At 38.9% G+C, this 1,153,433-nt stretch overlaps 7 protein-coding genes, 1 long non-coding RNA gene and 1 pseudogene across 33 annotated transcripts; 5 read left to right on the top strand and 4 right to left on the bottom strand.

Annotated features, from left to right (window-relative positions):
• Nucleotides 1–53,592: 53,592 nt before the first annotated feature.
• Nucleotides 53,593–164,080, bottom strand: CNOT6L (CCR4-NOT transcription complex subunit 6 like). Of its 8 annotated transcripts, none has more exons than XM_036852508.1 (13): nt 163,537–163,582; nt 117,942–118,067; nt 113,054–113,175; nt 110,447–110,633; nt 109,023–109,108; nt 92,960–93,049; nt 82,844–82,912; nt 80,020–80,177; nt 77,394–77,548; nt 66,516–66,667; nt 63,713–63,940; nt 61,311–61,513; nt 53,593–56,245 (listed from the first exon to the last, which is right to left on the bottom strand). In XM_036852508.1, the coding sequence occupies exons 3-13, from the start codon at nt 113,163–113,165 to the stop codon at nt 56,033–56,035; spliced, it is 1,653 nt and encodes a 550-aa protein (XP_036708403.1). In that variant the 5' UTR covers nt 113,166–113,175; nt 117,942–118,067; nt 163,537–163,582; the 3' UTR covers nt 53,593–56,032. The 8 variants fall into 8 exon arrangements, with proteins under 8 accessions (XP_036708403.1, XP_036708401.1, XP_036708402.1 ...); XM_036852506.1 differs by lacking the exon at nt 163,537–163,582 and adding an exon at nt 163,162–163,299; XM_036852507.1 differs by lacking the exon at nt 163,537–163,582 and adding an exon at nt 163,233–163,292.
• Nucleotides 164,081–172,613: 8,533 nt separating this feature from the next.
• On the bottom strand, nt 172,614–185,638 carry LOC118895730. Its single transcript, XR_005020010.1, has 4 exons — nt 185,506–185,638; nt 177,969–178,072; nt 174,061–174,229; nt 172,614–172,792 (listed from the first exon to the last, which is right to left on the bottom strand). It is a non-coding gene; the product is annotated as an uncharacterized LOC118895730 (long non-coding RNA).
• Nucleotides 185,639–200,187: 14,549 nt separating this feature from the next.
• On the top strand, nt 200,188–338,858 carry MRPL1 (mitochondrial ribosomal protein L1). Of its 5 annotated transcripts, none has more exons than XM_036852343.1 (12): nt 200,308–200,382; nt 208,812–208,923; nt 221,630–221,888; nt 224,278–224,361; nt 225,493–225,564; nt 228,916–229,027; nt 235,217–235,323; nt 259,102–259,183; nt 260,603–260,647; nt 262,851–262,904; nt 266,084–266,126; nt 272,018–272,504. In XM_036852343.1, the coding sequence occupies exons 1-10, from the start codon at nt 200,343–200,345 to the stop codon at nt 262,901–262,903; spliced, it is 966 nt and encodes a 321-aa protein (XP_036708238.1). In that variant the 5' UTR covers nt 200,308–200,342; the 3' UTR covers nt 262,904; nt 266,084–266,126; nt 272,018–272,504. The 5 variants fall into 5 exon arrangements, with proteins under 5 accessions (XP_036708236.1, XP_036708238.1, XP_036708239.1 ...); XM_036852344.1 differs by having other exon boundaries at nt 272,015–272,504; XM_036852341.1 differs by lacking the exons at nt 262,851–262,904; nt 266,084–266,126; nt 272,018–272,504 and adding exons at nt 297,834–297,956; nt 299,728–300,048 and having other exon boundaries at nt 200,188–200,382.
• A 9,986-nt stretch (nt 338,859–348,844) lies between these two features.
• Nucleotides 348,845–794,666, top strand: FRAS1 (Fraser extracellular matrix complex subunit 1). Of its 5 annotated transcripts, none has more exons than XM_036852337.1 (74): nt 348,845–349,852; nt 356,455–356,486; nt 514,213–514,320; nt 520,876–520,968; nt 531,314–531,473; nt 533,190–533,323; nt 541,112–541,195; nt 542,879–542,980; nt 543,280–543,471; nt 548,265–548,354; nt 550,167–550,202; nt 551,626–551,773; nt 553,213–553,356; nt 554,870–555,004; nt 576,784–576,927; nt 584,795–584,935; nt 586,495–586,635; nt 587,926–588,102; nt 601,363–601,503; nt 603,819–603,962; nt 624,148–624,300; nt 624,533–624,679; nt 630,228–630,374; nt 633,163–633,303; nt 634,227–634,367; nt 635,876–636,016; nt 638,778–639,048; nt 642,600–642,684; nt 645,553–645,879; nt 657,083–657,236; nt 662,502–662,680; nt 667,046–667,162; nt 674,679–674,793; nt 677,031–677,168; nt 679,123–679,155; nt 687,669–687,800; nt 688,903–689,028; nt 692,310–692,557; nt 698,010–698,158; nt 698,345–698,507; nt 700,722–700,857; nt 704,231–704,421; nt 705,642–705,795; nt 707,012–707,227; nt 709,130–709,318; nt 710,740–710,859; nt 711,136–711,318; nt 727,973–728,097; nt 728,382–728,522; nt 730,173–730,400; nt 732,484–732,597; nt 734,323–734,473; nt 735,587–735,746; nt 737,825–737,993; nt 740,683–740,929; nt 742,175–742,519; nt 744,056–744,216; nt 744,770–744,917; nt 751,582–751,787; nt 754,911–755,067; nt 757,077–757,277; nt 758,838–759,025; nt 760,480–760,755; nt 764,603–764,835; nt 766,810–766,970; nt 769,005–769,219; nt 772,085–772,235; nt 773,919–774,026; nt 775,050–775,209; nt 778,715–778,831; nt 783,541–783,707; nt 786,575–786,780; nt 788,342–788,488; nt 790,676–794,666. In XM_036852337.1, exons 1-74 carry the CDS (start codon nt 349,777–349,779, stop codon nt 791,267–791,269), a joined length of 11,994 nt encoding a protein of 3,997 aa, XP_036708232.1. In that variant the 5' UTR covers nt 348,845–349,776; the 3' UTR covers nt 791,270–794,666. The 5 variants fall into 5 exon arrangements, with proteins under 5 accessions (XP_036708232.1, XP_036708231.1, XP_036708234.1 ...); XM_036852336.1 differs by having other exon boundaries at nt 707,012–707,275; XM_036852339.1 differs by lacking the exon at nt 710,740–710,859 and having other exon boundaries at nt 707,012–707,275; nt 711,139–711,318.
• LOC118895843 (LIM/homeobox protein Lhx2-like) lies at nt 569,870–575,239 on the bottom strand. The gene is given in 3 exon segments (XM_036853407.1): nt 569,870–570,153; nt 570,156–571,014; nt 575,210–575,239. Coding segments are annotated over 3 exon segments (1,173 nt in total).
• Nucleotides 794,667–802,480: 7,814 nt separating the features above from the next.
• Nucleotides 802,481–858,625, top strand: ANXA3 (annexin A3). Of its 3 annotated transcripts, XM_036853454.1 has the most exons (14): nt 802,494–802,608; nt 803,127–803,269; nt 805,849–805,901; nt 824,140–824,227; nt 828,973–829,067; nt 831,691–831,804; nt 835,328–835,418; nt 840,944–841,023; nt 845,000–845,056; nt 845,409–845,502; nt 847,179–847,274; nt 851,974–852,032; nt 854,434–854,556; nt 858,223–858,625. In XM_036853454.1, exons 3-14 carry the CDS (start codon nt 805,887–805,889, stop codon nt 858,280–858,282), a joined length of 972 nt encoding a protein of 323 aa, XP_036709349.1. In that variant the 5' UTR covers nt 802,494–802,608; nt 803,127–803,269; nt 805,849–805,886; the 3' UTR covers nt 858,283–858,625. The 3 variants fall into 3 exon arrangements, with proteins under 3 accessions (XP_036709348.1, XP_036709349.1, XP_036709350.1); XM_036853453.1 differs by lacking the exon at nt 803,127–803,269 and having other exon boundaries at nt 802,481–802,608; XM_036853455.1 differs by lacking the exons at nt 802,494–802,608; nt 803,127–803,269 and adding an exon at nt 802,747–803,067.
• Nucleotides 858,626–860,645: 2,020 nt separating this feature from the next.
• LOC118895288 lies at nt 860,646–863,776 on the top strand (annotated as a pseudogene).
• A 133,920-nt stretch (nt 863,777–997,696) lies between these two features.
• On the top strand, nt 997,697–1,122,968 carry BMP2K (BMP2 inducible kinase). Of its 4 annotated transcripts, XM_036852015.1 has the most exons (17): nt 997,925–998,043; nt 1,015,785–1,015,873; nt 1,054,516–1,054,634; nt 1,057,841–1,057,946; nt 1,061,224–1,061,366; nt 1,063,829–1,063,950; nt 1,066,100–1,066,181; nt 1,069,848–1,069,980; nt 1,079,218–1,079,321; nt 1,080,759–1,080,838; nt 1,084,893–1,085,053; nt 1,091,386–1,091,567; nt 1,093,052–1,093,150; nt 1,093,920–1,094,104; nt 1,096,703–1,096,860; nt 1,103,647–1,103,757; nt 1,117,141–1,122,968. In XM_036852015.1, exons 3-17 carry the CDS (start codon nt 1,054,578–1,054,580, stop codon nt 1,118,556–1,118,558), a joined length of 3,141 nt encoding a protein of 1,046 aa, XP_036707910.1. In that variant the 5' UTR covers nt 997,925–998,043; nt 1,015,785–1,015,873; nt 1,054,516–1,054,577; the 3' UTR covers nt 1,118,559–1,122,968. The 4 variants fall into 4 exon arrangements, with proteins under 4 accessions (XP_036707908.1, XP_036707909.1, XP_036707910.1 ...); XM_036852013.1 differs by lacking the exon at nt 1,015,785–1,015,873 and having other exon boundaries at nt 997,697–998,043; XM_036852014.1 differs by lacking the exons at nt 1,015,785–1,015,873; nt 1,103,647–1,103,757 and having other exon boundaries at nt 997,698–998,043.
• PAQR3 (progestin and adipoQ receptor family member 3) lies at nt 1,116,449–1,144,456 on the bottom strand. Of its 6 annotated transcripts, XR_005019892.1 has the most exons (8): nt 1,144,076–1,144,456; nt 1,140,675–1,140,837; nt 1,136,165–1,136,320; nt 1,133,002–1,133,199; nt 1,130,791–1,130,881; nt 1,127,330–1,127,478; nt 1,124,566–1,124,686; nt 1,116,449–1,118,589 (listed from the first exon to the last, which is right to left on the bottom strand). XR_005019892.1 is itself a non-coding variant. In XM_036852018.1 (7 exons), the coding sequence occupies exons 1-6, from the start codon at nt 1,144,258–1,144,260 to the stop codon at nt 1,127,336–1,127,338; spliced, it is 936 nt and encodes a 311-aa protein (XP_036707913.1). In that variant the 5' UTR covers nt 1,144,261–1,144,446; the 3' UTR covers nt 1,118,509–1,118,589; nt 1,127,330–1,127,335. The 6 variants fall into 6 exon arrangements, 5 of the variants coding, with proteins under 5 accessions (XP_036707913.1, XP_036707912.1, XP_036707916.1 ...); XM_036852018.1 differs by lacking the exon at nt 1,124,566–1,124,686 and having other exon boundaries at nt 1,118,509–1,118,589; nt 1,144,076–1,144,446; XM_036852017.1 differs by lacking the exons at nt 1,116,449–1,118,589; nt 1,124,566–1,124,686 and having other exon boundaries at nt 1,125,102–1,127,478; nt 1,144,076–1,144,446.
• Nucleotides 1,144,457–1,153,433: the final 8,977 nt, after the last annotated feature.

Genomic DNA, 1,153,433 nt, shown 5'->3' with positions numbered 1-1,153,433 from the left:
TCATTATGAGCAGCAAGAAGAAACTAGGCAGCACCTTCCACACTCTTGGAAATCTCCTTAGCTAAATTATCAAGTTCATTCAGCACTTTTCCTGCTTTCCATCTAAGTGCAGATGACAGTTAACAGTGTTGCTAAGATTTCTGACAATACATAACAAGGATTCCCCTTCCTCCGGTTTCCAGTAACAAGTTTCTCACTTCCTTTTGAACCCTCACAGGCAGCATCCTCAAGGTCTGGATTTCCGCTGCCAGGTTGTTCAAGGTGACTTCTTAAGCTTCCTATATCATGCTGCTCAAGGTCTTTCCAGCTTCCTCCCACTGTCTGGTTCCAAAGCAACTCTGAACTTTTTAAGTATTTGTTACAAAGGCACCCCACTTCTAGTAGCAAGATATGTATTGGTTATGTAACACCACATAACAAATTATCCCAAACTTAGTGGATTAAAATAGCAAGTTACTGGATTCCTGGGTCATGAATCCAGGTGCAGCTTAGCTGGGTCCTCTGGCTCAGTGTCTCTCACAAGGCTCCAACGAAGGTGTCAGAGGGGCTTCAATCATCTCAAGACTTGAATAGGGAAGAGCCCTCTTCTCAGCTCACTTACATGTTTGTTAGCAGGATTCAGTTCCTGGCAGGCCGTTGGCCAGAGGACACCCAGTTTCTTGCCACATGGGACTCTCCATAGGGCAGCTCACAATGGCAGTTTGCTTTATCAGAATGAGCAAGAGAAAAGAGTCAGAGAGAGAGGGAGTGTGAGCAAACAGAAGCCACTCCCTTTTATGTCTTTATCTCGGAAGTGACAGCCCATCACTTTTTCCATATTCTATTAATCATAAGCGAAACCGTGGGTAATCATTAGTCAAACCCATTTCACCTGCCTTCACTAATCAAGGTAGTTTTAAGACTTGCATGTTCTCCAAGCGGCATGTAACCTAAACAATAAGATGTTTGCCTGTTGTTTTCCAGGAACTTGGAGTCAGCTGTGTCTAGTTCGAGCTGAGCTGGTTAAGATTGGATAGGACCACCTACCCTCCAGCTGGGCATGTGCGAGTGTTCGCTTAGTGACCTTTCGACGTCAGAGGGCTGAAAACTCCACCCTCAGATCGTGCTAAGTGCCTCCATTTTTTAACGTGCAGAGGCCTGTAGCTTAGTTACACCTGCCAGAACAATGATGATCGCTTCTTTTTCCAATCACCTTTCCCCACTGCTCCCCACACTCACCACACCTCAGACTGCCCTGCTTCTTTATTCTTTATCCCATAAAATCCCCGAGCTCCTTGCTTTCAGAGAGGCAGATCTGAGATGTGTTCTGCCATCTCCTCGCTTGCCTGCCTTGTGAATAAACCCTCTCTTTGCTGTGAACCTTGGTGTCTCAGAATTTAGGCTTGTTGCGCATTGGGCAAAACGAACCTGGGTAACTCAAGCAAGCCTCTCAGTCCAACCCACACTGAGGGAAGGGGATTACACATGAGCATGAATAAAAAGAGGCAGGGATCATGCGGACCCATTTTAGAGGCTGCTGAACTACAGCTTCATAAAGATGCATGAATGGGCAGTTATTATTATTTTAAATTTAATGTTTATTCAGAGTTTATTATGTGCCACACATTATTCTAAATGTTTTGCATACACTCATTTGATTCTTAAAACAACCCTCGGAGGAAAGTACTATTATCACCCCTATTTGACGCCTGAGTTATCTCAGGATTTAAGCTTAAATAATTTAAAGTTAAGAGCATAAGTAATTTGCAAAGGATTTCCAGCAAGTAAATAGTTAAGCCAGTATTTATTTGTTTGTTTATTTATTTTTAAAATTTATTTTTGGCCACCTTGTGGCCAAACTCTTTGTTGCTGTGCACAGGCTTTCTCTAGTTGCAGCGAGCAGGGGCTACTCTTCATTGCGGTGTGCAGGCTTCTCATTGTGGTGGCTTCTCTTGTTGCGGAGCACGGGCTCTAGGTGAGTGGGCTTCAGTAGTTGCAGCAGGTGGGCCCTAGAGTGTGCAGACTCAGTAGTTGTGGCTCGCGGGCTCTAGAGCGCAGGCTCAGTAGTTGTGGAACATGGGCTTAGTTGCTCTGCGGCATGTGTGATCTTCCCGGACCAAGGATCAAACCCATGTCCCCTGCATTGGCAGGTAGATTCTTAACCACTGTGCCACCAGGGAAGTCCCTAAACCAGTATTTAAACCCAGGCAGTATGGTTCTAGAGCCTCTTAACCACCACAATCTACACCTTCTTATTCAAAAATGTAGGACACTAGGGAGGAATAGATTTACAGTTGGATCCAGACATTGTGGAGTGCCCATTAAATAAACAATTCTAGAGCAATTTTCTTTCTTCTGAACTTTTCATGGTGCTGTTGTAGAAGAGACAGGATGATAAATATCTCTATATTAACTTTAAATTTTCATAAACACTCTTTTCATGGGAAAAATTATGATTGGAGAGATTTGAGTGACTTGCCCTAAGACAGTACACTGTGTGCTGCTTTTCTCATATTATGTTCATAAATATTTTCCCATATTATTAATCATTCTTGAAAATGACAGTTAATATCTGTGCTTCTTGAGCTTTAATTCAATATTCATATGACACTCTTCATTCTGAGAGTGCTTGAAACATCTGGATTAAATTCTTTAAAGTCACAGTGTGCTGCTATGCAGAATTAGAAATTCTGGAGGAAAAATAATGTTTAAAGCACGTTGGTAAAACACAATAGAGTGCCAGGCAATATGGAAGCTAGACTCTCCTCTCCCATGCCCTTTGAAATTCCCATTGAGATGGAGGACCCATTATAAAATTAGGGGAGCACAGCAACAACTCTGGAACCACTGTCCAAATATAGGATCCTTTGAGGAATTTCTGTTAGATGCCATGGGATGAAAATGGATTTTTATAGCACTGATTTCCTTTGTGAAATTATTACACAATAACGTTAAAGGTTTAAGAAAAATACATGTACTCAGGAGACTTGTGGTATTGCTGGAGACTCGCAGCATGCCTGCAGTCAAAGACCCTCTGCAAACTTCGCCTATTGGGACAACCATAGTGAGGGGAAGCTGGGGCCACTGGAGGAATCCGCGAGTATCTCCATCCACGTGGGTCAAGCTGGGGTGCAGATGGGCAATGAATGCTGGGAGCTCTACTGCCTGAAGCCCCGCATCCAGCCCAAGGGCACCGTGCCCAGCGACACAGCTCTAGGGAGCAGCAATAACTCCAGCACCTTCACTGAGACAGGGGCTGTCTTTGTGACCCTGTCATAGGTAGGGTAAGAACTGGCACGTATAGGCAGGTCTTCCACCCTGAGCAGCTGAGGTCTGGCAAGGAAGATGCTGCCGACAACTGTGCCGGAGGCCACTACCCTGAGGGGTCCCAAGGAGATGCATCATCAGTCGGGTGCTGGAGCAAACCCAAAAACTGATGAGTGGACCAAGTGCCATTAGCACCTGCAGGAGATCAATGCATTCTTAAACCTCCCTCCCTGGCCTAGCAGGCTAGACACGTGTGGAAAAAAGGGAAACCCCAGGCCTGTGGCTGTGACTAGTGTCTACAGTTTTCCCCATGGTTCCTCCAGCCTGTCCCTCCACTTGGCTTGCCCTAGGGGTAGCTGTGTGTCCTGGTTTGGATCTAGGGTTAGAACCTGGCTCTGCCCTGAGTCTGTGGACTCAGGCTTCTGCCCTGCCGATTCCTCGCTTTGCCAGGCATGATTGTCTGATCCAAGACTTCTTTGAACTTTGATTCATCTCTAGCCTCAGCAGGTGGGAGGAAGCTTCCTGGCTGCTCAGCTTATTGTTCTTAGACTCCTAAGCAGAACTGCCCAGCTGGGAGAGGCTCCTGCTTAGCTTTTAGCCACTTCCCCAGTTCACCCCATCCCTTGCCCGAGAAACTAAGAACCAGAAGCGAGGCCAACTAGGAGCCAGCACTTTGGCACTGGTCCTCTAGAGGGATTGTCCAGACATACTCCCTGCTGCTCAATAGACTGAGGATGAGTGGGAGACCTGAGGAATGGGATTCTGTGTGAAAATAAAACAAAGCATCCCCTAGGCTTAGACCTTTCTTAAATGGAGAATTTTTTTAAGTTATCAATTTGCATTAAGCCTGCTTTTCTTTTTATTTAATTTATTTTTACTGAGATATCATTAATATATAACATATTAGTTTCAGGTGTACAAGATTTGATATATCTATAAATTATGAATAAATGGAAAATTTTGTATTGACAAAAAAACCCAAGTACTTGGAAATTTATTTTCTTTTTCTAGTTGCTACTTTCTTTGTACCATCTAAGAAATCTTTTCCTACTCTAAAGTCACAGAGAATTTTCCTGTGCTTTCTCCTAAAACTTGATAGTTAGCTTTTATGTTTAGGCCTTCGAGTAATCTCAAATTGAATTTTGTGCTGGATGTCAGGTAGAAGTCTAGATTCATTTTTTTTAAAATATGAGCTTACTTTTTAGAAGCTGAAGATATCTTTCTGCCACACACTCTTTAATTAAAAAAAAAAAAAACGAAGGCAATTCTCACCTTTTTATTTTTTTATTTTCTATGTTAAACACAGAAACTAATCTCAATATTTGTATCAGTTATGATTAGGTTTGACTGTGAATAATAGAGATCATAAAAACAATAATTCAAGAGAGTTAAATGTTTCTTTCTCTCTCACATAAAAGCAATCCAGAAGCCAACAGTCTCAAGCTTATATAGCACCTTAATGGTCATCAGAAACTCAGGCTCCTTCAAGCTTCATCTATGCCATCCTAAGCTGTTGCCTTCATTCTCATAATCCAATGTAGGGATGAATATCCAGCCAATATGTCCACGTTCCCAACAACAGATTAGAGGATGGAAACAAAGCATTTGAGCAACCTTTCAGGTGACTTACCAGACATTCCATTTATATACCATAGGCCAGATTTTAGTCATTTCATCAAATCTAGCTACAAATCAGTATTTTAGCTAAGTAGCTAGCTAGGTTATCAACTAAAAGTTGGGGTTCTATTGCAGCATTATTCACAATAGCCAAGATATGGAAGCAACCTAAGTGCCCATCGATAGATGAATGGATAAAGAAGATGTGGTATATATATATATACAATGGACTATTTTTCAGCCATAAAAAAGAATAAAATCCTACCTTTTGTGATAACATGGATGGGCATAGAGGATATTATGCTAAGTGAAATAAGTCAGACAGAGAAAGACAAGTACCATATGATCTTACCATATGTGGAATCTAAAAAAACAAAACAAATGAACAAACATAATGAAACAGAATCAAAATCATAGATACAGAGAACAGACAGGTTGTTGCCAGAGGGGAAGAGTGGGATGGGGTGATGAGTGAAATGGGTGAGGGAAATTAAGAGGTACAAACTTCCAGTTACAAAATAAATGAATCGTGGGGATGAACTGTACACCATGGGGAATATAGTCAATAATATTGTAGTATCTTTGTATGGTGAAGAAGGTGGTCAAAAGGTACAAACTTGCAGTTATAAGGTAATTAAATACTAGGGATGTCATGTACAACATGATAAATGTAATGAACACTGCTGTGTGTTAATAAATCTTTTTTTTTTTTAATTTTATTTATTTATTTATTTATTTATGGCTGTGTTGGGTCTTCGTTTCTGTGTGAGGGCTTTCTCTAGTTGCGGCAAGTGGGGGCCACTCTTCATCGCGGTGCGTGGGCCCCTCACTATCGCGGCCTCTCTTGTTGTGGAGCACAGGCTCCAGACGCGCAGGCTCAGTAATTGTGGCTCACGGGCCTAGTTGCTCCGCGGCATGTGGGATCTTCCCAGACCAGGGCTCGAACCCGTGTCCTCTGCATTGGCAGGCAGATTCTCAACCACTGCGCCACCAGGGAAGCCCTGCTGTGTGTTATATATGAAAACTGTTAAGAGAGTAAATCCTGAGTTCTCATCACAAGGAAAACATATTTTTCTTTATCTTTTATTTTGTATTCATATAAGAGGATGGGTGTTCACTAAACTTACTGTGGTCATCATTTCATGATGCATGTAAGTCAAATCATTATGTTGTTACACCTTACACTTATACGGTGTTGTATGTCAATTTATCTCAATAAAACTAGAAGAAAATAAAGGTAGAGGTTCTATTGAGAAAAAGGAGAGAATGAATATGAGAAGGACTTAGTACTCTCCTCAATGGTATACAGCACTGGGACACTTTAGAAAAAGTGTCTAGCCATTCAACTTTAAACAAAACAAAACAGCCCATAAGCTTTTCTTCTTGGAAAAAAAAATTAACATTTGTTTTTTAAATTTGCAATTAATTTTTCCACCATGTAAAGCCAATTCGAACAAAAGGTCATTTTCCTTACTTTGGCATCATTTCTATCCTTCCACAGCCTGTTAGAAGAAGCTTTAGAAAAAGTGTGACAACTAAGCAGCCCTGTGTGGAGAGAGGCTATTTATTTAATACCCACAAGGAAATGACCCCAGTAAAAACCGAATCTAAGGAAATAAAGCAGCTGAGATCATTCTTAACCTCAATTTTCCCTAAAATAGCATTTCATAAAATCTTAGAGGGGTTAATACCCTGGAGTTAAGAACTCTATAGAGCTTCATGACAAATATATACTGTTATTCCACTTTGCTTTGTTTTATTATTGTTGTTTTCCTTTCTCCCTGGACCCTAAAGAACTGTTTTGAAATCTCAACTGCTGTCAAATGTTGTCCAAAATGGTTGTATACACCAAAAGCACAAGCAACAAAAGCAAAGATAAACAAGTGGAACTACATCAAACTAAAAAGCTTCTGCACAGCAGAAGAAACAGTCAACAAAATGAAAAGGCAGCCTACAGAATGGGAGAAAATATTTGCAAGTCATATATCTGATAAAGGGTAAATATTCAAAATATGTAAAAACCCCATACAACTCAATAGCCCCCCAAAAATCTGATTAAAAAATAGGCAGAGGAATTGAACAGACATTTTTCCAAAGAAGATACGCCAATGGCCAATAGTACCTAAAAAGATGCTCAACATCACTAATTAGGGAAATTCAAATCAAAACCACAGTATCGCCTCACACCTGTCAGAATGGCTATCATCAAAAAGACAAGAGATAACAAGTGTAAGCAAGGGCATAGAGGAAAGTGAACCCCTGTACACTGCTGGTAGGAATGTAAATTGGTACGGCCACTGTGGAAAGCAGTATGGGGGTTCCTCAAGAAATTAAAAATAGAACTACCATATGATCCAGCAATCTTACTTCTGGGTATATAACTGAAGGAAGTGAAAACAGGATCTTGAAGAGATATCTGCACTCCCATATTTATTGCAGCATAATTCACAATAGCCAAGATATGGAAACTACCCAAATGTCCATCAACAGATAAATGGATAAAGATATGAGATACAGACATAGAGAAGAGATGTGTGGTTGCTAAGGGGGTGGGGGAGGGAAGGATTGGGAGTTTGGGGTTAGCAGATGCAAACAATTACATATAGAATGGATAAACAACAAGGTCCTACTATATAGGGAACTATATTCAATATCCTGTGACAAACCACAATGGATAAGAATATATACTTTACTGTATAGCAGAAATTAACACAACATTGTAAATCAACCATACTTCAATAAAAATTTTAAAAAAGAAGACGTGAGATAGATACATATAAAATTATTATTATTATTATTATATGAAATATTATTCAGCCATGAAAAAAGGGAAATCCTGCCATTTGTGACAATATGGATGAACATAGAGGACATTGTGCTAAGTGAAATAAGTCAGACAGAGAAAGACAAATACTATATGATATCACTTATATGTGGAATCTGAAAAAAGCCAAACTCATAGAAACAGAGAATCGAGTGCTGGGTACCCAGGTCCTGGGGGATGGGGAAATGGGAAGATATTAGTTAAAAGGCACATATTTCCAGCTATACGATTAACAAGTTCTGGGAACAGCATGGTGACTGTAGCTAATAATACTGTACTATATACCAGAAAGTTGCTGAGCGAGTACATCTTAAATGTTCTTACCACAAAAAAGAAATGGTAATTACATGATGGGATGGAGGTGTTAGCTAATGTTATGGTGGTAATCATTTTGCAACATAAGTCAATCAAATCAATACATTGTACACCTTAAACTTATACAATGTTATATGTCGATTATATCTCAATAAAGTTGGAAAAAAATAAATGCAAATATTAAAGTCTAAAAAAAAGGGTCTTATAAACAACTTGTGGCAAAGACAGTAATGCTTACCAGATAGTACATTAGCTTCCTCCATACTCAGCCCCCTGGTCCTTCAGTTCACTCCATGTTCAACACCCTGGTCTGTTGGTTCCACGTGTGCTCAGACCCCTTGCAGTCAGGGAGGGGCAGGTGACTAGTTCTGACCAATGGGCTGTGAAGGAAGTGAATGTGCATTACTTCTGGGCTATGGCAGTGAAAGCCCACTTGAACTCTCCAGCGTTCTTCCCCATTCCTCTATGGATGCAGAGGAAGCTCCTTATTCAGAGAGAAAAACTAGAGGGTCAAAGCAGTTTAGATAGCTGAACCATTGCTGAAAGACAGGTGCCCTGAGGAGCCATCTAGATTTACAGATGACTTTGCATTAGCAAGAAATAAACCCTTGCCTCCTAAAAAACTTCTGTTTTGCAGTTGTTCATAGCTATAAACCTAGCTTATCCTAACATGCAACCCAACAGAGCAATACAAATGTTCAATAATATTTGATGAAGTATTATGTAGCCATTGAAAAGAACTGTCACAAAACTATTAACAACATTAAGAATTATTATATTATTAATTGGAAAAAAACACAAAAAACAAAAATATGATTAGAAAGGTAGATGGGAATAAAAAGCAGGGCTTTCCCAGTAAAACTGACAGAATGGATGAAATTGTGATTCAGAATTTTCCATAAAATGTTTTCCAGAAAACTACTGACATATCAGAATATGTGTATTTACTGCGGAGGAGGAGTGAGGATGAAGAATGGGGTGGTCCCAGCTGAGACTAAACCCATATTCAGGCTTGTTCAGATATATGTTGACTTTCTGCTAAAGAAGGAGCTTCTAGGAAAAAACCCATTTTAAGGACGGACAGAATAAAGACACACATTTTGTCCAATAACAATTTATCAGTCTTTGGCGTGAAGGGGAACTCATGTCTGAGCCCTTGAATTTGTTCTCTGACCCAGATTCCTTGGACTCATGTCAACACTTGAGAGCTGTTTGTCACATGTCTTGGTGTGCAATATTAGAAGCCCAAGGCTGTGTTACTTTGGGAACAGGGTAGGGGTGGGAGTCAGAAATTCACTCGGATTCAGTGAAGGACAGCACTGATCCAGCATAAGCTGGAGTCGGGGTGTAACAGAAGGTGGCCAATGTCAAGGGCACTGCAATGACACCAGCAAGCCAACTTCCGGGGGCAGCAGGAGGGCTATACATGATAGGCTTAGCAAGGGCTATACATGATAGGCTTAGCAAGTGTACCTTAGCAAGGCTCCCAAGTGTACCTGCGGCTGAGAGGTGCCAGCTAACTCAGCAGCAGTGGGAGGCGGCTTTTGAGCAAGGGGCAGCACTCCTAGAGCAGACATCAGTGCTGTGGATGGCCGCCCTTAGCTCTGGGACGGTAGTGACCTCAGAGGTCAGTGGAAGCTGCAAGAATTTATTCATGAGCTTTTGTGAGTGGTATCCTGGGAACTCTCAGAAGAGAGGGCTGGAAATTTGCAATAAGTCAGAGAGATGCAGAAGAGGGCAGGAGATCCCACAGTTAAGTGGGGAGAGCTAAGCCAAGCAACCTTGTTTATTATTGCAGTGACCCCCATTCTCTGCCCAGACTGAACAGCTTAGGACATGTATGTTTCCAAATGGCAGATACTTTAACAGAAGAAAAGAGATTAACCTGGAAATGGACAAATGAGAGTCACGGAGGCAGCATTTCCTAGAGCTTATCCCTCCAGCACCGTCCACAGGAGAGAAACTCTGATCTGGGGAAAAGGCTTTAGATCACCAGAGAAGGGTTTGTCAGGCCTATATGGAAGCCCCCTCTACTAACACCCATTTTGACATTCCAGGTACCCTGATACTTGAAAGATGCTGCTCAGGAGAGTAACATGAATATTTCAATCACTGCAAAGTAACCCACTGGTATGGACAGTGAATGATCAATGATAGTACAAAGTACATGGTCCCTTTCATAATCTTTAAAAAATAAAGAGGCATTCTGGTTATCAGATCAGTCTCTTGGTTAAAAAGAACCTGTTCTCAAAAGACTGAATGCCCTTGGGTTACACTGATCAGATCACTTTTGAACCTACAAAGCTGAGATTTGTGACTCCAAAGTAATGTCACTAGGAGAGATCTGATCACAGCTGCTGTCTAAATTGCTGATATCATTGGCATACTCTATAGCTGCCACAAAAATTGTAAAAAAAAAAAAAAAAAAAGGCAAAATCATCAAAATATCACCATTATTCAAATTTCTATAATAATAAATTAAATTGTCATTATAGGTACACATATATAAGAGAACAAAGGAAAATGCAGAAAAGAGGTGTGCTGGTTACTGTTCCTCCACATTTAATCTCCACCCTTCCTCACCCTGATCGATGCCCTTGGTGGATGGCTTGCACTCACTATATGAACCCAATCTTTTCTCTGTGAACTTCGTCTGTGATGTTCTTCCAGGAAGAGTTGATAAGGTCAGTTCCATCAACATTTTACCCTATAGTTTATGCTTTTAGGCCCTTGTTTTAAAAGGCCTTTCCTATTCCAAAAATATTCTCCTGTGCCTTCAACTATTAGTTCTATGGTTTTATTTCACATTTATGTTGCTTTCATTTGTTTGTTTGTTTGTTTTGGCAACACTGCGTGGCTTGTGGGATCTTAGTTCCCCAACCAGGGATTGAACCTTGGCCACAGCAGTGAAAGTGCCAAGCCCTAACCACTGGACCACCAGGGAAATCCCATATTTATGTCTTTAATCCTTCTGGGGTTCATCTTTATGTGGTGTAAGGCAGATATCCAACTTTTTCTCTACATAGTGAGCTACTTTCCCCAAATTCATTTGGAAACATTCTGTAATTTCCCTCACTGATTGTGAAGTTACATTTATCACATAAATACTCATATACAATATTTCTGGACATTATTCTTTCATTATATTCTTTCCTCTCTATTTTGTTTCATTAGACTCTTTCACTGTTTTTATGAATACAGATTTAAGAATTCCTACTATCTGTCATATTTTCCAGAGCTGGCTTAGCAACTTTCATGGATCTTGATATTTCCAAATTTTAGGATAAATTTGTTAAGTTTCTCAAATAAACTTGCTAGACTTTTAATTGGAATTGCACTGGGTTTATCAATCACTTTAGAGATAATTAAATCTTTATAATACATATTAAATGAAGTCAGACAGAGAAAGACAAATATCATATGATATCACTGATACGTAGAAGCTAAAAATATGATACAAATGAACTTATTTACAAAACAGAAACAGACTCACAGACATAGAAAGCAAACTTATGGTTACCAAAGGGGAAATAGGGTTGGGGGGGAGGAGGGATAAATTAGGAGTTTGGGATTAACAGATACACATTACTATATATAAAATAGATAAACAACAAGGACCTACTGTATAGCATAGGGAACTATATTCAATATCTTGTAGTAACCTATAATGGAATAGAATCTGAAAAAGAATATAATTCTGAATCACTTTGCTATACACCTGAAACTACCACAACATTGTATATCAACTATACTTCAATTTTTAAAAATCTTTATAATATTATCTTGCCCTATCCAAGCATATGGAATGCTTCTGCATTTATGCCAGTATTCTTGTATGTCACCTACATGATTTTTAATTGCTCTTTTAAAGGTATTGTGCATTTTTGTCAGGTTAACTCAATAATCTGCATTTTTCTTGCTATAGGTAACAGTAAACCCTCTAAAACTGTTATAAAGAGGGTAAACTTTGGAAGTACATGTACACTTGAGAATTCTTTATTTCACTCTCAACTTAAATGATAGATTAGCTGGTTATAAAATTGTGGCTTCAGCATTCTTTTCATTTACTACTTTGAAATATTTTTTTGTCTCCAATATGTGTTTGGTGTAATTCTTATTTGTGGTTCTTAGTAGGAGGCCTTTATCTCTTGAGGTTTTGAGAATTTTTTTTTATCTTTGATTTTTAAAATTTCACGGGAATTCCCTGGCAGTCCAATGGTTAGGACTCCATGCTTTCACTGCCGTGGCCTGGGTTCAGTCCCTGGTTGGGAAACTAAGGTCCCATAAGCCATGTGGTGTGGCCGAAAAATAAAAAATTTCACAATATAATGTACCTAAGGACTTCTAGGAACAAACACTTTCAATCTGAGGTCTTTCACTTTCTTTAAATCTGGGGAAATTTTGGTCATTATCTCCTCAGATATTTTCTCTTCTTTGTATATATATATTTTTTACTCTCTTTCTAGTTCTACAATAAAACAGATGTTTACATAACTACTATGATATTCTTAATTTTTTCTTTCATATTTTCTAACTCTTTATCTCTGGCTGATGCTTTATGGAAGAATTTCTTGATTTGATCACCCAGCTCATTCATTTATTTTTCAAATTGCATGCATTTTGGGATTCATCTCTATTACTGTTTTCTATTTCAAGCATTTAATTTGTATATACATTATATGAAGTCAGGTTTAATAGGTTGTCTCTAATAAGCATCTTTCACCCCACATGGTCTCAGGATATAGAAGGTGAGGTCAGGGTGAGGAAATATCCAGAGGCTGAGGGTCTGTGGTATCTTTGCTATCCCGTTTTCATTCCAATCAAACTAGAATACTGTTCTGATATCACCCTATCATTGGGTTTGCTCTTCCTTTCAAGACCAAGTTGGTAGAAAAAAAAAGGGTGTGGATTATAAAGCTTTTCCCTGGCCTTTCTGCATCAAAGGCACTAGATCCTCTTCCATTCTGGGCTACCATTACCTTCTACACCAGGACTCAACTACCTTTATAGTTTTACCTTAATTTTTCAGCTTTGTTGACTTTCTTCTACTTCTGTGGCTTCCACAGGGCTAAATTTGAGTGAGGGGGTAACTCTTCTGGTTAGTTTGCCATCTTTGTTGAAGTGGAATGGGGAAATCCTTTCTAAGTTTAAATGCAGAATAGAAGCTGTTTTATAGATATGAATCTGGCAGCATTTTGTAGACATTCTTTGGGAATTCGCTGGTTAGCAGACCTAAGCCCATTCACAAAGAGACCTGTTAGCACTACTTAAAAAAAAATAAAGATATCTTCAGGGACATTCAATGCAATTAGGAGTGTTGACTTTGGTAGGGGAACTCATCACTAAAAATGTTCTATTATAAAACTTCCGAAGAAAAGCTTTGAGAGTAAACAGGAGAAGAGGAATGTCAAGGGGTTCTCCTTATGTCTCGTGGAGAACAACAGAAACAAAGGACTGGACCTTCTGTGTTCTACCTGTGCCCCACAGAGGAATAATATAGCGAGCAGGTGGGGACTGAAGGCTTGGCAGTCACTACTAACTGGAAGGTGGGTCGAAAAAGAGTGGGAGTGAAGATGGAAGAAGACAGGCTTGAGCAGCAATATGGTGGAAAAAACATGTATATGAATAGAACAGGAGAGATATTTAATGGCTGGATGAATGTAGACATTTAGGGAATGGAAAGAATGATTAGAGGAAATCATTGGGAAGATGTCTATGTGGTATGCTGTATAAACCCCCATAGGAAAGTCTATATTATTCCTCAAGACACCTGGAGTCTTATTTGTGTTTTCATTTCCTGTGACTCTATGCAGAGGCTAGGCCACTAGATCCTTGGCTTTTATTAAAAATATTGATAAATAAAACCCTTGTCCAGGTGCAAATTTGTTTTACTTTGTTTTTCCAAGTCATCAGATCCTGAGTATCTCGTGTGTATCCTTTAACACAGCACTTGCCAAAGTGGGTTCAGCAATTATAAATAAAGAGGGTTCTAGAGTCAAATAAGTTTGGGATGTGTAGGGTTATACAGTATTAACATGAGTTCTTTGCTTGCAGGATTTCTCAGAGCCACTAATATGCAAATATTACTATCATTTTCCAAGAAGGAGACATGGTATGCCCTATTTCTCAAATTTGACCATAGAATCATTTTTCTCAAGGCATCTTAAGATACTACTGTTCCATGGACCAAACTGCTCTGATGGATTGCCTACCTTTGTTTGAGTTATAATGTGGACTTAGCAGATGTAGTCAAGGGCAATTTTTTTGCAGCTGTTATGAAATAGCACCTTGCAAGATGCATTCTTCATGTTATTACAATCTAGCAATTGCTTTAACCATGAAAGTGTTATCTGTCATTTCCATCAATATGCATGATTATATTCAATTAAGTAATTTATTTCAAAGCCACTTGTATTGTTCTCTCTTTGTGCACCTCATGTGGTTAGTCTTATTTCCTAAGAGTGTGTGAAGCTCTGTAAAGGTAGAATCATGCCTATTCCTTTACTGAATCATGCATAGCACTTGGTGCAGTGCTAGATGCAAGATCAAGATTCAGTAAGTACACTCTGATTAGAAAAAATAAAACTTAAAATGCAGCAGAAGCAAACTATTATAAACTTCCTATGTATTTGATAACATATCATCTAAGTACTTTTGTGCTTTAATTATCACTCCCCACTCCTTTTTTCTCTCTGTGCCTTTTCAGCACTAAATACACCCTGGAAGGAAAATGGGGGCAATAAATCTAAGCAAAGCAGCCCTGAAAAGTTTTTTTCTATTTGTTCCAATATTAAGAATAAATCTTTGGCTAACAACTTCAAACTATTCTGACTCATCTTTTTGTTTGATTCCCTCCCAGTTTATTCATTAATTGTTCAACATTTTTGCTCCTACTTTTCCATGGCTGTGTTCTCCTTTAAATATAAAATTCAGTATCTTTCAGAACATTTTCTTTGCTTTGCAAGTCAGGAAAAATTTCCCTACCACCTCATTCTGAAAGCACTTGGCAGGTAAACTTCTATTATCATATCACTGTATATGAAGGTCCTTAGCTTAGTCTAATTATGCTTTGCCAAGTAAACAATTTATAGTGTATTATTTCCATTGGAAAGTCCCCTTTTCAAATTGAAGGATTTCACAATAAAAAAAAAAAACACTGGTTAAAGAAACCCCAAGTTCTTCTTAGCATTGGGGTTTCAACTTAATGGGGTCATCATTCATAAGACCAGGTTGATAACACCAATACATCAAATTTACAATGGAAATTTAGGACCAAATTGTTCTGTCAACAGCTCCATTGTTCCCAGTTCCCTTGTCTGCCTGCTCCCTCCCACATCTCCTTCATCGATAGACTCATTGGCCCCTCCACGGGAACCTCTCCAGATCCTGCCCTTGCTATCCCCTCAGCCTTACCCCGCCTGGAACTTGTCTCTTACCCTTGCTTCTTCCCATTAATGACCCATGCTGGCTCCTTTCATTGTTCCTTCCCAAACTCCATGAACTGTCCACATACTTCCTCTTTCTTCTCAAGTCTCTCAATTAGTGAGAGACTTTCTCCAACCCCAATCTAAACCCGAGCCAAGAGATGTGGCTGACATACTCCTCACTGGCATTTCCAGACCATAGCACCAAACATTTTATCAATAACCCCACTTACTCTGCTCATACAGGATTCTTCCAACATTCCTACCACTGTCATTTCAGCCTCCAGGGCCAACCCTCAGCTTCGTTGATGCCAAGCTCACAGTTTTCATTCCTACTGCATTTCCTACCAGAGATGGAGTAGAGTATCAAAGTTGACTGTCCAACCAACGTCCTGGCCTCCCAGCTTCAGCTTTTTCCTTTTCTCTGACTTCCTAATCCACTCCAACATGGTACCTCTCTACCACACATGCAAACACAGTCATGCCTTAGAGGTTTATATTGGGTGCTGACTAGGTCAAAGATCTTGTAATTGGCCTATCAAACAAGCTGGACTCAGTAAGGGTGACATATAAACTAGCTTAATGTTTATTTTCACACAGCTGCCTTTGACTCCATTGAGCTTTTTCAGTCTTTTGCCCTCCTGAATGAAATTTCAGGCAGATTCCATGTTTTCTCTGATTACTCTATTCCCAGCTATTAATAAATAGCTCCGTCTTTGACTTAGTAAAAAAGTTCAATTAAATCTAAATCAAAACTTCAGTCTCTCAATCTGTTCAAGTGTTTCCCTTCCCCTCTGTCAAGTTACTCTCCTATTCCTCTCATCACAGGTTAATTAGCCACTCATTCTGATCCCTTGGGAAAATGAAGGTGATAGAAGGGAAAGACTTAAGGAAAAGGAGAAATCAGACACTGATGCCACTGAAATCTCTGTGTTGCATGCCCCAATTCTGGCTCTTTTTCTTTTTAGTGTTTTATGAGTTTTTAGGAAACTCATTTACATTCTTTGAGCAAGGCTGATGTCTCCTCCTGGATTGTCACACATGGCATAGCTCTGCTCCTAACTTCTGGTGATCTTTGCTAGTCTGACCTTCCCACTCTTCCTAGGAGACCTGTATGGCAGAGATTCTTTAAGACAACTCAAAAACAGCTACCCATAGCTCAACAATAACAAGACAAATGATCTATTTTTTAAAATGGACAAAGGGATTTGAATAAATTTCTTTAAAGAAAATATATAAATGGCCAGTAAACACATGAAAAGATGCTTAACATCAATAATATTAATGTAATGAAAATCAAAACCACAACCATATGTCACTTTATACTAAGGATAAAGCCACTAGGGTGGCTACAATTTTAAAAAGGTAGAAAATAACGAGTGTTGGCAAAGATGTAGAGAAGTTGGAGCCCTCATACACTACATTCTCATTGTTGGTAGAATGTATAATGGTACAGCAGAACAGTCTGGAAACTCCCCAAAAAGATGAACATAGAATTACATATAACTCAGCAATTTCACCCCCGGGTATATACTCAAGAGAACTGAAAACAGGCATTTAAACAAAAACTTGTAACACAAATGTTCCTAGCAACATTACTGATAATGTCAAAAAAGTAGAAATAACCCAAATGTCCCTCAACTGATGAATGGATTAAAAATGGTATACCCATACAATGGAATATTATTTGGCCATAAAAGGTCATGAAGCACTGATTCATGCTATGACATAGATGAAACTTAAAAATATTATGCTAAGTAAAAGAAGCCATACCCCCCAAGAAAGGCAATATATTGCATAATCCAGGGGTCCCCCAGGCTGCAGACCACTACTGGTCCTCAACCTGTTAGGAACTGGGCCGCACAGCAGGAGGTGAGCAGCGGGTGAGCAAGTGAAGCTTCATCTGCCGCTCCCCATCGCTCGCATTACCACCTGAACCATCCCCCCCATCACTCGCATTACTACCTGAACTACCCCCTCCCCTCACCTCCCCGTCCGTGGAAAAATTGTCTTCCATGAAACCAGTCCCTGGTGCCAAAAAGGTTGGGGACCGCTGGTGTAATCCCATTTATATGAAATGCCCCAAATAGGCATATCTATAGAGGCAGAAAGTAGATTAGAGATTGACTAGGGCAGTGGGGTAGGAGGAATGGGGAGTGACTGTTAATGGGTACAGGGTCTCTTTTAGTGGAAATGAAAGTATTCCACAATTAGAAAATGATGATGGTTCCACGACCCTGTAAATATATTAAAATACACTAAGTTACACACTTTAAAAGGGTGACTTTTATGCTAAAATAAAGCTGTGAAGAAGGATAAGGAAGAGGAGGGGAGAGCAGTTGCTATATCAGGTCCATATCATCGCTGCTGTGGTCCTCTCTCCTTACTCTAATGCCATTCACCCTCTAACAAGGCTTTCTCTTCTAGACCTGTTTTTCAGGAATGACTCAGGAACCAGTCCCTGTGTCATCCCAATTTCAGGAAGCATATGTTAAGCTCTCAAGTGATTCTTCTGAAGTCTCCGTCTCTTGACTTCAGTTTGAGAATGAGGATGGGGAAAGCATCTCTCTGCTTTGCCCCATGGAGATGTAGCACACTAATTCTCCAAAGGAATCCTTACTGTGTCTGAGCGATTGTGAATTCTTAGCCTCCTCTTAAGAAGCTGTTAATGGGTTACTGGTGGGAGAGTCTGATTAGAACCACCCTCTTTGCAAATCCTTCATAGATGGGGTAGCGCGTGGCTAAATCAGGGGTCAGCAAACTTTGTGTCAAGAAGCAGACAGTAAAGGTTTCAGGCTTTGCTGTCTCTATAGTCTCTGCTGCGACTCCTCAACTCAGCCACTGTAGTACGAAAGCAGTCATAGACAAAACGTAAATGAATGAGCATGGCTGTATTCCAACAAAACTTTCATTACAAAAACAAGTGGTGGCCAGACTTGGTCCATGGGCCTTAGTTTGCTGACCCCTGTTCTAGGGTCACTTGGAGGAGTTTAGATAGTGAAAGGGGATGCTTGACACCTTTTGTTTTCACTGAAACAGAAGAGCCCATTTTAAACATCCTGTTGTAGTAACAGATGATGAAATCCTCTCTCCACCATATTCTCTGGTCCAGCACTCTAAATGTTTTCCCAACCCTGAGCCTACCACTGTGCTCTCCTTACCCTCTTGTCCCTTCACACTCTCCCATTTACCTGATTGATGAGGTAACTGCCTCATTTCAGTCAATCCCTCACATCCTGGTCCATGATCTCAACTTTGCTATACCTTCCTCCTAGATTCACTTAGCCCCTTGACCTCCTACCAAACCTTAAGAATTCCCAACTTTAGAAAATCCAGCTATGTGCTATTTTTCCTGCTCCTGGACTGCCTAGAGCTGCCAGGGTAATCTCACAACCACAGTAGTAAATTCTAGCACATGGTTAGCCCTCTAGCTACATCAAGGCCTTGCCATAAACCAGCAGACTTTTCTCTAACTCTCAATCAGGATGTTTTTAAATTGAAGTAGAGTTGATCTACAATATCATATTAGTTTCAGGTGTACAGCATAGTGATTGAGTATTTTTGCGGATTATATTCCATTAAAAGTTATGACAAGATAATGGCTATAATTCTCTGTGCTATACAATATATCCTTATTGCTTATCTATTTTTTATGAGGTAGTTTGCATCTGTTAATCCCATACCACTAACGTGTCCCTCCCTCCTTCCCTTTCCCCTTTGGTAACCACTAGTCTGTTTTCTCTATCTGTGAGTCTGTTTTACTTATACATTCATTTGTATTATTTTTTAGATTCCGTATATAAGTAATATCCATACAGCATTTCTCTTTCTCTGACTTATTTCACTAAGCATAATATTCTGTAGGTTCATCCATGTTGCTGCAAATGGTGAAATTTTATTCTTTTTTATGGCTAATATTCCATTGTATGTATGTGTGTGTGTGTGTGTGTGTGTGTGTGTGTGTGTGTATGTGTGTGTGTATTTATATGTTGGATATTAACCCCTTGTTGGTCACACCATTTGAAAATATTTTCTCCCATTCCATAGGTTGTCTTTTTGTTTTGTCGATGGTTTTCTTTGGTGTGCAAAAGTTTTTAAGTTTACATAGGCCCTCAACCAGGACTTTTGATCTCTGTTTTGCATTGATGGTAGAGACCACCTTTATGAACTCCCATCCTCCAATTTAAAAGTGCTCTGTATCTTAATCTATACCTGCATGTATACCAATATGGTGGCCACAAGCTACTTGTGGCTACTGAGTACTTGAAAAATGTCTAGCTTAACTGAGGAGCTAAATTTTTAATTTTTATTTACTTTTAATTCATTTAAATGTAAAAACTAAAGCAGTGTAAGATATTTTCTGCTAAACACATGTATTTGTTTTAGTTGGACAGTTTCACTTTAACCATTGAAAATGTAGCATCTGAATTAAGATGTGCTGTTAAGTGTAAAATACAGTTAATCCTTGAAGAACACGGGGCTTGGGGCGCCAATTCTCCACACAGTCAAAAATCTGGATATAACTTATAGTGGGCCCTCTGCATATGCAAGGTTCCTCCCTATGCACAGTTTGGCATCTGCAGATTCACCCAACCATTATCATGCAGCACTGTGGTATTTACTACTAAAAAAAAATCCACGTATAAGTGGACCCACACAGTTCAAACCCATGTTGTTCAAGGGTCAACTTACACTGAATTTCAAAGACTTAGAAAGAAAAAAAGAATGTAAAATAATTCATTAATAGTTTTATATTGATTACCTTTTGAAATGATAATATTTTGGATATTATTTCTATTGGACACTGCTATGATATACTCTTCTCAGTTCTTCCTGTATCAGAAGAATAAGTCACTTCATTTTTTTCCTTCAGGGCTGTCCCCCACAAAATTTATGAATCCTGAATCCATTTGTCCTATAGAATGTCACATAGAGTTCCTTTTCTCAATTATCATCAACGATTTGCTCTCTACTAGTTCATTTTTATCAACGAAATATCAAAAAAGAAGGAAGGATGTTTAGGAGCAAGTTCTGCTGAGACTTCCAGGAGGCATGAAGAAAATGACTTGGAATCAACTCAAATAGCCCAAAGCTAAGGGATGAAAGTCCAAAGCAAATTTCTTTCCTTACCCAAGTGATTAGAGACCAAAAACTGAAGGGCCCATTCCCAAAGACAAAATTGAAGAGACCCTCAGTACATGTGCATTACTACTGCATCTAGTTATACTGAGCTACGTAATAAGGAGCTTGATCCAGAACTTAATCCAGAGTAGATACTTAAAAATGGACTAAGATAGTCTGCTAATTGGAATTTTGGAAATGTGGCTACAAAAGGACATAACTACCTCCATTTCAGTGAAGGCCAACAACTATTAGTGTTTGGGGGTGATTTTTCACTGCTATTTCTTTTTTTTTTCTTTTTTTCTTTTTATTTCATTTTATTTTTTAACATCTTTATTAGAGTATAATTGCTTTACAATGGTGTGTCAGTTTCTGCTTTACAACAAAGTGAATCACTTATACATATACATATGTCCCCATATCTCTTCTCTCTTGCATCTCCCTCCCTCCCACCCTCCCTATCCCCCTCTAGGTGGTCACAAAGCACCGAGCTGATCTCCCTGTGCTATGCGGCTGCTTCCCACTAGCTAGCTATTTATGTTTGGTAGTGTATATATGTCCATGCCACTCTCCCACTTTGTCCCAGCTTACCCTTTCCCCTCCCCGTATCCTCAAGTCCATTCTCTAGTAGGTCTGAATCTTTATTCCCATCTTGCCCCTAGGTTCTTCTGACCTTTATTTTTTTTCTTTAGATTCCATATATATGTGTCAGAAAACGGTATTTGTTTTTCTCTTTCTGACTTACTTCACTCTGTATGACAGTCTCTAGATCCATCCACCTCACTACAAATAACTCGGTTTTGTTCCCTTGTATGGCTGAGTAATATTCCATTGTATATATGTGCCACATATTCTTTATCCATTCATCTGTTGATGGACACTTAGGTTGCTTCCATGTCCTGGCTATTGTAAATAGAGCTGCAATGAACATTTTGGTACATGAATCTTTTTGAATTATGGTTTTCTCAGGGAATATGCCTAGTAGTGGGATTGCTGGGTCGCATGGTACTTCTATTTGTAGTTTTTTAAGGAACCTCCATACTGTTCTCCATAGTGGCTGTATCAATTTACATTCCCACCAACAGTGCAAGAGGGTTCCCTTTTCTCCACACACTCTTCAGCATTTATTGTTTGTAGATATTTTGATGACGGCCATTCTGACTGGTGTGAGATGACATCTCATTGTAGTTTTGATTTGCATTTCTCTAATGATTAGTGATGTTGAGCATTCTTTCATGTGTTTGTTGGCAATCTGTGTATCTTCTTTGGAGAAATGTCTATTTAGGTCTTCTGCCCATTTTTGGATTCGGTTGTTTGTTTGTTTTTTTTGATATTGACCTGCATGAGTTGCTTGTATGTTTTGGAGATTAATCCTTTGTCAGTTGCTTCATTTGCAAATATTTTCTCCCGTTCTGAGGGTTGTCTTTTGGTCTTGTTTATGGTTTCCTTTGCTGTGCAAAAGCTTTTAAGTTTCATTAGGTCCCATTTGTTTATTTTTATTTCCATTTCTCTAGAAGGTGGGTCAAAAAGGAACTTGCTGTGATTTAGGTCATAGAGTGTTCTGCCTATGTTTTCCTCTAAGAGTTTGAGGGTGTCTGGCCTTACATTTAGGTCTGTAATCCATTTTGAGTTTCATTTTGTGTATGGTGTTAGGGAGTGTTCTAATTTCATTCTTTTACATGTAGCTGTCCACTTTTCCCAGCATCACTTATTGAAGAGGTTGTCTTTTCTCCACTGTATATTCTTGCTTCCTTTATCAAAGATAAGGTGACCATATGTGCATGGGTTTATCTCTGGGCTTTCTATCCTGTTCCATTGATCTATATTTCTGCTTTTGTGCCAGTACTGTACTGTCTTGATTAATGTAGCTTTGTAGTATAGTCTGAAGTCAGGGAGCCTGATTCCTTCAGCTCCATTTTTCGTTCTCAAGATTGCTTTGGCTATTCAGGGTCTTTTGTGTTACCATACAAATTGTGAAATTTTTTGTTCTAGTTCTGTGAAAAATGCCTGTGGTAGTTTGATAGGGATTGCATTGAATCTGTAGATTGCTTTGGGTAGTAGAGTCATTTTCACAATGTTGATTCTTCCAATCCAAGAACATGGTATATCTCTCCATCTATTTGTATCATCTTTAATTTCTTTTATCAGTGTCTTATAATTTTCTGCATACAGGTCTTTTGTCTCCTTAGGTCGGTTTATTCCTAGATATTTTATTCTTTTTGTTGCAATGGTAAATGGGAGTGTTTTCTTAATTTCACTTTCAGATTTTTCATCATTAGTGTAGGGAGAGGTGGCTGTTCTTTCAAATACCCAAATCCCAGCAAAATATAACAAGGCATATGAAGCAACAGGGAAACATGACACAATCAATGGAACCAAATAAATCTCCAGAAACTGACCCTAAGAAATGGAAATCAATTAATTACGTGGTAAAGAATTTAAGATAACCATCTTAAAGAAGCTCAGTGGGCTACAAGATAACACAGACAACTAAAAAAAAAATCAGGAAATGATACACGACCAAAAATCAGAATATCAACAAATAGACAGAAACTATTAAAAAGAACCAAAGAGAAAGTCTGGAGCTGAATAATACAGTAATTGAATTGAACGATTCACTAGAGGGTTTCAAAAGCAGACCTGATCAAGCAGAAGAAAGTATCAGTGAACTCAAAGACAAGTCATTTGAAATTGTTGAATCAGAGGAACAAAAAGGGAAAAAGAATGAATACAAGTGAAGCTGTCCTAAGGGATTAACCAGAGACCACAGAGCAGACCACTTATGGGAGTATTTGTGAGTATAATAGGAGTCCCAGAAGAAGAAGAGAGAGAAAAGGGAGCAGAGAGCTTAAACGAAGAAATAATTGTCAAAAACTTCCCAAATTTAAGGAAGAAAATGGACATCCAACTTTAAGAAGCTCAACAATACCAACTAAGATAAATCCAAAGAATTCCACACCAATACACATTATAATCAAATTGTCAAGTCAAAGATGAAGAAAAAATCTTGAAAACAACAAGAAAAAAGTGATTTGTCATGTACAAGGAAGCTCCCATAATTATCAGTAGATTTCTCAATAGAAACCTTGCAGGCCAGAAAAGAGCGGGATAGTATATTCAAAGTGCTAAAAGGAAAAAAAAAAAAAAAAAACCCTGCCAAATAAGAAGCCTATATCCAGCAAAACTATCCTTCAGAAATGAAGAAGAAATAACAACTTTCCCAGATTAAAAAACAAACAAACAAAAAACCACTAGACCTGCCTTACAAGAAATGCTAATGGGAGTCCTTCAAGTTGAAATGAGAGGATGCTAGACAGCAACACAAAAGCATACAGAAAAGTATAGCTCTCTAGTAAAGCTAAATATTTAGACAAATACACAATCCTGTAATATTGTAATGGTGGTGCATAATCACTTTTATAGAATTTAAAATATAAAAGCATAAAAAATAATAGCCATAATGATAAAAGTATGTTAAGTGACACACATATAAAAAGATGTAATTTGTGACATGAATGATATAATATAAAGTAAGAGAGATGTAAAAGAGTAGAGTGTTTTTATGCAATTGAAGTTGTTATCAGTTTAAAATACATTGTTAGAGGGGAGCTCAAGGTGGCAGAGTAGGAGGATGAAGAGCTCACCTTCTGCCATGAACACATCAAAAATACATCTACATGTGGAGCAATTCTCACTGAAAACAAACTGAAAACTGGCAAAAAGACTTGTACAACAAAGGCTGTAAGAAAGATCCACATGGAATCATGGAAGATTCACTAGAGGGTTTCAAAAGCAGACTTGATCAAGCAGAAGAAAGTATCAGTGAACTCAAAGAATCTATAGGAAAGGAAAAATTCCACTAGTAAAGGGAAATACATAATAAAAACTGTGGATCAACCACTTAAATAAGCTAGTACAAAGGTTACAAGACAAAAAAATTGTAAATTCAACTATAACTACAATAAATAGTGAAGGGATAAACATGAAGATGTAAAATATGACCTCAGAAACACAACAGTGGGGACTTCCCTGGTGGTCCAGTGGTTAAAACTTCGCCTTCCACTGCAGGGGGTGTGGGTTCAATCCCAGGTTGGGGAGCTAAGATCCCACATGCCTTGTGGCCAATAAACCAAAATATAAAACAGAAGCAATATTGTAACAAATTCAATAAAAGACTTTAAAAATGGTCCACATCAAAAAAAAAAACTTTAAAAAACCCCACAAAAGTGGGGGAGGGGAGTAAAAAAAAGTAAATCTTTTAGAATGTACTTGAACTTAAAGGACTACCAGTTTAAAACAAATAGATATAGTTATAGGTCAACACACATAAACCCTGTGGTAACCACAAACCAAAAACCTACAATAGATACACAAAAACAAGATACAAAGGAACACAAGCATATCACTAAGGGATCCATCAAACCACAAGGGAAGAAACTAAAAGAAGAAGAAATGAACAGAAAAGAACTACAAAAACACCCAGAAAATAAGTAACAAAATGGCAATAAGTACATACCTATCAATAATCACTTTAAATGTCAGTGGACTAAATGCTCCAATCAAAAGACATAGGGTGACTGACTGGATTAACAAACAAGACCCATCTATATGCTGCTTACAAGAGACTCCCTTCAGAGCTAAAGACACAGACTGAAAGTGAGGGAATGGAAAAAGATATTTCATGCATATGGAAATGACAAGAAAGTGGGGGAAGCAGTTCTCTCATATCAGACAAAATTGACTTTAAAACAAAGACTATAACAAAAGACAAAGAAGGGCATTATATAATGACAAAAGGATTAATACAAGAAGAGGATATAACACTTGTTAACATATATGCACCTAATACAGGAGTACCTAAATATATAAAGCAAATATTCACAGACATAAAAGGAGGAATTGACAGTAATAAAATAATAGTAGGGGACTTTACCACTCCACTTACATCAATGGACAGATCATCCAGACAGAATCCAGACAGAAAATCAATAAGGAAACAGTGAACATAAATGACACATTAGACCAGTTGGACTTAACAGATATCTACAGGATAGTCCATCCCAAAACAGCAGAATACACATTCTTTCAAATGCACAGGGAATGATCTCTAGAATAGATCACAAAACAAGTCTCAACAAATTTAAGAGGATAGAAACTATATCAAGCATTTCTTCTGACCACAACAGCATAAAACTAGAAATCAATTACAGGAAGAAAAATGAGAAAAACACAAACACGTGGAAACTAAAAAACATACTACTAAAAAAGAACAAAAAAACCACAATGGGTCAATGAAGAAATCAAAGAGGAAATCAGAAAATACCCTGGGATAAATAAAAATGAAAACAAAACTTTTCAGATCTATGGGATGCAACAAAAATAGTTCTAAGAAGGAAGCATATAGCAATACAGGCCTACCTGAAGAAACAAGAAAAATCTCAAATGAACAACCTAACCTACCAACTAAAGGAATTAGAAAAAAAAAGAACAAAGCCCAAAGTCATCAGAAGGCAGGAAATAAAAAAGATCACAGAGGAAATAAATAAAATAGAGACCAATAAAACAATAGAAAAGTTCAATGAAACCAAGAGCTAGTTTCTTGAAAAGATAAAAAAATTGGTAAGTCTCTAGCCAGGCTCATCAAGAAAAAAAGAGAGAGGATCCAAATAAAGAAAATAAAAAATGAAAGAGGAGACATAACAACCGATACCACAGAGATTCAAAAAATCATTAAAGAATACTATAAACAGTTATCTGACAACAAATTGGACAACCTAGAAGAAATGGACAAATTTCTACAAACATACAACCTTCCAAAACTGAATCATGAAGAAATAGACAAACTGAACAGACCGCTCACTAGCAGTAAAATCGAATTTTTAATTAAAAAAAAAAAACTCCCAGCACACAGAAGTCCAGGACCAACAGCTTCACAGAGGAATTCTACCAAAAATATAAAGAAGAGGTAATACCTATCCTTCTCAAACTATTCCAAAAAAAATTAAAGAGGACAGAACATTCCCAAATTCATTATACAAGACCTCCATTATCCTGATACCAAAAGCAGACAAAGATACTTTTAAAAAAAGAAAGAAAATAAAATTACAGGCCAATATCTCTGATGAGTAAAGATGCAAAATCCTCAACAAAATATTAGCAAACCAAATTCAACAATATATAAAAAGGGTCATACACCATAATCAAGTGGGATTTATTCCAGAGATGTGACATGGGTTCAATATTCTCAAATCAATCAATGTGATACACCACAATAACAAAGGAAGGGTAAAAATCACATGATCATCTCAATAGATGCAGAAAAAGCATTTGACAAAATTCAACATCCATTCATTATAAAAACTCTCATCAATGTTTGTATAGAGGGAACATATTTCAACAAAACAAAGGCCATTTATGACAAACCCACAGCTAACATCATACTCAAAAGTAAAAAAAGCTGAAAGCTTTTCCTCTAAAATCAGGAACAAGATAGGGATGCTCACTCTCACCACTTCTATTTAACATAGTATTGGCATTCCTAGCCACAGCAATCAGATAAGAAAAAGAAATAAAAGGCATCTAAATTGAAAGGGAAATTAACTGTCACTATTTGCAGGTGACATGATAACATATATATAGAAAACCTTAAAGTCTCACACACAAAAAAACTATTGTAACTAATAAATAAATTCAGTAAAGTTGCAGGATACAAGATTAATATACAGAATCTGTTGCTTTTCTATACACTAATAATGAACCATCAGAAAGAGAATTCAAGAAAATAATCCCATGTATAATTGCATCAAAGAAAATAATATACCTAGGAATAAACTTAACCAAGGAGGTGAAAGACTTATACTCTGAAAACTATAAGACATTGATGAAGGGAACTGAAATTGGCAGAAATAAATGAAAAGATATGTCATGTTCACAGATTGGAAGGATTAATATTGTCAAAATGTCCATACTACCCAAAGCAATCTACAGATTTAATGCAATCCCTATAAAAATACCCATGATATTTTTCACAGAACTAGAACAAATAACCCTAAAATTTATATGGAACCACAAAAGACCCCAAATTGCCAAAGCAATCTTGAGAAAAAAGGACAAAGCTGATGGTATCACACTCCCTGACTTCAGACTATGCTCCAAAGCTCCAGTTATCAAAGCAGTATGGTACTGGCACAAAAAAATAGACATAGAGATCAATGGAACAGGATAGAAAGCCCAGCAATAAACCTACACACCTACGATCAACTAACCTACAACAAAGGAGGCAAGGATATACAATGGAGAAGACAGTCTCTTCAATAAGTAGTGCTGGGAAAACTGGACAGCTACATGTAAAAGAATGAAATTAGAACCTTTGCTCACACCATATACAAAAATAAAATCAAAATGGGTTAAAGACCAAGTGTAAGACCAGAAACTACAAAACTCCTAGAAGAAAATATAGGCAGAACACTCTTTGATGTAAATCATAGCAATATTTTTTGCACCCGTTTCCTAAGGCAAAGGAAACAAAAGCAAAAACAAACAAATGGGACCTAACTAAATGTAAATGCTTTTGCACAGCAAAGGAAACCATCAACAAAACAAAAAGACAACCTACTCAATGGGAGGAAAATGTTTGCAAATGATATGATTAATAAGGGTTTAATCCAAAATATATAAACAGCTCATATAACTCAACATCAAAAAAACAAACAACCTGATTTTTTAAATGGGCAGAAGACCTGAATAGACATTTTTTCCAAAGAAGACACACAGTTGGCCAACAGGCACATGAAAAGATGCTCAACATCACTAATCATCAGAGAAATGCAAATCCAAGTGAGATTATCACTTATTTTATTATCACAGTGAGATTAACACCTCACACTTGTCAGAATGGCTATCATCAAAAAGTCTACAAATAACAAATGTTGGTGAGGGTGTGGAGAAAAGGGAACCCTTGTACACTGCTGGTGGGAATGTGAATTGGTACAGTCACCAGGGAAAACAGCATGGGGTTTCCTCAAAATACTGAAAATAGAACTACCATATGACCCAGCAACTCCACTCCTGGGTATATATTCAAAGAAAACAAAAACACTAATTCGAAAAGATACATGCACTCCAATGTTCATAGCAGTGTTATTTACAATAGCCAAGGTATGGTAGCAACATAAGTGCCCATCAACAGATGAATGAATAAAGAAGACGTGGTATATATATACAATGAAATATTACTCAGTCTTAAAAGATAATGAAATTCTGCCATTTGCAACAACGTGGATGGACCTAGAGGGTACTATGCTTTGTGAAATAAGTCAGACAGAGAAGGACAAATACTGGGTGTTATCTTATATGTGGAATCTAAAAAATAACATGAATGAATATAACAAAACAGAAACAGACTCACAGATACAGAGAACAAACTTGTGGTTACCAGTGGGGAGAGGAAAAGGGGAAGGGGCTAGATAGTGGTAAGGGATTTAGAGGTACAAACTACTATGTACAGAATAAATAGGTTACAAGAACATATTGTACATTACAGGGAATATAGTATTTTATTATAATTTAAAATATAATGTATAAAAATTTTGAATCACTATGTTGTACACCTAAAACTAATATAATATTATAAATCAACTATATTTCAATTTAAAAAATAGATTGTTATACCATAAAATGTTTCAGATAATCTCCATGGTAAGAAAATACGTAGAGAATGAGAACAGAATCACAGCCTGCACTGTAAAAAAACAACCAAACACAAAGGAAGACACTGAGAGAGAAATAAGACATAAAGAAAAAATTAACAAAATGGCAATAGTAAGTCCTTCCCTATCAGTACTTTACATATAAATGGATTAAACGTCCCAAATCAAAAGACATCAAATGACTAAAATGGATTTTAAAAAAACATCCAACTATATGCTGTCTACAAGAGACTCACTTTAGATGTAAGGACACACATAGGCTGAAAGTGAAAGGATAGAAAAAGATAGTCCATGCAAATGGTAACCAGAAGAGAGCTGGGGTGGTAATAATTATGTCAGCAGAGACTTTAAGTCAAAAACTGTCACAAGAGATAAAGAAGGACATTATGTAATTATAAAAGGTCAATTCATGAGGAAGATTTAATAATTATAAATATATATACTAACATCAGAGCACTCCAATATGTGAAGCAAACATTGACAGAAATGAAGGAAGAAATAGGCAGTAACACAATAATAATAGTAGATTCCATACCCCACTTTCAGTAATGGATAGACCAACCAGACAGAAGATCAATAAGGGGAAACAGAGGACTTACACAATACTAGAGACCAACTGGACCTAACAGATATACACAAAATTCTGTTCAACAATAGCAGAACACAAATTCTTCTCAAGGATACATGGAACATTCTATAGGATAGAGCACATGTTAGGCCACAAAAAAGTCTTAACAAATTTAAGAAGATTGAAATCATACTAAATATCTTTTCCTTTCACAATGGAATAATATTAGAATTCAATAGCAAAATAAAAACTGGAAAATTCACAAATATTTGGTAATTAAACAACACACTCTTGAACAACAAATGGGTTAAAGAAGAAATCTCGAGGGAAATTAGAAAATATCATGTGATGAATGGAAATGATAATACAACATATCAAAACTTCCAGGATGCAGCAACAGCAGCACTAAGTTTATCGTTAGTAAATGCCTACATTAAAGAAGAAAGATCTCCACTCAATAACCTTACTTTACACTTCAAGGAAATAGAAAAAGTAGAACAAACTAAGCCCAAAGTTAGCAAAAGGAAGGAAATAATAAAGATTAGAGCTAAAATAAATGAAATAGAGAATAGAAAAAAATTCAATAAAACTAAGAGCTGGTTTTTGAAAAGATAAACAAAATTGACAGACTCTTAGCTAGATTAAGAAAAAAGAGAGAAGACAACACAAATCAGAAATGAGAGAGGAGATGTTTCAACTGATGCCACAAAAATAAAAAGGATTATAAAAGACTACTACAAACAATATGTCAGCAAACTGAATAATCTAGAAAAAATGAATAAATTCCTAGAAACATACAACCTACTGAGACTGAATCAGGAAGAAATAAAAAATCTGAACAGACTTATAACTAGCAGGGAGACTGAATCATTAATCAAAAACCTCCCAACAAAGAAAAGCCCTGGACTTGATAGCTTTACTGGAGAAGTCTACCAAACATTTAAACTAATCCTTCTCAAATTCTTCTAAATATTAAAAAGAAGGGAGCACTTCTAAACACATTTTATGAGGCCAACATACCAAGGCCAGACAAAGATACTATAAGAAAAGAAAAATTCAGACCAATGCCCCTGATGAATACTGATGTGAAAATCCTCAACAAAATACTAGCAAACTGAACTCAACAGCACATTAAAAGGATTATACGCTACAACAGAGTGAGATTTATTACGATCCTGGAATGAGATGAGATTACTACGATCCTGGAATGCAAGGATGCTTCAATATACAAAAATCAATCAATGTAATACACCACATTAATAGAATGAAGAGAGAAAGGCCACATGATCATCTCAATTGATGCAGAAAAAGCACTTACGAAATGTAACACACTTTCATGATAAAAACACTCAACAAACTAGAAGGAAACTACCTCAACAGAATAAAAGCCATATATGAAAAACCCACAGCAAACATATTATTTTGCTTATTTTGTGAAATAAGCCAGTCACATGAAGACAGATATTACATAATTCCCTGTGATGTATGTAAAATAGTTGAACTTTTAGAAACAAAAAATAGAATGGTGGTTGCCAGGGACTAGGGGTAGGAAGAAAAGGGGAGTTTCTGTTCAGTGAGTACAGAGTTTTTGGTTTTGCATAGAGTTTATACTACTGTACCATACACTTAAAAATGGTTAAGAGAGTAAATTTTATGTTATATGTTTTTTACCACAATTTTTAAAAAAAGTGTCCCAGTTAAGTTATATGTTATACAGAGGTTAAGTTATGTTATATGGTCTCCCTACCAATGACACATAGCTGAGTCATTCAAGTAATCTGAAGCAAGCCATCTCCAACACCCCTCCCCAACCTACTCCAGAGAATGAATCACTCAAATCGGTGTTTTATGAAAAATCTGCTTGAGGTGGGGGAAATATTCAAACTTCCATGACTTTGCACGTGCTCTTCCCCAGTTTGAAAAGGTCATGGCTTATCTGGGGAACTATTCCATCTGCTGTGGCAGGGAAATAAGGGCTGAAGGGGTAGGAAGAAGGTGAGGTTGGAAAGGTCCAATGCTGTGCAAGGCCTTTCAAAATCTGACCCCATCCAAAAAGTGGGAAGTTTATCCTCTAGTCAATGGAAAAATCTCTAAAAAGTTTCCACAGCAGTGAGTGACAAGATCCCATTTGTGTTTTTAGAAAAATAATTCTGACAACTGCAAAGGATGGATTGGCAAGGGCAGAGTTGGTATGACTCAGCTGGTGTCATCTATACTTTTGCAAAAACTTCTTAAAGAAATTGTGGAAGGGATGAATTTAGGAGATGTTTTTGAGGTAGAATTAAGAGGATTTGGTGACTGACAGTAATGGAATTAACTGAAAAGCATTTGAAGGAATAAATGTAATTCACCTGGCATAGGGCCTGACACATAGTAGGCAGCTAATACATATTCATTTCCCCATTACTTAGAAGTACATATGCTTTACAAGTAGCATAATTGTTCTGTTACTTGGTTGCTGGAATAACTAGGATTCTTCTTTTTAAAATAAATACATGCATACCACATTTTATTGCACTTTGCTTTATTGCACTTTGCAGATATTGCATTTTTAAGAAATTGAAGGTTTGTGGCAACCTTGCGTTGTCAGATGGTGGTTAGCATTTTTTATCAATAAAGTATTTTTAAATTCAGGTATGTACATTGTTTTTTTGGTTTGGTTTTTTTTGTTTGTTTATAAATTTATTTATTTATTTATTTATTTTTGGCTGTGTTGGGTCTTCGTTTCTGTGTGAGGACTTTCTCCAGTTGTGGCAAGCGGGGGTCACTCTTCATCGCGGTGCGCGGGCCTCTCACTGTCGCGGCCTCTCCCTTTGCGGAGCACAGGCTCCAGACGCGCAGGCTCAGTAGTTGTGGCTCACGGGCCTAGCCGCTCTGCGGCATGTGGGATCTTCCTGGACCGGGGCACGTACCCGTGTCCCCTGCATTGGCAGGTGGATTCTTAACCACTGCGCCACCAGGGAAGCCCCTACATTGTTTTTTTAGACACAATGCTATTGCACACTTAATAGACTATAGTATAGTGTAAATACCGCTTTTTATATGCACTGGAAAACCAAAAAACTTGTGTGTCCTGCATTATTGTGATATTTGTGGTCTGGAATCAAACCTGAATTACTGCCGAGGTATGCCTGTAATATATTTTCATCTGCGAAAAAAATTTTAATACAATGGAAATAGAAGCAACCAGTCAGGAAAACTTTTGGTAAGCTTTGGCAAAATTTGGCAAGATTGAGTCAAATTGAATATACTCATATCCTAAGACCATGCAACTCCACTTCTGTCTATAATCCCTACAGAAAGTCTCATGTATGTGAAAACTGAGAACAAAGAACCAACCAAAATGTCCATAAAGAGGAAATGGATAATGAATTGTAGACTATTCATATAATGGTATGCTATATAGTACTTATGAGCATGGATAAATCCCAAAAATATATTAGGCAAAACAAAAAAGTTGCAACGAGATATGTATGATATCACTTAAAGTTTAAAACCTGTTAAATAATACTATGTAATAAATAAGAGAAGAGGCTTGTATAAAGGAGGAGTGCATAGAAGGTCTTAATTACATTTATGACATTTAACGTCTTTGAAAGAAGGGCTTGCACAGGTAGAGCATAATGTTAAGATTTGACAGAGGTACATACACTGGTGTTCATTACCAGATTCTCTATACTTTTTTTTTTTAACATCTTTATTGGAGTATAATTGCTTCACAATGGTGTGTTAGTTTCTGCTGTATAACAAAGTGAATCAGCTTCACTGATGTATGCATGTATCCCCAAATGCCCTCCCCCTCTTTTGCATCTCCCTCCCATCCTCCCTACTTCACCCCTCTAGGTGATCACAAAGCACTGAGCTGATCTCCCATGTGATGCATCTTCTTCCCACTAGCTATCTATTTTACATTTGATAATGTATATATGTCAATGCTACTCTCTCCAGTTGTCCCAGCTATACCCTTCCTCCTCCCCGTGGCCTCAAGTCCATTCTCTACGTCTGCGTCTTTATTCCAGTCCTGCCCCTAGGTTCATCAGGAACAATATTTTTTTTTTTTTTTTTTAGATTCTATATATATATTTTAGCATATGGTATTTGTTTTTTCTCTTTTTTGACTTACTTCACTCTGTATTACAGACTCCAGGTCCATTCCCCTCACTACAAATAACTCCATTTCATTTCTTTTTATGGCTGAGTAATATTCCATTGTAGATATGTGTCCACATCTCCTTTATCCATTCATCTGTGATGGACACTTAGGTTGCTTCCATGTCCTGGCTATTATAAACAGAGCTGCAATTGACATTGTGGTACATGACTCTTTTTGAATTATGGTTTTCTCAGGGTATACGCCCAGTAGTGGGATTGCTGCTTTGTATGGTAGTTCTATTTTAGTTTTGTAAGGAACCTCCATACTGTTCTCATAGTGGCTGTATCAATTTACATTCCCACCAACAGTGCAAAGAGGTTTCCCTTTTCTCCACCACCGTCTCCAAGCATTTACACTGGTGGTAGATTTTTTGATGATGGCCATTCTGACTGGTGTGAGATGATATCGCATTGTAGTTCTGATTTGCATTTCTCTAATGATTAATGATATTGAGCATTCTTTCATGAGTTTTTTTGCAATCTGTATATCTTCTTTGGAGAAATATCTATTTAGGTCTTCTGCCCATTTTTGGATTGGGTTGTTTGGTTTTTTGATGTTGAGCTGCATGAGTTGCTTGTAAATTTTGGAGATTAATCCTTTGTCAGTTGCTTCATTTGCAAATATTTTCTCCCATTCTGAGGGTTGTCTTTTCGTCTTATGTTTTCCTTTGCTGTGCAAAAGCTTTTAAGTTTCATTAGGTCCCATTTGTTTATTTTTGTTTTTATTCCATTCTCTAAGAGGGTGGGTCAAAAAGGATCTTGCTGTGATTTATGTCAAAGAGTGTTCTTCCTATGTTTTCCTCTAAGCATTTTATAGTGTCTGGCCTTATATTTAGGTCTTTAATCCATTTTGAGTTTATTTTTGTGTATGGTGTTGGGAGGTGTTCTAATTTCATTCTTTTACATGTAGCTATCCAGTTTTCCCAGCACCACTTATTGAAGAGGCTGCCTTTTCTCCATTGTATATTCTTGCTTCCTTTATCAAATATAAGGTGACCACATGTGCGTGGATTTATTTCTGGGCTTTCTATCCTGTTCCATTGATCTATATTTCTGTTTTTGTGCCAGTACCATACTGTCTTGATTACTGTAGCTTTGTAGTATAGTCTGAAGTCAGGGAGCCTCATTCCTCCAGCTCCGTTTTTCTTTCTCAATATTGCTTTGGCTATTTGGGGTCTTTGGTGTTTCCATACAAATTGTGAAATTTTTTGTTCTAGTTCTGTGAAAAATACCATTGGTAGTTTGACAGGGATTGCACTGAATCTGTAGTTTGCTTTGGGTAGTATAGTCATTTTCACAATGTTGATTCTTCCAAGAACATGGTATATCTGTTTGTATCATCTTTAATTTCGTTCATCAGTGTCTTATACTTTTCTGTATACAGGTCTTTTGTCTCTCTAGGTAGGTTTTTTCCTACGTAGTTTATTCTTTTTGTTGCAATGGTAACTGGAAGTGTTTGCCTAATTTCTCTTTCAGATTTTTCATCATTAGTGTATAGGAATGCAAGAGATTTCTGTGCATTAATTGTGTATCCTGCTACTTTACCAAATTCATTGATTAGCTCTAGTAGTTTTCTGGTAGCATCTTTAGGATTCTCTATGTACAGTATCATGTCATCTGCAAACGTGACAAGTTAATGTCTTTTCTGATTTCTATTCCTTTTATTTCTTTTTCTTCTCTGATTGCTGTGGCTGAAACTTCCAAAACTATGTTGAATAATAGTGGTGAGAGTGGGCATCCTTGTCTTGTTGCTGATTTTAGAGGAAATGGTTTCAGTTTTTCACCATTGAGAATGATGTTGGCTGTGGGTTTGTCATATATGGCCTTTATTATGTTGAGGTAAGTTCCCTCAATGCCTACTTTCTGGAGAGTTTTTATAGATTCTCTATTCTTATTCATATGTTTGAGACATTTGCAGTAAAAATTTTAAAATGAAGTAGTCAAATGTCTACTGTCCTCTAAGCTCCAGAAAAATATTGTGTCCAGTATTTGCTAAAGCTGCAGGACAGAAACTAGGTCACATTTTTAACCTTGAATGGTCTCTGTAGAAACAGCAACCACTTTGGTGCAGTGGACATGGGGTTCTGAGAAACTAGTGCTCATCTGGCTCTGATCTTGGGCAACTCAATAATTCTCTTGTGACCTTGAGCAATTCATTTTACTCTGGTCATCAATTTCCTCACCTCTTCTTCAACCAATACAGCTTAAATCCCCTTGAATTCAGAGGAGAGCCTGAATGTTACAGTGAATCTTAAAAATAATAACAAGGATAGCTTACCATTATTGCTACATGCCAGAGATTCTGGTAAGCACTTTAATGAGGAGGATTAAAAGGTACAATGCATTTGTGTCCTGTTATTATCTCTAATCTATACATCAGAAAACTGAGGCTTAGAAAGGTTAAATAACTTGCCAGTGACACACAGACAAAGCAGGGATTTTAACCCAGATATATCTGTCACTTTCTGACTCCAATGCCCATGCATGGTCTTAACCAGACCCGAGGACCCTTGCTTGGTCAGATCCACGCTATTAGTAAGTACCCCTCCTAATATTCGGAGTAGGGTGGCCACGTAACTTATTCGCCAAACTGTGACACTGAGAGTAAAAGGGGGACTATTAATAATTATGCCAGGCATAAACCAGGACTGTCCCAAGCAAACTAGAACACAAGGTCACCACATTTCTGACTCTCCAGCAAACAAGTTCCAGCAGGATTTTTAGAGATACCATACAAGCACAGTGGTTTTCTAGTAGCAATCAAGTGGGTCATTTAGATACCCAGTCTAAGGGTCTGCTGCTCTAGTAGCACCAGAAGTACTCCCAACCCAACTGGCAGAAATAGCTGCTGGAACAGTGCCTTCTGATGATGTCTTCATACACAGGTGTTGCCCACAGAGGGACACAGCAGCTGCTCCGAAGTCCTTCCACAGTTTCTCTCTTACTGCCCTATTCATATTCTGGAACACAGAGTTTCTGCTTCCTCACTTGCTGAGGCCATTTAGGAAAATCCTGTCTGCTGAGAAGGCTCTCACTCCTGGAAGCCTTGGATGGGATAATGTCGCCCTCTAGTGTGATCAAGGAGGCAGGGAGCACAGACCTGGTCAGGAGGAGGGTGCCTTACAGAAGTGAAGGCGAGGAAAGCAGTTCTTACCAAACAAGCATATTAACAAGTTTTCCTATTTAATTCTTACAACAATTTTACAAAGTCCATTCTTATGTTATCCATTTTTAGAGATAATAGAAGTGCTCAGAGAGATTGAGTAACTTATTCAAGCTCATACTACTAGAAAATGGATAGAAGTTTAAACCCCAGTCTCTCTAGTATTAAAACCCATGGTCTTTCCTTGTATCATTCTGTAGGCCATATAAAAACTGGGTCTTCAAATATTCAAAATATATTTTGGAACACTATTTAATGCCAGAAATCAAAGTTAAGAATAGATTTATTTATTCCATAAAGAGACCTCAGAGTACTTTAAGATGAAGTATGTGTACCCATCCGTGTGTGTGTGGGAGGACAGGGGTGGGGGAGGAAGTGGAAACAGTCCCTAGGTGCCTTTCCTTATGTGATTCTTTCACTTATAATGGCCTTCTACATCTTTGTTAATATTTTCCTATATCATTCATAAAAATTCAGCGTTCCTTACCAATCCTTGTCTCTCACTTCTGAAGCACCTACCACTTTTCTTAGTGAACTCAGTATTACAGTCATCATCACATCGAATTCCTCCATCCACCATCCATGTATTACTTAGTAAACTACCTGAGAGCTGAGACTGTCTTACTTTTTTTCCACTTCAAACCCTTGAACTTCTATCACAGTGCTCCACAAAGAACAGACCCTCAAGGCATTTGCAGAATTTGGACTGCAATAGATGTTGGTCACTGTCCTTGATGAGATTTTAATTCCAAGACATTAATAGCTTCTTCCAACTTGATAACACCCCACTGTGTCCTCTTACAGAGGAAATTAGCCAAGTTAAATGTCTAACAGCCTGGCAAGATCAAAGCTCTGCTAACTCACATCCAGATGCTGGTGAAAATATAGGTCAATGAAACTTGGAGTTGGGAAATGGGCTGGAGGTGTGGTCTCTCTCCTCATCTCAAGCGTGGAGGATGTGGGCCAGTGTTCCGCCATGCCTGTCTCGGTCTTCCTTCATTTCCTCATCCTCCTCCCTCGGTATTTGGTGATTCTCTTCTACCCTAGCACCATCTACCCTCTCATTCAATTGCTCCCTTAAATAGAACCCCTCTGCTTTTTCCTTTCCCTAAATGGCTTTCACTGATCCTGACTGGTGTGTCCTCTATGTTTAGGGAAATGTGACTAACCTCCTGACCTCTAATTCTGCCACAGACCAGCTGTCTTCCATGTATTAACCCTGTTTAAGCAAGTATTTAAATTCCTGGGATGCTCAGTCAGCAGCATCAACATCAGCAGCACCATCTGCTGGGAGTTTTAACCCCTGGCTCCCTGGGTTGTAATGGTGGAGGTGGATTAGAAACCCAAGTTTCACATGGGGCTAGGTCTGAGCCACATAATATCTTAATGTTCCTCTGCAATTCCAATCATTCTAAATGTTGGCAAAGTAAGTTTTGATATTGAAAATGTAGAATTTTAGTACATTTATGTTAGTCTCAGCGATATATAATAGCAAAATATTAGAAGCAATTTATATATTCATTAAATACAAAATTCAACCCTATGAAAGCACAACCAAAACATTTTGAATGGCTTTATAATATTCTGTGGTTTTGAAGTTATATTTATTAACCTGGAGAAATGCTTAAGTTATAATGTTAAGTGGAAAAGAAGTAGGATATAAAAATGAATTAAAACCTAGTAACCATTTTGATGTATTTTCATCCATTTTTTCCTGCACCAATATTCTTAAAAATATAAAAAGAGAACTTCCGTTAGTTTAAAAAGCAATTTTACATATTCAGAGTAATACCAAATCAATGCAATACGATAGCTCTGCTATAGGTATAGCGTGTTAACCAGCATAAACCCACAGCTAACAGGTGAGCTAAACCATTTTTATTGTTTCCTCCAGTTCCTAGAACTCTTTTTTCTACTACCAATTTTTCAACACTACCACCATAAAAAAAACAAAAACAAAAAAACAACAACCGTTTCAATTCTCTTCTTTCTTCTTTTTCTTCCCAAAGTCATCCCAGGCCCTCTTCTTTGCACCTGAGTCTCAGATAAGGGGAATAGAAAAGCAGATCAGAGCAAACATTTCTCCCATTTCATCTTTTCACTAAGACACTCCTCCTTACATCCCTGAAAATACACAAGGCACTGTCACTACAGAAAAACTGGTGGCCCATGAGTTCACAATTCCACTAGAGATGACAGTCCCACCACTGCAGTTTCAGACAAGATCAGAATTTTGTATAGTAATTGCATAATTGCCTAATTCTGGCAAAAAGACAAATATTATACATGCTTTTAACAACTGTACTATAATAAGGCACTCTCAGACCTTTGGCATGTATGCTGAAAGGATTTCTTATTCCTTTCTCCTGCGTTTGTTTTCAGGATAGGAAGAGACACTGAGAGCTCATATGACATAACACTTGTCCCTCCAGACAGCTGAGTATTTTCCACAGATAGACAACGACATTTACTTGGAGAAGCTTCTTTAATACGCATTTAGACAGCAGATGTTTAAAACACAGTTCAGCCCTGTCAAACAAAGAGCCATTTCCAGTCGTTTCACTTGTATTCAGAACGTAATCAGGTCAGAGGAATACCCCTAGATAACATTAGAGTAAAAAAGACGTTCCGTATAGGCCAGTAACAAAGCCCATCCAATGTGGCTTGGATTTAAGGAGGAAGTATGCAGAGGAGAGGGACAAGGAGGTATAGATTTAATCAATTCTTCGATAAGTTTTCCATTTTTATGAAACCCCACAATTGATTATTTTTTCATTGCTCATAATCTATTATAGCACGCACACATATACACCACCTCCCAACTGTGGAGATTAAGTTCCCAAATATCTACAAAATGGGAGCAGTTGAATGTGAGAAACTTAAGAGCCTAAAGCACTAGGAGTTGGCAGACCAAGTTTAGTATTGAACTTTTAGAAGTCCTTTATAAATAAAACTATAAAACAGCACAGTAGAAAAAGACTATCAATGACTTTTTGTACAATTTAAATTAGTAATAATAGATTTGTACTTAATAGAGAAGAGATAGTACTTATCAAGTCCTACTGGTCTTACATCTGTAATGTTTCTGACTGACCTCTTGCTTTCCATGGCTCCCCAAACCTTGGCCTACTCCTGACTGGTATCTTTTACTCACCCTACCTAAGAAACCAAGAGGAGGAACAGGACAAGTGATGGAAAGATTCATTTAATTTGGAATATAGTGAAATTAGTGTGCCCAAGAATTTCACAGAGGCAGTCAGAAATAGAGGACTAAAAATAAAGAGATTGGGGTAGAGTTAGACGTTAGGGAGTCATCTATGGATGGAATAATGAAAAGGAAAGGAAGCACCTAGGGCTGATGCTTGGAATAATTCAAGGGTAGTGGAGAAAGAAAGAAAAGGAACAAACAGGGAAGAAATAATTTTTCCTGAGTCTTTTTCAACTCTTCTGAAGGTTCACAAAGGCCAAGAGAATGGAATTTTTAAGAAGAAATGGATGCTTATCATGAGTGAATGTGACAGAAAGGTTGAGGGAAATAAGGACCAAGGTCATTGATTTGATATCTGGGAGTTGGCCGACCACCTCTGGGTTTCTGGACCCACTACTCCACTAACCTGCTTCCCTCCAGGTCCAGAGGGTCTAAAGAGTGAGTGAGAGAGGAGGGAAACAACAAGAATTTTCCTTTCCTTCACTGTCAAATTTGTTATTTCCCTTTCTTTTGTCTTCTCTTTCGAGATGAGAAGGTAATGGAATCAAATGAACATTCTACAGAATGAAAGAGGCTTAATCATGTCCAGTTAAGAGTTGAACTACTTATTCAATTACTCATATACATAAATTGGCCATTACATTTCCTTCAGTCCCAGTTATATTTTAATTCTTTGCATACTTCAAAGACATTTTTATTAATGACTATGAACATAACTATCTGAATGATAATGAAAATTGAAGATTCTATGAGTCTAAATGCCAGAGTTGGGAGGCCAATTAGTGGTCATCTAGACTTACTGTCTACAGAAACCATATTTTCTTCTATGGTGTTTCCAGAAGTAGTAGCAAGGAAATCTCTATGTGGTCTGTTTTTAAATACTTCTAATAATTTAAAAACTCTCCCATTTATTGTTCTGTGTGTCTTTAAAGGAAGGAAAACTAAGAACAGAGGGTAGCTATTAAAGAGAGGCTCAATAATTCCTCTCCCATATGATAAAAGTTTTCAAACATTTGAAGGGCTGACATATTTCTAAGTCTTCTTTAATGAATTCATTCAATAAACATTTTATTGAGGGCACTGTGCAAAGATGATAAAAGCTGCTCCACCCTCTAAAAATGGGAAGTTGCAAAAGGAACCTAATTTTTTGTATCCTCTCACATCCCTCACTTAGCCTACACATTTCCTAATGGCTCCATGCCTTTTTTTTTTTTTTAATTTTTTCCCCAGAAGTATGCCTATGAGCTGGCCTGCATCAGGACAGTAGAAGAAACATTTGTCTTTTGCCATCTTCACATTGAATCCAGTAGTCACTGTCACGTAGTCTGTACGTGGCGAGTTTGTTAAGTCAGATGTTTGTGGTGATTGCCAAAGATATCCCCTTGGTTCTAATGGAAGGCATTACTATATACAACTGAAACCCTGGTCATGTGGAGAGCATCCAAGACTGTTCAGAAACAACTGCTTGGCCAGTTGTGCTGAGGAGAAACCCAATCTGGAGGGTTAAAAGAAGTAGCACATTCTCATGCTGTCAGCCTCTCTAGCAAATCTTTCCTCCCTCCTATGGGGGAAAAAAATGGAAGCTGTTACATGGATCATTGGGTCAATGCCTGAATCTAACTTCCTGATCACAGGGTAGAGAATTCAAATAGTCAAAACATAAAGTCTTTCTTTTTTAAACCTGGTATAGAATGTAAACTTTCCAAACTTATCTGATTTTTGGTAGATAAGAGTTGACAAACCATCAAGGGTATAAGCAAAAAGTTTGGCAAGAGTATTTTTGGCTTAGAATAAGACTCTTAAAACAAAAGAGTTCCCTTTTTTTTCCCCTCATAGAATATTTTATAGATGTGGAAATACTAAAAATAAGGATTAAAATTTCCACAGAAATAAATATCTCACAGCAGGATTCTCCATACTATTTCCTCTCCATATGTTTAGTACCTCATTTTGACACATCATTTGTGGTCTACTAAATTTAGACTAATCATCTTGGCTATGTAGTTGCAAATTACTAAAGAAAGCCAAGCTTATGGAAGGGAAGGTGTGTGTTGTTCTTTGGGTTTTCTTAATTTTCTCTATTAACAGGTAAAATATTGGGCTTCCCTGGCGGCGCAGTGGTTGAGAATCTGCCTGCTAATGCAGGGGACACGGGTTCGAGCCCTGGTCTGGGAAGATCCCACATGCCGCGGAGCAACTGGGCCCGTGAGCCACAATTGCTGAGCATGCGCGTCTGGAGCCTGTGCTCCGCAACAAGAGAGGCCGCGATAGTGAGAGGCCCGCGCACCGCGATGAAGAGTGGCCCCCGCTTGCCGCAACTGGAGAAAGCCCACGCACAGAAACGAAGACCCAACACAGCCATAAATAAATAAATAAATAAATAAATAAATATTGAGCTGCATGAGCTCTTAAAAAAAAAAACAGGTAAAATATTGAATAAAGTAGTCAAAATAAGGAAAGTACTTAGAATCGTATTTAAAGACAGCAAAGTAGCAAGTACTTGCTACTTCAAGTAATTTCATGCCTCTCATAAGATGATATTTATGGTGATTTCTTCTATATATAAAAAATACGTAGGTAGCCCTACCAGAAAATAATGCTAGGATGACATAAGATTCATCTGGCATTCATGCTGTTACTACTAATGACATACAAATATAGCCATATGTTTGCAAGCTTTTCTGAAGCAAAGTCTGTACTGTATCATCTCTATGAATCCGCCTACAGCACCAAGTGTGTACATAATTACAAAAAAGGGATATACTTCTTGTGCTGGTCATTTGCCTGCTTGCTCTCAGATTCATTCCCATTCTTCCCTAGTTCTGCCTGTATCTCAGGATCTACATTTCCCAGGGTCCCTTCACAAGTGGTTTCTCAGTAGGTTTGGCAAATGGGAAGCCTTGCTGGATTACTTGGGAGTGGGAGACAGAAGTAGTCAGGGCATTTTACCCTCTCCTTCTCTGCTTTGGTGGCATCTCTGGCATTGGCTATGTTCCCTCCATAACACCAGTTCCCATGGGATAATCATTCCTATATATTTCAGATCTCACAAGATAGCCACTGAGAGGTTCCAGCTCCCAGTAGATGGCTCAGCTTCTGAGCCCTGGTAGCACTCTGTCCTCCCTACATTCCATCCACCCGAGTGGTGGTAGCAGTTTCCTGCTTTTCCACATTTTTTAGGATTGCCTCAACACCTTCTTATTTGGCTTCCCAGTTCTTCCATTTCCTGTAACCAATCCCCTGCATGAAATTTCTTCTGTTTGCAACGCCCGAAGTGGTTTCTATTTTTCTGAATGGCTCCTTACTGATACAGCTCTTGGTATCAGGAATGGTTGCAGGAAACTGATATTCAACATGGAACCCTGAGATTGGGTTGTTATCTGTTTGACCAGGAATGCAGTGAAGACCTCTTTATAGGCAATAAATGAACACCAGTAAGTTGTGGCATGCAGCAGCATCATGATTACTTAATAAGCTGTGGTTTCTTGAGACTAGTACAGGGTTAAGACAACGCTTTGGCCAAGTAACTGATGCACTTGACCATTATGATAATAATCATGATTAACAAGAATTATTAGATGGTATGGATGCTTCTGATTGATCTGAAGAGTATACACAAAGAAAAAGATAAACCTAACACCTTAAACTTTTAACATAAAACCTTAGGCTTCATAGCCACATTCCATTGCCCTGTAGTCACAGGGCAGACATGGCTGATAATACAGACTGAAAAGTTGCAACATTACTTAAATGTATAGTCCTATTAGTTATTTTATGCTAAGATAAGGGCTCTGGATGCAAAGGAGCATTTCACTGAGACTTTGGATGGTAACATTTGCGCAGACAGAGATGAGGCTGCAAACTCTGAAATTTCCAACTTCCTGAATCTTCCTAGCTAGCAGTTCTCCCCTTGTCAATTTGTCAATTTAACATCTCACCCAAGGCAACCAACCCTCACTTGCATAAAACCTTTGCATGACTTCACTTGTGGCATTTGCCAGAGAAGAGGATGATTATTCCCCATAGAACCCATTCTAACCATCCATCATTGTCTCTAGTCTCATAACAAAAGTTCTATCCCAACATAGCCCAGATGGAAAAGCTGGTACAGGACCTGCTCCAGTGAAAGACAGCAAATACACCAAAGGAGTTGCAGAATTTTGTCAGTTCGTATTGAAAGAAGTCTTGAAAACATGTATAGGAATATGTCTTAGTCCATTCCGGCTGCTATAACAAAATACCACAGACTGGTAGCTTATAAACTACAGAAATTTCTGACAGTTCTGGAGACTGGAAATCCAAGATCAAGGCACCAGGGACTTCCCTGGTGGTCCAGTGGTTGGGACTCCGTGCTTCCACTGCAGGGAACACGAGTTCGACCCCTGGTCAGGGAACTAACATCCTGCAAGCCACGTGGCGTGGCCTAAAAAGACAAACAAACAAACAAAAACAAGATCGAGGTACCAGTGTGGTCACCTTCTGGTGAGGGCCCTCTTCCTAGTTCATAGATGGCACCTTCTTGCTGTGTTGTCACATGGTGAAGAGACAAAGGATCTCTCTGGAGCCTCTTCTATAACGCACTAATCCCATTCATGAGGCATCCAACTTCATGGCTTAAGCCCCTTCCAAAGGTGCCACCTCCTAATATCACAAACTTTGCGGGTTAAGATTTAAACGTATGAGTTCTAGGTGACGTGATCATTCAGACCACAGCAGAATATATTCTAAGACTATTCAGAAGAATGGAGTTCAGAAGACTGAATCAGTGTGAACGTACTGACATGGGTACACCTGCCTGGGATTCAGGATTAAGTGTGTTGACTGAAGCACCAGGGGGCGGGACTAACCCCGTTAGGTTAGTAAAATAATGCCAAAAACATGTGAGGCAGAGATGGCAGAATGTGCTTGGCACACTGAAGAACAGTGCTATCAGACAGAAATATGAGCCACATATGTAATTCCTAGCTTTCTAGGATCCATATTTTAATCAATTTTTTTTAAACTATCATTTCAAGTGCTCGACAACCACATGAGGCTAGTGGCTACCACAGTGGGTAGCACAGGCATAGGCAAAGGCATCTGGAGAATCCTAGAGATGAGACTCTGGAACGGGTTCATAATGTACAAACTGCTTAGCCGCTCCCAACCACACCCTCACCTTGAAGGGCCCAGAAGACATTCTTTTGCCACAGTATTAAGAAATACATCTGCGACAGGAGCGTATTTGTGTAAAGGACACTGGCGTCCTGTTACATAGCAGCATTAGGTTGTGGTTGTATTGACGCTAAAAATGGTTAGACATGAAGAAGGGTTCTAGGAAGATGGCAGAGTAGAATGCACCAGGAATCTGCCTCTCCACCTAGACAACAATTACACTGGCACAATCTATCTGAGAACTCTGGAGTCTACTGAAGACTTGAAACTTCCAGGGGAAGGCTTGGAAGGTAAATCGGGATTAATTTTGGTCAGTGTCAGCTCTTAGCATAGTAGCAGCTACCCCACCCCCAGCCGCGTGGCGGGCAGCTGTGCACCTGTTCCTGGAGCAGCCAGTGCACAGCTTGCAAGAGGCAGGGTGAGCAAACAGAACCCAGTTCTCCAAATATTGGGGATCTGTGCTCTGACTGCCAACTGCTGCCTTTGATCACAAAGGTGCAAACACAGGGAGATCAGCTGGGTGCTTTGTGACCACCTAGAGGGATGGGATAGGGAGGGTGGGAGGGAGACGCAAGAGGGAGGAGACATGGGGATATATGTATATGTATAGCTGATTCACTTTGTTATACAGCAGAAACTAACACAACACTGTAAAGCAATTACACTCCAATAAAGATGTTAAAAAAAAAACACAAAACACAAAGGTGCAAAGTAAGAGGCAGCCAGTGCTGTTGCACCTCCCCTCACTGTTGCAAGCCCCTCCCCCTCGGGCTGAAGTGACTTCCAGAAAATATAAAGGGTTGGTGCCCTTCCCCCTGGAAACATCACAGCACAGCCTGTGCAGAGGAATACAACAGAAGAAAACAACTTTCCCAAAGAATTATAAGACCTGGGCTAACATTATGACCAGGTACTGGAGAACCATGTGGAAGTGGATTTTGAAAGCGCTGGGCCAGAGAGACCTCAGTTAGAGTACATAAGAAACCATTTATTGACACAGTGGCACTCTCTAGTGATTCAAAATTTAAAGTCTTAGCAGGGAGTCCTGGAGGCAGTCCTAATATGCTTCTGGCATGACTCCTTAAAACTAGGTGTGGCAGGTCCTGTTCCTTGGGAAGCATACTCTGAGACGGAGATTAGTGTGCAGGAAACTTATTACTTTAGGAAGTGCTCTCAGAATCACACCCTGTGAAAGGAATTAGAACTGGACCGAGGGAGAAGTTGGGTTACAGTGAAGTCTCAACAGAGGCACCATGGGGAACTCTGAACATCTGGTGGGTTGGCCCTTCAGAGTTGCTGAGGTGTGGACTGAGACCAGGCCTTCACGCCCACGCTGCCCAGGCACTGGATGTAGGCTGCCCCCAGGAACGGGCCATGTGGGGCTCACCACGCTAGTGTAAAGGTTCACCATACTGCCATGAGAAAGTACGGGTGCTACTACTACAAAATGGGAGGCACGAAGAAGCATGTCTGGAACCCACGGGATTCACTGGGCGGCTCTTGGTAATTTCATGCCCAGGGATGGGTTAGCAGACTGTTTACCAATGGCCCAACAAGCATAATACATCTTGTTGGGATGAAGGTCTGGGTCACCCAACGTTAGGGAAGCAACCTAGACCACTGATGTGGTGGTGCAAAGCTAGATGTGGAATGCATGATGGAAGAGGGAGGATGACATTAATCACAGATTAATTGTAGCCTCAGCTCCACCAAATGTTTCTCGCTTTCTGCACCATCTCCCACCCCATTTCTCCACTATTATTGTATGGGATACCTGCAGAAACCTGCTTAGTGGATTTGATAGGTGTACAAACATGGATAGGAAAAGGAATTAACACCCATGGAGCAACCCTTGCCTCATGGGAGATGGGACTCCACAAACAAATCCTCTCCTCTCCTACCCCTCACGGAGACAATTTTGAGGTGCATTCCATTCAGCTCTTCAGAGGGTCAGTGGCAGGTTTACGCCCCAGTTGCCCACAGAGGATTAGCTCAACAGTGCATCCTTGACTTGGCTTTCCCTCCTTCCCTGTTTCATTCTTCCTAGTGCCCTACTCTGCTTTCTTGGGATCACTTCTTCAAATAAACCACCTGCCTGCAAGCCCTTGTCTTGGTGTCTGCTTTTTGAGAGAAACATTTCATGAGATTTAGTTTCTTAAATTCATTTTACCAATGAGGATGTGTTTTGCCCAAGATCACATGGTGGAATGCAAGGTCACCTGGTGAATGTCTTGATTGCCCTGTGTGTCTTCTTAGTAAGGCAGTATCCTGAAACCTGGTCCCTTCAAGATCCACTTCAGAGGTGAGTGATTCTACTTTTGGAGGACTTCCAAAATGCTGGCCAACATCAAGGCCTCTGTAAAGAGATGGTCCTCAGGGTCAGTGACAGGCTCACAATGGGTCCTTAGTAGAAAAGACAAATCAGTAGGCACTGAGCTTTCAGCCTACAGATTTGATGTTCTTAGCAATCTGTTCCAAAATAATCTGTCAGTATCTTCCCTAAACACTTGTTAAACTGGGCGGTTCAGTTTTTTATTGTGTTTCACTCAAGAATAATATTGAATTATTCATTCAAAAATAATCTGGTCCCAATCACACCATGCGTTAATATCATTTTTCTACTGAATATCCCTAAACATAGCTTTCAGAATTCCTAATTATTTCACTGTGTGCCTTTCCCTCTCCTCTTCCAAGATTCTAAGATTTAAGATACCTTTAACTAAAACACTTCACTATTTTCTCCTTAATCATAAATAGAAGAGGATTTGGAAAGTGAATTCTTGGAGGATGGGGAACCTGTCCAACTTGTTCATAGCAGATACTTAAATGTCTGTTGAATGAATTTACTCTAAGTCTTGGCGGGTTCACCTGTTGAGATTGGTCAATACTGGTAACTCGGCACATCTGTCTGATGGTTGTCTATCAGTCAGAACGGGCTAGATTATGCTGTAATAACAAACGTTTACTGAATTAAGACACTGAGATTTGGCAATTGTTTTTCACTCACACTACATGTCCTATGTAGTTCAGCAGGGGAGCTCTGTTCATCATTACTCAAGGATCTAGGATGAGAGGTTTGATCTCAACATACGTTGCTATGATCATCAAGGCAAGAAAAGGGAATATGACAAATTGCACACTGGCTCTTAGAGCCCCGCTCAGAAGTGACACATGGCCCTCTGCTCAGATTTCTTCAGCCAAAGCAAGTCTCATAACTATGACTATTTTCCAAATCTATTCTAAACAAAGTGTTACTTAAGTAGTAAAGTAGTTTTCACCAGGAAAAAAAAATGTAGTATGAATTTGTAATTTTTGCCTGACCTTGGTTCCCAACTTCACTTTAGAAGAGATACGCTGACCTTAAAGCAGACCTTTAAACTGCACACATAAAGAGTAAAAAACCAAGACAAAGGTATGCAGTTGCAAAATGGCCATTTATTGCCTACAGGGGAAGGAACGGGAGGGAGAGAAGGGGAAGTACACAGGTGCGAGGAAACAAGCATATATTTAGCCCTATACATCATGTGTGAGCAGTACCCAATCTCCAAAATGGAAAAAAGTATTTTGTCATCTGACATAGTAGTTAAGGTTCTTAAGCACCTCCCTCCTGAGCTGCCACAAGATTTAAAAGGCAGGACTGCTTTGATTAGTCAATGTTCACATTAATGAAAAAATACTACCACCCAACTGTGTCCTTTTGCACGCATATTTTGTACAGTGTCTATTGTGAAAAACATCTCAGCTGAGCAGTTTGGTCAAGATACAGACCTCATCAACTGTTTGATCGTAATAAATAGAAAAATAAAGCAGCTGGTGATTTTGTCAGAGAGAATGTGTTCCATAAGAGTAGAACCACTTTCTCCGGGGATGACAGAGTGTTAAATGATTAGAACACCACAGAACCAGTCTATCAAACATTAAACACTAGTAACCTACAATTACATGGCACTTCATTAAATCTTCTGATTAAAAAAAAAGAAAGAAAATCTCAGATTTTAAACTGATTATTAGAACACAATAACAAATTGATTTAGGGCTTGGCTTTTTCTTAGGACAAAAGCAAAGTAAATACACAACCTAAAACAGTAGAACCTGTTTTGGAATAGCATCAATAGAAACTACCAAGTTTGCAAGGAAAAAAATTACCAAAACTTCTTGTTCAGTTTTAAACTCATGTGCTTTGCTTTCCAACCATTAAATTAGTTACAAAAACACTTTAGAGGCCACAGAATGACTCAAATGTAGGCAAAACAATGGATTATTAATTTAATGCCAAGAAATTAAAATAAATGAGCCCTTCCCTATTCAAATGGTAAACTGAGTGGAAGAGTCAGTCATCTCATGGACAATTAGTTGGCACTTGTTTTATGGTTGAAAGAAATCACAATAGAAAAAATATATAAATTAATCCACGGTGAATTTGACCAACACCCTGGCCCTTTCAGAGAGAAAAGGTACATACACACTCTCAAAAAAATCCCCAAACAAAAAACCACCTCCCTCCACGCCACCCCACTCCACTCAGACAACAAAACCAAAAGTTGAAACATTCATCCCTCTCAAAATATACTAAGTACTCCAACGAATCCTACTCCTCAGCTTCTCCTAGATGAAAGAATTGCTTGCATGTGGACAACTGTACGAATGCCCATAGTGCACTTCTCAGTGCTGCTGGTGTTTAAGAAATTTGCCACTCACAACACTGAACAATTCCACACCCAGTGTGCAGTAACACAGCCATCCAAACCACACCCCCAAAACCTGGCAGAGCACCGCCCAAGAATTTCAAAGGTAAGGAAATATATTTTAAGCAAATTAAGCACAGAGAAAGAACAGTACAGTTTCCGAATAAATACACACCCAGACTAGTGCATCACTTACTGCATCAAGATTTAAACAAGTAGCGGGAAACTAAGCCTGTTCAGTAAGAAGCAAAGTCATTGTTTGACACATCAACGCTGAGCCAATTGTGTGAGTTAACTAATTAAACAAATGTGGTACATATAACCATTGATAACTTGAAAGAAAACAGTCATATAGCAGTAATTAGAAATTAACACAAAACTGAAATGAGCAAGAAAGGACCACTTCTGAGAGGGCTACCATGATTCTTATGCTTTCGAGTTAAAAGTGACAGACATACAAATAGGGAAATTATCTAAATTTGGGGAGACTGTTGTAACAAAAACAACAACTAGTAGGCGCCAAACTATATGCCTTCTGAAAGTTTCTGGAAGCTGAATATATCCAATGCTACTGTGCCAAAAGACTCATATCACTTGGCATTTGCAAACACTCTTCATAATGTGATTTACTTCTGATGACACAATTTCTCGTGTCAGTACAATGCTACTAAATTTTACACCACTGCCATAGAAAATTAATATTTAATATGCAGAAATGTCCTTATTTCCCATGCTTTGAAAGTGAAAATTATTTTACTTAAAATTCCATTACTTTGATGTCATAATGTTTGTTGAATAAAACCTCAACATGCTTGTTGTCCTTTGGTTCCAAGAATAACCAAACAAACTTATGCCAAAAGAAATTACTAACTAGGCTAATAAAGTTGCTTTTCCTGGTATTTCCCTATTTCTTACAGAACTTGTGATTTAACAGAGAAACTTACACAAGGCATTTGGTTATAAACAAGAAACATGCATGTTCTCCCTTACCATCTTCCTGAAAAGAACTACTTTTTTCTTTCTGTGGATCTTGTTCAGAACACCCTGCAGTACAGGTATAAGAACCTTCTTTTTTCTTTTAAGCTTTAAGGTGACACACAATGAAGATGTATCATGCTGTAAAACACAAGACGCTCTTGGCATCCTGTTCTTAAACAGATTACAACTTTGGTAAATAAACCAGGTTAAGATGTACTAATCTACTTAGGTTTGAATTCAAATTTAGTAATCATGAGGCTGTTAAAAAATTACAATCACTCAAAGCAACCATAAGTATAAAAGTTCTCATCTGTCTACAAATTCAAAACTTTAAAGCTCCTGGCTTAGAAAAATATTCTAATTTCCCTAGTTAATTTGTGTACCAATAATTCACAGAGTTCTACAAACATGATACAGTTCAGAAGGAAAAGGTTAAACAAATCTTCTACACATTAGAAAGGTGTCTTTTTTTTTAAGGGGGAGGACAGGTAGAAGAGAAAGACTACCTTACAAATGTGAGAATTCACATTTCTGTCAAAATGTAAGTATATATGAGTGCTATTTTGAAAATGTGCAGTGAAGTCTTTGCTTGCTATGAAACCATTATTCTCAGGGCCTGCCAAATGTATCAGAAACTGATGACGTTTTCTGTGACTGAAGCTACTGATCAGTCAGTGCCTTTTACAAAGCTATTAAAATCCCTCAGAAACTTAGAATATAAGACCTTAGAAACAAAGAAGTTAAGTACTGGGGATACAGTCAATTTTTATTGCTAGAAAAATCTAGCCTTGGATTGGGAATGACGAACCATATGCCTCTGGTTCCACTGAAGAACACATTTAACTTTTTTTTTCTTGTGCTTTCTCTATTCTTTGCTATTTGATTTGAAAGTATACATGGCACTAGTGATTTTTAGAAACTCTTGGAAATACAAATACAAACTTAATCTTTCACCCATTTAATGGTATATACTTAGGAGATACAATTTTAAAATGGAACACCATATGATTGCCCATGTTCCAGTTTTAAGGTGTCACATCCTCAATTCTAATACAACCCACCGTAGAATCAAGTGATATGAGCCTTCGGGATCTTTCAACTTTCTCCCTTGCTTCTCTGTGATTTAATAGGTAACTTTAAAACACCACATAGGGACAAATAAGAAATGAAGCTTTATATTTCTGCAAACTACAACACTAAAACACAGTGGCTTCTTTAATACATTCACACAGGATGCTTATTAGTAAAATTAAATATTTGCCTATGAATATCAGAAAAGTAATTTGAAAAGAAAGAGCTCGGAACAAGGCAAATGGGAGGGAGGAAAAGCTGGTCTCAGAACCCATTGTGCCATACCTGACTTTAACATGTGATATTCAAACGAACGTTCACACGCCTTACATCAAAGAAATGAAACAAAAATATTCAGCTACGTTGTACAAAATTTTTTTTACATAAAACATCATAAATCTTGAACAGATTTACTATATTTGAATTCTAAAAAGTTGCCTATAGAATGGTGCTGGGATTCTGTTCTCTGCTTGCTTTTAGGCAGTGCTGTTGCTTAAAAGTTGACACCAGGCACAATATTTTAAAACAAAGTCAACAAGCAAGGAGCAGTAAGTGGATTTGAGCCTTTCCCAGATGTCAGTCCTGAGGATGCTGCAAGACTCCCCATCAACATGTGTAAAGCTATGAGGCGGATACTGATGCCTGAGAGAGTGGGTGACGACACGCACTGTGTGACTGTTGTAATGCCAAATAGTGCAGTTTTCCCCTCCTCAAACAGCACTGTTTCAATAAATTTAAAGAACACTCCAGTTCTTAGAAAAATATCAGAAATCATATTTAACAGTTAAAAGAAAACATTATCACAATCTAAAAATGCCCAAATTTTCTCTCATCTTCAGATAAAATATGCAGCAGCCCCATGGCATAAAGCTTATTAACTTATTCTGAGAACCAGAAAGTGTATGAGCATAAATATTTTACTTTCACTGAATATATACCATATGTCATTCACCTCTTCCTTTTGGCTTTTCATGCCAAAGGTCCAAATGGCATGCGTTTTTAACAAGACAATACTGAGGAGAGCAGCATTTCTGATCATCTGAATTGGCAGCTCAAAACAGATACCACTCCTTTTACAAAGGGAACAAAGGGTGAAGGGTGTGTGAAGTTTGGGCAGTGGGCTAAAGGGAAACCGTGCACATGAAATTTGGGTCACCATGCCCCAAGTGTGTTTGCCACCCAAAACATAACACAATTACCTACTTCAACAGAGCTACTACCAACATTTACTAAAACCACATTAAAAATACACAGGATAATGAATGGTTTGAAAGAGTGCATTTGGAAGCAGAGAGAACCCAATTACACACCTTCCTGCAACAGAGTGCCTCAATCATACACAAAATAAACTTAAGCTGTTTACAATGTTTCCCAATTTTTTTTATTTTTCCCTCTACATTTAACTATTAAAAAAGTTTTTTATTAATAAATGGGCTCCTCTGTGGTTCATATACAATCATAAGTGAACTTTAAATTCCATTTTATACAAACATCTCAAAAAATATTGGGAGTGAAGTATGGTAAGAAATATTGCTCACATTGCTAATTAACATGCGTAGATGAAAGGAGGAAAATGTTTTGTTAGTGCATATACCTCCAGAGCAGAAAACCCACCCAAAACAGAAGATTTAAAATAAAACATACAGTAGCTGATTACAAAAAAAGGTAATGTCCACAAAATTAAGTTTTTCATGCTATTCTACTTTCCAGTACTATGTAATCAATTTGCATGGCTAGATGTTGAATGCTTGAGGTATATAAGAAGGGATACCTGCACATTGAGGAAAATCTGTCATCTTAAGGGTTGTTTCTTTGTTTATTTTGTTTATTCTGATATCTTGACATTTTTAAAAGAATATTTTATTTACATCAAACTTCACTCAACTACAATGACATTCCAATTATAATAGATGACAAACAACGCCTCTATCACTAGGCACTTTTAAAAGGGAGTTTAGGCTTTACAGAACCCTTCTGATGCAATCCCATATATGACATTACATCAACCCACCTCCCTCGTTGCACTAAAATTACCCTTCAGGGGAAATATCATATTATGTAGCCTGATTAATTTACTATGGAAGAAATTAGTATAAAATGACCAAAGGAAATGCATCATTTAAGACTAATAAAACAGCCTAAGATGTCAGGTTTGATAGAGGAGACAAATTGTATATATTTAAAACTAATTAAATAATTTAAATTTGACCTGTACTTTATATATTAGTGAAACACAAATATAGGTTATTTTCTTTTAAAATTTCATTCACATAATGGAAAGTTTCTTGTTTATTAAAAATATCACATTTTGAGACTAGAAACAGTAAAGTGCATGAAAAGTTTAAAATATAAATTTCAGAAAACTCTTATAGCAGCAAAAAAGCAGAATAAAGAAAAACTTAAAAACACAGACACAACCTTTTCCTGTTACTGTGCCATAATTAACATCAAGTAGCCAACCAATTTTTCCCCCATTAAACGGTATTTCAATACCTCTTGAGTCACAGACTTTCAACTGGCCCCTCCTGGGCGAAAAAAGGATTCCAACATATCTAAAGAGCATCAACAGTTGGGAATAAACCAGTAGCTTCTTAATTCAACCCTGACAGACAACGGAAACAAAGATTAAAAGCATATAATGGCCATTTGGCAACTAGAGTCAGGAAAAATGATCCAAGGTTTTCAACTACTCCCTGTTCTCTCTCTCTCCCAAATCCTTCCCACTGTCACCTCAAAAAGCCAAAACCAACAGCCACTTGACCTACTCTGGGAAACACATGAAATATTTGTAGCTTTCTTCTTCTAAAACTTTGATCAGGGCCTTTTCATTCAGTAGTTATTTTTTAAACATTTGACCATAACAGCAAAAATGATACAGATCATATAATATCTGTTTTTTCCAGCACAACCAGGCAGAAAAGGGTGGATGGAAACAATAAAAAATACTGGACACTAATTTTGTGGGCATCCTAAATAGACCAAATTCTATTTTCAAGATGTGTGGCAGCAGAAATTACCCGTTGTTTTCCTATAAAGAAACTGAAGAGACAGGCTTAGAATTAATACTTCTAGTAAGGTTATAACTAATAGGGGAACAAAATACAGAATGATTCCTCAAAAAACAAAACAAACAAATAAAAAAAACCAACCAGCACTTGCCCAACAAATTGTTGTGTGCTGTTAAATGCTTGATTTTGAAAGCATATTGTGCAATCACCTTTCATTCCTCAGTTTTTCTCATTATGGCTAGTTTATGTACAGATCTAGCAAATTTAAGTGCTTTGTTAATGTGCAAATGACTGGGGAGCCAAAAATCAGTTTGTTATCATGGAAAACAGAAATTCAAGGAAGTTTCCTGCAAGGCATGCCATCATTCAGTTTAAAATCTTGTATTTATAGTTTTTAAAAACTGCCTTTCACAAAAATGAAAAATGGTTGGCTCACTTGAAACCATTCAAAAGAAAGTATTTGTTTTGGAAAAACAAATACCCTGTTGTTGGGCCTTGAATCGGTGATTTATCAATTATGAATGCTGACTCCTAATATAATATGACACGGTCCAACTTAAAAACATGTTAAATTAAAAATTTGGAAAGAGAGTGATAATACTTTGGTTCCAGCCCTAGTGCCAAATGATACCAATATGCACAAAATTGTACAAAATCTTATAGCAAACACATAATGAAAGGAACCTGAAGAAGCAGCTTAAGGATGGCCATACTTCACTCCTACATACTTTGATTTACAACTGTACAGGTCCATAGTAACAGATCCCCGTCTTTGCGGGGCAGTACTCCACTACCTCCGATTAGGCAAGTGAACACCATTGACAAGAGGCAGGAGTGGAGGGTGGAGTTCAAGTTGTGTTAACAGTGAGAAGTGGTCTGAAGGGATGTGAGGGTGTGGACACCCAGTGATGTTGTTCTCAACCAGCCATTGAGGATCTAAAGGCCCCAGGACACCAAGCACGTTCATATGAGTCTTGGAATAGAAAATGTAGTCAATCACGCCCTGAAAAGAGATTGGGAGTTGGGAAAAAAAGAAAAATATATGCTTAGATAAAAGAAAAACTTACGATATATAAAAGAACAATGCATAATTTGTAAAAGCCAAATACCTGAGTAACCTGTATTTCTGGTACACCTGCTGTCTTCACAATGGGTCAAATAGAGCTCAAATCTTGAATGGGTACTACATGAAATAAAGGTGGCTGGACAGGGAAACACAGTACCCTAGTGGAATCATAAAGCCTTGCACATGTGCATAAGTGGTAAGCAAACTGAGAAGCTAAGCACACCAAATCATGTCTAGGTATCTTTAGAACTGGCTTGCTTGGGTCAGTGAAATCTAATTTATCAGTATAAACAATATGGAAACTGCACTGACTCTGTTACAATAAACAGAAAATCAGAATATTTATACAAACATATACAAAGTTAATGAAAAGTTATGACAAGAATAATTCTTTTAATGATAACTGGTATGATTTTCAGTTATTTGTACATCAATCAAACACATCTGAATGAAGCCACTGTAAAGCATGTTTTCAGATTTGCTAATCCTAGTTCAGCTTTCCCAGATTTTATACATATATACAAAATACTGCACACATTTAATCATCCTAATCTGTTCTTAAGTTTAGAATATTCATTTTCACAAATCCTGGTGTACTATAAATTCTGGATTCCTTGATGCGTAACAGTACCTCAGCAAAAAACATTCAGTAAAGACCTATCTATGTATTCAGTTGTATCTCTCAGAGCTAAATGATTCGGTTTATCTGATCAGTAAGTTTCAAAACTAGTGTGCTTTTTTTGCCCCAGGCTATGTATGCAAGAGTGTGAAGTCAGATTTCTTCCTTCCCACATCAAGAGAGCCTGAGCCCAAGTACGAAGAAAGAGTTCCACACCTGGAAATACCTATTCATAAATACTATACACAGTGAGTTCTAGCTAATATTTTTAAATGGTATCACAGTGAAATGGGCTACTTTACTAAAAGAAAAAAAAGAAAAGGATTCAATGAAAAAAATTATACTGTGAAATTTCGGAAACAATTACCTTAGTTTGCTGATTTTGACATGACCAAGACCAAAGCAACAGAACAGTTCTTTTGAGGGAGAGGGCCTTATTCAACATTAGATACTTTAACTTTACTTTACCACAAATTAAGGAACCTACGTGAATCCAGGGGAGTACTTTCTGCCATTAATGCTCCAAGTCCAAATAGTCAAGAAATATTAGCGCAATGTATTTTTATCCCTTCATTTTGGCTACTGCCTAGTTTTGCAGTGACATTTTAGGAAAAGGGTTGACAAGAGTTACAGTGGTTTTACTTTCTTTTATGAGACCACCCTTTGCTTCAGCAAACACATTTAAAACATTTGTGTTTTAAACAAAACACAAACAAAACATTTTCAATTATTTATGTTGAATAAAACCTCTTATATCTTATCACTTTATTATAAAGTATCATTATGCACATTAGCTACTAGAGTTAGAGAATCCTTTGCAAACATAGGTCCCAATAAAGATGTTAAACATTCCAGAAAGTAAGAACTGGAGATATCACTTGTAACTGTTTTCTTGGTTTGAAACATCCAGAGTAAAAGCTCTTATCAAAATTCTTAGCAAGTTCATGTCTGAACTCACCCAAATATTTATACATATGTAGGTACACTTGTACACTGTATCATATTCACAAAGAAGGTTACAGACTAATGATTCTTAACCTTTTCTGATTCAAACTGTTTCTTTTTTAAAAGACCATAAAAAGGTGGGAAAAGTCTTTATATTAGTAAAGTCTATAGGTAAGTCTATAGAAGTGTATATGAGAAAAAAGTAAAAACAATGAAAATAGTTTATGAGGTGACATTATGCTAAGCTTTGTTTTGTAAAAGAATGTGAGAAAATTATACACTATACATTTCACAATGTGTTAACAGAAAGATTTACTACTTGACATAATAGGAAAACTGTCCTTCCTCTTTTCATTAAGTGGTTCAGACACACCCTTAGATTGGCACGGGGCAGGAGGGGGAGCAGGTGATGGTGAAAGCAGCGGCAAGTTTGAATTAGGCTGTTTATTCAACTTATCTGATGTTATGAACTGAATGTTTGTGTTCCCCCCAAATTCCTATGTTGAAATCCTAACCCCTAACCTGATGGTATAAGGGGGTGGGGCTTTTGGCAGGTGATTAGGCCATAAAGATGGAACCCTCATGAATGGGATTAGTGCTCTATAAAAAGAGACCCCAGAGAGCTCTCGCTCCGCCATGTGAGGATGCAATGAGAAAACAGCTGTCTGCAACCCAGAAGAGGACCCTCATTAGAACCTGACCATGCTGGCACCTGATCTTACACTTCAAGCCTCCAGAACTGTGAGAAATAAATTTCTGTTGTTTTATAAGCCACACAGTTTATGGTATTCTGTTATGGCAACCTAAACTCACTAAGATACCTTGTCTACAAGTAATTCTCCTAACTGCTTACCCTTCAAGTCATTCCAAATCAGTTCTAGATTAAATGACTCTGAGTTCTAAATACCACTTTTCTACATTTCTAATTTATTCGAGAACCAAGAAAGTAAAAAAATGCTAAGCCAAGTAAACAAAATTTAACAGTACTCCATTGATGCAATGGCAGAACACCATACTTGGATCTGTATTTAATGCTAATCACATGACATTTTTACATTTGATGTTACCTATCCTTTTTTACCAACTGCCTTCAATATTGGCACAGCACTAATTACATAAAATGCTTTGTATGAAATTGAAAAGTTTATTGTCTGCTACTTGGACCAAAAGCTTAATTCTCTCTAGTCAGGTATGCCCTTAGTTTGTTCTCTGATCATCCTTCTTTTCCATCCTATTCCACCCTCCCATCCATCTACCCCGCCAGCCAGCGTATTTATCTTCCCATTCATGCCTCTCTCGCACGGATTTATAGTTCTGCCCTTTCTCACCCTATCCTACATATGCAAACATCAAACACTCTCTGAGCCATGCACTTTTGGTTCTTTAACTGTACTTCTTTAGGCAATATAAATGGTTCAATAAGATTCTTTTATTCACTTATTAATACATGTAAGTTCTTTTGAAGAAACATCAACAAAAGGTTTGAAAACAACTCAGATGATAGAGGAAGATGGCTTAGATTAATATTCTAAACCTTATTTCCCTAATTTTTACTTTGTGGATAAGGTAAAAGCAACCTTTATAAAAGCCTAGTTAAGGTAAAAATGATTTGGTTTTTTTACGTACACACAAACCAAAAGAACAATAAGAGTTGTAGAATTACTGAACAATTATTTTAAGGAACTTTATTTCAGGTTTTCTGGGTTGTGCTGTGCTGGCAGAGCTGTATTATATACCACTGTATAGGATTTAACCTACAGTAATCTGTGTATCATTAAGTCCCGAGGTTTTCCTTTAAGCTTACACAAGAAGCCGTGGTGTGATAGAGTCAGCTAGTACTTGCTTTCTTAGCACTTCATCCCAACTCTGTGTTCAACAGTATGATGTTGGGAGCTTGAAATCTACTACAATGGGAGTACATGTACCACAGAAATCAGCAAACACTACAAATTTGGGCTTCTTTTTTTCTCAGAAAGCTGATTATTAAATATTTACCAGTACATTACTGCATATGAGTGATCTGAACAAAATCAATTATCTCTGAATAGTATTTTCTACTCTAACAGCAAAAATACTAAAATTAGATTCAACTTCTAAACAATTCTTTTCCACTTCTTGATTACAAAAACTGACCAATAACATAAGCACACAAATTTCCTTTCTTCTTCCTACTATCTGTTTCTTGGAAAGGGGCTAACAAGCAATGAAAATGGAAAAAGGTTATCGGAGATGTGTAAGAGCCCAATTCATAAATTTCCTTTGGTATTTTATTAAATTCCCCATCTAGGATTCTTACTCCTAACCACTTTCTAACAACTGCATTTTTTCAGGATTGTATAAGACTTTAGGATAGATGCCTGAAATGCCAGAAAGTCAAAGGTACAATAGAAGAGCTACAGGCAGACAGAGTGATTAGAAAACTGGCAAAGGGAAAGGGACTGACTACAGAAAATCACTACCAATCAATGTTTCAAAAGAACAACTGGGGGCTTCCCTGGGGGCGCAGTGGTTGAGAATCTGCCTGCCAATGCAGGGGACGTGGGTTCGAGCCCTGGTCTGGGAGGATCCCATATGCCGCGGAGCAACTGGGCCCGTGAGCCACAATTACTGAGCCTGCGCGTCTGGAGCCTGTGCTCCGCAACAAGAGAGGCCGCGATAGTGAGAGGCCCGCGCGCCGCGATGAAGAGTGGCCCCCGCTTGCCACAACTAGAGAAAGCCCTCGCAGAGAAACGAAGACCCAACACAGCCATAAATAAAATAAATAAATAAATTTTAAAAAAAGAACAACTGGTTTTGTACAACTGGCCCTCTAATTTTTTTTTTTTTCTTATTGTGCAAAAAAAGAAATCTTTCTTGTCCTTTTACTAAGCTGGAATGGTCTACTGCCTGGGCATTGATTAGCATGACAACACGGATATAAAATAGACCCTAAGCACAACTTTCTCTAACCCATCTCACAAAGAAACCTGGAATATATAAAGATAAATAAGATATCAATGGAAAGTACTAAGGAAATTTTGAGGGAATATTCTACAGATTCATTCAAGATGAATGTAGCTATATCAGGTTGCTTATTATTTGGATCCTTACTGAAAGTTAGGGATGGTACGGACAAGTGAAGATTAACTATATTAATAAATATAAAGTGCTTTTGAACAGTGCCTGGCACACACATAGTAAAGTATTTTGGAATTTTTTGCTATTATCATGGTTATTTGAAATTTGAACAAATAAGGGTTCAAAGAGAATTCTCAAGTCAACAATAACCACCACAAAACCTAAGAAACCTCCTTACATTATGTGCACACTTAGCCAAGACATTTTGAGAATATAAAAAATCCTGAAGATTATACTATTAAGCATAAATAACACATATCTTTCTTGTCACATGTTTGTATTTGACATAATTTCTATGCCAACCCAGAGGCTGTCACTCACTTTGAAATCAAAGGTGTAATTGGTGTAAGGCATCAAGTTATTTTCATAGGCGCTCTTCAGTTGGAAGCCATGTGTGATTCTCCCTTCTGAGCTTCCATTCTTTCCATTGCAGCTGAAGTTCATAAGACACTCATTGTACCTTAGTTCCTTGAAGTCTTTATGGTTGTCAGCTACTCCTCCATTGCTTAAATATTCCACGACACCTAGTAGAATAAAGAAGGAAGAAACACTACCATTTAGCATTTAGACCTTACAGAAGACTTCATGGCCAAAATCTGTTGCCAGGTGCATGCACCAAGTTCAGAGTGGTTTTACTACACTGAATATTTACTTTTACATATGAAACTGCCTTTTTGTTGTTGATGCTAAAGAAATCAAGTATCAGCAATTTCATATGGTTCCATCAAACTGAGGTGTATTTGCCTACTCCAGAGCAAAACATCCTGATCACCCAGAAATATCTTCAGTTTTCTTAATGGTTCTTCAAGCTGAAGATGATTCCCAGGGTCTAGGATGGCATTCACCAGGAGGGTCTTGACCCTAAATATTTTTAGAATATTATTCCAAAGCACTATCTCTTTAGCATTTCACCATTCTATGCAGTCAATCAACGACTTCTGGAATATGTAAAATATAGCATACATAATAAAAAAAATTTTAAATCATTGACAATAAAAATAGATTTTGCATCTTCAACACTGCAATGTCTAGCTTCAGCTAGGCAACATCATTCTTTGTTTTGAGCTACAGTGACACTAAACAGTACATTATATGCTGGAGGTATACCACTTGGTCAAAAATATTAGATGTGTCTAAAAAGCTGAAGAGAGTAGAGGCATTCAAAAAAAGCTCACCACTTCCACTGAATAAGTAAACATGAAAAAAATACCACAACCCTTCTTATGACGATGATGATTACTAAAGTTTGTCAGTCATCTCTTTCTATTTGTGATCAGGAATGACAGCAACATATATAATGAATACATGATGAGTGCAATATCAGTAGTGTGAATAGCTGAAAAGGAGCTATCATTTATCCAGCAGTTACTACATGCCAGGCACTGCTGTAAGTGCCTTACACACTTAAACCTTACAAACAACTCTATGAAGTGGATAAAATGATTATCCCTTTATTTAAAAATGAGGAACCTAGCCATAGATTGCAGAGCTCCTAAGTGGCAGAACCAGGATCCAGGCCTGACAGTCTGGCTTGAGTCAACTCAGCCTGCTGTGATGCCAAATGATAGCTCATTGGCTTAACCAAATCAAATGAGATGGGGGAAACCTGTGCTTGAGAGCAATTTACTCAAAAAAAAAGAAAAGGATTAAAAAAGGAGGACATGGTTAAGGTGTCAATGGGCCTAAGGGCTGAATACAAACATTTGTGAAAGGATGATTTCGGCATTTATTTGCTAAGGAGAAAAAGCAAAGGTGTTTTCCAGATTTGAGACTTTTATTAATATTACAATTGTAGGCATTTGGGTTATGTTATATTTATTCCTGAGTGGTTATTTTAAACAATTTAAAGTAGCTTACTGAAAATAAACAAAATTTAGAACATGCCTCAGTAACAGCAAAACTGTGATACTTTAATGTTTTACATTTGAATTTTAATATCTAAGTGCAGAACTGATTTTTTACAAAGATCTAGAATAATTTAAGTTAGGACATAAAGTAGTTAAGTGGAGCTCAAGAAGTAATGTGAAATCCGAAGATAATTTTGATTACTCTTCTGCACCTAATATCAGAATTCAAGCATCATTTAATGAATTCACTTAAAGGTTGCCAACATTATTAAACTAGATGGCTACCTGTGCTGCATATTTTCTGGTTGCTTCTTCAGGTCACCCTTCTCCACTGCATTCTGTGCGGCAGGAGGCTGACCTTTACTTGCATCAACCGCAAACCCCTCCCCGCTCTAGCTTCTAGCTGGATTTGGTCAATGGACAGCAGTGGCGAGAGATCAGAGGACAGTAGCAGAGTGAGGCAGGGATATATATTCCCCTGGCTCGTCAGTTTGCAAGGGATTGATTGCATCCCAATTCAAATCCATCGCTCCTATTACATGGCCCTCTCCTCGTAACTATTTTTTCCAAGTTCTGATAACAGCTCCCACCACTTTTCCCCCTCAGGTGTACAGGTGGTGAAGGGTCCCTATCTCCCCTAGTGGCAGGGTACTGCATCCTTCATTGTTTTAGGTCCCTAACCCTGCACACATCTTTGGAAATAGCTTAACTAAATAAACTCTCCTCAATTACTCCATGCTCCATCCCTGGGATTCTTACTGATACACTCTATAATTTAGAAAAGAAAGTCTCTACTCAAAAGTTAAGAGCTAACTGACCTTTCAACTAGAAGTAAAAACAAAACCGAAAGTGAAGAGGAAATGATGTTATAAATACCTGAATCTGGCAATGAGTTAAGATCTGCACATAGCACCAGCGGGATGGAATTAGGATCTGCAGTTGGGCTGCCAGGCCTACTTGAGGCTTTCTCCAGAATGTTTTTAACCTCTGAGACAAACATCATGGTCTGAATGAGTTTCACATCAGAATACTCTGGGTCCCAATGCATGTGGGCATTTGCCACTATAAGCAGCTGTTTGTCTGCAGCATGAATAGGCTTCATACCTAAATTTAAGCATTAGGGAAACAAAGGTTAAGATTATACTTTATGTATCAAAAAAGCAGTATCTTAAAGTTTTCTCCCCCAAACCCATAACCACTTCTTTATTCTTTTCCATTCATTTATATTTTCCCCTTTATCTCATAAAGTAGTTCTTAGAAGCTAAAGTGCTGAGATTCTGGTAATCCCAACATGGGGGTCGACAAACTGCAGCCCATGGGCTAAGTCTGGCCGACCACCTGTTTTTGTACAACCTGCATGAGCTGAGGCTGGTTTTACATTTTTAAAGATTCTACCAAACATTTTTTAGAAGATTGTGATAGAGGCCATATGTGGCCCACAGAGCCTAAACTATTAACAACCTGGCCCTTTACAGAAAAAGTTTGCCAACTCCTGCTCTCTACCCAAGTTAGGAGCTATACTGTGATGTAACCAACATTTAGTTATAGTACCTTGATTTGCTGAGCTTAGTGTAAACAAGCAGTTTAAATATCTCTGTCATTTAAATATCACAGTAACCTAGTGAGGTAGGTTTTCAGTTATTTGAATCACCTAAACCTTAATTTAAGTTCTTCCTACTGCCCAGTACTTGTTCACCTTGCATTTCCTGAGCACATCAGTGACAGGGTCAGCGGTAAAAGGCAGTAACATTATATTAACCTATACAAAATAAAGTAAGGCAGAGAATTTGCTATGAATCTGCTACCAAAACAAATTCATACCACACACCCAAAAGAAGTAATGTAAAACTTGAGAATTAGGGAGTAGTGTGCTCTCAAAGTCTGGACATGGGTTTCACACTTGGCTTTATTACTAATTACTAACCTTTATTTCTAATCACTTAGCCATTCATTTGGACAATGAGGTATTCAACTATAAAATCTCTAAGGTTATTTTTCCCCCTAAAATACTGTTTTATAATTCTGTCAAAATAAATATTAACATGGTGGATGAGGATAACACATTAAAAAACTTGCCCTTTCAAAGAGGCCATACGTACCTCTGAAGGGGCAAACTGTGACAATTCAACTCAGTTAACATGTACTGACAGAGAAAAAAAGTGTCCCTAAAGTTCTTAAGGCTCAAAACTCAATATGCACAGTACAATGCCATTTAAATAAAACTATACACATATATGTTAGTAATGTGTAAAGAATGAATAAAAGTTACTCCGAGAGGGTATGAATAAGATGAAGGGACTCTCACGTTTTACTCTATGTACTTTTGTACTGTTGGAATATTAGATACATACAAAATTAACTTCTCTATAGAATTTCTATAAGTATCTCTTAACATTTTCTATTAAAAATATCAACTCTGCAGAAAGACCTGATTTTCTTAGTCTACTATTTTGGTAAAGTTTCCGTCTTACCAAGCTATAATTATCTTTAATGTTGAGTAAAAAAATAACTGAAGTTATCTTTCATATGTGACAGAAATGGTCATTTTTAAAGCAATCTGATCATTCTCTAAGCTCTCTTCTTTTCCTAGGAGTTTCACAGTATCACTTTTGGCTGTAGATTATATGTTCACTATACTAAATATTAAAAACTTGCCCCTTCAAAAAGGCCATAAGCACCTTCTATAATATTAAATTACTCTTCCAGGAGTATAAGAGAGAGGTATTTCAGAATGTGAAAGTTTTAACTATATAATTAGTAATTACTCTTCTGCAAATTAAAAGGAGAGTAAAACTCTAAAAGAAATTCAATGTTCACATTACCAGAAAAAATGGTACCAAACTTTTGAGAAGAATGAGACTGGAAAGGACATAAAAGTCAGTAAAAACGGAGAGGCTAAAAAAGAAGAAGGAATTTAAAATCTCACATCAAAGACTGATTGTCTTTGATGATAGATAAACTGAAGAACAGTGAGAAAAGGAGGTTTGACAGATATGCATGGTCTGAATAATTCAATCAGTACTTAAGGCAAAAATCTTTTCTTCTACAGGTAGTAAGTAAAGAAAAAAAATTTTAAATAAAAGCCCTGATGTTGTCTTGACACCTTCTCCTTGCTCTTACCTAAAATATAGTTAAGTAAACAATGAAATGCTGAAAGGCAGGCAGTAGAGAGGGGAAAAAAAGGTCTGGATATGCAAAGTACATAATGAGTTTCTTACTTTGAAGGAAGCTATAAATATCTAAAGTGGAAAACAAAAGTACCAGGTAGATAAAAGATGCCTCTCTTACCCTGACAACGACTGAGATATAACAAAGAAATTAGAGAAAATGTGCGAAGTACTTAACCTTCAAGACAAAAGATTTCACAGTCAAGAAGCTAAAAATATGGCTAAAAGGAGAACCAAATCATCATAATTTCCAAATTCAGCTTAAAACTATTCTTATTTCAAATAACCTTCTGGAATTAATGGCATAATGAAGATTTTCCTTTTTACAGATTACCTGGCAAGTAATATTCCAAGATATAGATGACGCTTTACACAATTAGTGCTGTTTTCCAGCCTGTCTCCCTCAAATTTTCTCAAAAGACAAGAAAATAACTATGCAATAAATATCAGCAAGACTCGCTGCACTTGAGATGGTGTTTATTTTTTCTAAGAATATTTTAAACTGCACTCACCTGCTCCAAATAGTTCTTTGTGGACCTCTAATACCACAGCGACACCAATATTATCTTTTGTCATCACTCTGTTCAGCATAGCTTCGGATCCATCTGAATTAGCCATTGCCACTTGGTTAAATTCCACTGTATGCTTCTGCACCAATGTAAATCTAAAAGGTACAATGCATTAGTATTATGATATTAGATACTTGGACTATCATGCTAAAAGCCATTAAATGAAGGGAGCACAAGGTATAGATGCTACTCATTGTCTCCCTAGTCACTTTCTAGGTGCAAGGGGCCTTGTGATATAGTTCTGGCCAATGAGAGGAAAAAGGTCTGATTACTGTAGAAACTTTCTTGGAAGTGCCACCTAGCAAAGATGGTGTGTGTGCATGTATGTGTATGTGTGTATTCCTTTACCCTTTTATATCTCTGCCCCTGTGGTGAGAAACAGGAGGGTAAAAGCCCACTCTGAATGGAGAAGCAGCTGAACCAGTTCTGGACTGCCATTTTTGGACTTCTTGTGTGAGAAAATTACTCTCCTCCTACTTCTTTAAGCTACTGCTGGGATTTTCTGGTATTCAAAGGTGAACACAACCTTAACTAAGTCAGCAGATTAATAAGAAAGAACAGCAAGAAGGAGGGGATATGGGGATATATGTATACGTATAGCTGATTCACTTTGTTATACAGCAGAAACTAACACAACAATGTAAAGCAATTATACTCCAATAAAGATGTTAAAAAAAATAAGAAAGAACAGAATAAAATCTACCTACCCTGTTTGCAGTTTTATTCTCACCACATCAAGAAATCTGTCAAGAAAATGCAGGGATACACCCTTATCTCGGCTAAGTCGAAGCCGATTTTTCATCTGGCTTTACTAGAAAGCTGGAATTAGGTGAATGTAAGTGAACAAAGAGAAGATTCTATAAGATGAGGAATGGCTCTCCCTGTGATTATAGCTTCTGCATCTGCACTAATATTTCCTTTCCTTGGTGCCAAAGCAGGTATTCTAGCATTGTAGGATTTATAGAATTGAGTCTAGCACTGTCATTTAATAGCAGTATGACTTTGGTCAAGCCATTTAACCTCTGTCAGCCTAGTTTTATTAGTTTGTGAAGTATTTATAACAACCAAAAAGCTACTAAATATAATGTTCACCTTTCACTAGGTTTTAAGTGGAGAAAAGACATCTTTCTCTTATAAAAGGTCCCCACCCCCATGTTCTCCTAGCTTTGAAAGAGGAAGCCTGCACACATTCCTTCAAAAATACTGACTAACATCTTACTGTGTTGCAGGGCACTGCTAGATGAAATAACACTCCTCTCCTTGCTCCAATTCTGAATGTCTAAGATGCGCTGAGAAGAATAAAGGTCGGGTCATGTGCCTACTTCCTAAGCCAGAGTGATTAAAGGGAGTGCAAGTTTCCACCCTCTACCTTATAAACAGGGGATATTTAAACTGAAACATGAAGGATGAGGAACTACCAAGGTGAAGAATGGAATCAAGAGCATTCCAGGGCTTCCCTGGTGGCGCAGTGGTTGAGAATCTGCCTGCCAATGCAGGGGACATGGGTTCGAGCCCTGGTCTGGGAGGATCCCACATGCCGCGGAGCGACTGGGCCCGTGAGCCACAATTACTGAGCCTGCGCGTCTGGAGCCTGTGCTCCGCAACAAGAGAGGCCACGATAGTGAGAAGCCGGTGCACCGCGATGAAGAGTGGCCTCCGCTTGCCACAACTAGAGAAAGCCCTCGCACAGAAACGAAGACCCAACACAGCCATAAATTAATTAATTAATTAATTAAAAAAAAAAAAAAAGAGCATTCCAGATAGAGGAAGAAGAGAGAGGTCCTGGGTCAGCAAACAACTTTGTACGTTTATAGGTTAGAAAGGAATGGAAGGGTGGAAATGGTGTTGGAGATTAAGAGGAAGAAGACTGAATAGGTTCTAAGCAAGGATATGTTATTATTTGATTTATATTTTTTAAGATCATTGCAGCTGCATTGTAGAGAATAAATTACAGGAGCCAAAGTTCAGGAATTATGAGAACAATTAGAAAGTTTCTGAGGTTGTCTGGATGACAGATGATGGTGGCTTAGACTAAGGCAAGAGAAATAAAGAGAAGTAGGCAGATTCAAAATAAGTTCTACAGATACAATTGATCATCCTCCCTATCAGACTTTTAAAAATGTCTTTAAGCAGTGGAATACCTTTTTCAAACAATTTCTGGTGAGATTCTTATATATAAAACAGATAAAAGCAGTATTACATTTAAATAAATCAATCACTGAAAATGATGAATCTGTTTTGACTATAAAAATTTGAAATCAGAGGGTATAGATGATAATTATAGTCCTATCAGTCTCAGTACCCAGTTTATTTCTCTATTCTGTTTTGGTTACACAGTATTAATAATAAAAATCCTGATTCACACAGACACACAGATACAAGTGGTAAATAACTGACTTTGAACTCAGAAAAAGCACGCAGGCAAAAACTCAATTCAGAGGTCTGCAACAAGTCAACTAAGCAGCGCATCAGGAACATGTTATCAATTTCCAAAGTGTTGAAATTTGATATTTGAAACATCTGAGTGAACATGTTATTTTTAAATTACAGTTTAATTATTTGTATTTAATTTTTGAAATATCTTGTAAATATTAACTCTTAAGGCTTATTTGTAGGAACCTAAGGTTCTGTAGGAAAGTTTGAAAATCCTACTTAATAGTTATATTTTTAATATTGGAATATTTTTCTTCTACCAAAGTCAGGTTATTATTTGGTAGGGGTTCTAATAATTAGATATTCTCTCCCCCCCCATATCTAATATCTAACTATTAGAACTAATATATCTAATTACTAGAATTGTCTAATTATTAGAGAATATCTAATTATTAGAACTGTCTTCCCTAACTAAAATTTGTTTCCCTGTATCTTTCTTCCATCAAAACTAGATCTATATCATTTCTTTCCAGGAATATAGAATTTCTTTTCCATTTGACACTACTTTAAACATCATCCCCAAGTCTTCCCCAGAAAAGAAATCATCAATTCTTTATATGATATATGGTGTAAAACAGTTGTTCATTTGAAAAACTCAAGTTCACCCAAAGGTGCAGTACCTAGAACTGGGCAAAAATGAACTACTGCCTTCCTCATTTTGGACTGTATTTTTGTTAATAAAGACTGAAATTGCACTTGGGAACAGCCATATTATTTATAAGCCAAATAAGTACTAATATATATCTAAAACTTTTTGGTCCTTTTAGCTCTTAAACCAGGTCTCTTCAGTTCTGCATTTATAGATGCTTAAAAACAAACAAGTGAAAAAATGATTTTATTAAGTTACATATGTTTATTATAGAGATTTGGAAATGAGTTAAAAACATAAAGAAAACTTCAAGTCACTTGCAATCTAACACCCCCATCAACAAGTCAATATATTTCCCCAGACTTTTCTCCATGCACGTGCACACAAACATTTTTTATACAATTAGAATAATACTCTAGGTCTATATTAATGAACATTCTACCACGGACATTTCCCTATAAAATACTATATGTTTCAAAAATCAATTTTTATGATTGCATTATAGTCCACTATACAGATTCACCATAATTGAACTATTCTGTGTTGGACATTTACTTCTGATATGAGCTATTATAACTAATGCCGTTACTTATAGTAATTAACATTTAGTTTAGTAATGAACTTTTTTCAGTGTAAATATTCTTCTGTGCTCTCAAATAATTTTACCTCTTCCTCTTTCTTTCCGTTTAACAATCTAAGAGTAGCAGACTTTATTTCTGTTGAGTATCATTTCATGAGCTTCTGCGCATTAGTTCACCCATTCAGATATTAAGGGTACTTGGAAACTACATTCTGTTTTTCCAAAAGATTAAATATCCCTGCCAGCTTTTCAGTTTTTATAAATCTTATATGTATATATATATCTTCTCTTAAACAATCAAAATTCTCAATAGGACAGTACAAATAATAATAAAAATAAAAATAAGGGGTCCGTTATTGAGGATCTACTTTGTATCAAGACCTGTGATAGGTACTTCATACATATTAGTCCTAAAATTTGTTAAAACTTTGCAAAGGGGTGGACATGAAGAGATGCTGCCCAGATTCCTCATCAATCCTTCAGGAATTGCTCCAGTTGCAGAGAGCTGCCTCACCAAGGTCAAGTACTTCTGGGAGTGGCACATATCCAATTACAGATCAAAAGCAAAAGATAAAGGTCTGGGGATTTTGGTCCCTCCTGGGTTAACTCTCACAGGCCATTTCAGCTCTAAAGCTACAGGGTGGGGTCAGCTGAGGCTGTCCAGGTCTGCAGCACAGCTCTACTCTCTATGCTCATTTCTGCTTTTTCCCCTTCCTTTCCACAGTTGTTGATCCCTAATAAACTCCTAAACACCAAAGTAACTTGGAGTCTTCTTTGGAGGAACTCAAATTGCAACAGACAGTATTACTATTACCATTACATGAGGAAAACTGAGGCTCGCAAATTTTTTGGAAAATGAGGTGGTTTATTTGTCCCCAATATATTAGGACTTTTCCTATACACCAATATTCATGCCATCTATTGGGCTGGCCACACAGTCCGTTCGAGTTTTTCTGTAACATCTTATGGAAAAAACCCGAACGAACTTTGTGGCCAACCCAATACTCCTCTAATCATACTCTGGCAAGATATTTTAATACTATGGGGACATGGGATATAATTATATTGATATGGAAACCTAACTAGTTAAGGCACTTTAGTGACTCTCTTGGCTTACCAATCTCCTCCTTACCTGGTCTTAGTCTTTCCACTTTGAAAATAATTCTCCTCAACAGAGACCATGAAAGCAAAATAGAAGTTGCATACCTCTGTTTTTTTCTTGATCGTCAATTAGTGATGGCACAATCCACAAACATATACCCCTTTACAGTGCATACGTTATTTAAAATATCCTCCTCGTTGCCTTAACACTTTCACCCAATTTTCCCTTTTTCTTAATTTTCATGGCAAAGAACATAGGTTCATAAACTCTTTTTTTTTTAACACATACTTGGTTATTGACTTTTTTAATCAAAAAGAAAAAAAAAAAACCCCAAAACAAAAAACACTCCTTTTAAAACTAATCCTGAACAATTACCCGGTTCATTAGATGCCTCCAACTACCCCTCCAACTTTCTTCCTCATTGTTAGTATAATTTATAATTGTATTGCCTTAGTTTTGACTTTTGAAACTTCCCAATCTTCTTGAGGTATCTGCTTTTTAATGTCTTTGGTTTCAAAAAGTTCAGAAAAATAACACCAGTTTTCCTAAATAGAGTACATGTCATTATAACTTACACCTCCCTCCTTGGGGCTTAGAGATACTAAAAGGGTCAGGGTTATATGCTCAATTTTATTATTTCAGCTTCACCAGTAGTTGAAGAACCAAAGAGATAGTTGAGAACTAAGGAAAAGAAAATTCCTTCTTTCCAGTGAGAATTAAATAAGAGCATAGATACACTTCTTGAACCATAAGAACTTTTCAGGGACTCTGCTTTTACAAAATGAGATTTCCAGCACCAGTATAGGGAGTTATAATCTCCTATAACTTATCTTGTGTTTGTGTTTATTTTATACTATATTTATAATACATTTATAAAATAGTAAGAAATAGTTATCCATATTCTATCCATACTACTTTAGAACAATACTATTTCTTACTTTCTCCTCTCCTACCTACAACCAAATAACCTTCACTCTGCTTCTACTTTCTGTTAACTATGACCCTTTCTGATCACATTAAACTCACTCTTAAACCTAAACCAAATAGAAGTTTTTTATTGTATATTCAGTATAAGATGCTATAAAATGTGTTCTTAGGTCCTTTCAAGTAATCATGGGAGTGCCAGAAAACAATCTGCTAGAAAAGGTAAGCTTAGAGAGTGAGATAAATAGGGAAGAAAAGTGGATATTCACCATCCTACCTATATTTGTACAACACTTTTAACCACTAAAAGCACTTTCACATTCTTGATCATTTTAGCCCCATACGAAACCTCTGAAGTTAGGCAGAACAGTTATTATTATCCATACTGGAAAGGTAAAGGAAACTGGCATAAAGCAATAATTTTATGTTTCAGATTAAATTAATGGGAAAGCTAACACTGGAAACCAGAAACCACAATCTCAGATTTTAAAATTCTAAACACAACCACCACCTATGACAGACAAAATTAGTAACTGAGAAACTATTAAGACAGGATTATCACAATAGGTCATTTTGGGACAACACTATAACCTCTGAATGACCTCTTCTCAACCACAAAACCACCTGTCGTAATACAGAAGGAAAAACAAGGACTTGGCCTTACCTGGTACCTCTGAGACAGACAGCAGAGGCAATACAGTAAGGACTAAGCACCATGACAACCTAGTTCCCAGTCCTATTGGAAGAGACTGCCTCTTCACAGTGTAATGGTCACACTGTTCTAAAACTGCTGTTTTCATCTTTCCCTTTCTCACTGATTTGAAACAAAGCATGATCAGATCAGAATTGCTAACCTCAGGAAAAGCAAGTAAGTCTAGTATCTAGATCTGGTTTCAGCTCCATTTTTCAACATTTTGGATTTCTTCAATTTGTGTATCGGGCTCCAAGACTCCATTTCTACTAACTGTTTAGTCTATAGGACAAAACATGGGAAAGAGAAACTTTCTGACTCTAAAAAACTTATCTATAATAACAGTCTCTTCTTACACACACACATAAAATACAGGCCTATATGTATATGTCTGTTTTATAAAATATTTTGGACTGAAGAAAACACCTATTAAGATAAAGGACAGATAAAGGTGATTTCTGGCATCTTATCAACCAAAATTTCTATTTTCTGGTATCTAATTACCCAAAAAAAGATGTTCATAATAACCAAAAGGTGCTACCAAATCTTGAAGTGCCTTCTGAATCCCCAAAGATTAAACTAGAATGAATACAATATAAAGTATAATGTACACAATATAAAATATAATGTATTCTAATTCTCTGAATAATGGTCTGTGTCCAGCCATTACTAAGCAATATACTATCCTTCCATCATGATGGATAAGAGATTTTTATTCTAATATTTTGCTAAAAATAGTGATTATTATAGTTTCCATTTATTGTTACCCATTCTGTACCACTGTTTTCCATGAAGGGAAAAAAATGTCATCAATGAAGATGAGAAATTATCTGATACTCTGGTTTTAGAAGATTAAGACCCTGAGAATGAGTACAGAGAATTGAAGCACTCTTCTACAGCCATCTTTTAACTGTTAGTTTTGTAAATCATATAAATTCTCTTACAAGGTAATACACAAATATGTACAAATGAGAAAATAAGGCCAGAAAGGGTAAGTGACTCATTCAAGATTATACAGCTACATAAAGCAGGAGAATCACCCGGCTTCAAAACAGTCTTTTCTTTGCACTGCATCATTTCTCCAATCTGAAGAAGGAGTAGAAGAAATGCAGCATAGTATACTTTGTGTTAAATTCCAAATAGTTTGGCATTGGATAGATAACATGACCATCAGCAAGTTATTTGGCACTGTTCAAAACAGGTGGAATTTAACAACATATCACACTCAAGGTCTTCATCTGTTCTGGATCCATGTACTATTAGGCAAAAAGTCGAAGAAGGAAAGAAATGCAAATGATGCATCTAAGTATTTCCTATGTATTTATCTCTTAACTAATTTACAGCATTTTTAATAATTCAAGTATCAATTTTCAAATATTTGGTTGTTTAAAGTTTCCTAGACAATTAATAGTTCAAAATCTTAATTACCTCTAGTAAATTATCAAGGCAGTTTAGACTTTCCTCTCAAAACTGTGAAGGGAATGAAAAAAATTTTATGTATTATCATCTTTCAGAAAGAAACAATGGCAAATGGAAAAACAGATTGATATTACACGTCTCAATGTTATCAGTAATTCTTTTTTTAATTATGGTGTTTCAAGGAAATTTGTGCGTGAATACTGGTAACAAATATCAAATTCAAGGCAGTATTTCCCAAATGAGGTAACCTTTTAAGAGGTACAAGTGATATTGGAAGCTGAAACAATAAGTCTAAAGATAAACAACAAGGACATACTATATAGCACAGGGAGCTATACTCAATATTTTGTAATAACCTATATAAGAATCTGGAAAAAAAAATATATATGTAAAACGGGATCACTTTGCTGCACACCTGAAACTAACACAACATTGTAAATCAACTATACTTCAATTAAAAAAAGTAATAAATATTAAAAAAAAAAAAGAAATCTAAAGACACAGTTTAGTACAGTGGTTAAAAGCATTGACTGTGAAGTCAGATAATCTCTATGTCTTGGTTTCCTCATCTATAAAAATGAGGAAACAGCTCTATTCCTACCTCTGAGGATTGCTTTAAAAATTAAATAAGATAATCAGTATAAATAAAAGAAAACGGCCGACATGTAAACACTATGAAAGTAATAGCTATTGTTATTCTAAAATTTGTAAAAAAAAAAAAAATCACTAACCCACTAGAAGAATTTAGCATATCCTGATCTCAAATACTTCAGGGCTGTGTACTAATTATTAAACAATGAAAATCTCTATTAAAAAGTCACAGAAAAGATATGAAAGTAGGTACAAATAAGTGAAAAGAAGGGGCTCAAATAGCTTTCAAATTCACTTAATTCATTTACTTAAAATAACATGCCAGGTTGGTAATAAATAGGCCTGTATCAATAAAAACATTGAAATGATTTGTTATAATAGGCACCAAACAGGAAAATATAGGAAAATAGTCACAGGCATTTAATAGATGATTCCCTATCTAATGTATCAAACCTAAGTTATTAACTACGGGATACAATCTCTATGAGAATCCATACATTTCAGTCTTCTATTGGAGGTTCCTTCAAATTTTCCACTGTAAAACTGGCAGCCTTTATGAGGCAAAAATACACTTCTCTCTTTTCCTCAGGATGATAACCAAAGGAATCTGCCTCTAACCATCTAGTCACTCAGCCAGCGTTCAAGAGATAGCCTTCTATGAAATAATGCCATTTGCAGCAACATGGATGGACTTAAAGATTATCATACTAAGTGAAGTAAGTCAAAAAGAGAAAGACAAATACCTTATGATATCACTTATATGTGGAATCTAAAATATGACACAAATGAACCTATCTAAGAACAGAAACAGACTTACAGACATAGAGAACAGACTTGTGGTTGCCCAGGGGAATGGAAGGGGGAGGGCAGTGGCGGAGAGATTGATTTGGAGTTTAGAGTTAGTAGATGCAAACGGTTATATATATAGAATGGATAAACAAGGTCCTACGGTACAGCACAGAGAACATATCAATATCCGATGATAAACATAATGAAAAAGAATATAAAAAAGAATGTATGTATAGCTGACTCACTTTATTGTAAATCAACTATACTTCAATGAAAATAAATATAAATAAATAGATACATAAAAGAATGAAAGAGTCACATAATAAACTCTTCACAATTCCAAACCAAAAAAAAAAAAAAAAAAGGGAGAGAATAGTCTTCTAAGTGTGGTTACAGCTCTGCACCTCAAGTAGGAAATGCAGTTCCTAAATCCAAGCACACAACATCATAAACCCAGTAGAGAGAAATACTAATATTGCAAAGGATTACAGAAACAGAGAAATATGACAATAATAAAAATATTTCCAGGACACTAATGATTTACGAAGTACCTATCCATTCGTTATCTCCCTTTAATTCTTGTCGCTAACTCTGAACAGATACTCTTTTCCATTTAAACTCAAGAATACTAAAGCACAGAGGTCTCTACAGATTGTTCATGTATTTTTAATAAGCAGTCATCATCTTTTTATCTTTGACTGTATTTTCATCAACTATATTACAGCCCTGAAAAAACAAAGGTCATTTTTCTGTTTTCCATTTCAGGTCATGACCGCTTTCCACTGTCCTGTCCTCAGTCAATCCTTTAACTCCCTAGCTCCATGAGCTCTGTGCGTGTCCTCCCTTATCTATCCTTGCATATCTCCATCTCATATATACCATATTAGATTGTGATTTTCCTACTAGAGCTCTGAGTGGGATAGAAACTATATGTCCTTTGAGTCTATTGTGACTAGCACAGCACTTGTCACAAAGCAAATGCTCAGTAAACATTTAGTGAATGAATGACTAAATAAACATATAGAATGTTAATTTAAAAGATGACAAAGTTCATAAATGAATGATTCTGAAAAGGTCAACTAGCAAAAAAAAATCTACTTTCTTTTTTACACAAAAACTAATATTTTACTTCATGAAAATATATATAGAAATACAGTATCATTCAAGTATATACCCTTTAATATTTTTTAATGTAATTTGGCAAAAAAGCATAAAGAATAATACAGTAAACATTCTTATTTCCAATACGAATCAGTATAAATAAAAACGGCTGACATGTAAAACACTATGAAAGTAATAGCTATTGTTATCCTAAAATTTGTAAAAAAAAAAAAAACAATCACCACCCACTAGAAGATTTAGCATTCCTGACCTCAAATACTTCAGGCTGTGTACTAATTATTAAACAAATGAAAAATCTCTATTAAAAAGTCACAGAAAAGATATGAAAGTAGGTACAAATAAGTGAGAAGAAGGGGCTCAAATAGCTTTCAAATTCACTTAATTCACTTACTTAAAATAACATGCCATGCTGGTAATAAATAGGCCTGTATCAATAAAAACATTGCCTAAGAAATAAAACATTACCAGCAGTTTTAAACTTTTATATTACCTGTCTATTTCAGGGTCAAACCAAAGACAATTTCAAATGTGTGGTAATTAAAGAAATAAGTACACTATTATGCTTCATTTCCTTAACTCACTTTTCTGTTTTGAAGAATATTGCACAACCATCCACATGCTTTCTCTCCTGCTCAGACATGATTTTGGCACGTGACTTTGGAGAAAAAAATCCATCATATCCACGCTCCTTCAATGCTGGCAGAAAGAGAGTGAAGTATTGCTCTGTTTCCACTTCCTGAGACGAAAGAAACATTATCATTGACATGACAGAGGAAAACTAAGATATAAAAACGTGCAGCATTGTGAGTAAGGTGTGACCAAGTTAAAATACTTCACTTAAAAAATATTATCTAAGTACCTTACCTTATTGCTGGCAGCCACCATTTGACAATGGCAGCTTTTTAAAACCTAAGAGAACCAGTAAGTAACGTGATTTTCTCATGCTCACACAGGTAATTGGTCCCAAGTCTCTTGACTCCCAATTTAGAATTCATTCCACTACACTTCACTTCCTCAACTGGTAAATGAACAATGAAAGTTGGTCATATTATAGATTAGGTGGTATGAAATAGCAAATTTTATATTATAAAGAGGTAATTTTAAAAATTATTTCAAATTTCTCAACTGTGGTGGAAAGAAATGATACTCAAGAGTGAGAAGCTTAAGATCTACCAACAAAAAATTCTACTTAAGGAATTTTTAGGTACCTGAATACCAATAATCCAATGGTCTGTGTTGAAGTAGTAATTATTAAGTTAGACCCATAACATATTTTTAACAAATCTTTCCAAATGAAATAATCAAGTGTGAAGATAATGATTTATGTATGCTAATGCTCATAACAACATGATTTTGTAACAGTGAAAATATAAACAGCCTGAATGTCCAACAGTAGGGAAAATGCTAAATCAATTAATATATATTCATATAATTGGCTTTGAGGAATTTTAGTAACATGGAAAGTGTATTAAGTGCAATAAACAAGAAACAAAATACATCAATGGTGTGATCTCTATTTTGAAAACATATCTGTACATATCTGTAAATAAATAGGCAAGTGAATTTTTTTAAGAGTGTACAAGAAATACTTCAGAAGTTTTAACCCAGCAACTATATTTGGGATATGGGATTAGGTGTTTTCCTCCATTATTCTTTATATTTTTTCAAAATTTCCAACTTCTCTAGAATGAACACTTTATAATATAATATTACTTTAAATATGTTCTTACTATAATAAGAACATATTTTTAAAATTATGATGCTTTTTTTTAATATTTTGGGCTTTGTGGTCCATTTTCTATCTTTATTTATTTATTTATTTATTTATTTATTTATTTATTTATGGCTGAGTTGGGTCTTTGTTTCTGTGCGAGGGCTTTCTCTAGTTGTGGCAAGTGGGGGCCACTCTTCATCGCGGTGCGCAGGCCTCTCATTATCGCGGCCTCTCTTGTTGCGGAGCACAGGCTCCACGGCATGTGGGATCTTCCCAGACCAGGGCTCGAACCCATGTCCCCTGCATTGGCAGGCAGATTCTCAACCACTGCGCCACTAGGGAAGCCCCATATGATGCTTTTATACTTCATACTACACTTTACTTCTGAATCAAAAGGAGGACAATTAAGTAACTACAACAAGCCTATGCTTATTTGCCTCCTCCTCCCCCCAATTTTGTGTCAGTTGTCAGTGTTTAAAACAAAATTTAATTTCTGAAGACTTCTTGTTATTTCCTAGGAAGTCAAATGAACCATGGATAATAACACAAATATAAATAAGCTGTTCTAGTACAAAAAAATTATTATAAAAAGTAATAGCTTTCTTAAGCTATGCTGAAAAGGAGGTATGACATTATAACACTTAAAATTTTTAAATACCTTTAAGCATTTAATATGCTTTGAAAGTTGCTAAGGAAAAAGTACTAAAAACTACACATAAACCTTTTTGGCCATTCATTAGCTGAGTGCTGAAAAGAAGCAATAAGACAAATATTTCAATGGAAAGGTACTTTGTCCGTTAAATTCATTATAAAGTATCTAGATTTCTGAGGTTGCTTTTAAAATAAGGCAAAAATGCATGATTTATAGCACAATATTTTTAAATGTTTAAAATGCTTATCACTGGGACTTCCCTGGTGGTCCAGTGGTTAAAACTTCACCTTCCAATGCAGGGGGTGCGGGTGCAATCCCTGGGTGGGATCCCTATTCAGGGAACTAAGATCCCGCATGCCTCGTGGCCAAAAAAACCAAAACAGAAGCAACATTGTAACAAATTCAATAAAGACTTTAAAAATGGCCCACATCAAAAAACAAATGTTTATCATTAAAGAACAACGGTGGGCAAGTAATTCTGTTTTACAGAACCCATGATAAGTTAAATTTATAAACCTTAGAGATGCAATATTCTGCAGTTTTCTCTTTCGGCAATACCAACGATTTGTTCATAAAATGAATTAACATGAATAGTGTGGTGAGATTACTTTCATGTAAGAAAATAGTAAATGAGTATAAGTTGGTGGCTACACTTAGCAAAACAGTTTCACTGTAGAAATATCTGAAGTGCTTATTAAAATTGTCCTTTTTTTTTTTAAGAGGAAAGAAAATAATTGCTTTGGGTTTTCCTTCGAACACAGGAACTCTCCCAAAAGTAAGGTCTTCTATAATTTTTAGGTTCACCTTTAAGTTAAAGACAATTTAATTTCTATAGTGTTACCTGAAGACTAATGATATCTGCGTCACAGTTAACAATTTCTTCCATAATTCCCTTTTTCCTGTATTCCCAGTTTAATGCCCAGGATGGGCAATAGCCATATAGCTGCCGGGTGGCGTATTTATCACATAACACATTGTAACACATAACCGTGAATGATGCTAAGAAGTGGGAGAAAAAAACAACAGACAAAAGGGAGAAAATTAGGCAATGTTTTCTAAAGCAATATCACATATACACCTACACAAGCACACGTGCCACACAAACATACCCCAAATATCTTCATCGTGAAATGCCTTGGGCAAGATTCCGTTAAACTGTACCTACAAAACTTCACTGGAATCCATCACACCAAAGTTCTTTTACCAGAATTAGACTAATACTTCATACTTGTGATTTTTTAGAATATTTTAATAAATAAAAATTCAACTTTTAAATCAGAATACTATTTTTTGCACATAATTTACTGAGCAAAACTTTTCTCTATAAATGGAATAAAAGTAAATTTTAATTTCTTTCTCGTTAAAAGGCTCTAATTTCATTAACTTGTATTAACAAAATATCCATACTTAATACTTTTTTGGGCCTCTTACTGCTCTCACTGCTCTGAGCCAGAAGAATATGGACTAACAAAGTTCAGTCATAAGAGAATCCTTTTTTACCAAATCAAATGTTCATTTCTAAAACTAAATTCTCATTTTAAAATGCCTATAAAAGGACTACAAGCAAACTAATAGGAAAACGCAGCTTGTATCCCTGCTACTCAAAAATGTGCTCTAAGTACCAGCAGCATCAGTTATCACCTAGGAACTCAGTACTGAAGAATTTCTGGCTCACAAGACTTAATGAATTGGAACCTGCAATTTTAACAAAATCCCCAGGTGATTCATATGCACATGCACACCAGTTTGAAAAGCCCTGATTTTTATCATTAATTCTCTATCCTGGCTGTCCATTAGAATCAGTTTGTAGAACTTTTTAAAAAAAAATGCTGATACTCAGCGCCCTACTCCAGACTAATTAAGTTAGTATATTAGGATTTGGGTATTAATATTTTTAAAAAGCATCCCAGGTGATTATAATGGGCAGACACAGTTGAGAATCAAGTACTTAATAAAAGGTGAGGAATCCAAGAATGAAGTAACACTTGACTGAAGTTGATTCAAAGTCAGATGATGGGAAAGGTATTAAGAGAAACTTAGTTCAGCAGTCCCCTGGAAATCTGACTGGTGGCCATTTTGTATACTGGTACCTCTTTTCACTATCTGGGATTAATTCTTACATAGTTTAATTACCATTATAGTTTTGTGGCTATAAATCACCCATAACCATTGTTAGTTATTATACACATCTCCCTATGCATCAGAAGTAAAAGGCATTTTTAATATCTTTTTTTTTTTGTAGCACTGATTCTACTCATGGAAGTCAGACATCCCAAGAAAAATCCATAGTGGTTTTTCAATAAGGAAAACCCAAGAACACATTACTTGAGACTTTAACAACTAATAAAAACTTGTTTCTGTTGTTCCTCTTCTTAATGGAAATGAAGGTATGTGATATTAGGAAAGATCTTCTTCAAGATTATGTTAACTCGTGCTCAGAAAGGGATCACTTTGAAGAACTAGAAAATGGTGTTTTTAATATCATTTTAATACCAGAAAGGGAACAATTAATTACACATTAAGGAAGGCTAAACATAAAATAAATCTGCCTAACTTAAGGCTTTGTAGAAAAACTGAGGTGTTCGTTTTACTCAGACCATCAAGGTGAATCCTGATAACAGAAGTGTTATTCTTGATAACACTGATACAGTACCTCTTAGAACAGGCTGATACTATGGCTCCAGAGTGTGGTGGTTTTAAAATTATTACCTCTAGAAGATACAGAAATGTACTGATATGATAATATTTCTCAGTGTTATTAAAATATAAATAGAACCATGAACACGTTACACTTCCCACATCGCCTGATACCTAAGCAAATGATTTTTTCTGAATCCTTCCACTTCTTACCTTAAACTAAAAAAAAAAAATAAGACGGGCTTTATATTGTTGTAAAAGTACATAATAAATTCTGTGGTTTACCCTTTAAAAATTAAGTATCGGTATTCAGTGATTGGTTTACCTTCATATTAAAACAGTAAAATTTTCATTTTTAAAACAAAATTAGGTATCATGAAAACTATCACTTGTGATTAAGAGGAATATTAATTCATAACAACTTATTTTAAGCAGAATTCCCAATCATAAAATGTCTAATAAGCAGTAAGAAGCCCTATAAATGTCAAATCATCATTGGTCTGCACCAAAAGATAAAGGTTTATATTTCCTACATTACTGCAGTTCTAGAAATGCTAAATCATATAATTAAACTGCTCAAATCTTCACTCTATATCATTTCTATACCCTTGGCCTGGTATCATATTTTGTTTCCAATATAGTAAATTTGACTCAGTCTAAATTATCCTTCTACAAGCGTTATCAGCCTACCCACTCAAGAAAGATAAAGTATCTAAGTAGTTCAAAATTCTTCAGAAGAAAATTCATTACTACTCATTTTTCTTAAATCACCAAACCCTATGTGAAGATGCCATTTGGAAAGCTCTATTACAAGAAATAATTTTAAAACCAAGAGCTGCATCATTGTGAAAGGTATGAGATTCCTGTACATAAGCCTTAGAGTAGACTTTTAAGTCTATTGATCAGTATTTTTAAACGCATCTACTTAGGGGAGGTAAAATGAAGGCCTGCCAATTTTATCACAAAGTCCAAATGGCATTTCAAGTATATCTGAGAAAAGTCAAGGAAGAATAAGAAAAACTATTTACCTGATGGCAGAATTTGGTCTCGTTCTTTTAATGTAATCCATGGCCTCGGAGGAAGCTGCTCTGGATGAACTGGAAAAAATGTATATTCTTTTAAACATATTTTCATATCTTTCTAAAATCAGTATCATTTGCTTTATAATGTCAAATCAGCTTCTGTTTTCTCTTCAGCTATAATGCCCCACAAACTGACTTAAAAATATAGTACTGAAATATAATGAAGATTTAGAAGCTGAAGGAAGTTGACGAAGGGTTCTGCATAAAACACGTAACTAATATCCAAAAAGAACATGAGGAAATTCATTAGTGGCATTTATACTTACACAGTATTTATAAAAAAGTACCTATTTAAAACCTTAAGTAAAGGTTGCTTCCATGTCCTGGCTATTGCAAATAGTGCTGCAATGAACACTGTGGTACCTGACTTTTTTTGAATTATGGTTTTCTCAGGGTATATGCCCAGTAGTGGGATTGCTGGGTTACATGGTAGTTCTGTTTTTAGTTTTTTAAGGAACCTCCATACTGTTCTCCATAGTGCTGTATCAATTTACATCCACCAACAGTGCAAGAGGGTTCCCTTTTCTCCACACCCTCTCCAGCACTTTTTTTTTTTTTTTCAGCATTTATTTTTTGTATATTTTTTGATGATGGCCATTCTGACCGGTGTGAGGTGATACCTCACTGTAGTTTTGATTTGCATTTCTCTAATGATTAGTGATGTTGAGCATCCTTTCATGTGTTCGTTGGCAATCTGTATATCTTCTTTGGAGAAATGTCTATTTAGGTCTTCTGCTCATTTTTGGATTGGGTTGTTTGTTTTTTTGATATTGAGCTGCATGAGCTGCTTCTATATTTTGGAGATTAATCCTTTGTCAGTTGCTTGTTTGCAAATATTTTCTCCCATTCTGAGGGTTATCTTTTCGTCTTGTTTATGGTTTCCTTTGCTATGCAAAAGCTTTTAAGTTTCATTAGGTCCCATTTGTTTATTTTTATTTTTATTTCCATTTCTCTAAGAGGTGGGTCAAAAAGGATCTTGCTGTGATTTATGTCACAGAATGTTCTGCCTATGTTTTCCTCTAAGAGTTTTATAGTGTCTAAAGGCAGGACAGGAATAAAGACGCAGACACAGAGAATGCACTTGAGGACACGGGGAGGGGGAAGGGTAAAACTGGGACGAAATGAGAGAGTAGCACTGACATATATACACTACCAAATGTAAAACAGATAGCTAGTGGGAAGCAGCTGCATCGCACAGGGAGATCAGCTGGGTGCTTTGTGACCACCTAGAGGGGTGGGATAGGGAGAGTGGGAGGGAGACGCAAAAGGGAGGGGACATGGGGATATATGTACACATATAGCTGATTCACTTTGCTATACAGCAGAAACTAACACAACATTGTACAGCAATTATACGCCAATAAAGATGTTAAAAGAAAAAAAAAAAAACTTAAGATGTTATGTCTTAATTACACATGTAAATTGTGTTGACCCAGCCTTGTTTCCAGCTGGAAAATCAAAGCTATGTGAAGTTTCGACACACTGATGAACAAAATATTCAAATATTTTTAAAATAGAAAAAAACAAATATGCATGCATAATAAAAATTACTGAATTTTCTAACAGGGCTTTCATTTCCTAATTTTAACTCTTTCTCTCTTTCATAATGTCAATGCAAAGCAAGAGATTAGAGCTACATTATACAGAAAAAAAGAAGGCACTGGCTAAACATTAATTGCTCAGATATGATTGTCAATACTATGGAACTAAATGTTACCAAACTATAAGATGAAAGAAAATTACTAAGTTAAGATTTAACTTCCTCTTTTTCTTCTCCCTTTTAAACACATTTGCAGTTACAGAACAATTTGATTAGAGGTTGCAGATTTACCCAGGGAATTAGTGGATAAGAAATGTATTCCTTTAAAACAAAAACACTCCATCATCATCCAGCCACAGATATTTTGACCACAGTATCCAAGACCTTTAAAAAAGTTTCACTTTACTAATCATTTTGATGTTCTGAAGTCTACCTAAAGGATGCCTGTTTTAGCAGCCATGCTTTTCACAAAGTGAAATGAATGTTATTTTGCACAGTCCATATGAAGGTCATCATAAGATGACAAACAAACCATCCAGCTGGTTCAACACATTGAATCCTGGAAAATAATCATGCCTGCTAGGAGTGCCACGCCAGAATCTTGGCAACTATCTCAAAAAATGGAAAGCTCATTATATAAATATAATGAAGAGTAAACAAGGAACTTTTTAGCTGCTGGGATCCTTATTAGCAAATAGTTAAAAATTCAGAAAGCACAAAAAATATCAAAATAAGACAAGTAAGGTGATGTCAACATTCTGACACTTCCCATATCTTAACTGATACAGCACAATATATCAGTGTAAGTAAAACGTATAATATTCCCCAACAACAACCAAAGAACAAAAACATAGGAAAAGATACTCTATCTCACCAGTAACCGGGAAACATTAAAAAATGAGATAGCATGTCTTTATCCAGATTGACAAAAAAAATTTTTAACTTTACTAATATCCAGGGTTGGTGAAGGTGATAAGAAACAGATACTTGCATGTACAACTGGTGGGAATACAAACTGGTACAGCTATCTGGGAGGACAAACTGGCATCATCTTTTAAAATTTAAAACATTCATGTCCCTGTGACCCAGCAATTCTATTTCTTGGGATCAGCCCTATCTGCTTAAAGCAGCATTCAAATATATATTCATTATGCCACTGTTTATAATAGCAAAAGCAATGGTAAATGGTTATTATCCATTTCACAGAAGTCTATGCTACAGTTTAAAAGAAAAAAGATATATGTGTGCTAAAGTGGAAAGGTATATAAGAAATACTGTTGAGTGAGAAAAAAAGTAGAAAAATATATGATACATTTTAATTAAATAATAAGATACATTATAACAATAGGATAGATTTTATTAGAAAAAAGTTTAAAACACACATGCAAAGTAATACCATAAAATTTCTACTGGTATAATTTTTATATGTAATGTCTATAGACATGTCTACAAGGATACACACCCAACTTACAAGTGTGTTTACTTACACGGAGGGGAGTGGAATTAAAGGTAGTGGTCAAAGGAAAATCTAGTCTTAACCGGAATTTAAGTATTTCTTCCAAGGAGAATAATATATTCATGTGTGGCACATACTTAAAATTGACTTTTTTCAAAGATAAAATTGCATAGCCAATGATACGACAAAGGAGAGGAATACAGAGTTATATGGGCCAACTATCAAATCAGATAAAGACTGTTTAATAGATAAATCTATATGGTCCTAGACACAGCACCAGGATTTGGATCAAAATTGAAGATAAGTCTATTCTCATTATGAAGAGAAGAAACAGCAGTTGACATCTTAATACGTCTTTCAGCATCATACCTATAATGTGATAAAACAATTCTCCCATTTTTATCTCCCACACATGCCACACTAAGTGCGAGACAGCCCTGAAGCCACCAGGAATAGACCCAGGGTGGCGAGGCATGCAAGGAAAGTTCTGATTTCCCACACCTCCCAGTGGCTGGCAGCACTGGGCCTGGTCTCCCCACAGAGAGGGTGCCAGCTGAGCCTGGGAGGAACAACAGAACCTACAGGCTAAACCTAAATTGGCTGCCTGCTACTGAGGTTTTTAAAAGGTCATGAATCTCCTAACAGAATATTCAAAATATCCAGGGCACAACTGAAAATCACTGGTCATACCAAAGACCAGGAAAATCACAACTTAAGTGAGAAAAGACTACCAACAGACAACAACACAGAGATGATTCAGATGTTGAAATTATCTGACAGAAATTTTAGAGCAGCCATCATAGAGCTGCTACAAAAAGTAATTACAAATTCTCTTGAAAACTGAAAAAATAGAAAACCCAAGCAAATAAGTGGAAGGGCACAATAATAACGATAACCAAAGATAAAATGATTGGATTTGAGAACAAATCAAGAGAATTTACTCAATAGGAACAATAAAAAGAAAACTGAAAAAAAAAATGAACAGAGCTTGAGGAACCTGTGGGACTATAACAGAAGATCTAAGATTCATATCATCAGAGTTCAGAAAGAGAATGTAGACTTAAAAGTATTCTAAGAGATAATGAGTAAAAATTCTCAAATTTAATAAACAACATAAATCTACAAGTTTAAGAAGATGTGCAAACTTCAAACAGAATAAACCCAAAGTAACCCACACCAAACCACGTCATAATGAAACTGCTAAAAATTAAAGACAAAAATCCCAAAAACCTCAGAGAAATGACACATTACCTAAAGGGGAACAATAGTCTCTTTTCTAAAACCATGGTGCCAGAGGAAGTGATAAAGTGCTAAAAGAATAGAACTGTCAACCTCAAATTCTGTGTCCAGCAGAACTTTCCTTCCTAAATCAAGGAAAAATAAAGATGTTATCAAAGGAAAACTACAAGACTTTGTTGCTAGCAGACCAGCCCTTAAAGAATGACTAGAGGAAGCTCTCTAAACAGAAAGAACATAACAGAAGAAATGGAACATCAAAATGGAAGGAACAGAGAATGACTAATATTAAGGATAAATATAACAGATTAACCTTCTCCGCATAAGCTTCTTAAATCGTATTTGACGGCTGAAGCAAAATTTGTAATGCCTGTGTGGTACTTAGTACAGGTAGAGGAAATACTAGGGACAATAATATTTTAAAAGTGGGGAGGGTGAAGGGACACAAATGGAAGTAGGGCAACAATAATTCACTTAAAGTGATAAGACACCATTATCAATAGACTGTGGTATGTATGTAATTGTGATATCTAAAGTAACGACTAAGAAAACTATACAAGACAATATACTCTAAAACAGCATAAATAAAACAAGATGGAATCTTAAAAAAATGTTTAAGTAACCCACAAGAAACCAAGAAAAGATAAATGAAGGAGAAACAAAGGAAACAAACAGAATACAAGTATCAAAATGGCTGATTCAAGTTCTACATATCAATAATTATTTTATATGTACATGGTCTAATAAATACACAAATTAAATGAGTGGAATCTTGGCAGAGTAGATAAAAATCATGACATAAAAGTCAACTGTACACTAATACAAGAAATTCACTTCACATACACATAGTGAAGCTGAATCTAAGAGTATGTAAACATTAAACAAACCAAAAAGAAGCAGAGTGGTTATGTTCACATCAGATAAAGTAGACTTAAGAGCAAAAAAGATACTAGGAACAAGGGAGGTTATTACACAATGATAAAAAGATCAATTCATCAAGAAGATGTAGCAATCCTAAATATGTATACATCAAACAACACCACTTCAAAATACATGAAGCAAAGACTGACAAAGCTGAAAGGAGAAACAGACAAATCCACAACTATGGTTGGCAATTTCAGCACTATAACATCTGGTAAGACTACTAGATAGAAAGTTACAAAAAATATAGAGGAATTAAATACCACCAGCAACCGGCATGATCTAATTTGCATGTGTAGAATACTCCACCCAACAAGCCACAAAATATATACTTTTTTCAAGCACTCATGGAACATTCACCAAGACAGACAATAAAACAAACCTCAAGAAATTTAAAAGAATTGAAATAATACAGAATGTTTCCCAACTGGTCCCAAACTGGAATCAAACAAAAAGTAACAGACAACAGGAAATTAAGTAACATATTTCTAAATAATCCATGAGTCAAAGATGAAGACTCAGAGGAAATTTTTTTTAAAATACACTGGACAGAATGAAAATGAAAATACAACATATCAAAATGTATGGAATGCAGCTAAAGTAGTTCTGAGAGGGAAGATTATAGTGTATAGTGCTACATCCTTACATTGAAAATGAGGAAAGATTTCAAATCGACAATCTAAATTGTTACTTCAAACAAGAAAAAGAACAAAATAAACCCGAAGTAAGAAGACCAAAGAAACTACTACGATATAGGGATACAGAAAGGTTTAACATAGAAAAAACAGAGAAAGATATACAGTGCAAATTCTAACCAAAATAGAACTCATGCAGCTGTATTTTTTTCATGTAGCTATATTAATATGAAAGTAATAAGAACAGCATAATGATAAAAGTTTCAAATAACCAGAAAGATGGAACACATGAAAATATATCCTCAATATATGTAATGAAAAGTTGTAAGAACTACAAGAAGAAATAAACAAATCTATAATCAAAGTGGGAGATTTTAACACAGCTCTATTAGTAATGAATAAAAACAAAGTAATCATTAAGTATATATAACACATTCAAATTAGCAAACTTTAATATACATAGGATGCTGTACCAAACAACTATAGAATGCACATTCTTTTTAAGTACATATTTAACATTTATAAAAAGTAATTAAGCATGAGCTGGCTAATATATAACATATTTTTAGAATTTAAATCAGAGTATGTTCTTTGACCACAGTGGAATTAAGCTAGGAATCAGTGACAAAGAAAACTAGAAAAACTCCCCTAAAAATAAAAAAATAAACTTCTAAATGACTCATCAGTCAAAGAAGAAATGAGAGCTTGGAGAAAATATGCTGAACTGAATGATAATGAAAATCATACAAATTAGAACTTGCAGGATACAGCTAAAAGTCATGTTTAGAGGGAGATTTATTAATGAATACATCAGAGAAAAAAAAGTCTAAAAGTGAAAGATTTAGGTGTTATAAGAAGTTAGAAAGAAAACAGCAAATGAAACCCAAAGAAAGCAGAAGGAAAAAATAAAGATAAGAAATTACTGATAGTGAAAAAAAAGTATGATAGAGATGACCAAAAAAGCTAAAAATTGGTTCTTTTCTTCAAAGAAAATATTGATAAATCCCTGGACAAGACTATTCATGAAATAAATAGAGGCAACACAAACAACTAGTATCTGGAATGGAAAAGAGACATCACAATACATTAAAATGGACATTAAAACCTCATAAAAAGATATTCTGAACAACTGTATGCCAATAAATTTGAAAAATGAGATAAAATATTCAAATTAACAAAAAAAACTTTCAGAAACTGATAAAAAGAGAAATGGAAAATCAGACGAGTATTATAGTTATTAAAGAAATTAAATCAGTAATTGAAACTGCCTACAAAGGAACCCCAGGCTCAGATGTATTCTACCAAATATTTAAGAAAGAAAGAATACCAATCTTAAATAAACTCTTCTAAATAACAGAAAATGAGGAAATAATCCCCCAAAACTTTAATGAGGCCAACATAACCTTTATATCAAAACTTGACAAGAAAAATTACTGGCCAGTCTCACTCAAATACACATGCAAAAAATCCTAAGTAAAATATCAGCAAACAGAAACAGGGATATATAAAAAGAATAATAATATATTACAAGTTACTTGGGCTTATTCCAGGAATACAAAGGTGGTAATATGAAAAACCATCAATGCAATTACCAAATGAACAGAATAAAGGACAAAAATTTTATACTCATCTTAATAGAAAAAAAGCATTTGATAAAACTCAACATTTATTCATATTAAAAAATAAGACTCTCTTAGCAAACTAGGAATAGAAGAAAATCCTTAATCTGTTTAAACTATCAATATAAAAACTACAGTGAACATCATACTTAATCATAAATTATTAAAAGCTAATAAATTATGAAATTAGACAATGATTCCCATTATCACCACTTTTAGTTAGCAGTTTACTGGTGGTCTTAGCAAGTGCAATAAAGAAAAAGAATAAAAGATATAAGAATTAGAAAAATAATATTAAAAGTAGAATTTACAGATGATATGATTGCATAAATTGACATTAAAATGCATTAGGATTAAAAAGAATTGAGCAAAGTGGTTGAACACATATTTAGCAAGTGTTCAGCAAGGTGGGAATACCAAGAAGTATACAAAACTCAACTGCACTAAACAAATCAGCAATATCCATTAAGATACTATTTATTTTCAAAAAGACTATAAAAGCATCAAAAAAGTCAATACCTAGAATAAATGTAATAAAAAATGCACAAGACCAATACACAGAAACCTAAAACTAAATAATGAGATAAATTAGAGAAGGCACAATAAATAAAAGAATATTCTACACTGTTAGATTAGAAAACCCAGTGTTGTAAACATGTCAATTCTTTCCAAAGTAGTCTACAGTTGACCCTTGAACAATATGGGGGTTAGGGGCCCTGACTCCTGTACAGTCAAAAATTTGCATATAACCTTACAGTCAGCCCTTCATATCCACGGTTCCACACCACAGATTCAACCAAACGTGGATCCTATAGTACTGTTCATTGAAAAAAAAATGTGCATATAAGTGGACCCGTGCAGTTCAAACCTGTGTTGTTCAAGAGTCAACTGTATCCCCAATCAAAATCCCTACACTTGGGGGAGGGAAGAAATTTGAAAAGCTGTTTCTAGCAATTTTAATGAAAATACAAGGCAAAAGAAGCATGGGGCCAAAACTAGCCAAGACTTTATAATCAAATCAAGAGGGAAGACTTACTCTACTGTATCTCAAAACATTTTATAAAACTGCCATAATTAACAACAACGTTATACTGCCATAAAGACTAGTGGAAGAGAACAAAAAATAGAGAATCTAGAAATACCATACAAACATTGATGATTCATGACAAAGATGGCACAAAAAAACAGTAATGAAAGGACAGTCTTTTCAATAAATGGCTAAGGGTTAATTTAATACACACATGGAAAAACTGACTCCTGTGTTACACAAACATCAATTCTGGGAAGACTATAGCTCTAAGTGTTGCAAGTAAAAAATGGAGTTTTTCGATACTAACATAGGAGAATACATTCATGAGCTTGAGGTAGAGAAAAATTCTTAAAGAGAACACAAAAGCAGTACCACACTAGAAAGATCAATAAAGCAGAGTATGTTAAATTTTTTCTATTCATCAAGAGACAAATTAAGAGAGTGAAAAAGCAACAAGAGCACCAGAAAAGGTATTTGCAACATATGTATCAACAAACAGCTTATATCTAAAACACATGAAAAACTCCTTAAAAATTACACACACACACCACACATGCCATATGGCTGGGTCAACAGGCTATATCCATAGAGACAAGAGATACTTAATTTTTAAACAACAAGGAAATAACATACACATGCTTTGTATACAACTAACAGCCACATATTCTTAATTTCTTACTGAAAGGATTTCTCTAATAAGTTTGTTATCTCTCTCATCAATCAACCAAAAAACTTTTAAATAACATTAATTTGACTTCACCTTATTGTAAATCTTACGATTTTTTTTTTTAATTTTGTATGTAGGTGGGTGTCTTCTATGATACAATTAAAAAGAGAACAGCCAAAATATTGTGATGATGGCCTCTATGCTGGGATCTAGATTTCTCTAGCTCTGTTTCAAGATTCTGTGTTTTAGAAAGACATTATTCCAAGAAAAATATCTGAATTTAGTAGCATCTCCATTCTTTTAAATGTATTTTGAGTGTTTAAACAAACAAAAAAGTTTTAAGTCAAATACTTAATAGCTTTCTTACATTAAAAATTTTTCATCTAGAATATCACTATTTTGATCAGATAAATCTGGTGTTCTTAATTAAAATCTTGCTTTCAAAATTTCCACAGATGTGTAGTGAATCAAACAAGTCATTTCATTCATGAAAAATGTGCACAATGTGTGGGTTCCAAACATTCTGCATCAAATTCAAACAATTGATAACTATGTATCTTTGTGATTAAGAGCAAGACAATCTTGAGTTCACAGCTCTGGCATTAATCAGCTGTGTACTTAGGTAATACTTTATTCTCTGAATCTCAGAATTTGCATCTGTATAATGCCAGTAAAAATTCCTACCTCCTATGTTCCTAAAAAGATTCAACAAGATAATGTAACTAATGATCCTAACATAAAGCACTCAGTATGTGAAAAGAAGAGTGTCCCACTACCATGGAATATACTAACGCCAGAAACTTCAATCCTATAAGCAGTTATAAAAAAATGGTCAGATGCCTACAATAAAAATTTTTAAAAATAATAATAACAACAACTAAAAAATAAATGGTCAGAAGCTCTTAAGCAACATGTGATCTATTAGCTAACGGTAATATCTGTAGAGTTTAATATTTACCTGCAAGATTGTCAAGCATGAAGTTCAGTAGCTTTCGGGTTCCATCTGGGTCCTGGTATAAATTGAGAATATCCTGTGATAAAGGATTGCCTAAAGACGAAGAGAAAAATAAAATCTGTAAGAGCTACAATTGGAAGACAAAACAAATGTACACTATAAAACAAAATACTAATTTTCTAAAGTGAAGTTTACTGTACTTAATCTGTTACATAAATTTAAAGAAATCATAGAATTAAATACTCTTTGTTGATAAAGTCATAAAGAAAAACTTCAAAAGAATTATTTCTTTCCAGATTTCAGTTTATACTGTATACCTATAATTGGGGGGGGCAAAATCACATATATACATACATACATACATACATACATACACACACACACATACACATATTAATCTTGGTCAGTTCTGAAGTAATATCAAAACTTGGCACCCTTAAGTAACCCATAGGTTCTACATTTATCTTTGAAGATAATACTCTAACTGAAAGAAAAACAGCCTTGTATGAGAAAGAACGAGTGATATCATAAAAAAGGAGGGTCTTCCTAGTTAGAATATTTATACTACACATGGAGAAAAGGAAGGTATTTCAAGTGAAAAGAAAACCTATCATTACCAAGATGAGTTAATGAAATGTAGAGGGAAATAAGAATTTTTTTTATGACAGTGATCAGGGGTTATCTGAATACTGAGAGTACAGATATATCAAATTTCAAAAAACTAACTACTGTTAACAGTCTATATATTCTTTTAAGAAATAAAGGCGGTATTTATTAAGACAAGCATGCAAAAATAGTCTAGCAAACAGATTTGAAAAAATAAAAATTGTAGAAGTTTCAGAAATGAAGTTTCTAACTATTAAAACAAAATCTTCAATATAACACACACCAATCAGAATAGCTAAAATTAAAACGCAATGACCAACGAAGTGGTTAGAAAGAATGTGAAGTACCTGGAACTCTCAGAAGTTGCTGGTGAAAGTGTAAAATAGTACAACTATGGTGAAAATCTGGTTAGCAGCTTCCAACTGACTTGAAAGTGGGAAAAAGAAACTTCCTGGGTTGATGGAAATGTTCTACATCTTGAGTTAGGCAGTTACGTTTGTCAAAATTAGTCAAGCAGCATACTTAAGTATTTGGGTATTTTACTGTATGTAATTATAACTCAGTAAAGTACTAGGGGAAAAAACCATGAGTGAGTTAGGCAGTAGATGACATACAGCTGAAAATAAAATAAGTGAACAGGAAAACCATATTCAAAGAAATTACCCAGAATGCATCACTGAGCATCAAGAAAATGTAAAATATGAGACAATAAAAATATGGGAGTTAGAACAAGAAATCTTAATATACGTTGAACTGGAACTCTAGAAAGAGAGAACAGTAATTTGGTTTCTGGTCCGACATGTAAAGAGACTGGAAGTTGTCACTCTCACCTCCACAACTGAGGTCACAGGGCAAACTGCTGTCCTGAACACAAGCAGGGCCCTATACTTTGCTGCATTTTACTCCCCGGGGTCCTACTGGGTTCTCACTATAAAGACTGGAAAAAAACCCCTTGTGCTTCTGTTAGGGGAGAGGGAAAGTAATGTTCTCCTTAACCAATTCTGCCCACAAGGGAAACCATTTTACCAAAGTATAACCAAGTGGGGTTTTACCAAAGCCTAACCAACCCAATATTTCTCTTATCCCACTCCAGCCCCCTCTAGCGTGTGGGGAGGGAGGATACCCAACTCAGACTCACCAAAAGACTGAGACCTAATCATAGGACTAGAGGACTCTTCTTCTCCTTCACACTTTATCACATCAACAGAGCTCCTATGTAACAAAGGGTTAGAGCTCAAGAACTGCAAGCCTCAGACCCTAGTTAAAGAGTCTCTGGGAAAACCCAAGGATAACAGAAGCGACAAAAACAAGGACATGAGAGGAAATTTTAGATTCTGACACACAGATGGAATAAACAGTAAACACATTCTAACTCCTAGCCAGAAGGAGATTAGAGAAAGAGGAGAAATGAGAGAGGCAATATTCAAAAAGAAAAAGGCTGCAAACTTTCAAAAGCTAACTTTTTAAAAATTGAATAAACTTATACAAGAAGCACAATATATACAAAGAAGTTTACGAAAACTTTCATTTTACGTTGTACTGCAAACTAGAGAATGCCACTGGCAAATACAAGACTTTAAAACCAGATAGGGAAAAAGGATCAATTACTTCTAAAGAAAAAAATATGAGAATGCCAACAAAATTCATTAACAACAACAGAATACAGTACAGTAACAGTAACAATACAGTAGAATAATATCTCTAAAGAGTTGCAAGATGGTATTTGAGACTTTAATACTCCTCTACCAGTCACCAATATAAAAAGTAGACAGAAAATCAATAAAAATGAAGAAGACCCTAACAACACTGTCAAACAACTAACTGATATCTATATAATACTCTACTCAAACACAAGAAGATATACATTCTTTTCGAGTACACATGAATATTCACCAAGAGAGACCATACTTTGGGCCAGGAAACAAACTATAACATATTTAAATGAAATGAAATCACACAAAGCATACTATCCGACCATAACAAAACTAGAAATCGACAACAGACAGACATCTGGAAAATCCCCAAGTACTTTGATACAACTAAATCAGTGTTTAGAGGAAAATTTATAGCATCAAATGCTTATATGAGAAAAGAAAAATCTAAAATCAGTGACCTAACCTCCATATTAAGAATCTAAAAAAAGAAGAGCAAATACACCCCCAAAGAAACCAAAAGGAAGGAACTAATAAAGAGCCAAAATCTATAAAATCTAAGATAGGAAAACAACAGATTCCTACTGAACCCAAAAGATGGTTCTTTGAAAGAGGCAATAAAATTGACAAACCTCTCTTTGACCAGGACAAAAAGACACAAACTATAAACATCAAGAATGAAAGACAGAACAGCCCTTGAGACATTAAAAGGATAGAGAATATTAAAAACTATTTATGTGCATAAATTCAACAACTTAGAAGAAATGAATAAGTTCCTTCTAAGACAGAAACTACCACACCTCATAAAGAAATGGATAGAGAACAGCAAAAACGGCAGAGAAGAACTCCAAAATTTTGCCCCTCCACAAAAGCAGTATCAAAAACCAAAAAAGCTAGCAAAAATTGCAGACTCAACTATTTCAGAACTCTGGAAATTAACTAAATGATTACGGCAACCCAGGGGGTCAAGCAAAAAGGACAGTGATTTGTGGAGTTTTAAACCTTCTCCTGGTCCCTCATTGCCAGGGCAGCTTGGCAGCCACTTTGGAGCAACCAAAACTGAGCTGGAGCACTCTCAAAGCCTCATTCCCAAACACTAGTCATTATCTGACCTGTGTGGTGGTTCTTCTACTCTTGCATAGTGTTATAAGACTTCTTCCTGGAGGAGAAGGAGGAAACTATTACTGGCAAATGTTTTAAATTTGTAGGTGTCCAAGGTCATGGAAACAGTTGGGGCAAACAACAGACTAACCAAAAAGCTTAAAAGGAAAAACTTGGGAATGAGATGTCAGTACGTGCTCCAAAAAGCTCTGACATACTCCTGGGACTCTAGAAGGTCATATGGACATGGAGGCCTACGCACATGCTCAGGAAAGACCTAAAAATAGCCTAAGTTCTCACCTCTGTCTGACCTTGAGGCTTTGCAATGAAGGAAGTGAAGGACAAGGCAGAGTTATAAACTTCTTGGCTGAGTAATGAAGGTGAGCCCCAAAACACACACCGAGCCACTTGGCCAGGAGTGGGAGACTTACTGGTTACAGGCAGTTAAGGAAATCTCTGTCCAACCATTAGCTGACCATAAACTGAATAAAAAGACTTCAATGGCCACACATGACAAAGCATACAAAATTTACAGAATTAGTTCTGAAAAGTCACTAAAGCAACAAACAACAAATAAAACAAGCAGCAGCAACAGACAACCCTGGGAAAGGGAGAGAGTCTAATTCCAAAGTTGCTGCATTATTTTAAATGTCCAGTTCTTAACAAAAAAAACCTATGAAACATACAAAAGAAACAAGAGAGTATGTCCCATACTAAGGGAGAAGAGCCATCAATAAAAACTGTCCCTAAGAAAAATAAAAATTGTACCCAAGGACTTAACAGAAAACACTTTGAAAATCCACTATTTTAATATGCTTAAAGAGCTGAAGAAAACCATGTCTAAAGAATTAAAATGAAGTATGAGAATGATATCTCACCAAACAGAGAATATCAAAATAGAAACAGAAATTATAAAAAGGAACCAAATAGAAATTATAAAACAAAACAAAACAAAATCACTAGAAGGGCTCAAGAGCAGTATTGAACAGGTAGAAGAAAAGATCTGTGACCCTGAAGAGAGGTTAGTTGAAGTTACACAGTCTGAAGAAAAGAAAAAAGAATGAAGAAAAATTAACAGAGCTCAGAGATCTATCAGACAACAAGTGTACCAACATATGCAAAATGGGAGTCCCAGAAGAGGAGGAGAAAAAAGAACAGGAAAAAAATGTAAAGAAAAAATGGTCAAAAGATCCCAAATTTAAAGAAAAGCATTAATAGAAGAAGCTCAATAAACTCCAAGTAAAATAAAATGTAAGTGAGATCTACTCCTGGACAAATTATAATAAAACTGTGCAAAGTCAAAGAAAGAAAGAGAATCTTGAAAGCTCTAAGACAGAAGTGACACATGGTATACAGATCCTCAAAATAAGATTAACAGCTGGTTTCTCATCAGAAACCATGGAGGCCAAAAGGCAATAGAATAACATATTCAAAGTACTGAAAGGGGAAAAAAACCCAAAAAAAAAAAAACTATCAACCAGGAATTCTATATCCAGCAAAAATATCCTTCAAAAATAAAGGGGATAGTAAGACATTCCCAAATAAACAAACAGAGTTTCTCACTAGCAGACCAACCCTACAGGAAATACTAAAGAGATTCCTCTAACTGAAATGAAAGGACACAGGACAGTAACTTGAATCCATATGAAAAATCAAGAGTACCAGTAAAGGTACTCTACATAGCACATATAAAAGACAGTATAAATGTAATTTTTGTTTTTAATTTTTTTTCCTGAGATAACTGCATACAGCAATAATTTTATATCTATGTCGATGGGCACACAATGTAAAAAGATGATATTTGTAATGATAACAGCATAAAAGAGAAGTGAATGGAGTTACAGGTGCAAAGTTCTTTTATATTATTGAAACTAAATTGCCATTGATCCAAATTAGATTGCTGTAAACTAAGATGTTAATTGTAATGCTCAGGGTAACCACTAAGAAAATAACTCAAAGTAACACAGTAAAAGAAACAAGGGAATTAAACTGTACACTGGAAAATATCCATTTAGCACAAGAGAAGGCATTAATTGAGGAACAGTGGAACAAAAAGGACATAACACATACAGAAAACAAACAGCAAAATGACTGACATGAATCCTACTTTATCAGCAAATACATTAAATGTAAGTGGATTAAACTCTGATTAAAAAGCAGAGATTAGCAGAATGAATAATTAAACATGATTCATTATATGTTATCCAGAAGAGAGACACTATAGATCAAAGACATAAATAGAAAGTAAAAGCACAGAAAAAGGTATGACATGCAAACAGTAACCAAAAGAGAGCTGAAGTAGCTACACTAAGACAGGGATAACCTCAAAGTCTTGTATCAATGAAAGAAACTGAATTAGTAGTTAAAAACTTTTCAACAAAGAAAATTTCAGGCCCATATAGTTTTACTGGAAAATACTACCAATAGTATAAGAAAGAAATAATACAAATGGAAATGCTTCAAGAAAATAGAAGTGTTAGTAACAGTTTCCAACTCATTTTACGAAGTCAGTAGTATCCTTATCAAGCTAGACAAAAACATTGTAAAAAAAAAAAAAAAACTACAGAATGCCTTACAATCATAAATGTATAAATCCTCAACAAAATACTAGCAAGTCAAATCCAGTAATATATTAAAAACAAAATACATTATGGCTAAGTGGTATTTAAAATGGGAATAGAAGGTGAGTTCTACCTCTTGATAGAAGTCTGATTATTATTGAAAAACCACCAACGTAATTCAGCATATAAACAAAGTAAAGAAGAAAAGTTATGATCATTTCAACAGTTGCAGAGAAAGTATCTGACCAAATTCAACTTGCATCAATGACAAAAATCCTCAGCAAAAGTGAAGAAATAGAAGGAAAATTTATTTAACCTGAAAAAGCATCTACCAAAAAACTTGCAGTTGATATAATTCATGGTGAGAGACTGAACGCCTTCTCCCTAAAGTTAAGAACAGGGCAAGGACATGCACTGTCATCACTTCTATTTAATATTGTCCTTGCCAGTGTGATAAGGCAAAAAATAAGGAAAGGAAGAAATGAAAAGGTCTCTATTCACAGATTAAAAGGTTGTAAAAGTTCCTAGAAGTAATAAGTTTACTAATGTTGTAAGGGATAAGGTCAATATACTTTTAAATGAATTGTGTTTTAATTCTATAAAATATCAATGGGTAACTGGAACTTTTAAAAGTAGTATCATTTACAATAGAATTGAATATCAAGTAAGTAGCAAATCCAACAACAATATATAAATCTAGCAAAATATTTACAAAACATCAAAAAAATAAAGAAGACCTGCGTAAATAGAGAGGTACACTGTATTCATAGATTGGAAGACTCAGTATTAAGTCTCAAGATTAACATACTGATTCTAACTCCAAACTGATCTACATATTCAGTACAATTCAAATAAAAATTCTAGCAGGGTATTTTGCAAAAATCATAATCTGATTCTAAAACTTATACGGAAATGCAAAGCATTTAGAGGTGTCAACGTAATTTTGAAAATAACTACAGAGTTGGAGAACACATACTATATAATCTCAGGGCTTACCACAAAGCTGCAGCAATCAAACATTTTGGTATTGGCATAGATCAGTGGACAGATTATGTATCTAGCAGTAGACCCACCCACATAAATTTGGGTCTAATGAATTTTGACAAAGTTACAAGAAAATCCACATGGAAAGCATAATCTTTTCAACAAATAGTGCTGTAATGACTGGATGTACATATGCAAAAGAACAAACTTTGCACCATACTTACAAAAATTAACTTAAAACAGACCCCAGACCTATATGAAAAACCTAATTATAAAATTTCTAGAAGAAAATCTTCATGGACTTGGGTGAGGTAAATACATCTTAGATGTACTTGGGTGAGGTAAATACATCTTTGGTGTATTTGGTAAATACACCAAAGACATAATCCATAGATGAAAACAAGTGATAAATGGGACCGCATCGAAATGGAAAATTGCTCTTTAAAAGGCCCTGTAAAGAAAATAAACATACAAGCCACAGATTGGGAGAAAATATCTGCAAAACATACTTTAAAAAGGACTTGAATCCAAAACATATAGTAAACTCTCAAAATCTCAGTAATTAGAAAAAAAGCAACTCAATAATAAAACTAGGCAAAATATGTGAATAAACACTTCCTTCACCAATGAGGACATACAGATGGCAAATAAACACATGAAAAGTATAATTACTCATTAGAGAAATGACAAGCTAAACCACAATGAGATGTTACATCCTACTAGAATGAAAAATTTACCAAAAAATTGATAATACCAAGAAGTACTGACAAGGATGCACAGCCAACTAAAACTCACTCATATTTTTGGCAGGAATACAAAATGATAAATCCACTATGTTGGATTATCACACAAACAGTCTGGCAGTTTCTTATGAAGTTCAACATACACTTACCATACCACCTGGCAGTTCCAGTCCTAGGTATTTACCCAAGTAAAATAAAACTTACTTCACACAGAAATCTATACAAATGTTTACAGTGCCTTTATTTCTAATCACTCATAACTGGAAACAACCCAAATGTCCTTCAACTTGTGAACAGATAAAAATCGGTGGTATATCCACACAATTGGATACTACTCAGCAACAGAAATGAGCTACTGAAATACACAACAAGATGGATGAACCTCAAATACATTATGTTAAATGAAAGAATACAGACTCAAAAGGCTACATACTATGTTTCCATATATGACATTCTGGAAAAGTAGTTGCCAAGGGCTAAGAGTGGCATAAGGTATTGACTTCAATGAACACAAATGAATTTTGGAGGGTGATAGAACAGTTCTATTTCTCAATTGTAGTGGTGGTTATGCAACTGCATACATCTGTCAACATTCACCAAATGTGAATGTCTGTCAACAAAGAGGTCAATTTTACTACATACATATATTTCAGTAAAAAAGCTGCTAAAAATTTAATTTTTCTAAAATATATTCAAGGTATAATTTCAAGAGTGACCACTGAGAGTCCAGAAATAGAATGTACAAATCCCACACCAACAGAAGTATATAGATCAAGAAACAAACAAGGGGGAAAAAAATCTGTTTTTAGAAAGGCAAAAAGAAAACAAAAAATCACACAAAGAATGGAATCAAAAAGTAGGATGGCAACCAGACAAAAATATCAGTAATTGCAATAGAGGTAAGGCAATTGGTCTGAACCCACACATTAAAATAGTCAGACTGGATTAAAAACAAAGACCAGTTATATACTTTTTGTAAGAGACACACCTAAGCATAAGTACACAGAAAGGTTGAAAGTAAACAAAGGAGAAAAGATGTATTATACAAACATTAACCAAAAGAAAACTTGCATAGCTATAATATGAGACAAAAAAGACTGTAAGATGAAAACCCTAACAGGAGGCTCATGACCTAATATCAGGTTCAATTTACCAGAAGGTATAGCAATATATAGGCATAGTTGGTATACTTAATAAAATAAACTCAAAGGCTATAAGCAAAAGCTGACTGAAGTACATGGGGAAATGAACAAATTCAGCATTTAAATGGAAATTTTAGTATATATACCTTAATTATTAAAAGAGCAAACAGTCAAAAATTTATAAAGATACAGCAAATATGAGGAACACAGCAGCTAACAAATTTGATCTAATGGAGAAACATATAGATCTGTACCTAACAATTAGAGAAACAATACTCTTTTCAGATGCAGTAAAACATTTATAAAAATTGATCACATACTAGCCCATAAAGCAGGAATCAACAAATGTAAAAGAACTGGTTCATACAGGTTACCCTAACTGCCTATAATGCAATTAAGTTTAAAGTTAACAATAAAGAAAGGTAAATTTAAAATCACATGGGCATGGAAATTTTAAATAACTGATGAGTCAAAGAAGATATGATAACCTATATTAATAATACTTAGGCAAAAATGATGAGAATATTTCATATCAAAATCATGGGATGCCAAATAAATTTATAGTCTTGCCAAAAAAATTTATCGTCTTAACTGCTTATATTTATTTGAAAATAAGGAAATCTAAATATGAATAAGCCATATATCCAACTTAAAAAGAGAAAAAAGGAAAAAAAACTATAATAAATCCAAACAAAACAGAATAAAGAAAAACAGAAACAAACCAGTTTTTAAAAAATAAAAGCCAATATTGACTCACTGAAAAGAATGTAACCAACAAATCCCTGGGGAGACTAAATCAGAAAAAAAGATAGAAAGCACAAATAATCTTACTAATGAAGAAGGGGGTAATATAAACAAAAGAGTCTAAAAATATATCAAGAGAATAGTATGAACATTTTTATGCAAATTTGAAAACTTTAAAAAGTTGAAAAATTCCAATACTACAGATACAGTCCAAAAAAACTGACTCTTCAGCAATTAGAAGACTCAATGATTCTTTTTTTTTTTTTTTTTTTTTTAAATATATTTATTTCATTTATTTATTTTTGGCTGCGTTGGGTCTTCGTTACTGTGCGCGGGCTTTCTCTAGTTGCGGTGAGTGGGGGCTACTCTTCACTGCGGTGGCTACTCTTGCTGCGGAACACCGGCTCCAGAGCGCAGGCTCAGCAGTTGTGGCGCACGGGCTTAGCTGCTCCGCGGCATGTGGGATACTTCCAGGACCAGGGATCGAACCCGTGTCCCCTGCACTGGCAGGCGGATTCCCAACCACTGCGCCACCAGGGAAGCCCCAACTCAATGATTCTTATCACTACAAATACACTGAGGTGATAGTTCCACCAGGCAATGGTAGTTTTATAGTCTTGTTCCACCAAAATTTCAAGGAACAGATTAATTCAATATTATACAAACTCTTTGAGAAAATTGAGTAAGAACAGTAAGAACACATGTCTATCTTATTTATGAACATACATGAAAAATTCCTTTAAAAAGTTAATGTGAAAGGCAGTCCGTCAGGGTCCCTGTGCTTCCCCCCTTCATTCTTTGTGAGTGCAACAGATTCTGAAACTTATCTGTCTCTTGATACTGAGCAGTTTCTATAGCTAGTTAAATAGGGAACTAAACAGGTAAAGGCAACCAGAGCAATACTTCCATATAACTCTTTGTACCCTTGGAGAAGCAGGACTAGTTGTTTTGTTTTGGGTTTTTTGCAGCTAGCTACAATATTTGCTGCTTGCTTGAAAAGTGCTGCACCTTTGGACTTAGATTACTCAATTGCAATGCAAACTCTTTGTGTATACAGCATGTGTCTGGGTCCACCTTGTTGCTTGAGTGATAATGTTCTCTGTCTCTGACCCAAGAGTCTCATGTCTTCTACCATTATCCATGAAACAATAATTGGCTAACTTATTAGCTTGTAATAGGGTAAAATCTCAGAGCCTTAACAGTTCTTGACAAACACTATCAAAATAAATCCAGCAGTGTATAAAAGCACCAAGTTGGGTTTACCTCAGGAATGCAAGTGTGGTTTAAAGGGGCAGGTTGGGGGGATGCTTACATATAATTTACCACTTCAATATATGAAATGAGAAAATAATGTAATCATCTCAATAGATGAAGAAAAGCATTTAATAAAATTCAGCACCTGAATAAGGATTAGCAAAGTAGAAACAGAAGGAAACTTCTAGAACCTAAAAACTTTTTACCAAAAATATAGAGCAAATATTCTTAATGGAAAAATATTAGAAACATTTCCTTTAAAACTGGGATTAGAAGCATGCCCAGTATTAATGCAATATTGTATTAAACACGCCAGTACATTACAATAAGGAAAAGAAATTATAAGAATTTGAAAGGAACAAAGTCTTTATCAGCAGATGAAATCATTATCTGCATACAATACCTAAAGAATTTGTAGACAAACTTTTAGGAAGAATGAGAATTTAGCCAAGAAGGCTTACTGTAAGATCTTTTTTCTCTTTAATGGTAATTCGTATACCCCAACAGCAAACAGGCAGAAAAAGCAACTTAAAAAAGACATGGTTTCTAAGAGGAACAAAAAAACTTATAAAGTATCTAGAAACAAATCTACAGAAGATATGCCTGAACAGTGTGCAGAAAGTTATAAAATTTTATTCAAAGACATTAAATAAGATCTAAATAAATGGAGAGAATGCACAAATTCATGGATAGGAAGACTCAATATAATTAACATGTCAATTTTTCTTAAATTGATCCAGACATTCAATGCAGTTCCAAAGTCCGAACAGCATTTTTTGTGAAACTTAACAAGCTGTTTCTTATGTATGAGGAAGATTCAAGGCACCCAAACTGCCAAGACATTGCAAAAGTAAAATGTAAAGGGACTTCCCAAAAGAGATATCAAATCTTAGTATAAAGCCATAGTAACAATTATGACAAGGTAGTAATCAGTGCAAGGTTAGACAAACTGACTACTGGGTACAGAGAATGGAGATCCCAAAACAGGCCTACTACACATTGCTGATATATGAGAGAGGTGACTTTGCTGATCAGTGGGAAAAGGGAAAAACTAGTCACTAAATGATGTTGAGACAACTGGTTATTCACAAGGAAAAGACAAAATGAGATCCCTCCCAAAATTAGACCTCTCACACCATGTTAAAATATCAACTCCAAATGAATGAAAGAATTAACTATGAAAAGCAAAACTTTACAACAACTTTTAAGAGATAATATAGAAAAAGTATTTTTGACTGGGGTAGGGCAGGATTTCTTTAATAAAACATAAGATGCACTAGTCACAAAAGAAAAGACTTTTAAATTCATCTACAATAAAAAAAATCAAATCTATTCATTGAACAATACCAACAAAGAAAACAGAAAGAAAAGCCAGAGTGGAAGAAGACATTTACAATACAGAATAGACAAAAGTTAAAAATTCCAAGTGAAAATAAGCAAAAGATATCAAGAGCAATTTCAGAGAAGAAACGTGGCCAATACATATATGAAAAGATTCTCAGTTTTATTATCAATTAGGAAAATGTAAATTAAGAGTAGAACTAGAAACTGTTTCACACTTAATAATTGGCAAAACTTTAAAAATCTGACAATACTAAGTAAGTGTTGGGAAGAAGACAGAAAAATGGCAACTGTATTACTTTGGGGAGTATATTTTAGTACAGCTACTTTGTAAAATATTATGGCATTACCTAATAAAGCTAAGAATGTATAAAGTTTCTTTCTATAACCCAACAATTCCATTCCTAGGAACTCTATCAGGAGACATGTACAAGAATGTTCATGGCTACATTGCTTATAGTAGTCAAAAAAAGGTGGAAACAATCTAAATATCTATAGTAGAATGAATGAATTACAGCATATTCATATAACAGAATACAACACAGCAATGAAACAGACGAACTACAATTACACGCATGCATGAATGGTAAATACATAAAGTCAAATAAAACCAAGTCACAGAAAATTACATTCAGTAGGATTCCATTTATATAAAGGTTAAAACACCCTTAACAGATACATATATAAGCTCAGTATCTGGCACATAGTATGTGCTCATCAATACCTGTTGGATGACAGAAAGAAAACTAACAGAATTTAGGACAGTAATAACCTCTGGGAGAAGTGATGAAGATGTAATCAAGAAAAGGCACAAAGGAAACTTAAAAGATACAGGGGATCTACACCAACAAGGTTTGATTGTGCCTATTTCCCAATAATCTCACCAACAGTTATTTTATCAAATTTTTGGAATTCATCCAATCTGATAGGTAAAAATTGAGTATAGCTTCAATTTGCATTGTTATTACTATATAAGGTTGATCAACTTTCTAATTTTAGAGCCATCTGTAAATCCTCTTATATGAATTATTAATATGCTCTCTAATAGACTATCTTTTATTTACTGATTTCCAGAAGCTCATTATATAATACAGAAGAAAGTACTTTGCCTCCTATATGAGTGGCAATCGGATTTTTAAATGCATTTTTTAAAAAGGTACTGAGAACGTTAGATAATGGGTGTGTAGTTATTTATTTTATTATTTTCTTTAAAATGTTACTCTTTGTATATTATGATATATTTCATGAATTAAAAAGTTTACATAGTAAAAGAATCTTCAACTGCCATGGTCCATTTTATTTTAAGGGAGATAGGTAATTCTTAGAAGGAAGCTAGAAATCTTCACAATTATTGACGTTCTAAAGTTTTTATTATTTGGGGACATCAATGTTTAATGCCTGAGGGCAATTGTTTGGCCCATATGTCAGAGAAAGTATTGCTTTATACCTTAGGACATGAATTCTAAATTATTTAAAAATAACTATATGAGAATTGCTTTCACTTACACCTTTTCTTCCATAAAACTAATAGAGTTTGGATTTTTCTTTTAAGTGACTTAAAAGAACATTTCCAACTTCCTGGACTGGCCATGTTTGTAGTTTTTAAATTGGCCTTCCTATCCTAACTCTTCAAATACCCTACCCACCACACATACTCCTCAAGTCTCAAAATAGCATTTCTAAAAATTAACTTGTTGAGCCAGGAAGATCAAATTCATTATCAAAATTTCAGTATCTGTGTTTCAGAGGAAGACAGGAAATGTAAGAAAGGCACTCCTTTTTCTAGTTTCAAGACAAAATGGAATCTTAGAGGCAATCCATTTTCATTGTTTCTTTTAAATATATCAAAGTGCTATTTTAAGTGCTCCATTCTACTCCCTCCCCCTTTCTTTGGACACAAAGTACCACTATGTGGTTATTAAAACTGATTAAGAAATTATTTCAAGTTTTACCTTCCTAAGAATATAAAGCTACCATTCATTAGGAACATTTTATTCCTTCAATTCCTTCATAAAATCAATCCTGTTTTTACCACCTTAAAGTTTTGAAAGAAGGCAGGGACGGCTCTGGCTTTCTTTCACTTCTAAAAGGTCTTTGCTCTTCTGTACTGATCACCTGAACGTAAAATAGCACTGCCAGAAAAACAGATTCTCACAGAAGAGGAAAGGCTGCAGATAGGTATTTATATTGAATTTAAATTGAAGTTTAATGAAAAGGAATTTATCCATAGGCACGGACAAAGCTAAGTTACAGCTGGTAAAGCAGAGCTGGCGCCTGATTTGAAAGTCTAAAGTGAGATTTTAACAAATGTGAATCATCAGTAGACAAGGGACACTAGAATCAAAGTCCAACCAAAGACAGTAGTTTGGAAGACTAACATTTTAACTAGTAAAACAGAATGAAGAACCCAGGAGATAAAGGATATTAGAAAGATTCATTCAGTTGATACTAAGCATAAATTTTCTGAGAACATGTCTCTATATGAGATAACATGGAGTAGGGTTATGAAACAGTAAGATATATAATATTTGCTTTTCCAGGAAAGTTTTGTGGTATGAAGGGTAAGTCCAACTGGGTTCAATACCAAGGTAATCATTTGTCATTGACATGCTCTCCATCAAGATCAGGAGGAGGAAAACAGCTGTTCTGATTGATGTTGAAAGTAAGAAACAATAGTTATCCTTGGAGACAAAAAATATACAATTTATTATAATCAGTATGAAAGTGTGAATTCTGAAATCTAAGATTATAAAAAATGACAACCATTCCATACTTTTTAATAGAAACGAACAGACCTGCCCCCATTCCAACTCTAGCTGGATGGCTGTTTCAGCTACATTTACAAGAATAAGATTTAGCACATAGAGAATAAGGTGAAATGTCCCAACAGTTAAATTTCAAATGCCTTGGGTTAATTCTCAAGAAAATACTTTAGATAAAAAGTATTCCCCGTTATGTCTACTTCATACACGATAAAAAGCATCAGCAAATTCCTACAAAGAACCTAAAATCACAAGAGTTAGACCATTCATATAATTATCCAACTTATGAAGGGTTAACTGTATAAGGAAGCCTAACACCACTTTTGTCATTTCAACAAATAATGTCAGCAATCTTACCACTCTTATTCAAGCTTCTTTCTTAATGCTCCATTATATGACTTAAGCAAACGCAAACAGAACACGTTCATGAGACTCAGTAGTCTTTGAAGGAAAATAAAACATATGAAAGTGTATACTTTATAAGGCTTTGATTAATGTTCACTCCTCATTAGCACAGAAAATGTTTAACCAATACAGTAAATCTGTATTTAGTCCTCTGCATTCAAAATAAACCCTTCTTCCTATGCTATGATATAAGAGAAAAATATACAAATCTCAGTATTTATGTGATTTGAGTATGACTTTCATTCCAAACTGAGATGGTATCATCAGAGGAACATGCATTTTGGATTAATACACTATTTACAATAATTACACTTATTAGATATAGCTCATTTTTACTGTAATGTTTTCCCTCTTATAAACCTAATATGCCAATGCTATCTACTCTATCAAAACCAGACATTCTGGCTGAGGTTAAAATTTATTATGTTACATCACTGTTTTTTAATTTTTTTTTTTAATGGGAAAGAAACTACAGTGCTAAGTGTTAATGTAAACTATCTCCTCCAAGAAATTTCAGTAAAATATAAAAACAAAACAAAGCGAAAAACCCCGAAATTTCCCCCATTCAAGTTTGTTAAAATGATGGCAGCTTGTTGAAATCGTGAAGCTCAATTTGATACAGAAGAACCACTTTTCTTTCAAGAGGAATGTATAGTTACATTCTCAAAATTATACTAAAACCTGACCTAATTGTAACCAAAATGGTCTTTAAAAGGCTAAGAAAACCTGAATCCTGAGCGCTAATGCTATCATTTTTAAAAAATCACTCACCTTTCAAACCTAGAGTTTGTAGCTGGAAGAGCCGACCAAGTTCATAAGGCAAAACCCGTAACAGATTGTTATTTAAAAGCAATTCCCTGTTTTTTTTAAAAAAAAACAAAACAAAAAACTGTTTTAGTTTAATATATCAAACTTTATTAATACCTACAAGTCGTTGTTCTTAACCTGCCTTCTAACATAACATGAGTGATGTCTACATTCAGGGTATATTTCTCTACATTCATCCAAAAATGTTGTTAACTGCCACAATTATTAACAGTGTTTCTATGATTTACTCATTCTCTAGCACAGATTAAAATTAAAGGTATAGGAACTGTATGTCATTCTCAGGCTAAATATGCTCCCCTTTCTCTCTCACCCAAAATGCCTCTCAGATGCAAATCAGAGTGACACATATTTTATGGATCCAAAGACAGCAGATATCCTTGAACCTAGTCTCATTCATAGAAAAAAGTAACCTTTTTAAAATAAACTTCAGGATTTAACTATAGTAGCCAATTCCCTGTATCAATTTTTATAACAATACAACTATTATCACTTCAAGATACAACAGTCATTGACACAGGATATAAACATTAAAAATAAAGCATAGGATAGTATAAATAGGATAGCACAGGTAAGATCTGATTTATGATTGTGAAATTTTGGGCAGACTACAGAAAAAATAAACAGCCCCTGTAATTAATTAATGACCAAAAGGTATAAAATAAATGACTAAAAAGTATAAAAAACAACAAAAACACACAGTAAGGGGATGGCAAAAAACAAGATTTTTTAAATGATATTAAATATTTAATTTTAAACATGTGATAGCAATTTTTTAACATTACTATTCAGCAGATAAGAAAAGCAATCCTTGTTTTCATTGGGAACATTTATACAAGGTCTCAAGATTCCTATAAAATTTTCTCCTATGAAGAAATTCTTAAAGAATCCTGAAAGACTAGAAATAAATCCATTTATTATCAGGTTTTAAGATTTCCTTAAGGAGTTGTAATATACAAGTATACCTTGCCTTATAAAATAGATATGTTCCTAAAAGCTTTACTTATAAGCAAATCATTTTCCCAATTATTTCTCATTAGTCTAGACTAGTCTAGCCCCAATTAATTCTGATGAGATTTGTCACTTGACTGTAAAGCGAGACTTAGGTATTTTAGCCCTATCCCACCTCAAGTCTGTCAAAAGAAATTGGTAATACAAGCACATTTCTAGCCAGAAACCTCCAAATTTAAAGGAAGAAAGGAAAAGAAGCGTTCAATGGAGCCCAACTCAAGCACTCTGCTTAGACAATTTATATCATTTAACCTTCATATACATATGGAAATCCTACTGTAAGATGAGTAACCTCCCATAATATTCTTATTTGGTAAATTTAGAATTTTATACAGTGAGTCACATTTATATTTCCTCACCTGAGAGACACCATGTTTCCTAGTTCTGCTGGTAAACTTCTGAGTTTATTGGATGACAGATCCAGGTAAACCAGATTATGAAGCTTGGCAATATCAGGTGGAATGCGACTAAGGTAATTGTCATTTAGGTGCAGTGCTGTCAAGTGTGTCAATGACCAAAGTGATGTACTTAAGCTCCGCACTCTACCTAAAAGGCAAAATATTGATGCATTAAACTTCTAGGCCCAAGACAAAGACTGAACTACAAGGACTAAAAAGTGGGAGAACAGCCCACAAATACATACAGATATTGTGACTCTGGCATTTTAATTTTGTATTTAATGCTACTTGATTGCTTCCAAACACACCTGGTCCTTCTTTAATTTCATGCCACTCTTCCCTGACAACCATTCTTTCTCATGAATCTTCCATGTATTAAATAAGATGTGGCATAATGAGGAGATCCTTGGAGTCAGGGTGATCACATGGTCTCAAGGAGAAAGCGTGGGGCTGAATTGAGCTTTTGCAGTAGAACAGTCCTGAATTTTTTTTCTTTAAGTTATGATCCTCACAAAAGCACTTCTCACATACTTCGTGAAAATTAATAGTGCAAGGTTTATCTATATCTAGGGCCTGAATTAGTCTACAAACTTTAAATAGACAGGAGTAACTGCTATGATTTAGAACCAACCTTAGATTAGCCACCGGGAAAACCATTTTACTCCCAAAGGAGACATCTTCCCCAGCCTTCTCATATTTCAATTATACATTAATAACTCTGGTTTAAGATTCTGCATTTAAGTGCAACATACTCAAGGAAATAGTCACTCATTAAGCTTTACCTATCAGTCAGCATCTGACAGCTATGGTAGAACATGTACTGGAAAAAGAAGACTTGGTTCACAGTCCTGATTTTTACCATTTATTAGCCATATAAGCCTAAGCAAATCACATAGTTTCAGCTTCTGTAAAATGGGATGTTATCTTAACAATAAACTTATATGAAGAGACTCTGAAAACTTTACCAAAGTAAAATGCTAACAGATATTGATTAAAAGAGCAGTGGAAGGTAGAGAGGGCAAAAAGTCTCAATAGGGAAATGTTATTTTTCATATGGCTATCAAGCAGTAGACTCGAACTTAGATCTTCTGTTCAGGGTTCACAGGTTCCTTCATGCTGTCTATAATCAGGCTTAAAGTGCCAATTAGGATTTTGCATTTTAATGGGAAACAAAGTTTTCAAGTGAAAAGAGGCTCTAGTAAAAAAGAAACTTAGTTTTACCCAGGGTTTAACCGAGTGGTTCTCCACCAGGGGCAATACTGCTCCCCAAGGGGCTTTAGCAATCTGGAGACATTTTTGGTTGTCAAAACTAGAGGGGTGCTACTGGCAGCTAGTGGGTAGAGGCCAGGAATGCTGCTAAACATCTGACATGCACACAACCACTCCCAACCACAAAGAACTGTCCAGCCCTAAGTGTCAATAGTGCCAAGTTGAGAAACCCTGGGTTAACCTAATAGGATTTGCTCATATTCATTTTTTTTTTTAATTATCAACCACCTAACCACCACCTTTTAGCTAAAGATACAGGTAATTCTTGCTATTGACACAATATGGGTTTAACTCTTCCAAATGAAAGCCTACTGGGGAAAAAATTACACTCTAAATATAATCTGTATTGTATCAATTCATAAAAGAAAAACTGTACTTATATTTTATTTTAATAAACTTTTAAGTTTGTGATAATTTTAGATTTACAGAAAAGCTACCAAGATAATACAGTTCCTATATCCTCCTCATCCAGTTGCCCCTAGTACCAGCATCTTATATTACCATGGTACATTTGTCAAAACTAGGAAACCAAGATTGGTACGTAGTGTCAATATTAACTAATTTATAGAGTTTATTTGACTTCACCAGTTTTTACACCTTTTTGTTCGAAGATAACTAATTTATAGACTTTATTTGAATTTCACCAATTTTTACACCTTTTTGTTCAAAGATCTGGAGGATCATATTTTTTGCATATAGTCATCATGTCTCCTTAGTCTTCTCTCATCTGTGACAGTTTCACAGTCTTTCCTTGTTTTTCATGACCTTGACAATTTTGAGGATTACTAGCTAGGAATTTTGTGGAATGTCCTTTGGTTTGTCTGATGTTTTTCTCACTATTAGACTGGTTATGAGTGTTTAGGAATCAGATTCTATTTTAACAACTCCTAAACATGTAATTTATAGAATAAACAGATAGCTTCTAGATTTCCCATTCTACCAACAATGGGATGATAGGAGGATGGCAAAGATATCAATTTGCAAAAATGATTACTCTGCAATAGCCAAAACAAAATCTATTATATCAAAGAACCTGGTTTTACATAGAAACTGAACTCCCAATGCCTTCAATTTTAGATGCCAACTGTGGCCCCCAGTATTAATCTCAAAAGAAAGAATGGGAACAAAGATATTTAGTCACAGATAAATCAGTAAGTTAAACACTAGTGCTTCAGCATCTTGTATTTTCTCAATTAATTCATCTAATTAAAAATGTACAGCACAGAAATAAGTATAACACTCAACTCTTGTTCATCATTGCTATTATAGCCCAGATTAAATGTTTCAGATTCCACTCACCCGAGATTTCTAATTCTGCCCAGTGAGATTTTTTCCCATTGGCTACCTCCTCTGCTGACATGATGGTATAAATTCTGCGAGGATCTGGAGGATCATATTTTTCCTTTGGCATCCCTATTAGTCTGTAAGGGAAAAAAAAAAAAAAATCAACAATTATAATCTAATAGAAAAAAAGAGAGAAAGAAAAATGAGATGGTAAGTTTTCTTCTTCTCCCCCCTTGCCAGGCTACTACTAAATCCTCACTAGAAGGAAAACACATCTAAAGTATGCTAGGCTATTGCAGGTACTCAGTAACAGACGCCTCAGGAAAAATGCAAAGAAGCAGGGACACTGGACTTCACAGAAAACATGGTGGTTGCTTCCCAAACATCCATTGCACCCTTTCCCTTTCATTTAGCTGCCTTGCTTCCCAAGACAGACTGACCCTATGCAAGTTCCCTGAATGGACTCTGACTGGCCTAAGAGAATCAGAGTAATCTTATCCTCCTTGTCTCAGTGATATTCAGATATTCCATATCTAAGATAATTAGCACATGACATTCCCCTTGTCACAGAGATTAGTTCAGAAATATCTAATAATCACTAGGCTTAAGACTCATTTTATGTTTATGGGAGGAGCAGGCTTCTCTCTCCTGCTGGTCATAAATGAAAAAGAATATAGCACAGCTATTGTTGGCAATCATCCAACTGTAAGGGAAGCCAGCCGTAGCAGTCAGAGATGAGAAAATAGAGAAACAAAGCCAGAGTCCTCACCAAACCACACCTGTAGCACTCTCAAATACTGGGCTTTTTGGATACACAAGTCCATCTATTTTACTTATTGTTTAAACTACTAGTTTATGTTTAAACTACTGCTACTTGCAATCAAAAGCATCTAATTAAGATTATCATGTATCTTGGTTTGCATGGACCAGTCTTGGTTTATACCTGTTATTCTTAGGTAATTATTGATATCACTTCTTCACTCCCAAAAGTGTCCAATTTGGATAATGAGTTACATGGCCACCCTAACTGAAACTAATATTATACAGTTCTATTCAGTTAACTGCCAAAATAATCACTGAACAATCATCAGTGATGACCAGCTAGACATAAACTCCTCAAGAATGCAATGTATGAATCAGATGACAAACGGCCATAAAAGTAATCATTCAAGAGGTCTAATACAAGAGTTACTGCTCAGTAATTGGCAGAAAATGAAATTCCGTTCAGATCTAACAAGAATAGCAAATTACAAAATCCTGAACCTAATTAAACTCCTGCATGCTATCAGTAAATATCCTCATAGTATTCATAGTTGGTTCTTTGTTCATATTTTAACACACAGAGACATACATACACACACCAAAACCAACTGCCTAAAACTGGGAGTGTTTCTAAGCAGTTTAGAAGTTCTATCTCAATGGAAGAGTTACTTTCAGATGGTCTGAAATTTGTTACATAAAGAGAACAAAGAAAGATAGGAAGTATTCTATCATGTATCAAGGAATCAAAGCTAGAAAAGAATACAATCAAAATTTCCCATACCATAATTTGTCCTCATATTGTGGAAGGAAAAACAGTCATTCCTTCCTATTTACTAAAAGGGGCAAAGAGAAAGTTTTCCAGATTTTTTCATCTGTTAACAGTAATTAGCTTCCAAATTTCCAGGTTAAGCTCTTCTGCTCTAACCTTATCACACAACTGGGTGATACTGAAACATATTTTATTTTCCATAAATGTCCCGGATCTTCACACAGCACAAAGAGTATGATCATTTTCCTCAGGGGAAAAACTTGAGTTTTACCACTTTTGGCCTATGTAAAGTATTTCTGAATATAAAATTTTTAGGGAACAAGGTTTTCAGAATTTCTACTATGCACCATAAGGTACATGTGTCTCTGTGGTTACTCCTGCATACTAACATAAGATTCTACAAAAACACAAGTTAAGCAAAACCAAATCAAACAGATTCAGATCCAAAGACATGCTACAAATCCATCATCTACAATGAGGATGGATAAAAAAACTAAGACTGTGACATTTGCAAAAACATATGTTTCATTAATTTTAAATCATTTTTATAAAATATAGTGCATAGGTCAACTTAATTTGGCAATTTTAATCATGGCTCCCACTAGACAGTGTGTTATTTAAGGGGACAATGAGTTGCTTCTGTGTGGAGGCATATCCTTTTTATAACTCTATACAGTTCCTACCACATAGTAGGCACTGAATATGTATTTGTGGAATGATCATATATGCTTTATAATCCTAAAAACTACCATCTTCCTCTCACCTTTCCCAATTAACAGTCAATGCTCTTCTAAAAATTAATCTCATGAAATGGTCATTAATCCACATGCTCAATTGCCTTAAATATTTATAAAATCTAGATAGGAGATTAATAATCATCATCTCTTCTGGCCCACTAATGCTAATCTCTAAAACAGCTACTATATAAGAACTATATTTCTTTTTTTTTAATTTTTCATAAGTCTCCATCTTTGTAAGTCCAATAAAATTTATAAAATCTATTCCTGCAAAACATATCCATAAAATGTTTACCAGTGTCTATAATATGTAAAAACCAAAGTAATATTAATACTGTTATATTAGGGGTCAAAGGTCTCCTTTGGATTTGATTAGGAAGTCAATAAAAATACAAGTCACTTAATCCTTCAAAATGAAACTAAATTTGAAGTTAAAACATTTTTCATCTGCACTAACTAAGTAATTTAGTAGAGTCTATAGATCTGGTGATCACTACTGTCCCAAACATCAGGTTTTCAAAAACATGCTACTAAAAACTTAGCTCAAATTTAGGAAACTGGTATTATTGAATACTCCTATTCAGCTTTATCTTCCCTCTCAGTTCCTCAGCATCAACCTTCCATCCTGGAGACATACCACAAAAACCTATTTCAAAGTAACTTAATATATAAAATAATAATTCAAATGTAATTTAAATCTCTAAATGTGACACTGTTAATGTGCTTTCTCAACAGTCTTAAGATATAGGTCAGTCCAAGGCTTAAATACTGGATTGACACTTTTCATCCAAAAAGGAGAAATGTTTTATTTTGTAAAGCCTAGCAGCTAATTTCCTTTTCCTATCTTCTTTATCAAATTGATGAAGAGGCAGGTTTTTAAATTGTTTTTTCCAAGAGTTTCTAATTTCTGCAATATCTTACATCAGTTCCCAAAGGATCCTCCCATTATATCAACCTAATTTATATTGGGGATCCTGATCACGTAACAAAGTAAACTAAAAGCCCCTTCACAACACAGCCTTTTTAACTTCCAGTCTTCAAACCCCATTTTGACACTATGAAAAATACTCCACATAGCTCCCCAAATACTAACTACATAAGCTTCTTTGAGCCTACCATCCTCTCTACTCCATTCCTTGAATCTCATTTTATCACCAACGCAGCCCCCTCAGATTCTAGGGCAAAATTTCTGAGAGCAACCGTCAGTCCTGGAAAAACAACCTGATTATCTCCTACTTCTTCATTTCTATGAACTATCCTGAAAGTAAACAAGTCTTAATCTCTGTCACTGAAGGATGATTAATTACTACATATAGTGAAGATTTTCATTAGTTTAGTTCTCAGTCTTATGTATAATTAAGCAAAAACTTCAAGTAAACCTGTAAAATACTGACTTCATGGAAAATGTATTCCAATCTTTTTTTAGCTGCAAAGCAACACTGTATGTAACACTAGGGCTACTTTGCCTTAAAAAATTTACCTTGGAGTTTCCAACTGTAAATAAAATACAAGATACCTACATAGCATCGTGTTCAGTGAATAGCATGTTACAAAATATATATATGAGTTACGCCCAAATACACTATTGCCAAGGAATCCCAAATCTCAGGTTTTATATCTGCGGCTAGGAAAATAATGCAAAATAACTCCTCCCTGCCCCATCCCCGAATAATAATAATCTGAGCCAAATCAGAGCAAACTGTTAAAGGCCAGAACTAAACTTCTGCTAATTTTGGTCATCTGAAGCATCTTATTAAAAAAACAGCGGGCTCTATAGTACATATAGAGATGTTAAGTCCTTAATGGTGTTAAACCACAGCTTTCCTCCCACTACCTTCTCTAAATTTAAGATCATTTTATCTCAGTCTATAGTTCAGCACAATTAATACTATTTCATTTAGAACTTAGAATAAGAAAGAGAGAATGCTACAACCACCGAAGAGTGCTTCATAACGAACCATAGACTTCTAACTCAATGAATCCAAACCTAAAGTACAAGCCAGTAGACATGCACTTATATCCATAGAAATATTAAGTGATCGTCCCAACAGTAGTTTGCAAAGCAATCTTAGGCAGAGATGCAGACTTCCCAAAGTTGAAAGAAGACAAAATTAAGCCTACATTAGATATTTCTGCTTACATTTTGGAGTAAGATGTAGTGACTTATTACACTTTACATATTCTCAGATAAATCTGTCTTCTATCAGCATTTATTTCCAAAGGTTATGGAACACATTGTTTGTTATTTATTGAATACCCACCTTGACTAACATCCATCCTTCCCAACTGTTCTTAATCATTAAGACCATTTTCCTTTCTGAGAAAATATGTCTAAGTTTACCTTTTTTAATAAAGCAAAATAACCCTTGCACTACAGCATTTCTGAAGTTTCTATTTCCTCATCAATATCTATTTTTAGCTATACACAAGTATTAATCATTACAACTGTCATACAAAATCTATACCTTCCCTAAGTGAGCTCAAGAGCTGATACTAAAAAACAGCACCTAGCAAATCACACTGCATATAGTAGAATCATACTGATAAAAATAAAGATTGATGGCAATCACAAGAGCTGAGAAGACACCCTGAGATAAATAACAATTTCATCCACATTTCCACTCCTCTTCTATACCAAGGGCCTCTGGATGGCATTTGTCTTCAATGAGATAGTCAACTCAAGTCCGTAGATGATGATAATGCAAACGTTCAGAAAGAATCCATTCAAAGTTTTCATGATATCTCCCAATCTGTCACCATTCTAAACAAAAACAAAGCAAAACAAAATCCGTGTTTTACAATGGTAAAGCCACCCATCATTATGGAAAAAATAACCTTCAGACTTCTGGAATTTCATGTTTCTGATCAGTTTAACATTTATTCAAACATTTACTGCAGGAGTACTAATTATAATGTATTATACCAAGCACTAGGACTTCTACAGTGAACAAGATGAACAGCATCATTGCCCTCAGGTAGCTTACATCATTTTCATAGCACTACTTGAAAAATAAAGTTATAAAATATTCTACTTTCAAATACTTCTATGAAGAATTTGGCATTTCTTCTTGTTACTACTTCTTTTCCCTTTATCAGGTAATTGCCACTGCATAGGCATATATAACAATAAATCCCCTGAATGAAAATGAGATAATTGTAATGACTGTTATACTCCTTTATAAAGGTAATCCAAAGAAAACTTTAGGGTAATCCAGAAAGATAACTTCCGACTCTGTAAAAGGGGAAGTGTTAGGGTTAGTCTACTTGTCAGTTAAAGCACTATCACGAGGGAGAAAAAAGGCAGAAAGAATAAGAATGTAACTCCTTTTCTGCATATCTAGAAATTTTTTCCCATATATGGGATACCAGAAAACAAGAGCAGCAGCAACATAAAACATAAATAAATACTAAAAGGAAAAATGAAGACCTGGAATTACAAATCTACCAAGCACTTCAAAGTTCCAAAATAATGCTATTATTGGACAAGTTTCATTTTATTTCACTAGCAATCAATTTAGACAACCAAAGCTTATGATTCTTGTCCTATCATTCCAAATTAGGTCTTAGTCTCTATCTAACAACCACTATGCTTTAATGTTTCTTGTATTTAATGCCTCCCACTTACCTAAAAACAGTGAATACAATCTATCTATCTTACAGAAAACAGGAGGTAATTAGACTAGATTAAACATTTCAACATCAATTTTCTCAGGACTATGACTCCTTCCCCAAATCTCTATCTTTCCATTTTTTTGGTGTAGCCTGTGTTTTCTACTTCCTCTGGTATATACATTCTCATCTCTTTCAATGATGTCAAATTCCTATCCATCCTTCATGGTTTAAGTCATCTTCCATCTCTTCTTTAGAATATTTCCCCACCTAAAAATCAACAAGCTGATTCTCAAATTTATGTGGAAGGACCTAGAAGAGCCAAAACACTTTTGAGAAAGAAATATAAACTTGGATGTGCCCACTATCTGATGTCAAGCCTTACTAGAAAGCAATGATAATCCAGACAGTTTGGTACTAATGAAAAGACAGACACATATAGTTGAAAGAAATATAACTGAGAAACTAGAAATAGACCCACGTATATACAGTCAATAGATTTTCCGTGAAGGCACAAAGGTAATTCAATAGAGAAAGGATAGATTTTTCAACAAATGGTGCTGGAACAACTGGACATCCATATGCAAAAATAAAGAAATAAGCATCAATCCACACCTTGCACCATACACAAAATTAACTTGCAAGGATCATAAGCTTACGTGCAAAAGCAAAACCTATAAAACTTATAAAAGAAAACATAAGAGAAAAATCTTTGTGACCCTGGATTAGGCAAATATTTCTTTGATAAAACACAAAAGCATGATCCATAAAAGAAAAATACTGATAAACTAGATTCCTTGAAAATTTAAAACATCTACTCTTGAAAGATGAATGAAAAGACATGCCCAGAGACTGAGAATAAATATATGCAAAACACTTACATGAAAAAGCACTCTGGAATATATAAAGAATTCTCAAAACAAAATTATAACAAAGTCTAATTTTTAAAAAGTGGCAAGAGATTTTAACAGATACTTCACCAAAGAAGATACATAGATAGAAAATAAGCACATGAAAAGATGCTCAACATTAGGCATTAGGGAAATGCAACTTAAAACCACAATGAGATATCACTACACAGCTATTAGAATGATTACATTGAAAACTTACAATAGGACTGACAAGGAAAACACACACACGTGCACGCACACACACACACCCCATATCCTTGCGTGTATGTTTACAAATATATACATATTTGTACATAAATACACACACACTCACAACCTCATATTTTACTGATGGGAAAGTACAATGGTACCTGTCACTTCAGAAAACAGTTTCGTAATTTCTCATAAAGTTAAACATACACTTATAGAACCCAGCAATCCCATTCCTAGATATTTACCCAAGCAAAATTAAAACTTATGTTCATACAAAAACCCATACATAAATGTTTTCAGCAAGTTCATTTATAGTCACCCCGAACTGGAAACAATACAAATATCCTTCAACTGATGAATAAACTGTGGAATAGCCCTACACTGAAATACTACTCAGCAATAAAAATGATTGAATTACTGACACACACAACATGGATGAATGTCAAATGCACTATGCTAAATTAAAGATGCCATACTTAAAATGTTATATACAGTAAACTTCAACATAATAAAGGCCACGTATGACAAGCTCACAACAGACACCCATACTCAATGGTGAAAACCTGAAAGCTTTTCCTCTGAGATCAGGAACAAGGCAAGGATGCCCACTCTTGCCACTTTCATTCAACATGGTACTGAAGTCCTAGCCAGAGCAATTAGGTAAGAAAATGAAATAAAAAGGGATCCAAATCAGAAAGGAAGTAAAACTGTTTGTAGATGACATGATATTATATGTAGAAAACCCAAAAAACATTAGAATAAATGAATTCAGTAAAGTTACAGGATACAAAATCAATACATAAAAATGTGTTGTGTTTCTATACACTAATAACAAGCTATCACAGAAATCAGGGAAACAATCCCATTAACATTTGCATCAAAAACAATAAAATACTTAGAAATAAATTTAACCATGATAAAAGACCTGTACCCTGCAAACTGTAAGACACTGATGAAAGAAAATAAAGACACAAAAAGACAGAAAGACATCCCATCCTCATGGACTAGAAGAATTCAATGCAATCCTTATCAAAATTCCAATGCCATTTTTCACAGAAATAGAACAAATAATCCTAAAATGTACATGGAACCACAAAAGATCAGAAGAGCCAAAGAAATCTGGAGAAAGAACAAAGCTGGAGGCATCACTGTGAAATCACTTCCTGATTTCACAGTATATTACAAAGCTACAGTAGTCAATATAGCATGTTTTTGGCATAAAAACAGACACACAGATCAATGGAACCAAATAGAAAGCCCCAAAATAAACCCACAAATGTATGATCGGTTAATTTATAACAAAGGAGCCAAGAATATACAATGAGAAAGGACAGTCTCTTCAATAAACAGTGTTGAGAAAACTGAACAGCCACATGCAAAAAAGCAACTGGACCCCTATCTTACACCACTAACAGAAACCAACTCAAAATTAGTTAGACTTGAATGTAGACCTGAAACCATAAAATTAGAAGAAAACATAGGGGGTCAGCTCCTTGACATTGATCTCAGTAATGATTTTTTGGATTTGACACAAAAGTAAAGACTACGAAAGCAAAAATAAACATATTGGACTACATCAAACTAAAACACTTCTGCTCGGTAAAGGAAACCATCAACAAAATGAAAAGGCAACCTATAGAATGGGAGAAAATATTTGCAAATCATGTATCTAATAAGGGGTTAATATCCAAAATATATAAAGAACTCACACAACTCAATAGCAAAAGAAAAAAAAATTCCAATTAAATAATGGGCAAAGCATCTGAACAGACATTTTTCCAAAGAGATATATAGATGGCCAACAGATACATTAAAAGGGGCTCAACATCACTAACCATCAGGGAAATGAAAATCAAACCCACAGCGGGATATCAACTCACACCTGTTAAAACAGCCATTATCAAAAAGACAAGAGATAAATGGTGAGGATGTGGAGAAAAGGGAACCCTTGTGTACTGTCAGTAGGAGTGTAAATTGGTGCAGCCACTATGGAAAACAGTAAGGAGGTTCCTCAAAAAATTAAAAACGTAACTACCATATGATCTAGCAACTCCACTTCTGGGTATTTATCCCAAAAAAACAAAATCACCATCTAGAAAAGATATCTGCACCCATGTTCACTACAGCATTATTTACAATAGCCAAGACACAGCAACAACTTATGTGCCCATCAACAGATAAGTGAATAAAGAATATGTGATACACACACACACAAAACACACAATGAAATATTATTGAGCCATAAAAAAATAAGGAAATCCTATCATTTGCAAATGGACCTTGAAGACATTATGCTAAGTATGTCAGACAGAGAAAGACAAATACTGTATGCTCTCACCTGTATGTGGAATCCAAAATTAAAAAAAAAAATAGTCATAGATACGGAGAACAGATTGGTGGCTGCCAGAAGTGGGGGTGGAGGCGTAGGCAAAATGGGTGGAGTCAAAAGGTAGAAACTTCCAGTTACAAAACAAGTAAGTCCTGGGGATGTAATGTATAACATAGTAACTACAGTTAACAATACTCTACTGTATATTTGAAAGTTGCTAAGAGAAATCTTAAAAGTTCTCATCACACACACAAAAAAATGTAACTGCGTGGTGATGGATGTTAACTACACCTTTCTCAGTGCAATCATGTCACAATATACACATATAACAAATTGTTACGTTGTACACCTAAAACTAATACAATGCTATGTGTCAATTATATCTCAATTTTTTATAAAAAGCTATGTAGTATACAAATCCATTTATATGACATTCCACAATAATCAAAACTATGGGAACAGAAAACTGGTAAGTGGTTGCCAGGGGTTAGGGGTGGAGGAAGGGATAGACTATAATAAGGATAAGGGAATTTTTTTTTGTGATGATGTGAACTACATATACTGGTTAATCTATAATTACTCATAATATCATCATCAGAAAGACACTTAGGAAACAAAATAATTTAATCCTTCATGTCTCTTGGTAAAGCAAAACAACTTGGGGAAAATTGCTTTCCCATCCAAAACACTACTTAAGTGAATAAAAAAGGAAAATAAACAGAATATGATTCCATATCTCTAGCTTTACCACAAGGCATTTATAAATGTTAGCCTAAAAAGAGCATAAATTGACTTTAGCAAATCAAATCATGAAAGTTAAATCCATAGCATTTTTCAAACTCTTAGTAACAATGCCAAAGAGTTGTAATAAGTCAACTTTATTATTGAGTAATAAATGCTAACAGAGTTTATGTGACCCAGGCCATTTGAAAAGAAGATCCCTCCCCCGCTACTCCCCCACCCAATCCTCACCACACACACACACACACACACACACACACACACACACACACGTGTGCGTGCTTGCACGACAAGGGGATTACAAGCAGTTCAGGGTTGCTAAAAATATCACTGGAGGCATGGAGAGATGGTGTTGTATAGGTGGACAGAGGAAAGATCATGGAAAGTTCAAAAATCTGTTTATGCTTTCCTACAGAACATTTTCCTAACATGAAAAACTGCCAGCCAAAGAGACTCTAATAATAAACATGATACTATCAATCCTGGTTGCCTCCTTCATTCATTTCCTTTTACTTGCTTGCTCAACAGCATTTCTTCTAGTCACACTTCCAAGAGGTCCTATATCCTCTACTGATTCAGCTGTCACATTCTTAAATTACAAATCTATTAAAAAATAAAAATGAATAATAAAAATGCACAAATCATCTGAAAAAATTATAAATGCATTTAAAACCCTGTACTTATATGAAATATAAAATATTCTTATCACTTCCCATCATAAAAGCAAGACTATATAGCACGGTATTTGACTGTTATCACATTTAACCCAAGTTTTTCAGCATGCACAATTATAATGACTAGTGTAGTAAACAGATCCAGTTAGCCTAAGACCCAATTCTAAAATATATACTCATACTCTTCTTTGGAATTGAGGGAATAATACACTTAAAGCAGACTAGCTCTAAATTCAGGATTCTTTAGAGTCAGCAACTAGCCTCTATTCTAGTTCTAAAATACTGTAAATCCTTTCTTTCAGGTTTTGAAAACAAATGTGAGGTAGAAATCCAGATTTAGATTATTCCATCTAAAAGAATGATTTTATGCCACAGAAGAAATGCAACAAAATCCCAAGCTTATGTCCCCAAGGTTTAATTTAAAATTCCTACTTAGTGGTAGTTGGCTATAATTTTAGAAAGTTTCATTTATTAGGCTATCCCAGCAAATTTCTCTTCAAAAATTTCCAAATTAACACATATTTAATGAAAAACACTATTATTTAATGGCTACATTAAAAATATCATAAAATTTCTAAACTAATATTTAATGAAAGACACCGTAATTTAATTTTTATACATAGATACATCAAATACAGGACGAAAAAGAGCTACAGCAATCCAAGTCCATAAAACTGAAGTAGACAAATAAATTGTTTCGGGGGAATGTTTTTTCTACAGTTCAGTTTCCTCATGATTCTCTTTGAACAGGGAAAGTTATAATATACCAAATAATAAACCCCCATGTTCTCAGGAGTGAATTCCAAAGTGAATAAATGAAAAGGGACTCTCCATGATGGTTAGGAAGTGATGCTAGTCATTCCAAAATGGTGACCAAAAATATGTATAATAGTAACTAAAAGATCATATATTCTATACAGTCTTAGTAAAATTAACTTTAACCAACATACATTGTTATTTGTTATCCTTGCTTTTAAGAACTAGCCTCCAATAAAACTAGTAGCTCTTTTACACTGATAACAGCCTAATATAAGTTTCCTTTAATAACTACCTCAAAATCCCATGATTTACTTTAAAAAAAACACAGTATTCAAATAATGACAGTTTTTCAAAGATGAACAAAATATAATTACTACGGAAATTGGTTTAGCCAGAATTCTATTATTTGGTCCTCTCTAACACCTAACACTTGTGCCAATCTACAATTCTACAATAAATAATCCCAAAGAATAACATTTATAATCAGTATAGAGTGGATGTTTATATTTTTGTAGCCCAACCTGCAAGTTGGTAATCTATATTTAGCAAAAAGCACCTTTAAAAATCAGAACAGTCCATTCTCCAATTGTGAAAGGGCACTAAATTCATATTTTTTTACTTTTTTGAAGATTTAAATCTGTGGGAAAGTATTCAAGATGTACTGCTAACTAAAAACAAAAACTGATTTAATATATAATAATCCCATCTTTGTAACAAAACCTGTATATGAAATCTGTACCAATGTGCATGAAAGAGTCTAAAAGAATAATAGGATTATGAGTAATTTTTATTTTTCTTATTTAGTTATATTCTCTAACTTTTCAATATTGCCAATATATTGTTCTTGTAATATGACAATAAAACTTTTTTATTATTAATAAACTTTAATTTTAGGGCAATTTTAGGTTCACAGTAAAATTGAGCAGAAAGCACTGAGCTCCCGTTTTCTTCCTTTTTCCACACAGCACAACCACCCCCAACAGTTATTATAATCAATGAACCTACACTGACACGTTATCAACCAAAGTTCATAGCTTACAACAGGGTTCACTCTTGCTGTTTTACATCGTTACATTCTGGCTATTTGACATGTGTATGATGACAATTAACTACCCATGTAGCACGGTACAGAATACTTTCACTGCCCTAAAAATCCTCTGTGCCCTGCTTATTCATCCCTCCCTCTCCTCTAACCCCTGGCAACCACTGATCTTTTTACTGTCTCCATGGTTTTGCCTTTTCCAGAATGTCTATAGTTGGAACCATATAGTATGCAGCCTTTTCAGACTTGCTTCTTTCACTCATTAATGTGCATCTAAGGTTCCTTCATGTCTTTTCATGGCTTGATAGCTCATCACTTTTTAGCACTGAATAATATTTCCATTGTCTGAATGTGCTACAGTTTATTTATCCACTCACCTACAGAAGGACATCTTGGTTGCTTTTGAGTTCTGGCAATCATGAATAAAGGCTGCTATAAACATCCATGTACGAGTTTTTACGTAGACATAAGTTTTCAATTCATTTGGGTAAATACCAAAGAGCATGACTACTGACTGGATCATACGATAAGAATATATTTAGTTTTATAAGAAACTGCCAAATAGCCTTCCTTCCAAAATGGCTGTACCAATTTGCATTCCCAACAGCAATGAAAAGAGTTCCTGTTGCTCCAAATCCTCGCCAACATTTGGTGTTGTCAATGTTTTGGATTTTTGGCCACACTTACAGGTGTGTAGCATTCACTGTTATTTTACAAAGAGTTTTTTTAATTAAAAATTTCAAAGGCACCTGACATATATTTGAAGATACATGCAAAACTTTCACATTTTAAAAAATAATTTCTTTCATAATTCTGATACTAACCTAGCACATTATCAATGCTGATAAAGTTATATCCTACAGACATCTGCAAAAATATCAAGATAAATAACAAGCTCATACTGTAAAATACAAAGACTAATAAAACAAGAAATAAAATTCTGCCAAATAAGATAATTTAAGAATACTTAGATTCACAAAATTAATGAGTCTTGTAAAGAGATCACTGTCCATTTAAACATCCATATTTTCTTTGATGAACAGCAGTATATTCAAGCATTTTTGTGCTTAATTGTTTAGTTATTATAAGCCTAAGACTACAGAAGTATACTATGGCATATAATTTATCTAAGGTTTATTCATCTGTTGCACCAATATTTTTCTAAATTTTTTTCCATATTCTGGTTAAGGAAATTAACCTGTTTTGCTTGGTATTATTTAAACTATAAATATAGGATATTTTAAAAATCATTTGGTATTATGAAAAATATTCTGATAAGGCAAACCACATCTAAAAGAAACACTAGCTGGGGACTTCCCTGGTGGCGCAGTGGTTAAGACTCCACCTGCCAATGCAGGGGACATAGGCTCGAGCCCTGGTCCAGGAAGATCCCACATGCCGCGGAGCAACTAAGCCCATTGCCACAACTACTGAGCCTGCGCTCTAGAGCCTGTGAGCCACAACTACTGAGCCTGCATGCCACAATTACTGAAGCCTGCATGCCTAGAGCCCATGCTCTGCAACAAGAGAAGCCACCACAATGAGAAGCCCACGCCCCACAACTAAGAGTAGACCCCGCTCACCGCAACTAGAGGAAGCCCGCGCACAGCAACAAAGATCCAATGCAGCCAAAAATAAAATTAAAATAAATTAAAAAAAAACATTAGCCGTTTTTAATTTATAGATTCAAAACCATATTCTTCCCAGAAAATGTGCATAAACACACATATCTGAAGCATAAAGATCATATTCAAAAGCATGTTTAAAAACTTACTGCCAATAACACTTTACACTGTATTTACTCTTAAGTTGTTCAGTAATTTTAATTCAAATAGAATACCTTGCATTGTTATTTCTTTTTCTTTTTCTTTTTAAGATCCTGTTTAAAGGTCACTTATGAATGCCTAAAGACAATAGACTACCTCCAAGCAAAAATTTCCTTTTTGGGGGTAGGATATACTTGTTTTCCCAGCCACCTCTGAACATAGCATAAGAAGTGGAATCATAAGACAGGTGACTTCCTATCTCTTCTTTTTGAAAACAAAGTGCAATAACATACAAAAAAAGTTTAGACCTGGGTGCTGTTATCCACTGAAAAATTCCCTAGATGCCTAAATCCATTGCATCTACGTGGGCAAGAAAAGATTTTTTTAAGCCATCACTTTGAGCAGTCACTAAAAAAACAGAGATACCCTACCGACCAATCCCAGTAGCAGCAACTAATCAAGCAGCTATGCTAAAGTGAAAATATGAGAAAGATCTATTGAATAAAATTAGTGGCAATCTTGAAAAATAAGTACTGATTAATAAAACCGTCATGGCTCTCTCAAAGAAATACTAAAACAACAAATCACAGTTTCATATCACAGCACACACCTGAAGCCCCCTCTAAAAAAGTAGTTCTCAACCAGGTGTGATTTTGCCCCTCGGGAGACATTTGGCGATGTATAGACACATCTTTGGTTGTCACGACCTGGGGGGTATGCTGCTAATGAGTAGAGGTCATGGATACTGCTAAACATCCTGCTCAGGACAGGCCCTCACACAAGAAATATCTGACTGAGAAGGTCAATAGTGCCAAGGTTGAGAATCCTGCACAAAAAATGAGTCCAGAGTATAGTGTATGTTAAAGAAGTGTTCAGAGAAATCAAGTACTACTGCAAAAAAATCGCTTATGATAGAAAGGAAAAAGTCAAAGGTTATGAGTTAAATTAAGAGTTACATTTATTCCTAAGTTCTTGGCTAAGGACATCCTAGCCAATTAAAGTTGTCTCCAGGTGCTAAGACAAGCAGATAGTTATTCCACCAAAGGCTGAGCATCTCAGCAATTTCCACGTAGAGACAAATATCAGGCTATAGCTACTACTCAAAGAGCACCAACCATCTGAAAACATTATCCACAGTGTTTTACATATATTAATTCACTTAGTAAGCACAACTACTCTAAGTTGTAGGTGCTTTAATTATTTCTATTTTGGAGAGGCAAGGCAAACTTGCCTCTGGTTACATGGCTAGTGGGCGGCAGATCTGGGATTTAACCCAAGCAGTCTGGTCCTACAGTCTCAGTCTTATCCAACACACCATTACTGCTTCATATGCTGGACCTGGGAAAGTCTGAGAACAGAGCAACAGGGCAGAGAGAAACTTCACAGTAACTAGAGCCTTCTCTTGAGTATTAAAGAGTAGCCATCAATTGCTGAGTGTTGGGCAGGGAAGCTGTGAAAGACACAGCCAATATAACTAACTACAGGAATTGCTCAATTTCAGATGACAGATAAGCTCTCTGGTGGGGAAGAGTGTGTGGTGTGAGGATGTGTATGTGGGGTGTGTGTGTGCAATTTGTTATGAATTTCACTAAATTAAAATGTGCCACAAAATTAAATAATCATAAAATATACAGTACTCATTATTGTAAATTTCATGTAACCAATTGACTCTCACACAATGTTTTAGTTCATTTGTTACTGAATTCTTGTTTCTGTAGCTAACGTATGGTAGCAAATGACAAATGAATGCAGTTTCAACATGAATTATGGTTAACAATTTCATTTACGTTAAAAAGATAAACAATAAATATCAGAACTTTACTTGTTTGTCAATAACATGAGAAATTTCTTTGCTGATAATGGTTGTCTAATACTGGAAAAATATTTCCTTAATTTTTTTGTGCTACTCACAACAGACTCAGAACATTAAAGTTTAATCTGGATTAATGATATTTGCTCCATCATTTTCCTAACAGTACACAATTAACAAATTAAGTTCTATTTGTAGCATTTGCTTATCTGTAAATCTCCCATATGAATAGCAAATTTCAAGTTATCAATAGGATGCCCAGTAATAACAGCATTAGGTTGTATTTCAGAAGTAAATAATCTCAAGAGTATAGACACAATAGCAAAATAATTACTAAGTGATGAGTTTTGAGTATTATCTTTCTAATATGATTTAATTTTGTTATATAATTTAATTTTCAATAGGTTGTATTTAATAACTGGCTTGCAAAATACCTTAAAAATGAACAACTGGCCATCTCAAACCAACACAAGCCAACTCCAGCACACCACTGCCTTCCCCTCTCTTACAGATCCTCTGTTCCTTGGAGTCAATTCTGCTTCACTGAAAAATCCAAATCAAACATCAACTTACTCTGTGCTGTACCTAGCAAAACTAATTTACTTCTCCCACTCCACTTCCAAGGAACTTCATTCATTAAATAATAAGACACAGGAACTGCTCTTTATTTATAAGAACATATGCATCCTATTATATGAAAAGAACAAAAATAAATTTTAGAAATAGAAGGAAACCGAGATCATATGTAGTCCAGTACTTCTCAACCACAGTTAGCCTTTAAGGAAGAAACAATACAAATTCTACCCAAACTCTTCCATAAAGTTGAGATGAACATTACCCTAATACCAAAACCAGACAGTACATGAAATGGTTTTTAAATCTTTAACAAATTGAATCCAGTAATATATCAAAAGGATGATATCATACCAAGTGGTGATTATCCCAGAAATGCAAGGTTGTTTAACACTAAAAAAAAAAATCCGTATAATCCACCTATATCCAGACTAGTATATACAACACACACACACACACACACACACACACACACAAAATCCTCAACAAAGGCACAAAATGCATTTTAAAAAATCTAACAACCATTCCTATTTGAAAAGAAAAAACCTCTCATTTCAAAAATAAAAAGAAACATACTCAGCCTGATAAATGGCATCTATGCAAAACATACTTAATAGTTAAACTCTGAATGCTTTCCTGCTAAGATCAGGAACAAGGCAATGATATCTGCTTTCACTTCTTTTCAACTTTGTACAGATGGTCCTAGCCCATGCAATCAGGCAAGAAAAAGACATAAAAGGCATTGTGATTGGAAGGAGGAGTAAAAACCCATCTTTATTCTCAGATAACACAACTGTTTATATGTAGAAAATCCCACAGAATCTACCAAAAAAGCTACTAGAACTAATAAGTTTAGCAAGGTGGCAGGATATGATACAAATATATTCCCCTCCAAAACTGCATTGTTAAAACTGAAATTTTTAAAATACCATTTATAGTAGCATCAAAAATTATACAATATTTAGAGATTAATATGAAAAAAGATGTGCAAAACCTGCACACTGAAAACAACAACACTGCTGAGAAAACTCAGAGCTAAAGCAAATGAAGACATACAGCATGTTCATAGAACAGAAGACTCAACATTGTTACGATGTTAATTCTCCCCATATTCACCTACAGATTCACTATAATCCCAATCAAATCCCAGCAGGTAGTTTTTATAAAAATTGACAAGCTTGTGCTAAAATTTATATAGAAATCCTAAGGACCTAGAACAGCCAAAATAACTTTGCAAAGGAAAAATAAAATAGAAGACTTATACTATCTGATTTCAAGAGTTATTATAAAGGTACAGTAATCATGGCGATGTGGTATTAGCATAAAGATAAACAAATAGATTTAAAGAACTGAATAGAGAGTCTAGAAGTAAATTCACATATATATGGTCAATTAAAACACAGATGCCAAAGCAATTCAATAGGGAAAGGATAATCTTTAACAAGTAGTGCTGGAGCAATTAGATTGCCATATTCAAACTAATGAATCTCAAACTTTACTTCACACCATATACAAGAATTAACTCAAATTCGTTAATAAGTATTAATTTACATGTATTATTAATTCACTTAGTAATCACAACTACTCTAAGTTGTAGGTGTTTTCATTATCTCTATTTTAGAGAGGAACAGAGAACTATAAACATAAAAGCTAAAATTACAAAATATCTAGAAGAAAACACAGGAGAAAATTCATAATCATGAGTTTAGCAAAGATTTCTTAAGCAAAAGAATAAGAACATGATCCATCAAGCAAAAAACTGGTAAGTTGAACTTCATAAAAATCAAGAACTTTCATTCTTTGAAAAACATTAGTAGGAAACTGAGAAATCAATCCACAGACTGGGGAAAATATTTGCAAATCATATGTGTAATAAAAAAATGTATTATCCAGCATAAACAAAGCATTCTCAAAAATCAATAAGAAAATTTTCTTAATGGACAAAACATCTTAACATATACTTCACCAAAGAAGATATGTGGATAGCAAATAAGCACATGATAAATACTCAATGTCATTAGAGAAATTAAAATTAAACCACAATGAGATACCATCTACTAGAATGGCTAAAATTTAAAGACTGACCAGGTGACAATGTGGAGCAACGAGAACTGTCAAACAATGCAGGTAAAATGAAAAATAGTACCACATTGGAAAACAGTTTCACAGTTTCTTAAAAAGTTACATGTTAAATACATACCTATCAAGTGACACAGACATTTCGCTGCTAGATATTTATGCAAGAAAAATTAAAACATATGTACACTCAAAGACTCAACTGAAACCAAATGTTCTTGACAGTTTTATCTGTAATAGCCAAAAACTGGAAACAACCTAAATGTCTATCAGCAGCCTAATAGATAAATAGAATGTGGTAAATACAAAAAATGAAGTACTACTCAGGAATAAAAAAGGAATGGCCTATACTATTAATACATAATGATCAAAGGATCAATCCAAGAAGAACACATAACAATTGTAAATATATATGCACCCAACAGAGGAGCACCTCAATATATAATGCAAATGTAAACAGACATAAAAGGAGAAATTGACAATAACACAATAATAGTGGATGACTTTAACACCCCACCCACATCAATGGACAGATTATCCAGACAGAAAATCAATAAGGAAACACAGGCCTTAAATGACACATTAGACCAGATTGACTTAATTGATACTTACAGAGCATTCCATCCAAAACCAACAGAATACATTTAGTGCACATGGAACATTCTCAGGATAGATCACATGCTCGGCAACAAAGCAAGCCTTGGTAAATTTAAGAAAACTGAAATCATATCAAGCATCTTTTCCAACCACAATGCTATGAGGCTAGAAATCAACTACACACACACACAAACACAACCTGCAAAAAACACAAACACATGGAGGCTAAACAATATGCTACTAAACAACCATGGATCACTGAAAAAATCAAAGACAAAATAAGAAAATACCTAAAGACAAATGAAAACAAAAACATGACGATCCAAAACCTATGGGACACAGTAAAAGCAGTTTTAACAGGGAAGTTTACAGTTATACAAGCTTACCGCAGGAAACAAGAAAAACCTCAAAAAAACAACCTAACCTTACACCTAAAGCAACTAGAGAAAGAAGAAAGGAAACCCAAAGTTAGTAGAAGCAAAGATATCATAAAAATTAGTGCAGAAATAAATGAAATTGAGACTAAAACAACAATAGGAAAACACCAATGAAACTAAAAGTTGGTTCTTTGAAAAGATAAACAAAACTTAAAGACCTTTAGCCAGACTCATCTAGAAAAATGGGAGAGGGCCCAAATCAGTAAAATCAGAAATGAAAAAGGAGAAGTTACAACCAACACCACAGAAATACAAAGAATCATAAGAGACTACTACGAGCAATTACTATGCTAATAAAATGGACAACCTAGAAGAAATGGACAAATTCTTAGAAAGGTACAAGTTCCCAAGAATGAACCAAGAAGAAACAGAAAATACAAACAGAGCAATTGTCAGTACTGAGATTGAATCAGTAATTTTAAAACTCTCAACAAACAGAAGTTCAGGACCAGATGGCCTCAGGAGAATTCTATCAAACATTTACAGAAGATTTAACACCTATCCTTCTGAAACTATCTCAAAAAAAATTCCAGAAGAAGGTTCTATGAGGCCACTATCACCCTGATACCAAAACCAGAAGGCTATCACACACACACACACACACACACACACACAAATCACAGGCCAATATCACTGATGAACATAAATGCAAAAATCCTCACCTAGCAAGCTAAATCCAACAATACACTAAAAGGATCATACACCATGATAAAGTGGGATTTATTCCAGGGATGCAAGGATTTTCAATATATGCAAATCAATCAGCGTGATACACCACATTAACAAACTGAAGAACAAAAAACATATGATCAACAATAGATGCAGAAAAAGGTTTTGATAAAATTCAACATCAAATTATGATAAACACTTCCAGAAAGTGGGCATAGAGGGACCATATCTCAACATAATAAAGGCCATATATGACAAACCCACAGCTAACATCATACTCAAGAGTGAAAAGCTTAAAGCACTTCCTCTAAGATTAGGAAGAAAACAACGATGCCCACTCTCACCACTTTTATTCAACATAGGTTTGGAAGTCCTAGCCACAGCAATCAGACAAGAAAAAGAAAGAAAAGGAACCCAAGCTGGAAAAGAAAAAGTAAAACTGTCACTGTTTGCAGATGACATGATGCTATACATAGAAAATCCTAAAGATGCTACCAGAAAACTACTAGAACTCATCAATGAGTTTGGTAACATTGCTGGATACAAAAATAATATACAGAAATCTGCTGCACTTCTATACACAAATAACAAAACACCAGAGAGAAACTAAAGAAACAATCCCATTTACCACTGCATCAAAAAGAATAAAATACCCAGGAATAAACCTACCTAAGGAGGCAAAAGACCTGTACTCCAAAACCTATAAGACACTGATGAAAGAAATTAGAGGACACAATAGATGGAAAGACACACCACGTTCCTGGATTGGAAGAATCAATATTGTTAAAATGACCATACTATCCAAGGCAATATACAGGTTCAATGCAACCCCTATCAAATTACCAAGTGCATTTTTTATGGAACTAGAAAAAAATTAAATTTGTAGGGAAACACAAAAGACCCCAAATAGCCAAAACAATCGTGAGAAAGAAAAACAGAGCTGGAGGAATCATGCTTTCTGACTTCAAACTATATTACAAAGCTACAGTAATGGCATAGTCCTGGCACAAAAACAGAAATATAGATCAATGGAACAGGACAGAAAGCACAGAAATAAAGCAAAGCATCTATGGTCAACTAATCTATGACAAAGAAGGCAAGAACATACAATGGAGAAAAGACAATCTCTTCAATAAGTGGTGCTGGGAAAACCGGACAGCTACATGTGAAAGAATGAAATTAGAACACTCTCTAACACCATACACAAAAATAAACTCAAAATGGATTAAAGACCTAAATGTAAGACCAGATACTACAAAACTCCTGAGGAAAACAGAGGTAGAACACTCTGACATAAATCACAGCAATATTTTTTTGGATCCACCTCCTGGAATAATGAAAATAAAAACAAAAATAAAGAAATGAAACCTAATTAAACTTAAAGAGATTTTGCAAAGCAATGGAAACCATAAACAAAATAAAAAGACAACCTATGGACTGCCAGAAAATATGTGCAAACACTGCGACCGACAAGGGCTTAATTTCCAAAATATACAAACAGTTCATACAGCATAATATTAAAAAAACAAACAACCCAAGCAAAAAATGGGCAGAAGAACTAGACATTTCGGCAAGGAAGACATATAGATGGCAATCAGGCACATGAAAAGATGCTCAACATTGCTAATTGTTAGAGAAATGCAAATCAAAACTAGAATTAGGTTATCACCTCACAGCAGTCAGAATGGCCATCACCAAAAAGTCTATGAATAATAAATGTTGGAGAGGGTGTGGAGAAAAAGGAACCCACCTATGCTGTTGGTGGGAATGTAAATTGGTACAACCACCATGTAGAACAGTATGCAGGTTCCTTAAAAAACTAAACATAGACTACCATATGACCCAGCAACCCCACTCCTGGACATATGTCCAGAGACAACTCTAATCTGAAACTCTAGTGTGCACATTGGGACCCAGGGGAAGGAGCAGTGACCCCATAGGAAACTGAACCAGACCTACCTGATAGTGTTAGAGGGTCTCCTGCAGAGGCGGGCGGTGGCTATAGTGAGGCTCACTGTGAGGACAAGGACACTGGAAGCAGAAGTTCTGGGAAGTACTCCTTGGCGTGAGCCCTCCCAGAGTCCGCCATTTGCCCCACCAAAGAGCAGGGTAGGCTCCAGTGTTGGGTCGCCTCAGGCCAAACAACCACCAGGGAGGGAACCCAGCCCCACCCATCAGCAGACAAGCAGATTAAAGTATTATTGAGCTCTGCCCACCAGAGCAACACCAAGCTCTACCCACCACCACCAGTCCCTCCCATCAGGAAGCTTGCACAATCCTCTTAGATAGCCTCATCCACCAGAGGGAAGACAGCAGAAGCAAGAAGAACTACGATCCTGCAGCCTGTGGAACAAACATCACTTTTACAGAAAGACAGACAAAATGAAAAGGCAGAAGGTTATGTACCAAATGAAGGAACAAGATAAAACCCCAGAAAAACAACTAAATGAAGTGGAAATAGGCAACCTTCCAGAAAAAGAATTCAGAATAATGAGAGTGAAGATGATACAGGACGTTGGAAAAAAAATGGAGGCAGGGCTTCCCTGGTGGCGCAGTGGTTGAGAATCTGCCTGCCAATGCAGGGGACACGGGTTCGAGCCCTGGTCTGGGAAGATCCCACATGCCGTGGAGCAACTAGGCCCGTGAGCCACAACTGTTGAGCCTGCGCGTCTGGAGCCTGTGCTCCACAACAACAGAGGCCACAATAGTGAGAGGCCCGCGCACCGCGATGAAGAGTGGCCCCCACTTGCCGCAACTAGAGAAAGCCCTAGCACAGAAATGAAGACCCAACATAGCAATCAATCAATCAATCAATAAATACATCTTTTTTAAAAAAAATGGAGGCAAACATCAAGAAGATGCAAGAAACGTTTAACGAAGACCTAGAAAAATTTACAAAACAGAGATGAACAATACAACAACTGAAATGAAAACTACACTAGAAGGAATCAATAGCAGAATAACTAAGGCAGAAGAACGGATAAGTGACCTGGAAGACAGAATGGTGGAATTCACTGCCATGGAACAGAATAAAAAAAAGAGAATGAAAAGAAATGAAGACAGCCTACAAGACCTCTGGGACAACATTAAACACAACGTGCGCATTATAGGGGTCCCAGAAAGAGAAGACAGAGAGAAAGGACCTGAGAAAATATCTGAAGAAATTATAGTTGAAAACTTCCCTAACATGGGAAAGGAAAGAGCCACCCAAGTCCAGGAAGCACAGAGAGTCCCAGGCAGGACAAACCCAAGGAGAAACAGGTCGAGACACATACTAATCAAACTGACAAAATTAAAGAGAAAGAAAAATTATTGAAAGCAACAAGGGAAAAACGACAAATAACATACAAGGGAACTCCCACAAGATTAACAGCTGACTTCTCAGCAGAAACTCTACAAGCCAGAAAGGAGTGGTATGATATATTTAAAGTGATGAAAGGGAAGAACCTACAACCAAGATTATTCTACCCAGCAAGGATCTCATTCAGATTCAATGGAGAAATCAAAAGCTTTATAGACAAGCAAGACGAAGAGAATTCAGCACCACCAGACCAGCTCTACAGCAAATGCTAAAGGAACTTCTCTAAGTGGGAAACACAAGAGAAGAAAAGGACCTGCAAAAACAAACCCAATAACAATTAAGAAAATGGTAACAGTAACATACATATCAATAATTACCTTAAACATGAATGGATTAAATGCTCCAACTAAAAGACACAGGCTCGCTGAATGGATACAAAAGCAAGACCCGTATATATGCTGTCTACAAGAGACCCACTTCAGACCTAGGGACACATACACACTGAAAGTGAGGGGATGGAAAAAGATATTCCATGCAAATGGAAATCAAAAGAAAGCTGGAGTAGCAATACTCATATCAGATAAAACAGTCTTTAAAATAAAGAACATTACAACAGACAAGGAAGGACACTACATAATGATCAAGGGATCAATCCAAGAAGAAGATATAACAAATATAGATATATATGCACCCAACATAGGAGCATCTCAATACATAAGGCAACTGCTAACAGCTATAAGAGAGGAAATCGACAGTAACACAATAATACTGGGGAACTTTAACACCTCATTTACACCAATGGACAGATCATCCAAACAGAAAATTAATAAGGAAACACAAGCTTTAAATGACACAATAGACCAGAGAGATTTAATTGATATTTATAGGACATTCCATCCAAAAACAGCAGATTACACTTTCTTCTCAAGTGCGCACAGAACATTCTCCAGGATAGATCACATCTTGGGTCACAGATCAAGCCTCAGTAAATTTAGGACAATTGAAATTATATCAAGCATCTTTTCTGACCACAACGCTATGAGATTAGAAGACAATTACAGGGAAAAAAACATAAAAAACACAAACACATGGAGGCTAAACAATACATTACTAAATAACCAACAGATCACTGAAGAAATCAAAGAGGAAATCAAAAAATACCTAGAGACAAATGACAATGAAAACACGACAATCCAAAACCTATGGGATGCAGCAAATGCAGTTCTAAGAGGGAAGTTTATAGCAATACAAGCCTACCTCAAGAAACAAGAAAAATCTCAAATAACAATCTAACCTGACACCAAAAGGAACTAGAGAAAGAAGAACAAACAAAACCCAAAGTTAGTGGAAGGAAAGAAATCATCAAGATCAGAGCAGAAATAAATGAAATAAAAACAAAGAAAACAATAGCAAAGATCAATAAAACTAAAAGCTCGTTCTTTGAGAAGATAAACAAAATTGATAAACCAGTAGCCAGACTCATCCAGAAAAAGAGGGAGAGGACTCAAATCAATAAAATAAGAAATGAAAAAGGAGAAGTTACAACAGACACCGCAGAAATACAAAGCATCCTAAGAGACTACTAAAAGCAACTCTATGCCAGTAAAATGGACAACCTAGAAGAAATGGACAAATTCTTAAAAAGGTATAACCTTCCAAGACTGAACCAGGAAGAAATAGAAAATATGAACAAAGCAATCGCAAGTAATGAAATTGAAACTGTGATTAAAAATCTTCCAACAAACAAAAGTCCAGGACCAGATGGCTTGACAGGTCAATTCTACCAAACATTTAGAGAAGAGCTAACACCTATCCTTCTCAAACCCTTCCAAAAAATTGCAGAGGAAGGAACACTCCCAAACTCATTCTATGAGGCCACCATCACCCTGATACCAAAACCAAAGATACTACACAAAAAGAAAATTACAGACCAATATCACTGATGAATATTGATGCAAAAATCTTCAACAAAATATTAGCAAACAGACTCCAACAACACATTAAAAGGATCATACACCATGATCAAGTGGGATTTATCCCAGGGATGTAAGGATTCTTCAATATAGGGAAATCAATGCGATACACCACTTTAACAAACTGAATAAAAACCATATGAGCATCCCAATAGATGCAGAAAAAGTTTTTGACAAAATTCAACACCCATTTATGATAAAAACTCCAGAAAGTGGGCATAGAGGGAAACTACCTCAACATAATAAAAGCCATATACGACAAACCCGCAGCAAACATTGTCCTGAACGGTGAAAAACTGAAAGCATTTCCTCTAAGATCAGGAACAAGATAAGGATGTCCAGTCTCGCCACTATTATTCAACATAGTTTTCGAAGTCCTAGCCACAGCAATCAGAGAAGAAAAGAAATAAAAGGAATACAAACCGGAAAAGAAGAAGTAAAACTGTCACTGCTTGCAGATGACATGATACTATAAAAAGAGAATCCTAAACATGCCACCAGAGAACTACTAAAGCTAATCAATGAATTTGTAAAGTAGCAGGATACAAAATTCATGCACAGAAATCCCTTGCATTCCTATACACTAATGATGAAAAATCTGAAAGAGAAATTAAGGAAACACTCCCATTTACCATTGCAACAAAAAGAATAAAATACCTCAGAATAAACCTACCTAGAGAGACAAGACCTGTATGCAGAAAACTGTAAGACACTGATGAAAGAAATTCAAGATGATACAATCAGATGGAGAGATATACCATATTCTTGGATTGGAAGAATCAATATTGTGAAAATGACTATACTACCCAAAACAATCTACAGATTCAATGCAATCCCTATCAAATTACCAATGGCATTTTTTACAGAACTAGAACAAAAAAAATCTTAAAATTTGTATGGAGACACAAAGACCCCGAAGAGCCAAAGCAGTCTTGAGGAAAAAAAACGGAGCTGGAGGAATCAGGCTTCCAGATTTCAGACTATATTACAAAGTTACAGTAATCAACACAGTATGGTACTGGCACAAAAACAGAAATATAGATCAATGGAACAGGATAGAAAGCCCAGAGATAAACCCACACACATATGGTCACCTTATCTTTTATAAAGAAGGCAAGAATACACAATGGAGAAAAGACAATCTCTTCAATAAGTGGTGCTGGGAAAACTGGACAGCTACATGTAAAAGAATGAAATTAGAACACTCCCTAACACCATACACAAAAATAAGCTCAAAATGGATTACAGACCTAAATGTCAGGCCAGACACTATAAAACTCTTAGAGGAAAACATAGGCAGAACACTCTATGACATAAATCACAGCAAGATCCTTTTTGACCCACCTCCTAGAGAAATGGAAATAAAAACAAAAATAAACAAATGGGACCTAATGAAACTTAAAAGCTTTTACAAAGCAAAGGAAACCATAAACAAGACGAGAAGACAACCCTCAGAATGGGAGAAAATATTTGCAACTGAAGCAACTGACAAAGGATTAATCTCTAAAATTTACAAGCAGCTCATGCAGCTCAGTATCAAAAAAACAAACAACCCAATCCAAAAATGGACAGAAGACCTAAATAGACATTTCTCCAAAGAAGATATACAGATTGCCAACAAACACATGAAAGGATGCTCAACATCACTAATTATTAGAGAAATGTAAATCAAAACTACAATGACGTATCACCTCACACCAGTCAGAATGGGCACCATCAGAAAATCTACAAACAACAAATGCTGGAGAGGGTGTGGAGAAAAGGGAACCCTCTTGCACTGTTGGTGAGTAAATTGATATGGCCACTATGGAGAACAGCATGGAGGTTCCTTAAAAAAGTAAAAATAGAATTACCATATGACCCAGCAAACCCACTACTGGGCATATACCCAGAGAAAACCATAATTCAAAAAGACACATGCACCCCAATGTTCACTGCAGCACTATATACAATAGTCAGGTCATGGAAGCAACATAAATGCTCATCGACAGACGAATGGATGAAGAAAATGTGGCACAGATATACAATGGAATATTACTCAGCCATAAAAAGGAACGAAATTGGGTCATTTGTAGAGACGTGGATGGATCTAGAGACTGTCATCCAGAGTGAAGTAAGTCCGAAAGAGAAAAACAAATATTGTATATTAACGCATATATGTGGAACCTAGAAAAATGGTACAGATGAACCGGTTTGCAGGGCAGAAATAGAGACACAGACGTAGAGAACAAACGTATGGACACCAAAGGGGGGGTGGTGGTTTGATGAATTGGGAGATTGGGATTGACATGTATACACTAATATGTATAAAATGGATAACTAATAAGAACCTGCTGTATAAAAAAATAAAATAAAATTCAAAAATTAAAAAAAAGAAGATATGGTACATATATACATATGCAATATTACTCAGCCATAAGAAAAAATGAAATAAATGGGAAGGAAATCTGAAAAAGAGTGGATATATGTTTACGTATAACTGATTCACTTTGCTGTAGAGCAGAAACTAACACAACACTGTAAAGCAACTATAGTCCAATAAAAAAAATAAAGAATGAAATAATGCCATTTGCAGCAACCTGGATGGACCTAGAAATTATCATATTAAGTGAAGTTAAGTCAGACAGAGAAAGACAAGTATCATATGATATCACTTATATGTGGAATCTAAAAAAATGATACAAATGAACTTATTTACAAAACAAATAGACTCACAAACAGAAAACAAAGGGGATAGAAAGGGGAGCAGGGAGATAAATTAGGAGTTTGGGATCAACATATACACACCACTATATATAAAACAAATAACAACAAAGACCCCCTATATATGTAGCACAGGGAACTATATTCAGTATCATGTAATAACCTATAATGGAAAAGAATTTATATATATAAATGACTTTGCTGTATATAAATCACTTTGCTGTACACCTGAAGCATATACAACACTGGAAATTAACTATACTTCAATTTTTTTTGAAAAAAAGGTTAAAAGAATAAAAATTAAAATAAAAGAACATTACAAAATATGAAAAAAAAGACCAACCTATTGATACACATGGCAACATAGATAAATTTCAAAATAATTTTGCTGAGTGAAAGAAATTAATTTTTCTAATCTCAGAAAACTGATTCTTAGGCAAATTGATTTTCAAAAAGTTGATCTAGAAACAGAAGAGATGAGGAGTAGGAGGTCCATACAGGTCTTAATTTTAAACCAGCCCAGCACAAGGCCTATATATTAGTGAATTGCTAATTCAATTCTCATTTTTCTTCATATATACAGTCCCCTCAGAAACCCCAAGGACAGAGGAATGGATAAAGAAGATGTCCCCAAGGACAGAGCAATGGATAACGATTTAACGATTTATGGTTGGACTATTACTCAGCCATAAAAAAGAATGATATAATGCCATTTGCAGCAACATGGATGGACCTAGAGATTAACATACTAACTGAAGTAAGTCATATCTGAAATCTAATTTAAAAATAAAGATACAGGGTTTCCCTGGTGGCACACTGGTTGAGAATCTGCCTGCCGATGCAGGGGACATGGGTTCGAGCCCTGGTCTGGGAAGATCCCACATGCCGCGGAGCAACTAGGCCCGTGAGCCACAACTACTGAGCCTGCGCATCTGGAGCTTGTGCTCCGCAACAAGAGAGGCTGTGACAGTGAGAGGCCCGTGCACCACGATGAAGAGTGGCCCCCGCTCGCCGCAACTAGAGAAAGCCCTCGCACAGAAACGAAGACCCAACACAGCCAAAAATAAATAAATTAATTAATTTTTTAAAAAAATAAATAAAGATACAAATGAACTTATTTACAAAACAGAAACAGACTTACAAATATAGAGAACAAACTTATGGTTACCAAAGGGGAAACGTGGGGGGGTGGGTAGAAATCAGGAGCTTGGGTTGAATACACACACATAACTATGTATAAGATAACCAAGAAGGACCCACTGTATAGCACAGGGAGCTCTACTCAATATTCTGTGATAACCTATGTGAGAAAAGAATCTAAAAAAGAATGACTATATGTATACGTATACCTAAATCACTTTGCAGTACACCTGAAACTAACACAACGTTGTAAATCAACTATACTCCAATAAAAAGGAAGGGAGGGAGGGATCCCAAGGAGACAAGTAGAACTCCAACTAGCTGGATAGACGGGTAAATGAGAGTATAGCTAGAGACCCAGGAATACCCAAATCCTATTACAATCATAACCCTAACATGCTGAATCCAAGTAACCTGAATGGAGTACATACTGACTCAGAAACAGTTCAATTTTCTGACACAGGCACAACAAATGTAACATCCATTACAGTGCAGCTTACTATTCAATAAACTTTGAGATAACACAGGGAAACAATGTTCCTATTTGTCTAATGAATTCTCACACTAGCAGTTCCTCTCTTTCATTTCCTACTTCAATCACAGACACTGACAAAATAAACAAGAAAAATGGTTTGTGATTTTTAAAATTTGTACGCTTGTCCTCTAAATTCTCTATCAGCCTAACTCCAATATACCTCACATCCCTCTTTGAAGGGCAGTTGTAAGATATCCAGGGTAAGCAAGAAAAATGTCACAGGATGACAAGGAGGTTTCCACCCTGTTGTGTACTCAAGATGCTATTATGAAGTCAAGAGGGAACTAACCAATACATCTGGCACGTGTTCAAGGATAAACACGCAAAGTCTATTCTCCAGTATTCTCCTTAACATACTAATCATCAAAGGTCACTATATCTGACTGCTGGAAATTCTCCTTCGAATTCCTCTTCTCCACCATAGTTAACCTACTAAAGTTAAGTGGGAAGGGAAAAAACAGAAGCAAGAGTACTCTATTCACAAAGATGTCTACAATTTAGGATCAGAAAGTTTACTGCAAGCATTCTCCTAAATCTCCTAATCAATAATAAGTAGTACCCAAAGAAAAGTATTCTCCTAAATCAGTTGTCTGTGCAATCTAAAAGAAGAGTAAACAAGAACCCACAGCAAAGTCTGTTGCTTCAAACCTACCGGAAATGAAAAGATCTTTGCTGCTGTAAAGGAAGTCAAGAGTAAATATGTTCAGACCCAAACTAAGACAGGCTACAAGGGCAGTTTTAAGAGGATCACAGATCATCTAGATAAGCCACACTTTTAAAAGTAAGCATATCAAGGGAATTCCCGTGGTCCAGTGGTTAGGACTCCCCGCTTCCACTGCAGGGGGCATGGGTTCAATCCCTGGTCAGGGAACTAAGATCCTGCAAGCCGTGTGGTACAGCCAAAAAAAAAAAGTAAGCATGTCAAGAGTATGAGAGTTCCTATGACTCAAAATAACAAATCCACTAGAAAAACTGGACTCAGTCCAACGTGTTAAATGTGAAAAAAACTTAAGTAACATGCTAACACTTCATAACAAAATAAAATACTTCATCTTTTCTTTCTCCTACCTTCTAATTTCAGGCTCTGCCTCTCTAGCAGTCTGTAAAATCAAATAATTCACTAATATTTCACAAATATAATGCCTTAAGTCTGTTTACATAAGCAAAAAAATCACCTGTGTATAAATTATGAATGTTGTATTGCACCAAGAAAATTTAAACACTAATTCAAAAACTCATTTGGGGGGCTTCCCTGGTGGCACAGTGGTTAAAAATCCGCCTGCCAATGCAGTGGACACGGATTCGATCCCTGGTCCGGGAAGATCTCACATGCCACGGAGCAAACTAAGCCCGTGCACCACAACTACTGAGCCCGCGTGCCACAACTAGTGAAGCCCATGCACGTAGAGCCCATGCTCCCCATCAAGAGAAGCCACCACAATGAGAAGCCCGCACACCGCAACAAAGAGTAGCCCCCGGTCGCCGCAACTAGAGAAAGCCCCTGCGCAGCAATGAAGACCCAACGCAGCCACAAATAAATAATTTATTTTTTTTAAAAAATCATTTGGTTTCCATTACTAGAAAACTGAACATGATAGCAGTATCAAAAACTAAGGATTTAACTAAAGAACACTTTTCATAATGAACAGCTCTTCTAATTATTTTAGCTTTTCTATTTCTTTGGGAAAACAATTTAATTAAATCTTGAATACAACGTTTTATTGACTAACATTAAAGTCTGACAGTAATCATAATAGTTGTCCCATACTTTTTGACCTGAACCAAACTGCACAATGCTCCAATGTTAGATATACATAGCAAAATATACATAAAGAGGTGTTAAACCTAGTTTTACTTATCTGAGAAACCAGGGTTTAGAATTTGGAAAAACCATATCTAAATCTACAAGTCTCCATTAAAAAGAGAGAAATAAAACAGAAAAGCCTTAGTAACTAAACTCTGTCTGGGATAAAACTCAATAAGGCACAAAGAAAAGCTCCATCCAGGAAAGGGTTCCTAGGTGCCAGCATCTTAATCATGAAATAATTTAAAAGGAAAGGCCAATGCAGACTCACGCTGATCCAAAACAGATAGCATTAAACAACAGAGCTAATCCTTAACTTTTTGACATGAATAAATGCCTAAGGAGAGTACCCACTCTACTCATATAAATGACTGCCAATAAGGTGGTGCTTTGTGCTGAGTGGAAAAGGTTTGAAGGGAAGGGGTGTCAGCTTTAAAACAGTTCCTAAAATAGTTGCTTAAAAAGATAAAGAAAAAGAGAACTTACAAAGGCTTTGAGTCACGCTTGGTTCCAGGAAAAGGATACTTTGGCTCTATGTGAAAGCAAAAACCAGTCATTGTAAAATACAGATACCCAGATTTTGTCAGCAAAAGGAAGAGTATTGTCCATTATTTCCCACAAAGGCAGCAGAGCCTTTAACTTGGATTCCTATTTTTTCTTGGCAGGTAGATATTCTGCAAAAGCAACAAAGCAAACTAAATATAAAACTCTTCTGAAATTCAACCCCGCAGTCAAAATGCCAAATTCACAAACTCATCAAAGGTCACAGAAGAACAAATTTCCTGTTTTTTTACTTAAACTCATTACCTTCCTCCTGAGCTAACCAATACAGAATTTCCTTCTTCTTGTTTTGAGGCTGATAAAATGAGGACAGCATACTTACAACACACTAGGAACAATAGGCAGTTACCCAGAATCACAGAATCAAGGAATAAAATTTGATATCATTTTCTAAAACCCAGTTGCACATAATCCATGTCTATTATTTCTCCATTTGAGAAGAGTGAATTGTTTTATTAACAATTTTTAAAAACTTTATTTTGAGGTTGTTTTACAAAAAGACTAAAAGAAAATGTAATGCTTTATAAACATTTATCAAAAATCCATTACTTTTAATTATTAGAACTATGTTCCTTGCCCTAAACACCTTATAGTCTAGGAAAGATGAGGAAAAGGTAAACAATGATCACTATATTGTAAACATTTATGTATTTCCCATCTCTTTCTAAAATGTATTTAAAGTTGCTTTCCACAAAGAATATTTAAGTGTTTACAAATAACTGTAGTTTAATGAAGAAATGTGTGTAAATTCAATAAAAGAGCTACTAAGAATAAAATTTGAATGGAGCAATAGTTCTTGACCAAGCTGATGATTAATCGTGAAATGTGCTACAAGTACTGTAATTTGTAAACTAATAATAGTAAAAATGACCAAGTTTGTGTACAATTTACACACACAACATATACTATATGTGTATTGGTACTGCTAATCCTATCCTTTTACCAACATTCTATCAATGAGAGAAAAAGGAAGAGTTTCAACTATTTCTCAAAGATATTATTAATATTGATGGATACACATTGCATATGTGAATATCATCCTTCAGGTATGTTGCATGGTTTTACATAGTCCTCATCCTATTAAAATATGGCTGTCTCTCTTACCACTCTAATAAAAAATGTTCCTATTAAACATACATGGCTTCAAATTACTAAATTGATTTTCAATCCCCTTTTAAGTCAGTACTCATTCTGTATGGCTTCTCTGGTTTTAAAAAATGAGGGCCACCCTCTTTTCTTGAAACTTTCCCTCTTTATCTTCTGAATCAGATTTTAAGTAGGCTGAAGGAAGATAGAGTTTATAAATGGGGGAGAAGAAAACATGTATTGAATGCCCAGTCTGTGTCCAGATACTGTGCTAGACTACTTGCATGCATTATATATGTAATTTCGCTAAAAATATAAACTATTATTAATTGCTATTTTACCAATGAGGAAGCTGAAGTACAGAGAAGTTCTGAAACATCCAACACCTCACAGCTAATAAGTGACTGGACCAGAATTTAAACATAGGTAAATCCAACTACAAAATCCAAGCTGCTTCTACTAAACCATAACAAGTTTAATTTCAGACATTTCTAGAAGAAAATGAAGAATAATCATCTTGTAATTCTGGAGTGGAAAAAGCTTAAAGCAAGGTAAAGACCATACAAAAAAAAAGAATGACAGAATAAACAATATAAAAAAAATTTTAATGTCTGTAAGGCAAAGAGCAAAGTCATAAAGTCAAAAGATAAAGAGGAAAGTGGAACAAAAAGTCTCTGTAATATTTATAATAGACAATGAGGTAATGTTTCTAAAATACAAACAGCTTTTACAAATTGATAAGAATAAATGTAAACATCTCAAGGGGAAAATTGGGATTAAAGGTCATGATAAGGCAAATCACAAAAGAATAAATACAATGACCAAGAAAAAGTGGAAAAAAAAATGCCTAATCATCAAATAATTGAAAAAATTTAAAAATATATGACTTTATTATCAAAAGGCAAAGATTAATAATGTGAAAGTGTGTGGGGAAATAGACACCCACTGCACAACTGATAGGAGTATAATTTTGTACAACATTTCTAAAGGGCAACCTGACAAGATATCAAAATTTTGAATGTGTAATCATTTTAATCCAGCAAGTCCACTTCTAGAAACTTACCCTTTAAAACAGTGTGCAAAGGTGTATATATGAGTCTTTTCATTGCATTAGTGTTGATAATTGCAGAAAATAAGGAAATCAATTATTTGCCAATCAATAGCAGACTGAATTATATAGCACGTCAATAAAATGGACTACAATGCAGTCATTAAAAAGCATGATAAACAGAAATGTAAAATGATGCAGCTGCTGTGGAAAAGTCTGTCAGTTGCTCAAAAAGTTAAACAGAGAACTATCAGATGATCCAGTAATTCTACTCCTAGGTATATACTCAGGAGAAGTGAAAACTTATGTCCACACAAAAACCTTTTCATGAATATTCATAGAATTATTTATAACAGCCATAAAGTGGAAACAACCCAAATGTTCATCAGCTATGAACAGATAAAATATGGTATATCCATACAGTGGCATATTATTCAGCCATAAAAAGAAATGAAGTAGTGTTTCTTGCTTCAACATGGCATAATCTCGAAAACATGCTAAGTGAAAGAAGCCAGGGCTTCCCTGGTGGCGCAGTGGTTGAGAATCCGCCTGTCAATGCAGGGGACATGGGTTCGAGCCCTGGTCTAGGAAGATCCCACATGCCGCTGAGCAATTGGGCCTGTGAGCCACAATTACTGAGCTTGCGCGTCTGAAGCCTGTGCTCCGCAACAGGAGAGGCCGCGACACTGAGAGGCCCGCGCAACGCGATGAAGAGTGGCCCCCGCTTGCCACAACTAGAGAAAGCCCTCGCACAGAAACGAAGACCCAACACAGCCATAAATAAATTAATTAATTAATTAATTAAAAAAAAAAAAGAAAAAAAAGAAAGAAGCCAGACACAAAAGGTCACACACTGTATGTTTCCATTTATATTAAATGCCTAGAATAGGCAAATTCATAGAAACAGAAAGTAGATTGATAGTTCCCAGCAGATGAAGGAATGGGCAAACTGGAACTGCTAATAGGTATGAGATTTCTTTGAGGTTGATGGAAATGTTCTGGAATTAGATAGTAGTGGTGGTTCACAACACAGTGAAAACACTAAAACCACTGAAGGGTACACTTTCAAATGGCGAATTTTGTGTTATGTGATATACATCTCAATTTTTTTTAAGCCATAAATTTTTTAAAGCATGAAGCATACCCAGTGATAGAAAAAACGCCAATAATATGTTGTTAAATCAAAAAGCAAGTTTAAAAAACAGTGCATATAGTATGATTCTATTTATGTATATTTATGTGGTTATATAAGTTCATCTTGCCCAGAAACAGATAATGGTACTATATATATAGTACACACTACTAACAGTCTTGATCTCCATGAGATAGGATAACCAGAAAATTATGCTCTTTAGCATCATTTTTTTGTACACAAAGAGCACATAATTATTTCCAAAAGCAGACATGAAAAAATATTACCATCTGCAAAGAAAAGGAGAATAATATGAGAAAAATACACATAGTAGACTGAAACCAGGAGACAATACAGCAAAGATTATTAACCTGAGGTCCATAAACCTCAAAGAATCTGTAAATTTGTAAAGGAAAAAAATTATATCCCTAGTTTCACTAACCTCTGTTTAAAATTTAGTACCTCTTTCAATTAGACCTAGACAACCTACCATAATAATATTAGCAGCACCTGTGGTTTTTGTCACTAACAAGTTGTATTTCACATCACATTATGGTTGTTACAGATACCTCAAAATATTATCTACATATATATTACTTTAAAATTATGGTAGTTATTATAGACTCACTGCTAGATCTTGTTCTTTAAGTGCATTAATAAAAGGGTATATATATTAATCTTCACAAATTGTTTTTATATATTTCAACATAACACGTTCCTTTTTAATCTTATTTATTTCATTCACTAAAAATCATTATTCCAAAAAGGCTCCACAGTCTTCTCCAGACTGCCAAAGAGTCCATACAACCAAACATCCACCCATATCCAAACATAACACCCATGCATTAGAGGGAGGAAGGGAAAACCAATTCTGAGGGTATGCAGGCATAAAGTAAGTAGGGCCTAAATACAGGCAAAAATAGAAATAATTCCAATTTTAATCAATTTGTCTAATACAAAATTCATAATTTTCTTCCCCAAATTGTATCCTCCTTCTGATTTTTCAGTTATCTTTGACTTCCTCCTTCATATTCAACCACTGATGTCACTTAAAAGCTTTCTTTTCTATCCCAATTGACACATCTCTCTCCTGACTTACCACTTCATATTTTAATTTTAATTCTTTAAAAAAGAGCCTCCCTCCTCCCACACTGATCTCCGCAACTGGTTCTGCATACCTCAACCAGATTAATCTTCTTAAATAATTATTTCCAAACTGCCACCAGGCTCTCAAAATCACTCAATGCTCCCAAAGTCTTTTAACAGTAGTATTGATAATTACTTGATTCTAGAGCCATATCTGCAGTAACTATTAATCAAAACAATTATACAGCCATGTCCTATAAAATATCATCTAAACGATATTATGACATAAAATTCAGGTATTACTAAGAGAACCCCAATTTATAGATGTAAAAAAACACGTGGTGCTCTAGAATTAAACCTAGGATAAGACTTAAATTCCTCATTCAAACCCCTCCATTATAATCATGCTCCAATTTGCCCTATCACCTACTTGGTCCCACTGAAGCTCTGGAAGTTAACCAGATATTAACTCAATGTCCCTCTTCTCCTTGAACCTGGACTCAAACCTTTTATTTTTCTTTTTAAAACATCTTTATTGGGGTATAATTGCTTTACAATGGTGTGTTACTTTCTGCTTTATAACAAAGTGAATCAGCTATACATATACATATATCCCCATATCTCCTCCCTCTTACGTCTCCCTCCCATCCTCCCGATCCCACCCCTCTAGGTGGTCACAAAGCACTGAGCTGATCTCCCTGTGCTATGCAGCTGCTTCCCACTAGCTATCTATTTTACATTTGCTAGTGTATACATGTCCATGCCACTCTCTCACTTCGTCCCAGCTTTCCCTTCCCCCTCCCCGTGTCAAGTCCATTCTCTACATCGGTGTCTTTATTCCCGTCCTGCCCCTACGTTCATCAGAAGCTTTTTTTTTTTTCAGATTCCACATATATGTGTTAGCATACGGTGTTTTTCTCTTTCTGACTTACTTCACTCAGTATGGCAGACTCTAGGTCCATCCACCTCACTACAAATAACTCAATTTCATTTCTTTTTATGGCTGAGTAACATTCCATTGTATATATGTGCCACATCTTCTTTATCCATTCATCTGTCGATGGACATTTAGGTTGCTTCCATGTCCTGGCTATTGTAAATAGAGCTGCAATGAACATTGTGGTATATGACTCTTTTTGAATTATGGTTTTCTCAGGGTATATGCCCAGTAGTAGGATTGCTGGGTCGTATGGTAGTTCCATTTTTAGTTTTTTAAGGAACCTCCATACTGTTCCCTATAGTGGCTGTATCAATTTACATTCCCACCAAAGGTACCAGAGGGTTCCCTTTTCTCCACACCCTCTCCAGCATTTGTTTGTAGATTTTTGATGATGGCCATTCTCATTGGTGTCAGGTGATACCTCACTGTAGTTCTGATTTGCATTTCTCTAATGATTAGTGATGTTGAGCATCCTTTCATGTGTTTGGCGGCAATCGGTATATCTTCTTTGGGGAAATGTCTATTTAGGTCTTCTGCCCATTTTTTTTTTTTTAAGCATCCTTACTGGAGTACAACTGCTTCACAATGGTGTGTTACTTTCTGCTTTATAACAAAGTGAATCAGCTATACATATACATATATCCCCGTATCTCCTCCCTCTTGCATCTCCCTCCCACCCTCCCTATCCCACCCCTCTAGGTGGTCACAAAGCACCCAGCTGATCTCCCTGTGCTATGCGGCTGCTTCCCACTAGCTATCTATCTTATATTTGGTAGTATATATAAGTCCATGCCACTCTCTCACTTCGTCCCAGCTTACCCTTCCCTCGCCCCATGTCCTCAAGTCCATTCTCTACATCTGCGTCTTTATTCCTGTCCTTTCTGCCCATTTTGGATTGGGTTGTTTGTTTCTTTGATATTGAGATACATGAGCCGCTTGTATATTTTAGAGATTAATCCTTTGTCAGTTGCAAATATTTTCTCCCATTCTGAGGGTTGTCTTTTCGTCTTGTTTGCGGTTTCCTTTGTTGTGCAAAAGTTTTTAAGTTTCATTACGTCCCATTTGTTTATTTTTGTTTGTATTTCCATTTCTCTAGGAGGTGGGTCAAAAAGGATCTTGCTGTGACTTATGTCATAGAGTGTTCTGCCTATGTTTTCCTCTAAGAGTTCTATAGTATCTGGCCTTACATTTAGGTCTTTAATCCATTTTGCGTTTATTCTTGTATATGGTATTAGGGAGTGTTCTAATTTCATTCTTTTACATGTAGCTGTCCAGTTTTCCCAGCACCACTTATTGAAGAGGCTGTCTTTTCTCCATTGTATATTCTTGCCTCCTTTATCAAAAATAAGGTGACCATACATGCATGGGTTTATCTCTGGGCTTTCTATCCTGTTCCATTGATCTATATTTCTGTTTTTGTGCCAGTACCATACTGTCTTGATTACTGTAGTTTTGTAGTACAGTCTGAAGCCCAGGAGCCTGATTCCTCCAACTCCGTTTTTCTTTCTCAAGATTGCTTTGGCTATTCAAGATCTTTTGTGTTTCCATACAAATTGTGAAATTTTTTGTTCTAGTTCTGTGAAAAATGCCATTGGTAGTTTGACAGGGATTGCACTGAATCTGTAGATTGCTTTGGGTAGTAGAGTCATTTTCACAATGTTGATTCTTCCAATCCAAGAACATGGTATATCTCTCCATCTGTTCATATCACCTTTAATCTCTTTCATCAGTGTCTTATAGTTTTCTGCATACACACACGTCTTTTGTCTCTCTAGGTAGGTTTATTCGTAGGTATTTTATTCTTTTTGCTGCAACAGTAAATGGGAGTGTTTCCTTAATTTCTCTTTCAGATTTTTCATCATTAGTGTATAGGAATGCAAGAGATTTCTGTGCCTTAATTTTGTATCCTGCAACTTTACAAATTCATTGATTAGCTCTAGTAGTTTTCTGATAGCATCTTTAGGATTCTCTATGTATAGTACCAAGTCATCTGCAAACAGTGACAGCTTCATTTCTTCTTTTCCGATTTGGATTCCTTTTATTTCTTTTTCCTCTCTGATTGCTGTGGCTGAAACTTCCAAAACTGTGTTGAATAATAGTGGTGAGAGTGGACAACCTTATCTTGTTCCTGATCTTAGAGAAAATGGTTTCAGTTTTTCACCACTGAGAACCATGTGGGCTTTGGGTTTGTCATATATGGCCTTTATTATGTTGAGGTAAGTTCCCTCTATGCCTACTTTCTGGAGGGTTTTTTATCATAAATGGGTGTTGAATTTTGTCAAAAGCTTTTTCTGTGTCTATTGAGATCATCATAAGGTTTTTCTCCGTCAATTTGTTAATATGGTGTATCACGATTGATTTGCATATATTGCAGAATCCTTGCATTCCTGGGATAAACCCCACTTGATCATGGTGTATGATCCTTTTAATGTGCTATTGGATTCTGTTTGCTAGTATTTTGTTGAGGATTTTTGCATCTATGTTCATCAGTGATATTGGCCTGTAGTTTTCTTTGTGACATCTTTGTCTGGTTTTGAGATCAGGGTGATGGTGGCCTCGTAGAATGAGTTGGGGAGTGTTCCTCCCTCTACTATATTTTGGAAGAGTTTGAGAAGGATAGGTGTTAGCTCTTCTCTAAAAGTTTGATAGAATTTGCCTGTGAAGCCATCTGGTCCTGGCCTTTTGTTTGTTGGAAGATTTTTAATCACAGTCTCAATTTCAGTGCTTGTGATTGGTCTGTTTATATTTTCTATTTCTTCCTGGTTCAGTCTCAGAAGGTTGTGCTTTTCTAAGAATTTGTCCATTTCTTCCAGGTTGTCCATTTTATTGGCATATAGTTGTTTGTAGTAATCTCTCATGATCCTTTGTATTTCTGCAGCATCCGTTGTTACTTCTCCTTTTTCATTTCTAATTCTATTGATTTGGACTCATACCTTTCTGCTACTACATTTTTGCTGATGTAATTTCTACCATCTGCAATGCCATTTGATTCATTCATTCATTTAATAAAGTTACTAAGCCCCTAAAATATACTAAACATTTAGTATATCTCTGCCCTTAAAAATCTCAGTCTAACGAGAAAATAGAGACATAAACCAGGTAAACACAATACAGTCTGGTAAATGTCATAAAAGGGGAACGCACAGGATGCTAGGAGAGCACAGAGAAAAAGCATAAAGCAAAGACTGGAAGTGTGAGGCAAGGTTTCCTCGAGTAGGGAGCATCTAAGGTGAGTTATTAAGAAAGTCAGTGAGGTCGTAAAGTATAAGGTATTGTAGGCATGTATAAAGCACAAACTAGGCTATATATAAGTCACTCAGTTGGCTAGGCTAGAGAATATGTTTGAAGGAGGAGGAGTAATAAATGATAAAACTGGAAAGGTACAAGAAGCCAATAACATGATGGACCTTACATATAATGCTATGAAAGCTCCATTTTATTCTAAAAGCAATAAGCAGCAGCAGGATACACTGGAAAGTATACAAGTTGAGGAATTCCCATGACCTAAATCTGAATTCAATCTCTTGTGTCATTTACTTGCTATGTGACTTTCATCAAATTTGCCTCTCTAAGCTTCAGTTTCCTCAACTATAAAATAGGAATTAAAAATATCAATTTTGCCAGGATTCTAACAAGAAGTTAATTCATGTAAATCTCCTAGCACAGGGGTCAGCAAACTATAGCTTGGTTTGCCAGCAATGAATGGTTTTACATTTTTAAAGGATTGTTTATTTAACAAACAACAACAACAACGATATAGAACAGAGATCTTATATGACCCACAAAGCCAAAACATTTACTATACGGCCCTTTACATAAAAATCTTAACCAACTCCTACCTTTAAGCACATAATAGGCAACCAAACAATAGTAACATTATTAAGGATTTTAAGTAGGGAATTTAAGCAATATCGAAAGAATTTTAAAAGGATTTCTCTGGTGACAATGCCTACAAAGAAACAGAAGTTAAAGCAGCAAAAATGGATGTTGGGAAACAAGCAAGGAGAATGCTGCAGTAATCCATTAACTTTTCCTTTCCTCCTCCTAACTATAAAGGTGAGATCAACTTCCACCTCCTCTCTTTATCCCTGTAGGCTACAACCCCATATGTTCTCTGCTATATGGTACAGCACTTAATGTTCTTTGTCACTTAGCATATTCTGCCTTTACTTGCTTGCTATTTATCCAGGCTTAAATCCCCTATAAGTGTAAGTAGTGTAAGGGTAAATATTCTGGAGTCAAACAAATCTTGTTTTAAATATTAGTTTTATCAATATTTAAGATTTGTTATTTAACTCGTATGGCTCCTAACAATAAGAAACAGTAACAGCTAACATATATTGAGTTTTTTAGTTTTGTTTTGCTTTTTTACTTCAGATGTGCCACATACTGTTCTAAGCACTTTACAAGCATTACTTCATTTAACCCTCCCAACAACCCTGTAGGATAAGGATTATTAATTACTATCTCCCTATTACAGATGAGGAAACTGAAGCATGGAGAAGTTAAATGAGTTTCCCAAGAGCTAGAAAGTGAAGGATCAAAGACTCACATTCTTAACCAGCTAGAGAATGAGAATCATACTGTCTAATTCACAGGACTTTTCTGAACACTAATTTAGATTACATATTTAAAAGGGAAAGTGATGGCTTTCACAGTCCTTAGTACTCAGTAGTCTGATAAATATTAGTTCCACTTCCCGGTATAAAAGACTATATTCTGAACTTCTTTTTATTCCCCAGAACCCTGAATTTAACAGTTTATAGCCAGTAGAAGCTTAATAAATATTTATTAATAGGTTAGATATACTTTTGGTGATTCAAATTCTTATTATTTCAAGGTTATCATTCTGTACATAACTCACAATATATTATTTCATGAATTTATATGTAGATTTTGCAGCAGATTGCACTACATATGAACCTATAGCAGAACATACCTTGTCAGTTTTTTGGTTTTGTTTAAATATAAACATTATGATCAAAGAGCTATAGATATATATGTAAAGATCCCAGCAAAGTCTGTGTATAGAAAGACATTAAGGTTGGTATATCCTAAATTTAGTTCTATTCTCTTATCAGTATTTGTAACTGGTATTATATAACTGAACTATTTTACTCATTTAGGGAATCTAAGTAATTTGGGGAGAGAAAAATAAAAAGTTTCTAAACTATAAGATTACAGAGAGAGGTTCTCTCTGCAAAAGATGACTATTAAGAAAGATAAAGTATTGTAACTTCTATTTTGTGTCACCAATTTCTATTGTTAATAAAGGAAAACAATATGAAAGACCACAATTACCAGACGTCTGTCTATTCAGCATGAATGAGTCTCTCACACAGCAAAGTGAACTACTTATTTCTTCAAAAAATTAGAAATAAATTTTTACCTATAATGAGATTTTAAAGTAGACTGAAAAAAAAATTAATGAAAAGTAATAATCCTGCTACAAAATAGGATACAAAACAAAAATTCTGTTACTACTTATCAATTTTTGCCTTGTGAAGAGAAAGATTCTTGGCTAAACCCAAAGTTATTTGATTTCTGAGACATAACATGAAACACAGAAATACATTTTTAACATTACCTAATCACGGGGCTTCCCTGGTGGCGCAGTGGTTAAGAATCCGCCTGCCAATGCAGGGGACACGGGTTCGAGCCCTGGTCCGGGAAGATCCCACATGCCGCGGAGCAACTAAGCCTGTGCGCCACAACTACTGAGCCTGCACTCTAGAGCCCGTGAGCCACAACTACCGAAGCCCGCACACCTAGAGCCCGTGCTCCCCAACAAGACAAGCCACCGCAATGAGAAGCCCACGCACCGCCACAAAGAGTAGCCCCTATTTGCCGCAGCTAGAGAAAGCCCACGCACAGCAACAAAGACTCAACTCTGCCAAAAATAAATAAATGATTAATTTTTTAAAAATTAGCTAATCAAAATGCAGCTGCATGCAATTGTGTAATTAAAATTTCAAAAAGTAAACGAAGGATAATCACATCAAGTGCATCATAACCTTACCTTGCAGAGCAAAATTTCCTAAGAAATCTATTAAACTTTTTAGAAAACTATGCAGAAAACTTACAAAAGTAAAACCATTGATGCTGAAATGTTTTGGGAAAAAGGTCAGGTGACAGCCAGGTTCAAAGTAAACATGGAATTGTTCATTAACCATACACTTTTTATCACAAAGGTTTGTTCACTTCTTTTTAACTCTATGTTTAGTACTTCATTTATGATTTAGATTCTCTCTGCTTCCTGTGTCCCCCTCCAACCTAGCTATCAAACTAAAAGAAAAAAAAATTCTCCACACTGATTTTAATTAATGCTTTTCAAAAGAAACAATATTCTCCACTGATCAAAAAACCCAAATTATTCAGAAAATCTTCAGTAAAGGATTAAGGGCCCTCCAAATGTGTATAGGGATTAATGGGAAGACAATTAGAGATCATGAAAGGGGTAGGGAAGAGAGAAAAGAAGGGAGAGGGAAAAAGAGGGGGGGGGGAAGCTAGCCCCTCTTTCCCAAACAAGCATCATTAACTGCCACATATCATTGGACTTAGCATCTTCACTTTTCTAATTCATATTTCATACTTCCCTCAAAACTCAACCTTAACACCCCTTCATGATAAAAACACTCAACAAACTAGGAACAGAAGGCAACTTCCTCAACCTGATAAACAGCATCTGTGCAAACCCCATCAGCTAATATCATAGTTAATAGTGGAAGACTGAATGCTTTCCCCCCCAAGATCAGGAATAAGACAAGAATATCTGCTCTTGACACTGCTTTTCAACAATGTTTAGCCAGGGCAATTAGGCAAGAAAATGAAATAAAATGCATCCAGATTGGAAAAGAAGAAAAACTATACTTACTTACAGGTGACATGATCCTTGTTATACAGAAAACCAGATGGAATTCATTTAAAAAACTATTAGAACTAATAAACAAGTTCAGCAAGGTTGCAGAATACAAGATCAATACACGAAAGTCAGTTGTATTTTTTCATACTTGCAATGAGCAGCCCAAAAATGAAATTAAGAAAACAGTTCTGTTTACAACAGCATCTAAAAGAATAAAATATTTAAGAGTAAATGCAACAAAAAAAGTGTAAAACTTTGAAGACTATAAAACACTGTCAAAAGAAATTAAAAATCTAAATATATGGGAAGATCCCACGTTCATAAATAGGAAGACTCATTTAATATTGTCAAGATGGCGACACTCCCCAAATTATCTACAGACTTAACACAATTCCTATCAAAATTCTAGCTGGCTTCTTTGCAGAAATTGATAAGCTAATCCTAAAATTCATATGGAAATACAAGTAGATCAGTGACTGCCTAGAATTAGGGGTATGGGAGAATGAGGGATAACTCAAAAGAACACAGGATTTATATTTCAGGTGACTAAAATGTTCTATAAATTTTGGTGAAGGCTGCACAAATGTGAATATACTAAACACTACTGAGATATTTTTTAAATGGGCTACTTCTATGATAAGTGAATTATATCTCAAAAAAGCTGTTACCAAAACAAATCTCTCAACTTTGAGTAGTCCCTGGCCCACCCACCATTCCACTTTACGTTACTCCGTCTCAGAATGTCTGTAAACAGTTTATATTGTAGTGACTCGCACTTGTTCATTTATTGTTTTGAAATAACTAAATTATATGCTTTATTTTCCTTATTCATAAGCTATAAGCTTCACAAGGGTCTCTTCTACTTCTTTCCTTTTAGAACGAAGTATAATAATGGGTACAGAATAGGCTCTCAAATAGGGTTTTTAATTTTCAAAATGCAAAACATTAGAAATACTTAACATGGAGAAGTTAGCCAGACTACTCAAAAATCTCCTTTTGGGGAATACAGACATATATAAAACTCCCCAGATTCCTAACCAAACTGTTCAGAATAAAGACAAATAAAAGTATACCCAGAGCTGAGGTTTCACATTACAATAATCCTAGGCAGTAAAAGAGTAAGTTGCAATTCAATTAAAATTAAAGTCCAGAAATAAAATTAATGTATTATGGTACAGTATTAGTGCAGGTGGTCAAAGAAAGCTGTAGTATTTTCATCATGAAACACGAACACGAGTTAATAATTGAGCCTTTGTTGTTTACTTGATGATTTTATTGTTCTTTCTGGGTTAAGCCTCACAAATATTAATGACAATGACTTTAGAATTACAAAAAACAGCAACAGAAAACACTAAAACACAGTAAGGTCCATCTAAATGATATTTTAAAATAATAATAAGAATAATGCTCTATCCCAACAGAAAAAAGAAAATTTAAAAATACGTTTCCCATGAAACTATACCTCAGAAACTGAAATTCAAAGTCAACTGATTTCAAAGTACAAAGAGAAATACCTCAAACAGCCAGAACCCAGTAGACCACAACAACAATCAATAACTGGATAGCAAAGGAGAGACCCACTAAAGGTTATAAAATCCAATTGTATTGGTCTTTGTAAAATCTGTATCTTTAAATAGCTGCTGACGTTTACCTGTCATTCAAACCCACCTTGGAAGAAAAGTCCTTCTTCTCCTCCTCCTGTGGCTCTTACTCCTTCCCTTCTCTTCCCACTACTCCCCACCGCTTCACACAATTTTACGCTTTGAAGATGGAAAGCAATTTTTAGTATTATAATTTACCTTTCGGACATAATTTCACAAATATATGCTACCACCTAAAATAACATCATGAAATGCCCCAAGCTGTCCACCACCCAGGGACTACATTCCCATCCCCCTTGCATTCAAATAAGGCTCTGTGACAAATTATCACCAATGAAATGTGGGCAGATGTTTGTCTTTGGGGGTTCTTAAGAAATGTCCTGTGGGTAACAGGCAGGGCTCCAAGGCTCCAGGGAATGGTGGAGACATAAAATGTAAGGCGTCTGGGTTCCTCAATTACCACATGGAGGTAAGCCACAAGCCTGCTAACAAGGAGCACCTGCACTGGACTGTTATGTGAGCAAAATACAAACTTACATGTGCTAAGCCACTGAAATTCTGGAGTATATTTATTACCCTAATTAGCATTACCCAAAGTAAAACATGCATAAATCTTAAGTATTTCAATTCCCCCTAATTAAAGACATTTATAAGGGATATTTTGGAAAGATTGTTTAAAAGGCCACTTAAGTAACATTAAATTTTAAAACCTAAACAATTTTCCACCTTGATTTTACTGTAATTACTTTAAAATGATAGCAAGAGGAGTCCACTGTTAGTAATAAATTTCACTGTTCATATATCTTAACATATTATTTCAGTATCTCCTGTTTTCATGATTATTACAGAAAAATGTCTTCCTCAATTCTCCCAATTTAAAAAAAAATTACAAAGTGTTTTAAAATACCATAATTCATAATGTCTAAGGAAAATTACCAAATACCTAGTTAAGGGCAAAATTCATTTCCATTTTATTGTTTTTAAAGTATTAAAAATTATCACATAGTTTTTAAGTTAAGAATTCTTCCTTTCAATATTACCATATGGCAGATAATTCTGTTCACTGTAAATGCACATACACCCATAACACATACACTTTAACAAAACCATGACATTTTGCATTCTAATAAAGTTCTCCCTCCTATCCTTCACAAAAATACTTCAAAAATGTGTTGAAATTTTAGTGCTTTACTAGGTTTTTTTTTTTTTAAGCTTAACATTGCTGATATAAATAATAATGATATAAGGCCTAAGGAAACCTGGTTTAGTAAACACAGACATTACAAACTTAAACCAATGAAACTCCTCCCACATCATCTTCACCCTGCCGTCACCAAAAAAAAAAAAAAAAAAAAAGAGGGGAAAAAAGAGAAAAAGAAAAAACGCTTTATTTAACCTTTCTGTTGTCTTTAAACTCCATACCATTATTTTTTCCAGCACAATACAATTAAAATTAAATGAACAGCCCACTTACCACTCCACACAGAATAATAAAAATGGAAAATTACTGAAAGTTGATAGAAGATTTTTGCTTCCACTCAGGAAAATATTCCAAAAGTTTTTGTTTTGTTTTCTCCAGAATCAGTCAACATGAACTAAAACAATTACATAGCAATTCTGTGTCACTTATAGTTTGTGGATCTATATAAATAAACTCTAGGTCCTTGATCCTTTTTGATGTTTGATTGTATTGGAACATATATGTGCTATATATAGCTTAAACAATTTTTTCCAGGGCTACATAGCAAGAACTCACAAAAACAGTAATGAAACTGAAAGATGGCCTATTCAAAAATACGAAAACAAATCAAGTATGACTAGATAGTCTCTATAAACTGGTACACTAGGCTATTTTAATGACAGTCAGTTCAAGGAAAAAAGACTTCTAAAATACATTTAACATTGTTTATATATACTTTATGCATATCAAAGGACTCAAATGTTCTGTTGTCTTGATTTTTAACTTAAGGTGACACAATATTTCTCTCAGTAATCCAGTAAGTATTTGTACTTATACATGTTTTTCAATGCCTACAGTCAGGGCTGCAAGAGAAAGAACTAGTATTTAACTAAGCAGCTACTATGTGCCAAACATATGTTTTTTCAATTTATCCTCAGGACAACCTTACTGTAAACGTCTTATCTCCTTGTTACCTATGAGAAAACAGACTTACAGACATTAGGTACCTTGCCTAAGGTAAAACAGCTAAGAAAAGTGGCACAGCCAGAGTTTTGAGGTCCCTAAAACAAGTCCTTTTTCCACTAAACAGCATGTGTTGTTTTTCCAGTAGTGTTCATAGAAAACAGCTCTCCACCCCTCCTGCTCTTCTGCTCACTTCCCAGTGAACAGCAGGAAACATTTCTTTGTGAGACCAGGTTCAGAAAGGAGCAATCTCTGACCATTACACAGAGCATGGCCTGCAAGGATGGAATCTGTATGACGACTTCATCCATAGGGTTTTAGCTAGATGAGCTAACTAGATGCAAATAGAGGGTGGAGTAGATAAAGTAAAGAGCAAAAAATCATCCAAATACCATTTATATTTGGTTCTGAAATGCACTGTATGCCTACTGACAGCAGATTTACCTCTACAGTTGCGTTCTGCTTAACTACTCTCAAAATAGCCTTCGAAGAGCACACACTTGGAGTAGACCATACAGGCTGCTTGATCTAGGTTTTGGATACTGTTAGGGAAAACTTGTTTGTACATGACTATCTTGACTGATAACTAAGATAACTAGAGGCAATAACGTAGTACCTCCTAAAATGTAGTACTGTGCTTCCCATGTGTACAAACGACTCAGCTAAACTCTCTGAACACAATGCATCTAAACAGCCTAAGCTGAAGAGTCGGCTGTGCTAAGGAGGATGACAGCTCCAGTAACTTCCTCTTCCTCACAGACCTCCTCAGCTAGGCGTGTACACCCCTTTCCCCCTAGGAGGCAGGATAAAACAATTTCAAATGCACGAAATCCATCCAATCCTACCAACACCATAGGGCAGGGAAGCCAGCTTCCATTTCTTCCCCCGCCCTTCCGAGAAAAATTTTATCTTAAAAAAAAAAAAATGCGTAAGTATCATCAACGAAAAAGTATTTGCAACGAAAAAAGAGCTGAAAATATGTACTCAGTCCCTCCACACAGCCTTAAGGAAAGGATGAAAAGAAGGGATCTCGACACCGCGTCTTCTCGAGATTTACTGCTTTGATTCACTTTCCCTCGGGTCCCACCGCTGGCCAGGGGGAAGAGCTTGCGGTCGGAACGCCAAAATATGCCTTCGCCTCTCCTCTGGAGACGCGGGGGCGGCCAAGGCGACGGCGATCGGTGCGTCCCGCCTCCGACCCTCACCTGCCCAGGCCCTCGGCAGCGCCCGGGGCCCGCGCGGGCCCGGCGCCCCGGGAGGCGTCCGGGGAGGCTGGCGGGAGGCAGGCCGGCGGGCGGGCGTACGCCGAGGCGCTTAGGCCGCGCTGCAGGCCGGCGCGCTTCCTGCCGCGGCCCCGGGAACGGCGGCGCGGCCCCGACCCACAGCTCCCGGACCCCGCTGCTGTGTGTGTGCCGAACACACACTCACCCTCCCCGGCCCCCGCGGAGCAGCTCTCACCTGCGAGGCTCCGGAGCCTCGGCCACAAAGGGGGAGGGACACGCCACTCGGGGGTCCCGAACACACGGAACCCGCCCCCAGAGTCCCGGGCCCTGGGCGCGGACCACCCCCCTCCCAAACACACACACACACACACACACGCACGCACGCACACCCCGGAACCTTCGCCGCTTCCGACAGAGACGCGGGTCATCCCCGCACCCGACACACACCCACTCGCTGTGGGTCCTCAGGCCGCCTCCCCGCCCGCCGAAGTCACAACTCGCACACCCCCAGGCACATCTGTCCCTCTCCCACCTCATTTCCCCGGGGACGCGCTCCTCTTCCCAACACTCTCGATCCTACTCGGAGGCACAAAAACACTCTACCTCATTCTCTTCCTCTGGCCCAGAAGGAGCAACAGCAGCCATTTCCCCGCGGCAGGGGAAACACACACACAAACACGCGCGCGCGCGCGCGCACCAGGCCCCCACAGATGCTTCCCCTCCGGAGCCGCGGCCGCAGACGCAAACACAAACACCCACTGGCGGGCCTCGCTACCGCCCGCCCTGAAGGGAATCCGCGGCCGCGGCCGCGGCGGCGGCGGGCAGGGCCCGGATCCCGGCTCGCGGGTGGGCGGGCGCGCAGGGCGCCCGGGCCTGGGGTCGCCGAGGGCCTGCGTCCCCTCCTCACCTGCATTCAGCGCGCCGGGGTCCGGGCGGCGACGGCGGCGGCGGCGGCGGGGCGGCTGCTGCTGGTGCTGGTGCTGCGGCGGCGGGGGAGGCGGCGGCGGCGGTGGCGGCGGGGCTGAGGGCAGCAAAGACATGCAGGCAGCCCGCCGGGGGAAGAGGCACCGGCCGGAGGGGACGCGGGGCGGGCGGGCCGGGCCGGGCCGCCTGAGGAACGGCAGACGCGGCGGCGAGGAGGGCGGCTGAGGGGAGCGAGGAGACGGATGGGGGGCTGGGAGGGGGCCGCGCCGCCGGGCTTCGGGGACGGTGACCCTGGGCGCGCAGGAGAGGCCCCGCGGCCGCGGCCGCCGACGCGAAGGGCTCTGCTGGAGGAAGCTGCGCCCCCGCAGCCGCCGGAGCCGCGGCTATTACTCGGAGAGCCGCACAGAGCCTGGCCTTGGCCTTGGCCTCCTGGCGCCGGGGCTGCCGCCGCTGCGGGGGTTGCTGCTGCGCCTGCTGCTGTTGGAGCCGAAGCTGCTGCACAGAGACTCCAGCTTTCGGTGCCTCCGCTCTCGCTCACACACGTTCACACCCCCGAGGGCCGGGGGAGAGGCGTCCGCGCGCTATCGGTATTGAGATTAATAACAAGGTGCAGAGAGTGCGAGAAGGAGGAGGGTTGATTGACGTGGAGGGGCTGGAGAGAGTCAGTCACTCCCAGGCGCGGAGGGGTGGGGTGAGGGGAAGGAGGCGGAGCTCCAGAGCCGCGCCTTGGCCCCACCCCCGGGGCGCCGCGTTGGGTCGTGGTGCGCGTGCGCGCGCGGCTGCCAGCTCTCTTACCCATTTTCTCCTTTACCCTTGCTGTTTCCTTACTCGCTTTTCTTGGCTTGAGTGACGAGCAGAGCCGGAGAGGCTGGTAGGTTATCAAAAAGCCACAACCGCAAAGCCATGGGGGGTGGCGGGAAGTCACTGGTGATCCCGCCTCCCCCGGTGTTCGTGCCTGGGCTTGGCGCTGTTTACTGCCCGCTCGCCGGAGGCGGCCTGACCGCGAAGCCCAGCACTGGTCTGAGTGGCGAATGGGACGCCAGGTGAGGTGAAGGAAGTGACCTGAAGGAAGAAAATGTTTCCTGACACCTTCAGTGGTTTAATTTTTTTTTTTTTTTAACGTGTAACGCCTGTGAGTTGCATAGCGAGGGGTAAATAAAAGAGCCCGTGACGCTCTACGATAATCCCGTCCTGTTTATTTTCTGAGTCTCCCCTCTCACGGTAGAAATAAATTTGTTTGGCCGTGCCAGTTACAGAATGAAAACGGCAAAATGTAAACTAGGAATAGTAATGTTTACTTGGCGAATGTGGCCTTGACATCTGAAGTTTATGGGGTTTTTGTTTTCGTGGGTCAGCTTCAGCTTTTACCACGAGCAGTCCAAAAACATTATACCAGCTCTAGAGGCAGAATACTGCTGTTGCAGTTTTGCATAATCTCTTTCCCAGCGCATGCCCCGGGCTTGCGTACTTACCAGTGTTGGTCGAGGTTATATTCGCAGTGTTCAGGATTTCCCCCACCTCCCCACAGGGGTGTTGTTTAGCACACCAAGCACGTGGTGTTGGTTGCAGTTAATCGTAGGCCCTATTATTGAACGTAAAAGGCCTTCATCTCTTGGGGGGGAAAGTTGCGGTAAAAATGCAAATCATCATTTAGCCAGAACTGATCAGTTATTGAAAGAGTCCACCAGAAGAACAATTGCATCATTTTTATCTTTGTCACGCGGAAGTGTGAGTGAGTAATTGGAGAAGCCCCTCAAGACATAGAAGACCGCAGGCTACTTTGTTTTCTCCCCCCCTCCCACCGGTTAAGTTTCCATTTCCCTCCCTAGCAACATCACCCCCTTACCAGCTTCTGCAATGGGTCTGAAAATGGCCTTAATCCTAGAAGTCCCACTTATTCCTAACTATCTTGATTCTAGGCTCACATATAATGAATAATCACCTTTGGCTTTGTAAGCAACAAAGCCAAACAAGTAACTGCAGGAGCCCAGAATAGGAAACCTGCCTCAGTGGCATCTTGCCACGGCATTTCTCCTTGGCGCAGAAACACTTGCCCCATGGAGAAATACTACCAAATGTTGAAGAAAAGAGGAAAATAAAAACCTGAAAAATATAAATCAGATGATGGGATATCCTCACAGATTTAAGCTTCTTCAAATACCTGTAGATATATAGATTCCTAGCTATTCATTCATATACCATAAACAAACATCTCTGGAGGGTGTATTATATTCCAGACATTGTATTCAACATCAGAGACACAAAAATAAGCACATGTAGTCCGTATTCTTAAGTAGCTCACAGTTGTTGTAGGGGAAACAGACCCATAAACAGGAAATTCTCAGAGAACAAACCAGAAATGAAAGTATGAAAGGTAACACAAAATTAATAGTCACAATGATGCCCAGGAGGATAAAGCTGATGGCACTAGCAATTTCACTTGAGCCACGTGATACCTGCCAATCTCACAGGCCGAATAGCCGTAGTGACTGGGGTGAGGAAGGAGGAGAGAGCCTCTGTGGATGTTAAAGAAGCACAAATAAACGGTGCGGTTTGCTGGTCCTGAAGCTCACGTTTATATAGGCCATGTTCATTGTTGGCCTTTAAATTTTAAATACTAAATGCGTCACAATCCATTGAATAATTATAATTGTGACATTCAGAGTTAAGAATAGTGGATTTTATTATAAAAAGGTCAGTTGAATGCAGGTTAAGTTTAAATAATCTCTACTCTCTGGGTTGTTCTCTTTACACCATGGAAAATAGATTGACTCACTAAAAACAGGAAAGGAATATTTTCATATATTAATGAGTATAACCGTATCATCAAAAAATACCTTGTTATTTTTCTCGTTTGCAAGGAGATTGACGTTAAAGAAATAATAATTTTCAAATAGTTGGCCCTGTACAAATGCTGAGAAATTAAGTCTTTGCTGATATTTTTAAAACTCCCTCATAAGACTCCAATTCAAACACATTCCAACAACAAAAGAGTAGCACTTAAGCCATTTTTAAAAAGTAGTTTTATAGTAGATCAAAGTTTGCAACAGAATAGTAACTTGATTTTGATAGCTTATTTCATGGGTCTTTTTCATGTTTGACAGATATTGCAATTTTTAAATTAAGAGCAAAACAGAAAACAATTCTATGAAAGAGAAAGTATAGAAAAAAAGTAGAGAGCTGATTTTGAACATTGCATTTTTAGGGAACTGAAAGAGAGAGGCATATACTGAAAAAATAAAATAAAATAACTCAATAAGAAAATATCTCTTTAAAGAAGTGATTTATCCAAGTAAAAACTTCTGGCTTATGTAAGGTCTTTTTGACCAAAATGGTTTAATAGCAGCACTGTGTAGGTACAACTTGTTCTGAAAACACTTACGTTTATTCGCATTATTACAGAATTGGTTCATTACTTCTCAAAAAAAAAAGTACTTGATGTTCTAGTGACCACCTGTGTCTTTTCCAAATTAGCAATTAATATTTTATCTGAGTAAATCTGATCTCTCCATGTTTTTTCTGTTGGTAGCACAGGTAGCTAGACTTATAAGATCCCTTGTAACTATGTTCCTTTGTTTTCTGAAATTCTGTTGAGCAGCTTGCTCAAAAGGCAAAGATTTAAATTTTGTGATTTAAGAACTTTATTACTATTTCATAGAGAAACAAATTTGATTTTACTGATTTTAGTACACACTTTTATACTAATAGCTACAAAGCTTTGCAAAAAAAGTGTTACATTTATATTATATAGTAATGTATAATTAATCAAATAATCAAGTGTAATTTACCTGATATTCATTAGTACAACTTTTAAATAGGTATTAATCAAGATGATCTTGAATTTTTACTTCCCAGACCTCCTGACAGGGCCTCCAAACTATATTCCAATGACATATTCTACCTTTTACTGAACTACATTCCTCTCCAACTTCCCATCTATACTCATCTTATTCTTCTTCCTCTCTCCCCTTCTATCCCCATTTCTAATATTTTTTGAGGTACCAATATACCATGGGTATATTCATCCTAGAAAGGTGCCTTTACTCATTGCCTCCACCCCTCTTCCGGTCCATCAACGCTCTGTTTCCATCAACCTCCCATTTGTTCCTTTCTCTAGAATGACTGTGGATGATACCAAGGACAATTCCATTCTCTTGGCCAAAGATGAACATTTTCCACCATTTTTAATAGTGTGCCATATGATATGCTAGTCCTAGATAAAATGACAAAGTAGGTAAAGTTCATTTTGGTGTCCTCCTGCCTCTTCTTTCTACACTCCCAGTCTTAAGTCCCTTGAGAACGTTCAGAATCTCCACTCCAACCCCATCTACATCAGCACCATTCTTTCCAGTACTTCCCTACATTCCAGATATGTTCTAGAAGGTAAGTACCACCACCACAAATAAATATCTAGTGCTACAATTTTTCAAGGATTTGGAGGCACCTGGCATGCTAGCCAATCAATAAAATCAATTATTTTAATGTTGTACTCCAGTGATCTTCATGGGGCCTTCAGAGTTATGCTTCAGAAGCCACCTAGGGTACACAGAGAGGACCAGATAGGTGGGCTCTCAACTAGAAAGCCTCTGTTTTACATATTGACCATCTAATTGACTGCATTAGAATTTTCCTTTTTCCATGAAACATGCTCCTTTCCTTTGGGGAAGCTATTCCTTTCTGTACTATAAACAGGTGATTCTAGTGGCACTTGCAGCTCAAGAGAGTCCCCCAACTTCTTGACTACAGGGTGGGTATATGACTCAAGCCAAAGCAAGCAGACTTCTCCCCCAGAATGTTTTCAGATAGAACGAAGGGAAGAAGGGCTAGTTCACCATAGTGGTAGTCTGAGGCAAGAAGGAAGGAAAGAAAAAGGAAGCCTTGAGAGTGGCCAGCAGCTACATTCTGCCTTGTGTAGAATGAATCCATCACACAGAGATGAGAAGTGTAGAGAGTGAGTCCTTGTGGTGCACCAGTGTCAGGTTCCAGTCATCCTTGGGGTCCAACTGCACATAGTGTAGTCAAATTAACTAGTAAATTCTCTTCAGATAAGTAACTTGACTTAGACCTCTGCAACCAAACATCCTGACTAATACGTTGTGTTTCTGCATGAAAGGTCTTTCAAAGAAGGCTAACTGCTGCTAAATAAGTCTGAAAATTATTGAACTAAACTACAACAGGACAGTATTATTGTTTGAATTGTAGTCTTCCAAACGTTGAAGGTCACCTGGTCTTACTTCCTCATTTTCCACATGAGGAACCTAAAGCAAAGTGACTTGCTGAATATCACCCAGGCAGTCAATGGCAAGTCATTGGGTGATATTTCTAGATATGTAGTTCAGTTGTTCTCTTCATTATATTACCCTGTCATCTTAGTCTAATTCTCCCCAGTGGTATTTTTAAGAGGCAGTTACTCAGAGATACAACTGTAACTTAAAAGTATAAATCACAACAATGGCAATTTCAGACACTGCTTAGTGAGAAGATAGTTGGTGGCATAAGGTGAGGCCACAATAGACCCATTTTCCTCTTTGAGACTTACATATATTTTTCATATTGGAGCCAAGCACACTTTTGGAGTCTTAGATAGTCATATCTCCAGGTTTTAACTACCATCTTTATGCTTATAACTCCCAGATCTACATCTCCAACTTAGGGTTCTTGCCACACATTCATATCTATATTGTCAATTTCCTCCTAGGTATTTCCATTTGGACAGTCTTCATATGTCAAGATTAGTATGTCTAAAACTGAGTTCGTTGTCTTTCCTCCAAAATCTATTCCTGGCCTTGTGTGACCCTCTCTCATTAAAAATGGTACCACCATGCTAATGGCCCTGTAATCATATACATAGTCACCCAATGCAGAATCCTAGAAAGCATCCTCAACTTTTCTTCCCATCCTCCCCATGATCTACCAATGGACCTACTAAATATCTTCATTACTCTAGTCCCTCCATCCCAATGCACTGCTAATGTCTTAAGTTAGCCTGTCATCTCTTACCTGAGCTTTTGCATTTTGTCTATTAATGTACCCCTACTAAGTATAATCCCAGCATCCTCCAAGAACATATGCTATTCATGTGACTCTTGCTCTTTAAAATCTTTCAGTGACTTCCCATAATTTATAAACTAAAACCTAATTTCACAAGCATATTGGCCCCTTAATGATCTGCCTCTTACTTACCATCACCACCTGCAGCCACTTGACCATCTCTCTCACCCCTGGCCTTTAGTGAACTATTGCCATTTCTGAAACAGGACATGCTCTCTTACGTATCTTTTTTTTTTAAATTAATTAATTAAATTTATTTATGTTTGGCTTCGTTGGGTCTTTGTTGCTGCGCGCAGACTTTCTCTAGTTGCGGCGAGCAGGGGCTACTCTTCGTTGCGGTGCGCAGGCTTCTCATTGCAGTGGCTTCTCTTGCTGCGGAGCACGGGCTCTAGGTGTGAGGGCTTCAGTAGTTGTGGCACGTGGGCTCAGTAGTTGTGGCTCGCGGGGCCTTAGAGCGCAGGCTCAGTAGTTGTGGTGCACAGGCCTAGCTGCTCCGGGCATGTGGGATCTTCCCGGACCAGGGCTCAAACCCATGTCCCCTGCATTGGCAGGCGGACTCCCAACCACTGCGCCACCAGGGAAGCCCTCTCTTAGGTATCTTTGCACGTGATATTTCCTCAGCGTGGTGTGCTCTTTCCTATTTTGTCCTCCTCTTGAAATCACCCTTCATGATTTAGCTCAAGCATCCCTTCCTTTGTAAAGCCTTCTCTAAAAGCCCTAGTGTGTACTTCCTTAGCACACTATGCTCACCTCTATTACAATAAGTGTGATTAAATTTAGTAGTAAATTCTCTTCTACATCTAAACTAATTTGAGTTAGACCTCTACAACCAAAACATCTGAACGAATACATTGTGTTTCTGCATGAAAGTTCTTTCAAAGAAGGCTAACTACTGTTAAAATAAAATTGGAAATCACTGAACTAAACGACAATAAGGCATTATTATTGGTTGAATTATAATCTTTTAAAAAAAGCATCCTATTTGTGGAGGTGAACTAGAAAACCTCCCCGCTCTGGGTGAATGCAGTCTGTCAGAGCACAGCCCCCACTCGACTCTTGGCCAGATGTTTTATGCAATATGCAAACTGAACAACACTATCACAGTGTACTGCAGTTATCTATGTAAGTACACATCTGTCGTTTACGTCCTAGACTGCAAGCTGTGTCTTCATCCCTAGTACAGCACAGCATCACAGAGTGTCTGACACATAATGCTCAAGGAACATTTGTTTAATTCATTAATTAATAGTAGCAATTCTCAAATCATACCATGTGTCTTAATTTACTAGCAATTAGCTGCTAGTAAAAGGAATCAGAAATAATAGTCACAAACAAAATAAACTTTATTTTTCTCTCACATAAAAGAAGTCTGGAAATAGTCAATTCAGGGCTGATATGGCACATCCATTGTCAGCAGGAACCCGTCTCCTTCTCTCTTTGGCTTTGCTATCTTTAGAACATGCCTTTCTTTCCTGCCTAATCGTCCAATATGGCTGCCAGGGCCACCTGATATGGTTGTGCAGTTTGTTTACTGCAAAGGCACCCAACCAAGAAGTGAGTGGTGCATCTATGCAGAGGAGGAACTTTTTCTAATTCATGTACAAGGATGGGTGCTTCTTTCTATCAGAGATATTATGGCCATTGGGATCCCAACTATCCTATCCATTTTCCTGGCAGGGCAAAAATTATCCCCACTCCTAAGCACTGTCCTGGAAGGCCCACCCAAAAAATATTTGGTTCGACTTCATTGGCCAAAACTTAATGACAGGACACAAATAGCTAAAAGGGAAGCTGGGAAATAGTGTTTTAGTTAAACACACTGACACCAGAAATAAACTACTGGGCAGCCTCAGTATAGGTACAGCATATATACAATCCATCACCTCAACATTGACTGGATTGTTGATGAGTGCAAAGAAATAGAGTTAAAGCATTGTATTGAGTTTCATTACTAAAAGTTTTAATTCTAGCAAACTTCTAATTATGTTCATCTAAAGCAAGATACTCTCACCAAAACTTTCATGCTCTGTTTTTAGAAACCAATAATTAATCTCTCTCTCTCTCTCTCTCAAAGGTCAGTAAACACCATCTATATTTAAATTCTCAGTCGTCAAGTAGAAGGATTCCATTACTCTTTGCAAACCAAGCAAACAAACAAAAACTCCTCTTAAGAGGGTCATTCTCCTAACCCAGATACCATTGAAATTTTAGGACTCTGTGTTTTATATTCATACCCATATTTGTAAGCCACTGGTAGTGAAGACTCTCTACTGCCTTTTTTTCAAGGATCTTTATAACCTCAAACACCTTTCCAAATTTAGCACATTTACACTTCACTCACTTTAGGTTCCATCCAAACTTGTTCTCTACATATGCTCTGACTTTCCCACTCTGTACCTTCGTTCACATTGTTCTTGGCTTACACTTCTCAACCTTTCATTTGCACACGATCAAAAGAATCACATCTTTCGAGCACTAGCTCCAATGCTCCTTCATTCACAAAGCCTTCTGGATCCCTCTCCACCTCCACCCTCGCCCAACCAGATATACCTTCCTCCCCATCTGAACACCCACAGCACTTTGAGAGAGGAGACTCTGGCATGTTAATTTGGTGTCGTAGAAGTCCTACGGCTTTTGGAGTAATACCATTCTGGGTACAAATTCTGGCTCTGCCATTTACTATATGATCCCAGGCAAATTGCTCAACTTCATCTGAAACGTAAGTATAATATGTACTTGCAGGGTTGGCATGAAAACAAGCAAAATAGTAAATGTTAATCTTGACGAGAGTAGACAATATTTCTTGACTAAATTAATAAATATAGTGTACAGGTTTGTGCTGACTTGTGTTAACACTGAATTTTTCAAAGGTATTTTCAAGGAGCAACTACTGTGCTTTCTCTCACAAGATTTTATCTAAAGTAAAAAAAAAATCATATAAACAAAACACACTGACATAATTAAAAGACATAACCACAAGTTGAAAATACTTAAAGCATGTGTTTAATTCATAAATCTCTTCACAAATAATCTCTAGGTAACCATAGCCTGAAAACTTGTAGAAATACACGTATCTGTTTGCACTGGGTTGGGAGGCAGGCATGATGTGTTCTGCTTCCAATTCTGTCATTAAATAGTTTTACTACCTTTGGCAATTTGCCAGGATTTTCATTTCACAGCTTCTTTGTCTATCAAAAACAGGGGAACAAAAACAGGATATTACATACCCTAAACAACTTGAAGATGAAGATAGCCAAGTGAAAATATTATGAGAAATAAAAATAACAAAAATGCTATATATTAAGTCTTGTAATTATGTTATTATAATAAGACAAATACATGGTTTTTAAAAGTATGTCTCTTTTGGCTCTCTTCCTGCAATGAATTTCTTTATTATCAGCTAAAATGACTTGCTTGCTGACAGCACACCCTAAGCAGTTCCCCAGAACCAACCTACCCACCTACCTTACTTTTTTCTTCCTCCTTCCTTCCTTCCTTTAATAGCACAGGATTTACAATTGCCTGATAAATTAAATTAATGTTTTTACCGGACCAACCCTTTTGGTGGATGGAAGAAGATTACATGCTAATGCCTGGGTTGACCCACATAACTGCTTTACCAAAAATACCAAATGTCACCGTGTTCTCTGGCTAAAAGCACTGAGGAAGGACATGCTTTTCTGTTTTCCTTGTTCTTGTTTTTCAGGGCAACCTGCAGTTCTGTGTGGCAAGCATGAGTTAGGGATTGAAATCCGAGAAAGATTATATGACATCAACCCAGGCTTCACACTGATATGTGAATCTGTTGATAAAGTTATAGTCAGTTGCTACAGGGATGATTTTTCAGATGAGAAATTTCCATGAAATTCCAAATTTCCAAAAGAATAAAGATGTTCAACCTTTGGATTTATTTTCGTTTGTATTTTTATTGCGTACTTTTAAATTAAAATATCAGCACATTCAATAGAGAAGTAGAAGTGCCTAAAGAAACCAAGAAGTGGGAAGACAGTGTACATTTATCAAGATTTCACTGTCTGCCACATTACTCTGAAAGCATGCACGGTACCATAATTTCCCTGAAGGATTGTGAAGAATTGATATTTCGTGTTCTCTAAACATTCTATTTGAAGCTTTTTTTTTTGGCTGCACTCCGAGGCTTGTGGGATCTTAGTTCCCCAACCAGGGATCGAACAGGGTGCCCTCCGCAATGAAAGCAGGGAGTCTCAACCACTGGGCAGCCGGGGAATTCCATGAAGCATTTTTATATTTCTTTCAGAAACCAAGGGCATTTTTTTGGGATTTTTCCCTGTCAACGAAGGACATTTATCATATAGCCTCTAAATATATGTCCCATACTGTGCTACAGAGACTGTTGAACTAGCTACACTATTTGGGCTGAGGCCCAAGTCAGGGATTCTTTCCCACAGAAATGAAAATGGCTAGTTGGCTGACTTACCCTGCGGCACGTGAGAAGCTGGATCAGCAAGAAGGAGAATGGTGGACGGGCAGGGACAGGTGGGACAGAGAGAGGATGGCAGTCCACGTCCTCACGATGAGAGGCACTGAGGAGGCTCTGCCCAGATGTCCAGCTAACATCTTGGAGCTAGAAATACAGTCTACTCCATCTGATGTGAGAAAGAAAGTGCGGAGCTGCACTTCAGATCCCAGCAGCCCTTCACATCTTGTTAATATGGCTAAGTTCTCTCCTTATTTAACACTGTCAATTTTTTATGACCCTGACTTGTTGAAGGAACCAGGACAATTGTTCTGGAGAATGTCAAACTTTCTGGTTTGTCTACTGCTTCCTTGTGTTCTCATTTAATTTGTTCCACTATCCCCTGTGTTTTCTGTAAACCGAATGTTACATCCCAAAGTTTATTGGATTGAAATTAAACATTTTTGGCTCGACTACAACACAGATACATTCGGTGTGTCTTGTTACCTCCCATCAGAAGACACATACTATCTGGTTGACTCACAAGAAATGACAATGAATCTGGACCCTGGACTAGAGTGATAACAGTTTTCTCCCCCAGAAATCTAGCTCAATGACATTTTGCCTGTAGAGACCTAATAGCTATTTGGTAAAATATAGACTTCAGTATTGTTTTTGCCCTTAAGGACTTTCTACGTTAGTTAAGCCTTAAGTTGGTTTTAGAACCCATTATCTGAGTGTTTTGTTTTGTTTTTATTTTGATGGTAGACTTACCTTCACGATTAAGTTTTACTTGGTATGTTATTAAGATTGGTTTTCATAAACCATCTTGTGCAGTAAACTGTGACCCAGAAGCACACTGTATGGCAAGGCCAATAAACTAGATGTTAAAATTTTTCAACAGATATTCCACTCATTAAATAATTTGCACTTTGAAATTTGAAACATGTAATCTAAAATAACTCTTGAAATGTCAAACACTGGGGTTTTTTTAACTAATACCAACTGCTGATGTACCTACACAAAACAAATTCAGTGAACTTCCACCAGCTGACCTTTAAAATAATCATCAGTTAAAGGAATAATGCTCTTTTCTGCAGCAGGGATAATCTTGTTATTTGTGTTCTTTCTAGAATTATACTCCACTTTTGAATTTAGGTTGTCTATATTGGTGGCCTAATCCCCAAAAATAACCAAGAAAGCACAATATTTCTAATATTTCAAATAATTCAATTTCTTCCTATCTACTTTCCATATATAATATTACATTTCTTCTATATCTACACTGTGCAGTTTTTCTATAAACAACTTTCAGACTTAACTATTTTGACTGAATGGACACACCAAATCTGGTTTGTTTTGGTTTTTTCTTGGACAGATTTTTTTTTTGAAATAGATCAATCTTTTGATGTGTAGAGAGCCTCTATGTCACCTTTTAGCTCTAAAATGACTCATGCTCATCTCACATTACAATTTGTGTTCTTTTGTTAACCTTTTCGGTTCCTTCTTTCTATTAACCTGAACTTAAAAGTTCTAATTTCGACATATTTAAGACAATCACTACACAAAACTGTTTCCCTATTGCTTGTTATAATTTCTGAAAATTAACCATGGGGTGTCAGTCGTTTGAAAATAAAAAGTTCTGTAAAGTATATTAAAATATATATCATCCTAAATTAGTGTGTCCCAACACCTGCTATGCAGAACACTATTTCCATGAGATTCTCAGGGTGTAGGGACCAAGGAGATTCTGTGGTCAAATATATACAGGAAATGCTACACACTGTACTTCTCTTGAAAACTCACAATATTCTTAAGCTTAACAAAAAAATTGAAAAGTCCTACCTACAGAAACATGTTTTACTTCATTTACCCCAGTGTTTTCTCTGATATACTGACCACAGAACTCTATTTACTTAACATCCATAAATGTCTCCAAGTAGAGCACAGCTGGGGAAACACTACCTAAACCTATAATCAGCAAACATTTGCTTTAGAATCATTGAGCCAGAAAGCTGGAAATCTTGTGTTATTGATCATGTATCTTAAAGTTTTTCAGATTAAAAAATAGACCTTTAAGAGTTAAATGACTTGGCTTAAAAAATAAAGCCAAGATCAGAATCCATATTTCATTCCCATCTGATTCCCGGAACTCAAAACAATACAATTCTGTAATTCCCTAATTGAAATTAAAAAATTATTTGGTCAAAACGCTATAGAATTATAGAGCACATAAGAAGAGACCTCTTCAGTTGGGTTGCTGTGATCCCATAAGATATTACAGGAAAGGGAGTGTGAGTTTTTGTAAATTTTGTTTGTTTTTTGTTTATAAAAATGGGGTCAATCCATAGGTAATGCTTTGAATCTACTTTTTTCACTTGATCCTATATTGTTAATATATTTTCATGACATTAAATATAATTCTAGAGCACAGTTCTCAACCCCATCAAACCCCACACTCCCCTTTCATAGCAAATATTTTGTAATACCTTCCTTATTATCCTTAGATGAAATGCATAGATAATATATTGTATATACATAAACAATTTATAAGAAAGATAATGCCTTAGCTGTGATGTATAGGATAATTCAAAGCAATTTATAATGAAATAAAATATGAGATGCTCAGGCATGACTTCATTGGAAGGCAGAGTGAAAAAGTTAGATGTTTGTACCTGTAAGTAGCTTTCTTTTTTTTAATTTATTTTTTATTTCGGTAACACTAGTTTATAATACTATATAAGTTTCATGTATACAAAGTTATATTTATGCTGGTGAATACACTACAGTGTACTCACCACCAAAAATTTAGTTTCTGTCTGTCACCATACAGTTGATCCCTTTTACCCATTTTGCCTTCCCTTCCCCCCCACACCCCCGGCTTCCCCTCTGGTATCCATTACTCTGTTCTCTGTATCTACATGTTTGTTTTTGTTTGGTTTGACTTGTTTCATTTTTGGTTTTGTTTATTTGTTTTCTATATTCCACATAAGAGTGAAATCACATGGTATTTGTCTTTCTCCAGTAGTTTGAATGCAAATGTCGTGACTACAAAAGCAGACTGATAGACATGGTGATTTGTCATAGGAGTGACACTGGCAGGAGTCACATGATTTTACCAAGATGGTGAACTGCTCTTGGTAAAATTCCAAGCAAAACAAAATACGTTCTTTCTGTTATTTACATAATAACTGCAGTCCTAGAAAAGTTATATTAAAAACCATGAAAAAAACCATTTATGCTTTAGGTAAAATGGAGTTGAGGTCTCGGTTCAAATCATATACACGGATTTTTTACCTACATGAATGTCTAGAGGGACATATGAAAATCACGTAGGATGTAAGGGCATGCATCCTTTTATGTGCAGAACTTTCCCGAGGATTCCAGAACATCTAGCATCCCCAGCCCCTGTCCACTAATCCAAAGTATCACTTCCCACTGCTACTCATGTGATTATGATGTCCAAAATCCTTCCCTACAAATTCTGAAAATGCCCTCACCCATGAGGGGGTACATACTAATTAAGGATTGCTATTGTAGAATGTATTTTAAAGATTGCTTAGCATTCCATTGAGTGGATTACCAACTCTTCACTAAATTCAAGGACACAGTCTGCTTAAATTACCAAATAATCATAATTATTATTCTACCAACTGAGAGCACACGATGTCCCAGACATTTTATTTGCATTTGGTTATTTAACCTTTACAATTGCCATATTAAGGTAAGAGGTATTATTTTCCCCATTTTACAGATGAGAAACCTGAGGCTCAAAGATATCAAGTAACTTTCTTCAAGGGAGCCAGGATCCAAATCCAGGTCTTTTTGATGTATAAGTGCACGTACTTAGCCACAACAATATACTGTCAGATGTAGTTTGTATTACTTCTTAGAGCAGCCATTCTCTTTCTGTTCAATTCTTTTCTTACCTTCTGATTCAGCTTCTCTTCATAATTACCTTTCCTTTCTGATCTTTCTGGAACAATTCTTTTCTGGAAACAAGAGGCTGTTCCGCAGTCCCTCCTTCCCCCGCCTTTTAAAGTGGAGATCTGTGTTAGATTTGGATCTGCTGCAATTGGTTCTAATTAATGTCCCTACCTTCAGGCTGTCTCTGAATAAATGACTCAGTATAACTGAGCAAATTCAATTTTTAAAGGAGCTTGAGAATTTTTAACCTGAACTAACACATCCAGGGAGTATTCTATTACATGTTCATTGCTTATTTTTCCTCACCAGCCATTCATTTTTTAAATGACTAGATGGTTGCTTTCACTCCCCAACTATTGTTCTATGAAATACTATTTCAGTGGTTATGAATGACCTCCTCATTAGTGGAGTGTTTTTTTCCTCCATTACTAGAGTGGAAGTAATTTGAGGACAGAGACCGTATGTAACTATGTTTCTACTATGTTATATTGTAATGCTTGTCCCTAATAAATTCACAGTAAATGTCTATTGAGTGATGACATGAAGCTCAGTTCAGTCTAATTTAGCACAATAATTATAAGCCAAGCATGAATAGACTTCCTCACTTAGATCCTTGGTATTTTGTTTTCCACACCTATAAAACGAGCTGAATTTCTAGAACTGTTACGAAGACACATGAGGTATTTGTGTGTTGCTGGAACTATACTAGCACTAGGGGGAATTTGAGAAGAGTAGTTTCCTTTCCCCCTCTATCTTTTCCCTACAGTCCCCTTCCCTTTACAGAGTACTTTGAGCCAGTGTTCAGGATTCAAATTTTGGACTTGTGTACACACAGGGTATCTTTTTTCTTTGTGTGTGACATGCGTATGGAATTTGGTGGGATATATGGACACAATTAACAAACTTTTAGCTTTATATTGTTATAATTTTAAAAGATATAGAGCACATTTCCCTAATTAGGAATGAAAGAAGACTCTAGAGCATATAGTACCCTCACTGTATGGACTGACTTTCTCATTATACTGTACTGTATGTATCTCTTGAGAGAATATTCAGCTTATTATGTTGTGGTACAGTCTGAAGGACTAGGTTTTTCTTGTTGATAATTGTCAAGGCAAGAAGCTAGTCCTCAGACAGGAAAGTTTGATTGAGTGGGGGTGCCCAAAACAGATATGAAATGAAATTTGATCTCCAAAGATCAAGGAGTCAGAATGTTTGGAAATGTACTCTTCATAATTACTATTAAAGATGGCTCCCTGATCCCCCATATGGGAGCCAAGAAGGACGGACACAGATAAGACCTGTTTGTTTTTTGTCTTTTTTCCCCCTCCAGGTTAACACATGAACTTTGGAGGCAAGGTATAACTTCAACCCAGATTTTCCAAATTCATGCTATTATTTAGCTTTATTTACCTTTTGTTATCCTCTAATCTTTAATAAACTATTTTAGCTGGATTACAGAAAATGAAGAAGGGGTCATTTGTCCATGCTCGGACCAGACTGCCAAAAGGAGGCTCTTCAACCCATCCTCCACCCTCAGCATGGCTGTCTCAATGGCAATCAGTTTAAAGACTCCAATGGCCATGGTAAGGCAGGGGAAACAGGCAGGGCCATGTGGTCCAACCATCTCCTGATCATCTGGAAATTCTTCTAATGCTGAACTTGGAAGATCAGGGTTATATTTTTGTAAAGAAAAACAGAATCCAAGTACATATGACTCATTGCTCTATCCTCAGAGCCTTCCTAGTACATGGTGCTCACTAAGAATTTGTATAATAAATAATAAGCCAGCATATACTTACTGAGCTTTGTCTTTCTATGTGCCTATCACTGTGTTTCATAGCCAGCATCTAAACGGCAGTGCAGGCAACTTTTACTCAGGTTCAACTCAGTACCCTTTGAGTACCTTCTATGAGCAAGGAACTGAGTTAGTTGCTCTGGGAGACACAAGTATGGATAAGGTATGTCATCTTGCTTTAAGGAGCTAAGAATCTAGTGGTGGAGATAGACACAGACATAAATAACTCTTTCTTTAACGTGTAACCTCAGGGAGGTCTCAAGTTCCCTAACTCATTACATTTCTCTCTTTTTGTAAGCATTTTTCAACTTCTCTTTCCCTTAAGAACACTCGTGCTTTTGTGCTGCATCTTCCTTGCCTTTTTCACTCCCTTGGCACCATTCTTATGTTCTTTCCTATCAACAATTCTTATTGTTCTAATAGCTCCCTCCTCCCTTTACTTAAGCAAGCTTTGAGCACATCCTTCTTGACTGGAGAAAAGACTTCCCTGGAGGCTTTCTTTGATTATCATTCAAGTTTGGTTTCTTTTCATTTTTTCTTTTTTTAAGTTTTTCCGTGCTGCAAGTTGGCAATTCTTAACTTCTGGTAGAATAGCCTTCTGTATATTTTCTCCAGAAGATATTTAGGAAATGTTTTATTAGTAAAGTGAAAAATCTGTACCTAGTATGTTTCTCTCCCCCATCCTCCCTTAACACATAATATATTACAGAAGCTGGTTAAAATTCTTCATGGTGAACATACGCATGCTGTCTATTATAAACAATATTGCCTCATTAAAATCGGATGAGACAATAAAAGTCATTATCTGACTTGTGTAGCAAAGATCCAACAAAATGAATTAAGGCAAAAAAATATAATGCCATTCTAAACCTCTCCAGTTTTTTCTAATTTTAGTGAAGGAAGAAAAATGAAATACCACTTTGCATTTTTAAACAAATATTTTCTTACTATAGTTCTGATTTTGTATAGCAGTTTACAAATTACAAAACTTTTTGATGTACTATCAGCTCATTTGATCTTTAAAACCACATTGTTCTGAAAAAATCAGAGTTATGTCACAACTGTCATTTTTAGTAGATAAGAAAACTCAGAGATGCCAAATGACATCTTTAAATTCACAAGATCTGCTTATATGCAGCAGATCTAGATCTCAAATACAAGCATTCTAACGTTTAGAACATGATTCTTCCACATCTTCATGCTATACATTATTTCATAAGGCTATTTATATTTACGTTTAAATGAGATTTTAATTATGTCGAAATTTCTGAATCACCACCTCTATTGTATAAATATTTTTCACTAAACACTTGTGTAGCAAATTAATATAGATTGTGTGGTTATCTAGTAGGACAAAACATTTCATCATTTAGAATCCAGACTTTAGCAACTACTAACGCAGAGAGTGCTTCCTGAAGCACAGGAGCTGGAGGAACCCAGGAGACAGACTCTATAGGTCTAAATAATTGCACTGAATCCAAAGAGAGCTCTCTAATGAGCTATATTTTGAAGACTGCATGAGAGTGAGAACACTTACCCAATTGTCTATGTCAATGAATTAGCACCATTTATCAAAATGTTGGAGAGTTAGGGGGCTATTATAGTATTAAATGAATAGAACAATGATCTGACTTTTCATTCAAATGAAGTTTGGTGGAATATGATTTATATCAGTGAAACAACATGGGGCAGCTACAATTGCGTGAAATCAAGGTAAATGAATAGAAATCATCAGACAGTTCTTAATTGAGATATAATTGACATAAAACAGATTAGTTTCAGGTGTATAACATAATGATTTTATACACACACACACGTATATATAGCTAGATAATCACAATAAGTCTAGTTAGCATCCATCATCACACATAGTTACAAATTTTTCTTTATCTTGTGATGAGAACTTTTAAGATCTCCTCTTTTAGCACTTTAAAATATACAATACAGTATTATTAACTATAGTTGCCATATTATACATTACAAACCCAGGACTTATTTTATAACTGGAAGTTTGTACATTTTGACCACCTTCACCCATTTTGCCTCACCCCTTACTGGCAACCAATCTGTTCTTTGTGTCTATGAATTTGGGGGGTTTTCTTTTTTCTTTTAGATTCCACATATAAGTGAGATCATATAGTGTTTGTCTTTCTCTGTCTAACTTATTTCACTTAACATACTATTGTCCTAAATGGCTGGATTTCCTTTTTCTTTATGGCTAATAATATTCCACTTTTTGTATATGTATATTCTCATATCTTCCTTAACCATTCCTCCATCTATGGACACTTACATTCTTTCCATGACTACTCTAAATAATGCTTCAATGAACATGGGTGCAGATATCTTTTTGAGTTTGTATTTTTATTTCCTTCAAATAAATACCCAGAGGTGGAACTGCTGGATCATATGGTAGTCCTATTTTCAATTTTTTGGAGGAACTTCCATACTGTTTACATTCCCATCAATCGTGCACAAGGGTTCCTTTTTCTTCACATCCTCGCCAACACTTGTCATTTCTTGTCTTTTTGATAGTAGCCATTCTAACAAGTATGAGAGTGGTTTTGATTTGCATTTCCTTGATGATTAGTGATGTTGAACACCTTTTCATATACCTGTTGTTCATCTATATGTCTTCTTTGGAAAAATGTCTATTCAGATCCCCTGCCCATTTTTCAATCGGAGGTTGTTTGTTTTTCTATTGAGTTGTACGAGTTCTTTAGATATTTTGGACATTAACCCCTTATATGAGAGAGTTTTCTAATAGAAGGATTAGAAGGGAATGACAAACTAAAAATGAAGTAAATATGAAAGATCTTAAAATGTATTACCTTCAAAAGTCTTCAGTAGTCATGTATATGTCTAAGTCACATAAGACTAAGTCTTATAAGTCTCATAAGTACATAAGTCTCATGCACTTAGCTGCTTGCCATACTGAAAGGCAAACTGCAAATCAGCCAATGATAAACACATTTTTAAAAACTCTTTCTTTTCTGTACTTCTCACATAAGACCAGCTCCCAACTAACAAAAAAATTTCTTTCCAAAAATTTATTTTTAAGATAGTTGTCTGGGACTTCCCTGGTGGCGCAGTGGTTAAGCATCCACCTGCCAATGTAGGGGGCACAGGTTCGAGCCCTCGTCTGGGAAGATCCCACATGCCATGGAGCAAATAAGCCCGTGCGCCACAACTACTGAGCCTGCAAGCCAAAAGTACTGAAACCTGCACACCTAGAGCCTGTGCTGTGCAAGAAAGGGAAGCCACTGCAATGAGAAGCCCACTGGCCGCAACTAGAGAAAGCCCGCATGCAGCAATGAAGACCCAACGCAGCCAATAAATAAATAAATAAATAAATAAACTAAAAGGAAAAGAAAAGGAGTGGCAACAAAGGCACCATATTAAAAAAAAAAAAAAAAAGATGGTTGTCTAACAGCCTATGTTTACATCCTGTGTTTGTGAATTGGATGTTTGTCACTCAGGGAGTACAACAATATCAAAATCAGGTAAGTAAATGCAATAAGGTCATTCAAGATGTGGATTAAAATCTCTATCAGCTCTTATTTCTATTATACTTTTATTTCTATGATTATACATTTACAGACTAAGATGTGGCATAAAGCAAAGAAAGCATTAGAACAGAAATATGTCGGCATCAATTTTTCATATAATTGAGAAAAGAGCCTGATCCATGATGCTTAAAAAATGCAACAGGCTCTGCATGTACTCCTAGAATTTAGTACTGGGTTTTGTTCTGGCTGCTGGAAAGTCTTTTGATTGAAAACATCTTATGAGCAGTTCACATGGGGCATATAGAATGTTTTACTCAGAAAGAAGACTAATTTGTTAATCTTGCCTTTGATGTCTCTTGTACATTGCTTTGTTTTTCTGCTCTCAGTAGTAATTTCTTGGAAGTCATAAAGGATTGTTAAGCAACTAATCATGTTGTATTTTGTATATTTATCTTAAAATTTTATCTGTTTTTTCAAATTTCATTTTGCTTTCTTTGGGAGTTAATGTCTCCTAGAAGCTTCTTTCCCTGCTATAGTGCCCTAACCTGGGTACAGCCCAGGTCCTGAGTTGACTGCTTAACCAGCCAGATGTGTAATTTTGGAAGAATCTTTTCACCTCTTGGACCTCAATATTTTACCTATAAAATGAGAAGTTTGGCCTTGATATCCTCTCAGGGTATTCCTTCTTAAATATTCACTGACCTAAAGCAGGTGTTCAAAAAAACTCATTGAAGGAATAAACATTAGCCTGTTTTTCACATGCATGTTTGGCCAGAATTATGAGGGTCTCTCAGATCCAAATGAGAGTATAAGCTGGGAAAGGGGATATACTAAAGGCCTCCTTGCTGGAAATATCCAATATGTGGTATCATGAAGTTCAAGTCTAGCAATCATTAACAGGACAAGCTAAAGCCCTGTGAAGAGTGAAGACAAAATTTTGATACTGTGATTGTTTTGAAGTTTTCAACTCTTACTTTTATGGACATCAATAGGACTGTGGAGGAGTTGGAGAGATATGTTCCTGTACCCTGCTACTTAAACACCAGAGTGGGAAGGAAAGTCAACAGACCACTGATCAACTGGGAGAGGCACACAGTGTTGGCAGTCTTTGGGTAACAAGATTCTCTTGGGCTTTCACCAATTATAGAGGAGGTTTAACTCTCAAATTTCCCAGTACTTTGGAAATTTCTACTTTCTTGGGTCACCTACTATAATTTAGTGCATAGGAAAAAAGTGCTGGATGAATAAACATGCTAACAGTGGTTATTCCTAGGGAGTGGGATTACTGGAGAGAGCTTTCCATTTTTACTTTACACACCTTAGAATTATTATATTACTTTTGTTATAAAAGTAATCCAGACATCCAGACATTTCAGGCAATGGGTATGATTCTCAGGCTGAAAAAAAACATTCTTTACGTACTTTTTTTAAAATAAATTTATTGATTTTTGGCTGCATTGGGTCTTCATTGTTGCGCACGGGCTTTCTCTAGTTGTGGCAAGCCGGGGCTACTCTTCACTGCGGTACACAGGCTTCTCATTGTGGTGGCTTCTCTTGTTGCGGAGCACAGGCTCTAGGCGCCCAGGCTTCAGTAGTTGTGGCTCGTGGGCTCTAGAGCACAGGCTCAGTAGTTGTGCGCACGGGCTTAGTTACTCCACGGCATGTGGAATCTTCCAGGACCAGGGCTCGAACCTGTGTCCTCTGCATTGGCAGGTGGATTCTTAACCACTGCGCCACCAGGGAAGTCCCTCCATTATGGTTTATCACAGGATATTGGATATATTTCCCTGTGCTATACAGTAGGACCTTGTTGTTTATCCATTCTATATATAATGGTTTGCATCTAATATTTCAATTTCTAAAGGAATTATTAAATAAGCATTTTATGTTGACAAAACTCTTTGATATTATTTAATTAGGTTTTCTTCATGACTACTCTTCTGGTGCTATTATGTGAGTTTTTAAAAAGTTATTAAATGAATGAATGGATGGATGAATAAATGCTTTGCTTAAGATCCCGAAGGTAAGAAATGGCAAAGACAGGTTAAAGTTCATTGACTCTGTCTCCCCAGACTACTGTTTGGTCCCCTGAGCCCTGTTGTCTCCCCAGAACAAAGAGGTAGTACTACAATGCTTCTTTTCCCATGGAAGTAAATAAGTGGGTCATTTGCTGTAGTAAATGCTTGACAGGAAAAGATGAAAGAGTAAGCCAAATAAGAAATATCTACTTACTGCAGGTACAGCTTAGCATCTTGGTTATAACTTATCTATAAGAAATGTTATGGTCATCATTAGCAAGTCTTTGCAGTCTTTAAATATACAAACTCACGTCTTCTCCAGTGCCAAAAAATAATTTCTCTCTGTTCTATGCCTGGGAAGAGAGAGAGAGAGGGATAGAATGAACAAAGTTAAAATGGATCTGAAATACTGAGATTTCTTTGCTATATTTTATTGAATTTCACATTTTAAAATTGAGTTGGAATGGTTCTTACTAAAAAAAATGGTATTGATGGATACACTTTGAAAAAAGAAAGGGAAAATTAAGGTTTTGGCAGTAGGTCAGTTTTTACTAAATCTATTTTCCTCTCTTTTTTTTCCCTTATGACATTTTTATTGAGTCTTTTCCTGTAGTTTTTTGGGACTAAGCTAGTAGCTATAGAGGGAAACTTGTTTGTATGCACAAATGAGTTTTTTCCCCTACTTCCTTTGATGTTCATACGAATTTTTATTAAATTTCTTTGGCTTTGGATATTTACCTCTCTAGATCTTTCGTGTTCTGAACAGCATTTTCCTTTCCATCTATTGCTCATGTGAATTAGGCATTCACAGTTGCATTTACAAACTGTTGTGGAAATAAAAAGTTTTCCTTTGTGGCATGCAACTCTTACAGCACAGTCCACTCTCGGTGGGTGACAGTTATGCCTGGTACCTATCCCAGTCTAAGCACCAACACAGGTGGCTGGCTGACACCAATGTTGAATTACAGCTTTCGACTAATAAATACAAAATCCCTATTGTTTCATAGTTCTATTTGAAAACACAAATGTTCTTTAAATGATTTGTTTTTGTTTTTTTTTTTCTATTCCAAACTCTTTTTCTTAGCTTTATCTGCCTCTGAAATATTTGTCAGTGTTACGTCTCAGTATAATCACTGATAAATGTATATCATTATTGTGCTGGCTTTAATTCCTTACTAAAATTTAAATATATTTGAGATATTATTAATACCCACTTACAATATTCTTTTGATTCTTAATATGGAACAAATCCTGCTGGATAACATTATACAAAACAGTGATTTGATTTACTAAAAGTAAACCTTAGTAATGAAAATTCCTACCCTTTGGGCTCACGCATTATTTTAAATGTCAAAATCTGCGGAGAAAAATCAACTGTATTCCCCTCCTAGGCAATAAGTTACAACCAGAAATGAAGAAAAAATTGAAGTGCTTTTTAAAAAATATAGTTACAGCATTAAAAATTTATCTTGAGTTTCTAATACAGAATGTCTAATAGAAATCCCCCTGTACCAAAGATGCAGCCCACTTGTAGACTTTTGTTTGGGAAAAGATCATTTAGAAATAATTGCTTTTTAGTACTGCTACATTATTAAGTTCTATTCTCATTTTTAATGGAATGTGGCAGATATCACTCACTTTCATGAGTGTCAAAGGAGTTTTGTGATGAAATTATTACAGTTTCTCCCCTGTCTTTATTAAAATCCTCAATCCCCAAGGATTAGTGATAAACCAATTCAGTTTAGCAGGCCAGAGCTGCTCTTTCTGGTGGGTCTCCCACAAGTCTTCCCTGGTTTCCAGACTTCCTAAGCCACTTCCTTTCCCAGAATTCTCTCTGACAGTCTCTGCTCCTGGCAGTGCCAAACCCCACCCAGAATCCCCTTCCCTGTTGACCTTCCACTGCAAACTCAGCGGTGAAATCCTCCCAAATACCAACCTTCTTTCCAGTTAGTCTGAGATTCCTCTAGGGCAGTGGCTTTCTAGTGTGGTCCCCTACAGGCAGCAGCAGTATCTCATCACCTAGGAACTTGTGAACAATGGAAATTCTCCTGTCATGTGCTAGACCTCTTGAATTTGAAAGGGGGTGGGGCCTATTGTGTATTTTAACCAGCACTTCTGGAGATGCTGACCCACAGCCCTAGGGCAGAGATCCACTAATATCCATCTCACCCTCAGACTCTCACTTGTTTTCACGGTAAGTGCTCAACGAGGCTTTCATATGAAACCACTCCATCTAAACAAACAAATAAAAACAAAAACAGTTGCCTAAAATTGTTTAACTGAAATACATTAATCTGAAGCTAATTTCCCCAAAGCTTATTACTTAATGATGACAGCTGTTAATGACCAATTTACCTAAAATTCAGCCTCCTTTGAGTATTTTTTACCACCTTATCAGTTTCCACACCTACACATTCTTCAAGCTACTAATGAAAGTTCTACTTTCATTCCAAACCTGGGATTCTCCCCACCTGGGCTTAGTCTTTTTCTCTTATTTGTTCCCATAGTGAGTTAGCAGTAGGTTTCTCCCTTGTATAACGTTACATATTTCTTGTGAGCAACACGGTCCTAGTTTTCTGGTTATGTCTCATACAATGCATTATGCATATTAGACATTTGACACGTGCTTGTTGATTTCAATGACAGTACAGTATAATAGCTGAGAGTATAGCCTGGAGCCAAACCTTGTGTTCAGTTGCCACCCCCTTTACATACTAGCTTTGTGACTTTGGGTATGTTTTTAAATACCACTCTATGCCTCAATCTCCTTACCTACAAAATGGGCATAATATACTAGTACTCAACTCATAGGCTGTCATAGATAAAATGCTTATATATGTAAAGCACCTAGAACAGGGCCAGCCATGAAGTATTATATAAGGGTTAGTTATTATTTCCTTAGTTTCCAAATCCTATTTCTGCTTTTATTCAACTATCTGTTTATGTCTTCTTTTCCTTTTCAATGCCCCTTCTTATTTTACACCCTCTGCCTCATTTGGATTTAATAGAATAATTTTGTCACAAAAAATAAAATATTACCACTTTTTAAAAGTTAAGATGTAGCTTTAAATAGTTCCTATTCTCTGGTATAGTAATTGTTTTTCTAGAACTCTAATTTTTTTTAATAATAAAAATACTTAGCAAAATCTATGGGTGAAAATATTCATTTTAACGTATTAATAATAATAGAGTTCTTCACATATTTTGGGTATGTATTGTATCAGATACATGGCTTGCAAATATTTTCTCCCAGTCTGTGGCTTACTTCTCATTCTATTAATATATCTTTCACAAAACAAATTTTTTAATTTTAATAAAGTCCAATTTATCAATCTTTTCTTTCATGGATTGTGCCTTTGGTGTTTTATCTAACATCTCATTTCCAAACCCAAGGTCACCTAGATTTTCTCCTATGTTTTCTTCTAGAAGTTTTATAGTTTTGTTTTGTACCTTTAGGGCTATGTTCCACTTTGAGTTAACTTGTGTAAAGTATAAGGTACGTATCGAGGTTCATTTTTTCTACATATAGTTGTTCAATTATACTAGCACTATTTATTGAAATGACTATTTTTTCTATGAGTTCAGTTTTTTTGGGTTTTTTTTCTTTTAATTGAAGTATAGTTGATATACAATATTATATAAGTTACAGGTGTACAACCTAGTGATTCACAATTTTTAAAGGTTATACTCCACTATTTTGTTGGTTTTTTTTTCTTTTTTTTTTTTAAATTAATTAATTAATTTACTTATTTATGGCTGTGTTGGGTCTTCGTTTCTGTGCGGGGGCTTTCTCCAATTGCGGCAAGCGGGGGCCACTCTTCATCGCGGTGCGCGGGCCTCTCACTATCGCGGCCTCTCTCGTTGCGGAGCACAGGCTCCAGACGCGCAGGCTCAGTAATTGTGGCTCATGGACCTAGTTGCTCTGCGGCATGTGGGATCTTCCCAGACCAGGGCTCGAACCCGTGTTCCCTGCATTGGCAGGCAGACTCAACCACTGCACCACCAGGGAAGCCCTATTTTGTTGTTTTTAATGTCCAATTAATTTGGTTAGTTGATCACATGAAAGTTGGTTAAAAGGATGTGTACTACAAATGCAACAAGACCATATTTTCTTGATCATTATTTTAAAGCCAGCAGTGACTAGACAATGTCAGGGTTTAAGTGGACACTGTTAGATGCCCCAATGACAAACTAGTCTTAAAAGTTTTGCACTTTCAAAATAAGTGTAAAGTTTTTGTCAGCAATGGAGATTCCATTTAGAGCATTCACCCTTAGTACAATACTGATTTAATAAATTCAGTTGCATCATATTATAATGCGGGAGGTCAAGTTTAAAAAATGGGTTGGAATGGAGTGGAGAGGCTTCAAACAAGAATTCTGGGCTGGGAATAAAAAACGTCTCTGCTAGCACTATGTTACATTTCACAGCATATACAACTAACTCAAACTGGACAAAACATACTACAAGAATCAAATGAAAAAACTTTTAAGAATTCATTCATTTAAAAAACATAGCTTGATGAGCTCAGACTAATTTACTGACAGCTAGTTTACCTAAACCAGTTTGACTGAGAGAGTCCAATGTGTTCAAAAATATGTAAAATAGAGGGCTTGCCTGGTGGCGCAGTGGTTGAGAGTCTGCCTGCCAGTGCAGGGGACACGGGTTCGAGCCCTGGTCTGGGAAGATCCCACATGCCGCGGAGCGACTGGGCCCATGAGCCACACTACTGAGCCTGCGCGTCTGCAGCCTGTGCTCCGCAACGAGAGAGGCCACGATAGTGAGAGGCCCGCGCACCGCGATGAAGAGTGGCCCCCGCTTGCCGCAACTATAGAAGGCCCTCGCAGAGAAACGAAGACCCAACATAGCAATCAATCAATCAATAAAATAAATAAATCTTTACAAAATATATATATATATGTAAAATAGAGAAAGACACCGTCAGGATAGGAAACATCTACCTACTTACAAAAAAGTAGCAAATTGTATAAATAATTACTAAATATACATGGTTAAGATAGCAGGGCCCTTAGGTGAATTGCTTAAAATATGAAAGGCAAATGGACCTTATCTAAGTATTTACTCAGATTTTTATGAGTGGTAATTTCAAAGCTTCACCCTGGTATTTTTGCTAATAGAACAACCATTAAGAGGTTTATTCTTCAGCAGTAGCCCTATTTCTCATTCTGACAGACTCCAGAGGACATAATTTGAAAAGAAGTGGGATTAGAGGTTGCCAACTCAAGTGTCTGCAGAGTCTAGGCTGACGCATTGAATGAATGACATGTCCAGAGAGGCAATACAGAGTGGTGACGATTGTGGTGCATGGGTAGCTGATTCCCCAACTAAAAAGTCCAATGCATTCTCAGGTCCAGTGGGTCATGACCATGTAGAAATATGGGCCCAGTATGCCTTGGTCTGTTGGCTAGTTTCAAAAGAAGACAGAAATCTAGATTTTTTTAGCTTAATTAGTTATCAGTTCAATTAAAAAACATTTCTGGGCCAATACTGGTTTAACAATGTATATTATCTCTGAGAATTCGTATTTCCCCTTAGGAGGTGTGTGTGTGTGTGTGTGTGTGTGTGTGTGTGTGTGTGTGTGATCTAACAGTTATCTGCTAGGCAACTGAAACAACAAAAAGGCATTTTTGCCATTTGCACTAGAGAGAAAAGTTAAAGAGAATCAGATTATACTGTCAATGTCGTAGGGAACTGTTCCGTGGTCCCTGGAGAGTGCTAATGGACACTTGTTGGAGTCTCCAGGACATTATTCTTGACTGAACGACTCCAAATATTAGATATGTATTATTATATATTGGAAGGGTTGTAGATCATGGGGTAAGGCCATCTCTTTTAAGTACAGAAGGAGTTTCAGCAAAGACTGGTGCAGCATTGTACCTTGGAAGTAAGATGAAAGTGGTGTTCTTACAGTAAGACACAGACCTTAGGACAGAGTTAAGAACTGTAGTAACCATAAGAGGACCTGCTGTGAATGGTTTGACTTCTTGCCTGCATTTCCTTTGAACTATGGAAATTGTTATTATTAGCATAGTGTTAAAAATTTTCACCAACAAATATAATTCTCTGTGTATTCCACACAGAGAAAGTTAAAGTCTGATCTAGCAATACAGTTGGCCCTCTGTATCCGAGGGTTCTGCATGCAGTGTTCAACAAACCGCAGATCAAAAATATTTGAAAAAAATTTTCAGAAAATTCCAAAAAGCAAAACTTGAAATTGCCATGCTGGCAATGATTTACATATCATTTACATTGTATTTACAACTATTTACATAGCATTTACATTGTATTAAGTATTACAAATAATCTAGAGATGATTTAAAATATACCAGAGGATGTGTATAGGTTATATATAAATACTATGCCATTTTATATAAGAGACTTGAGCATCATCTGATTTTGGTGTCCACGGGGGGTCCTGGAACAAATTCCCCACAGATACTGAGGAACAGCTGTTTATTGACTAGGTATCTGTATTAGTCAGGGGTGGTACAGTTTAATTAATTTATTTTTGGCTGCATTGGGTCTTTGTTGCTGCACACAGGCTTTCTCTAGTTGCTGCGAGTGGCGGCTACTCTTCCTTCGGTGCACGGGCTTCTCATTGCAGTGGCTTCTCTTGTTGCAGAGCACAGGCTCTACGCTCATGGGCTTCAGTAGTTGTGGCACGCGGGCTCAGTTGCTCCGCGGCATGTGGGATCTTCCCGACCCCGGCTCAGACCCGTGTCCCCTGAATTGGCAGGAGGATTCTTAACCTCTGCGTCACCAGGGAAGTCCCAGGGGTGGTACAGTTTAAAAGAGTCAGTCACCAAGGATACACTTAGCAGGGTGGACAGGATAAATAAAGGATATAGTTGGTAGCAAATGGAGTATAACCAGTACAGTATTCTTTTAAAATAAGAAATTATCAATAATTAGCAGATTATAGGAAGGAGAAACAATGTCAGGAAAAAATGAGTATAAGATAATGAAGCATTTTTGTAGCAGGTGGATTTTTGGCAACATGATAAGGGCAGAACAGTTTTGTAAAAATAAAGCTTTGTTCTAATCTACTAAATTATTTGAAAGAGGCAACATAAATGACAAAGGAGGATTAGCCAGTGAGCATAATTTATTCAGATTTTGCCATGAATTGTGACAATGCTTTCTTACTGTAGACTATGAAGGATACTTAATTCTCATAGAATAAGAGATATGATAAATAGTCATAGGTAACTTGATAAGATTTAGGAAATTAGACCAGGATTTCATATTAATTCAGTTAATAGTAAGTTAAGATATATGGTCCAGTGTGTCATATTTTATTACGTAAACTGGAATTATATACTTTATAGAAAGGTACAAGGGAAAAAACCCTGCTAATCTTTGGCCAAAGAAAATTTAGGAGAATTAAACATTAAATGAAACCTAGTAAATAATTGGGCAACATTATTGTAAAAAAAATATAATCATACTTGCTTGTCTTACTCTCAGAGCGTTTTCTGCACGCAGCTGCTGTTTTCCAGACTGAGGGTGAACTAGAATTTGATTATTTCTCTGCCTTTAGGACACGACCAATAATTATTGGTTCTATATTTCACCCTAAGATGCTCGCAAGCTCTCCCAGGTCCTGGATGGATGTAAGGATTGTAACAAGGGGGCGTCTCATCGGGGCTCCCAAACACATTTGCTACTGCCTGGCATCAGCACTTTTCGTTCTCTTCTACTGCTTTTGGTTACTATCTGTAAGAAAGGTGCCAAAGCCATCAAAGCTGTCCCGAGTGTGTCAATGCACATGGCATTGAAGAGTTTCTCTGATGTCCTCCCTGTTACCTGGTTCCCATAGGCAAGAAGTTCTGGGCTCACAGGTCCCCCAGAGGTCTCAGTGCAATGTCTTTTATATATTTTTCTTATGCCTCCCTGCCCAGGTTCTAACGCTCATCCTTGGAAGGCAGCATGTAGAAGCGGGGCCCTGAAGAACACACCCAGAATTGCCTTCCCTTCACACTGGTCCTGTGCCCTTCAAATGCTCTCCACCTCCCTTAGGATGAACTGCTCCTCAGAGCCATGCAAAACACACTGCAGGTCCTTTGTCCTTCCAACACGTGTCTGGATCTTAGGGTGCACAGCACTTGGGTTAAGTGGAGCCCTCCCGTAACACAGCCACTACTTCCTGAATCCGTTCTATGTGCTGTGTAAATGGTGAATTGTGGTAACCCTGCAAACATCCCCACCCTCGCTGTCGGCCATGGAAGGGGTTGGGCCTTTTCCTAGAGTGGAGCCTTGAGCACCAGGGTGTCTTACTCTCCCTAGTCTTCTGTAGCCCTCCCCCGGAGAGGGTTCAGGAGAGTGATGCACTCTTGTATCTTCTTGAAGAATCACATGTTTTCTGCCAGTTATAATGGTTCAAACTAATGAAAGATAAGCAATTACCAGTACATATTTTAGAACCTAAATTATTACAGTTGAAAAGAAATTTTATTTAGTAAAAAATTTCCATTCTTATCTCTATGCCCAGCCATTATTATTTTCCTTTGATTTTTGGAGAAATCTATTTATTTTTCTAAATACAATCTATTTTCCCTGATGGGTCAGAAATGCTAATTACTCCCTCCCCGTGGGTCCCCGCATATCCCTTTGACCTGTTATGTTTTTGTTTTTGTTTTTTGCTTGGGTTAGAGCTCTGTCATCTGTCCCAGAGGAGCCAGAAAAGCATCTATTATTTACCCATTAAAAATTAACCCTTAACAATTATCCATAGTTATTTAGCATACATTCACAAGGTGTCACTGAAGCTGCGGAACTGCAATGGAGAATCAAGTGCCATAAAAATGTTGTCATTCCTATTTTCACATGGAAAAACTGAGGCACTGGGTGGGGACACAGCTTGCTGGGGTTAGCCATGCCATGAAAACCTGAACTGAACCTCTGGCTTCTTGATTACTAAAGCCGGCTCCACTCTGAGCCTCTTTTCTTCCCATCCCATCCCCTATTCCCTCCAACACCACCACTGTTCTACCTCTTCCACCTGATAACCATGGGAAGAAGAAAAAGGCTAACCCAGTAGCAACAACAGAAAAACTGTTAGACGGAATACAATAATTTAGACCAAGATGAGATGCTGCTATACATGGGTGAATACTGGAGTATTTGATTCAATATTTTTCAGATAAAAATAACTAAGAAATAATTACTTAATCTTAATAATAAGATTATTAACCCCTTATTAGTCCCTAAGGTCAGACCTTGGAAAGGAACTCAGCCTCTCTCTGACCTAATTTAAAAGAAAGGAACTGAAAGGAGTGCAACAACAAAATGTCAAGTTCACTTCTAAGTCAACAAAACAATAAAGCCACACAGCACAGAAGGGAGGACGAGAGTCACATCCTTTTAATCCTTACTGCTTCCTCTCATGAGTTTGCACACTCTTCTATAAAAATAAAACCTCTTCCTGAGAATTCCTTTGTTGCTATTGTTACTTTTCTGAGATTTATAACATTTTAAAAAAAATGCATTGCCATGTTTTAGATAAATATTTCAAACAAGTTTTACCTCTGCGTGCATTACAGATAAAAAAAAAACTAACTCCAGTTAGTGTTTTCTTGGTGCTTGTGATTTCCACCCTTGGCTTTGAAGAAAAAAAATAATGTATAGGTGCTTACATGTTATTTACTTTCTTCCACACAGTCTGATATTACCTGGCCATTTTCTAATGTAAAAAATTGGCATGAGAAATATTGAGTCATAGGTGTATGTATGTATAAACACCAGAGTTTCAGGGTGGCAGTGAAGCAGGAGGTGGGGTGATGGTCAAATGCACTGACTGTCTTGTTAGGCTTAAACACTACTTGTGTGGCCTTGGGCAACTCACTAACTTTTTGGAGCCTCAGTTTCTTTATCTTTAATTAAGCAAGCTACTACATGCTTAGCACAATGTGCAGCAAGATATATGTGTGTGATAAATGTATACTGGTGGTTACAAACATAGACTCTGGAGTCAGGCATCCTGGATTCAAATCCCAACTCAACTATGTACAAATTGGGCAAGTTACTGAACTTCTCAGTGCCTCTGTTCCTTCATCTGTAACCAGAAATTTAAGAGTATCATAGAGAGGGTTTATACATCTAACTTTTCAAACTCTGAGATTCCATAATTAAGGCTTTGCTACTAATTCTGGCAGAGAGCTGCCAATTCATGCATCTTGACTAGAATAACTAGAGTCTCATGACTTTAATTAGGTCTTTGTTTGTTGGTTTAGAGAATAAAGACATTCACTGGTGATAGCTCAAGAAAACAGGAGCTGTTGTAGGGATATATATGGTAGATATGGATCTCACAAGAAGGCAGGGAGAGGAACAGTGATACTGCAGGCTTGACGGAAATAGGAACTGAGGCAGCATTTGTTCTCTTCCTCTCAGAGGCAGGTAGCTCTCTTTCTTCTTCATGATATTTCTGCTTTTCAAGGCATCCTCACTCCATTCCATTCTTGAAACTGACTGGCTTCATGTGACTCTACTCAGGCATCATTTCTGCTTGCTAATAACCCCAGCTTGCCTTTCAAGGCTTCTCTAGCCTTGAATCTACGCCATGACCTTACAGCTTGAGTTCTCCCACCTAAATGTTTCAGCCCTTCATTTTCCCAATTCCAGTTCTGTGAGAAGGACGACTGGCCCAGCTTCTCTTTTCAAGCCAGATCACTGGCTACAGTATGAACAGATTTTCCTTGAGTCAGATGGTTTCCACTGATCCAAATAGCTGGGGCTTGTGGAATTTTATTTATGTGGGAGAGGAAAGTTTCCAACAGCAGCAGATGTAGGCGGGGCAGGAAGGTAGTGATATTTCTAGTATCTCCACTGAGTGATGGAGGTCATGGAGTTTATACCTAGAAATTTGGGAATCCACTTAAGTTTATACTCTGTATTAGGAAGAGACCTATTCAGAAGGTTCTGGTTTGGGACTAACGATGGAAATATGAATTTTGCTCCAGGATGTGTTCTAGGACCTTGCTACTCAAAGTGTGGTCCATGGACCAGCAGCCTCAATATCACTTAGGAGCCAACAGATTTCTAACAAGAAATCAGAATCTCAGGCTCTACCTCAGACCTACTAAATTAGAATCTACATATTAATAGATTCTCAGATGATTTGTATTTACATTAAAGTTTGAGAAGTGTGGCTCTAGGATGAATTGGTTTAGTGTAGGCCTTCTAAAAGTAACCAAAGGCTTTTACTAAGAAACTTCCGGTAGTGCTGTAGTCATGTGAGAACCAAGTGCTAGGTTGTCAGAATTTTGTGAGTTGGTTGATTTGATGTATGATAGCTTGAAATCATCTATTTTGGGAATGTTTACACCATGGAGATTGGCAAATACTATAAATTTGTGTCTTTTGTACTGGAAAGCTGGTTGTCAAACATTTACCAGCATTCCACTGGACAGTTCTAAACCTCCTAATTCAATCTGGAATTAAAACAATCTCCTAGGGGTTGTTGGACAGAGAAACTCCCATATATGGAAAGGACAAGACAAAATGACTTTCAATTCTTCACCAAACTTTCAATCTTCTAAGAAATTATTATTCTAGATAGTGATTTCCTTATTAAAAATATAATCTGAGTATAAAGTAAGCACAAGGAGGGAAGGGAACCTAGGAGTTGGTAATACTTAAAATCCAGATAGGTAGACAGGCAGACATTGAAAATTCTCCCAGCTGACAGCTGGACAGTTTTGGAGCTGAAGTCCAGATGTGGAATAGCAGTTTCTGTATAAAGGCGAAGATAAGAGTGGGTAGAGTCTGATCCTGGAGACATATCACATGGGGAAATTCATGCTTTTATTGCTTATATTATATCAAGTATAAAATTGTTAAATAAAACGACTCCTCCCCAAGTTAATGATAGGTATGGATGTAAATGCTTCATGATATTACATAGGAAGTGGATTTTATAGTGTGGTCTCTAGACTAGTATATAAGCATCACCCAGGAACCTATTATAAATGCAAATTAATGAGCCCTGCCCCAGGCCTACTGGATCAGAAACTCTGGGGGGTAGAGCACAGCAATCTGAGTTTTAACAAGCCTTCTGGGTGATTCTGTTGCACACTAATGAAGTAGGAAATGTCACAGAGTTCCTTTTTTGTCCAATCAGAGTACTCATTTTCAACTTGAACTACAAATGGGAAGAGACTCTTCTTGCAAAGGAGTTTCCAGCTCAATTGGAAGATAGTTGAGGAAGGCAGAGAACACAGATCAAGAGAACTACAAGGTTGGGCAAATATTGTGAAACTTTTCCCAAGGAAATTAGCCAGGCAGGCAGCTGGCATGCTGCCAAGACTCCTGGAGAGTAAAAACCTTCCTAGAAATCAATTGGGAAAAGTTGCTTTAAAGTGAACTTTGAGGAAGTACATAAGCACAGCCTAAAGACTTTCTGAAAGTACTAATGAGTTCTCATATAAAGAAGGTGACATCCTAGCACATATAGGAACAAGAATAGCATGTATCATATTAAGAATTAAGCAGATATTAGAAGAAAGATTACTAGAACAGCTTATTCATTTTACCTCTCTGGTTAAGAGCTCTCCCTGGTTCCTTAGTAATGACAACATTTAACATTTAATGAGTGTTTACTCTGTGCCAGGTATGGTAGTAAGTACCTCAGTAAATTATCTCACAGGTGAGGAAACTGAGGCCCAGAAAGGTATAGTAACTTGCCCCAAGTCACACAACTAGTAAGTGATGATACTGGAATTCAAACCTGGGAAGTTTTTCTCCAGAGCACCACTGTTTAACTAAAACGCTTTATTGCTTCTCTTTAATGAGAACCTCATTGTGTGTTAAATATTTAGAGGCTTGGAGTTCCCATCTCAGAGTGTGCATTTTTGTGGTTTTCACAAGTCTCAAGCTAAATAACCTCTTTATATATTATTATATATAGATAACTGGACTCTGGACCCCACCTGACTAATGCTATCAATTTCTGGTGCCCAAAGTGGACAATCAGGTAAGCTGCACCTCTACAGGACACTGCTTCAATAAGGCTACTACTACAAGCACATTACATGTTACTCTAAATCCTAATATCGGATGTTTAAATTCTCTTATTATAACAGGAGACATAAAGAAGCACACACATGGGGGCCAACTGATCCTAACTACGAAAAGGAAGGGATGTAGAGTCTAAGGACCAGAATCTCTAATCTGGATGTTTGGTTTTTGTCTGAGATAAATTAAGGGAACTTGCTCTAATTCTGGCATTTACCCTTACATGAAATTCATTTTTAAGTATCATGAGAGCAACGGCTCTTTTATTCACCATATCTGTGCATAGCCAAGCACACTGCTTGACACATGGCAGGCACTCACGTATTTGTGAAAGGAAGGGAGGAAGGGTAAGGAGGGAGATAGGAAAGAAAGTTATAAAGGTAGGTTCAGTTTTTTCTAATTTTTTTTGTATAACAGCCATAAATGGGTGTGGAACTTTTGAAGTAACTGCTTAGGTGTTGGCAAGGCAGGCAAATAAATTAGAAATCTTATACTTCATGTAGATGAGTACAGTACACAAATACAAAATAAAGCATTTGTGAAAATCTTACTTTGACCCAGTTGTATGGGCAGCTTCAAGGAAGCAAATTTACAAACTTGCCATTCTAATCGAGTCAATAATTCATGTGTGCATATAACATTCACTTATTCAACAAATATTTGTTGAGAGCCTCCTATGTGCCAGGCAGGTAGTATGTGCTGAGTTTACAAAAATGAGTAAGACATGATTTCTGTCCCCAAGAGCTCAGATGATTAGTTGAGAAAAACAGATAACATTGTGGTGATGGTCACACAACTCTATAAATATACTAAAACCCATTGAATTGTACAGTTTAGACTGGTGAATTGTACGGTATGTGAATCATAACTCAATAAAATTGTATAAAACAAACAGATAAACAAACACAGGTGTAAGCCTTGTACAGAACCGGGACCAGGTGGCCATAAATCAGCCTGGGAAGGGAAGAGGGAGGCTTCATCAGTGAATAAACCCGGAGTTGAAGTCTTAAATAAAAAAATTAAAAAAAACAGTTACCGAGGTGATACGGTACAGGACGTTCCAGAGGGGACAGAGTGAACAAAGGCCTGGAGGTGAGAAACCGTGTGTGTGAATGGGGTTGAATGGGGGTGGGCTGCGGGCAGAGGGTTGAGGCCGGGGAGGTAGGCGGAGGCCAGAAGCGAGCTCGAGGTAGTCAAGGGAGGGTTTTATATTAAACTGGGAAGTGATATAATTCGTGATCAGATTTGTTTTAGATAAACTACACTGACAGTTGTGACGTAATGGAAAGGATACTGATCCCCGCCCCCCGTCATAATAACCTGTGCGTAGGTCTTAGATCTGCCATTTTAAAACTAGAAGTGTTATATAAATTTGTCAAGTTTTATTATTCAGTTGATCCTAATGGCACAGTTTGTCAGCAGCGGGGAAATGTAGAACTGCTTAATGTTCAGAGTAACTGAAAACCACGCTGATCTTGCGATGAGTTCAAACGAGTTTGTTAGTGAGTGGGACACCCCCCTTGGGTGGTAGTGGACAGCCTGGTTAATTTTGAAAAGTCTTTACGAGGCTGGAAATGTGGCGGTGGAAGCTGGTGAGATTATTCAGATTTTCTGTTTTTCATGCTCTCCTGGGTACTCTCACAATTTATTAATAAAATGATCGTTCTGAGTGCACTTGCAGAATCAAAAAGAAAAAAATAAAAAGGAATAAAATAGTTGGAGCATCGCCAACAGGACCGTACTTTCCAGGAAGGGCAGGTTTTCCTGAAGATGGTTGAACTGTCGAGCTGGAACCAGGAAACACTGGGCCCTACACAGCACGCAGGACTAAGGGGAACACAGCCACGGGGCCCCTGCGCGGTGCGCCCTCCCGCGCCGGCTCGAGGGCTTACTTTGGTCCCACCTCCTTTCCTCTTGCTCCTTCGAATCCCTTCCCCCGCCGCCATTTCCGGATAGGAACCCTTTGTAAATTCTTTCCGAGTTGAAGCGTGGGACCAATTTCGTCAACACAATCCGGAATGGTCAACATGGCGGCAGCTGTAAGATGCCTCGGTAGAGGTAAAGTGAGGAGTCGTCTGGGCTTGCGGGGAAAATAGCTCTGGCGTCGGGTCTTCTGTGGCTGCACAGCGCAAGCCGGACTCTGCTAGATGCCGGTCTGCACTGGGGGCTCGATAAGCCTCTACTCTTTCTGGACTCTTAAGTTCTCTAGAGGGTCGTTGCTCCTTAAAAACGACCTTATCAGGGGTTTCACTCCTTTCTGGAGCTGTGCACCCTAGGACGGGAGTGGGATGGGGTGTACATTGACACCCTTCCAGCCACCCGTAGGGACCGAGGCAGAGACTTGGTTCTATTTCCGATGCTGGGGTTGTGGACTGCGGGGGGAAAGGAGTTTGATACGTGAAGAGAGATCTGGAATGGAAAAGGTGGTATATTTTAGTGGCTTACATCCGTAAACTTAGAATGCTTGGTGCTTTCGGAGCACATCGTTGCAGGCAATTCGAATTCTTAAACTTCCAGATGTTGTCCAGTTTGGATCAACATTTATCATTTGGAGGCTAGTTCCGTGGTACTTCTTGCTAGCAACTCTTCTCAGCAGTTAATAAGGTCTAATTTGTTGGCTAGGATGACAACCCTTTTTGGGTACAATACTTAAAATTTTTTTGTTTTGTGTTTTTGAAGTACAGTGATACGTATTGTTATTTAATTATAGTGGATTTTTGGGTGGAGGCAGCAGCCAGGAACACCCCCATTTTACAGAGGAAGAAACTGATTCTGTTAAGTATGTCGCCAAGTTCATATAACTACTTAGTGGCAGAGGAAGACTGAAGCTTAACTCCTAGGCCAGTGATTAATTGATTTTTTTTTTTTTTTTTTAACAGCATCATAGTCTTCTCTTCGAGCTTTGTAACAGGAAAGCTCAGTGTAAAGACCAGCATTCCCTATTTGGGACAGTTGTTGCTTAAAAGATAGGGGTGACAAGAGATCACAACAGACCCTGATAACTACTAAGTGAGCAAACCAAAAAGTATATCTTTACTGAAAAGAGATTAATGGCACTATCTTCATGTATGACAGAAATAACATTATGTTAGACAAACTAAAGGAACCAAAAGGAGAATCAAAGGTTATCATTCTTTCCTTGCCACATTTTCTTCTCATGGCTCTCAGGATGTCTCACTCTCTTAATTTTCTTTTTATCTCACTTGTCACTTCTCACATTACTTTGCTGGTTCCTCCTCTTCTTCCCAATCTCTTACCTTGGAATGTCTCAGGAGCAAGGATTCCATCCTTCATCCTCAATTCTTTTGTATCTAAATTCACTCTTTTAGTGATCTCATCCAAGTTTTGTGGCTTTGACTATTGTCTGTATCTTAATGGTTCTCAAAATTATCTACAATCAGGACCTCTCTCCTGAACTGTAGATTCTTAAACTCATCTCTCTATTCTAGATCTCCACTTGTATATCTAATCAGCACCTAACACTTGTCTAAAATCAAACTCATTGTCATCACCTGGAGCCTTCCCCATCTCATTTGATGGTTACTGCATCCTTTCAATTGCTCAGACCAGAACCTCAGAATATCCTTGACTCCCCATCTTTTTCTCACACTTCACATTAAATGGTTGACAAATCCTTTCTGCTTTACCCTCAGAATAAATCCAGAATCTGACTTCTTCTCACTACTTCACTGCAAATACCGTCCAAGCCACTACCATCCCTCACCTAGATTTCTCTACAGTGTACTCTCAACAAGTAGTCAGATTGGTCCTTTAAGAACTTAAATCAAATCATGTTACTCCTATGCTCAAAACTCTGCAAAACCTCCCCATTTTTCTAAATCTGAAGTCCTTAGAATGGCCTACAGCTGTGCTGTCCATTTTGTTATCCACAGTTGAGCACTTCAAATGTGGCTAATCCAACCTGAGTGTATTAAATACACATTAGATTTTGAGGACTTAGTACCAGAAAAAGTAAAATATCTCAATAATTTTTTTATATTGATAACATGTTGGAATGATAATATTTTGGGGTATTAGCTGTAATAAAATATGTTAATTTTTATTATTAATTAATTTCCCTGATTTCTGTTTCACCTTTTTTTTATTGTGGCTATTAGAAAATTTAAAGTTATGCATGTGGCTTACATTATACTTCCATTGGACAGCACTGGCCTAGGGTCTTCCATATCATTTTGTGCCTACCTTCTTCCACCTCCATTCACCCAGCTTACCACTCTGAGTTCTTCTCCAGCTGCCCTCCTTCTCACTCACTGTGCTGTAGCACATTGGCTTCTTTGTTCCTTAAACACACCAAGAACATTCCTTTGTGGGGAGGACTTTTTCTCCCAAGTGGAGTGGGCCTGGAACACTTTCTCTAGATATTTGCATGACCGACTTTCTCATTTCTTTCAAGCCTTTGCTCAAATGTCACCTTTTTAAAAGGGCCTACCTTAACCTTCCTATTTAAAACTGCAACCCACTTTCCCCTTGATTCTCAATTCCTTTTACCCAGTGGGTTTCCTCTTACCAGTACCATTTTATGTTTGTTAGTATTGTCTATCCCCAGTAGGATGTAAGCTCCGTGAGGACAGGGATTTTGTTTTGTTCACTAAATACTTAAAGCAGTGCTAGCACATGTTTCGTTGGCATAATCGTTGTCTAATAAATAAATGAGTGAATGAATACATGGATCTTCAACAAAATGCCACCCCTCTTCCATGTGTTGTAATGAATATTAAAGTAATTTGAATCCAGTTTTTGCTCTCATTAGTTGACATTTCCTTCTTTCATTCAACAGATGCTTATCATGTCTTCATTTGCCAAACACTGTGTTTTGTGTTAGGAACAGAATAGTGAACAAGTTATATACACTCCTTGGCCATGGTACTTATCATCTATTGAAGAGCGGACATTCATTGTATAATTATTTTTTTAATTACAGTTGTCCTGAGTGCTGTGAAGGAAAAGTACAGGTTGTTATAAGAGTGTATATGAGAGACCTTAATCTATTCTGAGTCTTCAGGGAAGTCTTTTCTGAAGGAGTAGCTTAAGCAGAGTCCGTGAAAGATCATTGGATAGTTACGAATTAGCTATTGGAAGGGGGAGTGGGAAGTAGTAGGGGAGAATGTCACAGATGGAGGGAAGATTATATTTGAAAATCTCAAGGTTGTAAAACCCACGGTGTGTTCAAGAAACAAAGGAGGCCAGTGTATTTGAAGTGTGGCAAGCATGAGAGAGAATGGTGTTAGATGAAGCTCGCTAAATAGGATAGAAGCAGCTCATGGAGGACCTTTTTAAGAATTTACTTTATTCAGAGAGCAAGGTGCAGCCATCCAAGTGTTGTAAGGATATGACGAGATTTCGTTTTTAAATCATCCCTCTTACTAGTAGGTGGAAAAGAAATGGAAAAGGCCAAGAGTAGTAGAATAGTTTGGAGTCTGTTGCAGTACTTCATGTAGATGATGGTGGCCTGGACTACAGTGCTTATGGTGGGAAGGCAAAGACTAGATGGATAAGATCTCCTGGGGAAAGTGAGGATTATAGAGTTAGGTTGAGAAGCCCTGGGGAACTCTAACCTTTCAGTATCATGTTTAAGAGAATCAGCTAGCGAAGGAGATGGAGTTATTTCCATCTCATTGCCATGGGGTAGGGGTGAGGATAACTTTTGAGAATGAGTGCAGATTCAGTTAGGTTCCTAAGTAGTGGAGGAAGTTCTGAGGCCTTCTGTTTTCTCTGAAGTAGCGACTGAGGTTATTTGCTAAGAGTGAGAGGAGAAGAAATATATTAAAGGAATATAATTAAATACTACAGATAGATAAATTGACTACAGAAGGATTGAAAATACAGATCTCATGGCCTAACAGTGCTATTTAAGTAGTGGTATTTTTGTAGTTTATTTTTTCTTAGTCTGTAGCAGTTTGATTTCTGTTGAAAATTTTAATTTCTGGTTGTCATGACTGGGGATTCTGAAAGTAGTGGTTGAGTATTTTATAGCAGGTTGCAATTGATGTATTCAAGAGAATTTTTTTTTTAATTTTATTTATTTATTTATTTATTTATGGCTGTGTTGGGTTTTCGTTTCTGTGCGAGGGCTTTCTCTAGTTGTAGCAAGCGGGGGCCACTCTTCATCGCGGTGTGCGGGCCTCTCACTATCGCGGTCTCTCCTGTTGCGGAGCACAGGCTCCAGACGCGCAGGCTCAGTAGTTGTGGCTCACGGGCCCAGCCGCTCTGCGGCATGTGGGATCTTCCCAGACCAGGGCTCGAACCCGTGTCCCCTGCACTGGCAGGCAGACTCCCAACCACTGCGCCACCAGGGAAGCCCAAGAGAATTATTATTTTGAGGATCCTGCCAAGGTTGTGGGGTTCTTGTTTAGTACAATTAGAATTATTTTTTGGAAGTGTTTTCCAAATCTTGAGTGGATAATTGCTCTTCCTTCATTTACCATATGTGATTTTTCAAGATAGCTGGTTTCTTTAAAAATGTGGAGAATCTCCTCTTAGACTGTTGCATACCAGCATAGCCCACTAAATTTGAGACTCTGGAGGTCAGGAACTGGATCTCATTAGTCTATTTCTCTTCTTTTTCCTAGTCATTAAAGCCTCTTGTGGCTTTTGTGCGGCAAAAATAAACAGGTTTCCTATACTGTCCCAAATGTCGGACCCATATGTTCACAGAATTCACAGTTTTGGTGGTTTTCTTGTACTTCAACTTTGTTTTGGAAGATTAGAATTAGAGATGAAATTGAGTTGTTAGGCATGTGGCTTTGATGACGTTTGAGCTGATGATAAGGAGTAGGCCAGGGGAAGATATGGAGCTGGTGCGTCCCTGTCAAACGTAACATTAACGGTAAAGGCCCTGAGTGAGGAATTAACTTGAGGGACTCTAGGGACTCAAGGATCTGAAAGAAGGTTCATAGTGAGCCAGTAGGAGAGTGGTGTGGAGTGATAGCAGGGGCCAGCTCACATAGGGCCTTGTAGACCACAGTGAGGACTCGGTAGCTCTTCTGCATGTGCAGTGCCTTGCGCTTGGAAACTTAACTCATGAAATGAATTCATTTGATGTGTAGACAAGTCTTACAGTTTACATGCTATCGGTTTATATAATGAGTGGATTTTAAGGTATTAGGTTTTAACAGTTATTTTACATGAAAACCTAGTTGTAGAGCACTAATTTAAAAAGTTGAGTTTAGAGAGTTCCCTGGTGGCCTAGTGGTTAGGATTCTGGGCTTTCACTGCCGTGGCCCAGGTTCAGTCCCTGGTCGGGGAACTGACGTCCTGCAAACCACATGGCACAGCCAAAAAAAAAGAAAACAAAATTGAGTTTAAGCCCAATTAAACAGAAAAGAAAATATAGATGACCAAACATGAAAACGTATTCAGCCTAATTCATAAGGAAATGCAAATTAAAACAACTCTGCATACCATCTTTCATCTACTAGATTGACGAATATCAACATGTTTGGTAACATACTGTGTTGGCATGAGTGTATGGAAACAGGCAACCTTTTCATTGCTGGTTGAAATGTATATGGCACTGTTATTGTAGAGAGCAGTATTTATCAGAATTACAAACATCCATATCCTTTGACCAAGCAAATTCCCTTCTTGAATTTATCCTATGAATATACTTGTATATGTGCAAAATGATGTTTGTACAAGATCATTCACTGCAGCACTGTTTATAATAGCAATATATTATAAATGAACTAATGGCTGGTCACTGATTATGATACAACCACCCAGTGTAGTACTTTTGCAGCCCTGAAGAGATGAAGTCTTTATGAACTGATATGAAATTATTGCTGTAATATATACGTATAAATGTACCTTTATGAAAGGCATACATGAGATTATATATACACATCTCTTATAAATAATGTGTGTACATCTATATCTATGTGTGAAAATGGGCTCTAATACCTTTACATGAAAAATAAAGGTGTAGAACCGTGAGTAGAGTGTGCTACCATTTAATAAAAGAGTAGGGAAATAATATTTCTAGAGAGATGCATAAGAAATTACTAACGTGGGGTGGAAGCTGGGTTTTAGGGGTTGGAGGAAGACTTTACTTTTGTATATTCTTTTGTAATCCTTAAATAAAAATATTTTCCTAGTATTTCTACATACAAAAGATATTTATAACATATAAAGAATAATAACTTAAAATTTTGGATACTTACTAGTAAGCTTAAAAAAAAAAAAGAACATTATCAGTACCTTCAAAGGCCCAAGTGCCTTTGTTTTATTTGATCTGCTTCTTCCCCAGAGGTAAGGCACTTTTCCTGAATTTCTATTTTACCACTCCATTGTTTTTCTGTATAGTTTTTTTTTTGTTTTTGTTTTTTTTGGCTGCGTTGGGTCTTCCTTGCTGCGCGCAGGCTTTCTCTAGTTGTGGTGAGTGGGGGCTACTCTTTGTTGCGGTGCACAGACTTCTCATTGCGGTGGCTTCTCTTGTTGCGGAGCATGGGCTCTAGGTGCATGGGCTTCAGTAGTTGTGGTGCGTGGGCTCAGTAGTTGTGCGTGGGCTCAGTAGTTGTGGTGCATGGGCTTAGTTGCTCCACAGCATGTGGGATCTTCCCAGACCAGGGCTCGAACCCATGTCCCTGTGTTGGCAGGAGGATTCTTAACCACTGCGCCACCAGGGGAGTCCCCTTCTGTATAGTTTTAACACACACACACACACACACACACACACACACACACTCCTAAATACAATATTGATTACTTATGCATGTTTTTGAATTTAAATAATACCAAATGAATTCTTTTGCCAGTGACATTTTTGCTCAAATTATGTTTGTAAGATCCATCTATATATATGGCATATAGTTTATTCACTTTTACAGTCCTGTAGCTTTCCATTATAGGAATATACCACAAATTATTTATCCATCCTACTGTAGATACACACTTGGGTTCTTTTCTTCAGTTTTGCCATTTCAACGACGTGATGATCATTCTTGTGCATGTCTCTTAGTACACGTGTGCAGGAGTTCCTCTAGGGTACATGCCCAGGAGTAGAATCGCTGCAACATTGAGGTGTGCGTGCCCATCCTCTTTGGGTAATGCCGTCTTGTTTTCCAAGACGGTATTCCAATTCATGCTCTTAACTGCTATGTGTAAAATTTATCCTTACGTGATATTTTCAGCTATACAGGACTTTTAAAAAAAGTTTTGCCAATTTGCTACATGTAAAACAGTGCTACTTAAATTATCTCATCTACAAACTGTTACCTGTCCAAAATAAGATCAAAGCACTCTTTCTTCATTGAGAAAGTCTTGTGGAAAAAAATTTGTCAGCTGCACTAAATAATATACTTACTTAGTGATGTGTTTGATTTACTTGCTGGGGTAATATTAATTTGGTAACAGATAGGCTGTAACAGGCTCACAGACCACTCTTTAAGTAGCACCGTAAAATGATATTTTATTGTGGTTGAAATTAACATTTACCTGATTACTAATGAGACTGTACATTTTTTATATGTTTATACATCATTTGTATTTCCTTTTCAGTTAGAAGTCTATTCATCTCTTTTGTTTATTTTTCAATTGGGTTGATCTTATATATTCTGGATATTAATCCTTAGTCCAGTATGTATGTTACTATTATAATCTCCCAGTTTTTGGCTTGTCTTTTCACTTTCTTTAAAGTATCTTTTGATAAACAGGTGTTCTTAACACTAATGTAGTCACTTTTTGGTTAGTGCTTTTGGATTTTGTTTGTGAAATTGTTCCCTTCTCAAAGGTCATAAAGATATTTTCCTATATTCTGAAAACCTTTAAGTTTTGCCATTCACATGTAAGTCCTTAGTCCATCTAGATTTGATTGATTGTGTGTGTGTGTGTGTGTGTGTGTGTGTGTGGTGTGAAATAGGGATCTAAATATACTCTTTTCCCTGTTGATAATCACTTGTCTTAGCACCACTTATTGAATTCTTTGCACAGTGATTTGCAATAACATCTCTGTCATATTTCAGTATCCATATGTACATGGGCTTGTTGCTGGGCTGTTTATTGTTTCATTAGTCTATTTTTCTATACTTGTGCCAATACCAAAGTGTCTTAATTACCATAGCTTTATAACAAGTCTTGACCTCTGGTAAGACAGTACCCTCCACTTTCTTATCCTTCAGAAGTACCTTGGGCAACTTGAATGTATTATCTATACAAGAAAAAAAAAAAGAAGAAGAAGAAAATTTAAATTAAAAATTCAGGATACGTATTTGTAATCTATAATAATAGAGCTAACATACTTTGTTGAGCCTTAACTAGACTAAGTTAAAAATAAATTAGGACAGAATTCTTCAATTAGATATGTTTACTTGGCTTTAGTTTCAAGAAGTACAGTTTCCATTTTTACACTTTTTAAAGATTGTGGTTAACTCACAAATATTGAATATTTTTGTTTTAGAGAACACTGAGAATGTAAAAACTATGTATGTAGTGATTAATATTAATATTTTACATGTTTTTTTTCTTTCAAGTCTTGATACATCATCAAAGGCATAGTCTTTCCAAGATGGCTTCTCAGACGTCTCTTTATCCTTGTTCTGTATACGTTTCAGTGCCCAACAGACATTTTGCTGCTGCTACAAGGTAAGTTTTTTTGTTTTGTTTTTGTTTTTTTAGTTATTTCATTTGCTATCATTTAAATCTTTGATTAAAAAACAATATGCTTGGGGGCTTCCCTGGTGGCACAGTGGTTAAGAATCCTCCTGCCAATGCAGGGCACATGGGTTCGATCCCTGGGCCGGGAAGATCCCACATGCTACGGAGCAACTAAGCCCGTGCTCCACAGCTACTGAGCCTGCGCCGTAGAGCCTGCGAGCCACAACTACTGAAGCCTGCGTGCCTAGAGCCCGTGCTCCACAGCTACTGAGCCTGCGCCGTAAAGCCCGCGAGCCACAACTACTGAAGCCCGCGTGCCTAGAGCCCATGCTCCGCAACAAGAGAGGCCACTGCATTGAGAAGCCCACGCACCACAATGAAGACCCAATACAGCCAAGAATAAATAAATAAATTAAAAAAAAATAAAAACCAATATGCTTGGTTCTGTAAAGACATACAGGGATATATAGTTGTAAAAGTTTATCATCTCTGCTTCTTTGACCTGATAGTCCTGAAGGAGAGGCATGACCTATTATAATAATACTTCACATGTATTGAATACTAACATTCAATAACTAATTTAATACCTACAGCAACCTTATGTGGAAGCCATTGTTATGCTCTTTTTTAGAGGCAGAAAGCAAGGAACCAATAGACTATGTAACTTGCCCAAGGTCACAGAGCTAGTAAGTGTTGGAGCTAGGATTCTGTGACATAATAAGAACTATTTATATTGGGCTCTGCCACCAGCTCCTGACACAGAGCTCATAAAATCCTTGTGATGTCCTGAGTGATAGGGAGGCTAGGAGCATTTTTCAAAAATATTTGGTCTTTCAAGTGGGGTTTATCCCAGGAATGCAAGGATTCTTCAATATACGCAAATCAATCAATGTGATACACCATATTAACAAATTGAAGGAGAAAAACCATATGATCATCTCAATAGATGCAGAGAAAGCTTTCGACAAAATTCAACACCCATTTATGATAAAAGCCCTGCAGAAAGTAGGCATAGAGGGAACTTTCCTCAACATAATAAAGGCCATATATGACAAACCCACAGCTAACATTGTCCTCAATGGTGAAAAACTGAAACCATTTCCACTAAGATCAGGAACAAGACAAGGTTGCCCACTCTCACCACTATTATTCAACATAGTTTTGGAAGTGTTAGCCACAGCAATCAGAGAAGACAAAGAAATAAAAGGAATCCAAATCGGAAAAGAAGAAGTAAAGCTGTCACTATTTGCAGATGACATGATACTATACATAGAGAATCCTAAAGATGCTACCAGAAAACTCCTAGAGCTAATCAATGAATTTGGTAAAGTAGCAGGATACAAAATTAATGCACAGAAATCGCTTGCATTTCTATACACTAATGACGAAAAATCTGAAAGTGAAATTAAGAAAACACTCCCGTTTACCATTGCAACAAAAAGAATAAGATATCTAGGAATAAACCTACCTAAGGAGACAAAAGACCTGTATGCAGAAAATTATAAGACACTGATGAAAGAAATTAAAGACGATACAAATAGATGGAGAGATATACCATGTTCCTGGATTGGAAGAATCAACATTGTGAAAATGACTCTACTACCCAAAGCAATCTACAGATTCAATGCAATCCCTATCAAACTACCACTGGCATTTTTCACAGAACTAGAACAAAAAATTTCACAATTTGTATGGAAACACAAAAGACCCCGAATAGCCAAAGCAATCTTGAGAACGAAAAATGGAGCTGGGGGAATCAGGCTCCCTGACTTCAGACTATACTACAAAGCTTCAGTAATCAAGACAGTTTGGTACTGGCACAAAAACAGAAATATAGATCAATGGAACAGGATAGAAAGCCCAGAGATAAACACACACACATATGGTCACCTTATCTTTGATAAAGGAGGCAAGCATATACAGTGGAGAAAAGACAGCCTCTTCAATAAGTGGTGCTGGGAAAATTGGACAGCTACATGTAAAAGTATGAAATTAGAACACTCCCTGACACCATGCACAAAAATAAACTCCAAATGGATTAAAGACCTAAGTGTAAGGCCAGACACTATCAAACTCTTAGAGGAAAACATAGGCAGAACACTCTATGACATACATCACAGCAAGATTCTTTTTGACCCAGCTCCCAGAGTAATGGAAATAAGAACACAAATAAACAAATGGGACCTAATGAAACTTAAAAGCTTTTGCACAGCAAAGGAAACCATAAACAAGACCAAAAGACAACCATCAGAATGGGAGAAAATATTTGCAAATGAAGCAACTGACAAAGGATTAATCTCCAAGATTTACAAGCAGCTCATGCAGCTCAATAACAAAAAAACGAACAACCCAATCCAAAAATGGGCAGAAGACCTAAATAGACATTTCTCCAAAGAAGGTATACAGATGGCCTACAGACACATGAAAGAATGCTCAACATCATTAATCATTAGAGAAATGCAAATCAAAACTACAATGAGATATCATCTCACACCGGTCAGAATGGCCATCATCAAAAAATCTAGAAACAATAAATGCTGGAGAGGGTGTGGAGGAAAGGGAACACTCTTGCACTGTTGGTGGGAATGTAAATTGATACAGCCACTATGGAGAACAGTATGGAGGTTCCTTAAAAAACTACAAATAGAACTACCATACGACCCAGCAATCCCACTACTGGGTATATACCCTGAGAAAACCATAGGTCAAAAAGTGTCATGTACCACAATGTTCATTGCAGCTCTATTTACAATAGCCAGGACCTGGAAGCAACCTAAATGTCCATCGACAGATGAATGGATAAAGAAGATGTGGCACATATATACAATGGAATATTACTCAGCCATAAAAAGAAATGAAATGGAGGTATTTGTAATGAGGTGGATGGAGTTAGAGTCTGTCATACAGAGTGAAGTAAGTCAGAAAGAGAAAAACAAATACAGTATGCTAACACATATATACGGAATCTAAGGAAAAAAAAAAAAAGGCCATGAAGAACCTAGAGGCAAGACGGGAATAAAGACACAGACCTACTAGAGAATGGACTTGAGGATATGGGGAGGGGGTGGGGTGAGATGGGACAGGGTAAGAGAGTGTCATGGACATATATACACTACCAAATGTAAAATAGATAGCTAGTGGGAAGCAGCCGCATAGCACAGGGAGATCAGCTCGGTGCTTTGTGACCACCTAGAGGGGTGGGATGGGGAGGGTGGGAGGGAGGGAGATGCAAGAGGGAAGAGTAATGGGAACCTATTGTATATGTATAACTGATTCACTTTGTTATAAAGCAGAAGCTAACACACTATTGTAAGGCAATTATACTTCAATAAAGATGTTTAAAGAAAAAAAACAAAACAAAACAAAAAAAAAACAAAAAAATAAAAATAAAAAAAAATAAAAATATTTGGTCTTTGACCCAGTTCCTGATACAGAGCTCATAAAACCCTTAATTTTCTGGGTGATAGGAGTGTCTTTTTGTCTAGTGAGGCAACTCTTGGTGGACTCCTGTATGGGGACTGGTCGCTAGAAAGACCAAGCTGTGATTACAAGCTTGGAACTTTTAGCCCTACCTTCCACCCTCCAGGGAGGAGAGAGGGGCTAGAGATGGCGTTCATAATTGCTCATGCCTACATGACGAAGCCTCCGTAAACATCCCTGAACTCTGGGGTGTGGAGAACTGCTGGGTTGGTGAGCACACCCACGTGCTGAAAGGGTGGTACACCCAAACCCTACAGGGACAGAAGCTCCTGTGCTCCAGACCCTTCTGGCCCTTGTCCCCTGTACCTGTTCATCTGGCTGTTCATCTGTATCCTTTATCATACCGTTTCTTATGTAATAAACCAGTAAATGTTAAGTAAGCTTTTGTCTGAGTTCTGCAAGCCATTCTAGCAAATTAGGAAGCCTGAGGAGGGAGGTCCTGGGGCCCCCCCGATATATAGCTGTTGACCAAAAGTACTGGAGGCCCGGACTTGCAATTGGCATCTGAAGTAGGGGCAGTCTTGTGGGACAGAACCCTTAACTTGTGGGATCTGATGTTTAATCCAAATAGTGTCAGAATTGTGTTGAATTACAGGCTATCCAGCTGATGTTGGATAATTGGAGGGGGTGTGGGAAAAAAAAATCCACACATTTAGTGTCAGAATTGTTGTGAGTAGAGGAAAATAGTTTCCCGGCTAACTATACACCCTGTCTGCATCTCACTTCCTTGCTTCTAACTTAACAGTGTATCTTGGAGATTGTTTCAGATGGAGCTGTTTAGTCATTTTTTTTTAAATTGCGATATGATCAACATATATTAGTTTCAGGTATGCAACATAATGATTTAATATTTGTATATATTGGGAAGTGCTTACTACAGGAAGTCTAGTTAACATCCATCACCATTCAGAGTTACAAATTCTTTTTGTGTGGTGAGAACTATTAAGATCTACTCTCTTAGCAACTTTCGAATATACATTACAGTATTATTCATTATAGTCACCATGCTGTACATTACATCCCTATGGCTTATTTATTTTATAACCAGAAGTTTGTACCTTTTGACCATCTTTACCTATTTCACCTACACCCTACTCCCCTGCCTCTGGCAATCACCAATCTGTTTTCTGCATCTGTAAGTGCATTTTTTTTTTTTTTTTAGATTACACATATAAGTGAGATCATATGATATTTGTCTCTCTTTGGCCGACTTAGTTCACTTAGCATAAGAGAAAGGTCCATCCATGTTGTTGCAAATGGCAAGATTTCATTCTTTTTATGGCTGAATAATATTCCTGTGTGTGTGTGTGTGTGTGTGTGTGTGTGTGTGTGTGTGTATTACATTTTCTTTATCCATTTATCTCCATTAGTGGACTCTTAGATTGCTTCCGTGTCTTGGTTGTTGTATATGTTGCTACAGTGAACATGGGTATAATATTTCATTGTGCGAATATACCATAACTTACTTAACCATTCCCTTATTGAAACACATTTTGGAAATGTCTTTCCAAAAGACATTTGCCTTTTGCTATTACAAATGATCCTGCATTGAATAATCATGTACATAGATCTTGTCAAATACTATGAATATATTTGTAGTATGAACTCAGAAATAGAATTGAATCAAAAGATGTGTGCATTTATAATTTTGATAGGTAATACCAAATTGCCTTCATAGAGATTTGCCAATTTATGTCCTTATCAGCAAGTATTGTTAGAATGCCTATTTTCCCATATACAATGTAGTCAAAATTTTTGAACTTTGCCAATTTGATAGGTAATAAATGGTATCATCATGGTTTTAATTTATATTTCATTACTGTTATTATTGAGGTTGTATATCTTTTTATCTGTTTAAGAGCCATCTTTATTTTCTTTACTGTGAATTTTCTGTTCATGTCCTATTCCTATTTTTTTGTTGTTGATTAGTAGGAGCTCTTTATACATTATAAATTAGCACATATCTGCACTGTAATATGTCTTAACTGCTGTAGTAGAGGAATGGACCAGGTACTGTGAGATCACAGATGAAAGGTCAATTAATTCTTCCTGGAGGAGAGTATGGCAAGAAGTATTTGAGCTGGGTCTTTTTTCTTTTTTTCAATAAATTTATTTATTTTATTTTATTTATTTGTTGCTGCGTTGGGTCTTCATCGCTGAGCACGGTCTTTCTCTAGTTGTGGCGAGTGGGGCTACTCTTCGTTGTGGTGTGCAGGCTTCTCATTGCGGTGGCTTCTCCTTGCGGAGCACAGGCTCTAGGCATACAAGCTTCAGTAGTTGTGGCACGCGGGCTCAGTAGTTGTGGCTCTCGGGCTGTAGAGCGCAGGCTCAGTAGTTGTGGTGCACGGGCTTAGTTGCTCCGTGGCATGTGGGATCTTCCCAGACCAGGGCTCGAACCCGTGTCCCCTGCATTGGCAGGCAGATTCTTAACCACTGCGCCACCAGGGAAGCCCTGAGCTGGGTCTTGAAAGATAGATAGGATTTTGCAGGGGAATTGGGAGAAAGGTATTTCACTGGTGCAGAAGGATGAAAGTGAATGATATAGCTTGAATATAGGATTAAGAGAGAGGAGGCAGAAATGATGCTAGAATGGAGGCTTCCCTTGAGTCTGAATAGTACCTGGATTCTTTTTGAGAATTTGGAAGAGTATTGGTTGTACCAATTTACATCCCTACCCAGCAGTGAGTGAGAGTGCCCACATTTTTAACAACTCTGGATATCATCAGTCTTTATTGGTGTTGCTTCATTGTGTGTCTAATTTATATCTTTTGCCCATTTTTCTATAGGGCTGTTTGTCTTTTTCTTTCTGCTTTGTGGAAGTATTCGTTTATTAGGGACATAAATTATTTTGAGAATATTTTAAGTGTTTTCTTTTAGCCTATAGAAATTTTTCATTTTATGTCTTCCCCATATTCTATTCCAGTACAACTTTAAAAGGAGTTTCCATTCACCTAAAAACTGTAGCATAAGAAATATGCATGTTTAAAAAAAAAACTGAAAATTTGTTAGCAGATAATTTTTTCCACGTCTAACAATGAGAGTTATTCAGTAGCTTGATGAGAATCATAGTATTCGTAATTTTAATTGTGGTTTTAATTTTTTAATGTATTGACTTTATAATATACTAAAAAAATAGTTTTTTCATGGCTGATTTTTTATCAGGATCTGAGACAGGGTAGAGGGGCTTGTGCTTGCTTCTCTCTTCTCTCTTGTCACTCTGAATCTCCTCTCTTCTCCGTATATGTGCATATACTCATGGTTTGCCAGTGGCATCTCTGACTCTGGTTTTGCTTCTCTCTTGACAATAGGTTCTTTTTCTTGCTTCTTTGTGTATCTCAGAATATTTTATTGACTGCTAGATATTTTGTTCAAACAGTTGAGACTAAAGTACATACTATTTATGCCTGGAAATGGGCATGCCTCCTCTGTCACAGTGTTAAGTCAATCCAGTCAAAAGTTGAGCTGGGGTTTGGTTTTGTTACTGCTATGATTACCACCACCAGCTTCAGATTTCTGTACTGTTACCTTGTGCTTAGGGTGGGGGCTGGGTTGCTGGAATTTTTTTTTTCCTCAGTGTTGCTGTTGCATGCTCAGTTTTCAGCCTTGCCTGTGCAGCTATGCCTCAGAAGGGGGTCACTCTCCATACCCTAGCTCCTCCCCAAGTAGAAGACTGCTGTTGCTTATTACTCAGTACTTGTCAGGCTGGTGATGGGTGCAGGAGGGATTCTGTGGTTTCCAAATTCAGCCATTGTTTTAAGTAGGCGCAGTGTTGCTGGTCCTTGGGGATGAGGTTTTCTCAGTATTTCTCTCCCTCCCCCCATGGTATGTATCTATTGCAGGTCTGGTGCCATAGTGTCTGGGCACTTCCATAGCTTTATTGGTAGATGATACTGTACTCAGGACTATTTCCTGCCCTACCCCCGAGGATAGAAGTTTTAGTGTTTTTTCTTCTTTCTAGTGTTTTTTTCTTCTTTTGTTTCCCTACATACAGTGGGTGTTTACCTGTGCCCTAGAGGGCTTCAGGGTTACTTGCCTTTCCGGACGTAGTAGCTGATCTTCTGCATACTGCACCCTTGAAGGAGGCTCCCTAGTCCCCTGGCCTGCTCCCATCTTTCCCGGGAGCATCTGGTGGAGGTCTGTGGAAAAGGCCCACGCAATGAGTGTGAACTCCCCTTGTGTCTGGATCTCTCAGGGGGTTTATACGTTAGTGCTAAAAGTTTAGCTGATTTTTTTCCTGCCTGCTTGCCTTCCTCTTATTCTCTGCTACAGGTGAGACTCTCCTGGCTGTATGCATATGGAGTGGGGTTGTGGGGAGATTTCAGACCTACTTGGTTGCCCTACGATCTCAGCTCTGTGACGGGTTCAAGAAAAGTTGTGATTTTATCTGACTCTGTCATTGTTAATGCTCTTTCCAGCTTTTATTTGTATTATTATTGACTAGGTTTTATTATGTCAGTTTTTACATTTTAGGTATAAGCAGAACTTCTGCATTTAGTTTATTTATTTATTTTTAAAAATTATTTATTTATTTGGTTGCTTGGGGTCTTAGTTGTGGCAGGTGGTCTCCTTAGTTGTGGCACGCAAACTCTTAGTTGTGGCCTGCATGTGGGATCTAGTTCCCTGATCAGGGATTAAACCTGGGCCCCCTGCATTGGAGCGCAGAGTCCTATTCACTGCGCCACCGGGAAGTCCCTGCATTAAAGTTTAATGAATAAACCAGCATCAGAGGTGGGTGTTTGTGATTTTATTTATGTGATTACACTGAGAAGTAAGAATTCCAAACATTGGGTTCCATTAATAGTTATATGCCCTAGGCATTTTCTCTTTAGTTCTGTTTAGTTCAGTTTAGTTTGACTGAGGTTGTGTACCCTCCTGCCTCCACCCCAATTCCTCAAAGTAAAGGCTTCTTCAGCCTTAAAAGGACTTGGATCTCTGGGGTCACAGATCTTCAAGGATCTTGAAGTGAGCTTTATTATAGCACTGATTTTTTTTCTTATCTTGTTTTATTTGGGTATGACCGTGGAATTATTTTTTCCTTTCATGCTCTTGGAGGTAGGAGACAGGTGAAGCAGGGAGAAAGTTATTACCTGAAAACAGTCTCTTATTACTCATTTAATCTGTGTGGTTTAGTTACCCAGGTAACTACAGCTAAATTCTGTTCTCTCTAATTCAGACTGCCAGGTGTTTCTCCCTCATCTTCCCCAAAACCTTTCTAATATGATTATTTTATTCTCTGAGAATCATAGTATTTAAGTTCTCCTGATAGGGCCTTACATAATTGCATGAACAACAGAGTTCTTCTGGATGTGATTCTTATGAATAAAGGCAGACAATTTTTGGAGCGTCATGGAAAACAACAGGTGGTGGGTTTATAAAATTAATTATTATTGACAGATTTTATTCAATTGCAGTTTTTTTTTTTAAATTTTGGAAGACAGTGTTTTCCTTAGAGTCCTGTTTGCTCTGTGTTATAATGATGTACTTTATTTTTTTTTTTTACTAAAATAGTGTTCTGTTTGTAACTTAATATTTTCACTGAACCATCTCAAATATTTTGTGAAACAAGGTCTAAAGTATAAATAAGTAAACTGCTGTATATCCCAACTCAGTCTCGTTATGTATCAGACTTATATTGGGTTTTGAAAATATTTATTACTTTAAAAATCATATTTTAGCCTCTGGGAACTTCATATTACTAATTGCAAATTAAATGGACAGGTTCAGTCATGGTTAAAAATATAGTGGTGAAATCAGCATTTACATAAAGTAAATCTGTAGGTTATAGTTACAATATTTATTCGTTTGTTTATCTTAGAGAGTTTATTACTAAAACAGGCTCTCTAGGCTCCTTCTTCTATTGGCCTCACTGCTCTTTTACTAAATATAAAATGTGATTTCTCCAGTTTGGAAGGTTTCAGGATTTTGTGGTGTACTCCCAAGTACCATTGGGGCATGTTGCATCATCCACTCGGGCACCTACTTAGACTTATCAGCAGGCCAGTGGTAGGATACCTGTGTCCCGTTAAAAATGAGCACTGTCATTATCTGCTATGCGGTCAAATTGCTTATTAGTTGGGAGGATACTCTTATTAGCTATGGTAATAAGGATTCATCGAGTGCTATAAGTGAGAATGGAATTATATGTTGGATTGGTTTTTGAGGTTCTTTTTTAAAATATCATTTTACTGTCATCCATTTCTTTTGCATAAATTTTATAGGACCCCATATTAGTTTTCTGTTGCTGCTGTAACAAATTACCACAAACCTCGTGGCTTGAAACAACTCAAGTTTATTATCTTGCAGTTCCGTAGGTCAGAATTCTGACATGGATCTCACTGGACTAAAATCAAGGAGTCATCAGAGCTTCGTTCCTTTCTAGAGGCTCTAGGGGAGAATCTGTTTCCTTGCCATTCCCAGCTTCGAGAGGCTACCCATATTCCTTGGCTCATGGCTCCCCCTTCCTCCGTCTTCAAAGCTAGGAATGGCATATTGAGTCCCTTTCATGCTCAATAAATTTCTCCTGTCTCTTCCCATCTCTATCAGATGCGGATGAGAAAGGGGAAAGTTTCTCTGCTTTCAAGGACTGTGTGATTTGGGCCCACCTGGGTAGTCCAGGATAATCTCCCCATCTCAAGTTCTTTAACCTTAATCACATCTGCAGAGTCCTTTTTGCCAGGTAGATATGGACATCTTTGGGAAGTCATTATTCTGTCTACCTTAGAACCCAGACATCTTTCTAAAATATTATTTCACTGATTTAAAACTTTTATGGTTAAAAGATTAAAGGTGTGATTTGAATTAATGCTGAGAAAATATATGACCTCTAGCTCTGACTTCTTAACTTCAAACTCTTACCTGTAATTTTCTGTTGAACATATTTTCTTAGTTTGTAAGCATCTTGTTAGCATTCGCTATGTAACAAACTACCTTATAATTAATTATCATTGCCCACACATCTCTGGGTGAGCTGATCTAAGCTGGGTTTGGATGGGTGTCTCTGATGACCTTGGCTGGGCTTGCTGTGCATCCGTGAGTCTGCTGCAGGTCAGCTGAGAATTGTCTAATCTAGGGGCTCTGTGGGGCACCTGTGTTTCACACTTCTCGCATCCTCCCACCTTGGGCTACCCCGGGCCTATTCTTATGAAAATGGCAGAAATACAAACTTACAAGTGGAAACAGGTGAAGCCTCTTATGCCTTAAGCTTAGAGCATAGAAACTGTCACTTTTGCTTTATTCTGTTGGTCTACTAGTCACATGACCAAATCAAGGCACTGAGAAATATACTCCACCCTTTTAATTGGGAGGAACTGCAGAGTCACTTAGCAGAGGGACTTGAATAGAGAGAGGGCGTAAGGAATTGGGGCCAGTGATGCAACTAACCCCACACTCAAACTCTATTGCCCCAAACTGAACTCATCTCTGTGACTACCTCCGTCATAAGAAACCTGTTTTGCTTTCTTTATTTCTGGTTTTAGTTAATGATACTACTCTATGTCTAGTCACCCAAGCCAGAACCCTACAAAGTATTCTAGAGTCTTTTCTTTCCCCTTTCCCTATCTTCAATATTTACCTTGTAAAATATCTCTATAATCTGTCCAGCCTATTACCATCACTGCTCTGGTTCAGGCTGTCATACCTCCTTAAGAAGAGAGGGAGCAAGTTGTCTCTTAAATGTCTCCAATCTAGCTTCCTTCAAATCCATCCCTTATATTGCAGCCAGAATACTCTACCTGAAGTACAGATCCCACTCCTGTTCAGTGGCTTCTCATTGCTTCTAGAGGAGGCCCTCTGTGATCTAGATTTGCCAGCCTCATGTGCTGCTGTTTCCTGCCTTTTGCTTTACCTTTAGTTCAGGAGTCAGCAAAATATGGCCAGGGGGCCAAAAAATCTGGCCTGCCATCTATTTTTGTACAGTTCATGAGTTGAGAATGTTTTTCACATTTTTAAGTGATTAGGAAAAAAAATGGAAAAAAGGAACTATTTTGTGACACATGAAAATTATAAAATTTAAACCAGTGTTCATAAATAAAGTTTTATTGGAACACAGCTACACTCATTCATTTTTGAATTGGCTGTGGCTGCTTTCACATTGCAATGGCAGAGTTGAGTCATTGAGACAAGAGACCGTAAAATATTTGCTCTCTGATCCCTTACAGAAAAAGTTTACCAACCCCTGCTCTAGTCAGCTAGAACTTATAATAGCTCCCCTTATGTACCATTCTGTTTATCATGCCTCAGTACTTTTATTACATTGTTTCTTTACCTGGATAACTCTATAGCTTTATTGCGATATAATTTACGTACCAAACAATTCACCCATTTAAAGTGTACAATTCAGTGGTTTTTAGTATATTCACAGCGTTGTGCAACCATCACCACAGTCAGTTTTAGAACATTTTCATTATCTTCCCTCAAAACCTCATGTCCATTAGCAGTCGCTCCCCATTTCCTTAACCCTCTCCCCTGGCCCTAGACAACCACCAAATCTACTTTCAGTTTTTATAGATGTGCCCATTCTTGATATTTCCTATAAATGGAACTATACAACATGTGGTGCTTTTGTGACTGGCTTCTTTCACATAGCATAATGTGTTTAAGGTTTATACAAATTATAGCATGTATCAGTGCTTCATTTCCTTTCATTGCCTATTAATATTCTGCTGTATGAATATACCACATTTTGTGTATCCATTCATCAGTTGATGGACATGTGGGTTGTTTTACTTTTTGACTCTTTTGAGTAATGCTGCTATGAATATTTGTGTACAAGTGTTTGTGTGGTCATATATTTTCATTTCTCTTGGGTATATATCTGGGCTAATTCTTCCTTATCCTTCAAGAATTGACTTTGGGGTCATCTCTTTCAGAACTCTTCCCTTCCTCCTAGGCTGGGTTAATGTCTTTTCCCTATGGCCCTGATAACATTCTCAAAGTATTTACCACATCATATTGAAATTATCTCTTTGCATGTCTGTCTCCTCTAAGTTTCTGGAGAGCAACATCAATGCCTTATCCAACTTTGTATCAATTGCAAACAGTTCAAAAGTTCACTTAATATTTGTTGCACTAGAAAAACTATAAAATAATCTATGCTTTTGAATTAAAATAAACTTTATCTTTTGTCTTTTTTTGGTCTAATGTACATTGCCTTGTTTTTAAGTCTCTTGGACTACGTATTGAGATAACTGATCTTGAATTTTTTTCTTTTTTTAAGGCCTGCAAAGAAAACAAAAAAAGGTGCCAAAGAAAAAGCATCGGATGAGAAAAAAGATGAGATAGAAAAAATAAAGTCATATCCCTTTATGGAAGGTGAACCTGAAGATGATGTCTACCTAAAACGCTTATATCCAAGGCAGATATACGAGGTGGAGAAAGCTATTCACTTACTTAAGAAATTTCAAGTTCTGGACTTTACTAATCCAAAGCAAGGTGTCTATCTTGATTTGACACTGGATATGACACTGGGGAAGAAGGTATGTAGACTCAATTAAAATTTATTTGTGAACAGTGGTTGAATGAATTGCTGTTTCTTCATTTAAGCAATTTTTGTCTCCTGTAATAATTTTTAGAAAATCTTGTGCTCTTTCTGAACTTTAGGTTGAAAAATATGTTTGTTTGTCTTAATTTTCCAAATATAAAATAAAATGTTGAATGTACTCTGCAGAGTTGATGAACATATATCTCTTCTTCATCTGAAAGTCGCTGGTATAAATTTCAACAAAAGTAGTGTTAAAATTAATTGAGTTATTGCTGTAACTTTGAAAAATGACTTAGGCTGCCTGGGTATGTTGTTCCTTCTCTGTAAAGGAGGACTTTGGATCAGCTTAGTAGCCTTCAGATGTGTTCCTTAGAATCCTAAAGTTGAGACTAAGTTTGGGTGGGGTGCCAAGCCCCTTACTCTCATCTCAGCCAGAACCTTTCTACTTTGTCTGTTTATATATTGCAGTTCCATGGAAGACTTGTTTATAAAATTCTGAAAGTGGGAAAAACACTAGATTAGATTTGAGGTCCATTACAGCTCTAAATTTTATAAGCTTCTCACTTAAGAAGTCTAATTTTTTTGGAGATGATATTTTAATTTTTATTCTGAGAATGTCTTTTTTTGGTCAAACTAGAAGGTATGTATTTTTGAATACAATTTAACAGCCTCAACGACAACAATTAATTGAGCATGTAGAAGGAGGCAGTACAGCATAGTGCTTAAGAGCATAGGCTCTGGAGTCGGGTTACGGTACAGGCCAGAATCCTGGCGTCACCAATTACCTGCTCTTTGAGCTTCTGGTTTAACCTCTCTAAATCTCAGTTTTTTCCTCTCTTTATAAAGGGGGATAAAATGCTTATTAGTTCATTTGGTTATAGGGAGGATTAAATGAGATGATAGTGAAGGATTTGGTAAGAGTTTAATAATAACGATCAACATTTACTGGAAACTTTCTATGTACCAGCCACAGTGCTAAATGCTTTGCATGCATTTGCTCATTTAATTCTATGATAATCTCAGAAGAGGAAGCTGAGACACAGAAAGTGAAGTAACTTGCTCAAGGTCCCAGAGTAGGGGGTGGAGTTAGGATTTGAGCCAAGGTCTGTCTCATTTCTTAGTTCTTATTTATTATAGTTCATACCAGCCCTGTTGTAATTTTATTTTATACCATAGTGTTACTGTTCTTTTATTTTAAAATGTTGTAGTGTCCAAGATAATCACTTTCTCAGTCAACCATTAATGTAGTTTATAACGAAGTCTTGTAGGACCACAGGTTTCATTTCATAAATGGAAGCCACTTGTAAACTAATAACATTGAAAGGGTACAGTTGTTTTCCTGAGACATTTTTTGTTATTGATAGAGTGCTTGTAAAACAAGCCAGCATTCCCCCAGGGGATGCTATTGTTGTGATTGCTTGCCATTGAAAAATTTACTGAAGTCAGTTGTGACATGTTAATGGCAAAGGAATGCCAGTCAGTAAAACTGAGTTGCATGTCTGATATAAAGTGTGCTTAAGAGTTTGTGCCTTCTTGCCTGAAAAGAAATTCTCAGGAGGTTATCTCTATGCAAAGCTTTTCTAAAAATATAATCTTTCAATCAGTTTTAATTAGGGAGCAACTCTTTCTTCCAGACCTTAAGGCTGCACCAAAACTATGGGCCTAGAACTTGTTTCCCTGTGATGTCTCCCTAAGAGATCTGAGCCATAGGCCTAGACAGGTCCTTGACCCAATGACTGAACATATTAGTTCTGAGGCCCTGTAGAAACTCCACCTGTATTAGGGCGCCTCAAATGCATGCCATTATTTATTTGGGATTTTCCAACTGGCTTCCCAAATATATCTGAAAGTGGTGAGTGGTCCAGGTAATTTCAAAATAGACCCACTCAGAAGAGCCTTTCAGGTTTGGCAATCTATCTTGAATTTAAAGTTAATATCATCTGATTTACCTGATTGTTTAGAGCCAATGATGGAAATTAGGGGTGACCTACTGAGCAGACCAGCTGGATATTGTTCAATATGCATAGCTATATACATGTCCTACTTGATGGTATAAAAAAAATTACATGTTCTTTTGAATTTAATTCAGGGTAGCAAACATTTATTGGCATCCATCACGCGGAAAGCATTGTACTAGGTGCTGGGGAAGATATGGATTGTGCAAACACATCTCTTAATATGTGAGAGACTGTGATGAATGATGTAGAGATAGAAGCCAAGTGCCACGGGAGTATGGAGCTGGGGAGAGAGATTTAGATTTTTATTAGGATTTCTTACAAAAGAAATGTAATCTCTTATGCCTTAAAGTGTAACCAGTGAATATTTCAGATATAGAAAAGCTGAATGAATTTTTCATAATTGTTTTTCCATTGTTGTGTATTTAGAAAAAAGTGGAGCCATTTGCCAGTGTTCTTAGTTTGCCATACCCATTTGTTTCAGAGATCAGTAAAGTTGCTGTATTTACAGGGGTGAGTAACCTTTGTCAACTTTTCATATCGTTTAATTTTTTTTACATATCACATTAGTCAATGATTAGAATAACGGAATGAGTAGAGTTAGAGGAAACCTTAGCATTCCTCTAGACTTATTTTCCCCACATGAAGCTCAAAGCAATTAGATGACTTATTTGAGGTTATGTCATTAGCTTGAGCAAGAGCTAAGCCACCACATTAACTTCATCATTATTCATCTACCATATTATGTTTCTCACAAGAAACTGAAGAGAAGTATAGAATTTATCCTGCTAGCTGCTGCTTCCTACTGAAACTCTTCAAACAAGAATAACATTGACGTTAAAGCAGTGGGCCCATTCACACTGGGCTGTGAAGACATAGAAACCACACTTTTAAAATGGTCTAGTCTGGAAAGTCAAGAAAGTCAAGGCGATAACAAGTGTAGTAATACAGCTCTTTGTCATTCTTTTTGTATTATAAACATTTGTTTATAACATGTTCATGAATTTGTTTTGTAAGGTGTTTTGATTCTTCTCTATCTGTCTCACTTTCAATGAAGAAGTTCTTTACTCTTTTCCTAGGAAAGTAGAGAATATAGCTCTTGGAATGCCACAAAACTTGAGTAAATAAGAGAGTGATATATTTTCACAGTAAAACCAAATGGCATGAATGGAACATATAGAAAAAAAAAACCCCTAATACTGTGCATTTTTCTTTTGAATTTTCAGACAATAGGCTAAATTTTGGTTCTCGTTTCTTAAATTAAAAAAATTTTACTCTTGTATATTGGTTTGATAAAATGTCTCCATTTAAATTAGCAAAACTAAATATATTTTAATCCTTTACTTTTGGAAGATGATGTATTGATAGCATTGGAGACTAAGAACCAGTTGGTGGGTTCCTAATATGCCATTTTGATGTGTTTCCTCATATGTTAAGTCAAGAAACACTTTAATCACCTCTAAACTAAACTTGTTCTGGATGTAATATCTGATGCATCTAGTTGAAAATTGATGCACATTCAATTAAAAGTAAAAAAAAACACCGACAGTTTTTATTTTGAACTGTGGTATTATTTCTGACAAATACTTGAAAACAGACTGAATTTGCTTAAAGATTGATGTTCATACTATTGTGTTTTGGTAGAATGCATCAGAGATAAAAATAGCAGAAGAAAATGGAGCTGCATTTGCAGGAGGAACTAATCTGGTTCAGAAGGTACAGTATTGTTTTCATGTTCATTAGCTATAGAAATTGTTCTGTCATCTTTGCCATCTATTGATTTATTACATGTGAAACATAACCACTCTGTTCATATCTTTTGATAAATGGTTAGTAGAGCTTTACAGAACAGGGGAAAATTTTCCTACTCTTTTGAGTCTCAAAATCAAGCTAAGAAAAAACTATCCAGACTTTCTGATATTAACTATGCTTGATTTATATTGTGATTTTTTTTTTCTTTGCTTCCTATATGTTTGTGAGAGTTCTGTGGGTAGACTGGAAAGGGCACTATGCCTCTTTCTGGTTTTGAATGTGAGATTTGAGATGAAATACAAAAGGTAGCACACATGGATATCTCTATTCACGTTTTGAAGGTCAGATATTTGTTTTGCTTTCTTGGAGTGAAAAGTGTGATTTGCTTTAGTAGATCACAAAGGATAGTATCTGACCTCTATAATATGGTACTTTTAGTTACTCTTAACTTTTACCTCCCCAACTTCATCAGTTCAAGTAATGTAGGCTTAGCACGGAGGCAAAAAAATGATTATATAGCCTGCCTTGAGAAAATAACAAAGAATTTGTGGAGCCCATTTGAAACAAAGATAACATTTTTTTTTTCTTTAAAGAGGTGGGGAGGGGAATTTTCTGGTGGTCCAGTGGTTAGGACTCCTCACTTTCACTGACGAAGGAACTAAGATCCCACACGGCCAAAAAAAAAAAAGGATGTGGGGAGAAGAGGCACATCTGTTGAATTTTGGGAGTTATTTCTGAAATACAAAAGATTTCCCTAACATTCTCTAAAATCTTCTCTTCTAAATTTAATCCTTTAGACTGTGGAATACTTATTGTTTTGTTTTTAGAATGGGAGAAAGTGATTTGAAAATTTATCTTTTGTCCTGTATCGAGATTTTGATTTGGGGGAAGTTTTAACTGGACCATTAACTGGACCAAGCACAACAGTGCTTGCAGCGTGTTTTTTTCTACCCCAGTAGTTCTCTAAATTTGGTGTGGATTCTGGATTTTTAAGGGGAATCTCGAGAATTATTTTTGGAAGCAGAACTAATGGAAAATATGAAGAGATTGTACTTTCATACAGCTTCTAGGTCAAAGTCAGAGGGTGGTACCCAATTCTCTCTGATGTATCATAAATTTTAATTTAGTAAGATTATTAAACTTCTTTTAATATTAAAAAATAAACAATACCACAGATTCTTTGGAATTTGAGAGTGTAGCTTGGACCCCGGAGTCAGAGAACTAACTGTTCTTATTAAACTTGTGTACTGCCTTCCATCTGTTTTCTTCCGCAAACATAAGAGTATCTTATAGAACTGTCATAGCAACAGTGGAGTTAGATATCTACACTTCTTAAATGTTAAGTAAGAAGTTACTTCTCAGGAAAGAAATGGTATGGGAGCAGAAAGTATTCTGTATCATTAAGTTCATTAAATAAAATATTTTGAAAAAAGTAACCCAAATAAGGAAACCAGGTGCATTTTGAAATTATTTGGTAAGTAAAATATTACAGGTACAGAATTTCTCTTTAGGTGCCCCACTGATGATCTATTATTAGAGGGAAAAATGCCACCTATATAAGGCATCAAAACGAATATATTCTTGCAGATTACCCCCTGGTATCTTTTAAAACTCATCCATTTTATTTTCAAAAGGTATTCAGGTTGTGAAGTAAATTCAGTACAGTTTTGTAAATAGTATCATGGCTGCAATTTTTTTTTTTTACACATTCTTCTATTTTTTAATTAGTTTAAATATCAATACTATTTTACTTAGTGCTTATAGTAGGTAAATGTGGGATGAATTTACTGAACTTTTAGTCATTTCTTAGGTAAGACTTTATTTACTAAATTCATTTTGCTTTAATTACAATACTTCTGAAATATCACAAGTATGCTTGGTTCTGAGGGATTTTTAAATAGTTTCATTTTTACTTGTGTCTAAAGCATGATTTTCATCCATATAGTTTTATATTATTCAATGATATGATCTTAAGGTTAACTATAGCATAACTTTCAAACATAATTTTAAATTTAATTCAAAGGAACATGTTTTAGACTCAGTATTACAAGATGTTGGAGTAGAAATGTCACATTCAGTTCTTTGACATTTCAAAATTGCCTCTGCTTTCATGTTTCTAGTGATGAGAGCCCTGGTTCTGGAACCACACTGCCTGTGTTTCAGTTCTGGGTCTGCCTCTTAAAAGTGCACAGATTGACTCGTCCTCCTTAAGCCCTCCATTTCCTTATCTGGATTGTGTGGTCAATAGTACTTTCTTCGTAGATTTATTGTAAAGACTTGATGAACTAAACCATGTATGATGCTTAGCAGAATGCTTGGCATGTTCTAAGTTCTCTTTTAAAGTAAGTTGTTATTGTTTAGGGGAGCACAGTATGTTGTTTAGGGAGTAAAGAATTTGTAAAAAGAAGAAATAGTAAAAGGAAGGTAAAATTCCAGAATCACACTTAATTTTGCCAGAGTCCAGGTTTTTACAGTTCAGTGTGTAACCCCAAACCAAGGCTTTGAATGACATACTGTGATAAGACTTTATGCAAAAAAATCATTGGTAAAATATCTGTTGCCCAGGCAGTATTGTTCTAAAAAGTTGCTTCATTTTATAATCAACTGAATTTTTAAATGGAGTATACTGTAGGAGTAAAACAATTATTTTGGGTGCCTGCCTGAATTAATTTAAAATGTCTTTTTAAAAATTGAAATTATTTTCTTTGCTCTTAGAATGGAAATAGAGTATGGATAATAAACTATAAGTAAACTTGTCTTTGACCATTCCACTCCTCTTTTATTTTTTGGAGGCAAAGAGAATTTTGGTTTCAATTCTTTGTGAAAATAATTATAGATTCAGTTCTCCTGATGCTCCAAATTTAGGAAAGCAGTGTTGTTGCTAGTGATTTGGCAGCTAGTGGTTATTAATTTTACATGTGATCTATTACAAAATTTTCAACATATTTCTTCAGTTTTGATAGACATATGAATTCAACTTTGTGAGACTGTATGAGCTGTGTACACATCAGTGATATGTTCTAGCTTGTAACATTTTGCCTAACATAACGCCATGGAAGAATTAAGCCCATTAAATGTTTGTTTGTTTGTTTTTAATGGATGTGGCTATTTTTAAAAGAAAACATCAGAAAATGTTTTGCTTCTGATGGTTTTCATAATTGATAAATGTGTTCAAATGATCCTTGTGATTAAAGAATTGTGCTTAATAGCTATTTTCTAAATTATAAGGGAAATTATTGCTACATTAGACTTTATTTTTAGAAGGATAAAGCTTTTTATACAATCTAAGGTTATCTTTTCCCCCCTGATTTTTAGATTTTGGATGATGAAATTCAACCAGACTTTTATGTAGCTGTTCCAGAAATAATGCCGGAGCTTAATCCATTAAGGAAGAAACTGAAAAAAAGATTTCCTAAGCTTACTCGAAGTAAGGGAGAATTCTTTTACTATTTCAATATGCTATCAACAACTTTCTAATATATATGTTTAGTTAGAAAACAAAATTGCTAATATATGTGTAGAATAAATAATATGTTCTGGTGTTTGAGTTTTGTGTTATATAGGAACATATGGATTTAGTATTTTTTTCCTTTGGCACTAATATTGGTGATTTAATGTAATTTGAAGACCTAGTTACTTTATAATACCAGATCTTTAAATTTAGGCCATATTCTAGTTTTAAATTAGTGGAACATATTACCCACTAGGTATGTTATCATCATACTATTTTATACCTCTTTATCAATATAACATGTATGCTCATTTATGTTAGCATTCAACATATATGTATGAATGCTTACTGTGTATGGTTCTGCAGTTATTTCCCTTGAGCAGCTTTTCCCGTGTGGATATTTCTGCCTTATGAAACCTAGTAAGAGAAGTAAGGGTGCTACATAAATAGCCTTGTTGTAAAGTATGAAGTATTATATGATAAATTCACAAGATGCTGTAGGTGTTCAGTAGAGGAGGAATTTATACATAGGTGGGGAAGTCAGAGAAGGCACCCTGAAGGGGGTGACATTTAAACTGTACCTTGAATAATTTGGTGAGCAGATTAAGGGGGATATTATTTTAAGTGGAAAGAATCTGTTAATCATAGACACTGAAGTAAGTTAGAAATTATAGGCTACATCCCAGAAATATCAGTTAGTTCTCTTTGGCTGTAGTGAATGGTACCCCTACTTTGAAATGAAAGAGACTATGTTGGACAGGTAGATTGATGCCATGTTGAGCAGAATCTTGAATAAGATCCTAATAAATTTGGACTTTTATTCTGTATTCAGCAGGACTCTCTTAGAAGTTTTTAAGGTGGGGGATTCTTCAGAGCTTTAATTTAGCAAGAGTTTGTAAGATGTATTGGCATGAATCAAACGTAGAGGCAGGGAGACCAGTTCAGGTGCAATCGCCAGAGACTAATAAAGGTAATGTTTAAAGTCTTCATAATGAGACTGGTGTGAAGAGGACGGATGTCAAAGATAATAGGACTTTGCACTAAGTAGTTAGGAAGGGACATGTTGAGAGAGAGAAAGGGAAGAGTCAAATGATGCTGAGATTTAAACCTTGGGATCTCTCCTAATAAGTTCATGTCATTAATGGAAACAGGGAGTAGATTTGGGAGGAAAAGTAAGTTCATTTGCAGACATTGTTTCTTTTAGATGGTGCTGGATATCTGCTATAGATAGATGTTATTTCAAATAAAATTTTATAAGGTAAAAGAGCAAGTATTTTAAAATCATTTTAGTAGATTGGTCTTCAAATTTTAACTCTAGTTGAGCTAAAAAAAAATCCTGCGAAAATTCTTCATACATGATAGCCACTAATGCTCATCTGAATTATAGATCATGTTCTATGCTGTAAGCAAATTCAAATGTACTCTTCAGTTTTGTTGTACTAGTGTTTTGTTTATTCTTGATAGCCTGCATTGAATAACACATCCTTTTGAGATATTGGACTGAGGTTTGACACTTTTTATTAGGGATTTCCAATACAGTAGTGTTTGTTTTCATGGAAGCACACTTACCTTCTTTCCTAAGTAGGACCTGAAATTGAACATTATTTAAAAAATTAAACCAGAGTTGCAGTTGAATTTGAAAATAATTCTCATATTTTTTTCTAATTAAATTCAAGCTCAACAAAGCCAAACAATATTAAATGTAGTCAATTAAAACTGAAACTGAATACTGAATATATCTGTATTCAGCTCGCTCCTCGCTTTGCACGGTTAACTGGTTTTTCACAGAAATTAATTTTGTCACCTTTGCTGCTTTATCCCTTCTTTGAATAACTCCTTTGGCCTCAATTTTCTTTAGCATTGAGGTTTTTTATTACCATTTTCATTGCAAATTTTGGGACTGAAAGGTTTTCAGATAACTTATTTCTTTATTTCAAATAAGAAAAGTTTCTGTTGAAAATGTTTATTTTTATTAGTGGGCTTTGTTTCTGCTTTCATAATGAATCATAGCTTGTGTATACCATGGTCAAGTTACCTAGGTATGTTCTCCCCGCCCAGCCCCCCCAATTTGCTTAACAAATCATCTTGGAAAACCAGGCAGACGTTTCTCCTTCCCTAACTTCTTTTCAGCCCCACATGATCTGCTTAACAGCACTGGCAAAACATTTGTGTTCTTTAAACATGAAGACAAATGATTAACCTGTCAAAAATGTAAAAACAGAATATGCCAGATGTGCATTAGAACAAATGAAGCTTGTATTATGCATTTTTAGAGCTTATTCAGAATCTTGTTTAGGAACATTTGATTCCCCTTACATCCAACGAAAGACGTAAGGGTAAAATAGAAATTACGTTTTGAGCAAATGGATGCAATTAAAAAACAAACAAACAAGCCCCTGCAGCTGAGCTCATTAGTTTCCCATTTTATCTTACATTTTGTTTTTCTAGTGGGAGTGGGTGTAACCAACTTGGCTGGATTGAATGTGCACATTTTGCAGCATGTTTAATGCTGCAGTTTTTTGTTTTTTTTTTTTTTTAAATTTATTTACTTATTTTATTTATTTTTGGCTGTGTTGGGTCTTCGTTTCTGTGCGAGGGCTTTCTCCAGTTGCGGCGAGCAGGGGCCACTCTTCATCGCAGTGCGCGGGCCTCTCACTGTCACGGCCTCTCTTGTTGCGGAGCACAGGCTCCAGACGCACAGGCTCAGTAGTTGTGGCACACGGGCTTAGTTGCTCCGTGGCATGTGGGATCTTCCCGGACCAGGGCTCGAACCCGTGTCCCCTGCATTGGCAGGCAGATTCTCAACCACTGCGCCACCAGGGAAGCCCCCAATGCTGCAGTTTTATTTGTTTTATTTTAATTGCTTACGTAACTATAGGCAAGTTCTCTGTTTTTCCAGTGCACATTTGGCTTGTTTTCTGAGTATTTCTTTTTTAACTCGTTAAAAAAAGACATTTAAAACTTGCTTTTTAAAGTTTCTTGGAAGAAATTGGCCTTCATTTTGCTTGTCAACTTAGCTTTTTTTTCTCCACAATACAAATGCCCTCTGAAATTCTTTCATATCTAATATAGATATATCTTATTGATATTTTTTGATTTTCTTTATTCCTAATCTTATTTTTTAGCATTTACTAAACAAAAAATACTAGTATGAAAAATATCTTGACTTAATGGAATCAGTTTTCTATTATGCATATTAAGCCATAGTAGGTACTATGGCATATGTGGAAATAGTTGAATTCTTTTAAAGCATACTAAGTTGTTGGCAGGTAAGGGATATGATTAGAAAACTGTAACCCACTACTGTGTGTTCCTCTTAACACATAGTTCTTAGGATTGAACATCAGTGCTCCAGTTGGAGTCTTGTCACAAGGATATTCCAGCAGACTTGTCCAAAGAGTATTCACATCTACTGAGTAGGAAACTGCTTTTTGTATGGAAGTTGGTATTGTATCATATTTGAGAGTAATGGATATAAAATTATTGAAATCTAATGTAAATTATTTTTAACTCATAGATTGACATGCTGTACTTCAGAGTATTGCTTGCATTATTGAAACAATTTGATTATATAAAGAAAAATGCTAAAACACAGGGAAGTTTTGCAGTGTAACCAATTTGAAATATTTCTAAATTTCCCTCTCTCATGTGTTAGTTTAAAAACTATTTATGTGTGAAAGACTCCAATGATGATTAGGTATGATTATAATTATTATAGATGAATTATTGATATATTACAGCTGGTTCTGTAGCTCTCCTTCATTTCCCTTACTCCAGCCATAGTGGCCTCTTTGCCCTTCTTTATATGCACTAAGTGTTCTTCTTTCTCAGGTCTTTGGACTCATTGTCCCATCTGTCTGTAATGCTCTTTGCTAATTTGCCTGGCTCACATTCTTATTCAAATATCACCTTAAACAGAGAAGCCTTCTGTAACCATCATATATAAAATATTAATCTCCACTTCCCATTATCACCAGATTTCTCATTATTGTGTTGTTTTTTTGGGTTTTTTTTGGTTTTTTTTTTTGGCAGCGTTGGGTCTTCGTTGCTGTGCGCAGGCTTTCTCTAGTTGCGGCGAGCGGGGGCTAGTCTTCGTTGTGGTGCGCAGGCTTCTCACTGTGGTGGCTTCTCTTGTTGCAGAGCACGGGCTCTAGGGTGTGCGGGCTTCAGTAGTTGTGGTGCATGGGCTTAGTTGCTCTGCAGCATGTGGGATCTTCCTGGACCAGGGCTTGAACCTGTGTCCCCTGCATTGGGAGGCGGATTCTTAACCACTGTGCCACCAGGGAAGTCCCCATGTATTTTTTTGAATTATAGTTTTGTCTGGATATATGCCCAGGAGTGGGATTGCTGGATCATATGGTAATTCTAATTTTAGTTTTTTGAGGAACCTCCATACTGTTTTCCACAATGGCTGCATATAATGAGATTTTCATATTGACTTATCATGGGAAGAGCTGCTGGAGACACACTGAGAGTGGTGTGTCTCTAGTGGTATGTTCCTTATTGTATTTCTTACCCTTCAAATAAATCACATTTTCTAGGTACAAAATTGAAATTTTTTCAGGTTAAGTTATGGTATTGTAGAATATTAGAAGTATGTATGCAACTAGAGATTATCATACTAAGTGAAGTAAGTCAGAAAGAGAAAGACAAATACCATATGATATCACTTATATGTGGAATCTAAAATATGACACAAATGAACCTATCTGTGAAACAGAAACAGAATCAGGGACATAGAGAGTAGACTGGTGGTTGCCAAGAGGGAGGGGGATGGGAGAGGGTTGGATTGGAAGTTTGGGATTAGCAGATGCAAACTGGTATATATAGAATGGATAAACAACAAGGTCCTACTGTACAGCACAGGGGACTATATCCAATATCCTGTGATAAACCATAATGGAAAAGAATATGAAAAAGAATATATATATGTATAACTGAGTCACTTTGCTGTAGAGCAGTAATTAACACAACATTGTAACTCAACTATCCTTCAATAAAAAATAAATTTAAAATAAGTTTAAAGTAAAACTAAAAAATATATATATATATATATTTATGTGTTGAATTTGAGTTAAAATGTTAATGATTAAAGATTAGGAAGGTATAGTTTACGTTTGGAGTCTCCTCCATGATCCTTTGAAAATTCTTAGTTTTTACCTTGATTCCTTTTTTCTCCTTTCTTTATTCAGTTGCATCTTTTTTTCCACCCTAATGGAGGACAAAGTGACATTAGAATCCAATAAAGTCTCAATTCTTAATTCTTTCTTCCTGCCAGCTTCTGTAACCATTTGTGCAGCAATGAGCTGCTTCCAGATTGTACCACTCAACTGAGATATTATTTCTACTGCTAGATCTTGCTACTTTTCTAGTTCCTTCCCTTCTTTATGGTAAGGCAGGTCAGACAAATTTCACACAAAGGTAAGTAAAAAGTTCTTCAAAGATTTCAAGACTCTACTGTCAGCTTTTATCATGGGTTATTTTATAGGTTTTATTTTAATTTGTCATCGGTGTTTCTAAAGTATAAGCATCATCATTGTATATACTTATTAGTTATTTATTACTGTACAACAATAATATCACAAATTTAGTGGCTTAAAACAACACACATTTACTATCTCAGCTTCTGTGTGTCAGGAATATGTATACAGCTAAGCTAGGTTCTCTGCTTCAGGGTCTCATAAAGCTACAATCAAGGTGTCAGCTGGGGCTGTGATTTTATCTGAGACTTGACTGGGGAAAGTTCCCTTCCAGATTCATGTGGCTTTTTGGCAGAATCCAGTTCCTTGCAGGTTTCTGGACTGAGGATCTCAGTTTCTTGACCCATGGCTCTCTCCATATGCCACCTCACAACATTGTAGCTTGTTTCTTCAAAGCCAGTAGGAAGAGAGACTCCTCCAAGATAGGCATTGCAGTTTTATGTAATGTAATCAGGTATGCATAATCATACTGTCTCTTGCTTAGAAGCACGTTGCAACTCTCATCCATATGCAAGGGGAAGGGATCACACAAAGGCATGAACACCAGGAATTGGGCCACCCTAAAGTCTATCTGCCAGAAATCATTTTTTATATCTTAACTTGGTTGAATGTTTCTCTTATTCAGTAATTTTTGCTACTTGTTTAGATGTAGTGATAACTTTGGATTTTCTCCTTTTCTAACCAGATTCCATTGGCCGAGACATCCCCAAAATGCTTGAATTATTTAAAACTGGACATGAAATTAAGGTAGATGAAGAAAGGGAGAACTTTCTGGAGACCAAAATAGCAACAGTAAGTTACAGTGAAAATTATTCAGTAACCCCTTTTATTTTTTGCTTAAGTGATTCATTAATAACTTATAACATACCAGCCCTTTGAACTTGTCCTTTTCAGTAGCATTAGGAGTGGCACTAAATATATACATAGATTTTTTTTTTTATAGGTTGAATTCATAAATTTTAGTAGTGCTTTAGAATTCCTTCTTTTCTAGAGTTATGTGCCACTCTCTGACATTTACTTGTACTTTGCCTTATTAGTCTATTCTATGTTATTTTTGCTAATATTTTAAGCATTTTGGGAGTTGGGTCTAGATCTTACATGTACCTTATAGAGTATTGCATAATGCTGAGTCCGTAGTAAGTATTTAATACTACTTTGATGGAATTGAGTAATTTGCTTTATTTTAATGAATTGTTTCTGATTATCCCTGCTTGTGTTTTAAAAGCTGTTTGCCCACTTATAGAAGATGCTGGAAATTAATTTCCAAAGCCATTTTTGGGACACTAATATAGATAAATCAGATTTTTATAGGACTGTGTTTCAAAAGATATAGTTTTTTTGCTAATATTTCTTAATCCTACAGAATTTCTAACGTGCCTATTTATATGTAATTTTTTCCTGTGCAGTAACTATAGGAGTAATAATAATATTGTTAGCCAAATTTAAACAGTGCCTACCAAGTGCTAGGCACTATTCCAGACATTTTTCATATATTCTGTCTTTTAATCCTGAACCCTATAAGAGGTAAGTTATCATCCCTAATTTCTAGATGAAGGAATGGAAGCCCAAAGAGGTTAAGTAATTTTTCCAGTGTCTCACAGCTAGTATGAGGCATACTTGGTATTTAAACCTTGGGAGTCTCCTCAAGAGTCCAGGCTCTTTAGGCTGTTTTGCCTCATGACTGGAGTTATTTGAAGAGCTATTATTCCTCCTCCCATCCTACTCCTGAGAGCAATTCTGCATTATAGCCCACCACTAGCAGTCCAAACTCATTGAGCTGTGCCTATTGTAAATCATCAGAAATATATAAAAGGAACTTATCTAGTTTTATGGAAGGAAAACTTGCTTTAGAAAGGGGGCAAAGCAAGTTTAATCCAGTCAGGGATTGGGAAACCCCCCATCGCCTTCATTATCATCAAAGCTTAGCTCTAATTCAGTTGACGTTGAGCTCTGCTTGAATCTGATGTTGGAATTTCCTTGTTCCCAGAAAGCCCTTGGCAGTGTGTCTTGTTTCTCAGGGATGGCAACATTGCAATGTGAAACACAAACAGAAAACCAAATACAAATTTTAAGAGACTATTCTAGAGCTGTAGAGACTTGGGCTTGAATACCTGTTCTGCTACTTAAGGGATGGCAGATTTTAGACGTTTCTTTTCTTTTTTTTTTAAATGTTTCTTTAATTGAAGTATGGTTGATGTACAATATTATATAAGTTACAGGTGTACAATATAGTGACTCACAATTTTTAGAAGTTATAATCCATTTATAGTTATTATAAAATATTGTTTATGTTCCCCATGTTGTACAATATATCCTGGTAGCTTATTTTATACATAATAGTTTGTACCTCTTAACCCCTTACTCCTATATTGCCCCTCCTCCCAAACAAGTTTCTTAATGTTGTTGTGTCTCGAATTTCCTCATCTGTAAAATTTATATAGTAATATCTATTTCACAATGTAGTATCAAAGATTAAATAAAATTTTAGAATGATAACACCTATTGTTACTGTTTTAGTTGGACTGTTTAGGTCTGTAAAGTATCTTTATAAGACTCTTTCTTCCTAGATGTATCTTTTTTCTTAAGTAATATTTTCAGTATATTGAGTAGTTAATAGTTTATATAGATCCTAACTCAGTGTATAAGAAACCATGGCATCTCATTCATTCTTTTTAACAAATACCATAGTGATTAAGACATGGGCTCCAGACCAGACTACCTGGGTCTTTTAGAGATATAATGCTTTTTCGTTTTTTTCTTTTTTTTTTTTTCATTATTTATTTTTTATTTATTTATTTATACATGGCTGTGCTGGGTCTTCGCCTCTATGCGAGGGCCCCCTCCAGCCGCGGCAAGTGGGGGCCACTCTTCATCGCAATGCACGGGCCTCTCACCATCACAGCCTCTCCCGTTGCGGAGCACAGGCTGCAGATGCGCAGGCCCAGCAATTGTGGCTCACGGGCCCAGCCGCTCTGCGGCACGTGGGATCTTCCCAGACCGGGGCTCGAACCCGTGTCCCCTGCACCGGCAGGCAGACTCTCAACCACTGCGCCACCAGGGAAGCCCTCCCATAATGCTTTTTCTTAATGAAAAAGAAATTAATCTGTGTACCTCAAGAGAATCTTTTCTGAGTACTATTTAAATAGTATAGTATAGTAGGAGGTTAAGAGAAGGGGTTTTAGATTCATATGTGTGGATTCAAATCCTAGTTCCAGATTAGAACTGTGTTACCTTGCTCTCTGAGCCTCAGTTTTTCCCCATTCCCCATTTTCCCTATATGTAAAATGATGTTGATAATGATATATACTTTCTAGATTAGGAAGGAGTAGATGAGATAATGACCTAATAACTATTAAACAGAATTCTACTTCTGGCTAAGATGGAGTAACAGGGACCTGATTTACTCTCCCACCTAAAGCGATTAGCATCACCTTGATACCAAAACCAGACAAAGGAAATCACAGTCCAGCATCATTCATGAATGTAGATATTAAAATTATAAACTAAACTTTAGCAAATAGAATCCAGCAATGTATAAAAAGAATAGCAGGGCTTCCCTGGTGGCGCAGTGGTTGAGAATCTGCCTGCCAATGCAGGGGACACGGGTTCGAGCCCTGGTCTGGGAAGATCCCACATGCCGCGGAGCGACTAGGCCCGTGAGCCACAATTGCTGAGCCTGCGCGTCTGGAGCCTGTGCTCCGCAACAAGAGAGGCCGCGATAGAGGCCCGCGCACCGCAATGAAGAGTGGCCCCCACTTGCCGCAACTAGAGAAAGCCCTCGCACAGAAACGAAGACCCAACACAGCCATAAATAAATAAATTTAAAAAAAAATAAAATAAAAAAAATAAAAAATAAAAAAATAAAAAGAATAGCATATCATGACCGAGTAGGGCTTATCCTAGGAATTCAAGGTTAGTTTAACATTCAACAATCAATCATTATAATTTACCACATTAACAAACTAAAAATCAAAAGTCATGTGATCATCTCAGTAGATACAGAGAAAACATTTGACAGAATCCGACACTTGTTCCTGACTAAAATGTCTCAGCAAACTAGGAATAGAAGTTAATGTCCTCAACCAGATAAAGGGCATCTAAGAAAAAGCAACAGCTGATATTATAGTGATGAAAGGCTGAATGCTTTCCTCCTAAGATCAGGAACAAGATAAGGATATCCACTCTCATCACTTCTGTTCAACATTAATCTAGGGATTCTAAGTAGTGTAGTCAGGCAAAAAAAAGAGGCATCAGATTAGAAAGGAAGAAGTAAAACTCATTTTTCAAAAGATGACATGATCTAGTTACTAGAACAAGGAAGTGAGTTAAGTATGTTGAAGGATACAAGATCAATATACAGAAATCAGTTTGCTTCTATATAACAGCAATGAACATTTACAAATTAAAATTTAAAAGTAAGGAATGCATTTATAATGGTATTAGAAAATATGAAGTACTTAGGGATAAATCTGACAAAAGATGTGGAAGAGCCATACACTGAAAACTTCAAAACATAGTGGAGAGAAATTAAATAAAGAAGATCTAAATAAATGATGGAATGAACTATGTTCAGGGATTAGTAAACTTAATATTGTTAAGGTGTCAATTATCCCCAAAGTAATGTATAGATGCAGTACATTCTCAGTCAAAATCCCATTAAGGTTTTTGTAGAATTGACATGATTCTAAAATTCATGTGAAAATACAAAGGATCTAGACTAGCCGAAACATCTTTAACAAAGGACAAAGTTGGAGGTCTATCTGATTTCAAGATTTATAAAGCTACAGGAATTAAGACAATGTGATGTTGATGTCAAAAGAGACAAAACAATCAATGGAGTAGAATAGAGAGTCCAAAAAAAAAAAAAAGGACAAAACACATATGGACAACTGATTTAAAACAAGATGCAAAAGCATTTTTAATGGCGAAACAAGTCTTTTCAACAAACGGCACTGGAACAATTAGATATCTGTATCTGATAAAATGAACTTTGATCCACACTTCATACCATATATAATTACCTCAAAATGTGTCAAAGACCTAAATGTAAAGCTTAAAATTATAAAACTTCTAGAAGAAAATATTGGGTCAGGGAATAATTTCTTAGATATGACAGCAACAGCATGATCCACAAAAGAACAGCTTGATAAATTGTACTTTTTAAAAATTAAAAGCTTTTTCTCTTTAAAAGATACTGTTAAGAGAATGAAAAGGTAAATTGCAGATTGGGATAAAATATTTGTAGATCATCTGTCTGATAAATCCACGATATATAAAGAACTCTTAAAACTCAACAATAAAACAATCCAGTTTTAAAAATCAAAAGATTTGAACACACCTCACTAAGGGGTGACAAACGCATGGCAGACAAATGACAAACACATTGAAAGATGCTCAACATTATTGTAGTTGTTAAGGAAATACAAATTAAAATCACAATGAGATATCATTACACATCTATTGGAATGACTAAAATTAAAAAGACTGATGATACCAATGTTGGTGAGGATGTGGAGCGACTGGAATGTTCGTATGCTGCCGTGGGAATGTAAAATGATGCAACTTCTTTGGCAAACAGTTTGGTAGATTAAGAAGTTTAATACCCACCTACTATATGATCCCACTACTTCACATTTAGATATTTACTCAGGAGAAATGGAAACATATGGTTATGCAAAGATTTGTAAACAAATATATCAGATTTATTTGTAATAGCCAAAACCCAGAAACATTTCACGTGTCCATTGACAGGTGAATGTATAAACAAACTTTGTTATGTCTATACAATTGAATATTCTTTAATACAGTAATAAAAAGAAACAGTTGATGCATGCTTTAACATGAATGAATTTTTTAAAAATCATGCTGAATGAAAGAAGCCAGAAAAAAAAGAGTACATACTGTGTGATTCCATTTATGTAAAATTCTGGCAAATGCAAAGTAATGTATAGTGACAGAAACTAGACTGGTAGTTGCCTTGGGGACAAGGTGGCTGGGATGGGGTGGGGAGGAGGGATTACAAAGGAGCACAAGGAATTTTGGGGATGATTGACATGTTTGTTATCCTGACTGGTGATGGTTTGAGTGTATACATATGTCAAAACTTAATAAATTGACACTTTGAGAATGTGCAACATATCCCTTGGAATACTGTTTAGCAATAAGAAGGAACAAACTATGGATACATGCTATGATGTGGATGAACCTCAAAAACATTATGCTTAGTGAAAGAAAGCAGATGCAGAAACCACATTTATGTGAAATGTCCAAAAAAAGGGTGAAACTATAAAGACAAAAAGTAGATTAGTGGTTGCCTGGGGCGAGGGGGTGGGAGGAAACAGGCATTAACAGTAAATGTGCCTCAGGGATCATCAGTTTTAAAACTGATTTATGGTGTTGGTTGATAAACGTACTAAAAAATCATTGAATTATAAGTTAGAAAATGGTGAATAACATAATAGGCAAAATATACCTCTATAAAGTTATCAAGTATACCTCAATAAAGTTGTTGAAAAAGGAATAAAAATCTATCTACAATTGTATCTAATACAATATAACTATTCCATAAAAATATTTATTTTTATAATTATCAGAGGTAACAGATTTTTTTTAAAAGATTTCAAAGAAAAGTAATATATCTTCCTTAAAAGTTGGCGATTTCCACGAGTGATGTTATTCTTATTATATAGTTGGAAATACTAAAGGTTTATTTTTGTTGTTGCTTTGTTTCTGTTGTTGCCACCTCTATGATACAAGGATTGGATTTAGGATGAGTGTGCAGATGAAGGGGCACTGACAGCTTTATATGCCCATTCAGGGTCCGCCTCATTTTGGATAAAAGGGGCCTGTCCAGAGCAGGGTCAACAAACCCATGTATGGCATGGACCAAATCCAGTTGTGGCCTGTTTTTTTTTTAATAACCTGTGACCTAAGAATCGTCTTTACAGTTTTAAATGGTTTTAAAAAACAAGCAAAACAAAGAGTTTGCAGAGATTATATGTGACCTACAAAGCTTAAAATATTTACTGTCTGGCTCTTTAGAGAAAAGTTTTGCTGACTCCTAATCTAGAAAGATGTTTTGAGGGAGAGTGAAATATATTAGTTTTGTGTTTTTATTTGCTTGTATGGGAGAGACTATCTTACTTTAGTTAAATCACCTAGAATTCCCTTGTTATAATTCTGTACTGCCACATTGCTTCAGGATCCAGTTCTAATACTGCTGTAATGTGAAATTGATCTTGAGTAGTTTAAGCTGGTTTTTCTTCTGTATCAAAGTGATAAATACAATCAGTTGAATGATCTTTCTTAATTATCTGACTTGAGGATTAGCATCTTGGTTATTAGAACTCAACCACTAATGCCTTTGTATATCAGAACTTTACTAATGCTCCTATAGCCAGCCAGTATCTAACATTTGTCTGCATTACTTGCAGGTAAATTAGTTTCCTTCTTAACCTTTCCTACCATTTGTACCTGTAGTTTACATATTCATGAAATTGTTTATGTCTACATGCACTATCAGATAAAATACTCATATCAGTGAAAATGTCATTCAGATGATATATTGAACATCATGCTGACAGAACAGACTATTATTGGAATATTTTATTTTTCAGTCTCTTATATTGCTGTTATGCAATCACCATTTATTTTCTCTCTTGGCATGAAGAATAAGTTGGTTGGGATAAAAGTGAGTTGCTGAGTGATCAGGTTCAAGGGAAATGTCTTAAAGCATAAAACTAAAAATAAAGGTTTACAGGGGAGAAAAAGCACATTTCTTCAACTGGACCTTAAGTTTTTTAAAAATTTAAATTATGACTCTTTCCACGAAATAGAAATGAAACTAAGGCAGATTCTCAAAAAATGAAATTGAGACATAATGTGTCTCAGTATATATATTCTAAATAGCAGTTTAATTTCAGGTAGTAATTAGATAATTTACAAATGATTAATCTGAGTTTAGTATTTAGAAAACAATATCATAGTTATAATTCTGCTGCCCAGATAAACCTGTTGACATTTAAAATTTTTCAAATTAATGTATTCATTTGGTTAAATTCAAGCGGTTTACAAAAATGTATAAGGGAACACTAAATCCCATCTCTCTGCAATTGTTTTCTTATGGAACTCCTATTAATAGTTTTATCTTGTCCTTCCAGAAATGTTACAGCCTAAACACCCTTTAAAAATATATATTATATATGGTGAATCAATATTTTATTTTATAAAAATTTAATTTACACTAAACTTTTCAAACAGTCCTTAGAAGTAATATTGAAAGTGATAATTTTCATTCCTGGGATTTCACAAAATGAGAGTCAGAATTAAGAATCTTGTCCTTTATTCATTATAGGAATGCTTAGTCAGGTGTATATTTTGACATTACACAAAAAAACTAAACAGTGTCCAGATATTATAGCAGAAACCTGCCAGAATGAAGACTTTGAAGTAATTTTCAAAGGGTGTCTGTTAGTATTTTATAACATACCACAAATCCATTTTATATCAGCTATGAGGCTCTCAGAAACATGCTTTGTTTTTTCTCACTGATAGATTGCTTGTTTGATTTAAGAATCTTGGCCTCCAGCCTACTTTTCGAGATCACTTGTAAGTGTAATTGTAAGCCAGTCCCATTGTTGGCTGGTTTTCTTAACTTGTCCTTTATTATAAGGTAAAAGTTCTTTCCAAGTTTCTATTAATGTTGACTTTCCCATTTTACAGAGGCACACAAAATATCATTATATTTGTCAAAAACTAAAATGTTCTCTCCCTCCTCCTTCTTTCACTTTTGTTAATATTGACTGCTTCACATATTTTAAAATCAAAGGTGATAGTGTTGTTGTTAGGTTTCATTTGCTGAGAGTGGTGGAGATCAAGACATAGAACTTTTCACTAGGAAAAAAATTCTACAGCTGTAAAATACGGTACATTAGGACTTGTAGTAGGGAGCATTTATCAAGAAGAAAGGACATGAACTGTAGTTTAAAGGAAAATTTGGAATGTGCCTATTTGATGTATTTAACCTATCATAGTATTTCATACCATAATAAATTATGACTCTCATGGCCTATTATATACACTCCTAAAAGAACCTATAAAATTTGACCCATGTTTCTGTATATATGTTTTCAAGTAGCAACTAACTTTTATGTCTGAATCCAGTTCAGTAGAATCTCACATATGTAGAAATAGTTACTGTAGTTTTCATGGGTTTTAGACTTTGATTTTCAAATCAAGTCTAACCTAGAAATCTTCTGGGATTAATGAAGTTAGATAAAGTTTGAGGATAAAAACGTAGATTTGTGTTATAATGCACAATGGACCTTTTAAAGGGTGCAGTGTACTATAAAATCTACTCAGTTTCAGATCATTTTTTGTAGTTTTGGCCCCTTTATAAGTGCTTTGGTGTCAGCACAGAAACTTAGTGGGATTTTCCACACTTTCAAAAGAATGTTTAGTGACCTGCTATATTTCCAATCAACTTTTTCTTTTTCTTTTTTATTGAAGCTGATATTTATGCAGATATTTGACTTAGAATATGATTGAAATCCACATAAAACCATTTATCTAGGGAAATATTACTTCACATTTCACTTTATAGAACATTAAAAATGAATAAGTACAAAGAAGAATGACTTCTGCATACCAGCTTTTATATTTACACAATTAAAACATCTACATATTTTTATTCTTAAATGCTTACAAAATCTCTATAGGATTATGTCCAATCAACTTTTTCTGTTTTAATTTTTCACTTCAAAGTAATTCAAGTATACATGTACATACAAGCTTTTAAAAATGACTTTTCACTGTAATATTTTCTGAAACACCATAAAATCAGGAATCTTGATGATCTGTCTTCATTTTATCTTAGAGCATTGGGGACTCCTTGGTTCATAGCACTTTAGAAAAGAAAATCTAAAGAGAAATTAAATCACATAACATTTTAGGTAAGAAAATAATAAAACATTACACATTTTCTTGGAATTTATTGCTTAATAAAGCTTAGTTAAGCTCTTACTTGAAAGAGCTTAAGCTCTTATTTTTAAATACCCTCAATGTCAGTATATCTTTTTCCTCAGTTTTTTATTTTGGAAAATTTTAAATGAATGGAAAGGTTGAAAGAATAGTATAACAAACACCTATATACTCATCACCTAGATTCACCAATTTTGTCACATTTGTTTAGAAAAACTAGTATAAGTAGTTTGCTTAGAGAAAATAGTAGATATTCTTTTATATTTTCTAAACCACTTTAAGTTGCAGACATCATAACACTTCATTCATCATAACACTTTTATTTGCATGTAAAATATGCAAATATTTTATATGCATAATTTATATACATAGCCTAAAATAGGACATTCTTCTGTATATTTTTTTTTAATTTATTTTATTGAAGAATAGTTGATTTACAATGTGTTAATTTCTACTGTACAGCAAAGTGATTCCATTATACATGTATATACATTCTTTTTCCTATTCTTTTCCATTATGGTTTATTGCAGGATATTGAATATAGTTCCCTGTGCTATCCTGTGTATGTTTTTTAAAGTACTTTTGTTTTTTAGTATAGTTTTTAGAATTTATTGCTATTTTTTTCTATTTATAAATTATTGATTTGCTCTTTTTCTTTATTATATTATCTTGAGATTTGTTTTGTTGTTTTCTAATTTTCTAAGTTTTATATGAGGTTTGTGAGGTTTTTTTTTTTTCTTAATAAGAGTTTAAATTTGTGAATTTGCCTCTAATTACATGTTTGATATTTAGTTTTCTTGTCATTATTTTCTAAATAATCTGCCATGGGACTTTTTATTCTTATTTGGGAGAGTATTTTAAAATTTTGGAACCTTTTTTGACTTTTTAAATTTTTGGTATATCCTAGTTTGACTGCCTTATGGTTGAAGACTGCATCCTTTTTAGTTTCTACTTTTAAAAAATTCCTCGAGACTTTCATTGTGGCCCATAGTATAAGATTAATATTCTTTTTCCAAGTATCACATGGACACTTGAAAATAACATGTGCTCTGAGGCTTCCAGGTAAAGATGGACTGAATGCATACCACAGTTGTAACTGATTAGAAAATGTCAAATCTTAAGTCAGCAATGGAGAAAGCCAAAATGTTAATATAATTTAAATTTCAGGATCTTTAAAAAGGCTAGGATCTGGCTCTAGATATCTCTGGAACTGAGTGTTAATGGTATGTGTGGGGATGGGGCAAGAACCCTCTGAAATAGGATTAGTTGAAAACTCTTGAAGATTTTTACATATTTCATGACCCTGGGTAATTGCCCTTTCCCATGCTAGCAGATGGTGGGAAAGATTAAAACAAAGGTCTCTTACTGGGGGAGATCAGGAGTTGAGAAAATTGAAAACAGGGAGATTAAGTGAATATATGTATATGGAATGTTGAGAAATCCTTCCCTCCTCCCCACCCAGTCCTCTTCCCTTACCTGGCTCTCCGAATTCTGGCCACCAATCTAGGCAGGAGATTAGATGAGGATTAATTCAAGAATAATTATAATAGGCTTTTGAGCAGCTTTGTAATATTTTCCTTCCCATTTGAGCATTCATGGTTGTTTTACTCTTTCAGTCTCTGGATGAAGAGTTAGTTCATTTCTGGTACTTTGATGAAAATTATTTGACATGATTTAAAAATAATTGTTATTATTTGTAGGGTTTTTTTTTTTAATGTAGTTTGTTTCTGATACTTGTTTTCAGGCTCCCTTTTCCCTTCCTTCTTCCTTCCTCCCTCTTTCTCTTTCCTTTTATTTTTTCCTTCTTTTAATAGCTCTCTGAAGTTTTTCTTTTCTATTTTCTTTTTCTGTATCTTTTTTTTTCCTCTTCTCTACTCTTCCCTACCTCCTTGTTCATCCACCTACATGTTGGAAAGACATGAAAAATAGAATTAAATTTATGGGAAAATTAATGTGAATTAGTTGAAAGTGAATGCCACAGAATAGTTTTTCAATGAAATACAACTAACTGATAACATAGAGTATCTAATCCAAAAATGTTGCTTGATAGATGCTGCCTCAGTTAATTATGCTATATAATTAACAAATCAGTGGTTTATATTAAACAGTTTTTTTTTTTAAACAGTGTTTTTAATGTAAATGTTCTCTAAAGATGTTTAAATATTTTTCTGTAATCTTAATTCACATTCATTATATCACATTCATTACATCATATTCATTACATTCACATTCATTACATCATAAAACTTTTAAAACATATTTGACAGTCTTTGAATTATTACTAATTCCAAATTAGTGGCGTCAGTAAGTTTATTATGAAACATTGATTCCTCCTGTGAGTGAGTGGAGTCCTACTTTTCCTATTTATTTTCTTATATCACAAGATAGATTCCTACTAGTATCCTGTGAAATCAACTTAAGTAAATAAAAGAGTAAAGTATTCTAAAGAAACTGTACTTTCAAAATATGTATGCCACTTGTTCTGTTTTGATTTAGAAACTATTGCTATTTCTTTTCTTTTAATTTATTAATATGGAATTAGAACATAAAATCTTAAATAATTTGGATTGAGGAAGACTTCTAAAAACTTCATTAAATATAATTGAAATTTTGAAGAACATCTTTTAAATGTAATATAATAGCCTAGCTTTGACATGAATGGTTATCATAACATTAAAGGAAAAACAACTGGAACCCTTTTACAATCATGTAAATATCCAGATTTTGAGGACTTGTAAATAATAATGCTATTGGCAAATCAAACCATTTTCTTAAAAGAAAAATAAAAAAACAGAGGATAGGACATCTCAGATTTCTGTTTATAATAAATCATGCCAAGACCTGATTTAACTAGTGTTTCTTGTCTGGGTTTCAAATATACTTGGATCTTTGACATACTTAATATAAAGGTAGTGTCTTTGATGTGCTTTCTCCCCCCTCTTTTTAAAGTTGTAGACATGTTCCATTCGTAGGTGTGTATCACTATGTTTTGCTTGTGTAATAGTGAATTGTTTTGTGGCAAGAATATTGTCAACTTGCCAGCTGATAAAAGATGATCTATATGGTAACAAAAATAAACAAGTTCAGGGCAAGGGAATATAAGCATAGTAAAATCTTGTGTTGAAATCAGAGCCTTCAGATTTAGCGAACATGTTAGAACAGGAAAAGTGAATGTGTCGGAGTTCAGTTAAACGAGGTGTGAATAGTATAGCGCATGGAAAATGAAGCCTTATTTTGAAGCATCTAGATCCACAAGTTGAGAAAGTGGCAAGCAAGGAGTATTGCTTAAATCAATTAGATACAAACAATAGTTGGATACAAGGCGGCAGCTCATTGGCTCATGGCTCATTGCCACTTCCCCTCCTCCTTTTCCTCCGTTTCTTCCAGTTGATGATTAACTTTTCTTTCATTGCATTATTTTTGGTATATTGCAGTGTACTGTGTCATAGATAAGGAAATTTAAAGGTGGAAAATAAACTGTAGAATATGAAAGTCAAATTCTATACTTTTTAGTTCTCATTAAAAATAAAAGAAGTAGACTGGCAGTAGATCTTACATTTCTAAAAGTATGGGGCTAAGAAAGAGGAGAAAATAAGGTTTATCCTCCTGGACCCAGTATGTGCCAGCATTTTGCTTGATGCTTTATTGTGAGAGATGTATATTTATTTAACTGGGATGAATAGTCCTTGTAGTATTTTAGGGTATATCCATTGTATGGATTTTTATCAGTGTTCTTACCAGTAGGCATATTAGAATTAAAAATAGTTTATTATCATTTTTAGTTTTCTTATCTATACTGTCATGAAATCAGATTTTAATTTCCCAGAACTTTTGGGATTGGAAGTGTGACTCTCCCCTTCAATTAGATATAAATAATAGCATAAGAAAAACCATACCATTTGAGAGAAACAGCTAACTTTTCTTTTTAATTCATTGCAGTAACTCAACAATGTAGTGATCATTGATCAATAGAATAACACATGATGAAAAATATGTGACATAACACGCAGTAGGGAAGTAAACTGACTTGCTTTCCTTTGTTTGCCAACCCATTTGTTAATAAGTAATTGTCAGTATACTGCACACACAGCTTTCTTTTTTTAGCTTTATTTCAAAAACCAGTGATAAGTATGATAGCTTTTACTGAATTCTGTCTTTATCCAAATCCTGGTAGAAGAAACTGAATGGATCTGAAAGATAATTCCCTGCAATTTTCATTAGTGTTACTTCTAAACAAATAATTACATTTAGTAATATAGTATTTACAGTAAACAATAAAACATCTATAAGATCCTATTATGAGTTATTAAATATATTAAATGTAACACAAAATTACGGATTTTTCAAACAACTTTATCATGAGCAATGATGAAGGCTGCTTTTGCCTTACAGCGCCCATAGATTTTGGTAAAGATATTGATTTGTTAAAGTGATGTAAAGCATAAATCATACTACAACTTGTCTTTGCATGAATTTTTGTATACTTGGAGATAAATAATGTATTCTAATACAGGAGTTGGAAAACAATGGCTCTATGGTCTGTTTTTGTACCACCTGTGAGCTTAGAATGGTCTTTTAAGAGGTTGTATAAAAAAAGAATATGCAACAGAAATCATATGTGACCCTCCAAGCCTAAAATATTTACTCTTTGGTCCTTTACAGAAAAAGTTTGCCAACCCTAAAATATAAATATATAAAACATAAGCCTGGGAAGTTCTGGTTCCAAGTGAGATGGTGTAATAATCACATGACACCCTATCTCTCTCAATGAGTGCACCTATTATAAAACCTGGACAGAATGCATGGAGCAGCTATTTAAAGACTCTGAAAAGTCAATAGTAGCAGGTGAATTAGGGAAGGCCAGAATTTGAAGTACCACCAAACTGGCGGTGAGTTTGCCATTTTTCCTTTTGTGTTGTCACATGGCCTGGTCTCAACATAGCCTGAAACCGGGAAGCGGACATCAATGCAGGCAGAGAGAGCCCCAGGAGAGCTCTAAGAGAAGCCCTCTACCTCAGGCTTGGGAAATAGAGATCATGGCTCCTCACAGTGACAGTGAGTGCAGAGGAAGACACAGGTGTGTAAAATTGAGGAAAGGGGCTGCCTTGCTTTCTGATTGGAGGATCTATGGTCTCAAGAGGTAGGGGCATGCACCCTTTTCTTATCTTCTCTGTCTTCCTGCCAGTTGGCCCCCACTGCCAAAACAGTTGGAGGAAGTAAGAGGCAAAATGTAAGTAAAACCTCAGCTTTCTGGGCAGAGTGCTGAAAAGGAGAGCCCCAGGGAACCAGAAAGTACTGGGGATATCAAGGGGCAGGGTACTTAGGAAAGGGATCTCATAAAAATTGTGTATTAACTTCTGGAGCTGAAATTAATGGAGGTGACAGAGGAAAGAGTCAGAGAACTTGAAGGTAGATCTTAAAAATTATTCAATCTAAAAAACAGAGATGAAAAATTGGGAAAAAAAATTAAAAAGACCATCAAGGCCCTATGGGACGATAACAAAGATCTAACTTTCATATCATCGGCGTCTCAAAAGGAAAGGAGGAAGTATTGTGCAGAAAATTACTTTTTTAAAAAATGGCAAGATTATGGAGAAACTCTCATACATTGATGGTTGGAATACAAAATAGTACAGCCACTCTAGAAAACAGTTTGATAGTGTCTTGTAAAGCTAAACATACGTTTACTGTAAGGTCCACCAATCCCATTCCCATAGAGTTGAAACATTTGTGGTGAAATCAAAACTTAACATTCACACAAATATCTGAACACAAATATTTATAGGAACTGTATTGATAATCATCAAAAGATGGAAAAAACTCAGTTATCCTTCTATGTGTGAATGGATTAAAAAAAAAAACATGTGGTACGTCCGTATAATGGAGTATGACTCAGTGATAAAAAAAGGTGTGAACTATTGATAGACACAGCAATTTAGGTCAGTCTCAAAAGGTTACATACTGTAACCTGAGTGAAAGTATCTCAAAAGGTTACATACTGACACCAAAAGCACAGGTAACAAAAGAGATAAATTGTATTTTATCAAAACAAGACTTTTGTGCATCAAAGGACACTATCAACAGAATGATATGGCAAGCCACTGAATGGCAGAAAATATCTGCAAACTATATATATACCTGATAAGAGACTTGTATATAAAATATATAAAGTACTCTTTTTTTTTTAATTTATTTATTTATTTTTGGCTGCGTTGGGTCTTCGTTTCTGTGCGAGGGCTTTCTCCAGTTGCGGCGAGCGGGTGCCACTCTTCATCGCGGTGCGCGGGCCTCTCACTGTCGCAGCCTCTCCCGTTGCGGAGCACGGGCTCCAGACGCACAGGCTCAGTTGCTCCGCGGCATGTGGGATCCTCCCAGACCAGGGCTCGAACCCGTGTCCCCTGCATTGGCAGGCAGATTCTCAACCACTGCGCCACCAGGGAAGCCCCATAAAGTACTCTTATAACTGAATAATAAAAAGATAAATAAAGTGAGCAAAGTATCTGAACGTACATTTCTCCAAATAAGATATACAAATAGCCAATAAACACATGAAAGATGCTCAGCATCATTAGCCATCAAGAAAATGCAAATTCAAACCAAATGAGATGCTGCACTACACCCACTGAAATGGCTGTTACCAAAAAACAGAAACTAGTGTTGGCGAGAATGGGGAGCATTGCTGATGGGGATGTGAAGTGGTACAGCTGCTGTGGAAGATGGTATGGCGGTTCCTCAAAAAATTAAACAGAATTACCATAAGATCCATCAATTCCGCTTATAGATACATACCCCAAAGAATTGAAAGCAGGGACTCAGAGAGGTATATGTATACCCATGTTCATAGCAGCATTGTTCACAATAGCCAAAAGGTGGAAGCAACCCAAGTGTCCATCTAAGGCTGGACGGATAAACAAAATGCATATGTACATAACAGTAGAATATTATTCAGCCTTAAAAAGGAAGGAAATTCTGACACTTGCACTTCCTACACTCTAAGGACAAATATTATATGCTTCCAGATGTGATATGAGGTACCTAGAGCAGTTAAGTTCATAGAAACAGAAAGTAGAATGGTAGTTGTCAGGGGCTGGGGGTTGAAGGGAATGGGGAGTTAGTGTTTAATGGGTACAGACTTTTAGATGCAGGAGATAGAAGGAGTTCTAGAGATAGATGGTGGTCAGAGTTGTACAACAATGTGAATGTACTTAATGCCAATTAACTGTATACTTCAGAATGGTTAAAATGGTAAATTTTATGTATATTTTACCATAACTTTTTAAATTATGGAGGAAAGAAAACAAAGGTTACATATAATTATTCCATCTGTATGACATTTTTAAAGAGATGAAAAGTTACCAGGGATTAGGAGTGGCTAAGAGAGGCCACATGAGGGATGAGGAAGAATTTTTTGGGTTCTGTGTCCAGTACTGTGGTAGTAGTTACTCAAATATATGCAGGAGTTAAAATTTACAGAACTGTACACCCCCAAAAAGGTTACTTTTACTACCTTTCAATTCAAAAAATATAATTATATATATAAGCCTGTAACAACATAATTAGCTGTTAGGACCCATGGTGGTGGGGGGATGTGGAGGTCTGGGTCTATCCCTCAGTACCAACAGTGAGAATGGTTTTTATTTTGTTTCAGGGAAACGTGAAGAAATAAAGTATGCCTTGTCATTTATAGCATCTTAAAGGACTGGTTTTATAGTTTAAAATGCTAAACTAAAACTAGTTTGTTTTTTTTTTATCAACAGGTGATAACATGCACATAATAATAATATTTGAAAAATACTGAATAGCATAAATAAGAATATAAACATTATTTTAAAATTGCAATTGGTAACATTTTAGTGCTTTTCATTACTGCTCTTTCTCTATGCATGTATTTGTGTGTGTGTGTAGCAGAGCAGAAACCTTATTCAGAAACCTTGATGAAGGAATGGAAAAGGGAAGCCTCGAGCCCTAAAACACCTTCTCCCTGAGGGGAGGGGAGTAAATGAATTTTAAGGGGTAGGAGGCAGGCATATCATCAGGGCTCTAGGAAAGGGGAGGAGATTTCCAAGGCACTATGCATTTATTTTTTATGTAATTGCTGTCATACTATATATTGAGTTTTCTATTCTCGTTTCCTTAATTACTGTATCTTGAATATTCTCCGAAATCATTAAAATTCTTACAAAGTATTATTTTCATAGCTGTATTGTGGATATATCGTGATTTATTCAATTTTACTCCTTTTCTTGGGCATTTAGATTGTTTCCAGTATCACTCATTATTATAACCATGATTCCTATGAACATAAATTCACATAAATTCTCATGTGCACAGAATACAGTCTATGTGTAAATGTACAGCTCTATTGAAAAGTCTGAATTTAGTGGAGTACAAACATGAAATAGTCTTCTCCATCCCCTGATTCCAAGTGTGCCATGTACAATTTTTCTTCTCTGTTATGCACAGGCATGTTAGGTGACAGGCATAATTCTAGTGGCTCTCAGTCATTAAAAGTGCAGTGAGATTCAGTTCAAAACTGTAATCTCATATCCAGAGATTTTCCTTGTTCAATTTGGAACCAGGCTTTTATAGCTCGTGATCTGAAGCAGGGAGGGCTTAGTAAAATTTCACTCACCTTCTCCCACTCTAGACTGTAGAGTGCTGCAGTGACTTGATTCAGTTCTAAATACGTCACCCCACTCCCTGTTCCAGGCCTAACTCTTCTGTGGTAGAGGCTTAGCAAAGGGAATAGGGAGAAGAGGCAACTGCCCCCTCTTGTCTGCCTGTATCTGTGGTCCCTGCTTTGGTTGTTGCCACTTCTCTGGCCAGTGGCCAGCTCGTACTGATTTGATGTCCTCCAAGCATATGTTCAGCAAGCTAGTATCTTCTTCTGGCAGTGCCCCCAGTCTCTACACAAGAGCCTCTGGGAGCCTTGCCTCTTGGCCTGCTTCTACTTAGCATGGTTGTTGATTATGGTGAGAAGTTTTTGGCCTTGATTGTTGTCATCTTTCTTTAAAATATAGGGCACGCACTACATGCCTTTTTTGCTTTCAGATTTAGGCCCTGGTCATCAGTCCTGAAGAAACTTCCAGAAAGGCCCCATGCAACATCTTGTTTCAAGTGCATATATAAAATTTATGGCGGTTGTTGAAACAGTTGCTAAGCATTTTTCCTACTTTTATTTTAAATGGCAGTGCAATTCTTAGCTTGACAAAACATTTTTTTGCCTCATCTGCATAGTAGATGCATTGTAGGATACCAAAAGTCTATCAGCACCCAACAAAGCTTTCTGTTAAACACAACAAAACAAAAATCTTTTCTGCTTTAGCAAAAAGTAATGGTTTCTTTTGCCCATTCACTTTCTCAGACATCCTTTGGTCTATCTTCCACACCAGAGGTCTGCAAACTGTGGCCTGTGGGCCACTTCCAGCTCTCCACCTGTTTTTGAAAGTAAAGTTTTCTTGAAGCACAGCTGTGGTCATTTGTTTATGTATTGTCTATGATGACATCTGCACCACAACAGCAGAATTGAGTATTTGTGACAGAAACCGTTAGGCCTTCAAAGCCCAAAACATTTACTGTCTGACCATTTACAGAGAAAGTTCGCCAACTCCTGTTTTACACCCTTCCTCTAAAATTCTTTCTAAAACGTAAACCAGAAATACCATTTGTCTGCTTAAAAACATTAAGTAGCTTCTCACTGTTGACAGAATATATTCTAAAATCTTTAGCTTTACATTCAGATCTTTTTATAATTTAGTGTCAAATCACTATGTCAAGTTCAAATTCAGGATTTCCTGTTATGTTCAGTGATGCAGCTTGAAGTCTAGAGTTACAAATTGGCAGCTTACAGGCTGAGTTTGGCCCCCAGACTTGTTTTGTTTTATTGATTCAGCATTTAAAAACTAGATGATGTCACACAGAAATCCAGATTTCTAGTTGTTCTTCACCAGTCAAGAGTTCTGATAAACCGGCCTCAGAGCCCTCAGTGTAACATTCTGTTAGCACTGAACGGCTGCTGCTTCTTCCCTGTGGAGCAGTGCTCTCCACCTATGCACAGCCTGTGTCCCGTGGGTCCTGTGTGCACATGCACTGAAGCCCAGTCCTCTTCCGTCATGCATGTTCCCTGCTCTGGCCACTGTGGCCATTTGAGTTTGCAACCCTGGGCCTAGATGTAGTGAGCTGCCTTCTGGTCACCTGATCCGCCTGTTCTCACATTACCTCTTGCTGCTCCATCTGCCTAGAAGACCCTCTTTGTCCTTCAGAATTCTTCATCCTTTAAGACTCAATTTAAATATAACCTTTGTGAAGCCTTCTCTGTCAAAGTCAGTCACTTCTTCCTCTCTACCCTTGTGGCACTTTGTTCATGTGATTAGAGTAGCCCCTGTCGTGTTGTATTTTAGTGACCAGATGGGAAGCTCCTTGACGGTAAGGTTTGTATCTTACTCATCTTTCTGTTCCTAGTCCCCAGCATGTTGCTCAACAAAGAGTGAAGGCCAAGTAAATGTTGCTGAATTGTATGCTGTTAACATCTAAAGACTGGGAAGGTAGGAAAGGATTCATTAGGTGGAAAGAAAAATTCATATTTTTCCCACTTAAATGTATATTCTTTCCCTTTCAGTATTTCACTTAGTTTCCTCTTTTTCTCCCCTTAGTTTATAACCAACTCATTTGTGTTTCCCAGACAACTGACACTTTAATTTTCATAAGGATTACCAACACTTACTAGCTGTGTCCAGGGTCACAAGCTAGTAAATGGTGGAAATGGGGTTCAGAGTCACATTTCTCTGCCTTTAGAGCTCATGCACATAGCTGCTGGGCCACTCCTTATCATGTGGGTGCTTTTGAATAAGTTACAAAGTTTTCTAAGTCTCAGTTTCTAATTGTAAAAGAGGAATGATAATGGTTCCCGTCTTTAGGATACTTGGGAGAAATGAATGAGAATATCTATGTAATGCTTAGAACAGAGTTTGGCTTAGACTAAGCACCCAATAAATAGAGCTGCTCTAGTATTATTATTATTATTATTATTACTGCTGCCGCTGCCGCTGCCGCTGCCGCTGCTGCCACTACTACTACTACTACTAATACTACTATTACTTAATGTTGTATAGGAGATACACAGACTGTCTTGTCTTCCTTTTCTTGGTTTAGATTTTCAGCAGTCAAGGGAATTGAGTATTGGCCCACCTGCAGAAACCATTGCCAGGCTACCCTTTTTGTAACCCTAGAACATTGCACTTGGAAGGAGTTTTGGAGGTCAGGTGTTCTAACAAGTGCTTACCCAAAGCAGCAGTCCTGTCTGCAGTTCCCAGCTAGAGATGATCAGTCATCTAGAGGCTGTTACAACATTTACAGTGACACAAACTGGCCACTTTAGGTGGAACATGTGATTATTTAAAAACTGTGCACACATACTTTGCTTTTTCTTTTTTATTTCTGTCCTCTGTAAAATGTAGAAAATTAAGTTGAATCCTTTTTCCATACTGTTGTCCTTAGTCCTTTAAAGTATTTGAGCCGAATTAAACAGCGACACTGGTGGTTCTCAAAGTGTAGCCCTTTTAACTGAGCCCCTTTCCTCAGGAGCCTTTCTTCTCTCTTCCCCTTTCTTTTAATCAAAGAATCCTTGAAGATCCTAAAAGCATAGGCTAAAATTTTTGTGTGCCTGTGTGCATTTTTCTGGAGCAAGGTTTGATAACCCGAAAAAAGTTTAAGAATCACTGTCTTAGACACTCTCATGACTGTAGTTTGTCCTGCATATGTCTGCATTTCAAAGGGACAAACAATGGTTAAGAACCACAGTTTTTTAGTTTTCTCATAATGGTGGAGAGTGATTGAAGACAAAGGTTAGGAATTGCATAGAAAGAGGAAAATCTGAGAGTTAAAGCAAAGAGGTATAGTTCGGCTGTATCGATTGAGCCACCACCCTGACATCTTTGGGAAGTCTTCCATCTAGTCTGCTTAGGGAATTACTTCTGATATAATAAGGATGTTAAGCAGAAGGGAGGATTCAGTAAATCAGTCTTTTCTTAAAAACATTTATGCTACGGAACAAGGAATAACTATTTTGCCCTGTAGTGGACAATCACTTTAGCTAAACATATAGGTACTGTTGTGACTATTATATATTCAAATACACACATATGTACACACAAAAATACAATGCTTAACATAGTTCAATATTGCCTTCAAGGTCAACCCGTTCCACTCCCCCTGCCCCCACTTTTTTCCTGCTTTGCCAAGTCTAATGCTCTGCTATTGAGAATCTAACAGATAATATATCCTCAAAATGGTCCTCCTTACCTTTGTCAGGCCACAAAATGTTACGCTGTGGAAAAGCACTACTGGAAGAACAGAGCAACTGAGATATAGATGGAGAAGCTTGTAAATGTTGCTTTCCTGAGTTATCTCTAGATCATTGTCGGCCCAAATAAATTTCCTATGCAAGTTTTGATAAAATGCATGCATGCATGCATACATTTGTTTTTTACATAGCTATCTTGTCATCGGTAGTCAACTGCGTAACCAAAGTTATGCCCATAAAATATATCTTTTTCGTAATTTTACAAAATATCTAAAAGAAAAAGTAAAATGAGGTATTATGGCTAAAAATATATTTTAAGATTCAGTAGAGGACATAGTACTGATAATTAGAGGTGCTAAAATTTGGACAAAAGTGTAAACTATATTTTAAAACAATTTGTATATTTTAAAACTTAATGAAACCATTGAAGGCATCTGTTTTGCATTTCTTTTTGGTTCTTGTTGTTGTTTGTTTTTTTTGTTTTGCATTTCTAAAGCCTATGTTGTTAGCTTATTGTAGGAGTGGCAATATAAGTCTACAGAAAGTACAATTACAAAAATCTGAGGGGCTTCCCTGGTGGCGCAGTGGTTGAGAATCTGCCTGCCAATGCAGGGGACACGGGTTCGAGCCCTGGTCTGGGAAGATCCCACATGCCGCGGAGCGACTAAGCCTGTGAGCCACAATTGCTGAGCCTGCGCGTCTGGAGCCTGTGCTCCGCAACGGGAGAGGCCACGATAGTGAGAGGCCTGCGCACCGCGATGAAGAGTGGCCCCCACTTGCCGCAACTAGAGAAAGCCCTCGCACAGAAACGAAGACCCAACACAGCCATAAATAAATAAATAAATAAATAAAATTAAAAAAAAAAAAAAAATCTGAGAAGTTTAGTATATACAGTCCAACAGTATAGCTTGTAACTATCAAGGAAGATATATTGGACCTCTTGCTTTTTCTTGTATCTATTGATTTCCCAAATCTAAGGTAGGTATAGGTCTTTACAAAGGGTAAAGGAACTCCTTAGAGCTGTGTTGGTTACTTCAGTTGATGATAGAAAGGAGGACATTTTGAGGGAAAGTGGAGAATTAAGAGAGGAATGAAAGGACACATGTTGATACTCTTGGTGTTTTGTTTTCTTTTCTTTTTTTTACCATAGCAAATGTAAGGTGCCCTGTCTGTCAGTGAACTACTTAACTTCAATACAACTTAAAGTCTATAAGTTCTATGGATTTAATAAGGAGAACTAAGCATTGCTTGATTTTTTTCCCTCTCCAAACTCCCACTTGTGGATTGGCATAAAGTGAAAATTCCTCCAGTAATGCCCAAACCTTCTCATTTAGGGTTTGGTACTGCATCATGCCTAAGTGAATGTCGAATAAATGTTGTCTGATGATGATGATAATAATTTGTTTCAGGAGGAATTCTCTTTATGCTTAAGTACCACATTTCTCACAATGGTCTCAAGAGTCATTGGAAAATAGAATTCTTGTTTGAACTCTTACTGTCTAATTTTTGCCAATTACACTATTAATAAGTTTTATATGAATTTTAAAAACTGGATTCACTTGGCAAAGTGCAAAATCCTCTAAACATAGGAATGCGATAGAACTGATTTTAACTGGTATATTTAAGAAGAATAACATGCACTGAATTTGAATGATAAACTCAAGGACTTTCCAAAGATGTGTGCTGGGTTTAGGTGTTTTATGAATAGGGCTCATTCACTATATATTTACTTACTGTAGCTTTTACTAAGTAGCACGATAATTGTTATTGCAGAGTTAGAGTGTTAGCATAGCATCTTGAAAATGTCTCTGTGTGGGATATGTTATGTGAATGTGTGTTGTCAAGTAGTTTCATTTTGGACTTTTGAAAGCATTAACTTCTAAATATTTTCTTAGTTTCTTTTAAAAAATAAACAAATAACTTGAAGAAAGAATATCACTAATTCCTTGGTGATAGGGAAGGGATGGGGGGAATGGTGTATTCTGCCCCAGGATTTGCTTTGGGGAAATTACTTGGAATTCAAGGAATCGCAAGTGGAGCAACTTTAAAACACTTTGCTATAATGTGTTCTAAAAGGTAATTAAGTCTTGACATGTAAAGACATGTTAATGTAGTATTCTGAAAAAAGAGTTATGGAAGTTTTTTTCTTTCACAGTAGGGTCTTGTAATACATAATTTGCACTAGTTGAATATTTGAAAAAACTGTCTGGAACAACTACTGATACAGTTATCAAAAATTGTATTATCATCTCACTTTCACATCATTAACGTTATATATCCTTTTCTTTCAGCTGGATATGTCAAGTGACCAGATAGCTGCCAATCTGCAAGCCGTTATCAGTGAAGTTTGTAGGCAAAGACCGCTGAATTTGGGTAAGTGGTTCTCTGGGGTAGACTTCCTTGTAGCTCTGTGATACTTTAAAAATGTAAAATATTAAGAAAACAATCCAGTTAATATGCAACTGCAATAACAATAATATTTCCAGGGATTAAAGAAATACAATTTAATTCTCCAAAGGATTCCTAATGACCTTATTAAGAAGTTGTAGTTGTTTGGAGAGGAGACCTCTTTAACATTAATAAGGAATACATCGTGAAACCTTTATAAATTCCCACATTATTTCTACCATTAAATGTAATAAAGTTTGGAAGAAAACTGTAACGGATTGCCTTAAACTTACAATAGTGTTTAAGCAGAAACTAAAGTCATTTATGAGATAGATGGTATTTTGAAGCCAGACCATTCACTTTGTCACTGGTACTAGCAGTTGGCTTTCTTAATCTTATTTATTTTAGAAAAGAAACAAGGTTTTTAATCATGTCACAAGAATCACTATCTATAAATGGGGTGATTCATGGAGAACAGTGGAACTTGACGTGGAAGCTGTGTCATAGGCTAGGAACACGTGTCGCACCCACTGCATTACCTGCCATTCACAGTCCTTCCTCAGGCAAACGTGTTCTCTTTCCGCTGCTTGAAAGCAAGCAAGAGTCTGTAACCCTCAATTGACTCTGCACTTAAAGGCTTACCATTATAGGAATCTGTCATGTTTCATTTTATAAACCAAGTGTATAATTAAAACACAATCTCACGTTATGTTTAACCTTCTTTGGGAGTTAAACACACTGGTGAATAAATACCTCATTTGTTAATTCTGTTGTGCTAGATATGACCATAGTACTTAGTGACTGTGTGTGTATAGATTCTTCTCTTTCATGGAGAACTTTGTTTTGAGTATAGGAGCCTCTGAACCTATATCAGGAGTAGAATGATGAACAGTAAATCTCTAAAAGCAATGGAGTTATCTTCTCTTTGCCATTTTAAGAGAAATGGGTCCCTTAACATTGTTCTTATGAAAGGCTTTTTAATTTTTAAGGAATTTTACTAAATGTTTGGTAACACAGAGTTAGCATCTGTGCTGACTGTTTTAAATAAATATTTAGAATCTTGCCATCAAATGTAAATATCATCACCTGTTCCCTTTACTGTTGACTTTGCAATGAAATAAATTCTAGGTGATCACCTTCTGAAAGAGAGAAATGAATTATTAGTGAATATGTGTAGTTTCATCTATAAATCTCTAATATACTATGGTACAGCTAGTTTGTCTTCTACTCTAGAAATGAAGCGATCTTCCCTTTGTTATAATTCAAAATAATAGTTCAGTAATATCAGTACTTTTCAAGTGAAAATATAACACGAGTCCTATAAAGTTTCTTGTTGTATGTTTGTATTTGCTCATTAGGTATCTGTGGAATAAAATGAAAATTGATTCTTGTCTTTGTTTTCAGGACCCTTTGTGGTACGTGCTTTCCTTCGAAGTTCGACAAGTGAAGGTTTGTTACTAAAGATCGAGTCATTATTGCCTAAAGAAGTAGAACCCAAAGAAAGTGACAAAAAAGTTGCCTAAATGTGTTGCATTGAGAAATTATTTTCAGTGGATCAAGAAACAACAGAGAAAATTAAAAACTGTTTAATTTCTAAGTTTGGTGTCTTGTTATTTCTTGATCATCATACTTGAAAGTAAATTTTAACACTGGAAAATCTTATAATACTTTCAAAACTAAGAAAATAAAATTTGCTCTGTGTCTGAACCTAACTTTTAGATCCTGTTAAATTTTCTTCCTTAGTATTCAGATTCTACAATCTGGTAATTATAGCAGCAATTTCTAGCTTAATAACTTTCCCTTGAGAGCCATACCATTTGAGGGAAAAGTAACATCCTCAGTTCCCATAAGACAGAGAATGGCAGAATCATGAGCTACATCACAAATATGACTATTTTCTAAAGAAAAAATATGGAAAATCTTCATTCTAATAATTCCTTAATGTCTTTTGTGATAGCATGAATATAGAAAATGATTAAGCCCTTAAAACAAGTGGATGGAAAACCTTTTTTTTCTCTTAGGAATCAATTTATAGTATTTGTATTTTTTTGTAATAACAATATTGTATATTTTATTTATTTATTTATTTATTTTAAAAAATATTGTATATTTTAATGGTGCTTTGTAATATACAAGGCACTGTGTATGGTGTTTTTATATACTTTATTTGATCCTGAATTCCTCTGCTTAATAGCAAGTTGTTAGTGTTTGTTGAATGAATATCCCATGAGGTAGATAAAACAACTTAATTTATGGATGAAGAATCAGGCTACCAGTTTGCTTACTGGTGTTGGTCCTTAAGTGTTTACTGGTATGTGACAAAACAAAAAAAATAAGGATAATTTTGTCATGCAGTTGCCAACTGTCCTTTCTTGGGAACGATTTCTTTTACTCTGAGACTGTCTTCCACTTTTTTTAAGGGATGTTCAAGGGCTTTTTCTTTTTTTTCAAAGATTGATTGATTGATTGATTGATTGCTATGTTGGGTCTTCGTTTCTGTGCTAGGGCTTTCTGTAGTTGCGGCAAGCGGGGGCCACTCTTCATCGCGGTGCGCGGGCCTCTCACTATCGCGGCCCCTCTTGTTGCGGAGCACAGGCTCCAGACACTTAGGCTCAGTAGTTGTGGCTCACGGGCCTAGTTGCTCCGCGGCACGTGGGATCTTCCCAGACCAGGGCACGAAACCGTGTCCCCTGCATTAGCAGGCAGATTCTCAACCACTGCGCCACCAGGGAAGACCAAGGGCTTTTTCTTATATGAAATAATAGTCCTGATAAATTTGTTGGTGGGTTTTAATAACACTCACTTTGTAAAGAATATTTTGATGGCTCCATATAGGTCTCCCCAATTGTTTTTGAAATTTTCGTGGTCTAAGAAGTCCCAAAGATGTGAACAACCATTGTACTCCACTAAGCCTTTTTTCCCACAGGAAAATTAAAATTTAAGGGCTGTTTACTAAAAACAACTGTAGCATTAACTACAAAGCAGTAACAGCAGTTACCTTTTATTGAGTGCCTACTACTATCTTATGCTTTATATGCATTCTCTCATTTCATCCTCGCTGGAGTTTAGTAAGAAGGGCGGTACTCTCATTTTACAGTTAAGGAAATTGAAACTTGTGTGAGGTCCTATAAGTGGCAAACTAAGATTCAGACCTACATTTGTCTGATTTTGAAGCCTGTTCTCTTAACCATTAGGCTATTTTACCTCCTTTTTATGTGTTCTAAGATAAATTAAACTATTTAACTAACCAATTTTAAATTTTTAAAATATTGAATAATTACACTTCAGTTTCTCAGTATGTCTGGTTATGGGGTTATGGCAGAGTGATGTGAAGAAAGTTGAAATAAAAGGTTTGGAGGAGTGGGATGAGAAAAGAGCAGTGCAGGATGGAGAGAAAAAGATATCTACTTGTTTCCCACATTTATGGTCTTCTGAAAGCATACTGATTGTTATTTAAAGACCCTAGTTCACAGAGTAGAATCTCTATTACTGTATTTGTGGGTTTTCTTCTGATTAATAGAGTAAGTATACTCTTATTATAGAGAACTTTAGAAACACTGATAAATATAAAAAAAAAATCACTCAGAGTCCTACTACTCAGATAACCAGTATTAATATTTTGGTGCTTCCCATTATCTTTTTCAATTGACAGAGAAAGAGAGACAGAGAAACAGAGGGAACATGTACGCACATGATGTTATATAAAGTAAGCATTTCCCCATATTGTTTAAAATCTCATATGAAAAGCATTTTAATGATTGAGCAATATTTCATCCTATTGATGCTCTAATTTATGGAGTCATTTCTTAGTTTGGGGGCATTTAACTTGCTTTCAGGTCCCCCTTAACCTTATTATTTACAATGCTTTGGAGAAAACCTTTGAGCATAATTTAGTTTCCTCTATATTTCTAGAACTGACACTCCTGAGTTAAAAGGTATGATATGGCTAAAAGTCTTAATTATGTCTTAGAAAGATGCCTTTCTGAGCAGAACAAACCAGAACAAGGAAATATGGTTGGAAAACTTGCTCTGGGCAAGAGCATTCCAGGGTCTTATTAACTGGCCTATGAATGAATTATTCCCTAACCTTCCATTAGAGCATTTTTCCTATTGGCTAACTAGAACTAATGTTGAGTGTTCATAATGGTATGCTTCTGGAAAAATAGTAGAGTTGCACTAGGTTACTCTTCACATAAACCTCTCTCTTTTGTGTTATTAATGTATTTTCTTCTTTCTGAGAAAACAGTAAATTAAAATCTTATATTTAAAAAGAGTAAAAAGTTTTAAATAATTATGGTAAATATCAATACTAGTAATTCTCAAACATTAGCCTGCATCCACATCACCTGGAGGGCTTGCAGGCACAAATTGCTTGGCACCAGTCAGCATCTGGGGTGGACCTTGAAAATTTACATTTCTAATAAGTTCCTGTTGCCAAACCCAGTTCGTGCACCTGGTGCACAGGGAGGCCAAACAAGCCAAAATGTTGGAGTTTGGAGCAGAGAAAGGTTTATTGCAAGGGCCGAACAATGAAAATGGGCTGCTGGTGCTCAAAAAGCCTGAACTCTCCCAAGGTTTTTAGGGAAGAGTTTTTATAGGCAAAATGTGGGGGGAGAACTGAAAGGTGTGTGACCTTCCCCTGATTGGTTGGTGGTGAGGTAACAGGATGATGTTCCACGAAGCTCAATCATTAGCCTTCTGGTTCCAACCTGTCTGGGATCCAGAGCTTGTGCTCTGACTGAAGTTACCATCCTCTACCTGGGTGGGATAGTTCCTGGAGAACTATCAGATTGTTCTGTATAGCCCTTCAGGAGGAACCGGGACCCTGCCCCATCGCTGCACTGCTTCTTGACTGCCTTTCCTTTGTTTCTGCATTCCTTCACTCTTCTGTTTGAATCTGCCCTCTGGAACTCAGGGAACATCTAGGAGGCTAAGCCTTTGTCCTGCAAGCAAGGAAGTGGAGGACAAGGAAAGGCTTTGTCCACAGGGTCCTGCTCAGTTTCATTCGCAGGTGATGGTGACGTTGCTGGTTCAAAGACTATATTTTGAGAACCACTGATACTTACTAATGGATCTTTTAACCCTGGATAAAAAAAATCTCTGGCTTTGGTATCAGCATTAGTTTATTTTCAAATTTGACAGGTAATTCTTGTGCAGCAAGGTTGAGAATCACTGGTATATGCAATTAACCAAGTTATAAGAGGTGAAAAATTTTTAATAAAAGTCAAGATTTTGAAAGACTGAGATGAAAAAAAAGATAATGCACTGAATTTAAGAGCCAGGAGTAGTTTCTAGCTTCCTGGTCTATCCCTATGTGTAAACAATTTAAATTCCTATGGGCAAACAATTCAAAATCTGGGATCTTCTGTAAAACAAGGACATCATAAGGTGATCATCAATGTACTTTCTAACAAAAATTTTATGACACAGCTTTTGTAGTTGGCATTTCATGTTGTTAGAAATGATGTGATATAACATTATTAATTAACATTACTAATATAAACACACGTAAACATAAGTGTAATGGTATTACTTATCATTATCTTGTTAAAGACCAGAGAGGCTTATGGTGGGATGGGGAGACCTACTCAGTAGTGACTGTTTTTTTAATAGCAAGTAGTAATCGCAGTGTCCAGTAGGTGGCAATAGTAACCTTTCATACAACTTTTAAATAGTTGTGTGCTTATTGGTAAATATTTGTTTTCTCATTTGACTATACAAGTAAAATAGCAAAAATACTTTATAGACCCCTTGGAGCTTTGTTTATTTATTTATTTTTTGTTCTGTTTTGGGCATGTTACAGAGGTTGCTTTAGTTGTCACTCTGTAATAATGCATTTTTAGAATTTAAAGAATTTGTTTCTGTTTTAACTTTTATTATAGAATTTTTTCAAATATACAGATAAAAAGAACACCCATTTACTTACCACCCAGCTTCAGCAATTATCAACATTATGCTCTTGTTCTAGGTACATCTATCCCTTCCATCTACCTACCACTCCCCAGCTCGTTCTCATCCTTGTTAGAGTAATTAAAAGCAAATCCCTATAAAGAGTTTTAAGAATAATCAAGCTATAAGTACAAGAAAATTTTAGTTCCATTTTTCAGAACCCAATGTTTTTGTGTTCTCCTCTGGTCATTGAGGGCATTTAGGTTCTTTGGATTGTATTTTGCATGTAATAATGGGCAAAACACCTATTTCTAGTGCTTTGAGAACTTAAGAGTACATAGTAACAGAACTAGCCACAAAAGGTTGTATATAAATATCAATACTTTAAAAAATAAGAAGGAAGAAATTGGTATCTTCACTTAAATTTTTGTTTTTGAATCAAAATATGAAATTAGAAATGTAACTATTATAAGGGATAGGTTGAAATAATACTTTTCATTCTGAAGGTATTCAAAGGAACAAAAAGTTTTACTGTATTGCTTTATTTTAAAAAATAGAAAAAAAAAATAGAAGGACATTAAATAAATTTGGCAAGTAGAGAAAGGAAGAACAGAATCAAAATAAAGAAAACAATGACCCATAATTCCTTAAATAACTGCTTAACATTTCGTATACTTCCTTTTTTTCTTCTTCCCATGGGGAGGTCTCCTTTTTCTCCCTGAAATAACATGGTTGTGATCATGCTGGGTATAGGGTAGGAAGGGAGATGTTTTGGCTTTGGCGGTTTCCCACACCTCCAGCTCTTTAGTCACTTTTATTTGAAAAAAGCCAACCAAAAGCAATTTTCAAGTATTTGCTAAATGAAAGGTTTAACACTTTCTATATCTTGTCATATGTTGCATAAAACTTTATAGTATTGTTTCCTAAGTTGGTAATTACTTTAATGAGAATTAATTAATGTAAATTTTAAGTTGAATAACCCAGTGTTTCCCAAAGGGCAATAAGTGTACCAAGGAAGACCAAGAAATGAATTTTGATGGTAAGTGAGCCACATCTTTAAGAGTTTAGTATGTTTTTACTATATTATAGGAAAATATAACTTGCACATAAATGACCATGACTTCATGGGCATTGTTGCCTAGGAAGACATTGCCTAGATGATTATTTGTAAAGTCTATTTAAAAATATTGTGTAAATTATGTAAATATATAAACTATATAAACTGCTTTCCAAAGTGGTTATACAATTTTACATTCCCTCCAGTAGTGCATAAGGGTTCCAGTCTCTCCACATCCTTGCCAACACTTGGAATTGTCTGTCTTTTTTATTATAGCCATTCTAGTGAGTGTGTAGTAGTCATATATGTTTTAATTTGAAAATAAATTATTTTGCTGAGAAAGTGCTTGGGGATAAATGATAGAGTTTTAAATGTGTGCCATTTAGAAGATGGAGTATATTTATACTATGAAGCTCCAGAAGTGGAGGTAGGACTAATGTAGACTTTCTAGGGGAGCAAATTCTGGCAAGAAGTTAAGCAAAAGTTAAATACTATGGACTTTCTTGCAAAGTTGTAGTAACCTTTTTATTGAATATATTTACATCCAGCTGTTTCAGTGTTTCCTCAGTTACAGTCAACAGAAATTAACCAGAGAAGAAATGTAATGTAAGGATATGTAGTGATTCACAGAATCTAAGGAAAAGTTAAACAACTGGTACTTGGAAAGGATAGGAAGCAGTGCAGCTTAAGTGATCTAAGTAGCAGGAACCAATGGACAGCTTCTTCAGAGAGCTACTGTCAAGGTGAATTTGTTTTCTGACCTTGTGTCACTCTACTCAAGATTTAAATTTTAAGGAGAAAGAGTCTGTTTGGCCTAGTTTAGTTTACAGGCCCACTCCTTGGTCAGGAGAAGGCAGAATTGATAATCTCACCAAAACTGCATGCAGTAGGGTAGAAGAAATTGCCCAGGGGGAATATTGAAATGCCTTTACCAAAAGAAGGGGCTCACTGGGTGCTGGGCAGGCAAGACCAATAGATGTCCACTATATCACATCACTATCTCTGATGAATGACTAGGAAGAATTAATAGCAATGATAGGAGGGTCAACAAATCTCTAAGGGTCATTCATTCCTTGAATAGTTATTAAATGTCTCTTCCTATGATTTCTATGAAATCAATGTATTTCTTTGAACTAAAAACATTTACTTTGTTACTCAAAGTATTTTTACATACATAGCAAATATTCTTTGAATGCAAAAAAATGTTGCCCATTTATTTTTTGGAGGGGAGAAATGTCAATTTCATTTTATTAAACATAAATAGGAACACATGAACAGATTCCCATGGTAAAAAGTTTAAATCCAATACAGCAAAACTTCTATGATTCTCCCAATCAGCCTCCCTTGTGGCTCCATGTGGATCTTCTATACTTGTACAAATTATGTTCCTACATTTATAGTTAATTGCCTGTTGGCATATGTAGGTTTTTCATATTTAAAAATAGATAGTATTAGCAAGTACTTCTTTAAGGTAGATTGCTACAATAGTATAGTGGTTAAGAGCACAGACCCCAGAGACAAACTAAGGATTCAAGTTCTAGCTCTCCTATGTAGCTGTATATTGTTGGTATTGCCCAGTAATTTTAAGGAAACTTTTTATTGACATACAACACAAATTCATAACTATGAACAACTTGATGAATTTTCCTAAAGTGAACATGTACCTAGCATATAGGTCACGAACTAGATAATACCAGTACCCCAGAAACCCCTTTGTTCCCTCCTTGAAAAATACTCCTCTTCAAGGTAACCACTATCATGACTTCTAAGAACATGTATTTGTTATTCCTCTTTTTGAACTTTATGTAAATGGAATAATAATTACCATATGCATTTTGGGGGGGAGGCCCAGGTTCACTCAGTATGTTTATGAAACTCATCCATGTTGTATGTATTTATATTTTATTAATTCTCATTGCTGTTTTAATATTCCATTGTGTGAATATATCACAATTTATCCATTCTACTGTTGATGGACATGTGGATTCTTTACAATTTGAGGTATTACAAATAATGCTATTCTGAACATTCTTATACAGTTTTTTGGGGGGAGGTTTTAGGGATTTTATAAATAATGCTATTTATTAACATTCTTGTTCACTTCTTTTGGTGAACATATGTATGCATTTCCCTTAGATATATACCTAAGAGCGGAATTGCTGGATCATAAGTTAGGTATATGTTCATTTATAGTAGATAATGCTTCACAGTCTTCCAAAGTAGTTGTACCAATATAACTTCCAACGGTGTGTGAGAGTTCCCACTGATCTATATCCTTGCCGATAATTGGTTTATCTTTTTCATTTTAACCATTTTGCTGAACGTGACATGGTCCAGTAATTTTTGAAGAATGTAAAAATCCCATTAGTGGGGAAGACAATGTAGGGTGTCACTCCCCAGTGATTGAAGTTGGCTCTGAGGTCGGGCAAGGCCCGGGCTGGGCAGACCTGCCCTAGGGGTGAGGGGTTGCTGGCATGTCAGCACTCCTGCCCTTCTTCATTACCCTCTCCCTGTATCGGGGCCCACATGCCCTTTGGAAAAAGGGATCACCTGAGAAGCACAATACAAGGGCTTGTCCCTTGCATCTGGGCTGATGATCTGGGCAGAGGCTGGGACAGGAGCCACAAGAGTCAGATAGTTTTCCCAGGAGAGGCCCAGTGCCTCCCTCCTTCCCAGGGTCACCACCTTCCTGGCTCCTCCTGCCTTGTGCCCCCTCAGGCCTTCCAGCCCCTTGTACCTTTACTGCTGTTTGGTTAAAGCCTCTGTTTTGTTAAAAAAAACAAAAACAAAAGATTATCAGGTGATCTAGAGTTTTATGGGATTTATAAAATAACTTTTTCTTCAAAAAATTAAAACAGATGGAAGAAATCTGTTATTCCCTGACTCCAACAAGTTACTATCTTCTGGGGAAAGGATTAATTTGGTTTGGATTATCCTATGTAATAAAGGGCCCTCCATCAGACTCTAGAACCTGGTTTTGAACATTACTCCTTCTTTATATCTAAATCCCATGTTTGGTAAAATTAGGTGTTTAAGATTTTAAAATTATTGTTCCTGGTATATTATGCAATTTCAAATATTACTACTCTTAACCTAGACTGGAGACTGCAAATACCTGACTCACATTCTGTCATCCCTTGTTTCCAGCCAGGCAGATTATGACAGATGACGTGACTCACAGAATGTTTTCCCACTGATTTCTCTGTGGTCTCAGATTTTTTTTTTCTCAGTACGGTGCTCCATGTGGTCACACTGTTGAATAGAAGTGTGATGGAAGATTAAAACACTCTTTTCATCCTGTACCTCAAGGTACAAGGTAATCAGCTGAGTCTTAAAATTTTCTTAAGTATTGCCATTGTTGGTTGGCCCTATATTGTACTGAGAGAAATGTGACTCATTCTTAGAAAGCTGTCATTTAAATCTATTACTTAGTCATGCTAACTGAGGAGCTGGCTTACTTTTATTTTATTCTTGTTTAAAATTTTTTGTTTTCCTTTCTATTTTAATATTTAATTGATTTTTTTTCTCTTTTGGATTGGAAAAATTCTGAGACGTTTGCTGCAGCTTCATAGGTCAAAGTAAGTTAGGGGAAATGACTTGAAAGAGGAGGAAAGATGATGCAGATACAGGGTTACACATGAATACTGACAGTTTGGGGGTTAGGAAGACCTTTAGAGTCCTATATGGTTTTGGAGTATATTGGTTATGGTATGAGGTATATTGATCATAGCTTGTCACTTGAAATTAAAATTAAAAATAATTTATGGTAGTGAATTACAAAGTAGCATTTTTCAAAGTGAAATGTTAGAGAATAAGTTGCTTCTTTAAAAATTTTGACTATGCTAAAATGATAAAGCTGATGATTAAAACCTAAGATGAAAGATAATTAAAACCTGAAGCGGATAAAGAAGGAAGGGAGGATAGATGAAAAATAAAAGAGTTTGGTGATATAGATGAAACCAGGAGATAAGTTTTAGCAGTAGTAGTTTATGCTAATGTCATATTCCCAGCTCCAACCCTTACTAAGTGTGTTACTTTGAGCATTCACTTGCCTTGTGAGCCTCAATCTTTTTGACTATAACGCAATCATAAGAAAGGTCACCTTTATTAACTCAAAGTGTTGTGAAAACTACTCAGGTAATGTAAATGAAATTATTTTATAAAATGAAGGTACAATCAACTGCTGTTATCATAAATACTAGGATAATATGTGAGCCTCGACATGTAAATAGCTCAAACTGGGTTAAAAAAAAAATTCTAGCTTTCCTTTTCTGCCCATAATGGAATAACGTATACCAGACTTGCCCTCTACCTGTGAACAGCTAGAAAACTGGACAAAAATATTTGAAGCTACTGTTTTCTGACCTTGGAAAACATGCAGTATGGGTGTGTGTTCTCTAAATGGATGGAAACAAATAAGTTGTACAAAAGCCTCAGCATTCTGCCTGATGTCACTTTCCAGACCCTGCACAGGAAGAGGGAAACCAAGGAAAGCATGGCAGTCTCTTTATAGAAGTCACTGAGATCAGATTTGGGGAAGGCTGTGGCAGCTTCGGTTTGTGAGGCATGGCACCAGATACATAAGCGTTATGCAGGGAAGCTCCAGGACTCTGCAGGGGGGTTCACTGAGACTTCTGCGCTGTGCTAAGATGGGCCTGCATAGAGTGAAATGCCACAAGGCTAGACTAAATGCAATTATTGGGGAGCTTTAAGTTGAACAATTCCCAGAACTTACATGTGGCTGAGAGACATTTGAGTTTTGACCACCAGAGTGGAAAGACATTATTGAAAATCCTGGGCATTCAGTAGATTTGAAGGCACAACCCCAGAGTTGTGCCTTCAAATAGGGCTAAAAGAGCTCTAGAGTAGAGGCTACTCTGGACCACCAATAACACTTTAAAAATAACCTCAAAAGGATCAAATTGATTGGCAAGGAAGTTAACTGCCTGCCAAATTCAACACTCTTTAAATGCAGAAAACAAAATCCAAAATTTTAAGAACATAGCTTTTATGGTGTCTGGTACCCAATAAAAATTATGACATGCAAAAAGGAAGGAATATGTAAGGAAGAAAATCAGTCAATAGAAACTGACTCAGAAATTATGGAGATGAATGAAGTAGCTGACAAGGGCTTTAAAACAACTATAGTAAATATGTACAAATGTGTAATGAAAAACATGAGCATAATGAGGAGAGAAATGGAAGACATTAAAGAAGGCAAAGGGAGCTTTAGAGCTGCAATGCAATTTAGAAATGCAGTATCTGAACAGAAAATCCACCAATGGATAACACCTATAGCCACTGCAGAAGAAAAGAAGCATGACTTAAAGATACTGCAATAGGAACTATACAAATTGAGGTGCAGAATGAAAATAATAATAGTATTAAAAGGCCAGATCCTCAGTGATCTGAGGAATATTCAAAGTGATCTAATGTATGTGTAATTGGAGTATCTGAAAAGGGCAGGGGAGAGGAGCCAGAAAATATATATTTGAAGTAATAATGGTTTAATTTTTAACGAACAGGATGAAAACTATGATTTCTAAATCTAAGTAAACGAACTTCAAGCAGGATAATTGAAAGGAAAACCATTCTAAGGCATATCATATTCAATTTGTTGAGAACCAGTGATAACATAACACTCAAAAGCAGCCAGAGAGAAAAAGAAACATTAAATACAGGGGTACCAAGATAAGAATTACTGATTTCTTGTCAGAAATAATGCAAGCCAAATAGGGAATGGAATGATAACTTTAACATGCTTAAAAAAAAGTTAATGTAGAATTCTATGTCAAGTGAAAATATCCTTCAAAAATGAGAGCAGCATAAAGACTTTTTTGACAAATAAAACATAGAGAATTTATTTCCAGCAGACCTGAATTACAAGAAATGTTAAAGGAAGTCCTTCGAGAGGAAGAAAACTGATACCAGTACAAACCCAGTTCCATACAAATGAATGAAGAATGCCAGAAATGGAAAATATGTGGGAAAATACGAAAAATGCTTTTCTGATTTTTATCCTTTCTTTTAAAAAAATTACCTTTTAAAAGCAAATGTAATAACAGTGTATAGTGGGGTTTATAACAGTTTGAAGTAAAATGTAGGAAAATAGCACAAAGGTTGGCATATGGTATATACTTATACTTGGCTTATTTCAGTTGCGTGCAACTTTCTGTGTTCATCTAGTATTTTTAGTGGATGAAATCACATGTAAAATCAAAAGTCAAGTTAATACTAAAAATTTTTGTTATTGTGTTAAAACGTTTGCATTTTTGAAAACAAACATTGTAGTAGAACTGACTGTATAGTTCACCTAGTATGACAAAAGTTTGCACCCCTGTTACCATGATGAAAATCAAGATACAGGGCTTCCCTGGTGGCGCAGTGGTTAAGAATCTGCCTGCCAATGCAGGGGACACGGGTTCGAGCCCTGGTCTGGGAAGGTCCCACATACCACGGAGCAACTAGGCCCGTGAGCCACAATTACTGAGCCTGCGCATCTGGAGCCTGTGCTCCGCAACAAGAGAGGCCGCGATAGTGAGAGGCCCGCGCACCGCGATGAGGAGTGGCCCCCACTTGCCGCAACTGGAGAAAGCCCTCGCACAGAAACGAAGACCCAACACAGCCATAAATAAATAAATAAATAAACACAATTAAAAAAAAAAAAAAGAAAATCAAGATACAGAAAATTTCCATCACCCCCAAAAGTTTACTTGTACACTTTGTACTGATTCTTGCCTTCAGCTCCAAGCAACAGTAGATTTGTGTTCTGTCACTATAGTTTTGCTTGCTGTAGAATTTCATATGGATGGATCATACACTGTTATGTATACGTTTTAATATTTTAGAATTCATCCACATTGCTGCATGTATCAAATAGATTATTCTTTTCTATTGCTGAAATATATTCCATTATATAGATATGCCAAATGTATTTATCCATTCATTCACCTGTTGATGGGTATTTGTGTTGTTTCCAGTTTGTGGTTATTATGAATAAAACTTCTCTGAACATTAATGTACAAGCTTTTTTTGGTGGACATTTGCCTTCTTCTCCCTTGGATTAATAATGGAACTGCTAGGTCATATGGTGACAGCTTTCATAAGAAACAACCAAATAGGTCTCCAAAGTGGTTGTACTATTTTATGCCCCCAACAGCAATATCTGAAAGTTGAAATTGCTTCATATCCTTGGGAAAAGTTGGATTTTTAATGTTTAATTTTAGCTATTCTAGTGGGTGTGTAGTGATATCTCATTGTGATTTTAATTTGCATTTCCCTTGTGACTAATGATGTTAAGCATCTTTTTATGTGATAATTAACTATTCTTCTATCTCCTTTGGTAATTAGTACAAAGTGTCTATTCAAATCTTCCGCTCTTTTGAAAAGTTGGATTGTTTGTCTTCTTAATGAATTGTAAGGTTACTTTATATTATCTGGTTTCAAGCCCTTTGTCAAATATATGTATTGCAAATATCTTCTTCCAGTTGAGGACTGACTTCATTTTCTTAGTTGTGTCTTTCAAAGAGCAGAATTTTATAATTTTCATAAAGACTATTTTATTAATATTTATTGTACGGTTAGAGCTTTCTGTGTCCTAATATATCTTTTCCCTCACAAAAGTTGCAAAATTTTTCTTCTGTATTTTCCTCTATTACATGTCTTTTATAAAGTTAATAAGTTTTAACCTTTACTTTTAGATTTATGATTTATTTCAAATAAATTTTTTGCATGATGTCATGAAGGAAGTATATTTGTTCCATAGTGATATCCAATTGCCCCAGCACCATTTGTTGAAAAGACTATTTCCCTAGACTTCGCACCTTGGTCAAAAATTTATTAACCATATATGTGTAGGTTTATTTTTGAACTCTCTATTTTGTTCCACTGATCTATTTGTCTATCATCATACTACTACCACATTGTCCTAATAACTGTAATTTATGGTAAGTCTTGAAGTCAGAAAATATAAGCACTCCAACTTTGTTCTTTTTTAAAAATATTTGTTCTGACTGTTTTATATCATTTGTATCTCTACCTAAATTTTAGAATCAGGGAATTCCCTGGCGGTCCAGTGGTTAGGATTTGACGCTTTCACTGCGGGGGCCCATGTTCAGTCCCTGGTTGGGGAACTAAGATCCTGCAAGCTGTGCAGCGTGGCCAAGAAAAGAAAAATTTTTTTAGAATCAACTTGTCAATTTCTACCACAAGGGCTTCTGGGATTTTGATTGAGATTTCATTGAATCTACTATATTCTAATTTAGAGAGAACTGGTACCTTAACAATACTGAGTCTTCTAATCCATGACTGGTATGTCTCTTAACTTATTTAAATCTTCTTTAATGGCTCTCAGCAAGAAAAAGTTTGAGCAAATTCCTTTCTATGCCTAATTTGATGAGAGTTTTTGGTTGTCGTTGTTGTTCCTGAGTAGGTGTTAAATTTTATCAAGTGCTTTTTCTGAATCTATTTAGAGAACCATGTGGATTTCCTTTTTTAGTTTAACATGGTGAATTTCAATGATTATTTTTAAAAGGTTAGACCAACTTTCTGTTACTGGGGTAAGTCCCACTTGGTCATGATGCATTATCCTTTTTATATGTTGCTAAGTTAGATTTGATAATATTTTATTAGGAACTTTTCCAACTAGGCTCAGGAGAGAGATTGGTTTTTAATTTTCTTTTCTTGTGATAGCTTTACTTTTGGTGTCAGAGTAATGGTAGACTCATAATAAGTTGAGAAGTATTCCCTCTATTTTCTGAAACTTTCTGTAAGACAACTATGATATCTTCCTCAAATGTTGGTTAAAATTCACCAGTGAATGCATATGGAATTAGGGTATTTTTTGTTGGAAGATTTTAAGTTATTTCATTTATTCAGATGATATAGGGCTATTCAGGTATTTAATTTTTTTTGGCCAGTTTTGGTTTTGTAAATTTTGGCTATCAAGGACTTGGTCTGTTTCTTATAAGTTGTCAAATTTATTGCAATAAATATGTTTAAAACATTTCTCTTTGACTCTTTCAATATATATGGAATCTATGGTGATATCCCTCTTTCATTTTTATACTGGTAATTCATGTCTTTATTTTTTTCTTGTTTCTTCTAAGCTATTTTATTGATCTTTTTAAAAAATCAGCTTGAATTTCACTGGTTTTTTTCTGTTGTTTGTGCATTTTATTTTTAATTGGCATTTTCACATACCATGTAATTCACCCATTTAAAGCATACACTCAGGGTTGTTTGTTTGTTTTGTTTTGTTTAGTATATTCAGAGTTGTACAACCATCACCATAATGAATTTGAGAACAGTTTCATAACCCCAAAAGGGAATCTATCCAGTCACTCTTCATTTTCCCCACATACCCTTCCCCAGTACGAGGCATCAACTAAACTACTTTATATCTCTATAAATTTGCCTATTCGGGACATTTCATATAAATGGAATCATGTAATTTATGGTCTTTTGTGACTGGCTTCTTTCACTTAGCATAATGTTTTCAAGGTTCATCTATGCTGTAGCATGTATCAGTGTTTCATTTATTTTTATTGTTGAATAATATTCTATTGTATGGCTACATCACACTTTGTTTATCCATTCATCAATTGGTGGACATTTGGATTATTTCCATTGCTTGGTTGTTGTGAACAATGGTGCTATGTTATTTGAGTACAAGTTTTGTGCGGACATATGTTTTCATTTTGCCTAGTATATATACCTAGCAGTGGAATTCTGGGTCAAACGTTAACTCTGTTTAGTCTTTGGAGGACATACCACGTTGTTTTCCAAAGTGGCTGCATCATATTATATTCCTATCAGCAGTGTGTGAGGGTTCCAGTTTCTCCACATCCTTACCAACACTTGTCATTATCTGTCTTCTTGATTGTAGCCATCCTAGTGGATGTGAATTGCTATCTCATTGTGGTTTTGATTTGCATTTCCCTGATGGCTAAAGATGTCCTTTTTCTCCTCAGTTGGAGTTTTGCTAGAGATTGTGTTGAATTTGTAGATCAATTTGTGGAGTATTGCTATCTTGATAATATTAAGTTTTTCTATCCACGAACATGGGATGCCTTTCCATTTGTTTAGTTCTTCTTTATTTTCTTCAGTGATATGTTGTAGTTTTAGCATACAAGTCTTTCACTTTTGTTGAATTTATTCATAAGTATTTTCTTCTTTTTGTTGTTGTTATAAATGGAATTATTTTCTCAATTTCATTTTTGGATTGTGCATTGGTATTGTATAGACCTTCAGTTGACTTTTGTGTATTGTTCTTGTATCCAGCAACCTTGTTGAACTCGATTATTACTCTTAATTGTGTGTGTGTGTGTGTGTGTGGTGTGAGTACATGTGTGAGTATTCCTCAGGATTTTCTGTATTCAAGATTATGTCACCTGTGAATAGACATAGTTTTGCTTCTTTTTTTCCAATCTGGATTCCTTTTATTTCATTTTTTCCCCCTAATCTGTCTGGCTAGAAACTCCAGTGCAATGTTTAATAGAAATGTCAAGAAAGGACATCCTTGCCTTGTTTCTTATATTAAAAGGAAAGCACTCAATTTTTCATCATTAAGTTTGATTACCTGAGGGATTTTGTAGATGCCCTTTATCATGTTGAGGATGTTTCCTTCTATTCTTAGTCTGTTGAATATTTTTATCATGAAATGTTGAATTTTTAAAAATGTTTGTTTTGCATCTATTTGGAAGATTCTGTGGGAATTGTCCTTTGTTCTATTGACATGATATATTAATTGATTTTTGGATGTTAAATCATCCTTGCATTTTTGAGATAAAACCCACTCAGTTATGTTGTATGATCCCTTTTGTATATTGCTGGATTAAGTTTGCTAGTATTGTGTTGAGCAATTTTGCTTCTATATTCATAAGAAATATTGCTGTATAGTTTTCTTTCTTGTGAAATCTTTGTGTGGTTTTGGTATTGGGGTAATACTGTCCTCATAGGATGAGTTGGGAAATGCTCACTCTTCTATTTTTACAATAGTTTGTGAAGAGTTTTTATTTAAAAAAATATTTGAATTAACCAGTGAAGCCATCTGGGTCTCAGCTTTTCTTCTGGGTAATTTTTTATTTCTAATTTAATATCTTCACTTTTTCTAGATCTATTTGGATTTTCTTTTTCTTCTTAAGTTAGTTTTGGTAGTTTGTGTCCTTCTAGGAATTTGTCTATTTCATCTACATTACCTAATTTGTTGCCATACATTTGTTCATAATATTGCCTTACTATCCTTTTCTGTATGGCCAGAAGTGATGTCTCCCCCTTCATTCCTGATTTTAGTAATTTGAGTCTTCTCTTTTCTTTTCTTGGAGAGTCTAGTTTAAAGTTTGTCAATTTTGTCGACTTTTTCAAAGAACCAATGTTTGGTTTTATTAGTTGTATCTATTGTTTTTCTACTCTCTATTTGATTTATTACTACTCTAATCTATCATTTCCTTCCTTCTGCTTGCTTTAGATTTAATTTACTCTTCTTTTTCTAGTGTCTTAAGGTGTGAGTTTAGGTTATTGATTTGATATCCTTTTTATTTTTTAGTGTAGCCATTTAAAACTATAAAATTTTGCTTTAGCTGCATTCCATAAGTTTTAGTATGCTGTGTTTTCATTTTCATTCATCTCAAAGTATTTTTCAATTTCCATTGTGATTTCTTCTTTGACCCATTGGTTATTTAGTAGTGTGTTATTTAATTTCTATATCTTTGTTAATTTCCCATATTTGTTTGTTATTAGTTTATAATTTCACTCAATTATGGTAGTTGGAGAACATATTTGGTATGATTTCAATCCTTTTAAATTTATTGAGGTTTGTTTTACGGCCCAGCATATGGTCTATCCTAGAGAATGTTCTATGTGCACTTGAGAAGAATGTGTATCCTCCAGTTGTTGAATAGAGTGTTCTGTAAATGTCTTTTTTTTTTTTTTTTTTAAACATTGCTTTTTAAATTTTATTTAATTAATTTATTTAGTTAGTTAGTTATGGCTGTGTTGGATCTTCTTTTCTGTGCGAGGGCTTCCTCTAGTTGTGGCAAGCGGGGGCCACTCTTCATCGCGGTGCGCGGGCCTCTCACTATCGCGGCCTCTCTTGTTGCGGAGCACAGGCTCCAGACGCGCAGGCTCAGTAATTGTGGCTCACGGGCCCAGTTGCTCCGCGGCATGTGGGATCTTCCCAGACCAGGGCTCGAACCTGTGTCCCCTGCATTGGCAGGCAGATTCTCAACCACTGCGCCACCAGGGAAGCCCTGTAAATGTCTTTTTTTTTTTTAAATTCATCTATTTATTTGGCTGTGCCAGGTCTTTAGTTGTGGCACGTGGGATCTTCATTGCCATGTGTGGGATCTTCATTGCGGCATGCGGGATCTTTGGTTGCGGCATGCAGGCTCTTAGATGCGGCATGCGGGATCTGGTTCCCTGACCAGGGATCGAACCTGGGACCCATGCATTGGGAGTGCAGAGTCTTAACTGCTGGACCACCAGGGAAGTCCTTGTAAATGTCTTTTAGTTCTAGTTGGTTTAAAGTTGTTAAAGTGTGCTACATTTTTATTAGGTAATATCTTTGTTTTTCTCCTCCTCCTCCTCCTCCCCTTACCCCTCCCTCTCCCCCTCCCCCTTTCTCTCCTCTCCCTTTCTCTCCTCCTCTTTGTGTGTGTGTGTGTGTGAATGACATAGTCTTCATTATTCTTCTAACCCCATTTCCCCCCTGGGTCCTTTATTTTTTATTGAGGGGATTTTTATAGCACTATGATTTTTAGGAACACTTGGGCTGAGTTATAGAAGAACTGACTGTATGCTTTAAATGGGTACTTTTTTTTTTTTTTTTCAAATGTCCATCTTCTTGATTTTTTTTTTTTAATTTTTATTTATTTATTTTTGGCTGTGTTGGGTCCTCATTTCTGCGTGAGGGCTTTCTCCAGTTGCGGCGAGCGGGGGCCACTCTTCATCGCCGTGCACTGGCCTCTCACTGTCGCGGCCTCTCCCGTTGCGGAGCACAAGCTCCAGACGCACAGGCTCAGTAGGTGTGGCTCACGGGCCCAGTTGCTCCGTGGCATGTGGGATCCTCCCGGTCCAGGGCTCGAACCCGTGTCCCCTGCATTGGCAGGCAGACTCTCAACCACTGCGCCACCAGGGAAGCCCCTAAATGGGTACTTTTTAAAATATAAATTATACCTCAGTAAAGTTGATTTTAAAACAAATTAATAATTCTGGGTAAAAGTTATTTAAGATTGTAAATTACAGTTTCTTAGAGTAACAAATAATTGTATTGAACAGAAAGATTTTGAAAACTTACTCCCTTAGAAGAGATTTAAAAAAATCTATCCACCCTTTTCTAATGAGTATTTAAATATATTTTTCTACTTCCACTAAACTTGTCATATAAACCCAATTTTTCCCCACAAAGTTTGGATTATTTTTTTGTCTTAAATTGTTTAGTAAAATGCTTCTGCCTTTATTATTATTATTTAAAGTTTAATAAAGTTACTGATGATTGGCAATATCTGACCTTAAAATTCTAGCTGTCAACCATGTCAGGCTAAGAGAGCATATTTACCAGCAATTGTTCTTTAATTCAAAATACAATGTTCCCTTTATGTTCATTTAAAAAGGAAGAGTTGGTTCCAACTCTTACTCTTCTCCCAATATTGCCTGCAAAGTAGAAAGCAATTTTGCATAGATTAAAAGCCTAAGTTAACCATTTAAAAAAGCATGTGGACTTGTCAAGTCATCTCAATGGATTCATTGAGAATTCAAAGGAATAAGAAACAGAGCCTTCATTACATGTCTTTAGCTTGGCTAATCATTTAGCTTTAGCTAATCATTTAACAAACATTTGTTCCCATGGGAAAATGATGTTTCGGTATACTAATGATAACCCTCAACATTCTAAAAGAATAAAATGCAACACAGCAAAACCTGTTGAGTGCTTACTAAAAGTAAGGTATGTTATGAATTTGGTTTAACGATAGTTTATAATTTTGAAGGCATGTTTTGAGACTTATAGCCAAGTTTTAATATTATGGTCAATAGACATCATTGGGCTTCTAGTTGTGAGAACTAAAGTGATAGAGGTAAGTGAATAATGCTGTCATTGTTTTCTCCAAATGTTTATTTTCATAGATCTGTCTTGAATGCTTAATTCTAGATGATATTGATAAACTTCTGACTTGGTGATAGTTTGAAATAATGATACGTGTAAAAATGAATGAACATTCTCTGAAAATACACATCTTCTCAAAAGAGTGAGCTGGTTTTGTTAATAAATTTTAGCTTAAACATATAGTCTAGCTGTAAATTAGGGAAGCTTCCCTCCCTGTTGTTTTGTCATTAGATGCTATTCTTCCTTTATAGTGCTTACTACAATTTATTTGTGTGTTCATTTATTCAGTCTAGTCTATGTCCCATGTCTGACTTTCATGTATATATTTTTTACCACTATGTATCCAGTACCTAGAACCATGCCTGGCATGTAGTATACACTCTAAAAAAACTGTTGAATAGCCAAATAAAATGTCAGGAGACCTGCCTTGAATCCAGTCTTAACTCCATTCTGACTTAAGAAATAACTTGAGCAAGTGACTTGCTCTTACACTCTTTGTGCCTTTTTTCCCTTCTGTAGTTTAGTGATAATAGTACCTTATATATAATACATTACATCTCTATAATATTCAAAACATTTTCACAACATTCACTGGATGATTATTATGTGCCAGGTACACTTCTAGGTATTAAGGATACAGCAGTAAACCAAAAAAGACAAAAATCTGAGCCTTCATTGAGCTTATATTCTGTTGTTTTGTTTTGGTCCTCACAACACCCCTGTGAGGTTACCGACAGGGGTGTTGATACTGATACTGATACTATTAATTTACTGATGTGGAAGTAGAGACTTGAGGTTAAGCATTTATTTACTCCAGATCAATCAGCTGGTGAGTTCAAGAACCAGATATTTTATATCCAGTGCTTTTCCTTCCTCCCTTAACTCCCTGTCTATCATATAGGAATTTTATGAGGAAAAGTAAGATCCAACTTATATATCTTCTGTAAATATGTTGCATAAATACAAAGTGATGGCATGATTCAGGTTTTAAAGTAGCTTTAAAAACTGTGGCATTTCAAGATACCTTAAATCCAAAGGAAATTTAAAATTTAAGTATGAACTTCTTTGTTTGGATATGGCCTGCTGTTATTTATGTAGCACCTCTTATACCTAGACCCTTGGCTGTAGGAGTTGGGGCTTCCTGTTGTTAAATGATCTAATACTGTACATTAGTATGGAAATCTAGACAGTGCCCATAGTGGATAACATATTAGTTGCTAAGCAAGGGAAATTATTATGCCATCTGCTGCCTCTTATAAGGTGTTATTACTTGACTCATTTTCTGAATCAACACACCAAAGGCACCATAAGTAATGTAAATTATAGTGGCTTGCACATTTTTTAACTAAATGAGCAGTTTATAAGAAAAAAAAACTTTGTGCCTCTTCTCAATTTTAATGGATGCCATGGAAAATTATTTTTGTCCTTCAAACTCTGTTTTTATGGGATAATCTTTTATTAGACCATCAGATATCCCATATTCAAACTTAAGCAAGAATTTTTCTTGTAATGAACTTACAGCAGTTCTTTAGCATTGATAGTATGCTACTCATGGAAAAGCTGGTATTTATTTTAATTTGATCACTTTAAATTTTAAAAAGCATAAAATGCTCCCACATATGCTTAGGCTTGCATAGAGGAACCTGGAAAAAATATATCTATTTGGCAGAAGTGATAAAGTAACTTCTTTATAAATATGCCCTAAAAGCCATACATTTGATATAATTCTGCTTGACCTTTTATCCTACTAAAGGATTAGATTTCCATAGAAAAACACTTCTCAAAGTGTGTTCCTTGAGTGTGTTTCTTAAGATATTAACAAGTATTATTGGGAGAGAAGGAAGGTTTCTGTAGTCAAATATGATGAAAATGCTAAGTTAAAGAGGTTTCTTCACTGTCAGTCTTCTCAGAGCCTTTAATATGTTAATACGTTAGTGTGTATTATAATCTCTAGTGGGCAGTATTTTTCCCAACATTTTGCCACAGGATGTTCTTTTTCTTAGGAGTATCTTATGGGACTAATGTTCTGCAAAACACAGTTTGGGGAACACTGCCTTAGAGTATATGTTGGCATTTGCGTAATAGCCTATGAAGTCTATACTTGTTACAGGTTGCTCCTTAGTCCTCTTCTTTCTCTGGGCACTCTCAATGGTACCAAACACTTTAAATGCCACATGTAATCAAGGATCCTCAAATATGTAAATTCACCAGCCCTGTTTTTTGAGCTCTACATCCATATATCTATCTGCCTAACCAACTTTTCCAACTGGGTATTGAGGCTTTCAAATTTAACTATCCAAAACCGAACTCAGTATCTTCCTCTTAAATCTGCTCCTCTCCTATCTCATTGAAGATCACTAGTATCCATCTAGCTTGTATGCAAGCTAGATGCATGGGAGCTGTCCTTAACTCTTGCCACTCATTGTCCTTTCTCATCCAGCCATCAGCATGACCTAACTATCCTAATTCTTTATATCTCTCTTTTTTTTTTAATGTTTCCCTTTTTTTTTTTTAACATCTTTATTGGAGTATAATTGCTTTACAATGGTGTGTTAGTTTCTGCTTTATAACAAAGTGAATCAGTTATACATATACATATGTTCCCATATCTCTTCCCTCTTGCATCTCCCTCCCTCCCACCCTCCCTATCCCACCCCTCTAGGTGGTCACAAACCACCGAGCTGATCTTGTGCTATGGGGCTGCTTCCCACTAGCTATCTATTTTACGTTTGGTAGTGTATATATGTGCATGCCACTCTCTCACTTTGTCCCAGCTTACCCTTCCCACTCCCCATATCCTCAAGTCCATTCTCTAGTAGGTCTGTGTCTTTATTCCCGTCTTGCCACTAGGTTCTTCATGACCTTTTATTTTATATCTCTTAAGTAAGTCCACTTCACTTAAATTGCATCTAACTTAGTTTAAGCCGTCATCATCTTATACAGATTGCTAAAGTAACCCTTTAACTCAGCATTGTTCAATAGAAATACAATGCAAGCCACAAACCCAAGTCACGTACATAATTTTAAATTTTCTAATAGCCACATTAAAAAATGTAAGACCAAACAGGAGAAATTAATTTTTATAATACATTTTATTTAGCTCAGTGTATCCATATTATTATCATTTCAACATATAATCACTTCAAAATTACTGCTATACATATATATATATAGACATATTTTACATTATTATTTGTTGCACTGTTTGAAGTCCAGTGTGTATTTTACACTTTCAGCCATCTCAATTTATGCTAGCTATATTGAAGAGCTCAATAGCCATATGTGGCTATAATAATAGGGCAGTACATCTTTAAGTGGTTTTCCTTTCTGTAGCTTCTCCCCTTCCTGTCCATTCTTCCCATTCAGCCAACATGGTATGTCTGTATCTGATGGTATCATTCCATTGTTTAAGATCCTTGGTTGATTCCTTGTTGCTTCAGGCCTCAAGATCCATGATAATCTATATTTACCTCTCCAGTCTCATCTCACTTAACCCCACTTTAATTTTTATTTGTTTATTTATTTATTTATGGCTGTGTTGGGTCTTCGTTTCTGTGCGAGGGCTTTCTCTAGTTGTGGCAAGTGGGGGCCACTCTTCATTGCGGTGCGCGGGCCTCTCACCATCGCGGCCTCTCCTGTCGCGGAGCACAGGCTCCAGATGTGCAGGCTCAGTAATTATGGCTCACGGGCCCAGCCGCTCCACAGCATGTGGGATCTTCCCAGACCAGGGCTCGAACCCGTGTCCCCTGCATTGGCAGGCGGATTCTCAACTACTGCGCCACCAGGGAAGCCCAACCCCACTTTAAATTCCTTACATACTGATCTATTTGTGGTTGTTTTCTAAAGATATCATGCCTTTCTCCTCTAGCCTTTGTACACATGACTCCTGTTTGGAATAATCCTTCCCAGCCACTTTGCCAGGTAAACTCCTGTTCAGGTCTCAGCCTAGATTTCACTTCTTCAAGGAAATCTTTCCTAAATGCACAAGTCTGGATTAGGTGCTACTCCTATGAACTGTCATTGTACCATCTGCTTACCTAATATTAGTTGTTACTACACTGTATTTTATTGTACTGTAATAACTTACCTCTAAGAGCTTGGGATTATGTTTGCTCTTAATTCCATGATTTAACTAACTAGACTGGAAGCTTCTTGAAAATCTTGTATATGCTTACTAAATAATTTTTAAATGGAAGAATGGGAGAAATAGAATAATGTAACAGCCAAAAGACCTCTGCCCCACCTCTAATGATGACATTATCAGTCTCTAATTCCCCACACCTGAAAGTATACATTCAGCAAGAATTTATTGATGTGCTGTATGTCAGGCACTGGGTTAGGTATTTCCTGGCATAGTGGGAAATAACCTGACTTATTGATCAACAATAATACGTATTCCTTTTATGTTACTTTATAGTATGAAAGCCCTAAATTATCATGCATCGAAAAAGCACCATCAGTTAAAATTCTGTGGCTACAAGAAACAGAACCAATTCTTTTTTAACAACAAAAGGACATTTATTAGAAGAACAGTGGAGGTAGGCCACAGAATAGAAGTACAGAACCAAACTTTAGAAAGTTTTGGGAAGGACAAGAACCAAGATAGCTTCAGATTTCTCAGCCTTAGAAATTCACAGGTATGGTTATCAAGTATGTTTCCATCAGCTGACTCGGGTAGGTCCTAGAGGTGTCTGCTCAAAGAGTCAAATTCTTGGAAGAGAAAAACTGGCCCACAGGAAAAAAAAAAGAAACAAAAGCTGGTCCAGGATCACATATTTGCCTCACTGGTCAAGATCAAGAAGTAATTCTAGAAGAAGGACGGGTAGTAGGAAAGCATTACAGGAAGACAAAAACAATATCCGCTACAGTTATGAAAATATCTCTCAGGGACTAAGACTCTGGAGAAGGCATCTGAATGGCTTAGTCAATGTATTAATGGTTATTATTTTAATTAGCTATCATGTAGGAGAACCGATAATCCAAGTAAGATTTCAGTCTTTGCATTTGATTCATTCATTTATGATTTGCATTTATTCAAACATAGAGGACCTATCATGTCAGATACTGCTAAGAAACAAGGTTATAAAGATGAATTAAACATAGTCCCTGTCTTCAAAGAACTTGGTCTTGTATGAAAATAGTCATATATGGATACTATGGAGAAATTGGAGTAAGCTTTATAGAAGAGGTTGGGCTAGGATGAACATTAATTTACCCATTGGACAAGCAGTGGGAAAGAGTTCTACAATTCCAACAGAGGGAATTGCAGATGAGCAATCACCAAAACAGAAGAGAGGTACATATGTTTAAGAACTACATGTAATTCAGAATTTCGAGAATGTAATGTATCCCTATATTGTGTGTTGGGAGAGATGGGGGCAGAGAGAATGGTTAGTGATGAGACTGGATAGGCAAGTGAGGGTGAGATCTTGAAGGACTTTGCATACCAGGATCAAGGATTTAGATTTCATCTTGTGCACAATGGGAATGCACGCGAAGAGTCCTGGGGAAGGGACTGTGATGATCAAATTTCTGTATTAAAATGAGTATCCAATGTAATCAACAGATTGAATGGAAGAGAAATTAAAGTCAAAGAAACTTGCTAAGTATTATATGGTAAAATTAAGGAGAAAGGTGATAAGGCTTAAACATAGGCAATGACAATTGAGGAAGGAGAGAAGGCGGTAGATAAAGAACATATTTAGGTTGTACTGTAAAAACCCCTTATGATGTGCAGTTTTTCCTTTAAAATATTTTTGGTGTCCAGTAACAGAAAATTGAATTCAAATAATAAAGAAGTTCATTGCCTCACATATCTGGAAAATTCAGAGGAGGGCAGGTGTTAGGCTTAATAGTGTCATTTAAAAAGTTTATTATCAGGAATTCCCTGGTGGTCCAGTGGTTAGGACTCTGTGCTTCTACGGCAGGGGGCATGGGTTCAATCCTTGGTCAGGGAACTAAGATCCTACAAGCTGTGGGGTGCAGCAAAGTTAGTAAAGTACATGGAAATTTGTTTAAAATCAAGTTTATTATCATCTTGTATTTCTTTTTCTTTTTTTTTTTTTTAAAGAAATTTCCCTTTGAGTGTCTCTTTTTTTTTTTTTTTAATTTTTATTTATTTATTTATTTATTTATGGCTGTGTTGGGTCTTCGTTTCCGTGCGAGGGCTTTCTCTAGTTGTGGCAAGTGGGGGCCACTCTTCCTCGCGGTGCGCGGGCCTCTCACTATCGCAGGCTTTCCTGTTGCGGAGCACAGGCTGCAGACGCGCAGGCTCAGCAATTGTGGCTCACGGGCCCAGCCGCTCCGCGGCATGTGGGATCTTCCCAGACCAGGGCTCGAACCCGTGTCCCCTACATTGGCAGGCAGATTCTCAACCACTGTGCCACTAGGGAAGCCATCATCTTGTATTTCTGCTTTCCATAGTGTCAGATTATTTCAGGTCTGGTTTTCTTTCTGGTGACAAAATGACTGCAGCAGTTTCAGGCCTCTCCTCAGAAAAACACAAGATCCAGAAAGAGAAAGTGTGACCTTTTGGAGGCTTTCCTAGAAGAGAAAGAAAACCAAGTTATTTCGGCCAATTTATGACCTAATCCCCATGGCCAGGAAAATTTCAAATTTGCCTAAACCAGTTTATCTGAACCAGTTACTTTAGCAAGGAGGCTGAGTCCACGTCTGGGAATAGGGTCAACTTCCCACAAGCACAGGACTCTAAGGAAAGGAGTGGATCCCAAACTGGAAGCTGAGGCAGGAGGAGATGAATGCTGGGTAAGTCTACTCGGGGAGGATGTCTACTCTTTCCAGAATATTGACGGAGAGAAGAGGAAGATATATATAAAGAGACACAGGATGAAGGGAAGAATATTTTCTTTTTTTTCTATTTTCTTCCATTCTCTCTCTCTTTCTTCCTTTCTTTCTTTCATTGAAGATAATTAAACATGTTAATGGTTCACACTTCCATTTGGATCTCATCCATTTGGCCAGCATTGTGTCACATGGCCACACTCAGCTTCAAGTGAGGCTGAAGAAGTAGTGGCTATGTAGTAGAAGGCAGCAAGGGAAAAAGGAAATGGGAACAGCTGGTGAGTGAGCAAAACATAAAAATTTGCTTTAAGGACTTCTTTTGAAGTCTTTCTCTCCCCAACCCCCAAGATTTTGGGAGTGCTTTTTTGTTTGTGTGTTTGAGATATTGGAATCATATGACAATGCTGTAGGTCTGTTATGAAGTCTGAGTTTGACAATGTGGGGGGAAAGGAAATGTGTTCCTTTCCTTTCTAAGATTACAAAGTGAATGAAGTGGGAACTGTAGGCATACACTCCAGATTTACTTTGCAAGACAATGCTGAGGCAGGAATTTAGTTTTCTTGGGTGGACCGCCAACTAACATGAAGTGAATGGCTCCATGGGGTAGAGATGAACCTTTGAGTCATAGTACATTAAGTTCTAGCAATGAATGCGTGAGACACAGTAACTCACTCTTTGATTAAGCACAATAAGAATCATTCCCTTGAAGAAGTAAAGTGTCAGCTTATATATATGAAACTCTCATACCTGTATTGTGACAGTTGATTCAGATGGCTAGGTGATCCCAAATTGCTGAGCCTTGTTTCTTCAACCAGAGATAGCATCAGAAATGAAGATGAATAAAAATTGATGTATAATATAAAATAGATGATCCAGCCAGAGCAAACTGCCTTCTCACTGGCAGGGGTGCTGCTCTCGCCGTGGTTCTGCTTTATAAGCCAGGCTTCTTGACAGCAGTCATCAAGTTAAGAGTATGATGCAAAAGCATCTGTGGATCCTGCCAGCATCTATTGACCTAACAGGATTCATTCTTTATCACTCACTTCCTGATACATAGAAACAAAGTCAGAATGACTGAGTGCCTTGAAGCGGTCAGTATTTCTAGCCCTGGAAGTACACACTGCTTTGCTTCCCCATTTATTTCTCATCAGTGGATTTGCTTCAGCAGTTATCCAGCAGCCGGGAGACCATTATTGCGTGAAAATGTTCCATGACAGTGACATTCACTCAATTTTATTTTTTTAATTTGAAAATATTTTATTTGGAAAATTTTATACAAATGCAGTATTTAATATGTTCTTTAATTACTTTATATTTTATTTTTATAATTCTTTAATATAAAGAAAACATAATTACTTTTTCTATCAAGCCCCGTACAGGTGTCCTCAAATCCCCTCCAGTTTACTTGAGCATGCGATAAAAATGTGAATGCTTCCTATGAGTGTGATGACATGAAATAATTTAAGAGAAGGTATTTTTGAGCATCTTTCAGGTTTGGAAAAGGCATTTTGAGCATCTCACCATGCCCGGAGCCATGCTGGATTCTTACACAGAGCTGTACATATGGTATATTTTATAGTATACACAGGGACAGTTATTCATGGGAAATCTTTGTTGTTCCACTAAGGAAAGAACACCTGGCAAGAAGTTCCCAGCAATTTGCTCTGTTGGCCACAGAATTCATGAGCATCTTACTGAGGACAGGACCAGCCACAGAGCAGCGGGCCAGGAGGCCTCAGTCTGAACCGAGTGACAAGGAGTCACTCAATGTTTTAAAGCTTAGCATGGGCCCTGGACTTGTGGATCCCTCTAAAAATATGGCAAGCAACTTACATTTGAATAGTGATTAGACACTTAAAAAATTTGGAAAACTCAAGCTTATTCATATTTTGTGACAGCAAGAGCTTATTTTCCATTCTACAGGTAAAAAGGCCTGGAAGTGTCAAAAATAATTAAAATTCTCTGGTAATTTCTAAACTTTATTTAATACTATTGTGTATACTTCAGTATTATCTTCTATCAGACCCTTTCATTAGAACTTCTATGGAGTTGCAACACTGATGTTTGACCTCACCTTTCTGCCGCTCTACAAGCCCAGTTGAAAGTAGTAAATAGCAAATGGGAAAGGTCAAGCATCCTGAGGGAGAGAACAGGGAAGAGGAAACAAAAAAGTGTCTAGATAATACATAAACTCTAGTCTATCATTGAATTAGCTAGAGTTGACTGTTTCCCTAAGGCATTTGTATATACAGATCTGCCCATTTCAATCTGTCCTTCTTGGATCAGCATGTTATATGATGGCATTATCCTGTTACATGAACAAAGGCACTGATTTTAATTACATGGAAATTGATGTTTACTGCGAGCTTTTAGGACGAGTAACTATTACATCGAAAAAGGATCCAAAAAATAGTCATTTTTACAGACTTTGATTTGGGTGTAAATGCATCTGATTTCCAGGGTACAATAGTGAGACTGAATTTATGTGTTAGATCCACATTTATTTATTTATTTTTTCAGGTATCATATTCCTGGTGCATTTGTAGTTTTTGCCTACCCACAAATGTTGACGCCAAGGCTTTGTTTAACTTACTTCCTTCTCAATATATTGCTGCTTCTATTTTTCCCTAAGTGCGCTTGGACGCATTATCAGAACTTTTGCTTTCATGACTAGACTTTGCCTTCCTCAAGTCAGAGATCCTGTGTTAATCAGCCTTGCAAATCTCCCAACAAGACTCATAGGAGGTATCGATATAAAAGTTGAAGGAAATGAATCTAGGTCAGATCGATGATGTGGGACAAATGAAATAATCTGTTTGTATGCATTGCCTTATCTGAAAGAGGTAAATAGTCTGACTTACATTGCAGCGTATGTATTTTGAGAATCAGTATATGGTGGTAATCACTCAGAAGATGATTGTCATACAAAATTCAAGGGAGAAAAATCACTGGTTTTCCTCTGGTTCTCTGATTTGATGTGTCTGCATAAAATCCTACTCTCCTTGTTTTGCTGATGTGGCAAGTACTTGAGCAGTTTGCTGTTTGCACCCATCCCTGGATCTATATAGTATTAATGCTTTAGAGGTTTCTCATTGCCATTGAATAGCTTGCTCTTCAGAATTAGTATAACCTCAGAATTTAATTAGGAATCAGAACAAAGGTGAATTGGTGTCTCACTTTGTGGGCTGAGAGAGGGGGGTTCAAAACGATTACCGTTTTGCCTGATGCCCATTGCTCACTTTAAAGGAGAACTTGAAGCCAGCAATCGTGTGAGGAGAGGTGTGTTTATCCATCTGCTATCCCTGAGAGCTGAAACTACTTCATCAACATTGATTAATATGCTCTAGCAGGTGCAGGTCTTCAGAAATCAGTTTAAATAATTAAAAGCTTTACTTACCTAGGGGTTCATAGAATGCCCCCCAAACTTCACTTCCTGCCCAAGGTCAACGGATTCTGAGGGGACTGGACAATGTTCTGTGACTCTGTTCACTCCCATTTGAATTTGGAGTCTTCATTTAGAGAGTCTCAGCCTGCCTTAAATATTCTTTTAGCCCGTGACTCAAGTGATGTAATAGAATGAAGTTGTCAGCGAACCATTCAGATATTTACATATAGATCACTTCTTTTAGCATGTTTATAACATCAAAAGCTTGGAAACAATCAGAATACTTAAGTAGGGAATTGACTAAATAATGATACAATCACAGAGTGGAATCCAATGCAGCCACTAAAAATTATTTCTTTAAATGGATGAGGAAATGCTTATTATATAACTTGAAGGGAACAAAACAGAATACAAATATTGATATACATAACATATTGTAATTTTGTAAAACAAACCATATATATATAACATTTTGGAAAATGTATTTATACTTGGTTAGTGGGATTATAGATGTTTGCAAGTATTTTTCCCATTTAAGCCTATCTGTATTTTCCAGGTTTTCTACAATTTTCTCAAAAAGAGTTAATTTTTAAAAAATATTTTTATTGGAGTATAATTACTTTACAATGGTGTGTTAGTTTCTGCTGTATAACAAAGTGAATCAGCTGTATGTATACATATATCCCCGTATCCCCTGCCTCTTGCGTCTCACTACCACCCTCCCTATCCCACCCCTCTAGGTGGTCACAAAGCACCGAGCTGATCTCCCTGTGCTATACGGCTGCTTTCCACTAGCTATCTATTTTACGTTTGGTAGTGTCTGTATGTCCATGCCACTCTCACTTCATCCCAGCTTGCCCTTCCCCCTCCCCCTGTCCTCAAGTCCATTCTCTACGTCTGTGTCTTTATTCCTGTCCTGCCCCTAGGTTCGTCAGAACCTTTTTTTTTTTTTTTAGTTTCCATATATATTTGTTAGCATACGGTATTTGTTCTTCTCTTTCTGACTTACTTCACTCTGTATGACAGACTCTAGGTCCGTCCACCTCACTACAAATAACTCAATTTCGTTTCTTTTTATGGCCGAGTAATATTCCATTGTATACATGTGCCACATCTTCTTTATCCATTCATCTGTCGATGGACAATTAGGTTGCTTCCATGTCCTGGCTATTGTAAATAGAGCTGCAATGAACATTGTGGTGCATGACTCTTTTTGAATTATGGTTTTCTCAGGGTATATGCCCAGTAGTGGGATTGCTGGGTTGTATGGTAGTTCTATTTTTAGTTTTTTAAGGAACCTCCATACTGTTCTCCATAGTGGCTGTATCAATTTGCATTCCCACCACCAGTGCAAGAGGGTTCCCTTTTCTCCACACCCTCTCCAGCATTTATTGTTTGTAGAATTTTTGATGATGGCCATTCTGACTGGTGTGAGGTGATACCTCATTGTAGTTTTGATTTGCATTTCTCTAATGATTAGTGATGTTGAGCATCCTTTCATGTGTTTGTTGGCAATCCGTACATCTTCTTTGGAGAAATGTCTATTTAGGTCTTCTGCCCATTTTTGGATTGGGGTGTTTGTTTTTTTGATATTGAACTGCATGAGCTTCTTGCATATTTTGTAGATTAATCCTTTGTCAGTTGCTTCTCTTGCAAATATTTTCTCCCATTCTGAGGGTTGTCTTTTCGTCTTGTTTATGGTTTCCTTTGCTGTGCAAAAGCTTTTAAGTTTCATTAGGTCCCATTTGTTTATTTTTGTTTTTATTTCCATTTCTCTAGGAGGTGGGTCAAAAAGGAGCTTGCTGTGCTTTATGTCATAGAGTGTTCTGCCTATGTTTTCCTATAAGAATTTGATAGTGTCTGGCCTTACATTTAGGTCTTCAATCCATTTTGAGTTTATTTTTGTATATGGTGTTAGGGAGTGTTCTAATTTCATTCTTTTACATGGAGTTGTCCAGTTTTCCCAGCACCACTTACTGAAGAGGCTGTCTTTTTTTTTTTTTTTGAATTATATACTTTATTTATTTATTTGTTTATTTTAAACATCTTTATTGGAGTATAATTGCTTTACAATGGTGTGTTAGTTTCTGCTTTATAACAAAGTGAATCAGTTACACATATACATATGTTCCCATATCTCTTCCCTCTTGCATCTCCCTCCCTCGCACCTTCCCTATCCCACCCCTCTATGTGGTCACAAAGCACCAAGCTGATCTCCCTGTGCTATGCGGCTGCTTCCCACTACCTATCTATTTTACATTTGGTAGTGTATATATGTCCATGCCACTCTCACTCTGTCACATCTCACCCCTCCCCCTCCCCATATCCTCAAGTCCATTCTCTAGTAGGTCTGTGTCTTTATTCCCATCTTGCCACTAGGTTCTTCATGGCCTTTTTTTTTCCCTTAGATTCCATATATATGTGTTAGCATACTGTATTTGTTTTTCTCTTTCTGACTTACTTCACTCTGTATGACAGACTCTAACTCCATCCACCTCACTACAAATACCTCCATTTCATTTCTTTTTATGGCTGAGTAATATTCCATTGTATATATGTGCCACATCTTCTTTATCCATTCATCCGATGATGGACACTTAGGTTGCTTCCATGTCCTGGCTATTGTAAATAGAGCTGCAATGAACATTTTGGTACATGACTCTTTTTGAATTATGGTTTTCTCAGGGTATATGCCCAGTAGTGGGATTGCTGGGTCGTATGGTAGTTCTATTTTTAGTTTTTTAAGGAACCTCCATACTGTTCTCCATAGTGGCTGTATCAATTTACATTCCCACCAACAGTGCAAGAGGGTTCCCTTTTCTCCACACCCTCTCCAGCATTTATTGTTTATAGATTTTTTTGATGATGGCCATTCTGACCGGTGTGAGATGATATCTCATTGTAGTTTTGATTTGCATTTCTCTAATGATTAATGTGAAGAGGCTGTCTTTTCTCCATTGTATATTCTTGCCTCCTTTATCAAAGATAAGGGGACCATATGTGCATGGGTTTATCTCTGGGCTTTCTATCCTGTTCCATTGATCTATATTCTGGTTTTATGCCAGTACCATACTGTCTTGATTACTGTAGCTTTGTAGTATAGTCTGAAGTCAGGGAGCCTGATTCCTCCAGCTCCATTTTTCTTTCTCAATATTGCTTTGTGTTTTGTGTTTCCATACAAATTGTGAAATTTTTTGGTCTACTTCTGTGAACAATGCCAGTGGTAGTTTGATAGGGATTGCATTGAATCTGTAGATTGCTTTGGGTAGTATAGTCATTTTCACAATGTTGATTCTTCTAATCCAAGAACATGGTATATCTCTCCATCTATTTGTATCGTCTTTACTTTCTTTCATCAGTGTCTTATAGTTTTCTGCATACAGGTCTTTTGTCTCCTTAGGTGGGTTTATTCCTAGGTATTTTATTCTTTTTGTTGCTGTGGTAAATGGGAGTGTTTCCTTAATTTCTCTTTCAGATTTTTCATCATTAGTGTATAGGAATGCAAGAGATTTCTGTGCATTAATTTTGTATCCTGCTACTTTGCCAAATTCATTGATTAGCTCTAGTAGTTTTCTAGTAGCATCTTTAGGATTCTGTATGTATAGTATCATGTCATCTGCAAACAGTGACAGCTTTACTTCTTTTCCGATTTGGATTCCTTTTATTTCTTTTTCTTCTCTGATTGCTGTGGCTAACACTTCCAAAACTATGTTGAATAATAGTGGTGAGAGTGGGCAACCTTGTCTTGTTCCTGATCTTAGAGGAAATGTTTTCAGTTTTTCACCACTGCAAACAATGTTGGCTATGGGTTTGTCATATAGGGCCTTTATTATGTTGAGGTAGATTCCCTCTATGCCTACTTTCTGGAGAGTTTTTATCATAAATGGGTGTTGAATTTTGTTGAAAGTTTTTTCTGCATCTATTGAGATGATCATATGGTTTTTCTCCTTCAATTTGTTAATATGGTGTATCACATTGATTAATTTGCGTATATTGAAGAATCGTTGCATTCCTGGGATAAACCCCACTTGATCATGGTGTGTGATCCTTTTAAGGCGCTGTTGGATTCTGTTTGCTAGTATTTTGTTGAGGATTTTTGCATCTATGTTCATCAGTGATATTGGCCTGTAGTTTTCTATTTTTGTGACATCTTTGTCTGATTTTGGTATCAGGGTGATGGTGGCCTCGTAGAATGAGTTTGGGAGTGTTCCTCCCTCTGCTATATTTTGGAAGAGTTTGAGAAGGATAGGTGTTAGCTCTTCTCTAAAAGTTTGATAGCATTTGCCTGTGAAGCAATCTGGTCCTGGGCTTTTGTTTGTTGGAAGATTTTAAATCACAGTTTCAATTTCAGTGCTTGTGATTGGTCTGTTTATATTTTCTATTTCTTCCTGGTTCAGTCTCAGAAGGTTGTGCTTTTCTAAGAATTTGTCCATTTCTTCCAGGTTGTCCAGTTCATTGGCGTATAGTTGCTTGTACTAGTCTCTCATGATCCTTTGTATTTCTGCATTGTCAGTTGTTACTTTTCCTTTTTTATTTTGAATTCTGTTGATTTGAGTCTTCTCCCTTTTTTTCTTGATGAGTCTGGATAATGATTTATCAATTTTGTTTATCTTCTCAAAGAACCAGCTTTTAGTTTTATTGATCTTTGCTATCGTTTCCTTCATTTCTTTCTGATCTGATCTTTAAGATTTCTTTCCTTCTGCTAGCTTTGGGGTTTTTTTGCTCTTCTTTCTCTAATTGCTTTAGGTGTAAGGTTAGGTTGTTTATTTGAGGTGTTTCTTGTTTCTTAAGGTAGGCTTGTATAGCTATAAACTTCCCTCTTAGAACTGCTTTTGCTGCATCCCATAGGTTTTAGGTCGTCGTGTTTTCATTGTCATTTGTTTGTAGGTATTCTTTGATTTCCTCTTTGATTTCTTCAGTGATCTCTTGGTTATTTGTAGTATATTATTTAGCCTCCATGTGTTTGTATTTTTTATAGATTTTTTTTCTGTAATTGATATCTAGTCTCATAGCGCTGTGGTCAGAAATGGTTTCAGTTTTCTTAAATTTGCCAGGGCTTGATTTGTGATCCAAGTTATGATCTATCCTGGAGAATGTTCCATGAGCACTTGAGAAGAAAGTGTATTCTGTTGTTTTTGGATGGAATGTCCTATAAATATAAATTAAGTCCATCTTGTTTAATGTGTCATTTAAAGCTTGTGTTTCCTTATTTGTTTTCATTTTGGATGATGTGTCCAATGGTGAAAGTGGGGTGTTAAAGTTGCCTACTATTACTGTGTTACTGTCAATTTCCCCTTTTATGGCTGTTAGCATTTGCCTTATGTATTGAGGTGCTCCTATGTTAAGTGCATAAATATTTACAATTGTTATATCTTCTTCTTGGATTGACCCCTTGGTCCTTATGTAGTGTCCTTCTTTGTCTCTTGTAATCGTCTTTATTTTAAAGTCTACTTTGTCTGATATGAGAATTCCTACTCCAGCTTTCTTTTGAGTTCCATTTGCATGGAATATCTTTTTCCATCTCCTCACTTTCAGTCTCTGTGTGTCTCTAGGTCTGAAGTGGGTCTCTTGTAGACAGCATATATATGGGTCTTGTTTTTGTATCCATTCCGCCAGTCTGTGTCTTTTGGTGGGAGTATTTAATCCATTTACATTTAAGGTAATTATCGATATGTACATTCCTGTTACCATTTTCTTAATTGTTTTGCGTTTGTTTTTGTAGGTCTTTTCCTTCTCTTGTGTTTCCTGCCTAGAGAAGTTCCTTTAGCATTTGTTGTAAACCTGGTTTGGTGGTGCTGAACTCTCTTAACTTTTGCTTTTCTGTAAAGGTTTTAATTTCTCCATGAAATCTGAATGAGATCCTTGCTGGGTAGAGTAATCTTGGTTGTAGGTTTTTCCCTTTCATGGCTTTAAATATGTCCTGCTACTCCCTTCTGGCTTGCAGAGTTTCTGCTGAAAGATCAGCTGTTAACCTCGTGGGGATTCCCTTGAATGTTATTTGTTGCTTTTCCCTTTCTGCTTTTAATGTTTTTTCTTTGTATTTAATTTTGATAGTTTGATTAATATGTGTCTTGGTGTGTTTCTTCTTGGATTTATCCTGTATGGGACTCTGTGTGCTTCCTGGACTTGATTGATTATTTCCTTTCCCATGTTAGGGAACTTTTCAACTATAATCTCTTCAAATATTTTCTCAGACCCTTACTTTTTCTCTTCTTTTTCTGGGACCCCTATAATTCGATTGTTGGTGCCTTTAATGTTGTCCCAGAGGTGTCTCAGATTGTCCTCAATTCTTTTCATTCTTTTCTCTTTATTCTGCTCTGTGGTAGTTATTTCCACTATTTTATCTTCCAGGTCACTTATCTGTTCTTCTGCCTTAGTTATTCTGCTATTCCTTCTCTCTAGAGAATTTTTAATTTCATTTATTGTGTTCTTCATCATTGTTTCTGGTATTTTCTCCTTTCTGTTTCCAAGATTTTGAGTCATCTTTACTATCATTACTCTGAATTCTTTTTCAGGTAGACTGCCTATTTCCTCTTCATTTGTTTGTTCTGGTGGGTTTTTACCTTGCTCCTTCATCTGCTACGTATTTCTCTGTTTTCTCATTTTGCTTGACTTACAGTGTTTGGGGTCTCCTTTTTGCAGGCTGCACATTCATAGTTCCCATTGTTTTGGTGTCTGCCACCAGTGGGTGAGGTTGGTTCAGTGGCTTCCTGGTGGAGGGGACTGGTGCCTGTGTTCTAGTGGATGGGGCTGGATCTTTTCTTTCTGGTGGGCAGGGCTGTGTCCAGTGGTGTGTTTTGGGGTGTCTATGAACTTAGTATGATTTTAGGCAGCCTCTATGCTAATGGGTGGGGTTGTGTTCCTGTCTTACTAGTTGTTTGGCATGGGGCATCCAGCAGTGGAACTTGCTGGCTGTTGGGTGGAGCTGGGTCTTAGCATTGAGACGGAGATCTCTGGGAGAGCTCTCACTGATTGATACTACGTGGGGCTGGGAAGTCTGTGGTGGACCAATGTCCTGAACTTGGCTCTCCCTCCTCCAGCACACCAGGCCAGAGCACCAAGACCCTGTCAGCCACATGGCTTATCCGTGTGTGGTTCTTTGAACTTTTACTCCTGGATACTCCAAGAAAAACAACGTGACAGCCAACCCCAAGAAAAAGTTTCCCTATGGGGCATTTCACCGTTTTACTGCACGAAACCTGCGTGATGCATTCAAATCCCTCAGCCTTTGGGATGAAACACTCAGAATGAGAATGCCAAAGTGACCAAGATGAAAAACGAGTTTCAGGAGGGCACTCAGTTTTTCCCCAGTCGCCTCTACTAGTTGCGTGGCTTCTCAACCTTTAATGTGCTTGCAAATCACCTAGGGATCTTGCTAAACATGCTGATTTTGATTTACTAGGTCTGGGGCGAAGTCTGAGCTGCTGCATTTTTAACATGCTCCCAGGTGATGCTTATCTGCTGACTCGAGGAGGGCCACCCTTGGAGTACACAAGGGACCCGAGGTCTTCACCTCTGCCGCCAGGTGTGTGTATGCCCAGCCTCGAGCTAAATGTTTCTAATTGATAACCAAAAGGCAGTGATTCACATACGGTAAAGTGTGGGCATGTCCTTGTGAAGCAGACTGTAAAGGTGAGAAGCGGGGTGACAAGCTGAGCAGAGTCAAGGTAGCAGTGTGGGAGAGGGACCGCTCACAGATGTGGGTCACCCTGACCTGGGGCATCTCTGAGAAAAAAGTGAAACTTCTATGTGAAGTCAAACACATACAGAACGCAATACTGCTTTCAGATGATAAACTATTACATTGTTGATGTTAGTAAGGAGCCGGCCTGGCTCTGTTGGCTGCCACGGAGGAGCCAATAAAAGAGAAACTGGGGTCAGCAGGTAGAGAGCCCACCTGGCTAAGAAAAAGTCTGGGAGCAGAGCTGGACGGACAGAGCTTGTTGTAAATGGTGAGGGAGAGGAAGCGAACCCAGCAGGCAGAGCAAGAATAAGGTTTCCCACCAGACTGGCAGAACACAGCAGTGGGAAATACAGGGATGAGTAACATTTGGAGATCCAAATCCAGCAGAAGAAGCCTGGGAAAGTTCAGTCTCCTTTACCATTCCTCTGCTCAAAACCCTACAGTAGCCACTCAGGTCACTCAGAGTAAAAGTCATCATCGTAAAAGTCTAAATTTTAAAAGCATCCCCTTGGATATTGGCTTGAAGTTTCATGTTGCCCTCTTCTCCATGGTTCTTGAACTGCATAAGGATGACAGACTCTCCTGAACCCTCAAAGTGCCACAACTACTAAACCTGGAACCTTGGAACCTACAGCAGATTTAATCCAGAAGATGGCCCAGAAAGGGAAACCTTGATAAAGAGATGCAAATTGGCATCTAGGTCAGGGGGTGCTGTAGGAAATGCAATGAAACTGAGAATTTGGGTCTGGAGCATAAGGTATCCTCATGCTTTGGGGATAATTGCTTTTGTGCAGAGATTGTGTCCTCTGGTTCAAACAAAGAATATCACCAAGGTGCTCAGCTGCTTCAAGCAGGTTTAAGTAATGAGACTGTGTATTTGAGACTTACCTGCTTGAATTTCTTTAATTTGTGTCCCCAAGATCTGAAATTATACCACAGTCATCCTTGCTATTAACTCGTTGGCCGAGTGGGTATGTAATAAGCAACCATTGTGGGAAATTAGGGTGGGGAGAGAAAGGGAGGCAGAGGAGAAGAAAAGAGGAAAAGGTGAATCTCTTGGGTAGTGATGTTAGAAAGTGGTCCCTAGAAAGCCTAGGGGATGGGTCAGGATGGTAGGTGGCTGTACCCTGCCCTGTTTCATCAAATCAGAATCAAAAGTGCTGCTATTAGAGTTTTGAGTGAACATTCTGATGTGCACCCTGGAGCCCTTAGCCTAAATCTACATCAGCTTTTCTGAGGTCAGAGACTGAGGCAGTGAGAGATCTGAGAATAGAACCCCTGAGCATCTGCTGCCCACTGTGACCTCTGTTAACCACACAGAGCAAGGTGTATGCATACAAAGTATTTTTTATTACTAGTGATGGGAAACAGGGCTTGCCAAGTTTAGAAACGTCTTTGAAACCAGAGGTTCGGTCTTTGCAAACTGAACACTGATACCTACACAAAATATAGATTCCTTTTTCTTCTTAGGAAAAAGGAATTTTTCTAATAATAAAGGATTCAAAGATGTTTTCCTAGACATGAATGGTTGTTTTAAAGCAACACTGTTTTCTTATTTAAATGTAAATGCATTTGAAAGGGCTGGATTTAAACTGCCACATTCGTTTCTCAGTCACATCCTCCTCTACCTGTCTAAGCCAACACAAAGAATTCCAGCACTGAAGGTCTGTGCTCAAAGCTCATCATAAGCACAAGCCAAGGTAACCACACAAGCTTCTTGGTTCCACCTGCCTATTTTTGCTGGATTTTGACTTTGAGTCAAGTAAACGTAAAACCTTGTACAGTGCCTGGCATGGAGCTGACTCAAGCCACATGGGTTTCCCAAAGTGACTAATAATTTTGTGCATCCATGAACCGTTACTAAATAAATACTTCCTCGGCTGAGTGTGGCAAGGAGTAAGAGGACTTTTGTGGCTATACGTGGCATTTCCTGTCCTGTGCTTTCCAATAGGGTAGCTATTGGACACATACAGCTATTTAAATTTAGAGGCAAATTCATTTAAATTAAATTAAATAACTAAAGTTAATGATGCTGTATTGCATAGTTGAAAGCTGCTAAAAGAGTAAATCTTAAAAGCCCTCATCACAAGAAAAACATTTTTTATAGCTATATATGGTGATGGATAGTAACTAGACTTATTGTGGTGATCACTTTGCAATGTATACAAGGAGTGAAACATTATGTTGTACACCTGAAACTACTGTAATGTTATATGTCAATTTTACCTCAATAAAATAAGATTAAATTAAAATTTAAAATTAGGTATTTACTCACACTAGCCACTTTTCAAGTGCTCGACAGCTTCATGTGGGTCGTAGCTATTGTATCGGACAGCACTGATCTAGAAACTTGCCATCACTGCAGAACGTTCTACTGTTATGTCCCATGTAGTTCAGGTTCTAAACATGTATGCCCCTCGTGGCACAGCAAGAGCCTTGCAGTTTGTCTACTGACAAGGCAGTTTAATAGCAATCTATTATACTCATTCAACATTTACTCCTTCAACAAATATTTATTGAGTAACTCTTACATTTCCTGGCTTTGCTTGGCTATGAGCCAAGTAGGTGCTGCAGTGTAAGATTTCAAAGAAGGCCCTGAGATATAAAATGGAAAGACGTGGTGGTATTTGAGGTGAGACTGTCGATTGCCATTGGAGATCAGAAGCGGGCTTAGGAGGGGTGACCAGGGACACCATAAGTGTCTGCTCCAAATACTTGGTAACTGTAACTATTTTGCCTCTATTTTAACATTCACCATTATTATGATTTAAAGTATTTTTAGTATCTGATAGTTATGACTTCTAAGCATTCATTTGAATGTGGTCCAAATAATAGTGCTGAAAAAGTGAGCCTGAAAATCAGTATCTTTGGAATAGAAGTTAGACGTGCTAATATAAGGCCAAACACCCTAACACACTGTGCTGTTACTTTAGGAAAAGCATGCTATGAAATATTAGGGATAACCTTAAGGGAAAAAAAAAAGGCAAAATTAGGCAACAATTGTAGTAGATGGATATGTTGTGAGAATTCATCTCTCCCTAGTTTCCATGTTTTCCTATGGGAAAATTAGCCTGGCATTATGTGAGGCTTAATGACCCTCACATGCGAAGGCCCTGAACAACTTCCTCCATCTAGGTACATTTCCTGTGAGGGCTTCAAGTAGGTTGGCACCCTATGCAACTGCCCAGATAGCCCATCCTGTTGGTTAGCTTCAGTCTGGCACATGGTAGTAAAAAACGTAATTGTTGCCTCCATAATATCCATTTCACCCTGTGGCTTTGGGTAGAAATCATGTGGCTTGGTGGGTTCAACTTCTTCCTAGCTCTGAAGTTGTGTTCTCATTAGTCTAGCCATGTCTATGTTACTGGTTCAGGTACAGGCTCATTTTCCAGGTCTGAAATTACTGTAGTGATAACTTATCCGGCCACAGTAATTTTTTTCAGCAGTGGGAAAATCCCAGTGTGAAGCACAATAATTTGGTTTTATGCTGGGAAGGAAGGGAAGCCCCTTTTGCCTCCAGGGTAAATGAGAAAGCATTTGGTCCTGGGAGCTGCTGGTAGTCACTTTGCTACCATAAGGAAAGCCAGCCTAACTAAAAACTCAATAAAAGAAGGATGGCACAGTCAAGGGAATTGCCAAAAAATGGGAAGCAATGGCCCTGGTGGTATTACAAACCGTTTGCTCAAACTGACCCTAAAGTTTGCTCTCTAGTATTTCTGGTTATGTGAGTCAATAGATTCCCTTATTCTCTAAGCCAGTTTAAATTGTGTTTGTGCTACAGAAAGCTTCCTGACTGACAACAGACATTTAGAAATAAATATTCCTTTCCCTTACCTTCCATTAGTGGTATCTTCACAGCATTCAGGACTTAAGACAGAAAGTCATAAATGAATCCATAGAAGACTCTGACTTTTTTCATTACCCAAATCAAATGTTCTGGTCTTTTTCCACTCAAACTTTTTTGTATAACCTTCTTATTTTGTTATTAGTCTCTAGTCATTGGCAATTCACTTCTAAATTGATTTACATTGCTTATAAAGTGAAACATCATGTACTACTCAGTTTAATTACTGGATTTTGATTGCTTACATAAATAAACAGCTCTCTGCATGTGAGAGTCTGAGCATTGCTGACCTCAGATTGGTCAGATTCACTTGTGGTCCCAGTGGGTGGTCAATGATATGCTGTGCAGGAGTTCTGATTGTAATAATGCTCTGGTGCAACAAAGTAATGTTGCATAGTTTGGTATTTTACGAAGTACATAATTGCTTCCATTTGTCCTAGGTATATATCCAATAATGTCTATTTCAACAGATTCTGCAAATTATCTCCCAATAGAAATGGCTGAAATTATGAATGCATTTATGTGTTATAGTTTACACAAGGACATTTGTGTATATGAAATGTATATCAGTTTGGACTCTTTCTGTTGCTGGTGATGAAGGACCTAACTTAAACTGGTTTAACAGAGAAGGGGAATTTATCAGTCTGTGTAACTGAGAAATTCAGGGGCGTTAGGTAGGGCAGGATTTGAGGTTGAAACAATGATATGGGAACTCAGCCTCTGTCTGTTTCCATGTCTGTCTGAGCTCTACTCTGCTGCATTGATTCCATCCTCAGGCTCCACCAGGGTCCTCTTGGCAGCTCCAGGTTCCCTCACATCTCTTAGGCCAACAAAAGGGATAGTCTCCCCCAAAGAAATCTCAAAGAGAGGTCCCAGAATTTAGGGTAGTTGGCACAGATTGGCCTGAACCAATTATTGTGACCAGGAACTAGAACACAGATCAGCTCAGAAAAGGTTATATTCCCAACCTCTGCATTTGGTGGAAGAGGTAGTTCCCTGGGACCACATCCACACCTCCTGAAAGTAAGGAGAATCCTAAATATACGTGCATTGTGCATTCTTCTCTCAAAAAAGGGGGCATGGGTGATGGGAAGTGAAACGACTACAACCTATCAGAAAGCAAGGCCATATATCATTCTTATCTTTGGGCTCCAGGGAACTCATGGTGGTCTAGCCGAGCAAGGCCTTTACCGCTTACTATGTGTTTTCACATTCAGGTTCCTAGGAAGTAACCAAGTTCCTTTTGATGGGGCTTCTTTCCCTTTTCTTCTGGCCATATTTGGGTCCTATCTGAGTGCTGATTTCTCTATGAGCTCAATGCTTGTCTTGTCAGCCAAAGTTCATGGTTGTACAAGGAACTGTTAAATCTATTGGCTGTTTGCTTTTTTTTTTTTTTTTTTTTTTTTCAAGCCAGTTTCATTAGCCTCACAGTATGATTTATGAAAACCAACAGTGACTGGAGGAGAAGGAATATTCTGCTTGATAGGTTCTGAGGCAGCTGGCTGAGTCATTTGATAAACAGAAAATAACTAACCTAAGAGAGCAGGGAGAACGCCTTGGAACCAGGCACTATGCTGCTTTCCCCACCTCCGCCCCCGCCCCAGAGTATGGTTGAATTGGTTCTGATATATTTAGAGGTCTTAGGGTTGATCTGTCTTGGGACCAGTGTCCTGAAAAGGGGTTGGTTTCATTTTTAAAGGTGGTAGTGAAAATGCAAGAGCATTTCCAATTCTGGAAGGTTAAAGTTGCCCGCTGAGAAATTTGCTGATCTTCTAATTTGGCTGTTAATCAAACAACCTAAAAATAAGGGCTGCTTTAAATAAAAGACTAAAATAAATCACTCAAGAGAAAGTCCCATGTCTGTTCCTGTCCAGCAGTCCAAATACACCATCTAATCACTTATTTGTTCCCCTTTAAAGTTGACGTGGTTGCGTTTGTTCTTTTCACCTAACCAATATGAACCCCCATTTTAAAGTTATGTGAAGTAATATACGTCCTTCTTTTTTGCCTGAGAGAGTATTTTATTATGATTTTTTTTTTTTTGGCCAAGGGAGATGTTACTTAGAGTGAATTCAAGAAGTCCCAAAGAAGAAGCTGAAATAATGTGAGGAAACTAGGAGACGTCAGGAAAAAATAATGAACTTGGAGTAAAAAAACTGGAGTTTAAATTTAGTCCAGCCATTACAGTGGTGCCTCTGAACTTCAGTTTCTGAAGAAAACGGAGAACAAGCAAGAGGATCCAAAGCAACATAGTTTGGCCCTCCTTAGAGCTCAAGGGAGTCTTAGGTGGGCTTTACATTTCTTCTCCAAATACTTAAAGCACTGTGGGTAGATGAATATTTACTGTTTGAAATTATAACAATAATACCTTTGATTTATGTAAACTTTGCCCTCAAAGAACTTTTCTAACAAAGGAATAATTTATTCTAAAATATTTAATATGACTAGAATAAATGACACTCCTTTATATCTGCCAGTGTTTTGTTACCATAACATTATAATGATAAGCATTAAGTCCTGAGAACTGTAGCTAAGCCAAGTACCACTTAGATCATAGGTTCTCAAAGGTACTCAAAGGTACAAATCCAAATCTAATTTGGATCATACCCAGGAATTGATGAACCTTTTACCCAGCCTTAGCCTGAAGATAGAGAAAAGAATGTGATGGGCTTGGGAGGAGAAAGGATTCAAATGCCAAGTTGATATGTTTGCCCTCCAGGTCCCAAACTCAGTGTTTTAAAATCATCCTCGTTATTTCAAAGAAAAGCATTGTTTTCCTGGCTCCATTCTATAGTTCTTGCCCCACCTATTTCTTGACTTTTTACATACCATACACAGGTACTCATATAAAAGAAGAAAATATTTGATAAATATTATTTTCCCAAAGATAATTTTTTTACCTATCATATTTAATCTGAGCCATTCTAAACTTCAAACTCAAATAAAAAGGAGAAAAACAAGACAAAATAAAACATGAAAAAATTTTAAGTTAGCTTTTGTTTCATTAAAAAAAATTAAGTTCTGACTTCTTTGGAAACCTTTCTATGCCACTTTTTCGAATCTAATTTTCTGATGATCCAGATTAGAATAATAGTTTCTAAGCCTTTTGGAGAGATTAACAACCAACCATGGTTAATTTGCAACTCTCCCTTCATCCTTGTTTCCTTCTTTATTCTATACATTTTTTAAAAAAATCACACGTCGCATACATAATATTGTATAACATTTTGGTTTTAAATTTAATAAAATCTATAACAGTATTATTGAGATATAATTCACATATCATACAATTCACCCTTTTAAAAAATTTTTTATTGAACTATAGTTGATTTACACTGACATGTTAGTTTCAGGTGTACAGCAAAGTGATTCAATTATATATATATTGATATATAAACCTATTCTTTTTTTTAGATTCTTTTCCTTTTTAGCTTATTTATGAGATAACAATCCACCATTTTAAAGTGTACAATTCAGTGGTTTTTAATATATTCATGGAGTTGTGTAATCATCACCCCCATCTAATTCCAGAACATTTTTATCTCTCTGAAAAGAAACCTATTAGCACCTAATAGGTGCTATTGTACCTATTGTACCTATTAGCAATCACTCCCCATTTTGCCCTCTCCCTAGGCCCTGGCAATCGCTATGGCCTATGTCTCTATGGACTATGTCTCTATGGATTTGCCTATCTTGACATTTATTTACATTTCATATAAATGGAATCATATAATATGTAGCTTTTTGCATCTGGCTCCTTTAATTTAGCTCAAAGTTTTTAAAATTCATCTATGTTTTAACATATATCAGTACTTCATTTCTTTCTATTGCCTAAAAATAATAATCTGTTGTATGCGTATACCACATTTTATTTGTCCATTTATCAGCTTATGGACGTTTAGGTTGTTTCCACTATTAGGCTATTACGTTGCTATGAACGTTCATGTGCAAGTTTTTGTGGGCACATATCTTTTCAATTCTCTTGGGTTATACCTAGAGTGGAATTACTGGGTCACATGGTAACTCTAGCCTTAACTTTTTAAGGAACTGCCAACCTGTTTTCCAAAGTGTCTACATCATTTTACATTCTCGCCAACAGTGTATAAGGGTCTAATTTCTCCACATCTTTGCCAAATCTTGTTATTGTCTGTCTTTTCGAGTATAGCCATCCTAGTATGTCTAACGTAGTACTTCATTGTGATTTTAAGTTAAACGTATTTTGATTTGAAAGCATTTTTCAGAATTTTATGGTATCCTTTATGACTAATAGCCATAACTATCATTTATTGAATATCTTTCTAAACAATATCTTATCTTGTGGGTATACTTGCAGCCAGCCCTTTGTCTTCTAGGGATCCACATCCATGGTTCAACCAACCATGGATCAAAAGTATTTGGAAAGGGCTTCCCTGGTGGCACAGGGGTTAATAAGAATCCGCCTGCCAATGCAGGGGCCACGGGTTTGAGCCCTGGTCCGGGAAAATCCCACATGCCGCGGAGCAACTAAGCCCGTGAGCCACAACTACGGAAGCCCACGTGCCTAGAGCCCGTGCTCCACAACAAGAGAAGCCACTGCAATGAGAAGACTGCGCAACGCAACAAAGAGCAGCCCCCGCTCACTGCAACTAGAAGAAAGCTCACGCGCAGCAACGAAGACTCAGCACAGCCAAAAATAAATAAAATAAATAAAACATTAAGAAAAATATTTGGAAAAATATTCCAGAAAGTTTCAAAAAGCAAATCCGAATTTGCCATGCTGGCAACCATTTACATAGCATTTACATTGTATTAGGTATTATAAGCAATATAGAGATGATTTAAGGTATACAGGTGGATGTGCATAGGTTATATGCAAATACTACACCATTTTATATAAGGTACTTGAGCATCTGCGTATTTTGGTATCTGCGGGGGTCCTGGAACCAATCCCCTGCAGATACAGAGGGATCACTGTATTCCTATGCCACAAAGAGACCAAAGTAAGGAAAGTCAAGTGCTGTGCATGGTTTTCGTTATAGGTGGAGTCGGTTTTTGCAGTCAGGGCTGTCTGACACCCAGGTCCTTATTGTTTTGCAAATTCATTATATGCTATAGACATACACTCCCAATCTGGTAGTCCCCAAACTCACAGCCTTTGAACTTCTAATTTGAGACACAAACTCAATGAACCTATTCATTTTAGTATAGAGACTTTAAGGTCTTTGGGAACACCACGTTCAGGTCCTGGTCCTAAATTCTGGAGAGGGACCTGAAGGAGCCTTACTTGAGGAGCAATCTGACTTACTTTTTTTCCTTGCTCGACCTAGTCAGCTTCATTCTGATTGTCTGAATATTCAACTAGACGATGTAGCCCTGACTTTGTCATGGATACTAAAAGTTCTTGTACTGACGTAGATAATTTCCTGCCTCAAAAGAATGATTGCTTACATTATCTGGTCAACAGTCCTTTAAATCCAGAAAATCTTGCGTTACGGGCGGAGTAAATTCAATACATTTGTAAAGGAGAGCCGAGATCCTTGTGGTAACTGCTGCCGTCAAGATATTACCCTTGTTTGTATGACTTCCTCTCTTTGCAGTCAGTCTTACAAACTCTATGTTGCCTGACTATGCCTTTTATTTTAAAAAAATGAGTCCAATCTAGTTGTCTTTCAATCTATTATTCAACCTACCTATGTATAATTTTTATTCAAGTAATATGAGTACTAGTTCCTCGCCTTATTTATTCTATCTTCACCCATTCTCAAGAGTCAACCACTTATTACACATTTCTGAGATTACTTCCATATCTCTAAATATGCTTTTTCTATCATGCTTGATTTATCAATTTTAGACATTACCTAAATTTGCTTCCTCTAAAATAAATGAGAAATGAGATATTTATTCAGTGATATTACCCATCACTTCCCTAGTAACTTAAGAAATATTACCACACCTAATTTTTTATTTCATCAACTATAGGCATTATTATTGATTGCCTGTCTTGTCAGATGAGGATAATAATGGCTCTATCCTTGCATTTAGTTCTTCTCCAACTCCTTCCCCTCCTTAACTTCTAACATCTATACTTTTTCATTTACATTGTAAAAGTTGATAACATTTACGGTCTATTCTGTAACCAAAATTTAGTCTTCCATATGTTGCCTATAGGGTTGAATCTAAAAGCTGAAAAGCAATAAAATGTTATCATTATTTTGACTTTATAAAAATCCTTTTCCATTAGAACTATAAAAATATTCTTCCACTGTTTTCAGGCAACCCATATTGTCATTGAGAAGCCGTATGCTATTTTGAGTACCATTGCTTTGTAGGAAAGCAATTTTGCTTTTAGGGAAGATTTTAGGATCTTTTCTTTATTCTTCATGTGCACAATTACCTCTACTGATATAGATCTTTTTTCATTCATTGTACTGAGCAATTGGGGACTTCCTTAATATGGAGACATATATCCTTCATCTCTAGAAATTTTTCTTATTTATTTGTAAATGTCCTTATTTCTATTTTGTTTTTTTTTTCCTGTTCTTCCTGCCTGGAACTCCTATTAATTGATGTTGGGTCTCTTGTATTGGACTCTACAAATTGTTCAAAATAGCTGGAGAGGTGAACTTTTCTGAAAACACACTTTATTTATTTATATTTTCTTTTTGTTTAAACAGCTTTATTGAGATAAAACTTACATATCATAAAAGTCACTCAAAGTGTACAATTTAATCGTTTTAAAATATACATAGAATTATGCAACCATCACTACCACAATCAATTTTAGAACATTATCCAAAGTGGCTGAACTATTTTACATTCCCACTGGCAGTATATGACGCTTGTTATTGTTTGTCTGTCTTTTTTTTTTTTAACAAAAAGCTAGGAATCCTTTTGAATTTTTTAAAAAATTATTTTCATCTTTTATTTTTATACAGTTTTAAAGGTTACACTCCATTTTAATTTTAAAAAATTAAAAAATTGAAGTATAGTTGATTTACAATGTTGTGTTAGGTTCAGGTGTACAGCAAAGTGATTCTTTTCCATTATAAGTTACTACAAGTTATTGAATATAGTTCCCTGTACTATACAGTAGGTCTTTGTTGTTTCTTTTATATATAATAGTGTGTATCTGTTAGGCCCAAACTCCTAATTTATCCCCTCCCCCTTCTCCCGTTGGTAACCATAAGTTTGTTGAAAACACATTTTAATTAATTCCTCTGTTTTTAACCCATAGCTCAGTGCAACTATTTGTTGTACCTGGTATACCTGTGTCCTGTGCCTCTCCTAGATTCTTCAAATTGTTTTTCTCCTTGATCGTATTCCCTGACCTACTCCCAAAACTTACATGTATGCACACTCCTCCGGCTCTCTCTCTCTCTCAGCTGAAGCTTCTTCCTTGTTGCTTCATCATTAAACACTTCTCCATCAGCAAAAACTTCTCCATCAGCTCTCAGTTTTCCAGAAATTGATCTAATATATTGTTCATCAATAGAGCCCTTCCTCTTTTTTTTTTTTTTTGTATTCTGTTTCTGTCATTTTCATACCATCTCAAGAGGAAGAGAAGATAAATATATATGATTGTTTCACCATACCCTCTGACAAATCAAGCTCTTTATCAGAAACTACCTGCCTTTTCTGTGCGCAGATTCTTGTCACTCCTTATCGTTAACTCAGCTTCCTTTAGATCACCTGATTTTGCCCTACATGATCCATTACCTTGACTCAACTGCTCAGGTTTGCCATTATTCTTCTTGGTACAGAGAAATTCCTTGATGTATTACAAAACAGGTCTGAGAATCACTGTCTAGTGTTTCGGATTAGTAATTTTCATACTGTGAATTATAACCCAACTGTAGTAAGATCATTATTTTCTTTATTTGCTCTCAGAGAAGTGAAAGTTGTAGAGTCATTAGCTGTGCATTTGGGGTGGGGTCCCTGAGGAGTGAGAAAGGAAGAGAAGGGCCAAGTCATAATTTCCTTAAAGTACAGCATCTACAATATTGCTAAAGAGGGTGATAATTTGTTCCCCACCCTCAGTAAATATAGCCAAGAAGAAATAGACTTATGTTGCAACATGAGAAGTTTTTAGAAAAACTAGAAAACATTTCTGAGTGAGAAAGAATTCCTATAGGAAATCATGTACTTTCCTTTTTCTTAAATACCCTTAAAAATAGGAGAAGGACTCATTTTGTTTTCTGTAAGTATTTAAATGTGATCCAAATTAGAAGCAGAAAGATGGACTAGAAGACTTATCTAGCTCTTTCGCCTACTAGGATGACGATGAGAAGTAACAACAATAATGCTAACGGTTATCATTTACTGAGTACTTATAATGTGCCAGCTTCTGGGCTAAGTACTTAACATGCCAATCTCATTTAATTTTTACAACAAGCCTGTGAAGTAAGAAATATTAACTATTCCATTTCACAGATGAAGAAACCCATTGCCCCAGATCCCTAAAGCAACACAGATTCAGATCTGGGTCTGTTTGACCACAAGATCCATACTTTGAATGGTCACATTAATTTGCCTCTTCTAGGATGCCATGATTCACATTTTCAAAAACAATGCCTTTACCTAGGACCACTGTCCCTTCACTATTCTAAGTAATGTTTGTAGTTGTAGTTGTTTTTAGGTGATTTGTTCTTTGCTCTGTATTTTATCATCCAGTCAGAGTGAGGTGATGCCTCTTTCTTTCAAGGACTTGAACTAGTTTTCCAGTATTATTAAAAACGTGTCACCTCCAAGCTGTCATTCAAAGTCAGATTACTTTTCACTGTACAGCAAAAGACCCTTAAAACTTGTCATCCATTCTGGAGCTTAGCCTCTGCCTTGAAGGGACTATTCAGGAAATGGCTTCCTAGCCTAACCCCACAGCTGCCCGCCAGCACTTAACAGCCTTCTGGGGTGATGGCCTATCCCTAACCAGGGCAGGCGAGCATTCCTTCCTTATAAGGACGCTCTTCACATTCACCTTTTAAACTTGTGGCTGCTTCATGTAGAGTAAAAAATTGCTGGTTAAAGAAAAACCTTCATCCCGCAGAATCTTCAGATGAATTCTATTTCACGTTACAAGCCTCAGTGCAATGTTTTTTCTTGCTCTTGTTGGCTTTACTGTTCATTAAAGAGTTGTTTACCCTTTTCCTGTTTATACATCTGAGTGAATTGGAAGGTGCATACTTATTTTAAACCCACTTGGGCTTCCCTGGTGGCGCAGTGGTTGAGAATCTGCCTGCCAATGCAGGGGACATGGGTTCGAGCCCTGGTCTGGGAAGATCCCACATGCCGCGGAGCAGCTGGGCCCGTGAGCCACAATTGCTGAGCCTGCGCGTCTGGAGCCTGTGCTCCGCAACAAGAGAGGCCGCGGTAGTGAGAGGCCCGCGCACCGTGATGAAGAGTGGCCCCCGCTTGCCACAACTAGAGAAAGCCCTCGCACAGAAACGAAGACCCAACACAGCCATAAATAATAAATAAATAAAATTAAAAAAAAAAAAAAACCCACTTAAAAGGCACAGGAGCAATAAGAAGAGAAACGAAGGAAGGAAGGGAGGAAGGAAGGAAGAAAAGAAAAGGTCTTTTCTCTCTTGCCCTGGAGGTAAAGAGAAGTCCAGTTGAACAGATCCCTGTTGTAACACAAAGGGTTAAGTGTACCCTAAATGAAATGCTGACAACTAAAACATATTCACACAATTGCAGTTAGCCTACACGGTGATTGTTGTTACAAAGGAACTTTGCTGTCCTTTCAAGTGCTTATACTTTTTTTTTCCTTTGTAGTATTTATCCTGGGGGTGACCAAGTGGGAGCCTTTCAGCTGTTACTGGCTGGCATGCCACTGCCCACTAGCTCCCCTGTCATTTTCTCTCCCTCCCTCCTTCTGAACTCAGATTGACCAGAATTCTTTTTTTTTTTTTTTAATTATTTATTTATTTATTTATTTAATTTATTTATGGCTGTGTTGGGTCTTCGTTTCTGCGCGAGGGCCTTCTCCAGTTGCGGCAAGTGGGGGCCACTCTTCATCACAGCGCGCGGGCCTCTCACTATGGCAGCCTCTCTTGTTGCGGAGCACAGGCTCCAGACGCGCAGGCTCAGCAATTGTGGCTCACGGGCCCAGTCGCTCCGCGGCACGTGGGATCCTCCCAGACCAGGGCTCGAACCCGTGTGCCCTGCATTGGCAGGCAGACTCTCAACCACTGCGCCACCAGGGAAGCCCAACCAGAATTCTTGAAAAGATGGTGGTAGAGGCAACAGAAGTGACTGAACAAGTCTTGTCTATGATCCTCCCTTTGCATTTGCCTTTCTGTCTGTCCGTAGTTATTGACTACCTCCTTCATCCAACTATAGGTAATGCTGTTGGTCACACAGTTGCTGGGTAAACACATTTCTCTTTTCTTTATGTCACTATAAAAACATGCCACTAGTAGGTCCTGTGATGTCACTGTCACATTCTGAACCTTAGGCTCTTAGTTTGCTCTGCACTAGAGGACAGGATGAAGCCGACAGGCTCCTACACAAACTAAAGAGAGCATTCTAGTCACATTTGTACCATGTTTTAAACAACTTTGCTTCACAAATTAGGTTTTCCTCTTGTATGTAGAGGCTTTATGAGAATTTTCTCATAAAAATGACGAATTTTCCAGTCTGGGGACAGTAGGAGGAAGAGAAAGTGACCCTGTCTTAGACACAATCTAAAGTGCCATAACTGCACTTTGGAAAAAATACAGAAGCCTAGAAAGTTTATTGATTGAGATTCAACATAGTAGATATTAAAACAGATGATAAAACCACAGCAATTTAGCAAGTATAGTGTACAGAAAGAAGACAAATAAATTTACGTAACAGGAAAGGAATCCAACATGTATACAATTTTAATAAATGATATTGGAAGACATGACAAATCAATCAGAAAGGGTAAGATTGTTCACCAGATGGTCTGGGGAGACATGGCTTTATAGTCAGAGAAAAATCAATTTAGATTTTCACCTCACACAATATGTGAAAATTTATTCCAGATGGACAAATTTAAACTATTAATTAATAGGGAGAAACTGTAAGTGCTGATCTCTAGAATGGAATGTACACTCTGGCGTTAGAGCAAAGATAAAAATTACAAAGTAATCTATTATCATTTAACTACATAATGTAGAACTTCCGTACATCAAAAACCAATGACATAAAGGGCTAATATTGTTTATATATCAATAATTTATACAAACAGACAAGAAAAACACTACAACCCAATAGGAAAAATGGGAAAAGAACATGAATAGTCAGTTCACAAAAGAGGAAATTTCAGAACTTAGTAAAGATAAAGAAATATTCAATTGTGTCTGTAATCAAAGAAATGCAACTAAAGTAATGAAATTCTTTTGTTTCTCGTATCAAATTAGCAAGGTTTCTGTATTTGTTGGGTCCTCTGGAACGCGGATGCGGAGGCAGAGTGAGGAATACGAAGGTTTAATCGGGAGTAAGACCTCTGAAAAATAAAAGAGGAAGGAAGCAGCGTCTGACGTTCGTGTAGTATGAGCATTCTGTTATAGCGCGTGATAATCTATCAGGAAAAACACAGATAATTAGTGCTGATAACTTTCAAATATAAACCCATTTAGTCCTTACAACAGCCCTGTGTGGCATGTACTTTCCTGATCCCTGTATTAGAGATGAGGAAACTAAGGCACAGAGAGGATAAGTAAAATGCCCAAGGCAGAACTGAAACTTGAACTCAGGCAATCTGGCTCCAGAGTCTTTGGTCTTCAGCCTTGTATTACAGTGCCTCTTAAGTATAGTGTCCAATATTAAGCAGTTTTAAAAATGATACTAGGAAAGAATTTTAATGATGTGGGAAAATGCTTATGGCATAAAATTAATTGGAAAGAGCTGAATTCAAAATTATCTGTATAATGAAATCCCAATTAACTATAATATGCCTGAAGTAATGGATGAAAATAGAGTAGGTTATTAATAGTAACTACTTAGTGAGAGGTGGGGTGGAGTGTCACCAACTCTTGGCTTGCCCTGGACATTGTTGGTTTTTTCCATGCCCTGGAAATCCCCTCAGTTCTTGGACAAACTGGGATGATTGGTCAACCCCAGTGACTTCAATTGTTTTTTTACATGACTTAGGTTTCACCCCCTAATTTTCTAAAATGAGCATGTATTAACTGGTTATCAGGGAAAGAACAATAAACTCTTCGAAGAAGAAATGGAAGCATGCTGGCTGTATTTTGGTTGAGGAGAGACTGGGGATAGAAGAGAGCATCCCAAATAATGGCTCAGATCAAAGGGATTAATCAGTAACAGGAAATTTTCGTTCATTTTCTCATTCATTCGACTCAATGCTAGGCTCTGGGGATACAGAAATGAAGAAGGTGACAATCACTTGCTCTCAGGAGCACACTCTAGTAGCTTAAGGCATTCAATAAACAAATGACAGCACTTACACCTTGTGATGAATGCTGTTCAGGAAAGAGGTAGGTGATGTAATAGAGAGTAATAGGATGGGGACACTCTAGAGAGGAGGCTGGGGGAAAGCCTCTGTGGGCTGGTGACATGTGATTTGGGACTGAATGAGAAGTAGCATTATAAACATCATAAATGCAAGTGTAAAACTGAACTGAATGAAAAAATTTCTAGCAACTCTTTTCTTCTCAGACTTGGAGATCTGAGATAGAATTCCGAGAATTCGCTCATCTCTGGAGATAGAATTCCTTGGCACCATACTCCCAACTCTAATGAACAATAACTGAAAGAGTATGTTCACAATTTTGGAGCCTGTGAGAAACTGGGTCAGTTTGTAAAAATGGAGCTTTTTGAAGGGGAAAATTCATGAAATATCAATTATCAGAGACTTTTATTCCTAAGTATATTTTGGAGTGGTAATAAAACACCTTAACTTTATAATTATTCACCAAAACAGAGGCTCTTAAAAATTAGACTAATGCCTGTGTTTGAATGATCTCATTTTAGCATGAAACTACTTAGAAGCAATATAAATTTTGAGGGAATAAAGAATAGCATAAGGGAAGCTGCAGTCTCCTCTTCATTTAGCAAATGTACAACTCCTTAAAATGAAGGCTGAGCTTGCAATTTACAGGGGAGAATAAAGAAGCACCTAGGCTTGCCAAAGTCAACAGAGCTTTTCTGGAGTAAGCAGACTAGCAGAAGTGATGTCTCCTCCAAAACTTTTTTTAAACATCGAGAGCCTGTTTCATAAAGAGAGATAATAGGTTCACAGGACTCCTTGGCTTTTCATCAAGGACAATTGACAGAAGAAATTATTCAGTAAGAACAAGGAAGGGTCACACAGGAGCAGGGAAAGAGATGCTAGGAATAAGAGGGTTTTTTTAAAAAATTTTGTTTTATTTTGTTTTGCTTTTAAACTAGAAGAGCTTGATATATTCCTAATGTCTACCCAGACAATAAATTAGGACCAGGGTGTCAGAGTATATTTTAGATTATAGTGCTTATAATAGAACTGGTCCTTAAAAAGACTGTAGTATTTGTTCTTCCACATTCCTCCCCTGTTTCTTTCTGAAAATACTCTTTAGGAAAAAATTGTTAAATTGCTTATTAAACACTTTTTATGCTTTAAGTTGATTATGAATATGGACTTTAAGAAAGGAAATAAGCAGCAGAATGGATTTTTTAAATCCTCAGAAGAAGTTCTATGGAGGGGATGCTTTTTTCTGGGTAGCAGTTCACGTTGGGTATCAGTGTCTGCTGGAAGGCTTATCGTAACTGAGAACACTGAGCTTTTCTTAAAAAATTCCTTAGCTGGAGTGAATAATTGAAAATGCTGAGCCATTAGAACTTCAAAGATTAATTTCTCCATTAATGGCACAAGGTGATAGAGAGAAACAATCAGGCTAAAGAAGAATAATCAAGCTAACCCAACTGGGGCATTTCATCTGATATTCAAAATTACTGGGCCAAAACTTTGATCTTCAGTTTTGTTTGAGGGAGTTTTCAGGCATTTAAAACTGCAGAAACCTCCCGTCTTTGTGTGCCCAAACTGTGTTCTGATACACGGTTTTCTTTTAATTCCTTCAGGTAATAGGATACAAGTGCTATTTCAGGGGACTGTGAGATGCAGGATGGTTATTTAATGACCAGCGTCAGATATTCCCAGAAGGCTTTGGGTATATTTTTAATGTGCTTGCTTGATAGCCACAAGTCCATTCAGTTATATTAAACTTAGAGGCAGAGCATCATACTTTGCTAAAGAAAGAACAATGATGCAACAGGAAGTCAGATGACAAACACAAGACACCTGAGTTCCAAGATAAACCAAATAAAGCAGAACCTGGTTTTGAATAACAGTTGGGGATGGGGTAGATTTAAGTAAAAAATTTCTTTTTAGTAGCCAATTCTGTCAGTAACAGATGTATTTTCCAGGTTTATAGCTAAGAATACAGAGGCTAGCTTATAATAATACCAGGTAGGTTGTTTTCTCTTTGTCAGTGAGATGTTCACTGTATACGTCTAACTTGTAAAACATCTTCATGAATGCTCAGCAGGATTATTGTGTGGTTGTAGGTACTTTCCCTTGCAGAGACTGTGATTCATATCTTTATAACTATTGTTGTCATCAATATTACTGGCAAAATCGGCACCATATTAGTAAGAGATATAGAGAGTTTCTGCTTATATTTATTTATTCCTGTTCTGTCTGAAGCACTTTTTGGCCTATTTAAAGCATCATCTCTATTCCTTACAACAGCCCTGCTAAGTAAGTATTATTCATGCCATTTAATACTTGAGGAAATAGAGTTTAAGTTACTTATTCAAGGGTTACAAATGATTAACTGGTAGATTCAAGATTCCATTAGGAGCTTCTTTGACTTTGAAAAACAAAATTCTATCATAATCACTGTTTCTCCAATTTTTTTATACTGCTTTTCCTTGAGAATTAATGGATGGGGTGGTTTTCCTTGCCAATGTCACTTACTCAGAAGTAAGAGGAAGAAATGTCCTCTTTCTTTCTTTGCAATCATATTGCATTTATGGAATATTCACAAGTTCTTCAGATCCATGGCTGTCTAACTGGTGGGAGTGAAAGAAGAGACAAATCATGGTGGAGAACTCCAAAGCATCTTCACTATGGTAGAAAACAAATCAAGTACACACCATGCCTTTAGCCCTGGTACTTGGAACTCTAGTGGGATTACATGCTCAAGTCCCGTTTGAGTTTTTCACATCCTGGGCTTCAGAAGAACTCTTCACGTCACTAGTGACCTGGATAAGTTCAACAATAGCCAACTCTCACTGAGTGCTTTCCAGGTGTGAGGTACTCGCATCGATTATCTCTTTTATCAACACATCAACTCTGTGAGTTGAGTGCTATCATCATTATCATCCTCATATTACAGATAAGGTCAAGGTCATTCGTATACTTATTGGTAGAACAGGAATTAGAACCTATGACTCCTGACATCAAAATACTATAATTGTTTATATGATATCTGGTAATTCTTTGGTTGGTGTTCTCAGGTGTCTTGAAACTGTGATGTATTATAATTCTCAAACATCCTAAGTCATTTGTAATTAAACTATATAAAATACTGAAATTTGCAATGGTTTACTTTTTTTTGTAATCTAGAAAACATTCAAGGATTTCTCTTAAATACCATCATCCTCTACTGTTTGCATATTTTGTTTGGTATGAGAGAAATGTTTGTAATAGCAGCCAATATGCAGGAAACTGAACACAACCCTGTCTGTTACCCATTGTGTTACTTTATCTATTTCCTATCTTGAATCTTCAAAAGCCACCTAAAGGGCCTGACACAAGCTTGTCTTTACATGTAACAAGTGCAGTAAGTTCTTGCTAAAACCATGGGAGTAAGGAACAGAGTGGTTAAAAGCACAGATTGCAGGGTTGAAGCCAGCCTTCCAGCACCTACCAGCTCTGTAATTTCAGGCAGGTTATTTACACTCCCCAAGCCTTGATTTCCTCATTAAAGAAATGGGGGTAATAACAGTATGTAACTCATAGGGTTGTTGTGAGGATTAAATAAGATAATCTAAGTAGAAGTGTTTAGCACAGTGCCTGGCTTAGAGTAAGTGCTCAATAATGTTAGCTCATAGCATCTGCTATTCTAAAGGTTTCTTTTTTTCCCCTGACTCGGTAAAGTCTAATTAGATAGTAATAACACAAAATAATGATTTTGTGGTAATAACACAAAGTATCTTTCATTAAAATATTTTGTGTTAATAACACAAAAGTAATAACAAGGGTAATAACAATACATTGTGAGCTAAGGTGAGCTAAGGAAGTCTGGGACACAGTACTATAAATGGACATATAATATTTAATTTATGTTATTTGTAATGCCATGTATTATGAGGGGAGGTGGGAAAAGGTAGTCAATAAATAACTCAACTCTGGGAGGGTTAATAAAATATTTACTCTTTTCCATCTAATCTTGTAAGTTAGTAAGCACCATTTTTAAGTCTTGTTAATAGCAACATTGCATCCAAGATGATGAAGAATTTGTATTGGGGGAGGCTTTAATCATTTCTCACTAGATATTGATTTTTTTTAATAGCTAATCATTAATGTAATGGAAATTAGTGCATTTTGAATTCTTTTGGAATTCATTTTTTTCCCTTATGACTTGAAAATAGCTTATACCATCTGCACAGAGAGTTAAGAAGAAAAATCCACGTAGATACAGACTGACTTGGTGTTAATAGCCAGTAGAAGGAACTAAGCAGGCTGCACAACTGCACAGTAGGAAACACCAGGACTAGGGCAAGGTCCTGATTCAGAGGGGACATTCTCCAAAGTTATTATGAAACATCACCTGCTGTGATGTGGCAGTTGGCACTATTGCTCTCACTCACTTTCTCGATAGGTTGTTATGTAGTATGATAAAACATTGCTAACATATCTAGGTGAGCTCTATTTTCAACAACTGCCACACAGGTTTCCCATCTTCAATAATATTGTACAAGCATTTTTTGCCTCAGGGTCACATACTTTATACATGCTACAGGAGAGCAGCAAAGACTTTCGGCTTTAGAAATGAAAGTAGAGTTTCATATTCTGCTCTAAATGTTTTCTATATGCAGTCTTGTCCTCCCAATCTCTTTTGTACCCACGTCTCTGCCACCTGAGCATCTAGCACAAGCTTCCTTCTCTGTCTGAATACCTTCTTATTGCCTGTAGTTAGATATTCTTTCCAGCAGGAGGGGTATGGTGATTAAGCTGGCTTCCTTTGACTTATTAAACCCAAAAAGGACTTTAGCAACAATAAAAAGATGTCAGAAGTTATAAATGATGAAAAAAATTGGAGAAAGTGATTTTGTTTTTATTGATATTAATCTTATTAACAAATGGAGTGAATGGGAAAGCCTCTTACACAAATTCCATCTCTGATGAGGAAGGTAGTTTGATGAAATAAAACAAACACAAAACAAAAATTGAATTTAGAGAAATAAGAGTTCTGGTCCTAATCTTGCCAACCACCAGCTAGATAATTTTGGGTTAGTTATTGAACTTTTCTAGAACACAATTTCCTTATGAGTAAAATTAGAAGATTAGAACAAATATTCTGAAAGGCCTCTTATGACTCTATTATTTGGTGTTCTAAGATAAGCAAAAGCCAGCATCCTCAGTGAACAATTTTACAGGAGCTGATCATGAACCTATCATCACTGTAAATCAATGCTGTAGTGTTAAAAAATGGTCTAATTCTACCCAGAGCATTTTAAGATAAATAGAAGTGAAATAGGTAGAGACATTTTAGACCAGAGAAAGGCAACAGTGGAATCTAAGTGATTATAAAAATCTAGGTAATTAACGAATGTAATTTAGCAAGAAAAGCAAGCAAACAAAACAAAAATCCAAATTTCAAATCCCAAAGAATTATTGACAAAATTTCTTTGAATCCTTCCTGGAGATTTTATTTATGTTACTTTTTAACACTGGCAGTTTCCTTTATAAAAGGTAATATAGATTTCCATTTCTGGACCTGGTCGAGTAACTGGTACCAGACTTTCCTTCCCATTGTAAATAGCAGAAAAACTCAACAAAATATGCAAAACAGTGTTTGTTAGACATTGGACAATAGGCATGGCAAGAATATGATCCCTAAGAGAAGGGAAACAAACAAGCTGAGCCCTACAATCACCCTAAGTTTTCCTTGGAAGTATTTTTTAGATCATGATGTGGGGAGGGAGAACCCAAGCAGAACATGGTGGTCTCACTGAATTGAGGGGATAGAGTTTGGAGTTTGGAGGAACCTGAGGTGGCTGGAACTTGTGGCACAGAATAGTGGAGAAAAGAGTGTTATCTAACAAAAAACTCCTACAAATATGAATAGGATCCCCATGAATTAGTTGCTGAATACTACATTATGCATTTCTGAAATACTCATGAGTCCAAATAAGAACAATAAGGGAACTGTAGATTAAACAATTTTCAGAGATAACATTGGGTGGAGACTTTTGAATTCTCATCATCCAGAATGGAGAGACTTTGTTGAATTCCTGGGATATTCATATAGAATCCAGAGGATCATGCATTAGTATCAATAGTATGGCTAAACTAGCCCTAGAATAAAGATTACTCTAGACCTATCTTTAAAAAGTTTAAAGACAAGCCTCAAAAGGATCAGGCAACTTAACTTCAAGCAACTTAACTTGCAGTAACTTAACGAAATGGTGCAACAAATTTTAACACTAGATAGAAAATCTTGATAGTTAACAATGTAATATTCAGTGTCCAAAGTCCAATAAAAATTATTACATATACAAAGAAGCAGTAAAATGAGACCCATAACCAGAAGAAAAATCATTCAATAGTAATAGAATAAGAAATGATAGAGATAAGGGACTTCTTGGACAAAAGCTTTAACACAGGCATTATCAGTATACTCAAGGATTTAAAGGAAAACGTGAACATAATGGGGAAGAAACTATATACATATGAAGGTTGGAAGTCTGGAGCTGAAAAACATAATCTCTAAAATAAAAAAAATTTACTTGATGAGATTAGCAGCAGATAAGAAACTAGGCAAAAGAAGATCAGGAAAAAAATGAAGTCTTAGCAGTAGAAACTACTCAAAATACAGTACAGAGAATAAAAGGTACAAAAAATTAACAAAGCCTCATTTACCTGCAAAAAGAAAAAAAAAAAAGTCTAACATACACTTGATTTGAGTCTCAGAAGTAGGAGGGGATAGAAAAATGATTTCAAGAAATAATTTCCAAAAATTTCCCAAATTTGAAGTAAACTAGAAATCCATGTATCCAATAAATACACAGAGCCCCCAGAAGGGTGAAAAATAGCACCAAGGGATATTATGATCAAATTGCTGAACATAACAAATAATAGGATAAAATCTTAAAAGCAGCCAGAGCAAAAAATATGCATTACATACAGAAGGAAAAGATAAGATATCCATATAGAGGTCTCACCGAGACAGTGCAAGACAAGAATTTTCAAAAACTGCTAAATGATATCAATCTTCAGATTCAAGAAACTCAGTGAAAACCAAATGGGAGAAATATATATAAAGAAAAGTCACATCATAGTCAAACTGCTAGAAACCAATGTAAAGGGAAAATCTTACAAGCAATCAGAAAGGGAAACATTACATTCAGAGAAATATCAATAAGAATCACATCAAACTTCCCATCAAGAACAATGGAAACTGGATGACAGGTAAATGGTATCTTTAAAGTGCTTAAAAAAAAAAACAAAAATAAAACCCTGCCAACCTACAGTTCTGTACCCAGTGAATTATTCTTTAGAAAAATTAAGACAAAATAGATATTTCCAAACAAACAGAACTGAAGATTTAGCAGCAGAACAGCACTACAATAAATTCTAAAGGAAAATCTTTAGTCTGAGGGGAAATGATTGTAGATGGAAACTCAGATATGTAGGAGGAAATGAAGAGCACTAGGCAAGACAGAGGTATGGGTAAATATGTACTTAAAAGCTATTTTTAAAAGCATCTTTAAAAGACTTTTAACTATACAAAGCGAGTATAAAGAAAATTAGATTTTAAAACAAGGAATATGATTAGAGATAAAGGGGGCATTTTATAATGATAAAAGGATCAATTCCTTAGGAAATAATAAGACTCCTAAATATGTATGCAGCTAGCTTCTAAATGTAGGAAGCAAAAACTATCAGAACTAAAAGGAGAAATAGACAAACCAACAATCTTATTTAATCTACAGTAATATTTGGTGATTTTAACACCTCTCTCTTAGTAATTGATAGGATGTGACCCAAAAAATTCAGTAAGGATATGGAATATTTGCACAACACTATTAACCAATTTGACCTTATTAACATGTGTAAAATATTTTACCCAATAACTGTGGAATATACATTCTTTCAAAGTGCGTATAGAATATTCACCAAAATAAACAATGTGTTGAGCCATGAAACAAGCTTCAATAAATTTCAAAGGATTGAAATTATACAATGTATGTTTGCTGACCACATATAATTAGATTAAAAATGAATAACAAAAGATAATCTAGAATACTACCAAATGTTGCTAAATTGAATGACACATTTCTAAATAATCCATGGGCCAAAGAAGAAATCACATTAGAAATAGAAAATATTAGGACTTCCCTCCCTGGTGGCACAGTGGTTAAGAATCCGCCTGCCAATGCAGGGGACACGGGTTCGATCCCTGGTCCGGGAAGATCCCACATTCCTTGGAGCACCTAAGCCCATGCGCCACAACAGAGCCTGCGCTCTAGAGCCCGTGAGCCGCAACTACTGAGCCCACGTGCTACAACTACTGAAGCCCGTGTTCCTAGAGCTCCAGCAAGAGAAGCCACCACAAGGAGAAGCCCATGCACCTCAACGAAGAGTAGTCCCTGCTCGCTGCAACTAGAGAAAGCCCACACGCAGCAACGAAGACCCAACGCAGCCAAAAATAAATAAATAAATAAATAAATTTATTTTTAAAAAAAGAAATAGAAAATATTTTGTTACAACAAAATTGTGCAGTAAAGCTTAGATGGCATGGACAATCCCTTGAAGGTACGAATACCAGTACTGGCACAAGAAGAAACCAAAAATCTGGGCAGTCCTATATTTGTTAAAGAAGTTGAATCCATATTTAAAAACACTTCAGGCTGCTGAATTTTAGTTTTCCAAAGGATTTGTACTCGTTTACACTCCTACTAGCAGTCTGTGATATTCCATTTGTTCCACGTCCTCTCCAACATTTGGTGCTGTCAATCTTTTCAATTTTAACCATTCTGATGGCTGAATAATTGTATCACAATGTGATTTCAATTTGCATTTCTATCATGACTAAAAAAGTCAACTTCTTTTCATGTTATTTGGGTATTTGGATGTTCTATTTTGTGAAGAACTTAAGTCTCTTGACCATGTTTCTGTCGTGTTGTCTACCTTTTAAAATAGATTTTAGGAGGTTTCAAAAAATTCTGGATATGAGTCCTTTGTCAGGTGTTATGTTTTGTGAATATCATCTCCCACTTTGTGGGCACAATATGTTTTTGCATAAAATATCATTTTATAACCACATGTATATCTAGTACATTCTCTCAAAATCTAATATTCAAAAGAATCTAACGTGTTAAGTATATTGCAAACATAAGAAACGTATCATTTATTTTCTTCGTCCAGTTTTGTGACCTTTCCCAGAGAAAATGGCATGTCCTCTGTGTGAAACAACATGCTTACAGGGAGGGAAGAAAAGCTTTTCCTGAACAATTCCTCTCCACACCAAAACTGCAGGCTACTTGTTTAAATGAGCTTCTATTTGTTCTGCTGTTGCTGCTAAAATTTCTATAAAGTCTGTACATCTTTCCTTTGGGAAGAAAGCCTTATATTGCATGTTTCATTGGATCCAAAGCACTTCTACATTTGTAGGCTTTCTCGTCATGGGAAAGGAAAGAGAGCTGAATTTAAGTCAATTTTCTTGATTCCCATTCCTTGTATTGCTACTGACAAAACAGCTTAGATCTGAGATGACTTGCTGAACTTCTCTGTTTGTTCCCTTATTGGTGAAAATATGGTATATAAAACCCCAGATATCATAGGGAACTCTGTTCAATATTATGTAACAACTAAATGGGAAAAGAATTTGAAAAAGAATAGATACATGTATATGTATAACTGAATCACTTTGCTGTACACCTGAAATTAACACAACATTGTTAATCACCTATATTCCAATATAAAATAAAAAGTTAAAAAAATAAAATAAAATAGCATAAAATGTAATACTTAGGTATAAATCTAACAAAGTATATGCAGTTTCTGTATGCTGAAAACTACAAATGTCTAAGAAAAAGAAATCAACGACCTAAATAAATGGAAAGTTTATATCATGTTTCTATCACTCAATAAAGTGGAGATAGAAATATCTCTAAACTGATCTGGATTCAATGCATTTCCAGTCAAATCCCAGAAGACATTTTCTTTTGAAATTAATAAGCTGATTCTAAATTCCTCTGAAGACACAAAGGAACTAGAAAGCCAAAATAATTTTGAAAGAGAAGAACACATTTAGAAGACTCACACTACCTGATTTCAAGACTTGTGATATTAGTGAAAGGGCAGACATAAAGATTAATAGAATACAATAAATACCAAGATCTGGACAAGTAGTGCATGAAAAATATCAGTGCTAGGAGATTTGTTATCTCTAGCGTGTATTAAGAAAACACAGAAGACTGCCAACACTTAAACATGTTTGCTATTATTATGAGATAATCTGCTGTTTAGAAATGATATGCCTTATAACAGAATACACTGGAGCTCACCAGAAGCCTGAATACGTGATGCTGACTTTGCACATTTATGCAAAAGTAGCATTTACCAAATAACTATCATGTTGATGCATGTTATTTATTAGTGACTGCTTCTCTGGGTTTTATACATCTGCTTTGATAATTTCAACACACTTTTTATTTTGTTCATTTTGGCCTTTAGCAAATAAATTTATTTAATTTCTTTAGTTTGTTATATTTAGGTTCTGTTTTAGAGGGGTTTTTTTTGAATGCTTCTAGTAGCAATTATTCTGAGATTATGTTTTTGCTCTTTATTTTAACCTGAGTGTTCACAGTGCTGTACATGTTCTATCAACATATTACACTTGTAAAGTATGTTCTGTGATCAAAGAAATTTAGGAATTCTGAAGTAGATAGATACTATAATTCATCCCAATTGTAAAAAAATTATCTTTCCTTGATTGGAACTAAGATGCGATATGGAGATGCTCCTTTTCAATTTGCTTCCAATAACTTTTTCTGAAATCTCTGAAAAGCTGAATAATGCATGATATGTATATGTAAAATTGCTTTTTAACTTTGCTTATTTCTTTTTCTAATATCTTTATTGTGTCCAAATGAGACTCACTTGGTATCACTCTGCTTTAAAGATGGCAGTTCATTGTATATGGTAAGGAAGTGATATCCAGAAAAACTCTGGGCATTGCTGTCTTTAAAACAGTGGGAGAGTTGGGGATGGAATAGGGAACTTGATTGCAAATCAAAATTCTCCTATATTCTGTTCCATTCTCTCAAAAATTTAGCCACTGTCCAATGTAAAATACTAACTCTTTCAAATTTTTGGGTTGAGTTCTGCTTTCTTTAAAAAGGAAAATACCAGATAACAAAGCATTACATTACATTAATAACCAGATGATCTTCACTGCTGATTTTGTGTGACCTCTCTCATTCTGCTTCTTCTCCCCATATCTATACCTAGAATCTCAGAATCAAATCTCTTATTCCTATTTTGGTAGAGTTTATGAAACAGGTGGTGGACAAAGTTTAAGTTCCTGGGTCAAAAAGAAAAGATTTATAAAATTCAGAATGTTTTGTCTCCCCCTGCCCTTAGTGCTATATTGTAGTGCATACATTTCTTATCAAGATTTCTAAGCTCTCTTTGACTGTCTTAATTAATTAACCAGGATTGTGTATGCTAACGTGCATTTGTTGGTATAAGGAAATCACTGTTCTGTTTAACTATTTTGAAACACAGGTTATCTTTTAAGAGTTTATCAAAAACAAACAAAAAAAGCAGAGGCACAGACATCTTTAAAGTTTTGTTTCTGTAAATAAAGAAAATTTATATTTCTGGTTAAGAAAAAGGTTTCTTAAATGTTCATTCAAAACATATTTTTGTACGCATGCAATGGGCATTACTAGAATCACCATGCCTAGTTCCATCATTACATTCTTATCTGTTTGAGATATTGGCTAATTCCCTTCTTCCTGCCACTCTTGGTTTCTGCGCTCTGTGAATTGCTTCTGACAGAATCTCGTTTTTTACTTATCCACTGACCAGCCTGGTCAGGGCAAGTCACTCATCCCTCATCATATCAAACTCCTCATCTGTAAAATAGGAACAAAGCTTGGTATTATGTTTGTAAGGTGATCTTCTGAAGAGGAACTGCTTATCCTGTATCATTTAGTGTTTTGCTGCTAAGCAGCAGGGCGCTGACTGTGAACAGTCTGTGAGAAGGGACACTGATGTGAGAGGTTTAGTTGTAAGTGCACTACCATGAGGAAAGAGTAAACTGTTGAGGTTTCTGTTAAGGTAACCTTGTTCAGACTGCCACCAAAACAACTGAGGTAGAATTCAGTTCATCCTCACTTGGTCTATAAATTCTCTTCTATTCCATTCTGCTAATGTGTTTCACGGTTTTAAAATAGCTTCTAGTTATTTCACTATTAGAGGATTCTGTATTGTCGTTGTGAGCTATGTGTTAAGTCCAGTGAATGGTATCATTTCTACATGTTGCATTTCGATGTATAAGCTCTTCACAGCACATATTGTGCTGTGTAATAAAGCACATGATCCTATGCATCCAGTGGGACAACATGAATCTTGGTGGCATTGATATACTTCATGGTGGGAGCATGGCTGCTTTCATGATCAAGAAGTTTTCTTCTGCATTATTTATATTTTTGCTGATTTGTATGACCCCAAAACTAAGTCCTTTAGTCCCAGAAAATGTCTTGGCTCATATTTCTTTATTTAAAACAATATTTTTACTCAGAGGTTAAATTTTTTAAAATAAATTTCAAAAGATATGCTTCTAGTCAGACTATACTCATAAAATTTTTGTAGTGGTTTGTACTGGTTCATAAACTCTTTCTGAGATAGTCTTAGGTGAAGTAGATGTATAAGGATAAGCCAATTATTTGAGAATTGATTCTCTAAGCCTGCCCTATGTATCTATATATCTATCTATCTTCTATTCCCAGGCATAAATATATAAGTTCTTGTTATAACATTAGCTAAAATCACTATCAAAGAAGATCAAGGAAGAAGAATTAAAACTGCATGGATTCCTTTTTTATTTATACTTCTGTTTTCAAGGGTCATTATACATTTATACAAATTAAAAATAGTTGTTTTAGTTGAGGCCCTCATTTTTTTAAACTGCATGAGTTTTCGTTTTGAATTTCACATCAAATATTCTGGAATACCACACATTTTAGATGCCCATATCTTTATTAATAAATATATTCTATATCATTTTTTCTCTACTTGATCTAAGAGAGGTATGTTGAAGTCATCCATTATGATGTTGTTTGTGTTAATTACTCTTTTTATTGTCCACCTTTTTTGCTTTATACATTTTTTTTATATAAATTTATTTATTTATTTATATTTATTTTTTGGCTGTGTTGGGTCTTCGTTTCTGCGCGAGGGCTTTCTCTAGTTGTGGCAAGCGGGGGCCACTCTTCATCGCGGTGCGCGGGCCTCTCACTGTCGTGGCCTCTCGTTGCGGAGCACAGTCTCCAGACGCGCAGGCTCAGTAGTTGTGGCTCACGGGTTTAGTCGCTCCGTGGCATGTGGGATCTTCCCAGACCAGGGCTCGAACCCGTGTCCCCTGCATTGGCAGGCAGATTCTTAACCACTGCGCCACCAGGGAAGCCCTTCCTTTAGAAATCTATGGAAATTATTAAGTCTTTTTGCATCCCATGAAGAAGAGGAAAAGTATAAATCCATCTGAATCTTGATCTTTTAGGACTATTTTTTAAAAATAATTTTATTTCTGGAGCTGAGAAATCTTACCTGAATGATTGTAAGTGTTTCCTTTTTCACTATTACTGCTTGGGACTAAAACTAAAGATTCTGCTGTTCGTTGGCTCAAAATTTTTATTTTTATTATTATTTTTATTGTTATTTAAGAAACTGTTTAAAAATAATTTTTAAATAATTCAAGTTATACATGAATACATACTTACTGTGCTCAGTTGTAGTAATACACAGAATAAAAGCTTAGAGTTCCCCCATAGTCCCTTTAATTTCCCCATGGTCCTATGGAGCTATAAATCTAGCCAGCATATACCTGTAGGAGCTGCTACTCTGAGACTGTATCTTAGGGTGCTAGATCAAGGGGCAGAGACATAAGATTGAATAGTGGAGAGTTTATTGATTTGAGAGCATGCACCTGAGATATAGGATTTAATGCCCTGGCAAAGTCCCCAGGAGATGGTATGGACTTGCTATTGGGATGGCTTCTAGAAGCATAGAAAAAGTGATGGTTCATAAATTATATGAACTTGAAATGCCAGAATTTCTGTGTGAGACAATGGAGGAAGGGATCGAAAGGCTCAAGAAACTGGGCATGCTGAAGTGGGTATACTACATGAAGCCAGAATACCCACGAGAGCATCACGTTCCAGAGGTGCATCTAGAGGACATACCACCCACCCAGGCCATAGAGAAGGTGCTGGTGTGAGGGTACTACAAACATCACTAAAAATGATCAGCTTGTCCTTTGTATTTCAGAACTAATGGGAGGGGAGACTACTATAGAACTAGGCTAAGAACCCAAAACAATAGAGGCCAGGTGGCAGCACTTAACTGCTCAAAACCAGGTGGATGCAATTATTGTAATGAGCCACAGGGGCGGAATGATGGCCAAGGGGATCTGACCTGAAGAGAGTTTTGTAGATGGATAATCGAACAAGTGACCCTAGGGGCAAAATAGATGAAAGCCAAAATATGTACTACTCAGTGAGTACCATCATAACAAATCAAGGATAAATGATCAGAAGACTGAGAGCAATTGCCTCAATAAAAAGCCATGATACTTCGCTCGAATGCAGATCTGAACCAGTTTTTAGACCTGGAGCACACTGACTGAAGAAGAGGCTGGATCCACAGGAAGAAAGCCCCTGCAACACGATGGCAATTATCACAGTAATAATTCTCCCAGCCCTTCTCCAAAGGGATGTTGCCATTTACTCAAGTAACTGCACTCTTGGAAAAGAAGAGTTGTTGTGGGAATAGTAATAGTCCCTGCAAAGATGTCCAGGTCCTAATCCCTGGAACCTGTGACTGTTATGCTATATGTCAGGGAGAATTAAAGTTGCAGATGGAATTAAGGCTGCTAATCAGTTTACTTTAAATATGGAAGAGAGAGAAGAGAGAGCGTGTCAGAGTTATGCAACATGAGAAAGACTTGACCAGCTATTGCTGACTTTAAAGATGAACGGGGGGCTTCCCTGGTGACGCAGTGGTTAAGAATCTGCTTGCCAAGGCAGGGGACACAGGTTGGAGCCCTGATCCGGGAAGATCCCACATGCTACGGAGCAGCTAAGCCCATGCACCACAACTACTGAGCCTGCACTCTAGAGCCTGCATGCCACAACTACTGAGCCTGTGCTCTAGAGCCCACGTGCCACAACTCCTGAAGCCCTCGCGCCTAGAGCCTGTGCTCCACAACAAGAGAAGCCACCGCAATGAGAAGCCTGTGCACCGCAACGAAGAGTAGCCCCCGCTCATCACAACTAGAGAAAGCCTGCGCGCAGGAACAAAGACCTAACGCAGCCAAAACTAAAATAAGTAAATAAATAAGTTTATTTAAAAAAAAAAAAAAAAAGGTGAACGGGGACCACATACCAGGGGAATATAGGCAGACTTTAGAAGCTGGAAAAGGCAAGTCAATGGATTCCAGAAGGAACACTAACCTTGATTTAGCCCAGTGAGACCCATTTTAGACTTTGACCCCCAGAACCATAAGATAGTAAATTTTTGTTATTTAAGTGTGTGGAATTTGCTACAGAAGCAATAGGAAATGTACAAGCAATAGAGTACATACACTAATACTCATCCATTTAATTTACAAGTCTGACCACTAAAGGAGCCAGATGAATCTTAGAGGATCCCATTAGGCTATGCAAACTCCCCAAAGTAGTAGCCCCATTTGCAGCTGCTGTGTAAAATGTAAATTTGGTAGCAGATTAACATGGCCTCAGGTACATGGAATGCAGCCCCTGAGTTAGCAAATGCATTCTTTTCTATTTTAATCAGACAAAAACACTCAACATGGAACAGGCAACAATATATATTTATAGTTTTTCCCAGGGCTATTTGAAATCTACTACCTTCTGTCATAAGATAGTCTATCATAATATAGTCTGAAGAGGTCTGGACCATGTGGATATCCCCCAAAATAACACACTGATCCACTACATCAAACATTATTCCGATAGTGTCAGGGGACCAAAAGTGGCTAGCATACTGGAAGCCTTGGCAAGACACCTATGAACCTAATGGTGGAAGATAAACCCTACAAAGATTCAAAGGTCTATCACACTGGAAAATTTTTCAGCAGTTCAGTAGTCATGAGTGTGCCAGGATTTCCTTTCAAAATGAGAGACAAATGATCCATCTTGCAACTTCTATCATGAAAAAGGAAATACAATGCCTGGTAGGCCTTTTTGGATTTAGAAGGGAGCATATTCTGCATCTGGGAATACCGCTCCAACCCATATACTGAGCAACACAGAAGGCTGCCATCATTGAATGGGGTGCAGAGCAAGAAAGGGTTCTGCAGCAGGTCCCTGCTGCAATGTGCCTGCTGCTTGGCTCAAATGACCCAGCAGATTATATTATATTAGATGTATGAATGAATGATGCTGTGTGGGCAAACTACTGCGGTAGAATCAAGCTTCTGTAGCTAGATTATGCCCTCATGGCAGATAATTATATGCTTTTTGAAAAACAACTCCTGCTGTGCTACTGGACTCTGGTAGAGATGGAGCATCTGACCCAGAGGTAACAAGTAACTATGCACTTGGAACTGGGTTCTATCAGATCCACTAAACTGTAAACCAGGGAGGTTCAGTAGCAATCCATTTTAAGAGGAAAGTTAAAATGGGATCAAGCATGAGCAGGGCTAAGGACATAAGCAAGCTGCATGAGCAGGAAGCCCAGATCCTCTGGCCATCTACTACTGTTGCATCCCTCAGCTCATCCCTGTGGACATTGGGGAGATCGCTTATAACCAGACAGCAGACATTTACAGATGGGGCAGCTCAGTATATGGGTACAAACTGAAAACAGGCTTCAGCTACACTGCAGCTTCACTCAGGAGAGGCGTTGAAAGACAGTGAGGACAGAATTTCAGGCAGTGCCTGATTATTCAGTTTGTGTGAGAGGAGAAGTAGCTCAAGGTTAGAATATATATAAATTCATGGGCAGTGGCAACAAAAGGATGTGGATAGATGCATGGGAGTGTCACAAAAATGTGAAGATCTTTGTGTCACATGTAAACACCCATCAGAGAACATCTATCATGGAAGAAGCATGGAAAAACCACATAGTCAAAATTACCTAGCTGTTTGATATTAGCTAGTCTTGGTCATTGGCCACTCCAGTGCTTGCACATGGAGACATGAATGGAGTAGTCATGGTGGGAGAGATGAAAGCTATGCGTTCCAGTGGCTTCCATTTACCAAGAATGAGTTGGCTACTGCTGCCACTCAATGTCCAAACTGCCAGCCAGAGAGACCAACACTGAGCCCCCAAAATGGCACTATTCTTCAAGGATACCAGCCAGCCATTTGGCGGCAGGTTGACCACATTGAGCTCTTTCTATTCTAGAATTGCCAGAGATTTGTTCTAACAGGAAAAGCCAAGTGACCTGGGCATGGGCTTGCCTTTCATGCTCGTAAGCTTCAACCAGCATGACTAGATGAGGGCTCATGAAGCATTTGATTCATCAGGATAGGGTCCCAATAGGATAACATTACATCAGACCAGGGGACCCACTTGTCAGAAAAGAAGGTTTGGAAGTAGGTCCCAGTCCATGAGATTTATTGATTGCATCAGAGATAGCACCATGCACAAACTCCAGCCCAGTAGTGTTGGCGTGGGATATTGAAGGTGCAGTTTAAGCATCAGCTTGGAGGTGGTACTCTGTGAGGATGGAGCACCATCCTCTGTGACCCCAATCAAAAGAAATCATGGGTCTAAAAATAAAAAAGTGGAATCAGGAGTGATCTAATTTACCATCATTCTCTGACCTGCTGGGGGACCAAAAATCCCAGCCATTTCAGCCCAGCCTGGGATACCTCTGAACAGCTGTATATGCTCCAGAGCTTTCCATGGGGTTGGGTGAGACTAGGTTGACACTGCACTGCAGTTCAACTTTGCGTAATCCTGCTTCTTCCCCCTCTCTTATACAAGTACAGACCCTTAATAAATACGCTACTTGCCAAATCTGTATCAGCTTCTGCTTCCAGAGAACCCAGTCTTTGATAGCCCCCAATCCTACTTCCATCTCCAGCCTCAGGTACTAAGAAAATATAGTGAATATTTTTTTAGGTCTTTCTATATATGTAAACACATCGACATTTAAAATTTTTAAATTTTTCTTCACAGAAATGGGATCATAATGTACACGTGGTTTTCTATGACTAGATATCTTTTAAGCAGTTTTATTGAGGTATAATTTACATTTAGTAAAATTCACACTTTTTTTTTTTAATGTATGTCTGTATTATTTTAAATTTTTATTTATTTATTTTTGGCTGTGTTGGGTCTTCCTTTCTGTGCGAGGGCTTTCTCTAGTTGCGGCAAGCGGGGGCCACTCTTCATCGCGGTGCCCGGGCCTCTCACTGTCGCGGCCTCTCCCGTTGCGGAGCACAGGCTCCAGACGCGCAGGCTCAGTAGTTGTGGCTCACGGGCCCAGTCGCTCCACGGCATGTGGGATCCTCCCAGACCAGGGCTCGAACCCGTGTCCCCTGCATTGGCAGGCAGATTCTCAACCACTGCGCCACCAGGGAAGCCCCACACTTTTAAAGTATATCTCAATGAGTTTTGACAGATGATTGAGATATAGGATATTTACATCACCCAAACAAATTCCTTCATGCTCCTTTGCAGTCAGTCCCTTTATCCCAGTCCTAGTTCCCAGTCTGATGTCTGTCCCTATAGATTTGCTTTTCCATAGTATCATTTAAATGGAATCATACAGTATGTAGCATTTTATGTCTGGACTCTTTCTTTTAACACAGTGATTTTGAGATTTACTCACATTGTTGGATGTATCAATAATTTATTCTTTTTTATTGTTGAGTAGTATTCCATTTATGAGTGTACCACATTTGTGTACAGGTTTTGTGTAGACATGTTTTTATTCTCTTGGGAAACTAAGGAGTGGGATTGGTGGGTTATTCATTAAGAGTATATTTAATTTTAAAAGCAACTGAAACATTTCCAAAGGGGCAGAAACATTTTACATTCCCACAAGCAATACGTGTGAGGGGTCCAGTGAGCCTACATTCTCTTAAGCATTTGGTATTATCAGGCTTTAATTTTAGTCATTCTAGTAAGTGTGTAGTGGTATTTCATTGTGGTTTGTTTTGTATTTCCCTAATGAAAAATAATGTTGAGCATATTTTAATGTACTTATTTGACATCCTTATATCATTTTCAGTGAAGTGTTTATTCAAATCTTTTGCCCACTTTTTTACTGGAATGTCTATTTTTTACTATTGAGTTGTAAGATTTCTTTATATATTATGGATATCATTTATTAATCAGGTATGTGTTTGCAAGCATTTTCTCCCAGTATGCCTTTTTATTTTCTTAAACAGTCTTTCCTAAAGCAGCAGTTTAAATTTGATGGTGTCAAATTTATCAATTAAAAAATGGTTTGTGTTTTTTGTGATCTATGTAAAAAATCCTTACTTAACCCAATGATACAAAAATTTCTCCCTATGGCTTCTCCTAGAAATTTTATAATAATAACTTTTAAGTTTATGTCTATAATTCATTTCAAGTTAATTTCTGCATAAAGTGTGAGATAGGATCTAGGCTCATTATTTTTGCCTATAGATGTCTAATTATTCTAGCATCATTTGCTAGAAAGACTATTCCTTCTCCTTCTTTGTAAAAAACCCCCGCAATTGACCATATATGTAAAAGGTCTATTTCTGAACTCTTTATACTGTTCCAGTGATTTATACACCTGTCCTGATATAAATACTGTATTAGAGTTCTCCAGAGAAAAATAATCAACAAGATCTCTCTCTGTCTCTCTCTCTTGTCTCTCTGTCTCGGTCTCTGTCTCTCTGTCTCTCTTTCTCTCTATATATAATTTCCATATATATATATATATATATATATATATATATATATGAAAAGAGAGATATATAGATACAGATTTATTATAGGAATTGGCTCACACAGTTATGGGAGCCTACCATCTGCCATCTGTAAGCTGGAGAACAAGGAAATCTGGTGGTGTAATTCAGTCTTAGTCCAAAGGCCTGAGAACCAGAGCCAATGTCTGAGGGCTAGACAGGATGAAAGTCCTAGATCAAGCAAAGACAGCAAATTTGCTCTCCCTCTGCCTTTTTGTTCTATTCAGGACCTCAAGGGATTAGATTATGCCAACCTACATTAGTTAGGATTGACTCAGTCTACCAATTCATATGCCAATCTCTTCTGGAAACACTCTCACAGAAACACCCAGAAATAATATCTTACCAGCTTTCTGGGCATCCCTTAGCCCAGTCAAGTTGACATATAAAACTAACCACCACAAATACCATATTATCTTGATTACTGTAGCTTTATTATATTGAGATTTATTCACATTGTTGGATATATCAATAGTTCATTCTTTTTTAAATTGAAACCAAGTGGTAGTGTGATTCCTTAAAATACGTTCTTTTTCAAAAATTTTTTTTCTCTTCTAGCTCCTTTATATTTTCACATAAATTTTAAGAACTTCTGCTTTCAGCATAGATGGACTAACGAGGACTTGAATTACCCTCATGCCTGAAATAACTAGAAAACTGAATAAAATATATGAAACAACAGTTTTCAGACATTGGACATCAGGCAGTGCAGGATAGTGATAATTGAGATGAGAAGCAAAGGAGATGAGCTCCGTGATTGCCCATTTTACTGCCTAGAGAATGTTTCCAGGCTACAGCACAAGGAGGAGGGGACCCAGCAGAGCCTAACAGTCTTCCGGAGTTGAGGAGAAAAAGGTGAGAATCTTAGGAGGACAAAGCAGCTAGAGTTCCTAGGGCAGAGTACGAAGGGGGAAAGAACTGGCAGGAGAGTTCTGGAGAACTTCTGATCTGCTGTTTTAGTCCTTCCTCTGCTGGGTACTGATAATCTCATGTATATGAGGAAAGTACCTGAGGCTGGGGATAGAATTCTATCCCTCAGAAGCAGAGGGAACAACCCCTGGTGCTCACACAAGGCCAGAAATATATCATCTTCTCACTAGCCAGAGTGAAAGACCTTGCAATTCATAGGACATTGGGCAGAGAATTCAGAAAGTTATTGGAACTAAATTAGTCATTGGCTAAAGATTGTTTTGATCTCACCTCACAAAGTTTAAAAGCAAGCGTTGAAAGAATCAAATTGTTTCCAAGTAACTAAATTGTATTCAAACACAGGAATATCTAGCAACAAGGTAATATTCACAATGTTTAGCATCAAATAATAAAAGAAAGTACCAGATGTGCTAAGCTGAATAACGGCCCCCAAAGATATCTACAGCCTAATCCTGGGAACCTGTGAATGTTACCTTATATGGCAGCAGGGCCTTTGCAGATGTGATAAAGTTAAGGATTTAGAGACAGGGTGATTATTTTGGATTATCCAGGTGGGCTTTAAATGTAATCCCAAATTTCCTTAAAGGAGAGAAGGCAGAGGGAGATTTGATTACAGAGACAGAAGGCAATGCGATGGCTGAGGCAAGGTGCTACACAGCTGGCTTTGAAGATGGCTGAGGAGCCATGAGCCAAGGAATGCAAGGAATACAGCTCTGGATGCCAAACAAGAAATGGAAACAGAGTCACCCTTTGAGCCTCCAGAGTGAGTGCGGCCCTGCAGACCTGATTTTGGCCCAGTGAAGTGGATTTCAGACTTCTGACCTCCAGAACTATAAGAGAAAAAGGATGTGTTACTGCAAGCCACCAGGAAGTGGTAATTTGTTACAGCAGCCATAGGAAACCAGTACAGATTTTGGTCCCAGAAATGGAGTACTGCTGTAACAGATACCTGGAAATGTGGAAGTTGCCTTGGAGTTTAATGGATAGAGGCTGGAGGAATTTAGATAAGCATGATAGAAAAAGCATAGATTACTTTGAACAAACTACTGGTAGAAATATGGATGTTAAAGACTGCCATGGAGGGTTCAGAAGGAAGTGAGGAGCATGGTAGAGAAAGCCTATACTGTCTTAAAGAATACCCACATTTTCATAAACCAACTATTGGTAAAAACATTAAATATTAGAGGCTCTGCTGGTGAAGGCTTAGAAGGGAATGAGGAACACGCTTTTGGGAACTGGAGGAAAGAGGATCTTTGTTTTATAGTGGCAGAAGTTTGGCTGAATTGTGCCCCACAGTTGTGTGGAAAACAATACGTGTAAGTCATGAACTTGGATATTAACTAAAAAGATTTCCAAGCAAAGCGTTGAAGGTGGAGCCTGGTTTCTTCTTGTTGATTATACTAAAATGAGAGAAGAAAGAGATAAATTAAAGGAAGAATTGTTAAGCAAAAAGAAACCAGGACCTGACGATTTAGAAAATTCTTAGCCTAACCAGATTGCAAAATAAAAAATACTAAAATTTGGAGATTCACTGCCAGAAAAGTATGCTCTAAAGAGAAAGCCAAGGGTGTGTCTGGACAGCTTTTGCTGGTGCTTTGGAAGAATCAAACGATCAGTACATTCATTCATGAAGAGTGAATTTGAAGAGATTAAGCATATGACTCATGGATCTCCTCGGCCTTCTCAGCAGAAGTCAGAAAAAGAGATGTAATTATCTCGGAAATATCTGTGGAGGAGCCTTTTGTTTAATGGCCTGCATTCTCATGACATACATAGGAGACTGCCAAGGCTCTGAGAATGTTGTACCTGCAGAAAAACTGACAGCTTAGACGGACAAGAGACAGGATGAAATGAAAGAAGGCTGTTGGTCCCTGAGAACTCTACAGGCAAGAAACATGATAAAACTATGCATCTGCAAATATGTCCTACCCTTCAAGAAAAAAGAAGGATAACTTTAAGGGTAAGGCCTTGGGTGCAGAGGTCAGAGCCATGAGCTACAGAGGATTATTCCCAAGCTTTTAAACCTAATGAAGTTTGACCAGTTGGACTTTGAAGTTGCTTGGGACCAGTGACTCTTTTTCTCCTTCCATTTTCTCCCTTTTACAATGAGAATGTCTATAACTTATCCTATGCGTTTCCCACATCATATTGTGTGAGCATATATCTTAGTCCATTAGGGTTGCTATAGTAAAATTCCATAGATTGGGTGGCTTATAAACAACAGAAATTTATCACTCACAGTCCTGGAGGCTGGGAATTTCAAGATCAAGATGCCAGCAGATTTCATGTCAGGTGAGAGCCTGCTTGCTGGTTAATACACAGCAATTTCTGGCTGTGTTCCCACATGGTAGAAGGGAAGAAGGGAGCTTTCTGGGGCCTCTTTTATAAGGTTATTAATCTCACTCATGAGGGCTCTACCCTCATGACCTAACTACCTCCCCAAAGCCGCATCTCCTAATACCTTCATCTTGGGAGTTAGGATTAACATATGAATTTTGGAGGACACAAACATTCAAACCATAGCAGCATATAAGTAGTCTTCTAGTTTCACACGTTCACAGATGGAGGGGAATTTTGCCCTAGGATGGATTATATCCAGAATCCTACCCATATTTGACTTAGATGATGAGATTTGGGGCTTCCGAGCTGATGGTATATAGATAAGATTTTGCGCCTGCAATGGGTTGAGACTTTTGGAGAAGTTGGGATGTCATGAAGCAACATTTCCCCTGACTGAAGTAGCTTATTTTCCTTTGCCTAAGAATCCGAAATGGCCTCTGAGTTGGTTAGTTTGCAGCAGAATGCTAATCTCCTTTACGACTACCCCTACTACCACTCATTGCTGCTAGACCTATAGCCAGCCTCAGAACTCTTCACATCCCAGAAGGTGAGATATAGTGACTCATGAGGAGCTACCATAAGCCCCCAAATAATCGCAATATACACCAGAGAAATATTTATGGAAATGGATCCTAAGTGTGCTAGATTAGGATGCCCAGAAATCCTCAAATTCTGATTATTTTCCTTCCCCTATGTACAGTCTCCCTGCTAAATGACACCAAGTTTATTTGGAAGTCTAGAAGGAAGGTTTACCGTATACATTTTTGGAAGGTTAGCAAGGTCCTTCCTCAAGAGAACACCAGCCTTGCCTTCATTCAGGGGACTTTGAACCTGGGAATTGGTTGAGGAACCACAATTCTCTGTTGTAGTGGTTTAAGTCAGAGTTTTTAGACATTAAATCTAGAGCTCTTTCACTTATATACATCAAGAAAGACTTCAGTTCACTGTCTATCTATTTCAATCCTAAGGACACTGTGATCAATTAGCCAACACGAAGGTTCTAAGCAGATCTAAATATCCTTATGACTACACTGGCTCTGCTTTCATTACAGGAACCATAGCTGCCTTGTCTTTGAGGATGAAGTGGTGTCACTTGCTCCCTGCCATCCTAGCGTCCCATCCTCCTCATTGAATTCATAGATGACAGTTAGATGACAGCTTTTCTTATACTGGCTTGCAAAGAATAATCACCACAGAGCTCTTCAAGGATACCAGGGCTCACCTGATCAATGAATTTCTCTCTTTTTCTCTAAGTTGCAAGACTTGGCCATTTTATTAATTTTTCCAAAAAACTATATGCTTTTGGTTTCATTAATATGTACTTAGTCTTTGTTTTATATTTAATCAATTTATATTTTTGTGTTTATTAATACATTTCTTGAATTTCTCTGGACTTAATTCATCATTTTTTCTTGATTCTAGAGTTAAAATGTTAGCTTTTATTGTTTTCAATCTTTCTTAGCTTTAATAAATTATTTTAAGCTGTAACTCTTCTTTATTTCTTGCTTTGGATACCATATACCATATTAAACTGGATCACATAAGCTTTGATAAGTAATTTTCTTTGTAATTAATTTGTCTATTGTTTATAACTTTGGTTTTGATATCTTCTCTAAACCAAGAGTTACTTAAAGCAGTACTTCTAAATCTTTGCGTGTACATATTTAAAATAAAAGTTATTCTTTTCTTGTTAATGCCAACTTTTATCATGGTTGTTAGAGAATATATTTAGTTTTTTTTCTTGAATTTATTAAGGTTTTATTTATGGCCTAACTGTTCTCTGTGTTTGAAGCAAATACATCCTCTACTTTTTTGGGTCAAGAAGAAGACCTGATTCTGTTCTCCTCTCCCTACATCTACCATCTTATCCCTCCTGCCTCTTGCTCCCAACAATAATTTCAAAATTCTGCTCTGGATCTCTATTTTAACATTCCAAAATTAAAATAGATCAGTCTTCATCACTGTATTTCCCTACTTTCTTTTCCCCCATCTTCTAATAAACATTTATTTCAAGACATCTCTTTCTTTAACCCTAATTTCTAGGTATTATTGGCATTTTAGTTCTAAAGTATTGTTTACTTTTCCTTGAATTATGCCTTTTCACTTTTTATAATCCTTATTCAGCATATATTTTATACTTCAAAAATTGCATTATCATCATTAAATTTTAATACTTTTTTTACAGTTTTTAAAAACTAGGATTTTTTTTTGCTCACCATTTTTTCTTGTACACTCAATCTTTTACTAACTTGAGATTATTTGTCCTGAATTAACTTTCTCTTTGCTTCTCTGTTGCCTAAGAAGGATATAAAGGGAGTATATTTTGAGATCATATAAAATTTATTCTCTTGCTTTTCCATGGGGATGATGTCTAGGCTGGTAAAGAATTCTTGATCTTCTTTTCTCTGGAGAGCCTAGAAATATTTTTCCATATCTTCCAGAGTTGCAGGTGAGAAATCCATTGTGATGTTCTTCCCTAAATTAATCTGTGTGTGTGTATGTGTGCGTGTATTAATGTCTGAAATTATGAGATTTTCTTTTTATCTTTGGGATTCATAGTTTTATCAGTTTTTGTCAAAATGCATATCATTTGAAAATTAATTTTGCTTGGCACATTTAATCTGAAAGGCAGAATCTTCTGTTCTCTTTTCAAACTTCTCCTGTGTATGTTCTCTTTTTACCTCTTGGAATGTGCATTGTTTTGGATCTGTCTTGCATGTCTTTTTACTCAAGACTTCCAACCTTTATATTTTGGGGCTTTGTTGTGATATAGTTCCTCTAATTGACCTTTCATACTTTTAACTTTGTTTCCAGAAGTATCCACTTTATTTTGGTGTTCCTCTAATGAATTTTATAATTCAAGTACTATGATTTAAAAAAATCTTCCTTCAAATAAAAATTTTTCATTTTCTGATCCTTCATTTACCAATCTTTTTGCATGCCGCTGACTTACGTAATATTTTTTTCTTAAATTGTATTTTCTCTCTGTATTAGTCTGCCTCATGGGGGATATCTGTCTTAGTTTTTTGTTGTTTGGTTGGGTTTTATGGCCATGTTCTTCCTCCTTTAAGAAGCTGAGCCCCTTAAATAATCTGAGATCCTTCTTTGGTTTCCCATAACAGTAAATGTGTAAGTCAGCCTTTTGGGATCTCTCAGTTGGTAGTGGAGGGCAGGAGATGAGAGTTAAGGAAGAAACTTTTCTAGTGAGGCAGCAGTGAGTGGGAACTTACCATATTGTCAGCATTCTTCAGCTTAAGTGTGTGTATATAGGGGGTGCTGGTGGACCTTCTTCAGCCACGAAAAAGGGGGCAGTTCAGCCCAGTGGTACAATTCCTCCTAAGAATGGCTTGCAATGGTAGAACTAGAGGGTTTCCTTGATGGAGGTATCCAGTAGGCTCAAACCATTGGACTTAAAATCAATAAACGATTTCAGTTTCCACTAGAGTGATAGGCCTTCTCCTCGGATGCCTGGTCTTTGATCCTTCCAGCTTTGTAAATGATGCTCTACAGAAGCTGCCCTAACCAAGCCAAACTGTCTCTGTAGAACACTAAATCCTAAGTAAGCCACACTTTCTTCATTTCTCTCTCCAGTCCCAAGGCCCTGTCCACATTAACCACTTATGTCACTAATCAGTTGGGAGAGAGAGGTTCTGTGCTCAGGCTCTGATTTTCCCAGTATGAGTAACTATTTTTTCTTTGCTTCTTTCCTTATGTTTTCTCTGTTTCCTCCATTGAGAACTCTTACTAGACAGATACTTGGTCTCCTGGAGATATATCATATTTTATTGCTCTAAATTTTGAAAATGTCCTCAGTTTCATCTTCCAGGCTACTGAGTAAAGTCTTCAGCTTTGTATGTTTTATTATTCAGAACTTCTATTAAGTTTTTCTTATTTTGGAAATTATATGTTTATTTTCTAAAAACTCTTTTTTGTTCTTAATTGCTCTTTTTTTTAATAGACACCAGAGCTTGTTTTATAAAAATCCTGTCTTTTTAAATAACTCTGAGGGACTTCCCTGGTGGTCCAGTGGTTAAGAACCTGCCTTCCAATGCAGGGGACACAGGTTTCATCCCTGGTTAGGGAACTAAGATCCCACATGCCACAGGGCAACTAAGCCTGCATGCCACAACTACTGAGCCTGCACGCTCTGGAGCCCGCGAGCCACAACTAGCAAGAAGCCTGCTCGCTGCAACGAAGATCCCACGTGCTGCAACTAAAACCCAACACAGCCAAAAATAAATAAATAAATATTTAAAAATAAATAAATAAATAACTCAGGATATAAATTTCATCTTTTCAAAAAATTTTTTGTGTTTCTTGCATGATGCTTTTTACCCTGGGATCAGTTATTTTGCTTGTTCATCTTTACATTTCTGTTTCAAGCTGTGGATCTTTTCTCAGAGACCCAGAACTAAAGAACTCTACTGATAAATGAGCATAGGTAGGATTCCTTCTGATTACATGGGCACTGGTCAGGCAGGCTAGCTGGGGTCCTCTGGAACTGCTCAAGTTAGAAGGGCATTACTCTGGGTGTAGTGCTTTATGCCATGAATGACACTAATAAATGTGACTATTCATCAGAGTGTTATTTTATTTTTAACTGATATAGGTAGCCACCAACGGAATCCCCACATTTATACTGAAAATGAAAGACACTGAGGTTATTCTTGGTGATGTATGTAAAGTGGCATCATATAAACAACTTTCCAGTTCAATTCAAAGCTTTCAGTCTTTTAATATATTCAGACTATAAGAGGATTTATAAATATAGTTAGTGGATGAAGTATATTTATACATATAGTGAATGAAACAACTGCCCTCTTTCTTTTCAAATAAATTTTAGAAAATCAGAGTAGAAAACTTCTTTTGGTATTTTTTCTATGAGGGGAGAACACAGAAAAATCATGATGTTCTAGCCATGCTAGATCATATAGGTACATATATGCATAAACTTTGTTTTGTCCTTGCATATCTATGAAATTAACTGCATTTTTACAGCAGTTCTTTCCCTTTACTTATTTGAGTGGGCTTTCTTCCTTGTACCAAGTCTCTCTGACTACAACATCATATGTAAATTGACAGTTGCGTATCTTTGCATTATATTAAAAGCCTTGGCTTTGCTTCACTGTAAGTTAAATTTTCTATACCAATGCCATGTTTGAAGCATCATTGGTTCAGATTCATGCCGATATGTTTTGGTGGGAAGAAGCATAATGGTGGATGCTAAAGAAGGATGCTAAGTTTCATAAGAAAGAGCCAACTCAAGGAGATCCCAACATTTCTGCCATATTGGAGGCACTTTCAAATTCTGCACACTTTTTGGTTCTAAACAAGATATGAAGGGACACAGGGTCATGGCTCTTCACTGTCTTGCTTTCCCACCTTCTTTTTGTCTTGTGCCCACAGGGGAAATATTTCTCAACTCTATAACCTCCTAAAATTGACAGCAGGTTCAGGACTGCCTGTCTGCCAGGGCACTCCCCTGAGAACCCATGGCCAGTTTCACCCAGTCTTTTTGAAATCCACAATCATTTTAAGATTGAATCATTCCAGGGGCACTGAAGCCAGACTCGTTGCAGTTCAGCTGTTACTAGGTGCTTATAGGATAAGAGATAAAAGCAACAAAATTAAATGCTAATGGATTAGTATGAGCAAACATATCAGACTCACAGTGATAGTAAAAGTTGCAGCTCCGATTATATCATCACTGGAAGACTTTAAAAAATAAAGACACTAAAAGGTACTAAGTTTTCCATGGATCAAGTTATGAGATCATTAACTTTGCTCCCTGCTTCTCATTCACTATTAGAGAAATATCATCAGTATCATGATCAACATCATCATCAGTTTTGATTTATCTGAATAGCCTACTGCAGTGGACCTCTAGGAACATTTACATATCCAATTACAAGATGATTATTCATAGCCTTTAAACTGACTTCCACATAAAAATGCCTGACCTAGCTGAAAGTTCTGAATAATAATACTTTACACTTGTATAATGCTCTTAAAGTTTCAAACGATTTCCATATTCTTAATTTGAGCCTCCTTACAATCAGTTTGATAAGTAGATCCCAGGTATTATTATCTCCCATTTACAGATGAGTACATAGAAGTTCTATTAATGACTTATCTGACGTCAGTCAACCAGTTGGTCTTAGAACTTAGACTGCGTCCTAGGTATTATTCCCTGGGCTCAGTGAGATAACACAGTCTCTCTTTCCTCGGTTTGTGGAGACCAATATCTTTGGATTGCAGTGAAAATAATCTCAAAGTCATGACTTTACTTCTGAAAATGTGGAATATGTTGTTCTTTGTCATTTATGCTTTGAGGTCACTAGAAAGCCTTGGTGGTGCGGGGGATGGGGGAGTTCCAGACACATCAGGAGGCTTGAGTTTACTAACGTTGATTCCTAGTAGTGTTACTTCGGAAAGAATACCTTGAAAATAAGCCGGCTTCAGGAGCAATCTTGGCACTCTGCTGACTTTTCCCTCATAGAGAATATATTTGGTCATTACTATCTCGTGGACCCTTTATTTTCTTTGTATGTGCTGTTGACTGAATATTTGTGTTCCATCCCCTACCTCTGCCCCAATTCATGTGTTGAAACCTACTCCCCAGTGTAATGATATTTGGAGGTGGGGTCTTTGGGACGAGATTAGGTCATGAGAGTGGAGCCATCACAAATGGGATTAGTGCCCTTATAAAGAGGCTCCAGAGAGCTTCCTTCTCTTTCTGCCATGTGAGGTTACAGCCAGAAGACAACCGTCATGAACCAGGAAGCCCTCACCAGATACCAAATCTGCCTGCACCTTCATCTTGGACTTCCCAGCCTCCAGAACTGTGAACAATAAATTTCTGTTGTTTATAAGCCCCCCAGTCTATGGCATTTTATTATAGCAACCTGAATGGACTAAGACAGTAGGTATGTGATTCAAAATATTTTTTAGAATAGTCATTGTGGTTATCTCCCCAGTATCCATTCCACTTTCTCTTACTAACAACTTTTCATTCAGGTAGCCAGATCTTCTTAGCATGAAGCCATGTACTTTGGGAGCCCTGGTTTGTGTCTGTTATTCTAGAATAATTATGAATATATTCTTTAGCACTCTCTAAAGTATCTTGGTTTGGGCAACAAATTAGTCATCCTAATTTGGGGAGATGTTAACTCAACTCCTGACTGTAGAGGTGGGGCATGTTTTACGACTCAGGTCTCAGCTAGTTCATGAAATCCTATACTCTGTTAAACATGTTGATTCAGGGATGAGCATGGGAGTGAATGTGAACCAATGATACACAAGGAAATGTCTGCTGGGGAAAGAAAGTATATTCCTTGCTTCTTTAGATAGTTCTGGATCAAATATCTGTAGATTAAACTAAAAAGCATGTAGCTCGGAGAATTGCTGGCAGTTATTTTGTACCTAAAAGCAGGATCCAAGTGGAAGGTGAAGTTGATACAATGGAAGGCAGCATTCATCAGGACAGGCTAGGTTATGCTGCAGTAACAAACAACCCCCAAATCTTCATTGCTTAACAAAATAAAGTTTATTTCTCACACTAGGCATCCAGTGAGTGTTGTCAGGGCCTTTGTTCCAAAGAGTCATTCAGAGACTTGGGCTTACAGAGGCTCCACCATCTAATGATGCTGCCATCATAGGTTTCAGACTTCACTGAGGCAGGGAAGGGAGCATTGCTATAATTGCTTTGGCCTGAAAGTGACAGAGCTCACTGTCTAAAACAGTGCTGTCCAATAGAAACATAATATGAGCCACAGGTATAATTATTTTGACTAAGTTTATTGTTATTGTTGTTGTTATTACCAAATTTGAAAGTAATGTTTGTTTGCTAAGATTTCTTTGCTTGCTGTCTGTTTTGTTTTAAATTAGCATATAATTTACATACAGCAAATTTACCCTTTCAGTGTATAGTTCTGTAAGTTTTGACAAACACATACAGTCATGTACTTACCATTGCAAGCAAGTTTTAGAACAGTTTCATCTCTCCCCAGAATTACTCTATGCCCTTTGTAGTCAAACTCTCCTTCTACCCTCAGCTCCTGGCAACCATTGCTCTGTTTTCTGACAGTATGGTTTTGCTTCTCCAGGATGTCACGTAAATGCAATCAGAGTATATGAGCTTTTTGAGTGTGGATTCTTTCACTTAGCATAATGCAGTTGAGATTCCTCTATGCTGTGGTCTGTATCAGTATTTTGTTCCTTTTTGTTGTTGAATAGTATTCTATTGTATGGATGTACCTCAGTTTGTTTATCCACTTCTCAGTTGAGGGACATTTGGATTGTTTCCAATTTTTGGTGGCTAATAAAGCCAATAAAAATATTCACATACAGGTTTTTGTGTGAACACAGGTTTTCATTTCCCTTGGGTGAATACTTAGAGGAGTAGCATGGCTAGGTCATATGATAACTTCCTGTTTAACTTTATAAGAAACTTCCAAACTGTTTTCCAAAGTGTCTACATAACTTTGCATTTAATACCAGAAATACGTATGAGAGTGCCAGTTCTTCTACATCCTTGCCAGTGCTTGATATTATGTGCTTTTTTTTCTCAACCATCCTCGTAGATTAGATCTCATTCTCATATCTCATCTTATAGATTAGTGGACATATGTAAACCTAATTTTCTAGAAGCTACATTTTAAAAAGTAAAAAGAAACAGGTAAAGTTAGTTTTAATAATATATTTTATTTAAAAGAATATATTCAAGCTATTATCATTTTAACATATAGTTAATATAAAAAATTAATGAGCTATTTTACATTCTTTTTTGTGTGTACTAAGTCTTTGAAATCTGATATATATTTTATACTTTCAGCACATCTCAATTTGGACTAGCCACCTTTCAAGAGCTCAATAGCCATACGTGGACGGTGGCTGCTGTATTGGACAGTGCAGGTCTAGACCTAGTTCATGGTCCCACCTAACTGTGAGTGGGCTGGGAAAATGTGATATTCCATGTATCCAGGAAATGATGGTGAGCACTAGTAATGTCTATCACAAAGGCAGAGCAGAGAAAAAGAAATAGTTCAGGTCCTTTATGACATCATTAAAGTACTAAATTGGACCCAATCTGAAGGTCTTCTAAGGACAGTCTTAGTTACTAGCTATGACAGACAGTAAATGCCATACATGTAGTTTAAGCCAGTTTGAATTAGCTAATTCTGTTATTTGAAAATTTCTCCAATATAATTTTGCATCGTGCACTTAAATATGTGTTCCATATAGAAGAATGAGAAAATACAGGTTAGCTAAAGAGAGAAGTTAAAACTCACTTGAATTCTCAGAGATAGTATTTTGGTGTATATTCTTTGAGATACGTGTGTATGAATATGTGTGTATGAATATGTGTGTATGAATGCATGAATGTACATGTGTACAAGCAAAACCATTGGAACATTATATTATTTTCTTATGAGTTATGTTTTTCACCCAATAATATTTTAAAAACATCTTTCCATGTCAATAAATATACATTTAGGATATTTTTAATCTCTGTGCAATATTGCAGTTTATGGAGGAATCATAATTCACTCAACACATTCTGTATTATAGGTTGTTCCGAGTATTTCACTGTTTAAATTGAGGCAGGGGCAGAAGTGGTGTATTTTAGAATACCTCCTTATCTGAAGCAAAAAGCAAAGCGTCTTTGGAAAGCCTGTTTCCTTTTTCTCTCACATCTTCTTTTTATACCTGGCCTCCTCTCAGGGACGTACTATTTTGCTCAGTCCATTCTTTCAACAAACGTTTAATGAGCACCTACTATGTGCTTCAGCTACAAAGGTGACAATCTCTGTCTCTGAGACCGCCACAGCCCAGGAGAGACTTGCACAATCCCTGGGTCCTGTGAATACTCAAAGATCAGTGCTAGGTTGTCAGACGTTTCCTTTTGCTTGGGCTAATTGTAATAGTTACAGGATCTGCCGGTTACAATTTATCGAGTTATTCTGAAAAGTGAATCGTTCCAACTAGCGCTAGTGCGGAGCAGAACGTCCGCTGGATTATGGTGATGGGACTGGAAATAAATTGGGGCCCTGCTGTTTCACAGCTCGGAGTTCAATGCTTGACTGCTTTGACTACAAAGGGCATAGAGTAATTCTGGGGAGAGATGAAACTGTTCTAAAACTTGCTTGCAATGGTAAGTACATGACTGTATGTGTTTGTCAAAACTTACAGAACTATACACTGAAAGGGTAAATTTGCTGTATGTAAATTATATGCTAATTTAAAACAAAACAGACAGCAAGCAAAGAAATCTTAGCAAACAAACATTACTTTCAAATTTGGTAATAACAACAACAATAACAAACTCCCCTCTGACAGGCTAGCCCACCTGAGGTCAACTGAGAGACCCAGGACGTCTCTTCTGTGGGCCACTCATAATCCAAAAATAGCCGGTTCTGTAAAAAAATATTTGGTCCTATTTTTATTTGGTCCTATAAAAAATAGCTGCCGGCACTCAGTCCTGACCAGGAATCAAGACCTCCACTCTTCAAGGGCATGCCCCAGTGTGCGCTGCCCTGACATTTACTTCCCAGTCTTTGGCATTTGGGGGCGCAGCTGGAGCCACCACGCAGAGGCTGCGTAGTGTGCCACTGACAGCCTCTCTCAGGGAGAGGGAAAGGTGCATTCGCGGTGGGAGGCCTCGCCTAGGACACACACACCGAGATCCTCCCAGGCTGCTGGCAAACCCACGATGCGACGACCTGATGGTCTCAGAGCGAGGAAGATGGATCAGATCTGCCTCACTCTCTTAGTGCAGCCGGAGTGGCGGGGTGTGTGTGTGTGGGGGGTGGGGAGAGTAGCGCTGGGGTCCTTGAATGTGGGCATACCCCCTCCCAAGTGAGGGCTGTGGATCCGGTTCGCGGGTCCCTAGGCTGTGCAGGAGCCAGGACCACGCCATCTTCCCCTCCAGCCCTCCCTGGTGTGACCACTTTTGATGCCGCCCCAGACAAAGGCAATCCGAACTCCAGCAGAAAGAATAAGGGGATCAGGTTGCTCTCTCGGCCTCCCCTCCCTCCCCCCTCCTCGCTTCTCCCCTCTCCACGTGACTCTCTGGAATCTTTTGCAAAAGCTCCGAGTCTCTGGGTCCATTTTCACACCGAGCAAAGGAGAGAGGAAGGGTTGGGGGGGGGGGAGGCGGAGGAAGGCGGAGCATGTGTCCTTTAAACGCGGGGTTCCAGAGGGGGGCCTTATTTTGTGCGTTTCCGGGCTCTCTGGTCGAGTGGCTCTAGTTCGGAAGTCCTTTCCAGGCTCTCTAGCATTTTCCTCGCTGCATTTAAAATCATGGCTCCTCCTCCGCTCCCGTAATCACACCTCGACCCAGCAGACCGGCTCGGGGCGCACGGGGCGGAGGTGGCCGCTGGCGCCTAGCGAGCCGCGCCCCGCAGCGCTCCTCGCCCGGGCCAGCGGCGGGGGCGGGAAAGTAGCGGCGGAGTTCCCTGCGCTGCCGGCCCCGGCTTTCCTCGGAAGCTTTCGCAGAGTCTGCGGCAGGGAGCCCAGCCCGAGGCGGCGGCGTGTGGCTGCAGCGCCGGCGAGTCCCACGAGCCGTCCGCAGCGCAGCACGAAGTTTCCCGCGAGCCGCTCCGGGTGGCTGAGGTCCGCCGAGCCGGGTGGCCCAGCCCAGAAGGAGGAGTGGGTGGGTCTTTTGGGGCTCCTGGCGACCCCCGCGGCCGACGCTGCGAGTGTCAAGCGAACTTTAGAAAGCTGCTGCCGAGGAACCTGCGCCGGGATCTCCACGGTTGGAGACCCGGGAGCGGGCGGGTCCGGCCTGCGGGAAATGCTGGGAGATCCAGTCGGCTGGTGACGGGCAACCTTCCGGCGAGCCTTGGCCGCGGGTCACTGCGCCCTGCCTCCTCTTTTATTCTCCCGAGCTCAGCCGACGTTGGCGCCCTGCTCTGCTGGAGAGCTAGGCGCGCTCTCCGCCGGGCAGTGAGTGAATTGAATCCCTCCCCCTCCCCCCCGCCACGAGAGTGTCGCTCTCGCCCGTCCACCGCCTCATTTCCCCGGAGGTGACCGCCCGCCGCCCGCCGCCCGTCGCACCCCGCTCTCGGGGCGCCTAGCCCGGGGCGCCGACGGCTGCGTTTTGGCCGAGAACTGGTTCTTGGATGCTGAAGGCTGGGCTTGTCCAGCGTGGGTGCAGAGGCGGCAATGAGTGTCTTCAAAGTGTGGCTCGGGGTGGCCCTAGCATTGGCGGAATTTGCAGTATTGCCTCATCATTCTGAAGGTGAGAGAGCGGTGCCGTGTGTGTGTGTGTGTGTGTGTGTGTGTGTGTGTGTGTGTGTGAGAGAGAGAGAGAGAGAGAGAGAGAGAGAGAGATCGTGCTTTTTAAAAAGCTCAGAGGATGTATGGCATTGTGGGTCAGATGGAAGTTTTTTGGGGATGGGTGGGTGGGTGGCCATGGAACTAGAGGGGGTTTTTTGTGAGAAGATTCCAACTCCTGATTGTTTTGTATGCAGATCACAAGCCCCACTCCCTCCTCCCTCTCTGCCCTGAGTGCATTTGGGTGGGTGGGTGGGTGGCCGACCGAGGTGCCATCTCTGAAATTGGATTCTCTTTCTTCCCACTTTCCCGGTGCCCCCGAATGGAAAGCATCTACATGGAGCGTAGGTGAGGAGTGAACAATTGCAATTACCTGTGTAAAAATACTTATGCTCCTATGAAAAATAAAATCCGGCACCTTAAAACCCCCTTCTCGCCCTCCCTCCTTCCCCCAATGAGTCTACCCGTAAAGTCCAATTAAGATTTTATAAGGTGGTTAGAGCCTGTTCTGGAAGTAGACAATTCAATCCCACTACAAGAAATCTCCCCAGTACAGAGAGACTCGAGCCTGCCTCTTCCCCAGAAAAGAAGTGGTTAATAAGAGTTTAGCTCCGTTCTCTGACTTCGCCCCCTGCCTCCCAGTTTTCCTCCGAGGCTCCAACCTACGTGTAAAACCCTGGAGCTGGGGGTGAGAAAGAAGGAGACTGTGGGAGTTGTCGCCATGATAGCAAGAGCAATGTGAGCTCAGGCAAATAAATGAATCTATAAGGAAATCAAGAGTTTGGGGGTCCTAGGATGGCGGGCCCGGGGACGCGAGGCGGCGTGAGCTCCCACCTGCTCAGAGTCGCGAGGAAAGTCGCCTAGCGGGTGCTTAGGGAGGGGGAAGGGAGCCGGCGGGCTGAGGAAGACGGCTTAATCTACCGCGCAGGGCTCTCGGCTTCCCCTCCCGGCTCCATTCATTATTCATCCAGCTGCGGGAAGAAGAGTTCACCTGGCCCGCGGCAAATCAGAGCCGCAGCCGCGGCCGTCGCGGGCGCGGGGCGGGGCGCCTTCTCAGCTCGGGTGCGGACCCGGGCGTGGGACTGGGGGCAGCGGCAGGCCCCGAGGAGGACACAGCCCTGCTCGGACCCACCTGCAGCCACCTGAGCAGCGGCCTTTTCCTAGCTAGCTTCCCGGGAGAAAGTGGCGGTGGCTTTGGAAACGCACGGCAGTGGGGACTTTGCCGTGGGTGGAGAGACCGCCAGCCCGCACCCTCCCGGGAATTATGTCAAGTGTGTATCATCCCCGGGAAGAGCAGGTCTGGGGCCTGTGCAGCCTTTTTCAAACAGGGCATAACCTGTAGAACCGTGTCTTTATTTTATGTGTGCGTGTGTATGCAAACTTAAAAGACAATAAAACGTATAGGGCTTAATTGTAGTAAAGCACATGGGAGAGTCAACCTAGGCCACCCAAATGTGAATTTGAGACAGAAAAATTACGTTTGCACTTGGTGGTGGCAGTTTCCTATCTAGGATCGTGTCCCAGCAACGCGGAAAACGTGCTGGCTGTCCCCGATAGCTCACCAGGGGGCAGTTGGAATGATGTAAGAGATTTGCTTTTCAGAAGCAAATCTCTTGAAATTACAAAAGCCATTATTACTAAGGGCCTGCAGGGTTCACTCTTTGGAAGACTGGTTGACAAAAAGGGCAAAGTTTAAAAACGTCCACAGTCTTCTGATGGGGGAGGAGTGTAGGGCGCGAGGGGCGCTATTCCTCCAAAGATTCTTTGGAAACTTTGCTTCTTACTCTTTCATCCCACCTTCAGAACATTCTAGAATCATCCTACAACTTGGATTCATAGATATCTGAGAGTTTCCATCCAAGTCATAATGATGCTTACCTAATAATGAATGAATGAATGAATGAATATGGACATTTACTGAGCACTGTACTATTTGCCTGGCACTATGCTAAGCACTTCACATACTTTATCTCATTAAATTAATTAAATGATAACAGTCCCACAGCCAAAAAATCAGCTGTCATCTGACGAGTCCTTTGATTTGGTTCTGTCAGGGTTTTCTTTTTCTCTTAAAAATAAGAGCATTGAGGTCAAGAATGGAGAGCTTAAGGATATTAGAGATTTCCTCAAGTTTTTATTATTAGCCTTGGCAATGATTTTTAAAAATGGAAAAGAAGCATTCACATGTGTGGGTCTCTTGATGCGACCTGCTGTCCAGGCCATGGCAGAATTTGTTGTTTTCTTCTCAATGCTCAGAGAGCATGTCATATATGTTTCTGGTACACCAGTTAATAATTCTATAATTTTAGCTGATAAAGATACAATCTTCCTCACTTAACTGTGTGCTCACGGAGGGCTTAGGATGGCTCCTGGTTATTATACTTCCAGCTCAGCTCCTGGTACACAATAGGTGCTAAAAAAATTTTGGTCAGGTGAATGAGTATTGCCAAATCACATTTCAAATTAAGCTTAGACTGCTGCTGTGTGACCTTGAATGAACCACCTAACTTCTTTGGGCTGTGGTCTGTTATTCACCAAATGCAGAAGCTGGCTAGGTGATAGCTCTAAAATACTTCTGCTAATCATCCAGCATAGAAACAAAAAAAACGATCAGTATTTGCTGCCTTATTTTTGGTCAGTTGCATCTTTCTAGTTCTGAATTTTATTTTAATTATTAAAAGAAAAATGAAGGTTTACAAGCAGGTTATTGGCAATGTTATTTTACATTTTCTTATATCGCTAAGCTGACAAACTACGGTGATTTGAGAACTTAATAAAATCAACAAGTCACAGAGAAACTTCTAGCAAACGTGGCTGCTTTCTGAATCAGATGTGTTTCTGGAGAAGTACATCTTGAGTTGTGTCGACCCATGGAAATCCTGTGAAGTTACACTGGATAGAACATGTCGGCTGTGGATAAAGAGTCTTGAATTGGTTACGAGAACTGAGTTCTAGTCTATGTCCATCACTCCCCATGTGACTTTAGCCAAGCTTACAATCTTCCAGTCTTTTTCCTTTAAATGCCATTAGCAGAATATACTGAAAAGGATCATTTGATAGACAGAGTGTTTTATTTATGGGTGGATCAGCATATTTGGTTCCACTCTTGGTGGAAGAGTTCCTTCTGTGTAGGATTCAGTGCTTAAAACTCAATGTTAAGGAAGGAAAGACATTGGATGGGAAAAAATAGCCTATCTCTTCATTCTTTCAGTCCACAAATCTTTATTGATAGCTTATATATCAGGTTATTAGGTTATGTCTGGTAGGGACATACAGACATCAAAAAAATAATAATAATACCTGCCCTCAAGGAGTTTGCATACCTGGAAATCATTAATATCGGTAAGGTAGCAGTAGGGACATGTAAACGTTGGTCCTTGGTGGCTTTCCCAATATTGAATAATTGCAACTCTGCATCTTTTGGCTTTTGCAACTACCAGCTAGTGGAAATAAAGGGTGTTGTATTGTCATAGGCTCTTATTTCCATCATACTGCATTTCTGTTCTCCTCTGGAGATTGGATTCTGGGTGTTACCCTCTGCAAATAAATCCTTTAGTGAGAGCACGGTCATCTGTATTCACTGTTGTGGACTTGAGTGGTAATATTACTCAATTTTACTCAGATATGAGTAGTCATAAAATACTGTCCACCACTTGGCTCAGGAGAGGGGAGGGGACTACCACATGGCACAGTTGGAGTCGTGTGCCAAATCTTACACTAGTTCAAAAACAGTTGGCCCATTTTTGTTTTAACTACTCTATTAATTGATCTGACTCCTGGTTGACAATAATCAGGACAGGAGCTGTCCCGTCAGTCCAGAAAAGGATTCTATTTTAACTATTCCACAGTGTACAAGCCATATGCTGAATTATAGCACAAAATAAAGCTTGAACATTTAAATGCCAACTTGTGGCTGCTTGTTCCTAGTGAGTCATGTTTTTGTGATACCATGCTTTCCAAATTTCTTCATATGTTTTGGTCATATGTGCCACTATTTCTTTGAACAAATGGGTCTGGCATTTTGTGACTTAGATTTAACTTCTCTAATTTACTCACGTTATCAGGTAGGGTTTCCATAGTGAATAGTTTCAGGATGTGAGTACTGGTGCAAATTATATCTCAAATTTCCTCTGAAAACTTCAGATTTTATACAGGTGTCTCATAATAGAGTACATTCTAATGTGCCAAAGGGCCTAAAAATGAACATGAAGTGACATTTTGCCTACGTGACCTGCAAGAAAGGCGCCAACCACAGGAGGAAGGTCTCAAGATCTCAGCTTCCTTCTTGGCACTATGTGATCCCTTCACCCTGCACAACTTTATGCACTTTCTCACAGGTGTCAGAACTTAAATTACCTGCCATCTCAGCTGTATTCCATACCCTGAAACTGGCAAAGTTCTTGGTCTCTTATTTTTCCTGTTTTCCCTTGAAGAAGGCCTGTTTCTCCTTCTAGATCTGCATCATCAGTTAGAATTCCCCTTAAGCTGGAGTTTCAAGTTCAAATAAAGCCCAAATCGAAACTTCAGGTAGAGTTGCAATCATTCCAGTGCTCCTTAAGAAAAAAAGTGATGAGTGGAGAGAGTAACTTTGTTTTCCAAAGTATATGAGTTGATCGATTAGTGAAAAGGCAGAACCAGAAGCTGCACCTATCACCCAATGCCAACAAACCTCCCGACTTAATCTGCTGGTGGGTGTGAAGCTTGTGCTAGTGTGGGAGAAATATGCTTGCTTTGGAGGATTGCATCTGGCATTGGGTGGTGATGAATGTTTGATGGGACTGGGCATCACAGTGGAATGCTTTCTTTTTTCTACAGGGAAGCAATGAGGTTTTGGAAGCTGTGTTAATGGGGACTCGTTTCTGCAGCTGCCTTTCGGGTAGAGATGTTGTGTTTTAGGAAAGCCCTCAGAGGCCAAGGCTTGTTTCTTTTAGAATTGTACATCCTAGAGCGACCCAAATTGAGTTATTTCCCTTTTCTAATGATAGAATTTATCAGCAGTTACACATAGTTTTGACTCGAGTTTCTAGCAGATGTTTGGCTTAACCAAGTGTTTGTGATGCCACACTCAGTGCTGCTTTATTTTTTCATGTTACCGTGATTTTATAACATCTGTCTAAATTTCCAGAAATGGGTTTTGATATGAGTACTTGGATACATCTTAAGATACCTGATTCCTTTTGGAGCTTTGAAAGTTTACTGGCCTTTGGAGGGTAGTGCTATGGAGGAGGGTAATAAAATTACTTGAGGATGGTTTTATCTAAAGGTTAAATTTTGTTTGTTTATTCTAAAGGTTAAATTTTGTTAAATTGTACCTAAGTGATGATCTTTATGTTTAACTTTTAAACGTGAGAAGTAATTAAGTCCATTTACATAATTTAGGAATTGCATTGTGTTGATATATATTTATGTACCTATATACGATTATTTTATATATATCCATATCCACATGTCATATTATTTTATATATATCTATATCCATATATGTGTTTATATATACATATATATCTATATCTATATATATCTATATCTATATCTCCTTTCTTATGATATACCATAGATTGAAATACTGTCTTTGGAACAGAATTTCTTAAAAATAAGTCAGGAAGAATTTCCCCCCAAGATTTTATCTCAAGTTATTATTATTTGAATTTCAAGGGCACAAGAAGTCATTTCAATAAATTTGCCCATGGAGATCTTTGATTCAAACCCCAAGTGTAAATAACCATCTCCTTTTCTTTGAATACTGTTCTTAATTCCATTATTAGTAGATAAGGTAGACCAGTCCTTTCCTGAGAAGTTAATAGTACTGAGACTTCACGAATGATCTGTTGGCGTCCAAGCACTGTAGTAAAATGTGTCCTTCCCTCTTTGGACATTAAGTGTGGCACATTGTCAAGGTGTGCTCTGTCTTGGTGTGTGTATGCTATTTCAATCTGCTTTGCAGCCTGTTTCTGAGCTAGTATCTGTTAGCACACTGCCTGCATGTTTATAGGTTAAATCAACACCTGCTGTGCTGTTCAAAAATTGGTTTAGAAAAAGCATAATTTTGTGGGCTGTAAAGTTCCATGAAGGAGATGGGATCAAGTTCAAGGAAACTGATTAGACCAAATGCATCTCCTGAAGGAAACAAAAATGAGTAAAGGCATTGGCATATGAAAGCATTACCGTGGCTTCCTAAGTTGGCCTCTTGGGTTGGACTGGAGAATTTGTGTAAGCAAAGAGTGGCAGAGAAGCCTGGATAAGTAAATTGGGAGTGGATTAGGAAGGCTTTGCTGATTTGTCATATAGGAAAATACACCAGTGTATTTATATCATGTCGTTATACATACATTTATTTTAAAATTCAAATAATGAGTTTTAATAATTCTTTCCCTCATGCATGTCCAAGAAATGTTGTTTTGGTGTATGGGATTATTTCCCCAGGGGCAGAATCCTCAAGCTTTTGGAAAAAGCACAGTTTGCTGATTATGATGCATGTAGATGCAGTCTTAGTGTACTTTGGCCAGGGCAGTGCCTATTGGTCTATTATGCATCCCTTTTAATTCTTGTTTTGTTTTTTCCCCACAGGTGCTTGTGTCTATCAGGGTTCCTTGTTGGCGGTAGGTCATTCTTCATATATTTGGTTCATTTTTTTTGAATGTAAAATGCTTGATTGAGGTTACTGAGTGAGTGAGGTGACCCTGTCATTGTAAAATGTATTTATTTTCCTTCTCAGTTTGAGGATTATCCCTCATCCTGGCACAGTCATGCTCAATTACTTAATACCTTTTCCAGAGTGAATTAGTTCCATCCGGATACTCAGGTATTGGAAGAGAAGTTCAAACACCCAACACCAATTTGCATTCCATGGCTGTCTTGTGAGTTCTTTCAATCAGAGAGAAAATTAGATCCCATTCTTTTGTCAGATATGAACTAGGGCACAATTTGTTTATCTTCCAAACAATTTGTTTGCTTCTTCCTTTGAACCCCCCCTCCAAAAAAATATACAATTATTGAGTACAATACGGAGGATCCTGACTGTTGCTTTGAATTATACTTTTAAGTTTTGGTAACAAACAATTTAACATTTTATCTCTGATCCTTTGCCACGTAGAGGAGAATTGATTTTGAATTAATGTCAGGATCACTTGGGGGAAAAGCTGATGCAAGATTCCTGCATTTCTTTTCATTAATAATGTACTATGGTGCATAACAGTGTGTTAAAAGCCTATTGAAAAGACCGTCTACACTCCATCAACTCTAATAAGTGGTGTGACAAGTCATTCTTCACCACTTTTTTATTTTAGGTTAATAAATTCTGTAATAAAAACAAAACTCAGATGGTTGGAACGGTTTTGCTCATTTACATCCCAACCCGCTATTGACATGTGTGATACCAATATGTCATCTTGGATTGTCCTTGTGGTATTGAAATAGATGAGAAATATTTGAAATATCTGAGAGTCTAGATAATTGTAGATGTTCACAGTAATGTTCTTGAATCTGAACTTTATGTAATATAGTTACTGCTCTGGAGATTTATGTGTTTTTTCCTTCCTTATATTTTTCTGTTAAAGAATGAGGTAAAAGCCATTTTCCACTCTCTTTCCCATTCCATGCCCTTAAAAAACTACTCTTCCTTCTGTTTATTCTTTAATACATTTTAGGAATCATTTTAAAATCAAAGTGCTATAAAGTACATCATCAGTTTTGGGGAGCTGTAGTAGATATTATAGACAAGTTAGTTGTCCATTTTAATACAAAGAAAATTGCTTATTGTGTAGAGTCCTTTGTAGCTTTTCAATATATTTTCATAGCTATCGATCTACCTGACACATACAGCAGATCAGTGAAATAGGCAGGTCATGTATTATTTTATACTCTCCCCCTTTTCAATGAAGAACCAAGGATGAGAGAGAGAGAGGTTTGCTAAAGGTAATTGACCATTAAGGGGTGGACCAGAACAAAACAACCTGTCTTCTTTCTGTTGTTCTCCTGAATCTGAAGAAAGTGGCTAGACTACCTTCTATGTTTGACATGGCAGCATGGTATTGTACGTTTGAATACGAAAGCATCAAGTACGGGGAGAGGTCAGTTTGGTTCGATCAAGTTAAAGGAGTGGACACTAGCACACTCCTGAGCCCTCTAGTTGCCTTCTTTGCTTACCAAGACTCTGCTGTGTTTGTTCCTACACCTCCTCTAGCCTGATGTACTTGTGATTGTGGTTATGCAACTCAGGCAGAAAGACAATACATTTACTACAATAATAAAGATTATTATTAAACAAATATTTATTGAGTGACAACTCTGGACCTGCTATTCTAGGCACTGGGAATGCACCCGTGAACAAACAGGCAAAATCCTTGCCTTCATGAAGCTCGAATTCTAATGAATAAAATATTTAGAATGTCAGATTAGTGCTAAGGAGGAAAACAGTATGGGAGTGGGGAGATAGAAAAGGCTGAATAGGGGACAAGGGTGGCCTCTTGAAATAAGGGGATAGGGAAGGGCTCCCTGAGAAAGTAAGGTGAGATTTGAAGAAAGACCTGAAGGGCACTATAAGAGCTTGCCCCTTGGATATCCAGGGGAAGAGAATTCCACAGGGAGGAACAGCAAGTGTAAAGTCTGAAGTGGGAGCTTGCTTGGCCATTTGAAGAAGTACTTGGAGGTCATTGTGGCTGGAGCACGTGATCCAGGGGGAGGATGGCAGGAGGTGAGGTCAGAGAGGTTGGCAGTGACAGAGCAGCGTGTCCTTCTATGGACTTTAGCTTGTCCTTTCAATCAGGTGGGTGAGCCGTTGGAGGAGCTAGAGCAGAAGAATGACAAAACCTGACTTATAGTTTAATTAAACTGCTGAAATGGGAATATGAAAAGAAATAGCATTTGTTTCTAGGGAAACTATGTTGAATACTTTAAAAAAAGACTCCATAGAGGTGAGTCACTGAAAATTTGCTGTCAAATTAAGTATGAGAGAAACAACTATAAAAGATTGGGGGAAAAGCACAAAAGTCCAGAGAGAGTCTGCATTCAGATTTATTTGCAACCACTTGAAGTTCTCTTTCCATTTTAAGGAACTTCAAACTGGAAGTGGGGATGATGCATTATGGCCATAGCTAATTGTATGAATAATTCATCTCTGCTCTCTCGCCACACGGCCTGGTCTTGAAGAAAAGCACTGCACCTGCATCAGTGAAACTGAATGAATGTGCATTTATGTATTTTGAACTAAAATACAAAGTTTAAGAACATTTATGTACTGTTCTAGGATTCTCTGATTAAACAACTCCTTGGGTGAGAGGATTTCTATGGTAAGAGGCATCACAACCAGGGGCTGGCTTTGAGGATAGTGGCATGGTGTCCCAGCCCCAAACCCTGTAAATTCTACCCACGTGCATTTTAGAGCTGGGAGTGACTTTGGAGATCATGTAGTCCAAACTCTCCATTTTATAGGTGGGGAGAGTGAGGCAGGAATTGAAGTTCTTGTGCTTCCTTCATGACTCAGGTGAGTAGCCAGAAGTGGAAAGCGGGTCTGGTTGAAAATGGCAAAGCACCAGCTTTACCCAGAATTCCATGAAACATACCAAGCAAATGAGAACACAGATCTAGGCTCTGGCTGCTAGTTGCTAACTCTCAACCTGTCTTGTGAGGATTCCCTCCACTGATACCTTTTCCATCTCATCACTTGTTGCCTGGGAAGCTGCCAGATAGAGTGGTTCATTCAGGGCCCCTGTAGTCTGACAGACCTTTAAAAAACTTTTTTTTAATTGAAGTATAGTTGATTTACGATGTTGTGTTATATAGCACAACTATATAGCTAGGTGTATAGCAAAATGATTCCGTTATACATATATATATATATATTCTTTTTCAGATACTTTTCCATTATAGGTTAATACAAGATATTGAATATAGTTCCCTATGCGATACAGTAGTTCCTTGTTGTTTATCTATTTTATATATAGTAGTGTGTATCTGTTAATCCCAAACTCCTAGTTTATCCCTCCCCCTTTGGTAACCATAAGTTTGTTTTATATGTCTGAGTCCATTTCTGCTTTGTAAATAAGTTCATTTGCATCATTTTTTTAGATTCCACATATAAGTGATACCATATGATACTTATCTTTCTCTGTCTGACTTACTTCGCTTAGTATGATAACCTCTAGATCCATCCATGTTGCTGCAAATGGCATTATTTCATTCTTTTTTATGGCTGAGTAGTAGTCCATTGTGTATATGTACCACATCTTTTTTATCCATTCCTCTGTCGGTGGACATTTAGGTTGCGTCCATGTCTTGTCTATTGTAAACAGTGCTGCTGTGAACACTGGGGTGCATGTATCTTTTCATATTAGGATTTTTGCCGACAGACCTTGTTCTGATTCTTCCTCATCTGCTACAAACCAGCTCTGTGACCAAGTTACATAACCTTCCTGAATCTCTATCGCCTCCTATGTGAAATGGGGATAAATAGAGCCTCTCCTGAAGGGTTTTTGTAGAGTAAAGGAGGTAATGTGGGGAAGACACCCAGGCACAGTGCCTGGTATGTGCTTTTCTGCAAGAACAAAATTTCTCTTTACCAGCCAAGAAGAAGGACAAGAGGAAGGAACTGTTACTCGGCACCTGCTATGTATTTCATACTCTCAACAATCCCAGGAAGTAGGCGCTGTCTTTACAGATCAGGAACCTGAGGCTAAGAAACTCTAAGTCACTTGTTCAAAAATCACACAGCTAGTCAGTGCTAGAGGAAGAGGGCGTTGCAACCTGGGTCTGACTTTAAAGCCATTCCACCGAGCATGCCGTTTCTCACAGCCAAGACAGTCTGCTTGTCGTCTCTGAACACAGCTAGCTTATTTTACCATCAGCCCTATGTGCCCACCCCCTCCCTGCTGCACCTGTCACGCAGTTGTCTCTGCCAGTCTCTGTCCTGACCTCCTGCAAAAGCCAGCTGTCCCTGGCTCACCCCTTCCCGTTTAGCTGAGGCTCTCCCACACTAGCGTGCGCTAAATTCACCACACGAAGCAAGGAAGGTTTAGGGGTTATTCCATCTTAACATATAGTACATGCTGTATTATATATATGTACCCACACAAATCCCCAGCAATGTGCTGTGTTTCCCAACTTCTGACACCTCTGTGGACTCGTGGAGACACTCTGGGGTCATTGGGTTCTAAGCCCCATGTAACCGTCTCTCAGTTATGTACTGACTTTGTCTGTCTCTCTTCTTTCTTTAACACTGTCTTCCCTCCTTTCTCTTCTTTCCATTCCTCAGGTCAGAAAATACCCAGGAAGGTCCCCTACCTTTAGAAACACTGCATAGTCTATTTTGGGGTGTGTTTCTTCCTCCACAATATCGCTGCACCCCTGGGCTCTCAGGACTTTCTCCAAAGTCAGCCACAGTGGAAGAGAGAGTGTGACTGGGTTAAATCAGGGATCCCTCAGAGGGAAGCTACCTACTTAATATGTTTAACTGTGACAGGGGCATCGAGTGTGAGGAGGAAAACGGATTTTTTATTTCAAAGTTTTCACCTATCTCCTGTTCTTCTCTATCTCTATTGAGTAAAAAGAATTTCACTTTCCTTTGGCCTCACCACAAGCAAACATCTGCTTTATAGGTTCTTCCTGGGGGTGGATGGTTGGACTCTCCAGTTTTTATATCTGTAAAATGGAGATGAATGATGTACTTCACAGGGTTGTTGTGAAGGTTAAAGGAGATCGGCAGGAAGCACTTAGCTTGTGACCGACCATAAAGGTTAGCTGCTATTACTGTTGCTGTAAAGCAGTTACACTTCGCAAAGGTGGACACAGCCTCTCTCCTTCCCCAGATCAAAAGTGTTGAGTGTTGGGATTTTCCTACTTGGAATACTCTTCCTCACAAATGCTGACAAAGTGCATCACGAGGCACTAACTTTTAGCACATTTGAAAGGGAGAAAAAGTTTTCAAGAAGAATTAAAATTGTGGCGTGTTTACTATATACAGTATAACACAGTGGAAAGATCCAGGCTCTGGAGTTTAAATCTGGTTCTGCTACATACCTGCTGTGTGGCCTCAGATATGATACTTTAAACAGCCAAGTCTCAATTTCATTGTCTGTATAATAATATACTTCATAGGGTTGGTGTGAGGGTTACCTGAGAGCATGTTTGTGAGAGAACCCAGAGCTGTGCTTGGCAAGGAAGGCACACTCACATCACCTAGGTGGCAATGACATGTCGGAGTGGAAATGATTGCGTGGTAGAAGCCAGGGTGTCTTGGTTCGGGTTTTGGCTCTGTAATTACTAGCTGTGTAGTACTGAGTAAGTCACTTGAATGAAATGAGGTCTCAGTTTCTAAATTCGTAAAATGAGAGAGTTAGATTAGATCCTCTCCAAGATTCCTTAGCCCAGGGCCATCCAATGGAACGCTCTGTGCTGATGGAAATGTTCCAGAGCTGCATCGTCCTGTATGGTGGCCACAGACCACATGTGGCTGTTGAGCACTTGAAGTGTGGCTAGTGACACTGAGGAACTGGATTTTAAATCGTGCTTAATGTTAATTAAAATTTATAGCCTCACGTGGGTCGAGGCTACTGTATCGGACTGTGCAGCTTTAGAACTTTAAAATTCTTAACTTACTCTAGTACTTAAGCTTGAATTTTAGTCTCATGGATGGTTCTCACCCTGGGCAAAGGTTCACTGTTGTGTTGTTAGTAGTTTGAGGAAGGTCACAAAAAGTTTGTTAGAGCACCTGAGTTTGCTATTTGTTTTGTTTGTTTATATAATATTGTTTTATACATATATGTATATAATTATTACAACACTACTGTTCCCATATTGCTCGATATGTTTTCTTGAATAAAAGAAAAGTGGTGGAGCTACAGCTGAGCCCTCACCTGCCATCGATCCTACATATTCTACTAAATTTTTTCCCAGCTTTATTGAGGTATAATTGATAAATAAAAATTGTATATATTTAAGATGTACAACTTGATGATTTGGTATGTGTCTACGTTGTGAAATAATCACCATCAAGCTAATAAACATATCCATCAACTCAGTCACTCCTTTCTCACTTCCTTCCTCCCTCCCTCCCTTCTTTCCTTCCATAGTGAGAACACTTAAGGTCTACCCTCTTAGCAACTTTCAAGTATATAATATAGTATTGTTAATTATAGTCGCATTGTTATACATTAGATCTCCAGAAATTGTTCATCTTGCATAAGTGAAACCTTGTACCCCTTGACTAAACTCTTCCCCTTTTCTCTTCCCCACACACCCTTCCAGCCATTCTTCTTTCTGCTCTATGAGGGTAACTATTTTAGATTCCACATGTAAGTGAGATCATGCCTTATTTGTCTTTCTGCATCTGGCTTATTTCACTTAGCATAATGTCCTTCAGGTGCACTTATGTTGCTGCAAATGGCAGGATTTCATTCTTTTTTAAGGCTGAGTAATATTCCATTATCTGTATCACATTTTCTTTATCCATTCTTCTGTTGATGAGTATTTGGGTTGTTTCCACATCTTGGTTATTGGGAACAATGCTGAGAGGAACATGGGAATGCAGATATCTCTTCAAGATCCTGATTTCATTTTTTTTTGGACTTATGCCCAGAAGTGGGATTTCTGGGTCATAAAGTAGTTCTATTTTTAATTTTTCTGAGGCACCTCCATGCTGTTTTCCATAATGGTTACACTAATTTACATTTTCACTAACAGTGTACAAGAGTTCCCTTTCTCCACGTCCTTTCCAATACTTGTTATCTTTTGTCTTTTTGTAATAGCCAGCTTAACAGGTTTGAGGTAATATTTCATTTGTGGTTTTAATTTACTTCTATTAAAGATTTTACAAAATATTTTTGGTGTTTTGTCAAAGTCTGATATGTTCGTGGGAGTGTTATCCACTGTATATTGTGGTGGGAAAAATTGAGAACTTCTGGTCTAATCTGTAAGCCTTGTTGATTAGGGTTAAGGAGGATTAAAGAAGGCAAGTAGAACTCTTCAGTGCTAGCGTCCTTTTAAAAAATTGATGTGCTATAGCATTATTTTATTTGAAACTGTAACACAAGAGATGTAGCCCATAGAAATGAAAATGTCTCAGACTTGTGTTTGTGCTCAAGAAGTTTTATGGAGAAGAGAAATGAAGAGAATTTGGAGTCTTTCCCTATTAAGTGCTCAAAGCCCCCCCAAACACTTAGTAAATCTTGGTCAGCGACTGCTGTTAAACACCCTGAACTTCTCAGCAGTGGGGGGAATGCTTGGCATCTTGTGGATATACTCAGAAGGGAAACAATAAAGTCAGCCATTCCTTAATTTCCCTTAAGAGTACTATTGGGTATTGGAGGATATCACTGTTCTTCATTATAGTTTAACAAGAATTCATCATTTTTTCAGCCTCTTCATTTATTTTTAAATACTGAGTAATATGCCTTTAAGTGGGAGAGACTACTCTTTATTAAAATATAATTATTCTGGGGTAAAAACTTTTTTTACAGAAAATCAGCACATCATCACTCTGCTATGTGCTGGAATAAAGTTTGAGAAGTAATGAGCTTCCTTTAACTAGAGATATTCAAGTGGAGACTGGAAAGTCTGTATCATAAATGAGATAGTGGTGGCTTGGTCTAGATGACTTCCAAAGCCTTTCTAACTTGGGTTCTGACTCGCGTGAATGGAAGATTAGAGCTGTGTGTTTCTGCCTTATGGAAGCCCTTGTGGTAGGGGTGGGGTGGTGGTGAGAAAATCTCCTGACCCCAGAGGTGTACAATGAAGGGTTTCTCCCCTGCGTTCCTTCAAATGGACTGATTTTGTACCCTTGGGTAGCAGGCAGTGAGAATTGGGCTCTAGGTGCCTCAGATGATTCTTTTTTTCTTTACTGGGTTTTTATAAATCGTCCACCATAATCAGATGTGGTAGTTTCCTCTTTGGAAATTCATATCTTCTGAGCGTAGTTGTGTGAGAGGAATAGTACAAGAGATTTTGTGCTTCTGTTGATGAATAATCCATATACATTTTCATTCTTGTTCATATTTTTGTGGTAGGAGCAGATGTTTTAACAAACACATTTCTTATGCTTTGTTTTGAATTTAGAAGATGCAGCTGAGCTTGGCAGCCATATTACCTTGTTCAAAAGATGGTAGCATGATCATATATTTCAATTTTCTGGTCAGACCATACATTCCCCACACCTTTTTTTTTTTTTTTTTAAAGTTTGTGTCATTTTTGCTCCAATTGCCTTACAACCTAGTACCTCATTTTGTTTTTTTTTCTTCATTTGTCTGTTTATAACTACAAAAATGTACATATACATGTTTATTTTTTACATTGTACATTTATATATGCATATATATATATATATATATCTCCTAGAAAAGAACTGTCACTCATTTATAACACCTTATGGTGTTATCTCATTTTAGTTACTTTTTAAAGCCCTTTGCTTACTAAGGGAAAAGATGATATATAAATATCAAATGACAATTGTGAGTTAAGCAAGCTTATGTTTTCTTGGAGTTTGAGTGGCAAATGTCTAAAGAAAATTTGGCTTTGAAAATCTCATATGGATGGCATTCTGCTTGTGTGACAAAAAGGAACACAAATATAAAATCTGCACAAAATAATTTTTAAAAATCTGAGCAGTTTTATGTAAAATTAGTATGTATCCTCTGGTATGCCAGCTAAATTCTTTTTAGCAATGATTTCTTAGTTTCCCTGAGTTTATAAACTAAATGGAAGGAAGAAGGAAAGGGAAAAGCTTTCACAGTAAGAAACAGTTTATTGTTAGTACCCAGGAGATGCTTGAGTTTGGGCCATGACCTGTGAGTTCTTTCCTGACAGCTCCCAAGATTGGTTATTTATCAAATTTATGTCATTCCTTTCTTCCAAAGGCAAATTGAATGGGCGTGGGATGGGCTGGGGAGAGGAGGGTATCGACATGGGAGAGCAGATTTCATAGTTCCTTGTACCTTACATTCTTGAAATGGTTTTGTAATCGTGAGTAGGAGAGAATTATTAACAGAGATACTTATTCTTTGGTGCTGTTACTGTACTTAGTTTCCCTCTAATCCAGAGGGAACTTGGTCTAAGAGTTGAGAGAACAGGAACAAAAGAAACTCTAGCCTGAAATTAGTGCCTTAGAAGAACCCTCTCCCTCTCATATTTGCCATTGGTATATGTAGTAATAGTGGTCCACCTGGATTGTAGATATTTATTGATCAACTTCCATGTGCTAAAAGATATGAGTTACAGACCCTGGGGTGCCTACCCAACAGCCTCCTTTCTCCTTTTCTCTGCTGGCGAAGTCCTAATTTTTTCTTCCAGTTCCCACCTCTTCCCCACATGACTTGTGTAACTCCTAGCTGCAAGCTAGTTAGAAAGTTTATATTCCCTTGCCAGGATTAGCTTAGGAGTGAGTATATGACCGAGTTGTGGCCAATGAGTTATGCCGGGAAGTTTTGGGTGCTTGAAAGAACCCTATAAAGAGCACCTCTTTCCCTCCAGTTCTGAAACAAAGAATAAATATAGAAGTAAAAATCACCTTTTAAGTTTTTTAATCAGTAAAGCTAACGTGGAGGATATAGCTTTAATTCTCTTAGCCAGATAGGCTTACTGATTCTGAACCCACACCATCCAGCCGACTAGGCATCACAGACAGAGATTTACAGAGGCAGCTTTCCCATGCAGAAGGGCTGCTCAGGTGAGAATTATTGCTTGAAGAAGCAAAGGAAAACTTATGCCTTGGTTGAAAGGCTTGCTTCCTAGAAGAGGAAGGAAGACAAAACTGAGTTAAGCATGCCCAGTTACCCTTAAATTTGCTAGTTAGAGAAATTGTGCCACCTTCCCAGGGAAAAGAAAGCCCTGGAGGTATATGTTGATATCCCTTCACAAGAAGGAAACCTCAGGAGAAAGAAGAATTCTTTATTAATGAGAGATTTTATTTTATAATTATTATTTTAAATTTCTTTTTTTGGAGGGGGTTTGGGTTTTTAACTTTTATTTATTGATTGATTGATTAAAGTATAGTTGATTTACCATATGTTAGTTTCAAGTGTACAGCATAGTGATTTAATATTTGTATAGCTTATACTCCATTTAAAGTAATTACAAAATAATGGCTATATTTCCTTGTGCTGTACAATATGTCCTTGTTGCTTATCTGTTTTATACATAGTAGTTTATATTTCTTAATCTCATATCCCTATCTTGCCCCTACCCCTTCCTCCCCAATGGTATCCACCAGTTTGTTTTCTATATCTATGAGACTGTTTCTGTTTTGTTATAAACATTCTTTTGTTATATTTTTAAGATTCCACATATAAGTGATAACATACTGTATTTTTCTTTCTCTGTCTGACATTTCACTAAGCATAATACTCTCTAGGACCATCCATGTTGTTGCAAATGGCAGAATTCCATTCTTTTTATGGCTGAGTAATATTCCATTGTGTGCACATTTACCACATCTTTATCCATTCATCTGTTGATGAACATTTGGGTTGCTTCCATATCTTGGCTGTTGTAAAAATAATGCTGCTATGAACATTGGGGTGCATGTATCTTTTTGAATTAGTGTTTTCATTTTTTTAAAAAATGTATACCCAGGAGTGGAATTGCTGGATCATATGGTAGTTCTATTTTTAGTTTTTTTTAAGAAACTTCATACTGTTTTCCACAGTGGCCACACCAATTTATTGTACATTCCCACCAACAGTGTACAAGGGTTCCCTTTTCTCCACATCCTTGCCAACATTTATTTGTTGACTTTTTGATGATAGCCATCTGACAGGTGTGAGGTGATAGCTCATTGTGGTTTGTTTTTCTTTTTTTTGCAGTAAGTTTTGAAATCAGGACATGTGAGTCCTACAACTTTGTTCTTTTCCAAGATTGTTTCAGGTATTTGGGATCCTTTGCCTTTCCATATGATTTGAGAATCAACTTGTCATTTCTGAAAAAACGGCAGTTAGAATTTTGACGGGGATTACATTAAATTTGTAGATCAATTTGGGAAACATTGCCCTCTTAACAATATTGTCTTCCAATCCATAGAAATAAGGGATGTTTTCCCATTTATTTATTTATTTATTTGTTTATTTATTTTCTCATTGTGGTTTTGATTTGTATTTCTCTAACAATTAGTGATGTTGAGCATCTTTTCATGTGCCCATTAGCCATCTGCGTATCTTCTTTGGAAAAATGTCTATTCAGGTCTTTTGCCCATTTTTAAATCCAGGTGTTTTTTTTGATGTTGTGTTGCATGAGCTGTGTATATGTTTTGGATATTAGCCCCTTATGGATGGGTCATATCATTTGCAAATATTTTCTCCCATATTAATGGGAGATTTTAAAACTTAGTCTTTGAACATTGGCATGTGAACATGTGATCCCTGGAGCTCCTGCAATGGTTTTGCAGCCATTGGACTACCTTCCAGCACACAGATGGAGGAAAATGATGGAAAGAGTTTGGTTTCCTGAAGAGTTTGGTTGTTGATCTGATGGATTGAGCAGCACAGGAACTGATCTTCCTGGGAAATTGTTATATGAGTTAAGAAATTCCCTCATTGTTTAAGCCAATGTAAGTAGGATTTCATGTTACTGTGGCTAAAAACACTCTAACCAATACCCTACAGCCAAATAATGGACTCAGTTGAAAGCACTTTGGGATAAGTGTCATTATCCCAGTGTAGTGTGCAGCAGCGTAGCTAAGGGTGTGAGCTCTAGATTCAGACTTCCTAAGTTTGAGTCTGAGCTCTTCACTGTTGTTCGACTGACCTTGGGCTACTTACTTCATCTTTAAAATGGCGATTTTTAAAAAATTAATTTTTATTGAAGTACAGTTGATTTACAATGTTGTGTTAGTTTCAGGTGTACTGCAAAGTGAATCAGTTATACGTATACATATATCCACTCCTGCTTAGATTCTTTTCCCATATAGGTCATTACAGAGTATTGAGTAGGGTTCCCTGTGCTATACAGTAGGTTCGTGTTAGTTATCTGTTTTATATATAGCAGTGTGTATATGTCAATCCCAGTCTCCCAGTTTATCACACCCCCCTTCCCCCTTGGTAACCATAAGTTTGTTTTCTACATCTGTGATAATAGTTGTGCATGTATTACAGAACTGTTGTAAAGAAAAATGAGGTAACACATGAAAGTACGTGGGGTTTCATGTGGAAGTACGCACTAGTAGGTAATAAGTATGTTCTAGCTGTTGAGAATACTGTTATTCATGGAAGAAGTCACTTCTGATCTTGACCTTAAAATATGGGTCAGTTTAGAATAGGAAGAGATGAGGCAAGGGCTCTTTAGATAGAGGATCAGTGTGAGTAAAAGCATAAGTGGCAAAGGCAGTCCAGTTTGATTAAAGTGTGAGAAGTGATGGGATAAAACACGGAGAAGGGATTTTTAAACTCCAGATCACATAGGGCCTGGAATAAGGCATGTGAATTACATTCTGTAGACCATGGGGACCCTTTGAAATGGAAATCATTTGCTCTTGAATTCTAACTCTGTCACTACAAATTATTAACTCTGTCACTACAATTAGCGTATTGTTGGAAGTGAGAAATCATGGCACCTTCCTCTGCCATGTTCCTCCCTCTTCTCATTCTTCATCAGAGTCCAGATGTAGTCGCTCTGTAGAGCTTTGAAGAGGGTGTGAGTGGGTCCATGTAACCGATCATCACTGCTGGAAAAAAAAAAGATCAGTGTGCAGACATACTCCAACAGTGAGTTATTAGTTCAGCAAAAGCAGGTTCATCTTGGATTATGTCAAGTGAAACTCCCTATTAATAGGCATTAATCCACTCCTTTAATATGGATGTTCATAATGCTTCCCCCTGAGGTCGTGATGGAATCTTTCTCCTTCCTCTTTAGTCGGCATTTCTTTTTTCTACTTTCCAACTTGCAAAGATTAAATTATGTTCCGGGTAGCATTAAGATAAATAAAGTACATTTTACTGTATTAAATTTTTTTGAATGGAAACCTTATTTTATTTATCCTACCCCGGATTTTGAAGAGTATAATTTTTCTCCTGTGCTGGACAACAGAACGTATTGTCTTTTGTTTGCTTTTAGAATTTTATCAGAGTTATCATTCCTACATTTAAAATACGTTTTTAAAAGAAAGATCAACTGTGATAAGATACTTTAAGGAATAGTAGGACCTCTGGAAAAATATGAACTGCTAGAAAAGATTCTTAATAGTTTGACTTAGAAGGAGAAGAGAGGGAGATTTTATGGGAATAAGATAACTCAAGTGCTTATGAAAAGGAGAGAAACTCATATTTCTTTAGTAGAATGAATTAAGCTGTTGAAGAAAAAACATCTTTTTACATTTCTTACTCTGTTTCACTGATGATTTGGAGGAAAAACCTCAATGATAACAGGCAGGAGATAAATATAAAGCATAATAAAAGAAATTCTGCGAGCGTCAAGGCATGTGTATTCCTGCGAGGTGTTTTTATGCAAACTTATTAAGGTCAAGGATACTTAGTAAGCAAGATTGTATCTTGAAAACTAAGAATTCTATTTTTTGCACTATAAATAAATTATTGAGTTAAGAAGAAAACAATTAAAGAGGATAAATGTTAATGTTTTTTTAAAAACCAAACCACAAAACGCAGAATATTATACCAACTTTTGAGAATGATACCTTCCTTTTTTGTTTTTTCTAACTGAGAATGGTCATATTGTTTTATTTATTATATTACAAGTAATATGTTTGTTCTAAAAGAACAAACATATAATATAAAAAGAAGGGAAAAGTATTAATTTCAGTAATTCTGTGAACAAAAATAATGATAACTAAATATTAGGTGAATTTATTACAGAACTCTTTTTTTCTTTTATAAGTGTGTGTGTGTTGTATGTGTGTGTGTGCTTAACAGAAACAGGCATCATACTATGCATATTTCTTGGTCACTTTTTAAAATTTAATACTGTGTAATGAATATCTTTTTATGTCAATATACATTAATCTATATCATAAATCCATCGTGTATACAGTGTAAGTTATTGTAGCCATCCTTACTGACTGATATTCATATTCCAGTATATTAGTATTGTAAGCAACACTGTGATGAACATTCTTGTACACTTTTCAGTTATTTCCTGAGGGTAAATTCCTTAGAAATACAATTTTTGAGCCACATGATACACATTTTTTAAAAGCATATTTGTGTACATATATAATGCATATTACCAAATTGCCCTTCAGGGAAGTCATACAGTTTCACTTCTATTGGCTGGTATTAGTAGAGAATTCGGATGTAAGGATGAAACCAACACTTGATTTTTGAATGATTGATCTTTTTAACTGAAGCATAGTTGATTACAGTATTGTGTTAGTTTCAGGTATACAGCAAAGTGATTCAGTTATATATGTATATATTTATATTGATATATATTTCAGATTATTTTCCATTATAGGTTATTACAAGAAATTTAATATTGTTTCCTATGTTACATAGTAAATCCTTGTTGCTTATCTATTTTATATATAGTAGTGTGTATTTGTCAATCCCATACTCCTAATTTATCCCTTTTTCCTCTCCCTTTCCACTTTGGTAACCATAAGTTTGTTTTCTATGTCTGTGAGTCTGTTTCTGTTTTGTAAATAAGTTTATTTGTATCTTTTTTTAGATTCTACATATAAATATATTATACATATTTGTCTTTCTCTGACTTACTTCACTTAGTATGATAATCTCTAGGTCCATCCATGTTGCTGCAAATAGCAATATTTCATTCTTTTTTATGTCTGAGTTATATTCCACTTTATATAGATAGATAGATAGATAGATAGATGTATATATCTATATCTATATCTATATACATCTTTAGCCATTCATCTTTCAATGGACGCTTTGGTTGCTTCCATGTCTTGGCTATTGTAAATAGTGCTGCTTTGAACATTGGGGTACATGTATCTTTTTGAATTAGAGTTTTTGTCTTTTCCAGATATATGCCCAGGAGTAGGATTGCTGGATCATATGGTAGCTCTAGTTTTAGTATTTTTTTTAAGGAACTGTTTTCCATAATGACTGCACCAATTTATATTCCCACCAACAGTGTAGGAGGGTTCCCTTTTCTCCACACCCTCTCCAGCATTTATTATTTGTAGAGTTTTTGATGATAGTCTTGAATGATTGATTTTTAAAGGCTGATGGAAGACAATATTGACAAATTTGATGAAATTCAAAAAATATCTAATAATGTAAAACTAAAAAAACCCCAAATAGAGTACAGATTTTCAAAGCATTAGTGCTTTAAAGAATTACTTAGTACTTATAAAGAATTCATACAAATATTTAAGAATATCATCAAACTTTAGGAATTAAACTGGCTAAGAATAAGAATAGAGAGTTCACATAAGAGAAAATACAAGTAGCAAACAAATATATTAGGAAGAATCATTGTTAATAACCATGTTAAAAACTAAACCAATAATGGAATATCACCTTACACCTATTAGATAAAAGTTTCTAATAGGTGTAAGGTGATATGATCAAATCCAGTTTTGATGAGACTTCTGGGAATTTGCCCTAAGGAATTAATTTAGAAGAAAGAAAAATTATACATAAAGAAGTGTTTTTTCCAGCTTTATTTATATTATAAACTAAGAAGTTATCTAAATGTCTGTATTAGAGGCATGGTTAAGTAAATCATCATAGATTAAGTTGACATGGGATATTACATAGCCATTAAAATAATAGATGAAGAGCATTTAGCCGTGTGGACACATTTATGAGGTAATGTTCAGCAAAAGGCAGAGTACTCAATTCAAACCCTGTGATTAAAACTATTTTTAAAAATGTGCCTTGGGCTTCTCTGGTGGTGCAGTGGTTGAGAATCTGCCTGCCAATGCAGGGGACACAGGTTCGAGCCCTGGTCTGGGAAGGTCCCACATGCCGCAGAGCAACTAGGCCCGTGAGCCACAACTACTGAGCCTGCGGGTCTGGAGGCTGTGCTCCGCAACAAGAGAGGCCACGACAGTGAGAGGCCCATGCACCGCGATGAAGAGTGGCCCCCACTCGCCACAACTAGATAAAGCACTCGCACAGAAAACGAAGACCCAACAGAGCCAAAAATAAGTAAATAAATAAATTAATTAAAAAAACAAAAGTGCCTTTCTGTAATTGGAGTCTGATAAAGGGGGGAAACTCATTTTATGTCAAAAGTTGAGGGAGAAAGCTTATAGATTAGAGGGTATGGAATCAGAGGAGGGAGAGGATAGGAGTTATGAGAATGAAGAGACAATGCATGGAGACACTCAAGGCAGTATAGATGGATGGAGTGGGGTCAGACCTTACGTGGCAGGGGCCACCTAGACAAGGTTCTTTTTCAAAGACAGAAGCAAAGGAGGAGGAGGCATGTGAAAATTACGTTATTTAGGACTCAGTGTAAGTGATGGAAACTCAATTCAAACTGGCATAAGCAAAGCCTGTAATTTATTGCTCTCTTAACCCAAGAGTTTAGTTTCAGGTGCATCTGCGTTCCTGTGCTCACATGACACCTCTCTTGCCTCTGCATTGCTCTTTGTTAGCACCATCTCAGGCAGTCTCTTTGTGGTGGCAGCGTTGGTTTACATAGTTCAAATAGCTCATATTCACAGAGAGCCCCTTTTTGGAGTGACATTGCCAGTCAAAATTCTAGGAAAATCTCTGCTTGGCCCAGCTTGAGTCAAGGATTATACCCCCAGATATAATCATATTCTCACTGGGGAAGAAGAAACCTTATGATTTACCAATATTACCACGTAGAAGAAGGCAGTTTTAACAATGAAACATGCTGGCCAAAGGACAGAAACAGATGTTTTCTACAAGGATAAATAGACATTTAGAGGCTGTGTGGCTTGTTTACTAAGTCTTAAGTGAGAGCTACCATCTGCTTGATTGGCCTAATCAACAAGGCTAGAGAAAGTATCATTGGAACCAGGTCTCGTATCTTTTGACTCCCCCAGTTATGGTCAGCCCTAGACTAACATCCGTGTTTACTTGCCTTTATCTGAAGTTGGGAAAGAAAGTTGGTTGGACCCATTTCACTCTACAACACACCTTTAGTTGTTTGAGAAGAATACTCAGCAAACACATGGACGTAGTTGATGAATTAGGGCCATGTTGATGTCCTTTTTCGTAATTTGGAGGGATCTGAAGTAAATGAGTGGTAGGTTAAATGTGAATGCATTTTGAAATGGAATGTTTTATTGTTTTCTTGAAATGCTTGTTTGGAAAATTTCTTGGGTACTTAGTTCTTTTTTCGTTTATTTTTCTTTGATAAATGACTAGTACAAAGAGAAAGCCATCTGTAAAGGAGATTGAAAATGTACTGACTAGAAAGTTGGGGCTCAATGCATATGGGCCCAAACATTTTTCCAGTCCTCTGGAATGAGTCAATGATTTGATGTACAGCTGCCATGGCAAATTCATTGTCCTACCGTGAGGAATGAGCAGAGTGAGGAAAACCGTGGCATTTCAGGTGTTAAGAGCTTTAGACCGTTATCTGAAAGGGTTATCATTTCTAAGGTTTTTGGAGTTGTAATGTCCACAAGGAAAAAATTCCCTTCTTCGACTCCTAAAAGTGTGGAAGAAAGATAGCAGTTTTGTGATATTAGAAGTTAAGAAGTTTGATCATTTCCCTATCCTTAATTTAGTGGCTGTAAATTAAGCTTTCTTTTCCCAGTGTAAGGAAGCCTTATTTGGGATATTTAACTTACTTGCTTCTATTCATTAAGACCCTCAAAGACTGCTTTTAGGGGAAGGAATAAAAACTCAACCATTTGTATTTAATCAAAGATAGAAGGTTAGTGACTCTATATGTGAGGTAAGTTGCATTTCATGCTGATGCTGATATTTTTCAGCATGAGTTTTGTATAGTTGAGCCAAGTCCTTAAGGCTCAAGGATTCTGGATGCCACTGATTGAAAGCAAAGAGAAATTGGCTGAGTTTTGGTAGTTTAGGCAAAGGAGCATATGTGGGGATTCGGCAGGAAGGAATAGGGTCTTGAGGTTGTCGCAGGTGGAAGGCCCATGTACTTTTCCGTTAGTGTGAGTCGAAAATATTTATGAGTATTTATGTAAGAGGACTGTATGGAAACATTGGAGGGTATGGTGGAGAGCAAGAACAAAGGAACAGTTAAAAGCATCTTTCTGAAAAGAACTTGGGGGGCCACTGGCATTGTATGTTTTTTAATAGCTTGAACTGTCCTTAGAAATCATGGCTTAATGCTTTGTTTCATTTCTTATTGTTGCTGTTGTATCTCCTTGTAAGGATTTTGTGTATAGATGTCAGAAGCAGCTTGAGTGTTAGTGTAGAGGTTGTTTTATGTCTCTGCTTTCTGGCATGGTCTCTAAATTCTGTATTTCTTCTTCCTCTTCTTTTTTTTTGGTATATGCCCCAGCTTTTCTCATCTACATCCCTCTGTTCTAACATCTCCATTTTTACCCCAAACTGATGATGCAATAAAACTTAGAAATGAATTAGGAGCCAGACCTAAGAGCTTTCATTTTCAATATTTACAATCATCTCCTTATTGTATTTGATGATTTTTTTTTTTTTTTTTTTTTTTTGGTGTGTAACCATTAAAACTATTCTGCCATTAGTCCTGTCTTGAAAACTGCCATCTTCTGGATCCCTGATTGGGCCCAAGCATTAACAGGTGTGCTACTGTGTACAACTTAACCACACAAATGGAATGACGTCTCACCAAAGGTTCACATGTTTGAAACACAGCTAAGAAAAAGGAACTAACAACAAAGGTCTGTGAAGAGCCAAAATAGATACCACGATGTGTATGCCTAGAAGGACTTGATTGACTTATTTCCCCAGGGCTGCAGAGAGCATTCCTGTCCATACTACTACTGCGGGTTAGAGGAGGAGGCAGAATTGCAGTGTTCAGCAGTGTTGTGTAGAGAAAAGGCTGGTGCGCTCAGGCATCTAAGAGAAAGAGTAGAATGCATAGATAAGCGCTTTGGGCAAAGATTTTGATATTTCCATACGATACATACATATTTAAATCATTTTTCTATCATAGACAAGATGTTAATAAAAAAACCAAATCTATTCTAAGTGGAATAGGTTTTATCTTAATAAGATACATTCTATTGTCCAAAGTTTGTACATGTGAATAGCTGGTGAGGTATCTGCTTTGGGAAACACAGTGTGAAATAATATTTTCTATGCTCAATTCTGCTTTTGCCATGAATACCTGTGTAAACCGTACAAATCTGCTTTACAAGAAGATATATGTAAGCATTCCATGATATGCATTTTGGGATGCGTTCATTTTGGGCTCACTTTACCACCTGAAATTCTTTTATGGTTATGGGATATTTATTTTCAGTTCACTTCTAATCTTCCATTTGTGTGGCAAGACTGTGCTTTATTTCCTATTAAATTCTTCATAACTACATTACCTTTTATTTATTTTTAAAATTTAAAAAATTTTTTGTTTTGTTTTCTTTTCTAAATTAATTTTTATTGCAGTATAGATGCTTTACAATGTTGTATTAGTTTCTACTGTACAGCAAAGTGAATCAGCTATATGTATACATACATCCCCTCTTTTTTGGATTTCCTTCCCATTTAGGTCATCGCAGAGCATTGAGTAGAGTTCTCTGAGCTATATAGTAGGTTCTCATTAGTTATCTATTTTATACATAGTATCAATAGTGTATATATGTCAATCCCAATCTCCCAGTTCATCCCCGCCCCCTGTAGAGAAAAATTTTTATTTTATATTGGAGTATAGTTGATTAACAATGTTGTGTTAGTTTCAAGTGTTAGTTACATTACCTTTTAAATCTGTTCTCAGATGTCTTGCCGGATGGATCTGAACTGGGATGTGCAGGCAGGTGGTGTTGGGATATTTCCCCCTAAAATCTGTCCTCCTTCCCTGTACTGGAAAAACAAAACCTCCTTACCTGATGCTGAAAGCTTGTATATATTAAACGGGTGTTTAGCTACATTCCCTGATTTGTCTGGGGCCTGATATCCCCCTGAGAAAGAGCTTCAGCCCCGAAAACAATTGGAATTCAGACATCAGATGTCATGTCTTAAAGACTATGAGGCTGGGATGATGTGGTGCCAAGGATAAGGAAGGCTGTAAAGAGGAACAGCAGGTTTCCTGAGAGGAGAGTCCCCCTGCATGAGGATGGCGTTTGCCATGGTGGAACCTTCCAGTAGAACTTTCTGCAGCAGTGAAAATGTTCTGTATTTGTGCTGGTGGCTACTTGCTGCATTGGGCTGTTGAGCATCTGCAAGGTGGCTAGTGTGAAAAAGGAGGAAGTGGATCATGAATCTTCTTTATTTTTAATTAAATTTAAATAGCTGCACGTGGCTAGTAGCAACCATATTGGACAGCACTCGTATAGTCTTTGTAGCAAAACTGATGATCAAAAAAGCAATGATTCTAGGTATAGTTTTGGGCAACACATAAGCTCACCCCACCCAGCCTGTCCGAGCAGTTTTGCACCTGGAAATGAGATTCTGGGGGGTAAAACTGAAAGACTCATAATACTTGAGATTCAGACCCTCTTAGAAACCCGGGAGATAAATTGGCAAGAACCTTATCCCAGCCCCGCTGTCATGGGATCCCCACCTAGCTGCTCATGTCAGCTGGAGATATATGGGCGCTGCAGAGTCTGGTGGTAGATGGCAAGGAACTCGCGGCCTCGGCAGCCGCCTCAGGGCATCGTAGGTCAAGGATAGGTGGACAGAAACTCTACTTATGTAAGGAGACTTCGTTCCTCTTCCCCATTCCCGCCTTCCTCAGAGAACCCTGATATTTTCAGGCATTTTCCTTTCTCATGGCCATATCCTTTAGAAGAGGTGGGGCCCCTCCTCAGGCTTAGTGATGAATTTTCTTTGGCCCAAGTCAGTGCTCTTCTTCTTTTTCTTCATTTCTACTCATATCTCCTCAAAATAGTTTTGAAAACCATGTACCTCTTTACACATTTAAAATTTTATATCTAAATTTTTTAATCATAAGATGCATGAGTCACAGTGGATGTAATTTTTTGCATATGGAAAACATTGACATTTTAGGACTGTTGCAGTTCTATCCTAAAATGTCAATATACCCAACAGAATCAAATGTAGCAATTTGATTCCAACCATCACCCATTAAAAAGTACAGAAACTCCTCTTTGTAAGGAAATGTACTTTGTTTCCTTCTCAGACTTTCATTTCTGATCCAATTTTCCCACAGAATTTATCCTTATGTAATTTATTTTTATGCTTGAAAGTCTTTTATTGATTGCCCTATTATACTTCTCTGCAACAAAATGTGTATATAAATTTAAATTTAAAACAGTTGTAATGTTTCCTGTGAACATAAGGCTTTTAAGTGTTAAATAGTTTCCTTTGGATTGGGTTATCACAGTTGAGCAAAACAACATAAATGCATTACAAGTTTTAATAAATACTTGCTAAATGTTAGGACGTACAGTTTTATTGGGAATGCATCTCTTAATGAGATGGATGGGGCTTTTTCCCCCTTCAATTAGTTCATGCAGAATGCATATTATTTATTGCTATATGAGACACACAGTTCAGCATCAATTCTATTCCCATTTTTCACTTGTCTGGATGTAAACTCTGTGAAATCCTGTTCACATAATCAGTAGATAGGAAAGGAAGGAATTTGTTATAGCTTCTTTGAACTCCTAACCTTCTAAGTTATAGGCCAAAAATCAGTTGTGATCTATCATTAAAAATTATTTTTAATGATCGGCTGACAACTTGATTAGGTCCCTCTTCAATTTTATTAAAAGTGAAGGATTGCTAACTGTCTGATTTGCAGAAGGATTAGTTGCAAGTTATCAGAGTACTTTACTTTCTTAACACCTACATTGGTATTTCAAAATGCCCCAGTGTTTGGTGACCCTGATATTTTAACATATCAGAGCATTATACTGTATAAAAATTCAGGATGGATGAGAAGTATTCCTCTCTTTTATAGTGTGAAAAAGATAGTGAAAGGCTTAACCTATTCTTAGAAAAGAAAGCATATGGATATGGGGATTTGGACATTGCTTTAAATTATCTGTTCTTACTCTACCCTTGAGGAGACTGCAGGTAGCCACAGCGTTACAGTACTCTAATACCCTCAGTTTGAAGGCTGATAATCTAGGCATTTCCATGGTTCCCTTCCCCTGACTTATGATCGGTCAAGGGATGGCATAAGATGCACTTCTGGACTCTGAGAGTTAAGGGGAAGTGTGTTGCAAGATTCTGGAAAATGTTTCCTTGTTCTCAAAAAGAGATCCAGGAAAGAGTCAGTCTCTTGTTCCTTTGGATGTGGTTGTCTCTGGTACTATGGAACAGCTGCAAAAATACTTTGGTCATCAGGGGACTAAGCTTAAGGACAGAGTGCCACCTTAGCAGGTCAGAACAGAAACAAAGAACAGAATTGGTGTCCCTAATGTTGCTGTTGACCCACTGAACTAACCAAGCCTAGAAACACCTTACCTTTGAACTTCTTAGTTAAGGAAAAATGATTCCTTATTGTTTAAGCCACTTGGTTTTGGCCACCACTGTATTATTATTATTATTATTTTGACATTTGTTATGATATAATTCACATACCATAGGATTAACTCATTTAAAGTATACAATTCAATGGTTTGTATACCATCACCACAATCAATTTTACAACATTTTTATCACTCCAAAAAAGAGAGCCCATACCCTTTAGCAGTCACCATCTCCCTCCCAATATTTTTCCTCACTCCCCACCCCAGGTCAGCCCTAGCCAACTGCTGTTCTGCTTTCTGTCTGTATAGATTTGCCTATTCTGGACATTTCATATAAATGAAATAATTCACTATGTGGTCTTTTATGACTGGCTTCTTTCACTTAGCATAATCTTTTCAAAGTTCATCCAGATTGTAGCATGTATCAATACTTCATTCCTTTTTACTGTTAAATAATATTCTGTTGTATGGATATACTGCTTTTTATTTAGCCATTCATCAGTTGATGCCATTAGAGCTGCTTCCACTTTGGCTATTACGAATAATGCTGCTATAAACATTTGTGTACAAGTTTGTGTGTGAGCGTATGTTTTCAGTTCTCTTGCATATATATCTAGCAGTGGATTTCTGGTCAGATGGTTATTCTATGTTTAATCATTTGAGGAACTGCCAAACTATTTACCAAAGTGACTGCACCATTTTACAGTCCTACTTGCAGTGTATGAGGGTTCCAATTTTTCCACATCCTTGACAACACTGGATATTTTCTGAGTTTCTGACTGTAGCCACCCTAAGTGGGTATAATTTGGAATCTCATTGTGGTTTTGATTTGCATTTTCCTTATGGCTAATGATATTGAGCATTGTTTCATGTGTTTAACTGGCCATATGTATATCTTCTTTGGATATTGCATTATCTAAATCTTTTTTTTTTTACTTAAGAAAATTTCAAACATACACACAAGAAGAAAGACTAGTGTAATAAACCCTCGTGTTCCCATCACTTATTATTAATAATTATCAGTTCATGACCGTTAGCTATCCTGTCAGTGTTCAAATTTCTCTAATTTTCTAGTGGGTTATAGTTTATATTTGGACTGTTTAAACATGATACAAATATAGTCTGCACATCTCTTTTAATCTTTAAGCATACCCACCTTTTTTTCCTTGCAATTTATTTGTTGAAGATACTTGTTTCATTTGTCCTGTAGGATTTCCTACATTACAAATTTTTCTGAATGCATTTCTGTGGTGTCATTTAACATGTTTTTTCTGTCCTTAGTATTTTCTGTAAGTTTGTAGTTAGACCCTTTACTCATTCAGGTTCTTTTCTGAAAAAATTTAACATAAATCACAAAACTACTTTGATCAAGAGGTACATGGTTATCTCTCTTTTTTTGTGACGTTAAGAGTGATAAGTAGGTTCAGGTGTTATCAGTCTGACCGTACATTATAAAGTTATCCATCAGCTTTTCACCTAATAGTGTTAGCGGCTATCAATGACCATAACTTGAATCTCTAATTTTATTAGATTTTAGCAAAATGCTGATATTCCAGTTCTATCATTCCTTCCTTATTTATGAGCTTGAATCCATCTGAAAGGTAAAACTTCCCTATATCATGTATCTGGTTAACCTAAGGCACAGTTCAGAGAGGAAAAGCACGGTAAGTTCTTGGTTGTTTTTTTTTTTTCTCTTTCATTTACTAGTTTTAAGAATAATGATTTGGTTCTTTGGCATTCACCAAAGGGGACCAGTGAGGTTTTCCCCTTTTTACTTTTTAAAACCGTATTATTATGGATTCATGGATATTTAACATGTTTGAGGTGTAGCAATTCATTGCTGTTAATATTCCTTCTGCTGCCCAGTTTGTCTCATCTTTGGGTAGTGAGTCCTTTACTTTTGCTGTTGAGTCCTTTAGACGAGACCCCAGTACACGGTGACAAATTCCTTGATTCTAGGATAAAAGATGTTCTATCCTCATACATTACCTGCCCCACTCTAGAGTCAGCTAGTTTTCTAATGATCTCATGTTCCTTTTAGTGGGAAGTGCTATTCAAGGTCCAAAATCTAGATGCTGAAAGCTACTTATTATTCCTGGATTGATCATTGTTTTCTGGTCCTTTCAGTGGACCAGAGCTACGAAATACATATTTCCTTTTAAAGAGAAAATAATGCATGAGTTTTTATTTAATTCTATTTCAAATTTAAGAATATTTTTGTTTTTACTGTCTTTTGTTTTGAAAAGTTTATTTCACAATGACACTAATATAATTACAGGTACTACATGTCTGTAATAATTTCATATGAGCAAAACTGATATTGAATTGATCAATATGATTACTGAAAATAGTTTAAGATATTTTTTTTTTGGTCTTTAGAATGTACTCCACTAAGGATAGTCAAACTTCTGTGTTTTAAGGTCACTTGAAATGATTCTTCTCTGCATGATTAAGTGTGCTGTCAAACTTTTGGATTTGTTAGGTAAGAAATGGTTACTCAGCATAGTTTTAATCGCATTTCTGTGCTCATATATTTAAAGACCATTTACATTTCTTTTATGCACTATGTCCACCCCTCCTGCCCATCAGGGTTGGTGTTTTAATTCTCTATTTTTAGAGAAGTTTCAACCACTTGTACTTGGTCTTTTTGTGACTTACACCTGAAGCCATCCTGAGAAATAAGTCAAAACCTCTAACTTACAGGCCTAAGGAACTAATAGTAGCAGTAAAAGTCAGAAGGCCGCAGCCAGGCAGTGAGGACTGAGCTGGAGACGCAACTTTGACTATCTGGGAGACCTTTCCCCTTGATTCCCTGCCCAGCCTCCCCTTCCGGGAACTCTTAGATATGAGAAGGGGGAAGGAGACACACCTGGCCTGAGTCAGGTGAGACTTGTTGATCCAATAGGGCTTAGTAACAGTATGTTAAAACAAATCACAAATTGGTGGGGCCCACCCAAGAGGCCTTGCCTTTGAATCATGCTTCGACTACATGTGGATCCTTTATTTTGACTTCTAATTGCTCTCTTTTTGTGAATTCCAAGTTTTTAATTTGTTTCTTACTCTGAGATACAAACTCCAGGTCATTTGACTTCTCATTTTGTCTGCCTGGAGAACACATATTATGACATTATCCAGGTGTCTGGGCCTCTTATAGAAATGGGTAGGAGGAAATATAAATTGTATCTAGCTCTTCAAACTTCACTTTTTCAAAATCTGTTTGAAATCAGCCACGTAGACAATGTGTAACAAATGTCAGTGAAGACCGTGGCATTGCAAACTTGTGACTCAGAACCAACCAACCCTAAAGCTGTGCTTCCTCACCCTTCACGTAATTGTGGGTGCACATAGGGTGGGCAGAGTTTATGTTGTACAAGAACATAATACCCTAGCTAAACACAAACAGTGCATTTATTACCATGCAGAAGTCAAGAGCCTTAAGGTCCAAATTGGAAGGAAGCTAATTCAATTGGTGTGGAGAATATTTTAAAAGTACTGAACAGTTTCTAATGCTGAACTGTATGCTAATGTAGAAAGTTCTGAACACCTCTGGAATTTGAGAGCCAGTTGATTGTTCAAGACTACAGGAAGGTAAAAAGTTCTCAAAATTATACTAAGTTTGAAGCTATTTTTTTTTTTTAATTTTTTATAGCTACTTTATTTATTTATTTATTTTATCTTTGGCTGTGTTGGGTCTTCGGTTCGTGCGAGGGCTTTCTCTAGTTACGGCAAGCGGGGTCCACTCTTCATCGCGGTGCGGGGACCGCTCTTCATCGCGGTGCGCGGGCCTCTCACTATCGCGGCCCCTCCCGCTGCGGGGCACAGGCTCCAGACGCGCAGGCTCAGTAGTTGTGGCTCACGGGCCCAGCCGCTCCGCGGCATGTGGGATCCTCCCAGACCAGGGCTCGAACCCGTGTCCCCTGCATTAGCAGGCAGACTCCCAACCACTGCGCCACCAGGGAAGCCCCTGAAGCTATTTTTTTGATTGACAAAAATTTCCCCTTATTTTCAGAACTTGACTTACAAACTACCATGGTAGATAGAGTACAAAATTGGGCTCTGAGGGCCAAAGAGGCCTTCCTGAATGCTGTCACTTTCTTACTTCATCTTTGAGTGTGGCTAATGCTGTTCCCGTGGCCCTCAAACCATTAACTCATCTAGACTCAGGATCATTGAAGTTATAAATCCACGCTATTCCTAAAGCGCAGCTGTGTGTTGCAAAAAATGATTTTTCCATTGTCATTAAGAGAACAAATGCCATGGGAGATTCTTTTCTAGAAGTCGACAACTGAAGAAAGGCATTTTCCTCTAGTTGATATAAAGGCTGTCATTGCATAGAATGGCTTCTCTTATCCTTTTGCACATTAACTGAGTATAATTTTCAAATGTAAAACTTCCAAAAGGAGCATAATTCTGGAAATGGCAAGATTATAATTATGTGAAGCATAAAGGATAAATTTGTAGTTTATAAATCATGGATATTAATATTCAGCAGGAGCCTAATTCACAGTAAAACTTGAAATAACTATGCTGTTAAAAATAATTGGGGTGTTAGAAGAAATTTTAGCAGTTAAAGATTATTTTTGTGGGGAGGGTTTTTGCCCATCTGGGGTTTAAATTTGCATTTAGGTGGGGCTATTTACATTGCTCTTCAAAACAGTGGCAAGTATTTAAATTAATTTAGCCTTATTTTTCTCATTTCTACTACCTGTCCCTTACCCCTCTAATCTGTTACAAATGCTTGGTTATTTAACTTTTCATATGTTTCTGAATTTATCTTTCCTGCTTTTTATACTGCCACGATCCTGGTTCATGCTGCCATTAACTTTGAACTTGATTTCTACAGGGGTTCCCACATGTCTCCTACCCTCCAGTCTTGTGCCCCTCAAATCCATATCATGCAGCATGAAGAGGTATCTAGTTGATAGGTGAATCTCACGTCACTCTTCTGCTTAAAACTTCTTGGTGCCACACCAGTATCTATAGAGATGGAGTTTACTGTGCTCTGAAGGGCCCTGGTGGAATGAAAGGGTCAAAATATATTTTACTCTTGAGTAATGCTGGACTTTTCCAGTGGGCTTTGATTGTGGCTGATTTTCAAAAGGGCATTGCTTTTTCAAACAGATTTATTTTTAAAAATCATAAAGCTTCAGTTTTGGGATCCGAAGCTTGGATGGCTCAGAGGGAAGTGCTTCCCAGGCTAGTATTTTGGGAGCTTTCAGTTCTTCTCATTCTCTCAGTGGTTGCGTGGTGAGAAGTGTAGAGTGAGAGTGGTAGAAAAAAGGGACTTCACGATGCACCTGAGTCAAATCCTGCTCTGCTTTCTTACAAAGTAATTTTACACATGTTATTTATTTAACCTGTGCGAACCTTTGGGTTCCTGTTCCGTGGGATGGATTATTGTGAGGACGAGCATATAGTGGGTGCTTCATCAGTGGCGGTGGTGCTGTTTTTGGGGTCTTCCGTGGACCTGGAGGGAGGTGAGTTTGAAGGACCTTACAATCTTATTCCTTGCACTTTTGTCGCCCTCAGATGCATTCATAGATCATGGGTTAAAAGGTATATCCAAAGATTCAGAGTAGCTCCTACAGTTCCACACAAAGCTTGCAAAGGCTCTATTTTGTGTATACGACCCAGGTGGTCTGTGTCCACAAAGTGGAAGCTGCAAAGCCCAGAAGAGTCGTTTATTGGGTGATGGTTTGAGAAAGGGAAAAACTCAATCGGCTTTAACCTTTGCTTTTTGTAATCCATGAAACATCACAATGAGGCACATGTAATTTTCATTCAGTCACCCCTTATTTTGACTACTACACTGGTTCACCCCAGGAAAATTCCAAACCCAAGCCTGTGGTCATATTCCCGTCTTGATTCCCATCTTGATTCAGGAGCAGCCAAAAGGAGGAAGCCACTCTCAAAAAAAGAATAATTAGGTATGCACTGAGAAGCATTCAAGATATGATAAAGTTATTCCAAAATGGAAAAATACCACAAGTACCAGCTTAAAACTCAAATGCCTGGGCAGAAGCCATGAAAAAATAAACATTACAGTAATGGAAGGGAGTTAACAGGGTTTCTAGAGGCTAAGATAGAAAGTGCTAAATATAAATCGAAGTGAATCTCTATTTTTTCAGCTGTTATGACTGGGACATGTTGCTTATATTGAAAAAGAAAAACAGTGTTCATACCACTATGACAACTGATTATATTTAATATCTATTCCCATAAAAACCTTATTAAGATTTCAGAAGAGGAGATTAAGTTACCAGGATTAAAATTATTTTTACCTGAATAAGTTAAATAAAAAATAACAGGTATTTAAAATGTGAACTACCAGATCTGATATATCTGGCCAGATGCTCTCCAACTTTTTATTTTTATTTTATTTTTTAAAAAGAACCATCTGCTGCAAGTGGAGGTGCCTATTAACTTTTCCAGTAGAAAAAGAAATTAGCATCTGAAGACACAAAGCTAGTGAATTGTGAAAGAACACAGTTATGAAGACAAAATTAAAAAATCCTCTGACACCCCAAGGACCAATTTAGAAGTGTTCTATTTAGAGAAATTCTGTATGCAAAGCATATATTTTCAGTGATTTCTGTTAAGGTTACTACAAGCTGCAGTCTCAGAAGTAGGTTTTAATAGATGCTGTATGATGTTGCAGGTAATGAGGGTGAGCTCTGCATCACAGCTCGTCTGTTTATGGATCCCACTTCCATGTCCTTACCCCATCCCCAGTCCTGACGGCTAGTCTAGGATGTCACAGCAGGCTACCTGGAAATCACCATGCAGTTAGAAACATAACATCAGCGCGAAAGGAATAGGTAAAAATTTATATGAATAACCAAGTGGATTTTTGTGACTGTAAAAGTGAAATTAGGAAAGCATGCAGTGCTACATCTTTATATTACCCATATATTTGCAAACAACTTTGGGACACACAACATCTCTCATATTAGGGAAAAGACGAAAAGTGAGGCCTTTGGAGAATTCTCTCAAAATGAAAATGATGGCAAGTGCTCCAGTTCACATATTTGGGTTGTTTGAGGTAGCAGAGACTTCCTGAGGCGAACTGAGTTAAAGCCACATGAAACATTCTTTTCTCCCCCTATTTGCATTCAATATATGTTCGAATCTTTAGGTTAAAAAGTTTTAAAATTGGAATTTTTCTGACTTTTATCTATAATAGAATCTTAATAATAATGTGGAGTGTTCTCATATGAACTACGTGATAGGAACTCTCCTTTTTTGGTGGAAATTTTGCTGAGTTGAGATCTGACCTTGCATTAAGAAAAAATGTGTAATTAATTATTGCATAGTCATTGCTTAACCTACTAAAACAGATTGTTTTCAAGCCCATTAACAGAATCTATTTATATACTGTCAGTTGAGTACTTGATTCATATAAAGTACCACTTAGGAGAGTAAACTCTGGAGCCAGATGATCTAAGTTCATATTCTGGTTCTTTTATTTAGCAGCTGTTGGTCCTTGCGCAAGTTACAGAATCCCTATGCTTTGATTTCCTCATCAGTAAAATGGGATAATAATAGTACTTAATGCCTGGAGCAGTTGTGGGGAATCCAACAGGTTAATATATTTAATAAAGTGTTTGATATAGAATAAGCACTCAATAAATTATTATTTTGTAGCCTCCTTGGAGTTAATGTGGACCCAAAAGAAACAAAACTGAATTGAAAACATTCTATAATCCAGAATATTCACCAATTCTTTTTGAAGATATTTATTATTTAAATAAATGTTAATATATGTTTCTTATTCACCAATTAACATTAAATTAAAGGCTTAAGATCAAGCAATAAAAGATAGATGTTATTCTTAATTTTCTTCATATTTTCAAATTAAAAACTGTGACCAAATATTGCTTCCTGAAATCGTCCTGAGACATTTTTGGAAGAACACACTGAACAACACCTTTATGTAACATTTACCTTTATTTGAACAATTTGTTTTCCATTTGAAATTGGCAATAATTAATTTTCACAGTGAAAACACAGTTGCTAGTTTCTTTAATGACTATACATATCAAAGAGGTACCTGTATTGATTATTAGTAAATATTGCTTATAGTCTATAGTTGATACAAGCCATGAATAATTTACTTATATGTCTATGTCAGTTAGCTTTTGGAAGCAAACATGGATGTGAATGGCTAGTGAAAATGAGGGGGGAGGGGCAAAGGCGTAAGTGCCAATTTATCTAAAAACATTTCATCAACACCTGTAATTCATCTTGGTTTAGTGTAAATTCCAGGGTCCGGAGTTAGAGAATGTTACTTATTGGTTGTTTGGGTTTAGGCAAGTGATAGCTTCTCCAAGTCCCAGTTTTTTCATTTTGAAAGTGGACATGATAGTATGTACCTACTTCACAGGGTTTTTATAAAGCCTGTGTACTACTACTAATAATTGTAACTGCAATTTACTATATACTTACATTCTAGACATTGTATTAAGTGCTTTACATGTGTCCATCACGGTTAATCTTCTCCAAAGCCCTACAAGGTAGCTACAGTCACCATTTCCATTTTATGGAAGAACAGGCGTGGGGAAGGTAAGGAACTTTTTCAAGGCTTCACTGAAAGTAGTAGAGCCAAGACTAAGACACCAAGGTCAGTCTGCTTTGCCTCTTATAAACCTTCAAGTGCCTGGGAAAATTTAGCGGCTACAATGCAGCATTTAAAACATTAGCTGCAGATAGATGCAAAACTATTATATATAGGATGGATAAACAACAAGGTCCTACTGGATAGCACAGGGAACTGTATTCAATACCCTGTGATAAACCATAATGGAAAAGAGTACAAAAAAGAATGTGTATATATGTATACGTATATATATATATATATATCTGAATCAGTTCGCTGTACAGCAGAAATTAACACAACACTGTAAATCAACTATACTTCAATTAAAAAAATTAAAAAAAGAATGTATGCATTTCCATAGAGTGATTTAGTAATCTACTTATAATCAAGAGCACGAGGTTTTTAAAATAACAGAATTGTAAGGGAACTACAGAGGGGCAGCTTAGATAATAAACAAGAATTACTCAGTTTGATTAAGGATAATACTTGCTGCCCCCTTGATGCCATTGTCCCCTTGAGGGGTAAAGCATCTGTGATGACTTGCCAGAATTTTCCAATTGTCATAAAATTTACTAAAATTAAGTTCTAGAGTTAGGAATTTTGCTTGGTTTAAAGCCACACGTGCGCCAACTTAACCTGTGAAGCCAGAAAGAATGAAGTTAGCACTCAGCCTGTGTTCAAGCAGGAGCGATGCCCTTCCTGTGAGTGGTCCCTTCATCAGGAGACGTATTTAAAAATCACCATCATAAAAGCAATGGAATATGTATAAATAAAGAAATGCTTAAAACCTGTCTAATTGACCAGAAAGATCTTTATTTTGAATGTAAAAGTGTCAAAACTTTTTGAAGAGGAGAAATTCTATCCTCAAATGGTTAGATCCTGCTTGGTTAGGTTTCATTCAAACAACGAAAGCCTCACTGTAGGAGGGTAAAAAAAATGACTATTTCCAGATGGTCTACTAAATTGATACTCTAAGAGTTTATTTTTTAATTTGCTCATTTGGAAGTTGGAGCATATTTTTCCCACAAAATAGTTTATAAAATCTGGTTGGATCTATTTAAGGCTTGGTGAAGTCTCACTATAGTATTATCTTGGTTTTGATCTTAAGAGTAGAGAGAGGACTGTTAGGGACTGAATTGTGTCCTCCTAAATTCATATGTTGAAGTTCTAACTCCCAGTACCTCAGAATGTGACTGTATTTGGACATAGGGCCTTTAAAGAGGTAATTAAGGTAAAATAAGGTCATTAGAGTCGACCCTAATCCAGAATGACTGGTGTCCTTATAAGAAGAGGAGATTAGGACACAGACACACACAGTAGGAAGACCCTGTGAGGATACTGGAAGAAGACAACCATCTAAAAGCCAAGGAGAGAGGCCTTAGAAGAAACCAACCCTGCTGACACTTGATCTCTGACTTCTAACCTCCAGAAATCTATTGTTTAAGCCACACAGCCTGTGATACTCTGAAGGCAGCCCTAGCAAACTGAGACAGATATCTTGTGGTATGGGAAGAGGAGACTCGGCTTTAGGCTAAAAGTGCAAAGATAAAAGAAGTTAGTCTTTAGTCCTCTTTTACCTTTTGTTCTGTTTCTCTACTTTTCCCATTGTCTTCTTGCCACTCTGAGTTGCACTATAATCCTCGTCTTCAGTGTGCTGGGTCACGATGCATCTGGAGTCTCTCCAAAGCGTTCTTTGCTCCTTATGCTCCAGATAAAGTTAGGAATCAAGATATATGTAATGTTGGGGCTTCCCTGGTGGCGCAGTGGTTGAGAATCTGCCTGCCAATGCAGGGGACACGGGTTCGAGCCCTGGTCTGGGAAGATCCCACATGCCGCGGAGCAGCTAGACCTGTGAGCCACAACTACTGAGCCTGCGCGTCTGGAGCCTGTGCTCCGCAACAAGAGAGGCCGCGATAGTGAGAGGCCTGCGCGCCGCGATGAAGAGTGGCCCCCGCTCGCCGCAACTAGAGAAAGCCCTTGCACAGAAACGAAGACCCAACACAGCCATAAATAAATAAATAAATAAATAAATAAAAATTAAAAAAAAAGAAAAGATATATGTAACGTCAGTGGCTTTAACCACACATACTAAAATGTGAGTGCCTGATGGCCCCTTAATTCCCTAAATATGAGTTCCATGGGGGCATGGACTTTTTAGTGGCCAGCATGTTCCCAGAACCAAGAATAGCTTCTGACACGTGGCAATTACTTGAATTTATATTGTTGAGTGAAGGTCTTATTTTAAAAACTAGAGTTGAACTCAAATGAACTTCTTAATGTAGGAATTGTAGACTGTTTATAAGCAAGTAGAGTCAAACATTTCCAACATTCTGGAACGTGGTTCCCTTTTTGTGCTGGTGGTTTTAGTGGGGGGACAATAACAGTGGCCCCCTAACTGAGCGCTTACTCGGGATCAGTCTGTTCTTTTTACATTTCCTCTCTTTCTAATTCTGTACCCATGGGTTTTAAAAAAAATCTCCTCATTGCTTTAGTTTGTAAGGGCTCCCCTGGCATTGCAAGCCAGGTGTCAGCTTTTGGGACTGGGAAGAGGCATGGGGCAGTGAAGGAGGAGACAGGTGACCTTGGTGCATCGGGGTCATTTGTAAGTTGAGGCTGACTTCAGTAACTTATTTTTACTTCATCACATGTTTATGCGGTACTTGAATGGGGATGGTGTGAAGCATGGAGTAAGGACAAGTAAATTTGGAATGTTCTATAACTGGCCCTTCCAGACAGAAACAACGGCTGTGATGCGAGGTGTGTTCTTAGCGAATGACAGCAGGCTCTGAGCACTCCTCCTGTCCTGGACCCCTGTTCCAGCCCTCCCCTCCGCTTGTGAAATCCTTTGGACCAACCTTTTGAAAGATGGAGGTGAAGGGGCACATGAGGTAGGAAGTAAATAAAATTTGTTTATTAATTTATTTAATAAACACTTAGAAAGCACTTACTATGTTCCAGGCACTGTTCCAAGTGGTTTATACATATTCTTGCATTTAATCTTTATAATAACCCTATGAGAAAACTCTGGCCGGAGGGGTTCTCCATCCAGGTCACAGGTGAGAACGTGGCAGAGTGGAGATTCAGGCTGTGTGGTTCCATAGTGTGAGCTCTTACATGAAAGAACCCATAGCAACCGGGTGCTTTGTGGAGCGGGATTGAAGAAAGGGAACTCCAGGTTTGGGAGAAAGATGTTGGATATAAAGGAGGCACAATCTGAGTAGAAATGAGGGACATAGCTTATTATCATATTGAATTGACCTCTAATTCATCCCCTTTGGTAGCCCTCTTCCCTCCTCTACTGTGGTCGCGTTAATGCTATAGTCACCTCAGAGGGAGCTGGGTTTCTTGAGGAGCTAGAAAGGGAATATCCTTAAAAGGAAATAATTTCTGGAAGCTGGAGAGGAGAGAAGCAGCCCAGGAAAGAAACTCTGTACGTTCTTTAACAAATGGAAGTGGTGTTATCTATCCTTCTACTTTTAAGGTTGTTGTGAAGATACAACAATTATAGAGCACAGAACTTAAAATTGGAAAGACTGCAAGCTCAACAAATCCAGTAGTTTTCATTTATTTTCATGTAACTCAATTTTTTCCAATGAAGGTAAGAAAGTCAAACATAGTCACTCTGTTTCAAAAAAAGTGACCCACTTGGCTTGCTCCCTCTTCCCAGCCCTTTGTGTCTTTGAGGGCACTCCAAGGATTCTTCAGAGCATAGCTTCAAAGCATAGTTTGAAAACCGCTTCTCTGAATCAACCTCTGTTCTACATATGAGAAAATTTGTGCCAAGAGACATTCAGTGGCTTTCCAGCAGTTGTTCAATGACATTTCCATTCTCTGAGGGTTGTGTCCCCATTGGGAAAACCATCTCTCTGTGAAACACTCTGAAAAGTTAAAAGTTCATATCAAAGTAAGCACTTGAATAATACCTATCATTTATTGAATACTTGCAGTGCTCTTGGGCAAGGACAGCTTCACAAGTGTGTGACCCATGCAGTACCTCAGGTCCCACGCTCAGAAGGGCTCTGCTCTTGGTTTTATGCTCTGCTGTTGCCATCTTGAAAATTTTAGTAGTTTTTGAACAAGGTGCCCTGTGTTTGCATTTTGCACTGGACCCCACAAATTCTGTAGCTGATCCTGGCTCCTGGTGATTATATACAGCCAGTCCCCTACATACAAACGAGTTCTGTTCCGAGAGCATGTTCATAAGTCCAATTTGTTCGTAAGTCCAGCAAAGTTAGCCTAGGTACCCAGCTAACACAATCGGCTATATAGTACTTTATTGTAATAGGTTTATAATACTTTTCACACAAATAATACATAAAAAACAAACTAAAAAAATAAAACATTTTTAATCTTACAGTGTACAGTACCTTGAGAAGTACAGTAGTACAGTACAACAGCTGGCATCCAGGGGCTGGCATTGAGTGAACAGGCAAGAAGAGTTACCGACTGGAGGAGGGAGAGGAGGTGGGAGATGGTAGAGCTGAAGGATCATCAGCAGTAGGAGATGGAGGGCAAGCTGCAATTTCACTCATGCCTGACATTGATGGCACAGGTTCTGGTTCCTTGCTGGATTCAATTCTATCTGCCCTCTTGAAAAAACCATCCAGTGATGTCTGGGTAGTAGCACGGTCGTATCTTTGACAGTTCACAATTTGAAGGTTTGTATGTAGGGGACTTACTCTATCTCATTTCATCTAATACTCCAGCCATCTTCAACGTGTGGGTATTAGTATCGCTATGGTACAATTAAGGACATTGAAGCTAAGAGAATTTCCTGAACATCACATGCGTTGTGAAGGGGCAGAATGGGGAATGTAGTCAAGTATTGTCAGCTTCAAAGCCCACTGTCTTTCCACCTTAGGTTACTGCTAGTCTAAAGCAAGACTGTGCTGGAGAAGGGAAAAGAAGCTGGTGGTAAATCTTTGAGGGAATGTAAGAGCTGCTGTAGTGCTTAGCCTGGCTACTGGGACCATTTAATATGGATAAACATCCTTTAATTTTTAAACATGGTTAACTTGATTTTTGTTAAAAGCGTAGATTGTTGTAAGACTGATTTATGTAGAACCTTTACTCCATAGAGCTAGTGGCTGACCCAACAAGTGTGATTTTGTTTCTTTACAAAAGGAGAAGCTGAGAAACGTTTGTAAAAGAAAATGTTTTAGTTTAGACTGTGAACTGCAGACAAGTTTAGGATTAGAACTCCCTTGTGCTTGTTTTGCTTCGACATTCAGTTCTTGTGTTTATTTTTTCCACCTACAGGCATAAGACAACATAATGGTTTTGAATTGTTTTGATGATAAAAGATGTAGGAGTAAAAAATACATTACTCGGTGTATTCCTGTGCTCATGTCTGTAAGAACCTAAAACTTTATTCTCAGTCTCCTTTTCCCCCATAATTTCAAAGCAAGAGTACAATTTTTAACATTTTTCATCCGAAGTGTTAGTGAAGTTCTTTATAGGTACCTGGCCTAGAAAGTTGGAATTTTCTATCTAAAGAAAATTTCTAACTGAGAATTTCTGGTCCTTATATTCTTGGACCACATTATGGCTTAAGTTGTAATAATAACGTATATTTGTGTAGTGCTTTTAGTCTGTAATGTGTTTTCACGTTTGTTATAGGAAGAAGGATAAGACAGCTGAATGGAGGACAGAAAGAATGTTGATGTGATATTCTGGCAGAACATGGAGAACTCTAAAAGAGGGTTCTAGAACAAGAGCAAAGCAGGCGTACGTAGAGGTAGGGCCCTGGACAAAATTCAGGAGTGCAGTTGTTCACTCTGCTAGTGTTCATTGGTCTGTTTCACTCATTTAGCAAACAGTCATAGAATCTCTCAAAATACCACATAAAATCTACTCCCCTTTAATACCCCAATGAGATTGCAGTGGCTCTATCAAGACCTAAAATTGCATATTTATATCAGTACCATTTTTTAAATTTGAAAGGCACACTGCCAAAATGTTCTAATCAATTGAACTTCTTTAATCAAGGTTGAATATGGTGATTTTCAAAAGAAAAAAACCCCCCAAATTAGAACAATTTTCTTCTGTTTCCAAACTGTTGAACATACTTTCTTAGATACTTCCCAGAAAGGGAGCCATTTCCACAGGACCTCCAGAAGCACTTTTACAGAAGAAACGGAGCACGGGATCCATCCCCTCACTAATCCTCACCTAAGTCCTTGAAAACTCAATTAGTGAAGTTCATGCCGAGAATCTGTCAGACAGGTTGTAACCAGAGAGTGTTAATGGCTCAATTCTTTAGTTATCAAAATGTCACTTCATATTAAATGAATGAACTCTAAGTACCCATATGCTAATTGGATTTATTCCGTACACGTTGGCTGTGATCGTTATCGCACTGAGTATGAACTTTACTGAACGACTCTACAAATTCCCCTTAATTCTCTGAGTTAGGATGGCACTGGGTACCACCTTCACAAAGGTATTTTAACTTCTAGCTAAACGGTATAGTTAAAGTAAAAGCTGAAAATTGGAGAAGAGGCCGAAAAAGTGGGAAAAAGGTAAAAAAAAAAAAAACTAATTTCTCTTAATAAGCTGTGTAAACCAGATCGATGAAGTAATGAGGACTATTATGAAGATTTTATTACCCTGAGATTGAAGTTACCACATTACTACAGATTTCTCTCAGTCAGACATATGTAAATTTATTGCCACATAATGTGTGCACTCACCCTGTCTAGGATCTGAGGGAAGGGGACGAAAGAGTAAAATAGTTTCATCCAAAGGAAAAACAAGCACAGAAGTTGAACATTGAGAAATTCTCCTATTCTTTAAACCAAAGTGAAAATGTATCTAGATTTGCATCCCGTTCGTAGAATAACAAAACACTTCTGGAGATAGTGGTGTGTGCTGGGAGTCGGGGGAGGGGTGGCTTTATCTTCTACACCTGGAATATGCCGGTACCCACCTCTGCTTATTCTGGAGCACAAAGAGAGGCAGGGGAAGCCGCTTTCTTCTTCCTAATGATCGGCTTTTTCTGCTTCTCCCTCTAAGACATAGGAAGGCAAATAAGAGTATCTTGGGTTCAGGGACTTTGGACGTGGCTATAGGGGAGCTCTGAGGAAAGCCTACTGAAACCAGCCTGAAAACCATGAAGGGACCAGTATTTAGGCTTTTTGTATTATCTCCAGGAGCCACTAACTCTTGGATACAGAAATAGTATTGACGAAGACATTCACTGAACAATTTAAATTTAAATTGTTAAATAAAACATCTGGAATAGTCATTTTTTCCAATATTTTAATATACCTGGAGTCGCAAAAACTGCAAGTTTTTCAGTACTTTCTTGCCTTCTGAGAGGCCACGGTTGTCAGGTGACCTTCGGGGTCTTTGTGTGTAGATTACAGTCATTTCTCGTAGATCTTTTCCTCCTAGGATACGGGGATGGAGTGCAAATGGGGGTTGGGGACAGAATTAGAGAGATGGGCCTGGTGAGGGATGTCCATTTATGAAGAGTGGTGTGTTGCAGTTTCTCACCTTAGCTTTGCAGATCAGTTATGCTGATGGGAGGAGCTAAGCTCTGTGTCCGGCAGGCCAGATAGCAGCCCCTGCACCGTCCTGACCCCAGCATTTGATGGGATCAGCTGGAGTGGAACACCCACTCGTGGGAAGTAGCCTCCTCCATGCTCAGAGCTCATTTAGCTCAGCGCCCTCGGCTAGAACCTCCTGTATCGCTAGGGAACCGCGACAGTGTTTTTTTTCCAATATTTTACTCCAGTTGCGTCCAGGAGAGGTTGTGACAACTTTGACATTAAACACAAGGTGAAAATCAGATGTTGAGGAATAAATTGGAACAGAAGGTGCTTGAGAGGCTGCTGCACTGCACATGAGCCAAGCTTGCACCAGGCTCGCCACAGTTGTCTTGGCCACTATAATCTTAACATGTTTGCTCTGTAATGTCAGAAATGATTTTAAGAATATTTAGTATACATCTATCAAGGGCAAGAGATAGTGAGAAGTCTGGAAACAGTCTTGGCAGACATGTAGAGAAGAGGGAGATCTGGTGCCACCCACCAGATTTTTCTTCCTTTGAACAATTAGGGTATGGACACAATTAGTCTTATCTGTATACAGTGCAGACCACTATCTTTTTTTTTTTTTTTTTTTTTTTGTTGAGGTATAGTTGATTTATAATATTATGTTAGTTTCAGGTGATTCAAAATTTTTATAGATTATACTCCATTTAAAGTTATTATAGAATATTGGCTATATTCCCTGTGCTGTACGATATATACTTGTGCAGACCACTGTCTTTATTCATTTAAATAAGTAGATTTGGTCTTGCTAGCAAGATTAAATTATTCACCATATGCATTTTTTTGCTTGCTTTCATGCTGTTTGTTAATTCATTTCAGAAAAAGAGAAGATGAGATGTAACTTTGTTCATTCATTCAGTCAGTTCAGCAGAAATTCATTGCATAGCTGGTATGCCTACTATGCTAGTGATGGTGGTACAGATATGAAAGGCCAAATGCTTTTTTTTTCAGGAACTTACAGTAGGATCAGGGGATCTTTTAACTAAAAATTTAAAAAGAAAGCAAATAATTAATACATACTTAATAATATGTTAAAGAAAATAAACCTCGTCTTGGAATCATACCTTTATCCTGTATTTCATGTCCTGCAACAATTTTCTGCTGAAGTTATAGAATGTTTCATATTGTTACGTTTTGTAATAAATTTGAACTAATCCTGAGGTTCAGACAAAGTGTTCATCCTAACCTTGCTTCATGTTGCCTTCCTCCATTGATTGTTCTTCTGATTTAAATTGATTGGATTTATTTGTTTTCTCAGCAGTGGGTTGATTTCCTTTCCAGTCTTTCTTTACTTTAGATCCAAATTCTTTAGAAAGCCTGCTGTTCCCCAGTCTCTCCTCCTGGCATCACGTAGCTCCGTGTGGATAGCTCTTGCCAGTCTGAAAGTGTATCTTGTTCTGAAGCCAACACTCAGGCTAGGGTTGGCATAATCTTTAGAGAGTAAATGTTTAATGGGAGTCACTGCCTTCCACATCTGCTCTGGACTGTTGGGTTTACCCGACACAGTATGTTTTTATAGGATTATATAACATTCACTCATAATCCTCGTTTTGGAAGAGGGGAAAGAGAGTGGGGTGGTTGACAGGCATCATTAAGTTCTAGAAATGTGGTTATTCAAAGCACCCTAGATGTGCTTTTCTGTTTCCTCTCTCAATATAACGAAAGACTCGGTGACAGGAGAGATACTGATGTCCTAAACCAGGACCTCTTATTGCTCTTCTCAGAGGGTGTGGGGAGGAAATAAGGAGGGGTAATGGGACAGGAGACTCCTTGGTGCTTATGAAGACCCATATGAATTCACTTTTTGTTTCATTTGACTAGAGATGGTGGGGGAGAGGATGTATGCTCCCCACTATTGTTTTCAAACATACTGATTTTAACATCCCAGGGAGAAAAAATGCAACTGTTGGAAATAGGCTAAAATATGAAACATGACCGAACTTGAAATCAGTACATAAATTGTGAAATGTAAGATGAGGTTCTGTTTTGCCACAATGCAAAAGTCATCAAGAGTTGATTAGGATAGAAACTAGACAAACTGGAAAGCTAAGAGAGTAATGTGAGGGGAAGACAGGCCTACTGCTGCTACATTTACATCCCTAGATGGAGTGCTCTCAAGAGATGGTAAAGGATTCTGAATCAGGGAAAAAACACAAGCACAATATTTGAAAAAATACAATAAAAAGCAATTTTTGGAATGTTTGACATCCCGTTTTTCTTTAACTATATTGAGAATTTCTTTGATAATCTCCTTTGCTTTAATGAGTATATTGCCCTGCTTTCTATGTTTTTTCATAATAAATCTAAATTTTAGTTGAATTAAGCATTCTTCAAAGTAAGAAGGGAACACGTCTAATTACATGTGGTTAGGCATGTTTTTGATGCTTGATTAAAAACTGTAATAACATCACCTTATAATAATGTGTAGAAAAGCAATATAGAAAACTAACTGAACAAATGAAATGAATGAATAATCAACAAATACCTAATAAGAATCTGGCTTTTACCATTGCTTTAAAGGAATCCTACAGTCATTTCATGTATATATTTATAAATTTAACTTACCTTCTGGGATCCATAAATCTGGAAATCATGAATCTGTAATTTATTTTATTATCTTTTATACCTCAGCCATGTGTGAGCTTTTCCATTAGCTGACTCTCCTTCCTGATAGCTATTTTTTGAGGTCTCTGGCTTGTGAATGGGCTTTGAAAATATTAACATGCTATACAGATAATTAAGATTCAAATCATTAATATTTTGGCCTCCAGAAATGGCTTGTGAAGGTACTACAAGAGTAGTGATATGTACTTGTCTTTGCCAAACAGATTCTGTACATGCCTGCTTCTTTCTTAGTTAATGCAGTTATGAAATGGCCAAACCAAAACCATCAAATGGCTGTACTGAATCAGTATTTCTTTCGTTTAATACTTTTATTATATTTCTAATAGTTCCTCAAAAGTTATGTCAGCAAGTTCAGGTCAGACTTTTTAAAATAGTGGTTCCTAACCCTGACTTCGAGTTATAGTCAGTTAAGGTATTTATTAAAAACTCAGACACCTAACTCAGTTCTGAGGATTGTGATTCAGTGGGACAAAGGTGGAGAGCCACATCTTTACTTTTAACAAGTTTCCCAGGTGATTTGACGACTGGTCGGTGGACCAAGGTATGGGAAACTCTAATTTCGAGATCATCACCATCAGGTAATGGAAACAAACAAAACGTCTTGACTGACGGCTGGTGTTGTAATTGGGTGGTTGAGATTATGCTCTCCAGAAGCAGCTAATACTACTACACTGAGGAGAGAGGAAGAGCCTCTCTTGTCTGTTTTCCCTGCTTGTCTACTGAAGCAAAACAATTGTAAAATACATCTTTTTGTCCTGTTTGCTCCTTGTCCTTTTGCTTTAATCAGACTGATGGGGAGAATTTTTTAAAGTGATAAATGGATGTATCTCAGACTTAACTATTTGCTGCCTAGAACATATTCAGAGTACAAGTATATTGGAATTTCTTATATTCTGCTCGTTTTGGAGTTGACAGCATGTTTGGTTTCTTTAAAATGTACATTCATTTCTTATGACCAATATATATGCCAAATATCTTAAATCCAAACAAATAATTTTCCTTATAAATAATAAAACAACAACAATAACAAACCTTGTTTATGTGACTTCAAATGACAATTCTCTCCTCTGCAGTGGTGGCAGCAGGGCAAGAATCAACTTTGCCTTCATTAGCATATGGGACTGTTCCATACATGGATTTATCTCTAGGGTTTAATTAATTAATTAATTAATTATTTTTAAAAATAGGTTTATTTATTTATTTTTGCCGTGTTGGGTCTTCATTGCTGCTTGCGGGCTTTCTCTAGTTGTGGCGGGCAGGGGCTACTCTTTGTTGCGGTGCATGGGTCTCTCATTGCCGTGGCTTCTCTTTGTTGCAGAGCACGGGCTCTAGGCGCACGGGCTTCAGTAGCTGTGACACGTGGGCTCAGTAGTTGTGGCTCACAGGCTTAGTTGCTCCGTGGCATGTGGGATCTTCCTGCACCAGGGCTCGAACCCGTGTCCCTTGCATTGGCAGGTGGATCCTCAACCACTGCGCCACCAGGGAAGCCCTCTAAGGTTTAATTTAGAGTTATCCAAGAAGTACTACATATTCTCAATACGGCTTATTTCTGAGATTATCAAAACATCTTTCATGTTTCTCTCATTCCCCTCAGTTCTCTGGATAGGAGTCTTGGTCCCATGGCAAGATGGTGTAATGCAGAGAAGCCCCCATTAGCCCTGATTTGTTCTCCGTAGGGGTCCAGGTGGCAGGAGGAAAGGGACGTGTGTGTAGAGCTGCAGCCTCAGCCAGTCGTGCTCTGGAGGAGGCAGTTTGGTACCATGTCTGACCTCAGGGATTATCTCAGTGCAGGATTGAGCATACTCTTGGGGGTTGCTGACTTTTGGGGTCTATTCTGAAATGATTTATGGCCTCTAAGTCTTTGAATCTTAGGACACTTAGACCCAGTTCCTAAGCTTTCTCTGACGTGATCTCAACTGAATTAAAATCTTGCTGCAAGTGGGGTCAGAACCTAGGTTTTGAACCTAGGTCTGGAGCTATGATACAGATGAGATGGATGGATGATGGTGGTCTGGTGTCGGCTTGATAACCTTTGCTATAATACTTTGTGGGAAATTGAAATGTGGCTTCCTAATCTCAAGACAAATCAAGGAAGACATCCAGGAAGATAGCCAGGGAACCTTGTACAGATAGTACAGCCCCTGGATGCTTTGATACTTTATTCTTCTGGGCCACCAGGTTTCTTTGGGAATGCAGTGAAAGTTCAGAAATCTCTTATCCAGTCTTGCCACCAGTTTGGCCTTCTCTGGAATATTTATGATCTAGCAGCCTGGTCTGATCTTTCTGCTTAGAACAGTAACGACGTATACAAATTTTCATATAATTACCAGGGTAGGAAGAGGCCTGGTTAAGATCCTGAGGCTCAATAGGGTAGGCTAAAGTAAAACAAATTCCTTTGAACAGTTTCATCCAGTGCCTCTGATTATAGATGTTTACTCTTTGCTGAGGCTTAAATTTCTTAAAGCAAGCCCTCCACATCTTGGGAGCACGCCGGAGCCTCTGTAATGGAGTGGGAGCCCCAGTTAAGGTGAGAGGCTTCAGTGCAGTGCTGGCCTGCATTCCTGCCTTTGGTGAGTCTGCAGGGCCCTAGTCACCGAGTAATGTAATCAAGCACACTGCCTTATGTGCATGCTGGCACACCATGGGAAAGCACTTAATATAGTGCAGGAATTAGCCAGCCTGGCCTGGGAGATTTATCCCCTTGCGGGATAGTAGGCAAGGGGTGTTTTATCAGACTCTGCCACCCTTCAGTTTTATTGTATAAACAAAGACTTCTTTGGTTATGCTTGAGCTCTGCTTCAGATTGGACTGTGTATGTTTTGCAGTGAAATAGCTATGATGTGATCTGTCTAAAGCAGCACAGTAGACTTGACTGGATCTTTTTGTCTCATCACACGTGAGGCAGATTTCATTCAGAATAGCCACCTATGGCAGTTGGAATATGAATAGCTCTTAAATGATGATCCTCGGGTGCCAGAAGTTAAAGATGTTGATGTGACCTGGACGTGTGTTGTCTATCTTAGATTCTAGAGTCTGGAATCTAGATCCCTAAAGGACAAGGACTGTATCAATTTAGGGCATCTGCCGCCGCAGCGTAATAGGGAAATCCGAGCTACTCACTGTGTTGAAAATTCTTGGTTTTATTTATCTGTGCAGAGCTAGACCAGTCCACCTTCCCTTCCTCAAATTTCTTTCTATCTTTTGCTTTATTTTTGAACCTAGCACATTGTACAATTCCAGTATTGATTCAGATTTTTAACCATATCACATGTCTAATCATAGATCATGAAACAATGAATAAGTAAGAAGGTAAAGGGGGAAAGCATTGCTGATACAGTGTACCTCCCACCAACTTCCTGCACGTGCATGGAGTCCTCTAGAATATATTTATTTTGTGTTAGTCAAAGCGTTTGTTCCAATTACAAGCAGATGAATAGAAGCTTGAAATTATTGCCTGAGGATAATTAAAAGCCACTCAGAATGAACCCCAATATTCATTAATTCCTTCATTCATAAAATACTTATTAAGCTCCTAGTGTATGTGCAGCATTTTACTAGGCACTAGGATATGGTGAATCAGACAGATGCAATCCCGTATTCATGGAACCAAGTCTTGATGGAGATGTGATTAAACAATTATTAAAGAGAATGGGTAAAGAATGGGCTAGTGTTGCAGGCAAGGGGAACAATATACCTGAAAGCTGAGAGAGGGAGAAAGAGAGGGAGGCAGGAAGAGAGAGAGAGAGAGAGAGAGAGAGAAGAGGGGAAGAGAGGGGAGAATAGCATATTGGAGGAACTAAAAGCATTTCAGAATGGCTTGAATGTGGAGTAGGGGGAGGGAAGTGGTGAGAGATAAGGTTAAAGAGAGAATCCTGGGCTTACTAATGAAGGGTTGGAAACCTTTTAAGGAGTTTGGACTTTATCTTAAGGCAATAGGAATTATTGTAGGGTTTTGAGCTAGAGAGAGATATGATCAGTGTTGCATTTTTTCATGAAGATGTCTGTGCTCTGGCTGTGGCCAGAGAACAGATTGGATGGGGCAAGAGCGAATGATGGTGGTGCTGACCACAGTGGTAACGCTGGGGTGGAGAGGAGTAGGGATTTAAGAGACATTAAGGAAGTAAGGTCAGTAAGACTTGGTAATTAAAGAGGAATCAAGGATGACTTCTAGGTTTCTGGGCTCAGGCCAACTGGATGAATAGAGATACCATTCGTTGAGAGAGGGAACACAGGAGGAGCGGGTTTAGAGGAAGGACAAGGAAGCAAATCTTGGGCAAACTCACTCTGAGCTACCCGTGAAAAAGCCAAGGGAAAACAGTGATTAGGCAATTGCATTTTAGGGTCCAGAGTTCAGGAGAGAGGTCATGGATGCAGATACTGAGTTGAGAATATTGTGGTAAACCCATGGAAAATAAAGAACCTGAGAAAGGATCCATGGCCCCCGGTATGTGAAGTTAAATTAGGGAATTAATACTTGCATACTAAAGGGAATTCCCTGGCGGTCCAGTGGTTAGGGCTTTGCACTCTCACTGCCGAGGGCCCGGGTTCAATTCCTGGTCTGGGAGCTAAAATCACGTAAGCTGTGCAGCGCTGCCAAAAAAACCCCCTCCAAAAACAGAAAAACCAAAAAATGAAAAAACTGGCCTACACAAAATAGAAGTGACAGGACAAGACGGCTCAGTGGCAACTTGAGAGAAGCAATAAGTACTCCCAGAGTCTAGAAACGGAAATTTTGGTAATCAAGGATGTTTATAAGCCAGAGTGATCTTTCTAACATTGATCTCCTCACCTCCCCTTGCCTAAAACCCTCAGTGGTCCCTCAGAGATTTCAGGATGAGGTCCAGATTTTTTTCCTTGGTTGCCAAGGCTCGTCTTAATCTGGTTTCTCCCCAACTCTCAGCTCTTTACCTTCCATTCTTTTTTCTCACTCATTTTCCAATTTGGCACCTACTTATTCACTCCCCCAGACGTGAAGCTGCTTCTCACTTCTGTGTCTGCCGTGGGGCTCCCTTACTGGATTCCTGGCCTGCTCTTCCATACCTTATGTGACTGGCAACTCCAATTGCTCTTTCAAACAAAGCTCTGCCCAGATGTTCTCTTTATGCAGCTTTCCCTCACCCCTAAATATAGTATTAATCCCTCCTTGCTCTACTTCTCTCCCTTGTACCTACTTCTATTATTGCATGTAATGCTTTTTTTGGGGGGCTTGTTTTTTGTTTTTGTTTATATTTCTGTCACCCCTTCCAGACTTTTTAGCTCCTTATTGACAGTGACCAATTTTTTCCAATTATATATACCTCATTTCTAGCATAGCGTCTGGCACATACAAGATGCTAAATAGGACTTCCCTGGTGACACAATGGTTAAGAATCCGCCTGCCAATGCAGGGGACATAGGTTAGAGCCATGGTCCAGGAAGATCCCACATGCCGCGAAACAACTAAGCCCGTGCGCCACAACAACTGAGCCTGCGCTCTAGAGCCCACGTGCCACAACTACTGAAGCCTGCATGCCCTAGAGCCTGTGTGCCACAACTACTGAGACTGTGTGCTATAACTACTGAAGCCCACACTCCTAGAGCCCGTGCTCCGCAGCAAGAGAAACCACTGCAATGAGAAGCCCGTGCACCGCAATGAAGAGTAGCCCCTGCTCGCTGCAGCTAGAGAAAGCCCGCGAGCAGCAATGAAGACCCAACGCAGCCAAAAAAAAAAATTAAATTAAAAAATTAAATTAAATTAAAAAAAAAATCTTTAAAAAAAAAAGCTCAATAAATTCTGAACTGGAATGATTACATTAAGCTTCAGGTATAATTAGATTACAGGGTAGGTTACAGGAATATAGGAACTATATATAGGAATATATCAACTAGATTTTATGCATTTAATAGCTGTAGTAGCACTGATTACAAACTCAGTGCTGCATACTTACTGCTAGCAGTGATGGTATTAATCAAGTCCAGCCAAATCAGAATCATTTTGGTTCACATCTTAGCTTTACTTCCCATCTTCTGTCTTAAAAAGTTGAAACTGTGAGAGTTTCAACCAACTCCAAAAGCCTATTCAACTGAACAGTCATTCATTAACCTCCTTCATTCCTAGACAATTACTGAGTGTCCACCCTGGCTCCAGGCACGGAGGATATGGGGACAGACGCGGCTCTACCCTCAGGCAGCTCATAGCTTCTGGGGAGAGTTTGCTGCAGGCTTTAGTGTTAATAGCCATGATTTCTGCTGCCATTAAGCTATCGTACCAAAGAAACCAAGTTGCTGGTTCTGACATTTTCTGACTTCTTTCAGGTGTTATTAACACTTGAAGTAAAAATTACATTTTTTTCCTTAAGATATGCAAGTTTTTGAAGATTTGCTCGTGTGCTTTCATTGTGCCTTGGGTGAAAGCGTTTTTCAGAGGAATAAATTCTTTCCAGTATTAACATTCTGAGACTGATATATAATCACATAGGATTTGCTATAGAGGTTTAAATTTATAGAAACCTTCTCCACTAGATCTGTTTGATTGAGCCAGGCAGAACCATGGCGGACTTTTCCTTTCAGCCCAGCTTTCCTTGAGGCTCCTCTACCCCATCCAGACTATTTTTCTTTCTTCCTCCCCCACCACTCCCACCCATACCTACAGAATTATTATACTATTTCTTTCGATACCAAGTGAGGAGAGTGTTTGCATCTTTATGATTATAGAGGAATTGTGTAGTCGGGAGAGAGGAATGACTATTGTGTTGAAAATGTCTCTGTGAAGTCTTCATAATAAAAGCAGCTTAGGCAGAAGCCAAACTGCTCACCATTCCTGACACCTCAATTTGTGCCACTTGGAGAAGAAGATGATATGTTAGCACTAGGAAGGCGTGTTTACCTCTGAGCTGCTTTTCAGGGCTGAAATCTACTGCGGTGCAAAGAACATTGGAGCATTTGAGCATCGTGCCAGGAAACCCAGTGGTATATAATTGGAATGTAAAAACTTGGGCGTGGAGTTAAGTAGTTGCTGTTAAGTAGGTACCTGGGACCATCTCCATGGGGATAGTTTGTTTTATTAAGTGAACTCACTAACCAGGCCTATTAAAGTACTGTACTATTTCAGCGTGGTCTCAAACTTAGCCTATAAAATTCCTTTGCTCTCTCTTACTGTGTATGGTTCTGTAAGGTCTGTAAGGCCAGTGCCCTCGCAGTGCTGGCTTGTGTTTCTTGGTGGTTTCTCATCAGGTCTCCTACCAGTAAGTGTCCTTGTGCAGACCAGAGCCCCCCTGAAGAGGGTGTAGGAAGTCAGGAGCGACAGCCAGTTGCTATTGATTTTTACTTCAGGTTTGGCTGGGAAAACAACCCTATTCCTCTTTCATTTGAGAATTAGTTCGGTGTTTATATAAGAAATGAGGTCTTTGTTTGGTGGTCCATTATGGGCCGCTTCTTAAAATAAGAAAAAACAAAAACAAAAAAGTATCTCTGGCAACATAAGCAGTAGCAACAGCTGCTTTCTGAATTTGGGTGTTCAGAGCTTTCAGTCCAGTCGTGCTCTTAGTGGGCCCATAGCTAATGTTTGTGGAATGAATGCACAAATGACAATCTCAATTTAAGTACTGCAGCGTTGTAAGTACTTTTTTGGACTAAGGTAAGGAGACAACTAGAGGAAGAGTGTCTGGAGATATGGGAGCGAGGAGCAATGATAGATTCCTACAGGTAATTCAGGAGACAGAATGTGATAGAGAGCAGACAAAGAGAGATTTTTGCCTGGGACAGAAGGAGGAATGTTTCTTCCATTGAGAAGCTAAAAAGAAGAAGGGATGGCAGTAGATTCAAATGCATTTGTGGAGGTGGGTGTGAAGAGAGTGGCTTGGTGTAGTTGGGGTGGTTTCAGTGTGAGAAGAAAGGGTTTGTCAAGAGTGGTTGAAGTGGGGCACAGCCACTGAGTGGAATGGAAGGGATCCTGGCTTGGTCAGCTCACCCAGGGCAGATACTGGGGGTCTGCACGGAAGGACTGGTCCTGCTAGATGGTCCTGTGTTTACAAGTTTAGATTTGGAGCTGTTTGCTGGCCCTGTGTCTCATCTTGTTCTCTCTAGCTCCTTGACTTCTGACTTCTCATCCCTAACTTCCATTTATAAGTCAACCTAAGCCCATCCAGTTAGATGTATAATCAGCTTCTCTGCCTCTTTAACTTTATCTCCACTTCCTAACTATAGCCCTTGTCTTTCCATGGCTCAGCAATTTCACAAATGACTTTCTGGGTAAGAAATCCGTGGCAGGACCCAGCCCTCAAAGCCTTCTTCTCTTTCCCAACTTTAAGGCAGCCTTCACTGTTCCAGCTTGTGAGTTGGACTCAGACAAAGGGAGCAGACCAAGGACAAATTAAAGGATCAGTGACCTGCTCAAGGGTCCAGATGGGAGGTGAAGCGCAGTCTTTTGTAGGGGTATGTGAGGTTCGTATAATCATGTGCAGCAGCCCTGAGAGATCAGATTTGGGGTTTGATCCATAGTTAGTGGCTTGTGGGGAGTTATGTGAGAAGATACATGGATGAGGAAAATAAGGGGTCCACAGTGGGATTGCTGATAGACTGACAGCAGAGGACGTGTCAGTTGACCAAGATCTTGGTGAGGCCCAAGATGGTGGGAGGAAGTGGAATTGAGATCTCACACCCATTGTGTGTTTTTGTGGACAACTCTTATATCCCATCTCAACTCTCTCACCTTTCTTAAAACCACAGGTATATATTGAGAATTCACAGTCAGGTTAGAGGGTTGGATTAGATGACCCAAAATGTTCTTTCAAGGCCCATGAGAACATTATGTTCTAAACAGAGAGAGTAAAATTAAGTGACTCATTTTATCAATGATGACAACAGAAACACAGTGTGTCTTTAGACCTTTAGCCCTATGTTGGCCTCTTTTCTTTCTTTCTTTCTTTCTTTCTTTCTTTCTTTCTTTCTTTCTTTCTTTTTCTTTCTTTCTTTTCTTCCTTCCTTCCTTCCTTCCTTCCTTCCTTCCTTCCTTCCTTCCTTCCTTCCTTCCTTCCTTCCTTTCTTTCTTTCTTTTCTTTCACCTTGTTCGTCTTGCACATGCATTTTCAATACTTGACCTAGAAGATTCCTGAACTGTGCCTCTGGATGACATGGAATTCTCTGATGTTCTGATGCCAGTATTTTTCTTTCTTTCTTTTTTAATGATGTATTTTATGATTCCTTTCCTCAAAATAGTTATTTCAAAGTCAAGATTCCATTATAAGTGTTCATGCAGTGACGGCTGTTGGACAGGTTCCTATAGATCATAACCAACGAGACTGTTTTTACCATGATGGGAGGCAGGTGTTGTGATACGTATTCTGAGCTCTTAAGAAATACTGGACACGTTACGAGTAGCAGTCCTTTCTTTGGGTCTCAGAAATCTTTATTTCTCCTTCCTGAGCTGCTCATGGTGGAGACTTTGGCCCTAGAGGTTTTTTTCCTTCATCTGCTACCCATTTTCTCAAGTTTATTTTCCTGTTACTTGTCCCTCCTTTTCATGACAGTGCAATAGCACTGTGGTTTCCAAGAGCTGTGCCTGTAACCACATAATTTTCACTTGTAGGATTGGTTTTGGTCCCTGGGAAGTGATTGATCCATTACTTAGCAATGAGAGAAGAAAAGCGGAAAGCCTGAGAAACTCACAAGAAAATTGCTGTTCTCTCTTCTTTTTCCTGTTAGAATCAATCCTTTCATGATAGATAACTCCAAAGGGATTTCTGGGAGATGTGTTCAATGCTGTGGTTTTACCTACTGATTTGAAGCCCCCCATGTGACCTAAATCAGTATGTGAGTTATCAATTATAGTATCATATTAATAAATGACATTTACCCTTTCCTAGATATGGTAATTGGTGCTTTTATATGCATTATTTCATTTATGTGGTAGATGCTGTTATTATCCCCATGTTACAGTGAGGAATCTGAAGTTTAAAAGTTCAACCACTTACTGACAGCCATTTAGCTTAGTGGTATGGGTGGGATTTGAGCCCTAATGTCTGAGTTCAGAGTCTAAGGAGAATGATCTTTTTTTAAAAAAAAAAAAATTTTTATTTATTTATGGCTGTGTTGGGTCTTCGTTTCTGTGCGAGGGCTTTCTCTAGTTGCGGCAAGTGGGGGCCACTCTTCATCGCGGTGCGCGGGCCTCTCACTATCGCGGCCTCTCTTGTTGCGGAGCACAGGCTCCAGACGCACAGGCTCAGTAATTGTGGCTCACGGGCCTAGTTGCTCCGCGGCATGTGGGATCCTCCCAGACCAGGGCTCGAACCTGTGTCCCCTGCACCGGCAGGCGGACTCTCAACCACTGCGCCACCAGGGAAGCCCTAATCCTAATTTTGACAGCCACAAAGGACAGTTGCATGCTAGCTTTAATTGTATGGGTTTAATTGTATGAAATTGTTATGCCATGAGTGGTGTGATTGGGTTGACTGTATATTTGAGACATCCAGTAACAAACCATATTATACAAGAAAAACAAAGCCAAAAAGCCCCGCCCCACACTCACAAATAGAAACAAATTTTGATGCATGTTGCTGATGCCTTTCTCAAGTGGCACTTATTTCTAAAACTCTTGCTATTATACTCAGTCTTTCTCTTTCATTCTGTCTCTTTCCTTCTCTTTCTTCGTGATTTTTCTCTTTTTATTTTTCCTTTTTCCTGCTCTTGTGTTCCCTCTCCTTTCAAAAACTCCCAGTATATCTTCTTAGTAGGAGTTTCAGGTGTATGCATGAATTATTTACTGCTACTGCCCTGTGTTTTTGCAGTGGATTTGTGGAGAACTCTCTCATGGGGACACCATCTGCAATTATTAATAACAGTTACAAACTGATCTGAGGAAGAAGCTTAGAAACACATGGGCTGTTTCTTGCAAAATTCAGAATGCTGATGTAAGCATAAGAGGGATGGAGGAAAGGCATTCCAGGAGACACTCAGGTTCCTAGATGGATATACCCACGTCAAGGAGCCCAGGTCATATGCAATCATGAGCACTGACTAATTCTGGAAAAGTTTTTTTATTTTGGGTATGTTAAGGGTAGGAGTTTTCATTTCGTTTTGTTTTTTCAATAATATCCATTCTAACTGGATTGTATCTCAAGGACAGTGCTGGTGCATATGGTTGGGCAAGTTGTGCACTGAACAACTCTAGGGGATGCTTTTTATATTTCTACAGAACTGTATATGGAAGTCCATTCTGAGGATATACAGCCAATTCTCATTATTTGCAACAGTTACATTCTATAAAGTCGCCACCAACACTGTATTAGCAATGACTGAACCATTGCTTCTAGGAGAAATGCAGGGTAGGGCTTCTGTGAGCCTCTGATCACAACATTTTCATCAACTGATCAATACACAAACTTGTTTTATGTGTGTTTTTGTTTAGACACACCTTATTTAATATATATTGTTGATCTATTAACAATGAACTCATCATCAACAGTGCTGTAATTCATGCCTTAACAAAGCTTTTCTAACATGTGTATTTTCTCCGTGAGAATCATCACAACATTCTTGAACTTAGGAACACCAGACAGTACGTCAGCACTACACTTGGAGGCCATTTTAAACAGCAAAATCACCAACAGAAAGTGCAAAAATGTGACAAAGGTGGCACTAGACTGCAAAAAAGGACCCTTGTTTATAGTATAGGAGCTGAAACAAGAAGGCAGAGAGCCCCCTTATCTGACTTCAGCTGGGAATGTGCATGTCAGGTGAGTCAAATTTTTCAGTGCTCTGTTCATGTCCTTGAACGACCATGAGAGCGTAGTAAATATAGATTTGGGGGTTACAAATAAATTTTAGCCAGTAGATGAATTTGCAAATATGGAATTGGTGAGTAATGAGGATCAACAACTGTACGTTCTTTTAACTAAGAGCTGGAGGAACCTGAGGGGGGAGAGGTGTTGCACTGAGACTGATCTTATGGGAAGTAGATTCTAGCATTTAGAGTTGGGGGCCACTCTAGATGGCACCCAACCTAATCTCATTAGCTCTTGGATGAGGAAGAGGCTCAAAGACATTATGTGACCTGTGGAAGGCCATGCAGCTAATGACTGGGGAGTAAACTCTTAAGCTGGAGTAGTAGTTTTTTTTTGTTTTTTAATTTATTTTTGGCTGTGTTGGGTCTTCGTTTCTGTGCGAGGGCTTTCTCTAGTTGCGGTGAGCGGGGGCCACTCTCCATCGCGGTGCGCGGGCCTCTCACTATCGCGGCCTCTCTTGTTGCGGAGCACAGGCTCCAGACGCGCAGGCTCAGTAGTTGTGGCTCACGGGCCTAGCTGCTCCGTGGCATGTGGGATCTTCCCAGACCAGGGCTCGAACCCGTGTCCCCTGCATTGGCAGGCGGATTCTCAACCACTGCGCCACCAGGGAAGCCCCGGAGTAGTAGTTTATGGGGACAGAGACCAGATGCACCACAGTGATGCCCTGCCCCTCTGTGTGTGCCATGGTGAGATTCCCCACAGGGCTTCCTGGAGCTGTTACATTGAAAGCAACGGGCTAGGGGGATGGTGTCACTAAATTGCTCTTCCATATGTGGACTTCTGTCAGTCTGTTCAGGACACTCTTACAGAACACCTTAGACTGGGTGACTTATAAACAACAGGAATTTATTTCTCACAGTTTTAGAGGCTGGAAATCCAAGATCAAGGCACCAACAGATTCAGTGTCTGGTAAAACTTGCTTCCTAGTTAGAGATGAACATCTCACTGTCCTCACAGGGTTCAAGGGGCCAGGGCTGTCTCTTGGACCTCGTTTATGAGGGCCCTAGTTCTGTCCTTGAGGGCTGTGTCTTCATGACCTCATCACCTCCCAAAGACTCCCCTTCCAAATACCGTCACATTGGGGATTAGCTTTCAGCATATGAATTTTGTGGGGACACGAACATTCAGTCTGTTGCTGCCTCCCACCCCATTTGTTTAATTCTTTGTTCAAGAACTGTTTTTTGCATACATACTGTGTGCTGGCGCTATGCTAGGTGCTAGGGTACTGGGGGTGAATGGGACCCCATGAGGAATTAACAGTCCAGCTGAAGGCCTTTCCAGGGGTGGGCACCAGCACATACACGGCTGGAGGCCACTGGCACTGTGCCATCTGGAAGAAACATTCCTTTCCCAGCAAGAAAAACTCTCCGTGAGCTAGACATAATGTCACATCTCAAAATCCTGCCCTAAGAAGCCTCTCAGGTCACCTACCCGGCAGTGGTTTTTCTGAATCTAGATAGGACTGGACTGTACTTAAATGGCTTTTATAGTCCTTTGGTTCATTTTCTTTTCTCAGATAAAGAAAAGATGTGAAGCCTATGATAGAGTCTAATGCCACCCCTTTACATGGCCACAGTAAAATGTCCAAAGGCTCTCTGTAGGCCCTATTGGTTCCAGGGAATTTTATTTATTTATTTATTTATTTATTTATGGCTGTGTTGGGTCTTCGTTTCTGTGCGAGGGCTTTCTCTAGTTGTGGCAAGCGGGGGCCACTCTTCATCGCGGTGCACGGGCCTCTCACTGTCGCAGCCTCTGTTGTTGCGGAGCACAGGCTCCAGACGCGCAGGCTCAGTAGTTGTGGCTCACGGGCCCCGTTGCTCCGCGGCACGTGGGATCCTCCCAGACCAGGGCTCGAACCCATGTCCCCTGAACCGGCAGGCAGACTCTCAACCACTGTGCCACCAGGGAAGCCCGGTTCCAGGGAATTTGAGTCAGTAATTCTTACTTGTTAAATGCTAAGTAAAATAACTTTAATTATATACATGTATCTGTATGCATATATATATATAATATATATAATACATATATAAATAAAATATATATGTATCTCTCTCCAAGCATAAAGAATAGAAGAGAGAATGTTTGTTTGTGATAACAGTACCCTCTCTTGGAGGTGATTGGCAAGGAAACTTGAAGCCCTGTCTGGGGAAACTGGATTGAACCTGACTGGAAAGTGCCCCACATCTGGTATGTGTCCTTTTGGCATTGGCAGGTGTCTGCACTCACTCTCTGAAGGAGAGGTGAGCTTCATATCTGGATTTGGGGGCATGTGTGGCAGTGTGAATGGTGGTTAATACTAGCATGTGCTTTGGAGTTAGGTTGAACTGGGTTCTAATCCTGTCTTCATGTCATCTTGGGCACATTACTAAGGCTCTCTTTGCTTCCAGATTCTTATCTGTGAAATACGATAATAACATTATACACTAGAGTTCATTATCTAGCATGCTTAGTGCAGTGATGCATAGAGAAGGCTGGGTAAATGGTATTTTTGTAGTAATAATTGTCCAGTAGGATCTGGTTGGTATTAGGGGCTGTGTACACGCAGAGTGTGCACTGGTTTAATCTAAGGCAAGACCTTCCGACCCTGGACTCTCCAACCAGGCACTTGCCTTCCTACTGCAGGTGGTCTCAGGCTGAGGGCTGCATCTGCCTCCGGTCCCTGACCTGCAGAGAGCCTCACTTCCAGTTGTGTTGGTGCCAAACTGCTCGTCACTTAGCCCTCAGCTGCTGTCATTTCGCGTAGCGATCGTGTGCATTGCATCTAATAAACACCACCCTGGTCTATATTTTTTACTTTATACAAATGTGGAGCTTAGCTAAGAAAAGTAAGGATGGCCATAGAGAGCACTTTAGCTCCAGGGCCAGGAACTGAATTGTTTTGTTTCTAGAGGGCTCCATGCCAATATCTGGTCAGGATGTGATCAAGCGGTCGGGGAAAGTAGCTCAGGGATCAGCAGTATTACAGATAAGCCCAGACATTCATCCAAGATGTGTGTAGAGGAGTATATCTGCAGGGGTATGCAATTTCTTTTAACTCTTGCTCTTGCTGCCTGTGTTCATAATCAGATTGGTTTTTCAGCCTTGATAAAAAGATCACAACTATTGTATAATAATTCTCTGTCACTTACCACTGTGTATTCCTGGACAAGTGACTTAATCTCTCTGAGTCTCGGTTTCTCTTGCTAGAAAATGGGGGTATATTTTTAGTACCTGTCTCCTGGGGTTGTTATGAGAATTAAATGAGATAAATATGTGCATGAGAAAATGAATGTGCATGAGATAAGGCGGGATCATGAACTTAGCAGCTACCTTACAACAGAGTAAGCATTTGATAAATGTCAGCTGATACTAAGTTGCTATTGAACTGTAGTTAATAAATTTAAAAATGTTTGATCTTCCTTAGTCTTAAGTAAGTAAACACTGAATACTGAGGATCTCTGTACTTTCTGGTCCCTGGGATTTATGATTTGTAAGCAACTACTGTGTGTGTGTGTGTGTGTCTCTGTGTGTGTGTGTGTGTGTGTGTCTATGTGCTTGCACATGCATGTGCAGGTCTGTACATCTGTGTATTTAAATTAGAATGATCTAGCTCACTGAGGGTTCACAACCTGGGGCTCACAGACTTGCCTAGTTTGGGAAAGTCCTGCAGTGTTCTTTGGAGGTGAGTCGTCCTTCCTGCCAAAGTAACCTGCTGCCTTCTGCAGGAGAGGGGCTAGCACAGTGCCAGCCTCATACAGGTGGGGAGGCAGGCAGGTACTGGGCCCATGGGCTGAAGAGTAGGGATGACAGCAGGGATACAGTGGAATAAAGAAATAGTGTAAGGCATAGCCAAAAATGAACACTTAGCAGAGGACTGATTGAGCAGGGCATATTTGATGGGATGTATGATAAAATCCTTTTCTGAAAAATTTCTCCTATTTTATATTTGAGCTCTGCCCCCACCCCCAAGTTATGACTCTTTAGATGTTTTAGGTATAAAAAAGCAGTTTGCAGGAGACCTGGGACAGCATTAATTGTGTTTTTATCTCGGTACTCCTTTTTACCTTCCAACTCCTAGTTCTACCAATTTATCCTTTTTTCTCTAGTAAGTCTTACTTGGATTCTGAAATGCCCGCAGTATAGTCAATATTCCACAGTGGGAAGAGTATGGGTTATAAAATATTCATAATGCATCAAGCAATGAGTGCTGCATTAGCATAAATAAAATAATTTCTTTTAGATTAAAAAAATTATAGTTGATAACCCTGTATTGTAAAATGGAAATTTACTGAGAGTAGAACTGAAATGTTCTCACCAAAAAAAAAAAAAAAAAACAAACGGATAAACATGTGAGGTTATGGATGTATTAATTAACTAGATGGGAAGAATCCTTTCACAATGTATATGTATATCAAATCACCATGATGTACACTTCAAATATCTTACAATTTTATTTGTCAATTACAACTCTATTAAGCTGAAATTTACAAAAACATTTTAGGAGCAATATTATTAGTATTTATGTGATGAAATATAAAAAAGGAGGTTGAATTATATTAAATAATGTATTGTTTTGCCTCTTGCTCTTTTGCTTACCTTATAGCTTACACAAGTTGTTACTTAAACCATTTGTTATCTAGAGATATTTGTTATAACTGGTTGGAATTTTAGCCCCCTTTAATTCATTCAACTGGCAACTTTTTGATCAGAAAAAAGTAACTGAGAAGAAATTTCCACTTCCTTCTTTATTTTATTTTTACTGTTTATTATGGAAAATTCCAAACAAATTCAAATGAATACTGTAATGAATATCTATGTATTATCACCACCCATCAATTCTTGGCCAATTTATTTAATCTGTACAGTCACCTCCTTCTTCCTATCTTGTATTATTTTAAAGTAAATCCAATGGTATCATTTCATCAATAAATATTTAATATGTGTGTGTAAATGACAGTGACTCTTCTAAAAAGATAACCAAAATAACGTTATCACATCTAACAAAATAATTAATTGTTCCTTAATAACTTCAGATATTCAGTCATGTTCAAATTTCTAACTGTCTCTGTTTTGTTGTTGGTTTGTTTATAAGGATCCATATTAGGTCCAGACATGTGATTGGTTACATTCCATTTTATTTATTTCTTTAATAAAATTTTTTTGAAGTTATGCTTTTTTCATTTTAAATATCTAGTGCAAGATGCCCTCATTGTGAACTGGATTAGTTTCCTAGCTCTTTTAGGAACTCATATGACCATGAGCAAATTACTTCACCTCTCTGAGCCTCAGTTCCCTAGTTTGTAAAATGTTAGTGTTGAGCTAGAAGACCTTTAAAGTCATCTATAGGTCTCAAATTTTGTAATGACATAAACTACTTGCAAGAAAAAAAAGATATTTGGACTTTCTTTTTTCTTTTGAAAGAGGAAATGGCTTTTAGAAAGGTGACAAGTCAGAGCCACAGATAAAACATTCGGTGATTGCTGAGAGACTCTTTTTGCTTTTTTACAAAGAAATTTTGTTCTCATGGAAGCTGATAGTTGACTTATTACCTCTAGAGTACATAAACTATCCTTTTCACCTGTATTTAACTGAGCATGGTCCATGGCTGATTTGAAGTTGGTTATGAATAAAGAAAAACAACATTTATTTGGAATTTAATTTAAAAAACTTGTTAGGTGAGTGAGTTCTCTATTGACAATGGTGGACTGTTATTTTGAACCAGTCTCCCACTGAAAACAACTGGAAAATATGTACAAAATATGAGAAACTTTTTGATTAAAAGCATTAGGAGAGCTATTAAGATAGTAAATTATAGGACAAAGATACAGGTGAGGAAATGTCCAAAAAACAGTGGTTGATAGGTTTAGAAACTGAGCACAGCTTTTAATACAATCATGGGGCTGATGGAGGACCAAAATGGGATTAGGGCCTACCTGGGAGCAAGGCCAGTAAATACCTCAGACTTTCATTGAAGGATTGAATCCTAGAAGCGTGAATAAGCAGAAAATAGACCAGTCCCACAAAGACTGAAGCTGAGCTGTGAATCAGGTCAATCTCTGGCTGGATTAATATGGTTTTAGAATTATTGGTACTCTTAGACTGGCTACCTGCCGAAAGCGAACTTATGCCTGTCTGGAGGAAGATAGCATCATCTAGAGCCTCCAAAAATCTCCAGTACTTTTAAAAATACTACTTAAAAAAAAAAATATATATATATATATATATACACACACACACACACACACACACACACACATACTGTTCTCTACTCAAGCAGAAATAGCCAGGTACATGAGAAGACAAGATATAACTGAAAATTTAAAAAGGAAAAAAGATGATAGAAACAGGCCTACAAGGGTCTCAGATAATGGAATTATCATAGTCTTTACAACAATGATTAATATGTTCAAGGAATTAAAAGATATGAGTGAGAATTGCAGTAGATAACTGGAAGCTAAGGAAAAGAACCAAAAAATATATATAATTAACAAAATAAAACAACTGATATTAAGAACACAGTGAACTAGAGAATGGACTTGAGGATATGGGGAGGGGGAAGGGTAAGCTGGGACAAAGTGAGAGAAAAAAAAAAGAACACAGTGAATGGCTTTAACAGATTTGACACAGTTGAAGAGTGAAGTAGTAAACTAAAAGATAGAGCAGAAGAAAATATTTGGTCTGAAACACAGAGAGCAAGAGGAAAGTAAAATACAGTAAACAGTGTAAGAGACCGATAAGATCTGGTGAAAGGTACAGCATTTGTGTAATTGGTGTCCCTGAAGGAGAGGAGAGATGGAACGGGAAAGCAACATTTGAAGAGTAACTGAGAGGTATCAAACAAGCACTTTGAACCCTACACAGGATAAAGAGAAAGAGAAAACTTAGTATAAATACTGAGAACCGACACCAAGAGAAAATCATAAATTAGCGAGAGTATAAATATACATTACTTTGAAAGGAGAAACAAGATACTAAGATGATTTTCCAGGGGAAACCATGAATGCCAGAAAACAATGAAAAGATATTTTCAAAGTCATGAAGAAAAACAACTGCCAATGTAGAATTCTATACCTAGCAAAAATGTCCTTCAAACTCAAAGGTGAAAAAGGACATCTTCAGACAAACAAAAACTGAGAGAATTTATTGTTAGCGGATCTACACTAAACAAAATACTAAAGAATGTTCTTTAAGCAGTAGAAAAATTATACCAGAGGGAAGCTCAGGGATACAGGAAGGAATGAAGAACCAGAAAAATGGTAAATATAGGAGTTAATCTAAATGATTGAAAAAAACATTCTAAGGTCCTTGCATGATCTAGGAAGTAGTAACAATGCTAATTTAAACTAGATTTTAATAGGTCAGGGATGCATGTTATAATTTCTAGAGTATCAACTAAAAACAAAGTTAAGAAATGAATAACTAACAAGCAAATTAAGGGGGGAAATAGAATAATAAAAAATTCTTGATAAATCCAAAATAAGGCAAGAAGAGAAAAAGGAACAAATATAAAGCAAATAGTAATATGGAAGATTTAAGCATAAATATATATTTAATTCCATTAAATATAAAATATTAAAGCCTCTCATCAAAAGATAAAGATTATCAGATTGGAAAAACAAGTAAACAAAGCCTAAGTATATGGTGCTTATAAGAAACACATCTTAAATATAAAGATTCAGAAACATTGAAAGTAAAAGTTTGGAAAATGAAATACCATGCAAACACTAAAGAAAAGATAGTCAGTATAGCTATGATATCTTAATGCAAGAAGAATTCCTCAGCATTTCACAATGATAAACAGGTCAATCTACCATGAATCTGTACTACTTTTAAATGTGTATATACCTAATAACATGGCTTCAAAATATGTAAAGGAAAAACTGACAGAATTACAAGGAGACACAGACAAACCCACAATGACAATACCTTTCCCAATAATTGATAGATAAGTGGACCAAAAAATCAGAGGATATATAATATTTGAACAAATTAATCAACCTGACCTAATTGATATACAGTATATACAACAGTACACACAACAACTGCAAAATATACATTTCTTTCTAGTGAACATTGTACATTTGCCAAAAATGAACATGTACCAGGCATAGAGCACATCTTAATTTCAAAAAATTAAAATCTAAAAAGTACGTTTCTGAACACTGAGAAATAAAGCTAGAAATTGCTAACAAAAACTACTTAGAAAATTCCCAAATATTTTGGAAAATGTCAATATTTCTCTAATAGGTCAAAGAAGAGACCATAAGAGAAATTAAAAAACATTTTGAACAGAATGATACAAATACTATAAAGTACAGCTAAAGCATTGAAAAAAAGAGAAATCCGGGCTTCCCTGGTGGCGCAGTGGTTGAAAATCTGCCTGCCAATGCAGGGGATACGGGTTCGAGCCCTGGTCTGGGAAGATCCCACATGCCGCAGAGCAGCTAGGCCCATGAGCCACAATTACTGAGCCTGCGCGTCTGGAGCCTGTGCTCCGCAACAAGAGAAGCCGTGATAGTGAGAGGCCCGCGCATCGCGATGAAGAGTGGCCCCCACTTGCCGCAACTGGAGAAAGCCCCTGCACAGAAACGAAGACCCAGCACAGCCATAAATAAATACATAAATAAAAAATAAAAAAAAATAAAAAAAAAAGAGAAATCTAAAACCTTAAAAATATATATTAAAAACTTAAAAAGAAAGGCTGAAAAATCTCAAGAAGTTGGAGAAAAGACTAATAAATGAAACCTAAAGAAAGAGGAAGAAAAGAATGAATATAGGAATAGGTATTAATGAAATAGAAGCAAACATACAGTAAAGTGAATGAGCAATGTCAAAACTTGTTTTTGGAAAGATTAGAAAAATTGATAAGCCTCTGATGAGACTGTATTCCTTGACTTTGGAGAATTATTATTTGGGCTAACAAATACATTCCAAATTCGACTTTTGGATTGACCATTACCTTTTTTTCCCTTTTTCTTCTTATTTTTTAAAATTAACTTACGTATATAACATTTAAAAAGTCCAGTACTTTTATAGCCCTCTGTACATTCTTTGCTTAATCAGCTTTAAAAAGAAATAACTTTTAACCTTTTTTTCATTATAAAGTGATATGTTCACTGAACAAAATATATGTATGCGAAAAGGAGATTTATTGGAAAAATTTCAAATCCCAGATAACAGTTGCTTTTGATATATATTCTTTGAAGCTCATTTCTTTGCTTGTAGATTCACATATATTTACAAAAATGTGATAATGTGTATTCTGTTTTATAATCTTTTTTTCCACTTAATACTGTGTGATGACTATTTTTTCTATGTCATTAAATATCTTTCTATTGAATTATTTTAATGACCACATGACCTAATTTACTCAGGTGTACAGTTGCCAGTGTTAGGACACAGGTTGTTTGCACTATTTTTACTGTTATAAACAGGGCTATGGTAAACATTCTTGTAACTAAATTTTTGTGCAAATCACTGATTATTTCCTTTGGATAAATACCTGAAAGTGTAATTGCTGAGAGGGAAAAAAGTCATTTTTAAGGCTTCCTGTATTTATTGTTCAATTACCTTCCAGAAAGATTGCGCCAAGTTATAATCTCATCAACATCAACAGTGTATAAGAGTATCCATTACCAATACTGCCTCCAAATTAGGCATAATCTTTTGAAATAAATTTCACCTAATTATCTTAACCTATTCTGCAAGTGCTGAGTCAGAGTTTCCGAAAGGATGACAGTTGTGGACACTGAAGTGGGAGAACTTTGCAATGGGCCTTACTCCGGGTGGAAGGGAGCTCACGGAAGGGACAGTGGTTGGAGTTAAGGGTGTTCAGGGGCCAGGAGCCACAGACAAGACAAAAGAGGTGAAAGCATAGCTGTTTTTTATTCTCTATGTTTATTTCCATTGTTAATATTATTATTATTTTATTTTATTTTATAATTATTTTTTATTATGTTCACACAGATATCTCAAAGTCACTTGCTTGGGGGAACCATCCCGAGGTGGGTGCAATGGGCTGAAGGGAGGATTAGAGAACCTTACTGAGCTGTTAGAAGCCTGGAAGTCACACCGTGGCTATGTGCAGGTCTGTTTGTAAGTCAGCAGCCTCAAGGAGCTCAACACCTTCAATTTATAAAGTACTTTAAAGTTTACAAAGATTTTTATATTTTTCTTGCTGAAAAAGCTGTACAAGAACTGCATTAAAAGATATTTTTAAAATGCACTCAGTATCCAAACGCTGTAGCACAACTATTTCTAATTGCTATTTTCATTTTTTTTATCAAAGTAATAATGTGCACAGTCTTAAAATACAAATAGTAAAACAAGACTTGTAGTGAAAAACAGCACTCCCCTACGCAAGTTCTCTCACCTTCCAGAAGCAGCTGCTTTTAGTGCTTTCAGCTGTTTCTTCAGGCATGATCTTTCACATTGCAAAATATCATGGTTATACTGCCATTTCTTGATTTTTTTAAGGTATAGATAATATCTATTGATTTCCATAGAAGATTAGAATGTAGTTCTCTTATATACATACATATCCCATGCATCCTTCTTCTTCATATTCTGTAACACTTCATCCTTTCCCTTCCCATGCTCCCATTATTATTTTTGAAAACCTTTTTCATTATGGAAAATTACATTAAAAAAGTAGTGAGAATAGGAGAGTGAACCCCAGTGTGCCCATCATCTCGCTTCAACAATTACTAAGATGTAGTTAATTTAATTTATCCATATCCGCTACCTTGCTGCCCCTTCACATTCCCCTGTAGTGAATATTTTGAAGCAATTCCTTCCCATTCTCCTCCTCCCCCTCCCCCTCTTCTCTTCCCCTCCTCCTTCTCCTCTTCCTCTCCTCCTCCTCCTTCCTCTCCTCCTCCCCTCTCTTCCCCGTCTCCTCCTCACCCTTCTTTCTCCCCCAACCCCTTCCCCTTCTCTTTCTCTCTGTCGTTTGATTTCGGATCTTTCTGCAAAAGGAGCCTGGAATTGAGCATGTCTAGGAATGGGGAGCTGGTGGTCTCCCCACTGAATATTCAGGCTCTCACCTATCTCTCCCCTTTCCGTCAGATGTTTCACTCAGCTGTGTTTGGTAGTCCCTGGTTCAGAGCATTTCTGGTTCAGCCTCTTCACAAGTTAAATCTTCATTCTTCCACCAGGGCTGCAGGGGTGGTCAGAGGTAGCTGATAGCTCTCATTTTCAGCCTTTTCAGAGTTCTGCAATGTGGGTTACCCCTTAAAGGCACTTAAAGCTGAGAAATCTGAAATGTCTGTCACTATTCGTCTGTCTGCTTTTTGTCTTTAAAAATTGTGATCTCCATCATCCACTGTTATTGCCTCCTCTTCCCCTTGACATGGATTTGTATACATTTATCTCTTTTCTTTCATTTTAGTGGGTCTTTAGGAAAAGGTGGGGGTGAACACTTATTCTATCCACTGCATTTCACTGGAAGTCTTAGCACAATGATTTTTATTTCTGCAGGTTACCTTTCTAGAGTACTTGATACACAAGGGGGCAAAATAAGAAAGGAGCAGAAAGGAAGGAAGAGGAGGGAGAAAGGACTGGGTGTGGTTACGCTGAGGGAGTACTCCTGATTCTCGTGCCATAGATTCCCACAGGAAGTAAAACCAGGACTGAGTCAGGGCTTGAGTTTTCTTCCTAGGGCCTCTGGTGATGTGTGGTCTAGGTGGACCTTCATCTGGAGAATAAGAACAGTGATATTTGCCAAGCAAGACATTGCTGATCTTTGGCTCGATACAGCAAACATTTATTACAAACCAATTCCTAAGGTCATTTTTCACCTTTTAACCAGAATTAAATTTCATGATCTGGCTCTGCCTGATCGAACAGGGATTCTATTTCTTTAGAAATGAATGGAGAGGAGAATGAAAGTATTTCCTTTTCCATTATGCTTTATTCTGTCCTTCAAATACGTTTCAGCTAATCACCAACTAAAATTTGGGCCCCACAAAATATTTCATTCATTCCTTCACTCACTCGTTTCTTTCAATTCCCAAAGCAGGGCAACATTTTAGTAAAAGATTGTGATTTAGGGCTTAAAGTGGTGCAGGCCTGTTTTCATTGTTAATCAAGTATTTCAGCACAGATTAATTGGCTACTATTGTGTGGCGTTGTTTTGGGTCCTTTAGACCAAAAGGTGAAGAAGGTATGATTTTTTTTGTCAGCTTGAAGAGTTTACAGCCTTGTAAAAATCTGACCTCCATTTTAAAAAAAGAAATGTATTGAGAGTTGACAAAGTAATTTTGCACATAGAGTGAATCAACAGTCAGGGAACCGAGTTCCTGGTAGGCCATACTCCACAATGGTAAATCCCAAAGGCTTGGAATCAGTTAAACTTGGCTGTCCTTCCAGCTTTGCTCTTATTTCTAGAGGGAAGTCATGGATCCTCTTTGAACCTCAATTTCCCCATCTGTAAAATGGACAGAACAATACCACTCATTACATGTTGGCTTAAATGTGGTAACACATGTAAAAGGCCTGATTCCTGGCTCTGAGGAATGAGTCAATTAATGGTAAGTAGACGATTGTAAGGAGAGTCGAGAATGTCAAAGATCGCGAGCTCACACTCCAGTTCTGCCTCTTCCTAGCTATGCGATGTTTAATAAAATGTCGTCTCTTGACTTCATTTCCCTTGTGTTTGAAATTCGGATAAGAGTTGTTCTGAGGATGGTATTAGACAGGGTAGTGTGAGCCACTCTTGGCCATATGTTCATGTTTTGGGTAAGTTTTATTATTAAGATGTTAGGGATACTAGGCACTAGATTGCACGGTGAGCCTGTGTCTGAGGAAAGCTGAGTATTGTTTGGAGAATTTGCCTGCTATGCTGTTTGGTAACCTGATCTTCGTGGTGCTTTCCTGTGTCGGGGCTTTCTGGAAAATTTAACTTAAATCTAATTGTTCATTGTGAGAATTTTCGTGACACGTTGTGTGGAGATAGTCCAACCTGGAGATGACCTTGGAAATAAAAATTAAAATCAGCTAATTTATCTGGCATGGTATGTGATGAAGTTGTCATTACCTCACTCTGAATTCCAAGACCTTCTCTTCTATAAAACATGTGAACAGTTTCTAGGAATGACGAGTTATTTGGGGTTTTTGGTTTGCTAGTTTAGAAGAGTAGAGAAATGACTCCCCCTCGCCGCACTGGTGAGTAAGCCACTAGTGGAGACTCATAGAATCATCGACTTTTAGAGCTGAAAAGCAGCTTAGTGACCACCTGATTAAAATTTTTAATTTTATTGATGAAGAAATTAAGCTCAAGAGGCTGTTACTTGTCTAAGACCACACAGCTATGAACTAGTGAAGCCTAGGAAAATAGCCAGGACTTTGTTTAAATTTCAGCTAGAACAACATTGTATAATAAAATAACTCAACATAAAATTATAATTGAACGCCTTAAATACTTTCTAGTCTGTCTCAACCTAGAATACAAAAGATGGAAACTCAAAAGCTTTCTAAACAAGTTTGTTGAAATCATGTAAGAATTTAAAAAAATTAATCAATGAATTGAGTCTTGGTAAGCCTTCTTGAGCTTCTAAATTAACACTCCAATTTTCATAGACTACATAGCTACTAAATATGTATATGTGTTCTTAATTATTTATATCAAAATGTATCTAAGGCATCAAGTTCCCCTGTGTTAAGAATTCTGGTGATCAACGCTGCTTATTTGGGGACCACAGTCACTGATGCTCAATAACTTGACTGATACTCAGCCTCTTTTGATTTCATATTTAAGGAGATCCATCCTTCTTTTCCTAGTAGTGTTTATTGTTGCAAATTATATTGACTGTGAACACACAGTGTTTCTGGTAGCACCTGTAGGAATACACGCACCGGTAAAATCCATGTGACTTGCGTTTCATCAAGTGAAAATGAGGCATTTTTGTGATTGGCAGCAGAAGGGGTCCAACCTTCCTTTGAGTACACCTTTTTAGTTTGAAATATGGACTGGAGAAATAGTCTTCTTTTAAACTCTCAAAGAATGTAATTTACACACTTTCTTCGGGGAGAGTCATTTCAATGTTGTTGTTCCTTTCCATGTTGAATAAAGCTCCAGATTTGGAATTCTGTTGGCCTTTTGTATTTTGACTTCCCCAGAAATTCTTTGAGGAGGCAGTGTCTGGGAACAGCATAATCCTGGAAATGGTGGAGCTGGGGCATTGCCCATGGAGTGAAAGGCCCACAGCGAGTGCCCTGTTTTGGTTAATTGACCTAAGGGCCTGAGCATCCTTGGCAGCAAATAAGGAGTTGGCTTTTGAATATCTAGCTTTGGGTTTTCATTATGGCTTCCTTCTCCTTCTTTTTTTTTTTTTTTTTTTTCCCTTCTCCTTCTTAAATTCTGTTTCTGAGGAGTTAGCTTTTCTCAGTCTTCTATATTAGACTGTATATTAAGTATTAAAAAATTATTATGAGGTCAATACATACCCATAGTTAAAAATTTAAACAGAACAAGAAGGTTATATAGTGCACTGCAGACCCCCTCAAGTCTCATTCTTTATAGGAATCACCATCTGTTGATTCTTGGGTCTCCTAGACATTTTCCATAGGAACACACCCATGTATGTAGAGATACATATTTTTCTTGAATGGGAGTGTAGTTATATATGTATATATATATATTTTGTAGTATATATGTATGTATATTTTTAGACATCTTTTTGCATCACTATGTACGGCGACTTCTTTCTTTTAAATGGCTAGGTAGTTCTGCATGTTAGGGATGTTCCATTTTTTATTGGTTTTCTCATATCCTTTCCTCTCTTCCTCAGACAGCATACCTCAAGACCGGCACTTAGTCAATCTCACTCTTAAGGCTTGTGTCCTCTGGAGGAGGCTCAATTTTCCAACCTCGAGAAAGCAAGCTGGTGGCAGCCTGGGAAGACATTAGCTGTCACCATCTGCACCTCTCTTTCACCGCTTGGTGTTTGAGGTAGTGGTGTGTGTTTTTGTGTTTGCCCAAGTCAGAGCTGCAGTGGTGGCTCCAAGGTTCAGTGGAGCATGGAAAAGTGAGCGGGAAGTTGGGTACATCAGCAGCAAATCCTTAGATTGGACATAATGAAGCAGAAAATCAAGGTACTGTGCTGTCAGAACTTTCAAGGTCAATAATGCAGCTCACTCTCTTTTCAAGTCAAGTTTAGCACAGGGGCCGATTCCAGCAGCTTCACGAGTTTTTCCCAGGCAGGAGGATAGTCTCGGAGCTTGTAAAGCCCATCTCGGGAAGAGCCTGCAGACTCCCAGAGGAACCTGAAATGTCAGTTTTAGCCTGCCTTCAAGCAAGAGTGCTCAGCTTTGGACAAGATAAGTAGTTTTCAAACTTCTTTTAGAAAGGGAACCTATTTTTCAAATGAAATCCCTTTTACAAGTCCCAGTATATAAAAGAGGTAAAAGTGGAGCTGCCGGGTTTTTGTTGGGCTGGAGATCTGGTTGGTCTTCCCAACCCCAAGCCCCCCAACACTGCCGTCAATTCCCACAGCCTGGCATCTTCCCAGGACACAGACAGAAAAACAGTGGACTGGATAGCATCTCATTTCATCCAAGATGTTATGAGTTTATCTTTCTTTGCCTTTAAATAGTATTTAGACACCATGAAGGTGTCTACTTTTCGTCTAATTTCAAAGAGGAAACATCTTCTCTCTGTCCCCAAAGAGCCTGCTGGATCTTTGCTGGATCGAAGGGCAGCCTGTTGGTTGAAGATCGGATATATCATTTCAGTTAACTTTTAGCTACTAAAGAAAAAGTTAGAAATATGCAGACTGCAGAAACTAAGCTTATAAGGGCAGCAAGTCTTTACACAAATTCCAAAGCCTGTGAGATTGATTGCTTTCAGTGTTTACTGCAGCCAAATGATTAACTCGGACCCTGAAACTGAGCCCGCTGGGGAAGTGATTTATGCTGGGAATGCAGAAAGGATGTTTGCGTATAACTAACAGATTTCTTGGTGAAGCCTTTTAAACACTGTTTATCTTGGGGACACCCACGGCTTAGAGCATTTTTATTTCCTTTGTATTTTACAGTCCTACGCCAGAGGCCAAGGCCAGCCTTGTAGTATGTACTGAGTTTGATTGCTCAAGGCTTTCTATGGGTTGCCACTGAGTCCGTGGGGGAAGAGCATGCTCCAAACCACCTGGAGTGTGTAGTGCTTTGAAACTGTCCACCGCTATGAACAAGGTAGTTGGTTTTAGGATTAATCAATTTTTCTAACCAAAGAAACACAATGCTCACAAACATTGAATCATACTATAATTACTTGGGATTTCAAAACTGAAATATATGTTGATCAAAGAGCCAACTTTTATGGAACTTTCTTTTTAACACTTTTCTCACAGCTTTAAGTTTCATTATGGATGAAAAGCTCCCATTTCCCCACACTGAAATAGCATGCTTCATTCAAAAATGTTTGTTGAGCACCTACTATGAACCAGTCAGATTCTAGGTCTTTGGGATACAGCAGTGAACAGAACAGACAAAATTCCTGCCCTCAGAGGACTCTCACTTTTGTTCTTGTAGCTAATGGTTTAAAAAATATCTGGTGAAAAGTCGTCTGCCCCACCTTCTGCAAAAGGTGTTATTTGAGGAAGGCAATGTGCTTCAGGGTAGTGAAACCTGCTATTTTGGTAGGGGATTTCATTTTCTTTGCACTCAAGGTAGGGCTAATGGAAGATGAAGATCACGGGCTTGTCCGGAGTACAAACGATAAATAACGCACAGTTTCTCAAATTGTGTTATTACCTACCTGCATGGGAAGAGTAAGACATTTTCTTAAAAACACACATTCTTCTAGGTGTAATGCAGGCTTAAAAGTAAAAGCATTCAGCTGCAATTCTTTTCTAATAAGGAGCATCAAGAGATCTGAAGAATAGCTGAGAGAGAGATGCTTTCCTTAGTTCCCTAGGGCTAGGGATTTCTAAAGCCTTCATGTTTCTTATCTTTCTATCAGAACCACCAGAGTGCTAAAGCCTAACAGCTGACGAGAACTTTCAGGAACCCTTACTCTTCGTTGGGAAGATATATTAATTTTTAAGGTAGTGCCTTTGCTTGCTTTTGCAATAATATCTTAGTCTGTGGATGGAAGGAATCAAGTGCTGTTCTGAAAAGGACTGCTTCGAAGTGACATCCAGAAGCTAAATCAGTATTTGCATTGTTCTATTTATTCTGTGTCACGTCACTCTTCAATTTACTGTACCATTATGCTATATTTTAGAGAAATGAATGTCGATGTCGCCATTAAGAAAGGTTGACATCTGCTTATAAATTTGAATCGATGTCTTTCCTTGTGAATTGGTGTGTGTTTGGAGTGTGGCTCCTGGAGAGATAGGGTGCTGCTCTAGGCTTCCCTACACCACCCCCCCCCCCCGCCCCAGAAAAGATTGAGGTGCAGGATGGAGACTGAGGCGCTTAAGGTAACAGAACACTTGGGGGTCAGGTTGAGTTTCTCACCCGCATACCTTTGTTTAGGGCTCTGGGTTGCTTATTCCAGGTTCCCAGGGGGAGTAAAGGGTTTGTTATTTTAAATCGAGTACATGCTTTAATTCAGGCCTATTTATTGTTTAAAGTTGTATACAGGTATTTTCTCCCCAGTTAGGGGCAAACATTCTGAATTCAAGAAAAGACCCTCCTCTTGCACTCTTTTTTGGTGTGTCTCTCATGTCACATAGACTAGTTCTTTGTGTGTAAGCTTTTTTATAAGTATTTGCCGACTGAGAGTGGTTCAGAGCCAACGTCTCACACATAGTGACTGAGAATTCATAGTGACTGAGAATTCACTCAGTTTTGGAGAATTCATTGATTCCTCCCATGGATATTTGTCAGGGTCATACTGTGTGCTAAGGAAGCAGTGAGAATAAATCATTTGCTCCTTTGGTTGGATCTAAATCTGGTTCTCAGTGGCAATGCATTATATATGACATGACTATAAATTGATGAGACATTTCCCAGGGAAATGGGTCTCATTAGCTGTAATCATGTTCCATCTGCTTCTAGTCCTACTCACTTTACTGCCAAAATACAGCACAGAGCTCTCCTTCCAGCATAAGCTTGAACCTTCATTATTGCTCACCTGGATTGTTGCTATTAACAGCTCTCCCTGTTTCATTGGTGTTCTCTCCTCACTCTTACCATCTACTAGGTTCTTCCAGACTGATGCTGATCTTTCTCACCTGAAGACTGGACATATCCCTAGAGGTTTTTGTCCATGCATGCAAGACCTTCTGCTAGTCTTCCAGCCTTAATTCCAACTATACTCCCCACCCACCCCCATCCACGCTTTGTGTTCTGGGAATCTCCAGTGTCTATATCCACTAGACTGGAAGTTCTGTGAGGGTAGGGTCCGTGTCTGCTTGCAACTCTTTGCATTTCTGGGATCCAGAATGGTGCCCAGAATATAGTGGGGTTCCATAAGCTTTTGTGGAATTGAACTGAATTACATACACTCTCTGAAACTAACAAGATTTCAGCTTGTTAGCAAACCAAAGTACATTGCCTTCTGTATATTCCCTTAAATTCTTATTTGATGGATTCAGCATTGTTTGTCGTAGCACTTTGTGAAAATAGATGGCTCTTTCCTCTCACTGCTCAGCAAAACTCAGAAGTAATTTTAGAACAGTTAGCCCTTGATGGGTGCTAATGATGTATATTTATCAGTTTGTCCTCCTCCTCATCTGATAGCAGGAGGTGGTATTAATTTCTAAAATAATAGAAAGGAGGAGGAAAGCAATGCAAGAGATTCTTTCACAGTGTTCTTCAAAGTATCTTTTGCCTTTTGGTTATCTTGAGAACAGAACATGCAATAATTTAATAGATTTCTCATTATTTCTTGAATCTGCTTTACATTTCATAGTTCTTCCCTTTTCATATTCTGTAAAGCAGTTTTCTTTATGGCATTGATTCATGCATTTACCCAACAATGTTCAACCAGAGTTTATGGAACCCCTGTTATTTCAAGATCTTTCTTGTTTAACTAGACCAAACTCTTTACTCAAGAACGGTCTGCAAATTAGTTTAGTTTTTTGTTCAGTATAAATTCTTCTATCCTTACAAATTTGGATTGCAGATTATTCACTATGATTTGCCTTGTTCACAGCTACTTTTAATTTATGGGATTTTTTTCTTATCCCTCTTTCATGAGGCTAAGAGACTGTCTACATATGTGTGTAGCCAATATATGTCATGCCCTTTATATTGAGAGATGAGCCCACTTATCGTCGGGCTTGGTATCTTGAGTTGTGCTTCATGGAAACACTTGGACAATAATGTCACCCACAATTTCTTGTGATCTCCTCATTCTCTTGGAACTAATGGTGTACACTTTAGAAGGAATTGTACTGTCTCTGTGTGAAGAAGAGGAAATTAAGGCTTAGTGGAGTTAAGTAACTTGCTCAAGATAACCCTGGTCTGTTTGCCTAAAGTATTTTTTATCATGGGATTTTATCAAAGTTCTTAAGGGGAAAAAGAACACTGTAAGGAAATCTCACATACCCATCACTCAGCTTGGAAAACTAGCTACATTTGCCCATTTTAAGAAATTCAGTTGCATGGGGAAGATCAGAAAGTATTAAACTTCTTCTTAGGCCCATTTTAATTACAATTATGTAATTATTTTCATAACCATTTAAAATCATTCTCTTTGTTATTATTTACAAAAGTAAGAAAATCCATTTTTAATCCCTGGAGGGAAAAAAAATGCAAAAATAAGCAAACTGGAAATCTTAGCAGATGGGTAATTAAAAGCAAACAAAGCAGAATTATCTTGAGAGTTGGTAACAGTTCCATATGTAAGAATGTGTACTTTATTTGGGGGATTAGGTATACCCAGTCCTTGAATATGTAGCAGCAGATAATTGACTTTCTCTTAGGCCTTCTCCACTCTGGTCTAGTGTGCTTCCTTCTACCATCTTCCTGGTCCAGTGAGGAACAGAGGTAGTGGAGTAGCATGAGTGACCCTGTGTGACACTGTCTTTGATGGTTTCCATTATTTTTGGATGAGGCCTCGGATTGTTTTTGCTTATTTATACCACTTCTCCATTATATTCACACAGATAATAAAACATTGATTCAGGTAGCTGCATTAAACTATAAAATCCTGAGGCCATGGCTTGTTCATCTTGTATCCCTAGCACCTAGGACAGGGCCTGGCTTCCGGTAAGTTCTGGGTGCGGGTTTGTCGACTGGAGCAGAACCACCCAAAGATGCTATGCCATTGGCTAAGAACCTGCAAGTGGACTGCTTTATTTTTAAACTGAATTGATATAATCTGAGCTAAAACTTTTTGGCGTGTGCTTAATGTAAGAAAGAGATCGTTATTGTTATTTTGAAAACAAACTGAAATATGAAAAAATTAAACTGATCTAATTTTTCTTCGAGCATGTTGCCAAGAGTGAAATAAATAGTATGAATTGTGCTGAAATGGGAAGAAAAGAAAACAAAAGGCAAGGGTGGGAGAAATTATATTTAGACAGCAAAGTTATTTTCCAAAACTATTATTTTTGTCATGACCTTTTCCTCAAGTTTACTGATGATACAGTCACTTGCTTTTTCTAATATAGAAACACATGACCTTCTTGGAGCTTATTTATAACCCACTGTGAAGAGAAAGCAGCGAAGAAGAAAGCTCAATTATGCATTTTAAACACCATGCACCGTGTGGTCAGGATGAAATGTTACTCTGCTTGTACGATGGTATCTTTTACATCTGAGAAAACATACCTGGCTTACTTTCTTCGACTTCCTCTTCTCTTTTTTCTCTGTTCAGGAAATCAATTTGGTTGAGTTTCTTGTGTAGGGCGAAACCCATGGACTCGTACAGAGCTCGTGAGTGGGCCGTCAATGGGATCTCTGTTAGCTCATTTTTCATCAGGGAGATACATTTCTTTCCCAAAGCTGTGATCTAGGAGAGTTGCCAAGCAGCTAGAGTTAAAAAAAAAAATACACACAAAACAGCAAACAACGTAATTCTTTCATGTGGTGCTTTCTGCCTTTGTGCTCATTATGCTGCTGCTAGCTGATCAGTTCTAAAATAGAGTCCGTGGTTCCTTCGCCTTCAGCTGTTTCTGGGCCCTTGGAATCTTAGTCGAAGCTTGATTCCAAATAATTGTTGATGACAGCATTCAAAGGGTAGAAGTGGAAGACTCTCTTTTTGTAAGTTGGGGCTACATTAAAAAATGGTACAAGTTCGTGAACAATTTCTCAGGTTCGCTTTTGTGAGCTTAGCAGGTGTAAAGCATTTACAAAGCTTTTATGTCCGTATCAGAACCTCTGTGTTGTTTGAACCCAGAGTCCTTATTTTTTTCAATATCACTGTCTACCTCTTTGACAAGATCTACAGTGGTGGCTTAAAACTCACACCTATTTTCTTTTCTTTCTGGATCTTCATCAGGGCTAGTCATGGAACAAGCCAGTTGACACAGTTTGCGTCCATCTGCTTTGTTTTGTAAATGCCTCTTTAGTAGCCGGAGCCAGCTCTCTTGACCAGAGAAAACAATGACGCCCACCCAGTCAGTGGGGGTTCTTATTTTTTTTTTTATTGTGAACACTTGCATTTAGCCTCTGTGTAAGATTTTCTAAAGATGCAGTTGCTTTTCCATTGCTTAAATGAAGCATTGTCCCCAGGTAGCTTCAGCACTCTGAAAAATGACCTCTGTTTTAAGGGTGATTGAATTGAATTGACTGATTCTAAATGTTACACCATTAGTGAAAACTATCTGACAATCACTTTTGGGGCCTGGGACAAATGTGGTTTTAGCTCAACTGTTTTCTCATCAGGGTACGACTGTGGCCACTCTCTCCCACTGCATGCCCATGCTCCTCTTTTTCTGACCTCTAGGTCCCCCACCACCCCTTCTAGATTGGCCTTTCCAGCTGTTCTCTCTGCTCTAACTGCTCTGTGGAAGTTTCTCCTTTAAGCGTTTCTGAGTGAAGAGAATGACCACCAGCTATGGTGCTCAAGCAACATTCGATGAATTAAACTCTCATGCAGACATGGTAATCAATAAGCAAAATATTTCTATTTCACCTTGAAAATACATCGCTTATTATGTTTTTAGGCTTGCTGCAATAAATAATATGCTCAAGACAAATGGCGCTTGGGTTCTTTTAATCTCGGTTCTTTGTAGTGAAGCTAAATTTTTGTTTACGTTCTTGTACCTCACATGACCTCTTTTCCCAAAGTAGGTTCTTGGATCCTCTGGTCCATTTAGCTGTGCCATTACTGTTTGATCCTCTTGCTGGAGAATGACTATTATGTTGATATGCTGTTAAAGTTATGATCACTGTGTTTTGGCCGTGGGCATCCGGTAGTGATGAAGAGCAGCTTCAAACAGTGGTTGGAATCACTACACATTGTTTGGGATAGTTTAACTATAGCCCTTAAGCCAGACAGTAAGTAGCAGGAGCTCTTTGACATTGAGGGCAGAGCTTCTCAATCACATATCATAGCAATTGTTCAGCAGTCAGTGTGTCACACACATTTGACGCTAGTGTGATGGGGCAAAACTTACCAGTATGTGGGTGTTCACAGACTCTCCAAATTCTTACTTTCTAAGAAAGAAGGACAAAACTCAATGGATGCATTTTTGAGAGAAAAACAATCAAGTTGGAATACAAACTGATTCCTTTTGGGCTCCTTTGGAGGGAAACTTGATGTAATGGGAGTATGAAGGATGGGCACAAAAAGTTCAGAAAGAAGTGACCTAGAAAAGCAGAAAAAGTATGATAGTGCAGATGAGTGACAGAGTTTTTCTGCAGTGGGACAGTGAGTCCTGGGTTGTTTGAGAGTAATGTAAGATAGGGCTTTCCGGTTGGTATGGACTCAATCTGGAAATCCTTTATTTTTAAATTTATTTATTTATTGATTTTATTTTCTTTAAATTTTTTGACCATGCAGCGTGGCATATGGGATCTTAATTCCCTGACCCGGGACAAACCTGCGCCCCCTGCATTGGAAACGTGGAGTCTTAACCACTGGACCACCAGGGAAAGTCCCTAGAACTCCTTTAAATGACTGTGAGAAAATGCAAAGAGGAAATGGAGATTCTTCTTTGGATTACAAGTTTTAATTGTGACATTGTTTCTGAACCGTATGGGTCATGGTTTTTTAAGTTTGTAGTAATGATTACTATGACACATTTTGGGTACAATTTACCTTTAAAAATAATTTAGAACTAATTCATGATTATTCCTATATTATTGCTCTCATTCATAATCATTTTTTTCTTTTAAATTTTTGAATTTTATTTTATTTATTTTTTTATACAGCAGGTTCTTATTAGTCATCAATTTTATACACATCAGTGTATGCATATCAATTCCAATCACCCAATTCATCACACCGCCACCACCACCCCCTGCCGCTTTCCCGCCTTGGTGTCCATACGTTTGTTCTTTACATTTGTGTCTAAATTTCTGCCCTGCAAACCAGTTCATCTGTACCATTTTTCTAGGTTCCACATATATGCGTTAATATACGATATTTGTTTTTCTCTTTCTGACTTACTTCACTCTGTATGACAGTCTCCAGATCCATACACGTCTCCACAAATGACTCAATTTCATTCCTTTTTATGGCTGAGTAATATTCCATTGTATATATATATACCACATCTTCTTTATCCACTCACCTGTCGATGGGCATTTAGGTTGCTTCCATGACCTGCCTTGCTATTGTAAATAGTGCTGCAAAGAACATTGGGGTGCATGTGTCTTTTTGAATTATGGTTTTCTCTGGGTATATGCCCGGTAGTGGAATTGCTGGATCATATGGTAAATGTATTTTTAGTTTTTTAAGGAACCTCCATACTGTTCTCCCTAGTGGCTGTATCCATTTACATTCCCACCAACAGTGCAAGAGTGTTCCCTTTTCTCCACACCCTCTCCAGCATTTGTTGTTTGTAGATTTTCTGATGATGCCCATTCTAACTGGTGTGAGGTGACACCTCATTGCAGTTTTGATTTGCATTTCTCTAATAATTAGTGATGTTGAGCATCTTTTCATGTGCTTCTTGGCCATCTGTATGTCTTCTTTGGAGAAATGTCTGTTTAGGTCTTCTGCCCATTTTTGGATTGGGTTGTTTGTTTTTTTAATATTGATCTGCATGAGCTGTTTATATATTTTGGAGATTAATCCTTTGTCCATTGATTCGTTTGCAAATACTTTCTCCCATTCTGAGGGTTGTCTTCTCGTCTTATTTATGGTTTCCTTTGCTGTGCAAAAGATTTTAAGTTTCATTAGGTCCCATTTGTTTATTTTTGTTTTTATTTCCATTACTCTAGGAGGTGGATCAAAAAAGATCTTGCTGTGATTTATGACAAAGAGTGTTCTTCCTATGTTTTCCTCTAAGAGTTTTATAGTGTCCGGTCTTACATTTAGGTCTCTAATCCATTTTGAGTTTATTTTTGTGTATGGTGTTAGGGAGTGTTCTAATCTCATTCTTTTACATGTAGCTGTTCAGTTTTCCCAGCAGCACTTATTGAAGAGACTGTCTTTTCTCCATTGTATATCCTTGCCTCCTTTGTCATAGATTAGTTGACCATAGGTGCGTGGGTTTATCTCTGGGCTTTCTATCTTGTTCCATTGATCTATGTTTCTGTTTTTGTGCCAGTACCATATTGTCTTGATTACTGTAGCTTTGTAGTATAGTCTGAAGTCAGGGATCTGATTCCTCCAGCTCCGTTTTTTTCCCTCAAGACTGCTTTGGCTATTCGGGGTCTTTTGTGTCTCCATACAAATTTTAAGATTTTTTGTTCTAGTTCCATAAAAATGCCATTGGTAATTTGATAGGGATTGCATTGAATCTGTAGATTGCTTTGGATAGTATAGTCATTTTCAAAATATTGATTCTTCCAATCCAAGAACATGGTATATCTCTCCATCTGTAGGTATCATCTTTAATTTCTTTCATCAGTGTCTTATAGTTTTCTGCATACAGGTCTTTTGTCTCCCTGGGTAGGTTTATTCCTAGGTATTTTATTCTTTTTGTTGCAGTGGTAAATGGGATTGTTTCCTTAATTTCTCTTTCAGATTTTTCATCATTAGTGTATAGGAATGCAAGAGATTTCTGTGCATTGATTTTGTATCCTGCAACTTTACCAAATTCATTGATCAGATCTAGTAGTTTTCTGGTGGCATCTTTAGGATTCTCTATGTATAGTATCATGTCATCTGCAAACAGTGACAGTTTTACTTCTTCTTTTCCAATTTGTATTCCTTTTATTTCTTTTTCTTTTCTGATTGCCGTGGCTAGGACTTCCAAAACCATGTTGAATAATAGTGGTGAGAGTGCACATCTTTGCCTTGTTCCTGATCTTAGAGGAAATGCTATCAGTTTTTCACCATTGAGAATGATGTTTGCTGTGGGTTTGTCGTATATGGCCTTTATTATGTTGAGATAGGTTCCCTCTATGCCCACTTTCTGGAGAGTTTTTATCATAAATGGGTGTTGAATTTTGTCAGAAGCTTTTTCTGCCTCTATTGAGATGATCATATGGTTTTTATTCTTCAGTTTGTTAATATGGTGTATCACATTGATTGATTTGTGTATATTGAAGAATCCTTGCATCCCTGGGATAAATCCCACTTGATCGTGGTGTATGATCCTTTTAATGTATTGTTGGATTCTGTTTGCTAGTATTTTGTTGAGGATTTTTGTATCTATATTCATCAGTGATATTGGTCTGTAATTTTCTTTTTTTGTAGTATCTTTGTCTGGTTTTGGTATCAGGGTGATGGTGGCCTCATAGAATGAGTTTGGGAGTGTTCCTTCCTCCGCAATTTTTTGGAAGAGTTTGAGAAGGATGGGTGTTAGCTCTTCTCTAAATGTTTGATAGAATTCACCTGTGAAGCCATCTGGTCCTGGACTTTTGTTTGTTGGAAGATTTTTAATCACAGTTTCAAGTTCATTACTTGTGATTGGTCTGTTCATATTTTCTCTTTCTCCCTGGTTCAGTCTTGGAAGGTTATACCTTTCTAAGAATTTGTCCATTTCTTCCAGGTTGTCCATTTTATTGGCATAGAGTTGTTTGTAGTAGTCTCTTAGGATGCTTTGTATTTCTGTGGTGTCTGTTGTAACTTCTCCTTTTTCATTTCTAATTTTATTGATTTGAGTCCTCTCCCTCTTTTTCTTGATGAGTCTGGCTAATGGTCTGTCAATTTTGTTTATCTTCTCAAAGAACCAGCTTTTAGTTTTATTGATCTTTGCTATTGTTTTCTTTGTTTCTATTTCATTTATTTCCGCTCTGATCTTTATGATTTCTTTCTTTCTGCTAACTTTGGGTTTTGTTTGTTCTTCTTTCTCTAGTTCTTTTAGGTGTATGGTTAGGCTGTTTATGTGAGATTTTTCTTGTTTCTTTAGGTAGGCTTTTATAGCTATAAACTTCCCTCTTAGAACTGCTTTTGCTGCATCCCATAGGTTTTGGATCATCGTGTTTTCATTCTCATTTGTCTCTAGGTATTTTTTGATTTCCCCTTTGATTTCTTCAGTGATCTCTTGGTTGTTTAGTAACATATTGTTTAGCCTCCATGTGTTTGTGTTCTTTCGTTTTTTTCCCTGTAATTTATTTCTAATCTGATAGCATTGTGGTCAGAAAAGATGCTTGATATGGTTTCAGTTTTCTTAAGTTTGCTGAGGCTTGATTTGTGACCCAAGATGTGATCTATCCTGGAGAATGTTCCGTGCGCACTGAGAAGAAAGTGTAATCTGCTGTTTTTGGATGGAATGTCCTATAGATATCAATTAAATCTATCTGGTCTATTGTGTCATTTAAAGCTTGTGTTTCCTTATTTATTTTCATTTTGGATGATCTGTCCATTGGTGTACGTGAGGTGTTAAAGTCCCCCATTATTTTTGCGTTACTGTCGATTTACTGTTTTATAGCTGTTAGCAGTTGCCTTATGTATTGAGGTGCTCTTATGTTGGGTGCATATATATTTATAATTGTTATATCTTCTTCTTGGATTGATCCCTTGATCATTATGTAGTGTCCTTCCTTGTCTCTTGTAACATTCTTTATTTTAAAGTCTATTTTATCTGATATGAGTATTGCTACTCCAGCTTTCTTTTGATTTCCATTTGCATTGAATATCTTTTTCCATCCCCTCACTTTCAGTCTGTATGTGTCCCTAGGTCTGAAGTGGGTCTCTTGTAGACAGCATATATATGGGTCTTGTTTTTGTTTCCATTCAGCAAGCCCTTGTCTTTTGGTTGGAGCATTTAATCCATTCATGTTTAAGGTAATTATTGATATGTATGTTCCTATGACCATTTTCTTAATTGTTTTGGGTTTGTTTTCGTAGGTCCTTTTCTTCTATTGTGTTTCCCACTTAGAGAAGTTCCTTTAGCATTTGTTGTAGAGCTGGTTTTGTGGTGCTGAATTCTCTTAGCTTTTGCTTGTCTGTAAAGCTTTTGATTTCTCCCTCGAATCTGAATTAGATCCTTGCCCGGTAGAGTAATCTTGGTTGTAGCTTCTTCTCTTTCATCACTTTAAGTATATCATGCCACTCCCTTCTGGCTTGTAGAGTTTCTGCTGAGAAAGCAGCTGTTAACCTTATGGGAGTTCCCTTGTATGTTATTTTTCATTTTTCCCTTGCTGCTTTCAATAATTTTTCTTTGTCTTTGATTTTTTCCAGTTTGATTACTATGTGTCTCGGCGTGTTTCTCCTTGGGTTTATCCTGTATGGGACTCTCTGCGCTTCCTGGACTTGAGTGGCTATTTCCTTTCCCATGTTAGGGAAGTTTTCGACTATAATCTCTTCAAATATTTTCTCTGGTCCTTTCTCTCTCTCTTCTCCTTCTGGGACCCCTATAATGCAAATGTTGTTGTGTTTAATGTTGTCCCAGAGGTCTCTTAGGCTGTCTTCATTTCTTTTCATTCTTTTTTCTTTACCCTGTTCCACAGCAGTGAATTCCACCATTCTGTCTTCCAGGTCACTTATCCGTTCTTCTGCCTCAGTTATTCTGCTATTGATGCCTTGTAGTGTAGTTTTCATTTCAGTTTATTGTATTGTTCATCTCTGTTTGTTTGTTCTTTAATTCTTCTAGGTCTTTGTTAAACATTTCTTGCATCATCTAGATCTTTGCCTCCATTCTTTTTCCGAGGTCCTGGATCATCTTCACTATCATTATTCTGAATTCTTTTTCTGGAAGGTTGGCTATCTCCACTTCATTTAGTTGTTTTTCTGGGGTTTTTTCTTGTTCCTTCATCTGGTATATAGCCCTTTGCCTTTTCATCTTGTCTATCTTTCTGTGAATGTAGTTTTTGTTCCACAGGCTGCAGGATTGTAGTTCTTCTTGCTTCTGATGTGTGCCTTCTGGTGGATGAGGCTATCTAAGAGGCTTGTGCAAGCTTCCTGATGGGAGGGACTGGTGGTGGGTAGAGCTTGTTTTTGCTCTGGTGAGCAGAGCTCAGTAAAACTTTAATCCATTTGACTGCTCATAGTTGGGGCTGGGTACCCTCCCTGTTGGTTGTTTGGCCTGAGGCAACCAACACTGGAGCCTACCTGGGCTCTTTGGTGGGGCTAATGGCAGACTCTGGGAGGGCTCACGCCAAGGAGTAATTCCCAGAGCTTCTGCTGCCAGTGTCCTTGCCCCCACGGTGAGCCACAGCCACACCCTGCCTCTGCAGGAGACCCTCCAACACTAGCAGGTAGGTCTGTTCAGTCTCCTATGGGGTCACTGCTCCTTCCCCTGGGTCCTGATGCGCACACTACTTTGTGTGTGCCCTCCAAGTGTGGAGTCTCTGTTTCCCCCAGTCCTGTCGAAGTCCTGCAATCAAATCCCAGTAGCCTTCAAAGTCTCATTCTCTAGGAATTCCTCCTCCTGTTGCTGGACCCCCAGGTTGGGAAGCTTGATGTGGGGCTCAGAACCTTCACTCCAGTGGGTCCACTTCTGTAGTATAAGTGTTCTCCAGTCTGTGAGTCACCCACACAGCAGTTATGGGATTTGATTTTACTGTGATTGCGCCCCTCCTACCGTCTCATTGTGGGTTCTCCTTTGTCTTTGGATGTGTGGTATCTTTTCTGGTGAGTTCCAGTGTCTTTCTGTCAATGATTGTCCAGCAGCTAGTTGTGATTCTGGTGTTCTCGCAAGAGGGAGTGAGAGCACGTCCTTCTACTCCGCCATCTTGGTTCAGGGCCCTCATTCATAAGCATTTAAAGTGTTTTTCTCCCATGGGAGAGAAAGGATGCCCCAGGGATTGTACGTAATCTCCAGCCTCTCTTATCTGCTCTACAACTCAGATTAGGTATCTATTACTATTAATCAGTGTGGCAATTAAATTTGTTTATAATGCTTTTGATTTGTGATTTTATAGTTTTTAATTTACTTATGGGTAAATTTTTAATACGGAGGAAGGCAAGGGTAAATGAAGAAAGCCTGAGTAATGTGCCTATATCTCCACTGACCCATGAAAAAGAAACGTTTTAAATGTTTCCCTTAGTAAGAATACAACAGTTTTGTGAGTCATAAGCTCAAGAATTGTAGGTCAAATACATCAAATACTCTCTACTGACATGTTTTATTTGTCTCTCATGGTGTTTAAAAAACTTGTCTATTGCTAAAATATTAAAATATGGAGATTTCATAAGAAAATCGGAATTTCTAAACTCTCTTGAACAGTTGGAAGGTTTGGGAATGTTGGCCCCATATTCCCATGGAAACGGATGGATGTGTTTAGAAGTGTTTTTTGTTAGGTGGAGCTTGTGCACATCAGTTTGCTGTCACCTCCTCAATGCTGTTTTCTTAGGCACTTCCTTTGTTTATGCAGACATTGGAGTAAATGCTATTCCTAACTTATCACTGAATCAAAAGTAAACAAAATGATGAAGTTTAAAAAGTTTGTAATAATCTTAGTATTATTAATAATGTTAAACACCTGTACATCCTTTGCATTGTAATGTAAAACATGAAGGAGGGTTTATTTTAATTAGAATATTTTATTTTATTTTTTATACAACACCATTTCTGATATCGTTCCATGGCTAATTTTGTTACCCAGATGCAAGCCCAAGCCATTTAAAGATCTAAAAAGATGTTTTATAAGTAAAGGAAAGAAATAGGATTATTTTCATTAAAAGAAATAATCATATTTTTTCTTTTTGATGAGAATTTGTCTTTTCCAGATCTCTAATCCATAGGTTATATTAGTAAGTGAGCCTGTATACATAAGTGAAGTCTATTGTTTTATATTATTTTAGGTAGACTGTGGGATCTGGATTAAGATGGCCTGGGTTCGAATTCTGACTCTGCCACATACAAGCTGTGTGATCTAGATGAGCCAGAGCTTCTCTGTGCCTTGATCTTCCCACCTGTGATACAGGAATCATTATAGCACCTACCTTAGGGGATTGTTTTGATGATTAAATTGAGTAATCTAGACAGGGCAGTTGGCTCAGAATAAGAACTCAGTAAATATTACCTATTATTATTACTTCTAGATAAAGCATCTTCAGTGTTATTTTATTTTTCTGGATAAAAAAAATCTTGGTGCATTATTAGGAGTATGCTGGGCGTGTCTACCTCATCTGTCTGAGGTGAGGTTATAGAACTCTGCCCTAGGAGATGCTTTTGTACTAAATACCAACTTAAAAAATTTCATCTAATACCATAGATCTTCATCTGTAAAATGAGGAGACTTCTCTTTGCCCTCTATCCTTTAGGATGAAACAAGATAGAAATTTTGTACTGATAATTCAGGCTCTTGGTAGGATGATGCTGAAAAGACTTTGTCTTCCATAAATGAATTTGATGATGAATTTAATCGTCCATTTTTCAATTCCCAATTCCATGCATTTTCCAAGCCTTGGTCATGAAATATTTCTATGAGCATCAAGTTGTGGCTAAAAGATATGCAAACAACTAATACATCGATATGGAAATATGTTTGTTCTTAATGTGTCTCTTGTAATTTTAACATTTTTCTTGATGTTGACTTTGACGTCTTGCTAGAAGGGAAAGCAGGTTTTACTCCTATGCCTAAAAGGAGTCCACAAGAAAAATGTTTTTCAATCAGCACACATGGGATACAGCACTAACGTGGGATGATATTCCGCATCAGCGGGAATTTATGATTATGTCCCTCTATTCTGTTGTTCGTTCCCTGGAAAAATTTGGTTTTAAGTGGGAAGAGATAGAAATGGTACCACAAGAACAATTTTTTTGGATCCAGAATTGCTGTTGTTTTGCGCAGCAGGAATTCTACATCACTGGGCACCCACTATCCTTTCTGAGGAAACAGAAAGCAGTATCTCACTGTTGTAAATGAAGATTGAGAGTGATGGGTGACATTTGAGGAAAATGTCCTCTTAAATGATTGCAAAACCACAAATCTATCTCAGCTGTAGGGTTTTCAGTGTAGAGGATCTTGTAAATTTTGTCTGGCTGCCATTGTCGTTGTTACGTTTATTCCATTTCTGTCACTGCCTGTTAGGTGAATGTTTTGCTCTTATCTGATAACTTTGGAAACCCAAGTTATTTCTCCTGAGGCTATCAGGCAGAAGAGTCTTTCAGGAGCTGGTTGATTCTGAAGTATGAAGCTGCTTTTTCCAAAGGGAAGGGAAGACATGGTTTTAGTTCCTTGCTGTGTCAGTGTAAACCATCCTGTAGTGGGGAAAAGAATAAAATGGAGTTATGTAAGAAAAATAAGTTCCGAGAAGTATTTATTCCAGTCGTTTTTATAGCTAATTGCTAGGAAACAATTTGTGGGGTGATTTCTTCTCCTCTCTAACATTTTCTAGGATTGAGCATGCGGGCTAAGAGGCCCTGGTACTTGAAATGGTATTAAACAAGAAGCAACAGGCAGATGACACACAATTTCACTTACTGCTTGTCTCTAGAAAACACGCCCCAAACTCAGATGATAGAAAAGGTAGTAAAGATACCACTCTTTTAATGGAGACTCTTGGAACATTGCCCCACTCTTATAAAAAATATTTTATTCACAGTTTCTCATTCTGTTTTTATTCATCTTTTTATGAGTAAATTTATGTGCAGAGACCCTTATTTATATAGATGTGCACCTTCATGTAATTTATGTTTCTCAGTCCTTGATAATTTTATCTTATTCTCTCTATTGTAAGAAAAATTGATATAGTATCTCTCACTATTTAAAAAAATCTATTTTAATTAACTTTCAGTGTCAAAGATTTCATTTATTCCCGGGGTCAGTTAATTGAGTTACCTGATTATTCCAAGAGTGAATAATATTTATAATGGTTTTATTCGCAGAGATTATAACTTAGTGACTGGTTTCTTTCTAAGTTGTGGGCCCTTTCTAAAAGTTGTTTGGTACTCAGAATGCAAACCCTCCTTCCCTGCTACCCTCCACCCCTTGCCAAGGGAACAGTATTTTAAATTATGATGAATGAGGGTTAGGTTTCCATTCTAACCCACAAATCTTTGTAACCCATATTGGAGCTGATCTATAGTGCTGTGGTTTCTTGTTGCTTCTTTGGAAAAATTAGTCACAAGTCATAACGTGACATATGATTTCCTCCATAGCTCCAATATTGACAAAAGTAATATTTTGCCTTTCCTTTCGAACTGTTAGAGGATGTTTCGCTTTGTTTTTTCCTTCCCCTCCAACCTGGGCAGTGTGAGGAGTTCTAATTCATTTTCTTCCTTTTGGTGCAGAAACATGAAAAAAGTTGTGCATGTTTACATCTGACAAAGACGGCAGCAGGAAAAGGTTTTCGCTCTGCTTGTCCAACCTCCAGTGTCCCCCAGGTGGGGATTGCATTGGGCACCTGGCTGGAACAGAGCTGGGTTCCAAGAGGCTGGAGACAGGTGTAGGTTCCTACATTGGGCACAGAAAGCCAGAGGGGCAAGAGGGGTAGTTCATGTCAGAGTTCCTGAGGACAAATATTAAGTCAGTGGCCTGTGACAGGATGTGGTGGAACAAATGGCTAGATTTTCAGCTGAAATGGATTTCAAGGGAGGGCAGGCAGGAACTCCTTTGTATGGAATGCTCAGCATTTTCCATTGGAGAGGGTGGGGTAGTATGTGCTGCTTGAAACACTATAAAAGGGCTATTTTTAAAGTGGTATGTTTATGACTCCAGAGCCACTCATAATGTTTTAGAGTAATAAAAATTCTAAATCAGTACAGATTAAAGAATATAACATAAGGAACAGAAACTGCATTTACGACCAATTAATACAACTAATCCTTTTAAAATTTCATGAAATGTTAAGATGTAGGAAGAGATTTAGAAAGGTTTTGATTTTATTAAAATGCTAGTGGGAATTTAGTACTTATGTATAACACTACAATTGTTCTAAAGGGAAAAAAACCGTACCTGAGATAATGCCTCATATAAATGTAAGTTATTACTATACAACGACTTTCCTACAGAAGGAAACTAAAGGCTATTTAAAAATCTCAATTTTTATTAGGGAAAGTCGAGCATTTTCATGACGTTGTATTTAAACATGGGCGCAACATAGTTAATACTTTTTTCATTTTAAAAGCTTTATAATATTTTCCTCATTCTTTTTTGTCCTCTTTTTTTCATGTAGGTCTTTTTAAAAGTAACATCTTATTTTCCTGATTCATCAGCCTGAAACCAGTCTAAAGTTCTTTCTCAAAACTTCTGTCTTCTTGAACCTATTCCTAAAGTTTTCCTGAAGATCAGACTCTGCTTAAGATTCATTCAGTTATTCATTCATTCGCTCAGGTCCAATACCAGGTGATGGGAATATACTAATAAGAAAAGTCAAGGTTTCTGCGCTTCTAACCTTCAGTCCTTAAAGTCAGAATACAAATTAAAAAGACAACTTCTGGAGTAATTCTCCTGATGCTCTAAAAATTGATGAATGTTAATCATGCTGGAATCCTCCCCCCACCCCAACTTTGTTTTTTTTTTTGAAGAATGGTTAATGTCCGGGTAAAAATCAGAGCTTTCTGAGTTAAAGTTATGATAAAGCTGACTAGTGACCTTTATTTCGACAAAATAGTTTATAAAATACTTTCATCAATGTCTTTGGCATATAGTAGGGACCCTTGCCTTTCTTTTTATAGTATTTTACAGTGTGTTTCCAACAACTTCATCTTATGAAAAGCTCCAACAATCCTACATGGGGCTTTCTTCAGTGTCCAGCTCTTATTGGATCCTAATAGTTATGTTGACTTGAGAAACTCCAAAGATCTTAGAAGTGAAGCAAAATGTTTTCATAGAAAGCACATCAAACTGCTAAATTAGAAGACCTGAGTTGTAATCCTAGCTTTATTGATGTCTACTATTATTACCTTCCTGCTCGAGACTGTTTACTCATCTACAAAACGATGGCTGTGGTAGATGATAGTTAAGGGTTTATATTAGGTACTTATTATTGTGTAACAGACCACCCCCCAAACATCAGTGTCTTAAAACAATTAGCATTTATTATTGCTCAGGAGGCAGATATGGGTCATCTGGGCAGTCCTGCTAACATGGGCCAGGCTTGCTTGATCTTGATTTTGCTTGCTGGTGCATCTGCAGTCGGCTAGCAGGTTGGCCTAGGAGCTGGCTCTTCTGGAACGGCCTCTCCCGTGGCTGGCTCTTAGTTGGGCAACAAGATGAGAATGTCATGTAATTCTTATCATCCAGCAGGTTAGCCTGGGCTTATTCTCTTGGCCAAAGCATATGTCCCAAGAGTGAATCTTGGGACATACAAGGCCTCTTAAAGCCTGTTAATTCCACCACATTCTGTTGGTTGAAGCAACTCTCAAGCCCAGCCCAGATTCAAGAGATGCAGAAATAGACTCCAAAGTCTTATTGAAAAGGCATGGAAAGAGGGAGGAGTGAAAAATTAGTCTGCTTTGCAATTAATTGACTTACAAGCCCCTTTGAGCTCTAACTTTTTGTTAAACCAATAAGTGATTTAATTCGTTATTTAAATACCTACCACTGTGCTTAAGCACTGAAAGAAATACCAAAGAAGAATAGCACTTAACTATATGGAAGGCACTTTGTATTTTACAAAATCCTTTTCGCTTTCCAGAGAAACGTAAAAGATATCCTTGAGGATCTGGCAATGGGGTTAAGCAAATAAGGCTCATATATTAAAACAGAAAACATTTCAAGACCATCTATTTTTCTTTTGGATGGAAACTTGTGAGAGCTACAGGACAGAGGCAAATGTGGGCTGGAATTGTCTACTAAGTGTTGAAGGGTTAGGTGGCAGTGGTTACATGCAGACTAATCCGATTTTTTCCCCTTTGATCACCCCTTATATTTATACACACAAAGAGAGCAAAAGATATTTTAATTAAGCAAGGGAAACAAAGAGTTTGGGGATGAATAATTAATCTCAAAACTTATTTCCTGCTAGTTTAAGGAAGAAGTTATATCTTGACTACAGAATTTTAGTAAATAAAAACTATTCTCAAAAGAATATTTAATTTTCTCAATACTCACCAAATATTTTTAAGTAGTAGTTTCTTTGAATCCATTTCCCCTTCCTACATCTCCCAGCCTCTCATGCAGTTAGACATATCATTTGATTGAGTTCTATCTCATGGAATTCGAGTAGAAGAACATGGGCCACTTCCTGGCTTGTTCCATAAAACCTCCAACAAGTGGTTTTCCGTACCTCCCCTCTTTTGGCGCTGAGTCGGCCACACCCAGAGTGACTTTGGAAGCCCTTGATTGATGTTGTAAGAGCTCTTGTCAATCTGTGTTCCTAAAGGCCTGCCTGGAGCAGAATCCCTCCTTCAAACAGGAACGTCTGCCCTGGATTATTAGCTGAGCAAGACATGGAATTGTATTGTGTTTAGCACAATACATAGTGGAACTATTTGTCCACTGCAACTAATACAACAAATCATACATTTACTTGTAAAATCAAGATGGTTAAAGGCATAATTAAAGACTTTTCTAGACCATCTGCTCTGTCTACAGATTCAAAGAAGATCTCAGAAGTCTGAGCTCATTACCGAAGACAGAACTGAATAAGACTATTTCTGCTTCGGGGAGCGCACAGTCTCATAGGATAAACGCGTATATAAAAGGATGATTATTATACAATTTGGTAAACCTATTTTCTGGTATAAGCTAAATTATTTTATCATAGAGATCCCACTATTTAGTGATTCAAACAAGATAAAAAATTCTTTTTTTTTGGTAATAGTTCAGAGTAAGGTGGACAGTCCAAGAAGGGTAGGCATAACTCTAGAGAGTTATAATATCAGTACTGATAAGAGTTATTACTATTGATCATTATTAATAATGATCATTTTTATTAGAGGTAGCATTAACTGGCACTTACTGTGTGTTAAGCTCTTTTCCAAATCCTTAGGTACAATCACTTCTTTAATGGTTACAAAACCCAAATGCGTTAGGTACTGTTTATTTTCCCATTTTACAGGTAAGAAAACCTAGGCACAAATTGCTTAAATAATTTACCCAAGTTCACATAGCTAGGATGTGACTTAGATGGGCTTTGAACTAGGTAGTCTGAGCCTAGGCTATTAACCACCACGCTATACTTCAATAAGCAAGTTGATGCAGTGGGTAGTCATTGTAGATCAAACAGCCATTGATCTTGGTGACATTTGACTGATACCTTTAAACTATTTTCTTTTAGCACTCAAACTCAGCTTGTAATGGTGAACTTGGTGCTGTGGTTATGCTGCATTATGTGTTTCTTACGTGTTTTATGTTCTAAACGTATCATGATTCTTTGAGCCAATTCTAATTGTTGTGAGTTTCTGTTTATGCAGTCAATAAAGGTTGTACCAGTTCAAAAAAGTTAGTGGTAACTATTTGCATATAGTCTTCCCAAGCTGACTCTTTATGGGTCTTGAACCTATTTAGAATGTATAATACTGAACTTCATCCACACTAAGTGCTTGATAACTCTCTTCTTGCTGAGCGAATATAGAATAATACTCTAAGTAGAGTTCATCTCGTGAACCCCCATCAGAAGTATTCCATACAGGTCTTCTCCTTGTCTTCTGCATTTGCCCTGCAGCTCTCACTCAGATGGATGACAGTGTCTGCCACTCCTTAAAGAAGGCTGAAAATGATTTTTCATAGCATCTTTGCTTTTTCCTCCTGTAATATTCACACGAGACGGTTTCGCAAATATAAACCTCATCTGAAACCTCAAATTCTCTTTTCTTTGAGTAGCCACAGTCAAAATGTGCAAAGTGCAATTTTTACTACTGTCCGTTCCATTTTTTCATTTTATCAGAGTATTGGATTTTTTTGTCTGAGACTTATACCATATCGACTTTCAAGTGGGGATAATTTTAGTTTTCCTTAACATATTGTGACTGCTGTCCTACTTTTCTCAATCCCCTATGATGATTTTCTCCTGTAGGGATAGGAGTGGATAGAAGTGGATCCTGACAATCCCATCTGTGGCATGCTGAATTTCTCCGGTGACTGAGCCAGCTTTTGATAAAGAGGCTAGGCAGGTGCTAAAAGATTCTTGGAGGTGCTTTCTCCCTGGAGCCATTGCGTCTGGTTAATGCTGAACCTTGTTGGATTCTGTGAGGGTGCTTTGTGTGCAAGATGTCTGGCAAGACAGAATAAAAGAAGGAACCGGGCAGTGTCAATTTACTGAAGTTGGCAGCTCTTCACTGGGAACTTTAGATGTAAATTATGATCCAGGTTGGGACTGCTGCATGTACTACAAGAAGGGTTTTGAAAGTCCAGTAGGCCTAACAAGGGGGTTGTAAACTGCAGGCTGCCCTTTTATTCTTTGAGTACAATTGGCTTGAGCCATTTAGGAATGAATTAAGTAATTTTTCTCAATTATCACGCATTCATCATCTTTGCCCAGACAAAGCTACTGAGGTCAGGAAGTGAATGGGGAGCTGGGAATTCCAATTTCCCCGACTGGGTCTACTTTTCACTAGCCACGTTACTTTGGGCAAATTGTTTTACCTCTGTTCTTTCTCCCTACGGCAAAGCTAATTTTGGCTCATGGAATTCATGGGCTGGTGCAGGGAGTGGCATTGTGAGTGTGCCATATTGGAGTTTGAATTTCTACTCTGACACTCACCCAGTGTAACCTTGGTCAAGTTGCTTAATATCTAAGCTTTAGATGCCATCTCTCAAGTGGGGAGAGTCATGTACACTTCGTGGGACTGTTACAAGGACTAAATAAGGCTATGCCCAGATATCACCAAGCACAATATCTAGCACATAGTAGGTGCCTATTAAATTCTAATTACTATATTTCATTATTATGATTACTGTTATCAAGTTTTCAAACTGGGTGAGATGCCAGCAAAATAGCAATGGAGGTGCAAGGAATGTTCTTTTACAAAAGATCATGCCTATTGCTATGTAAAGGCACTATTTTCCAATGCAACAGTAATTATTATAGTCATATTAGAAAGTTTTTCTTCAGAGACTTATTTTCACAAATAAAAGAGAATAACTTCAGACATGTTCTGAAATGAAAATCAGCGTGTCATAGCGGAAAGCGCACGCAATTCAGGAGTTGCACAGATCTCGCCTTGACTTCTGGCACTACCATGTCCTAACTGTGACCTTGGAAAAGTTAATCAGCTCCTCTAAGTCTCAGTTTACTTGTTCATAAAATGAAGATGAGATGATAATGTTCAAATAAACAAGACTCATTTTGAGGATTAGAGCTAATACATAAAGTTGGTTAAGTCTTATGCATACTGGGTGATTAATTAATAGAACACAACAGGACACTGCCATGTGCTTTCTTAAGGTGTGTTTAATGACGTCTTGAGCTTCCAAGATCCCCCAATTGTGTTGTCTGTTATTCTGCTCTTAAAGCATCCCATTCTTTTCCTTCATGGCACTTAGTCACAATGTGCCTTCCGCCATTTATTCATATGTTTGTTTACTATCTATCTTTTCCTCCTGGGCTGAGGGCTAGGTCTGTGTCTGTCTGCTCACAATTGTATAGCTAGCACACTGCCTGGCATGTAGTTAGTGCTCAATAAATCTTTGTTAAATGAGTGGATGAAAAGATAGCCAACAACCAACAGTGGTATTCCTCGTCTATAAGCACACATCATTTATTTGTCACTTTATTTCATATCGCCTTGTAACATCACTTGTCTTATTAATTAGCTCTTGTAAAATTGCTAATTATTTTCTTTTACTCTCTGATAGGTTGTAAAACCTTTAAATGCTGGAGCCATAGACTAGATCTACATCTCCCATAGACAGTACAGTGCTTTGCACAGTAATTATTTGTTGAATAAATGAACCAGAAAAGGAGAAAAAACTCATTCTGGGGATGTTACCCAAGATTAAACTTTGGGGAAATGTCTTGAGGTTGGTTTGCATTCAGCTCTCTTTCTGTGTTGTTCCTGTCTATTGTATTGTAATAGTGATCATTGATGTCTAGAGAGATGAGAAGAAAAGGTGTGTCAACTCTCTGACACTGTCCTAACCATACTTATGTACTCATCTTGGTGATCTATTTCTTCACTGCCCTGGTGGCCGTGCTCCGTGACCACACTGCATCATCGGTAGAAATGGCTCTGGTTTTGACTTCCTCTCTCAGGTCATTTCCCTCCCTCTCTCGTGTTGAACTGCCCTTTGTCTTCCTCTTGGCTTCCAGCATCCATGTCCACTCTCTTTCTCTCAGTTCTCTTTTTCATTTTTAGCACCTGTCTTTACTTTCCTGTCTACCACCCTTAGTCACATTCAAGTTCAAAGTAAGCCAGCTACCACTTTAGAACTTTTCCTGTGGGCCTTTACTTGCCTACCATCAGCCTGAACTTACTTGGCCCTCTTTCTGCTCTGATTTGAAAACCGTGAAATCTAATCTCAACTGAACCCTCACTGTTGGCTAACACGATTTCATTAATTAAAAAGAAAAATCCCTATACAACTGCCTTTCCACATCTTCTCTGCTTTCCTAAGGCTCTCCTGCCTCACCCCTCCCAGGGAGGAGAAGTGATTTGCCCAAGACTACAGAGCTGGGAATTGCCAGAACCGGGACCTGAACCCCTGCACTCTGGCTTTTCAGAGTCACTTACTATTCCCTGCTGCCTCTTTGTGTGTCCTGTATGTGCCTGTAGAGCCCATGCAAAATATATGACATGATGTTTTAACGATTTTCTCTTACATAAATATAAGATGTAATGCTTAGAATTGGGCAACTTACTCTTTTTCACTCAACAACATATTTTGGAGTTGAGGTTATTCTTAACTCCTCCACCTTTATGCCACATTTCTGTTAGATTCCGTGGGGACTCCCCTTGTGGTTTCTCTTACCGCCCTATCCACGCCCAGGATCGCCACTGTGCTCAAGCCATTTTGCCTAGCATATTGCTGTCACTCTCTTGACTAGAAAAAAAAAAGCATACAGCTGTGAAACCACTGTCTCCTACTGGTATCTCTCTTCAGCACATCACCACAGCCTTTCCAGTTTTCCCAAGGTCTGACTTTGATCTTACTCCTTCCCGCCTCACATACTTCTATGCCTATTTCCTACCAAATTAAATACAGGCTCTTGGCCCTTAAAGACCTCTATAATGCAGCCTCGCCCCATCTTCCTAGTTGTAGCTATACTAACCCTGCAAAATTCTCTATACTTTCCCATGGCCATTCCTTTTTCATGTCATTTCCTAAGTCAAGAGTAGCCTCTTTCTGTCTTTACCCTTTAAAACCTTTCTCATCTTACTCATGTTAAATGCTGGGGGAGCAGCATTTGAGATGTGACTTGACTCATGAACACCTCATTTAGGTGCTGTCCTGTTCTCTCCCTTCTACTCCTTCTCCTCCCTCCCCCCATCCTCCCCTTGCATTTCATACCTCACTGTTTCCCCTATAGTATCTCCATTTGCATCCTTGCCTTTAGGTCTGTTCAAGACTGCACATTCCTTGCCCTTCTGTTTACAATTTTCATCTCCTGGCTAAGTGCATTGATAGTAAAAGTCCTCTACTATCTATGTAGTTATTTGTTTTAATTGAGTAGAATCATCCAAGAAAAGTTAAGTTGTATTTAATGCCACCATTTAAAAAAATTTGCTTCCATTAATTTTATTAGCCTAAATAACTGTTAGTCTCTTGAGATTCTTTTGTGAAGTTCTTGATTGAAAAGCTCTTTGGGACCCCTTTATATATATATATATATATTTTTAAATTAATTAATTTATTTATTTTTGGCTGTGTTGGGTCTTCGTTTCTGTGCCAGGGCTTTCTCCAGTTGCGGCGAGCGGGGGCCACTCTTCATCGCGGTGCGCGGGCCTCTCACTGTCGCGGCCTCTCTTGTTGCGGAGCACAGGCTCCAGACGCGCAGGCTCAGTAATTGTGGCTCACGGGCCCAGTTGCTCTGCGGCATGTGGGATCTTCCCAGACCAGGGCTCGAACCCGTGTCCCCTGTATTGGCAGGCGGATTCTCAACCACGGCACCACCAGGGAAGCCCCCCTGTATATTTTAAAACTATACTTTTCCTCAGAGTATCATTATTTTGGATTGAATTTAAAGGTGACCATATGATAAAAAATAATGCTTTGTGACCTCTGTTTGGGTGGCAGTATTTTATCCATGACGTCCAACAAACAGAAGTGCATTGTGAGGTGTTAATTTAGAAGATGGGTGCAAATATCTGTCCACAACTGAGGAGTGCTAGAAATACTGCCTTTATGTTGTATACGCTAGTCAATTTCTGATACTGAGTCTCCATGCTGTCAGAGGGACAGAATGATAATACCCTAAGTCCTTCTGATGTGCTCTGTCGTCTTCCTGGGGTTTTGTCACCACTGAGGTTTACACACTGCTAGTTCTTCCCAGGTTTTCCAGGGAGGTGGTTTGTCTCTGTCTTGAGTCAAAACTAGTTGCCAAGAGATATCTCTGACACCCTCCTCACTGCCCCCCAAAGTTCTTTGGGTTTAGGAGTCTTCGGCTGCTCCTGCTGTATCCTAAGAGCATGGGCATCTATCCCTGGGACAGACTGTGGCCCCCCTCTGCCTAGGGCACCAGGAACACAAAGTCAGTTCTCTCTAGCGGAGTCTTGTTACCTCCAGGGCTGCTGTGGGGAAGTGGGGTCCAGTCTCTCTTTATTCCCAGGACCCCTCCCTTTCTGTCAGTTTCCTCTCTCTTGATATCTGCCATCCTTTACAATCTCCACAATCCCATCCCCAAGAGCTATCGTGTCTTTGAACACGGGAAGCAACTTAGAATTGAAACTGAAAAGTGCTGTGGCTCTTGCAGTTATGCCTTTAGTGGGGATATTTTGACTCTAGTTGCTTGCTTCATTACTACTCATTCTTACTTAACCCATGTCTTTGTATAAAGTGCAGAAAGTTGGGACTGTGTTTACTGATTAGTGATGAGAACCAGCAAATCCTAATGGAGGAAACCATTAGATTTTTCAAGACTGTTTTTATTTCTTATTGGGAAACTATGGGAAAAGTGCTCCTCACTTAAAACATTGCTCTGAAGAGCCATCATGGATAAAAATGACAGGCCGGTTGAAGCAATAAAAAACAGTTCTCTTGGCATTGCACTGTTATTGTCAATGTGTTTAATAATTCTTACCACTGCTTATCATCACCTACTGTACATTAAGTACATTAAGCTTCACTGTACAGATGGCGTAACTGGGCACTGCGTGACTCACTCTTGATTACCACATCCCTCGGTGTCTGCTGTGTCTCCCATGCTTCAGCTGAACACACGACTGCATCTGTGAGATCAGAATAGCAGCTTCTTTTATTTTTAGGACCAGTCTCTGATGCTTAGCCTCTGAACCTGTGTCCCAGGAGCTCTCCGTAAATTGAATTTTGCTGCGCTCACTGCTTCCACTTGGAAATGTGTTGGCTCATGTTCTCGACTACAAGAAAGCATGGTCCATTTAGGTCACATAAAATACCTTATTGTTAATTTAGGGCCTGGCAAGCATACCTATGTTAATGCATCTCTTCCATATTTGGTATGTTTATGAGACCTGCTTAACAAAGACTTGAATATCATTTGAATATACAAGAGGATTATGTGTCTGAAGAGAAGATAATGAGGAGACAGCTTGATGGATAATAATGGTTCCTGTCAATGGCTGGCAGCAAAAGCACGGTCCCCAAGCATACCTCACACCCCAACCCCTTCCACCACAAGACCCTTTGCTTTCCTGTAACCAGGAGTGGTTTTCTGTTTGGGGGGTAACCGATACAGAAGGGAGGGAAAAGTTAGAGGAGGTGTGTTCATTCCTCTGTCTCAAAAATGCTGAGCGTACCAGTTGTCTAACAATTAAGATAAGCCAAGTATTTGGCTGACTAGTACTGGTCGTCTTCAGGCATGAAAGCAGCCTGGAATATAATTTGTCTTGGGGATAGAATGACAGGATTATGAATCTTTAACCAGGCTCTCTTAAATTCAGTAAGATGGAAAGCTGAATTAGGTCAGAAGTCTCAGGCAAGAGAACGCAGTCTGAATCTTGAGCCATTTGCTTAAAGTGGGAATACCTGTGTAAGAATTGTTGGGATGGATGTTTTCATTTGGAAACAAAATATAAACCCTAAATGTAAATGACTGAATTTTCTCCTAGCCGCATACAAATAATGCATTACACTCATACTCAGGCTGCAGTGTTATTGAAGCAGAAAGGCATTACTGTATTCAGTAATGTGCTGTGAAGATTTTCATTATTGAATCTAAGCAGGCTTGGTTCTAGGCAGAAAGATGAAGTAGGTGAAATCAGCCTTTGCTACTTCCTGCAAAGGCAGGCCACTCTTCTCTGTTGGCCCCAACCTGACACTGCCCATCAGGTTTTGGCCCCTTATCTCATTGCCTGGGGGCTGTTTTGGTGGAGGGGCAGATCTCCCTTTGGGCTCTTTTAGTACTTGCATTCTTGACTCCCATCAATTAAGCTCCTACTGTGTGCCTGCCACTGGGTGAGGTGCTCTACACACATTCTGCCTTTAATGTTTGCACCCTGGGTGGTGAGCGCTTTCCTTTACATTGTTCTGCCGTTGGAGTCTGCCTTCCCCTGTTCTGACATCCCTCCCATGGACAAATTAACTACTCAGGTACCACATTTCCATAAATGAAAGCTCTTAGAACTTTCAAGGAGAAAACTAAGCCAACACATTTGTCTGTGATAATATTTAACAGTCATTAAACACTAACTGTGTGCCAGACCCTCTGCTAAACATTGTATCTCATTTAATCTTTACAACACCCTCTCGAGGTAGGAACAATCATCTCTGTTTTACAAATGAAGAAACTGAGGTTGGAGAGGCTAAGTAGTGTCTCCAAGGCCATTGGCTAGGATTTGAGCTTGGGGCTGCCTGCACTCTTACCTGCTCTGCTGTTCTAACAAAGACTTAATGAGAGAAAGAGAAAGAGCGAGGGGGAGCAAGTGAGCGAGTGAGAGAGAGAGAGAGATTTGTTCTCCTCTGTATCCTCTGCCCCAGTACATACCCTTTTCCTTCTTTGGTTCCTTTCAGCATTGTTTTATTGTAACATTGGCTTTTTAGAGGCCACACCAGTCTTAGATGCCCATCACAAAGGAATTTTAGGAGAAATAGGGACCAAGAAGAAACGGCAGACTGGATACTGGACAAATCAAATTAGGGAGGCAAGTCCCTGTAGCTTAAACCTTAAGTGGTCCAGACTTGAAGCTTGAAAAGATGGAGGCGTTTCTGATATCAATCAGAAAACAATGCCATCCTTTTCATGCCACATGGCTTCTTGTTCAAATCTTACCAGACGGAATGAAGATTCTTTTCCTCAGAATTTGAGCAAGAAGATTAACTTTCGTCCCTCAGTTCATTTTTGTTAAGAAAAACATATTTTCTAATGGATTGACTTAATCTCCAGCGCTACCCAGACAGGTGCTACTGCGGTGCCTCCTGTGGTTAGACCAGCGCTGCTAGAGAGACTGGAGGGGACGCTTGGGTCGGGTGGGGTTGGCAGCACCTGCCGCTTGTGTGCCCTGCTGAGGAGGGACACCTTGGTCTGCTATGGGACCCACCCTTCGGTGTGTTGGTCTTGACTGGTGTCTGGCTGTGCTAGCCAGGGCTTCCACAGGAAACAAACTACACATCTCAGTTAGGTAATTTGAGGAGAGATTAAGGGACTCTTTTTCAAAGATGAGAGCAGAGCGTGGTATAAGGAAGCCACAGGGCTGGGGCAGTGCCCCAGGGCTAGTTACAGCAGAGAATCAATATTCATCCTCTGTCTGAAAGGACCAGGGGACGGAGCTGTGACCCGTGGAGAGGGTTGCCGTACAGGAACTGTGCTCTTCAGATGAGGGACTGGCCAGACATTGGTGCCCAGCAGGGAGGGAGGCAGGGGGATAAATAACCTCAGTCTCTACTAGTCCTCTAATCTTCTGCTGCGCCTAGCTTCTGGCCAAATCCTACTGGCAGCCGGGGGGACACAGGACCTGCTGATGTGGTTCAGACAGGCCACCTGCCTTGGCTAAGAGTGGGGCTAAATGGAAGACATCCGGCACACGGCCCTCAAGCCCGCCACATAACGACACCCCTGAGAGATGCTGGCTTAGTGTCTCTTGGTGGGTGTCACTTTGGGAATCAAGAAGATTAAGACCTCAGCCACTCAGATATTAGTGAATTGAAAGTCAAATGCTTCATTGGCCCTCAGGGGAATTTTTATGTTGACTCCAACCATGTTAAGGGTAAAAACTGTAGTTTAGTTGTACCCTAGCTCAGAAAACCAAATTTTTCTTTTGCAGGTATCTTCCTATTATGTGTGAGATATCATTACTTTATCTATCAACATTTATGAAAATTGGTAATTTAAGAAAAAAGACTGAAAACCAGGAAGCCTGGAGTATCATAAAATCTTGGACTGGGAGGCGTGTACCCGATTTATCTTCTACTCAGAGCAGGAATTCTTTCTAAAATGCCTTCTGTGGGAGGACATGAAACCCAGCCCATTCCCTTTGCCATCAGATGTAATTGTTAGAAAGAGCTTCCTTATACTGAGAAGAAATCAATTCACTGTTCCTTTCACCAGTTGTTCTAACTTTTCCCTTCAGAGCTACATAGCTTAAATCTCATCATCCTTTAAATATGTGAAGACAGCCATCATTTCTCCTGGACACCTTCTCATTTCCAGGCTGCACCAGTTTCTGCAACCTATCCTTGTATGATACGATTTAATTCAACAGACATTTGCTGAACCCCTGGCTATATACAAGGCACTTGGTCCAGGATCTAGGAGGGGAAGAGGAATATAAACACTTACCAAACACAAGACAGAATGAAATGTGTTGAGTAGAAGTTTAACTCACATACTTCTAAGACCCACAATCCAAGTTGTGGGTTAATATGTTAAACAAGACAGGAACCAGGGAGGACCCCCTTCAGCATGTCAATGAGAAGCCTTCTCCAAATTGAGGCCACTCAGTTTACTCACAGCAGGGTACTGTCATTCAACCTACTCTTAGTTCTGGTAACCTTATCTACCCATCAAGACATCATGGGGGACCTTTGTCATACTTTGCTGAAAAAAAATTTGTTATGTCTGTTCCAACAATTGTCAATCGGGGCTACACACCTCCGTAGTGAGAGTAGATTAGAACCTCAAAGGGGAGGGAGAGACAAAAGAGTGACGTGAAATTTTTTAATATTCATCAAAAGAGGGAACATTGTTTAAAACAAAATTGAGAGACTGAAATAAATGTGCCCAAATGTTAAAAATTGTTTAGGTTAAACGGTGGTACATGAGTATTTATATTACTCTACATATTTTTCAGTGTATTTAAAATACTATAAAATTTATAGAAGGAAGAAATAAACATTGTCACTGGTCCATGGTACAACCTTAAAAGCTGAGTATGGCCATGGCAGATCATGAGCCACTAGAGACAAGAGCCAACATGTGGTTGGGATACTAGTTTATACTTAGCATTCTCTTGCTGTACTTGTTTAGTTTCATTGTTAAAATTGTCCTTTTGTTGAAGCAAAACCAAATAGCCATCCACAGGTGAGGTCATTTGGGAGCTTCTGGGTCCTGAATCACCACTGTGGGCTGTGTGCTTCAGGAGTGATTCCAGGAGATGAGCATCTTCCAACCATGCTTGAGATCATGCTTCAAGCACCTCTTAACTCCTGGTCCATTATCACCAAAGGCTAAGAAATTCAGCCTTCTCTCCGTCCCTTACACTTTCTTCCTCTGGGGTGCCTCCCCCACCTTTTAACCTTTTCCCCCATGTAGATGAGTATTGGATTGAACATGGTGTTACTTCCTGTGTAACTGTTACCCAACGTCCTCGATCCTCAGTTTCTGCATCAGTAAAATGGCAATAATGATACCTACCTTTTAGGATTAGTATTAATTTCCTAGGGTTACCATAACCCATTTCCACAACTGGGTGGCTTAAAACAGCTGAAATTTATTCTCTCACAGTTCTAGAGGTCAAAAGTCTGAAATCGGAGTATTGGCAGGGCCAGGCTCCTTCTGAAGGCTCTCAGGGAGCCTTCCTTGCCTCTTCCAGTTTCTGGTGGCCCCAGGCATTCCTTGGCTTGTGGCAGCATAACTTTAATCTCTGCCTCTGTCTTCACATGGCTGTCTTCTCTCTGTGTGTCTGTGTGTCCTCACTTTTTCTATAAGGACACCAGTCATTGGATTTAGGGTCTACCCTAATCCAGTATGACCTCATCTTAATGTAACTGATCATATCTGCAAAGACCCTATTTCCGAATGAGGTCACATTCTGAGGTCCCAGGTCCACATGAATTTGGGGAGGCCCCCTAATCAACCCACTACAGGATTAATTGGCGGCTTAAAAGGATACTCTATGTGAAGCACCGACACAGGATGTGCTACACAATAGGCACTCCCTAAAAGTTGGATCCCATCCCCTCACCACTGCTGATGCAAAACTGGGGGAGGGGAGTGGAGGTTGCAGCCTAAACCACACATTTCCCAGGGAATTGCCCAGGATTTGATCTTCAGGACACTTCCCAGCACCTCACTTTTCCCATCTACCAAATGGGGCCAATCATTTATCTGTGAAGTGTATAGAAATGTAGAGAATGGTGACTTTTTTTTTTTTTATTTTTAATTCTTGTCTGCCTTGCCAGTTCTGAACGTAGCAAAAGAAAACTTGAGACTGTAACTCAGAATGAGGACACGGAGCGGAATTGGGAAAATCCAGTTGTTCTCACTGAAGGTGTATCATCAGTTCAGGCCCCCTTTGGGGTCGTTGGCATTCCTCTCATTCTTTCTGCCTGGGGGCACTTTCTTGACATCTGGCTCTTCACAGAGACAGCACCTGTGGTGGTCTCTTTTTTTTAATATCAAGTGCCAGCAGGTAGTGAGGCGTGTTACACCTAGACGGCGTTCACAGTCTCCTCAGGCTTGGAATGAAAGAAAGTGGAATTTCCCTGAATGAGCGGAAAGTGTTCTATTAAAAATCTTAGTTGCATAAAAGTGTTTATAATGTGGAGCTTTGAAAAGCGATTCTCTCCCTGCTCCAGAAAATATATTTAAAATGACATCTCTATAAACTTTGAACATGTTATGTGTACAGAAATCCAGAGAAGGTAAATAAAGGAGAGAGTCCAGCTATTCATTTAGTCCAAATAACTTACCTCAGAGAATTTGCTTTCATCTGAAGGTAGAATAAAGCCTGATGCTGTTAAGAGACACCTTTTGTATGTCTCTAGGCATTTAAGGTGCCTAACTAGCAACCACTTGTGAGACAAATGGATGTAACCGTCATCTCTGATGGCCCAGTAAATACTAGCTGCCCCAGGGAGGCACGGGGCTGAGGGCTAGACAGCTGGTGCAAGGACGCTGCACTGCGGCAGTTGGGATCCATGTGGCTGAAAAGATTTGATTAACAAACAGTCCTGTATATATGAAGCTTGCCCTTTGACTCCTGGTGATACTACTATATTTATATTAGCTTATTTAGCCAACCAACATTGTGCTTACTAATGCGCTAAAGCACTCGGAATACGGAATAAAACTCAGTTCCTATTCTTAAGGGGTTCCGAGTCTAGTAGAGGAGATACACAGGTAGACATCCATTCATGCACCAACTAACTGAGCATATACAGTGTCTCGGACACTGAGTGTGCTGGTGGGTGTGTAGGACAAGATAGATATTTCCTAATGTTACGGAATCTTCAGTCTAGTGGGGAAGATGGACACTTAATAATTCAACAAATAACCACAGAATTGTAGTCATAAGAAATGCTGTAGAGTAAAAGCTCAGGATGCCGTGAGACTACATGACAGGTGCAGCCAAACTGTTGTTTTTTTCCATTTATATTACTGTGTGGTAAGTGCTGCCATGGAGGTATATAGAGGGAGCACCCAGGGGTGGAACTGTACCCAGATTGGGGCAAGTTGAGGAAGGGCTCATAAGAGAGGCAGTATGTGGATCTTGCAAGATGAGTAAGAGGTAACCAGGCGAGGAAGAAGCACGGACTGCCACCCGGGTCTCCACCTTTCCTTCCCTGAGTGGATGGTGATGCTAGTCAGCAAAATGGAGGCAGGAGGAAAGTAGGTTTAGAGAGAGTGACCTTAAGTTTGATTTGGGTCACTTGGAGTCGGAGGTAATTGCGGACATCTAAATTAAGATGCCCAGAAGGCAGAGAACTAGTGGGTCTGGAGCTCAGCGTGGAGGTGACTTGGGAATCACCAGCAGCAGTTGAAAGCTTAGGAACGGAGGAGAGAGGGAGAAATCAGTGGCTCAGCCTGGGAGGGGTGCACAGAAGGAGAGGAGGAGCTGGAAAAGGAGACTTAAGGCAGCTGGAGACATAGGAGGGAAACCAGGAGAGAGTAATGGTGTGGAAGTCACAGAGGTCAAGACAGGGGTCGACGGTGTTCAGAGTTGTAGAGGGGTCAAGCCAGATATGGACTTACATGGTCACTGGATTTCCATAAGGAGACCATTGACTTCTTCATTAGGTGTCATTTCATGGGCTGATGAGAGCAGCAGATTGAATGATGAGTGTGGACATGGACACAAACCTCAATTTCTGAACCTCATGTCTCTATCTTTCCCCAAGGGTAATTTTATTCCCAAGAGAGCAAAGCCTTAAGCCATAAGAACAAAGCTGTTATCATAATAGAATACTAACAGTCACCAGGGAAGGGAGAGAGAGAAGTGTTAGTCTCTGCACAGGAGTTGTTTTGGCTTCCCTTGAAATCAAGACCACATTCAGGTAGGTGGTCCCTCTTCCAGCAAGATGGGTCACCAATGTGCTCGCTGTGTCCAGAGGACGTACTACATTGTTTCTCTGTTGGTATTTGACTATGTTCTGCTTTTGGACCCTATACATAGTGGCCTTGCCTTACTCTACTGTTCAAATGATCTCTTTAGTTTTGGTGTTCTTCTAGCAATTGGGTGATAACAGTGCAGGCTTCTGTGAGCAGCCTCTAGTTCTGGGCATGAGGTATGGGAGGGCATTATTTAGTATTTGCTATCTTTTTGGTCTGTTTTTACTTTCCTAGTGGCTTTTTATATTATATTTATGCTTATGTTTATATTTATATTTATATATTATGGCCATCCAGAGCATTATATGGTCAGTGCAGTATATATTTCAAATGCATCAATTAATTAAAAAGTAAAAACAAACCAACAGAAACATGAAAATTGTGAGAGCAAAAAGGTAGTGTGGGGAAAGCAAACTAGCATTTATTTACTGCATATTATGTTCTAGAATGGCTCTTGCTGGTCAAACTGTGTCCATTGATCAGCAATGTTAGCATCTACTGGGAGCTTGTTAAGAATACAGGCCCTTGGGCCCCACCCCAGACCTGCCTACTCAGAATCTGTATCCCAGGTGATTTGTGCTCACAGTAGAGTTTGAGAAGCTCGGCTCTAGGCACTTTTTAAACTATCACATTTAATCCTAATAGTAAACCTGTGAAATACATACAGTTATCCCCTGTGTCAGTCAGGGTTCACCGGAGAAACAGAACCAATAGGAGATAAAATTAAGAGATAAATTACAATGAATTGACTTACATGAATGTGGGCGCTGGCTAAGCATGTCTGTATCCACAGCATAAGCAGCTGGGAAGGTAGGATCAAGGGCAGTGTAGAAGCCCTGGGCATCGGCTGAAGCTGTTGTCCACAGGCAGTTGGGAAGAGAAAATCCAGAGGAGGTGAGATCAGTTGTAGACCCAGCTGCTGTTTGGTGTCTTGTTGGCTGGGAAGATCCCAGTCCCTTAAAAGGGCTCACCTGATTAGGTCAGGCCCACTGAGGATGATGTCCCTAGCTTAAAGTAACCGATTAAGGACTTCAGTTACATCTGCAAAATCCCCTTGCAGCAGCACCTAGATTAGTGTTTGGTTAAATAACGGACAAGTCTATGTGTGCTGCAAATGGCTTTGCCCTCCCTTCCATCCTCATAGTTTAGTCCAGTCGAGTTGACAGCAAAAACTATGACATCTTCATTTTTTAGCAAACACAGGTCAAGTAATTTATCTTGAATCATACAGTTGGTAAATGGTGCCCTGGCATTCAATCCCAGGACTGTCTACCATGCTGGCTCTAGAAGAATGATCATTTTTCAAAATGTGTTAACCAGACCAGTACTTATAGAGTTAATACTGCCCACCAATTGATTAACAATTATTTGCAGAGCTCTGGGTGCATCTTGTGTAGGCCTATGGTTAGGTGTCCTGTCTGTGAGTGTCATTTAGCAGAGTGCAAGTAAAGTGAAATACAGTCAACTGATAGAAGTGGTTTATAGTATGTAGCTTTTTTATTGGGTTGAGCTTTATTAAAGTAAACTTGATTTATCAAGATTATTGTCTTGCAGAATCTAGACAGAATGTATTTGTGCCAGAGTTTATAGATTACAAGTTGGTTGCTAGCCTTTTTGAATAAACTTGCAGATGGTGTTTGAGTCTCTATGTTCCTGGGTTTTTTGCACTTCAGAGGTCTTTGTTTTTTAACCTCAGGATATTCATTTTAGAGGAGACTTGTATATGCGTGGGTGGGTGGGTGTGTGTGTGTGTGTGTGTGTGTGTGTGTGTGTGTGTGTTTTAGTCCAATAAAGCTATTTGCTTTTCTTGATTGTTGGAAAATGTGCTCCAGCAAGTTGAGACCAGGTGCCTTGCATTGCTGACTGGTTGATTGTCATATGGTCCTAATTTTAGAACATGCATTGGTTTGGTTAGCATTTAAAAATATCTACACTTAAAGCAGATCAGGCCAAGCAAAATCGCTGAACGGTAGACTGCTAATAAATAAGTGTAATTTGCCCACTTCTTGAAAATCATCAGCCCTTGATTCAGACCCTTACCTGTTTTATGATTTCAATATCTTCATTTCCTTGTTCTATCCTGATGACCCACATTTCAAGTCAAGGCTTAATTTGGCATTTTCTATTCAAAATATTTTTGTGGTTCCCTTTGAGGCTGTCCTCTTTGCTGACCCTGTCCTATTAAACTGGTGATCCTAGTTGCTTTCTTGGGCCACATGACTCCAAAAGGGCCTTAACCCCAAAGTTAAACATTCTACATCTGCGCATGGGAAAAGTTGATCTGTATAAGACACATAATAACATACAATAAACTCAAAATGGATTAAAGACCTAAATGTAAGGCCAGACACTATAAAACTCTAGAGGAAAACATAGGCAGAACACTCTGTGATATAAATCACCGCAAGATCCTTTCTGACCCACCTCCTAGAGAAATGGAAATAAAAACAAAAATAAACAAATGGGACCTAATGAAACTTAAAAGCTTTTGCACAGCAAAGGAAACCATAAACAAGACGAAAAGACAACCCTCAGAATGGGAGAAAATATTTGCAAATGAAGCAACTGACAAAAGATTAATCTCCAGAATTTACAGGCAGCTCATGCAGCTCAATATCAAAAAAACAAACAACCCAATCCAAAAATGGGCAGAAGACCTAAATAGACATTTCTCCAAAGAAGATATACAGATTGCCAACAAACACATGAAAGAATGCTCAACATCACTAATCGTTTGAGAAATGCAAATCAAAACTACAATGAGGTATCACCTCACACCAGTCAGAATGGCCATCATCAAAAAATCTAAAAACAGTAAATGCTGCAAAGGGTGTGGAGAAAAGGGAACCCTCTTGCACCATTGGTGGGAATGTAAATTGATACAGCCACTATGGAGAACAGTATGGAGGTTCCTTAAAAACCTAAAAATATAACTACCATACGACCCAGCAATCCCACTCCTGGGCATATAGCCTGAGAAAACCATAATTCAAAAAGAGTTAGGTACCACAATGTTCATTGCAGCTCCATTTACAATAGCCAGGACATGGAAGCAGCCTAAGTGTCCATTGACAGATGAATGGAGAAAGAAGATGTGGCACATATATACAATGGAATATTACTCTGCCATAAAAAGAAACAAAATTGAGTTATTTGTAGTGAGGTGGATGGACCTAGAGACTGTCACACAGAGTGAAGTAAATCAGAAAGAGAAAAACAAATACCATATGCTAACACATATATATGGAATCTAAAATATGGTTCTGAAGAACCTAGGGGCAGGAAAGGAATAAAGACACAGATGTAGAGAATGGACTTGAGGACACGGGGAGGGGGAAGGATAAGCTGGGACGAAGTGAGAGAGTGGCATGGACTTATATACACTACCAAATGTAGAATAGATAGCTAGTGGGAAGCAGCCACATGGCACAAGGAGATCAACTCGGTGCTTTGTGACCACCTAGAGGGGTGGGATAGGGAGGGTGGGAGGGAGACGCAAGAGGGAGGAGATATGGGGATATATGTATATGTATAGCTGATTCACTGTTGTAAAGCAGAAAGTAACACACCATTGTAAAGCAATTATACTTCAATAAAGATGTTCAAAAAAAAGTTTTTTTTTTTTTTTTAAGGGTCAGGGAGTTTTATTTTTATATTTTAAAATTTTTATTTATTTATTTATTTTTGGCTGCGTTGGGTCTTTGTTGCTGCCCACGGGCTTTCTCTAGTTGCGGAGCGGGGGCTCCTCTTTGTTGTGGTGCGCGGGCTTCTCATTGCGGTGGCTTCTCTTGTTGCGGAGCACAGGCTCTAGGCGCGCAGGCTTCAGTAGTCGCGGCTCGTGGGCTCCAGAGCGCAGGCTCAGTAGTTGTGGCGCACGGGCTTAGCTGCTCCGCGGCGTGTGGGATCTTCCCGGACCAGGGCTCGAACCTGTGTCCCCTGTGTTCAGTGTGGACGGAAGGCCAACAAGCACCAGCTCTGACAGGCTGTGAGGAAGCTCTATGACTCTGACATGGCCGAGGTCAACGTCCTGATCAGGCATGTCAAGCAGCAGAGGATTCCAGCTTGTGGTGGTCTCAGACAGGCCGTTCACATCTCCCAGACCCTGTCTGCTAGGCCTGTGGTCTTGGTGGTCTGCAGCCTGGCTCCCAGTGGTGGCCCAGAAAGTAACATTGGAAATTTGGGGTTTTCAAAATAAATAGGTCAGGAACTTAGTAACCTATTGTTCAACTTGCAGAAGATTCAGATATAAATTTAATTTTACCTTTCTTAAAAAATAGCTTTGATGAATGGCTGATTTTATAGAGTGGTGAGAAACAGCTGTTTGACAGACTGCTTGGGAAATTAAGATCTTGCTCATATTTTTTCTTTCCCTTCTAGAGTCATGAAACCTTGATATGAGCCTGGGCCAGAGAATACTAAATGGTGATCAGTTATCAGGGATATCTATTATAAATGCCATCTGTTCAAGGCTTCACATATATTTAATAGCATTTTTACTGAGGTACTCTATCTTAAAACCTGTCACTTGTGAACTATGTGGAAGTCTATATTAATTTGGAGCCAGCGTACTAATCACGTGAGGCTTATTAACATTTGCCAGGTCAGGACCTACTTGGGCTCTTGCCCTGTCTCTTTACATAGATGTCATTTGTAAAGACAAACAGTATTTTTTTCGTCCCAAGCTTGTCAACCTGACCAGAGCAGCAATATGCAAAGTGACTCATATTACTATACACATGGTGTTGCAGTCCTATTCTTTGGTGATTTCCCTATAGACCATATCAAAATTGTGTTCCGATTAATTACTTTTCTAGCGCAACTAAATATAAAAATAACAAGAAGATCTTAGTTTGGTGGCCGTCCCCCATGGGTAAAAGCTCTCAGTATATCATGCCATCACTTTTCTGTTCTTCCCTTCTTTTCATCCTGTTACCCCACCATGTCTAACTATGTCTAAACTCCAGAATTTTTATTTGTATATTTTATGCCAACTTGTATTACAATAATACATGTACTTAGCTTCTCTCCAAATCCTTGAGCCTAAAATCTGGTCTGATTTACTTTAGTTTCTTCCAAAGCACTCAATAAATATTTCTGAGTGAATGAATGCACAAATGAAAATGTTGGTGCATATAAAGAGAAACTGTGGTCAACTCTTACATACAAAAGGTGGAAAGGAGAGCTGGAAGCGACACATGGGTCCAGCTTTCCTTTTTGGTGCTGGAGGTCCAAACAGAGGTGCAAAACTACTTAGATATTCCTCACTGTGTTCCTCTACTAGAAATATGAATCCTTTAACCAAGCGTGATGCTTAAGAAGGGACATATGTGGACAGCTGAGAGGGGAGGGTGTCCCTGGTCTTGTAATCCTGGTCACCTGGGCAGCCAGAGGATGATGTAACCCTTACAACTGCCCTTCCCATTGGGAAGGATGATTCATAGACCTCCCTTACAGAGGTAAGGAGGGGTGACAGGCAGAAAACTGAGCTAGCTGATATTTGCTCTTTGGAGAAGAAATTACTCCACCAAACTTTGTCTCCGTAGTTTGCAGCCCCAGATGTTCACCCACTGCCCACGCATTTCTGGTGGAGAACTCAAGGGACTGAACTCATGGAACTAAAGCTAAGGTTTAAAGACAGCATCAGCATTAGATTTTATACCTGTTTCTATACATGGGATTCCACAGGGAGGTGCTTTGGGCTGTTCAATTAAACATGACCTTAAGAACCTGGTACTAAATTTTAGATTTGCCAAGTACATGGAGCATATGATTAATGAGAGCTATGCTGTTACCCTTAGCCTCCCAGGTAAGAGGGGAGTACCTTTCCCCTTTCCCTTCTATGGAAATGAATATTCTTTAGATGTAGTAGTGCGCATGTACGTAAGCTTGATTTCTTTCTCTATGGAGAAAAGGCAGGTGTATAAGTCAGAGTTCCACCAGAAAAACAGAACAAGTAGAATACACACACACACACATTTATTTATTTATTTACTTACTTAGTTATGCAAGGAATTGTGCAAGGACTTGGCTTGTACAGATTATGGGCTCTGGGTAGGCCCCTGGACTCTGCAGTCTACCATGGAATCTCTTCTTCCTCAGGGAAACCTTGGTTCTTCTCTTAAGGCCTTTCAACTGCTTGGATCAGGTGCACCCAGAGTACTGAGCATAATCTCCTTCACTTAAAGTCAACTGATTGTAGATGTTAATCATCTCTACAAAATATCTTCACCATGACACCTAGATTAGCGTTTGAATAAATAACTGAGGACTACAGCCCGTACAAGTTGCCACATAAAACTGACCATCACAGAAGGGTTTTACACATTGGACTTCTAGACTACATATCGACTCTGTGATGTGGAATTTTCTGCATTGTTCCAATGAAAGGTCACTGATACTATGGTCATGAGTTCCATCCCTGCGTGGACAGTTGGCATTACTCTGCCCCCTGCCCTCATCTATAAGTGGCCCTAAGAAGGCAGCAGCATGAATTGAAAGTCATAAAAGCACCATCACAGGTGGAAAACAGCTCAAAGTGCATGCTCTACAGAAGTGGTTTTATTTCCAGCTGTTAACTAATTAGTTCTGTCCAGGTGAAGAGGCACTGTGGCGTTTCCACAGAATTGTGGGTGAGGCACAGAGAGGGGTTAAGGGCTTGTCTAGGCTAAAGAAGACAGGAAGTCATTCAGGGCTTGCCTTGGGATATGCATCAGCTGCTTCCCATTCTAGGGTATTTACCTGTAAGCTTTTCTACTCCTGATTTATCTGGCCATATGCATGATGCTAACATATCTTGGTAAAATGCACAATTGTGGACAATATCTTCATTTTCATTGATCTTAGGTTTGATCTTTCAAGATATATGCTCCTCCCTTAATTATATTGGGAATTGGTGAGCAAGTCAGTGTATCCCACTTGGTTTCCTTCAGTCGGATTGGACAGCCTTCATCATTTCCTTTAGTATTCCTATGACCGGCTTTCACTCTCTTGATCACTTTTCTTGCACTTCTCTGAATCTTCTGCATTGCTCTTGCAGTACAGAGGTTAGAAATGTGCTCTCAGTTGTTCAGGTTCAGAACATGGTGTGAGGAGAAGGTAAGGATGTGGTTTTTTTTTGAATAAAATATTGGAACTTTATTTTTTTAACATCTTTATTGGAGTATACTTGCTTTACAATGCTGTGTTAGTTTCTGCTTTATAACAAAGTGAATCAGCTATACATATACATATATCCCCATATCTCCTCCCTCTTCCTTCTCCCTCCCACCCTCCCTATCCCACCCCTCTAGGTGGTCACAAAGCACCGAGCTGATCTCCCTGTGCTATGCGGCTGCTTCCCACTAGCTATCTATTTTACATTTGGTAGTGTATATATGTCCATGCCACTCTCTCACTTCGTCCCAGCTTATCCTCCCCCCTCCCCGTGTCCTCAAGTCCATTCTCTACGTCTGCGTCTTTATTCCTGCCCTGCCCCTAGGTTCTTCAGAACCAGTTTTTTTTTTTTTTTAGATTCCATATATATGTCTTAGCATACGGTATTTGTTTTTCTCTTTCTGACTTACTTCACTCTGTATGACAGACTCTAGGTCCATCCACCTCACTACAAATAATTCAATTTTGTTTCTTTTTGTGGCGAGTAATATTCCATTGTATATATGTGCCACATCTTCTTTATCCATTCAACTGTCAGTGGACACTTAGGCTGCTTCCATGTCCTGGCTATTGTAAATGGAGCTGCAATGAACATTGTGGTACATGACTCTTTTTGAATTATGGTTTTCTCAGACTATATGCCCAGGAGTGGGATTGCTGGGTCATATGGTAGTTCTATTTTTAGTTTTTTAAGGAACCTCCATACTGTTCTCCATAGTGGTGTGTGTATCAGTTTACATTCCTACCAACAGTGCAAGAGGGTTCCCTTTTCTCCACACCCTCTCCAGCATTTATTGTTTGTAGACTTTTTGATGATGGCCATTCTGACTGGTGTGAGGTGATACCTCATTGTAGTTTTGATTTGCATTTCTCTAATGATTAGTGATGTTGAGCGTTCTTTCATGTGTTTGTTGCCAATCTGTATATCTTCTTTGGAGAAATGTCTATTTAGGTCTTCTGCCCATTTTTGGATTGGGTTATTTGTTTTTTTGATATTGAGCTGCATGAGCTACTTGTAAATTTTGGAGATTAATCCTTTGTCAGTTGCTTCATTTGCAAATATTTTCTCCCATTCTGAGGGTTGTCTTTTCGTCTTGTTTATGGTTTCTTTTGCTGTGCAAAAGCTATTAAGTTTCATTAGGTCCCATTTGTTTTTGTTTTTATTTCCATTTCTCTAGGAGGTGGGTCAAAAAGGATCTTGCTGTGATTGATGTCATAGAGTGTTCTGCCTATTATCACCCCAAGGCTGTTTTTGCTGGCTCTTTCTCCTCTAAAAGTTGGTGTGCTTCGGGTGCTGTCGCAGACCTGTTTCTTTAGCTTTGGGCTCTGCCCAGGTTCTGATTCAGCTCTGTGGCTTCAGCTATGTCACCCGCCAATGCATTCCTCCATCCCTGATCCCTCCCATGCAGACACAGATGGAACATCTCTATTTTACTTCTCCATTTGCATGTCTAATGGATCTCCTGACTTCACAAGGTTCAAGAGAGAACCCTTGATTCCATAACCCTTTCCCAACCTATTTTTTCCAGTTTCCCTCCTTGTCATATAATTTTTGGATTAAGGCAAATATTTTAGTTTTTTATAATTCTACCCTCCACATCTAATCCATAGTCATGTCCTGTGCTTCTACTCCGTAAAATAGATGCGAAGGCCTCTAGTCCATTACCTCAGTCCTACTCCGGAATATCCATCATCTTTTGCTAAACTGATGCACTAGCCTTCTAACCTGGTTTTTCTCTCTCTACGGTTGCCCAGCTGCATCCTTTCCTGGCCACAGAAAACCCCACCTGACTGCAACGTAGTCAGATCAGGCCCCTGTGTAATGCCTTCCAATGCCTGTCTGTTGGAAGTAGTCTAAATGCCAACCCTTTACCATGATCCACATCTCCCTGCCTCCTTCTCAGATCTCATCTCACATTGTTCACCTCTGAACTTATGCAGTTCAGCCACTGTGACTTCTTTTCCTCACATGTGCCAAGCTTGTTACTAGTTCAAGTGTTTGCATTATCCATTCTTTCTCCTTGAAACACTCGCCCCAGAAACCTCACGTGACTGACTCCCTCTCCTCCTTCAAGATCTCAGTGTAAAATCACTTCTTCAGAGAGACCTTCCCTGTCCATGCTATTGGTCACCTCTCCCAGCTCCCTTCCCCCTCATCCCCACCCACCGCTGGTTATTCTTTATTTAGTTGTTTGGTTATTTATTGTTTATCCTTATCGACTAGAATGTACTGTTGTCAAGGCAGGCTCTTTAACTCCTCCCTCTCTCCCTTCCCTCTTTCCTATTCATACCACAAGGTGGTATCTGGCACAGAGTATTTACTTAATAAATATTATTTTAATGGTTGAATAAATACAATTTTTTGTGCTTTTGATCTGTAGCACTGTACTAGGTTGACAGCTTTAAGGGGTGCTATGGACTGAATGTCTCCCCAGATTCATATGTTGAAGCCCCAACCCCCAACGTGACCGTATTTTGCGATAGGGCCTTTACAGAAGTAATTAAGGTTAAATGAGGTCATCGTGGAAGTCCTGATCTGATTGGACTGATGCCCTTATAAGAGGAGAAGAGTGCCCTTCTTGCTCTCCGATCCCCCCGCCCAAGGTCCATGCCCTTGCACCCAGGAAAGGAAATGTGAGCACATTGTGAGAAGGCTGTCATCTTCAAGCCAGAAAGAGAGCTCTCCCCAGAAACCCAGTCAGGGGGAAACCTTGATTTTGGACTTTCCAGACTCCAGAACTGTGAGAAATAAATTTCTGTCATTTAAACCACTCAGTCTGTGGTATTTTGTTATGGCAGCCCTAGCAGACCAAAAATGAGAGCTGATCTGCAGTGACTGCCTGGTCATGTTTGTAGGTCTAAACACATGACATCTTCCACATATAATTCGGGTTGAATTTTCCTAAATGTACTGACAGTCCCCCTCATTATTTCTTATCTACCAATTGTCGGCCTTGTCACCTAGCTTCTGGAATCTTCTGCCAGGCTGGCATTTTATTACTCAGGGGAGTTAGTGTTGTCTGATGAATTAGAAGAATCATAAGAATGTTAAAATATGGTAAAGTAACATTTAAAGATGTTGAAAGGAAATTGTTCCCACTACCAGGTCCTGAGGATCTTTGCATTATTTTCATCTAGAGAAAGGCTCATTTATTCTTCTTATTTTTTAAAAAAAATCTCAAGGCCAGTTCCTTATTTATAACAATCACGTCTTATTGATCATAGTATCTCTAGTATCTAGGGCAGTAAAGCATCTATTCTAGAACATAATATCAACTCAGAAAGTTTATTGAATGAATAATGAAAGTTTTCTGGACCCTTGCTAATTTGTTCTTAGTCTTTGATGTAAAACCTTGTTAGAAGTCTTTAGAAAGATTAAATAATTATATACTTCAGAACAATCAGTACGTACTCTTATTATACCTTTTATTTTATCCTTTATCTTGGTGTTCAGAGTTAAAACCCTGAGCTAAATTTAGAGATTTCCTTTTGTTCTTGAATTGATTTCTCAAACTTTATCTTAATGGTGTCTGTGGGCATATATTCTACAGTATTACTAGTGGTGATTGCATATTGTTTTCACTCCAAGATTTCATATATTCTCTGATCCTCAAAAGTGGTAGAGAAGGAGAAGGTAGATGAAGAATTTGGAGTAATGATCTCTTTATCATATAAGAGAGTTGGGAGACTCCAACATCATTTTTTAGGGCTTGAAGGAGATTTTTTTCCCTGTAGAGTTTAAATGAAAATCATGGACTTCCATAAGTGTTATTTATAGACCTTTTGAAACCGAAGTCAAAAATGAGCAAAAATTTGTTGCAGTGAAGGAGGGTATGAAAAATGAAGAGTGGGGTGGGGGAAGATTGAGACAAAGCTGAGCAGAAATGTGGGTGAGATTCTGGGGATAATGTGTACTAGGTAATTTAGATGAGGTTTTGCAAAAGTTTGCAAAAGTTTCCCTCATCCTTTTGCTTCTACAGGCAACTCATTGTCTTTACCTCAGTAACCATGCTTATTGCTTAACTGTGGTTATTTTGTCTCTCTTCCCACCCCACCCTTGCTGCAAAGTTAGTCTGAGCTCTCGAAGTCAAATTGCCTGGGTTCAAATCCTGCCTCTTCCACTTAATATTTGTGTGATCGTGGGCAAGTTACTGAATTTCTCTATATCTCAGTGAAGTGAAGAAGCATCTGTAAAATGGGGCAGATAGTTCAATGAGTTGTCATGGAGGTTTAATGTGCTCATACATGTAAAGGACTGGCACACAAGAAGATGTAAATAATTAGTAGTTATTATATTATCATCATCATCATCATCATCATTGTCATCACCATCATCTTCGTTTCTCCCAGGGAGCCTAGCACATCAGTATTTTATTAACTGATTTAAGTTTTTAAAATAATACATGGCACTGTGAAAGAATTTTAAAGTGGAAAAGCTCAGAAGTTAGGCAATTTGTTGGACAGAAGATGTATCTTGTTTCAGATACATAGAGAAGATTGGACAAGGAAGAAGGACTGAGACAAGGGAAAAAGTTGAGAGTAGAGAGTGGACTGAATATTCACAGGTGAGCAGAGAATTCACACAACACTTTTAGAGCAGGACTGGGTAGCAGGTGTTTTGAGGCTTTGCATCGCATCTCCTCCACCCATCTCTGCTTTCAGCTGCTTCTTTTGGGGGTTGGATGTGTCACAGGTCCATGCAAGCTCAGATTCGCACTACCAGTGCCTCACCTTAATTATCAGGCAGCCTCTTTTCACTTTCTATCTCAGGACCTTTTCAGACCACTGGCGTCAGCTTGGCCAGCAGGCAAGTGCAGCATATAAGTATCACGGAGTTTATGCCCCCTGAAAATTCTCAACCAATAGTCCCAGCCTCCTTCCCTGCAGATGAACATTCTGGGAAGCATTTTCTTAGCCTCTTAGAGGTCCCACTATCAGCCCCAATTGACCATGATCTTTGTAACACATCTTCATATTGGCTTTTCCTCTGTCTTTGTGTCACTCTTCCCTCCCACTCACTCATGCTTTGTGGGACATCTTCCAAATGAATTACCTTTTCCCTGAGTCTTTGACCTTGTGTTAGGCCTTGCTTTGGGAAGAAGCCAAACACATAAGAAAATGAAAGGAAGAGTGAAGGAAATTGATAGGCCAGTGTTCATTTGGGATGCTCTTTGCCATTTTTTCTGGTACCTAGCTTGCTGCTAAAATACCTTAAAATTATTTCAATATCTTAACTTCTTTCAACTGTATTGAAATTTTCTTGAGGACAAGGACAATTTTCTTTAAATGTATTTGATGTACCCCACCTTCTGTCACTCAGTGGTAGGCATATTTGTTGATGGATTGGTTTTCTAGTTGAATCTCATAATTCCTCTTGGGACTGTTATTTCAGAGGAATCTAGTTTTACCAGTGGGGAATCAGTGGCAAATGATAAATGATTTCTATTAGTTTGGGGATTTTAGGTTTTAAGAGAAGTGGCTCATATGATCTTTCTAGCTGAAGAACAACTGTGGCTTCTGTGAGTGATTCTCTCCAGAGATGATCACCTCTGTAGGTCCCCTTAGCTTGATGTCCTTTCATGGAATGGTGACATTTCTTGGCTTTCTGTTTTTGATCTGTTTGTATGAGAAAAAAATGAATTCTTTGGGGAGGATACTACTTGTAGGGCTTTTGTCTACAGAACACGAAAACAATTTTTACAAATTAAGAACTGAGCAAATCAGTAAAATGATCAAAATAAAGTAACTAATTAGTATTTTGAAATATCTAGTACTTGTAATATGCCAATTTATCTTTTTTGGCCTTAACTCATATTCCCTTATGAAGAGATCCATGAGGATATCTGTGCACTTGCATGATATGCAGACTTCCACCTCCTTTCCTGATTTGATTAAGAAAAGAAAGAGTCCATTAGGATCAATGATGGTGCCACATGTAATCAGGCCTGTGACGTTGGAAAGACAGAAACTATTTCGATGATTTAATATTTGAAAAGTGCTTATGATTGTGCTTGGCACATGGTAAATACTCAGTAAATGTCACTTCTGATGATGATGTGCGAATAACAACCACAAAAACAGTCAGGGAAGGCCCCTAATGCCATCAACTTGCATTTTTCCCTTGAGATTTGGGATCATAGGGTAGAAGATACCTAAAGAATAGGCAAAGAGAGCTCTCTGTATGTCTTATTCTGTTGGGGCTGCTCTAATAGAATACCATAGACTGGCTTATAAACAACAGACATTTATTTATCAGAGTTCTAGAGGCTGGGAAGTCCAATATCAAGGTGCCAGCAGATTCAGTGTCTGGTGAGAGCCTGCTTCCTGGTTCATAGACAGCTGTGCTCTTGCTGTGTCCTCACATGGAAGAAGGAATGAGGGAGCTCTCTGGGGTCTCTTTTATAAAAGTTATAACTCCATTCAACCTCATGACCTAATCATCTCCCAGAGGCCCACCCCACATTTGGGATTAGGTGTCAACGTGAATTTTGAGGAGATACAGACATTCAGTCTATAGCACTGCATTTGTTAAATATAATTTTTTAGTAGAAATACAGGGAACAAGAACCACTCCCCTCCCACTCCCCCCCCCACCCCCCAGCTCTCTGCCCGTTCAATGTGAAGAAATTGAAAGCTGGTCTTATCTTATGGCTGATGTAATGTGCATTTCACTTGGAATGATGAAGCAGTATTGTCGACAGTAGGTTTCTAGCCCTTTGTAGAACCTTATTTTTGCTGTGGTTGTTCCCACTCTAAATAGGTGTCAAGTTAACCAATAACGAACAGAGCTCTTTTCTTGGACACAACATGTGCTCAACCACAAATAATTCACTAAAACCTTCTGGGAGACATGAATCTGTGCCTCATATTAAATATACATATAATATGGAGCTAGTGACAAGGCCACACCCTTGTCATTTGTTATTGCTGACATATTTCTCCCAAAGCAGCACTGCTGATTATTATGAAAGCAAGGCAGGTTTGAGTGGAGAAAGAATAAGCAGCAGTTGAAAGAAAATAAGAGAATAACTTCTAACACATACTTGGAGGCTATCTTTCAACTTTCTTCCTGTGTTATTTTGAAGTTAAATAAATGGATTGCTGCAATACTGATGTGATCAATCTATTCAAGAAAGTAACACATCCAAGTTTGCTACATAGCCCTGGAATTACATTTTTTTTTTTCAGACAAGTAGCTGCCAAAGAAGTCAGTGAGGCATCAGTTTGATGAAACCTCTTCTAGCAAATTGCCGTTTCTAATTATCCAGTGTATTTACCTCTATAGTCATTATCTTTCATCACTCAAAGTGTCTGTACTTCAAGGGGAGATGTCTCCTCTTATGAAAAAGTGATGGGGATGTTGTAACTTGCAGTTTTCAGCATGCCTTGAATTGATCTTTGTCTTGTTTATCCCCGAGTCTGGAAAGCCAAGTGAGAATCTTTTCCTTTTTTTCCCAACTGTTCTGTTTTCAGCCATTTTTCTCTCAAACATAATGAGTTGTCAGTAACTATTTGAACTTTTGTTCATCTTTTTCCCATCTCAGATTTACTCTAATTGTATTTGCACATATTTCATTTTGGTTTTTATCTGGCTTTTGGTCTATGTGCCTCTCTGTCTTGAGGTCAGAGACCATGTCTTACCTTTTTTTGGTGTTAGTGGGAAGATTGGGCTTTTCACAAAGTACACACTCAAGAACTGTTACTTTGATGAAATGTTTATTGAGTGAATATTAAAATATCATAGTTATTAAGTTTTAATACTAAAAGTATAAAATTATTGACAAATTAGAAGAAAGTATTAGGAGTTAATTGGAATCATAGAATTTTAAAAAGTATATGGAATTTTAGAGGAACTGGAGACTTTGGTCCCACGTCTTTGTTTCACAGATGGAGAATGTTGACTTGCTTTGGATGAGAAGTCCATGGGCCATGCACGCCAGTCTTTTAAGTGCTTTGATTAGAGAGCTGGGGAATTAGCCTATGAAGGACCTGTTGTCAAATTAATTCTAAGAAAGATATAAGGGCTCTGAGCTTTCACCCCACATTCACCCCTCTACATATGATGTGCATGAATTGTAAAGTTTAGACTCAACCAGTTGCTTCTGAAAATTTGTAATATTAAGAACAAAATCAAGTTAACTTTATAGCCGAATGCCTGCTCATTTTAACTGACTATAAAGCCAGGTGAGAAACAAAGAAGGTGTCGAAAATACAAAAAACACTGAGGACCTTCGTGAAAATTGTCAGAGCTCTCTTCTCTGGGGATTCATTGTGATTTGAGGGAGAAGAAAGATAATAAACATTTTTTGATAGCCTACCATGTGTCAGACCCTGTCACATTTATTAGATCCAACAATCCTTTAAATGAGTGGGTCTCAACCAGCAGTGACTCTGCTCCCCTCTCCCCAGGGGACATTTGGCAGTGTCTGGAAATAATTTTGATTGTCATTACTGAGGTGTTGCTATTGTCATCTAGTGGGTAGAGGTCATGGTTGCCGCCAAACATTCTACCTTGCACAGGAGAGCCCTCACTGAAAACAGTTATCCAGGCCAAAATGTCAGCAGTGTCACAGTAGAGCAACCCTGTAAACTAAATAATATATTATCCTCATACTTACAGAAAATCGAGGGCTCAGTGTTACCCAGCTAGTAAGTGGATTGGGCCTTTGGGCCCAGATTTCTCAGAAGACCCCAAAACTTGTGCCTCCTCACTAACCCACTTTCTAAATGAAACAGCGACTCCCAAACATACATTTGCATGAACATCCAAAGGGAACTTGTTAGAATTCAGGTCTCTAGATCTACCCCTAGAGATTCAATTGTATTTGGTCTGGTGTAGAACATGGAATTTCCTTTTTTTTTTTAACATCTTTATTGGAGTATTATTGCTTTACAATGGTGTGTTAGTTTCTGCTTTATAGCAAAGGGAATCAGCGATACATATACATATATCCCCATATCTCCTCCCTCTTGCGTCTCCCTCCCACCCTCCCTATCCCACCCCTCTAGGTGGTCACAAAGCACAGAGCTGATCTCCCTGTGCTATGTGGCTGCTTCCCACTAGCTATCTATTTTACATTTGGTAGTGTATATATGTCCATGCCACTCTCTCACTTCGTCCCAGCTTACCCTTCCCCCTCCCCTTGTCTTCAAGTCCATTCTCTACATCTGCGTCTTTATTCCTGTCCTGCCCCTACGTTCTTCAGAACCAGTTTTTTTGTTTTTTTTTTTTAGATTCCATATATATGTGTTAGCATACGGTGTTTGTTTTTCTCTTTCTGACTTACTTCACTCTGTATGACAGACTCTAGGCCCATCCACCTCCTAAAATATAATTCAATTTCATTTCTTATTATGGCTAATATTCCATTGTATATATGTGCCACATATTCTTGATCCATTCATCTGTCGATGGACACTTAGGTTGCTTCCGTGTCCTGGCTATTGTAAATAGTGTTGCAATGAACATTGTGGTGCATGACTCTTTTTGAATTATGGTTTTCTCAGGGTATATGTGCAGGAGTGGGATTGCTGGGTCATATTGTAGTTCCATTTTTAGTTTTTTAAGGAACCTCCATACGGTTCTCCATAGTGGCTGTATCAATTTACATTCCCACCACCAGTGCAAGAGGGTTCCCTTTTCTCCACACCCTCTCCAGCATTTATTGTTTGTAGATTTTTTGAGGATGGACATTCTGACTGGTGTGAGGTGATACCTCATTATAGTTTTGATTTGCATTTCTCTAATGATTAGTGATGTTGAGCATCCTTTCATGTGTTTGTTGGCAATCTGTATATCTTCTCTGGAGAAATGTCTATTTAGGTCTTCTGCCCATTTTTGGATGGGTTGTTTGTTTTTTTGATATCGAGCTTAATGAGCTACTTGTAAATTTTGGAGATTAATCCTTTGTCAGTTGCTTCATTTACAAATATTTTCTCCCATTCTGAGAGTTGTCTTTTCATCTTGTTTATGGTTTCCGTTGCTGTGCAAAAGCTTTTAAGTTTCATTAGGTTCCATTTGTTTATTTTTGCTTTTATTTCCATTTCTCTAGGAGGTCGGTCAAAAAGGAGCTTACTGTGACTTATGTCATAGAGTGTTCTGCGTATGTTTTCCTCTAAAAATTTTATAGTGTCTGGCCTTACATTTAGGTATTTAATCCATTTTGAGTTTATTTTTGTGTATGGTGTTAGGAAGTGTTCTAATTTCATTCTTTTACATGTAGCTGTCCAGTTTTCCCAGCACCACTTATTGAAGAGGCTGTCTTTTCTCCATTGTATATTCTTGCCTCCTTTATCAAAAATAAGGTGACCATATGTGTGTGGGTTTATCTCTGGGCTTTCTATCCTGTTCCATTGATCTATATTTCTGTTTTTGTGCCAGTACCATACTGTCTTGACTACTGTAGCTTTGTAGTATACTCTGAAGTCTGGGAGCCTGATTCCTCCAGCTCCTTTTTCCTTTCTCAAGGGTGCTTTGGCTATTCGGGGTCTTTTGTGTTTCCATACAAATTGTGAAATTTTTTGTTCTCGTTCTGTGAAAAATGCCATTGGTAGTTTGATAGGGATTGCACTGAATCTGTAGATTGCTTTGGGTAGTATAGTCGTTTTCACAATGTTGATTCTTCCAATCCAAGAACATGGTATATCTCTCCATCTGTTTGTATCATCTTTAATTTCCTTCATCAGTGTCTTATAGTTTTCTGCATGCAGGTCTTTTGTCTCCTTAGGTAGGTTTATTCCTAGGTATTTTATTCTTTTTGTTGCAGTGGTAAATGGGAGTGTTTCCTTAATTTCTCTTTCAGATTTTTCATTATTAGTGTATGGGAATGCAAGAGATTTCTGTGCATTAATTTTGTATCCTGCTACTTTACCAAATTCACTGATTAGCCCTAGTAGTTTTCTGGTAGCATCTTTAGGATTCTCTATGTATAGTATCATGTCTTCTGCAAACAGTGACAGCTTTACTTCTTCTTTTCTGATTTGGATTCTTTTTATTTCTTTTTCTTCTCTGATTGCTGTGGCTAAAACTTCCAAAACTATGTTGAATAATAGTGGTGAGAGTGGACAACCTTGTCTTGTTCCTGATCTTAGAGAAAATGTTTTCAGTTTGTCACCATTGAGAACGATGTTGGTTGTGGGTTTGTCATATATGGCCTTTATTATGTTGAGGTAAGTTCCCTCTATGCCTACTTTCTGAAGGGTTTTTATCATAAATGGATGTTGAATTTTGTCAAAAGCTTTTTCTGTATCTATTGAGATGATCATATGGTTTTTCTCCTTCAATTTGTTAATATGGTGTATCGCATTGATTGATTTGCATATATTGAAGAATCCTTGCATTCCTGGGATAAACCCCACTTGATCATGGTGTGTGATCTTTTAATGTGTTGTTTGATTCTGTTTGCTAGTATTTTGTTGAGGATATTTGCATCTGTGTTCATCAGTGATATTGGCCTGTAGTTTTCTTTCTTTGTGACATCTTTGTCTGGTTTTGGTATCAGGGTGATGGTGGCCTCATAGAATTAGTTTGGGAGTGTTCCTCCCTCTGCTTTATTTTGGAAGAGTTTGAGAAGGATAGCTGTTAGCTCTTCTCTAAATGTTTGATAGAATTCTACTGTGAAGCCATCTGGTCCTGGGCTTTTACTTGTTGGAAGATTTTTAACCACAGTCTCAGTTTCAGTGCTTGTGATTGGTTTGTTTACATTTTCTATTTCTTCCTGGTTCAGTCTCAGAAGGTTGTGCTTTTCTAAGAATTTGTCCATTTCTTCCAGGTTGTCCATTTTATTGGCATATAGTTGCTTGTAGTAATCTCTCATGATCCTTTGTATTTCTGCAGTGTCAGTTGTTCCTTCTCCTTTTTCATTTCTAATTCTATTGATTTGAGTCTTCTCCCTTTTTTTTCTTGATGAGTCTGGCTAATGGGTTATGAATTTTCTTTATCTTCTCAAAGAACCAGGCTTTAGTTTTATTGGTCTTTGCTATTGTTTCCTTCATTTCTTTTTCATTTATTTCTGATCTGATCTTTATGATTTCTTTGCTTCTGCTAACTTTGGGTTTTGTTGTTGTTCTTCTTCTTTTTCTAATTGCTTTAGGTGTAAGGTTAGGTTGTTTATTTGAGATGTTTCCTGTTTCTTTTTTTTTTTTAATTTATTTATTTTATTTATTTATTTTTGGCTGTACTGGGTCTCCGTTGCTGCGCGCGAGCTTTCTCTAGTTGCGGCGAGAGGGGGCTACTCTTCGTTGCGGTGCATGGGCTTCTCATTGTGGTGGCTTCTCTCGTTGTGGAGCACGGGCTCTAGGCACACGAGCTTCAGTAGTTGTGGCACGCAGGCTCAGTAGTTGTGGCTCGTGGGCTCTAGAGCGCAGTCTCAGTAGTTGTGGCGCACGGGGTTAGTTGCTCCATGGCATGTGGGATCTTCCCGGACCAGGGCTTGAACCCATGTCTCCTGCATTGGCAGGCGGATTCTTAACCACTGCGCCACCAGGGAAGCCCGTTTCCTGTTTCTTGAGGTAGGATTGTATTGCTATAAACTTCCCTCTTAGAACTGCTTCTAAGGTAATGTTCCTATTACCATTTTCTTAATTGTTTTGGGTTTGTTATTGTAGGTCTTTTCTGTCTCTTGTGTTTCTTGCCTAGAGAAGTTCCTTTAGCATTTGTTGTAAAGCTGGTTTGGTGGTGCTGAACTCTCTTAGCTTTGGCTTGTCTGAAAAGGTTTTAATTTCACCGTCAAATCTGAATGAGATCCTTGCTGGGTAGAGTAATCTTGGTTGCAGGTTTTTCCCTTTCATCACTTTAAATATGTCCTGACACTCCCTTCTGGCTTGCAGAGTTTCTGCTGACAGATCAGCTGTTAACCTTATGGGGATACCCTTGTGTGTTATTTGTTGTTTTTCCCTTGCTGCTTTTAATATTTTTTTCTTTGTATTTAATTTTTGGTAGTTTGATTAGTATGTGTCTTGGTGTGTTTCTCCTTGGATTTATCCTGTATGGGACTCTCTGTGCTTCCTGGACTTGATTTACTATTTCCTTTCCCATATTAGGGAAGTTTTCAACTATAGTCTCTTCAAATATTTTCTCAGTCCCTTTCTTTTTCTCTTCTTCCAAGACCCCTATAATTTGAATGTTGGTGTGTTTAATGTTGTCCCAGAGGTCTCTGAGACTGTCCTCCGTCCTTTTCATTCTTTTTTCTTTATTCTGCTCTGTGGCAGTTATTTCCACTATTTTATCTTCCAGGTCACTTATCCATTCTTCTGCCTCAGTTATTCTGCTCTTGATTCCTTCTAGAGAGTTTTAAATTTCATTTATTGTGTTGTTCGTCATTGTTTATTTGCTCTTTAGTTCTTCTAGGTCCTTGTTAAACGTTTCTTGTATTCTCTCCATTCTATTTCCAAGATTTTGGATCATCTTTACTATCATTACTATGAATTCTTTTTCAGGTAGACTGCCTGTTTCCTCTTCATTTGTTTGGTCTGTTGGCTTTTTCCCTTGCTCTTTCATCTGCTGTTTGTTTCTCTGTCTTCTCATTGTGCTTAACTTACTGTGTTTGGGGGTCTCCTTTTTGCAGGCTGTAGGTTCATAGTTCCCGTTGTTTTTGGTGTCTGCCCCCAGTGGCTAAGGTTGGTTCAGTGGGTTGTGTAGGCTTCCTGGTGGAGTGGACTGGTGCCTGTGTTTTGGTGGATGAGGCTGAATCTTGTCTTTCTGGTGGGCAGGACCACGTCCAGTGGTGTGTTTTGGTGTGTCTGTGAACTTATTATGATTTTAGGCAGCCTGTCTGCTAATGGGTGGTGTTGTGTTCCTGTCTTGCTAGTTGTTTTGCATGGGATGTCCAGCACTGAAGCTTCCTGGTCGTTGAGTAGAGGTGGGTCTTAGCGTTGAGATGGAGATCTTTGGGAGGACTTTCGCTATTTGATATTATGTGGAGTTGGGAGGTCTCTGGTAGACCAATGTCCTGAACTTGGCTCTCCCACCTCAGAGGCACATGCCTTACACCCGGCCGGAGCACCAAGACCCTGTCAGCCACATGGCTCAGACTAAAAGGGAGAAAAAAGAAAGAAAGAAGGAAAAAATAAAATAAAATAAAACAGAATAGTTATTAAAATAAAAAATTTTTTAAATTATTAAAAATAAAAAATCTTTAAAGTAATTAAAAAAAGAAAGAAAGAAGAGAGCAACCAAACCAAAAAACAAATCCACCAATTATAACAAGTGCTAAAAACTATAGTAAAAAAACAAAAACAAAAAAATGAAAAGACAGATCCCTAGGACAAATGGTAAATGCAAAGCTATACAGACAAAATCACACAAAGACACATACACATACACACTCACAAAAAGAGAAAAGGGAAAAAAATATATATATCTATATATATATATTAAAATAAAGGAAGAGAGCAACCAAATCAATAAACAAATCTACCAATGATAATAAACTCTAAATACTAAACTAAGATAAACATAAAACCAGAAACAAATTAGATGCAGAAAGAAAACCCCAAGTCTACAGTTGCTCCCAAAGTCCACTGCCTCAATTTGGGGATGATTTGTTGTCTATCCAGGTATTCCACAGATGCAGGGTACATCAAGTTGATTGTGGAGCTTTACTCTGCTGCTCCTGAGGCTGCTGAGAGAGATTTCCCTTTCTCTTCTTTGTTCGCACAGCTCCTGGGGTTCAGCTTTGGTTTTGGCCCCGCCTCTGCATGTAGGTCGCCTGAGGACATCTGTTCTTCGCTCAGACAGGACGGGGTTAAAGGAGCAGCTGATTAGGGGGCTCTGGCTCACTCAGGCCCGGGGGAGGGAGGCGTATGGATGCGGGGCGAGCCTGTGGAGGCAGAGGCCAGCGTGACATTGCAACAGCCTGAGGCGTGCCATGTGTTGTCCCGGGGAACTTGTCCCTGGATCACGGGACCCTGGCCGTGGCGGGCTGCACAGGCTTCCGGGAGGGGAGGTGTGGATAATGACCTGTGCTCGCACACAGGCTTCTTGGTGACGCAGCAGCAGCCTTAGCATTTCAAGTCCATCTCTGGGGTCCGTGCTGATAGCTGCGGCTCGTGCCCATCTCTGGAGCTCGTTTAGGCGGTGCTCTGAATCCCCTCTCCTTGTGCACCCCATAACAATGGTCTCTTGCCTCTTAGGCAGGTCCAGACTTTTTCCTGAACTCCCTCCCGGCTAGCTGTGGCGCACTAGCCCCCTTCAGGCTGTGTTCACGCAGCCAACCCCAGTCCTCTCCCTGGGATCTGACCTCCGAAGCCCGAGCCTCAGCTCCCAGCCCCTGTGTGCCCCGGCGGTTGAGCAGACAAGCCTCCCGGGCTGGTGAGTGCTGGTCGGCACTGCTCCTCTGTGCGGAAATCTCTCCACTTTGCCCTCCGCACCCCTGTGGCTGCGCTCTCCTCTGTGGCTCCGAAGCTTCCCCCCTCCACCACCCGCAGTCTCCACCAGGGAAGGGACTTCCTAGTGTGTGGAATCTTTTCCTTCTTCACAGCTCCCTCCCACTGGTGCAGGTCCCATCCCTATTCTCTTGTCTCTGTTTTTTTCTTTTTTCTTTTGCCCTACCCAGGACGTGGGGAGTTTCTTGCCTTTTGGGAAGTCTGAAGTCTTCTGCCAGCGTTCAGTAGGTGTTCTGTAGGAGTTGTTCCACACACAGATGTACTTCTGATGTATTTGTGAGGAGGAAGGTGGTCTCCGTGTCTTATTCCTCTGCCATCTTGAAGGTCTCTCTGGATTTTGCATATTTTAATGGTCAGTCCAGCTCCTCAGATGCACGCTTTGAGCAACACTGCTCCAGGCAAGGGTATCACTGCCTTGGCAGTGGTGCTTTTACTGTCTCTGTGTCTGGAACCTAGTGATTTGGCTACTTTGCTTTGCTCTGGTTTTTCACCTCTTTAAGCTCACACCTTCCCCTCCTTTGACTGTGCCTGAGGTAGTGATAGAGGGGCTTTCTTAGCTGTGTGTATGAAAGTTCCCGAGGATACTGGGTGAACTGAGGGGTTGGAGGTAGATGTCATTTTATTTCACTGGGACATGTTATTTCTTCATTCTGGACTGCCATTCTTTTAGATTAATGAGGTTTGGTACTTTGCGTATTGGAAAAAATATAGAATTGTTTTGTAACACTGATTTCAGGGAGGAATGACTAAAGCTTCCTTTTGGGTCAGCCAGACTGGTTTGATTAATTTAACAAACATGAGCCGAGTGCTTCCTCTCTGGCAGCTAGGAATTTTGCTGCACAATTGCTGGGCAATAATATGTGGTGAAACAGGGTCAGTGCTTCTGGACCTTAGGAACTGGGAGACCTCACAGTGGACCAGGGAGTGACTTAGAGGTGCCTAAGGGATAAGGGTGTTGGAAGTGTTTCCTACAAGATATAGTACAGTCGGTCCTCATTATTTGTGGATTCTGTATTTGTGAATTCACCTACTCACTAACATTTATTTATAACCCCCAAATCAATACTCATGGCACTTTTGTGGTTATTCAGGGCATGAGCAGAGTGGTGGAAAGTTAGAGCTGCTTGACGTACATGTTCCTGGCTGAAGTCAAACAAGATGATGATCTCCCTTCTTGTTTCACTTCTCATGCTGTAAACAAGCATCCTTTTGGCAATCTGTTTAGTACCATGTTTTTTCAGATCTTTGCGCTTTTGGTGGTGATTTCACTTTGTTTAAAGTGGCCTCCCAGCATCGTGTTGAAGTGCAGTCTAGTTTCCTAAGCAGGAAGGCAGTGATGTGCCTTACGGAGAAAATCCATGTGTTAGATAAGTTTCTTTCAGGCATTTATTATATATAGTGCTGTTGACTGTGAGTTCAATGTTAATCAATAAACAATGTATATTAAATAAGGTGTCTTCAAACAGAAACATGTAAGGTAAGGTTATGTATTGATTGGTTGATGAAAATGTTGTGACCAGAGGCTGCAGGAACCCTGCCCTGTATTTACTCTTGGAGCAATGGCTTAGTATTTACTAATTCAGTGTTCTGGAGACTTTATAGAACATAACTACCATGAATAATGAGAATCCATTGCGTATGGGTATATGGATTACCTAAACATCTATACGATGGAGTACTATGCAGCCATGGTGTAGAGCTGTCAGGAAAAGACTTTCATTTTGCCTAAGACAAAATGAGTGATGTTTTTCTGAAGTAAATATGGCTAATCTCCATTCATACAGAAATCGCAGTAGATTAAGATAATTGTTCCCTAAAGAATAAAGTAAGTTAAAATAAAGCGCTCCCCTTTCCAGACATAATTATCGGAGAGATTTAGCGCCATTTGATTGATTTTCAAGAACCAAGAGGGAGGGTATATATGTATACATATAGCTGATTCACTTCGTTGTACAGCAGAAACTAACACAGCATTGTAAAGCAAATATACTCCAAAAAAAAAAAAAAAGAACGAATGTGAGTATCTGAACTGATTTCTGGTATCACTATCATGTAGTTTCAAGGGGTCAGGGAAAATTGAGTCTAACTGTTTTACAGAGGAGTTAATTGGGACTAAAGTCCAGGTCTCCTGACTTCCAGTCTAATGGGGGTAGTAGATGAAGCAAGGGATCCACTGTCCCTCTTTCTGGCCTCCTGAGAATTTCCTGCCTCCTTTGTGAAAATGGCTCAACTCTCAGTCACTGCCATCTGTGATGGTGACATTGCAGAGAACTAGGAGCCCAGGAACAGCTCTGACTTTGTTAAGGAGAGGAAGGGGGTGTGAAGAAATGGGCGCCAGTTGGAATAAAGTTGTTTTTAAAAATCATTCCAAATACATAGTTATCACTACAGAACTGCAGTATATACTCTGATGTTTTAAGCCTTCATTAAGAAATGAAAGGAGTTTTCTCTGAACCCAACCATTAAGCCTTGAAATCCAATCCCTGCTCATCGAATGCAAAGTCTGGAAAGGAAATGGAATGCCATAAATTACCTCAATTAAAACCTTTTTCTTTTTCTTTTGTTCTGTTCTTTTGGAGACTAATCCAGGGAAGACAAGAATGCAGCAGAAATCAAACTTGCCAAAATGATTCTACTACTCCCAAACCTGAGCCAAATTATAACCTTTGTTTACCTTTTTAGACTGCTGTCTCAGATAAAATAATTAAAAGTTCATGAGGAGTTTAGGGCTAGAGATATAGGGAGGCTTTTAAAGTATATTTTTTCAATTTAGGTGGGAGATACATCTACGCATTTAAAAAGGAATGTGGAAATACTAACGTAAAGATTCCTATGTTTTGAAAGGGGAGGAGGGAGCTGTAGCGATGTTACACACTTGCTTCTGGAAGCTTCTGTAATCCTGGCAGCAGCCTATGAGGCACATATTGTTATTTTATTTTATTTGTCAAGAAGTTGTAGTTCAGGGAGCTAAAGTGATTAGCAGAGTTACAATGAGCAATTTGAAAAGAATTCAGGTCTCAAGACTCCAGACTGAGAGTCCAGGCAGTTATAATTCCTTCCAAACCGGTGCTCTGTCCACATTCAAGGGCCTGCGCAGGCCATGTGACTGCCCGGGGCAAATGCAGCATCAAACCTTCCCGAGTCAGGCTCTTAGATATATATGCCTTCACTGATGAAAATTTTTATTTGTATAACTGTCTGTTTGAAAAAATGCATTGCAGATTTACTTATATTAACCTTTTCTACATTTATAATTTATGATGAAAGTAACAACACGCTCACTGTAACAAGACTTCAAGGTAAACAAGGCTACAAGAATAGGTATTCTGTAGTTTCTCCCAGGTCCGTACAATGTAGAACCGTCGTTTGAAGGAAAAGCATTGCTTCATTTAGGTCCCATCAGACAGAGGAAAATGAATTGTTTGCATACCTATTATTCACACACACATCATTGCCCCTAAAGCACTGCATAGACTTCGGTCTCTTCAGGAGTTAGAGCATTTCCCTGCAGTTTTGTTTATCCTCAAACTTAGTCTGGGGTACCTCACATTCGATCAGTGTCGCTCATGAATGAATGAGATTTTGATGTATGACATTTCTCTCCACTGCACCTCAGGCATGTGTAACTCCACTCACCTGAACATTTCCACCCTCAGAATGGCTAAGGATCTAAGTATCGGAGTCCCTGAGGAAGAAGCTCCCTGGGCTCTTGGGAAGACATCCTGTGGCGATGTTAGGACTCCGCACAGGAGGGAACTGCCGGGCTTGTGGCTGGCAGGCCCGCAAAACAAGCAGTAACCCATGCACTGGAATTTACCCGAGGCCGTACCCAGCTTCCCAGGTGGTTCATGGCTTGTGTCTCTGGATTTTGGTTTTCAGACAACCCCTTGGGACTGCCCTCAGCCTTCTATGAGTTCCTGATTTGTCCCCCCTTCCTCCTATTTACTCTTCCTCTGGAACTGCAGGAGCAAGTCCATTCCTGCTCCAGCATTCCCAACCCTGACTCAGCTTGTTCCCCACCTCATCACAGCATTGATCACCACCACAGAGGGCTGGCAGTGGTCTCCTTGTGGTGCTAATACATCACCCCTGACTATCTTCAAGAATAGAGCCACAGAGACCAAACTGTGTAGCACAAAGTATTTTGGTTGGGTATTTTTTGTTTACCTCTCCAAACCTATGGCTCCCCTCTGTTCTGCAACCCTGGAGGCTGCATGCAGTGATTGGCCCTTTCCCTTTCTGGCTTCCAGTTGGGTGTAAGCACCAGTGGGCCCTGGCAGGAGATGGGAAGGCTGCAGGAGAGTGAGGTAGGGGTACTCATTCTCCCAGCCCCCCTTCCCCCTAACCCCCAAGAGTTGCTTGTGGCTAATTGGGTTCCTCTGCTTCCTAAGGCCACAGTTCTTCTGGGTTCTCCCCTATGTCCCTTCAGACCTGATGGTAGTAATGCCTCCCTGGCTCCCTGCTGTTGCCTGGGATTCCCTATACTTTGTCTACACCATTATCCATGGTCTCTGTCTTACCCTTTCCTTCGTGCCCCTGTTGGACTGAGCCGTCTGTTTTCTGCCAGGACTAGAGTCTCTGGCCTCCTTTTCTGAAGTCTCCCCTACTCTTGCCCAAGAGTGGCTCCTCTTTCCTCCTTTATGTGTTAGTACTTGCATCACCATGCCTCTTTCCCCAGGCCCCATGGTTTGAGCTACTATCTGTCATCAGTCATTTCCACCTTAGTAGGAAATTATCTCAGAATCAGAAGCCATTGGAGAAACCATGTGGTCTAATGGGTTTCTTATTCAAACATGAAGAAAATAGGGCCAGAGAAGATAGGTGTGTTGCCCGAGGTCCACTGGATACTACCTAGAGGCTGGTCTACTGTTCTTTGCTCTGTACAATATAGAGACTGGGGATAAATGTCCCAAATAGGAGATGTCTTCAGAAATGAAGGTCAGAAGATGCCACCTTCTGAAATTGAAACAAGTAAGATCCAACATCAAATAGATGAAATCATCCCTCTGCAAGAAAAAAAAAAAAATGTGTTCTAAGAGGAGATACTGCTTTTGAAAATGTATTGCTGACAAGAATGTTTCACTGTCTTCAGCTGTAGACTTAGGGAGTTTCCCAAGAAATTAAGGTAAGCTTTAATCTAGGGGATTTTATATGCACAAAGGAATGCATCATCAAAGAAAGGGGGTTATCTGCTGGAGAAGAGGGAAACACGTAAGACTTTATCTGTGTGTCTCCTTTACTGATTAATTACTTCAAATGTTATCCTAATTGACTGACCCAAGTGTTCGGATTCAATTCACAGGTATATCCCTCTAATGATAGTCTGTTAAATTCAACAAGCACTGACCATCTACTATGAGCTTCTCACTGTACCAGGAATTGGACACATAAAGATGATCTAGCTATAGATCCTGCCTTCTAGTAGACTATACTGGGGAGAGAGACACAAAGACAGATCCTTTTAATGTAGACTCTCTCTGTAATGCTCTCTCATATGCTCCTCTTTTTCTTTTTTCAAAATACTTAGCTGCTAGGCAACCCCTGGAAAACCATCTCTTGTGGTCTTTATTTTTACTCTCTTTTGGAGATATCAGCCGCTCTGTGACAAGCCAGACTGGGGTCAGTTGGGGAACACCCAACCTCTTGACTAGTTCAAGAGAAAGTGTCCAGGGCCCAGTGTGAGATTCAGCTTTGGGGTGAGACTGACCCATAAGGAAGAAGATAAGTCACCACCCAGGGCTGACACATAGTATGTGCTTAGCAGATTAATTCATTCGGTAGTTATTTAATGCATGTGTACTAAGGCGCAGAGACAGGCACTGGAGTCAGGAGTCAGTAAAACCAACGTCTTGAACGAGTGTTTCCCGGAGAGTGTGGTGGGTCTGAGAGGCAAGAGAGGCGGTAAACCAAGAGCTCAAACCTGGAGCAGAAATAAAAGCAGCGGGAGTTCAGGATGTTGAATGTGGTCTGGGGGTGGAGGGTAGAGTTAGGGATAAGGGAGCTGGAGACGACTTGATAGAGGTACAAGTCCAGCCTCTGGGTTTCCTTTCCCTGAGGTCTGTGCATATCTGTGGGCCTGAAGACAGCACCTTAAACTGTCAGCATCCCCCTGGATGCTTATTTGTTACTATGAGGGTCATAGCAACAGGACTCATTGAAACTGACCTTTGAAAATAACTTCTCTTAATTAAAAGGAGTATCTGATTCTGGGTAAGCAGTCAAGGAGGCTAATTTCATTTATGTTCTTTACTGCTGGCCTGCCTCCCAACCGAGCTGACCAAAGGCCTGCATTTTCCAGAACGGCTCACGACTCGGCACCCTCTAGCTCCCTGTGCTGTAGTTCCCGGTTTCTCTGACTCTGTCCTGTTTGCGGTTCACATAACAGAGTCACCTACGCTTTTTACCCTCTTGACTTGGCCTCTGCTGAGCTCACCTCCCTCATCTCCTGCTAGTCCTGGCCTCGCCCTTTATGTGATGGTGGTACACACCACACCCACGCCCCTTCACGCCTCTCTCTCCATGTGCCCCTACTTCCCCTTCTTGGAACTGCCTCTTCTTCCTCCTTCCCCCCCCACCCCCCATCTAACTGCTTCCAAGGCTCAATCCAGGCATCACCGCCTCCCAGAAGGCTCCCCTGCTCCCCTCAAGCTGGGCTGAGGGCCCTGGTCTCTGGTTCTCATTCTAAGCCACACATACCTCTGTTGTAGCACTCATCACCTTTTATGTAAATAATCCACTGTGGTAAGTTTTGTGTTTAAATTTACTGTTTATTCATCCGCTGGGCTCCTTCAGACCTGAGTCTAGGTCACTTTAGAACCTCAGCAACAAATACAGTGCCTGGCACACAGTAAGTAGACGCTCATCTTAGAAGGAGTTATTATGATTTGTTATCTTTTGGGGCTTTCCTGACTTCCATAGAGTCTGTCAGCTTTTTGCTTTGCCTTCCTCTGCCCCAAGCTCTTTATATCTCAGGGACACTTACATGTCCTGAAAAATTGGGACCATAGGGATGGCTCATGTGCCTCTGTCCTGTCCTTGACTGTGAGCAAGATGCTGAAGTTGTGGGAAATAGGTTTGCCTGGTGTGGCAGCATCTGAGAAAGAGAGAGGAGAAGTGGATTGCCTACATCCACATAATCATTGCAGAGCAAGAGGATTGTAGGTGTCAGAGCTCTTGGCAGAAATCAGCGGTTGTTAGGTTATAAAATCATAGGGTTATAAAATCATAGGATCTGTTAGGTGGCAGTGCCTCAGGAAAAGCAATAAGCAGCTTTCTTCCTGGGCATGCAATGTGGAGAGGCTATGGTCATCCCATGTCCACACGCTCTGAGGACCACGGCCTCCAATGTACACAGCATTTTCCTTTCACTGAGATGGAAGCATTCTCATCCTGATATGCGTATGGTGGTGGGCATTATGGGCTCTCTGTAGAGTAAGATGGGACTTGCTGGCAAAGAAGGCAGCTGTGGCCATTGAGATGCTTATGTTCTAGTAAGAAGTTTCATCTTGAAAGTAATTGCCTGACAGAACTAATTAATATTTAGAGAAGCTGGAATTATTTCAGGAGGGAGTGGGTTATAGACTGGAAAGGGGCATGAAGGAAACTTCTGGGGTGCTGGAAAGGTTCTCTCTCTAGACCTGCGTGGTGATTACATGTCTGTCTCCAGATGAAGAAGGATCATGCAGCCATCCACTGAAGGTTGGTGCACCTTACTGTGTGAATGCCATCCTTCAATAATTAAAAGAAGAAAAGAAGTCACTTGCAAAGGTGGATATACTATCATTGAAAAACCAGGGAGGCAGGAGGCTGATTCTGACACTTAAATAAGGTGTCCTGTGACTGATATGCTGGCTTCAAACTTATATGATGGTTATGATCACACAGGGGCCATGGAGAAGGTGCAGGGAAATTGCACTGAGGCACGTGTTTACTAAAGCCTATTTCCCTTCTAGCTTCCCTCCAAGTGCCCTCCACTTAGACACTCAGCACCAGGGCCCAGGGGCTCGCACAGTTGTTCCACAGTTGTTTCAAATTGTGTCTTGGACTGTCCAAGTAACAATTTGAAGTAAATTCATGACATTAAGCAATTTTTTTTGAAATTATTTTTTATTGTGGTAAAATACATGTAACATAAAATTTGTCATTTTAACCATTTTTAAGTTGTATAATTCAGTGGCATTAATTATATTCACAATGTGCAATTATCACCATTATTTATTTCCAAAACTTTTCATCACCCCAAACAGAACCTCTATAACCGTTAAGCAGTCACTCCCCAGTCTCCCCTCCCCCAGTCCCTGGTAACCTCTAATCTGCTATCTCTATGAATTTTCCTTTTGTAGATATTTTATATAAGTAGAGTCATACAATGTTTGTCTTTTGTGTCTGGCTAATTTGACTAAGCATAATGTCTTCAGAGTTCCTCCATGTTGTAGCATGTATCAGAACCTCATTTCTTTTTATGGCTAAATGATATCCCATTGTATGGATATACCATATTTTGTTTATCCATTCATCTGTTGATGGACACTTGGGTTGTTCCACATTTTGGCTGTTGTGAATAATACTGCAGTGAATATTGGCTAAGTACGTAAAATTTGAAAATTGTCACCTTCTCAAATTCTTATCCATCCTTCAAGTCTTGACTAAATGTTACCTTCTCTGTGAAGAACCTTCCTCTCACTATCAGTGCCCTTGTGCTTTTGTCCCTTCCTCTAGGCCTGAGGTTGTGCCTCTAACCTGGAGCTGTGGGCTATGCATGTGGGCTCTTTCCCCAAACCAAGAGCGAGCTTTCGTCAAAGGAGCTTGAGAAAGGGTGAGGCTGGTCATTCAAGGAAGGAAGTCTGAACAGGTCGTCTAAAGAAAGGAATTAGATGTCTGTCCTAAGGAAACTAGGGAATGAGAGTTCAAGGATGTTGAGACTGGGAACAAGATTGATTTTTTTCTTCCTTGAAAGTGGTGTGGGGCAACCTGGTGATATTTATAAGACCAGGGATAGTCAACTCTCTGAAGCCATACTTATTTTCTCCTTATTTGCATGCTGTTCATTGCACCACATTTTACATGCTCCTGAGCTCAAAGGTGTGATGTCTTAACTTAGGATTGCTAGCTCTGAGCTCAGCACATAATAGGTACTTGAGTTAGTTGAAATATAGATCCTACTTGCACTGACAGAGCAAATAACAGTGGCTTATTGACTAAGGTTGGGTTCCCTGAGAAGTAGATTCTGGGGTGGAAATTGTTGTGCAGGTGTTGTGTTGGGGAGTGCTCTTGGGAAAAACACCTGTGAGTGTGAGGGAAGCCAAAATGAGCACAGGGAGAAGTTGCCCTGTGACACGGTCATCAACAGAGACCTCAGCTGATTGCACGGGGAGCTCTGGAGTTGGGACGGCTCTTCAGACTTGGTCATGCATCTAGGCAAGGAGGCCAGGGTTTGCACCTCCTTATGGACCAGTCACTGAATGCAGGCTACCCATGGCAAGGGAATATTATTACGGGAGGCAGCTCCCTTCAGCCAAAGGCAATTTTCAGTCAGCACTTCCGGCAGCTGAGAAATGAGTGCTTCCATCCTGAAAGGGGATATCTGAGTAGCCTACGGGGACTAGCATGTGGCTTCACAGTTTTGGGGGACCCAGGCTTTTTCTAGTGTGTTGACCTATTGTCCCCCAAGTGTTGCATGGTCACGAAGACTTACCCACACATCTGTATCCTCAGGGAAAGGGCAGAAGGGGGACATGCTTCTCTTCCTTCCATCTTCTCTCCAAGTTCTTTCCACTTGGACATGACCCTTAGGTTATACATATTATTCCATTGACTTGTCATCGGCTTAAACATAGTTGCATGAACACACCCAGCTGCAAAAGAGTGTGGGACAGTCTTTTTTCCTCCCAACTTTATTGAGGTTCAGTTGACAGATAAAATTGTACATATTTAAAGTGTAAAATGTGATGATTTGATGTACATATACATTGTGAAGTGATTACCACAGTCACCTTAATTAACATATTCATCACGTCACATAGTTACCAATTTCTTGTGTGTATGTGGTGGGAATGCTTAGGATGTCCTCTTTTAGCAAATTTCAAGTGTACAGTACGGTACTTATAGCTACAGTCACCATGCTGTACATTAGATCCCGAGAACTTACTCATCTTATAACTGAAAGTTTGTATCCTTTGACCAGCATCTCCCCTTGAGACATTATTTGTTTTGTCTTACAGAGGTAAGGCACCATGAGGGAAACCAAAATGATGAAAGAGGTTATTTTGAATCTCTTTTTTTTCGTGTCTTATTTCCCAAGTTTTCTGGAGTAAGCACATAGAGCTTTTATAATCAGGATACATATTATCAAAGCATATAACAGATGTATGTATAATTGCTGGAAGAACATGAACTTTTAAAGGGTAAATTTTTAACTGTTTTCTTTATCAAATAAGAGAACCATAGAGAGGAAGAAGTCAGTACACAGTTGCCCCAAATGGCTTTAAATAACATTTTATTTAATTTATTAACTCAAGAAACACTTATTGAGCATTGTTCTTGGCCAGGGGAAAATTTCCTTTTACCACTTTTGTTCAGTTTTCATTAGTCATCACCTCTGTGTCCTCCCAAGGTCGAAAGTGAATCATCCACAAAGTGGGGTGCTTTTTCAAGTTAGAAACACTCATGCCTATAATTCTTGGGAATCAAATCTGCACAGATAGCCTTCATAGGTGTTGGGTTCATTATTTATGGTTGTCACTGGATTTAGAATGGAGCTGGAACACTAGACAATAAAGTCTCTGCATCTTCAGGCGAGTAGCTGGCTATCTACTTTGGTGGGGGCAGCTGACTTCACTACCGTGGCTCCCCCAATAGAATGGGTCAATGTAGCTGCAGAAGGTGGAAGCTAAAACGACAGAGGCTCTTTTCTTATTTCCTGCTCCCTTTCCCAGCTTATGCACTGTGTTCTATGACTCGTGTGGGCAAAGGCACCTAACATTCTATTAGGAATAAATTTTACAGCTTAATTTTACAGCGTCTTGATGGGTGAGGAATAATCTAAATTCTGTGTCTGTCTTGAAGTGATCCACAAGCCTGTCATAAATTGTTCTGCCACATGCACATTTAAAAAATAAATTTTTATTACAGAAATTTTCAAGTAAACACAAAAGTAGCAAGAATAATATAACAAACCCTATGTTCCCTTCATCTAGCTTCAAGAATTATGAATATTTTGCCAATCTTGTTTCATCTGCCTTCCTCATTTTTTATTTTTTGCTGGAGAATTTGAAAGCAAATCATTCATTGTGTCTGAATATCCCACAGACATCTTGATAAAAGCAGTACCCTTCATGGATACCTCTCAGACTTCCTTGAGGGCCGCCTGTGAAAAGTGTTTTTGATTTTACAGCAGAAATTTTCCTCAAGCCAGTAAGCTGCCTGTGCTAAGACCAATTACTGCACTCCTTCATAACCATGAGAAGCAGCATGTGCTGTGTGCAAGTGGCTCGGGGAGCCCTTACCTGGCTTTTGCTTGCCACTTATTTTAATTTGTTTGCCCTCACACCACATTCCTAGCCAGTCACGTCTTGACAGCCTTGAGTGAACTAGCTGAGGGACCCTCGTCACAGAATTAGGGGACAAAGAGTCAGCCTATTTTGCTGTCCTCTTAGCTGTTATGATCTAGGAACAAAGTCTGTGTTCCCTGAGATTAACGACCATGCCAGAGGTGTCCTTTTTTGCCCCTTTCTCTAAAGCACTCAATCACTAACCAGTTTGTAAACCTGCCTTTCTGGATATTGGGCATCAAGGTAGGTGGAGAAAGAACTGAGGTTGGAGCACACCTGATGGCTATCTCAGCTGTGCTGTTTATTTATTTTATTAATAAATAGTCTTAGTTGTGAAATGCTAACTCTTAGTTGTGGCATGTGGGATCTAATCCCCTGACCAGGGATCGAACCCGAGCCCCCTGCATTGGGAGGGGAGAGTCTTACCCACTGGACCACCAGGGAAGTCCCCTCAGTCATGCTGTTTAACTTCACCCTGGTCTATACATTTTTTTTTTTTTTTAGTTGTGGTAAAATGCACATAATATTAAATTTTCCATCTTAACTATTTTTAAGTGTACAGCTGAGTAGTATTGAGTATATTCACCTTGTTCAACCAATCCACAAAACTCTTTTCATCTGAAACTCTGTACCAATTAAACAGTAACTCCCCATTCGTCATTCCCCCAGTTCTGGCAGCCACCATTCTACCTCTATGAAATCTGACTACTCTAGGTATCTCATATAAGTGGAATCACATACTACTTGTCTTTTGTGACTGACTTATTTCACTTGGCACAGTGTCTTCAGGTTCATACTTGTTGTTGCATGTGTCAGAATTGCCTTCCTTTTTTAAGGCTGAATAATACTCCATTGTACGTATACAACCACATTTTGTTTATCCATTCATCTATTGATGGACACTTAGGTTGCTTCTACATTGGGGCTATTGTGAATAGTGCTGCTATAAACGTGGGTGTGTGTAAAATGTTCTTTTAAGGTGAAAAGTTCTTTTCCTATTCTGGAACTTGTTGTTTCCTTGTATCTTTGGTGTCCCGCATTGGTTGAGTATTCTCCTTCCCCGCAGTTATGGCAGGACCTATGATCCACATCACCATTTCTTTCACATCCTGGGCAGTTTCTCTCCTTGACCTGATATGCCCACCACTTGGCACAGTGCTTGGGACATAGTGTAGATATTTGTTAAAAGAATGAGTGAATGAATGAATGAATATAGTAAAATTAAATTGAGGAGAAAACACAAGGTTATTTTCCATATAAAATGTTTGGGACCCCAGGCCTGTCTAGATACGTCCCAGAATACTTCCCTTTCAAACATCTGGCCCATGTTCCATTTTAAATTAAGTCAATATGGATTAATATAGCTATTCTTATCTATTTTTAGTCATAACACAACCAATACCTCTTTTCCTGCCTTTCTTCCCCATGATTTTAACATAGTAGGGACTCTGTCTCTCTCTCTGTCTCTGTCTCTCTCTCTCTCTCTCTCTCTATATATATATATTCACTCTAAAGAGACAATCCATCAATGAATGTGTGTATGAGGGAATGATTTAATGAATGAGCCAACTAAGAATATATTCTTCGGTGGGTGGTATATTTCTTGGAGACCTTCACTGTGATAGGAGAGAGAGAGGGAGTGAAGGAGGATTGGGACATCATTTATTCTCTCACTCCATAAATATCGACAGTTCTCAGTACTGGGGGTTCATCAGTAAACAAAGCAGGCATGGTCTAGCTGTCAAGGTTTTACCTTCTAGGGAGTGAAACAGATGTAAACAGAGTGATTTCCAGTTGTTTTTTGTGCCATGAGAGAAACAGGAAGCCATGGTAGAGAATAATAGGGGCCTGCATTGGAGAGGGCAGTCAGGGAGGACACAGGTGAGGAGGTGAAACCTTAGGAGAGCGTGTAGGGAAAGGAAACACAGGCCACAGGAGCGCGTTTTTAAGGAGCCCATGGAAGGTTGAGAGGACTAGGCTGGAGAGGGGAGCAGAGAGGGGTGAGGCCCGAGCAACTTTAGCGGCCTGGAAGCCATGGTAAGGAATTTGGATGTTTGTGTAAAGCAGTGAGAATCCATTGACATATTTAAACTTGAGAATGGTATGAGCTAATCTGCATTTTTTAATTTGCTGAGCAGTTTGTCTGGAAGAAGAGTAAGCTGCCTTGGGCTGCTAGAGCCACAGCCCAGCGAGAGATGTGGGTGGCCTGGACCAGAGGTGGCAGTGGAGCCAGGGGGATGTGGACAGACTGAAGATTCAGTTTGGAGATAAAGAGATTGCCTTCCTCATCTCTCGAGTTTAGTCTGCTTCTCCCTACATTTATTTTGTTGCCTGTGAAGGCAATTCCTCAAGGTCTACCTAATCTATCGCTGCTGTTGTCACTGCTGTTTTTATGAGTAATTTTACCTGGTACTGGGTAAGATTCTCAGCATTAGTTCACTGGACAGTAGCTATTGCAAGCTCCTATCCTCTCACGAACCTAAAAGATCTCTTTCTCTCTCTCTCTTAAACACATATATCAAAATAAACATTGTTGTAAGTCTTTACGTTAATATTTCACTGAATGAAATATGATAATTCTGTCCATCAAGGTCACTTCCATTTGACTCTTAGGAAACTTTATTTTGGAGAATACACACAAGGAGAAGGGAACAGTCCTAGAAAGATCTATATTTAAAATACAGCACACTACACTGCCCTAAAACTTACTTTCTGTTCATAGAGGGTGGTAAGTTTTGAGTATATCTGGAAATATGCTTCCACGTGCTAGGACTTGTTGAACCTGTTCTGATTGGAGAAGCGTAGACTATCATTTTCCCTAATGTAGCCCAGTTCATTACCTGAATAGAGCAGCACCAAACCAGGGCTGGGCAGTTTCAGGACGGGTATGAAGGAGATAATGCGGGGAATGGCAGCCAAGAGCACGTTGTTTGCCCTATGATACCTGGTTGAAACCTGGGTTCTGACTTAACTCTCAGATCTTGTCCAAGGACAGATCGAAGAGAATTACTCCATAGAAATTTTGGACCCACCATTATTTTAACCCTGCTCTTGAAATTATGGAAAGTTAGCCTCAGAATCAATCAAACCAGTCTTCCTAGAGATGTTGAAACAAATGATGGTCCCGAACCCTGTCAAGCCCAGAGCAACCCACTTGCTACCCTCTTCCTGTGGGAAGGGCTGGGAAGCCAGGTGGCTCTTGGGATTGAAGAGAAGGTGATACATGTAGGTTGGTTGCCTCAACATATTCTGAACTCTGCCTTCTCTCTGTGTGATTTTCCAAATATAAAATGTGAAATTTCTTAGGGAATAGTCATTAAAATGAATTCTTTATCCTTTCAGTTCACAAAATAGAACTTGTGAATTACAAAAGACACATTCCTTTCTATCCCAGTGGAGGAAACATTGTCAATTTCAGGATTCATTATTCCCAGATATGAGATTTCAGCTCCAGATATAATTCGGGAGGTACTTGTCTGGTAATTGCATTCTTTTGCTGATTTTTCTCTTCCTCATCTTGAAGATGATTTCGGTTTTTTTCATGCTATAAACCAAATGCTATTTAATGTTCTTATTAGGGAAGAACAATTAACATATCTGTGAATTGTGGCCCTATTTATACATCTATTATCAGAGTGAATTATTTGTTTGTTTAAGAACGAAGTTCTACCTCATTTAAGACCATTTTTGTCTATTAGCAAATGAATTCTTTTTGAAATTTCATGAGTGGGTTTTACTTCACACCAAAGAGCCATTGTTTTAGAAAATCAGAACACTGAAACTTTTTTAAACAAGCAAAAAATGTGTTATCTGCTTATAAATAGTGGAAGTAGAACAACAAATAATATATTTCCTAATTGCTTTTTCTTTTAGACCTAGCAACAATTGATCATGGGTAATGTTGATATCAGCCAATTTCCAGGATGAATAATAGAAAGTACTAAACAAAAATGTACTTTAAAAAAGCTTTTAAAAGAGCCACCTGCCAGGTCAAATTAATTAAGCATCTAAATAATGTGTTGAATTTAAAATATTTTTGTATGAAATATCTGTTTCATCCTTGAGGAACAATAAGAAACTTTGTAGAGAGGTTGAGCTTTCTCCAGAGTTTACTTGAGATGTCAGGATAAGTAATTGCCTTACTGCTACACATTTGTAACGTTAACATTTTGTTGGGCTTATTTTTGCTGCCGCTCCATAGATAATAAATTTCATGATGGGATCTTTCCATTGACAGAAGTTCGTTCCTTTTGTTTTCTCTGCAGAAAATGAGTTGCTTTGCTTTGTGATAGGCAGGTATCCAAGCACTGATACTTTCCTTTTCAGTCTGGAATCAGGTAATGATGGCCCATCATTCTCCCTGACGGCAGGGATGACAATCTTGCTTGTCCCATATCTTCTAGTACAGCTCAAGGACAAGAACAGTGGCTAGAATTTTATCAACAGGCTCAAGAGTCGAGGGACAGGAGTGATGTGAGTTGGAGTAGATGATTAACTCTTTGAAGATTCTTCTCATGTTATCAACTCCAAATTGACCAGAAGGTGCTATTTTACTATAGAACCCTGAACATCTTTCCTCACTTATACCTCTGGAATCATACAAACAGCCCATTTCGTTGATCCAGTCTTTCCTTCTCTCTCTCTCTCTCTCAAATTTTATGCAGTAGATCAAGTGTTGGCAAGCTATAGCTTGCAGGGCAAATCCAGTCTATGTCTGGGTTTTACATTTTTAAATGGTTGAAAAATCAGAAGAAAAGTATTTCACCAAAATGATATGTCAGTCCTCATAAGTGAAGTTTTATTGGAACACAGCCTGCTGATTCACTTACATATTGTCTATGCTGTTTCTCTGCTCCGTTGACAAAGTTGAATTGAGGAGTTACGAGAGATACCAAATGGCCCACTGAGGTCTAAGTTGAGGCAAGTTCTCAAAAAATATGCTATTTACTGTGTATATAGCTATGATCCTATTCTTAAGTGTAGTGGTGATTTTTCTGTGTTGTGGAAAAGGTATTTTTTCAGGAGCCAAATGGAGAACCTTTTTAAGCACATTTCTCATGTTTGGTGGAGTCTAATTGTGCTAAGGGAAGTACAATTAGTACTAATTGTACTAAGCAATAAGATATCAGAGCCAGTTCCGACAGTAAATCATCTTAACCTGAAGGTATGAGATTAGTGCATCCATGGACTTTACCTGCTCCCTCTTTTCCATCCATTTTATGTAGGAGCTCACCTCAACTTGTCAGTGTGCAAACTATTTAGAAATTTCAAGAATACTAGTGTTACCGAACCAAACTTGGATCTGCTCACCCATCTTGCAGCAAAGCCAGTCTACTGGCACTGGTTGTGGTAAAGGAAAATACAGTGTTTATTTGCAGGGCGCCAAGCAAGAACAGGCAGCTTATGCTCAAAGGACCTGAACTCACCAATGGCTTTCAGGGAAGAGTTTTTAAAGGCAACATTTAGGGTGAGCGTTGCTGGGGGCATGACTTTCTTCTGATTGGTTGGTGGTGAGCTAACAGGGTGATGTTTGGGGAATCTTAATCATCAGCCTTCTGGTTCCAGCTAGTCTGGGGTCGGTGTGCTTGTTTCAGCATGTAGTCACCATCTTCCACCTGGATGGGGGTCTTAGTTCTTGCAGAACAACTCAAATATGTGTGTCAGATTGTTATGTATATCCCTTAAAGAGTAACTAGGACCCTGTTTTATCACTGAACTATTGTTTCTTGACTGCTTTTCCTCTGTTTCTGCATTCCCTCACTTTCCTAATTAGTAACTGTTAAGTCTGCTCTTTGGAGCTCAGGGAAAGATTAGGAGACCAAAGTCTGTTTTCTACAAACAAGAAACAGAGGACATGGAGGGGCTTTTATACTCGGGAGCGTCCTGTTCAGTTTCAATCCCCACTTTTCTTTGATACTTCTCAATTCTGAGGGCAACACAGGCGGGACAAGAAAGAGAATAAAGTTTGGATAGAGAGGTTAATCACAAACTCAGCAGGGGAACTTGGTTTTAGGGGGACTCAGTTTCTCTAGTAGCATTTTTTTTCTTTTAAAAGAAAATAACACGTTTATTATAAAAAAGTTATATGTGACCAACTATCTTTTTTTTTCTAACTAAAAAAGTGGGACTATAGAATTTATTATAAAGATTAAAAATACCAAATTCCTTTGGTGGTCTCTGGTAGCATTTTAAGATATTTTGCCTCCTTCTCTGTAACAAATCCCTGTATGTACACAGAGTTAACATGATATTATGCAACTTCTGGGCTGATTAACTGATAGTTTAAGTAAAATTACCTGAGAGTATTTTTGCATAGGTATTAGAAACTTTAAAAAAATTTGCCTATGTTCTGTCTTTCTTATTCAGAGTAGCTCAATAGAATGCTATTTATTGCATTTGTAAGAGTTGTCTGTTAGCTCTCACTAAATATTTTGCTGTGCCTTGGAAAGTACTCTCATTCCCCAAATGCTGTTTCTACAGAGATTCCATCCTTCCCAATTCATTCTTTGAAATGCATGGCTGACCATCTTCCCGTGTTTAGAATGGGGTCCATGTTGAACCACCCGGTGTGCATTGAGCAACATGGTTCATGGACACGAGGTTCTACAGAGTCATGAGGTCCTGAGCCACCAAGAAGGTGGCAACCCCTGATCTGCAGAATGGACGCTTCCTCTTTCATACATTTGACATTCAGCTTTGGAACAAGATCACAGAACCCCTCCACTCTATATTAAATGTCAATCCCAGGGCCAAAAATGGATAAAGGCTGAAATTGTATATTTTGGATGAAACCCAGGAAACAAATTGTAATGTATGCTCTGTCTTTAATGGAATCATTCCCCCAAGGGTGCTGGAAATCTCAGGCTCATCCACAGTGCAACCAGACAGAATTTCCCAGGCTGTCTACAGGACTGTCACTACCCTCCCGTAAGCTCTGGAAGAATCTAGGAGAGCAGGGCAGCACCATGGAACCTTGCCCAGGTTCAATCTGGACTGTTACTGGGCCTAAGGCTCTGGTTGATTCTGCTCAGCTCTGGAAGAGTTCTTGGAGTTACCCAGCCAGAACCTGTGAGGACTCCAGTGGAATCTATTAGAACCCCTCTGTGGGATTCACCTAGGATTCTGGCGCTGGTCTGCAGATTCTAATGGCTTAGTTATTCAACGTTACTGCAACCATACCTCCTCCCCACTGTCCGCTGTATGGTCTCCTTGTTTCCTGGGTGCATTTCATCTTACTGACAAGACTGCGTGCCCCCCGGAAACTCATTGTCTATTGCTTCAACAGCTCCTAGCAATAGCAGGACTTTGCACTCAGTTCAGTAACTTCTCTGTAAACGTTGACTGTGTGGCAGGACGAGGGAGGCTAGAAGTTGCATGTCTCTGCTGTATGATGTTAATAAGTCCCAGCCAGACCTTACAGGGGCGGCAATTTAATTCTCTTGCCATTAATCAAACAAACAGTAGTTGGGACGGGTGTTAAGCTTAAATATCTCTGGTGCACCATTTAAACCGTACATCCCACCTGTGGGTTGCCTGCAGCCTGCCCTTTTGTTGAGGTGGGTCCCCTAATTCTCTTTTCAGTCCCTTTCATCTCGTCATTGTTCTTGAAGGCACAGCTCTGTAAATCACATAGAGGCCTTTCAACTCCCCTTGCATTTTGTTTTCTTCAGCCAATTGACTAGTACTGTCAGCTAATTGGAGTGGAAATGTAAAATGAAAGCTATATTATTCAGCTGCCAAGTCTCCTCACTTGGCAGGGAGTGGGTGATGCTGGTAATTGTACCAGAAGTGTAATTGCTCTGGGTTCTGCCTCTGGATTTAACAGTGAACCCTGGGAGGGTCTTCCTCTGGGACACCTGATACCTGCTTCTTTTCAGTGGCTTCCTGGCAAACAGTGAGGCTTGCAGAAAATCTAATCAAGCATTCTTGTGTTGTGAGAGAATACAACCACTGTGTATTTTGCTGACTGCGGTAGTGGATTGCTTGGTCTAAGTACTTAGTCAATATGTCATTCCCATCAGAACTGGCAGTTAATTTCCTCTTGGTTTGGAATGGGAGTAGGATCCATGTTCCCAGAGGTGAAGATGTTAACCTCATATGCCAGCTGTGGCCTGTGCCAGGGTGTTCTTGCGAACAATAGCTGAGGCAGAACAGAAGCCTATTTTGTAAACTAGTTATGAATAAGGAAAGGTTTATATGTCAGGAAAAAGTTGAATAGCTTAATGGAAAAATAAGAAAAGTATAGTGTAGTTGATTAGTTCATCATTAAAGTTGATCATCTCAGTGGTTTTCACCCAGCCAGTTTTCTTTTTTTTTTTTCCTTTGCTTTTCTTTACCACTTTAATTCATGGATCAAGTAACAGTGGTGAAAAATATTTTAGGGTAGATTATGTTGGCTTTAGCATCTGGGAACATATGGCACAGGTAACTTCTACTACTTCCCATAACTTAACCCTGAGCATGTGGCAGACAATAGTAATCTTTCTCATTTAACCTACCTGGACAGAGCTTCAGGATCCTTCTCAACACAGCATTTCAAATCACTCTTTCCAGAGCTGGTGTAAGTGATAACACCTGTTTACTGTCTCTGACTTAGAAATTTAGAAGAACATTTCCACTATGAACCTGGGAAATGGAAATAGTAGCAGCTAAGTAATTATTAAACTCTTCTCATTTGCCAAGATTCAGAAAGTTGATTTGAGCAGTGTTATCTAGTACAGTTTTATAGCTATATCATTATTATTTTATTATGCCACGTGGCTTTATAGAAAGCTTCCTCAAACATTTCCAGAGGGGAAACTGGTTTTGTGTCCTTAGAAGCTTACGGTCTTCAGTAAGATGTTGAGAGTCAGATTGCCGAGGGAGGGCTAGCTGCCCTTGTTGGTCCCTGATTCCCTCCCTCCCCGAAATCCTTGCCAGCTGCATGTGATGGGGTGGAGGTGGCAACAGCAGCCAAAGTCAGTTCGGTCTCTTGATCGGTTATGCTTAAACCTATTGAGAGCTGTTCTCATCAGAACTATCATTTTTCAGTTGAAAGAGCATGGTTCTTGACACCAAGCAGTCTGGGCTTCAAATCCTGCTTTCACCAGTTGTACAATAACTGACCAAATAATTTCTTTAAGTTTCTGGGTTTTTAAAACAATTTTTTATTTGTAGAACAGGAGCAATAATAACTAATTTATAGGATTTTTTTTGGTGGGGATTAAATGTTACATATAAATACATATATATACACACACATATATGTAATACATATGTAACATATATTTTATAGGTGTACATATACACACATGCACCTATAAGATACACATATATGTATATACACATACACATATGTTATATATATGTGTTAATAGTTGCTTAGTAAATAGTAGCTATCAGTATTGTATGGACATATAACTTGTATACTGGACATTTTAAAAGGGTTTTGGGAAGTCGTATGTTTGATTTTTTTAAAAAAGCAATTACCCCTATGGTATCATATTTTGAAATGTTATGAAAAGTGGTTGGTATATTGATGAACATGGTCATGAAATGCACACATGAGGAAAAAATCCAGCAGCTGATGGACCGCTTTATAAATTCTGCACAGGGGTGTAGTGATGATCCTTCAGAGTAAAAGAGGTCATGGAGAGATTTGTCTGGATAGAGGAAAGGTCTGAGGTTGGAGAAGTAGAAGCCTCTGCTCTACCCTGTAAGTTCGGGGCACTGTGCCAATAATTGCAAATGTCTTACCTAATTTATTCTCCCGGGTAGGTTTTATCATCTTAATTCTTTTTACATAAAAGGAAACTGAGGCTGAGTCAGGATAATTATCTTGCTTAAGGTTCTGTAATTATTAAGGCAGGGAGCTAGATTCCAACCCAGATTTGTTTGACTCCAGAATCCATCTCTAGATTATGGATGATGTCGTCTACTCTCTGAATTTTATGGAAGAGGATCTGAGACCCACGCAAGTGACTTGTCTCGTGTGCCCAGCTTGATAAAAGCAGGTTCTGACTCTCAGTCCAGTGCTCTTATTCTATACTAGGTTGTTTCTCCAGTTCTTGTCTTTTGCTTTGTTCTCTAATTGTTTCAAAAGTCTTGCTTCTTTAACTGTATTTCAAGTTCAAGGGCAAATATAAGGGACTGAGTTGTATTCTTCTGTCTCTGGTTTGGACTGTATTTTTTGATATCTTCCATATTGTATAGCACAATGATAAATCCTCAATAAGTTCTTGGTGAATTGAATTCTTAAAGGAGTTGGTCTCTGAAATCCTATTTTGACTGAGGCAGAGGTATAAATACATGCAAATATACATATATACATATTGGGGTTTTACTTTGAGAAATTCAGTTGATATTTTATGATAAAGGCTCTCAATGCTATTGTATCCACTGATCTGTCTTTATACAGTCTGACAATCTTTATCTTTTAACATTTTTGTTCAATGTAATCACTGATATTTTAAGGTTTATATATACCATCTTACTATTTGTTTTCTATTTGTCACTTCTGTTCTATTTTTCTTTGTTTTTTCTTTTTGTCTTTTGGATCAATCTAATCATTTTTATATTTAATTTCCCATTAGCTTGTTAGTTATACATGCTTTTACTAATTTTTTAATGGTTATCCTAGAGATTACAATATGTAGTAATCCTTTTATTTATCTCTTCCCAACTAATACTAGAACCTTGAAACACTTCAGCTTTATTTATCCCTCTACTATCTTTTTTTTTTTAACATCTTTATTAGAGTATAATTGCTTTACAATGGTGTGTCAGTTTCTGCTTTATAACAAAGTGAATCAGTTATACATATACATATGTCCCCATATCTCTTCCCTCTTGCATCTCCCTCCCTCCCACCCTCCCTATCCCACCCCTCTAGGTGGTCACAAAGCACCGAGCTGATCTCCCTGTGCTATGCGGCTGCTTCCCACTAGCTATCTACTTTACGTTTGGTAGTGTATATATGTCCATGCCACTCTCTCACTTTGTCACAGCTTACCCTTCCCCCTCCCCGTATCCTCAAGTCCATTCTCTAGTAGGTCTGCATCTTTATTCCCGTGTTGCCCCTAGGTTCTTCTGATCATTTTCTTTTCTTTTTCTTTTTCTTTTTAGATTCCATATATATGTGTTAGCATACGGTATTTGTTTTTCTCTTTCTGACTTACTTCACTCTGTATGACAGTCTCTATCCCTCTGCTATCTTATGTATTATTGTTATTAGGCATTTTAAACTTGCATATATTTTACATCCCACAAGATGTTAGCATTTTTGTTTTGTACAGTTATTTATTTAGATTACTCATATATTTGACCTTTTGATTACTCAAAATTCCTTCCCACATTACTGTGTTTCCATCTAGAATCATTTTTTCTTTGCCTAAAATACTTCCTTTAGTATTTTTTTTTTTTAGTTTGAATTTGTAGGTGACAAATTCTCACAGGTTTCATTAATTTAAAACATCTTTATTTTACTTTCATTGTTGAAGGATATGTTTGCTAGGTAAAGAATTCTAAGTTGATGGTTGTTTTTGTTTTTGTTTCTCACTTTAAATATTTGTCTTCTAACTTTCACCATTTTTTTTTTTTTTGTGGAGAAGTTAGCTGTCCATAATTAAATTTCAAATGAATTATGTTTGTAGATATTGTATCTGATGAAATATTCATAGTTTTAAAAAAAATCTCCAATACATGTTTTTATTGTCTTCTCTTATCTTCATAAAGTTCTAAACAAAATAAAGTACCATCTTTCTTTGAGTTACATGGTAGTTAAGTTCCTGGACAATTCAGTGTATGTTATTACCACTCAATAAATTCTTTATGTGTAAAACAGTTAGGAACAGTTAAGATATATAATCAGATAACTATAAACAGATTTTTCACTGACATGAATGTTTTGTGGGACATTTGAAAGTCATGTGGAAGTGGGACAGTTTTTCTTGGTGCAGGAATGTCTTGCTCATTACATGACATCTGGAATTTATGATCCTTGTGTATTAAATGTCAGTAGCATCCTAACCTTCATTCTTCAGAGCAAATTTTAAAATGCCTCTTGGAGTGGCATAGTCCCTGTTTAGGAGCCTGCTTTACATTAAATAGTGAGGAGTGGTCACCAGTGATGCTGCCTTTGACTCAGGGCCTCTGCTGGGCCTGACAACAGACATAGTAGGATGTGGCTTTATATAGTTGAATGTGAACATCAGTATAACTCCCAGCCATTTACTGGGTGGTCAGTTTAACTAGATCAGCTGCCAAGAGGCTAGCTAGAGGAAAAAGTTAGGCATGAAGGTTTCGCTGCATAGCTTCAAATGCTATGATACAGCTTTGACATGCTGGAACACAAGAGCATCAGGCAGACAAGCCTAGCATTCAGGCAGAAATAGACGGGCCCTTTTAGAGCAAAGGTCTTGACTGAGACATAGGTCTAGAAGGCTGGATCTCAAACAGCGCGTGTTGAAAATGGCTACTGCAGCTGCAAGGGCAGCATGGAGAGTGAAGTGTTGTCTGTGTGTTTGACTTTCAGCTATTACATCACAAAATTGCCAGCAATTATTTAAATTTGGGAATATCTATCCATCCACCCATCCATCCATCCATTAACTCAGTCAAAATCATTATAAGTGCCTGCCATGTTTCAGTCACTATGGGAATACAAAGCTACCTCTATGTAAAGAAATTGTCCTTACTCTTGGGGAGGTAGATAGACGTAAACAACTAATTATAGAACAAATGATAATGATCTATTGGGGGAGGAAGACAAGAAAATAAATAATTTTAATATGAGAGATAATGGTATAGCTATAATTTAATTTCATGTCCAAACATTTTGAATGTTTAATTTTTTTTTCTTCATTTGCCTTAGGAATAGGAAATGAAGTCTTTGAGAGCTGAATTGTTAGAGAAAAAAAAAAGCAATTTCAAGCTTAAGCTGTACTAGAGTCTCCCTAGTATCTGGACTACTTAAAGTGGAAATATGAGGCAGACTTTTTATTCATTTTAGAACTTTTTCTGTGGTTAACATCTCCCGGAATTTATGAGGGTTATTTTGTCACTGGAGTCCTCTTCGTTTGGGCTTTCACTGTAACAGGATTGTGTTAGAACAAATGGAAAGCTGGGTGTAAAAATAGAAGAGCTAAGCCTGTGTTTCCATTGCTTCAGAATTTGGAATGTGAGCACATTCACTGGGTATTTAATCTTATTCTATATTTTGCAGTGTTCCTTTTTTTGCGTGTGTGTGTGTACTACTCCAGGAGTATAGTTTCCACAGCACTCTATAGTGGAATATTTTGTAAACATATAAGCAGTGGGAAAGTTAACTTACCCTTATCTTGGAAGCTGGAGGGATTTTCTAAAGCTCTAAATGCTACAACTATTCCCTCTGTCACTGAAAATACCGTGGTCAACTGGTTAAGATTGTGGCAAGTGACCAAAGTCATAGCTAACATTTATTAAGTGCTTTCTATGCACCAGTCACTGTGCTAAGTAAGTACATTAGTTTATTTCACCTTCACTGTCACCCCATTGGGTCCTATCTTACCCTTAGTTTATATATTAGGAAATGGAGACTCAGAAAAGCTAAGATTTGTCTAAGTTCCCAAAGCTAGGAAGTAATTGAATCGGTATTTGAACCCAAGTTTATCCACTCTACCATATTGGCATTTGGCATTGCTACTTGAGCTAGTGTGCTGTATAACTTTGTGTCCATAGACCAATGATGTGGGTACAGAGATGGGTGTGGTGGGAAAAACATAAGTTTCAGAATCAAATGGCCATCTGTTCAAATATAGGTACAATTGCTTACAAGCTTTGGGAATATCATCTAACCTGTCAGAACCTTGGTTTCCTTATCTGTAAAATGGGGATATGATAATATGTATCTCAAAATATTTTAGGAAGAAATATGAAAGATGTGAATGTGCCAAAGTATCTGGAACCCAGAAGGTGCTCTCTTTCTCCTTTGTCTTTTCTGTGCCAAACAGAACTTGGAGGAATAGACTGGCTTTTTGGAAGTAGGGGGAGCTTTGGGAACATGAGCAGGGAAATATTGACTTAGTCACGGAGGCAGAGAAGGCCTCCCTGAGGAAGTGATATTTCAACTGAGACTTGGAGGATGTGTGGAAGTTAGATTAAGAGGGGTGGGAGTGTGCTGTTGGAGGCTTGGGGAGCCTGTTAGGCAGGTAAGTCACTTAACCTCACAGTCCTTTCCTCTGTAAATTTAGCAGCGCTGCCCTAGGGTGCCTCACCTCGTCGGCCTATTAAAGTGAGAAAGTGGAAGTAAGAGTGACTTGAAATGATAAGACTGCTCTACAGTATCTGTCTGTCTATCTATCTATCTATCTATCTATACACACACTACATATATAAAATAAGGCACATATATATAATAAGGCATTCATTCTTTTTTAAATTTAATTTTTTTATACAGCAGGTTCTTATTAGTTATCCATTTTATACATATTAGTATGTAGAGAACAAACGTATGGACACCAAGGGGGGAAAGTGGCGGGGGGTGGTGGTGGTGTGATGAATTGGGAGATTGGGATTGACATGTATACACTAAAGCATTCATTCTTACTGATGCTATATGATAACAGTGTAGCAAAGAAGAAAAAGGATGGGTTTGAATCCCAGATCCACCCGTTACTGGATGTGCTCTGGACAATTCACTCAGCCTTTTCGCACCCTATTCCCTCATTGATAAGATAAGGTAGTGATGCCTTGTCCGCAGGATGCTGGGAGGGGCCGTGAGACACTGAATGTGTGGCAGATCTGGAGAAGTATTGGCCCTTGGCGGTAGCTTGTTCCCTTTCCTTTCCTTGCCCTGCCTCCACCTATGTTAGTGCACTACTATAAGAAGACATGTACAAGAACATGATGTTAACTTGCCATGCTGTTCAGGGTCTCTTGTCAGCCAACTGAACAAAGACATTTTCAGTTATGTGTAGCAGCTATCTTTTCATCTGTGATTCATGCTGTTGCTTCTGTATCTAAGTTGATCTTCTTATGGCTGATGCCTTCAGGTTTATCATTTTAAGACAACAGCAGGAGGAGATCAGGTACAAGCTAATCACTCCAGGAGGCCAAAATGCGAAACTACTTAGGCCCTTGGTGTGCAAAACAAACTCCATAAGGGGGTATTGTATGGAGCAAGCCTTTGAACTAGGTCTCAAACAGGAAGTGGATCACCATTTTCTCTTTTATTTGGCATTGGCTTGTATTAGTCCCTCCTGAAAGGGGAGAATTTGATGTAAATACAAGGACTCATCTTTTCTTAACAGTGTGTCCTCTGCTCCTTTTTATTTGGGGCTGGATGAGGAGCTTCACATGAACTTTAAAATGAGACCAAATGAAAAAGGTATTGTTATCTAAGCTGTCTGAGGAAGGGCACTTGGGGAAAGAATTGAACTCTGAAATAACCTTATGAAAGTTATTGATTCATTCCTTTATGGTTCCTTGACAAACAAGAACCATTATTTCTGTGTCCGAGCTGGAGCTGGGTCAAAGAACCCTTTTATATGGATTATCTTTCCTGAAAACCAGACTTGTCGGGAAAATGAACCTCCAGAAATGAAGACACAAGCCCCAGTGGAATATTGTGGTCCTTTCATTGCTTTGAAGGAGAAGTAGAGAACACAGTTAATTTTTTAAAATCTTACTGACTGCAAGAAGGTTTGGGGATAACTCAGGAAGTTTAGCTGAATGGCTCACTTTTAGGTATTTGGTGGGTGGTTTTATTTAACTCCCCTCCCCTCATGCCAGTTCAACTCCAAAGCTCAGATGCTATGTACCTATGGTTGGCAGGAAAAAGGGCACCACATTTTTGGTTTTTCTATCTTATATTTTGAAAGTAACTTTACAAGATCACATAAGTTACATATTTTGTTATTGAAAAAATAGAAAATATGGATAAGGAAAAAGGAAAAAACAAAAAAATCAAGAATCCTCACCCAGGAATGACCACCCTTCGCTTACTGGTTTGTATTATTCCATACTTTGTTTCCATGCACGAAAATATGTTTTAATTATAAAAAGACATTATATACTATTTTGTAATTTAAAAGCACAACTTTAGGGTTGCTTTATTCCTCCTTTCTCATTTTTGGCCTAAGAAGCTAAGGGGATTTAAAATGAGATGAATTAATCAATACCTAAAATAGGGTTATTATAACATTCAGGTGAAAGAAAATTTATGTAGATAGTTGATATACTGCTATTGTAGAATACCATAAATAATATCCCCCCAGAAATTTGAATACTCATGAGGGATATATTCACTGTTTATTTTTAGCATTAAACAAATGTTTAATAAATATTTAACCAAGTGAAATAGTTTTTGTTGTTTTTTATGAAGCACCTTGCTATTACTGTAAGGTATTTAGGGATGAAGGCACTATATTATCTACAAGAACACTTTATTCACTTATTATTAAAAATATTAAAAGCCATTTATATTGCTTTTTAGGTTTGTCATAATTTAATCCTTTAATCTATATTCTAGCGAAAAACTATTATAAGACTCTCTTTTGCAGAGTGTGTTAGATTGGAAGAGAGGATTATAAAGTGACAGAATTGCAATGGTGACATGGAAAATCTGTAAAATTTACTTCACAGTGTTATTTCTTTGGTCTTTATGGCTTTATCCAGAGTTTTAGCGATTGAGGTACTCTAGCATCCCTACCTTCATAAAGCAATTTTATGGTACCATAGAAATTGATTTGTTATATATTTGGCCATCTATCTAGGCCTTGTTAAAGGGCTCATTTTATTTAAAATTAACCATAAATTATTGACTCTATGAGGACATTAATATAAGGAAGTTTTTTGACAATGCCTAGATGAAGAAAATTTTTCTTTGTAGTTTGATTCCAGTGACCTAATAACCTTCCACATTATGGGGATTTTGTAGTGATGTCGCTTAAACATTGTTTTCTCACGACCTCTTGTCCTAACTGGGGTATCTCAAGTCATGGGGATAGATATTTTCTTGAGGATAAGCAAGTACTCAGGGTTGTTCACTAATGAATTCAGCCAACACTCAAGAATCGTGCTAGGTGAAGGGGCTGCACAAAAAGGAATAAAGCGAGCTCTCCTTCCTTGGAGAGTCATAGACTAGTGGGAAGACAGGTATGTGAACAGATTAAATGCTTCCTGGGCCCAGATAAATTTAACTTTGAATTAACATAATGAATGTTATGAATGAAAGTGAAAAATTATTTCATGTTTTTAGAACATCCTGTTTAGAGTTCAGTAAGCTGAGTTCAGTGATTGAGAGCTGTTAAAAGGTACAATGGACTATTCTGGAGGCTAGAGTCACTGAGGAAATAGTTGAAGTATAGGGAAGAACTTGATACCTGGTGGAAGAATGCCACATCTGGAGAGAGTAGCGATGACAGGCATCTTAGAGCCACATTGAGCTGAAGCGAGTTCATGGAGCTCTCATGGTCATCTGAGGTCTGAATGAAAAGGAAGATGGGTTCATGGTTACAGAGGCTTTTCCAATTACCTAAGTAGTCTTGAAAATGCAACCTGTGGATTCATTCCTTTCTTCTAATGCAACATCCTGGGTCTTTTCAGTGCTAGGGGGTCCTAATTAAGTAATAATTTCACTCAGTTGTGCCTGTGTAGGCTGGAGTGGGAAGATGGGAAAGTCAAGGTACTTAGGGGAATGTTTTCACTCTGAGAAAAGGAAATGTTTAGAAGATATTTTCTAAATGCCTGTGACACCGTAGGAAGCATTTGGATTAAAAATAAATAACAATAAAAACAAATTAATGGGCCTTTAGTAAGTTCCAAGCACTGTTCAGATCTCTTTAAGCAAATCATCTCATTTGATCCTTTCAATAACCCTCGGAGTTTAGTACTTTATCGTCCCTACTTTACAGATGAGGAACCTGGGACACAGACACCTGATAACGGACTCACTGGTGTCACCATTAATGAATGGTGACAGCAGGAGTCAAGTCCAGCAGTCTGGCTCCAGAGCCTGAGTTCTTAGGTCTCCTACAGCTTCGTGAACTCGAGCAAATTGCTCAGTCTCTCACGTCTTGTTTCCTCATGTGTTCAGTGGGAATAGCCATGATAATAACAGCGCCAGCTTCATAGCGTTGCCGTTCCTGTAAGAGCTTTCCGTAGCGTTGATACGCAGTTGCCTACCTCTCTGCTGGGCCCACTCTCTAGGGTGATGGCAGAGGTCAGGAAAGCAAACGAGGCCACCCTCCTCCAGCACCACAAGTGCCTTCTCCTACCAGCACTTCCTGTCAGCGTAAGCGATCAATAAACAGTAGTCACCGACTTTGTGAAGTTGTCATTTTCATTTAATCTGTATCCTGAAGCTGATATCGTTTTCTTAAATCAGCAGGGAACATATTATTACATCGTGCTTGAGATAGAAATTTTTTTTTTCCCTCACCTATTTGTCATTGCTTTTTGGGTTAAGAGTAGACTGTAGTTGGCACACTATTGCCAATTTCAGAAGAATGTGCTGTAACAATAAAGAGAAAGAAATTCAGAGGTATTCCAAGTCAGGTTTTATTTTTTTTTATTTTTTATAAAAACATCTTTATTGGGGTATAATTGCTATACAGTGGTGTGTTAGTTTCTGCTTTATAGCAAAGTGAATCAGTTATACATATACATATGTTCCCATATCTCTTCCCTCTTGCGTCTCCCTCCCTCCCACCCTCTCTATCCCACCCCTCTAGGTGGTCACAAAGCACCGAGCTGATCTCCCTGTGCTATGCGGCTGCTTCCCACTAGCTATCTACTTTACGTTTTTGACTCAAATTTTTTATGAATTAGCCACTGGGAATGTAGTCTACCTCAGATATGTTTTATATTTCTTAAATGACTTTGGGTTTGAAGCACATTCTCTAAAAGCTTATACATTTAACATTTCTCAACACAAAAGGATGACTTCATTTTTCCTTGAGAATGTTGTACACAATCCATGTAAATCTGGACCAAACAGCTGGGTACCATAGCCTAGCCAAGTTGACACAGAAATTAACCGTCACATTTGTTGTCTGCCTTTGTTTGAAAGCATCCTTTGCTAGCATCCATCATTTTCCCAGCTCATCCCAGTTCAGGTCGAGTGCTAATATTCTGATGACTCTATCAAGAGTTTAGAAACTTCCCTTACTCCTCCCCAAAGTATTCGAGTAGCACTTCAATTGTTTGAGGACCAAAGGATGAGGAAGTATAGAAAGGAGGACAAAGCCTTCACTAGGCGACTTGTGCACTGTGAGCTCTTGGTCTAGAGAACCTGCAGTGTGCTGGGCCCAGGACGGTGCCTGCTTTGCGTGCTCACAGTCTGGTCCAGCCAGGATAACAGGAATGTAGATGAGTGCAGTGAAGCGTGGCAGTGTATGCAGGACACAGTGGGGTCGCAGAGAAGCCATGAGGAGCCGCACCCGAGTGGAGGGTGCAGTGTGCAGGATTAAGGGTTAGGAAATGATTTGTTCTTGAGGTTGAGGCTTGAAAGAAGTGTATTGCTTTGCAAGCTCTCTTTGGGGGAGTCAGGGAGAAGCGGGGATCCAGGTAGAGGGTAAGCTGTGAGGCCAGATAAGGGAGGCTGGGGCTGTCCAATGGCTTGACCAACTAGAGTGGATGAAAGTCTCAGAACTATGAGATTTGCCGAGGCCAGGGAGAGAGGCGAGTGCCAGGTGATGGGGTCTGTACCTTATCCCATCAGAGGTAAAGGTGAGCCATGGAATAGATGAGCATTGGTGGATGTAGTAGCAAAGAACTGGGAAGTGAAGTGTGAGGTGCTGATAGTATCTAGTGGCACAAGCTGCTCTTAGGATGCTGGTTAGTGCTAGTCTAAGTGTCATTTTCCTTTGAACATGCTCCGATGGTGTCTGCTAGTTAACAGCAAAGAGAAACCTCAAGTCTGAGAGCAGCTTGTCCTCCTGAGGTTTCAGTCCAATCGATTGTTTTTACTCTGGGTATCGACAGCTCCCTGCTGCATGCCCTTGTCTTTGGCTACGTGGGTTGACTGTGGTGAAATGGATTAGACTGCTTTTATTGCCTCTCCGGGTTTAATCAGTGCCCAGCAAGCACCATGTGTGTCTGTGACTTTCCTTTGCCTTTTAATTGTTTAGGCTGTGGGGCTGTTGATGGTACCACGTTTTTGTGCTCATACCTTGACTGATCAGTTTTTAACTCAGAGCTTATGCTTCTTTGCAGGATGCCACCGTTTGGAAGCCTGATTCATGCCAGAACTGCCGTTGCCATGGTGATATCATTATCTGCAAACCTGCTGTTTGCAGAAACCCTCAGTGTGCCTTTGAGAAGGTATGGTGTCCTAACTGTTTTCTAAATGTAAAGTCAGGGAATGGTGGGGTGTTTGCATTTTTTCGGTCATCTGTTTTTGACATTTATCCCAATCTCTAATTGCAAGGTTTAGGAAATATAGGAGAGAATTTTAACATTGTATCTAAGAATATCTTAATTCCTGTTTATTGGGCATTTACTCTGGACCAGGCACTCAAGGTTAAAACTTAAAGGTTTTATAGTGTTATCCCATTTAATATTATGTGGGGTAGGTATCTTTATCCCCACTTTACAGATGAGGAAAGTGAAGCCTGGATATTTTAGGCAACTTAATAGGGTTATGCAGTTAATGAACTGTTGCCCAGAGATCTTCCCTGGGTCTGACAGATGCCACAGCTACTGATAGTAACCACAACATTTTACAAGCCATTGGACGCACTGAAAGTCAGAATTGACTTCTCAAAGATGATTTTCTAAAGACGTTATTTGTTGTGCAACTGATTGTATCATCATGCTGCCGTTGGGCTACCTAGGATCATAGGACAGGCTTTGACTCAAGAAATCTCCTGGTATTTAACCAAACGTGTCAGGGATAGTTCCTCCTTTTCCTTTGTTAAACTTTTTCATTTTTTTGACTACACATCTATTCTGTTAGAATTTTTTTTCCCAAGTGCTGACTCTTTTCTTTTTAAAGTGAATCTACTTACAAAAAAAAGCTTAAGCTTCAAATTTGAACATTTGAAACTATCTGGAGAAGACCAATTATTTTCTTTAAAAAGCTTTCTGTCAATTTCACAAGCACAGTTTATTTTTCTAGTTTTATCTCTTCCCACCCCATAATAATTAATCTTGAGTCTTTATGGTGTCTAATGCTAAGAAGTTTCTGTTTGTTTCTAACACTGGAGTGAAGGTTCTGTATACCTTTAAGGGTATTTCTCAATTTCTGCATGGGTATATTTCTGAGAAGCTGCGTGTACGTCAAATACTGGTAAATCTGATAATATTTCGCTGTATGTTGTGAGGCTATTTTCTGGAGTAACCACTCCTAAAAGATCTCTGTTTTGCTTGCTGAGTAAATCTGAGCTGGTTTTGTAAGGACCATGAAGACATGCCCTCCTCCACTTCATGTGAATAATTATGGTATCGTGGAAGAAGCACTGAATTAAATGTTAGAAGACATAGGCGGTACTGCTGAAAACTAAATGTGTTCTAAACCAGGGGTCAGCAGACTAAATCTGGCCTCTACCTGTTTTTGCATGACTTGTGAACAAAGAATGGTTTTTACATTTTTCAGTAGTTGGAAAAAACCAACAGAGAACAGTATTTCGTGATGTGGAAATTGTATGAAATCAAGTTTCAGTATCCATAAATAAAGTTTTATTGAAACACAGGCACACTCATTTATTTAAGCATTGTCTACAGCTGCTTTTGTGCTACAATGACAGAGTTGTGTAGTTGTGATGTAGGCCATATGTGGCCCCCAAAGGCTAAACTATTTACCATCTGGCCCTTTATAGAAAAAGTTTCTGACCCTTGTTCTATACCAAGTGTGATTTTGTCCCTTCCTAATTTGTTCTTCTCCCGATTTTTCTCAGTAAATGAAAACTCCCTTCTCCCAGTCGCTCAGGCCAGAAAACTTAGTATCATCCTCCCCACTTTCTCGCACATCCCACATCCAGTACATTAGCAAATCCCCCAGCTTTTCCTTCCTGAAACAATACACTGCAGATGCAACTTCTCTGCTTTTACTCTGGTTCAGCCTAGTATCTTTTTTTTTTTTTTGCCTGCATTCTCCCTGTAGCCTCTTAACTTGTTTCACTGTTTCTGTCCTTGCCTTTTTCACTGTAATCTTGATATAGCAGCCAGGATGATCCTATTAAAAATTAAGTCATCATGCTGCTTCTCTCCTTAAACCCCTCCAATAGCTTTAGATGGCTTCTCTTCTCACTTTGAGTAACTCCTCGCAATGTCCTATAAAGTACTGCTGTACCCTCTGATTAATTGACTACTCTCCTTGCTCCCTCTGCTTCAGACACCAAGCCTGCTTGCTATTCCCTGGATTTGTGCCAGGCATACCTCTGCCATTAGGGCCTTTGCACCCTGCTGTTCCCATTGAAATTATCTATCTATCTATCTATCTATCTAATCTATCTATTTTGACCCTTTACTTCCTTTAAGTCTTTCTCAAATGCCATTCTTTTGAAATTGCAATTCTCCGCCCGTTACCACACATTTCCTATTCATTTTCCATGCTTTATTTTTCTTCTTGGCACTAACTACTGTCTGACATACTCTATAGTTTACTGATAGTTCTTGTTTACTATCTCTTTTATTTATCGTGTATCCTCAGCACCTACAATTGCACCTGATACATGGTAGGCACTCAATAAGTACCTTTTGACTGACTGAGTGAATATATGAGAGATGAAGCTAGAGAATTGGTAAGTTCAAGGTTATGGAGAGCCTTGTATGCTGTACTGTGGAGCTTGGAATTTCATTTTTATGGTGATAGAATACTAATTAAAGCATGTGGGTAGAATGGCCAGCTTTTCTTTTTGAAAGATCCTTCTGGTTTTTCAAAGATAATGCATAATATTGGAGATGAGGAGATCAGTTCAGAGGCTGTGAGAATAGTCCAGATGAGAGGATGTGTACCTGAATCGGAGTGCTGGTCATGTAGGGGTCAAGAGGAAAGGGCAGCCTCAATAAGTATTTAGGGGATAGATCAGCAGAACTGAATGAAGGTAGGAGGGTGAGAGAAAGGAAAAGGAAAGGTGACTCACATATTTATGGCTTGATGACTAATTGGCTAGCTGAGTCACAAACTGATATTGAGAATATAAGAGAATGAGGAAAAGCATCTTATCTGGGAGAACAGTGCTTTCAGTTTGGGGCACATTGAGTTTGAAGTGTTCGTGGAAGAGCCAGGTGGATGGATATGTCCAAAAGGCAGCTGGATGTCTGAGTCTAAAGCTCAGAGGAGAAGACAGAGTTAGAGATATAATGTGGGTATCATTAGCAGGGAGACAGTAATGTAAACGTTTTGAATTAATGAGCTCATCCAAAGAGATTGTGTGAAAAAAGAACACAAGACCAAGGGTGGAATTTGGGGAGCACCATCTTTTAAGGGGAGGTGAACATAAAAAAAGGGAACTTAGGAAGATTAAGAAGACATGGTCAGAGAGATAAGGGGTAAGAAATGATCAGAGAAGAGAACAGTGTTGTGGTAGCCAGGAGAGGAGGGAGTTTCCAGAAGGAGTTTGTATCAACAGTGTTGATCCCAGGTAAGGGAGTAAGTGGGAGAAGAATTTAATATGATCCATTGAATTTGGCAACATGTAGGCCACTGGTGGCCACACTGAAGTTGCTGTCAATGAGGTGGCGGGAGTGTATGCAGAGGCTCGAAGAGTGAATGGGAAGTGGGCAAAGGAAGGCCAAGTAGAGGCTACTCCTTCAGGCAGCTTCACTGAGAATGGAAGAAAGAAATGGGATGTTAGGCAGACACCACCACATCTGTGGAGTTTCTTTGAACCTCCCATCCCCAACCATCGAGCCTCTTGGGTGTTGTTGTGTGCTTTGTGCTTGCCCTTTTACAGCCCTTCACCAGACTGCAAATGCTTGTTTATTTGTCTGCTGAAGATGCTTAGTCAATATTTGTAGACTGACCAAACAAGGGAAGGGAGAAGGTTTTGTTTTGGCTTTTGATATTACTATGAAAGAGACATGATCACCTTGAGAGGGAAAGGGGGCTGACCTAGAAGAGGAAGAGAAGTTGAAGATATGGGGGATGGGGGAGACAGAGCGACAGAATGATAGAACTGGAAGAGGCCTTTAAAATGGATTTAGTCAGGCTTTCTCATTTTATAGACAAAGAAACAGGCTTTTAGTTGTTTAGTCGCTTGCTCAAAGATACAGAGCTAGACAGTGGCACAGCCATAACAAGAATCTTAGTCTCTGGCTCATGAGCCAGTGTAATTTCTACTCCACCACGTCTTTCCTTGTGTATCTCAGGAACATGTGTTGTTATTCGCATCTGCTGGGTACACTTACATTAGCTCATGGCACAAGTTAATGAATCACCATTGTACCCTAAACTAAATTATTACTGTTATTAATAGTAACTTGGGTTCCTATCATTTTAAAAAAATTTTAAAAAGCCCTTTTACAATGTATGTTTTGCTCATGGATTGACTGGAAATAACCAAGTGTCAATGGTAGTTCTGCTAGATATTTGTATCTATCTATCAGCTATCTATTCATCCTATTAACCATATATAATACATTCTGTATTCATATCCTATATCCATATAGAATAACTAGCTATAGAGTTAGATAAATAAGGTCAGAGAGAGAGACAGAGACAGAGAAAGATAAGAGAGATAAGAGAATGATAAGAGAAAGACAGAGAGATAAGGTCAGAGAGAAAGAGAACGACAGGTATTTAGAACATTGACTATCTAACCCGGTCCTGTCAGAACCAATCTTCAGGATCTCTGAATAACATATATACAAAGAGGACAATGCAATGCAAAGGGGCACTGTATTACATTGTGGGGTTTCGGCTGCAAACTTCAATGCAGATAAGAATAGTGTTTCCTTAATCAAGCTGTAGTGAGAAATTATATATATATACACAACATACATCTATGTATATGTATACACACACACACACACACACACACACACATATGCTTAGAAGAGTACCTGGCTATTCTAAGTACTCAGTTTTAGCTGTAATTATCACATGATCATCATCGTTATTGTTAGTTGGTTCCTCTAGATCCTAGGCAAGCAATCTTCATTGATGTCTCTTGCCCAAGTGGCCACTTCCTAACGCTCCCAGTCCAAAGCCTGCAGGGCAATAGGCTTATGTGTTCCCTGCAGCCCACAGCTCACAAGGCTATGCAAGGTTACATGGTTAGGTAGCAAGAACTCCCTGTCTTTCTTTCTCCAAGTGCCACATTCAGAATTCTTTGCTCCTCCTTTAGCCCCAAATCACCTCTTTCATGTTCCAACAGAAATACAATAGGTAGATGCAAGATAGGGAACATCCACTCACAAATAAAGAATATCATATCTATAAAATGAGTTTTGAGGGCCAAATCTGAAGACCAGTTTTTATATAAATCAAAGACAACTAATTTGGGGGCACAAAATATCTCTTGAAGTCCTTAATTTTGCCTGCCTCTCTCCCTCGCTCCCTGCTTCCATATTAGAATACAAACAACACTTGGATTATCTCATTTTCTATCTGGACGCTTAGTGGAAATTAGGTTAATGTATTTTCTATATTTACTATCTTAGTGGAAGTTAGACAAGTGTAGGTTCTACTTGGGGTTCAGAGGGCACTTTTGTGAATAGTCATTAATGTTGTGCCATATGTACAATTTTATAAAATCCCATATCATATAAGTTTTATCCTTTATTAAGCAAATAAGAATTTGGTGATCACTGTTACTGATGTATTTATCTGTTTGGTGGATTAACAGTTGTGAAATAGTAGTCCCATTTCCCACCCACTCTTGAGGATGTAGTTATGTACAATTGACACTCTCTTGTAGGTACAATTCTTTTTAATGGAAACAGCCCCAAATAACAAAGAAACATTAAGACATACATAATTTTTTCAATCTACCAGCTGAATTCTTTGTAAACTTTTATTCTGTGGATAAGTCATGATTTCCTGGTTAATTCAGGATCTCCTACCATTTTTGATCAAAATCACTAATTACCCGTTCTGCCACATCTCTGGACTTGAGGAAATGGTAAGTGGAAGAGCAGGTTGAGTCAGAGGGTCTAATAGAAGGATTGGGCCCCAAAGACACATGTATGTGCCATAGTTTTAATAATCTTGGATAAACAGATCCTTCACAGTGGCAAATAGATGGTTAGTTAACATATGACAACTTCCCAATAAATCCTAAGGTATCCCGTGGAGGCCCATTCCCTTGATAGTGTCACGTATTGATAGGAAACACAATTGCAATTATAGAAACCCTGATAAACAATGTAGATCTTTATTGGAGCCCAGGAATTCTATCCAGCTCCCCACGGTACATGTGATACCTCCACAGCCATGCTATTTCCTCTCCCAGCTCTGTCCTTCAGTCACGTGCCCCTTGTGCTTTGCCACTCTGTGTCCCAGGTAAAAGTGAACATTAGAACTTTAGCTCCCCCCCTGCTGGCTCCATCAGGCATCTGTAGGATGTTAGAAGACCTGCCAGCTCTGTGGCCACCCCCGCCCAAGTCTTCTCTTCTCTGTTCTAGGGAAATAGAGCTCTTATCTCACCCCTACTGCTTTTCTGCTGTGACACTCAGATGGAGCATTTCTAGTGAATAAAATTCTTCACTTCATTACATGTAAAAAGATGTAGACAGTTTTCAAGGAAATTACTTTCACAAGGGGGTTCATTTTATCTTCGAGAGAAGCTCATCTTGACAGAGAGAATCCTTTTTGTTAGTGTATTCTGTTTATCCTGTTTATTGTTGTCACCCATGGAAACTCATGAGAGTTAGTGAATCTGAAGTGACTGTTCGTTGCTGCTATTTTACGCTGAGCTGTTTTTAAATGCTCAGGGGGAAGTGCTTCAAATACCCGCCAACCAATGCTGCCCTGAGTGTGTGCTGAGGACTCCTGGATCTTGCCATCATGAAAAGAAAATTCACACGGTAAGTATTTTCTGACCCATGGTTGATTCAGTGTCTGTAGATCATTGACAAGGTAAAGCTGAGTGCTAAATTTGTGCTGACAAGAGAGGACTTTTTTCCCCTTTGTTTGGACTGTGGAGGACCTCAAGCTTATTTGACTTTCCGTGGGCATTTAGGTTTCTTGAATAAGATTAAAATTGTCCCATTTATTCCATAGACCCACGTAAATATTTGTCAATTGCAGTCGTGTCTGTATAAAGAGTAGTTTGAGAATGTTGATGACGAAGAAGTTGTAATGCTGAATAATAAAAGGGCCACCTTGCCTTTGTGTACCACATACATGTTTTTCACTTGATTTTATAAACAACCCTGAGTAGGTGAGTAGAGCAGATGTTATTACTCCTGTGTTAAAGATGGAAAAGTGGAATTGCAAAGACTATAAGTTACTTGCCCCATATATTACCAATAAGTGGTATAACCTGGCCTAGGGCCCTGGTCTTTTGCTCCTCATTCAGGGCGGAGTCTCTAAACTTCAGCACTATTAACACTTTAGGCTTTGTCGTGAGGACCATCCTCTGCATTATAGAACGGTTAGCGGCATCTCTAGCCTCTACCCACCATTTAGTATCCTCTGAATTCCTGACAACCAGAAATGTCTGTAGGCATGGCCACATTTCCCCTAGGGTGCAAAATGAAAAGGCTCACCTCCCCCCATTTAGAACCACAGTACTAGAAATCAACCCTGAAGTTCTTTTATTATACTTTCTCATTCCAGATCCTGTGGGATTAATTTAGAGATATTAAATACTGATTTAAAAGGACTATTGCAAGGTTTATAGTAGAAAGTATGAAAATGGGATGGCTACAATTCATCTCCACTCATGCCTACATGCTCCCCCGAGGCAGCAGGTGAAGTTGAATGTGTTAGAAAGAGGCTCTTTGCTTTAATCTTCATCTTCCACCTGATACAAAACTTTCCCCAAGTTAGTGTCTCTACCCATTCAGGAGAGAGCATAGGTTAGCCGGATTTGATATACCTGCTCTAGGCTGCTATTCAGTGTGTGTACCTAAAACTCAGTGAGTACAGTGCACTTTCCCCGTGGGACAGGATCACCTCACTTAAGCCACTGTCTCCACATTACCTGAGGAAGCCACTCTTTCACTTCTGCACAATGTATTGCTGAATGATACCCAAGCAGGATCTGTGCCTTCATACCATGTATCACCTTGTGCTGCTTGATTCAGTCTGCATTATGTAGGGTGATGGAAACTTCACACGCCACACAAGAGGATCCCTTGTGAAATGTAAAGTGCCGAAGGGCAGATTGGTGATGGAATTAACGCCAGTTCTTAATGGTTGGAACAGGTGTGTGGTTCAAGGTCAAAAACCTCAAGCTGAATCTTTCAAGTGAAAGAGCCCTAGGATCCAAAATAAGGCCAGGATCTGGGGGAACAACAGACATCTCAAATAAGAGGTGGTTCCAGGGACATGAGACATCAGAGTTCAATGACTCTGCATGGCCACTCTAATGACACTTGTCATTTGCTTGCTCGTGTTATGTTCATGCGCATGTGCAATCTTCTTACCTTGAATTAAGATTTCTGAGAACATTGACAATATTTTGTCTACCTTCATAGTGAGCCTCCTTGCCTCCCACCTAACCTGGTGAACTTTTCCCAGAGTAGGTGCTCAATAAACATCAGGACTGAAACAATGAGTAAATCCCTTCTCCAGCTTATCCATGTCCTTGTCCCAAGGGCATGTTGGTCTTGGACCAACTAACCTGTGTGGCGGGGCTGTTCAGGGACCACAGATCTGCTGATGGGTTAATTAGAAATCCGCTTGGTCTCCTACTTTTTCTGGAAGAGTTTAGAAACTCCTTCTTCTCCCTGCCTCCCTTGCAATTCACCCCTTCGGCTCTGACACAGTACATGGTAAGCTCTAAACTGGGTAAGAGCATGTCCATGCCTTGTTTTCCCATATGCAACTTTCAGAATGTACTCCCCTGAAAGTGTTATCATTATATTTCTGGTACTTGATGTAACTGAGAAAAAGGCTGAATTTCAGGAATTGTAGTTTGAAGGGAAAAAAATCTCTAGTGGTCTACTTCTTCAAATAGAAACAGAAGAATGATTTTTTTTTTTAAGTTGAGACAAAATCCTCAAATTTTAGTCTTAATAAAGTGAAAACGATCATGTTTCTTGTCTTCCTGTTCTTCTTTCCTCTCTTTCTTCACCTTTTTAGATTCTTGCCAAATTTTTCTTAATACTATTCATTTCCTTGAGTGGGTTAAATGCTTGTCTGGGTTGGGTCTGAATCTCCCCTTGTCACTTGCATCACTAGGTTTTTTCCTGAATCTTGGAGCCTTTTCTGTTTTGCCCCCTTGGCTTGCTTGGGAAGCAGTTTCCAGAGCACCTTCCTCTCCCGCTGAACAGCGTAATCCTCTCTCTTTAGCCTCTGGCTTGCATCCCGTAGGACGAGTTATGGAGACTCTCTCCCAGTAGTTATAAAATAGCCTGGCGCTTTAAGAGCTTTGGAATGGTGAAGTGGAAGCTTTCCCCTGAAAGGGAGATTTCGAAGAGGCTTTAGGATAGAGCAAGTGTGGTGGGAGGGGCGTCTGTTAAAGTGATGCCGTCCCCAGAGAATAAAATTGAAGAGAAGGAAAGTCAAAGGTGGGTTGAGCTCAGGGCGGCATGAAGACGCCACCTTTAATAAACAGCCTCGCCTCATGAGGGGACCTCTTTTGCTGGCATTGTGGGCAGCACCTTGTACAGCTGACGTTCCAGCAAGTCAAGACAAGTCCCCACATCTTCTCTGGAGTGAGGAAAACACTTGAGCCTTTTGGCTGACCAGGTTATTTAAGTTTTGCATGGGCTTATTACAGCCAGCATTTGGGTGACTATTTCATCCATGACCTCCCAAAGCTATCCTTTCAAATTAGCTGTCCTTTCAAATTAGCCCAACCTTGCCAACCAGTTAGGGAGACAAGCCTGAAATGTGTTTTCCTAAAGAGTATTGGAATGCGTTTTCCCTGTTCTTTTCCCCACAAATTAGCCTGTGAAAGGGAGGAGAAAGGACCTTTAACCCCTTTCTTTTCCTCTTTACTAATTTAGTCTCAGCACCAGATAATGTCATGTCTTAGAAGATGGTGCTTGGAGATTCACTGAAAAAGAAAGTGGTAGGTGGTAATGCCCTAGCGGCCGCATCTGATTGAATACAGGAGTGTGGAGGGAGAGGTCTGCTTGCTTCGCCTGCCTGTGAGGCTGAAAGGAGAACTAATTTATACGTGTGAGGCAAGAAATGAATACTGAGTTCTGCAGCCTTGGTCTCTTCAAAGTAGAGGATGTAATTACAATATGCCTGGAACATCCCCAGGTATTTAGTATTCTGGATGTATAACATCATAACAGGAACAAATTATAGGAAGAAAAATTAGTTTTTTGTTCTGTCAGTAAGCCAGGCAAATACTTTATGACCTTTTCTTTCCTTTGGACTTACGTCAACAGCCAAGCCGACGTTATTTGGCTATGCAGAAGAATATATATAAGATATTGTCTGCAGAATGTGCTTTTGGCCAGTGTCAAAATCACATGATTTCAAAAGGTATTAATGGTATTAAGATGGCACAGCTACAACACAGGTCTTGTGGAAGCATTGTTTTGTGTATGTATTATTTCTTGATTTTACAGAGCTTTCTTTGCTTGTTACAATGCTCATAAAAAATACAGCTTTTGGGCTTCCCTGGTGGCGCAGTGGTTGAGAGTCTGCCTGCCAATGCAGGGGACACGGGTTCGAGCCCTGGTCTGGGAAGATCCCACATGCCACGGAGCGACTAAGCCCGTGAGCCACAATTGCTGAGCCTGCGCATCTGGAGCCTGTGCTCCATCCGCAACAAGAGAGGCCGCGATAGTGAGAGGCCCGCGCACCGTGATGAAGAGTGGCCCCCACTTGCCACAACTGGAGAAAGCCCTCGCACAGAAGCGGAGACCCAACACAGCCATAAATAAATAAATAAATAAATAAATAAATAAATAAATAAAATTAAAAAAAAAATACAGCTTTTGTAAATGAGTATAGAAAACACTGTGAAATTTAAAAATATCTACCTGTCATCTATCTATCTATCTATCTATCTATCTATCTATCTATCTATCTATCTATCAGCATGTACCAAACCCCTTGATCTCTGCTCTCCCTCTGCGGAGAGAGGTGTCACTGATTTAGGGATAAGAGTAGGAGATGAAAATGGAGGGGACTCATGTGACTTTTCTCAAAGAGAGAGGTGAGAATACTTCCGTTCCATCATTCTGTGCACTTTGGATCACTGTCTGGGCTTCCGTGGCTTTGACATCAAGAGTGGAGTCACCCTGACGAATGTTCTTTGTTATTCCCATAATTCTCAAGCTTATTGTGAAGGGAGAATCCCTTGCTTAATTTTATGTCTCTTGAGTCAGATAATAGATTCACATCATTAGAGAGCTTGAAGGTACCGAAGAGATTAGTTAATACAGCCCTCTCATTTTACAGTTGAGAAAACTTTGGTGATTGACAAGTTATTATAATTAATTTTTGTGGCCTCGTCTGAGAGGTGGTATGATTGCAAATGTTTAAGAAATGACAGTTAGTGTTTCTCAGTAGTGACAAAAACAAGCTCTTGTTTTAATGAAACGTCTAGATGTTTAGAAGCAATCTCCTAACTTTTAATAGAATAAAGACATTCACTTCAAGTTGTTTTATAAGCAGCTTTCAAATTTTACTTTATTTAAGATATGTAAATGATTCATTAGATATTTTAAACAGTACTTTGCTCTCTGATGACTAAAATGAATATTTGTTTATTGGTGAAAATTTGGAAAATAGAAAAGTATGCAAGCAGAAAAAAATCCACTAGTAATCTCCAAGCTATGAAAACCACTATTGCTTCCTCAGGTTTTTTTTTGTTGGGGGCGGAGGGGGGAGCTGGCAGTGAATATGGATGGATGGATAGATAGATAGATAGAGAAACATGTTTTTACATAATTGTAATTATACTATGTATACAGTTTATATCTTGCTTTTTTATATAACATCATGTTGTAAATAGTTCCCCAGCATACTCTTGGAGAACATGATTTCCTATTATTAGGCACTTGGGTAGCTTCCAATATTCACTAAAATATTTCCAATTTCGCAATGAGGAACAATGAGGTGGAATTCCTTGTATTTAAACTTTTTGGTGTGTCATTGATCATTTTCTCCAGATAACTTCTTAAAAGTGAAATTAGTAGGTCAAAGCATCTAAAGATTTTGAGTATTGAAGCTGTGACATCTGTGGTCATTAAAATTCAATTTTAAGTTGTCTGTGTCTAATGATAAACCCAGTGGGACTATCACGGATAGTATAGCTTCTTTTCAGGTCTGATTACCTAGCGTAGGCCCTGCCTGGCTGAGTTGTTCCAGGTGCTATCATGAGAGAAGGTTCTGTGTAGGAGAATTCCACTCCATTGCAGCTTCACTGACAATAGCTACTATGAATTTTAAACACTTTCCATATCTGATATTAAAAGATATTATCTAATTTTATTTTAAATAATATTTCTTTGCAGTTAATAAAGTTGAATATTCCATAAGCTTGTTGCTTTTTTTTTCCATTGGGATATTTTTTCTTTTTCTTTAAATTGAGGTATAGTTGACTTACAATATAATATTAGTTTCAGGTGCACAACATAGTGATTCAATATTTTTATACATCATGAAATGATCACCACCATGAGTCTAGCTACCGTCTGTTATCATACAAAGTTATTACAATATTATTGACTATAGTCTCCATGCTGTACATTACATCCCCATGAGTTATTTATTTTATAACTGGAAGTTTGTACCTCTTACTCCCCTTCACCTATTTCACCCCCACATATCCCCTCCGCTCTGATAACCACCTGCTTGTTCTCTGTATCTGAGCCTGTTTTCGTTTGGTTTTGTTTATTCTTTTGTTTTGTTTTTTAGATTCCATATATAAGTGAAGTCATACAATATTTGTCTTTCTCTGTCAGACTTATTTCACTAAGCATAATATCCTCTAGGTCCATCCATATTTTTGCAAACGGCAAAATTTCATTTTTTATGGCTGAGTAATATTCCTTTGTTTGTGTGTGTGTGTGTGTGTGTGTGTGACATCTTCTTTATCCATTCATCTCTTGATGGACACTAGGTTGCTTCCATATCTTGGCTATTACAAATAATGTTCCAATGAACATTGGGGTGCATATATCTTTTTGAATTAGTGTTTTTGTTTTCTTCAGATAAATACTCAGAAGTGGAATTACTGGATCATATGGTAGTTCTATTTTTTATTTTTCCTCAAAAATTAAATCTCCATACTGTTTTCCAAGTGACTATATCAATTTACATTCCCACCAACATTACATGTGGGTTCCCTTTTCTTTACATCCTTGCCAACACTTGTTATTTCTTGTCTTTTTGATAATAGCCATTCTGACAGGTATGAGGTGATATCTCACTGTCGTTTTGATTTGTATTTCCCTGATAACTAGTGGTGACTAGTGATGTTGAGCATCTTTTCGTGGTCCTGTTGGCCATCTTTATGTCATCTTTGGAAAAATGAATATTCAGGTCCTCTGCCCATTTTTTAATTGGACTTTTTTTTTTAATTGAGTTGTATGTGTTCTTTTTATATTTTGGATATTAACCCCTTACAGATGTATCATTTGCAAATATTTTCTCCCATTCAGTGGGCTGCCTTTTCATTTTGTGGAGGTTTCCTTCACTGTGCAAACGCTTTTTAGTTTGATGTAGCCCCATTTGTTTATTTTTGCTTTTGTTTCCCTTGCCTGAGGAGACAGAACAAAAAAATATTGCTAAGACCCATGTCAAAGAGCGTACAACCTATGTTTTCTTCTAGGAATTTTATGATTTCAGGTCTTATATTTAAGTCTCTAATCCATTTTGAGTTTATTTTTGTATATGGTATAAGAAAATGGTATAGTTTTATTCTTTTACATGTAGCTGTCCAGTTTTTCCAGCATCACTTATTGAAGAGGTCATCCTTTCTCTATTGTATATTCTTGCCTTCTTTGTCGTAGATTAATTGACCACAAGTGGTGACCTTATTTCTGGGCTCTCTATTCTGTTCCACTGACCTATGTGTCTGTTTTTATGCCAGCCCCATACTGTTTTGCTTACTATAGCTTTGTAGTATAGTTTGAAATCAGGGAGTGTGATACTGCCAGCTTTGTTCTTCTTACTCAAGATGGCTTCAGCTATTTGGAGTCTTTTGTGGTTCCATACAAATTTTAGAACTATTTGTTACAGTTCTGTGAGAAATACCCCGAGTATTTTGATAGAGATTGAGTTGAATCTGTAGATTACTTTGGGTGATATGAACATTCTAACAATATTAATTCTTCCATAGCATGAGCACAGCATACCTTTCCATTTCTCTTTCAATTTTTTTCATTGATGTCTTTTAGTTTTTAGAGTACAGGACATTCACTTCCTTAGTTAAATTTATTCCTAGGTATTTTATTCTTTTTGATGCAATTGTAAATTGGATTGTTTTCTTTATTATTATGTAATGACCACATTTATTTTTTTATTGTAGTCTTTGTTTTAAAGTCTGTTTTGTCTGATCAGAGTATTGCTACTCCAGCTTTCTTTTCATTTCCATTTGCATGGAATATCTTTTTCTATCCTTTCCCTTTCAGGCTATGTGTGTTTTTAGATCTGAAGTGAGTCTCTTGAATGCAGCATATAAATGGGTCTTTTTTTTTAATCTATTCACTCTATGTCTTTTGATTGAAGCATTTATTCCATTTACATTTAAAGTGATTATTGGTAAGTATGTACTTGTTGCTATTTAGTTAATTGTTTTCTGGTTATTTTGGGTACTTCTTTGTTCCTTTCTTCTTCTTTTAGTCTCTTCCCTTGTAGTTTGATGAGTTTCTTTCTATTTTTTGTGTATCTATTGTAGATTTTTGGTTTGTGGTTACATTAAGGTTCATATATATTGATTGATATATATATATATGTGGCTGTTGGTTTTAAGCTGATAGTTACTTAAGTTTGAACACATTCTAAAGGCACTACATTTTTACTCCCCCCTACATGTTTTATGTTTTTAATGTCATGTTTTACATCTTTTTACTTTGTATATTCCTTAACTACTAATTGTAGTTTTAGTTGATTTTACAATTTATGTAGTTGTAATTTTGGTGCCTCCATGGGAGGAGGTGAGCTCAGAATCTTCCTACTCTACCATCTTGATCTTGCCTCCAGTCTTTTCTTATTGCTTGCAAATGATTTTATATAGTGGAGTATAATTCTAATTAGTATAATTTGCTGTTTTTAAAAATCAGTTTGTCATTTGCCTTTTAAATTTTTTTTATAATGTATATTTGACAGACTTTTAAAATTTTAACTCATCAGAACCTATTAATTTTTCTCTTACAATTTCTTCCTTTGCTTTTATGCTTAGGCCTTTCAAAGCATAAAGGTCAATTGCCTGCTATCTTTTATTAGCCAATAGTTTATTAGCAAGTTGTGGACTTGCCCATTTATATGCTACACTAAATTTGAAATTTTATATTTAATTATAGAAGAAGTAAAAATTGATAGGAGAGGACTTGGCCTTGGCATCCAAGTCTGTTGCCGTGATCACAGTCAGCCCATAGGTGTGAAAAGGAGTAGGAAGACCATGGACTCATGCAGTGGAGAGAAGGGAGAGGATTGAGCACCTCCTACCTGCCACTCCCCTTGCTGGCTCTTTAACAACTGCCTCATTTAACCTTTACAATAACAAAGTGCACAAGATATCATCATACCATTTAAGTTTTCTAGACCAGGAAGCTGAGATCTAGAAAGATTACATCACTCTCATAGTCCCCAAGGCAGGGAGGGCTGAGCCTGGATCTGAGAACATGCATGCATCCAAGGAAATCCTTGGTTCATCCAACTCAGTGCATTCCTTGCATTTCTGCCCTCTTGTACTCCCAGTAAGTCCACCTAAAGAAAGTAATTTTCATGATGGTAAGGTGAGGACTTGGTTCCCAAATAATTGGATGACCGTGACTACCTATTACTATTATTGTTACAATAGTAGCACAGGTTATTAGTAATTCCAAAATATCAGACTTGGCATGCTTGCAACCTGGCAACAATTTGCAGAATAAAGGAGCAGTGACTTGTTTAAGTAAGACAGAGTCCTTTTGTGTTTGAGAGAGGTGAATAATTATTCTGGATGCTGGCTTGAGGAGAAGCAAGAGGCTGTTTATTTTCTATGCTTCTCAGTGATACAGTTGAAATCCCCAGATTATATTTAGATGACTGAGCACTGGGTGTGTGTGATGTTTTTAATAGAAGTCTATATATGATTTGTGCTGAATCAGATATCCTCATATGCTACATTTAATAGAGGCAAAGGAATACGATATTTAAGAAAATGTTATAAGAGGAAAACTTTATGGATTAAGCTCATTTTTTTTCATACATTTTTAAAAAGGCCACCATCATTCCACTCTGCCATTGAGAACATAATGTATTTTGACAGCTACTTCCCCAAGCAATCAACATACTTGTAGCTTTTTACATTCAGGGTTTACCCCTGCCCTCACTCTGCATCACATCTGAGAGTGGCTCATTTAGATACTTTTGGTGCTTAGTAAATCATATAACTCAAAACATAGATCTGTTAGATCACCGATACAGTGCCAGCTTTGGGAATGTTGTATCCCAGCCTAAAGTGGGCTAGGGACATTCTGTGTGTGTAGATGCACACCCTCGCCAGGAATTAGTTTGCTCTACAATTTGAACCAGGTGCCTCCTGCTGGCTATGACGGGTTCCCTGGGACAATAAGATCACTGGAACGGGAGAGAGAGAAAGAGGGGTGGGGGGAGGGAGAGAGAGAGAGAGAACACAAATATGGGAACTCATCAGGGTAAAAAGTAAAGGCCAAAAAAAAAGCATAATACAGAGTGAGAGCTATATTGAAAATAATATAACTATTATAAAGAATTCAGTAGATATACGTGTATGTGTGCATATTTTACTTTGGTCTTCATAGAATTTTTTAAATGATGGGATTGGGGTCATTCTTATTTTATTTTTGTGCTTTTCTGAAATTTTCAAATGTAAAATTTTAGGGATAAAAAAGGAAAAATACAACTCAATTTTAAAATTGGTCTCTGACTTGGAATATTGCAAACCCTGGTCTCAGCCTTGCAAGCCTAGAGCCTTCTTCCATCTCTCCTGAGCTCCATCCTTCATTTGTTTAAGAGAAGGCTTGTTTCTGTTTGGTCAAATGAAAACCTATATTCTGACAATAATTTTCTTCTCTTTTTTTTTTTTTTTTTTTCCCTAACGCACAGCATGGGACAGAGTGGGCCTCGTCCCTGTGCAGTGTGTGCTCTTGCAGTCATGGGGAAGTCCGATGCAGTTCCCGACCATGCCCACCACTGTTGTGTGGACACCAGGAGCTGGAATTCATCCCTGAAGGGAGCTGCTGCCCAGTCTGTGTGGGCCCTGGGAGTGAGTATGAGCTTGTAGAGAGAGACCCTCTTTGCCTTTGAGGTCTACCTGGTGACATCCCAGCTCTTCTCTTTCTTGCTCAGTGTGGTACAGAGATCCCTAACCCCATTCCTTATTGGAACCAAGGTGTAGCCTTGCACATGGCAGAAGCGATGTTGCAGAGACTGAGCTCCATTCCAAACTTGAGATTCTGAGACTCTCTGATTTATTATTTTGCCTTGGCCAGATGCAATCCCTCTGTGTTCATAGCTCCTAAGAAGGAAAGGCAGGAAGGACAAGACCCTTTGCTGTGATTGCATAAGGCCAAGGTATTAATAGTTCCTCCTGCCTCTCGGTGGAGAGAAGAAAGAACAAATCACTTCTCCATGTAGTAACACTACCACTAATTCTGCTGGCTGGTCTTTCAGTTGACATAACATCTTTCTCCAAAACACACCAAGTAGGGAGCAGGTATTTCATTTGTCTTTATGGCCTCTTTGCTGTGGAGATTATGCCTGCCTGCAAACAAAGGCATGGCTCAGCAAGCCAAGGGCGTGCTTCCAGAATCCATGCTTGGACCACATACCCTTTTATTACATTTTAGCGATATATGTCCCTGTCCATTTTTATAATTAAGTAGTGTTTGCTTCATGATAAATATGAATTATTGCCATTTCTGTATTATATTCTCTCCTGGTGTATAATAGGTAAAATTACTCTTTTTAAATAGCACCTGGAAGCTACACTCTATCCTTGCCTTTTCTCTTTAAAAAGACCTCTGGTTTCTTTCTGATCCCCAGTTATTCCATTCCTGGCAACTGTTTACCCTGGAGAACCCTTCTGGGGATTAAAAAGTATGGTTAGGGAAGGATGAAAGTAGAATGCATTCCTCATGCATTTCAGATGTCATCCACCAGAAAAGGACGGGCAGCTGCTTTGGGCCAAATAACCCTACAAGTAAAAATACTCCAACAACAGAGTTTAGGGATGGGGTAGAGAGTGGGCTGTCTGGGTTTGTGGGCTCCTTTCTTACATTTTAGGGTGCTTTCTTGTTGGCTGTCCATGAGAAAGATCTATTGGGAGCATTTTGCCTGGAGAGATTAGAGGATCAGCTAGCACCAACTCTGTAATTTACTGGGTGCATAATAAAAATGCAGGGCCCCTTGTTCAAAGAGCAGGGGGAAAAAGCTTTTATTTTCTTCCGTGGTTTTTGCAACCTGTCCTGTTTTTAATTTATTATTCATGTCACACTCCCTAAGGCACGGGGATATTTGCTGGGTGGGTAAGACCCCCCCCTCAACAGGTACCCTGCGTCCCCCCGCTACTTGGTGCTTAGGGTACATGAACTCCCCAGGTACCCACACCCAGGTCCCTGCTATGGTTGGAGGGTGGCAGCTTTCACTGGGCATGGATTTGGGGTCAGGCTCCTGAGAACCCAGAAGGCAAGGAGGCAGCGGGGAAGTAGGGCCATGCATGAGTGAGACCCCAAACCCCTAGCACATGCTACCTGTCGCACATGCTACCCGTTGCACCAGATTTCACTTATGAAACTCAGAGAGAAAGTTAAGAACTGCATACAGTGACTGCAGAGCAATACCCCAAGCACGGGGCCCCGTTGTTCGCACTGCGCCCCTGAGCACAGGGCCCTGTGTGACTGCACTGGCCGCACGCATGCAGGCAGCCCTGGGATCAGCAAGTGCAATCCCCCCGGTAATCCTTATTGCTCTGACCTTCCAGAACCCTGTTCCTACGAAGGCCGTGTGTTTCAGGATGGCGAGGACTGGCCATTGAGTCGGTGCGCCAAGTGTGTGTGTAGAAACGGGGTCGCCCAGTGCTTCGCAGCTCAGTGTCATCCTCTGTTTTGTAACCAGGTAAGGAAGACAGCCTCAGAATGGATCCTTCACAGACTGTTAACTTCACTGTTCAGGAACTTGGGAGTCTCTTCTGAGATTTTGTCAGGCAGACCTCGGAAGTACTGAGAACTAAGAAGCAAAGGCTGTTTTATTTTCCTTATACTTTTGGAGACCACCGCTGAGAGATTTCTTTTACCCTTAGATGCTACAGATAGGTCTAATTACCAGCCATTTAGGCTAATTGTTACATAATGAAACTGAGCCTTCAGGGTACACATAAAGAAGCTGCCAAACTCTAGTTGCAGATGTTCCAAAAATGTGAAGCTAAACATCTGGAAAATTCAGTAAGATGACCAGGATTGTTATTGTTTTTCAATGCATAGGTATAGTCCGCTTTTTAAAGATGTATACATGTCTTTGAACCTGATTATCCAGATGTACCTTATTTAATTTTTATTAGATAGTGATTCAAATTATCAAAGGATTTTCTCCAGGGAGGTTTAAAATAGGGGGACCTTGTTCTTCATTTAAAGCTGATCTGATTTTCAAAACATTAGGCTCTTCACACAGATTTACAATAGAAAATCAATTGCAAATAAATTTGGTGTACATGGTATTTTATAGTGTTTTCTTCTTCCAGTAGCTCCTATGGATGTTTCTTAGCAGTTGACAGATAACCATGGAAGGAGTTTGCCTCCAGTTGAAAAATAGCTCATTTTTTGATCTAAGAAAAAGCTGGAAGCCAACATTCAGTTGATACAGAGCAGTACTTTGTGTCAAATAAAACAAAATCAGTAACATGGCACACTGTGACAATTGGGCAATATTTTTAAAGGCAGACAAAATGCAATTAGGCAAGAAATGCTAAATGCCAAATAAAGGGAAAATGTATCAATTGAAAGACTAGATTGTATTACCCACACTACAGAAACTACTGCACACATGTCACACCTCTCAATTCATCACAGAGTCTTGTCCTAGCTTTCAGATTACAAATGAGCTTCTTGGTAGAGTTGCATAATATCTTACATTCAGAAGATATTGTAGTGTTGGGGCATTTTGATTTACACATTCCAGGCTTTAGTCCCCTTGTGTAAGAAGGTTAATTAAGCAGTTTGCCACCATTACAGTAAGGGAGGTGGGAGAATGGATAGAGGAAACACTCCATTGTGAACCTTCTGTTTTAAGTCTTTAAAAACTTAACCCTGACTGCATATCAGGGGTTAGCTTGGAATAATTGAAAGTACTGGTTCCCATTCTAAAAAAACATTAAAGATAAATTCTAGCTTCAAACAGTACTCACTTATAGTTTGCATTGTTTAACTTAAAAAGATGAAATTTGTTGCCATACTTTAGAGCTAATTGCTATGCAAGCATTCTGAAGTCTTGGAAATAGATTGATCTTAATCACTCTTGCATCAAGTCTGTAGTTTTGCCTTGACATTAAAAACTACCCAACTGTCAGACTATTTAAACGATTTTTCTTGATTTAATATCATTATTAACCATTGGGTGTTCTGATGATATAAAGAGGTGCTGTAGAATTAGCGCCTTTGTTGGAAACATTCTCACCGCCACCATCTGCCCATCACCATCCCCACACTGGGGGCATATATTATGTGCTAATCATTAATTTTAAGAGCTTTTAATTTGCGTAACAACCCTCTGAAGTAGGAACTATTATTATCATCCCATGTTATAGTAGATAAAACTGAGATACGGAGTTTAAATAATTTGCTCAAGGTACCACAGTTATGAACTGTCATTGCTTCTAACCTAGTCAGTTATACATCGCAACCTCAACAGACCACACCTGACATATTTTTAACCATTACACTATATCGCCTCCCAAAATGATGAGTTACATATCATTTATGTATAATAATAATCACAAAACAATAGTTGCTAACATCATTGAGCATGATTGCAAGCCTTTTATATGTGTTAACTCATTCATTTTTTAAAATTCATTCATTTAAGAAAAAACACAAGTTCATCAGAAGAAATGCATTTCCAGGTCTTGAGCTTTAGAAAAATTTGATTTTTAATATAAAGTGTTTTTTAAATTGTAAAAGGAATCTGTATTCATTAAGGAAAGTTTGCAAAAAGCGGAAAAGCAGAGAAGAAAATAATCTTCCATATTTCCACCATTCCAAAAGATCACAATAGAATATTTTTTGGAATTCATTCCAATTTTTTGGTAGGCAAATGTGGATATATTTGTTTGCATAGTTATAATCAGATGTTAGGAGTTAGTGATCATCTCTGACAAAAGAAGAAATTCCTGTGTTCAAATAAGAGGTTGTTCCCTTAGTGGGTGATGTAAATTCATACTGAAATTGCTTGCCTTCAGCTTCTGTCCAGATGCCTTGTGAACAGAGCCCTAGCCCATCCACATTTTTGTAGGCTCATTAAAATATTCAGTCTGATGAGAGTTCTTCCTTATACTATTATCACCAATTTTTTTTTAATAGATCTTTATTGGAGTATAATTGCTTCACAGTACCTTGTTAGTTTCTGTTGCCCAACAAAGCGAATCAGCCATATGCATACACATGTCCCCACATCCCCTCCCTCTTGAGCCTCCGTCCCGTCCTCCCTATCCCACCCCTCTAGGTCATCGCAAAGCACCGAGCCAATCTCCCTGTGCTTATGCTGCTGCTTCCCACCAGCCAACTATTTTACATTAGGTAGTGTATATATGTCGATGCTACTCTCACTTCACCCCAACTTTGCCCTCCCACCCCATGTCATCAAGTCCATTCTCTATGTCTACCTCTTTATTCCTGCCCTGCAACTAGGTTCATCAGTACCATTTTTTTTTTTTTTTTTTTTTAGATTCCATGTATATGCGTTAGCATACGGTATTTGTTTTTCTCTTCCTGACTTACTTCACTCTGTATGACAGACTCTAGGTCCATCCACCTCACTACAAATAACTCAATTTCGTTTCTTTTTATGGCTGAGTAATATTCCATTGTATATATGTGCCACATCTTCTTTATCCATTCATCTGTCGATGGACACTTAGGTTGCTTCCATATCCTGGCTATTGTAAATAGAGCTGCAATGAACATTGTGGTACATGACTCCTTTTGAATTATGGTTTTCTCAGGGTGTATTGCCCAGTAGTGGGATTGCTGGGTCATATGGTAGTTCTATTTTTAGTTTTTTAAGGAACCTCCATACTGTTTTCCATAGTGGTTGTATAAATTTACATTCCCACCAACAGTGTAGGAGGGTTCCCTTTTCACCACACCCTTTCCAGCATTTACTGTTTCTAGCTTTTTTGATAATGGCCGTTCTGACCGGCGTGAGGTGATACCTCATTGTAGTTTTGATTGGCATTTCTCTAATAATTAGTGATGTTGAGCATCTTTTCATGTGCGTCTTGGCCATCTGTATGTCTTCCTTGGTGAAATGTCTATTTAGGCCTTCTGCCCATTTTTTTAACTGGATTGTTTGTTTTTTTGATATTGAGCTCCGTGAGCTATTTGTGTATTTTGGAGACTAATCCTTTGTCTGTTGTTTCATTTGCAAATATTTTCTCCCATCAATTTTTTTAATACTACAATTTTCCCATTCCCAATATTGATTAATCTAAGTGAATTGAACTTCATCTTCAAATTTTTTTAAAAAGATAAAAATTGGTATGTCTTCTGAGCCACTAAGTGTTTGAGAATTATTTTCTATTTGCCTACATTCATGAAAGATAATTTGTAGGGGTCTAAAATTTAAGGAGATTATAATCTTTTCCCATATTAACCCTATAAACTCTGTTCCATTGAATTCTGGAGTTTAGTGCCATGGAGGAATCTGAGGTTTTTCTGCTTTCTATTCTGTTATATTCAGCTAGTTTACTCTGTTGAATTTTTGCAGGATGTTTCTTCATCTTTATAATTAAAACATTTTCCTAGGATATTTCCAAGTGAGGTGTCTTTTCACATAGTTTGCCTAGAATACTGTGAAGCCCTTTCAGTCTATATTCCACGTGTGAAATGTTTTCTTTAGTTACAGCTTTGATTAGTCATGTCTGTTCCAATTATTCTCATTTCTTCAGAAACACCTATGATTCTTAGATTGCTCCCCTGCCTTCCCCCTCATTATTGGTCACTTTCTCTCTCATCATTTTCACTTTTCTGTCTTTCCTCTGTGTTATGGAGAGAGCTTCTTGAGTTTGTATTTACTACCTCCAGTATTGACTTTAATTTGATGATTTTCCTTTAATTTTCTTTTAATTCTTCCTTATTTCTCCTATCACTGGTTCACCTTTTTTTTAACCCCAGTGCTTTTTCTTTCTTTATTGCTTCTTCCTTCTATTTAATAAAGACTGCATTTTCTTCTATCTTACTGAAGTTGCAAAATGGCTTTTAAATCTTTTATTTTAGATCCTGCAGTACTTAGTTTTCAGAAATCTATTCTTTCTGTGTATCTTCAGAATGTTATTACTTTTGCTTGCTTTTTAGGGTTTTTCCCCCAAGTTCTTTTCTTTCTGTTTACTCAGGCTTGGTCAAGAGAAATCTGTCCATACCCAGTGCTTGAAAGCTGCAAGGGTAAGCAGCCTGCCCTTGGCTAATTCCCTTTCTTGGATCCATAGCCAGGTGCTAAGAAAGGTGCGTGTTTCCTCGACCAAGGGTCTGGCAGGTTTTCATTTAGTGTAGCTCTATTGTACGGAGATCAGATCTTTTTCTCTTTCCACTGCCCAACCCTCTTACATTTTGAATTCATGAAATGTAAAACTGTAATCCCCGATTTGCAAGGGTTCTCACCATGTTTCTCAGTGACTGTGTGCTTTACATTTGGGTGTCTTCTTCCCCACTTTTCATCACTTCCTCCACCTCCCCCAACACACATACTTCCCACGCTTTTCGTTTTGTTTTCCTTTTTTTTTTTTTTACTTTATGGGCTCTGATTAGATAGAAAGACATCGAGGGAGTTGAAAGGCTAGGATGGCACTCTAATGGCTTCAAACTGCAGTGGCCGCACACTGAGGGAACAAACCCATGTTGTGTTTGATATTGGAAGGCAGAGAGTTGGGAAGAAATGATGGTTCTTATTTCTGTTTTGGTTTATAAAGCAAAGAAAGGCCACAGAAAGTGTTATGGTCAGTGGGACTTCCTTGGCAATGGTAGGAGGTTGGCTGTTCTACTTTTTGGTGGTAGAATTTTCCTCTCATTTTTATATCTTCAGAGGTGTTATAGGAGAAGATATTTTGTCAAGAGCTGTGAGCCATAACATACTATAAACTTTGTCATAAGTATTTTTATTTAAGGAATATGGAAAACCATAATTAAATACAGTTGACCCTTGAGCAATGTGGTTCGAAATATGTGGGTCCACTTATATATGGATTTTTTTCGATAGTAAATAGTACAGTACTACACGATCCATGGTTGGTTGAATCCACGGATGCAGAACCACAGATGTGGAGGAACCGTGGACACCTAGGGCTGACTATAAATTATATTCGGATTTTCAACTGTGTGGAGGTCAGCTCCCCTAACCTCTGCATTGTTCAAGGGTCAACTCTATATCCTTAATGGTGGTCCTACCCAAAATTGTAATGACGTTAAGCATATATTATTTTGGTATTGAACTCCTGTGATTACGGAGAGTACCATATTAGACATGGGGTTGGCAAACTTTTTCTGTAAAGAGCCAGATAGTGAACATTTTCAGCTTTGTGTGCCATATAGTTGGAACAACTTCTCAACTCTGCCATTATAGCACAAAAACATCCATAGATAATACGTACATGAATGGATGTGGCTGCGTTCCAATAAAAGTTTATGGAAATTGGTGGTGGGCTGGATTTGGTCATCAGTCCCTAGCATACTAGCCCCTGGGTAGTCTATAGGTTTGGAAGGGCAAATCTACGAAGACCGGAATAATAGGATTCAAGTGTATGATAGCAACATAAACGTACAGCTAAAACGCCTTTCCCGTTTCTCTAACCCACTTTGCTGCTCACCTTCTTCTTACTTGCCTCTCCAGTCCTGCTTATAAAACACCAGCCCAGATGGGATCTCAATTCTCAGTCAAGAAGTTCTCTCACGTAATGGGATATTTTCTCTTTAAATGCTTTTCCTCCCTGCCCTTTTTGGTCTCTATTTGTGAAGCAAGGTTTTGTTTCTGTCAGTGAAATATATAATTAAGTATTGCCAGTAAGAATCGAAAACTTGATTTTCCTGTACCAGCCTCTACACAGGTAATTATCTGCCCCCCATACCTCCCACTCTCCAGTTGACTCTGCCACTGTCCTTGGGTTTAGTCCATGCTGGTTAAGATAGATTCATACTACCTCTATATTTCTGTTCAAGATTTGTGATCATGACATTTGTCCCCTGTTTACTTAACGTTGTAAAAGTTCATTGTTTACTTCCATAAACTGACTGAATAGTGAGTATGACATCAGATATACCTTTATTTTTACTTCCTCACTGAAATTTCATTAAACTCAAGAGTTCTGACGTCAAGAAATGCTCAATGATTTCAATGCATGTCCAATTTTCACATACTCTATTGAACATCAACGGTCATAATATTTTTACAGAATTATAAAGAAATAAGGAAACCTAAAGCAGAGAAAACAGTTGTCATGTGAATTCCAGTGATTCAGGTGTTTGAAATAAATTCCTATTAGATAGTAATGCATTAATCTAGCTGATCATATATAATTGGGTTAAAAAAGCCACTAAAGCATGACTGGAACTTTCCATGAAAAATTAAGGTTACTTGACACCCCTCTACACACATGTCCCAAAGTACACCAGCCTTCTTTTCTTGCTGAGTGAATTCCATAGCAACCATGATAATAAAATCTCATTCTCTGCTTTTTGTAAAAGAAAGTGCAGCTAACTGTTCAGGAGGTGTCTTCCGTATAAGATCTACCACTTCTAAGTCATTGAAACTTGGTTTATTCTAATCCTCCTTCTCTTGGCTTTAATTTGCCTACCTTTCTTCCATTCAAAAGGCTGTGGTGATGTCAAAGTGAGAAGCTAATTCTTTGGCATTAAAGAGGAGATTGTTGCTGTGAAAATTCTTAGGGCAGCGGTGACAAAGGGTCTAATATTCTGGGGGTGCAGGTGGTAGAGCTGAAACTGTAGGAATAAGGCGGTAGGGGGTTCTTTGGGCATCTAGTGTTTGTCACCCACATTTCTCTGCACTGGCTTATTCCTAGATATCTAGGGGCATGACTGATTTTTTTTTCATGTTAAGGACCTCCTAATGCATATATATAAATGTGTGGATTCCCATAAAGATGCAAAAGAATAGTGAGGTAGTTTGTCAAGGGAGGGATACCTTCACTTTGAGATTAGCAGTGACTCAGCAGGAGGGTAAATGTTCTTAAGTGTTGAATGGTTGGTGCTCTGAAGTCCCTCTGCCAACCATTTACTATTACCAGGTCAGCTCTGTGACCTCGGACAAGTCACACAACCTCTCTGATCTTTACTTTTCTTGTTTGTGAAGGCGGGATAAGAGCATCTACTTTACAGGGTCACATAAAACACTTAAAACAGTACCTGGCAAACACGAAGTACTATTATTATTGTTATTAGTTGTGCTTTTGTTTGTTCTTAGAAGTGGATGGGACTTGAGGAATGTGCAAACTTCTTAGGAGTCACGCTGCCCTGAAAAGTGCTAATTCTTATCAAAGCACCAGGTGACTAATAAATATTAAACGAGAGGAAATTGCTGTTTCTGGATGCTTGAGGCACATGACTGAGTTGGCTGTGAGTGAAATTTTCCTACTGTTGTGGATTTTATTAACACCACCTTTTGATGGCCTGTTTTTGGGGCGTTAAGGATGAAACCGTAGTCCGAGTCCCTGGAAAATGTTGCCCACAGTGCTCTTCGCGATCCTGCTCTGCAGCTGGCCGAGTTTACGAGGTAAGCTCTGATGTGCCCCATGTAGGTGTTTTGACATCCATTCTTACACATCTGCCCTCTGCCCTTCTAACCACCATACCTCCCCCACCCACGTCTGACTCTTTGCCAGGATTAGTAACTCAGTTCATAAACGGCTTTTTTCTTCTCTTCATGGGAAGCCTTTGTGAAAAAATTAAATCGGAGGGGATTAGAAATACAGAAGAATGTGCTGGCAGGCAGCACCTGGCTCATGAACCTTGGTGAACGTAATGTTCACACATCTTGAAGGGAAAAAAGACTATCATTGGTTACTGTCAGTTTACACTTATGTTGGAGGCTCTGGGAATGTCTGCCTGCTTTGGTTGGATTTTATGCACTGATATCAAGAGACAGTGTCTCCCCTGCCTTACAGTGGGGTCGGGAGCATGGGAGTGGAAGGTGAGAGAGGGAAAAGGGCAAGAAGCTGGGGGTGGTGGAGCCTGAAAACTTGAAAGTACTATTGGGGCAGTCTAGCTAACTACCCAACACATAGTAGGTACTAAATAAAAGTAAGTGCAACAAATTGAATGAATGAATGTTCTGACTTGGGACTGCCTAGCTGAGCCAAAAGAAGGTTACATTATTCGAAAGCAAAGAATATATAAAAAATTAACCCATCTGCTTCCCTTGTTTGCCTGTCATTCTAAGGAAAACCAAATAGAAATTGGGATTTTTGACTCTCAGTAGAGAATCTGGAACTGAGTATTAGGGGATGGATGACACAAATTCTAGATGGGTCCCTTGAAGTGTAAATGAAAATAACTAATGGGGAAAGGATTTTTGTATATACTAGATCAGTGCTATCCAATACAGTAGCCACATATGTGCTAGATTAATTTCTTCTGGAAGAGAGAGCCTCTATACCTGTTATGGTGTCCTTGGCTGCAAGCAACAGAAATGCTCCTCTAAAAGTAGCTAAAATGAAACATTTATTATCTCATATAACAAGAAGCCCAGAGGTGGGACAGTGGCAGGGTTGATCAATCCAGGTCTCAGTGATGTTGTCAAGGATTTTCACTCTTTTGATCTTTCCACCCTGCCATCCTCAGCATGTTGGCATTTGCTTTCTGTCTTGTCACCTCATGTCCCAGTGTGGCTTCCACAGCTTCAGGCAGCTCGTCCTCAACCAATCATGACTAAAGTCTGGTGGAAGAAAGGGGTGGGCTTTTCTTCTTTTATGGGGGAGAAGAGTCTTTTCCTCAACCTCTGCTGCTCTAGCACACTTCCCATGAGGTCCCCTCGGTTGGGACTGGGACAAAGTCTGTGCACTGGCTGCAAGGGAAGCTGGGAACGTGAGTGTGTAGCAGTGAGAACTGGGTCTCCCAGCAAAGAAGAGCTAAAGAATGACCATCGAGTAGCCCGCAAACAGGGTCTTCCTATTAATCTTGATGTTCCAGGCCCTCTGTGTGCCTGGCAGAGAGCAGGCCCTCAAGGCATCTGTGGAATGAATATAGTTGGATGAAAACGAATCCAAAGTTCTCTTTGGACATTTACTGACTTTTTTTCTTGGAGCCTCTTGCTGCCTAAATGATATTATTTCTCAGGAGTACATTCGATATGGCTCAGTTAAAAACTATGATAAAAAATTGTGTCATGTGCCTTGTGTTTCTACTCGATATATGTGACATTTGATTTTCCACTTTTTTGTTTCTTTTCTTCACTCAGCATGGTGAGCAGTGGAGTGAAAACGCCTGCACCACGTGTATATGTGACCGGGGTGAGGTCAGGTGCCACAAACAGGCCTGCCCTCCGTTAAGATGCGAAAAGGTATTTGAGAGTGTGTAGCTTGATTTTTGAACCTTTATTCGGGGTCATTTAGGAAATGCATTTCTTAGTCCAGTGTGTCCTTTGAGGGAATCAAAAGTTTTTACGACGCTCGGAAGCAGGAAGGACCTGCTTCCCAGGAAGGAGGTGGAGGTGGAGGGGAACGTGCCTCAGCTGGGTTAGGTGGGGGAAGAAAACAGCACACAGAGTTGGTGTTTTATGTCCTTCTGCCCCATCAGGTGGGATGTTTTCGCGCCCTCCTGACCACTGCACTTTCCCCGCCGTTCTCTCTGTTTCCTCAGGGTCAGAGAAGGGCTCAGCGTCATGGGCAATGCTGCGAGGACTGTGTGTCTCCTGCTGGAAGCTGCTCGCATGGGGGGCTTGTGCGGTACCAGGATGAAATATGGAAGGGCTCGGCCTGTGAGTTCTGCACGTGTGACCGGGGCCAAGTGACCTGCCGGACTGGGGAGTGTGCCAAAGTGGAGTGTGCCCGGGTAAGGAACGAAGGCATCTCCGTTTGGACTGTAATGCTGTCTCCGGCGGGATGGGTGGTCCCTCACCTGTCCCTTCCCTCTCGGCAGCAGAGGGGACGACCAGGTTGAACGCTCAATTTCAAGGAGGCTTTTAGCATGAGGATTCCGTGGTGTAAAGTAAATGCCACTCTTTGTTTAGACTGATTTGGAGCAGCCTCCTGGAGCTTTTAGCTCGCAGTGCATCTGGTCAGATAGGAAGCCCTGAGCCAGAGCCATGGACTGGAAGGGATGACATGGGACATTAGCCTATCAGCCAGCGCAGCTGGGCCTCATCGCTGGTGGCCGCCCAGCTCGCTCTGGTCGTGAAACAGAGTCCGCAGGTGCTCCGGTGGCCCGGCTTCTGTTGCAGGCCCCGCTGGCAGCGTTTAGCAGAGAGGAGAGCCAACAACTAGAGGCTGCTCCTGTGAATCGGGAAAGAAAATGAAATGTGTTTTTTGTCTTTTTTTATTTTTGGCTGCGTTGGGTCTTCGTTGCTGCATGTGGACTTTCTCTAGTTGTGGCGAGCGGGGGCTACTCTTTGTTCTGGAGCGCGGGCTTCTCATTGCAGTGGCTTCTCTTGTTGGGGAGCACGGGCTCTAGGTGCACAGGCTTCAGTAGTTGTAGCACGTGAGCTCAGTAGTTGTGGCTCGTGGGCTCTAGAGCACAGGCTCAGTAGCTGTGGTGCACGGGCTTAGTTGCTCCGCGGCATGTGGGATCTTCCTGGATCAGGGCTCGAACCTGTGTCCCCTGCATTGGCAGGCAGATTCTTAACCACTGAGCCACCAGGGAAGTCCCTGAAATGTGTTTTTGTCTTTGTTTTTGTTTTAAAGAGACAGGGTGGGAGACCTCATAAATAATTAACTCTGTTGACCTCTGTTGACTTCTGCTGTCTGCAGAATTTCTAGAATCTTCTAACAAAGTAGCCTCTGTTTGGACTATAGATGTATACCGTGGGGAGATGGCTTTTTTTCCCCTTTGCACCCGATTCTGATCCGCTGCACAACAAACTGCTTCTAAAGCTGTCTCCTTCTCCCTCGCCCCTCCTATCTGCCCCACCAGTTTCCCGCGGGGTTGTGAACTTGAGTCGATGAGGGCAACTTGGAAGATCTGAAGCGCTGGGTGTCTGTGAAGGCATTTTTCTTTCTACTTCTCCCCCCACGTCTCAGCTCCTCTTAACACGGTGCCCGAAGAGGAACAGCCATTCAAACAGGGCTGTCAGCGACAGAGTTCTTATTCATGTTGCCTTCTACTTCTATGTCTTGGTAGAGCTGAGACACATTTAGGTAAAGAGGGTCTTGCTTTTTGCAGATTTATTTCCCTCCACATGCCTTTTCATTGCTTTTCTTTCTTTATGTCAGGGGAATCAGAATGGTTGGATGAAGATGAGAAAAACCCTAGTCAGGGCCCTTCTCTGTCTCCCTCGCTCTCGGGCTGAGGCTGAGCTTCCTGGCCTCGGCCGTCTGCCCAGAGGATGCTGGGTTATTTCCAAGGTTTTAATTTGTCTAATATCCCAGGGTTTATGGAAAATCTGGGAGAGGGATCCTGGTAGGGTGGGTCCTTTAGCCACCTATTTTCAGTCAGGTCTAAACAAAGAGTCTCAGGCACAGAAAATAATTTGACCCGCTATCCCCAGTGTAATACATTTCCAAGTACCTGCCAATCTTCCGTGGCTCCTGCCTTTGGTAGCATAAGCCAGTTCCTGTCCTCTGATCTTAGGAAAATGGGGAGCAGCTGCTTAAGCGGAAAGGGCCTCAGTATTCGCCAAGTCACCCCGTAGCACCATCTCGTCTCAACTCATCCTCCTCCCAGGCCTACCCATCTTCTCTTTTATGAATTGAGGACTTGTAATGCCTTTAGTCTGTTTCTCCAGATCTTGAATCAACTAACACGTACCCATATTTTGTTTTAAGGCACTGGGTTCTAAACTGGATACACTACCAGAGGTGAAATTTTAAGCAAAATTGAATCTTACACAAATATCCCTTAGCCTTCCTTCTGTGCCATACTTCTGTAAATAGCTCTGGCTAATGACCTTATGAAAGCCTGGGATACTAACTTCCTAACTTCTGCTTAGCTTGGAGATAAAAAGATGAATAAGGCACATTTTAATCTCAAGAATTCCCAGGCTTTGGTGGAAGTCAGATAGCTAAACAGAAATTATAATCTGCAGTGGCATCAATGATTATGAATTAATATGAATTAAATGCATTAGGAGCACCTGGAGAAAATGACTAAATCTGCCAAGGGGAACAGTGAAAGTATGCTACTAGTATTTTTATTCAATTCTACCCTACTTTCTGCCTTTTCTAAAATATATCAAGATCATTTGATTTCTAATCTTGCATACCAAAGGTGGAATAAGTCTGAGTATGTCTACATCCACAAAGGTGCAGAAAAGTAAACCTCTAGAAAAAGAGGCAAAATTTGCATCTGCACCATTGTAATAATTATTGCATTGTTATCAGCAGCAGTGTTCTGAATTGCACTGAAATCAGCAAACAGTTTTTCTTTGTTAAAAAAAGGAGAACATGGCATGACCCTTGTCTTTGATATATAAAACCAAATTCCTGGACTTTGGAACATAAATAAATCAACAGTAGAATAGTGCAATATGACGATTTCCATGTGTTTCTATATTTAGTATTATCTTTGAGCATGAATTCAGATGAAGAAGTCAATTTACTTTTTTTTTTAAAAAAAGGACCTCGCATTCATGTATGAGGGATAAAGTGATGGGGGGATCAAAGCTTGTAGCAAAGTGCACGGAAGAGGGTAGGCATGCCATAAACGTGAGGTGCCTTTCCTTTCTCCAGCAGAGGGAAATTCCCTCAAAAGAGTGTTTTCTTTTCCAATGGGCAGGTTAGTGGAATAACACAGTTTTTCGTCTGATGGATGAATGTTGGTGTGATTCAGTGGAGAGGGGTTAGCAAATTCCATCTGGCCTAAGCAGCAGAATCCTCTTAGAAAGAAAAAAGTTAGCTTTGTTTCACAAAGCAATTTTCCTCAAAGCCAAAGTCAGATGCTAAGTAGAGCAAGCTCCCCGCCACAGTGAACTGATGCACTTTGGGGCATCCAGATGTCTATAAATAGCAAATCTATTTAGAAATTCCTACCTCACCAAAACTGCATCCTTGTTCCCCAGGAGCAGGGCTTGCTGTTATTTACAGCAGCATTTGAAGACTCAGAAAAGCTACCTTCTTTGCCTTATCCGGGTGATGCAACCTCCATTTTCAGTTTTGTCTGTAGGTATTGTAGCGGGCACTCAAGAATCTCTCATGCATTTCGTCTTTAATACAAGTACACATACTCTGTCTTGTTTCAAAACACTGTTTTAAGTGACTTAGATTACATGTTTATAAACCCCTTTATATGCTTTGAAAGCAAATTTCACTGTGTTTGTGGGTTAGGCCTTCACTACCAGCTGGTTTGTCACGTTTCTGCAAAACAATTTATATGTAAATACGTCTGCTCCTTACAGCACACTATGCTCTCCGTTGGCCTCTGACTGGCATGAAATTTTGAGGGACAGTGATCTAACTCCCTCCTTTTTGAAATAACTTTTCAGATACTATAAAAAGTTACAGTCATTCATATATTTTTGTGTTTCTTTTAAAAGTGATCTTTTCCTTCATTAAAATAATACATATTCATTTTAGAAAATTGAAGACTCAAGAGAAATAGAAAAGAGACTTTAAAATCCATTCATGATGCTACAATTCAAAGACAACTAATGCTTTTATTTTATATTTTTCTTTAGTGCACAGCGTTTTTAAACATAAAATATTGTGATTATTCTGTTTATGCAATTTTACATTATTCCATTTTTACCTACGATGGCTTTTGCACTTCAACTGTAATATAAATCACAAATTAAATAATGTCTTCATGTAAAGAAACATCACCATCATTTAGAAAGTAGATATATCTTTAGGAAGTGGAAAGTGCTTTAAAGAATACTCTTTAGCCTATTAATATTAGATGTTAGTATATGCATATGAAAAATTGTAAATAGAGGTTGTATTTTTAATAGCAGATTCCCTGGGAGGTAGGACTACAGTGAAATTATGTTTTCTAAGTTATAGAATTCAGAATGATTTAATTTTTTATAGTAAGCATTTATTATTTTATGATAAAAATAAAAAATTTGAAATGATTGATGTTGGGAAGTTAAAATGATAACTTTGAAAGTTTAACATCTACCTTCCTAGTGTGGCATGTCTTTCCTTCCCCTTATAATTTTTTAAATAGTGATTATGTGAACTGGATAACAGTTTCAGAATATTGAATAGAAATTAGTTTTCTGCTGTTTAATTTATGCCCGAGACTTCGTCTGTGCACATAGGGATGTGTCTGATTTTGTATTCAGGGGAAAATGTTGGTTTGATTTGAGCACTGTTAATGAAACCAACTCACAAGTTCAAGCCTTGTGTATTTAAGGTAGCCTGATCCTTTCCTGAAACTCATAACTTTCCAAGACTATAACATTACTCTTGGCCATTCTTCTTCTTCATGTGAATTCCTGGTCATGGGTAGGAAATCATGCACAAGTATCACCAGAACTGGAAAGCAAAAGCACTTGGAGGAAGGGGTGAGCTGTACTGACCAGGCTTTTCATAGGAAGATAGCACAGGGGAGATGGAATAAGTTGTGGGCCAAAGGAGAGGGGTGGGTTCAGGTTTTTCATTCCAGTCAGGGAATTCAGCCACTTCGCAATTGAGCGCTGCTACCTGGAGATGTTAATTTGATATGTGCCTGTGCAACCCTTTCTTCTACAGGGTGAAGAATTAATTCACTTAGATGGAAAATGCTGTCCTGAATGCGTTTCAAGGAATGGTTATTGTGTATATGAAGAAAATGCAGAATTTGTGAGTATCGGGCTAATAACCGAAGACTAACAAAAATTAATCATTCAAAACTAATTTAATGAGGGGGCATTTCCTTCTCATTTCTTTTACCCATTCATTTGTTTAACGAACGTGATTGCACACCTACTATGTGCCAGGTATTGGAGATACAGAAGCCGACGCAGTATGCAGAGTCCCTGCTCTCAGGGAGTTTCTGTTCTAGTGTGGGGACACACGCAACAAACACACGTGTCAGGTGGTGATGGGTGCTGCCTGGAAAACAAGGCAGCTGGGGAGTAACTGAGGCGGGGAGGTGCTCTTTTACATCAGATGATGGGGGAAGTCTTCTCATGAGGAGAAATTTGAGCAAAACCTGAAGGAAGTGAGGGAGCGAGCCAGGGATATCTTGCGGGAGAAACATACCAGGAAGAGGGATCAGCAAATTAAAAAACCAGTGAGGCAGAAGTGTGCTTGGCATGTCCAAGAAAGTGAGTTTGGCTGGAGGCAAGGAATGAGCGGGAAAGGAGTTGAGGTGAGGTCCAGCAGGTAGCCTGGACCCTGGTTTTACCCTGATGCAGATGGGAGCTTCTGGGCAGTTTTGATCAGAGCAGTGCTGTGATGGGGCTTACTTGCGAAAGGATCACTTTTGCTGCCACGTGGGCCAGTGACGGAGAGGGGTGAGAGTGGAAGTAGGTGGTCCATTTAGAAGGTTTTTGCAATAGTCCAACTCTAAAACTCTATTAGCTAAAGCTTTATTTCTCCCTAAGTCTGTACTTTTTAAATTATATACCCCAAGGGAAAAATATTTATCTTAATCTCTTCAAATTTGCTCTGTTTACATAGCCCTTATTTTCCACATGGGGTTCTTGGAATGTTGATAAATTCAATGTGTTCTTAAAAGTATGCCAGTTGATCATAAGTACAGTTGCATCACTGACCAATCAAAAAGGGATTATAAGAATTAGGATAAGGTACTTTGATTTGTGAAGTGATTCCTACAACCTTTTTCCTTACAATCTGGGTAAACTGCATCTGTCAACCTGCCAGTTTTTTGTATAAGCTGGGCATGTAGTATTGCATAGGGTTAACATTCAGGCTCTAAGTTCAAATCCCTACTTTGCCACATACTGACTGTGACCTTGGGCAAGTTACTTAATCCTCAGTTATAGAGATAAAAATAGTACTTAACCTCATTGGTCTATTGAGATGATATGTATAAACTTAGAACAATATCTGGCATATAAGAAAGCTTAAAAATATGATCATTATTATGCTTATTATCATGCTGTTGGCATTGTTTGTTTCATGTTGATATTTCATCATTTAGTCATCCTTGTTTCCTAAGAATTTAGGAGATTAAATTCTGTAAATATTGAATTCAAGTTTTCTCTCTCAATCACAGTATTAATTTCCCTGTCCATTTTTGGAGGTAAATTAAGCCAAATGGAATTAAACAAAAGCAAGTTGTTTTAAGTAAGCACAAATTCGCATGATGCTTCAGTACCGTATAAGTTTCAAGAATTTGCTCTTATAAGCTTAGATCTCTTGACTGCAAAGTCCTTCGTATTGAGGGGAATTGAAGCCAAATACCCCAGCACAACGTGAGAATAAGAATTCAAAAATACTCCCTAGGCATGTTGTCTTCACTTCATATTGGCATGCTTTTCTTGTTTCTGATATAGATAGATTTTATTTCTACTCATAACCAGTGAATGAAGTTGCTTGTTACTTGGGGAAGAATGGATATTTCCTAATGAAAAAATGAAAAGATCAGCCTAATGGTGTTTTTAGTGGTATAATAATAAATATATTTCTGTTTCTCTCTGTTCCTAGATGTCCTCAAATGCGAGTAAAGTTAAACATATTCCAGTAAGTATAGATTTTTAGCTTGTACATAGATATGTATAGAATCATTTTAAGCAATTATCTGCATAAACTGTCCTGGGGAAACTTAGTGCCTTAGTATTTTTAACAGGCATATTTGATGACAATGTGGTCTGGGATTAAGAATTGTAATGATAACCAAGATTTGGATTTATTGAACTTATCTTCCTTTCTTTAGCTTATTTTTTTGCCCCACAAATGATAATTAACACTTCTCCAACTACAAGCTCCTACACAGGTCCTTTCCCTTTCTTGCGATGATTTTCTCCTCATTTTTTCTGGCCTGGAAAACTCAGTTTACCCATCAGCACAATTTCATGTACTGCAAAGCATTGAAGAGAGAGCTTTTTGGGTCTGGGGTGTGTTTGTTCCCCAGGCACTACTGAGTGTTCATTCTCTCTAAGTTGTTTGCAGGACAACGTTGTATGATTTCTTTTTAAGGGAAAGTGCAAGCGTGTTTGTTCACATGAGCAAGCTTACAGTTTTTGAGGTTATAGAATAAGGGGGCCAGGAACCCAGTCTGCCTTGAAATGGAAGAAAAGCAATTCTACCTTCTCAAGATAATATTCCTCATTTTTTCTAACACTGTCATTCACTGTTGCTACATACTGTCACATTAATTGTTTGGAATGCTTAACATCAGCTGGCTTAATAAACATTTTATCAGAGCTTTATTTTCAAGTATGCTCTTTTATTCTCTTTTGTTTTACCTCTTTCATCTCCCTAAACATTCTTGTAGGAACCTTTTCTCCTTTCTATCTCCAGGGTGAATAGGACAGCGACCAAAAAGGAATTGCTCTTTATAATTCACTTTGGACTCTCTGTCAAAGTACTAATGTTTATTACCATTGTTTGCTTGGCTGAAAAGAATATTCAGTGTGAGAAAGCCTATGGCACATCCACAGCCCACTAAAAGTGGGCATGCAAGAGCTGTCATTTTAAAAATACAATGACCCTACTGTTACTCTTACTGTAATAACGATAAGGAAATTCAGGGTTTTAAACAGATTCCTACTGTTATTATAAAGACTGTATTTAATGTACCTGCTAATCACTAGGTACATAGTAATCCCCTTTTGTGTGTTTTTTTTTTTTTTGCTGAGATAGGTTGAGAAACAAGTGTTATATGCTTCTTGCTTATTCTGGAAGCTCCAGAATGCTTTCGCACTTTATCTTTCTGCCTGGGTTCTACATTAAAATAAACCAATTATAAACAAAGAAGGAGAGATACTATCCTTTTAAATTTAGAACTCTTCTACCACTGTCCTATTTCAGAGCTAGCTTTGAGTTAGGTTTGACAAGGAGCCTTCACCTTGTCTCTTATGGAAATTATACGTTCTCCACCAGTAAACTGTCTTCTGAATCTCTGTACTGTGGTAACAACGTCATTCTTTACCGTTTCCTGCAGGAGGGGGAGAAGTGGCAGGATGGCCCTTGCAAGCTGTGTGAGTGCCGGGGGGCTCAGGTAACGTGCTACGAGCCCTCTTGTCCTCCGTGTCCGGTAGCCACACTAGCTCAGGTGGTGGAGGGACAGTGCTGTCCGGATTGCACATCAGGTGGGTCCATGTCCAGTTTATTTCTGCTGAGATGTTTTTACTGCCAAAAAATTCAGAGAGATCTCCTCTCCTCCCACCCCTTGCTTCATTTTCTTTAGTCACCCACTGTGTTTGTTTGTTTGTTTATTCTTAATCTTTCTAACAAATGATGCTTTCTCCATGTATTTGCCAAACTCTACTGATTATGAGTATGTGACCTTGCACAAGTCATTGGTCCTCTCTGAATCTTAATTTTCTTGTTGATAAAACAGCCTTATCTACCTTGCAAAATTATTGTGAACATCAAATAACATAATATTTGACAACTTGTAAAAGCAAATATATGCATTATGACTGTTCCTTTGTTGAAGATAGAAGAAAAATTGCTGAAAGTTTGTTATGGACGTTCATTTCTTTAAGGTGAACTGTTAAACAGATGGCTTCTGGAGTTCTCAGATGGGTTTTTGAAGTTTAAAGACTCATTAATTTCTTCCAAAAGAAAATTTTATCTACTTGTTCTGCAACTCTGCCTCCAAATCACCTGGGGTTGAATTAGTTCCAGTTAATAATTGTTGGCAAGCACTAAAGTTGCTCTGGCTGAGCAGTAATTTGCCTATAAGCTCAGTCTCTCTTGGAGAAGTGGCATTTCCTTCTATTCATATTTCATAATTAATTGTTTTCATCCATGGGTTGCAGTTTTTCATATAGGCAGTTGCACTTGTTGTATTCAGTGTATTCTGGCTAATCAGTGTTTCTGTGAAGAGTTTACCATGGGAAAAGAATAGCAACTTTAGGGTTTAATTATGTTACCTTCACTAAAGTGGCTCTCTGGGCTTTTCAAAACAAATATTTAGCATAATAGAGTGTCCCATACCTTGAAGATTAGGTCCTTGACAACTTCGAAAACTGAAAACGTCCTTTGCTGACAATTACCACTAAGTTTAGTGATGATCCCAATTACTGGGAATGAGATTTGAAATCTTGGAGAAAAAGAAGAAAACTGACTGTATTTTTTTAAGAAAATAATATCTATTTTTAAGCAGTGTAGGTTTTATGCCCTAACCTTTTATGCACATCAAAGGTTAAGAAGAACGTTTAAGAAATTATAAATTATTGAATCTGCTTAAATCATCTATTCAATATTATGGCACTAGTCATTCCTATATCTAGAGGTATTCTAGGAGGTAGAAGCATTCAGTAGGGCTAGTTGGGTAAAGTTTTTAGCGTCTTCACTTTAAGGATACAGGAGACAGTGATGGTATTTCAGACAAGGAGCAATTCCTTGCAATCTTGCATTGAAATCAGTTTTGCTATTTGGGGTCCTTTTTCATAGGGACCAGAGTTTTCTGTTCTCCATGTTCTATACAGGTCCATATACCCCATAGATCCTTTGTTAGAAGGACGTAAGAAAAATCACATGGTCTTTACTGAGTTCTCCTCTCCTTTGGCCTTGATTGTAGTTCATTGCCACCCAGACTGCTTGACCTGCTCTCAGTCGCCAGACCACTGTGACCTCTGTCAGGACCCCACCAAGATGCTGCGGAACGGACGGTGTGTGCACAGCTGTGGTCTGGGATTTTACCAAGCCGGTGCTCTCTGTTTAGGTACGGCTCCAGGCAGACAGCCCAGAGGGGGACTGAGGCTCACTAGTGTCCAGGATGGGGTCATGGCGCAGGAAGTGAACAATTTCCAAAAACCATTAGAAGGGAGTAATGTCATCCGTAGGCTACTTGACCTCTCTACTTGCAAGTCTCTTTCTTCTAACATTTGATGGGTGTTTCCAGGCTTACCGGGGAGGTAGATGATGGGGCAGTCAGATGCTTACTAGGTAGTCATGGCTGGATTTTTCACTTTTGAAAACTTTCAAGGATAGTCATTGGGGTGCTCAGTGTCAGTTATTAAAACCCTCATATAGGGACTTCCCTGGTGGTCCAGTGGTTAAGACTTCACCTTCCAATGCAGGGGGTGTGGGTTCGACCCCTGGTCGGGGAGCTAGGATCCCACATGCCTCGCAGCCAAAAAACCAAATCCTAAAACAGAAGCAATATTGTAACAAATTCAATAAAGACTTTAAAAATGGTTCACATCAAAAAATCTTAAAAAAAAAAAAACCCTCCTATAATCCAAGATAGAACTTTAGAATTGACATGAACCTTCGAGATCACTTCTGAGAACTTTCTCATTTTGCAGATGGGAAATCTGTGGGCCGGAGAATTAACTGGCTTGCTTAATATCACACAGATAGTTGGTAACAGAGCTTATCTCTTGTGGGTTACCAGAGGATCCAGAATGGGTTCATGTGCAATCAGAATTCTTATAGTACATCTGGGAGGGAGCTCTTACCTGGGAGAATTTGGCTTGGTTGAGGCCAAATCATAGTTACTTCTTCTCCTATCTCTGACTCGTGGGGTTAATTATCCATTTAAGAGTGTGTAGGTTCATATCCTGGCTGTGAGTATAACCTCTCTGTGCCTCAGTATTCTTGCCTGTAAAGTGGGGTAATACCGGTACCTTCCTCAGGAGGGTTTTGTGAGGATTACATGTGTCAGTACATGTAAAGTGCCTAGAATAGTGTCTAGGATGTAGTCAGGCCTCAATAAAAATCAACCACTTTTATTATTTTTGTGAGTATTCACTCCTCCCTACTCTTTCTCCTGATTCATAATATTCAGCCTTTTGGGAAGTTATTTATATCTCTGCCATAAGGGATATTCTTGTAAAATGGTTGAGTGAGAAAGATATTGGGGGCAACTGGATAGGGAGAAAAGAGCATAGACCCCTGAGCCTAACTGCCTGGCTTCCAATGCCAGCTTCATGTGACCTTGACCTCGAGCAGGTTACTTAACCTCTATGAGCATTAACATTGGGATTAATACTCTCTACCTCGTAGAGTTGTTGTGAAGATTAAATGTATTCATATATGTAAAGCACTTTGCACAGTGCCTGGCATGAAGTATGTGCTACATAAATGAAGGCTCTAGAGTTATTTTCCTGCCTGTTTTGTTCTCTGTGTCTCCAGAGCCTCAGAATTGGGCTGTGTAGGAATCGGCACTGGGGTGGTGCCCTTGAACTAATCAGAGATTCCCTTCCTCTTCCTCCCAACCTTGTCCGAGTCAGCCTGCCAGCCTCAGTGTTCCGTGTGCACCAGTGGGCTAGAGTGCTCGTCCTGCCGGCCTCCCCTGCTGATGCAGCATGGCCAGTGCGTGTCCGCCTGTGGGAACGGCTTCTACCAAGACCGCCACTCCTGTGCAGGTAATCACTGACTGGGCCACGGTCGGCCGGGCCACTGAGAAAGCCATCCCCTGCCCCCAAGCCATCTGGGGCCACCCAGAGCTGTAAGCAACTGTAGGCTCCCTTCTTGCATGTCCTTGGTTAGATTTTTAGAAAAATCATTTGGAGGGAAAGTGGTGAAAGGGAACAAGTGCATGGTATTCATCAGGTGTGCAGGCCGAATGAGCTCCAAGGTCAGGTGAAGGTCCTCTGTGGAGGAGGCTGCTGGCCGTCTCCACTCCAGCTCGTGGTCATAGGCAGAGTCCACGGGACTGTGGAAACCGTCCTGAGAGGAAACACTGGTACTGTGCATGCCATGCGGATGTGAGGAGAGCGGGGCCTGGGGCCAGTCACATTATAGATCTCTTTGAGATCTGTAAGAATTCTTCTGTATTTCTGTATCCCCAACGTCAAGGGCTGCACAAAGAGTTCAGATTTGTGCAGCGTTTGTTGAGCAACTGTTTGAGGAATGAAAGAATGTCCTACCCCTTGGTGATCCTGAAGGACCAGTGTTTCAACAGAAGTCTCAGCCATAAAGGAGAAAAGAACCCTTAATGTTTATTACAATCATGTTCTGTTTACCTGTTATTTTAGAAGGGGCTCAAAGTGGGTGCATACACTTTTATAAGTGTCTAATGGTTTGGCAATTTAGGTAAACTGCTGAAATTTCAATTTGATGAAATTATTGAATGTATTCTTTACTCCTTTCTTTTTTTTTTAATTTATTTATTTATTTTTTGGCTGTGTTGGGTCTTCGTTTCTGTGCGAGGGCTTTCTCTAGTTGGGGCAAGCGGGAGCTACTCTTCATTGCGGTGCGCAGGCCTCTCACTGTCGCGGCTTCTCCCATTGCGGAGCGCAGGCTCAGTAGTCGTGGCTCACGGGCCTAGTTGCTCCGCGGCATGTGGGATCTTCCCAGACCAGGGCTCGAACCCGTGTCCCCTGCATTGGCAGGCAGATTCTCAACCACTGCGCCACCTGGGAAGCCCTACTCCTTTCTTCTATCCCATCAAAGAGACCTCCTGCTAGCACTCCTGCGACAGATTTGCTTTTGAAAGAGAATTAATTCCCTGTGGATTTTATTCTTCCCTCCGTACCACCTCCACCCCTACCACATGTCCCACCTACATGTTTACTTTTTTTTCTTTTTTGGCCACTTTTCTTTCTCCCAAGCCCAGTGTTTTAACTGGTGATGTTAATGCTGTTTCAGGGCACTTTGAAACGGGTAATGTTTCATTTGATTACTGGTTTACGTAGCTGACTGCTTCCACATTCTATTCACATACCCATACACAAATGCCTTAGTAGAAAGTTGCTGGGAAAATTTGTTCATGCTCCCTCCAGGGAATTAAACCAATTTGCTTTAGTTCAGCCTGGTTGCATTTTTATACATAAAATGAGAAGAAAAAAGAGAGCAAGGGGAGAGAGAGAAGAGGAGAAGGAGAATGATCTTAAAAATTAAAGATAAACTTGTGATCAATTTCCATATACTGTTTCGATGCTGAGATTGCACAAATAATCTTTCCTTATAAATAAGCTTTCTCGTTGTCGGAATTATTTGAAATATTTGTGCTTGCACCATTTTTGGTGACTTTTCACCTTAGAAATCGGTCAGTCAACCAGCGCTCTTCCAGAAAGTGCTAAACTTTTCAAAATGAGCCTGCCATTTTATGATAACAACAGGTTTTGCTGGACTGATTCCTCCTGGCAGGGTCATTTATGTTCTGGCTGGCATCAATTGGCACTTTATTGACCCATCAAAACCGAAAAGAAAGTGAACACTGTGCTGAGGAAACTCATTACCAGAAATTACCTGATTAATATTCATGCTCACCATGTTGAATATAAGGCGGAGTGAGAAATTTGGGGCAGAGCCAATTGGCACGTAGACACAGTGATTCTTCAGTGAAAGGGTAGGAGCAGGTAAACCAGGGAGGGGTGAAAGAAGGCCCTGAGTCCTGCCAGAGAACTGCATCCTTAGGGGCCTTTGTCACTGCCACGCTTCCCTTGAGTTTTGTGGTGTATACACACACATATACATATGCTTACAAACGTGTACACATGTGTGCATATATTAATATTATTGTTATAATGTTGTGCTTGATTCAACTGAATAGCATTGTAAATATAGATCACATTTTGTGTCCCATACCAGTCACTGCTTCATTTCCTCTGCCTTCCCCAACTTGAGAGTTTGACACTTTGATCACTTTCCCTGAAGGATCAGCACCACCCAGTTTTTATACCAGTCTAAATCGGAGACAGGCAATGTGTAAGTTGCCTCTTCCCTACAGCAGGGAGGGCCAAGGCGCAGTCACCTTCTTAATGCCTAGAACTCACTTGTAGGCCTGGCTCTCAGGCTTCTGCCTTAACCCCTAGGCTTCTTTTGCCACCACCTGGATCTGGTCCAACATTCCTTCTTGACCCCATGGACACTAGGTCCTAGAACTGGGGTTCTCCTTTGGTTCCTGCCACCTGTCCTGTGGTGACCCTTTTCTAGGAATTAACAGCCCATCTCTTAACCCCAACCTGATGGCCAAGCTTGACCCATGTATGATGTTCTTTGTCCCACCCCCCAACACCACGTGACCTTGCACCCTTCCCCCATGGCTCTTAGGTACCACTTGTCCTGGACTTACTGTATGCTCTCTACCAGAGTGGTAGTTTCATTACCTCTTCTTAGAAACCTTGGTATTAAATCTAAATCTAGATCCAGACTGAGCTTGCCCATCCTGAGAACATTCTTCCTTGCCTGTCTTGCTCCTCTTTTCAATCAACCTCTGTTTCACTCTGGTGGGACTATTGAACTGTACACACAAATCATAGATATAAAAGCCCATAAGAAGAAAAGTTAAAACAACCAAACTAACACACACCGTGCAAGATTAGTTTAAAATGAGTAGCTCAAGACTGTAGACCTTGAGTTGAGAAAGAACAGAATTTAGCCAGTTTTTATATGTGTATCAGTGTTTGCTTTGTCTACTTAAAACTTCCAGTATTCGCAAAAGTTTGAGGATGGAGCTGTGTGTACCCATGGCAGGTGCTGCCTTCATACTGCAGACCCAGAGATGGGCGGGAGGGTGATACAGTGCTCGAGACCATAGGCTCGGGAGCCAAACCACCTGGATGCCAGTCTTGGCTCTGTCACTTCAAACAGCCTATTCTTTAACTTTGTGCTTCAATTGCCTACGGCTGAAGCAGGGACAGTGATATCTGCCATATAGCATTGTTGTGCAGATTGAATGAGTGAATTCACACATGTCATTTAGGATGGCGCCTGGCACCTGTAAGCCCTCCATGTATGTTAGGAGACTTGGATTTTTGCTTCCCATCGTCCTTTCCTGTTCCCTGTCCCCCACTCCTCCATTCATTCTCTGTTGACCATTGCTCGAGGTCCTGAGAATATGAAGGGTCCATGTTTGCCTGTAGTGAGCTGGTAATCAAGGCAGGGTTAGCTGCTGCTTACAGAGATGTGAAAAAATAAAAATACAAACATAAAAACCTCTGCAGCTTATATATCTGATTGCTGTGTGGTCTTAGATTTTGAAACTTAAAGAATCAAGCAACTGAACATTTTTTAGGTTTGTGTGAGTTGAATCTCAACTCTACCACTTACTGCTGTATGGCTTTGGGCAAGTCATTTAACCACTTTGAGCCTCAGTTTCCGCCACTGTAAAATGGGGATCATATTATCTACTTTAAGCCATTAATATGAAGGTTAGAAAAGATGTTTGAAAATGTAAATATATTATGATTGACACATAGTATGTGGACAATAAAAGGCAGCTATTGTCATTATCAAATCTGTTACCTTTATTTTTCAATTTATGCAAATGAAAATCAAATAGCTTACATTAGTAAACAAAGGGTTTTGTGCCATTTGTGTCTGATTTTAAACAACTTTTATATATTACGGAGAAGTAAATATAATATAGAGAACGGTTTACTGTATTCATCACAAGTTGAGATCATTTTATTTTCTTTAAATGCTTCGATTAAATGATGAGAATCTGGAATGATTTGTTTCTTAGCCAACATTAAGGTACATTTAGAAGGAAAACTTATGATAAGAAAACCTGTAAAATTTACATATAGGATGCTGACCTGGCTGAGATTTAAAAGCTGGAGTTTGAACAGAAGAATTTCTAAAGTTAATTATTTGTTGGAATTTTGTTTGACTGGAGCAGCCCAACCATCTGTGGACGTGAAGCGCTGACCCCTTGCAGCCAGGCCCAAAGCAGTACTTGCTGGGTCTCAGCATTATATTCTGCTTGTGGCTGAGCCCAGCCTGGCCGTGCCCAGGAAGAACCTCTTGGCAAAGGCATTTATGAAACTGATGTTCTGCAAGCCTCAAGGAAACAGGAGCCCTCCTTGTTCTGTTGGGATAGCCACTGTCAAGCTGGTTTCTTCCATGGCCCCTCCAACATCCCCCAGAGCTGGAGGGTCAGTCCCAATTTCACTGCCAGATCACATATTCAGTCTGGGGGCCCAGCACAGCCTACGAGTCTGCCTTTGCCCATTTTGTTTTGCCCTTTAAATCTTACGCGTGTTCAAACCTCTGGTATTCAACAGCAATTATGGTGTCTCACTTAATTGCTCAGTGTCTTGTAAAGGGGACTTACTGCTTCAAGTGATATTCCCATCTCCTTCATTCTGTTCATGCGACGAATATTTGTTGAGGCTCTTCCACCTCCCAGGCTCTGGGATACTGCAGTGAACTGACAGAAAACTGCCCTGTGGTTCAGGAACTTAACGTTCTCAATGGGAGAAGAGTGTCAGTAAATAAGCAAATAAATAAGATCATTTCAAATAGTTACCATTGTATGAATTCATTACCTTCAGTGCTATAAAGACAGTTTAAAAGGTCTGTTATAGGAAGTGACTGATTACTGAGGCAGGGACAGGTCTTATCCTTCTGAATTCCCCACAGTGCTGAGCACATATAAGGCCCTCTGGAACAACTTTTGATTGAAAAAGGTGTGACTTAAACCACTGCACAGAGGAGAAAGCATAGGATTGTACAGGCATGCCTAGACTCTGGCTTCCTGGTGACCCGATTTCCATTTAGCTTCTATTATTTACTCCCTGTCAGCAATTCCTGGCTACCTGTGGCCTCAGGAAAATTACAGAATCTTATTTTTCCCACCCTTCTTTTTCTTGTCTTTACTTACCTCCTCTCTAAGATACCTGGGTGCCTTATGAGTGCTGAAACAGTGATTCTTCTTAAAAAAAACCTGTCACCGGAACTTGGGAAGTATCCACGGGGTGTTTTAAGCCATTCAGAGGGGAGGACAACAGGAGTGCCCTCCTAGAATGTTCGTTCCCTGAGTAAACTAGGCCCAGTGAAGCAGGTGACAATCGTATTCCAAATCCCCTCCCTCTCTGGACATTCTCGAAAAGGATAAATAGAGAGAGGAAGGAAAAAGCAGCTGGTGGTGTTTTGCCTGGTGGGCCTCTGCTCTAGCAGGCGACTGGCTGTGTTTGGCATTCGTGCTGCTCATTGGACCCTTGCCGCGTATGCCGAAGGCAGATGACGGAACAGAAGTATCACATACCAGCCGAGAAAGCCCGCCACAAGTGCAAGGGAGTTGATCTTCCAGACAGATCCCATTCTTGCTGACAAATCTGAACCCCCAAATATTTCAGCTATGGATTACAAAGTAGTGACAAGTCTTCTGGCTTTCTGCCCAGTTCTTAGCGTTCGCAGTTATTTTAGCTAGACTGTGTGGCGTGCATTTGTACATTCTTTCTCTCTTTTCCCCATTCCCCACCCAGCACCCTCCCTGCTCTGCCCTCCCCTCCCCTCCCTTTTTATGCTGCCCGCAGAGTACCCAGCACCTCCATGCTAATCACTGCCCAGATCTGAGCAGGCTGTGCCAGTGCGGCCAGGAAGTCTGGGAACTCGCCCATCAAAAGCCTGGTTTGGGCTGGTGGTCCCTCCTTTGGGTCTTTAGTTTCTATAGACAAGTAGACTCAAGGTATCACTGGAAAAATCGATAGGCATTTAATTAACACGAGCTGAGGAAAACCCCAGGGAGTCCAAGCAGCTGAGAGTTGCCAATGGTCACAGTGGATGAGTGGAATCTGAGAATTCTGTTTGGCTGTCAGGCTCAGCCTAGGTGGTCACCGCATTTGAAAACCCTCAGGGTGTGCTGTGTTGTAGATTTAGGAGTATAGGTAGAGGGGCAGCAGACAGAAAGGATAACCTGAGGAGTGTTCCTGGTGAGCTGAATGTCTGCCTTTATCCTCTCACTTATGTACCTTTGAAAAGCTAGCCTGCTTGTAAATCTCTCTCCATGTGGACCTGCCAAAGCCTCCATCAGCTGAGAAGTCGTTCCTTCGGCTCAAGCTCTCTGTCTACAGAAGACCCTGCTAAAAATTCAAATATGTTACCAAGACAAGCAAATCATTCAGCTGTATCACAAATGTGGTTAATAGATTAACTAGCTATTTACCCAGCCCCTGCCTTAGAGAAAAGGACTATATGCTTTTTTTTTTTCTCCTTTAGAAATTTTTTCCCCTAAGTACCAAATGAATTCATCTAATAAAGTCAGTAAAATTCAAGGCGCATAAAATCAGTGAAAATCCCTGACTCGAGCTCTCCCAAATCATGGCTGTTGGTATTTTGGTGAACGTCTTCCTAATTTATGTAGTGTGTGTGTGTGTGTGTGTGTGTGTTGTGTACACAGACACATATAGATGCATTTATTTTTCAAAAGTAAAATCACACTCCATATATAGTTTTATTGCCTGTTTTCCCCATGTTATTTATTATCCTTCTACAACATCTTTTTAAAGCTGTTGTATAATTTTCCATCTGTGGCTGTGCAAGAATTCATTTAGCCAATCCTCTGTTTGACATTTCTTCCTCATTTTTCCATGATCATAAATAACCACGATGTAAACATTTTTAATAGAAATTGTGGTAAATATGTTTGATTAGGGTAAATTCTTAGACATGTAATTGCTGGCCCTAAGTGTATATAGGCACATATTTAAGCTTTTGACACATGTTAACATATTACTCTCCTTTAAAGAAGCTGTAATTTGCACTCCTGCTAGAAACACATGAGGGTGCCTACCTCCTACTACCCTTGTCAGCACTAGGTATTACCATACTCATTGCATTTGTCAATTTGATTGATGTAAAATGTAATCTTGTTTATTTATTTATTAATACTTACTTTGGGGATTTATATGAAGGAAGTTGAATTAATCATACTTACCCGTTCATGGCCCCCTTTCATCATTGGCCTGGACCAGGCTATTCTCCTCCTTATCTATCTGTCTATCTCCCTGTCTGTCTACTCCTTTTGTCCCCATAACCTGTTCCCACTTCCTTTCTCCCCATCTCCCCACTTAAGTGACTATTCTAATGCAATTTAATGTGGATTTGTTGTATGTGTGTGCTCTTACTGTTTTGTATGCATGTATTTTAAATATTCATACATATTACTAGGTGGATATTTCGTTCTTTTCCCTTTTTTTTTTTTTTTTTTTTTTTCAATAAGTGGTTTTATTACTGGTTAGATTTTACAACTTCTGATATTTGAACAGACTTCCCCCCTAAAATTCTAAAACAACAAAGCGACCGTTGGAGGGGGTTGATTTTTTTCTTTTTCTTTTTTCTTTTTAGGACTATTCAAAGTAACAAACTTTTTTTTTTTTTTTTTTTACATTTTTTCTCTGGTCATAAATGTACAGAGAGAAAAAGAGGGAGAGAAAAATGAACAAGTCATCCAAAGTATGGAGATAAAACAGTATTCCTAAGGCACGTGGCAGTCTTAGAAAATACAGAAGCTCTAGCCAACTTAAATTATGTGTTGTTTTTCCTCGCTCAGTCCACAAAACTGTACAGTGACACAAATGCTGTGTTGCAGATAGATCTTCCAAGTAATTCCAGTCCACACCGCTGTGTCAGCCAGGGGCGCAATTATTTTCTTCCTCAGTTTCCACGCAAGATCCTAAAATGTGGTTAGCTAGTTGCTCAAAGCCTGCATTTTAAAATACACTTGGGCAGATTGGTTCAAGATGGCTGAGTAGAAGGACATGCGCTCACTACCTCTTGCGAGAGCACTGGAATCACAACTGACTGCTGAACAATCAATGACGGGAAGACACTGGAACTCACCAAAAAAGATAGCCCACATCCAAAGACGAAGGAGAAGCTGCAATGAGACAGTATGAGGGGCACAATCACAATAAAATCAAATCCCATAACTGCTGGGTGGGTGACTCACAAACTGGAGAACACTTATACCACAGAAGTCCACCCACTGGAGTGAAGGTTCTGAGCCCCATGTCAGGCTTCCCAACCTGGGGGTCCAGAAATGGGAGGAGGAATTCCTAGAGAATCAGATTTTGAAGGCTAGCGGGATTTGGTTGCAGGACTTCAACAGGACTGGGGGAAACAGAGACCCCACTCTTGGAGGGCACACACAAAGTAGTGTGTGCATCGGGACCCAGGGGAAGGAGCAGTGACCCCATAGGAGACTGAACCAGGCCTACCTGCTGGTGTTGGAGGGTCTCCTTCAGAAGCAGGGGGTGGCTCTGTCTCACCGTGACGACAAGAACACTGGCAGCAGAAGTTCTGGGAATTACTCCTTGGTGTAAGCCTTCCCACAGTCAGCCATTAGCCCCACCAAAGAGCCCAGGTAGGCTCCAGTGTTGGGTTGCCTCAGGACAAACAACCAATAGGGAAGGAACCCAGCCCCACCCATCAGCAGTCAAGTGGATTATAGTTTTACTGAGCTCTGCCCACCAGAGCAACAGCCAGCTCTACCCACCACCAGTCCCTCCCATCAGGAAACTTGCACAAGCCTCTTAGATAGCCTCATCCACCAGAGGGCAGATAGCAGAAGCAAGAAGAACTACAATCCTGCAGCCTGTGGGACAAAAACCACATTCACAGAAAGATAGACAAGATGAAAAGCCAGAGGGCTATGTACCAGATGAAGGAACAAGATAAAACCCCAGAAAAACAACTAAATGAAGTGGAGATAGGCAACCTTCCAGAAAAAGAATTCAGAATAATGACAGTGAAAATGATCCAGGACCTCAGAAAAAGAATGGAGGCAAAGATCGAGATGATGCAAGAAATGTTTAACAAAGACCTAGAAGAATTAAAGAACAAACACCTAGAAGAATTAAAGAACAAACAAACAGAGATGAATATTACAATAACTGAAATGAAAAATACACTAGGAGGAATCAACAGCAGAATAACTGAGGCAGAAGAACGGATAAGTGACCTGGAAGATACAATAGTGGAAATAGCTACCACAGAGCAGAATAAAGAAAAAAGAATGAAAAGAAATGAAGACAGCCTAAGAGACCTCTGGGACAACATTAAACACAACAATGTTCGCATTATAGGGGTCCCAGAAGGAGAAGAGCGAGAGAAAGGACCTGAGAAAAATATTTGAAGAGATTATAGTCGAAAATTCCCTTACATGGGAAAGGAAATAGCCACCCAAATCCAGGAAGTGGAGAGAGTCCCAGGCAGGGTAAACCCAAGGAGAAACAAGCCGAGACACATAGTAATCAAACTGACGAAAATTAAACACAAAGAAAAATTATTGAAAGCAACAAGGGAAAAATGACAAATAACATACAAGGGAACTCCCATAAGGTTAAAAGCTGATTTCTCAGCAGAAACACTACAAGCCAGAAGGGAGTGGCATGATACATTTAAAGTGATGAAAGGGAAGAACCTACAACCAAGATTACCTGGCAAGGATCTCATTCAGATTCGATGGAGAAATCAAAAGCTTTACAGATAAGCAAAAGCTAAGAGAATTCAGCACCACCAAACCAGCTCTACAACAAAGGCTAAAGCAACTTCTCTAAGTGGGAAACAAGAGAAGAAAAGGACCTATAAAAACAAACCCATAACAATTAAGAAAATGGTAATAGGAACATACATATCGATAATTACCTTAAACGTGAATGGATTAAATGCGCCAACCAAAAGACACAGGCTCACTGAATGGATACAAAAACAAGACCCATATATATGCTGTCTACAAGAGATCCACTTCAGACCTAGGGACACATACAGACTGAAAGTGAGGAGATGGAAAAAGATATTCCATGCAAATGGAAATCAAAGGAAAGCTGGAGTAGCCATACTCATATCAGATAAAATAGACTTTAAAATAAAGAATGTTACAAAAGACAAGGAAGGACACTACATAATGATCAAGGGATCAATCCAAGAAAAAGATATAACAATTATAAGTATATATGCACCCAACATAGGAGCACCTCAATACATAAGGCAATGGCTAACAGCTATCAAAAAGGAAATCGACAGTAACACAGTAATAGTGGGGAACTTTTAACACCTCACTTACACCAAAGGACAGATCATCCAAACAGAAAATTAATAAGGAAACACAAGCTTTAAATGACACAGTAGACCAGATAGATTTAATTGATATTTATAGGACATTCCATCCAAAAACAGCAGATTACACTTTCTTCTCAAGTGCGCATGGAACATTCTCCAGGATAGATCACATCTTGGGTCACAAATCAAGCCTCAGTAAATTTAAGACAATTGAAATTATATCAAGCATCTTTTCTGACCACAGTGCTATGAGATTACAAATCAATTACAGGGAAAAAAACAGAAAAAACACAAACACATGGAGGCTAAACAATATGTTACTAAATAACCAAGAGATCACTGAAGAAATCAAAGAGGAAATCAAAAAATGCCTAGAGGCAAATTACAGTGAAAACACGACAATCCAAAACCTATGGGATGCAGCAAAAGCAGTTCCAAGAGGGAAGTTTATAGCAATACAAGCCTATCTCAAGGAACAAGAAAAATCTCAAAAAAAGAATCTAACCTTACACCAAAATGAACTAGAGAAAGAAGAACAAACAAAACCTGAAGTTAGTAGAAGGAAAGAAATCATAAAGATCAGAGCAGAAATAAATAAAATAGACACAAAGAAAACAATAGCAAAGATCAATAAAACTAAAAGCTGGTTCTTTGAGAAGATAAACAAAATTGACAGACCATTAGCCAGACTCATCAAGAAAAAGAGGGAGAGGACTCAAATCAATAAAATCAGAAATGAAAAAGGAGAAGTTACAACAGACACCACAGATATACAAAGCATCCTAAGAGACTACTATAAGCAACTCTATGCCAATAAAATGTACAACCTGGAAGAAATGGACAAATTCTTAGAAAGGTATAACCTTCCAAGACTGAACCAGGGAGAAAGAGAAAATATGAACAGACCAATCACAAGTAATGAACTTGAAACTGTGATTAAAAATCTTCCAACAAACAGAAGTCCAGGACCAGATGGCTTCACAGGTGAATTCTATCAAACATTTACAGAAGAGCTTACACCCATCCTTCTCAAACTCTTCAAAAAAATGGCAGAGGAAGGAACACTCCCAAACTCATTCTATGAGGCCACCATCAACCTGATACCAAAACCAGACAAAGATACTACAAAAAAAGAAAATTACAGACCAATATCATTGATGAATATAGATTCAAAAATCCTCAATAAAATACTAGCAAACAGAATCCAACAACACATTAATAGGATCATACACCATGATCAAGTGGGATTTATCCCAGGGATTCAAGGATTCTTCAATATACGCAAATCAATCAATGTGATACACCATATTAACAAACTGAAGAAGAAAAACCATATGGTCATCTCATTAGATGCAGAAAAAGCTTTGGACAAAATTCAACACCGATTTATGATAAAAACTCTACAGAAAGTGGGCATAGAAGGAACCTACCTCAACATAATAAAGGCCATATATGACAAACCCACAGCAAACATCATTCTCAATGGTGAAAAACTGAAAGCATTTCCTCTAAGATCAGGAACAAGACAAAGATATCCCCTCTCACACTACTATTCAACATAGTTTTGGAAGTCCTAGTCACAGCAATCAGAGAAGAAAAAGAAATAAAAGGAATACAAATTGGAAAAGAAGAAGTAAAACTGTCACTGTTTGCAGATGACATGATACTATACATAGAGAATCCTAAGGATGCCACCAGAAAACTACTAGAGCTAATCAATGAATTTGGTAAAGTTGCAGGATACAAAATTAATGCACAGAAATCTCTTGCATTCCTATACACTAATGATGAAAAATCTGAAAGAGAAATTAAGGAAACACTCCCATTTACCATTGCAACAAAAAGAATAAAATACCTAGGAATAAATCTACCTAGGGAGACAAAAGACCTGTATGCAGAAAACTATAAGACACTGATGAAAGAAATTAAAGATAATACCAACAGATGGAGAGATATACCATGTTCTTGGATTGGAAGAATCAATATTGTGAAAATGACTATACTACCCAAAGCAATCTACAGATTCAGTGCAATCCCTATCAAATTACCAATGGCATTTTTTACAGAACTAGAACAAAAAGTCTTAAAATTTGTGTGGAGATACAAAAGACCCCGAATAGCCAAAGCGGTTTGAGGGAAAAAAACGGAGCTGAAGGAATCAGACTCCCTTACTTCATACTATATTACAAAGCTACAGTAATCAAGACAATATGGTACTGGCACAAAAACAGAAAAAACAGAGCAATGGAACAAGATAGAAAGCCCAGAGATAAGCCCACGCACCTATGGTCAACTAATCTATGACAAAGGAGACAAGGATATACAATGCAGAAAAGACAGTCTCTTCAATAAGTGGTGCTGGGAAAACCGGACAGCTACACGTAAAAGAATGAGATTGGAAAACTCCCTAACACCATACACAAAAATAAACTCAAAATGGATTAAAGACCTAAATGTAAGACCAGACACTATAAAACTCTTAGAGGAAAACATAGGAAGAATGCTCTTTGACATAAATCATAGCAAGATCTTTTTTGATCCAACTCCTAGAGTAACAGAAATAAAAACAAAAATAAACAAATGGTACCTAATGAAACTTAAAAGCTTTTGCAAAGCAAAGGAAACTACAAACAAGACGAAAAGACAACCCTCAGAATGGGAGAAAATATTTGCAAATGAATCAATGGACAAAGGATTAATCTCCAAAATATATAAACAGCTCATGCAGCTCAATATTAAAGAAACAAACAACCCAATCCAAAAATGGGCAGAAGACCTAAATAGACATTTCTCCAAAGAAGACATACAGATGGCCAAGAAGCACATGAAAAGCTGCTCAACATCACTAATTATTAGAGAAATGCAAATCAAAACTACAATGAGGTATCACCTCACACCAGTTAGAATGGGCATCATCAGAAAATCTACAAACAATAAATGCTGGAGAGGGTGTGGAGAAAAGGGAACCCTCTTGCACTGTTGGTGGGAATGTAAATTGATACACCACTATGGAGAACAGTATGGAGGTTCCTTTAAAAACTAAAAATAGAATTACCATATGACCCAGCAATCCCACTACTGGGCATATACCCAGAGAAAACCATAATTCAAAAAGACACATGCATCCCAATGTTCATTGCAGCACTATTTACAATAGCCAGGTCATGGAAGCAACCTAAATGCCTATTGACAGACGAATGGATAAAGAAGTTGTGGTACATATATACAATGGACTATTACTCAACCATAAAAAGGAACGAAATTGGGTCATTTGTAGAGACGTGGATGGATCTAGAGACTGTCATATAGAGTGAAGTAAGTCAGAAAGAGAAAAACAAATATCGTATATTAATGCATATATGTGGAACCTAGAAAAATCGTACAGATGAACCAGTTTGCAGGGCAGAACTAGAGACACAGATGTAGAGAACAAACGTATGGACACCAAGGGGGGAAAGTGGCGGGGGGCAGGTGGTGGTGGTGGGGGTGGGATGAATTGGGAGATTGGGATTGACATGTATACACTAATATGTATAAAATGGATAACTAATAAGAACCTGCTGTATAAAAAAATAAGTAAAATTCAATAATAAATGAATAAATAAATAATCGGCACCATCATCCAGTTGCTTGGGCCAAACAATAGTAAAAAGAAAAAAAGTTTTAAAAAAAGACAAAAATTTAAAAAATTCATAATACTTATCGGGCTTATGGGTAAGTACCTTTTTTGATAACAAGACTCTGGTTCTAAGGTTGAAAGGTGCTTAAAACTCAGTAAAGAAATAATAGCAAATTGGGTTTGGTATTATCTCTTCCATAATGATCGAATTGGAGTAAGAACCAGCTTGTTTTATTAAATGCTACTTTTAGAAGGATGGGAAAATATAAATCCTGAAAGCAATTTATAGTTTTCCCAGCACTGACTCTTTTCCTGGTTCTTCTTAGTTCACTTCAGAGTGACAGTGAAAAAATTTTGCAGGATTAACACTGTTACTCGATTTGCAGTTGACGGGTTGGATGTTTTTAAGTGTATCTACTGCTTTGGAGGCATTCCTGACCTACTTCAAAATTAGTTTTTCCAGTAAAGTCAACCGTTAGTGATTATCTTTGCCACAAATCTTTCTTTAGACGATTCCTGAAAGATAACATGTATATTAACTGGGCTTGCGTTATCTATTTTTTCTTTTTGGAATTATATCAACTAAAGCAAACAAAAATGTAACGATTTAAAAAATTAGGTGGACTTTTTTATTTGTGTTTGTATTTTTAAGTAAGTAGGTTACGTTATATTATTTCTCCAAAGCTCTGTTGTTTTTATTTTTTTCAGTTTGGATTTTTTTTTTTTTTTTGTAATTGACTCCAAACCTTGGCAAGCTGTAATCCATAATCAAATAAATGCTTTATTTTATGCGTGTAAAAAAAAAATACACTTGGAATTCAACTAAAGATAGTTTCTTTTTTAAATCAATTGTGGGGCGGGGGCGAGCGGCCGAGACTCATTAGAAAAGGTTGGTTAAGAGCCGTTTGCGAGGGGCTGTGAGTTTCGTCCTGGGGTGGCTGCGCGAGGCCTTGGACAGCTCCGAGGCCGGCCCCTATGGCGTCCCCGTCTGCAGCACCACCTCTGTCGACTTGTCCACGGCCGTGTTTTCCCGCTGTACGAAGTTGCGCCTGAACTTGGACTGGGCGTTCTGAGACGAGACCTGGAGAACCCACTTGGTGAGGCCTGTCTTTTGCGCGAGCTGCTTCGAGTCCTTGGCGTCGGGGTTGTGGTTAATGGCAAAGACTTCACGGTCCGAAGCTGGTGGTGCTTGAAGGAGTTGCGCATGCACTTCGTCTTCTGGCTGCTCGGGTACAGCTGGTCGCGGTCCAGGAGCTCCACATCGTTCCTGTTCCAGCTCAGTGCAGCGTTGTAGGTCGCCAGGGCCGACCCGGGCCCGAGGCTCTTGCGCTTCCTCGGCCGCCCCTTCTGCACCGTGCCTACGCTATTGTAGTAGGGAAGACCCAGAGGGTTGGCCCCTGCTGCACCCAACCCTGCGCTCTTGGCCACGTCGGCGTGGTTGAAGTGCGTGGGGCACTCGCCCTGCAACAGCGCCTCGAAGTGCAAGCGGCGGTAGACCAGTCTGTCCTTCATGTGGAAGTGGTCCCCCGTGGTCAGCATCTTGTTACACGTAGTGCACGTGAAGCAGTTGAGGTGATAAACCAAGTCCCGAGTTCGCATCACCATCTCCGAGGCCGAGATGCCTAGGTGGCAGCGGGCGCAGCGCTGCACGGAGGACCGCCTGTAGTAGTCTTCCTTGCAGTAGATGCTTCCATCCTTGCTGAAACAGGTGAGCTCTGACTCCAGGTTGAGCTTGCACTCGCAGCACTTGAGGCAGCGCACGTGCCACTGCGTGTCCACCGCCAGCAGGTAGTAGCGGTCGGAGATCTTAACCCTGCAGCCGGCGCAGAGCGCAGCACAGTCACTGCTGATGGACGGCATGGTCGTCTCCGTGTCGCCGTGGTCGATGGCGGAGCTGATGGCGGGAGCCTCGCTCTTGGCCCTGCGGTCCATTTCTTCGATGACCCCGTGCACCTCGGGGCCCGACCGACTGTGGAACAGTATCACGGGGGGACCGGCGGGGCCGGGGGCACGGCTCCTCCGCCTCTTTTTTTTAAATTTTAAAGACTTAAAAAAATTTTAGAGCCATTTTAGGTTCACAGCAAAATTAAAAGGAAAGTGCAGAGATTTCCCATATACTCCCTGCCCCAACACATGCTCAGCCTCCCCATTATCAACATCCTACACCAGAGTGGTACATTTGTTACAAAGGATGAACCATTCTTTTTCTTTGTTTCCCTCACTAAGCACTGTTATTAAGATGCATACATGTTGCTATATGTACATCCAATCCATTGCACCTAGTTGCTGTTCTCCTGTGTAATTTGCATATCTCCGCCTATTCATGAGGCTGAAGATGTTTTTCATGTGTTGTTGTTGTTTATAAGTTTAGTTTTATTTTTGGCTGCGTTGGGTCTTTGTTGCTGCACGCGGGCTTTCTCTAGTTGCGGCGAGCGGGGGCTACTCTTTGTTGCGGTGCGCGGGCTTCTCATTGCGGTGGCTTCTCTTGTTGCGGAGCACGGGCTCTAGGCGCGTGGGCTTCAGTAGTTGTGGCACAGGGGCTCAGTAGTTGTGGCTCGTGGGCTTTAGAGCGCAGGCTCAGTAGTTGTGGCACATGGGCTTAGTTGCTCCGTGGGTTTTTCATGGGTTTTTATTTTTCTATTATGAACTCCCTCAAGTACATACCAGTTTTCAGAACGTGTAGAGACCAGGCATTCCAATGTCAGGTATAAAAGCTTCTGTTGGCACAGGGAGGAAGGTTGACAGCAGAGACCGCCTGGTAGGGGACAGAAACAGATGGGAGTAAAAGGATCAAAAATGATGATGACTCAGATGCACTTCACTTTTAGATTTGTCTGGCATCTGTGCTTCTTAGGCTAGTAGCCTTGGTCTCAGTTGCGGCTGTTATGAGGGGAGGGGAACATAGTCTGCCCAGCATCTCGGCTTGGCCTTGTGCTTCACAGAGCTATTCTCAGTCACTTTCCAAAGGGCTTTTGTTGATGTTTTGTAGCAATTACAAGGAAAGAGCTCTAGGGTATGAGACCTCTGGGAAAGGCTGGAGCCCCTTTATGTAACTGCTGGAAGAATCCCTGCTGATTCTGTTACTTCCCTTCACTCCCTTTCTAAGTGAACCTTCCTTTCCCACAGTCTTTTTCATCCTTACCCCTTCTGTCTTGTGTTACATTTTAATTTGCTCCCTAAATAATTGCTTTGCTTTTGATGCCACCTGAAACAAGATTTGTTAGGCCTCATAGGGTGTGCCACTCATATGATCACATACAACATTCTCTGCTTTCTCAAATATGTCATCTTGCCATATCCCCATGAGTTAAGTACAACAAATATTATTATTCCCACTTTACAGATTAGGAAAGCAAGGAACAGTGAAGTTGAGTTTAAATAGATATTTTTTTTTATCCAACAAGAACTTCTTGTTAGAAATTTACTCACTGTCTCCTGATAATACTTTAAAACTTGGCAAGTCCTTCCTAGTCATTTGTGAGATATGAATGACAGCACTTGCCACGACATGGATAATGACGGAATTTGCCTTGTGTATGATGTGCTTGCTTGTGTCTGGAGTTTGGGCTGCTTTGTGTAGTTGAGAGTGAAAACTTGGCAGTTTGGAAATCTGAACTACAGCCTCACTGATGACTAAAAGGGCCTGATGATCAAGTGTGCTAATTCCCTGGTAATGGAAGGGAAACTTATTCCAAAAGACCATGGAAAAGGCAAGGATCCGAGGCTCCTTCAGTTTGAACTGAAGGCTAAGCCCATGAGAATCTGTGTCTATTGCCTGGGATCTGGGAAGGCTTCCTGGAAAATAAGAAGTGGTTCATAGGAAGTGCTTTTAACACTTCCTTGGAAAAGGGCTGCATTTTATTCTTCGAGTAGCACAGGTTAAATTTTTTTTATAGCAATCTTCTATTTCAAAATTATCAAGTATGAAAAGAAGTTTGTTATTTTTAGAGTAGAATTTCAATATAGAGTTGCCAAAAGAAGAGTAATTCATTCCTTTTCATTTTGAAGTAAATTGCTCAGCAAGCCAACGCATGTCTTGTCATGCTCCAGAAAAATCAGGGGCTTTCCTAAATAAATTATCTACTGCATGTGAGATAAGACAATGGCTTTATCTTATTTGTCCTCTGTTTTAACTTATTGCCGCAATTTTCACAATATACACTTCGAACCCTGGGTGAGCTGAAATGTATCACTAAGAGAAATTATGGTGAAAAGTCAGGGACTGACCTTTTATTTTTCGTAATAACCCAAATGTAATAAAAGCTCCATGTAAAATAGGCCTGCAAGAAGAGATTATCTGCGGTAGCATATGTTCAGTGTTAGAAATTAGAAATCAATTGCAAAACACAGTGGGAGTATGTCATTATAAGAAATGACAGCTCAAAAAAAAGGAAAGAAAAGAAGTGACAGCTCAGCATAGTCCTGTGTTGAAATAAAAATCCCTTCTGCTGTCCTGCCCGGCCATGGAACATGCCTTTTATTCGAGATGGAAAAAAGAGAAGGCCCAGCATCACATTTGGTACTCATTGTAGATGCAGCGTAAATATTTGTCATCATAAGCAGATCTGGACTCCAGTATTTATTAGGTAAATTTTACAGCTCTGAATGTATCTATCTTATCATAACTTTAGACTCTGACCTCATGCTTAGTTGTTTCCATACAGAAGGTAAAAACTGATAGGATGAATCCCCCATAACCAATGAAAAAAATCTGCTGTGCGTTCACTTAACATGCATTTAATGAATACTGACTTTATACCAGGCATCAATCTGAATACTGGGGGTTTAAGATGACTAAAACATAGCCCCTGTTTTGGAGGATATTACATTCCATTGAATGGGATTAATTTGTAACTGAATCATTAGTACAGTAGGATAAATAGCATGAGAGGCACATACAAAGTGCTGCAGGAACATAGAGGAAGGAGCGCCTGACTTTGTCTGGACAAGTTCAGCAAAGCTTCACAGAAGTAGTGACAACTTAGGAGGCCTCTCAGGTGTAAACAGGATTACAGAGGCTGTGGAAGGAGCCAGAGGCATTGCTGGCTGGGTCAGTCCTGGGCGGGGCATCCAGAACCCTTGATCAGTCACGTGGCATGCTTAGAGCACCCTGCTCCGTAGAACTGGTGTAGATGAGGGGGAGGTAGCAGAAGGTAGGGCTGGAATGCTAAGTAGGGCTCCGTTTGTGATGGGTCTCAGTGCCGTCCCTAAGTCTGTAGCTTCTATCCTGCTCATCCTTTGACCCCCATTCTGATTGGCAGCACCAGGGGTAATATTAAAAATATTTAACAAGCAGTATGGCACAGATCAGATCGGTTGGAAGGAGGGGAGACCCGAGACCCTCTCCCGTGTCAGACCTTTTGTCGTTGGAGCATGGTGTCTGCCAGCGTTCCCAGGGCTGCGGCCAGAATATCAGGGAGGGGGCCAGGATGACAGCCATTTACCAACCAGCTTGGAAGTATTTTTACTATGTTAACCGCCAGTGCAGCTGAGTATCTGTTAAATGCTCTAAAAAGTAAAACTGATCAATTCCACTGCCCTGATTAAAACTTTTATAGGATGAAATCCCCTGCCTGCCTGATACTGACCCCTGTAGTCTTTTTTGCCTCACTCCCCATCATCCCCTCGGGCACTTACTCCCCGGGGCCCTGGCTCACCTGTGGCAGCTGGGAAAGCCCCACAGGCTAGCCCTGCACCTCGCATGTGGTAGGTGCTTCTGTGGAACATTGATAGACAGATTAGCCTGGCATGTCTTCTTAGAAATGCAGTTGGGTTTTTGTTTGTTTGTTTGCTTGTTTGTTTAGGTAATGGCTTTGAATCAACTCCATTTCCTCAGTAAGGCAGAGGCACTTAACACTGATAGACACTTCAGATAGTGACTGTAATGAGTATTGGAAGAGGAGTTGACTAAATGAATGACAGGCACATTTCATGTGCATTCAGGGTGGAATTTGTTACTGGGGTCTTTGCATCCACATATTTAGTTTTAATGTAGTATTGGTGGCTTATCTCAACACAAACACTATTCTCATGTACCACTTGTAAATAAGGTGTTAAATGTAAGTGGAGTTTGTAGAGCACCCAGCAGTGTGCTCGGCAGAGTTAACAGAAGAGATATGGACTCTGCCCTCATGAACGTTATGGTCTAGCAAGGGAATCAGATAATAAATAAGTAAACTTTGTCCGTCTCTGCTTTCCACCTGCCATTGTCATCTCTTACCTGGACCAGAGCAGTCAACTCCACACTCATCTCCCTGCCGGCATGCAAGTCCTTAAACCCTCTCTACATGGCAACCAGAGAGGGCTTTTAAAAAATCTAAATCGGGGCTTGTGTCTATCCTATTTAAGCCCATTCACGACTCACGTTGCAGTTAGGATAAAAATCCTAATTTCTTTCCATGGTCTCCAAGGTCAAGTTTCATAGGGCCCCTGCCCACCCCTCCAGCCATGAATCAGGCCACTGTGCCCTCTGTTTCCCACGGTGCCCCGCTATGTCCACCAGGTCCAGTCACAAGAGGAGCCTCCAGTTCCTTGAGCCCCCAGGCGCCTTCCCTTCTCAAGAACTCTGTTCGTGCTGCTCTCTGGCTCTCCCTTTGGCTGGCCACGTCTCACCCTTTAGGTCTTCCTAAAGTCAGTCCCTTCCGCTTCCGCTACTGTTACTCTTTATCGAAGAGCTCTTCCTAGCACTTGACACAATTCGCGATCATCTCTGAACTTGTTGAGGAGAAAAGTTGTCTGAAAAGAAGGCCTTCCTGCGCAGTTTAGAACTGAGAGGAGAGGATTGGATCTTGAGATGTGCCATGCGGGCGTCCTTTCTTCTGATTCCAAATGGGTCCCTAATCAAGTTACTTAGGTATAGTTCCCAAGTCACTTGTGACCAGCAAAAGCATTCTCCTTGCCAATTCTGGTCAGAATGAATACCTCTGAAAAGTAGGTTATGTTCCATTGTGAAGCAAACATTTTGAAAATCAGAAGCATGGGTGGGATTAGCCCTACAGACAGTTCACCAGATCTGAATATATTCAGTCATTCAGAATAGGCCTCTCTTTATAGACCTGCTAAGGTGAAGAGCAAGCATGAATAGTAATAAAAAAAAAAAAAATCAAATGCCGGAAGAGGGGGAAATGTTCAAGTCTTAAAGGAACGACTTTGGTCTGGAAACAACATATAGTTAGAAACCTAAGGTAGAAGAGAAAAGCAGGCTTTGCGAGTCCTCAAGATATATGTTTAGAGCAGATGCTACTGCGGGGGGGTGGGGGGACCCAGAGGCTGAGTTCTAAGAGTTGTGAGGGAGGACAGAAGGATGGGGATGGGGGCAGGGGGAGAGATGGAAAGGGAGGGAAAGAGCAATAGAAATCAAGCAGCACCGGGTCTTTCAAGGTCTAATCAAGGACTAGAGTACATGGCATCCCTCCTTAACTGATTCTCCATGTGTTGGAGGTTAAGAGCAATTATCTAGTTGACACTTTGTTGTGTGGTTACAAAAGGCAAGGTGATGGAGGGCCATCTGATTTCATTAGACAGACCGTATTTGTCTAGAAATTATGATTCCCTGCCCTGTGATTCCCATTACTCAACAGCCTTTGATTTCCTGTTCCAATTCTCTTAGCAGTGATTTATGGAAGTTGTGCTTCTGGTCAACAGAAATAGGGGGGTTTTTTGGCGGGGGGGTGTTTTTTTTCTCCTGTGGTGCAGGTATGTGCATAGTGAAGGAGTGAAAATCCTCCTTATAAATCCTAAAGCCTTTGAAGAAAAATGGCAACGAGTCCCTTCTGCCGTCTTTTGTTCCTGCAGCCTGCCACGAGTCCTGTGTGGCCTGCTGGGGTCCCACAGAGAAGCATTGCTTGGCCTGCAGAGACCCCTTCCAAGTGCTGAGAGAGGGCGGCTGTGAGAGCAGCTGTGGCGACGGGTTTTACAACAAGCAGGGGACCTGCAGTGGTAAGTGTCCGGCTTTGCAGGCCAAAGCAGTTTTTCCTCTTCCAGCCTCCCTTGTTTCATTCAAATCATAGCACCGAAAATCAGTGTTTCTTTTACTCAACAAATATGCAAATGCTGGTAAGATTGACGGTGTTTTAGCAGCTTACGAAACATGTTTCTTTTCCACTGGCAGAATCCCCATTAATGCCTTTGCCTGCAACTACTTGTTAGGTTGGGAGCTCTCTGTAGCCTCGTCCTGTATCTGAAGACCACGAGGCTCAGGCTGCTTGCTCCAGGCCCACAGCTGGAGGGAGAGGAGTGGGGCTTCCTTGCTCCGAATGCCAAACTCTTCATCAACACCAGACTGCCTTCCAAATATGCATGGGGACAAGACACTCTTAGGCCAGCCAAGGGCCAACCTACCTTCGGTGTTGGTGCCACTGAATTAAAGCTGAAGCAGTTATTGTCTATTCTACCCTTTAACACCATTACAGACAATAAGAGTTAACCCAGCATAGTGCTTCCTGTGCTAAGCACTGTCCCAGATGCTTTCTAAACATTAACCAATTGAGAGGCAGGAATGTATTGGGGCGGGGGGGGGGGTGGGGTGGGGGTGGGGGGTGTGGAGCATGACCTTGGGCAAGTTACTTAATCTCTTCCTGTGTCAGTTTCCCATTTGTAAAATGAGAACAATAGTAGTACTCGTGGTAGACAGAATAACGGTTCCTCAGAGATGCCCACGTCGTAGTCACGGGCATCTGTGAATACACTGCCTCAGATGACAAAAGAGACTTTGTAGGTGTGATTAAGGTAAGGATGTTGAGATGGGGGAGATTATCCTGGATTATCTGAGTGGGCCAGCGTAATCACAAGGGTCCTTATATGAGGGAGACAGGAGGATCAGAGTCAGAAAAGGAGATCTGAAACAGGAGCAGAGGTCAGAGTGATACCAGGGAGGGGCCATGAGCATGCAGGCAGCCTATAGAACCTGGAAAAAGACAAGGAAATCGATCCCGCATCACCCCCCCCTCCCACCCCGCCAGAGCTTCCAGAAGGAATGCAGTCCTGCCAATGCTTTGATTTTGGGACTTCTGACCTCTTAAGCTGTATGATAATAAATTTGTGTTGTTTTAAGCCACTGAGTTTGTGGTCATTTGTTACAGCAGCAATGGGAAACTAACACACACCCAGCTCAGAAGGCTGTTTCAAGGACTGAGTTAACGTATGCAAGGCACTGAGCACAGTGCCTGGCACGGAGTAAGTGCTATGTATTTAGTGTTTAATCCTCACAGTTTCGTGAGGTAGTTATTACCATCCTCATTTTTCAGATGAAGAAACAGAGAGGTTAAGAAACCTGCCTAAGGTCACGTAGCTAATAAGGGGCAGAGCTGGAATGCATGCTAGGTCTTCTGGGTTTAGATCTTAACTGCCTCGTCGCTGCTCTACTGCTCCTTGTAATGTGATACCTCCTTATGCACCTCTGCCCATCTTCCCCTCTCTTCTCCTTCTCCTTCTCCTCTCCCTTGATCCTCTTCTCCCCCTTCCTCCTTGTCTTCCTATCAGTCTTTAGATCAGCCGGCTACCCCTGTGGACATTGCCAGGTCCACAGGTAGGCACCTGACGGTGAATGAAAGGTTTGAATACAGTTTATCGTGATGGCCATACCTGTTGAAAGGCCTGATGACTTTTTTTTATAACTGAGTCCACTAAGTCAATAAAAAATGTGTAGCCCATAAAACTTCCTTGAGTTATTGCCCTCATTTTGTTTGCTTAGCAGGGCAACAGCACAAATGGGATGATCTTTGGGACCTGACAAATCCACTTGTCCTAGGGAAGAGAGATACCCCCTGGCAGCTGCTTGCTTAAAGCGGTGCAGGGATCCATCAGCATCGCTGGTGTGAGAAGTCGCACTCAATATGGACAAGTCACAGGTGGCTTTTGTGTGGATTCAGGAGAGAACAAGGAAAGAAAGGCAGGCTGCCATTACCCTGAGCATTTTAATCTTTTTCTGCCAACATCACTTTCCTGCTCAATTAAGCCAGATGTATTCTCTATAGGTCAGCAGATGTCAAATTTGCACTAACTTAAAGGCCTGAAGGCATTTACCCTTTAACTCCCCAAGGAGGCTGGCTACTGTCACTGACAAGGAGTGGTGACACGGACCTGCTACCGAGAAGATATTATCTGGAATGAGAAAGCAACTTTTGCTAGGGATGCGTGTATGTAAAAGGAGGGATGGTTAGTGTGAGCCTGAGGCGGTGAGGGGTGGGAGTCTACTTGGGCAGAGAGGTTGAGTGAAGAAAGCCAGGTCTCCTTGCAGACTGGAAGAATTTTAAAAAAAGACTACTAAACAGGTGGCTTAGGGAGAGAGTATACATCTGAAATGCTATCTGTATACATTTTGAAACAAAGCAGAAAGAGAACTTTCAAACAGGAGGATGGACCATTGTTGACATTAGTCAGCCAACCGGTCAATTGATCAATAGGTAATTACTGAATGCCTGCCATATGCTTAGCAGATACAAGACTTTGTGATGCCATTGGCATTGACCAGTGGCCCTTTTGATAGACAAGGCTGGAGTTTAAGCTTTTCATAAAATTGTTCGAGTCCTCTAAGTCTGTATCAAATGCCTTCAGAAAGGTTCATATAAATATTTTCTAAAGCAACAGTGAACCAAGTCTCTGATTGGTATCGGAATGTTAATTAAGACGCTGATAATGCCGACTTACTTTCAATTCAGATTAGTACTATTCGAGATAAAGACCAGCTGGTGTTGGTTTAATAATTTATAACCAAGCAACCCATATCTGTAGAAATCTCAAAGCTGAGTGCTGAGAAAAATCCAGCACAACCTGTTATAAATGGTGCTATGCCCTGGCTGAAAGAATTTACAACCACCAAGTTTGTCTGTGGTACATGCTTTGAGTTTTACAAATATTAGATATAAGGCATGGGGAAATTCAAAGGACAAAACCTCCCCATTCTTTAGTCATGTAAGTACTTGAGCTGTTATGAAGGGCTTTTCTGACTCTAGCTAACAAAATAAATCAACAAGTTCAGAGGTTTCTGTTAGCCATTCTCACTCTCTTCCTTCCCCCTCTCCTTTTTTTCTCTTTCCTTCCTTTTATACCGATTTCCCTTCCTCACCTAGGCAACTATTTTAATTTTTTTTATTTTCTTGTTTTTAATGGGCTCATGTAAAATGGGTATTGTTTTCAGTGAGTATACGTATATGTTTGTTTTTCTTAAATGATACCACGTTATAGAGTTCATGTTGTTCTTTTTTCACTCAGCAGTATGTTTTTCAGATTCACCCAGTTGCTATATCATCTAGCCCTTTGTTTCTCACTGCTGCATAGTCCTTCCTGGTCTGCATCCCCTACAGCTCTCCCATCTGCTCTCGCAGGGACGGGATCCCTCACTTCCTTCCATCTGGACACCATCACTAGGGAGCACCGGTGAACAACCTCCAATATGTCCTTTGATGAACTGGGTGGGAGGTTCCCTGGGATGGATGGATAACCTGAGAGCAGAACTGTTGGTTTCTTTTTTTTTCCTTTTTAATTTAAATTTATTCTTTAATTGTTGACTCTGCATTTCTTTATGTGATAAGTAGTGCCAGGTAGCTCACCAGCATCTACACTCCCAAGCATAAGAGCTCTTTCATCTCTACATCCTAGCCACCATTTGACATTATCAAACTTCAGGTTTTTTTCTGGTCAATAGGTATACAGGGACATCCTATTTTTAAATTGCATTTTTCTGATTATTAATGAGTTTGAGAATATCTTCAACTCCTGTTGGACTTTTGTGTTTCCTCTTTGATAAATTGCTTTTTGATATGTTTTTCCCATTGTTTCATAGGCCTTGCTACCTTTTTATTGTTGATTTTATGGAATTCCTTGCACCTTATAGATATTAACTCTGTCAGTCATAAATATGCAAACGTTTTCCCATTTCGTTACCTTTTAACCTTTAATGTGGTGCCCTTCGTTGAACAGAAATCTCTAATTCATCATTTTTCACTTTAACATTTTGCTTTTGAATTTTTGTTTAAGAAGACCCACCCTGCTCAATTTCACAAAGAAATTATACTACAATTAATAGAAGAAATTCTATTAATTTCACAGTTTTTTCTTTATGTAGGTTGTTGGTCCATCTGGAGTCCACTTCTGTATATGAGTTTAAGTAGTGATCCAGTTTGATTTTTTCTCCATTTCATGATCCAGTTTTCCCAGCATCATTTATTGATTCAATCTAACCTTCTCCATTGATCCTTATTGGATATTAAATTTCCATATGGACATAGGTCTGTCTCTGAGCTGTTTGAGTAGTCCAAATTTCTGTTCTTGTACCACTATCACATTGTTTTGCTTTGTTTTGTTTTGTCCCTTAATTTCTATTGCTTTGCAGTATGTCTCAGTGTCTGATTGGGCAAATTCTCCCTTTCTTTCATCTTCATATTTAAAGTTAACTATTCATGAACTTTAGAGTGTTTATTGAATTACGAATAAAATTCAACTGGAAGTTTTATTAATATTGTATTGAAGTTATAGACTAGTTTGGGGAGAAATGACATCTTCCTAATAATTTTATTTAAATTTACAAAGTATACGCCAAGTATTACTTTAGGTGTATCCTAAAACATTCGATCTGTAATGTTTTTATTGTTGGGCAATTCCAATTTTTAAAAAATTTCTGCAATTCTTTATTTCTGGGAAAATCCACTTAGCTTGTAGATTATTCAGTTCTGTGGATATGTCAGTTCTAGAATAGAAGCTTCAGAAGTTTTTGGAGGGTAGGAGAGAAGAACGCTTTTTAGATTCATTTTTGCTTCTTTTCTCCAGCTATGCGTTGAGGGGATGATTTTCTTTTTCTCTGATATGAAGGCCACTGCCTTTGTCCATTTACTGAAGATTATCTTGCCTTACATGTGTGCTTCTAGAGAGATGCTGAATCCTCTAGGATGCAGGGTGGAACATTTGGCCCCATCAATTGCCGTCCTTTTTCTCAAGTTCTTGAAATCTTTTTCAGGAGGTTAGTATGGTGTAGGTGGATTAAGAGAACAGACAGAATAAATCTCAGTAGTTCTCTATTCCTGAAACACTGATTCTCTGATAGCGAGAAGAAGTTTGTTTTGCTTGTTTTTAAAGAATTTAGCCAGTGACTATGGAATAGATTGAGTCATAGACTTAACTGCAGCTGCATTCACCCTCACCTCCCTTTTCTACTCAGAAAAGGAGGACTTTCTCTGTTCTGTTCAAGACTAAACTCTCCATCTGTACTTTTGAATGTAACTCCCCTTTTTTCTCCTAGATATGCTTTCAACAATTATTCTACCTCTTCTCTTTTTAAAAACCTTTCCTGGGATCTATATTTGCATTGGGCTTTTACAGTATTGAAGAGACAATACATCCCCTTAACCACCCCCCCTTTTTTTTAAATTGGAGTATAATGGCTTTACAACGTTGTGCTAGTTTCTGGTGTACAATGAAGTGAATCAGCTATATGTATACATATATCCCCTCCCTCTTGGACCTCTCTCCGCCCCCGCCATCCCACCCATCTAGGTCATCACAGAGCACGGAGCTGAGCTCCCTGAGCTATACAGCGATCTATTTTACACATAGTAGTGTATTTATGTCAAACCTAATCTCCCAGTTCATCCCACCCTCCCTTTCCCATTCTGTGTCCACACGTCCGTTCTCTACATCTCTATTCCTGCCCTGGAAATAGGTTCATCTGTACTATTTTTCTAGTTATTTCCCCTCTATACCCTTCCATTCATGGCCAGGAGCCTTTAAAGGAACAGTTGATAATCATGGCCTTCACTTTCATTCTGTCTGATGACTCCACTGAAATGGTTATGGCACAGGTCACTCATGTCCCAATTTCTAAGTGAAGTGAACCCTCTTCAGTCTTTATTCGTCCTCTCTGTACTGTTAATGTCTTCCTTCTCGAAACTTCTTCCTTTCTTGGATTCTCAGCCACCACACTCCTGTTTTCTCTCCTACCTTTGGATCATTTCTTCTTAGTTACCTTTGCTAGTTTTTTTCCTTCTTCAGTAAATTTTGGAGCTCTCCAGATCCTTGACTACTTCTTTCTTATCCTTCATGCTTTTACTGAATAAATCAGCTAATTTCTGATTTCAACAACCCGTATGTGATGACCCCCAAGCCTCTCCCCTGAGTCCCAGAACTCTAAATCAAGCCATTTATTGGACTGCACGTATCCCAAACTGAGTCTCTCGTAATCCCCCGCTCTCCTTTCTGTGTTCCTTGAGTGGCATCACTCGTCTCCATGCCAGACCCCAGGCAGCCATCTGAGACACTTTCACCTACACAGCTCTCAAATCCATCACCTCATTCACAGCCTTGATTCAGCTCCCAGTCATCTTGTTCTGTGAGCATTGCCACGCTAGTCCAGCAAGGCCCCCAACTCTCCTTCCTCACCCCTCCAAACTGTCTCCGAACTAAAGCCAAAGTGATCTTTCTTACACACAAACTTAGCCATATTTTTACCTTGTTTAAATCTGTGTAGGGGCTACGGACGTCTTTCATAGGATGAGAATCTAGACTATAGAGTTTGGCATCCAGGTTACAATAATCTGGCCCTTCCCACTTTTCCAGCTGAATGAACTGCTGTTTACCAGGATTTCCCAAGCTCTGGGCCTGTACTCGCCTCGCGGCTTCAGCCAGGAGTACGTTCCCATCAGCTTGGCATGCTCTGACTCGCTTTCCAAGACAATGCTCAAGGGTCATTTCTTCTATGAATCCTTTCTTAACCTTTCATACCTCCTACCCCACACACATTCTGTTGAAATTTTTATTGTGTCTATACAGACCAATCTGAGTGATATGTTTAATATTGCTAATATTACATATGTTTATCTCCCTCTGGCAGACTTAACAAGCCCCTTAAAGCAGAGACCAAGTTGATTTGGGTTTTGTGTCTCTACCACCTGGCACAGTACTTGACACAGAGCTTAAGAAACGTTTTGGGGGCTAAATGAATGGATAAGTGAACGAGTAGATCCTGGAAGGCTGTGTGAAGTTCAGTGATTTCACCAAATTTTGTAGCATGACCTTACTTTGTAGAACTCTGAATTCCTGAATTCTCTCTTCAACCACGGTTGTCAGATAAAACATAGGATGAAATATTTGGGACAAACTTAAACTAAAAAAGTATTCATTATTTATCTGGAAATTCAAATTTAACTGAGCATTTTTATTTGCTAAATCTGGCAACCCTACCGCCAAGGCTGTTTTGACTTTTTTTTTTTTAATAAAGTTATTTATTTATTTATATTTTAAATTTTTGGCTGCATTGGGTCTTTGTTGCTGCTTGCGGGCTTTCTCTAGTTGCGGTGAGCAGGGGCTACTCTTTTTTGTGGTGCGCAGGCTTTTCATTGTGGTGGCTTCTCTTGTTGAGGAGCACAGGCTCTAGGTGCACGGGCTTCAGCAGTTGTGGCTCGTGAGCTCTAGAGTGCAGGTTTAGTAGTTGTGGCGCACGGGCTTAGTTGCTCCGCCGCATGTAGGATCTTCCCAGGCCAGGGCTCGAACCCATGTCCTCTGCATTGGCAGGCAGACTCTTAACCACTGCGCCACCAGGAAAGTCCAGCTGTTTTGACTTTAAATCCCATATTAAATTGGATACACTGGTAGGTGGGCCTCAGAGTATTTGTTATGCTTAGTTTAATGAATAATTATTTGTTTCTCCTTCAACTGCAAAAACAGAAATGTTGGAATCAAGGAAATAGAACTTAGCTGAGCAGCCAAAGAATGTGATTACTATGTTGATACCAACTATGGACGTTGTAAAGAATAGACTTTCACTGCTCCCTTTGCTCACTATTGATTTTCTTTGATGGGTTTTCCTCCCCCTTAGCTTGTGATCAGTCCTGTAAGAGTTGTGGCCCCAATAGTCCCAGATGTCTTACCTGTGCTGAGAAGACCGTGTTGCATGATGGGAAATGCATTTCTGAATGTCCTGGTGGGTACTATGCTGATGCCGCTGGCAGATGCAAAGGTAAGACATGGGCAATTGTTATCATCGTCATCATCATCATAATCATCATCAAAAAAGTATTTAATACATGTTTGATTATAGATGGTGCTATATGCTGCTCATTTGGAAGTTTGTGTGCATGATGGAAAAATGGCAAGTTAAAAGGAATATCTTTTCCTTATAGAACCTATGTGTATCTGGTACACATTAGATCTCCAGTGGTCTCATCATTAGAGATCACTGGATCTTTTTGAAATGCCAAGAACATCTTTAAGATCTTTACACCATCCTTGTGTACTTGTAAACCATCACTAACTCAGGTTGTAGGTGTGACAGAATCATTCCATAGGTGGCATTTATAAACACATATTTTTGGCAACTACAGCACACCACAGAAATAAAATTAAAAAAGTAAATCAAGTTTGGTAGATTATAAAGCTGAAGTGTGTACCTATTAAAAATTTGGTTTTATGTGCTATTTATATAGTGTTTCTTTCAGATTTATACAACTTAAACTACAAAACATTCCCATTTGAGATGGGAGCTTATTGCTGCCTAGGACACCTTGATTGCCCTTCTTCTCCAAAACAAACACACGTATTTTTACTTCCACCTGTTGGCAGGATATTTAGACCTGTCCCACAACCTTGTCTTATTAACCTCCTGTTTGTTTGCCAACCTCTTTACTTATACAGTGTTCATCCCTTTTCCTCAATATCCTGCCCTCAACGGTCTGATCGTGTCCCCACACTCCCCTCTCCCAGCTCCTGACCATGGTCCTCCAGAGCCTTCTCGCAGTATCTCACTCCTGTCCCTTAGGACAGCATGGTACCATCTGCCTCTTGGAGCCAGAGATGTCCCACTGTTACCAACCAGGACAAAAGCAGCAGAGACGCATGCCTGACATTGCCATACATAGTGGTCAGATTCTTTAATATAATTCTTACTTAGAATCCCAAAATGTCCAGTTGTAAGTGTCTTAAATGACCATTTAGTCCAACCTCTTGCCATACATATGCCAAGGAAACTAGGCCAGGGGAGACCCAGACTTGGCTAAGGGCATAAGTTAGGGGATAAGCCTGTCAAAATCCCAGTGCTCCCAACATCCAGATGCATGAACTTTCCCCTCTTCCCTATTCACATGGGAGTTTTAGGTTCAGACAGACCTAGGGCTAAACCCCAGCTCTGCTACTAATTAACCCTGTGATCTTGGGTAAATTTTTTAACTCCCCAAGACCTCGGTTTTCTCATCTGTAAAATGGGGTTAATAATACCTACCTCATAACGTTGCTATGAAGGTTAAAAGTGGCAATACGTATAAAACACTTAATACAAACATAAATAAAGGGTAGCTAATAAATAATTGATAGAACATGGTGAAAGATGGATAAAGGGGCAATGTGGGCAGTTCCGGTGCTATAACCACCTTCGAACACATGTATCTCTTGATTTTGTGCAACAGCTGAAGGGGGATTGAGTGATAGATGAGAGGGCTTCCTAGCACATAAGGAGCCTGGCCAAGAAGTAGGCGCCCTAGTCACCTCGGTCTCATTGTGTTCCCCTCTTCCTCTCTTCCTCAGTTTGTCACAACTCGTGTGCCAGCTGCTCAGGACCCTCGGCCTCTCACTGTACGGCCTGCATCTACCCCCAGGCCCTGCGCCAAGGCCACTGTCTGCCCAACTGTGGAGAGGGCTTCTACCCTGACCACGGGGTCTGCAAAGGTATCACTGGCGTCATCATCATTCTTGAGAGACTTTCCCGTCACAAGGACATAGATATAAGTTACTTTTTGGGGCAACTTTTCCTCTAGTGTATCCTGTATGGTTATGTATGCATTATATGCTTTTTTTCATTACCAAGGGATAATCTGAAAAATCACATTTGAATATTTGTGAAGACACTCAAAAAGGTATGATTTTTCTGGCCATTCTTGAGAAGAATGTCATTCCCTTTACCGTGGTACATTAAAACAACCCAACTCTTATTTCCTTCTTTTTCTGTTCTCTGACGATTGCTAATGTTTTTCTTAGTCTTCATTTTGTTTTTCCCTGAAGAACTTCTTTTTGTTAATGATACTGTTGAGCAAACTGAGAGTTACTAGCAATGCCTCTGGGTTGAGTAAAATGGAAAATCTTCAATAGCTGTTTGCCAAAAAGGCTTTGGGCTCATTGGGAGGACAGTCTCATTTGAGCCTTTTGAAACTAGAACACTGGGAGCAAACACGTTAATTAAGTAAGGTTAATTTCTGTTTATTTATACGTAGGGCACCTTGGAAAAGAATGTGAGAATAGTTACAAGAAAAATATATTTAAAATAGGGATGCTGCAATAAATATTCTGAAAAAGAAAATTTAGAGAATCTTTTAAAGGACAGTAGAGTTCATTATATCAGAATGTGGGCAGGAGAGATACTCTCTTTGGCTCTGATTTTCACCAGTAGCCAAGGAAAACCAGAAACTGTGATGGATTGTCAAATGCTTGCTGCTGCTCTAAAGGGGCCTCTTCCTCGTCTAGAAAAGCAGCCTTTCCTCACATAAATTCTGAGATAAATTTGTTGCCTGGACCCCTCTATAGTGGGTGATGGATGCCATAATGGACAGTAGCACAACTACCATTTTTGCACAAAATACAGTAACGGGCCTTATAGGAATGCTTCTTAAAATCTCCCATGAAAACTGAGGCTGTAATGTTAAATCGTCATCCACTGTATGTGAATCTCTGGAGAACCAAGCCAATATTGTCCAGTTTGCTTTTTTTTTTTCCCCCATGATATAGCCTGGCAGCCCTTCCAGGACCTGAGAAACGTTACTAGTTAATATCACCCGCATTTGGCCTCTCACAGATATTGTTATTATCACCTTGGGCTTTGTATAGAACATTAGAAAAACAGTTTCCTGAAGAGATGTTATCTGGTGCACTTTTCTGAGTGATTTTGACTTAATCAGGGACTCCCCTTGGTTGTAACATCTATCTGATCCTTGGATTTTTCCTGCATTTTATTCCTCTTGGCAGGCTGTCATTCCTCTTGCCTGACTTGTGTGGGTCCAGAGCGCTCTCACTGCACCCAGTGTAAGAAGCCAGAGGAAGGACTGCACATTGAGCAGCTCTCTGGGGCAAACATCACCTCTGGCGAGTGTCTGTCCCAGTGCAGAGCCCAGTTTTACTTGGAGAACACTGGGCTGTGTGAAGGTGAGTAAGCCTGATTTGAGGAAATGTTAGGTAGCTTCTGGGCTTACCTCTTGAGGGATCCTGTGAGGTGGGACCAAAGCCAGAAGATCTTGGCTTTCCCATTACAGTGGTTCCTGGATGCTTGTGGATGGAACAGAAGACCGACGTGCAAAAGAGTGGCCCCCACTGACGTCCTCCTTCCCTTTGTGAATAATAGGTGATCTTAAAGAGCTAGTTGCTTTTACCCCACTGTCCCCAGAGTTACACTCTCAGAAATTCCTGGTCGGAATTCTTTCAGAGACAATATGAGTAACCGAGACAGACCCAGAGCTCATTGTAGAATCACGTTTATTATTTGTTCTAATTTGCTACTCTGAATATGAATTGGTCTCTTCAGGGCAAAATCTGGACTTCTGTCAAAATTTAGAAGTGATTCCTGCCATCGTTTTGGCATATCATCTACAGAGAATTGATGCCATCCTGAATAATTTGACTCAGAGCTGGGTCATCTATAAGTGGTTGAAGATGAGATGAAGGGGAGATACATATAATTTCTTGGGAGGTAGGGGAGGCCCCCCCTCTGCTCCTACAAGAACCTTCCTTGCTGTTGGATGACATTTTTAACTCTCAAGCTACTTGGAAAAAAATTCTACTTATATTTTTCACTGTAAACATATGTTCATTAAGGGAAATTTTGAATGTAGAAAAAAGTAAAAAAGTAATCTGCCCACCATCTACCAGCTAAACCCAGTTGCCTTTACCTTTTTGCTATAATATATCTGAGTCTTTTTTCCTGTACACTTTGGGTTTTTATTTTTGCAACATAACTGTAAGCATACTGCAGACTCAATTTTGTATTACAAACTTAAAATTTAAAGTGGCTTCAATTTTACATTGGAATGTACTCCCACGTGGAAATGCTGGATTTCAAGGTTAGGGTAAAAGATTTTGGACACAGTGAGTTATACTGCATAGTAGAAATATGCAGAATTGGAATACAGAGACCCCAGGCCAGACACTTCAGCTGTCTGAGCCTTTGTATCCACAGCATTAGAATAGGGATAATTATCTTTCACCCAAGCTTTTTGCCAGGATCAAAGGAGGTGCAGAGTGTGAAAGTGCTTGGTAAATTGTAAAGCCGCCATGATCACTTGGTATAAATTTCGGTCCGTATACTCAGGTATCCACGAACATTATAACGGTAACCCGCTGCTCCCTGGGATGCACCAGGTTCCAGGGGTTTTACATGGTGTCTAAAATTCGGGGAGGGTCTCTAGTCCCCAGACATGCTGGTTTCCACCCATATATGCATTGCCCAAACTTTCCGTGGTCCCTTAAACTCTCGTGGCTCTGTTTCCGCAACCACTTACAAAATATGGGACTCTTTGTCACTAAGAGTCCCAATGCCTTCCCAAAGCACACACCACACAGCCTTCCCTTCTGAGCCTAGGAGAAATAAAGGAGAAATCTTCCCAGGCTACTCCTCCTATGATTTTGATCACTTTCTTAAAAATGAAAAATAGGGAATTTAGAGAGGGATCAGAAAAGAGAAACAAAAATAATGAACACTTTAAAAGTTAAAATGTTAATATAAATTAGAGTAACCAGGGTTATTCAGCCAGAAAATAATATTCCTGTTGACTTGGTGCACATCATGATGCAGACACTGTGAGAAGTGCCTTATTTGTTTTTTTTTTCACTGGGTCCTGATACCAGCCTTATGGGGTCAGTGAAGAAGCTTAGGTTAGAAGAAGTTAAGGCCGTAACTTGCTCAGTGTCACGTAGCCAGTACACAGTAGCGTCCAGTGGGGACCTGAGTCAGCCAGGCTCCAGTATCCATGCACTACACCAGCGTGCTACTATAATATGATCGCTGAAGGAGCAAAAGCACAGCATTACAATGCTGTAGGATTGAGACGTCTTAAATTTCAGAAAGCATCCTTGACCAAGGGGAATGTTCTGGGAATCCCTTTTACAGACACCTTTTAAAAAAGATTAGAATCGAATCCCTCTGGAATGATTTAATTATGGTCCCCTGTGAAAGGGCTAGATTGACCTCTTGAGGACCTTGTAGCCCCGAGATTTTATGCTAATTCACACAGTATTGTTAGGTATCACACATATAGCTCTCTACTCACATTTACTACCAAATCCCATGCGATCTCTGCTAGGGAGATTGTTGTACTCAATTTATTAGTGATGAGAATGTGGTAGAAAGAGGTTAATTGAGTTGCCCAAGATTCCACTGGGAAACTGAGTGCAACCACCAATTGTTACCAACCTTACCTGAGTGTTAAGTGTGTTGATTGATGTATTTCCCGTCACTCATCCCATATCTCTGGCAACCTTTCTGCCTTCCCACAATCTGTTCCATTTTCAATTGTGCCGAAGCCTTGTCTCAGAACTCAGGCCTGGGAGCCCTGTGAGAATGCATTGGGCCCTCCTTCTCACACACACGAGAAATACCCTCTCCTCTTTAAGGAACGTTTTAAAAGGTTGGAGTTTTTGTGTGTGCCGCTGAGGGTTGATTTTTACAGACCTTTTCATCTCAAGTGCTTTCCTATAAAGAAAAAAAAAAAACAACTGTTTTCTGGAACTCTCCCTCTTCCTTTCTCTGAGACTGCAGCACAGAGTGATTAGAATATTACCGCGGCTAATGAATGTGAGAGGCAGATGCATTATAGGAAGAAGCAATTTACTTTAGAATCTGAAAATTTTCAGAAGTTATTATAAAAGTTTCTACTCTGAGATACATGACAAACCCAGGAATTATCTAGTGGAAGATGTAGCAAATTTACTCAAGATATTTGACTAAGATCCAAGTCTGTGATTGAAGGATGAAAAAATGTAAAATTAACAAACAGTGACCAAAGAGAATATTGTTTATTATTAGCTGGAGAACAGTCTTGTCTTTATTCATTCCTTCTACAAATGTTTCCTGAGTGTCCCCTGGGTGCCAGGCATTTTCTAGGGACTTGGGGTGCCCTCGTGAATGAGTCAGATGAAATCCCTGCTCTCATGGAATCTATATTCTAGTGAGAGAAACAGAAAATAATAAATGAATAACAGCAGCAACGAAACCCACGACATACACTTGGCTAGTGGTCTGTACTATGAAACCCACATCAGGGTGATGGGGAAGACAGAGGGGTGGGCTGAGGTGGGTTCCAAAGCAGAAGCACTTTGGTGAGACGGGGACAGAAAACCGCATGTGTTTCTCCTGCGTTTTGGGCTCACTCTCAGAAATGAACTTGGGTACTTCAGAAGGTGGAGCTTTGACTTTATGCTTCTTTTATACACAGCCTCTGTGTTTTCAAAGTGCAGCTAGAATTGCTGGTACGAAATAAAATCTGTTACTAATTGTAGAAGATAATTTGGAAGTGTTTCCAGTAGTCTGCCAAAATTGTGCATGTTTAAATATTAATCTTGAGTATTAGCTAAAAGAAGGACTTGAGTAATTTTATCCAGTTCATCTCACCTGTTTAACTGATTACTCACTAGCACTGACAGATTCTAGTTTCTAAAACAAACAAAAACACCAAGAAACACCTGTCAGTACCCTTGCACAAATAAAACAAAACAAATTAATACAAACCCAGGCCCTCCAAAACAAGATCAAGGGCCATCCCTTACTTTTTCGTTCATCTTCCCCACTAAGTTTCCATGCCTCTGAGAGCTGGTGTGAGTCTAAATGAGGTCTCCAGGCTAGAGCTGGGTAGGGACCCCTATGTTGCCCAACTCAGGGGCACTATTCTCACGGTAATTTATGTGACTGGTGCCTTCTGGAGTCATTTAGTGACTGGGCAGCCCAGGGTGGATGGACAGGAGGAAGGACCTGGGGCTCCTGTCACTGGGAGGCCGCTCCTCTCTCCTACGGGTATCCTTAGGATCAGGGCAGATTGCTCAGCTCAGTCTCAGGTTCTCCTTCCACTCTTGCTGAGGATTTTTTTTTTTCATTTAAGGGATTCAACTATTTTGAAGACTCCGTTTTTGGTTGAGGTCTCTCTGTAGAGCAAAACTTCTCATAGGAAACTCCTGAGAACCTTGTTAAAATGTGGATTCAGATTTCATAGGTCTGGGATGGGATCTGAGCTTCCGCGTTTATATCATGTTCCAGGTGAGGCTATGCTCCTGGTACACAGACGATAGTTTGAGTAAGCAAAGCCTCTAATTAAAGAAGGATAACTACACCACTTTATCATATCACTGGTGTAACTTCTTTCTAACCATAGCAGTTTTAAAAAAATCCTAATTTTTACTTCTTCTCATTGCATGCATTTTACATATTACAGAAACTTTAAAAATATAGACAAAAAAACCAAAAACATCTATTACTAGGTTACCCAGATTTAGCAACTGAAAATACAGGATTTTTTAAAAAATCTGATGTAAAATTCAATGCTAAAAATTTTGAAAACCTCCATCAAATTACTTTAAAGGAAAAGGTTGATTGCCAAAATCAGCCCAAGAAGACATAGAAAGCCTGAGTAAATCAAAAGTCATACATAAAATGGAAAAGGTTAACAAAGAACTTCCTCAGAAAGAGGACTAAGCTTAGACAGTTTAATGTGTGAGTTATTAAAACCATCTAAAACCCAAATAAATAAATCTTATAAGATTCTAAACTCCCAGAGCATAGAAAAAGATCGTATATTTTAGAATACACTTGTTTTTTGGTCCAGCATAACACTAATGCCAAAATTAGAGCATTAGAAAGAAAAAACTACAGATTCTAGATAAAATTCCTTTAAAAAGATCAAATTGAATTCAGAACTATGTTAAAAGTTTTAATGTTTATATAAGGTTATTTTAATACTGTATAGATCAGCTTATATTGAGATACCTATTAGATAATTTATCATGTCAAAATGTCAAAGGAGAAAAAATATGATCACGGTTATTCGCTGAAAATCTGTCTAACTAGATCCACAATTGATTCTTTTTTTTTAAAATCATGATCTATTCTTCATATAAGGAAAAGCCTCTTAGTAAATCAGGAAGATGATTATATAAAAAATATAGGATTAGGAAATAAAAATATTTAGCACATAAAAAATGAAATGTTTAGTATGCCCAAGTATTACCTGAGATATTCTAAAATATTTTTCACTCTTTATCTGAAATTCAAATTTAACTAGGTGTCCTTTATTTTATCTGTAAATCCTACCTATAACCCTTCTATCTTCTATCTCTCTTAAACTTTTGATATGGATTCTTACAGTTATTTACACACACACACACATATATATATCACTTTATTGTTTATAGAATTCCATACAACCAAGAATTTGATTGGAAATCCTGTGTGTTTATATTTACTCCCATTTTATAGATGAAGAAAGTGAGGCTTAGAATGAACCAACTAAAGAATAGTTTAGCACTGGGGGATCCTGGGCTCTAATAGAGGACATGGTTCCTTAGGAAATATTTCCTTCTTTCCAAGCCTAGATCCTTTGTTCTTCATTTTGCCCTAGAGCTTTACAATTTAATTTCAGGCCAGGCCATCTCAATTAATGGTCCAGCTCAATCACCACGTCAACGACTTGGCAGTGGTGGAGCAGCATGCGATATGAACATAGTTGGGATGATTGGGCTACCCCCATAATGGCCCCGATTCTGTGGCAAATTAATGATGGGTTTTTTCAATTCCCACACAGTTCAGCAAGAGGGTTCAAGATAATATAATTTTGAGGAAATTACAAGTTTTATTTTAAAAATGAACTCTGGGGACTTCCCTGGTGGTCCAGTGGTTAAGTCTCCAAACTCCCAATACAGGGGGCCTGGGTTTGATACCTGGTCAGGAAACTAGATCCCGCATGCCGCCAACTAAAAAGAAAGATCCCACATGCCACAACTAAAAAGAAAGATCCCGCATGCCAGTACGAAGACCCGGCACAGCCAAATAAATAAGTATTTAATAAAAAAATTAAAAGGAACTCTGTAGTACAATAATGAATTTTACCTACATATCTTCTAATGTATTATGTCAGTAGAAACATTGTGCTTCAAAAAAGAATGCAGAGATAATAAACATCCCAGTGGCCCCCATCCCTGCATTGCTGGCTTTTCATTAAACTTAGAATGATCACAGAGCTTTGGTCAGGGAAACATCAGGGAAATTTTAGCAACTAAATTTTTCCAAGCCTTCTTTTTCAGTCTTGAAGATAGTATTGCCTCCTTAGGCGGATCTTACTGCATGGGGCAAAATTGCACAAAATCAATACAGGTTTGGTATCCTTTTTTTTTTTCTAGTTTTATTGAGATATAATTGATATATAACACTGTATTAGTTTAAGCTGTACAACATAATGATTTGATATGTGTTTATGTTGCAAAATGATCACCACAATAGGTTTAATTGACATCCATCACCTCACATAGTTGCAATTTTTTTTCTTGTGATGAGAACTTTTAAGATTTACTCTCGGGGCTTCCCTGGTGGCGCAGTGGTTAAGAATCCGCCTGCCAATGCAGGGGGCACGGGTTCGAGCCCTGGTCCGGGAAGATCCCACATTCCGCGGAGCAACTAAGCCCGTGCGCCACAACTACCGAGCCTGCGCTCTAGAGCCCGCGAGCCACAACTACTGAGCCCATGTGCCACAACTACTGAGCCCGCGCACCTAGAGCCTGTGCTCCGCAACAAGCGAAGCCACCGCAGTGAGAAGCCCGCGCACCGCAACGAAGAGTAGCCCCCGCTCGCCGCAACTAGAGAAAGCCCATGCACAACAGTTAAGACCCAATGCAGCCAAAAAATTTAAAAATAAATTAAAAAGAAAAAATAAAAGGATACAAAGAAATTAAAAAAAAAAAAGATTTACTCTCAGCAACTTTCAAAAACACAATACAGTATTGTTAACTATAGTTACCATGCTATGCATTAGATTCCCCAGAACTTACTTATCTTATAACTGGAAGTTTGTACTTTTTGACCACCTTCACTCATTTCCCCTCCCCTCAGCCTTCCCTACCCCCCAGCAATCACCCGTCTGTTGTCTGAACCTTATCATTCAGCCTAGCTCTAGCTCTTGGTTGTCTCTGAAACTTTTGTGATTGTCCAAGTCACTTTCTTTGTTCTTAGTGGCACCCAGTAGTTGAGGGTGTGCAAAGCCCTGTCCCTGTCCTAAAAGGATCTCAGTCAGCACCTAGATGCTGGCTGATTGGATCTGGACCCTTCTGCAACGGCTTCTAAAGTGTGCAAATGAACCTCTTTCAGAGAAAGTCTGGAAGGTGGGTTTTCTGTCCACTCCCTCTGCACTGAGCCCCGAGGACATGGGTAGCCAGTTAAGAACTGTTCCTCTGTTTGCTACAGTCCTGCTGAATCCACGTACTCAAGCCCTGCTGATCACCAGAGTCAGGCCATCAAGGGGTGTGTCCTCTGGGCAGCAGCCACAAAAGCCAGGGCACTGGAAGTTCACACAGGCTCCTTCCAGGGAGAAAGAGTGACCTGGAGCCGGGCAGAGGGAGGGCCTGACCTCGGCCCAGGTCTCAGAAGAGGATTGCAGCCTCTACGTGTGTGTTAAAGTAGAAGCCTGACCCTCAGGCTGCAGCTTTTAATGTATGCAAATACGTCCCTTTCAGGAAAAGACTGGGAGATGGGCATTTCTGACTGAGGCCTCTGCCCTGAGCCCTGGGGGAACAAGCACCACAAATCCTAGTGAGCTTGTGAAGAACTGTTTCTTTATATGCTCTCGTCTTAGAGGTTTTCTGGATTCAAGCCCTTTTGACTTTCAGAGTTAGAGTTTTGGGGTCCCATTCCTCAGGTGGAAGTCTTAAAGTTGGGGTGCTAGATGTTAGTTCTAAACCCTTAACTCCTCAGGGAGAAGCTGGGCGTTGTGAGTTCCCTCCTGATTGTATGTCTCTGCCTTCCTACCCGTTTTGATGTGGGTTTTTGTGTTTTTTTCCCCCTCATTCATCTAATGTGTAGGAGTTGCTCAGCTAGTTTCTGGATTTCTTTTAGAGGGAATTGTTCGGTGTGTAGCTGTAGATTTGGAATGACCATGGGAGGAAGTGAATTCAGGAGCCTCCTGTGTTGCCATCTTGGACCAGAATGCCCATTTCTTTATTTTTAAATAAGAAAATTCATTGATTACTTTGATTAATTAATTAACTTGCTTTGGGTGAATGGGAAGAAATAAAGTACACTGTGGTATTTTGATCTATTTAGTTCTTAAGATTCACCAAAGGCCTTCTTTAATTAAAGAAATAAATGGGGAGGGGTCGGCGTGCTCTGTTTAAGAGTATGTTACTATTAACAAAGTTGGGATTCCCTTGCATTAATGGAATAAAATAAGTAGCATCTATATTAAGCAACGGTCTTTAATGTACTCCCTGGAGTGCTGACATAAGCTGTACAAATGCATGCCTTCTAGAAATGTTCCAACTGCTTCACTTTCCCCTTCTTGCTTTTATAGCATGGGTGTGCTAGGCTTTGGGGATAGAAAGACGAAAAAGATATAGACCATACCTTAAGGAAAGCGTGATCAAGTTGAGGAGACTGACACTGGACAAGAAATTAAAAGAACATGATATAGGTTGTAATGGCTGTAGGCACAAAATACAGGAAGAACACAAACAAGGGGACTGACTGTCGCGGGGAGAGGGTATGAGGAAAGATTTGCAAAGGAAAACCACATCATCAGACTGTGGAGGATTAATGGGAATTCACCAGGGGAGAAGGTGGGAAAGGGCATTCTAGGCCAGGGAAACAGCAAGTGCAAAGGCATGGCGTATCTGGAGAAGCATCATGCATTTGGTTCTCCTGCAGTATAAAGTCCAAAAGGTGAGTTGTAGGGAGTGATACTGGAGACATGGGGGTGAGTCCTGTCATGAAGGGCTCTATGTGCTGTGCTGAGGAGATTAGACGCTACAGCTTTTAGAGACCCAGTAAAAGATTTTAAGTAGGGGAATAATTTGGTCAGTTTGCATTTTATAGTGATCTCTCTGGCTGTGGTGTGGCAGGTAAGTTGGGAGAAACAGTGGGGCTGGTTAGAAAGCTGCTGCACTAATCCACATCAGGAGTGATGTTGAAGGTCTACACCAAGCGGCCATGGGGATGGTTAAGTTGGGATATTAGACAGAGATTTATGAAGTGGAAGTCAACCTACCTTGGCTGTGTTGTGGTGATGGAAAAGTAGAAGTCTTAAGGATCTCAGCATGAGTGTCTTGGTGAATGGTGTGGTAAAGGTGAGCCAGGGAATACAAAAGAAAGACCAGGTAGGGGGTAGGATGTCGGGTTGGAGGTGGATAGTGAGTACAGTTTGGACAGAGGGAATGTGATGCCATAATTTATAATAAGTAGATAGCGATTGAGCTTGGAAATGGATACTGGTAGTATTGGGGGAAGGAGGAATATGAGATACCAGTGAAACACCAAGCAGAGATATCCCTTAGGCAGTTAGATTTATGTGATTAGAGTTCAGGGTAAAAGTCAGAGCTGTACGCATAAATCTGGGACTCACCAGTATGGAGGTCATCATTAAAGCTATGGATGTTTGCCCAAGAGTGAGAAGAAAAGGGCAGAGGGTCCAATTTTGGGAAGCTCCAGTATTCATGATGTAAACAGAGAAGGGCTGAAAAGAAAAGATCAAAGAGAAAGGAGACCTAGAAGTGTCTGTCAATGTTTCCATCCCCCTACCCTTCCCCCCCACCTTCCTACTTGCCCACCCTTTCAGTCAGCAGAAACTCATTTACTGAGAACTTGTGACATGCCCGGGACAGGTATTGCGGGAGTCACAGAGATGGAGATGTGATTTTTACTCTTTAAGTGTTCCCAATCTAGTGCGGTGTTGGGGGGTAGGTTAGATCATGTTCATTAAAAAAAGAAAGAAGAAGGAAAAGAAGGGTGAGGGAAAGAGGGAGAGCGATTTTATTTGACTTCACTCCTTTTAACGTTCATCCCTCATCACAGTATTCCTACTGCATATCCTAGAGGATTTTGATATTTACATCATAATTTGAAAGACGTCTACCTCCAAAAATTGTTTTGACATGAAAAGCCAGGAAATTTTATATATGAAAATTGGGACGCTGGCCCACTTTTTGTATTATTAAAAAGAAAAAAAAAAAGTAGTAGTGTTCATTGTCTGAAATTTAAATAGAAAATAGAATGAACAAAAAATTGATATGTTTTAATTGAGGTAAAATTTTTACTGGAGTCAGGTTGACTGGAATTTACAACCATCTGAGGACACTTGTAGTACTGACACTATTAGTGCTTAAGCAGCTCAGTTATGCTTTTTCAGAAATATACTCACCCATCAACCGGAAAGCCACTCTCTAAAAATGTAGTGTTACATGGAGAAATTATTCATAGAACTTTTTTCAGATCTCTTGCATATATGCCCTGTAATGAAGTTAGTCTTCCTTGAAGGATCTTAGACTTCAAACCAGAACTGCTGCTATGAAATCATTCCATAACATGATAGACCCTCATAAAAGTCACTGAAATAGTGTAGACATTTCCAAAACCAGCACAGAATTGAAGTTTCATGAGCTTTTTTTAAAGATGCAAATGCCTGTAGCCGCCTGCTGTTAGCTGGAAAGGAGGGACTTTCATCGGTTACTGTCACCAGGCTGACACTGTGCCAGACCCCACATCTGGAGACAGTTATGACCCTGCAGTCTTCCTTTCTGCTCCTCCATTTGTTAATTCACTGGTTTGGAATGATCAACTCAGGTCCCCAGTGTAAATTATAGGAACCAAAGTTAAAAAAGAGCCCATGACTGTCACAATACTCTTTGAAAACAGACCAAGGTCTTTTTATGGGGTCTTGGATGAACTTTGTATCTAAATAAATATGTTTTTGAAGTTAAAAAAAAAAGATGCAAATGCCTGTAGTTATGGAAAGAGAGTATCATAAAGAAAAAAATACATTGAGCGGAACATCACCCAGCATATCTTTTTCCTTCTGTGCCACACAGCAACTAACTAGCTCATTATCTATTTGGTTCTTAAACATTTCTAACGAAGGCAGTTCTGAAGTCTGCCGTGGGGATGTCCAGTGAGGCTTATTTCTAAAACCTAGTAGGAGGCAAAGGGCCTTTCTCCTGGAATTCTTGGCCCATCAACCTTTCAAACTCATTTGTCCTCATTGCTTTCTTGTTTTATATAATTCAATAACAGTCTTTATTCACATTGAACCAGGTTATCACATTGATTTTGTGACCAAATGGAATGAGATGAAATAAGTTGTGTGCTCATAATGCATTAATTCACCTTCTCCCAGTTTTCAATTCCACAATGATACGCTTTGCTTTCCTATTTATTAAGGAGGTATAACAGGAAGAGCTATAGATTTTAGCAATCTTGTAAAGTCTAATATGAACATATTAGTATTATCATAAATATATTTAAGTATGTAGAAGTATGTTGCTTCCCCATATCATCGTGGAAGGCTTTGTGTTGACAATATAATTTAGCTGTTTTTTGAAATATTGCCACCTGACTTTCCATTACATGCTGTTTCACTTTGCGTTAAACGTCTTAAATAATGAGCTAATGTGTACCCCTCGTTTATAATATTTGCTTACCTATTCTATTTTTTTTAAAGAGGAAATATTTTCCCAGTGATTCTGAAAATACTTGGAAAAAAATTACTGTGACTTGTGCTATTAGAGTTGTTAACAAGGCAATGTAAAAAAAAAAAAAGGAAATTATTTTAAAACGTGGAACTCTGGCTCTGTTTTTCATAAGAGTAATAAATACTGTTGAAAAGATAGAAAGTTATGCAATGTATCCAGGGGGGATAATCAAAATTTTATCAACCAGTAAGGTGGGGTGTACTGTCCAATCCAAATGGGTCCTGGCCTTAACTCAGGAGCAGGGTCCTGGAGGCCTCCTGGTACAGGTATTAAACCTTTAGGTTCTGGGTTATGGATGAGGCAGGGTACTCGGGTAGAGCACCAGAAGGCTTAGGACAGCATCAAATACCAGCCATATACCGGGAGTTTCGTACTTTAACAACCAGTTAAACTGCTGGACCAGGACATCCTAGCTTGTAACAGCCCCACATAAATCAAAGATTGAAATTTGCATTTTTATTGGGGGTTGGTGGAAATGGAGACCTCAGTGGGGTAAAATCCCATCCGGTTCTTCCAAGCTGCTGGTCTCTAAATCTCTAAATCTTCCAGGTGTTTGATAGAGGCAGCAGAGGAGGCAAAGAGGAGACTGAAGGTAGTGTCCCTGCAGGCAGTGAATCTTGTCCATTGGAGAGAAGGTGGCCTGAAATGCATGGGGTCATCCCATGCATTGTCTTACAATTGTTTCCCCAGCACCTAGGCCTACTTGAGGCTTAGTAACGAATGAATGAATGATTGGAGGTGAATTACTGGCTGTTTCAAATTGTAGATTTTGTTATTATTCAGATATGGTGAGGCCAAAAGATCAAGAGACGATTGCTATAGGAGAGATAGTTTGTTACTCACAGTTCCCAAGAGGAAGGGCATGTCACATCATGGAGGGGCCATACAGGGAAGCACTAGAGTTGGTCAGGAGGCAGAAGGAGTGAGGGGAAAACGTGGGCAAGAGGCTTTATTGTGGTTTCTGTGGGAAGAAACGAGCGAGGCAGGGTAAACAACCCATGTAGTGTCCACAACAGTACGTATAGTTTATGTCCTCATTTTATACATGACGAAGAGGGAGCCTTGAGAAATTATATACCTTAGTCAAGGTCACAGAGAGCTGTGATGTGATGCTCTTCTTCTCTGTTATACTCCATCCCCCATTTATTATATTGCAGTTACTTGCTTGTGTGTCTGTTGATGCAGCTAGTTTGGGCCGCTCAAAACGTTGGACAGTTCTTCTCACCTGTGTATGTTCAGTCTCCATCAGACAGTAGGCATCACATTAAACCTTTGTGGAGTCAGTAAGTAAGGCTTCCATCACCTTTCTCTTTAATTTGAGCAACGTGATCAGCAGCCCGTTGATGTGTGGTGGTGGAGGCGCTATCCTGAGAGAAGGAGACCCGCTTGTGGCTTCCTGTTCTTTATCTGACATTCTCTGAGAATGGGAACATGGGAAGAAAGAAATGGATGACTCTGAAAGTGGTTATTTCTGTTTTGTGGCATTTATGCCTTTCTTAATCTGGGTTCCGCAGATGCTTGCTTCGTGGGATACATCCTTGAGAAAGAAGTATGTGAGATGTGTGCCCTGTCCTTGGAAAAAAACTCAGTGAATGTGCAGAACTTATATTGATGCAGGAATGTTAACAGGAGGGACATAGCTACTGTCCTTGTCGAATGGTGGCTTTCCTGATTGTCTCCTCTGCTTTATCTTCCTTCCAGCTTGCCACCAATCCTGTTTTGGGTGTGCAGGGAAGAGCCCGCATAACTGCACAGCCTGCTGGCCTTCCCACGTGCTGTTGGATGGGCAGTGCCTCTCCCAGTGCCCAGATGGGTACTTTAACCTGGAAGGCAGCTGTACAGGTGAGTATGTAACATGCTGGGGCATATTCCCTGTGCCCGTGTTTTATCTTCATAATGCAACCCGACTCGGTAGTTAGAAACCTTGTCATACCAGGGGACTAGGAATGGGCTGTGAATCCTTGTCTTGAACCTGTAGGAGTCAAGGGATAGAGTGAGGGGAACAAGTGAAATTCTGTTCATCCAATAGGGAAGTGTGGATGAAATGAAAAGTTAGAATCAGCTTTACCCTCTTCATACAGCGAGGGGTGGATTTAATGGTGATCATCACGGAAATGAGCTACCACAGGTTCTCATGCATTTGTGTGGGATCAGGCATTTGGCATTGCCTCTGCAGGTCTCGGCCCCCCTTCCCCTGGCTGCAGCCTAATAGAGCAAAAAGAGAGAGAGGTATTTATTTTCTTCCTTGACATTTCAGTCCAATATGTTTTTAAGAGCACCTTTATATTTCAGTGACAGAGATTCTAGAAATTGCCAGTTCAGATTAGTGCAGGGTTTCACTGGACTCGACAAAATACTAAAATTTAAGCACCTTACTGTAGCACTGTGTTTTCTTGTATCTACAGAAAAAAAAAAGACAAGGCAAAACACATTCTATCATGATTATAGTTTTATTTCTAAAAATAGAGTGTTGAGGCCAACTTACAGGAAAAAGCCCATCGTTATGAAATTGTTTGGTATGTGTTTCTGGAATCGGAAAACAGGTAGTAAATGTATAAAATATTTTTGAAATAAATTAACACTTGTAAGATTCATCTGGCCTCCAACACCAAAGAGGAAATTTAATGCGAACACAGATTTAGACCATTGAAGATCAATATTATATTTCTTCTGGAATTGTCTTCTTCCACTAGCTTTTTAGTCTCTGCAGGCCCCTGATGGATTGCTTTACTTGAAACACTCTATCAAGCTCAGTGGAGGTGGGGGGGTGTTCCTGGTTTCTTTGTCAGTGGGGTTCTCTTTGAAAACTGTGGTCTGTCCTTATGTGCTCTCACCCTCGCCCAGTTGGTTTTCGTGTGTGGAAAATTGTTTGGGGAGGAAAGTCTGAGTAGCTCTAACTCTTCTCTGCCTGTGCCTCTGCCTGCTTGAAGCCCGCAGATGGAGGGCACCACAGGCGGCAGGGCACCAAGGTCACTGGAAATATTCTGGCAGGGAGGAAGCCCTGGGCGGTGGGAGATCGTCCTGAGAGCGCTAGTATCTTTTGGACGTGCGTTTGCAAAGTTAAGCGCCTCAGGAATGTAGAAGGGGTGATAATTCATGCTAGCCTTCTAATCAGCAGTTCATTTTCTTGCTTGCTTGCTTTTTTTTTTTTTTTTTTCCCTATAACTCCTTATCTTCCCTTGGCCTCCCGCCAGAAGACATGAGAGGCAGTTGACTTTACTGGAACTCTGTGCCTTTTCTTCCCACCAGCTCTGTGCCAGAAGGGAATTCTTTGTCATCAGTTCCAGCAAGCTCTACCCAGCTCCAGCCCTTCACCTCCCCTCCTCTTGGAATCAGACAGGCTTAGACCTTCTCATCCTTGGCAGAGAACCCCTTCCATCTCCTTCCATGCGCTTGCTCCTGCTGCCCAGCTTGGCAGCACAAATGCAGGCACAGCTGCAACCTTCTTTGATTCTTTGCCATCCTTATCTTTATTGCCTACACTTACTGGGACTCACTGCTCTTTTTCAGTGTAGTGCCTCTCAGTCATTAGGTGGTTTTTCTGGGGAAAACAGCTTTGACAGTTTCGTCTAAGGGACTGAACTTCAAATATGGCTCAGGATAACCTCCAGAAAGAGGCCTTTTTCAGTTCTTTGTACTTTACTTAAGTGTTGCTGCTAAAACAGGCATCCAGGCTGTGGCCTGGAGGGAGAGCATGGCTGGCATCTGACTCCAGTGAGAAGTTTTAGTTTCCCCTGCTGTGGATGGTTCCCCCTTTGCCTGCCCGGGATTTCTAAGAAGCAAAATGTCTCCCTCTTCTCCCCGTCTCGCTCTTTGAATTTTAGAGAGGGACAGTCTTACCACTTGCTTTTCTGCTTTGTAACTTTGACCTGAACTTCCTTACTTATATAGATGGGGATGGTCATGCTGAGCAGCCAATTCCTCTCATTTAATGGTTCTAGATTCCACGTTCTGTTCATGGCCAGTGTTTTCACTGACACTAGAAATGCCGTCTTTCGGTCAATGCCTAAGGGTGTGGCAGGCTCGCTCAGGAATCTTCAAAAGATGATTAGTATTTGAAGTCTGCTCTTAGTGTAATTTGTGGAGTACATTAAGGACTTCATGTGTTTACATGCTGAGCTGCTAATTCCAATCCTGGTTCTTGTTTTTCCTTCTAGAGTGCCACCCCACCTGCAGGCAGTGCCACGGCCCATCGGAATCTGACTGCATCTCCTGTCACCCTCGTGTCACTCTGGCTGGTGGGAGCTGCAGGACCAGCTGTAAAGAGAAGCAGTTCCTCAACCTCGTGGGCTACTGTGCCGGTGAGTGAGACCCCCTTCACAGTCTCAGAAGTCACTAGCCAAAGGCTCGGGTTCTTCCTGCCAGGCTCCAGAAGGCTCTCGTATTTGTCCTTTGTCATCAGAATAAGAGCTCTCTTTGGAAGATATTTGTCTCATGTCTGAAGACTCACTTCACTGTTTCCTATACGACATTTAGTAAGTATCTGTGGATTCAAGTGGAATCTTCTAATAATACTCTTGCAATTCCTGAGAAAACTTAGACCCTCATATTAATGAAGACTGAAGTCATGATAAGGGCTCCTTCTGTGCATGTGGTGCACTTCAGCTTAAGAGAGCAAAAAGTATATTCAAAGCAGTCACTCAGAAGACTGTCGCCCTCTTGTCTGCATTATCTCCTCCTGTGGGGAAACTTTGTCATCAGCCCCAGGCACAAAAATATAGGGAGATTAACCTAGAAGTAAATCAGTTTCTTCAGGAGATGGGATTTTTCCTCCTCAGTTTAGTACTCAGATCTCAAAAAGAAAGAAATCAGGAAAGCAGCCCGGAATTTGGATAGTGATGAAGGAGCCATGCAGTATGTGTTCATCCATCCATTCCTACGACAAATACCTTTGTCTCCTAATGGTCAGATGCTCAGAATACCAAAAAAAAAAAAAAAAAAAAGATGAATAAGACAATTATTCTGCCCTCAAAGAGCTTACAGTCTGGAGAGGGCAACTTACAGACTAGTAGGTTACTTTGTATTTCTTGACTCACTTCTAGGAGCAACTTGAAGAGATTTACCTGCAGCAGCTGTTGTCACACTGAAGGGCTTGACTGGGAGGCATTCTGGGATCCACTGGGCAAGTGGGAGAGCTGAGAAATCCGGTTGGATGCATGCTGGAGGGGTTGACCCGGCTGTAGGGCTTGTTCCTGGGCAGGGAGGAGGTGTGGCCAGTTGTGTAGATCAGAGTATCAAGCAGACCCCTTCGATACAGCAAGTCAATGAGCGCACTTCAAGTGTGGCTGTGGCGCCATGGTCCTGGGTGATCCATTTCTTTTTGCACATGACCTTGGCTAAAGACTAGACATTCGAGGGAATTCCCTGGCGGTCCAGTGGTTAGGACTCCGAGCTTTCATTGTTGCGGGCCCAGGTTCAATCCCTGGTCAGGGAACTAAGATCCCACAAGCCGTGCAGTGCAGCCAAAAAAAAAGACTAGACATTAGGGTCCAAGATCTATACCCTAGGAAGACTGAACTGTCGAGAGCGGGGCTACAGCCAAAACAGGCTGGGATTCAGGGCAAAACCTGATTATAGAGACTGCAGACATTTTAGAGGCAATGGAAAGTGGAAGCTCAGAGATTCCAGGCTTTAGACAAATGTGCTACCCCACCACTGTAGGGTGTGAACTGTTTGCCAGTCCTGCCAGCGTAGTCAGGGTTGACTTGGGAAGCGGGCAGATAGGAGGCATTAGTGCCTCCCCTGGAAGAGGAATCTGGCAAGGGCGGATCTAACTGGTATTATAGTTTGTAAGCTTGAGTTCAGCTACTGATTCTTACTTTAGGATACAAAGGAGCAGCTAGTCAGAGGTTCCTAACATGGTTAAAGCACATTAGTGGATATTTTTTGAGAATCAACTGAGTCCAGGTTGCTGAGTTGCTGTTTGAGGGGTCACAGAGATCTTCCAGGCTACTTAAGGAGGTGAACCAAAGACACAACTACAGTTAACACATAGTACAAAGCAATTTATGGATAATAACATCAATAGGCAGAATGGGTTGTAGGAGTTCAGAGGAGGGAGAAATAAAAGATATAGAAAGCATTGTGGAGGAGATGGGGCCTAAAACTCTTCCTGAAGAATAGGTAGGATTCTGTTAGACAGAGGGAAATAAGGCGGGCTTTCCAGATGTGGTTCTACCAGGAGATGGGCGCAGGGGGTAGAACATGTGGGCTGTTCATGGCCAGTGAGAGTGGTCCAACCTGGCTGAAGGACAATGGTTTGAATTAAGGCATATTAGAGGAAATGGTTGGAAAATTTAAGTTGGAACCAGGGTATAGAGAACCCAGAGTTCTAGGCTGAGAAATTTGGACTGACTCTTGTGGGCAATAGGGCTGTGAGAGTTTTAGGGGTGACTGTGAGAACTAAGACTGTGTTATAGGCAGGAAATCTGCAAGCTTTTTGGAAGATGGATCGTAGTGAGGAGAGATTATAGTCAGAGAGAGATGTTAGAAGGTTGAACCTTCATAATGGCATTTCTATTTCCAACCTAGTCTGCCTGTGGACCCTAAAAATTTAATACTGGGACATATTTTATAAATAAATGTTTATATAAGGAGATTGGAAAAATTTAACTTTTAATCAGCTCTGTTCTCTCCAATGTCCAGAGCCCTCTGATGGTAAGTTAGGTGATTAGGAATTGCATTAATTTTTTAAGGCTTATAAGGGACCACTAGAATAAAGGATCATGGGACTAGGCTAAATGGCTCTGAAAGTCCCCAGCCCTAGATGAGCAGGTTCCACTAAAATAAGCTGGAAGGGACACACCTTGGCTGTCCTGAGATTAGGTATATTAAGTGAAGGTTTTAAATAAGGTAACCCATTGTCTAGTGCTTGGAAATCCTTTGTTGAGTTGAGAATGGCATAACAATATTTGTTGCAGAAAAATTTGACGGGTAATTTCAGTTGTTGATCTTTCAGAGAAGTGCACTGGCCCCAAAGTTTATTTTTTCAATATATATATATGCCCTTTCCAAACACCTCCCAATTCTCTCTGTAACACTGTAATGCATTCATTCGTTTGTGGCATCATCAAGCATTTTTTAAGCACACGCTCCATACCAGGCACTGTGCTAGGCTCTGGGGAGGCCCAGATGAAGAAGATAAAGTGCTTGCATTCAGGAAATGTAGTGTATAGTGAAGGAAGGAGATATGTGTTGAATATGTTATTACTGTGGCTATGAGGTGAGGTTGTGGGACAGCACCCTAACCTAGACTGCAGTCTGTGTGTGTGTGCGTGTAGTGCTAACGGGTACTGAAGGCTTTCTGGAACATGTCATAACTGAGATGATTTGGAAACATGAGTAAGAATTAGAGGGGTTTGGAGATTTGGAGGGGATAGCATTCCAGATAACGAGCCAAAGAATATTTTCTATTCAGGCACCAACAAAGGGTTAAGTAGAATGCCAGCTCCAAGTACGGGGGTGCTGTGACCTGAAGCAGAAGAAAGCAAGGCAGGTCACGAGGGCCTTTGTATGTTCTGTTTAAGGAGAACATGCTTTGTTATCAAGGCTGTGGGGATCTCTTGAAGGTTTTTAAAGAGGGAAATGTTATGATTACATTTCTGCAAAGAGAAAGATCTGCGGAAGATTGCGTAGAAGAAGGCCTGAGGGCAAAAAGACCTTTAGGAGGGAGTTGTGAGAATCCAGATGAGAGATGAAGCCCTTTGATGAGAAAATTGCTGAGGGGATGAAAAACAAGAGGCATGGCTTCAATAAGCATTAATTATATATTAGGTTGACCTATGGGGGATCGCTGTTTTGTGGGCAAAACCTGGTCAAATACTGGCAATTTTATATGGTTCAACCTAATAGAAGCAGCAGAAGTTGGTGATCTCTTAGCCCTCAGGCTAAGGGAGAGGAAATTTTGGGGATGATTTTCTGGTCAAGTAAATTCGATGAATGGGAGCATTATTTACCAAGGGCCAAAATAGGAAGATAATGTGTTTGAGCTTGGGCAGGTTGGACCTTTGGACATCTGGGGTAGCTGTCCAGGAGGACGGTGAAAGTCTAAGTGAACACAGCTTTCTGAACATAGCCACGTGATCTTATCTGCTATCTTCATTTTACCGTAAACCTAAGGTCCTGGAACTCTTTTTTTAGCTGAGGTGTTGCTTCAGTCAGTCGTAAGTTAACCTCCTGGAACATTTCAATGACTTTTATCTAAACTCAGGAAGGTGTTAGGAGGAGCCCTAGTGATAGACAAAGCAGAATTCACCCCGTGCAGTGCCGTCAGTAGAGTGTGTATTTCCATCATCCTTGGGAAGGTCTAGCAGTGGAAGCCCTGGAGAAGCACCCTCTCTGCTCCCTCTATCATGTGTGAGCTTTGCAGGGTGGTAGCATTTACTCACAGGATTTATTCTCTATCTGAGCTGTACCTAAGATCATCATCAGAGACCTCTTACTTGCACTTAGCTGTTTAAGAAAGAAAATTACATCTAATCTATCACACAGATAAGAATAAACACATCCTGGGAACAGGTCCAATAACCTCAATGTGTTATCACATATGGAGATGTTATATGTGTGGGTTTTTTTCCCTTCAAGTCTATCAAAGCTAATATACAGTTTGTGAGAATAGGCCAGAGGTGAAGGCTTTCAGCAAAGGTGAATGAACTGGGGTGAAAAAAACCAGGTTTTTTCTTCATAGATTTTTGTTCTTTATATTTTGTCCGCATCTCAACAAAGTTTTCCCCAAATTTCAAAGCCTGGGGTGTTCCCTCCATTTGTCTTTCTCAGCTAAAACCTTTCTCCTGTTCATAGAAGAGGGTGAGAATTAAAAAGAAAACATGAAGGAGAAATATCCAAATGAAGATGCATTAAAAAAAATGCCTCGGGCTTTCTGGAATGTCTAATGGGAAGGTTCTACTTTTTAGTTCTTACGTAGAAAAGGAGATAATACCGAGAGTAATAATTGTGGAGGGGAAGACTGCAAAATTTTATGTATATATTTTACTTTTAATTGACGTATAGTTGATTTACAATATTGTGTTAGTTTCAGGTATACAGCAAAGCGATTCAGCTAAACATACATATATGTATATATCTATATTTTTTTATTCTTCCCCGTTAGAGTTTATTACAAGATATTGAATATAGTTCCCTGTGCTACACAGTAAATCCTTGTTGTTTATCCATTTTGTACATGGTGGTGTGCATCTGTTAATCCCATACTCCCAGTTTATGCCACCTAGCCTTCCCCTTTGGTAACCGTGGGTTTGTTTTCTATGAAGACTGCAAAATTTTAAATAGCTGATTTGTTAGGATGGTAGAATTCTAGGGGATTAAACATTTTTTTATGCAGTACTTTTTAAAATGCTGGTTTGTTTTCTTCATAAATCTGTGCCAGAATGTAAGCAAAAGAAGACAAGTGTCAGTAAAGAAATATTGCTCTGAGAATTTTCATATCGTATTCCATGGTAGTTGAGTTCTAAGCAATGGTTAATAGGTGTTACATGCAAGAATGTCTCGTGGCTGAATAAATTTAGGAAACTCTCGGTTAAATAAAGTTAAGCACGCTTTCTTTATTTCAGGATTTCTCAAAACCTTAAATAAGCAGATGTGCATTGTGACTCTCTGAGATGAAGAAGGCTACCCATTTGCCAAACATTTCATTGCAGACCCCTTCCTTCGATTTATTATAGACTCTCACAGAGCTAACCAGTGCTTTGCAGAACAGTCTTTGAGAAGCCCTGCACTAGCTGATGTTAATATGTTGGACAATTTGTTGGCACTCCCTAAAGGTAAAATGAAATACTCAACCTATACTCAGACTGTGGACTTCCTTCCTTCCATCCCTCAGTGCGTCCCTCCCTCCCGTCCTTTCTCCCTTCCTTCTCTTCTCTGTGGGCAAGCAGAGGGGGCCCCAAGAATTCTCAGGGTTGCCACTCTCTTGACTGCTGAGAGCGTCAAAGAGCAATCAGTAATCATCCTCTAGCACTGAGTCGGAGAAGTGTTTGCTCTCTGAACCTGAGCTGACTGATTAGAAAACCTGGTAACATTTTTCTTCCAAATCATTAAAAAGAAAACAAAACCTTCTGAGTCCCTTCTACAATCTTCCCCATTTATTGTCACTCATTTCTGAAAGAGGAGCCTGAAAAACATGGTGAAAAAGTTGAAATGCACAGATTAAAAGAGCAACAAATCCTTGTTTTGGAATAAGCTGATAGAACTGAAACACTGAGTAATGAAAAAAACAAAACAAAACAGTTCAAATTGGACATCATTAAGGACTGGGGAAGAGCCCTGCGTGAGCCAGTGTACAACTCTCTGTCTCCAGATACTCTGACTTGAAGCCAGAGAGGTGGGAACCAGTTCTGTTTTACAGCAGTTTCTGCACGTGGGCAAAGTGGGTTGGCGCTGCTCTACATCTTGCTGTAGCTGCTCCTGGGGCTGTCAGCTGAGAGAAGGAAAGAGGCACACACTAAAACGTGTAGCAGTTACTACCTTATTTTCATCGTCAAAATCCTACCCATCCGTCCCTCGTGGCCTCGCTCAGATTCCGTCCCTTCTAGGGCCAGCTTCCTTTTGGCATCTCCCACGTTGTAATTCCTAAGTACGCTGACTGTTTCTACCAATTACCTAGCACTTGGCATTGACTAGCTCATGTTCTCTGTGAGTTTCTAATAATAGGTGACAGTTCTGAGGGCTTATGACGTGACAAGCACTGTGCTAGTTGCTTTGAATGCATTTTGCCATTTAATACTACCAATGATCCTCCGAGGTAGGTACTAATGTTATCTCCATTTTACATATGAAGAAACTGAACCTAAGTAAGGTTTAAGTCATTTACTCAAAATGAGAAAAGTTGGAAGATAGAGCCAAGATTTGAACCTAGGAACCTAGGATGAGGACAAACACAGTTGATTACAAGAATAGGGATTCAAGAAGAGTTTTCTGATTGTAGATTAAGAGGTGGATCATCGGGGACTGGTATGACAAGATGGTCTGGAGAGGCACTACTGGGGAAAGTTGCAAGAACTTGCCGGTCTGTTTTAAATGCCGGAAGCTGTTTTAGATTGCCATGTATTTTTATTTTATATACCCTTAGTAAATAAATAAATAAACTTTAAATGAAAACATTAATGCATACTAAATTTTAATAATTTATATCACTCCTCATGTACTTTAATCTTTTTCAGTGGTCACATACATTCATTTTTTTAAATAATATTTAAACTTTTTATTTTATATTGGAGTATAGCCGATTAACAATGTTGTGGTAGTTTCAGGTGCACAGCAAAACAACTCAGCCCTACACGTACACGTATCCATTCTCTTCGAGACTCCCCTCCCATCCAGGCTGCCATGTAACATTGAGCAGAATTCCCTGTGCTATACAGTAGGTCCTTGTTGTTTATCTGTTTTAATATACATGCATTTTTCACAGTTGTAATCAGCAGCTACGTGCAGGCATATCTCGGAAATGTTGTGGGTTCGGTTTCAGACCACTGCAATAAAGTGACGATTGCAATAAAGCAAGTCACATGAGTTTTTTGGCTTCCCAGTGCACATAAAAATTATGTTTGCACTATATTGTAGTCTCTTAAGTGTGCAATAGCTTTATGTCTTAAAAAACAACGTACGTACCTTAGTTAAAAATACTTTATTGGGAATTCCCTGGCGGTCCAGTGGTTAGGGCTCTGCGCTATCACTGCCAAGGGCCTGAGTTCGATCCCTGGTCGGGGAACTAAGATCCCACAAGCTGTGAGGTGCGGGCAAAAAAAAAAAAAAAGAAAGAAACTTCATTGCTAAAAAATGCCAACCATCATTTGACAGCATAGGGTTGCCGCAAACCTTCAGTTTGTTCAAAAAACAAAAAAAAAGAAAGAAAAAGCAATCATCTGCAAAGCACAATTAAGCAAAGTGCAATAAAATGAGTTATGCCTGTATTTCTTTGTTATTTCTCATATCACTTTGTGTATTTCCATGTGTTGGTAAATAATTGGAAGAATCCACATAATTGTCATTTTTAATGGCTAAATAGCATTCCATTATGTTTGTGTAACTTAAATTTTATCGGAGTATAGTTGCTTTACAATGTTGTGTTGGTTTCTGCTGTACAGCAAAATGAATCAGTTATACATATGCATATATCCCCTTTTATTTGGATTTCCTTCCCATTTAGGTCACCACAGAGCACTGAGTAGAGTTCCCTGTGCTATACAGCAGGTTCTCATTAGTTATCTATTTTATACATAGTATATATGTTAATTCCAATCTCCCAGTTCATCCCCCACCCTTCTCTGACTCCCCACCCCATATCCATACGTCCGTTGTGTAACTTAATTTGATTGGCCGTTTTCCTGTTGTGGGTATGTGCCATAACCAGCAGGAGGTAGAGTTACTGCTTGGTAAACTAAGTATGACTTCCAAGGCTTTGGCTGGGACAAGGTCTGTTTTTCATGTTATTGTTAATAGCAATAATGTTGTGTTCTTGACATTTTATAATTTTTTAAGCATTTTCTCAGTTATTTTTTCATTTGATCATCCCAAGAAACCTTCCTGTGGAAGTGGGATTAAGAGCTCAGTGCATTGCCTAACCAGCACATAGGTGGTAATAAAGAAATGTCGGGCAAAGGAATGACTTGATTCTGGTGCCCTAATGTCTACTTTAATCCCCTTCCAGTGCATCCTATGCTAATTGCATCAAGGATCTTCTTAGTGTGACTCATTTTTTTTTGCTTCTTATCTCTTCTTTTTCACCTTCTATTTCATTCCATCTGGCCCTATTCTTCTATCTCTATATTTTTTCAATTTTCTTGTGTCTTCTTTTTTTTTTTTAACACCTCCTTCTTTATTTTCCTTATCTTCTTTTTTGGCAATGCACATTCTTTTCTTATTTCCCATCTGTCACCCTATCTCCTATTGCTTGAACTATGAGTTGCATATCCAATCTCTCTCTGGAACTTTCAATGATTGTCTCTCCCTTGTTCTCCAAATTTGTGTTTTATTTAAGGGACCACGCTGTCTGCTGAAGGATGATTGAATATTTCAAGGCATTTCTTTTCTTTGAACTTTCACTTTCAGAAAAAAAAAGAACATGACCTATGCTTAAATTGAGACCTTCCTAAATTAAAAACAAGAACTTGTATTTTCTCCTTCATGTGACTTTTCCTAAACAATATCTTATATAGCTTTAGAAATGACCTTACTTGCAAGTTTTCAACTTGGCAGGGCTCCCAGTGAAGTTACAATTGCTGTTGTCTTCATAAGAACTACAGGCCAGGACCTGAATTGCAGAGAAGACTTTGAGTGTTTATGCTTAAAGAACACAACTGAATTTAGGCTCATAGGCTATCCTCTTAAGTACTAGAGACAGCAAAATTGCTATGGCTACACTTATCTACTTTTCTTACACACATGTAAATCTCTGTGTTTACATGTAATGGGGCAAAAATAGTGACTTAGATGTAAGTATGACCATCGATATCAATGTCAATCCTGACTGGGCCTGCCACAGATAAAGAATAATCACTAATGTTTACTGAGCACTTCCTATGTACTAGCTCCTCACATACATTACCTCATTTAATCCTGACCGCAACCCTGGGAGGTCAGTCCTATGATTAGTAGCATTTCCATTTTACAGCCCAAGAGGCTGAGATGAGAGACATTAACCAATTTACTCAATGTTTCACAGCTACAACGCAGTAGACCTGGGCTTTGAAGCAGTGCCACTTCAGAGGGCACGCGTGTGAATACCGTCATCAGCCTTTATCATCCGATCTGGCTCCAATAGGACCTTCTCTGCTTCTCAGCTGTTGTATTACTTACAGCTCTGTCACCTTGCTCACCATGGCCTTTCCATGTGTACTCACTATACTTTCCCTCAACTCAACTCTCACTCCGATCAGTTGACATCTTTGCTTTCTTTTGTGTTTAGAAGATTAACATAATCTCCTAAAAACAACAACAGCAAAAAAACTCCCTCACCTTTTCTCTGCAAATGTCTCTGTATCTTCTTCTAAATACCGTTTTCCTCATTGCTTCCTTTGAGAAAGGATCTCCCTCACCCTGGCCCGGGGGAACTCCTCCGTCTGTGATCCAGAGCTGGTTTGTCCCGTCACCCTCAAGAGGTGGTCTAGCCCAATAGTTATTCCCACTTCTGGTTACTCATTTCATCTCCTTCCTTCCCTCTTTATCTTTCCTTCTCTTCTTCCTCCCTGACCCCCTTTCCTTTAGGACCTTAGTGTCTTGATCCAGTGCTCATTTCTGTTTTCTCCTTAGAGTCTATCTCAAGTCCACACATGATCGTCATCTCCAGACTCTCATTTCTATCTGTCTACCTTCTGGACATTTGATCCACAGGAACAACATACTCAAAAAGCTCCAAAGAAACCTCCCCCACCAGGTCCTTCCTTCCTTCTCCTGACTCTCTTGTCCATCCACTACTGATTTTTTCAATCAGTGGAATTCAAAACTGAGTACAGTTGACCCTTGAACAATGTGGGTATGAACTACACAGGTCCACTTATATGCAGATATTTTCCACTAGTATATATTACAGTACTACATGGTCCATGGTTGGTTGAATCCGAGGATGCAGAGGAGGGGGGGATACAGAGGGCCAACTATAAGTTATACTCAGATTAACCCCTGCATTGTTCAAGGATCAACTGTAATTCAAAACTGAGTTACACCTGCTTCCTTCCCACCCCTATTCCATATTTTAATCATTGCCACATCTTGCAAAGTTAAAGTCCCTCTTATTCCCTTTGGATAAAATATTCTCTGGTCCTCCTTAGACATTAATTGCATTTTAAGTGTGGCTTTCTTCTGACATTGGACCTTGTCATGAGCATCTTGAGGGAAGGGTCTGACTCTGACTCAGTGCTCTATCTCCTGCAGCAACTTCCATAGTGCCTCACACCCAATTCACATTCCATAAATGTTGATCGAAGTGAACTTTTTTCTATTTTGGAGGTAAGGCAAGAGTAAAACATAAACTGATGGGAGGTCAGGTACAAGGCAGGAGTGGTGCTTATGTCTCCTTATTGGCAGCAAGAACTTGCACCAGAACTGAGGAGAGAGCCTTGCTCTTACATCTGACACTGCCTCTCACCCACTCCTTCTTCCAGCTGTCTGTCTCCGTGGGTCCTACTGCAGCCTTCTCACCACATTTGTACGTTTGTCAACACTGGGCGGAAATCACTGTCCTATAACGCTAAGGCCAGTCTGTTGTAGTAGGTTTTGTTGTTGTTGTTGATTGGTTTTTTCAGGATAAAGCAATAGCCACAGACACTGAAAAAGTGGGAAGTTTTGTTTGTTTGTTTTGTTTTGTTTTGTTTTTGTACTAACTCAGAGCTAACCCTAAACCCTAACCCTAAAAAGAACACGTGATTTCTAAAGAACTCATGGGTGGGCTAGGACCAAAGTGATGATCAAAAGGGGAAGAGAGGAGGCTTCTTTTTCTTCTGCCACTCATATGTTATTTTCTGGATTCCTGCTGTACTTGTCTCACAAGTAGAACCCCGTCAATTTTAAAAGTGGCATCAGAATTCAGTCTATACACACTTTAAGGACCCTGAGCTTCAGCATGGAATCATTCCTTTTTCACCTGATGAGGAACAGCTACAAGTGCTGATTATTTTAACAGCTTCCAAACACATTTAATGTGGTTTCCTTAAGAACCTAATCGACTGACAGGACATTATTAAAAATCTCACTATGTGTCTAAAATTGTCTTTATAGGTCCATTATTTATCAGCTAAGGAGTCACTGCCCCATAAAACCAACATCCAAAGCCATTGCTTCAACAGTACACATTTACTTTAATATCTTCAAGCTTTTTTGACTTTGCTCCAAAGATGTGAAATAAGTCTTTTCACTGCCGTGTGCTTCCATCCATCATGATTGTGCGTAATCCTCACTGATCCTTGAAGCAGAGCCTTTGTGATTTGAAGACAACATCACACGGTGATGACCACATATAATTTCCTCACAGCTGCAGGGTGACATATTAGAGGATATTGCCGCTGCTGAGTCAAAATGTTAATTTTTTATGTATTTACATTTTTAGTATGTATGCATGCTGTGCATATTTAGAAAACAAATGGAATCTTCTGCTTGCTTAAAAACAAGAAGTGCATTTATTTCAGCTCGAGTCGATACTCCATTTCCAGGCTCCCTTATAATGTGTTCATTACTTTGTTTAAAGTGCTAATTCACCAGGTTTGTTAGCAAGCAGGCACATATACAAACAACTGGAAGTCCACCTGCCTTTCCCCCTCCACATGTTTATTATATACCAGTAATCTGAAACAGGCTACACCTAAATGTATCCTGGGTCTCTCTCCTCTCCTTGTCATCCTTAATGAGTCTTTTACTTAAAGACTCTTTACTATAACTGAAATAGTGACAAATAAGGATTTACTTACTGAGTAGCTATGGGAGGACTCTGAGAGACGGGCTTCAGAATAGGCTCTGTTTTTAAGCAATTAGTGGATGCACGCTCACCATTTAGACATATTTGAGGTTAGCCTCCTTTTTTGATTACAGACAGGAAGGTCAGATGCAAATGCCTTCCTGCACAGATGGGGCTTTTATGATGGGCCGTTAATCCTTGCAGAGGCTGCTAGATTGGTGGGCTGGAAACTCAGTTCCCCTATTTTAGTAACTGCGGTCCTGGTACAAATTAAGCAGTGACAGTGTAAACTTCCTCTAGTGTATCCTGTGAACTCGTTCCAGACGTCACCTGTGGGGAGGAATGGGCGTGGAAGGTGGGGTGAGGAGGATTACAGGAGAACTCACTCTGTGGTTTGCCGGCCTCTCTGAGAATACTGGCATTTTAGGGGCACCGTTTCTGACAGTTGTGCTTCTACCAGTGTGGGTCCAGCAAGGATCTGAATCAGGATTTGTCAGAGGGTCACCACCTACCAAGAAGAATTCAAGACTTGCTTCCCAATCAGCTTAATTCTTCGAAAATATGCCCCTAGATCTTACTGTGCGTGAAGTGACCGGTGTCGTAGCAGTTCCCTGGGACACATAGTCAGTCAGTCACCTCCTGCAGCGCCTGGAGATGGGCTCCTAACACCTCTTAATTGTGTTTAGATTGTATAATTAATACATCTGGCTGGCCATGGGGAGATTTCTCTCTTCATTCTCTCAAACTGTACGGACAAGGCAGTTGTAAATTGCCACACACACAGCCAAGCAGTGCCCTGTTCCTCTTGGCCTGGAGTGGATTTTGAGAACCAAGTGGTACAGTCCAGGTGAAGCTTCTCATGGGCCTCCAAATTTCCCACAATTTCCTAGTATTTTTGACTCCAATATTTTTTTTTCTTTCATTTAACAAATTGATAAGGGCTCCCTACTAGGTACTGCTGATTTTGCCAAATTCTACTTTGTTTTGAATCTTAAAGGCGTTTTGGAAGCTGACAGTTTGTGGAAAGGTCTTCCCTGGTCGTGCCTGAAAGACAAACCACTGGTGTGTTGGTTTTCTTGCTCAGGGGACACCTGAGATCTCCATTCCTGGTCACAGAAGCCTTTGTATACTTACACTGTAGTATTCTTAGTTTTCCTAATATGCCTACTCTAACATAAGGCTTTTGAAAACTGTTCAGCAGTGGATGTTATTAACAGAGAAAGGTGGACATAATGGAAGGGGGAAGGGGACAGAAACATAGGGACCCCTCTCCTCACCCCAGAAAAGTTCACATTGAAAGCTGCTGTGTGTCAGAGTTTTCTTGGATTGTTGGTTCTTTGCTGTGGTTTTAATGTCTTCTGCCATCACTAGTTACCTTTCATACAACAATTTCTCATTTAAACCTGTAATAATAACACAGAGACTTCAGTAGATAGACTGGTAAAGGACACATAGACAAACCCGTTTCCAATCGCCATGAGGATAAATCCATACACTTTTTCATGACTTCCAAGGTATTTCAAAATTAGCACAGCCAGGTCCTGAGTGGCTCTTTCGAATGTTCTTCAAGATCCAGCCATACTGAACTTTTTTCAGTTCCTTGAAGGCATCCTGTTCTCAGGATCCTGTTCAAGGCATCCTGTTCAAGGCTCTCTCCTCAGTTCTGGTGCGTTTCTGGGTTTTTGCATGTTTTTCCTCTTCTTGGGACCTCTTCCAAGCTCTCTCACCCTGCCCATCTCCTCCAGCAGCTGACTCCCACTCAGTGTCTCTGTCTCAGCCTCCTCTAGGCAGCTTTACCTGCTTCCTGGACCAAGTTGGTACCCCGTCAGAGACTTCCATGGTCCCTGGGCTTACCTGGTTTGCATTTTACGAAAGTTTGCAATAGTCTCAAGGCAGTCCTGTGTCTAAGCGTCTGCCTTACACTCTCTTGTTGCTCATCCCACTGTGCCACCATCTCTATTGCCTCATGACAAAGGACTAAGTTTGGAGACAACTTTCTTTAAGTCAAGAAGCCCAGCCCAAGTCCACTTCACTGTTGGATTCTTGAATATTCCACTCAGCTACCTGCAACCTGTTCCACAGGAGGGGAGGGGAGAGGCAAATTGAATGGTCTCTCTGCTCCTTCTTCCTCTCCAGCTCGAAGGGTTTTTCTAGGCTGGGGTACAGAGGTGGAGAGTGTAGGGGTCGTATTGGTGGGGGAGGGCCTGGGTCTCCTAGCTCCAATTTCCACATTCAAGTTTGTTTTTTCTTCTATCTTTCACCTGTGCCCTGGGCTCTGTGAATTTGGTATCTGTGCTGGTCTGATTCTGCTAACTTTCTCTGGGAGCACATGGTTGCCCACACTCCCTGGTCCAATGCGGGATGATTGCAGTGGATGAGGAAAGAACTCACTGGTTGACATCTCAAATTATTATGAGATTACACAGATTTCATACTTAAGTGTAATTATGTATCCAGGGTCCTTGTCCCCACCATACTGAAAGTTCTGTGAGTACAGTAGATATTTGAACAGTTTTGTTGTTTGAAAGAAAGATTTTTTAAATGGTCAGCCTCGCTTACAGTAAAAGAAATCCAAATCAAAGCAACTATGTAACACCAATTTTCACCAACCAAATTAACCAAGATCATTTTATTATTTTAAAATTTCCTTAAACAACAAGGTCTTACTGTATAGCACAGGAAACTATATTCAATATCCTGTGATAAACCACAGTGGAAAAGAATATGAAAAAGAATGTATATATATATATGTATAACTGAGTCATTTGCTCTGCAGCAGTAATTAACACAACATTGTAATTCAACTATACCTCAATAAAAAATAAATTTAAAAAAATTTCCTAGTGCAGGCAAAGTTACAATGAAACAGTCTCAAGAATGTATCTTGGATGTAACTGTTTTTAAAAATAAATTTATTTACTTATTTATTTACTTATTTATTTATTTATTTTTGGCTGTGTTGGGTCTTCGTTGCTGCGTGCGGGCTTTCTCTAGTTGTTGCAAGCGGCGGCTACTCTTCCTTGTGGTGTGTGGGCTTCTTATGGCGGTGGCTTCTCTTGTCGCGGAGCACGGGCTCTAGGCGCAAAGGCTTCAGTAGTTGTGGCTTGCGAGCTCTAGAGCGCAGGCTCAGTAGTTGTGGTGCATGGGCTTAGTTGCTTGGCGGCATGTGAGATCTTCCCAGACCAGGGCTCGAACCCATGTCCCCTGCATTGGCAGGCAGATTGTTAACCACTGCACCACCAGGGAAGCCCGACATTGTCTTTTAGCAAATAATCTAAAATGCACAAGGGTCTTATCATGGCCTTCATTATAAAAGTGGGCAAATTGGAAGTAAATGATCAAGTATAAGAAAAATGGTAAATTTTTATTTGTTTATTCAATGCTGGAATATTATACAACCCCTAAAAATGATGTTTATGAAGAGTCCCTAATGACATGTGGAAATGCTGATGGTACTGAGTGAAAAAAAAGTTATTATATGACAATATTTAATATAATCTCATCTATGTAAAAATCTACATATGGAAAATTGTATAGAAAAAGAACTAAGAGAAAAATATCCATGTTAGTAGTTATTTATTCTAAACGGCCTCCATGGGGGGATTTTTATGTTCATTTATACTATGTAAAATTGTTTTTCATATTTTCTTCCATGGCTCACTTTGTAGTCAGAAAAATAAAACCGTAAGCTCCCTGTTTTGAGCCCCCTCTCTGCATAGAAGATCACAGTGGCCTCCGGGGCTTGAGCCTGAAGCTTGCCTACAGTTGGTGCCCAGGGGGACTGGCCACTTGTAGCCTGTCACAGCTGAGCAGCCTGCCCTCGGGAACGATGCTTTTCTGATTGTAATTCAGAACACTGAGATTAATCCTCAAGCCCCGTTGCTCTGATTTCTGGCTTCTTTCCCTGTACATCATAACTCATTTTGAGCTCTCCCAAGGAATTCTCTCCTGCAAAGAGATTTTGACTTCAAGCCTCTTAAGACAAAGGTGTTTCCTAGGTGTTAGGAATTTATTTTTCTTTTCTGGTTGGTTGAATAAAAATCAGTCAACCTTCAGATTGCCTCCAGAGCAAGGTTTGAGAGCATATTGGTTTTGTGTGGTCTTCTGTTGGGGGCTTGTATAAGACAGAGTCGGGAAGAGAGGTTTGCAGGAATGTATTAACACGGGACCCACTCAGACTGTTGTTTTGGGGTCTATTCACAGGATTGGGTGTTCAGTATGAGTTTTTAAGCCATGGATAAATGAATGAGGAATAAATACAGGTAGCGAACAAAAAGAGTTGAACTTTGCAGACTCAAATAGTTACAGTCTCGTGTGTAATGCGAAACTGTAAACTAACCCGGATTAATGTGATGCTTTGGGCAACCTGCGGTTGATTGTTTTATATTTTCAGGTGTCATTTATTGATTTCTCCTTGCCTCTGGGTACTCGCTCCATCATGCAATGTGGTATGTCTGGTGATTGATCTGATGCCTCTTTTAAGGCTTAATATAGAGCCATGGAGAGAGACAGAGGCCTTGAGTGATTAGGGAGCCTCTACAACTCCCTCTTTTGTTTTTTTATTGAAGTGTAATTGACCTACAACACTATGTTAGTTTCTGGTACACAACATGGTGATTTGATATTTCTATACATGACAAAATGATCACCACGATAAGTCTAGTTACCATCTGTCACCATACAAAGTTGTTATACTATTATTGTCTGTATACCCATGCTGTAGATTTCATCCCCATGACTTATTTATTTTGTCACTGGAAGTTTGCACCTCTTATTCTCCCTCACTTATTTCACTCATCCCGCCCACCCTCTCCCTTCTGGCAACTGTCCGTTTGTTCTTTCCATCTGTGACTCTGTTTCTGTTTTATGTTTGTTCATTTGTTTTGCTTTTTAGATTCCACATCTAAGTGAAATCATATAGTATTTGTCTTTCTCTATCTAACTTATTTCACTTCGCATAATACCCTCAAGGTCCATCCCTGTTGTTGCAAATGGCAACATTTCATTCTTTCTATGGCTGAGTAATATTCCATTGGATATTTATACCACATCTTCTTTATCCATTCATCTACTGATGGACATTTAGGTTGCTTTCATATCTCAGCTTTTGTAAATAATGCTGCAGTGAAGGTAAGGGTGTATATGTCTTTTCAATTTAGTGTTTTTGTTTTCTTCAGAAAAATACCCAGAAGTGGAATTGCTGGATCGTGTGGTATTTCTGTTTTTAATTTTTTGAGAAACCTCCATACTGTTTTCCACAGTGGCTGTGCCCGTTCCCATTCTCTCTCTCTGTAACTCTTGAGCCCTTTCCACTGGCTTTTGGTAGCTGTATACCAAAATGATGCAAACAGCCATGTCTGGTTTAAGACCTCCAGAGAATGAGACTTAAGTTAGGAGGATAGAAGGAGTTAAGGGCTGTAAGGAATTTCTACACTTATCAAGCAGTCAGAGGCAGAGAATGACCGAGAGGCGCACTAGGATAAAGCATGCTAAGAGGGGAAAGAAGGTCAAAGAAGGGGGTGATCCAAACTGTCATGTGTTGCACACCTTTCAGATGGGTTAGGAATTAGAGGAGGCCATTACATTTGGTCATTAGAAGGTGGTCAGAGACCTTTTCAAGAGCAATACAACAGTTGAATTGTGGAGGTTGAAGGCAGATTACAGTGAAGTGAGAAGTTAGGGAGGCAAGGAAGTTGGGTGGTGAAGGAAAGAAAAGAGGTGGGGTGCTTGTTGAGAAAAACTTTGGGGGGAGTAGGTAATGCGGAGCATGTTTGGAGGTTCAGGTCAAGGAGAATGAAGAGAGATGGGGGTAAAAGATGCACTAATGTTGCAGTAATGTTCAAATAATGTTGAAAATCGGATTAAAAAATGTGGGTGGAGGAATTAGCCATTTCATCCTGTGAGGGGAGATGAAATGAAATAAAGAGTTTGGCAGGAAAGAATCAAAGGTGTTCATGCTTGATGGGCTGAATCAAGTAGAAGGTGAAATAACTGGAGAGGATGTGGAAGGGTGGGCAGCGTGGGCTGGTGACCAGGGAACAGTAGCAAGGGTTTCAAAGCTGCTGCCATGAGAGCGGGAAGGAGCAACCATAAACCATCTCTAGGTGCCTTTAGAAGTAATTAATATACGTCACACTCTTCATTTAAACAGCTTCTAGACATCCCCATGATCAGACAAATCCATAAATATTTATTTATTGTACCCACAAAATATTCCAGAGATCTGCTTACTTTCTCTTCAAAGCATCCCCTTGGTGATCATTCTTTTTCATTCCTCTAATTGTACACTAGAGAAAGCCTCAGTTAGATGCAACTAGTTTTTAGGCCACTGCACACCTGCGGATCTTGTTGACGCATGCCAGAGCCCCGCACTCTCTGTAAGCACTGGCTTTAAAGAGGAAGAGGCCAAGACTTTTCAAATAATGGAGCCTTGAATCAGTCATGTTTCCTGGGTTTTCAGTTCTAACCGGTACCCACTCATTAAGGTAATCATAAAACGGAGTTACCTCCATTTGCTCCAGCAACTTTCAAAGTGCTCCTGGCACTGTGAGGAAAGCACAGGAAAAAGAAAACAAAAAGGTTGGCGTTGTGTGGAAACCGTACACTAAATCAGGGGGAAATAGCCTCCTTATCAGATTTCTCTCAATACAGCCATCATTTCCTTTATAATTTACTGAAGGGCTATAATGGGGATTAATTTGCCTCTTAGGATATCAAGAATTGTTTCTAATATTGGCAAAAGGCTGCCTGTAATTTGAAACTCCTGAAGTTCAGAGAAAGGTCAGGGCCTGTTCACTTGTGTGCTGCTAAAAGAGGATTTTTGCAGAGGACACTCTGGGTTCAACTTCTGGAATGGCTATAGAGGTCTCAAAGGCTTCTCCTGCGGATGAGTGGGTGCTGGGTATGGGACTGAGATCTCTTCTTTGTCAAAGAACACGTCTCAGATGATCAGCAATTAAGAAAGTGTATCACTGAGGGTATGGAGAGAAAGACGTGTTTTAACAGATTTCAGGGACAGGTGATCTGTTTTATTGACAAGGATTTTTTAGTCTAAATATCGCTAGAAATCACAATCACTATCTACAAGACTTTGGGATGAAACAAGACTTATGTGGCCGCTGAATGGTGTTTTAGCCACTGCAAACAGTGCTTTGAATCCTACAGGGGAAGATGGACAGGACCTATAACCAGAAGTCTCTTCTCTTTTCCTAGGTCTTTACTCCTTTTTCATTTTGGGGGGTAATTCAGGATTTGTGGCTTTTCTTCCATCTTTGGGATGGAGGATGGTAAATGGGATTTGAAGCGTTATTACCACTTAAGATAGGACAGAGGGCATTTTCACCTATATGGGGAGCTGAACACAACCAAGTTCTTTAATTAAAGGCTGACTCTTACACAGGTGAGAACAAGAGACAGTGCTGGGCATCCCAGATAATTAGCCCTATAGATTTAATCGCAACTGATACAACAGCTTCTGTGAACTATGTATCAGGTCATGAAAATGACTTTCCAACTCAGCTCTTTGTAACTTTACCTCTAGTTAAAGACAAAAATTTCCCCCCAATTCTATTATCAACCAACCTTAATCCCCCCCCACCACCACCACCAATGCCTGAGACTGGTTTGCTGACTCTGGAAGGCCACATTTGGGAGATGAGCCACGTGGGGCCTCTGCACGCAGCTTAGGAGCTCTGTGAACGAGGGGCACACGGTGCCCGAGTTCTGGGAGCTCTCGGGGGATATGCTGATATGATGAACTGTTTCTTTTATCTGATAGTTCTTTCTACACCCCTGGCAAGCATCTATCGCATGCTGCCCTAGGACTTGAAGGGTTGTTCAATCGGAAAGGGATGAAGACTCAGTTGCTGTGCTGGGCCTGGCCATTTGCTAAAAACCTCAAACACGCAATTTGTACGGGTCCCAAGCTTCTACTTTCCTGATGTATACTGCCTTTGCGCTACTCTCCAGCCATCTGTGCTGCAACAGTGGTAATTGCAATCCCTTTTACCCTTTGGTGTAGAAATGAGACGCTGTGTTGTGTTCATAGCATCCGTGCCTTCTCTGTGCTCCCATGTCCTCTCCAGACTGCCATCCTCTGTGCCAGCACTGTGCAGCTGACCTCTACAACACCGGGAGCGTCTGCCTGAGGTGCCAGAATGCCCGGTACCTGCTGCTAGAAGATCTCTGTGTTCCCGATTGCCCTTCTGGATACTTCGCAGAGAGAGGAGCTTGTAAAAGTGAGTAAGTGCTGGACACAGGAGCTGGCGTGCCCCATGAGCTTCTCTTGGGCAATAGCTGAGAAGGCTGGAACTTCCCGAGAGAGAGAGAGAGGCAGGAAGCACACTGTGGGGCAATAAACCAGACCAGCTAATGCTCTCTGCGCTGGGGCTTTTATTAACGGCTCTTGGGATGTTGCTTTGGAAGGGAATTTGGCTTCATAGGTTCTCTTTATGTCTCTTCCGTCTGCAGAATGTCACTGCTCCTGCAGAACCTGCCAGGGCCGAGGACCCTTCTCCTGCTCCTCATGTGACACCGACCTCGTTCTGTCCCATCTTGGCACCTGCAGCGCTGCCTGCTTCCCAGGGCACTATCTCGATGACAACCACACTTGTCAGCGTAAGTTTTAAAAAATGAACTTTCTCTCCTTTCCTGCTCTTCTGGAGTCATTGAAGGAAACAGGGATTTTTTGCTTCCATATTTTCACCTGGTAGCCTTTATTTTTAGAAAAGAAAGAAAATGAATCTACAAAGCATATGGATGCCATTAGCAGATTATAACTCAGATATGGGCCTAATTGGAAGTGCTGGACTAGGGATCTCCTCTGCAAGTGCCAGCTGTGTGATCTTGGGTCAGTCATTTAACCTCTCTGTTCTCTAGTTATCTCATTAAAATCATAAAATTGTTAGTCTAGTTTATTCCTGTGGTTTCTCTGAGTGATCCAATTCCAAGGTCCTAAGCAGAGAGTGGAGCTCATTCTAGTATAAAGGCCTGAACCTCAGCACTTCTCTGGGTTTAATTTGTTTTTGACATGTATTTGTTGAATACTGACAGTATGCAAGGCTTGATATGCTACAGAGTATTCAGTTTCTGCCCAAACAGTAGTTATTTTGTCTTGCATGAAAGTTACTTGTATAGATGTCTTAGTTCTCAAATAAGTTAAAATATGATTAATTACCTGAGTCAGGCACAAACAGTTAGGATAAATTAGGGTAAGGGCAAATCTGGGTGGAAAAAAAATTAGGAAGTGATTCACAGATGAAGGAACAGTTTTGAAATAGGCTGAGGCAGCTTACTTTATTTCAATCAGTAAAGTGTCAGTTGCCAGAAAACTGTGTTATACTTTTCTCATTTTGAAAATGACAGTTAACAAACACAGTACTGATATTTCAATTTTCTGTCCTAGGAAGTACCATGTTGAAGGAACTATAGAGTAATGGTTAGGAGAGTGGGCTCTAGAATCAGGTAACTAAAGTTCAAATCCTAACTGCCACTTAACTAGCTTTGTGACCTTGAGCAGGAGAATTAACCACTAGGCCTCAGTTTCTTTTTTCTATAAAAGGGAGATTATAATAGTGCCTACCTCTAATGTTATTGCACTTAGCACAGACCCTAGCAGAGAATAAGCTCTCAGTACAGCTACTGTTGTTACCATCATCATGTGAAATGAGAGGCAAATCAAGCAGTAAAAGATATTTATATTTTATAGATAGAAAGATAGGTATTACTATTAGTTTATGGAGATTCTTGCAAGGATTTGCATTTGAAACCCACCATTTTACATCATCCGTTGAGATACCAGAGGTAAAAATCCCTTTTGGATCAATGAAAAGAGTTTTTTGGGGTTTTTTTTTACTTTTGTAACAAAAACTTTGCTTGGTATATATCAACTGTCTGCCGGAATCTGTAGATTCTGTAACACAAGAGACACGAATGAAACACTTGCATATTCTATTCAAGAGCAAGAGTGTTGGTGTAGAAGTAGTGACTTAGATTTATGAGGCTCTTCACTGCAGTGGAATCACAGAAATAAAAGTTCAAAAGAAAAACCAGAATCCCTTATATGGCTTATAGGTGGCAAAAATACGTTGCATTGAAATATTTCTCTTCTGGGAAGCTTCTGCTCTGCACAAATGCATCTGCTAGGCTACCATGTAAATAAGTAAGATTTTATAGACCATTTCAGTTAAAATAAGCGTCTTCTAACTTTAGCCCTTTGCTGAAGCTTAGGTTTCCTTCATCCAAAGACTGAGTACGGTATGCCCCTAAGTTGGGCTATTTGAGTTTCTAATACATAAAAAAAATCCACAATGTCCCTTTCTTTTTTTTAATAAATTTTATTTATTTATTTATTTATTTATTTATTTATTTTTGGCTGTGTTGGGTCTTCGTTTCTGTGCAAGGGCTTTCTCTTGTTGCGGCAAGTGGGGGCCACTCTTCATTGCGGTGCGTGGGCCTCTCACTGTCGCAGCCTCTCTTGTTGCGGAGCACACGCTCCAGACGCACAGGCTCAGTAGTTGTGGCTCACGGGCCTAGTTGCTCCGCGGCATGTGGGATCTTCCCAGACCAGGGCTCGAACCCGTGTCCCCTGCATTGGCAGGCAGATTCTCAACCACTGCGCCACCAGGGAAGCCCCACAATGTCCCTTTCTAATGCTCATCGTTATAGACAATTATAGGCCTGACAATTTTAGGAATTGTGCAGTAAAGGGCTTTTAAGGAAATATAATCAATATTAAGGGGAGGCATTAATAACCATATTATAGAAGTAAGAGCTTCAGAGCTGTCTAGATTCTGATTACAGGAACCTTTAGAAGTTGCGTACTGAGCTCTAACATTTCAGGATAACCAGTTGAGAAGGAACTTTAAAGAAGAGATGATAAATGAGGTTCTCAATACTTGAAACCGTAGTGCCCTAGAGTAGGAGGAAGACTCCAGCGCACCTGAACCAACCTCGCACCCAGGGCAGAGATTCCCTCTCACCCCCTCACAGGCTGCTACAGATGAGGAAGGAAGCCAGGTGCATCGGTGGGGATGAGGGCTGTTTCTCATCAGCCCTAGAGCTTCCTTCTGGAGCAGTGTAGAATGGCTCCTCCCTCATTCACAGGATTCCCTTCCGAAGTCTGACATGAGCTTGGACTTCTCTGCTCTGAGCAGGGCTGGAGTCAGTGGAGTACTGAGCAGAAAGGGAGGACCGTCCCCAAGGTACAGTAGGAAACAGGGAGGGAGAATGGGCTTCATAGGCTGTGAGGTTCCTTCCTCCTCAATGAACGACAGTTAAAGTATCACTACATCTCTGCTTCCCTCACTGCTTTCTGGTCCCCTCGGCCCCTTCTTCACTGTCCTCTTAGCACTTTCCATGGGGTCACTGACCTCGGAGAGCTGCACCTGCTACTCCAGACGTTGTCACACCAACGTGACTGCAGGAAGACTGATACCCTGTGGTCTGAATATTGTAAGAGGGAGAAAAGGCTCCTCACCCACGCTCCTCTGAACGGGGAAGCTAGAACCCAAGGGGTTTGGTTATGTGCAGAACTACTTTGAGTGAGACAAGGTCACTTGGGGATTGCCTTGGAGACGGCTGAGGGGTTCGATTAAAGAGGAAGAACCGTTCAAAGAGAAATGATGGAAGCCCCCTGCTTCTTAGTGTGACAACATTGCATCCCTCCAAATCCTCCATATAGTCTTTTAACATTTCCAAATGCTCGGCGGGACCCCATTTCTTTTGGGAGTCAGTGAAGGAGCTGAGTTATGCTTTGGGAATGAGAGACTTCATAGAAGGATTCAAGAACACGGAGGCAGACAGAAGCTTGAGGAAGTAAACTACAAGAAACTCTCAGCTGTCAGTACAGAGGCCTTGTTTTACAGCTCCATGTCCAGCAGGGCGTCCAGCTGACATTGAGGTTACATGAAGGCTCTTCAGTTTAAGATTGTGTTCGTTTCTTTAGTAACCATATCAACTTTTAGTAAGCTTTTAATCAACTAAGATTCTTAGATCATTTTTTATAATAATGCTTTCTAAAGAGGCCTTCTGTCCCCTCTGTTTGTACAATTGGTTATAGAACATAAATGCAGGACTTTACTTACACTTTAGCTTATTTCATCTGATTACTTTTAGTTTATTGATACAATGGGCCAAAATAAGTTTGAGTTTTTCTTTCAGCTGGTGAAACTTAACTATGTGTGTATCCTATGTAAGTGTGTGGCATATTTAAATATCATTAGCATAATTTCTTTGTTTTCATTAAAGTAATTAATAAAAATATTGGCCAACTAAGAAATTAAGCCTTCATCATAGTACTCTACTAAAGACATTCATTTCCAATCACAAAGATTTACTGACAACTTTCTGAGTATGTATTTCAACCATCTTCAAATCCACTTGCAGCTGGTAGACCCCACTTCATTTTTGTATTCACAAGTTTATATTTAGGGTTTTTGTCAAACCCTTTGGCAAAATTAAGATACAACATGTGTAGAAATCCTACCTCCCAAAAGGATAAAAGTTTAGTCTCATATAAGTTTCCAACAATAAAAATATTTTTTTCTAATATTTTCAAACTGTTTGAAAATCCAGTCTAGAATTTTCCTAGGACCTTTAATTACAAGTCTACATATTCTAACAAATATTTTATACCAGTGGCTTTTCTTGTAGGTGAAACAAAAGGAGTTTCTTTTTATTTTAGAGGGAGGTCATTTTTCTGCACTGTGCCACACACTTTGACATCCTTTAGCACTAAAACTCACATGATCACTCTCTAGACTTTTCCTCTGACACATGCTGAGAGAAGATTTTAGAGTGAGGCAGAGATGCTAGTGCTTGAGTATATATTATTACAATATCTGGCTTCTTTCACTTATGTTGCAAATATTTATTGAACACCAACAAAATTACAGATAACCAGCTAGGTGCTGGGGACTATTGCAAGGAACAACAGAAACCTAGTCTTTGCTTTCATGAAGCTTACAGCTGTAAAGGATACAGATGGTAAATAATTGCTGAAATTCAACACTTTTATGTATGGCATGAATGAAAGGTATAAGAACAGTACCTGGGAGACCTGTTCTAGACTGGAGAGTCAGGGAAGGCCTTCTTGAAGAAGAGACTGAAGAATGAGTAAGAGTTAAAGACAAGAGACTTGGAGATTATATTGAGAGGGTTCAGTTATGTGTATTATGATTTCTAGGTAGAAAGAATGGAGGGAATAATGGAGAAGCAATATTTACAGAAATGATGGCTGGAATTTTTCCAGGACTGAAGAAGGATACGAGTTCATAGATGAAAGTGTCCTCTGACACCTGAGAAGTATGAATTAAAAAATCACTCTTACAGATACACGGAAAATAGAATGCAAGGAAGTCAAACCAATTAGGAGGCTATGATAGTGGTCTAGGAGGAGATGATGATGGCTTGGACGTATTGGCATTTGTGGATATGGAGAAAAGCAAAAAGTTCTGAGAATTATATAGGAGAGTTCAAATAAATAAGATCCAGTAAGTAATTGAATTAGGAGTAAGAGAAAGGGAGGTGCCAGGAGAGACTCTAAGGTTTCTAGCATGAACAACTGAGTTGATGGAGAAACGCTAGTTGTTGAATCAGGCAGAGATGGAAGCATGACCAGACTTGGAGATCATCCCTTGATGCCTAAATTAAGTGACTGCTAAGAATTACAACTGAGCAAGTCAGTAAGCCAGGTCACCTTAAAGTCCTTCACATCTTAAAATATGGGATTTCCTGAGCTCCAGAATAAGTTGATGTCTAATTTTAATCTTGGTATCACACAAAAATCTGAATCTACATCATAAACTGTAGGGGCCTTGATTCCTTAAGAAGCAAGGTTCCAATGACACTCTGGACTATTATTCCAGAGATCTTGGAATAAGTATAAATTAATCCTGTTGCTGAGTCACAGGGCAGTTTGGATGTGGGATTTCTGTTCTTGGGTTTATAATTTATCTTCTCTGGAAAATAAAATTACCCTTTTTGATTTTGGAAAATAAGATTAACATTTTCTGTTTCTGTTGATCGCAGGGTAGGGTTCTGAGCCGTGATTGAAAAACAGGTTGGAGCGAGGCTCTGTTCCTTTGCAGCATCTGTCTAGGTTTGATCAGTGCTTCAGTATTTGCAGTTGGAATCATCTGGTCATTTTCTTTTCCTATCTGCTCAGCATGCGACACACATTGCAGAAGCTGTGATTCACAGGCCAGCTGTACCTCCTGTCGAGATCCAAACAAGGTCCTCCTCTTTGGAGACTGTCAGCATGAGAGCTGTGCCCCACAGTACTATCTTGACTTCTCCACCAAGACATGCAAAGGTAAAGCTTTTCCAGAATTGCACGAGTCTTCCACTTGGCGATGCCCCTTTGCTAGAGAAGTCCGCTCCCACATTGGGAAAATGCTGTCATCAGACGTTTAGACTTTCTCTGATGGAAAGTCATTATGTATGTATGTATATCTGTATGTATTAAGCAAATATTTTTGACTATCTACCATGTACTAGATGTTATGCCAGGTCTTAGTAACTAGACCAGAGGTGGCAAACTGGAAACCCTCAGGTTGTATTTAATCCAAGACAGGGGTTTGTGGTTTTCTTTTTTGTTTTTCTTGATCCACTGAATTTAACAGCGTTTTAAATTTTTTAATTCTTTGCCTTTTAAAATTCAGAAGACTTCACATACAAAAATTGAGATTTTTCAGTTTCTTTTGAAAAAGTCAGAAGGTTTGGCAGTACTGGATTTGCATTCCTACAGTGCAGCAGTAGGTTGATGAGTAGCTGTCGTCTCTGTTGGGTGGAACATGATCTCCTAAGGGTACCACAGTGCCCACCATTCCCTGTCCTATCACACCAGGCCTATTTCAAAGATTTACATTGCCTTCCTGGGCCCTGTAGGCATTTGCATTTACAACTCCAGACTACCAGACTCTAAGCTTAATGAGGACAGGAGTTGTGTCTGATTTGTTCATCTCTTGCTTAACATACTTTAATGAGTGAAGACACAGCCCCTGTCCTCCAGGAGTTTATAAGCAAGCATTGTCAAAAACCGAGTACTACCTTTTACCTTGTTTTCCAGTGCTTAACATTATTGGAGCTTATGCTCTTCAAATGGCAGCACTCAGCAAGCGAGAAGACAGAATTAAAGGATGGATTTCCCTTGCTCCTGTTCCGTTTCCCTTCTCCATTCCTCCATTCCACATTCCCCCCCACCCACCCCTCCAACCTTTCCAATTCTGCCAGAGAAGCTAGGGCTCAGATATGGAGGTCAAACATCTGTCAAGTAAACTTGGGATGCTTTAAGGTTTTGCAAAATTGCATACTTTCGATTCCAAGAAATTCTACTTGGTTGTTAACTGAGGCAGTCTGCTGTGCTCAAGACCACAGAACCTTTTCTAGTTTTTCCCTTCTAACCAGTGGTTGTCAGTCTGTGGTGAAAAACAAGATTATCACAAATCCTCCCTGTTGTAAGTGATTTCATAACTATGCTGGCAGTTTTCAAGGCTCTGTTTTAGTCATTTTCCCTCAGGACTGATTCAGTCAAATAAATGAGTGAGATTAACTTTATAAATCTTCTTGGAAGCACGTGTACCATCGTGCACATTTACCTGCTTCTTTGGGACTTAGAAATATTGCATCAAAGAAGAGAGAAAGGTGACTAATGAGAGGTTTCCCCAGCTTCTTAGAGGAGAGGGACGGTGGGGTGAGGCAGCGCCGAGTGGAGATACGTTCTCCAAGGAAACCAGTTCAGCAGCAAACATTTATTAAACTGCTGTGTGCCAGGCACTGTGCTGAGTTCCTTAAATTCATTATTCCATTTCACCTTCACAGTAGCCTTATGAAATAGGTGCTATTCTTATCCCTGTTTTACAGATAAGGAAACTGAGGCTCAAAAAGCTTAAGGAAAGTATGCAAGACATGCAGATAAAAAGTGCCAAAGCCATGACTTGAATACAGATTTACCTGACTTCAAAAACCAATACTTAATCCTGCTATTTTGTCCCGTCTTCCACGCACGAAGGACTTACCTAACCAGCTAGAACTCTGCATTTTATGACTGCATCCAAATTGCCTGGGCCATCAAAAACAACAGCCACAAGAACTAGCATAATCACAATGACAAAAACAATAGCCGCACAGCACCCTGTCTTCCTGGGCCTGACTCGGTAGTTCTGATGTTGAACCCGAAGATCTGTATTTCTAACCACCCCCCTGAATTACTTGGGTGCGCATCTAAGGCTGGGAGCCCCTAGAACATAAGCTTCTTGAGGGCAGGGTCTACACCCGCCACACGAGGTTCAGGGCTATACATCCCGTCAGTGCTTGTTCAGTGAATGAACATGTAAAGGAGTCAGCTCTGCTCTAAATGAGATCTGTTATTTCAGGAACTCATTTCTTTCCGGACAGTTCTTTTACAGCCCTCGTAAGTCTGATGTCGTCGGTTCTTTCTGTTGGGCTGGTCAACGCCTGACTTTTGAGAGGAAGAGAGTCACGGGGCTGGTGTCAGTGGAGAGATCTGTTAAATGAGATCTGTTATTTCAGGAACTCATTTCTTTCCGGACAGTTCTTTTACACCCCTCGTAAGTCTGATGTCGTCGGTTCTTTCTGTTGGGCTGGTCAACGCCTGACTTTTGAGAGGAAGAGAGTCACGGGGCTGGTGTCAGTGGAGAGAGCAGATGCATTCTTCGTTGAGTCTCTGACATCCTTTACCTATTGGCATTTGGAGGAGGTCAGACTAGGTTTGCGGGAGCAAATAGGCCGCTCCCTGGAGCAGGCTTTGCATGAAGATGCTGTGGCTCCGGGGATGAAGAACTCTGGGTCCCGTACGGAATAGGATCCAGTTGATCTGGCTTCTCAGCAGCCCCGCTGACAAGCAGGCTCTGCACCAGCGTGGAGCGATCCTTGTACGCGCCGTGTCTAACGTAATCAGGAAACAACCTCAGAGAGGCGTTCAGGCTGCTCCAAGCAGAGCCTCGTTAGAGCTCACTTATCTGACATCTCTTATGCTGTCCTCGCTCACCCCATGCAGCTGCAGCCAGTGTCCTCCTAAATTAGTCTCTGGGACTGAGGGTGGACAGAAAGGAAGCTGATGGAAGGAACTTTCGTTCTAGAGTGTGATTGGAGTTGCAGTGCGTGCCGCGGACCTCTGAGGACAGACTGCCTGCAGTGCGTGGACGGCTATGTTCTCCAGGACGGCGCCTGTGTGGAGCGGTGCTCACCGTCATTTTACCGGGACCTGGGCCTCTGCAAGAGTAAGTGTCTGCAGCCCTTGCCCTGTGCTCATCCAAGCTTCCGCCCCCTCTGGATTTTACTCTTCTGAGAAGGAGCCTGTGGCCAGTTTCCTCTCTGGCTTCTTATCCAATTTCTTGTTTCTTTCCTAAGAGCTTTTCTTTCTTCTAATGCAAATGCCCGCTCTTTCCTTCTCCCATGCCCCAGTACAACATTTGCTAAATTTGGAATCCACATGGGAATCTTGGAGGTATATGACCACACAAACAGATATGGTTTGACCATTAGTTCTGGATTTCCTTAAAACTGGAACAGTCCCGTGCTCCAGGTGGAGAGGTCTGCGTGCTCTGGTCATTTGAGCACATGGAAAGAGTGTCTTATCCCACCATCTGCCCTCCCACGACCCTCCCAACACCATATGTCTAACCGTCGCCGTTCTCTGCCTCAGTACCCCCTTCAGCCTCAGTTTAACGCCGCAAAGTCTTCACAGCCTGGAATGCCCACCCAAAGTGCACAGGCTGCATTCCTGGGAGCATCCTTGGGTGATACCCTGAGAACCGACCAGGTTAGTCAGGAAAGACTGACACTTCAGTGAAGCAGTGCATGGAGCCGAGGACTAGTTAATAATAATGATAATGGCTGATATCTGTCAACTTATCGTTTGCATAGTATCTTTCATCATGTAATTTGATCTTTATCCAAGGAGCTGGGTGGGGCAGTGTGTCCTCTGCATTTTATAGGAGAGAACGCTGAGGCTCAGCGACGTGGAGTGACTAGTGCCAAGTCACCCAGCTGGTAAGCGCGGCAGTCACAGTTGGAAGCCTGGCTCCTTGGCCCCCAGTCTGCTGCTCTGCTCAGCGCACCAGGTTGTACTGCCTCATCACGAGGGCCAGGAGCCCCTTGGAAAGCCATGCACATTCCTGTTGACCTGACTTGTGTCTTCCAGGCTGTGACAGCCACTGTCTCCAGTGCCAAGGTCCCCATGAGTGCACCCGCTGTGAAGGCCCATTTCTCCTCTTGGAAGCCCAGTGTGTCCAGGAATGTGGCAAGGGGAACTTTGCAGATCATTCAAACCGCAAATGCACAGGTAACTTGGAGACTGTGCTGTGTCCTCTGGAAAGGAGCGAGGGCAGCAGGGAAGTCAGGTGTGCTGATTCTCAGGTAAACCAAGGAGGATCTGAATTAGGAGCAGAATGAAAACCCAGGGAGTTTGGCCTAGGTAATCAATGGCTTCTCGTGCACATCTGTCAATGGCTGGCTAAATAGAATATGCAAGTGCAGGCCAATAAGTCTCTTGCACAAATCAGTATTGTCCCTAAAGGTCTGTATGGAAACAAAGCCAGTATTTCATGGAATGTAAAGCTTATATTGAACTGAGGTGTGGTGTCCATTAAGAGTGGGTCAGCCCTGTTGGCATGGGCCCAGGGTTTTCAGCGCGTAGACTAAATTACCAGTGACCCTGATATTGCCATAATATCCTTGAGGAGTAGGATTTCTGGGGACAGTTTAGTGAGACACATTGATCTTTTGTTATTAAACTAAAGTTAAACCCAAAGTCTTAAAACTCCTTGTCCACTGAGTTATTCACAAGAGCTTCCTCAGTTTGTTTTCATCATTTCCATCAAAACTTGGTACTGTGTGCCCCACTTTAGAGAATACCTGATATTTAATAATAATGCCATTACCTAGGCATGGCATTTTATATTTCCCCAAATTTCCTTCATCTGCATTATCTCATTTAACATTCACAATGACTTGGTGAAATATGGCAGACACTATGAATCCTGTTTTACAAATGAAAAAAAAGGAAGAGCATTAAGAGTATTAACCAGGGTAACATAAAGTCAGATATTGAACTCAAATTTTCTGATTCTAATTCAGGGCCCTTTAAACTATCCTGGGCCACCTCTCTAGAACAGCATCTCAACTGAGGAAGCAGAATAATTAGGCAGTAAACACTTGCTTTATAGAAGCTTATTAACTTGATTCAGATAAATAATCTATGGTCTTTTAAATAGCTTACTCTCCACATGCATTTAAAATAATAATAATAAAAATAAGAATAGCAGTGATAGTAGTACCTTTGAGTCCTTTCGTGTGCCCGATACTGTGCTAGTCACTTCGCGTTATATATAGCCCATGTAATCCAACCAACAGTCATTGCATTAGGCGCTATTACTATCCCCATTTTTAAGATGAGAAAATTGCATCACAGACTGTTAAACAACTTGCCCGAATTCAGCAGCCGTTAAGTGGTAGAAGAGGAATAGTACCCGACAGGGCTTATGCTCTTAGTCCCTATAAACTGCCTCCCTTACAAGTCAGTATTGTTAACTTCTTAAACAGTCCATTTATGTGCAACATGTTCAGGTCATAGTGTGGAAAGCAAGGGTGCTCCTTCCTGTTCACTTTCCTTTGCGGGGTAGGAAATGTCATTTCTGTGAAATTCTGCAGGAAACTGTGGAAATTCTCTCTTGCTACAGCTGGGGGTCCTATGTTGCTGTGTTCCCACTCTTCATTTCTTTATCACTGGTGGCCCCCTCTGGGCGCCTGTGCCTTTGTCCTGCCTCATTCAGTGTGTCCTCTCTCCGATAGCCTGCCCCCAGGGGTGCTTGCGGTGCAGCCACAGAGACCGGTGTCACCTCTGTGACCATGGGTTCCTTCTGAAGAGTGGCCTTTGTGTCTCCAACTGTGTTCCCGGCTTCCCTGCCCATTCCTCTAATGAAACATGTGCTGGTAAGTGCTTCCCCTCCGATGCTCTGGTGAAGTCACCTGTAACTTCTCCACGCAGAGGCTGAGTTTGCAGATACAGTTGGCTCGTGTGGTATAAAATGCAGGCTTTCCATTCTCGGAAAACCCCTGGTGCTGCTATGGAATAAGGGACTGTTTACAGAACATGGAAAATTGGGGAAATTCAACTTCCAAGATCTTTGGAAGGGAAAAAGGAGCAATCTGTGCTTTAAAAGTCACAGCTATCAGATCAGAAATTTGGCATAAAACTTAGCTGTGTTCCTGAACTACCGCCACGTCATAGAAAATTATACTTACAGATATAATTTATTATATTTATATAAACATGTAGAGCTATTATGCCAGGGTGCAATGATGCATCCTTTGTGCACACACTGGAGATAAATGATAAGTAATTAATGAATAGTGTGAGGAGCTTGCCCCATTAGGTTCACATGTTGGAAGTGGATGGATTTCAAGCCACTCTGCTTGCCACTAAGAATTAGGTAACACGTTAAGGAATGGAGCTAGTCTTGTCCAACACATCCATGGACACTTTAGCTTAAACAACAAAGAGAAACAAATTTAAATTCAGGCTTAATTTTGAACCCCAGAACTTTTACAGGTGAATGAGGATTGGGAGTTATATTATAGCTGAGCATTTCTTGGCTTCTGAGTGTCCTTCATCAATAACATGAATCATGTTTTATCACCTGCAGTCAATCATATTTTTCATGTCTATATTTCTGACCTCTAATGATATTAAGACTTCCCATGGGAGAAAATATCTTTGGCTTATTTCATTAGGATCCTTCTGGAAACCCCAAGTAGAATACTTGAGAGTCAGCTTACCCCACTTGGGATGTAATACAAGTCAACTTGTGAAAATGAATCCAACTTTCATTGGAGTAATTCTACGTTAGAAGTAGTCCCCCTGAAACTTGGCATTCCTAAACTGCCCTGTCTGACCTACTTGTAAAAGGAAGAAGTGCTACCGGTTAAAGTCCAAGCAAAACGACTTGCAGGAGACAGGATGAATTCCATATCAAGGTCGGGAATCCTAATTCATCCATCAGATGTTTCCTATGGACAGAGATCGTAAATTTTTAAAACAACGTATATATTTCACATGAATTCTGAGTAAGCCACTGATAATCCTACTTCATGGTAGATTAACTGGTGCTGTTCTTACAAATGGTATCAGACACTTGACTCTTTTCTTGCCCTTGGTAGGTCTGATGGTCAGATATGACAGATGTATTAGGATAGGACTGTGGTTCTCAAATGTGGCAGCCTATTAGGATTACCTGGGGAGCTTGTAAAATCACTAAGGTCCCACCCCAGAACATCTAAGTCAGAATCTCTGGTGGTGAGCCTAAGTATCAGGATTGTTTCAAAAGATCCCTATGTGATTCTTTATTGTTATCATTACTGAGATATAATTCACATACCATAGAATTCACCCTTGAAAGTATACAATGAGTCTTTAGCATATCCACAATGTTACGAAACCATCATCACTGTCTAATTCCAGGTCATTTTAATCACCCTAAAAAGAAATCCAATAACCATTAGTAGTCTCTCTCCACTGCCCTGTTGCCTTAGCCCTCGGCAACCACTGATCTACTTTCTGTCTGTATAGATTTGTCTACTCTAGATATTTCACGTAAATGGATTCTTACAATCTGTGGCCTTTTACATCTGGCTTCTTTCACTTGGCATGATATTTTCAAGGTTCCTCCATGTTAGAACGTATATCAGTACGTCTTTTTATGGTTGAATAATAACTGCATCGTATGCATATACCACATTTTGTTTATTCATTCATCAATTGATGTTTGATTGTTTTGATTATTTCCACTTTGGGCTATTATGAATAACACTGCTGTGAACATTCGTGTACCAGTTTTTGTATGGACATATGCCTTTCAATACTCTTTGGTATATGCCTAGGAGTGGAATTGCTGGATCATATGGTAGCTCTATGTCTAATTGCTTGAGGAACGGCCAGACTGTCTTCCCAAGCAGCTGCACCATTTTACATTCCCACCAGCAATATATGAGATTTCTAGTTTCTCCACACCCTCAGGAATACTTTTTATTGTCCTTCCTAGTAGGTATGAAGTGATATCATCTTGTGATTTTGATTCAAATTTCCCTGATGACTGATGATGTTGAGCACATTTTCATGTGCTTATTGGCCTTTTGTATATCTTCTTTGGAGAAATACCCGTTCAGATTCTTTGCCTATTTTTAAATTGGGTTATTTGTCATTTATTGAGTTGTGAGAATTCTTTATGTATTCTGGATATAAAAGGGATACAAGTCCCTTTTCAGATATGTAATTCGCAAATATTTTCTCCTATTCTGTGGATTGTCTTTTCACTTTCTTGCCGGTGTCCTTTGTTATTAAAAGCACAAAAGCTTTTAATATTAATGATGTCCAATACATCTGATTTTTACTTTTGTCACTTGTGCTCTTTGTGTCATATCTAAGAAAGCATTGCCTAATTTAAGATCACCAAGATTTTCTCCTATGTTTTCTTCTAGGAGTTTTATCATTTAATATTGAGACCCTATGTTATTCTCATGTGCATCCAGGATGAGAACCACTGTATTAGAAGGAGTCTTATGGAATACGATAGCCTATAGTTTCATCTTTGTAGCTCTGAATGAACATTACAAGTCTATTTCTTTAAATAATAATAATAAAAAACGTAATTAGTGACTGTACCAAACCTGACCTTTGGATTCATATGTTTTCCAGGCAAAATACACACCCCTAGTCTTCATGTGAATGGTTCCCTCACCCTTGCAATTGGTTCAATGAAGCCACTGGATTTTCTCCTCCTGAATGTTCAAGACCAGGATGGCAGGGTCGAAGACCTCCTGTTCCATGTGGTGAGCACTCCCACCAATGGTCACCTCGTGCTCTCAAGGAATGGAAAAGAGGTTCAGCTCGACAAGGCTGGCCACTTTAGCTGGAAAGATGTGAAGGAGAAAAGAGTGCGTTTTGTGCACAGCAAAGAAAAGCCCAGGTGACCCAGCGTTCTGTTGTTTTCCTTCTGCCACCTTTCCATCAGTGCTCTGCACCCCACACCCCCTTCTCAATAGCCCTCCCTTTTCTTCTGGGGAAGATCGATACTCTACAAAGGCCAGTGCTTTCAACTGCCTGTCATCATATCACTGTAATTGTTCAGAGAGAGTGCTTCTGTTAGAGGCATTTTTATTTTATCGCATAATTATGGGTAATTCTCTGATGTGATGGGAAAGTTCCTAGTACAATTACCCAGTTTTTTGGCCCAGGATAAACAAAATCGCTTATGTACCCAGATGCTGCAGCTGCTTCTTCAGCATTAGGGTACTACACCGGGAGGAGGGAGTGGCTAGAGGATGGAGTGCATACTTTTCAAGGTGTTGTGTGGTTCCTAGAATTTCAGAGTTGGAAGGAAACTAAGAGTCACGGTTAACTTGTTATTATCCACTTTATGGGACTAAATGTGGTTCATTTTTAAGCCGGATCCAGTTTCCTTCTCATGCCTGGCACACTTCTGGCTGTCTTCCCCACCCCAGCTGACATATGCTTCAGGAATGCAGTTGAATGTTAACGCTAACCCAAGCAAATAGAGCCATATAATTAGCAGAGTAAATCTACTAAACAGAAATCAGGGAATACACCCCAAAGACTAGCCTCTTGGATTATCCTTCACCCTGCTCTGCTTCATTAGTGCAGATCATTCAGAGTGGACTACATGTGTAAACAGGGAGTTGAAACCCATGGAACAGTGATAAAGGATGCGGTGAATATCTTCTACTGTCACCACTAAATTTGAGATTTTTTTAAAAACGTTTAAGGTCTGAGCTAGGAGATAAGCGGGGAGAAAAGTAGATCACATGTTCCCTATTGCAGTTCAGAGCCAGTGATGCCAGTAACCTCAAAAGACCCATCTTACAGGAATAGGAACAACTAATATTTACTGAGTGCTAACTGTGACCCAGCCATTGTGTTACGCACTTTATGTGAATTATGTGTATTTATGATCCTAGGCTATAGATGGGGAAACTGAGGCCTTGAGCGTGTAAGTAATCTTGCTCAAGCCTCACAGCCTATGAGTGCAGAGCTGAGACTCCAACCCAAGGCTCTCTGATTCCACACCCCATGCCTTCAGCCACTATGATTTCTGCCTCCTTAATAGTACTAGGAATAAAGGGCATGCTTCCATCCTCCAGGGGCAAAAGATCATTGCATAGGAAAATATTGCTCCAGAGATGGAGCTTAAAACTCTGGTGTCTGATGCCATAGAATCACTCTTCAAATTTGTGCTCTATCTTCTTTATTCATTTTCTTTCAAGTATAGTTCTTAGGTGTTTGCGTCACACACACACAGACACATATATACACAGCTCCGTACCTGTAGTCATATGTCTTGGAATCACTTGTGAAAAGTGTGTAAAGTACATAAAAGCTCCACAGAAAACCAAAGTTAAGCCTCTTGTCTGTTTAACCTCTTTAATCTCTCACCACCTGTTTCTTTCCAGAGTCAGCTTGGCACCCCTAAACGGGACCAAGAGTGGCAACTATTTTGCAGGGATTTCTTTCAGTACTCTTTTTATTTTTTAGTACCCATTTTAACATTGGATCTTCTTTTTTATCTAAAATTTTTTTTAAAAGAAAGAATGAGAGGAATAGTAAAACAAGGTTGGTAGAAACTCATGGAAAAGGGAAATTATATAAGTCTCTGAACGATACAAAAACAAAAGGGGCAACCTGCCATGTGGGCTTTTGGTTGTTTATCCCCATGAAAATGCCCACCGTGATTCTTTAGGATTGGCTTTCTTTGGGTTGGAATGCCCCTGTGGAGTGCAAGATGACTCGGAAATACAGTCCTAGTGGCCCTGATAAGCTGGCATGGCTGAGAGGCTGAACACAGTTATTGGAACCTCAGTGCCACCAAGATCGTTTTTCCCCAGTAGGTTGGGAGTAACCATCCTTTCTTTCTGCATTCTGCTTCTTCCATCACCTGCATTCTCTCTCTTGAAGTCTGGAGGTGGGAGTGGAGAGGGACAGGATTTAAATGGGACAGAAAATGAAAGGGATGATGGGATGAGAAGGAAGACAAGCATTCTTTCTTTAAAAAAGAAAAATCAGATTTATTGAAGTATAATTGGCACCCAATAAAATTCCCCATTTTAAACTGTACTGCTCTATGTGTGTTAACAAATATATATAGTCTTGCAGTCTTGAGACCACAAGCGAGATGTGAAACAGTTTCGTCACTCCCCCCATCTCATTTTTACAGGCACTCCCTTCCCCCCAACCCCCGTCCCTGGCAAATACCAATCTGTTTTTCACTCTTATTGTTTTGCCCTTTCTGAAATGTCACGTGAATGGACACATACAGTATATAAACTTTTGTTTCTGGCTTTTGCCATAATGCATTTGAGATCCATCCACATTCTTTATGTCTCAGTAGTTAGTTCCATGAATGCCTTTTAAAGAACCTTTCAAACAATGGTCCCTATAGTATAGAACAGAATTCTAAACCTTCCATAATATATTAATCACACATCTTACAAGCCCGAAGTGAGTTCTGAGCTTGCTTTGGCTTTGAAGGTGGGCCGCTCCTACCTTCCCTCCTAGTAGTCTCTGAAGCTGCTGAAACAGGAAGTAAAAACCACAGCAAAGAGTGAGTCTTATTTTGTTCTATTAATTAGGACTCTTTGGTTGCAAGTAGTGGAAGTCAGCTTGAACTAGATTAAGCAAAATTGTAAGGCTTGTTATAACACTGCAGGTATGGCTCAGATCTCAAACACATCAAGGGCAACTGGGCTTCCAGGGCAAGCCCAGGAGTTAGAACCAGAAATGGGAAGCAGGACTCAGTTCTTCCTCTCATCTCTGTCTCTTTGCTGGAAGGCTACATTCACCTCCCTCCTACAGACGGGCTTGCTCCACATTCTCATCAGCATGATAGACTGTGGTTCCCCCAGAGTCAAATGGCACTGTCAGGCCAGTTCCAAATTTCCAGGGAATAATCAGTCATCCTTCTGTAGTCCAGTCCACATTGCAGGTGTATGTGCGTGACTGGAGGGAGGATTGGGCCATAGAGTCATGTAACACAAACATTGCAACCGCTGTTAATGGTGTTTTTGGGGTCCACTCACATGAACTGGGCAGGGCTTGGGAAGAGGATTCACAGGGAAGAGGAAATCATTGAGAACTAGTCAGAGACAGTGAAAGATTCCTTTCCATTCTCCAACTTAACCATTAGCCTTCAATATATTACTAACCTGTCTTGGGCCGACAACTGATTTTTCGACCTTTTATATATTCTATTTAGAAAAATAGAAAACAAAAAAAATAGAAACATTGTTACAATGAGATCGAAGAATATACAGTAGTTTTACCTGCATCTTGCTATGTTAATCTTTATGTGGTCATTTCTATTTACTGTATGAATAGTATATTACTGTAGTGGTTTGATCCAAATTCTTATATGCATATAATCTGAAAATATTTTTAATCCTTGTCTTCCTAAAGACCAATTTAATGATTATACTTTTTCGTTCCTTTCTTGGGGACTTCTTTCAGGAAAGGTTACTTTTCCCTGAAAATTAGTGACCAGCAGTTCTTCTCTGAGCCACAGCTGATCAACATACAAGCATTTTCAACACAGGTAAGAAAATGCCACACAATTAATAATTTCACATGCCTACTGATTCTGAAGCACAAATCAAGATTTTCTGTAGTTTTAGCAAAAATGATTGAGCTGAATTAATCGTGTCTCAGTTTCCTCATGAGATGTCACTGGAGTAGTTTTTAGTACTGTGGGTCATAACAGCAACAAACAATGACTGATACATCCATGGTACTCTTATGTTTCTCATGTAATCCTCATGCCAGCCCTGTGAGGTATTATTATCCCCAATTCACAGATGAGGAAACTAAGTCTCAGGGAGGTTCAGTAACTTGTCTATGGTGATATAGCTGACAGAGAGCTGAGATTTGTGCCCAGTGAATTTGGTTACACACTCTGTGTTCTTGACTATTACGTTGTGCCTGACTTTACTATACTGACTCTCATACCAGCCCTTCAGAATAATTTGAAACTGTACCAGTTGTTAAGACTTCCCTATTCATAGGTGAATAGGTTTGTTTTGTCTAAGTATTTCTCTCTCAGGGATATGGAATTATGTTTGCCTATTTTGCCTATCTATCATGTAGCTGAACTGCATTTAACTCAGTTTGTGGTAGTTAGAGGATCTTATCAAGGATCTATTTAAATGAAGTGCCAGTGTGGTCATCAGCCAAACATAAGTCTGAGGAAATCATGGTAGTTGCTATAAAATTCAGTGTGATGGCTCTTCTGTTCTCATCACTCATCTCTGTCAAGCTGTACTTATGTGTCCTGAATACAAATCGTGGTAGTTGCTCTGAGTACCTGGGCTTGAAGGATTGAACAGCTGAAATGTGCAAAGGGAAGAGGAAGATCAATGTCTTCTTAAATTGTGAACAGCAGGAGACTGGGATATCAGCATGGGGGAACCCAGATTACCTAAACATTAGATCTTGGTAGTGTGTTAGTCTTGGTTCAAGGAAGGATATGAGATCATTGTTTTTAAAACTGTGATTATTTTGGGATTTCCCTGGTGGTCCGGCAGTTAAGACTCTGCACTTCCAATACTGGGGACGTGGGTTTGATCCCTGGTTGGGGAACTGAGATCCCATATGCCACGCAGTGCAGCCAAAAAAAAAAAAACAAAAAAACTGTTATTTTTATATTTTTGGTCCAAAAGCGAAAAGACCATGGACTATGGGATAACATAGATTTCAACCAGAAGTGGCTGACAAATGGGACTCACAGCCCAGCTCAGCGATTCTTGACAGCATTCTCACTTCAGCGATGACTGAAGTTGAGGAATGATTAGAAATTGATCCTAAATTAATTTGACCTCAGGGTTGGGCTAAGAGTATGAATTTTGTTTAAATCAAAGCAAAAACATAACGATCTCTGTAAATATGGGTCAGAGGGCTACCAAGTCTCAGGACTTACTGGCTTAGATGTTTCTCAGTATTTAAGCTCAGATGTTTTGTTTTGTTCTTTTTGTTTGTGCTAATATAGTTACTCTAATTAGGTGCATAAAAGACTTGGGTAGCTTTTGGCAAGTGACTTCCTAATCTGAGATGATGACTTGCCATGGTTCCCTGATTTTTATTTGCTTTCCCCAAATCAGTTGAGTAGACGGTGAAGGCACATTTTAATTTTGTGTATTATATGAGAAACTTTTTTGTCATTTTAACTTTTTAAAAATGGATTTTTAGAAATGGATTTTAATTTATTTTTGTTTCTTTACATTTCTGTGATATTTCAATATGGTTTTGAGCGTCTGTGAGATTTTCTCATGTAAGTTAATTTGATCTTTTCCATTTATGGATTTTGACATCACCTTTGACCTCTCCTCTTACAGAATCTGAGGAGCCATTCATTCCCATGTATAGAATCACAGCTTTTGAATTCTCACTCAGGAATCCTGAGGAGTAGCTATCTTCTATAGCTATTATTTGATTATTATAGAGATGCGCTAGTTAGACATTACTTTAATAGATATTGAAATTTCCAGGAGGCCAGGAGGGGTATTGTTAAAAGAAAACCATTTGGAGTAAAGAAAGGCAGTGTACTGAAAAAGCCCTAGATGGTTCAACTTCAAATGATATTAAAAACTAAGATAATGTTTTCTTTGGCTTCTTGCCTTGATTTTTTTATGGGTTTTTGTGTGTGTGTGTGTTTTTCTATGTGTGGTTCATTAACTTTTATCTCAATGAAAGAACATTTTATTTGCTTACTGAATTTGGTGGGGAGAAACCTGATAATCCTAAGGAAAACATTTTAAAATTTGCCACATGAATTAACCAGGTGGTTGCCTTACTCAGACCATGATCTTATCAGGCTTTATAACCTGAGTTGGGGTGGGCCCCTTGAAGATATGGATGAGAGAGCTTGAAGAAAATTACTGGGAGGGACCAGAAATAGCAGAAATTCAGAATGCTGAAGTATCTTACTCCAAGTCAGCTTGCTGCAGCGTAGCCTGGAGCAAAGTGCTCAACTCCCAACACAAATGCCAAAATTCCATATCTCTTGTTAGTCCCTCTTGAATGCAGACAACTAATTGAGTTTCCTGACTCACCTCTCTGTTGCAATTCAGGGGATGTAGTATAAATCATGACAGCAGAGACTTCAGAGATTTAGAAACAAGCAGCTCACTTTGATTGCCCCTGATGAATATTATGGTCTGGAAGTGTCTTGAGAAATCTCCAGAACCACAGGTGTGAAGTAACCTCCTTTGCAGTGATTACTATGTTTGACTACACCTCTGACAAATGCTGTGACTATGCAAGAGTTTGGCACTTGGGTGGAGCGTCTAGAGTTCCTTAAAAAGCATAGAAATGGCAATCAGGTTGCACACAGCTGGTATCTGGTCCACTGGATTGTCCTCTCTTTTCCTGCGAATGGCTTCTCTTCTCCTCCTTCCCTTCAACTCCACAGGCCCCCTATGTGCTGAGGAATGAGGCTCTCCATATTAGCAGAGGAGAGAGGGGAACCATCACCACTCAGCTGCTTGACATCCGAGATGACGACAACCCACAGGACGTGGTGGTCCAAGTGCTCGATCCTCCACTTCATGGCCAGTTGCTCCAAACACTTCAGTCGCCTGCAGCCCCTAGCTATCAATTCCGGCTGGATGAGCTCTCCAGGGGCCTTCTCCAGTATGCTCACGACGGCTCGGATAGCACTTCTGATGTCACAGTCTTGCAGGCCAATGATGGACACTCCTTCCAAAATATACTGTTCCGTGTGAGGACTGTGCCCAAGGTAAGTGTCATTCCTAGAGCTACATTTTCCTCGCACCTAGATGTGAAGTTTTGTTGATGATGTTATATTGCAATATTCATAAATTTAAGATACCGGTAGTTATTTATTTATTCAGACATTTATTAAGCATCTATTATGGAGCTATTTAGGACATTCAAAGATTAATAGAACACATTACCCAATCTCAGAGGGCAGTGTGTATTTTGTTAGGAACACCCTTGAGCCGAAAGACCTGTCCCCATGTTCTCTGCCAAAGGAACACTTTTGAAATTTTGTGTTGACTTGCTGCCATTAAAATGCCTCATTGTCCTCTGACTTTTTGGTCTGCTGCCTGAGCATGACTGTAAGAATCAAGTGCACCCCTGTTCTTGTCTGCTCTTCTAGAGTAGCTCATGTGATGTGACGCTCATAGTCAGCTTACTGTAATGAATCAAAAAGGATGAGTTCAACCATTCTCAACTGAAGTAGGATGAGAAAACTCTTTTAGTAATCACAGGAATCCTTGGCCTAGGGGGTAGGAGCCCGGGGAAGAGCAGTGCTTCTCAGCCTGAGTCACCCCCATGCCACCTCCCTGTGTTTTTGCCATATCCATGAGTGCCTGTCCTACTATTCACTTAATACTTTTCTTTGAATCAACTTACTTTTTTAGCATGGCTTCTTCCTAATAAATACTTGTGAAATCCTGGGCTTAATGTAGAATTATACTTTTTTCCAAAATATTAGAATTAATACATAACCATTTTATAAAATTTCATCCATGTACAACATAAAATGTTTTGGGATACTACTAATAGGATGGCTATCACATTTTGGGAAATAGTGGGCTAGCACATGCTAGTTCTAAGAGACATGTTGAAAAATATTTTCAAAGCCATTTATTACTTGATGATATTTCACTCCAAGCTCTTTTCTCTGTAATAGCAAGAATGACTCTTTCCCATGATGGCAGATTGGGAGACATAATTTTTTTTGAACTTTTCATTCCAAATACCGGCACCTACTGAAGTGTCATTGATGATTAGCTAGAGAGATTGATTTGCTGAGGACAGTTTAGAAATCACTTGTCACTTTCTCACCAATGATCACTTACAATTTGCAGTTGATCCTCATGAAGGTGAAGAGCTGAATCTAGTATGGTCTGCTAGCTGGTTTCTCAGGCTCTGGTCTCATTATTTTCAGCTGCTGAAAACAGTAATGGTGGGAGGAAGCGAGGGCTGAAGATGAGATGGAGCTGGCAGATAGCGACCTTGAAGCTAATCCTAATTATCACCCTCTTGCTATCACCCTGGGAGATGAGGTTTACTTCTGAAGAGATGAAGTCTAGACAGACACAGAAAGTTTTCTTTTCTTCCTTCTTGGTTTCTTTCCAAAGATTGTTATGGGATTTCAGTGCAACCCTAGCAGCCATCTTTTCTATCGAGGTTTCAATCTCCATGTTTGGAGCTCAGTGCATTGTATTGTACAACCAGTGTGTGTGGTATGGCCCAAGATTGAAGGGATTTTCTAGGATTTTAGCCACTTCGACTACCAAAACGCAACAAAGAAAAATAGAATTTTAATTTATAAATAAGGCATAAGCACAGAACTTGAGAATTCTTATAGGGCTTACAACTTGGGAGGCGTGTGAGTGTTCTTCCTCCTTCCCCCTTCCTTCCCTCCATCTCCTGTAGTGCTGTGCTTACCTGTCTGTCGGGTGAGCTAATGGCTTCTAAACAGTGAATTAGGATCATTAAACCGGTTACCAGAGCCCCAGCAGCCATTAGAATGTACTAATAATACACTTGACGCTCTCATCCTGATAATATTTTACAAATATAGACTATATCTTCTTTTAGGAATTCAGAGTACTTTTTCTCATATCTAGTCTACTCATCTTTACAATGTCTTAGTGAAGAAGGTTAGAATAGAGGCTGTATAACCTTATTACTTCTAAAGGATATTCTGCTATTGGTGAAAGTAATTTTTGTTTGCTTTGTTTTTAACCTTTATTGGGCACTAATGCTTGAGGTGAATTATTCCTTTTGATCTTCATGATCATTCTAGGATATTTGTACAATTATTATCTTTAATTTTCCAAAAGAGGAAACTGAAATAAAGGAGGTTTAAGAACATTTCAAGAGGTTTAAAAATGTTTATTTCTCATAAAGGTATTTAGTGATGGATCTGTGATTTCAAATCAAGTGTGTTCTGGCTCCTCACACTTAACCAGATGGCTTTTTTTCATTCTAGCTCATTTTTTTTTTCAGCATTTTGGTCATATATATATATATATATATTTTTTTTTTTTTTTTAAGTGGAGGTTTTTTTTCAATTTTTATTATTTATTAATTTTTGGCTGTGTTGGGTCTTCGTTTCTGTGCGAGGGCTTTCTCTAGTTGCAGCAAGCGGGGGCCACTCTTCATCGCGGTGCGCGGGCCTCTCACTGTCGTGGCCTCTCTTGTTGCGGAGCACAGGCTCCAGACGCGCAGGCTCAGTAGTTGTGGCTTACGGGCCCAGCTGCTCCGCGGCATGTGGGATCTTCCCAGACCAGGGCACGAACCCGTGTCCCCTGCATTGGCAGGTGGATTCTCAACCACTGCGCCACCAGGGAAGCCGGTCATATATATTCTTATCCCCTTAATGGACAGAATGGAGACAGTAATTTAGTCATTTTCTCAATGTCGTATCCAAGCAGCCTGGGCCCCAAGCCTCTCCGAATCTTCCCTGTGGGCTCACCACATCTTGTTACAAATGAAGCTATTTATAATCATAAGTCTACTGGAGCCCAAGAAGAAAAAAATTGCCTTAACTGTTAATGGCTTCCAGTAGTTGTATAGTCAGCCATGATTGATTTTGTTCTGCTAGCCATTTCTGAAGATGGCAGGTAAGCCCTTACCCTGAGGCTACCTGTGTATTAAGTTTGGAGTAACGACAGTTACTGACTGATGTCTAGCTGGTGATTTAAATGGAATGACAAAGGGTTTTAGGTCTAATTCCTAGTGAATGGATGTAAAAATTAATCCTAGTGTTGTTCAACATAAAACTTAACCTGGTAAGATAGATGGAAAGGGACTGAGGGATAGAAAAAGGAAGCTTTGTGAGAGCAGAAACTGTTTCAGTATTGCTGCCTTGAGCCAGGTGCTTTGCAGAAGTTTAGTACATTTTTGTTGGATGGATAGATAGATGCGTGGATGCAACAGCTTGAGTTAAGCTGGTGCCCATGTTCCTGCCTTTGAATGGATCCCTTGCATAGATTCATCAGCCTACTGGGCACTTCAGCTAATGCTGGGGTGGCCCATCTGAGACTGAGGGTAAGAGCTGTCGGTTCCACTTTTATTTACCAAGTTCTACATCACTTCCCCCAAATGTATGTTTTTATCCTTGACCTGGCAGTGAGTAAACTTGACTGCCACCCTCCAGGCTTATACTGAGTTGCTGAGGAGAAAATAGACCCAAGACAGATGTTGAAACATGTTCTGTTGGGGAAGGAGGCAAAAGAATTCAAAAAGATTAAAAGGTAATAAAGAATGCTCTGCTGAACAGGCTTTCATTAACTGGGTGGATTACCAAACCCAAGCCTTCTAGAGATATGATTCTAAAGCAATTCAGGGTCTAATATGGGCTAAAATGTGGGCAGGGAGAAGCCTTGCACGTTGGTGGGTCTCTCTCCACTGCCGGGCTTTCAAGGAATTACCTTCTTTTTCATTAATTAAAGCATCTCTGAAAATCATGCCCCTTTTTCTACTTTGGCAGTAAATCTGATGATCTTTCTGACCTCATTAGTTGTTGTTTGAGCAGTTATTTTCTGCAACTGGGTAATGCTTTGATGTTAAAAGCCCCCAAGTGTCATGCTATGAACTGGATGGAAAATTCTATTGCTGAGAGCCTTCTCTGGCTGTTTGACCTTGGTAAGGCCTGAGTGCAGCTAAAAGCTCTGTTGGGCTTTCCCTCAATTTTCTGAAAACCTGTCCTCCCATGCGTTGTCTTATAGGGACACAGTTTGATTAAAAGGATGTTTGTGAGAGTTATAAATATCAGTGGCATCAAAATGTTTATTTCCCTGAATAAGAATCTGCCTGTCTCATAAATAAATAAATCATCACCACATATCAAGGTTTCACTTTTTTGGACTTGCTGAATTGGTTCAATTTAGTGTCTTGTAAGGTACATTGTCCAGAGTATACACTCAAAAAGTGTTTGTTGATTACAAAATATGTGTTTGTTTGTTTATAAAGCAGTTGAAACCTCCATGGAGAGAAGGTTCTGTATCCTTGACCTGAAGCTGCAGTTTCTGAGGCACATACACACACTGGCAAACACAAAAACAGTGCAATTATCTCTCCATTGTTCTTCATTCTGGTAAATAGCATCTATGTTTCACCTTATATGTGCCACCCCCCATAATCCTTCCCTAAAATCCACAGTGCCCTCCAAGATTAAATTTTAAAAGCTATGGTATAAATGAGCTGTAACAAATTAAAGTATTTTTTACAGAGTAAATAAAATGTTAGGGTTGCTGTTATATCTAATTACAGTTATATTCTATTTAATAAAGCTAAAAAAATTTTGTCTTGAATATTTTGGCTTGGGGTTGGGGTACACCATCGTATTTGAGCTCATCATTTATGTTCCAATCTTTAATTGGGGAGGGGGGGGAGTTTTCATTTTGTTTGTGGGATTTTTCCTCCAAATGATAAGGTCATGGGCCTTTACTTCTGGTTTACAACATTAATATCTTTATTTGTAATCCAGTATATGATGGATAAACTTTATTACCAGCATTTCTGTATGCCTATTGTTCTATGAAATTAATTAGTAGAACTATTTAATTTAAAGCACTGTTTTAATTATGCCCCCATAATCCCTTGTTGAGATTTCATTTTCTTCTAATGTGGTACCCTGAAGGATATATAAAACATCACTAGGCAGAAGATTCTTCAACTGAAATTATGGCTAATTTCTTGAATTTACAGGGATATATGCAGGAATATATTGTGCAGAAAAAAAACTGCAGGCATACTTCATTTTATTGCACTTTGCGGATACTGTGTTTTTTAGAAATTGAAGGTCTGTAGCAAACCTGCATTGAGCAAGTCTATCAAGGCCATTTTTCCAACAGCATTTGTTCCCTTCATGTCTCTGTGTCACATTTTGGTAATTTTTGCAATATTGCAGACTTTTTAATTATTATTATTATATTTGTTATGGTGATCAGTGATCTTTGATGTTACTATTGAAGAAAGATTATGACTTGCTGAAGGCTCAGATGATGGTTAGCATTTTTTGGAATGAATTTTAACTAAGGTATGTACATTGGTTTTTTTAGACATAATGCTATTACACACTCAGTAGACTACAGTATAATGTAAACATAATTTTTATATGCACTGGGAAACCAAAACATTTGTGTGACTTATTTTATTGCGATGTTTGCTTTATTACAGTGGTCTGGAACCAAACCCACAATATCTCCAAGGTGTGCCTGTATAAGGAGATTAAAAAATTGCAAAATGTCAGAACCACAGGGGAAATTAGGCTAAAATTTATTTTGGACATGTTAGCTGTAGAAATGATGGTGTATAGACTTCTATTCATCTTTTCTTGAATCTTCCCTGACACTCTCCCAAAAGAAAGCAACTGATAGAACCATCTTCTTGCTAAGAAGTGGGAAGAATTATACTTCTTTTCCTTAGATAGTTGTCTGTTTTCTTTTTATGTACTGTAAACAATTCAGAAACAGAGGCATATGTATTATTCTGTTATAAATGTAAATATTCTTAAAGGCTTGTCTGTGGAGTTTGGGAGAACCATTCTAGGCCCGTCGTAATCTCTGTTCTGGGCCATACTTCTCACACTTCAGCATGACTCCACATCTCCTGGGATCTTATTAAAACATAAGTGGAAATGCATCAAACTAAAATGCTGTGCCCAAAGGAAACCATCAACAAAATGAAAAGGCAACCTACAGAATGGGAGAAAATATTTGAAACCATCTATCTGAAAAGGGGTTATTATCTAAAATATATAAGGAACTCAATAGCCCACCCACCCCCCAAAAAAAGATTACAAAAGGAGCTAAGGACCTGCATAGACATTTTTCAAAAGAAGACAAATGGCCAACAGGTACATGAAAACGTGCTCAACATCACTAATCATCAGGAAAAAGGCAAATCAAAACCACAATGAGATATCACCTCACATCTGTTAGAATGGCTGCTCTCGAAAAGACAAAAGATAAAAAGTGTTGATGAGGGTGTGGAGAAAAGGGAACCTTTATACACTATTGGCGGGAATGTACATTGGTGCGGCCACTATGGAAAACAAGTATGGAGGTTCCTCAAAAAATTAAAAATAGAATTACTGTTTGATCCAGCAATCCCATTTCTGGGTATATGTCCAAAGGAAATGAAGTCAGTGTCTTGAAGAGACATCTGCACTCCCATTTATTGCAGGACTATTTACAATAGCCAAGCCATAAAAACAACCTAAGTGACCTAATGAAACTTAAAAGCTTTTTCACAGCAAAGGAAACCATAAAAAAGATGAAAAGACAACCCTCAGAATGGGAGAAAATATTTGCAAACGAAGCAACTGACAAAGGATTAATCTCCAAAATATACAAGCAGCTCAATATCAAAAAAACAAACAACCCAAGCCAAAAATGGGAAGAAGACCTAAATAGACATTTCTCCAAAGAAGGTATACAGATTGCCAACAAACATGAAAAGATGCTCAACATCACTAGTCATTAGAGAAATGCAAACCACAACTACAATGAGGTATCACCTCACACCAGTCAGAATGGCCATCATCAAAAAATCTACAAAGAATAAATGCTGGAGAGGGTGTGGAGAAAAGGGAACCCTCTTGCACTGTTGGTGGGAATGTAAATTGATACAGCCACTATGGAGAACAGTATGGAGGCTCCTTAAAAAACTAAAAATAGAACTACCATATGACCCAGCAAACCCACTACTGGGCATATACCCTGAGAAAACCATAATTCAAAAAGAGTCATGTACCACAATGTTCATTGCAGCTCTATTTACAATAGCCAGGACATGGAAGCAACCTAAGTGTCCATCAACAGATGAATGGATAAAGAAGATGTGGCAATATATACAATGGAATATTACTCAGCCATAAAAAGAAACAAAATTGAGTTATTTGTAGTGAGGTGGATGGACCTAGAGTCTGTCATACAGAGTGAAGTAAGTCAGAAAGAGAAAAACAAATACCGTATGCTAACACGCATATATGGAATCTAAAAAAAATGGTTCTGATGAACCTAGGAGCAGGACAGGAATAAAGACACAGACGTAGAGAATGGACTTGAGGACACGGGGTGGGGGAAGTGTAAGCTGGGACGAAGTGAGAGAGTAGAATTGACATATATACACTATCAAATGTAAAATAGATAGCTAGTGGGAAGCAGCTGCATAGCACAGGGAGATCAGCTCGGTGCTTTGTGACCACCTAGAGGGGTGGGATAAGGAGGATGGGAGGGAGATGCAAGAGGGAGGAGATATGGGGATATACGTTTACATACGGCTGATTCACTTTGTTATACAGCAGAAACTAACACAACATTGTAAAGCAATTATACTCCAATAAAGATGTTAAAAAAAACCCAAAAACCCTAAGTGTCCATCAATGGATGAATGGGTAAAGAAAATGTGGTTGTATATACAATGGAATATTATTCAGCCTTAAAAAGAAGGAAATCCTGTCATTTGTGACTGCATAGATGAGCCTATAAAATAAGCTAAGCACAAAGACAAATACTGCACACTCTCACTTATATTTGTAACCTTAAAGAAGTCAAACTCATAAAAGCAGGGTAGAATGGTGGTTGCTGGGTCGAGTGGGGGAAACTGGTAGATATTGTTCAAAGGTACAAAGATCCAGTTATAAGAGATGAATAATTCTATAGATCTAATGTATAGCATGGTGATTATACTTAATAATACTGTATTGCATACTTGCTAAGAGAGTTGATCTTAAGTGTTTTCACCACACACAAATATTTATAACTATGTGAGGTGGTGGATGGCTTAATTAGTTTGATTGTGGTGATCATTTCACAATCTATACATGTTATCAAAACATCATGTTGTACACCTGAAATATATACAATTTTTATTTGTCAAGTATACTTCAGTAAAGCTGGTGAAAAAATTAAAATGCAGATTCTAATGCAGAAGGTCTGATTCAGAAGGTCTGGGATGGGCCTGAGAGTCTAAAGTTCTAAGAAGCTTCCATATGTTGCTGGTCTCTGAACACTGACTTGCAAGGAGAACTGTCTCCTAAAAATTGACACTTACACAGGAGTTACAGAGAATTGTACTGATAAAGTATAGTCAATATAGAAATGTAGTAGGAGAGACATCTGGGACATGCATTCAGGGCACGCTGCTTATTTACTTGCTTGAAATTTGAAAAAGCACACTGCCTCATCGGTCCAAGAATGTGGTTGCTGTGTGTGACTGATCTCCATCACATAATCAAACGTGATGGACTGCTGCTATTAGAAAAATTTCTAGCAGTTAATATTCCTGGGTCCAAATGTATTATGTTATATAAAACTGCTGGAGTGAATAGGGCCCTTTCCCCCAGAATTCTGGTAGGTAACATGCAAAGTTCTTGGCACACTTTGATGTTTTCATAAATAATATGGTAAATCAATTGTGAAAGAAAAAAATTCTGTGGCCTTTTGCCCCTGAGCACCAATCACATAGGCGGTACATTGGCTGCTGTTCTCCTGGGCACTGACACTTTCTTGGTGATTGTGGTGAAAATAGCTGTGATCACCTCCTGAGAGGCGCAGATGCTCTCAAGTGACAGCAAATGAATATTTGTTTTCTTCTGTTCTGAATATTCCCCTCCTGGGAATGCTGTTTGCTCTGTTCTGTTTACTGGCATATTTGAAAGTAATAGCAATAATTTAGAATAACATCCCTTCTGAAATGCCCTATTTGAAAACATCAGATTTACCGATTTTGAAAGTATGAAAACTGAGCACAGGCAGCCCCACTGATCCCATTCTGTGGAAAATGTCAATTAGGAGGCTTTGGAAGAGGTGTGCAGCTTGCAAATCAGCACTTTTTAATGACATTAGCTTTAGCAATTAGAATGGTTGCCTTCCCAGGAGCGCTAAGTGGGTGATTTCTTCCAGTCAGCTATTCCCAACTGTTGTTTCTAAGGGCTTCACTTTCAATCAGTCATCGAGGCCTGTCAGTTTGGCCTCTGTAGTGTTTCTGGAATCTGTTTCTAACTGTTCATTCCCACTGCAATCACCTTTTCATCTTCTCTCACCTGAGCCATTACGAGAACTTGTTAAATGACTTCTGCAGCTCCAGATTCACGCCAGCTCTAGTGCCTCCCATCTCCCGCTGCTGGAGGTTCTCCAAAACCCAAACCTGCTCATCCCATTTCCGTCCCTGAAGATTCATGTTGACTTTACAGTGCCTACAAGCTAAATGGAGACTTAGAGCACAGCTTCTACCTTCTACTAGCCAACCTTAGGGGTCACTTTTGATTCACCCCCTCCCCTGGCTCCCCAGACTCTGCTTGCCCAGACACTTGGATATTTTATTAAGCACAGAGTGCATTGTCTCGTGTCTTTGCTTGGGCTGGGCCCTCTTCCTGGTGTCTGTTTCACTTATCCACTTAGAAAGCCCATTCTTTTTTTTTTTTTTTTTTTGACATCTTTACTGGAGTATAATTGCTTTACAATGGTGTGTCAGTTTCTGCTTTATAACAAAGTGAATCAGTTATACATATACATATGTTCCCATATCTCTTCCCTCTTGTGTCTCCCTCCCTCCCACCCTCCCTATCCCACCCCTCTAGGTGGTCACAAAGCACCAAGCTGATCTCCCTGTGCTATCCGGCTGCTTCCCACTAGCTATCTATTTTACATTTTGTAGTGTATATATGTCCATGCCACTCTCTCACTTCGTCCCAGCTTACACTTCCCCCACCCTGTGTCCTCAAGTCCATTCCCTACGTCTGTGTCTTTATTCCTGTCCTGCTCCTAGGTTCATCAGAACCATTTTTTTTTTTAGATTCCATATATATGTGTTAGCATACGGTATTTGTTTTTCTCTTTCTGACTTACTTCACTCTGTATGACAGACTCTAGGTCCATCCACCTCACTACAAATAACTCAATTTTGTTTCTTTTTATGGCTGAGTAATATTCCATTGTATATATGTGCCACATCTTCTTTATCCATTCATCTGTTGATGGACACTTAGGTTGCTTCCATGTCCTGGCTATTGTAAATAGTGCTGCAATGAACATTGTGGTACATGACTCTTTTTGAATTATGGTTTTCTCAGGGTATATGCCCAGTAGTGGGATTGCTGTGTTGTATGGTAGTTTTATTTTTAGTTTTTTAAGGAACCTCCATACTGTTCTCCATAGTGGCTGTATCAGTTTACATTCTCACCAACAGTGCAAGAGGGTTCCCTTTTCTCCACACCCTCTCCAGCATTTATTGTTTGTAGATTTTTTGATGATGGCCATTCTGACCGGTGTGAGATGATATCTTATTGTAGTTTTGATTTGCATTTCTCTAATGATTAATGATGTTGAGCATTCAGAAAGCCCATTCTTTGTCATTCAAGAATTAAATGGTATTTCCATAGGAAAGCTTTCCTGAGCATTCCTTCCCCAAAGAGGAAATCTCCTTTTTCCTTTATTCTCCCACAGTACCCTGCTCAAGCTTCTTATAGATCATCACTTGTGATGCAGCCTAACTATTTTATATGTCTGTCTGCCCAACTAGACTGTAGGTTCTGAAACTGAGGTCTTATTTCAGCCAACCTTATATACCTCAGGCCTCTAGCAAAAGATCTATCATATAATAGGTGCTTAATGAATAGTTCTTGAATATAGGTGGATGGGGAGGATGGAAAGACAGGTAGATGGACAAATGAAAGAAAGAAATGGAGAGACTTAGTCTTCCTGAATGATACAAGTTATGTGCTTATGATAAATTAGGAGAAAAAGTAGGATATATGTATGTACATATATACATACACATGCATATATCTACACATAATTACACATATACTGTTCACAGTATGACTCTAAAGCTATGAATCTCTCTTATTAGGCAACCTTTAGCAGCAATAGGACCTAATAACTTATGTTTTTAAGGACCAGTATTTTCTTTTTTTTGCTTGGACCTAATTCTGTACTCTCTCTTTATTCTAGAATGATAGAGGTCTTCGACTTGTGGCTAATTCAATGGTGTGGGTTCCAGAAGGCGGGATGCTGCAGATTACCAACAGAATCTTACAGGCTGAAGCTCCAGGTGCCAGAGCCTCAGAAATCATCTACAAAATTACACAGGACCACCCCCAATTTGGTAACTCTTTTTTCCCTTGTCATGATTTCATCATTGCATTCAGCAGTCTTGGACTTGCTTTTGTACAAAGCCACACAGCCAGGGTGTGTTTCCAATGAACTCAGCTTCCTAATACCCCACGCATCCCCTTTAAAGACAGAATAATCGCAATAGCTATCATTGCTATATACATATTATTGGTATGCTAAGTAATGTAAACATAGTATATTTAAACCTAAAATTTAAGTTTTAAAACAACTTCATTTTACAGAGAAAGTAACTTGTTAAAAGTCACCTGGCTAATAATATGTCAACACAATGTCAAAGCTCAGGCTTTCAAACGCCACCTTGTGTCCCGCCCAGAACATCGCCGCACTTCTTCTTGAGACTTTCTTTTTAAGAAAAGACTTTACATAAAAACATTTCTCAAGATCTCCATTGTTACTTCCACTTCTAGCAAGATAGTAGAGTATGATAACCCATCATCATCACCTAGAAATGATGGATAAAAGAGATTCAGAGCTATAAGGCACTCATAGCTGACCTCCCAAGAATACAGAGAAATCTCCAAGTGCCAGACACAGAGAAGGAACTGAAAGCCAATCTGGGCAGGAGCTGATGGCAGAGCTTGCCTGAGGGGTTGTGTGTGTCTCAGTAACCTGGGGGCTTGGGATTTAATGCCCGTGCAGAGACAGAAAGTTGGAATTAAGACAAGAAGCTCACTAGCACAGAGAGATGGCAAAGAAATTTACCTGTGTTTCCCAGGGCTCAGAGGGAGCAAAAAGAGTCTGCTGAGAATTCAGAAATTCAGGCCTGTTTCTCCTGAAGATCCAAGGTTAAGTTATACTGTGTGCATAGTCTGAGAAACCCAAAGCTGAGGCATTAATATGAAAATTGACCTCAGGCCAATGATACTTCCTGGGTCCCTTGCAGAAACTAGTAGAAACTGCTGTGGAATGTCCACCCTCAACTCCAGGCCACACAAGATTCTCACAGGTAAAACCACTGAAGATTAACTCAGAATTCAGAATTACAGACGATATGAAGAAACAATCTATAGTACCATAACTAACACAAACAAGAAGATTAAAACCCCAAGGTTTCAAATGAAGGAACAAGCTTACAAAAACTATGAAATAAGCATATTTAAAAAGATTTAAAGACACAAAAGAAGGGATCAAAACTGTAAGGAGATGACAAAATGCTATAAAAATAAAAACAACAGGCAGGTAGATTTTTTAAAAGAAATAATCACCTGAAAATGAAAAATATATTCATTAAAATTGCTTGGCATAATAAATAGCAGAGAAATAACAATCTGTTTTTCCTCAGGTTTATCAGATTTTTAAAATTGTATACTTTGTGTGGTGAGGAAAAAATTAACTTTTGTACTATTTAAAAATAAGTATAGAGTCCACAAAGGCATTGAAAAGCATAATCTAATCAAGAATTGATAGAATTATAAAACACTCAGTCTAGCTGGCTGTCATTTATTATAGTTGCATAACCTTGAGGAAGGCAGGTGGACCCCCTTGAGCCATAAGTTTCTTTGAAAGATGAAACTAGATAGTTTTTTAACTTTTTATTTTAAAATAATTTTAGACTTACTGAAAAGTTGCAAAAATAGTACAAAGAGCTCTTGAATATCCTTTATCCAGCTTCCCCCAGTGTTAACATCTTACATAATCATAGGGCAATAATCAAAACCAGGAAATTAGCATTGATACAATGCTATTAATTAGTTCACAGACCTTATTCAACTTTGCCATATTTCACCCACTGATTTTAAGCTAGACAATGTTTAAGTCCTTTTCAGCTCTAAAAATCTTTGACTGTTTTGATGTATTAAATTCTTTACCTTTGTCTTGAGCATTAAAAGTCAAAAAATTAAATTTCCTAAAGATAGCCCAATATCCCAATATTCCGTTTAAGTATTAAATAGAACAATGCGGAATTAAGTGATTTTTTTTAAAGCCATTTCAGCTTGATAAATGCCATATAAGCCTGACTGTGACACTATCCTACTATAACTCTCTTAATTAACTTCTTCCTATGAACATAATCTTATTTCTGTGTGTTCAGAGCTCCCTACTGGTAATAATCAAATCGCATTACCCTTAGGAGCCATTCAAGAGTGAAAAAGGAGGTGGGAATGAGAAGTCCACTTAACGCAAATCTTTTTTTTAAATTTATTTTTCATTTTTTTGGCTGCGTTGGGTCTTCGTTGCTGCGTGCAGGCTTTCTCTAGTTGCCGAGAGCGGGTGCTACTCTTCATAGCGGTGCAGGGGCTCCTCATTGTGGTGGCTTCTCTTGTTGCAGAACATGGGCTGTAGGCACACAGGCTTCAGTAGTTGCGGTGCACAGCCTCAGTAATTGTGGCACCTGGGCTCTAGAGCGCAGGCTCAGTAGTTGTGGCACGTGGGCTCTAGAGTGCAGGCTCAGCAGTTGTGGCGCACAGGCTTAGTTGCTCCACGGCATGTGGGATCTTCCTGGACCAGGGATCGACCCCGTGTCCCCTGCATTAGCAGGTGGATTCCTAACCACTGTGCCACCAGGGAAATCCCGAGATTCTAATTCTTAATACCTATTACATTTTCCCATAAAGTTTCTTGGTTAAAATATTGAGGTCAGTATAAAGGAAATCACTAGTAGATGTTATTTTCTGTTTTTTAAGCCTGGACTATTTTTTAAACCTGGATTTTCACATATTTAAAGAGTCATCTCCTTGATTTTGTCATACTATGATAAAAGCAGAGGTGAGGTATTACGCAGAAGCTCTCACCTCGATGGAGTGAACCCCACAAAATATCGGTATTTCTCCCTGTCTACTCATGGGCTTGGCACAAAGGTACCTTGTATTCCTCATACCCAGTGCTGAACTCTAACTCTTCATCTTTTCTTCTACCAGCTCATCCCATTAGTGGCATCGCTTCCCTACACATCACCCAACCTAATAGGTGATCATCTGATTCTTCCCTCTTTCGTACCCTTTACAGCCACATTTGTCAAGTTCTGTTGCTTCCACTTCCTCAAAGATTCTTGTATCTGTTTACGTGTTTCCAATCTTACCTCTGTTGCTTTAGTTCAGGTTCCCATCTCTCATCTGGATTTTACAGCAGACTTAGAGTTGACCAAACTGTCCACATAATTGTTAGCCACTATTGTTATCATTTTTATAAAATAAAGTCCAGCCCCTTTAACAGAACTTTCACGTATATTCTGTGTTCTAAATCAGTTCGTGCCATTAACCTACTGAAAATCTCACAGAGGCTCCCAGTTGCTTATGGGGCTGATCTCAAGGGGGAACGAACTGCATCTTACTGATCTTTGAGTCCCCCACCCCAAAGGGCTAACCACAGTAGCTAGCCCTTAACAGGTGCTCACTGACTGTTTACTGAGTTGAAATTAATGCGATTAACCAGCATCCTATGATTCCTGTTAATTTGCATAGTATCGCAATGGTTTTTTTTTTTTAATCTGAAAAATAGGTTTATTTCATTAGGACTTGTTAGGAAAATTCTGCTTTGCCTTCCTATTATAAAGCAGAACAGCCAGGAAATTGGCATTTGAATGTTTTCTATTTTTCTACTCTCCACATTTTCACTGTGGAAATCTCCTTTCAGACTATTTTGCAACTACTCACATTCATAAACAGTCCACATCCTGGGAAAGCATGTTTATTAGCAGGATATTATGAACAGAAGTTGAACCAGGGAGAGATGGGTAATGGAATTGGTGACTTAGGTACAAATGAGAAACAGTACAAGAAAGAAACTAGAGTGAGTTGATTCTACACATGATTATTTTAAGAAGAATATTGATGTTTTTCTATTACTTCAGTATTTCATCACTATCCAGGATATTATGTGCATTTTTAACTTGAATTTAGTGCATATAAATATTAGAATGAGTATTTCCTTTGAATAAGGAAACAAATTTCTCTGGGGTAATCAAAGTGCACTATCAATTGCCTGATATGTCTAGGGCACTAAGATCTGGGTATCCTCCTACAGAACATTTAAAAGATGTATGCAGTTTCTCTCTCTCTCTTTCTTTCTCTCTCTCACACACACACACATACACACACACATTCTTCTCTCCCTCTTACTATCTGAGCGGTAGAGAGACTTCTTTCAGATTTATTGTTAGATGCATTTTCATGAGAACGTGGCTTCTGTTTTTAGCAGTTTATCCATTCTTCTCCTTGGTCTTCACTTGAAGGCATATTCTCCTTGGGAAATTTTGATTGTTTCTATAACACCTTTGTATTTTCAATCTCACTTTAAGAAAATAGTAGCTTCAGGTGAAGAATAAGTAATAGAAACAGATTGGTGGTGTTGGTGGTGGTGTTTAGATTTAGATTTCATTGCTTCAATTCCAATAAAGTTTAGAAAATGAAGGAGGAGAAAACATGATCAGTTATTTATCAAGGTACTTGTTGGTCTGTGAACATAAAATAACCATGACGGGTAACAGAGTTTCATGATCAGGAAAATGAGCTTCAGATTCAAATCCCAGCTCCTCCACTTTGGACTTGCGTGACCTCAAACAAGTTATTGAACTTCTCTGAGCATATAGAACTTTGTCTTTAAAATGGAGATGACAATAGCATCTTCAGAAGGATTAAATAACATAATAAAGATAACCAACATTCTTTTTAAGCACCTGTGAAGTAGGTACTATTATTCTCATTTTACCAATGAGGAACAGAGACTTATAATACCTAAGTAAGCTCACCCAACTCGATGTGGTGGAACTGGGTTTGAACCACTATGTAAAGTGCTTCATGCAGCACCTGTCATATGCATTCAAGTGTTAGCTATTATTATTTTCACTGTATAGAACTCTTCCAAGGATGATTTTTTCTGAATTTTTTCTAATTTCCCCTTGTGTTTACACCAAAAAATTTCCTGGTTGGAAAACATTTCCTGTTCATAGACAGCTGTGGGTAGAAATGAATCCATTCAATGCCCAGTATTTGCAGTGTTCACGACTATTTGGTTCTCCTTATATAATTTTAATAGATAAAAGTCAGTAACTTCATACATGAATTGCCCTCGAATGGCTTTTAGCTCTTTTAATTGAAAGACTGGGAATTTTATGTCTAAAGGTGGATTTTATGATATCTATTGAATTCTGTGTTAATATCTTTTCCTTCACCTTGGATAAAAATAAAGAAGCACATCATATCTTTTCTGTTAAAAAAAAGTGGTAGAAAAGGAGACGAGCGCTCTGATTTGCTTTTACTTTTCTCAGGGGTCCTCACTAACTGTGTGGCTTTCCTAGGGGAGGTGGTCCTTGTGTTTAATATGCCTGCAGACGGCCCCGCAGACAAAGGGCAGCACCTTCCTGATGGGAGGACAGCCACTCCCACCAGCACGTTCACCCAGCAAGACATCAACGAAGGCATCGTGTGGTACAGGCACTCAGGGGTCCCAGCCCAGAGTGACTCCTTCCGCTTTCAGGTACCCTCTGCTTCCTGAATCTTCTGACGTCTGGATGGTCTGATGAAAACCATCACCCTTATTTATAAACAACTCAGGTCATTTTCTGTGATTGCCTGGAAGTCACATTTGGGAGAAGAAAAAAATGTAACTAGTAGCATTGAGAAATTTTTTTTTTAATCTGTCAATTCAGCCTTCTGGGTGTCTCTACAAGCAGAGTCATTCTACAACAAAGAGGTATATAATAGATAATGGCTAAAGTGTTTGGGAAAAAAGTGTTTTCAAAATGTTAAAATACCACATGGAGAAAAAAATCTTATTTTCTTTTTTCAAATGTTTTTGGAACATTTACCATCTTACGATAAGGTCATGGACTGAGCAGCCAAAGCCACTGGGTTCACGTTTCACTTCTGCCATGTGCTAGCTTTGGGAAAATTACTTGGGCAGAATCCTTGTGCTTCAGTTTCCTCATCTGTAAAATAGCATTACTGTAAGGATTTAATGAGTTAATACATATAAAGCATTTAGAATACTGCCTGTTACCGTGTAAGGGTGTGTGACTACCATTTATGGAGATTGGTCAAATACCAGTGCGGTAGACTGGATGTTTGTGTCCCCACCAAAGTTCAGATGTTGAAATCCTACCCCTCCATGTGATGGTATATGGGGGTGAGGCCTTTGATTAGAATTAGATGAGGTCATGAGGGTGGTGCCCTCATGAATGGGATTAGCATACTTACAAGAGTCATAAGCGTACTTGCTCCCCCTCTCTGCTGCCTGCCATGGGGATACAGTGAAAAGTCAGCAGTCCACAACCCAGAAGAGGGCCCTCACTAGAACCCAGCCATACTGGCACCTTGATCTCAGGCTTCTAGCATCCAGAGCTGTGAGAAATAAATTTCTATTGTTTATAAGCCACCCACTCTATGGTATTTTTGTTAGAGTAGCCTGACCCAACTGAGGCAACCAGGCTATAAGGTTGGTTTAATTTATTCTGTCAATAAATTAAAGAACAAGAAATTATTCTGGGCACATTCTCTGACTACTATGAAGTACAATTAGAAATTAATAATAAAAGGGCAAAAAAAATCAAACCATTTGGAATTCCTTAATAATTACTAGTTCTAAAAGGAAATCAAAATGGCAAACTATTAAGAAATTTTGATCAGGAGGAAACAACTTATCAAAACTTAAATGATGTGGACAAAGTAATACTAGGAAGAAAATTGATGGCCTTAAGCTCTTATTATTGAACAGAAAAGCATGAAAATTAATGGACTAAATATTCAACTCAATAAGTTGGAGAACCACAGAGAAGCCAAAGGAAAGCAAAAGGAAGGCATTTATAGAGGTAAAAGTGGAATTGACTAATTATAAGATGCTAGAATTGGTAAATGAGTACAAAACCTGAATCTTTGGAAAGACCCATAAAATTAGACAAACCTCTGTCAAGGATAATTTGGAAATAAATAATGGAACAGAAACACAAAGGAATGAGGAAGTCTGAATGAGAAAGAGCATTTAAGCATAGATACAGAAAAGATTTTGGGAAAGTGTCAGGGAAAATATAAAGAAGCCCTCATGGTGATCAGCCAAAGCAACATCACAATCCCTCTAAGTCTGAGCCATTTCCTTTGTCTAGGAATCCAGTAGGGGATAAACTACCACGATAGCTCACCTTGTTAAAATTATCATCCATTCTGCTCCTGATGCCTGGTGTGTACATCTTCATTGTCTGACTAATTTATATTGTGTAAAAGGTGTGCTTTCCCAGAGAGCTAGTTGAAATAAACCTGGAAACAGTTAAAATGAGATTATACTGAGCACACTGAATGTCCAATGAGTGAGCAAACAGTATGTGCCCTTTGCCCAAGTTAATTTTTCAATTTTGGCACCTGGGGACTCAACAGTCCTCAAATAATGAGTCAGAATGGAAGCAAAGACCTCAATCAAAAGAAGTCACCTCTACAAACTAGAATCCTCAGGTCTGCCTTTGCCTTCATCAGTATGAAGAACATTATCAGTTTGGAGCATTTCCCTGGAAAGTGATTCTCAGCACCTGCGAAAATGATATTTGATTGCTTTTGCAAGTTGGTTACTAAGTGGGTTATTATAAAATAGCAAAAGTTACTGATTTTTGTAAACAAATTCACTAGAGTTTAAGACTCTAAAAACATCATTACTTAGAAAGTGGTTCCCTTTGGAGGGTCTTCACACATTCTGCTCAAAATGTGTTTAGAACTCCTACCTGAAATCTCCTTCAAAATCTGTGGGATATTCTTTAGATTATCCTCAGTAGTGACAGTATATCATCCTTTGGAAGTGGATTTTAAAATAAAACCCTATAGCCCAAAGTCATTCAGAATCGTGTCTGGTAAAAAAGAAGAGTAGCAATTATTTTTGGTTAAAACAAGGAGTAATTATGAAGTAACAAGCTCAGTTTTCTTACATGATTTGTGAACCCCCTCTGAAGCATTTCAAAAAGTACATTTTGAATACTGACAGCATCTTTATTGCAAGTATGAAACAACTCTCTGGGATCATTTTCTCTTGGATGTGAAGGTTTTGGTGTGTTTGTTTTTAAAATCTCGTGGTTTGATAGGCTTATCTCATATTTTGATGTGAAACGACACAGACACTGTAGCTACGTGCTAAAATAAATGGTTAGCAACTTTCCCCATTCATCATTTTAGTGTCCCTTAGGATTTTAGACTATTTAAAAAAGATGCCGTTCTAATGATTCTTCTCTCTTGTCCTTTCTTTTTATTTTCTTTAAAGCAGAAAATGCAATACAATGAGTTGTATGGATTTAATTTCGTTTTAATGTTGATGTGCTGTCATGAGCCATCAATGCAGCCCATCTGTTACTTTGCATCTAAGACTTGGGATTTGTGTAATGCAAGTGGTATTTAAAAATTAGAGCATGGCATAGTGAGAAGAAAGCAGGCACATTTTTGGCAGGGGAAGGAGCCCTGGTTTTGGCATATTCAGATCACGTTGACATAGCCTCAGGGGATGCAATTTGAAAAAGACCAACATATTTTACACCCATGTCTTTGCTAGGGAAGCTAGAACTGAGTCCGTTGCTTGGTAATCTGCTCACCTCTCACTTCCTGCAGAGTTCCATTCCTTTTCTTCAAGAGATAGGAGAACATATCTTCCCCTTTCCTGATTTCCTAAAGCTTCCAACTTGAGTCACTGTGGTCAGTAGGAAGGTCACAAACCTGCTGACCTGGTTTTAAATACTGACTCTTGTTGGCTATGTGACCTTGACACCTTAATTTTTTGACCTTCAGTTTCCTCATCTGTAAAAAAGGAGATAATAATATCTACTTGATGGGTATTCGGTAAGAAAACTTTTGAAAAGTAGCTAGCACAGTGCCGAGCCCATGACAAATGTTCAGTGAATGATAGCTGTGGTTGTTAATATTATTTATGGTGACACTATAAGATGCCTCCTTGGAAACAAGTTGATATTCTGAGGCTTGAGCTCCAGGCGCCTGATGTGATCAAGGTACAGAGAAGACAGTTTTCCTGGAGGGTGTAACTTTAGAAGATATAGAGAAAGGGCTGCTATTCCTGCCTTTTTCTCAGGATTTACAGAACCCTGCCCCCTCTCACATGGAATTAACGCAACTCCACATGGCCACACGGGCCTTAGCAATTCTTCTAACAAGGCTAAGGAGCAAACAATGGAAGGAAGGCGAGGTTAAGGGAACAGCGAGGTAGCACCGAGGAAAGGGAGAGGCTGCATGAGAAAAGCATCATTTTTCAGCATTTTTGAAGCAGGAAAAAGTTGATTTTGTGACCACTACCCTAGTTGTAAACGTTCTTAATCTTGCCTTGCAGTGATGAGGCTGGGATTTGTCATTTATAATCTAGGTGTAGATATCTGTGCTGGGTAAAGACTAAAGTGAAATAAACATCACGTATATTGATATAATGTGTTGTGTATGCTCATAATGAGACATTATGTAGCTATCAAAATTATGTTTTCAAGAATGTTTAATGGTATAGCAAAATATCATAGTATTGTGTTAAGTAAACATTTAGAACATACAGTTGTATATAGTTTCACATATGCATAGAAAAAAGATTAAACTGAAATGCAGCGATATATTAGTAACAACTATTTCTAGGTAGTGAAATTCTAGATGATTCTTATTCCTTATTTATACCTTCCTGCAACTTCACAATTGCCTAAAATGCTTATGTATCTTTTTTATAATCAGTAAAAAAATGAATCTTAAAATATGAAGAGCAGAATGAAAATTGTAATACAGGAGCATACAGAATTCAAAGACAGATGGTTCAAAAGGGAAAAAATAAACACAGGCAAGCATACTCTGCCCACCAGAGGCTCAGCAGTGTGCCGTGTCTTTGCAGGTGTCCAGTGCCACGGAGGCTCACGCCCATCTGGAGAGCCGCATGTTCAACATCGCCATCTTACCCCAGACTCCGGAAGCACCCAGACGCTCTCCAGGAGCATCTCTCCACATGACCGTGAGTTGGGTGCCAGGGCCCATGGTTTCTGCTTGGAGGAAGCGGGTTGATGAGATTTGACGGAATGCTTGGCTCAGAACACAGGCTCTGGGGTCAAAAATACCAGCCCTGTGAACTCGTTTCTCATTGACTTGAAAGAAGAAACTTAAAATTCCCAGAGTGAAAGGAAGGTTAGAGGGAATCCACCCCAGCCTCCCATCCATTGCTGCTGAGCCCTTTTACAGCATTCCAGACAGTCACAGAACCGTTCCTTGAGTACCTGGAAGGGATTTCAGGCTTATATCCATTTAATGATGACTATTTGGGTATAATTATTCAGCCAGTTAGAGTTCCATCTAGCTGGAGAAACTGTTATTCTGTTTTAGAAGTCCTGTTAGTAGTTTCCTTGCTATTATAAAAGTTTCCTGGGGAAAACGATGTCTGTGCTGACTCCAGAAGGATAAGTAGCAAATATGCAAGTGAAGGTTTGGGAGGCAGGTTGGAAAGAATAGCGGGGTGATGGCAAAGGGCATCACCAGGCATAAAAATAACACATGCAAAGACCCAGAGGGGAGAGACAATATGATTGGTGGGAAAATTGCAAACAGTTCAATGAGACTGGAAGATGAGAGAGGCTGAAAGGGAGTGGTGAGCCTGTGGGGTCCTGCGAGCTAGACCACAGAGGAGCTTGTATGCTGCGTGGGAAGGAGCGTGGACACGTGGAAAGGTTTGGAGCAAGGTGAGAAGTAAGTTAGTACATGGCGTTTAGTTCAGACAGTTAGCAGTTCCACTGTAATTCTATATGTATGGGGCATGTAATGCCAGAACCCCTCTTCTGGACAGAGCCACAAGCACGTTAAGTCCTTGTAAATTAATCATCATGGATCCACATTTTAGTTAGCGCCCGCGTAATTACACTCCAAAGTGGTGTAGCACTCCTGAGCTGCAACAAAGACAGCAGGTAGAGTTTTAGAAATTATGGGTCTGGGGTTTGACAGAGACATAAAAGGGGAAACAAAGTTTTTAATGGATACAAGCTATCGGCACTTCCACCGTAAACTGTAATTTAAAGAAATCATAATTCAGGGACTCTATAAAGTCTATAATTCATCATTCTGACTGGAGGAGCTTGGATCAGAATTTTCTCTAAAGTGTAAAGAAAAATGTGCATACACATTTCTTGCCGAATGCTAATGTGGTGTTATTTTGACTTTAGAGGAAAAAAAAAATGGGCCAGGAGCCATGAAGATGGCATCACTCCCACTCTTTTGCTGAGAACCTCTAGAAACTTTTCAACATACTTGACCTTGAGGGTCTCAGGTTGCATGTTTGTGAATTAGGTCTGTCCTGTGTAATTTAGGGTATCACAAAGGTTAGTCTACCATAAAATGTGATCAGGTTACTCTTTCATTCCTTAAAATATACACAGTTTATATTTCTTTTGACATTAATTAGGGCCATTACTGTAAGACAGACATACTGTAATCTGTGACAAAAGCACATTCTCAATTCAGTGATTTGGACTCACGTAAGCACATAAGTTTTGTACATATTTGGTAAACACATTGTGAATACATATGCTAAGTTCATACATAGTATATTCATATAGATATTTAAGGGTAGGAGTCTACCTCTCCAATCATTCAGTTATTCAGTCTTGCACACTTTCGGGCCCCTAATTTATGCCAAGTTCTGTGGAAGACATTGGAGATTCAGTGATCATATAATACAGTCTCTACTAGTCTATTTTAGACTTAGAGTCTAAAAAGGGAGACAAGAAAATAAACAGTGACAATACAGTTATAAATGTCATGACAGAGACATGGCATGGAAGCAGATAGCAGGGCACCTAGTCCAGCAAGGCATAGGCGAGGTCAGGGAAGGCGTCCTCTAGAAGGTGAACCAAGCTGGTTGAAGTGAATATTATCTTTAAATCAGGGTCTCAACCTTCAGCCTGCATTAGGGTCGCCTATAGGGCTTGTTAATTCACAGATTGCTGGAGCCCACCCCAGAGTTTTCCAATTCAGTAGGTCTGGTATAGGGCTGAGAATTTGAGTTTCTAACAGGTTCCCAGGTGATACGGTTGCTACTGCTCTGCTCACTACACGTGCAGACCCTCTTATCTAGACTAGAAATAGGGGGAAATCTATTCCAGGCAGAGGAGCAGCATTTGAAAAGAAGATGGAGACACAGGAGAACGTAACATGTTTCAGGAATGACAGAGAGTTCAGTTGGCTGGAGCATAAATCTTTAGGTGAAGAAGAAAGAAGAAATGAGAGATCACGGAGGACCTTAAGATGAGATGAAGGAGATTCCATTTTGTCCAGAAAGGCTGTTAGGGCAAGTAGGATACAGCAGAGAGGTGGCATGCTCAGATTCTCAATTTGAGAAGGTCATTTTGGCTGCAGGGTAGAGAACACCCCAGATGGGGCCAGACAGGGAGCAAGGAGGCCAAGAAATAGGCTACTGAAGTCACCTAGAACAAGAAAGGTTGGTGGCATGAAGGTCATGCGCTGGCAATAAGGATTAAGAGTTGGTGAGATCTTGAAGAGATACTCGTACACTCATGTTCATTGCAGCATTATTCACAATAGCCAAGAGATGGAAGCAACCTAAATGTCCTTCGACAGATAAGTGGATAAAGAAAATGTGGTATATACAACCACTGAATATTATCCAACCTTTAAAAAAAGGAAATCCTGTCATATGCTACAGTATGAGTGAACCTTAAGGATACTGTCCTAAATGAAATAAGCCAGTCACAAAAAGACAGATAATGCAGGATTCCACTTATATGAGCTAGTCAAACTCTTACAAACAGAAAGTAGAACGGCGGTTGCCCCTGTGGGGAATGGGTGGGGTGTGGAGAGAGAAAAGAGGAATTGTTATTCAATAGCGTTTCAGTTTTGCAAGAGGAAAAAAATCTCGAAATCTGTAGTACAGCAATGTGCATCTAGCTAACGCTACTGTACTGTACACTTAAAAGTGGTTAAGGTGGTAAAAAAACAAGTTAGGAGGAGATTAGAGATATTTAGAGACAGTGCTCAATTAACTATGGAAGAGGGTGAAGCACCCCAGTTTCTGAGCATACAGAGATGCCATTCATTGAGATGGGGAATGTATGAGGACTTGAGGGGGAGGGGGAGGGGTGGAAGGCATGGTGCTTTCAGTCTGGGCTGTGCTTGTAAAGGGCGTGCCTATTAAGGGCAGGTAGAAGAAGATCAGTAGCTATTCAAGGTGAGTGATAAACCTTTGAGAATCATTAATGGCAGGTAGTGGTTAAATCCTCAGAAATCACTGAGATTCCCCAGGAAGACTGCACAGAATGAGAAGCAATATAACCAAATACCTGCCTACATGAAAATTTGTTCTGTGGCATTTCTGTAATTCTGTTATTCATCAAATCTAAGATCCTTTAAATGGGATCTTATGATTTGGTTTGTAGTGTTCATCAGAATTATATGCATGCATATATATAAGATATGTATACACATATATCATATATATATAAACATGTGTGAGGTGTGTACATTTAGAATATATATCAAATTTGGGCAAGGGGATCTGAAGACAGGCATATCACAGCATAGATAATGTCAGATTCTTCAAGTAAGTTAATAGATTCACATCAACTCCCGGTTCTCCAAGTAATCATCCACTATTTGACTTAGAAGATCCTTAAGGGCAAAATCTTTGATTTATTAATCTTGGTATCTTCCTCAGCATCTAGCACAATGCCTTATATAAAATAGTTGCTTAGTAAATATTTGTTGACTAAGTGAATATTTTCAGGCCTACTTTCACATGGCTAATAATATCTTCTTGTATGACCTTCGAATTCAAACAAATTAATTATATGGGTACACACACACACACACACACACACACACACACACACACACACACTTTGAATATCATATTTCCAAGTCCTCTCTTAAAGGGGAAATAAATTCTGTTATCTCTTAATGTGAAAGAAGATTGATTATTTCCTTTTTTAAGTGATTGCGGTACTCAGGGTTGGGTTGCCCAAGGTCACCACTTGAGGAAAAGGCCTTTCTTTCCTGGTTTCATTTGCTTCCAGAGTGATTGCTGTAGCAAGAGTTCTCTTAAAACCATTCTTACTGAGGCTAACAGGGATCCAGTTAGAACAGCTGCTCTTTTTGTGATATGGACTCAAGCCTGGGCCTGCTGTATTTGTTTTATGGCTATGGGTGTCTGTGTCTATGTTTTCTCTTGAGACATTTCAGATACTAGTAGAATTATTATCTGCAGTCTCTGGAAATGTCTTGTTATCCTTGGAATTACTGTTGTGCTTTATCTGAGTCTTTCACACTACTTAGCATTTTCTACCTTAGAGCTATTTATGAGTTTCCCCCACTGAAAAGTGAAATTCCTTGAGGAAAAGGTCTATATCTGATTCATCTTGTATCTTCTACAGCTTTTTGCCTGGTACCTTGCACATAGTAGGTTCTTACTAAAAATTTAGTACATGAATATATGAATTAATTAAATGTGTTGAATACATGAATATATGAATTAATTTTGTTGTCCTAACTGAACCATGTGAGAAGACGGTAGGACCTTCATTTTACTTATCTCATCTCATCATTCATGGGTGTGTGATTTCTCAGGCCCGCCATGGGCTTTGCTGCTTTGGTAGAATGACAGTCAACATGGGAAATCCTTTTTTTTTTTAATGGAGGGTGAAATGATAATGTCATTTATAAATTCTGACCTGGAAGTTTAAAGATGTTAGTCATGCACACTTTGCTATATCTTAAGTGTTCAAATCTTTGCCTCTCTAATTCTTTAGATGACATTGAAATACAATGAAAAAATATTCTTAAAAAATTATCTATGAAGTTGTTTTTTCAAGTATTTTTATTACTAGCTTAATTTTTTTCATAATAATATTTTTTCATTCATTCAACAAATTTTTATCGAGCACTTCCATGTGCCGTGTGCTTGGTGCTTGGGGTCCATGAACAAACAAAAATTCATGTTCTCACGGAGTTTACATTCTCTTGGGGGAGGGGAATAGACAATAAGTTATAAACAAAATAAATAAGCAACTCACATATAGCATGTTAGTGAGAAGTATAATGATAAAACAAAAAGTAGATCAGGGCCAAGAAGACTGGAAATGTAGCAGGGGAGACCTAGGTTGTAATTTTAAATAATGTGGTCAGGGTAGGTTATCTAAAGACAATGACATTTAAAGAAAGACTTGCAGAAGGTAAGAGAGATAGCTGTTCAGATACCTGAGGAAAGAGCATTCCAGGCCCAGGGAACCATTCATTTAGAGGTATCAAGGTAGGAGCATGCCTAGATATTCAAGGAACAGCAAGGAAGGCAGTATGGCTGGATCAAAGTAAGTGGAAGCCAGAGGAATCTGCATGAATTCACAGATGTGCTAAGTGGGCGGATGGGGGTGGAGCAGATTCGGGATCATGTCCGCCTCACGGGCCATTGTAGGGACTTTTGATTCTGAGTAACATGGAGAGCTATTGCAGGATGTTGAGTAGAGGTCAATGTCCTTTTTAAAGGCATCATGCTGGCTGCTGTGCTGATAGACTGTTGGGGGAGGGCAAGAGAGCAGCTGGGAGGCCATCGTGGTAATCCAGGTGAGAGAATGTGGCTCCCAGCAGGATGGTAGCAATGTCATGGGGAGAAGTGGTTGGATTCTGGATGTATTCAGAGGTAATATGGGTATTATGGAAACCATTATTCTATAATCTTCCTTTGTTGACAGATAGTTTAATAAAAAAATAAGTGTCTTCTATAATGATTTCCATTAACTTTAGTCTCTCATTTCTTACTGTTTAATTGATAAATATTGAACATTTCAAATAGCCAATATTAAAACTGATTATACGTTGATATAGCTCAAACTCAATATTGCTTTCTTCAGAGAATCAAGTCCTCGCCTTTTCTGCTTAGTGTCAATTTCTATTAGTAAAGAAATAGTATCAACAAATCTGTAATAAAACATATGTTTTCTTGGCTAGAACACATTTCCCTTTTCTGTCGTCCTAGGTCCATGATAATTCTTTTTTCTTACCACTTTATTGTTTTAGGGACATCTAAATTTTCGAAAATATCCCATAATACTTTGAGAATTTTCAGATATCCTGATGGTTTTGAGATTAAAAGGTGGCAAGTGGTACTGAACAATGTACTCACCCTGCACTTTTTGTCCGTGTATCTGTGCCCACACGTGTACACATTTATAGATGTATGCACGCATGAATGGGCTGTAAACACCTTACATAGGGCATATATTTTTCTTTTGTTGTCCTAACCTGTTTTATTTTAGGGTGAGAGACCAGCTGCTATTTGCAATTCTGATTTTCCTTGCTCATTACATTCCAGACCTGAGCAATGACCTGAAATAGGGGGTTGTCCTAACCTGCAAATGCTGCCTCTCCCAGGAGGAGTATGCCTTGGGGACAATTACGAAGCAACTGCAATGTTCAATCTTTTCATTGGTAAAAGGAAGAACACCACGCCCTCCTCCATGAGAATTACTGAGCCCTACTCAATCCTTTCCTAAGTGGGAAATTCCTTCTGAAAGTAGCAGAGCTTGAAAGAGCAGGAGAGCATGTCAAACTCTAACTCTTCAAGGGTCAGTTCGGAAGAGTCTGCAATGAGCAGATATTTTTGTTCTGTTTTATTATCGGCATGTGTGACCCAGGCAAGGGGCCCGTGCTCACACTCCTTTTCCATTTTCTCCTCCCCACTCTGTTTTTGCTGCTGTCCCCAAATTTCTGTTAGGTCTGGTCACGGAATTCTGAATCTCTCCTTTTTTTTTAATGTTGTCAACTGTTAATGGGTTGTGAAGACACACAGGTGAATGGATTGTGAAAGCTGCACACACATTGGCCTTCAGATTAATTTCACTTGACTAGTTCATTGGGTCCTGAAAGCTAGAAGCAAAAAGCAGTATCTAGTTCTTTTGAATAGTACGATGGAGATGAAGAGAAATATTGACTATTGTTATAAGCTGTAATAAACACATAAATCTCTGAATTCAAATGGTGAGCCTCTTTGGCATTTGAGGTGAGTTCATCTTTAGCCATTTGAAACCATCAAAGTTAAAAAAAGAAAAGAATGCATCACAGTTCCCACTAGTAAGCTGGGGGGTTGGGAGAAATTCTCACCAGATATAATCTTAGCCCGTTAAATTAGAGGAGCAGAGCTGTAGGGATCCAGCTGTGAATAGAAGAATAGCCAGCTGTGATGGCTCACTTCCACACATGTGCCACTGTGAGTTCCAACTAGGGAGAAGTGATCATATTGGGACACCCACAGCATGCACCAACATAAACCCAGGGGGCCAAGGGCAGGGGAGAGAAGGGTCAGCCGGGACGAATCTGCAAGGAGACCAGATCCTTCTGTTGAACTCTCAGAGAAAATTTTGCTTTATGTGACTAACAGAGTAAGTTGATTTTTTTTTTTTTTAATGAGGTTTGTTTTTGCCTCTGGCTTTTGTTTTCGTCACACTATTTTTTCTTCTTCTCTCTTAAACTTTGTGTAGGCTCGGGAGGACGGCCTGACTGTGATTCAGCCTCACTCTCTCTCCTTTGGAAACTCTGAGAGACCAAGTGGAAAGATAATATATAATATCACTCTACCTTTGCATCCAAGTCAAGGTAAGGCGTGCAGTAAATGATCTTTTGAGTGGTGCTATTGTCTTCTACTTGTTGACCAGCCTTAAAAGCTCTGGAATTCTGTCTGCTTCTACTTGTTGAGGATTTAAGGAGTAACAGTTATTCATCACCTCTGTTCCTGTCCTCTGAGTTGAGAACCAATTGAGAGGGAGACCCTGTGGCCGGACAGATGGAGATGAATGTGTCAGCTTTGGTACTGACAGAGCTGTCCTGGAGAACACAGTGTGCACATAACTTCATCACTGGATGAGTTCCACTCCCACGCACAGGCAGAACTGGACAGACCCACGCACTGCCTGTAGACACAGGGCCTGCCCTGGTGAGGTTCTGATAGGCGAGTGGACCGGACTGAGCATGCGCTAAGGACAAGGAGCTCCGCCAGAGAGCCCAGTGGGGGCTGAGCCACATGTACTCAGTTTCTCCCCCACATGGATAAGTCTCGCCTCCTCTCTTTTTTTTTTTGTCTGTGCTGGGTCCCCGCCTCTGCGCGAGCGCCCCCTCCAGCCGCGGCAAGCGGGGGCCACTCCCCACCGCGGCGCGCGGGCCTCCCACCATCGCGGCCCCCACCGCCGCGGAGCACAGGCTCCAGACGCGCAGGCTCAGCAATTGCGCAGGCTCAGCAATTGCGCAGGCTCAGCAATTGCGCAGGCTCAGCAATTGCGCAGGCTCAGCAATTGCGCAGGCTCAGCAATTGCGCAGGCTCAGCAATTGCGCAGGCTCAGCAATTGCGCAGGCTCAGCAATTGCGCAGGCTCAGCAATTGCGGCCCACGGGCCCAGCCGCTCCGCGGCACGCGGGATCCTCCCAGATCAGGGCGCGAGCCCGCGTCCCCCGCATTGGCAGGCAGACCCCCAACCACTGCGCCACCAGGGAAGCCCCCCTCCTCTCTTTTTTTAACCCAGGTAATAAATTCTGTTTATGACTTCTGTAAGTTTATATAGTGCTCCTACAGATGAATACCCTGTGAGCTTCAAAAAACCAAATACGCTTACAGTAGTATTATCGGTCACCCAAATGAAGGGGAAGGAAACTTCGTAATTGTGAGAATGTGCAAATGTTCTCATTAAGGAGATATTGACCCAGAAGACCATTTATTATCTGTCATGTCAAATGCTTCACAGCTATGGAATTCCCATCGTGACCAACATGTGTCAGCACACGGTTCCGTGCTCTCGTACAGGAGCATGGAAACGTGGAACTACAATTAGAGGAGAGGTGGGCCCTGGCCATCAGTCCCCAGCCTTCAGATCCCTTAACTTTGGGCTCAGCTACCAAGCCTGTGCCCAAAGAGATGTGTGTGTGCCTCACAGTGAGGAGATCAGCTTCTACGAAGACACTTCTGCTCCTGTCTCTGAGGCAGCTCTCCCAAGACCAACCACTGCCTTAGCTATGAGCCTTTCACATTATCAGTTTCTCCCAAGGAGAAATTAAATTTCATTTCCCTTTTGATAAAGTCCAAAGAAATTAAAAGACTAAAAGTCATCCGTCTTCTTTTTTAATCTGCTAAGCCATAGCTAGAGTCGTCCTCCCTCCGTTGCTAGGGTGGAGATGTTCTTTCAGACCAGCAGCCTGAATGGCTGTAGGTCTGTCAGTCCCTCAGAAGCTGAATTAGTGTCCTCCTTTTAAAGAGTAACTAGGACATGAAAGATGATCATAGCATCAGTTCTGTACCTGCAAAATTTAGAAATGACAGGCAAATCTGCAGCCCCTAAAGCATTTATAACTTAGTGAGAATTGCAAATCCAGATCTTAGAACAATCAAGATACATCTTACTATTGCCAAAGGTCATCATAGAGACTAAGGAGTTTCTGAAGGAAAGAGGGTAGATTGAAAAAAATTTTTACAACCTCACCAGGAGACCAGCCTGTGCCATTTTTGTAGCGACCTTGACCTTTGAACTTAAACTCAATTGAGAGAATCTCATAATTATGGTACAGTGTCTATGACTTCAGAATTTCCAGGTCTAAGCTACATTAGGGGGCAGTAGTTTGCATCTTACTATTGTTTATGGTCAATGAGGCCTAGTCAAGGGTATCTGGGTTTCAGATTTGCCCTTTTCTTGAATAACTGAAGAATAGCATACCAAGAACAACCTGAGAGCAATTGTTCCTGAAGGATAAAAGACTTCCACCAGTGGGAAAGGCAGCTTTATGGCTCTGATCATTCAGTCAGCCGTCAGAATTACTGTTGATTGCTCATGCCGTCTCTCTTCCTGCTAGGCATCATCGAACACAGGGCCCAGCCTCACTCTCCCATCCGGTATTTCACCCAGGAAGACATTAACCAGGGCAAAATCATGTACCGTCCCCCCACTGCAGCCCCCCACCTCCAGGAGATCATGGCCTTCTCCTTTGCTGGTAATGCTTTTTTTCTCTATTTTGAGGCACCCAAGCTGCTCCTTGTGGTTCTTCAGGGCATACTTTTAATAAAGCCTTATTTTGTGCCTCCTGTATGGCAAGGCCCGAATGGGCCTTGGAGATCTAGTGGTGAGCAAAAAAGAGGCAGGAATCCTGGTCTTGGCGAGTTTGGGGATCCTAGGTATAGAGATAGAATTTGTTCAATCATCCCAGTAATGAATGTTTAAAATTGCAGGCTGAGATAAGAGCTCTAAAAAGAAGGAAGAATGTTCAGTGGTGGAATTGGACGTAGCAAGACTGACCTAGATTGAGGGTCCACTGGAGGCTGCCCCAGGGAGATATTGACAGAAGAGGGGTGGGTAGAAGCTAACTAGGCTAAGTGTGTGTGTTGGGATCACTGGGAGAACATTCCTGAAGGAAGGGCACATGTCCCTGTGCAGAGGCCCCGGGAGGGAGAGAACGTGACGTTCTAGGCACTGAAAAAAGTCATTGTGTCTGGAATGTGGAGGGTTGAACAGAGCAGGGATGGGCCTGGAGGGAGAGATAGAGGGCAGACCTTAAGGCCACTGTGAGACTGCAGGGATTTGGAGCCTTATCCCAAGAACAATAAGAACCTGGTGGAGGTTTTAAGATATAGGAGGATGCCTTTTCATAAGGATCTCATTGACTGCAGTGATGGGAGTGATTTGAGGACGAAGCCAGGACAGATGGGCATGTGGATGAGGGGAATCTAGTGCCATACTTCATGGAAGGTCCCATGTAGGCGACCTTTGGGATTAAAACCAGGATTTGACGAAGGCACCTTTTTTAAAGAAGAGAAGATTGAGCAAAAGAATAACTACATTTCTAATTCAAGCAAGTGTGTGCCCTTCCACTAAGCCAAGATAGCCTTAATCCTTTGCCACCCATTATGTCTCCCCTTGACCCAGTATTCAAAGCTGCTGAGTTTTAAGTCCCTACCCCTAAATATTTCTGTGCTTTGGAATGATTCTAAAAATCTTGAAGCCTGTTTCTTTATTATCTTTAAGATGTATATGTCACATAACACGATTAATATAGAGTATTATTTTTATATAGTAGCTTTAATCATACAGAACAGTTGGTGATTTCTTATGGTGAGTTGAACACAGGTTGAATAATTTTTAGAGTTATGTTTTCAAGTATGGCAAACATTTAAAGTAATATTTGCCATTATTTACTATGCCATTATAGATGCAATTGTCTAGAAAATAATTAACTCCTCAATTAGATTGAAAATCCCTAAGCTCTGGGATAGACCTCTTCTCTAAGAGTATCCCCAGTGTTTACTAACTGGATAACTCATAGCCAGTGAAAATGTTCATGGTCCTCTAACCCCAACTTTACAAGACCTACTTTACAAGAAACTCAGGTTATCCTGGGCTTAGAGGGAAAGAAAGCATGTCAGCCCTGGTTGAGGTTATTTCCGAATCCACTATGATCGCCTGTGTTCCTAGAGCTTTTTAGAGAGAGCAGACTCCTATCCTGTATAATCTACGGGATAAATGCCACGAGATAAATCTCTTACACTGTTATAGTGTGTAAATCAATGTCCCAGGCATCACTATATTCTACAATGGAATTGACCCACCAGAAAGCCTTGTCAGTGATCTACGACATCACCCACATTCACCGATTTGTAGGATTTTATGTACTGGTAAAATGGGATCTGAATGAATGTATTATAAATCACTCTAACTGATGTGATATAAAATTATTCCACTCTGTGATTCTTTTTGTTACTTAAAATTAGTGTTGGCACCATTAAAGTCAACATAACATTAGCAGACAACCTGGTGATCTTCCCTTAAGTCATAATAATTTAGGTTAAAATGTCCTTTCCTTGTCTAACCTCTGCCCTATATTTTGTACCTTTCCCATCTATTTCTGACCCCAAATGTTTAGTATACTTATTTTCTCTCTTCTGTTCTTTCAGGTCTCCCAGACTCAGTGAAATTCCACTTCACAGGTGAAAATTTTAATCTCAATTTTATTAGAAAATGGAATTTTTCCTTCTTTTTGCTCTCTTCATCATTACTTTTAGCTATTTTCTAAGAACAACTTAAAAGTTACATAAGTTTCTTCTAAAATAATCACATGGCTCGTTAAAATAGTAATAGCTTAACTTTGTATTCATAGAAAAAAATAATTATAATCCACCAAGGATACCAAAGATTAGTGTTCTTTAAGCCCAGTTTCAACTTGTCCTAATATCTATTAAAAAGAGGTAATAATGATTAAGATCTTAGACTTTGGATCCAGTCTGCCTGGGGTTCAGCCTACTTTGGAATAGTTTCTTAACGTCTCTGTACCTGAATGCCTTATCCATCAATGAGGATAATAAATAATAATTACATATGTGTAAAGCTCCCAAAATAGTGATTGGCACATACAGGCTTACCTCGTTTTATTGCACTTTACTTTATTGTGCTTCATAGATACTGCAATTTTTACAAGTTGAAGGTTTGTGGCAACGCTGTGTAAAGAAGTCTATCGGTGCCATTTTTCCAGAAGCATTTGCTTACTTCCTGTTTCTGTGTCACATTTTGGTAATTTTTACAATATTTCGAACTTTTTCATTATTAATATATTTGTTGTAGTGATCTGTGAGCAGTGATCTTTGATGTTAATATTGTAATTGTTTTGGGGCACCAGGAACCACACCCGTATAAGACAGTAAGCTTAATAAAAGTTGTGTGTGTTCTGACTGTTCCACCAACTGGCCATTCCTCTCTTTCTTTCCCTCTCCTCAGGCCTCCATATTCCCTGAGACACAACAATATTGAAACTAAACCAGTTAATAACCCTACAATGACCTCTAAGTTTTCAAGTGAAGGAAAAGTCACACATCTCTCACTTTAAATCAAAAACTAGGAATGATTAAGCTTAGTGAGGAAGGCATGTCAAAAGCCAAAATGGGCCAAAAGCTAGGTCTCTTGTGCCAAACAGCCAAGCTGTGAATGCAAAGGAAAAGTTCTTGAAGGAAATTAAAAGTGGTACTCCAGTGTACACACAAATGATAAGGAAGCAAAACAGCCTTATTGCTGATAGGAAGAAAGTTTTATTGGTCTGGATAGAAGATCAAACCAGCCACAATATTCCCTTAAGCCAAAGCCTAATCCAAAGCAAAGCCCTAACTCTCTGCAATTCTATGAAAGCTGAGAGAAATGAGGAAGCTGCAGAAGAAAAGTTTGAAGCTAGCAGAGGTTGGTTCATGCGGTTTAAGGAAAGAAGCCGTCTTCTTAACATAAAAGTGCAAGGTGAAGCAGTAAGTGCTGGTGCAGAAGCTGCAGCACGTTATCCAGGTGATTTAGCTAAGATCATTAATGATGGTGGCTACACTAAACAACAGATTTTCAATGTAGATAAAACAGCCTTCTGTTGGAAGTGTTATGACCCAGACAGTGAGCTGTGATAGCTGTGTATAGACCTCAGCATCCTAGTTTTAGTTCAAGTACAATAGAAGCTGAGTGCCAATAAGCAAAAGCAGAATCAGACCTGGCATCTATGCTGATGCAAAATAGAGACAGGCTTTCTTACTTAGGTCTAGAGTGAGGATGGATGACCATAAATCCTTAAACAGCTGTTTAGTTGGGATTGATTATTCCCTTAGAATCAACCATCCATATGTCCTATTATATTTCAGGTAGGGATAAATCTTAGTAGGGATAAAGTCATCTCCCTCAAACTCTCAGATATTCTTTTCTTCTTTGAGGGTTAAAAAGTCACACGTGAATTAATAGTAAATTTTAGGGTTGTGTCATTGGTTTTTTATTTTTTTTATTGTGGTATAATTGACACATAACATTGCATTATTTTCAGTTGTACAACATAATAAGTTGATATTTGTATATATTGCAAAATGATCACCACAATAAGTCTAGTTAACATCTGTCACCATGTATAGTTACAATTTTTTTTTCTTGTGATCAGAACTTTAAAAATCTGCTCTCAGCAACTTTCCAATATGCAATACAGTATTATTAACTATAGTCACTATGCTGTACATTATATTCCCATGTTTTATTTATCCATTCATCCACCAGTGGACAGTTAGGTTGTTTCCACATCTTGACTGTTGTGAATAGTGCTGCAATAAACATGGGAGTGCATATATCTCTTCGAGATACTGATTTCATTTCCTTTGGATACCCACCCAGAAGTGGGATTACCACATCATGTGGCAGTTCTAGTTTTAATTTTTTTAGGAGCCTTAATACTATTTTCTGTAGTGGCCGCACCAATTTGCATTCCCACCAACAGTATAAAAAGGTTCCCTTTTCCCCATGCCCTCATAACACTTGTTATCTTTTGTCTTTTTGATGATAGCCATTCTAAGAGGTGTGAGGTGATATCTCATTGTGGTTTTTTTTTTTTTTTTTTTTTTTTAAATTATTTATTTATTTATTTATTTATTTATTTATGGCTGTGTTGGGTCTTTGTTTCTGTGTGAGGGCTTTCTCTAGTTGTGGCAAGCGGGGGCCACTCTTCATCGCCGATGCACGGGCCTCTCACTATCGCGGCCTCTCTTGTTGCGGAGCACAGGCTCCAGACGTGCAGGCTCAGTAATTGTGGCTCACGGGCCCAGCTGCTCTGCGGCATGTGGGTTCTTCCCAGACCAGGGCTCGAACCCGTGTCCCCTGCATTGGCAGGCAGACTCTCAACCACTGCGCCACCAGGGAAGCCCCCCTCATTGTGGTTTTGATTTGCGTTTCCCTGATGATTAGTGAGTGAGAAACTTTTCATGAACATGTTGGCCATCTGTGTATCTTTTTTGAAAAATGTTTCAGATTTTCTGCCCATTTTAAAAATCAGATTGTGGGTTTTTTTGCTATTAAGTTGTATGAGTTCTTTATATATATATATATATATATTTTTTTTTTTTTTTTTGGATATTAACCCCTCATCAGATACGTGATTTACAAATATTTTCTCCCATTCTGTAGGTGGCCTTTTCATTTTGTTGACGGTTTCCTTTGCGGTGCAGAAGCTTCTTCCTTTGCTGTGCAAATGGGATGTAGTCCCACTTGTTTATTTTTGCTTTTGTTGTCAAATTCAAAAAGCCAAGGCTGATGTCAAGGAGCTTACCGCCTATGTTTTCTTCTAGGAGTTTTATAGTTTCAGGTCTTATGTTCAAGTCTTTAATCCATTTTGAGTTAATTTTTGTGTATGGTATAAGCTAGTGGTTCAGTTTCCTTCTATTGCATATGGCTGTCCAGTTTTCTTAACACCATGTCTTGAAGAGACTGTCCTTTCCCCATTTTATAGTCTTTGTTCTTTTTCATAAATTAATTGACCTTATATCTGTGGGCTCTCTATTCTGTTCCTTTGATCTATATATCTGTTTTTATGCCAATACCATACTGTTTTGATTACTATAACTTTGGAATACAGTTTGAAATCAGGGGTCATGATGCCTCCAGCTTTGTTCTTCTTTCTCAAGACTGCTTGGCTATTTGGGGGTTTTTTTGTAGTTCCATACAAATTTTAGGATTGTTTGTCTCATTTTTGTGGAAAATGCCATTGGAATTTTGATAGAGATTGCATTGAATTTGGAGATTGCTTTGGGTACTATGGTCGTTTTGACAATATTAATTCTTCTAATCCATGAGTGTGGAATATCTTTCCATTTATTCATGTCTTCAGTTTCTTTCATCAATGTCATATAGTTTTCATTGTACAGGTCTTTCACCTCCTTGGTTAAATTTATCCCTAGGTATTTTATTCTTTTTGATGCAATTGTAACTGGGATTATTTTCTTAATTTCTCTTTCTACTAGTTTGTTATTAGTGTATAGAAATGCAGCGGATTTTTATCTATTGATTTCGCATCCTGCAACTGTACTGAATTCATTTGTTCTCTTGGTTTTTGGTGGACTCTTTAGGGTTTTCTATATATAATATCATGCTATCTGCAAATAGTGACAGTTTTATTTCTTTCTTTCTGATTTAGATGCCTTTTATTTCTTTTTCTAGTGTTCTGTCATTGTTGAAAAGAACCTAGTATCAGCTCATTTCTAGTGACAGACTTCTAGATAATTCATACATCGGTAATAAGATACAACAGATTACAGCAATTTACATTTTACAAAACAATTTATAATATAAGCTGTCTCATTTAATCCTAATAACAATATTGTAAGGACAGGTTTTATTTTAGCATTTGAAAGCTGAGGAAACTAAGGGTCATTAGAGCAGTAATCTGCTCATGTTTCCATACCTGGTAAGCAGTAGAACCAGGATTTTAATACAAGTTTCTGACTCTGAGTATGAGATATTTAATTTAGTCTGTCTGTCTGTGTTATGGTCATGCAAAACAAGTATCATGGTAGTGTGCCAGTTTGGTTTCCAAGCCTCAATACTTACCTGAAAGCTTGAATAGGTGAAGGGGTTAACTATTAACCTTCTCCAGGACTTTATGTTAAATGATCCATGAACCTATTATACAGAGTAAAGGAAATGGACCTTGGGCCGACCTTAAATTAATTTATCTTGTTTCTGCCTAAGGTTCTTTTTTTTACTGTTGAGTGATTTAAAAAAAAAAAAATTACTTTGGACTTAACTTTTTAGAGCAGTTTTAGGTTTACAACAAAATTGAGAGGAAGGGGACTTCCTTGGTGGTCCAGCAGGTGGGACTCCGTGCTCCCAATGCAGGGAACATGGGTTCGATCCCTGGTCAGGGAACTAGATCCCGTATGCATGCCACAGCTAAGAAGTCCACATGCTGCAACTAAAAGATTCCTGCATGCCGCAACTAAAGGTCCCACATGCCACAACTATGACCCCGTGCAGCCAAAATAAATAAATAAATATATTTGTTTTAAATTGAGAGGAAGGTACAGACATTTTCCCCATACCCCCTGCCCCAACACATGCATAGCATAGCCTCTCCAGTTATCAACATCACTCACTAGAATGGTACACTTTTTACCAAGGATAAACCTACATTTGCACATCATAATCACCCAAAGTCCAGTTTGCTCTAGAGTTCACTCTTGGTGTTGTGCATACTATGGGTTTAGACCAAGGTATGGCATTTTTGCCATGTGGCATTTCCATCATTATAATATCATACAGAGTATTTTCACTGCCCTAAAAATTTTCTGTGCTCTGCCTATTCACCTCCCCCCACCTTTGGCAACCACTATTTTTATTGTCTTCCACAGTTTTACCCTTTTCAGGATATCATATAGTTGTACTCATACAATATGTAGCCTTTTCACATTGGCTTCTTTCACTTAGTAATATGCATTTAAGATTCCTCCTTCTTTTCATAGCTTGGTAGCTCATTTATTTTTAGTGTTGAATAATATTCCATGGTCCAGCTGTACCATAGTTTATCCATTCACCTACTAAAGGACATCTTGGGCTGCTTCCAGGTTTTGGCAATTATGAATAAAGCTGCTATAAACATCTGTGTGCAGGTTTTTTGTGTAGACCTAAGTTTTCAACTCCTCTGGGTAAATACCAAGGAGTGCAATTGCTGAATTGTATGTATAGTGAGAGTATGTCTAGTTTTATAAGAACCAGCCAAACTGTCTTCCAAAGTGGCTGAACCATTTTACATTCCCACTAGCAATATATGAGAGCTCCTTTTTTTTTTTTTAAAGGCGGGAGGGGCAGAGGGAGGAAGCCTTTTTAATTAATTAATTAATTAATTTACTTTTGGCTGTGTTGGGTCTTCGTTTCTGTGAGAGGGCTTTCTCTAGTTGCCATGAGTGGGGGCCACTCTTCATCGTGGTGCGCGGGCCTCTCACTATCGTGGCCTCTCTTGTTGCAGAGCACAGGCTCCAGACGCGCAGGCTCAGTAGTTGTGGCTCATGGGCCCAGTTGCTCTGTGGCATGTGGGATCTTCCCAGACCAGGGCTCAAACCCGCGTGCCCTGCATTGGCAGGCAGATTCTCAACCACTGCACCACCAGGGAAGCCCGAAAGCTGCTTTTGCTCTACATCCTTACAAGCATTTGGTGTTGTCGGTGTTCCAAATTTTGCCCATTATAATTGGTGCACAGTAGGATCTTATTGTTGTTTTAATTTGCAATTATCTGCTGACATATGATGATGGGCATATTTTCATATGCTTATTTGCCATTTGTTCCTTCTTTGGTGAGGTATTTGTTGAGGTTTTAAGTCTATTTTCTAATTGGGTTGTTTCTTATTGTTGAGTTTTAAGAGTTCCTTGTACATTTTGGATAAGAGTCCTTTATCAGATCTGTCTTTTGCAAATATTTTTTCCCAGACTGTGGCTTGTCCTCCTCTCATTCTCTTGACATTTTCTTTCACAGAGCAGAAGTTTTTAAATTTAATGAAATCCAGCTTGTCAATTATTTTTTTCATGAATCGTGTCTTTGGTGTCATATCTAAAAAGGTATCACCATACCCAAGATCATCTAGGTTTTTTACTATGTTATCATCTAAGAGTTTGTAGTTTTGTGGCTTACATTTAGTTCCATGATCCATTTTGAGTTGACTGTTGTGAAAGGTATGAGGTTCCTTTTTTTTAAAAGAGAAAAACTTTTGGAATCTGGTAGGAAAGAAGCCATCTCTTTTAGCAGAGTTTTGTGAGAGAAAAATTTAACTTGGACACATAATGAACTAAGGCAGCAAGAAGCCCAAGCCCTGACATTAACCCATGGAATAAGGGAGAACCGCTCATTTGGTTAATCAGCTAAGCTGAGACAGCAAACTGATATTCCTGACCCGAGTGCTCAAGACAAGCACAGTTGCTCTACAGAACCATCCAGAGCGAGGAAAACACACAGGGTGAATGGTGCCTACAGGAGGCATCTGACCAAAGAGGCAGTTTGACTATCTCTCAGAGAAATCAAAAACGTTGCTTAAAGAGAGGGCTAGACATGTAATTACTAAATTTTGATTATAAGTTCTTATGTTTGCTTGCAAAGCGCTTCACCCTCATGGTATATTTTGTTGTTATGTTACATGTACCAGAAAACAGCTTTCCTCACTTTACTTATAGAGACAAGGATATACCTTGGTCACACCGACAGCTGTGCGATATGACCAAAGCTGTTTAAGTTTTAGGGCCTTTCCTTTCCTCTTCTGTAAGGTAAGGATGGTGAAGACTCCCTGAGGTGGCCCCCCCCCACTTAAAAATAAAATCAATGTAAAACATTAAAAAGATAGAATTGTATTTTGCGATCATTTATTTTTATTTAATAAAGGGACTTCTTAACTTAGTTTCCAGGGACTTCAGAGAATCCTGAATCCACTGAAATTTATGAAAAAGTTTGTACTTTTGTCCTCAAACTCCCAAAAGTTAAGAATCATTGGTCCCTACCTATGACCATCCAGAGACCACAAAAGATTGAGCACAAAGAAGCAGATGCAATAACTTTGACATTTGACTGAATGACCAGAGCCATAAAACCTTCATTCTCACAGGGATACTATCTTCTCTCCTTCAGTAGGGCTATTTCTGGACTTCTCTAGGACATGGAATGTACCTTATAAAATTCAACCATATCTTTTAGATGTGTTCTCAAGGAAAAGACAAATCTAAAACCTGTTGGAATCATTACCAGGAGTCACTAAGTGATGGTTCACTTGGCTGAAGTAGAGGTCAGATTCCTACTGACTTGTTAACTAAGTCCATGAGAAAGTAGTGAAGGAAACCTGTTTCTTGTAACCAACCCATGTATAAGTATACCACACATTTAAAATATCAACAGTGCAGTTTTCTCAACAGGCACTGCAGATAAATACAACCATGAGTGGGTGGTGCAGGTGTTCCTCCAAACCTGGCTTTTAGTGAAGGGAAGGCGTGTTAAGATATAGGAAAGTGGAAATAAGAATCAAGGGTCTGGCAAATCTGCTTTCATTTCTCTCCAGTGATCAATGCTCACTTGGATGTCAGGTAATCCAGGGGAATAAAATCTTAAGGTCAATGTTTTATTCACAAAGGTGTCTTCCATTTAGTGCATCGTGCATAATGACCAGGTAAAAATGGGTCTGCTTACTTCCAAACAAATGACATTAGAATGATCTGTGTAGACATTTTCTATCCTTTTAAATAATTATTTTCTAATGAGACAGACATCATTTCTAACAGAGATATCCTGAAAAAAATATTTCTCTGGAACATTGGAAGAATGAATTGAATCTAAAATATTCCATAAATAAAAGCTTCTACCAGCATCACCTAAGAGTGCATATCTTGTATTACTATCCCTTCCACTAATATTTGTCAATATCACCTTGTTGTGAAAGTTGCTTCTTAGAATGACTTTGTTGTTATGGTTTTAGCTTTTTTGTTATTCAGTAGAAAGAGCTTTGTAGAATAGCTCACAGTATCTTGCTTGCTTACTTTTTCCATTTATAAGCATCTCTTCAAAGTGTTAAGGTAATCTAAAAAAGCTTCTGGCTACATATTTATAGAACTAGCCTACAGGTGACCAGACTACAAACTGATGTGTGTGTGTGTGTGTGTGTGTGTGTGTGTGTGTGTGTGTGTGTACTCTTTCTAGTTTCGGATGGAGGGCACACAAGTCCAGAGATGGCCCTCACCGTTCACTTACTTCGCATTGATCGGCACCCGCCAGTGTTCCAGGTTACAGCTCCACTGCTTAAAGTCAGCCCAGGAGGCAGCACTTCTATAGGTAAGAACTGGGAACCTGAAAGAAACATGGCTTTGGAAATGGAACCATATTTCAGTAACAGTCCCTGTATAAATCTCTTCACTGTTACCAAAAAGTAGTGACCTTCTCTTCCAGAAGTTGCAGGCATCTCATCCATAGCCATCCCTCTGCCCATTACCATGCATATGGAAGCAGCATGGAGAGAAGGAAATAAACCCTTCAGAAGCCAATGCTCAGTGATGGAATACAACACAGAATTTATTTTCCAGTCTCTAGGAGTTTGATTTGTTGCCATTGCTAAAATATAAAGTAACACAGAGCAGAGAAGAGAAGAGAGGGAAGTGGTTTCAATGACTGCTCTTGTTTTCTCTTTAGAAAGTAAAGAGTAACAGTAGGAGTGACAAGTCACCATAACCTTCAGAAGCTGTGAAGAGTTAGATTTGGCCCACCTATTTTATATGTGATTTTATTTACCTATTAGTATACTTACTTTTTAGACGTTTATTCTTTTACCAAGAACATCTTAAGAGCCAATAGTGGGTATTGTGATTTTTGTAAGCTTTGCTCTACACATCCTTATCCAGTTCCTACCTATGGGTATTGGCCTAAAATTACTTATCATCCAACTTATAAACAAGCCACAGATACAAAGATGACTGTCCCTTTTGCCCCACTCCTTCTCATGTCAGTGATAACCAGAGCAGCCATTGTTAAAATAACTTGGCTCTTCTGTAGATTCAGAGAAAGGAGGAGGGAAGAAATGATGAAAAGCAAACACAATTTCTTAGAGTATTTTCTGGAAGGAAACCTACCCAGTCAGTCAGGACTGACCTTTTCATGGGCTACCATTCCCTCATTTGTATGGAAGAAAAAAGGTATTCTGAATTCAGAACTACCTACTCGTAAGTTAACTTTTGGAAGAACCTACTTGTAATTTGGGAACTGACTGTATTATCAAGTTTTCACTCTTTTTTGTAGTTGATTCAAATTAGACAGCACTTTCTTCTACCCATCAGATTACCCACAACACGGCTTCCAGCTTGGCCTGGGGCTTTACTGTACCCAGAGTATACAGTTGTTAATGTACACATCCTCTCACTATGCTCTATTCTCCTGACTGCAGGACTTCAGTTGGTAGTAAGAGACACGGAGACAGTGCCTGAAGAACTCCTCTTTGAGCTCCGGAAACCTCCCCAGCATGGCGTGCTCCTTAAGTACACAGCTGGGTTCCCAGGGCCCATGGCCTCAGGTAGCTGCTCACTCTGTCATTGGCCTGCTTGGATTTCTTTTTTTTTTTTAATATTTTAGTTTTATTGTAGTATAGCTGATTTACAATGTTGTGTTAGTTTCAGGTGTACAGCAAAGTGATTCAGTTATATGTATGCATATGTTCGTTCTTTTTTAGACACTTTTCTCATATATGTTATCACAGAATATTGTTCTCGCATTGCAGTCGGTTTTATGTCTCAGGCAAGAAGTAAAGCAACATTGTGGGATAAACTATAAAGAGATACGTAGAAAGGAAAAACCTTTAGTGTTTAGTCCATTGGCTGTAGTATCTGGGACTTCTTTCTCTGTACCACTACCCACACCCCAAAACTATGAAGCTATTTCCTCAAGTTGTAGGTAAAATTTGTTGATTTCTGAAACCTGGAGTAAATGCATTTAGAACGACCTTACATGAGTTGTCAGCTGCCACTTTCCCATGGTCTGTTCATGGAGATAAATTTGTCTTCCTTATTTTGGTCTGTGAAGCTTCACAATATTTTAAGCACTGTGACTCTGAGAGTGTAAACTACATGTTTCTTCACCCACTAAAAAAGGGTGGTAATGTGCCCAGCTTTCCAAAATAATACCTATTGCGCTTTCCCTGATTATAAAGAATAATACATGCTGATTGTTTATGGAGTTCAGAATAGTGCAAGAACACAACTAAATCTAATTTTTAATAGTCGGCTCTCATATATTGAAGTGAATATTATCCCTTTCAAATTTGTCACCTTGGGATGCTGTATACTTATTCTGACAATCTGTATTTTCTCAAAACCTTTATATAATTCCTAATAGGCATGTAATAATGCATTTTTCTGAATATCTCTGCAGAGAGAGGGTGTCAAATCTTTGACCTTGAAGGTACATTGAATTTGTAAGAGCAACAAATAGGCACTTAGGAGTCACAAAGGCAGATTTTTAAAAAACTTACTGAACAAAAGAAGTATCGTTAAGATAGATTTCTGACTTAAAAGCTTTTGCACAGCAAAGGAAACCATAAACAAGGTGAAAAGACAACCCTCAGAATGGGAGAAAATATTGGCAAATGAAGCAAGTGACAAAGGATTAATCTCCAAAATTTACAAGCAGCTCATGCAGCTCAATATCAAAAAACAAACAACCCAATCCAAAAATGGGCAGAAGACCTAAACAGACATTTCTCCAAAGAAGATATACAGATTGCCAACAAACACATGAAAGAATGCTCAGCATCATTAATCATTAGAGAAATGCAAATCAAAACTACAATGAGGTATCACCTCACACCAGTCAGAATGGCCATCCTGAAAAAATCTACAAACAGTAAATGCTGGAGAGGGTGTGGAGAAAAGGGAACCCTCTTGCACTGTTGGTGGGAATGTAAATTGATACAGCCACTATGGAGAACAGTATGGAGGTTCCTTAAAAAGCTAAAAATAGAACTACCATACGACCCAGCAATCCCACTACTGGGCATATACCCTGAAAAAAACATAATTCAAAAAGAGTCGTGTACCACAATGTTCATTGCAGCTCTGTTTACAATAAATAGCCAGGACATGGAAGCAACCTAAGTGTCCATCAACAGATGAATGGGTAAAGAAGATGTGGCACATGTATACAATGGAATATTACTCAGCCATAAAAAGAAACGAAATTGAGTTATTTGTAGTGAGGTGGATGGACCTAGAGTCTGTCATACAGAGTGAATTAAGTCAGAAAGAGAAAAACAAATACTGTATGCTAACACATATATATGGAATCTAAAAAAAAAAGAAAATGGTTATGAAGAACCTAGGGGCAGGACAGAAATAAAGACGCAGATGTAGAGAATGAGCTTGAGAACATGGGGAGGGGGAAGGGTAAGCTAGGACGAAGTGAGAGAGTGGCATGGACATATATACACTACCAAATGTAAAATAGATAGCTAGTGGGAAGCAGCCGCATAGCACAGGGAGATCAGCTCAGTGCTTTGTGACCACCTAGAGGGGTGGGATAGGGAGGGTGGGAGAGAGACGCAAGAGGGAGGAGATATGGGGATATATGTATATGTATAGCTGATTCACTTTGTTATAAAGCAGAAACTAACACACCATTGTAAAGCAATTATACTCCAATAAAGATGTTAAATTTAAAAAAAGATAAATTTCTGGCATCCTAAGGGAACTATGTTAGGAGCATAACAGTCATAGCCGATTTTTTTACCATTATATTTAACCTATATTTGTGTAATTAATATACGAGTTCTAAAGATATTTGTAAAGTATTAGTTTTATTACTTTTTTTAGGCACATTACCACTAGCACCAGTAAATCACATTAACACAATGTTGAAAGAGAAGGCTTAGAATATGAATACAAAGAATAAATAAATTATTTTGTTTCATTATATAACATCAAACATGGCAGTCAATAATCTATGAAGAAATAGAATTGAATAAAACATCCAAGAAGACCAGTTCCTCATTTGTGCTTGTGGACTCATTGGGACCCATGGCACTAAGTAGAATTTCTCATAAAAAAGGTTCTGTGACCAAACAATTTTGATAAACTTTAATATTGAATATTGGAGATTCTAGAATTCTAATGAATCCTGCTGTTTAAAAATTTTTTATTTTAAATTTTGTTTAAACCTATTTTTCTTAGACATTTATGACCTTGACTTTTTTTTTCACACCACGCCTATCAGATCTATCACAAGTTAGTACTCTAGACTTACACAGTTTAGGTTTCTAACTTTAAATATATTTTTCAATTTCTAAGTGTTTTTTAATTTTAAAAAACCTTATGTTCTCAGTTAGAACAAAGATCTCTTACAGGTTTGTCTAGCATAATTTACCTTCTTAACTTTTTCAGTAAATCTTCAGTATCAAGATTAGATTCTAGAAGGGCTATCATAAAGAACAGAAGCATGTTCTTTATTCTCTAGAACGAAGAGTGATGAGTGAAGCTTAGAGGCAGATTTTGGCTCAACATGATTAAAAACTTAAAAGAATTTTACAGCTATCGTCAGTGGAAGTAGCTCCCTTGCAAATCAGTGAGGCTCCCACCTTGTGCCGTGTTGAAGGACAGGCTAAATAACCCTTTTGCAAGGGTAGTATAAAGGGAATCTTATATTGGGTGGGTGGTTGGACTAATTAGCTTACAACTCCCAGAGTTTGTAAACTCTGGGAGTTTATTATATGTACTTTGAAATCCTGAGAACAAAGGTGTTATGGAAATGAAAAGCGTTATTCCCAGAAGTAATTGGTTTTTTTGCAATTTGTTTTATTCTTGAAAGGTGACACTTTCACATATGAGGATGTAGAGGAAAATGTTCTGCAGTATCTACACGATGGATCCTCTGCCCGGGACGACAGCATGGAGATCTCAGTTACAGACGGCATCTCAGCAGCAACGGTGGATGTGAGGGTGGAGGTGTCACTGTCCGAGGCCCGGGGACCTCGGCTGGCTGCTGGCGCCTCTCTGAGCATCACCGTTGCCAGTAAAAGCACAGCTATAATCACTAGGTCACATCTTGCTTACGTTGTAAGTTCTTCCGTTTGTCTTTTTGTCCGCTGCACCCTCTGACTAGGCGGACTAGAAAGGGATGCCAGGGCTGAATATTTGGGCCATCAGGCATATGGCCGTAAAAGAACTTTTTTCTCCCCTTCCCTATCGTTCTACTCTTAGGAGTAGTTACACTCTTTATTCCAGCTGCTCCCACCTTCTCCCAAGCAGACAAGTGAATGAGCAGAACGTTGATGAAATCCCTGTTTGTAGGGATGGGTGATTGTCACCTGGAAATAGTGCCAGTGTCAAAAAGCCCAAGTCCCCATATTTTAAGCTCCATCGATAATATTTCAAATGGGAATTTTAGGAGAAGAGCATTTTAGAAGAACTCACCTAGCCAGTGACTAATAAGTAATGGTATTTCAGGGCCCGCTTTTCACCAGCGTCTGTCTCAGGTCCAGCTCTGGACAGAGTGCTGGCATGCTCCTGTGGCAGGATTCCTGACTCACCCTCCATCCAGTGCCCCAAGAGAAGCAGTGTGGTTCGGGGACTAAGGGTAGATTCAGGAACTCTGTTGTTGTTTTTTCCACCAATCTGACCTTAATTTGATAAGTGATCCTGGCTAAATTAAACTCATCCTCTTTCCTTGACTTCACCTCTGGAGCTAAGGATAAGGAGGATAATTAATTTTATTTTTCATTTAAGTATGTTGTAAACAGATGTGAACTCTCCATGTAAAAATAATAATGAGTAGTTTTGACAAATACGCTGAAAATAAGAATAATTGTCTGAATGGTAATCATTCTTAGTATTGAATTTTTCCTTTGCTAATCTTAAAAATTTCCACCAATAGCCTGGCCTTTTTAAAAAAAAACACTATATAGTTTTAAGTAATTCTTTTCTGAGCTGAATAGTCTGGCTACAAAATCTAGTCCTGAATAGTAGCATTAAGATAAAGCATTGGCCTGGGAACAATTGCTTCAGTTGCTTTTGCACAGATTTTCCCCTAAAATTGTCTTTTCTTAAATTATGGGAAACTGCGTTCCACCCTGATCCTTCTCATGGGTCTAGTATAGTTTCTGAACACCTTCGATTTTGTTTTTTAATTGATGGGTGATTCTTACCATAGATTATGGTCTTTTGAATCTTATGAAACACGAATTCATAAAAATGTATGTATACAGATTTAATCAGTAGATCACCAAGGCTTGAAAAATGTTTGACAGACCAAAATAGGATTCCAGGAGCAGTTCCTTCCCATCAACTGCATATTATAAGCTGCAGATGAAAATGCAAGCCCATTGGCAACTGAACATGTATTTTCAGAAATTGATTGAATGTGAATTTACCCACTAGAGTGGAAAGACTCCAAAAGAATTATCCTAGCTCACTGAAAGCATAGCATATTTTAAACACTTAGCTAAGTTATACACTAACTTTCTCTGACGGTTGTAGAAGAGTTTTGTACTTAATGTCATGGGGAAGTTTTTTCTAGACGTGCATAGTTAGTGAGTTTGCTGTGAACATCCAGAAAAGTTGGAAAAGCCATCTGAAACCCTGGTCATAAATGGAGCAGAATATAAAAGGATAGGAACAGGTCAGCCTGTTCTTAATTAGAGTATCATGAACTGCAAGAGGGTGAAGTGATGTCGGGAGAAGCAAAAAGCAAAAGTGGAATTCTGTGTGATTTGCTTCTTAATGGTGGTTTCCTGTACACAATTTGCTATGTACTGCAAGAAAACAAGTAAGGAAGGGGTGGTATGGGTTTTATAGTTAGAGTGAATGGGTTCTAATCTAAGCTCACCACTTTTACTAGCGTAATAACCCTTGACAAGTCACTAAACTCCCTAGGGCTCAGTTTTCTCATTTGTAATATGGAGAGGATGATATAAGATTAATCTTAAATAGCTAATAGATTTCTATGCACCAGCCAAAAATACACTAATTCAAAATAAGATACTATCTATAATAATATTACTTAACACATATTAGGTATAAATGTAACAAAATTGATGCTATGACTGACTATAAAGAAAATTTAAAGGAGTCTCTTGACAAAGTTTTAGAAATAAAAGGAGAATTTACCAGGGGGCCAGATAGAAGGTCAACAGAGTGATAGCATTTCTATTCATAAGCAAAAATAGCCAGTAAATGTAACTAAAGAGATGATACCACTTATAATAGTATCACAAAAATTATATTCTTTGGACTAAATCTAACAAAAAACAGACAGTACTTCTACAGGGAAAATTGTAATACTTAATTGGCAGACATTTAAAAAGCACTAAATAAATGACAAGATACGCCATATTCATGAATACGAAGATTTAGTATCAAAGAGATAGCAATTCTCCCACAAGTGATCTTTCCATTCAGCTGAGTTCCAATCAAAAGCCCAGTGGACTTTTTATGATCTTGATAAGCTGCTTCTACAATATATATGGAACAACAAAGGGCCAAAATTCTGAAAACGAATGACAGGAGGGCAGGGGCTTCCCCTGGCAGGTATCAGGATTCATTATAAACCTGTACTATTGAAAGCAGTATACACTGGTATATACTAGAGTTCAGAAACAGACCCACACTTGGGACCGTAATATAAAACAGCTATAGCAAGCCAGATCAGTGGAAACAGGAGAAACTATTTAACACATGAATCTGCACAAAATTACTATTCATATGTAAAAAAAGACCAAGAACTTGTACTGCTACCTCATACCCTACACAGATACTAACTGTAGCAAATCAAGTACTTAAGTGTCATAAGTAAAAGTGTACAATTCTTTATAGGATATAGGCGAATATTTTCATGATATTGGGAAAAGGAAGAATTTCTTAAACTAGAAACAAAAAGTGCTAACTATAAAGAAAAAATTGATAAATTTGACTATATTAAAATTAAATTTACGTTCTCCCAAACACACCATAAATACAAAAAAACAAACAAGTTTCAAATTGGAAAAAGATATTTACAACAAATATAACCAAAAATAACAAAGAAAATATAAAGAACGTCTGCAAATCAAGAAGATAAAGATAATCCATTTGAAAAATGAACAGAAGACATCAGCAGGAATTTTAGAAGAGGAACCCATAGGGCCAATAAACATAAGGAGAGACTTTCACCTTTTTAGACATCAGGGAAAGCAAATTAAGACTATATACCATTTAATACCAATTCAATTAGCAAAAATTTTAAAGTATGAAAATACCAAATGTTGGAGAGGAAATAGATCTACCGGAGGTTCTTTGCTAATGGAACTGTAAATTGGAACAACCACTCTGGGAAAGAATTTGGCCTTGTCTTGTGAGGATGAATGTTCATATGCCCTAATTTTTCCTCTCCTAGATTCCTATTCAGGAGGCACTTTCACAGGTACTCAAGATATGCACAAGAATATATACAAGAATGTTCATAGCAATACTATTTGTAACAGTAGTCTATTTGTAATAGCAAAAATATCGAAATAAGCCAAATGTCCATCAGCATCAACAGGATATCTTGTGGTGTACTTACTCTATGGAATATTAGAGAACACTCAAAACACATGAACTATAGCTGCACAGAACAACATTAATGGACCTTAGCAGTCTGCTACTGAGTAAAAAGAAAAATAGATTCCACAAGAGGAGTGTCTAACTCCCTTAAGTTAAAAAAAACTGAAGCTACTTTGTAATACTATATCAAACTATATGAAGAAATTCAAAGAAATAAGAAACAAGATCCAGGGTGATGGTAGGCGCAGGGACAGGATAAGAGAGGAGCTCATATATAAATGTTAATCATCAAAGTTCTAGTCCTTTGTTGAATGTTGGGTCAATAGATGTATAAATAATAAAAAGAAAATTAAAAAGGGAATGAATACAAAATGGGTGAGAAGGGCTTTGAGTAGAAACATTACATAAGGACAAAGTCTATATTCTTATGAATTTTTCACCCATGGTATCTTGGACATCCCAAAATAGTAATTTTCTTTAAATTATGACAGCATTTTCAGAAAAAAAAAAAAAATCCAACTGATTTCACACTGTTTCAAACCCAACAGTCATTGGAGATTTGAAAAATTATAAGTTGTGCCTGACATGAAATTTGCATTTTTTTGCCAAATTTAGCAATGTGGAATTAGAAGCTGTTCATTCTAATCAAGAGCCAGGAGCTCTGTCCTTGTAGTTTATCACCATCTCAGAAGATAATACCTTAGAATTCTTGGCTGTCTTCTAAAAATTCCCTCTCAGAGGATACTCACAGTAATATTAGGAAGTAGTCTTTTGGAAGCCTGCATATTGTATTTGATAACTCATGTAGAAAAATAGAGAAACTTTTAAAGTATAAATTTAGGGGAAATTTTCTGAAGTTTTGCAGCTTCGATGAATTTGAGATTCCTTCCATGCTGTTATCAAGTGATGTGAAGAAATATGGAAAATTCTATGATCTTGCACTGAGGCTCTGAACTGTCAACTTAACAAAGGTCTCTGGGGATAGAAATGAGAGCTGACTGAAACCTGCTGCCCCAGATCACCAGGCAGCCGTGCTCATATTCCTGATCTCGTACCTCAACTAACTGTACAACATAGCCATGCAAATTTGCATGTGAAAATACACTTGGCTTTGCAATATTTATTTTCATTGTTGCTGTGGTAAAGTGTAAAGTGCCCTCATGCTCACAGCCAGCTGTTCTAAAAGATGAATGACTCAGGGAATCTTTCCAAGAAGTTGTTGCCTCCCTCCTAGATATTTCCAAAAATATCCTTGAAGAAAGAAGAAATTGTTCATTAAGACATTCAATTATTGTCCATGTAGAAACACAGAAAGCCAATTTTATTTCTCAATAAACAGTGCAGAGGAAAGGGAAATAAATGATCTTTGTTAATATTGGGCATCTTGGGGGTTGAACATCCATAGGTTCGGTCCAGGTAGAATGAAATCCATAATTTCCTAAATTCTTTTGTTAAACTAAAATTTTTATCACATTAACTATTACTTAAAGTGAGTCCTTGGCTAAGCTAAATACCTTCCATTCTTTGTTTCACAGAATTTTAAAATTGTTGTTATCATATGTTATAGTGGAATTTTACCTGTTTCTAAAAAGCAAACTATTCTTAGAAACTCTAGAAGAATCTTACAACTGTGTTTCTAGAAGGATGACATATTTCTGACTGTGTTTTGCTCTTCACTAGATGCTTGTAATAAAAACAAAACCTTGTGTGGCTCTTATAGTAACCAGAGGGCATCTCTTTGTTTTACGCCCTATACCTAAAGTGCATTTCCCACTATTATCTTGAGCTACTCTTCAAAGAAGACATTATCAAAAAGATATTTTAGGAGGAATAAATACTGGGATTTTCATGCAGTTTAAATGGTGTTGCTTTATCACAAAGGGAAAGAGATTTTTCCATTTAGTAGAGAAGGGAGCACCCGAGATCTTTACTGGAAATATTTATTCCTGCAAACGTGCATTCATGTCTTGCCTCATATTTGCCTAATTAGGATGATTCTTCCCCCGACCCAGAGATCTGGATTCAGTTAAGTTCTCTGCCTGTGTATGGTGCTCTCTTAAGAACCTCAGGACCTGAGGTGGAAGAACTCTCAGAGGTTTCCAATTTCACAATGGAAGACATCAACAACAAGAAAATTAGGTATATAACCACCTGGTGTTACGTGACAGAAGTTTTTTAAATTGTATTAAAATATGTAAGCAACTAACCAGTAGCTCCTTTGAAAGATTATGTTACCTCTGGTCCCATTGCTAAACAAAAATTCAGTCATCTTACTTGACCTGTCGGTGTAGTTCATTCATTCTGTTCTTCTCTTGGCCTTTGTAGGTACCTAGCTGCATTTGAGACCGGTGGTCATCTGGTTACTGACAGCTTCCACTTCTCGGTCTCTGATTTGGACCACAACCGCCTGGACAATCAGAGGTTTACCATCATGATCACTCCCGTCAAGGATCCACCCCAAGTCATTGCTTTCGCTGACCTTATCACCGTAAGTAGTTCAGATCAATGAACTGTGGGTGCTGTAGAGAGCGGGAGTCTGTGGCAGTGTGAATGAAGGATTTCTACCTAAATTGGCTGTCAAGTCCTTCCCCTCAAATATCTAGGCAATAGTATCAAGATACATATGGCTTTCAAGCAAGAGTTTTTCAAAAAGTATGAAAATAATTACATGCAGAAGATCAAATCATTATATCCACATTATTTAATTAGTCAACAAGTATTTCTGTGCCAGACATAAATCTAGATGTGTACAATATTTTGTATACTATGCTAGATGTATATAGCAGTAGGAGTAGGAATGTATCTTTTAAGAATTTATAGTCTAATGTTTGCAGCAACTAAAACATAGGGATATGGACAGTGTCCCCAGGTCACTTTTTTTTTTTTTAATTTATTTTATTTATTTATTTTTGGCTGCGTTGGGTCTTCCTTGCTGCGTGCAGGCTTTCTGTAGTTGTGGCGAGTAGGGGCTACTCTTCTTTGCGGTGTGCAGGCCTCTCATTGCGGTGGCTTCTCTTGTTGCGGAGCATGAGCTCTAGGTGAGCGGGCTCAGTAGTTGTGGCGCATGGGCTTAGTTGCTCTGTGGCATGTGGGATCTTCCTGGATCAGGGCTTGAACCTGTGTCCCCTGCATTGGCAGGCGGATTCTTAACCACTGTGCCACCAGGGAAGCCTCCCAGGTCCCATCTTAAATGGATTGATACTTATCACTGTAAACAATATTGACAGCTCCCTGGGGTTGGGAGGTGAAATATAATGTACCTCGATCATGAAGTTACCTAGACCTGAATTCAAGTGCCAGTTCTGTTACTAGCTGACTGACCTTGGACCAATTATATAATCTTTCTTAGCCTCAGTTTCCTCATTTTTTAATAAATTTATTTATTTTGTTTATATTTATTTTTGGTTGCATTGGGTCTTCGTTGCTGCACGCGGGCTTTCTCTAGTTGCAGCGAGTGGGGCTACTCTTTGTTGTGGTGCGCGGGCTTCTCATTGCAGTGGCTTCTCTTGTTGCGGAGCTCGGGCTCTAGGCGCACGGGCTTCAGTAGTTGTGGTGCGTGGGCTTAGTTGCTCCGCAGCATGTGGGAGCTTCCCAGACCAGGGATCGAACTCGCGTCCCCTGCATTGGCAGGCGGATTCTTAACCACTGCGCCACCAGAGACGTCCCAATTTCCTCATTTTTAAAGTGTTACTATTCCTGTTACATAAAGGATTATTCTGATGATTAATAAAGTAGCACTAAAAAGCCCCAGTAGAGTACTGGCTCATGGTAGGGATTCCATAAATGTTAATTCACTTTCCTTCTTCTGCTCTATGTACATACCATAATGCCAAAAACTCAGGACTCCTGGTTTTGTTGAACAACTGAAAATTCATAAAACTGAGTTGTTTCTAAATGGTTCTGATATTCCACCCATTTTTTTTTTTCATGTCCACACTTCGGGGCAATCGTTTGGACCTTCCCCATTCCCAGAGTCAGGGTGACCTCCCACTTTGTAACTTGTAGATCTTCCTATATTTAGCCAATAGTCATTCAGAAGTAAACGGCTTCATATCCAGCAGGCTAGCAAAAAACACTAGGGTCAGCTTGCAAAGTTAGCATACAAAACAGGGCCCTAAAGGAAAAAGGTAGCTGGAGCAACTGCTTTTACTCATAACCGATTTATTTTCCTCCTTGACGGTAAGATAAGCACTAGCTTTCAGGTATGGTGAGCCTTTTCTTCCTGCACACCTATAAACATACACTATCATGGGATAAATGAGACTTCCTGCTGGGAACTCCTATAGGACAGAGCTACCCTCATAGTATCCAAGGGAGGACTGGATGAATCATTCTGTAGCTGCGGGCTTTTGAACGTTGATACGGAAGGAAGGCAGCCATTCTGTCGTGCAGCTGTTCCAAGGTAGGTGATTAGAGGGGGCCAGAGCTGCTTTACAACCAGATCCATCATGGAAGGAAGCACAGCTTGGAAGGGAAACATGGAAGTCACCGTGTCTGAGTGTAGCTTCGAGAGGCGCTGAAGGATTGCACGGTCCCAGCAGCTCGAACATTCCTCATCTCGTGCGTGCGTAGAGGATCTGCCTCCTCAAAGAAGTGGAATTGGTACTGGAAGGTCGCCCCAGGCAACTCTTTTCAATTCAGTTCCTTTTACTGCAGTTACGTGCAACCGCCCAAGGACTCTCTCCAATCTTTTCTTTCTTAGGTTGACGAGGGAGGGAGAGCCCCACTCTCATTTCACCATTTCTTTGCTGCTGATGATCAGGACAGCCTCCAGGGTGACGCCGTCATTAAACTAAGTGCCCTGCCCAAGTACGGCTGCATCGAGAACACGGGGACAGGTAACAGCAGGCCTGGAGAGAAGGGAGCGTGGAGGTGGGTAACGGTCTGCAATTAACCTGGATCTGGAGAACTAAAGCGGGAATGGAACCATTTCAAAGAAATGGAAGGAGGGAAGGTTTCATTGACTCAACAAAAATTGAGTGTTTCCTGTATGCCAAGCACTCTTTTAAGCACTGGGGATATATCAGTAAACAAAACAGACAGAAACCCCTACTTTCATGGTGCCTTAGATCCCGGTGGGAGGAGACAGATAAGAAACCTAATAAATGAAAAAACTGTGTAAGACGTCAGGAGGTCAATCAGTGCTATGGGAAAAACTAGCGCAGGGTGAGGGGATTTGGAGTGCCAGCAATGGGGACGCAGGGGCTTGGGGATTGCACTCGGAATTGAGTGTCAAGGAAATAAAATTTCCTGTCCTTTTATTGTGAGGCAGCTGCAGTTTAGCTGAACCATAGCCTACGTCTCAGCTTTTTCTAAGGATATGACATGAATTGAAATGCATGCTTGTCTCTCTGTGACCCTCTCCTCAACATCTCTCCCCCCGCACCATCTACCCTGGACCCACTGGTTATCACAGAGAAGGGGAGGGGAGAGGATGGATACCGTCCACAGGTCCGCTGAGACCACAGTGACGGGCAGTTGAGACAGCTCCTGGCAGGTGACCGTCCTGCTGCCTCTGCAGTGAGAGGCCTGAGTGCCAGCGCGTGGCTCTAACTGGTGTGCGGCTAGCAGCTCCCACAGAGAGGCCACTGACCGAAGGCGTCTGTGACCAGCGCGGTGCCCGGGATTTGAGCCTGGTTACCGGAAACTCATTTAGCAGGGGTCATGTTTTCCTATAGAAAATCTTGAGTCTTTTCCCCATCTTGCCTCTCAGTGTGTGCTCTTAGATTTGTTTATTGCTGAGTTAGATTTATCTCAACAAATGTTTATACAGTGGATGTAAAAGGTGAATAAGACGCAGCCCCTGCCTCGAGTGGGAGACAGATATGAAGACTGATAAATTACAATCATGAAACGCCGGGACAGGGAAAGGAGGAAAGCACTGAGAAAGGACATAGGACAAGACAGTTACTTTTGCCTGGAAAGGCAAGAAAGTCGGAGGAAGCAACATTTGAGTTGGAACTTGAAGTGTCAGTGGGAGTTGCTGTGAGCAGAGGGAAAATGGCATTTCTCACAGAGGGAAGAGCACGAGCAAAGGTGGGGAATCAGGAAAGGATGGTTGCCCCCGGCCTTCTCTTCTCTCCAGGTGATTTCTTATTAAGCTTTTTTTAACATCGTTTTATACTAACCTGGAGTACATGCAGAAGTGAAATTTCTGGCAAGCCTCAGCCTCTCTTAAAGTGGTTTGCAGACTTTAATGTGCGTAAGACTCACGTGGAGGGACTGTGCAAACATTTTCCTGGGCAGCAACCCCAGAATTCCTGTTTGAGGAGGCTGGTGAGACCCATGCATTTGCATTTCTCACCAGCTCACAGGCGAGGCCATTACTGCTGGTCCACACTTGGAAAACGGTTGCTCTACATTAGTACGAACCTGGAAGTAAGGAAAAGACATTCAGGGGGGCAAATAATTGTTCCAAGGCACATCGTGTAAGGACCCACCCTTTGCTCCATGGGAGTTCAGAACCAAGTCTGTTTTATACATATGAAACTAGCTACCTAGATTCAGAATTCAGGTGATCAGAAGAACATCTTTTTAAAAACATTAGAAGAAGTAACTATCAGTTCATACCGGCAAGATGGAAGAAACAGAATAATCATATTGTCTGGTATGAAATCTAGCAGCATGGATAATCTACATTCCTTTAATACCAGCACAACCAGGGCAGGGCCCACCTTGATCACCTGTCGGGCATCACTGTGTTCCAGTGCAATGCAATAATAGATGTTCATGATGATAGCCTGCACACATCAAGAATGATTTAATTTGCACATAGTATATTCTGTTTAAGAAGGCAAGGAAGAACATTAATGAGAGTGAGTTATGTGAAAAAATAGAAGGTGCAGTTTTAAAAATTGAAAGGACTGGTGCTTAAAGCTTCAGTGGCAGATTCACTTGTTGAATAGCTTTTTTTCTAAGACAGAAAGTAAGTCATTATTCTATTCAAGTATATTTTTTGGCACTATTTACTTAGGCTATTTTTGACCCAAATAAAGATACTATATTTCTTATATTTACAGTGATCAAAGGAAAGAGAAATAAAATTTGAAGGAATTATAGCAATTCCTTTTGGAAACCCTGAACTGTATGCCCTAGGGATTATCAGGTCACTGGTCACTTAGAGCCCTCTATTCTTCTGGTGTCAAGAGGAATCATATCTGAGGGGTAAAATTTAAGAAAATTCATGTCATTGAAAAAAATAATATTTGTCTTGAATTCTTATTTCAAACAAATTATATGTAAAACATTTTCATTCCTAGTCTTTACATTGGGAGGTAAACGAAAAATGACCCTGTCTGCAATCTAGGAAGTCAATGGCCTTTTAATGTATGACCTAATCTTTGCAAAGGACCATGAAAGAGGGAAAGAGAAAGCCTTATTGCTTTCAGATCTTCTATCGACACTTTTCTTTGTTGATGTATATCCAGGGAGTGTTTGAAGACACAGGGGTTTCTTTTTTCTCCTCTCTTTAGAAGAAAATGTAACAATTTAAAATCAATCAATTACAGAGACTTAGACCAAGTAAGAGACAAGTCATCCATCATTTAGACAGTGCTTACTCTTCCCCTTGGCCTTTGGGGTAGGGATGAAAAGAAGAGGTAACCAGAGCCAGCACTTTCTATGGAGCTCTGAATGGTACTTGAGCATCTCAGTACCTGAACTGCACCCGAGCTCTGCATGGTCCCTGAGCATCACAGCAGCCCTGGTGTACCATCCCAGGGGCTGAGCACTAGCCCATGCAGAGGTTTCCTTAAGGAACTGAATAGTGAAATGAAAACATGCTTAAGGAGATGTTTCTTAGATAAAAAGGTATGCAGTTAACCTTTTCTTGTGCAAAGAAAGAAGGTTCCTCTTGCAGAGTGGTTTTGAAATTGACTAAAGCTTAAGGTAAAATCTTTACTATTGTATCAATACTTGTCCCATGACTTATTTTATCAAATATTTCTAACAAAACAACCACTGATTCTATGCTCTATGAAATAAAAACATTCAGAGTGCTTTCATGCATGTTATCTCATTTGATTCCCATTTGTAGATGAAAAATAGTGGGGAAACTGGGATCCCATCCCAAGTCTTCCAATTCCGCTCTCCCACCTTTATTCTCAAACATATTTTCCTCTTCTGTTGATAGTGCTGTCAGGCTTGCTGGTTCAGCCCAGGAAGCAGGAATTGATGGATCAAGGTAAAAGTTCCCTCTCGCTGTTGATGCAGGTGATCGATTTGGCCCTGGAACTACCAGTGACCTAGAAGCATCATTCCCTATTCAAGATGTCCTGGAAAACTACATTTACTACTTTCAGAGTGTTCATGAAAGCATTGAGCCAACCCATGACGTTTTCAGTTTTTATGTAAGTGATGGAAACAGTCGATCAGAAATCCACCGCATCAACATCACCATCGAGGTAAAGACTTTGCAAGTTGGATAAGTGGGGCCTTTGACCACAATATCCCACCATTAGATAGCTTTATGTGAACTCAGAAAGCAAAGAAGATTGGGTTTGACCTTGAATTTTAGAGGTCAGTTTTTAAAATATAACCCTGACCTTTAGGAAACTTGTAGAATTAAGGCTGGCATTTGGGGATGGTCTGACTTGGAAATCTGAATTTCCATTTCAGAGTAAAATCTCTGTTCTGTGTGAAAACAGTTTGTGAGGGTCAGACAGAGAAACCTTGCCAGTCTCATATTAGGTGAAAAATAGCATATGCTTATTTTTCCCTGAAATTATTGTATGCGGTTCTATGTGCATACTTGCCTTTTCTTATATTTTTTACTGCATTTATTCATTACACTGTAACATGAAAGAAATGTGTTCCTCGGTGCTGTATTTATTCTCATTTGAGCAACTACATAGGCTTGCTCTGTCACCCCAGGGAGAGAGATAAAAGGTAAAAATCAGAATGGAATGCCCTCTGCCTTGAGAAAATAAAACATGGCACTCTCGGCACCCTTCAGGGACAGTGGTTGAGGGGTGCTGGCATGAGGATGGGGGGTCAAGGAGATATCTTTAGACACCCACAGTTTCAAATATGTGTCCTCCTACAGGTACTGTGCCATGCTTAGTCTTCTAAGACTGTTCTGATTTCAAATAATGTGCCCTTTTATCCCCCAAATATACTTGTCTAACCACATGTCCATATTTTTGGTCTGGAAAATGTCATCCTTATACCTATGGAAAATACCTGAGAAGATTTCTATAGCATGTCCATCAGTGTCTTTTCAAGGGGATATTTGGTTTGTGTGACCTGCTCGCCTTTCAACCTAACCATTTTGAGTGGGAATTAAAGATGGTGACATATTAGATACAAACTACTATGCATAAAATAAACACCAAGGACCTACTGTACAGCACAGGGAACTATATTCAATGTCTCATAATGATCTATAATGGAAAATAATCTGAAAAAAATATCTATATAACTGAACCTCTTTGCTGCATACCTGAAACTAACACAACTATATTTCAATAATAATAATAATAACAATAAAAGACAATGACATGTTACATGCTATTTCGGTAGTGAAAGTTAATGTGGTGGTGTTACTTTCTCTGAATAATGCATGTTATTTTTTTCTTCTTAAACCAGTATCTTTGTGAGACCTAATATTTTATGCTTTAATCAGAGGAAGAATGACGAGCCTCCCAGGATGACCTTGCGGCCCCTTGGCGTGCAGCTGAGCTCGGGAGTGGTGATAAGCAATTCTTCTTTGAGCCTGCAGGACCTGGACACTCCAGATAATGAGCTGATTTTTGTATTGACAAAAAAGCCTGGCCATGGTAGGGCACAACTGCTATGGGAAGCTTCTTAATTGAGGTGCCCGATGGGTTATTAGAATAAACACATAGATTTCAGCTGATCATTCCTCTGCCTTGCCGGTGTGTAGTCCACTCTTTGCATCAAAGTATAATCAAATTCACAGGTAGCTAATATTCTTTGGGGCCACAGTAGACTCTGGTTGCTCTGAAAGCCTGAATCCTGGGTAATTGGTGTCCCTGAAATTCAATTTCAGCTGTTTTCTTGCTTTCTTATGTAACCTCAGGCAAAACAAGTTTTCAGAATCTGCACATCCTCTTCTCAGAGCAGGCATCACTGCTTGATCATCCTGGGCCATTGCATGCAAGCAACAGCATAGCAGCCTTGAAATTAATCACAAAAGGTGTTCACTTCAGGTTAGAGGCGTGGTAGACATCTTTATGAGCTTGTTCCTTTTGCAAAGAAAGCACTTTCCCTGATTAAACCAGAAGTTTAGCAAACCACCATGGGACTCTTCTACGTACTTCTTTTCTAAGTGCCATCCCCCTAGTATTAGCTAAAGCTCTGCAACTTTCTCATCTCCCAAGTGGTATCTTAGCCCATCCTAATGGCTATTGGCCTTTTGAAGATGAAACTGTTGTTGATGGAGAGCTAGCAGGTGAGGTCGTTTGTCATTGCATTTTAGCTTGCCTTCATCCACTTTCACTTTCTTTAATGAAGCACTTTAACTGTCCCTTTGTGGTACACATGACCTTGAAAACAGAAAAATATGACTCAGCCCAAAGATGTTTAGTGTCTTTCTGAATTTAAAAGGAATTTAAAATATATTCCTCTCTCCCACCCCAGATGCCCCAGGCGGAAGGCAGCAAGTGGAGAGTGCTATCTTCACCTTGCAGAAGGTGAAAATAAGGTTTAGATAATGAAGTGAGTTTGAATTCATGGAGAGAGATTTGATTCCTAAGCCACCATATTACTGTATCCACCTGTGTCTCCTTAAGAGATTTTTAATGAGGAAAAGCAGAACTTTGTCTTCTTTATTTGGAGATGAGGCCGTAGAGCTTCACCCTGTCCTTCTATGTAAAATACTGATTTGTTGGTCATTTATGTGCCACCATGAGCCTCTGAGGGGCTTGGCATTCTACCCAGGCTCGAGCGGTTGACAAAATCAGACAACGTTTTGGTGCCATATATACTCTACCATTGTTTCTTTCTTTTTCTTTTTTTCGCTTCCTTCCTCAGGTCATCTGCTCCGGAGGCAAACTGCTTCTGAGCCTCTGGAGAACGGGAGGGTTTTGGTCCAAGGCTCCTCCTTCACCTACCAGGATATCCTGGCCGGGCTGGTTGGGTACATGCCTGGTGGTCCTGGTGTGGCAGTGGATGAGTTCCGGTTCTCCCTCACTGATGGACTCCACACAGACACAGGGAGGATGGAGATATACATAGAGCTGCCTACAGGTGACACCCCCCACTTGGCTGTAAACCAAGGCCTCCAGCTCTCAGCAGGTACCACAGGGATGGAAGAGAGTGGCCGTGGTTTCTTCTTTGTTGGTGTGCAGTACTTCCTTCCATGTCAGCTCTGTGGGAGGATCTTGAACTGGGTGTGCAGAATCTGGGGAGACTAGTGTTGGGGAGAACTGTTGTTTTGGGGACACTAAGAGTTGTGAATGACAAATGTGAAACCTCTGAAGTTCTTTGGACCTCTGTCTGTGAATTTGAGAAAAGATTGAGAAGAGCTTATAGTATTCCCAAGGTCCACAAAAATCTTCATTTATCCAACTACTCGTAGGCCCAGGTCTCTTAGAACATTGCTACTGCCCAACCAACTCCATGGAAACAAACAACAAAATCTAGCAGGATTTTCAAGATGCTTATTTAAAAAAAAAAAGGCATGGAGGGGCAATTGGGAAGTCATCATGCACTAAGAGAGATTATGTAAATAATTGAGAACCATTAGATATGGTGTTCTAGGGTCTAATGTTCACAGTTTTACTTATGGATAAGCAACACTGAAGGACCTGTGGCACATGTCAGTCTTGGAGTCAGTTTGCAGTAGAGTTACTTAATTAGAGAGTGGGCTTTTTTTCCACAGAGCATCTGTGTCCCACTGGAGTTCCGTTTGCTTGCTTATTCTTAGTTTCACATGTATTTTGTCGTGAAAAATATATGGTATAATGGTATTTGAAAATTTGGAGATTCCCAAAGGTCTCAAGTATTAGGTATGGGACTTAACTCTGCCCTATTTACAAGCTAATAAGTTATCTTCTTACTGTTTCACGGATGCTGGTAGAAGACACGAGATTCCTTGGCCAGAGACAAAGTACTTTGTGACAGCACAGCACGCAGCATTGCCAAGAGCAATTTTGCATCTATTCACAATGCCCTCCAAGTCCCATGGGGGTGACGCGGAGGGCCCAGATGAATACCTCCGTGTGCAGTGTAATGCATTACAGAAGAGAAACACTGAGCTTGGGGAACTCCCCATGTTATAGTAGCGATAAGCAAGGCTGATCTTTGTCCCAGAGGAAGATGTCATCTCATCCCTCAGGGTTACTCGCTGAGAATGGCCTGCGTAATGAGTGGTCAGGCCTTGCATTCTTGGCATTACCCAGCAAGAACACGCAGGGACACTCAGGGCCCATGGTGGATTGCCACTGCAAACACTAGTATGTATTACACATGAGTGACTAGGACCTACTTTATCAGAATTTACTATTTTTAATGTGAGACAATGGCTGGAGAGGAAAGCGAGGGGGAAGACCCTGAGAAGACGTGTTTTCCAGGAGACAGTGCCTTGTCTCTGTCCCCAACACCTGTGTGAGCCTTCCAGGGCCCAGTGCTCAGGTCTCCCTGCTCTGTAACCCTCACCATATATTCTGTCTTGAGGAACAATGATTCTGACTCTTCAGTCTGAGAGGGCAACAGATACGTTTGTGAGTTTATGTAAAGCTGTTTTTTTATGATTTGGTGATCCTTAAGTAAATAAATTAGGTCCAAGCAGGTTTCATCATAGGTCTGGGAGTCATTTATATCACAGAACTAGGAGTTATTACATAGATCTAGATACTAACTGAAAGGTCACAGGCGTAGGGTGAGCACAGGTAGAGAGTGAAAGTGTATCAGAAGAGAAAAGGGGGTCAGATCTAAACTCAAGGGGTGATTGATTAGCAAATTGGGAAGTTGGGACTATTCACTTATGGAAATTAAACTTCATTCATCTGGAAACAGAAGGGCAGGCAGCTGATACTTCCTTAGACCAGGGAGTGTGTGTTAATTTAGTCTCCAGTCTCCTAAAATCATTTGACGTCCTATTCAAAAGCAATGATGGGGAATGACCTAATCTATCCCATTCTCTTCCAGGGTCCGTAGCGCCCATCACAGAACAGCACTTGAAAGTGACAGATACTGACTCAGGTGACCATCAGGTGATGTACATCTTGAAGGAAGATCCTGGTGCAGGGCGCCTGCAGTTGGTAAAGCATGACAGCCTGGAGCAAATCTCCGTTAAAGGCCCCATCCAAAGTTTCACCCAGGCTGACATCAGCCAAGGTCAGCTGCTTCTCTTCTGCCAACCCAGACTTCCAGAAACTCCACCCCCAGTAGTCAAATGAGAGTTAAGTGCCTGGTAGCCTATGGCAGCAAACTGAGCACTTTTGTTTTGAATTAAGAACTGAGTTATAGCTTCATTTATTCTTTCTTGTCTTCTCAATTTTTTTGGTTTTGCAAAAAACTCTCCTTCTTGGCTAAAATGTGTTCATGCTTTGACATAGCATTGATGAAATTGGGGGCTATTATAGACGAAAAAAATCATTTTGACTTGCTATGATGCTAAAAATGTGTGTGAGAGAGAAAGGAAAAAGAAGTGAATTGGGATGGATTAAGGTGAAAATTATGCCTGCCTTAGGTGAACAATTTATATCTCTTTCCAGCTCCCCAAAGATCACAAGTTAATGAACTAAGCAAAATGGAAGGGCATAAATTGGAGCTGCCTGAGGGAGATTACATAGCTCATCCCTCCTCCAGGAAATGCTGATGGAATGTAAAAGCATAAATGTTAAATGCTACATAGTTACTGTACAGTGCTTTCAGGGGTGAAAAAGGAAAGAAAGTTACATATTTGGGAGGAAAGTAATCCAACATCATGTAATGATGTGCAGTTCCATTTAGAGGTGGAAATGTGTCCCCCCAGGAGAAGAAGGTCCCGTCTGCACTAACGCCCAAAATTGATAGCAGCCAAAATCTCATTAGACATGTTTAGTGAAGGGAGTGGAATAAGTCCTTAATTATTCCATGCCTCAGTGTCCCTTTTGAGAATATGAGAGCAGGCACCTCTTCCTAGATGTTTGGCTATCTTTTCATTGCTAGGTACTTATAAGTTATGCTGTGGGTTAACAAAAATGTAATATATTGCATTTTTCCCTTTGGATCCATTTGACTTCTAGGTAGAGTTTATTTATTTTGTTCATCCATTTCTTTGTTGGTTGGTTATATCCAGTGTCTTTCCTAAAATAAATTAAGGCTGTACTGGGAAATGGGAGTGACAGCTTCTGGGAGAATGTGGGCTGCAGCTCTCTGTCCTCTTGCCCTGTGACATGGATATTTAACAGGGTCACACCAGTGACGTGGGTCCGGTGAGTGCACATTTTCCACGTGAGCAGTTTTGCTGATCTAGTTTATTCATGAGACTTCTTTAGAGTCTTCCACAGACGCCAAGCCTCAACTGTAAGCAATGCTACTTGCTACTTAGGATGATTTTATCATGATGGAGTCAATGATGATGAGGAAGTTGCTAGTGGGAGATGAAAGGGAGGAAATGAAAACATTAGATTAAAATGTCAAAAGTAATGTCTAAGTGAGAAGGGGTTAGTTGATTCACTGGTGTGAATACCAACCGAATTCTCACCTGACATTTCAGAAATAAGGGCAGAAAACACTAATAGCAAATTTTGATTTTCTTGTCCTTGTTACAGGCCACGTAGAATACAGTCATGGAAAAGGAGAATCTGGCGGGAGCTTTGCTTTTAAATTTGATGTGGTTGATGGAGAAGGCAACAAATTGATTGGCCGGTCATTTTCCATCAGTGTTTTGGGTAAGGGGGCACTGGGTCTCTAAAAATCCTCCAGCATTTCTGAGGTCGAATGGTGCATACTGTGCTCACCTTGAGGCTTGAGCCTTTCCTTTAGGTGCTCATGTGGAAATCTGGAATCATATCCTGTCTGTTGTGCGAAGCCGTGGCTCCTTGATACGCTCTCTGAGGGACAGGCCTGGAGACTATTCTGATCTTACCCCTGGACGCCAGGCCCAGAATTGAAGAAAGGAGGCTAAAAATGATCCCATTTCAAATCACTCTTTCTGATATTTTCAGAAGAAGACAAATCCCCACCAGTCATCACCACCAATAAAGGGCTGGTCTTGGATGAAAACTCGATGAAGAAAATCACCACTCTGCAGCTCTCTGCCACTGACCAGGAGACGGAGCCTGCAGAACTGATCTACAGAATCACCAGAGAGCCCCAGCTGGGCCACCTGGAACACACAGCATCACCAGGTAAGCCCATCATCTCTGACTTCATCAAACCAAAAGCTGGGATTTAGGAAGCGCTGGGGGCAGCCACTCTATGTGTACACATTCACCTTGAATCTGCCTTTGTTGGTATTTATTTTTGGCATCACTAGTTCTGACCATTATATACTGCCTTGCATTATACTTAGAACAAAGTATGCTCAATAATTACTTACTGGAAGTTGAATTTAAAATTAAAATTTGATATCAACAGTCTTGTCTCCGTAACTAGAATTCAACAAGTAACAAGTGAGCATGCATGTTGAGTAAGAGCTTGGTTTAGCTGCTACAGAGGAAAAAAAAAAGATAAATAAGGTATAACCACAACCTTTAGAGTCCTCTGTTGGATAAGGTAAGGAACCTCTGCATATAATCATACATAAGGGAAGAAGATAGCAGGTATTTTAAGAACTGTATAAACCTGCTATCATAGGAGTTCAAAAGTGAAAGAAGCTACATCGGGTGTGAAGGTGCAAAGAGGTGGCATTTAACAGTGCACTTGAAAGATAGAATTTGGGCTGACAGAAACTGTGTTATTCCCAGAGATAGGAACAGCATGTGGGCACATTCCAAAAATTATGAGTGGGCCAGTTTTGCTAAAGCATATATTCTGAAAATAGTAGTTGATTGGGCTCATGGGTAGATTGAGATTTTTACGGAGGGTCTTCAGAGTGGCAATCAGTAATCTCTATTTAATTCGATAGGCAATAGGGAGTCACTGCAGAATTATGAACAGGGAGGGGAAGTGAAATTCATCTAGTGTCCAACAGGATGAACTGAAAGAAAAAGGAGGCAGTGCCATTGGGTAGGAAGTTTCTCATTTGGCCAGATGCAAGCTAGTGAGGCTTCACGTGGAGGAGCAGCAGTGGGAATAGCAAGATGAGAATAATAGAAGAGATTATTCCTGGTACCTTGTAAGTATCCAGTAAACAGTAGCTGGTGGAAGGAAGGAAGGAAGCAGTTAATTTCAGGAGGAGAACCTATAGAACTTGGCAGCTTGAATGGATGTGAGGGATAAGCGATATTTGCTGAATAAACAACCTAAAGGTAGAATTGTCTTTATTTGGTCCATCCTAGAAGCAGTGTCAGCTTGCAGGAAATTTAGATCATTGTTTTCTTTGGATTTCAGGTTACAGATTCTTCATTCATTCAACCACGGAAATAGCAAAACAGAGAAAGTGCTTGCCCTGATGCTGGGAATCAGATAGTAAGCAAACAAGCAAGCAAATATATCATATGTCAACGGTGATAAGTTAGGGGGTGAAATGAGGGCGTTCTTGGGGTGCAGGGAGCAAGGAGGCGAGGGAAGGCCTCCCTAATAATAAGATGACATATGAGCAGAGATCTGAAGAAAGTGAGGGAGCCAGCCATGCTGACATGTGAAGGAAAGAGCATTCCAGACGGGGGATTGGCGAGTGTCAACATCCTGAGGTGGGATCAGCGAGGCCTATCACATTCCAGATGCAGCAAGGAGACCAGTATGGCTGGGGCGGAGTGAGTGGGGGAGAGAGTGGGGATGCATGGAGGACCGCACTGGAGGGGCAGCCGGTGGAGGTGAACATGTCTGGGTCCAGCGTGATGGCGGAGGAGGGAGTTATGTGTATGGTGGGAGGGCATGGGGAAGGATGGACAGATTGGCCAAAATCCCTAATGCAAATTAAAGCCAGTGCGCTCCCCTTTTGTCCCAGAGTTCCTGGGGGCAGTATGCAGATCAGCACTCCCGAGACCTTGGCTGCTCGAGATACCTGATAAATCATTCATGAGCTAATTGCTTCTGCCAGAATTCTGTCAGGTTGCTGATTATATCTCTCCAAAGATGAAAGGGCTGACTCTCGGCTGTTGTGTTAGGCAACTGCATTTACACTGCACAGAGCTCCAAAAGGCTTGGAGCTTTGCGAAAGGCACTGCCAGCGGCTGGTCAGTCCCAGCTCTGGCTCTTCTCTGACCCCCAGGCTGTGTTGAGTCCTGTGTGAGGCTGCCCCAAATTCGCTTTTTCTGTTTTTACAGTCTCAGCCTTCACTGGGCTTAAATCCTGGATGCCAAGACTAGGCCAGCACTGCTCAGGGTACCACCCACCGGGGATCACACTTCTCCCTCCTCTTGGGAAAGCAGCCTCCCAAAACAGAGGGAGGGACGCTCCCTTCACCTGCCCTTTCCCACCAGCCTTGACTTCCTAATCCACGTTCTCTCCCGCCCCCACCATTTCTTCTCAATCCTCCTGTTTCTAGAGATTCTAAGTAGACCAGATAGGAAGATCTTGACTCTTGGGGGGCCCCTCTCCATCTCTAATGGAGCAGGGCTTCCCTGCCCCTCCCACACCATCAGCCCCGCAGTCCTTTCTATAGCATTTAGTCAGCATTCTCTCCTTCCCTGTCTCCCCTAAGTGGAACTGTGTTCATGAATTCAGTCCTTTTTAAATGTCAAAGCTCTCCCTTCAGAGGACGTCCATGTTGATTATGGATCACACTTTCTGAAGGCGGCTGGCTGCAGCTTGGAGAAAAGCACCTCACCCCATTTGTCTCCATGGGTGAGGATGGGTCTACCAGGAGCTGAGGCTGGGCTGGAGCCTGTTTCCAAGAAGAGCAGAGCAGCCTCTAGACCAGTGTCTCTAGTGCAGGCACTGAGATATGTGGGGACCGGTTGCCTCTGGGGGTTATCATTTGCCACCAGTGCCTGCACACATCGTCTTGATGGTTAACTATGAAGTGCACTTAGCCTTGTGCCATCTCTCTTAGTCAGCTGAATGTGATTGTTCTCTTTAGGTACAAAAGGTGTAAAGGTCCTCTTTTCTCCCCGCGAGGAGTCACAGGGAGCCATGTGTCCATGGGAACCGTGCGGAAGACAGCCGCGAACCTCCTCCCCCAGAGGAGAGCCACGTGAGGCTCTAGTCCCTGTGTGGGCTCTTTGCAAGGTTGAGGGCCCACACCCTCATGTCAGTGACCCTGAGGACCCTCTCCTTCTTGGGAAATTAGAGTAAGAAGTTATATTATCAGGATAGAAGCTAAGCTGCTGGAACAAAGAGACTGCAAAATACAGTACCTTCCACAAGAAGTTTATTTTTGCTCACAGCAAAATCCAGAGGCAGGTGGCCCAGAGTGTACTGTCATCATCCCCCAACCAGCAGCCAGGGAGGAAACACCAGGGGCGCCCACGTCTATTTCTTTCCCGGGAGTATTACTGGAAAAACCCATATCCCTTTTTTTTTTTTTAAGTCATCATTTTTTTTAACATCTTTATTGGAGTATAATTCCTTTACAATGGTGTGTTAGTTTCTGCTGCATAACAAAGCAAGTCAGCTATATATATACATATATCCCCATATCCCCTCCACTTGCTCTTCCCTCCCACCTCCCTATCCCACCCCTCTAGGTGTTCACAAAGCACCGAGCTGATCTCCCCGTGCGATGCAACTGCTTCCCACTAACTATCTATTTTACATTTGGTAGTGTATATATGTCAATGCCACTCTCTTACTTCGTCCCAGGTTACCCTTCCCCCTCCCCATGTCCTCAAGTCCATTCTGTACGTCTGTGTCTTTACTCCTCTCCTGCCCCTAGGTTCTTCAGAACCTTTTTTTTTTTTAGATTCTATATATATGTGCTAGCATACGGTATTTGTTTTTCTCTTTCTGACTTACTTCACTCTGTATGACAGACTCTAGGTCCATCCACCTCACTACAAATAATTCAATTTCATTTCTTTTTATGGCTGGGTAATATTCCATTGTATATATGTGCCACATCTTCTTTATTTGTTCATCTGTTGATGGATACTTAGGTTGCTTCCATGTCCTGGCTATTGTAAATAGTGCTGCAGTGAACATTGTGGTGCATGACTCTTTTTGAATTATGGTTTTCTCAGGGTATATGCCCAGTAGTGGGATTGCTGGGTCATATGGTAGTTCTATTTTTAGATTTTTAAGGAACCTCCATACTGTTCTCCATAGTGGCGGTATCAATTTACCTTCCCACCAACAGTGCAAGAGGGTTCCCTTTTCTCCACACCGTCTCCAGCATTTATTATTCGTAGACTTTTTGATGATGGCCATTCTGACTGGTGTGAGGTGATACCTCATTGTAGTTTTGATTTGCATTTCTCTAATGATTAGTGATGTTGAGCATCCTTTCATGTGTTTGTTAGCAATCTGTACAGCTTCTTTGGAGAAATGTCTATTTAGGTCTTCTGCCAATTTTTGGATTGGGTTGCTTGTTTTCTGGATATTGAGCTACATGAGATGCTTATATATTTTGAATATTAATCTTTTGTCAGTTGCTTCATTTGCAAATATTTTCTCCCATTCTGAGGGTTGTCTTTTGTCTTCTTTATGGTTTCCTTTGCTGTGCAAAAGCTTTTAAGTTTCATTAGGTCCCATTTATTTATTTATTTATTATTTTTTTTTCCTTTTTTTTTGTTTGTTTTTATTTTCATTTCTCTAGGAGGTGGCTCAAAAGGGATCTTGCTGTGATTTATGTCATATAGTGTTCTGCCTATGTTTTCCTCTAAGAGTTTTATAGTGTCTGACCTTACATTTAGGTCTATAATCCTTTTGTATACAGTGTTAAGGAGTGTTCTAATTTCATTCTTTTCCATGTAGCTGTCCAGTTTTGCCAGCACCACTTACTGAAGAAGCTGTCTTTTCTCTTTTGTATATTCTTTCCTCCTTTATCAAAGATAAGGTGACCATATGTGCAGGGGTTTCTCTCTGGGCTTTCTATCCTGTTCCATTGATCTATATTCGGTTTTTGTGCCATACCATACCATCTTGATTACTGTAGCTTTGTAGTATAGTCTGCAGTCCAGGAACCTGATTCCTCCAGGTCCATTTTTCTTTCTCAGGATTGCTTTGGCTATTTGGGGTCTTTTGTGTTTCCATACAAATTGTGAATTTTTTTGTCCTAGTTCTGTGAAAAATGCCATTGGTAGTTTGACAGGGATTGCATTGAATCTGTACATTGCTTTGGGTAGTATACTCATTTTCACAATGTTGATTCTTCCAATCCAAGAACATGGTATATCTCTCCATCTGTTTGTATTGTCTTTAATTTCTTTCATCAGTGTCTTATAGTTTTCTGCATACAGGTCTTTTGTCTCCTTAGGTAGGTTTATTCCTAGGTATTTTATTCTTTTTGTTTCAATGGTAAATGGGAGTGTTTCCTTAATTTCTCTTTCAGATTTTTCATCATTAGTGTACGGGAATGCAATAGATTTCTGTGCATTAATTTTGTATCCTGCTACTTTACCAAATTCATTGATTAGCTCTAGTAGTTTTCTGGTGGCATCTTTAGGATTCTCTATGTATAGTATCATGTCATCTGCAAACACTGACAGTTTTACTTCTTCTTTTCCGATTTAGATTCCTTTTATTTCTTTTTCTTCTCTGACTGCTGTGGCTAAAACTTCCAAAACTGTATTGAATAATAGTGGTGAGAGTGGGCAACCTTGTCTTGTTCCTGATCTTAGTGGAAATGGTTTCAGTTTTTCACCATTGAGAATGATGTTGGTTGTGGGTTTGTCATATATGGCCTTTATTATGTTGAGGTAAGTTCCCTCTATGCCTACTTTTGGGAGGGTTTTTATCATAAATGGGTGTTGAATTTTGTCGAAAGACTTTTCTGCATCTATTGAGATAATCATATGGTTTTTCTCCTTCAGTTTGTTAATATGGTGTATCACATTGATTGATTTGTGTATATTGAAGAATCTTTGCATTCCTGGGGTACACCCCACTTGATCATGGTGTATGATCCTTTTAATGTGCTGTTGGATTCTGTTTGCTAGTATTTTGTTGTGGATTTTTGCATCTATGTTCATCAGTGATATTGGCCTGTAGTTTTCTTTTTTTGTGACATCTTTGTCTGATTTTGGTATCAGCATGATGGTGGCCTCGTAGAATGAATTTGGGAGTGTTCCTCCCTCTGCTGTATTTTGGAAGAGTTTGAGAAGGACAGGTGTTAGCTCTTCTCTAAATGTTTGATAGAATTTGCCTGTGAAGCCATCTGGTCCTGGGCTTTTTTTTGTTGGAAGATTTTTAATCACAGTCTTAAATTCAGTGCTTGTGATTGGTGTGTTTATATTTTCTATTTCTTCCTGGTTCAGTCTCAGAAGGTTGTGCTTTTCTAAGAATTGGTCCATTTCTTCCAGGTTGTCCGTTTTATTGGCATAAAGTTGCTTGTAGTAATCTCTCATGATCCTTTGTATTTCTGCAGTGTCAGTTGTTACTTTACCTTTTTCATTTCTAATTCTGTTGATTTGAGTCTTCTCCCTTTTTTCTTGTTTTTTTTTAAATTAATTAATTAATTTATTTATTTTTGGCTGTGTTGGGTCTTCATTTCTGTGCGAGGGCTTTCTCTAGTTGCGGCAAGCGGAGGCCACTCTTCATCGCGGTGCACAGGCCTCTCACTATCGCGGACTCTCTTGTTGCGGAGCACAGGCTCCGGACGCGCAGGCTCAGTAGTTGTGGCTCACGGGCCTAGTTGCTCCGCGGCATGTGGGATCTTCCCAGACCAGGGCTCGAACCTGTGTCCCCTGCATTGGCAAGCAGATTCTCAACCACTGCACCACCAGGGAAGCCCCCTTTTTTTCTTGATGAGTCTGGCTAATGGTTTATCAATTTCGTTTATCTTCTCAAAGGACCAGCTTTTAGTTTTATTGATCTTTGCTATCATTTCCTTCATTTCTTTTTCATTTATTTCTGATCTGATCTTTATGATTTCCTTCCTTCTGCTAAATTTGGAGATTTTTTGTTCTTCTTTCTCTAATTGCTTTAGGTGTAAGGTTAGGTTGTTTATTTGAGATTTTTCTTGTTTCTTGAGGTAGGATGGTATTGCTATAAACTTCCCTCTTAGAACTGCCTTTGCTGCATCCCATAGGTTTTGGGTCATCGTGTTTTCATTGTCATTTGTTTCTAGGTAGTTTTTGATTTCCTCTTTGTTTTCTTCAGTGATCTCTTATTTAGTAGTGTATTGTTTGGCCTCCATGTGTTTGTATTTTTTACAGTTTCTTTCCTGTAATTGATATCTAGTCTTATAGCATTGTGGTCGGAAAAGATACTTGATATGATTTCAATTTTCTTAAATTTACTGAGGCTTGATTTGTGACCCAAGATATGATCTATCCTGGAGTATGTTCCATGAGCACTTGAGAAGAAAGTGTATTCTGTTGTTTTTGGATGGAATGTCCTATAAATATCAATTAAGTCCATCTTGTCTAATGTGTCATTTAAAGCTTGTGTTTCCTTATTTATTTTCATTTTGGATGATCTGTCCATTGGTGAAGTGGGGTGTTAAAGTCCCCCACTATTACTGTGTTACTGTCGATTTCCCCTTTTATGGCTGTTAACATTTGCCTTATGTATTGAGGTGCTCCTATGTTGAGTGCATAAATATTTACAATTGTTTATCTTCTTCTTGGATTGATCACTTGATCATTATGTAGTGTCCTTCTTTGTGGCTTGTCATAGTCCTTATTTTAAAGTCTATTTTGTCTGATATGAGAATTGCTACTCCAGCTTTCTTTTGATTTCCATTGGCATGGAATATCTTTTTCCATCCCCTCACTTTCAGTCTGTATGTGTCCCTAGGTCTGAAATGGGTCTCTTGTAGACAGCGTATATATGGGTCTTGTTTTTGTATCCATTCAGCCAGTCTATGTCTTTTGGTTGGAGCATTTAATCCATTTACATTTAAGGTAATTATCAATATGTATGTTCCTATTACCAGTTTCTTAATTGTTTAGGTTTGTTATTGTAGGTCCTTCCTTCTCCTGTGTTTCCTGCCTAGAGAAGTTCCTTTAGCATTTGTTGTAAAGCTGGTTTGGTGGTGCTGAATTCTCTTAGCTTTTGCTTGTCCATAAAGGTTTTAATTTCTCCATCGAATCTGAATGAGATCCTTGCTGGGTAGAGTAATCTTGGTTGTAGGTCTTTCCCTTTTATCACTTTAAATACATCCTGCCACACCATTCTGGTTTGCAGCGTTTCTGCTGAAAGATCAGCTGTTAACCTGATGGGGATTCCCTTATATGTTATTTGTTGCTTTTCCCTTGCTGTTTGTAATATTTTTTCTTTGTATTTAATTTTTGATAGTTTGTTAATATGTGTCTTGGATTTCTCCAAAGAAGATATACAGTTTACCAACAAATACATGAAAGAATGCTCAACATCACTAATCATTAGAGAAATGCAAATGAAAACTACAATGAGGTATTACCTCACACCAGGCAGAATGGCCATGATGAAAAAATCTACAAACAATAAATGCTGGAGAGGGTGTGGAGAAAAGGGAACCCTCTTACACTGTTGGTTGGAATGTAAATTGATACAGCCACTATGGAGAACAGTATGGGAGTTCCTTAAAAAACTAAAAATAGAACTACCATACGACCCAGCAATCCCACTACTGGGCATATACCCTGAGAAAACCATAATTCAAAAAGAGTCATGTACCACAATGTTCATTGCAGCTCTATTTACAGTAGCCAGGATATGGAAGTAGCCTAAGTGTCCATTGACAGATGAATGGATAAAGAAGATGTGACACATATATACAATGGAATATTACCCAGCCATAAAATGAAACGAAATTGAGTTATTTGTAGTGAGGTGGATGGACCTAGAGTCTGTCATACAGAGTGAAGTAAGTCAGAAAGAGAAAAACAAATACTGTATGCTAACACATATATATGGAATCTAAAAAAAAAAAAAAAAAATGGTTCTGAGGAACCTAGGAGCAGGACAGGAATAAAGACGCAGACGAAGAGAATGAACTTGAGGACTCGGGGAGGTGGAAGGGTAAGCTGGCACAAAGTGAGAGAGTGGCATGGACTTATATATACTACCAAATGTAAAATAGATAGCTAGTGGGAAGCAGCCACATGGCACAAGGAGATCAACTCGGTGCTTTGTGACCACCTAGAGGGGTGGGATAGGGAGAGTGGGAGGGAGACGCAAGAGGGTGGAGATATGGGGATATGTGTATATGTATGGCTGATTCACTTTGCTATAAAGCAGAAACTAACACACCAGTGTAAAGCAATTATACTCCAATAAAGATGTTAAAATATATATATATATGTTTCTTGGCATGTTTCTCCTTGGATTTATCCTGTATGGGACTCTCTGTGCTTCCTGGACTTGATTGACTATTTCCTTTCCCATATTAGGGAAGTTTTCATCTATAATCTCTTCAAATATTTTCTCAGTCCCTTTTGTTTTTTCTTCTTCTTCTGAGACCCCTATATTTCAAATTTTGGTGCTTTTAATGTTGTCCCAGAGGTCTCTGAGACTGTCCTCAATTCTTTTCATTCTTTTTTCTTTATTCTGCTCTGCGGTAGTTATTTCCACTGTTTTATCTTCCAGGTCACTTATCCGTCCTTCTGCCTCAGTTATTCTGCTATTGATTCCTTGTAGAGAATTTTTAATTTCATTTATTGTGTTGTTCATCATTGTTTCTTTGCTCTTTAGTTCTTCTAAGTCCTCGTGAAATGTTTCTTATATTTTCTCCATTCTATTTCCACAATTTTGGATCATCTTTACTATCACTGCTCTGAATTCTTTTTCAGGTAGACTACCTATTTCCTCTTCATTTGTTTAGTCTGGTGGGTTTTTATATTGCTCCTTCATCTGCTGTGTATTTCTCTGTCTTTTCATTTTGCTTACTGTGTTTGGGGTCTCCTTTTCACAGGCTGCAGGTTCGTAGTTCCCGTTGTTTTTGGTGTCTGCCCCCAGTGGCTAAGTTTGGTTCAGTGGGTTGTGTAGGCTTCCTGGTGGAGGGGACTAGTGCCTGTGTTCTGGTGGATGAGGCTGGATCTTGTCTTTCTGGTGGGCAGGACCACGTCCAGTGGTGTGTTTTGGTGTGCCTGTGAACTTATTATGATTTTAGGCAGCCTCTCTGCTAATGGGTGGGGTTGTGTTCCTGTCTTGCTAGTTGTTTGTCATGGGATGTCCAACACTGAAGCTTGCTGGTCGTTGAGTGGAGCTGGGTCTTAGCGTTGAGATGGAGTTCTCTGGGAGAGCTCTCTCTGATTGATATTACGAGGGGCCAGAAAGTCTCTGGTGGACCAATGTCCTGAACTTGGCTCTCCCACCTCAGAGGCTCACGCCTGACACCTGGCCAGAGCACCAAGACCCTGTCAGCCACATGCCTCAGTTGAAAAGGGAGAAAAGAAAAAGGAAGAAAGAAAAAATAAATTAAATAAAGTTATTAAAATAAAAAATTAAAAAATATATTGTTAAAATAAAAAAGTAATAAAAAGAAAAGAAGAGAGCAACCAAAGCAATAAACAAATCCACTAATGATAACAAGCGCTAAAAACTATGCTAAAAAAAAAATGGACAGACAGAACCCTAGGACAAATGGTAAAAGCAGACCTATACAGACAAAATGACACAAAGAAGTATACGCATACACACTCACAAAAGGAGAAAAAGGAAAATATATACATATATATATTAAAAAAAGGGAAGCGAGCAACCAAATCAATAAACAAATCTACCAATGATAATAAGTTCTAAATACTAAACTAAGGTAAACATAAAACTAGAAACACATTAGGCGCAGAAAGCAAACCCCAAGTCTACAGTTGCTCCCAAAGTCCACCTCCTCAATTTTGGGATGATTCGTTGTCTATTCAGGTATTCCAGAGATGCAGGGTACAGGAAGCTGATTGTGGAGTTTCAATCCTCTACTCCGAGATTGCTGGGAGAAATTTCCCTTTCTCTTCTTTGTTCGCACAGCTCCAGGGGTTCAGCTTTGAATTTGGCCCCGCCTCTGCGTGTAGGTCGCCTGAGGGCATCTGTTCTTTGCTCAGACAGGACGGGGTTAAAGGAGCAGCTGATTAGGGGGCTCTGGCTCACTCAGGCCAGGGGGAGGGAGGGGTACGGATGCGGGGCGAGCCTGCAGTGGCAGAGGCCAGCGTGACGTTGCAGCAGCCTGAGGTGCGCCGTGTGTTCTCCCGGGGAACTTGTCCCTGGATCACGGGACCCTGGCAGTGGCGGGCTGCACAGGCTCCCGGGAGGGGCGGTGTGGAGAGTGACGTGTGCTTGCACACAGGCTTCTTGGTGGCTGCAGCAGCAGCCGTAGTGTTTCATGCCCGTCTCTGGGTTCTGCGCTGATAGCTGCAGCTCCTGCCCTTCTCTGGAGCTCTTTCATGCGGTGCTCTGAATCCCCTCTCCTTGCGCACCCCGAAACAATGGTCTCTTGCCTCTGAGGCAGGTCCAGACTTTTTCCTGGACTCCCTCCTGGCTAGCTGTGGCACACTAAGCCCCCTTCAGGCTGTGTTCACGCAGCCAACCCCAGTCCTCTCCCTGGGATCTGTCCTCTGAAGCCCGAGCCTGAGCTCCCAGCCCCGACTTGCCCCGGCGGGTGAGCAGACAAGCCTCTCGGGCTGGTGAGTGCTGGTTGGTACCGATCCTCTGTGCGGGAATCTCTCCGCTTTGCCCTCCGCGCCCCTGCTGCTGCGCTCTCCTCCGTGGCTCCAAAGCTTCCCCCCCTGCCCACCCCCCATCTCCACCAGTGAAGGGGCTTCCTAGTGTGTGGAAACTTTTCCTCCTTCACAGCTCCCTCCCAGAGGTGCAGGTCCCATCCCTATTCTTTTGTCTCTATTTTTCCTTTTTCTTTTGCCTTACCCAGGTACATGGGAAGTTTCTTGCCTTTTGGGAAGTCTGAGGTCTTCTGCCAACGTTCAGTAGGTGTTCTGTAGGAGTTGTTCCACATGTAGATGTATTTTTGATGTATTCGTGAGGAGGAAGTTGATCTCCATGTCTTACTCCTCCACCATCTTGAAGGTCCTCCCTCCCATATCCCTTTTGATCACATCCCAGTGACAAGGATTTAGCTACACAAAGCTGTGAGGTTGCTGGGAAATCTAGACCCTAACTGGGCCTCTAGTCACTTAACTAATAGTCAGCAGTTGTATTTTTAAGTAGGGGAGCAGTAATATTGGATTTAGCAATCTCCAGCACACACTCGTTCTCACCTTCAGGAAACATTTATTGAGTAGCTGCTGCAGGAGAAAGCTTAGATTTTGGAAGTGGGAGACATGTAATATGTGCGAGTGTGTTCCAGTAGTTGTGACAGCAACATGTGAGAGGATATTAGGAGCCAAGATGCTGTGAGTCCCACCTAAGAGTGGACTGGGGGTGAGTTAGGAAGGACTTCCCGAGGTGATGCTTTAGCAAAGGTATTCTTTGGCTTCCTCTTTATCTCAGCCTCTCAATATTGTGACACCAACCAGAATAAGCTTCAGTCAGTGTCTTAGTTTGGGTTCTCCCAAGAGCAGAGGTGTATTAGTCTGCTAGGGCCACCATCGTAAAGCACCGCAGACTGAGCAGCTTAAACAGCAGAAATCTATTGTGTCACAGATCTAGGGGCTGGAGGTCTGAGATCATGGTGTTGGCAGGGTTGGTTCCTCCTGAGGGAAGGCTCTGTTCCAGACCTCTCTCCTGGGCTTGTAGATACCTGTCTTCATGTTCACATGGCATTCTCCCTCTACGTGTATGTCTGTGTCAAAATTTCCCCTTTTGTAAGGACATTAGTCAAATTGGATTAGGACCCATCATAATGACCTCATCTTAACTAATTACATCTGCAATGATCCTATTTCCAAATAAGGTCACATTGTGAGGTACTGAGGGTTAGGATGTCAATGAATATGGGGGGGACATAACTCATTCCACAACAGGAGGCTTGGAAGAAAATCTGAAGCAGAGAAGCTGAGAATCTCCCACAGCCTGGGCTTGAGGTGGGAGCAGACAACAGGCATAGAGCCATCCACAGCTGTGCTGAGAGCCAGGAGGGCCAGGGCGATCTCCTAACATCCCATTAGGAAGGCAGTTTCTTCAAAGATGCTTTTTTCTCCAACCACTTCCCTGACCTAGACTGAACTTTCTCTAATGTGCTAGCCCTCCAGGGGAATTGGAAAAACTGACAGGGTTAATGTGGGTCTCCGTAACACTGCCATATACATAGTTTAGCCAGCAGGTTTGGTGACTGAAAACACTTGGGATGGGATTAAAAGCCTTCAAGATATTTCAAACAGTAACTACCTGCTGTGAGAGCCAGTAGGGACAATATGTTATTAGAAGCACCATCTTGCAGGTGAGTGAACAACTAAAGTCTTCCAATACCCAATTAGCAACAGCTAAAACCAAATTTTTTAAGTGTACAGAGATTGAAAATCTGTGCTTAATAGGACCTCTTAGATATAGGACCAACTGTAGTGGATGAAGTAAATTCATTAACCAAATATGTTTTGAGAACCTACTGTGTGCCAGGCACTATTCTAGGTGCACATTGGTGAAGAAACAACAAAATCTTGTCCTCTTGAAGCTTACCTTATAATGCACCTTGTTACCCTCCTGCTCTTAATTAAGGATATCACTTAAATGATGATACTAAATACCCCATCAAAATCAATATTTCAGACAAGAAAAAGGTTATAGTCAAAAAATTATTCTATGATTCAATTCAAAAACATTATAATGGTGATATTTCGGTGTTAGAACTATGAGTGGTTTTGTGATTCTTTACTATTTTTCTGTGTTTTTCACATTTTCTTTAATGGACACGTATCCCTTTTATATTGAAAAAAAAATTAAAGGATAAGGGTGAAATCCAAGAGGCTCCTTGTCCTGCCCAGAAAAGCTAGATAAGTTTTACAAAAAGTACTCCTAACAGAATAAAAAATATATATATGTATGTATATATATACATACATATATATATGTGTGTGTGTATATATGTGTGTGCGTGTCATTTCAACATGTAATCACGTAAGAAAAAAAAAAAAGCACTCCCAGCAGGCCTAAACTTTGGAGGTGGACAACCTTGAGTTCCAGTCTCAGCAGTGCTCTCTTATTAGCTGTGTGACCTCAGATAGGTCACATTTCTTTCCTAATTTTATTAGTATCATAATCTAGAAAAATAATGCCAACCTTGACATCCCAGAGCTGTTGAGATAAAACAGTCTGTATAAGCAAATCTGAAACAGTGTTCTGCACATGGTAGGTACTCAATGTTTGCTAGACTGAATTGGGAAAGACCCACTAAGATCAAGCCCAGAGCTCTCATGCATTGCTAGCGGGAATGTAAAATAGTACTACCACTTTGGAAAATAGTTTGGCAGTTTCCTAAAAAGTTAAGCATACACCTTACACATATTCCCACCCTCCCACTCTTAGAGATTTACCCAGGAAGAATGAAAACTTATGTCCAGACAAAGACTTGTGCATAAGTGATCATAGCAGCCTTATTTGTAATAGCCCCAAACTGGAAAATAACCTAAACGTCCATGAACAGGTAAATGGATAAACAATCTATGCTATAACCATCCAATGGAATACTACTTGGCAATGAAAAGGAATGAACTATTAATACATGCTACAATATGGATAACTCAAAAACAATTATGCTAAGTGTAAGAAATCATGCATAAAATAGTATATACTGTATGATTCTATTTATAAAAAATTAGAGAAAATACCAACTAACCTATAATGACAGATTACAATTCATTTGCTTCTTTGGGATGGGGTAGGGCACAAGAAAGGGAAGGATGGAAGGATTACAGAGTGTCAGTTAAAAACTTTTGGGGTAATGGATACGTTCCTATTTTGACTGAGGTGATGGTTTCATGAATGTACCAAAGATAATGAAATTGTACACTTTAAATATGTATAGTTTATTATATGTCAATTTCCCCTCAATAAAAAATGTTAAAAAATAAAAAGATCAATCCCAGCACTTCCTTCCCAAGAGGAAGGAAGATCTACCACTTTTCTATTTTTTTTTTTCAGTGCTCAAGGTTTTTATTGGGGGACTGGTTACATGGGCACGCTCTACCTAGTACAAACCAAAATTGTAGAATCCCAGAAGGAAGGCAAGTATTCAGCATAAACCAAATTGTACAAATAATCGAGGCGCAGAGAGTCCCTCTTATCAGTTAGAGTGTAGGCATCCTTCGTCTAGAACATACCAAAATTCCGTGTTCCTAGACAGAAGCTGAGAGCCCATCTTGCAAGCTGGCATTTCTGATGGCAGCTATAGGCCTCCTAGCATGTTAACTTTTTTCTGCCCACTTAACTAATGAGTTCTACCACCTTTCTTAATCAGTCTTAGACTCTCATAAGGGGAACAGTGAGTTAGGTGACCAGTTGATGGTGAGAATCCACACACGTGTTTCCCCATGAGCTGTGAGAGTGGATTCACAGCAGGGGAATAGGTTTAAATTTCTCAGTGCAGCCAGTCTGAAGTTATTAAATTTTTAAAGAATGGTATGGATTTCTGTCCAGAACCACAAGACAAATCTGTAAGACAGGGGTCGGGGGAGCTAACATTTTTTGCCTGTCGAGAGCTGATGTAACAAGCACGAACATAAATATAAAATGCCTCATCAAAAAATTAATGCCCTAATATTCAGGAGGCTATTTTATCTGGGTGACAAATTTCAGATGATAAAGAGAGCTGCCAATGTAAACCACACTGGTTGATGTGTTTTATTTTTAAGATAAAGCAATGATATTGATGTCACAGTTAAATGTAAAATAGTCACAGGAGAATCTCTTTGTTTTTTTACAGAAAAGACTAAATGGTTTTGCCAGGATTAACAATGACAAATAATAAATCTCAGGAAGCAGCAAATGAATTTCAGGACCAAAGCAAAGGACTACATTAAATAGAGGACTACTCTAACACCCAGAATCAGAAAAAGAGAATTTGTGCTGAGGGACTAAAGGATATGATTTTGTTTCAGTCTTGGCTGACACCAGAGGATGGACCCCAGAAGCCCTAAGATAGAAGCAAGAATTCTGGGTTGTTTTGCTAAATATTGTTGGGCATTTGAAAACATAGAGATATTATTCATTAGTGGGATACCTTGGCATTATTTAAAAATCACATGACTTCAGATTTTTTTTTTTTTTACTTTTAGAATGACTCTGAAAAAAATTAACAGGTTTTCTCTGTTATCATGTTATTAAAAGACACTGGTTTTCTAGGTCACTTTAGAGTTGAGAAAGAATGATTGCTCAAACCTCAAAGTCATGCAATAAGCTTTGTTACTTCCACCCTGGCCAAAGTGGTATATGAGAAGCTAGAATCATAGATACAAGAGTGAAAGGGACCTTGAAGAATATCCAAGGAAATTATGAGTGCCGGGGATGGCTCACTAATCACAAAAACAAGGCTATGTTTAGCCAAGCCCTATGACTCCAGAGTTTAAACGCTAAGCCATCACACAATATTAAAAATTAGAGCAGGTTTTCAGAAAGGACTACAAGGCTGTGGGGAAATATAAAACTTAAGAGCGAGGAGTTTGGAGAATAAGGCAATGGCTCTACCTTTCACAGATTTGACCTGCATACATAAACCCCAAGAGAAAGGAGAATAACATTTATTGAGCACCTGCTTTACCTTGGCACATAGTAGAAGCCTAGATAATTAAGTTAGCATGTGCTCCCACAGAACATATGCTGTTGTAGGGAAAAAACACACAAGCAGCTCTAACCCAAGGTCTCAGAGGGCAGCACATCAATGCTATAAGAAAACTACAGAGGTCTCTTTCTGGTGAGTGTGCCATTTCCCTCACCCGAGAGGGATGGCTAGCCTCTTGACACCCTTTCTCTGGTTCTGTCGTCTTCTTTTGCTAGGTATCCAGATTAGTTCCTTTACTCAAGCTGACCTCACTTCAGGACGCATTCGGTATATCCACTCCAGTGAGACCGAGAAGCATTCAGATACCTTCAGCTTTACGCTCTCCGATGGAGTCAACGAGGTGGGTGAGGACCTTGCTTCCCTCCTTGATGGGTATTGATGCAGCGCCATCTTCTTTGATGGGAGGGTGCTGAGCCACCGGTGCTGTGAGAACTTCATTCCCCTCTGCTCTCAGCCCAGGACAGAGGCAAAGAGAACTCTATCTTGCCAGAGAGAACTCACTTCTGGGTTCCTGGTTGGTCAGTCATGCCAGGAATGGTGTGAAAGGGAACGCAGAGAGCGCCTACCTTCTTCTCGGGTGGGTGCTGGGGACAGGTGACCCACCTGCACTTTTCTGCCATGTAGGTGACTCAGACTTTCCACATTACTCTTCGCCCTGTGGATGACTCGCTGCCCGTTGTACAGAACTTGGGGATGCGGGTACAGGAAGGTGTGAGGAAGACCATCACAGAGTTTGAGCTCAAGGCGGTAGATGCAGACACAGAGGTAAGAGTCCTCCCCTGGGTTCTCCGGCCGAATGAGAGGCTGATCTAGTGGCATCTATTGCTTTGCGACAGTGCCTCCTGAGGGTGGGGTGGGATGGGGTGGGGTGGGATGGTGAGTGTAGTGCAAGCATCCTTGAAGGATTAAAAACCAGAACATACCATGGCCTGCTGGAAAAGAGAAACTAAATACATTTGAAATCAAGTTGTTTTTCAACCCTTTCTGAAACCCTGAATACGTTTATTCTTTCCTATGATTACGTGCAACAATCATTTTCACATGCTGATTTTTATTATGATCCACAGAAAATTAGGTAGATGACATTTTATATAGTGTTTTTATTACTCCCTATTAGTGAACAAGGAATTTCTTCACCTATACACTTTTACCTCCTTTACTGAGACTTCAGTGGGTGACAACTAATTATTGCAATTTGAGCATTCTCTAAGAACCAGGCTTTACACAGTAAAATAGGGCATGTAAAGACTAAACTCTTCCTCTCCTAATGCTTTCTAATTAAAGTATCTGACATGCTGACATGATCTAGCTTCCATTAAGAGTACCACGCACTTATTAATTAGTTCTGTGTATGCCCTTTCCCGTGCCAGCATGCATTCATTTATTTATTCATTCTTTCAGCAAATATTTACTACCTGCTAAGTTGCAAGGTCTGCTCTAGATGCTAAAGACAGCACTGTGAACAAAACAGATCAAAATTCCAGCCTTAGGGAGTTTACAACCTTTGGTTAGGGGGACAGACAATAAAGAATGAAAGAACATAGAATATCATGTCAGATATGATAAGCGCTAGGAATAAAAATAAAGAGACAGAAGCGATAGAGATTGATGGGTGTGCTGTTTCAAGCAGAGTGGTCAGGGAACGCTTCTCTGAGGAGCTGATATTTGAGCAGAGGTAGGAAGAGAAAGAGCAGGCTATGCCGTTTCCTGGGAGAATCCCTTTCCTGGCAGACGAATCAGGAGGGCAAAGGCCCTGTAGTCAAGCGTGCTTGGAACATTTGCGTTGCGACACAGCAGCCAAGAGTCTGGACCCCAGTGAACAAACAGGACAGGAGAAGGGATGAGGCCAGAGAAGAACCGTGGGACCAGGTCACAGAGGGCCTTCTTGGCCCAGGTCAGGCCTCTGTATTTTATTCCAAGTTGGTGAGAAATCACTGGAGAGTCCTGAGCAGGGTTTTCTACCTCTCTATTTTTCCTTCTGCATGTCACCCTGGAAGCAGCCGTTGGACATGGGAAATTTGCTTCTATCCTGATGCAGATGAGATTCTACATATAAGAGTTTTGGAAAAGTGTATGTGGGTTGGGGGGAGGGTGAATGGAAAGGAAATGAGTAATTTTAAAAGGTCTAGTTCTTAATCATCCTAAAGGTTAAAAATTCAGGTTTTCCCCTATAACCCTTAGTGGGCAAATTTAAATGTCATCTTAAAACAGAAGGCACCAGAATATAAGTTCGATTATAGAAACCAATATAATTTCTCTCCTTAGCTTGATTTTTGGTATCTATAAAGAAAATGCAGTCTTTATTTTATAAATATCTTTAGGTTTGGCTGCCCTTGACCGCCTGTGGCCATCACTCACACCTCTGGCTTCTGTTACAGAATTCCCTTCTCCCCTTGCCTTTTGCCTCCTTGACAGGCCGAGTCTGTCACATTCATGATCATGCAGCCCCCGCGCCATGGCACCATTGAGCGAACCACCAACGGGCAGCCCTTCCAGCACACCTCCACCTTCACCATGGAGGACGTCTATCAGAACCGGGTCCGCTACAGCCACGACGGCAGCAACTCCCTCAAAGACTGGTTCACCTTCACCGTTGCTGACGGGACGAATCCCTTCTTTATTATTGAGGAAGGGGGAAAAGAGGTGAGGGGCAAAGACGACAGAGAGGGAGGCACAGCAAAGCATGCCAGAGGCTGTCTGGAGGCAGAACATGGCCCTTTTAGACCAAGGATAACATTGTTTGAGTTTTGGTTCTGTCACATACTAACTGGGCCTTGGGCAAATTACTTACCTTCTCTAAGCCTCAGCTTTTCATCTGTAAAATGGGCACAGGAATGATCACCAGCTTCAATTAGCCTAAGGATCAACGGAGGTAATCCATATAAAGTGCTTAACACTGTTGGCAAAGAGTGAGTGCTCAAATAGATGACAGTTATTGTTATTATCACTGCTATTATTTCTCCTTTTCACTCACCCTTTATTCCTTTCATTTTTCTTTCATCTGGTTTTTCAATAATATCACATGGTTCCAAATTGTCTCCTGAGCCAGCCAGAGTTTCTCAATCTCATGAAGAATTACAGTCAAGAGTACGGCTTTTGCGTCCAAAAGACACTGATTTAAATTCTACCTCTGTCACTTACTAATTGAGTGTCTTTGTAAGTCATTTAACCTTTCTAAGCCTCAGCTTCCCTGTCTGTAAAATGGGTATGATATCTACCCTCCTGATACACATGGAGCACGTAGCCCAGTACCTTACACAGGGAACATAGGAAACATCTGATAAACTGTGGCTGTAATCATCATAATTGTCATCATTTTAGGACCAGCTTGTGAAACAGGTGAAGATGATTTTCTTTTGAGGTCATGAAGCTGTTAAGCTTTTCTTCCTTAGGAGAATTGCTTCCTTCTAACATTCAGATGTTCAGGAAACTAAGAGCCCCCTCCCACTACCTTCCCCGCCATTTTAACTCATTTTTAGCAGATTTCTTGCAGTATCGTAACCCTCCCCTGGGAACAACTGCAACTCTGGTGAAAGGTGGCCTCATGGATACCCCTGCATCTCACACAGCTACCTGACTCAGCAGAAGCAGTCTTAGTGAGCATGTTATCACACCCTGCTGTTTATTTCCAGGATAAGATAACCAAAGGGTCAACTTCGTAGGCCTGCAGAGTTTTTTCCCTACTTTGATGATAAATGATTCTTTTCCTAGCAGAAAGATCCTCTGGCATGCTTTAGAAACAAACAGCCCGTGAGAAGCTCATTCTCAGTTGGCCGAGGTGTCAGTGGGATGGCTCTTGGGATTTCCCTGCCATTTCAGCATCTGCACTGCATCTCCACCTGGCAGGTCATCACGTTCATTTTCCCCCTCCCAAACTGTAACTGCTTCCCAGTTAGTTTGACTTTCAGAAGAGAAAAAAGATTTCGGAATTAATCAGCAAGAGGGTCACCTCTATGATAAACATAAAAGGTCACAGCAGATCTCCAGAGGGACCGTGTCATTTTGAAAATGGAAATTATCTAGAAGGAGGGTTGTAGAAGATTGAAACACCAGCATCTTGCTGTCCTGTATGCCAGCTTGCTGTATCTGCTCAGAAACGGGGAGGTGCTGGATCAGACTCCCCATGTATGTTGTGAATGTATATGTGTGTATCTGTGTGAGAATGAAGTTATAAACTGAAATTTCTTTGCATTATTCCCACAAACACTTTTATTCTTGATTTCTTCTGCCCCCTTTCCCCATGTAGACAGTTCTCTCTCAAAAAAAAGGAAAGAAAAAAAAAAAAAGGAAATCTCTTCCCATGAAACATCTTTTCACATCTGGCAGAATCCTACCTGGAGACTTTGACATTAACATTTTAATTATGAAAATCATGAAAATTTTAACAAGTTATTGAAAGGGAAATATTTTGTTTATTGTTTCACCTCAGGGCAGTATTAAACTCAACTAAAGAAGGCATAGGTGTGTGAAAACCAACTTCCATAGCAGGTGAAATTCCAGCAAGAGTGCCACTTGTGTCTTGCTTTTCTTCTCATATTGTTTCTACTTTATCCATCAACATTCTCCCTGAAGCCTCATGCCAAGTGGTGATAAGCAATGGAAACTTGCTCAGTTGGCCATTTTGAAGTGTCAGCAGATTTCAGGGGTCCCAGCCTTTGTAGGTCCTAGACCTGACGTATTTCAGATATGTGTGAATGATGAGTTTCCTTTGTTGCTTTCACCACAGATCATGACAGCAGCACCTCAGCAGTTCTGGGTAGACATCCTCCCAGTAGATGATGGCACCCCTAGAATTGTTACCAACCTGGGACTCCAGTGGCTGGAGTACATGGATGGCAAGGTAAGGCCTTTGCACCTGCCGCAGACAAGCTAACTGACTTGGGCTCGATCCTGTTCACGACAACATGAACAGAACTCCTGTTCAACTCATGTTTATCCCTCCCTAAGTGAGCTGATTTCTTAAGATTGCTGAGCTCCATGAGTTTGGTTAGAATTGTATCACAGTTTAAGATATTCTTACAAAATGACCCCAAAATATAGTAGCTCAAACAAGATAGAAGTCTTTTTTCTCATATAAAGTACAGAAGTAAGTGGGGAGGCTAGGGCTCCACATGGCCATTCAGAGACACATATTCCTTGTATCTTATTCTTCTGCCATCACTGGTTTGTCGCTACTGAGAGCATAGCCAAACCTCTTCAGCTATTCATCAGTATTCCAGCCCATGGGAAGAGGAAAACAGAAAAGTAGAGGGCAAGGAACTTCATTTTAAGCAAGTGGTGCAGAAATTAAACACATCATTGCACTCATATTCTTTTGACAAGAAATTGGCCCTATGGCCCTATCTGTTGCATGGGAGTGTCTAGCTGGGTGGCTAGGTGCTCAGTTAAAAGTTTGTTAACTAGAAGAAGGGGAGGATGGATTTTGAGAAACATCTGGAATATGCCACAGATGAGAAGGAAGTGAGTTTTTTTGTAGGTAAGTATCCTCAGAGGAATTCTAGAAATTTAAATTTTTTTCTCCTTTTCCTAACTCTCAGTTTGGTCATTCTAAGACATGTCATAATTCTCACCTGGTAACCTGTCAAGCATTAAATCCCCATCCCCACCCAAACACACACAGTTCTTCAGTTCAGATCGGAAAGACTTTTGTGTGTGGTATTCCCTCTAGGATGTGGATTTTCTCATCTCCATGTTGCTGATTTGTTGGTTGTATATGTAGCAGTGAGGCTATAGCTTTCCACTGAACTCATTGGGAATTTTTAAATATATGAAACAAAATTAGTACAGATTCCGCTTATGCCCTGTTTGATATTTTTCTCAGTACTCAGAACCATCCTATTCTCTTCTTGGCACTCTCCAATTGGTCTTCTACCTTCAACTCTTACCCTACTGCAGTGACTCTTATCAAAGTTACCAATAACCAAAGTCACCAATTTCACCAAATCCAAAGGTCACTTACATGCCCTTATTTTACTAGGTCTAGTAACATTTAATACTGTTGACCACCCCTTTTTTTCTCTCAAACCTTTGCCCTCACTAAGTATTTGTTGGGTGAGTAAATGAGTGAATCAAAATTTAGCCAGTATATTTGGGCAATATTGGGATATCATATATTTATCTTACTCAATTTCAAGCCTTGTAATCAACTTCTATAAGGTATAAAGTGGCCATCTTCCCTGTATTGTATCATTCTTTCAAAGTTCCAACCTTCTTTCAAGGCCAAACTCAAATCCCACCACCTCAAACCCCCCTTTCCGTAATCCAGATGGATTTCCGTAATCGCTCCTGCTCCCCAAAAGTGTGTAACACTCTTTTTGTATATCTCATTACAGCTCTTGCCACAGTTACCTTGCTCATAAGCCTTTCTTTCCCAATAAAGTGTGAACATCAAGGGCAGAGGCTGGGATGGTTTCTATCCTCATAACCTCTTCAATCCCGACAAAGTTTACCAGGCAATAAATGCACTTAGTAAATCATTGTTGAGCTGAATTAAATCTGAGTCAGAGGGTCTTGTTCCTGCTTTATTCCCATCTCAGGAATTAAATGTAATGGGTTTCTATTCCAGGCAACCAACTTGATCACCAAGAAGGAACTGCTGACCGTGGACCCAGACACAGAAGACCTGCAGCTTGTCTACGAGATAACCACAGGCCCTGAGCATGGCCACATGGAGAATAAGCTGCAGCCTGGAAGAGCTGCTGCTACTTTCACACAGGGTGGGCACTCGGAGAGCTGAGAAGTGGGAGAGGTCTATGCTGACACCACTCTCCTTACTTCCCTGATCTTTCTCACAACTACTGCCAGCTACTTACCCCCAAGTAACCTATTTACAAACAAATAGATCTCTTAGTGTCTAACCATCCAACTTTGGAATTTTACTTCTCCTGATTTTTTTTCCCTGTTACTCTGAATTATGACAAAAAAAAAAAAAAAGGAAGAAAGAAAAATTTTATCTTTACCAGGCTTCCTCAGCTCCCAAATTGCTTTAGGTTTGACCAAGTTTTCTGGAAAGGATCACGTGATACTCCTGGGTTTTCTTTCAAAACAAAAATAACCACCAGACTTTATGAAAGATCTGTGACCCTTTGTGGTTTACTTTTTATCTCTAAGGGTTATAGATTTTTTTTTAAGTCTTCAGCAAAGAAAAAAAATCAACACGGGTAGATTGCTCAACAGAAGTAGTTTCCTGTTTGGAATCACATCAAGCAGACCATTTTGTATTTTAGTTGCTTATAAGCTTTTCACAGTCTTCTCGACTTCTTTTGAGGATGCACCTGATTGGGGTCAGTCATTGTACAACTGCATCTTACAATTTATGTGCCATATTTCCTTTTTTTCCCTGTCCTCAATCTTTTGTTCTCTCCTAGCCACATTTTATCTGTGCCTTGTGTGTGGGCTGTTTTAATCCAACCCCAGCTTTTCTTGGTAGCACATACCTTCCAAAGAACCTTTATTTTGAAGGAAGTAGGGGTGGGTATGAGCATATATGCACAGCAGACGAGCTCAAAGACTTCTCTGTTGGCTCTAAGATTTGCCTCTCACATTCCATAGACATTTATTAAAGTGCTTTTTTGCCAAGACCCTGGGATTCTCATTTCACAACAGCATAAGGGTACTTCTATACATAAAGACGGGTCTTTTGTTACACAGGATCTTATTTTAAAATCTGGCAGAAACTTTTGTTTTTAAGACTACTTACTATCCCTTTTTGTTCTTGGGACGATAAGTTTTGTCTGTAACCCATTAGAAGAATAAACTGGGTGTGTCAGTAGGAATCTATGAGGCTGTCTTTACATCCCCGGGTTAATTCAGTGTCTTTTTTCTCACAGAGGACGTGAACCTGGGGTTGATTCGTTACGTGTTGCATGAGGAGAAGATCCATGAGATGATGGATAGTTTTCAGTTTCTGGTGAGAGACAGTAAACCCAATGTGGTCAGCGACAATATCTTCCATATCCAGTGGTCCCTCATCAGCTTTAAATATACCAGGTACAAGTGTGATTGGTGTTCATTCTTGAGAAATGAATCAGGAAAGCAGAGGAAGTCAGGATGAAGCACCCTGTGGGTCAGCTCTAATCATCCGATGATGATGGTGGGGTGATAACAAAAATAAAAATCATAGTTACACCAAATATTTCTTGAATACTGTATGTACCAGGCACTGTAACAGGTACTTGACGTATGTCATCTTGTTTAATACTTGTAGTTATGAGATGAGTACTATTGTTGCCTCCACAACAACAAAGCAACAGAGACAGAAATAGGTTAAATAACTTATCTGAAATCACATAACTAATAAGCAGTAAAACCAGGATTTAAGTCCAGTGATCTTAACCCTTGTGCTTTACTTCTTCTCCTGAAAGTATTTGTGCTTCTGTCTTCAAGTTTAAAAGATAATCCAGCAGAACTGATAGGGAAAACAATAAGCATTCAGAAGAATAATCACTGGCCCACAGTAACAAAGTCTTTGCCTTCTGTCTACATTCTCCCTGTTCTCAAGCTCCCATCCTCCCCCTAGCTCTTTTGGTGTTCACAGAATCATATATCTTTAGGGAAGAATTCATAGCTTAACATAGGTAGCTCTTCAAGATGCTTTTGTAGTCTGCTGGGGAGTTAAGAGGCAAACAGAGAGTCAGTCACCAATTGGTAAAGCACGGTGCTGATTTTATAGATTAGATTATAACAAGGATTATAATTTTTGTGGGGGAAATAATTCTTTAAATCTACCTTTGAGACTCACTATTCTAAGAAACCAACCTCATGATAATTTAAGTGAAAATTGGAACTTGGGAGGAAAACATGCAAACTTGATTTTAAGTGCCCCAGATGTAGGCTATCCTACTATTACACACACTTGGAGAATTAGTGGAAAATTGGAATCAATATATATATATACACATACACATATATATATACACACATGTACATGTATGTATGTGTGTGTGTATATATATATATATATCTAAAACACTTTGCTGTTATTTACCTCTTATTGTAACTCCTTCAAAATTAAATATACCAAATAAAACTGATGACGTTTTCTGGACAACCCTCTAATGTTTAATGGACTAAAAAATACGGAGGGTCCCCAAGCTGGCAATGAAGACTAACCTCTCAGAGGCACTTTGCCTGCAAGCCTCACAGCAATAAGACCCAAGCCAAAGTCTAATGGCCATACTCAGTGATGAAAAACAAAGCCCAGCTCAGGCCTTACTTGCTTGTGGCTTTTTTCAATAATTATAATAATAAGTTATTTCTCACAGTTCTAGAGGCTAAGAAGTCCAAGATTGGGATGCCGGCAGATTCAGTGTCCAGTGAGGGCCTGCTTCCTGATCCATAGAGAGTTGAGTTCTTGCTGTAACCTCACATGGCAGAAGGAAGATGGAGCTCTCTTTTATAAGGGCACTAATCCCATTCATGAGGGCTCCACCCTAATGATGTAATCACCCCCAAAGGCCCCGCCTCTACTATTGTCACAGATGGGATTAGGGTTTCAACATATGAATTTGGAGGGGGACACTTTCAGTCTATAGCACCTTGTCACTCCCCCGTTGTCATAATGTTCCATTTGCCTAGGCACCTTTGTTACCTTGGCCCAGTTCTCATTTTCTTACCTCTGGCACTGCCCTGGTTCCTTTAAACACTTCCTGGAGATCTGGCCCAGTCAGTCCCCACCTGAACCAAGTCATTAATTGGCTTCCAAGCAGCTTTCTTCTGCAGGAACTCACTGACCTATTCTAATTACTCTACCACACTTGGGAGAAATTATTTCCTTGTGTTCCGAAATATGGAGTACATAGCTCTTATGTGCTGACCATCTTTCAACTCTCTCTGAAAACGGGACAGATATCATTCTGCATCCACAGCTTCCTTGGTCACCTGGTTCTGTGCCTGTCCCACGTGAACGCATTCCCTCAACTTACAACCTGACTTCTTAAAAGAACCAACCTGCCTCTTCTCGGAACTGTCTGACACCAGTAACCAACCAGAAGAGACAGGCATTAAGCATGTAGATCCTTCACAGCCCTTTCAGAATTTCAGAGACTGCCTTTTTTGTGTGCTTCCAGCTACAATGTCAGTGAGAAAGCAGGGTCAGTCAGCATCACGGTGCAGAGGACTGGGAACCTAAACCAGTACGCCATTGTCCTGTGTCACACAGAGCAAGGCACCGCCAGCTCCAGCTCCAGGGTCAGCTCCCAGCCTGGACAGCAGGACTATGTGGAGTATGCCGGCCAGGTAGGTGGGTGTGGGGGGCCTCTGACTCCTGAATTGCCAGTGGGCTGCAGCCAGGGCTGAGACGTGGCTGTCGGCAACTGTGGCACGTCCCCACTTCTTTATGCCAACTCGCTGCCCGTCAGCACCCTTCCTCAAGTCACTGTTCTACGTTGCCTTCCCACAGTGCTTTCTTCTTCACAGTCTGTCTAATCTCCACTGCGGTTTTAACTGCTGTCCAGCTTCTCAGTCTTTACATTTTGCTTCACGATCAAGAAAAGTCTCCAAGGCACCATGTTGTACACTCAGCCTTTGGTATCCTAACCCTTCCTCTCTACCCCCCTTTACCTGAAGGGTAGGGAGACTAGTTGGGGAGCTCTTGGAATAGGCTCAGTGAGAGATGATGGGAGCCTATACGCATTATATATAAATTAGATAATCAACAAGGACCTACTGTATAGCACAAGGAGCTATAATCAATATTTTGTAATAACCTATAAGGGAAAGGAATCTGAAAAAATAGATATATATGTACGTATAACTGAATCACTTTGCTGTACACCTGAAACTAACACAATGTTGTAAATCAACTATCCTTCAGTAAAAAAATAAATAAATAAAGTGAAGGTGGAGACAAGTGGGTGGATTCAACAGACCAGTAAGAATTGACAAGATTCAGCAGTGGATTAGATAGTGAGACAGAAGGGAGAGATGAATGATGATGTCCCTCGCTGGGAGGGGACACCAAAGAGGAACAGGTCTGGTGAGGGGGTGATCTTGGCCCTGCTTTGGACATGTTGAGTGTGAGTTGCCTTAGAGACAATAAGTTGACAGCTTTATGGGTTGGTAGGAGAGTGCAGAGAGGAGTTCTGGGGTAGACACACACACACACACACACACACACACACACACACACACACACACACGTTTGCACATCTCTATGTTACAGCAGTGGTAATTAACACCAGGTTGTGAATGAAAGAGAAAAAAGAGAGAGTGAAAGCAAAAGAGAAAGGACCTACTGTATAAATAGTAAACTCCTTTACGGCAGGATGCCCTGTATGTGTCAGATTTAAGTATTGCACAATAGCTGGTACTTATTAGGTATTTATTAAATGTTTTTTCAAAGTAGTTTCATTATTCTTATGGCATCATAAATCTCTGTAAAGAGGAGTGGGCTCTCTCTTTGAGGCATTTCAGCTGGACTAAGCTAAGGCCTCATGTCAAATGTATTTTTTTAAACTTTTATTGAAATGTAGTTGATTTACAATGTTGTGTTAGTTTCAGGTGTACAGCAAAGTGATATATATATACATATATATATTCTTTTTCAGATTGAGTATTGAGTAGAGTTATAAGATATATATATAAGATATATATATAACAAGATATCGAGTATAGTTCCCTGTGCTATACAGTAGGTCCTTGTTGGTTATCTATTTTATATATAGTAGTGTGTATATTTTAATCCCAAACTCCTAATTTATGTCAAATTTAAATGAGGAATTGGAATAGATCAGATAAGCTAAGGAGTCTTTTAGCAAAATAATAAAAAAGAGCACATACTTGTGGTTTTTAGGGAAAGACAAAAGGCATTGTGTTCTAGACCTAAATAGAGACCTATGAGTGTTTTGTTTAGTTGGGAGCATTTTAAAATGTGGAGCGTAATAAAACTTAATTTGATTAGTTGATTAGATGTGGAATAGTAATTTTCTGTTGATGAAAATTACATGTTTTTCAGATTTGTGTGGCCCTAGAGGTTTAGGACTAATTTCTACACGTCTTAGCTATCTCAGTTACACAAAGTGCAGTCCTGGCCCATTGCCTGTTCACTCAGTTTTAGACTGATCCATAGCCCTGTTTCCATTTGAAGGTTTTATCCTCATCTTTTTTTGAAGACAAAGTAAAACCAGAATAAATCCATATAAGTTCACAATTGTATGCATATAAATTAATTTCTCTATTTTATACCAGGCTAAATTAATTCACATTATAGATCTAGCACATCTTAATGGCAAAAGATTTAATGGTAAAGTTAAAATTCAGTCTGACTTGTTCACAATGTAACTTTCTCTGAATTCAAACTCTGTTATTCAGTACACTGAGATTCTATGTCAATTTTGACTATACAAGTAATATGGTGATGATAATAAATAATATCTTGTATTTGTTCCATGCTTTAAAATATACTGAGTGCCTTCATTATACGTTGTCTCATCTAGTCCCTCCAGTAAGTATGTGAAATAGGTATATTATTGTTATTTAGCCGATGAGGAATCTGATGTTTGTAAAGTTTCATAGCCTAACCTAGCTTGGAAGTAACAGAACCCGGACTTGAGGCCAGAACTGCACACTCCAGGTTCAAAGATCTTTCCAGTTAAACTTGCCACAAATAGAAGGGGAACTGAGTAATCAAATGACTCTTGCTATCCCAAGTGAGTTAATAAAACAGAATACGAAGAGTTATCTATATGTTTTTCTACAGTCACCACGTGGTGGGAGACATCTTTGCCCTCCATGTCCCTATCCAGTAAATCAGCCCCAGCGTACAGAGGAAGAATGGGAAGAGGTGATACAGCAGGAAGTAGGGGCTAGAAGAACCAGCTATTTCATTCAGTGCTTTGCCCACTGGACTTGGGTCCTCTCTTCCCGGGAGTGTGGAGCAGGGAAACCTGAGGCACAGCTTAACTCCTTGTCGTTTCCTTTGTGACAGGTGCAATTTGATGAGCGAGAGGACACCAAGTCCTGCACCATCGTCATCAACGATGACGACGTGTTTGAGAACGTCGAGAGTTTCACTGTGGAGCTCAGCATGCCAGCATATGCCCTACTGGGGGAGTTCACCCAGGCGAAGGTCATTATCAATGACACTGAGGACGAGCCCACATTAGAGTTTGATAAGAAGACCTACCGGGTCAACGAGAGCGCTGGCTTTCTATTTGCACCTATTGAAAGAAAAGGTCTGTTGGTGCCAAAGGTGACAAGGAGCTATAATAATAACTAACATTTATTGAGTCTCTTTTATGTGTCACGTGCTCAGGTTCCATATTAACTCATACGTGGACGTACTTCATGTGTGTTAACTCATTTAAATCTCCAGAAATCCTAATAACTATCCTACCTACAGTGAGTGCTATCGGAAGGCTTCTCATCTCAGTTCAAGTGGTTAGTGCTCCCATTTATTCTTAAATGAGACCAAAAGACTAGTTATATTTGGCTTTGCAAAAGACTCATGAACCTGGGATTTTTAATCAATCACCCAATCCATAAATATTTAGTAGCCTTGGTCAAGGAGGGTAGTTACAATTTGTAAGAACTGGCTTCCTGTCTTAGTTCTTGGAAGACAGAAAATGTGTTTAAAGATTTTCCTACGTGAGTGTCCCACGTAGAGCTCAGATGAGAAATAAACTGTGTGTGAGAAATGAAGGGCAATTCTGCAGGGGTGGAACGTCAAAACAAAGATTGTATGGATTTATGATTGTGCAATATTGAGACTTTAAAACACATGGAAATTAAATCCCCATTCAAAGCCACAACATGACTGTAAGTGATGACGTCGGGTACTTTGTTGCATCTGCTGACTGCGTGTTAGTGTGACAGACACTGCAGAGAGTACCAACCCTTGGCAATGCCCCTCGGATTACAAGCAAGCCCCGTTGATTGCTCTGGGCCAGCCAGCCAAGCCCAAACAGGTTGTCACCCAGGGAAGTGGCAGCACTAATAAGTAAAGTCGTTTGTTCATGGAGGTGGGGTTTATTTTGTTTTGTCTTCCTTTTTTTAAACAAGCTTATTTCTCCCTGGGAATTAAAGTGCAGAAGTTTATTCAGAAAGGCAGTGAACTGTGCTCATAGCCTACCTTCAGGGCACAATTACTTTGCTGGTTAAAGTACCAAATATGTCTCTTATCTCTCCACCCGCTGTGTTCTTAGATGGTGGGCAATGAGTCTTGTGAATTAACAGAGCACAGAATTCACAGAATAGGAAATCCATTTCATGTTGTTTGGTGAAGTATCTGGGGTATATTAGGTCCTCAAGTGGTTTATACCACAGGCTTAAGAAACTGCAAAGCAGGAAGGTTTCATGTCAGAGTTTGAACAGAATATGGAATATGTCAGAGAGAATCAAGCCTGTCAAATTACCAGAGATTTCAAAATCTGAGAAGCGCTCATTCAAATGCTTTGGTTTTCTTGCCATTTGTATTTCAGGGGATTCAAGCAGCATTGTATCTGCAATTTGCTACACGGTCCCTAAGTCAGCTATGGGAAGTAGCCTGTATGCTCTAGAATCGGGCTCTGATTTTAAATCTAGAGGGATGTCTGCTGAGAGTCGTGTGATATTCGGGCGTGGTGTCACCATGTCCACCTGCGATGTCATGCTCATTGATGACAGCGAGTTTGAAGAGGAAGAAGAGTTTGAGATCGCCCTGGCAGATGCTTCCGATAACGCCCGCATCGGAAGCGTGGCGTCGGCCAAGGTGCTCATCACTGGTCCCAATGATGCCTCTACTGTGTCCCTGGGCAACACGGCTTTTACTGTCAGCGAGGATGCAGGTAATGGAGAGCGTCTCTGGGGTGCCCTCATCCGTCTCCTGATCCCTTCCTTGAACAATTTCCCCTTAGTTTTGAGAATGCCCTTAGGACATGAGAACGCCATTCCTCAGTGACACCGTTGTCAGTCTGAGGCAGGTAATACTAGGCATCAAGACCAAGAATGGAAGGTAGTGAAGGAAAGGGAGTTCCATCCACTTGTCTTGCTCTGGTTACTGACGGCAGGGAGGGATCTGGCTTAGAGTTCACTGGCCGACCTCTGTGGTCCAGAGGGAGGGCGTGGTGCTAAGCATTTTGGCTTGTGAAGGAGGGGAATGTGACCTGTTGAGGATGGAGGTAAATTATTTAGTGTACTGCTAGCTGCCAAAACAAATAAATGCAAAGTTTCCGTGTCTGAACAAATGGAACTTTCTCATTCATATAACAGCCCAAGGCAGTCAGTAGGCAGATTTCTTCCCCCCAGGCCTCTTCCCTCTTTGGGCTCCACAAGGATCTCAAAGTCTTCTGCATGCTGCTGGCAGATATCCTGCAAAAGAGGCAGCAGATGTGCTGAGTAGCTGCTGATCTGAGCCCCCTGGTCAAGACCGTGCATCTCTTTGAAAGTGAAATTCTGAGGGATAATAAATACTAATATTTTGGAGCACTCACGGAATGCCAGCCACCGTGGCATGTGCATTCCGTTCATTCTCATTTATGTGGAAGAGCAAACGGAGTCCCAGAGAGGTTAAATAAATCATCAAAGACCAGCTAATATGGCAGAGCTGGATTAGAACCCAGACCTTTCTATTATACCATGTTTCCTTTTCCCGTACACCAGATGCCCAGCCATGACTGCTTGTCACCTCTCAGCTTATTGGCTGGAAAAATACGATTGATGGGCTTGTCATGTAGCTTTTCTCTGACCTCGATTGTGAAAACAGCTAAAAATTTACGCATGTATCATTAGGACCCTGCGAAGTAAGTTGTCACAGCGACCAGAAGATGAGCTTCTTCCGAAGATAAGCAATAAGCACATGTGGTTTAAGTAATGATGTGTGCAGCACTCAGATAAAATAGGGAAGTCAGCCAGTTTAATTACATTTAATGAGGAACATTCAGCTCCAGGCTCCACAGAGTCCCCTAGCTGGTTTTCCCTTAACTGGCTATGTTCTAGCTCGTCCCTGAGGCCCTAGTCTCTGAGTTTCTTCTCCCTAAATAGACTTGAGATGTTTTCCAGTGGACCCACCTCTCCTCGGCCCATTGTTCTTCTCCTGTGAACAGTCTCCTCGTGAAGCCACAAAACCACTTTCCCCTAAGGGCTGGCTCTCCAGCACCACCTCCCTGAGGCCCCCCTTCAGGTCTGCTCCTGATCTTAATGCCAGTACAAAGAGGGACGCGCCTCTCAGCCTCCCTCGGCGCGAGCGCAGGAACGTCACTGAAGGAGGACTAGGCAAGCTAGCAGGCTGGAGCCGCTGCTGCTGTGAGGGCGGGCATCGCTCTGAAAACCGCACCCGTTTCTGGTTCAGGGTTGACCCCTGAAACGTGTGACTCTCAATGCAGGCACGGTGAAGATCCCACTTATCCGCCGCGGGACTGACCTTTCCACCCTCACGTCTGTCTGGTGTGCAACGCGGCCCTCAGACCCAGCTTCCGCCACTCCAGGAGTTGACTACGTTCCCAGCTCTAGGAAGGTGGACTTCGGGCCAGGTGTCACCGAGCAGGTGCGCATACAGAGGTCAAAGGCCAGATGGGTCTGACCATGTTGTCTTTAGTCTGTTCTCCAAACTCTCTGGAGGATTATAAAATATCGAAATATTATGATCTTCCCGTTCTTCAAAAACACAAAGAACAAACTGAGAGAGATCTTCGACAGACTCTCCAAGTGACATTTTCAGCATCTAATATCCAGCACCATGGATTTAGGATAGAAACTGCACTAGATCGATGCAAATATCTAGAAACAAAACACCTACGGTATGTGATACAGAGCTGATCATTTTATGGATTTAAAAAATTTACTTTAAGACCACCGAAGAAAGGCAAATTGTCACCTTTGCCCTAATCTCCCAAAGGCAAATGAGTGTTGGTTGGTGAGCATTCTATAAGATTTGCTTTGATTTTCCCTCTCTTTTTTAATTAGAAAAAAATTTTATGGAGGTATAATTGACATATAACATATTAGATTCAGGTGTACAACATAATGATTCAATATTTGTATATATCGTGAAATGAACACCACGGTAGGTCTAGTTAACATCCTGATTTTTCTTCTAGTATTGCACCTTGACCATCTTGGACGACACTCAGTATCCTGTGATTGAAGGGCTGGAGACATTTGTGGTTTTCCTCAGCTCAGCACAAGGGGCCGAACTGACCAAACCCTTCCAGGCTGTCATTGCAATTAATGACACATTCCAGGACGGTAAGAGATTGGGGATGCCAGCTGGTGGTTCAGGCCAGATTTCTATTTTTTCCTTAACATCCATGTATATGACATTGGAACTCATTCACATTTTCATTCAAGAAATGTGTGTGTGTGTGTGTGTACATGAGTACACGCACACGCACACTTTTACATAGAAATATGGGATAGAAACAATCATTCATGTTTCTGGCATCTGCTAGGCACAAAAAGATGTACGGGCATACTTTGGAGATATTCCAGGTTCAGTTCCAGGCCACCACATTAAAGTGAACATCGCAATAAAGCAAGTCAGATGAATTTGTTAGTTTCCCAGTGTATATAAAAGTTTACACTATACTGTAGTCTATTAAGTGTGCAATAGCATTATGTCTAAAAAACAACATACATACGTTAATTTTAAAACATTTTGTTGCTAAAAAATGCTAATCATCATCTGAGCCTTCAGCAAATCATAATCTTTTTGCAGTAGTAACATCAAAGATCACTGATCACAATCACCATAACAGATATAATAATAATGAAAAAGTCTGATATACTGGGAGAATTACCAACCTGTAACACAGAGACACAAAGTGAGCAAATGCGGTTGGGAAAATGGCCCTGATAGACTTGTTCAAGGCAGGGTTGCCACAAATGTTCAATTTGTAAAAAACACAGTATCTGCAAAGTGCCGTAAAGTGAAGTGCAACCAGGTATGCCTGGTTGAGTTGTGTCTTCAAGAAGCTCAAGGTCTAGTTGGGGGATCAGATCCTTAGACAGAAAAAAAATAATATATTATGATAAATGACTTAATAGTGTGATAAATCCAGTAGTGTAGGGGCAGAGGGGACTGAACGGTGACTATGCGTGAAAGAATAATCATAGAAGATTTCACAAAGGAGGTGATATTTAAACAGAGTCTTCAGGTGTGGTAGGAGTTAGTTTATCTAGTGGATAATTTTATCTAATGGTTAATAAAATAAAGCTTTGTTAAATGGAGAGCTATAGTATACATAAGGTATAAAATTTTGAAAGACACGTATTTGGAGAACAGTGAGATGCTTACTTTTGCTCTGAGCCTGGCAGGAGGTGAATGGAAGAAAATGAAATGGAAAGACAGGTTGGAGACAAGTTCTAAGAGGTCTTATGTTCCAACATCAGGAATTTGCTTCTGAGCAGAGGAGTGGTGTGATTTTTGTTTGAGGAAACTAATACTGGCCGTCTTATGGGTGACGTGCAGGAATGAATAGACACAGGTACCTGTACAAAAATATGAGTCCCCACTGAAGAGCTGACCTAAGTAACAAGAGGATGAACAGCAAAGGACTTCCCCAGTTCTTCTGGGGAAGAACTGATGAAATCTGGAATTGTCAGATTCTAGAGTTGGGTGGAGAAGATCAAGTTAAACTTTCACCTCAAGCAGGAGGACCCTCGTCAGTATCCCCGGTGATGAATATAGAATCCATGATTAAACTCTTCAGTGACTACAGAGTCACCAGAGAAGGAACCGGCAGCCCAGCAGGATGATCTTTAATTTTTGGTTTTTAAATAACCTATTCATTTATGTAGTAAAAAGAGCAAACAGCAAAAAAGGTATACTATGAAAATTGTCTTCCTTCTACCCCTGGCTCCAAACCCTCCAGCTCCCCTCCCTGAAGACAACTATTTTAACCAGTTTTTTGGTTATATATTTGCATATATCCAAAACAGTGTGTTCTTTTAGACTTAGGTTTATTGAGGTCTAACTTACATAAGTTAAAATTCACCCACCACCACAATCAAGATGTTGAACAGTTCCAGCATCCTACAACATTCTCTCATGTCCCTTTGTAGTCAACCTCTCCCCATCCCAAGCTCTGGCAACTATTGAGCTGTTTTCTGTCCCTGAAGTTTTGCCATTTCCAGAATGTCATAGAAATGGAATCGTGTAATAGGTAGCACCTTGAATCTCGCTTCTTTCACTTAGAACAGTGCATTTGAGAGTCTTCCATGTTATTGCAAATATGAGCAGTTCATTCCCTTTATTGCTGAGTAGTTTCTGGTGTGAATATAGGTTTTCATTTCTCTGGAGTCAATACTTAGGAGTGGGGTTGCTGGGTCATATGGGTAAGTGTTCGTTTAACATTATTAGAAAGAGCCAGCCTGTTTTTTCCAAAATGGTTGTAACTGCTTTGCATTACCACCAGCGGTGTATGAGAATTCCAGTTGCTCCACATCAGGTTTTTGTGGGGCTTTTTAGTTATTCCAGCAGGTGTGTAGTGAATGACTAATGACACTGCTCTCTTTTCAGGTGCTTACTTGCCATCCATATATCTTTTTGGACAGAGTATTGTTCAAATATTTTCCCTATTTTTTAAGTTGGGTTTTCTCCTCTATTACTGCATTGCTGTAGATTCTGGACAAAGATTTGGTTTTTTGCAAATATTTTATCCCTATCTGTTGCTTGTTTTTTGTTCTCTTAACAATGTCTTTTGAAGAGCAAGCGTTTTTTACTTTTAAGTGTTCCCATTTATCAATATTTCTATTACAGATTGTGCTTTTAGTGTTGTATGTAAGAAATCTTTGCCTAAGCCAAGGTTACAAAGATTTTCTCCTATGTTCACTTCTGGAAGTTTCGTAGTTCTAAGTTTTATATTTAGGTTTATGATTCACAAAATGGTAACTTTTTAACCATGAACAAGATAATAACAATTATACTGTTTTATGTTGCATGTTACCTCAGAGTTTACAAGTCATCTATTAAACCTTATCTCATTTTCTCATAATCCCATTGTTTTACTCTTATTTCTATTTTGTGGATAAGGAGACCAAAGTCTAGTAAATGGAGGAACCAGCGTGCATTCTAGGACTTTTGGCTCCAAGTTCACACTCTTTGCACTACACCAAATGGTTCTATTTGGTGCGGTTGGAGAATATGTGGGATTTTTTTTTTCCTTAAAGAAGTTAAAAAAGAAGAAAAAAGGAAATTCATTTATTCTTTTTATTCTTGAAAAGTCTTCTTATTCTTTTACATGAAAGGATAGTTAATTTCCCTCTGATGAAGTGGAAAGTGAATGGAAAGTCAGAAATCCTGAAATATAATCCCCGCCCACCACTTCCTTGCTTGCTGGCCTTCCTTGCTCAGTGGCTAAGGTTACTGAGCCTCATTTTGTTCATCTATAAATAATGATATACCTATAAGATTGTTGTAAGGATTAAATTAGTTAAAATATGTGAAAATACCTACCATAGTACCTGGCACGTAGTAGATTTTATTACATGTTAATTTCTTTTCTTCCCGATGCACCTGTAATTTGTCGCACCTGCCAATGGGACTCCAGTAACACACACAAACTTCATTGCACTCTGATCAACATAGAAGATTCCATTTAGATTATCCTTGCATTCTACTGACGGGCATTAGGGTTGCAAACTTAGAAAATGAATATGTTAAATAAAATATCACCTTTCAGGAAGACTACAACAATATATATTCATTCGAGATATTTATCGCAGAGAAAGAAATCTGCAAATCTATTTCAGTAACCCATTGCAGTGTTCACCAATTATTTCTGTTGGTTATCCTTCCCAGTAACTGCTGGCTTTCGTTGAGTCCCTTCAATGTGCACATTCTAGGGTAGAAAGATCTCTAATGACATGACCTCTAATCCTCTCCAACTTGTGAAACTGAGGTTAAATAACTTGAGATCACACAGAGAGGAGGTGAGGGAGTGAGAGTTAAAACCCAGGTCTATTCTATGCGAGTCCAGCCTTCTGGTTTTATACCCTACCATGCTGACTTTTCATTTTGCAGTTTTAACTGGCAACTGCCACTCTATGTAACAATGCTTAATGTCACTCAAGAGCCTTATAGAGTCAGCTTCCAGCCTTTCTGAGTGATCTTAGCTCCTTTTATCTTTCTCCACCGGGCTGATTTCAGGCCCTTAAATCATCTAAGTAGCTCATCTCAGAACATTTTCTGTTTTCACCTTTCTCTTCTGCTCTGATACCTGGAATTAGACTTTGGTGTTGCCCTGAGGACTGCTGAGCAAGGCAAGAAAGGCCTTGTAACCGCTGCTGCACCGCACCCCTGTGTATGTAGCTGTGTCCCACCTACTCATTAACTCAAAGAACCAGAGCCAGGATTTTTCCTAAATCTCAGACTTAACCATCACCCATAAAGAGACCACCGCATTCCAGGCAGCTGGTGTTTGCACTCACTTTGTCAGTTACTAAGATTAGCGGGTAACAGCGTTGGTTGACATTTTCCATGCCTAAGACTGGTGCTCAACACTGGGGTTACCGAGGAGTAGAGAGCAGAGTCCTGAAATCTATTTCAAGACACAAAACTTACACAAATAAGAAGATAACTACAAATTGATTTCCTCAGAGAGGTGTTGACAATAGTGCATGATACCCACTGCGAGCCCATAAGCCTTCACAGAGTGGTTTCCATTTCCCATTCATATACCCCATCTGTGCAGAAAGCGAAGGGGTTCTGCAGTCAGGCAGAAATGACACCCCACGGCCGGCGCCCCTACTTCCTGTAGAGACTGCAGTGCCTTGCAGGGTTGTCAAGAGGATGAGAAATGTTGTGTATGGAAGCCCTTAACACAATGCCTGACCCGGGCTGGGCCCTTTGTATGCCATAACCCCCGCAGATAAATGTCTCCAAACCCACCCATTGCCTGTCCATTGGCTCTGCCTCAGTCTCCCACTGAACTGGGGGCTCCTTAAAAGCAGGGATTTTTCCCAGAAGGCAATCATGAGGAGGGTTCACCCACTGCTTTCCTTTCTTTGATTTTACTTTTTTTTTTTTTAAGCAGATAGACATAGGAGTAAAGGTTAATACATGTTAAATAGAGGGAAAGGAGTCTTTTACAACTCAAGAGGAATCTGGGGTTGATTAATACATGACAAAACCCAAACATTACCACTTAGCTTTTAACTCACCTCCAACTTGATGCCTGTCAGACCAGCAAGAAAAATCAATCCAAAGCATTAGATAAAATCTGCCATGAGCAGAAAAGCTTTCTTGCCTGTGTTGCTTTTCATCTGGCAACAAGCTTCCTTCCTGTCCTCATGCAAGGTCATGTCATTCCCACCCACCTCTTAATAGCACAGACGGTTGTCCTGGATGGAAAGGGCCCCAAATGAGTAATGTGCAGGACCTGATGCCAAAGTCACTCATCTTCTTTTTAGAGGTATCTTCTGGGTTTTTCTTCAGTGATAAATGGTAACTGTTAGGCTCAGCTCAGATAATGGATTTGTTTTATATTTGCTAATGCCAACAGTTCTGAGCAGTGGAGAGGCTGGAGGCAAAGAGAGCTTTCTACATATTGATTTGCAGACAGCTTGGTGCTCACCCCGCCTGTACCTTCCTTTCAGGTTGGGCAGGGCACATCCAGGACGTAGCCAGGAAATAGGTGGCTATAGCTTTAAGGTCAGCTTCCTGCAGCCCCAAAGACTAATTTGACATATGACTGGATGGACTACCTCTTTGTATTGTCCATTCAGAAAATAATAACCAGCACTCAACAAAATGTTGGTCTCGAAAGGGGACATGTCTTAATGCAGAATATTACTTAAGGCCTTGTAGAAAGTAAGGAAGAAACACTGATCCATTATATTGAGAAGCCTGGAGATAGGGGGCAACACAAACCATAATATAATCATTTCTACCCAAATTTGAGTGCCTGCTGTTCACCAGATTCTGTACTGAGCACCGTGCATACCTCATCTCATTAAATTCAGTCCTCCCAATAATTTTACAAGTTAGATATTAACATTTCCAATTTCCGTGTTTAAAAAAACCCAAGGCTCAGAAAATCTCAGTAACTTGCCCTATGTCATTCCGCTAGTAAGTAGCAGGGCTGGGATGGAAATTCAGACCCGCTTATTCCAGAGCCCTTGTTTTTAACCACCATTTGGCTACGGTCCTTCCCTAAAGTCAGATGAGGCCATGGGAGTTGTTAAAGAAGAGGTAACCCCACAGCAGTAGTCACAGACTGGGGGCCCACTGGCCAAATTCAGCTTATGGATGTGTTTTGTTTGGCTCCAGTAGTTTGGGCCTGTATGGAATTTCTTTTTACTATTTTAATTGCTTGCTATTTTAAAATTTAGGAGCTATGACATAAAAATGCAGATCTCTGATTTTGTTTGCAAATAGGAAGACCTGCCAACAAAAGAATGAAGCTGAGGGGCAACCCCCTTTAAACATGACCTGCTCTTTCCCCTTTACCGATGTCCCTGCTCTCCCCTATTGTCTTCCTGGCCCAGGACCAACGTGAGTGGCCATTTCTCATCAGGCTTGCACTGCTGTTTTCCTTTTGGTAGCCTTAGAAGGAACATGAACTTTTCTGGGTCCTCAGGTCTCTATCGGAATTTTCCACGTGGCCCATTTCTTTATTTGCATCGCCTGTCTGTACTTGAGATGGTGACTATTGTAAGAAAGAAGCTGAGCAAAAACTGGTGCAAACTTGATTTGTTCTATTTTGCTGGAACTATACTCACAGTGGAAGCAGTTCCCTTGTCCTGAGAGTGGCAGCCAGGCCTTGAAATCTGCTGACTGCCTGTAGTTTATCGGCCTCTGGTGGCCCTTAGTGGAGCTGTCCTGCCAACTGGCCGCCGGTCCTGCCAAGTGGCAGCCAGCTCCCTCAGCATCCCACTAACGACGCCTCCGTCTTCCCTTCTGCTCACCCAGTGCCCAGCATGCAGTTTGCCAAGGACTTGCTCCTAGCGAAGGAGAAGGAGAGCGTCCTACACGTACCCATCATTCGGAGTGGGGACCTGAGCTACGAGTCGTCAGTGAGGTGCTATACTCAGGGCCATTCAGCTCAGGTCATGGAGGACTTTGAGGAGAGAAGAAACACAGACTCTTCACGGATTACTTTTCTCAAAGGGGAGAAAGTAAGTGGATTCATGGTGCCTGAAGGATGGGATTCTCTCCTTCCCTGATGCTTTTATTTGTCCATAGTGAAGTAATTTAGACAAATTCTGAACATCCTAGGAAGTTTCTAATTAACCGTTCATTCTTTTAATAATATCATCTCTTCTATGTGGTTGTCCTCTTTGTCTCCCACTTATGACCAAATACCTATGTCATTGGCTGAGCTGGGATGTTTAGATGACGTAGAACCTTTTTGGAATTTAGCAGAATCAAGTGACTGGGGACTCCTCTGAATTTGAACCTACATGGGAGATGAATACACTCCACTAATGTTATCTAGAGAAGGAGGAGACAGCTCTCTAATACCTGGGCCCCGGTTCCAGGGCAACACACATTCTGGCATAGGACCAATAGCACAGGACTGAACACCTGTTCAGCTGAGCGCATTCAAGACAGTGGAGTATTCTCTTGGCAACGTAATGAAAAATGATGCATACGGACACAAGAACTCCTGAGAAACTCCAGTCACTAAGTGTGGCTGCATCAGACTCAAGGCTTGCAACCTCAGTGTATATCCAAAGCATATATTGAATGAGAATCATATTTCTCCATTTTTGGATCTCAGTTTCAGATGATTGAGTCAGTTGTACCCCTTGTTTCGAGGCATGCAGTCCCCATTGGTCAGTTCAAGGCCCTTCTCTTTATTTTGTTGATTTATTCATTTCATTTTACCCCTATTCTGCAGCCACATTCCCTTCCCCACCTGAGAGGTAATCAATCAATTGTACTTAACGTGTATCCCTCTTGTTTTGTATTTGTTCTTAAAAAATGTCTGGTTCTTTATGTATATGATTTTTATTTCTAAAACTGCTACCGTGTTATATCTTTTTCAAATGTTTTCTGCGTTTACTCAGCAATATGTTTTAGTATCTGTGCATGTCATTTATGTGTCTATCTAATCTGTTGCTTCAAACTGTTGCCTAGCATTTCATGATGTGCATTTACTACCTTTTACCCATTCACTCTCAGCAGTAGACAGTGAAGACCCTCAGTTTTAGTGCCCAGTCACCTCCTATCATGCTGCCACCACTAACAATGCTGCAGTGCAAATCCTCTTACATGTCCACTTACACACCCGAGTGGGGATTTCTTTGGATAAAAACTCAGCAGCAAAATTTCTGGACCACAGGGCATGAAAGTACTTAATTTGAAAAAATAATATCAGAATACTTTCCAAAATGTCACTAGCAGTACATGAATGTTGCTAAAACCCTACATACTCTTCAACATTTTTTCAATTACTCATCTTTTAATGTTTACTAATCTGCTATGTATAAGGTGATATCTCATTTTAATTTGCATTTCTCTAATTAATACTATTTTATATGCTTGTTAGTTCATTGAGTTTCTCTTATGAAAATCTATTATTTTTATCCTTTGTTCCTTATTTTATTGTATTGCTGTCATTTTCTTACTGATTTGCAGTACTTTCTTGTATATTCTAAATATTGATCTTAATATTAATAATCCTAAATAGTAACATTAATCCTTGCCGTTTTTAGATGTTTTAGATATTGTAAACATAGTGTCTTTCTCTGTGACTCATCTATTACCTTCGCCTTTGGTGTTCTTAGTTGAACAGAAATCTTTGTTTTGATATAAGCAAACGTGTGAAATTTTTGCCTTATGATTAGTTCTTTTGAAGTTTAGCATAAAAAGACTTTACACATTCCAGGTCACCCAAGGTTCTTCCTCCAGTCTTTACCACCAATAAAAAAAAAAAAATCGATAGCGTCCTTATTTGAGACTCTCAAGTCTTTCACACCTTCATGACTCATAAAAGCCTTGTCTTAGTTATGTATTTTATGGGAATTTTACTGGTGGCAGGTTGAAATACGTGTTTAAAACACATATAAATACTATAAATACAATCTTCAGCTTTGAGTCTGCATGTCTATATTTGTTGTAAGTTCAGAAGAGGATTCTCTGCCTATCCAAGAGGCAGTTTGTAATTAAATAAGATTATAAAGAAAATACAGCTTAATAGTCTAGATGTTACCCACATGGCAATCTCTCATTCCTAAGCACATTTTGGAATCTTCATCTTCTTTGTCATGCTAAGCAATATGTCTTTGGAACTTGTCATTCACTAGAATGTCTTATTTTTTAAGATATACCGAAGAGTCAATACTAGATTCATGCTTTCCATAAAGAAATTCTTATTGTAAGAAAGATGTGGTAGGGATAAAAAAGGGAACATTCTTCAGGGACTTAGAACCAGGTCAGCAAGCCACAGGTAAATGTTCACAGAGATGTTCTCCCTCCATTTAGTATGACTTAGGAAGTATGACAGTGAAACCTCTATATCCACATATCCTTTGCAATATGGTAGTATAATGAATTTTAAATGGTCCAACTAAAAATAATCACACTTCATATCACATGACTCTACAATCGAGGCTACTCTGTTATCTAAAATGTTGTGACCTTATTTTACGTTTTGCCAAGAACACAAGTCCTCAGTAGAGAATATTCAGTTTGGGAAGCGCTTGATTTCTTTCCATCCAACAGGGATTTAGACTGTGTTCTCAGACATTCAGTTCTCAGCAGTTTTCAGATGAGCCACCATTCGGCAACGCATTTGAGAGTTCTGTAGCTTTTAAAGGTGTCTTTAGCCTAACAGGAAGGCTTTCTGAGTTCCTTATAAGATTCTTCAATTTTCACAAAGGAAAAGGAATATCATTCAACTCTCCAGGAAGTCTAATCCATATGTTAAACCCTCACCATCAGAAATCTACCTATCATAACATGTACAAAGGTACAGATGAGCCCAGGCAAAATGCGGGAAAGCACACAAATGTTCTACAGGTGCTTTTTAGTGATTCATTTTATTGTTTTTCATAACTCATGACCAATAATTCGAAATCATTTGGAATGTTTAATACAAGTCTCCACATATAGGTAGGTCCACTCAGGCATGAACTGTTAAACATTCTATTTTATAAATGAAACGGTTGGGATATTTTTGAATCTGTGTTGACTTTTTGATGCTACAAAGAAGAAAAATCATTTTCTAGGGAAAGCCAAGCAAATTTTTGATATCTCACTGCAAATTTTAATCTTCCTTGTGCCCTTGGCTCTAGATGAAGAACTGTACTGTCTATATCCACGATGACTCCATATTTGAGCCTGAGGAACAGTTCAGGGTCTACCTTGGCCATCCTCTTGGGAACCACTGGAGTGGAGCCAGAGTTGGAAAGAATAACATGGCCACCATCACCATATCCAATGATGAAGACGGTAATGGAAGAAATTGCCTTTAGTTACTCTTAGGTTGATGGGACATGAACTGATGTTTTACCAATAACATAATTATAGGTGTTTTGAAAAATGAAAGCACTATAAAAGTGTCTACTGATAACAGTCTTAGAGTATTTATATAAAATGTTGGCAGCAAATGATCACCGTCTACAGAGCTCCAGTATTTTAAATCACACTGTTCTCTACCACATCACCAAGAGATAGGGAACGAGTATGGTTAAACGCTAGGACAGAGACGCTAAGACAGACAGAGAATAAAAACTGTTTAAGTCACTGCAATTCAAGAGCAGGATTGGAAATACAATCAGAATCAGTTGAATCCAATGAACTGATTTAAAACGCTGCCACCTTTCTGGAAAAGTCTAATTTCTCAGTTTTCTTCTCTCTAATTGATTTGGCCTACTAACCTAAAAACACTTAAATTCTTTAGTCAGGTGTCAGCAAAGAGTGACCCAGGCACCAAAGAAAACAAAATCTGTTTCAAATAGGGACGTAATTGTTTTATTAAAATAGGTATTTTAATAAATGGACAATAAAAACTACAAATAGTAACAGCTGTTTTTATTGAATATTGACTGTATACTAAGAACCATTCTAAGCATATTATACTATTTCATTTCATTTCATTCTGACAGTAGCCCCTTGAGGTAGGTGTTATTATCCCTATATTATAGGTAAAGAAATTGAACCTCAGCAAAGTTATATAATTTACGTTCTTAGTTACACAGCTGTAAGCAACAAAAGTGCATGTAGAACCTTATTTTATCAGATTCTAGAATCTACGCAAGAGTCAGTGAGACTCTTAGGGTTTCTAATATTAAAATAGGGACTAACTTGGACATTGGGAAAAAAGCAAAAAAGCCAGCCTTGAAGTTGAATTAGCCCTTTAGCCAAGGAGACTCAAGTTCAAATCCTGAACCTCTCCTGTTCACACAGAAAAAGTGAACCTCTCCTGTTCACACAGAAAACCCAATGACTGAAGCTCAGAGAAGTAACAAGTTCACACTGTGTTACAGTGACACACCTCAATTTCAAAGAGCGTACACAGTAACAACTATGAAGTCTAAAATGAAGCATATCTTCTACAATTAGGAAGAACTGATTTTCTGAGAGAGAAAGAGGGAAGTGAACATAGAGACATCAGAAATTTCTGAAAGAGTCTATATTTTAAATGGTATAAGATTTGTAATTGCTCCCAATTTTTCCATCTTCTTATCCCACTCTCTCCACCACTACCACGTTGCCCTTCCTCATGAGAATATAATACAAAAGAAGGCATAGTTTGAATTTTAAAAAAAAAATCAACAATTAATCGTTTCATAGCAATGAGGATAGTACCTCAAATCAGATTGTGTTAGGAAATCTTGTGTTCCTGAATTATGGTTGTAGCCGGTCACTATAACTAGTCATCCTTAACTAAATAACCTGTGAGAAGTTAGGAAAAGCTAAGCGTTGGGGAGTTGAGAGCACTGGGAGGGAGGGTCCAAAAGATCAGAGATGAGAGAGATTTGGTACATTTAAGCAGTATATAAATGAAATTCATATCTCATAAGTGAAAAGGAGTTGGTTCATACAATCAGTCAATAGATATTTATCAAGGGCTTAACTGTGTCTCTGTCCCTTGATAAATTGTGCAGATTTTTTTTTAATTGTGCAGATTTAAAAACATGCTGTGAGCTATAATGCCTAGATGGAAACTTGGACATCATGCATTTCAAAGTGCTTAAAAATATTTCTTCCACTATATTGTTTTTAATAAGAAATATGTGAGAAACAACTCCTGCAGAATCACAGATAAATTCCTTTTTCCAAAGTATTGCTTAGGGGTAAATACTGATTGATTTTTATTGACTGCAAGCTATTTTGCCTTTGTATTGTTAACTAATGTGAAAAATTCCCTCTTGTCATTAGAAGGTGTTTTCATGGGAGGTGTAGTTCTTTGTCACTTTTCCAACTTGCTCTTGTTTTCCTAACCTTGTTTCCTTAAGCTCCCACCATTGAGTTTGAAGAAGCTGCATACCAAGTCCGGGAACCCTCAGGGCCAGATGCCACGGCCATTCTGAACATCAAGGTGATCCGCAGAGGGGATCAGAACAGGACGTCCAAGATTCGCTGTAGTACGAGGGACGGGTCGGCCCAGTCCGGTGTGGATTACTACCCAAAGAGCCGAATCTTAAAGTTCAGTCCTGGTAATTGAATGCCAATCCCAATCTGTAGGTTTTACTTAAGAGAGAGGCAGATATCTTAGATTTGGAGAAAGGAATGAGCAGAAAAATGAAAGAGAGAAACAGTATTTCCAATAGCGTTAAGTACTTATTAAGCACACATTTGAGATTGTGGGAGTCTTTAAATTTTCTAATTAGTAAAAATGGCATGGAAAAAGAAAATAAAAGGGCAAAGAAATGCTTTACTTCAGAACATCCTAGGCATTTTGGCTCATTCAAAAGGACTTTTTTTTGCTGCTGTTGTTAGCCTATGATTTGGTTGAGCGATGGGAGCACTTGATTTTTTAAAAATATACATGAGTTTTTGTATATTTTTGAATGTTTGTCATTCAGCAAACATTGGTACAAACCACTGTGCTGGGCCGCTCAGCGATTACTAAACCCAGAAGGCACAATCTCCATGCTCAAGTGGTTTGACATCTACTAGGAGGTGCTATGAAGATGAGTCAGGGAAGAAGGATGGGATTCAGGTCACAACCAGCTGTTTAACTGTCTGATGTATTTATTTAATGGAAGGAATGAGACAGAGGAGGAGTTGAATTGTATGCTTGGCTTTTCCCCAGAACTTTCTGGAGCAGTATAAGGTGAAAAGTCTGTTATAGAGCCTGGCACCATTTGTGATGTAGCCAGAAGTGGGCAAAAGTGATAGAAGGCCTTTTCAGAGATGTGTTGGCAAGTGGAGGGAGAAAATGACTTCCTTGGAAATGGAGGCGGGGGGGGGGGGGGTCTCTGTATGTCCCCGTCACCCACTGGAGCTTCAGAGGGCTTTCGGCTCCATCCCATGTGCGTCTGGTTCGTGTTTACTGGGAAAGTAGGTGCCCTTCCTCCACATCCTCACAAGGACCTCTCTTCCAAGTGTCTTAGCTTTTTCCTTTTCTGCATAAGCATCTGGGGGAAAGGCAGGTGTTAGAAGTAACCTAGCCCAGATGTCTATAGGAGAGGAAGAAGGGCACCTTGACTATTGCCCGAGATATCTGCACCTTCAGAGAATCACTTTACAGAAAAGAAAGGGGGTTTCTGAGCTCTAACCCTCCCCATCCCAGGCTGCCAAACCTTCACATTATTGTCTTTGCAGAAATGGCCTGGTAGGTAGCCCTTGAGCTATCGGCCCCCAGGAGACAGCTTTGAAGGATGGTGTGCAAACGCCCAGCCACACAGGGGCTCATGCCTAAATGTAAAGGCGAAAGAAAAGTTAGGCAAAACACCTCATGGCCAGGGTGGAGTGCATTTTGGATCATAGATTTTTATTACCACCAGCTAGTGTCAGGCAGGGGCCGTTAATCCTCATATGGTGTTGCATGGTAAATCTGCAGTACTGAGCCTCCACCACAGGTGGAATTTGGCCAAGAAAACAGATTTCTCACTTGAGATGGGGCCAACGTGATAAGCAGCCACTACATTGATAGGACACCTCTGAAAGGAAAGGGCATATTTCAACATAAAGCCTCAGCAGTGCCAACCTGCACTGCCTTAAGTGGGTCACTAATGAGGACCTTTGCCCTCTTTGTTCTGTCCTTGGCGAAGGTGTGGATCATATCTTCTTTAAAGTTGAGATCCTGTCCAATGAAGACCGGGAGTGGCATGAATCGTTCTCCCTAGTCCTTGGCCCGGATGACCCAGTGGAAGCTGTGCTTGGTGATGTGACCACTGCCACAGTGACGATTCTAGACCAGGAGGTGTCAGGGAGCCTTATCCTGCCAGCGCCGCCCATTGTGAGTCTCTCGACCCAAAGGATCGTTGCTTATGTCCTAGTAATTAGATAAGAACTTGAAAGAAGCAGGACTTCCAATGCTGCACGTCTTCATTTTTCTAACACAGTGATTTTCTTTTCTTTTTTTTTTTTGTTTAACATCTTTATTAGAGTATACTTGCTTTACAATGGTGTGTTAGTTTCTGCTGTATAACAAAGCGAATCAGCTGTACGTATACATATATCCCCATGTCCCCTCCCTCTTGTGTCTCCCTCCCATCCTCCCTATCCCACCCCTCTAGGTGGTCACAAAGCACCGAGCTGATGTCCCTGTGCTATGCGGCTGCTTCCCACTGGCTATCTATCTTACATTTGGTAGTGTATATATGTCCATGCCACTCTCTCACTTCGTCCCAGCTTACCCTTCCCCCTCCCCGTAACACAGTGATTTTCAACCAAGAGCGAGGGCTCTTGTCCTTTCCCCCAAATCCCTCATTCCCATCACCTCTGGGGAACACTTGGCAGTGTCTGGTGACATCTGTGGTTGTCATGACTGTCACACTAGGTGCTATTAGCATCTAGTGGGTGGAAGTCAGGGAAGCTGCTAAACATCCTACAATACACAGGGCAACACCAACAGCAAGGAATTATCTGGCTCAAATGTCAGTAGTGCCAAGGATGAGAAACCTTGTTTTGACATAAGCGTGAGACCAAACCATACTGAGACCTTAGTCTGATAAAGACAGAAGGTACAATACAATTGATCTTCTCATTTCTTTGGTGGGACCTAGAAGAGTAAAAAAGGAATATTACCCCATATCTATTATCCTACATACTCGCCACACGCATAGAATTAAGTATCTGCAGAAATGTACCACCGTGTTTCCCAGTTTGGGGATGAACAGAATGAATGCACCGACTTCACAGTTAGGAGGAAAATGTGTGGAGGTTGCCAAGGAGAATTTAACCCATGATAATGAGCTAGTCTTAATAAGTCTTATAACCTCCCCCGACTAGTCTCATAGAGTAAAAGGATCATTTCAAAACATGTCTCTTCTTTGACCATGGAAGAAATATACTACCTTTATTTACTCCTGTTATGCCAAATGTGCTACTGCATACCATTAACAATTTAATGCAACTTTAAACTAGTAACTGCCGTTTATGATATAGTTTTGGTTACTGTGTATGGGGGGGAGGGGAGAGTATTTTTCACATGAGTGATAGGGCTCTGAATTAGGAATGAGACCAATAAGATAATAAAGCTTTTAGCTCACGGGGGAGGAAGATGTTCTCCACCATTAAAGATCTGCAGTATCTTTTAGGGATGCCTGGCCAAGCATTGTTAAAACTGCTGCTATATTTTAAAGAATCCCTAGGAGTTAAGTGATCTCCTGAATCTCTGGGGAAGGGAGCCTTAGTTCTCTGACCTTCCCGATACCCACCCCGGGCTGAAGCTTTGTTGCTCCTTTGCAGGTTGTCACACTTGCTGACTATGACCATGTGGAAGAGGTTACCAAGGAGGGAGTCAAGAAATCCCCCTCCCCGGGCTACCCGCTGGTCTGTGTCACCCCCTGCGACCCCCATTTCCCCAAGTATGCCATCATGAAGGAGCGCTGCAGTGAGGCTGGCATCAACCAGACGTCCGTGCAGTTCAGCTGGGAAGTGGCCACCCCCACTGATGGCAATGGGGCCCGGTCTCCCTTTGAGACCATTACTGACAACACGCCATTCACCAGTGTCAACCACATGGTAGGTCTGTTTGTGGAGGGAGAGACCTGGCGTTTCTCTCTGTTACTCCAACTCTATCACATTTCTTAAGGTCCCTGCATGGCATTTGATATAAAATAAACAAATAAGCAGGTACACAGAGTACACACACAATCTTTTTATTCTTACATATAAGGAAAGGTAATATGGTGTAGTAGAAAGAGAACTAGGCTGATACTCAGACAACCTGTTTACAAACCTTGATTCTGTCTGTTCTTAACTACATGACGTTACGAGTTCACTTAACCTGCTGAGTCTCAGTTTCCTATCTACCAAATACCAAGTCCACTTAATCCACTTGACAAGGTCATTGACACATCAGATATATAAAAATGCTCTGTACTGGGGAGGGTGTGGAGAAAAGGGAACCCTCTTGCACTGTTGGTGGGAATGTAAATTGATACAGCCACTATGGAGAACAGTATGGAGGTTCCTTAAAAAACTAAAAATAACATAGTATGAGTGTGTTTCATGTTTGGTAATTGCAATCATTGTTGCTTTTGTTGTGGTCATCCATGTACAATGCTTGGTGTCAGTCTATTTATGTCTTGTAAAAATAAAATACAGTGTGTGTGGGTGTGAAAAAAAAACAAAAAAACAAAAAAACAAAAAAAAAAAACAAAAAAAAAACTAAAAATAGAATTACCATATGACCCAGCAATCCCACTACTGGGCATACACCCAGAGAAAACCATAATTCAAAAAGACACATGCACCCCAATGTTCATTGCAGCACTATTTACAATAGCCAGGTCATGGAAGCAACCTAAATGCCCATCGACAGACGAATGGATAAAGAAGATGTGGCACATATATACAATGGAATATTACTCGGCCATAAAAGGGAACGAAATTGGGTCATTTGTAGAGACGTGGATGGATCTAGAGACTGTCGTACAGAGTGAAGTAAGTCAGAAAGAGAAAAACAAATATCGTATATTAACGCATATATGTGGAACCTAGAAAAATGGTACAGATGAACCGGTTTGCAGGGCAGAAATTGAGACACAGATGTAGAGAACAAACGTATGGACACCAAGGGGGGAAAGCCACGAAGGGGTGGTGGTGGTGGTGGGATGAATTGGGCGATTGGGATTGACATGTATACACTGATGTGTATTAAATGGATGACTAATAAGAACCTGCTATATAAAAAAATAAATAAAATAAAATTCAAAAATTTTTAAAAAAATTAAAAATAAATAAAAAATAAAAGTGACCTATAAATGAAGTAAGTCAAAGATCCCAGGTAGGTACAATTAAGGATTACTCTTCTTTTCATATCTCGTAAACCATTCAGTAAGGATTAAGGTATAAACTCCTTAAGGACATGGACCGAGGGTTCTCCCACACTTGTATATCCATCCCAAAATAGCCGCCACGTTGATGGCACATAGTAGGGACCAGTTATTAAACAAAATGAGAGGATGCTTGCTAAGCGATGAGCATTTTTCAAAGCCCTGTGAGAGGACATGAAAAGAGGTTCCAAATGCAGTTGGTGTCCTCAGCGAGCTAGGAGGCCAGACCCACACGTCTGCCACCATCAGCAGTGAACAGTGGTGGTTCTCTCGACCTCAGGAAACCATCCAGTACTCTGAGTCTGCTCCTCACACCCATGAAGTTCTTCAGAGGAAGAGCTGTAAGCAGTGGAGAGTCAGGCTCCGCAGACTATCTGGCACATAGTAAGCGTTCAATAATTTTTGGCTGAAATGAGTGCCGTTAATAAGTTTGGAAATCAGAAATTTCTTTCAGACTGAATTTCTCTAGATTTTTCCCTACAAACCCACAGTTTGTTCTCACTTTAAGAAGTGCCTCATGTGGATGGGGCCCTAGTGGAGGAGAGCTGTTAGATGTACACGGGAGGCTTTGGATAAAGCAGGTCCTTCGTGTCCATTGTCTTTGGCACAGCTTAATCAGGAAGGCCAGAATATTCATTCTTTTGCAATATAACCTAGTTTGAGTTTAAACTATCTTCTTTATTATTATTAAAAATGTAAATGGCAAGACAGCGTATTGTTTCATAAGTATCTAATTCTCTGTTCAACAAAACCATGAAGGGGTTTCGTCTGATTTGAGCCAAATATACATTTGTAACAGGTTCCAAGTTTATGATTTTACTTCATGCTTCAGTTTTCCTTCTTGCAATGAATTGGTGACTAATACTTTTACCCCTGTTTCCTTTGCTCTATCTTCATTTGTTCAATTATTTATTTAATACCATTGTACTGTATGCATTTTTGTAAGATGCCTCAAATCCCTTCTGAACGAAGTCCATGTATAAATAAATAAATAGTTAGCAGCTAATTAAAACATTTTAATGGAAAAATCTTCCATTTTTAATTTTTAATGGACTTCAGCGAAAATTGTTTCCATGAATAGAATTTATAGGTTTGTATGATTGCTTTGCGGGAGGTCTATGGCACACAGAACTACTAATTCTTTTTTCTTGTTATGTATTTCCCTATCTCTATGCACTCATAACCTATAGAGTTTTGGTGACCTACGTTGCCTCTGCATACATTGGGTTAAGCACTCTTATGGATTCTGTATGTCTGGGAGCATGAGAGAATCTGTAGAAAGACTTTCAAAGGCCAGTAGGTGCACAATATTATGTAACAACCTACATGGGAAAAGAATTTGAAAAAGAATAGATATATGCATATATATAACTGAATCACTTTGCTGTACACCTGAAACTAACACAACATCGTTAATCAACTATACTCCAATATAAAATAAAAAGTTAAAAAAAATAATAAAGTTATTATTTTTTTAAAAAGGCCAGTAGGTGTCAGAGGCCAAGTTCTCAAATTCAAGTCTGCATGTTATTGTAACCCTTGCAACGTGTGTAGTAATTAAGTGGGAGGTGAGGGAGGGAATAGAATTAGGGAGGAAAGAAAACTAAGAACTCCTAGAGAAGAAGTATCTTTCCTCTGTATCCTGATACCATGCCCTCAGCAAAAGTGACTTGGAGGCAACAAGTCTTGCTGGAAGTGCTGAAAACCAGTTAAGTGGTTCTTATGCTGAACCTAATATATAAAGAGAACAACTGTCACAGGGAACTAGTCATCTCTGGGCTCTTGCTGCACATCTGTCAACTTGCTAGTTACCTAACTTACCACCTTAGGCTGTACGTACACACTGCTCTGTCCCTGGTGCCTGGCTCCTGGTAGAAAGTCAATACTTATGCGGTAAGTGAACGGATGGATGGATAGATCAATAGATAGATAGATAGATAAGTGGACAGATGGAGGGATGGATGGTGGATGGTGTGGACTAAGAATGCCGCCTGCCATGTCAGTAAACAAAGGATGTTGCAGCCATCCGCCACTATAGCCGATGGTGCACCCTGAGGAGACTCGGGATGAGAAAACACAGGATACTGGCCCCAGAGAGCTGAGGTGCATATCAAAGGAATGATTTCAGTGAGCCTAAACTCTTGCATCTTCCCATACATAGGAAAGTGCTCAATTCCTTAACTTGAGGTATCTGGTTTTCTTTACTTAAGAGTAATCTTTTGATGTTTGGACTACTGGTCTTTTGTTGCAAAAACTCCTCTATATTCTGGCTCCCCCCACCCCCCTTGCCCCTTAGGAGCAGGTCTCTCAGAATTATCTGAGATGCTGTGTCTCGGGCTTCAGTCCTCAGTTTTGCCCGCCGAATAAAACATAACTCTCAACTTTTAGGCTGTGCATTTTTTTTTCAGTCGACAATAGTCTTCACAGATTACCTTGTACCAGGAATTGGTGTGGCATATCATCTGGAAGGTACAGCGTGGGAAGCTGTTGAAGTAGTGTACACGTCTGAGGTGCTTTATTCTTCCTGGTAGGTCCTGGACAGCATTTACTTCAGCCGGAGGTTCCACGTACGTTGTGTGGCCAAGGCTGTGGACAAGGTGGGCCACGTGGGGACCCCCTTAAGGAGCAACATTGTTACCATCGGAACAGACAGTGCGATCTGCCACACCCCAGTGGTGGCTGGGACAGCCCGAGGTTTCCAGGCTCAGTCCTTCATCGCGAACTTGAAATACCTGGACGTCAAACACAAGGAGCACCCCAACAGGTCAGGCAGGTGGTGCCTTCCGCGAGGAGATGGCAGAGAGAGTCTCCAGCTATGCTTTCTGTGTTTTCTGGGTGGGACAGATCAATGAGTGATGCTTCTGCAAAATAAGAATAGTGGTGATGAGTGCTTCAGAAAACGTTTATATTCTTTGAAGGCCCCCTAAGATCTGGCCCCTTGCTATCTTCCTAGCCTCATTTCCCTCACCTTGTCATTTTCACCTGCCAGGCCACTCACAGGGCATCACGTGTAACTCCCCAGGGCTTCAGACTCTCTTAGGTGGCATGCCTCCGACGTGTGGTTACTCCTGGCTCCAACTCTCCCTCGCTCCCTTCCACTCAGCGTCGTTAAATCCCATTGTCCCACTATATCTAACCCATGGCATCTCTTCTAGGAACTTTTCCATCATTTCCCCCAATTTAATTTGGAAGCTCTTCCTTCCAGCTTTTCTGGTACCCATGTCTGCCTCTCTCAGAGCATTATCATTATTCATTCTCTCCTTGTCGCCCCAGGAGATGATGATGGCAGGGAACATGACTGTTTATTTTGCATCCCCTCTGCCTAGAACAGTGCTTCTTGGCAGCTAAGAGGCACTCACTAAGTGTCCAGTGAGCAAATGCGTAATAACACTGTGTAAATTGTAAGTCAATGGACAGATGTGCTTTTATTTTTTCCCTGTGCCACTATGATTTAGTTGGAAAATGGATGCTTTCATTTTTGCATGCAAAAAAAGAATTTGTGTATGTTATACATATTCATTAAACCTCATAGTATTTATGCGTGTGCCTTTATGAGCGACTGAGTTCAGAGAAAGGGGTTCATTTGCATGAAAAAAAGATTTGAACATGGAGCCAAGAATATGCAAATCCTTCTTTTTTTCTAACAGAATGAAATTTATTTTTGTTAAAAAGCAATAACAGAAGTGCCCAGGGTTACTACTGACCCCTTCCTAGCAAAAGAGCCATCCTGTTCATGTTCTGAGGTTCTGATTCCTCTTTAAAACATGAGTCTTTTTCTGGAAGGCAAGCTGTAAAAACTCAAAACGCACCCTCAGTAAACAGGCTGAAAATTTAAACTTGTGCAGTGAAAAAAATGGCAGCCCCTAAGTACAGTTCTGTTGTGTTGCAGTCTTAACCAATATTTATTAAGCTCATATTTTATTTAGAATTGTGTACTACAGGCTCTGGGGAAACAAAAGAAGGGAAGGAAATGGTCTTTTGCCCTCATAGTGGAGAGGCAATATAAACAAGAGTCTGAAAGCACACAAGAAATAGCAGCCAATATAAATAAGTTACAGATTTCCTGGTACAGAGGCACCTAAGTGCGGAAGGATGTAGATCAAGGCAGAGCTTACTGCAGATTGATGCCAGTGACGCCTGGTGGCCTTGTTGGACTGCAGGGAGAGAGGGGAGGGAAGGCTCTTTAAGTTGGGGAGAGACCGTATGAATAGTGGTTTATTACTATTTGTAGGCTTTTTTCCTGGGTATGGGTACAGGCCTTAATGTTTAAGAGCTCAGTGATGTCTTTTTGGCACAAATACTTTAAAAAAAAATATGCAGCGACCCCAACCTCCGCAGACACTCACGGTGACAGAGAAGGGCAGCAGTACCTGTGTCAGTCACTCGGCTTTAGCTCATGAGGAAACAAAGCTTCCACTTAAAGCAGAAGAAAGCTATAAAGTCACTTGTGATTGTGATGTTATCTTTTCTTGCACACACACACACACAAAACCTATGATTCTTGATTGCTATCAGTCCTGAGTCTGGAGGATCTCCTGGGGGCTGGAGAGAGGAGAATAACCCTACATGCACATCATACCCTCATGTGCAGAGAGAAATCCTACATGGAAAGCTTCAGAAAAGAAAAATTGGTAAATTCATTGATGAAGACAAATTGACTTGTGAGAAAGAAATGTACCATATTAACTGCTTAGAGCGGGCACCTAAACACTGATTTCTACCCTGTTTTTTCCCTTAGAATCCACATCTCAGTGCAGATCCCACACCAGGATGGAATGCTGCCCCTTATTTCCACCATGCCGTTGCACAACTTGCATTTTCTACTGTCTGAGTCCATCTACAGACACCAGCACGTCTGCTCCAATCTCGTCACCACCCGTGACCTGAGAGGCATCTCAGGTAAGGGAAGAGTCCCCTGCTGGTCTTCCCAGCCCAGCCCAGTGCAGTGACCCTTAGGGATATGGCTAAGTGCACTCTGCTTTTCATGTTTTCTGGTCCTCAAAATCTGCATGGTTAGTGGATTTCCTCCTCAGCAAGCAACCAAACACAGGCAGCTCGGACAGTGGAGTGAACAGGAAAAAACAAGGAACGTGGAATGAAACCGACAGGTTGACTGTCCCTATTCCACTCCTTATACAACTGAACAAAAATAGCTGGACAGCTGTGAGCCAATTGCTTTCTTACCTGTAACATGAGGGTAACAACTGCTACCAATCGAGGTGGGGATTAAGTGTGGCTACATTTTTAAAGCGCCCGTCTTGGTAAATTTTAGCTCCTTCCTTCTCCCGTGTTTGGATCTGTGCTCTAAAATCCCATCATCTCAGCATTTTAGAAAGCTCACATGCAGATGTTAGATGTTATAGGATGGTTCTCCGGAAGCAGGAGCTGAGGTGGAGCTTGGGGTGTGAGATGTTTATTTAGGGACCCACATCTCCTAAAGGGAAGGAGGGGCTGGGCAGAGGGGGAAGTCAGCCTGAAGGGCAGCCGATGAAACGCCTCTTCAGGGAGCTCTGGAGAGAGCCCATCCGTCAAGCTTGTCCTGGGACAGCCCCAATGGACAGACCTCTCTATCCCACCTCTCTCAGTCCTTGAACACAGACTGCTCAAGCAAGAGTGTGACCTCGGGCTCTGCAGCTGATGCAGACCTGAGGGAGCTGACAGCTGCGGTAGCGCATCTCCGTGTTCAGCAGGGCAGACGTTTTACTTTACAAAGAATCCCGTCCACTTCCATTCACCTTAGCAAGTGCACACTAAATGTGCATTTCCTCCCTTCGCGCCTGATGGATCATTTCACAGTGTTTCGGAAGATAGAAAAGCATTCATGTGCTCTTCCATATTCATTAAGCGTCACTTTGGGTAGTGATGGTCTTTATACAGTAGAAACTAGTGGAGTGTAAATGATTTGTAAATCACTGAGCTACAGATGAAAGTTTAATTGGTCCACCTATGCAAGCTAGTGAAAGAAACATACCATGTTTATAGGGTGAAAGTTTGCACCTCTTCCTACTTAAACACGATTAAATTCAACACATGTTAATTGAGACCTTAGTCCTTGTGGGGCAGAGGGCCGGGTGCTGGTGTCAAACATTCTAAGAAATGCATCAGCTCTTTCAGAATACTATAGTTGCTTTGAGTACTATACAAATTTTAACCCTAATATTCTAAAATTGTATCTGTATTCAGCTCTCCGCTGCCTAAAGGTCTTCGTTAATTTAGAACAGTTCAGTTGCTTGGCAGCCTTTGATCCAATGATTTTTGCCTGTAGCAGGGGAGGTTTTGTCAAGCATAATTAGCGAGCTATTTACTCATTAACACAAAATTAAGACTTTTTTCTCCAAGAGTTCAGAAACCATAAGAGACAGGGGAGGGAGTCAGATGTTTGTTTGCTGTCTCTCCATAAAAGCTATTTTTTTAAAAATTGGTCTTAAAAAATAACAATTCATCATTAAATAAATTGATCTTAAATACCGTGCTTTCAAAAATAAATAATGATAATAATTCATCAACAAATTCTCTGTATAGTAAATCCGTTTCTTCAAGAACTGATTGTGAAGCACCGAACCAGACTGGCCAGGTGTGAGAGGCAGAGCTTCAGGGTATTTTCTTTTCCTAGACATACCAGGGCCACCGAGCTCTGGCTTCTTCATTTTTGGTCTTGTCCGTTCACCTTTTCTTCCCTGGTTCCTGCAGCCTCTTCCAGGAGTCTGTGAACCCAATCACTCTGTTTAGCACATGACAGCAGGCAGATTACAAACTCCCCTCGCATTCCCACCAACCTTGTGTTGGGAGCCCTGAGCTGCTCTACTAATCGTCTCAGATGGAGGGAAAGCTCTCTCATGTCCCAAGGATGTTTCTGCTCTCCCTACCCAGCTCCTGGGCAAAGCGCAAGCCCACAGACTGAGTTACTGTTCCTTGCTCCTCCCTCCCCTGCAGAGGCAGGGTTCCTGGACGACAGGGTCCACGACAGCACGGCCCTGGGCCCTGGCTACGACCGCCCCTTCCAGTTTGATGCCAGCGTGCGGGAGCCCAAGACCATCCAGCTCTACAAACACCTGAACCTGAAGAGCTGTGTCTGGACGTTTGATGCCTATTACGACATGACTGAGCTAATTGACGTCTGTGGGGGGTCCGTAACTGCCGACTTCCAGGTGGGTGCCCCGGGGGTCTGTCTGAAGGCTGCGTGCATCTGGGTGTCATGAGAGACTTTGTTCATTCCTGAAGCCCTTCAGCTGGCACGTTGCATCCTGTCGCCCCCAGAACTGCACCGACCAAGGGAGTCTTCTCTATAAGTCCCTCAAGAGAGCCCTTAGCAGCATCGTGGCCAGAGTGAGCCCCCCAAAGTCCTCTAAATCAATGAATTGGAAAATTAATGTGGAAAATGTTTAAATTAAGATGAAGAAAATTAACTATCTGGCACAGTCATTTATATAAAAATCGAATAGTTTTACTTCTCTAGGTATATATGTTTTTTCCTCTGGGTATATTTTGGAAAGCCAAAAAGATTTACCTTTGATGGGAAAGTTACTACTAAGTCGTTGTGTTCTCCCCACATGCGGAAATGAGTCCAAATGACAGGTGCAGCACCCTATCTTTCCGCAGACAAGTAGAGCACTGTTGTCTCAAGCATGGAGAGGTAAACTGCTGAAAACACCTTGCTTTCATACCTATTCCAAACCTATGCCTAACTGACAACCCTAGTGAAAATAGACACTTTTAAAATGTTTAATAGTCGTTAAACATCAGTAACCAAAAAAAGAAAAAAACGTTATAGCAAGAAGTCATAGTCATAGGAGGGCCGTTATATCAAAGGGACGAGGCTAATGCGTCCTCACGGGAAAAGTGGTTCTACCCAATTTTGAGTAGTTATCTCAGTGAACTAAAAATCAGATGTTTGTTCTTCACTTCAAATCAGGTTTAACCACAGTGTAAAAAGGGAACCCGTAGAGGGACTTAGAGTAATCATTTTACAGAAGTTTCTTCGGTTAAAATTCATTTTGATTCCTTGAGATGGCTCTCATTTTGGTTAACTCTCATTTTGTTTATACTAGCGCCCTCTACTGAACAGAATTTTAAGGCATTCTTAGGTTCTCTTTCTGTTTCTGCAATTGCATAACCTACCTTCACTTTCAAAAATGCAAAGCTAAATGATTGTTTCCTCCTCTGGCCCCTCAAAAATTAGTGTTCTCTGTTCTCCATGACTTTAATTACAGTTCTGGATATTTTTATTCAGCGTATGCTTAAAAAATCACAAAGACAAGGAATTTTTATCATATATGTCCTACTTCTTAAGCCAATACAGAAAGAATATATACACAGAAGTACTTCATTGTTGTCTGTTTCTTTAACAGTAGTTGAAACAGGTGGTATATGGTAGAAAGAATATAGAACTTAGAACCAAGCCCTAGTTCATATTTCTTTATCAAATATCAGCAGAGTTGGATGAGACATAACCTCTCTGAACTCATGTGAAATTGTCTCAATCTCAAATGAGAAGGCATTTAGCAGTGTCTGGCACAAAATAGCTGTGCAGTAAATATAATGGCTGTTTTTTTTCTTTTTAAGGATTAGTAAGTAATATGAATTTAAAGGAGAATAAACTGAAACAGAGGAAAAATTAATTTTGCCAGTCAGCTAGAAAATTTATGGAGGTTATAATATCAACAATGGTGAGATTGGGGCAAGCATATTTAGTAACACCTGTATATTAAGGGAACAGGACATGGTGTGAAACCCAGATAAAATCTGGAAATTTTTTAAAGAAGACAGAGTAAGGCATTTCACAAAAGATTTTTAAGTGAACATGGAATTAGTGGAGTCTTTAGAGAAATTTGGAATACAACTGACAACTTTGAATATGAAAGAATACTTTGGAAAAATAAAATTTTGATGTTCTAAATATTGATAAAGCATTTGGCTCTTTCCATTAACTACCCATGGAAACACTTTACATGGGTAAAGTATTTTCAAACAAAAAATGTGTGTAAGTTCCATAGCATGTTATAGCATTTGGCCAATGACAAAATAAAATTGTTTTAAACTAAGCTTTTTGGTTATAAAGGACATATATATTTATGGAGGAAAATACAGAACACATTTAAAAGCAAATAAACCAACTCCCCTACTCATATACACATATACGCTGTTATCTTCTTCATGAAAGCTTCTGCTCATATTTTGTTACCTTTCAATTGAGTTTTTGTTAATTGCACAGTAAAATGAAAATTACAGAGCCGAATTAATAGCAGTAACAGGAGCCCCTTTAGAGAAAGGTTCCCTTGGAAGTGTGTTGTGCTGCCTTTTCAAACTTATTTCAACAAAGCATTGAATGGGATGGGAAATTATCCAAGTAGGCGAAGCTCTGAGCTGTCTGTTGGTGAGTTTCATAGGTATGCTCTCCAAATCCCACGACCTTCTTTCCTTTTGGAGGAGACGTAAGTACCCACTAAAACATCCAAGTCAGCCTCACGTTCATCCAAGGATCCAGGCTTGGGCATCTTCCCATTTAGGGTTGCTTCATGCTCTCCCACAGCTCACTGGAAACTACGGTCAGCCAGGGACTGTGTGCTGACAGTAGATCCCAGATCTACCCAGATCCTTTGTGAGTAACTGTGACGCCTTAAAAATCTCAGCCGAGGCTTCCAGCAAATGAACAGTGGAGGCAAAGCTTCTCACACTTCAAAAGTGTTTTTGTTTAAGTGTCACCTCCTCAGAAAAGCCTTCCCAGATTACCTTATCTAAAGAAGCACTGGCCACTTCCATCCCTTTATTTACTTCATCTTTTAATTTATGTGTCTCGCTTACTAGGCTGTAGCTTCCCTTAGGGCAGTGATTTTGGTTTTTTTCCACTGCTGAGGACCCAGTTCCTAGCCTGGTGCCTGGCACAATCATGGGCACTTGATTAATACTGAACGAGTGACTGAGAGAATGAAGATTGAACCAAGATGTGATGTTCACATGCCTTTTCATCCCGGAGAGAAATAACCCTCTCTGTGTGCACACTGCTTGCTTGGCAGGTGAGAGACTCTGCTCAATCGTTCCTGACGGTGCATGTGCCCCTGTACGTGTCCTACATCTACGTGACAGCCCCCAGGGGCTGGGCCTCCTTGGAGCACCACACCGAGATGGAGTTTTCCTTCTTCTATGACACTGTTCTCTGGAGAACAGGTATACCCACTGACATCTTAACGAGTCTTACCTTATGCTCAAGCAAGACTAAAAGAAAAAAAAAAAAAAAGTAGTGACTTTTAACAGTGGCTGCATTCCTCATCCTGTTATCCTATGTGCAGTCAAAGGAGAGCCAGGTAAAGTCTAAAAAGTATATAGATCTGTGGTACCTGAAAAAGAATGATGTTGATATATGTTGATGCTGGAAGGCCTCCAGCATCACGATACATTCAGTCCAGAGAGCGAGGGGCCCAGAGTAGAGGGCGGCAAGTGACAGATAGGTCCTATACTGCCCGTTAGGGGGTTCACACGAGCGTGTGTTCTTTGGAATATAGTCATGTTCATTTTCTCCTAGGTAAAAATGGTGTCATTCATGTTGTTTAAGGAGCAAAGCGTCTTGAAATCAGATGCACGGACATGGAAAAATATATCAAGAATAACCTGGGTCATTTTATTCATTTGGCATCGAGTTTGCTCTTTTGTTGCATTGTTAAAAGTAGGGATTTTAACCCTACTTTTACTTCAAAGACTGCAATGCTGAATTTTTAAAATGACCTTCCCCTCAGGCTTGTCTCTGTTATGGCTCTCTTTGAGAGGAGGCCTCACCCCGCCAGGGCCTGGCTTGGTGACAACCCTTCATCTAGGAACTCACACCTCTCTTGTGAGACCCACCTTCTCCCACTGCTGCCCCATGAATGTCCCCTAAAACTCCATGAGTCTCTCCTCCACTCACTCCAATCACTGAGTTGATTTTTGCTTTTTCCCCATTTTCAGTGTCCTATACTTCAAACACAACCCCAAGCTCATTTCCTCTTATTTTATTGTTCCCATTCTTCCTCTCTCCCTCCCTGGTGGTGATTTACTTGATCTGAGGCAGAGTTACTTGATCTGAGGAGATTTCTTTAGATAGGGTTTCACTTCTAGCAATGGAAAATACAGTCCTTCTTTCTGTTAATGGTTTAAGCTCAAATCATTTATTTGCTTTATATTTCTCATAGGAAAAAAACTTCAGGGAGTTTTCACACTCTGGGTCAGATAATTCCTTGAGCTTGGGGTTTTTTTAATTTTATTTTTTCCCCTCCTTTTGTTACCCTTTAGTTTTTGGCCATACTGAACTCAATGGGTATCGTGATTGCAATTGCCCATATTAAAGCCACAGTTGACTCATGTTATGCCATGTATAGCTGGCCTTCTACAAGCTAACCTTTAATTTTCCATTGCTTTCAATATGAAATGTAGCCACCAGGACATTGGCTATGGTTCTGTTAAGTACTGAAAGGTGTCCTGGTGAGGGAAAGAAAATACAGTATGAAGCAGTTGTGCTGTAACCACATCCTGGTGCAAAGTTAATAGCAAGAAGTTTTAGGGACCATTTTTTTCTGAGCTCTGGGCTGGGACCCTGCATCTGGGCTAAGTGGCATCTTCAGGTATAAAGAGACTATGTCAAGAGAATAGAATTGTAAGAAAAGAACCAAGTAGAATGAACTGTCTTACAATGTTAACTGGCACATGTCTCTAAATACTCCATGTTCACACAAATATGTAAATTTGTCCTAAGTTACATTCAAGTAAGCATGCAGCTCTACTTAGAAGTGTCACTGGGATAAGTCGCATGTAGGCTACTGCCTGGGAGACCTTCTCCAAGCCCTCACTTGGATGTCTTGTGTACGGTTGCCTTCCCAGGAATCCAGACGGACAGTGTGCTCTCTGCCAGACTTCAGATAATAAGAATCTACATTCGAGAGGATGGCCGTCTGGTCATTGAATTCAAGACCCACGCCAAATTCAGAGGTAATATCAGTGCCATTTTTTTCCTCAAGTTTTTTATTACTAAGAAACATTCAAACACCGAGAAAAGTTGAAAGAATAGGACAATGAAGAACAAAGTCAACAATTATTAACATTTTGCTCTGTGTGTGTTGTACACACACATGCGTGCGTTCCCATTGTTTTGGTCACACCATGTGAAGACAGGTTGCAGGCTTCATGCCAAGTTACCCTAAACACTTCAGTAGACATCTCCTTAAACAAGGACCTTCTGTTACACGTCGCAACAGCATTACCATAGCCAAGATATTTCACACTGATCCAATGATATCGAGTCCCTATTCGTATTCCCTCTATTGTCTCACAAATGTCTTTTCTACTTGTTTGTATGTTTGTTTATATTTACTTTGCATCTGTTTATATAAAAGGAAGGTGAATCTAATCAAGATTCATATGTTACAATTTGGCAGTTATACCTCTTTAGTCTCTTTCAGTGTAGAATAGTCTCCTTACTTTTAATTATTCATGACACTGCATTACTGTAGTTTTAAAGAGTGGAAGTGTCTTGCTGAGTAACCCTGATCTTTTTAATGATGTTTACGATAGCCTCCTTCCACCAAGGACTTGAGCGGCCCTAAATGAGGGGTTTTTTAATCTGAAATTGATATTTCTATTTATAAACTACTGAGATCTTTCTACCTCCAAGAGACACGTTGGTTGGAATTCAGAGCTAAGTGTGTTCAAGGTTCATTGTCACATAAGGACTCATATTATTGTGAATATGCTCATTAGCATCATTTCTACAAAGCATAGTCATATTGTTTATAAATGTATAGGACCATAATGGCCATCATGAGTAAGGTGATGGGCTGGAATAAGAGGCCATGCTGTCCCAACCTGTGTGGAATATATTCTCAGAGGCAAGTGAGTAGGAATAACCTTGTTTTATAGCAGAATATTAATTCAGTTCTAAGGCTTTTATAGGGGATTCACCACAAGCACGATAAAACTTACAAATAAGTGTGTGTGTGTTTCCCCTTGAAATAGGACAGTTCGTGATCGAGCACCACACCCTCCCTGATGTGAAATCATTCATATTGACTCCAGACCATCTCGGAGGAATTGAATTTGACCTGCAGCTCCTATGGAGTGCTCAGACTTTTGATTCTCCTTACCAACTCTGGAGAGCCACAAGCTCTTATAACAGGTGAATACAAGATGGAGTTCAGGGGTAAATCTGAAATGTTCTCAGTTTCTTTAAGGGCTTTTCTTCAAAAGCTGGGTTTCTATTTTAAAATGGAGATAGAAACAACCCTTTGGCATAGAGAGAAAGAAACAGATGTAGCTCAGATCAGCTTCTGATGTGTAAAGCGGGAAGTGCTCACCTCCCACTGGCCAGAACTTAGTCACATGGCACATCTACCTGCAAAGGAAGCTGGGAAATGTGTCCGACTAAAAGCTTAGTATAATAAAGACATTTCATTCCAGTTACCACAACCAGTGCAAAATCCAGGATCTCTGGTTATCAGGTCCAGATGTCACACCTTATGGTCCAGTGTCCTATAAAATAAATAGCAAGATTTAGTCCTCTCCCACACCCAATATAGAGGTAGAATGAGAATTGGATAAATACAGTAAAACATCCCATTTGTAAAACGGGAGAATAGGGCAAACAAAATGAAAACTTTTACCATGAAAAGGATAATGGAGTCTATTGTAAATATTGTTAACCCCATTTTATAGATCACGAAATTAGAACCATATTTAGCATGAAAACCTTATTCTTTACACTTAAGAAGCGGCAAATTGTCTTAAGAATCATTTTCAAAAAGATTTTTTTAGTTACAAATGTTTGGTCTTATATCAAGTATTTTTTGTGTATACTGATTCCTTTGAAATCAATATATAATAAAATAATCATTAAGGGCTGTGTTTCCTAGAACCTCATGAGATTGTGCATGTACTTGTCCCAATTTATAGGCAGAGAAAAGGTCCTCTTTAAATCCACCGCTGACTCCCCACCGCTTACCAAATGAAGTCCAGCTCTTTGAGCGAGACACACATCCTCCCCTCTAGCCTCACCTCAAACCCATCCTTCTAACCACATTAAACATCGCCCCAGCCCTTGAATCCACCAGCTCATCCATACCTCTGTACCTTTGCAATTCCGCTGTCCTTCCTGCTCTTTTCCTCTGGCAAATCTCAAAGTCCTCTGAGCTCCAGCTAAAATGCTGACCCCTCTGTGACACCTTCCCTGACTTCCCATACAGTGCTAGAAGCTCCTCCTCCTTGTTCACACATTGTTCCAGCTTCTACTGTAACACAGCTCAATATATTTATAATGCTCTAAGTAGAGTCCCATTTCCACTAGATTGTGAGCTTCCCAAGGGTAAAAGGCATGCCTGCTTGATCTAGAAGCCCCAGAACTGCAGGTTTTAGCACATGGTCAGTCCTGAATAAACATCCTTTAGTAGCTAACATTTGAGCTAAGGAGGTAAAATCCATAGATAAACGGCAAAGTGACAGACAACACCAAGTGTTCTGTGCTGTGTGCGCTGGGAGCCGTGCAGAGCCCTGACCACAGCTGCTCAGCGAGGGGAGCTCAGGCCCGGCACGGGCTGGAGAGCTGTCCAAGGCTTCTGGGGGAGGCAGGGCAACTGGTGGGAAATGTCTAGTTTTCAGAAAGGAGGGGAGAAGAACTACAGGATTAAAAACCTGCATCCAGGACTGTGTTTGGCATATTTACAGGGATAGTCAGGAAGTCGACCTAACTCATATTTAAGGATGGGAAAACATAGGACTGTAGCCTGGGCAGACCATGCCATTTGTCCTGCATTCATGTGTTCAACAAATATTTATTGAGCTTTTACTATGTGTCAGGGAAGGTTCTGGGCACTTGGAATACATCAGTGGAACAAATAAAGATCTCTGCCCGCAGCAGTGGACATGATGAATGAGTATAGTATCACATGTTAGAAGGTGATGAGTGCTATGGAAAAATAAAAGGTCGCGAGCAGGGTAAGGGGAATCAGGAGTGGAGGGACATTGTAATGTTGGTTAGGATGTTCAGAGTAGGCCTCATTAAGAAGGAACATTCGAGCAAGACTTGAAGGTGGTGCTAGAATTAACTATGCAGAGTACCGGGGAAGGGGTTCCTGGCGAATTTCCTGGGGTGTCAGAATCCTGGCATGCTCAGGGAACAGCAAGGAGGCTGGCGTGGCTGGAGTGGAGTGAATGAGGAGGAGGGTAATAGGCGGGAAGGAGTTGGGTGTCGGGCCGCCGTGGAACCTTCTAGGCCAGTGTGCGGACTTTGTCTTTCACTCTAGTGCAACAGGAGCCACTGCAGGGTTTGAAGGGAGGAACAACAGGATCTGGCCTGACTTTTGGAAAGCAAGGGTCAGGCATGGACACTTCTGCCTAATTAACTATTTCTGTTAATTAAGAGTTAGTATTCACGTTATACAGGTCAATTTTTATGTAATTCAAAGATAGTATACAAGATCTCATTTCCTGCTGGTCCAAGCTTTGGAGAAAGATAAGGATCATGTGAGAAAACTGCAGACATACAGACACACAAGCTTTGGGGGCATGAAGGGGCTTAGAAACTAAGCCCTGAAAGTTTGCCAGGTTTGTCTAAAATCATACAACCGTGGCAGAGGCAAAGCAAGAGTAGGGTTAGACTATCTTCCCGTTTCCAGCCTGTGCCATTCCACTAAACTGAACACAGGCTGTGTCCTAAAAAATTTTACGTACTTGTTTATTTATGTTTACCAAATCTTTGCTATCACTTTACTAATAAACAGATACAAATAATACAAAAGAAATGGTCAAAGATGAACACAGAGGATGTGAGAACTGTTCACGATCACGATAGTTAGAATTAGGATTCACGGCCCTGAGCACCTCATTCAATGGATGGCAGCCTCCCAGGGCCCTTGAAGAATCTTCCTGAAGCTTCTGGCTGTCTGGCTGCCTTCCAGGCAAACTGCCAGGGCTGGGCCGCTACCGATGACAAGTGTGGGAAGTGAAGTAGGTGAGGCTACAAAGGCTCCACGCTTTCAGGTTCATGACCTACAGAGTCCCACCATAAACATGGAAATTCCCAGCAAGTCATCTCCGAGGAGGAGTGATTTTGTTCTTCAACTTCGTTTAAAGGGATGAAGCTGTAGAGTTTGGGAGCGAAGCCTTGAAACTGAGTGCTAATGAATGGGGGTGGGGCGTTCTCTGGCGTGGGGTCCTTTAACCCTGAGGCCTTTGCCACCTGTTCAATCAGAGCAGCAGCAGACAACACGGTCACATCTCAATAAATAAAAGCTTTTGTAGTGGAGAATGTGTAACAGGGTGTCAGTCAACAAGAAACACTAAACAGAAATTGTCAAGTAAGTTTCATGGGAATCTGAAGGAAATCTAGTTCTGTTTTGCCTTCCCCGGAGCCTTTCAGATTTTTATCAACAGTGTGCCTTTCTCAGCATTTCTCATGGAAAGGACTTGACTGAGTGAAAGGAGCTCTACTTAACACCTCTGGATAGTACTCTAAAGGTTAAAACAATCAGTGATGAATTCCTGAAACTTGTGTTTGCAGACTCATAAAGTTCTTGGCCGGATGCTGAACACGAATATCATCCGAAAGCCGTTTAATGAAGTGTGTTTGTGGGTAAGTAAATAATCTATAAATTGGTGCCTCTAATGACAGTCTGCCTGCGTGTTTCCAGGAAGGACTACTCCGGGGAGTACACCATCTACCTGATCCCTTGCACTGTGCAGCCCACTCAGCCTTGGGTGGACCCAGGAGAAAAGCCTTTGGCCTGCACTGCACACGCCCCAGAAAGGTAGGGAAAGACAGTTGAGCCTCACCATTGCAAACTTACCTACTCGCTAACATTTATTTGTATTTAACCTCAAAACCAGTTTTCGTGGTGCCATTCCGATCATTCCTTGACATGCAGAGTGGCGAAATAGCGAGTCGTCTGACCCACATTCCCAGCTCAGATCGAGCAAGACAACACTCTGCCTTCTCATACTGTAAACAAGTGTTCTTTTTACGGTCTGTTTAGTGCCATGTTTTTCGAATTTTTGTGCTTTGTGTTGGTGGTTTTGCTGTTTAAAGTAGCTCCGCAGCATAGTGCCAAAGTGCTGTCTAGTTTCCTAAGTACAAGAAGGTGGTGATGAGCTAGATGGATTGTTAGATAAGCTTCATTCAAGCATGAATTTCAGTGCTGTTGCCATGAGTTCTATGTGAATGAATCAACAATGTATATCAAATAAGGTGTCTTTAAACAGAAACATGCATAAAACAGGGTTAGGTATTGATCACTGGTTGAAAATGTTGTGACCAGAGGCTGCAGGAACTCGACCCTGTATTTCCCTCAGGAGCAAATGGTTCACTGTTCACTCATTCAGTGTTCAATGCAACGTTATAGAATGTAACTACTGCGGATAACAAGAATCAGCTGTCCATCAGCCCATCCCCATCTCTGACCTGAGACTGTCCATGTTGTGCCAATGTTCACTCATTCAGCCAGTATTTATTCAGCTCTTATCGTGCACTTGGCTCTGGCCTCGGCATGGAGACTAGAGGAGAGGATTAAAAGCCACCTCTGCTCTCAGGCAGTGTATAGTCTAGTGCCACCTTTCTAGGAGCTGAGCAAAGTGAATAGAAAACATTTTAGAGGAAAGATGCTGAAGACAGAATCTGACATTATCATTAAGAGAAGATAGTTTGGAATGCGACTTTCAAATTAATAGTCTGAGACGTGGCCATTGGATTTGGCAATGGGGAAGTGGTTGATGATCTTGACAAAGGGCAGGTTCAGTGGACTGAGGGGGATGAAGCCTGATTTGAGTGGGTTCAAGAGAGGGAGGCAAGAATGTGGAGACAAGAGGGAACAACAATGCTTAAGGAATTTTATTATAATGGATGTCAGATAGAGGGGCATTAGCGGGAAACAGGTGACAGGTCAAAGGAGGTTTAATTTGTTTGTGTTCTAGGGTGCAAAATATTTCAGGATGTTTGTATGCTGGTGGGAATAACCCTATTGGTCTGTTAGGGGAAATGTGACAATGCAGGGGGAAGAGGGAAGATCCGCAGAGCCAAGTCCTTGAGTAGGGCAGGGGATAGACCTGGGACATGAGGGGAAGGGCCGGCCTTAGCCAGAAGCACAGAGAGCTCATCCACTGAAAGAGGAAGGCAAAAGCACTAGCTGGAAGTGAGCAACAATGAGCTTTGAGAAGAGAGGAGGAAGTGAAACAGAGCCGCCTCAGAAAGTGGGAAAGTAAGCACGGTAGGGTTATAGTTGGCAGCAGATCGGCAGTGCTGAGGGCCCCACTGAATTGCTTTTAATATTATTGATGGAAGATGAATAGCACACATTTAAAGTATATACAATTTGGTCAATTTTGACATACGTGTACACTCGTGAAACCACCACAATTAAGATAGGGAATATATCTGTTTCCTTCAAAGGTTTCCTCATGGCCCTTTGTTATCCCTCCCTCCCATCTCACCCCAGCCCACCCCTCCCCTCCAGGTGTCCACTGATCTTTGTGTCACTACAGATTACTTTGCATTTTCTGCTAATTTATATACATGGCATCACACAGCATTCTTTCTCTCTAACTGCTTTTGGTCAACACGATTATTTTGACTCATTCATATTGTTGTGTATATCAGTAGTTTGTTCCTGTTATTGCTGAGTTGTATTCCATGGTATGGACACACTAAATTTGTTTATCAGATCGGTCAGTTGATGGACATTTGGGTTGTTTCCAGTTTGGGCTATTATAAATAAAGCTGCTATGAACATACATAGACAAGCCTTTATGTGGACACATGGTTTCTGTTTTCTTGTGTAAATACCTAGGAATGGAGTGGCCAGATCCTATGGCAGATGTATGTTTAACTTCTTGAAAAGTGTCACACCGTTTCCCAGTGTTTATAAATGTGTAACTGTGTGTGTACATTCCCACCATGAGCATATTAGTGTTCCAGGTCCTCTGCATCCTGGTAAACATGGTCACTGAGGGAGATTAAAAGAAGAGGTGAGCTGGGAAGATAGGAGGTGGTAGTTAGAGAGTGAAGTGTTTGAAAATGAGTTTTTTTGGAGGAGGTGCCTAGTGTGCTGGTGGAGGGTAGTTGGCTGCAGTGGGGAGGAGAACTCGCTCTTTGGAAGTGAAGACATCAAGGAACTGAGAGGCTAGGGGAGTAGAAGGTTCATCCGTGCGGATGTTGAAGTCACGGAGACTGAGGGCAGGAGCAATGCTGGAGAGCCCGTAGTCAGCCAAATGTGGGAAGGATGGTGACCAGGAAAATGGCAGTTGATTGCAGAAAGGAAGAATAGAGGGCAAATCATCTGAAGAGAATTGGTGGGGAATTTTTATTCACGTAATAAGTTTTTTTAATTAAGAAATATTTTAGATACCCAGAAGACCATATATCGTGGATATATAAAACCTCAAGAACATTACCTAGCTGCAATGAATTGGGTATCCCTCGGGCTATGATACTGATGATAAGTGAATATAATAACTACCACTGTTATTAGTGACCGTGTATGGAGTGCAGACTATGTGCTTACTCTGTACTAAGCTCTTAACATTCAATCTGCATTACAATGACCCCCCCACAAATTGGTACTGTTATCTCCATTTTATAACTAATGAAACTGGGAGTCAAAGAAAAAAAAGAAATAGAACATTACCGCTACCATTTAAACACCCTCAGTGCCCCTTTCAGCTGTACTCTCCCCAACTCTCCACTAAGGTAACCACTAGCATGATATTTGTCAATCATCCCTTGTTTTGGTTTATGGTTCACCTCATATTTACTTCTACATGGTTTTGCATGTTTTTGAACTATAAAAATTTCATACTGCGTGAATTCTCTCTGCAGCTTTTTTTTTCCCTCAGTGAATCACTTGTTGATTCATAAGTGAATCAACATGTATGTTGATCCATGTAGCTGCAGTTTGTTTTTCACTGCATTAAAGTCGTCTTCATAGGAAGAGTCCACAATTTATTTGACCACGCTATTTGGCTTATAATCCCAGATCCTCTCTATTACAAACAATACTCTATGTGTCTCTTAGTTACATGTGTGAGAAGAGTTTCTCCAGGGTAGGTGCTGGATTTTTTTTTTTTTTTAAGAGGAGAGAGGAACAAAGGTTTGAAATGGCAAAAAGGAACAAAAAAGGCATTAACCCCTTCTCCAGTCCCAGTGCTGTGTGGGTGTGGAAGTCTGCAGGGTGAAGAGTATTGTTGGAGTGTACTGAGGCCTCAGGGTTGATATTCAGGGAGATCCTTACCTGTGGGTTCCCTGTTATTCCCAGGGTGACTTTCCCCCCTTGGACCTAATTTTTCTTTTGATCATCTCCATATCTTTCAATATGGCTCCGTATGGATGCAGTAGAACTACAACACAGCAAATAATGAAGCCTGACTGGAAATTCAGACTTAATTCAAAAGAATTGTGTCTCCTATTATGCCTATTTTTGTGAGTCTGTCATACATATAACCTTATAAATCATCATTATCATCATCTCAAGTCCTTTATTCATTCTCTTTAATCAATAAGTATTTATCAAGTGTCTTATGTCCTGGAACTGTGTGGATTCTGGTAATAAATACCAACATCAACAAGAAAAACCTATTTCCCTGAGTCAGCTAAATGAACTCTTGGTAAAATTAATGGTTATATCAAAGCTGTTGAAGCATGGTCAGCCTTGGTTTGTGTGGGTTTCTCCTACACCCCAAGTTCCTCCTACACCTCAGCCCTCTCAAATCTACCCCCTGGAGCAGCTTCAGTTAAAAGTAGGGAATGATCAGATGGACTTGATTGGAAGAATAAAGCATTCAAATTATCACTTGTGCATTATTCTTTAACAAACATATGTGTTAGGAGCTTGGCCAGCATGGCAGGTACAATGGTGAGCAGATAGGTGTGGATTATGACGCTCTGGAACCCATAATGGGTGAAGCAGACTTTGATCACACATTTAAATAGAACAGCAAACCACAGTAAGTACTATGAAAGAAAAGTGCACAGTGTGATGAGAATAAATGATAAGGGATCTGACCCAGCCTGGGAGGGAAGAAAAGAGGGTAAGTTTCCTAGAGAAAGTGGTGCTTGAGTTGAGATCTGAAGAATAAGAGTTCACTAGGCAAAGGACGGTGGCAGAGGAAGAAGGAGTGTTCCAGCAGAAGGTCCAGCAAGGCCAAAGTCAGGAAACTTTAAATTCATTACCGCTAATCTCAAATCGGCCCTCAGGGCTTTCCAGAATGAGAGGGCCAGGAAAAGCAAAGAGTGTTGTAGAGTCTCAAGACCAGTTAGATTATTCCTGATCCAAAGAGCGGATGAACCTCATAAGGAACTGAACTAAATAAAGACTCTCGCCTGCAGACATCTCTTTATTCAGTAAATATGTAGCGCCTACAACAAAGTACTGTTCACAATCCTGAGAAGGGTGGGAAAGGGAGGGCAGCTCAAATGGCAAATGCAAAGTAGACCCTGCTCTCAAGAAACTCTTGTTTTTCCCACGTTTAGATTCCTGATACCCATTGCATTCCAGCAGACCAACCGCCCCGTCCCTGTTGTGTACTCGCTCAATACTGAATTTCAGCTCTGCAACAATGAGAAGGTGTTCCTGATGGACCCCAACACATCTGATATGTCACTGGCGGAAATGGATTACAAAGGGGCCTTCTCCAAAGGTAAGTCATTCCCTTCACCCGCAGACAGAGACTCCGCTGGACTTGAGAAGCTTTCGGATAGGTCGTTGGACTAGCATCTCTGCTCATTGGCTTTCAGTCAACTCTCCAGGGAAGATTCCCCCAGCGTTGGTTCCAGGGCAGCCAAGGTTTAGTCAAGGAACAGACCCATATTCTTCCTTCAAGCTATTTCAAAATAAGCTCACATTCTTGGTGCGATAATGATCAGCAGTGAGATACTGTGGAAAAGCACTGGTCTGAGTAGTAAGAACACTGGGGTTTCCAACCAGATTCTAACCCGTTGTCTGACTTTGGGTAAACTGCTTCATCTCTCAGTTCCTCAGAGAGACTGCAGTATGACCGCACTGCCTGGCAGCCTCAAAGCTATGCCAAATCATACATGTCCTCTCCAGCAGGCTTTCTCTACTTGAAATGGTTCCTCTGTCCCCTCCCTGTCCCAAACATGGTTCCCTTGACTTTCTTCTCCTTTGGGTCTCTATCTAAATGTTAACCTCCCCATAGAGACTTGCCTTGGTTGCACCACTCAATCTAATATAAGCCTTCATATTCATATTTGTCACTTTCACAGAATGCTGTTCATTTTTTATAGTACTTATCACAATTTTTAATATTATAATATATATATTTCTTTCCTTATTTATTGCCTATCTCTACCACTAGACTGTAAGTTCCATTAGAACAGAGATTGTGATCAAATGCCAAATTTGCACGCCATACCACCCATGCCAAGGTGCTCAATAAATATTTGTTGAATGAATTAATAATAAATGAATCAATCTTCTGCCTTTTCTCTCAGTTATCTCTTCTGCATTTCTCTTACTTTTAATCTTCTGCTCACATCTGTTTTTTTCTCTCATCCTAAAAACACATCCCGTAAGAGAAAAAGAAAACCTCTCATCCCTACCTCTCCCTCAAACTTCAGCCCATGTTCTCCTTTTCTTTTCTCTGAGAAGCTTCTTGAAGGAGTGGTGAGCACACACTGTCCTCATGGCCATTCTTTCCAGTCACTCATCCGTCCGTCTGCTGCAGGCCGGGTTTGTCCCACCACGGCACAGAATCTTCTCCTGTCCATGACACCAAACCTATGGATTTTGACACCTTTTTCCTGTTTGGTTTCCTTTGCACCAGCCTCAGCTGACACCATCTTACCTCTCTGACCACTTCTCACTCTCCAGCCTTGGGTCTCCATCCTCTGCCCCGTCCGTGTTGCTGTCTCCATGTTCCATGCTTGACTCTCACTTCTGTTCTCACTTCAGTGCTACTCCGGTCATCCCCATGGCTTGCCTCATCCCTTTACCCTGAACTCTTCCTAAGCTCCTACTACTCAACAACCATCCCACAAAAATTAACCTTGTCCCTTGTCCCTCCTGAGCTTCCACACGCGGACCCGAACTGCCAAACCTCTCCAAGCGGATGTTGTTCAGACACCTAGAGACGTCTAGAACTGGACTTATCTCCCCCCAGACATGTTCCTCTCACATCCACTGCCCCACTGACTGCATCGCCATACTCCAGGTGGCCCAGCCAAAGACCTCAGGGCTATCCTCTGCTTCTGCCTTGCCTCCTGTATCCCATCTATCATAAGATGAATGGTTCCAACTCCTAGACACTTCTTGAATGCATCCCCTTGCCTCACTGCTATATTTTGGATACCTGTTTCTTGCTAGAGCGTTAAAATAACTCCCTACCTGTGATTCTGGTCTCTTTGTCTTCATTCTCCATGTTTCTAAAGCCCAGGTGCGTTGACATTAAGCCCCCGTTTAAAACCTTCCGGCGTTCACTATTACTCCTATACTCAAGTCCAGAATCCTCACACCATTAATCAACCTTCCCGGGAGTCTCTCCTGCCAGAGCGCTCCCAATGCCCTCCACCCCAATCACTGGCCTACCCAGTGCCATAGTAAGTGCTCGGGATGAACATTTGCAGCCAGACGAATTTGTGCTCAAATCCTCCTCCCCACGTGTCACAGATATGAAACGCTGGACAAGTTATTTAAAGTAGGGATAATAATTGAACCTATCTCTTAGGCTCTTGGGAGGATTAAATAAGATACTGTAGGTAAAGAACTTGATGCCCTAGCAGGAACTAAGGAAAAGTACCTACACCGGGGCTGATACCTTTCCAGCATTCCATATTTTGTACATGGACTTGCTTTTGCCTAGATTGCTCTCCCCAGCCTCTCCCACCGGCCTCAAATGCTCTATCTGACAAATGCCTACTCATCGTTCAGGATACTGCCCAATGTCATCTCTTCTTTAAATCCTTCCATACCTTTCCTCAGGCAGATTTTTGTGCTCAGCTATATGCTCATTTGATGTTACGTGCCTTCCTCTGTTGTATGCAACAGTATCGTGTGGAAGTTAATAGTGTGGGTTTTTCGAGACAAAGCACTTTGAATCTCACCCTCACCACTTACTAACTTTGTGACCTTAAACAAGTCACTTAACCACTCAATTTCCTCAACTGTAAAATCGTGAGCACTACATGAGTTCTTCCATGGGAAGGACTTAGTATAGTACCTAGCAAATGGTATGAGTTCGATAAATGTCAGCTATTATTAGCAATTGCTTTGCTTTTATTTCTGCCCTCTCATCTGTGTCTCACTGACCTTCGTATCCCCTGCACATAACAGAGTGCTTGCCCTACCCTAAATACTTAAGTAATATTTACTGATTAAAAGAAGCTATACATGAATGAATGTGTATTTTAGGGGCACATGGACCCCACAGCTCTTCATAGAAAGGTACTTTTGACTCTATAGGAGCATGTTAAATCCTTCCTATCCTTGACACTTTTTTTCCCTTTAATCTTAAAGTCTGACCTAATTAATGCCTTGCAATCTTTTCAGGTCAAATCCTTTATGGCCGAGTACTTTGGAATCCAGAACAAAACCTTAATTCTGCTTACAAACTCCAGCTGGAGAAGGTCTATCTTTGTACTGGCAAGGATGGCTACGTGCCTTTCTTTGATCCCACGGGGACAATCTACAATGAAGGGCCACAGTATGGATGCATTCAGCCAAACAAACACCTAAAACACAGATTCCTGCTGTTGGTATGCTAACTGTTAGTGTTAAAGGGCTGACACACGAGTAGATTTCCTCAGCCATTGGTTTTGCCTGAAGCAGATAGAACCCCACTCTTGATGGTTTTCTACAGATATTGTTGTTGTTACTTCTATCCGCTTAATGTTAGTATTGGGTTGGCCAAAAAGTTCGTTCGATCTTATGAAAAAACCCGAACGATCTTTTGGCTAACTCGATACATATTACCAAATGTGAAGGTTTGGTGGGTAACAAGACAAGCTGTTACTGATGTTCTAGGAAGAGGAAAGTCTAAGCCAGTGTTTCTCAAAGTGTGTCCCAGACACCCCTGAACATCCCCAATATTCTTTCAGGGCGTCCACAAGGTCAAAACTACTTTCATAATGATATGATGATGCTTGCCTTTTTCTTACTCAGTCCCTCATGAGTGCCGAGAGTATGAAGGTTTTATTGATATGGAGTCAGATTCCACATTGTGACTAATCTTTAGAAAAAATACCACTTGTTGAGTTTTGATTTAGTATCAAAAAAGAATATCCATAATTATCTGAAAAAGTTATTCAAACATTTCTCTGTCTTCCAACTACATAGCTTATGTGAGGCCAGATTCTTCATATACTTCAGCCAAAACAACATGTCACAACAGATTGAATACAGAAGCAATTGTGAGAATCTAGTTCTTTAACAGAGATTTGCAAAAATGTAAAACAGTGCCAGCTCTCTTTTTGGGAAGTGGGTGTGAATACAGACATTTTCACTAAAAAATATGTTACTTATGTTAACATGTAGTGAGTTTCTCATTTCTATTTTAAAATAAATTAGTAAATACATTTTTTCATTTTTTTAAAAATTGTTAATTGTAACATAATTACAGTGTTAATTTTAATACAGTAAATATTGATAGATATCAATCACATAAGATGAAAGCTTTGGGGGGGTGTCCTTAATTTTTATGTTCTGAGACCAAATAGCTTGAGAATTGTTGGTATAGGCTCTCTCACCCATTGGGTTTTTTTGTTTTTTTTTTAAATAATCTTTATGCTTTTTTTTTTTTAATTTTTATTTATTATTTATTTATTTTTGGCTGTGTTGGGTCTTCATTTCTGTGCGAGGGCTTTCTCTAGTTGTGGCAAGCGGGGACCACTCTTCATCGCGGTGCGCGGGCCTCTCACTATCGTGGCCTCTCTTGTTGCAGAGCACAGGCTCCAGTCGCACAGGCTCAGTAGTTGTGGCTCACGGGCCTAGCTGCTCCGCGGCATGTGGGATCTTCCCAGACCAGGGCTCGAACCCGTGTCCCCTGCATTGACAGACAGATTCTCAACCACTGCGCCACCAGGGAAGCCCACCCACTGGGTTTTGAGATCACAGAGGCCACCAAGTGTCCTCCCTTGAAGAGGGCAGTCGGTGCCCAGAGGCAGCGGTCAACTTAAGGAGAGGGCTCCTGTAGCATGTACCTCCTGACCCGACCCGAAGGAGGAGTGGAGAGTACCTTTCTCCTCCCAGTGACTGCCACCTGCCAGTTCAGTGGTTCCGTCTTTCTAAATCTTGCGTTTCTTTTTTCTGAAATCCTAGGACCGCAGTCAGCCAGAGGTAACGGACAAGTACTTCCACGACGTGCCCTTTGAAGCCCACTTTGCTTCTGAGTTGCCTGATTTCCACGTGGTCAGTAGCATGCCAGGCGTGGACGGATTTACTCTGAAGGTGGACGCACTCTATAAGGTGAGTGTGGTGAGAAGAATAGAAGCACAGGATCAAGGTCACTTTAAAGGTTACAAAAAGGAGGATGACATCATCTCTTTGATGTCAGTTTCTTTTTATAGCATTCTTACTGGCAGGTCTTTTTTTATTGTTGTTAAGCTCATCATTCATCCAAAACTTTACCGTCTATCCAATAGACCAATAAAATTCTTTAGTTTGCATATAGTCACTTGTCATGGCTCTTTGCTGCACCAGCTGATTTTCACAGGCATGTGGAAATATTTAACAAACTCATAAATACAATTCAGTAATTTAGAATGGCAAGAATTACTAGTATTTGATAAGCAAAAATACTCTAAGTCCCAGTAATAAACATAAACTTCCAAGATCAAATTCCACTCTTCTCTGTCTCCAAATAGTAAACCATGACCTTGGATTTCAGAACTATTATCACTCTTCAGAAGTTATTTCAAAATCATGGAGGGTTTCCATAGGGGCAGATGAGAGGGAAATAAAACACTTGATGACATAACTCAGGGGAGGATCCAAGAAGTGTTAAGATTTAACAGATTTTTGTCAAGTATCTGTGTATTATGCACAGAGTAGGTGTTTAGTGAATATTTGTTGAATGACTCTATTTTAGCTAAAGTTCATCAATAAATAGTAAATTGGCATAGAAAACAATAAAAGGTACTGGGAATAAATGTGATTATGAATACTATTACTCCACTGCTATCAATAAAGGCCAACACATCATAGTGATGACTTCACTAAAGAAACCCTGAAAGATAAATTCTTAGGGCTATTCCATGCACAGGTAGTGAAACTGAAAAAAAAATGTGAATATCTGACCCAAGATCACCTTAATGTGGAAATAAAACAGAACCCCAAAATATTCGGTTCAGTTCTCTATTCACAGACACCAACCATGGCTAATGCTTTTCTTTTTTTTTCCTTTTTCTTTTTTTTTTTTTTTTTTTTACTTCATCAAAACCTTTATTTATTCTGCTACAGTTACAGTGGCATATTTACTAATCCTTAAATGCACCATGCCATGCATAGTCTTACCTCAACATTTTTCTTAAAGGGTGCCAGTTATGGTCTGATTTATTCCATGACTTTAAAAGCAAGAGATTCTTTAGTGGATCAGTTTCCTTTCTTTGTTTTAATTGAAACACATTTGATGTACCATATTATGTTCGTTTCAGGTGGACTCCAGTGGCAAGAATTTCTTGCAGTGATTTGACATTTGCATACGTTATGAAATGATCGATGTGATAAGTCTAGTAACCATCTGTCCCCATACAAAGCTGTTACAGTATTATTGGCCATATTCCGTATGCTGTGTATTACATCCCCTGGCTTATTTATTTGATAACTGGAGGTTTGTACCTCTTAAGCCCCTTCACATATCACAGTGCTCCCCACACCCTCCTCCCTCTGGCGACTACCCATTTGTTCTCTGCATCTATGAGACTGTTTTCATTTTGTTTTGTTTGTTTGTTTTGTTTTTCAGATTCCACAAATAAGTGAAATCATATGGTATTAGTCTTTCTCTGTCTAACTTATTCAACTTAGCGTAGTGCTTTCTAGGTCCATCCATGTTGTCACAAATGGCAAGATTCTTTTTTATGGCTGCATAGTATATATATATACACACACACACACCCCACATCTTCTTTTTCCATTCATCTATTTTTTTTTAATTTTTATTTATTTATTTTATTTATGGCTGTGTTGGGTCTTCGTTTCTGTGCCAGGGCTTTCTCCAGCTGTGGCAAGCGGGGGCCACTCTTCATCGCGGTGCACGGGCCTCTCACTATCGCGGCCTCTCTTGTTGCGGAGCACAGGCTCCAGACGCGCAGGCTCAGTAATTGTGGCTCACGGGCCCAGTTGCTCCACGGCATGTGGGATCTTCCCAGACCAGGGCTCGAACCCGTGTCCCCTGCATTGGCAGGCAGATTCTCAACCACTGCACCACCAGGGAAGCCCCTCCATTCATCTATTGATGGACACTTAGGTTGTTTCCATATCTTGGCTACTGTAAGTAATGCTGCTTTGAACGCTGGTGTGGCTAATGCTTTTCTTGAAGCCATTTATCTATTGGGGCTTGTGGTGGGCAGTTGTCTTTCCATTGCCTTTCCTCAGGGGTGGTCTGTGGGCAGCAATGACATGTTCGCTTTGTCTCGCCATCTCCTCCTCCTGCAGGTGGAAGCCGGACACCAGTGGTATCTCCAGGTGATCTACATCATTGGACCTGACACCATCTCAGGTCCCAGGGTCCAGCGCTCTCTCACAGCCCCTCTGAGGCGCAACCGAAGGGACCTGGTGGACCCCAGTGGCTGGCTGACCCTTGACGAATCCCTCATCTATGACAATGAAGGGGACCAAGTCAAGAATGGCACCAATATGAAGTCGCTGAATCTGGAGATGGAAGAGCCAGCTGTAGCTGCTTCTCTATCCCAAACCGGGGCGTCTATCAGCAGCGCCCTTGCTGCCATCATGCTCCTACTTCTGGTGTTTTTGGTGGCTTGTTTCATCACCAGGAAATGCCAGAAACAGAGGAAGAAGCCGCCCACAGGGGACATTTTGGAGGAATACCCTCTGAATACCAAGGTGGATGTGCCCAAGAGGGGCCCAGACAGGGTGGAGAAGAACGTGGACAGACAGTACTGCACCGTGCGGAATGTCAACGTACTCGGCGAAACCGAGGGCGCTTATGTGTTCAAAGGTGCTAAAGTAAAAAAATTGAATCTGGAAGTCAGAGTTCACAACAATTTGCAAGACGGAACAGAAGTTTAATGGAGGAGATCCATGAGTACTTTTTTTCTAAAATCATTTCTATAAAACGGGGGGAAAATACTGGTATTTTTATAATCTTGCCAATTGAAAAGGGAAAACTATAGCTTTGAGTGGCGGAGGCACACATCACATGCATCAACTCACAGCTGAGCTACCTCATTAAACAAAGAACCACTGAGACCCCAGAGGATGGAAGTAGTTCTTTCCGTGGATCCCATTAACCGTGTCAGCAGCGACAAATTGTTCCTTCTGTAAGGCTGATCTTAGAAAGCCAGTGTCTGGTGTTAGGACAGGAGTGAGCTCCACAGCTGGTGGAGCTCAGAGGGCTGGGGGTGTACCAGGCAGGTCTCAGAGGGAGAGAGACAGGAATGCAGGGCCTTTGGTCTCCTCCCCCGACTCCAGCTCCCTGCTGCTTGAGATTTTCCTGGGCCTCTGCCCAGCGGAGTTCACGTTGCTGGTGCCCAGGTTCTGCTCAGAATTCTGCTAATCGGCACCTGTGTGTCTGCTCATGTGTCCACTTGACAACCTGCCCTCCATGGCTTCTGATTGTACCTTGCATCACCAGCCCTTTTCACCTGGGAGTTCAAAGTGCTCTGGACTAGAGCATTTCTCCACAACTCAAGGGAGAAACCTCGGCCTCACCTGTCAGGCATCAGGCACAGCGGAACCCTCCTTATGGGGGGGGCACTGAAACCTGGGGAAAGGAGGGACCTGGCAGGCGCCTCAGAGTGCATCAGTGATGCCCTGCACCCTAGGCCCAGGGGGATGTCCTTGTGCCCGGCTGGTTTACACTGCAGCCAGGACACATCCAGACATCCTGCCTGACAAAGGATGCCACCAGGCAAGATTGCTGCACTGTGGCCTTTTTATTGAGCATTGCTGTGGATGCTTGAAACACCTACCACAGTTCCCGCTACCCCAGGCTTTTCCCAGTCCAATAACAGACAAGCCGTGTGCTTTGCTAGCTGTGGGGTTTTTATTTGGTTAGAGTTGCAGAAAAGTCAGAGATTCATTTGAATAAAGCAAATTAGTAGAAAGCTCAGACCAGAGCGAAATCAGAGTTAATGGATGCCAACTAGTAGTCATAGCAGAAAAGTACTAGTACTCACAGTAGAAAAGTACTAATACTCACAGTAGAAAAGTACTAGTACTCACAGTAGAAAAGTACTAGTGCTCCCAGCAGATAAAGTACTGGTACTCACAGTAGAAAAGTACTAGTGCTCACAGTAGAAAAGTACTAGTACTCCCAGCAGATAAAGTACTGGTACAGCAGATAAAGTACTAGTACAGCAGATAAAGGCACCGTTCCTGGTACAGTGTTTCAGGGATTTCTCTTTTGGGGGTTCTTGTTTTGGTAGCTCAGGCACTTATTTTATCATATCAGCACATGACAAGGCCATGAACACATGGCTTTAAAATGATTTAGTGTTCAAATAGCAGCTTGATGATGTTGTACGTAGTGTGCGCACCGCTTGCATTTGTGTTTCAGTTTTGTTTCTGCTGTATTGGCAAAAACATAAGCATGCATGTCATGTTATTTTGAACTGGAGGCACCATTCCATTGTTCAGGAGTAAAAAACACGTCCCCTTCCTGATGCACGGCACATTGTAATCACTGAGCAAATCACAGAGCATTCACATTGTGTAATATTTGTATTAGAATGACCCTAGCTCTTTGAGAACATTCTACACTGGAAACACTTTGGTCCTAAAAGCTAGAAAGAATGAACCGTGAAAGGTTTTAGGCATCTCAGCCGGGATCCAAGCTCCTTGAGAGAAGGGTGGGTGTGAGCCGTGCCTTGGGTTCTCCAGCAGTGCCTTGTACACAACAAGCGCTCCAGGAATATTTGTTCAGTAAACAAATGAACGGTGTCATGGGTGAATGATAGAGGAATCAGTTTAGGGAGGGGAGGAGAGAGAGTATGGTGGCAATATCACAGGGGTAAGTAGAGGGAAAAAAAACCTATCTCTTCTACTTGGATTATAAAATAATCTTCTCATTGGAGCAAAGAAGCACCACTTGACATAGGCATGAATCTGGCAGTGGGCTTGAGGAGGACTGAACAGAAAAGCTGTAATAATGTATTAGCAGGAGGTGAGACTGTGAGTCATTCTCCAGAGCAGGACATTTAGAGGAAAGTCTGACTTAGCAACTCCGAGCTGAGCACAAAGTTTGCAGGAGAAGACGAGTTGGAGTGAGCGAGCCCGGAACCTGACTCCTGACTGCTCAGATGCTACTCGAGGCCAGCTTGGGTGCTGGGGCTGGAACTTCTGTATTGGACTCATGAACACCCAGAATTGGTGTCACATGGCTGGAGAGCTCATCAGCTGAGCACGGAATCCTCTCCAGAACAACCTAGAAAGTTGATGCTAATTCTGCAAGGACAGGAAGCCAGTTGCTCACGGAGCAACTTTTGATCTGGCCTGTTGTTTATCACTGCTCCTAGGTCCCTGAATGCTTGCACGTTGAAGCAGCAACTTTCCACTTGCTCGAATAGTCTTCTTGCACTGCCCTTCGCTTCCTACTAAATAGGGCACGTGGGCGGGCAGAATGTAGACAGATGGCAGAACAGAGCCAGTGCGGGAAGGAGTGGAGACTGATCTCAGAGCGCTCCTAGAAGCCTCCGTGGAATTGTTCTCGAATGACAAGAGCAGCGTCGCTGAGGACCGTGAGATAGTGAGTTATCCGCGTGAAAGGAAAGCCCTTGGGGTATCCCCGCCTCCCTTCCTTTCTATCCCCCACTACATACACTTTATTGAGCGCTGATCCTTCCCTAGTGGACGCACACTTGTGAAATAGAAATGGCTCCGAGATGTAAAACTGAGATTTACTTCTTTGATACAGAATTTTTCATTTCTTTTATGTTTTATACGTCATACTAGGAAGCAGAGAACTTGGTGATTGATGTGCAGTTATACTTCAGTCACAGCTCTCCTTTCGGTTTTTCTAACTTGCTCACTAAGGCCTTGTGTGTGTTTTACTAACCTTTTATACCATGTCTTTAGGTGAGAAGGAACAAAAGACCCTCAGGGCTTGCTATTTGCTATCACATGCTGGCTGTGAAGGTTAAAAGATAGAAGAGTCTGCACCTTTGCCCTTAGATTGTACCCCAGGCCTCCTGGCGGACTCACACAGATTCTTACAGGTAGATGCAGAAAGAGCGTTGGGATGTGTTTTGCACAGTTTTACAATAGTCAGTCTCGGTGTCCCACAGGTATTCATTCTTCTTGGATACTACACACCTGCTCAGACTTGAGTAAAACATCCGTGGTGCTGTCAACCTGATTTCTTGACTCTGAAATGATCTTTGTATTTCCAATACCAACTTGTGTGTTATGAATTCCTGATGTCTCCAATAGCATATGCCACTATATAAATTTGTATTCATAAATGACAGTCTGGTTGTGGTTTTTTTGCTATGTTCATCTCATTAGATTCTTCATCTCATTAATGTAAGACAATGCCATTGAGATGGCAAAATCATTCTAAAATTTGAGACAAAGGTTTTTGGAGAAAATCCCTTTGAAGGGGTTGCATCCGAGACACTCGCTACTTGTGCTAAGATCAAGGATAAATTACCTATCCCCACATTATCATAGTTCTTCTTTTGCGATCTGTTGAAACCCCAGAACAAAGAGGAATAACTAAAATCTCCATGTGCAATACAATACAATAAGATGATTATTTACACTATATTTATAATCATCAAACCTTCTCAGGACACTTGATATAGTGTGAAAATGGCTATGTCCTTTTATACAGGCACAAAGATTTGTTAAGTGTCCGTGACTCACCCTGGAGATGACCAAAACTCCAAATAAGAATTTATTGGCTCGTGCAGGAAAAATGGCAGAGTCAGAATGAAACTTAGCCCAGGCATTCTGCAAGCCTGTGCATTTGTCCCCTCTGGGAAACCAGCGACAGTGGCCAGCAGGGCTCTGTTGGCATCTTTTGATGGCACATTTGCAAACCCAGCAAGACTTGAAAAAGCATTTTTTCATGAAATCTGGGGAAAAGATGCCACAACCAAACCTGGGATTTCCTTAGATGCTGTCATGGGCTTCGTGTAAACTTTACTTCCTCACAATTTCCTATGATTGTGCCTTGCCTAACGGCAGGCTCTAAGCCCTGGGATGCATTTCTCTCAGGCCCATGCAGAAGCTGTATCAGGAGCCAATCTATGAATTGTTAGGACTGGCTATGAAAATGCTTCCTGAGACCTGAAATTTCATGGCCATACAATGTAGGAATCTTGGGGGTAAATGGCAGAAAATGAGTTCTCATTTAGATTTTGCAATATCTCACAGAATAGGGTTTTGAAGAAACATAATGAGAACAGAAGAGGGAGACTATTGAGAATATCCTACTAGATTCAACCCCATGAAATTCCTAATTTTATAAGTTAAAAATAGTCCAGTATCAGGGCTTCCCTGGTGACGCAGTGGTTGAGAATCTGCCTGCCAATGCAGGGGACACGGGTTCGAGCCCTGGTCTGGGAAGATCCCACATGCCGCGGAGCAACTGGGCCCGTGAGCCACAATTGCTGAGCCTGCGCGTCTGGAGCCTGTGCTCCACATCAAGAGAGGCCGCGATAGTGAGAGGCCCGCGCACCGCGATGAAGAGTGGCCCCCACTTGCCGCAACTAGAGAAAGCCCTCGCACAGAAACGAAGACCCAACACAGCCATAAATAAATAAATAAATAAATAAATAAATAAATAAATAAATAAATAAATAAATAAACAAACAAACCCAAAGTTTAAAAAAAACCTCACCTTACCTTGTGTGTTAAAAAAAAAAAAAAAGTCCAGTATCAGTCGTTTCACTGCTCAACTTAATATTAAGATGCCACAGTGCGTAATAAAGATTCTATCCCCAAATGAGCCTGAGATAGCTCTAAGCAGGAGCCCTTTCAATGGCATACTGAGTAGCTAGTGGCCCAGGTAAAGTCCTAGGGACAATATCAATAACATGTCGGGCACATCTACCAATCAAGAGCAATGACTTCTTCACCTTCTCTACCTCATTCAGTCCTGGTGAAATAGTTGTAGGTCATTGTCCTGGCTAATTTTCTTTGAAAGTTCCATATGAATCCCAGAATTTTAAGTCTTTGCACAAACTGATGTTGCTTGAAAATGGTCCAAAGCTCCCATAACTAATTTAACGCTCGTCCCAAAAAATTCAGTCACTTGATTGATACAACAGAATAGACCCATGGTGCAACTCTCTCTAAAAAAACGAGCAGAATTTTTATCCCCATGCTCATTTTGGTTTAAGGCTACCAAGCTCCAAGACCAACAAATTATAAAAGTTTATTAGAATCCCAGACTGGGAGAGTTTCTGTAAATTGTTAAAAAAAAAAAAAAAAAAAGGTTTCAAGATGCCTCCCTTAAACATTCTCACTAAAGGAATGTTTCCAAAATGAACCAATCCTCTATACTAGTAACACACAAAAGTCGCTGTGCTGCTTATTCTGTTTGCCTTCACACCAATTCTCTGCCCTGTTTATGCTCCAGGAGACTGACTTCCCGAAATTGCTTCTCCGAGGCTTTCTTGCACCCTTGGCTTTTGGTCGAGATTGGCCAAATGGAGACACTGACGGGAAAGAAGTTAAGGTGTCTATCCCTCCCCGCTGCCTTGCTGTGGTTCTGGCAGTGCCTGCATCCCTCCTGGGCCACAGGTCCTGTCGGGCAGCCCCCTCCCACTGTCCCTGTCCTTGAGGCTCTGACGACACCGTCCCTCACTTGCCCATGCAGACCTAGAGGTAACCATGCTTTCATCCTGTCTCTAGTCCTCTGGCTCCATCACCCCTGTGGATTCCTTTGACTTAACCCTACCCACGCTTCCGTAGACTCCCTTTTTTAAGCTATTTATTCAAACCCTTTTAGTTTGCTATTTCTCTTCTGCCAGAACTATAATAGAGTCCTTAAATTCAGTGTCATTTGATTATAACTTTCTAACATAAATCAGAAATAATTAAGCACTTGAACTCAAATCCTGTCTTAATTTAAAATTTGCCCGTTACTATCATCAGTGGCACGCTGATAAATATTTCACGCCCAGCTTTTGGCGTCAGGGAAGGCCTGATTGGAAGCATTTGCTGGCTTTTGTGTTGTATATGTCCTCACCATGGCAGAATTTAACCTAATTTCACTGAACATGGAGATGGGAAGAGATACACAGGAACACAAGTTTATATGGCATTTCTACCACACAGATAAAGTAAACATAAATAACCTCAGGATCATCAATAACAGTAAAATGTCAAGGAATTAGAAAGTTTGAGTACCTTTGCTTTTAACATAATTTATTCAGTTGTGTTTATTTAATATAATTTTTAATAATGGCTCTGTTTACTTGCAAAACTCCTGAAAATTTAGCAATCGGCTCTCTCATGCTGGGCCGGCTCAGCTCACAACTGTGAGAGAAAACATAATATCCACAACCGCTTGGTCAATTTAACCTGCTTTTGTTAGTTTTTCCCTCACATTTTACCATACATTTAAAATATACCTCAATAACTTGGCTCTAAAATCTTATATTTGACTCTCAAATTGTTCTTTTTAGCAGAAAGAAAAGGTAATATAGGAAAATTAGCTTCTTATAAAACTACAAAGTGGTTCAATGTATTCAGAGTGGTGAAAGTTTCATCAAACAATTTTTTCAGGGTTTTTTTTTTTTTCTGGATGACTATAAACCTGGCTTCTGGGATCCTAACATTTATCATTATTATCATTTTATCACCTAGCATTTACTTCTGAGAAAATTCATCTGTTGAGGGAAAAGTATTAATTTTATAAATACAGTATAGCATGATTCTAGTCTAAATGGTGGTAACTGGGCAGTTGTTACAACTAGAAAACCTCAAAAAAACACAGTGCATTTTATTTTTAAGTTGCCATCCTGAAACCAAAGACGTTAAACACTGAACCTGGAATAATTAAAATAAATCCTACATGTAAACGCCACCTGTTACTCATTTCCTTCTGGATATAAATCCAGCTTTATTACTTCCTGGTTGTGTGGGACAAAACTTGTAGAAGTTACTGAATCCCTCTGAGCCTCTCTCTGTATTTGCAAAATAGAGGTAATCACACCTAATTTAAGCTGGTCTGTAGACTTGAAATAAGACCATTTAATTATTCAATTAAAATTTGGCTCTGATAGGATGATCTAACTGCACTGCTTGGAAGGCAGCAGCAAACAACACCCAGTGTAGGTCATGCCCAGAGATGTTCCTATTCGTTTTCTCTTGCTGCTGCAACAGATTGCCACAAATTTAGTGGCTTAAAACAACACGAACATGTTATCTTACAGTTCTACAGGTCAGAAGTTCAAAATGGGTCTTACTAGGCTAAATTCAAGGTGTTGACAGGCTGCATTCCATCTCAAGGCTCCCGGGGAGAAACCATTTCCTTCCCTTTTCCAGTTTCTAGAGACCACCTATGTTCCTTAGATCATTACCCGCTCCCATCTTCGAAGCCAGCAATGACCAGTTGAGCTTTCTCATTGTACCATCTCTCTAGTTCAGATTCTGCTTGCCTCTTCCCCATTCAAAGACCCCTGTGATTACATTTGGTCCACATCATCCAGGATAATTTCTTTATGTTAAAGTCAACTGATTAGACTTATATGTGGAATCTAAAATATGACACAAATGAACTTATCTATGAAACAGAAACAGATTCACAGACACAGAGAATAGACTTGTGGTTGCCAAGGGGGAGGGGGACTGGGGAAGGGATGGATTGGGAGTTTGGGATTAGCAGATGCAAACTATTATATATAGAATGGATAAACAACAAGGTCCTATTGTACAGCACAGGGAACTATATTCAATATCCTTTAATAAACCATATGGAAAAGAATATGAAAAAAAAAAGTTCAGCTGATTAGCAAACTTAATTCCATCTGCAACAACAATTCCCCCTTGCCGTGTAATGTAACATATTCACAGATTCCAGGGGTTGTTGGACATCTTTGGGGACCATTACTCTGACTACAACATATGCCTATCATAATATGGTGCAGAGTTTTGAACCACAGAAGCCAGAATACCCAAACCACTAGCCCCCTCCTGCTGCTGCTGTAAACCAGCAGATTGTCTCATTTGCTCAAAAATTTACTTTCAGAAATGGAAGGGACCCACTCAGCGCCTGCACCCATTTAGTCTGTATGTCTTCCCTGTCTGCTGAGCTGACAGGGGTCATGAGTAATGCCAGTTTCAGTTGGTAGAGAATGTGTACATAACTATAGAGCTTTTGAACTTAAAAGAAGAATGGCTTCACCTAGAGTGCTGCCTAGTCCTTTCTCCTCCCCTCATTCCTTAGGGGCCCTTGGGGTCAACCTCTTGGCATTATATGTAGATTTATAAGCAGTGCACTGTAGCTGAGTGCTTTGGAGCCAAGTTGCTTGGGTTTGAATCTCAGCTACATGATTTGCTGGCTATGTAACCTTGGGCCAAGGTCTTACTCAGGCCGTACAGTTTATGCAACTCTTAAAAATGATACAGAATAGGACCTACCGCATCTGGTTGGGGTGAAAACTAAATAAGATGATGTGTGCAAAGTATTTAGAACAGTGTAATGGGTACTGAAAAAAATGTTAGCTAAATTGTTGATTATTTTGTAGTCCCAAACACCAAAATAATATTTGGTTTAGTGGTTGAGTTCTTTCCCCAAGGAAACTCTGATTTCCATGCCTAACACTCTCCTGGGGTCTAGAGACTCTCAATATTTCTACCTGTCCCCAGACCTGAATATTGGATGTAGTTGTCCTTGTTCCATTTGACAAAGCTTGGCCGTGTCGCTAGCTCCCAACTCCTCCCCAATGCCTCTCTGTATGCTGCTAAGATGGGTTAGCTTACTGTTCAGAACTATCCCATCACTGTCCTACCCCCAATGGGCAAAGTATACTTCCCCCTCCTTCGCCGTTGGGCTCAGTCATGTTACTTGCTTTGGCCAATAGGATGTTAGCAGCAGTGACGCATCAAGGGCTTGAGACGTGCTTGCATAGTTGGGTGCGCCCTCTTGTACTCTGACGTCACCAGGAGAAGAACTTCCTCCAAGTAGCTGTTGCCCCTTCAGCCTGGACCCAGAATGGACCTATGAAGCAGAGCCACCTCAGCCATCCTGCAGAGCTGAGAGAATACATAAATGATTTGTTTTAAGCCCCTGTGTTTGAGGGTAGTTTGTTATATAGCATTATGGTGGCGGCAGCTAACTGATACATTTGTTCATCCTCTTAAAAGTTTTCACAATACAGCCCTGATTAAAAACTAATCATTGGGGCTTCCCTGGTGGTACAGTGGTTAAGAATCTGCCTGCCAGTGCAGGGAACATGGGTTCGAGCCCTGGTCCGGGAAGATCCCACATGCCGCGGAGCAACTAAGCCCACGTGCCACACTACTGAGCCTGCGCTCTAGAGTCCACGAGCCACAACTACTGAGCCTGCATGCTGCAACTACTGAAGCCCACGCGCCTAGAGCCTGTGCTCGGCAAAAGAGAAGCCACCGCTATGAGAAGCCTGCGCACGGCAACAAAGAGTAGCTCCCACTTGCCACAACTAGAGAAAGCCCGTGCAGCAACTAAGACCCAACAGATCCAAAAATAAATAAATTAATTAAAAAACAAAAACTAATCACTGAACTAAACTAATCTGTATGCCTGTTCACATCTTCTCCTAGTAACCAATCACTCCCTATGCCATACAGTCAAAAATTTCTCCCTTTCTATCCTTATTTTATTTTCAAATGGTAATGTCATCAATTCACACACCTGTGAACAAGAAGCTGTATAAAATAATGTTCATTGCAGCATTATTCAAAGTAGCAAAATATTGAAACGATGTAATACCCATGATCAGGAGAATGAGGAACAAACCATGATATAGCCATAAAATGGAATACTATACAGCATTTAAAATGAATGATGAACAATTGCTACTAGAGTAGCTAGCATTGAACAGAAAGAGCCAGTGGCAGAATATACATCATGATACCATATATTTAAAGTTTAAAAATCTGCTAAAGAGTATCATATGTTTATGGCTATATCAATATTTTGAAACAAGTATAACAACATGCATGAGAATAATAACACTGTGTATACTGTTGGGTTATCTTTGGAGAAAGAGTGAGGGAAATGGGTCAGAAAAAGCACAAAAGGAACATCAATTGTATCAACATACCTTTTAAAATGTCTTGAAAACATTCTAAAAAAATACAGCATAATGTTTAAGATTTGATAAAGCTGGGTGGTGAGTACACAGGTATCACTATTATTATAATATTATCATTTATTCTTGGTATCTTTCAAATATTTACAATTAACATTTTTAATAGCAGTGTTTTTAAGGAGAGACTGTGGGAGTTATTTTAAACTGCTTGCTATGATCTCAATGTTTGTGTCCCCCCAAAATTAATATGTTGATATCCTAATCCCCAGAGCAATGGTCCTTGGAGGTGGGGTCTTTGGGAGGTTGTTAGGCCCTGAGTGTGGAGACTTCATTAATGGGATTAGTGCCCTTGTAAAGAGTCTCCAGAGAGCTCTCTTGTCCCTTCCACGGTGTGAGGATACAGTGATACTTTTGTGTGTTTTTCTCCGTTAATCTGTCTTATGTCATTTTAATTCTTAGAGCAGCCAGGAGAACCTATAAGGGCAGAGGAAGATTTCTCCCTGCCTGGCAGAATAAAAAACCTGCCATTTACTCCCTCTGTGACTTTGCTCACTTTACCTAATCTCTGTGTCTCAGTTTTCTCATTTATAAAATGGGGCTAATAGTATCTACCTTATAGGTTTATGGTAAGATTTAAATTAGTGCATATCTGTGAAGAATTCAGAACAGTGCCCGGCACAAAGGAAATACTAGATAAGTGTTACGGACTGTTATTAAGTGTTTAGATGTTCGCCATCCCGTACCAGGCCCTGAGCTTCTTGGCAGTGGGGACTGTCTGATCGCTGAATCCACAACGCCTAGAACAAAACAAGCTTGCACTAAATCTGAAGAAAAGCTTAATGTAAGTGAAGGAGAAGTGAAAATCGATGACATGGGTTTCACCGTGAGGATGATGCGAGACGAGGGCGGCAGAGTTTTAGAGACGCCGAGGGCGAAGGGCCGAAGGCGCGCCTGCGCGGAACTGGCGCCCGGACGGCCGCGGGGCGCGGCTTCGCTTTCCCAGCCTGCGGTGGCGATCAGGTGGACTCGGGAGGCGGTGGAGGGGCGGGAGGAAGGGGCGCGGTCCCGGTCACGGGCGGGAGCGAGCGCGGAGCAGCGGAGCCCGGGGCGCACTCCCTCGCTGGCCGCTCTTCCGCACGCCCGTTCCCGGGGCCCGCGCTCCAGGTAAGTTCAGCCTCCCCGCGCGTCGCCGGGAGCCTCGCCCGCCACCCCGGCTGCCCCGCGGCTCGGAGCCAGGGTCGCGCCTCGGCCGGTTCCCCCGCGAGCGCAGCGCGGCCCCGGGTCAGCGCTGGGCTGGCACCCACGCCGCGTACCGACCCGGCTGCGTGGTGCAGGGCCTCGGCGGGCTGAGGAAGCTGAGGCCCCGGGCAGCAAAACTGTCTGCCCTGGGAGGGTCACCCAGTTCTGCTCAGGGCGGGGCGCAAGCTGTCCCGGCGCCCTCGACCCTTGGCTTTCCGTCACAGCTAGCCGCGCAGGGATACAGTTTGCCATCTTGGCTCCCCCGACCCTCGGGTCTTGGGAACAGAAAAAAAGTGGGGAGTCGGAACGGTTCTCCCGGTCCCTGGCGTCGTAAGAGGGCTGGCTCCACGCTCTGTTCTGAGGACTTGAAGCCCACCCATCCTTGTGAGCACGTCCCTCCTCTTCACTTAGGCAATTTACTTTATTTCACTTAATTTTTTTAGGAGGTAAAAGAAAAGTGTATTTACATATTGGGCGTTGCGAGTCCGAGCAGTTTGCTTTTCCATGAAAAGACTCACCTTTTTCTTTGATTGCAAGAGTCTGATTCACTGGACATGAATCATTCCCCTGGCATTTGAGTCAGCAGGTAGGGGATCTGAGTACTTGTTTGCAAGTGACCATATATAGGAAATTGTGGTTTCTGCTGGGTCAAGGAGCTTCTGGGTCAAGGAGGTTTTGGGTCGCTGGAGGCCCCTCGGGCTGCTGATAAGAAGGTTGTAACACGGCCCGGCTAAATTATTTCCAAGGATTTGTGTTCTACACAGTCAGTCAGACTCTGTCCTCTGCCAGAGCTACATTTACAACTTTCTATGAAAATTGTAACTCATAAAAACATTGCTCTGCAAAGATATCGCCATTGGATTTCATGAAGGCAGAAAACTTCAAACTGACGAGAAAGGGAATTCAAAGATGTAAAGAAAACCAGAGGCTTGTTCCCAGAGCCGCGTGGTTCTGTAGAGACATTGGTTGAAATATAGGGACCGAGGAGGAAGTAAAGGAAATGATGTAAACGCTGTAATCTCTTTCAGAAAAGGATGTTTAAGGTTCTGTTGTTAGGTCATTTAGCCTCCACAGTGGAGTAATTTTTCACTTCTTAAAACTGAAATCAGGGGCTTCCCTGATGGCGCAGTGGTTGAGAATCTGCCTGCCAATGCAGGGGACACGGGTTCGAGCCCTGGTCTGGGAAGATCCCACATGCCGCGGAGCAACTGGGCCCGTCAGCCACAACTACTGAGCCTGCGCGTCTGGAGCCTGTGCTCCGCAACAAGAGAGGCCGCGATAATGAGAGGCCCGCGCACCGCGATGAAGAGTGGCCCCCACTTGCCGCAGCTAGAGAAAGCCCTCGCACAGAAACGAAGACCCAACACACAGCCAAAAAAATAATAAATAAATAAATTTAAAAAAAAAACAAAAAACTGAAATCAGTAGTAAATGTTTGTAATTTACAAATTATACTGAATCAACACATACTGAGCATTAGCCTTGACAGTGTATGGGCGGGGCACTTGGGTAAGGCAGAGGCTTGGGGGTTAAATGTATCCCCTTGGACTGTGACTGCCTAGGTTCCGTAGAGGGACACGTACTCGCTGTGAGACGGAACGTTATAGTACAGTCGGCCCTCCGTAGCCGCGGGTTTCAAAGTCGAACCGCAGTTGGTGGAATCAGCCGATGCAGAACCCGCGGGTAAAGAGAGCCGACTGTACTGTGCCTTTGTATATAGGGACCTTGAGCATCTGAGGATTTGGGTAAACGCGGGGCAAGATGGAGGAGGGGGCCTGGAACCGTGGATGCTGAGAGATCGACTGTACCTCTCTGCGCCCCAACTTCTTCATTTGCAAAGTGGAGATGTTCTTAATGATACCCAGCTCCCCTGGATTATTGTGAGGCTGATATCATTCATTCATTCAATAACCATTTTTTTTTAGTACTTTCTGTGCCTCAGTGAACAAACTTGACAAAAATCTCCAGCCTTTTGGAATTGACCTTATAATGTTTCTTAATTTTTTTTAATTTTTATTTATTTATTGGCCAAGCTGCGCAGCTTGTGGGATCTTAGTTCCCCAGCCAGGGGTTGAACCCGCCCGGCAGTGAAAGTGCGGAGTCCTAACCACTGGGCCGACAGGGAATTCCCTACTGTGTTTTTTTTATATTACCTGCAACATAGTAAGAACTCAAAACATTAGCTGATGTGATTACACATATTATTTCATTTAGTGCCAGCAACAGCCGTCCTCTCCCCTTTTTACAGATGAGGAAACTGAGGCTCAATGAAATTGTGTCTAGCTTTAAGAGGCAAAACCAGAACTAATGATATTTTATATCTGCTGTATATTTAGAGGGATGTAGCCGTTAGCTCTTGTAACTAGAAAGCTGACTGCCCTCCCCTACAGAAAGCCTGAGAAAATCAAGTCTCTAGAAATATTTAAATTCCAGAGACTAATAGTGTCATTTCCTATTGAACATTGCTCTGAGGCTATCACTGAATTTTTAGAATATTTTGTTCCCAGTAAGGGTGGGAACAACTTTATTTCTAAGCCAGTCCTGGAGATTTGCCAGCATGTTTGAATGATGTCTACATATGAAAGTGTGTCTGGGTTCCCAACCAGGCATCCATCAAAGAATTGCCCTTTTTCACCTATGGACCCTACCAAGGACTGGACCTTCCTCAAAGAGCAGGCATGTCTGTTTATAACAGGCTGTAGACTTGAAGCCTTGTAAAATGTAAATGAAGATTCACAAACACAAGGGATCAAACTGAAGCCAGCTGAAAACTGGGGGAGGGGGACAAGTTTTTGTTGTTCCCTATGATGGTAGTTAAAAGAAGTCAACAATCATTGTAGTTCTCCTGGATGTTAAATGAGTCAAAAATTGGCTTCCAGGAAACATATTTGCAAACCTCTTATGTACAGAGACTTTTTTTCTCTCTTGTTTTGAGCCCTTCACAGGTCTAGCACAGTTCCTTGTAGATAGATAGTTGGTGTTCGGTGATGTTTGTTGAGCAAATGCAGTACTTGATGTTAGAGAAACATCCTCTTCCTGAGGTGGTCTCTCTTTGAATGTTGACTTCTGTTTTCTGGATTAGAGATAAAGGGTTAGGCTGAGATTATTGTGTTCTGAATCCCAGATTTATACTGTTCATACTTTTTTTTTTTTTCCTTTTAATAGGTTAGTGTGATCTCAACTCAAGAGAAAGGTGGGATATCATGGCATCTATCTGGGTAAGTAAGAATCAAGCCTTCATAGCACAGTAACTTATCTGAGTCAAATCAAAATACAGAAAGTCAAAATATTAAGAACAAATTTTATAAGTTGATAAAAGGTTTATGTGAAAAAATTAACATGCCCCAAAAGCTAGAGGATGTCTAAAAATAAGAAAATATTAAAATTTATTGTAAAGGTACATAGTTAAAATAATTTGTACTGACACCAAAGCAGGGAGGTCAATAATAGAGAATAAATTATGTGATTTGGGAATTTATTATAAGAAAAAGACATTTCATATCAGAGAGGAGAAGATGGCTTATTCAATAAATGATGTTAGGAAAACTTCTCGCTGTTTGAGGGAAAAAGTAAATCTGTATTCCTTCTCCCTTCTTACATGAAACTAAATTTCAGATGGATAAAATACCGTAATGAAAAAGACAAAATATGGTTGAATTTAAAAAATAATCTTGGAGTGGGGAAGGCAGTTACAACTAAGATACAAACCGAAAGCCTAAAAGAAAAATATTGATCTATTGAACTAAATACAAATTTATAATTTATGATAGCAAACAGTATATTAGTGGAGTCAGAAGACAACCCACAGGAAAAAGTATTTGCAGCACATTTGACAAGAGACTCATTTCAGTAACATAAAAATAACTTGACTACATCAATAAGAAAAATGAACTCGATGGAAAAATTTGTGAAGGACATGAATAGGATACGAAAAGAATTATAAATGTCCAACAAACATATGAAAAGGTGCTATACCTTACTGGGAAATAAAGAAATGTAAATAACACAATGAGAAATCATTTCTATCTAAGTATTGGTCAAGGTGAAAAAAAATGTAAGAAGACCAGTGTTGCAGAGGATGTGGGCAAGACGGGCACTCGCATACTCTGTTCATAGGAGAGTAAAGTTGGCACTTTTTGGGGATGGTATTTTGGCCATATCTATCAGTGTTTAAATGCTCACCCTGTGTAACCCAGTAGTTCCACTTCTGGGTATTTATCATATAGATACACTTGCATAAGGTTGAAGAAATAAAGGCTGATGGGCATTCATTTGTACTAATGAAAATACACAGAATAAATGGCCATCCATGGGTTATGATATTTCTCAATTGTAACTTATAGCCATTTTTATGTAATCATTTAAAAAATGAGAAAAAGTGAGTCCACTGTCTATGTATTGACAAAAGAAAATGTCCAGGGTTATATTAATCAATAAAAAAAAAAAAAATCCAGTTACAGAATAGTACATACAGAGTGATTCTGTTTTAGAGAAAGAAAAAAGAAAAGAAAAAAATAGACACATAAGGACTGTATTACATGAAAACTTTCTGGAAAGGTGGAACTATGAGCAGGGGCGCTTTCATTTTCAATGCATCACCTTCTGTGCTCTGATTCTTTTTAAAAAATTTTTTTTCTTTTTTTTTTGGGCCATTCACGCGGCCTGTGGGATCTTAGTTCCCCAACCAGGGATCGAACCCGTGCCCCCTGCATTTGGAAGCCCAGATTCTTAACCACTGGACCACCAGGGAAGTCCCTCTGATTTTTTTTAATGATGAAAATACATTATATTTTATAAGCGAGGGTCAGAGAGGCTTCAAGAGTAACCCGTATGGAGACATGAGCAGGCCTTGTTATGCACAGTGTCGGTAGATGTGCTATTGTGAGGCTTTGCTTGGTCCCAGATTATTTTCTGTCACTGGCCAGTAGGCTGATCTCCCCCTTTCCAGGTCTGAAATTCCTGCTGCTATTATGGATATCTAGTAGAGTCAGATGAAAAAAAATTTCATCTCTCCAAAAAATTAGTCTCCCTCTAGCCCTTGTCCATTAGTGAATCGACATGGAATTAGTTGTTCGGGCTCTCCAGCTGACACCTTCAAAGTTATGGCACATTTCTGAAGGGCTGGGAGAGACCCAGGTGAGTGTGAGAGAGGGTGTATTTGTTTCCTACTGCTTCCATAAGCAATCACCACACATTTAGCAACTTAAAACAATACCCCTTTATTATGTCCACAAGTTCTATATGTTAGAGCCCAAAATGGGTCTCATAGCGCTAAGATCAAGGAGTTGGCAGGGCTGCATTCCATTCTGAGACTTTGGGAAGAATCCACCTCTGAGCTTATTTAGGTTGTCGGCAAAATTTAGTTCCTTTCAGTTGTGAGACTGAGTGCCTTGCTGGCTGTCAGTGGGGGCTATCCTTATCTCCTGGAGACCATTGCCAGTCCTTGTGTGTGGCCCCCTACATCTCAGAACCGCAGCGGTGCATGGAATCCTTCTCACGCTTGCAGTCTCTCTAGCTTGCCCTTCTGGGACATCTCTCTTCTGCCGTCCTCCACTTCCTCCAGCTGGAGACGGTTCTCTGCTGTTAAGTGCTCACATTATTAGATTGGGCCCACCCGGGTAATCCAGGATAATTTCCCTATTTTAAGGTTTGGAACCTTCATTGCATCCTCAAAGTCCCTTTAGTCATGTAACGTAACACATTCACCGGGTCCAAGGATTACCGTGTGGACATTTTATTTGGGAGCCATTATTCTGCCCACCACAAGGGGATGGTAGCATTGGGCATCAGGCAGCAGGAAAGAAGGGACGGGAATAGACGAGAAAAGGGAAGCTGTGCTGTGGGCAGGAGGGGAGATTGGGGGGGCTTGAGTGAAGAAAGAGGCCCTAGCCAGAGAGGGGCTCCTACTGCCTCGCTTTTTCTTGCCTATTTTCCTCCTGTCTCAAATTAAAGAACTAACATTTATGAGTGAGATATCTGAGAGCAAATATTAAAAACAACTCAGAGCTACTATGGAAAACAGTATGGTGCTTCCTCAACAAATTAAAAATAGAATTACCATATGATCCAGCAATCCCATTTCTGGATAACTATCCTAAGAATTGAAAGCAGGATCTTGAAGAGACATTTGCACACTTGTGTTCATAGCAGCATTATTCACAATAGCTAAAAGCTGGAAGCAACCCAAGTGTCCGTTGATGGATGAATAGATAAACAAAATGTGGGGTATGCATACTGTGGAATATTTAGCCTTTAAAAGGAAGGAAATTCTGACATATGTTGCAACATAGATGAACCCTGAGGGCATTATGCTAAGAGAAATAAGCCAGTAATAAGAAAACAAAATACTGTATGATTCCGTTTATATGAGGTATCTGAAGTAGTCAAATTCATAGAAGCAGACAACAGAATTGTAGTTGCCAGGGTCTGGGGGGAGGGGGAAAGGGGGATTTGTTGCTTAATGGATATAGAGTTCTAGTTCCATACAATGAAAAAGTCAAGTTCTGGAGATCTGTTTTACAACAATGTGAATATTCTCACCACTACTGAACTGTACACTTAAAAATGTTTAAAGTGGTAAATTTTATGTTACATTTTTTTTAAACCACAATTTAAAAAACTCTCAGATTTCTGTAAATACTCTTATCACTGTTTTATCTGTTCTCTTTTTCCCTCTTAACACAAAAGCACATACACACCCAAACACAAATGAGCAATCAGTCCATGCTTTTCTACAACACGGTTGATCGTTTGTGTTTACCAGTGTATGGTGAATTTATTAGAGTGATATGATCAAGAGGGAAGATTTCGGTTGCGATTTCAGTACATTACTGTTGGAGATGAAAGATTAGCTGGTTTCCTAAGTCTGTATATTCTATCTAGGAGTGTTGAAACCCTCCCATTGTTTCAGATGTTGCATTACTATTTCCTTTGTTAAAATTTTTGAATATGGTAGCCACACTTTTCGAAAGTTTGCATTACATAACTTTGCTTTTATGAAAGATCTGTGTTAGTACAGGCACACATTGGAGACATTGCAGTTTGGTTCCAGACCGCTGCAATAAAACGAGTATCGCAATAAAGTCGCATGAATTTTTTGGTTTCCCAGTGCATATAAAAGTTATGTTTTGGAAACCATGAAACTCCTAGAAGAAAACATTGGCAGAACACTCTTTGACATGAATTGTAGCAGTATTTCTTGGATCTGTCTCCTAAAGCAAAGGAAGTAAAAACAAAAATAAATAAATGGGACCTAATTAGACTTAAAGTTTTTGCATAGCAAAGGAAACCATTGACAAAATGAAAAGGCGACCTACTGAATGCGAGGAAATATTTGCTAATGATATGACCGATAAGGAGTTAATATCCAAAATATATCAACAACTCATACAACTCAACATCAAAAAAGCAAACAACCCAATTAAAATGTGGGCAGAAGACCTGAATAGACATTTTCCCAAAGAAGACAGGCAGATAGCCACTGGACACATGAAAAGATGCTCAACATCGTTAGTCATCAGAGAAATGCAAATTAAAACCACAATGAGATATCCTCACACCTGTCAGAGCGGCTGTTATCAAAAAGAACACTCATAACAAATGTCGGTGAAGATGTGGAGAAAAGGGAACCCTCCTACACTGTTGGTGGGAATGTAAATTGGTGTAGCCACTATGGAGAACAGTATGGAGGTTTCTCAAAAAACTAAAAGTAGTTTAGTTTTGACCATATGACCCAGCAATTCCACTCCTGGATATATATCCAAGAAAACCCAAAAACACTAATTTGAAAAGATACATGCAGCCCAATGTTCATAGAAGCATTATTTACAATTGCCAAGATATGGAAACAACCTAAGCCATCAACAGAACAGATGAATGGATAAAGATGTGGTGTGTGTGTGTGTGTGTCGTATATATAAATATATATACGACACACACACACATACATACATACAATGGAATACTACTCAGCCATAAAAAGAATGAAATTGTGCTATTTGCAGCAACATGGATGGACTTGGAGGGCATTATACTGTGTGAAATGTCAGACAGAGACAAATAATGTATGATATCACATATGTTGAATCAAAAAATTCAACAAACTTGTAAATATAACAAAAGAGAAGGAGAGTCATAAATATAGAGAACAAACTAGTGGTTACCAGTAGGGGGTGCAATATAAGGGTAGGGCAGTAAAGAGGTACAAACTGTTAAGTATAAAATAAACTATAAGGATATATTGTACAACATGGGGAATATAGCTGATAAAAAAGTTATGTTAACACTATACTGTAGTCTGTTGTGTAGAATAGCATTGTCTAAAGAAACAATGTACATACTTTAATTTAAAAATGCTTTACTGATAAAAAATGCTAACCGTCATCTGAGCCTTTAGTGAGTTGTAATCTTTTTGCAGTAGTAACATCAAAGATCACTGCACACAGATCACCATAACAAATATAGTAATAATGAAAAAGTTTGAAATATTGCTGGAATTACCAAAATACGACACAGAGACACGAAATGAGCAAATGCTGTTGGAAGAATGCCGCTGATAGACTTGCTTGATGTAGGGTTGTCACAAACCTTCAGTTTGTAAAAACACAATATCTGCAAAGCAAAATGAAGTGCAATAAAGACATGATATGCCTGCACCTGTTTTTGGTAACTGAAAGAAATCCAAAGAGGATTTTTGCTTTTATGCCATCAATGTATTAATGTAGGTCTTTCTTAAAACTGAAGTGGCATAAAATGAACTTTTGAAAATCTGGGGATACCCTTGGCTTTACACCATTTCAGCTTATGGAAGGTTTCATAGAGATGGTCTGCATTAAGATAACGGGGGAAACCTGTGTATCTCTGTTCAGGCTTGGCTTCTACTACTTCACCCCTGATGAGAGGGCCTGGTATCTTATCAGTTTGTACTCTTTGAACTCAAGGTCTTTGTCAAATGTTGCCTTTACATCTATAGCAAGCACTCAGGCAACACACAAATGAGAATGTCTTGGAACATTTTTATTAAGATACCATAGCAGTATTTTTCCTATGTGTGCCTTCTACAAGGCTGGCTTTCTCATAGGAATACTCTGAGCTCTTTGCTCCTTGGTCAATTCCTAACTTACTTTTACAGAATAATAATGAATGCAACAACTATTTGAACCCTCAAATTAATATTTTTATTATGCTACTAAAATTTTTCAACATTAGCTCATAAATCACTATCACCATCATGAACTGTTGTAACATCCGAACTAACTATACACTCTCCCTTCCCCATTCCAAATGCTAATTTGCAAAATGAGGAAGGGGAATATAGAAAGACTCTGGAACCAAGGGATAAAAGAAACTTTATGAAAATATAACTTCCTGTAAACATGAAGGAGTTCATCCAAAGGGTAGCTAAACAATGAAAGCAGCGTGTACCTAGTGCAATGGGCTCTACCGGAGCAGAAAGAAGACCATCCAGCCACAACCCCAGTTCTACTTTTCATGACTCTCTAATTGATTAAAAGGCAAACTCTTGAATAGGACCTTGAGCAAATTACTTAGTCTCTTGCTATGTCTGTTTCCTCATCTGTAAAATAAGTGTAATAACAGTACCTACATCATCTAGGCTTTGAAAGCGTTAAACCAGTTCATGGGAAATGCGTGAACAGTACCTGGCATGCAGTGAGCACTCAGTAGATGTTGTAATCATTATCATTTCGGTATATTGGCTTTTTTCTAAAAACATATTCCTTGATAATTAATATCCCTGCAACTGTTTTAGTGAAGAAGCTTCTGCCTGTTTCCTGGGCCTGGTTTTAGTACAAATCAACAGCATCCTCTCCCCATTGGAATGATTCTCTCAGAGCATCTGAAACCAATGGATTTTCCCCAAATAGATGTTTTCTGACCATGCCTATTTTTAGTATTTTCTTACATTTATATATATATATATAAAATATAAAAAAATATATATATATATAATATGACTATTTTTTAGAGGAGTTTTAGGTTCACAGCAAAGTTAAGAGGAGGGTGCAGAGGTTCCCCGTGTGCCCTCTGTCTCCCACACGTGCATGGCCTCCCCCATTGTCAACATCCCCCACCAGAGGGGTTCATTTGTTGCAATTGATGAACCTACATTGGCACATCTTTATCACCCAAAGTCCGTAGTTTACATTACAGTTCACTCTTGGTGTTGTACATTCTGTGGGTTTGGATGCTTATATATATTTAAAGATAACGCTCTGTTCTCACTCCCAGTGGGTGGACCGCAGTACAGTTCTGGCACTCCCTAGGACTAGCATCAGACTCCACAGGTTTAAGGGCTCAAGCCTCACTTCAGACACCAGCGGCAAGCCTCAGAGCCACCTGCTGTTCTGACCCAGGGGCTATAAATTAGGAGGTTTCCATGACCTTGATCAGTAAGTCTCTAGAACACCTCATAGAATTCACTGAAAGTGCTGTACTTAGAATTACAGTTTTATTATAAAACCTACACATAGAGCAAACTCTGGAAAGGCCCTGGATGCAGAGCTTCCAAGCCCTCTCCCTGTGGGGTCAGGGCACCTCACCTTTCCTGCATATCAGTGTGCTCACCGGCCAGGGAGCTTCTCTGAGCCTCGGCATCCAGAGCTTTTACTGGAGTTTCATTGCGTAGCCGTGACTGATTAAGTCACTGGCCACGATTGAACTCGGTCTCCAGTCCCCTTGCGTTCCCAAAGTGCCAACCCTCTAATCACATGGCTGGGTCTTTTTAGTAACCAGCCTGATGCTACAGCTATCTCATGGCCCACCATGACTCACCTTATTAGCACAGTAAAGACACTCCCATCTCTCAGTAAATTCCAGTGGTTTTTGAAGCTCTGTGGCTGGAACCCAGGACAAAGATCAGATATATCTTTATTATACCATACATATATAACTCACATCAAGGCGGCATAGAGTTTTCAAAACGTCATATTCCTGTATTTTTTACTAAAAGGCTATCAACACTAAGGTACTGGTTATCTTAGGCTGATTGGAAGCTCTGATTGGAAGTTACATCTTTAATCACAAGTGAGACTGGGGGAAATGAGTTAATGTTTTGTAATAGATACAGATTGGCAGGCAGGGTCACTCAAAACATGGGATCCATGAAGAAATACAAAAAGGGATGCTTGATGGTGGAAAGTTTGGGGAAGGTTTATCTAAGGTGGAAACTTGCTAATAGGAGAAGCTACCCCATCATAATATGTCCTTGGTGAGAATTGGAGAGCACAGCTTCCCTTCCCCACCCCATCCTTCCTCTCTTTCCTGGGAACAAGATTGGTGTAGTTTGACACATGAGGATACAATGTTCCCATTTCTGCAGTGTAACCCAGAGGAAGGACACCAGTGGTAGGGCTCCCAGGAAAGGTGCAGTGTGCTAATGTGGAGGGAATTTTGGGAAGGCAGTGCCTTTCAAATTCTGCCCCATGGATGACATCAGCCCCATGCATTGGATGTTTTTGGTACTGGGTACAAAGCATTCATAAGAGCCCCATCCACTTTCATATTTCTTGGTTTGGTGGGACATCCAACTAGACCTTTCTTTCCTGGTTTGTTTGCTCTTCCCGACCATGCAAATTTAAACCATGTATGGAGAAGACACCTGTGTTACATGCATGTGGAGGTGCTGAATTTCTTCTGTGGTCTCCCTCCTGTCTACTGCATCTCAGGGCTGGATGATCTGACTTATAACTATTTTCATGGAAATGGACTTTTCACATCCCAAGCAGTATAGGTATCAGGCCTGATTAGGTACTTTCGACATGATTGTAATTTCCTATTTGGTGTGTGTTTCAAACCACGGTTCCTGAAGCTTCTTTAGGTAAATACTGGCACTCAGAGAGTTTCACAAATGGTCCTCTGCAGGAAGTTAATGAAAAACAGGTTAGACCTGGATCTCAAATCAAAACATTTAGAGCTTTGTTTTAGGACAAACCCTGGAAAGAAATACTAGGGTTACAATCTGAGTGAATACAATCTGAGTGAAAAGAGAGAGGCTTCCTGGGAATGAACGGAATGAACATTAACGGGCTGCTCTTTGCCACTCCCTGACCCAAGCTTAACCATCAAGGAGGGAGGGTCCCTCTTTTATATTTAATTATAATAAAAAGTGTAATTTGACAATCTAACTTGTTGCTGTTGAAAACGTTATAGATTGAGAGCAAGGAATGTGAAGGGGAGAAGGTATCATTTGACTCTCTTGAAAGTCTATTTTTTTTTTTGGTGGATGCAAAGCAGTTAGAAAACATAAGTATTTTAGAGTACTGAGTAATAAGATTAATACAGAGGTCTCACATGAATTAAGAGAGTAAGTCAAAAGGGTAGAAAATTCTCAAGTCTGCCCCTTCCTCCATTCTCAGATCTTTGCTCCTTTCTTCTTCAACTATTTGTGTTTGATTAAATACCTCGCCTAGGTTCTGGAGGCATGTTTAAATAAGAGTAGTGACAGTCTCATGTGAACAGGATTTACAAAAGGTGAAGAATGCGTTTGTCAGATTTTTGAGATATGGCATGGAGCTCTGAAAAGTCTGGTAATGGCATTTGAGAATTATCAAAGAAAACAAGACCCAGAACAAGAAAGCATTTTGTACTCATTTATTCATGCAACAGATATTTACTAAGCACCTACTATGTGCCAGATACTCTTTTACGCTCAGAGGATACAGCAGGGAAAGAGAAATAAAAAAGCGTGGAGCTTACATGCCTCTGATTTTATTAGGGAAGAGAGCTAATAAACAAAGCAATAAATGTATAGTATATTAAGTCAGTTTTAAGTACTCTGGAGAAGAGCAGAGGTGGAGAATGAGAGTGATAGGGTACATTATTTTCTGCTCAGATATGTGAGCAGAAGTCAACATGGAGTGAGGGAGTGAGCTGGGAGGATATTTGGGGGAAGACCATCCAGGCAGAGGGAACAGCAGGTATAAAGCTCTGAGGCAGAAGAGCAATAAGAAAACCCCAGTGAAGTGATAGGAGGGGGACAAGGAGATTTGGGGGAGCATTGCAGTTCTCTTCTTTTGTTACTTCAGGGTCCTCCAAGGGCCAGAAAAAATCCCTATAGCCCTGACAGCCTTTGCATGAACTGCAGAAGGAGTTTCCACTGTCCGGGTTTACTTTGCATTAGGAAATATTTTTAAATCTGTAGCAACTTGTTGTTAGGATTAACAGCAAACATACGAAATCCATGAAATGGTGCATTTTAACATCATATCACGTGAGCATTAATGACTTTGGTCATCGATGCAAGAAATCTTCTTCCCAGGATGTTACAAACAGTAAATGTTCCTGATCTTAAGTCCCTCTGAGGTGGATCCCTCTTCCCATAGAAGTGAAGTGGGAGGAGAGTGAGTGTCACCAGTGTACTCCCCAAATCCTGCCAAGCCAGCCACCATTCTCCAGCCAAGAAAATGTGATGAAGCCAGCTTTCTCACTTCAGTGAGCCAAGTTCCCTGTATCTTCCACAGTTAGAGTGAAGGTCCCTTAAATGCAGGTGTCTCCCCCGGAAGATGCAGTTAGATATGCACAGAGCTGAGGATGTGGCCAGAATAGTCTTCAACTCTCTGTGGCCCTTGGCCGAGAGGAGAATTTGGTCATGAAGTCTTAGCTAAGTTAAGCTCCTGACTTTGATTGTGGTACAAAAAAATAATTCTCAGACACTGGTGCTATATGACTCAAAAGAAGATGAATACAGCTTATTTATAATCTGCCGCAAACAAATAATGAAAATGATTCTGAGAAAGAAGTTTGTGTTGATGAAGTCTTTCCAGGGGCCCAACGTTTCAAGCTCAATCCAGATCGTTGGCTTTGCTGCCTTTGACAGAGAAATGCTGAGTGCTTGGAGAGACAGGAAGGAAGATACAGTAGAATCACTGGAAACATCCCAGGTGCACCAGGCGTCCATCTGGGCTTGTGGAACCAGATTGAAAGACTTAGCATAGCTTGTGGTGCCGAAAGAGGTCATTTATGTAGTCCGGATGTCTTCCAAATCTCCCAAGATACAATGATCACTTTGATTTCTAGACTATCAATATTTGAAGGAAGCAACCTCATCAGACAGCCAATTGTCTAGTGTAGACCTCAGAGAAAGCCCACACCTTGGGATGTCATTGTCTTGCTTCCATCTGCTTCCAGCAGACTCACTCACAGTTGTTTATTAAGCCCCTAGCTGGAGGAGCACTGGGCTAGGAGCTGGGTATGCTGTGAGTAAAACAAAAGCTCTCTGCCCGGGGCTTCCCTGGTGGCGCAGTGGTTGAGAATCTGCCTGCCAATGCAGGGGACACGGGTTCGAGCCTTGGTCTGGGAAGAACCCACATGCCGCGGAGCAACTGGACCCATGAGCCACAACTACTGAGCCTGCGCGTCTGGAGCCTGTGCTCCGCAACAAGAGAGGCCGCGATAGTGAGAGGCCCGCGCACTGCGATGAAGAGTGGCCCCCGCTTGCCGCAACTAGAGAAAGCCCTCGCACAGAAACGAAGACCCAACACAGCCGAAACTAAATAAATAAATTAAAAAAAAAAAAAAAAAGGAGAAAAAAAAAAAGCTCTCTGCCCTCTGGAACTTTAATTTAGAGGAGGCGGAGACACAGATATAAACAGAGATATTGAGGAATGCTGAGTGCCCTAAGAGGGAAAGGGTGCTGAGACAGAATCACAGGAGAGGACCCTGTTAAGTCAGGATCAAGTGGCCCCGGGCAGACCTGTCAGAGAAGATGGCCCTTAATCAGAAGACTGAAGGTAGGAAAACATTCCAGATAGAGGGAACAGCACAAACAAAGGCATGAAGATGAGAAAGAGATCACAGTAGATCAGCTGGAGTTTTGGAGAGCTGAAGTGGGATGGGCAAAGGGGAGAGTTGGCTCCAGGAGAGGGTGACAAGGAAGGTTGGGCCAGATGTTGCAGGGCTGCATGGACAGGGCAAGGAGTTTGGACTTTATGGAATATCCAACGGGAGGTCAGAGAAGGGTGTCCAGTAGGAGAATGCCGTGACCTGACTTAGATCTTTCACAGATCCCTGGGCTGCTAGAAAATGTGGGAAATCGCTAGAGGTAGGCATAGAAGGAAGCAGGAAGGGAGACTAGGGCAGATGTCCATGTCCAGGGGAGCAGTGATGGTGACTTGGATGGCAGGAGTGCCAAAGAAGGTGGGGAGAAGTGCACAGGAGATTCTCTTTTTTGAGATAGTCTCATCAGGTCTTGCAGATGATTGCATTTGGATGGAAAGAGAAGGAATTGAAGGAGACCCCCAGGTTTCTGGTGGTTGGTGGTGCCATTTAAAGGGATTGAAGAAGAAGAGCAAACTGGGCACGAGCACAGAGACTGGAGCCAGATTGCCTGGGTTCAAATCCTGGCTGTGCCACAGGTAAGTTATGTGACTATCAGCAAGTCTTTTAACTCTCAGTGCCTCAGTCTTCTCCCCTGTAAGATGGGATCATAATAGGATGGGTTCTGAGGGTTAAATGAGCAAATATGTATAAAGCACAAGTAAGTACCATGTAACTGATACATGGTAGAAGAAATCATTTTGAAAGGAAATAATGAGTTGACACATGAGATATAACCAGTGTTCAAAATAGAAGTCTGGGCTGGGAATACAGCTGTGGGAGTTGTCTGCATATAGAAGGGGAAGTGGCAGAAATAACCCACAGCAGGAGTAGAGGGAAAGAAAAGAGAAAGAGACTTTCCATTTTAGAACCTACTTTATAGATGTCAGCCAAAGGGGAGGAGCCAACAAAGGAGAGGCCCAGGAGGCAAAAGAAGGCAGGGGTCTGGCTGGGTTAACCCTGAGTGACACATGCTTCTAAGGAATCTGGGTTTCTCTTTATTATAATCTGTGTTTTATGGACACACAACATAAATCGCTTGTTTGTCCCCATCTTCCCGAATTTCTGAGTCACGTTCATCTTTCTACTCCAGCTCAACAACCTCCTCTGTTATCACATTCCAGTGCTCTGGCTCTGGGACTCCCCTGATGAAATCAGAACAAGAAAAGCTGGCAAGTATGGGTATTTTCTCCTTTGAGTGAGCACAGGAAGAAATGCAGACATCTCCCTTGGACCTCTTGGATGCATGCAGACAAAGCCATAATGGCATTCTTGCTCCTGTCAGGCATCCCTGAGGCTGCCAATTCCTGCTTTCCCCACGCCCTGCTTCTCTTTACTGGCCCCAGGTGGAGAGTGAGCCTGCAGTGGTGATGGGAGCCTTCTGTCTGCAGTGATCACTGCCAGCCTGAGGGAAAAGAAAACGACGCTACCCTTTGCCCTGCAGGACCTGAGTGGTTACCAAGCCTTTTCTCTGGCTTCTTCCCTGATGTGTGGTTTCCTGGGGCTGCTGTAACAAAGTACCACAAACTGGGTGGTTTAAAACAAGAGAAATTTATTATCTCACTGTTCTGGATACTAGAAACCTGAAATCAAGGTGTTGGCAGGCCATGTTCCCTCTGAAACCTGTAGGGGATCCTTGCTCACCCCTTCCAGCTTCTGATTCTCTGGCAATCTTTGGTGCTTCTTTGCTTGAGGCTGCACAACTCCAATCTTTGCTTTCACCTTCCCTTCACAATTTCTCTGTATGTCTCTGTCTTCACATGGCTGTCTTCTAAGGGCACCAATCATATTGGATTAGGGACCCATCCTTAGTTAAGACCTCATCTTAACTAATTACATTTGCCAAAACCTTATATCCAAATAGGTCATATTCTGAAGTACAATGGGTTAGGACTTCAACATTTCTTGAGGGGGAGGGGTGGACATAATTCAACCCATGCCACCTGCCTCACTTGACCGTATTTATTTCAGGGCCTTTTATAGTAGACTTTCTTTGGTTTTGAAAACCACTTTTTCCTGGAAAATTGAATGAGAAGTTTTATATTTTCCAAGTTTTGATCCTTTTATTTATTTATTTATTTTAGTCTACTCCTTTTATCCTAAATCCTCATGACCCAGCAGACTGTTCTGACACTGAGCAGAGAGTGATCATTTCTCCCTGGCTCTTCAAGAGTTCCTGAGTCCTGAAGGTTTATATGAGGCTCTGATTTGAAAGCTTAATTTTGGGACATGGCCTTTCCAGGGCTTTAGGAAGTGATGCGGGATTTGGCTTTGCCTCACCTTCAAAACGTACCTGCAGCAGCTGCTATTCTTGCTCTGGAGTGTTTGGCTTTAAATATGTTCCTTGTCAGCAGGATTGGCACCCTGTGTTTTTCTCTTTCCTCCATTCTTCTGAATATAAATGTTTGACTTCTTGCAAACGCAGTGTCCTTTCATGAAGAAATAGATATGACTGACTTTCCCGAGTCAAGGACAGACTGGCGTCTCTCAGGGATAGTGGCAGACAGCTCCCCAGGCCTGGCTTGGCCACACCAGTGGCTTCAAGGTGTCATGGGCTATGACTGACATCTGAAGGATAGTTTTAGAGGGTCAGGGAAAATTAAATAGGCATGAAGAAGAAAGATGCATCCTAGCCTAGTCATTAAGAGCAAAGACAGACCAATTGCCGCCTGTGAGAACTTGGGCGACAGCTTAGTCATCATCTGCAAATAGGATTTATTATATCTGCTTTATCAGTTTACTGTGAGGACTGAATGAGCTAATGCAGGAAACGTGCTTAGCAAATAGTGAGTAGCAGCAATTGTTATTAATATAAAGAGCTCCTGTTGTTTCCTCCCTTTATTTGGACATTCCTTGCGGTAAATTTATTTTCCAACTGGTTTCAGGATCATGTTCCCTTTGGGGGCATCTGAAGGTCAAGTTTGAGAAAAGAAAAGCAACTAAATGTGTTTAAGGGATGTGGATGGAAATCTGATCAAACATGATTAAAAAAAAAAGACTTTGCCAAGTACTCAAGTGATGTCCTGCACTAGCGCTGACACTTTGTTAGGGTAGTAGGGTTCATAGAGATAAACTAAGTATTGATTAGTAATTTAAATGTCAAAGAATTAAGCCTGCAGTGGAGCAGGCGATGCAAGCAGTTTGGTTTGGCTGTAAAAATGCCAACATTCCTGCAACAATGAGCTCATCATCAAATTCTTATTCCACGCCCACAAAAGAATCTATGGCTTGTTTGCTCGATTTTGTTTTGGTTTTCTGGGCAGCTAAGAACGAAATAGGGCAGTGATTCTCAAACACAACACGTTAGCGCATTAGAATCCTCTGGAGGGCTTGTGAAAACCCGGATCCTGAATCTTAGCCCCAGAGTTGTTGATTCAGTAAGACTGTGGTGGGGCCTGAGAATCTACTTTCTAGTAAGTTCCCCGGCAATGCTGGTACTGCTGCTCCGGGAACCACACTTTGAGAACCACTAATATGGAATTTCCTGAGGCCTTATGATGTGGTGGAGACCTCAAGGCATTTTAGTTACAAGGAAGTGGGTTCAAATTCTGGGGCTGTACTTAGTAGCAGAGTTATGTCAAGCAAATAATCTCTCTGAGATGCAGTTTCTTCCATTTTTAAATGGAAATAATAAAATCCCCCTCTTTAAGGTCACGGTAAGAGTTTGAATAAGATGTCTGTGAAGCACCTTGTTCACTGCCTGACATGTATTACTTTAAAAGATTCCATTAATTTCTTTTACTGTAAGATTTGTTTTCGTAAGTCATATATTTATCTCTGAATGTTTTGGGCAGTGAAGTCTATCAAATGAATATACTGCTCATTTAAATGACCGAAGCACTTTGAAAGATTTCACTAAGATTCCATTTCAGAAGTCCCGTGCCATTTTTCACACAGGTGTGTGTGTATATGTGTGTGTGTGTATGTGTGTAGTTTTTTCCTTTTATTCAAACAAGTAGTTCCTCCCCATTAAATTCTTACTAGGTAGCAAGTTGCATAATGGATTGGGAATTTCATCCTTCTCTAGTTTTGTGCATTGGAATTTCAGCATATTTTGATGTATAGGTAGCAGAGGGCAGTGAAAAGGTCACAGCTAGAATGGAAACCCTGAGTTTTCATAATTCATGGATAATTAGAGTCTGACTACAGTTTTGTCTTTTGTATTCAAAAGCAGCCATGTGAATATCTGCATGGCCCAGAAGCACCAGGGGAGCTTCTAAAACATGTGCAGTCTAACACCTCATTTCTAAAGACCATGATTCCATCTGTCTAGGGCAGGGCCTGGTCATATGCATTTTAATCAACGAAAAATCAATCAACCGATCTAAGAAAGAAATGGAAAGTTTTATTCGAACCCAATTGAGGATTATGACCCAGGAACAGCCTCTCAGAAAGCTCTGAGAACTGTTCCACCCTCTAGAAGTCAAAGCACAGTTGTATAAGTTTTTTGAGACAGAGGGCTGTCCATTAAATGACGTATTATTGACAGTTCACACAATCCAGATCTGCAAGTACAAAGTGGTGGGTCATGATCAAGAAGGAATGTCATCTTTTAAGGGGTTGTCTTGTTGGTGCTGGGAGAATGTTGTCTTTATGGCTGAGCAGGTATTCCTGCCAATGGGGGAGGTTTGGTCGATGCATAATGCAGATACACAGTGCACAGTAGAGGGGAGAGAGGAGGCCAAAGGGCAGAAAAAAATGTTTATGTTTAAATTTTTCTTGTCTTGCCATAAAATATGAATTTTATTTCACAAAAGAATCAGCCCAGGTGGTACCAAGACTACGTTTTAAGACAGACTAGGAATGGGCTGCAATGTTCAGAACTGCTTTTAAATTCTGCAGCTTAACTAGCTGTGTGGACTTGAGCAAATTCTCCAATCTCCTTAAATCTTGGTGTCTTATACGTGACATGGGTCATTCTTACTCATTCATCGGTGCTGTTGTGCAGGTTATAGTTAATGTATAAAAGGCGCCACAGGGGCTTCCCTGGTGGCACAGTGGTTGAGAATCTGCCTGCCGATGCAGGGGACACGGGTTCGAGCCCTGGTCTGGGAAGATCCCACATGCCGCGGAGCAACTGGGCCCGTGAGCCACAATTACTGAGCCTGCGCATCTGGAGCCTGTGCCCCGCAACAAGAGAGGCCGCGATAGTGAGAGGCCCGCGCACCGCAATGAAGAGTGGCCCCCGCTTGCCACAACTAGAGAAAGCCCTCGCAGAGAAACGAAGACCCAACACAGCCATAAATCAACAAAAATAAATAAATTAAAAAAAAAAAAAAGGCGCCGCAGTGCTGGGCACGAAGCACTCAAATGCTCCAATATTGTGATGGTTCTTCTAAAATGCCAGACAGGGAAGGTGGACAGATAAGATAAACATGGAAGTTCATAAATGAATGGAACTGAAATGAAGCCAGTTGGCTGTGTGAATCCATAAAATATTTATTAAGCCTTGAAGAAAGAGAATTCTCCAAAGATTATGTTGAAGTGACTGATTTCTTACAGGTCGTTTAGATCAGGCGCATTCACAATTAGTTTCTAACTTGTTATAATTACTTTTTTAGAATCAAAACTTTATTTTAGGTACTTTAAGATGAAACAATGTTGGATTGTATTGAAATAAATTGTTCAATCCAATCTACTGAATCAACAGACTATCATTTTTTACTGTGCTAGAACATTAATTTTCCATTCACTTTAATGTGACAAGATAATGTCCTTTCATGAAAATATTAAACACTTCAGGAGAGCCTAAATGAAGCCATATTAACACAAGACAACAGAGCCAATATTACTCAGTAATAGGATAGGAACATCAGTTTAGAAAGAAAACATTGTTACTGTAGAGACAGACTTTTATTCAGAGTTAGGAAGTACCATGTAAGTACATGTTTACTTGGATTTTTCTCAATTTCTCTTAAGCAGTTTTAAGATATTTTATTCCTTCTGTAGGATGGTCTTTCTCAGCTTACTGACAAGTTTCTAGTTTATGTGCTTAAAATTAGTATCATGGCATTTTTTACTTCCACGCTATTCCTGAAGACCTATGTCAGTGGAGCTTTCAGAAGGGAATTTATCTGCCACAATTGTACATCCATTAAACAAAGCTTAAGAACAGACAGTCCTAATGGGGTTTTCATTTATGGATCCTTTGGTGTAGGTTTTCCCAAGGACAATGGTCAACATTAATTAAAACATCTTGAAGTCTATAAACCGCAGTTACTTCTAGGTGAGATACAGTGAAGAGCTTTGAAGTATCACTTGAAAAAAGAGGATGTAGGAAATTTCCACTTTCTCACTGCTTTCACGCAGATATCACTTTAAAGCAAGTGTTCTTCAGAATCACCATGATTAACACAATTCATTGCTCTAAAGAATGAATGTTTTATATTTTCAATTTGTTACACAAGAGAAGGAAAGGAGAGGCCTTATTATAAATGTGGTAGCTGTCATATTGCCTGCATATCTGGGGTGGGGAGACTCTCTTGAACCACTCCTGAAGTGATAAGAAGGTGTGCAAATTATGGGTTTGTTGTGTGTTTCCAATAGGCATATGGGAATATGCATATGTAACATAAATAAAGATGTCACTTTGGACTAGTGAGACTGTCAGATATTTTCTTCTAGGTTGGACACCGAGGGACAATGAGAGATTATCCCGGCTTTAGCGCATCAGTGGATGCTGAAGCGATTCATAAGGCAATCAGAGGAATTGGTGAGTGATGCTTTACAATCCCTTTTTTAATGTTGAAGCACATCAGGAAGTTAAAGCTAAAAATGCATGGGTTCAGGTTGCCTGCCCAAGTTGCCTTACTCAAATGCATGCCCAAGTTGCCTCACTCAATTAGAGAAATTATAAGGTACTTTAAAAAATTGTGAAATAACGTGGAAAAGTATAGGGAACCCAGTTTTATTATATCTTAATATTTGCCATGTTTACTTAATATTAAACACTACCGTGACCATCACTGCTACCAACAACCATCATCATCATCATCACCATAAATCATTATAGATACAGTCCCTGCCGATTCTGCCTGGATCTCATTCCCACCTCATTCCCTAGAGAGAAACAGCATTCTAAATTAGAATTTATTCCCATGAAACTTTTAATTCTGTACTCCATATGTATGTACATATTGTTGTGCATGGGCTCAAACAGTATAAATTGAAATCCTACTGTATGTTTTCTTCTGCAACTTGTTTTTTTGTCCCTTAACATTATGTTTTTGAGATTTATCCGTGTTGATATGTTTAGCTCTAGTTCATTAATTTTTAACTGCAGAATAGTTTATTGAATTATCACATTGTAAGATGGAAATAGTGAGGGAATATTTAAATTGCCTACAATTCTTTTCTATTACAATATAAAAATATTGCATTGAATAGTCTTGCTTATGTCTTGTTGTGCACATTTGCTAGCACCTCTCTAGAATATAACGGTTGAGATGTCTGGGTTGAAGGTAATGTTCATCCCCAGATTAACTAGAAATTTTGCCACACTGCTCTCTCAAATAAATATACAAATTAGTATTCCTGCCAGCAATATATGAGACTTCCTCTTTCTCCGTATTCTCATCAGTACTTGCTGCGGTCATCCTATTCAGTTTTTCCAATTGAGTGGGTCTAAAATTGTACCTCATTCTGTATCTGTTTCCTTCCTCCTCCCCATCCCCCATTATTGATGCAGTTAAGCATCCTTTCTTGTTTTCTTCTTTTTCCATGAATTACACCTCCATATTTTTTATCCATTTTTCAGTTGGGTTGTCTTCTTTGTGCTTGGCAAGAAAAAATTTTTAATTTTTAATTTAAAATTTAAATTTTTTTAAAAATTTATTTATTTATGGCTGCATTGGGTCTTTGTTTCTGTGCGAGGGCTTTCTCTTGTTGCGGCAAGTGGGGGCCACTCTTCATCGTGGTGCGTGGGCCTCTCACTATCGTGGCCTCTCTTGTAGAGCACAGGCTCCAGACGCGCAGGTTCAGTAGCTGTGGCTCACGGGCCTAGTTGCTCCGCGGCATGTGGGATCTTCCCAGACCAAGGCTCGAACCCGTGTCCCCTGCATTGGCAGGCAGATTCTCAACCACTGCGCCACCAGGGAAGCCCTAAAATTTATTTTTTAAAATAAATTCTGGATACAAAACTTTTTAAAAAAATTACAAGCTATGAAAATACCTTCTCCAAGAATGTAATTTTCTTTTAATATTGGCTACAGTAACTTTTATCGCATACAAGTTTTAAATTTTAGTGAAATTAAGTTTACCAATATTTTTTGTAATGATTTGTACTTATTGTGTCTTTTCTATGATGAGCTCATAAAGATATCCTCCTGTATTTTCTCCCCCAAATTTTACAATCTTATTTTTCACACTGAGATCTTTAATCTGCCTGGAATTAATGTTTGTGAATGGCATTTAAATCTAATTTTATTTTATCTCAAGTGGCTATGTGATTGTCCCAGTGCAATCAATTGAAGAGTTCATCCTTTCCACACTGATTGTAATGCCACTGCTGTCCTATAAGTTTTGCTATTTTTCTGCTCTCTGTTACATTCCATTGGTCTGTTTGCCTCTCACTGTCTCAATATAACATTGTCATAACTACTATTATTATTTTATAATGACACTTAGTGTCTAGTAGGGCAAGAGATTTTCTTGGCTCTTTGCCCTGTCCTATGAATTTGAGGGTCAGTTTGTAAAGTTCCATGAATTATACTATTAAGGTTCATAATAGTAATTATACTATTACTATCAGTGTAATATTATTGTATTTCTGCCTGTTGAGGTTTTTTTTTCATTGCTATTTTTAAATGAAAGTTATTTCTTTATCTATCTCTTTGATTGCCTATTTAAACACAGGGTTGAATAGACTTTTCCATGAAGTTAATGTCAATTTGAATGAATTAATTGTCTTTAAATTCTATCGCTTGCCTTTCTTCCTTAACATTGTTTCTTCACGAATTTACACATTTTGGTTTGCAGGCCTACTTTTTTTTTTTTTTTTTTTTGCTGTGTTGGGTCTTCGTTTCTGTGCGAGGGGTTTCTCTAGTTGTGGCAAGCGGGGGCCACTCTTCATCGCGGTGCGCGGGCCTCTCACTAACGCGGCCTCTCTTGTTGCGGAGCACAGGCTCCAGACACGCAGGCTCAGTAGTTGTGGCTCACGAGCCTAGTTGCTCCGTAGCATGTGGGATCTTCCCAGACCAGGGCTCGAACCCGTGTCCCCTGCATTGGCAGGCAAATTCTCAACCACTGTGCCACCAGGGAAGCCCCCAGGCCCACTTTGAGAAGGAGGTTTTCGTTTGTAAGCACTACTCCCAACACCAAAACCAGGCGTCATGGTGGCATTTGCCTTAGGGACATGTCAGATCCAGCCTCTGAACCAGGAGACATCTTGGTTTAATTTCTGGTCTTGAGCATGTGCAGAAATCAGAGACGAGAAATTGCCTGGCATACAACCTACATGTAACTGTGGGTAGTTAGTTATGTCTGGAGTGTAGTGGCAAAGGGTATAGAGATGCAGAGAAGGGGGTAGGAAATTAGAATATGAGGTGGGAGCTAGGTCCTAATTAACTGGTGCACAAGCTAAGGGGCTTAAACTTCATCCTGAAGGTTACAGAGAATCATTAGGATTTCAACCAAGGGACTGACATGATCTGATGCATTAAAAAAATTTACTTAGAAAAAAAATTTACTTAGGCAGTAATATACAGTATAAATTATAAGGGGGTCAAGCTAGGAGGCTATTGAAGTTTCTAGGTAAAATATGATGAGTGCACAGTGGCAGAGAAGAGGACAAATCCAAGAGATGCAGGTGATTGTTACAATGTAGAAAGTAAGGAAAAGAAAGGAGTCTAGGATGACTCCCAGGATCTTTGGTAGGATGACTGCATCTATAGTGGTGTCATTGGTGAGGGAACATAGGATGAAGGAAAAGTTAGAGAAGAAATAGAATGAATCCAACCTGGAGCAATTGAGTTTGAGATACTTGTAGTTGGAGGTGTCTAGTTGTGACCAACTCAGATACCTTTACAGGTCCAAGTTGATAATCAGACTCACAGGGCACAATGAGGGTTAATCTAACTCTGTTTACTTAACTATGCAGAAGAATATAAGACCAAAGACCCAGTGGGGCAACATCTGTCACTAGGAGTCCCAGCAGCTAATCAAGTACACCGTTTCTTTTGCCGCATCATTCATGTAGAGTGTGTACCACTGCCATGGGTGTGTGGAGCCAAGGTGTGTGTGGGTCACCTCAACACAGGGAAGTTGAGTCTTGAATTCCAATGGATCTTTTATACCATTCTAGTCATGCAGGCCCAAGACAGAAGCCAACTCACAGCCCCCAACCCAGGGGCAGTCCTCTACCGCAAAGGAACAGACACAACTTCTCACATTATCTTAATACTATAATTACCAAAAAAATAGTGACCTGGAGGTTGTTTTCAGGCAGGCCAGCATCAGCGCTTTACTTGTACTTACAACAGGTGATTAAGTATATGGATCTGAAATGCCTGAAAGAGGTATGGACCACTGATAGAAATAAATGTTTTGGATTAAGAGATTTGGGTTCAGATTCTTGCTGGGCCACTTAAAAGCTGCCTGACTTTGGCAAGTGAGGTAAGTTTTCTAAATGTTAGTGTCTTTATCTTTAGAACAGCTTAATCATACCTACTGCCCAGGGCCCTGTGAATATTAACTATGACAATGAATAAAAGGTGCCTAGTATGTGGTAGGTTCTTGATAAATGTCAGTTCCTTTTTTTCTAGAGACAAAGAAATGACTTTTTATATCAAATATGGAGATAGAAAGATAAAAGGTGATAAGACAGTAATTGAACCTCAGAAGGATGAAAAACTCTACTTCAAAAGCAGTATGGGGCTTCCCTGGTGGCGCAGTGGTTGAGAATCTGCCTGCCAATGCAGGGGACACGGGTTCGAGCCCTGGTCTGGGAAGATCCCACATGCCGCGGAGCAACTGGGCCCGTGAGCCACAACTACTGAGCCTGCGCGTCTGGAGCCTGTGCTCCGCAACAAGAGAGGCCACGACAGTGAGAGGCCTGCGCACCGCGATGAAGAGTGGCCCCCGCTCGCCGCAACTAGAGAAAGCCCTCGCAGAGAAACGAAGACCCAACACAGCCAAAAATAAAATAAATTAATTAATTAAAAAAAAAAAAAAAAGCAGTATGTTCTTTGTGCTACTTCCTCTGTCTGATATACGGATGGGAATATTTGGGCAATGATGGTTTTCTTCCCCCTAAACTATCCAAATAAAGTTAATTTTCTTTTCCAAAAGCCAGGCAATCAAAGAAATAAAGATGCCAACCTGGTAAGACCTGGAAATTAAAAATTAAAATGCCTTCCTCTCTGCATTTGTTTCAGACCATTAATCATTTTTCTTTTGTTCACAACAGATATTAAGCATATTTGAGTTGATGGTGAATGCAATTATTTTCGTTTCATTTAGGAACCGATGAGAAAACGCTCATTAGCATTCTGACTGAGAGGTCGAATGCACAGCGGCAGCTGATTGCTAAGGAATATCAAGCAGCATATGGAAAGGTAAGATTTCATTAACATAACAGGCAGTAAAGGGCTAATCACTGATGGATCGAGGCTGCTGCCATATGATTGTGCCCACGGATCTTTTGTTTCAGGCCAAGTGTAACAGAAAGTACCCTGTGTATCCAGTCAACAGCCGGGAATAGGAGTCCTGGTCTCCTCCCTTAACTGTCTAAATGGCCTTGGACATGTTATTTGATCTTTCTGGGCCTCAGTTATCTTCACCTGTTGAGTAAGGAGAGTTGCCTTGGATCAGTGGCTATAAACCGGGAATGATTTTGCTCCCCAGGGGATAGTTGGCAATGTCTCCAGACATTCTGATTATCACAACTGGTGGGAGAGGGGGGGATGTTTCTGGTATCTCGTGGGTAGAGGTCAGGGATGCTGGTAAACATCCTGCAGTGCACAAAACCGTCCCCCACAATAAAGAACTATCTGATCAATTATCTGATAAATCCTGCCTTAGATGATCTTTAATTTCTCTTCCAACTTTAATATGTTTACGTAATTATAGACTGATTTTTTTTTTAATTTGTTCGGCAGATGAATATTTCTTCAGTACCAGAAACTATACAAGAACTATTCAAGAACATTTTGTGTGTCTTTTCCAAGCAGTTTATTTGTTCAGTAATAAACTACTGTGTGTCAGGAGTGGGGTACTACTCTAGGTCAGGAGATATTCTAGACATTGGAGATTCACTGGAATAAAAAGCAGAGCCTCCTCTCTTTAATGGACCTAACATTCTATTAGAAAAAATAATAAATATATAAATAAAACAAATTCAGATATTGGTAGGCGCTATGAAAGAATTTAAATGGATGATATGCTAGAGAATGACTGGTGAATGGCTCCTTTAGATCACGTGGTGAAGAAACGTCAGTGACAGGTTGTTACCTTACTCTCAATGAAGACTAAACAATACTCAGGCTTCTGCTCTGCTTGATCTGGGGAAGAGCATTTCAGACAGAACGTCCAGCAAATGCAAGAGCCCTGAGGCAAAAACAAGCTGGGAGTACTTAAGAAACAGGAAGAGTCCTAATATGGCAGGAGTGTAGACAGTAAAGGGTGACAGAGGGAAGAGATGAGGTTGAAGAGAGGCTTAGGACATGCTGGACCTTGGGGTCTTGGTGCAGAGTTTAGATTTTATTCTAAGAACAATAGGGAACAATTGGAGGTTTATAAGAAAGGAAATACTATAACCTAATCTATATTTTTTGAAGATTATTTTAGCTTCTGTGGCTAATGAACTGTGTAGGGGAAAGGGTGGAAACACAAACCAATCAGGCTATTGGGTCCAGAACTGAGAGTGTGTAGTGACCATCCAAGGCAGCTGAGGCATCACCTGACAGTGTTCTCCGAGCCCCTGGGCTCCATTAAGACACCCTTCTCTGTGTTCCCTTTATTAGATACTTAACATATTATGTTGAAATTTAACTTTGACTATTTCTATTTTTCTCATTAGGGAGTAACGTCCTAGGGGTAAGGATTGTGTCTAACTCACCAATTAAGTGCCTAACACAGAGCAGGCGCCCCATAAACTTTTGTCAACTTAACTGAATTGCCAAGCTTCTGGGCAAGGCAGCATACTCATGTAGAGGGATTGTGAGTGATCCATTGGCCTTTCAGGATTTCCAAAATATGGAGGAAGGATGGAGCTGAAGGGTGACAACCATGTCTCACAGTGGGACAGAATGAGAGCATGTGAAGTAAGATTCAGTTGGAAAGGCTTGGGCTGAGGACAGATGGGGGTGGAATTTAGCATTTGGAGAGGAAACACCCCATGATGACTACAGTGGTCCCATCCCATTTGTTTCGGCAGGAGCATGCCCCAGCTGGGCCCCCAAGTGTCATGGAAGATGTTGGTCTGTACCCACATTGTCATAGCAGTCTGGGAGGCTTCCAGCCTCTGTTTCAGGGCTGAAAATAATCAAGAGCAGGAAAAATAATTATTCAATAACACTCCTTTGGATATTAAAAATGGAAACCATGTTACTTGCCTTCAAGCAGGGGAGATGGACCGTACTTATGTAATGTATGAAAACACTGCTGAAGGAGAGCATCAATAAGTAAGGTCCCCCTATTACCACATTTCGGGTTTCCCCTGTTGTTGTTGCCAGAAAACTGCTTTTGATGCCTCCTAGTTCCACGCTCTCACCAGAGGCAAATGACCAAGCACTGTCTTCCCTCCCCTTTTCCCTTCAAAACTCTTTGGCAGTTACCGAGAAGCAAGGCAGGATTAGAGCACCTCCCAGTGAAGCTGGGTGTGAATTACGGGGCTCCTCCTCCCCTTCCTCTTCCCTCACCCCAACCCAAGCATTGAGAGCATCAAGGGCCTGGGAAATGCATTTTAATACACAGTTCCTATCTGTGGCCCTCAGAGAACCTTCTCCACTGGCTTCCCTTCAGAAAACCATCTATAAAACAGAACATTTAGGAAGTGATCATAAATTGCAGGCTAATATCCATAGAAATATTTTCACCATTTCTGTTTATCTCCTGTGGATGGGCATGTATTTGTCTGAATTCATACATTCGTGTTCGTCTTTCACTAGGTGACTTCGGAGGAAGAGAAAGGAGAAGTATTTCATACTTTTCTCTTTGGGTTTTTTTTTTTAATTTTAGGAACTGAAAGATGACTTGAAGGGTGATCTCTCTGGCCACTTCAAGTGTCTCATGGTGGCCCTCGTGACCCCACCGGCAGTGTTTGATGCGAAACAGCTGAAGAAATCCATGAAGGTATGAGACCTACACAAGCTGTTTCTGCCCAGCACTTGATTATCAGAAAGAGTGACTTTCTTCTGGTGCACACTTGAGATATGGGTGTAAATGTGATGGATTTGGAGATTCTGTGCTCTCCAATTAGTAGAACAACCCTGAAATGGGAAGCAGTTGTGGAACCTTAAGCCCACATGTTCCTGGCCTGAGATGATATGGTCAAAGCCTAATTTTGTTTGTTTTTTTGACCTGAGGTGTCAAATTCTTTATTTTGTTGTTATTGAGTCAACGGCACCATCATTAACCCCATTGTTTAGGTCAAAACCCTAGAACTATCCTTGATCCCTTGCCTTCTCTCACGCTTCCAAGCTCCCAAATCTATCAACAAGCCCATTAGCTCCACTCCAGAATCCATCAGAAATGTGTGCATGTCCCTCCTTCCAGATCCATTGCTTTCATTCTCGTTCAACCACTATCATCTCTTGACTGGACCATATCAATATCCCCGGAACTGGTCCCTTTGCCTCTATTTTTGCCCTCCTCAAATCCATTCACCACAGAATAGCCAAAATTATTTGTATAAAGTTACTTTTAGAATCAGATTATACTATTCACCTGCATAAATCTCCAATGGTTTTGACTACTGAACATCCAAACTCCTTATCATGATGACCTTCATCACCCAACAGAGTCTGGCTCCTGTCTATCTCTATGGCTTTTTAAAATTCTATCTGTGTCAGTCAGGATTCCCCAGAGAAGCAGAACCAGTAGGCAGGAGGTATAGAGTAAGAGACTGATTGCAAGGAATTGGTTACACGATTATCCAGCTTGCTAGGCAAATCTGAAATCTGTAGGGCAGGCTGTTAGGAAGGGCAGGCTGGAAATCTTAGCACAAGCTGGAGCTCCTGCCCACAGGTAGAATCTCTGCTTTTTCAGAGAAGCCTCAGCTCTGTTCTTAATTAAGGCTTCTTGACTGAATTAGGCTCACGTAGAATATCTAAGGTACTCACCCTTACTTAAAGTCAATTGATAATGGACTTTAGCTACAAAATACCTTCAGAGCAACACTGGATTACTGTTTGATTCAATAACTGAGGACTGTGGCCTGGCCAGATTGACACATAAAACTGATCATCACACCCTCTCCTCCACTGCCGGCCACCCCAATTCAGTGCTGTAGCTGTACTGGCCTTCTCGCTGCTCCTTGGACATTCTCAGCTTATTCCTATCTTTAGGACTTTATATGTGATGTTCTTTCCCTCAGGAATGATTTTCTTCCAGATATTTTCTATTCATTCACTCAGTTTAATTTTTTAAATTGCTATCTATTACTATCTAAAATTATCTTGTTAAATTTTTGGTATTTTACATATTGGTATTTTACGTATTTGGTGTTCTGTTGATTTACGTATTATTTTTTTTCCATCCAATTAAAAGGCAAACCTCCATCGTATCAGGGAACCTCACCACTCGAGGAACCTCCTCTATTCCTAGAGGAAAGCCTGCAATGAGATGGGTGCCCAACATATTTGTTGACCGGAAGGAGGGAAAGGAAGGAGTCCAGGTCTGAAGCAAGGCTCTGCCTTCCCATCAGAGACAGGAGTTATTTTCTTTTCTGTGGAAGAGGTGTGGGCACCCAAGAAGCAGATGGCAGGATGGAATTAAATGTACAAGAGATTTATTGGGGGAAATCCTTGTGAAGGATAAAGCAGAGACAGAGCAGCGTAGGTGGGGTGAAACTTCTGACTGCAATACAGATCTGACACCTGTGAAAGGAGAGAGGGACAGAAGGAGGCTCAGATAGGAAGAGCCTCAGTCTGCAGTGCTGCTGTAAGAAAGCCACGGCAAGCTGATGGGGAGCCCCTGAGCAAAGGGTGCCCTTTGGAGGGTCCTACGTGGGGCAGGAATGGCCCAGCTCCAGCTCCCCTTCCATGCGCAGTCATGGCTGAGAGCAGCCTGGAGAGAGCATGACCTTAGTGTGAACTGTGTGACAGATCCAAAGGTGTGGCAGTTGGAGGCTGCCAGCTAACTACATTCTTGGCAGTATATTCTCTTGACATGAGATCTCCGCAGTGCATTTCTATGGCTGCCACATGGGGGACAGTTGAGCAGGTGAAATGGTAAGAATTAGATTTCGCCAGCAAGGATTAGAAATGTTTCCCTCTTATGTAAAAGAATTCCAAAGGAAGCAACCCAGAGCTGGGTATCGTGGCACCATCATTATCAGACCTTCAGGCTTGAGGTTCTGCCATCTGCAGCCTGTAGATTCCGCTTCTTGGCTAGATGGCAGCTCAACATCCAGCCATTATATCTTTATTGCAGTAACTGAAAAGAGTAAGAGACAAAGACGTGTTCATCCTTTCTCTTTAAGGACTCTCTGAAATTGTACGTGATGCTTCACATATATTGCATCGATCAGAATTTAGTTATGTGGATAAACCTAGCTCTAAGGGAAGCTGAGAAATATGGTCTTTATTTGGTTAGCTTTGTGCTAAGTTAAAAAATGGGGCTTCTATGACTAATCAAGGAAGATAAAAGAGATACTGGATCTTCTCAGTTTTGCCCTAAACCTAAAACTGCTCTAAAATAAAGCAGGAGCTTGGGATTAACATACACACATTACAATATATAAGATAGATAACCAGCAAGGACCTGCTGTATAGCACAGGGAACTCTACTCAATAATCTGTGATAACTTATATATGAGAAAAGAATCTGATAAAGAATGAATATATGTTTATGTATAACTGAATCACTTTGCTGTACCCCTGAAACTAACACAACATTGTAAATCAGCTATACTCCAATAAAATTTTAAAAAAGAAGAACAACCAAAAAACCCAAAAAAAGTTTATTTAAAAATAAGTAACTAACGAAATAAATAAATAAGTAATTTGAAAAGGAGAGCTATTGGGGGGAACTAGGAATCTGTCACAGAGGGACAGAATTCAGCCTCTTTTCTTATGCTACATTGGCCTTATTTGGTCAAGTCCTAATGTAAATGGCTTCTGTTGAAGTCTCAGTGTGATTCAGTGACCTCAGTATAAACCAAGACTCAGGAAGCACTAGTCCCCAAACCAACTAGGCTCATGACATACATTACTGAGGCTTTAAAAATCTACCTGAATGAAGAGGAGGATCCATGCTGACCAACCAAGTGCATTGGTACAAGTATGGACTCATTCAAAAGAATTGCAGAGCCCTTTCTAAATACAATGACATATTTGAATGCTCACTTTTGGTACTGAATGACATAGGCTTTCCCTTTATAATATTTCTTCCTGGAATTATTCAAAGGCGTTTTACAGTAGAGTAGGACATTTTCTTTAGAAGCTTAATATCGGTTAACTTCAGATGATTCATGTTATTTTAATACTAAAATATATGGAAAATTAGAAAACCACTTTAGAGCAATAGAGGACCTTATGTTGATTGACTAAAAACTGTTCTTTTCACCTGTAGAAAACAAGATGTTAAGACCGCAATGCGTGAAACTAGGTTTTTTTTAAAGTGTTCTAAAAATAGATTTCCTTTTTCTTCTTAGGGCATGGGAACAAATGAAGATGCACTGATTGAAATCTTAACCACCAGGACAAGCAGGCAGATGAAGGAGATTGGCCAAGCCTACTATACAGGTGATCTTATTTTCTGCTTACCTTTACCCCTGTTCACACCTATAGGAGCCAATGCTGCTTTTCCCAGAAACCCACCAATCTTTCTTCACAAGTGGTTTTGAGGAGGCAAGACCGTAAAAAGGAAGACACATTCTAAAATGGGCTAAGGACTGTGGATTTCTGAAGAAAATTTTAATATGATCTGAGCTAGGAACTGCTACATAACAATGGCATTAATGCTTTGCATTTATAACATTACAGCTATAGTGGATTTCACTCTCAGCAATCACTGCTTAATTGAATCAACCATTTTCATCAATGCAAGACACTCATATCATTGTATATTCATATTATGTGTTAAAAACCACTCATGATTTTTGGGGTGGGAAATTAGATGAACCATTCAGAGGATGTGTTGAACATGTGGCTTCAGTATAATTAGCTAAAGCCCTAAGAGTCTGTTAGCTGTGTAAAAAGTAGAAAGCCCCTGCAATGCAATTCTGACACTAACAACCCACGGTTAAGGTGACTTCACAGGTTAAGGGCACAGTCCCCACAAAACTACTCTGACTTCAAACACCAGCCACAAGCTCAGGTGTTCCCAGGCCACATGCGCTTCTGACCAAATGGCAACAGATTCTTACTACCCCCTCAGGTTCAATAACTCACTAGAATGGCTCACAGAGCTCAAGAAAGCTCTATACTTACAATTATGGTTTTCTATAAAGAATGTAAATCAAGACTGGTGGAGTGAAGAGATGCATAGGGAAAAGTCTGGGAGGGTCCTGAACGCAGAGCTTCCATGTCTTCAGGATCAATCCCCCTCCCAGCCCAGCCATATATAACTGCCAACCAGGGAAGCTCACTTGATCTGTGGTGTGCAGGGTTTTATTACACAGGCATGATTGACTCCATCACTGGCCATGTGACTGAACTCCATCTTTAGTACCCTCCTCCCGCTAGATGTCAGGCTGATATCATGTGGCTCAAAGCCTTAACCCTTTAGTCACATTGGTTGGTCTTTCTGGCGTGACCAAGCCCCATCCGGAGTCATCTTGTTAGCATAAACTCAGGGGTGGTTCAGGGGACCCTCCATGAATAACAATGAAATTCTTATTATTGGGGAAATTGTAAGTATTTAGAGGTTAGCTTCCAGGAGCCAGGGACAAAGACCAGCCCAATTCATATTAAACAACCTCTCCCTGTCACCACCTCCAAGTACCTTAAGGGAGCCATGGTGTCTATGTTTTTGTATCAGGGTGGCCAGCTGTGTATTAGGAAACTTCTGCAATAGGAAAGGTCCAAAAAAAGGTCCAAAAGGGCCGGGATATACCGGCCCCCAGATGGGTGTTAAAGAGGTTACTTTGAGAAATTTCCATTAGAAGGTAAATACCTCAGTGATAGGTAAGTGACTGTTTTATTGTTGGTATACTAATGAGGTCTAGTCAGAAAAACAGAAATGCACTAGGTATTTTAACAGAGCGAATTTAATGTAGAGAATTGCTTAAGTACCTTTTTGGAGGACTGAAAAGGCAAAACAGAAACACAGCTCAGAGGTATAATCCTCAAGGCTGGGACGACAAAGGAAGAGATTGGGATTTTCAGAAACTAGAAGCTCAGAGGAGGGCACCACTTTCTGGTGTTGGTACTTCAGGGGCTCAGAGGAGAGGCCCTAGGAACTGGAGTTCAGATCTCTGTGAAGGGGAAGGACCTCCATCTAGCTGGAGCTAGTACCTCCATGGGCATGTAAACAGGTGACTTGTTCTAGGAGCCTGGAGCCAACTGCTGCTGTCAGGGTGAAAGCCTGTCACTGGGTTGACACTGATGTGAATCACAAGCCAATGATAGCATGTCCTTCCTTCCTCCTCCTGCCTTCCATCTCATCTCCCTCTACTCCCGCCATTGGTGGAAACTGACAGGGAGGTGGAGGGTGGGGGATGAAAGAGAAATGTTATTTGCAGAGTCCCAACCCCAGCTCCACCAAGCAAGGTATAGAAGGGCAAATTTGGGGTAGATGAGATAATTGCTTAATAATGGGCACAAATGAGTACATTGTAGGTGTTTAACATATTTGGTTCCCTCAGTTCAACAAGATGTACATGTAAAAAAATCATCAGATCCAGGGGCTCTACCCCCAGATGCTGTGTTACTTCCTTGTGTTTCTTAGAAGAGTTACCGCTCCATGAGTTGACTGGCCCCAAGATTCTCCCTGGAGTTCAGCATTTATGTACAAACAACCCTAAGATGTAAGCTCTATGAAGGGGGCGATTTTTGTCTGTTTTGCTCACTGCTATATCTCCAGTGCCCAGAACAGTGGGGGATAAATTCAAATATTCATTGAATGAATATCCTTAAGATTGAGATCTGGGATCTTAAGAGCCAAGTGAATGTCTTAGCATTTAGGACTGTTGTTTTGCAAATATGACAAGTGGTCATTGTTCAAAGTTACCAGATGCTCTGGTATCTGGGTGAGTTAAGTTCTCTAAGGCTACAAGGAATTGAACTGCATCTAGGTTCCCTTGGTAAGTAGGGATTCATGATACACAAGAAGTAAAAGAAGGAAATAGTCTCAATCAGGTATTGCCGAGCTGTACAGAGATTCAGGACACAGCTAGGGACTCAGCTGTCTAGTCACTCCCTCAGCATCAGACGTCCACTGCTCCCTGTGCGCATCTTCATCCTAGTAACTCTTTCTCCTCCCTCTCTGCCTCTACTGTTCTTGACGCCACCAAGAAACTTCTCTTCCCTTACCACATGACGTTTGTCTACTCAAGGTTTCTATTTGCCCATGGTTTCTGGCTGTTATTCTTGACTTGTGTTTTGTGTCTTATTTCTGGGGGTCTTTCCACTTCTTTGTTACTCTTTTAAAAAAATTCTGGGGCTTCCCTGGTGGCACAGTGGTTAAGAACCCGCCTGCCAGTGCAGGAGACACGGGTTCGAGCCCTGGTCCGGGAAGATCCCACATGCCGCAGAGCAACTAGCCCATGCGCCACAACTACTGAAGCCTGTGCTCTAGAGACCACGAGCCACAAGTACTGAGCCCGTGTGCCACAACCACTGAAGCCCACGAACCTAGAGCCTGTGCTCCGCAACAAGAGAAGCCACCGCAATGAGAAGCCTGTGCACTGCAACCAAGAGTAGCCCCCACTCGCCACAACTAGAGAAAGCCTGTGTGCAGCAACGAAGACCCAATGTAGCCAAAAATAAATAAATAAATAAATTTAAAAAAATTCTGTACATCTCACTCCCTAAGAGAAGATTCAGTGGGCTCAGAAAGGCACTGTCTAGTAGAGAGCCTTCTTTTGGGCAAAGTTCTCCCACCAGGTCACCTTGTAGACAGCTGGCCACTTATAGGCAGATGCCAGCCCTGATGCAGTCAACTGTAGCAAGAGTGATGGCATCATGTAATGTGCAGTGGTGACCCATGCATTAGAAATCCATCAGAGGACCTCTCAACTTGACCCTCATAAAAGGACCAGGCATATTGAGTGGCTCACACACGACAATGATACAGTAGCACCTAAATGAATAGAGAGCTAAATTCTGGACTCTTTCCAGTATTCTAAAGTTAATGGTGCATGAGAGAACATTGAATCAGGATCAAGAACTCTAAGTTCAGCTTCTGCACTATTAAAACATTGTATCCGTTTTTCTATACCCTGTTGTGTCTCAAAATGCATAAGGTAGTTTTCAACTTGCATCGAAATAATTTTCATATTTTTAGTCTAGTTTCCTGCAAAATACCTGGGGTAGAGGAGAGGCGTGGGAGGCTGTGTGAGACTCATGTAGATAATTCTAAAATTATAAAGTACTTCCCCAAATTCTAACAATTGAGAGCTTCATTTTTTTGGCTTGATATTTTTAAACTAAAGAATTTTTTTTCATAGAGTGAAGGAAGGAGAGATGTAACAATAACGTGACTATTAGGGAAAGTGATGCCTACTAAATGTTATTATTACTTAGATAAATAATCTGTCTTTATAGTGGATTTTGTTTACTTGAATTGCTCTGGAGAATTATAGATTTCATAAAAAGAGACTTATTAAAATCACGCTGGAAGAATTTCTCTCTCAACACAGTTCTTGCTATTAGATAATCTCACATCACTTTCTATAGTTGTCTTTTACTGATTTGAAAGGACAAGCTTTCATATGACTAATTTTATAGTGGTCTTGAGGGTCATGCAGGTGGAGTTCAAAGAGCCACCTGGTGTCAGCTGCGTCCAGGTATACAGTGGCTCGAAGGGTGGAGCAGAACAGAGATTTAAAATTCAGTGGACACTGCACATCACAGGCTATGCAAAAGGAGCTACAACTATTCAGTACTAAAATGTGCAAACACACAGTTGGCATTTGTTATGGGGAAACAGTATGTTTTCGGGAAGCTTTCTTACTTTTGAGAGCTATCAAATAACACATTCTAACTGTATGCATTAAGATTAGGGTTAGAGTCAATAAAACAGAAAAATAACAGTGGTTTAAATAAGATAAACATTTATTGATCTCATATGTAGAAGCAGTCTGGAGATAGACAATTCTAGGACTGGCATGACAGCGCCTCAGAACTTTCAGGAACCCAGGCCCCTTCCTGCTTATTTTTATGCCATCGCTCAGATATAGTCCTGCATAGACCAAGATGGCTGCCCAAGCTCCAGTGATCAATCTACACACCAGGCAGTAGGATGGAGTAAGGGACTAAGATTGGCATGAGCCTTCATTAAGGAGATTTCCCAGCAATGTCACGTAGGTCTGCCTACGTTTCATTGCCAAGAGGAGAGCTGAGAATGTGGTCTTTAAGCTGTGTACATTATATCTTGCTTAAGGCCAGGGTTCTATTCCTATGGAAGGCGGACATAATAGAAATTGGAAGGCAAACTAACAGCTTGCCCATCCTAGCTTTCTCACTATACCTTCCTTAGTGCCTTTGTCAGATAAAATGAACCATGACTTGATCCAGAATGGCAGTTGTTTCTGTTCTTGTGCATCTATCACACCACACACTACAGTAATAGTTACAAGAAGAATGTATCCATATCAGAAGAGCACTAAAAATTTTTTTAAAAAAAGAAGAGGGCTTCCCTGGTGGCGCAGTGGTTGAGAATCTGCCTGCCAATGCAGGGGACACGGGTTCGCGCCCTGGTCTGGGAAGATCCCACATGCCGCGGAGCGACTAAGCCCGTGAGCCACAGCTGCTGAGCCTGCGCGTCTGGAGCCTGTGCTCCGCAACAAGAGAGGCTGCGATAGTGAGAGGCTCGCGCACCGCGATGAAGAACGGCCCCCACTTGCCGCAACTGGAGAAAGCCCTCACACAGAAACGAAGACCCAACACAGCCATAAATAAATAAATAAATAAAATATTAAAAAAAAAAAAAAATGAATAAATAAATTTATAAAAAAAAAAAAAAAAAAAAAAAAAAAAAAGAAGAAACAAGATTTATTTTATCAGGTACTCATTCCTTGCCAATGTTGACATTTTAAGCTTTTCTGTGTTTTATAATAATATTTTTTAGTTCATCAAGGCTTAATTTCATTCTTATCTGGTTTCAGTGTATAAGAAGAGTCTTGGAGATGAAATTAGTTCTGAAACATCTGGTGACTTCCGGAAAGCTCTGTTGACTTTGGCAGATGTAAGGTTTTATTTTTTACTTTTGAAGTCCCCAATAAGCTGCATGCTCAATAATAGTTTCTAGGGTGTTTGAAAATAACCAAAGTGAGACGATGAGATTGCAGTTTTCCTTTTGAAATTATTTGTTCATCTTACATTTGCATTGCCACCACGCAGTATAATATTTAACCATCCTCATAAAGGTATAACATAGTGATGCAACCAAAAAATCTTGTTTTGGTCAGTATATGGATTAAACGTATTTTGATCAGGTTTCATAATACATTAGATGTTCTGCATGTTCATCTGGAAGAAAAATAATTGTTCATTTCCATTATGTCTTCATTTTTAAGAACATGTTGATTTTCTTCTGGACTCGAAAGAATATATATTTCTTTTGGTGGCACTTAAACTAAGTAGGAAGCATGATACAGATGAATTATCTTCAGAGATGGGTATATCAGTCTCAGGATTAAAAAAATGTGGCTTGCTGGAACTGCATCCTTGCCCCCTTTGGAAGAGCTGCTAAGCCATTCATCACCATGTGACCAAATGAGACCACACCTTGCCGTCTCTTTTTAGGAGGCTCTTGGTTTTATAAAAAAGGCGGTGAGGTCAAGGATGAGATAGAGTCATAGGTGTGTGTAAGAGAGGAAATGATTTAAGCCCCATCTCAACAGCCTCTTTCAGCTGATTTACGCAGCCCTTAACGTGTGAGAAAATCCCAGCAACCATCCCAGCCTGAGGGTTGAAGCAGCACTTGGCAAAGTGAGGCATTATGCCACTAAGGAACAGTTTATCCTAATTATGGTTCCAGTTGTTTCCAGTGGTGACAACCTTATGACGTTTGAACCTACAAACCCAAACTGATGAGGTATCGCTGCAAACATACGATCCCACAGGTCTGTACTCATAAGTGCAGATCTGCTTGTGTGCGCGTGAGCACACACGCCCCCAGAAGGCAGTGGAGAGCAAGGCTTCTGGGAAGGGTTTCAGAATAAGACCTGGAGTCTTGTGCTCCTCTGCTGCCTGCTAGCTTTATACGCTGAGACGAGTTACTTTAAGTCAAGCCTCAAAGCCTTCATTTCACATCTGTACAGTTAAAATAATAACAGTACCAGCCTCAGAGCGTGTTGTGAAGATTAAGAGAGAAAGAGTGTGAAATACTTAGCACAGAGAAAGTTATCAATACGTGGTGGTGCTGGCTTATTGTAATTAATACCAGTGATCATCAGCATTTTTATTATTGGAGCAGAATGAATGATGAAAGGAGGACAAGAAGACAGCAAACTAGGGATAACTAGTTAGAGCAGAGTAGCAGCAGCACTGAAAGAAACCGAGAAAATAAATCATGCAAAAATCAGGCAGGCCGGGGCTTCCCTGGTGGCGCAGGGGTTAAGAATCTGCCTGCTAGTGCAGGGGACATGGGTTCAAGCCCTGGTTCGGGAGGATCCCGCATGCCGCGGAGCAACTAAGCCCTTGCACCGCAACTACTGAGCCTACGCTCTAGAGCCCATGAGCTACAACTACTGAAGCCCGTGTGCCACAGCTACTGAAGCCCGTGTGCCACAGCTACTGAAGCCTGTGTGCCTAGAGCTCATGCTCCACAACAAGAGAAGCCACCACAATAAGAAGCCCGTGCACCGCAAGGAAGAGTAGCCCCCGCTCGCCGCAACTAGAGAAAGCCCGCGTGCAGCAATGAACACCCAACGCAGCCAAAAATAAATAAATTAAATAAATAAATTTAAAAAGAAAAAAAAAAGAGTGGTTTAAAAAAAAAATCAGGCAGGCGTACGAAGACCTAATGTTTGCAAATAGGAACAAATGCATTTTTAAAATTTTTATTTATTATTTATTTATTTATATTGAAGTATAGTTGCTCTACAATATTATATGTTACAGGTGTACAATATAGTGATTCACACTATTTAAAGGTTATACTCCATTTATAGTTATCATAAAATATTGGCTATATTCCCTGTGTTGTACAATATATCCTTAGAGCGTGTTTTGTTTTTTTTTTTTTAATCTATGACTCATTTTATTTATTTATTTATTTATTTTTGGCTGTGTTGGGTCTTCGTTTCTGTGCAAGGGTTTTCTCCAGTTGCGGAGAGCGGGGGCCACTCTTCATCGCATTGCGCGGGCCTCTCACTGTCGCGGCCTCTCTTGTTGCGGAGCACAGGCTCCAGACGCGCAGGCTCAGCAATTGTGGCTCATGGGCCTAGTTGCTCCGCAGCATGTGGGATCTTCCCAGACCAAGGCTCGAACCCGTGTCCCCTGCATTAGCAGGCAGACTCTCAACCACTGCACCACCAGGGAAGCCCTAGAGCGTGTTTTATACCTGATAGTTTGTACCTCTGACTCCCCTACTCCTATAATGCCCCTCCCCCCTTCCCTCTCCCTGCTGGTAACCACTGGTTTGGAACAAATGCATTTTTTAAAGTATTATAGCCAAATGTTTCATTCACCTATAATTTGCAAAATAATTCAGGCAATCTTCTTTTCCTTCTCTGTCTCCCCTCTTGCTATAATGTGCTGAATTATTTGTGTACAAGCACACGCACTTAGCCACAGAGCCTTCAACAGTAGAGTTAGTGGGGAATCTTTGAGGTTTTGGTTTATTTTAATAGACTTTATTTTTTAGAGCAGTTTTAGATTTGCAGAAAAATGCAGCAGAAACTACAGAGAGCTCCCATATGCCCCTCCTCCCCCCTCACAGTGACCCCTGTTGTTAACATCTGCACTAGTGTGGTACATTGGTTATAGTTGATGAATGAATTAGATGATGAATGAATGATAAAAGAATTAGATGATGAATTAGCTGATGAATGAATGAACTGACACATTATTATTAACTAAAGTCCATAGTTTACATTAGGACTCACTCTTCGTGTTATACATTCTATGGGTTTTGACAAACGTGTAATGTCTTGTGTCCACCATTACAGTATCATACAGAATGGTTTTACTGCCCTAAAAATCATCTGTGCTCCAGCTATTCATCCCTCTCTTTCTCCCTCTGAACGCCTGGTAACCAGTGATCTCTTTATCTCTATAGTTTTGCCTTTTCCAGACTGTCCTATAGTTGGAATCATACAGTATGCAGGCTTTTCAGACTGCCCCTTTTCATGGCTTGATAACTCATTTCCTTTTTGTCACTGAGTACTATTGCATTGTATGGATATACCACAGTTTATTCACCTGTTGAAGGGCAGCTTGGTTGCTTCCAAGTTTTGGCAATTATGAACAAAATCTTCTGTAAACATTCATGTCAAAGTTTTTGTGTGGACATTAGATTTCACCTTATTTGGGTAAGTATCAAGGAGCACAATTGCTGGGTCGTATGGTAAAAGTATGTTTAGTTTTGTAAGAAATTGCCGAACTGTCTTCCAAAGAGGCTGTCCCATTTTGCATTTCCAACAGCAAGGAATGAGATTTCCTGTTGCTCCACATCCCTGCCAGCATTTGGTGTTGTCAGTGTTTAGAATTTTATCCATTCTAATTGATGTGTGAGTGTATTGTTTTAATTTTCAGTTCTCTCATGGCATATGACATTGAGCCTCTTTTCATGTGCTTTCTTGCCATCTGTGTATCTGATGTCTATTCAGATATTCTGCCCATTTTTAATTGGGTTGTTCGTTATCTTATTGTTGGGGTTTAAGAGTTCTTTATGTTTTAGATACAAGTTCTGTATCAGATATGTGTTTTCAGATATGTGTTTTCATATAATTTTCTCCCAGTGTGTGGCTTGTCTTTTGATTCCATTAAGACATTTGAGTTTTCAGGGGAGGAAACTGCGGCTCAGAAAACTGTGTGATTTGCTACAGATTTCATAGCTAGTCAGTGCCAGAACGAGAGCCCCAAGCGCCTGATTGTTCTGTGCTGCGGGGTTGCCACTGAAGAAGCAGCTCTAAGATGCCCTGCTGGTTGGAATGCCGAGTGACGGAATTTTTATCTTTAAAAGGATTGCCCTCACTTTTATCTCCCCTGTCTAGGGCAGAAGAGATGAGGGTCTGAAAGTGGATGAGCAGCTGGCGAAAGAGGATGCCCAGGTCGGTAACAGAGCAAAGAAAACATCTCCTTTAACGATTCTCCCTCCTGACTGAGTTCTCACGTCTACGGCACCAGCTGGGGTCATGCTCTCTCCTGTCCTGTCTGGAGGAGAAGCCTGACACCTGGGGATCCACGGACCCCACCTTTCTGCCTTCCCCACTGGTGGATATTATTCCCCTGGCTCCTGCCACACAACTGTCAGATTTCCAATCCACTAAAAGTGAGAGACACGGATTATCGATGATCTCAATGACCTGTAAAATAAACTTGCCCCTCTTCTCATTCCACCTCCTCAGAAAGAGACAGAACTGGGTCTGTGATAACATTTAAGTCTTCTCCCTTGTCCAATAGATTCTCTATAATGCTGGTGAGAACAAATGGGGCACGGATGAAGATACATTCACTGAGATCCTGTGTTTAAGGAGCTTTCCTCAACTGAAGCTGAGTATGGACTCGCATTATAATCCTTTTTTGCGTTGTATTGTTCTTGCAAATATTTCAAGGTTTAACATACACAGTTCTGGGAAATGAAGTTAAAAATCGTGAAGGCTGGCCCATTTTTATGTACAAACATTTCAGGAAACAACCTGGGGGGCCGTGGGGGGGTGGGGATGGATGGCAGGGAGAAGAGAGGAGCAGCTCTCTGGGGTGAGAGCAGAGAGGGGTGTTCCTGTGGGATGGAGAAACCTGACTGCACTGCTTCCAGCCCATCTCTTGCCCAGTTAGCCACTTTCCAGGAAAACCAGTCACTGCGGGTGAGTCTTTGTTAATGCATTAATGCAGATTAACAGTCAGCTTTTTCTGATATGAAGGTAAATGGGGGGGGGGGACTCTTTTTATCAGACCAACTATTACATGGAACAGCTAAGCACCCACCCGTTCACTCATGCATCTCTCTGAGTCATTCTGGAAGCAACGGCACCCAGAAGCCCAGATCTCCACTTATAGGGACATCTGACTGTGGCTTCCCAGTGCTGGTCTAGAGAACAACCACAGTAACGACTAGGCTGAAGCCGAGTTCACGGGAAAATGAGGAAACCTGGGCATTAAAATTTCATCCTTTTTATAAAATAATGGCAATAGTATATTATAGTTGCTTTATTGATGTCTTTATTTGAAAAATAAAAACCAGGGGCTTCCCTGGTGGCGCAGTGGTTGAGAATCTGCCTGCTAATGCAGGGGACACGGGTTCGAGCCCTGGTCTGGGAAGATCCCATATGCCGCGGAGCGACTGGGCCCGTGAGCCACAACCACTGAGCCTGCGCGCCTGGAACCTGTGCTCCGCAACAAGAGAGGCGGCGATAGTGAGAGGCCCGCGCGCCGCGATGAAGAGTGGCCCCCGCTCGCCGCAACTAGAGAGAGCCCTCGCACAGAAACGAAGACCCGACACAGCCAAAAATAAATAAATAAATACATAAAATTTAAAAAAAATAAAAATAAAAAATAAAAAAAAAAAAAATAAATAAAAACCAAACAATCCTAGATCTCTCTCCAAATTTTCTTTTTTTGAAATTCACTTGGAAAAAATATACTTGGTTTACAAAGTATGCCTACGTGCTCGGTGACGTAGGTACAGGTTTTGCTTTTGGGCAAATGTTGATCAAGTACTTTGAATGCCTTCTAGTAAGTATGAAGTAGGCTATGCTGCCTTAGGGAATGATTTACTCAGCACAAAGAAATCGTCATAATTAAGATTTCTTTAGCGGATTTAAAACGTATTTGACTCATGACCACATTATTGTTTCCCAGGTGCTGCTCTAATATAAAAGTAGCCCACCTTACTAGATAAATTATTTATCTTTTAACCGTTCAGGCTATTTTAAATGCTTACAGCCTGGGAATGGGGAGGGAAGCGAGGAGAGAGAGAGAGAGATTGATCATTGAAGAAAATGGCCTATGAAGTTCAGGTTTTATTGTAGATGACATTTTTTTTTTGACATTTTTTAAAAGTAATAAAAAACCAAAAACTTCTGTGCTGAGTTTTTGATGGTTTAAAGGAGTTTTTGAGCTTGCCACTTAATAACTTGATTTGCTGCGTATCAAATCAAAAACCAAAATATATTCAAGTGTGGTCAACTGGGATACTTTAAATATTTTTGTGGTGCTGGTTTTTTTTTTTAGCCTTTGATGAATACAGAAATATCAGCCAGAAGGACATTGAGGACAGCATAAAAGGAGAATTGTCTGGGCATTTTGAAGACTTACTGCTAGCCATAGGTAAGCCCTTGAGTGCTTTATAAACTGAGTTACTTTGCACTTGTTTTCAATACATCTCAAGATTAGCTCTTTTCATCTCAGAATCCTGACTGATTTCATCTTTATGCCCCTCATAGCCCTTGGCACAGTCCACGGTACACACAATATGCTCAACAAATATTGTTAAATGGATGCCGGAAGAAGTTATCTTTTTAGGTCTTCCTTTGCCTTTTAACTCTGTATTTGTCTTGTTACCACGTTTGGATCATAAACTCCTTGAGAGATAAAAATATTACATTCTTCCTGGCATTTTTATGGAGTCTGTTGAAAACACAGACCTAAGCCCATTTGGTAATTCATCGTATTTGGTTATTTTTGGCAGCGGCCTCCCAAAGTTAAACTCAGGTCGGAACTACAGGTCTCCTGCCTCTTGGTGATGCGAACAGGCAATATCAAAAAGAAAATAAGTCACAAACTGAATCCGTTCCTGGAGAGACACGTGGATTAACAAGCAGACAAAAACACGGTTATATAAGCTGATCTGTCTTCTCAATCAGGTCTCTGCAGTCTGTGCTTTTAGGAACCCAAAGAACACCTTGCAAGAAAGATTGCATTCAGAGAAATGAGACACTATTCAAAGACAGGATTCAGTGACCATTCTAGTCAGAGTCAGGCAGTTAAATCTAAGTGCTAGTACACACACAGGATTGTTCAGAATCCTAAACAGCAATCCTAAATTGTTAGGAACAATCCTAAATTGTTCAGAATCCTAAATATCCAATTTGGGGTGGCTATTGGGCTTGCTCCAGGCTGCTTCTCCATTAATGCCAGGGTAGGAGTACCTGTACTCCACACAGCTTGTCATTTCGCCAATGGAAAATCATATCTAACATCCATCATGATCATTAATAGCTTCTACGGTGAGTTAAAGATAGCTGATGTCTAAGGGTAGCCTCTTCCGGAGTGAGCCTCTGATTCATCTTTCAAGTGTTAATTACCACCTCTGGAGGGTGAACTCCCCATTAGGGTGCCCCAAATTGTATGTTTTTTTAATTATTTATTTATTTATTTTTATTTTTGGCTGTGCTGGGTCTTCGTTTCTGTACGAGGGCTTTCTCTAGTTGAGGCAAGCGGGGGCCACTCTTCATCGAGGTGCGCAGGCCTCTCACTATCGCGGCCTCTCTTGTTGCGGAGCGCAGGCTCAGTAGTTGTGGCTCATGGGCTTAGCCGCTCCGCGGCATGTGGGATCTTCCCAGACCAGAGCTCCAACCCGTGTCCCCTGCATTGCAGGCAGATTCTCAACCACTGCACCACCAGGGAAGCCCTCAAATTGTATTTTTAAATAAACACTCATCAGGCACTTACTATATGCTCAGCATTGTGCTAACGTCTTTTCAAATACCAACCCATTTAAGCCACATAACAATCCCATGATAGGGACTATTATTACCCCCATGGCAAACCTGAGGCAGCAGAAGGTTAAGTTCCTTCCCCAAGTTACCCAGGGAAAGTGTGGTAGAGCTGGAATTCTAACCTAGGCACTTGGGCTCCACAGTCTATGCTGTCAACCAACCCCTCCAATGTGCTGCAGCGTAAACAGAGACCGAAACCTGCATATATCACACAGTCCACGCTCAACTATTGATATTTTAAATTGCAGAAAATATCCCAGGGAGCAAGCACTCACTAAAGTCTGGGCCCTGGGCCCCATTCTCAGCGTTTTCTCCACATATGTTATTTCATTTAACTTCTGAGCCTCTCTTCAGTGCCAAGAATAGGACTGTTGATCCAAATGCCGCTTAGAATATATGACTCTGATTGATTTGCTAAAAGATAGGCCAAGAAGGAAAAAAAGCTTCTATGCATCAGGGACTTCCCTCGCAGTCTAGTGGTTAAGACTCTGCACTTCCACTGCAGGGGGAACAGGTTCAATCCCTGTTCGGGGAACTAAGACCCCACAGGCATACAGCGTGGCATGGCCAAGAAAAAAAAAAAAGGAATTAGAGATCAACCTCCATAATTAGCTCTGAGAATATTCCAGTGGCAATGATATAGCCAGTTAATTTTTTCCCATTTCTTTTTTTTAATATTTATTTTATTTGTTTTTTATTTTTTAATTTTTTTGGCTGCATCGGGTCTTAGTTGTGGCACGTGGGATCTTTCGATGTGGTGCGCAGGCCCTTCACTGCGGCGTGCGGGCTTCTCTCTAGTTGTGGTGCGTGGGTTTTCTTTGTCTAGTTGTGGCACACGGGCTCCAGAGGGCATGGGCTCAGTAGTTGCGGCGCGCGGGCTTAGTTGCCCCATGGCATGTGGGATCTTAGTTACCTGACCAGGGATTGAACCCATGTCCCATGCATTGGAAGGCGGATTCTTTACCACTGGACCACCAGGGAAGTCCCTCCATTTCATATTTTAATCTTTACATCAATGTTGCTGCTTTTTACCTTGCCTGCTGTAATATTTGAAAAACTTTGTTGAGATGTACAAATTCTCACTTCATTGAGCTAAGAAGCATTTTTGGAAATAGACATTGAATTATACACTAAATTTGGGCTATAATATACATGATTTTATCAAGTAAAAGAAAGACCTTATAATTTAAAGTTCAAGATATGTCACACTTTCATTTTCTATTTCAGTCTACCATTGGAATACAACAGGTTTTTTTTTTAATCTTTATTGAGATATAACTTAAGTACCATAAAATTCACCCAAAGTGTGCAATTCAGTGCTTTTTAGTGTCTTAACAGAGTTGTGCAACTGTCACCACTATCTAAGTTTAGGATATTTCCATCAGCCCCAAAAGAAACCCTGTGCCCTTTGACAGTCACTCCCCACTCCTCCCCACCCCCCAGCCCCTGGCAACTACCAGTTGACTTTCTGTGTTGATAGATCTGCCTGTCCTGGCTATTTCATATACAGGGAATCTAATACAGCATGTCAACGTATAGCTTTTGACGTGAAAAACCATCTGAGTTCTAACATCTTAGAAATGCATGGTAGGAAGATTGCTAGCTGTCACATCTGGACTTAGATAAGGAGAGGCTTTATTCAAAGAGACTATTTCAATAGGGAGAATAGTTGAGTCTCAGAAATGTACAAGAGTCTGAAAATCAAACAGAAAAAGCTTTTCTTTTATGGGGAGGAGATAAACAGACCTTAGCAGAAACTTTCAAAGGGAAGTTGGACAAGCAAGGGGGCATAATCGTTGGGGGTTGACAGGAAATGTGTCTCGCTGTGTCAGCTGGTTCTCAGGACCAGCTGAAAAGGGGACACGTTCTGCATTTCAGCACCTGCTCAGGTTGGGGGCCAAGCTAGGGTTCAGGGGCCTGTGCGGGGGAGGGGAGAGGCCTGAGTAAATTTTGGTCAAGAGAACACAGAGGGTAAGAAGCGGGCAACTGTGAACCCTGGGTCATCATAATGAACTTCAGTGGACTCCCTGATTTTTAGGAATTTCCCTGAGTTTCCCTGCTGGGGTTGGGTCTTAAAGCAAGCTTCCTTATACTGCATATGCCACCATCTCCCCAAATATTCATGAGGAACAAATCGTGCGTTTAAGAACATAAAGCGGAGAACAAGGTAAAGGGTTATGAAAAGAAAGGATTCTCTGCATTTAGTCTGGGGTGAGGGAGATGATTGAAAAGCTTAATAGGTTAAAAGTGGGCATAAAACTTTCAATCAAATGATTAAGGCTTGCTGAATATAAGTTTGAGAAAAAAATAGGTAATATCAATTTGCATCCTTGATTTCTTCTCAGACAGCTTCAAATTTATAACTGTTTTCATGTTTGTCCCAGATTCCATGTTTCTAATATATTTCTCTTTCTGTTTCCCTTAAATCACTTATACAAAAGGGCTTTTAGCTTTCCTTAAGAGAGTCTGAAAGGCATCATGAGAAAGTCACTATTCTTGTTCTGTTCTCCAAAATTCATTATAAAATTCATTCACTTTTGGTCAGATTCCTACCTAGAGATCAGATTTAAGATGATAAAAATAATTGTGTTGCAATAAATAGATTTATTCCCTACAGACTTTTCTAGTCCTGGCTGTTTTCATTTTACTTAAAGGATAATTAATATGCTTATGTTTTTGCCTATTATCTTTTTCTTATTCTGCTTTACTTGTTATTTCAAAATAAAGAATTGAAAGAGTGTAGTATTTTTTTGATGACTGAATTTAGATTATAGGTGCTGGTTCTAATGTAATTAATCAACCTAGAAATTCTAATCCAGTCATTTAAGAGAAGATCTTTCCATGGAAAAACTGGTTTTAAACTGAGCTGCAGTGCCCCTGCTTACCTAATGAGTTATTTGGAGCAACACCTCTGCAGTCTTTAGACCCAAGCTATTCATCAGTAGTCAAAGATGCTAGAAACGGAGCAACGGTACACCCTAGGGAGTTATCAATGTAAGCGTAGGTGTTGGTGTGTCTGGGATCTGGAAATGAGTCAGCGGCTGTGAGAGTTTCTTTGGCAGGTAATTTTATTTTCCCTGTGGCTAAGGATAATTACTGCGCTAAAGTTCCATGCGAATATGACATTATAAGGCTTTGAAATTCAGGTTAAGCATTCATTCACTCTTTCATTCTAAAGAAAAGCCAGGAGTGGGGAGGAGGAGAGTGGTATGTTTACTCAAAAAAAAATTTTTTTTAACGTATTACTGTAGATTAACTCAATTTCTATTAAATGAAACTGAACATTACTTTGCTTTTTTTTATAACAGTCTGTTGTGCAAGGAACACGCCTGCCTTTTTAGCTAAAAGACTGCACCAAGCTTCGAAGGTTGGTCTGGAAATTTCATATATATTCTTAACTTCCCTCAAGGAGAATGTAAAAATACTGCTTAATGTTGATGGACTTTCGTATTTCTTTTCCACCTTGATGAGTTCTCTTTTGTAGCTAATGTGTCTACTAATTTGGCTCATTGGTTGATAATGAGTATCCTAATCATTATAGACGTAGGTACACTGCAGCGTTGAGTAAATCATTTCCCCCACTTCACAGTGATGTGGGCAGTCAACTTGTTTTAGGATGACAGACCTCCAGCGTGAGCCAGTAGCCTTTCACGATACAGAAACCCTGTGTTTTCTCGTCGGCTGCCACTGCTAAATGGGGAGCTCCAGGAATCTGTTCAGGAGGTCTTCTTGCTCTTTTATGTCTTTAGACCTTCATACTGAGCCTGGCACATAGAAGATGCTTACTTCAGTTTCTTCCTGGACATTTCCTGTGGAAGTCCACGTGCTCCTACAAAGCTGTGTCCAAAGTAAACACATCATTGTCCCCACCTCACCTCCCACCCCAATCTTGCTCCCCATGCTGCATTCAGTCATCTCAGTGGATAACCCCAACGGGAACTAGCCTTGCCCAGCTCGCTGAAGTTTTTGTACCTTTCCTCCCCAACCTTGTTCCCTACGCCTCGGCCGCATCAGCCTTCTTTCCGTTTCTTGACTATGCTGAGCCTCTTCCCATGTCAGTGTCTTTGCATGTGTCGTCCTCTCTCCTCCAGGTCTGCCTGTGGCTGTCTCCTTCTCATCTCTGAGGTCTCAGCTCACATGTCACCTCCTGGGAGAGGTCTTCCCTCACTACACCGGTCAGCCGGCTTCCTTTCACTCACACTCCGTGCCATCATTTTTTTTTTTTAATTTATTTTATTTATTTATTTATTTTTGGCTGTGTTGGGTCTTCGTTTCTGTGCGAGGGCTTTCTCTAGTTGCGGCGAGCGGGGGCCACTCTTCATCGCGGTGCGCGGGCCTCTCACTGTCGCGGCCTCTCCTGTTGCGGAGCACAGGCTCCAGACGCGCAGGCTCAGTAGTGGCTCACGGGCCCAGTTGCTCCGCGGCATGTGGGATCCTCCCAGGCCAGGGCTCGAACCCGTGTCCCCTGCATTAGCAGGCAGATTCTCAACCACTGCGCCACCAGGGAAGCCCCCATCATTCTTATTACCATGCACTTGAGCAACTTGTTCATTGTCTTTACCGTCCAGCTCCATCTATTAGAACGTAAACTGCATGAGAACAGAGATATCACCTGTGTTGTTCACTACCATACGCACAGCACAGGGTACAATGTCTGGCACGTAGGAGGTGCTCAATAAGCATTTGTTGAATGAATGAATAAATGAATAGTGTCAATATTCACCTAGCTGTTCAGCGAGAAATGTTACACTTCCCTCTCCTTCATTCTCCTCAAATGATATATCATTAAGTTTTGTCAATCAACCTTTATGAGCATCTCTTACATCTATCCATTTTCTCCATCCCTACTGCCATTATTCTAGGTCAGGCCATCATCATCATCATCTCTCTCTCTCTGTCTCTGTGTCTCTGTCTCTCCCCTTCTCTCTCTCATTATGTAATCATCTCTGGATGGGTCCCAAAGCTTCTAGTCTTATTCTGTTATCTTCATCCCACTCTTGCCCTGCAGTCCATTCCTCATACTGTTGCTGTCAAAGGAATTTTCTGAAACCACAAATCTGGTCTGATCTCAACACTCTCATGTTTAACAGATTGCAGTAGTTCTTCACACTTGGGATAAAGTCGAATTTCATTTCATGGTTTACAAAGTCTGGCCTTTCTAGACACATTTCTTGCTGTTCCTTCTTATTATTTATGTTCTTGCCCTAAACCATCACACATGCTGTTTCCTGTATAGGAACACTTATTTTCTTCTCTGTAAGAACTCCTTTCCTTCTTCCCCTGGCTGATTATTTAGACCCCAGCTTAAATACCACTTTCTCAAACAGACCTTTCCTAATCTTTGATCTATCTTAGGCCTCCCGAGCATATGCTCCCATAGTACCCAGTAGTTCCCATATGTCACGTTTTATTGTAATGGCCCATTTTCTCACCTGTATCCTTTACAAAATTGAAAGTTTAACTGGGGCATCTCATCTCTGTTTTCAGCATTTGACAATGCGATGGCACAGAGAAAGTGCTCAATAAATATTTCTTGAATAAATGAATGATGATGTTTGATGAAAAATGAGCGAAGGAGAGTCACTGTGGTTGAATATTTTGCCATATCAATATATTGATATATATCAATATATCAATTGATATATATCAATTGATATATATCAATATCAGATAATATTTTACCATTATCTATGTCCTGTAAATATAGTTCTATATGTTGTTTTGTGAGCAATGAGATTGGTATTGTGGACACTTGCATTTCTCAACAGGGTGCTGGGACTGATGAGTTTACTCTGAACCGAATAATGGTTTCCAGATCAGAAATTGACCTTTTGGACATTCGAGCAGAGTTTAAGAAGCAATATGGCTATTCCCTACATTCAGCAATTAAAGTAAGTCTCTTCTTAAAAAGAGCAAAACATATCATGCCTCTCTCTACCCATCCTTTTTCCCTTATAATTCTCAAAACATGGAGATATGTGACTTAGGTTTCTCTCTCTTGTCAGTGTGTAAATGTGTTTCCTGAGTATAAAAGAGTAATAACAAAATATCCCTTAAAGACAGTGATTATTTTTCAGCTCTAAAATCCCAGGCACATAAAAGACACTCAACATTTTTTTCAGGTTTAGTGGCCACTAATTTTTCTTCTTTTATGAATTGCATGTGCAAGTTGCTTACCTATTTTTTATATTGCAGTATTTTAATTTATTTCAGTTTTTCTTTCTGACAATAGAAGAAAAGTACCTATTTTAAATTTCTTCTTTGTTTGACTCAAAAGATAACATCGTTCTGTACCTTGGAGTTTTTTTTATTTCAGGATATAGGAAGCTTTCTCATTCTTTTTAACAGCTGCATATCATTCCATTATTTGTATATTTGTACCTACCACATCAACAGATGTTTCAGGTTTCTTGCTACTATAAACAACGCTGCAATACGCATATACAATTTCATAAGGTACAAGTGTATCTGAGGGATAAGTTATCATGAGTTGGTAGGATTGCTGAGACAGATGTAAATACATCCATAATTTTGGTAAATATTACCAATTGACTTCCACTGCACCTCAGTTAGTCAACTAGATTCATTCACCAAGATCGTTTCTGGTTTTTGTTGTTTTTTTTTTTTTAATGAGAGCTGTTGTTTTTGCACTAAACCTTTGCAGGAAAAGATGCATGCCTAAGTTGAAACAGAAAACTTATTCAAAAAGGCAGCTGTCAGGCTGTGCCTGGGGCTTAGCACAGATTTCATCAACTGCTCATACTCAATGAAATTTGAATTGATCTGACACATTACAATAGTTTCAATCAACAGGGAAAGATACAATAACGTTAACCAAATTGTTTTTACCAAGGCAGAAAAGGAGAGGCATACATTTTATAAAGATTGCCAGTAACAAGGTTGAAACACGAAGAAAGCCTTCAGTTCACCCTTGGCAAACTAGGAAATTCAGTTAACTGGTAGCTCTCCCTGCCCCGCTCCATGGTCTGGGTAATTGAGGCTTATTGTATTAGGAAACATTTAAGCAACGTGTATCTTGACAGAAAAGAAAAATCCATTGCTGCAAAATTCAGTGTGTAATTTAAAATTATCTAAGGTTTCTTCACTTCTGTCACCTAACATACATTATCAAGTAATCTCATTACGTTTTCAAGACTGATGAATAGGATGTTTTCGATGGTTAAAATTCTGTAATTCAGGAGCTAGAGTTCCATTTTGTATATCATCCCAGCCTTGGGTTCCTCTTCCTTCCGCCTTTAACTTAGACATTTCTCTGCTCATTAACACCTTTCTCAAATGATGACTGGAGGGGACGAGAAGAGGAAGAGAGTAGGTGAGAACAAATCTGTATCTCTTATTACTTAATAATAGGATCTTAGTTTAAAAGTTGGATGAAATTACAGTTTTTGGTAGATTTCCTTTATCAACAAGTTGAGTACCTATTTAATAAATAGCATAATTCCAGGGTCTTTAAAGGAAAATATAATAGCTACCCTCAATTAATTCATAATCTATGTGGAGACTGAGGTGGGCATAAATAAAACAATTACAAGATAATATGAGTTACCACAGTATTCTGCATAATAATATTTCATATTGATAGTACATACTAAAATGTGAGATTATAAATGCAAAGAAATTTTTTTTAAAAAAGAGAATAAAGTGGCTGACATAAAGAAATAATATGAAACAACACGCAGTTAAATACTAGATTATGGGGTACAGAGGACAGTAGTATAGGAATTGAGAGTAAAAGACGTTTGGGATTAGATAGGGAATATTTCTTGGGAAATGGGTCTTGAGCTTGCCTTTCAGGTGAATAAGCATGTGTTAAGTGCCTCGTATGAGCCAGGTGCTATGCTGGTCAATAGGGTCTCATAGGGGAATGTTCTAGAAACATATATATGATGAGAAGTAGGAGGGTAAGAATTAATGAGGCACTTGATTGATTAGGAGTCTACCTTGGGAATATGGGAAAATAAAATCTGAGTGGCAGTATGCATTCAGTTGAAAGGGAGACTCGAGATCACAGAATTCGTATTCCATTCATTCCATTTAAAATACTTACTAAATGTATATTTTGTGCCACGTTCAGGATTAAAATTATAAGTAAAGAAAAAAGTTTTCTGTCCTTATGGAATTGGAAATAAATGTAAAATTACAACCATGTTCAATGTAAAGGAGATTGTGCTATAAGATCACATAACAGGAGGATTTGACCTATAGGAAGGTTATGATTCAGATCTAAAAATGACTAGACTTAACAGGGCGAAGGCTGTGGGGGTCAGAGGTCAGCAGAGCCTTCTAACAGAAGGAGTTGCAAGTGGAAAGACCTCGTGGTGGAGGAAACATTAATGAAAACTGAGGCTGGCGGGACCAGATCATTCAGGACTTTTTCTGACAATGTCTAAGGATTTTGTCTTGCTTAAGAGCAATGGGAGGCCACTTAAGTGTTTAAATTTTAATCACATAGTGTCATGACCAGAAGTCCATTTAGAAAAGATCCCTGTGACTGTGGACAATGAATTGGACATAAGATAGAAGGGATGTGGGGTGATGAGTTACTATATTAGTCATATTAGAGTAGCTCTGACTGTAACACAAAATAGTGATGCAAAGCTACTGGTAATACAAAGGGAGGAAAGAGCAAAGACTCAAAAGATATTTAGGAGTTCAAACTTACGGGACTTGGTATGACATCTTGGTGTGAGGAGAAAGGAAGGGAAGGAGTCGAGGATGACTCCCAGGTTTCTAACTGCCAGACTCATAACAAACATGGCATCTTGTACTGTGAGCCTCAATCTCACCTGGTATCTTTCCTGAACCAAGATCTTTTTTGGCTAGCCTAGGGGAGAGGAACTGGGAAACATACTCTGTGGGGATGTAGTTCATTTCACTTTCTTAAGTCAGGAAGTATAGTTTGGTGTTAAGGGGCCAGGTTAACTGGGCTCGAATCCTCCCTCTGCATTTATTCTCTACATAGTTTGGGGCAAATTTCCCAACCTCTGTTTTTCTCGTTTTACTTATCTGTTAGGTGGAGCTACTATGGTATCTACTGTACAGAGTTATTATAAGGGTTAAAGTAGTTAACCCTTAGAAGAGCAAGTGTTTGATAAATACTAATATAAATATTATTAAAACTATAATTTTCTAAAGTTTTGTGAGAAAAATAAGATTATGTAATATTAGGTAATTGATGCACTCATTTTTTTTAAACCCAAATTGAAATTTAATTGCAGTATATCAGGAAGAATATATAATAATATATTATATATATATATCATCCATCATATATTAATATATGATATAATATATATATCATATGATATATATAATATATCATCCATCATATATTATAAAGAAGATGCTAGGCTGGAACAGGATTACACTCAGGTGTGAATGGATGATGGAATTACAGGTGCATTTCACTAAATGGTACAGGTCATGAGCCTTACACGCCAGTGAATCCCCTAGTGCTGTGCAATTTGATTCATTCATGGTCCCCTCATTATTTACGCCATGTCTGTCCTTCTATCCATCGGTCCTGTTCCTTGCAGTCGGATACTTCTGGAGACTATGCAATCACACTCGTAAAGATCTGTGGAGGAGATGACTGAGTCAAGAATGTCATTTCCAAAGGCTGCCTGCTCCCATGACGGACTTTTCCCACAGCTCTAATTACTTCTTTCTCGCAGTATTTACAAGCACAAGCAAGTGTCAAGAGCAACCTGTTTTCCTAACAGAAATTTTCATTGTTCCATAATAATAACAACAAAAAAGTGATTATTATCGTAGAGCATCTCATCATAATGTAGCCGTTTATAAATGAACTTTTTAAATGATATTAAGGATCAGCTAATACTATCCAAATTATATTTCTGCTTTGGAAGTGAGACTCTTTGTACAGTTCTAAAACATTAAATGCAAAACAGTGTAATACAAGTTCTTGCCTCTGTAAAAGGTAATCTGCTGTTATCATCAACCAGCATTGTTTGGTACCTGGCACCGACAACTAATGATATTTTAAAACATGTTTTTGTTATAAAGCTGTTGCTGCTTCCATTTGTCTATCATCTTATTAATCACATTCATCCTTAAGAAAGGAATAAAAACAAAGATGAATGTAATCCTGGCTTCCCCTTTCTCGTCTGATCAAGCTAGAGCAGTGGCAATGCATAATAATTTATTTCAGAAAACATCTGCTGAACTACTGATCTAACCACTGCCCATCTGAATGGCAAGCATGAATTGTGGTTGTTTCATGTTAAATACTACTTTCCCAGAAGGGTTGTTTAGAATCAAGTTTCTAAGATATCCTTTTCCTCTAAAATAAGTTGGCAAAACTACACATTTCAACAAATCTTTCATGTCACCGTTGAAAGGGACCTAGGATGAAATACCTAGACTAAAAGGAAATATATAAGGTAAAAAATTCTAGTTGGAGTTATTAGTCTGAACTAAAATAGAAATGATAGTTGTATGAGAAACAGAAATAGTGATGTGCAGAACTTTTAATCAATGGATTCCACTGGTCAACATTTCTGAGACCTTTCAGAAAGATGGAGAAGTTATTTCTCATTCTGAGATTTCCAAAATGCATATGGGAACAAAGCACAGGGATTTAGAATCTGCATACCAGGTTTTGACATCCTGCCCTACCATTTACCACTCTGTGATGCTGGGAACTACGAAACCCTGCTAAACCAAAGTTTTCTCATCTTAACAGCACTTACCTCTCTCATAGGTTTGTTTTTTTTTAAAAAAAGGTTAAGTAAAACGATGCCTATGAAGCACTTAGCCCTGTGCCTGGACATGGCAAATGTTCAATTACCATGTTATCATTTATTATTACCAAGCAACATCAAAATGAGCATGACAGCATTGCAACCATTCTTCAATAGACTTCAGTTCACCTACCATGTGACACACCCTGTGCTAAGTAAGTGTTGGGTACACCAGAGGAACTAACTCGTTTCCTTTGCCCAAAGAGCTTAAAATCTGTTTAGGGAGAGAGACCAATGTGGTGGAGGCTTAGAGTACAAGGGGAGGTGACCGGTGATAGGCAGGGGCTAGATTATGAAGGTCTCACAGACCATGCTAAAGAGTTTACAAGCAAGGGAGAGTCATGGAAGGAGCATTCAAGGAGGATTTCAGTCAGGGAAATGATGTGGTCAAATTTTTGATCAAGGAAGAGGACTGTGTGGGAGAAGAAAGCTAAAGGCAGGGAGCCCACGTGGCAAATTAATTCTCTAATCAATACTAGAAGCGTCAGTCTGAGCTAAGATAATGGCAAGGGAGAAAAAGGGGGGGGCAATATACACACTCAAGAAGTATTTAGGAGGTAAAATTGACAGAACACAATAATCAAAAGGGTCAGGTGTCAGGTCTGCCCTCACGATTTTGGCTTAAGTGATTTGGTAAGTAAGTGTCTCACCAAGCAATAAATCATTGCTAATACTCATTGAGTGCTTACTGTATATCAGGCACTATGTTAAACAGTGTAGTATATGATAAATCATTAACCCTCAAGGAACTTTCCAATGTAGGCGTTAACTCACAGATACAGGAATGGGAGCTTAGAGAAATTAAGTAATTTGCCCATTGGAAGAGCCAAGATTTAAACCCAAGCAGCCCAACTCACAGTGTCCAGGCTATTAACCACTATTTTGCCTTAGAACTTATCCCACTCCAAGGCCACTGTTCTTTTCAACCCGAGAACTTAGTTATTGGAATGCAGTGATTTTTGTCTGTTGCATTCACTGCTATATCCCTAGTGTTTAGAACATGCTTGGCACGTAGAAGGCACTTATCTATAGCGTTGCATGTCATGTATTTTATTTATTTTGACTGCTACATATCACTCCATTGTGTTAGTCATATATTCATAAGTATAATTTCTAGGAGGCCACAAAATTGCCCTGGGGGAAGTAGGGGAAGCATCATTTTATCTGGATCCCTCCCCTTTGTGCTTCTTGAAGTGATGGTGCCCCACTATGGCTATAGAAGTAGCCTTCATCTCCAGTCAGTAAGGGGCAGAGTGTAACAGGAAAAACACAAAACTAGGAAGGCCTTGGGTTTTTCTCTTTAACGGGTTCTGATCACCAATTTCCCATGTTGGGCAGCAGTTGGGTGGAGATGAGGATGGGGAGTGGGTCCCACACCAACAAGCAATGCTCTGATACCAGCTGGATGTCCTACAATTCAACTCAATTCTGACACTGTCTACCTGGTGATACCAAACCCCATAGGTTAAGGGCTCAGTCCTATAAGACTACCCCCCTCTTCAGGTGCGCCAGTCAAGGTTGTCACCTGTGCTTCTGACCGACTGGCTAAAGATTGGAGTTTCCATCAACCTCCACCTTGGGTGTGACCAATTTGTTAGAGTGGTTCACAGAACTCAGGGAAACATTTACTTAGGTTTAGAAGTTTATAATAAAAGAATATGGTAAAGGATACAGATTAACGTCTAGATGGAAGGGATGTGTAGGGCAAGGTGGGTGGGAAGGGGCATGGAGCTTCCATGCCCCATCCAGGCCCACCCTCCATCCCCCTGCCCAGCACCTCCATGTGTTCACCAACCCGGAAGCTCTCCGAACCCCAGACTATTGGAGTTTTATAGAAGCTTCATCACATAGGCTTGAGCTATCCTTAACTCCATTTTCAGCCCTTTTCCCTTCTCAAGAAAATGAGGGGCAGGGCTGAAAATTCCAAGCTTCTAATCATGGCTTTGTCTTTGTCAATGACCAGCCCTCATCCAGGAGCCCACCCAGAGTCGCCTCACTAGCAAAGACCAAATATTAGGGCAAAAGATACTCCTAGTGCTCTTACCACTTAGGAAATTACAAGGGTTTTAAGCGCTCTGTGCCATGAATGAGGGGCAGAGACCAATATATATGTTTTCTATTATCTCACCAGGGATTCACTGTGTACTTTGTCATACAACAGGATAGCTACTAAACCATTGTGAAAGTCAATGTAAATGTTATACATCTCTAAATTCCTAGCCCAGTTCCCTAGTCAGAGTAGGTACATGACAAATCTTAATGACAATTATTTGTAAAGTGGGGTCGTAGATCTTTCCTGCCGTTTGCACCAGGTTGATGTAAGGAGCACAGGAAATAATGATTGGAGCTACTGTGAAAAGTATTGAATGCTATTCAAACGTGATGTAGAATTGTAGAATTGATAGTAAAATTATCACTTTTTGTTGTATGTATGAATCAAGGACTTACTACGTGCTGAGTACTATGCTAGATATTTTAGATCTCATTTATTCTCAGAGCATGGTTATATGTGTCAGTGTTATCGCCATTTACAGATGAGGAAAATGAGGCTCAGAAAGGTTAGGATGCTAGCCCAAGGTTACACAGCGGGAAAACCAAGGTGTAGGATCTAGGTCAGATGGTATTTGTGCATGAGTGAGTACGAAGAAAGATAAGAACATGAAGGGAGTGGTGATCACTGGACAGAACCCTGCAAAGAGAAAGGAACTTTGAGATAATGTAAGACTCCAAGGAAAGCTCTCCTCCAACCCCTCTACTCTCAACCTTCTTGCCTCCTATGCATTGGGCCAGCTGGTAGCTGCTGAAAGCATGTTTCTGATGATTCTGATGGAACGTGGTTATCTCAAGATGGAAGGTTGTTACCTTCCCTTCCAAAGAACTGCAATATTTATTTAAATGTTTAAATACTACATGAGAATGAGAGGGGCTGTATAGGGCACAGGACAGTGCGTGGTTTAGTGCACGGGCCCTGGGGTCATGCTGCCCAGATCTGTTGACTGTAGGCAAATTACTTGACCTTGCTAAGTCACCTAATCCTCACCCTTAAAATGGGGACAGTGGTAGTTCCTACCTCATAAAGTTATTTTGATCATTAAACAAGAAAACATTTAAAAGGTGGTTAGCACAGAGTTCGATCGGGAGCGGGAGCGGGAGCGGAGAGCGGACCCCAGGGAGCCCCGAGCAGTGTCACCGCTGCCGCCGGCCTAGCTACCGTCACAGCCCGGGAGGAGCCGCAGCTGCCACAGGGGGCCCCAGTCACCGTCGCCGCAGCCACGAGCAGCGAGGCCGAGACCCGGCAGCCGCCCGCCGCCCCCCGCCCTCCGCGCTGCCGACCCCAGGCCCCGCACGACGGGCAGCGGCGGCGCAGGGCGCGGCGGCCCGGGCGGCCTCACACCGGCGGCGCCTGCCGGCGGGGACGACAAGGCCATCGCATCGAAGGTTTGGGGAACAGCAAAATGGTTCAGTGTGAGAAACGGGTGTGGTTTCATCAACAGGAATGACACCGAGGAAGATGCATTTGTTCACGGGACTGCCATAAAGAAGAACCCCAGGAGGTACCTTTGCGGTGTAGGAGATGGAGAGACCGTGGAGTTTGATGTCGTTGAAGGAGAAAAGGGTGTGGAGCAGCAAACGATGCAGGCCCGGGGGCGGTTCCAGCGCAAGGCGGTAAATATGCAGCAGAGCATAAACATTATAGATGCTCTCCACGTCGCAGGGGTCCTCCCCGCAACTACCAGCAGAATTACCAGAAGAGTGAGAGTGGGGAAAAGACGGAGGGATCGAGAGTGCCCCCGAAGGCCGGGCCCGACAGCGCCGGCCCTACCGCAGGCGAAGGCGCCCATCTTACTGCACGCGGAGACCCTATGGGCGTCGAGCACAGCGTTCCAACCCTCCCGTGCAGAGAGAAGTGATGGAGGGTGCTGACAACCAGGGCGCAGGAGAACAAGGTAGACCAGTGACACAGAATATGTATCGGGGTTATAGACCACCGTTCCGCAGGGGCCCTCCTCGCCAAAGACAGCGCAGAGAGGACGGCAGTGAAGAAGATAAGGAAAATCGAGGAGATGAGACCCAAGGTCAGCAGCTACCTCAACGTCGGACCGCTGCAACTTCAATTACCGACGCAGACGCCCGGAAAACCCTAAACCACAAGATGGCAAAGAGACAAAAGCAGCAGATCTACCAGCTGAGAATTCGTCCTCTCCCGACGCTGAGGAGGGCGGGGCTGAGTAAATGCTGGCTTACCATCTCTACCATCATCTGGTTTCGTCATCCAACAAGAAGAAATGAATATGAAATTCCAGCAATAAGAAATGAACAAAAGATTGGAGCTCGAGTAGGGGCAAGATGGCGGAAGAGTAAGACGCGGAGATCACCTTCCTTCCCACAGATACAGTAGAAATACATCTACACGTGGAACTGCTCCTACAGAACACCCACTGAACGCTGGCAGAAGACGTCAGACCTCCCAAAAGGCAAGAAAATCCCCACGTACTTGGGTAGGGTAAAAGAAAAAAGAAATAACAGAGACAAAAGAATAGGGACGGGACCTGCGCCAGTGGGAGGGAGCCGTGAAGGAGGAAAGGTTTCCAGGCACTAGGAAGCCCCTTTGCGGGCAGAGACTGCGGGTGGCAGAGGGGGGAAGCTTCGGAGCCGCGGAGGAGAGCGCAGCCACAGGGGTGCGGAGGGCAAAGCGGAGAGACTCCCACGCAGAGGCTCGGCGCCAACCAGCGCTCACCAGCCCGAGAGGCTTGTCTGCTCACCCGCCGGGGCGGGCGGGGGCTGGGAGCTGAGGCTCGGGCTTTGGTGCTAGCCGGGAGGGAGTCCGGGAAAAAGTCTGCAGCTGCCGAAGAGGCAAGAGACTTTTTCTTGCCTCTTTGTTTCGCGGCGCGCAAGGAGAGGGGATTCAGAGCGCTGCCTAAATGAAATCCAGAGACGGGTGCGAGCCGCGGCTATCAGCGCGGATCCCACAGCAACAGGGGCGCAGAGGGAAAAACGGAGAGATTCCCGCACAGAGGCTCAGCGCCGAGCAGCGCTCACCAGCCCGAGAGGCTTGTCTGCTCACCCGCTGGGGCAGGCGGGGCTGGGAGCTGAGGCTCGGGCTTCGGTCGGATCGCAGGGAGAGGACTGGGGTTGGCAGCGTGAACACAGCCTGAAGGGGTTGGCGTGCCGCGGCGAGCCGGGAGGGAGCCGGAGAGGAGGTCTGCAGCCCCTGAAGAGGCAAGAGACTTTTTCTTGCCTCTTTGTTTCGCGGCGTGCAAGGAGAGGGGATTCAGAGCGCCGCCTAGATGAACTCCAGAGGCGGGCGCGAGCCGCGGCTAACAGCGCGGACCCCAGAGACGGGCGCGAGCCGCGGCCATCAGCGCGGACCCCAGAGACTGGTAGGAAACGCTAAGGCTGCTGCTGCCGCCACCAAGAAGCCTGTGTGCGAGCACAGGTCACTCTCCACACCACCCCTCCCGGGAGCCTGTGCAGCCCGCCACTGCCAGGCTCCCGTGATCCGGGGACAACTTCCCCGGGATAACACACGGGCGCGCCTCAGGCTGCTGCAACGTCACGACGCCTCTGACGCCGCAGGCTCGCCCCGCCTCCTCCGTACCGCTCCCTCCCCCGGCCTGAGTGACCCAGAGCCCCCGAAGCAGCTGCTCCTTTAACCCCGTTCTGTCTGGGCGGGGAACGGACGCCCTCAGGCGACGTACATGCAGAGGCGGGTCCAAATCCAAAGCTGAACGCTGGGAGCTGTACGAACAAAGAAGAGAAAGGGAAATCTCCCCCAGCAGCCTCAGAAGCAGCGGATTAAAGCTCCACAAACAACTTGATGTCCCTGAATCTGTTGAATACCTGAATAGACAACGAATCATCCCAAATTCAAAAGGTGGACTTTAGGAGCAGGATATATTAATTTCCCCTTTTCCTTTTTTTGTGAGTGTATATGTGTATGCTCTGGGTGAGATTTTGTCTGTATAGCTTTGCTTTCACCATCAGTCCTAGGGTTAGGTCCGTCCATTTTTTTTTTTTTTTTTTTTTTACTTAAAAAAAATTTTTTTTCCTAATATATGTTTTCTTAATAATTTTTTCCGTATTTTCTATTTTTAGAAATTAAAAAAATTTTTAATAAGTTTTTTCATATTTTTTATTTTAAAAACTTAAAATTTTTTTTCTTAATAAATTTTTTCTTAAAAATTTTTTTCTTATTTTTTACTATAAAAAATTAATAAATCTATTTTTAAAAATTAAAAAAATTTTCTTCTGAATACATTTACTCTTAATAATTTTTTTTCTTATTTTTTATTATAATAGCTTTATTTTATTTTATCCTCTTTTTTTCTTTCTATTTTTTTCTCCCTTATATTCTGAGCTGTGTGGATGAAAGGCTCTTGGTGCTCCAGCCAGGCATCAGGGCTGTGCCTCTGAGGTGGGAGAGCCAACTTCAGGACACTGGTCCACAAGAGACCTACCAGCTCCACGTAATACCAAACGGCAAAAATCTCTCAGAGATCTCCATCTCAACATCAAGACCCAGCTTCACTCAACGACCAGCAAGCTACAGGGCTGGACACCCTATGCCAAACAACTAGCAAGACAGGAACACAGCCCCATCCATTAGCAGGGAGGCTGCCTAAAATCATAAGGCCACAGACACCCCAAAACACACCACCAGACGTGGACGTGCCCACCAGAAAGACAAGATTCAACCTCATCCACCAGAACACAGGCAATGGTCCCCTCCACCAGGAAGCCTACACAACCCACTGAACCAACCTTACCCATTGGGGACAGATACCAAAAACAACGGGAACTACGAACCTGCAGCCTGTGAAAAGGAGACCCCAAACACAGTAAGATAAGCAAAATGAGACGACAGAAAAACACACAGCAGATGAAGGAGCAGGGTCAAAACACACCAGACCTAACAAATGAAGAGGAAATAGGTAGTCTACCTGAAAAAGAATTCAGAATAATGATAGTAAGGATGATCCAAAATCTTGGAAATAGAATAGACAAAATGCAAGAAACATTTAACAAGGACGTAGAAGAACTAAAGAGGAACCAAGCAACGATGAAAAACACAATAAATGAAATTAAAAATACTCTAGATGGGATAAATAGCAGAATAACTGAGGCAGAAGAAAGGATAAGTGACCTGGAAGATAAAATGGTGGAAATAACTACTGCAGAGCAGGATAAAGAAAAAAGAATGAAAAGAACTGAGGACAGTCTCAGAGACCTCTGGGACAACATTTAACGCACCAACATTCGAATTATAGGGGTCCCAGAAGAAGAAGAGAAAAAGAAAGGGACTGAGAAAATATTTGAAGAGATTATAGTTGAAAACTTCCCTAATATGGGAAAGGAAATAGTTAATCAAGTCCAGGAAGCACAGAGAGTCCCATACAGGATAAACCCAAGGAGAAACACGCCAAGACACATATTAATCAAACTGTCAAAAATTAAATATAAAGAAAACATATTAAAAGCAGCAAGGGAAAAACAACAAATAACACACAAGGGAATCCCCATAAGGTTAACATCTGATCTTTCAGCAGAAACTCTGCAAGCCAGAAGGGAGTGGCAGGATATACTTAAAGTGATGAAGGAGAAAAACCTACAACCAAGATTACTCTACCCAGCAAGGATCTCATTCAGATGTGATGGAGAAATTAAAACCTTTACAGACAAGCAAAAGCTGAGAGAGTTCAGCACCACCAAACCAGCTTTACAACAAATGCTAAAGGAACTTCTCTAGGCAAGAAACACAAGAGAAGGAAAACACCTACAATAACAAACCCAAAACATTTAAGAAAATGGGAATAGGAACATACATATCGATAATTACCTTGAATGTAAATGGATTAAATGCTCCCACCAAAAGACACAGACTGGCTGAATGGATACAAAAACAAGACCCGTATATATGCTGTCTACAAGAGACCCACTTCAGACCTAGAGACACATACAGACTGAAAGTGAGGGGATGGAAAAAGATATTCCATGCAAATGGATATCAAAAGAAAGCTGGAGTAGCAATTCTCATATCAGACAAAATAGACTTTAAAATAAAGACTATTATAAGAGACAAAGAAGGACACTATATAATGATCAAGGGATCGATCCAAGAGGAAGGTATAACAATTGTAAATATTTATGCACCCAACATAGGAGCACCTCAATACATAAGGCAAATACTAACAGCCATAAAAGGGGAAATTGACAGCAACACAATCATAGTAGGGGACTTTAACACCCCACTTTCACCAATGGACAGATCATCCAAAATGAAAATAAATAAGGAAACACAAGCTTTAAATGATACATTAAACAAGATGGACTTAATTGATATTTATAGGGCATTCCACCCAAAAACAACAGAATACACATTTTTCTCAAGTGCGCATGGAACATTCTCCAGGATAGATCATATATTGGGTCACAAATCAAGCCTTGGTAAATTTAAGAAAATTGAAATCGTATCAAGTATCTTTTCTGACCACAACGCTATGAGACTAGATATCAATTACAGGAAAAGATCTGTAAAAAATACAAACACATGGAGGCTACACAATACACTACTTAATAACGAAGTGATCACTGAAGAAATCAAAGGGGAAATCAAAAAATACCTAGAAACAAATGACAATGGAGATACGACGACCCAAAACCTATGGGACGCAGCAAAAGCAGTGCTAAGAGGGAAGTTTATAGCAATACAAGCCTACCTCAAGAAACAGGAAACATCTCGAATAAACAACCTAACCTTGCACCTAAAGCAATTAGAGAAAGAAGAACAAAAAAACCCCAAAGCTAGCAGAAGGAAAGAAATCATAAAGATCAGGTCAGAAATAAATGAAAAAGAAATGAAGGAAACAATAGCAAAAATCAATAAAACTAAAAGCTAGTTCTTTGAGAAGATAAACAAAATTGATAAACCATTAGCCAGACTCATCAAGAGAAAAAGGGAGAAGACTCAAATCAATAGAATTAGAAATGAAAAAGGAGAAGTAACCACTGACACTGCAGAAATACAAACGATCATGAGAGATTACTACAAGCAACTCTACGCCAATAAAATGGACAACCTGGAAGAAATGGACAGATTCTTAGAAATGCACAAACTGCCGAGACTGAACCAGGAAGAAATAGAAAATATGAACAGACCAATCACAAGCACTGAAATTGAAACTGTGATTAAAAATCTTCCAACAAACAAAAGCCCAGGACCAGATGGCTTCACAGGTGAATTCTATCAAACATTTAGAGAAGAGCTAACACCTATCCTTCTCAAACTCTTCCAAAATATTGCAGAGGGAGGAACACTCCCAAACTCATTCTACGAGGCCACCATCACCCTGATACCAAAACCAGACAAAGATGTCACAAAGAAAGAAAACTACAGGCCAATATCACTGATGAACATAGATGCAAAAATCCTCAACAAAATACTCGCAAACAGAATCCAACAGCACATTAAAAGGATCATACACCATGATCAAGTGGGGTTTATCCCAGGAATGCAGGGATTCTTCAACATACGCAAATCAATCAGTGTGATACACCATATTAACAAATTGAAGGAGAAAAACCATATGATCATCTCAATAGATGCAGAGAAAGCTTTCGACAAAATTCAACACCCATTTATGATAAAAGCCCTGCAGAAAGTAGGCATAGAGGGAACTTTCCTCAACATAATAAAGGCCATATATGACAAACCCACAGCCAACATTGTCCTCAATGGTGAAAAACTGAAACCATTTCCACTAAGATCAGGAACAAGACAAGGTTGCCCACTCTCACCACTATTATTCAACATAGTTTTGGAAGTGTTAGCCACAGCAATCAGAGAAGACAAAGAAATAAAAGGAATCCAAATCGGAAAAGAAGAAGTAAAGCTGTCACTGTTTGCAGATGACATGATACTATACATAGAGAATCCTAAAGATGCTACCAGAAAACTCCTAGAGCTAATCAATGAATTTGGTAAAGTAGCAGGATACAAAATTAATGCACAGAAATCTCTTGCATTTCTATGCACTAATGACGAAAAATCTGAAAGTGAAATTAAGAAAACACTCCCATTTACCACTGCAACAAAAAGAATAAAATATCTAGGAATAAACCTACCTAAGGAGACAAAAGACCTGTATGCAGAAAATTATAAGACACTGATGAAAGAAATTAAAGATGATACAAATAGATGGAAAGATATACCATGTTCCTGGATTGGAAGAATCAACATTGTGAAAATGACCCTACTACCCAAAGCAATCTACAGATTCAATGCAATCCCTATCAAACTACCACTGGCATTTTTCACAGAACTAGAACAAAAAATTTCACAATTTGTATGGAAACACAAAAGACCCCGAATAGCCAAAGCAATCTTGAGAACGAAAAATGGAGCTGGAGGAATCAGGCTCCCTGACTTCAGACTATATTACAAAGCTACAGTAATCAAGACAGTTTGGTACTGGCACAAAAACAGAAATATTGATCAATGGAACAGGATAGAAAGCCCAGAGATAAACCCACGCACCTATGGTCACCTTATCTTTGATAAAGGAGGCAAGCATATACAGTGGAGAAAAGACAGCCTCTTCAATAAGTGGTGCTGGGAAAATTGGACAGATACATGTAAAAGTATGAAATTAGAACACTCCCTGACACCATGCACAAAAATAAACTCAAAATGGATTAAAGACCTAAGTGTAAGACCAGACACTATCAAACTCTTAGAGGAAAACATAGGCAGAACACTCTATGACATACATCACAGCAAGATTCTTTTTGACCCAGCTCCCAGAGAAATGGAAATAAGAACACAAATAAACAAATGGGACCTAATGAAACTTAAAAGCTTTTGCACAGCAAAGGAAACCATAAACAAGACCAAAAGACAACCATCAGAATGGGAGAAAATATTTGCAAATGAAGCAACTGACAAAGGATTAATCTCCAAGATTTACAAGCAGCTCATGCAGCTCAATAACAAAAAAACAAACAACCCAATCCAAAAATGGGTAGAAGACCTAAATAGACATTTCTCCAAAGAAGATATACAGATGGCCTACAGACACATGAAAGAATGCTCAACATCATTAATCATTAGAGAAATGCAAATCAAAACTACAATGAGATATCATCTCACACCGGTCAGAATGGCCATCATCAAAAAATCTAGAAACAATAAATGCTGGAGAGGGTGTGGAGGAAAGGGAACTCTCTTGCACTGTTGGTGGGAATGTAAATTGATACAGCCACTATGGAGAACAGTATGGAGGTTCCTTAAAAAACTACAAATAGAACTACCATACGATCCAGCAATCCCACTACTGGGCATATACCCTGAGAAAACCATAGTTCAAAAAGAGTCATGTACCAAAATGTTCATTGCAGCTCTATTTACAATAGCCAGGACCTGGAAGCAACCTAAATGTCCATCGACAGATGAATGGATAAAGAAGATGTGGCACATATATACAATGGAATATTACTCAGCCATAAAAAGAAATGAAATGGAGGTATTTGTAATGAGGTGGATGGAGTTAGAGTCTGTCATAGAGTGAAGTAAGTCAGAAAGAGAAAAACAAATACAGTATGCTAACACATATATACGGAATATAAGGAAAAAAAAAAAGCCATGAAGAACCTAGTGGCAAGACGGGAATAAAGACACAGACCTACTAGAGAATGGACTTGAGGATATGGGGAGGGGGTGGGGTGAGATGTGACAGGGTGAGAGAGTGTCATGGACATACATACACTACCAAATGTAAAATAGATAGCTAGTGGGAAGCAGCCGCATAGCACAGGGAGATCAGCTCGGTGCTTTGTGACCACCTAGAGGGGTGGGATGGGGAGGGTGGGAGGGAGGGAGATGCAAGAGGGAAGAGATACGGGAACATATTGTATATGTATAACTGATTCACTTTGTTATAAAGCAGAAGCTAACACACCATTGTAAGGCAATTATACTTCAATAAAGATGTTTAAAAAAAAAAAAAAAAAGATTGGAGCTAAAGACTAAAGTGCTTGCTTTTTGCCTGTTGACGGACTAGAACTATCTGCGTTATCTATGCAGCATGGGGTTTTTATTATTTTTACCTAAAGATGTCTCTTTTTAGTAATGACAAACGTGTTTTTAAAAAAAAAAAAAGACTGGTTTTTCTCAATACACCTTTAAAGGTTTTTAAATTGTTTCATATCTGGTCAAGCTGAGATTTTTAAGAACCTCATTTTTAATTTGTAATAAAAGTTTACAGCTTGATTTTTTTCAAAAAAGTCAACAAACTGCAAGCACCTGTTAATAAAGGTCTTCAATTAAAAAGAAAAAGAAAAAGATGGTTAGCATAGTGCCTAGCGTATGGTAAGCCCTCAAAATATGTTAGCCCAGATCATATTATTATTACAGTGTATTATTCAAGGGCCATGTTTTTTATTGCCTCCAATTTCCACAAGGTGGCAGGTCGAGTTCAAAGTGGACCCCATGGCTCTGTGTCCCAAAGGCAAAACCTATTTTAATTGTTTCAGAATAACTGGGACAATTATGAATTGTTCGGAAACATCTTCATTGTCTATAGAATGTTTGTCACGGTCCAGGCATCTTACTGTTGCTGAAAAACCCTTCTTAATGGAACATATGGATCATTTAATTTAATCCTCTGTTTCTCACGATTCCCAGCACCATCTGCATTTGCATGAAATGTGTATTAACTCTTCCAGGGATCACCCGGCTGAGTACATTCAAGTCATCTCGTTATGCACTAAGTTTAGTCCCTGGAAGACTGTGAAGGGGAGACAACGAGCAAGCTGGAAGGAGTCCTGGTCTCTGTGACTGGTGAACAACAGAAGGCAGGAGATCTGTACACCTCATCTTAGAGTGACAGGGTGTTTGGTCTGTTCATGAGGAGCTATAACAGGGCATATTGAGGGAAATGTTTAAACAGTATAATTCAGACTTTTCTTCTATGTATCCTCTTCTTTTTCCATTTCCCTAATTCCACGTCATATTGCTAACCTCCAATTTCTACGATTTTACTTTGTCTTTAACGCATTGGTTTTGGGGTCAGATCAAACTGGGTCCAAATCCTGGCTCCACTACCCATGATGGCAGGGTTTATAGCAGCACATATATGACAAATACTTCTTTACACCGCCATTCTTTTTTTAATTAATTTTTTAATTGAGGTAACATTGACTTATATAAGTTTCATGCGTACAGTGTTGTATTTCTACTTCTGTATACCCTACAACATCAATTCTTTACCTGATAACAAAACCTACCTGAAAGAGTTGTGAGGATTAAATGAAATAAAGCACATGAAGGATTTAATTCAATCAGAAATAGTTACTAGTAATTACACTGGCATAGCCTTGCCCGGCAAGTGGCAGATAGAAGGTGTTCAATGAGCATCTGTAGAGTAAGTAAATGAACTTATTTTAGTACTTCACAGTGATAGTAACTCTAAGACTGGCCTTGGATATCTTCAAGGAAAACGCTCACTGAAATCAGTGATCTTGTCAAATGTGTTCTCTGATTATGGGAGTCCAGTGATATATAAATCTCCCCAGGCTTGTTTCCTGCCCACCACTCATAATTGTGTGACATGTGAGCATTCAAGTTACTTAACCTTTCTGTGCCTTGATTTCCTTATCTTTGTAAAGCCAGGATGGCAATAGCATTTAATACTTCAGATTCAGATAGGTGTGAGGCTTCAGCAAGTCAGTTTAGGTAAAGCACATAGCACAGAGCTTGCCATACCTTAAGTGCTCAATAAATGTTAGCTATTATCCTCTGGCTCGGTTTGGAAGACCTACCATTGCTTCTACTTGATTCACTTGGGGGATTTTTGGATGTTGGAAAGTCAACGCTTCTAGTTTGTAATTAGGAAAGAAGATAAAGCAGACCTCTTGGCAACTTCCTGCCTATGAAACCTTGTGTTTTACGAACCACGGAAAGTACCCCAAATTTCTTCTTAACCCACCCCAGCAAATTGACAAATTCGGATCTTTCCCACCCGCTCTCTGTACATCTCCCGTGGGACTATGAAAATAAAGGAAGTATTCGTTGCTTTGTGCATAAGCTGTTTTCCTACTGGTATATTTCTTCTAGTTTCGACAAACTCAAGCTTTCTGCCAGTTTTATCTACCAAAGGGTCAGCCCTGCTCCGAGACCAGAGTTTGCCTGTTTCTGTGGATTTTGCAAAGTCAAAAGCGGGAGAGAGGCAAATTTCAAGTGAGGAGACTTACAGAGTAGGAGTGGCACTGAATGGCTGCAGCAGTAAACAGTAAAAAGAAATCCCCAATCCTCAAACCCAGGACGCCAGAACAGCCCATTCAGCTGCGTGAGTTTTAAAACACAATCATGCATGAGGGAGAACGGGCCATCAAAACCTACTGGAGTCCTCTTCTGGCACAAGCTTTGTGGAACTGGATGTGGCAATAAATAATGGCCAGGGTGACTTGCAGAGCTCTGGGCTTGCCCTGAAGTAACTGATACAGTATCAACCACCAGACAAAAGAGAACTTTGACAAAGGATACTGAGATGAAATCAGCTCCCACATACACGAGCATGCCACAGTGGGGTAGAAGGTGGGGAGAACAAAAGTCCCGGTGGGAAGTGAGGGAGAAGGAGCCAAAGTCACACCTCCCCTTAGAGAACTGCAGCCAGAGCATAACTAGCCCATACCAGTGCTCCTGGCCACATCTGTCACACGAAGTTTAGAGGTTTTCAAAGCGGAAAATTTAAACTTTTCGTTTTGCTTTGTGTTAGAGAGTCAAGTCTACAGAGACAAATTCACATCATGTATTGCACATTCTGTTTAAACAGGTGTTGACTGATCTCTTCATGCAAAATATCTTCTTTGGTTGCTGTCAGTCAAACCAAGTCTGTGAGTCCTTTATTCCTTCAAGTAATTATTGCATGGTAACCATGGCCTAGGAACTGTGCTAGGTGCTGGGGTTACAGGATGAATAAAGCTACTCATTTTCTGACTTCAAAGACTTGATATTCTGGGGAATGAGAAAGAGAAAGTAAAGACAGATACCCAGCTAATTAGTAAATACAGTGTGGTGGTGGTGGTGGTGATGATGGTGACAGTGGTGATAGTCATGATGGTGTTGGTGGTGGTGGTGATGGTGATGATGGTGGTGATAGTGGTGATGGTGGTGGTGGTGGTGGTGACAGTGGTGATGGTAATGGTGGTGGTGGTGGTGATGGTGATAGTGGTGGTGGTGATGTGGTGGCAGTGGTGATAGTGGTGGTGGTGGCAGTGGTGATGGTGGTGGTGGTGGCAGTGGTGATAGCGGTGGTGGTGATGGTGATAGTGGTGGTGGTGATAGTGGTGGTGGTGGTGGTGATAGTGGTGATGGTGGTGATAGTGGTGGTGGTGATGGTGGTGGTGGTGGTGATGGTGGTGGTGGTGGCAGTGGTAATGGGGGTGGTGTTGGTGGTGATAGTGGTGATGGTGATGGTGGTGGTAGTGATGGTGGTGATGGTGATGGTGGTGGTGGCAGTAGTGATAGTGGTAGTATTGGGAGGGATGGTGATGGTAGTGGTGATAGTGGTAGTAGTGGGGGTGATGGTGGTGGTGATGATAGTGATCGTGGTGGTAGTAGTAATAGTGGTGCTGGTGTTGGTGATAGTGTTGGGGGTTGATGGGTTTGGGGAACAGGCAGACCTGGCTGCCCCACCTTCAAGATGTTTGACCTCAGATAAGATTCTCACACTGTTGCTCCTGACTTCCAGAATTGACAAATAAAATATTTAAAGAAACTGCTGATTATTAGATGCTCAATTAAAAACTGTTAAAGTCCTATACGGCAGTGATTAAGAGTCTGAAGCCAGTCTAGTTCAAGTTCAAATTCTAGCTCTAAACATACTAGTCATGGACAAATTATTTAAACTCTTGGTGCCTCCGTTTCCTTATCTGTGAAATTTGATAGTAATAATTAAACCAACCACCTCAGATTAAACAGATTAAAAAGATCAATGCATGTAAGCACTTAGAACAACCCAATGAATAGTATGCGCTATGTGAGTGCTAACTATTTATCATGAACTATAGTAAAATGTGATATGCTCTGTAACGATGCTATTAAAAATGCTGTGAACTACTATGCATCATAACATCTTATGGAAAAACCCAAATGAAATTTTTGGCCTACCCAATAGATATAGATATAGATAGGCAGATAGACAGACACACGTATAAAAGGATACTTCATATTTTGCTACATAGGAAAAAAAAAGAGAACATGTTAGCAACGTAGAGGGAAACAGAAAACCAGAGAGACTGGAAGAACACACATGACAGTGGTAACTGTTCATCTCTGGGTGGTCTGATTACAGGTAACTCATTTTTTTCCCCTAAGTTTTGTGTTTTATAAAATTTTAACAGTTATTGGTTTACTAATTTTAAAACATTTAAAAATGTTTAAGGAAGGAAGTTTGGTGATTAACAGGTGCGTAGAGCTCCAATGAAGGATTGATAAGATCTGTCAGGGAAGGAGTCACCGGGAATGGAAACTCTGAGCCAGGTATTAAAGAAATTAACTAGTAGGGGCTTTGAAGACATATAGACTGGTACAGAGATGAGCACAAGCTCCCAAGAACTGCCCGATTATGTATTATTTGATGACATGGGAAAGTCATGCAGCAAATAGTGCATGGGATAAGTGGACCATCAACCCTCAGTGAAGAGCCTTCTCTGGGCCTGAATATCAGGAGCCCGTCCTTTGTGTTCACTTGTTGTCCTGTTTTCTGTGGTATCTGGTGGAAAGTTTGGCTCCTCTCTCTCTCACTCTCACTCTCTCTCTTTTTCTCTCTCCAATTTCAGAAATCTTATTGTGGAATCCTGTCTGTTGAAGATAGCTAGAGACCAGTTTAAGTCTTTGTGATGGAACCCACAGAATGGATGTTAATTATATTACCTACTTTCCAGATACTGACAGGTAATCTGAGAGACTTGTAGACCTCCCTATCATGGCTGAGAACCAGTGTAAGATCCATCTTGTGTATGTCCACTCAAAGCTGAGTCTTTCCCAGGAAGTGGGTGACACAGCGTGACATTCAGCTGGGAATGGTCCTACTTTTCCAGCGCTTCCTGTGCCTCACCACGGACCTCTGGACTCTAAGGCGGTACCAGCCTGTGCCACAGGCAGGGCCCACCAGCTCAGGGCACCTGGCAGTTATCTCAGCTCTTCTGGGTACCAGCCTGCACCTTAGCCTTCTGTCACTGGAGGGCTAAATGCGACAGCAATGACTGGAGAATGTCTTCAGTTTATTCCTATATGTTTCTGGAGAGAAGACCTGGTGACAGGGAAAAAGCAGCTTCCTTCTTCTCTGTACCTCCTGTCTCTTCTTAAGCCCTCTGCTTTAATTTCTGGCTGACTTGAGCAATGTTGACAAGACAAAGAGAAGTCTTTCCACTGTTTAGTCTACTTTTAATTATTTCAATATGGAGACCTTCCCTGGCCACCAGGCAACAACTGTCCATTCTTGATTTTCTCCTCGTTCTTACTTCTGGTTGCTGGGGATGTAGTTTGGTTGGACCAGGTGCAGCCAGAAACTTCTTGGGAGGTCCAGGGTTTCCCAGAATTTATAATCTACCCAGAGAAAGCCCCTGTGGGGAAACTCCACAGATCTTTCTCTGGCTACACCTCTGGGGACACTGCGGTTGTCCTACTTCTCCTGGGCTGCTCTTGGCTTCCTCAATGTGATGGTTCTGTCTTCTTTCTTCAGGAGAAAGTCTCCCTGACCTCCCCCTTCCTAGGTATAAAGGAAAGACTCTAGGCTTTGGAGCCACACTCTGAGTTCAAATGCCACCTACTTGCTGTGTAACTTTGGGCAAATTACTTCGTGAGGCTGATCCACCATTTCCTTTTGTTTATAAAATGGGAGTAGAGAAATAAGTCAGACAGAGGAAGACAAATACTGTATGATCTCACTTATACGTGGAATCAAAAAAAAAACAGGGCTTCCCTGGTGGCGCAGTGGTTGAGAATCTGCCTGCCAATGCAGGGGACGCGGGTTCGAGCCCTGGTCTGGGGGGATCCCGCATGCCGTGGAGCAACTCGGCCCGTGAGCCACAATTACTGAGCCTGCGCGTCTGGAGCCTGTGCTCGGCAACGAGAGGCCGTGATAGTGAGAGGCCCGCACACCGCGATGAAGAGTGGCCCCCGCACCGCGATGAGGGGTGGCCCCCGCTTGCCACAACTGGAGAGGGCCCTCGCACAGAAACGAAGACCCAACACAGCCATACATACATACATACATACATACATACATACATACATAAAAAGAATGTAAGCAGACAAGAATAGCATTAAAAAAAACAACAAAAACAAAATGGAACTCAGATACAGAGAACAGATTGGTGGTTGTCAGAGGTGGGGTTTGGGAGGTGGGTGAAATGGGTAAAAGTGGTCAAAAGGTACAAACTTGCAGTTATAAGATAAAGAACTCATGGGGGTGTAATGTAGAACATGGTGGCTGTAGTTTATAACACTGTACTATATATTTGAAAGTTGCCAAGAGAGTGAACCTTGAACTTCTCATCACAAGAAAAAAAAAATCTAACTATGTATGGTGATGGATATCAACTAGCCTTACTCTGGTGATCATTTCACCATATATGCATGTATATACCAAACATTATGTTGTACACCTGAAACTAATACAACATTAATGGCAATTATATCTCAATTTGAAAAAAAAGATGGGAATAATTTATGTAACTCCTAGTGCCAAGAGGCCCAAGGAGGGAATAATGGAAGATAGGAAGAGTTAAATGATGTAACAAAAGTTCCCTAACGAAAAGCACCTAACACAACATCGGAAATACAGTAATAATTGGACATTATCTACACCTTTCCCCAGTTTCCCATTCTCCTTTGCTATACCTAGTACATGCATTTGATCCTTTTTGTTTCAAGTGCTTTCCTATTAACAATTATAGGGCAACTGACACAGGACTGCGTATTCTGTTTAACAACCATGGGGAAGTTTGGCAGCTTAACAAAACATCCTTGACTCCCTTGCAGAGAGGAGAATTCAGCTTCCCTTGGACTTTGGCTTTAAGACCTCACATTCTTTTCTCAGAAAACAGACCTGAAGACCCGGTAGGTGTTAAATGTGCTCTGATCCTTTCAGGTGTCTTTGTTTCAATAATAATAATAAACACCAGTTTCTTAACACTGAATATGAGCAATCTGTAGATGTTATCTCCTTTAACCTTAACTCCGTGAGGCAGGTGACATCATCCCCATTTATAGTTAGGAAACTGAGACTCAGAAAGGCTAAGTGCCACCCTACATCCCATAACTAGATCATTCTGACACCACAAGACAAACCAAGATATCTATGGCTCCAGAATCCATGCTCCTGGCACTCTCACCAAGGTGCCTTGAGGCAACAGTAGCAGCAGTTGCAAAGCTCTTTACTTGAGAGGTCTTTTTCCAAGGGGAGAAGGGTCTGGAAACTTGGAGCTCTCATGAACCCCCTGGCTTCTCGCCCCAAGCAATTTCACAATACATCACCGGCATCTAACATTCATAAGTAATGAAGCCAAAATTAGTCCCTCGGAAGTTTACAGATCAATAACCTAAAGTCATCTAGTACAGGACAAAAGGGAGGGAGATGCAAGAGGGAAGAGATATGGGAACATATGTATATGTATAACTGATTCACTTTGTTATAAAGCAGAAACTAACACACCATTGTAAAGCAATTATACTCCAATAAAGATGTTAAAAAAAAAAAAAAAGCAGTGACTGTATCTTTAAATCCGGGGTGATTGGTCAGGAGGCTCTCAGACCCGAAGTGATCGGTTGACCGCATGTCTTCTGCTCGCTGAGAACTGTGCTATCAAGACTGGAGAACTCCAGAATGGTCAAGGCAGGGCACAGGTGAAAGGGCAGAGTTGGAACCCTGAACAAACTTTTCCCCATGACTTACAGAACTTCCCTAGTTCTGCGTTTCCCATACTTTCTGAGGGGGAAGTAAGCTCCTTTTTAGTCTTCTTTTCCCCATGCCTCGCAGAGCAGCAGTATGGAACCACTCAGCCACGCGGACTGGGCAGCATCTAAAGGTCACGTCGCTGGCGGGTGCAGTTTGAGTAGAAGTGATCGCAGATGTGCAGGCCAACATCCAGAGGGTCAGCAGGGCCAGGGCCTGAGCCGTGGGGCCATCCACATTTTCTGGAGTGGAAGGTGAATACGAGTCAAGACAGGACTGAAGAACAGGAAGATCGTGCAGAGCTCGGGAAGAGAAGCAGCAGAGTCGCCCTTTGTCCCCGTGTCATCTTTAACAAGGCAGTGGTGAAGGAATAGCGCATACTGATGGCCTACTGTGTACTCAGCACCATGCTGCATGCTTTATAGAGGCCCTTAGGCACGGTAATGTTAGAAAGACCTCGTTTGTCCTAACTCTGCTACCAACTAGCTTGGAGAAATTGGGAAAATCATTCAATCTCTCTGAGTGTTTATGTCATCTTTAAAATTGAACTAATAATATCTATATTTATCTCTGAGCCCATCAATATTAATTGAAGACCTACTGTGTGCTAAGCATTATAAAAGCTGGATATACATGTAGGTAAATTAAAATAAACCAGTGTCTTATAAGTAAGTTCTAGGAATGTAATGTACAGCATGATTATAGTTGAAAATACTGTACTGCTTATTTGAAAGTTGCTTAGAGAGTAGATCTTAAAAGTTCTCATCACAAGAAAATACTGTAACTATGTGTGATGGACATTATTAAACTTATTGTAGGAATCGTTTTGCAATACATCAAATCATTATATTGTATACCTTAAACTTGTATATCACGTTATATGTCAATTATCTCAAAATCTCAATCTGTCTCAATAAAGCTGGAAAAAAATTTTAATAAAATAAAATAAATCAGTGAGTATTTTTGTGGAACTTGCAATCTATGTATACAAGCAAGCGTGGTAAATTACATAAAATGCTTGGGATTTGGCAGTTATTAATTCATTTAATCTTCACAGCCACCCTATGAAGAGTATACTCTTTTCACATCAACATTATCTGCTATTGTTAAATTTTGAAACTAAACCTAGGCAGATCCAGACTGAGAAAAAAAAAAATACTGAGTACTAGATTCATCTTAATTGCAAAAGTTAAATAGCCATCCGTAGTTGATGGTTCCATATAAAGTCAGTTTGAGGATGTGGTATATTTGATATTCAAAGATAGACCATGTCTTTCACTGATTCATGCCTTCTCTCACTGAATATTTGTGGTCCATCATTGTATTCTTAGTATCTAACCCAGCACTTGGTACGTATTAGGTGATTGATACATAATTGTTGAATAAAATTGAGCACTTATTACATTACATTACATTATTACCAGGTGTTAATTCTGAAAATTGCCTTGTATCTGATCTTTGTTCTTAGAAATTGTGTTAGGGCCTGTGGATAAAAAGATAAAATTCTGGCCCAGTAAGCTTTAGAAAGCTATGTCAATAGAAATGAAGGTAGGGAAGAGTGGTGGAGACCAGTCTTAAATGAAGAGAGTCCCCCATGACTCCAAAATAACCCTTCTATTGCTACTCTGAACCCATCTTTTCTTGCTCCAAGATATTTCTCATAATGATGAGTGTTCCCCAAGATTCTGCCCCTAGATTTCTGCTGTACTAGAAAATGTATGGATTTTAGAGTCTCTAAATCAAAGTCCCAGAACTTACAAGCTGGGTAATTTTTGTGAAGTTACTTATTCTTAACCTCTTAGTTTCTTCTTATGTAAAACTAGGGCAAGGCCAAATTCTCTGGTCAAGAAGATGAAATAAAATGCTGTATCTGAGAGTAGCTGGCACAATGAATGAAAGGATGGGAAAGTAGACACAGGTATAAGTCCATGTTACCGTAAAGCCAGGGGGAGAGGAAGTGTAGAATGTCATTGGTGCCCCCGCTAAATCCCCTTGACTCTCAGCATTCCGTACATGCTGACTGCTCTCACTGCAAGTGCCTTCAGCCTTTGTCTCTCTCCAGGAGCTTGCCTTGACCCACATCTAGGGCAGAATGGCAGCACCAAGGGGGATAGGACCCCTGAGACAGCCCTCAACTGATGACAGATGGCAGGCAGTGGATAAATACTGAATGCTCTCCCCTCTGAGATGGGACAGCTCTGAGGTATGGTCTACACTGCCTTCCAGAGATACCTCCACCCCGAGGGGGCACGAACCCCAGTTGCACACAGTATTAACCTGCTCATAACACACCTGTATTGGCTCCCTTCTCGTTTTTATGTCACATCTGCTCTCACCTTCCAGTGCATCCTGGGAGCCCTGGATCCTTGTGTCGGGGTCTCTTTCTGGGGGAAATTATCCTAAAATAGTCAGATTATGTGAAGTATGAGGCATAACTGTGCATGTAACTTTGTGAGGTTATAGGGTTACAGAGGAGTTAAGGGATGAAAACGGAGGCTTTGGGTTAGAAAGAATCTAGAATGGTAACTTCTCTGGGTCAGCGTGCCAGGGAGTTACCAAGAGACTTAAAGAGAAATGGAGAGGTGGGGTCAGGGTGCAGCTAAAGTTAGCTAGCACTGGATAGGAAGTGAGCATATCTTTAGAGCTCTGAATTTTCCTCCAAAAACACAGAGTAACTTGGAAACACAAAAGGAGAAGATGAATGAGAAGAGTGCGAGGGATAGGAGCAAAACGAAGAGGAGGAAGAGCTCCCATCTAATTATTATCTACCAAGTTACTACTACTACCTACTAGTTCCTTCCATTTATTTCCATGGGGTCTTTGAATGTCAAGTCTAGGGTGTGACTTGAAGCCCTCACGCTAAGAACTATTGGGAGAATGGCGATTTCGTAGGAGAACATGTTTCAGGCGAGAAGAAGAAAGAAAGAGGTTTTAAAAATGGGTTTATGTTAATAGAAATGTAATGGTTAATTTCATGTGTCAACTTGGTTAGGCCACAGCACTTGGTTATTTGATCAAACATTATTCTATGTTTCTGTGAAAGTATTTTTTAGATGTGATTAACACTTAAATCAGCAGACTGTGAGTAAAGCAGATCACCCTCCATAATGTGGGTGAGCCTCATCAATCAGCTGAAGGCCTTCATGGAAGAACACTTTCCTCCCCTGAAGAAGGGGAAATTCCGCCAGCTGGCTGCCTTTGGACTTGAACTGCAACTTCAACTCTCCCCTGAGTCTCCAGCTTGCTGACCCAACCCTGCAGATTTTGGACTTGCCTACCACCACGATGGCATGAGTCAATTCCTTAAATAAGTCTCTCTGTCTCTGTCTCTTTCTCTCTCTCTCTCTCTGTACCTCTCAGTAGATAGATAGATAGATGATAGGGATGTCAATGTAGAGATGTAGATATAAATATATACATACTATATCTACATGTCTACACCTAGATACACACACACACACCCTATTGGTTCTGTTTCTCTGGAGAAACCTGACTAATACAGGGACCCCTGGACTTTCCCCACAATGGAGTGGGGATTCCAAAGTTTCCAGTGAAAGGCAAAATGGTAATGGAGTGAGGGAGAACAGAGATGAGGTGACAGGGGCGAGACTGACCGAATGGGGAATTTGAGGGTAAGGAACAGATTTGAAAGAGTCATGAGAATAAAGGCATAAACCCCCATCAATTAGGTTTAATTGCAGAAAACAGACCATTCTGGTTATTTTACTGGAGTTTGGATTTAACACAGGGAATTGGGTGCTTACAAAACCTTAGGAAAAGCTGGGTTTCTGGAAATGAATCCTAGAACAACACAGCCAATGGGCCTTCCAGGGAGCTGCTTCCCGGCCACAATCAGGAAGACGGGCACTCGGAACTCGCCATTGGAAGCATTAACTTCAAGAACACCCGACTTTAGCTTATTCCAGGGAACCCAACACAATGGGGGCAACTCTTCCACTGGGTACTACTAGTAGGCGTAATGCCTAGTGCCAGCAATACATTTAGGAACCCATAAAACTATTTAAATTTCTTTTAAAATTAGAAGAAAAAAAAGAAATTTTAGGTTGAATTAAATGTTTAAATATATAATAATAATATATTAATCTTTATCCCAATGCAGTTGTAGAATCTAATTTTTTTTAATGGAGGAAGGAGCCTATGAAGGCAAGAGTACCTACTAGGGCCAATGAAAGACCTAATGTGGTCCCAAAAGCCATTGCTGCTGCCACCTTTGTAATTGCCTTGTGACACCTGTGAAACTAGTGACCAGACCCTGTAATGTGCTGCAGAAAAAGCATGTTGGACAAAAGAGAGAGTGAAAAAAGAAGAAACTCTCGCTTCCACTTTCTTAACTGATGCAAATGCATCTAATCGGTAGAAATGATTTGTATCTGAATTTCTAGCTCCAGAGGCGTCTGGAACATATAGTTTTTAGATTTCCAGTCTCCACAGTACCAGAAGACACACACGAAGGAGGTTGGAATGGATGCTGGAACCTGTCTCACCACATCCACCACACTTGCGTTAGTTACAGGAGTACCAGGAGTACGGCAGGGCCTCACGCTAGAGGAAAGGGAAGACAGAAGGCCCTAATGTAAAATAAATTAAACTTTGCTGAAAATGAAAGAAATGCTGCTTTACTCTCCAAGGCACAGCATATGTTTCTGCCCAGTAGGGACAGTGAGTCTCAGGTTCTGACCCCACCCTAAACCAAACAGATGTTACAATTAGACTGTACCAGTCTATTCCCCCTATGCAATTTTACTAGCAAAGGACCCACAAATAAGAGGATGGGGCAATCCATGTTCAAGTAAACAGCAGCTTCCAGCTTCTCTTGGTATTTTTCCTCCCCTCTGATCTCATCTTTACCACTCTTCCCTTTGCTCACTGTGCTCCAGCAACATATGCTCCTAAAACACGTCAAACACACTCACCTCAGGGCCTTTGCCCTTGCTATTCCTAAGTAGGAAATAGCCTGACTTACTCTCTCACCTCCTTTAGGTCTCTCTTCAAATGCCACCTTCTCTGTGACACTTTATGTAAAAGGGCAACCTCAAGCACTCCCCGTCTCCCCCTCTGCTCTAGTTTCCTACTTAGCACTTATTACCTTCTGACACTCCCACATATATATTCTTTTTCATATTCTTTTCCATTATGCTTTATTACAAAATATTGAATGTAGTTCCCTGTGCTGGACAGTAGGACCTTATTGTTTATCCATTTTATATATAGTAGTGTGTATCTGCTAATCCCAAACTTCTAATTTATCCCTCCCCTACCCTCTTTCCCCTTTGGTAACCTGGTGCAGCCACAATGAAAAGCAGTATGGAGGCTCCTTAAAAAACTAAAAATAAAGTTGCCATATGATCCAGCAATCCCATTCCTGGGCATATATCCAGAGAAAACTCTAATTCAAAAGATAAATGCACCCCAACGTTCATAGCGGCACCAGTTACAATGGCCAAGACATGGAAGCAACCTAAATATCCGTCGACAGAGGAATGGATAAAGAAGATGTGGTATATATACACAATGGAATACTACTCAGCCATAAAAAAAGAATTAAATAATGCCATTTGCAGCAACCTGGGTGGACCGAGATATTATAGCAAGTGAAGTAAGTAAGGCAAAGACAAATACCATATGATATCACTTATATGTGGAATCTAAAATATGATACAAATGGACTTATTTACAAAACAGAAACAGACTCACAGACATAGAAAACAAACTGACACACTCCATTTTACATATTTGATTAGGATGTATTTTCACCTCTAGAAAATAAGTTCTATGAAAACAGGGACTTTGTTCAGTGCTGTATCCTTAGCACCTGGCTAAGTGCTAGTAGTAGTGCCTGGCTAATTAAGTGCTCAAAAGAATTTGTGAAGGAGTGAATGAATGAATGAATGAATGAAAAGTGTTCACACTCAGGTTCTTCTTTTCTCCCAGCTAATTTATTTTTGCTAACCTGATCATCTTTGAAGTTCTTTGAGATATCTATCATCTATCTATCTATCTACCTATCATCTATCTAGTGCTTAGATGCATGCACAGAACTGAAACTGAGAAGAATTACATCAGCAAGTCCTCTGCTTCAGTAATCCGAATTTATAGCTCAATGCTTCCTTGGTAGTTAATACCTCATTTTATATGTGATGAGAGACCCAAAGAAAAGTAACCTGCTGAGGGTTGCACAGGAACAGAGTTTAGGTCCCCTAATTCTGAGCTCAGAGTATTTTCTGCTCTAAACCATTGTGACTTGTATTTTTTTAGTATTATTTTCATGTGTATCCTAGGAATATTTGTGGGAAAAAATGACTAACAAGGGCAGTCCTCCCTTTTATTTTTGTTGAGCCTAGAAAATGACATGGCTCTATGTCCTTGGCCATGTGTGGTTTAAGTAGTAGTATCATGAGTTATGCAATTCACATATGAGAAGGATTCATTTATGCCTGTTCTTTAGAACTTTCCCCCTTTTAGAAGGTACAATCTGTTGAGAAGAACCAGCACAACCTCACAACTTATTATGTAAATTCTTATAAATACTTGTTACAGTAAAGTTTTACCCAACCATTATCATACACTATGTTCCTATCATCTGTTGAAAATATGACATCCAATTAGGTAATGTTTGGTTTCTAGAAGGTTGAAACGTTCATCATTTTGGCAAATGAAAAGTAATTGCTAAATTCACTAACCAGGGTACAGACTAAATTCATCTTTTCCTGGGAGTTATCAAACACTGAATTTTAAAAAAAATATATATTATTTTACTCTTTTTTTATGATATATTTTATTTATTTATTTATGGTTGTGTTGGGTCTTCGTTTCTGTGCGAGGGCTTTCTCTACTTGCGGCAAGTGGGTGCCACTCTTCATCGCGGTGCGCGGGCCTCTCACTATTGCGGCCTCTCTTGTTGCGGAGCACAGGCTCCAGACGCGCAGGCTCAGCAATTGTGGCTCACGGGCCCAGTAGCTCCGCGGCATGTAGGATCTTCCCAGACCAGGGCTCGAACCCGTGTCCCCTGCATTGGCAGGCAGATTCTCAACCACTGCGCCACCAGGGAAGCCCCAACACTGAATTTTTAAGAGAATGTCTAAAAGCATCTTGTGCTGAAATCATTTTTGCCAACTAAATGGTTCTATGTACTAGATTCATCTGACCTTAAAATAATTCCTATAGCATTCCCCCTGTTCTTGTTCCTGTGAGGCTGGCAATCAGAAAAGTGAGTCATTGGTTAGGCTTAAGTTTTGGACAGACATCTTATTTGCAAATGGATGGTACCCAGAAATTCTATTCTAAGATTGGAAAGACTTGTAGCAAGTTTTTCCTGGGACAGATTTGCAATGACATTTGATAGAAAAAAGAAGGGTGTGGGTCTAGATAGCTAGAGGGAATTTCAGCTGTGCTAAGGCCATCTAAAGCATCAAACTTCACTGTGGAAAATTCTGGAAGGCCTGCCAGCTGGCGAGGTTAGAGTCCAGCAATAGGGATTAAGTTGGTCCTAGAGGTGAGAGGAGGTGGCCTGTTATCACTAACCTGAAGGAGAATGGCACCACATAAAGTTTTTTTCAGACCCAAGGAGTATGCAACCAAGTCCTAGTAAAATGACTTCTCAGTGCTGTGTTGTTTTTTGAAGCCAGTCCCTTGTTGTCTGCAGTGCAATTCTCCAGAAAATAACCCTAACTCCACTCTTTTTCTTTCAAGCAAAGGTATGGAATGCAATTGAGTGAAAGTACATTATTATAGGATATTTTAGTTAGGATCTTTCTGAATGATAAAGACAGAAAATCCTCCTCAAACTGATTTACCCAAGAGAAGGAATTTATTGAATTGTGTAACTAAAAATCCAGAGGTATTGTGGACTTCAGGCACAGCTGGATTCAGGGTTCAAAATGTATCATAACAATATGGTTTTTCTTCACTTCAACTGATTGATTTCAGCCTCAGTTTCCACATGGGAGCAAATGACTGCAGGAGTTCCAGCTTCATATTGTCTCAGGTTCACGCCCATTGAGAGAGAATGTCTGCCCCTCTTCCAAAGCCTCTCTTGAATTTTAATGGCTGTTATGGGCCATGTGTCATTCCTTAATTAAATCTACAGCCTAGAGAAGGCTAGGCTCTCATTGGCCAGAGTACCTCTGGGTTGGGGATGGAAAAATCACCAGAACCACAGGAACTGAGAATGGGGGGGGGGAGGGAGGAGTAAGTCCCTGACTGAAAATCAGGGAGTGTTATAAAAAATGCTAAAACCTCAAATAATCTGAAATGTCCACAAGATATGGAAAATCTAAAGTTTATTCATATTCAAATTTACTACGTTAATACTGTGTGACTTTTGACACATCCCACAGCTGAAGGAGACAGCAGTGTGTATTGGCTGGAAGATTGACAGAATGAGCAACATTGGGTTGATAGAAAGAGTATAGAACTAGGCTTCAGGATGGCTGATTAATAATCTTGAGTCTTGTTTTGACCACAAACTTTTCCGCGTGATCCTAATTTATCTTACCTTTCTGATTCCCCAGCTTTTTTTTTTTTTTTTCATCTGTTAAACAGATGAAAGAAACATCTGCCTGCATTACTTAGCTCACTGGGTTACTGTGTGGCTGAAATCAGATAAAATCACTACGCAAGGTGAGGCACATAGTTTTATTAGTTTTTCATGAGGGATATGTCCGTACAAATAAATATTACATATTTTGTTTCAGTAAAGGATGATGAGGTTAACCCACTCAGTGATTTTTACTTCTAAGGGTTATGCAGTTCTTGAATTCCTGACTGAAAAATTGGGGCAAGTTCCTTTTGTTGCTTCCAACAACTGAGTCCAAAGTTTAACTAGATACTCATTTACTGACCTCTTACTAAGAAAGAACCTTTGAAGAGTTAGCATAAGATCTGGGATGAAGGCAATCCATTGACACATTTTCTTTCATTCTTATTCATTCACTCCTTCCACTGACATTTTTGAGTACCTATTATATGATAAATAGTATAGACACGCTTAGAGTCAAGAGGACATTAAGATACTAAACTAATAATTATGCCAGGGAATATATAATCACAAACTGACAAGAGCTATAAGACTCTCTAATGGGAACTTGTATTTTGATTGAAGGAAGCCTCTCTAGTGAAGTGACATTTAAACTGAAACCCAAAGGACAATATACTTAGTCGTTAGAAAATTGTGGTGATGGTGGAGGTGGTGAGTAAGAATCAGGAGTGTTCCCAGCAGAGGGAAAGGCTGGTGCAAATGAACCATATTGAATGTCTGCTATTTTTGTCCACCCAGCATCCCTATCCCCCTTCTTTTTTCTTTTTTTTTTTCTTTTGGTAACCTAAACCTTCTCTCCTGTGAGGAACCCATTTCTGCCATAGTTTTTAGGCAGATACCTGACTGAGACTAACCACAGCACTCTTTCCCCCACTAATGGGCACTTATGTCAAGCTAGCCAGCCAAGGTGTCCCCTGGATCTTTTCTTTTAGAATATCAGGATAAACAGAATCATTTTGCTGTAGTTATTAAGCTAAGAATGAATAACTGTGTAATAGCCAACTGTATGGTTAGAGGGGGCATAGTTCACACAAGACCATCCTCACTTCTGACACCAAATGCACATTTGGTAGATCCCACAACTACCTTCAGTTTTGAGATTTAACTAGAAAGACTCACAGAGCTCACTGAAAGCTGCGGTACTCATGGTTACAGTTTATTACAGGAAAAGTATACAGATTAAAATCAGCCAAAGGCAAAGACTCATAGGCCAGGAGGGTGTCAGACCTGGAGCTCTGTGTTGTCCTCTCCCTGTGGAGTCAGGATAGCATTATTCTCTTGACATCTATGTGTGACAATATGCACAGAGTGTTGCCAATCAGGAAATTCATTTGACCATCTGTGTCCAGAATTTTCATGGGGGCTTCATCACCTAAGCATGATTGATTGCCCAGGTGGGTGGTCTCAGTTTCCAGTTTCTCCAGAGATCAACTGATACCACATGACTCCAAGTCACATTAACACACATTGTTGATATGGATCAAAGCCCTCGCCTTAACACATATTGCTACTATCTGGCTGGCCTATGGCCCCTAGGCAAATAGAGACACTCTTATCAAGCATGACATTCCAAGGGCCTAAAGATTATTTCCCAGAAGCCAAAGGCCAGACCTCTCTTTGGGTAAGATTAATTCTTCATTACGTACACCGGCATCTTTGACAGTGGATATCTTGCTTCCGTTAAGACAGTTCATGTCAAATCAAAAGAATCAAATCAAAGATAAGCAGAGCTAAAAGATGTAGCAACAGAGCAATAAGATCATAATTTGAGTTTCTGGAATTAGCCATGTCTGAAGTCAGCCACATATTAGGCTCCTTGTTTACATGAGCTACTATAGTCCCTTTTTTGCTGAAGTTTGTTTGAGTTGGTTTTTGTCCTTAAAATTAGAGAGGTTCTGAGGTGGGAAATAACTTGTTGATTTCAAAGATTTAAAAGAAAAGCTGGAATATAATGAGCAAAGGGGAGTGAGTGCTAGATAACACTAAAGACATAGGCAAGGCAAGACGATATAAGGGTTTATATGCTGTATTAAGGATTAGGGAATTTATCCTAAGACAGTGGAAATCTTCTAAAGGATTTTAAGAGGGAAGTGATATTATCTGATTTACATTTTTTTTTAAATGAAGGTCTTTTTTTTTTTTTTAAACACTATTTTATTTATTTTACTTATTTATGGCTGTGTTAGGTCTTCGTTTCTGTGCGAGGGCTTTCTCTAGTTGTGGCAAGTGGGGGCCACTCTTCATTGCGGTGCACGGGGCCTCTCATTATCATGGCCTCTCTTGTTGCGGAGCACAGGCTCCAGACGCGCAGGCTCAGTAATTGTGGCTCACGGGCCTAGTTGCTCCGCGGCATGTGGGATCTTCCCAGACCAGGGTTCGAACCCGTGTCCCCTGCCAATGCAGGCAGATTCTCAACCACTGTGCCACCAGGGAAGCCCTGATTTACATTTTTAATCTTAAATGTGGAGAAAGGAAGGGGTCGTGGAGGAAAATGGAGATGAAGAAGAGTATCTAAATTTGAGAAAAATTAGGAGATAAAATTGGCAGGACATGGTGATTGATTGGCTATGAATGGTGAGAAAGAAGAATGTGTCCCAGATGACCCTCAGATTTCTGGCATGAGCCACTAAGTGAATGGAAGTACCATTTATTGAGATGAGTTGGAGATGAGTTTTGGATGTGATAAGTTCAAAATGCCTGTTTGTCATTCACATAAGAGATTGTTTCAAGGAACCGAGAGAAGAAAATATGTCGTGAAGGAGAGAGTGGCTGACTGTGTTAAATCCTGGGAATTACAGTGAGGACCAAAGAGTGTCTGCTGGATTTGGAAATATGGCATTTATTGAGGGTTTCAGCAAGAGCAGTTTTACTGGAGTGGTGGCAGAGAAGCCATATGAATTGGACTAAAAGTGAATGGGAAGCAGGCAGTTAAGTCTGCACAGAGAACTTTCCTAATAAGATTGTCTAAGAAAGGAAGTCAAGAGAAAACTGGGCAGGAATGTGGAATCAGAGGAAGGTTATTTTTTGGTTTGGTTTTGTTTTAAGATGGAAGATGCTTGGTCATGTTGAATGCAGACAGATTCTAGTAGAGAGAAATGTGAAAGATGCAGAGGAAAGAAAAATAATGTGCTAATTAGGGTAATGATACCTGCTATAACAGAAGGACTCAGCAATATATAGTAGGTCAAACACAATAGAAATTTTTTTCTCACTCACATAAAGTTCTTAACAGAGAAGTTCTTAATGGCAGGTGGGTCTCTCCAACCGATGAGTCAGAGACCCAGGCTCCCTCCATCTTGTGGATCGCTTATGTTTAGTATATGAGTTTCAACTTTGCTGTGCCCCTCTGCATCAAGTGAGCAAAAGGGAGAAGAAGCATTCCTGCTTTTTAAGCTACTTGGTCAAGAAGTGACCCATGTCACTCATCATCACATTTATTGACAAGAACTGGTCACCTCCGTTGCCTCACCTGAAGGCAACGGAGGTTGAGGAACATAGTCTCCAGCTGGCCAGCCACTTTCTAGCAACAACTGTGTATATCAGAAGACAGAAGCCCAAATTTAGGAGGAGAATTATTTCTGCTACAGATAATAACCAGTTGAACACATTCTTTGAGAATGGGATCCAGAATACATGCGGAAGAATTTGATTTTGATAAGCAGAGGGACAAATCCTCCATTGTAAGGAAGGAGGAAAAGAAAATGGGAGCTTGTGTTTTTATTACCAAGCACTTACAGTGAGTACCAATCAGAGGAAGAGAATAAGGTAATAGGAGTTGAAACCTGGCTGTGCCCAAATTTGGAGCCCCACCTCTCATCCAGAATCTGGCTAAGGAATCAGTAATGGCTGGTCACCTGCTTTAGCAAGAGTTTTTACAAACAGGACAGAATCAATAGGATAGAATCAATAGAATCAATACAGCCAGGGTCAGTCATGCCTGCAGAAAGTTAAGATTAGTTCCTTAGGGGGCTACTCCGTACTATTTCTGTCCTCTGTTAGGGTAACCTGAAAGAAAAACTCATAGCGAGTGAGTTTTGTCTCAAAATGAAATCATCTTAAAGCAGAGCCAAAGGCTTTGCCCTCCATTGAATAGCCTAAAAAAACAAATTGAAACCTTGTTAAAAGTAACCTAAGGGGAGAAGGCCAAAAGATGGGCAATAACTTGCTCTCCACCTTGTAGAAGCCAAGGGAAAGCTGATCAGGAACCGGGGCAGGCTAGTCAGTTTTGATACCACCATTGGAGGTGAAGTCAGCAGCACAAATTCAGAAAGCCTTGCTCTACTAAATAAGCTTCACATCTTGGCTCCCAGACAAGAAAGAGAACTTGTGACCAAAAGGGACACTCCAAAAAGAATTTCAATGAAGCACAACTTGAGCAAAAACAATAAGCTACCCAGATTACTTGGATCGTGGACAGAGGGCCTGGCATGTGGAGCGAATGTCATCAGCTGAGAACACAGCCTTGATTGGTAGCTATGGCGCCTGCTGCCCACGTGGTCCCCTTGGGCTGGCTTCCTGGTGAATGCTATTTGGAGAGTGCCAATCCACTCCCCTCTGTTTGCTGTTTTTTCCTCCCTCCAAATGGTTCCCACAGAAATCTTTCCCAGCCTAGGCACTGTGATAAATACGTTTTACTAAAATGTCATCATGGTTTCATAAAAAATTTTCCTTCAGGGTGCAGAGCAACACTGATGGTATGAATATAAAATGGTTCAACCCTCCGGAGAATTGTTTGGCAGTTTCTTATAATGATAAACGCACATCTATTCCGTGACCCAACAAGTCCGTTCCTAGGTATCTACCGTGGGGCAATGAAAACATACGTTCACACAAAGACTTTCATAAAAATGTTCATAGCAGCCTTCCTCATAATAGCCAAAAGCTAGAAGAACCCTAAATGTCTACCAACAGGAGAATGGATAAACAATTGTGGTGTATCTATACAATGGAATACTACTTGGCAAGAAAAAGAAATAGATTATTGATAAATGCAATGACATGGATGAATCTCAAAAATACTGTTGATTGAAAAAGCCAGACACACACACACACTAGCATACTATATGATTCTGGGGTGATAAAAATGTTTTATATCTCATTTTGAGTCGTGGTTGCATGGGTATAAAGTTGTCAAAACCCATCTAACTAAATATCCAAGATCAATGCTGCTTATTGAATATAAATTGTACCTCATAATAAGAAATAAACTGTTTAAACTGTTAAACTGAAATAAACTGAAATGCTGTTAACGTACCCTCTGCATATTCTCAGACTTCAGGTGCTTGAAAATAAGCTTCCTGTCCCATTTCATACCTTAGAATGGCTTATGAGGTAAATCGCAGAAGAATTCGAAGGCAAACACCAACAGAGGTAAATGACAAACTGTAGCTAAACCAAGACAGAAACTGGGTAAGTGTTGGGGTCCAGCCAAGCGACACTGTGGTTAAAAACTCCTGGCTGTTTTTGCCAACAACAGACCCCTTCTTCTAGTATGACCTGGAAGGAGGTTAGTGCTAATTCCAGCTGCACTGGCTCCTGAGGTTTACACAGAGAGAATTTAGCAGGAGTTGACCCTATAGTCTTTTGTGTAGCCATCCTTAACTGATCCCAATAGAGAACACTCCCTTCCCTGAATTCCTGTTGTATTCTCAGCTGTACCATACAACTCAGCATCTATTTTATATTTAATACATTACTTATTAGGCAGGCAATACAGTAGAATGTTTAAAAGCATGGTCTTTGTAATCGGAGACCTGAATTCAAATTCTATCCCTGTCACTTATTATCTGCCTAAATTTGGAGAATGCACTCAAACTCCCTAAACTTCAATAACCATTTGCACTAGACAGGAGGTTTTCCAAGAGGGAAAGACTGAAGAGGGATGTATCACACTTGCCAAACTTACCAATCAGTTTCACCCTCCTGGGTGGAGTAAGCGGTGGGCAAGGCAGACCAGGGCTGTTGTGCTAATAGAAAGGAAACATAGGGAGTGGGGACAAAGCATTCTCCCCCTAGCAATTTGTATGAGAGTTCACCATTTTCAAAGCTCTTTCGCCAATATTACCTACTGTGAAGCAGGTACTATTATCCACTCTTTACCAATATGGAAAATGAGGTTCAAAATCATGGTCTGTACCAACATAAAGCTGACAATAAGCAGCTACACCTGCAAGTAGACAAAGAGTTTTCAAGATTTTTTTATTAATGTCTAATTTGGGCAAATATTTTAAATTTGTATTGACAAATTAAGTGCATAAGTATATACTTTGTATATATAAGTCATAAGTACATACCTTGTTAAATGTTTACAAATTGAACATACTCATGGAGTCATGACCCAAATTAAGAAATTGAGTACCCTCAGCTCCTCCAAAGGCCAGTCCCTCTCCCCAGCCTGTGCCCCTCTCAGATCAATGGCCCACCCTCAGGAATCACCATAGCTTAACTTCTGCTACTGACTGAATGTTTGTGTCCCCCTCCAAATTCATAGGTTGAAATCCAGTCCCCAATGTGATGGTCTTTGGAAGCAGGGCCTTTGGAGGTGATTGGGACTAATGCCCTTATAAAGCAGACCCCAGAGAGCTCCCTTGCCCCTTCCTGCCATGTGAGGACACAGCAAGAAGACAGCCATCTGTGAACCAGGAAGCGGGCTCTCACCAGACACTGAATCTGCTGGTGCCTTGATCTTGGACTTCCCAGCCTCCGGAACTGTGAGAAATAAAGATTTGCTGCATATAAGCCAGCCAGTCTACAGTATTGTGTTATAGCTGCTGGAACGGACCAAGACACTTCTAGCATCAAAATTAGTGTTGCCTGTTTCTGAACTGTCTACAAATGGAATCCTGTGGAATCACACACTAGGCACTCCTTTGTGTCCATTGTTTTAGCTCAGTTTTGCGAGATTTATCCATGTTGTGGTAAGTCCCTCATCTCGTTGCTGTACAGTCTTCCACCGTGAGGACACACCAAAGTGTGTCCGTCCATTCTCCGTGGATGCGCAGTTGGGTCGTTCCCAGTTGGGGGCTTTTATGATTAGTGCTGCTATTAGCAAGAATGTCTTTTGGTGACCAAATGATGTGCAATTCTGTTAGGTAGACACCTAGGGGTAGAGCTGCTGAGTCCTAGGTCATGTGGATGTTCAGCTTGAGTGTGTACCGTCAGTTTTCCAAAGGATTTGTACCGATTTGCACACCTACCAGCAGCAATTCCTTGTGTTCCAGTACTTGTTACTACCAGTCTCTTTCATCTTAGCCATTCTGGTGGAGCTGGGGCACATTTTGCCTTTGTTTTGATTTCAGTACCACTTGTTGGCACTTTTTTTTTTTTTTTGTGGTTTGAATTACTTTGTTTCCTTTCACACAATGGCTGAGATACTTTTGTTCCAGTTTCTTTGTTTTCCTTCCAATCACTCATCCTATAGGAAATTCTGGTGAGTTCTTTCTTGTCTCTTTGGCTCACCTGTTGTTTTCTTTCCCTGATCATTGCTTTCCATCACTCTTACACATACTTCACTGCCACTCCTCAGAGCAAGTTCTGCAGAGACTCCTGCCACGTCCATCAGAACTCTCAGCCGCGTGGAGTCTCAGGGTCCCTAGGTTCCCCTCTCTAGTCTCATTCACACTCATCCTAGGACTAGTTCTACTCACACTTTTTCACCAGGCCACGCCCTAAAAACTCCCAGCTACCAAGAATTTAGGACCTGAGCATCCACAGATTTTGATAATCCACGTGGGTCCTGGAACCAATCCCCCATGCGTACAGCAGGATGACTGTAGTTAACATTTATTGAGAGTTTACAGTGTGCCAGAGACTTCGCAATACTCCTACACCCTCCACAAAAATCCTACACTTTACAGGTGAGGAAGCCGAGGTGCAAGTTTCTCCAGCTCAAATCATTAGAAACTGACAGAGCAAGTATGTACATTCAAGAACTCCAACCCCAGAGCACGTGCTCTTAGGACTTTGGTCAATTCGGCCAAACTCCACAGCGCCTATTGTCCGTTCCACTCATCTGGCAGTTATATTTTGATCTTTATATTGTTGGTCATCCTTTTATTTCCATCACCATGATTTTGAATTTTTCGGATCTCCTGTCTCATTTTGTAGGGCATCAACTTTCTGACACTGTGTTTCCGGTATCAGTTAGTCATGTCCGGACTCTGTCATCAGGACCTGGCAAACCTGGCTTCCCCTTCCCCCCCCTTTTGTCCCGAGAGTACAGTGGAGCCCTACAAATCAGACTACTTGGCACACCTGCAGTATTATCTTTCCTACCCACAGCCCAGACAGGCTGGACTCCTTTTGGGTCAGTCAGATGCCCCAGCCTCTAAGATGACCTATTAAAAAGCTATGTTACTTGTTGACGCAACACACTTTCCGGTCAGAAATTTCATCTGTTAACTCAGACCCCAGCCCACTCCTCTTTGAGTCCTCTCCTGACTTCACTTGCGGCCATGAATTTACCTATCCTTCCTATGATAGTCTTCATCATAAATAGTACTGTCTATAATTTACTGAGTGTTTACTTCTTGCCAGGAACTGACATATATCCTCTATTTTAATCCTCCCAACAATACGTATAGTTAAATATAATCACTATTTTGCAGCTGAAACAAACAAGGGTCACCAATCAGAGCACAGCCAGGATCCAAAGGTGCATCTGTCTTTCTTCCGACCTGGGGTCTTTCTCCCCTCAGCTTTGCTTTTGCCAAGAGGAGCCCCGACTGTTCTCTGCTGACGGCTGGACTGCTACCACCTCGGGTGACCTGCTTTCTCTCCTGATAGCGCTCCAGCAAGCCCTTACCAGTTTCCTCATGTCATTATCTGCACCAGAGACTTACACGATCAGACCTGCCCACCAGTCTCTTCCTGGATCGTTACTCTCAACACCTGTCAATCCAGCGCAGCCCAATTAAGAGACCACTCTTCCCCGTCTCCAGGGGCACGCAGTATCCTGTCCCCTTCAAGTTTGAGTAAGAAGATACTTTGTGTATCTCTTGATTGAAACACTTGGTCCTACCAGGATGTATTTGTGTTTTAAAAGAAGAATGTATCTATCCAAGTAAATCTCTAATGCAAGTATTGATACATTCTCTAACAGGAAGAAGTTCAGAACAGGGTGGGGTGGCAGCAGTAAATCCTTGATTTACAAAGAAGGAAGCGGAGTCTCAGAAAATCTTTGGCTTGGCTGAGAATAAGTCGCAACAATGTGAAAATGAAGCTCTGCCTTCTAATCGCTGACTTTAAACCTTGCCCTCTTTCTGCCCCCCACCTGGTGCCCACGTTCATCAGCCACCACGCTGTGTAAAGCTCTCCTTCCTCTGTTTTCATGCTTGTAGGAGACTCATTTCCTCAGCGTGCCCTGGAGAGGGGGCTGGGACAGAGCTCCCTCCTCCCCTCCAAAGCTGGACTCCATCCAGGCTCTCAGTCCCCTCGGTGAGTAAAAGTGTTGCTAAGGCTCGTCACTCCATTGCAACATTCTGTGTGTCATTATTATTTTATGAGATAAAATGTTCAGCTCTTGCTCACCAGTCTCTCCCAATTTTCCACCTAGGAGATGCTCCCTAGGATATACTTCTAGGTTCCAGAAAGCTTTTTCATTCATATATTCGTTCAGTGTCAGGGCATGAAGAATGCTAGGTCCTGGGGAGAGAAAGAAGAGCCCCTCCTTTACTCCACAGAACTAGGGGTTTGATCTTATGAAATGATTTGCTTCAAATTCACTGGACTCTCCTTGGCTTCCAAACTTAACTGTCTCTCCAACCCAAGGCTTAAAGTGAGCCCGAATACTTGCGATTCTTAGATAGTTGGTTGTTTGCAGTAAAACATCGTGCTACGTCGGTGAGCTGGATCCACCTGATTCTCCACCCCAGATTCACACACTGGCTTTGCCTCCCAACCACGGTAACCCTGGCAGCAGCCTGCACTGTCCAAGGGCACAGAGCCAAGTCACGGCTGCCACCTTTGGCTCCCTGACACCATCCGACAGAGCGTTATTTCGCTTCCACACTCCATGCCTCCTGCTCCTGGGCTCCTCTGTTGTCACGGTGCCCACACTTAGCACACTGCCTTGTGTGGGGAGGGCCACAGACTTGTGCCCACTCACTGCTTCAGCTGCTGTCCTAAGACCCAGCCTCCTGACGTACAGACAGAGGGGCCAGGTGCATGGTCCAAAAGTGCACCTTATCCATCTCTGCGTCCTAGCACCTAGAACACTGCATGGTAGGAGCTCAGCAAATATTTGCTGAATGAAGGAATGAAGGACCAGAATACTGAAGTGACTTGCCTAGATACCTAGTTTAGGAGAGAACTAGACAAGAATCCTGGCTCCCTAGGTGCAATATCATGCTCATTCATCTCTATCAAGCTAGGTTTACATTCGTCTCCTACAAAAAAAGAAAAATAAGATGAATAAGAGCAAGGGAAGGAAGAGAGAATATAGAAGAAAAAGCACAATAAATAAAATCTGGGGTTGAATTTACAGGTGGCAAAATAGCCAGACTAGAGCTGACATTTTCCTGGGTCAGAGGTGGTCTGCTCCAAGGCAGATACATTGTATTTATGGATAAATGGTACTGTAGCCCAAATTCTCACATCTGGAACAGGCCTGGAAAAGCACTTGACTCCAGGCATAGTGAAAGTAGCTCAGAATGCATATTTATAAGATTGAAATGTGGCCGTTTACCACTTATCCTATCTCTAATTATCAAGTTTTTTTTTTAATCTCATTTAAAAGATAAATATGATATTTTCCTAATCATCCCAGCAAAGTAAGTGTCCCCTAAGAATTTGTTATTGTTTTGGTTGCTGTTACTTTAAGTTTCTTAAGGGAAGCAAGCATATTCATTAATATTTATTTTTATTTAATTAGTATGGATCAATTAATACTCAGAAACCACAGCAAAAATTCCAGTAAGAAATTTTTTTTTTCAGATTGTGACTTAGATGTGTATTTTTTTCCACAAAGTATTGATTGATGAAGAGTAAGGAAGAAAAAGTATCTTAAGAGGAAATTTCTTTGCATTAGCTGTATTGTTAAGACTAAAGACCTGAAGCAGAGAAATGGAGTAATGAAAAAATGATGACAGTGCAAATTTAGGCATGCTGTCACAGAGTCCAATAAAATGGGTTTTGGAAATTATCATTAATTCTTTTACTTAATGCGAAAAAAATGTATACAGAAAGCTATAAAGAGATCAGTATTTCTTGTAATCCTATCACTTGAAAATAACTACAGTTAATGTTTTAGCACATAATTATTCAAATTTGGCAAAGTAGGGGCAGTCCTAAGACATCTCAGATTATCAAAAAATATAAAGAAAGAGGTAATAAGGGACCTGGGAGGGATGGCTGGGGAGTAGAAGTGGGAGAGAAATTTTTCATTGTATAAATAGTATTATGTAGCTTTTAGAGTTTGTCCTGTTTTAATGTATCTCCTATCAAAAATAAATCAAATATAAATTTAAAACCAAGATTTAAAAAATATTTTAATAGGAACAGAGAAGTTTCAGACTCACAGTAGAACAGGGTTTTTTTCCACAGTCATTTCAATAATAAATGTGTTTTCATAACCATGAGTGTATCGAGTTATTGCCAGCTTTAAAAAAAAACAAAAAAAGGTGAATCAAAAAGTAGAAAAGCAAACACAGACTCTTCCTTCCTTGCCCTTTACTCCCCGTATTCAGTGCCCTCTGATTTCCTATCACCGCTGCTGTGCAGTTCTACTCGCAGCACAGTCTATAACAGCCAGGTTAAGCAGCAGCTTTTTTTCTTTTTATTTACTTCTATTCCGATGATGCTAATTCCCGATCAGTTCTAGTTATCATTAAGAGTTGCTCATATAAATTATGTTTCATAATTAGCTAATTGTGCTGTACCCAATTCTTGTTATGAACACTTTAACTATAGAACTCATTTTCCAAATTATTTTTTCAAACTTTTTTCCAAGTATGTGTACACATATCTTACCTAAAAGTTATCTTTTGTTTTGTTTTTACCAAAAAAATGAGATCGTAATAAACGTACTACTTTAGACTTTTTTTTTAACTGCGCAGTACATTCTGAACTCTTTCATGCTAAGAAACATAGATCTCCCTTATCATTTTAATTCATCACATTCCACTTTTTCTACCTACAATACAAGTTTAATTAATCCCCTATGCCTTGGGTATGTATTTTCTTTTAAAAAAATGAACACTTCGAGAATTTGCTTTTCTTCATTAAATACGGCCATGGTCGTCTTTGCAGTATCTTTACAATGTTAGTATATAAACTATTAAAATGAATGTGATTCCATTATCATTTAAAGACAGACACAAAGGTCAATGAAGGCTGAGATTTCTATAGGCCATAGCAACCCTGGCTATTGCCTTTGCTGAAGCTATAACAAACCCAGGAGTAACTGAGGTTCACCCAAGATTTCAGATCCACCCAACAAAAGCAGGATATATGTATGAGTCAGCATTCTCAGATCTGTTTTAAATCAAATCATTTCTTAGGTGGGGATTTCATTCCATTCAATTCAAGCATTTTTTTTAATTTGGTAAAGTGTAAGGCAGTGTGCTAAGGAAGAGAAATGCACACTCTACAGAGTCACTGTAATTGTCCAGGACACTAACAATCTAATAGGGAAATATACATACATAAGACATACGTAAATAAGTATGATGCAAAGAAGACTTGTAAGTAAGACAAAATAAAAGTGTTCTAAGAAACACAAAGGAACAGATTAAATTAGGCTGGGAAGGTAGCATTGGATTTGCTCCTATAAGAGTCGGTAGGATTCCAAGAGAAGAGAGAAGACATGCGCTGTTGACATGGGCTTGATTCAAGCTGCTCCCAGCTGTAGAACCTCTCTCCTGTTTTCACTCTGTCCTTTTCAGTTTTCTCTTCCTGGGCTGCTATGTTTCTGGGCACGCCCAGAGGATCTTCAGACTTCACAAACCGGTCGTGCAGAGCCTGGCATTTCAATAAGAAGCAAAATGCTGAGTAACAACAACATGAAGTCAATCTGTCGCTTGCCAACAGCTGGGAGGCCTGGGTGGTTTCCCAAACTTAAAGAGGCAGAAGGATATTAAAGCCAGCCTCCCGGGGGGGCGGAAAAACCTGGATGGATTTACCAACACAGAAAATGCTATGCACTAATCCAATTTGGGTAGGTACACCACCTGGTCACTCCCAAATCCGATGGGCTAACTGAAGCTCTCCATTACTTTGCCTTTTTTCCCATGACAGACTAACATCCCACAAACGACTTACTTTTGTGAAGAATCTTTCATGCACTGCAGAACAGAGATATTGTGCAGTCAGTTCTGGGTCAAAGAGGAAAAGTTGAAGAGATTTAAACAGGAAATGACTCGACTACAAAGAATTCAAAAGTATAAGTGAATAAAACGAGCCAGGCACAAATGATGAATTCTAGGTGTCCTAGAAACAACAGGGCCCATTGCCAGCTCAGATGGGTGGAATCCCAGGCTGATGAAACACTCCAGAGCTCCAAGGAGAGCACTCCTGGATCCGTCACACCCGTGTCACAAGTTTTCCACCAGCTCAGCTCTTATTCAACACTCTGGGGCCTTTTGTCTAATCACTCATGTTTGACCACTTGTTCTAGGAACAAATGTTGGGGTGACCTCACACTGTCTATAACTGAAATGAACAGAGGAATCAGCAGTCAGAGCAACCCAAGGAAAACCGGGGGCAACTCAGGAATTTCTTAATTTAACCTTTGCTTAGAATTCTCAATCAAAAATTTAAAATATGGTTATAAAATAATAGCTACTCCTGATGGAAAATTTGGAAAAACAGAAATCTAAAACACAAGTCCACCACTGACATATGTTGGGTATATTTATTTTCATTCAGTGTTCTCTGCCCACATGAATGTATAAAATTGAGATCATATTATATATACATGGTTTTATGTTAATTTTTATCTAACATTATACTCTAGTCATTTCCCCTGTTATGAAGCATTGTAAACATTGATTTTAATGGCTGTATAATATTTCATCCTACAAGTAAATGACAATTTATTTAAACAGTCCCCTTATTGGGGCACTTAGACTGTTTCCAGTTGTTTTTCTGTTTATTTTTTGTGGGGGGGGGTTGTTTTTGTTTTTTTGAAGTAACACTGTGATGAATATCTGTACATATAAATATTTTACTACAATTAAATTTATTTCCTAAGGATCCGTGTCAAGAAGTAGAATTATTGAATCAAAGAGTACTCTCAAATTTTTCTAAAGTTATAAACAGATAAGCCATGTTGTATGAGCAATATAGTGTATTACAAAGTCTGAACATGAAACAAATCTCTTTGAATCACCGTGGGTGAGTCAGCGAGTCCTCGGCCACACTCAGTAGCCTTATTTTGTACATTTCACCTATAGTCCCTTGAGTTTCCTCACGCCCTGCCCCTGACCCCAATCTAGCCAGTGCTTTCCCATAGCTGATCATCTTTTTTCACTTGAAGGATCTGAAAACTGTTGAACTCAATGGTTCCCTCTTCTTCCCAGGCATCCTACATCCAAATAATCTGAAGGAGCGGGTTCTCTGGGCCATGAGACTAAATGCTCTATCTCCCTATTTTACCCACCTGCCTGCGTCTACCCACACATATTGGGTTGACCAAAAACTTTGTTCAGTTAGTGAACATGTTGTTCAGTAAAGTTCTTTGTGAAAATGAAAAATGTGTCTTTTATTTTTATTTAAAACCGAACGAACTTTTTAGCCAACCCAATATATATGTATTCTCTTCTGTAAATATCATGTATAGGTTGTCAACACCCAAACTTATCTCTCCAGCCCAAATTTCTCCCCATTCCAACTGCCTACCTGGCATCTCTATTCGGTTGTCTAATAATCATCTCAAACTTAATACTCTGTCTAATACCAAACTATTGACCTTTCCCAAACCTGTTCTTCCTGTAGTCTTCTGCACATATGTTAGTGGCAACACCACCTTTTTCTTTCTCATGCCCAAAACCTTGGAGTTCTTTTTCACGCCTCTCTCTCACATCCCACATCCAATCCATCAGCAAATATTTGCATCATTTCTCACTGAATTATTGCAATAATCTCCTTACTGGTCTCATTGCTTTGCAGCCTATTTCTCAATACAACGGTCAGAATGGTCCCATTAAAACATAAATCAGATCATGTGACCTCTGTGCTCAAATCCACCAAAGGCTTCCATTTCACTTAGAGTAAAAGACAAAGTCCTTTTAATGGCCAGACAAAATCTTCCCCCCTCCCTGCCTCTGTACCTATTTCACTGTATGTTTTACTCTTTTCTCTTGGTTATCTCTGCTGTAGCCACACTGGCCTTTTTGCTGTTCTAGGAACAAGGCAGGCACTTTCCTTCTTCAGGGTCTAAATACTTCCCATGCCTTTTATACTCCTCCCAGATTTCTGCATGGCTCACTCCTTACCTCCTTCAAGTCTTTACTGGTCTATCTTCTTATGCGACATTTCCTAGTCATTAAATTTTAATTACAAAACTCCTGTTCCAATGCTCCATATCTCCTTTCCTACCTTATTTCTCTCCGTCATGCTTATCACTCACCGAAAGACCATACTTATTTGGTTTATTGTCTGTCTCCCCTCACTAACATCTGTTTTGTTCACCACTATATCCTTAGCACCTCAGTTTTAGTGCCTGGCACATAGTTGGAGCTTTAAAAATACTTGCTGAATAAAGTAAAGGCAAACTATGAAAAAGTATAAGTAAGGGCTTCTGGGTCTCGATCATGAGAAAGTGATAGGCACCAAAATGTCTCCACTCAATATTCTGATTCCTGTTACAGAATCAGGGCCAAAAGTACACAAAGGAACCAGCATTATTACAGGTCAAGTGAACCAGGCCTAGTGTCTTCTAGTTATTCTTAGATATTTTTGTAAATTTTACACATTATGGAATTTTTAAAACTTCTATACACTAAAGCAAATCAGCAGGTTTTGAAAAGAGATTATTTGGGGGTTTTCAGCATTTCTATTTGGTCACAGAATGTGGCAACGGTTTCTGAAAATGGAACCAGTATCAAAGGGGAAGGACTGAAGATAACGTGGAACTGAGTGGCTTCTAAATTGCTATGCACCTTATAATATCTCATTCAAACCTTCAACAACTGAGAGTCAAGGAACAGCATTCCAATTATAACTATATTAAAATTGAGGTTCAGAGAGAATAATTTCTTCAAAGCCACACAGGTAGTAAGTGGAAAGCTTAGAATTTCTTCGAACTAGCTCCCCAGTATAGGACTTAGAATCTATTGCTCATATTTTGACTAATTAGATGACTTAGGAGAAATCATTTAATATTTCTATCTTGGTTATTTGCAAAACAATGTACATTCACTTTAGACACATACCTTGGAGTGAATCAGAGTGATGATCTCAGGTCTTTCTGACTCTTATTCATTTCTCACCTCTTTCAGAAGAAAGCAAATGTTCTCAAAGACCAAGTCCTTGTGGCTCTTGTGTTTCTCGTTCAAACCTTTAAAGCTTCAAGTTAAACCACAGCCACCACTACAACACAAAGCCTCCTGGAACATTTTCCCAAGTGAAACAAAGAGTCTAGCTGTGTAAGGGTGTCAAGCAAAGCTAGAGATGGAACTTCATGCTGGCTATCCATGTGATGGACTTTGTTTAAGGGAATCCTATGTTGCCAGCACTGTCACTTGTCAAGGACAATAGCTGTTGGCCCAGCATTAAAATGTGAAGATTGGGAGAGCTGCCAGTGAAAGCAAACTGTTTTGTGGTATGGGCTATGTTGTTTTGGGGCATCAGCTGAAGTTCACCATCGATGACCACCTGCACACTGCCTTTCACTGGCAGTCCACCCAAAGGAGCGACTCAGCAAACTGGAAGATGAATTTCTAGGGAGAGGCAACACAGTATAATGGGAAAAAAATTAGAATAGAGGTGAGGAAATCCTAATTTTAATTCCAGTGTTGTGACAGATCCTTCCTTTAACTGACCTTGGCCTCATTTTCCTTATTCCCTCACTCATCCAGTCACCCACCCAGACATCCAACAGGTATTTATTAGATGTCAACTTGTTTTCAAAGGATTGGGTCAGATGATGTGAGCATTTCATGATTCTGCTTTATGTGTATTAGGGATAATAATAATAGTCTCATCTACCTCAAAATGATGTAATGAAGAGGAAAATCCAGTTGCTCCATTGGTAAAAATGGAAATAATTATGTTTGTCTTGCTTACTGCATGGATTTACTATGAGAATCATGTGAGATAATTATGTGGGTATACTCTATGAACTGAAAGCATTATAGAAATGTGTAGGAAGATAGGTACCTTGAGGAAGGTGAAACTTATACCATTGTTGGATATTAGTGAGAGAGAGCGAGAGAGAGAGAGAAAGAGAGAATGACTCTAGAAACTAATAAAATCTAGTGCCATTTTTCTTTTCTTATTTTTTTTTTTGCAAAAGCAAGACTTCCAAAACTAAAAATAGAAGTTAGCTTAAATAATTATCTTTATAGTTTTGCTAAGAAAACACACAATAATAACCAAACCTGTGGTTCAAACTATACTCTTGTGTTATACTGACTACCAGTAGTTTTAGGTGTTCAACCTCTACAATTCAATATTAGACCTGTGGGTAGGGATTTTTTATTGCTAATATATAGGTTAGGATTAAGTTTGGCTTCACGTTACAATAAAATAAAATAAAATAAAGCACACTGCCAGTGCCTAAAGCAAGCCAGAATTTGGGAGGATTTTTTTCTCAGATATAAGAAGTCTCGAGGAAGACAATCCAACTCTGGCCATTGCAGAATGTTTTATCTTTTTTCTCCATTATCCTAACATGACTTTTATTATTAAGGCCATCTCAGGGCTGTTAAAGTTCCAGTTTTCACATCTGCATTGCAGGCCAAAAGAAGAAGGAAAAGCAGAAAGGACCCCTCCCAGCTGAGCAGCCTTTCTGGACTTCCCAGCTAGTAATGACGCTTTCCTCTCTTTGACAGAAAATAGTCACGTGGCGACACTTAGCCACAAGAGATGCTGGGAAATGTAGTTTTCCACAAAGACACCCTGTGCCCAGCTAAAAATTGGGGTTCTGTTAAAGAGGAAGGGGAAATTGGATGTGAGGGTAGGCAACTAGCAGTCTCTTCCACACAAAATATTAATAAGAAAAATAAGTCAATGGGTAGAATTTCCTCAATTTAACATTTTCCTCCATAAATGTTCCATATTCCTTTGGTTTTAATAATACTACCATTTCTTTATAATAGTACACAATAGAACTGATTTGATAAAAAATAATATGCATTTTTTTTACTTAATTATTTGTATTTCATTTTATTCTTAAAAAAGCAACATGATTTTCAGGTGTTTCATCACATGATTATATCTGAGCCCCATTAATCCAAGTCAAAGAAAATCTTAGATGTCTAGTTTAGAAACACATCCTGCATGGAACTAAGCTGCCAGCTCCCATTCTGTCAACAGCCTTAGCACAGAAGCATTTGCAGTATTCATGGGGGATGGGTTTCAGGACCCCTGCAGATACCAAAGTTCTTGGATGCTCAAGCCCCTCATATAAAATGGCATGGTTGCATAGAACCTATGTACGTTCTGCCATACACGTTAAATCATCTTTAGATTACTTATAATACCTAATACAATGTAAATGCTAAGTAAATGGTTGCCAGCATGCAACAAATTCAACTTTTGCTTTTTGGAATTTTACTTTCTGGAATTTTTTTTTTTTCCAAATAGTTTCCACCTCTGGATAGTTGAATCCGCAGATGCAGAACCATGAATACGGAGAGCCAACTGTACTAAAAAGGATATTGACATGAACACCAGCATAAAACAAGGCATCTCTGAATGTTTTTCAACCCAGAAGAGTGTCTTTCCACCGTGGGCACAGCATGTGCATCTTTCTACATCTGTCCTCAAATTCCTGGCAACGTGATTGTGCTCTGAGTAAAATCCCCTTAGTGTGTTGTGTTGAGCTTATACCATATGTGTATCTGTGGGACTTTCTGTTTATTTAAAATTTGCCTTAAGACCTTAAAGAGCTCTGAGCAACAGTGCCTGAGGAGCTCATTTCCCAACCCAAGGAGCATGGCAAACCAACCGGGTTATGAAAGAGCAGTGGAGCATCCCGGACTGTCCCTGTTGTTTGGGGAAGTGCCCTCTGCGGGCCACAGTCCTGGGATGGCAGCCAAATGAGAAACATAAGCTCTGAATTTCGAAGCAAAGTTTTTATTTCTTTCAAAACAACTATCACTATATGACATAAGCTTAATTTCAATGCCATTTGGGCCTTGCTGGCAATAGTATAATTCCTGGATGAAATAAGGTTTGGAGAAATTTGAAAAATCTAATACGTTATGTGACCTTGGACAAATCACTTAACCACACCAAACTGTTGTTATTTTATGAATAACAATAATAGTTACATTAGATTATCAACATAGTAATCTCCCCACCAAAGTACTGCAATACTATTAAATACATGTAAGAAAAATAACTACTTATCATCCCCTATTTGGTCAAAGAATTTTTGTCGCTTACTAAGACGGTTTTAGCAAGACTTTTAATTGAGGGGTCAGAAAGTTACTCACGCTAATGAGGGAACAGAACGCTATAATCTGTAATATCCTAGCTGGCTACAGTGTTCTACCTCTCTAGATCTTACTGTCTCTAGACTCCTTTTTTTCTTCCTTGGGTTGCTCCTTAATTCTGGGCATTTTACTGCTCATTGTCTCTCCCTCTAAAGGTTGGCAAAGGAAAATAACAGCAATTCTGATAAACAGAGCAAATATAAATGGAAATGAACCAAAGGCAGCTCTGTTATATTCAGTAGAAAATCATATATTGATCAAATGGCACTATAACTTGGGAGGCAAAATGGAATGGTAGCTAGAACATAGGCTCTGGAGTCCAGAGTGGGAAATTCATGCCTTGAAAATTATTCTGTACTGGCCACTTGACCCTTAACAAATCATGCAACCTCAGAGACTTTGTCTAAAAACTTTGGGTGGTAATAGTACATACTGTCTAAGATTTGTGAGAAGTAAATGATATTACCCATATAGTGGGTGTGAAAGAATTTCAATCTAAAATAGAACGGAAGGATATAAAATGAAGACTCTCACACATATGCCCTCAGGAAGACAAAATTTAGGGACTAAGAGACCGATTTCCCACAAATGCCTGACTTAGAGAAAACTGATAGTGTCAGAATTTTCTCAGATGTTGGGGGTGGGGTGGGTGTGTGGTTGATCAGAGGTTGTCTGTTATCAATCTTAGGAAATTTTGCTACAAGTATGAACAGAAGATGACCCAGGTCTGGTTGATCTAACAAACTGGGCTGAACTGAGCTTTGTTTGTATGACTGGACTGATTGTGTCTGCTCGCGAAGTTTTCAAGTCTGGTTTCTGTTTGTTTCTGATTCTGACTGACTCTAACTGAACTCTCCCCTCTTTACATCCCCTGCCCATAAATACAACCTACGCCAGACTCTCAACAGACTCACCTATAGCTTGCTACAGTTTGCTTGTCTTGAATTGCAATTCCTCTGACTATTCCTGAATAAACTCTTTTTTTTTGAGCTTGCCTCAGTTTACCTCTTTATTTAGGTCGGCGTGGGCAATGTACTAAATGTTACCTATTACTATTAAGTGATACTATTATGAGATATCTTTATGTATCAACAGCAAAAGAATTCCCCTAATTTGAAGGTCCGTTTAGTTCAGCAATATCTGATCCCATGCAAATCTAGCACAATGGGACACCCCTGGAATGACTATAACAGGATTAAGTCTGTTTCCAGGTCATTTCAGTAGGAAACTTGAGACTTCATTATCTGTTTGTCAATGTGTTATTTAACCCATAGTTCACTCATAGTCCGTAACTACTTTTCTTTTGTCCTCTTCCGGTGTCTTTAACAGCCCTGTGGCTTTGAGGCTTTGCTCCCTTCCCGATTCACAGTTCATTTTCATCAGCACTCCTGTTTCCTGTTTTGTCCCCGTCTAGGCTGTTTTGCACCTCTAACTCCTTCCCCTTCCTCTTCAGAGGACATCAGCAGCATTTCCACTAGGGATGGGCAATGCCACCAGCTTCTCTTGCTGTAGCTTTTCCTCTTCTTTCTTTTTCTTTTTTTAACCTCCTTTGAACCTTCCTAAGCTTCCTGTAATGACTACATCTCTGTTTCAGCTATTTCAGTACTTCTGGGGCTTTAGATTTTGATCTGAATTCATGTCTTCTAGCCGAAACCATCTCAAACAAGTAGTTTGAGGTTTTTGCTGGAAGGTAATTTGAATTTGTTTATATGGCCACCAACTCCCAATTTAGACGTCATGAGACCTCTGGAGTGGAGGAGTGACCTTCCCAGATTACCTTCCTCTTATTATCACTCAGTTGCATTATTAGTAGGGACGGGCTGTTTTGTTCATGACTCAACTTTGCTTCTTATATAAGTAATTACTGCTAAATCAGGAGAATTAGGAAAGGCTTTCATTTCAGGAGGGTTGATGAAGAGTTAACTAAACTCAACCGTAGATAGATATGGGTATATATCTATGATTTGATATACCTTCATCAATATGAATGATCACATACACATACACGAGTGCACGCACTTACACAAAAGCACACAATTACTCCTTTGTAATATTCTGGCATCTCTTCTGCAAGGAAGACACAAATTCAAACTGAATATGACAAAATAACTCAGCTGCCATTGGCAGATGACCAATGACTTCTTCTGCTTCTTTTCTTTTTCTTTTTTTTTTTTTAATTTTATTTTTGGTCATCACTATTTAGGTGAAGAGCAAAAAAGCCCAGAATATTTCTCAGGCTGCTGTCAAATGATTGAGGTCTGAGATGTACATTCATTCATTCAACAAATATTCACTGAGCACCAACTATGTTCCAGGTGCTCACAGCACAGCTACTTACAAAACAGACCAGACCCCTGCCATCCAGAACCTTGTGTACGGGGGGGTAATCATCTTTCAGGATCAGCCACCCTGCTCATTTGATCAAAATCCAATGTTGTTTCAGATTCCAAGAGGAGAAGGTTGAGGTGAGAACAGAGACGGAGTTTATCAGGTGCCCCGTCGTGTGGTTTCCTAACAGGCCAAATGCAACACAGGCTGAGGTATTGCTCACTCTTCCTTCCTGTTTCTGTCACTCAGAACTCACAGCGACATTTCAGGAGCTAGATATTTCATTTCCTACCAACCTAAGACTTGTGTTGTGTTTCTTATTATTCTCATCAAATGATAGGGCCATTCTCTTACCGAACAATATTTTTGCCCTTCACCCTGACAATCCAGAGTAGAAGTCTTCTCTTGCCTTGATTTTCTCCAGGGGGCAAGATAGTTCCTCAGAGGGACCTTCTCTTGCTCTGTAATATCACTGTTCAGACTGACTTAGATGTTTACTGAAAAATGCCACCCGTTAAAAGTCACCATGAAGTTCTTAAGTGAAGCCCTACTTTAGTCTTGTTATGTTTTTGATTTATATGCTAAAAAAAAAAGTAAGCAAGTATTTGCCATTCACATCTTTCTTTCATTTCTATAATTATGTTTTTATAGTGTAACTACAGATAAAAAGCACTTTCCAAGTCTTTTTACTATTATCTGGTTTGTGTAGAGTAAGGATGTAGGAGTGAGTATATTTGGCCTGTGTTTATAGGTAGTTGTGAGTATTTCTAAAGATCTGCTATTTTCTAAGAAGTCTTACTGTTCTTGTTTTCAACTAACAAAAATTGGAAAATCAAGATTGTGGGAGTATAAAATGAATGCTTGCAATTTTTGTCATTTTTTAAAACCCTAGTTCTGTGGCTCTTGAGTTTTTCTAAGATGACTTCACCTAAAAGCTAAGACCAAGCCAAAGCCCTTGTAAACAAGTGACAAGGGACATGATAGCTCATAATGAATGCAATCTGGGCTATCTGTGGCATATTGTGTGGATAAAAATTAAAAGGCTAATTTTGAACACAAAAGAAATGAATAAAGCCTCTTGCTACTAAGAATTAAGAGAAGACCGTTGGAAGGCAGAATCATTCTGTGCAGCTGGACCTATATCCTCCCGCAGATTGGCAACCTCATCATATGGTTAGGAAGTCTGGCTCTTACCCAAGTGGCTCGTATTCAATTCCCCATTTGGGCAAGAGTTGGGAGGAGGTGGAGAAGAGCAGTTAAGACACTGCCTGGATTCAAGTTCTGCCTTTACTACTTATTTGCTATGTGCTGTCTTAATAACCTGAGCACAGAATAACAGTACTTGTCTCATAGGGTTGTTTTAAGATTTAAATGAGATAATCCACATAAAGCATATGGCTTAGCTGGCACATGGTCATCAGTGTGAGATATTATCGTGATGATGATGACGATGATGATGATGGGTGTCCAGGGAGACACCAGGCTGAATGCACCTGGAATGACTCAGAAGGTTACTGGAAGCCAGGAGTCTGAAATGTGAACCAGGTGACAAGCTTTAGAAAATGGTTAGAGAATTGAGGGGGGTAAGTTGGCAAGGTTGTTGAGAAGGATATAAGGCAATGCCTATAAAGTCAAGAGGGGTAAGGGTGCCCTTTTGTCTCCTGTGGAACAAAGTGCATCACCTGGCCTAGGTCCAACTATTCAAGGGCCTGGACCTCAGCAGAGAAGACATTGAACCCAACTATCATAGTTAAGGTCAAATGGGGCAAAGCTACTTTTCTTTTCTGTTTGTTTGTCTGGTTTCGAATACTCCTGAAGAGGAATTTTATGGTTTTCACTCTTCTAAGATCGGAATTCTGTATAACGGAAGGAAAACTAGCACTCTAGTGATCCTCTCTAAAGCCATACACATGCATAATTAAATAAGGAGACCCTGTGTAGGATAAGAACGACAGATCTCATCTGACCAAAGCAGGAAGGAAATAAATACCCTTCTAAACATGTTACAGTTATATAAGCCATAAAATATATTTCCATAAAATGAGCCATCAATTTGAAAAAACCACTACATATAGTTTGTAAAATTACTAAACTGGTAATTGAAAAATGTAAAGTTGACAAGACTCAAGAAATAGTTGTGGAGTACCTATTTTGTGCATTATTACATAATGATAGAATCATGCTGTTCTGTTGCTTTATGCATTGATTTGCATTGCCTAGTCAATTTCTAACTAATTTCTTCAACCTTCATGAAAAATAGTAATCCAGAATCTCCTACTGAGAATACAGTAGCATATATTCATAAATTCATAGCATTTTAGAGCTGGAAGGGCTCTCAGAAGAGAACGAAAATCAATGCCATAGGCTTTCTTCAAAATGCTAGTTAATGTCCGAAGGACCTTTTGAAATTTTAAAATATTATTTTGAAACCATCTTATAAAAGAAATTATTTAGTCAAATATATTAACTGGCCCACTGAATACCCACCTGTAATAAGAATTTATTCATCCTAGCAATGTCAATTTTAGGAAGCACAGAATAGAAAGTCAGATAACATAAATGATGGATTCAAGGTGAATGGCATGAATCATTCATTAGAGTGAGATGACAATCAGTAGGGCATCTGGAGAAATAAGGGCTAGCATTTGACCTGGTTGATTATTTCTGTTCCCAGCTGAAAAATATTTTCTACATTCTGCCCAGCTCCTCTTGAGGTAGACAAATGTTAAAATAGAAAGAAGAGATCATGTGCTTTTGTTTAGTATGGGCTCATGGGGAAAGTCCTATAATATTTTCAGCTGGTTGCTATGGAGCCAGCCAACAGCGAGCTCAGCTAATAAATTTGGACTGACGTGGGATGGTGCTACAGTGGCATTTAATAGACAACTAAGCATTGGAGTTGTGCAGCAGAGGAAATGTAAGGCAGGAGGATACTAGCAAAGTTCGCTTAATAGAAAGTCACAAAGTGCACAGAAGAATGGTCTGGTTTTCAAACGTCACAAGGTATTTACAAATCCTGGTGAACGAGATATGCACATTGAGTGCCCATGAACCCTACCACAAGTAGATATCCCAGGGAGAGCAATTTACCTGCACATTGTAGCCAGGGCACGAGGGGAAGCTGGTTAACCTATTTTGGTATTTAGCTGAGCTTTGAAGTAGCTTTGAAAACCCATGTTCCAGGCTGGTTGGATTTCTTGAGTTGTCAGGTCTCCACTGTGGAACTTCTGAAGATAATCAGAAGTTCAATTGGAAAGAGTTAAAGAACTAGCTGCCTTCGTTTTGTTTAAATGGGCAATGAAATCACAATGACAGTCATCATTAGCCATTCTCTTCTATGGCTCTGGACAGAACTTTTTTTTTTCCTGTTCAGCGCTTCGCTTCCTGCTTGGTGTTTGTCTAAGCAGGGAGGAAAGTCATCGTTCAAACTCTGCAACAACAGATTGCAAGCTAAGGCTTTTCTACACTTTGTTTAATTTTCCTGAAATGTCCTTTTTTCCAGAAATGATTTATTGGTAACCCAGCATGCATTACTTCTTACTCAACACACCCCTGGGGACGTAGTTAAAACATCACTTAGCTGTAATTCTCCTGGGTGGGGAAGTGGCGGGTGGTGGCAATGAAACCAAAGCCCAGATTTGAGCAACTGTGGGCTGTTGACTTTATGCTAGTCTTTCATGAAGGGAGCCCTCAAAACACCACAGCCATTCAGCAAACAGTGTGCATTTCATCTAAGCCTGGCTAGCTTTGTGCTTGCCTTTCTTTAGGCTAGAATGATCCTAACCAGCAATGTCTTTGTGTCATGATGCAGAAAGTTGGCAAGTGCACACGAGGATAATGCTGAAGTCTAACTTCTGAGTGGGGGAGGGAATCGGAGAGAGAAGTAAGCTCTGCACAATGGCTAGTGGTTCTCTCTCCTGATGTTTGTTCCAAGAGAAGTCAATCATTGTGCATTGTCTTTTTGGAAGTGAATACAGCATATTATTTTTGAGTAAAATTTGAGATTTCTTTTTGTGGTCAAATATATGGAAAATAGAAGCACTCTGTACTTGATTTCTTTCCTTTTATTTAAATGCCTCTTAACGGCATTCTTCTATGTGAAGGAAAATGACATAATCGGTTTCTAAAGATGATACTGGTTTAATGATAGAAATGTTCAATATTAAATCTACTAGAACTATTAGGATATGTTACCAAAGTTTTTTAAAAGTTCTCGTATGTAGTGAACTTTGTTGATTGCCTACTCAGCAAAATGTCTTTCCCTTCTTCCCAAAAGAACCTCAATTTTGCTTTCCTCTCATCTAGCCATGTGTCTGGAAGAGATTGATCCCAGCTCCAGAGAGAAGTCTGATTGGTCTGAGTAATGCCAACCCTCTGTCAGTCAACCAATCAGGAATGGACATGTAATTCAATTCTGGCCAATAAGGTGTAAGCAGAAATTTACACCTATAGGTGCTGGAGGATTCTGGGAAGTTATCCCTTGCTATTCAGAGAACCATAGGAATCCATCCTTTTCCTCCTTGGATGGAAATAAGAAAGCACATAGGCCCAGTAGTATAGTCATCCTAAATCCACAAGAGGAACAAAATTGAGGTCAAAGCTGTGGATGGTCCTTATGACATCACTGAGCCAGTAGATCAATCAATATACTTCTTTGTTGTTTAAGCCATTCAAGTCAAGCTTATGTTACTGCAGCTGAAGGCATCCTTTTAACACAGAGTGATCTATCTGCCAAGCTTCATCCTATGCATCTCTTAGTTTTTTGCTCTCTCTTCTTCTTTCCCTCTCTCTTTTTCAGATATGAACCCCTACTTTTGTTTTGACTCACATTATCCCACTCTGACACTCCCCTCCGTGCCCTCTGTACCTCTTCTCTCTGTTTTTCTCCCTTTTGCCCTTCTTCCCACTAGTGGTACCCATAGGTATGTATTAATCTCGTTAGTCCACAGCCAGGATCAAAGAGTAGAACTACCACTAGGTATAACTCTGGAGCAGGTGGAGTTGTCTCCTTGTCCTTCTTGTACTTTGGCTATCAACACCCCTCACCTTCCAGTAATTTCCTCCACTGCTCCTTACTTACCCTAACTACCTGTGATGCATTCTGACATTTTCTATTCTGTTGTTTCATTTTAAAAAGTTGCTTGTCTCTACTCAGTAAATTGATTTCATGGGTGGGTTGTAACCACCAAAAACACTGCCTTAACCCACAGCAGAAATTGATGAGCAATATGACAGTCTCGCAAGGAAGTCTTTGAGGGTAGTTAAGGTCTTACTCAAACTTGAATAAAATGGCAGCCAACACAAATTGGAAGGGATTCTGTTTATGTGAGCTTCCGTAATATTTTTTTTCCTAAAAAAGCAAAGAGTGAGTAAGACAGTGTACAAACGCTGACAACTGATGTGATCCTAGTAATTTGGGGAGCTCTTTCTGAAGTGACAAATGTATTTAACAAATACCATCATAGCTATTTCCAAAAGGTAGAGATGTTTTCTTCAAAAGCTGTTGGTGTTCCAGAGTCAACTTACTGATTGCATTTTTATGTGTAACTTCTTAGGGCCTATTAAATACATCTGTTTGTTCATTAATTTGTTGGCATTGCTACTTCTTTAAGAGCTGGGAATTTGATAATGGCAGATTATCTGTAAGCACCATTTTTATACTGTTGGATTGTGTCCAAAATATGTTGGCTTTCCTGTTGATAGCTAGTCGTTATCAGCTGTAACCACTCTTACAGCCTGTACATACAAAGGCCGCACATATAGAGTCCATAGAATGCTTGAGGATCTCATGATATCCAGGAAAGCCCTGTTTATAAAGTGCTATGTAAACATAAAATGTGATTATGAATTTTTAAAAGTAAAAAACTCTCTTTGCTTAACAAATCATTCATGAATTTTGATATTTCTATTAATGGTACTGAGTCCTATGAATTTTTTCCCACAACTCTAATTAATACACACACACACACATTTGATTTTTAAGCCTATATTCAAAACAATGCATGCTGGTTAATTATCCACAAGCCTTAAGCTCTCCCTTATAGAATATATGAGGAAATAGGTTTTCTTCCATATATAGTTATATTTATAATGTGATACATCCAGAATTGTTAAACGATGTAATGTAGTCTTAATAGTTAAGACAAGGTTTTGGAGACTGAAAGGCTCCAAATGCATATTTATTTCTTACTAACTCTGTGAACTTGGGCAAGTTACTTAACCTCCTAAGGTCTGGAAGTTCTCATCTGTAAATTGGGGATAATATAAATCCCTTCACAAGGATGTTATGATTGTTCTTATCTCTACCCATTAAATTAATTTCATGATTCTCTAGTGGATCATGACCACCAAAAACACAGCTTTAATCCACAGCATAAACTCTGATATTTAGAATCACGGGCACATGGTAAATTTGTAGTATGCAAGGGTGTGTGTGTGTGTGTGTGTGTGTGTGAAGCACTTAGCACAGTAATGATACCTAGCAAAAGCTCAGTAAATGGTAGCTCAAGAAATGATATTATTAACAATAATAACTAATGATAATCGTGAAACTTTTATCTCATAGCTCCTTTACTATAAGAAGTGCAGAAATCTAGAATATGATACTTCTTGCTTTCTCTTTAGCGTTGGGGGTTCTCTCCACTGCTCCCCAGTCACCCATGTGTATAACTAAGGATGTATGTCATGGCCTTTATGCTTGAATTGTGGAAGAATACTGCGATACACATTTCTAACTCTCCGCGGTGCGTGTGTGTGTGTGTGTGTGTGTGTGTGTGCGTGTGTGTGTGTGTGTGAGAGGAGGGACAGGGTGCTGGTCTCAATCTTCTTGCTAAAGGAACTTCCTTGAAAATAAATATGCTGAAAAGTAATGACAGGAAACTTCACAAAATCAAAAAGAGGATGTCAGGAAGTACAGGATGTGAGGTTGTTTTCATTTCCTTCAGTGTTTTTCTTATTAATCATATATATTTATAACTTTAAAAAGCTGAAGACTTCACTCCTTAAGACCCAGTTTATAAAATTAAAAAGCTGTGATACAAAAAGAACTAGTTTAATACTTCCTGTATTATAAACAGCTTTTAAGTCTCTGATCCTACATTATTGGACATCTGAACAGGGACTTGTCACACTCATTCTCATTCATTTATAAAACCGTTCCACACTCAGGCGCTCCATGCCAATATGGAAAGGGCACAAAAGCAAAGTACTAAATGGTAGAAACTGATAAGGAAAGGTTTGTTTGTTTGTTTTTCTTAAATTCTGATCATTACTTCTTTCCCAGAAGACAACTTTTGAACACATGGCCCTGGGCAAAGCAACAAATGCTCAAAGCTAAAACCTCCTTCTCCCTGTAAGAATCAAGGCTACAGAAATATCAGTACTCTCAGTGCTTGAGCGGTCATGTGCCAGATGAGCGTTCTGTGTTTTTCTATATGTAGAGAAAAATGAGCATGTTGCCTGCAGATTTTTCTTTATGAAATGAGGATCTGCATCCTGTGGTCGTTACCAAGCAGCACATTTCCTCTCAGACACTGAAACACAATTTATCTACAAACAAATTTCTAGAGTTCTTGTTTGGCTGGAAGCCAAAATAAAAAGCAAACAAAAAAAAATTGTTTTATAGTCCTCTGTTTTGCTGAACAGATAGATATGAAGGTTGTAGGTGGGCTTGTCTTTATTATTCTCCTTGACTTATTAACACCTTGGGACTCAAAGCATAAAGTTTAATCCATCTTTTAAAGAATTATGATCTGAGTCAAATAGTTCAAAAGGTCATAATTTAGCTCCATGCACAGAGTTTAGATTTGAGAAGCAGAAAGTCTCTTGATAGTAAAAGCAGCCTCTCTTTACTTCTTGATAAAATTCTTGTGAAAGTGTATGAAGGACATATGTTTCCATCTGCCCAGCATCCCTTGCTCTGGGAAAGCACCACTCACCCTTCCACGTGATTTTAGAGGGGTTGCCAGTAGTGACTGTACCCTACTCCCACACAGGACACAGATCTGGCCAGTCCTAAAATTTTCTTTTCCTGAAATTGAGATGTGATGCTGAGGTTGATATGCTTTCTTTCTCCTGGGATGTCAAACTAGGCCAGAGGTCCCAGAGCTACCAGCTGCCAACTTCACCACGCACAGAGGAGGTGGAGGAGGCCCAGCTGCAGAGGGAGAGGATGACAGAGACAGAGGAGCCAGAAGAGGAGGGGAAGGAGAGGAGAACAGCAAGATGGGGGAGGGGAGGAAGAGAAGAAGCAAGAAAGAAGAGAAGAAATTTAATCTAACCTCAATGGAGCTATGATTGAAGCCAGCTGATTCCTGAACTTCCTAGATACTCAACAAATTCCTTCTCTGTTCAAGCCAGTTTAAATGAGGGATCTGCAACTGAGAGAGTCCCACCTAAGACAGTAGCTGATGTTCCATCATTCATTCATTCAACAAATGTCTATTGTGTGCCTCCTATATGCCAGGTGCTAAACGGGTATGGGGGGGGGCACACGGTCCTTGCCCCCTTGCCCTCACAGAGCTTATACCCTGGCTGGGGAAATAAACATTACACACACATTCCATTTGAATATCTATCTTCAATTTTTCATTTTATGGAAGAAAAGAATAGGGTACTGAGAAATAACACTAGAGGAGAATGAGTTGAAAGTCTACAGTGTTGGTAGAATAATACTTAAAATGGCATGCATGGATTGCGATTTGGCAGTGCAGATGAGGCAGCTTGGTGGAAATAGAGAAAACTTCATTCATAGTCTGGAGCCAAGGAGCCTCATCCTAGCTCCATCAAAATCTGCCATTTTTGATTTCTTTCATCAGTATTTTATAGTTTTCTGAGTACAGGTATTTTGCCTCCTTAGGTAGCTTTATTCCTAGGTATTTTATTCTTTTTGTCGTGATGGTCAGTGGGATTGTTTCCTTAATTTCTCTTTCTAATCTTTTGTTGTTAGTGTATAGCAATGCAAGAGACCTAAAGATTGTCATACTGAGTGAAGTCAGTCAGACAGAGAAAGACAAATATCATATATCGCTTATATGTGGAATCTAAAAAAAAGGGTACAAATGAACTTATTTACAAAAGAGAAGTAGAGTCACAGATGTAGAAAACAAACTTATGGTTACCAGGGGATAAGGCAGGGGAGGGATAAATTGGGAGATTGGGATTGACATATACACACTACTATATATAAAATAGATAACTAATAAGGACCTACTGTATAGCACAGGGAATTCTACTCAACACTCTGTAATGGCCTGTATGGGAAAAGAATCTTAAAAAAAGAGTGAATTTATGTATATGTATAACTGATTCACTTTGCTATACACCTGAAACTAACACAACATTGTAAATCAACTATACTCCAATAAAAATTAAAAAAAAAAAAAACCTGCAAGAGCTTTCCTCATCAGCAAAGAAGCAATAACTGTCTTTATTTCTCAAGGGTTGTAATAAAAATTGAATGAGAAAACACAGCTGATGCACATTTGAAAAGAGTGTGGTATAAATCCAGCGTGTGCAGGATAGAAGAATAACAGGACAACCTGGGACACCTGTTAGGAAGCCTGGATGCTGTCCTGTCATTGGGGAGGCATTGAAGGGGCCACAGCTGGAAAAATATGTGAAGGTTAGTGGCCCAAAAATGGTCACTAGCAGCATTGTTTGCATACACAAAGGATATGCAACACAATCTTTATTTACTTATTTATTCTAGCCTTTGATGTGTTGATGCATACGTTTTAGTTAATAATGTCCAACATTCATTGTTGAGCAATATTCTGAGGGAACAGCTCTGAATAATGTTTAACATAATAATAGTTTTTTGAAACCACTTAAGGCATTTCCCAGGTGGCTTTTGTGCTCTCCTTACAGGATGCTTTAGGCCATTTTTAAAAGAAATGCCAAAAACAAAACAGCAAAGAAGGAGTCACCACTATCTCACTAACTTTTGAGTTGACTTTTAAAAATCTAATTATTAAAATAATACACTAGTGTTTTGAAAAATTCAAGTAGTACAGAAGAACATAAAGTGAAAATTCCCCTTCCCACCCGCCCTAATCTCCTTGCCCAGAGGAAACTAATCTTAACAGTTTACTCTGAATCCTTTCACAACTTTATCTGTATAGTCAGCTGGCTCCTGAAAGCTGAATAGCAGTCTCTTGGTAGACAACAAAAGGGAGGTTTTTTTCTACAAATGGAGGAACAACATGAGCATGCATTGTCATGGGTATGATTGACTCCCAGTCCACTACTCTTCTAAATTAAGTAGTTCCTTAAAAAACTAAAAATAGAATTATCATATGATCCAGCAATCCCACTCCTGGGCGTATATCTGGAGAAAACTCTGCTTCGAAAAGATACATGCACCCCAATGTTCATAGCAGCACTATTCACAATAGCCAAGACATGGAAACAACCTAAATGCCCATTGACAGATGAATGGATAAAGAAAATGTGGTACACATATACAATAGAATATTACTCAGCCATAAAAAAGAATGAAATAATGCTATTTGCAGCAACATGAACGGACCTAGGGATTATCATACTAAGTGAAGTCAGTCTGACAAAGACAAATACCATATGATATCACTTATATTTGGAATCTAAAATATGGCACAAATGAACTTATTTACAAAATAGAAATAGACGCACAGACTTAGAAAACGAACTTATCATTATCAAAGGGGAAAGGGAGGGGGAGGGATAAATTAGGAGGCTGGGGTTAACATTTACACACTAAAATATATAAAATACATAAACAACAAGGACCTACTCTATAGCACAGGGAACTATATTAAATATTTTGTAATGACCTATAATGGAAAAGAATCTGAAAAAGTGTGTGTATATATATATATATATATATATATATATATATATATATATATATATGTATATGCAGCTGAATCACTTTGCTGTACACCTGAAACTAACACAACATTGTATACTTCAATTAAAAAATTAATTAAGTATAATTTGGCCTGAGATCACCTTGGTAATCAGGCAAAATATTCCATCGTACTCATTTAAGTGACTTTCAGAAATCCATGGGTCTCACTTTGCTATACAGCAGAAACTAACACAACATTGTAAAGCAACTATACTCCAATAAAAACTAAAAAAGAAAAAGAAAGAAATCCATGGGTCAAAACAAGCATCCCAGGAGTATGTTATCCAGAAAAAAATGGGGTTGAGGTGTGAATTTGTGTCTTGGCTACTTACTGCTCTTCAACATTGGTCCCTGCCCTGTGTGCTATGCTCTGGACAGGCTCAGTGGTCTTCTCCACTGACCACAGGCTGGCCATGCCTCCATCTATAGCATTGTCCCAGCAGGGTTCTCTTCCTACCATTTGCAAGCTTCAGCCTGAACCTAGGAAGGGCCTTGCCTTCATCCCCTCCCTATCTGGAAGATCCCACAATGCTGGCCTTTTTTGAGGCAAGATGTTGGTGTGCTAGTCTTTTGTTTTTTAAGTTCCTTCATAGTTCCCCTTTTTATGAAAGGGAAGGCAAAGAGGCATTAAACAACATCACCCACTGAGAAAACTAGTATTGCAGCAGGCAGAGGGCCCAGTGAAGGATGGGAAGCCCAGAAGAGTATGGTTATGGGGGCAGGTGGGGACCTGATTAGAAGTGTCTGTACAGGGGACTTCCCTGGTGGTCCGGTGGGTAAGAATCCACGCTCCCAATGCAGGGGCCTGGGGTTCGATCCCTGGTCAGTGAACTAGATCCCGCGTGCTGCAACGAAGACCCAGCGCAGCCCAAGTAGATAAATAAGTAAAATAAATATTTAAAAAAACACAAAATAAATTAAAAAATGAAATAAAATTTCTTCATCCATTTAAAAAAAAGAAGTGTCTGTACGGTATTCTAATTTGTATTTATATAGGCATTGTGGGGAGGGGATGATTGAAGCCTTTAAACAGCAGTGGCAGAAATCAGATTTTCCTTTGAAAAAACAGCTCTGGTGCCAGCAGGAACAGTGGGTTGGAGGGGAACAAGGCTGGAGGCAGTGATACCAGTTAGGGACCATGAGAATAGTCAAGAAAAAGAGGTTGTGGAACCAGCATCTTAATCTCCTCATGTATCTGAGGGAGTTTCCATTCTATTGGCCTACGATTTGGATCATAGGCCAGTCTCCCACCATAAAAGACAAGAAAAGCTGGAGGCATGCATTTCTAGCCTTCCTAGAAGCTGGAGGTAGGACTTAGACAATAATTCATCCTGGTAGTGCTGGCTGAAGAGGTGGCAACAGTGATCAGGGCAGCAGTGATAATGGCTAAAGTTAAGGCATCCAGAGGCTGCTGGTGGTGGCAGCAGCGTCTTAGCTACAGGGGTTCAGTATAATGATGTTTGGCTGTGGTTCTGGCTGCTTGAACTCCCTACGTTTCTGTCCCTTTTCCAAGCCTGAGATCTCTGAGCAATTTTCATTCTATTTTAAAAATAATCCTCTGAGGAGGTAAGGCAGATGTTATGATTCTCATTAAGGTGAGGAAACTGAGACTCTGAAAAGATAGCTGATTTGTTTAAGAGCAAAAGCTGGTAAGTGGCATACCGAGGCTTGGATCCAAGTCTTTATGACGGGGCTCAGTACTCTCTCCACTACCTCCTTGCTTATCAAACTTGGCAGCTCATAATCCATGGCATATGTGGCAAAGAAAAGGGAAGTGATAGAAACTATAGCTTACTCATTGCACAGCTTTCTAGAGTTATGTAGAGGTCTTATTAAAAGTTACATTATTTAAGATAATCTGTAATGGAGTAAAGTGCAAAATCTAGGTACATTTAGCAAATTCAGGTAAATTTTACCTTTGTAGGAAGTGAGCATCTAGATTCCCCAGAAGTACGAAAGCATTCATCTCTGTAGTGTATACTTTGGTAGGAATGTATGAGAACTTCTGAAATGAAACATCAGCCAATTCTTAGGCTAGTGTTGCAATTAGCTAAATGTCCCCATTTAACTTAGTAACCACCATATTTAACCCCGCATATCTGATCTATGTGTACATGTATAATATCCTCATTCACACATGTTCTTAAAGCCCAGAAGTCCAGAGCATCTTAATAAGTGTGTGATAAAATTTATTTGACTAAAGATTGGTAGAGATGCAAATGCTAACGAATGCTGCTAAAGCTACGTGAAACACTCTGGTAAATACCCTATTGAAAAAGAGAGAAAATGTCTTTTCCATATCTGCATGTTATACTGAAATGAGTATTTGTCATCTGGAGATAATTATGTGCGATGATTTCATAGTGAGGAAACAAATTTATGTTTCAATGAAAGGGTAAGGCAGATATGAATCATAATCATTCTAAATTATAGTTATTAAAATCCTATAAATTCAAAACATTTCAATTCTATGACTCGGGCAACGAGTCTAGTTTGAGCAGCAGTGACCAAATTTTCAGAAGTTCTAATATATATATATAGGTTACAGCTGACCACAAAATGTTTCTCTAGATTACTGTTACCTGTGCCCATTTACCCATTCTACTATTCATTCAGGCACTGCTATGTCTTAAGGCAGGATAAATCTCACATAAATAAGGAATTATAATATGATGTGATATATAGTAATAGAAGTACATTACAAGGCACAGCGTAACCATCAAAGAATAAACTGCCTATTGGCTTCACTGAAGGGTTGACTCTCACCCTCAGCATTGGGTCCTAAAGGAAGCATATGAGAACAGCAGTGGACAGCATGCTCAGAGGTGGGAAAGGTGAGCAGACGATAGGATTTCAGACAGAGGGAGGTGCATGTGCAGGGGCGTGGAGATATAAAATAGTTTAATGAGTTCAAAGAATTGCAAGTATTTTGCTGTTTATGGAACCTAACATTGAAAAGCAATGGTGGAATAGAAGTTAGGCAAACAGGACAGCTCATATGAAGTACCTTAAATAATCATGCTCTATGGGCTTTATTTAATGGACATGAGTCAGACAGTCAGAGTTTCAGGTAAGAGCAGAGCAAGAGAGTATTTACCCTTTGGAAAAATGACTTTGGAGGCACTGTGAAGAAGAGCTTGGAGAGGAAAGAGACAAAGGCACAGAGTCCAGGTGAAAAGTTATAAAGACCTGTGCAAATAGAGATGAAGAAATGAGAAAATATGTGACAGATTTCTATATAACATCAACAGAAATTAATAATAAATTGGATGTGAAGGGAAAAGAATGGTGAGGACTTAGACACATGAGTTATTATCAAGCCAAAAAACAAAATAGGAAATAGAGAAATAACAGATTTGGTGGATATAAAAATTAAGCTCAGTTTTGGCAAGGATGTGTTCAAGTTGTCTGTGAATTACACAGGTAGACCTACAGGACAGGCAATGGTATACAAGGAAGAGGTCAGGGCTGGTGTTACTAATTTAAGTCATTGATCACACAGGTAGTCATGACAACTATGGGAATGAGATTGCCCAATAGGAAAAAGATGTTCTAAGAAAATATTATGTGTATGCCTGAAGTGTCATTAATGGTTGCCACATCTTTGTCAATAACAATTGTTGGAGTGTGTTTTTTCATTCATGCCTAGGAATGTGCACCATGATGTGGTAGAAAGAGTGCAGTACTAGTGAGCAGGAAACTTGGATCCCAGTCCTGGCTCCCTCAGAAAGCCATTGCATGATGTTGGGCAAGTCACTTAACCATTTCTTTCCTTGGTTTCTTTATCTGTGAGATGAGGAGGCTGGATTCCATGAGCTCTAACACTGTGTAATTCTTCAACCAGCCCTCCAAATCTTGTGATTTGCCCTGATGGGCTCTGATGAAGCTGCCAGTGAAACCTGAAATAACTAAATAATAGACATTGAGGGTGAAATGTGGCCTAGGAAGAGCCACAGACTTTATAATTTTTCCCCTGAGTAATGAAAAGCTAACTTTGAAAAAATATTTTTGCTGTAATTTGGGGGCAGTTATTGTAGACTATTATGAAAATGTAGGGCTATTTATTGAAAGGGAATGATATTTGGTCATAAATATTTGGGTTTTGATTGACTTTTTGAGTCCAAGTTTTTCGGAAAATAACTATATAAGATTGTCCCATTTAAAAGCCATCTACTTATAGTTTCATTGCATTAAAGATTGTGTAATAGTCTGACAATATTTGTCCCTTCTGGACAATATGACTGCCTACACGAAATATAGGAATAGAAAACATTTATTGTAATTATACTGCATTGAAATTGTACGTTCGTATGATGGCAGGCAGTTCAGGTGATCGGGCAGAAAGAACTTACTGATGGATGGGCTCATAGGTGCTGAGCTGGTACCCAAACTAAATACATGAAAAGCTTTCCCTTTGTGTTCCCCAAAATGTAAGGTACAGTGGATTACAAGCACCAAAGAAACATAGATTGTAGTTCAACTAACAAATCAAACATCTGTGAAGATATTCACTAGCTGTGTTGTGCTATGTGGGTGACACAGGTTTTGTAAAATTATTTGTGATTTTGATTGAGCTGCAGTCTGGCAGTACCCTTATACTAAGCCTCTGAATTATAATTACTCTCTGAATATTAGAGGATTATCTTGTAAGGAGCCTTGAGCACGCTGTGACTTATAGAAATCATGGCACCAAAAACCTCAGAACATAGAGCTTTGCATTGTAAAAGGAAAGTTTATTTAGCTTAATCAGAATTGTGAAAATGTTTAAAAATCAAAGTAGAAGAGTAAAGAGTTAATGAATGAAAATTAATATATGTAAACAAACAAAAACCAGTTGAAAAATGGAAGAGAATGCAAAACCAATCCCCAAAAGACATGATACCTAGGAATAAACCTAACAAGAAATGTGCAAGACCTATATGAAGAAAACTTTAAAACACTACAGCATGGTTAATCAACTATCCTCCAATATAAAATAAAAATTAAAACAAAACACTATTGCATGATGTCAGAGAAGACTTTGGACAAATGAAAGACTTCTATTTAGAAAGAGATCCAAGATACATTATTAAGTAAAATAAACAAGAAGCAGAACAGTAGGTCAAGAATCTTCCCTTTCGGGCTTCCCTGGTGGCGCAGTGGTTGAGAGTCTGCCTGCCAGTGCGGGGAACACGGGTTCGAGCCCGGCTCTGGGGATCCCACATGCCGCGGAGCGACTGGGCCCGTGGGCCACAACTACTGAGCCTGCGCGTCTGGAGCCTGTGCTCCGCGACAAGAGAGGTCGCGATAGTGAGAGGCCCGCGCACCGCGATGAAGAGTGGCCCCCGCTCGCCGCAATTGGAGAAAGCCCTCGCACAGAAACGAAGACCCAACACAGCCAAAAATAAATAAATTTATAAAAAAAAAAAAGAATCTTCCTTTTCATATAAAAAAGGAAAAATAAGAACCTACATTTTAATTTACTTGTATATAAAGCAACTCTGAAAAGAATCATAAAAATGTACCTATGGAGGATATGGAAAATTAGTGGATAAGAGACAAGAGTGGAGGAGGGGATTTTTTATATCCATTACAGAGCATTTGCTCATTCAATTTTACAGCTATACAGCATTCCATTCTATGTTTGTACTATAATTTGTTTTACAGACTTCTGTTGATATTTAAGTTGTTTCCAGTCATTTGCTATTACAATCAATTCTGCAATTAATCATGTAAATGATTACTTTTTCAAAAAAATCAAATTTAAAACCATAAACAAAACTTTCAGCTAAAAATATCCAGAAAGAAAAAGCAGACCCCTTCCAATGAAAGCTCTGACTTAAATATAAACAGGGAAGGTCAAAATGGCAGGTCTTAGAAGTGGCCAAGTCCAGGATGAATAGCTAGGCGTCCTCACTCTCCTTTCCTTCTTCCCCTCCCACCACAGACCACACACCCAAACCACAGCAGCTCTCTTGCTTATGATGAAGCAGCGTCCCTGTGTCATCTGTGCATTGGAAAACCTGCTGTGCCCATGAGAAACAAGCCAAGTGATTTCATCCATGCAAGTCGGCACAGGGCTCAAAAGTTGTTCTAGTTCATCAGCTGTCATTATTCTCACCGTGTCTCTTGCCATGGTGGCTACCTTACTAGACTGGTAGGTGTGGCAAGGTGATTTATTACAATATTAACTTGTGTTGGTTCTCTCTTTAGTTTTCCTTCCTGCATTTGAAGCAGGTAGCTCAGTGTTTGCTCCCTTGTCTCAGAAGTGGTTTGTAGCTGAATGGAAAGCAGGAGCTTCATGAGAAAAGGCAGCTCCTTTATTTGTAAACACATCAACTCACAGAAGAGAGTATAATAGATGTCCTGAATTGAAGAAAGAGGAAGAGAAGTGCCTTTGACAGTGGCAAGAGGAGAAGAGGGAAGAGGGTTAACTTGTCCATCCAGGGCAGGGATAGCAATCTACAGGTTTGTAAAGTACTACCAGCTCCAGGCTCCCAGTCAGGGCCTCAGGAAGGAGGGCTTCATGGCTTTGGAGCCCCAGGCACCAGGGTCCCAGCCCGGGTCATTTCCTATGTTCAGGGGCCCAAGAGCAGTTTGTCGCTGAATTTCAAGGAACCATTGGACAATAAATATATCAGCAGCAACCCATGATGGACTGGACAATAGAGATGTTTCCTCTTTGAATCAGTTAGCAATACTTTAAGCTGCAAATAATGAAAAACTCACAATACAGTGGCTTAAACAAGGTGGGTGTTTCTTTTTTCTCTCACAACAAGAAGTTCTGGAAGAAAGTGGATCCTGGAATTGGTTCAGTGGTTCAATGATGTTGGGACTACCAAATCTGCAATTCTCCTTGCCTATTCTTCATGGTTACAAGATGGCTGCTACAATTCCAGATATCACATCCAATATTAACTCAGGAGAAAGAGAGGAAGAGGGAGCCCTAGGATGTTGCATCCATTTTATCAGGAAAGACAAATATATCCTATGCCCCCAGCAGAAGTCCCCTTACCTCACATTGGTCAGTGCTATCACTTGACCACTTATCCACCCCTAGCATCAAGGAAGGTGGCCCAAGCAGAAGGAGTTTGGAAACATCTGTTGGATTAGCCAAAACCACACCCAAATTTCTGAGCACTACGTAAGCATCCTTGAATTTTGTGTCATCAACGGGAGATGAAACCCCAATAATGACAGAGATTCAATTTTCCACCACCCAGTGAATTAGGATGAATTTTAAAGAAACCAATTAAGAAAAAATAAACACATTTTTAAAACAATAACAATAAGAGGTAAAAGGTGATATTTTTTACACATCAGAGTTTGTAGTTGTAAATTTATTACGTTTTATGTAGGCACCAGTGATCTTCTCTTTTGATGTCATCCTTAAACAAAGTAAAAAACAAAAACAAAAACAAAAACCACCAGTAGTCATAGATGCTTCCTAGCAAGCAGTCACCAAACCTATTCACCATGGACCTGCAAACTCAGCCATGTACATCTGAACACTGGCAATGAATAGAAACCTTGTTTATGAGGCACATTTGACTAAAGGTCAACATTACTTAAACTTAGTCATAGAGCCTCTAACCTTTGGGGTGCAGGTGGCTGGATATGGACTCTTATCAAATCTCTTAATTGGATAACGCCTATATTTTAAATGTCAGATACGAGTCTTTCTTTGTTAAATGTAGTCAATTTCACTAAAACCCTAATCTTTTTTGGCAGGTGCCCCATATTTCTAAATTTCTGTTCTGTTCTTGCTCTGTGTCCTTTTGGACTTGATTTTCACTTTGTTTTTTAACTGACATTAGGCTAGTGGATTCTGTTGTCTCTTAACCCCGGTTCTGGATCCCTCTCTTCTTTCCCTTCTGCACTGTTTATGTTTTCTCTTCTAGTGCTATTCCAAGGAATATTTGTCTCCTCATCGGCTGTCTTCTCTCTCCAGAGATAGCATAATGGCACTGACTAAGGATAGCATAATGGCACTGGGACCAGGCAAACAAGCTGCTGCTTGTTACAGAGATAGATCATTAACTTCAGATCACTAAATGCAATTCTTCAGCTTATCTCTTGCAAACTTAGTATAAGAAAGTCATTTCCCAATGGTAACCACTTGCCAGCTGGAACTTTTACACATATGATCAGGCTAGATGAAATTGATGGGGACCTTTGAACTCTTCCCAAGGAATTGTCTCTGTAATGCGATGGTTTTCTCCATATCACGATCATATTGTTAGTATTAACAAGCAGTACTTATAATGGGCTTGGAGTTCCTAAGATGAAAGTTGTCACATAAATAGAATGAATCCATCTGGGGAGATAGAATGTGAGTTTGAGGAATGTTACATACATCATTGAAAGCCTGTGGATTTATTCTCACTGACGTGTAGCTAAGGACAGTGGTCAACATTTTGAATGTGGTTTCTCCCATAAGACACAACTTTCCATTTAAAATTTTTAGTTATATCCAGTATTTTGTTGAACATGAACAAGGATATTAGTGGCATCATTTAAAATAAATCATTTTATTTGCTTCTCTGGCTTATGGTTAATTTTGCAGTTAAATCTAACTATTTGGAGGCATTTTAAAATAACCCCTATTGAGGGCAATTCAGCAATAGCTTTAAAAATTGTAAATGTATTTGCACAGTTATAAGTTGGCAGATCTACAAAACTATCCAATAGCCAAAGATTGAAAACACCCCAAAAGTTATCAATAAAAAAGACTAGTTAAATAAATTATGGTACATCCATCTGAACACTGTGCAGCTGTAAAAAAAAAATGAGGAAGTTCTCTATGTGCAGATATGGAAAGAGTTCCAAAATATATTGTAAAATAAAGTGTAGAAATATATATATATATATTGCTGGTTCAGTTCCAGACCACCACAATAAAGCGAATATTGCAATAAAGTGAGTCACATGAATTTTTTGGTGCCCCAGTGCATATAAAAGTTATTTTTACACTATACTGTCATCTATTAAGTGTGCAATAGCATTATATCTAAAAATACAATGTACATACTTTAATTTAAAAATCCTTTATTGCTAAAATAAAGCTAAAGCAATTACAATAGTAACATCAAAGATCACTGAGCACAGATCACCATAACAAATATAATAATAATAGAAAAGTTTGAAATATTGTGAGAATAAGCAAAATGTAACACAGAGACACAAAGTGAGCAAATGCTCTTGGAAAAATGGCACCGATAGACTTGCTTGATGCAGGGTCACTTCAATTTGTAAAATACACAGTATCTGAAAAGTGTAATAAAGCAAAGTGAAATAAAATGAAGTATGCCTGTACATAGTATGCTATATAGTGCAGTAAAAGAGTGGGGGGGGGGATAAGAATTTATATTTACAATTGCTTGTATCTGCATAAAGTAATTCTTGAATTTTATATGTTTAAAAAAACATTAAAAAAAAGATTACCTATGGTAGTGTGAGGTTTGGGAATTGGACAGGTGAGAAATAAGAGGAGAAGTGAGATATTTTACAGTTTTATGTATTCTATATATAATACCATAGGAATGTATTATTTACTCAAAAAGTAAAATCAAGAAAAGAACAAGAAAGTATTTGGATGCTCTGCTCCTGTCTCAGTGTGTCTGTATTCTTTTAGCCCTCCACGTATAAGTATCATTATAATGATTTCATGAAGCTTCCTCTATAGTGGGAATCTTGCCATTCTCTCAACTCCCATGGCACTGTTAGGACAGATCACTCTCCACCATGTGTGATTATCATCTATAGATGTCATTTTCAATACTATTCTCTACTTACCTCCTGCCATGCTCGTCCTCACCTCTAAATGACCTTCACGTTGTACTTTTCTCGGTTTCTTGAACAGGCTATATGCTCCCTCCCACAGAGAAGCCTCTTCTAATCCCCTTGACTTAGTCAGGTTCCCTTGCTATTCTTTTCTATCCCCGTGCATGCCTTTTCTAAGTACCTGTCTCACTTGTTACTACTTGTCGTATCCGTCCTCCCTACCCGAGTCTAGACCAAAAGCTCCATGCAGGGCTGGGCTGTATTGTGTCGTTTGCTTCTGTGTCCCTAGCGCTTAATACAGTTCCTAGCAAAGGGTTAGCAAATACTTGTTGATTGGAAGTGAATGTTATTCCTCCCTTACCAGAGAGTGATTTCCTTATGGGTAAGACATGTCATCTTTCTAAAGCCCACATAATATAAAGGACAGCAGGGTGTAGTGGATAAGAGATGGGGGTTCAAATAAGAGCACTGCTATTCACTAACTCTGGGATCTTAACCTTTTAGCCTCTCTGGGCTTCAGAGTTCTCACCTATATCAAGTTTTTCATTCATTCTGTCTCTCAATAATATTTACTGATTATCAGCCATGTGCCAGGCACAGTTCTAGTAACTGTGATACAGGGGTATGCAACACAGAAAAGTGCTGGTTGTCTGCAACACACATTCTAATTAGGATAGGCAAGGAGAGTGTGGAGAGAGGCACAAAAAACCCATAAAGCAAATAAAGCCGAATTCCAAGTAGTGATAAAGGCTACCATAGAGCAGCTGAGGATGGTTACTTCAGAGCAGCCAGGGAAGGCCTCTCTGAGCAGGTAATGTTGGAACTGAGTTTTCGAGCCGATTAAATGAGATAGTGTCTGTCAAGATCTTAAAATAATGTCTGGCATATAATAAACTTCAATAAATGATAACTCTTAGTATTATTAACAACTTGTCCAAGAATGAACTGGAAATATGTGAAAATATAAACAGATTGTCTTTAGCATATAAAATACTATAATCACAACATTTATAGGTGGATGTATATGTATTTATATAGGGTGTGTGTGTGTGTGTCAGCAAGCTCTTTTATGACTGAAAGAATCTCCTTCCTTGGTTCTGAATAGTTAATGCTTCTCCCAACCCCCAGAGCAGTACAGTTTATACCCTGGGAGTGATTTAATTACTCATAGCAACTGACTAACAAGGTACTCAGGGAGAAATCCCAGAAACACAAGTAACATTTGTTTTCATAAATGGATTCAATGTTCTCTAAGGTGCCATGAATCTATGAGGTTTTCTGTTTTACAGATGTTCGTTACATCTGAGGTGATGAAAAAAAATGGTTACAGGTAAAGGTCTGAGAGAGAGAGACTATGCATGTGTCAATACAACCCCACTCCAAACTCTAAAAAAAAATCACTGACCATTCACATCTTCTCGAGGTGGTAGTAAAATCACTGGAGAGTACTGGCTGGTGTGTATCATGGGGTGGCGTTTAGAGCCTCCTCTGTGTCAGGCACTGCTCATTTAATCCCTCCAAAACATAGGAAGTTAGTAGCTATCTTAGGTTGGTTCTCAGAAGCTGACCCTTAGATATGGGAAGTGGAAGGGGCTGGGGGAGTCAGGGTGTGATTTCTAGCTAAAGTCTACTTGGGCTGGAGGTCCCAGGGGAATTCAGGGGTATGAAATATGTGCCCACTGGAGTTAGGGAGTGGGTGTGTACATGCTCAGAAACAAAATGTAAGACCCAGGGAATCTGGGTGAAGCTTTGACAGTGTCCTCTAAGGTATTCACATTCCTAATTTACTTAAGAGGAAATTTGGACGTTTATGCACTCAGAGAGGTAAATAATTTGCTCAAGGTCACCTACCGATTAAGTGGCAGAGCTTGGATGCAAATTCAGACAGACCTGACCCCACGATTCATGCTCATTCTCCACTACCAAATGTGCTTCCCCTTCTGACCATCCATCAGCCATATATACAGAAACATATTCTGTATTTATGTAAACAGATATCCTTACCCAGCTTCCTGAGGCAGAAGTTTATCAGAAATTACCATGAAACGTTATATTTAGGAATCTCTAGAAAAGCACCGTCCAACAGAAATAGAATGCAAGCCACATATACAGTTTAAGATTTGCTAGTGGCCACAATAAAAAAGAAACAAGTGAAATGACATTAATAGTATACTTTACTTAGCCCAGTATATTAAAAAATCATTATTTTAATATGTAATCAATATAAAAAATAGATATTTTACATTCTTTTTTCATACAAATTCTTTTTGTATATTTTACACTAAGCTCGTCTCAGTTCAGTTGTGAAATGTCATTCAGAAATACTTGATGTGAATTTAGATTTTATAAAATTTACAGTTGAAAAAAGTAGATTCTAGTAGCCAAGTTCAAAGTACTTAAACGTTTTCCACAACAGAATTGAGTATCACTTTTGAATTGAAATCAATTAAAATTAAATGCTAAAAATATCCAGTTCCTCAATCACACTAGCCACACTTCAAAGGCTAGTAGTTTCATGTGGCTAGTGGTTACCATATTGAACAGGATGGAAAATTTGTCCTATGAGAAGGTACAAGGTCATGAGTCTGTACACCATCAGGAACGGAAACAAATACTGCGTCTGTCGTGCTGCACATAGTAGATACAGTGGTAAACAAAATCCCCATGTCCAGGAACAGTGAACTACAAGGACTTTGCAATTGGAGTTGCTCAAAAGGAGTGAGAATCAGCCCTGTTAATAGTTTGGGATCAGAGCAACTCAGGAAGAAGATGGTGATCTTTGCTAAACCACCTACATGCAACACTTTATTTTCATCTCCAGAGACCTGATTACCCAGTTTCAGTGCATTTTGTAATGTGGTGAGAAGCTCTGCAATAAACCCAAGAGCCCTGACAGGTGGACATTTTGACCCCATAACCTCACCTGTACATGCCAGATGGTGCTGGAAGCACAGCCAGGTGCAAACACATGAAAGCACTAGAAAGACTCAAATCTTTAAATGTATGTGAAGATTTATGCTCAAAGGAAATTTCCAAAAGGCATGTGCAAAAATGTTCATGGTAGCACTATTCTTAATCTCCAAAAACTGGAAATTATTCAAACGTACAACAGTAGAATGATTTAATAGAGAGTAGAATTTCCTGGAGTATTCATGCAGTGAGATACCACATAGCAATGGGAATGAAAAACCTACAGTTCTATCCAGTAACACTGATGAATCTTACAAACATACTGAGTTTGTTTGAGCCAGATAGAAAAAAAGAACAAAATGTAGGATTCCGTTTATACCAAGTTTAAAATTAGGCAAAAGTAATCTATGATTTTAGAAGTCAGGATAATTATTAAATTCGCTGGAGTGGGGAGGAGGGAGGTTCTGATTAAAAAGTGGCATGAAGGGGGCTACTGGGGTACTGGCAAAGTTCTGTTGCTTAATTGTAAGCTGGTTATGCAGGTATGTTTGTTTAATGAAAAGACATGGTTGGTACACTTTTCTGTGTATGTATGTTATAATTTAAATATATATATAATCAATCAATAAATTATTGAAGACCACCAGAGTTTCGTTGCCCATTCTGGAGCTCTACAGACAAGTTGGGCATGTATAAGAAAGTCAAAGTTATCATTCCACTCTGTGTTCTACCTTCTCAAAATCACAAATATCTTTCTTGGAGGTAAAGGAAAACCAAGCTGATCGTAAGGCCAGGGGTGTACAGGAGGATAGAAGGTAACAAAAAAAAAAAAAGAGAAACTTAGTCCTCGTTGAGGTTTCTCTGCCTGGCATGTCCTTCCCTCACTTCTGCTTAATGAAAACCTAACCTCTTTCAAGTTCCATTTGTGACACTTCCTCCATGAAGGCATCCTTGATTGCCATAAATAAAAATGATCTCTCTTTCTTCTAAATTTGTAGGGCACTTGTCAGTACTAGTCATCACATATTACCATGCATCATAGCAATTTCTAGAAGGCAATGCAGTGTAGCACTTATGAGCTCGTGGGGGGAAGTCAACTAGGCTTCAAGATCTGCCTCTACCACTCGCTGTGTGAGCTAGAGCAAACTGCCCAATCATCATGCATTTGTTTCCTCAGTTGTAAAATGAAGATGATAAAACTAGAACCTCCCCAATAGGTTGTTGTGAAGATGAAATGAGATAATGGATGTATAGCTGCTGAAAATCAGTAAGATCTCAGAAAATGCTTATTATTATTATTGAGTATTATCTAATCTAGCGGATAATAGGTTCCTGAAGAATATGGAATATGACTTAGAATATGGAATATGACTTTACAAAGAATAAACTTATTACACATGAAACCAAGCAGGACCCTGTGGGATCTTCCTGTGGACAGACCTCCACATGTCCCCTGCCTGCCTCTTGTTTGTAGCTTTAGCCTCCTAGTTCTTCCTCAAGTTCCAAAGAGCAAATTGAGTCAGAGAAGTGAGAAAATTCAGAAACAAAGGAAGAGAGCCAAGCAAGATGAAATAATAATAGTTTAGCCATAAAACAAACTCAAGGACCTTTATTTCCTCCTTAAGGGTGATAGACAATATCCTGAGACATATCCTTGAGTTGTTTTGCAGATACTACAACCCTCACCAGGAAGACCAAACTAACTGCATGCTGACCCCAGACTGGTTGGAACCAGAAGGTTGATGACTGAGATTCCTGAAACATCATCCTGTTACCTCACCACCAGCCAATCAGAAGGATGTGCATGAGCTGATATGCACCCTATGACCCTCTCCCTCACCTTGCCTTAAAAAACCCTTCCCTGAAAGCCATCAGGGAGTTAGAACATTTTGAGCATGAGCTGCCCGTTCTCCCTGCTTAGCCCCACATTGGGCGCCTTGCAATAAATGCTATACTTCCCTTCACCACAACCGGTGTCAGTAGATTGGCATTACTGAGTATTGAGTGAGCAGACCCAACCTTGGTTCAGTAACACACACAGCCCATGTGGGCTTGCTTTACATGCAGTCATGTTCTTTTCTATGTTTCCCACTAGCATAAGCTCCATAAGAACAGGAACTTATTAATGGTAATATCCTTCGCATTGTATAACTCTGGAATTTAGGCTTTATAGATGCTTAGTAATGGGTTGAATCACCATGCCCTTTCTCATGTGGCAATACTCAAAGCAATCAACAGAGAATTTCCATAAACTCATACCACAAATCTTCCTACCTCTAGGGTGACCAACTCATTCCCATTTGCCCTTGGCTGTACCAGTTTGGGCCCTGAAAGGCTTGTAATTGAGGAAACCCCTCAATCCCAGACAAACCAGGAAGGTAGATCCCCCTACCTGCATTTGTGCCCATACATTCGGGCTGGCAGTTGTTTTTATGAATGAACAATATCATGATCCTATCTAAAGCCAAGCCCTCGTTCTGGCCGGCATTTCCTCTGCCTACTCAAGGACTGGGTTTTTGAAATTCTCCTCTCACCTTCCTGCATCAGCAATCTTTTCCCCTCTACAGAGCCATTCCCACCAGCATACCAACATGCTGTAATTTTTCCTATTAAAAAAAGTGTTAAAAAATTTAAAAACAGTACCAACAACAACAAAAACCTCAAAACTACATCTCCATCAAGCTACTGCCCATTTCTTGGCTCCCCTTTGTAACAAAACTCCTTGAATGAATTGTTTATACACAGTCACCAATTCCAATTCCTCCTTTCCCCATTCTTTGTTGAACGCCTTCAATCAGGTTTCTGTCCCCAACGCTCCATAGATATATGTCTTATCACAGTTTGCCAACAATCTGAAACCTTCCTAGACCATTGAACTATGAGAAATAAACTTCTAGTACTGAGCCATTAAATTTTGTCATTTCTTTTATTTTACTTTTTTTTTTAATTGAAGTACAGTTGATAGTGTCACTTTTTTAAACAGAGAAGTTTATCCTAACTTAAGTAATAATAGAGCTTAGGACTTCCACATGTATATCTTTGGTTTAATATATCTCCTCTGCCCTCCACACTTGTATATCCAGCTGTCTACTCTGCAACCAACTGAATGCATAGTAAGCATCTCATGCTTCATGAGTCAAAACTAGACTTTTAATTTTCCATCCCTAAGCACTCTCCCCCTCTTAGAAAATAACCCTCCATTCTTCTTGCTCAGGCTCCAAACCATGAAGTCATCCCTGACACCTCTTCTTCTCTCCTATTCCACATCCAGTCCACCAGGGAAGGCCATCATCATCTCTTGCCAGATGACTGCAACAGCTTCCTAACCTGTCTCACTGCTTCCTCCCTGGCCCTGACCCCTCTCAACACAGGAAGCAGAATAATCCTCTAAAAATATAGGGTCAGCGTTAGTCACCCTTCTGTTCAAAGCTTCCCCAAGAGACTTCTCGTCTCATTCAGAATAAAATCCAGGGTCCTCAGCTGGACCTGCAAAGCCAAACGATCTTGTTCTGTTCCCTGTCTGACCTCATTTCCCACCGCTGTGTTCCTCCATTCCTCTGGCCCACTCACTGGTCGCCTTGCTTTTCGCAAACACCACAGCCATTCCAGCCTCCCGGCCGGCCATGAACTTGCTGCTTCTCCTGCCCAGAAGGCTATTCCCCCAAATAATGACATGATTCACTCCCACACTTTCTCAGTCTCTCCTCAAATTTTATTTTATTTTTTCATAATTTTTATTTTTTAGGCCGCAACGTGCGCATATGAGATCTTAATTCCTCGACCAGGGGTCGAACCCGGGCCCCCTGCCCTTGAAGCACAGAGTCTTAACCACTGGACCGCCGGGGAAGTCCCTCTCCTCAAATTTTAAACTCTTTCCTTTGCCTTTTAAATCATACATTTACCGATTTAAGAAATATTTTCCGTGCGATAGACACTGTGCTGGGAACGTGAAGTTGAACATGACATGACCTCTGCCCTTAAGAAACTGCTAAATCAGACTAGAGACTGTGCTTTCCAGGAAGGTTTCCTAGAGGAGGTGGCCCCTAGGATGAATCTTGCAGGAAAAATAGGAGTTGGTGGAGGAAAAGGTGATCAGACAAGTAAGTGCCTTTCAGGGAGAGAGTGTAGCAATTGTTAGCGTGTGTGGGTTTGACATATGCCATATTCAGAGGCTACAGGATCAGCCTTACCTGTCCCAGAGCCTGGTCATGGGCTATTATGTGAGCATTAGAGATAGCTCAGTTAACTGCAGAGGATGGGAAAGAGAGAAGAAGACCAATACGACCAGCTACTAGGGTGGTCAAGAGCAGCGACCAGACACGGGGACTGCAGAGGACTGCCCATGACAAGAGGAGACGTTCAGAGGAGCAGTTAGAATGAGCAGAGGGAGGGAGGGATGGCCCAGCCTATGGGCACAATCGAAGAATAAGGACGCCCGCGGCAAGCAACGTTCCGAGATAGTAATAGCGGTGAGATTGCTTTAAGCTGATGGCTCTCAATGAACCAGTCTCCTAGTATTCATGCCCTCCTCAGCCTCTCCCCTTGAATCTGGACTTGACCTGTGACTCACTGTTAAAGTCTCAACAGGTCTCAACCAGGGGAGATTTTGTTCCCCAGGGAACGTCTAACAATGTTTGGAGACAATTTTGTTTGTCACCAGTTAGGGGAATTGGAGGTGCTACTAGCATCTAGTGGGTAGAGGCCAGGGAAGTGTTAAACATCCAACAATGCACAGTACAGTCCCCACGACAAAGAATTCTCTGGCCCCAAACGTCAATGGTGCCAAGGTTGAAAAACCAATAGAATGCAAGCTAAGTCGTAAGACTTTATGCCTTAAGGACCTAAAGGCTTCCACTTTTGCCCCCTTGGAAGCAGGGTAGCCAGGCTTCTTACATGGGCAGCTCAGAAACTCCATGGAGAGACCACGTGAGAGGCCACATGGAGTGGGAGCAGTCCTAAGGCTGAATGGAGCACTGACAGCAAGAACCAAGGTCCCAGATATATGACCCCAGGCAAGCTCTTCCAGCCAGCCTCCAACCGTTTGAGGAATGTTTGCTGAGACGCCAGACATGGGAGCCAAGATGCTACCGTGGATGTTCCAGCACCAGCAGACATCACAGGGAACAGAGACGAGTTGTCCCCTCCAAGCCCTGCCCAAACTACAGAATCATGAGCAAATAAATAAAATGTCGATTTAAGTCACTAGGTTTGGGGAGAGTTTGTTACACAGCAATAGACAGATGAAACAGTCAACATAATAGGTACTGTTCTAAGCACATTCTGACTGCAACCCTATGAAATGAGACTTGTTATTGTCAATACCACTTTAACTAGGAGGACACCTAAGCACACAGGCATATATAAGTTAAGTACCCACCCAAGGTTAACACAACTAGGAGGTAAAAGAGTTGGGCTTTGGGCTTCCCTGGTGGCGCAGTGGTTGAGAGTCTGCCTGCCAATGCAGGGGACACGGGTTCGAGCCCTGGTCTGGGACGATCCCACATGCCGCGGAGCAACTGGGCCCGTGAGCCACAACTACTGAGCCTGCGCGTCTGGAGCCTGTGCTCTGCAACAAGAGAGGCCGCGATAGTGAGAGGCTCGCGCACCGCGACGAAGAGTGGCCCCCGCTCGCCACAACTAGAGAAAGCCCTCGCACAGAAACGAAGACCCAACACAGCCAAAAATAAATAAATAATAAATAAATTAAAATGCAGCACCTCACAAGTATTTAAAAAAAAAAAAAAAGAGTTGGGCTTTGAACACAGGCAGCCTGACTCCAGAGGCTATATCTTAACTGTCATGTCATACAGCGGGTCTGGTCTGTCATTCATTCGCTTATTCAACAAATACTCATAAAGAACCTACCCTGTGCCAGGCACTACTCTATGCACATAAAATACAAAAGAGAAAAATTCTGGTCTCACGGAACTTACTTCTAGTGATGTCTGAGGCGCCATAGAAGTATGCTTTCAGGTAGTAAGACATTGATTTCTTTCTCGGCTGTCAGGTATCTATTCTAGCACCCCCATTTCCACTGGAGGACTACCCTTTTTTTTGGATACAGTCTGTTAGGACTGTTACTCAAGGTGGCCAGCCTTCCCTCACCAAGCCAGGCCAAATGTTCCTGTCCTGGGATTTGAATCTTCAGAAAAGTAGCAAAACGATTGAAACTAGTTGGAACTCATTCATTCCAGGCGTGGCTCTGAGACAGAACTATTGAGAAGCTCTTGCTCCTAGACCTCCAAATCTGCCCTGCGTCCTACCCATTTATAAGCCTTGTTCTATAAACATCTTGTTGTTCTGTGAGCCATCTGATAACTTCCTAATGAATTCCTATGGTGAGTTAGGCGGAGGCTGGTCCTGATGCTTGTGGTTAAAGGACTCTAATTACAAGCCTGGAGTCCAAGAGAAGGTCTCTGGGCCCAGCGGGGAGACTGGTCGGAATAAATAGTAATGATGTTTCCCAATAATCTCCATTAACTTCATCTCTGGTTTCTAGATATGGGCAACTGAGGCTTCCTCAATTTTATGTAAAGTGTTAAGCAAAACCAGTTTCAAGCCTCCTTCTTCAAATCAGATTGCTGTACTAAGACCTTTCTGCATAGAAATTCTGAAAACACCATTGGAAATAGTTTTTAAAGCAAAGATTGAGACACAGGATACTGGTTAATAAGACTGTAATAAAGACACAAGACTATTTATAAGTACAACTGGCAGGATTAAGCCTGAGCTCAGAACGAGACCAGCAGCACATGCCCAGGAAAAAGGAGATTCCAAGCCCTTATCCCAGACTCCCTAAATCAAATCTCTGGCGTGGGCACTAGGAATTGTCATTTTTGTATAAATGATTCTGTCAACGATTCTGAGGCTCGCTAAGATTTGATAACCACATTGTTCTGTGCTGGGCTAGAGCCCCTTAGATTAGTGCTTAGTCAAACGTTAACATGCAGACATGTGGTCTTGCTAAAATGCAGATTCTGATTCAGGAGGTTTGGGGTGGAGCCTGAGATGCTGCGTTTCTAACAGGTGGGCAGATGATGCCCTTGCTGCCCAGATGGGTCATAGTCTAGGAGGGGCAAAGCCTGAAGCTGGGAGGCAGAAGGCACAGACTCAGGAAAGAAGCTGAGAAGTAGACAGCCTGACAGCTTATTCCTTAGCAAACTGACATAAGGGAATCACAGAGCCTGCAAAACCGACAACTAGGTTCTTAACCCCCACGGTGCTGCCAATCTGGCTTAACCTGAGCAGCCCCTAAAGCAGCTAGGAGACTCAATCCGTTTATTCAACCCTTGAACAGCTACTTGGCCTGACTCTTTCTCTCTGATTCCTTGTTCGGCATTACAAGATGAAACAAAAACAAAGATGTGATTCCAAAGTTCAATCTGATGTAATTGAGTGCTTTGTTCTTAATTAGAGTGCAAAGTACTCCTTTTGCAGGCCATTGCATCTGTGTAAATAATCGTTTCATGTTTACTGTTCTAATAAAAACTATTTCTCATTATGATAATAAAAGTGCCTACAAAGCTGGCATAGACAGTTTCCAAATGATGGATGAGACAATCAAATTATTCTGAAGAGCTTGTGAATATTTAATTACTAGACATGGCCCTTCCCTTTGTGTTCATTGATACACTCAATAGTAATCATGGCCCAGGTATTATGCTGAGCATTGACATTTGTTATAAGGATTATGTGGTCCCAAAGGCCTGGCCAAGAAACTCAGAAATTCAGCCTCTGTATCTTGTTTGATGAAACTCACAGGATCCACTCCATTGTTGGATTTATTTATTAAATGGAAGACTATGTGCAAATCCCTGTTCCATGTGCGCTGGAGGAAACCCAGAAATGAAGGTAGAGTTCCGAATGGTAGGGAATAAACAACAGGTGGTCTGGGCTTTGTTCAAAATGTGAGTCACACTAAAAATGAGTGTGGGGTTTTTTTTTTAAGAGTCATTTCCACTCCAGATTTCAATGTATGGTGCTCCACAACATGGGCATTTAATAGCCACCACAGCAGCTGTCTATTAAGGCAAAGCTCTATTGAACTGATATTTTTTTAAGCATGAGCAGCATTTGCAGGGCTCATCAGAGGAGCTGAGAAAGGTGCTTCTCTTAAAGACTTTTATCCCCTACGGACAGAAGGTCATCAAATCAAAAGTTTGAAAACCTCTGGTTTATACTAGAATTATTTCTCAAATAGCAATTTCAAGACAGAGGAATAATAGTAAAATCATTTAAAAGTAGGTATTAAGCACCCACATGCAAAGTCTTTGTGACAGGGCTATGCTGTTGAAGGAAACTCCTGGAAATGATTAGGGAGAGAATGTGAGACCATAGAAGAAGTCCAGAGTGAGGGCAAGCAGAGAAAGCAGGAACATCATGGAAAGGGCTGAAGGGAAGGATGTGTTGACACAAGCTCTAGGTAAGAAGTGTGATGTAGGGCTTCCCTGGTGGCGCAGTGGTTGAGAATCTGCCTGCCAATGCAGGGGACACGGGTTCGAGCCCTGGTCTGGGAAGATCCCACATGCCGTGGAGCAACTGGGCCCGTGAGCCACAACTGCTGAGCCTGCGCGTCTGGAGCCTGTGCTCTGCAACAGGAGAGGCCGCGATGGTGAGAGGCCCGCACACCGCGATGAAGAGTGGCCCCCGCTTGCCATAACTAGAGAAAGCCCTCGCACAGAAACGAAGACCCCAACACAACCATAAATAAATAAATAAATAAAATTTAAAAATAAAGTGTGATGTAGAATGAGAGGTACAGAAATGGATCACCAGCACGTTAAAGACTGGAGAAGAAAGTAAAGGCATCACAAGGAATGTCACCTTATTGGAGAGGCCTTCCCTGACCAATGTGCCTAAAATAAATACTCTCATCCTTATGCATCATTTTCCAACCATTCACACTGCTGTATCTTTTTTCCATGATACTTATTACTACATAACATTATTTTCTGTGCTATGAATATATATTTGTTTGTCTTCTGTTTTCAGTTACAATGTAAGCCCCATGATGCCAGGAACCTGGTCTTTTTCACTGCTATATCCCTAAACCTAGAGCAGTGCCTGGCAATGGCAAGTACTCAACAAAATATGTGTTAAATGAACTAAATGAATGAAACCAATAAAGGGATTTGAGGAGGGGAAAAGGCAGAATGCTAGTACATGTTTTAGAATAGAGATGCAGTGACTAAGGATGGCAGGGGGAGAGAAAATAAAAGTAGAACAGTTTATTGAAAATTTTAAGATAAAAAGATATAGGAGGTCCTAAACTCACCCAAAATCCAGTCTAAGCAGTCTAGAAGCATTGTAAAATAGTTGTGAGCTTTAGAATAGAAGCATCAAATAATTCTCAAGGAGAAAAACTGAGCCCTTGATTCTGGGTAAAATGGCTCATAGACAGCAAAGACCCTCCAACTGCTCCCATCCCAGCAACTTGACTTGCTCCAGGGGTTCAACAAACCCTCCTGGAAAGTCACACTAGAAGGAGCATCAGATGTCACTTGGGCGCCGTTCAAGAAAAGAGGAAAGCAGAGTTAGTAAGGGGGAGAAACGTTAAAACTCTAGTAACTAGTCAGGAAAGAGAACTCGACTAACCATCCCTCCCACCACCCCCTGCTCCCCGCAGACAGTGTCTCATTGTTGGGATTATGTTTACTTGAGAAAACACAAAGCCTCAGCTGTGAGTTTGTGGTTGTGCGTGCCTAGTACTTATTTTACCAAATGTCTTTGTGCCTGGCAGGAGTGATGCTGAAGGGGCTGGTTTAGGCAAAGGACAAAGGAGCATCTTGTAACTCCACCAAGAAGAGAATGCATTCCAATGCACCTTCTCCATCAGAGCCTTGCATTAATTTGTCCTTGCCTTGTGTGTACTGATTCCCAGCTCTTAATCATCCTCAGACCAACAACAGAATATTTATTCCGTGAAAACAAAATTCAAACACAGCTTGATCTGATAGTGGGGTTTACCTCTGAAGTGTGAAGGGGAAAAGTGAGGGACACTTTATTATTTTATGAAGTCTAAAAAAGTGGTGACATTTGTTGCTTGTTTCCTTGCTTTATTTGTTCCACTTGATATTTTTGAAACTGTAATTTTGTTAAATAAAAAAGGGATACATTATGAGTACTTATTTTACTTTCTTTTTTTCCATTTGACATTTCTAATATACATATATTTTTAAGCAAATTAGGTTGTAGGAGAAGATTGTGTTAAGAAAAGTTGATGGCCATTAAATTTTAAATGGTCTGAAAATATAACTACTACTACCTCATACCAGTCAGAAAGGCCATCATCAAAAAGTCTACAAATAGGGAATTCCCTGATGGTCCCATGGTTAGGACTCAGTGCTTTCACTGCTGGGGCCCAGGCGCAGCAAAAAAAAAAAAAAAAAAGTCAATAATAATAAATGCTGAAGAGGGTGTGGAGAAAAGGGAACCCTCCTACACTGTTGGTGGGAAGGTAAATTGGTGCAGCCACTACGGGGGACAGTATGGAGGTTCCCTAAAAAACTAAAAATAGAGCTACCATATGATCCTGCAATCCCACTCCTGGACATATATCCAGGGAAAACTCTAATTTGAAAAGATATATGCACCCCAATGTTCTTGGCAGCACTATTCACAGTAGCCAAGACATGGAAGCAACCTAAAAGTCCATGGACAGATGAATGGATAAAGATGTAGTATATATAATGTATACAGTGGAATACTACTCAGCAGTAAACAAAGAATGTAATAATGTCATTTGCAGCGACATGGATGGACCTAGAGATTATCACACTAAGTGAAGTAAGTCAGACAGACAAAGACAAATATCATGGTAACACTTATATGTGGAATCTAAAAAAAATGATGCAAATGAACTTATTTACAAAACACAAATAGACTCACAGACATAGAAAACAAACTTATGGTTACCAAAGGGGAAGGGGGAGGGACAAATTAGGAGTTTGAGATGAACATATATACACTACTCTATATAAAATAGATAATACCAAGGACCTACTGTATAGCACAGGGAACTATATGCAATATCTTGAAATAACCTATAATGGAAGAGAATGTAAAAAAAGAATATATATATATATATACATAATTGAATCACTTTGCTGTATACCTGAAACTAACACAACATTGTAAATCAACTATATTTCAACAAAAATTTTTAAAAATACCAAGAACATTGAAGGTATTTGTTTCAGAAAGCAAAGCTGATGTCATGCCTCCTAGTCCCTTTCTAATTTAAGGACCTCAGGAACACAGAGTTCAGTTGATTTTACTCTTTTTTTTCCATTGCACACTATTTCCACAAGTCCTTGCTAGACTCCTCTCTAATGAAAAAAATTTTAATGTTTTTCTCGTTTATCCCCCATTTTCAATCACACTTCTCTTCCTCCTAATATACCTACCCTAGAGTATTTAATTGTATAGCACAGGGAACTGTATTCAGGATCTTGTAATAACCTATAATGGAAAAGAATCTGAAAAAGAATATATCCTCAAAAACGGATTCCTTTCGGCCCCTTCTCAGTCAATAGCTCCCCAAAAGGTAATCATTACTCTCTTATCATCATAGATCAGTTTTAACTGTTCTTGAACTTCACATAAATGGAATCATACAGTATATACTTATTTTGGGCTTCTTGCATTCAACATTATGTCTGAGAAAGTCATCCATGTTGTTGTGTGTACTAGTAATTCATTCTTTTTTATTGCTGTATGGTATTCTATTATATGAATATTCTACAATTATCTATCTATTCTCCTGTTGATGGACTTCTGCGTTGTTTCCAGTTTTTAGTTATTATGAATAAAACTGCTACGAATATTCTTTTTTGTGTCTTTTAAAACACAAATGCCCTTATTTCTCTTGGGCGTATCCTTAAGAGTGCGATTGCTGGTTTATAGAACAGATGTATATTTAGAGTTCATAGATACTGCCAGTTTTCTAAAATGGTTATGCCAGTTTACACTCCCACTAGCAATGCATGAGAGTTCCAGTTGCTCCACATCCTTGCCAACTCTTTGTCGTTCTATGGATAGTAGGTGTATAGCGGTATCTCATGGTGGTTTTAATTTGCATTTCCCTGTTAACTAAGAATGTCAAGTGGCTTTTAATATCCTTGTTAGCCATTTGGATATCCTCATATGTAAAGTGCCTTTTAAAATCTTTGCTTACGTTTTTTAATTAGGTGGTTTGTCTTTTTCTCATTGAATATTAGGAGCTTTTAACACGTTCTTGTTAGGAATCCTTTGTCACATACATGTAATTGGGAATAAATTCTCACAGCCTGGCTTCTCTTTTCATGCTGTTAATGGTGTCTTTTAACACCAAGTCCTTTTCAGGAATTAGGTAATAAATATATTTTATATGACACATGTAAAGGAGAGAGCTTATCTTATTAGGTTATCAACATGTACATGGTAATAAAATTTATGTCAATAACATCAAATAAAATCTATTTTAAATGACCATTTTATTCATTCAAACATACACTACAATATTCATCCCAAGTTAATTATGTGCAAGACACTGTGTCTTGGGAACACACATGCCTGAGACTCTTCTTGCCCTCAAGGAACTCCATGAGGTTGGCAGATGATAAACTGCAATAGCGGAATGAGAGAAATGATAATAGATATGTGTGCATTTCCATGAGATCAGGCTAGAGTGAATAAATGTACTATGAGGGAGCCCAGTGGGAAGAATATTAAATCAGTTTCACCAAGGGACCTTTGCCCAGACCCTTTAATGAAGAGGAAGGAGAAGAACTTTCTGGAAGGGGTATGGAAGGCATGGAGGAGGGGTCAAATGCAAATACTCTGCTCTCGCTAAAGGACTGATTTCTAATATGTGGTTTTCAGACCACCTGAACCAGATTGACCTGGAGTACTTGTGAAAATTGCAGATTACTTACTGCCTTTTACCCTAGAACTTCTTAATTCAAATCTTTGGATGTAGGACTTGATAATCTGCATTTTAAACACACCCCTTGAGTGGTTGTGGTCTTTTTTATGCCCTTATGTTTGAGAACCACTGAACTAGAATGTAGGGGAACCAATATGACACAAGACATGGTGCCTAGAACCAAGTTATGAAGAGCCTTTCCTTGAAGTTCATGCTGAAGAGTTTGGATTAAATCCAAGTGGACAATATAAGGACATTAAAGGAGTTTTTAAAGAGAAGAAATTTAAAAAATCAAGATGAATGATGTTGATAAATTGAGTTCTTTCTACTCCAAGGAGACGTAGAAAATCATCATCAAGGAAATCTGTATGACCTATCTGATAGTATTTGAACCATGCCTTGACTAAAAGTCAAAGGAGAAAGGAACATTTGTATTTCTTGTTCTAGATAGGGATTGGCAAATTTATTCTATAAAAGGTCAGACAGTAAACATTTTATGCTTTGCAGGCCATACATTCTCTGTTATACCTACTCAACTCTGCTCTTAGCAGGAAAGCAGCCAACCAGCCATAGAAAATATATACATGAATGGGCATGACTTGAGTCCCCACAAAACATTATTTACAAAATCAGGCAAGCAAGATTTGGCCCATGGGAATTAGTAGTTTGCCTTCTTTAGTTCTAAATAACTTCACGCAATCTAGTTAAAGGCTTAATATCAAGAAGTTTGACTCGTGGCTGTCTTCTCCCTCAAAATCATGTGCAATATCTGCCGTTTTAAATACATATAAATCTGAAACAAATCATGATGAAAAAAATTAGCAAAAGCTAGATTGTCATATATTTTACAAGAAGGTGCCCTAAATGCTGAAAATGTAATGAGAAATAAGGGGGAGAAGCAGGGAGACTGTTTTAGTCTAGATTAAAAAAAAAATTGAGACTTTACAACCAAATATAATGCTTGAGGCTTGATAGGATTCTGGATCAAAAAAGAAAAAAAAAGATCTATAAAGAATATATATACAGGACACCTGGGGAAGTTTGAATACAATCTACATGTTAGATGATATTAAATCAATGTTACATTTCTTAGATCAGATAATGATATTGCAGATATGTAGAGGATGTCTTTGTTCATAGAGATCCATGCTTATATTTAGGGGTTAGCGTGCTGTGAAAAGGGTTCAATAAAAACAGAGAGAGAATATGGCAAAATCTTAACAATTGTTAAAGCTAGGTAAAGGGTATATATATTTCACTGTACTATTATTTCAACTTTTCTGTGGCTTTGGCTTTTTCAAAAAATAAAATTGGGGGAAATAAATATTGCAGAGTTCAATATACAGTACGCTAGTTTCTCCTTTGGAAATGCGAAAGAGGACTGGGCCACTTCAAAAACAGTTCATTCCGTATTAGAATTCTATCATAAAGTAATGGAAGTCCTCGTAGACACGCTCATTTTCAGGCCTGGAGGTGTCATTGAGAACTTTTGGCTCCGCCTCGCCGCAGTCCCACCGCAACTCCATCCGCCTTTGTTTTCTCTTTTTCTTCCCCCAAGTTGCCTGAAGGAGGGATGTGAAAAAAAATCCACATTCCACAAGTATATGACATGTCATAAAACTGTGGACTGTGGCCATGCTCAGAGCTCTGCCCCACATCCTTTCTGGCGAGGGTGTCCCATATTGTGGCCCCGACATTGTCGCTGTTGACATGTCGAGTCCCTTCTGTGTGGAGTGTGGGAAGTCGATCAGAAGGAGGTGGCAGAGGCAGAGCTGCCAAGGGGACAGAATCATCTGTTTACACAGTTCTCTTCTGTCTCCGGTTTTGAGTCCTCGGCTCTTTTATCGCCCTCTTCTTTCTGGCACAGCCCCGACTCCTCTGGGGGTCATTTCCGGAGTGGAACCCTTGCTCTGTCACTGCGCCCTTTCTGTTTCTGTTTCCTTCCCCTTCCCCTCGGCAGTTACAGATCCTTGTGTTTGAAAATTGCTCGAAGGGGGACGGGGTGGTTGGCAGTTGCAAATAACTAAATTTAAATCGTACCAAACATAGCTCTGATTTAGGCTGCAGTATAAATTTATCCTGAAAAAATATAGATATGTATAATATGAAAGGAAAGACAAGTAAGAGTGCTGTTTAAAAAGAGCAGAGCTAACAATAACAACCACAAAAGCTTCGTACATGTGAAAAAGCATGAGATTTGACGTTAGGTAGACCTGGACCTGAAATCTCTGCAATGCCACTGACTGGCAGGATGGTTTTGGACAAATTACTTAACTTCTCTGAACCCCAATTTCCTTACCTCTAAAATGGAACAAGTAACACCTACTTCTTATTAGGATAAAATGTTGCAATATATTCTTTCTTCTTGGCTAAGAAGCTTCTAGATATCTGAACATTGATCTAGTATAACTAACTGCTGGTTCCGCCTAAAGTGATCCTTTATATTGCACAAGGATGATTGAGTACACAGCCAACCTGGGAGAAAGGGGGCAGTTGGTTACCTGCCCCCAGGGCAAAGTGGAAAGCCCTTCTTTGAAGTCTTTACAATGCAAATGCATCCAGATATTATCAGTGTTTCTCAAACCTTTAATGTGAACACAATCACCTGGGGCTCAGGTTAAAATGCAGATTTTTATTCCAAAATCTGGAGTGGGGCCTGAGTTCTGAACTTTTATCAAGCTCCCAGGAAAGCTGCTGCTGTCCTTCCGCAAACCACACGATGATGAGAAGACCCCAGGGTCTGTACTGAATCGGAGATCTCCCAGACTGGGAACTGCTAGGACTTCTTAGCTTCCTTTAATCCATCTTCATTCTCATTTTCATTCAGTGGCAGCAACTCATTTAAATGCCCATTTTTTTAGTTTTCTTTCTATTAAATGTGATGTTCCTTCCACCATGTTTTAACGAAGTAAAACTCCTTTTCCAAAATAACTAAAACACGAGTGTGAGCTGCCAGTTGAAGCCTCGCTAAAGAATTAAATAAACCGTGAGCGTCTCCACAAGCATGAAGCAATGAGTTTTGCTGTGGAAAGCTGGGAATGAGAAAGCAAGCTTGGCAAGCAACTGCTCAGTGTGCAACCTTGACCCCTGGGGCCCCAGGGGTGGGCAGGAGACCTACAGTCTCTTGCAACTGTGAAAGTGAAAAAAAGGGGAAAGCAAAGCTTTAGAGAGGTGAACCCCTGAACCTGTGCTTTTAGACTTCTTTCTTCACTTCCCTCTCCAGCCTACAAGTCAGTGCACGCATAGCCCTCCCTCCTGTGGGAGTGACTGGGAGCCCAGGACTTGCCCAGCAGGTTCTGGCCCATTCAAGGCCTCCCTTGGTGAGTCCTGGTGGCTCGAAGGGCCCAGAGATTTTTAAACAGCTTGACTTAGCATATGTTTAATGCCAGTGAGCTGTTAACGGGAAAGAGTTGGCTAAATTTCTCATCTACAATCACCGAAAGAGTTTTGAGGTTTTAAAAGAAAATCAACCAAAGCAACAAACACTTATGGAGAGTCCATTAAAAGCTAAGAATTAGGTTAAGGATTGTGGAAAATCAATTTTAATGAGACACTCCACTGTCTTAAGGAGTTTTCATATTATTAAAGGAGATAGACAAACACATTTTAAAAGCCACAAGACATGAATAAATGCTGTAACAGTGAAACGAGTACGAAGGTACAGCTAATCAGAGATGGGAATGATGGAGTCCAGTAAAGTATAGTGTGTTTTTGCCCAGTGAGTGCCACAGGGCTTGTTACGTAAATGCACAAATATTCAGTATAAATGAACGGATGAGTATGAATAAGTGAATGAAGAACAAGACCTTAATCCCTTAGAAAATTAAACCGGTTTTTTCCTGTTTTTTTTCTTTTTCTGAACAATCATCTGCTAGCCTCACATGGCACGCAGCCCTCACGCTGCGTTCCATCCTCTCCCCTGACAGCAGTTAGCCTTAGAGTACAAATCACCCCTCACTCTGCCTTTAATGGGCTTTGGGGGTGGGGTGCTACTTGTATATTGGTAGCTATATCTGTCAGTTGTTTCCCCCCGGCTATTAGCAGATATCCTGAGAGCAGTCCTATAACCCTGGAAACAACTGTTGCCAATTTTCTCATTGAAGAAAACAGGACAAGGAGGAAGAAACAGGAGACAGCGTGGGGAAGGTGCGCTGACAGTAAAGGACTGAGCTTTTCTGGAAGGACAGTTACCCAGCAACCCGCAGGTGGCCAGTCATCCCTCAGAGGCATGTGGGGCTGAATGAGGCCAAAGGCCTGTGCCCTGTTCAAGCGGGAAGGTGCCCTGTTGATTATGTTTTATTGTGACACTATGTGTGATTAATAACCATCTTGGAGGAAAATTTGCAGAAGACTTTGAAATGGACAAATTTTAAAAATAAGATTTAGATTTCCAGGTGTCTTTTTAATGCAATACTAGGTGTTGTCTCGTAAGCCCACTTTTCAGGGTTTATCTCACTCTATAGGGTCTATGCCTTTCATTGTCTTTGAGCTATTTTACAACTCTGTAAGTTGTAGACAACTGACAGCAATGCCAATAATTCCTGTTCATAGAAATGCAACCTTATCAAGGTGAATGTGCCGTTAGTTCCACCATATGGAAGAGGCCAGTTTTGCCTCTATTGGCAAATTTATTTCAGTGCTCCTATTTGCCTGTATATGTATCTGTTCTCTGAAGTCTCCTTTGAACTGGTTTTTACATCTTACTGGTTTCCTCATTAATTGAGTTAAGTAAAATATTTGACACATATCCATTTTATATTTGTATGAAAGTCATGATATTATTTCTTTTAAAAAATTGTCCTTTACCATAGGAAAAACAAGATAACAAGGCATCAGGTATTCATACCTTAATGGCAATGGAGAAAATAGATCAAATGCAAGTTTGTAATTATGAAAGATAGTATTTTGTATACAAAATGAGTATTAAAACTTTATCCACTGGAGCTGATAACTTTAAATACAGCATGTTCAAGCATGGTAGTTCTAAGAGAACAATTTGACACCTTTACATCTTTTTTTTCTCAGTGGTTATCAATGGGAACTCTTTGCAATATCATTGGTGTAGGGGAGGAAAAACTTTTCCTCTACCTTCTTATTGTAAGTGCCTGTAGCCTGCAAATTAAATTGACAAAAGCTAGATTAACAGGAGAAAAGGTTTATTCTGCATGTACACATGGGTTTCACAGAACGAAGAAGTGAAAACCAAAAGAAATGGTTAGGTGAGCAGAAACAGACTCGCAGACTAAGAAAACAAACTTATGGTTACCAAAGAGGAAAGGTGGGGGGGGAGGGATAAATTAGGAGTGTGAGATTAACATGTACACACTACTATATATAAAATAGATAATCAACAAGGACCTACTGTATATCACAGGGAACTCTACTCAATATTCTGTAATAACCTATAAGAGAAAAGAATCTGAAAAAAAATAGACATATGTATATGTATAACTGAATCACTTTGCTGTGCACCGGAAACTAACACAACACTGTAAATCAATTATACGCCAATATAAAATAAAAATTTAAAAAAAAAGAAAACGAAGAAATGGTTAGGCCTGGAAAGTTATATACCATTTTAACAAAGGGTGTTAAGTTGTGGAGGACCTGTCAACACAAAGTAAAGGGGTTTGGGCTTCTAGGCGTGGTAAATTATGGGAAGGTAAATATACGGGGGGGGAAAAAAACGAATGGAAGTTAAGGGTTATTTTAGTAAACTTTGTTTATGCAGACTCATCTCAGTTCAGACTTTTTATCTCCTGTGATAAGGGTTGTTTTCCTCCTCCTGGTGCTGGAGGGGGGAGAGGGCCCACCTTCACAAAGGGAATTTAATGCCTTGCTTTAAGTCACATAGGGGGAGGGCGGAGAGTTCCTGCTGTGTCTATTTCTTAATTGTCATCAGCTCAAAATTATCCTTATGCTAAAGTGGCATATTTTGGCGTGGCATATTCTGATCCCCCTTCATTGACACAAATCTAATTGCTTTATTTATGCCTGCTCCCTGATGTTGCTACAATATGTACATTATTTCTCCTGATATAATCACTGAAGATCCCCTTTAAGGCTTTCAGAGCCAGGTCTGCATTTCTGCATGGTTGATCTGCCTTACTTTATTTTCTCATCACATCTAGCTCCCAAGACTTCTTGCCATTAGGGATCCACGAAAGAGAATCTAGATTGGATTGGAACTGTTGCTTTAGCCTAAATAATGAAAGTTATAACCAGTTCAATCTCCAGAAGATTTTGAGAATGATGTAACAACCAGCCCTATTTCATTTTCGAAGTATATATAGCAGTTCTAACATGTATGTGCTTCACTACTCTTCTATACTGCACCTTCACGTACTAATATGGAGTGACATATGATATATTAAATGAAAAAAAGCGAAGTGCAGAACAAGGTATACAATATGCTACCTTGTGTGTAAAAAAGGGAGAAAGATCAGAATCTATATTAGAATTTGCTTGTATAGAAAAGATGGGAACAAAATTGGGTATTTTGGAGGCAAAGATAGAAGCGAGATTTTTAGACTGTATACCGGTTTATGATTTCTGCTTTTTGAACCTTGTGAGTGTATTATTTATTTTTTTAAAATTAACCATTTTTCCAAAAACTAAAAAAAAATTTTAAGTATAATGTAGCTCATTAGGCTTTTCTTAAGTTCCAGTTTCAACATGTTAAAAAATAAAATAAATAGTGAAATAAAATGTGAACTGTAAGATTATGAGTGTGTATATATTTGCCTGTGCTCTATGTGCCAAAATGATCCATCAGAACAGGCTGTGTGCTCCAAACAGATGACCCCTGGCACACTGAGAGCACAGTCACTACTGAGCAATAACGATATTATGCATAGCCTTTAATTTGCAAGCAAAACCGGTTTAAAGAACGAGAGATCTGACATATACACACTACTATACATAAAATAGATAACTAATAAGGACCTACTGTATAGCACAGGGAACTCTACTCAATGCTCTATAATGGCCTATATGGGAAAAGAATCTAAAAAAGAGCAGATATATGTGTATGTATAACTGATTCACTTTGCTGTACAGCAGAAACTAACACAACATTGTAAATCAACTCTACTCCAATAAAAGTTTTTTAAAAATTAAAAAAAAAAACGAATGAGGGAATTTGTGTTAGAGAGGAAAAAAAAAGAAAAATTGCAAACATAAGACTAACACCTGACATTCTTCTTCCCTGCTCCCCCGTTCTGAATCTCCAAAAGAAAGACCTCAGTTTCCAGGGTCCTCAAGCATTTTAGTTACAATTGGAGCTACAATTAAACTATGTTTTAAGATGTTTGGGAGCTTATCAAGTCTTTGGTCTGTATTGGAAGTGCATGGGTCAAATTATTTAAACAGGGATAACATAAAGTCTTACAAAAAAGGTTACCTCCCACTTTGTAATATTACTGAAATCTTTGCTTCACACAGGGCTGGTTAGCGCCTGTAAAGGAAAGGCCCTAAGCATGGAGCTTCTACTTACTCTAGGGTCCCTCTCCCACATTAATCCAAACAAAAGCAACGCAAATAGAAAATAAATATCAGAAAGGCTGGCAAATGTTTTATTTTTCCCAAAATGACCACTCTAATGCATGTTAAAAATATAAAATGCCTCAAAACTTTTTCTTTTCTATATTTTGATGGGGACCTGCCCTGTTTTGTGAATGCCTTCAGCATGGGCTTCGTTTGCCTGCTGGGTAATCCAACAATAGATTTGCTCTACATCGTTACAGTCAAAACAATGTTTTATAGATGTTAAAAGCAGATAAATTTGAATCCCAGCTCCACTATTTACTAATTACACAACCTTGGGCAAGACAGTTGGCTTTTTTGAATCTCAAGTTCCTCATCTTTTGAAACGTTCAAAATAATACCCATCTCTCAGGCATCTGTGAGAAGTAAGAATAGTTAACACCTATGCTTGCTGTACACCAGGCTCTGCTCTGAGCACTTTAAGTATAACAGGTCATTTAATCATCAAAATGACTTTAGGAGCTATGTACTCGTGTCAAACCTCAGAGGCCTGAGGGACATTGAATAATTCCCCAAAGTCACACACCTGGCAAGTGGCTGAACCAGGATTTATACCAAGGCAGTCTAGATCCAGAATGTATGCTCTTAACCACCACAGAATACTGATAGTGCTTCTGTGATGTGCTGACAGACTAAAGTAATAGCGGATTATATAAGAGAGAATTTCTTTTCTTTCTCAACCAACAGTCTATCAGCATTCAAGCCAAGGACCCAGGCTCCTTCTATATTTGTGTTCTTCTGCCTCGATGGAATTGCCTTCAACCATCTGGTCCCGGATGACTCATCATTATACACACATTCCACTCAGTCAGAGGGCTGAAGGGGACAGGCAGGTATGCGTCTTCCCTGTAACAGCGTCCCTCTGAAGTTGCACATCTCACCTTAGCAAACTTCCTGTTGCCTAGTATATGGTCATACAAACACATCCAACTGCAAGAGAGCCTACAAACATAGCCTTTATTCTGAGACAGAGAGGGAGAGGGAAGGTGGGAGACAAAGAGAGGAAGTAAATGAAGCAAAATGTTTAAAACTTAGAGAATCTGGATAAAGGGTATATGGGTGTTATCTATACTGTTCTTGCAATTTTTCTTTTTTAAAACTGAACTGAAAAGTTCAGTTTTAAAGTTTTTAAAAAGTCTATTTATGACAGGGAAAAAAGGCAATATCTACTACTTAGTCAGAACTTAAATTCCAAGTTTTTCCAATCTATTCTTCTTTTCTTCAGAAAGTAATATAACCCTGATCTGGACGGGTGTGTGTGGGGGGGGCGGGTGGGGGGAGGATTGGGGTATGGGCAAATCCTGCCACCTGTTTTTTAAATGAAGTTTATTGGAGTACAGCCACTTGTTTATATATACATTTTTATGGCTGCTTTTGTGCTACGATGACAGTTAAGTATCTGGTCCACAAGGCAGAAAATATTTGCTGTCGGGCCCTGTACAGAAACAGTTTGCTGACTCTTGCTCTAAACCAGTTGGCCTCACACTTTAATGAGGATTAGAAACACACACATGCATATACATATACACAGGTATCTTTTCTGAGCCATTTATATCATACTCATTTACCCCTTAATATTTGAGTGTATTTCCCAAGAACATTTCTTGCATAATCACAGTACAGTAATCAAATGCAGGAAATTTAAAATAAATACTTTTTCCAACCAACAGTCTACATTCTGATTTTGTCAATTGTCCCCATAGTGTCCTTTACAGCAAGGGTCCCCAACCGCCTGGCCGCGGACCACCGCCTGTTAGGAACCAGACCGCACAGCAGGAGGTGAGCGGCGGGCTAGGGAGCGAAGCTTCCCATCGCTTCCCATCGTTTCCCATCGCTTCCCATCGCTTCCCACCGCTCGCATCAACAACCCTGTCCGTGGAAAAATTGTCTTCCACGAAACTGGTCCCTGTTGCCAAAAAAGGTTGGGGACCTCTGCTTTACAGCATTTTCCACCCCCCCCCCTTCCACTGCAGGATCTGGTTCAGAATCACATACTGCAGTTTTAAATCTTTTTGGTGAGTTGTTTTTCATGTCTTTCCCCCATTTTCAATAGGCGTAAATTTTTTTCAAAATTCAAAAATTCTTTAGTAGAGATATTAGTCCTTCATTTCTGATATCCACTGCAAAAATTTTCTTATAATTTGCCATTTGATTTTTGACTCTGCTTATGGTATATTTCTGCCCATGCAACCATGCAAAAGTGTTTCTTTTTTTTAAATGTAGTGAAACATCTTTTTGCATCTGGATTTTGAGTCATAGTTAGAAGCTTTTTCCTACACTGAAGTTAAAGGTGGAATTCACCTATGCTTTCTTCCAGTACCTGTATAATTTCATTTTTTACATTTTGATCTCTGATTCGTTTGGAGTTTGTTTTCTGGTGAAGTGTGAGGAATGAATCTAATTTCATCTTTTTCCAAATGGCTACCCAGTTGTTTCAACAGCACTTACTAAAAGTCCATCTTTGCCCCAGGGATTTGAGATCCCATAGTTATCATATATGAGATTCCCACATGTAGTTGGGTCTATTTCTGGACTCTTCATTCTATTTCATTGGTCTGTTTGATTATGCATGTGCCGGTATCACATGGTTTTAATTATAGAGGCCTTGCAGTGTAATTCAATAGCAGGCATGCGAGTCCCTCCTTGTAGCTCTTTACTTTGCCATGTTTTCCTAAATATTCCAAAATGTTTATTTTTCCATATGAACTTTATTTCAAATCAACTTGTCTAGCTCCAGAAAAAAAGTGTTGGTGTTTTTGTTGGGATAACATTAAAATTCCGGATTAGGTACAAAACTGATATTTTGAGACTAGAATAAGGGACTTTTTCCATTTATTTCAATCTTCTTTTGTGTCTTTCAGGAGTGTTTTATGGCTGTCTTTGTATGGGTATTCAACATTTTTTGTAAAGTCTATTCTAAGTATTTTATCATTTTTGGGTGCCTCTGTAAATAGGCATTAAGAAATTTGAGGTTTAGGAGATTTAAATGTAACATGTTAATTTTATATCCTGTTACCTTACTGAATTACTTTATTGTTATCTAAGTTTTACAGTTAATTATCTAGGGCAACACTGTCCAATTGAAATATAATATAGTCATACATATAATTTAAAATTTTCTACTAGCTAAAGTAAAAACTGTTAAAAGAAACAGGTGAAATAAATGTGAACAATATATTGCATTTAACTCAAGATATCAAAAATTTTCAACATGTAATCAAGAGTAAAAATAAAATATTTTTAAAATTTTTATATAGGGTCTTCAAAATCCAGTGTGTATTTTATTTATTTACAGAATATTTCAACCTAGAGCTTAAACTTTTATCAGAAATATTTTGTGAATTTAGATTTCATAAATGTTACAGTTGGAAGAGTATATTCACATATCCAAATTATTCCAAACATACTTAAAAGTTTTCTTGTGACTGAAGCAAGTACCAAAAAGATCATTTTCTTTTAAAATTTGTGTCCACATTGACAAAACTTGTTCTTCTTCTTTAGAAAAATTGACATGACTTTGTAGCAAAAGCATCTATCTGTTAAATAAATTCACTAATTCTTGTGTCAGTTCTGTATTACTAACATCAAATTTTAAAAGGTATTTCATAAATTGAAATTCAGCCTTGAAGTGAGGAATTAAAACCTCCCAGGGGTAACTCTCAGCAAATGGGGATAAGAATCTGGATAAATACTCCAGCACACCGTTGTTCAGGTGGGCAATTCTGAGAGCCATTCTGTAGGCTTTGCAGGAGATTACGTGGACCTATCCTCAGGGGTGACCTTGATAATGCACCCTTCTGTCAGCTTTCCCTCCTTCTCCAGCTCATCCCCTCCTGTGCTTCACTCTGGCTCCCTGGGAATAGCTCCTCCAAAAACAGCCTGTACCTAAGTCCTTATCTCAGGCTCTTTTTTTCAAAGGAAATTCAAGAAAAGACAGAGATCTACCAAGTTTGGAGCATGAGCATGTGTAAATGGTGGAATGCTTGTAGAAAAACAAATTAGAAATATCTGGTAAGTCCTTAAAATATTAATCTGGATTTTGATTGAAAAGTGAGACCTAGAAATATAGATTTAAATGTATTCGTTATTAAATTAAGTAAGGAGGAAGGTAATGCTAAAAACTGTAGTCTGAGGCTTCTCTCGTGGCGCAGTGGTTTAGAATCCGCCTGCCAATGCAGGGGACACGGGTTCGAGCCCTGATCCGGGAAGATCCCACATGCTGTGGAGCAACTAAGCCGTCCGTATGCCACAACTACTGAGCCTGCGCTCTAGAGCCTGCGAGCCACAACTACTGAAGCCCGCGTGCCTAGAGCCCGTGCTCCACAACAAGAGAAGCCACTGCAACGAGAAGCCCGCACACCACAACGAAGAGTAGCCCCCGCTCGCCACAACTAGAGAAAGCCCGCGCACAGCAACAAAGACCCAACGCAGACAAAAATAAATAAATAAAATTAAAAAACAAAAACAAAAAAAGACTGTAGTCTGTACTGTGGCTGTGTAAGAGAATATTCTTATCTTTAGGCATATACAACTTATTCTTAAAAGTTCAGAAAAATATGTATATGCATATATACGTAACTCCTTTTATACATATATGTATACGTATATGAAAAGAGAGAGAGAGGGGGAAAGAGAGAGAATCTGGGTAAAGAGTATATGTGTGTGTTCCTTGTACTATTCATGGAGCTTTTCTGTAATAAAATTATTTCCAAATAAAAAGTTCAAAAAAAAACTACTATAGAGTTTCTTTTCAAAAACAGCAAACTTCAGTCATATAGCTTCAGGGTCAGCAGCCTTTTATCTTTTTACCACCTACCTATAAAAAAATTTCCTGAAATGCTGACAAGCTAATATTGTGAAAGGCTCCACATTTGGGTTCACTAAGAAAAACAAGGAAACATTCCCTCGGAAATGATTATAAACAGTCACACTTTCCCCTACTTGAAAACAAAAGGTAACGTTGGCTATTGCCTTTAAAAACTTGGCTGGCTCTTTCCTTACTGTGATGACCTGGTTTGCAGAGGCACTGAGAAAATTAATTAAAAAATGGTAAAACAGCTGAGATGTTGGATTCAAAGGTCACGTGTTGATGTAATTTCTTCCCTGGATTTCTTGGAAACTTTGCTCAGGAAATCTCTTGCTGAGTTAGTAAGTAAAGACAATACAGATATAACGGGGAGAAGGTCTGTTAATGAACCAACAGTACACTGGCCAGCAACTTGAACAAATGCCTGTGAGGCAGCTCTTAACATGTCAAGGCTGAAGAACTTTTACAACTGATAGTACACAATTCCTTCACTTGCCAGACTTTACTATTTGGTGGAGCTCACAACTGTCATCTGTTCTAACTGCTCATCTGCAGTTTTCCGCAGTCTCTAATGGTACCTGTCAGGTCATCATCCAGTCTATGCCTAAATATGTCCATTATGCCTGAAACAGCACTATTATTCTGTCTCCTTGTATAAACAATGATGTTCATGGCATTATATTTAATAGTAGTTAACAAATTAGGAAGACCTTAATGTCAGTCAGTAGAAAAACTCATAATTCATTGAAATTCTGAGTATTATTAAAAAGGATCAGTTGGGTTTAAAGATACTTATTTGGAAGAAAAAAGTTTACAATATATCGCTAAGCAAAAAAAAAAAAAAAAGAGATTGTAAAATAGTTTACATAACATCATTCTGATTTTTTTACAAAAAGCTGTAAACTTTATCTCCATCTGCCCCAAAAAACAGTCTGGAAAAATAAATTCCAAACAATTCCAAACCATTTACAATGGTTTCCTGTAGGGAGGATGGTGGAAACAACTTACTCCTACTTCTTGTGTTTCATTGTGGTGAGAGTTTCCCTTACACTTCTGACCTCTTGACCCTTATTCCTATTCCACTCCTTGGAGGTGTGTGGGCAATAGGGTGGGATATGCTTATTCTCTCTGACTCTTATTTCCAGGTAAGGAGTAGGCATTAGAGAAATACCACTCCTGGGTGAAGGAGTAGATTGGCAGGTTTGAAGAAGAGCGTTGTCTCTTTCCCTCTGGAGTCTGACTCTAGCAGAAACCACCCTTCTGCTCTTTCATTCCATGCTGTAAGTTATGGGGATAGACCCCCTTAGGTGAGGAGGCCATGGTTATAACGGGTTCCCAATAATTCACTGACTGGGGTAGATAAGTGCTATCCTGGGGTTTGGTATTAGCAAGCCCACTGATGCCTCCTATCTAGACTGTAGATTATACAGTAGATCTAGCAGTAGCAAAGCTGATGTTTTGCTATCTGCCTGATTCCTTATTTCTCATTGGTTCTGAACTTGAATGAGTAATAAGTATCATTCATTGGAAGCCCTCAAATGTGAAAACACTATTTTCTTTTTCTTTTTTACGTTTATATAATGTCTGAATTTTTTGTCATGGTGAGCATGTATCAATACTACATAGAGAGATATTGATACCTCTAGATATAGAGGTATAAGGTCATAAAATCTATATCCTCAGTTTTTACCTAATATCAGTATTCTTGTTTCCTCTCTGATTTGTATTGTCCTTTATACTTCAGTCGCTTAAAGCAACCACATTGCCTTCCAAGCTTAGGAGGGGTGCTTTTCCTTGATCTACTCTCTACTCCCTTGGTCACTGGACACTAATTCTCTTGTTCCATACATACTTTCCCCTATGAAAGAAACCATCTAATTTGGCTTCTCTCGAGAAGATCATTGCCTCTCTATTCCATTAAGTCATTCCTATTCAGACTAGGGAAAAAGCTTTTCCTATTTTTCTAGACCCCCAGAATAATTTTGCTCTGGTGACAGACTAAGAATGGTCTCCCAAGTATTTATGGAATGTCTCCTTCATTTTCCATATCAAGGACTCCAAATATATAAAATACTATGTCCTCTCAAATCTTTATTTTTCCAGGCAAAATATTTCCACTTTTTTCAGCTATACATCACATGACATGGTTTTGATTCCCTCTAATGTATTGGCCACTATCCTCTAAATGGCCCCCAGTTTGTTGATAAGCCTCCTAAAAGGTGTTAAAGAATGACACCCACAGAGGAATATAGTTCTCTGGGTGTGATCTGAGCAGTGCTGAATAGAAAAGGGTCACAACCAACTTGTTACAAGGATGGTACACTCTTAGCACAGTGGGAAGACTGGTGGTGTACTTATTGTATGTGCGATATTGGTGATCATGTCATAGGATCCACTCATATTGGGCTTACTGTAATATGAAACACATAAATCACGTTCAACCGAGCTGTTGGTAAAATAGATTCATTCCTCTCAACATACAAACATCTCACGTCACTTCCACACTAAATTATAAATGCCCCCATGTTTCGTACAGTGATCATCTCTTCACAACAAAATATCCTTCCTCCTTTACTGTCTATCACTGCTCAATTCAGGTGATTCTGATCTGAGTACTTTGAAGTTACTCTTATAAATAATGCTAATAAGAAAAATCCAATAGTCTCTTTTCAGTCCCAGTCCTGCCCTCTAGAATGTTGACATTGTTGGCCATTCCCTCGTTCTTGGGCTTTAGACACTACTGCCTTCCAACTCCCATAGCACTTTCAAGGTTCCCTTCGCATTTCAAACAGTTTCTCTTCTGGCTGTCCCACCCATATCTCTGTTATTATCCCACTTAAAACACGTCAATGGGGCTTCCCTGGTGGCGCAGTGGTTGAGAATCTGCCTGCCAATGCAAGGAACACGGGTTCGAGCCCTGGTCTGGGAAGATCCCACATGCCACGGAGCAGCTGGGCCCGTGAGCCACAACTACTGAGCTTGCGCGTCTGGAGCCTGTGCTCCGCAACAAGAGAGGCCATGATAGTGAGAGGCCCACGCAGCGCGATGAAGAGTGGCCCCCGCTTGCCGCAACTAGAGAAAGCCCTCGCACAGAAACGAAGACCCAACACAGCCAAAAATAAATAAATAAATAAAGTAGCTATAAAAAATTAAAAAAAAAACACGTCAATGCCTCCTTATAGCAGTGGTTCACAAGCCATTTATATATTGGAACCATCTGGGGAGCTTTTAAACATAGCTAAGTCCAGGCCTCATCTCAGACAAATTGAATCAGAATTAATATAGAGACTCCTGGATTTAAAAACCACCAGAGATGGCCCCTACTTTTTTGTCCAGCATCACCTCTCATCCCTTACCTAATGATCTAACCATATTAAATAGATTTCTTCAACACGGGCTCTTTCTCTTTCTAGGTTGTACACTGTCAGTTTAAGTGTCACCTCCTCTGTGAAGCCTTCCCTAGGTCTACATCTCCAACTACACCCTATTTTTTCCTTACTATTTAATTCCTTTGACTTGATAGTGAGACAGGGTTTAGGTTGAGTCAAGTTGGTAAAGCTGTAGGTATGCCCAAATCAAGGAGCCAAGAGTAGGGAGGGGTAGAAGGTAGAGTATGCAGAAGCGGTGGTACTCATATCCCTTTCAAAACCTTCACACGCATGTACATAGACACACAGACACACAGACATACACACACACAGTGAATGAAAGTGGGGTCCTCTTCACTTAGATTGCAAAGAAGTGAAAAGAAAGCATTTGGGGAAGAGATAAAGGATGTAGGAGGATTGTTTTATAATTAAAGGATCAAAAGAAAGTAGGATGTAGTCGGCTGGGGATAATAGTGAGAGAGAAGCGATTGTTTTTTGGCAAAGGGCCTTGGGTGACTGGAATGAGAAGTTTGGGGCAGACATGGGGGAGCTTGTGGGATTTACATAGCTGGTGGGGTGAGAGGTGTGTGGTCAGCAGCTGTGGGCAGCTGTTTGCAGCTTCTCAGAACCAGTTTTTGATTCTGAACTAGGATTGATGTAAAGGTCATTGGTCCGTTGTTTGTGGTCAAACTTCTTTCTGGTTTTGAATACTTCTTGTTCTTCTGATTGTTTCAAAAGTTGCTGTCCTGTGATTTCCCTCTTAAACTATCTTAATATCTTGAAATAGAGAATAATATTGATTGCCTACCCAACACCATTTCCCATTTACTCTTTAAATAACTTCTTTCCCATACAGCTATGTGCTTTAAAGAAACATGATTCCATTCCCACCTCCTTATCATGATTAGTCTAAAGTTTAGAGCAATCTGTGCATGGCGTTTCCCAGGCAACTGTAATTGGTTTGGGGGGTGTACCTAACCCCAAATCTAATTGGTTAGGGGATAGGATTTCTCTTCTTCTGGACACATAGAAGAACTTTTGTAGCCCAGTGACTACTGACAGCCATCTTCCAACAAAGAGAAAAACAAAGGGATAAACCCGCTCCTGAAGACAGCAAAGCAGAGGGATGCAAAGAATCTAAACCTCTGATGATATCACTGAGCCACTGAATCAGCCAAACTTGGATCCTGCCCTACCTCTGGACTCTTTGTTATATGAGAAAATAAATGTTATCAGTTAAGCCATTTCTGGTGATGATTTCTGTTATTGTAGCCAAAAGCATCTTAACCTTCATCTGGATATAATTTTAAAAGATTAAATGCCTTAAACTCACATAAATTAAATGATTATCTCCTCAAAATTTCTTCAACCTTCTTGAATCTTGGCCTTAGTTCTCTCTTTCCAATATTTGTTCTAGAACTCTGCATTCAAATATCACTGAGATGCACATACTGGTGCTACCACTCAGCTCACAGACCTTCCAGGAAAGCGAGGGAGGACTGATATGAGAGCTCCTTCCCCTTCCCAAGGCTTGGAAAGGAGTCAGATAGATTTTAACTTATCCAGTACAGGAAGCAAGTTGTTAAAGCTTTTAAAAATTATTATTATAAAATAACATATGCATCTGAGATAGCTCTAGAATGGAATTCCCAAATGATAGGACTGTATGATTTGAAAGAGGAAGAAAAAGTTAATGTGTCATCTGGTGTGTGAATATTTTAATGTCATTGAAAAAAAGTTATAAATCCATTAATCACACTTGGTTTGCTACTTTATATCCTTTTCTTGTTCTTCAGAGGAAAACAGAATAGTTTTTGTAGCTACAAGAGGCACATCTCTCAGTTCCTGAAAGTTTTGTAGAACAGCAGCAGGAAAGAATTATTTCCAAATGATCTCACAATTGACAGAAAGTTGTAATTTCATTTCTCTTCAAGAAGGCGGTCTTTCAGATATTGAAATTAGAAGGCTTTTTTAAAAATGATAATACAGAAGAGACAAATTGACACTTTGCTGATGATTTTTTGTCTTTCCTGTCACTATTGGCAACACAAGTCACTGTTAAGGTGGTTTCCAAAAACACTTAAAGAACAACTGTAAAAATTACAAATAAATCAGATGAATTAAAACTTAGGAAAGAGAAATTTCAAGCGATCCTTCTAATTAGGGAATATAGACCAAAAGTAGAGTATTTCACAGTCAAATTTAGTATACAAACAATCAAGGAAACATATATTTTGAATTATTTGCATGTCTGCATTAAAAGTTTAAAATATCTTAAAAGTTTAAAATATCTTAAGTGAAAATGATAAAAATACATTCAGAAACTATGGCTTGTGGAATCATTACTTCTCCCTCTTCATAGCAAGAAGGCTCTACAATAAGATTAGGCTGTCCCCATCTCCCTCTGTAAATTAAACTTCCCCTAATCACTCTCTATCTAATTAACGTTTTATTTTCTTTAGAGCGCTTATCAGTCTCCGAAATGTTCTTCTCTATTTGTTGTCTCATTCCACTAGAATGTAAACTCCACAAAAACAGAAACCTCACCTAGTGTATTGCTCCTGTGTTCTCAGCAAGGCACTTAGAACATCTAATGCCTTTTAGGGGCTTGGTAAATATCTGTTGCATACATACATGATGGATAAATAAATCTTGGTGAAAATATGTTTTAATTTACAGGGGAAAAGAGAAGACTCTGTACAGTATATTCTAACTAATTCAATTAATTAGGAAAAATTTTCCCCGAGAAGTATTAATAATGTGACATTGTTAACAGATAGGCATGGGCATTTAGAAGCTAGTTATAAAAAAAGAATGCTAAATATGTACAGATCCTTTTTAATACAAAAAATATTTACGGCATGATTTGGATTATTTTAAACGTTTCTAAACTTAAATCTTCCCAAGTTGAAAGGTGTTTTACTAAGAAGGACAAATGCCATCTCGAGAATATTATCAGAGATTTCTGACCCAGCCTGAGACCTGGGGCAGCAATCAGCAAAAGTAATTCTTCTAATTGCCCTAACTACCTAACTACTCTTTCACATGTAGCCAAAATCTCCGAAGATGGTGAAAACTTACTAAACACAGACTATATTCATTTGTTCAGATTGCTATAACACAGCACCATAAACTGGCTAGCTTATAAACAACAAACATTTATTTTCCATGTTTCTGGGAGGATTGGTGAGAGCCCACTTCCTACATGGCTGCCCTTCTGCTGTAAACTCACAGCGTGGAAGGGGCAAGAGATCTCTCTGTGGCCTCCCAGATGGGATAAAGGTACCGAACCCATTTATGAGGGCGCCGATCTCATGACATAAGCACCTCCCAAAGACCCCCATCTCCTAATACCCTCACCTTGGTGGCGAGGATTTCAACATATGCATTTTGGGGAGACACAAACATTCGGACCATAGCACAGACAGACAAAAATGGCAGAGCCAAGAGTTGAAATTTCAGGTGTCTAACTTCAAAGCCTGTGCTTTTTTCAATATATAATACTTTCTAGTAGATCAGAGTTTGATGACATGTCAGACATGAAAATGAGATAGAGAGAAGGAACAGTTTAGAATCGTTTGGAAAAAAGAAAGCTGGCATTTACAAAATACCTGCTTTTCATGATCTTAAAATTTTTGTGGTTAATCAAAAAGTGAAGGTCACATTAATAAGGTACTAGATGCGGTCAGACAAAAGTCAGTATCAGGTACTGATACATACAAGCAGCATGTATGACATTCCATCCAGGGAAGACCATTTCCATCATCATCACCATCAAACAATTATTGAAGAACCTACTGGATGACAAAGCAGGTGTTATACTAAGGAATTAACCCAAGGATTTGAAACAGTAAATTTGATACTCCAAAGATCTTATTTCTTGAGTTAACCACAATTAACTGGAAAGCTCAAATGTGTTGACAGTATGTTAGTGTGAAACAATTAAGATATGGATCTTTGTCAAGGAAATTTCCTTCTCCTCACTTCCATGCATTGGAAGCCAAATGCATGATTAGTACGGATTTGTTCAAAGTGTATAAAGTGGCAAAAATGCTGAACTAGTAACTGTATATATTGAAATTAAATGACAAATACTTGCTCTTTCACCTTGAATATTTACAGTAATATTTTGTTTCCTCTGTGAGAGTCTTACTGCATGTAATATAAATAAAAATAAAAATGTCTTGAAATACAAGAGAATCTGATAAGGTCATTTGTAACATTTGTGAAAAGCTTTGAAATGCGGTCTTTAAAAAAATGCAAGTTTAAAAAAATGTCATCTATCAACATTTATTTCAAATTTATTCCAGCACAGATCAATACCTGATATAACTACAGCATTGTTTTTCTCAATGCAACTGAAAAAAAAAAAAAAAAAAAAGAGCTTCAATTTAAACAAGCCACATAGACCCAAATTTGAGATTCTCATAATTTTTGTCAAGTTCTACTAGAAAGTCTAAAAGTTTTGTTTGGACTTCCAGCTGGACTGGGAGTATAGAGAACTTTGCATTTATGCACAATATTCCTAGTTACCTTTTTGCCCAAAGCTAAGATTATCGCTTTCGTAATGAGTATTAATACTTCCTGTAAAGCAATCTGCTTTACCACCTGTTGTTGAAAATATTCCATTTTCTTTCACAGTTGCTAGAAGATTCCTCTGCTTACATTTTGGTTTCACACAGCTTCTGTGAGCCTTTCATTGGAAAGAAATCAATTCTGTAGTTAGATTAATAGAAAATGTTGTTTATATTCTAAACAATCTGATCAGGAGTGGTTGAAGGGAGAGCTAGTGACTCAAAAGAGGGAAATAGGGCTTCCCTGGTGGCACAGTGGTTGAGAGTCTGCCTGCTAATGCAGGGGACACGGGTTCGAGCCCTGGTCTGGGAAGATCCCACATGCGCGGAGCAACTGGGCCCGTGAGCCACAACTACTGAGCCTGCGTGTCTGGAGCCTGTGCTCCGCAACAAAAGAGGCCGCGATAGTGAGAGGCCCGCGCACGCGATGAAGAGTGGCCCCCGCTTGCCGCAACTAGAGAAAGCCCTCGTATAGAAGCGAAGACCCAACACAGCATAAATAAATAAATAAAATTAAAAAAAAAAAAAAAACAAAGAGGGAAATAATAGAATATGAAGTTCCAAGCTACCACTGGCCGAAAGCAAATCTATTCAGGGCTGCTCAGTGACCAGCAAGACACAAATTGATCTTGGTTGTAGTCATAGAGGGCAGGCGGTGCTTTTGACCCCAAAACAGTTGCATTCTTGGCCTCCTCTGTTCTGGCAGCGTTATCTGTAGGCCAGGTAGCAGAAGAGCCTGTAGGACTAAACTCTTTGCCGTAACTGACTTGATTCATCTGGTTGAGGGAAGCCGGCCCTTTCTTGGATTTCAGCAAACAATTGCTGTGGCACCATCTTTTATAAGCATAACACTCCAGAGAAAATACATATTAAGTTTCGAAAGGCTGTTCTTGGGTCTTTAATCTCCATACTTTTCTTTGAAAATCATGCTTCCATGAATATAATGGAGCATCATGAGACGTAAATAATAAAATATTGAATTATAAATTCTTATTCGGAAATGAAATGATGTGGCTAAATTTTTAGTTTTGGAGAAATATTTTCTATTTTAACTGAAAAAAAAAGTGTGCATTTAGGAAAGAGGTATAGAATAGACCCCATCTCAAAATTCATACCAATTTTTAGGAGACACAGAGAAATTAAAACCCATGGCTAAGCCTACATAATTACAAATGCCCATTTAATTACATGAATTCAGCCAACAAAGTAAATTCCATAAAAATCAATGAAAGTCTCTTTAGTTTTCTTTTCAGTCACAGATGAGATAAACAGTTGACTAGTTGAGGATATTTTTAAATGGCCTTTTAAATAAATATCTGTTGTTCTTTTATTTAATCACAAAAGTAATACATTCTTATTATGGAAATTTTATAAAATATGAAAAGATCTAAAGTACAAAATAAAATTATCCATAAAGCTATTGTTCAAGTATAATCATCATTATGTTTTTATTGTATGTCTTTTGGATTTCTCTATGCATAAATTATATGTATGTTTACAAAAAAAATTGGGGTTAAAATTGCATGCATCATTTTGTGACTTGTTTTCCCCCTCAATATTATACACAGTTTTCCTTTATTCTACTACATTTAATCTCTTATGACTGATATATAAATTGTTGTCAGTGTTTTGTTATTATAAATACAGCTGCAGGGGGGCTTCCCTGGTGGCGCAGTGGTTGAGAATCTGCCTGCCAATGCAGGGGACACGGGTTCGAGCCCTGGTCTGGGAAGATCCCACATGCCGCGGAGCAACTGGGCCCGTGAGCCACAACTACTGAGCCTGCGCGTCTGGAGCCTGTGCTCCGCAACAAGAGAGGCCGCGATAGTGAGAAGCCGGCGCACCGCGATGAAGAGTGGCCTCCGCTCGTCGCAACTAGAGGAAGCCCTCGCACAGAAACGAAGACCCAACACAGCCAAAAAATAAATAAATAAATAAATAAAAATTAAAAAAAAAAATACAGCTGCAATAAATGTCTTTGCAAATATATTTGTATATCTACTTTCCATTATCTCATTAGGGAAATATTAGCACTTGGAATTCTAAGATAAACACTTAGCCTTTTAGAAACATTGAAATAAATTATACTCTTACAAATAGTGATAATAAGGCTAGTTTGCCGATGCCCTAGCTAACACTGGGTGTTATCAACCACCTGTCTTCATATGTAGACAGAGCATAATCTAACAAGTGCAGGAGATGGACAAGTACATATATTTCCTTCTAAATGGTCCAGAGATTTCCCCTGAGTTTCCTTTATGCTCAATTATAATATGAGTCAGAACCAAGTCTTCAAAAGCAGGACAGAGGGACTAAATTGACAAGAATTTGGGCCACCATGTTCATAACTTTCCTGTTGACTCATTTGTTCCTGCACACTCATGTGCCTTAGCTCTGAGGCTGCCTTTGTTTCAAGTTACTCAGTAAATTACAAAAGTCAAATCAGCAACAAAAGAAGTGAGTTGGAACACAGTACAGTGGTGGGCGCTTTTATCCCTGCAATTTCAATGTTTTATTAAAGTATATTTGTCTATTTATCCATGAGACTAAAAAGCTGTGATTTGTTCCATCTTTTGTTACCCACAACAAAATCAGTATATTGAAAACAAACAAAACCAAATTAGTTTCCGAAGAAAATTCCAAAGGAATTACACTATCACAGGCATCAACAGTGTTTTCTATAAAGGACCAGATAGTAAATATTTTAGGCCTTGCCAGCCATATGGTCTCTGGCACAATTATTCAACTCTGCCCTTGTAGTATAAAAACAGTAATAGACAATATGTAAGCAGATGAGCGTGGCTGTGCTCCAATAAAACTTTATTTACAAAAACAGGCAGCTGGCTGGATTGGACCCTCAGGCTGTACCCTCAGGCAGACCCTCAGTCTGCCAACCCCTGCTCCATCTTACTATTTGATTGTAAAGAAAAAATACACCAAGGAATGTTTGTATAATTATCTCCCTGAAATGAAATCATTGTTTATATGAAGTGAAATCATTCTTTACATTAAGATATAATTTTTATTAAACATCTGTTAAGTGTGTGGGATCACGTGAGCCCCTGACGTTCTAAGAAAGGGCCATAGAAAGGACAAGTCAAAGAAAAGGGCTGAAGGTGAAAGGGTCTCCACAGGGTGCCCTTTGCCTCACCCAAATAAAACTTAATACTGAAACTCTTCTAAAGTACTTTAGAGCTTATAAATCTTCATAGATAGGAACAATGATAGACCCCAAAGCAAAAACAGAGCTCTGCTCGGTGAAAAGGGACAGCTCTGCCATCACCAGTGAAGAGCGGCCATTATCATCTTGATCACTGAGTATTAGTATTGGCAGGTTTGTTGCACCTTATTGATTATTTTGGTGCTTATTTGGAGATAATTTTCAAACATTAGCTATCATGGCTAGTAAAAGCAAATAGCAAAGGAGTGACAGAACGGCTTGAAAGTGCTTGCGAGAGGCCTAAGATGACAAAAGAAATGTTCAAATGTAAAGACAGAACTAATACACAGTTCTTTTATAAAACAACTTAATATAGCTGTCAGATTGCATACATTTTTATAGTGTCACTTTGGCTCTATGAATAAAAGGACTTATGTATCAAAGAGCTAACGTGCTCACAAATTCAGAAGAGAGTTTGTATTCTTTTCCTTCATGACACAAACCTTTCTGCCAAAGAGTTTTGGCTTCTGTGGCAGATTAACGATGGCCACAAATCCTTTGACACTTTTACTGAGAGCTGGGCTCTATACTCTCTCAGATTCTCTGACTAAAAGAATACAATGAAAGCCCCCTTTCTCAGTTTTCAGGCCCAGGTCTTAGGAGCCTACCATTTTCATCTTCTGTCTCTTGTAACACTTACACTTGGAGCCGTGAATGGCTGAGTAAGAAGTCCAACTACCCTGCTGGAGAGTAGGAAATCCAACTACCTTGGGACACAGAGAGGCCCCAAGACCACATGAAGAGGAATAGGGGCCCAGCTGAGCCCAGCCCTGCAGCCATCCCATCAAGGCATCAGCCATGTAGGCAAGGCCATCTTGGACCCTCAGGACCAATGCAGTTGCCAGAATGCTAGCAGAAGAATCACCCAGCTAAACCCTTTCCAAATTCCTGACTCACAAAATAGTGAGATATAATAAACGTTTTGTTGTTTTAATCCACTAAGTTTTGGTGTACTTTGTAATGCAGCAATAGGTAACTTGAGTAGCATACACGAATGACAAACAGCAAGAGATACTTATATGCATCCTAGCAATTAATTACTTTGCATTTCTCTCTTTTATTTTCTGGTTACTTTCAATAAAATACACATCCCCAGTTTTGTCTCTCTGGGTGTCATCATCTGAAAGTTCTGTTTCACTTCCTAAACAGTGACCTTCACCAAGAAATATCTAAGATCACTGTTGACACATAATTACCAATAAAAAATTGCTTTTTAAAAATTTAAAATCTGGGGAGATTGGTTCAAGATGGCGGAGTAGAAGGACATGCTCTCACTCCCTCTCGCAAGAACACTGGAATCACAACTAACTGCTGAACAATCATCGACAGAAAGACACTGGAACTCACCAAAAAAGATACCCCACATCCAAAGACAAAGGAGAAGCCACAATGAGATGGTAGGAGGGGCGCAATGAAAATAAAATCAAACCCCATAACTGTTGGGTGGGAGACCCACAAACTGGAGAACACTTATACCATAGAAGTCCACCCACTGGAGTGAAGGTTCTGAGCCCCACGTCAGGCTTCCCAACCTGGGGGTCTGGCAATGGGAGGAGGAATTCCTAGAGAATCAGACTTTGAAGGCTAGCGGGATTTGATTGCAGGACTTCAACAGGACTAGGGGAAACAGAGACTCCACTCTTGGAGGGCACACACAAAGTAGTGTGCGCATCAGGACCCAGGGGAAGGAGCAGTGACCCCATAGAGACTGAACCAGACCTACCTGCTAGTGTTGGGGGGGGTCTCCTGCAGAGACGGGGGGTGGCTCTGTCTCACCGTGAGGACAAGGACACTGGCAGCAGAAGTTCTGGGAAGTACTCCTTGGCGTGAGCCCTCCCAGAGTCTGCCATTAGCCTCACCAAAGAGCCCGGGTTGGCTCCAGTGTTGGGTCGCCTGAGGACAAACAACCAACAGGGAGGGGACCCAGCCCCACCCATCAGCAGACAAGCGGATTAAAGTTTTACTGAGCTCTGCCCACCAGAGCAACGGCCAGCTCTACCCACCACCAGTCCCTCCCATCAGGAAACTTGCACAAGCCTCTTTTAGATAGCCTCATCCACCAGATGGCAGACAGCAGAAGCAAGAAGAACTACAATCCTGCAGCCTGTGGAACAAAAACCACATTCATGGAAAGATAGACAAAATGAAGAAGCAGAGGGCTATGTACCAGATGAAGGAACAAGATAAAACCCCAGAAAAACAACTAAATGAAGTGGAGATAGGCAAACTTCCAGAAAATGAATTCAGAATAATGATAGTGAAGATGATCCAGGACCTCAGAAAAAGAACGGAGGCAAAGGTCGAGAAGATGCAAGAAATGTTTAACAAAGATCTAGAAGAGTTAAAGAACAAACAAACACAGATGAACAATGCAATAATTGAAACGAAAAATACACTAGAAGGAATCAATAGCAGGATAACTGAGGCAGAAGAACGGATAAGTGACCTGGAAGACAGAATGGTGGAATTCACTGCTGCGGAACAGAATAAAGACAAAAGAATGAAAAGAAATGAAGACAGCCTAAGAGACCTCTGGGACAACATTAAACACAGCAACATTTGCATTATAGGGGTCCCAGAAGGAGAAGAGAGAAAGAAAGGACCCAAGAAAATATTTGAAGAGATTATAATCAAAAACTTCCCTAACATGGGAAAGGAAATAGCCACCCAAGTCCAGGAAGCACAGAGAGTCCCATACAGGATAAACCCAAGGAGGAACATGCCTAGACACATAATAATCAAATTGGTAAAAATTAAAGATGAAGAGAATTATTGAAACAGCAAGGGAAAAATGACAAATAACATACAAGGGAACTCTCATAAGGTTAACAGCTGATTTCTCAGCAGAAACTCTACAAGCCAGAAGGGAGTGGCATGATATACTTCAAGTGATGAAAGGGAAAAACCTACAACCAAGATTACTCTACCCAGCAAGACTCTCATTCAGATTCGATGGAGAAATCAAAAGCTTTACAGACAAGCAAAAGCTAAGAGAATTCAGCACCACAAAACCAGCTCTACAACAAATGCTAAAGGAACTTCTCTAAGTGGGAAACACAAGAGAAGAAAAGGACCTACAAAAACAAACCCCAAACAATTAAGAAAATGGTAATAGGAACATACATATGGATAATTACCTTAAACGTGAATGGATTAAATGCTCCAAACAAAAGACACAGGCTTGCTGAATGGATACAAAAACAAGACCCATATATATGCTGTCTACAAGAGACCCACTTCAGACCTGGGGACACATACAGACTGAAAGTGAGGGGATGGAAAAAGATATTCCATGCAAATGGAAATCAAAAGAAAGCTGTAGTAACAACACTCATATCAGATAAAATAGACTTTAAAATAAAGAATGTTACAAGAGACAAGGAAGGACACTACATAATGATCAAGGGATCAACCCAAGAAGAAGATATAACAATTATAAATATATATGCACCCAACATGGGAGCACCACAGTACATAAGGCAGCTGCTAACAGCTATAAAAGAGGAAATCGACAGTAAGACAATAATAGTGGGGGCCTTAACACCTCACTTACACCAATGGACAGATCATCCAAAATGAAAATTAATAAGGAAACAGAAGCTTTAAATGACACAATATACCAGATAGATATTCAAATATAATTGATATTTATAGGACATTCCATCCAAAAACAGCAGATTACACTTTCTTCTCAAGTGCACACGGAACATTCTCCAGGATAGATCACATCTTGGGTCACAAATCAAGCCTCAGTAAATTTAAGAAAATTGAAATCATATCAAGCATCTTTTCTGACCACAACGCTATGAGATTAGAAATCAATTACAGGGCATAAAATGTAAAAAAACCAAACACATGGAGGCTAAACAATACGTTACTAAATAACCAAGAGATCACTGAAGAAATCAAAGAGGAAATCAAAAAATACCTAGAGACAAATGATAATGAAAACACGACGATCCAAAGCCTATGGGATGCAGCAAAAGCAGTTCTAAGAGGGAAGTTTATAGCTATACAAGCCTAACTCAAGAAAAAAGAAAAATCTCAAATAAACAATCTAACCTTACACCTAAAGGAACTAGAGAAAGAAGAACAAACAAAACACAAAGTTAGCAGAAGGGAAGAAATCATAAAGATCAGAGCAGAAATAAATGAAATAGAAACAAAGAAAACAATAGCAAAGATCAATTAAACTAAAAGCTGGTTCTTTGAGGAGATAAACAACATTGATAAACCATTAGCCAGACTCATCAAGTAAAAGAGGAAGAGGACTCAAATCAATAAAATTAGAAATGAAAAAGGAGAAGTTACAACAGACATTGCAGAAATACAAAGCATCCTAAGAGACTACGACAAGCAACTCTATGCCAATAAAATGGACAACCTGGAAGAAATGGACAAATTCTTAGAAAGGTATAACCTCCCAAGACTGATCCAGGAAGAAATAGAAAATATGAACAGACCAATCACAAGTAATGAAGTTGAAACTGTGATTAAAAATCTTCCAACAAACAAAAGTCCAGGACCAGATGGCTTCACAGGTGAATTCTATCAAACATTTAGAGAAGAGCTAACACCCATCCTTCTCAAACTCTTCCAAAAAACGGCAGAGGAAGGAACACTCCCAAACTCATTCTATGAGGCCACCATCACCCTGATCTCCAAACCAGACAAAGATACTACAAAAAAAGAAAATTACAGACCAATATCACTGATGAATATAGATGTAAAAATCCTCAACAAAATACTAGCAAACAGAATCCAACAACACATTAAAAGGATCATACACCATGGTCAAGTGGGATTTATCCCAGGAATGCAAGGATTCTTCAATATAAACAAATCAATCAATGTGATACACCATATTAACAAATTGAAGAATAAAAACCATATGATCATCTTAATAGATGCAGAAAAAGCTTTTGACAAAATTCAACACCCATTTATGATTAAAAACTCTCCAGAAAGTGGGCATAGAGGGAACCTACCTCAACATCATAAAGGCCATATATGACAAACCCACAGCAAACATCATTCTCAATGGTGAAAAACTAAAAGCATTTCCTCTAAGATCAGGACCAAAACAAGGATATCCACTCTCACCACTATTATTCAACATAGTTTTGGAAGCATTTTGGGGAATGAGTGTGGACTGAAACACACTTTGGGAAATACTGGCAGAGTGGAAAGATCTGGAACTTGGAGCCCAAAGGCCTTGGTTATAATCTTGATTTTCTATTTACTGACTGAGCAAGTCATTTACCCACTATTAGTGTCGATCTCATCTTATGTAAAAGGTTGATTATGCATGCACTTACTGGTACTCCACAGAGTTCTTATGGGAAATAAATGAGAAATTTTAAGTAAAAGTTACTAATTCAATGCCTGCCATACAGCAGGCCCTAGTGATCAAATGCTGGAGGATGATTGTCTTTGTATGACAACATCTTTAGATTTTTTAAGGTTCTGGTGAGAATTCTGGTGCTGATTTCTTATCAAGTTCTAAACATTTACCCTACTTGGATGAGCCTAGATCCAGTTCTCCAAAAATGAACCCCTGCAGCCTCACAATATCTCATGGCAATGACCACAGGACATGATATATTGTCTGCTGAACTGAAGGTCAACTTGGTTTTGTTGTCAAACCCATCTGACAGATAGACAACTAAGCTCAGAGATTTTAAAGTTAACTTCTCAAGAAAATATAAGATGGAGATGAAACCTATCATCTTAGAGCAGAGGGCTAGTATCAGAAATTTAGAACATGGTTCATCTCTTTGACTCTTTGTTTCCTCACTTATAAATCAAAACAATAATTGCCCCATAGGATTATTTTGAGAAATTTGATATTATGTATGGTAAGTACATTGTGTGGTATAGGATATAATATACAGTTAATAAACTGGCATCAAAAAGATTTTTCATAGAATTATATAATATTGAAATTAAAGGATCTCTTAAAGACCACCTAATCCAATTCCTTCCTTTCTAGAATTAAAAAAAAAAAATCTCAGAGGGATGAAGGAATTTGGCCAAGATCATACTGTTCTTAATGGCAATGCCAGGCAGGAAGTAATAGCTTTCTCCAAATATTCAAAGAAGGAGAATAGATTTGTCCTGTATGACCCCAGGGGATAAAATCGGTGTGAAAGCCAGAGCAACGTGAAGAAGACATGTCTAAAAACCTCAGTGTTCCCCTGTTGAAATGGGTTGCCTCGGGCTGCACTTTCCCCCTATTTATGTACTGAAGCTAGCTCTAGGAAGATGAATCAGGCCAGATGTACAGTGATCACTCCCTGGGGTGTATGCACTGAAGATTAATCATATGCATTGTGGGTTGGCCACAATCGTGACTTGGCACATGGTTGACACATTACCTAAGATGGGCCCAGACCTATGACAGAGCCAGCTCTGGAACTTCTATTTTACAAGAATATAGGAGCCACAATCTCATTGGAAGAAAGGACTCAAAACTGTAATTTCTCAGCACTTTACATAAGATTGAGACTATACCAAGTATCCATATCAAAGAGTAGGGTTTCAAGGAGATTAGAGGGAGACTAAATTCCTTTAACCCAGTTGGCATTGCCACTGGGTATATATAGAAGTCTGGCTCGACTCTGCTGGATGATTAACCAAAATTTTAGAATCTGTAATTTTCTGTTATCTGTACCAACAACCTTTTTATGTGGGTAATTGAAAATTGCTGCAATTATGAAATCTGACCACTCAAGACAAACTCGTTGGGCATCACTCTTGAGAAATAATGTGGATTGAGATATTCCACCCACTAGACAACCCAAGTAATGTTTGCTCATGATGAAAGAATGTGCTGTCAATCACAATACCCCAAACCAAAAACAACAACAAAGAAAGTCCTCTCTTAGAAACAATCTGAGTGCAACAGGACTGATAATAGCAACAAAAGAGAAGTGAGAGGTGATTTGAGGAAGTAAGATAAAGTTCAGTAAAGGCCGGGATATTTCGGTGGAACCTATTAAAAGGGGAACTCCAAGATATGCCTTGCATTTGCTCAGATCTGGACCTGAGTTTGCATATTTTGTGATTTCAGAGTATGTTCTGAATAAAACAGCAAATATACTTAGTATGAGTGGTTAATGAGGCCAGCAGTAAAGTGGGCACATCCTGTTACAGTGCACATGATAATACAAAGCTAACATTAACCAAGCGCTTACCATGGGTAGGCACTGTGCTAAAACGTTTCACATGAGTTAACTTGTTCAGTCCTCCTAACAGGCTTGTGATGTCAGCACTATTCTTAACCCATTTTCAGGAAACTGAAATTTAGAGAGATTAACTACTTTCCACAGCTGATAAGTGTCTAACCTCAGGTTTGAATCAATGTCTTCTGACCCCAGACCCATACTCTTCACTATTGTACTATAGTGCACTGTAGGCTATACTGTCATTTACCCTTGTGACATCTGAAATGAAATCCAGTTTTGTTGCATTAGAGCTGCTGCTTTTGTTCCCGACGAAGCCCATCATTACCACCTCGAGTGGCCAGCCTTTGGGGAATGATGTGCCTCATTCATGTCAATCCTTGGAAAAAACCTACTCCAAATAAGTTCTTTTCCCATCAAGGTCATGATAGATCAAAGATCTACTAAGGATGATAAACTTGATCAGGAGAAGTGGCATAAATTGAAATATAATCAGGAAAATTTTCTGACCATTATTTCACTTACATTGATAGTTAAAGAGTGGCCCACGGGTGCTGCTGAGGAAACCACTCAAAGTCCCAGCCTATCTGTGGCAGCTCTAACTTTCCTCAACATAAAGAAGTTTGGGTACAGGACCAGCCAGATACATGTATAAAGCAGGTGGACTTTCAGGATGCTGAAAAGGGCACCTGCACCTACATTGTTTTCCTCCAGAATTGCCAACTGGTCTGAAATTCTCACCACTACTATCACTAATTTGGATAAAGCCCCCTGTCTTAGAACATAAATATGTTCTTGAAAAGGTGAATGCATTTATCCATCAGCATTCACTATAGACCAACCAGTGAGCTGTAGTGTTAGAAAAGAGAACTGGGCTTCAAGGGAATGAGACCACGGTAGGTAAATTTTGATGAATACGACAATTAGAAAGTCACCACAGTGGTTTCCAAACACAGGTCTGCAGAGAGAAGTTGGTCCACGGTGAGGTTTTCATTAATTTATGGTGAAACATGAGCAACAAGGACAATGTAGTAACTTTTTAAATTAAAATTGTAAATTCTGAGATCATGTTCTTTTTGGATGGTACTATGTCGTTTCTTTTATAAAGTGATACTGATATCACTTTATAAAATAGTGATATAGTGGAATATCTCTTCATCTACTGATGAAGGTTGTGTTTTTTTCCTTAATGTCTTTACTTAGCAAAATAAAAAGCTAGCAACTTTTTGTTCATCTTTAATGTGTACATGCGCATGGGCTAAGTACTTCACATTCAATATTTTATTTATCTTCACAATGACTATATGAAGAATATACTGTGATAATCCTTATTTTATGGATGAGGAATCTCAGGCCTGGAAGATAAATAACTTAACCAAGGTTATATAGCTACTGAGTGGCAGAACTGTGATTTGTCCTCCTTACTCTTCCAATTTAGCGTAGGGATATTGAGGCCTTTGTGGGAGGTATGGGTGCTAAAAACAGAGAGAGAAATGTCAGAGGAGCTGAAGTACAGAAGATAAATTTCACCTGCTTAACTTTACCATAGGCTCCCTAGAACTTTGCCTCCAAAAATATTTCCCAGCATTTATAAACTAACATCATAAAATCCTAGAAGGCTAAGCAAAAAGAGTCTTAAGGTTTATCTTCTTATTTTCAATAAATGAGGAAACTTAGAGATAGTGTCTGACTTAAAATTCTAAATACTTGCATTGCACTAACACTCAGAAGTGTTTACTTAAAGCAAAAGATATAACATAGCTGTTATTGCTACATGTAGAAAAAGAAAATAGACAGAAGAAAATGCAGCCTGATCAAACCAGCAAAGTATCTGAATGTGATAGACTCTAGCTCAGCCAACTCAATCACCCATCCCAAATGAAGAGCAGTAAATAGGAAAAAAGACTCCAAAATACAGCTAATTTCAACTCAGTGCTTTGTACATAGTAAGCACTCAGCAAACAGTCAAGTACTAAAAAGACTGAATGAATACCTGATTTTATATTACTCTTCATAACATGGGCAACATGCATCTTTTCTTGTTCTAGAAATGGACATTGAAGACCTGTGAAGATGCTTAACCATGAAATAACTCTTACAAGGCTACGTTTTGATCAACTAAGTCCTGCCACTGACTAGATATGAAATGAAAATGTGCAAATATGTTAGTATAGACATAAAACATGCAGTGATTAACTCTTAAGAATGAGTATCATTCATTTGGCATTTTTCCAAACTCTCAACATTTGAAAACATTTTACATTACTGTGCCTCTTTGCCACCAGGGAGCCCAGCTAAGTCCAGAATTATGCTAACTTCAGGGAGGGAGGTGGAATTCTTAACAACCACAATAACCTTGGCAGGCAGCTCTCTTATGCATGCTCTGGAACACACTTCCAAGAATTAGAATAAAGACTAAAGGATATGCTCAGCATTTCCAAGTACTTATGTACCCCTAATTGGCATCTCCTGTTGACTATAGGAAAAATGAGTGAGGAGTCATTTAAATTACTTTTTTGGAGGGTGAGAGGAACAGAAACAGAATAGTGTTTTGTGAACTCAGCCCTAAGCTTCAGGAATCCCATTATAACTCATATCTCTAAGCCAAATTGCTAAAGAAGTCCATGTAATGCTTTTGAAAGGCAGGCATTGAGGTGGGGACCCCTCATCTACCCTGTAGACCAAGATACAACCTATTACAGTGGGAACTCAGGTACCACATTGAGACACTTCCCACCATGGCTTGGGTTTGTATGAGAAACATGATCAAATGGAATTTGATTCCTGAAAATGTATAGAGACAGGTAATTCTCAAGATGCCTCTTCACTAGGGATGAAACTAGGGCTTGGAATTGCGGGTGATGACCAGCATAGTTCACAGTATGGGGCCAAGGGATTCCTCACTTAAACCCCTGTCCCACATTTCACTCATCCCCTCAAATGGATGAGGCATTTGGCATCATATTCATTTTTATTGGATTTTTTTTCCTCTTGAAAACTTCTTTTTTTTTTTTTTTTAATAGTAATCTTTTATGTATTTTTATATTTATTTTTGCCTGTGTTGGGTCTTCGTTTCTGTGCGAGGGCTTTTTCTAGTTGCGGCAAGCGGGGGCCACTCTTCATCGCGGTGCGCAGGCCTCTCACTATCGCGGCCTCTCTTGTTGGGAGCACAGGCTCCAGACGCGCAGGCTCAGTAGTTGTGGCTCACGGGCCCAGCTGCTCCGTGGCATGTGGGATCTTCCCAGACCAGGGCTCGAACCCGTGTTCCCTGCATTGGCAGGCAGGTTCTCAACCACTGCGCCACCAGGGAAGCCCCTCCTGAAAACTTCTAAGCCAAGATCTAATTACATAATCTCATGATACGTCTATCATATAGGGATATCAAGGCTAACACTGTTGGACTGTATGCTAATTAATAAAAACTAGATCTATTTTAAATAAATAAAAAAATAAAGACCTTGTCTTAATTCTCTCTTCGGCCTCCAGTGCACAGGACATGCTTATTCCACAGTGGACATTTCATAAACGTTTACTGCCTTGAAAAGAATTCCTATGGTGAGGAATTTTTACCTTGGTCTTTGTTTGGCTGGACGTAATTATTTCTTGGTATTTTGTCATTTGAAATGTTTTGAACCAGTGAGTAGTAATACTGAGTAGCAACAGAATAACAACTGATTTATTTAACTTTTAAGCCAGGAAAATTTGCCCACTCAGGGAGCAATATTCAGTCATACAATCTACTGAGGATTTGCTTACTTTAATGTCAAATTTCAGCTTCTCTTGAAGTATTCGTCAAGAGTGATCATCTGAAAGTATTCTGAAACTATCGATCCTATAATTTTTGCCCTTTGACTCAACTTCCCTGTTATCAACGTTATCAATGCCTATTCCCTAGAAATAGGTAGAAGGTTTGTGAGCTACCAATTAGATATTACTATACACATGCAATTACTATTACTCTCAATGGCAATGATTCAACATGCAAATGTGTTGAAATAAGTTGCATATTGCAAGCAATAAATGACTAACTTTTAAAAATGATGTATTTTAAACATATTCAAATCTAAGACTATCCCAATAACATATATTCTCACTCATTCTCACTGACATTTGAGTTGCTTTTCCTGAGTGAGAGAGAACAAGGTGGAATTATAGCCAGGTACCAGGAATTACACATAGCACACAAGGTCTCACTGGTCACTGGTTCACTTATGGGAGTGTGTGACACACGTGAATGCCATCAGTCACATGCATCACAGTGGAGAAAAAGTTTGCAAATTCTTGTTCTATAGCCATAGTCTTTTACTGAGAATTAAAATTACCTTTGGAAAATTTACATTTAAACATGTTACAGTGTGATTGTTCACCAGTATAAATAAGACAAGAGCTTCCCTGATGAAACTATTTAATAATGCACCTAACTACCTACATTCCTTAGTCCCCTTTTCTGTCTTTATTTTCCTCCGTAGGATTTATCTCCATCTGACATACTGTATATTTCAATCATCTGTTTCTACCTTCCTTCTAGAATATAAACACTCCATGAGGACAGGGATTTTTGTCTTGTTTTCTACTGCTTCTCCCACCTCTAGAATAGTGCATGAAATATAATTGACACTCAGTAAATATTTGTTGCTTTCATTAAAAGAAAATTTGGGAGTTTCCCTGGTGGCCCAGTGGTTAAGAATCCACCTGCCAAAGCAGGGGACACAGGTTCAATCCCTGGTCCTGGAAGATCCCACATGCCACAGAGCAACTAAGCCCCTGAGCCGCAACTACTGAAGCCCACGCACCTAGAGCCTGTGCTCCGCAACAAGAGAAGCCACCACAATGAGAAGCCTGTGCGCCGCAACGAAGACCCAACACAGCCAAAAATAAATAAATAAATTTAAATTTTTTTTAAAAAAAACCAAAAAGAAAATTTGGATGATGAATAAGTAAAAACAGCCCTAACAGTCTAAAACACAATAGTCAGTCCAAAAGTAAAAGTAGAGCAATGATGGAAGAGAAACCATCAAATATAGCGGTTCTTTTCTCTGCCTGACAAATTAGAGAAAGATACAACATTTTTCGAAGGCTTGAATAATATATAAATTCCAAGAGCTTGTGAAGAAAGGAGCACTTCTCAAATCAACATCTTTTAAAGGAAAACTAACATTAATTGTCAGATTAGACAGTAATATTAGTAAACAATAGAATAGTAATTCTATTAAATGAAAGTAATAAAACATTCATCTGAACTATAGTGTTAAGAAGGATGACACTAAGATGAATTCATTTTTATTTATCAGCTAGAAGGTAAAAGATTATACAGTCCCATTTTATTTCACTAAAAAAAAATCCTAAACTTGAATAATTCTAATGCTAAACATGAATTGGCTCATATGATATATTTGTTTATTTTTAATTAAACTTTTTATTTTGTGTAAGTGTGAATTCACATGCAATGGTAAGAAATAATACTGAGAGATCCCATATGGTAACATCTTACAAAACTATAGTACAATATCACTTACTGACATTGATACAGTCAATACCTAAAACATTATCATCACCACAAGGAATCCTCAGTAGCCATATCTACTTCCATTCTGCCCCCAACCCTCCCCAACTCCTGGGAATCACTAGTACATTCTACATTTCCATAATTTTGTCATTTCAATACTGTTACACACAAACACACACACATTTTTCTTTCCAGCCATGCCATGTGGCTTGTGGGATCTCAGTTCCCCAACCAGGGCTTGAACCCAGACCACCACAGTGAAAGCCCAGAATCCTAACCACTAGGCTACCAAGGAACTCCCAATAATGTTACATAAATGGAATAATTTGTTCTAAGTTCACAGTATGTAATTTTGGGTATCGGCTTTTATTTTCACTCAGCATAATTCTCTGAAGGTTCATATAGGTTGTTGAATGTATCAGTAGTACCTTCCTTTTTACTTATTTTTTTTAACATCTTTATTGGAGTATAATTACTTCACAATGGTCTTCCTTTTTATTAAATAATATTCCATGCTATGGATGTACCATAATTTGTTTAACCTTTCACACGTTAAAGGACATCTTTAACATCTAGTTGTTTCCAGTTTTGGATATTATGAATAAAGCTGCTACAGATATTCATGTACGGGTTTTCATATGAACTTAAGTCTTCAGTTCTCTGGGATAATTGCTCAGGAGTGCAAATGCTGGGTTGTATAGTAGTTGCATGTTTAGTTTTTAAAGAAATTGCCACACTGTTTTTCAGACTGTCTATACCATTTTACATTCCCACCAGCAATGTATGAATAATTTACTTTCCCTGCATTCTTGCCAGCATTTGGTGGTGTCACTATTTTTTAATTGTAGTCATTCTGATAGGTATGTATTGATATCTCATTGTGGTTTAAAATGTGCACTTCCCTGATAGCTCATAAAATTGTATATCTTTTCATGTGTATGCATTTTTACCATGAAACATCTGTGTCTATCTTTTGCCCATTTTCCAATCAGACTGTTTTGTTTTTCACTATTGAATTTGGAAAGTTCTTTATGTATTCTAGATACTAGTTCTTTATCACATATGTGGTTTACAAATATTTTCTTCCAGTCTGGAGCTTATCTTTTCATACTCTTAACAGGGCTTTCCACAAGCAAAAGTTTTTAATTTTGACAGAACCCGACTCATCAATTTTTCTTTGATTGATCACGCTTTTGGTGTCAAATCTAAGAACTCTTTGTGTAGCCCTACATCCCAAATATTTTCTCCTACTTTTTTTCTAAAAGCTTTGTAGTTTTAAGTTTTACATTTGACTACATTTTGAGTTAATTGTTGTATATTATGTGAGACTTACCTCCCTGTATGTTCCTTTACTATCCCTTGTTTACAATATAAATGTCTTCAATATTTCCTATGTAAAACCACAAAAGACAGTGTTATAACTTCTGGCTTCCACCATCAATCTTAATTTAGAACCAAGAGGAGAAAAAAAGCCTATTGTATTTACTTATATTTTTGTTTATCATGTTCTTCTGATGTTCTAAGTTTTCTTTTTTATCATTCCCTTTTTGTTTAGAGAACTTCCTTTAGCCATTCTGATAGAGTTCATTTGTTGATGACAAATTCTCTTAGTTTTCCTTCATCTGAGAATTTCTTGATTTCTCCTTAACTCCTGAAGGGTATTTTTTGCTGGGTATAGGATTCTGGATTGACAGTTCTTTTCTTTCAGCACTTGAAAGGTCTTATGCTACTTTCTTCTGGCCTCTTATTGTTTCTGATGAGAAATTTGCTGTCATTTGAATTATTTTTCCCTGTAGGTAAAATGTCATTTTCTCTGGCTGCCTTCAAAACTTTTTTGTTATTAGAAGTTTAATTTTACTGTGCTGTGGTGCTGGTTTCTTTGGGTTTATTTAGTTTGGGGTTTGCCAAGTTTCCTGAATCTATAGGTTTCCAAATTTGGGAAGTTTTCAGTAATTATTTCTTCAAGTCCTTTTTCAGTCTCACTTTCTCCTCTCCTAACGACACAAATGTTATCTTTTGTTTTGGTCCCACCAGTCTCTGAGACTCTGATCTTTTTTTTTTAATTTAATTTTCCTATGCTGTTCAGATTCGTAATTTCACTGTTTTATCTTCCAGATCACTAATTCTCTCCTCTGCACCTTACATTCTCCTGTTGAGCCCACCTACTGAGTTTTTTATTTTGGTTATTGTATTTTCCCACAATTTTCTAAAATTACCAATTTGTTCTTCTTTATATCTTCTATTTAATTTCTGAGGCTTTCTACATTTTTTTGTTTGTTTCAAGTCTGTTTGTTTTAATTGCTCATTGATTGCTTTTTATCATGGCTGCTTTAAAATCTCTGACAGATAATTTTAACATCTGTGTCATCTTAGTGTTGGCATCTTTTGTCTTTTTTTTTCATATGAGTTTGAGATGCACTTATTCAACTGAGGTTCATTCATTATGGAACCTCTGAAAGAACAATATCAGTTTCAGTTCTTCCCACTTCTTGGTGTGACAAATAATTTTTTAAAATGAAATATTTGAATATTTTTGTATTCTGGAGCTGAATATTTTTGTATTCTGGAGCTTATTTAAATCTTCTGTGCTCAATAATAGCCACATGTGTCATAGTGGCTATTATATTGGATACAGAACATTTTGAACATCTCAGAAGGTCTACTGGACAAGGGTGAACTAGACACTGAACAAAATGGCTCATGATACTACTAAATGTTGATGTAAAATACAGGGGAAGGAAGAAAAATATGAGGAAGATGGGTGAATAAATGACCCTATGAATTACAGGGATAGAAAATATGTGGATTTATTCACAAGGCAAATCTGCAAAATGGACACTAACCTACTACCATACCATGGACTGAACTTTTAGTGATTCTAGCTGCATGGGTCTGTTCCTAAAAAAAAAAAAAAAAAAAGAAAGGAATTCCCTTTTTCTATGAGTTGATGTAATTTGGAACAGTAAAAGCTAATTGATGTGACAGCTGAGATTAGTGTGTATTTACCCTGACACTGCATGTTATGTTACATTGAGATATATCTGACTTTAGCAAATGTTGGACATATTCATTCAACATCGTTTTATTTGATAGAGGAGATACATCTATGTTATAGAATTCAGTTTTTTTAAACAATAAATGAAATGATATAGAGACGACTTTGGCAAGAGCGTACAATTTCAGGGCAGCAAAGCCCAAATAAAGATAAAATATATACAAATAAATGTAAAATGGCTAAAAATCATAAAGATTTCAGAACTAGAGCTTCTTGTTATTTAGTTTATTCAACAACTATTTATAAAATGTATGTTATTACAGTTCAACCATCAATTTCTTAGATGAGAAATTGAGCTACAGAGAAGTTGGCTTCATTACTTAATGGGAAAGTAAGGAAAGGAAACCTAGGCCATTTCATACTACATCTAGTTTCTTTCCTATTTATATCATATGGCCATCAAATGTCTTTCATAGTCATACCAGCCACACTGGAGAGTTTTGAAAAAAATACCTTGCACTTTCTGTTTCCATGATTAACTTATAATTTCCCTCATTAATTCATTCCACATATATTTACCAAGTGCCTACAATGAGCCAGGAAATTCTAGGCACCAAAGTTCATCAGTGAACCAAACAAAGATCTGTGTTTGAACACTTACATTCTAGTGGTGGTAAATAAATAATAAATTAGAACATGAATACTATGAAAAAAAGAAAAAGTAGTACAGGTTAAAGGGGGGTGAGATGGGAGGTATGAGGCAGATTAAGTCACTCTTGCAGGATCTATTATAACCATCTGATGGATCTCAGCTTTTCTCCAATACCCATCTCAAATGCCACCTCCTCTATGAAGCCCTCCTTAATACCTTAGTTAAAATTTATCTTTCCGCTCTGCTCCTTTAGCACTTCTTATCTCTATTCCAGCACTTAGCATTCTGCCTTGTGTAAGATATAAATGTAACTGTCTTTTCATTAGACTGTAATTCCTGAATAAAGAGAATGTGCCTTATTAATCATATTATCCCTTAAAGAGTCACACATGATGGTTGCCTTAATAAGCATTTGTTGAATAATGAAGTCTAAATTGAATGAACTGACAAAGACCTGGAATATTTATAAAAGGTAATCCTGATATTAGAATTCAGAAATATAAATTCAGCATGCAGATTTTAGGTGTCAGTTCTCTATCCATGCTAATCTTGTTCTGTTCTGCCCACACCTATGTGGCTAGAGAGATAGTATTTAGTTTTGTTGGAGAGAGTCTTTATTTTCTGCTCTTGCTGGATTTCTAGTAAAAAAATACCACATATTCACAAATACCATTTGATTCACTTAACAAATCAAGCAAAATAGTGGCATCATGAGGAACTTAAATTTGTCTTCAGAGTTGTCATGCATTATCCACACAGCCTATTAAATTAACTGTTATACACCAGAATTTAGGCAACTTAACCAACACTATGACCCTTATATAATATCACACTTTTACCTGAGAAAATAAGATTTATGTGAAATTGTCAATCTTTATTTTTCTTTTGCCAGTGAATAAAAAACACAGAAATCATCAAGCTATATTCTTCTCTATTTCTTTCATGAAATGTACTGCTTTACATGCCCAAGAACCAGTAGGACTTGATGGTTAAGAAATGTATTTCTTACAGCATAGTAGCATATTATCTTGAAAGTGCTGTTATAAACAATATTTACTACATTCACAAGTACTGAATAAAGCATAGCTATGAAACTGATTTTGATTACACATTTTGTAGGTATTCTAATTGGTAGGTATGAATAAAAGACTTCCCCATAGCAATCATATAACTAAAAGTACACAAAGTTCTTGCATCTTAATTCTTTTAAAGAATCAGTTTTAGAATGTAAAGATTTAGTTAGTGCATAATTATAAAGTATTTATAAATTCTTAGTAATTCAGATATATTGAATTGGTTGAATTAGTGATTAGTGTTGCTTTTTTGAATAGAGATGTGACGACATGAAATATTAATGAAGGTTCTACTGGAATTGCTAATGATGGATTCTTCTGATGAAGAAGAACTTAAAACAAATCTCTTTTAAATAAGGGAATGTGTTTGTATTTTTGATATTTTTATTAAACTGAAACATTGATGTGTCTCTTAAAGGTACTTATTTTTATCCAAGATGCACATACAGTACACATTTCAATTAAATTTTATCCCTGTTGTGCAGGGCATTTACTATAAAGGATAATCATTAGAGTTCTCATTATTAGAGAAACAGGGATTGATTATGCATTATGATTATTATAGGAAAGTTGATGGGTCATAAGTGAGAAAGGTAACAATGGTGAGTGGACGAGAAAATGTGCAGGTCAGAAGCAGAAGAAATGTAAAAAACGTACAGGATGAGTATGACCACAAGAAACCATGTCTATACCCACTAAATTCAATGTTTATTTGGCTTAAAGTTTGGATCTTAAGTCTTATTTCTGTTTTCCCATGTGAGTAGTAAAAGGCTGTGTGCATGTGTTTGTATATATAGGACTGCAATAAGTGCCTATTTAATTAATTTATTTACACAGAGACAGCCAAGTTGCTAAAGTAACTCTTTGTCTTTGAAGCTGTGTGTAAATGCTATCAAAACAAGTGATAAGTTCAACAAAAATAAAAATTGTTATGTAAACTTACTTCAGACAATTTTAATTTTTTAATTTTTTAAGGTTTTGATCATCTCTTTGTTGTCATATCAATACTAAAAAGCTCAAAGTTTAAGTGGGCCAAATCTATAGTTGGTTAATCCCCTTTGGTACAAAATATGAGCATTGTTATCTCATAAAAACTATTTTGCTTAAAATGTATTGTTAGACACATTTTCAAAGACCAAGTGTACTTATGTATGTGTGCAAAATTTGAATTTGGTATCTGTCAATACTGAATGAACATTTTAGTGCAAAGCCGCGTAAACACACACACACACATCAAATTTATAAGTTTAGAGTTTATAAAAATGTGCTTGTTTATAAAAAGGATATAACATGGGGACTCAACAAACAGTATTTCATTTGGATAAAAATGGCAAAAATTTTAATAAAATGTTAACAATGTATAAATTTCTTTTAGCTTTCCTTTTTTTTTCACTCCTGAATTAAAGTTCTTACTCAGGAGTGCTAATTCCTCTCGCATCTTGTATATGTTCTGACTTGCTACTAGTTTATCAGTAAGCATTAGCTGGGTGTTGTCATGGTAAATGGGAAAAATGTTTTTAATCTGTCCCTATAAGTAGGTGCTGTGCTGTCAGCAGATAAGAGAGAGAACAGAAACAAGGTATCTGTTGAAGTGTGAAAAATTAAAAGTTTAAAAAAAGCATACTTATGTTTAAGAATGATTTCCTTGAATATTATATTTAGAGCAACATGTAAATTATGTAATTGAATAAGGTCAACAAACAGTAACTTATAAATATTATAATTTAAGAAGTGGGTACATAAATATAATTTTCATGTTAGCTTGAAATATGCACTAAGGTGGTGTTTGATCGTCACCATGATGAAAATAAATGACAAAAATTGCTTTTATATAATATCTGGTCACACTTCATTAAGATTTTTCTGAGGAAAGATCTATAATAGGAAGCTCTCTTTTACTTTTAAACAAAAGTACATTCAAATTTATTTTTGTTTACCTAGACTCTGATCAATTGTAACTCTCCCCTCATAGCATCTGTCTTTTATTCCTTTCTGTGAATCCAAAATGCCATTAAAAAGCACATTTCAAAATACCAGTTCAAAGTAGCATTTATTTTCCAGGTACTTTGTTTAATTCCATAAGTATTTAACACCTATAATGTGCCCAATATTGGGCTATGTATGCAATGGAATTACTTTAAAATGATAATGATACATTGTGTATTTTGTTTCACAGTTAAGACTTATATACACTCAGCAATTAAAGGACACAGTATGCTAGGCTTTGCATGCAGACAAAAGTGCTACAATGGTTCAGAGAAATGATGGATTACTATGAAGTGGGGAACTTGGGAAAAAACTTTCTGGAGGAGGTAAGTTGGGAAAGCTGTGTATGTCTAAAATGAATGACGAGGAGGGAAAACGGTGCTCAGAGTCAGGGAAATAGCAAGTGCAAAAGGACAAGGGTGAGATTTTAGCCAGTGGAAAAGAAATCAGCCTCTTAGGGCAGATTTGTTTGTTTCGAGTGGTAGGGACCAGGCTTTCATTATAGCCTCAGGCTTTACTTTCAGATTTACTTAAGGTTTCAGAGTTTTTACCTCTCACCTACCTTCGTCTTACTGATGATATTACTTATGGCACTCTCTTGCTTAAGCTATCCTGATTTTACCCTTTTAAGTTTTCCATTCCAGAAGCAGAATTTCCTTTCTTATAGTTCCATAAACTGAGCAGTTTCCCATTTCTTGTTTTTGTTTTGTTTTCAACTACCGGCATTTCTTAAGACTGTCTGCAAAGATCCAGCAAGCCACCTAAGTTTAAGTTGGTCAATGTACCTGAGTTCCACAAATGTTTATTAAGCAATTAGTAGGGACCAGGCATATACGGAGATGAAGAAGCCGTGGTTCCTACCCTCCTGAAACTTTCAGACAGGTAAAGGCTGTTTCTTGCCCCAAGTCTGCCTATATTGTCCTATACTACAATTTACAGTTTAAAGTCTGCCAAAATAGAAAAACATAAAATAAATGATAAATGCTAAGAAGCCTAAAACTCACTCCAAAGCAGAATCAATAGGTTATACCTGTGAAGCACCTGTGATGAAAGGGTAGCACAGTAAAGTAGTTTGGGTCCTAGCTCTGTCACATTTAGTACAACTTTGAACAAGATGATATAGAGAAAGGAAAGGGGACATTTCTTCATTGCCTACTATGTGCTGGCAGTGTGATTGGTATTGGTTGTGCATTATTTAATACTCATAGATCACATCACCTTCCAGCTCCCACTTCAAAAAACAACTGCAAAAAAATTCACCGCCACCACAGAAAAACAAAATTAAAAAAACATATTCTTGGGAGTTCCCCGGCGGTCTAGTGGTTAGGATTCAGCGCTTTCACTGCTGTGGTCTGGGTTCAATCCCTGATCTGGGAACCAAGATTCCCCCAAGCTGCACAGCATGGCCAAAGCCCTCCCCCCCAAAAAACCCCCCCATATTCTTCCTATTTTAAAGACAAATGAAACTCTGGTGTAGAAAAGCTAAGAAGCTTGGGATTTCGGACACACCTGAGATTTGAGCCTGGTCTCAACCCCCAACTCTACCACTTACTAGATTTTTGGCAAAGTTATTCACTTATTTATTCAATATTCACTATATGTCAAGCATGTTGCTTGGCACTGGGTTTTAAGAAAACGATGTGACAGTCCCTTTCCTTAAACCTCTTAAACTGCAGTAGAGGGAGACAGGCATGGAATGAAGCCCTTGTAATTAAGTGATAGGTGTAGTTCTGGAAGTTGTACAGAGTAGCGTTGGTGGGGGGGCAAATAAGTCCACTCTACCTGGGATTGGCAGATGGCAGAGGACAGGAAAGGTTTCCTAGCGGACGTGGCCCTGGAGTCCCACACAGTCACCCACTGATTCAGATGACTGTGGGAAAGAACAAGACATTCTACCTTGCGTGAGCAGTGGGGCCTGAAACAGCTTGGTAAGGAATGAAAATGGTTCAGAGTGGCTGGAGTGAGAGAGCTGTAAGTCAGATGTAGTAATACCTACTTCCCTTGTTAGAGGATTAAATATATACAGTGTTAAGCACAATGCCTGAGACATACTAGGTGCTCAAACAATGTTCCTGTTCCTCCTTCAGTTTCTCCAGTAATTATATTGCCTTCCAGCTTGAAATTCTATGACTTTATTGCACTGTATGGGTTCTTATTGTATATTGGTTCATACACTATTTAGCACATCGTACAGGTTCAATAAATAGTCTCTACCACAGTTGGCAGAAGTCTGGATAAAACAAGATGTGAATTTTGATAAGGGACTGAAGCAAAAGCTGACTTTAGCTTCAACACTTTTCTTTCTCTCTGTCCCTCTACAGTAACTTGAATAAAGTTTTGCTTGAGTATGTGTGTAATAAGTATGTAAGTAGAGAGATTCAGCATCAGTTCAACACATGGGGACAGGATTCAATATCTTTCCATGGGAACTGCTCACCCTCTTCCAAACCCAGAAGAGCTGCTTTTCTGTTCCCAGAAGTTTTTTTTTTTTTTTTTTTTAATTTAATTTATTTATTTAATTTATTTTTAGCTGTGCTGGGTCTTTGTTGATGTGCACGGGCTTTCTCTAGTTGCGGCGAGCAGGCTCTACTCTTCATTGTGGTGCGTGGGCTTCTCATTGTGGTGGCTTCTCTTGTTGCGGAGCACGGGCTCTAGGTACGCGGGCTTTAGTAGTTGTGGCACGCGGGCTCAGTAGTTGTGGCTCGCGGGCTCTAGAGCGCAGGCTCAGTAGCTGTGGCGCATGGGCTTAGTTGCTCCGCGGCATGTGGGATCTTCCCGGACCAGGGCTCGAAGCCGTGTCCCGTGCATTGGCAGGCGGATTCTTAACCGCTGCACCACCAGGGAAGCCCCCCAGAAGTTTTGAAGATCATAACATCAACCACACTGTCAGGAGGAGATTTGAAGGCAACGTACCATCATTGCATAACGTTAGAGCTCATCATTTCTGTCCAGAGCTTACAGTCAACTCTATCTCCACTTTCAATCTTTCTTCCCTGCCTCTATTATATGGTTGTGTACATGTCTCCCCCACCCTGCAAGAGTACAAACTCTGAAATCTTGTCTTATTCAACTTTGCATCTCCTAGTTATCCGCTCCCTCCCCCCGCCGCAATTCACAGTGCTTTACCCATTGCAGATATTCAGCAACTATTTGTTAAATTTTAAATATACCTGGTTAATCAGAAATTAATCTCACTTATCACAGTAGGGTTCCCTGAACCCTAGCAGCACACTCACATTTGGTGAGTGATGTGACCAGAGAGCATAGGAAGGTACCTTATCACCTTAAACTGCAGCAATCATATTGTTTATTGTGTGTTTTCAAGGAGTCTCCATGGTGTAGTGGGTTAAGAGCATGAGCTATGAAGTCATACTACCTGGTTTTGAAACCTGCTACAAGCCACAAGACAGACCTTGGGTATGTAACCTATCTCTCTGTGAATCAGTATTCTCATCTGCAAAGTGACAGTAATGGTCTAAGATGTCATTTCATAGTGTGGTCACGAAGATTTACTGAGTTAATAGCACTGGTATATTGCTATTTTTGAAGAGCGCTGGTACATTGCAAGTGCCCAATAAGAATTAGTTCTTATTTTACGCTCTGCTAAGTTTTATATGAATGTAACTGGGAGCAGGGAGTAGCTCGGCCATAGCAGGGAGATGCAAAGGCTAACAAGAAGAGGGAGGGCAGGAACATATCCGGGGATGTGACTGTAATCCCCTTCTAGGACAAATGCTTCTTGAGGCAGGAAGATATTCCTGTCATGAGGTGTGAGGCTAAGGTGCTGTATACCTGGTGGACTCTTCCCCCCCGCCACCAATTCAGCAGGGTCAGGGATCAAATTACCTCTCTTGGTGGTGAAGTTGCCTACCTCTTGCAGTCTTTTAAATTTTTTTTATATCAAAAGTGGTTTACTAGTTAAACATTGTTTATTATAACATAGCAATATAGAGCATGGGCTAAGAATGCGGAGGCAAAAAAAGATCTAATCATGGTTTTGATCTTTATTATCTGATTGATCTTGGGCAGGATCCTTAATTTCTCTATGCTTCCATTTCTTTTTTTTTTTTCTAACATCTTTATTGGAGTGTAATTGCTTTACAATGTTGTGTTAGTTTCTGTTGCATAACAAAGTGAATCAGCTCTACATATACATATATCCCCATATCCCCTCCCTCTTGCATCTCCCTCCCACCCTCCCTATCCCACCCCTCTAGGTAGTCACAAAGCACCGAGCTGATCTCCCTGTGCGATGCAGCTGCTTCCCACTAGCTATCTAGTCTACATTTGGTAGTGTATATGTGTCAATGCTACCCTCTCACTTTGTCCCAGCTTACCCTTCCCTCCCCGTGTCCTCAGGTACATTTTCTACGTCTGCGTCTTTATTCCTGCCCTGCCCCTAGGTTCATCAGAACATTTTTGTTTTTTTTTTAAGATTCCATACATATGTGTTAGCATACGGTATTTGTTTTACTCTTTCTGACTTACTTCACTCTGTATGACAGTCTCTAGGTCCATCCACCTCACTACAAATAACTCAATTTCGTTTCTTTTTATGGCTGAGTAATATTCCATTGTACATATGTGCCACGTCTTCTTTCTCCATTCATCTGTTGATGGACACTTAGGCTGCTTCCATGTCCTGGCTATTGTAAATGTGCTGCAATGAACATTGTGGTACATGACTATTTTGAATTATGGTTTTCTCAGGGTATATGCCCAGTAGTGGGATTGCTGGGTCATATGGTAGTTCTATCTTTAGATTTTTAAGGAACCTCCATACTGTTCTCCATAGTGGTTGTATTAATTTACATTCCCACCAACAGTGCAAGAGGGTTCCCTTTTCTCCACACCCTCTCCAGCATTTATTGTTTGTAGATTTTTTAATGATGGCCATTCTTGCAGTCTTTTTTAAAAGCCTGGTCAAGTTACAGGAAAAATTCTATCATCACAGAAAAGTATTTTATGTCAAATGAGTCATTTCTCTTATTAAGAGTATTTATGAGCATCTTGGTATTTTAAACTATACTATCAGATTGAATTTTCTTTGATGTATATATATTTTTTACAGGCATAGTAATGATGTTGAGTAGTTTTAACAGAGGATTTAAATATCAGTGATATTTTAAAAAAACACTTTTTAAATGGCTATATATATATATTCTTTTAATGGACTTCAGGACTTTTACTTTTTTGGAAAGCAAAGATATGGGCATTTAACTAGGTATAATGTAATTCTGTTAGGCAGGGAGGATAATTTTTCCTCCTAGTAAAACATAATGAGGCTAATAATGATTGAAGACACATCATCAAAGGAAAACATTGACTCCTGAGGAAAAGTGATCAATCAGGCATTGGAAGAGATGATTTATATAGGTAATTATGGCACTGGAATAAGCCTTTTGGGATAAGCATACTTTGATCCATGCCAGTCATTCTTACTTCACATATGTCTTTGAGAGCCACCTTAGTGCAAAATAGATGAGGGTCAAAGTAACAAGAAGGTTTATAGCTTTCCAGTAGAAGACAAAAATATAACAATAATCCTCCCTCCTCCTCACCATTGTCAAATTCCTTCCTGTTTGAGGATCTCTGAATCGTTTAGTTGGCTACAATGATCTGCTGACTTTATCAGTATATTGTAACATGAAACCTTGTAAACTGAAACAAGCTGCTTTAAATAAAAGTCTTTATTATGTGGCTAGTTTCCAACTATTTTAATCACAGTACAGCTGTAAACATTAGAAAGATTGACATTTATATTGAAAAAAAACCCCTGAAATGTAATTTTAACTTTTTCTCTCTATTATTCTATATCTGTGTTCTTACTGTAAGTCACCTCAATGACAATGTTTAAGATGATCAGAATGTACATTATCCATACTTTTTCTTCTATTTTATTTTCCAACAGGAAACCAAAGTGAAATGAATGCAAAACTAAAAGACTAGAATTCTCAATATAGTTTTTCCACTTATTAGTATCTCATTTTCTGCCTACAAATCGGTTTATGGACAGTTAATTTTGACTCACAAAGTTGCTAGGAGGATACAATCTGACAGTTAATATCAACATCTTTTGATAGTGTTTGTAAATGCTTGGCATTCTTCTTATTAGTAATACAATGTTTTTGCCTTCTTATTAGTAACATGTTTGTCATAGAATATTGTGGAGTTAACATTCTGAGACGATCAAACAATATTCAAATTTTTATTATGTGCTTGATGAAAAATTAAAGAACACATTGCTTAGTGTTACCCATAATTTTTGAGAGAGGATCTATGCCTTAAATTAATTATCAACTTCCATATCAGAAGTCAGGTTATTTGGGTACACAAAAGTTTTTTTTTTTTTTTTTTAAACCACAGCAATTGTGGTAAATTGGCTCCCAAACTGATCACAGGAGACTTAATTTACTCTTGTGTTGTCATCAGATGAATATGTATTAGGCCTCAACTTTGTATATTAGGCTGATTGCAGTTTAGATTGTATGAAATGACTATATTTCTCAGTTATTTGGCTTGAAAAAATATAATTCAAATATTGTAGGAATGAGACTCCACAGTGAATCCCCACAGTAAGGAGAATGGTCTGCTTATTTCTGAATGGAAATTCCCAATTGTCACACCACATCAATGATCTGACATATCTGACTTCCATTGAGCTGGACTTTTAAAGGTCAGGTCACTGGACGAAGAATTTTAGCTTAGAGGGTTATGCAGCAAAGATGCCCAAATCCAGAGCACTGTTTTAATGTTGTCAGAAATAGCTTCTCTCGAAATAGCAGAGGGGAAGAAAAAAAATGGAAGATTTTAAGCCCAAAGTCTTTTGCCTAAGCACATTTTCTAACGTTTCTGCCCGTATCTCATTAAAAAGCTGGATAAAGAAACAGGGGTGGGGATAGAACCACATCATCTACTTTCATAGAAGGTTCAGACTGGAGTCCCGCAGGCACAATTTATTTGGCCTACATTTAAAAAATTTGGAAAGTGCCATATTAGAAAAAAATCCAGATTTTTGGCTTCTCTTAAGAAATGGAACCTTTGGCCACAGTGGGCCTGTATTCATACGGGGGGGAAAGCAGGCTGGATTTGAGAATCGGCTGCTTTCTTTACACACGCTCAATGATTTCCCATTCCCTACCACCCCGAACGTCTTAACACCACGTTCACTTTGCGTGCCTCACCCCGCAGGCGTTGAGATTCCTGCAGTTTATGAAATGGATGCAAACGGCTCTTTTTTTTTAAAATGGGCAAATCTCTTTGTTAAAGGAGGAAGGGGGAACCGATGGCTGGTTTTGCTTCCAAACAGTCCTAAATCTGCCGTTTTTCAACCATCTGACCCTAACCTACTTTTTCCGGATGGCCCAAAGTATGCAACTAAGTATCAAAGGATGGCCCTTGTAGTCACAGTTCTATCACAAGCCAGCCATGTGACCTTGGGCGAGTCCGTTAATCTCTCTTGGCCAAAGGTGATGAAAAGTCTCTAAACGGACTTAATAACTGCTCTGAATACTTCACAGGGCTCTTGCACAGCACACACGAGATTCTGCAAGTACTCCTAAATCATTTATAAACCGCAAAACGCTCCCTAGCACAAGCGTCTGTTAGAGTGCGACACCACGGCTTTGGAAGTTGGGTTCCTGGAATCCGCTCCAGTTCCGCGCTGCTCCCACCTCCCACGCTCGGGGTGGGCGGGCGGAAGAAGATTCTCAGGGAAGAAGCTCTGGAAAACCAGCTTAGAAATACAGCGAGAAGTCCGTTAGCGGGCGTAAAGTTGTTGGCATTTTTAAGCCCCCAGAGTGACATACCAACTCCTGGCCGAGATGACAGACACCGCGCACAGCCAGCGCGAAAACTGGTCCCCGGGCCACCTCCCTGCTCGAAGCCAGGACCCCAGGAGCCAGGCCTGAACCCTCCAGGCCAGGACCCCAGACCCGGGATTCCGGACCTCGCTCTCGTCCCCAACCCCCCCCATCGCCTCCCCCATCCCCCCTCCACGTGACAAGAGCCGGAACCGTCACTTCCGGCGGCGCAGGCCACGCGCCTGCGCGGGGCGCCTGGCCTCAGTGAGCGGTCGGCAGGGGCGCCGCGCCGCCAACGGCCTCGAGTGGCGGGCGGCGCGGGTTCGGCTGGGGCGGCAGCGGTGCCGCGGGATGCTGTCCAGAGGGTGTGCGGCCTGAGCGGACCAGCCCACTCCGCGGAGGGGCCGGCCGCCCCGCCCCCTTCGCCATCTCCCTCCATTGCGCCCTCCTCCGGGACTCGTGGTCCGGGCGCCTGGTGCGGCGGCGAGGGCTCCCGGGGCACTGGCGGAGGCGGCCGCGTCGCCCTCGCACTCGGGCCCGCCCCCTCGCGCCCCGCCCTGTCCCCGCCCTCCTCGCCGCCCTCTGCGGGAGCCCGGCAGCTGCAGCGGAGCCGCGGAGCGGGCGGCGGGGCCGGGGCAGTGCGCTCGGCGCGCGCGGAATGTGAGGCTCGGCGGGCCGTAGCGCGCTCGGACGCTCGGACGAGCGAGGGGCGGCGACCCCTCGCGGACGCCCGGCCGCGTGCCGGACCGGGCACTCACCCTCTCGCTCGCCCTTGCGCGCGCCCCGCGCCCTCCAGCGCGCCGGCGGGACCATGAAGAAGTTCTCTCGAATGCCCAAGTCGGAGGGCGGCGGCGGCGGCGGTGGAGCGGCGGGTGGCGGGGCCGGCGGGGCCGGGGCCGGCTCTGGTAGCTCGTCCGTGGGGGTTCGGGTGTTCGCGGTCGGCCGCTACCAGGTCACCCTGGAGGAGTCACTGGCCGAAGGTACGGGCGCCTGGGGAGGCTCGGGCCGGCAGGTGAGGGAGGGCTGGGGTGTGGCGGTAGCTTCTCCAGGTCCTCGCCCGCTTGTCTCCTCGCGCTCTCGGCTCACTCTAACCCCTTCTGCCTCCTCTGCCGGGCCAGCGGGGGCTCTTAGAGTAGCTCGGGCTCTCGCTCTTAAGTCGGCTTTTCTCGCCGCCGGCAGCTCTGACCCGTTCACAGTTATTTCAGTACGAGTTTGTCATTTTCAGTCCTTCTTGACGCAAAGAAATAAATAGGAAACGTCTTAGCGAGTGCTGCGGTGTCGTGATTGGACCAGTGACTCATTAGAGGGTCAGACCGAGCAGGATTGGGGCTTTTCTGTCCCCGCTGTGGCTCAGGGGGGTGTCAAGCGTTGGCCTCACCACTCGCGACGCAGGGCACAGGACTCTGCAGCCCCCGCTGTTCAGCCTGGGTTTGCTCCTGCTCAGTCATCAGTTGAAAAACAATTTATTTCTGTGCGTGCGCGTGATGGAGGTGATACTTTGCCCCAAATGCAGTTAGTAGGTTGCTTTGGGGGAGCAGGTAAACTTGAAGTCCACTTATCTTTGTTTTTTTAGAATCTTCTCTATCAGGCAGGGTGCTAGTCATACCCTTTCGGTATGTCTTCTTTGATAAGACTTTAAAAGACGATATGAAAGCAGGTTAACTTTCACTTGAGAAGTTTTGTGTTCGATTCTTCATTATCTTTATCAGACTATGTCAACAGTTGAGAGTCTGCTTACAAAGAAGTTTGCTCCATTAAAAGAAAAAGATCCTACACTTTTAGTTTTGTATTTCTTGTATAATTGGCTTGTAAGAAATACTCTTGTTTTATTGCATGCTTCACTGACTTGAGGTTTTAACTGCAGAATATTACAAAAATACTTTAAAATTTCTCAAGAAATTATTTGTTGATAATTTGCCCTTTTAAGTTTCAAGATTAAGAGAGACGAAACCAAAGACAGTAGTTTTGGTTCTCTGAGGGTCAGTTGTTGATGTGGTTTGGAGACAAGTAGACTGAGATTCCACTTGTGTTTTTTGAAATGCCAGAAACAATAGCAAATTAGTACAAAAGAAAAACCTGAAGATTTTTGTCTATAAAATATTCTAAAGAGAAAGAAATCTTGAATTATTCAGGATGGATGTCATTGTTTTGCAAGCCATTGCCCCTAATAATGAGCCTAGCTGAACCTTAGGTGGGAGGAGGATCTTTAGCTTGTCAAATAATGAATGTATGGTAATTGGTGTTGATAGACAGATTTACCATGCTGTACAAGTTCCTAGTTCTTTATTATACGTTAACTTCAAGTGTTTGAGTTGTAGATTAAGCTATAGGTTTTAAGAAGACATGGCTGTTAACTCACATGCTGTACTTCTGTTTTTGAATTGTTGTAGTAACTAAAGGGTGGCTTGAATAACATTACTCACTTCATTTCACTAAATCCCAAATGGGTCTTTTACTTAATAAGAAATCATTGACATTTCATCAAGTTAGACTTTGGTAGCTTCTACCGCTGCTCCACGCATGTCCTGTCATTACCCTGAGCAAACCATTTTCAATAAAAAAGAAATAATTTTGGAAAATGCAAATACAAATGAATTTCAAAAGGGGGAGTGCTCAAGCACACACACACACAAAATTTAAAAAAATGTTTCCGTCACTAATGTCACTATTAGAGTGTTCCACTTACTTATGCCATAAATTTGTCATTTATCTTGGAAAAATCCGTAATCAAGTGCTAGGAGGAAGCAAGCGTTGAACAAACTCTTTTGGAAGATGGCACTTCCCCAACCCGACACCCCAGCTCCTGGAACTAGGCTTTTGGCCTTCCCCAGAGGGAAGGCTGAGGCCTAGGCTTTGTTCCTTGTGTATTTCTTCTATTTTCAGCACGCGCACCACGGAAATCATCTATATTCCGTTTACTTTTTGATCCTGACAACATATTGTTATTTCATATGCTTAATATCATCTCTTCTTTCTGAATAAGTAATGCTACAATTTAGATAAGATGTTTAAGCACAAACGTGGTTTACATTCAAGAATGATCATTCAATAATTTACAGATACATTTGCCCAATTGTAAGATTAGGGCAAGTGCTTGTGAAAAGGCGTTACTGTAGAGTTTAGAGTACCTGAATTGGGGAGAGGTGTACCATTGAGTGGGAAAAGGGTAGAAGCAAAGACAGATCAAAAAACAAACTTAGTAGATTTTACATTTTTGCTTTGTGTCAGTGTTGTTTAAATAGAGGCAAGACCCTGTAGATGCTTTGTCCTGAGGTGTTTTTGCCATGCTACTGCAAATATAGGCAGCTTGCTCAGAATGACCTCTGCAGTGTCTTTTGAGTCTTCAATAAGCCTGGTGTGAGTGCTGCCGCCCCCCTCTTCAAATACATACTTGATTCTCATTATTCACGGTAGTCACGTTCTATAAAGTCGCTGTGACCAGTGATTTAGCAAATACTGAATCAGTGTTCCTCGGGGAAATAGTGTACCGCAAGCCTGTGTTTACAGCATTTTTGTCAACCAGTCACTATATAACCTTGTTTTATGTGTGTTTCTGTTTAAAGACACCTTGTTTAATATATTATTGTTGACTCGTTAACAATGAACTAATGGTCAACAGTACTGTCACTCATGCCTAAATGAAGCTTAGTGAATACACAGATTTTCTCTGTAAGGGACGTCATAGCCTTCTTGCACTAGATGGACAACGCTAGATGGACAACACTTTGGCACTATGCTTGGGGGCTATTTTAAACAACAAACTCACCAATAAAAAACACAAAAATGAGAAAAACATGACACTACATAGACCTTGAAAAGGGCCCTTGTTTATAGCAGTGAGAGCTGAAACAAGGCAGAGCAATACCTCGTTGATTCCAGCTGGCTTACTCAAAAGTTTCACCACTTTGCGCATGTCTGCAAATAACTATGAAAGTGCCATTGTATTGATTTGGGATATTTTATTGATTTCGGGGATACAAATAAATTTTAGCAAGTAAGCAAGTTTACAAATACGAACTCTCCAAATAATGAGGATCAACTGTATATGTATGTATGTATAGGTATGTGTATGTATGTATATATTTACATGCACATACATGTTTTATTATATATATTTAAAAAACCCACATTCTCAGGGGTATACTTATGTTCTATGTTATAACTAAACTATTGGTGTAGTTTCCTTTCTGAAATATTATACACTTTGTATCATAATCTCTTTCTAGTTGAGTATATAGATGTTTGAAAATGCTGACAACTTGCACCTTTTTAGTTCTTGCTCAAAATTGAGAGGACTGATATCACAGTGGGCCATTTTTATGGTTTTCCTCGAAAACAATTTAGTTTCAGGAGTGGAATTTCAACTTCGGGCTGTAGAAATGAGGCAGAGCTATATGTGAATTTTAGCTTGAAACAGTGTCAAATTGTCAAGCACATATAATTCAATGTAACCGTCCAAGTTTTTGCTAAAATGTAGGACTGCTTTTGGATCGTATGCCTCTGTAGACCTTCAGTGCTAGTCAGAAGCATTTAATATTGATTGATAATGCGAAGAGTGGGTTGTCAAGTAGACTTTTTCCCTTAAGTGTCTTTGGTAAAAAGCGGACTTATGGGGAGCGTGGAGAGCAGGACACCATCCAAAATTTGTTGACATAGTCTAATCATGAGGTTATGGGACTGGATAGGAGTGGTATTTTGAATATGATTGGATGCATAGGACTTTCTGACATGGGCATGAGGGTTATTGGCACTGTCAGTAATTGGAGGCCAGGAATTTACTACAGAGTTCTGTAAAAGTAGCTCAGTAGCTCTCAGAGTTAACTGCTTAGAGTAGGGTGAATTTAGGCTAGGTGTCAATTCTTATTGTTAATTTTACAGGAGGGTAGTAAGGTACATGTGATCTTGCAGGATAAATCAGTAAGAATCTTTAAGCATGGTATCTCATTTGCAGGAATTATCTGTGGCTACCCAGTAACATGTAAGTAAAAGTTCTTGAGAGATAACAAAGCAGAGGGGAGGATTTAGTAAAGATATCAACAACTGTTACTATTCCCTAACTATTTATTAAATGCCTTTTTTTTAAAATGCCAGGCTCTGTATTAGGTGCTATTTATACAGCAGAGAACAAAACAGGTATTTCTCTGGCATTATGGAACTTACAGTCTAGTGGAGAAGATAAATGTTAAACAGAATTAATCAGGTTAATGTAGTTAACAATTTTGATAATTGCCGTGAGAAGAAAGCATAGGGTTTTATGAGAGAATAACTGATTCAATTTGTATTGGAGAATGAAGGAAGGCTTTTTTTTTTTTTTTGACATTTTAGCAGAAATCTGAAGTATGAGGAGAGTTAAGTAAAGGCAGAGGTATGAAGGTGGCATGGTATGGAGTATGTCATGAAGAGAGAAACTCCTATGTGGGGAAGAGTTTCAGGAACTGAAATATGTCCAGAGCTATGGACTATCATGAATGAATCACATGGAAGAAGGACCCAAGGAGGTTTTGGAGAGGACCGGGATCCAGGTCTTTGTATGCCATGTTGGGGATTGTAGATTTTGTCTGAAAATGCAATGGGAAGCTACTGAAGGATTTAAATTAGGGCCGTGACACGCTCCGATTTGTATTTTCATAAGATCATGGTGTTTGCTCTATAGAGACTGTTTAAGAGGTATACAAATTAGATGATTAGTTAAAATGATGGCAGTGGGGATGGAACCTAATGTTACTAATGCTTGAATGGGAAGACCTGGTTGTGGATTGGATGGAGGTGGGTGTTGTAGGAAGTGTGAAGAATGACTTGCTTATGTACTTCTTGGATGAAGGAGGTGCTATTTATTGAGATGGGGAAGAGTAGAGAAGGAACAGGTTTGGGGGTGGGGGGGTTTGGGAGGATATCCAGTAATTCCAGACATGTTTAGTTGAGATACCTGAGAGGGGAAATGCATGTCAAGTGAGAAGTTGAATATATTGTCCAGTACTCAGCAAAGGTGTTTGGACTTAGAGACACGTACTTCTGATTGGTGAGCATTTGGCTGTTATTTTAAGCCCGGGAGAGGATTGGTGTAGGCAGAGGGTGTAGAATGAGAAGGGGAAGGCTCTCATGAAGGACACCTGTGGAACATTGGTCTCAGACATTAGAGTTTACCAGAATCATTTATTTGGAGGGCTTGGCAAAACACAGATTGCAGAGCCTGACCTCTAAAGTTTGATTTTGTATGTCTGGGTGGAGCCCGTAATTTGCATTTCTATCAACTTGCTCATCAATGCAGATACTGCTGCTCCAGGAACAGTGCCTTGAGAACCGGTGATTTAGAGTAGGCAAAGACTGAAAAGACTAAAAAGGAGCTGCCAGAGAGGCAAAGGAATACCAGGAGACTCCGATGCCTTGAAACTCAGGAGTGAAGGGGAGGGAGGGAACAGTTGTGTTGCTGAGAAGTCATCTTACTTGGTCACATGTTTTTGGCCAGGCGTTCATGATTGTCCATGCTCAGTCATTCACCTACCTTCTGAGTCTTAGCTGTGGTTATTTCCTAGTAATGCTTTTTGCTCCAGCCACAGTGTGCGCCTCTCCTCCTTGCTCTGTGATTGAATCCTCTGTTTGCCTTTCACTCTGCTTGTGGCTGTCTAATCCTAGCTTCCTAACTGCTGGCTGTGATCACTCCCTTCTTCCTGTGGACATTTGTAGCTGTTTGCTTTTTTCCCCCTTATCACATTTAATCTTTTGTCTTGAGATGCAATTATGTAAGCACTTGGAAACACTAGGGAGGTTAATTATTGTTCCTGTCTCAAGGCCCCTAGCAGATAGTAAAATTCTTGAGGCTGAAAGGACTCTGTATTAATTGCTTTTTGTGTCATAAAAATTGCCTCACTGTATCATGGACATTCAAATACTTTTCAAAGGAAATGATTTTTGACTTTTTTTTTTTTTAAACCAGAATTCTTTAATAGAATTTAAGACCTAATTTGCGAATTAAGAAGTACCAGTGGAGGGCTCTTTAGTTCTTGTCCCCTCAAAGGTCTTCTACTTACGTCTGGGGACCCTGAATTTTCTACTTTGGTGAAGACAAAGTTTCAAGACAAAGTTTGTTTAAGGCAAAGTGTTGTTTAAATTAGCTTTCTTGAAACAGCAAAGAAAGAATAATGTGGATGCCCCCTTAAGTCATCTTTCTCTATTGACATATTTTTCTTTATTTAGCAAAGGTGGCTGAGTTAAAAGAAGGAAAGTATTTTTACATGCAATTGTGAAATTGTTTTATATTCTGCAGTTGATTTTGACAGCCTTTTTTGGATGGAGAGCTTTTTGAGGACAGGGTCTTATTTATTTATCTCTGTATCCTTACTTCCTGTCCAGGATTTTTTTGTTGTTGTTGAATTAAACTATCAGGAAACATTGTTTCCTTTTCTGTAACGCGTAGTTAATACCTGTTATGAAGATCAGTAGGTAATGTGTGATATTGACAAGATAATTTGTGACAGTACCTAACAGTGCATGCCGGATCTCTCAATCAATATGGCTTAGTTTTAGGTTCAGATTTAGTTACAAGCTTTCAGTGAAATCTGATTCTGGCATTGTAGTAACTTGCTTTTAGGTTAGGTATTACATTTATCCTGAATTAAGTTTCACGTTTATGTTTGTAAAAAATCTGAATCATTTTGATTAGATAATTATTATATGGCATTCAGTCACATATGATTTTTATGTTACAATCAGCTGTATAGAATTTTGACCTTGATAGCAGCATATGCTTTCACAATAATATTTAAGTAATTTGCAGTAAAGGATATTACATAGAATCTTATTAACAGATGCTTCTCTTTTGCGTTGTTTATGTTATCATTGTAGGGATAGCGGCTAAGATGTAAATTTGATTGTCTGCTGATATGTTTTCTCTAGAGGTGGCAGTTTTATTCAAGGACAAGATACTGACACTAAAACAATTCCCAATTTTCAACACTTCAAAAGTATGTAGTGGAAACTATACATTTATGTCCAATAAAGGGGCTAAATTGCACTGGTATGTCAAATTTCTTTGCTTTTAGCTGTAGTCAACTTTGTGTGCTTAGGGCTGAGCAAATTGGAAAGGTTGTCTTTGGTTATTTTAAAAATAATGGAAATAAATTAATACTTGTTAGTATTTTTCCATTATGGAGTGTGCAGGAGGGATAAATAGAAAATTGATGTTGTTAGTACTAAGGAACATACTAAAAGGTAGAATTGATGTCTGTTCTTACATTGATTCCTGATCTTCTCTAGTGTTCTTTAATCTTGTGTATTATCTGGGGGGTTCTCTTTCACCCCTTCTCTCCGTGGTTTTTTTTTTTTTTTTTTTTTTTTTTTGGTCAAAGCTTAAAGTAGAACATACACATTTATTAGAACACGTTTGGTGGCTATCAAAATGATTAAAACCTTGATCTGGAATTCTGACATTAAGAGTCTGAATGGCAATTTCAGTGCTGCATAAGGTTTCATCAGCAAAGGCTTGAGACTGCTCATTCCCTGATTTTTTATCCTGCATCCATCTGGTGAACCATTTATGTACCCACAAGCCACTATTTTTAGGGGACTCAGTTGGGACATTGAGTGGTTAATGACTGAGCCGTTTTAAATAGTTGGGCACTTAGTTAATTTGGAGATTCTCTGTCTCTGTATGTATCATCTTTACAAATGAGATCAGTCAGCACATTTCTGCTAAGTTTCAAAACTCTCTGTAGGAAAGTGGTTGTCGGGCCTTTCCACAGAGGGACTTTGTTTTTGGAATTTTGGGTTTGTCTTAGAATTCCAGTAACATTAAGGGCATAGTTTGGGACGTAACCTTTGGAGAGGCACTTTGCAATGGATATTATTTTAAAATGTGAAACAATTGTCGCTACTAGTTTTCCTATTTTAACATTATATTAAAATTTGAAATGACGCCTTCTTGGAGGCAACTATTAAAAAAAAAAAAAAAGGCAAAACTTGGAGTCGGGCGAGCTGCTAATCCCAGTTAATGCCACTAACTCACATTGTGACTTTTTTTTTAAACTTTTTTGCATTTACTTTATTTTTTAATTAAAAAAATTTTTTAAATTATTTTTTAATGTTTTTTGGCTGCATTGGGTCTTCGTTGCTGTGCGTGGGCTTTCTCTAGTTGCGGCGAGCGGGGGCTACTCTTCGTTGTGGTGCACAGGCTTCTCATTGTGGTGGCTTCTGGCTTCTCTCGTTGCCGAGCTCTAGGTGTGCGGGCTTCAGTAGTTGAGGGTGCGTGGGCTCAGTAGTTGCGGTGCACGGGCTTAGTTGCTCTGCTGCATGTGGGATCTTTTCTTTCTTTTTTTTAATATTGTGAACATTTACATATAATTAAAGTTCTTCAAAATCAGAATTTTTCAGAATCATCAATATACCATAGTCTACCATTCCAATACAATTTTCTGTTGAACTTATTTCCAGTTTTTGACATTATAAATAGAAAGTAAAGAACATCCCTGTGCAAAACACATTGTCCACACATTGTGACATTTTGACCTCAGTTTCCTCAAGGAAAAAAAATGAAGTGGGTAAAGATGAACCTGTAACATCTTTTTCCATTTTAGCATTCTCTGATTCTGTCTATATAACTGAATTTTACTTCTCCTGGTGATAAGAGAGGAGCATGAGAAAGGAGGGATAATGATGAACAGTTTTAGGATTGAGACTGTAATGAAAGGATTGTGTTTGATTATCATGCATTTGAGGTTTTTTTTTTTTTTTTAAAGGGAACGCTATTTATTTATTTATTTTGGCTGTGTTGGGTCTTCGTTTCTGTGCGAGGGCTTTCTCTAGTTGCGGCGAGCGGGGGCCACTCTTCATCGCGGTGCTCAGGCCCCTCACTGTCGCGGCCTCTCTTGCTGTGGAGTACAGGCTTCAGACGCGCAGGCTCAGTAGTTGTGGCGCATGGGCCTAATTGCTCCGTGGCATTTGGGATCTTCCCAGACCAGGGCTCGAACCCGCGTCCCCTCCATTGGTAGGCAGATTCTCAACCACTGCGCCACCAGGGAAGCCCCTGCATTTGAGTTTTTTGGCAAACTTCAGTATAGGGTAGCAATTTATTTTTTATTCCACGGTATAAAATTATTTCTTAATCATTGGAAAAAAGTCTTTTCTAAGAAGTTGTCTTATGTGGTAGCCTTAAGGTAGGGGATGGGTGCTCAAATAAAATTGTATGGCATTTCAGAGTACTATTTAATTTCGAAGGATGTACGGCCTTAGTTGCTGCTTTTGTCATTTTAGTAATTTGTGTTCTCCAAGTGATTCATTTATAGTATGTGTATTTTAGAGGGTATCTGGAAGTAAAGAAACTTTCTTGTTTTTCACGTTTTTATTTGTAAAGAATATATGAGGAAGGGTATGGTTATACTTTATCTGAGTGAGTTTACGGATAGAAAATTTAACCATGATATGTGTGAGGAACGTTAGTTTTTGTTTCCAGTGCTGTCAGCTCTAGTCTGGGTCCCTAATACTTCTTAAAGAAGTATGTTCTTAATGTGGACTATCCCTCCCATTTTATGCTCTTTACTCACCAAATCAACACTTGTATTCCTTCAAATTTATTCTCTCTGAAGTGGACTTCTGATTATGTCACCCTCTTATTTGCCTAACCAAGTGAAGTGCAGACTCATTACTCTGGGATTCAAGGTCCTCTGTAATGTGACCCCAAGCCCCTCTCCAGCCTTAATCTCTCACTCCAACCCTAGGTGTATATCACTATTGCATATGTACTTGATATCTTCTGCACTTCTCTGATGCTTTCTCATTCCTGTTTTTCAGCTTGTGTTGTTACATTTGCTTAGAATGCAGACACCTGCCTCCCCCATTCTGTTGAAATTGGATCTTGCAGAATACATTTAAAATACAGTTAGTTATTTGCAATCTTTATTTTTCCATGAAACCCTGTTCGCAACCAAATGAGTGTAATTATGCCTTCCTTTGATGCCCTGTGTAGCAACTCTTGCTCATATTGCACTTATTTTACACAGCTTTGTTCTATTCCAAGAAAATGTCTAATAAAAAGTTTCCTCTGCTGAAAGATTAAAAGCTCCTTTAAGGTTTGGCTTATGTTCATCTTATATCTCTTGCAGTGCTGTACTCATGATAGGTATTCAGTACATTTGTAAGAGATTGAGTTTTTGAACTGAACAGCAGTCAGAAGGCCAGTAAAAATTTACTGTAAAACAATTGGATAGCAACCAGATTTGACATATCCTGCTGTTCAGTTGATATTTAGGAGCAGATTGGCCCTGTTTTTCAAGTTGTGTCCCTTTATAGAAATTAAAATAAGTAGATATATTTGATGATAATGTAGGTACAGTATTATCTAGCTGGATGAAAAAAATACAACCAGATTTATTTTTGGATTTCTAGCCTGTTTTATTTTTTGTTACGATTACAGGAACAGTACATCTTTGTTTTGTGCGTACTACATTGCTCTTTTTATTAGGTATGACTCTCAGAAATATTCCAGCCTGAGTTCCCTTGACCCATGACATCTTTAAGAAAGCCACTACTGTGGGACAGAGAGAGCAAGCTGAAGAGGCCTAAAGTATGTGCTCTGAGTAGCTGATCTTAGGAAAGTAATAATGTTGGAAATGATCAAGTGGCTATGGCTTTCTCTTGAGTGGCTGATAAGTACCAAGGTTTAATGTGACAGCCAGAATCTAAGAGAATGAGAGATTAGCAAGAAGGGGGTCTCATCTCCTTAATGCTCTGTGTGAAGGAACATATGACCATTACTTTGGGAAACGCCTCTGACTTGTCTGTGATATCAGAGGTGATCATTTTCTAGGTAGAGAAACATTGAATTTTTTATTTTTTTTTAGATTAGGAAATTTGTAAGCCTTTAGTGTAACAGATCAGAGGGTAAAAAACCAAGTCCTTATGCAGTTTTCTTAGTAGCTAATCATTATCACCCTCAACAGTCTTCTATTTCTTCTTTGGTTTCCTGGAAGAGAGGTTTCCAGCACACTCCTTCGCTTGCCTAATTGCTGTATTTACTTATTTTCCTTAATTTTTTTGTGGCTGGGCCATTGTTCAGGCTGGCTGGAGCTTTTTACATACTTAAGTATTGTCTTTTGAATGAGATGGTCAGTGGTTAGTCTAAATTTTAATATTCATTCTGGAATCATTAAGATATTAGTACTAAAATGACTTACACATAATATAGTAAAATATTTTACTTAGTGAATGTTGTCAGGACTATTTTTCTAGGGAGTGGGATTATGCATCACTGGTCATGATCCACTTCTTTATTCTCTGGCCTGCATAACAGAGTCTCTCCTACTGAATGTTAATGGCCTATCTATTCTTTGTGTACAAAAAAAATGATGCCACTGAGTCATGATCAGTAGGATGTGTGTTTTGAGTTATTTTTCCAGAAGTAGGATGAGAATGTGCTTAGCTGTGCTTAAGACTTTTTTTAAAAAAATTAATTAATTATTTAATTTATGGCTGCGTTGGGTCTTCATTTCTGTGCGCAGGCTTTGGTTGCAGCGAGCAGGGGCTACTCTCCATTGTGGTGCACGGGCTTCTCATTGGGTGGCCTCTCTTGTTGCAGAGTGTGAGCTCTAGGCATGCAGGCTTCAGTAGTTGTGGCATGCGGACTCAGTAGTTGTGGCTCGCAGGCTCTAGAGCACAGGCCCAGTAGTTGTGACGCATGGGCTTAGTTGCTCCATGGCATGTGGTATCTTCCCGGACCAGGGCTCGATCCCGTGTCCCCTGCATTGGCAGGTGGATCCTTAACCACTGTGCCACCAGGGAAGTCCCTGTGCTTAGGCTTTTAATAGTCTCTTTTGTGATCAATGACAGAAGTTTGTAAGATAGTTAACTAGTGTTGTACTGCAGTAATATAGACCTAAAGAGGTTTTTGTTTGTTTGTTTACCAACTAGCCTAGTTCAAATCCTAGAGAAGAGTTAACCAGATTGTTAAATCTTTGTTAATTGTTCGTCTTTTAGCAAAATATTATTTTTACAATTCTAAGGATCTCGATCCAAATTGATAGTTATATATTTTTAAAACCCAGTGAACTAGCTGTTACAGGTTTATGTTTTTCAGCTCACTGAAGTGGGAATTTAAGAAATGTTGCAGATACATGGATTGAACAAACATGTGTTTGTGTATGGCATTTTGCCCGTAGTATCCTGTCTGTAAGGAATGTTAGAAGTGAGTTTGCAAGGTGCTATATGAATCCATCATGTTCAAAGTTGGATGTAACCATTTTGTTGTCCTATGCATTTCTAGCATGAGAAACTCCTATTTACAGAGTTACGGTTCAAATTTGTTCTCACTTTAGAATAGTGGCTCTTTCTTAATAAAGGCTACGTGTATTTTAAAAGGTTATGGTGGGCCATTAGGTGTATTCTGAGGTCAATTCTATTGAGTTTTGCTTTTTGGAGGACTAAATAAAGGGATAGGGATGGTGGGTGGTGTACAAGAATCTGAGTTAAGGCAAAGACCTTCTCACCTTCCTTCAGAGAGGATCCCCAGTAGTCTATTAACTGGAGTTGGTGTTGCTGGACTAACAGTCTTTCTTTTAAAATGCTGCTGCGCCATTAAATCTCCCGTAATTGTAGCAATTATCCAATTTCAGTGCCCTTATTTAACTATGAAAAAATAGAGTAAGGGATGAACCAAAGTTACACTGTTAGTGCTGGTTGTGGAGGGCAGAATTTAGGTCTCAGGACTTTAATTTAGCACTTTTTCTACCATGTGCCCTCCTTAATTGGCTCTTGCGCACATTCAAGCATTGGCCTTTGATTGGAGTGGGACTTCAAGCAGGCTTAAGGGACCAGGGGACTTTTAATATCCTGGAAGCAGCTGGAGTATTAATGGGTACATGAGGAGTCTGAGGTGGAAGGAGGTATTCCCAAACATTTTTGAGTTAAAGTTTTCCCACTGTGCTCCTTGCTGAGGCCATCAAGCTATGTGTTGCAGTTGTTTAAGATGTCAGGATTAATATGAAAAGGTTTAAAATTGCAACTTCCCCCAAATCAGTTTGTTGTCTCAGTCTAGAAAGACTCAGTCCTAAGTGAAATAATGTGTTCGAGAACTGTGAAGTAAGTAACATAAAATCACATTACTTTAGCTTCTTCATTTGAATCTAGCGTAGCAGTATCTGGGAACTCCTGGTAGGGAGGAAAGTGAAAAGAAGAGAAATAGCTGACTTCTTATCCCCTCCTTCCTTCTGTTCCTAGTTCAAGGTTATGGGAACTTTAAAGCTTAGCGTATGATGTGCTGTAACATCAAATCCCCTTTTGTATTTCATTTAACCAGTTTATGCTACATTTATTCAAAATAAAAAGACACAGGTTCTTTCAAGTTTTGTTTTAGATCATAGCACACATGCATCTGACTTAAGCCTGGAGTACTACACTTCTGAGTTTTTGCAGGAAATAAATTCATGTGACACCATAAAAATTTTCTTAAAAATGATACGACATTACTTCTGTGGTATATGTGGCATATTTTTATATGCATGCAAGTGAAAAGTTAGAATGGAATGGTCCTTGATCTATGATTTAAAAATATCAAAAGAAAATTTCTTAATATTTTTTATTAAACTATGGGACTATCACCATCATCAAGAAGCATTTATTTAATGTTTGTATTTTTCTAAGTAGAGAGTTTTTTAAAAAAATTGAGATATAATTGACATATAAGATTATATTAGTTTCAGATATACAACATAATAAGTCCATATTTGTATATACTGTGAAATGACCACCACAATAAGTCTAGTTAACATCACTACACATAGTTACAGAATTTTTTTCTTCTGATGAGACCTTTCAAGATCTACTCTCTTGGCAACTTTCAAATATACATATAGTATTATTAACTGTAGTCACATTATATTCCCAGGACTTAGAGCTTTTTTATAAGCCAAAGTATAACCCCTCCCACCACCCATCTACCTCTAATATCTGTCTCTCCTTTACTTCAAACTTTAGAGACTACACCCCCTGATTATCTTTTCCCTACTCTTTTTTTCTCCATTAGTTATCTGATTACTTACTATATATTACTACTATACTAATTACTATTAATTACTTACTATATCTATTCAGCATATCAAACTGTTTTTCTCATCTTAAAAGACAAACAAAAATGAAAATAAAGCTTTTTTTGTGGTCTTTTCATGTCTCTTTCTTTCTGTCATTGACTTTTCTGAAAAAATAGGCTTCAGTAATGGTTCTCAAAGTGTGGTTTGTGGGCCCCAGGGGGAGGGATCCCCAAGACCCTTTGAGGGGGTCTATCAGGTCCAAATTATTTTCATGATACTTCTAAGACGTAATTGCCTTTTACACTGTACTGGCATTTGCACTGATGGTTCAAAAACAGTGGTGGTGGTTAAAGCTGCTTTAAGACAAATCTACACAGTTGGCACCAAAATGTATTAGTAGTCATTGTATTCTTCACTGTCATATACACTCATTTTTTATTGTTGTTGTTTTAAAGCCAGTTTTTCTTAAGAACGTCCTTATGAAGCAGTAAAAAGTCTTTTCTCAATCTTGGCTCTTGAGTCCATGTCTTTTTTTTTTCCCTGCTTGTGGTAAAATACACATAACAAAATTTACCATTTTAACCATTTTTAAGTTTACAGTTCAATGGCATTAATAAGTATATTCACATTGTTATGCCACCATCACCACTATCCATCTCCAGAACTTCTTCATTTTCCCAAATTGAAAATCTGTATCCATTAATCACTATCTCCTCATTCCTCCTTTTCCCCAGCCCCTGGTAAGCACTATTCTACTTTCTGTCCCTCTGAATTTGACTATTCTAAGTACCTCATATAATTGGAATCTTACAGTATTTGTCCATTTGTGATTGGCTTATTTCATTTAGCATAATGTCTTCAAGATTCATCCATGTTGTAGCATGTATCAATTTCTTTTTTAAGTCCGAGTAGTATTCCATTGTATGTATATATCGCATTTTGTTTAGTCATCCATCGGTGGACACATTTCGGTTGTTTTTGGCTATTGTGAATAATGCTGCTATGAATATAAGTGTACAAATATCTGCTCAAGTCCTTGCTTTCATTTCTTTTTGGTATATACTCAGAAGCAGAATTGCTGGATTAGTAGGTGAAAAATTCTACGTTTAATTTTTTGAGGAACTGCCATACTGTTTTCATTGTGGCGACACCATTTTAAATTCCCACTAGCAGTGTACAAGGGTTCTGATTTCTCCTCATCCTCACCAACACTTGCTGTTTTCTTTTTTAAATTTTATAATGGCCATCCAAATGGATGTGAAGTGGTGTATCATGGCAGTTTTGATTTGCATTTTCCTAAAGATAAGTGATGTTGAACATCTTTTCATGTGGTTACTACTGGTCATTCGTAAGTACACATCTTTTTAATATGTGAAGAAATGGGAAGTATACATAAAGCACTTGCTGTATAATGAAGTATAGTGGTGTAATTGAGGAAAAGCACTTAGGTGATTGTTTGAGTTGTGTCCTGAACCTGCTGCTTTTTTCATGGAAGACTGTTTATTTGCAAGCATGACTAACAAACTATGGTTATTTATTTAGATTTGGGTATTTGGCAGACATTTTCTCAATTAAGTGAGCCTGTCACTGCAAGGAAAACAACTTTTTAATGATAGGGTTTGAGCTTTCAAAAGAAAATTACAATTTTGGAAAACATATATCTGCCATTGTGAACTTGACAGCTTCCTATCACTTAAAGGCTTTTCTGAGGTGATAGGTGATAATATTAACAAATATGATTTTTAAAAAAGGGTAATGGGAAATTTGGTGAACTGTTATTTTCCAAATACATGACGTTACAAATACAAGATCGACAATTGGCTTCTAATGTAACAGTGCAAAAAATTCAGTGATGTGGTTTTAGATACCATGTTGGCAGTGACCTTTAAGAAACCACTAACTGTTATGTTTTGCTACAGTAGCAGAGAAGAATATCCATAGTTATTGGAAAAGACTATTAAGATAGTCTTTTATCTTTCCCTCTTCATGTATGTGTGAGGCTAGATTTTCTTCATGTGCTTCATTCAGCCAAAACCACATCACAGAAGATCTACCGCAGAAGCAGGTATGAGAATCCAGCAGTCTTCTATCAAGACAAATATTAAAGAGCTTTGCCAAAATGTAAAGCATTGCCATTCTCCTTTCTAAATTTTTGTTTCAAAAAATACGGCTATTTTTAGCAAAATGTCATCTATATTGATGTGTAATATTTTTATTATTATTTTCAATGAATTAATAAACATTAAAAAATTCTGTTTTAATTTCTAATCTGGTAAATGCAGATTGGTATAACCCACATAAACGAAAGCTCTCTGGGGTCTTCCATAATTTTTAAGACTGCAAAGGGATCCTGAGCCCAAAGGGCTTGAGAATTGTTGGGTATACATTGTATGGTCTAGCAAAACTGTGTAATACAGTAGCCACGAGCCACATGTGACTGCTACTTGATGTACGGCTAGTCTGAATTAAAATGTACCATAAATGTAAAATACGCACGGGATTTCAGAGCCTGAATGTGGAAAAAAAAAAAAAAAAGAATGTAAAAGATCTCATTAATTTTATGTTGATTGCATGTTGAAATAATCGTATTTTGGGTATTTTTGGTTAAATAAAATGTATTACTAAAATTCACTGGTTTTTACCTTTTTAATGAATGTAGCTACTAGAAAATTTAAAATTACATATGTGGCTCTCGCTATATTGGACATACATTGGACAGTACTGGTCTGTAACGATGTACAGTTCAATGTATGGACCCTACACTTTGCAGGTGGGGTTCTTCACCCGGGGTTCACCGACATCCATGCGTGTTTTTCTTAGGAGAGGGCTTATGACTCTCATCATATTCTCAAATGGATATGTGACCAAAGAAAAGTTAGGAATGTGTTGTAGAATGTGTAGACAACTTGCCTGAGTTACTGCTTGTAGTTACTTGGGCACTGCTCGCGGCTTGGATCTGGGGGAATCCCTTTCTCACACTTTGAATGGCTGGGTGAAACCTGTGGTGCTTGGGTTTTGGTGAGATGTAGTCTTGGCTGCTCAAGTTGGAACCTTGAATGAACGGTCCCACAGAAATGTCTTTTTTTTTTAGCGAGACACTAGGTAGTATATAGTACTATTAGTACTAGACTGCAGGTTGACCTGAGAACTTAATTATCACATGTAGGATTGTTGCTGTGGGAAAAATATTCGGAAACCCAAAGAGTAGTCTTAGGAGCTGTCAGAACACAGTCCACTGCTAAGTCAGGGATTTCATACATTTGATGCTTGGAATCTGATCAAATGAGTGAATTTCTTAACTTGATCATTCATAGAGGTTGAAAATAAGATATTAAGCATGTGTTAAAGTGACAGTACATTCCACAGATGAAGTTATGGGATGCTTGCAAACCATTAATCCCTAATCATAGCGGGATTATATAAACAAGCCGCTGAATTGGAGGATATGTGAATTAAGTGGTTGCATGTTTAGTTTGAGTTAGGTCCATGATGCTGTTATGTAATAGATTCTTGGCTTATGTTGCTCTCATCAAGAAAGTCTTCCTGAAACAGTGAAATTTCAGGGCCTGCTTCAGTGAAAAGAGAATGATGGATTGAGGGTATTCTAAACATAATTATTTCATTACAACTCTTTGTATGTTAGTTATATTGCCCATAGCATTTATCACAATATCCCATAATAACTTATTTTTGTCTTTCTCTCTCTGTAGACTTGTAAAATCATGTTTTCCAGAGGCTAGCCCAGCCACATACTAAAATTTGTTGAAAAAAAGAACATAGGAAGAACCCCCGTCTCATGGTTAGTTGATTGCAATTTGGGTGAGATGCATGAATATGGTGATTGGGTGAAGAGAGAATTGAAGGTAGGCTAAGAAAGCAGATGATGGTTGTAGAAAGCAGATGATGGGTTGTAGAATTGTAGAATTTAACTACAATTAAATACTTAATTGTAGTATTAAGATGTATTAAGATGTTGTTGAGGGAAACTGGGAAAAGTTGAAGGTGTAGGTTTTTTGTACTTAAGAGTTATAAGGCCAAGGAGTCCCAAGGAGAGGTTAGTATAATGCTGAATTTGGGAAGAAAAGACAAATTTAACCACAATATATAAGAATTGGCTAAAATTTGATGCTTTTGAAGCCTGATATTCTGGTGAGCAGGAAGCTGTGAAATCAGTGAGGGAGGATTGAGACTTAATACCCAGGCTTCGGATTTGTGAACGGAGGAGTTTTGAGATGTAAGAAAGGGAGAAAACAGTAAGAGTAGTAGAAAACTAAGTTTATATGTAGTCTTTTTCAGTTCTACAAAACAAAACAAAAAAACATTAATTCTAAAATCTGACTTTTCTGCTGTAGGAGAGAAAATAAGGATAAGGGAGGGGAAAAGATGTGACTAGAAATAACAGAAAGGAAAGTCAAAGATAGTGACTTCATTACAGTCTTATGCATGGGAGTTGTGATGAGGTGTCCTAGGGACTGGTGATAGAGCAGGGACGTTCGAGGGGAATATTCCTCTTTACTAGAATAGCTGGTTCATTTTAAATGTATTAATTTTTTAAAAGTAATTTTGGGGAGTCATTCTCTAATATACTGCTTCTCAAACTCTAATAAGTATGTGGATCACTTGGGGATTTATTAAAATACAGCTACTGACTCAGCACATCTGGGGTGGGGCCTGAGGTTCTGCATTACCAGCAAGCTTTTAGGTGATGCCAGTGCTGTTATTTCCACAGGTCACATTCTCCTTTAGCCAGTCTCCTAGGAGGGAGAGAAAAAATACCCTCCAGAGTGTTCAAAGCAGTTCATGATGAACGTCTGCTTTGTTAATGGGCTTCAGGTTGATCATTAGTAGATAGCAGGGCTAATGTAAGAGTTCTTAAACTTTACTTGGGGTGCTTATTGAACAGATTCCTGGACTTAAATCCCAGAGATTTAATCCTAGGTTTAGAGAACTGTCCAGAAAACTTCAGGTTTCATAAGCACTCTGTATAATTCAGCAGTGTTGGCATTTTGATTGGCATTACACAAAAACTACATATTAATTTAGGATTGAGCATATTGACAGTATTGAGTATTCCTTTCCAGGAACATAGCATGTCTCTCCATTTTATTGAAGTCATATATGTGAGAATTACTAGAAATCTTGTAAGATTTAGGTTGAAAAACAAAGAGAAACGGGACATAGTACCTGTTGGGTGCGTGTGAGAAACTTGCCTAAACTGTTTCAAAGTCTCTCTCATCTTTATTACGAAGGTCTTTTAAGGTCAAGGGGGACAGTGCATTAAGTAATTTACAGTTTATGGGAAAATTTTTTAGAAATATTGTTTATATATATATATATATATATATATATATATATATACTCACTAGGGGAGGAAATAACTGGTTTTATTTCTTTCCTTAGCTTTCTTTCTATACCATTTCTATAAATTATTTCACTCTGAAAAGAATTTGTTCTTAGAAAAGCTGTGATCGTGTACTTTCGAAGGTGTGACTTTCTAACAGTTGTCTCTGAACAGATTCCTTCAGGTAGGCAATATTTTTAGGGAAGTTGCAGTGGTTATCTGGAACCCTTTACTCGAGAGTTTCACTTTAGTCATTGTTAACCAAATGTACGCATAATTACTATTATGCTCTGTCAAATAAAGTATATTCTAATATAAACCTGCATGTCTTAAAGATCCGCAAGCTAAATGAGAGAACTAAAGTCTGGGTATCAGTGCTTTTAAGACAAAACTTGTTTTGATTTTTTAATGGTACTTGTTCTGTCTGAAATTTTAAATATCTTTATAGACCATTCTAACAGATGAAAATATCAATGATAAACCTTATCAAATTACTACATATTGACATATTTTGATAGAGACTTTTAATTGTCTAGAGAACTTTCTCCTGCATTGCCAAATTTAATGTGTTCACCAGTTCTTAAGTGGACAGGACAACAGCACCATTTCCATTTTTACAGAGAAGGAATGTGAGGCCGACAAAGGTCAGGTACCCTTAGAAGCCAGTTCATAGGGGATATATATAGGGCCAGAATTTGGAAAAAGTTATGCTTGCTGCATATGCCAGTAGAAGTAGTAAAAAATAACTTTTTTTGGATTGCATATTTCTTTGAGAATCTAATGAAAGTTATATAGATCCTTTCCTCAGGAAAATTTACATACATACAAATCCTGCACAAGATTTCAGAGAGTGTATAGATAGGCAAATTACTGTATAATATATTTCTTGATTTTCTGTGATTTTTACAATATAAAAATGATATTCAAGCTTTTGTGTTTTAGTAGCTTAGATAATAGTGGCTATAGGTACTTATAGTATACATGAAAGTAATGGGAAGTAAAAGCACATAGAGAATTTATGTTTCTAACCTATACAGAGATACTTGATTTTGGGGAGGAAATTCTGCTGCTGATTCAGATATTTGTGTGTGTGTGTGTGTGTGTGTGTGTGTATTTAAAGAGTTTTATGTACAATTTTTCTCTCAGTATGATTGGCTTTTCTATTAAAAGTACATAAAATGTTTGTAAGGCTGTGTCTAGTCTTTTTTTAAAAAAAATATTTATTTTTGTCTGCGTTGGGTCTTGGTTGCTGCACACAGGCTTTCTCTAGTTGCCGTGAGCGGGGGCTACTCTTCGTTGTGGTGCGTGGGCTTCTCATTGCGGTGGCTTCTCTTGTTGCGGAGCACGGGCTGTAGGCGCGCGGGCTTCAGTAGTTGTGGCACGCAGGCTCAGTAGTTGTGGCGCACGGGCTTAGTTGCTCCGCAACATGTGGGATCCTCCCGGACCAGGGCTCGAACCCGTGTCCCCTGCATTGGCAGGCGGATTCTTAACCACTGCGCCACCAGGGAAGTGAAGTCCCTGTGTCCAGTCTTATCTCTGACTCTCAGAGAGTTTGACCAAATTCTTCCTTACTGATGTGCTGCGGTCATACCAGTATGCACAGATGGGTTGTAGGTGTGCCGAGATGGTTCCCCCTCAGCCCCCAAAGTGGCCCTGTTGTGGTTGGAGGTCCCTGCTGGTCAACTCAGGCCAAAAGCAGACTGTCATTTACATCATTTACCCAGGGGGCTGGCCAAGTGGTTGGACAGCACTTAGTTGGGTAATAATACTGGATGGTTTTCTGTTAGTAGGATAAATGCAGATTTAGACAATGGAATATTAAGCCCAGGGGAGGGATGGTAGAGGCTGGTGAGAAAAAATATGCTCTACTCTGCCTGACAGGCCTAATTAATTAGGAAATAGATTCAAGCCGTCTTTAAAAAGGAGGAATTAAACAAGCTGTTCTTTCAGTTTGAGTCTTGTGTTTAGTAACATCAAGATAAACCAATTTGAAACTTGTAGAGTGGGCTTACACAGAATGTTTAAATATGTATCTGTTTTCTGTGCCAAGGTTTTGCTATCAGGCCTTGAAGTAATAGATACTGGCTCTCTGCTGATACTTTGGCTCTGTGTGGCGATTTTTCTCAGTAGTCCCCTCCTCCCTTTCTGAAGTAATTACAGAAGGCACTGTGTTTACTTGGCACACTTGAGGTTGTTAGACAAAGTGCTTGCATAAGCATCAACATGTTAGGGCTAGTGTAGTGATAAAGGATAGTGCCAGGAGGAGTTAACATATCCTGTTCGGTACACTCTATATCTTCTGTGACTTAAAAACAAATGTTTATCTTACTTGTACTGAATGAGGTGGAATTACCATGCCTCCTAACTTCCTCATGCACATTCAGCAACACAGTTTTTTGTGGTTTTTGTGTGCTAACCATAGGCTGTAATGTATGGTTTGTTTTTTTTTTTTTTTTAAATTATTTATTTATTTATTTATTTTTGGCTGTGTTGGGTCTTCGTTTCTGTGCGAGGGCTTCCTCCAGTTGCGGCGAGCGGGGGCCACTCTTCATCGCGGTGCGCGGGCCTCTCACTATTGCGGCCTCTCTTGTTGCGGAGCACAGGCTCCAGACGCGCAGGCTCAGCTGTTGTGGCTCACGGGCCCAGTTGCTCCGCGGCATGCGGGATCCTCCCAGACCAGGGATCGAACCCACGTCCCCTGCATTAGCAGGCAGATTCTCAACCACTGCGCCACCAGGGAAGCCCTAATGTATGGTTTTAATTCTACTTTAACGAACCAAATTCTGGAATGTAGTTATGGGTGCAAGTTGTTTAGTGTCAAGTTAGCTTAATTTAATTTCTAGGTGTCGAAAAAAATGGGTTTTCCTACTCCTCTGATCATTGCATGTTAATGTTCTAAATTGGAAAGGCTTGAACTACAGCTGTCTTCAGAACTTTGATATAGAGCTATTTTTATTTAATAAAAATATAATTTGTATTATAAAGTAAATATCTAAAATAAAAAATGGAAACAACTCATTTGCTAATGGACTTTAGATTGAATTGCCTTGCTTATATATAAGAAATATCTAATATATACTAAAACTATAAACAAGATTTTGGAGGATGAATATATTTTAAAAACTTTGTAAACCTTTCATTGTATTTCAGAAGTTTTTAAAAAAGAATTTTCTTTTAGTATTTTTTTTTCTAGTAGCAGTTGTCCAAAATATTTTAAGATGGAGTTAGAACATTCCATAGTGCTCAGTGAGCTCGTTTTCTTTTGCCTGGTGTTGATGTTTTACCTGTCCTTTATTCCCCCAGTCTCTCTATGTGATGAATGTATTCACAAACATAAATTCCCCAAATCTCCATCTCTATAGTACACACCTCCTTGCCTCTGTTGTAGACATGATATCAAACTATTAAAATATAAAATACCAGAACTTCTCACCAAATCAACAACTTCTCTGTCTTCATTGGAAGGGAAGGCCACTCAGTCACCCAAGCGAGAAACTAGAGATGAGTCTGTCATCTCCTTTCTAGGGATACAGTCAGTACCTTTATTATCTTTTGCCCGGACTCTTAAAGTAGCTGTGTGGGTGTGTGTATTAATGTCTCACTAACCTCTTATTAATGGTCTTCCTGTATCCTTTTGAGACCTTCTTCTTCATACTGAAATACCTTTCTAATTTGTCTCCTGCTTCTGCCCTTGACTCCTCTTCAGTCTCTTCAAACAGTGCTTGCTAATTATTATCTTTTTAAAAATTATTATTTTTTTGACTGATTAGGTTCTCTTTCCTTTATTTCATTTTCTCTCCCCCTCTATTAATTGGAAGTTTTATATATATATTATATATTCCCTCTACTTTTAGCAGTTGTTTAAACACAAGACTAAAGTTAGTATCTACTTTACTGCACAAATATTATGAGAACCATAGAATGCTCTAACTCCTATATAACATCACCATTCTCTCCTCCTGATTTGTGATATTATTGTCCAGGATTTTGCATCTATCTCTTCACTTTTCTTTAATCTACAGATAGACATTACACTTATTGTTTTATTAGTCAGTGTTTAATAGTTATCCCTTTGTTTATCATTCTTCTTGTATGTCAGGCTTCCATCTAGGCTCAGCTGCCTTACTCTGAAAATTCTTCCTTTAAAGTTCCTTTAATAAAGGTCATTTTGTTAGCTTGAAAAGTTTTTATTTCATCTTCATTCTAAAAAGACTTTTGCTTGATACAGAATTCTAGGCAGATAGTTATTTTCTTTCAGCATTTTGGAGATATCATTTCATTGCCTTGCTTTTATCGTTGAGAGGTTGGTAGTCACTCTAATTGCCTTTGTGGGTAATCTGCATTTTCTCACTGGTGGCTTTGATGTTTTCTCTTTGGTGCTGTATTCTTTTACTGTGATGGTATAGGTATGGTTTTCTGTTATTTCATTTTAGTATTTTTGGGTTTTCTGAATCTGCTGATTGGTGTCTTTCATCACTTCTGGAGAATTCTCAACCATATCCTTTTTAATAATGCCTCTTAAGTGACAGACGTATATTGAATCTTTTCACCATATCCTCCGAGTCTCATAACCTCTCTTTCCCATAACCTCTCTTTGACCCTTTGTGCTACATTTAAGTATATATCAGCACTCTGTTGCATTTAGATATATATTCCAGTTTTCCTCCTTCAGGTGTGCTTCATCTACTGTTTACCATTTTCAGTTATTGTAATTTTCATATTAGAAATACAATTTGTATGGTGTTATAAAATTGCCTGGCCAATTTTTTTGTTCCTGTCAATTTTGATAACCTCTTAATCCCTTTTTATACTGTCAGTTTCCTATTTTGTTTCTTTAAATATGTGGAACATAGTTATTTTATATTCTGTGTTTGGTACATTCCAGTATTTTTTAGTCTTTTCAAGTCTCATTGTGTAGTTTGATTGTTCTTCTGACTTTTGTTCATGGTGGCTGTTTTTCTTGAGTGCTCAGTGATTTCCTTCCTTCTTTAAAAAATATTTTGTTGTCTGCTCCTATTCCATAGAATCTCAGTGGTTGGAGTTTTTTGAGGTCTGAGTGCCTTCCTCTAGAGAAAATGTGAGTTTATCTCTAGTAGACTTCTGGGTATACCCACCTGAGCTACTTTAAATTGTTGGCTTAGAATTTTTTTTGCTTGGAAATCTCAGGAGACTCTCTCACTTCATTCAGAGCTGAGGCTAAGGTCGAGGCATATACCTCTTTAGCATCGTTAGCGGGGTGGATTGGTTTCTATTTTACATTGAGGGTGAAGTGCTTTGTGGATCTAGGCTTTATGTGGTGGTCCCATTGTGGCCTTCTGCCTTTCTCAGTGTTGGCCTTTGGCTCCAGTGCAGCTTATGGATTCATGCTTTCTTCTTGTTTCCTTTTGTTTCAAGGAATTCTCTTGATCTGCCTCCATGATTATTATATCCAGCATTTTAAGGACTACTGTACTAGGAAGGTAGTCTACCATGAATCTCTAGTCTCCCTCCCATGTTGCTAGAAACAAAAATTGTAATTTAAATTTTAATATGGTCAAATTTATTCGTTTTCATCTTTTTGAGTTTTTAAAATATCTAATGTAAGAAATTCTTCCCTACCTCAAAGTCATACATACCTTTTCCTTTTAAAACTTTTAGTGTTTAATTTTTTAATATTTATATCTTTAAGTCATCAAATTTATGTTTGATGTGTTATGGGGTAAAGATCTAATTGACTAATTTATCCTTTTCCCAATGATATATATGCAATGTTTCTGATGTCATTTATCAATTTAAAAAATAACTTTCATATATAAGTCGATTTGTTTCTGAGTTTTCTCTGTTATTCTGTGGTCCTTATGCCATTATATAATCTTATCAGAGTTTATAATCTTGATAATCGGTAAAGTGACTAACCCCATTCCTTCATCTTATTTCTTTAAAAAATTGTTAGCTATTCTTATTAATTCTTTGCACTTCCATGTGAGCCTTAGAATCAGCATATCCAATTCCATGAAAAACTATTAAGATTTTTATTTAAATGACATTGAATTTATCAAATAATCTATGAGAAATTGAAAACTTTGTAACATGGAGCCTTCTTTTTCATAAATATATAGATATAGAAAACTCCACTTATTTAAGATTTCTTTGTCTTTTATTAACGTTTTATAATTTAGCCTCCGTACCAATTTCCCATACATCTTCTGTTTGATTTATTCCTTGGTGCTTTTGTTGGTGATATTGTTGCTATCATAAATGATATATTTGTATTTTTTCCATTTTTCTCTTGGTTGCTCCTGTATAGGAATACAATTACTAGAGAATTACTTTCTAATGCAAATCGATGAATATAAACCTTAGCTTTAAAATTCTTCTGTGGTTTCTTTATCTTATGCAGGACAGAGTTCAGGCATCTTATTAGCACAATGATCTTAGCAGTGATCTTTCATGGTTAGAATTATTTCTGACTCTTTACCATGCCTCATCTCCCATAACTTCATAGTTTGGGACCGTGCTCAGCTATAAGGAGCTAATTGTAATTCCTTGGACATACTCTGATTTTTAAAATAAAAGCTTTATTGAGATATAATTATATATCATAGAATTCAATTTAAAGTGTACAATTTAATGATTTTTAGTATATTTTAGTATACAGATCTTCCTCGACTTACAATGAGGCTGTGTCCCAGTAAATCCACTGTAAGTTGAAAATATCATAAGTTGAAAGCACATTTAATACACCTAACCTACCAAACATCATAGCTTAGCCTACCTTACCTTAAACATGCTCAGAACATTTATATTACATCTGCCCACTTACAGTTGGGCAGAAACATCTAACACAAAACCTATTTTATAATAAAGTGTTGAATGTCTCATGTAATTTATTGAATACTGTACAGAAAGTGAGAAACAGAATGGTTGGAAGTGTTTCAGTTGTTCGCTCTCGTGATCATTGGGCTGACTGGGAGCTGTGACTCGCTGCTGTTGCCCAGCATCACAAAAGAATGTCCTACTGTATAACCCTAAGCTCGGGAAAGATCAAGTTCAAAATCTGAAGTATGGTTTTTCCTGAATGCCTATTGCTTTTGCACCATCATAAAGTCATCAGTTGAACCATAGTAAGTCGGGGACCGTCTATATTTAGCGTATTTGAACTACCACCACTATCTAATTCTATAGACCGTTTTCATCAATCCAGAAGAAGCCCTGTACTCATTAGCAATCACTTCACATTTTTCCTTCCTTTCCCCAAACCCTTGCAGTCAGCAGTCTGTTTCCTTTCTTTATGGATTTGCCTATTCTGGGCATTTCATGTAAATGGAATAATATGTGGCCTTTTTGTCTGACTTCTTTCACTTAGTATATTTTCAAATTTCATCTATGTTTTAGCATGTATCCTATGTCATTCATTTTTATGATTGAGTCATATTGCATTATTTGGGTAATGCTACATTTTATTTGTCCATCAGTTGATGGACGTATGGGTTGTCTCCACTTTTTGGCTATCATAAATAATGCTGTTATGAACATTTGTGTACAAGTTTTTTGTGAATGTTCTTCTGGGTATATTTTCAGGAATAGAGTTACTGGGTCGTATGGTAACTCCATGGTTAACTTCTTGGGGGACTGCCAAAGTTTTCCACAGTGGCTGTACCATTTTATATTCTCTTGAAATTTATGAGGGTTTCCAGTTTCTCTACATCCTCACCAATACATTGTCTGTCTTTTTGATTATTGCCATCCTAGTGGGTGTGAAGTGGTATCTCATTATGGTTTTGATTTGCATTTCCCTAATGATTAATGATGCTGGGCATCTTTTCATGTGTTTATTGGTCATTAATATATATTCTTTGGAGAAATTTCTATGAAAATCTTTTGCTTTTTATTTTTTTTTTTATTTTTATTTATTTATTTATTTATTTTTTTTGCTTTTTAAAAAATTGGATTCTTAGTCTTTTCTTGTTCAATGGTAAGAGTTCTTCATAGATTCTGGATACTAGATTTTTATCAGATAAAGGATTTCTAAATATCTTCCCCTGTTCTTTGGATTATCTTTTCACTTTTTTTAGGGTTTCAAATTGAATATTTTATTAACAGTGCAGCTGTCTTTGTCTTTTTACTTTCTTAATAACGTTCTTTGAAGCACAAAAGTTTAAAATTTTGGTAAATTCCAATTTTTTTTTCTTTGGTTGATTGTACTTTTGGTGTCATGTGTTAAAAAAACCATTGCCTAATGCAAGGTCATGATGATTTACACCTATATTTTCTTCTGAGTTATATAATTTTAGCTCTATGTTTAGGTCTTTCATCCATTTTGAGTTAACTTTTGTATATGGTGTGAGGTACGGGTCCATCCAACTTCATTCATTTACATGTGAATATCCAGTTGTCCTAGCACCATTTGTTGAAAAGACTTCTTTTCTCATTGCGTTGTCATTCTTGTTGGATATCAGTTGACCATAAATGTATGGGCTTATTTTGGACTCTCAATTCTGTTCCATTGAGCTATGTGTCTGTCCTTATATTGATTGCTCTAGCTTTGTAGGTAGTTTGAAATTGGAAAGTGTGAGTCCTCCAACTTTTTTCTTTTCAAGATTGTTTTGGTATTTTGAGTCCCTTGAGTTTCTATATAAATTCTATATAAATTTTAGGATCAGCTTGTCTAGTTCTGCAAAAAAAAAAAAAAAAAAGAAAGAGAAAAAAGGATTTGATAGAGATATTGGGAGTTTATTTATTTATTTATTTAAAGTGGGGATTTGGGGAGTACTTGGGGAATATTACTGTCTTAACAGTTCATTCTTCCAATGCATGAATGAGGGATGCTTTTATGCTTATTTAGATCTTTAATATCTTTCAGTGATGTTTTGGAGTTTTCAGTATACCAGTCGTTCATCTCTTTTGTTAAATTTATGACTGTTTTTTTAAGATTACTGATGCTCTTATCAATAGAATTGTTTTCTTGATTTCTTTCTCAGATTGTTCATTGCTGGTGTATAGAAATACAATTGATTTTACAATAATGATCTGTATGTGTAACCTGCTGACCTTGTTTATTAGCTCCTTTTTGTGTGGATTTTCAGGCTTTTCTATGTACAAAGATTGTCATTTACAAATAGGTATTTTTACTTCTTTTCAATTTGAATGTTCTTTTATTTATTTTTCTTACCTAAATTACCCTGGGTAGACTCTCCTGCACAGTACTGAATAGAAGTGGAAAGAGCAGACATTCTTGTCTTGTTGCTGATTGCATGGGGAAAGTTTTCAGTCTTTCACCATTGAGTATGATGTTTTGGTAGATGCCCTTTATCACACTGAGAAAGTTCCCTTCTATTCCTGGTTTGTTGAGCACTGTTACCATGAAAGTGGTGGGCTTTTTCAAACGTTTTTCTGTTTTTATTGAGATGATCATGTGCTTTTTTATTCTATTAATATGTTTTATTATGTGATTGATTTTTATATATGTTAAACCAACCTTGTGCACTCCTGGGGTAAATCCCACTTGGTCACAATGTATAATCTTTTTTTTTTTTTTTTAATATGTTTCTGGATTTGGTTTGCTATTATTTTGTTGAGGATTTTCACATTTGTAGTATAGGGACATTGGCCTGTAATTTCTCACAATGTGATTGATTTAATAGAATGCATTAAAAAGTGTTCCCTCCTCTTGCTTTTTAGAAGAGTTTGTGAAGGATTGGTGTTAATTCATCTTTAAACATTTGATACAATTCACTAGTGAAGTCATTTGGTCTTGGGCATTTTTTGGTTGGACGTGTTTTTGATTACTAATGCAATATCTTTACTTGCTACAGGTTTATTTAAATCTTCTATTTCTTCTTGAGTCAGTTTGGTAATTTGTATCTTTATAGAAATGTATTGATTTCATCTAGGTTATGTAATTTGTTGACATAAAATTGTTTCCCTTATGATTCTTTTTATTTATGTGATGTTGATAGTAGTATCTCTTCTTTATTCTTTTTTGTTTGTTTTTATTATTTTTTATTGGAGTATGGTAGCCTTACAATGTGTTAATTTCTGCTGTACAGCAAAGTGAATCAGCTATATGTATACATATATCCCCTCTTTTTTGGATTTCTTTCCCATTTAGGTCACCATAGAGCATTGAGTAGAGTTCCCTGTGCTATACAGTAGGTTCTCATAGTTATCTATTTTATACATAGTAGCGTATATATGTCAATTCCAATGTCCCAACTCATCCTCGCCCCCCCCCGCCCCCGTAGCCATACATCTGTGTCTCTATTTCTGCTTTGCAAATAGGTTCATCTGTACCATTTTTCTAGATTCCACATATAAGCGATATACGATATTTGTTTTTCTCTTTCTGACTTACTTCACTCTGTATGACAGTCTCTAGGTCCATCCACATCTCTGCAAATGACACAATTTCATTCCATTTTATGGCTGAGTAATATTCCATTGTATATATGTACCACATTTTCTTTATCCATTCTTCTGTTGATGGACATTTAGGTTGCTTCCATGTCTGGCTATTGTAAATAGTGTTGCAGTGAACATTGAGGTGCATGTCTCTTTTTGAATTATGGTTTTCCCTGGTTATGTGTCCAGTAGTGGGATTGCTGGGTCATAAGGTATTCTATTTTTAGTTTTTTAAGGAACCTCCATACTGTTCTCCATAGTGGCTGTATCAGTTTACATTCCCATCAACAGTGCAAGAGGGTTCCTTTTTCTCCACACCCTCTCCAGCATTTATTGTTTGTAGATTTTTTTGATGATGGCCGTTCTGACCGGTGTGAGGTGATACCTCATTGCAGTTTTGATTTCCTTTTCTCTAATAATTAGTGATGTTGAGCGTCTTTTCATGTGTTTGTTGGCCATCTGTATGTCTTCTTTGCAAAAATGTCTCTATAGGTCTTTTGCCCATTTTTGGATTGGGTTGTTTGTTTTTTTGATATTGAGCTGCATGAGCTGTTTGTATATTTTGGAGATTAATCCCTTGTCAGTTGCTTCATTTGCGAATATTTTCTCCCATTCTGAGGGTTGTCTTTTTGTCTTGTTTATGGTTTCCTTTGCTGTGCAAAAGCTTTTAAGTTTAATTAGATCCCATTTGTTTTTTTTTTTGTTTTTATTTTCATTACTTCAGGAGGTGAGTCAAAAAAGATATTGCTGCGATTTACGTCAAAGAGTGTTCTGCCTATGTTTTCCTCTAAGAGTTTTCTCTGGTCTTACATTTAGGTCTTTAATCCATTTTGAGTTTATTTTTGTGTATGGTGTTAGGGAGTGTTCTAATTTCATTCTTTTACATGTAGCTGTCCAGTTTTCCCAGCACCACTTATTGAAGAGACTGTCTTTTCTCCATTGTATATTCTTGCCTCCTTTGTCATAGATGATGTGATCATAGGTGCATGGGTTTATCTCTGGGCTTTCTATCCTCTTCCAGTGATCTGTATTTCTGTTTTTGTGCCAGTACCATACTGTCTTGATTACTGTAGCTTTGTAGTATAGTCTGAAGTCAGGGAGCCTGATTTCTCCATCTCTGTTTTTCTTTCTTTTTCTTCATTCTTAAAGAAAAAAATTTGGTTTTGTTGATTTCCTCTATTAGTTTTTCTATTCTCTAGTTAATTTATTTTTACTCTAATTTTTATTCTTTCTTTCTTTCTGCTTTGTGTATAACATGTCCACCTTTTCTAGATTTTAACCTGGGGAGTTAGGTTATTGATTTGAGATCTCTCATCCTTTTTCGATGCAGTTGTTTACAGCTATAAGTTCTCCTCCAAGAATTACTTTAACTGCATTTCCTAAGTTTTGGTATGCTGTTTTTTTTCATTTTCATTCATTTTGAAGTATTTTCTCATTTCCCTTGTGATTCCTTCTTTGGTCCATTGGTTATTTATAAGTGAAATTTCTCAAATTTATTTTTGTATTTGATTTCCAGTTTTATTCCATTGTGGTTGAAGAACATACTTTGGTATGATTTCAATCTTTTAAAATGTTTTTATTTTTTAATGCTCTAACATATTTTCTATTCTGTAGAATGTTCCATATGTACTTGGTAAATGTGCTTTCTGCTATTGCTGAGGGGAGTGTTCCATAAATGTCCTCTAGGTCCAGTTGGTGAATAGTGTTCAAGTCTTATTTTCTTGTTGACCTTCTGCCTACTTACTCTATCCATTATTGAACGTGGGATTTTTAATTCTCCAACTACTATTGTTTAAACATCTATTTCTTTCTTCATTTCTGTCAGTTTTTGCTTCATGTGTTTCGGGGTTTTGTTTTAAAGTATATGTATGTTTATAATTATTGTATTTTTCTGATAAATTGACCCTTTTCTTGTTATAAAATGCCCTTCCTTGTCTCTGGTAACTATTTTTGTTTTAAAGCCTAATTTACCTGGTGTTAGTATAAGTATTCTGGCTCGTTGTTTGGTTACAAACATTTGTATGGCATATATGTTACCATTCTTTCACTTTCAGCCTGTTTGTGTCTTTGAATCTAAAGGTTTTTTTTGTTTTTTTTTAAAGTAATTTCTGACTCTTTATTGATAGCCTCTACTTGGAGACATGATTTTTGTACATTTCTTTAGTTCTCTAGACATGGTTTTCATTAGTCTTTTCAATGTATTTGTAATACCTGGCTTAAAGTATTTGTCTAGTATGTCCAACATCTGGATTTCCTCAGAGGTGGTTTCTCTTGACTGCTTTTTTTCCCTCTTCTGTATGGACCATAATTTTCTATTTCTTTTCATGGCTGATAGATTTTTGTTGAAAACTGGGCATTTTAAATAACATAATATGGCAATTCTGGAAACCAGATTCCTCCACTCCCCAGGATTTATTGTTGTTGTTTTTTGTTTAGTGACTTTTCTGGAGTGATTCTGTAAAGTCTGAATTTTTTCTTTTTTTTTTTTTTAATGCCCCTGAAGTCTCTGCTCAGTTAGGTTAGTGGTCAGCTAGTGATAAGACATATTTTGTTAAACACCTGGAATCAGTAAGTCTTCCAGCTTTTGCCAAGGGGCTTTATGTGTGTGTTGACAGGAATTCAGTTCTCTGATGCAGTTTACAACTGTGCTTATCCTGCCTTTCCTTCTTTTGCAGAACCTCAATGTCAGCCAGAGATGAGAGGCTAGGGCCTTCTCAGTTCTGCCCTGGGCATGCCATTTTACTCTGTATGTGTGTGTGGCCTTCTCAGTTCCCAGGACCGTGTCATAGCTTTTCAAAGCCCCCTATAGATATCTTGTTTCCTATTTTTCTATGTAAATTATTTTGGTGAACTTTCTGTTATCCCCACCTTGTGTCACTGCCTAAGACAGCTGCAGTGTTATAGAATTGTTGCTGATTGTGTTCACCAACCACTTGAGTGATAGAGCTTTTTGCAGTGTGAGTTATGAGTCGGGTTAAATAAAGACAAACCCTGAGAATGGAGCTTTTCCAGGGAGCTACCTGACAGGTCTAATAGTGATGAGTCTTGGGCTTTTTGGTAAGTCTAAACCTGTTTTATTTCTTCCATTGTCTGCAGAGCTGCAGTTACTGTGGTTGTGAGCTTTATCTTTTCAAGACTACTGTGGAGCTGGGAGAGAATGATAATAGGACAAGTTAAGATGTCACAAAGCTCACTGTTTTTACTGAGATTGTCATTTTTCTTGAATTATTGCAAGTCTTTGTGTAATTTCCAGAGTTGTGAAAATAGAGGTTTTGACAATTTTTGCCAGTGTTCTTATTGCTTTTATGGAGGAACAGATTTTTGAAGGTCCTTAATTTTCTATTTTGGAAGTGTCCCACCTCTGATACTTTTACACTTGTTTTTTCCCCCATGCTTTACTTTACCTGTTTGGGAGCTACTATACATCTTCAACATTCAGCTCATATATTACTTCTTTAGTGACAACCTTTCTGATTTTTCTCCATATACTACAACTTTTTTTGTTTCCATATGCTTTGAATATAGCTCTTTTATTCCACTTGTTATGATACTTTGTTTATCCATATTTCCTATAAGATTGTGGGATATTTGAGACTGCTTTTAATCTCTAGTTCCTGAGAGTTGAAGAATCCCTGGAGATTATCTATAACTGTCAACATAATTTTACAAATGAGACAGGCCTAGAGAGAGTAAAATAGTAAATACTTGACTAAGTATGTTTCTAAAACCCACTTTCTGCTAATCATGTAGTACATAGTCATTATGCACTTAATTATTAATATTATATAGAATTATAAAGCTGTGGTTATGTATTGTTAGATATTTGCAGGTGAAAACAAATCTATTTTATTAGAATTTCATATATACATGTGAAATAAGATCAGGAGATGATAGATACAAAGCTAGTTAATTTTAAACAGAATAGGAACTTTTTTCTTTCTGAACTTTATAAAAATAGTTTAAAAAATTGGTGTATATTGATCTTTTTGAAAAAAATTACAAATAAATGAGTGTTTTTGCCAAGTAATCTCTATCAAGAAGCTTAATTTTTTCCATTGATAAAGGAATTTTCTTATAACATGTTTTAGAAGTCATTTAAGAAATTTTAGGACCACTTTATAAATTACACAGGTTAATTTATTGACCTTTCATGTACTGGCTTCCACATACTGTTTTTTTTTCCCCCAAAACGTTGAAACCCATCAAAACCTTTATCTCAATTTAGTTGACTTGGTTAGGGACAACTTGTAATGCTTTTGAAATTCTGTCAGTTTCAAGAAGTGGGAAATTTCCCACATTGTAGTTATCGAAAAGAATTTATGACCGTCTCTGAAGTCTGTTTCAAACAGAAGTGTTAGAGAACTGTGTTAAATTTTAGCAATGATGTGGAAAATCAATGTCAGTAACTTTGGTGACAATATTCATATTTTGAGTCTCTGGGCATATAATGTCTATACATGCAAATATATAATTTCTTTTGTGTAAGCTGGATCTTAAAGTGACATTTTAAGTATTATAGGGAACTATCTATATTAGCCCACTTTATCTTGTTGTTACCTAATACCCAAAACATAGGAGTATCATAATTCTGAATTATTGATTTTTGTTTGTAAGCTTCTACCTTGGAAACATTTTATATGGTTCTCAGTTAATGAGAAATACATGATATTTGTATTCCTATAGAAATAATCTTACAAATGAGGGCTAGCCTCTAAGGCTTGATCCAGCTGCTAATGTATGTGATGCCCGTCTAGGACTCTCTTAACTGCAAACAAAAGTTTGCAGTTGAATACATCTCAGCTTAGTGTACTGAAAAAGGAATTGTATTAGTTGAAAGACAAGAGACTCTGTGTCCTGAATGAAGCTGTACCTGAAGTCAACTGAGATTGCTCTGTATATACAGTCGTCCTTTGGTGTCCACAGGGGATTGTTTCCAGGACCCCTTGGGGACACCAAAATCTGAGGATGCTCAAGTCCCTTATATAAAATGAGTTAACATTGGCATATAACCTATGTACATCTTGTATACTTTAAGTCATCTCTAGATTACTTATAATATCTAATACAATGTGAATGCTATGTGAATAGTTGTAAATACAATGTAAATGCTATGTAAATAGTTGCCAGCTTGTGGCAAATTCAAGTTTTGCCTTTTGGAACTTTCTGGAATTTTTTTTGGAAGGGGGGAAATGCTTTCAATCCGTGGTTGGTTGAATCTGCAATGTGGAAGCCGTGGATACGGAGGGCCCACTGTAGTCTATTATATGTTTAAAATTATATTAGCGTTTTTTTAAGCACTTTTAATGCTTGCACAAAATGCCATCCTATGTGACATATTTATGTAATTATTTGCATGTTGCTGGAAATATAGGTTTCTGTATCTTCACTAATAATTTCTTTATGGTAGAATTCTGTAAAATAAAATCATGAGAAGAAGAATATGGATATTTTTAAGGCTCTTGATATATGATATATAATCTTTAAAGTATGGTTATGGTGGAAATATTTTACTAATTTCCACATCCACCAAGAGCATATAAAAATTATTGATTTTAGAACATCCTTGATGAGAAGTATAATGAGGTTTTACTTTTAAATAATTGTTCTTTTTTCTGGGAAATTTTTTTTAAGATTCAGGAACACAACTATCCTCCTCATGGCTATAACTAATGATAGATGTATTAAGAATTCACGTATAGATAAGCATAGCTCTTAAATATATCTCTTTCACTTTGATCACTTCTCTGGACTTTATACTTGGAAATCTAATTGCCATTTCCACATCTCCAATTGAATGTCCAACAGGCATCTCTAACTCAACATGTCCCAAACTGTGCACTTGATATTCTGTTCCAAACCCTCCCTGTTGTCTGTCAAGAACTGTTAAGATTTTGAGATTTACCCTACTTGTTAAGCTGAGGAGTTAGCCTGCCATAGTTTCATAGATGGTGGCAGAAAACATGAGACAAAGGATTTTATTACAGTAATAGCTATAGCCAGAGTATCAGTGTTTGCTCCACTTCCCAGAGTCTCAGTTCCCAAAGGGCAACATGAAAGGGCCAGGTGATGCCTGTACATGTAGTGGATTGTACTGTATTACAGGAGAGGAACCCTGAGTTTACGGAACCACAGTCTTTTATAATGGGCATTAAGTTTGCTCCAGCGGAGATGGGAGCAGATGTTATCTTTATTATGCTGGGCAGTAAACGGACGTTCCCTTTGCTCTTGAGGGATACACTGGCTCTGTCTTCTGAGGCTGTTCACTATGCAGACAGTCCTGAAAAGATAGTCCACAACAAAGGCAGTCAGTGCCCTGCTTGCAAGATGGGCAGAAATGCGAGAGACCCATGTTAAATTGTTTTCCAGCACAGTCTTCTCCATCTCAGTTAATGGTGACTTCATCCTTCCAGTGTCTCAGACCAAAACCCTTGAAGTCATTTTTAGCTCCCATTTTTCTCATCCAGTGTTGTCAAGAAATCCTGTCAGCTCTCTAAAAAGTATATCTAGAATGTTTTCATTTCTCACTATTCCTACTGCCCTGGTCAAAACCACTGTCATCTTTCAACAGAATTATTGCAGTAGCCTACTAACTGACTCCCCTACCTCTAATGTTGCCTGCCTTCACTCTGTTCCCCACACAGTGGACAGAGTGGTCATATTAAAATATGAATCCAGTTATGTCACTCCTGCTCAGAACCATCCATTGGCTTTCCATTTTACTTAGAGCAAAAGGCAAAGTCTTTACTCTTATCCATATGTAAGAGCCTGTCTGATCTGTCTCCCTTTGAACCATTTGCCCTCTTTTTCTGTTATACTGTCCTTTGCTCATTCTGCTCCAGGCTTTCTGGTCCCTTTGCTATTCTTCAGACGTATCAGCAGGCTCCTGCCTTAGGGCCTTTGCACACCCTCTTTTATCTACCTGGAATGCACTTGCCCTCATTCCCTCACTTTCCATCTTTACTCAAAGTCACCTCAGGCCTTCCCTAGGCATCTAGCATCCAGATTAAGCATTTCAACCTCATCGCTACACCCAACACAATTTTCCAGTCTACGATCCATCCCCACTTTAATTTTTTTCTCTTCAGAATGTATCATTATCTTCTATATAGTGCATATTTTACTTGTATATCTTGTTTCAGTCTCTCTAGGATGTAAGCTCACAAAGAGCAAGGGTTTCTCTGAATTCCATATAGTTAGTTTTGTTTCTAGCACCTAGAACAGTGCTTGGCACCTTGTGAACAGTTAATACATGTTGTTGAATGAATGAATGAATGATTTACGTGGTAAAGAAGTGAAATTCTGTTTTCCGAATTTGTATTGTGTGTTAAAGGTATAGTCAGGGAGGGGATATGGGAATATATGTATACATATAGCTGATTCACTTTGTTATACCGCAGAAACTAACACACCATTGTAAAGCAATTATACTCCAATAAAGATGTTAAAAAAACATGGGGGAAAAAATATAGTCAGCACCAAGGGAAAATGGTGAATCCGAGGTTAATTGCATTTTATTCACGGAAGATCAAAGTAGTAATTGTAGTTTGTGAATTAAAGTACTACCAGCAGAACCAGTTTATTTATTTATTTATTTTTTTGGAAAGTGAAATAATATTTATTGAATGCCTTTATTTTGTGAGACAGTCAAGCCAAATACATACTAACACAATTATGTTTAACCCACAGAGCAATCCTATGAGGTAGGCAGTTTTATCCTCATTGTACCATTGAATCTCACTGAGGTTAATTAACCTGCATATGATAACCCGGTTGGTAAATGGGAGATTACAGTTGAGTTCTCCTTAAATACTGTGCATAATGCTAAATTAAAAGTAAAATACAATATTCACTGGTAAAAAAGCAAATCATTAGGCCTTAGTTCCTTTCTCAAAATATTCAAATTAAGAATTTCTGAAATTTGTATGAACAGTGCATTGATACAGCATACACAAGTCAAGGTTGATTTCACTTGTGATCCTGGCATGTTTGCCTTCTTAGACCTCAGATATATAGATAGCAGAACCAGTTTATTAATGTTAAGTCATTCACTCAATAAATATTTGAGTGCCAGGCAAGGTGGTAGGCATTGATGATACTGGGTTAAGTGAGGTGGTACATAGTCTCTGTCCTTATAGAGCTCACAACGCAGTTGAAGGGAGAGGCGTTGAATAAGTATAATAGGTACAAATACTGTGGTGGATAAAGTTTTAGAAGTTCCTGTTGCAGGGTTGCAAACTCAGATGCCTACACAGGCCAGGCAGGTAATGTAAAAGAGTAAAGTGGGCCAGTGAATCACGGAAACTTCAAGAATAGAGGGAGCTGTGATGAACTGCAGAGCACATGCCCAGTGTAAAGGGGATGGCAGGTGACAGCTCCATCTGATTGATGTCATATAGGAATGAGGACCCTCTCTTTCCTTATTTCCAAGTTTTTCAAGAGAAACTGAAAAATCTAGATTGTCATCTGAAATATACCGATCTTCTGAGGCACTGGGCAGTCCAAATCAAACATGGTTTTGACCTACGAGCCTCTTCTGTATAAAGAATACTGCTTATAAAGTAAGGTTCTATCAAGAAGAAAACTCGGGGGGGTTGGGGGGGGACATTGTTTCGTTTTGATTATCCCAATTTTCTTTTGTTCCTTCTAAATTTTAATGTTATTCCCAGATCCTACGTAGACTTTTCTTCTGGCATAACAAAGACAGGTGTGGATATAAAAATCAGTAGAATGTGAGATTTATGAGAAAAAAAAACCCCTCTGGCTTCATCTTATCAGTGTTGTGTAATTGGACTAGCTGCTTACCTTCTTTCTCAGTGTTTAGTTTATTCCTCATCTGTAGAATGGGAATAACAGTTAAATTGCCTCATAATGTTATGAGAACTAAATAAGGTAACGTGCTTAGCAATGCTTTATGTATTGTCAGGGTTGTATGAATGTTGTGCTCTTGCCTTTTCACTTTTCATCTCCCTCTCCTTTTGTTCTCCACCCAATCAAATGTAACTGATTTATTCTTTCATTGCCTTGTAGTAGATAGAACAAACAGATACAGTAACTTTGGCATGAATTTAAGTTAGTAATTCTTTTTAGGGATATTTTCACTTTTAAAAAAGAAACTTCTGGAGTCATTGCCTTAACCTAGAGTAACGAAACTCTGATGTATCACAGGCCAGTGGTCATTGGCTCAAATCCCACAGCCAAATAAGTGCCTGTTCCACTTAACTTGAAGATAGTTTCAAGTGACATTGCTTTCGTTGGCAATGGTTGGAACCAGAAGTTGCTGAACAGCTTAGTATTTCTTCTGTCTTGTTGACTAGCATGATGTCTGATGATATACACAATACAGAAAGACCATGTGTAATTTTATCCGTTCCTCTCATTTCCTTCCATTCCCTAGGGAAATAAACTTGATAGAAGTAAACACTACTAAAGCCCAGTGTTTCATAAACATGAAGTGCTTGTGTGTGTCGGGATATTGGAGCATAAGGTAGCTAAGATACCATAAACATTTTCTGTGGTAAGAGACTTACGTTGCCTTTGGGGAAGTTGTGAGTCTGGATAATCAGCGGCATTGTTGTTCTTGTAAAATAATAATTCTCCGTGGTGCTGGTGGGGTTGTTGAATGGCAAGGGAGAGAAGAGTTATCTGGGGGAAAACATCCTAGGTCTTTTGTTCTTTTTCTTACAACTTCATTGTGAAAAATTTCAAAATATTCAGAAAATTTGAAGGAGTAGTACAGTGAATAACCATATGTTCATCACCTAGATTCAACTACTAATAACGTTTTACCACTTTTTTCTTTATACATTTAAAAAAGAACACATGGATAATTTTGAGTCAGGACTGTGCATTAGACGAATTATTGTTCATTTTCTTAGGTGGGACAGAGGTACTGTAGTTGGCATAGGATAATGTATGCATTTTAAGAATGTGTATGTGTTTAAATACTCGTGAATACTAATGAATAAAATGACATGAATCTACAACTTACTTTCAAATAATTCACCACCAAAAAAACATGTTTTATGGTTTTTTCAAAACTAGAATTTAATTAAGAATTATGTACTGAATTTGATTGTAATGTCTCTTAAAATCTAGAATAACCCTACCCCCCTCATTAAAAAAGTTTCAATTTATTTAAACTAAAAAAAAAAAAAAAAAAAAAAAAAGAAAACAAAAGCAGTTCACCCATTTCTTTCAATCCCCCAACCCTTCACTTCTGGCAACCACCAATCTATTCTGCGTATGAGCTTAGTTTTTTTTTATATTTATTTAAAAAATACTTTAAGATTCTACATATAAGAGAAATCATATGGTATTTGTTTTTCTCTGTCTGACTTATTTCACTTAGCATAATGCCCTAGAGGTCCATCCATGTTGTTGCAAATGGCAAGATTTCCTTCTCTTTTTATGGCTGAATAATATTCGTGTGTGTGTGTGTGTGTGTGTGTGTGTGTGTGTATGGCACAGTTTTAAAATCTTTTCATCCATCAATGGCCACTTAGGTTGTTTCTATATCTTGGCTATTGTAAATAATGCTACAATGAACATGGGGGTGCATATATCTTTTCAAATTACTGTTTTTATTTTCTGCCAATAAATACCCAGAAGTGGAGTTGCTGGATCAAATGGTAGTTCTATTTTTAATTTTTTGACGAACCTCCATACTGTTTTCCATAGTGGCTGCCCCCAATTTTAATTCACACCAACAGTGCACAAAGGTTCCCTTTTATCTACATCCTCTCCAACATTTGCTATTTTTAGTCTTTTTGATAATAGATGTTCTAACAAGTGTGAGCTGATATCTCATTGTGGTTTTGATTTTCACTTCCCTTAAAATTAATGATGTGGAGCATCTTTACATGCACCTGTTGGCCATATTTGTGTCTTCATTAGAAAAATGTCTATTTAGATCTTCTGCCCATTTTAATATCAGATTTTTTTAAAAAACTATTGAATTGTATGAGTTCTCTATTTTGGACATTAGCTTCTTATCAGATATATGATTTGCAAATATTTTCTCCTGTCCAGTAGGTTGCCTTTTCATTTTGTTGTTAGTTTCCTTTTCTGTGAGAACTTTTTAGTTTGATGTAGTCCCACTTGTTTAGTGTTGCTTTTGTTGTTTTTGCTTTTGGTGTCAGGTTCAAAAAATCATTGTCAAGACCTGTGTCAAGGAGCTTACTGCCTATGTTTTCTTCTAGGAATTTTATGGTTTCAGGTCTTACATTCAAGTCTTTAATCCAGTTTGAGTTAATTTTTGTGTATGGTGTAAGATAGTGGTCCAGTTTCATTCTTTTACATGTGACTGTTCAATTTTCCCAACACCATTTGTTGAAGAGACTGTCTTTTCCCCATTGTATATTCTTGTTTCCTTTGTCATAAATTAATTGATGATACATATCTGGGCTTATTTAATTAATCTGGGCTCTCTATTCTATTCCATTGCTCCATTTGTCTTTTTATGCCAGTACCATACTGTTTTAGTTACCATAGCTTTGTAATATAGTTTGAAATCAGGCAGTGTGATGCTTACAGCATTGTTCTTCTTTCTCAAGATTGCTTTGGCTATGTGGGGTCTTTTATGGTTCCATACAAATTTTGGAATTTTTGGTTCTATTTTTGTGAAAAATGCCATTGGAATTGATAGAGATTGCATTGAATCTGTAGATTGCTTTGGGTAGTATGGACATTTAAACTATATTAATTTTTCCAGTCCATGAACATGGATTACCTTTTCAGTAATTTGTGTCTTCTTCAATTACTTTCATTAATGTCTTGTAGTTTTCAATATACGGGTCCTTCACCTTCTTGGCTAAATTTATTCCTAGGTATTTTATTCTTTTTGTAAATGGGATTGTTTCCTTAATTTCTCTTAATTAAGAAATTCATTCATTTTTAGTGTATAGAAATGCAGCATATTTTTGTGTATTGATTTTGTATCCTGCAACTTTACTGAATTCATTTATTCTTAACAGTTTTTGAATGGAGTCTTCAGGGTTTTCTATATATATATCATCTGTGAATAGTGACAGTTTTACTTCTTCCTTTCCAATTTGGATGCCTATTATTTATTTTTTCTTGCCTAATTGCTCTGTCTAGGACTTCCATAAGATGTTATGAAAAGACGTGAACAAAGTTTTTGGGCAACCCAATATTTTGCTGAATAAGTGCGGTGAGAGTGGGTATCCTTGTCTTATTCCTGGTCTTCATGGAAGAGCTTTCAGCTTTTCATTTTTGAGTGCAATGTTAGCTGTGGGCTTATATGTCATATATGGCCTTTATTAGGTTGAGGTACGTTGCCTCTGTACCTGCTTTGTTGAGTTTTTACTATAAATGGATGTTAAAGTTTGTCAACTGTTTTTCTTTACCTACTGAAATGATCATATGATTTTTAAAAAAAATTTTTCTTTATCGTTTTATTTCTGGCTATGTTGGGTCTTCGTTTCTGTGCGAGGGCTTTCTCTTGTTGCGGTGAGCGGGGGCCACTCTTCATCGCGGTGCGCGGGCCTCTCAGTGTCGCGGCCTCTTGTTGCTGAGCACAAGCTCCAGATGCGCAGGCTCAGTAGTTGTGGCTCACGGGCCCAGTTGCTCCGTGGCATGTGGGATCCTCCCAGACCAGGGCTCGAACCCGTGTCCCCTGCATTGGCAGGCAGATTCTCAACCACTGCGCCACCAGGGAAGCCCGATCATATGATTTTTATCCTTCATGTTGTTAATGGTATATCACATCGACTGTTGTGGATGTTGAACCATCCTTACATCCCTGGAGTAAATCCCACTTGATCATGGTGTATAATCCTTTTAATGTATTGTTGAATTCAGTTTGCTAGTGTTTTGTTGGTTGAGTATTTTGCATCTATGTTCATCAGGGATATTGGCCTGTAATTTTCTTGTGATACCCTTGTCTGGTTTTTATATCAGGGTAATGCTGGCCTTGTAAAATGAGTTTGGAAGAATTACCTCCTGTGTTTTTTGAAGAGTTTGAGAAGGATTTCTATTAACTTTTCTTGGAATGTTTGGTAGAATTCACCAGTGAAGCCATCTGGTCTTGGACTTTTGTTTGTGGGGAGGTTTTTGATTACTGATTCAGTCTCCTTATTAGTAGTAATCAGTCTGTTCAGATTGTCTATTTCTTTTTTTTCTTTTTATTTATTTATTTATTTTTGGCTATTTAGATGCTATTTTTAAAAAAATTTATTTTATATTAGAGCATAGTTGATTGTCTATTTTGTCATGATTCAGTCTTAGTAGGATTTGTATTTCTAGGAATTTATTTCTCCTAGGTTGTTCAATTTGTTAGTAATCTCTCATGATCCTTTGTGTTTCTGTGGTATCAGTTGTAAGATCTTCTCTTTCGTTTCTGATTTTATTTATTTGAGTCCTCTTTTTTTTCTTGGTGAGTCTATCTAAAGGTTTGCCAATTTTATTTATCTTTTCAAAGAACCAGCTCTTAGTTTCGTTGATCTTTTCTAGTGTCTTTTTAGTCTCTATTTCATTTATTTCTTCTCTAATCTTTGTTATTTCCTTCCTTCTACTAACTTTGGGCTTTGTTTGTTCTTTTTCTAGTTTCTTGAGGTGTGTAAAGTTACCTTGTTTATTTGAGACTTTTCCTGTTTCCTGAGGCAGGCATTTATCACTATGAACTTTCCTCTTAGAAGTGTTCTTGCTGCATCCCATATATTTCGGTATGTTACATTTCATTTTCATTTGTCTCAAGGTTTTAATTTCTCTGTTGATTTCTCTTTAAGCCATTGGTTGCTCAGTAGCGTGTTCTTTAATCTCCACGTTATTTGTGAATTTTTCAATTTCCTTTGTGTAATTAATTTCTAGTTTCATACTATTGTGGTCGGCAAAGATGCTTCCTGTGATTCCAGTCTTCTTAAATTTTTTTAGACTTGTTTTGTGGCCTAACATATGATCTGTCTCGGAAAATGTTCCATGTGCACTTGAGAAGAATGTGTATTCTGTCGCTTTTGGATGAAAAGTTCTGTACATACCTGTTAAGTCCATCTGGTCTATGTGTTATTTAAAGCTGATGTTTTCTTATTGATTTTCTGTCTGGGCATCTATCCATTAATGTAAGTAGGGTATAAAAGTCCCGTACTATTATTGTATTACTGTCTATTTCTCCTTTTAGATCTGTTAATATTTGCTTTATATATTTAGGTGCTCCTATGTTGGGTGCATAAATGTTACAAATGTTATATCTTCTTGTTGGATTGATCTCTTTATCATGTAACACCCTTCTTTGTCTCTTTTTACAGTCTTTGTTTTAAAGTCTGTTTTGTCTAATATAAGTATAGCTACTCCAGCTTTCTTTTGGTTTCCATTTACATGGAATATTTTTTTAATCTCTTCACTTTCAGTCTGGGTGTCCTTACATCTAAAGTGAGGCTTTTGTAGACAGCGTATAGATTAGTCTTTCAAACAATTTATTCAGCCACTCTGTGTTTTTTGATTGGAGAATTTAATCCATTTATATTTAAAGTAATTACAGTTAGGTATGTGCTTATTGCCATTTTACTAATTTTTTTCTGCATGGTTTTGTTGTTTTCTTTCCTATGTTCTTCTCTGGCTTTCTTCTTCTGTGGTTTGATGGTTTTCTTTAATGGTATGCTTATATTTCTCTTTATCTTTTGTGTATTTACTACAGGTGTACCTTGTTTTATTGTGCTTTGTTTTATTGCACTTCCCTTTATTGCACTTCACAGATATTGCATTTTTTACAAATGAAAGGTTTGTGGCAACTCTGCATTGAGCAAGTCTATCAACACCATTTTTCCAACAGCATTTGCTCACTTTGTGTCTCTGTGTCACATCTTGGTAATTCTTGCAGTATTTTAAACTTTTTCATCATTATTATATTTTTCTTGGTGATTCGTGATCAGTGATCTTTGCTGTTATTACGAAGACTCTCTGAAGGTTCAGATGATAGCATATTTTTGCAATAAAGTATTTTTTAATTAAGGTATGCACATTTTTAAAGACATAGTGCTATTGCACCATTAATAGACTACAGTTTAGTGTAAACATAACTTTTTATATAATGGGAAGCCAAAAAATTTGTGTGACTAGCTTTATTGCAATATGCTTTATTGCAGTGGTCTGGAACTGAACCTACAATATCTCTGAGGTATGCCTATATAGGTTTTTGCTTTGTGGTTACTGTGAGTCTTACATATAACAACTTGTATCTATAATAGTCTATTTTAAGTTGAAAACTACTTAATAAGTTTGATCCCATTGTAAAGCTCAACATTATTACTCCCTCCCGTTTACACTTTATATTATTGATATCACAATTTACCTCTTTTTATCTTGTGTATTTCTTAACTAATTATTGTAATCATAGTTATTTTTACTACTTTTGTCTTTGAACCTTCATACTATTTTATAAATGATTAATCCCCTACCTTTACTTTGTATTTATTTTTCCAGTGAGATTTGTTCATTCATATGTGTTCTTGTTACTATTAGTACCCTTTCTTTTCAGCTTAAAGAAGTCCCTTTAACAAATTTCTTGTAAGACCTGTTTAGTTGTAATAGACACCTTTAGCTTTTGCTTGTCTGGAAAACTCTTTATCTCTCCTTCACTTCTGAGTGATAACTTTTCCAGGTAGAGTAGTCTTGGTTAGTTTTTTTCTTTAAGCACTTTGAATATATCAAGCCACTCCCTCTGGCCTGCAGAGTTTCTCCTGAAAAATCTGCTTATAGGCTTATGGGGGTTCCCTTGTATGTAACAAGTTGTTTTTATCTTGATGCTTTTAATGTTGTTTCCTTGTCTTTATCTTTTGACATTTTAATTATAATGTGTCTTGATGTGGGTCTCTTTGGGTTCCTCTTATTTGGAACTCTGGGCTTGCTGGAACTGGATATCTCTTTCCTTCCTCAGGTTAAGGAAACTTTTAGCCATTATTTCTTTAAATAAGATTTCTGCTACTTTCTCTCTCTCTCCTCCTTCTGGGACCCTTATATTGTGAATGTTAGTCCATTTGATGTTGTCCCATAAGCCCCTTAAGCTATCTCCACTCATTTTCATTCTTTTTTCTTTCTGCTGCTCTGATTGGTTGAGTTCCACTGCCTTGTCTTTGAGTTGACTGATTCTTCTACTTCATCCAGTCTGCTCTTGAACCCCTCTAGTGTATTTTTTAGTTCAGTTATTTATTCTTCAGCTCTGTGACTTCTAGTTGTTATTTTTTAATATTTTTTATCTCTTTGTTGAAGTTCTCACTGTTCATCTATTCTCAGTTTGGTGAGCATCTTTATGATCATTACTCTTTATTAGGTAAATTACTTATCTCTCATTCATTGGGGATTTTTATTTTTTTTTCTGAGGTTTTATCTTGTTCTTTCATTTGAAACATATTCCTCTGTTTCTTCATTTTGCTTGACTCTCTGTGTTGGTTTCCATACAGTAGGTGAAACAACCACCTCTCACAGTTTTGAAGGAGTGACCCTGTGTAAGAGATGAATCTTGTCATTCAGCCCTGCCTCAGCTTTTGGTTGTCTCTTAAACATCTGTGCTTGCCCAAGCAGCCTATTACATTTTTAATACCTCTTAGTAGTTGTGGATGTGCCAAGACTTGTCATTGTCCCAAAGGGACCACTTACTTTCAAATAGTTTATCAACAAAAATCATGTTTTACAGTTTCTTTCAAAACTAGTAATTAATCAAGGATTATGTATTACATTTGATTGTAATGTAGCCCTACTCCCCTCATTTTTGTACTCCACATATGGAACACTGTACAAGAAAGCTAGCCAGAGTTAATCTCTCAGACTTTGTCTGTTTCTTTGTGTTATCATTTTCCATATTCTCCTAGCCCCTGTTTTCTGTAAACTGCAATTTAAGCCTTAAGTTTTATTAGGTTAAAAGTTTTTAACAAAGGTACTTCACAGGTGATGCTGTTTAATTACTTCATATTCCATCACATCAGGAAGCATATAATGTCAATATTAATGCCAAATTAGTGACCCCCAAATTTCTCCCATGAAAAGGAATGTTTTTCCTTTTGATACTTTGACACCATGTGACTATCCTATTTCTCATAAACCTTTCATCTAGGATTTTGTCATACAGTGATGATCCTTGCTGAATCAGTTTCTTAATGTCATATTTCTCAACTTTGAGACTTTTCTCCCAGTTCCACTGACAGTTTCTATCATTTTGGGGAGTGAGTAGAGTCCTTCATGTTGGGCAAGAAAACGGGTTGAGAACCTCAGTTACAGGAAACATTTAATGGTATCTAATTTTATGTAACTTTTTCCAAGTTGGCTTTTCAGTTATTTGGAAAGAAAATACTGTTTAGGAACTGAGGGACATTCAGAGTGCAAATTATATCTGATGAAATTGATTTCTTGTAGTGATTGGGAAACTTTTTTGCTTGTAGTCAGGTTATGTCAAAGAAATTAGTGTATGTTAGGTTTAACAAGGCAAACCTTGTTAAAAAAAATACCTTTTTTTTCTTTTCTCAGAGCAGTTTGGTTAATTCAAAAGTGACTTAACAGTTATGTTCTAAACACATTGATTATTTATTTTTCACTTACTATTGTGTGAGACCCTCATCAAGTTGCTTAACAACTAGTGGAAGAGACAGATTGATAAACAGGATCAAATATGCTATATGGTATGGAACAGAAAGCTGTGAGAATTTTAAAGAGGTGCTGTGCATACAATTAGGAAGCCTAATTGTATGAACAAATATTTATTAAGGACCCAATTTGTAGTGACCTTTTGGATCACTACAAATCCATTTTGAATTATGGTTACATTAAATGTTTCTTAATTGTTGTTTGATGACATACTTCTCATCTTCCTAAGTAGAAGATAAAATACATCCTTAAGTACAACTACTAGATAAGTGGTTGCATTCCAACAACAATTTTTTGACAGCAACTGGATGTCTATCAATTCAGTTCAGTTCTGACAGTACCCAGAGTAGGTGCAGACCCCACAAGTGGGACCAGTCCTACAAGATTGCCCCCATTTCAGATGACAGGGAACCACCAGCACTTCTGATGGACTGGGTTGACGGCAAATTTGGGTGTTCCCATGACACCCTCTTCAGGTTTGATAATTTGGTAGAACTACTCACAGAACTTAGGGAAGTGCTATAGTTATGACTACTATTTTATTATAAAGGATACAAATGAAAAACCCAGATGAACAGGTACATAAGGTGAGGTCTAGAAGTGTCTCTAGTGCAGGAGCTTTTGTTCCCATGGAGTCAGGATGCACCACTCTCCCAGTATGTTAGTATGTTCACCAACCATGAAGCTCTCTGTACCTTGTTACTTGTAGTTTTTATTGAAGTAGCTTAACATAGGTATGGTTGATTAAATCATTGGTCATGTGATTGAACTCAATCTCTAACGACTCTTTTCTCCTCAGAGATTGGGAGGTGGGATAGGAAAAAGTCTGAAAAGTTTCAACTCTCTAATCATACACAGTAGTTGGTTTTTCTGGGACCAGCCTCCAACCTGAAGCTATCTAGAGACATCACCAGTAATCACCTCTTTAACATAACAAAGACCAATATCCGTCATTAATTATTTTATTTTCATGGGATTTTGAGAACATTTGGAATATTTTATAGTATTCTTGTAATCCAATATTTGGAAGTATAAATTTAGCTTTAATTTAGCAAACGTGCCTGGAACTGGGCTTGAACAATATGTTGCATTGGACATAGAAATATATAAGTGGAATTTGTGGTTACTGCCATAAATTCTTTTGATTTATGTATAAAATGAGTTAAAAATTGAAGTATGTGATAATATAGTCAAAACTCTATATAGAGGTGCCTGAGGGAGTGAGGAGCATGAATTGGGTTGGTCCTGAAAGCCTTCTGTGAAGAATGTGTGTTGGAGAATTTGGTGGATATGGATTGGTGGCAAGCAGATAATGGTCCTCTCTTGGATTACTATAATGTCTCAACTAGTTACCTCCCACTAAATGCATTCTTCAAACAGAAACAATATTAGCTAACTAATACTTAATCAGAAAATTTTGGAAAATATAGTATTTGGAGAAATATAAACAAATTATTCCATTTCATTCTCAGAGCAGGCACTGCTGAAGACCAGTACAGTGTTTACCATGTTAAGGTGTAAATCATAGTTGATGAACACATCATCTCTCTATGTAGAAGACTTAACATTTTGCCAGATCTATGTCTGATATAGGATTGATGAAATTATCAAACTTTAATTTTTAGGAACAGGGGTTTTATGAACAAAACTTAGTTAACATTTTTCCCCTAATTTTCCTAATTCATAGGGATAAATTTACTTTGTTATATGTACGGTTGAGAATGGATATAAAGCAGGGGTCCCCAGTGCCCGGGCTGCAGACTGCTACCAGTCCGAGGCCTGTTAGGAACTGGGCTGCACAGCAGGAGGTGAGCGGCGGGTGCGGGAACGAAGCTTCCCATCTCTCCCCATCGCTCACATTACCGCCTGAACCATCCTCCCCTGCCCCCGCAGTCCATGGAAAGGTTGTCTTCCACGAAACCAGTCCCTGGTGCCAAAAAGGTTGGGGACTGCTGATGGATAGAATCCATGGTTCCTTCAGGAATTTTTTTACTGTGGTTCAGTGTGTACTTAACTAGGTTGTGCATCAGAACCATCTGGGGAACTCCCACTGCCGCCCCAGTTAATAATCAGTTTATATTATTATATATTCATAAGAGCATATATGGAAGTAGAATAATGAGTAAGGGGTGGTTTAGCAAAATGTATGTATTTGGCCTGACTTGAGACCTTCTGATTCAGACTTGTCAGAACCTGGAAACTATTCAAGATAAACACACACACACCAGCTCACCAGGCAATTCTGATGCATAGTTGTGCTTGGGAATCATTGCTCTAGGGGAATCTCTAAAATATCTCAAAACAAATGCTATATAAATGATTTATCTTGACCTGTACCCATACTACTTCTGTATCTAGATATAGTCTAAGTTTTAGCATTGACTTTAATTTTTTAATCAAATAAAATTTGAGCAGCTTAAGTAGCACTTTATTAATGCCACTAATTCGTTAATGTTTGCATATGAAATTAATGTTAAATGAGCATCTTTTAAAGAAATGCCCTGAATTGTTAGAGCTTTTACTTAAAGTACCTTTCCCAAACATCATCTTTTTCTCTCCTGGTAACTGCCTTGTGAGGTGTTTGATTTGATTTCCCCTACATTATATACATGGAAATCCAGATCTATAAGGTGGGAGTTGTACAGTTTCTTATACGTGCAGTTAGAGGATATGGAGACTCCGGAATGAATCCGTACTGATTCTGGACTGTCATCCTAGGAGCTCTTTTCCCCTGTTGTTTATCCCCAATAGTTTACTTTTCCTTTGAGCATTTTGCACTGAACTGGAGTGCTAGTGCCTTATCATTGCTGAGTTTGCTGTGTTAGAAGGGCTGACAAATTGATAAAAGTGATATTTTAAAAAAAATTTGATCTTGAAACTTCACTGAATTTATTACTTCTAACAGTTTTGTGTGTGTGTGTGTGTGGGTGGGTGGGTGGGTGCGCGTGTGTATGTGGAGTCTGTAGAGTTTTCTTTTTTTTTTTTTTTTTTGGAATTTTTGAATTTTATTTATTTTTTTATACAGCGGGTTCTTATTAGTCATCCATTTTATACACATCAGTGTATACAAGTCAATCCCAATCTCCCAGTTCATCACACCACCATCCCCACCCCCGCCGCTTTCCCCCCTTGGTGTCCATACGTTTGTTCTCTACATCTGTGTCTCAATTTCTGCCCTGCAAACTGGTTCATCTGTACCATTTTTCTAGGTTCCACATATATGTGTTAATATACGATATTTGTTTTTCTCTTTCTGACTTACTTCACTCCGTATGACAGTCTCTAGATCCATCCACGTCTCTACAAATGACCCAGTTTCGTTCCTTTTAATGGCTGAGTAATATTCCATTGTATATGTGTACCACATCTTATTTATCCGTTCTTCTGTCGATGGGCATTTAGGTTGCTTCCATGACCTGGCCATGGTAAATAGTGCTGCAGTGAATATTGGGGTGCATGTGTCTTTTTGAATTATAGTTTTCTCAGGGTATATGTCCAGTAGTGGGATTGCTGGGTCATATGGTAGTTCTATTTTTAGTGTTTTAAGGAACCTCCATACTGTTCTCCATAGTGCCTGTATCAATTTACATTCCCACCAACAGTGCAAGAGGGTTCCCTTTTCTCCACACCCTCTCCAGCATTTGTTGTTTGTAGATTTTCTGATGATGCCCATTCTAACTGGTGTGAGGTGATACCTCATTGTAGTTTTGATTTGCATTTCTCTAACAATTAGTGATGTTGAGCAGCTTTTCATGTGCTTCTTGGCCATCTGTATGTCTTCTTTGGAGAAATGGCTATTTAGGTCTTCTGCCCATTTTTGGATTGGGTTGTTTGTTTTTATAATATTGAGCTGCATGAGCTGTTTATATATTTTGGAGATTAATCCTTTGTCCTTTGATTCGTTTGCAAATATTTTCTCCCATTCTGAGGGTTGTCTTTTTGTCTTGTTTATGGTTTCCTTTGCTGTGCAAAAGCTTATTTAAGTTTCACTAGGTCCCATTTGTTTATTTTTGTTTTTACTTCCATTACTCTAGGAGGTGGATCAAAAAAGATCTTGCTATGATTTATGTCAAAGAGTGTTCTTCCTATGTTTTCCTCTAAGAGTTTTATAGTGTCTGGTCTTACACTTAGGTCTTTAATCCATTTTGAGTTTATTTTTGTGTATGGTGTTAGGGAGTGTTCTAATTTCATTCTTTTACATGTAGCTGTCCAGTTTTCCCAGCACCACTTATTATAGAAGAGACTGTCTTTTCTCCATTGTATATCCTTGCCTCCTTTGTCATAGATTAGTTGACCATAGGTGCATGGGTTTATCTCTGGGCTTTCTATCTTGTTCCATTGATCTATATTTATGTTTTTGTGCCAGTACCATATTGTCTTGATTACTGTAGCTTTGTAGTATAGTCTGAAGTCAGGGAGTCTGATTCCTCCAGCTCCATTATTTTCCCTCAAGACTGCTTTGCATACAAATTTCAAGGTTTTTTGTTCTAGTTCTGTAAAAAATGCCATTGGTAATTTGATAAGGATTGCATTGAATCTGTAGATTGCTTTGGGTAGTATAGTCATTTTCACAATATTGATTCTTCCAATCCAAGAACATGGTATATCTCTCTGTTGGTATCATCCTTAATTTCTTTCATCAGTGTCTTATAGTTTTCTGCATACAGGTCTTTTTGTCTCCCTAGGTAGGTTTATTCCTAGGTATTTTATTCTTTTTGTTGCAGTGGTAAATGGGAGTGTTTCCTTAATTTCTCTTTCAGATTTTTCATCATTGGTGTATAGGAATGCAAGAGATTTCTGTGCATTAATTTTGTATCCTGCAACCTTACCAAATTCACTGATTAGCTTTAGTAGTTTTCTGGTGGCATCTTTAGGATTCTCTATGTATAGTATCATGTCATCTGCAAACAGTGACAGTTTTACTGTTTCTTTTCCAATTTGTATTCCTTTTATTTCTTTTTCTTCTCTGATTGCTGTGGCTAGGACTTCAAAACTATGTTGAATAATAGTGGCAAGAGTGGACATCCTTGTCTTGTTCCTGATCTTAGAGGAAATGCTTTCAGTTTTTCAGCATTGAGAATGATGTTTGCTGTGGGCTTGTTGTATATGGCCTTTATTATGTTGAGGTAGGTTCCCTCTATGCCCACTTTCTGGAGAGTTTTTATCATAAATGGGTGTTGAATTTTGTCAAAGCTTTTTCTGCAGCTATTGAGATGATCATATGGTTCTTATTCTTCAATTTGTTAATATGGTGTATCACATTGATTGATTTGCATATATTGAAAAATCCGTGTCATCCCTGGGATAAATCCCACTAGATCATGGTGTATGATCCTTTTAATGTGTTGTTGGATTCTGTTTGCTAGTATTTTGTTGAGTATTTTTGCATCTATATTCATCAGTGATATTGGTCTGTAATTTTTTTTTTTTTGTAGGAAATTTGCCTGGTTTTGGTATCAGGGTGATGGTGGCCTCATAGAATGAGTTTGGGAGTGTTCTTTCCTCTGCAATTTTTTGGAAGAGTTTGAGAAGGATGGGTGTTAGCTCTTCTCTAGTTTGATAGAATTCTCACCTGTGAAGCCATCTAATCCTGGGCTTTTGTTTGTTGGAAGATTTTAAATCACAGTTTCAATTTCATTACTTGTGATTGGTCTGTTCATATTTTCTATTTCTTCTTGGTTCAGTCTTGGAAGGTTATACCTTTCTAAGAATTTGTCCATTTCTTCCAGGTTGTCCATTTTATTGGCATAGAGTTGCTTGTCGTAGTCTCTTAGGATGCTTTGTATTTCTGCGGTGTCTGTTGTAACTTCTCCGTTTTTATTTCTAATTTTATTGATTTGAGTCCTCTCCCTCTTTTACTTGATGAGTCTGGCTAATGGTTTATCAATTTTGTTTACCTTCTCAAAGAACCAGCTTTTAGTTTTATTGATCTTTGCTGTTGTTTTCTTTGTTTCTATTTCACTTATTTCTGCTCTGATCTTTATGATTTCTTCCCTTCTGCTAACTTTGTGTTTTGTTTGTTCTTCTTTCTCTAGTTTGTTTAGGTGTAATGTTACATTGTTTATTTGAGATTTTTCTTGTTTCTTGAGGTAAGCTTTTATAGCTATAAACTTCCCTCTTAGAACTACTTTTGCTGCATCCCATAGGTTTTGGATCATCGTGTTTTCATTGTCATTTGTCTCTAGGTATTTTTTGGTTTCCTCTTTGATTTCTTCAGTGATCTCTTGGTTATTTAGTAACATATTGTTTAGCCTCCATGTGTTTGTGTTTTTTACATTCTTTTCCCTGTAATTGATTTCTAATCTCATAGCATTGTGATCAGAAAAGATGCTTGATATGATTTCAATTTTCTTAAATTTTCTGAGGCTTGATTTGTGACCCAAGACGTGATCTATCCTAGAGAACATTCCGTGCGCACTTGAGAAGAAAGTGTAATCTGCTGTTTTTGGATGGAATGTCTTATAAATATCAATTAAATTTGGTCTATTGGGTCATTTAAAGCTTGTGTTTCCTTATTAATTTTCTGTTTGGATGATCTGTCCATTGGTGTAAGTGAGGTGTTAAAGGCCCCCACTATTACTGTGTTACTGTCGATTTCCTCTTTTATGGGTGTTAGCAGTTGCCTTGTGTATTGAGGTGCTCCTATGTTGGGTGCATAAATATTTACAATTGTTATATCTTCTTCTTGGATTGATCCGTTGATCATTATGTAGTGTCCTTCTTTATTTCTTATAATAGTCTTTATTTTAAAGTCTATTTTGTCTGATGTGAGAATTGCTACTCCAGCTATCTTTTGATTTCCATTTGCATGGAATGTCTTTTTCCATCCCCTCACTTTCAGTCTGTATGTGTCCCTAGGTCTGAAGTGGGTCTCTTGTAGACAGCATATATATGGGTCTTGTTTTTGTATCCATTCAGCAAGCCTGTGCCTTTTGGTTGGAGCATTTAATCCATTCACGTTTAAGGTAATTATTGATATGTATGTTCTTATTACCGTTTTATTAATTGCTTTGGGTTTGTTTTTGTAGGTCCTTTTCTTCTCTTGTGTTTCGCACTTAGAGAAGTTCCTTTAGCATTTGTTGTAGAGCTCATTTGGTGGTGCTGAATTCTCTTAGCTTTTGCTTGTCTGTAAAGCTTTTGATTTCTCCATTGAATCTGAATGAGATCCTTGCTGGGTAGAGTAATCTTGGTTGTAGGTTCTTCCCTTTCATCACTTGAAGTATATCATGCCACTCCCTTCTGGCTTGTAGAGTTTCTGCTGAGAAATCAGCTGTTAACCTTATGGGAGTTCCCTTGAGAAATCAGCTGTTAACTTTATGGGAGTTCCCTTGTATGTTATTTGTCATTTTTCCCTTGCTGCTTTCAATAATTTTTCTTTGTCTTTAATTTTTGCCAATTTGTTTACTGTGTGTCTCAGTGTGTTTCTCCTTGGGTTTATCCTGTATGGGACTCTCTGTGCTTCCTGGACTTGGGTAGCTATTTCCTTTCCCATGTTAGGGAAGTTTTCAACTATAATCTCTTCAAATATTTTCTCAGGTCCTTTCTCTCTCTCTTCTGCTTCTGGGGTCCCTGTAATGTGAATGTTGTTGCATTTAATGTTGTCCCAGAGGTCTCTTAGGCTGTCTTCATTTCTTTTCATTCTTTTGTCTTTATTCTGTTCCACAGCAGTGAATTCCACATTCTGTCTTCCAGGTCACTTATCCGTTCTACTGCCTCAGTTATTCTGCTATTGATTCCTTCTAGTGTATTTTTCATTTCAATTATTGTATTGTTCATCTCTGTTTGTTTGTTCTTTAATTCTTCTAGATCTTTGTGAAACATTTCTTGCATCTTTTCGACCTTTGCCTCCATTGTTTTTCTGAGGTCCTGGATCATCTTCACTATCATTATTGTGAATTCTTTTTCTGGAAGGTTGCCTATGTCCACTTCATTTAGTTGTTTTTCTGGGGTTTTATCTTGTTCCTTCATGTGGTACATAGCCCTCTGCCTTTTCGTCTTGTCTGTCTCTTTGTGATGGTGGTTTTTGTTCCACAGGCTGCAGGATTGTAGTTCTTGTTTCTGCTGTCTTCTTGCTTCTGTAGTTCTTCTTGCTTCTGTTCTTCTTGCTTCTGCTGTCTTCCCTCTGGTGAATGAGGCTATTGGTAATTTTTTTTTGTTTTAAAATTATAATTAAGCTACAAAATATCCTATGCCAAAATGAGTTTTAAAAACTTAAGGCGGAAATCTTTGTTTATATGTGACAGAAGTAATTGTCCTTTAGAATACCTGGCTATGTGTTTCAGATATGATGCTTTCTCGGGTACAGTTAACAGACTGTGGCATAAATAATGAGGACATTTATAATCTTACATGAGAGGTCTGGAAGGCTTGTGTAATTCAGTAGCCGAAGTAATTCAGTGTTCTGGGTCATTTTCTCTCTGATTCTTTTTTCCATCGTGACCACATATGGTTGCCATAGGTCTAAAGATTATATTCTTATAGAACAAAATCCAAAAGCTGGAAGGAAGAGCAGAGCCTCGTCATAGAAATCCTTTTTTTGTTTTGTCTTGTTTCTTCTGGTTGGAAAATCTTTCCTGCAACCCTCAGCATACTTTCCCTTATGTCCCATATAGCCAAAATTGGTTACATATTCAATCCTAAATCAGTTGCTGACAAGAGGAAACGAGATTCCCATTATTGCCTTAGAACAGTGTTGGTTCAACCTCTGGAACTTTAAAAGGGACCCACCCATCTGATGCTGTTGATGTCTCATATTAAATCACATCAGTGTTTTGTCATCACTGAGACGGAGAGGCTGATGGGTAGGCAATCACTAGTATTTGCCAAACTATAGTGATATAGTTAAGTTGTAACATTTTCCACATCCTATATAAGAAATATTCCCACTCAAATGATATTTGTATATTTTAACTTGAGAAGCATGTTATCCTGTATGTGCTACTTCATGATTGGCATAGGAAGCCAATGTTTTGGCTGTTAATTTAGTACAATGTGTTAGTTGTTTACTGTTCTTATTTTTGTCTTGTGTACAATCAGTTTATTTCCCTGTGAGATTAAGCTCCTCAGTGCCGTTACATGATTTTGGCAGGAGCTTCAAACTCTTCTTATTTAATCGATTCTTGTTCTTCTAGGTGGATTCTCCACAGTTTTCCTGGTGCGGACTCATGGTGGACTCCGCTATGCATTGAAGCGAATGTATGTCAATAACGCGACAGACCTCAACATTTGTAAAAGGGAAATTACCATTATGGTAAGTGAAAGAGTAATTCCATTTGAAAAATTTGGTGTATTTTCTTTCAGTTTTTCACATAACATTAACCAGCCTTTAGGCAAGCTGCTTATTGGCTTGGGCACATCTAGATGTGCCCTTTGAAGTGTACTCTTTATAGCCATACTTAGGGCTAAATACAAAGAACTCCTACCTTTCCTCCCTTCCCTATTGTAGTTCAACAGGCAAGCTTCTCTGCTTTCTTTTTTCCTTTTTAAAATAAATTTAAATTATGGAATATTTTGAGAAGAGAAGAATTTAGAAAATTAGTGAACACCTGTTTACCCCCTACCCAACTTAAGAATTAAAGGCTTACAGATACAGTTGAAACCTTCTGTGTATTCGTCTCTAACATTATCCTTATACTGTTATCCTCATCCAAAAGGAAACCCCTATCCTGAATTTGGTGCTTACCATTCCCTTGGGTATTTAATACATTCACTATATGTGTTACTATTCACAGACAACAGTTAGTTTTGCTTTTCATTTTTAAAATCATGCTGTAAAGTTGATTTGTGTGTGTGTGTGAACTCTGTAGTATTGGTAAGGTATGTTTCAGCAAGGAAAAAAATTCTTCTTTAATATTAGGAAAAGCAAAAAATATTTTAATACACCATTAAAGAAAATTTCAGTTACTCAGTTAACTAGATTAAACATTTCGAGAAAATTACAGAGTAAAACTTTCCTTTTTTTCTAGAGTTGCTTATTGTCAGTGCTCTGGATGGTTTCTTATTCTTGTTCTCCCCTCTTTCTCCTTCTCCTCCTCTCTTCCTCTTTTCTTTTATTATTTTCCTCTTCCTCCTCCTCATCCACTGTTTATCAAGTGCTAATATATATATTTAACATTTTTGTTTTATTGAGGTGAAATTCACATACTACACATTTTATAATTCACATTTTAAAATGAACAATTCAGTGGTTTTTAGTACATTCACAGTATTGTGCACAGACTGCCTCTACCTTGTTTTAAAACCTTTTCATCACTCCAAAAGGAAACCCCTGCCCATGAAGCAGTTGCTCCCCATTCCACTCTTGTTCCAGGCCCTGGCAACCACCCGTCTATGTTATGTCTCGATGGATTTACCTATTCTGGATATTTCATATACATGGAATCAAGCAGTATATGACCTTTTGTGTCTGGCTTCTTTCACTTACCATATTTTTAAGGTTCATCCACATTGTAGCACTTATCAGCACTTCATTCCTTTTTATGAGTGAATAATATTCTATTATATATACTATATATGTATCAAAATTTGTTTATGTGTTCATCTATTGATGGACTTTTTAAAAAAAACATGGATAGACATTTGGGCTATTTCTACCTTTTGGTTATTGTGAGTAGTGTTGCTATGAATATGTGTACATATGTATTGTTTATTTTCAGTTCTTTTGGGTATGTATCTAAGAGTGGAATTGCTGGGTCATATGGTAATTCCACATTTAACTTTTTAAGGAACCATTAATTCCACAGCAGTTGAACCATTTTCTGTTCACACCAGCAGTGTTAGGAGGGTTCTAGTTTTTCCACTTCCTTGTAAACGCTTGTTACTGTCAAGCCTCCCCAACTGCTAAGAGGGAGATTTTCTTATTTTGTATCAACATCTTTATCAACACACATATTTTGATCCTTTTTGTTTGAAGATAGGCACGTTTGTACAGTATGACTTATCAGAATTCTGCCTTTATTGTCCCTATCCCTTAGCTAGACTAGAGTTGATTAGGCTTTGAGACTTGCTTTTTTTCAGGTAAGGCTATTAGTCAAAAGGGTGAAAAGATTTACTCTGAGATAATAGGGAATCTTAGACTAAGTTTTCTAACTTGAGCCCAGATATGGTATTGTACTGTAATTCTTCCTTTCAATAGAATTTGTATAATTTTCAGATATATAAAATATAGTCATCATCAACCTCAGCAAAACTCAGATCCTATGCTTTTAAATAAGATATTTTGTGGAGGTGAGCAGTTGTCTTCCAACTGTTTTTTGATGACTAATCCTTCACTATTTATGTTTATTTATGAATTATTCACATGTTCAGCTGCCATTAGCTAATATCTCAAATTATATTACACACTTAAAACTAGGTTTATTTTAATGATAGTGGATGTAAATTATTTTAAACAGTATTCTTGGTAAGAGTTTTTAATTTACAGACAGACCTTATTTAGATCATTATGATTTTTAACCTTATAAATGTTGATGATTGTCTTGTACTAGGAGCAAAAGTGTCAGATTTGCTGTGTTCTTCTTATTTTCTTGTACTTGTAATATTAGTGTTATCTTTATGGTTTCTTTACAAAAATCCTTTTTAGCTATTTGTTTATTTTTTTAGGTTATTTAGTTAAAAGTACATACATTCATAAATTCACTTGACTAGGTGGACATAAATTGCAATATGTTGCAGACAAAACAAACAAACGAGAGTGTAATTGTTAGTTCATAAATGTTAGAGCTTAATTTCTTTATCTTTTTAAGATAAAAATAAGTAAAAGTTCTGATATTTTATTCTGGAGTCCCAAAGGACTATCTTGTACACTCACTTTTGGAAACTGTTACTTTTTTTTTAAAAATTTATTTATTTTTGGCTGCATTGGGTCTTTGTTACTGTGTGCGGGCTTTTCTCTAGTTGCTGAGAGCGGGGGCTACTCTTCGTTGCAGTGCGCAGGCTTCTCATTGCAGCTGCTTCTCTTGTTGCGGAGCACGGGCTCTAGGCACATGGGCTTCAGTAGTTATGGCACTTGGGCTCAGTAGTTGTGGCTCACGGGCTCTAGAGATCAGGCTCAGTAGTTGTGGTGCACGGGCTTAGTTGCTCTGCGGCGTGTGGGATCTTCTTGGACCAGGGCTCAAACCCGTGTCCCCTGCATTGGCAGGCAGATTCTTAACAACTGTGCCACCAGGGAAGCCCTGGAAACTGTTACTTTTGAATGAACCATCTCTTTCTTCCCCAATGAATTTAAAATAAGTATTCATTAACTATTTGCTTGTTAGGAAATGACAGTCACATGTAAATAAACTTTCCATTGAAACTGTAGAAACCTTTTTGAAATGTGTCAGATTCCATACTTACACCTCAATCTTACTTTTTGAAATTCTTTAAATATATCAATTTAGACTTGAAATCATTGTTAATGATAGACCTTTAAAATATATGTTTGCCAGTTTTTAAAATTTTGTTTATTTTTTACAGAAAGAGCTGTCTGGTCACAAAAATATCGTGGGTTATTTGGACTGTACTGTTAATTCAATTAGTGATAATGTATGGGAAGTGCTTATCTTAATGGAATATTGTCGAGGTAAGTATTTTTCTGCAGTTGTTTTATGCTAAAAAAATTTGCCCATAAAAATGGGTTAGTAGGTGTCTTGGTTTCTCCCAGGGCAGCTGTCATCTAATTCTGGGCATTCATTGCAATCTCAGCTTTAATTATTTGTCTAAATAAGGAGTGCTGTTAAAAAGTATTTAAAACCTACTCATAGTTGATGCAGTGATGATATGAGCATATTTTAATGGACAATTAGAAAAATGCTGTTGGGTTTTAAACAGAAAATCTAAAACATAAAGAACAGTCACCTTTCCTGTTCCCTATACATTTCTTCTATAATCCAACCAAGAAGAGCATACTGTGTCCATATTAGTGTTGGAAGATTTTTTTCCAGCACGCTACCATGTTATCTTTGAACGTATTAGATGTAAAAAATTTCAAGGATGCATTTTGATCTATAATTTTTATAAACTTACATTATGTGGTCTTTTGAAAACATCAGAAGATAGAAAACCACATTTTATTTGGATATAATGTGGTGTTTTCAAAGAAATATTTGCTTGTATAGTATGCCTTAAGAATTATAATAATAATTTTTAAAGTCCCTGAAATTTTTTTTTTTTTTTTTACTTTAATGGGTGTAATGGGGGCAATTAATCCATTTCCTGCAAACTTGCTTTCCTCCCTCCCCCATCAGACTGTATCTGACAGTTTGGATTCTAGGGAGCCCTGGTTTATATAGAAATTCTCTTAAGACAGTTATGATTGTTAATTATGGTACCAGGAACTCTTGTCACTTCCTGAAGGTTGGAGGAGAAGGAGGTTGGTGATGATAATGGAGAAAATGTGGTCTCATTTACTCCAGTCTTGTAAGAAGGGGGAAGGACAGAGGAAAATGAAATGAATCAATATTATAATATCTATTGTGATATGTTTGTAACTTATTTCCATATATAATGTAAAAAATTAGATATTTTCTTGATTGTTTTTCCTTATTTATATATCATCTTCTCTACTGTAAAGCATTGTGATCTCTTTAAGGAGACGATACTGATTTTCTTTATCCTACTTTCCTGAATTCTAGCATTTAAGGTGCCAATTCTTAGCTGGATGAGAGTTGACTAATAGCTACTTGTAGCTTGGCTACTTGTAACTTTTTAAAAATAATTGAATTGAGCATAATTATAATCCTGGATGAGTTTAATTGTCATCCAGAAGACATTTTAAAAGGGGAGCTACATGAGCTTCAGTTTTTAGGCAAGTGAGTATTTGGGAGCCAATGGTGCAGTCTACTGCAGATAAAATTAAGTATCTTGTTAAAAAAAGTCATATCAAAATTTAAATGGGATGGTATAGCATTTTAAATTCAGTGGTAATAAGTGTAATCTCAGAGAGATGAAGATTGTTGAGGCTAGAAAAATGTTGACTTTTTAAATTTTAATGATGAAATTGGACAGAGTATAAAAGTTCTTGTTTAGATGATAACTGTTTGAAAAATATGTAAAGATTTGGGAGTTACATGCACCTTATTTTAAAAGACCTTCAGTATACATTGTTTGCTTTCTGAATCTGATTTTTAAATTTTTCATTAGAATAATTTTACTTTAATTTTCAGAAGACTTTGATTTTGAATAATGAAATTTTGTTTGTTTCTACATTTGAAATGCAGATCAAATAGAGCTTTTTAGCTTTTTTTGGGGACTGGATTTTGTGATTCAAGCCTTCTAGCCCAAAGATCTCTGAAGGGAAGAAAGAAGATTGACTTTTGTTTAAAGTTTATTCTACTCATTACAACATTGAAAGTGTGGAAAAGATAGAATGAGTTCAAGGTTATGATTTCTTTAGCTGTGAAAAGATGTTTCAAGAATGTGAATGAACACCAATAAAACACTTTTCTTACTGTTTAATTTTTGGATAAAATGAGTCAGGGTGCCTGACAAACAAGAGGATGGAGGAAATTGCTGCCTAGTCAAGTGCCTCAATCTTATATGAGACACTTTGAACAAATTACAACCAAATGGACCTGAGTTTTCTGAAAGTTGAGGATTGATAGGTAAAATAAATGTTTTTTTTCCCCGCTGCTTTAAAGTTCTAAGAAAAAACACCTATTTCAGAAAATATATATGAGTATGCTGTTTAGGCAGTAATAATAGAAGGAACAGGTGTGTATGCACCTTCTTACAGATTACACAGTAGCAGACATTCATTTATTCACACTTGTTACAGGAAAGTTTCAAGTTAACATAAGCTTGCCTTTTCAAATTTCCAAACTTGATTTCTGTTAGAATGCTGTGAATGAGTCATGTATTTACTTGCATTCTTAAAATATAATGATAGTAAACTTTCTCTTAGTAATTAAGAATTGTCATTATTAGATTATCAATTATTATAATACATTGTAATATTTAATAATCCTCTCGGGGCTCATTGTTGTGGCTATTTGATTTTAGTAAGTTACTCTGCCCACTATCTCTTAACCTGGTTTAGAGCATTAGCCCCTTAACCCATCTCTCTTTTTCCACTCTTGTGATTCCTCCATCCCTCAATCAAGGAGATCTTTTAAAAGGTCAGATCAGGAAGTTTCCTTGGTTCTCAAGATAAAAATCTCAAGATAAAATCTTGATTTGTTTGTCTTGTCAGTATCATCTGACTTTACTCTCTTCTCTGCTTTCTAGACCATACCCACAGTGGTTCTCTTGAAGTTATTCAAAATCATTAAGCTCTTTCCCAAACTAGAGGCCTTTTATATATGTCACTTGCTATCACTAGTGTGTTCTCCCAGATCTCTGCCAGGTTAATTCCTGATTAACCTTCAGTCTCAACATAAATAATCACTTCCTTAGGCCTTCTCTGGCATTTTCTTCTCCCCATCCTCCTTCACTAATTTAAATTTGGGTTTCTCTCATTTTATCCTTATTGTACGTAATTATGATAAATACTTGTGTGATTGTTTAGTGTTTATCTCTGCCTTTAGACTATAAATTATAACCATAAAGAATAACCATTTCTTCAAATCTGTGATGCCATCAATTACAAGGTACACTCTGAATTTGGAGATGTTAAAATATGGCCAATAGCATTAGCAGAACGTCACTTATTTTAAGATGTTCTCATTTCAGAGATGTAAAATATGAAAAAAAATGTATGTCATTGAATCAACACAATATGGTATAATAAGCATCCTTACATGAAAATTATAAAAAAAGCCAATTCCCCATTACCTGAGACCATAGACATTTCTTAATCTCTTTGTTTGTGGTAGTCTTCATTTATTAAAAATATGTCTTCTCAAAATTACTTTTTTGGTTAGCTGGGCAGGTAGTGAATCAGATGAATAAGAAGCTGCAGACAGGTTTTACAGAACCAGAAGTGTTACAGATATTCTGTGATACCTGTGAAGCTGTTGCAAGGTTGCATCAGTGTAAGACTCCAATAATTCACCGGGATCTGAAGGTATGAACTTTAGTCTACTTATGGATTAATGCCTTTTAAACTTTGGAGTTAAAAATGTTCTTGGACTGTCTTCATATAAACCAGTTTTTATTACTAGCACTGAGATTGGTCTCTCTGTCCCCAGCTACATGTCCTGAGGCCATATAAAGACTGACGATAAAATTGAAATTGTGCTTTTCATGACCCTGAGGGTTGCTAGCACGGCTGTAGAGGTGGATTTTGTGCTCCCTACTTTGCTTCTGTTTTACAGAGCAGGCTTCTTTAAAAGGTGTCATATGAACAAAAATATGAACATCACTGACACAGGTTGGCTATCCCTCCACACTATTCTTCCCAGTTCAGCACTCCTCCTATTTCTTATAATTCATTTTAAGCATCAGGGTGTTTTCCAGAGATATTGGAGGTGGCCGTAAATGGGTCTCTTTACTCATTTATTTATAATTTACTGTAGTTTTAGATAATTTACTATAATTTGGTGATGATTGTCACTCTAAGGTCACTTTGTCTTACATTTTCGTGGAATCTGACCTCTTGTATATGGTACCCACTTGTTAAATTGGAAAAAGTGCCCAAAGGGGATTGGACATTCCTGGTATCATATTGCTTGAGCTATCATTACACATATTGTTTAGAAGCATAGGTGTCCTCTTTGATACCTACAAACACTAAGATTACAAAAATTCCTCTTCCTGAAATGCTTTATGCCCAGATATCCCATGGCTAATCTTTCCCCCACTTCAAATCTGCTCAGAGTCACTTTCTCAGTGAGTCCTGTCCTTACACCACCTTATTTATAACTACAACCTAACCTTTCCATACTCTACTTGTTCTACCTTTTATTATCACTTGTCACTTTCTCAGATACTATAAAATTTGCTTATGTATTATGTCTGTTGGTTATTTTCTGTCCTCTCCCACTACACTGTAAACTTCCTGTGGGCAGGGATTTTTCTCTTGTGTACTGATGTATCCAAGCATTTAGAACAGTGCCTGGCACATAGCAGGGTCTCAATAAGTATTTAATGAATGAATGAATCCTAATTCTGACTTATTATACAAAATTTATGAAAAGTGATAATAAAATGCTCTTAAGATACAAGAGAATAGAAGATGTCACTTAGAATATAGGTTGTTAACCATGAAAGCATCATCTAGGGAAACCTGTACTGAAAGGATAGAAGTCAAGGCAAGATTGAAATACTTGACTGCGGACCTCTGTCCCTTAATTTCGATAACCAGTATAGTTCATTTCAGTTCTCTTGAATATGCAACTTTTACATTTTCCCCAATAATTCGGTCTGATTTTTTTGCACTGTTATAGCTCATTAACTTTTTAAATGTAAAGTTGATGTTTTCAGCTGAGTCTTCTTGATTTTAAAACAAAAAAGACATTGAACTGCATAATTTTATATAGACCATATTTCATATACTTGGTTCTTTTTGCATGTGTAAATTTATGCAATCCTGTGTTTGTTTTAAGTAAGTTTCTTTTTTTTAAGTTGATTTCTTGTATAAATCTTTATTTTGTACAAATATTGAATATTTTTAAAAGTAGAGTAAAATGAAATATAGAAGAAAAATTGTAAAGAAACTGTAATGTGAGTATTTTGGTAGAGTTGAGAGAAATTGAATTACTCATTTAAAACTGTATCATAAAAATAAAAAATATTGTGTAAAAATATTAATAATAGTATCATTTATTGTGTGTTTACCTTATTTCAGTCACTGTTCTAAGCCCTTTACATGTTTTAATTCTTTCAGTTTTTACAACAATCCCATGTAATAGATATTATTATTTTCCCCATTTCATAGATGAGGAGACTAAAGCACAAGAGTGGCTAAGCAAGTTGTCCAAGGGTACATATGCTAATAAGTAGCAGAGCTGGGCTGTGAACCCACATTCTCCTGTTTTAGAAACTGTGCACATAATTTTTATTTAAGTTACTACAACTCTGATCTCTAAGTTAAGGCATAAAGTCAAATCTGTGTTTTTCAGTGTAGTATTTTAGATAAAAATGGAATTAGGAGTCAATCAGAGGTAGAATTGTAATGGTTTTTGTTTCCTTTCTATAGGTAAGCTAAGTGTCAGAAAAGGAGAAAAATGGAGGTGTAGTATAGACTCTGACTGCCACTAGTTCTTCTCTTCCATAGAAGCAGTTTTTGAGAGGACTTAGGGTTCCTTGGCTCTTGCAAAAATCATCCTGGGATGGGAGAAGCACTTCTCTGTTCTTAGTGAGAGAAGCAGTAGATAAAGTAAAGTATATTTTTGTTCTGAATCATTTGTCCTTTCTCACAATTTGAGGTATCCTCTCTCTCTCTCTCTCTCTCTCTCTCTGTCTCTACCTATCTCTCTCTCTCTCTGTATATATATACATATCAGTGTTTATTGTGTTAAAACATTGTTATAAAAAGATAATTTTCACCTTGAAAATACTACTAATAATTGCTTTTCTTTTCTGAAGGTGGAAAATATTTTGTTGAATGATGGTGGAAACTATGTACTTTGTGACTTTGGCAGTGCCACAAATAAATTTCTTAATCCTCAGAAAGATGGAGTTAATATAGTAGAAGAAGAAATTAAAAAGTAAGTGTTATCTTTATTGTGCTTTGCCTCATGGGAATTTTAGTTAACTTGAGTCTGTGACCAGCTCTGCTAATATAAATTTTAGGTATTCCATTAATAGATTTCTTTAAGATATTTCTGTGCCATAGACATTGATTAGTTTATGTCTCATCTAGTTCAATAGGAAATACATTTTACAATGGAAACAAAATTTTCATCTGCATTGTAAACAAATTTATCAAGAAATTTGTTAAATAAGCTATAGTAATTAGTGGAATCATTAAAGGGAGTTTGAAGTTATTGCTGAATTCAGTTAAACATCTGTTTTTATCGATACTGAGGATTTGTACTTCTTAGGAAAAAATTAAATTATTTGAAAACATTAAACTTTTACTTCATATTTAATATTAAGAAGATTGATCTATTAATGCATTGAAAACTATGTGGAAAACTTGTTACTTTATAATATTGTATTGGAAAACTTTCTGGTAGAAATGTAACTCGTATCTGCCTTACGTTTTCTTAATCTTGTACTTTCCATGGTTGCTAGAGTACTATTATAAGGAACTTTCCCTGACTTTTCTGTTTTCTAGTTTTAGAAAATAGTACTGCTTGTAAATCTTAGGTTATCTTAATAAAATGATACAGAATGCAGAAAGATCTGTCAGAATAGAAATTTCTAAGTAGCTGCCTTTTCTAAGTTGCTTTTCTTCACTTCCTGACAAATTCTCAATTGTTTAAGGCTGCCTAGGAGCTTTCATTTGAACTGCAACATATATTTTGAGATAGCTCAAGTAGAGCTGATCTTACTCTGGACCATTTGTATAAAACTATGGTTTTCTAGACTTACATATTTCTACTCAGGAAACAGCCTATGATGATTATGTTAGACTCCATAAAAACAAACTCCTTAGTAAACATATAAATGTCCTGAAGAAACAGAACAATGAATTATTGAATTAGCTTCTTGTGGATATTTGTATATACATATAATTTAAAAAGATTGGGTTGTGATGTATAGTGACAGCTGCAGAATTCTGCTCAAGCATCTTTGACTTGCTAGAAATTTCATTTCTTGCTGCTAAGATCTGAAGTATAGTTAAGGTTCAGCAGAATTGTACACTAGTGATGAATGTAATAAGCTCATGGGTTCTTGTGCTTTGTGGCTCAGTTGAGGAGTTAATGATCTAACCATTTATTCAGTTAACAGGTAATTATTTAGGGCCTACGATGTAGTGGACACTGTTGATGGTGCTACAGTATAGCAGTAAACAAAAAAAATAAAGTCCCGTCCTCATGTAGTTTATATTCTGGTTTCTTAGATCACTCCTCTGTAGTAGTATCATCAGAATGTATCACCCAGTCAGGGTAATTTGGAAAAAGTAAGATGGTAGAATATTGAGCTTTAAGATACTCTGTAAAATGAAACATATAAACACTGAAAATGAATCTTAAATTATGCCATAATATAGGAATTCCTTTGATATTCTAATAATTTCTGCACCACTTTATTCTGTTCATTGAGCACTACTTTATTCTGTTCATAATGGATTTGGAGTTTTTATACTGGTAAATATTTATTCACAGTATCTTTTAATTCCAAATTGCTTATGCTGACAGTCAGTTTTAGAATTGTACTTAATTAGTGTAATTAATAATAGTTAATTATGGCAACGAGATTACTTTTAAAGCAACAATTATAAAAACAAACCTAAAGGAGATTTACTACTGTGTGCAAGGAATTATGTTAGAGTCCATAAAAACAAGCTGCTTAATAAACATAGAAATTAATTTTTTGAGAAGGTGGAAGCTTTACTTTTAAATTAATAGACTAAAATATTTTGATAAGGATATTTTCATAGTCAAATTATATTATTTCATAGAAGAAATTCAAGGAAAACTACGTTTCCCATACGTCACCTTTATTTAAAATTTTTCAATTAAAAATTGTTTTTATCATTATAGATGCAATTGCACTTGTTGAATAAAAATGTGTATAGATGCTTTGTATTGTTTAATCCTTGATGGACTTTTAATGAGCTTTTAAAATAGTATTATTTCTTTATAATGTTATCGAACCTAAAAGTTTTTCGTAGTATTTTATGTAGAAACAATGTAGTATCTGTCTTTTTTTTTATATCTCCACTCCATTTTACTTATTTACTGCCAGGTATACAACTCTGTCATACAGAGCCCCTGAAATGATCAACCTTTATGGAGGGAAACCTATCACCACCAAGGCTGATATCTGGGTAAGGCCAAGAAAGGCTGACATTTTCACTAACCAAATTAACAAAATCTGATTATTTTCCCCCTGTCCTCCGCAAGGTATTTCCTAATAAGTAGCAGAGAGTGGTGGACAGTAAAGCTTCTTCTTCAGAAGAAAAATATTAGCACATATTATCTTCTTGATCCTGAGATGGAAAGCTTAGGTATAAAAAGGCAAATAAAGGATTTCCATATAATGTAACTTTTTACCACAGTATTTTTTAGAATTTAAATTATATATGATTGTTAACATTTTTTTTTGATTTGAGTGCAATTTTGGTTGATCACAGTATGGAAAAGCTGGACATAATTCTTACGTAATATTGTTTATAATTTTCTGGAGTATTTTAGGATCTTTTTAGTGGAAACTAACATGAGTAAAACTTTTTAAAAATTATAAACATACCGTTGACTAACATGTATATATTGAGGTTCTTTATCATTTAGCATCTATATGTGGATTGAATTATTGAGATATATCATGTTTCTATAGAGTTGAACTTTACGTTAGAGTGCCCACACTTCTTTAGAACTTATTTCAGAAGTAAAATGTGTTTGGGCTATATTTAATAAACTAGCAGGAAACTCTATTTTAGATGTGAATTCATTTAAATTTAACAGGTATTTAACCATATCTACCACTAGTGGCTATGTTAGGGATGGAGGAAAAATACTCCTTTGGAAGTAGTTCTAGAATTTCCAAGAAAAGTCATTTATTTTGTTTTAAAACATAATGTTTAGAAAGTAGTCGAGTGTAACATGTGAACCCAAATGAGTATCTTCTTGGTGCCCCTCTCCTGGCCTTCTCTTATAGGGGTTGGGATACCAAGTATTCTTGCAAGATAATAAAAAAAAGAGTATCTATCTATGATTGGTTTTCCTCTGTCTACGTAATATACACTTTTTCACCGATGGTTCTTAAATCTTGTGGTAGTTGAATTTTTGACCGTATACCTAATTTAATCAAACCGTGAATAAGTTTGATTTAGGTAACTTGATACTGCTTACAGATCACCAGCTTGTATGACTCAAATTCCATTCGCTCTTCTCAGCATTAACATTTGACTCATTAAATGGTTTATAGTAAATGGCTTGCAGTATAATGTAGAAAGCAAATTCAGTTGGATCTTAATTTATAAGACGAAGGTATTAATTAGAGGAGGTAATTGTGGAAGTCTTTTCTGGCCTAATTTTGTGACTGATGTTGAAATCCACATTACCTAAAAGCGTATTTCAACAGCAGAGGAAACAACAGACATTATAGCTTGACTGCTGTTTTGAAATCATCAAGGTTTGATTTAAAAAAAAAAAGTATCTAAGAAGGTGATTGCTACCCAATATCTTAACAAAAAGGAGGGAATCTTTTTTTGTTGTTTTCATTTTTCACCAGGCTTCGAATGCATGCCAGGCAGCATACTAAATTGTCAGTGATAAGTTTAAAATTTATACCATTTACAGATTAGTATATGGGACAGTATTTCTATAATGGATAACTTGGTATAGCTGTGGGATGACAAATAGATAACTCAAAGATAAAAAAGAAGCCAGAAAAATAATCAGAAAACAGAATCTGTGTTTATATGCTTGACAGAGTTTTAATTTCCATGATGCCATTTTAATGCTTGTCTTAGCTCAGATGAAATGCTACAACATTTTAGGTGTGAATTCAAGAATACCCAGAAAAAAAATGCTGCTGATTCAGAGGGTTATGATATTGAGGTTAAAGTATTCATTTAGCATATATATTTTGGGGAAAAAATTTTTGTTTTGAAGTTTTCATTGTAGGTTATTTTTATCCTGAGAACTAGGATGCTGATTTTATTGACCAGTAGGAAATTCAGTGAGAGATGCTTCATGTTACCTTTTAATGAGGAAAATTAAAGATGGTGATACTCAGCCTTCAAAATAAAGTCATTCGTTCCCTCCTGTTTCTTCAACAGTTCTCATTGTATCAAATGGATAAAGAGGGAAATGCCTTTGGTGTGAAAAAAAATTAGGACACCTCACTGTGCTCACACTCTGTAAAGCAAGAGTATTTTAGATTTATGTTTTTTAAGTACACTGGCATTGCTATCTAAAATTGTTATCTGGGAACTCCCGCAACAAAAGACACGTTACTAAAGGTTTGATTGACAAGATAAAACTGGCTAAAACGCAGTTTGCCTAACTATCATTTGGGCAGAAGAAAGGTGTAATTTAATGCAGATATTACACCATTAATAATATATTTTTTAGTGCTTTTAAAGAAGACTTACGCTCAATTTGCTGCATAAAAGCTGAAAATATCTTCCTTATAGAAAAAAAGCATTGTAAATTTTTTTAAAGCCACATTGAACTGGTTATTTCTATTCAGAATCTTAATAGTTTTGTTAGTCATATGGTAAATAATCTAGTAATGTTTTTGAACTAATATATTGAAATTTCTAGAGTCTTCAAACTTTTTTCATTGGAAGACTGTTATAGTATTGAAAATAATGTGTTGTAAGTTAATATTGTTGAACTCAGAAAGGTATTTCTGTATATTGTGATCTTCATAGTAGTTATAAAACTAGTGTATTTGTTAATTGGGTTTGCTAAGTTGCTGTGTGGAGAAAATCCAACAAAGGAAAGCTGATTTGCTAATTTTTAGATAGGCCAAATTTCAGTTATGGCTAATGTAATTGTACAGTTACTACTGGATAATTTTATATAATCAATTTAGAATTAGAGTCACCCCTTACACTCATAAGGCTTATAGGTGACACTTCCTGTGACAGCATAATGATTTCTTGAGCAGAAAATCACATTTTATTACTGTGTCTCAGGTTTGAGCTGTTGGCAGTTCAGCTAAAAATTTCCTGTGCTACTTTTCCAGGTGCAATTTGTGTTTTAGGGTGTTTTGTCTTCATTGTCAGCAAGTAGATTTATTGGTGCTCTGATGTCTATGAATCCATGCAAGTGAAGCAGACAGAGCCCTTCCTTTTTGAGTTTTATATAGATTACCCAGGTACAAATATGACTAGTGTAATGTAGAATTAAAATTCTAGGATTATATATAGAAGTAGAGAACTAATTTTTATATTATGTGCTCAGTGAATAACATATTCTGAAATAATGACGTGCTCATGAAATCAGTGAAAATCAGGGAATAATCAGTATTGATGGTTGTCTGCTAAGTTTAACTGTTCTGGTTAACTCGTACTTGGAATCCCAGGATTTTAAAACAGATATTACAGTGAATTTAAAAAAAAATCTGCTCGGAAGAGCCTTGTGCTTACATCGTTGGTTGTTATAGGCTAGTTATGTACTAAATATATATTTTCCTTGTGAAAGAAATAAAGGTGTAATTTTTCTCCCGAAGGGAACCAGCCACTTCTAATTTTAGTTATATCATTCATGATCTAGAGTTCCATGATAACATTAATTCAGCCAGCTAGCCACAGATGTGATAGAAAAATATGGTAATGATACAGTTAAATGCCTTTTTAAAAATTAAGTGCATTAATTTGTTTAAGTTGTAATTTGTGAAAAGATTGATCCAGTATAGAAACATTATTAGGCTTTTATTTCTTTTAATAACATATTTAGTTTTTGGTTTGTGGCTACTTTTTTTTTGTCTTGTGGTTAAGTTGATACTTGAGCTCTGATGATATTCATGCTTTGTTTTACAGGCCCTGGGATGTTTGCTGTATAAACTTTGTTTCTTCACTCTTCCTTTTGGTGAGAGTCAGGTTGCTATCTGTGATGGCAGCTTCACCATCCCAGACAATTCCCGTTACTCCCATAACATACATTGTTTAATAAGTAAGTACTTGGAAAATTTATTAAAAAAATTATAAGATACAGTACTTAGGGCCTGCTGTTTCCATTCCTTTACCTAAACCTAGTCTTTTAATTTCATGTATTATAATTTTATGAAACTATAGTCAAGAAATACATTTAAAAAGATGTTTATAAGACTTCTATAGGAATGAACGCAGATTAATTAATGATTAGTACATGGGTATTTTTAAGCTCTAGATAAGGTTTTATAGAACATAGAGATTATGTAATTAAGGAAACTGGAATTTCTGGAAAAACTTACAGCGTAACATTTAGTTATTCAGTCTTTGAACTTTTGAAATCCAAATATCCAGATCTGTTGCTTCTTTAGATCACAGTATTGCCAATCTTAGATAGTAGTTTATTTGGCCACTCTTTTTAGTATTCCTTATTGATTATAAAATTAGAAAGCAACCTAAGTGTATGTCAGAAGGAGAAATCCTGTGGGCCTTTGATTCCAAAAGAACACCTCAGTTTTCATTACAGCCTCTTTTAAGAATTTTTTCTTCCTTTTTGACAGGTACTGTAATTTAATATTTTATATATGCACATGGTACAGTTTCTGAAAAAGATGATTTGGGGGAGGGAGAGGATCATCAGATATTAAATATGTTAGGAAGTTGCAGTATTTAAACAGCACTGCTCTCTGCACTGTTTCAGTTAAAGTGTTTCTAGCGTTTCTACTCTGTTTTTTCCATTTTAAACATCCTCTGTCATAGCCCCCAGCCACTGAGATCAGTGCAGTAGAAAAGAGGGTCAATGTAAATATATTTGAGGTTTTGTATAATAAAGATAGCAGTTCAACTCAGTGGGGAAAAACAGATGGAAATACAAAACTATATTATCCACTTGTGGATGAAAAATCAGACTGGATCTCTACTTGAAACATTATGCTAAAATTTCAGATAAATCAAAGACTTAAATGTAAAAAATAAAACATAAATGTACTTGAAGAAAATAGGTCTGAATTTATTTATAACACTGGAATAAGTAATGTGTAAACTAGGCTTTTTAATCTCAGGACATAGAAAAGATGAATCCATTGACATATAAATTTAAGCCATTAAAAGTTCCCCGAAACCATGAACCCAAGCATAAAGTCAAATGATAAACTGGAAAAAAAAATTTATTACACACTTGACAATTGGCTAACTTTTGTAATTTATGTTACACATTTGACAATTGGCTAACTCATGTAACTCAAAAAGAAAAGGGCAAACACTCCAGAAGAAAAATAATCAAAAGAAAATGGAGCCTAAAAGGATATCTAGCTTTACTTTGCAAACTTATTTAAAGCATGATCTTTTTGTTTCTTTAATGTGGATTTGCTCATACATGTTGGAAACTAGAGAATTATGTCAGTTGAACACAAAAATTACATTGCTTCACGTGGAATGCTTTTCCTAGGCGAGGGGAGGCAGGGCAGGGGTGGGGGAGCTGGTGTTACAACTTGTAGGGGAAGGAAGTAGCCTTGAGCTTGGCTGCTGCACTGCCAGCTTGTAGACTTTCCACTCTAACTGGAGAACATTAATATGAATGCTTGTACCTGAGGTTTCCTTCCCAGAGAGGTCTACCTCTCAGCTTTTGTGTGACTCTCTACCAGCGGATGGCCTCCTGACTAGCACCCGCGCTGGCTCGGAACTGCACTTTTATCTTACTGGTTGAGACCCTCCTAGTCTTATTTTGACGTGTTTTTATGTCCTCGTGGCAGCTTTCAGCCAAATTAAGCTACCTGCCTGGTCAGCCCAAGTTACCTTCCCAGATACCAATTAATGTTTTTGTCAGTGTTCTGGTGACAGAGCCGTATAGTTTTTTTTTTCAGTGGTTTGTCCCAGCTCTCTTTTCCTCATTAGCCCTGTTATTTTTAGCCTGCCATTTTGCAGAATGTGAATTTTTTTTGGAGAGCAAACATACTTCAGAGTATATTTGAATAAACTTCATACCCATGAGCTGCTCTGTCTTATCCAGTTGCTTTCTTCCTTCGTTGTCCAAAAATTAGGGCATCAAAAGCATGGAAAAAACTCATTAATTGGAATGCTCAAAAAATAGATGGAGGAATTTACTCTGGCTGTTGAGTGTTCTGGCTAATTGAAGTTTAACCTTTTATTGAAGCCTTTGTTGTAAATCATTGTATCTGTGGCACTGTTTTGTTGTTAAGTATAATGCTTTAATCACAACTGGGCTGAGGATTTTATTGAGGATCTTGAAGTGTCTTAGCAACTCAGTATCCTCATTGGACAAAACTGTATGAGAGACTGGACAGTATATACCCTGATTCATGATTTAATTTGCTTATAGTGATGAGATCTTATTTTTTTGTTTTGTTTTTTGATAGTTACAACAAGAAATTTCTGGTTTATTTGCCAGCTATAAATGAGAGATTTTCAGTATTTGATTCAGAATGCAACACAGTGTAGATTCTAAGAGATCCAATCATTTCCAATCTTCCCTCTTGCCACAGCCAGTTTATATCTCAGGTTTATAAGTCCTGCTTAAACTTCAGACACAGGCTCCAGTACACTAACTCTGCAACTTAGGATTAGGTTCTCATTTGAGTAGACTGATAAATCACATACCAGCTACAGCTCCTACAGCCTGTAGGGATGGGATGGGATTCTGTTTCACATGTGAGGCTTCTTTCCATTTAAGATCTTATTTTCTTGTGTTAGGTTTGTTTGTTTTCCTTCTCTGTGTATGCGTTTGGGTATATGTGTTTGTGTATAGTCGGAAGGTAGAAAAGCTAAACACTGCAGACAGTTTTAGGATCTAATTGGACTCTAGTTCATTGATGCTTTACTGGGCATCATATGCTTGCTTTATTTTTCAATAAATGTACAGATTTTAGGTTTTATCAATGTTAGTATAAATTCGACCATGTATTAATTTCTTTGAACTGATTTCTCAGAGCTAGGCAGAAATAAAAAAACAAGGTTGAATAAAATAAAAACACTCAAGTAAATGTTGGTATTTTATCTCCTGTCAAAGGGCTTTTGTGGGCTTTACTTTTTAAATATTGTCTTGAGTAGTAAAAGCTTAATAACAAAGTAGAGATTTTTTAAAACCCGAACATACTTATCTATAATGCAGTGGTCTTTAGAAAACATTTAGATTCTTTGCAATTTTATTGTTTACATTTTTCACATGTGACCTTGCCTGTTTCTCACCATCCTATTTAGGTTTCTCTGTCTGCTTTTATAATAAACTAATTGGTGATTTACATTGCTTTCAAGTAAATTCTACCTTCAGAAACCAGAAACTACCTAGCTGTGCTCATAGTTTTTGAAAGTGAAGCTTTTTATTGCCAACTGTCTATTCATACAATGTAGTTGTCCCACATTTCTTTATAAGATAAAGCATTTAAAAAAATATATCTTCTTAGTATGAATAGATTTACTAATGCCGTTTACATCTATTTTATATGATTCAAGATTTTTGAAAATGAAATAGGCATGCTTAATCTTTGTTAAAACTGTATGGTTTGTGGTTATATAAGTATTTGAATATACTTTTGATTATCACCAGTTTGGTCAAGGGTAGTTATTATTATTTATATAATAATATTTAATAAATTAATGATAATAATTGTTAATTATATTAACTACTGTCCACAAAGCTCAGTTTATTAACTTTCTGCAGACTTTACTTCTTAAAAGTAGCAATTATTTAGAATTTTTCTTCTTAGCTTCTGTTAACTTTTCCAATAGACAAGTAATGGAGATGGATTGGGGAGGGCAATGAGGAGAGAAGCACTTTCCATTTTTGGATCTAAGAGTTGAAAAGAACTTAGAGAATATTTAGAGGAGAATGAGAAGCATAACTAACGGGATTACTGAATAGTTTTGAAGAGTGAACAGAAGGCTGGTTGCTTCACCTTTCTTTTAGCTTCTGTTATGGTGGTTAAGGAAGTACACGTGGAGATTAAGAGCAATTTGGCCTTCGGAGCCAAATGGCCTAGGCTTGCATCTGCTCTGTCACTTATTTGGTACAGAATACGGGGCAGCTCCATTTATTTCAGTTTGATTTCTAAAATGAGCATATTAAATTACCTGCCTCTTAAGGTTATTGTGAAAATTAAATGAATTATGAGAAGTGCTTCTTAGTATGTGTGAGTACTCAGAAAGAGATGGCCTTTAATGCTACTATCATTATTACTACTATAGCTCCCACTACCACTACTACTGATGTCATTATAATTCTTCCTGAGCTAACCTAATTTTTGATTTTCTGGGTGGGGGTCAGGGCATCTGCTGTCAGATACTAAGTAGGATGTACTTTCCCTGCAGAGATTTCTTTGGATGCTTTGAAGCCAAACTTGGTTTTTCAGGTTAAGGTTGGATATCAAAGGTTTACCATAATTTATCATATATTCCAGAATATACTGTTAAATATAACTACTAAGATTAATTTTCTTACCTCTTAACTTTGTGCAGTGAAATAGTGATATATAATATATAATGAACCAGTCTGTTCTCTGTATCTGTCTTTTTTGTTTTTTGTTTTTTTAAGTGAGATCATATGGTGTTTGTTGTCTGTCAGTTTCACTTAGCATAATGCCCTCACATTCATTCATGTTGTTGCAGATGGCAAGATTTCCTTCTCTTTTTTTAATGACTGAGTAATATTCCATGGTGTGTGTGTGTGTGTGTGTGTGTGTGTGTGTGTGTGTGTGTGTATGCCTCTCATTTTCTTTATCCATTCATCCATTGATGGATACTTAGGTTGCTTCCATATCTTGGCTTTTGTAAATAATGCTGCAGTGAACACAGGGGAGCAGATATCTTTTTGAGTTAGTGTTTTTGTTTCCTTCAGATACATACTCAGAAGGAGAATTGATGGATTATGTGGTATTGTATTTTCAACTTTTTGAAAGACCTCTGTACTGTTTACCACAGTAGCTGTACCAATTTACATTCCCACCAGCATTGCACAAGGGTTCCCTTTTCTCTACATTCTACCAACACTTGTTATTTCTTGTTGTTTTGATAATAAATAAATTTATTTTAATACCTGTTTTCTGTGGGAAGCCAGGAGCTTGCTTATTTAAATAACACTTAAAATTTATTATGGATGTTAAAAAATACATACAAATATAGGCAGAACAGTGCAGTGGTTTATCATGTACCTGCTACCCAGCTTCAGTGATTTTCAACTCATGGCCAATCTTTCTTCATTTATGCTCTTCACCCACTGTCTTCCTGTATATTTTTTTGCTGAAGAAAATCTCAGATATTTTAATGTACCTTTGAAAAGAAATCAGATTAAGATAGGGTTTCCTTGAAGGTTTTCAGTCATTGGCTCTGGGTTACCATTTGGGGAGATGTAAAGAGAGGGCTGTGATCAATAACTTGTAGGAACAGCTACCAGGGCTATCCCAAATATACTATCCTGGCATATTTATAGTGCCGTTTAGTCTTTACATTATGGTTGAACACATTTATTATTAGCTGTGAAATTTGGTTTCATTTCAGCAGTCCATAGAATAAGGTCTGTAGAACATCTTTGCCTAATATGTAAGTTTCTATACTACTTTCCATAGGTCAACAGACAAAAATAACAAGTTAATTCTTGAAGTATTTATGATTGCAAAATTAGAGTGGGTATTTCTCTTTTCAGGTAAATTACTGTAAGTGTAGTAACTGGAAGTCTGCGGGAGAGAAAAAGTGTCTTTGTGGAAGGAAACAATGTTAACAAATTTTAAGCAGGAACATTCTTTTGAGACCTCTGTCCAAAGTATTTTCCTATTAAATTTGTTGAGCTGTGAGATTAGAGATGCTGGTTTAACTTTTACTTAGGACCCGGTATGGATCCCTCATTTTATGTAACTTGAATGGAAACTACTTCATTGAATTTTCGGTGTGCGTCCTCGATGTAACCGTAGGTTAACTTGGCCACTGCTATGCTGCAGCAGCCGCTGCTTCTTCAGCTGCTCTTTTTGCTGGAATACGCAGGGATGGTGTACTTTCCTTTGCAAAATTAGAATAAGCATAATTAATTCAGCTGCCTTGGGCAAGTGGTTTTTTTTTTTTTAATTTATTTATATTATTTATTTATTTTTGGCTGCGTTGGGTCTTTGTTGCTGCGCGTGGGCTTTCTCTAGTTGTGGTGAGCGGGGGCTACTCTTCGTTGACTTTGAGAAGCACAGGGTTCTCACTGCAGTGGCTTCTCTTGTTGCGGAGCACGGGCTCTAGGCATGTGGGCTTCAGTAGTTGTGGCTCGCGGGCTCTAGAGCGCAGGCTCAGTAGTTGTGGCGCACGGGCTTAGTTGCTCTGCGGCATGTGGGATCTTCCAGGACCAGGGATTGAACCTGTGTTCCCTGCATTGGCAGGCGGATTCTTAACCACCAGGCCACCAGGGAAGCCCTGGCAAGTGGTTTTTATCAGGTAGTCTGGTACATCAGTTGGAAATACTGTGGTGGTTTAGTCATATGCTACCTTCAGTGCTGAGACAGTTTCGCGTTCTTAGGTTGAATTAGTGATATTTATGTCAATAGAAGGAGTCACACAAGTAAGAGGAGCAAAGTACCCTTCCATTTCTATATGGCTTACTTTTTAAAAGTCGATTTTATATTTACAGTAGAAGCAAGCTTAATGGGAATGGTCTTGTGCTGACTCACATGATCATATTAAGTTGGGTAAACAAGGGTGTATTCTAGCTTCTCTGTCTTTTTTTTTAAAAACTTAAGTACTTGATTCACTTTTGGATGAACTAGACACATGTATTCCTTAATCCACCCCTTCTCCTCAGGAGCATATTTCTATAGATGATATGGTTTTATTGTCATGAAGTAGGAGTTAATAAAACACTAGACTTGAGGTTTAATTATTGTGAGAGAAAATGGCTTTGGATCAACTACTTAAAAATTGAAATTGTCATTTTTTGGTAGATATGCTCCAGTGTTTAGCTGGATTAGGACTGATACCTCTACACTCCAGATTACATCATTCAGTAATCTAGGAGTACATTTTGCAATCCATTCTTTTGGCGAGTTTGGAAAATTACATTATTAAGTGCGTTAACAATGCCTTATTGAGATTTTTTCTTTTTCTTTTTAAATGGCTGATAAGCTTTAATATAAAAATATTCAGAAATAAAAATGTAACCATGTTCTACTGTGGGTTTCAGCCTGTTCATACTTTGAATTTAGAACCAAATTAGAGATGGGGCACAGGATCTCATTAGATAAAATGACAAAGCAGATTGCAGAATGGACTCCGAAGCCAAATGGGCCTATTAATGCATATACAACCCCCAAATATACTCTCACAGAGTCATAGACAATGTTGGAAAACCATGGACTTCCTCCACAGAAGTAGGCCACTTGCAAAACCTGGTTCTGTAGAGAACATACATGTCCTGAGAATAAACTGTTGAAAGAAAGAGCAGCAGAGATGGACACGTGTGGGTACTAATTTCTTTTTTTCTAGTCTAAATTAGACAAATCACTGTCTTTCCCTTGGAGAGGAATGTATTATACTAATAGAGGGAGGTCACTAGCACAGTGGTTTTCAAACTGCTTGACAGTTATCCATGATAAAAAATACATTTTATATATACATACACATAAAACAAGTTTCTTGAAACATTGCTTATACTACAGTAATGCACTCTAATATTTTCTATTCTACTTTACTAAAATAAATGCTAGTCATGACCTTTTAGGCTGATTTTATGTCACATAAATGGTATCAGTACAGTTCGACAAACTAAAGTGCCTCCAGGAGATGTATGTATTCCCACATGGAAACATGAGCCAGGGGAGTTAGAGATCCTTTTGTTTGCTTATAAGATGTTATCAGTTCTACCCACATTGGTAAAAGTCTGTTTAAATTTATCCCCATATCATGTACTGTTGTTACTTTTAAAACATGTAGTATCTGTTGGTATCAAGATAAAATATAACTTTGGAGGATGAAATAAACCTTGTAGATTTTTCAGATCTTTTCTGGATTTGAATGAAGTTGAATATACATTAATAAATATTAGAATTAAATGTTCTGAGTTATTTCTAACAATGGTGATACAATAGTAAAATATCAATTTTATAAGTGATATCTGTTAGCCTTTTTAAGTATATAAAATCAAGTGATGTGCAGAATATAATAAAACTGAGTTCAGAATCTCCCAAATAAATTTTTGTTTGTGCTTAGTGTCACTTGCCAAACAACCATGTTTTTAGCAAATAAATTTATCATGCTGTTGGAGATGCATTACACATTGTTTGTTCAAATATTACTTAAGTTTGAAAGGTAGATTTAATTCATTTTGATTTATAATTTTAATTTAGCTGTTTATATACCTTGATATCTCTGTATATAATTTTGTTAGTGAATTTTAGAATATTATCTAATTAATGCTATAAATTTTACATTGCAAATAGGTTTAAAAATGATTTGAATCAGATAAGAACTTAGAGTTAATCAATGATGCAGCATTAGAATATGAAGAATGCTTTAACAAAATATGGATTTTTTAGATATATAATTGAGTATAAATGTCAGCCTTCTTGTGAAATTGTAAATTAACAAGTAGTTCAAGAAATTGACAAGTGGTAGTGGTCATTTTGGTTAGAAAAAAGGTCAGGCCTTTCAAGCAATGCTGTAGGGTTGGTGTGAAATCTGTTCATAATAGAACCATAAAATTATGCTTATACTTCTGAACATGATGTGGATAGCATGTTGAAATACAGAACTGTGATGAATATTGCTATCATCAGCATGGGGAAAAAGCATGTTTTAGGAAAATTATAGTGCCTATTCCTTTTTGTACTGTACTACTTTGTTAAACAGATTATAATGCATATAATTTAGTCTTCTCTTAATGATTTAGGAGCACTTAAAAATTAGTAGAGGTATTTTAGATAATTGTGAAAATAAGGACCCCTACTACAGCCCTGGAACTTTTTTGGATAATTCCCCAGTGTTTACTAAACTCACTTTTTCTTTTGCGTTAGGGTCCCAGAAAAATATTCATATTTGTCGTTCATACTTTCAGTGCAGAACTGTTCTAGGACTGATTTGTCTTTAGTTTGGGATAATGTATAAAATAGCAATTCTAATGTTTTCTATACACGTTAACAAAGTTTGCTGGAATCATCACTGCTCTTAGAATGGAAATATATATATAATATATGTATATATATATTTATTTTATCCTTTTAATGTACCCCTAATTGCTTCCGTGTTCAATGAAACGTCTTAACATTTTGATCTTTTCTTGCAGGGTTCATGCTTGAACCGGATCCAGAATGTAGACCTGATATATTTCAAGTGTCATATTTTGCATTTAAATTTGCCAAAAAGGATTGTCCAGTCTCCAACATCAATGTAAGTAGTTTTGCAAGTAGGATATTAATTTAAAATCCATTTTATCTGTGTGGATATATATACTTTCAGAGTTACTTGTTTCAAGACAAGTGGTCTCATAGTATGTTTGTGATTAGTATTTTTGATACAAAGCTGCAGTTGCCAAACTACGTACTATGGTGCTCTGGGGAGCTACAGTGGACTTGAGGGCACTGCAGGATATTTTGCATATTTGAGGGAAACGCAGTGACCTCTGTCTGATACAGCACAAACTACTATTATTAAGTTGTTTGGGCCTAACTGTTGAAGAAACAGGACTGTTAGATTTTTGGGGAGCAGGTTGGGGCCGGGGTGTCATGAAAAATTACTGAGACACTGAGCACTCTAAAGTTTGGTTACCTTTGGCATAAAGAGCATCGGCGGCATTGTAAATGCAGAGAACTGGGTTCAGTTCTGTCTTTATCAGTGACTGATTTTGTATATTTTGGGGAGTTACTTAATAGTTTGTTACTTTTTCTGTAGAACAGGGATAGTAATTATGAGGATTAGAAATAATAAATGTAAACCCAGTGTCTAGGGCAGGGAAGCTGAGTTGGTAATAGCTATCACCATGCAAAGGCTTTGAATTGTATCTGGTGTCTGCATACTGTACTTAACTACATCAGATTAACAGTATATGGCGAGTCTGCTAATTTTAATAAAAGTCTAGAACCATCAGTGATTTTTAAGCTGTTCTCAACATTGTGAAGATCATTCTGGCCTGACTTGTTCTTATAGGTTTCTTTTGTGTATAACTTAATCCACCCCACTGAGAAAAAAGAAGGAATTTGGTACCTTTTCCTTTTTGTTTCTTGAAGTTCTTACTATGTCAATATAATATATTCTCGGTTGAAGCTGAAAGTCATTACTAACATTCTAGTAATGAAAGTAGCTTTATTTGACATTTGCCTGGATTTTTGGCTTTTCACTCAGCAAACATTTATTGAGTACTTACTATAAGCCAGACATTATAGAGGATAAACAAATGAGTGAAGCCTCCGCTCTTGTTTTCTAGACTTGACAAGCAGTGTCATGAAAATTGCCTGCAGTATGTAAAACAACACTGTATTCATGTGCTTGGTGTTTTGCTTCTTCTTCCAAAGAGTATGAAATAGTCATTGATTTACGAGTGTAATATAATCCTTTATACCCAAGATTTACCCATTTGTAAAGTGGATATAATGATGTTGTTCTGTTTTTTTTCCAAGGGTTTCTGTGGAACACAAATATGAAAGTGACATTTGTATAACATGCACTGATACTTGCAAATATATGTGAACAATTTATAGATATCTGAGGTGAAGAGATTGTCTCAGAGACAATACTTTTAAAATTTAAGAATGTATCCGTAGTATTTAAGTAAAGCTTTCTGCAATTGAAATGAAAACTAAAATGAAAAGTTTTATTTTTTCTTCCAAGAATTCTCCTATTCCTTCAGCTCTTCCTGAACCGATGACTGCTAGTGAAGCAGCTTCTAGGAAAAGCCAAATAAAAGCCAGGTAGGCAAAACTATGCTGAAATTTGAAAAGGCATTTAAAAAAAAAGAGGACAGTTCTTGTTTTTAATCCTAGCAAGTGTCATTCATTAAATATCATCTTCACCCACAAAAAATGTCGTATTCCTTATTGCAAGTACAGAATAAGCTTTTTTATATGATATAACAGGGTTTGACAGCAGTTGCGCTTGAACTGCTCTCTCTCAGCAATCACGAAGTGATTGTGTAACTGGTGATGTTACACTGGGTCCTTTTACAGGGGGGAGTTGTCATTTCATCACATGGCAACTAATTTAGGAGATTTTATGTTTTACTTAATAGCTAGTATGACTTTTTTTTAATATACTGAAAGAAAAAATAGCTATGTATAATTTATAATGAGTGGTTATAATGGTAATACTTTTAAGACTGATAAAGAAATATAATGTTTTAAATAATTTTTATAGTTCTTTACTACATTAATGTTTGATACAAATTACATAGGTTAAGACCTAAATCTGACTAATGATTGAATTAATGACTGATTTTTCTTTTTCTCATGCTTTTTTTTTTTTTTAGTTTAAAAGTTAATAAGCGGGACTGTATTTTAGATTATCAGGCAGGCATAATATTACATTTGGGGAGATTTCTTGGTCACAGTTTTTTGTATTATATTTTACTTATGCAAAGTATTTTATTTGACATAAAATACATAAAAAATATTTGTCACGCACTTGTTACATGCAAGATACAGATACTGAGTCCACAAAGAAAAAGCAGCAGTGTTTATTTCCAAGGAGTTCTGATCCAAATGAAGATAGACGGGTGAACAGTCACACCTTGATAGGTATCAGGCAGCTCTGAAGGTGGAGGAAGGGAAAGAAGACAAGGAGCACAGGAAGAATCCGGTGGGAGTTGCTGGGCTCTTTCTTGAAGGATGAATAGTCTAGTCACTTGGAATGATGGGCAGTGAAACCATAGCAGGCAAACATTGCCGGTGAGGACAGCCTTTGTGAAACTACGAGGCTGGGGCACATACACAGGAGTGGTGGGAAATGAAGCTGAGGAGGGGTAGGCAAATATCAGTCATGAGCAACTTTGTTTATATGTCATGCTGAGAAATTTGGATTTTGGCCTTTAGGCCGGTGAATTTTCAACTTTGCAGTCAGTTTTGCTATTTGGAACTTGGTTGTCAGGTGTGTTATAAATAATCTGTTATTTGTAAATTATTGAAATACCACTTGAGAATGACTTAGTTTTTTAAAAAAAATATGGCATCACTCTAAAAACATTATCTTCATTCACTTAAATTTAAAATACTCTTTTGAGTAAGAGACGAAGGAGTAATGTGACATCTAACTTGCAGGAATCCAGCCTGACTGACTGTCTTACCCATGACATAGCTGTAGTTAGCAACTGCTGTTATAGTTGAGTGGTCATTATGAATTATTGTAGGACTTGTCAGTTGAATTTTATTGTTACTTGTATTTTAAAATAATTATTTTGTTAATGATTAAATCTTTAAGAAAGTAGATACAAATTTTTAAAAAAGCATGAGTCAACTGAACAGTAATGCTCTGAATATCTTTTCACCATGACGCAAGTTACAGCTATACAATTCTAAGGAAATGAAATAGTTAATGAAATAGTTAACTAAAATTCACAGTGCTATTCATAGTATGTTAAATCTATACATTATGTATATTAAAAAAATAGGGTTCATTGGTGCTTATTGGTCAATAATATAAGTTTACTTTTTATTGATAGTATCAGTAAAGAAGTTGAAAAATTCTAAATGTTAAAAAGTTGAAAATCTTTTTTTTTTTTTTTTTTTCCATGTAAAAGGCATATTTCCAGAGAGGGGAGGAGGGGGAATCTTTAAATAGCCAGTATCATTATTAACATGTTTTAAAGCTTTTATGAATATTATCTGCCTGCCCTGCCTTCAATCCGTGGCACTTTTTGTTTCACTTCTTAAAAGCCCCCATCCACCTCCCCAAAATTTGCATCTGCTCTTGGGACTGTTACACATGTGAAGCTTATGTGATTTATATCTTAAAGATGGAAGGGTTGAGAATCACTGTCCTGGCAGAAGGAAACACTGAAGGATTTTAAGAGAAGAGAGTGTTTGTATTTTAGGAAGATTGTTCAGGCTAGTCAGCAGAAAAGAGAAGAAAGGAAGCAAAAAACCAGCTCTGTGTCTGCTACGATAGTGCAAAGGAAGCTGCGTAGCAGTGTTGATATCAGTAGTTACTCGTTCTTTCATTTTAGTTAAGTTTGTATTTTCACTTTGCCAAATCTGTCCAGGCATTCTCCTCCCATTTCTTCATAGACTGCTTACTTTCTTTTACTGTCTGATGAAATCATATTTATGTTTAACCTCCAGTTCTCACCTGAGCCTTCTCTAGCCAAGTTAGGTTAAAGGTAAAATTACTCCTCCATGAAACTCTTGACAGTACTAGCTTAGCGCTGGTTACTTTTTCTGTCTTATATTTTATTATATTTTCATGAACATGTGCCATATCTTTCTAGGTAGACTGTAAATTCTTTGAAGACAGGGTACTGAGCCCTATTAGCTGGATATCAGTAATTGTATAATAGATATTGGTACATTAGTGAAATAAGTTAGGAAACACTAGACTAAACAAAGTCTGCAGAACTTTTAATATGCTTTTTAGAGGTTTGCCCTGCTCATGTGTGTTGTGAATCCTTTATGGAGCTATTTAGAACAGGAACAAGGCAGGGTGAGGTCTGACCTATATACTACCCACTTAATGAAGAATGGGTAGACAAATAGAAAGATTGTATACAATTATTTCCCCCAGATTACTTGAGTTTAGGGAGTACAGCATTGGTTTTAGTGCCATATCCATAATTTGAACTCAATAAATAATTAGATTAAATGAGATATAATTGGTTACATGTATACATGATCTTTTTATAACCTTTTAGTTCTATTTTCATATGACTTGTACCATCCCCATCCCGTCTAAAACATAAATGTTATTTTTAGAAAACAGCACACATACAATGCATTTCTATGATTTTCCAAAATCTTTTGATTCAATTTCACATGCTTTCTTTCTGAGAAAGATAGTTGTTGAGAGGGCTCCCTCTTGTGGTATCTCCAGATAGAGGAAAGAACTGTAGAGTTCTGTGCAGTTACGATAGACAGGACTTTCTCTAAATGCCGCAGATGTGTACTTGACAAATCATATGTATGCAAAACTTTTAAGCGTCAGATCATTTTGAAAATGTGCTAAGGGAACTTGATAAAGAAATTTTATTGCAATCCTTTTGAAAAGTGAACATAGACCCTGTTAAAAAATATTCGAGTTTTTGTTCTGAATTTATAGAAAGCAGAGTTGATAAATATGTAAGTTAAAGATTTTTCCTGGCCATTTTTGAAAGAGAAGAGCAAATGTCTGTGTCTCCTTGAATTATATTTAGTGTCTCTTGCTTTCAAAACTGCTTTCCACTTGACCACTCACATTTGTGGCCTAAACTAAGCCCTAGTGGGAAAACTTTTATGTAATTTCCATTCAGTGTTTTAAGTAAAGCAAAGTTAAAGATTCAAGACGCTGAATGTGAGCTGATAGTTCCACCAGTTAAAAGTTTTGGCTTCTTTTGTTTTACATGCCTTAGGGCCTATTCTTTTTTTTTTTTAGGCCAGGAGTCCAAGCTAAAGGAGACTGTTGTTGTTTCTTATTTTTATTTCTCTGACTGGTTTAGAGAGTTGGCTCTCAGTTTTGTCTAAAACCTTATTGGGAAGACTTCTGTTTGCTTCCTTTATTTTATCTCCTTAAGAGCAATTCTATACTCTTTTTCTGCCAGCTCCGGTGGCAGACTATAAGTGGTAGCAATCTGGCTTGAGTAAATTGGTTAGGTTTATTTTATTTACTTTCTTATCTTCGTTAAACATTTAGTACTTGAAAATGAGACTTAGGAAGAAGCCAAGAGGACTAACATGATTATCAATAATAATAAATATGCATCTGTTGAAATAGATCCTTTATAGAACAAATAGTAAGTTAGAAGTGATCCCAGTATTTGGAATGACATGTGTTCTTCTGTTGTAGAATAACAGATACCATTGGACCAACAGAAACCTCAATTGCACCAAGACAGAGACCAAAGGCGAATTCTACTACTGCCACTCCTAGTGTGCTGACCATTCAAAGTTCAGCAATACCTGTTAAAGTCCCAGCTCCTGGTGAATTCAGTAACCACAGACCAAAAGGTGATACAGCTCTGCCAACCTCGTCCCCTTTTTAGTTAATTTACATAAACCTTTTATGGCTTGGTTTCCTAGAAATGTAAATTATTGGCAGACTTACTATTGTGAAGCAGATGTGTCACATAGTGCTTTAAGAAACATAAAGCTACTAATGTCTAATAAACCCACCTAACTGTTTTCCTAATGTTGTCAGCAAAGGTAAGGTACTGGCAGTATAAAAGTATGGTATGAAAAGCTCACAATCTGCTTATCTCTAGAGTCATCAACTAGTAGGGTTCGAGGTTGATACTAAAGTTCAAGAGTATAGAAAATTCTATATTGTATTGGAAAGGAGGAACTTGAAACTCTAGCCTTACAAAGCTTTAATGTTAAAGTGTTTTCAACTAGTATGTTTTAAATTAGGATACTCTAATTGTTAAAAGCCTACATGTTGAGTCTTAAGAACCTGGATTTGAGTCCTGTTTCTCCTATTTTTTAGTAATATGTGTTATGAAAATACTAGTACCTATCTTACGGGACTGTTGTGAAGATTAAATGACTGTGTACTATAATGCCTGCCACGTAATATGTCCTTAAGAAATGTTCACTATTAACTACTGTTACTACTATTAGGTAAAGTATATGCTCCGGGAAGACGTTTATGTTATCTGATGTAACATATGCCTGTGGTGATCAGGCCTACCTGATGGAGGAATAGGGAAAGGGAAAAGGGAACAAAAGGGGAATTTGAAGTCTTTTATGTCCAATTCCCATTTTACCATTTCTTAGCCTCACTGTTCTCTTCTGTAAAATGGGAAAACAACCATTCTGTCTATTATAAAGAGTAAATAACAAGGTGTATGGTATCTAGGAAAATTCTGTTTCATAGTAAGCATTCAGTGTTAGTTTTCCTTTTTCTACCTTTTGGGTTGGAGACGTTATTCTTTTTTTTTTCTTTTTTTAAAATAAAGCTGTATTTATTTATTTATTTAATTTTATTCTTCTTTTCTTTTTTTTGGCCGTGACATGCGGCATGAGGGATCTTAGTTCCCTGACCAGGGATTGAACCTGTGCCCCCTGCAGTGGAAGTGTGGAGTCTTAACCACTGGACCTCCAGGGAAGTCCCGCTATTAGTCTTCCCTATCACATATTTTGGCCCTTCAGCCAAAGACCACTAGGAACACACTTATATTTAAATAAATTTGGTTTATTACTCAGGTACCCTGGAAATCTGTGGGAGTATCTCAGTAAGAAGGTGTCTGAAAAGAGGTATTAAGGGATTTGGGCTTGTTTTAGGTAATTTTGGGGAGGTGGGGCTATAATATCATTATCATCATCTAGAAGGAGGGAAGCAAAAGCCTCATTCGAAAATGAGGCAGCATTTAGTCATTTTGGCCAGGATTGAGAGAGGTTTGGTCATTTTTCTGGTTTGGACAGTGTTCCTGATTTTGTCAGTGTTGAGACATGATAATGGAGTAGTCTTGTCCTGGTCCATCATGCTCATAGGATGGCTTTGTCTGATGCCAGTGTTCTGTAAAATTGTTTATGTTTATCATGAGAACACCTAGACCTAAGTGTGTCAGGCCTACCCCCTATGTCAGGGGCACCATTTCTCTTTCTTACATACTTCTAGCTTAAGGTGAAAAAAAATACTATTTTTCCCCCCATATGTACATCTCTTAACAGTGCTTTTCTCACTAAATCTTATATAAAAAGTATGGAATCTAAAAAAAAAAAAAAGTCATGAAGAACCTAGGGGCAAGACAGGAATAAAGATGCAGACCTACTACAGAATGGACTTGAGGACACGGGGAGGGGGAAGGGTAAGCTGGGACAAAGTGAGAGAGTGGCAAGGACATATATACACTACCAAACGTAAAATAGATAGCTAGTGGGAAGCAGCCGCGTAGCACAGGGAGATCAGCTCGGTGCTTTGTGACCACCTAGAGGGGTGGGATACGGAGAGTGGGAGGGAGGGAGACACAAGAGGGAGGAGATATGGGGATATAAGTATATGTATAGCTGATTCACTTTGTTATAAAGCAGAAACTAACATACCGTTGTAAAGCAATTATACTCCAATAAAGATGTTAAAAAAAATAACACATGAATAAATTTTAAAAATATATTCATACAATACACTAGCATTCAGAACAATGTAGAAGTCCCCATTCTTTTTCTTTCCAGAGTAAACTAGCAGCAGTTTGGTATACATCCTCCTAGTCCTTTTTTATGTTCTTGCATGCATATACACAGATATAAATAATTCACGTTGGGTTAAACACAAATGGATTCATACTATACATAGTTCTCTACAACTTGATTTTTTTTTTTAAACTTAATATACTTTGGAGAGCTTTGCATATCAGTGCATATAGATCTACCATGTAGTTTTTAATAGGTATGTGGTATTCCATCATATGAATGTACCATAGTTTATAAAACCTTTTTGGTTATTTCCAGTATTTGCTATTATAAATAGTGTTGTGGTAAACATCTTTATAATGGACACTTGATTTCCATGTCAGCATTCTTCTGAGGAAGCTATTAAAGTATACTCATTTACAATTATTCAGATACTGCCAAATTACCATCCAAAGAAGACTTCAGAAATTTACGCTACAGCACCAACAAGGTGTGAGTGTCCTTTCATCCCTGTCCTTGCCAACACTTGATAGTATTGGTTTTTTTTTTTAATTTTATTTATTTATTTATTTATTTATTTATTTATTTATTTATTTATGGCTGTGTTGGGTCTTCGTTTCTGTGCGAGGGCTTTCTCTAGTTGCGGCAAGGGGGGGCCACTCTTCATCGCGGTGCGCGGGCCTCTCACTATCGCGGCCTCTCTTGTTGCGGAGCACACGCTCCAGACGCGCAGGCTCAGCAATTGTGGCTCACGGGCCTAGTTGCTCCACGGCATGTGGGATCTTCCCAGACCAGGGCTCGAACCCGTGTCCCCTGCATTGGCAGGCGGACTCTTAACCACTGCGCCACCAGGGAAGCCCAGTAGTATTGGTTTTTTAAAAATGTTTCCCTATTGACAGGTGAAACATTTTTGATTTTATTTTAATATTCCTGATTAACGGTACTGTTTCATGTTTACTGACCATTTGTTTTCTTCTGTGAATTGTCTTTTGCAATTTTCCATGAGATTGTTTGTCTTTTATTTACTTTTTATTGCTCTGAAGAATTTTATCTTTATGTATTCTGAATATTCTTTGCCAAATATATTGTAAATATTGTCTTCCAGTGTATCATTTGTCTTTAACTCATGAATTTACTGAACTTCTCTGAGCCTTCATTTCATCATTTGCAAAATGGGGAATAATAGTATGAGGATTTAATGATGCACTCGAAAGCATGGTTTTCACGTAGGATTGTAGTGATGGTTTTTGGGAGTTCTCCGGTGCTCTGTGGGCTTGGCTTGAGAACCAAGGAGCTCTTTTCAGCTTGAGAACACTAAAGAGAAGTCACAGTTTGTGAGGTGAGAGGGGAGTTCCATGAGTTATTGCATGATGCTCATTGGCTTGTGCTTGTGCTTCACCTGCAGCTGAAAGTGTTCTCCAGTTAGACATCAGGGCCTTAAAAGATGAATGTATAGCTGAGGAGCTGAACTTTTTAATACTCTTCCAACTGGAAATAAATACACTTAAAAGGCTAATCGTGGTTATGTCTGTGTGGCGGAATTATGGTTTTAATTTTCTTCCTGTATTTTTATAAACATTTTCAAGAATAATTAAAATGAACATGCCATTTTTTTGTAATTGGAAGAATTAGAAATAGTTATAAAACGATTTTCGTAGAGGTGTTGAATTTAAGGCCTGTGGAGTTTTTTTTTTTTTTTTTAAACATTTTTACTGGAGTATAATTGCTTTACAATGGTGTGTTAGTTTCTGCTTTATAACAAAGTGAATCAGTTATACATATACATATATCCCCATATCTCCTCCCTCTTGCGTCTCCCTCCCTCCCACCTTCCCTATTCCACCCCTCTAGGTGGTCACAAACCACCGAGCTGATCTCCCTGTGCTATGCGGCTGCTTCCCACTAGCTCTCTATTTCACATTTGGTAGTGTATATATGTCCATATATACACTACCACTCTCTCACTTTGTCCCAGCTTACCCTTCCCCCTCCCCGTGTCCTCTAGTCCATTCTCTAGTAGGTCTGTGTCTTTATTCCCATCTTGCCCCTAGGTTCTTCATGACCATTTTTTTTTTTTTTAGATTCCATATATATGTGTTAGCATACGGTATTTGTTTTTCTCTTTCTGACTTACTTCACTCTGTATGACAGACTCTAGGTCCATCCACCTCACTACAAATAACTCAATTTCGTTTCTTTTTATGGCTGAGTAATATTCCATTGTATATATGTGCCACATCTTCTTTATCCATTCATCTGTCGATGGACACTTAGGTTGCTTCCATATCCTGGCTATTGTAAATAGAGCTGCAATGAACATTGTGGCACATGACTCTTTTTGAATTATGGTTTCCTCAGGGTATATGCCCAGTAGTGGGATTGCTGGGTCGTATGGTAGTTCTGTTTTTAGATTTTTAAGGAACCCCTCCATACTGTTCTCCATAGTGGCTCTATCAATTTACATTCCCACCAGCAGTGTATGAGGGTTCCCTTTTCTCCACACCCTCTCCAGCATTTACTGTTTGTAGATTTTTTTTTTTAACATCTTTATTGGAGTATAATTGCTTTACAGTGGTGTGTTAGTTTCTGCTTTATAACAAAGTAAATCAGTTATACATACACATATGTTCCCATATCTCTTCCCTCTTGCGTCTCCCTCCCTCCCACCCTCCTTATCCCACCCCTTTAGGTGGTCACAAACTACCGAGCTGATCTCCCTGTGCTATGATGATGGCCATTTTGACCCGTGTGAGATGATATCGCATTGTAGTTTTGATTTACATTTCTCTAATGATTAATGATGTTGAGCATTCTTTCATGTGTTTGTTGGCAATCTGTACATCTTTGGAGAAATGTCTATTTAGGTCTTCTGCCCGTTTTGGGGTTGGGTTGTTCGTTTTTTTGATACTGAGCTGCATGATCTACTTGTAAATTTTGGAGATTAATCCTTTGTCAGTTGCTTCATTTGCAAATATTTTCTCCCATTCTGAGGGTTGTCTTTTCTTCTTGTTTATGGTTTCCTTTGCTGTGCAAAAGCTTTTAAGTTTCATTAGGTCCCATTTGTTTATTTGTGTTTTTATTTCCATTTCTCTAGAAGGTGGGTCAAAAAGGATCTTGCTGTGATTTATGTCATAGAGTGTTCTGCCTATGTTTTCCTCTAAGAGTTTTATAGTGTCTGGCCTTACATTTAGATCTTTAATCCATTTTGAGTTTATTTTTGTGTATGGTGTTAGGGAGTGTTCTAATTTCATTCTTTTACATGTAGCTGTCCAGTTTTCCCAGCACCACTTATTGAAGCGGCTGTCTTTTCTCCATTGTATATTCTTAAGGCCTGTGGAGGTTTGAAGACATTAACATTGATGAAAAAGAATCCTTCTCTCTCTCTTCTTGCACTCTCCCTCCTTTTCTCCCTTTAGGGTTAAAGAGTCATATTTGAATTTATGGTAACTTGTTGGAAGAGAATATAGAAATTATAGTATATTGCATTTCCTCTTTTTGAAGTTGTCTGTCTCATCCTTTCTTGGTTATTTCAGAAGTTTATTCATAGGATTTTCCTATGGTAAAATTTATAAAGCTTATAAAAAAATGCCCATTTAGGAGACAGTGTTAGTAGATTCACTACAGCAGCATTTATTGAACATCTGTTACGTAAAAAGTTCTTTGGGGCACTAAAAGAAGTAATAAATAAGTCTTCACCCCATCCTTCAGTTAGGAAATAACCATGTAAACAATTAATATGTGCAAGGCAAAAAGAAATGTTATAAACTGAGTGGAAGCACTAAAGGAAGGAAGAAGGAAGAGAGATTTGAGATAAACTTTAAAGGTAAGAAGAGTTGCAGTGGGTGGAAAGTGGCATTCTAGACAGAGAATCATGGCAGCAAAGATGCAGACTCATGATGGTGTGTGATACAGTTGAGAAATGTGGAACATTTCAAATTGTCATGGTTGGTGTGTTCACGGAGAGATGAAGCGTGGCAGATTAAGTGTCTCTAGGATGTTGACTTGTTCACAAGTTGTAACTGACAAAATTAACTTTCATGGGTACTTTTATTATAGTAAATAATCCCTTTAGACTCTACGCATACGGAAGTTTCTGTAAGATAAGGATACGAATGCCTTGGTTAATGATGATTGGAGTGCGTGTTTTGAAATGCAGCCGTTTTATTGAAGTCATGAGTATGTTAATGTAAGTTTTTGGAAACCTCTTTTAGGAGCGCTGAGACCTGGAAGTGGCCCTGAGCTCTTACTGGGTCAGGGGCCTGCTCAGCAGCCTCCACAGCAGCATCGAGTACTTCAGCAGCTACAGCAGGGGGACTGGAGGTTGCAGCAGCTGCATCTGCAGCATCGTCATCCTCAGCAGCAGCAGCTACTTCAGGATGCTTATGTGCAGCAGGTGATGCTTGCGTTACTTGAGATACAGAAGTGCTGTTGGGGAATTCATGCCGCTCTTGAATCGCAGTGAATCCCCTTTTGTATCATGGGTGCTTTGAACTGTAGATGGAAGTAAACATTTTGCTCAGTTTCCTGATTATTAAAAGAATATGTAGTTTGGACTTCTGTAGTGGTGCAGTGGTTAAGAATCCGCCTGCCAATGCAGGGGACACGGGTTTGAGTCCTGGTCCGGGAAGATCCCACATGCCGCGGAGCAACTAAGCCCGTGAGCCACAACTACTGAGCCTGTGCTCTGGAGCCCGTGCACCACAACTACTGAGCCTGTGCTCTGGAGCCCGTGTGCCACAACTACTGAGCCCGCGAGCCACAACTACTGAAGCCTGCATGCCTAGAGCCCGTGCTCCACAACAAGAGAAGCCACCGCAATGAGAAGCCTGAGCACCACAACGAAGAGTAGCCCCCGCTCGACGCAGCTAGAGAAAGCCCGCTCACAGCAGTGAAGACCCAACGCAGCCAAAAATAAAAATAAATATATAAAAAATTAAAAAAAAAAGAATATATGTTTTATTTGCATTCTGTGAGATACTCAAGAGTACTCCTGTTGTAATAGGTTGTATCGTGGCTTTATGAAGCAAAGGATGTTCACCCAGTCATTTGGCATTGCAAATAAGTACTGCAATTTATGATGAATATTATCTTTTTCAGGTTACATTTTGAGTTCATATATATAGACTAATAATGTTATTGTTGGAAAGGTGATATTAGACTTTCAGAAGTAATATTGTCTTGGGTTTTTGTTCTTATTCTTCTTTTGCCTGTGTTGGGGGTGTGTGTGTGTATATGTGTATGTGTGTAGGGTTGGCATTTAGAGTTGGAAGGGACATAGAAAAAGATGACCGTTAAGTTCTAGTCTGTCCTTTGCCTCATCAGAACCTGCACATCTGTAGTTTCACTAAACTATTTTAAATTTAATGACTATCATCATTGTCCTTCCATCATTTCCTGAACTATTTTTGAGCCAATTATATGCATGCTACTTCTCATGGGTATACCCCGTCCTCTGGTCTTGACTGATAGACCCAGAGTGGAGGATAGTTAAATAGGGGTGCCATTGGATGGCCAGAAGATATCATTGAAGGGGAGACAGAGGAGCATGGGAATTTACTGTAATGGTTCCTGGACACAAGTCACTTCAGGGGTCTTCATCAGCTGGTAAATGTGTTTCGGTTTAGGTTTCTTCCAGACATCCTTAAACTGTGCTGGAGATGGTTTTAGTTGAATCTGTTATGTTTCATAAATAATTTTGAAACCAATCTCAATAAGCTGATTTAAGTTATAGTCACTTACTGACTATAGGTATCTTACATTAGTGTTTGGACTATTGAGTACCCAAGTCATTGTTATGGTAAGATCAATACCTAAAAAAAAGGCTCTCGCACAAAAAAGGCATGAGTAATACTGATGAGTTTGTTTTTCCAATTGTAGTATCAACATGCAGTGCAACAGCAGCAGATACTTCAACAACAGTTTTTAATGCATTCAGTATATCAGCCGCAACCTTCCACATCACAGTATCCTACAATGGTAAGCGTTATGTAATTTCTAGAGATTTCTCTCTGAGTATACATTCCAGTGTTGGAATTCACAGTACGAATAGTATTATTCAGAATTTAATAATTCAGAATCAACTCAAGTTAGTTTATTAACATGTATTTTATCAAAGCCAGTTATGTATTCTCAAGCAGCTTTACATTGGGCTGAACGTGGATCTGGCACATCTTATCTGATAGTATAAGGAGATGATTGGTTACCCAGGATCTCTTGTCATATGTCCCTCTCATTTGGCAAATGTCTGTTGAAGAAAAGAAAAGAAACCCAAAGGAAAATTGCATTTGCTTCAGAGAATAGTTTGACCTGTTTTTGCAGCAACCGCTATACCAAGTGACTTTAAACTACCATATCATTTTTTCTTAAACTATTTAAAGGAGAATTTTTGAATCCTGCCGGGTGACCCTAACTTTCCAGTTCCTTTTTTTTTTTAAATTGAGATATAATTGACATAAGATTATATTCTTTTACCTGAAACTATCTACCTGAGATAACGTAATAATTCGATATTTGCATATATTACAGAATGATCACCACAGTAAGTCCAGTTAAACAACTTCTTAAATAGATTTATTTCATCTTGTAGTTTTCTAGTAGTGAGCCACTCCTTCAGATAAAAATTATTTTTCAGGTTCCTGATTTTGTTGCCAGTGTGAAAAGGAAGGAGCATAGTAAATAGGTGCAACGCTGACAGTGCTTTAGTGACCTTGAGCGTTGTTCTGCATGACGGCATTTTTTGTTTCAGATGCAGCAGTATCAGCAGGCTTTCTTGCAGCAGCAAATGCTAGCTCAACATCAGCAGTCTCAACAACAGGCATCACCAGAGTATCTCACTTCCCCTCAAGAGTTCTCACCGGCCTTAGTGTCCTACACTTCATCACTTCCAGCTCAGGTTGGAACCATAATGGACTCCTCTTATAGTGCCAACAGGCAAGTATTTTTCCATTGAATACAAAGGAAATTATTGTGGGAGTGGGTGTTATCATGGAGTGGAGTCACTAACTGGCTCCTGAGTTAATTTAGAGCCCATCTTAGAGTTCCCTTTTTTTCTCTTACTAGTCCTCTCTCCTGACCCCTTTGCATCTCCATCCTTCTTTCCATTTCCAGCAGTTAATTCTGCTAACTGCTATTTGCAAATAAGGCTTAGCAACATCCAGCAGCATTTAAGGCTAAGAAAATTATTAGCTTATATGTTAAGACATTCTTTGTCTGACAAACTTAGTAGTTTAAAACGATGATAAACCTTTATTATCTCACACACTTTCTTTGGATCAGGAATTTAGGAGTAGCTTACCTGTATGGTTATGACCAGGGAAGGGTCTCTCATGAGGTTACAGTTAAGATGTTGGCTGGGGCTGCAGTCCACTGAAGGCTTGCCTGGTACTGGTGGATCTGTTTATAAGGTCACTCACATGGTTTTGGGCAGGAGGCCTCAGTTTTTTGTCACATGGATGTCTCCAAAAGGCTGTTTGAGTATTCTCTTTGGCAAAATCAAAGACTGTTTTGAACAAGGAATTGTTTATTCTGGTTTCTTCAAGAACATGTGGTCCAAAAGAGAGGGCAAGGAGGAACCTTTGATGCCTTTTATGATCTAGTCTCAGAAGTCACACGTTGGCACTTCCACCATATTTCATTTGTTAGAATTGAGTCACTAGATCTAGCCCACATTCAAGGGCAGGGGAATTCGGTTCCACCCTTTGAAGGGAGGAGTGTCAAAGAACTTGCAGACATATTTTAACACGTGTTTGAAGTGTAGGTTAAGGTGACACCCCCCATTGAGTTACAGTCTATGAAGAAGAATCCATAAATTCATTCCAGGAACAGGAGGAAGATGATTTAGATAGGGAATCCTAAGATTGTAAAAGGATCATTGACAGGCAGGAGGGGAATGCCCATTTCTCTTTGAGTTTTAACCTCTCTTAATCTGTGTTTCTAGAACTCCAAAAGTCCTTAAAGGTAGTTTTGGAATTAGAGATGGGATTCCTTCATACGGAGGCAGGCTTAGACTTTGGCAGTTTGTGCATTCCTAGAGTGAGTTCTAAACTGAATTACATTTATTATTAAGATACCTAAGTTATATTTACTAGAAAGACTATCTACTAGTTGGCCAATTCTAGCTTTCAGTAAGTGTTTAAACATTCCATTCTTGGCTCAACTATACTGAAGGGGCTTGGGCTAGGGGATTAAATGGGCAACTTTTGCCCTTTCTTCCCTTTCAAGATCTGTGTGGTGGCAATAGAAGTGAGCTCCCAAGGGGAAGGTGAATTTAAGGGGATGAGTCAAGGCTTGCAAAATTGAGATACTTCTTTAGAAGCACATAGAGATTCTCCCTCCATTACCAGTGTTAGAAGATCTGGATCTGAATTATTAAATGAACTTGACAACTTTGTTACACTGTCTAGTGCCTATGCTGTATTTCCAGGCTGGGTTGAGGGAGAGGTACCCAGGTATTCTTAGGTTAAGAAGGCTTTAAACTCTCATCTTCTATTAAAAGCCAAGAGGCCTATTGGATAACTTTCATAGAACCAGTAGTCCTAGGCTCCAGACTATAGATATTTTAAACACCATGAATAATTTATTATATAGAAAATAACCCTCCTCTAGTTTTAGGCAATTCCTAAAGCAATTCTAGCAGCCCACCTTTTGTTGGTAGCTATGTAGAGAATGTCTTTGTCAAAAGGAAAATTATTGTGTCTCTCAGCATAACCAGGACATAAAATCACCTTATTCAGTAGTGATTTTAGAGTGATACTGTTTGATATGGCAACTGATTTTCACTTTAAGGTTTATTCACTATGATAAATAATAGTTAATATTTATTTATTTATTTATTTATTTATTTTAACATACTTTTTTTTAATGACTATTTGGTTTTTTTTTTTTTTAAGTATTTGTTTATTTATTTATTTATGGCTGCGTTGGGTCTTCGTTTCTGTGCGAGGGCTTTCTCTAGTTGTGGCAAGCGGGGGCCACTCCTCATCGTGATGCGCGGGACTCTCACTATCGCGGCCTCTCTTGTTGAGGAGCACAGGCTTCAGACGCGCAGGCTCAGTAATTGTGGCTCACGGGCCCAGTTGCTCCGCGGCATGTGGGATCCTCCCAGACCAGGGCTCAAACCCGTGTCCCCTGCACTGGCAGGCAGACTCTCAACCACTGCGCCACCAGGGAAGTCCCAATAGTTAATATTTAATGGGTGCTTATTTATTTATTTATGTTCTCTCTGCTTTACATGTATTAAATCATTTAATCTTCTCAGTAACCCTATGAGGTAGATACTGCTACTCTTGTTTCACAGATAAGGAAGTTGAGACCTAGAGAAGTTAAGGGACTTGCCCAAGGGTACACAGCTAGTGACCTTTGTGGAGGTGATTCAAATCCCATGTGGTCTCCCTTCCAATCCATGCCCTTACTGCCACCTCCATCATAATAAAATGATCTGCTTTTCCAAGTATTTATAAAGTATGAACTAGGAAACTTTAAAATTTTCAACTATAATGTATTTTTTTCCTCTCTTAATTTTTACTCTAGGTCAGTTGCTGATAAAGAGGCAGTTGCAAATATTACAAATCAGAAGAACATCAGTAACCCACCTGATATGTCAGGGTGGAATCCTTTTGGAGAGGATAATTTCTCCAAGTTAACAGAAGAGGAACTGTTGGACAGAGAATTTGACCTTCTAAGATCAAGTAAGGGACACTTGAAGGCTTATTTTGCTTCACAGTAAAATAACAGCTCTATAATTATTCAGCAAGGCCAAAGACTGTTTTGGGATGGTAAAGAGAAAATTCTTTTTGCGCATTTGAGGGCAAAATTCAGGCCATCTTCTTTTACATATACTATCAAACTATATTGTGTGCTTTAGAAATCAATTGCTTGACAGTAGCTATTAAACCCAAGATTGCTGATAATATGCTGATTCCCAGCACTTAAATACGCATATCTTTGAATGTTAATTCAGAAATCTCCAAAAAATGGAAAATTAATGTTCAGATAAAAAGGGAGAGATTAGTATCTTGTCTTACTAATCATTTTGCAGCTCTGTTTTCTTGCACACTCAGTAGAAGATATTGTGGGTCTGAGATGCCCTTTGAAAGTGCCTGAAAGAAAACATGGGCTACTACATTATGTTAATGTTTTGTAATGTCCTTTTAATGAGTGGTGACATAAACGGGCTGCCTTGTTGTCCTGGTATGGCAAAAGTGAAATAAATTCTTTTCCATTTTAAATCAGATATCTCAATGTTTTTACTTGCAGTCATTGCCTTTTCTTAAACTACCTAATATATATGTCAAGTCTCGCTATACATATTTTAGAAGTTATTTTTTGGAAAAGGTATGTATGGAGTATTTTGGGGAGGTTGCAAAACAGTAGCAAAAAGCTCACTCCTGGAGTCTGTGGATAATTGTCAGGTTTCTGAGTCTTGTGAGTGTGTGTGTGCACGTGTGTGCCCAGTGTGTTTCCCCATTTTGCATGTGAAAAGAGGGTCTTGATGGTCCCTAGTTATAGTTCCTAGTTTCTATTTTATTTTAGGTAACTGGCCTTATGAGAACATTTATTAGATGAAGTACTTTGTTCCAAATTGGTATATATTTTATATAAAGTTTATAAATGCCCTGAATTCATGTAAGAATAGTTGTTTGGAGTTTAAATTGGTATTTTACATATTGGTTATATGATTATGAAAAATTAAATTGATTAAATGCAGATATAAAAATGAGTTCTGATCCTTTAATAAAGGTTTGTTGACTTTGGTAAAACCAATCTTACATTTTTTTATTAAAAAAATTTGTTTTAAACTACAACATTTTTGTTTGGCATTTTTCCTACAATTTATGTTGAGTGGTCCCAAAAGCAAGGTTTTTAAAAAAGGAAGTAAAATACCTCTTTCCTTTAGGGAGATGGTAGGGGGATACAGGGGGTAACCAATCATTGTAATTTACAGAATTATTTTTAAAGCAAAAGGGAAAATTAAAATATTCATTTTACTGTACTGTGACCAGGATAGTAACTAAGGTTTGCTAGATCAGTTTTTTCTACTCTTTGGGTGAACACTCCCCTCCCCACTGTTTTTAAAAAATAAATCAATGTATGGAATGGGTAAAGTATTCACATTTTTTTTGTGCCTTATAAAAATGTTATTCTAAGCTCCCTAGAATTTGTAGTGACACCCAAGTGTTAGTTACTTTGCGTAGGCAAGAGTGGCATACAAATATTCATGTATACCTAACTTCATAAAAATTGGATTTAGCATGTAAAACTCTTAACCAGCTATTTGCTTTCAAACTTTAAGGTCTGATTACATGTGTAATTTGTGTATGTGTTTGTATACACATGTGTATGCCAAAGAGAGTTCAGACTTCATTGCAGCATTAGATATGGAAAGATATTAAATTCCAAATGACAGTGCAGGAGGAACTTTATCTGAAGGTCAGACTTGGAGCAACTCAGCCATTTGGGAAACTGCCTAGGTGGTCCCCGAGCTATTGAAATCACTGTCACAAGGACAGTGTACTTAAATTGGCACATAGCACCAGAAAACGTGAATTCTGATACCTGGCCAAGCCATTTAACTAGGTTTAACTCTGTAAAGTCACTTAACTGCTGTTTCACTTACTCATTTATAGACTGGGTATAATGATGCTTACTTCATAGGGTTGTCAAGAAGATTAAATAATGTCTTTTAAGTGTCTGGGCACTCCATCAGTGTCACCTCTGCTTTTCTCACCTTCTGTATAAGTCTTTGGGCTCTAACTCCTGAGGTTATTGCTCTATAACCAGCATTTAAAAATTACATCTAAACTGTCAGGTTTCTCAGCTGGCAATTAAAAAAACCAAGTAGAAGGGGCTTTGTGGGCAAACACATCAACAGCAGAAGTGATGTATGACAGCATGGAAAGAGATGGAAAAATGTCTGGTTTTCCCTTAATAATTGATAGTCATAGTAATGGGGTTCAACAAAGGTGAAATGTCTTTAATAAAGTTTATAAAGAAATCAATAAAGTATAGAATATAGTTTAGAAAGATTTCCTCCCAGATTTGACTTTATTATAATATTGAGTCATCTTTAGCACCCGTTTCACTCACAACCAATAAGGTATCTAATATTCGATCTACTTGATAAGGGTTTAAATTACACCGATGGGCAAAAGACCTCTTCTAGAACCTTAAGAGTTTCAGTAGACTAACAGTGTAATGAAAATTGATTGTTGGTCATTACTGGTTGGTTCCTCTGTCGCTATCAACTTTTTCCAAAATGAATAAATTATCAATGTGTTTGGAATATCAAATTTATCTTTTTTCTCAGTACAGATATTTATCAACAATTTTTCAAAGTCCTTTCTAAGATTTTTTATATTTGGCTTATGAAAGCTTTCCAATGAGAAACTGAATACTTTTATGTATGGTCCTTAAAAGTATAGGCATTGCCCATGTAATGATTGTTCAGAATAAAACATTGCCATTTGAGGTTTTATTTTTTAAATGGTATGTGGTTATTTATTTTTTTAAAAAAAAAAAGCAAAAAGATATGCTGTCTAGGAAATATTTTACTTGTGTGTATTTTCCAGAAGGTAATTTAAAAATTATATTTTGAAATACTAAAATTTCAAGATACTAGTAATTGGTGATAAAAAAACTGTTTTTTAGTGATCTTTAAGAGAACAGTTGAATCCAGCTGGCAAAAGGATTTAACATATAAAATATAAATCAAATTCTTCTTGCTTTTGCTTTCAGTGTAACAATATTTATGGTTTGGAATTTTTTACCTGTTCCTATTTAAGACTAAAACATTAAATCGAAATTAAGCGTTATTAATAAAACTAGTCTCAATACTTTTTACAGTTTAAGCTTGTATTTTTCATGGTCTTTTGTATCAAAGCATCCAGATTAGTATGTAAACTTTAGAAATCTAATTGTCATAATATTTAATACATTAAACACTAATTAGAATACAGGTGTTTGCTTTGGGAAAATTTTTAAGTTGCATTTGTTTGAATAGTTGTGTAGCTCTACATGTTAATTAAAAGTAATACTTGATGGAATATTGTTTTCTTGTTGATAGTGGATTTATTGTTTATTTCTGTTTAAAATTGCATCAAAATAACTAAAAGGAAGAGTAGAAGAAACTAAAGACTGTGGCTGCTTTGCATATTCTACTGAATGTGTTGGGGTTTTTTTCCTGAAGCCACAGTATGAAATAGATATAAACATCTGTATATATAGTTAATTTGTTGTAAAACATAAACTCTCACCATTTTAAGCTGATTCAGACCTATCACTGTTCCTTTAGGGCAGAATAACAGAACTTTTCAGGTATATTAGAACAGTGTCGAAAGAAGACTATACTTTTAAACCTTATTCTTTAACCTTTTGGCTATTCAAGCCATTATCCATATAAGCTGCTGAATTAACTTTTTAGAGTATATTAATTTTCTGATGCTAGTATGAAATACAGTTTGATTTTAGGATCTTAAAATCCTGTATTTTTGCCATTTGTATCCATTAAAATTCTTGAAAAGATACTGTCTTTATTCAGCACACAATTCTTTTGGGAAGGCAGAAAGAGGTAAGTTTCTTACATTGGACAAATCAAGCTCAAGTTTTGCTCTAATGAAAAGAAAACCAGTTCTTTGAAAATGGGGCTTAAATACATTTTAGGGGTGACTATGTATTTGAAACTCTACATACCATTTTGTTAGTTTTTATTTATAGGTAATTGATAATTAAAAAAATTAATATGTATGTTTATTTTTTATTTTGTGCCCTGGGACCCAGATTATCATGTGAACTTTAGAAATCTAAATGGTTTTTAAAAAATCTTCCATGGAAAAATTGATGCTGTGTTTTTTGGAACAATGAGAACATGATTCATTTTATAGTGAGTTTATTCTGCTTCCTGTTTTGAAATAATTGGATAAATGAACTTTGTATGGAACAGTATGTTCATATTTTAACCTATGGGGACCCCATATATAAAAAATATTTGTTTACCCCTACATGATAGTATTTGTACTCTTGTCCTAACTACATGGTGCTGTTTATACATTTACCATGAATTTACCATAGATAGATGGAGATAATACATCACTGCATGAGGATTCAAAGAACTTTAGTGGTAACTTTGCATTTTTATATGCTGGGAACCATTGGAACAGTAGTGGTTTATAAACCTGGAGAATATGTTAATATGTAGATTCCCAAGCTTCTATTCAGATAATCTGATTCATTTGTATTATATTAGGTCTGTGATAGGACCCAGGTTTTATACAGGAGTATAAATACATTTTACACAGGAGTCCTGGCAATTATGATGCAGATGGTTTAGGAAGGAAATCTGGTCCTGACTTTGACCTAAGTACCTGTAAACTATATACTTATATACAAATATATATATGTAAGTATAATTTTATTAGGGCCTGATAAAATTGGTAACCCACAGGTATCCTCTGTGATTCAGTGAATCTTGGGCCTCTCCTTAAAGTTTGATTGTGGCTTCCCACCACAATAAATTAAAGACACCCTTGGTTATATAAGGTGTTCTCCAACCTTATTTTTTCAGAAAGTTGCTATGAAAGTAACTTCTTTATAGTTAAGTGTTGGACAACAAAATATGAAAAAGCTTTTTTTCATAGTACAATCAGCATTTGTTACTGATTTCCTGAATTAAGTATACAGTGAATACCTTGAAAAAGAACATCTAAAATAAATTTTCATTGTTATCCATTTCTGTATTGGATTTGAAAATAACCTCTTAAGTTTTGGAAATTTTATTTGTGCATAAATCAGTTGTCAGATGTGTTGCCTTAAAATATTAATTAGTGCTTCAACAAAATTTTAAATAAAAATTTAAACAATCTAAAATTTCATGTGGATATTGCAGAGTTAGTTTTAGCCATGAAAGCTCATAATTGTATCATAAAGGTGTTTAAAGAATCAGTTGTCCATAGCAAAAATTGAGTATTTTCAGGATATTGTAGACTCTAGGGCCTTGCCTTCTCAAGCTTGCGCTCCCTGGACCAGCAGTGTCATGTCCTCTGGAAGCCTGTTGAACTGCAGAATTTCAGGATCCATTCCAGAACCATCCAGTCAGAATCTTCATTTTAACAACTCCCAGGTGATTATAATGCACATTAAATTTGAGAAGCACTGTCCTAGGAGATTGCTGCTTTAACTTGGGGCTTTTTTTGTTTCACTCTGCAGTTACGAGTCATTTTTAAAGAATTCTAATTCTGTTTGGATTCTCCCTCCCCATCCTGCCATCCCTTAGAACTCAAATGAAACCAGCATAGTTTACCCATAGAGTTCCTTAAACATGAAAAGTATAGTCCTGGGAATGTTTAAAATATCTGTAAGGGGAAAATGGGTCCCTAATAGCATATGTTTGATTACCAAGAATCAGAGGATAGAGAGGCATTTTATAAAAATCCAGAAGTTCTCAACTGATAAAGTGCCTGTGATGTGCAGAGTTTAAGAGCAGGGAAAAATAATTACTACTAGGGAATTAGGATACATTAAATCTTCTTCAGACATACCAGACCTGCTCTCACCTTTGAGCCTTTGCTCTAGCACTTCCTCTGCCTGGTGTGTTCTTCCCCAGGTATCTACTCCTGCCTCCTTGGAGTCTTTTCTCACCTGGTACCTGTTAGAATCACTCTGTTTCACTCTGTTTATTACTGCAACCTGTGTCTGCTCCCTTAATTCCTTTTACCCTGCTCTACATTTTTCTCTCTAGCTTTAACAGTCTCTATTTCTCATGCTTGTTGCTTGTCAGTCGTTTTTCCATGCCAGCATATAAACTCCATGAGGGCAGGAGTCCTCTTTTTGTTTGCTATTGCATGCCCATTGTCTAGAACAGTGCCTGGCACATACTAGATGCTCAACTATTTGTTGAATGAAAAAACGAATTCTGTTGTTAAGGCTTTTAATTTAGTAGAGAAATATCTATATCTTTGCATTTGTATGTATGAGAATGGTTTAACCAAGTAATATGAGAAATGAACAATAACATAAAATGAAGTAACATATAGTGAATTACTTTTTATTGCTATTGAGAAATAGGATTTACCTATTTTATGAATGAATGACCATTTGCAGTATTTTTTCCATGTGTGCTTTCAGAGAAAGTTTGCCAAATATGTCTCTGTTTAATAATCTGGGTTTAACTTCAGATCCAATATGTTACAAGTTAAAGACAACTGGTATTTAAATAAACCAAATTAAGTTATTTACTAGGTTAATTGTATTTAGTGAAATCTAGCACTGTGGTTACATTGTTAAACTTGCCTTTGTAGCAACAGGTACGTATTAAACTCAGGACTACCCACTAATACTTAAACGGATGAACTTTGAATCTCATATTTTTCAAGAAGGCTTTGTTTAATTTTCACTTTTATTTACACTGTATGCCACTTTTAAATTTAAAGATCGTTTTGTTTTTATTTTATTTTTTGTTTTGTTTCATCTTATTTTTGCAGACAGGCTCGAGGAGAGAGCATCCTCAGATAAGAATGTAGAGCCACTTTCTGCTCCACATAACCATCCTCCAGAAGATCCTTTTGGTTCTGTTCCTTTCATTTCTCACTCAGGCAAGTTACATAAGTAACATCATCACTATCCATAAAAAGTACACACAAGAACAATAACAGCAACAAGGGCAAAAACCCTTATTATAAAGCCAAAGTAGGAATCAGGTTTTAGTTACAGCAGATAGAACAGAAAATTATTTTAACCTTTAGCCATCCTCGTTTTCCTGATGTTCTTTCCATTGGGTTATTCAATTTGTGCCTTTTGGAAACACAGAAAAATGCTGATTTGCGTAATAGAACCATAACTGGTTCTTTCTACCTCGACTGTTGGATAGTATTGAAAAATTTCATGCATGAAAATATCTCTCACTTTTATATACTTAAAATACATTTACAGACATTTTTATACTTAGCTTTTGCTTAAAAATCCTGTTTTCCTAGTTTATACATGCTCTCTTGTAGCTGTGTTTACAAAATATTAGTGACTTTGTTACAACTTGTGACAAATTACCTATTTTCTTCTTACTCCTTTGATTTCAATCCAGAATTTAATTATTCACCATTTAAGAATATTTGTGATAATATTTTCAAAGTATTACCTAGTTAATGCTGTTGAAGATAACTAGGATGGAATAGGATCCCGCTTTGGCATAAATGGATTTTTGTGTTTGTATAGTTAGAGTGGGAAAATTGAGTTTAATCTTAGAAAAGGGAAATGCATTGCAAGAAATTATACTTTACTAGAAGGTAAAGGTTTTGTTTAATATATTCAAGGTAATTGTCAGCTATGTTCTTTGGTTCTGTTTCGTTTATTTCTCACTCAGGCAGGTAAAATATGTGACATCATCACTACCATTTAAAAAAACTTCATACAAGAGAGAACAATAACAAAAGAAAAGCATTGTGAATGTAAAGCCAAAATAAGAAATAGGTGTTCAGGATTTCTGATAATACACTGAAGCAATGTTATAGCCTTTCAACATTCAGATTTGGTTATCCAGAACAGTACAGTAACTAAGAGTGTTTCTATATACTTTGATGTTCCATATTTTTACTCTTTGCCGTTTGTTGAAAACAATCCATATTTTTGTCATTTTCTGTTAGCTTCCTTCAGATTATCTTTTTCATGAATGATATGAAATCATTAACTGGGGAAGACAAATTGACTGTGTCAGTTTACTTAATATGTATGGATGCACTCCCTCACAGCCCCAATACCCTAGGTCAAAAACTGTTACTGTCTTTTTGGGTTTTTTTAAATAATAGCACAAATGGTCTTTATAAGTTCTCAAGAACGTGGTACTCAGTGACTTCAGATAGTGATCCATTTGTGGCAGAAAGCGGTTTCAGTACTAGCTCTTTTTCGTACTCTAGAAGGAGTTACATAATCCCCTTCAGGTTTGTACATATCTATGCAACTTCTTGTCTGTTCTTTAATAGCTTCTGAAAGAACCCTGGGGAAATGAATAGTAGAATCAGGAACTAGAGTAAGCCTCAGTGATTTGCCTTTTCCTTGGGCACCCTTATTTTGGGGTTGGCCTAGGATTTCTGTAGTTAGAAATAATGCTCACAGATTTGAGCTTGATTGCTGCTGTTGCTGTTTTGTTTTTCTTTTTCCTTTGGGTATTTAACTTCTCTATTAGATTTTAAGCTTGCTGAGGGTTGTGAAAACATGAATTTTCTGTCTCTGAATCCTTCCCAGTAGCCAACCCAGTAAGTACCTATTAATATTCATTGGCTGTATGAAAAAATTATGACTATTCCTAAAAATTCATACTCCTTGGTGTTAGGACAATGACCATAAAAAATGCCCTTTGATATAAATGCTACTGCTCCAAAAAATATTTTAAGATTTAGTGTTAATAAGAACACTGGAATAGATTGGTTATGAAAAATTGAGTACATAGACTAGAATAAAGGAGGGAATGGTCATAAGAGAAATGTGCCTCCAGAGAGAAGACAAGGCAATCACTTTGCTATATTAGCTTTGTTCATTTATTTTTATCAGATTCAAAATACATAATCAAAATTTAAAAATCTGAAAATAACTTACTGCCACTGACCTATTCATCATCAAGATTAGAAATACTTTGTTATAAATAATTTTTAGGTAACAATAAAGTATTTGAAGGCATTCATCTTCCTCTAAGAGTAAAATAATTGAATCTCTGAAGCAAAAAACTTCCTCATAAGCTTTATGAAGAAATTGGAAAAAGAAAAAGGAATTCTACCCATTGAAAATATATTTCACGTGGCATTGTGAGCATCTGGAGATTTATAGGACTAGGACAGAAGAAAGGCAAGAAACTACTTCTAAGTGTGTGTGTGTGTGTGTGTGTGTGTGTGTGCAATACAGGGTGATATGTATATGTGATAAGCCATCTTACTTGAATCTGAGAGTTGACAATTCTGAACATAATTTAATTTTAGGTAAACCATGTAGAGAATGCTAGTTGAGAATAAAATGAATTCAATCACGAGGCAGAATGCTATAAGAATTCTAGTGGCAAAGTGCATTTAAGGAGACCCACTGTCTTGAATCTAGTGTTCCTTACACTGGTTTTATTAGGAATTGTGTTCTTTTTATTTTGAAAGAAAAATTTCTGTTAAAACTTTTAATCTTAACTTTGAAATGAATGAATTAGTTTTTACTTTGCTTTTCTTCAGTTGATCATAATTTTATAAAATTATTTTTAAGCTAAATTTTAAAGTTAAAATAATATGTGTATCTACTTTAAAAAGTTGGATTTAACAAGGTTCATAATGAAAAAAAGTCACTTCTCTGCTTGCTCCCTCCCTATACCCTTTCCCTGTACAGACTCCCTGGAGATAATTTTTCACTTCTGGCATTGTAATATGTCATGCTTATTCTTCTATTTCTTTTATTTCAATTTTAGATGATGTGTATAGACTTTGTATTTTGGAAAATGATGATTTAGATTAATTACACTGTTAGCACCCAGCCCCGATCACATGCACCTGTCCTTTCACTAATTTCCAGTACAGTTTTGACACAATTGTTGGTTGTCCATGTTGTTCAATGCGTACATTTTATGCATATGTAAGTATTTGTCACTGAGGTCCAGTATACCATTATTACATTTCCTTCTATAAGGTTTTATTTTTCCTGGAGTTAATTATAATGATGTTTATAAAAATGACTATGTTTTGTTCCCTGGTTTTTTCTGTACCCTGTCATTGATTCATCTCCATTTGGAAATGTAAATTTCCTCCCAACTTAAGGTGGCTGTCATTTTCATTTTTACTTGATTACGTCTCTCGCCGAGCTCCGCAGCCTGAGTTGGTTGCTTCCTGTGCCTGCCACACGCTTATCATCCTAGTATTTTCTTTTGCCTGTCGATCTTCTTGGGAATTCTTGGATCTCCTCTCTTTCTCTTTCTTGGTTAGTAGAGCAACTCCTTTTCTTGAGAAAATATATATGCATGGGAGGAAAACTTTTGAACTTTGCTGCCTTTTTTTCCTAACCTGACACTTGACTGATAATTTGGCTGGGTAAATAATTCTTTGTTGGACATAGTTTTTCCTTGTGAATTTTCAAGGTACTGCTTCATTGTATTCTAGCTTCAAAAAAAGGGATAGGGGGCTTTAACTAGAGGAATGGCTGCACTCCATGCCCCTAACCCTAGGTCCCGTAGCCTCTACTATTTAGAGGCGAAAATACCTGTTTCTTCTCCTTGTTAGCTGCATGTACTGCAGATCTGGTACAGTCAGCAGCCTTAGTTTGTCTATATGGATGCCTGTTTGTTGCCTCGGCTTATGATGATCACTTTTGGACTTCTTAAGAAGCTTAGCTGAAGGTAACATTTTGGTAGACCATGTCTTCAAATGAATCAAATCTAGCTTTCCTTCTTCTTAGCTTTAAACATTTCTTTATGGGCAAGATTAAATTTTGTAATTATTCTTTTATGCAGAAATCAAATAATTATATCAAGAATCTGTTTGGTGCTGTATAGAAAGGGAATATCTTATTCCATAAGCTGATATCTTAATTATAATGGAATTATATATACCTTGTATGTCAGGTTACTAAGCTGATATTAGTAGTGTGGTGTGTCATAGAGAACATTGACTTTAGAATTAAAAAGTCCTGGGTATGCATCTTAGTTCTGTCCCAGATTAACCATGTGATACCGGCTGTTGCCTAATTTCTTAGAGGGTTTCTGTATCTTAAATTGGGGATAATATTAGCTAGTTGATGAGATTGTTGAAAGGATTAAATGAGAGCATGTTATACAACACGCGGACATCCTCAGTGTTGGTCGCTGTTGTGGCTCTTGTAGGTAGTGTTATTAAATAGTATTTTTACTACTTACTACTAAATTCCAAAATCTTAGTGTTAAATAAGTTTTGAAGCTGCCATCTAGCTTGTAGTAGTACAGAGTTCCAGTAATAATAAGCTAACTACTGAATTACATCTTTTAATAAAGTGTAGAACCTGTCTATGAAGCTGTTCCCCACCAAGAACTGTTTTAACAGTGCCATTTCTATTTTTATTAAAGCATTAACTACCAGTATTCAGTACAGTGTACACACAGACATCCTGTTAAAAGCATGGTGTTCGTTCCCAGTCCTGAAATGCACCCAGTCTTCCTTCTCCCCAAGGCATCGTGCTGCAGTTAGTTGAATTACAGCGTGGACAACCTAATTTTAATAAACACTCTCAAATTCTGAAACATAGTATTTGAAGAATTTCGTCACTGAAGTTTTAGATTTCTTGTATTGCATTTCATCTTTAATTAGGTTTGGTGAACTTCCTTTACTCTCCCCAACCCCAGACCTACCTCATGGGTCTCATTATCTAACAGGAAGTTAAATTGAATTTAGGGTTGGGAAGGTCACATCATATATAACGAATACTTGTTGGAACATAAATGACTACAGATTGTCAGTCCAATTGCTGGGTCATTTTATAAGCCATGATGAGTGTACTGTTTATAACTTTAGATTCTAGTAATTCTTGAAGATCAAGAATTTTCCTCTTCCAGAATGTCAGTAATAATGGTTACCATTTATTGAATCCTACTGTACACATACAGTGGAAACAGGCTCAGAGCAGGATCAGTGACTTGCTTAAGGTAAGATAGTTTATAAGCAGGAATCCAGCTCTGTCTGATGCTAAACTCTGTTCTACAAACAGTAGCAAAACAAAAGTGTTAAATGACTTGTTTTACCAGTGTTCAGTGGATGTTCTGTGTGAATCGTTCCACTTGTAGATGTGTTTTTGATGTATTTGTGGGACGACGTGAGCTCCACGTCCAACTCCTCCGTCACCTTGATTCCCCAAGTATCAAGGGACTTGTTTTAAATGAAAACCTACAATAACATGAGGGACGTGATAGAAATGTCAGTTTTAATCAGAGTGGCAAATATTGCCTTGTCGCTTGGCCTGTCTTGAGAGAAATCATACAGATTTTGATAAAACCTTCTAATCCAGTAATCCTTGGGTCTGGCACGGTAAATTGCTGAGAAATGATGGCAGTCAGTATGCTTCCAATTCAAAGTGAGCTTTACAGTCTTACAGCCCCTCCCTTATACCCCAAATGATGAGACAACAGAAGGCATGTAATTACAATAGCAGTTTCAAGCCATTCATCCTCTATAATCCGACAGCAAGGAAAAGAACATCAAAACAAAATTTTCTTGAAACTGGAAGCTTCTTGTGTGATTAAAAATGTACCACCTGTTTTATAACTAAAAGAACTGTCCTCTAAAAGATGGAAACCTGGTTAGAAGAGTGGTAATATGAATAGTATGATGCAAATATGCCCCCTCTCCCCACATCGTTTTGGACGTATTCTAAATATTTTGTATTTTTTGATATAGTTTATAAAGGTTCATTTATGTGGTTTAAGAATACATATGCAGTATTTATTTAAAATAGTGTGGCATTACCCAGGATCTCATTCTTTTCACCAAGTATTTGTTTAAAAGAATACTAATAATAAGTATATGAAAGTCTGTGAAAATTGATGATAAATTTTAGCTTTTGAGTTTGGAGTCATCTTTTGGACTGTGTAAGACTATGATGTCTTTGAACTTTTAACATCTAGAAATATCTTTTTATGAAAACTTGAGCTTGGAATAGATGAATTCATGTTCTTATGTTCTTCATTTGGTGGATTCATGTTCTTAAATTCATTTGGTTAGATAAGCTTGTTCTTCAGAACCTCCCAATTGTTTATACCTTTGTCAGTCATTTTCCAGATCACTAGAATCAGGATTAGTACATGGGTTTCACAACTGTTAAAGTGAATGATAAGTTTCTTGAAGTCAGGAATTGTCGTATCTTTGTATACCCCGTACAGTACCTTGATGAATGAATTCATTATCAAAGTATACTTTGGTAATCTAATATAAACTTTCTCTCTCTCACACACCCTAATAGTTAATGAGCTTTCACTAGATAAGATGAATTTTATTAATGTTCAGCTGTATCAGGTAAGTTCCATTATTGTCCTTATTTTACAGATGAGGAAACTGAGGCTTTTTTGGATGTTTATCTTCTGTGGATTTTGTAAAGTTGTATATGCTTTCATTTGTTGATAAAGCCTTATAGTATTTCCAGAACTTAACCCTACAGGGTTAAAGTATTTATCGTACTGTTTAACAAAGCACTGTTTACTGAAATAGAAACAATACTGTGCTCATTCTATTAGTTTTTTGTTTTTTTGTTTTAGTTTTTTTAAATTTTCAGGCATAGCTTTTGTAAATTTTCAGGCAGAATACAAAAGGAACACAAGACAAGTCTGTGGTTGTATTTTGTCGAGGGTTGGTGCTAAGCTATACTGAATGTTTGCTGGTGATGATATTCTACTGGTAGTTTAATTGTAGAATTTACAGATGAGAGTTTTAAAACTAGTGTCATCAGCAGAGAAGTCACTATGGCCTTAAACTTGGACAAGCCATTCAGCTTTTCCCTAGTTTCAAATTATTTATGTATATAAAGAGATTGGACTAGTTCTTTAAAAATCTCTTCTTGTTTTTTTGCTTTCAAGATATAGTTGAAACTATGAAACAGGATTAAGGTCACTGAAAGAAAGAAATGAGAAGAGAAACCAGAAAGCCAGGGGATGAGCATTGGTTGGTAGCACTGCATATTTTGAAGTGGTAGGAAGTCATGATAGTGCTCTGCCATGGAAAGCAAGGGGAACATTTTTGAAGATGTGGTTAATAAGATTGAAGGGGAAAGATCATAGCAAACCTTACAGGGCGATTTCACCCTAATGTTGTGTGGGAGCCTAAATGGTGGGGAGTTAAGAGATAATGTATGAAAACCCCTTGGCACTGCATTTGCACTCAGGACAATATTAGTTACTATCTTCTCTGATTCATTTCTCAGTACCATTAAAAATGTATAGTAGGTACTCCACAAATAACCATGAAATGATGGTATAATACATTGGCAATAGCAATAATATAGCCCTTGACTGAGTACCTACAACGTGCCAGCACTGTTACAAGCACTTTACCTGAATTCTCACTTTAATCTCCGCTACATTTCTCTGAGGCAGGTATTATTGCTGTGTCCCTACTTTACAGCCGAGGAAACCGAGACACTAAGTAATACCTGACTCCAAATGAGAACACAGGTCATCAAAGGACACTTTGATGAAGTAAGGGAAGTATACTGTATATTTTGATATAGACAGTTACCAAATGGTTAATTTGGTATTTCACTTGTTTAGTAAATGCTTGTTATTTTATGGATGGTACTGAATAATTGAAGCTCTACTTTGTTAGCTTTGAACTACTATCTTGAAATTCTATATAAGAGGTATATTAAGCCATAAAGCAGTGAGGATAAGCAGAATTTATGTGTGTAAATAAGTACTAGTTCTCGAGAGATGAATTTATATGCCACACGAGAATTTAAGACTTCATAACATCATTGCTGTTCTTAATAGTTTACCCAAATCTGCACTGCCTATCTTAGTCACTCACCTTATTCTCAGGATTTGGCTCTGATTAGATTTTGGCTATTTCCTGCAATCAAACCCAACCTCAAAAGATGAGGATTACTCAAAAAGCTGAAATTTTTACAGTTTGTAGTTAGTTCCAAGGCACAAAACAGAAAGAAAAATATCCTAACTAGAAGCCATCAAAATATCATTCCACTGTATTTAGTTTGAGGAAAGAAGAATGCCAATTCTTCTTGGATGATACAAAACAAGAATGTGTTTTGGCTACTTAGAGCCAAAAATAAAGATTGGTCAATACATGAAATTGTACAGGGTTTTACCAATATCATTTAATGGAGAAAAATGCAACTGAGGTATGATGCTGGGCACATTCTAGACATTTGTTTATGCTTTAAATACATGTTCCTGGCGCTTATTGTAAATATTACAGCTCCCCTTCTACCTACCTGAAAACCAGCCATTTTTGTGTTAATAATACAAATCCCAGTAAATATAGGGATTATTAGGATTTGGGATATATTGAATTATAAGGCAACATATTTAGGCTATACTTTTGGGAAATTAACTTAAGCAGTGAAATGATCCTGATTTAAATTTCATGGTAAACCAAATGTGTAATATTTGCTCTAACGGCTTAGAAGAAGCAGTCTAGCACCAAGAGCAAACAGTAGGAATATCTGAATTTTTTTTAATGACAGAAATATGTTTAGGCAAAGAAATAGGTTTTAAAAGTTGATGGCACTCAGCTATGAAGTCACATTTTAAAGCACTGTACATTGTACAGTTGGTAACCAACTTTCTAACTTGTAATACTTATTTTGACAGTCTTTTGTGCCTTTGGAACAGGACTAAAAGTCTTAGAATATATTGAAGTAATTTAAAAAAAGTTTTATTGGAGTATAGTTGATTTACAATGTTGTGTTAGTTTCTGCTGTACAGCAAAGTGAATCAGCTATACATATACATATATCCACTCTTTATTAGATTCTTTTCCCATATAGGTCATAATAGAGTATCGAGTAGAGTTCCCTGTGCTATACAGTAGGTCCTTATTAGTTATCTATTTTATATATAGTAGTATGTTATATGTTGATCCCAATCTGCCATTTATCCCTCCCCCCCTTTAATTTCCATTTCTTTCTCAGTTTTTTATAGCTTCACAGTGAAGAGAGGAAAATTAAGTGGATGGCTGTTGTCACAGAAAGCGAAACTATGGTTGTAACTTGCAGCTTTGGAGCTTAACTTTTCCCCAGCAGGAGGTGCTACAGAGAGATAACCACTTGTACTTAAAATTGTGCTTCATGGTGCTTAATATTTGAGCTGCTCTTAGTATGCTGGCAGAGAGGCCCATTGCTGCTCTTGACTCTATGTTAGTTTATGAAGGAGTGGAAGGATGGAGAAATAGGGAAACGTTTATGCAGGGTCAGGGTGGGTAGGTTATGTGAATATGGGAGAAAAAAGGAATTTGGATAAATATTTTTGATTGCTTGTTTTAGTTTTATGAAGGGGCGACAATAAAAGAAATAAAACCAGTCTGTATACACCAACCAGAAATTTCCCCAGTTGCCCATACTTTTCAGGGATGTAATCTGAAACCCTAAAGATGGGATAGATCATTGCGTGTGTCTTTTCATGTTCTTTTTGAAAGTGATCCTTTCAATTTCTAATATTGTGCTCTCAACTATAGCTATTTAAAAATCCGAGATATAGTTTCCAGGATCCAAAATGCACCCTTATGGTGTGTAAATATACATTTGTTTGCCTGCTTATTTTGGGCCAGTTCTAAAGTAGACCTGAGCCACTCTTGAATTAGCCATAGAATTGCACCCTCCTCTCTGCCCCCTCCCTATTCTTCCCTCTCATTTAGATCCATCTTCAACCATTGGGTCCAGAAAGTAGGTAGGAAGTTGGAGTATGATGTATGAGATAATTGAGTTTGGCCTTGCTCTGGAGATGATGACAGTTAACTTTACCAAGTGCTTTTGAGTCAGGCACTATTTTAAGTCCTTTCTTTACAACAGTCCTACAAAGTAGAACCTGTTATTATCATATTATTCTCTCGTAATATAATAATATATATTCCCTTATGTATGAGGGAACAGAGTAGAGAGAGGGTTTAGCTGTGGCCTTAGTAGAGATTGTTACTGGGTTAACTTTATTAGCTCTGTATTGATTTTGCATAAGGAAGGAATAACAGTAAATTGGTAAATTATGATTAAAAAAGGGATTTTCTTTCCCCTCTCAAAGAAAAAGTGCATGATCATGGTTCTGTTTAAAATGCTGAAAAACTAGAAACAACCTAGACGTAAAACAACCTAGAGGTAAATAGTTCAATGCTATACATACAATGTTTTATTATGTTTCTATCAGAATTACTAAATGGACTATGTTGATACCTGTAAAAGATGCGTTAAAAATGGTAAGTGAAACCCTACAAATTTATATCCACACTGACAATTTAAAAAGCAGATCTGTATAGCACTTTACAACAAAGAAATACGTATCTGTATTAATACAACTTTGAGAAGCTGACAAAAGGCAGACAGAGTAGGGAGTAGAAAGTGACAAATGTGTTTTGGAAAGCAATGTTGACCATTTGGGTAAAGGAAACAGTTAATTTAGAAGACAAAGATTAATATAAGAATACCAAGAGAAGGACTCTTGTCCTATGTTAAATGTTCCAGAAGATTTCTAGGAACAGAACTCTGTGCCCTAGAAATGGAACATTTTCCAGGGAAATTGTAGAGCGGCATTTTCCCTAAGTGCTTTTTGCAGAATTGTTTATAAAGGTTAATAGGTGTTACATGTAACAAATAAAAGTGTTTGTAGTGAAGCAAATTTGGGAAACCCTAGGCTTCATTCAGTCAGATTCTTCTGTGTACGATGTGTCAGCACCTTTAGTACGATAAGCATTTTCCAGGTGAGTGGTGGTGGTGAGAGGGGTACATCATAGAGTGCAGCATTTCATAAACTCATTTGCCTGAGACCACAGAACTGTTTGGTTCTTGTTACGGGAATAGCATTCTGCAGAAGACACTTTAGGAAACATACATGGAATGTTCCTGGAGGTGTCCATGAGCAGGCAGGAGGGGTGGTGCCCGTGTGGCTCTCTGTGGGTGGGTAAGTAGCCTGAGCAGGTACTAAGTTAACGTGTATCTTAGAGGGACTGTCCTAAAGTCAGGGGTGATTGCAAGTCTTTGCCATCGCATTTTTTGCTTTTGGATAAAAATTCATGAAAATAAGTGCTCTGGCTAATCTAAAAGTAACCTTTGTTTTTAATATCAGAAGTATGCTGTATGGAGAAGTCAAATGAAAATCTGCATTTGATTTGATTTTAATCTGTTAGGATTGAAGATAAGCTTATTATGAATATGTAAAGATACAGCATATAACTCTTGGCTGGTTTCAGGGAACTGGCAGATGAATAATGGATGAAGATTATATTTGTATTTAAGTATAACTGATAGAAATCTCCACATCTTCTCTCCCCCTCGCTCCTCAGCCCCACTAGATTTCCTCCCCACTCCCCACTTCACGGTTGTCAAAAACCTGCATGAGCTGACCGGAGCCAGTGGCGTTTCCGTCCTCAGTTCATTGGGCTTCTTTGCGTCACCCTGCGCAGTTGTCTACTCCCTCCCCCGCAAACACTCTGCTCTTTTGGTTTTGGCAACATTACACTCACCTGCGTTTGGTCCTCCTCTCTGGCACTTCCCTGTTTGCTCTGCAGGTTCCTCTGTTGACTTCTAAATGTTCTACACCTGAGGGCTCAGTGGTGGATCCCCTTTTCCTCAGAGAGACGCTGAAGGGTTTTCAGCGGTAGCCACATGATTAGCATTTCAGGAGGGTTATTCTGGTGACAGTGTAGAGGAGCAGTTTGAGGGATATGGGCCTGGAGGCAGACAGGCAAGTTTAGAGGCTAAGGAGTTGCTGGATGAAGATAAGGAGGGGATGGGATAGACAGCTGGCAGAGGGAGAGGAGGGACCCGATTCCAGAGATTTTAAAAACACTATTTGGTGGGAAGAGGGAATATGATTTGCAGATTTCTGCTAGTTTGCAGAACCTGGTAGGTCGATGGAAGTGTTCACTAATTTAGAGGGAACTGGTGAGGACACATTTTAAGAGGAAAGATGATCTCTTTTGAAATTACTGAGTTTGAAGTAATGGTAGGAGATACATATTTATGATAAGTATTAGATGGATAGATGAGTATTCATGGTAAGAATCAAAGATCCACTCATTACCGTGTAAATGCTGATAACATACAAGTAGTTAGGACCCAGGGCAGGACATGCAGAGGGAGAAAGACAGCCAAGGATAGAACCCTGGGGAGCATACCTGTTAAGGAGATGTTAGTGAAAGAGAAGTCTCTACAAATATGACCAAGAGGGAATAGTCAGAGAGGTGGGAAGACAACAGTGCTGACTTTCAAAGAGAAGGAAATAACTCAGAGGTGTCCTATGCCATGGAGACCACTGTGTTAATAACGAGAAAGAAATGGTCCTTCCATCATAAGGTATAATTAGTTTCCATGACTAAAGACTATACTTTCAACCCTAGCTAATTGTTTTGAAAATATCTGATCTTAGAGGGGAAGGGATAAATGGATATGTGGTTGGATCAATTCAAATTGTTTCCTACCTCTGGAAAATCAATTCAGTACACCAGTGTATTGGGAGGGCTGTATATTTTCATGTAAACTAACATACTATTTATCTTTACTATATATCATACAGTGAAATTGTAGAGCACTGTATTTGATGCAATTTTATTACCTATCATACAGTGAACATACTGATAGTTAAGATTTTTATTAAAGTAGCATGCTTTTAATGTAATGTCCAGTAGTATAGGTATGACAGTTTAAGGAAGATGTGGCATCTAGGGAAGGCAGATATCCTTGGTACCGTCTCAGTTCAGTAGCTGGTCCTTAGTTTTGATCAGGCTGTGGGGATGCACTCATATGTTAACCCAACTCATAAGATACTTGTTTACAAAAAAACACCAGAATGCCAATTTAAAAATTATACAGTGAAACATAACTAAGCAGATAAGCTATTCACGCTTGCTGATCTCTGTGGGAAAACTTTATAACACAGTTGAAATATAAGCAGAAGCCTGTTGGGTAAACGTGGGATCTGAGCAGGGCAGCTGTCTGGATAATCTTAGTTTGAAAGTGGAAGAAGAAAATGTGCTTGTGTACTGTATTCACAGTCCTGTTCTGGGTACTGTAAGTGAGACTTAGCTGTCAGCGATCACCTAATGGTGAGGAGGTGGTGTGTAGGGTAGAGAGACAAGTAAGTCTGTCTGCACTGAAGGACCTAACCATCGACTATGAGGCCAGGTGCATCCCCCAAGCCTAATGATAAAGAACTGCCCTTGCATCTTCCTCTAAGGGAACTGCCGTGAGTGATCTGTAATGCTTTGTGTTAGTACATAATGTTTACTGCAAATGGTTTTTGAAATGCATTGGAATGATATAATAATTTTTCTTTGAATCTGCAGGTTCTCCTGAAAAGAAAGTTGAACATTCATTCATGAATCAAGAAAAGAGCACTGCAAACCCTATCAAGAATACAAAAGCAAGCCCAGTATCTAAAGACCACCGGACTGGAAAGAAACCCTCAGAGAATCCATCAGTACACGGTCCAGTGCAGAAGGGGAACGATGAATCCGAGAGTGATTTTGAGTCAGACCCCCCTTCTCCCAAGAGCAGCGAAGAGGAAGAGCAAGAGGACGAAGAAGTTCTTCAGGGGGAACAGGGAGAGTTTAACGATGACGACACGGAGCCGGAAAACCTGGGTCACAGGCCTCTGCTTATGGATTCTGAAGATGAGGAAGAAGAAGAGAAACACAGCTCCGATTCGGATTACGAGCAGGCCAAAGCCAAGTACAGCAGCGCAAGCCCGGTCTACAGAGACACAGCTGGCAGTGCAGCGATCCAGGACCCTAGCGCAGCACTCCTCACGCCCGCCCAGTTACCCTCGGACGTCGGAGCGGGGACTCCCAGACCGGAGTTCGATGTCTTCGGCGCTGTCCCCTTCTTTGCTGCGCGTGCTCAGCAGCCCCGCCAAGGGGAGCCGGAGCAGGACCCCTGCCCCCAGAGCCGGCTTCCCGCCGCGGGGCTGGAGCCGGAGGAGTTCGATGTCTTCACAAAGGCGCCCTTCAGCAAGAAGGTGCCCGTGCCCGACGCGCCCGCTCTCCCCGCTTGTCCGCAGAGTGTGGATATATTCGGCTCCACTCCGTTCCAGCCCTTGCCCGCATCAGCAAGTAAAAGCGACAGCAACGAGGACCTTTTTGGGCTGGTGCCCTTTGAGGAGATAACCGGCAGCCGGCAGCAAAAAGTCAAGCAGCGCAGCTTGCAGAAACTGTCCTCCCGCCAGAGGCGCACGAAGCAGGAGGCGGCCAAGAGTAACGGGAAGCGGCACCACGGCACGCCCACCGGCGCCAAAAAGCCGGCCAAGCCCGCCTACCGCACCCCAGAGAGGGCCCGCAGGCACAAGAGGGTGGGCCGCCGGGACTCCCAGAGCAGCAATGAATTTCTGACTATCTCGGACTCCAAGGAGAACATCAGCGTTGCCCTGACCGACGGGAAGGACAGAGGGCACGTCCTGCAAGCCGATGAGGGTCTGTTGGACCCCTTTGGGGCCAAGCCGTTCCACCCTCCGGACCTGCCGTGGCACCCCCCGCATCAGGGCCTGAGCGACATCCGGGCCGACCACAACCCCGTCCTGCCCGGGCGGCCCAGGCCGAATTCACTCCACGGGTCGTTCCCCGGGGCAGATGCGTTGAAAATGGATGATTTTGGTGCCGTGCCCTTTACAGAACTCGTGGTGCAAAGCGTCACCTCACATCAGTCCCAACAGGCCCAGCCAGTCGAATTGGACCCATTTGGTGCTGCTCCGTTTCCTTCTAAACAGTAGATAACTTCTGATGGACTCTTCTTATTAACTCCTGTTTCAAAGAAAAAAGTATGAATAGTTTTATGAATTTGAAAGAAAATTTATTTGTATAGCTCTTTATATCATTCATTCTTACAGGTCAATCAGCATAGGTGATTTTTAAATAAACCAAATAGAAAAAGGAAGTATCTGCACAGGGTAGCAACTCCACGTCTCTTCCACGCAGGAGCAAAGGGAGCGAAATGGCAAGCTCTAACCTGGGGTTTCAGCTGCAGATGTGAAGGCACAGAAGTCCAGGGGAAGCGTGTGGGCCCTTTCCAGTCGTGTGGTCCCTGAAAAGGGACTGGAAAGCTGCAGCTTTATTTTTATAACAGAATGTCACTTTTGTGTGCGTATCCGAGGCTCATTCCAGAATCCAGCATTTAAAACTAAGGTTGTTTGTACATACACAAGTTGCATTTGTGGATTTTTTTTTTAAGGTCTCTTCTAATTTCCACATTGGGGAAAAAAAAAATCCACTTCTCATAAAGAATGAGGAAGTTATTATCTGGAGAGTGCAGAGATTTTAGTCCTTACACCTTTCTCTACAAAGCGGAGCCAGAGGTCACTGACTGTTGTGCCTAAAACTGTTTCATTTAAAAAAACAAGTGCCATTAATATGGAATATCTATGTAGACACCTTGAACAAAAACTAAAGAGAGATACCTGACAGGTGGAAAAATGTAGAGAAAAAACATGATACAAAGAAAAAAACACTCACTTCAGGAACACTTTATGTTCTGGTTTTGAATGGCTTCTTGCTCAAAACTTATCATGTCCCTAGTAAAGCAGATTATTGGAAAAACTGGGAGTGAGGACAAGGGTCATATAGAGATTTTATTTTAGGGAACAATATGTAGCTAAAACCCTGAGTTTTTGAGACGTTTACAATGTAAAATCATGTTGCATTTAATAATGTGCTTTATTAAATTACCACCTTCGCCAACTATTCCCCAAGTCGTGAGCAGCAATTTCTGAGTTAGGTCTGGAGGGTGGAGTAGTTTTAATAAAGTGTACGGAACAGCGAAACCCACAAAGCCTTACCGGCAGGACTCGCGCATCCTGCCGCAAATACCTCTGCACTAGTAACAGGAGATCTGAGAGTGGCTGTGAGGTGTCAGATGACCAGAAGCTAGCATCTCGACTCTGCTAGTTAGCTGATTGTGTCTTTAGTGAAAAGAACCCAGCTACCAAATTGCCTTTTTCTTAACATCACAAATCCTAATTAGAAACTTGAGGTTTTATAGAAGTTGTTTAATAAGATAGAAATCACGTCTATGAATTAATGTGAATAGAGTATCTGTGCTTCCTGTGTCTCCAACTATTTTAAGTTATAATTAACTGTCCTTCCCTATCAAATTAACATTTAGAGGTTTCTAGAACCATTAAAGCTATTTACAAAAAAAGGGTGAAAACTCTTTTTCAACTGGCACTCTCCTCGATTGCTCTATTTTAAATTAACTCTCTTTGAGCCCAATTAAAATGTATTTTATGAGTAATCATACTAGAGTCTCTTAATTATAGTGCCCCAGTTGGGTTGAGCTATTTGCCTGTTTTCACAGTTCTAAACTTGGAAAGAAGCAAAGTATACGTAACTAAACCATCTATTTTTTATTGCTTCTCTCTTTTTTATGTTTTAAATCAGATACAACTTTTGTGGACAAAGGGGGAAGCAGTATGTGAATCAGAGTGAAGCAGAGGCAGACCAAGCATGACATTCATTACTGCTTAAAAGCTGTACTTTTAGAGCCCAAGTGCACCAGTTACTTGTCCTTGTGCCAAAGGCAAATATTATGTTTGCACCTTTTTTTTTTTTTTTCTGATTCTCAGGTTGATTAATACTGCTAATGCAAATGCTCAAGTAGATGTGCTTTAAAACTTTACAAAGTAGATTCAAGTGATACTTTCTTTTAAAAGTGAAGAGTTGATGATTACACATAGTAAATTCATGAACTACAGTAGGTTTGTATCAAACAGAATCTGTTTTTTAATGAAATCTGTTGGTTGATGTATACACAGTATGCTTCTTTGACTATTTTAGTCCTTAGCCTTGGTCTCGGCTAGACCTCATGAGTTTCTTAATTTAGAAGCGGTAGGGATGAACTAGTATGGTTTCCTTGGGATGTAAACATGAAATACCTAGCGTCTGTCTGATACCAAGGCCTTGCTTACAGTTGTTTTTCAATACACTGAATAATTTTAAATGATTTAGATACTGATAGACACTTTGGCTTATAATGCTGGATAAATTCTAAGGAAACACTTTGACACTGTTTAAAATATTTACCTTCTTATGTTTATTATATCATAGCCCAGTGACTTTTCTCTTGAGATTATAGCTCAGAAGAGACATTGAGGACTTAATAGGGGACCCAATGGGATAGAAATGGGGAGATTCCTTTGTGTTGAAGTAGAGGCATTTTCCCAAGGAGTACAGGATTAGGGTTGCTTTCCATTTCCCATCATGTTTTCCCACTACTGTTAGGTTGTAAGTCACTCCACACAGCTGATGCCCAGGTAATTCCCTTAGAATTATGAGACTAAAGCTCACAAGACGTGTGAAAGAGCTTAACACATACTTGGTACACAGCACTCAGTAAAAGTTTGGCTCTATTATGGGATGGTCCAATTCTTGCTTAAGGAAGGAAAGTTGAAAAGAAATCATGTTCGTATTAATCAGTTGTCCTCTGTGCTTCTTTAGCATGTAAAGTAGTCATAACTCTAAACCTGTAATACTTGAACATCACTAAGGGAAGTAAAATATTATGAAGCTAGCAAAAGTCTGAGGCCAAAGTTATTTCTGTCCTAACAGCTTTAATAATGCTTATTGATTTTGAATCATCTTTTTAAAAGTGGACCATTTGCTTATTTTAATATTATCACTTCAGCAAAATGTTAGTGTTAAAAAGATCAGTTTTTATGGCACTGAGGAATGTATCTGCTAAGACACAAAAGAAGTTGCTTGGTTATAGATATTAGGCAGAGGAGGAGAGGTTGTAGGCTGGATGAAAATTTAACTGACTAGAATGTTTATTCAAAAGTATCCATCGGGAAAGAGTGTGATTCTTCCACTGACGCACCCCATCCCTGTATGTGTGTGTGTGTGTGTGTGTGTGTACGTGGGCACAGTTATGACATTATTTGGAATTGTAGATAGAAGCAGCTTTTGATCCTACCCTGTTTATTGTGTGACAGTGCTTGATAGACTGCTGTCCTCATCTTGCTGGTGGGAAATACTAAGGTGGAGACCCCTCCTCTACTCTGGTGTTCATCAGGCGGAGTAGTTTTCCTACTATTCAGGCTCTCTGCTTGGTTTATTTTAGGTTGTGGTACTTCATATCAGCATTGCTAGAAGGTACACGTGTATTAGTATCACTAGTTCTGAGGAGTTTGGGTACATTTGTTTTAATATATATATAGAATGTGCAGTAAACATTTTCTTTTTTTTTTTTTCTTTTTTAGCAAAATTACGCATCATTTTAGGTCCAATGTTGAGCTGACAGATCTACTGTGAGAATAACAATGATAGTTTATTTGAAAACTTTTATACACAGTGGTGTTTATATATTAGGGTAAATATATAGATGCACACATGCATGTACATGTTACACCTCTCTACTGTGGAGTTAATGTGAATTTTTAAATTTTAAATGGAATTGCAACCACAATCATTACTAAAGGAACATTCACTCCTGGTGAGGGTTTACAAAAGCCACTAAAAGAATAAGGTAGACAGATGAAAATGCAAATGGCCATCATTTGGGGTTATTTTTATTTAAAAATTGTACTACTTTTGAAAGAGAATTGTTTTTATTCCTACGCTCTTTTTGTGATTGAAAAGTCATCTAATAGTAAGCAGAATAGTAATAGTAAGCTACTTTTTAATTGCTGGCAAACAGCTTTAAGTGCACTTTCTTTGATTACACTTCCATTTTTTGTTAAACTTGAATTTTCTGAAGCCTTTTATGTACCACTAAGCAAATAACTTTAACTTTTAATAAACCTGATTTACATCTTTATTATATTTCTAATTGTTGAAAACATACTTTCTAAAGTTAACTTCAATCCTCACATACAGCTGGAAAACTGTTCTATGAGACAGAATCAGTTGATTTTTTTTTTTCTTCCTATGTCTAATTAATTAAGCACTAACTGATTTTAGTACTATATTGCCTTTACATTGCTTATTCTCATTGACTGAATCCTGTCCCTCATTCACTTTGTTTTGTTTGAAATTTAAAGTTATTTTCTTACTGTATTTATCATACCTACTGTTTTAATAATCTGCTTTCTTTAAATGCAATAAATCCCAAATGGATTGCATATTCTTTATAATCAGTGACTTCAGAGTTTTTCATTATTTGTCATCTTATTAAAAGTTTTGGATGCAAACTTCTAGTCAGTTCTTTCATTTACACCACAGACAGACATTAAGCACCTATTATGCACCAGCTAATGGAATAGAAAATGAATAAGATTAGATCTCTCTTCTAAGGAGCTCACAGTTTTGGATTTAAGTAAGAAAACACATTTTGACCTAGCATTTATACTACAAAAACAATAACACAACTTGTTCAGGGATTACAATTACTGATACAACGATGAAGGTATGGCAAAAACATAAGACTTTGAAGTACCTTTTGAATGTTTGGCATAGTTTTTGCATTACATATAATTTATTTTTTAAACTCTTTCTTTAAAAACTGGTGACATTTTAACTGTTAAAAAATATTTAGTTTTAAATAAAATACTGTAGTCCTTGATTATGTCAGAAAAGAGGCTTTGGCATGTTAAAGAGAAACCTGTTTATTGGATTGATGGACTAAGTTTGGCGTCAAGATCGCAATATTTTTTTTTTTAAACAAACATCTTTATTGGAGTATAATTGCTTTACAATGGTGTGTTTGTTAGTCTCTGCTTTATAACAAAGTGAATCAGTTATACATATACGTATGTTCCCATATCTCTTCCCTCTTGCATCTCCCTCCCTCCCACCCTCCCTATCCCACCCCTCTAGGTGGTCACAAAGCACCTAGCTGATCTCCCTGTGCTATACGGCTCGCAATATTATCTTATGTATTATTCCACAAACTGGAGTTTTAGATTGGTGGCTTGTGGAAAGATTCAACTTATTTGTTAGAAATGAACTTCTTCTTTTCGTAAGTAGTAACATTTACCTAAAGTTAGTTATGTGGAAAAATAAGGGCTTTGTTTCTTTTTAATAAATGGTACAAAGGAGCAAAATATCCGATGATAAAGGTTATTTAAAAAGAACAGTGTGGGATGTGCCACTGTTCAAATTCAGTTATAGTTAACTTCTTTTGAGAAGAATATATGCTGCAGTTAGAGCTGTTTGAGTAAGCTCACCCCTTTTTAAGGAAGTCCAACTCCAGCATCATATGTAAGATGTAGTTAAGATTCTCCAGTTGAAAGCATGAGCTTTTGAAGTTTTATTTGTTGCACATTTAAAAAGATAGTTCACTTTTGCTTTAGATTGTTGGCAGTACTGAATTTACACGTGTGTCCTGCAGTGTTTTTGATCCCGGGTTTGTAGAGCATGACTACACCTTGGTGGCTATCATTCCTGTCCTCTAAGGATGGAAGTTTCACTGTTCATAAGAGACCCCCACTGTTGCTACCTCTCCTTTCTGAAAATGTTTTCTCAAAGGTAGTTTCAGTTTTGGATCATTCTCCCGCTATTCTACTCAGGAAGTATGGTACAGAATTTCAGGGGATGTAAGTACCCAATAGCATCCGTAGCTCTTTTCAGTGTAAACACAGTTACTGTGAAAATGCATGTAAAAGACACTTCTGCCCCTCCCCTAATAGCTGAGCTGATTCTTCACTGCACACACTTCGGCAGGGGTAAAATTACCCAGAGTGATGATTACAAGTGAATACAGACCTACTCAGCTCAGCAGGAATCCAGAAATGCAGGCTTTGCCCCTTGATATTAAATGCAGGGCAAAGGATATCTCTAGGTAGGTACCTGCCAAATGGAGAGTTGTACAGCTTTATGCCAGTCAATCACAATCTTCAAATCGGTTACTCTGTCCAGGCGGGATGCCATTAAGATGTGACACACATTCCCTGAAGCTTCATTCCTGATTCTAAAATATGATTGTGAAGCTGTTATGTATTATAAAGAATGACAAGCAGCACTTAACATATTTAGCAAACCCAGTTTATTTACATAATACATATTTTGCCATGCAGCTCATGAACCGCACTCAGTGTAACAAGAAAGACAGGCACTATCTTGCTATTTGAAAATGGTTTTATATAGAAAGATAATTCTCTTAAATGAATTAACTACAACCTTACAAATCACTGTAGACAATTTAAAACAGCCATGAATAATTTTAAAATGTAAATCTGTAGGTAAAGAGCTTTTATAGTTTACACACTGGTAAAATTAAAACCAGTCATTTTTAGTACTGTAGCTGAATAGTGTACTTTTAATCTTATTTTAATAAATCTACAAAACAAAAATAAATATACATTATTACAAGGCTCAGATTCATAGGCAATTTTAAATATTCTTTAATGTTAACAATGTCTTAAAAATTTTGCCAGTAGTGATGTGCACACAGTAGGTGGTCAGTAAATGCTGATATACAGAAGTGTTTATAGTTGACAGCAATCCACATTCATTCATTCCCTACTTTATAATAAGTACATTATAGTAAAGATAAAAAGAACTTTCTTAAAATATTTAATATTTTCATAAAAAAGATGAAATGGTTACATGGTATAATTTAGTTCTCCTTTACAGTCAGACCTGTATGCTTTTCAAATTCAAGAACAGTCTTAAAGTATGGTCTTTTTATCGATTAATTCAGATGGCAAGTATTAAATAATTCATACACTATAACAAAAAACAAGACTATTTCTAAAAATTAAAAGAAAATGAAATTTAAAGTTCAATATGTTTTTATTTTGAGAAGATTTTATAATAAAAAAATGCCGCCAGACCTAAAATAACTGGACTTCTCCTTCATTTTTATATTAATTATAACTACGCAGTATATTCTGTTTGACCAAAATGACAAAATATCTGTTTAAAAGCAATAATACCATGTAAGCCAATAAGGGATGCTTTAGGGAAAATATATCCTATTATCATTTCACCAAAATCTTCTTTCACTTAGCATATGAATCAAATTTCTGGCCTTATGAGGTCAAATGGCCATTTTCAAAGTGGCGTTCCATCATAATAATGGGTATAATGTGGTGTGCCCTTAGCCTACTGGGGGAGAATTCTCCTTGCTGAGATACTAGCATGGGGAATTCATATTCCAAAAACACTACACTGAAAAGAAATACAAAATTTTACAGATGCATAAACTGAGGCACATTAAAGTAACATTCCAAATATCAGATGTATAAATGACATTTTGGGAATAAGCTTCACCATCAATCAACACCTCCTCATACTTAGAAATTCCAGTGTTCTGAAGATACACCAGTATTTAAAGCAGTTCCTGTCAACCCATTAAGAAACTTGGGTAATATTTTATATTCCAATAAACAACATGTTTTTATGAATGACTGCTTTATGGGATTTAACTTATGCATATGAAAAGACCAGAGAACAAGAGTGCTATGTTGTATGATGGGGCAGCAAGATCTAGTTTTTAAGTATATACAATGCAGTTTCAGGCCCAAATATTAGATGGTGTATATCAATACTGTGAGTTATCAGTGCAATACTAACACATGCATAAACAGAGGAAGACCAGAGCACAGGTGAATAATCATGTCATCAACTGGGGCATCTGCATGACTTTGTTCTAAGGCTTAAGGTTCATTTCAGTGTCAAGAACTGGGCCATCTGGATTCTATGCCCTTGAAAGTAGCACCCATGTACCTGGGAACCCCCATCACCAGGAAATTTAAGACTGCAAACTCAAGAGAAGTGAAAAGTCTTCTGTTATAGGAATTTTGGAACCCCCAAACTACCGTCTACTGGCAAGAGCTCAATTATTATATGGAATTAAATAATATTTGAAATTGAAAAGCTTAAATGGCTAATAACTTGGTTATTAAACCACAGAATTTGTTGCCTGGTCATGTAATCGGTTCTTAACATGACTTTTACCTGATGGGAAATGACAATGCAAGTTCTTTTCCCTTTCTCAACGCCTCTCTCAACTTAAAGGAGAAGGGGTTTAAAGTTTTTGTTCTAGCAAACTAAAAAATCCAATGTTCCTAGGGAGGAGAGAACCTACAGCTGAAGGAAATAATATCTTAAGTGCCGGTTTCTCACAAACCATCCATTGACAGGCTAGTGATTACTCAAAATCACGATCAGCTTGTGTTAAACACAGGCTTATCGCAACCCTTGCCTTGACTAGGCACTTAAACTTGATCATCTACTCTAAGTATCACCTATTAAAGGAATCACACAAGAGGACTCCATTTTATAATGGAGGTGAGCCCTTCCTAAGGAAGTTAAGCTGGTGTTCAGTAAAAGTACTATTTCTACACTGGCTTCACATTCATTGTCATTCAGATGTTTGTTATGAATGCCAACTAATTTTCACTTTCTGTACAAGCAGCAAATTAGTAGTCTTAAGGGCCCATAAAACAGTTACAGATCCCCAAGTATATTTTTCCATTTTTATAAAGTATTACTCATGATATATCAAACCAGAGGGAAAAGGGAAAACTAATGGGAATCTTAGAAATAGTGGGGTATACAACTCCCTGTTGTATATTGCTTAATAACTGAATACACCAGGTGGCCATACCTGAATTCACAAATGTGAAACATAGTCAGGACAAGGCTTGCTATGTCTGTACTGCATGACATACACTGTTGACTGATGCCACCAATATAACATCACTACTGCAAGGACATGCCATATTTGGTGGCTTGATCCGAGGTAGTTTAGTTGTCCTGGAAGGGAAGGTAGAGAGAAAAGAATATTGACTGTAATTATTGTGATATTAAAATAAAAATATATTTCCATCTCTGGCCCTGGAAATATGACTGAGCAGCAAAAAGATTTTGGCAGTCTCAGAGCACCTGGAGACCGATTGGAGATTAATTCAGACTGAAATGTTTTCTAAAAAAATGTTAATTCATATTTGAGTGTGACTGAAAGGTTTTAAATTCATTAAGTATACTGGTGAATTTTAGAAATACTATTCCAAATGTCTTTTCAAAATTAAGACGTGGTTAATTTCAGGAACTTGACCTTTTGTCTCCCATGTCTCAACTTATATACCTGGTGAAGAAAAGACATTACATGAGAGAAGCAAAGGAAATTAGTGCTATAAATCATGGAGTGTATTAGGTATGAAGCAGATACACGGTTGTGTTTGGGTATAAGTCTACTTGAAGCACTTTTTATTTTAAGCAGGTGTGTAAGGAGAAAGCTCAGACCTGAATCTTGTGCTATCAGACGAATGGAACAATCTGCAAGATGTAATTAGTAATGAGTTAATTAACTAAGGCTGATTAGTTCATATACAACTTAGGAAAATTACTTCATTTCTCTTTGTGGTTAAACAAGTTTAAATTCCAAGGAGATTAAATAACTAACATGTGGGAAGCATCTTGGAAAACAACAAAATAAATAACAAAATACAGAGCCATAGACATTTAAATGTAAATAATTTTTTCTTAGTCATGGTGCTTCTATGGTCACGTAATGTACTGGGTTGGCCAAAAGGTTCGTTCGGGTTTTTTGTAATATTTTATGGGAAAACTCGAACGAACTTTTTGGCCAATGCTATAAATATTCTCTAACCTTCTCTGTCTTCTCTTACCAAGAATAATAATCAGTATAGTAAGTAGATTTTAAAGTGTAAGTCAACAGGATCTTTTCTGTGGAGGTTCTTAGCCTCTTTTTGGTGCCATGGAACACTTTGACAGCCTAGTGAAGCTCACAGACTCATTTCTAAAAGCATAAAACACTGAGGATTATAAAGAAAACTGATTAGTTTGTAATACAAGTATCACAGACTCACTGAATTCTGTCCATGGACATCTTGGGGATCCCTGAACCCATCAAATACCACTGTGATGTTCATATACTAAAAAAAAAATTAACCTGAGCTGAAAGTAAGTTCTTAGGTTTAAATTTTTTGATTTCACAGTATTCACCCACCATCTCACCACCACTACAGCATGTTTCTCTTTAGAGCCAGGTAATAAATGAGGACTGGCCAGACAAGGAGTGTTTCATTTTTTATGATCTCTGTATCTCTGCTCAAATGTACCTGTATTTGCACACATTCAGCTACATGGGGCATGTTTTATGTCAAGCTCATCTTGAGAAAAGTTAAGTTACATAACGTTTGACCTTTTATAGGTGCCCTATATTAAGACAACTGGGAACTTTTTAAAAAAATTTTTTATAAATTTATTTATTTATTTTTGGCTGCACTGGGTCTTTGTTGCTGCACGTGGGCTTTCTCCAGTTGCGGCGAGCGGGGGCTACTCTTTGCTGTGGTGCACTGGCTTCTCATTGTGATGGCTTCTCTTGTTGCAGAGCACAGGTTCTAGGTGCACAGGCTTCAGTAGCTGTAGTTGTGGCGCACGGGCTTAGTTGCTCCGCGGCATGTGGGATCTTCCTGGACCAGGGCTCGAACCCGTGTCCCCTGCATTGGCAGGTGGATTCTCAACCATCACGCCACCAGGGAAATCCCCAAGTAGGAACTTTTGATCTGAATATTTTAAGGCCTAAAAACACTATGGCCATAATCACAGAGTGCAGACACCTTTCATTGGTTAATTTTCTACATCTATGATGAAGAAGAAATTAATAATAAAATAATTATTAATAAAGTGATACAAAAATGTATTTTACCAAAACTGTTTTCTGAGGAGAATTCTGACCCTGCCTGACAGATGGGTGGTCTTCAATTCAGGGACATGTCCTAGTTATGTTCCCAAATCCTAATGTTTATATTCAGGTTCTTCTTTGTAGTCCGTCCTTATTTAAAACTCAGTGGAGAAAAGTCAAGTGCAGAGAGGAATGCCTGAGGTTCTGCAGTTTATTCATTCTATACTTCGGGGTTTCTCATCCTTTCTTCTTCCCCAACACACATGACGAGTGGCACGTCCGATCTTTGATTCACTGTGGAAGAGGTTCTTAACCCAGGAAGAAGGGAAGACAATTTGCAATTTGAATTTAAACTGCTCCCCTACTTCTAGCCCCCAAACCGAAAGACCACTGCCTTATGTCTCTTGTTATTCTTGACTTGAGCCAAAGGTCACCTGGACTTGCATCATTCTGTCCCTTCCTAAGCCACATATTTCATTTATGAAACTGGGGTTGAGGGGCATCATAATAACAATTGCTAAGATTTATTGAGTGCTCACTACTCGTGAGGAACTGTGCTAAATGTTTCATGTGCACTTTCTCATCTAATCCGCACAATGACCCCAAGAGAGAAATGTATTATCTTCATGTTTCAGAAGAGAAAACTGGGCTGAGAAAGCTTATGTGACTTATTTAGCTCATGCAGCTAGAAAGTGGCTGACGGGAGATTTGAACCCAAGCAGTCTGACTCCAGAGCTGAAGCTCCTAAACAAGCAAATACACGTTCTGGAGAACATTATTCACTCTACCCGGTGTCCTCTTAGTTATTTTCTATCAGAAGACGTTTTCCTCTGGACTGAAGAAGCAGGGAAATCTGTCCTTCTCTTAAGTTCCTGGATTGTGTGTATCTTGGGGACATGAAGACCCTTAACTTAGATTAATTTCCTCTTACCACTGGGTGCCAGGAAGCTGAAAGCCAGACTGATGGGCTTTCTTTTATAGAAACTTACGATAGATACATTATGAAGTAATCCTAAACCTAGCTTCTTTTCATTATCCTGTTATTTTCCTTTGCCTCTTGTTTGTTTTATGGATCTCGCACATATATTGATAAATTAATTTTTAAGCATAAGCTGGTATACAAAGAAGTAAATGGTAATTGCTAACTTGTGTTCCACAAAAAAGCAGTGGCTGGGAGTTCATAACTGTGAAATGGTGGTGACCCTATCTACTGGACTCAACTCATATTGTGACAGTGAAAGATAAAGTTTGTGAAAGCCATTAGAAAGTTCAAGTTTTAGATAACATTTGAGAAGAGAAGAGCCATTCTATAATCAATAATATTGGGAAAAAAAATCTAAGTTTTGATGCTCTGAAACATATACCTCCACTATATATTTAGAATAAAGTTAGAAAACCATTATACAAGTGATACGTACCTGGAAAATACCTTTCTGGAACTTTGGAAATGTAGAATAGGAAAGCAAGAAGAGCAATCACATACATCACAATTACACGGGGTGCAAAGTCCTGAAAAGCAAAACGTATTTTTTCACAGATCCTGCCCACTGTGATTGAATTCTCAATTTCTTATAAATCTAATTCATAGAGTTAGACAACACACAGGAGTAGAATTCATAGGTGGGGTTTAAGTGTGTTAAATCTGAATTGCTTTTGCAGACAGTCTCCAATGAGAGAAAGCTTGCTCTCAATACTTCAGGAAGCAGTCCAGAGGAGTGGAACACAGAGACAACCCTAAAGGTCAGGGCACCAGGGCAGCTAAAGCTTCAACATAGTTTAGGTCCTAAGGGCGTCCAACTCCATCTACAACGTAGGTGCCTGGGTGGAGTACGTATGGGAATGGCGTTGCCAGCTGAATAAGGAGAGACTAAACAGGGATTTGTGGCTGGAAAAGAGCCAAGAGGCTTGGCCCAACAATGAAATCTGTTCCACCATCCCAGACAAATGGCTCTCTTGAATACTACTCTACAAAGCAGTCCATCTCACAGCTCTCTTGGAAAGCTTTTCCTTGCTCTTAGAAAATCAGCCAGCTCTAATTTATACATGCTGTTCCTATTTCTGGTTATAAACCTAATTTACCAAGAAGCCATTGAAGAAATAAAGAGAAATTATTTCTCTTCCCTCTAACAGATATTTGAGAATCATCATGGGCCCCCTCCCCTAAATCCTATATCCTCAGACTAATCAACCTCAGATTTTGCAAACATTCTAGAACACAGCTTCACCCTGCCTCCCAGGGTTAGCTCTTTGGAACTTTTCATCTTTGGTTATGTGCCTCTCTTTCCATCTTTTTTTGTTGAACACAAGATGGTTCCCTTTTTTTTTTCCTTTTCTGAATTTCTTCAAAATCTACTGGCTTAATGGGTCTGGTTCTCTTTCTTTGTCACGATAAGCATAAAAGGATGTGTTTCCCTCATCCCCAAATTTCACTCACTTCTATGTCAGTAATTAGTTATTCATTTCTGGTTAGGATTAAATCTAGAGCGGCACCTCCCCATTCTATTTTCTGGGCATCGAAACTGTCAGAAAAACAATGTTTTCACAGATATCAGGATCACTGAAGTTATTCCTCACTACTATCACACCTTTCTCCCAATTTACTCATCTTATAAAGAAACCATCACCGTCATCCTCAAGTTGGCAAAACAGCCAGATCATATCACTCAGTTCACTACACCACAGACTTCCTTTCTTTTTAGTTTTAGTTTTATATGCAGATGCTTTCCACCACGCTGCTGCCAACAGTATGTAAGCCTACTTTTAGTCCCCCCTTCTAAAAAAATATAATTCCTTTGAATAAAACCTGCATTTAAATCCCTATATTCCAAAGGTCCCATTGCAACAAGTGTATGCTATTTCTTCTAGATTTCTTGGCATAATTAGTTACGTTAAAAATTCTCAAGTTTACTCGCTAGCACACACTTAAGGCATTTTTATATAAATCTCTAAGAACTTAAGTCTTACTTCTAATTCCCTTCTCAAGCACGCTGAGGAATTCTCACTGAGGTTCTTACTAATGTACTCCAACTGCTCCCCCATAATAACTAACTGTCTTTTATTTTTCAATATATTTTCCTTGCTGGGTGGAATGTGCTCCCACGGCTCTAGCTACCAAGACAGTAATGACTGTCAAATCTCCATCACCAGTCTCGAACTCCAAGCTAAATCCAGACCCTATCTCCACCTTTACATCCCACGGGTACCTCAAACTCAGGTCCAAGAAGAAATCCTTCCCAACTCCTTTTCCTCCACAAACAAACAAACAAATCAACTGCTCCTACTGGCATTATCCCTGCCTCAGATGACAAAGCTGGAAACTTGGGAGTCCTCCTCTACAGTAAGGACTTGGGGATTTACAACCTATGGGTAACAGAAAGAGAATTAAGAATGTGTTATCTCATAGAAATACATCTCAGAAGAAAACAGTTAGACTTCTACCACTACAAGGTATGTTTATTTATTTATATAGAGGTGAAAAATTATTGCGTCATTATGCAATTAGAAATATGCCCTCAAATGACAAAGATCCACCTTCTTGGCCTGATTACATTACTTTACTGAAAGGAATAAAATTGAAAGGACAAAAAAAAAAAAAAAAAAGGGAAAAATACTGACCGCACTCAACCTACCTGTACAATAGGAGCACCGATTCCTCCATTGAGCCAGACCCAGTGAAGAGTAGGGATCACTCCATATCCCGAAACAGAACAAAAGATGACAGAACGGAGCCTCTGCCACTGCTGTGTGAGGTAATTGGGATGGATCTGAGCGAAGAACACCGCCAGGATCATGGCAAGCACTGTGATCAAGTACACCTGCCGCCAGTACTAGGAGGAAAGGAAATCACATTTTAATTGTTATTAACAATACGGGAAGGAAAAGAGCAATTTTCAGTTTTGGCTTCTACATTACACATTCCAAACTCGATTTATTTGGTATTTTCATTTCCAAACATGATTGCCTTCCTTCCTTAAAACAACGCACGTTGCATACGACTGCTAGGTTTCTTAGGATGATAAACCAGACCCCAAAGTGAGCTGGTAAAGAACACATTTATTCACACAAAAGCATCTCCTGAGTACCTATTACATGCCGGGGTGATTTACGTCCTGTGGAAACAAAGACGACTATGACAGGGGCTCTCTCAGTGGGTGAGCTCATAGGCTATGAGAGGGGCAGACATATAAGCAAATGATTATAATCTAATGATAAGTACTGTAACTGATTGTGAAGAGAATGTTGTAGAACTACAGAAGAGGGAGCAATTGATACCTGGATTAGCTAAAAAATGCTTCACAGAGGAAATGACATCTCAGCTGGGCCTTGAGGAATATACAAGATTTTCATGAGAAGAGGGAGCTCTCAAGGAGAAGGAACAGCACACAAAGCAAGGAAGTTTTACAAAGGGAGGCTGAAAGGCAGATGTACTGTCGGGCTAAGTATTCGTACTTTACCACGCTGGCACTGAGGGAAAAGCAGAGTCCTTGAAGAAGGAGATGACGTGGTTGTTTTTCCAACTGACTTATTAGAACAACTCCGACATCAGTGAAAAACAGAGAGAGATGACAGGAAGCCAGCTAGCAGATATTATTACAGAATAACTGATTCAAGGAGAAAATAGGAGCATGGACTTTTGTTGAACAAGGTAGATGTTAGCACCAGATTCAGGAGACATCTTTGAAATAAACTAAAGTCTTAGTGGTTGACTGGATGTGTGAGAGGGCAGTAGAGGATGGTTCAACTGTTTCTAGTATGAAAGGCCATGCAAATGGCTTGTACTAATGAGCAAATGAACAAAGATGGTCCAGAGTGTGTGTGTGTGTGTGTGTGTGTCTGTGTGTGTGTGTGTGTGTGTGTTGGGGGGAGAAAATGGGGAAGCATGAAAGAATGTTCATTTAAAAATATATCAAGTTTGAAGGACTTAGAGAATATTTAGGTATCTAAATGAGCAGCTGAAAAGCTGGTCTTGAAGCTCAAAAGTTAGCATCACCTAGGACAGAGTTCTTAACCTGGGCTCCAAGGACTTCTCTGGGACCATTACACTTCTTGAAATTCACACATCAAAATGACTGGTCAGTTTGTGCCCAAACGGACGTTATCCGGGATGGAGGGTCCATGGTTTTCAATCTCATTCTCAAAGCAGCCTGTGTTCCTTAAAAGGTAAAGAGCCACTATAGCAACTGAATATTTGGAAATGATAAGATACCGGAGGGAAGAAAACTTTTCCTTTAGATGATCATGGACTGTATTAGCTCTAACGGTCCTTTTTTTTCTCTTTAATCTACCTTGGACTTCTAGTTTTTCTGAAAAGAGATTTACAAAAAGTGTCCCGCTAGTCTCTTTGATGATCAGATATATTTGGGAAGAGGTAAACAAAAAGCAGGTTTCAGAGAAATACATAATAAGCAAAACAATTCTAATATTACATGACTGTACTCACGAGCCTTTTTTTTTTAAAGATACAAACAGTTTCACGCAAAATGAATAAGTTGTGAAAGGTGAGTAGATATGAATAGTTTACTACTAAAACCAAATCAATTTACTAGGTAAATGGCATGTACATTTAATTTTATGCTTACGTTCCAACGTAATCAGGCCTAAAAAGCAAATGGCTCACGTATAAGTGGCTACAATTAATAATGTTCTTACATTCAAACCAAATTATGATTTTTCGCTTTGCTAGTTCTACACTCCAGCAGTGTTGACAGTTTTCTATTATTGCGTAGCAACAAAGGTCCTACTTAAGAGTTCCCAACAGTCAGAGGACCCCTGCACTGCAGCCAATCCTCCTAGAAAGTGAAGGCTGGGGATACGGCTTGGACCACCTGCTCCACGGGGAGGGCTCGGGCACGACAGGCTCTAGTCCTGTGACTAGTAGGTACACTGCCCCCGGGAGAGCGGCTCAGTCTTGGCTCTGAAAGGGAAGGAACTAAAAGGATAAGCGGAAAACAAAAAAAAAAAGTATGGTAGGAGAGCAGGAGGACAAGAGAGTAGGGTCGATGGGGACCTTCTGAATGGGAGGCCTTGAGATGTACTGAGCCCTCAGGAAGATTCAGTTTGCCTTCTTGGCTGAGACATGAGGAGAGGGGGTAGTTTGGTTGGCCAACATATTTAGATCAGTTGCTGTATAATTTGATCACAGTGTTTCAAATGCTGCTTTGCACAAGGCAAAAACTGACTTTTGTAACTTTAGGGTCAGAAAGAAGAGCGGATCTAGAACTCACAGTAGACACGTGTTTGTTCAAGACACTCACCACCCATCTGGTCCAAACATAAGACTAAGGAAAGGAAAACATATTTCTTACATAAGAACATGGGTCAACACACTCGCAGATATCCTTTTGCTTTTTTCTCACTGACAGAGGAGTAAAGGATGAGAAGGGAAAATGGAAAGCAGCAGCTAGCTTCATAATTTTAACAAGTGCTAACTTTACCTTCAACTCCATAAACACAAAAATAAAAGATACAGAATGTACATCTGAGGAACCATGTAGCTGTATGGGTTTAGTGGGGAAACATTAATTTAATGTTTATGTTAAGTTTCAGAAAATAACAACATATATATATATAATTTTCCATTCCTTTCCAAGTTAGTGAAAGGAATAGGCACTGATAATAGATGTTAGAGATCACAGGGCCCTTTTGAAAACGGAGTTTATGCCTCCACCAGACTTTCGTTTCTTCTATAAGTTAGTTAATTATGTGCTTATTCAGAAGTTCAAGAGAACCATGGCAAGAACACCCAAGACCTATATAAGAAAGGTAGAATGTAAAATGTTTTAAGTTACTTACATTATTACAATAAAATGCATAAAATACGCCGGAGACATAGCAGCCCAGTATTCCAATAGAAATTCCTGCATAATCTAATGCCATCCATCTTCGACAGGTTTTTTCTGATCGATGGCAGGAAAAAAGATGATAGCCTACAGAGCAAAGCATACAGACCTATGGAAAATAAAACAAGTCTTAGCAAAGTGAAACAAACAAACAAAAAAACAAAAGCAACTCATGCATGATGTTCATGGAAGTGGTCAGGTCAAGTCCAGGCTTTTCAGCCAAACAGACCTGGACATGGACCCTAGCTTTGTGCCTGACTATATGTCATTCCCCTAAGCCTCAGTTCCTCATGGGTAAAATGGGCACAACAATCATAAAGAAAGAAATCTATAATGATAACTATTTTATAACATAAAAAATTTAATGAACAGTGTAGTAGAAGGAAATCTACTGAGGCTTATTTTGATCTATGAGTAAGTTTCCTTTTAAAAACTACTTACTACAGAATACATGTCCTTAAAGAAAAATAAATCAAAGAATATGGAATTGTATGATGTAAAAAAAAATAAACCCCTCCCAGTCAGTCTATTCTCCAGTGGGAGCCACTGATAACATCTTTTTTTGTGTCCTTCCAGATATTTTCAATGAACATATCAAACACCTATGATATAGAAGTCCACATACACAAGAACACCATATATACTTCTTAATCAAACAGAATCATACAGTCTGTTCTGCTATTTGTTTTTTTCACTTAATTTAAGACCTTTTATGTCTGTATGAGACTTCATTGTATAGAGTTTACTTTTAAGTTAAACATAGCTTTGCTGCGTTCAAGGAAAATAATTATGACTTATGCTGACTTTATACGTTATCAAATTGAGAGCAAAGCTAATGTAATTCTATCAGTTGCTCTGAAGAGTGATAAGGTTTCTACAGCTGAACTCACTGTAGTCATTAAATACCTACTGCGTGTCATACAGTGGGGATACAAAGATGAAACCTCTACTCTCAAAGAGATTTTTCTGAAACAAGTGAACAAATGGTGATGTAGGAAGTCCTATAGGAAAAGTCGGTGCAGAGCACAGTTAGAAAATAGAGGAGGGAGAGTACCAGGTCTGTGGGTGCATGTGTGTACTTGGGGGTGGGACTGGCGGGCGGAAAAGAGCTACATATTTCATACAAGGGTTGCCACCTGAGCTGCACCTTAAGTTGACCTGGCATTCATCAAGGACATAAATAAAGCTGTGCACAGGTTTATTGGAGGGCCCATAGGAAAAGCAGCATATTGAGAAACACAGCATCATTAAGGAATGCTATGCGGCCTTCTTCATGATATGATTATGACAGATCCTATACATCAAGGAGTTTTAACTTCAGTGTTATGGGCTCTGTGTGATACTTCTGAATATTTTAAGTGCACCCTTACAGAAAGGCTGAGATGAGAGGTTACAGGCATAGCCCTAGGAAGCAATGACTAGAGCCTACACTAAGCCAGGGACAGTGGGGGTAGGGAAAATGGGCCAGAAAAATGGTCATCTAGCTATTCTGTAGTCTGGCCATTAAACAAACCTAAGTCCCCATAGCCTCAATATCAATATTCAAAACAAGGTTCCTAGCCACAATCTCATTTCTTCATCCACTATCTAAAATCCTTAACAGTCTGTGGCTTTGGCTACTACAAGTCAGAGTTTACTGACCCAATTAAACATAACTCTAAGAAGCTTGGTTATTTGTTTTCTCTGATTATCCTTGAGATAAAACACAGTAAATTCAGAGAACATGAAGGTGTATATTCTCACTGACAGGGAAAGATCTCATTGTCGCAATGCCTAATGACACAAAACAGCAAGCGCAGAGATGACCACAGCTCAGAAGGAGGTAGATAGGAAAGGTAGGCAGGCAGGTGTGAGGCAGCTGTGATACACAAACGTCTGGAGGAATCTGAACCCAAATGTCAAATGTGGAAGTGGAATTTCAAATGACTTTTACTTTCTTCCAAATACTTTTGTGTTTGCTTGAATTTCTACATGAGTATATGTTACAGTAATAATAACAACAATAAAGCTAACTTCATTGTGAAAAGGAAAATAAATGTGGAAAGAGAAAAACTACAGTATCAAGAGGAAAATAAAATATATGGTATTCATAGAGAACATCTGAGTTTTAGAAAAGTTAACCTAGACTTAGTATGCTCTGTTTTAAAAGGGACGTGTTGTTAGAGTTGCTTAAAAAACTGACTGAAAAATTATCTGACATGGAGTATGTCTCCGTTTTCTGGAAAGTTTCCTCCTGTGGAGTATCTCACTCCGTCCAGGTGGACAGGCAATTAAGCATGACATCCCACGTCTAAGCTCCCTGCCATGATACCCAAATACCTCGGGATCTGCCTCCTGCCTATCTCTCCAGCCTCACCTTTCTCCATCTTCCTAGGGTTTAACCACAAACACCAGCACCTACAGGTCCAGAAAGTGCCAAGCTGTCTCTAGCTTCTGGGCCTTTAGGCACTCTTTTTTTCTGCTTCAGTGCCCTGCCTCACTCTCGCTTCTGCTCACCTATCTGGGTGACTTGATCTTTACGACAGGCTGGTTTTGTTCGGCACTGTATTCCCGATGCCTAGCTTACCGCCTGGATATGGATAAGAGGTATTAAAAAGATATTTCTTGAACTGAATGCTAATGAACTGAATCTAGGGAAAGGTGTTCTCAGATTCTATTCTTCTCTAAGATAGAAAGACTTCAAAGCCCCTAAAATTACATTCTACTATTCAGAATGTACTCTATTAATCTGGTTGGTAGGAAAGCACTGAGCATGTAAAAAGGGTAGAAGTGAAAAGAGTAAAAATGTTATACCTTTAAAAAATGAAATGTAAATCAATATTAATACATATATTTATGGTTTACCATGCTGCCTGCTGACTCTAAGAATTTGGGGAAATTGGGTGAACAAGTTATAAATATAATTTCATAAAAATAAAAATAATAAAAATGGTATTTGTAAGTAGGGAAGATGTGCTCATTTGCCTTTAGAAGCTGTACTGTGAAAGATCATTGCACTAGCAGTTAGGAGAAGAGGGTTCAACTGTCCTGCTGAACAATCCTGAGCAAGTCACTCTAAACACTTTGGGTGTTTCTTCACTGGCAGTTTTTTAAATTATTTCATCTTCTCAGTTTTGCAATGCACTGCTTTCTTAAACCACTATGAAAATGAATGTGTGTTCCCTGAAATAACATCAGCTGTGGCTGGGTGGATAAAGGGCAGGCCTGGGGTAGAGGAAAACATGTGGGATCCTCAAAGGAGATAGTATCTGTATAACAGTAGAGTATAAACCAATTTTTCTTATATTCAGCACATCTTAGTCTACAAGATACATCTAAAAATTAAGTATGGAGAAATTGATTCATTTCCATTTTAAAAATTGGGATAGATTTTTAAGAGATGTTTCGGCTCCGATCAGGACAAAAATTAAACCTGAGAAAGAGCATACTTTAAAAAACACTTAAAGAAAAAATAATTTTCTAATAAGAACACAAAAATACAGAGTATTCTTTCCCTCAAAGAAATTTAAAATATGGTTCTAGGAGCTAGAATTAGAAGAAAAGGGGGAGGGAGATGTTCCCAGTGTGTTTCTTGATCATTTAAGTCCAAAGTTTTGAGTCAAATGATGAAGGCCTGAAACTGACTATTACACAATGAAAGCAACACCTGTGCAGTTTACTTATAGATTCCCCTCTCAGAGTAGCAGCAGGTTAACTGCAGGGAGTGCTGGCCTATGTTTGGAGGGAGAGGCATGATAGCTTCTTCTTTTCATTTTTATGATTTTTTGTACTCTCTGCATGTTTTTTTAAATTTAAAAAATATCAACTGGATTTTGTTCCACATTAGTTTTCTTTTTCAGAATTACCTGTTTGAAAAATTATTAAACATAACTTTTAAAGGCACTTTGTTACAGATCCTGGAAGAAAAATTAAAGTGCTGAGGAACACACACAAGAGGCTACAGAGGAGAAGAAACTGAAAGTATCTGAAATCAGGCACGTGTAAAAGGCCCAAAGGAAATTAACATTAAAGTGAGAGAAAAGATTAATACCAACAAAACAAGACATTAAAATTAAGACAGTATGGAAACAACAAATACAAAAGTCATAGACATATAAAAGATGAGAAATCTTCCCAAACAAGTTTTAAGCAGACAACAGAGTTCTACTTTAGTCGGCAAATACAGTAGAGATTCCTATCTTTGTATTAATCTTAAAGCAGAGATGTCTAAAAAAAGGAAGAGAAAAGAAAGAAATTTTCTCAATCTTTAAAACTTACTGGATTTCAAATATACTCTAATAACATCCAAATACACTCTCATAAAAACATACTTTGGATGCTTATGTCATGAAACTGAATAAGCTAACCTATATGCTATTTGGGGGCTCTTTAAAGCAAGTTGTGGGTGTGAAGTAAGGTCACCTGCCCAAGCTTGTCTGACTAAAGTTCTCTTTACCAATAATAGCATTTGTGAAATGACTTACCTGGAAGCAGAAAAGGCAAATAGAACAAATTACAAAGTCTTCTCTGGATGCACTTGCTGAAGGTAACACAGATGTCATGTCATATATTCCCAGCGTGAAGAAGAGAAAGAAACCCAGCAAATGACTCCAGATGTTTACCGTCTCATTAGATAAAATAAACAAACTGGAAAAAACCAAACGTGCAGCTCAGATTCGTATCTGTTCGCTCACTGTCAGCATTTAAAAGTTTATGGACAATTTTGGGGATTATCTAATACTTGCTACTTTAAGCCCTTAACCCCATCTTTACCTTTCTAAATTTGATATACCATCTCCATCAGTCCTGGGATCTTACAGTTTTTTCTTGCTCACCTCTATTATATTTACCATTTCCTTCCTCAATTAGAGTTATTTATGTATAAATTCCATCTCATCCTCCAGCTTATCAACTCCCTGACGGCCGGCATGATTCACCTTTATGACACTACTGTTCCAAGCACAGTGTCTTGCTCAGATTAGATGCTAAATGTCTACAGAAATGAATGTGCAGATTAAAACTGGGTGCTAGCTACCATACCCTGACACTCAGTAATAGGTATCTGAAAACCCGCTAAGTATAAGGTTAGGCACGAACTTAAAATACCTTTTTAGTACTCATTACATGCAAGTGCAAAGCTAAATGGACTTGAGAGAAGCAGGATAAATGCAAATGGATCCACTGGAAATGTCCTTTAAGACAGGCATGCTGCAACAACTTTGCTGTGGTTGTTTTGAAACCAAACTAGTTTCCAGGTGGCACGAGTTTATTCTTTTTTTGGAACGACAGGAGGTTACTTTTACTATCAGTACTAACTGCCCTCTTTCAATACGCCCTAACTGGTTTGAGTTTAAGCAGTCTTGGCAGTGCAGGCCGGTGCAGAGCGTTCCCTGACGACCAGGAGTCAGGAGGCTCAGTGTCCCTTCACTCCCACCCTAGCTCTGGGATCATAAGCAAGTCACTTCACCTCTCTGGCTTCAATTTCTCCATCTCTAAAACAAGGGAGTTGGATTAGATGCTGCTTCAAGTCCCTTCCAGCTCCTTCCTTAATTTTGTGAAATGTTTCTCCAGCTGTGGATAAGACTCATCAGATTATTGAAAGGTGATGTCATGACTAAAGGTTAAAATTCTCTTGCAAAATCTAATCTTTTGTTGAAACTAAAGTCTTTCACCTTCACTGATTCAGAATCCTTATTGGTAAGCACTAATGTATAACTCTAATACTGAATTTGCAGCAGTCACCATGGTTCACATTTTCCCATGTCATAAACATAGCAGGGTCTCACACAATCAGACGATCACCAAGGATAAAGTGGATCTTGTACCATGGATTTCAGGCTTATCCTGTATAAGCATCAAGTATAAAAACTACTTATATTGGGGAGTGGGGGAAGAGATGCCGGAATGTGAGGAGACACATCTAACCCCAGGACTGTTTGACAGCCAATACCACATTCTGCCTGTTGCCTCAGAACTTTTCATTGGTGAAACCCAGTATACACTCATTAACTGAGCAGAGAGGCATAATCTTGGCATGTTCTTTCCAACTAACAAGAGTATTGGCAGAACAGTTGTGACGTACAAAGCCTCTCCTTATATCCAAAATGTGTCCTCGTCCCTCTAGACAAAGGGCAAAAGCTGAACCTGGAAAAGACCAAGCTGGTGGGAAGAGCACTTAGCAGAATATCCCCAGTAGGGGATCTACTCTTATTCTATGAGAAGTTAGACCTATACTCTGTTCTGCTTCAAAATCAACAGTCACCTTCATCATCATCATCTATTTGGCTTCAAATTCAATGACCATGGTGATAACAAGTCACCATTTATTGAGAGCTTATTATGTACCAGGCTCTGTGTAGCATTTTACATACACAATCCCATTTCGTCCTTACTACTTTCTGAGGCATATACTGTAATTACCCTCATTTTTACAAATGGGGAAAATAAGGCTGGGAGAGGTTAACTTTTGTTCAAGGTCCCACAGCCGTTAAGTGGCAGATCTGCACACCCAAGTCTTTTTTACTCAACAGCCCAAGATCTAAAGCACTATATTTCACTCCTTAATCCATGAAATTTGGACCCTATTAGAATGCAGAGGTGGGTATAAAACTATTTAAGGCAACTGACTACCTGCTCTATCCTTGTGGAACTCTACATCCACAGCAGGGCCCAGCTCTGATTTCTTCTGTAATAACTTATGCAAAGGAGTCAAAGGGGAGGAAAATGGCACTCAGGATTCAAATTGTGAAGTACCGTGGGCCATGCATTGAAGCCAAGTAGGGACGGACAGTGATGTCACCTTGTGACCCTGAGTCAGAGAAGCACTTTAAAGGCAGGCAGGGCAAAGGAACTGGGGTAAGACCATGCCAAAAACAAGATCAAGAATCAAACATGTGGTTGCTGCTTGAACAATTCAATGGCTCACATTCCAGCAGTGGGGTGTGTCACTACAGTGACCTGGAGCTAACCAACATGGGTACCTTAATTCTCTTAAAGTGGGGTCCTGTAATTAAGTACATACAGGGAGTTTTAACAGAAAGCTAGTCTAAGAACTAGAACACTCATTTTTCAGTTTTGTTTTTTTAAACCCAGGCTTTCAAGGGACTCAATTTTAAGAGTTTAAATGATGAAGAAATTCCTCTTTTAAAGACACTTCTACAGTGCTCTAGTGGAGGGCAGTGCCTGTTATAGGCTCTCTTTGCTATAGTGCTTTTCCCACACAGCGTTTTTTCACAATGGTTATTATGTAATAGTATAATTAGCTCTTTAATATGTGTCCCCCAGGCTAGACCTCAGTATTTTCATGAGAACAAGGGCCATACCTGCTTGTTCTTTGCAGGACCTGGTAGGGTGCCTGGCACCTAGCAGGGGTTCCATACTATCTGCTGAATGAATAAACCAGGATTTCTAAATGTATGGCATTGTGAACTTGTTTCCTATTATACAGGCATTTATCTGGCCCCAAACATCTGAATTTCCATAGGGCTGCCTTAAAAATAAACAAAGCTTAGGTATACACAGGGGCAAGTATGGCTCAGTCATTGTCAGTGGGGTCGATTCCAACATGTATCCCAATAAGCACCAAATGGAATAAAGGATGTAAAATTCCTTTGTAAAGAGCAAAGCCCCACAGGAGTTAGTGATTATGATCATTGTTACTATCATCAGTCCATGGATCAAGTAGCCCGGCGGCGGAAGAAGGAAAGACAACGAGAAAGGAGAGGTGGCAGAAAGGGATGAAAAGGTCGGGGCAGCTAGGAAATGATGGGCACGGAGAAAAGCTGGGAAAGCAGCAGGCGGACCAGACAAAAAGGCTGTAGGTGAGGAGGAGGGGCCGCCGGCGCGCCCCCCCCAGGCGCACCCAGCGGAGGCGGCCAGACTGTACCTTTTGATACACAGCCTGGAGGGCAGGTAGGCCCGGTAGCCGTCGGTGATGTACGGGTTGTCCTTGAGGGACACGGGGATCTGCTCGTAGGTGTAGAGGCGGATGCCGCGGGGCACCAGGACGGGCCAGTACTGGTAGCTGCCCAGCTCGATATAATGTGCGCTCTTCAGCAGCTTCTGATGCATCCTTCCCGGCCGCCGCCGCTCCCCAAGCGGGGAGCTCGCCCAGGCCCCGCCTCCCCGGGGAGGGGGCTTCGCCCCCGCAGCCCCCGCCCCGGAGACCGGACGTTGCGCGAGGTCCTACGGCCCGGCCCGGCCGCTGCCCAGGCCGGGCTCCGCTCACAGGGCGGCCACCGCCGTCAGCACCCCGGCGGACCCGGCGGCGTCGCAGCCCTCTCTGACGTCAGCACGCCGCGGCGGGCCCCGCCCCTCGGCCCTGGCTGGGGCCGAGGCGGCGGGGGAGGGGGCGGGGCCGAGGCGGCGGGGGAGGGGGCGGGGCCGAGGCGGCGGGGGAGGGGGCGGGGCCGAGGCGGCGGGGGAGGGGGCGGGGCCGAGGCGGCGGGGGAGGGGGCGGGGCCGCGGTCCGCGCGGGCGCGCCTGTAAGCAAAGACCTGCGGGATTCGCCCGGGGCTCCCGGGCAGCTCGAGGGCGTACGGGCGGCGGGCGGCCTCTCGTCTTCCGTGAGGGGAGCGCGGTACTGTACAGCTAATTCAAGTGGGTTTTTTTCTTATTCTGTTTTTAATTAGAAGCAATATGTGTTACATTTTGAAAATCAAGGGGAAAAGAGTAACTGGAAGAAAAATAGGAACTAGAGCTAACTCTTCACCGGTTACTTTTTATCGTGGAATCTCACACACTTGGGGTCAGAGGGCACCTTCGAGATTTTCTGGGCTAAGGTCAGTCCTTGCAAGTGGTTGGAAATAGAGGAAAACTGATGTACATGGAACTATACCAAAACCGAGCATACGCTGAGTCATAAAGAAAGCCCCAGCACATTTAAAGCACCAAAAGCATTCAGAGTATTTTCCCTGACCACAATAGACAAACTAGGAATGAACAAGAAAACCGAAAAGCCCCAAATGATTGGAATTGAAACAAAACCCTTCTAAGCATTTAATAGGTTGATGAAGAAATCACAATGGAAATGAGAAAATCTACTGAACTGAATGATAAAGATGAAATATATCAAAATTTGGGGGGCAAATGTTATAGCTTTGTCTCCGGCTACGAATTATGATGCAAATGCTTATTCATAATGGCAACAGGGCAAAACATCAGTTTTGCATCCATATATGTGGAATCTTTAGCCCATTGTTTGGCTACATGCATGATGAGAATCATTCATGATGCCTATTATTTATGTTTTGTTATTGTGTTAGTAATATTAGTTGCTGTCTGAGAGGCAGTATGGTTTACTGATTAACTTCTGGGCTTTGAAGCCTTGCTACCTGGGTTTGAATTCAACCATTTACTAGCTAGCAAGTATTTAACCTCTTTGTGTCTCAGTTTTCTTACTAGTAAAATAGGTATAATAACAGTACTTTTTGTTGTAAGGATTAAATCAGTGAGTCCATGTAACACTCTGAGAAAACTGCCGGGCATATTGTTAGCCCCCCCAAAATGTTATCTATTATTAGAGTTCAAGGGAAGATATATTAATAGATAAAACTAGACAAATTTAGATAAATCCTAAACGGACTTAAATGTCATGTAAAAGGAAACACTGAGACTTTTTTTTAAGCCATGAAGCTAAAACTAATATTTAAAAGCTTACTGTGTGTTCAGTACATTAGCTCTGCTTAAGGTTACTGTGTATAGGAATTCTCATTTCCTAGTGGAGGAAGATCATGCCTGAGAATGCCTGCCATGCTCATAGAAGTCTTCTGGGAAGTTCCTTCAGCATGTATTCACGCTGGTGCCACAGGAGATTACCTTGTGGCCACCGGTGACCCAGAGTTGGATCAGTGGCCCATGAGATGTCCTAATGCAGATGTCCATGCAAGAGCAACGGTAATTAGCTTTCTTCGATCAGTTTCTTTCTTGGGAATTTGGCCTGGAGATGCGGGCAGAGAGCTTGTAACCTGGTATTTGAAACAGAAGTAGAAAGATGCCCAGAGATCATCAGAGACAGAGACCTGAGAATGGCGGCTGCATTATGATAATGGTGGGACACTAGAGTGAAGAATTAGGAATGGCAGCTGCTTTTATTGTCGTGAAACCTGTTGCAAAATGACTTCTGGACTGACTTCAATCATTTATAACCCATGTCAGTTCTCTCTAATTCATTCATGTGGTTTCATTTTTAAAGTAAGCAGTCTTTAACACTAAGTACTTAACTCCCACCCGTGCTTATGAAATGAATGGACAGATATGAAAACATAGATATAGCAACAATCCATGTATGAATCTAGAGAGAAAAAGAGGTCTATGAGTAAAAAAATGGAAAGAGCTCTATTTCCTCTTCCACTCAGGTCTGTAAGGCAGTGGAAGCAGAAGTGACATTGTTTTGGGGCATCTCTAACAGTGATAACGCAAAGGGGAGAGGGCACAGTTCCCCACAGATAGCTATGGGATTTTGCACTTTGAGGGCTCTGGCTGTTTAGTCATGGTGCTTGCCAGAAGACTTCAGTAGCATGCCTGGTAAAGGAATGCCAGGGCCTCCCCCTCCTGGTGGGGGATCAACAGCTGCATCTAGCAGAAATCTCAGTGCGCTTGAAGTGACAGGATGGGGAACTGAACTGCCCAGTAAGAGTTACTGAGAAAATGGCAGCATCTCATCATAAGCACCTGTGGTGAGACACATCTTGGCTTTAATACACTTGTGGTAGGGGGTGGGAAATTCTCGAGGAGTTGGGAGTCCTACATCTTCATGTGGGCCCAAGAGCCAGGAAACTTCAAATTTTTACTGTTGCTGTGATCAGTCTGTGTCCTACAGGGATTTGAGGTTTGGGGAAACTCAGATTGTGCCTTGTTTTATAGGATGGCTTTCAGTGATCTGGGATGGAGAGACATGGGGGCTTCATGGAGCATCTGGGATATTTTTCCCTTCCCTCCTTCCTTCTTGTTTATTCTTTTTACATTTTTTAATAGCTCTAATATGATATTGGAGCGAGACTTGCAGGTATTGGAATGGACGCACCATGGAAATTTACATTTATTGAATTCCAATTGTGTGCCACACATTTGTCCCAGAAAACAGAAATGAATAAGACATCTTTTAGATAGTCATCTTTACAAATCTGCACAGCAAATTGACATTTTGACTGCCTCCCCTCCCCCCCCCCCCACCATGAAACTCTCTTTTCTAGACTTTTGAGACAACTCACACCTGGATTTTTTCTTTCCCTTGCAGCCTATCCATTCCAGAGGCCTTTGATAATTGCTGTTTCTCTACCTGAGTATTAAACCAAGGTGTGTTTTAGGATTCTTTCTTCAGTTTTTTAAAAAATATATTCTATTTTTACTCTATATATTTCTGTGGCTTCAGTTACTATCTTTAAGCTGATGTCTCACAAATCTGTAGTTTCAGGCCAGATCTCCTTTCTGTGCATCTGGATTCACATACAGAACTGGACATGGAAGCCTGAAATAATGAAAATGAACTCATTATCTTTCCTCCTGAATCTGTTTTTAACCCTGATTCCCTGTTCACTCAGTCTCTTAAGCCTTGGAATTATCTCCTCCCTTGGCCGTATTTTATCAGTACCTTCTTTTCCTTCCTTCCCCATCACCACAACCTTGCCAATGATTTCAACCCTCCTGTCAAATTAGGCTGATCTGAAGAAACAATGAACCACAAACAGTTCATCAACTTAACTATATCTTCTTTAATTCCATACCCAAGTCTCTGAAGAAGATGACAAAAATGGCATGGATTGGTATCTCTGCAAATTCAGTTTACAGTTTCTGTGGCACTTTCAACACCACTTTGGATATTTTAACATTTGCTGGACACCTTCTACTCCCCACCCACCACCTGACATTAGCAGATCAACCCCTTCCTCTTTCACAGAGAAACGAGAGGTCAGAGAGTGGGAACTTCCTCAGCTTTCTGCTGCTAACCCTCCCCCTCTAAGCTCACCCCAAATTAAAGCCCATCCTTTGTTTCCTTTCCTTTGTCTCAGTAGAAATGACCCCTTTGAACCCGCTACTTCAGGTCAATCTGCTACCTATTTTCTGGATCATGTTCCCTTTAGTCTCCTCATGGATCTTGCTCTGTCAATTACCTTTCTCTCAGATGTATCTCCAACATTCCCCTGTCTGTTTTTACTTTCCCTTTGGCTGTCTCCCGGGCTGAAGTCCTCAGTAAGTTCCCAGATAAAACTGAAACTCACAGCTCTCGTGCTGTGCTTTCTTTTTCAGTTGACACCCTGGATGTGACTTTTATTTGGATAGGATCTTTGCATATATAGTTAAGTTTGATATCTCCAGATCATCCTGGATTTAGGGTGGCCCATAAATCTGATGACTGGTGTCATTGTAAGAGAAAGGAGAGGAAGATTTGAGACACAAGCACAGAAGAAGGCCACGTGAAGACAGAAGCAGAGATTGGAGTTATACCACCACAAGCCACAGAACCCATGGCCCATGGCACCACCATATGCTGGAAGAGGCAAGGAAGGGTTCCCTCCCAAAGCCGTTAGCATGAAGGTGGCCTACCCTACAGACTTAGGACTTCTGACCTCAGAACTCTGAGAGAATAAATTTCTGTTGTTTTAAGCCACCAAGTTTGTGACAGCCCTAAGCAACTAAATCAGATTTTGGTATTGGAAAGAGGGGTGTTGCTGTAACAAAAGCTAAAAATGTGGAAGTGGCTTTGGAATTGGGTAGTTTATAGAAGTTGGAAGAATTTTGAGGTGTGTGATAGAGAAAGCCTAGATTTCCTTGAAGTGGTGGGTGGTTGGTAAAAACAGGGATGTTAAAGGAAATGCTGATGAGATCTCAGAAGGAAGTGAAGAGTGCAGTAGAGAAAGCTTCTATCATCTTAGAGCATACATGTATTGTCATGAACAAAATATCGGTAGAAATATGAATGTTAGAAGGTTCTTCTGGGGAGGTCTCAGGAGGAAATGAACATAGCATTAGAAAATGAAGGAAAGGAAATCCTTGTTATAAAGTGGCAGAAAACTTGGCTGAATTGAGTTCTGTTGTTGGGTGAAAGCAGAACTTAAAAGTGATGAACTTGGATATTTAGCTGAGGAGATTTCCAAGGAAAGTGTTAAAAAATCAGCCTGGTTTCTCCTTGCTGCTTATAGTGAAACATGAAGGAAAGAGATAAATGGGAGGAAGGAACTGTTAAGCAAAAAGAAACAAGCATTTGATGACTTGGGAGATTCTCAAACTGTCTAGATCACAAAGAATGCTAAAATTAGGAAATTCATTGTTGGAAAAGCATGCTCTGGAGAGAGGATCAAGGATGTGGCTGGGCAACCTTTTGCTTAAGAGATTGTCTTGTAACTTATGGATTTACTCAACCATTCAGCAGAAGCCAGGAATAGTATGGGGCTATCCAGGAAAGATCTGTGGGGACCCTTCTGTCTAATGGAGTAGACCTCCATGTCATACAGAGGAGGCACACACAGTTTTTGAGAAAGTTGTATTAGCAGAAACACAGTTTGGACTGAAGGGGACAGAGAGAGGACAAAATGAAGGAAGGCTTGTGGACTTCTGAGATTCTACAGGCAGGAAGCTGGCTGATAGAGTTATTTGTTTGCAAACATGTGTTACCCTTCAAGAAAAAGGAAGAAATGTCTTCAACGGCAGAGCCCCCGTGACACAGAGACTGGCAGAGTCCCATCATAGGCCCAAAGAACAGAGCATCAGGCCACAGAGGATTATTTTCAGGCCTTGAAACCTAAAAGAATTTGTCCTGCTGGATTTGGAGCTTAGTTGGGAATGGTGACGCCTTTATTCCTCTTTTGCAATGGGAATGTCTATCCTGTGCCTGTCCCACCCTTGTATTTGGGAAGCAGGTAGCATTTTTTCTAGTTTCACAGACTCTACAGATAGAGAAGAATTTTGTCACAGGATGGATCATACCCAGAGTCTCACCCATACCAGATATAGATGATTTAGATAAGATTTGAGACTCTTGAGCTGATGATATTTAGATAAGATTTTAGAGTTAATGCTCTAATGGGTTGAGACTTTTGGGATTGTTGGCCTAGGGTGAATGCATTTTGCATGTTCGTCACACTGTAGTGGGTTGAATGGTGCCCCTCTTCCCCCCCCCCCCCCCCGCCAAAAGATATGTCCTCCTGGAACCTGTGAATATGGCCTTATTTGGAAAAATGGTCTTTGCAGATGCAATTAAGATTTCAAGCTGAGATCAGCCTGGATTGGGTTGGGTCCAAAATCTGTGATGCCACCACCATCACCATCTTCCCTGGGTCTCTGTTAATAAGTTCTTTTTAGTCCTTATTTTACTGATTTATCTGCAGCACTTAATTGCTGACCACTTTCCCTTTCTTTCCTTCCTGAGTTTCAGTAACCATATTCTCCTGATTTTCTTATTTTTCTTAACATACTACCTTAGTCTCTTTTGTGATCGCTTCTTCTTTTGCCTATCACATAAATATCCATGTTCTTAAGGGTTCTGTGCTTGATTTTTTTTTCTTGTCCCTTTACATACTGTAATTAGACTGTTACTGTCTTGATTCCTATGGTTTAATTTCCACATATATGCTCCTAGTTCCCAAATTTCCATCCTGAGCTATACACCTAAATATCCAGTTTCTTATTACGTATTTCCACTTTGATGTCTCTCATGACCTTCAAACTCAGGAACATATTGAAGCAAGTTCAAACTTTTTCTCTTCAATTCTTGTTTCACCCATTTTTATGGATAACACCACCATCCATCTAGAAATTCAGGAGTTATCTAAGGTAAGAGGTGGAAAATAAATACAACTCATTTGCTGACCCTGATGGATAAGCAGTGGCTCCTGGGAGAGCTGATTTAAGTTGTAAAGAGTATAATTTTTTTTTAAAGATTTTTTTGATGCGGACCATTTTTTAAGTCTTTAAGTCTTTTTTTTGTTACAATGTTGCTTCTGCTTTATGTTTTGGTTTCTTGGCTGCAAGGCATGTGGGATCTTAGCTCCCTGGCCAGGGATCGAACCCACAACCCCTGCACTGGAAGGAGAAGTCCCAACCACTGGACCGCCAGGGAAGTCCCTGTAATTATTAATTAGGGATGTCTGCTCTGGGCTGGGGAGCATCATTCTAGTCCTACTCGTTTGCGGTTATGCCCTAGATTCTTCCCTTATCTTCCTCTCTCACATTCAGATAGTCACCATATGCTGTTGGATTCTGTCTCTGTTATGTCTCTCAAATGTATCCCTTTTCTTCATTCCTGTTGTCACTGCTATAATATGTCACTAGCTACCTCTGGTCCCCACCTTCAACTCACAATTCAGTCTCCACCTCCATGCCCTTTAAAACCTAAATCTTATTTATTGCTATAAACAGATGGAGAGACAGACAAACCTATAATCTCTCGCTATACCCTACAGGATATACTTCAAGCCCTTTAACATAATATACCTCAAGACCTAGACCCTGACTTAGGATTGAGATGAGCCTTGTCTCTCCCAGCAGCCTTACCCACCAGACACATGACATACCGAACTACTCATAGTTTCCTGAAGGCACCACATTATTTCCAATCTCCTTGCCTTTGCACATGCTGCTCCCTCTGCCTGGAATGCCCTTCACCAATTTTTCCCCTTTCTTTGCCAGAATAACTCCTATTAATTTTTCAAGTCTCTGCTGCAGCATTACCTTTTCTGGGAAACTTTTCATATACCCTTATTCCAGATATAGGTTCAGTGCTTTTCCTCTGTGTCCCCTTGGTGTGTATGCAAACTGTGGAATTGAATTTACCACACTACAGTGGAATTACCTTCTTTCTTGTAGGTATTTAGTGTCCTTTGAGGAATCTTTATTCTGTTTGCAGTTGCAGTGCCTTAGGTGTTAGGTGGTCAATATCTTTTTTTTGACCATGCAGTGCAGGCAGCATGCAGGATCTTAGTTCCCCAAGCAGGGATCAAACCTTTGCCCGCTGCGTTGGGAGCATGGAGTCTTTTTTTTTTTTTTTTAAAGTTAGCGGCTATGCAAATATCCATTAATGGGGAATTTTTTAAAAAAATGTATTTATGTATTTACTTACTTATTTATGGCTGTGTTGGGTTTTCGTTTCTGTGCGAGGGCTTTCTCTAGTTGCGGCGAGCGGGAGCCACTCTTCATCGTGGTGCGCGGGCCTCTCACTATCATGGCCTCTCTTGTTGCGGAGCACAGGGTCCAGATGCGCAGGCTCAGTAATTGTGGCTCACGGGCCCAGTTGCTCTGCGGCATGTGGGATCTTCCCAGACCAGGACTCGAACCCGTGTCCCCTGCATTGGCAGGCAGATTCTCAACCACTGCGCCACCAGGGAAGCCCTGGGAGCGAGGAGTCTTAACCACTGCACCTCCAGGGAAGTCCCAATATCTTTTTTTTTTTAAATTAACTTTTTTGGGGGGAAGTCATTATAGACTCACATGTAATTGTAAGAAATAATAGAGTTGTACCCTCACCCAGTTTCCCCCAGTGGTAACACTATAGTGCAGTATCACAGCCATGATATTGACATGGACACGGTCCAGGTACAGAATGTTTTCATCACCACAAGGATCTCTCCTGTTGTCTTTTATAGTCACACCTACTTCACTCTTACTCTCACCCCCTCCTTAACCTCTGACAGCCACTGATCTGTTCTCCATTTCTATAATTGTGTCATGTTAAGAATATTATGTAAATGGAATCATACAGTATGTAACCTTTTGGAGTTGGCTTTTTCCACTCAGGATAATTCCCTGGCAGTTCATTCAAGTTGTTTCATGTATCAATAATTTGTTCCTTTTTAGGGCTGAATAGTACTCCATAGTATGGATGTACCACCATTTGTTTAACCAACCACCTGTTGAAGGACATCTGGGTTATTTCCAGTTTGGGGCTATTACAAATATAGCTGTAATGAACAATAGTGTACAGATTTTTATGTAAACATAATTTTTCATTTATTGGGGATAAATGCCCCCAAATGCAATTGTTCAGTCATGGTCGTATGGCAATTGCATGCTTAGTTTTATATGGAACACCAAACTGTTTTACAATAAATTTTTAATGAATAAAGGAATGAGGATATAGCATTGTTCAAAATCTTTAGAGTGAATATTAGGATCAAATAAATCTGTTTCTACTAATTGCATAGTCAATCATATTAGCCACAAGAATGATATTCTAAATACATTGAAACATACTGCAGAGCAGAAATCAATAAAGCTTAAATGTGATAAGCTTCTTCATTACTCTAGGAGTC

Source organism: Balaenoptera musculus, chromosome 5, assembly GCF_009873245.2.
Source record: "Balaenoptera musculus isolate JJ_BM4_2016_0621 chromosome 5, mBalMus1.pri.v3, whole genome shotgun sequence".
Taxonomy (NCBI): Eukaryota; Metazoa; Chordata; class Mammalia; order Artiodactyla; family Balaenopteridae; genus Balaenoptera; species Balaenoptera musculus.
This window is presented reverse-complemented; position numbering and strand designations above follow the sequence as displayed.

Bases quoted from the DNA above. Each gene is read 5' to 3' on its own strand.
- CNOT6L (XM_036852505.1), bottom strand. The intron at 66,668-77,393 runs GTGAGTTAAGGA...TGTACCTTTTAG, and splicing joins ATATTCTTCAAAACAGAAAA to ATTTACATTGGTGCAGAAGC. The intron at 61,514-63,712 runs GTATTTATAACA...TTATTCTACTAG, and splicing joins TAACTCATTGCCAGATTCAG to GTGTCGTGGAATATTTAAGC.
- MRPL1 (XM_036852341.1), top strand. From the start codon at position 200,343: ATGGTCAACATGGCGGCAGCTGTAAGATGCCTCGGTAGAG. The intron at 224,362-225,492 runs GTGAGTAACCTT...GTGTTTTGGTAG, and splicing joins AAGTTGCTGTATTTACAGGG to AATGCATCAGAGATAAAAAT. The intron at 229,028-235,216 runs GTAAGGGAGAAT...TTTTCTAACCAG, and splicing joins ATTTCCTAAGCTTACTCGAA to ATTCCATTGGCCGAGACATC.
- FRAS1 (XM_036852336.1), top strand. From the start codon at position 349,777: ATGAGTGTCTTCAAAGTGTGGCTCGGGGTGGCCCTAGCATTGGCGGAA. The intron at 514,321-520,875 runs GTATGGTGTCCT...TTAAATGCTCAG, and splicing joins CTCAGTGTGCCTTTGAGAAG to GGGGAAGTGCTTCAAATACC. The intron at 541,196-542,878 runs GTAAGCTCTGAT...TTCTTCACTCAG, and splicing joins CAGCTGGCCGAGTTTACGAG to CATGGTGAGCAGTGGAGTGA.
- ANXA3 (XM_036853453.1), top strand. The intron at 835,419-840,943 runs GTGATCTTATTT...ATCTGGTTTCAG, and splicing joins TGGCCAAGCCTACTATACAG to TGTATAAGAAGAGTCTTGGA. The intron at 847,275-851,973 runs GTAAGCCCTTGA...TTTTTATAACAG, and splicing joins AGACTTACTGCTAGCCATAG to TCTGTTGTGCAAGGAACACG.
- BMP2K (XM_036852013.1), top strand. From the start codon at position 997,875: ATGAAGAAGTTCTCTCGAATGCCCAAGTCGGAGGGCGGCGGCGGCGGC. The intron at 1,057,947-1,061,223 runs GTAAGTATTTTT...TTTTTTGGTTAG, and splicing joins CTTAATGGAATATTGTCGAG to CTGGGCAGGTAGTGAATCAG. The intron at 1,103,758-1,117,140 runs GCAAGTTACATA...TTGAATCTGCAG, and splicing joins TCCTTTCATTTCTCACTCAG to GTTCTCCTGAAAAGAAAGTT.
- PAQR3 (XM_036852018.1), bottom strand. From the start codon at position 1,144,260: ATGCATCAGAAGCTGCTGAAGAGCGCACATTATATCGAGCTGGGCAGC. The intron at 1,136,321-1,140,674 runs GTAAGTCATTTC...TATTTTCCATAG, and splicing joins TTTGCCTTTTCTGCTTCCAG to GTCTGTATGCTTTGCTCTGT. The intron at 1,127,479-1,130,790 runs GTACGTATCACT...CTTCCCTTCCAG, and splicing joins TCCAGAAAGGTATTTTCCAG to GACAACTAAACTACCTCGGA.